The 1,015,910-nt window shown below is 43.1% G+C and overlaps 2 protein-coding genes and 1 non-coding gene across 10 annotated transcripts; 1 reads left to right on the forward strand and 2 right to left on the reverse strand.

The window, feature by feature from the left end:
* Positions 1 to 26,041: 26,041 nt before the first annotated feature.
* LOC126279126 (phenoloxidase-activating factor 2) lies at positions 26,042 to 264,104 on the forward strand. 8 transcript variants are annotated; one of them, XM_049979612.1, is made up of 7 exons: positions 26,042 to 26,216; positions 58,554 to 58,652; positions 198,909 to 199,267; positions 211,171 to 211,476; positions 238,883 to 239,151; positions 239,570 to 239,733; positions 263,295 to 264,104. In XM_049979612.1, exons 3-7 carry the CDS (start codon positions 198,915 to 198,917, stop codon positions 263,490 to 263,492), a joined length of 1,290 nt encoding a protein of 429 aa, XP_049835569.1. In that variant the 5' UTR covers positions 26,042 to 26,216; positions 58,554 to 58,652; positions 198,909 to 198,914; the 3' UTR covers positions 263,493 to 264,104. The 8 variants fall into 8 exon arrangements, with proteins under 8 accessions (XP_049835569.1, XP_049835572.1, XP_049835573.1 ...); XM_049979615.1 differs by having other exon boundaries at positions 26,109 to 26,216; positions 198,909 to 199,213; XM_049979616.1 differs by having other exon boundaries at positions 26,109 to 26,216; positions 198,914 to 199,213.
* Positions 264,105 to 337,177: 73,073 nt separating this feature from the next.
* LOC126279125 (cadherin-99C) lies at positions 337,178 to 974,597 on the reverse strand. Its single transcript, XM_049979608.1, has 29 exons — positions 974,353 to 974,597; positions 694,474 to 694,592; positions 615,368 to 615,433; positions 590,243 to 590,421; positions 580,119 to 580,241; positions 509,580 to 509,813; positions 464,819 to 464,968; positions 454,939 to 455,157; positions 454,656 to 454,850; positions 453,603 to 453,740; positions 447,767 to 447,922; positions 437,020 to 437,184; positions 433,493 to 433,645; positions 433,197 to 433,337; positions 422,657 to 422,941; positions 421,733 to 421,906; positions 421,448 to 421,657; positions 403,112 to 403,243; positions 389,556 to 389,672; positions 389,225 to 389,471; positions 388,952 to 389,103; positions 388,717 to 388,857; positions 368,465 to 368,677; positions 368,055 to 368,320; positions 361,909 to 362,130; positions 361,480 to 361,576; positions 358,925 to 359,057; positions 358,311 to 358,452; positions 337,178 to 341,438 (listed from the first exon to the last, which is right to left on the reverse strand). The coding sequence occupies exons 1-29, from the start codon at positions 974,445 to 974,447 to the stop codon at positions 341,300 to 341,302; spliced, it is 4,803 nt and encodes a 1,600-aa protein (XP_049835565.1). The 5' UTR covers positions 974,448 to 974,597; the 3' UTR covers positions 337,178 to 341,299.
* Positions 854,434 to 854,508, reverse strand: Trnas-cga (transfer RNA serine (anticodon CGA)). The gene has a single exon. It is a non-coding gene; the product is annotated as a tRNA-Ser (tRNA).
* Positions 974,598 to 1,015,910: the final 41,313 nt, after the last annotated feature.

The raw sequence follows: 1,015,910 nt of genomic DNA on the forward strand, positions 1-1,015,910 counted from the left end.
TCGAGAACATCATTGGTTGAAGTCACGTGTTTCACAATTCACTGATTCTGTGCTCAATAACCATGGGGATGCACAGGAATTAAGGTACGGGTAAAATTGTTTTGGCAATGGGTTCACGGACATTGTTGGTACCATAATTTGACTACCAAATAATTTTCCCTATGACAAAATATGTTGTGTCGTAATTTGTAACAATATGTAGTTTTAATTTAAGAATTCTTCCAGAAAATTATTCCCATATATAAAAGACATAAAAGTTCCTACTTATTCAGTATTTGATAGTATACAGATTTGTTATAGACAAGTACATTATTACTTATTCTGTATTTACATATCTTAGTTTCTTACATCATTAATTATAAATTTTGTTGACAATGCATTTCTTGACTTACTGTCCTAAAATTTTATCTTCCATTCAGGCGTGTAGTCGTCAGTTATGAGTCGTCAAATGTCAGGTCATAATATACAATAAAATTACTGTCATAAAATTATTTAAAGTATTCTTTTGCAGCTGAAAATTAAGGTAAACATTATTCTGGTTAGACATTGTAATGTGTGGTCCCCATCCATAGTGTTGCAATGTGTCACATGCTAGCAAAATTATTTCTTAACATTATACATTTCTTATATACTAACATAACATACACATTCTTCTTCTGCATCTGTGTCAACTCTCTGCATAACCTGTTATAAACATTCAGCATTAATTAACGTCAGCGCACGGCATGACTTATTATAAAACATTCAGTATTAATTATCGTCAGTGCACGGCATGACTTCAATAAACATCTTCTGGTACTTCTCGTCCGCTCCTGGCATGACCTATAAAACACTTTATCATAATATTAACTGCTGCACAATCACGTCAGCTCCCGGCATGACCTATAAAATTTCTGTAATGACAATTAGCGTCAGCTATCTGCGTGACCTAAAGATTCACATCCTTATTCTAACTAAAACTACGTTTCATTTTGATGACGTGTGACAACAATGCTGCATTCTGGAATAAAGAGTACATGTTAATGTTACCACTAAAATAATTGATTAATGAACGATCTATATTATCAGTTTAGCTATTGCAAAAATCGACATTTTCTTAAGTAATTATGTCACGTTATAAAAAAAAATTTCTTTCATTTATGAGCTCTCAGTGCACAAATTCATACGTCGTGTCGTTGTCTGCATGTTCTCTTTAAGTTAGTAAATGTTTCTCGTGTTTTTATTTGTCTTGGCTGGCGTAGCATCATTAAGTACTGCTGTGTTCTTTAAGGTACGGTGAAATATTAGCGGCCCGCTGCGTGTCGCGGCTTTGTTTGTTACTGAAGCGCGCTGAAACTACCATTGTTGCATACTTACGTGTCACGCCGTCCTTTCGTCAGCTGAAATGCAAAAATTTAAGTCAAGAAATGTTTCACGTTGGATACATGATGATTCCCTAATGATTTCTTCTTACGTAGCGTTTCCACATGCACTACATTAGCGTGTGGAATATTACGAACTCTGTAAGGGCCTGCATACAGAAGTTCGAATTTACGGCATCTGTGCTTACCTTTGTTGGAAAGAAAATGAGTGCGAATCAGTACTTTGTCGCCAATCTCGTACTTCTGTAGTCGACTTACCTGCTTCTGTTGTTTCTTCCGCCGATCTGCAGCTCTTTTAGTGTTTGCTAATGCTGTGTCTATTATTTCACAATGTCGAAGCCTACGCGTCTTAGGAAAAGTAATTAGTTCGGTAATTTTGTTCGGTGGGTCTTTATTTGTCAGTATTACGGTTGGTGATAGCATCGTAGATTCATTGGGTATTGCATTTATCACTTCTTGAAACTGTAAAATATATTTATCCCATGTTGTATGTCTTTTATGACAATAAATTCTGCATAACTTCCCGATCTCTTTCATTATTCTTTCTGATGGGTTGGAAGAACTGTGATATCTTGATATGTAAATAGGTGTTATGTTCTTACTTTCTAACATTTTCTTCCATACGTCTGACCTAAACTGCGGACCGTTATCCGAAATAACCTTCTGTACACGTCCTACTACTGATAGAAAATCTCTTACAAACGCTCTTGATACTGTTCTTGCTGTTGCTTTCCTTAGTGGAGAAAATGTTACAAATTTGGATGTTAGTTCTACAGCTACAAAAATATAACTATAACCATTATTTGTTCTGGGGATTGGACCGAAAAGATCCACTGCTGCCATGTGTCTTAACTTAACCGGTATGATGGGATACAATGGTGGAATGTGTGACACTGTTGATGATTTAGCTTTTTGACATATCTTGCATGATGCTATTAGTTTTCTTATGTGTTTTTCCATGTTATTAAAGTGGCAATTTTGTCGCAGAATCAGAAAGCATTTCCTCGCTCCGTAGTGTCCATAACTTAGATGTGTATACCATATCAGTTTATTTACGATCCCTTCCGGAATGCATAAAAGCCAATTATTACCGTCTCGGTATGATCGAATAAAGAGTATATTTTGATGTACAGTGTAATGAAGTCTGACTTTAGCGTTACTTCTGTCTTTCCAAAGCGTTACAATCTCTTTCAGTGTTTCATCTTTCTGCTGTTCTCTCTCTATATCCTGTAATGCTGCTGATATAAAGTTTTCGAAAGCTACTTGTTTAATATACATAATACTATGGTTGTTGTAGCAACAGGTATTTTCTTTCTCCATGCGTTTATTGTGAATGGACCTCGACAATGCGTCGGCAACAGTATTCTGCGTGCCTGGAATGTGTATAATGGTAAAATCAAACTCTTGTAAGTATAATTTCCAGCGGCTTAATCTATCGTGCGTAAGTTTTGCTGACAATAAAAACTGGATTGCTCGGTGATCGGTATATATTGTTGTATGTCGGCCATATAGAAAATGACGGAATCGCTTAAAAGCGTAAATTACATATAGTGTCTCTAATTCTGTTACAGAATAATTGCGCTCTGCTGGAGAAAGTATCCTGCTTGCAAAAGCAATGTGTTTCACGACTGTCTTATCTTCTTCCTTTATTTCTTGGAAAATATGTACTCCTAGTGCTGTGGTTGAACTATCTGTTGCAACGGAAAAGTTTTGTGTTGGGTCAGGGTGTGATAACAAAGGTGCTTTTAATAATGCTTCTTTCAAGTTCTCGAATTCAGCTTCAACGTCTTCATTCCATGACCAAAGTGTGTTTTTACTTGTAAGCTGGTATAGCAAGGGCGTGTCTAATGCTTTGTAGTGGATAAATTTTCTAAAATAATTGATAAGACCTAAAAAGCTCCGAAGTTCCTTTTTGTTTGTTGGCACGTCGATGTCTTTCAGTGCTTGCAATTTGTCAGGGTCTGGTGCGATACCTGTTTGTGAGATAATGTGCCCTAGAAATTTTATTGACGCTTTACCAAATTCAGATTTACGCAAGTTTATAGTTATACCATTCTGCTCGAATGTATTCAGTAATTGTTGAAGAGTATGATTGTGTTGTTCCCAGTTTTCTGCTGCAATTAAAATGTCATCGACATATGTAGTAATTTTGTTTTTCAGATCTTGTGGTAGAATAGTATTCATGCCTCGTATAAAGGCGGCAGACGAAATCGTTAGTCCAAACGGAAGTTTACAAAATTGATAGCATTCCCCAAAGCAAAGGAATGCCGTATATTTTCGGCAATTTGGGTGTAGTTGGATTTGCCAAAACCCTGATTTGAGGTCGAGTGTAGTATAAATGGAGGTGCCAGGAAATTTTTGCAGTAACTCTTCTAACGTCTGTGGTCGGTCGGTTTCTGTAATGATTATTTTATTAACTTGACGTGAATCTAAAACTAAACGTAGTGATCCATCCTTCTTTTCAACAATGTGTAGTGGATTTATATATTGGCTGGCTGCTGGTTCTATTATTCCTTGATCGATCATTGCTCGTAATTCTTTCTTAACTGCTTCTGTGTGTATGTGTGGGATTGGATAATGCTTTGCTTTGAAAGTCTCGTGTGGTTTCACCTGAAATTCGTACATAAATCCTGTCATTGTTCATGGAACATTGGCAAAAACTGCTTTGTGTTGTACCAGAATATTTTCAAGTTCTGTGCGTTCTGCGTCGCATTTTGCTACACTATTGTCTACCTTGCGTGTAATTGTCTCGAACATATTGTACTCCTGTTCCTCTACCAAGTCATTATTAAGTGTGTTCGTGTATAGTGCGATATAACAATCGTTATCTTGAGAATCAGTAATAATCTCGATCCTGTGCATATTTTGTTCTTCGGAGGATACTGTGTTTTGAAATCTTACGATCACTTCCCTGTTTTCCTTTTGTAGTGTGAGGTATGACGATTTGAAGTCAATCTTCGCATCGTACTGAACAAGAAAATTTATTCCTAATATCATGTCTGTTGTTAAATTCGGAACTATCCAACAATCACTGTGGAACGTTTCCCCTGCAAAAACAAATGTTAATTGTGTCTGTCTTTTAACTTCAATGCCTTTTCCTGCAAAAGCTCCCTTGACCTTCGTTCTGTTTAAAGGAAATACTGGGTAATCATTATTGCTATTGCATCTGTTAAATGTGTCTTCGTTAATTACGCACATAGGTGAACCTGAATCAATTATCGCTAAAATATTGTGCGACTGTAAATTTATCTCTATTATTGGGTGATATATTGTTTTCTGTAGGATTGGTTTTTCCTGTAACAATGTGTCTCTCACGTCGTCAAATGTAATGGCATTTTCGGTCGTTATGTTTTCTCTGTGTGATTTCATAGTATCGACATTAAGAGATTCATTGCAGGTTTTCTCTAGTCATAATTCTTCCGATATGTGATTTTCAGCTTGGGAGTTTGGTATGTGTTCTACCAACTGTACAGTTCTGCCGTTTTGATTATTAGCAGTGTCTGGTGGATGAAATCTGGTGTCTGGTACATTCACACGGTAACGCAGCTGTTGGGCCCTGTTGTAGTTTCCGTTAAAATTGTCATTGTGGAACGTCCTCGGCGGTCTGTGTTCGTTTTCTTTTCTCCTGTCGTTATAACTGTGACTGTACGGCAGCCCACCTGCACCCCGTAGAAACGTTTGTTTTTGTTCATTTTGCGGTCGACCCACGTAATGGCCTTCCCCGGTCGCATTATCTGAGCGATGATTCATATGGAAATTTGACCTATTCGGTTGCGTGTTAAGTCTCGGATTCTGTTGCTGTCCTGAATATAAATTTACCGTGTCAGTATAATGTTTTTCATTACTCCTGTTTTCGTTGTCATTTTCGCTGCGAAAGCGTTTACTCGGATTGTTATTACCAAATCGTGTTTGTTCAAAAGTAGCTGAGTTTGTTTGTTTTCCGTTCTGTCGTGAAAAATTTTTGTTAACAAATGCGTAGTCTGCCTGGTGTGCTTCTAATAGTTGTAAGATGTCTCTAAAAGCGGATACATTGTCCTTTTGTTGCCCTGTCAGTAATGACACTTTCAAAGCTCTGGGCAGTTTTGAAATGCAAAGCTGTATTAATGCCGATTGACTGTATGGCTCGTTGAGGTACTGGTTCTGTTCCACCATGTACTCGAAAAATTGTGTGATTGCTGGAAAGGTAGAATTTTCAAAGTTTGGCAAACTAAGTAGCCGATCTTTGATGCTGTTTTGTGTAGTGTCAGACCAATATGCTGATAAAAATGCTTCCTCAAATGCTTCTACGGAAAAACATTGTCTAGCAATTGGTCGCATTCGTCGTGCTGGTTCTCCTTTAAGAAAACTGACAATAAATTCTAACTTATGTTGTACTGGCCATGATGGTGGAAGTGCTCCCCTGAACTGTTGGATAAAATCCAACGGATGTATTTGCGCCCTGTCGTTTTTAAATGTTTTAAACTTTCTAACTGAAAGAAAATGTTTGTGATCAAAACTGTCATGTCTGTGTGTGTAAGTGTTGTCGTATTGTCTTGAATATGGATTCGGGTGTCTTTCTTCCTGGGTAAAATCTCTTACTCTCTGAAGTCTACCAACATTATATGTATTATGGATCTGAGGCATTTCGTAACGGTGTGTGTTCTGTTGAAAATGATTATGTGCGGCGGTTTCTTCTGCGTCCGCTATCTCTTGCTGTAGAGAATTTATTTGCTGATGCAATGAATCATTACGCGATTTTAGATCTGTGATAGTTTGTTGTATATTTGTCAATGGCGTGTTATTACTATTAGAGTTCTGTTGCACTGGGACTGGTGCAGTGTCGTCTGATCTCTCGTCATTGTTAGTATCTAAAAGATCTATTCTTGTAGTGAGTTCATTGATCTTTTCTGTCAGTTCGTTTCGTAATTTACGGTTGCTTTGGGTGACTTTCTTAAAATCTGCCTTTAAATTTTCTGTGTCATGGTTAATTTCTATGTGTTCTATTTTGTCAGTTAGTGTCTGAACGTCCTCTGTTAATTTATCTTTAACATTCTGGATTTCAGTGTCTGTAGAAGTTTTCACATCGATTGTCTGTGTTTGGATTTCTGTAAGCCTGTCTTGTATTTGATTATTTGTTTCTTTGACCGTTTCGATTTCTTCCGAGATCGACTGTATGTGATTGTCTACATATGTTTTGCCCTGGGCAAACACTTTCTTTTTGTCGTCCTGACGCTGTTTAGTGATTGTTTGTAGTAATTCTTTTCGTTCTTTATCCTGCGATCGCACCAGTTTACGGTGACGTATCAAACAGTTTTCTGTGTGATTGTTAAAACGTTCATCAATCTGAGCGTTTTGTTTAGCAAAGTTTTCTGTCATTGTTTCCCGTATACTAACTGCAAATGTTGCTTGGTTATCGGATATTTCTTGAATTTTGTCGCGTAATTCTTGTGTTGATTGTGAACATTTTTCAGCGACTGTTTGAATTTCTACTTTGATTTCGTGTTTTAGATTTTGGTACATGTTGTCTAATTTCTGATCTGTGTGTGCGTGTTCTGCCTTAATTTCGTTTTTTAGATCTTGTGACCTTTTTTCTAATTCTTGTGACCTTCTGTTAAAGTTTTGATGCATGTCTTGTCTCATTTGTAGCAAAAATGCCATTATTGGATCCGTTTCGGATTGACTTCTGTGTGTATTTGTATTCGTTGTTAAAGGCTGTAGATCTGTGTTCATTTGAACATCCTCAGATGATTGTGACTGCGTCACGTTTTCCGTAATTTCGGAATTTTGGTCATGAGAACTGTTGGATCTGCTACGCAGGTTGTGTAGCTGTGTACCGTTTGAATCTAAATCAGTGCTTAATGGAGTCTCTCTGTCTGACTGCATTGTAGTGGTTTCGTTACTGAAACTGTTATGTCTACTATGCGGAATTTGTGACTGTGTACCGTCTGTTGCATTTAATGCCAAATTATTTTGCACTACCGTTTCATTGTCTGTGGGCATTTCTGAAGTTACTTGTTCGTTAAACGCTTCCATATTGTTACAGTTATTAAATGTCTGTTCACCTAACGTTTCAGAATCAGGGTTTTCACACGTATTATTACTGCCTATTCCAGAAAAGAATCTCTCGTCAGTATTTTGTACAGTTTTATCAGTTTGAGAACGAGTAATTATTCTGCGGGACATTGTCTATAATCATCACACGCAACAAAATATATCACTGTTCAAAGCGGATTCAACACTGAACAAACACTTTTCAACGCCGAATCAATAAAGCAAACAGAATTGCCGATGACCTGTGAATAAAAGTTATACACTTTAGTATATGCGTTGCGCCACTTAACAGTAACTTATTCACACTATTATCAAAATCAGTATATTCATATCCACAGTAGATTCACTAAAATGTCGTACTGAATGGATATCGCCAAGTGAAACCTTCCCGTCTAATATTGGATGAACGTTTGCTTGCTGACTGAACGCTGCGTCTCTTAAAATCTTTTAACTGCTGCTCTGTCAAGACTACCTGCTGATTATTACGACGAAACATAAAATGTGTTGTCGCCGTGGCCCTCAGTCGTTACCTGAAATTATTAAGACTGATTCTTACCTTTAATTATTTATACTGGATCGCCATCTGACTGCTACAGCAAACTGTGGAATGAATATACTTACTTCTCTTTAACATAATTATAAGCTGCTGGTGGAGTTTCATAATACTTTGTGACTGGAATTCTTTAAGTTGAAGTTAATTTAGATTTGATAAAAGCTGAAGCTCAGTTTAGACTTTTCTTTTAAGATAACAATAAATTCCGTAAAGCATTTACGTGAATGATTTTGGGATAGAAAATTCTTAATGCATTTAATCTGGTAGAAGTTAACTATATTCTGAGAACGATCTTGACAAACAATTACAAGGGGTATAGTTCTTTACAAAAATTCTTAAAAAGTAGCGTTGCGCTACATACCTAATTTTCCATCAAAATTACATAACTATATTCTGAGAACGATCTTGACAAACAATTACAAGGGGCATAGTTCTTTACAAAAATTCTTAAAAACTAGCATTGCGCTACATATAGCGAGTGGCTGGCGAGCACACCGCTTCTTTCAAAGTGTTAATTCATACCTCGCTTACAGCGACCTCCTCTCATGTCTCGCTAGCTACGACTGCCTCGTCTCACATCTTACTCGCAACTGCTCGCTTCCAACGCTCAATGCTACAAAAGTGCGGTCTCGCCGCCAACAATGGTTTTTGGTGCAGACAATCCCTGCTACCATTACAGATGTATTACTGCGCGCTGTTTCCCGCTCTTTCTCAAAATGTATCTATGCGCGGTTTCCCGCTCTTTCTCAATAATACACAATGCAATTTAATTAACAAAACAATTTAAATAAGAAACAGTTCAGATAATTACATGCTAAAACAGTTTAAATACGCCTATTACATAATTACACAGTCTACTATTTCGACTTATTTGGTGACATGCAACCGCCAGAAGAATTACAACGATACTCCATTCGCAGAAGAAGTGTGTTCGACAATTTTCGGCGATATCAGGTCTTTAATACACATCTCTGCTCACGTCTACGCATCACGTTTCTCTTAACGTTTAAAAAGAAAAAGGAAGACTATATAAGGAAAAGCTTTAAACATTCCTTCATCAGTTGAGGTTCAGATGCAATTTACCCTTTTACTTAAAAAGAAGGATCATCTGTATTACGTGCAAATTACTGTTGATTTGAACATAAGTGAATTGATTTGAACTTTGCACTCATCGGACTGGAGACGTACGACAGCATCCCAAATATCACCGAGGCTAACAGCAAACTGCATCTGGATATTAATGGTGAAAAATACATTGAGGAAATTGAACCAGGTGCGTACAATATCGATAATTTAAACGAAGTCTTAAAACAGTCCGGAAAAGGTATTGAGCTACGCGCAAATATAAGTACACTTCAATCTGAAATAAGGACTACGAATGAAACGATTGTCTTTAACTAGAGAGGTTCAATAGGGCGCCTGCTGAGTTTCACAAATGAGAAGGTTTTGAAGAAAGATCCAAGAAAATTTTACAAGTCGGATCAGACTGTGGAATACTTCCTGTCAGCACAATCCGAGCCGGGTGTAACATTGCAACGAACTTTTATCGTACTGCACACGTAATGTCAGCATACCAACAACCCTTAAAACATACATCTCTGCATCACCCACGGATTTGAAAGGTTTACAAAGTGTGGGATGGTTCATAGACGATCCGGTGGATAGAACAGTTGCAGAGCACAAACGATTTACTGCATGAATACCTCTATAAATACTCATTGGCTACTTTGAGAACATGAAGCCGATTATGATGAATGCTGATCAGGAACTCATTCTGGTACGAAGAGCGACGGACAATAGCTCATACATTCAAGCAGCTCAAGAGGAGCATATGATCACAATCAGAAAGATAATATGGAAAATGCCTCACCTCAGTGTATCAGCCGAGGAGCACCTGAAGCTTTTAAAAGTTCTAAATTCCGCTACACATCTATCCGTGACATTCCGCTCGTGGGAGGTTTATCAGTACCCAGTGCTACCGACTGCAAACAGACAAACATGGGCTATTAAAACCTCTTTGCAACTAGAGACGCCTATATTCACCATACTTGCGTTTCAGACAGATAGAAGAGAGAATATAGTGAATGGTTCCACTGTACTCGACAACTGCAAATTAACTAATGCCAGAGTCTACCTGAATTCAGAATTCCACCCATATAACAAATTACACTTGCAGTGGGATAAAATGTATACAGTCTAGGATATGACATGTATGCGAGGTTTCGTGCTTCTTACTATGGAAGTGCTTAAGGAGGAGGAGGCGGAGGGTGTCTAGTCGGGCCAAGGAAATTCAAGGAGCTGTCGCCAATCTTCGTAATAGACTGCTCAAAACAGAACGAGATAATTAAGTCTGGACCAACAGATACGAATATAATTTGAATCTTCAGCAAATTTCTTGGAACACACTTCAGTATACGCTCTAGTTCTACATGACCCTGTGGTTAACTACTGTCAGCCCACCGGTGTTGTGCAACAAGCTGTATAAATGAGCAGGAGCTGTGCCATGTCCAGAGAATTCCACAATGGCATCTCAGGGTTTCTATGATGATGAGTGTAGGCAGTTCATGTTTAAAGATGTTGCATTTGTAGCATACACAGAAGATGCTGAAATAATAGGGACATTCTCAGCAAACATTGCATCACTGAAATCGTTGAAGGATGTGAAGTGCACAAAACGTGGAAGGGTGCAAAGTGGTTACCACATTTCTACCCCTGGTAGCTGAGTGGTCAGCACGACGGAATGTCATGCCTAACGGCTCAGGTTCGATTCCCGGCTGGCTCCGAGATTTTCTCCGTTCAGGGACTGGGTGTTGTGTTGTCCTTATCATCATCATTTCATCTCCATCAACACACAAGTCGCCGAAGTGGCGTCAACTCGAAAGACTTGCACCGGGCATTTCCATTCCACCATGGGATGATCCTGACATAGCCTATAAAGATATGATCACGTCGTTTCGATTATTTGACCTCACAGATAAGTGAAGTGGAAGAAGAAGATCTCATGGATACATCGAATGTTCAAGTTTGCTGCTATTCAAGACTTGCCTGCTCTCAATTGACTCAAAAAAAGAAGATGTGTGAAAATAGTGTTGCTGTGTCTGCTTATGAAAATGTAAAATTACTTTTAAGTTGGATGAGAAACAAATGAATTTTTACCTCATAATATGTATATGATTTCTCTTCATCCTGGTTCCACTTTGACGGTATACATTTTCGTCCAGATACTACAAGGGATGTTCAATAAAGAATGACCATAATTTTCTTTTTGACAACATACCTTTACTCAGCCTCCTAATTTTGATGGTCCTTCTCAAATTAGTCTCCCATGAATACCATGCACTTGTCCCAGCGTTTCTGCCAGTCTTCAAATACGTGCTGGAAAGCGTTTTTTGAGAGGTCCTTCAAAATCGCCTCCGCAGCCTTCACCATTGCTTCTGATGATTGACAATGTCTCCCACGAAGGCGTTTGTTCAAGTTAGGGAATAGAAAAAAGTCACATGGGGCTAAATCCGGATTGCACCAAATTGGAGGAAATGACCACTATTGGCGTAGAGGAGGTTTCGAGATAGTGTAAGGGAATTCTGGAATCAGCACTGAATGCGAATTCGTAGCTTGTCAAGGGTAGTGGGGAGTTGAGTAACGTTGGCTTCGCTCTTGCGTTGTGTGGACGCATGGCATTCGGGATCTGATCTTCGTCTGAATCGGGCGGTCTTGCGATTTAGTCGCACTTTTTCGGAATCGTTGAGGAGCATACTCCAGTTTCATTGTGCAACTTAAGACCCAGATTCTTACTCTACGTTTTCGCACCTGTGCTGACAGGGCGAGTTTAGGCGGTTTTCCTATGTCTCTTTCTGGAGATATCCTCATGCATCCAGGAGTTTTCCTGCTTTGCGCGTGTAAGCAGAACTTAGAATTCTTGGACTGAATTCGAGGCCACGGGTAGAAACAGAGTTGCTGCACAGCAGGAGTCGGCACCTACATCATCAGAACGCTGCAGGCGTCAGGACTGGTAAAGGATTTTGCGGCTCTGACATTGTGCGGCATATTATTTTTGTAGTGAAGTCCTCAGTACACACACACTCGCTCTGCTACAAGTCCATCGTGTTTGTTTCTCCATGTGTTAGCATTTGAGCTCTCACAACTAATCACAAAGCTACATCATAGTCGGAGGAGTAGTATTTGATTCATTAGGATCTCTAGCCATTATCGTCAATGTATTGCATCACAAAAATTCGGAGCCGTCCCTTATCATAGGGCCTTCTAGCTTAACACGGTTCTGCTCTCGGCTTCTGTCCTCGTTTCTCCCCTCGAAACTGCGTCTGCCTCACGGTGGGAAGGTACGACATGCATTTAGGCACTCTTGTGTTAGTCTGTGGTATTCCATTTGCTCATTCATTACTCGTATTACTTTGGTTAATTTAATGTCACGATTTATTCGGAGCTATGTGACATACTACTGGATTTGCTTATCATGTTGGAATTTTCATAAAAGGTGTTGGATTTGCTTGACACCTTACAATTCACCTAACATCATTGCTTCTGAAAGATAGTGCATGTGGCTAGAGACACAGTCCTCAGCTGTATGATTACAGCTAAAACACCCATTGAACTCCTTCTCCAACAGACATCTCATCCATTGGACATATAATACACACAGTAAACAATTACATCCGTCTTCCCAATCTAGCAGCTGGACACTGTAACGTTCCCTGGCAGCACACACAGTATTAATAAAATGAAATGACATTTAATTGTACTATGTACGCCGCTATGAAACAATTCGAATGTACTGTAATTTTTTAACAAAAACTGTTATTTAATTTTGTGTAAAGAACGTTGGTTATTATTGTAATATTTTCTGTAATAATATTCTCGATGTATTTATGATTGTAATATTTCTATACTCATAATGTAATTACGAAATATGTTAATATCTGCGATAAAAAAATGTAAAATATAGCCACGGATGAAAATAATGTTGTACGATTACAAAGAGATATTCAAAATCAGCAGTAGTATAAAAAGCGCTACATAATATGTATTCTTTGTCGTCTTCCTCGAGAGCTGAGAAAGAGAGGAACCTGTGACGTAGCATTATATGAATAACTAGACTTCGTTTGTCTGTATCTATCTTTAGCCGCCATTAGAGGAGAAATTAAAAAGGTGTGTTATTTCAATTATTGTTATGGTCTAAATACATTATAATTTATCAAAATTGTGTATTACTATTGTAAATTAGCTTGCCCATGTCATCTATAATATTTCTTTAAAGAATTTTCAGCACTTTTAGCGATTATCGTTGGTGTTGCTGGGCTGTGCCACGACAAAACGATTTGCAGCGGCGGCACATTTAAAAAATTGTTCCGCTATAAAATTAGAACCCGTAAATCGGGAGCAGGTAAAATTAGCAGTGAATTACGAAATATTTTTCTTTTACAGCAATCCTGAGGCTGACTGAATTTATTACTGGTTTTACATTTGTGCATTCATAAGCGGATAATTAACGTTGACGTTGTTAATCTGTTGGTTCTTTCCATTTCTAAAGCAAATAACTTAAACGTATAGTGAAGTATGTTTAGTCAATGATAATCAAACGTTCAGGTCGGCTTGGCAATATTTAACCATTTTATACTAACAGAGACAGTCTTGTGTTCCATAGCTAACGCCGGGAAAGAATTCAGTAAATATTTAAAAACCCACTGCACCTAGAAAATGTGTGCCAAGGGCGAAATACGTAAAACAATTAATTTAAATAAGTTTCCAATAAATGTTATTAATCAGTTAGTTTGAATTTATCAGCATGAGAGGGTTGCTAAGGTTCACGTAATTTTAAATGTCCTTAATTCTGTCCAAATGAATTTTTATTACCACACGTAAATAAGGGGTTCTACAACAAAGTTCGTACTGAAGGTGTAAATAACATAAATATTTAAAGCCATTTCTTCCCCGCAATTTTCATCCATTTATTCATTGCTACATAATAATAAATATTCTTTATTTTTTTTCTTGTTAAACTGGCGCCCAACAAAGCGGGGCCCGAATGAGCAGTGGCCACAAAATACCCATGAGATAATTAGGGAATTATTGTAGTCGAACTTTGTTAGAGAACAATTTCATGTATTGTATGTATTGCCTAACCAATATTGTGTGGTAATACCTGTATATGATTTTTTGCATGACAACACTATATACCCAGAGGCAAGCTGAAGAAGAGAACTCATTATATCAAAAAATTAATTATCTACCACAATACCGGGGGGGCAGCTGCACACAAGATAGATCACCAAAAGGTAAAGCTACAGAGTAGTTGTCCTGTGGGTAGTAAAGTAGCCTCAGTGCGGTGTTCTCGGATCATTAGTGGTGTGCTTGTTGTTAGTTTTTTTTTTAAATAACAGGACATTTGAGTAGTTAGTCATCGTAGTATATAATGAGTGTGTTCCACAAATGACCATTTCTTGTGTGATTATGTCAGCTAAACCTGAGTGTTAGGATATTTAGTTCAGATTTTGTTTCTTTTGTTGACTATGGTTAGATTGCGTAGTCAGAAAAATATAAACATGGATAATGAACAACAGTTAGCAAGCAGTGATACCGAGGTAGAAAGTGGGGAACAAGGTAATGTTAGTGGCGTAGTTCAGGAAGTACAATGTGAGAATCTGTGGGCAGAAGGCTAAGAAATGTTGCCACTGCCAGCCAGTGATTCAGTTGAAAGTAGAAACACCGTGCCACCCACACGCACTAGACACGGATCAGAGAGTGGTGATGTGTCAGAAGTGCAATCATTAAGAGTTATGTTAGAGCGCATGCTCAATTTGCAGGCTACGTTTATGCATGAACAAGCAGAGCGTGATCGACGCCAGCATGAGAGAGACTTGCACTTAATGCAATCTTTGGAAGCTATGCAATGTGAGATTGTTAGTTTGAGACAAAACTATGAAACAATACCCAAAGCGGTGCAAGAACTGAGCGAAAGAGTAGACAATATCTAGGTGGCTAACCCCAGTATCGTAGATGAAATCAGTGTACTGGCTAACAGGATGGAAAAATTAGAAATTGACACAAGCCAAGCAATAGAGCAGAAAATATGCGAGCAGTCGAACATAATTGAAAAGGAATTTACGAACTGGTTAGAGGCAAAAGACACCGACCTCAATCAAGCAATAGACGAGAAGGTGCAGGCCGCGGTTGAGGCCAAAGACTTGGGCTCGAGTGCGGATGTGCAGGACCTACAAAGGGCGGTGCACACTGACGTTCGGCGGTGGCAGCGGAGTGTCGACCGTCGTCTTGTGGAGCTGGAAAGCAGCCAGGTCCAACAATGATAGGCATATAAATGTAGCAGTGAAAAATTGCGACTGCTAGACAGAACAGACAACCAATGTTAGCGAAACAAACAAATGTCACTCCAAAATAATGATTGAAGAAAGCCTGATTAGAAACCGACAGTTTCAGACCTTTACAACGGAGAAGAAATCTGTTCACCCTGTAATATTTATCAAGGAATTTAGAAACATTTTGCCTAGTGTTTGGAGTCATACTCAGAAAATACAGTTCGTTATGTCTTACATACAAGGAGATGCTCCATTATGGGCAACCGAAGCAGCTGACAGTTGCGACACATATGAGCAATTTGAAAAGGCATTCTTGGCGAAATATCGGTCAACATGTATTCAGGAGATATTACGGAAATGGTATATAATCCAGAGCCGTATTCTCCACGATTAGGCAATTTGCGAAAATATTTTGAGAAATACATAAATAAGACCCGTTACTGGGACGAGCAGATTTCATCCCGGGATTTGATCAGACTTTTGAAATCACACTTGCCGATACACGTAAAGGAAAAACTTATACACGTACCGGAGAACGACATGGAACATTGCTTGTCTGTTCTGGACTCAATTGACCTGATTCAGGAGGATGTTAAGGCAGCCTCTGAACAGGCTAGAAGTAACGGAAACGGTTACAGAAATAGTCTAAATAACACGCCTCCACCAAATAATGGAAACGGCGGAGGTAACCATAGGAGACAAGATTATGTACAAAACGGGAATAGAGGTAGAGACCGGAACGGCAATAGTCCGCCGGTGAACAACGACTAGAAAAGGAGGTTCGATGACGGATATGAAACAGGCCCACCAAGCAATAGTAGATGGAAAAATGCCAGGGGGCCGTGAACACCAATACCTATAACGATGCAAACCGAACTTGGCCACAGCACCAAGGGCCCAGTCCGGACCGGCAAAACAGTGAAAGATATGACAATAACCGACCGCCACCACAAAATGTACCAATTGCGCAACCGTGGCGGCCGAAGCAACACAACTTACACATAGTGAAGGTCAGCGACACAGAGCAGCCACACCCATCCACCAGTAATAATCCAACAAACTAGATTCAGCCGAGATACGCTCTCCATCGTCGGCTGAGGTTTGGAGCGAGAGCAGCCCGACACAGAACAAAACATCGGAAATCTGTATCCTCAGGTATAATGACGGGGTACAGATGGGACATGACTTAATAACTGAACCACCCACGTGCATAAAGGAGCACAAAGACAAAGTACAAGCGATAATAGAGACCAAAATTAACAATATTGATGTGCAAGCAATCGTAGATACAGGTGCTACTGTCAGTGTCATGAGTATGGACTTATTCAGAGTACTGGGGAAAGAAAAGCGTATGCTGACTTTCCCTGTGAACAATTGCAAAGTCACTGGAGCCATCAGTGCACAGCGACAAAGAATTAAACTTCAAGTGTGGGTAGAGATGTATATAGGGGAAGAAGCCATAGCGTGCTCGTTCCTGGTAGTAAAGGGTTTAAAGGTAGCCAGCATTATGGGGGTAGATTTTTTGAGAGAAAGGGACGCAGTAATCGACCTTCCTCGGGGAAAATTAAGTTTGATGAACACGGGTAGGAGGATAGAATTGTCCATGCTCAGATCTGAAGAGGTACCTGTGCCTAATTGTAATGCTATTAACATAAAATGTAGGAATCAGTGGATACTACATTTAGCCAATAATTCCCTAGGACAAAATCTCTATTATCCAAACGTACAAGGGGATCAATTAAAAGCAAATGTGAACGCACTTGTGAACAAAGTATCACAGTCCGAAAATTTGAACTCAATGCAACAGCAGGATTTGATACAGTTATTATACATATAACTATGGAGATGTATTTTCAGAACGACCAGGAATTGTTGAGGGATATCAATACAATATCGAGGTGGAGCCTCACAAAACTCACTGTCGAGCCTCATACTCCATTCCTCGGTCCAATAAGGAAATATTAGCTATCTCTTAGCAGATCCCCAATCAGGGAGAGTACGGGAACTGTATCCGCGTAAGGATGTGAAAATATTCCTACAGTAAATGACTAATAGTCCTATGTGTTATGTGTGAAAAGGTACACCATTCTTTTGGAAATGAATGAACATTAATGAAGTGTGATCTGTAGAGATAACGTACTAGTGTAGAAGTATTTAGTTGTAAGAATATGATTGACTTTCTCTTTTGTTTATGATTATTTGTGTTATGTCTTCTTTTTAATTAGTGTTACCTTAAACATGCTCTAAATGTCTGCACAGATGACCTGATTAGTGCAAATATTTGTAGTGTTAAATTGTGACAGAGATCAGTCAGGAGGAACATTTTAGTAGTGATTAGTTTGTGTACTGCATAATATTCTATATGTGTGTCAAACTTGAAATATTTCTTGGTACAGTCTTTTCTATTACATGTATATATGCATATATATGTGTGTAGCTGTCAGATTGACAGGTCCGAACTCAGAATAATATTAATAATATGAGACCCTGAGAACTTTATTTTCAAACCAGTATTATCAAAGAGAGTAATGCACCTAGTAGTGACCCGAGGGCACCATGGGAGGCAAACTTACTGCAAAATTAAGTAACGCGAAGTTACGCACAAAGAAGCTTCAATTGAAGCATGTGCAGATCGAATCAGTAAAAAGAGCTAGCCTGATACAGTCCAAGTCAGTTTTGGCCTACAGAGACTACACTGTAGTTACGTAGGACCTTGCAAGTAAAGTGAGACATAGTTTCAAAGGAGGTATTGAACAATATGCCTGAATCCGGCTGGAATGCATAAATAAAATCTACTCGAACATAAATATAGATGATTTTTGGGCAAACTAGTACGAAATTTTAATATTTGTTACCATGTACGCAATTATCACACACCTTGGTAAAGAGCGAACAAAGAATTTACGAATGTGCTGTTACAAAAAGTTGCACAACGGAGATTGTAACTGAAAAAACTTAAACAAAAGTGCAGTATTGTGTGGCAGAGACAGACAGTGATTGTTAGAACTGCAGCAATACGTCACGAGGTTGTTTCGGACAAGCAATAAGAAACTGTATCATCGCCGTGTGTGCAAGTGGACAAGGAACTAACACGACACGAACAGTGAGGCCGATAATAGACGGTGGACCAATTATATATATATATATATATATATATATATATATATATATATATATATATATATATATATATATATATATATTGTGTGTCAAGGGACGCTAGGAAAGAGCATTGACTACAGAGATACATTTTGTTCTAAGGTGAAAACTTGCGTGTGACTAATGACAAGTCATGACATGGTGAAAAAATATTGTGTGCCCATAAAACGCGTTGCTGTGACAACGAAACATTGTGCAAACCAGACTAGTGAAGGCCTACTGAATAATAACTGCCAATAACTGTGTGCGTTCTTTCCCACAGCAGGAAAAATGCCCATAAGGATAGTGCACTGTTTGTGAACTTGTTGCATGTTTGCTGGAGCACTGCAAGAAGATGTCACAACGGCGAGCTGATATACAACGCGCATCCGGCTACTTCAGCCATGCAGCGGCCGCAGCAACCCGTAGCAGACCAGACAGCCACACGCCTCTCCGCGGCGTAGCTGTCAACACCGGGGGCGGTGACCTACACGGAGCAGACGAGACGCCCCGAGCGCCGCTCAACAATCACTCCACACCGCCCACCAACTACAGCATTATTGACATATTACAAAATATTACACAAACTGCTTAACATGTCAATGAACTCGATTTTTGACGAACATTTAACACTTATTATGTATACCCGTAATGAGAGAAAATGAACAGTAACAAGTGTAGGAGATGGATTTGTAACACGTAGGTAGCGAGAACATTATGAAAGTGACGTTGTACTAAATGATTTCAAAAAACTAAGTGATATATCCTAGGACAAGTGACCTTGCAGTATATCGCAATATGATAATTACGAGTTGTTAAACTCACACAACACACTTTCGTTTAACTGTATGTGACTGATATTATGTAACCGTTGATGAGAAACTGCTAAATCATTACAAAACAATTACTATTAAAGATTAATCATGAACCAACTGGGATGGCTGGGCTCCGGCACAGTTTTCCCCAGGTTTCCTGTCTGCCTTTGCCCAAATTGGGGAGCCATGAACATATATAACCTTGGGACTAATTAAAAGAGCCATTCCATTTTTTAAAAAAAACAGAATTTTAAAGAACGTTACTGGCATCATTGTGTCAAAGTATAGAAACTCTTTGCCAAATGCTGCCAGGGGGCAATGTAACGTTCCCTGGCAGCACACACAGTAGTAATAAAATGAAATGACATTTAATTGTACTATGTACGCCGCTATGAAGCAATTCGAATGTACTGTAATTGTTTAACAAAAAATGTTATTTAATTTTGTGTAAAGAACGTTGGTTATTATTGTAATATTTTCTGTAATAATATTCTCGATGTATTTATGATTGTAATATTTCTATACTCATAATGTAATTACGAAATATGTTAATATCTGCGATAAAAAATGTAAAATATAGCCACGGATGAAAATAATGTTGTAAGATTACAAAGAGATATTCAAAATCAGCAGTAGTATAAAAAGCGCTACATAATGTGTATTCTTTGTCGTCTTCCTCGAGAGCTGAGAAAGAGAGGAACCTGTGACGTAGCATTATATGAATAACTAGACTTCGTTTGTCTGTATCTATCTTTAGCCGCCATTAGTGGAGAAATTAAAAAGGTGTGTTATTTCAATTATTGTTATGGTCTAAATACATTATAATTTATCAAAATTGTGTATTACTATTGTAAATTAGCTTGACCATGTCATCTATAATATTTCTTTAAAGAATTTTCAGTACTTTTAGCGATTATCGTTGGTGTTGCTGGGCTGTGCCACGACAAAACGATTTGCAGCGGCGGCACATTTAAAAAATTGTTCCGCTATAAAATTAAAACCCGTAAATCGGGAGCAGGTAAAATTAACAGTGAATTACGAAGTATTTTTCTTTTACAGCGATCCTGAGGCTGACTGAATTTATTGCTGGTTTTACATTTGTGCATTCATAAACGGATAATTAACGTTGAAGTTGTTAATCTGTTGGTTCTTTCCCTTTCTAAAGCAAATAACTTAAACGTATAGTGAAGTGTGTTTAGTCAATGATAATCAAACGTTCAGGTCGGCTTGGCAATATTTAACCATTTTATGCTAACAGAGACAGTCTTGTGTTCCATAGCTAACGCTGGGAAAGAGTTCAGTAAATATTTAAAAACCCACTGCATCTAGAAAATGTGTGCCAAGGCCGAAATACGTAAAAAAATAATTTAAATAAGTTTCAAATAAATGTTATTAATCAGTTAGTTTGAATTTATCAGCATGAGAGGGTTGCTAAGGTTCATGTAATTTTAAATGTGCTTAATTCTGTCTAAATGAATTTTTATTACCACACGTAAATAAGGGGTTCTACAACAAAGTTCGTACTGAAGGTGTAAATAACATAAATATTTAAAGCCATTTCTTCCATTTTTTCATCCATTCATTCATTGTTACATAATAATAAATATTCTTTATTTTTTCTCGTTAAAACACTGATTGAGCCCTTTTCCCACCATTTTTCCCCATCTTGGGAGGGAGATGGGGAGGGCTGACAGTGCCTTCTGGTGGCAGTGTTGTGGACTTGGTCAGCTGGACTGCAGATCTCATGGTAAACACACTGGAAGGAGCCACGGTTTGTGACACCTCAAATTGTATAAATAAACAATGCATACAAAGTAAAGACTTACGTCCATCCTATCCAGCAGCGGAGCACAGACTGAGTCCTTTCTCCTCCAATTGTCAGATGGGGAAGGGGGGAGGACAGGGGGCGTGGGGTTAGGTTAGTGGAGGTAGACCAATTGACGTATTTTCCTGCCAAAATATGAACTTCCCACCAAGATGCCACAGCAACATTGCTACATCTATGGCCGTCATCTTGGACCCACCATCTTGAATAAATTTGGCAACAATGCAGAGTGGGATAGCACTATTTTTGTCTCACTACTGCTGTGACTCTTCACACTTTTCATTTGAAGAAAATTTGTAGTTAATGTTGACCAGCAGTAGACAACTGGCTGTACCGATTTGTTAATAACACGCAAATTTTACGAAAGCACCATTCAGTAGGCGCGCTTGTTGCTGGGATACAGTTGCACAAAACACATACGTCTGCTCTCCGTTTCTAACAAGTAATCATTACCTTCAACACACCTTAAAATATGGAGATCTACTTCATCTGCAGCAGAGAACGTGTTCTTACCCCAGTTCTCGAAGCGATCTCTCTGTCTGGATGGTGATGACATAGTACTTCACAGCTCTGTCTTAATAAACAGCAAAGAGATACGTTACACAGAACTGCAGGAAGGTTTAGTCGGAAAAGAATCCTGTCTCTATGTTGCCGCGCATAACCCACTTACTAAAATTTAGTTTAGTTTCCAAATAAAGTATACTACGGGAGGATAGTCCTGTTATAGAAAAAGCCAGTCAATAGAGCTACCCTTTTTACAGGATTTGACCGTGTGTTGTGTCTAATCGATAAGTAAATCAGACTATTCAATTCTTTTCCTAAGATCTTACTCAGCTGTTAGAAAGAAACGCAGTATGAATAGCATTTACTGAAGCATTTAGTGGTTTAAAACATATACTAATGGTGGCCAATCTATCCGGGCAATTAAACAGTGGAGTATTGGAAAGACAGAAGTATGAATTTGGGCGCTTTCTAGCTACTTTTTAAGTTGCTTCTTCAAATAAATATTACTCCACGTAAACAATATTGGACTACACTCTTATACATTACGTTTTTAAAAAGAGAAAAAGGCCTGTGGGTAACTCTTTAGAAAAGCAGTTTCTATGATGAACAAACTTAAATACTAAATTTACTTTCAAAAGATATTACTCTTTGAACTAACTCTGTATAGTCACTTAACAGATTCCAGTAACTTGGCTACACCCTGACTGAATGTTGCGTGAGCAAACTTTACTATAACACTTTGCAATAGTTAAGAAAACACAAAAACAATTTAAATGGTGCCTCTTTATATTAACATTGCACTTCATAAGTCTGTTAAACAGCGTCTCGGATTAATCAAACACCATGAAGGGACCCTATATAGGTGTATGATTAGGATGAAATAACAGGGTGAAACAATTTCTTTAAAGTTCAAGTATGATTGTCAAAGCACAGTTTAAATTAATGGCTCACGCTGTACAAAAGTAAAAAAAAAAAAAAAAAAAAAATGTTATCTGATGGCTGTAGACTTGGGTGTGGCGAACAATTACGACGGCTATACTACCCATAGTACGCCCTGCAGTAACTTCCTGTATATGCTCAATTTCTCTTCTGGGCCTCGTTCAATTTTACGTACAGTAGCCCAACAACTCGCAGGAATGCCGTAAGCCGTTTGCTGTCTTCACCTGAGGCCTCTTTGCGCGAATTTGCAGGCAAAGCTTCTCCTGCTCCACAAGGGTGTTGCCTACAGACTGTGTTACTTACTTCCGCGCTTGCTCTAGGTAGCGCGCCAATTCGCCCTTGCCACCTTTTCCAACCCCCATAGCCACTTTCGTTTCAAACAAAAGCCCACTGGCTTATACATAATTGTTCCTAAGCATGACCATTTCTTAAATTGTCATTTTTACATCAACAGGAACAATTTATGAACAAATATTTTTAAACACAAAATGTCATCAGAAAATTATTTAACGTAATAAACAATTTTCATAGTATTTTTCATGCATACGTTACTCACATGTAATGCGAAGAACTTCAAACTCCAGTATAGCACACAGTACTTTGCATCTACAGAAAATTAGTACCAATATGCGAAAATTATAAAGCAAAAAATTATAAAAATTTAAATGAACCGTAAACAAATAATGTTATATTCTCATTTGATTGTTCAGTTAACAGTATTCTTGCGGAGAAGCTCAGATATTACAATACCAGAAACACTGCTGGTAATTGGTTTCCATCCTATCCAGTCAAAAGGATGCAGAATGTTGTATTAAAAAAGTCAGACAGCATACACAGTATTCTTGCGGAGAAACTCAGATATTATAATACCAGAAACCCTGCTGGTAATTGGTTTCCATCCTATCCAATTAAAAGGATGCAGAATGTTGTATTAAGAAAGTCAGACAGCATACACAGTGAAACAGCACCTTCAGAATGGGGCACAATCACGGGTGTACCACTGACGTGTTCAACTCCAGCCTTCCTTCCCTTTAATAATTCGTTCCCTGCAGGTCATAGCTTTTCTCTGTCCATACCTGACAAGTGGGTCTCAATGCAAACACCGAATTTTGGAGCAGAACTATTGTGCAAAGTTTGTCGGTATTTCTGGTGTGATCGGCTGGAGTAGTGCCGGTACAATGTGTTCACCTGGAACACGCGATTGCTCGCCATAGACCAACTGGGCTAGCAGATCCTGCCGTTAACGACAGATGTCCACAGTTGACAGTTTTGAAAAATGTTATAGTCGCAGTCCTTCCCATATGCTCCAACATTAGCGTAAACAAGTCGGTATTCTGCACCAGCTACTGCCATCAGAACTATACACGAATGTCCGTTATAGTTGATAAGCACAGAGTTGACAGGGTGGACGATCCTTATGTTTCCCACCAACGGCGGCCAAGCAGTTCGGGGAATTAGCGATAGTTTCAGATTTCTGGGCAATTGATTCCCATTTCTTGTTATCTGGTTTAGGAATGCATTCCATTCGTAATACCGTCCACATTGCACAACAAACCTCTCTGACGATCTTGCTTATAATCGAAATCCCCAGGAGATAGGTGTAATGCAAATTTGAGTAAGTGCAGCCACTTGCCAAATACCTAAAACAGAAGAGAAGAACCACTAGATTAAAAATATTTAAAATATTGTAACGCAAGTTGATATATAAAACCACGAACGGGAGACTGACTGGTCTTGTGATAAATGAATTTCTTTTTTCCAGGTAAACACGTTCTGAAGAAGTGGACGCAAGTGAGAGACTCGTACCAAAAATCAATTAGCAGAACTAAGGAGAAATCGGGAGCAGGGGCGTCAAAAGCAAAAGCCTACATTTATGCATCTCAGTTGCAGTTCCTGAACAAAATATTAAAAGAAAGAGAAACAGAGAACACTCTCTCACAAAATATTGAAGATAGTGACAGTGGTATTGCGGATATGACTGTTGAAAATGATGACAATGATATACAATCAGTTCCAAGCGTACCACGTTATGCTGCAGCAGCTGAAAAACCGGAATCGTCTTTCAAATAATCTGCATCAAAAAAACGGAAAATGGATTCTGTTGAATTGGAAATGATTGCAGCCCTGAAGGAAGCACCAAATCGGCACCTTTCCTTTTTTTAAAGGATTACTCTCTTCTCTTGATGATTTCGATGAATTTGACACTCTAGATTTTCAAATGGAGGTGCTGCAAGCAGTAAAGAAAATCAGGCAGGTACACCATTTGCCTCTCCATCTAGTACTCTACCGATGGCCTCTTCATCTGCTACCCCACCGATGGTCCCTAATAGAATATACAGAGCCAGCCAAATCCGCAACACGTTACGTCAGGCTACCTAAAGACAATTCATTCACAAGTGTCCGCTGATCAGTTCTACGAGGACTCACACAACCTTGGCCTGAACTGTCGTCACAGTTCTTTCGATGACAGCTCAGAATATGCGTCCACAATTCGTAAAACATCATTTAACTTCGCTTTTACTTGTATTTATTCTGCTGTATTATTTGTAAATTTATGTTATTTCCGTTTTATATTAAAATCTAAATAAAAAAAGAGACTTTCAAAAAATTGTGTTAATTGTACTGTCTTACCACAAAGTTACGGCCAGCATCTGAATCGGTCGAATACATTCGCTCACAAATGTATCATGGCGTAGAAGACAGTCTTTTAGTTTCACATGTAATTCATGAAATGATTTCATTAACATCCTGAATTAATTAAAAAAATTGTCTTCGTGCGCTCTCGCAGCTACGGGAAAATGGTGTAGAATGCTCCAAATTCTTGCCGTAAAGTAATGAGAGGGTGCTCCCAACGAATTCTACCATTACTCCTTCGTTTTTTTATTCTTTTATAGAGAAACAACATGGCAACAACTGGGCTTCTCACCATTGCCACTACTCAGAATGTGTGAAAGGATTTCGTTCGTTTAACGTTGCAAATGAAAACGAATCGAACCGAATGAAACCGCATACGTGTGAAACAGGTCTAACGCACAGCCTAAAACGTATCCTCATTATCGTTCTTGACTGCACTCGAGACAGATTCGCTTCTGCTCCACGTGGAACGAAATCCAATGAGGTTCCAGCTAACGCGAAAGAATACATAGTGTAATGTTTACATGAGGTTTATTCTTATGATGAACGGTGTATAGCCCTTGTGTGAGTGACGGTCCAAGTCTGCTGAGTGCTGTCGACCAGTGGGATGCACTCAGCCCTTGCGACGCCAATTGAAGAGCAACCAGACTGAGAAGAAGCACCGCACTGGTGTGCTGATGCTGGCCATCCAGTGACTCTGCTGAGGATGACGCGGCGGTCAGTCGGTACCGTTCGGCCTTGTGTGGCTTGTCCGGACGGATTAGATGTCCTGGCTAGGAAGAGTTTGTCTGTTTAAACTGCATGCCCTTGTCATATGTCAGATAGAATACATCTCGCGCTTATGTGTAGCAGAAAATGTAAACTGAGAGAGGCAACATCAAAATATTTAACTGTATCCCCGCAAGACGTATGACAACTCGACGTCGAAATCCAGCCGCGGCTGCCGCCTTACTGACTGCGACCTCAGGGCCTGCCCCGCAGCCGAGGCCGCCCGAGAGAGGGCGACGGAGGCCGAAGCTGCAGCGCTGCGAGGCACGAGCTGAGCGCCACCAGTAGCAGCCGGGCGCCGACGGTGGTACGTCGCTCGATGTGAGTTTTGCCTAGTCATTTTATGATTATTACTATTTGCGACGTGTTACTTGTATACCGCAGTTTATATTTTCTACAGAAGAAAAATTCCTCCCTAATTAGAAACAACAACGATTCGAGTGGCCTTCATACCGCGAGCAGAATGGCTACAAAACTATCGTGAGTCTGCGCAGGGCCAATACTCGAGGCGTGTTAGTGAAAACAAGGGTAGTCGGTTCTTGTTTCTTTGTGCCCGTTATATTGTTGGTCATTTCAATTACACTTTTAAAAAGGGCGCTGCTAGTTGATTGTTCTTCGTAAAATACTCCTCCACGGCTGTTTTTCGAGTTATTATTCCAATGAAACAGTTGACTAATTACATCATGTGTCATCCGTAAATAGAATCGGATTCTTTACTCGTGAGTTTTAATTTTCCCAAATTTTTACCGACGTGAGGGACTGTTGCCCAAAAACGTTTGTAAAAACAAGCTCCACTTCGACAATCTATAATCAGGTACTAGCAGGTTAGGTTTACTCCCAGTTTGGTTTCATATCATACAGGACATACTACATTTAACGATTCGGGTCATTGGTTAAAGCTGTCGCACATGAGTCGGAACTTAGTGGTTTGAACTGGATTCAAGACGTACGTTCTTGCATGTATGCCTGTGTCATTTTGTAGATATCGATCTTAAAACTATTTAATTAGTTGTAAAACCTGATACACTAATTAAAATAGGGGCATGAGGGATGTACATACCGACCCCATGGAAAAGCGTGTTGTAATAGATAGACAGCACATGTTTAGGACAGGGATTTTTTTTTTAATTTTTCGATGAGACTACCAGTTTGTAACGCGTTCTTAGAATAGATGCGTAAGTTAATGCACAGTTCAGAATTCAATAAATGATTCCAGCAACTGTTCTTTCACGATATTGCCAACTAATTTTCTGATGTTTCATGTAAATAAAATTAATATTTCCAAAGATGTAAATAAAATTAATATTTCCAAAGCGCTGTCAAAATCAGCAACACGGTCAGTAGCTGTATCTCCTGGTTTTTAGCGCAAATGATTCACGAAAACCCTAAAATGATAGCAAATAGCTGCAGTTGCCACGATAAGCGTATTGTGACACCTTTCTGTATTTCTTTTAACACTTTGTGAAGAGCGGCGGAGAGTTTCTGAACGCATCCGCCATAGACGTTGCACCGCGTCTGTGTTAACGAGGCACCGGCTAGTCATACACGACCGATTGTTGTTGTTGTTGTTGTTGTGGTCTTCAGTCCTGAGACTGGTTTGATGCAGCTCTCCATGCTGCTCTATCCTGTGCAAGCTTCTTCACCTCCCAGTACCTACTGCAACCTACATCCCTCTGAATCTGCTTAGTGTATTCATCTCTTGGTCTCCCTCTACGATTTTTACCCTCCACGCTGCCCTCCAATACTAAATTGGTGATAACTTGATGCCTCAGAACATGTCCTACCAACCGATCCCTTCTTCTAGTCAAGTTGTGCGACAAACTCCTCTTCTCCCCAGTTCTATTCAATACCTCCTCATTAGTTATGTGATCTACCCATCTAATCTTCAGCATTCTTCTGTAGCACCACATTTCGAAAGCTTCTATTCTCTTCTTGTTCAAACTATTTATCGTCCATGTTTCACTTCCATACTTGGCTACACTCCATACAAATATTTTCAGAAACGACTTCCTGACACTTAAATCAATACTCGATGTTAACAAATTTTTCTTCTTCAGAAACGCTTTCCTTGCCATTGCCAGTCTACATTTTATATCCTCTCTACGTCGAGCATCATCAGTTATTTTGCTGCCCAAATAGCAAAACTCCTTTACTACTTTAAGTGTCTTATTTCCTAATCTAATTCCCTCAGCATCACCCGACTTAATTCGACTACATTCCGTTATCCTAGTTTTGCTTTTGTTGATGTTCATCTTATGACCTCCTTTCAAGAACGATATTTATGCATACGACCGATATTTATGCATTAATACGTCTGCAATTGGTATTTTATCACTCGCCTGTAACTGGAAGAAAACTACACACTTCACTTGTCTCCGTTTTTGGCACCATAAATCTCGACTGTCGGTACCGTCTTGACTAGGAGGGCACCGCCTGCCATGAAGGCGCATTGAAGCTTGGCAGCAGGAGGCCCTGTCGCCTCCTCTGCTTCCGACGGGCAGCGGTGGTCTGCACGAGTCCTTGCCCTGCCCTGCTTCCCCTCCCCCTCCCCCTCCCCCTCCGCGCGTGTTCTCTTTGACTTGGTGCACTTCGTCTTTCTCCTGTGCTTCTCTCACCCTGTCCGTGTCGCTAGTCTTCTCTGGGTATTGGTGGGCGGTGTATCTCTGCTGAACGGCGGGGGTTATGCCTCCCACCATATTTCGGTTGGTTTGTTTCTTCATTTTGGGGAGGGGACCAAACAGCGAGGTCACCGGTCCCACGGATTAGGAGAGGGTGAGGAGTAACCACCCCCATTTTTGGCTGAAGCGATTTAGGAAAATCACGGAAAACCTCAATCAGGCTGGCCAGACGCGGGATTGAACCGCCGTCCTCCCGAATGCGAGTCCGTCCAGTGTCCCAACTACTGCGCCACCACGTTCGGTCATCGCACTTCCTGCATATGGGCGCCTGCGGTTGCTTGCTGGTCGCGGCACCTAGCCCGCCTTTCTTCCTTCTGCCCCTCTCCCCCACCACCTTCGGTAGACCTTGTGGTCTCCTTTCCTTGGGTTCCGCACATTACGTCCTTCTCTGGTGTGTCGTTTTGCTGACTTTACTGTTCCAGGTAGGAGGGACTGATGATGACGTTGTTTGATCTCTTTAATCACTAAACCAACCAACCTTCCTGAGTAGTTGCATCACGGTTTCTAGTCAAAACTATTTTTTCTTTTTTTTGTTAGAGGAAGAAGTGTTATAGAGTATTCTTTCCTACGAAATCGCATTGTTCGTCAATGGCTCGTCAGGCGTTAGATCGTCGTTTTCAGATATTCTTCAAAACTAAGTGTTGAATCCTACTTAGCCGTCAAAATTGTAGTCTCTATGAGATCTGCCTTCTCGGATCGCTATAAAATATTCAAACAAGTCGTATTAATGAGTTTTATTACGAAATAAACAATTACAATACTTAACTCTTGATAATAACACACAAATGTCGCAAGCAAAAGGCGACAGAAAATGAAATAGCTCTGAGCTCTATTGGAGTTAACATCTGAGGTCATCAGTCCTCTAGAACTAAGAACTACTTAAACCTAACTAACGTAGGGACATCACACAGATCCATGCCCGAGGCAGGATTCGAACATGCGACCGTAGCGGTCGCGCGGTTCCAGACTAAAGCGCCTAGAACCGCTCGGTCACAACGGCCGGCAAAGGGCGACAGACAAAATACTCGTAGACAATGTTGTTCAGTATACAGAATTCCTAAGTCGCTGGTCTTAATCTTGATGCTGCTGTAGAAGTGGGCCGGGGCAGGTCGGGAGCGGCGCTTATGTCCTCTTCACACAGTGACCGATGCCGCGCTGGAGAGCGGTCCGTCAACCAGCCTGCTATCGGCTGACGTCTTGTCACAGCCCTCTCTGCGCTTGCCTTCACGCCGTAACACGAAGCTGTGGCAAATGTGAGTTCAGATGTTTAGTAATCATGCCCCACAGTTACATCATTTTATATCAATCAGGCAGGAAGTGTCTACGAAACAGGACACGAGCGATGGCTGAAACTTTATTGTATGAAGATAGTACCTTTTCCCGAAAGAACAGATACCATTGATGACCGTGCATCTTCTCTAAAATGAAATGATAATTAAATGAAAACACTTAGCTGACGAACGTGTTGATATACATCAATGGGCACAGTTGAAAATGTGTGCCCCGACCGGGAGTCGAATTCGGGATCTCCTGCTTACGTGGCAGACGCTCTGTCCATCTGAGCCACCTAGGGCAGGGAGGGTAGTGCGACTGCGCGCACTTATCCCTTGCACGCTTCCCGTGAGGCCCACATTCCCAAGTGGCCACAACCTACATTCGTAGTGCTCCTAACAGATATTTGCCCGTTCACTCATTATTCGCGGCAGGCTAAGCTGCCGACTTCTTTCGGGAACGGATACTATCTTCATATAGTTAAAGGCTTCCCAGCCATTGACCTCCTTCTGTGCGAATGCACGCGCCTTGCCCGAACTCTTAAGGGACTCGGGAGCTTACTCTGCCGCGAGTTATGAGTGGACGGGCAAATATCTATTAGGAGCACTACGAATGTAGGTCGAGGACAGTTGGTAATGTGGGTCTCACGGGAATCGTGCCAGAGATGAGTCCCTGCAGTCGCACTGTCCTCCCTGCCCTCGGTGGCTCAGATGGATAGAGCGTCTGCCACGTAAGCAGGAGATCCCGAATTCGACTCCCGGTCGGGGCGCACATTTTCAACTGTCCCCGATGACGTGAATCAACACCTGTCGGCAGCTGATGTAGTCATCAACCCGGCGCTCGCAGCTGTCGCCAGTTTGTTCTCACTGCCCGTCATCAAGTGGGTCGTAACATACTGAAGCCAGTCAGAATAGACCAGTCTCGTAGTGTTTGTTATCACAAATATTTGGCCGTTTTTTTCCGAATACGTAAAGATTTGCGAGATTGTGGTTTGGTTGGGACCTGACGCCACAGCTTGAATTGCTGCAAGTGAAACGAGGAACCATGAAATATGTAACAAGGCATAATATAATTCACAAAGTACCAATATCAAATACCTATTAAGGCTACTACAAGCAATATGTTTTATATTAGAAAAAAGTTTCGTTTTTCATTCATATGCTGCAGTTTTTCAAGCATGAGATCGAAAAGTAATAGTACGAAATTTCTGTATAAGAATTGGGTGTCGTCATATTCTTCCATATAATTTGTGTGATGTCCCCGTTTCTTCTCCTTCCACGTTCTAACAAGCAATCTAGCCATCAATAATTGCGCGACCGCAACAGTCGCAGGTTCGAATCCTGCCTCGAGCATGGATGTGTGTGATGTCCTTAGGTTAGTTAGATTTAAGTAGTTCTACGTTCTAGGGGCCTGATGATCTCAGAAGTTGAGTCCCATAGTGCTCAGAGCCATTTGAACCATCAATAATTCTGTAAGTATTTCTGACATTGTCAAAACTTATTCTTCAGTTAAATTCACTAACCCTGCCAGAATCACCATTTTAGCTATCTCGCGTTTATGCTCCGGTTAGGCGTTATTAAGTGTTGGTACAACGCGTTTTCCGCTCTATTCTGAGAACTGAACTTTAGCGGCTGCTAACTAGAGACTGTACAACTGGCCCTTCGTAGTGTAGCGTCAGTCTTTCTGCATTTCCCTGCGAGTATCCGTCGTCGATAGTTCCTTGCGGACAACGGCATCGCCGGCGAACAGTCTGATACTGTTCTTTACCGCGTCTAGTAAATAATTTGTGTACAATTAAGAACAGTAATTTACGGAACCAATCGCGCTTCATTGGGCTCATCTGATTTTCCCGCTTCAGTTAAACGTCAGCCGTCGAGTGCAACATGCTGGGCTCGGCGAGTGAAAGATCCACACCTGTGGAGGACTCCGTGTGCAGTCCACGGCGCGCCGGACTGTCGAGCGCCTTCCCCAAATCTGAGCACTAGCACCTGTTGCTTGCAAGATGTCGCGTTCAATACTGCAAACTGGCTTTCACACGAACGGTTTCCGTTTTTTCCGTATCCGTTCTGGTTATATGAGACAAACTTTATCTTCATCCAGGAATGTCATAATGTCTGAGCAGAGAATATGCAGGGGCCGTCAGCGACTTCGGTACGTAGTTCGTTACACCCGCTCTGTTAGTCTTCTGCCTATGCTCACAGCGAAAGATTCTACGTTAAAGTGAGCTAATTCTGCAGCGCATGCTTAGTAAAATTTAATAGGAATTGAGAAATGGCGCGGGGCCTCTTACACTGAAAGCAGTCTTAACTGGTTTTCAGCACCGATGTTTCTTCTTTCAGTGTGTCTCATTTGTCAGCGGGTGAGATGGTGTGGTGGCATCATCATGTGCAGACAAACTGTTCAGAAATGGCTCAAATGGGTCTGAGCACTATGGGACTTAACTTCTGAGGTCATCAGTCCCCTAGAACTTAGAACTACTTACACCTAACTAACCTAAGGACATCACACACGTCTATGCCCGAGGCAGGATTCGAACCTGCGACCGTTGCGGTCGCGTGGCTCCAGACTGTAGTCCCTAGAACCGCTCGGCCACAAACAAACTGTTAATGCGGAATTTAATGTTTAAGTACCTGAGAAGAGACTTAAAGGACGAGAGTTTGGATAGAAGGTCTGGGTCTGTTCACTAACACGTCGTGAATGCGGCCTCTATTCACGTAGATCACACAAGTGTTTGTGTTTTCTCCATGAAGGTCTTGAACTTTTGTACGTTTACAGTGGTTGTGCTGAGAGAACTCTATCCTGGTGACAAACAGCAGTATTGCGTCGTCCTTTCCATAACGATTAACATCTGACGACACGGCTCTTACGATAAGTTTCGAGTGAAATTTAAAAAAAAAGTAATAGTCGTTCTAAATCTGATTAAAATTCGCAGCAGCTAAGTAAGTGTCCTCGTCACAGCATAGTGCCCCCTGGCAGTCTTCGCAACACCGCGACAGTACCTGTTGTAAGACGAGGGCACCGTCCGAACTTTAGTACGAGGGTGAGTCAAATGAAAACCTTAAATTTGTAATAACAAATCCACATTTCGCGCCGTTATCCTGTAAGTCGGTAAATGTGCTACAAACAGCGTGCAGAATGGCCTGTAGGTGGCAGCAGTGCATATGCACACATACCGTCGCAGTATCATTATAAAGATGGCCGCCCCACTTGCGACTTGCACCAGGGAAGAACAGCGTTCTGTTATTCGGTTTTTGCGTAGTGAAGGTGTGAAACGTATTGAAATTCACCGACGAGTGAAGGTTCAGTACAGTGATGCATGTTTGTCACAGCAACAAGTCTACGAATTGAGTAAGAAGTGATTTCAATGGAAGATGCTCCACGTCCAGGTCAGGCACAACGAGTTGTGACTCCACAAAACATTGCAGCAGTTGAAGCCACAGTGAAGGAAAGCCGCCGAGCGACACTGAATGACTTCGCAGCATGTTTACAGATTAGTCGTGGGTCTGTTCTGATGAAAAGGTACGCCACGCGGCGCGTGAGTGGTTGCGCGGATTACCAAACGAATTTTTTTCTAAAGGAAATTATGCACTTTGTAAGCGCTGGAGAACTTGCATTCAGCGTGGGGGAGATAATGTTGAAAGGTGATACAGCTTTGTACCACTTCTCCACAATAAATAATATTTTAAAAAAATATTTGTTTTCATTTGACTCACCCTCGTATGTTCTTGGGCTAGTATCGTTTTCAGCTGTAACTATTTTCATTGTGCACCTCAATTTGCCACGAGTTTGCTCTAAGAAAAACCTAGGGAAACTATTGAAAATCACAGTGAGATGACAGATACTGTTTTGGTCTGATTTTATGCCTCTGACAATTAGTCGTACAAAGAGTCTCCGGCCAGAGGCAAACCGTGCAGAATATGACGTCACCGAGTGAGGAGCGGTGCATATATCGCACCCACGTGTGAATTCCCCGTAAACTGAGGCAAACAGCTGCGAGTGCTCTTCGCTTAGGTGTGAAGGTAGGGGCGACCTGAGAGCGACAACTGCGGGACTTGTCACTGCAGATCTCGGAGCGGTGCGTTGTAGGGGAGCCAGCAGCGCAGCGTTTGCTACCGACTGCCGTTCAGCATGGCGTTGATTTCGCGTCAACAAATCGCCAGAGGTGAAAACAAGCGACGAACAACGGAAACGGTTAGTGAATCGAGCGAGACGCGGTAGTTGGGGACTCGCTTGTCAGGGACGGCGCTTCCGTTATCACACTTTGCCAAGAATGGTAGTGCAATGTGACGAAGAGGGGGAAGACGTCGGTCCGCGCACGCCGTTGAGGTGTACCAGTATGTTTCACAAAGCCGCTCGAAGAAGCGTTTTTTCAAGTGGGTCATATCCTGATTTCTATTGATCACAGAGATAAGCGTAAACTGTTTTAGATAGCCGCTGGCCTAGCCACCATTTGTACTCGTGTACCTGCCGGAAGAACGGGCATATTATATCTATCCTACCTTACAATTGTTGTCGTTGTTGTTGTTGCGGGTGGTGGTGGCTGTGGTGGTCTTCAGTCCATAGACTGGTTTATTACAGCTCTCCATGCTACTCCATCCTGTGCAAGCTTCTTCATCTCCGAGTAACTTCTGCAACCTACATCCTTCTGTATCTGCTTAGTGTACTCATCTGTCGGTCTCCCTTTACGATTTTTATCCTCCACTCTTCCCTCCAATACTAAATTGGCGATCCCTTGATAACTCAGAACGTGTCCTACCAACCGATCCCTTATTTTAGTCACGTTGTGCCACAAATTCCTCTTCTTGCCAGTTCTATTCAGTACCTCCTCATTAGTTACGTGATCTATCCAGCGTTCTTCTATAGCACCACATTTCAAAAGCTTCTATTCTATTCTTGTCTAACTATATATTGTCTATGTTTCACTTGCGTTCTGCACTCCATACAAATACTTTCAGAAACGACTTACTGGCACTTAAATCTATACTCGATGTTAACAAATTTCTCTTCTTTAGGGACGCTTTCCTTGCTATAGCCAGTTTACATTTTATATTCTCTCTACTTCGACCGTCATCAGTTATTTTACTCCCCAAATAGGAAAACTCATCTACTGCTTTAAGTGTCTCATTCATCGCCCAATTTGATTCGACTACATTCCATTATCCTCGTTTCGCTTTTGTTGATGTTTTTCTGATATCTTCTTTTCAAGGCACTGTTCATTCCGTTCAACTGCTCTTCCAGGTCCTTTGCTGTCTCTGGCGGAATTACAATGTCATCGGCAGACCTCGAAGTCTTTATTTCTTCCCAATGGATTTTAATTCCGACTCCCAATATTTTTTCCGTTTCCTTTACTGCTTGCTCAATATACAGACTGAATAGCATCGGGGTGGCCGGTCGGAGTGGCGGAGCGGTTCTAGGCGCTACAGTCTGGAACCGCGCGACTGCTGCGGTCGCAGGTTCGAATCCTGGCAGGGGCATGGTTGTGTGTGATGTCCTTAGCTTTGTTAGGTTTAAGTAGTTCTAAGTTCTAGGGGACTGATGACCTTAGCAGTTAAGTCCCAAAGTGCTGGGAGCTATTTGAGCCAGCCAACATCGGGGTGGGTTACAACCCTGTCTTACTACCTTCTCCACCACTGCTTCGCTTTCACACTCCTCGACTCTCATAACTGCAGTCTGGTTTCTGTACAAACTGTAAATAGCCTTTCGCTCTCAGTATTTTACTCCTGCCATGCCTGCCAGCTGCAATACAGGTCAAAATTTAAAGATTACACGCCTCGTCCAGCCCAAGCAGATTGAGCAAATCGGTGTGTTCTACTGCAGTAGGGTGGTTTAGGGCGGGGCTAAAGCGGCTTGTAAAAGCTCCATTTGTTCCTGGGCGGTACCTGAGAAAACCTCGAAAAACCGTGGTTTTGGGGGAAGTGAATGCACAAATTGTGGGGATAGCCACATTGTAAATTGTATTCGTGGCAGATCGTCGAAATTTATACCGTAAATCTTCATCTTGGGGAGCCATGAAACTTTTGTCGGTACCGTTACCCGTTACTGATATCCAGAGATTTAGTTGCCGAACTTATGCACGTAATATCCGGTCTCAGGCGTAAATGTAGTTTTAGCTGACGTAATGAACAAATTACAAAGGTTCTGGGATCATCGGAAGAGTTCTGAAGTCGCCAAAGTATGTTTTCAGTCGCCAATGTTTGTTTTGTTTTTACTGGTAATACTTCGTGACTCGCTGTCTCTGTTTGGTGAGCGCTTCACGCCTGTGCAAGGTGTCTCGACCAGGACGTTGTTAGATGATGCCACGTGGCGCCATGCGATCATACGGAATTCATTCTGCTTGCAGATCCAACACCACATTTTGTGGTATCTCTAGGCATAGCCTAAAAATTGTGCGCCTTCACGTACAGTAAAGTGAACTGGCGTTGGATGGAAAAAAAACTTGGTGTTAGCGTTACACATTTATGTGTTCTTATTTATTGTTTATACGTGTCGAAGTATATACACTAAAGCGTCAAAGAAACTGGTATAGGCATGCGTATTCAAATACAGAGATACGTAAACAGGCAGAATACGGCGCTGCGGTCGGCAGCGCCTATATAAGACAAGTATCTGGCGCAGATCGGTTACTGCTGCTACAATAGCAGGTTATCAAGATTCATGTGAGTTTGAACGTGATGCTATAGTTGGCGCACGAGCCACGGGACAGAGCATCTCCGAGGTAGCGATGAAGTGGGAATTTTCGCGAACGACCATTTCACAAGTATACCGTGAATATCAGAAATCCGGTAAAACATCAGATCGACGACATCGCTGCGGCCGGAAACGAACGGGACCAACGACGACTGGAGACGTGACAGGAGCGCAAGTCCTCTGCAAATTGCTGCAGAGGTCAATGCTGGGCCACCAACAAGTGTCAGCGTGCCAACCATTCAACGAAACATAATCGGGCTGGGCTTTCGGAGCCGAAGGCCCACTCTTGCACCCTTGTTAAGTGCGCGACACAAAGCTTTACGCCTCGCCTGGGCCCGTCAACACCGACATTGGACTACAAACATGTTGCCTGTCGGACCAATCTCGTTTCAAATTGTATCGAGCGGATGGACATGTACAGTTACGGAGACAACCTCATGAATTCATGGACCTTGCATGTGAGCATGGGACTATTCAAGTTAGTGGAGGCTCTGTAATGGTGTGGGGCGTGTGCAGCTGGGACCCCTGGTACCACTTCAGACATTCGACGTCGTGTTGCGGCACTTCTGATTGTTGCTGGGGGCCCTACACCATATTAGGCAGGTGTACCAGTTTCTTTGGCTCTTCAGTGTAGTAGTTACGTTAATGCGATGGATAGAGGTCTGCGCGGATGCGGATATCCGCGGTATTTGTTACTTTGCGGATAAAATCGCGACCGGCGCGGATATCCGCGGGTCATCTGCGGATAGTGAGCAAGGCATCCGCCCAATACGTATGTAGCAATGTTAGTTGAAAACTTCAAGTCTGTTGACATTCTTGAAATCTTGCAGGGCCCGGATACAGCGGATGTCTGTTGTCCTCAGCCCCTGGCTACGACCGACGGAGCTGTACCCAAGAGACCTACGCTTAATCCGTTTCCGCGACCGTGTCTTTTCTGTGAGCTGTGAAGTGCTCTCTGTGTGGCAAACATGCCCACTGTCTACCATCAGATGGTTAGAGCGTCTGCCATGTAAGCAGGAGATCCAGGGTTCGAGTCCCGGTCGGGGCTCACATTTTCATCTGTCCCCGTTGGCGTATGTCAATGCCTGTAAACAACTAAGGGTGTTCATTTCATTGTAATTTCATTCTAAGGAGGTGCATAGTCACCTATGGTATCTGTTCTTCCGGACATGTCCGAATGAACAGATACCATCTTAGTATATATATATAAAGTAGTTAAGTTGGGGCAGAAATGGCACCCTGACAATACCTATGTCATTACATACGATAATTCTAAGTACTACGGTCTATTACTATTAATTACTCATTCAAAACTTAAAGATATGCGGTCGCGGATAAGGAACTTGCGGAAGCGGATGCGGATTGAACTTTTCTTTTCCGCGCAGACCTCTAGCGATGGACGTAACGAACTGTAGAATTCATTCGATAACAGTCAGCGAACAAACGATTCGCTGTTGGTCAGCACTTACCTGTCATTCGCACACGAACGTGCGTATTGCTCCGAAGCTTCCACTGCTAGCTGTCTCCCTGAGGAATCGGAAACTCGCAGATGTGAGCGCCCGGCCATACGACGGAAGTGGCGACCGCAAGCCACACTTCCCTTGTTGCGGAAGGAGGAGCGCTCTGCAAGACACAGGCTGCGCCCCGGTCTGCTCGCGAAACGTCCGGCACGGGTGTTACAACTGCACACAGGGCCGCAGCCGCCGCCGATCGCGTCGCCATCTTTCGTCTCTACCACGTTGGGACACAGCGACGTTTGTCTTTCCACATATACACACGGTTAAGATAATAGACGAGACAGCTACGAAAAATTATTAATTAAAAATACAATGTTAGTAAATTTCGTGAAATAGAGGGGAAAATCGGGAAGGTGCAGATTCTAAAGATGTCTCTCAAACTGTTTGGCCGAATCTTTGTCTCTCTGCGCCAACATGGCGGTCGGTCGTTTATTTATTATGGTCGGCTTTACTGCGGTATCCCAACTGAAATTTTCATGGGGTGGAAACACTGGGGCACACTGCCTGACAAAAAAAAAGTGAGGAGGGAGAAGTAATGAAATGATACCTCACGAGTTGAGGTAATGTTATTTCACTGATTTAAAAATAGTCAGATTTACAAAACTTGACGATATGAGTCCACTTACCAGTATGACAATGCACCTCTCTGGCCTTGTTGAGTGCACTCATTGGTTTGGAAAAGCTGTCATGAAGTGGTTGCACCCTCACCTGAGGCAAGCTAACCCATCACTGCTGTAACTTGCCCTTCACATTGTGGATACTGACACTGAGACCGTGCGTCTTCTACGTCCTCGGAAGTCTCCCACTTTGGTGTACGTACTCTGATATTTCGTTATACACTGAAGCGCCAGACAAACTGGTATTGCCATGCGTATTCAAATTCAGAGATTTGTGAACAGGCAGAATACGGCGCTGCGAGTGGCAACGCCTATATAAGACGACAAATGTCTGGCGCAGTTGTTTGATCAGTTACTGCTGCTACAATGGCAGGTTATAAAGATTTAAGTGAGTTTGAAGTGGTATTATAGACGGCGCACGAGCGATCGGGCACAGCATCTCCGAGGTAGCGATGAAACTGGTATTTTCCCGTACGACTGTTTCACGAGTGTACCATGAAAATCAGGAATCCGGTAAAATTTGAAATTTCCTACATCGCAGCGGCCGGAAAAGATCCTGCAAGAATGGGTCCAACGAAGACTGAAGAGAAGAAAATCGTTCAAAGTGACAGAAGTGCAACGATTCCGCAAAATGCTGCAGATTTCAGTGCTGGGTCTTCAACAAGTATCGGCGTTCGAACCATTTAACGAAACATCGGTATGGGCTTTCAGAGCCGAAGGCCCACTCGTGTGCCCTTGATGACTGCACGACACAAAGGTTTACGCCTGGGGCCGTCAACACCACCATTGAACTGTTGATGACTGGAGCCATGTTGCCTAGTCGGACGAATCTCGTTTCAAATTATATCGAGGGGATGGATGTGTAAGAGTATGGAGGCAACCTCATAAATCCATGTTTGGGGACTTCTCAAGTTGGTGGAGGCTCGTAATGGTGTGGCGCGTATGCAGTTGGAGTGAAATGGGATTCCTGGTACGTCTAGGTACGACTCTGTCAGGTGCCACGTACATAAGCATCCTGTCTGATCACCTGCATCCATTCGTGTCCATTGTGCGTTCCGACGGACTTGGGCAATTCTAACAGGGTAATGCGACACCCCACACGTCCAGAATTGCTACAGACTGGCTCCAGGTACACTATTCTGAGTTTAAACACTTCCGCTGGCCACCAAACTTATGAACATTATTGAGCCTATCTTGGATGCATTGCAGCGTGCTGTTCAGAAGATATCTCCGCCCTGTCGTACTCTTACGTATTGATGGACAGCCCTGCAGGATTCGTGGTGTCGTTTCCCTCCAGCACTACTTCAGACATTAGTCGAGTCCATGGAACATCGTGTTGTCTCACTTCTGCGTGCTCGCCGGGGTCCTACACGATATTAAGCAGGTGTACCAATCTCATTGCCTCTTCAGTGTAGTTACAAAGATTTAGGTCTCGGCTTCAAAATGGTTCAAATGGCTCTGAGCACTATGGGACTTAACATCTGAGGTCATTAGTACCCTAGAACTTAGAACTACTTAAACCTAACTAACCTAAGGACATCACACACATCCATGCCCGAAGCAGGTTTCGAACCTGCGACCGTAGCGGTCGTGCGGTTCCAGACTGAAGGGCCTAGAACCGCTCGGTCACAGCGGCCGGCAGATCTCAGCTTCATTCTTTCAAGTGTATTTACAGTAATGTCTCGTACCAGTGTCATAATACTAACAGGTGAAGTCTGCGGCATTTCACTCTTCAAAATTAGATTAATAATTTCGGACACTAAATATTTAGAACTTCAGACTCATCTTATTTTAACATGAAATTGATTGCTATCTCACGCGGGAGTTAGTGATATCGTAGTCAAATAAGGAAATACGCCACGTCACGTATAGATGAAATAATGTTGCGCCGCCCTGAAATCGGTATAAAAGGATCACATAGAAACTGTAGCTCTCGTTCTGTGTTTGTGATTAATATTTGTCGAGTGATGGTTGGTTCATGAGGATTTTGTCGCTATCCATCTAGGTAAAAGCAGAATTAGGATATCTTGAGTGGTGCTGGAAATATTTGATGTGAACGGCTTAGCTCAATCACGTGTAAATAACAAGAGTATTAATATTCCACCGTAAGAGATGCAATTCTTTTTCCTGTGTTTACGAAGTATCTTGGGTTGGAAAGTCCCATTTTGCCAGCGCTCAGTGACCCAGCTCTCCCTCGTATCTTTAATTATTCTGGCTGTTGCATTTATTTGTTATTCCACAATTTCAGAAAGCTCCTTCGACTTTTAGTGTTATGTCAGTAATTCATCCGGTAATCTTCGGTTTTCTGGTTATTCAGTTTATGCTCTTTCGCGTTCTAGAAACTGCTCGCATCAGAGGTTAAGTTTTGGACTTACAGTTCCAGCCGAACTTTCTATTTGATCTCCTAATCGATTTTCTGACTCGCTTTGATTAACGTAGCCACAGTTGTTCTGTTACTGTAACTGCAGTAATGTAGGCGAGCCGGTTCATTTCGTAGATTGTTGTTATTGGACGACTGAGAGGGCAGCCCTTCGTCAGTGGCGCAATTTTTCTGCGGAAAGTTTTCTAAGTTGGTAGCAGCTTCCTTCCTGCCAGTGTGCCAGGCATCTCGTCAGTGACTTCATTTCCTCCGCCTCCTCCTCCCCCCCCCTCCCCCCGTGTTATTCCTAGGTTTTAGTCAGGTTAAAGTTGTTCAGTGACTCCAAATATTGCTATTGCCAAAGCAGGTTGTTTCACTTCCGTTGCATTGCATTCAATACTTTGTTTTCTGGGTAAATCGTCTCTGATGAGATAGTTCTATACTGTATTAATCATAAGAATAAACCAGACGTAAACATTACACCATGTAATCTTCCACTTTTTCTTGAATCTCATTGGAGCGGAAGCCTAGCTGTGTCCAGTATAGTCAAGTACGCAGCCCAGGGGCCGAACCGCACAATCACTCTGGGTTCGGTGTGGGGCGTCGGCGGGGTGGGTGGACTGCTGTAGCCGGTTGTGCACTTGTGCACCACTGTGGGCTACGGCGGGGGCGAAGCCTCACCGTCGTTTCTAGGTCCCCGGTTCCGTACAATACAATACAATACAGTCAAGCACGATCATAGGGATACGTTTTATGCTGTGTTACACACGCATCGACTGAGCGATAATGTGGAAAACAGCTTTAATGGCGTACTTAACTTGGGCAGCACTGGCCAGCCAGCCGGTTCCAGCTAACCTGCAACGATGTGAGCAGTTGCAGTTCAGACGTAAAAAGAGACGAGCACGCAAACAATATAGTTTCGAATGTCTCTTAATTTTTCAGGAGTATGAATAATAATCGGCAAAACTCCAGCACCACCGCACGCTTCTTTGGTGACGAGACGGAAAGAATAAAATACTCTCGGTCCCACCTAACATAGTATTCTAATTACAAACAAGAGTGACGAAACTTAAACACAGAGTAATTTTTCCGAGCGAGCTATGTGTGATCCAAAAGCATACTGCAGGGATTTCACCGTATTGTGGAATACTGACGCCAGTGAAGATGCTAATTACGTCAGTCGTCTGGTAATCTCTCAGCTCCCTCCTTAATTTCAGTTCTGGAACTGTCATCTGCTACGTCGATAACGAGTCGATCAACAACAGAATCGACAAAGCCACCCAGGCGGCGCATTTTCTCCTCTTCTTTTATGACGTACCGTTGTATATCCCGACAGCTTTCGGCAATGGCGTGTGAAAAAGCTGCGTGTGTTAGTTCCAGTACGCCTGAAAGCTTGAAAAGTCCCTTAACTTGGCTCTAGATCAGTTCTGATGGGTTCACATTGTAATTGTAAAAATGCAGCATTCGTATGGTGTACTTGATGCTATGTAAATGATTTGTTTTTCATGTTTCTACATGACACTTGTCACTCTCGTTCCTGTGAGATTACATCTGTTGCATAAAGCAATGGACACAATCCAGATAAAGAGTATGCGGTTTTTCATTTTTATCCTAAAGAAAACAATTTGTTTACTTCATTTAAGCAACCTTTATTAACAATCTTTCATAAAATATCGATACTTAAGAATTTAGATTTGAAAAGCAAACGGGAATTCCGCGTGCAATATATAATTAGTATCAAGAAGAGGTGCACTATTCATCAAAAATGATGATGGATTTTACAATTACGAGATGCAGGTATATCAAGGTGAACGGAAAAAAGATGACCAAGTTGAGACTTGAACAAGCTATCCACGAATTGCAGATGGTTTTCAAGCTACTACACTATCAATTCAGCTACATATCCATGTGAGTGCGTAGCTCAGCTGTGTCAAATTCAGTGTCTCCGCGAACTTAAAAGCCGAATTCTTCTGTAAATTTATGAAAAATATTAAGGACAATCTATTTCTCGGCACTTGTTAACAATGTCCCGTGTTTCACTACGGAGTACACTCACGCTCATAAATTAAGGATAATTGCAGATGTGGTGTCACAAGACGTGGCACTACACAAAACTGGCGCTGATAGCATAGGCACATAGGGAACACACACGACACACGTCTGTAAGTCCACGGTATTGGTGGTAAGTTGAGGAAACCGTCCCGAAACGCATGTGCTACAAAACGTCATGTGCCCCGACATCAAATGGGATATGATCACCATGCACACGTACACAGGCCGCACAACGGGTTGGCATACTCTGGATCAGGTGGTCGAGCAGCTGCTGGGGCATAGCCTCCCATTCTTGCATCAGTGACCATCGGAGCTCCTGAAGTGTCCTAGGGTTGTGAAGACATGCAGCGATACGTCGACCGAGAGCATCCCAGACGTGCTCGATGGGGTTTAGGTCTGTAGAAGAGGCAGGCCACTCCATTGCCCTGATATCTTCTGTTTCAAGGTACTCCTCGACGATGGCCGTGCATTATCATCCATCAGGAGAAGGTGGGAGCCACTACACCTCTGAAAAGGCGGACATACTGGTGCAAAATGACGTCCCGATACACTTGACCTGTAACAGTTTCTCTGTGAAAGATATGCAGGGGTGTACCTGCACCAATAATAATTCCACCCCACACCATCAAACCACTACCTCCATACAGGTCCCTTTCAAGGACATTAAGGGGTCGGTATCTGGTTCTTGGTTCACGCCAGATGAAACATAACCTGGGACCACTGTTCCAATGACCATGTACTGTGTTCTTGACACCAGGCTTGACGGGCTCTCCTGTGACCCGGGGACAGTGGAATGCACCTTGCAGGTCTCCAGGCGAATAAATGACGGCTGTTTGTGCGTTTGTGATTATTCCCCATAGTTTCTTTCTCTGTAGTGCGAAATTCAATGACGGCACGTTGCTTGTAACGTACGTCACATTTTCAAATTGTCCTGCAGCTACGCTGTCCGTCGAAGTGGCGGAAACTTGGCGTGATCACTCCGGAGACTTCAAGTAATACATACGCAACGTTTCGCATTCGTTGTATTGTATTCGGCTGAGAAAAAAAGTGCTGTACATTACTTTCTGGGCAACCCTCGTAAAACAGTAAATACAGCGAACTAGATAACAATGGTAAATTTCATATTTTGTCACTAGTCGAACAATGCTCAAGCGACTAGAATGTCTTGGTGTATGTGACCCCCCTCAAAGTGTTGTTTATGATTGGCAGATACATGTTGTATCGATGCCAGGACTGCAGCCTGTGCGTCAGGGACTACTGCTCTCTACTTTACAAAACTGTGCCAGAATTACTCAAGTTCGATTTTTGATACACACATTTAATCGTATTCCGGCTGTTGTCCTTCAGTGTGCTGTTGGCTGGTGCAGCAATTCGTATGATGCCCACTTTCTTTTTCTCCACTACTGTCACGTCCGGCATGCCGTGAGCCAGTCGTCGAATAGTCTGAAGTAATCATTTTGGTTTTCTCGCCGTGACTGATTAACGGTATTCTCGTCTCCAGGCGAGTTGTTAACGCCCTCTGGTGGACTATAAAATCAAATTCGTCAAGAAACCCAAAAAAAGTCATTGATCAGTCTCACTTGCTCATTGTCGGCTACATTTTCCTGTCTATAACTCCGCCACTGGCTGATGATGTTTCTCAGAAGTTCAAAAGTATCGTTTGCACCACAAAATTCTCTTCTCTTAATCCTCGTGTGCAATCTCCTGGCAACAGGTCAGAATGTGGTCGACTGCTTTCAAAAATGGTTCAAATGGCTCTGAGCACTATGGGACTCAACATCTGTGGTCATAAGTCCCCTAGAACTTAGAACTACTTAAACCTAACTAACCTAAGAACATCACACACATCCATGCCCGAGACAGGATTCAAACCTGCGACCGCAGCAGTCGCGCGGTTCCTGACTTAGCGCCTAGAACCGCTAGAGCACCGCGGCCGGCGACTGTTTTATCAGTTCCTTTACAATGTCTGCATATTTGGTTTCCGCTGGTTTCTCAGTGCCGTCTTTGATAACTTTCCTTCTGAGGGCTTACTACCGTGAAGGCAGACTCAGTATTTCCCATTTTAATGGTTCCACTGGTGAGCCACAACGAGACACACCAGATCGCAGCTGCCTAGTAAGTCGGCAGATGCGAAACATCGCCTTTCCGAATTACACACAGCGGATTACTACCGCACTAAGGTTCTAACGCCTGGGACTGTGTTATCAAAGAATCTGTAGAGATTCGAGTAAGGGAACCACTGACCAATGGTGCTAGTGGGTACATCCTCGGCCACATTGAGATGGCGTCCCACAACGAACTGGCTTGGTGGGCAGGCAGAGAGGCGGGCAGCGACCGTCCCTGGGTGTCGGAGGTGAGGGCCGTGCAAACAGTGCCTCGGGGCAGCGTCGCCGCTTCCCGACATGTTTTCTCCGTTGGATGCTCAAGTCCGCCCCATCGTCCCGGTCGAGAGTTACGACGGAAGAATTTGAAGAATAACGAGCTCTCTTGCTTGCGTATACTGTATGTTTCAGATGTTCTGCAAGAATTGTTCGTGCAATTAGTTTATTGCACTTTTTGTTTTCGGATTGTTCTACTAGGATCACGTAACAACTTCAATTTCTCTTCTTTCCTTGTTGTTTTCTGTTTTACCAGTTCTCATTCATCTTCTCCCCCTGTTTTCCTTTCCTCTGTCCGTCTTGTTCCCTTTTCATATTTTTTATGCATTGAAAGCCTTAAAATTCAATATTTTATTCTTGAAATGAATGATTTCTTTCTGTTATTTCCGATTCTTTGATGTTATTTCATTCTACATCTTTCCTTATTTCTGTGATCGATGCTATTGTCATTACCTTGTTCGAGAATTCCAAGAATATTTGTTTCATGAACCTGTTCTCATTCATTTGGTAGAGGTGTCAAAAAAAGCTTAATCTTTTTCTAGCCATCACTTGCGACATTTGCTCTACATTTTTGTAGATCTCCTCATTACTTCACATATTCCAGCCATCTGTAGTTTGTATTGCACCTATTATTTTCTAGTTATCCGTCTTTTAAATACTTCTGTTCTGTTCACCTTATACACACATAAAAAAAAGTTTTGAATCACCTCAGTTCCGAGAGGTTCGGAACCTGTACAGAAAATTGGAATAGAGATCAACATAAACATCATTTCCGCCCTGTTAATTGCTCATGAAAACCACATATTGCATGCTGTACCACCATGCAGCGAGACCTTCAGAGGTGGTGGTCCAGGTTGCTGCATACGCCGGTATGTCTAATACCCAACAGCACGTCCTCTTGTATTGATGCATGCTTGTATTCGTCGTGGCATACTATCCAAAGGTCATGAAGGCACTATTGGCTCAGACTGTCCCACTCCTCAATGGCGATTCGGAGTAGATCCCTCAGAGTGGTTGGTGGGTCACGTCGCCCATAAACAGTCCTTCTCGATCTACACCAGGCATTTTCCATAGGTTTCATGTCTGGAGAACATGCTGGCCACTCTAGTCGAGCGATGTTATCCTGCAGGAAGTCATTCACAAGATGTGCACGATAGGGGCGCGAATTGTCGTCCATGAAGACGAATGCCTCGCCAAGATGCGGTCGATGTGGTTGGAGGATGGCATTCACGTATCGTACAGCCGTTACGGCACCTCCGTGACCACTAGCGCCGTACGTCGGCCCCACATAATGCCAATCCAAAACAACAAGGAACCTCCATCTTGCTGCAGTCACTGGACAGTGTGTCTAAGGCGTTCGGCCTGGCTGGGTTGCCTGCAAACACGTATCAGACGATTGTCTGGTTGAAGGCATACGCGACTCCCTTCGGTGAAGAGAACGTGATGCCAGTCCCGAGCGGTTGTTGGGCCCATCTGTACCGCGCTGCATGGTGTCGTGGTTGCAAAGATGGAGCTAACCATGGACGTCGGGAGTGAAGTTGCACATCATGCAGCCTATTACGTACATTTTGAGTCATAAACCGACGTCCTGTGGCAGCACGAAAAGCATTATTCAACATGGTGGCCTTATTGTCAGGGTTCCTCCGAACCGTAATCCGTAGGTAGCGCTCATCCACTGCAGTAACCGCTCGACCGCTGCAGTCGCAGGTTCGAATCCTGCCTCGGGCATGGATGTTTGTCATGTCCTTAGATTAGTTAGGTTTAAGTAGTTCTAAGTTCTAGGGGACTCATGACCTTAGAAGTTAAGTCCCATAGTGCTCAGAGCCATTTGAACCACTGCAGTAGTAGCCCATGGGCGGCCTGAGCGAGCCATGTCATCGACAGTTCCTGTCTCTCTGTAACTTCTCTACATCCGAACAACATCGCTTTGGTTCACTCACACATCTGGACACTTGTTGAGAGCCCTTCCTGGCACAAAGCAACAGTGCGGACGCAATTGAACCGCGGTATTGACCGTCTAGGCATGGTAGAACGACAGACAAGAGCCGTATACCTCCTTCCTGGTGGAATGACTGGAACTGATCGGCTGTCGGAGCTGATCGTGCATGGTTGTTTACATCTTTGGGCGGGTTTAGTGACATATCTGAACAGTGAAAGGGACTGTGCCTGTGATACAATATCCACAGTCAACGTCTATCTTCAGGAGTTCTGGGAATCGGACTGATGCAAAACTTTTCTTGATGGTTGTTGTTCACTATTAGACATTCTCATCTATGTAAACATTCTGGTCGTACCACTGTGGTACAGTGTTTATTTTGTTTTTATAAATACACATTTCTTGTCAAACCATACCCTCTCTCCATTTTGTTAACTCCTATACCTATTGCAAATGTTTCTAGTGTATTCTGTTGTATAAGATCTTTTAATTTACTTACTCGCACTATTTGTGTTTCTATGAACTATAGTTCATTTTTTATGTTTGTCATGAATTTTGTTTTTTCAGCTGAAATTTTGAGACCGATTCTATTTGCTATTTCTTTCAGAATAATTACTTGAATAACTGCATGTGTCAGATCTTCTGAAAGTATTGCAGAATTGCAAAAACCAGACAGTTTAATTCCGTTTGTTTCCCTTCATATAATTATTGGTTCAATTTTGGGATTCTTTAGCTCCAAATTCCCGATCCTTACTATTTTTTCTAGAACCAGCCCCTTGTCTAACACCAGTTTTTATTTCAAATGGCTGAGATATTTCGCCCATAAGTTTAACTTTGGATATCGTGTTTGTTACAGTTACGTGAATTATGTTTGCTAATTTTGCTTGCACAGAAAATTGTCTAATGATTTTATCTATTATCTCTCTGTTTACAGAACTAAATCATTTTTTGGAATTCAATAAATTATACTGTTACAGGTTTGCTGGTTAACATTCTGTGGCGAATTATTCATTTTAGGTTAAAAATCTATTCTGTGCAGGATCTTCCCATTCGAAAAACCTACCTGATTTCTCCCAACTGTTTAGATAACGTTTTTACTATTCTGTCGATGAGAATTCTTGATAATATTTTATATGCCCTGGCATAAGTGACACTCCTCTGTAATTGTCGACCTTTTGTCTCCTTTTTTATGCAGAGTGCGAATTAATTCTACTTTCCACTCTTCTGGAATCTTTTCAATCTTCCAAATGTTCTCAAACAGCAGTTGCAAATCGTTTATAATCTTCGGTTCTGGCCATTTCAAAAATTTTGTTGTAATGTAATCTTCACAACTTGCATTGTGCTTTTTTTGTGGCTTCATGAATTTCTTGGTCTATTGGCAAGAAATCTTTCTCCAGATTTTGTAGAATTGCTGGAAATTCCAGTTTAACTGTTGGAACTTGACAGTTTACGAACCTGTCAAAAAATTTTGCTAGCATTTCGCAATTTTTGTTATTTAATCCTGTTTTGCCAATTTCATCTTTGAAACAAATAGGTGCTTGATAGTATGTAAGTACATGTTTAAAAGTTTAGTAAAAATCTCTGGTATTATTTTTGCTAAAATTATCTTATATTTCAAGACGCCGAGTTTTTTTAAAAAGTTCTTCTGATTTTGGGGATTATTATTGACTTTTTTCTTTGTTGTTTTGAGTTTTGTAAATGTTCTTTTTTAACATCACCTGTTTCTCCAATTTTAACCTCTCTGTTCTCAAGTTCTTCATGCGCTTCGTCCCACAATCCCTCCTTTTTATTCTTGGCCACTCCTAAAGTTTTCTCTGCTGCTGTAGTAATTTGTACCTGGAGTTCATGACAATCACCTTGATTTGCTGGTTCAGTTTCTTCTGTAATCTTTTCTATATTTTCAGTAGTAATATTAGCTGTAGTGGAGGTGTATCTGATTACTTTCTTAGTGATATTTTTTTGCTTTATGTGGGAGAACTGGTATTTTAATCTTAGATAATGAACTAAATCAAATTCCCCATTTCAGAGTGCTTCACCATTCATAATTTCCTTTATATGCGTTTTAGATGTGGCTATGTGATCCAGTTGAAATTCTCCTTCGTTTGGATTTGGAGATATCAAAGTTTTATCTTTACTTGGTAGTTTACGAAAATGTGTGGACGCACAGATACAGGGCAAGTTCGACCTAGGCACACTTCCACTGCCCCCCCCCCCCCCCCCACTCCCCCAACACCTGCAGGTGGCCTTCTGGCCTTCTCGTAGATGGGGTGCAGTGTGCTGGCCGTGGATTGTAGCAACTGGCGACACTGAAGGTCAACAGGTCATCGACGTAACCGCAAGGCGTTTCTCTGCTGCAATCAGATAATGCGTTTTGCGCAACATACGATTGCACTCTAATAATAGCAACGAAAAATAGTTCTAAATGAGCTTCTTTGGTGCTCACTAATGAGACTCGTGACTGAGGAAGCGATTTTCATTTTCTCCGTGACGCCGTTTCTTCGTCTCTCTCTCGTCCCATTTGAGTATCTTCTCCCTGTGCCACTAGCAGCGTTAGCATAGAAACAGAAGACGCAGATCTTAAGTGACTCTTGCCGTGTCTGCGATGAAAACTGAAATGTTAGATGTGATGCCGAGGTCATCCAATGTCACTTCCGTCCTTGACGAAACGGCAGCGGGCTTCGTTGCGAATCTGCTGCAGCAGAACTACAGTTGGGTGTTCGACACCGTAATGCCAGTTATTTCATTAAGCAATGGTTACTGCTGCCAAACGAAATAATTTCGCTTTTCTCGGTGCAGAATGGTCTAAGCCCAGGAAAAAAAAGTAAGACAGTACGAATGTGTAACAGGTAACAGCGACACATTATTTAGTCGAAAGCGTACAATCTTATTTTCAATACTTGGACCAGTAAATTTCCGTTCGCACGTGGGGTTAACGTGCACAAATATAACCACAAGGCAGAAGCTTACGAGGGACGGTCAAAGTTTCAAGAATCATCTCGAAAAAATAAAATTACGCACTTACTTTTTGTCAGCAAAACACGAGTGTATTGGTGACTCAAACTGAAACGGCGGCGCAACAGCACGTGGGCAAGCCGCTAGGCTGGCTCAGCAGCGGCCGCGAAACTGGACTTCCCCGGCGGGCGGCTGCGCGAAGGAGAACCCACTCTCCACGGCTGAGGCCTACTCTTAACCTAAACATCGATAAACTATCGATTATCGATAGTGTCTGCACCCATAGCGCCTGCACTGTCGGTAGTCTGGTTTAACTGTCGATAGCCATTTCGTTTACAAAGTAATTCTTTTTTAATTGACTCGCGAAAAATTGTCGGATACTGTTGCCCCCATGGCGTGTGGAGTGTAGAGGGAAAGTAATTGCATGGTGATATTTAGTCAAAATCAAATATTGGTGGAGCATTAGCGAGGCTATGCTGCTCATTAACGAATTTTGTTCACAGGTTGGCTGCTGTGGTGGAGGGGACGTGTGAGAGGGAATTTTCTTGTTTGTCTTCCAGTGATGACAACCCACGATCATGCTTATCTATTACCGATTATATGCTTATGGTAAAAATTGCCCATGTAAATACCATGGAATCATGAATGCGCATTGTTGTGGTTGCCAGGAGAGCCAACACCGTGTTACTAGAGGAGGCCGAAAGGCACGCGTTTTAGCTCACGCAGGCTGGCGTGATGTCTGGAACAGGACAAGGAAATTAGACTTCAGAAAAACGGATGTAGCTGGTGGAATACTTAACTTCAATCCATTAATGACGAACGTCAGTCTTGACGGTACATGGTTCATAATATCAATAGTAACTAATAATGGCTCCTTGCTAGGTCGTAGCAAAATGACGTAGCTGAAGGCTATGCTAAACTATCGTCTCGGCAAATTGTGAGCGTATTTTGTCAGTGAACCATCGGTAGCAAAGTCGGTTGTACAACTGGGGCTAGTGCTAGGAAGTCTCTCTAGGGGCTGCCGTGTGGCGGCGCTCGGTCTGCAATCACTGATAGTGGCGACACGCGGGTCCGACATATACTACCGGACCGCGGCCGATTTAAAGGCTACCACCTAGCAAGTGTGGTGTCTGGCGGTGACACCACACGCATTATACCGATTGCCACTTCAAATTTTTGAGCAAAGGTATAGAAAGGCATACAAATGTAAATAACGCTGTTGTAATATAACGCAGAGGAAAAAAAAAATTGCGTTTTAAGAATTTGTTAAGCGTTTCTGAGTCTACTCCATAATGCATTTTAAAATAAATGTGATTATTATCATTATTAATGAAACACATCCGCTATTGTCAGTTTGTGTGTCTGAGTCCACATTGTACTTACAAGTGATTTCAGTTGTACGCGTTAATGTGTAAGCCGATTTGGAAACACAAAACAACGATGTAACCCTAACACCCGGCGTCACTCCAGCTTTCGTAGAAGCACAAGTATCGTTCACACGTTGGCTACCTATGTTGTGTTCGATTAGCGGAACTTGTTCCTTCACGGACGCATCAGTTCACGCAAAACTGAATATAGTAAACGCACAACCTGTCGAGTGTCAAATTTTTATTTGTCTGGTGGCTGGACAAAATCATGAAGTGTATATCTGTATTTACGTGCTATCTGCTTTCATAGTACTACAATGCATGTTCATAAGTCAATCGGGCGAAATGTGAATTTTTCAATGGATGGGAAACAAAACTAACCTCCTCTTGCAAAGAGTTGACGGTGAAAGTCCGGGAATGTTTTTGTAAAATCTCCTAAATATGTCGACAGTTCTTAAGCTCTTGCCCGTCAATAATGATACCCCTTGTTTGAAATTCTGAAGCGCTCGAATTAGCTGACCATTATTTTTATTTTTCATTTTTTTTCAAATGGTTCAAATGGCTCTGAGCTGCTGTGGTCATTAGTCCCCTAGAACTTAGAACTACTTAAACCTAACTAACCTAAGGACATCACACACATCCATGCCCGAGGCAGGATTCGAACCTGCGACCGTAGCAGTCGCACGGTTCCGGACTGCGCGCCTAGAAACCGCGAGACCACCGCGGCCGGCCATTTTTTTTCCAGTTTACAGCATTCTGAGATGTGATTAATAATTTTTCGAGGGTCACGAGGAAGAATGCTGCCGCCAAAGGTTCAAGCTGTTCGGGTATCGTAGCAGGTGACTTCAATGTTGCAGCAACGGTTTCTGCATCACTCATTTCGTTACTTAAACGCCACACAATCACAGGATTCTTCTTTGTCATGAAACTATAGTCTACAACTGCTGAATCGCTGTCATTGGCAGCAGTGATACAAAGAGCATAGTTGCCACGAAGTGTTCTGAATCGTTCCGAAATGAAACTATCGGCACTTTTCACGCGCCACCGAAAGTTAGCCGAGGAAATCATGCGCTTACGAGATTGGGTTGTTTGTTTCTGAGAGAAGTAAATAGTTTTTTTATTATTTTCAAAATGAATCGTAAAAATCAATCATCTGTCTGGAAATTATTCAAAAAGTGGGAGATAATAGTTTGTGAAGTGTACCATCTGCAGCAAAGAATATAGATGTTCAGGGAATACTACCAATTTAAGAGATCACTTAAAATGAAACCATGGTAAGAAACTAGAGAGCCATGGATTTTAGCAAAAAAACGGAAGGGTGACGGAGGGATCAACTAGTAAGCTAGATGAAGTGCAAGAGGTGCAACCAAAAGATCGAGAAGCTTTCTAAAAAATTAAGTTAACATTAGTCATTTGTACGATTTTAGTTCAAAAGTAAAGAAAGAACTTGATTCTCTTTATGCACAAATGATGGCTATCGATATGCTGCCGTACAGAACTTCCGACCATCAAAGCTTGAAAAAAAAAAAAAAATTGTTCATGCTATGCACAACAGATAAGAGTAGCCAGATAAAACCACACTTAAATGTTCGCTGATCTCTAAACTATATGAGGAGATAAGAAATAAATTAGAAAAGGCCCTTAAAGTGCAATTTTTTGAGTTTTACAGCGGACATGTGGACAAGCCGTGCAAATGAAGGCATACTGGCATTGACTTGGCACTTTATAGTGGCTGAAAAATTAGTTTCGGCCGCGGTCCGGTAGTATACGTCGGACCCGCGTGTCGCCACTATCAGTGATGCAGACCGAGAGCCGCCACACGGCAGGTCTAGAGACTTCCTAGCACTCGCCCCAGTTGTACAGCCGACTTTGCTAGCGATGGTTCACTGACTTCTACGCTCTCATTTGCCGAGACGATAGTTAGCATAGCCTTCAGCTACGTCATTCGCTACGACCTAGCAAGACGCCAGTATCCGTACTATTGATATTGTGAATCATGTACCATAAAGAGCGACGTTCTCCATGAATGGATTAAAGTTAAGTATTCCACCAGCTACGTCTGTTTTTCTCAATTCTAATTCCCTTGTCATGTTCCAGACCTCACGCCAGCCCACGTGAGCTAAAACGCGTGCATTTCGGCCTCCTTTAGAAACCCTGTGTTGGCTCTCCTGTCAGCCACAACATAAGTAACATTTTAAAAAAATGTTTCCTTCTTTAACTTGTCAATGCCATGCTGAGTTTCGGTTCATTCTTATGATCGGCACATGTTGGTACAAGTCAAATCGGCATGCATAGCTTGTAAAGTTTTTCTTCGCAGCTTCACCCCCACTTTTATTTATTTTCTTATTCATTCGTGCAAATAAGTAACGTTTGAACGTGGATGTCTCTGCAATGCGCTTTCTCAAACCATTGTTACTGCCGCGCGCCATTTATAGTGGATCGCCCTAGGTTTAGCCCTAGCTGGCTACAAGCATTTATTTCTATTTTAAGCTACTGTATCGGAACTAGAGTGAATTCGGTGTATTTGCTGTCTCTGAGGACGTGTCAAGTACGAACCTTGAGCGGCCCGGGTATATCATAGGAATACATTGGTACGATGCGCTGCTGTCTCTCCCCGCACTTTCACAACACTATTGCACTTTTTATACCGCTTCGTGCGCTTCCCTCGGCGAGAGGCGAAACTCCCAGGAAGACTTCTACAAGCTACACCTATACGTCGACTGAATTAAGATCACAAGTGCTGCCGACTTCAGCTGTAGCAGAGTGGTGGCCCTAATATTTGTATTCAGTGTCAACTCAAGTGAAAAACACCCCTGGTCTCTTCAGTGGGCTTTCATTACACCATCTTACTCCTGTGTGCAGTTTATACCACACCTGCTGCAGCTCATCAGCAGGCGTGCGCACCTGAAGTGGCAACATTGGACGGCAAACTGTTCCTCGTGTGATCTTCTTCTTCTTCGTCGTCGTCGTCTTCCTCTTCCTTCTAAGATGCTCAAGTTCAACTTCGCATCGATAAGTAATATATCGGACTGGGTTTTTTGAGAATTATTTGTTTGTATATGAAAGTAATATTTTACAAAACAAGACGTTGAAAAAATAATTTTTTGAGAATATTACACCAAATTTTGGATATATTGGCAGTTAATTTCAACATTACTTTTTTCAGGTCATCAATAAAATCTTAGTAGATTTCAGTATTAGTGATAAGACAGTGGTAATAGTTACAGTCAACGCGGCAGTTATGGGGAAAAAAATGCCGAAATCATAAGTATTCGACATTTACCTTGTTTTGCACACTGCATCAACTTAACAGTATAAGACTGTTTCAGAGTGGAATTATTTTCCGAAATTTTATTGAAAACAAAGGCTGTTGCGGCTTTCTTATATAACTCTACACTGACCAGTGACAAGCTGCGCCATACTAAAAAAACAGCAAACAAAAAAGAACTGAAGCTGATACAAGAGGTGCTGACTCGATGCAACACCTCATACTACGTGCTCACAAAGAATTTTGGAAGTATGAAGTGAGCTTGGATTGCGATCAAAGTTCAAAAGCACCGCTTCCCTCACAGCAGAAAATTACTTAGTTATATGAGAGATAATAGGTCTTCTTGAACGTTTTTAAGTAGCAACAACAATAATCTCAGGGGTGCCATACGTCACTGCTTCCTTAATTATACCCTTTAAATGAGATATTTCTGCAAAGCTGTCAGACTTGTAAAGCACCTCAACAGCTAATGAAACACGAAGTGTTATGGATTCCTTTATTAAATCAGTCAATGAAATACTAAAACTATTTGGCACACGGACTGTTAATATGCTTGCGACATTATTAGATCCTACGTTTAAAGAACTTAGTTTCAGGATATTTCAAGAGGCAGAGAACATTGCACAATTACTTCATGCTGCGATCACTGCATCAACACCAAGATAATACCTGAAACAGAAGTACCCATGAGCTGTGATAATACGTCTACCAGTTTGAAATCGTACGATGTACCTTTTTTTGTTGCCCAAAGAACAACAGCGTAACGCTGACGTCGTTACACCAGTCAGTGATTCCACAGCTCACCGACGTCAATATTCTGAGAAACACATAGTAGGCGAGGATGCTTGTGTATTGGAATGTTGGGTAATACCTAACAGTGTGTTGCGTGTAACGGCCACTAAATATTTGTGCTGTTCAGCGACTTTAGTTCCTGCACAGATGGATTTCCTCAAGGTTGGGGAAATAATTAATGAAAAACGCCACAGACTAAAGGTGAAAAGTGTAAATCCCTTGCTTTTTGTAAAACAAAATTTACATAACTTGTAATGTTGTATTTTAAACAGCAGACTAAAGAGCAAGAATGTAACTACCTGCCGCGCGGAATAAGCCGAGCGGTCTCAGGCGCTGCAGAAATAGTACGGACTGTGCGGCTACACCAAGAAGAAATGCAGGTGATGAACGGGTATTCATTGGACAAATATATTATACTAGAACTGACATGTGATTACATTTTCACGCAGTTTGGGTGCATAGATGCTGAGAAATCAGTACTCAGAACAACCACCTTGATACACCTGGGCATTGAGTCAAACAGAGCTTGGATGGCGTGCACAGGTTCAGCTGCCCATGCAGCTTCAACACGATACTACAGTTCATCTGTAGTTACTGGCGTATTTTGACGAGCCAGTTGCTCGGGCACCATTGACCAGACGTTTTCAATTGGTGAGAGATCTGGAGAATGTGCTGGCCAGGGCAGCAGTCGAACATTTTCTGTATCCAGAAAGGCCCGTACAGGACCTGCAACATGCGGTCGCGGATTATCCCGCTGAAATCTAGGGTTTCACAGAAGGGTCGAGCCACGGGTCGTAACACATCTGATGAGACGTGTAACCAATGGCACCCCATACTATCACGCCGGGTGATACGCCAGCATGGCGATAACGAATACACGCTTCCAATGTGCGTTCACAGCGATGTCGCCAAACACGGATGCGACCATCATGATGCTGTAAACAGAACCTAGATTCATCAGAAAAAATGACGTTTTGGTTCGAGTCCTCCCTCGGGCATGGGTGTATGTGTTTGTCCTTAGGATAATTTAGGTTAAGTAGTGTGTAAGGTTAGGGACTGATGGCCTTAGCACTTAAGTCGCATAAGATTTCACATACATTAGAACATTTAATTTTATGAAACAAAGTTTGCATATCTATTATTGTTGTCTTAAATCAGTAAAAAATTCTTAGAAAGCTATTTTTTCATTTGGACTACAGGCACAAAAGAACACATAGTTAATATACTATCGATAACGACATACGTCTTAGCTATCAATGTTAAAGTAACACAAGGCTGCAGATAGTCGGGGGATGCGACCCACTAGCAGAACGGGAGCGGTTTCTGCACTAGCACTGTCGAATGGATATCGATATCTCTTGCAAGAAAGTGATCGATTTATAATGGCGATTCTTTCTCATCTACATATCGATATAGAAACATCAACATCGAAACAACAATGTCGACTAAAGATTTTGTATTACATTGTTTTGTTCTTTAGAAATTGTAGTAGATCGCAAATAGTGTGCTACTTCTTCACATCGGCATTCTCCAAAACCGTTACTGAAACTGATGAACAAAAATCTGAATGATAAGACTGGCCTGTGCGGTGGACTGAGACATGTGAGAGGAAATGATGACGTAATCGACGCTTGACGTTACCAGCAGAAACTGCAACGTTTAGCTTGAGCACGCAATTTTTGCACTGCAGCTGCTAAGTCACTGGCGTTTGCAGAAACGAAAAAACAGGTTGGTTGACATGAAGTGAAGTGTTCCAGACAAATCCGATATGTGACAAAACTGAACGACGGACCCATCGGACACCTATTGTGCCACTTACCTGCAGATTTCAGCAGGATAATCCGCGACCGCATGTTGCAGGTCCTGTACGGGCCTTTCTGGATACAGAAAATGTTCGACTGCTGCCCTGGCCAGCACATTCTCCAGATCTTTCACCAATTAAAACGTCTGGTCAATGGTGGCCGAGCAACTGGCTCGTCAAAATACGCCAGTAACTACAGATGAACTGTAGTATCGTGTTGAAGCTGCATGGGCAGCTGAACCTGTGCACGCCATCCAAGATCTGTTTGATTCAATGCCCAGGCGTATCAAGGTGGTTGTTCTAGGTACTGATTTCTCAGCATCTATGCACCCAAACTGTGTGAAAATTTAATCACATGTCAGTTCTAGTATAATATATTTGTCCAATGAATACCCGTTTATCATCTGCATTTCTTATTGGTGTAGCAATTTTAATGACCACTAGTATATTCCTTTCAATTGTTGCTCTACAGGGGGTAAGCAGGCTGCTGGCTTGTTGATGAACAGAATATCTAATAATAAATCAATACTTACATATACAGTTCTAATACTGCCGGTGTATTTGCAATGTGCAGCCGATATTTTGTTTGGGCGAAACATAGATAATTTTTCCGTCATTATATCGAAATATCGATGATTTTCTTCGAAATATGGATGGCAGATAATGAGATCTCTTTGAATATCGATATATCAGTTTTCTGATATTTTTAAAAATATCAACCGTCCTAAAACTGAAGCATGCTCGCATAAGACACGGCTGCAGTCGGACCTTAACTGCCTCGTTCACTACACGGCTAGCCTCAGCAACCTCACCGAGCAACCGCACGGTAGCCATTGCCAAATGCTTTGTGTACCTCGTTTTGCCTTCGCTTATGCGTCGCTTGTTTGTTTGTTTTCTCATTTTAAAACCAGTAGAAAGACCAATCCTAGTCCATGAGAGGGTTTTTAAGTCTACTGACAGTGTGTGACGTGTGCTTTTGCAGAAGCTGCCAGCCCTGCGAGGCGGAGGAGCAACTTGTAACCCTGCACCGGTCTTGACGCGCCGGCGGTTATACTGATTTGCACTGGCAACCAACTGCCACGTAAGTGCCCTCACTGTAGTAGTAGTAGTAACAGTAAGAGTTCTTTTTGATGTTGTTCTAGTTTTTAGTCGCGGAGCTAGTTTGATTGACCCAATTCGAGTCACTACCCCATCGTAACTTACCCGATCTCCCAATCTAACGTTTACCATTCTGCTGTAAGTATGCAAATCGCCAATGTAGTGTCGACTAAATGTACTTCTACCAGGCGACCAGTCGTGGGGCAAAAACAGAATGACAGTTCATTAGCACGGGTTGCATCCATTCAGAGGCAAACTTGATTTATGACCTTAACGTATTATTCTACTAAGTCGTTTATGACCTGCTGAGGCTTCATATATGACAACCTGGAAATAATTCGCCCTTCAGAGAACCCCCACCCCCCCCACCCCGTTCACTATTTCCTCCTCCTCCTCCTCCTTTCCCCCTCCTCCACTCCTCTTGGAACTCAGCACATAAATACAAGCACACATTTGATATCAAATCAACAGACTAATTAATTAAATCTATTAGTTACCCCTCCCCCTCCTGAGAGATCACTCAGCCTTTCCCTCCCATCTGTACATTCCACCCTGCACTCCCCCACCTGCAAAATGGGCGGCGAAAAAATCTGTGCTGGAGAGGAACGATCTCATCATACAGAATTGAAGTTAATGTCAAATGTATAGATGAGTTTACACTGTTTATTTATGAAATCCAGTTTGCAGCAGTTGGCACTCTTTAATTGGCGGCAAACGCTCACATCCAGCAACTACATGTCCTAATTAACGTAATTACACTTCTGCAGATTGGAGGTGTCGTCTTGTCGGGGAATTTTCGCGTGTGCACTCACCTCGACAGGCAGGCATCGACCGAGCCCATGCTCAGTGCCACCGCCAGACGACTTCTCACCCCCGAATCCTCGCCCCCTCCTTCCCCACCCATCCCACAAGAAATTAGCGGCAAAAAGACTCACTCTGCTCTGCAGAAGAAGGATCGCACAACACGCAATTCAAATCAATGTCAATCATGTAAGGATATATTTTATTGAATCAGTTTGCCGGAGACATGGTTCTCCCACTTCGGTACAGCTCACATCTGCAATCCCCACACCATCCCTCATGACGTAATAACTGTAAGCACCGAGAAGTGGAATGAAGTGTGGTAAAGTAGCCAACTTTGGGATCTCCCGCGCTTGTCTGTCGTCGGGGCACCGCCAGATAGGTCAAAACCGCTCAAACTCCTAATTACGGATCGCTCTACTAAACTTTCATCTTGTATCCGCAGACAACACATCAGGTGCCGCAGTCTGCTGTTCCGGAAATCCCAGACTCGTTTCCTCTCTCTCTCTCTCTCTCTCTCTCTCTCTCTCTCTCTCTCTCTCTCTCTCAACCTTACTTCATGTACGTATGTGTGTGGGTGTGTGTGTGTGTGTGTGTGTGTGTGTGTGTGTGTGTGTGTGTGTGTGTGTGTGTACACAAATGTCTCGCAGCATGCAGACAGACAGAGGTTTTCATCTCTGCTCAGAATACTGTGTTCATATTGGCTAATGCTTCGGGCAAAGGGAGAGATGACAAAAATTTGATAAAAAATAGAGCGAACTACTCCATTTGGGCTACCCTATCAAATTAATTGATTAATAATTTACAGGATTCAAATAGATAGCCTAAAACACTCATCTCCACCTTACGAAGACTCTTCTTCGTAATAAAACATATTTTCTATGTCTGAGTATCACATGCAAACTTTATGCAAATCAGGTACTGAAATTTCCGCCACAAATACACTGAAGCAACAAAGAAACTGGTATAGGCATGCGTATTCAAAACAGAGAAACGTAAACGGGCAGAATACGGCGCTGCGGTAGGCAAGGCCTATGTAATACAAGTGTCTGGCGCATTTGTTAGATGGGTTACTGCTGCTGCAATAGCAGCTTATCGAGATTTAAGTGAGTTTGAACGTTGTGTTACAGTCGGCGCACACGAGCGATAGGACACAGCATTTCCGAGATAGCGATAAAGTGGGGATTTTCCCATAGGCCCATGTTACGAGTGTACCGTGAATTTCAGGAATCCGATACAACATCAAATCTCAGACATCGCTGCGGTCGGAAGAAAAGACTGCAAGAACGAGACGAACGACGACTGAAGAGAATCGTCCAGCGTGACAGAGGTGCAACCCTTCCCTTGCTGCAGATGTCAAAGCTGGGCCATTAACAAGTGTCGGCGTGCGAACCACGCAACGAAACAGCATCGATACGGGCTTTCGGAGGCGGAGGCGGAGGCCCACTCGTGTACCCTTGATGACTGCACGACACAAAGCATTACGCTTCGCTTGGGGCCGTCAGCGCCGACATCGGACTGTTGATGACCGGAAACATGTTGCCTGGTCGGACGAGTCTCGTTTCAAATTGTATCGAGCGGATGTACGTGTGCGAGTATGGAGGCAACGTCATGAATCCTTCGACCTTGAACGTCGGCAGGGGACTGTTGAAGCTGGTGGAGGCTCTGCGACTGTGTGGGGCGTGTGCAGTTGGAGTGATTCGGAACCCCTGGTACGTCTAGATACGACTGTGACAGGTGACACGTACGTAGCCACCCTGTCTGATCACCCGCGTCCACTCGTGTCCACAGTGCATTCCGACAGACGCGGGCATGGGAGACACCCCACACGTCCAGAATCGCTACAGATTAGTTCCACGAACACTCTTCTGATTTTAAACACTCCCGCTGGCCACCAAACTCCCCAGGGATGGACATTATTGAGCACGTCTGGGATGCCCTGCAGCGTGCCATTCAGAAGAGATCTCCGCCCACTTGTACTCTTACGGATTTACGGACAGCCACCCCGTGCTTCAGCTCTTCCGAGTGCTCGCTGGGGCTCTACACGATATTAGGCAGGTGCACCAGTTTCTTTGGCTCTTCAGTGTAGATCGTAGCACTAAATGTACCCGAGGTGTCGTATGCACCCATGTTTGACAACACACAGACACACACATTCTCTCTCCCAACACAGCGTTTCATCTACACATACCTGGTGGAAATATCCTACCGATTACACAGATTTGCGATCGCGGTGCGCGCCACCCGCCGACTGCTGGTTAGGTCCGTCGGCCCCGGAGCAGCGCCTGCCACGCCGGCAGCTGCACGCCCCATCCCCGGCAGCCACACGCGGGCCGTACAGTGCTGGGAGAGGGGCTGTCACCGAGCTGTCTGTCAACTCGTCAATTTACAGCATAAACACCTGTCGTACGGAATCTTCTCACGCAACACACACGTCAGCTTCTGTCACCACTCGCCCAGCACACTGGTCACTCCGCCAGCCCCTGCTGCTGCAGACGAGACCAAACAGGTTGAGCAATTCTTTGTATCCAACAGCACATCACGGGCCAAGCTTATCCGCGACTTCGGATCGCCGAAGTATCGTGACCACTGGTGCCGCCGGCTGCTGTCCACTGCGAGACAAACAGCTGTGTTTGGGCCTGTACAGTACTTCTAATCAGCTTAATATCTGTTATGTCTTGAGTCACAGGACTACCGTATTAAACTCGTGAGTGCTAAGACCTGCCTCTGCCGCAGTATGCCTCCTGACATCAAACTCCCTTAAAGTAACCAAATACTTTGTCATACGTGAAATCCCTCAAGGTAACAGCGCAGATAAGTTGTAAATATCAGACTTATACTATGTATCACTTTATAAATTCGGTAATACATCTGATTTTATTACGATGTTCATCCCTCTCTGTGCTAGTGGAAGACTGAAATTTCTTTAAAAGATTTCTCCACAAGGAAAAAATGCCCGATTACCGTTCGAGGTCCCGAATCATATCCCTGATACCCTATCCATCGCTTCCATCCCACAGGCGGCACATGCACGATATGAAACTGATAGGCTAATTCATCGTATTGGTCGTGAGTCACTTCCCATCACGAATAATTTTTGTTTTCTGGAGTCGGATTACAGTCACCAGGTGGCTCAAATAGGTATCCCTGCAGGGAAGATTGATGCTCTTTTCGAGGAATGCTATTGATAACCGATATTTCAAGTTGACCACAGAAAGATTCTACCGCTGGCAACATAAATTTCACGTAAGGACCGCAAACACAAGATAACAGAAATTGGCATTCATGAGGAGGCATGTATGCACTCTTTTTCCCTCACTCTATTTGTGAAAGGAATGGGGAAGCAAACAACTAATAGTGGTACAGGTTACCCTCCGCCATACTACGTACAATGGCAAGCAAACATATAGATTTAAATGTTATTGTAGTCTACATATTTAGTCTTCTCACGGGAGAATGTTGTGTCTTACGTTGCATACCAAAGGAAAAATCGATTCTTTGTAACACAAACACTACATAGTTTTGCAGAAGTGTATGACACCTGCTGTTTACAAAATTCAGCCCGATTACTGTTCGGAAATCATGGTATGTTCACGACAGTCCTACAAAATGATCGTTGGAAACCGAAAATGCATACAAAGAAAGGCGACATCTTACGAGGAAATAAACACAATGATCTGTACCCAGAGGAGATGTAACAGTCTTATTGCAGTTTAACACCGCCCTTGGTACCCTTCCACTTGCACACAGAAGTCATGGTCTGATGTTAGGTTGTATCGCTCATGTGCAAGATAATATGTCAAATTCTTGTCGGGTTTGCAGCCGGATCAAACTGTCATCTGAACACAATATTTCAACGGTCCACCTGGCCGCCATCATCAGGTCAGGAAAGCTCCTCTGCTGTCGCCAATATCTGATTCCACTCGCAATTGACTGCACCTTTATATGCATCGGAAGTACAACAGCGCATGCGCTAGACACAGGGCGCATGCGCCCAATTATTCCGGGTCCCCCCCTGGCGTAAAAAGAGTTGCAGCGCCTCTGGTGGTGAATACTGTCGAAAACGATACATCGTTACAAATTATTATTGATAGCCGCCCGATTCTGATATCGTTTTTTCATGTCTGATAAAACAGGATTTCACGTTTTACTTAGCGGGTATCCATTATCACGATTAATGATATTATCTGCTATTCTGATTTCAACATTTTTTTTAAAAACACAATCCCAGTACCGAGAAGCATTTGCAACTACTTGCGTCTCATTGTGTAGCATCCTGTGTCCCTCTGAAAGGCAATGCTGAGCTTTCGCAGATTTATCTGGTTGTAATAATCGGGTACAGCGATGATGTTCAATACACCTGTCGTTAAAGGTGCGAATAGTTTGGCGAACGTAAGTTTTCCCGCACTTGCACGGTATTTTGTAAACTACCAGTTGCCATCCACCTTTTCAACGTTGGAGTATGTCGCGACATGTGTGCTTACAAAGAGGGCTGTTGCTCGATGCTGGACGTGACAAAGATTGAGGCCTTATTTACCCTTCAGGACGGTGAAGGACTCCTAGCTGACTTAAAAATAACATGCCATGGCTCACAAAGGAACCTTCTGAGGCCAACACGTGTCTGGTCATTGGCGGTGGGATGGGAAAAGTCTGGTCCACGTGCGGGATTCGCGATGCAACATAAAAGTCAGCGTACCAGGTCCGTTGCAGCATGTCCACGGTCTGGAGTCGAAGCTCAAGGAGTTCCGCCCAGATCCGATGTAATAAGCGTCTACTGTGCAGAGCTACAGGCCACCGCATGTCGGCCGTAAAATCAGTTCCCAGACATCTCATCACGCCGTAAACCGGCAGGGGAGCGGTACGTTCATAGGGCAGCCCACGTCCTATAGGCAACACGCGAGATCTGTGAAAGTTAATGACGCTGCCTGCAGCAGCGCAGTAGGATGCCATGCTCTGCCTCGTCCGCCCAGGAGCTCGGCGTTACAGAAGTCGTGTCCCTCGATAAGCCGTCTGCTGTGCAGGGAGGCGTTGGCACCACAGGAGGGACCCCACCGTGTCGCACCAAATAGGGATTGGCACCACTGCGTCATTACAACGTGAATCGTTCCTGAGGCTAGGTCCAACAGCTGAATGTCTAAGGACTTAGCGTCACCGCATATTTGGTCATCGTGTCGTCGCCCCATTTATTGAAGGTAATCGTCGGAGGGCATACAGTGCTACTTGCGAGGATTTTTGCTTACAGACATGCTGTTCAGAGTCGGAATTGTAGCGACTGTCCGTCGCTTCCTTGACAGATGGAAGGAAGGCAGAAGCGGTACACTTGAGTCTCTGTGTGACGGGCATCGGTGCCAGGCAGCGAGTGGCTCCCCTCGACAGTGCCCCCAGGTGTGGTGGTTTCACCAGCGTCGGACCAGCCTCTGCGACGGCAGTCGTCGTCGGTGCCGGGTGGCGCTTGTCGTGTTGAAGGTAGCAGGGACTGCGGACGGCGCAGTGGGGGCCGCATCGGACTCAGTTTTCGTAGACACGTCCTTCCTGGCCGCAGCCACTACAGCTACCTGTCACTCGTGAGGACCCTGTATCCTCCTGTAAGCAGGTGTGACGGCACATGCTTCACCAATTCAATTTTCGGTTAATGGACGCCGTCGAGAACAGAATAAGTGTCAAAGGTTTTCTCCATTTTTCGGACTAGTGACTGAGTACATTGCCATACGGCTTAAAAGCCTACGTGACGTTCGGTGGGATCTCTAACGGGAGTTGGAAGGCCCCAATCGTGCGCAGGCCGAAACCGGCGTGGGCAATCGCGACACCACCTACGTGTCTGTCGGGGTGCTTGAACTTAGCTACCGAGCGGTCTGGGGCGCCTTGCCGGGGTTCGCGCGGTTCCCCCTGTCGGAGGTTCAAGTCCTCCCTTCGGCTCTTGTGTGTGTGTGTGTGTGTGTGTGTGTGTGTGTGTGTGTGTGTGTGTGTGTGTCGTCCTTAGCGTAGACCTCAGCAGTTTGGTCCCATAGGGGCTTACCTCAAATTTCTAAAAAAAAACTTGGTGTCGCGGGTGGCGGCTAACATTTTTCGTACATAGTTGTTCGGTGCCCATCTTGACACCTCCAGTGGAAAAAGTGAGTAACAATTACATCCTGTGGATCCAGGTGAGGACAATTCCGTGTGAAGTTATCAGTTTCTAAAGATGGGGTCTTGCATATCCTGCGTGGAATGCGCTCTTGATCGTTGCCAGCGGTAAGTATGTGCCATGGCTCGCTCGCATGAGGGACGCAGTGCGCGAAACCGCGGCAGGAAGTAAACAAGGAAACCGCGAGCGCTCCGCAACAGGTGGGGCGCAAGCAGATGTCCCCGGCTCACGTCTGCGCGAGCCGAAGTGCTACTCGGATCACACGCTACGTGTATCACCATCGTTCGTTATGTCAGGGTCTCCAGAAGGTTTTTACAGCCAATGCCTCAATAACTGACATTTTATAATAAGAAATCGTACCAAGGGTGAAGTATTTGTGATAAATCTTCAGCGCGGAAGAAACGTTAGTATACACGCGGGCGAAACGTGGCGGTTTTCGATTGGCCTCACACCTCTGGCTTTTACTGTCGCTCGGTTAGAGCTCCGACAGAGTGGTGGGGATATTACAAGATCCCGTATTTCCGATCTTGATGGCGTGGCTCAAATCATTTTCAGTACTCGACAGTGGTTTCTTGTAACCGCGGAGAGAACGCTACAAAACACGTTTTCATCCGTTTTCTTTGCTTACCAGCACGCTTTTGGAGAGAAACGGCGAAATCTAAGTGCGATATCCAGCTCGCATTCGAAGAGAAGTGGCATAATTATGATGTGAAACTTACAACGAGCTGTAGCCACTAGCACACGGTTATGGGCCCCCATTGGTGGGAGAGAGACAGACGCCCAGCTCGCAGGGATCACAGATGCCGTTGTGCAGCCGAGCAGCTAGCTGGGCGGTGGTGTTCAGTAAACGAAACTGACGTGCCGAGGTTTTCGTGTATTCCCATCCAGGGGTCGGATCGCGAAATTTTTCTTCAAAGTAGGCCCGTGGTTGGATTGATACAGGTTTTTAATTGTTAACTTCAAACTTGTGAGAAGTGTAACACAGTGCCACGGACCAAAGTAAGGCTGGCGACTCTTTGTGTTCTACATTTACGTGGATACTCCGCACATAACGTTTAAGTTTCTAGTAGAAGGTTCATCTAACCACCTTCACAATAATTCTCTGTTATTTCAATCTGTTGCAGCGCGCGGGAAAAACGAATACATATATCTTTCCGTGCAAGCCCTTATTTTCTTTTTTTTTTATTATTGTGATCGTTTTTTCCGATGTAGGTCGACGACAGAAAAATATTTTCGCAATTCGGAGGAGAACGTTGGTGACTGAAATATCGTGAGAAGTTTCTGCCGTAACGAAAAAACCCTTTGTTTTAATTATGTTCACCACAAATCCTGTATCATTTGAGTGACACTCTCTTCCCTATTTCACGAGAATACAAAACGTGCTGCCCCTCTTTGAACTTTCTCGATGTACTCCGCCAGTCCTATCTGGTAAAGGACCCACACCGCGCAGCAGTATTCTAAAAGAGGACGGACAAGCGTAGTGTAGGCAGTCTCCTTAGCAGGTCTGTTACATTTTCTAAGTGCCCTGCCAATAAAACAAAGTCTTTGGTCAGTCTTCCCAGCAACATTTTCTGTGTGTTTTTTTCCAATTTAAGTTGTTCGTAATTGTAATTCCTAGGTATTTAGTTGAATTTACGGCCTTCAGATTTGACTGTTTGCTATGTAACCAAAGTTTAACGGATTCCTTTTAGCACTCTTGTGGATGGTCTAACACTTTATTTAGGGTCAACTGCCAATTTTTGTACCATACAGGTGTCTTTTCTGAGTAGTTTTGCAATTTGTTTTGATATACTGATGAGTTTACTAGTCGATAAATGACTGCTTCATCAGCAAACAATCTAAGACGGTTTCTCAGATTGTCTCCCAAATCGTTTATGTAGATAACGAACTGCAAAGGGCCCATAACATTACCTTGTGGTGTGCCAGAAATGATTGCTGTTTTACTTGATGACTTTCTGTTAATTACTACGAACTTTGACCTCTGACAGAAAATCAAGAATCCAGTCACATAACTGAGGTGATATTCCGCAAGCACGCAATTCCACTACAAGGCGCTTGTATGCTAGAGTGTCAAAAACCTTCCGGAATCTATTTGAAATCCCTTGTCAATAGCACTCAACACCTCATGCGAGTAAACAGCTAGTTGTGATTCACAAGAACGATGTTTTTTAAATCTCTGTTGAGCGTGTGTCTATAGACCATTATCTTAGGCGTAATTCATAAACTGCGAACACAATACATGTTCCAAAAACCAGCTACATATCGACGTTAATGGTATGGGCCTGTAATTTAGTGGATTACTTCTACTACCTTTCTTGAATAGTGGTGTGACCTGTGCAGCTTTCCAGTCTTTGGGTACGGATCTTTCGGCGAGCGAACGTTTGTATACGATTGTTAAGTATGGGGCTACTGCATCAGCATACTCTTGAAGGAACCTAATTGGTATACAGTCTGGACCAGAAGACTTGCTTTTACTGATTTGCCGGCCGTAGTGGCCGAGCGGTTCTAGGCATTACAGTCTGGAACCGCGCGATCGCTACGGTCGCAGGTTGGAATCCTGCCTCGGGCATGGATGTGTGTGAAGTCGTTAGGTTGGTTAGGTGTAAGTAGGTCTAAGTTCTAGGTGACTGATGACGTCAGAAGTTAAGTCCCATAGTGCTCAGAGCCATTTGAACCTTTTTTTTAAATTGATTTAAGTTGCTTCACTACTACCAGGATATTTACTTTTTCGTAACTCATGGCGATAGCTGTTGTCGATTCGAATTATGGAATATTTACTTCGTCTTCTTTTGTGAAGGAATTTCCGAAGGCTGTGTTTTATAACACTACTTTGTCAGCACTGTAATCGATAATATGTCCATTGCTATCGCGTAGACAAGACATCGTGTCTTGCCGCTAGCATACTTCTCATATGACCGGAATCTCTTTGGATTTTCTGCCAGGTTTGGAGACAAAGTTTCGTCGTGGAAACTATTATAAGCATCTCGCATTGAAATCAGCGCAGAGAAGTAATCTGGGTCCCGTAGTAAGGGTCTCCAGTTAAACGCGGCCTGCAGTTTCTACCGCCACAGGAGTAAAAAAGTGGGACGTGTTCCGGACGCTGTGGCGGCACGCTACCTGAACGTGGGGTCCTGCTGACACAGTGACGTCAGCCAAGACTGCAGCGTGCACAGGACCGTGGGTCAGAGGCGACGTGCTGCCTCGTCGGGCCTGCAGGTGCGGTGTACGGTGTCCACAAATAGAGTATCAGTTTCTTAAAATATGTGTTGCACTGTCGTTATTTACAGTGCCATTCCTTTGTTACATGTTAGGTTCCAGCCCTGCTGGCTGTGGCACGAAAGATACTCCAAAGCCTTTGTGATGCCACATCTGCAGCAGCTTCTTTAATCCGGTGTCAGAGGTCCGCCAGTGAGTGGTTACGGTGTCGCCAAGTGCCACGTTCTTCGATAAATCCCCAGAGGAACTGGTCAATGGTAGGGAAAATGCACCGTCCAGTTCGTGGCTGTTGCGCGCCCAGTCCGTCTTCGGGAAACGCCTGATTCCAAAACGTACGCACAGCTGTGGAATTATGGCACGGTGCTCCGTCCTGTTCGAACTAAACATTATGAACACGTTCATCCTGCACAAGCTGTGGTAAAAGAAGCTGAGCAGCAAATCCACGTATATTGCCTCATTCCTGGCGTTTCGACGAAGAAAAAGGGGCCATAAATTTTGTCAACTGAAATTTCCGTCCCACACACTTGACCTCTTAGCTACAAATAATCCTGAGTTGATAACGAGCATCAAAAATGGATACGGGGATCAGTGAACACAGGGTCGTCGTAGCGAGATTGAGTATTGTAACCCCAAATCCTCCAAAAATAAACGAAAAATATACCTACTCGGAAAATCAGACAAAAATGCACTTGACGCCTTCCTGACACGCAATCTCCACTCCTTACAAATTAATAATGAGTGTAGACCAGATGTGGCTTGAATTCATAGCAATAGTATCGGCAGCAATTGAGAGATTTATATAACATAAATTAACAAGCGACTCTATACCAAATAAATTAACAAGCGACAGAGCCGATCCTCCTTGGTACAAAAAATGGATCAGAACATTCTTGCAGAAACAACTAAAAAAAAAACATGCCAAATTTAAACAAACGCAAAATCTCCAAGACTGGCACTCTTTTACAGAAGCTCGAAATTTAGCGTGGACTTCAGTGCGAAATCTATATAGTAGTTTCCACAACGAAATAAATATTCCACTACCTGAAGCAAGAACAGCTGTCAACATGAGTAACGTAGAAGTAAATATCGTCGGAGTAGTGAAGCAACTTAAATCACTTAGTAAAAGCAAGTCTTTTGGCCAAGACTGTATACCAACTAGGTCCCTTTCAGAGTATTCTGACATAATAGCACCATACTTAACAATCATATACAACCGTTCGCTTGACGAAAGATCCGTACCCAAAAAAGGGAAACATGAACAGGTCACACCAATATTCAAGAAAGGTAGTAGGAGTAATCCACTAAATTACAGGTCCATATCATTAACATCGATATGCAGCAGGATTTTGGAACATTTATTGTGTTCGAAGATTATGAATTAGCTGGAAGAAAACGGTCTATTGACATACAGTCAACATGGGTTTAGAAAACACCATTTTTGTGAAACACAACTAGCTCTTTATTCGCATGAAGTGTTGAGTACTCTTGACGAGGGATTTCACATCGATTCCGTATTTCTGGATTTCCGGAAGGCTTTTGACACTGTACCACACAAGCGGAAAGTCATCAAGTAAAACAGAAATAATGTCTTGCTTTCCCCAAGATAGGGCTACAGGCTCTTTGCTGTTCCTTATCTATTGAAACGATTTGGGAGACAATCTGGGCAGCCGTCTTAGGTTGTTTACAGATGATGCTGTCATCTATCGACCTGTAAAGTCATCAGAAGATCAAAAGAAATTGCAAACGATTTAGAAAAGATGTCTGAATGTTGCGAAAATTGGCAGTTGACCCTAAATAACGAAAAGTGTGACGTCATCCACACGAGTGCTAAAAGGAATTCGTTAAACTTCTGTTACTTGATAAATCAGTCAAATCTAAAGGCCGTAAATTCAACTAAATACCTAGGAATTACAATTACGATCAACTTAAATTGAAAGGAACACATAGAAAATGTTGTGGGGAAGGCTAACCAAAGACTGCGTTGTATTGGCATGACACTTAGAAAATGTAACAGACCTACTATGGAGACTGCCTACACTACGCTCGTCAGTCCTCTTAGAATACTGGTGCGCAGTGTTGGGATCCTTACCAGATAGGGTTAACGGAGTACATCGAAAAAATTCAAAGAATGGCAGCTCATTTTGTATTATCGCAAAATAACTGAAACTGTGTCACCGAAATGATACAGGATTTGGGACATCATTAAAACAATGGCGTTTTTCATTGTGGAGGCATCTTCTCACGAAATATCAATCACCACTTTCTCCTCCGAGTGTGATAATATTTTGTTGACGCCGACCTATATCTGGAGAAACGAACACCGTGATAAAATAAGGGAAATCATAGTTCGTACGGAAAGATGTAGGCGTTCGTTTTTTCCGCACGCTGTATGAGATTGGAATAATAGAGAATTGTGAAAGTGGTTCGATAAACCCTCTGCCAGGCACTCAAATGTGATTTGGAGAGTATCCACGCAGATGTAGACTAGCTTTAGCGGAGTCTCGCTGGAATTCCACTGGTGGTGCGTCAGCCAGCCGATGCAGTTATGTCAGTTACTCTTCCACAAGTGTGGAAGTTGTCTCGCGGCTGAATACGATCTGGTTGAGAATGCTGTGACTTACATCTGCTTGACGTAAATCCTGGCATATGATCATAGGCTCTACACCTCGTCAGGTAATTTGTGGAGAACCTGCAGACGGAACGGCGTTGTTTTTTTTTCCCTCTCCAGCGTGTGTCGCAACACTTCCTGTGTGGGCGCGGAATGTCCATATCTACTGACAATTGCTGCACCGATTTTAGATTGTGCTCAACGGATGTTCTATTGTGTTCGATTCGGTCAGCAGAGGTTGCTGGACGGCCTTGTCTGGGCCCGTAACGGCAACAGTGGACTTAAACTTGTTCAATGTATGTTGAAATGCTTCATCTGTAGATCCAAGTTTATACAATCTCGTCCGAATTTCACCATACGAAAACCTCTACAACCTCCATGTCAGAATCACTATCTTCTGTGCTGCACAGTTAACATCACGCTTGTTCAATTATCTGCAACAACAAAAGCTAATTCTTTCACAAGCTGCAACGTGTTCGCGAAAAAAAAAAGTGACCCGAATATAGAATACACTCCTGGAAATTGAAATAAAAACACCGTGAATTCACTGTCCCAGGAAGGGGAAACTTTATTGACACATTCCTGGGGTCAGATACATCACATGATCACACTGACAGAACCACAGGCACATACACACAGGCAACAGAGCATGCACAATGTCGGCACTAGTACAGTGTATATCCACCTTTCGCAGCAATGCAGGCTGCTATTCTCCCATGGAGACGATCGTAGAGATGCTGGATGTAGTCCTGTGGAGCGGCTTGCCATACCATTTCCACCTGGCGCCTCACTTGGACCAGCGTTCGTGCTGGACGTGCAGACCGCGTGAGACGACGCTTCATCCAGTCCCAAACATGCTCAATGGGGGACAGATCCGGAGATCTTGCTGGCCAGGGTAGTTGACTTACACCTTCTAGAGCACGTTGGGTGGCACGGGATAGATGCGGACATGCATTGTCCTGTTGGAACAGCAAGTTCCCTTGCCGGTCTACGAATGGTAGAACGATGGGTTCGATGACGGTTTGGATGTACCGTGCACTATTCAGTGTCCCCTCGACGATCACCAGAGGTGTACGGCCAGTGTAGGAGATCGCTCCCCACACCATGATGCCGGGTGTTGGCCCTGTGTGCCTCGGTCGTATGCAGTCCTGATTGTGGCGCTCACCTGCACGGCGCCAAACACGCATACGACCATCATTGGCACCAAGGCAGAAGCGACTCTCATCGCTGAAGACGACACGTCTCCATTCGTCCCTCCATTCACGCCTGTCGCGACACCACTGGAGGCGGGCTGCACGATGTTGGGGCGTGAGCGGAAGACGGCCTAACGGTGTGCGGGACCGTAGCCCAGCTTCATGAAGACGGTTGCGAATGGTCCTCGCCGATACCCCAGGAGCAACAGTGTCCCTAATTTGCTGGGAAGTGACGGTGCGGTCCCCTACGGCACTGCATAGGATCCTACTGTCTTGGCGTGCATCCGTGCGTCGCTGCGGTCCAGTCCCAGGTCGACGGGCACGTGCACCTTCCACCGACCACTGGCGACAACATCGATGTACTGTGGAGACCTCACGCCCCACGTGTTGAGCAATTCGGCGGTACGTCCACCCGGCCTCCCGCATGCCCACTATACGCCCTCGCTCAAAGTCCGTAAACTGCACATACGGTTCGCGTCCACGCTGTCGCGGCATGCTACCAGTGTTAAAGACTGCGATGGAGCTCCGTATGCCACGGCAAACTGGCTGACACTGACGGCGGCGGTGCACAAATGCTGCGCAGCTAGCGCCATTCGACGGCCAACACCGCGGTTCCTGGTGTGTCCGCTGTGCCGTGCGTGTGATCATTGCTTGTACAGCCCTCTCGCAGTGTCCGGAGCAAGTATGGTGGGTCTGACACACCGGTGTCACTGTGTTCTTTTTTCCATTTCCAGGAGTGTAAATTTCCTTTGCTTTACGCCTTCGGTCACATTTTTTTTGGTCATCAGATTACCTGTTTCGATTCATGATGACCATCTTCAGATCTGTTTCATAAAAACATGTCCTAAGATACTGCAGCCATAGTGACATCGTCAGATGTTAATACACAATCAGCACCAGCATCGTATATATACACTCCTGGAAATGGAAAAAAGAACACATTGACACTGGTGTGTCAGACCCACCATACTTGCTCCGGACACTGCGAGAGGGCTGTACAAGCAACGATCACACGCACAGCACAGCGGACACACCAGGAACCGCGGTTTTGGCCGTCGAATGGCGCTAGCTGCGCAGCATTTGTGCACCGCCGCCGTCAGTGTCAGCCAGTTTGCCGTGGCATACGGAGCTCCATCGCAGTTTTTAACACTGGTAGCATGCCGCGACAGCGTGGACGTGAACCGTATGTGCAGATGACGGACTTTGAGCGAGGGCGTATAGTGGGCATGCGGGAGGCCGGGTGGACGTACCGCCGAATTGCTCCACACGTGGGGCTTGAGATCTCCACAGTACATCGATGTTGTCGCCAGTGGTCGGCGGAAGGTGCACGTGCCCGTCGACCTGGGACCGGACCGCAGCGACGCATGGATGCACGCCAAGACCGTAGGATCCTAAGCAGTGCCGTAGGGGACCGCACCGCCACTTCCCAGCAAATTAGGGACACTGTTGCTCCTGGGGTATTGGCGAGGACCATTCGCAACCATCTCCATGAAGCTGGGCTACGGTCCCGCACACTGCTAGGCTGTCATCCGCTCACGCCCCAACATTGTGCAGCCCGCCTCCAGTGGTGTCGCGACAGGTGTGAATGGAGGGACGAATGGAGACGTGTCGTCTTCAGCGATGAGAGTCGCTTCTGCCTTGGTGCCAATGATGGTCGTATGCGTGTTTGGCGCCGTGCAGGTGAGCGCCACAATCAGGACTGCATACGACCGAGGCACACAGGGCCAACACCCGGCATCATGGTGTGGGGAGCGATCTCCTACACTGGCCGTACACCTCTGGTGATCGTCGAGGGGACACTGAATAGTGCACGGTACATCCAAACCGTCATCGAACCCATCGTTCTATCATTCCTAAACCGGCAAGGGAACTTGCTGTTCCAACAGGACAATGCACGTCCGCATGTATACCGTGCCACCCAACGTGCTCTAGCAGGTGTAAGTCAACTAACCTGGCCAGCAAGATCTCCGGATCTGCCCCCCATTGAGCATGTTTGGGACTGGATGAAGCGTCGTCTGACGCGGTCTGCACGTCCAGCACGAACGCTGGTCCAACTGAGGCGCCAGGTGGAAATGGCATGGCAAGCCGTTCCACAGGACTACATCCAGCATCTCTATGATCGTCTCCATGGGAGAATAGCAGCCTGCATTGCTGCGAAAGGTGGATATACACTGTACTAGTGCCGACATTGTGCATGCTCTGTTGCCTGTGCCTATGTGCCTGTGGTTCTGTCAGTGTGATCATGTGATGTATCTGACCCCAGGAATGTGTCAATAAAGTTTCCCCTTCCTGGGACAATGAATTCACGGTGTTCTTATTTCAATTTCCAGAAGTGTATATAAAACAGCATGTGCAAGAGTCATCTTGTCAGCACGATGACTCTTGCATATGCTGTTATTTACATATATTTGACGATACTGATGCTGATTTTGCATTTAACATTTGACGATGCCACTGTGGCTGCAGGACATTAGGACATGTTTTTATAAAACTGATCTGAAGATGGTCATTGTAGACCGAAACCAGTAGTCTGATGACAAAAAATTGTGACCATAGACTTAAAGTAAAGGAAATTTATTAGAAACTAATTCATCGTTTTCAGTAGGCATAACTACTTTAACATCTATTAATGTAAAAGTTTTGAACATGGCTGCGTGTTCAGCGACCATTTACAAAGTAAAATTAAGCAGTAACAATCCTCGGTCCCAAAAAAGAAGTCTTTTCACCTAGATTTCGGCACTGCTATAAATGCCTTCATCAGAAGTAAAACCGTCAAACTGGCCTGTAACATTACAAAATTATAGGAAAAAAAATTGAGTGTAAATACTGACCAGGAGTGCAAAAAAGAAACAGTACTTACATGTCACTTACATAACGAAATATCAAGCGATAAAGCTTTAATTGCGAAATTTTTGAAATAGACACATAGAAGGGAAGCCACTTTGGGCTGCCCACACGTGTCCAGCTACGGTAGCGTTCGGACTGAGGCGCTCACCTTAGCTGCTTCGGCAGCTGAACATTGTACCAAAACTGCCATATAGTAGCCGCACATACAAACAGGTTAGTTAAAATGAAACTTCCTGGCTGATCAAAACTGTGTGACGGACCGAGGCTCGAAATCGGTACCTTTGCCTTTCGCGGGCAAGTGCTCTACCATCTGAGCTACCCGTCCTCACAGTTCAATTCTGCCAGTACCTCGTCTCCTACCTTCCTAACTTCACAGAAGCTCTCCTGCGAACCTTGTAGAACTAGCACACCTGAAAGAAAGGATACTGTGGGGTCAAGGCTTAGCCACAGCCTAGGCGATGTTTCCAGAATGAGATTTCCACTCTGCAGCGGAGCGTGCGCTGATATGAAACTTCCTGGCAAATTAAAACTGTGTGCCGGATCGAGACTCGAACTCGGGACTTGCCCGCGAAAGGCAATGTTAGGGTGAGTCATTCACCTGGTCTTCCGTGACAGCTGTGGACTACGTCAGAGATTTGCGGAACGTGCTGGTGAAGTGATGTTTAAGCCTTCGCCACGAAACTAGCCTGATCGGAACCCAGTGGAACAGATCTGAGACGCTACGGGAGCCAGAAAGCAGCTGTTCGTAACTGCGTGACCTGCGTGCTGTGTGCTGCTGTACTCCATTCCAAAGATGAGCCGACTCGCGATTCAGTACGCGGGTAGTGTCTCCTGCCTCATGAGTGAAGCTCCTGTACTTAAGGCAGGAGTTTGCTAATACGCCTTTGCTGCATCAGTGGAATGGCGAGCCACATACCCAGGTATTCAATATGGGTAGACGCTAAGATAAAATAGTAGCTAATTAGAAGTGTAATTGCTTGTGTGTCTGCTCTGTCCAGTAAAGACATCCAGACTGCATTTGTCAGGCACTGAATCCATTCCATTCTCAGTTAACTTGGCTACCGCACAGTTGAAACCTAGTTGCAGGAAGTTAAATGGACTGTTCTGGCCCTGTATTTGGCACGTATCACAAAGTCGTCTATGAAATAATGAAGTCCGTATCCAGTCTCCGTCGTTGAAAAGTAGCGGCAGACCATCATAAACGGTTCTGCAAATCAGTTGTCCGTCTCCCACCAGTGGTCTACACATGAACCGAGTTACGCTGCCATCCGACCATGTTTTATAGGCTATTAATTTCTTTGTCAGGCAGTGTAAATCTTTGAGCTCGAGACGAATGGTCGTTTTTTCGTGCGGGAGATTTAAAAACTACACGACATTTTTTCTGAGCGCGATGCTGTGTCTTCCATCTTCCGACAGTGATGCAGTCATTCATACCAAAAACGTGTATCCAGTCGTGATATGTAATTAGGTGCACATTTCTGCTTCACGTTCGGCAGCTCACAGTACTTCGTGACACACAGACTAGCTACTGCTAACAAATCTACGAATGACTGTGTATACATCTTATTTGCCCAGATTATGTCGTACTTTGAAAGATTTTACTCCTTTGAGTGTTACTGCTGAAATATCCGGTCCAAGTTCGACATAAATTTAACTATCCCTTCCTTTGTGGATTACGTGTGACATTTTTGCAAGCTGTCTTTTCGCGATAGCTCCAGAACATTCCTCTGTACTGCTAGAGGCGGCTGTTGGCAGGGAGTAAATAGAGATGCTTCTGTGTCGGGAGGAAGCCCCCCAGTTCGCTCTTCACTCATTTGTAAGTATCTCGTGGTCTATAATCCGTTCATCCTAAGAATAAACCTGATGTAAACAAACACAAGCGCGATGATTGGTCAGAATCCTTAGCACACGTACACTGGCGTTGTTACGCTCTCGGAAGTAAGTCCTACTTATGTATTAGATATGTTATTGCTAAGTTGCGTTAAATGAAACTTTAAGATATTCAAATCTATTAACAGCGATTTTCTTAATCACGTTTTAGCTACGTAGTTTTTATTTCAAAAATCGTGAACAGTCACAGCCTCTACAGAGTTGTGCTCCGATTGTCACGCTGTTACTGCGCAGTACAAAAATGGCTGAGACTGCTTTTGTTCCGTTGTGAAAGGCGCGCGTGGAACGCGGTTAAAAAGTGCTGAGAAGTAGGGTGCTGTTAATATTTTTCATAAAGTTATGGGGATAATATAATGCAGTAGAAAAACCGGTCTTCAGCGAACGTGTAGTGCAGTCGGTAGCATAACGGAAATTGAACCAAATGCGGTTATGTGTGCGTATCATTTCATAATCCGCAGTACCAGTTTTTTTTCTCGTTCAATTTGAAATACCTACATATCGTAATTATAAAACTCATCAACATTTTTATGAATAATACACGTCTTCTTGTTTCTAATTAAATACTGGAAGCGAAATTCCTGTTTCCATTTCAAATACAAATTCTTAATCGTCGATGTTTTATGAAAGACTTCAGAAAAGTTGTTTAAATTAAGAAAACATAACAGCGTAATTTCTTAAGGCAAAAATCCATCGTTTTATACCACAGAGGTAGATAAGTATCGTACAAACATGAAAGACATTCGTTTTCACTGCATCGAGCAGATCATACAAATGATGCGTTTTTACGTTTGCTACTACACCATTACAATATGAACCCAGTAGAACAGATCTGGCGCCAAGCTGCGGGATTTGTCCCGAGAAGTAATACGGCTGTTACGCTGCCAGACGCACTGGAAATAACGCACACAGCTTCTTCACACGTCGCTGCCAAACAATGGTGGGATATAGAACGGCTCGTCATAAAGGAAGAATAGAAAGTACTGCGCCCAGTTGACTTCGTGGAGTGTGTTGTTGTTAGGCTCATTATCAACGTAGTAGGTGACACTTCCAGAACTTAAAAGTATTTCTCGGATTCTGGTAAGGAAGGACCTAAGAGAGTACCAGACGACTGACTTGTAATAACTTCAGTGGCTTCAATATTTAACTATACGGTGAAATCCTTCAATACTCTCTTACGTTACACACGGCTTATGCAGAAAAATTACCCTGTGGTTAAGTCTGGAATTTTCATCATTCTTGTTTTTAATTACAATAGTGAGTTAGCTCAAAACGATAACGCGTTGCGGTTTTTGTCTAGTCGTCTAAGGACCGTATTGTGGAAGATGTGCAGTGTACTGTTTCATTCTACTTAAAAATTAAATGACATTGCTCCTCTGCTTGCCGGCCGGTGTGGCCGAGCGGTTCTAGGCGCTACAGTCGGGAACCGCGCGACCGCTACGGTCGCAGGTTCGAATCTTGCCTCAGGCATGGATGTCTGTGACGTTAGTTAGGTTTAAGTAGTTCTAAGTTCTAGGGGATGATGACCTCAGTAGTTAAGTCCCATAGTGCCCAGAGCCATTTGAACCATCCTGTGCTCGTTCTCTTTGTACGTGTGAACTGCAGCTGGCCACGTCACACCAGCCGGCTGGCCAGTGCTGTCCAAGGTAATTGCGCCGATAAAGCTGTTGTCCCGCACTATCGCTAAGTCGATGTGCGCGTAACGCACAGCACAAAACGTACCCTGGTTACCGTTCTTGACAGTACGCGAGACAGCTTGGGTGGAGTCCCAAGTGGAACGGAAATCCAGTGAGGTTCCAGCAAATGCAGAACAATACATAGTGCAATGTTTACATCAGGTTTATCCTTGCGATGAACGGATTATAGTAGCTATTGTTGCCCGGGTTCCGGGATTTTCTCTGCCCGGTGACTGGGTATTCGTGTTGTCCTCATCATTTCATAATCATCATCATTCGTGACAGTGGCTAGAATGTGCAAAAAATTGGAGTATGAAAGAATTGGAGCTTTGTTCGGGCGCCGATGACGGCGCTGTCGAGCGCCTCAAAAACCAATCGTCGTCATTACCTTACCAGTTTTTCTCGGAAGGATGGTGGTCATCTCTTGTCGCCGGCTGGCGCAGTGAAAGAAACGTCTGGACTGGCTGCTGACATCGGCTGTTGATGTCCGTCGACAAGTCACGTCGTCAGCGGCCTTCACTGCGCTCAAGGCAGCTGGGTGGCTGTTGCGGCATTGCCGGCTGCTGCTGCGGCCGTCGTCGCCGTGTCGCTGCACTGGCAGTAGCGTTTATTCCATCCCGTAACGTACGTGACGTGGTGCCGAGTCCCGCTGTCTGGCTCACCAGACACACTCTCGGTGGTGAAATACAGGGCGTATCAAAAAGAACCATCCGATTTGGCACGTCTATATGTCCGAAACTAGTAAACATATACAATGAATGTTGTTTTTTGGTGAACACAAACTCAAAGTTTATTTCATACCCTTTCATAGGAGTTCAATATGCCCGCCTGGAGATGCACGACGTATGCCGAGGCAGTATTCAAATTGTTCTCACACTGCACCGAGCACGTCTTGAGTTACAGCTTCATTGTTGTGGTTAACGGAGCCACATAATCTTTTATAAACCTTCACAAGTAATAGTCACTTACAGTCAGGTCCGGTGACCGTGGGGGCCAGTAATGTAAGGCTGAATCATTTGGTCCAGTGCGACCGTTCCATCGTTCAGTAATCCTTTGATTTAAAAATTCTCGCACTTCCAGAAGCCAGTGTGGCGGTGCCCCATCCTGCTGGTAAATGAAGTCGTTCGAATCAGTCTCCAACTGTGAGAAAAGAAATTTCTCAAGCATACCGAGATATGAGCCTCCTCTAACAGTGTTTTCGGCAAAGAAAATGGACCATCCACCTCTTCCTGTGAAACTGCACTCACACACACACACTAAATTTTGGAGAGCCCCTCTCATTGTGTAAAACTTCATGACGTTGTTCTGTTCCCCACATTATAACAGTTCACCTTTCACAGCGTGTAGGCTTTCACGGCCGGGAAACGTCAGGGAAAAGTATTTCTACTACTGGACCACGGCCTCTTAGCCCGGAAGTTTTAATTACTGAGTTCACCTTTCCTTTTGAATGGAATGTTGCCTCGTCACTAAACACTAAGCGTGGAAAAAAACTGTCGTCTTCCATCTTGCCAAGAATGAAATCACAGAACTCCACACTTTGTTGTTTGTCACCTTCACGAAGAGCTTGCAGTAGATGAATTCTGTACGGTTTCATGTGTAAACGTCGATGCAACGCACGCCAGACGGACATCGGAGGGCATGCTGAGCTGTCGAGTGCACGGCGAACGGATTTCTGCAGACTCCTTGTGAAACTATGGTGGATGCATTCGACGCCTGAAGGGGACGATCCGGCGATTTGCCTGTTTCTCAGAATTGTTCACGCCATGGCCTAATTCTCCGTCTAATTCTCTGTGCTGTACGAGCATCGACACCATAACCTGTACTAAGAAAGTCACGCTGAACACCTGTTACTGACCCGCACTGCGTAAAACGTACAACATAAAACGATTTCTGTTGTCCAGACATCATTTTCACTACAACTGTAGTGGACGCCTACAGCTGCTACCTAGCGGGAACCATGTAAAACTCGAGAGTTTCCTCTTTCCAACAGTACGTTGTTCTCGCACATATCTCAAATAATAAATGAAAAGCACCAATTTGCTTTTGTTCTACAATATTACTTTTATTGTTAACCGGTTTTCGGCTTACAAGGTCATCTTCATACCTTTACTGAGTATTATCACCAAAGAAGTTACAATGTCTACAAAAAAACATTGGAAGAGAAGTAACACTTATAGACTGAAGTAGAAACATTCAGTAAGTAACAGCTTTGACAGTGTGGTGGTTATGCAATGAAAGAGTAAAAATTGAACAGTACATAAACAACAATGGAGTAGACAGGAAAACCATTAATGCAAAATAGGAATAGCATGCCTACACAACAGTTTCTATTAATAAACAAAACTAATAAATTAAAATTAGTACTAGACGAGGCTACATCAGGAGGTATGAAACATGGAGAGTGATACACAAACCAATTAAAAGAAGAGACAATTATCAATGTAACTACAGAATATATAAGGAACTTGAGTACTATCAATAAGATAAACAGAAATAAATGGTGGCGTTTGAGGGAACCTACAGTAAATGCAATCTTTGAGAGTGTGGTGGTACTGCATTTTAACATTAACATTATAATCAAAACAGTGGCTGTGTAATGCTTTGCATTAAATAAATGAAAGGAAAATATCAACAATATTTGATGAAACAACTACAAGGAGTGTTAAACATGGACAGTAATACAAGTGCCAGTTAAAAGAAAGCCGTAACTATTGAAACTACAATCCATTTGGAATGCAAAGACAACTTTAACAAAACAAAATAACTTAATGAATACAGGAAAATGGAAATATGTAGGAAGAGAGAGTGTGAAAAGTAATGAACAACAGAGATGATTATATGAAGTTTAGCGGGGGGGGGGGGGGGGGGGGGAGGGGGTGTGTTGAGCTGTGTCTGGTCATTTAGGATGAGATCTGAACTGTGAGCAAGATGTTTGTTGATTTCCAGGGCTTCCAACAGGTTGAGTTTATGACCTTTGTTTGCTAGGTGAAGTACACGCTGCCTGACTGACCAATGTAAAATTTGTCACAATCAGAACTGGTGACTTTGTATACCCCACTGTTGGCTAATAACCGGATCTTATCTTTGCTATTAAAACACTGACTGCCGTGCTCTTGACATAGTAGGAAAGCCTATACTTGCAGGATTTCAGTGCATTGTCTACAATCTGTGATATCTCACCTAGAAATGGTAGTCTACACCATTTCTTGCAGACAGTGGATGGGGAATCAGGTGGGGCATAGAGGAAGGGTATAATTTTCCGTTTTTGTTTCCTGTGCAAGATAACATAATAACATAATAGATAGATATATTTTTTTAAATCGGATGATTCTTTTTACTACACTCTGTATTATTCTTCGAATCGACACTGCTGTAACTTAATCAAGACATACTCGCTCTGGGACTTTGGCTGTTTGGTGCCTCGTACAAGGTTGGCGTCCAACAGTGCACTGTGGGGTGTGATTGTGATATATTATCGGGGTTTTCAAAGGCAGCAGAAGGTCAAGATTGTATCCTTAAGGCTCACGTATCGAGATTTGATCTCATCGATGGGTACATAAACGTTAAATGTCTCATATAATGTTGATTGATATCCCTACTAGTTAATGCGCTTTTAGTTGATGTCATCATTCTTTAGTTATCCGCAACAGTGTGTACGTTCCACCACGGAGATTTCAATAAGGTGGTGATCGCTGCGTAGTGTGTTTTTATTTATTTATTTATTGTTCCGTGGGACCAAATTAAGGAGAAGTCTCCATAGTCATGGAACGAGTCAAGACATGAAATTATAACAAGATATTAGAAACAGATAAAATGAAATATAAAAAAACATATTCAGGTGACAAGTCGTAAATTTAAATGAAGAAAATCAACAATGTAACACAGGAATTTACTTAATTTTTTACCTCTTTCAGGAGCTCCTCGACAGAATAGAGGGAGTGAGCCATGAGGAAACTCTTCAGTTTAGACTTAAAAGAGTTTGGGCTACAGCTAAGATTTTTGAGTTCTTGTGGTAGCTTATTGAAAATGGATGCAGCAGAATACTGCACTCCTTTCTGCACAAGAGTCAGGGAAGTGCATTCCACATGCAGATTGGATTTCTGCCTAGTATTAACTGAGCGAAAGCTGCTAACTCTTGGGAATAGGTTAATATTGCTAACAGCAAATGACATTAAGAAAATATATACTGTGAGGGCAATATCAGAATTCCCAGACTATTGAATAGAGGTCAACAAAACGTTCTCGAACTTACACCACATATAGCTCGAACAGCCTGTTTTTGAGCCAAAAATACCCTTTTTGAATCAGAAGAATCACTCCAAAAAATAATACCATACGACATAAGCGTATGAATATATGCGAAGTAGACTACTTTTCGTGTTGAAGTGTCACTTATTTCAGATACTGTTCTAATGGTAAATAAAGCAGCATTTAGTTTCTGAACAAGATCCGGAACATGGGCTTTCCACAACAGCTTACTATCTATCCGAACGCCTAGGAACTTGAACTGTTCCGTCTCGCTTATAATATGCCCATTCTGTCTGATCAAAATATCGGTTCTTGTTGAATTGTGAGTTAGAAACTGTAAAAAACTGAGTCTTACTGTGATTTAGCATCAAATTATTTTCCACAATCCACGAACTTATTTCATGAACTACATTATTTGTTACTGTTTCAATATTACACACAAGATCCTTCACTATCAAGCTGGTGTCATCAGCAAACAGAAATATTTTTGAATCACCTGTAATACTAGAAGGCATATCATTTATATAAATAAGAAACAGCAGTGGCCCCAGCACCGACCCTTGGGGAACGCCCCACTTGACAGTGCCCCATTGGGACTGAACATCTTGCAGAGAATTACCTTCAGCTTTCTGTTCTTAAAGTAAGAGGCGAACCAATTGTAAGCTACTCCCCTTACTCCATAATTGTCCAACTTCTGCAGTAATATTTTGTGATCAACACAGTCAAAAGCCTTCGTTAAATCAAAGAAAACACCTAGCGTTTGCAACCTTTTATTTAGTCCGTCCAAAACCTCACAGAGAAAAGAGAATATAGCATTTTCAGTTGTTGAACCATTTCTAAAACCAAACAGAACATTCGACAGCTAATTATGTGAATTTAAATGCTCCAGTAACCTTGTATATACAACCTACTCGATAACTTTAGCAAACACCGATGGCATAGAAACAGGTCTATAATTATCAACATTACCCCAGTGTCCCTTTTTATAAAGTGGCTTCACTACCGAGTACTTTAATCGGTGAGGAAACCGACCACTCCTAAAGGAAAAGGTTACAGGTATGTCTAAGTACTGGGCTAACATACATAGAACAATACTTCAGTATTCTGTTAGATACCCCGTCATATCCATGAGAGTTCTTGGTCTTTAGTGATTTAATTATTAACTCAATCCCCCTCTTGTTAGTATCATGGAGGAGCATTTCAGGTAACAGTCTCGGAACACTTTTTTCTATGAGTGCTATATGATTCCCGGTTGGGACTAGGTTTCTATTTAGTTCACCTGCTATGTTCAGAAAGTGATTATTAAATACTGTACATATATGCGACTTATCAGTAACACGGACATTCCCACTACGCACTGATTCTATATCCTCGACCTGTCTCTGCAGGCCAGCCACTTCCTTTACGACTGACCATATGGTTTTAATTTTATCCTGAGACTTAGCTATTCTATGCGCTTACCACATACTTTTTGCCTTCCTAATAACATTTTTAAGCACCTTACAATACTGTTTGTAATGGGCTGTTTCTAACGTTTTGATATAATTGCCACTTTGTTCTACGAGATATTCTTATCCCTCTAGTCAGCCACCCAGGCTGCCTATTTGTGCTAGTACCCTGTTTTGAACGTTCCAACGGAAAGCAACTTCCAAAGAGCGCGAGAAAAGTCTTGAGAAAAGCATTATATTTATTATATTTATCGTCTACTGTATCAGCGCTATAAACATCTTGCCACTCTTGTTCCTTGATAAGGTTTACAAAGGTCTCTACAGCAAATGAATCAGCTTTCCTAAACAGCTGATGACTATATTTAACACGTGCTGCAGCACAAAAATCTTTTAGAGTTACAATTTGTGCATCATGATCTGAAACGCCATTCACCTTTTTGCTAACAGAATGCCCTTCTAGTAATGAGGAATGAACAAAAATGTTGTCTATGGTTGTTCTACTGTTCCCTTGCACTTTCGTTGGAAAGAATACGGTTTGCATAAGATTACATGAATTAAGTTGGTCTACCAGCATCCTCTTCCTTGCACAATCACTTATACAAGTGAGGTGTTCCCAGCTGCATTTCAATGATGATGATGATGATGATGATGATGATGATGATACAATAGCATATAATACCTGGAGAGGATGGGAGTTGTGACAGGGTAACTAATCTCATCGAGTATTTGGTGTCAAGTAAAACTAGATGCGATTGAGTGCCAAAGATCACTATGCGCTATTCACCTGTAAAGACATGATCAGACCGTTGCCGTCGTGGGATGATCGTGGACGGGGCGTGCGCTCAAGGTGTGAGTTCGTTTGTCTGTTTTGTTACACATGGGTGGTTTTAAAGTCTCAAGCACTATGGGACTTAACATCTATGGTCATACGTCCCCTAGATCTTAGAACTACTTAAACCTATCTAACCTAAGGACATCACACAACACCCAGCCATCACGAGGCAGAGAAAATCCCTGACCCCGCCGGGAATCGAACCCGGGAACTGGAAAGTTCATCTTAAAAGACAGTCAAAAGACCGGTTGTTGATTACAAGCGTAAGTCTATCAACGTTTGTAATAACGTTCAGCTGTCACTGTTTCTGTACCCATCTAGTAGCATCGCATTACTTTTTTGTTATTTAATTATTAGTGTCACGTACGAGTAAACTCATTAGATCATCCTCCACACTTTTTGCAGTCTCCCAAGAAAAAAATCACGGCAGAAGCTTTCAAAAAGGGTTGAAAACTTGCATGCAAATGGGATACGAAGGGACGTACAAGATTCTTTCTTTATCTCGTAGCGAATTGTCAAGTTACAAAGCGCTTGGTGTTGACAAGGGAGACCTAGACGTGGGCAATTTCCGAAGTGATTTTATAAATTATTAAAAGAAATGAATTTTAAGTACGGTCGGCGTACACGTTATAACATGCTGATAGACGGAGATATCACTTTATGGAGGCGGCTTGATCCGGGCGCCATCAAATTGTTGAGAGATGAAGGAAGGCTCATTTTCTATTTGGTCGAGACATGGCTGAACTCCGGATATAACCGAAGTAAAGTCTGGATATATAACGCCATAAAATCCTCAAAATAAGCGTTACTGTCCGGATTACCCACTGGAAAATGCCCGATTATCACACACATTGGGAGCAGAGCTGGTTTTCTCGAAGGCTATCTGTGGGCTTTGGAATCCACAAAGGGCGAAGATTATCGTGAGATGTGCGCCGATTCGTTGGAGAACGGTCGCAGGACCCTAGCCTCTTGCGCTCAGAAAAATAAGATCCATGCCTCCTGGTCCTCAAGGAGCGGTCTGTGAGCACAGCACTCAAGTCCCGTGGGCTCAGAGACGGAACCCAGTGCTCCCGCAGAAAAACAGGCGGCTACTAACATACGTATTTCTAGTCGAAGCTGCAAAACATTATTGTGCCAAAAGTAATAAGTAGAAACGACTCTGATTGTCCCGCAATAGCTTAAGTTTAAATTAGTGGTTTTTGTGACAGTTCATTAGCGTCATCCAGGGTGCACTACGAGGAGGTGAACTGTATAAGATTTTATTTTGAGTGAAACTAATTTCACATATTGCATTCTTGTAATTTTTCCATTTTTGAAGTTTGTCAATTTGTGTTTCATGAATATTAAATCGGGAAAGAGTTTAATTTTCTTCAGAACCTCAAGAAATCTGTATATATGTGGGCTAAAGAATTAGATATGTCTACTGTATTTGTTGTGTAAACTTTGTCAGGCATTGATGGTTTTTTCCCCTCTTACAACTGACTCCTGTCCACGTGGATGGAGGAAAGAGTGCGTTTCCGATCTGTATAGCGTGAACATTAATAAAACCGACAACCTGTAGGGACGGATTCCTGACAGTAAATGGAGGGACAAAGGTCCCTATCACATGTGTCCGGAAATGCGTCGTTGCCACGGTAGATGGCGCTGGCGAATGCAAGTTCCTCTCACCAAATGCCTTGTGCGTTGCAGGCTGTGAGATTGACGGAACGCACTGTAAGCGGCATGCCGGGATCAAGTCGAGATGGTATTTATGTACGGCCAAGGAGATGGAAGCGGTCGGTAGGCAGCACGGCTACACCAAAACGAGTACCCTCACAGACACGAACCTCATCGCCTGCCTTTGGGCAGTTCTGTGATCATGGTTCCTCTCAGACACAAGAACCAGCACGGTCGCGGCGTACTGTGCGTACAGGACCGGGTCCAACAGGATACTGAGGCGAACCCTAGTACAGGCTGTGGCCAAGTGGCCCGGCGGCGTGGTGTACGCCGAGTGTGATTACGTGTGTCCAGCATGGCCGCCTCTACTAACCTATCACCTGCATCGAGTGCAAGGATTATCACCAGCGGATTTCCTTTTACAGGAAGGATATCGTCGATCGTTTTTGCACCAGACCATCACAATTCTAGGATTCCTATCATCGATCCTGTTTACCGACGGATCAACCTTTAGCAGAACTGGCATCATCGGTCTCCGTAATCATGATCTGTGGGCTACCGACACTGCACGAGGTCAGAGAAACTTTCATTCCTCAGTGCCATCTACCGTGGCTATTATGCATTTCTGGACGCATGTTCGTAGGACCTCATTTGCAATCAGAAATCCATCTTTCCAATTTCTCGGTTTTATTACTGTTCACTCTGAATAAGCATCTACTAACAAGATAACCTTCCCATCGCACCTCCCTCAGATTTAGTTATAAGTTGGGACAGTGGATAGTCCTTGAAAAACTGAACACAGATCAATCGAGAAAACAGGAAGAAGTTTTGTGGAACTATAAAAAAAAAAAATTTTACAAACTGAGTAGTCCATGTGCAAGATATGCAACATCAAGGAGAGTGTAACCTCAGGAGCGCCTTGGTTCCGTGGTTAGCGTGAGCAGCTGCGGAACGAAAGGTCCTTGGTTCAAGTCTTCCCTAGAGTGAAAAGTTTACTTTTTTTTATTTTCACAAAGTTATGATCTGTCCGTTCGTTCATTGACGTCTCTGTTCACTGTAATAAGTTTACTTTCTGTTTTTTTGCGACCGCACCGCAAAACCGTGCGATTAGTAGACGAAAGGACGTGCCTCTCCAATGGGAACCGAAAACATTTGATCGCAAGGTCATAGGTCAACCGATTCCTCCACAGGAAAACACGTCTGATATATTCTGTACGACACTGGTGACGTCATGTGCGTCACATGACAGGAATATGTTGTCGACCTACCTAACTTGTACACTTGGCGAATGGGTAAAAAAATTCTTCTACCTTGCCCGATTTAGGTTTTCTCGTGGATGTGATAATCCCTCCCAAAAAAGTGATGAAAACATAAGAGTTAGTCACATAAACTGCAACAAATAAATGCAACAGTTTCACAGTCGCACAGTTTTCCCTGTGCTCTGTCAAAACATAATGTTTTTAACGTTTTCCATTTTTCCCGTGTGTAGACCGTCAAATCCTGCAAATGTCCAAGCAAATCTGAACATGTCCTTGAATTTTGGAGAGCGAAGTTGATTATGTGTGAGTGCCTGAACTTTGATAATTGTCTGAAAATAAAAAATTAAACTTTTCACTCGAGTGAAAACTTGAACAAAGGACCTTTCGTTCCGCAGCTGCTCATGCTAACCACGGGACCACGACGCTCCTGAACAAAACTATCCTTGATGCTGCATATCTTGCGCATGGACTGCTCAGTTTGTATATTTTGCTTATTTTTTCGTAGTTCCGCACAACTTCTTCCTGTTTTCTCGGTTGATCTGCGTTCAGTTTTTCAAGTTGCCTATCCACTGTGCCAACTTATAACTAAATCTGAGGGGGGTGCGATGGGGAGGTTCCCTTGTAAGTAGTGCAAAACGTTTGTAGTTTTCAAACAGAGGCATCGCTGACATTAAGCCCTCAACAAAACTCATCAACTATTGACCCGGCATTGGCAGACCAAATATAATTATAAAATAGAAACTTCCCGATTTAATTTCTGGAATAGTCGTAAAGTACAAATCACAAGGTTTGTATCTTTTTTCTGTCAGATGAAATTTACAACTTTGGATTCGTACATTAGTTCACATTTCAGCTTTCATTATGTTTTCTTCCGAGCCTAAATGCATTGTTGATGGAGATAATTTGAAACATAAGTTATCACATTTACCAAGAACTGTCGAAAAGACAGACGGATATGGTGTTTTCTTATCGTTCAACAAAGAAAAACCTTCTGGAATATTATGTCCACTAAAAAGCCTATGGATCGTAAATAGCCGACAAGAAACTTTGTGCAGTACTTGAAAGTTCCATCAAAATATATTTGACGCTTTCTGCTTCACAGAAAGTTACAACATTCTTGTTAACATCATTGTATACCAACATATCCGCCGCATCTGTAGTTTTCACACTTAATGGGTTCAGAACAACGCGAACCTCCTGAATACTTGTAGGTACTTTCGGTAGAATAGAATGGCGGCGGAAGCTTGTGTTCCACATATTGTTCAGTGACGATTTTTTTAAGACGTAGTTCTGCCGGTAAAGTGTAGCGTTGTGTTAGAGCCTCTCTTAACGTTGCTTAACTGCGTTGTGACAAGGTATTTTCCACTTCTTCTATCACTTCCAGTTCTACACGTGAAACCAGAATGTTGAGCTTATCAGTATCACACGCTACCCTGCGTCGTTGAAATATACATTCCGCCTGTGTGAACCACAGCTGTGGCCTCGTTGTCCAGAAAGCAGGCAGTATGACATTTCCTTGGCCTATAGGCGTACTTCTGTGTTCTCCTGTAGAAGAGCTTGCGGCAGGCGACGTACAGGGTGTTTCAAAAATGACCGGTATATTTGAAACGGCAATACAAACTAAACGAGCAGCGATAGAAATACACCGTTTGTTGCAATATGCTTGGGACAACAGTACATTTTCAGGCAGACAAACTTTCGAAATTACAGTAGTTACAATTGTTAACAACAGATGGCGCTGCGGTCTGGGAAACTCTATAGTACGATATTTTCCACATATCCATCATGCATAGCAATAATATGGCGTAGTCTCTGGATGAAATTACCCGAAACCTTTGACAACGTGTCTGGCGGAATGGCTTCACATGCAGATGAGATGTACTGCTTCAGCTGTTCAATTGTTTCTGGATTCTGGCGGTACACCTGGTCTTTCAAGTGTCCCCACAGAAAGAAGTCATAGGGGTTCATGTTTGGCGAATAGGGATTCCAATCCACGCCGCCTCCTGTATGTTTCAGATAGCCCAAAGCAATCACACGATCATCGAAATATTCATTCAGGAAATTAAAGACGTCGGCCGTGCGATGTGGCTGGGCACCATCTTGCATAAACCACGAGGTGTTCGCACTGTCGTCTAAGGCAGTTTGTACCGCCACAAATTCACGAAGAATGTCCAGATAGCGTGATGCAGTAATCGTTTCGGATCTGAAAAATGGGCCAATGATTCCTTTGGAAGAAATGGCGGCCCAGACCAGTACTTTTTGAGGATGCAGGGACGATGGGACTGCAACATGGGGCTTTTCGGTTCCCCATATGCGCCAGTTCTGTTTATTGACGAAGCCGTCCAGGTAAAAATAAGCTTCGTCAGTAAACCAAATGCTGCCCACATGCATATCGCCGTCATCAATCCTGTGCACTATATCGTTAGCGAATGTCTCTCGTGCAGCAATGGTAGCGGCGCTGAGGGGTTGCCGCGTTTGAATTTTGTATGGATAGAGGTGTAAACTCTGGCGCATGAGACGATACGTGGACGTTGGTGTCATTTGGACCGCAGCTGCAACACGGAAAACGGAAACCCGTGGCCGCTGTCGGATCACCTGCTGCACTAGCTGCGCGTTGCCCTCTGTGGTTGCCGTACGCGGTCGCCCTACCTTTCCAGCACGTTCATCCGTCACGTTCCCAGTCCGTTGAAATTTTTCAAACAGATCCTCTATTGTATCGCTTTTCGGTCCTTTGGTTACATTAAACCTCCGTTGAAAACTTCGTCTTGTAGCAACAACACTGTGTTCTAGGCGGTGGAGTTCCAACACCAAAAAAATCCTCTGTTCTAAGGAATAAACCATGTTGTCCACAGCACACTTGCACGTTGTGAACAGCACACGCTTACAGCAGAAAGACGACGTACAGAATGGCGCACCCACAGACTGCGTTGTCTTCTATATCTTTCAAATCACTTGCAGCGCCATCTGTTGTTGAAAATTGTAACTACTGTAATTTCGAAAGTTTGTCCGCCTGAAAATGTACTGTTGTCCCAAGCATATTGCAACAAACGGTGTATTTCTATCGCTGCTCGTTTAGTTTTTATTGCCGTTTCAAATATACCGGTCATTTTTGAAACACCCTGTACTTTGTTCCTCCTCGAAACTGTTTTCCGCTTCTGATGTTGGTGTAGTCATTATAACGACTTGGTGTGTGCGCTGTTGCGTCTTCTTCGCGGGGTCACCACTGCGGCGACCTTCTAGTATGCCCGAACTATACAGGGCTTTCCATTGATAGTGACCGGGCCAAATATCTCACAAAATAAGCAACAATCAAAATAACTACAAAGAACGAAACTCGCCTAGCTTGAAGAGGGAAACCAGGTGGCGCTACGATTGGCCCGCTAGATGGCGCTGCCAAAAGTCAAACGGATATCAACTGCGTTTTTTTTTTTAATAGGAACCCCCTTTTTTACTACATATTCGTGTAGTACGTAAAGAAATATTAATGTTTTAGTTGGACCACTTTTTTCGCTTTGTGGTAGATGGCGCTCTAACAGTCACAAACGTATAAGTACGTGGTATCACGTAACATTCCGCCAGTGCGGACGGTATTTGCTTCGTGATACATTACCCGTGTTAAAATGGACCGTTTACCAATTGCGGAAAAGGTCGATATCGTGTTGATGTATGGCTGCTCGGTGTCCTGGACGAGATCATCCAAGAGTCCGGACCGTTCGCCGGATAGTTACGTTATTTAAGGAAACAGGAAGTGTTCAGCCACATGTGAAACGTCAACCACGACCTGCAACAAATGATGATGCCCAAGTAGGTGTTTAAGTTGCTGTCGGGGCTAATCCTCACATCAGTAGCAGACAAATTGCGCGAGAATCGGGAATCTCAAATGTTCAAATGTGTGTGACATCTTATGGGACTTAACTGCTAAGGTCATCAGTCCGTAAGCTTACACACTACTTAAGCTAAGCTATCCTAAGCACAAACACACACACTCATGCCCGAGGGAGGACTCGAACCTCCGCCGGGACCAGCCGCACAGTCCACGGGTGCAGCGGCCCGGACTGCTCGGCTGATACCGCGCGGCGGGAGTCGCAGAAACATCGGTGTTGAGAATGCTACGTCAACATCGATTGCACCCGTGCCATATTTCTATGCACCAGGAATTGCATGCCGAGGACTTTGAATAACGTGTACACTTCTGCCACAGGGCACAAGAAAAATTACGGGACGATGGCAGATTCTTTGCACGCGTTCTATTTAGCGACGAAGCGTCATTCACCAACAGCGGTAACGTAAACCGGCATAATATGCACCATTAGGCAACGGAAAATCGACGATGGCTGCGACAAGTCGAACGTCAGCGCCCTTGGCTGGTTAATGTATGGTGCGGCATTATGGGAGGAAGGATAATTGGCCCCCATTTTATCGATGGCAATCTAAATGGTGCAATGTATGCTGATTTCCTACGTAATGTTCTACCCATGTCACTATAAGATGTTTCACTGCATGACTGAATGCGATGTACTTCCAACAATGGACGCCCGGCACATAGCTCGCGTTCGGTTGAAGCGGTATTGAACAGCAAATTTCATGACAGGTGGATGGCCCGCACGTTCACCGGATCTGACGCCCCGGATTTCTTTCTGTGGGGAAAGTTGAAGGATATTTGCTATCGTGATTCACCGACAACGCCTGACAACATGCGTAAGCGCATTGTCAATGAACGTGCGAACATTAGGGAAGGCGAAGTACTCGCTGCCGAGAGGAATGTCGTTACACGTATTGCCAAATGCATTGAAGTTGACGGACATCATTTTGAGTATTTATTGCATTGATGTGGTATTTACAGGTAATCACGCTGTAACAGCGTGCGTTCTCAGAAATGATGTGTACACAAAGGTACATGTATCTCATTGGAACAACCGAAATAAAATGTTCAAACGTACCTATGTTCGGTATTTTAATAAACAAAACTTACCTGTTACCAACTGTTCGTTAAAATTGTGAACTATATGTTTGTGACTATTACAGCGCCATCGATTACAAAGCGAAAAAAGTGGTCCAATTGAAACATTCATATTTCTTTACGTACTACACGAATATGTAATAAAAATGGGAGTTCATCTTTTTTTAAAAAAAAAACACGCAGTTGATATCCGTTTGACCTATGGCAGCGCCATCTAGCGGGCCAACCATAGCGCCATCTGGTTTACCCCTTCAAGCTATACAAGTTTCGTTCTTTGTAGTTTTTTCGTTTGACGCTTATTCCGTGAGATATTTGGCTCGGTCACGATCAATGGACCACCCTGTAGAATAATAAGCAGTTATTCAGAATAACTTTTCTTACTTTCACACTCGAAAACACAACGATAAACATAAACAACTCTTAAGTCAAAATGCCAACAGCGGCAAAGATTATGCTCTAATAAGTCATCGATACGATAGCGGTAAACTCACGTGGCATGGATTCTCACAGTGTTGCCACTTCTTTAATGATTGTTTCTTTCGTGTGTTCTCTTTTCAGTTGTACATGCGCGTGTTTTGACGGTCTGACACATATGTAATCTGTAGCTTTCCTCTTCAAATCGCAAACTATTTTCTGCCTCTGGGTTTTATCACCAGCTATATTAGTGTGGCTGTGGACGTGATGTTCCGGACTATCGAGCACATCGGCGTCGTCAGTGCAGGGAGTTTTAATAATTGTTGCAGGTCTCAGTGTTACAAGCTGCACCACATAAACCTGAGGCCACAATCTGCCACTCCGAGGAGGCACGGAGGCCTGGGGCTACACTACTGTCTGTCGCTGCTATCTACTTGCGCCTGATTTCCTTATCCTGAAGTTTCTCCACTCTTATCCTCCTACATATGGACCTAACCACCTGCACTTTCGGCCTCACAATCCAAATTTCAATGCAGATTAAATAATGATCAGTGTCATCAAAGAATCCCCTGAATACACGTGTGTCCCTCACGGCCTTCCTGAATTCCTGATCTGTTATTATATAGTCAACGACAGATATGGTTCCCCTGCCTTCCCAAGTATATCTGTGAATGTTCTTATGTCTAAAAAAGGAATTTGTGATTACTAAGCCCATACTGGCACAGAAATCCAAGAGTTGTTTCCCGTTCTTGTTGGACTTCATATCCTCTCCAAATTTACCCATAACTTTTTCACGCCCTTCTGTTCGATTTCCAATCCTGGCATTAAAATCACCCATGAGCAGAACACTGTCCTTGTCCTTTACTCTAACAACTACATCGCTGAGTGCCTCATAAAAACTATCCATCTTACCTTGATCTGTCCCTTCACAATGCGAATATACTGACACAATCCTAATTTTCTTGCTAGACACTGTCAAATCTATCTACATCAGTCTTTCGTTTACATACCTTATTGCAACTACGCTGGGTTCCATTTCTTTCCTGATGTAAAGCCCTACACCCCATTGTGCTATTCCTGCTTTCACTCCTGACAAGTAGACCTTGTATTCTCCCACTTCCTCTTCTTTCTCACCCCTTACCCGAATGTCACTAACAGCAAAAACGTCCAGCCCCATCTTACTTGCAGCCTCTGCCAGCTTCCCAGAGTAGCCTCCATTGATATTAATAGCTCCCCATCTCATTATCATTTCTTTGCCAAGTCGTATCTTAGGAGTCCCTGGTTTATCAGTTAGAGGTGGGACTCCGTCACCTCCAAAGGACCGAGGCATTTTGCTCTGATTGTTGCCAGCATCATATTTAAAGTACCAGGGAAGCAGGTTGTTAGCCTTACTTGCCCTGAGTCCCATTGGGTATTGCCCCTAACGGTTGAGGGACTAACCGGTGTCTGCAGATCGTGGTCATGCGGTAGCGTTCTCGCTTCCCGCGCCCGGGTTCCCGGGTTCGATTCCCGGCAGGGTCAGCGATTTTCTCTGCCTCGTGATGACTGGGTGTTGTGTGATGTCCTTAGGTTAGTTAGGTTTAAGTAGTTCTAAGTTCTAGGGGACTGATGACCATAGATGTTAAGTCCCATAGTGCTCACAGCCATTTGAACCATTTTTGACTAACCGGTGGATTTGGTAGTCTTTGCCGTACGAGCCAAAGTTGACCACGACTCAGAATATGTCCGAGATGCCCTGCCTTATTCCAAAGTAACTGGTATCCCGACTGTCGGGACCACTTACTTGACCACTCATACGTTGCCCGTGGTTCATGAACTAGGACATGACTGCAGGAACCCACACCATGAACCACGCACTATGCTGATATCAGCAATTTTAATTGCACTATGCTGATATCAGCAATTTTAATTTCTTTAGCTGGGGCTGCTCGGAGCCATAGGACGGATTTGGACAACGTTCTTAGATATACTCCGGATGTGGACAACGTACATACGCAGCCTCGTCTGAGAGACCGTGACGTGTTTCTTGAACTACGTGCGCTGCGGTCCTGTCGTGTAACGGGCCGTGTGTTACAGTTAGAGGTACTCCGGTACTGTTACATCGGGTGGAATTGCTCCCACAGTTGTCTTCGTGTATATCTTACACTGAAACACCGAAGTCTGGAGAATGTCGACTTTCACCGGTGAATGTCAACATTCACATAGTCGTTTAGAGTATGACCGAAATATTTGTTAAATACCCTTATTTCTGCCTTTCACCGGTAAATGTTGACATTCACCATGCACTAATGGTGCATGTCGAACATATTGGAGATTTATATTTTCTTTTCCGTAATTCAGTCGCTATAAAACGTCACAAGGGTGGCGTAACTTTTTCGCCTCTCTTCTGAAAGTAATGACCAAGAATTTAAAATACGCAGTACATTCTGCACGAGAAAAGAAAATAATAGTTATAAAAAACTTACTTACTTATGTGATTCAAATCTTATTTATTGCAACAACTTAAACTATTATGACACTTTGAAATGCACAAGTGTCCCTTGCTTTTAAACTGCATTTATTTGTGGAAGACTTCCTTTTGCAATGTCAGCGTGTATAGACTTGTCCCCCGCTTCTCGAATTAGCTGCAGCTGCTTCTCTCAGCGACGTTTCTTGAAAAGAAATCTCATCTATGGAAAGTAAATTTTCTTTACAAATTACTAACTGATTACGTGTGTAAAGCTGCTTGAGGGTACCATTTTTATTTGCCAACTTATAGAAGTCGGAGTCTTCTATTCCATCAACGACCGCTAACACATTTCGGTTATCTGTACGACCACGGTCGACATCAGGGACTTGTATTCGTACATTATCACCAATGTGAGCAGGAGGAAATTGTTTTTGTGAGGTTCGTAACATCTTTGTTGCTTGCAGTAGAACATGTTCTTTCGCGGCCGCTCTTTTTGTAGAAATCAACTCGTGTTTTTCAGACAGGACTTGATGTGAAGACGTTGTAGGTTGGAGGTCCTCTTCAATATTTTTCTTTGGAATATGGTTTCCGGTATGACCACCGCTCAAATTTTTTTATAAGTGTTAACCGTATCTTCAAGCTGTTCTTCGGTTTTAGAAGTATTGGCAATTTCTTTGAGTTGCTCTTCAGTTTCAATATTTGCGATTTGTTCGCCAGGCAAAAAAGACGATGCTATGCCTCTTTTTGCTTTAACGCCAAACATGGCTTCATAAGGAGTTTGGCGTATTCCTTCATGGTATATAGTGTTCTTGGCAAATTGAACAATGGATAAACCATCTGACAATTTATTTGTATCGTTATCGTTCATCCATGCGGTTAGCATATTCTTTGTATCCTGATTGGCCCTTTCAACTGAGCCTTGTGTTTGACTGTGACGAGGCTTTCCATAAACTATTTTAACATCTTTCCACATAGCGCATATTTCTGATACAACTTGATTACTAAATTCTCTGCCATTATCTGATTGCAATATTGCTGGTGCACCAAATATTACAAATCTTGAAAAAACGTGATGTGCTACTTCTTCAGCTCTTTTAGTTTTTAAAGGTCGTAGCTGGACAAACTTGGTTAAATGATCTTGATACACCTTTACGAACTTATATTCGCCATCTCTGTTTGGCTGCAGATCTATCAGATCAACTTGACATCTTGAGTTTCATTCAGAACTAACCATTGGCTTCACAACAATACCTTTCTTAGGTGCACTGTTTCATTTGACACTGTTTGCATAAATTTAAATACAACATTACAACTTCAAATGTAATATTTTTGTATTTAACTTGCAACTCTATAAGCATACCTGTTCTTCCTCCGTGGCCTATTCTGACGTGAGTTTTATATAGTATACTATACAATTCTTCACTCGTAACATAATACTTTATGCTCGTTTCCCCTGGTTTCAATGGTACAATTAACTTCTCTTCATCATTACTTTTTAAAACATCAAAACGTTTTAATCGTCTGTAATCCAAAGATGTGTTGCATTTAATTTTAGCAGAAACCACTTCAGAAAGGACTTTAGAATACTTTTCTTGAGAAAAATAAAAACAATTGTCTTCTCGTTTACTCGGAATTAATGCCTTTAACTTTTCATGAAAAAGATCACGATTTACTGCTGTATACATTTAGTATTAATTGGGGTATCTGAAAGAAATTAAGAAAACGTTTATCGCGTTATCAAAGCTTGCGTAAGACTGACAAAACTGACTGACTCCGAGCAGAACAAAGGATTTGGCGGGAGAGAGCCAGTCGCTTCTTTTTCGACTCTTCTGTTTTGGACCTCCACCAGAGCATATCTGTGATTGGCACACACCGGAGAGGGTCCGAATGTGCAACAATGCAATGAAATATTCGACCTTTCACCGACGTATTTGGTATCTGTTGACATTCACCGGAGAAAGTCGACATTCTCCAATTTCGGTCAGTCACGGTAACATCCACTTACCTTCTCCTATTTTCGAGGTGTACGGCACGAGCGACTAAAGTTGGCGTGGTATTGCTGTAGTCAGTACACATCGACGTTCGTATTGCAGTCTTCCATCTGTTAGGGTGGTTCAAAAGGAGTCGTCGATTTAGGTTCTTTCAGTATTAGTGTTAGAATGCGATCCGTCGCAAAGAATACTGATCTAACGCGACAGCCATTTAGCTACGAAAATTAAGTTCTAAACTGCGGTCAAACCGCGCATGCGCAAAGAGGGTTCCGCAATGTTTTTTTCTTATATTTGCTTATAATTTCAGATTTTCGTGTTCGGGATTTTTTATATTTTTTCAGTAAGTAGATTCTCGTAAATGCAGTACGAAAAGCAGTATTTTTTGCCAGTTCTTCCGGGAATCTTGCGCATCTTCGGGCTCGGTTGTCTCACAAGCAGTGAGTCATTTCCCTGCCTTCGTTCCTTCTTTTCAGCCAGGGTCTGGCATTTCGTTTTCGTCGTCGTTATGCCCTAATCTAAAGACTTACCGTGACTGCCAGGGCACTAGCTTAAGAAACAAGTGGGTCTTCCATGTGTAAAATGCTGCATAAATGTAAATTTGCATATACCGGTGCAACTAAGTGTCGTAATATGAAACTATTGAGTCTGTAATGCAGAACAGTTGTAAACTACATAAGAGAATAACAATTAGTTAATAAATAATGATTACAGAACAACTTCTTATGAAGCAGGAACCTTGAGCTCAGAGAAATAATTTGAGGGAATCACTCTACATCACACGCTGCCCCGTGTGTTTCAAGCGGTGGAACGCTAACCGCTTCACAAGAGATGAGACAGTTCTATTTACGTTTCGTGCTGTACTGTCGTCTACTGCGCATGTGCGCCAGTTATATCCCGCGTTGGTAGCGGGGTGTGAAGTGGGAAGAGAGTTCGGTACGACTTAATGTAACGAACAGGGGATAGGCAAAATAATGTGAACATCTGTACTTACTTGGGAATTGTTTATGAGTATGGAGCTCTACCCCCATTTGCTCTTTAAACAGCTGTGATTCTTCTTGGAATACTGGCATTCAGCCGGCCTCTGTGGCCGAGCGATTCTAGGCGCTTCAGTCTGGAACCGCGTTGCTGCTACGGTAGCAGTTTCGAATCCTGCCTCGGGCATGGATGTGTGTGATGTCCTTAGTTTAGTTAGGTTTAACTAGTTGTAAGTCTAGGGGACTGATGACCTCAGATGTTCCCATAGTGCTTAGAACCATTTGAACTGGTATATAATGATTGTATGCTCTCCAGTGGAATGTTACGCCACTCTTCGATCAGAACCCCTTCTACCTCCTGTAGGGACGAGGGAGTCGGGAGTCTGCTGTCTGCGCTCCAGTGCCGCCTATAAGGGTTCGATAATGTTCAAGACCGGGGAATGTGCTGTCTGGGGAATATGCCGCAGTTCAGTTGCATGCTCCTCATATCACGACTGTACTGTCCGGGCTGTGTGAATGGGTGCATTATCATCCTGAAATATGTCATCATTCCTGGAGAACATCATTTGAATCACGGGGAGCACCAAATCACCTAAAACGTTCACATAATCATTGGCTGTAACACTACCTTCGAGAGTACTGATGGGACCAGTAGAATACCAGGATATGGCTGTCCACACCATCACACATCCACCTCCATGCTTAATCGTTGGACTCAAGCAACCAGGATTGTAGGCTTCTTTTGGCGTTCGCCAGACGTAAACCCGGCCCGATGTTGGAAATAACGAAAACGTTGACTCGTTGGACCATATAACGTATTTCCACTGATCAGCCATCCAGGATTTATGCCCCTGACACCATGTTTCACGCTTCTTTGCGTTGGTTGTTGTCGCTAATGGTTTCGCTATAGCAGCTCGTTCACGAATATTCACTTGATGTTCTCGGCGGACAATGTCAATAGATACGGGATCTGGAAGACGGCTATTGACCTCTGCAGTCTCTTTAGCCGCCGTAGTTCTGTGTTGTTTTGACACAATTCGTGTTAGCGTACGACGATCTCTGTCATTTAATTTTGATTTGCGCCCACTATTACGTTCACACGATGATGTCTTTCCATCTTTCGTGTAGGCTGCCATGACTGTTGAAACAGTTGTCCGTCTTAGTCACTGATGCAGCAGGTAGTCGGCCCCTCACAATCTTCCGTCTTTGGAACTCTGTTCAGTCTTTCATTGCACGTCGACCTCGGCCTCTGAATGCAAACGCGAAGTGTGCGCTACTCGCAAACAACCTGCACTGATGCCTAGTCCGTACTGAACACGCACAGTCCTGCAGGAGAATTTCCTTAAAATTAAATGTACGTCATGAAAGCAGATGTAAAAAAAGCAAAATTATATCGATACTATTCTTATGAGTACTAGCAGCCTTTGTCTTTCTAGAAAATAACGTTGTCAAGTGGAAACGAACAGTGGAAAAATCACAAATCTCCGATATGAGTAAATACACTGGATGTTCACACACAAATAATTTAACGAGCACACGCCACCGTCACCACATTTCGGCATATACAAACCTCAAGACACTTAGTTTTTCAAAATGAAGGTCACGATCTGTAAGGATAGAACAACTCAACTGCGTCAAATCACTGTTGCCCTGTTTAGTCGTACAAAAAGCTATGCATTTCGAATTCGCCTGTTACAGCTCCTTGGCTGCTATATTTGTTTGCATGTACGGACGCATCCAGAATTTTCTGTATTTTCTTATTATATACGAGGGAGTCGGTCCGTTCCTAGCCTAACAAATAAAGAATGACAGAAATTTCATAACACCAATTTATTTCTCAATATAGTACCGTGTACATTAATACACTTGCGGGTACTCTCAGATGACTTCTGCAAACCATTCCAACAAAAGATGTTCGATTTCGGGTGCAACCAAGCGTTCACGGTATTAATCACGGCATCATCACTGTCAAATCGTCGTCCTTGGAGGTTTGGGAAAAGAAAAAAACTCTGATGGAGCCAAATCTGGAGAACAAGGCGGATGACGTAATGATTGGGACCCGCAGTCACGCAGAGTTGCCTTCACCTTACCGACTGGTTTTTGCACACGGAAATTTTTTTGGGATAGGGGATGAAGGATGTTTCCATTGTCGTGACCGTCGTTTTATTTCAGGATCAAAGGGGTGAACTCACGTTTCGTCCATTGTCACATACCTTGGAAGAAAGCCGTCTTCATGCGCTTCAAATTGTCGGACGATTTCTTCACAATACTGCACACGCTCCTGCCTCTGATCTGCACTCAAGTCTCTCGGGACACAGAAAACTGTTCGCATTCCCAAGATATCCGCAACAATGTCATGAGCATGCCAATACAAAATTGCAAATGTGGTTTGAATGTGCTGCAACGTTGTTCGATGGTCCTGCAAAATGGCGTAGGTAACTGCAGTCACGGGCCTCCCGCTCCTCGGCCCGTCTTCCACAGCCGTTCCTCCACGCTTGAAGCCGGGCAGCCAGTTCTTCGCTGTTCCGTAAGGCGGAGCACAGCGCTCCAGTGTGTTCCGCACGTCCTCCGCCATTTCCTCGGGCGTCATTCCCTTCAAGTGGAGATGCTCATCCGCGTGGTTTGAGGCGCCGTGTCACTGAGTGTTTGGTTGCTCCCGCCGGAGGTGCGCTTAGCGTCCTCCCTCGGGCGTGTGTGTGTGTGTGTGTGTTTTGTTCTTAGAATAAATTAGTTTAAGGTAGCTTACGTAGTATGTATGTCTAATGACCGATGACCTCAGCAGTTTGGTCCCATAGGAATTCACGCACATTTGAACATTTTGAAGATATTCAGTCACAGCACGGTTCTTGATTCTCTCGATATTCGCCGTTTTACATACACTGAGGTATGCAATGCGTCATAGCGTGAAAACTAACGAAGCTGGAGCCGCGAAATTTGTCTTGCATACCCGCAAAATGTAACCGTAAAAGTAGGTGGTGGTCTTTATGCGAGACATGACGGTAACTACCTCGGGCTAGAAACTCTCCGACCGCCCATCGTGGAGAAGCGCATGGACCTCTGAGCTGGAATGTGTGCTCGACATGGCGAGGCTCTCCCCTGTCACAGCTCCTAGCTGCTGAGGTGAGGCGCCAGCGTGAGCAGCTGCGCCGCCGGCTGCTCGGCAACCAGTGGCGCGCCGTTCCTCTTCGGTCCGGACGGCCCCAGTCTGGCTACTGCTGCAAGGCCCGGCCGAGTTCTCCGCGACGGTGTGGCGGAAGTTCCGGAGGTCACGGCTGCTGACGCAGTCACTGACGTGGCCAGTTCCCGGCTTCCGGGATGTCGCTGTGCTGCTCTCGGTTGCTGTAGTTGCGTGTACTGTGACGCTTGTTGAGGTGCTGGTGCAGTAAACGCTCTTCAGTTTTTAACGTACGGTTAGCCCGGCAAACACTTTGCTCGTCGGGGACGCCATTCCCGGAGCCACTCGTGAGGACATGCACGACGTGCGGCGATTCCGGCCGCTGCCTCTGTCGAGCAGTATGAACTGGGGAGGCGGGTCGGTGAGCATCCCCGCTGCTCCAGTTGACCGCCGCTCCTGCAACATCGAGTGCGCTTCTCTTCCGTTTCTCCTCATTAACACTCCCGTAAACGAGCAAACGTGTCATAATTGGCCCTTGTCTAGCCACGGATTTGTCAAACGAGCCCGCACACGTACAGACTGAGTTTGCAGTTCAACGTGACTACGAAGCAGACGCCGTTCGTATATTTTGACTGTAATGAGAATGACCACAAATGAGGATAAGGCAGTTCTCGCATTGACTTGGGGCTGTGTTTAAAGAACCAGCAAGAGTCTGGTCCAGGAACTCCAGGAAATGCTTTTAAATGAGAAAGACATATACGCATGAAAGCTGGTGAAACGAAATGTTACACGGCGAATGCAATAAATACGAGAGGGTACCCAAAAAAAAAGCTTTTTTAAAAGCTATATATTTTCAAACTGTTTACAGAACAACCTCATCTCCGTCAAAACACTCTCTGTTACAAGTAATAGTTTGTCCCACCGGTGCTTCCACTGTTCGAAACCTATATTGCAGTCATCTTTAGAAATGGCTCACAGCTCCTCACTCTATTTTTCCTCGTTTTCTTCAATGGTGTCAAATCGCTGCTCTTCCATGCCCCTTTCTATGTGTGGAAATAACAAAAAGTCGCTCGGAAGGGACGAGGTACTGGCAGAACTGAAGCTGTGATGACGGATCGTCAGTCATGCTTGGGTAGCTCTGTTGGTTGCCGTTACAGTACCTCAGAGTGTTCAGTCTGAGGGTAGGCTGCCCTCTGTAACAAAAATTAAAAAAAAAAAAAGACTGACATAAGCGATCAGTGATGAACTTGAACAAACGTCATGGGACATCAGCTCGGAACAAATTCGACGACCGATAACGAACAAAATGAGATAAAAAAAATCTTGGTAGAGCACTTGCCTGCAAAAGGCAGAGGTCCTGAGTTCGAGTATCGGTCTGGCACACAGTTTCAATCTGCCAGGAAGTTTCATATCAGCGCACACTCCGCTGCAGAGTGAAAATATTCTGGAACCAGTCTCCTGCCTGCTAAAAATCGGGCCTTCTTTGACGAACGCTGTTATGCAATATTTTTAAAAGTTCCAAATGAAAGATTTGATTGACGGTCTGACCTGGGTAACAAACTCTGAATAATTACGTCATTGGTATCAAAAAAAGCAAATCAGCATTGTTTTGACGTTTGATTTAACGCGACGACATTACTTTGGACGGGTGACGATGACGTCTTGCTTTCTTTCTGCGTCGTAACCATAGCACCGGGCCTCATCACCAGTAATAACCTTTGACAGAAAATTTGGATGAGTTTCAAGCTGTTGTTTCAAAGCACGGCTTGTTTCAACTCGACGTTCCTTTTGATTGTCAGTCAGAACCCGAGGAACAAACTTGGCACCAACCCTTTTCATTCCCAAATCTTCCATTAAAATTCGAGGAACCAGCTCCAAAATAATCCACTAATTTGACAGTTAATCAGTTGTCTGTCGATCTGTGAGTACAAGCTCTCTAATTTTTTCAATATTTTCGTCGCTTCGGCCAGTTGGTGGACGTCCAGAGCGAGGTTTGTCATCAATCGACATTTCGCCATTTTTAAATGGTGCAAACCACTTGTACACTTAAGTTTTTCCCATAGCGTAATCTTGGTAAGCTGCCTTCAACAATAAAATAGCTTCAGCAGAATTTTTTACCGCACGGAAAACAATTTCACAGCTGCACGTTGTTCACCTAAGCTTGCCGTCATAAAAAACGAAACAAGAACAAAACGGCGCTAGCAAAAACAATCACTGCAGGTGAACAGAACAAGCCAGGTCGACCACAGGAGGCACTCAACTGGCAATGAGTTGCGCTATACACACCTAGCGGCAGGAAGACGTACTACTCAAGCTCCGCCCACGGCAATACTATACCGGTTTCTTTTCTTTCTTTTTTTACATCAAATTTATGTGAATGGGCAAAAACTAGCAATTCGAAATCTCTTCTATTTGGTCCTCTAGCGACAGTTCATTAAAATACTACAAAGTGGAAACGTAAAGCCCACATCATCCGTACAAGAGCCTGACAGCTTAGATTCATTTATTTTAACAAAGAGATAGAGGGGCTGACCAGTACTTACCTCAGCTCAGTACAGCCGATAGATACACAAAAAACAACCGAAAATTTAAGTTCCTAGCTTTCGGAATAAATGTTCCTTCGTCAGGGAGGAGAGAGGGGAAAGAAAGGGAAGAAGGGAAAGTGGATTTAGTTACTCACAACCCAGGTTATGAAGCAACAGGGAAAGGAAAACAGGGAGGGTAGCAAGGATGGAGGCATGGTTGTCAGAGGGAAGCCAAAGATATTCTACTGTAGGTACTGTGCCAGCTTCAAACCAAAGAGGATGCATACAGAAGTAAAGAGGTATATAGTATAAAGATGTAGGATGAAAAGATGCATGAATGGCTAAAGAGGAAAGGGAAAGAGGAGAAGACTGAAGAGTAAATTCAACCACACTGCCCTGGTTAAAGATCTCCTCTCATTCACCCGGAACCTCAACTTGAAATATCACTTCAGTATCCAGACACAGCCCCCAAATACTAGTCCCAGTGTTGAACCTTGTCTAGAACAGTTCTGACTGCCTTCTCAAAGGGATCCTCCTCCCCTCCCCCAAAACCATCCGCTGCAGACATTTCAGGAATTCCTCACATCCAGTTTTGCCTCCCAGTCCTTCTTGAAGAACATCCCCACAACCCCCAACATCACCCCAGCTGAATCCCATGCCATTAAGGAGCTTAAAACAGACCGCTCTATTGTAATCCACCCGGCGGATAAAGGCTCCACAAATGTGGTACTTGTCCGTGTGGAGTATGTGGCAGAAGGACTGCGTCAACTCTCCGACACCTCAACCTACAAAGCTGTTACGCAGGATCCCATTCCCTCCATCCAGACTGAGCTGCAGAAAATCCTAAAAATCCAAGGTCACTCACAAGGCCTCACAACGGCTTCCATAGACTTACTCACTCCACCTGAGCCACGTACCCCTACTTTCTACCTATTACCCAAAATCCACAAAGAGAACCATCCTGGCCGTCCCATTGTAGCAGGCTTCAAAGCCCCAACAGAACGTATCTCAGCTCTGGTAGACCAACACCTCCAACATATCACCCGCAGACTCCCATCCTACAACAAGGACACAAACCACTTCCTAGGACGCCTCAAATCCATTCCCACTCCTCTCCCACCTGAAACCTTTCTTGTCACCATAGATGCTACATCCCTTTACACAAACATCCCACACACCCATGGTCTCTCTGCCCTTGAGCACTACCTCTCCCAACGCCCACCTGAAGATCTTCCAAAAACCTCGTTCCTTATCACACTTGCCAACTTCATCCTCACCCATAATTACTTCACTTTTGAAGGCCAGACCTACAAACAAATCAGGGGAACTGCCATGGGAACCAGGATGGCTCTGTCCTATGCCAACCTCTTCATCGGCGCATGGAGGAGGCTTTCCTGAAGACCCAACAGCTGCTTCCCCTGGCCTGGTATAGGTTTATAGATGACATCTTTGTGGTCTGGACTCATGGTGAAGAAACACTCCTTAATTTCCTCCATAACCTCAACTCCTTTTCGAATCTGAATTTCACCTGATCCTTCTCCAAAACCCAAGCCACCTTCCTGGATGTTGACCTTCATCTTGTTGAAGCTCACATCCACACCTCTGTCCATATCAAACCCACAAACAAACAACAGTGCTTTCACTTTGATAGCTGCCATCCATTCCACATCAAACGCTCCCTTCCCAACAGCCTAGGTATTCGTGGCTAACGTATCTGCTCCAGTGACGAATTCCTCAACAGTTACACCAATAACCTGACCATTGCTTTCTTCTCCTGCAACTATCCTACAGACCTTGTCCACAAACAGATCTCCCGAGCAATACATTCCTCCCCGTCCAACAACAATGTTCCTACCCTCAGACCACACAGAAGCATCCCCCTTGTCACCCAATATTATCCTGGCCTCGAATACATCAATAAATTACTCCGCCAGGAATATGACTTCGTCAAGTCAACCCCTGAAATGAGATCATCCCTTGACAAAATTCTCTCCACACCACCCAGAGTTGCCTTTCGTCGCCCCCTAACCTCCGTAACATCCTTGTTAAACCCTACAATATTTCCAGACTACCTTCTCTACCCAGCGGTTCCTACCCCTGTAACCGACCCCGCTGCAAAACCTGCCCCATGCATCCCCCCACAACCACCTACTCCAGCCCCGCTACTGGTAAAACATACACAATTCAAGGCAGGGCCACGTGTGAAACTACACATGTCATGTACCAGCTGACATGCCTGCACTGCACAGCCTTTTACTTTGGTATGACAACAACTAAACTGGCTGAGCGCATGGACGGACACAGGCGAACTGTCCGCCTAGGAGATGTCCAATACCCAGTAGCGGAGCATAATTCTAGGGACCTAGGAACCTGCTACACCGTATGTGCCATTTGGCTTCTCCCACCCAACACCAGTCCCTCTGAACTTTCACTCCAACACATCCTTTCATCCCGCCATCCCCCTGGTCTGAACCTACGTTAAACAACCTCACTCCCATTTACTCTTCAGTCTTCTCCTCTTTCCCTTTCCTCTTTAGCCATTCATGCATCTTTTCATCCTACATCTTTATACTATATACCTCTTTACTTCTGTATGTATCCTCTTTGGTTTGAAGCTGGCACAGTACCTACAGTAGAATATCTTTGGCTTCCCTCTGACAACCATGCCTCCATCCTTGCTACCCTCCCTGTTTTCCTTTCCCTATTGCTTCATAACCTGGGTTGTCAGTAACTAAATCCACTTTCCCTTCTTCCCTTTCTTTCCCCTCTCTCCTCCCTGACGAAGGAACATTTATTCCGAAAGCTAGGAACTTAAATTTTCGGTTGTTTTTTGTGTATCTGTCGGCTGTACTGAGCTGAGGTAAGTACTGGTCAGCCCCTCTATCTCTTTGTTAGTATTTGTTTCACATCTTTATAAGAGATTTTCCATTAATTATTCTTTTATTTTATTCAATCCCGCGTATATGTCATGTGTAGAATAAACAACTTTCGCCGTCTCGTCAAACTTCCTGTTCTGGCGTAAGGATACTGTAACTGTTGGTTGGTAATATTTACTGACAAAATGCAACCTGATGTTGGATTGCGTACTTACGGCTATCCTGTGTGGCCGTTTTTTTAGTACGACTTAAAAAGAGAGAGAGAGGTTATTAAGTGATCACCGATGCGTGGGTTCTCGATTGTGTTCAGGAGTCGTACGGATTGATTACGCGAATAATTGACCTTTTGACTCGGATTGCGTTCACGCAATTAGAATCTTCGATGAAAATACCTAAGGCACCTATTTGAATATAAAAATGGAAATGAAAGCAAATTAGTGGAATTTCGTAAGAGAAAGATTAACAGATCGGAAATTGAACACATTAGTGGTCTTTTGGTTAATGAAAGAAAAGAATAAGAAGAAAATTAATGCATCGTAAAATATTAATATATTTTGAACAAATTGGCATTAACCTTCTAAACATTGACAAATACACAATAATTGCATGACTTACATCTGATATTTCTTTTGTAAATAGCACAGTCCAATAATCGCTGCTTTGTCAGTCCGTTCCTTCTTAAAATTAAATGTCCTTGCGTGTGCGCAAGTACATTGTATTCACACCCGAATTACCGAAATGTTTGTTCGTCGTTTCACATATTTTTTACACAAAGTAAAAATACAACTTGTAGCAATGCTATGTAGTACGTCTTAACATGTCGGCGACCAAAAGTGCAAGAGTTAATGAAGTCTCTAGAATATTTCTTTACAAAAGATAGATTTTCTTTCTTCTGTTTCGCAGCCCCTTGCTATCAAGCGCTGCGGCAATGATTTTAAATATCTGCGCCCAGCGGGTCATAGTATTTATTTAGAGTATTTAAACACTGTACGCGCGTTTTGGTATAGGCGCACATTAAAAAAATATTCCGTCTCTTTACCCTCGCGCTGCGATGCTTAGCATCTTTACGAACTACAGCTCGTTGGCTGTCCTTTTCTTTCACGACAAATATCTCATATGCAAAGTATGTGGAGTCCAATAATATTACACCGTCAACCAAAATTTCTCGAAAAACACGTCAGACACGGTCGGTACTTGACAAGTATGCCAAACAGCATCGTACGTGGTGAAATGTTTGACAAACGTAGTTAAGTTTGACAAAATGTTCGATCGTATATGGGGACCCATTTCTGCTGCCACCGACCGGGCATACTAAATTACGTTCGTAAGCATAATGTCAACCACTTCTCACACCCGCAACCCTTCCCACATTTAATTCTAGCAACAGTCTGTGAGCAATATATATCGAGACAAGAAACCGTCCTCGCTGGTCACTTACTCTGCCTTGGACGTACATTCTTCCAGTCAGTGTGTCTAATGCACAATGTCAAAAAATGATTTAAAGTGTAAAAGTTTTGTATGATTTTCTGAAAACAGCGCCCTTAATTTCCCAATCCTTTAAATCGTACTAGGTCTCTACTTATAAAAAGAAGACAGTAGATTTTTCAATAATTTCACCCCTCATTTACCTGTACAAGAATTAAACTAGCCTACTGTACATTTGAAGCTTTCGCGGGTAAATCTGATAAGCTTCTAGCCTCATGAAAGTAATGTTACAAACTGAAGCGAAAATCTTCTGGGTTATTAGGCCGCGTCATGTTTCTTCTAAAATGTTCGGCGTTTCGACCCCTCTGCTGGGATCTTCCTCAGGATGTTTTGGTGTCCACTTCTGCTAGAACACTGTCATAGACGAATGTCGCGTCCACTTATAATGATGTTATTCCCAAATTCTCCAGAATTAGCCAACATGTGCAGACAGTGAAAGCCAGGCGAATCTACCAAAGGGCCAGCGAAGCACTTCTCCGTGAAAGAATCCAGCAAATTCGCAGAGACTTGAATTATGTTAGCTCCGTTTTAATTGATGTGCATTTTCCACTGGCGGAAACTCTCTCACCCCAGGACTGGGATAAAGTGGACAGAATAACGTTTGATCATTCAACAAGGTTTTCGGATTTCAGTGCTATGAAACAAAAAGAGGAGTTCGAGAAGCTAGCGGTTACATTTCAGAAGGAAGACGCAATTGTGGATCCGAAGCGAGTAGTGGTGAATCTCTCGATGAAGCAGCTGTTTCAGTTCTGGGCAAATCTCTGAATTTCGCAGCTACACCGAAGAGAATACCTTTTGAAGAAATCGTAAGTGCCGTCGAAGAATCATTGTTTCGTCTTCCGGAGGTGCAGGCCGAAGAAGTAAGACAAGATGTGTCGAGAATTCTACAGAAATCGAAACCTCCAAAAACAACATATCGGCGCAGGAAAGGAACTCTCTTATTGAACTCATGAAAAACGAAAGCATCGTTGTAACAAAATCGGATAAGGGGAATGCTACTGTTGTTTTGGACGCTGTGGATGGAACAACTACTAGCTGACCCTGTGTATCGCACGTTATAAAGCGATCCGACGAACAGAATCGTTCGGAAAAGTGAAAAACCTGATATCAGACTCCAGACTGGACATCTCTATTACAAAGAATCTAACATCTCGAATACCTGTTTCACCCAGAATATACAGACTACCGAAAATACACACAGAATCGGTTCCTTTGAGGTTTATAAGCAGGATATTAACTCGCCGTTTTTTTTTTTTTTTTTTTTTTTTTTTTTTTTTTTTTTTTTTTTTTTAGCACGTCGCTTATCTGGCAAACTGAGACATCTAGTTGGTAAAACAAATACCTTCATAAAAGATTCGAAACATTTTTTAGAAATTATACGCATACTGAGGATATCTGCAGGTGACACTCTTGTTAGCTTCGATGTGAGACCGTTATTTGCTAACGTCCCAGTACGAGGTGCATTCAAGTTCTCTTATTGAGCTTCTGTATTAGCCTATGACTATGGCCCACCAATGGAGCCATATGAACTTCAACCAATACTATCACTTCTCCAGTAAGAACGCCAGAAAACTCCCCCTTTGTAAATGGACGCGACAGTCGTCTCTGACAGTGTTCTAGCAGTAGTGGACATCAAAAGATCCTGAGAAAGATCCCAGCAGAGGGGTCGAAACGTCGAACATTTTAGAAGAAACAGACGCGGCCTAATAACCCAGAAGATTTTAACTTCAGTGACAACGGCCACGAAAGCCTGCAGACTTACATAATGTTATAAAGGTATAGGGACTATTCGTCTTTCCGTGGGGTTTGTTTTTCGATGTTCATGTTTAGATATAGTAATCTGATACCTCAGCTAATTTACACAGGTAAGTTTGGCGAACAGCTGCACGAGTTTTTAATGTGAAGTGGGTTGCTGATTATATCTATTTTCGACGACAAATCGTTACAAGACTCAAAACAAAACAAAAACATGTTCAAATGTGCGTGAAATCTTATGGGACTTAACTGCTAAGGTCATCAGTCCCTAAGCTTACACACTACTTAACCTAAATTATCCTAAGGACAAACACACACTCATGGCTGAGGGAGGGCTCGGACCTCCGCCGGGACCAGCCGCACAGTTCATGACAGCAGCGCCTCTGACCGCTCGGCTAATCCCGCGCGGCGACTCAAAACCGGAAGGACTTGAACTCACCGCCATTATAACGTCCTTACGTTCACTCCAGGGTCAGTTCCAGTCCCAGGAGTCCGAAAAATAATGTAAGTATGGTCAGCGTTCCAAGGAACGAAATATTAGTTCTCGTTGGAGCACCGTTTTACTTGACTTACCTCGAACCGTGTTATTAGAAACAGCTATTTTTATTGCAGAAACGGTATCTCTGCAAGAACTGCTGATACAGAGTGAAAGTTCTCTTTAAATAATAAAAATATTACTAACGTACTCTGTTTTGAATAATAAGAACTGTACAGAGGTAATAATGAATCGTAATAGAAAATCGAACTGTCGTAATGAGAAGGCAATCGTTTAATACTGATAAAGTGAAAATCGGACTGAAAGAATTTTGAACAGTATAAACTATCCGAATAATGAACGGTGACATAAAAGCTACGATAATTAATTGTGCAAAACTGATCCCAGAGCTAAAACTCATACACAACACAGAAAAATATGTCTCTGAATGACATAAGTTGGCCCTGACTGACTAAAAAAAGCATCAAAATATTTAGTCCTTGCCTCTATTCTGCGTAAATCTGTATAACGTGTTGCAGTACTGGTCTGTCTTGCGTGCCGCTATGCTAAAGCCGCAAATTACTGTATCTACACAGAGACAATCGTGAAGTGCAATGAGTTCTCTGTTAGTTGCAAATCGAAGTATTTTCGGAACACACTTGGTTTCTTTTCTAGTTGCGAAGAATCCTTGATCAATTAAAAATTGTAAGAGAAAGGTAGGTGCAAAACGGGAGTCAAATCTAGTACCCGATTCCACTCGTCGGCTTTGAGCAATGACGTCACACCTAAGGCAGAGACGCTACATAGAGGCAGTCTTTGAAAGCAACTGATCATATTCGTAAACAAACGAATGTGGCATACGATAAAATTACACTGTTCACGTGATTAATTGCTTAGTCACAATTATACCGACGAGAATTAAAGGTAACGAAAAAAAATAAGAACAGGAAAAGACAAGTATACATGCCTGGGGTCTAGTGAAGCAGGGGATACAACCCGTCGGCTTTGACCAATGACGTCATACATTAGTCATAGATAGTAATGTCTTCACTTCGAGGCATAGATAATAAAACAGTTCTGTGCTCCGGATAAGCGCTATCATGGTACATTAAAATAATAATTCATAATTATATTGAGGTAATTTGGAGTATTAGTTTGTTATTGTAGAACAATATTTAGTGGCTTATTTTCATTATAGGAGTGGATTTGTCTCTTTGTGGGTATGTAATTTCCGTTACTGCCTGTCTAGCCGAGTTTCGGTTATTCCTCGATATTTCCGTGTGGTAAGTTCACTTTTCCATTTGCTACCTTCACTGTATATTTTGACATATTTCACTGTTTTATTTTCGTGTTGTGAAGTACGTAATAGAAATTTCTCAGCTGTCGATCTTCTTTCGTTTCCCAGCACTAGTATGAGTACGACATTTTCGAATGTGTACTTGCCATATTACAGGCGAAACCCCCGACACAACTAAAATTTTTATCCCGTCCTTCACTTCGCCTTTACACCGACACTATATATGTCAATTGACGAGCAAGATACAAATGTTGCGTATAGCTATATAGCTCAAGTAACGAATGGGATACTATTAGCGTCCACGGCAACAAGAAAACTGTACCCCATAGTAAAGTACGGGATACAAATTGTACATGTGTCGTCATCTTGTCTCCGAGTAGTTCAATTGAGGTACAGGTTGAAAATATAACGTACGTCTATTTCCACTTTTTCGTTGCCAGTGTTCATATATAGAGGTCAACGGAAGTCTGGTATACATATTTTATATACGTAGTTCCTTCTGTCGTCAGTAAAACTGTTATGTACGTAAGAAAAGACTATTAGTAATAGCGGAGACGAAATAAACAACACATCTACAATTTGTATCCCGTGTTCCACTTAGGGTTTACTGAAGTGGAGGATAAATGGTTCAAATGGCTGTGAGCACTATGGGACTCAACTGCTGTGGTCATCAGTCCCCTAGACCTTAGAACTTCTTAAACCTAACTAAACTAAGGACATCATACAACACCCATGCCCGAGGCAGGATTCGAACCTGCGACCGGAGCAGCAGCGCGGCTCCGGACTGGAGCGCCTAGAACCGCTCGGCCACCGCGGACGGCGAAGCGGAGGATACATCGTTCAAGCGAAGAACAGGAATGTTAGTGAAAACGAAGAAATCGACTTACGACAAACTCGTATTCCGTTCTGTACTTAAGCAACACACTTCGAATGAGCTTTTAATTTGTATCGGTGAAGCAGAGGATACATAGTTCAAGTGAAAAACATGACAGCAATGCTAGTTGAAGCTAAGAAATCGACGTACGCTGAACTTGTATCCCGTACTGCACTTAAGCAATATAGTTCGAAAGAGTTCGAGATACAACTGACATACATGTAACGTGATGTATTCCTTGCTAGTAATATATTTTATTCATTTCTTTCCATCGTATTTTGCGGAGAAATACTATGATACAAACAGGAGATATCGTTAACGCGAAAATACTACTGGCCCTTATATATGTGAAGTACAGTTTTTCTCTCTTGCATTCCTTTGTTTCTGAACGTTTTTCTCAGCTCTTTCATCTTTGTAATACATGCTCTCTGGCCAATTCTGACGTCATTGGTAAAGCCGAAGGGTTGTATCCTCTGCTAAACTAGACCCCATGCCTGAAATAAATTATTATCGTAATTTATACGAGTAAGAAAAGCACGGAGATTCTTTAAATCCAGTACAGTATAGCGCATGATGAAGTAATAATATTATGGATCAGCGTTAATTTTTAATACTAATTGTTAAATCTAACGGACGAGTGCGCAAGTAAAGAAAATTGACATAAAGTAGCGTCTAACAAATACCGTAATCGGTATCTGGAGCAGGCCTAAACAGGTTAATTCTAGTTACCGATTCCAACCATTCCATGGTTCGTTATTTACACAGTTTTACCAAGTTTGTGCACCAAAGTTTTACATGATTCCTGCATATGGGATTACTATCTTCATCACAATGAAAAAGAGAAAATTTTGGAAGCTGTACCTGCAACATTTATTAGTTTTTTCGTAGTAGTTCTGAGCTCAATAAGAAATCTAGAAATCCTACAAAAACATAGTCCACAGATTTACTGCAAAAATGTCCAAAACTGTGAACCATTGAAAAGTTCGCATCGGTTGCTAGATTTGACCTCCTAGATAAGTCAGTTCTAGTTACCGTTTACAGCCATTCGATGATTCACTAATTAGACCGTTTTTTCAGCACGTATGGGCACTAAAACATAGGCATTTGATTTCTGCACTTGTTATTGCTCTCTGAACTACTGCAAAAAAGTTACTAATATTGGAATCAATAAATATATAGAAGGTCAGTTATAGTTGCCAATTCCAATTTTTGATATACACCGCACTAGTTTTAGAGAGCAATTACAAATGTAGAAATGCTATTACGTTTCAGTGTGTACAACTTCAAAAATAATTTACATATGAATCATGCAGCGCTTGGAATCTGTAACTGGAATTTACCTACATCATTCTAGTTATGGATTCCGGTATTCCCTATGTTTTGCAGATATTCGTTTGTCAGTGTACTGGCTTTTGTTTAAGAATTCAGTGTGTCGGTTTTTCCCCATTTTACGCTACTTTATCGTATTTGTTGTAAATTAATTTTTCCGTATTTCTGACACATTTTAGTGTCTCCCGCTCAAAACTCCCACTTTCCTGCACTTCTCCCGTTACATTCAATAATTAATACAAATTTAACGCTATTTCATAACAGTATGACTTCACCATGCTCTTTACTGTAATGAAATTTAAAGGTTCTCTGTGGTTTTCTAATCGCATAAATTACGAGAATACTTCTAACCAGACCTGAAAATTTGTTTTTAATTCTTGTTCTTAATTATTTTCGTTATCATGAGCTCGTTTCGATATGATTCATGACCAAGTAAAGAACTGTGTGACTGTGATTGTAATTTTATCGTATGCTACATTCGTTTGTTTACGAGTATATCCGTTGCATTCATATATTGCCTATGCGTAGTGTCTCTGCCTTAGGTATGACGTCATTGTTCAAAGCCGACGAGTGGAATCGGGCACCAGAATTTATCCAAAAACGGCGCTTCAATAATAATAGTGACTTCAACAAAATTACGTTATAATTCCTATTCACGTAAATAAAAGGTTCCATTACACTTCCTCCTTCTCAGATCTATTACCATTACATAAACATCTCAATTAAATACATCGATAAATTGACACTTATATTTAAAACATAACTGCTTCGTCACTTTTAGCACTTCTAACCACTATCTGCTGCTGCGCCTACGCACACGCCAAAGATAATAACCTAATCCTGCAATACAGCTTACAACATCGTTGCTCGCTCACATGTAACAGCACACATTATTATACATTCGATTAATGCTCAAATGACACCTATCAAGAGAGTATCAATAAACAGAAGTGTGACAGACCTCTTATATTCGACCAACTGCGCCCGCAGAAACCTACATCTACATCCATACTCCTCAAGCCACCTGACGGTGTGTGGCGGAGGGTACTCTGAGTACCTCTATCGGTTCTCTCTTCTGTTCCAGTCTCGTATTGTTCGTGGAAAGAAAGATTGTCGGTACGCCTCTGTGTGGGCTCTAATCTCCCTGATTTTATCCTCATGGTCTCTTCGCGAGATATACGTAGGAGGGAGCAATATACTGCTTGACTCCTCGGTGAAGATATATCTCCAAACTTCAACAAAAGCCCGTACCGAGCTACTGAGCGTCTCTCCTGCAGAGTCTTCCACTGGAGTTTATCTATCATCTCCGTAACGCTTTCGCGATTACTAAATGATCCTGTAACGAAGCGCGCTGCTCTCCGTTGGATCTTCTCTATCTCTTCTATCAAACCTATCTGGCACGGATCCCACACCGGTGAGCAATACTCAAGCAGTGGGCGAACAAGTGTACTGTAACCGACATCCTTCGTTTTCGGATTGCATTTCCTTAGGATTCATTCAATGAATCTCAGTCTGGCATATGCTTTACCGACGATCAACTTTATCAAGCCCCGAAAGCTGAGTGGTCAGCGTGACAGACTGTCAATCCTAATCGGAGATTTTCTTCACTCTGGGTCTGGGTGTTGTGTTGTCCTTATCATTTCGTCCCCATCAACGCGCAAGTCGCCGAAGTGGCGTCAAATCGAAAGACTTGCACCAGGCGAACGGTCTATGCGACGGGAGGCCCTAGTCACACGACATTTCATTTCCTTTCAACTTTATGTGACCATTCCATTTTAAATCACTCTTAATGCCTACTCCTAGCCGCACAGAGCACAGGTTATCGCCCTAAGCAGAGGTCACACACGAATTTGAGGAACGAATAATATTATCCCCTTAATAACCGTTATCTAATTGTAGTAATCCAGGCGAGCCAATCTCCACGACGACGATTGTACTCCATTCAGACTTTAAACTGACTTGCAGGTCATCATATCAGTCCATCAGAACACCACGGAAGTCTCAACTGCGAATCAGTCAACACAGATTAAATACATTATAAATACACGCATCAAAAAAGGTTTTGCATCACCTCAGTTCCCAGAGTTCCGGAACCTTTACAGAAAATTGGAATAGAGATCAGCATGAACCATTTCCGCCCCCCTTTTTTTGCTCTTGAAAACCACACATTGCATGTTGTCCCACCATACAGTGAGATCTTCAGAGGTGGTGGACCAGATTGCTGTACCTCTAATATCCAGTAGCCAGCCGGAGTGGCCGAGCGGTTCTAGGCGCTTCAGTCTGGAAACGCGCCACCGCTACGGTCGCAGGTTCGAGTCCTGCCTCGGGAATGGATGTGTGTGATGTCCGTAGGTAAGTTAGGTTTAAGTAGTTCTAAGTTCTAGGAGACTGATGACCTCAGAAGTCCCATAGTGCTCAGAGCCATTTGAACCATTTGAATATCCAGTAGCACATCCTCTTGCATTGATGCACACCTGTATTTTAAAAAAAGAAGTTCAATTGTGTGTGAATACCTAAGGGACCAAACTGCTGAGGTTATCGCTCCTAAGACTTACACACTACTTAAACTAACTTATGCTAAGAACAAAAAACAAAACACACACACACACACACACACACACACACACACACACACACACACACACACACACGCACTCCCGCGCGCATGCGCACGCGCGCGCGCGCTCGCGCAGCTGCCTGTATTCGTGGCATACTATCCACAAGTTCATCAAGGCACTGCTGGTCCAGATTGTCCCAGTCCTGAACGACGATGTCTTCCATAAACAGCCCTTTTCAATCCATCCCAGGCATGTTTGATAGGGTTCATGTCTAGAGAACATACTGGCCACTCTAGTCGAGCGATGTCGTTATCCTGAAGAAAGTCATTCACAAGTTGTGCACGATGGGGGCGCGAATTGTCGTCCATGAAGACGAATGCCTCGCCAATATGCTGCCGATATGGTTGCACTATCGGTCGGAGGATGGCATTCACGTATCGTACAGCCTTTACAGCCCCTTCCATGACCACCAGCGGCATACATCTTCACCACATAATGCCACCCCAAAACAGCAGGCAACCTCCACCTTGCTGCACTCGCTGGCGTTCAGCCTGACCGGGTTGCCTCCAAACACGTCTCTGACGATTGTCTCGTTGAAGGCATATGCGACAGTCATGGGTGAAGAGAACGTGATGCCAATCCTGAGCGATCCATTCGGCATGTTTTTGGGCCCATCTGTATCGCGCTGGATGGTGTCATGGTTGCGAAGTTAACCTCGCCATGGACGTCGGGAGCGAAGTTTCGCATCATTCAGCCAAATGCTCACAGCTTGAGTCGTAACAAGCCATTCTGTGGCTGCACGAAAAGCATTATTCAAAATGGTGGCGTTGCTGCCAGGGTTCAAAAATGGTTCAGATGGCTCTGAGCACTATGGGACTGAGGTCATCTGTCCCCTAGAACTTAGAACTGCTTAAATCTAACTAACGTAAGAACATCACACACATCCATGCCCGAGGCAGAATTCGAACCTGCTACCGTAGCGGTCGCGCGGTTCCAGACTGAAGCGCCTAGAACCGCTTGGCCACACCGGCCGGCGCTGCCAAGGTTCCTCCGAGCCATAATCCATAGGTAGCGGTCATCCACTGCAGTAGTAGCCCTTGGGCGGCCTGAGCGAAGCAAGTCATCGACAGTTCCTGTCTTTCTGTATCTGTTCCATGTTGAACGACGTCACTTTGGTTTAATCAGAGACGCCTGGACACTTCCCTTGTTGAGAGTCCTTCCTGGCAAAAAGTAACAATGCGGACGCGATCGAATCACGGTACTGTCCGGCCAGGCATGGCTGAACTACAGACAATACGATCCGTGTACCTCCATACTGGTGGAATGACTGGAACTGATCGGCTTTCGGACCCCTGCTGCTCATGCATGGTTGTTACTTTGGACGGATTTAGTGACATCTCTGAACAAAGAGACAGTGTCTGTGATACAATATCCACAGTCAACGTCTATCTTCAGGGGTTCTGGGAACCGGGGTGATGCAAAACTTTTTTGATGTGTGTATATTGTCTCGAAAGGATTATCCTAGGCCTAATGCGCCTCTTAAAATCCGGGCTATCATAGACAGATGGTAATTACAAACGAATCACTTTAAATTAACTGTAATTGAAGCCAAGGTGGGTGCTGAGATCCTTACAGAGACCCGTACGTATCAGAGCAAACACTTTTTTTTTCCTCCATCGACGCCCACGAGGCTACGGACTGGCGGTTACCTCGTTCCCTCGCGGCTGTCGGCAGCACGGCCCTGTTCACCCGCTACGAGGCACACGGATCGTCTCACCAGCAGCGGCGTCCCGTAACGTCCATCAGTTTCTTTTAACACATGGAAAATCCCCCGGGTCCAGTCGATTACCCTGTTAGCTGTCTATGTAACTTCCTATCATGACGTCCTGTGAAGCGTGACCTCCGGGTAAGGTAATTTAAGACTGCCGATATCAGCTGTCCGTCACAGAAGTGGTCGAGACGATAAGGAAGCGTCGCCTCTGACCTTCGGCCGATAACTCGTCTGTGTCTCGTTACGGTGACGGTGCCTACTGGACAGAACACCGCACACAAACTCCAGTTTCAATACAAAGCAATGTGTTTCTCCAAAGCATCATTACCGAATGTGCCTAATAGTTCATTTAAGGACCAAGATAATGTTCTGCCATCTTGAATGTGTGCCAGAGTGTACTTGTTACTATACCGTCTACTGATGTTTCTTCCTGCTCCACTTAGATGGAGAGGGGATGCCTGACTCTTTGCACACTTTTGCTGTTTACCTAATCCCACGTGCTCGGTCTACATCTACATCCATACTCCGCAAGCCACCTGACGGTGTGTGGCGGAGGGTACTCTGAGTACCTCTATCGGTTCTCCCTTCTATTCCAGTCTCGTATTGTTCGTGGAAAGAAGGATTGTCGGTGTGCTTCTGTGTGGGCTCTAATTTCTCTGATTTTATTCTCATGGTCTCTTCGCGAGATATACGTAGGAGGGAGCAATATACTGCTTCACTATTCGGTGAAGGTATGTTCTCGAAACTTTAACAAAAGCCCATCAGATTCCTAGAGTACTCATAACTTCTTCACTTTAGCGAGCTCCTAGACGTTCTCCAAACAGGTTATCATGAACTGCACGGCGTGTTCATCATTGTGTATGCCAGATGCTATTCTTCATTCGGTGCGTTTTATCAAACAGTACGTGGTATGAATGTCAGCTGTTTCGAAGCACCAAGAAAACGAGGTCATCTCGAAATCGCTTCTCTTAGCTACGATTTTTTAATAATAAAACACGTACCTGTAGATGGTTCAAATGGCTCTGAGCGCTATGGGACTTCTGAGGTCATCAGTCCCCTAGAACTTACAACTACTTAAACCTAGCTAACATAAGGACATCACACACATCCATGCCCGAGGCAGGATTCGAACCTGCGACCGTAGGGGTCTGGCGGTTCCATAATGTAGCGCCTAGAACCGCTCGGCCACCCCGGCCAGCGTATCTGTAGATAAATGCTTCCTTTACTTCATGTTGCTAGTGTTGTTACTTGTGTGCTGTGAAAGTATACAGTTAAAATTCAACAGCATAATCAGTAGCGTGTAGTTTTGATGCAATTTGCCACAGTTAAACAACAGATAATGATATTTGTAGGTGCACTCTTCAGACAGTGTAAACTATGACGAAGTCTCAGCCAGGCAAGTTAGTAACGTCGTGAGCTGTAATCACAAAGGTAGCAGAATGAGATTTTCACTCTGCAGCAGAGTGTGCGCTAATATGAAACTTCCTGGCAGATTAAAACTGTGCGCCCGCGAAAGGCAAAGGTCCCTAGTTAGAGACTCGGTCCGACACACAGGTTTAATCTGCCAGGAAGTTTCATATCAGCGCACACTCCGCTGCAGAGTGAAAATCTCATTCTGGTAACATCCCCCACGCTGTGGCTAAGCCATGTCCCCGCAATATCCTTTCTTCCAGGAGTGTTAGTTGTGCAAGGTTCGCAGAAGAGCTTCTGTTTACTTTGGAAAGTAAAGGCAGAATTGAAGCTGTGAGAACGGGTCGTGAGTCGTGCTTGGGTATTTCAGTTGGTCGCGAAAGGCAAAGGTCCCGAGAATGGGGCTGGCCGTAGTGGCCCTAGCGGTTCTAGGCGCTTCAGTCTGGAACCGCGCGACTGCTACGGTCGCAGGTTCGTATACTGCCTCGGGCATGGATGTGTGTGCTGTCCTTAGGTTAGTTAGGTTTATGTAGTTCTATGATGACCTCAGATGTTAAGACCCATAGTATTCAGAGCCATTTGTACAATTTTAGGGCAGAATGGGACGCTCCGCGGAATTCACGGACTTCCAACGTGGTCAGGTGATTGGGTGTCACTTGTGTCATACGTCTGTACACGACATTTCAACATCCCAAAACATCCCTAGGTCCACTGCTTCCGATGTGACAGTGAAGTGGAAACGTTAAGGAACAGGTACAACACAAAAGCCTACAGGCCGACCTCGTCTGTTGACTGACAGAGACCGCCTATATTTGAAGAATGTCGTATTGTGTAATAGACAGACATGTATCCAGAGCATCACACAGGAATTCCAAAGTGCATCAGGATCCATTGCAATTAGTATGACGCCGGACAGAGTGGCCGTGCGGTTCTAGGCGCTACAGTCTGGAGCCGACCGACCGCTACTGTGGCAGGGTCGAATCCTGCGTCGAACATGGATGTGTGTCATGTCCTTAGTAGGGTTTAATTAGTTCTTAGTTCCGGCGACTGATGACCTCAGAAGTTGAGTCGCATAGTGCTCAGAGCCATTGGAACCAATTACTACGACAGTTAGGCGTGAGGTGCGGAAACCTGGATTTCATGGTCGAGAGGCAGCTCATAAGCCACACATCACGCCTGTAAATGCCAAACGTCGCCTCGCCAGGTGTAAGGAGCGTAAACATTGGGCGGTTGAAAAGTGGAAAAACTTTGTGTGGAATGACGAATCACGGTACACAACGTGGGGATCCGATGGCAGGGTGTGGGCATGGTGAATGCCCGGTGAACGTCATCTGCCAGCGTGCGTAGTGCCAGCAGTAAATTCGGAGGCGGTGGTGTTCTGGTAAGGTTGTGTTTCTAATGGAGGGAGCTTGCACCCCTTGTTTTGCGTAGCACTATCACAGCTCAGGCCTACATTGATGTTTTAAACACCTTCGTACTTCCCACTGTGGAAGAGGAATTGGGGGATGGCGATTGCATCTTTCAACACGATCGAGCACCTGTTCGTAAAGCACGGTGGTGGTGGTGGTGGTTAGTGTTTAACGTCCCGTCGACAACGAGGTCATTAGAGACGGAGCACAAGCTCGGGTTAAGGAAGGATTGGGAAGGAAATCGGCCGTGCCCTTTCAAAGGAACCATCCCGGAATTTTCCTGAAACGATTTAGGGAAATCACGGAAAACCTAAATCAGGATGGCCGGAGACGGGATTGAACCGTCGTCCTACCGAATGCGAGTCCAGTGTGCTAACCACTGCGCCACCTCGCTCGGTTAGTAAAGCACGGCCTGTGACGGAGTCGTTACATGATAATAACATTTCTGTAAGGAAATGGCCTGCACAGAATCCTGACCTGAATCAAATAGAACACCTCTGGGATGTTTCGAAACGCCGACTTCGTGCCAGGTCTCGCCGACCGACGTCGATACCTCTCCTCAGCGCAGCACTCCGTGAAGGATGGGCTGCGATTCCCCAGGAAACCTTCCAGCACCTCATTGAACATATGCCTGCGAGAGTGGAAGATGTCATCAAGGCTTAGGGTGGGTCAACACCATATTGAATTCCAGGTTTACTTGTGGAGGTCGCCACGAACTTGTAAGTCATTTCCAGCCAGGTGTCCGGATCCTTTTGATCACTTTAAATATCGAATACGCTGCATCTTTCGTCTGCATCCATTTCCTGACTCAAATCGTTCCGTTTTTTATTTCCAGTACCTCCAGCTCAAGTATTTAAGCGCAAAGTTTTTTGGTAACAGCTTTTATTACACTGTGAACAGTAGTGTGTTTTGCGACAACATTGCATGAGACATTGGTACTGAGAAGACGCAGGTACACACGTACGGTAGCCGTCTACTTTCACGCCAGCCCCTCGAGTTTATGCGGCGAGGCGAGGGGAGGCGAGCTGCTGTTAACACAGTACATCAGTACAGCAGTACATGGGTGCCGTACCTGGCCACTGCCAGGTCAGCGACTGGTGTTGTGTAACCGGGCCCTGGCGGATTGTAGGCGGTAGGTGCGGCCGCAGGCAAGCTCCTTGACCCGGCGGCCAGCGACTGCTGCTGCAATGCGAGGAAGAAAAAGAGACTGCCAACTGCCGGCTACACGGCAAGCCACATTTGGGGGTCGCTTGCTCCACTGCGAGCTGGAAGGATTCGGAATAATTTCTTGTGCCACAGTAGGTAACGGGCTTCCCAATATCCGCGTATTATGTGTAACGTCTTGGTTCCATAGAAATCCGATCTAGCAGGCCAGTGTTCAGTGCACACGTCAGAGCTGACGCAGAAATAATTTACAGGCAGAACGGTGTTAGTCTCCGCGACTCATACCCTTCCGTGTCAAGACTAGAAAACGTATGGCCCGGAATGAAACGGACGATGCGAGCAGACCGCGTCAAGAAGCCGACACGCCAGCTCAGACAGTCCCTTCTTCGCAGAATGCAGATCATCTTTGAACTGGAAGTGCTCGGGGAGGAATGTTACGTGGTGGTAAAACAATGCTCAGCACTTTTAGTGGACCAAAACATCTCTTACTAAGAGCTGTCATCTCGTGGTCCTATTAATTTTGTATTCTCGGCAATAAATAAATCGAACCCGGGGATTCAAGCCACACAGCGACACATAGGACCAAAAAGCCGTGTGCCAGCCTCCTGAGAATCTCACTGAGCTGTTTATACATCGTGCTGTTTTCAACAGTACGTAGGTACCTTAATACCACTGACTCGGTTTCGGCTCCGCCTCGCCACAGTAATTGTCTGCTCCAGGTCTGTAACACTAGAGGCAAAAGGCGCATGTTTCTTTGCGTGTTTGCAGAGGGGCTCATTACGCCGAATGTCCGGGCTTTCGATCAAACTCACGAGCGCTCTGTACTTTCGGCTCGCGCGTTACGTCAGGTTAAGCTCAGATTTTGTGTCTGGCCATGTTTGGAGTTGTAAAGAGGATTTCGGCCCACGGGGTAGAGCAGAGTGAAAGCTGAGGGAGGTGCGGCAGTGTGCTACTCGGCGGCACGGGGCAGAGTGTTTGCCGCAGCTGAAGGTCGAGCCGGCCGGGCACCGCGGCCAATTACGACCCGGGTTTTCCCAGCTGAGCAGCCCGCATGACGAGACCGGATCAGCTGTGGGTCTTACCCCACGAGTCGCTCTTCGTCATGTCTGCAAGCGTGCTTGAGCCTAAATCGACACCTACATAATTACGTTATTTCTTGTTGTAGTCTTTAGTCCGGAGACTGATCTGACGCAGTTTTCCGCGCTGCTGTAACCTGAGCAAGCCTCCTCGTCTCCGCATTACTACTGGAACCTACATCCGCTTGAAACTGCTTATTGTATTCTTGTATTCGTATGCTGGTCTCCACCTACAGTTCGTACTCTGCACCTGTCCTTCCATTACTTGATGTCTCCAGACGTGTTCCATCAATCAATCCCTTATTTTAGTCGAGCAGTGACATAAATTTATGTTTTCCACAGTTCGTTACAGCAGTTCCACATGACTTATTCAGACTATCCATGTAATCTTAAGCGTTCTTCTGTAGAACCGCGTTTCGAAGAGATTCCATTTTCTACTCGTCTGACACCCTTACCAACCACGCTAGGGTACACTACATACAAGTACCTTCGGAAAAGACTCTTTAACACTTACGTTTACACTATGTGATCAAAAGTATCCGGACACCTGGCTGAAAATGACTTAAAACTTTCTTGATGCCCTCCGACGGCAATGCTGGAATTCAGTATGGTGTTGGCTCACCCTTACCGTTGATGACAGCTTCCACTATCGTAAGGACACGTTCAATTAGGTGCTGGAAGGTTTCTTGGGGAATGGGAGCCCATTCTTCACGGAATGCTACACTGAGGAGAGGTATCGATGTCAGTCGATGAGGCCAGGCACGAAGTCGGCGTTCCAAAACATCCCTAAGGTGTTCTATAGGATTCACGTCAGGCCAGTCCATTACAGGGCTGTTATTGTCGTGTAACCACTCCGCCACAGACCGTGCGTTGTGAACAGGTGCTCGATCATGTTCAAAGATGCAGTCGCCATCTCCGAATTGCTCTTCAGCAGTGGGAAGCAAGGAGGTGCTTAAAGCATCAATGTAGGCCTGTGCTGTGATAGTGCCACGCAAAATAACAAGGGGTGCAAGCCCCTCCATGAAAAACACGACCATATCATAATACACCGCCTCCGAATTTACTGTTGGCACTACACACGCTGGCAGATGACGTTCACCGGGCATTCACCATACCCACACCCTGCCATCGGATTGCCACATTATGTACCGTGATTAGTCACTCTACACAACGTTTTTCCACTCTTTATTCGTCCAATGTTCACGATTCTTACACCAAGCGAGGTGTCGTTTGCGGCATTTACCGGAGTGATGTGTGATTTATGAGCAGCCGCTCGACCATGACATCCAAGTTTTCTCACTTCCCGCCTAGCTGTCATAGTACTTGCAGCGGATCTTGACGCAGTTTGGAATTCCTGTGTGATGGTCTGCATAGATGTGTCTGCCTTTTACACATTATGAACCTCTTCAACTGTCGGCGGTCTCTGTCAGTCAACTGACGAGGTCGGCCTGTAGGCTTTTGTGCTGTACGTGTCCCTTAACGTTTCCACTTCACTATCGCATAGGAAATATTGGACCTAGGGATGTTTAGGAGTATGGAAATCCAGCGTACAGACTTACGACACAAGTGATACCCAATCACCTTGCCACGTTCGAAGTCCGTGAGTTCTGCGGAGCACCCCATTCTGCTCTATCACGATGTCTAGTGACTACTGAGGGCGCTGATATCGAGTACCTGGCAGTAGGTCGCAGCACAATGCACTTAGTATGAAAAACGTATTTTTTGGCGGGTGTCCCGATATATTTGATCACATAGTGTATATCAGTGGCTGACAAATCCCAGTTTCTCATAAATGCTTTTCGTATCCTGAATTGTATGCATTTTATTCTTCTCTATTTCGGCTAACACAAGTTATTTTACTGCCCAAACAGCAACGCGTCGATCATCTTTAGAGTCTCATTTCCTAATCTAATTCCTTCTGCATCAGCTGATTTAATTCGGCTATATTCTATGAACTTGTTTTACTTTCGTCGATATTCATCTTACAACTTCTTTTCAAGACACTGGCCGTACCCCCCTGCTAGTCTGGGGGTTTGAATAGGGCCGAGGTATTCCTGCCTGTCGTACGAGGCGACTAAAAAGAGTTTCACACATTTCGGCCTTTCTGTGATGGTCCCCTGTAGGGTTTGACCTCCATTTTTCAAAATTTTCCCGAAGAGCGAACCAATTGGGGAAGGGCGACTTACAAGGTGCATCGTGTCCATGGTGAATTGAGATCTTTATCCCACTTTCTCATTGTCGCATTGCAGTCCTGCCCATTCTCCATCTCTTGCGTGAGGACACCTTCCTGGATGAGATTTCCAGCATGCGCTATGCAGAGTCGATTTCTGCGTCGCTGATGACCATGGACTTCCTTGCACCTGATATCCAGCACGGTAGCCAGTCCATTGTGGTGAGCCCGCCATGTACCCTGTTGGTTGTAGCCCCCTGACCCCACAGGGGTCGCTCTACTGTTGCCTGCGCCGTTAGCTCCCCACGTTTGCCAGGGGTACATGCCCATCCCCTTGGGGCATTGGGACTCCCAGCAATGACCATCCTGCCAGGTGGCCTTTGCTGCGGCTGGTTGGCGCCCATGGAGAGGGCTCCTGGTCGAAGTGGGTGGCATCAGGGCGGATATATGATGAAGCGTAGTCCACCATCTCTTGCTGGTGGTGAAACACCAGCAGTCTCTAAGCGATCACGAGCTCAATTCAACGCACAGAAGTACAACCCCAAATCGTTCCCCTCCCTGGCCACACCACAGGAGGAACGTCAGGCTAACGATCTTATTCGCCCCTGTACCTTGTATGTTTGAAAGCTGATAGGGAACCTCCATGATGATAAAGCCTCAGTTTTTTGTTGAGCATTTAGACGACTAGTTCGGGGAGGTGGAGGGCTTGTCCAAAATGAGATTTGGGTCAATCTTGATCAAAACAGCATCCTCTGCCCAGTCACAGGAGTTACTTGCTTGTGACAAGCTGAGGGATGTTTCTGTAACCATCACGCCCCATAAGAGCTTAAATGTGGTTCATATTTCACAGAGACCTCCTTTTGCAGTCCGACGATGAGCTGCGCGCCAGTTTAAGGCGGCGAGGTGTACATTTCGCCCGGCGTGTCCACCGGGGTCCGAAGAAAAATCGGGTTGCTACCGGTGCCTGCATCTTTGCCTTTGAGAGTGGTACATTGCCCGAGAAGGTTAAGGTTGTGAGCCACCAGTGTGATGTAAAGCCCTTTATCCCTCCCCCGATGTGGCGCTTTAAGTATTGGAAATTCAGCCATATGTCTTCCCATTGTACTTCCAGCGTCACATGCCGAGATTGTGGGTGCCCATCACGTCCCAATACTCCATGTGCCCTGCCTCTCATCTGTGTCAATTGCAGAAAGCACCATTCGCCTTGCTCCCCTGACTGCAGCATTCTCCAGAAAAAAAGGAAAATCATGGAGTGAAAGACCCTGGACAGACTGACCTACACTGAGGCTAAGAGAAAATGTGAATGCCTGCATCCTGTGCTTATCGTCTTACGCCCGCGCTACAACATTTCTGGCACCATGAGCTCCTCCAACCCAGGTCATCTCTCAGAGCGGGAAGACTACACCTGTCCCCTTGTTGGTGGGGGCATTTCCCTACCTCTTGCTCCTGCACAACCTACTTTGGGAGCAACATCCCCTCCCCCCCCCCCCCGACCATCTGGGGCGTCCATCCCCACTTCTAAGCCGGAGAAGCGTAAGTCTTCCTCGGCTTCTCTCGCTAGGGAGGGGTCCCTTGGGTCACTCGCTTCCCAGATTTCTCCTAGTGGGAAAGACGACACCTGCCAGTGGCTGAAGAGCCCAAAAGCAGCTGGTCGTAGGGCTTCATGCTCATCCTCAGTCCCAGAGACTGAGCCAGTGAAGTCCTCCCAGCCAGGGAAACCCAAGGAGCAGTGAGAGAAATCCAAAAAGAAAACCCCTAAGACGGTGGCACCCACACCACTGCTACCTACTAGCTCGGCGACTGAGGACCTATATTTTGCCATACCCTCGTACACAATGGACAAAGACAGCTCGGGCAATAAATCGGTGGTAGCAGGTGACTCTGAGGCGTTAACTGCCGCATTGAATGTTTCATGCCTTCCCAGTCTCACGATGTCATCATCCAATGGAATTGCGGCGGTAGTTTCCATCTCCTGGCTGAGTTGCGGCAACTGTTAAGCTTTACATCTGCTATCTGCATTGCACTCCAAGAAAGTTGGTTCCCAGCAATGCAGATCCCTACCCTTCACGGATGTAACGGTTATTACAGGAACTGTAAAGACTATAGTCGAGTGTCCGGTGGAGTTTGCGTTTATGTCCTAAGCTCGGTCTGTAGTGAACATGTACCCCTTCAAATCCCTCTTGAAGCTGTGGCTGTCAGAATAAGGACGACACAGGAGATAACTGTCTGCAATGTATATCTTTCTCCAGATGGTACAATATCCCTGAAATTATTAGCTGCACTCATTGATCATCTCCCTAAACCTTTCCTACTTATGGGAGATTTTAATGCCCATAACGACTTATGGGGTGGTATCATACTTACTGGCCGAGGCAGAGATGTCGAAACTTTACTGTCGCAATTCGACCTCTGCCTCTTAAATACTGGGCCCATCAGCCTCACCAAAGTTCTTTGTAAGCAGCTGGAACGTGTGCTATGTCGGCGGTTGGATTGGGTCCTGGAGTCAAGTGGCGTGTTGGCTCCATGTGAGGGCAGCTCCCGTCAAAGTCGCTCTACCACTGATAATCTTGTGTCCATCGAGACTGCCATCCGAACAGCCTTTTCCAGATGGCAACACCAGATTGCATATGACACGACTTGGCGACATCATATCCTTGCCACATTGTATGAGTGGGGTCTGCATTGACCATTCCCAATTTTTATCCAAAACGTCCTGTCGCTCCGTACTTCCCGTGTCCAAGTCGGTGACTCCCATAATCCGTACATATCCAGGAGAATGGGGTCCTGCAGGGCTCTGTATTGAGTGTGTCTCTATTTTTAGTGGCCATTAACCGTCTAGCGGCAGCTGTCGGGCCCTCCGTATCACCTTCTCTGTATGCAGACGACCTCTGCATGTTGTACTACTGCTCCAGTACTGTTGTTCCTGAGCGGCACCTCCAGGGAGCTATCCACAAAGCGCAGTCATGGGCTCTAGCCCACGTCTTCCAGTTTTCAGCCGCAAAGTCGTGTGTCGTGCACTTCGATCCACTCACTGTAATGAAGACATATCAATTCCTAGAACCGGTTTTCGACGTTGGATTGACTTGGCAGCACCTTAATGCCCTCCGTTGCCTGAGCAACATCAAATGGGGTGCAGATCGCTCGACTCTGCTGCAGCACTACAGAGCCTTTGTCCAGTTTCGAATTGACTATGGGAGAGCGGTTTATGGTTTGGCAGCACCTTCAGCATTGCATTTACTCGGCCCTGTGCATCACTGTGGGGTTCGATTAGCGACAGGAGCTTTTAGAACGAGTCCGGTGACCATCGCACTGGTGGAGGCTGATGTCCCGCCACTGCACATGAGACGTGCGCGACTGCTCGCCAGGTAGGCAGCAAACAATCATAGTCCCCCTGAGCATCCGAATTACCGTCTCCTTCTCCCGCCCGCGGCAGTCCATCTCCAGCATCGTTGGCCCAGATCGGGGCTAACGATTGCAGTTCACGTGTGGTCCCTTCTCTCCAAAGTGGAGTCCTTCCCTTTACCACCTCTACTTGCTGTCTGTTCACGTACGCTTCCGTGGTGTACGCCTCGCCGGAGCTTCGCCTGGACCTTTCGCATGGCCCTAAGGACTGTGTTAACCCCGCCACTCTCCGCTGTCATTTCCTCTCGATTCTTGACGTGTTCCGGGACTCTAAAGCGGTTTACACCGACGGCTCAATGGCTGATGGTCACGTAGGCTTCGCATATGTTCACGGAGGATATACTGAGGAGCAATCCTTGCCAGTTGGCTGCAGTGTTTTCACTGCAGAGCTGGCGGTCATATCTCTTGCTCTTGAGCACATCCGCTCATGCCCTGGCTAGTCATTTCTCCTGTGTACTGACTCATTGAGCAGCCTACAAGCTATCGACCAGTGCTACCCTCGGCACTCTCTAGTAGCGTCCATTCAGGAGTCCATCTATGCCCCGGAAGAGTCCCACCATTCCGTAGTGTTTGTGGACATGTCGGAACCCTGACAATGAAGTTGCCGAAAGGCTGGCCAAACAGTCAACGTGGAAACCGCTTCCGGAGATAGGCATCTCCGAAGCTGACCTGCGTTCTGTCTTACATCGCAGGGTTTTCCGGCTTTGGGAGACGGAATGGCATAACAGCACACACAACAAATTGCGTGTCATTAAGGACACTATGAATGTGTGGAAGTCTTCCATGCAGGCCTCTCGCAGGGAATCAGTTGTCCTCTGACGGCTCCGCAATGGCCACACGTGGCTAACGCATGGTTACCTCCTCCGTCGCGAGGACCCACCTCAGTGTCGCTGTGGCTCCCAAATGACAGTCATCCACCTCTTGCTGGACTGCCCACTTTTAGCCACTGTGCGGCAGACTTTTAACTTTCCCCGCACCCTGACTTCGGTGCTGGGCGACAATGCCTCCACAGCAGCTTTAGTTTTACGTTTTATCCGTGAGACTTGTTTTATGTAGGTTTTAGTGCATGTCCTTTGTCCCTCTGTGTCCTCCACCTTAGTGCTTTTAGGGTGGAGGTTTTAATGTGTTGCAGAGTGGCTGGCTTTCCCTTTTTATTCTCATGGTTAGCCAGCCACTGTAATCTGCTTTCATGTCTTACTCTATTCTGTTTCTAGCGTCTCTCTGTTCTTTTCTTGTCCTCTTTCGTTTCTTTTAGTGTTCGTTGCCTTCCCTTCGTTCTTGTGGCTTTTCCTTTCTTCCCGTTTTGTGTTACATGTTTCGTCCGTTTTATTCTCACACTTGGGGCAGTGTTTCATTAGGAACAAGGGACCGATGACCTCGTAGTTTGGTACCTTCTCCCGCCTGTAAACAACCAACCAACCAACCAACCAACCAACCAACCACTGGGCATACCATTCAACCGCTCTTTATAAGTGTTTCCTTGCCTTTGGCACAATGACAATGTCATCAGCAAACTTCGAAGTTTTTGTTCCTACTTCTTGAAGTTTAATTTCTACTTGGTGTCCTTTACTATTTGATCAATGTGCAGACTGAATAACATCGGCGATAAGCTACAATTCAGTCCCACTCCTTTCTCAACCAGAGCTTCCCTTTCACGCCCTTCGACGCTTGTAACTGCAATCTAGTTTCTGTACAAGCTGTATATAGCTTTTCGCTTCCTGTGTTGTGTTCCTGCTATCTTCAGAATTTCAAAGACTGTATTTGTCAACATTATCAAAAGATTTCTCTAACTCTACAAACGTTATAAACGTAGGGTTGCATTTCCTTAATCTATATTTTAAGAGAAGTAAGCCCAGCCAGCATTGCCGCGCAGTACCTACACTTCTCCGGAACTCAAATTGATCTTCCCCAATGTCAGGTTGTACCAGTCTTTCCATTCCTCTCTACATTTGTTGCAGTAGACATTAAAGTCCAGGGGGAAGAAATAAAAACTTCGCGGAATGCCGATGACATTGTTTTTCTGTCAGAGATACCAAAGGACTCGGAAGAGCAATTGAACGGAATGGACAGTGCCTTGGAAGGATGATATAAAAAGAACACCTACAAAAGCAAAACGAGGATAATGGAATGTAGTCGAATTAAATCAGGTGATTCTTAGGAAATTAGATTAGGAAAGTAATAGATCAGTTTAGCTATTTGGGCAGCAAAAAAACTGATGATGGTCGAGGTGGGGAGCATATAAAATGTAGACTGGCAGTTGCAAGGAAAGCTTTTCTGAAGAAGAGAAATTTGTTGACATCGAGTATAGATTTAAGTGTCAGGAAGTCCTTTGGTTCAAATGGCTCTGAGCACCATGGGACTTAACATCTGAGGTCATCAGTCCCCTAGCACTTAGAAGTACTTAAACCTAAATACCTAACGACATCACACACATCCATGCCCGAGGCAGGATTCGAACCTGCGACCGTAGCGGTTGCGCGGATCCAGACTGAAGCGCCTAGAACAGCTCGGCCACTGCGGCCCGCAGGAAGTCCTTTCTGAAAGTGTTTGTATGGAGTGTAGTCATATATGGAAATGAAACTTGGACAAAAAACAATTTAGACGAGAATAGAAGCTTTTGAAATGTGGCGCTACAGAAGAATGCAGAAGATTGGGTGGGTAGATCACGTAACTAATGACGAGGTACTGAATAGAATTGGGGAGAAGAAAAAATTTGTGGTACAACCAGATCAAAAGAAGAGATCGGTTGGTAGGACATGTTCTGAGGCATCAAGGGGTCTCCAGTATGGAGACGTAAAAATCATACAGGGAGACGAAGAGATGAATGCAGTAAACAGATTCAGAGGGATGCAAGTTGCAACAGTTACTCGGAGGTGAAGAGGCTTGTACAGGATAGTGTAGCGTGGAGAGCTGCATCAAACCAGTCTCTTGACCGACGGCAACGGCAACAACAACAACAACAACAACAACAAAACAACTCGTAATTTGAAACTTTCATTAAAAGGGTTACAGTGGTGATACTCGGCAGCAGTAATGTGGTATAATGAATAACATACTCTGGTACATTTCACTCATTGGACGTCGATTTTTCAAATCATTTGCTGCTGTCTGCTTGGTTTTAGCGCGACTCGCTCTGTAACGGTAGGCCGCCGCAGCACGGCAATCCTTACGTTACACTGCTGGGTCAACTCTGTAAAAACAACATTGGTTCTAGGGTATCTCTAAAATATGATTCTCAATCTCATTAAAGAACAAAACATGCAAAATAATTTAATTTTCTTGTCGCCTTTAGTTGTAACCGTGCCTGGCGAGACGTGGCTGGGCTAACGAGCGCTTTGAAGCCTGGTGTGGCCGCAGTTACGAAGCAACGACTGGTTGTAATAACCGACAGGTCCCAGTCGATTGTTCTTCCGTTCAGTTGGTTATACCTCGGTGTTTTTTTAGTCAAGTGAAGCTGATCTCTGCGGCTAGATCAGCTGTATGAATGTTTGATTCGAAGCAATGTTGAATTTTCCTCTTTTCGACCAAGTCATACAGCTTTACAACAGGCTCAGTGGGAGACAGCTGGGTGTGGTAAATTGTTGTCTTGAACGACTCGTTTTGGAAGTGAAGAGTCTTGTATCGCAAGTACGAGGATGCTGTTATGGGTGGCCGGTATCACTTGTTCAGTGTCTAGGATTGCCAGTTTTTAGATACGAATATTTCTTGTGATTCTTGAGTTTCTCCCGGCGTATTTGATAATCAAAATATCCACGGATGTACTGCCGGTCTATAGTGTCCAACGGACACAATATTTCGGCGATCATACATGTCGCCATCATCAGGTTAAAAAAAAAAAACCAGATTTTTATGTGAAAACTGCGTTGCATGGCGGCTGAGGCGGAAGTACTGTTATAGATTAATAAGTCGCAGAACTGTCTTAAAAGTGAGGAATCAGTAACTGGTTTATTTGTTAGAACCATGCTAATAAGATTTCTCACGGCAAATTGTGGAAGCCTGCTCAATAAAACATAGTGGAAACTTTTTCAGTTAGAAGATAATTCTGATAGTTAATCGTTTTATAGTTGTCATGGTTGCTACTCTTTTCGCGGTAGTGCTTTTAAAATTTTTAGACCGTGGTGAACTGCAGAGGATCATCGTGTCTGCCTTCAACAGCCTACATATTACAGTTCTTCTGTTCCTCCAGGCCATTAACTTAAACGACTGGAAACTTCTGCCTGTGCAACTAAGACAGCAAAACCTCTCAATATCTGTTGTTCTACTGCGTACTTAGCTACTGCGGAAACACTATGATTCGAGTGCTTAAGTGGGACCAACTTTCATTTTATCGTAATGCCCTGATCTTATTACTTTTCCTCGTAGGTTCAAAGCAATGTTGAATTGTGCTTTTTGTCAGTAGGAGACAGCTGGCTGTAGCAAATTATTGTCTTGAACGACTTGTTTTGGAAGTATTGTCTTGTACTGCAAGGGAGAGGATGTTGTTATGGGTGGCCGGTATCCTTCTACAACATAAATGCACACGTTGATTAATACGGTTCTTTATTTACACGAACTGGAACGAAGTCAATGTTTTGTCGTAGAAACTCATTGTAACTTGTGACGAACTAGAACCACACGGTGAGTGAACTGACACACCAAACTGGATGACTGAGTGAGACCTTCAGTCAGCTGCGGCAGCCTAAATACGTGCTGTCCAGAGGCCGTTGGCGGCGTGTTGCTTGTGGGTGTGTCTCTGGCCTCTCTCGTGATAGGCGCTCTCGATCCAGCGCCTACTAATCGATCTTCGCGCTTCATCTTTGCCGAGCGGTGTGCTGGGGCGACAGATTACGCCACCGCACTCCTCCCCTGAAGGAGGAGTGGATGCGAACGTGACCCGGGGGGGGGGGGGGGAGGGGGTAAGCTGGACATCGGGAGGTGTGGCAGTGGAGGACGACGTTCTCCCGACCGCACCCTGCCGTCGGGCTTTGGAGGCAACAGGAATATCCTCTGAAAACATCTTCACGGGCGCAGGTGCAGGCCCGAGGGCGCGTCCTGGGGCGCCGACGGGTGCTCGTCCGTCAGGCCGGTGAGGGGGTCGGAGGTGGCGACGGCGCATCCGCCGCCCATCCGCTTGGTGCCCTGAGGCCGTCAGTCTGGGGGCACAAAAGCAGCAGAATCCTGGGGCAAATCAAAGGCATGAATTTGGTTCTGCTGGCGGCGCTGAAAGCAAAGGAGCCAATACGTTTCTGGATCTCGCCTCTTTCCCAGCGCCCACGAGAGCCAAAGCCCTGAAAAGAAGGTCCACTGGCGGCGCCGGACGCTGCGTGGGTGTCGCAAGTGAAACGGCGTCTGGTGGCCGCTGCTGTGCACAAGTTGCGCTGTCGATGGTCCGTCTCGTGGGTCGGAGCGTAGGGGGCGAGAAACAGCTGCAGCGCCTCCTCCCGTGTTGGGTGGTGCGAGGCGTGGTCACCTGTGTGAAAGTGGGCGCGAAGCGCTCTGCTTCTCCGTTGGACTAGGGCTGAAACGAACCGCTGGTTAGTTGACGAATGACATTTCGTTAACAAAACTGTTCAAAGTGACGAGAAGCGAACTACGGTCCGCTGTCCTACACAAGTACTTGTGGCAAACCTCTGCAGAATATGGAGGAAGACGCCCGATTGGTACCACGGGATGTGGGTGGCCATACGCACCGCCAATGGCAACTCGATAAGAGTATACCACTATGAGCCAACGGGTGTTCCAAAATGGTCGTGCGAACTCTGTGTGTGCCCGTTGCCGTGGGGACGCATGTGGCGGAGCGGACTGGTTTTCCGAGCATGCGCTACACTGTGATATCATCTGTTCAATATGGGCGTCCATGCCCTGCCAAGTGTAGTGACGTCGCGCTAACTGTTTAGTGCGAACAATTCCCCGATGCCCTTGGTGGAGCAACCGCAACACATCCTTTTGCGACACTTCCCGAATAAGCACACGCGATTGTCCAGTCATTTTGAACTAGAATCACAACCTGTTGTACTCATAGGTTATGCTGACGTGCAAAATGTCGGCGTACAACTGAGTTCTAGATACTGTTCAATGAACGAAGCCAAGACGTGCGAATGTAATGCAACAAAATCTTGAGATCTGGGTCTGCTTTCGTGGCGTGTGCAATTCTTCTGTAGTGCAAGGGAAAATATTCCAGCAATTCAGAGCCCTGCGCATCGATTTGGCAATACGATTCGGCCGATGTATCAAAATCAGAGTCTGGGCCAATCGGAAGTCGAGATACGGCCTGTGCATTGCCATGCTTTACCGTAGGTCTGTATACAATTTCGTGCTGATACTGCGAAAGCAACAGAGGCCAACGTTGCGATTCTTGAGCGGTGACCTTAGGAACCGGCTTTGATGGACGAAACAAGGAGTGGAAAGGCTTGTGCTCTGTCACTAAACAGAGTTTTCGACCATACAAATAGTGATGAAATTTGGGCACGCCGTACACTATAGCGAGAGCCTGTTTTTCTAATTCAGAATAATTGCACTGAGTTTAACAACTTTGAGGCAAAAGCATTAGGTCCGTCTTGTGCACCAATTCTGTGCGAAAGCAAAAAATGGCTCTGAGCACTATGGGACTCAACTGCTGTGGTCATTAGTCCCCTAGAACTTAGAACTACTTAAACCTAACTAACCTAAGGACATCACACACATCCATGCCCGAGGCAGGATTCGAACCTGCGACCGTAGCAGTCGCACGGTTCCGGACTGCGCGCCTAGAACCGCGAGACCACCGCGGCCGGCGTGCGAAAGCACAACGCCGATTCCGTAACAGGAAGCGTCTATTAGTAAAATCACTAATTTGGAAGGGGCAAAGTGCACTGCACATCTGTCACTGAGAAAAGCGTTTTCGAGTTTCTGAAATGCGTCGTGTCACTCTTTAGTCCATACGAAAGGCACATTTTTCCGACGCAAGCGATACAATGGGGCCGCGATTTGAGCGGCATTAGGTATGAACCGAATGTATTGTCTGGAGCAGTTAGTTAATGAGCCTATGCGAATAGTAAACAGTCGTGAAAACAAGCTTGACCTCTTAGCAACAAATAATCCTGAGTTAGTAACGAGCATCAAAATGGATACAGGAATTAGTGAACACAGGGTTGTCGTAGAGAGGTTTAATCCTCCAAAAACAAAGGAAAAATATATTTATCCAAAAATTCACCTGACGCCTTCCTAAGAGACAATCTCCTCTCCTTCCAAATTAATAATGTAAGTGTAGACCAGATCTGGCTTGAATTCAAAGCAATATTATCGGGAGCAATTGAGAGATTTATACCAAATAAATTAACAAACGACATAGCTGATCCCCCTTGGTACACAAAACTGGTTAGAACACTGTTGCAGAAACAACGAAACAAACATGCCAAATTTAAACAGACACAAAATCCCCAACATTGGCGATCTTTTACAGAAGCTCGAAATTTAACACGGACTTCAATATGAGATGCCTATAACAGTTTCCACAACGAAACTTTGTCTCGAAACTTGGCAGAAAATCCAGAGAGATTGCGGTCGTATGTGAAGTATGTTAGCGGCAAGAAACAGTCAATACCTTCTGTGGGCGATAGCAATGGGGATACTATCGGCGACAGTGCTGCCAAAGCACAGTTACTAAACACAGACTTCCGAAATGCCTTCACAAAAGAAGACGAAGTAAATATTCCAGAATTCGAATCAAGAGCAGCTGCCAACATCAGTAACGTGGAAGTAAATATACTCGTAGTAGTGAAGCAACTTAAATCAATAAAAGCAAGTCTTCTGGTCCAGATTGTACACCAATTAGGTTCCTTTCAGAGTATGCTGATGCAATAGCTCCATACTTAACAATCGTATACAACCGTTCGCTCGACGAAAGATCCGTATCCAAAGACTGGAAAGATGGACAGGTTACACCAATATTCAAGAAAGGTGGTAGGATTAATCCACTTAATTACAGGTCCATATCGTTAACGTCGACATGCAGCAGGAGTTTCGAACATATACCGTGTTCGAACGTTATGAATTACCTCGAAGAAAACGATCTATTGTCGCACAGTCAACATGGATTTAGAAATTATCGTTCTTGTGAAACAGAACTAGCTCTTTATTCGCATGAAGTGTTGAATACTATTGACAAGGGATTTCATATCGATTCAGTATGTCTGGATTTCCGGAAGCCTTTTGACACTGTACCACAGAAGCGGCTCGTAGTGAAATTGCGTGCATATTGAATTTCTACTCAGTTATGTGACTGGATTTGTGATTTCCTGTCAGAGAGGTCACAGTTCGTTTGTGATTTCCTGTCAGAGAGGTCACAGTTCGTAGTAACTGACGGAAAGTGATCGAGTAAAACAGAACTGATTTCCGGCGTAGGCCCTTTGCTGTTCCTTATCTAAATAAACGATTTGGGAGACAATATGAGCAGCCGTCTTCGGCTGTTTGCAGAAGACGCTGTCGTCTATCGACCAATACTGTCATCAGAAGATAAAAAGAAATTGCAAAATGATTTAGAAAAGATATCTGAATAGCGCGAAAATGGCATTTGACCCTGAATAACTAAAAGTGTGAGGTCATCCACATGAGTGCTAAAAGGAACTCACTAAACTTCGGTTACACGATAAATCAGTCAAATCTAAAGGCTACAATTCAACCAAATACCTAGGAATTACAATTACGGACAACTTAAATTGGAACACGTAGAAAATGTTGCGGGGGAGGCTAACCAAAGACTGCGTTCTATTGGCAGGGCACTTAAAAATGTAACAGATCTACTAAGGAGACTGCCTACACTACGCTTGCCCATCCTCTTTTAGAATACTGTTGCGCGGTGTGGGATCCTTACCAGATAGGACTGGCGGAGTACATCGAAAAAATTCAAAGAAGGGCAGCACGTTTTGTACCGTGAAATGTTGGAGAGAGTGTCACAGAAATGATACAGGATTTTAGCTGGACATCATTGAAAGAAAGGCGTTTTTCGTTGCGACGAAAACTTCTCTCGAAATTGCAATCACCAACTTTCTCCTCCGAATGCCAAAATTTTTTGTTGATACCGACCTACATAGGGAGAAACGAACACCGCTATAAAATAAGGGAAATCAGAGCTCGTACCGAAAGATATAGGTGTTCGTTATTTCCGCGCGCTATACGAGACTGGAATAATAGAGAATTGTGAAGGTGGTTCGATGACCCCTCTGCCAGGCACCTGAATGTGATTTGCAGAGTATCCATCTAGATGTAGATGTAGAACATTCAGGGCATGACTTCACTAAATTTACAGGCCTGTTTAAATGTCTACGTGGCTGTCTGCGCGTCTGTGTACGCGTTCGTTGTAGCGGCTGCTTGGGGCTGACGCCAGCAAAGGGGCGACTCGAACCGACGAATCAGCGCTTGGTCAGACTTATCGGCCGCTATGGCACCCGAGTCATATTGCTCTAAGATTTTCAATACTTGGGGAAGTGTTGGATCAGAGTACTTTTTAAGATCCATTCCCGTATTCTGTTATCTGGGACACTGAATGTTTTTACATCACGTATCATTAAATCACTGTAAAATTTGGCACAACTACACTTAAATTTACACTTTGTAGTCGTATCCGTTAATTCTGTGTACCAGTGACGGTACGTCTGTTCCAACTTTTTCTGCAAGCGAAAGAACTGAAATCTAGCTGCAGCTACTTGGACTTGCTGGTCATAATATTTAGTTAATGCAGCGATTATTTGATCATAGAAGAGTTCGCCGGGAGACGCAGTTGGGAAGAGTTTTTGCATTAACCGGGACACTGGGGACCCCACAATCGAAAGGAAGTGTTGTAACTTAAACGGTACCTTGAAAACGAACTTGTGCTTGGAACTGAGTCAGGTATTCAATCCATTTATCCTCGGTTTCCTTAAAATGCCGGAACGTTGGTATACTGGGTGGTGGCACTTTCTGGGTTGGTCGGTTATCGTTGTGCGGCCGACGCAGCTTGTGCAGCCAGAAGATGATGTACCGTCGTCAGTAAGATTTGTTGGTTCTGAAACTTGAAAACTTTTGTTAGATCCGTTACGTTGGCCGCCTGCGGATAAGGTGCGTGGGCGGGGGGAGGTGGAGGGGGAGGGGGAGGGGGAGGGGAATTCATCGTTTACACAAATACGTAAAGCAAGTAAAGCCTCTAAAAAGAGAAATTTGATTAGTTCTGCGGCTCCCCTCCTGGAATACATGCAAGAACACAACAAACACTTGAACACGATCAGTTGTACAATCTTCAGCCAAGTTCAGTATCCTCGATCGCCATTGAAATATCCTCGTTCGCCACTGTAGAATCTTGTTCCGCAAGGAAGTAAGGGAGAGGATGTTGTCGAAGGCCGGTATCCTCCTCCTAGCCTGCCCGGTTGGCCGAGCGGTCTAACGCACGGCTTTCCGGAGCGGAAAGGAGCGCCTGGTCCCCGGCACGAATCCGCCCGGCGGACTTGTGTCGAGGTCCGGTGAGCCGGCCAGTCTGTGGATGGTTTTTAGGCGGTTTTCCATCTGCCTCGGCGAATGCGGGATGGTTCCCCTTATTCCGCCTCAGCTACACTATGTCGGGGATTGCTGCACAAACAAGTTCTCCACGTACGCGTACACCACCATTACTGTACCACGTAAACATAGGGGCTACACTCGTCTGGTGTGAGGCGTTCCCCGGGAGTCGAACTGCACAATAAACCTGAAAGAGTGGTTCAGTGTGGGGCGGCAGAGGGGTGAAGTGGACCGCGGTAGTCGTCGTGGGATTGTGGAAAACTGCGACTGAGGCGGGGACGGAGCCTCTCCGTTGTTTCTAGGCCCCCGGTTAACATACAATATGTTACAATACAATCCTCCTCCTACAACACAAATGCACACATGGTTCAAATGGCTCTGAGCAATATGCGACTTAACTTCTGAGGTCATCAGTCGCCTAGAGAACTAATTAAACCTAACTAACCTAAGAACATCACACACGTCCATGCCCGAGGCAGGAATCGAACCTGCGACCGTAGCGGTCGCCCGGTTCCAGACTGCAGCGCCTAGAGCCGCACGGCCACTCCGGCCGGCAATGCACACATGGATTAAAACGGTTCTTTATTGCACGAACTGGAACATTTACTTAACCTGAACAAAGTTCATGTTTTGCAGTAAAAAGTCATTAGTAATAGTCCTCTTGATGAGTGATGTAATGTCAGTATTTACTGCTAGTAAAGTACAATATATGAGTCTGGCGACATACCATCTGACTTTCGGAAAAGCATCATCCACACAATTCCGAAGACGACAAGAGCTGACAAGTGCGAGAATTATCGCACAATCAGCTTAACAGCTCATGCATCGAAGCTGCTTAGAAGAATAATATACAGAAGAATGGAAAAGAAAATTGAGAATGCACTAGGTGACGATCAGTTTGGCTATAGGAAAAGTAAAGGCACGAGAGACGCAATTCTGACGTTACGGCTAATAATGGAAGCAAGGCTGAAGAAAAATCAAGAGACGTTCATAGGATTTGTCGACCTGGAAAAAGCGTTCGACAATATAAAATGGTGCAAGCTGTTCGAGATTCTGAAAAAAGTAGGGGTAAGCTATAGGGAGAGACGACTCGTATACAATATGTACAACAACCAAGAGGGAATAGTAAGAGTGGACGATCAAGAACGAAGTGCTCGTATTAAGAAGGGTGTAAGACAAGGCTGTAGCCTTTCGCCCCTACTCTTCAATCTGTACATCGAGGAAGCAATGATGGAAATAAAAGGAAGGTTCAGGAGTGGAATTAAAATAAAAGTCGAAAGGATATCAATGATACGATTCGCTGATGACATTGCTATCCTGAGTGAAAGCGAAGAAGAATTAAATGATCCGCTGAACGGAATGGACAGTCTAATGAGTACACAGTATAGTTTAAGAGTAAATCGGAGAAAGACGAAGGTAATGAGAAGTAGTAGAAATGAGAACAGCGAGAAACTTAACATCAAGATTGATGGTCACGAAGTCAGTGAAGTTAAGGAATTCTGCTACCTAGGCAGTAAAATAACCAATGACGGACGGAACAAGGAAGGCATCAAAAGCAGACTCGCTATGGCAAAAAAAGGCATTTCTGGCCAAGAGAAGTCTACTAATATCAAATACCGGCCTTAACTTGAGGAAGAAATTTCTGAGGATGTACGTCTGGAGTACAGCATTGTGTGGTAGTGAAACATGGACTGTGGGAAAACCGGAACAGAAGAGAATCGAAGCATTTGAGATGTGGTGCTATAGACGAATGTTGAAAATTAGGTGGACTGATAAGGTAAGGAATGAGGAGATTCTACGCAGAATCGGAGAGGAAAGGAATATGTGGAAAACACTGATAAGGAGAGGGGACAGGATGATAGGACATCTGCTAAGACATGAGGGAATGACTTCCATGGTACTAGAGGGAGCTGTAGAGGGCAAAAACTGTAGAGGAAGACAGAGATTGGAATACGTCAAGCAAATAATTGAGGACGTAGGTTGCAAGTGCTACTCTGAGATGAAGAGATTAGCACAGGAAAGGAATTCGTGGCGGGCTGTATCAAACCAGTCGGTAGACTGATGACCAAAAAAAAAGAAAAGTACAATTATGGTTGAGGTAAACTAATCCCTACTGTGGTCACTAATCTGGTCGCTATGTACTGTCGTAACCTGTGTCGAACCAGTCCCGCACGGCGAGTAAACTGATGGGCGCCAAACTGGATGACTGAGTGACACCTTCCAGTCAGTTGCGGCGGCCTAAAGACGTGCTGTTGAGAGGGCGTTGGCGGGCTGTTGCTTGTGGGTGTGTCTCTGGCCTCTGTCGTGATACGTCTGTTTGGTCCAGTTACTACTAATCGATCATCTTTGCGAAATGGTGTGCTGGCGGCAGCTTATGCCGTCACAGGAAGAATAATGTTGTCAGAAATAGTTAGTTGGTTTCTCAGATTGTTCATAATAAGAGCTACATCAGGCATTAAATGCAGTTTCTTGATATCATCCTTGACTTTCACCTAAAATTGATCAAATGCAAGATGAAGCTAATAAATGAAAATAGATATTAAAATGTAACATTACTTGACTGTACTAGGAATAAAGTAAATCTAAGGAGAGAACAGGAAGGAGAAAAAATTCTCCAATAAAGCTCGAACACCACACTAGATGTCCAGCATGCCACCTATTATGGCCGGCCAGGGTGGCCGAGCGGTTTTAGGCGCTACAGTCTGGAACCGCGCGACCGCTACGGTCGCAGGTTCGAATCCTGCCTCGGCCATGGATGTGTGTGATGTCCGAAGTTTAGTTAGGTTTAAATAGTTCTAAGGTCTAGGGGACTGATGGTCTTAGAAGTTAAGTCCCACAGTGCTCAGAGCCATTTTGAACCACGTATTATTCTACAAGCGATGATGGTTTCATATGGAGTGTAATACGCATATTTACGTCTCTACGAGTGAGTTGTAACCACGTTTTGCACATCTTCTCATTCAGTGGAACAATGAAAAATAATTTCTCAGAAGTTTTTTTAGATGTGTTTGTTCAGTCATTTATAAACATCATTTGTAAGCCAATTTCCGAAACGTAAATTCCAAAATGAAGTATCCCTGTGAATGGAATTTACGACAAATTATTTGTATTTCATCAGAGTGGGCATTAGGGGAGAAAACAGATGTTACGAGCATAAACTGATGTAATTAACAATTTACGGTTTGCAGGAAACAGTCGAATACGCTACACCAAAAGGATCGATCGATTCAGCACAGAACTGAATGTGGCGGCGGTCAAGCGAATTCAATTGTCGCTCCCAGCAATTAGAGGTGGTGTGAAATTGGTTACGATCTGTGCACATTGCGTCTCCTCAGCGCAGTAACTGATCCATTAAATTTCTGGAGTGAAGCCGCATAAACTCTTTCTTCACTTTCGGAATGAGCCGCAGACAGAAGCCGCGATATAGTTGCGTCGTTTTAAACGATGCGCCACAGACGACCACCGGCGACGAAGAGTTTACGTATTTTGAATCCATGACTGCGCTCTCCAACTATGCTGGGATATCGATGTATCTTCATGAGCTGCTTCTTGTTTTAAAAAAGCGCCGAATTTAATGTTTTGTCCATGTTGAAATCACTACCTATTTTAAATTTCATGGCAAAACGATTTCAACTCCTGCTTTCAACACACATCCCCAAATGGATGAAGCAGATGTTAGAATTTCAACCTTCCCATACCGCATAGAGTGACCTGTGTAGATAGAATAATTTGCCGCAGCCGATTTAATGGGCTGTAAGAGGTACGGTGTCAGTGCATCTATCATGGATTCTATGAGTCGTTTGCCCAACGTACGAATGGCAACACTCGCAGGTATCTTGTAAACAACAGCCTTGCGGAGCATGAAGCCATCGTTGGCGGAACCCTAAAGTGCTGCTGTCTTAACTTTGTCTTCGGTGAAGATCCGACCTAATTTTAACGACAGGTTTCTCACATGCTGCAGGAAAGCAACGGATTTAAATCTTTCTACGTGTTCTTCCTTGTTCCCTATGTCCACCTTAAGGGGAGGTTTACTATCTTTGGCCCGAAAGAAGCGTGTTCTTCGAGAATTTTTTTCTCGGGATGTGATATAAATACCAATGTCAAATTTGGTCAAAATGTTTATCGATATTTCCTCTACAAACTGGATTTTTTTCGACTGGAAATGTAGCAAAGGCGGAAGTGTCGTCGGAACAAAACCAAATTTCGATGTAGACGTCCACTCGCCGTATGTCACACGTCAGCCGGCTCGTCTGAAATCAAAATTGAGTTGACGTTAGCGAAGTATATAAGATTCTTTAGGAGTTGTACCTCGATTAAGTTATTTGGACCATAGGAAATAAAATGGCGGCAATTTGAAAAAATAGGGTTTTTTTCATCGATTTTTCGACTTCGTCGGCCAAGTGAAAATACTTATAGTTGATGGATCGGAATAAAAGTAGTACAACTCCTAGACAATTTAGTTAGCTTCGTAGGAAACAAAGAATCATGCGAATCGGTTCAGTGGCTTTGAAATTACCATACCGCGTGATAAAAAAAAGTCATTTCGAGAAAAACGCGTTTGAAGTTTTGATTACATGTAAATGCAATATTATACAACTTAGGTTCAATCTGCTATTTCGGGTCCATGAACTAGTCCTTGCTCTTCCTCACAGAGGGCGTTCTGCTCGATCTGGGCCATGCTTCACGGCCTGTGACAAGCCGCTTGAATTCGATGGTCGTCCGAATGCTTGGCGAACTGCGTCGAATAGAGTCCCAGGGTGACGTCCATCGTTGTCATGGTCTTCAGAATTGCTGAGTACCCTTCGTTGAAGCTGCTCACTGACAGGAGAATCGCTATCTCACAGTCTTCGCACTAGAATGCAAATGCTTGGGGGGCTAACGTCCAAACACACGCGTTCAAACTTTAATTTGAATTTTGTGTGTTTCTTCCGAAGCTCTGAAAGAGACTCGTAGATCAGATGAATCACTTTTTGAACTTCTTTGGAGAGCGGCTGGTGGTGTTGATATTCGTCCAGATGTCCGGTAGCCTCTGTAATGCGCCACTTGCACCAACCAGTTTCCCCAGCCGGACAATTTTGGTGTTGTGGGTGCTCATCCGTCGAACACTTGTCGAAATACGTTGCCCAAATTGCCTTCCACCGAATTGGAATGCCGTCGGATTGCCAAGCCGTAGTACGTCGTAAGCTCCTTGATCAGTTTTAGTCATGGACAAGCACATTTTTCGCGGCTATAAAGTTGAAATTCCCTACACAAAAACTGGTGCGTGAAAAAGGCCGATTTCAGACAGGTACATTTTTTTGTTCGACCGCGAATAGTAAACATTTCCGTTCCGTATTCGGAAAAACCGTTTCAGGGGTGGATTTTAAACACTTATATGGATCCAAAAATTCAATTTTAAAAAAAATCTATTTTTTGAACCAAAAGATAGCAAACCTCCCCTTAATGTTTATGTGTAGATGCACTTTCGGTTCCCGTCAAGGATGACGCGATGCTCCTGCCAGCGCGCCCTTTCTACGTCGGGCAGACGGCTCCTACAGTACGTGGAACGTTGAAGACTACAATGGTTGTACAGAGAGTCCAAGCGCTAAAAACGAACTTGAAGACAATGTTATGGGAGATAAGATATGCGAGAAGAATTCGACATGCCACTGAAGAATGTAGTCGACACGACGTCCCCGGAGTGGGCGTTTCCTCAACATCCGACAGCCTTGGCAGAGTCAGCTCTGACAAAAGCACTCCACTTGGAACCCGACACACGCGCTACTGCGGGAGTAGCCTCGGCCGTCAGGAAGACAGGTACTGACTCTTGTGAATATTACCGAACGGTCAGTTTAGTGCGTTATAGCTGAAAAATACAGGCGCCAATCTTTTACGGAATAATGGAAAAAACAAAACAAGCGAAACTCGGAGATCAAATGGAAGCTTACATTTATAGCATTTGTAGTTCTGGAGAAAGGTGTTCATAACGTTCACTGGAATATACACTCTCAAGTTCTAAAGGCAGCGGATATTAAATACGAGGAGCGAAAAGGTTATTTACAACTTTTACTGAAAACAATATTGCAGTCGCAATAGCCGAAGGGTATAAAAGGGAAGCAGTCGTTGAGAAAGGAATGAGACGGGGCTGCAGCCTATCCCGATGTCGTCTAGTCCTTACATTTAGCAAGCAGTAGTAAAGCAGACGAAAGAGAAATTTGGAAAGAGAATTAAAACAAAGTTAATGGAACGTATTCGCGTTTCATCAGGTGGTGCTGAAGGAATAGGAAATGAGGCACTTAAAGTAATCGACGAGTTTTGCTGTTCGGATAGCAAAATAACTGGTGATGCCGAAGTTAGAGGACATAAAAGGCAGACTTCCTATGGGAAGTAAAGCTTTTCTGACGAAGAGAATTTTATAACGTCTGATGTAATTTTAAGTGTCGGAGAGTATTTTCCTAAGGTATTAGTCTGTGTGCAGCACTGTATGGAAGTGAAACGTAGACGATAAGCAATTCGAACGAGAAGGGAATAGAAGCTCCTCGATAGTGGCAATACAGAACAACGGTGAATAGATTGTTTAACTGAGGAGGTTCAGATGAAATAACTTTATGGCACAATTTCACTGAAACAAGGCCTCGGTTGATAGGCTCCTGAGACATCGAGCAATCGTCAGTTTGGGAATGGAATGACGTGTGGACTGATGGCTTTTTCATTAATAAGCGTTGGTGTGGTACAGACTCTTGTTGTTTTTTGAACCTAAAAAATAATTTACCCAGTTGCTACAGTGCATACATTTTCGGATATCGTGTGAGAAAACCGCAGCTGAGGTATGGCCGAAGGAAACAGGAGAAGCGTGGCTCCACCCAGTCGGAAATCCCACTGCGAGGGAAGTAGGTGTCGAGAGACCGACGTAGATGAAGGCGGTGTCGACGTTGGTGCTGTGTTGTGCCGGCTCGGCTACCAGTTACCTACTTACCAGTACGTATTATGCGCGGCGACCACAGGCTCCTGCAGTGGCGTAACTCTACCACCCCAAGGTCGGCGGGGAACGTGGCCGCCACAGCCGTTGCATAATCCGAGTGCACGCACCGACGCTGCAGTCTGCTTTGGCGCTCGCTACACCTTCGCCTGTTCCCCCACCCCCTCTTCCTGATAGTGGCAGGATGTTCCTCTCTGATGAGGGCAGTGCCAGACACTGGACTCCAATCAGGAAGAAGGCAGTTCGAGTCCTCAGACTGAATTTTACCGCTGGCTATGCTTAAAACCAATTCCGGAAACAAATTGTGACTTAAAATTACCTTTCGAATTCTCTGAATGTAACCTTTCGACAGAGCTGTCGTTCAAAAAAGCTACACCGTGCAATTACTTCTTTAACTACAAAAAAAAAAAAAAAAACTACGTTTCGTCCGTGTCAAGTTGATTTATACCAGATTTATGCAAGTCTAGAAACGTAAATCAGACTCAGTGAGAGAAAGACAGAACTGAAAAACTGGCACGACGCACAGGAAGATTAAACGTCATGTTCCAGAAGTAAAATGTTAAGCTACGAAAACTACAACCGAAAATCTCTATTAAATTGGTGAAGACACAGCGTCAGATTTCTGCAGTCTAGAAAGTAAGATAACAAAGAGAGGAAGTTGTCAGTAGAGTCGCAGAGGCGAAGGTAGGTTTCCTCAAGCCCCCGATCGATAGCCGAACACGTTGGCCAGCAAGCACCTGACACAACGCAACGGCGAACCCAACATGACGGGTGTGCTCCATACATTGACGAGCTTCAGTTTGTTGGTAAAACGTCAGTTTTGCAATGGATTTGGCATCGGCTATAGCTGTGTGTGGCGATGTCAAGTAAAAGGGAAAAAAAGAAAAGTGGATATTAAATCAAATGGTTCAAATGCCTCCGAGCACTATGGGACTCAACATCTAAGGTCATCAGTCCCCTAGAACATGTGCCACTGTACCGTTACAATATTAACCCTTAAATGGTTTAAATGGCTCTGAGCACTATGGGACTCAACACCTGAGGTCATCAGTTGCCCAGACTTGGAACTACTTAAACCTAGCTAACCTAAGGACGTCCCACACGTCCATGCCAGAGGCAGGATTGGAATCTGCGACCGCAGCAGTCACGCGGTTCCGGACTGCAGTGCCTAGAACCGCACCGGCGTGGCTATTAGAGAGAAATAAACGTCGTCATATGTGTTTATTGTGACGACTAGCCACCAACGAGCCACAAGATTATAAGAACTACTTACGAATGAACGAGGAGTCTTTCAATGGCATACTTGCACGAGTTTCCAATTTTATTCAAAAGCAGGATACTAGGATGAGCGAATCCATTTCTCCTGAAGAACGGCTTGTCGCCACGCTTGTTTTTAATCAGTGGAAGAAGCTATGAGAACCTAAAGTTCAGTTGTGCAATTGGCTCTCAAATGCTCGGAAGGATTGTGCCACAAATATGCGCAGCTATTTTTGATCTTCTCAAGGAAGGTTTCTTAAGGGTAAGTACACAATGACTGAAATACTTTCGTATTAACCTGAACCTGTTATCACCCAAATTTTTACTTACGTATCATAGTGGAGAAAGTGTTGTTTATACTGATTGTGACAAATGGAAATCAGAAAAAGTGATTTAAGTTTTGGTGGAAACAGAGATTTCGTAGTGAGATTGTATCGCACAGGGACCCTTGCATTCCGTGGGCTGACATTCTAACAATTTCCTATTTCATATCTTACATTTCTTTTAACTCATACGTCGATAGGCGCCCTCTTGCGAATACGTCCAGAAAGGGCACCTCAAAGTTAAAGCGTGATTGGGAAAAGGCTGTCATCCAGCTTGAAGTTAAAATGCTAAAATTTTGCCACAAAATTCAAAAGGCAGCGAATACTCCGCTAACGAATCGAAGTCTGACAGCACAAATCTTGCGATATGTTGAGACTAATGCAATGATCCTCTGTGTTTTAAATGTTAACATTTTGCATCGTAATCTAATGAAATCTAATGCAAATCAGTATGTGACAGTATTATGAAAAGGACAGATAGCTGCTAATCCAATAGTGGGGATGGCCAGTTGCTGACAGGCACAACAAAAAGACTGCTAACCTTTCAGTCAAGAAGGCCTTCTTGTGCGTTAGACAATATACACAAATATTAGCAATAGAGCAAAGTTCGTATGGACCCACTCTGCATTGTTGCGAGATTTAGTCAATCCAAAATGGCGGCCACAGATGTGGCAATGTCATGGCAGGAAGTTCAAAGTTTTGCGGGAAAATAGGTCAATTGGGCCACCACCATTAACCTAACGACACTCCGCTCACCCCCTCTCCCCCCCCCCCCTGTCCTCCCCCATCTCGAAATTGGCGAGAAAGGACTGAGTCTGTGCTGGGCTGCCAGATAGGAAGGGTTTAAGTTTTTATTTTGTATCATTGCTCCCCTCCCCTCACTCCTCTCGAAAATGGCTTTTTGAGGACTTAAGTACATAGTTGTTCTAAGATACCAAAAAAACTTCCGACAGTATTCCACAAAAATTCTCCATAATTATTCTACCTCGAGATATCTGATAGTGAAACATTCTTTCGTGGCTGCCTTTCTCTTGCCACCCTGCATATGGTTTCATAATGTAATCTGAAAGAGCAAACGTGTCATCTCTCGCCATGAAAAGTGGGACATGCTCACTCCTTCCAGGAAGTGGTCTTGGTATGCGTTGACCAATCTTTTCTTTAGTTATCTTGCAGCTGTAAAAAATACCACCGTCTGAAATACTTCCCTGCATACCTACCTCGTAACTGCTTACATTGTATTTTGCGTTTACAAATACTAGCAGCACGACAGTAAATGTTCCAGCGTAACAACGGTAAAATGATCCCTTTGCTGCAGGCTCCACTATTTCAATGTGTCGTCTGTCTATTGCACCAATACGATGTGAGACGTTCATTTTGGCCTCATATCCATTTGAAACTTCTTCCCATTCTTCCTTCATAGAAGAGTCCGATAAAAATAAGAAAAAATATTGTTAACTTTTAAATCTCTTATCTTAATAGGAACCGTTAGAGAGGGAGAGGGGCAGTGTTTTAAAGGTAACATTTCGTGCATTTCATAATTCATCAGAAACATTTAATGTACACCATGTAGCCGCCACTGAAGAGGATGATGATGATGATGATGATGATGATGATGATGATTAGTAGGAGGAGGAGGAGTTAGGTGACTTTTTAAGCAACACCACTGAGCTCCAGCTCCAGTCTACAAACCATAGTGAAGGCATCCCACCTGTTACACCAAACATCCTTGGGCCCGGAATGTCATCTCCATCATCACACTCAACATCACATTCTCCATCACCTTCAACATCTATCAGAGACCCAAAATTTTGCAAAGCAGACGCAGAGGATCACTGTCGCAGATAATCCATTAACGTGCATGCATTTTGTCACTTCGTTAGTACAAAATAAAAAGCCATCAAAAAAACAACAAGGAAATACTGTGCATTTGCAAATTAGGTTGCTTCAGAGCTTAGAGCAGCAGCAGCAGCAAAAACAGTGACGTTATTTTATGCAACTGATAATGAGGCTGTAAATGCAGGAAATTCAGAGACCGTCACTAGGGACCGAGAAAACAGTGATACTTTTTTTTTAATTCTGTAGAGCCGATGTCAATTAGTAATTTTATAAATAAATTATTTCAATTCAGCAATCGTTCTATTTTAAGTTTAAGGTAGTGATATGAATTATGTCCCATTTTGAGGCTTAAAATATATTTTCTTTGCTTCTTTTAGAGGGTAATGGTGACAGGATATAGTGTATCCGAGTGTAAGTGCATGTATTTAAAGTGGTTGTGGCAACTCACATTTTTTTTTTTTTTTTTTTTTTTACTTTTAGGTTGAAGTATTTGCCAGCTACTGCGGTAGTCAGGCCTTAATAAGGATTTTCAGTTTCTTTTCTTCAGATAATGCGCTATTGGGAAGGAACTGAATATATTGTATGTGCGAATAAGTGTACATATTAATGTGCTAAGAACACATAAAAAGTAAAATAATTGTACTTGCTTCTACAAAATCCTGCAACATTCACCGTAACCACACACATACTAGGTCCAGATTCAGTATACGTGACCAGTGATATTCGATGAGAGAACATTAAACTTCCATACTGTCACCTGTTGCCCAGAATCTAAGGGCTACAGGAAGGTGTTCCGCTGGTGGTACTTATGCTCTAAAATCTGTATTTTTCCCTTGAATATGTGGTGCTACTAGCCTCAAGAGTTCTTTGAATTGCCTACATGTCTTTCTGACAAAGTTCATGAAAACTTGGGTGTGTTACGTATACAGCACCTGCAATACAGAATTATAATATCTATGGGTTTCTCTTTGTAACAAAAATATTCTCGACCACATGCGTCTTTTTTGTATTCATTTTCGTGACAATTAAATCAAAGAATTATATTTACAAAAAAAGAATGGAAACGAATTCTGACTGTGCAGGCCATTAGTACTTGGTACTATAATTCTTGGTATAACTGTCACGAATATCAACACAAAAAAGACGCATGTGGTCCAGAAAGTTTTTGTTACAAAGAGAAAACCACAGAGCTTGTAATTCTGTATTGGAGGAGCGCTATACTGAAGACAGGTAAGTTTACAAGATTTTAGCCAGAACGACCTGTGGGCAATTCGAAGTAATCTTGAGACTAGTAACACCACATATTCAACGGAGAGAGACAGATTTTACAGCAGCAGTATCATCAGCGGAACAACCTCTTGCAGCACTTCGATTTTTGGCAACAGTTGACAGCTACGTTAGTTTAATGTACTCTCATCGAATCTCATGCCAACGTGAGTAACTTGGAAGTAGATATCCCCGGAGTAGTGAAGCAATTTAAGACGCTTAATAAAAGCAAGTCTTACAGTCCTCTCAGAGTATACTGATTCAGTAGCTCCATACTTAACAACCATACACAACCGCTCGCTCGACGTAAGATGCGTACCCAAAGACTGGAAAGTTGCACAGGTGACACCAACAGTCAAGAAAGACATTAGGAGTAATCTACTGAGTTACAGGCCCATATCATTAACGTTGATTTTGCTGCACGATTTTGGAACATATCTAGTGTTCGGACGTTATGAATTAGCTCGAAGAGAACGGTCTGTTACCACTTAGTCGACACGGATTTAGAAAACATCGTTCTTATGAAATACAACTAGCTCTTACTCACGCGAAGTTGAGTGCTATCGACCAAGGATTTCAAATTGATTCCTTATTTCTAGATTTCCAGAAGGCTAGTGACACCGTACCTCACAAGCGGCTTGTATCAAATTGCGTTCTGATGGAATAGGGCCTCAGTTATGTGAATGAATTTTTGATTTCCTGTCAGAGTAATTGCCAGAAAGTCATCGAGTAAAACATAAGAGGTTTCTAGCGTCCCCCAGGCTAGTGTTATAGGACCTGTGTTGTTGCTTACCTGTATAAACGATTCAAGAGGCTATCTGAGCAGCCGTCTCAGGTTGTTTCTAGACGATCTTGTCGTTTATGTTCGAGTGACGTCATCAGAACACCAAAACCAATTGCAAAACGATTTATATAAGATATCTGGTGGAGTGAAAATTGACAATTAAACCTAAATAACGAAAAGTGTGAGGTCATCCACATGAGCGCTAAAAGAATCCGTTAAACTTCGGTCTTACGACAAATCAATCAAATTTAAAGGCTGTAAATTCAACTATACCCCTAGGAATTACAATTACGAACAACTTAAATTGGAAAGAACACACAGAAAATGTTGTGCGGAAGACGAACCGGAGGCTGCGTTTTATCGGCAGAACACGCAAAAGATGCAACAGATGTGCTAAAGAGACTGCCTACACTACGCTTGTCCGCTCTCTTTTGGAATACTGCTGTGCATTGTGGGATCCTTACCAGCAAGGATTAAAGGAATCCATTGAGCAAGTTCAGAGAAGAGCAACACGTTTTGTATTACCGAGAAACAGGGAATAGGGTGTTGCAGACGTGATATAGGATTTGGCGTGACCATCATTAAAACAAAGGCGTTTCTCGTTACGGTGGGATCTTCTCACAAAATTTGAGTCTGCAACTTCCTCCTCAGAATGCGAAAATATTTTGTTGACGCCGACCTAGATAGGTTGAAACGATTATCATAATAAAATAAGGGAAATCAGAGCTCACACGGAAATATATAAGTCTTCGAGAGTGAAATAAAATAATTATTGTGAAGGTGGTTCGATGAACTCTCTACCAGGCACTTAAGTATGATTTGCAGAGTAGCCACGTAGAGGTACATGTATTAGTGAAACTGTGCATAGAATGGTTACCGTGAATGTTCAAGGATTTTGTGAAAGCAATCACTGTTATTTTACTTTGTATACATTCTTAACGCATTACTAGTGTGCTTATTCACACATACCATATATTCAGTTCGTCCTCAATGACGCGTTATCTGAAGGAAAGGAAGTGAAAGTTCTTGTTGAGGTCTGACTGTCATAGTAACTGGCAGATTCTTGAATCCATGACTAAAAAAATATGAATTGCCAGAAGTACTTTAAATACATGTTCTGACACTCATATACACTATATCTTGCCAGAATTTCCCTCTGAAAGGAAACAATGACGAAAATGGAACATAATACATATCACTGGCTTAAACTTACGAGTAAAATAGAATGATTGTTCAGTTGAAATGAGTTATTCATAAAATTACAAATTGACGTTTTTTTTTATTTTTTTTGCAGCCTCATTATCAGTTGGAAAAAATATCACTGTTGCAGCCGCCGCTGCTGCTCTAAGCTCTGATGCAACCCAGTTTGCGAATTCACAGCATTTGTCTGATTTTTTGATGTCTTTTATTGTATATTGATGACGTGACAGAACGCATGCACGTTAGAGCTTTATTTGTGACAGTAGTCCTCTGCCTCTTCTTTGCAAAATTTGGACCTATGACAGATGTTGAAGGTGATGGAGCTGGAACATTTCGTATCGTGCTGCTAGCATTTGTTAACCCACTAGGTGTGCAGCGAAGTATTTCAGATTGGTGATGTTTTTAACCGCTCCAAGATGGGTGTACGATTTGCTAAAGGAAAGATTGCTCAAACCGCACCAAGACCACTTCCAGGAAGAAATGAGGATGTCCCACTTTTCATGGTGGGAGTGATGCGTTTGCCCTTTCAGAGTACATTATGAAACCGTATGCTGAGTGGCAAGAGAAAGGCAGCCGCGAAAGAATGTTTAACTATCGAATATCTCGCGCTAGAATAATTGTGGAGAGTCTTTTGTAACACTGTCAGAAGTTTTTCGATGTCTTAGAACAACTACGTATTTAAAGCCTGAAAAGGCGACTTTAGTGACTACTGCAGCTGTGCCTTTGCACAATTGTTTTGGAAGGAATAAAGGAAGTGCCACAGTTTACTCACCACCTGGCAGCTTTGATGTGCTGGATCCAGAAACAGGCAGGGTTTCAGATGGTAGCTGGAGGATGTATTCACAAAAAAAAGTCTTCAGAGAAAGGTAGGGAACGCAGGAATAACCGTAAAGACATTGGATGTTGGAAAAGTGATATAGCAAGAGAAATCTGCACGAATAAAAAAATTATGAAAAGACAAATGTAATTAAAAACTTCCGAACAAAACCCTTACAGCTTTTATTATGAACAATATAAGCCATGAGTTAGGGAACTAATTTGTATAAGATATTGGTAAAGTGATATTGCAAGAGTGATAAATAAATATCCAGTAAAAAGACAGGTTTGATTACAAACGCCTGACCACAAAACCTGACAGCTTCATTTTCTAATGAATGACATTTTACTTACAACTGTAAATCTTCATCCCCCTGGCCCGTTCACGCCCTCCAAAAACTTTGTATGTTCAAAAAAATCCAATTCTGAACGTAGATATCAGCTGTCCTGGATGCACCTTGTTCTCAGTATTTTAGAATGTTCGCGATTGAATTAAATTTTTCGGAATGGTCCATTTTCTTCCACATTCCACAAGCAGTGGGTCAGTTTATTCTGAAACTTCCTTTAACAAATCTTTTCGCTGGTATCGGACTTCATAGTCCGAAACGGATGGATCCCACAGAGGTTTCCTGATTTCTGTGTTCAACAACAACTGAATAGTTGGTTCTGTTGACCACTCGTGAGTTGCCGTTGCAGTCTTGATTCTTGATATAAACAGAAGAAAGAAACAGCACGCGACACTACAGAACGCATGCGCCTCACCCACATTTGCGCCGTGTCGTGCACACTGACCGTAAACTACAAAGGCGAGATACAACTTTCCTCAACCAGTTTTTCAAACAACTATTGACAATAGTTGAAAACTAAGTCAAAAAAATGGTTCAAATGGCTCTGAGCACTACGAGACTAAACATCGGAGGTCATCAATCCCCTAGAACTTAGAACTACTTAAACCTAACACACATCCATGCCCAAGGCAGGATTCGAACCTGCGACCGTAGCAGTCGTCCGGGTCCAGACTGAAGCGTCTAGAACCGCTCGGCCACAGCGGCCGGCGAAAACTAAGTCAATGTTAGAGTTGGAAACAGCTGTCAACCGAATTTGTTGGAGTTGGTTTTGAGTGTGAATGTACCTTAAGATGCAATCTATCTCCTCAAACCCACACAATGTATCGTGACGTTACGGCAGTATTGAAAATGGTGTTACAATGTTGTAGGAAGGAACATTATCTACATTCAACCCCTTTTTAAAAAGTTCAGTATCCAAACCTACTCATTTTAAAGCTGTAGGTGATCTACATGTTTGAGAAAAGTTCTGTTGAACATTGGATTTTTTTGTCAGTCTCACTTGTGTCGAATTGAAGAACTTCAAACTTTGGCGCTTAGACATTTTAGGATACTTAACAGATATGAAACGGTTTCCTTTCAGTGATGATATCCTAAAAGTATTGGATGCACTTGGCGTAATTTGCGTTAGAGACAAGAAGAGAATTCCGTCTATAGTCAGTATTGCATCAAAGTTTCCGAGTTAAATTAAGAGACATTCAAAACGTTGACACTGTATGGTGGCTAGTGAGAAACAGAGGTAGGAACGAAGAGTACAGATCCGGCTGAAGTGTGGACTGCTCTTCGTAAGCTGAAACAGATAGTTGGAACACATATGTTCCCCAAGTTACCAGACATCATGATGTCGCTATTGTGCGTACGCCATTCGTCTTCTAGTGTGCAAAGAGTATTTTCTGCAATAAACAGAATGAAAACCAAAGTAAGGAACAGACTGAGCACTAGAACGATAACCGGACTTTCACGTTCCGAAAGGATTGCGAGATCTACCATGTTAAGACGGGCACGGAATTTCTACGTCTGATAACTAATGACATTTACAAGGATTGTGTGGAGGATGAAGATTGGTGACTGAAAATTGCAAATTATAATTTTCTCACAACGTTGATGTTTGTCTTATTTTTTTAGTATAGCTTCCAAAATTTTTAAGCTCCATCCTCTGGGGCGGGGGGGATTAGTCAGTTGGCGCGGTTGCGTAGAGTTACTCGGATTTGTTCGTTGTCTACGGGAATGTTGAAGTGAAGAGAAGAGGAGACAACCATGAATTCCATAAATGTGATAGCTACATCTACGAGCAATGGAATGGAGAAAGATCGCAGATGTGAGCTAAAATTTTATTCTACGTATATTAGCTACGTATGTTAGTAAGACGTCTAAACTACTTCGAAGTTCCGTGTATTTCATGAACAGCAACTTGACAACTGGTTTTTTCTGGTGTTTATATATGCATTAATTTTTACGTACAATAACTATGGTTGTATATATATCGCATTAAAGGCCCCTGTAAACGATCGAACAATTTATCAAATTTTACTATGTTTGCCAAATATTTGACCGTGTACGGTGCTGTTTGACGTGTTTATTAGAAATTTTGTTTGACAGAAAACGTGAGAAGATGGCGAAGTTCCCGGAATGAGATTTCACTCTGCAGCGTAGTGTGGGCTGATATGAAAATTCCGGGAAAAAATTTGCCAGGAAGTTTTGGCAAACGTTGTTTGTGCTGATGTTTCGCCACATATGCCTCGTGAAAAGATGTGATAAAGTGTATCTCACTGTGTCGTGAGTTCGCACAAGTATGGATATTAGGATCACAGGTAAAATCAGAACAGCACTGGTAATTACCAAGACGGTAGAGGTGTCATCTTTACCAGCCATAAATACACAGAAAGAAGTTAAGATAGTAATCAAAACCTGAATTCAACTCACAACATACAAGCAGTAGCACAATAAAATAAAAAAAGTTTTCTGGTTCTTCCACGGACAATGTAGAGTACATGTTATCACATTGTGGTATGTAAATGAACTATCAATTTTCACATACTTGTGTCTTTAAGTGTGAGTGCTAAGCAACTCTAAACATGTTATTAAAAATTGGATATTTGTGGTAAGGTCTTATGGGACCTAAGCTTACACACTACTTAATCTAACGACAACACACACACACACACCCATTCCCGAGGGAGGACTCGAACCTCCGACGGCGGGAGCCACGGGAACCGTCTTAAGGCGCCGAGACCGCTCGGCTACCCCGCGCGGCTCGTTATTAAAAGCTTAACTGTCCATTTCCGGGAAGTTGATGTAATCATGTTTCCAATGTAACTTTTCTTTTAACAGGCTTTCACATGTATGTCTCTCTCTCCTTTTAAACCATTCCCTTGTCCAACGTTTTGTTTTCGCCTTCTTCGTCTAATTTTACACGCAGTTCCAGAGCCAGTGTTCGAAATGCTTCATCAGCTGTATCAGCATTTGTAGCCATTCCTTCTAGTGTCCAAATACTACACGCATCGAACAGAGTCTGCGTCAAAAATAAGGTTAAACTGACAAACTTTGTTGCGCTTGTTTGACACAACCGTGCCTAGATATGGGAAAATGTGACACGAAAGTTTGATCATTTACGAGGAACTGTATGAAACTAATCGTTCTGTCACTGCACTTGTCCATCTCAGTGAAATATTAACATAAATATTTTATTGTTATTTCAAACAATGGAAAATCCGGGATGGAATAATCACAGTATTACGAAAAGGATAGATTGCTATTCACTATATAACAGAGATGCTGAGTCGCAGATAGGCACAACAAAAAAGCGCAGATAGGCACAACAAAAGGCTGTTTGTTACATGAGTTTTCGGCCAAAAGGCCTTCTTCAGAATTACACACACACACGAATGCGCGCGCGCGCAGATGCTTTGTGTACCAAGAAACAATTGGGTGAAAAGTGCACTTCAAAGGCAGACGATGGTGGTTAGATAAGTTTGGTTAGAAAAGCAATAAAATATTTGCCTTACTTCTCTACATAGCCTCCTTTGAGGTATACACACGTGATCCAGCGGTCCTATAGCTTTTCATCCCATCGGAAACTAGATTGTTAGACTCGAAAAATGCTTGTTGACTGCAGTTCCTCGTTTATGAAAATTTCTTCCCAGCTAGCCAGATTTTAAAGTTACGAAAGAGGAAGAATTCACTTGGGCTAAGTCTGATGGAATATGTTGGATGAGGAACCAATTCCCAAAAAGCCAGTGGCCTTCACTTTACCAGCGGACAAATGGGCTTTGCCTTCTTCGGTGCCCTTTCTGCAGTCTTTGTCCATTGTATTGACTGCCATTTTGATCTGGTGTGGAATGATGGATCCAGGTTTCTCGAACAGTCACAAATCGGCGGAAAAAGTCTTGCGAATTGAGATTAAACATTGCCAGACATTGTACTGAAATGGTACCAGATGCGTGTTTCGTAGTGTTTGAGCAGTCGCAGCAGCCACCTCACACCCTGCTTCTTCGTAGACAATTCTCTGCGCAGGACATCATGCACTCTCTAATTTGAGATGTCTACAGTCTCAAAAATCTCACGAATTTTTGTTCGGAGGCCTTGCATTGTCGTATCAAGGGTTTTGGCTACAGTTTCCTTCGTGATGACCTCAGTTGGACGGCCTGAACCCTCTTCTTCTTTGGTGCTTGTCCGACGAGATTTAAATCCATTAATCGAGAAGTAAACGGTCTTCAATGTTGATGATACAGAGTCCGCGTGGACGGCATTCAGTTCTACTTTCATTTGTGCTGCAGTCCAACCCTTCAAATGAAAATGTTCAATAACGGTACGAAACTCTGTTTCCTGCATTTTCAGTCACCGTCGACTCATTGACCAATTAAGGCGACTGTCAGCAGTGAACTGTAAGCTGCACATTGGTGAAATTCTTAGTACCACCCTTAGCATAATAGAGCTTACCAGCCATGAAGGCGCACCAAAAACCCTCCGTTCCTTCGTACAAATTTACGAGACTTATCAAACCACCGTCATACATTCAGGCCTTTGTGTGAAACACTACTAGCCAGTAACTGGAAGGTGATAACCAAATTTATTGCAATGATGTACAGTTTTGGTATTGGTGTTATACTCTGTTCATCACAAGAATAAACCTGATGTAAACAAACACAAACGCAGATTGGTCAGAAGCCGTAGCACGCGTACACTGGTGCTGTTACACTTTTGGAAGTAGGTTCTACTTATGTGTTAGATATCTTGTTGCTTAGTTACGCCACATGAAACTTTAAGATATTCTAATGTATTAACAGCCGTCAACATTTTTCGTAATCACGCTTTAGCTACGTATTTTTTGTTTAAGTAATTGTTACCAGTCACAGCCTCTCCGCTGTTGTGCTCTGATTGTCGCGCTGTTAATACGCAGTATGAAAATGGCTTAGGCTGTTAAAAAGTGCCGAGAAATGGGTTATTCTTAATCTTTTTCATAAATTTGTAGAAAAAAATCAGCTCGATTTTTCAAGGGACTGAATATGAGACAATCAAGATACAGATACATAGCAGAGTCGGTCGTAAAGTAACTAGATAACCTAGTGCAGGTCGTGGATCGTTGGTTCAAGTCTCATCATGCTTACATATTTTCTTTCGTTCAATTGAAATACCTACATCTCGCAATTGTAAAATTCGTCGTCATTTTTTATGACTTTATCGCATTTGTAGACTTAGAGAAAGCTTTTCACAATGTTGACTGGAGTACTCTTTCAAATTGTAAATGTGGCTGGGGTGAAATACAGGGAGCGAAAAGCTATTTACAACTTGTACAGAAACCAAATGGCAGTTACAAGAGTCGAGAGGAAGTACAGAAACGAGCCAGATGGCAGTTATAGGAGTCGAAGGGCACGTAAAGGGAAGCAGTGGTTGAGAAGGGAGTGAGGCAGGGTTGTAGCCTATCTCCGATGTTATTCAATATGTATATTGAGCAAGCAGTATAAGAAACAAAAGAAAAATTTGGAGTAGGAATTAAAATCCCGAGAGAAGAAACAAAAACCTTCAGGTTTCACGATGGCATTGTAATGCTGTCTGGGCAGCAAAAGATTTCGAAGAGCAGTTGAACGGAACGGACAATGTCTTGAAAGGCGGATGTAAGATGAACATCAACAAAACGAATTAAATCAGATGATGCTGAGGGCATTAGACACTTAAAGTAGTAAATGTGTTTTTCTATTTGGAAAGCAAAATAACTGATGATGGTGGAACCAGATAGAATATAAAATGCAGAGTGGCAATGACAGTGGAAGCGTTTCTGAAGAACATCTGGTATAGATTTAAGTGCCAGACACCCCTTTCTGCAAGTATTTGTATGGAGTGTAGCCTTGTATGGAAGTGAAACATGGACGATAAAAGGTTTAGATGAGAAGATACAAAAGAATACTAAAGATTAGATAGGTAGATCACGTAAGTAATGAGAGCGTACTAAATACATATTTGTGGTACAACCTGACTAAGAACAGATCGGTTGGTAGGACATATTCTGAGGCATTAAGGGATCACTAATTTACTACTGGAGGGAAGCTTAGGAGGGGGGGGGGGGGGCTGCAAGTAAAAGTCGTAGAGGGAGGCCAATATATGAATACAGTAAGCAGATTCAGAAGTATGTAGGCTGCAGTAGAGTTGAAGAGGCTTGCATAGGACAGAACAGCATGAAGAGCTGCATCAAATCAGTCTTCGGACTGAAGACCGCAACAACAGCAGCAGCAGCAACAACAACAACAACAACAACAACATTCGTAGAGGAGATAAGTATGTGTCTTAATAGGCTGTACACGTAACTTAGATGTGGTCATATTTAATTATAATCCCCATTGTGCTTCGGGAACACTTCAAAAGCCACATACAGAAAATAAGATGTGCGCGGGTGATAAGACGGAAGTCTGCTGATAATGGGGTATTGCGCTTGCATTAGACCTGCCGCTTTGACATCCAAGACAAAGTTTTCGATCCTTTGGGAGATGGGCGATTGTAAATGCCTGCAGAAAGTAATCACTTGGATTGATCTAATGGTGCTAGAACTTTCGACTAACGGATAGTTCACATTGTGAAAAGATTCCAAATCAATCACATGGGAAAACACAGTAAATCTTCCTTCAGGTAATCACAGGTAGGCTAGCAGATTAGTATTGAATACGATGGACAGTAAATTGGTTAAAAACATTGCACGAAAGTTCCACTGTGACTCCAGTAAACTGTTGTTTCATCAGGTGCCTAACTAACTTCAGAGCTCTTATCAAATCATTTATATGATACACTTCACCCTTCGTCAAAACTCACGAACTCAAAAGATTTACCTTGGTTGCTTATATTTTTTTCCTTTTGCTTACAGAAAAACAAACGTCGTTTACCGAATAGATGTTATTGCTACACAGTTACAGATGTACATTGTACGAAGGTAGACTTTGCTCCTACCAGAGCAAATTGTTTAGTGGCTGCAGAAGGTTGTTTCATGAATTATTGCTTCCAACATCGAAAAGTCTGATTATTTGTCAATTTCTGCTTTTACAAATATCGTAAAACTGTAGCGAATAGGTAATGTGCCTGACATCCGCCTGTTGTACGACGACCTTGCCATGCTTTATTAGATTGTGCATATAACTAAACAATTCATACCTATAACGTTACGTGTAGTAGAACCTGTATTAGAAAATTTGTGCTATTTGTAGGAGCTACTACATGACAACGTAACATCTTTTCACAACCGTGATTTCATTTCTCTCTTTAAAGTGGGTAATAACTGTCCATAGTGAAACGCCAATGAGAACCGAAATTCAAATAGTGCAGAGTAAAATCTGTAAATGAGCACGAAAAGAACTTGTCGGTGGAATTTGCAAGGTGTAACAAGCGTCACTAATGCGTTACTCCATTTTTTAAACGTAGTTTAACTTCTATGGCATCAGCAGCAGTTCCTCAGCTTCTGTAAGCCGCTTACTAATATGTGTCATCAAGCAATGTACAAATGATTAGTATTACTAGTCCAGTTACTGCGTAACTGCCATTACTGCTTATTCAATTTGCTGTCACATCTTGAAACCGTAGAGTCGAAAGGCGAGTCACTGCTCATGTCGCTTTGCGAAGTCGCATAGATGCAGCTTAGCTCACAATACAGCGCGAACTGAACTCAGTGATACTCCTAATCCTAAAAGACCAGCACTCTGGTACTACTCTCACTGAAAATCTGTCACTACAGTTACTCCTTTTAATCCGGCTAAGGAAAGCGCCGGCACGAAGATGGAGAAGTCAGTAAGGCGCCGCCAGCCAGTCGCCCGCTGACAAGGACCTGGCAGCCTCTGCCACACAGCACTAGATCGGCAGTCGCTCAAAAGTTATCAGTGGTCCGTGTCCATGGCGTGTACGGACATCATCTATAGCGAGAACAGTTCGAGTTTGCATGTCGCCCAACGCTTGCGACATCGTTTGTAAATTCAAAGTTAAGTATTGTCAGTTAATTACTATTAATGTTATTTGCTTGAATTGTGGAATAGCTATCCGAGAAGTCAGCATCCTTTAGGCACCCTATAAGCGACGAGTGGGCAGAACTCACACCTTTACGATACAACAATACAACGAAACTAACTACCACAGAAAACTCGTCCACAATAAAACAGCCTGCATACTGAATATCACGCTGCTTGGGTGGTAAGTGCCTTAGTGCCAGAAGCAGTGCACCGTAAATTTTAAAGCCGAAAACAAAATTAATTTTCACATAAAAAACACAGCATTTCATCGTTCAATAAAAGGCTTTATTTTAACATACTTAAGCATCACATTCTACCATATTCGAACGACAATCACACCACCATTATTCTAACAGTTTCACTTTTAACTCGGCAGTCACTGCTTCATTTCTGTCAACAAACATTTTCCGTTGGAGCGCAGGCAATACGGACAACCTTCGTCCTGAGTATTATATACATCATATTCCGGGTAACATGTTCGTTAACTTTCTCGAAGCTTTTCACGAAGATACACGACTCGGCTGGCATAATGGAGCACATAAAACTCAACACCATCTCCAAAGGCATGCCCATTGAGCTGACTGTGTGTGTGTGTGTGTGTGTGTGTGTGTGTGTGTGTGTGTGTGTGTGTGTGTGTGTGTGTGTACGTGTACGGTATTTCGCAAACAACCGTCCTCTTCAGGGTGTTCGAAAATTCCCATTACATATTTCTAGGACTTGTAGAGAGGAGTGAGTACATAGTATTTTGAATAGGAAGCCATGTCCGCTAACACAGTACGGTGCAGCGAGTAAGACTGCAGACGTTTTCAGACGAGCTAATGATGATTGTACGTTGAAAATGGCTCAAAGAACACATATTGATGTTATGAGGGGTAGAATACTAGGGCGAAAGGGCGAATGGAAACTGGTCAAACACAGTAGTTCGTAGCACGGGCCCTCCGTGTGCCACAAAGTGTGATCTCAAGGTTATGGCAAGGATTCCTGCTGACAGGAAACGTGTCCAGGCGCTACAGTACGGGACGTCCACAGTGTACAACACCACAAGAAGACTGATATCTCTCCATCGGTGCCCGCAGATGGCCACGGAGCACTGCAGGTAGTCTTGCTCGGTTCCTTACCGCAGCCACTGAACAGTTGTCTCCAGACTGCAGTCTACAGACGAATAAACAGACTTGGTTTATTCGCCCGGAGACCTGCAAGGTGTATTCCACTGACCCCTGGTCACAGGAGAGACCGTAAAGCCTGGTGTCAAGAACACAGTACACGGTCATTGGAACAGTGGTCCCAGTTTATGTTCAGGGACGAGTAGAGGCATAGTCTGAATAGTGATTCTCGCCGGGTTTTCATCTGGCGTGAACCAGGAACCAGATGCCAACCCCTTAATGTCCTTGAAAGGGACCTGTATGGAGGTCGTGGTTTGATGGTGTGGAGTGGGATTATGATTGGTGCACGTGCATCCCTACATGTCTTTGACAGAGGAACTGTAACAGCTCAGGTGTGTTGGGATATCATTTTGCACCAGTATGTCCGCCTTTTCAGGGGTGCTGATGGATGATAACATACAGCCCCACCGAGCTGCCTTTGTGGAGCTGTACCTTGAAACAGAAGATATCAGGCGAATGGAGTGTCCTGCCTATTCTCTAGACCTAAACCCCATCGAGCATTTCTGGGATGCTCTCGGTCGACGTATCGCTGCACATCTTCAGACCCCCTGCGACACTTCAGGAGCACCGACAGGCACTGGTGCGAGAATGGGAGGCTATACCCCAGCAGCTGCTCGACCACCTGATCCAGAGTATGCCAACCCGTTGTGTGGCCTGTGTACGTGTGCATGGTGATCATATCCCATAAAGATGTCTGGGTACATGCGCAGGAAACAGTGGCGTTTTGTAGCACACGAGTTTCGGGACGGTTTTCTCAGCTTATCACAAATACCGTGGACTTACCGATCTGTATCGTGTGTGTTCCCTATGCGCCTATGCTATTAGCTCCAGTTCTGTGTAGTGCCACGTTGTGCGGCTCCACATTCTGCAATTATCCTTAATTCATGAGAATGAGTTTAGATTGGAGAAGCGATGTTCGCCTGAAGATGTGGCTTTTAGCGCGACGAAACCGGTAATGACACTGTACGAACTAAGGACGAACTACAGCTGAAGTGGTTATTACTACCCAAGATGAATACTCATGGGTGTGGTTCCCCACCAACAAGGTTGTCTGCACAATTATAAAGCTGTCCGCATCGAAAGCAGACCTCGGGCTACGCCGTTACTGCAACTTTTGTTTCTTGTTCGACGCAGCAGCCAGATTTTCACCGCCCCACGTACCCAAGATCCCCGGCTGCGCTACATCTGTCTGTTACCACGACCGAGACTTTGAGGTGTGCCCCGTACTTCGCTTGCTCAGTACGAAAACGGGACAGTAATAGTATTGTTACGAGTCGCCCCCTGGCTACTACTGTACGTCGGCTTGCAACAGACACGTTGCCTGCCTGCCTGAAGCTATCGCGCGGCCGTGGTCCACGGCTTCAGGAACCTTCGGCCGCATCCGCTTGCGCCACGAGCTCACTGGCCCGCTAATGGCAGCAGAGTACCGTTCCCCAGCTCCCAGGTCGCTGTTCCCACTGAGTACGTTCTCTGGACGTGGCTGCGCCCCTCTGCCCGTACTGCCGGCCGTGTGGCCCGGCAACATCGCGGCCACGCGAATTGCAGTCACTTTTACGGCAACTCCGCTGGCTATTGTTGCCTCGATACGTCCGCGGTAACACACATTTCCGGGCCGGAGGTGTTTAAACGAGCCCTATTATAGCCGCGAAACGAAGGAAAACGAGATTAGTGGAAGTGAGTACATTTGCATTGCACGAAGAACAGAGGAAGAAACTAGCAATCAGACTTCGTGGGTGTGTTCTTTTTTAAGTACGCGAACTGCATCTGGAATTTAACTGTTGAACTGCTACTGGGTCGCTAACATAGAATGCATTTTTCAAAATAGTGGAACAGTGTGGACCGTATCATTTAAAAGCAAATCTTCCGAGAACTGATAATCGTAAGAATAAACCTGATATAAACATTACGCCATGTATTCTTCCGCGTTTCCATGAATCTCACTGGATGTTGTTTCGCGTGGAGCGGAAGCCAAACTGTGTCCAGCACAATCAAGTACAATAATAAGGAGACAATTTGTGCTGTGTTGCACGCACATAGACTGAGCGATAAGGCGCGACAACAGCTTTAACGGCGTGTTTAACTTGGACAGCACTGACCAACGAGCTGGTCCAGCTAACCTGCAATGACGTGGGCAGTTGCTGTTCAGACACAAAAAGTGACGAGCACAGAAACAATATAGCTTCGAATGTCATTTGATATTTAAAGAGAATGAAATATTTTAACATTCGGTAAAACTCCAGCACTACAGCACGCTTCTTAGGTGACTAGACGAAAAGCATAAAATGCTCTTGTCCTCGCCTAACACAGTATTCTAGTTACAAACAAGAGTTCTGAAATTTTCTAACTTAAACACAGGGTAATTTTTCTGAGCGAGCTTTGTGTAATGCATAAGCATACTGCAAGGATTTCAACGTACTGTTGAATGATGATGATGATGATGATGATGAAGTCCCATACTTCTGGACAGAGCGTAGGGGAACGACGCGGGAGACCCGCACCGCCGTGTTGAATACTGAAGCCATTTAAGGTATGAATTACAGACACTCATCTGGTAATCTCTTAACCCATACTCATCCGAAGCCGAGAAACACATTTCAGTTCTGCAACTGTCATGCGCTTCGTTCATAACGAGTCGATAGACAACAGAATCCTCGAAGCCACCCCGCGCGCCGAATTTTCTCCTCTTCTTTTATGACGGGCCGTTCTATATCCCGCTAGCGTTCAGCAGTGACATGTGAAAAAGCTGCGTGCGTTAATCCCAGTACGTCTGGCAGCTTAACAGTCTTGTTATTTCTCGGGCCAAATCCCTTAACTTGGTTCCATATCAGTTCTGTTGGGTTCACATTGCCGACCGCTGTGGCCGAGCGGTTCTAGGCGCTTCAGTCTAGAACCGCGCGACCGCTACCGTCGCAGGTTCGAATCCTGCCTCGGGCATGGATGTGTGTGATGTCCTTAGGTTAGTTAGGTTTACGTAGTTCCAAATCTGGGGAACTGATGAGCTCAGGTGTTGAGTCCCATAGTTCTCAGAGCCATTTAAACCATTTATGGGTTCATATTGTAATGGTACAGTGGCACATGTAAAAATGCAACATTTGTATGGTGTGCTCGATGCTGTGAAAATGATTGTTTTCTTGCTTCTTCGATACTTATCATTCTGGTTCGTGTGAGACTAAGTCTGTGGTATAAATAAAAATTAGATTGTTATGTTTGCTTAATTTAAGCAACATTCGTTAACAATCTTTCATCTTCTTTAGCTTTCGTTAACGTATCTTCTATGCGAAGTCGTAGGGCCAGTATTGTCTCCTGAGTTCCTACATTTTTCCGGGGTTCCAAACTGATCGTCCCCGAGGTCGGCTTCTACCAGTTTTCCCATTCGTATTAGTATTTGCAAACGTGGCTTACTAAACTGACAGTTCTGTGATTTTCACATCTGTCAGGACATGCTTTCTTGGGAACTGGAATTACTATATAATATTCGAGCAAAAAAATAAATGTTTTATTTGTAAGATTTCGCACACTTTGCAAACAGAAAATGGTTCCAATGGCTCTGAGCACTATGGGACTTAACATCTATGGTCATCAGTTCCCTAGAACTACTTAAACCTAACTAACCTAAGGACATCACACAACACCCAGTCATCACGAGGCATCGAAAATACCTGACCCCGCGGGGAATCGAACCCGGGAACCCGGGCGTGGGAAGCGAGAACGCTACCGCACGACCATGAGCTGCAACCTGCAAACAGAATGAGGTATCAAACACTCGTGCCGTTTGGCGGAAATCGTAGTTACTTCGGGCTATGTAGAAAAGTTTTTGCGGAGAAAGCTGTGCTACAGGCTCGCATAAAATGTGTCGATTTCACAGAGATGGTTGTGCGTGCACCTAGACGCACACGAAGCAATATATTTAAGCACCATAGATTCTTAATTACATAATGCTTCAGATACACCAGGTCAAAAATAGCGGGATGTCTAGTGCCTGCTGTGTATCTTTAAAAATGATCACAGCAGGGGGAAAAAAGTTAGATGCTGGAGCAGTGGGCGTACTCTAGAAACCTCGTGTGGTGACCTTACTTGAAATGCAAACCTCCCCTGGTCTCAGTATTGCCACTAAGCACTGAGACCCACACAGGGCCGGATTAAAGGAAGGCATCCAAGTGGCTCACCAGTGGACGCATGCAGCCCGGTGCGTGGTGGTGTGAGGTGCGCGCGGACGGCGAAACCTTATCGGCGGTGTAGCCTGCGAGACAGGTTGCGCCCGCAAGGTTCTTCTAGGTATCGACGAAGGTCGAGAACTCGAGGTCGGCTCTACTCGGCATTGTGCTCTGGTTGCCAGCTTCAGCTGCCTCGCGTCGCACGCAGGGGGCCTAGTGCACCAGCCGATGCCACGTCAGATCGTGCTCAGTCTTCAGCGCTCGCGCTAAGCACATCGCATAAGGTCGCCATTATAATAGGTTGCACAACAGTATCTCACCCCCCAAAAAATAATATTGCTTGACGACACTATGACGGAAAGTAGGAGTTTGCGTAGACAAAATGGAACAGCGAATCGCCTAATAGAGATATATTGATCAAAGTACGTGATTACTAACGCATATTGACGACAGCGAATGACTACCACAATATTCGTTACCTATCGCACATGGCGAGTGCTGTTCCTCTCACTATAGCTATTGGCCATGCGTGTTGTCAGAGATTGCAAAAAAACGTAGGAACCGCAAATGACTTATCGGTTTCCGCTGACGACTTAACCTCAACGCACGGCAGGTGTTCCGTAATACTCTTATTAGTCTTGGACAGTCCCTTCTACTTCCAGCTTGGTAGGCAGACAGATATTCGCCTGCTACACTTTTACTTATGTACGTGGAGATATTGGGAGAACAACAACACGCTAGTCCTCATACCTGAAGTTCTGTTACTATTCCCAATACACATACGAGGCGCCTGAATGAAATACCGCCCAACTATTCTGCACTTCCCGTAATGACGTGCGCACATGTTAAACCTGCACCAAGCTCAAATAACGAAACAGCTGTTTTCTGCGTATACGTGCCGAAATATATCGCCCGCAAGGATCAGATATTCAGACGGACGTCATTGTGCGTGCTCTCATAAGTTTTGTTAATATTGCTGAGATGTTAGTAAACTAGCCTTTAGGTGTATTTGCTGTCCATTTAGGAGCCCAGTGTCATTTATAGAAATTTATAAGCATCACGGTAGTGTTACACATATCTAGCGATCACAATCAATTGGGCACGTGAACAATATACGAGGGTTGCCCAAAAAGTAAAGCACCGCATTTTTTTTCTCACCCTCAAAAATACGAATGTTACGTATGTATTGTTTGAAGTCTCGTGAGTGAGCGTGCCAGGTTTCCGTCACTTCCGACGGATGGCGTAGCTGCAGGACAGCTTCAAAGTAGTGCCTGCGGGTGATGTACGTTACAAGCAACGTGCCACCATTGAATTTCTCGCTGCAGAGAAAAGAACTGTGGGGAATATTTACAAACGCTTGTGCCAAGTGTATGGAGCATCTGCTGTCGACAGAGGTACAGTTAGTCGCCAGGCACGGAGGGTGAGGTCGTCAGAAGGCGGTTCGGCGGAGCTTCACGATTTGCATCGGTCGGTGAGACCACCCACGGCTGTCACACCTGACATGCTGCAGCGAGCCGAAGATGTCATTCGCGAGAGGCCATTAAAGGATGCCATTCGTGGAAGACATCTTGAGAACGGCGAGGTGGTGATTCACACAGTTAAGCACTGCCTCCGCCACCAGGACAAGGGTTGGTACCGACAGAGCGTACACACCCTTGTTCGCGCTGAAGGAAGGCCACAGAGCAGGATGGAGATTATTTGGAAAAATAGGGTGTGTAGATAAAACATTTTTTCGTGTGTGCAGTTCTCGTTATGTTCAATAAAGAATTGTTGAAGAAAAAGAATGCGGTGCATTACTTTCTGGGCAACCCTCGTATAGTTGTTTTAGAACAAAACCAGTTTGCTCTGTTACTGCTGCTACAGTAAGCTCGTACAGAATGATTGCCAGTTGTAAGCAAGAACTGTCACCAGTATTTGATTCACAAGGCACCAGCAATTAGGGAAAGGAACATTTACTTGCTGCATAGGTCGATTTGGTATTTTTTAAAATGCTATTCTGATAAAAATGCAATGGCTATTGCACTTTTATTAGGTAACATATCTTTGGACAGGCAACGAAGGTAAGTCCTTATTTGCGACGGGAACTCGAAACGCAACGTAACCCCTTCACATGAGCGCGTGCCATCCGAAAACGAGTGATGGCTGGCCTGCGACACTGTGGGTCACCCACGTCGCTGGTCGGGCAGCTTCAGAATAGCGCTGCCAAGTGGTTCCTCAACGTTACACACCCTCCCCCTCTAAGCGCTTCACTTTTGTCAGTGTCCAGCAAACTGTTTGTGAGGTGCACATGAGTGGAGGTAAGGGTCGCTCGCTCACCTGCTAACAAACCTAGGGACACGCGCTTCTAATTCTACGCGAATTGCAGCGAGTCTTGCGTCGCGAGCAAGTCCACTGCGTTCAGCCTCTTACGGGTCGGCGCTGCAGCGAGCCTCAACTCCGGCTTTTTTTTTCCTTTTTACACGTTTTAAATGACGAAAAATTGTTATTATTCAAGTTTTAAGACATTGTGTACGCATTTCGAGTGAAAGCACGATTTTTTTCGGTTTATACGTACTGTATAATTTTTTCCGACCACAGTATCATACCAAATGTACTTTAGCGGCGGAAAAGACTTGTTAACGTCCCTTCCTCATTATATTTGATACAACTGTGGAAAACATACTCTGATTTTCTTCCTTCCTATAGAATGTCATGAATATGAGGCAGATAACTTTTGGTGAAACATTCCTAAACGTCGTATTTTTCGTACTATGTGGAACTGACTGTAACCCAATCTTTGAGAGTTCTATTCGTGTTAACTATTTTTTTTTTAAGTACTACCACGTATTTACGGACACGACTGTTGTTGGTATAGTGCTCTCATAAAAAATGCCGATTTCTTGTACATTGTGTTTGTAATAACTTGGTTTACTGTGCACGCAACCTGCTGCCAACCACATGTGACAACTCGGCGCGCATGTCTTGTGCGGCAATGTCGCTCAGCTGCTTGCAGCCGCCGCTTTGGCCGCGTCCCGAGGCTCGGATCCGCCAACGGGTGCGCGCCAGATAACGCCGCTGTGTCGCACCGCCCCCCTCGCGTCAAACACACACAGACACGTGGCGACTCGGCTACTGAGAAATCCCTGTATACTCGTATTACTGACAACATACAAGATTCACTAAAAAACAAAGTGAAGGGTAGCAGACTTCAGACGTCTGTCACTGTCTATGTGGCATTTCTCGCTAATATACTGAAGCGCCAAAAAAAAAAAAAAACTGTTATAGGTACGCGTATTCAAATTCAGAGGTACGTAAACACGCGCAATACGGCGCTCCGGTCGGCAGCGCCAATATAAGACAAGTGTCTGACGCAGTTGTTAGATCGGTTACGGTGCTACAATGGAAGGTAATCAAGATTTAAGTCAGTTTTAAAGTGGTTTTATAATTGGAGCGCGAGCGATGGGATAGAGCATCTCCGATGTAGCGACGAAGTGGGGATTTTCACGTACGACCATTTCACTTGTGTACCGCGAATACCAGGGATCCGGTAAAATATCAAATCTCCAACATCGCTGCGGCCGGAAAAAGATTCTGCAAGAACGGGACCAACGGAGACTGAGGAGAATCTTTCAGCGTGACAGAAATGCGCCCTTCCGCAAATTGCTGCAGATTTCAATGCTGGGCCATCAAACAACGTGCAAACAATTCAACGAAGCATCATCTATATGGGCTTTCGGAGCAGAAGGCCCACTCGTGTACCCTTGATGACTGCACACAGTCTTTTACGCCTCGCTTGTGCCCGTCAACACATACATTGGACTGTTGGTGACTAGAAACGTGTTGCCTGGTCGGACGAGTCTCGTTACAAATTGTGTCGAGCGAATTGACGTGTACGGGTGTGGAGACAACCCCCTTGAATCCATCGACCCTGCATGTCAGCAGGCGACTGTTCAAGCTGGTGGGGGCTGTATAATGGTGTGGGGCGTGTGCAGTTTGAGTGATATGGGACGCCTGATACGTAAAGATACGACTCTGACAGGTGACACATACGTAAGCATTCTGTCTGATCGCCTGCATCCATTCATTTTCGTTCTGCATTCTGGATGACTTGGGAAATTCCAGCAGGACAATGCCACAGCCCACACGTCTACAATTGCTACAGAGTTGCTCTAGGAACACTGATCTCAGTTTAAACACTTCCGCTGGCCAACAAACTTCACAGACATGACTATAATTGAGGATATCTGGGACGCCTTGCAAAGTGCTGTTCAGAAGAGATCTGCACCCCCTGGTACTCGTACGGATTTATGGACAACCCTGCAGGATTCGTGGTGTCATCGCAGCACAACAGCAGGACTTCCGACATTAGTTGGGTGCGTGCCACGTCGTGTTGCGGCACTTGTGCGTGCTGACGGGGTCCCTACACGATATTAGACATGCGTACCACTTTCTTTGGCTATTGTGTCTAATCGATTCGATAGACAATCACCTTTCTTGCTCATTTTATTGGACTGTTCAATAGTGGCTGCGACCACTAATTCTCGTACGTAAGATTTATCACTAAGTTCGAAACATTAATAACCATACGTCGTCTTGTGAAATTCACGGCAGCATCACTAACCATCCATCTTTTTGTTCAAGACTTTGTTTGCAATTGCTGATCTGTCTGTTTCTATTTGTTACTGATTTTTAGAGTCTTTTTTTATCCGCAGTTGTGCTTGCGGATTTTTTTGACAAATGATGCCTACTCGTCAATACGACCGACTGCGGTTTCCAGTAATCACAATGGAGTCTCGCCTCCTACTTTTCCTCTCGGTCAACTCGCGAACGATGTAGCGAGCGAGGACACGCAGCTGGCGAGCGCTAGCGTTTCTCTGAGCAACTTGTGCTCCGGCTCTTTACCTACGCTGCTACACAGACGCTGTCCACATAATTCAGAAGTTTACGTTGTGTTACATCCCTTCTGCACAGCATACTGATTAGTTGCCGTTGTATCTATTATGTATACAGCCTCACGTATGCACTGTGTACAACTATTCTTATAGTTTTTGTCGGGAAAAAAAACTGTGGTTCCGTATTTTATATGTCTCCAAACGCTACCGGCAGTACCTCGTATGACTGCCAAAACAAGTAAACGACGTACACGAACAAAGGTCGACTGTATAGTGGGAGAACGACGGTGACAGTTGTAGCCGGACGGGGACTCGAACCCGGACTTCCGGCTCGTCGCGAGCGGCGAGCGGGCGGGTCGCCTCAGCACTGTAGGAGCAGATCAAGAGAGCTATGAACGGCGTCCCACCACATGTCTGTAAACGTGTCATCGACAACTTCAGCGAACGCGTTGCTCTTTGCCGCGCGGCCCAGGTCGTTGTAAGGAGGATATAATTTTTCATACATAAATGGGACAAGTTTCTAGTGTTCTTGTAAAAAAGAAAAAAATACATTTTCAATAAACTTTGTACGTTCTATAGCACTCTAATATTCGTCCCTACTTCCCGGACAGCCTCTCTTTCTTAACAACACAGGCACTGCAAAATCGTAGTAAATAATTTAGAGAAGCAGTCTGTTGAACCTTGACACACTAACCATTAATGGGGACCGTGTAGTGGAGCTAGTTGGAGCGGTCACTACTGTTGTCTCTCATTACAAATTTGACAGTCCCAACTTGGTAGTTCGTTCTGTCTAAAGGACATATGTGGGTTGTCGAAACTAGGAGACTATCGTGAAAAGCAGTGGGTACCAAAAAAAAAAAAAAAAAATAGCTGGCTGACTTGAGGGGATGCGCCGAATGTCTGACGCATCTGAATACGGATAATGGCTAAAGGCTAAAGCTTAACACCCAAGGGAACGGTCCGGGAGAAACCGACACACGCGCACACATAATAGCGCAGTTGGCCTAGGTAACTGATCTCTGTTGGCCGAAGGAGTTCTGGGGATCCTTGTTGTTCGTACGGCACATTTATGACGTGACAGATAAAATTACCAGTAACCTTAGGGTTTTTGCAGATTTCAAAGTCGTGCAAAGAGTGGCAGCCTGCTTTAAATCACAGAAACGCAAAATTGTAAATTTCGCAAGAAGCAGGAAAGTACGTGGCTTTTTGGGAATTTCGACACTATTTGTTTTCTATACTATTAAATTTTTTTTAGCCACTGGAGGCTCATTGTCAGACGTAGGCGTTACGCCGAAAGAAAACACACACACGCACGCACGCACGCACAATCAAACTGCGAGGGTAAACTACACTGGCGTACAAAACTTGAGATCGAAAGTCACTTTTGCATGATGTACCACCGTCGAGTGGCATAGATCCATGACCTACTTTGATTCCTCAAGAAACCCTTGAGCCCGTAGACACAAAATGCTGCGAGTTTGTTGGATTGTACACTCCTGGAAATTGAAATAAGAACACCGTGAATTCATTGTCCCAGGAAGGGGAAACTTTATTGACACATTCCTGGGGTCAGATACATCATATGATCACACTGACAGAACCACAGGCACATAGACACAGGCAACAAAGCATGCAAAATGTCGGCACTAGTACAGTGTATATCCACCTTTCGCAGCAATGCAGGCTGCTATTCTCCCATGGAGACGATCGTAGAGACGCTGGATGTAGTCCTGTGGAACGGCTTGCCATGCCATTTCCACCTGGCGCCTCAGTTGGACCAGCGTTCGTGCTGGAAGTGCAGACCGCGTGAGACGACGCTTCATCCAGTCCCAAACATGCTCAATGGGGGACAGATCCGGAGATCTTGCTGGCCAGGGTAGTTGACTTACACCTTCTAAAGCACGTTGGGTGGCACGGGATACCTGCGGCCGTGCATTGTCCTGTTGGAACAGCAAGTTCCCTTGCTGGTCTAGGAATGGTAGAATGATGGGTTCGATGACGGTTTGGATGTACTGTGCACTATTCAGTGTCCCCTCGACGATCACCAGAGGTGTACGGCCAGTGTAGGAAATCGCTCCCCACACCATGATGCCGGGTGTTGGCCCTGTGTGCCTCGGTCGTATGCAGTCCTGATTGTGGCGCTCACCTGCACGGCGCCAAACACACATACGACCATCATTGGCACCAAGGCAGAAGCGACTCTCATCGCTGAAGACGACACGTCTCCATTCGTCCCTCCATTCACGCCTGTCGCGACACCACTGGAGGCGGGCTGCACGATGTTGGGGCGTGAGCGGAAGACGGCCTAACGGTGTGCGGGACCGTAGCCCAGCTTCATGGAGACGGTTGCGTATGGTCCTCGCCGATACTCCAGGAGCAACAGCGTCCCTAATTTGCTGGGAAGTGGCGGTGCGGTCCCCTACGGCACTGCGTAGGATCCTACGGTCTTGGCGTACATCTGTGCGTCGCTGCGGTCCGGTCCCAGGTCGACCACTGGCGACAACATCTATGTACTGTGGAGACCTCACGCCCCACGTGTTGAGCAATTCGGCGGTACGTCCACCCGGCCTCCCGCATGCCCACTATACGCCCTCGCTCAAAGTCCGTCAACTGCACATACGGTTCACGTCCACGCTGTCGCGGCATGCTACCAGTGTTAAAGACTGCGATGGAGCTCCGTATGCCACGGCAAACTTGCTGACACTGACGGCGGCGGTGCACAAATGCTGCGCAGCTAGCGCCATTCGACGGCCAACAAAGCGGTTCCTGGTGTGTCCGCTGTGCCGTGCGTGTGATCATTGCTTGTACAGCCCTCTCGCAGTGTCCGGAGCAAGTATGGTGAGTCTGACACACCGGTGTCAATGTGTTCTTTTTTCCATTTCCAGGAGTGTAGCTTACGCAAATGATTTTTTGGGTCATCAGTCTACCAACTGGTTTGATACAGCCCGCCACGAATTCCTTTCCTGTGCTAATCTCTTCATCTCAGAGTAGCACTTGCAACCTACGTCCTCAATTATTTGCTTGACGTATTCCAATCTCTGTCTTCCTCTACAGTTTTTGCCCTCTACAGCTCCCTCTAGTACCATGGAAGTCATTCCCTCATGTCTTAGCAGACGTCCTATCATCCTGTCCCCGCTCCTTATCAGTGTTTTCCACATATTCCTTTCCTCTCCGATTCTGCATAGAATCTCTTCATTCCATACCTTATCAGTCCACCTAATTTTCAACATTCGTCTATAGCACCACATCTCAAATGCTTCGATTCTCTACTGTTCCGGTTTTCCCACAGTCCATGTTTCACTACCACACAATGCTGTACTCCAGACGTACATCCTCAGAAATTTCTTCCTCAAGTTAAGGCCGGTATTTGATATTAGTAGACTTCTCTTGGCCAGAAATGCCTTTTTTTGCCATAGCGAGTCTGCCTTTGATGCCTTCCTTGCTCCGTCCGTCATTGGTTATTTTACTGCCTAGGTAGCAGAATTCCTTAACTTCACTGACTTCGTGACCATCAATCCTGATGTTAAGTTTCTCGCTGTTCTCATTTCTACTACTTCTCATTACCTTCGTCTTTCTCCGATTTACTCTTAAACTATACTGTGTACTCATTAGACTGTCCATTCCGTTCAGCAGATCATTTAACTCTTCTTTGCTTTCACTCAGGATAGCAATGTCATCAGCGAATCGTATCATTGATATCCTTTCACCTTGTATTTTAATTCCACTCCTGAACCTTTCTTTTATTTCCATCATTGCGTCCTCGATGTACAGATTGAAGAGTAGGGGCGAAAGGCTACAGCCTTGTCTTACACCCTTCTTAATACGAGCACTTCGTTCTTGATCGTCCACTCTTACTATTCCCTCTTGGTTGTTGTACATATTGTATATGAGCCGTCTCTCCCTATAGCTTACCCCAATTTTTTTCAGAATCTCGTACAGCTTGCACCATTTTATATTGTCGAACGCTTTTTCCAGGTCGACAAACCCTATGAACGTGTCTTGATTTTTCTTCAGCCTTGCTTCCATTATTAGCCGTAACGTCAGAATTGCCTCTCTCGTGCCTTTACTTTTCCTATAGCCAAACTGATCGTCACCTAGCGCATTCTCAATTTTATTTTCCATTCTTCTGTATATTATTCCTGTAAGCAGCTTCGATGCATGAGCTGTTAAGCTGATTGTGCGATAATTCTTGCACTTGTAAGGTCTTGTCGTCTTCGGAATTGTGTGGATGATGCTTTTCCGAAAGTCAGATGGTATGTCACCAGACTCATATATTCTACACACCAACGTGAATAGTCGTTTTGTTGCCACTTCCCCTAATGATTTTAGAAATTCTGATGGAATGTTATCTATCCCTTCTGCCTTATTTGACCGTAAGTCCTCCAAAGCTCTTTTAAATTCCGATTGTAATGCTGGATCCCCTATCTCTTCTAAATCGACTTCTGTTTCTTCTTCTATCACATCAGACAAATCTTTACCCTCATAGAGGCTTTCAATGTATTCTTTCCACGTATCTGTTCTCTCCTCTGCATTTAACAGTGGAATTCCCGTTGCACTCTTAATGTTACCACCGTTGCTTTTAATGTCACCAGAGGTTGTTTTGACTTTCCTGTATGCTGAGTCTGTCCTTCCGACAATCATATCTTTTTCAATGTCTTCACATTTTTCCTGCAGCCATTTCGTCTTAGCTTCCCTGCACTTCCTATTTATTTCATTCCTCAGCGACTTGTATTTCTGTATTCCTGATTTTCCTGGATCATGTTTTTACTTCCTCCTTTCATCAATCAACTGAAGTATTTCTTCTGTTACCCATGGTTTCTTCGTAGCTACCTTCTTTGTACCTATGTTTTCCTTCCCAGCTTCTGTGATGGCCCTTTTTAGAGATGTCCATTCCTCTTCAACTGTGCTGCCTGCTGCGCTATTCCTTATTGCTGTATCTATAGCGTTAGAGAACTTCAAACTTATCTCGTCATTCCTTAGAACTTCCGTATCTCACTTCTTTGCGTATTGATTCTTCCTGACTAATGTCTTGAACTTCAGCCTACTCTTCATCACTACTATATTGTGATCTGAGTCTATATCTGCTCCTGGGTACGCCTTACAATCCAGTATCTGATTTCGGAATCTCTGTCTGTAATCTAATTGAAATCTTCCCGTATCTCCCGGCCTTTTCCAAGTATACCTCCTCCTCTTGTGATTCTTAAACATGGTATTCGCTATTACTAGCTGAAACGTGTTACAGAACTCAATTAGTCTTTCTCCTCTTTCATTCCTTGTCCCAAGCCCATATTCTCCTGTAACCTTTTCTTCTACTCCTTCCCCTGCAACTGCATTCCAGTCGCCCATGACTATTAGATTTTCGTCCCCCTTTACATACTGCATTACCCTTTCAATATCCTCATACACTTTCTCTATCCGTTCATCTTCAGCTTGCGACGTCGGCATGTATACCTGAACTATCGTTGTCGGTGTTGGTCTGCTGTCGATTCTGATTAGAACAACCCGGTCACTGAACTGTTCACAGTAACAGACCCTCTGCCCTACCTTCCTATTCATAATGAATCCTACACCTGTTATATCATTTTCTGCTGCTGTTGATATTACCCGATACTCATCTGACCAGAAATCCTTGTCTTCCTTCCACTTCACTTGACTGACCCCTACTTTATCTCCCCGCAAGACCCACATTCCCAGCATGTCCACACCACTACATTAGTAGTGCGCCTACTAGATGTTTGCCCATGACACTGATTACAGCACTACGAATGTAGTGGTGTGGACATGCTGGGAATGTGGGTCTCGCGGGGAGTGTGGAAGGGATAAGTCCCTGCAGGCACACTCTCCTCTCCCCATCCAATTCAGATAACGATAACTGTAGAATATCCAGAAGCACCACTCTCAAGGTGGGGGTATTAAAATACTAATGGTTAACTGCTGAAGCATTCCCAACCAAGTGGCAGAGTTTGAAGCGCTCCTGAAAAGCAGTGAAGCTCACATAATACTGGGTACAGAAAGCTGGTTGAAACCTGAAATGGACTGCAGTGAGATTTTGGGGGAAAATTAAGTGTATATCGAAAGGATAGGAAAATTGGAAGCGGAGGTGGTGTATTTGCCGCAGAAGACACTCAGATCCACCGAGATGGAAACTGAGGGTCCATGTGATATTGTTTGGGCGAGAGTCAATATCAAGGGTGCGCATATATTGATAACTGGATCCTTCTCTCGCCCACCAGACTCATCCCCTGATGTAACTTTACAGAAAACCTCAGTTCCTCAATCATATTGTAATAATCGGTGGAGGCTCTAATCATGCAACAATTATTTGGGATAATTACAGTTTTATTAGTGAGGCCGTGACAATACGTCCTCTTTGGGATATAAATGACCACGACGCAGTTGTGGCAACAATGATTACCAAAGTACAAAAGACAACTGAAACAAGCAGAAAAATGTTCAGTAAACTAGAAAAAAATTCAGTAGTGTCATATCTCAACAAGGTACTTGAAACTTTCAGCACATGCTAGCAGCATGTTGAGGAAGTATGGCTCAAGTTTAAAAGAATAGTTGCCCATGCATCGGTTAGATATGTACCCAGTAGGGTACCTCCATCGTATACAATCACTGTAAAGAAACTTCTGAAGAAACAGAGATTGCTGCATAATAGGTGTAAAACAAAGCCTAACGCTGCAGGTGGAGAGATGATGAATGTAATGCATTTGGTTGTCAACAAAGCAATGAATTATGTTTTCAGTGACTACTATAGCAGAATATTGCCAAATAATATTTTACAAAACCTCAAGAAATTTGGTGGTATGTAAAGACTGTTAGTGGCACTAAAGCGAGTGTCCAGTCCCTGACGAATGAGACGGGAACTGAAATTGAGAGTAGCAAATCAAAAGCCGAAATGATTAACTCCATTTCAAATGTTCCTTGACAAAGGTAAGCCAGGAGAATTGCTCCAATTTGATCCTTGTACTGCGGGAAAGATTAATGAATTAAGTATTAGTCTTAGCAGTGTTGAGAAATAGCTGAAATCGTTAAAATGTAACAAAGCTCCAGGCCCGATTGAATCTGTCCGCTACAATACTGAATTTGCGGCTGATTTAGCCCCTCTTCTAATATAATCTGTAGTAGATAATCGAACAAAAACCATGTACAGTTTTTGGAAAAAAGCACAGGTCACACCCATCTACAAGGAGAGTAGTAGAAGTTATTCTGAGCTCAAACATAATGAGGTATCTCAGACAGGATGACATCAGTGCGGCCAGCATGGATTCCGAAAACGTCGATCATGTGTATCCCAACTCGCTCTTGTCTCAGATATTACAGTGAAAGCTGTGTATCAAGTCTGTGAGGTATAAACAGTATTTCTTGACTTTCTAAAAGCATCTGGCTCGGTATCACAACTATGCTTATTGTCAAAAGTACGATCGTGTGGGGTATCAAGTAAAATTTATGTCTAGATTGAGGATTTCTTGATAGAAAGGACGCAGCATGTTGTCTCGGATGGAGAGTCGTCGTTAAATGTAGAAATAACTTCAGGCGTGCCCCAGAGAAGTGTGTTGCGACCCTTGCTGTTCATGTTATATATTAATGACCTTGCAGGTATTATTAATGGTGAAATCAGACTTTAGCAGATGAAGCAGTTATCTATAATGAAGTACTGTCTGAAAGAAGCTGCCTAAATATTGAGTTGATCTTGATAAGATTTCAAAGTGATGCAAAGAGCGGCAATTTGATTTAAATGTTCAGAAATGTAAAATTGTGCACTACTCAAAACAAAAAACCGTTGTATCCTATGACCATCACAACAGTGAGGCACTGCTGGAATGGGCAAACTCGTACAAATATCTGCGTGTAACACTTTGTAGGAATGTGAAATGGAATGATCTCATAGGCTTAGTGGTAGTTAAAGCTGGTGGCAGACTTAGATTTATTGGTAGAATAATGGGGAAGTACAGTCAGTCTACAAAGGAAATTGCCTGGAAATCACCTGCGTGGCCTGTCCCAGAACATGCTCAGGTGTGTGGGAATCTGAACCAAATAGCACTGACGGGGGATATTTAACGTATGCAGAGAAGGGCTGCACGAATAGTCAGAGGTTTGTTTGATCCGTGGGAGAGTGTGCAGAGATGCTGAAGTAACTGAACTGACAGACTCTTGACAATAGACACGGTAAAACGAGACAGATAAAAACGTGGTGTCCCGAACTGTCATTCAGTCAGTCGGTCGTTATCACCATCGCACACATACGAGGTGCATTCAAGTTCTAAGGCCTCCGATTTTTTTTCTCCGAACTGGAAAAAGATAGAAAGATGCGCATTGTTTTAAAATGAGGCCGCGTTCATTGACAATACGTCCCAGAGATGGCATCACCGTACGGCAGATGGAATTTTACCGCCAGCGGCGAGAATGAGAACTGTTTTAAATACTTAAAATGGCGACGTTTTCCTTACTTGAACAGCGTGCAATCATTCGTTTTCTGAATTTGCGTGATGTGAAACCAATTGAAATTAATCGACAGTTGAAGGTGACATCTGGTGATGGAGTTATGGATGTGTCGAAAGTGCGTTCATGGGTGCGACAGTTGAATGAAGGCAGAACATCGTGTGACATCAAACCAAAAAAACCTCGGGCTCGTACAAGCCGGTCTGACGACATGATCGAGAAAGTGGAGAGAATTGTTTTGGGGGATCGCCGAATGACTGTTGAACAGATCGCCTCCAGAGTTGGCATTTCTGTGGGTTCTGTGCACACAATCCTGCATGACGACCTGAAAATGCGAAAAGTGTCATCCAGGTGGGTGCCACGAATGCTGACGGACGACCACATGGCTGCCCGTGTGGCATGTTGCCAAGCAATGTTGACGCGCAACGACAGCAAGAATGGGACTTTCTTTTTGTCGGTTGTGACAATGGATGAGACGTGCATGACATTTTCAATCCAGAAACAAAGCGCCAGTCAGCTCAATGGAAGCACACAGATTCACCGCCACCAAAAAAATTTCAGGTAACCGCCAGTGCTGAAAAAATGATGGTGTCCATGTTCTGGGACAGCGAGGGCGTAATCCTTACCCATTGCGTTCCAAAGGGCACTACGATAACAGGTGCATCCTACGAAAATGTTTTGAAGAATAAATTCCTTCCTGCACTGCAACAAAAACGTCCGGGAAGGGCTGCGCGTGTGCTGTTTCACCAAGACAACGCACCCACACATCGAGCTAACGTTACGCAACAGTTTCTTCGTGATAACAACTTTGAAGTGATTCCTCATGCTCCCTACTCACATGACCTGGCTCCTAGTGACCTTTGGCTTTTTCCAACAATGAAAGACACTCTCTGTGGCCGCACATTCACCAGCCGTGCTGCTATTGCCTCAGCGATTTTCCAGTGGTCAAAACAGACTCCTAAAGAAGCCTTCGCCGCTGCCATGGAATCATGGCATCAGCGTTGTGAAAAATGTGTACGTCTGCAGGGCGATTGCATCGAGAAGTAACACCAGTTTCATCGATTGCGGGTGAGTAGTTAATTAGAAAAAAAATCAGAGGCCTTAGAACTTGAATGCACCTCGTACTAGCCACTCCTTCAACTGTCGGTTGCAGACCAACACTGTTGCTTCATCAGTATTCAAACTACCTCACGAAACATGTTTCGACAAGTTATTGCGTACATAGTTCTGAATTGTGGAAACGTTCGAATTGCAACACTAGAGCACACTTGGTAACAACCGTACACCCACTGCAAGGGGATGTGACAGTTTTCTACACTAGTGTTACAAGACTGCACTGCTTAGTTAGATATATACACTCAAAAAAGAAAGAAAGAAAGAAGTACCATGATGGAATTATCCAAATGGGACGGAAATGGATAATGTGATGTACGTGTACATGTACAGACAAACATGTGATTACGATTTCAGAAAAAAACGGATGATTTATTCGAGAGAACGATCTTCACAAACTGAGCAGGTCAGTGACGGACAGGTGCACATCTGGCCATTATACAAGCAGTTATTCAGCTCGGCATTGATTGGCAGAGATGTTGGATGTTCTCCTGAGGGGCATCAAGCTAAATTCTGTCCAGTTGGTGTGTTACATCGTCAAACTCCCTAGCTGGTTGGAGGGGCTTGCTCGTAATGCTCCAAATGTTCTCAATTGGCAAAAGATTTGTGTAGGGTTTGAGGAGCACGAAGACGAGGAGGAGAAAATCCCGTCGCGTACAGGTAGGCACAGTCCAGGATGGATTGCCACGAAGGGCAACGTAAGGGGACGTGGATATCGTCGGCGCACGGCTGTGCCGCACAGGTAGTTCACGGTGAATAAATACGAGTTTGCTGCAAAGTGTGTTAATCTTACTACTATGTCTGTTTCACGAATGGATGTAGGTTGGTGAGCAAATGACTAAGATTCAAGCTGCCATCAACTGTAAATGATAACGTAATCAAAAGAACATTAGCTGACGTCGGGGACACTTATGAGCAAAGCAAAATCACCAGTCACAAGCAGCCATTGCATTGAAGACTTATAGGGTCTCCAAAAAAAGTCAGGTGTAAAGCGCATATTCAAAATGTAAATGATGCAAACTTGATCATTCTTAATGTCAAGTTACATGAGAATAAAATAGATGTTAACAAAGCCGATAAAGGCAAGTCTGCTGTGTTGATATGACACTGACTATATCAATAAAACAACAAATTTCTTGGAAAGAAGTGAAAAGAATTCATTGTATAACTGTAATAATGACCTTAATAAATGTATAAAAAGGCTTAATTTTTTTGTTCAAGTCGGAGTCCAGTAATAAGAGACTTAGTGCCATGAATCCAAATACGAGACTTCACTCCTAAGTGAAATTATGTGAAGTTGACAGTCCAATTAGGTATATTATATGGGGTGCTGACAACGCTAATTATAAAACCTATAACTTCTGTAATGCCAAATTCAAAGAGGCTTTTGCCTTATTCTACCTCCATCTTTGAGTGACGCGATACAAATACAAATGTTTTATTCCACTCTTGAACATATTTGCATGCAGTCGGTGTCGTCAGTGTTAACAAAATAATACTAACAATAATAATAATTTAAACTTCGGCATGAGAAATGTTGTTAACTACAATATAATAATCCAAGATCGATACAATACATATTTGTGCAAATGTCAGTAACAAGTAGTAGTTTCCTAAAAGATCAGTTACAAGATAAATGAACTACATAGTTCAATGAATGAGAAATAAATGATCAAACAGATAATTAACAATAAGTACATGAAACAATAATAAAATAGTTGCACAGTGTGGCATATGTATAGTTTGCAGTTAACGTAAAGTTCATTCTCATAAGTAAAATGGTTGATTTGTCACAGACTTAAAGGAACTCTTGAGCAGAGTAAATTACTTTACTTTTGATCCAGCTCGAAAAACTGATTTTAAATTTATTTACTGGCACAGCGTAGACATTTTCAGGTAATGGGTTGAAGTAGACAGGACCAAGATATTTGTAGCTGTTATGTGTCATTGCAAGCCAAGCATATGGCATATTAATTGCATGTCACACTTCTAATGTTATGACCATAAAGATACGCTCTATTAAGTGAAATTTTGTAAATACCACAACAGTGTCTCATAGAAAATATTTGTTTATTTGATTACTGGCTTCAGTCATAATGATCATCTTCAGATTGATCTAAAAAGAGGAAATAGGCAGATTTGTGAAAAACTGTATGTACTAGTAGGGTATTAGCTATTGCAAGCTATAACGTAATATACGCAGTCTGGTAGGTTAGCAAACATTAAGTTAACTCCATGAAGTAAAAAGAGTGAGCTAATAAAATGTATAGCTATAAGTAGCATCGTCACTAAGTACAGTCGTGCTAAAATGGTAAACACCCACGAGTCGTGATGTCGAGCCGTCGCTTACGTACTGTGCTTACAACAGTGCGAACGGCTAAGCGGACATAGCCGTTAGGTTTCGCTAACCAAAGGCTGAAGGCAGCTTGCTATAGCATGATACAAAAGTCCGAAATACGATCTTAGAGATTCTGCAAAAAACTGAAACAGGTACATACATTTGCGCTTCAAGAACGAGCGCGAATTTTAACATAAGTCCAAAGAGAAACATTGCCAGAAGTTATAAAAGATAGCTTTCTCTTCGGACTTGTGTTAAAAACTGAGTTCTTTCTTGAAATGTATTTTAATGTACGTATCTGATTTAGTCTTTTGCAGAATCTCGAAAATAATATTTCGGATTTTTGTATCACACCACTGCAAACTGCCTTCGGTTAGCGACATCTAGCGGCTATGCTGTGTGCGCATAGTATGCCAGAGACGAACCAGCATTGCGAGTCAAGGGTGTTCACAATTTTATCGTGATTGTGCTCAGCGTCGATGCTACTTAAGGCTATACACTTTATTATATGTTAACTTCATAAAGACAGGTGTGTTTGCTAACCTTCCAGACAATGTATATTAGGATACTGCTTGAAATTGTTGACAATATACTATTACGCACATTTTCTCGTAAACAGCCACATTTTCTCTTATTAGATCAAGCTGAAGATGATTGTAATGACCGAAACCGGCAATTGAATAAACAAATATTTGCGATCTTACCACTGTGGTGCATGCAAACTTTCGTAACAATTGATTGCTGTTAGCTTCGTATTGACTGTCACTCGTCATTTCTGTTAAGGTCTTTTATCTGATATTATGATGACTGGCTATGCCCAAAATGGGTTAATAAATAAAGTTTTAGCAGCAAGTAGACTTATTGTCAGCCAAAACACGACGGGTAGGACACGCTCAGTATTCAAATAATTCCTGTGTGACTTTGTACTGCAGCGTAAACTCAGCCACTAAGGTAAATTGTCGTGTATCTCTACTTAAGGTAGTAACCTATCACTAGTAATTGTATCTCTGACTTCGTGCCATAATCGTTACTGAAGACTCAAATTACATATTGCTTATAGTGTCCAGTGTTGTTGTTGTTGTTGTTTTGGTCTTAAGTCCTGGGACTGGTTTGATGCACCTCTCTACTTCGACCATCATCAGTTATTTTGCTCCCCAAATAGCAAAATTCCTTTACTACTTTAATTGTCTCATTTCCTAATCTAATTCCCTCAGCATCACCCGACTTAATTTGACTACATTCCATAATACTCGTTTGCTTTTGTTGATGTTCATCTTATATCCTCCTTTCAAGACACTGTCCATTCCATTCAATTGCTCTTCTAAGTGCTTTGCTGTCTCTGACAGAATTACAACGTCATCGGTTAACCTCAAAGTTTTTGTTTCTTCTCCATGGATTTTTAATACCTACTCCGAATTTTTCTTTATGTATAACAAAAACACACCTGTTCCCATTTCGATACTAACATACCATCAAAGTGGCATGAAATCTGCACTTGTAGAACTAAAGTTGGATTGTATCCATCTAAACAAACTATAAAGTATCCCACATAAAACCAGTACATATGGAAGTCTATTAAAAAACTCCTAAGACTGACTACATCTCTCATAATCTGAAACTATGGTAGGCCTAATTATAACTTAAACAGCAGGAAGTACCTAGCCTAACAGCACACATTACATCAAATGTAATAATTAAAGAGGAATGGAAAGGAACCATCACAATACACACCTAAGCAATGTCGGTTTTCAATAAACAGGAAACATCTTTCATAAATGTACACATGACACTCCACAAATATAAGTTCTTATACGTGGATGTGCTTGGAATCTTGGTAGCTATATAAATCTTTGAGTCGTCCACAATCACAAAAACAAAACAGACATTTTCCTGGGTTTGGCTTCTAGCACTATTAAAAGATCCTAATGTTATAATTCCTATTTCCTCATTCATTCTGAAACAAACAAAGATTTTGTATGTGTGCAAATGAGCACATAACATCTCTCTCTCTCTCTCACTTCATTATCAGCCGCACCCCAACCACAGAGGTGATTTTTACCCCACAATATTTCTTTCTAGATGGTAAGTAATATGTGTACAAAGTCTAGTAATCCATGGGGTTAGGAGATGTTGAACATACGCATATGTGACATATATTGTACATAAATATGTCCAGTGGTCTGATGTTTTACACTGTGCAAGTCCTGAGAGGATATTAAAGTTATCTGTGATATTTAGCCATCTGGCTTGATGTTAGGGTCCAAGACAGGGTGACAGAATTATTGGCTCGCTGCAGCACTCTTTCTCATGACCTTGTTGACAGTGAACAGTACAAATAAGAGATAAAGTGCACTTCATAGTGTTAAAATTATTCGAAGTCAGCTAATTACAGGAAACAAACACCAAGAAGTCGTTTTCAGACATGTTTGTGTCGCCTCTACTCATCCACACTCCCACCCCTTGTGATAGTGGGAATATTACCCCAAACTATTTTTATACAGATAATAATCCGTATACCTAACAAGTCTGGTTGAAATTGCTCCAGATGTTACTGAGGTATCCTATGACACTTCTCATGTTGTATTCCTGCCTCCCCCCCCCCTTCCCCTACCAATGGGATCTAAGTAGTCCTCAAGTCCATAGTGCTTCTTTCCAGATGGGAGCAGTAGTATGACAATGGGCAAACGAGCCAGGAATTTGCTGACATCAGCATCAGTGCTTTCTTAACTGTATTGTCGGCTGAGACAATTGTGCCTGTCATATCTCGTAGACAGCAACATCAGCACCAACTTATCGAGTCCTTTTGGCCCCCCACTCCTGTGCTCTCGCAAAATTTTGCACGAAGTACCCTGTCCTAGCATGGCCACCATCAGATTGTGTGGGTAAATTGAGAATTTGGTTCGGGTGGGAGGCATACTAGGGTAGTTAGTGCAGTTGGATTTGCTCAGTGGTCGGAGCATCCGCTTAGTAAGCAGGAGACGGGGTTCGAAGCCTGTTCTAGTACAAATTTTAAACCTTCTCCACTGATTTCAATTAATGGCTGCTCACAGCCAATGTCTGTAAGTCCTTTGTGTCTTATTACACTGTACTGCTGGATCAAAGTAGTGTCTCTTCTTTTGGACTACATTATGTAGTGGTCTCCAGGCTGATAATTCCGTGTTCCTCAACAAAGGAAGATGAAAAAGTTTTCCGTGGTCACATATTGTCATATTTTATAAAATAACTTTGCTCATGTCTGGGCTTGTGATTTGACACACATAATACAGTATACATGTTTGATTCTACAGTCATCCACATTAAACAGTCAACCATAACTGCTTACTGTTTAGTATGACCCTAGGTGTCACTATATATGCGAGATGTCACCTCCAAGTGAACATCGTGCAGCAAATAATAATGTATTGGAATAATTTAATGGTTAATTCCGTGGTTTGTGTGATTGAGTACCAAATAGCAATGGACAGCCTGTAATGCTGACAGTGTTGTGGGAAACAATGCTTCCCCTGTTTTAATATTGCACTTCTGTCAGAGCCAGAGTATCTCTTATAGCTGTATGCAGATGGAATATAGTTAATGGTCTTCCTGTGTGCCAGTGGATAAACAGCAGAGGAGCTTCCAACCCAATGTTAGCAGAACTGACAGTCACAATACAGAAGTGTAGGAGAGACATTACCAGATTGCGTGCTTGAACACAGAGAGTGAAACCTTCTATAATTAAATTGTTGCATAGATATATATGACACATCATGATGTTTTGTGGGTAGGGATATGAATTGCATACAGTGATATATGTGAACATACAGGAAAGATGTTTATTGTGCTTTACAACAGATACACATTGATTTGTGAATTGTTGAGTTTAACATGTAGCAAAGGCAACAAGTAGACTATTTGCTGATAGTGTCTTAATTATGTAGAATGAATACTCTAACTGTAGATGCAGTGCAGAAAGAAATGGACTGTGCACATTTAACACAGGTAGTAATGTGTCCATGTGGATGAAACACTGCACCCACCTCATTGTTACACAGCCGAATACTCTCAACAACATGCTGTTCAGATGACACTACTCTGTTCTAGTTTAAAATTTAATGCATTCTTTGTTATAATTATTACATTTCTTTTGTTGTTTGACAGATAATATCTACAATGTCAGTGCCCTTTAAACAAATCAGAAACACATATTTGAAGAGCCACAGAGTGTGTGCTGTCCATGGACCATACTTTTGATGCCAATGCTTCATACCACCACCACAATGAAAACACATTGTTTTATCACCATTACTGGCGTAAAAGTACCCTGATTCACCTAGCTCAGTAGGTTGCACACTACTGCACCACTTTCAGCTTCTGTGGAATGGGAGACTTGATTATTTAACACAGCAATACAATGCCTACTGCAACCTGCTGGTGCAACCTGAGAGACAGGTCAGAACCGCAAGGCTCTTCTTGGTATCAGTCAAGGTCAAGAAATTATGACTTGGGGCTGTTAGTGCAACAAGGGAACAAGTAGGTCATCTGGGTAGCAACAACAACTGTCTTGCATCTGCTGGAGACATGAACGCCAGAAAGTGAGTTCACTTTCTGGACCATGGGTGCAGGTCAATTTATATATTTGGCAGTTGAGATCTTACCATATACAAAGAGGCTTACATGGGACACTGTATTAAAGTTGGATGATAAAAAAACCAAACCACACCTGTTTATGTAAGCAATAAGAGAATATTCATACTTGTACATTTATGTATGGTATATGAAAAAAAACGAATAATTATTGGAAAAATGTGAGACACGTTGCTTACGTCGAATACGTGCCCAACCTAAAGTGGCCCCCATCTCCATACTCATTGAGAAAACCACAGACTGCATGGTTGTCATGGTATAAAAATATGAAAAATGGATGTCTGCATCTACATCTCAAGCCTTACAAACTGCAGATCATGTGATCATTAATTTTTAATTCCCTAGGTTGTTCTGCCTGCTTGGATTGACATAAGATGCCTTACTTCTCTGCCTGCTTTACATGTGTGTTGCTGCACCACGGATTACAATATATTGTACCTACACACCATGATGAGGTGTCGTCTTACAACCTATCATTATCAGAACACCATCATTCTATTTCTGGCCATCTAGGTTCAGAATACCATTCTGAACAGGTAGATAATCTGCTTTATATGCCCCCAACCTATGGTGATCTTCGCTAATATCAACTTAGTACTTTTCTGAGGAGAATCTAACCTAGTGGTGAACAAGCTCCTATCCGTGTCTTATGGTTTTGATGTTTTAACAGTTGCATGGTGTTCCATGTATTATACAGGGTGTACATAAAGTCTGGGAACACTTGCAATTATCTATTGCACAAGAACTTAACATTGTACATATTGCTGTTTGAAGAGAAACTCTGATGAAAGCTTTTTTACAAACATTCGATAAGTGAACCACGAGTGACCTGACAGATGTCAATATGGTAATCGAATTCTTTCCATACCTGTCGCAGCATGGCATCATCGACTGTAGCAGTAATTTCCCATATTCTGTCCCAGAGCTCTGCTACATTACGTGGTAGAGGCGATACATACACCAGATCTTTAATATGTCCCCACAAAAAAAGTGAGATCTGTTGATTGGGGAGGCCATTTCATTAAACAGCTGTCCCCTTCTGTAGTACGGCTGATCGATCGATGTGGAAGCTCCGTGTCCAGGTATGTATGAACTTCATGCTGAAAATGGGGTGGAGTCCCATCCTTCTGAAAGATGAACAGAGAGTCCAATTGCATTTGAGGCATCAGCCATTGCTGCATCATGTCCAAGTAGGAATATCCAGTGACAGTGCTCTTGGCAAAGAAGAATGGCTTGTACAGTTTGTGACGTGGCAAAGCACAAAAAATATTTACCTCTAGGGAATCATGCTCAAATTCAATGCATTCGTGTGGATGCTTTGTTCCCCATATTCGACAATTATGCCTGTTCCCTTTCCCATTAGTGTAAAAGGAGGTTTTGTTGCTAAAAGTTAAGTGATCAACAATGCCATCCCCATCCTCATTCAAGTGTTGCAACTGTGACAGAACTCAAAACACTTGTCTTTGTTGTCGTCATTGAGCTTTGCACTAGCTCTAATCTGAATGGTTTCATAGACAACTTCTGTCACAGGACCTTCGACACTGTCGTTGGAGCCATTTTGAGTTCATGGGATGCACAACACACCAATTTCTACAGGTACCTTATGAATATCTCTCGTATGTGCGCCACATTCACTTCATTCACACTGAGACATCTGCTTCTCTTTGACAGGTACAAGTAACCTGTCAAAACAAATTTGTTGTGCCAGTGGTAAATGGCCCTCCTTGTTCATGACTTCTTACCCTACTTGCTTCTAAACATCCGTTGAACAGCTGTAGCACACTTGTTTTTGTCGAACTTCAACACACAGGAAGCTCGCTCTGTACCTGAACTCACCATGTTTGTGTCTAGCACTGGCAATCGGCTGATGACCAAACTACGCTGTGATGTATACATTTAAAAAAAAAAAAAAAAAAAAAAAAAAAAAAAAAAAAAAAAAAAAACAACTTTCAGGATTTCTTTTCAAAATGATATCTGTACAATGTTTGGTTCTTGTGCAATAAATAATCGAAAGTGTTCTGTACTTAGTGCAAGCACTGAGGGCTATCTGGGGCAGCTATGGTATGAAAATTCACGTGGTCAGCTGTGATGTGAGCTTGTGGACTTGACTGGTTGCTTCCCAAGATACCATCACATAGTCCACCAATAAGTAATGGTTTGGTGCAGCCCTCCGTGCTACCCTATCCTGTGCAAGCTTCTTCATCTCCCTGTACCCACTGCAACCTACATCCTTCTGAATCTGCTTAGTGTATTCATCTCTTGGTCTCCCTCTACGATTTTTACCCTCCACGCTGTCCTCCAATGCTAAATTGGTGATCCCTTGATGCCTCAGAACATGTCCTACCAACCGGTCCCTTCTTCTTGTCAAGTTGTGCCACAAGCTCCTCTCCTCCCCAATTCCATTCAGTACCTCCACATTAGTTATGTTACCTACCCATCTAATCTTCAGCATTCTTCTGTAGCACCACATTTCAAAAGCTTCTATTCTCTTCTTGTCCGAACTATTTATCGTCCATGTTTCACATCCATACATGGCTACACTCCATACAAATACTTTCAGAAATGACTTCCTGACACTTAAATCAATACTCGATTTTAACAAATTTCTCTTCTTCAGAAACGTTTCCCTTGCCATTGCCAGTCTACATTTTATATCCTCTCTACTTCGACCATCATCAGTTATTTTGCTCCCCAAATAGCAAAATTCCTTTACTACTTTAAGTGTCTCATTTCCTAATCTAATTCCCTCACCATCACACGACTTAATTTGACCAAATTCCATAATACTCATTTGCTTTTGCTGATGCTCATCTTATATCCACCTTTCAAGACACTGTCCATTCCATTCAATTGCTCTTCCAAGTCCTTTGTTGTGTCTGACAGAATTACAATGTCATTGGTGAACCTCAAAGTTTTTATTTCTTCTCCATGGATTTTAATACCTACTCCAAATTTTTCTTTTGTTTCCTATTACCTATTGAATGAAAAATGTGATAATTACAGGAAATGAAGTACTAAATTTAAATGTGAGGCAGATTTTCTGAACAAAGCAGTGTCATCTGAACAGCATGCGGCTGACAGTACTCGGCTGTGTAAAATTTGCTTCCAGGATGATGTGGGTGCAGTGTTCAATCCATTTGGTCACATTACTACCCGTGTAAAATGTGCACACTCCATTTCCTCATGTGTTGCATAATGGGAGCATATAGCATCTACAGTTAGAGTAGTCATTCAACGTAAAAAAACTCTAAAGTTCACAAATTAATGTGTATCTGTTGTAAAGCACAACAAATCTCTCTTTTTGTAAGCAAGTTCACGTATGTCACTATGTGAAATTCATAGCCGTGCCCATAAATAAAATGATGTGTCCATTTAGTCAAGTTATGCCATGAACTTCGTGTCTCCCAGTTTTATTCAGTACCACCTCATTAGTTATGTGATCTAGTCACCGTAAGCATTCTTCTGTAGCATTACATTTTAAAACCTTTATTCTCTTTTTGTCTGAACTGCTTATCATCCATATTTCATTTTTATGTGAGCGTACTTTCCAGACAAATGCTCTCAGAAAACTCTTCCCAACACTTATATTCATATTCAGTGGTAACAAATTTCTCTTGTTCAGAAACTCTTCTTACCACTGCCAGTCTCAGTTAATAAAATATTCCTGGCCAAAATTTTGTTCACATCTGCAGAACACGTTTTTCAAGTGGGGATCGTAGCTTTGTTGAATGTCCGATCCACACCCTGGCTTGCTACTGACAACAGCAAAATTCTGCTTCTGAGAAGTGGCACGACATCACATTTCGAATATACGAGCTCAGTTGGCTGTTGTCGACTGATGTTTGCTGTTGCTACGGTCCAATGGTGGGATGGTGAATGACTAGTACACATCATCTTCAGCACTGGAATCCAAATTTCATTCAATTTCATGCCCTTCTCTTTCCCATTGAAACTCCTGGGATGTTTCACAATCTCTATGAGCCCTCTTTATATCCTTTCATGGTACTTGCTCTGGCTGCCAGTACTTGAGTCCTATCAAAATGAATGTGGTGGTCTCGTGGCTGTAAAGCATGTTCCGCAACAACTGATCTGTCAATCTCCCATCGCCATGGTGCTCTTCGAGATTTTTTTTGACAGTTCTTGTTAGGGAATGGAGAAAAGTCACATTGGGCTAAATCCGGACTATAGCGAGGATGGGGCATGCACTTCACGTTGATTTTTGCAAGATATTCAGCAACAATATTGTATATGTGGCCTCGCACTGTTGTTACACCATCCGGAAATATGGTCTTTTGCACCTGATATGGACCTGCAATGTTTTCAGGTCATCCTTGTAGTATTGTCCAATTACTGATGTGTGTGCAGGTATAACATGTTGATAAACCATTCCATGAATATCAAAGAATGAGATGACCATAACTTTCCCAGCAGAAGCAACCACTTTTGCTTTTTGGGGGGATGGTGATGAAGGACATTTCCACACTGAGATTTGCTGTTTGCTGATGAAACTTGGCTACATCAATTTGATCCTGAGAGCAGTGATCACATGTGAAAGAAACTCCGGATCTTCCTCTAACATCAACTTTAACTGCAAGCAGACCTGCATGCGAATGTCATTTTGTTTGGGAATCGACAGTCTTGGAACCCATCGTGCACAAACACATGTCATGTGTAATTTTTCTGTCACCAACGTGTGAGTGACACCCAATGAAATTTTCGGTATTTCAGAAAGTGATCTTAAGGTAATTTGTCAATCCTCTCTCAGAGTGACAGCAACAGTGTTGATGTTTTCTTCTGTAAGAGCAGTAACTGGAGCATCAGGTCGTCCTTCCTTTGAAATTGTCTCCCCTCTTTAAACATTTAAAACCATCTTCGAGTTATGCTGTAGGGAAGAACAGACTCTCATTGGCCTCCTGTAACATTGTATAGACCTCAGCTGAAGATTTGTTGAGACGAAAGCAGAATTTCAAAGCCACATATTGTTCCTCACGTGTTACCTCCATTGCAGCAGCAGGCAATACTGAATGTGTCTGACCTTACCTGCCTCTCACAGTGGGAACCAGGAGACCCAACAATGAAACTACTGTGGTGTGTTTGTTGCACATTAAGCTAACAGAATATCATAAGATTAAATTTTAGTGCAAGAAATTATGAACATAAATAATTTATGATCATTCTTTATTCAACAGTCCTCATAGAAGGTTGAGCAGTGTTTACAGAATAACTGGTATATGGTGTGTTGTTTTGCAGGTGGCTCTCCCTTTAATAGTACCTGTTTTGCTAGTTACAGGGCTATTATAGGTGGTGGTAGGAGGGTGCATAGGGCAAGTCTTGCAGCGGGGACAGTCACAGGGGTAGGAGCCATAGGATAAGGAGATGGGTGCAGAGGGAGCATAGGGTCTGACAATAATATTGCAGAGATTGGCAGGGCGATGGAAAACTATTCTAGGTGTGGTGGGCAAAATTTCAGACAGAATGGATCTCATTTCAGGGCATGATGCGAAGGCCTGGGAAATCTGCTTTTTTAACTAGGTTGGTGGGGTAATTACGTGCAAAGAAGGCTCAGGTGAGAATGGTGGTGTATTGCTGTAAAGAGCCTGCATCCGAACAAATATGTTTTCCTCGGATGCCAAGGCTGTATGGGAGGGAACATTTGACATGGAAAGGATGGCAACTGTCAAAAAGTAAGTACTTTTGTTTGTTGGTAGATTTAATATGGATGAAAGTGTATAGTTTGCCTTTGATGAGGACAAGATCAACGTCAAGGAAAGTGGCATGGGATTTGGAATAGGACCATGTGAAATTTAATTGGGAGAAGGTATTCAGAAATTCCAGGAAATTTAGCAGGTCAGCCTCACCCTGAGTCCATATGGTAAAGATGTCATCAATGTATCAAAACCAAACCAGGGGCTAAAGACTTATGGACCCTTCTTCCAAGCAACCCATGAAAAGGTAGGCATAGGAAGGAGCCATATCCCTGATCTGTTTGTACGTTTGCCCCTCAAAGGTGAAGTAGTTGTTGGTAAGTATAAAATTGATTAAGATGAGAAGGAAGGCTGTCATAGGTTTGGAAATATTCAACAGCAGACAGACCATGTACGTGGGGGATATTGGTATAGAGGGAGGTGGCAAACGGTGGGAGTGTGTGGTTTGGGTGGAGTGAGAAGTTCTGTGGATTGAGGCATTAGTCCTTGTGTGGGGCCTGAGGTTTTAAGGGGGGATTGCAGGTCAGTTTGAATCATAAGGATAGGATCTTGACGGTAGACGCTGTATGTAGAGGTGTCAGACAGCTGGCGTAGACCTTCACCAACATACTCCTTTTGGTCAAGTACTACAGTGGTAGATCCTTTAACTGCTGGGAGGATAATAATGGAGTCATCAGCTTTTAGGGAACATAGAGACTGGAGTTCTGCAGAGGATAGGTTAGGGTCATGTAGGGAACTGAGGAAGGGTTGTGAGGCAATGCTGGATGTGAGCAATTCTTGGAAGGCCTGTAAGGGTCGCTTTTGAGGTAGTGGTGGTGGATCAAGTTGCGATCGAGGTCTGAACTGTTAGAGGCAGGGGTCAATGTCAGTTTTGCTGTTGGAAAGGTTTTGGAGTTGGGTTGCAAAATGATATTTCCAATGGATATTACGTGTGAAAGAAAGGAGGTCCTTCACCAAAGCAGCATGATCAAATGCAGGTTGAAGGCTGAAAGTGAGACCCTTAGATAATTCAGGAGGGGAGACAGTTTTATATGAGAGGTTAAAGATACTGTACTGTTGTGACTGGTTCTTGGGACTATGGGCTATTCTTGGCTTGGGAGGCAGTGATGAAGGCTGTGGGATGTTAAGGAGGTTGGCCAAGCTCGGTTTGTAGGAGAGGAGTGGTGGTTGATGGTGTGGCTTTTTAGGGAGCTGCAGAGGGACAGGGAGGGAGATACCACTGTTCCAGTAATTTAGGAAAAGTGTACCGACAAAATTAATGGCTGGTATATGGTATTGGTGGAGAGAAGCAGCAACTGAACCATCAGGTTTCAGACCACTCACTACTACTTAAACGTTGCAACAATAAAACTTTCAGAAGACCAAAGTTACATCATAAAGTTTTATTTCATTGAACACTTACTTCTGATGACTAATGATTGATAAACACATCTGCTCTTCTCCTTCTCAAAGACTGAGCAATTTTTCTGCTTTCCTCACTTCAGTTAATTACACATTACTCCACACACAATAGCTTCAGCTCAACTAAACACAATCCAAAGAACTCCAGAGACACAGTAATCTTACTATTGAGGATTCTGTGGTAGGGGAAATGCAGAGTCCTATATAGATGTAGAAGTAAATTCAGGTGTGACCCCAGGAAGTGTCCTGTGGGACCATTGCTCTTCATACAGTATGTTAATGCCCTAACAGAAAAAATACTAATAATAATATGAGAATTTTCCAAAGATGCATTTATTTTCAGCAAAGTAGGCTTATTAGATGACAGGATGTCCACAAATAGGCAGGCATATATTGATAAGCTTTCAGAATGGTGCGAATGTTGGTAACTTGTTTTAAATGTACAGAAAAGCAAAATTCTGCATTTCACAAAATGCAAGTATGTAATATCCAATGGCTACAAAACAAATTGGTTGTAGTTGAAATAAGTCAACTTCTAAGAATACTTCCATGTAACAATTTGTAGGTGTATGAAGTGGATTTATTGTGTAGTCCCAATTGTAAGTAAAGTGGGTGACAGACCTTACTACATTGAAATGCGGACTGGGAAAATGCAGTCAGTCTGCAAAGGAAGCTGCATACGAAAGACTCATACCTACAGTCTTAGACATTCTCACATTGGTCCCATACACCATTGAATTGTAACAGAAATATTAAATGTATGAAAAGGATGGTATTATCAGAAATATCAGAGGTTTGTTTGGCTTGTGGGGCAGCATTGTGGAATTAAAAACTAAATTAGTAGATGCCTGAGATAGGTACCAATTACCTCACAAAAGAAAAAGCTTCAGCAACCAAATTGACATACTTCCCTGACAGATACGCACACATTCAATGTGTTAGTTTGAGGAAAGCTGTAATGATACTGACTGGTATAAAGTTTACATAGATTCATTTGTCTTGAAATTGCAAAACTATTGCATTGTTCACCACAGAACTAATGTAATTTGATTCCTAAATTTCCTCCTTTCCCTCACCCCTCTCACCCCAGCTCCTAGATACTGGGAATGTCCTTGAAATTTCCCTTCCTTGACCTGCATATTGATCACTTAGGGACCAGGAAGGTTAGATTAGACCAGTTATATGGTACACAGAAACATTAAAACAAACATTTTTCCCATGCAACCTGAACAGGAAGCAGCTCTAATATATATCCTTCAATAGTTTTCAGTGTGTAAATGTGAATTTAAATCAAGGTGGAATCATACCCTGTCTAACAAAAAGCAATCGCCAAGCTCTTCCCTTCTGCTGTTACAGCTAACGTGAACCAGTGACTCATAGTTGCATATCTTGCATTGTATTAAGGTGACAGGCTCAAAAATGACAGTAATTTTGTGCAGATGTATCTTTAAACGCACAATGGTGTGTGGGCACTGCCAACAGAGAGATCATGTTGGGTATAAAGGCACCATAAGACTTCTTGGGAGTAAGGGTATAAATCTTCTACATCTTTCTAGAGATAGCACTTCAGATTGACCACTTTTGGATGTAACTTGCACATTTACTGTTTTCTGGAAACTGTGAATCCTTACCATAATTTTCTGTAAAGGCAATTTCAGTCTCAACATACACGCTCATGTGACTTATTCTATGACTGTGAATGCTTTCTGCTGTAATTCGTTACCATTTTCTTGCTCAATTAAATCTTATCATAACTGAAACAGAAAACAATCACTCTTTCATAAGGTGGCATCATTTGTGAAGTTCTGTGTTACCTTTGAAATGAAAACTGACAAATCTGTTACTTGATGAGCTTGTATGTCCAGGAAGTGGTGTGAGCAGTATGTTGCTTGTTGCAGAGCAGAATGACCATCTCACGGCGGATGGTGGTCGTGTCGGTGTTGGTGGCGATGACCGCAGTGTGTGGGGCAGTGCCCCAGGGGGGCGGCCAGAGCTTGTCTGAGCTGATCAAGGGAGCCACAACGCGCCGCCCAGGTGGACCTGCATCTGCGGCCCCCTCAACACAGTCTCCGGCAGCAGCTGGAGTCCCGCGCCAGGACAGGCCAAGTGGGTCGATGGCGCAGGGTGACTGCGAGTGCGTGCCCTACTACCTGTGTCAGAACGACTCGATCATCACTGACGGGGTCGGCCTCATCGACATCAGGTCGGGCCTCGACTCTCTTTCCGTACGCCTTTCACGTTCTGCTGAGCACCCGGGGTGAGTCTGTGATGCCCGCATCACACTGGGTGGCTTGCAGGTCGGTGGTTGGTTGTGTATTGTGCATGCCCTCTTCAAAAATTCCTTTGCGATTGTTAGTCAATATTGTCAACATCAGAGAGCAAAAATAAAATGCGTGGGATGTTGTTAACTTGTGCCACTAACTGTGAACATAATTCAACTCCTTCTAGAGCCACAAAGTTTGCTCTCGTAGGCAAATACTTTCAATTATGGTGATGCACATTGGTGTTTGATTGACTAGAAAACACAGGAAAATTTAAAAATTATTGGACAACTATATGTGCACATTTCCTTGTGTTGTGGTATGAGGAGATTGTATCTTTAGATAAATTAACAGTCTTGTGTCACTATGTAACAAGATTGCGGTTTTTAGGTTGTTCTCCATACTTCAAACTACTCCCCTATTTCTACCTCAGAAACAAAATATGAATATGAACAAAATGGTTTTTGACATGATTCACTCACTCTCCCTGAAAGTAACAATTTTAACAACATGAAAGGCACTGGATACAGAATCAAACTATATTAACTGCCTTATAGTAGATGAGAACATCTCTGTCATTACCAGACCCTTTCAAAGGTAGGGTAGGTGCTAAAGAAAAGAGGGAAAAATTACAAATCATAGTACAATCTGATAATTTTACATTATCAACAGCACAGAACATTCCTTTATAATCTTACTGCCATGTCTGAGAGGGAAGCTTGAATTTTGAACATCAACGTTTGGCTACATATGTTATTTTATGGGAAACGTGCAATAACGATGAGGATGACTATGCTCACATTGTTCTTGATGATAACTGCATTACCAGTCATTCATAGCAGATGTTTATTACACTGATACATAATTGTTATTGTTTACTGTCTATTTTAACAACTGTTTGGACACCATACTTTTCTTGTGAGGTCAGACTGTAGACAACAACAGTTTCACAAAACAGACAGCATAATGTAAAGGTAAAGAATCCACAGTTAAGTTAAATATGCAGATAGTTTCATATGGTGCCTACAGAAATTAATGTAAAGGTTTAGCCAACTATTACAGTTCACTACAACATTTAGTAAGTATGTTTCTATGAAACTCATTGCAGTGTGTTCCCTATGAACTGCAACTTAACACAACCTTGAGACTAATAATTTTATAAACAGGCAGACAATCTGTGGGAATTTTACAGTTGTTACTTAAAAAGATAAGGATTGGGGAAAATGAATAGTTGCAGTAGATGTCAAATTTTATTTGTGGGGAAAGTAAATACGTACAGTATCGAGATAGGAAGACTTGAGAAGTATTGAGCTATCATTTAATGAAACAACACACAAGTGTTCTTCCTTGTATTTCTGAACAATTTGCCATCTGACAATTTTTCTTCTCAGAACTAATATACAATATATGTATTCAGGCAGTTTGGAACATTGATTAATGTCACAAATCATACTATAGGAGAAGAGAAAAGAACCAGTTTTCAACAGTACCTATCTCGTGTCGCTCAAAAGTTCCTGCACACAGCACCTGCTTGTGGCCAGCTCACTTCCTGGATCTCTCAGTACACAGTTTATTCCTGTGGAATTCTATTGGTGTGAGTAAAAATCCTTAACTTGCATCAGCGTTAGCGACCAAAGTGCCAAAGAGAACATGACACAACACTGCTTCTTTGTAGGATTTACTGAGAATAATGCTACCACTTGAATGTGCATTGTATTACAGAGTAATTTACAGAGCCTTCCAACTTACCCATTGAGATTATAAGAAAATTATGTGTATATCAAAAGGGGAATTCACATGAGAAATTTATAAGCAGAAAAATCTATCTAATGCCAAAGAGAACACGATACAAAGCTCCTGCTTTGTACAATTTGCTGAGAATAGTGCTACTGCTCAAATATATGTTGTATTACAGAGCCTTCCAACTTACTCATTGAGATTATACGAAAATTATGTATATTTTGCAAAAACAGACATAATGTCTGATTGGGATAACAGCAATCAGTGATTTTATAATGTTACTTATGATCAGTCTTGATTGCAAAATTTTTTATTCATATGACTGGTTTCGTTGGGATAACAACAACCAGTGATTTTATAATGTTACTTATAATCAGTTTTATTGCAAAATTTTTTATTCCTATGACCGGTTTTGGTTCATTCAGAACCATCTTCAGATCTGATATTTCTGTTACAGGAGTAACCCGTCCAAATCCAGCAAATTTCACATGCATGTGAAAGCTTTAATTGTCGAGTGCTAGTAAATGTTCCATAGATTTCGTGTTTGTTTTGAATACAGTCAGAGAGAGTCCCTTTAGTCAGCCACAGAGCCCGTAGTGCTAGTGTTTGTTTTGAATACAGTCCAGAGACAGGTAGTGCTATTTTCATTGTTTTCTACAAGAAATGTCTAGTAACCACAGTTTAGTCAACTATTAGCCGCCTTTAGTGAATTAGCAGTCTAGTTAAAAGTTGATTAACTCTCTTCAGTAAATTGATGCCTTAGGATGGATAGGATGTGTGACTGCTGTGTACGGACGCAGGAGGAGCTGGCCACTGTTTGCGAACAGCTGAACGTGTTGATGGCCGCAGTCAGCCGTCTTCGGGCTGCTGCCTGGGAGTGTAGCGGCAGTGGGGAGTCTGGTGCGTCGCAAGGTATACCCCAGGTGTTACATGCTTCACCCACTGTCCCTGCTGTCGAGACATCTTCGCGGGTACCGGGCGCGGTTGGGCCACCCTCTCCCCAAGGGGAGTGGCGAGTTCAGCGGCGTTCGCGGCGCATGAGGCGGAGGGTAAATGTGGAGGCTGGCCGTGTGGCATCGCCCGCTCTGCCTGTGAGTGGACATGTGGCTACTCCTTCAGCAGGGTCCGAGCAGGCACACGGGGGTAGGGGTTTATTAGTTATTGGGAGCTCCAACTTAGGCGGGTGATGGAGCCCCTTAGGGAAATAGCGGAAGGTCGGGGAAGAAGGCCAGTGTTCACTCTGTCTGCTTGCTGGGGGGTCTCATCCGAGTTGCGGAGGAGGCCGTGCCAGCGGCAATAGAGAGCACTGGGTGCACCTGACTGCAAATTGTTGCTCATGTCGGCACGAATGACTTCTGCCGTCTGGGTTCAGAGGTCATCGTCAGTTCATACAGGCGGTTGGCGGAGTTGGTGAAGGCGAAAAGCCTCGCTCGTGGGGTGGAATCTGAGCTAACTATTTGTAGTATCGTTCCCAGAACCGATCGCGGTCCTTTCGTTTGGAGCCGAGTGGAAGGCTTAAACAAGAGCCTCAGACGATTCTGCGGAGATCTGGGATGCAAATTTCTCGACCTCCGCTATCGGGTGGAGAAATGTAGGGTTCCCCTGAATAGGTCAGGCATGCACTACACGCAGGAAGTGGCTACAAGGGTAGCAAAGTACGTCTGGACTGCACATGTTGGTTTTTTAGGTTAGAGAATTCCCTCTGTAGGCCCGCCAAGACACCTCCTGAGACACCGCAAGGTAGGAGTAGGCAAAATGCAACAAGGAATAACAATATTAATCTGCTAATAGTAAACTGCAGGAGCGTCTATAGAAAGGTTCCAGAACTGCTCTCATTAATAAATGGTCAGCTTGCCCACATAGTACTAGGGACAGAAAGTTTGCTGAAGCCAGATTTAAACAGTAATGAAATTCTAAACTCAGATTAGAATGTATACTGCAGAGACAGGCTGGACAGTGAAGGGGGAGGCATGTTTATTGCAATAAGAAGTGCAATAATATCGAAGAAAATTGTCGGAGATCCGAAATGGGAAATGATTTGGGTGAAGGTCACGGTTAAAGCAGGCTCAGACATGGTAATTGGATGTCTATAGGCTCAGCAGCTGTTGTGGCGGAGCACCTGAAGTATAATTTCGAAAATATTTCAAGTAGATTTCCCCACCATGTTATAGTTCTGGGTGGAGATTTTAATTTGCCGGATATAGACTGGGAGACTCAAACGTTTATAATGGGTGGCAGGGACAAAGAACTGAGTGAAATTTTTTTTAAGTTCTTTATCTGAAAGCTACCTTGAGCAGTTAAACAGAGAACCGACTCGTGGTGATAACATATTAGACCTTCTGGTGACAAACAGACCTGAACTATTTGAAACAGTTAACGCAAAACAGGGAGTCAGTGATCATCAAAGCGGTAGGTGGATCAAAACAAAATGTCCAGACCAAAATGGTACTGAAACAGAGGATGACACACTAAAGGCCAAAATACTAAATGTCTTTTTCCAAAGCTGTTTCATAGAGGAAGACTGCACTGTAGTTCCTTCTCTAGATTGTCGCACAGATGACAAAATGGTAGATATCGAAATAGGACAACGGATGGATAGAGAAACAATTAAAATCGCTCAAAAGAGGAAAGGCTGCTGGACCTGATGGAATACCAGTTAGATTTTACACAGAGTACGCGAAGGAACTTGACCCCCTTCTTGCAGCGGTGTACTGTAGGTCTCTAGAAGAACATAGCGTTCCAAAGGATTGGAAAAGGGCACAGGTCATCCCCGTTTTCAAGAAGGGACGTCGAACAGATGTGCAGAACTATAGACCTATATCTCTAACGTCGATCAGTTGTAGAATTTTGGAACACGTATTATGTTCGAGTATAATGACTTTCCTGGAGACTAGAAATCTACTCTGTAGGAATCAGCATGGATTTAGAAAAAGACGATTGTGTGAAACCCAGCTCGCACTATTCATCCACGAGACTCAGAGGGCCATAGACACGGGTTCCCAGGTAGATGCCATGTTTCTTGACTTCCGCAAGGCGTTCGATACAGTTCCCCACAGTCGTTTAATGAGCAAAGTAAGAGCATATGGACTATCAGACCAATTGTGTCATTGGGTTGAAGAGTTCCTAGATAACAGAATGCAGCATGTCATTCTCAATGGAGAGAAGTCTTCCGAAGTAAGAGTGATTTCAGGTGTGCCGCAGGGGAGTGTCGTAGGACCGTTGCTATTCACAATATACATAAATGACCTTGTGGATGACATGGAAGTTCACTGAGGCTTTTTGTGGATGATGCTGTGGTATATTGAGAGGTTGTAACAACGGAAAATTGTACTGAAATGCAGGAGGATCTGGAGAGAGTTGATGCATGGTGCAGGGAATGGCAATTGAATCTCAATGTAGACAAGTGTAATGTGCTGCGAATATATAGAAAGTAAGATCCCTTATTATTTAGCTACAATATAGCAGGTCAGCAACTGGAAGCAGTTAATTCCATAAATTATCTGGGAGTATGCATTAGGAGTGATTTAAAAAAGGAATGATCGTATAAAGTTGATCGTCGCTAAAGCAGATGCCACTCTGAGATTCATTGGAAGAATCCGAAAACAAAGGAAGTAGGTTACAGTACGCTTGCTCGCCCACTGCTTGAATAGTGCTCAGCAGTGTGGGATCCGTACCACATAGGGTTGATAGAAGAGATAGAGAAGATCCAACGGAGAGCAGCGTGCTTCGTTACAGGATCATTTAGTAATCGCGAAAGTGTTACAGAGATGATAAACTCTAGTGGAAGACTCTGCAGGAGAGACGCTCAGTAGCTCGGTACGGGCTTTTGTTGAAGTTTCGAGAACATACCTTCACCAAGGAGTCAAGCAGTATATTGCTCCCTGCTATGTATATCTCGCAAAGAGACCATGAGGATAAAATCAGAGAGATTAGAGCCCACACAGAGGCATACCGACAATCCTTCTTTCCACGAACAATACGAGACTGGAATAGAAGGGAGAACTGATTGAGGTACTCAAGGTGCCCTCTGTCACACACCGTCAGGTGGTTTGTGGAGTATGGATGTAGATGTAGATATAGATCATACGATGTACATAACTTTTTGGATAACAGTCACAATCCCAAAGTTTTTTGAACAGAATTGCTGGTTTTGGGGTTGTACAGTAGGCATCTTCAGAATTTAAAATTTTCTCTCTCTCTCTCTCTCTCTCTCTCTCTCTCTCTCTCTCTAAAACACACACATACACACACACACACACACACACACACACACACACACACACACACACAGGGTTAGTCATGTAAGATGTAACACCTCTTTTATCTTGTGAGTGGTTACACGTATCAATGAGGATATTGATGCAAGTACGTTTTTTAAAATGGAAGCATATGCTTTTTATAATTGTGTTCAATAGCTCTTGAGATGACAATTGCAGTGCTATAGCATTTGTTAACATTGATGTTGCAACCTGTCATAAAAAATTCGAGAAGTGCCCCAGAATTTGAGAGCACGGTGGCTGTGATCGGCATTAGTGGTGTAAACACTGCCAAGCAGAGCTCTTGTTCTACACTGTGTCAGAATGTCAACACATCTGCCTGTTTACTTGTCTGCTCTGCAGGTGACTCATGCCATAAAAACAGGACAGTGATATAGGTCTATTTGTCGGGATCACCCATGTCCAGTGTGCCAGGCAATAGCACAAATTATTAAGATGATAGTGTGGACAGGTTGCTTGAATGTCAAAAAGAGGACAAGAAAGAAGGCTGAAAGTCACAGAGAACAATGAAGATGATGCTAATGAATTCACACAGTGGTATGAGACATGTTACCAAGGAATGTGGAATCAGTCAGATGAGTGTCATTTGCATCCTGCATTGACATAATTTCCATCCCTATCATGATTTCAGATGTCATATAGAATTTTGTTAGTTTTCCCTTGAATGTTGATCCATTAATAATGTGTATGTAGCTACACAAAGGAATTAAAAGAGAGTTCGTTTGAAAGCATTGTTATTTAAAGTATTCTCAGTTGTATTTAAACAAGGAATTTGTCCTCTGACTGTTTAAAGCTGGTCACAACTAAACAAAACATTCAAAAATACAAACTTGATTACAGAAATCATTCTAAAATTGAACCCATTGTGATGGCTCTAGAATCCACACATACCATAAAATATATGTGTATGTATGTTTGTAGGAATCAATAATATTAGCTCTGACTTTTCATGTAATGTTAGTAAATCCTTGATCGAATCCAATATAACATTATGTTCTACTAATTGATCAATTACAATAATTATTGGTATATTGGGTTCTTCCATGTATACAACCTTTTTTTATGATTCTTAAACCAAGTATTAGCTATGATTAAGTTATGCTCTGCGTAAAATTCTTCCTCTTTCATTTCTTAGCCCCAATCCATATTCACCTACTATGTTTCCATCTCTCCCTTTTCCTACTAATGAATTCCAGTCACCCATGACTATTAAATTTTTGTCTCTCATCACTACCTGAATAATTTCTTTTATCTCATCATACATTTCATCAATTTCTTCATCATCTGCAGAGCTAGTTGGCATATAAACTTGTACTACTGTAGTAGGTGTGGGCTTCATGTCTATCTTGGCCACAATAATGTGTTCACTATGCTGTTTGTAGTAGCTTACCCGTACACCTATTTTTTTTTTTTATTCATTATTAAACCCACTCCTGCATTACCCCTTTTTGATTTTGTATTTATGACCCTGTATTCACCTGACCAAAAGTCTTGTTCCTCCTGCCACCGAACTTCACTAATTCCCACTATATCTAATTTTAACCTATCCATTTCCCTTTTTAAATTTTCTAACCTACCTGCCCGATTAAGTGATCTGACATTCCACGCTCCGATCCGTAGAACGTCCAGTTTTCTTTCTCCTTATAACAACGTCCTCTTGACTAGTCCCTGCCCGGAGATCCGAATGGGGGACTATTTTACCTCCGGAATATTTTACCGAAGAGGACGCCATCATCATTTAACCATACAGTAAAGCTGCATGCCCTCGGGAAAAATTACGGCTGTAGTTTCCATTGCTTTCAGCAGTTTGCAGTATCAGCACAGCAAGGCCATTTTGGTTAGTGTTACGAGCCCAGATCAGTCAATCATCCAGACTGTTGACCCTGCAACTACTGAAAAGGCTGCTGCCCCTCTTCAGGAACCACACGTTTGTCTGGCCTCTCAACAGATACCCCTCCGTTGTGGTTGCACCTACGGTACGGCTATCTGTATTGTTGAGGCATGCAAGCCTCCTCACTAATGACAAGGTCCATGGTTCATGGGGGGGGGGGGGGGGGGGCGGCAATGTTGATTGGAATACTCTCTTTCAAAATTCTGAAGGTGGCAGGGGTAAAATACAGAGAGCAAAAGGCTATTTACAATTTGCACAGAAACCAGATGGCAGTTATAAGAGTCGAGGGATATGAAAGGGAAGCAGTGGTTGGGAAGGGAGTGAGACAGGTTGTAGCCTCTCCCGATGTTATACAATGTGTATATTGAGCAAGAAGTAAAGGAAACAAAAGAAAAATTTGGAGTAGGTATTAAAATCCAGGGAGAAGAAATAAAAACTTTGCGGTTCGCCAATGACATTGTAATTCTGTCAGAGACAGCAAAGGATTTGGAAGAGCAGTTGAACGGAATGGACAGTGTCTTGAAAGGAGGGTATAAGATGAACATCAACAAAAGCAAAACAAGGATAATGGAATGTAGCCGAATTAAGTCGGGTGATGTTGAGGGTATTAGATTAGGAAATGAGACACTTAAGTAGTAAAAGAGTTTTGCTATTTGGGGAGCAAAATAACTGATGATGGTCGAAGTAGAGAGGATATAAAAAGTAGAGTGGCAATGGTAAGGAAAGCGTTTCTGAAGAAGAGAAATTTGTTAACGTCGAGTATAGATTTAAGTGTCAGGAAGTCGTTTCTGAAAGTATTTGTATGGAGTATAGCCATGTATGGAAGTGAAACGTGGACAATAAATAGCTTACACAAGAAGAGAATAGGAGCTTTCGAAATGTGGTGCTACAGAAGTATGCTGAAGATTAGATGGGTTGATCACATAACTAATGAAGAGGTATTGAGTAGAATTGGGGAGAAGAGGAGCTTGTGGCACAACTTGACTAGAAGAAGGGATCGGTTGGTAGGACATGTTCTGAGACATCAAGGGATCACCAATTTAGTATTGGAGGGCAGCGTGGAGGGTAAAAATCGTAGAGGGAGACCAAGAAGCTTGCACAGGATAGAGTAGCATGGAGAGCTGCATCAAACCAGTCTCAGGACTGAAGACCACAACAACAATACATTGGTATAGTCAACCCTGGTACTAAAAACACTGCTTATTCAGAGACATTTTTCTGTAGACTAAATTTCACTAATAATTCAGTATATAGTTGCTTAGCTAACTTTCCTGTAATTCCTACTATTTTCATCCCATTTACAAGTATTACAGAGAAAACATACAGCATCTTGCATTATTCTAAGAACACAGGTTTCATTACCATAACTCGTAATAATGGTCATCACAGTGGTGCCCACCCTGCAGCTACACTCAGCTTCAGATGTATCTCTCTTAGGACTTTGTTCCCTACCTTGTAATGAATCATCCGATATGCTTCTCTCCTTATCACACTTCATTAAATTAGAATTCAGTTGTCACAACCTGTTTTCAACTGCTCCTGGGTCCATCCCCTGCCTGGAAGTGCTCTAGTTTTCCCCTTTCTGTGTTATTACAGTTAATACTGGTGGATGCTGTAGGTTGCTAGTCCCTATGATTATCAATGTTATAGCTTGTGATTTACCTCTCCACTGCTGTCTATTCCATGTATTGCTCTGTTCAGTATTTTCATCTCTAACAGTTCTTTGACTATTGTTATTATTCTGATTATCATTATTAAATTGATGTACGTTAGCATTAGAATGACTCTGCTTTGATTGAGTTTGCACAAGAGTTTATCCTTATTTGCCAAGGTGGTCGTCTTATAATTACTTAGGAAGTGCTAGACTGCAAACCCTGGTCTTGATCATCTGTTGGCACCGGGATTTTCTCTCACTGACTGTGTACTTCCTTTCTGTCTGGCAATGACTTGTGTAGGGGAAAAAATACCAAGTCACACATCGGTTCAGATTCCACAGTAAGCAGTAAGGTCTCTATCGCTGACTGAGTAAATAACTTCAGCAGTCACGTTAAGGCGAGAGCGTACCACCACTGACAACACCATTATTAATTGAGCACTGTGAAGTTCAAACAGACCTTCAGGTTGAGGACTGTTTCATCTTTGCTTTTGATGGTCGATGGAGTTACCCCTCTGTGTCGCAAATAAAAACAAAACTATAGTTGAAAATATAAATGATATGTATATCTCACACAAATTTTACTCTATTTATAAGATAAGCTAGTAGTGAATGTATAATTCAGTTTCTTCACTTCGTAATACAGTGATAAAGATAACAATTCACAGTTCCACAAACCTTACACATACGATGATAACCGCAAACTAATAGTTTATGCTCCTATTTTGTCTTTCTTTTTTGTTTTTAGTGTTACTTTTATGATTAGTAAAAGACCTCGATGCTCACATTTTTCTTCTTTTTGTTCCTCGTCAGTAATTTAATATAAGCTGCCTGACAAAACAAATTAACTACCCAGTGAAAACAAAATGAAACTTTGTGGTTTAAAGAGTATGTGATGTAAATTCAGTGATTAAAGTATAGAGTCCAATTAACAAAGAACTCGGCAGTATGTGCCTGCTTACCAGTATATTTGCACACATTCTGGCCCGGATGTGTGCAGTCATTAGTTTTGGAAGCATATCACAAACCTGTTGTGTTCTCTCCTGGAGCTGCCTGTAACACATGTAAATGGTCCTCAATATCCCGGATATTGGCACAGGGACGGAGTCGACATCTGAGCTAGTCCCACACTTCGAGCACAGACGTGGTGATCTCACTGTGGTACTCCAGTTCCCCACCACTGGTAATATCCAATGCAGAACAACTTGCAAAAAGTGATTGTTGTTCACCAGCTAACTTGTGTCCACTGTACAGACTTCTATATAAGTAGACTGCCTGTTTAGCTGAGTGATAACATGTTTGTCTATCATGCAGTGAGCCTGGGTTCAATTCTCAGCTGGGTTGGAGATTTTCTCCACTCATGGACTGGGTGTTGTGCTGTCCTCATCACCCTTTCATCAATACCACTGACATGAAAGTCATCCAGTGTGGCATCACCTGAAATAAGACTTGCACCTGGCAGCCAAACTTCCCCAGATGGGGCCTCTCGGCCATCAATGCCACACGATCATTTCATTTTTTCTGTGTAAATGTGAACACCATTAATCTGGTTGAGTGCATGAATGGGCATAGAATAACGATCCATCTCAGGATATTCAGTACCCGGTTGCCTGAACATGATGTACAGCATAACTCAAAGATGCTCACTGTATCACATCAGCTGTTCAGCTATTTGGAGCCAACCACTTAATACCAGTTTTACTGGACTGTGAAGAGGGGAACTTGGCCTCCAACACATCTTTGTGTCCTGATACCCTCCAATTCTGAATCTCCATTGACACTACCACCCCCCGCTCCCCTTTGTTTTTCCATAATACTTTTCATTTCATCTCTTAATTTCACTATTCATCTCTCTTCCCCCTTATCTGTGTTTGCTTCTCTCTCTGTCCTTATCTCTGGAATGATGCTGGCATGATGCTTATCAGTGCCTAATAAAAAATGTTCGCATTTGAAGACACTCTTCTACTTTTGTATATATGTGTTAGATGTTATGCACATTTCACCTCATGGCTGGCAAATCTGTCTCACAATTTATTAGTTTCATGAGTCACATTTTCCTGTGATACAATAAATAAACACATGCAGTTACACAAAGTATGTTAATATTATGTAAATGACTGCGCGACCGCTACGGTCGCAGGTTCGAATCCTGCCTCAGGCATGGATGTTTGTGATGATGTCCTTAGGTTAGTTAGAGGACTGATGACCTCAGAAGTTAAGTGCCATAGTGCTCAGAGCCATTTTTTATGTAAATATATTGCTTTTACACTTGTGCCCTTTGCCAGCTTTTTTTTAAAGAAAAAATTGTAATATTTTGTTCTTATGTCTGAATTTTAGGATTCAAGATGGCCCTTGTGAAAATTATTTGGATGTTTGCTGCAAGAAACCACAGACTGTGGACAGGCCTATCACACCTACTCCACATATAAGAAGTGGCTGTGGCCGCCGTAACCCGGAAGGCGTGGGCTTCCGCATAACTGGCAACAATGACAATGAGGCACAGTTTGGGGAATTCCCTTGGATGGTGGCAATCCTCAGAGAAGAGAGCGTCAATGGAAACCCAGAGAAATTGAATGTTTATCAATGTGGTGGTTCACTGATACACCGTGAAGTTGTTCTGACTGCCGCTCATTGTGTAGCTGGGCAAGTATTCAGAGAGTTTGGCCTAAATTACGACTGTAGAGTGTGTGTGTGTGTGTGTGTGTGTGTGTGTGTGTGTGTGTGTGTGTGTGTGTGTTAAAACGATCATTCCATGATTGTCAGGAGAGATTTTTTTTGTCCTTGGTGTTCTGATGAAAGCAATTTATTATTAGTCTAATTTGTGTTTGTAAAGAGTGAATTTCATTGTCTACTGCTATTTACTGTTTAGTACTATTAAAAAGAAGAAAAATGAAACCAGAGGCTCTCAGTAAATTTAAGGCTATTATTATGCATGTTGCATTCCCTTCATCATTTGATCCTAAGGAAATTGTTATCACTATGAGATATAAATCAAAGTGACACTCTTTTAGCACAGATTTGAATGTCAGAAGCATACAGTTTTATTAGCTAAAATGTTTCATTGACAAAGGGTTACAGGCCGATACAGTGTTCTGATGCAAGAGCTATTCATTCCTCTTCATTTAGGGTTACTTCATTCTCATAATTTTATGCATTTTTTTGAAAACTTCTTTGTAATACATTTAGTTAATTATTTCTGGGAGCACATTCTGTCAAAATGATGCCCTAGATATCAAAGAAAGCATAGCCTTGGACTTAGTGACTTGTACGTGATATCTTTTCATATGAACAAGTTGCCTGTCCTAAGGAAGGATTGCCACTTGATTTCTGTATCGTATGCGAAACTACACATCTCATTAACAATAATTTGTTTTATAAAAATCTGCTCTTTTCTTCATTTGTGCAACTTTTTTCCTGCATTTTTTCACACACTTTCCTCACATTCAGCTTCTCTGCTGAAAGGCATCAAACCATAGATCATTGGGCATCATTTCGACAACATCAAAAACCCTCATTCTTTGGCCTTTTATACATTCCTATTCAGACTTGGCAATGTTTGCCTGGAGGCTCAATCTGCATGGATGACCTGGTCAGCTATCATTTTTCAGAGTCCCTGCTTTTAAAAGAGAATATCTTAGGTCATTCCTGGGCATGCAAACATGATAAGCACTTATTTATGTAAGTTTCAGACAGCAACTGTCCTTTTATGTTTCATGAGGAACTTCATGTTTACAGATCACAAAGTGCTGCACAAATAGGTCCTTAGTAAATGAGTAGGCTTGTTTCTTTTATGTTAGGATTCATATTGTTGAAATCTCATATTTCTTGACTTTAACTGGGAGTAGCTTAGAAACCCATTACATGGCATTGTCCCACTAATTCTTTTATTTAATATTTATTTATTTATTAATCCATCTGTGGAAAATGTAAATTGTATGTATGTTGTCAACACACAAATACATAAAATATAGATGCAAAGCTATATAAATGTACACAACTACACCAATAAATAGATAAGGCTTACTGAGTTACCCATTTGGACACATTATTTTATTGTTATATTTAACATATAGCAAAGTGCCTCTTAACTGCAGTAATTAATCATTAGCATGATTATTAACAAAATTTAGACATTATTTTAGGTAATACTTTATGGTATAAAAACACTTTTGTAACATATAATTTTTTAGGGTATTCCTGAAGGCATGTATTTCACTTTTGCCTTTGATGTCTTTTGGTGGTTTATTGTGTAGTTAATTCCATTATACAGCACAATATTTTGGTTTTTTAAATTTGAGATTTAACTGGTGGCTGGATCTGGTTAAATGTTCATGTAGAAACCTGTTTACTGGCTACTGATCATTCTCTCTCTCTCTCTCTCTCTCTCTCTCTCTCTCTCTCTCTCTCTCTCTCTCTCTCTCTCTCTCTCCCTCTCTCCCCTCCTCTCTCTCCCCCTCTCTCTCCCCCTCTCTCCCCCCTCTCTCTCCCCCCTCTCTCTCCCCCCCTCTACCCCCTCTCTCTCCCTCTCTCTCCCCCCCTCTCCCTCTCTAATTCTCTCTCTCTCTCTCTCTCTCTCTCTCTCTCTCTCTCTCTCTCTCTCTCTCTCTCTCTCTCTCTCTCTCTCCCTCTCCCCCTCTATCTCTCTCTCCCTCCTTCCCTCCCTCCCTCCCTCCCTCCCTCCCTCCCTCCCTCCCTCCCTCCCTCCCTCGCTCTCTCTCTCTCTCTCTCTCTCTCTCTCTCTCTCTCTCTCTCTCTCTCTTTGTTTTACGTGGATCACTGTTTGCAATATGTACTCACATGGAGCAGTCAAGAGTTCCATAGATTTAAACAACTCAGTGAAATGAGTTCTCTTGCTACTTCATGCCATAATTCATACAGCATTTATTATCTTTAAGATTGTTTGTTCTGTTTTGTTCATTTGTTCCCCAGAACATTATCTGCAGTGAAATATTTATATTGTGCTTCAAACAGTGGAAAATCCAGGGTGGAATGAAACATCATGAAAAGGGTAGTTGCTACACACTATATCAGAGATGCTGAGTCACAGATGGGCACAACAAAAAGTCTGTCTGAAAGTGAGCTTTCGGCCAACAAAGCCTTTGTAAAACAAACACACACACACACACACACACACACACTGTGTAGTGCTGGAATTGGAACAGGGAAGGGGCTAGCTGTGTAAAGTCAGTGACTAATGAAGATTGAGCTCAGGAGGGTTCTGGGAATGCAGGATATATCGCTTGGAGAGCTCCTTGTACAGTTCAGAAAAGCTGTTGTTGGTGGAAGGAATCAGGTAGCACAAGCTGTGAAGCAGTCACTGAAGTGAAGAACTTTATGTTGGGTGGCATCCTAAGTAACTGGCTGCCCCAGTTGTTTCTTGGCCACAGTTTATCAGTGGCCATTCATACGGACAGACAGCTTGTTGGTTGTCATCCCCACATAGAATGCAACACTGTTTGTGACCGGATTGGAGTAGGGCTACCTGTGAAACCATTCGTGTGTGTGTGTGTGTGTGTGTGTGTGTGTGTGTGTGTGTGTCCAACAAAAGCCGTGTTGACCAGAAGCTCACTTTCCGACAGTCTTTTTGCTGTGCCTTCTGCGACTCAACATCTTCACTAGTAGCAAGTATCATTTTGATTGTATTGTGTTTCAGATTATCAAGTGCACCTGCATGTGTAGTCCTTTCCTTTGTGTCATTATGTGAAGTGAAACCATTAAGCAAGATACTAGACACTTTCTTTAACAGAGTACCATTTTGAAATAAAAATAAAACCAGTAGACTCTTCTTCGCAATTTTATTTTACATGGAAGCCTGTACTTAAATGTACTTTTTAACATTATTCTCATCAATATTAAGGCACTTGTCATATTGTGCAGCCATATTTTGAATACCATCCTTGTAGAAACCTGTTGCAGGATTCAACAATAGCTTCAACATTCTGTAACAATTGTGTAAAGTATCTGTTCTCTCTCCCTTTCTCATCAACTTTCTGCACCAAACCATCAACAATGACTGAAGGTTGCCCATTTCATTCCTTATCATGACCATTCGTATGGCCACCTTTGACTGCTTTGACCCATATCTGTACTATTCCATCATTCACAAAGTTTTCTCCACAGAACTTCAAAATGGTACTTCCTTTAAAAACACACTGAACACCTTACCTGTCAGTTTACAACTGATCCATTTCCCATCCCTATTACTGTTGTTTCTCACTCGTCTTAAATGTTTACTTTACCTTTTTTCTACAAGGGGCATCCAATAAGTAAGTTTCCCTATTTTATAAAAAGACATTACACACAACTTATGTTGAAATAATTTTATTCACATTGCACACTGCTCCTCTTCTACATAGTTGCCATGTTTTTCTACACACTTTCTGTAACATGACAAGAGTTTTTTCCATTCTTGTGTTGTACCAGGTCTGCTTCTGTCCTTGAAACCAACTGTTCACTGTTGATGTGACTCCATCATTAGTGCTGAAGTACTTCCCTCCAGGATGACTGTTGAGTTGGGGGAATATGTGAAAATATCTTTGGGCAAGATCTGATGAATATGGAGGATGATGACACATTTTCCAGTTGAATCTTACCAGCTCTTGCTAGGTCATTCAAAGTGAACTAGGCAGAGCATTATTATGAGGGAAAGGAACTTTGCAAGACAAAGGTCCAGGATGATGAAGTCACATAAGCAGTGAACAGCTGGTTAGGAGCACAGGACGTGACCTGGCCTGACCTGGTACAACAATGGTTTGGAAAACTTTTGCCACGTTACCAAAAGTGTTCAGAAAAACATAGCGACTATGTAGAAAAGTAAAAGAAGTATTGTACAATGCCAATAAAATTATTTTCACATGATAAATTGGATTTGATATGGTTTTTTTTTTAAATATGAAAACTTACTTACTGGACACTCCTCGTAGAACAGAAAGTACTTCTTTCAGTATTTCAGTGAAGATTCAACCTTCTGTTAAGTCAATTAGAAGCAGGTTACAAATAATAAGCACTGGTTGAGAACTTCCACGTTAAACTATATTCTTAATGTCATGAATAAGAAACAAAGTAAGAGTTAAGATCGAAGACTTCATACAGACCAGCAACATAGGGCACAGTCATCAGCATTAGTGGAGTAATGCGACTCAAGCTGGAGGTGATTGTGTCGTGGCACCCTATATTGTCACATAAATTGCTTTGCCTGAATGAAGATGACAAATGCAATCTCACAATGTTTGTTCTCCTCAAGATATAACCCTCTCAAAGTTGTGTGAAGAGCTAGGAATTGCACGGAGAGGTTACGTGGTGCCACTCCTATGCCTTTTACTGCTGTCGAGTGCACCACTGTCTGTGCACTGTTGCTGTTTTGCCTCTCTGCCGCTTCATCTAGGGATCACACTGAAGTATCTGCACTAGCAGAATAGAAATGTGGAAAATGCAAGTCCGAAAACAATTTATTGGACTCGGCAAAACGAAACAATAATACAATCTCCAAAAAGAACAACAGACTCGATCCCAGCTGTGGATCGTCACAAACATAAAATAACAAATAATAATAGAAAAGACCTATCTCTTCATGGGGATATATCACAATAAAACAATTATACAATGTCTAGATGTTTATCGAATATACCGAGTCCATCTGCAAGAGATTGGCTAGCTAGAAGAGGCATCTGGCCACGGCTGCCGGGGTGGCGGCTCTTTATGCTTCCAAGCTGTGTGCTGAACTGTCCTTTGCCCGCAGTGTGCCGCCCTATCAAGCCCGTTTGGCGGATGTATCTGCCGGAACTATTTGCGATCACGTGCCTGGCGTATCACATTAGTTCCTGGGGTACCTGTGACCTCTGGTGAAGTTGTTCTGCAGGCTCCATGAACGGGTAGTGGTCCCTGGCAGCCATTGGTGGAGAGCTGGTGCTGTCAGTCTGCAGTGATCTGGACAGTATGTGGATATTTGTAGTGCTGCAAATGAGTCCATTTCGTGACCAAAGGATTGTACAATTCTACACAGCCTATTCACAAGTATCTGTTGACGAGGGTGAAATCCTTTACTGCTTGGAGTATGGCTGTCCTGAACACATTTATTCTATACTTGCATGCAAGCTAGATTACCTGACCAATGTGAGTAGCAGTATTGCAGAATGATAAAGCAGGCTCGGTAAACCACGATCCTGCCACTGTCAAATGTTGACACATTTTAGTAGGTATTTTTCGTTCTTACCATACGTGAGACACTTCAGGATTTACCCACAAACAGCCACCTTCAATTGCAGTTTCTGAATGAGAAACCTTCTCCATAATCTTTTATTGTGTACAGATAGTGGACGATGTCACTTCTACTTGTTTAATGTGGCTGCACTGAAATGGTAATCATTTCTATACCCAAGTGTTCAGTATGCTGGACATGTACATAAGCCTCTACTATTCTGAAGCATTCAGGAAACTCACCAATGATGTGAGAAATGTGTGCTGGAGAGAAAATTCACTATGTTACTAAGCAGAATATTGTTGACAGATCTCCCAGAAAACCAGAAGAAATTCTGGCAATTTGTAAAAGCCGTTAGTAGTATCAAAGTCAGTGTGCAGACATTCATTAGGGAAGATAACAAATGGACTGCCAAAAGGACTGGTATTGGGCCCTCTTGTTTGCAACCCACATAAATGGTAGTCCAATGGCTTTAAATCTTGATTAAATCTTTGCTGATGACACAAATTTACTACTCAAGCTTCCAAGTTCAACAGTGACAGATTCATCTCACGTAGGCCTACTAATCTAACAGTTCATATTAATTTGCACCTACAGCTATACCCTGCAAACCACTGTGAGTTGCCTGCTAGAGGATACTTTTCAATAATAATAATAATAATAATAATAATAATAATAATAAAATAACATTAAAGATTCCAATACCACAACAGATAGATTCAGACTGTGCAAACAACAAATAGAAACAGTAGATCACTTCACAAGCGGATGTACAATACTAGCACATACAGAATATGAAACTTCCTGGCAGATTAAAACTGTGTGCCCGACCGAGACTCGAACTTGGGACCTTTTGCCTTTCGCGGTCAAGTGCTCTACCAACTGAGCTACCGAAGCACGACTCGCGCCCGGTACTCACAGCTTTACTTCTGTCAGTATCTCGTCTCCTACCTTCCAAACTTTACAGAAGCTCTCCTGCGAACCTTGCAGAACTAGCACTCCTGAAAGAAAGGATATAGCAGAGACATGGCTTAGCCACAGCCTGGGGGATGTTTCCAGAATGAAATTATCACTCTGCAGCGGAGTGTGCGCTGATATGAAACTTCATTCTGGAAACATCCCCCAGGCTGTGGCTAAGCCATGTCTCCGCTATATTCTTTCTTTCAGGAGTGCTAGTTCTGCAAGGTTCGCAGGAGAGCTTCTGTAAAGTTTGGAAGTTAGGAGACGAAGTAAAGCTGTGAGTACCGGGCGTGAGTCGTGCTTCGGTAGCTCAGTTGGTAGAGCACTTGACCACGAAAGGCAAAAGATCCCGAGTTCGAGTCTCGGTCGGGCACACAGTTTTAATCTGCCAGGAAGTTTCATATCAGCGCACACTCCGCTGCAGAGTGAAAATTTCATTCTGGAAACATACAGAATATCCCAGGAGACATGACAATGTAGCAAAAATAATACATCAACAACTTGCCATACAACATAAACTAATAAAACAACACATTCCCACATACAAGTATGCACCACAAAATGTACTGGAGAATGATGAATACAAACTATACTGGAACAGAACCATTATAACAGATAAAACAACACCACATAACAAACCTGACATCATACTCACCAATAAAAAGATGAAATTAACACAGCTAATTGAAATAACCACACCCAATACAACAAATATACAAAAGAAAACAGGAGAAAAAATTGAAAAATACATCCACTGGCTGAGGAAGTCAAGGATATGTGGCATCAGGATAAAGTTGACATTATACCAAATATACTATCAACTACAGGAGTCATACCACACAATATCCACCAGTACATCAATGCAATACAGCTACATCCAAACTTATATATACAACTACAGAAATCCATAATTATTGATACATGTTCAATTACCCGAAAGTTCCTAAATGCAATGTAACATATACCGTACAGTTAAAAGGAAGTTACACTGGATCAAGGTCCGCGTCACTTTCCATTTGTAACCAGACATAATGTCTGAGACAAGAAAGAGAAATAATAATAATAATAATAATAATAATAATAATAATAATCCCCGTGGAGGCCCGGGAAAAGAATAGGCCTCCGGTATGTTCTGCCAGTCGTAAAAGACGATGAAAAGAACAAACCACTAAAAGGGCTAACCCCCCTTTTAATGTGATTAGTTGGTTCAGGACACAACTAAAGAAGCCTCGGACAAGCGCCGTCATGGTCGGGGACGACGCTTGAACCCATTGCCCGCCCACAATGGTAACAACACTGCTAGTCAACTGGAAAATGATTTAAATCCAAAAAGAGGTGTTTTGCAGGATATGCTTCCTGCAACCACCCTAGAAGGAAAACAAAGACGGAGGATGAGATGGTTAGATGAAGTTAACCGACACCTCATGTTCTGTTATTACCAAGCAACAAACCTAGGAACCAACACAACTGGATACAGATCACAAGTATACACAACATTTATTACCAGATACCCAGAATTAAAATTTTTAACAGAACAACGACTAGCTGATCAGATCTGTGTAATAATCAAAAATAACAGGATACCCCAGTCAGAAATAGAAAACATCAAACAACAAGTACAACAAATAGTGGAACAAAATAATGTGCAATCAGAAGAAGAAGAAGAAGAAAATACAGTAATGGACTCAAACACCCCAGAGCAAACAAAGAACAACACACATCAATTAAACAATCAGAGGAACACGAAATCTTAAGACTGCCGCCAGAACAAGTACAAATAGAGCATGAAGTGACACACATGTTAGATAGAAGACACAAATACAGACATTAGACCATTCTTGCATAGACCGCCAAATAACCCACAAGTTGAAACAACAATAAAAACTATCAACACAATCATACACAACAAAATAAATGAAAACACAGCTATGGAAGAGTTACAACTACTGGTTTATATAGGAGCACTCACTACTCTAAATATACACACTAGGCAGAGATCAGAACCAACCAACACACAGAAGAAACCCACAAAACCAGCATGGCAACACAGGCTACAGATCAAAATAGAAAAACTGAGAAAAGACATTGGACAGCTAACACGATTTATAAGACATCAAATGTCAGAAAAAAAAAACAAAAAAGGTTAGGTAAAATCTCACAACAAGAAGCGATAGAGCAATTAGATGAAAAGAAAAAGAAATTACAAGCATTGGCCAAACGACTTAGAAGATACAAAAAAAAAGAGAAAATAGAAGGAAACAAAACCATACATTCAACACAAACCAAAAGAAATTTTACCAGACAATAGATGACACACACGTTAAAATAGACAATCCACCAAACATAACAGACATGGAACCCTTCTGCAGCAACATATGGTCAAACCCGGTACAACATAACAGGCATGCATGGTGGATAGAAGCAGAAACAGACACATACAAGATGATACCACAAATGCCTGAAGTGATAATTTTGCAACATGAAGTCACCAGCAATTAATTCTAGTCACAATTGGTAAGCCCCTGGAAAAGATAAAATAGCAAATTTCTGACTAAAGAAGTTCACCTCAACACATTCACATCTAACTAAATTATTTAACAGTTACATTGCAGACCCATACACATTCCCTGATACACTTACACATGGAATAATTTATATGAAACCTAAAGATCAAGCAGACACAGCAAACCCAGCTAAATACTGCCCCATAACATGCCTACCAACAATATACAAAATATTAACTTCAGTCATTACACAGAAATTAATGACACATACAACACAGAACAAAATTATAAATGAAGAACAAAAAGGCTGTTGCAAAGGAGCACGAGGATGTAAAGAGCAACTGATAATAGATGCAGAGGTAACATATCAAGCTAAAACTAAACAAAGGTCACTTCACTACGCACACATTGATTGCCGAAATGCTTTTGATAGTGTACCCCACTCATGGTTACTACAAATATTGGAAATATACAAAGTACATCCTAAATTGATACAGTTCCTAAACATAGTAATGAAAAATCGGAAAACCACACTTAATATCCAAACAAATTCAAATAATATCACATCACAGCCAATACAGATTAAGTGTGGAATATACCAAGGAGACTCATTAAGTCCTTTCTGGTTCTGCCTTGCTCTGAACCCACTATCCAACATGCTAAATAATACAAATTATGGATACAATATTGCTGGAACATACCAACACAAAATCACGCATTTACTATACATGATTGATCCAAAACTACTGGCAGCAACAAATCAGCAACTCAACCAATTACTAAAGATAACAGAAGTATTCAGCAATGTTATAAATATGTCTTTTGGAACAGACAAATGTAAGAAAAATAGCATAGTCAAGGGGAAACACACTTAACAAGATGATTACATATTGGATAACCACAGCGACTGCATAGAACCGATGGAAAAAACAGATGCCTATAAATATCTACGATACAGACAAAAAATAGGAATAGATAATACAAATATTAAAGAAGAACTAAAAGAAAAATATAGACAAAGACTAACAAAAATACTGAAAACAGAATTGACAGCAAGAAACAGGACAAAAGCTATAAATACTTATGCTATACCAATATTGACCTACTCATTTGGAGTAGTGAAATGGATTAACACAGACCTAGAAGCACTCAATACACTTACATGATCACAATGCCACAAATATAGAATACATCACATACATTCAGCAACAGACAGATTCACATTAAGCAGAAAGGAAGGAGGAAGGGGATTTATCGACATAAAAAACCTACATTATGGACAGGTAGACAATTTAAGAAAATTCTTTATAGAACGAGCAGAAACTAGCAAAATACACAAAGCAGTTGCTCATATAAATACATCGGCTACACCATTGCAATTTCATAACCACTTCTACAACCCTTTAGATCACGTAACATCAACAGATACAAAGAAAGTAAATTGTGAAAAGAAAACACTACATGGCAAGCACCCATATCATCTAACACAGCCACACATCGATCAAGATGGATCCAACACATGGCTAAGAAAAGGCAATATATTCAGTGAGATGGAAGGATTCATGATTACAATATAGGATCAAACAATAAACACCAGATATTACAGTGAGCATATTATTATAGATCCCAATACCACAATAGATAAATGCAGACTTTGCAAACAACAAATAGAAACAGTAGATCACATCACAAGCGGATGTACAATACTAGCAAATACAGAATACCCCAGAAGACATGACAATGTAGCAAAAAAATACATCAACAACGTGCCATACAACATAAACTAATAAAACAACACGTTCCCACATACAAGTATGCACCACAAAATGTACTGGAGAATGATGAATACAAATTATACTGGAACAGAACCATTATAACAGATAAAACAACACCACATAACAAACCTGACATCATACTCACCAATAAAAAGAAGAAATTAACACAACTAATCGAAATATCCATACCCAATACAACAAATATACAAAATAAAACAGGAGAAAAAATTGAAAAATACGTCCAACTGACTGAGGAAGTCAAGGACATGTGTCATCAGCATAAAGTTGACATTATACCGATTATACTATCAACTACAGGAGTCATACCACACAATATCCACCAGTACATCAACGCAATACAGCTACATCCAAACGTATATATAGAACTACAGAAATCTGTAATTATTGGTACATGTTCAATTACCCGAAAGTTCCTAAATGCAATGTAACACATACCGTACAGTTAAAAGGAAGTCACGCTTGATCAAAGTCCACGTCACTTTCCATTTTTGACCAGATATAACGTCTGAGAAGAGAAAGATGAAATAATAATAATACAATTTAACTTTTATGTGAAATATAAAAACGTAAAAAATATATTTTATATTAAATATTTTTATATAGAAGTTGAACAATAACAACAACAACAATTATTATTATTATTATTATTATTATTATTATTATTATTATTATTATTGGTGTTTGGCCTTAAAGAGCGCAGTTGGACTAAACTACATGGCCAATTCCTTTTGCTGCCTTCTTTGGTACTCAAACTTCCCTCATTCGCACGGTGTGTTTCTGTTTCCGGTACCCTGTCCGTTCTTCTTGTCGGCTTCGTGTCTTTGGCTTCATCTTGATTGCCTTTTTGGTTGCCCATATTTCTTTCATCTACCGGCTGTGATCTTGCTTGTGTTCTTCAGTCCATTTTATGCCTGTTCATTTGTCACGGTGTATCTCATGTAGTTTGCTTTTCTTAATGATATTTCTGAATTTTATTCTGTCATTTATTGTGTCTGCTGTTATGTTGAGTTGGTTCAGGTTGTCTTTTTTTGCCTCTGCCACCCATTTGTTGTTTCTAGTGGTTACCCAGTCAAAGATCTGTTTGGTCAGTCTGCGTGATGGCATTCTGTATAGGTGTCCACAGAATTGTAGTCTGTGTTTTTTAATCCTTTCTGTGATTGTCTGCGTATGTTTGTATAGTTCCTCTGTAGTTTCTTGATCCATATTCCATTGTTGTTAGCTGTGCCAAATATTTTCCTAAGTATTTTCCATTCTACTTTTTCTAGATGTCATACGTGTATGCTCTAGGATTAGTGTGGTCTCTGCTGCATACAGTGCCTCAGGGAGCACCACCATGTTGTAGTGGTGTAATTTGGCTATTTGTGAGACAGACTTCTTTTTGTAATGATTCCACACTACTTTGTGTGCCTTGTCCAGTTTAGTTTTTCTTTCTTTGTTTGAGTCTCTGTTATGTCCGCTCATTTGTAGTGTTTCACTGAGGTATTTGAAGTTTGCCATTTTGTAAATCATGCCATGCTTTGTGTTCAGAGATGACAGTTTCTTTGTGCTCATAAACTGTGTTTTTTCATAAGAGATCTGTAGTCCAGCTCTGGAAGCGATTTTGTGTAGTTTTTCAATAGCACCTTTTGTTTAGTTTATATCTTTCGTGACAATTGCCATATCGTCTGGAAAAGCCATTCATTTAATCTGTAGGTTTCCTAGGGTTATCCCCTGTTGTGATGTTTCCCATTCTTTTATTACTTTATCTAACACTAGATTGAAGAGGAGAGGTGAGAGGCCATCGCCGTGTCAAACACCTGTGCAAATTTCTAAGGGCTCTGATAGTTCACCACAGAACTTTACTTTAGTGGTTGTGTTGCTCAAGGTCTGCTCTATTATAGTCCGTGTTTTGTTGTCTACTTTGTATTCTGCTAGAATTTTGAAGAGAGTTTTCTGGTTGATAGAGTCGTATGCCTTTTTGAAGTCGACAAAGGTAATGATCAAGTTCTGTTTGTGTTGTAAAATCATTTTCAGGTTCCAAATTTGTTCTGCACAAGACCACCCTTTATGGAAGCCTGCTCGGTATTCCCCAATCAAGTGGTCGGTCTGGAATTCTAGTCTGTTTAGTAAAGCTTTAGAGAGGATCTTCTATGTGACCGGTAGTAGGAATATTCCTCTGTAGTTGTTCGGGTCAGTCTTGTCACCTTTTTTGTGTAGTGGGTGTATCAGGGCAGTTTTCCAGTCATCAGGAATTTTCATGGTCTTCCAGATATCTTCCAAGATCCTGTGGATGTCTTTGGTGAGTTCTGGGTCTTGTAACTTCCAGATTTCCACGATGATGCTGTCTTCTCCTGGTGCTCTATGATTCTTGAGTGACTTGATTATTTCTTTAACTTCTTTTAGAGTTGGAGGTTCACTATCTGGATTGTACGTGCTCGTTTCTGTCATCATTTCTTCCATAGGGGTGTCCAGGTTGAGGAGTTTTTCAAAGTACTTTGCCAGAATGTCACAATTGTTTTTGGTATTGGTTTCTAGGATTCCATCCGGTCTTCTGAAGCACAAGTTGGGTGGTTGATATCCAGTCATATTTTCTCTGAACGTTATGTAGAAGTTTCTTGTATTGTTCTTCGTGACATCCGATTCGATCTCCGTCAGTCGCCGTTTATCATACTGTCGTTTTTCACTGCGAATGATTTTGCTTGATTGTTTCTGTGTTTTTAGGAAGTTCATCCGATTCTCTTGGGATTTATGGCTACTAAATTTTTTCCATGGGCTGATTCGTTGGTCAATAGTTTGGTCACGTGTGTGGTTCCATCAACGGTGTTTCCTCGTGCATGGTGCTTGTGCTAGTTTCATGGCCTCTCGGATTCTTCCTGAAAGTTGTTTCGAGTCTGTCATTTTCTCCATTTTAATTTTTTCTAGTATTTTTGTCTGGTTTAAAGTAAGGTATTCTGGATCTGTCTAACAGTTTTATTCTCCTGGAGCTTTTTTTGGGGCAAAAGACGAATCCTGATCTGTAGTAGGTGCTGGTCTGAGTCAAAGTCGCCTTTACGTGTGTCTATGTTCAAAATTTCTTTTTGTGAGTCTTTCTGGACTATTACGTGGTCGATTTGTAGTTCTTGCTTTCCACTGGGAATTTCCATGTGGTAAGTTTCCGTGTTGGTTTCTTGAATTTTGTTGACATAATGGTGAGGTCGTGGCTTTAGCAAAAGTCTATCAGGTGTTTTCCATTTTTGTTTGTGTCCTTGTGTGGAGTATGTTTTCCTGTGGTATGTCTGTATATCTTTTCTTTTCAGAGTTTAGCGTTGAAATTATTATTATTATTATTATTATTATTATTATTATTATTATTATTATTATTATTATTCCTAAGGGTCAACAGCCCGGTGCGAGTCTTTCAATTGGATGCCTCTTCAGCAGCTTGTGTGTCCCTAACCTGCCTCAGTAGTCCAATTGGGCACAGGGAAACTACAGTTTAACATGGAATCCAAGCCATGTGCCATTTATGATGAGTCTTAAAACCAGCAAGAGGAAAATACGTGGTTAAAGGCAGACTAAAAAAGTCTGTGGCCCAACATGAATTTGATCCTTGGATCTTTCGGTTTTGAGGCACACACTTTACAGCTAGAACATGTGATTCCCCTCTCCACTCTATAGAACCATTAAAACTACCAAATTTTAATTGAAAAGTTTTAATTTTATGTAATAACTGTTTGTATTGTAGGTTAGAAATCTTCAGCTATTTAAAGCACTAAGTAGAAAGTGAGAGAATTAGCAAGAAGTTTCTGCACTCAGCTTATTTCTCAGTCTTTATTGTTGGTTGTTCTCTTCTTATGGCAGTTATAGTTTGATGATTACTTCATGCAGAAAGCTGCAAAGAGATGTCTGGGTTTGGTTTATGTGTATATCATATCAGTAAAACTATGAAGAAGGAAAATTTATTTCAGATTTTCTGCAGTTTCCACAATTTAACACACCTCTTGTCAAGTACTGCCAACTTGCAACTTTCTCATGCCGAAATGTATCACACACTTCCTGTGTGGGCAAGAACAGTGATACAATAATTGGAATACAGAGAGATGTTTACTTGATTGATGTGATCAGTGTCCTTGACCAGAGGGTTAAAATTCATTAATACTCCATTAAACCAAAAAAGAAATACAATGTTTTATTGATTTTATCTTTTAACAATTATGGAAAACAATACATATGATTATAATTTTAAATCTGAATATTCATGGATTCACAACTGAGCAAAACTGTGAAGTGCATTGAAAATACAAAAACAATTATGTCTCTTATAAAATAATTATCTTATGCCACCTCCATGCTTCGTCAGCGTACATCTGCATCAATATTATAGAAATATACAATTTGCAATTTTGATCTGTTTGGATTACAGTGAATCAGGTTCTTTGATACCTTACTTGTCAAAGAAAGGTGAATTGACCACTTCCATTGCAACCACAAGGACTGTGTTCCAGTTATTAGGGTTTTGTTCTGTTTCATTCAGGGTAACAGGAAGAATGATTGCTTAAACATCACAGTGCAAGCTATAATTATTCTAATTTAGTGAGAGCAATACGTAAGAGGTTTTAGTATGTTCCTAGAATCCTCACTTAAAGCTGATTCTTCAAACTTCGTAAGTAGGCTTTCTTGGGGTAGTTTGTGTCTATCTTGAAACATCTGACATTTCAGTTTTTTCAGCATCTCCTCGATACTCTTCCATGGGTTAGACAAATCTGTGATCATTAATGCTGATTTTCTAGGTATATATTTAATGTGACGTTTGTATATGTTTAATGTAGCCGTTTGGTCCTATTTGGTATGGGCCCCACACACTTGAGCAATTTTATAGTGTGGATCATGCAAGGGTTTTGTAAGCAGTCTCCTTTGCAGACTGACTGCATTTCCCGAGTTTTCTACCAATGAAACAAAGTTTGCCACCTGCCTTTACTATCCTTACAAATTATTACACCATATTTGTATGAGTTGCCAGATAAAAATTGTAACTCATTGATATTGTAGTCATACAACAGCATATGTTTTCTTTTTGAACATTAAAAGCAAGTCACCACTTTGAAATCATATTGAGATCTATCTGAATACTTATGCAGTTGTAATCAGAAAATAATTTATAATAGATAACTTGTCAGTGTCTGAGGTTACTATTAATATTGTCTGCAATATCATTAATATAAAAGATGAACAGCAAGAATCACAACAAACTTCCCTGGGGCACATCTGAAGTTACTTCATCTGTCAGTGATTCTCCATCTGAGGTAACATGCTGTCTTTGCTACCAAGAAATCTTCAGTCCAATCACAAATTTCACATGATACCCCACATTATTGTATTTGAGATGATAAGTACATGTGTGGTGCTTTTGAAAAATAAAGAAATACAGGATCTACCCTACTGCTTTGATCTGTGGTTTTCAGCACGTCATGTTTGAGAAGTGTGAGTTAGGTTTCGCATGAGTAATTTTTTCCAAAATCCATAGTTGCTAGTATGGAGGAAATCATTGTGTTAAAATTTCCTCATCACATTAGAGCTCAGAGTACAATCTCAGACCGAGCGAGGTGGCGCAGTGGTTCTACACTGGACTCGTATTCGGGAAGATGACGATTGAATCCCGCGTCCGGCCATCCTGATTTAGGTTTTCTGTGATTTCCCTAAATTAATCCAGGCAAATGCTGGGATGGTTCCTCTGAAAGGGCACGGCCGGCTTCCTTCCCCATCCTTCCCTAATACGATGAGACCGATGACCACACTGTCTGGTCTCCTTTCCCAAACCAACCAACTGACAGTCTCAGATTTTACAACAAACGTCAAGGATACTGGCCCGAGTTCTACGATCACTTCTGCTGCCCTTCTTATAGACGGATGTGACTTGTGTTTTCTTCCAATTATTAGACATGATTTTTGTTCAGTGTATCTACAGCATATTATTGTTAAAAGAAGGGCTAACTTGGCCTCAAATTCAGTATAGAATGTGATAAATGTTCTGCTGGGTCTGAAACTTTATTCAGTTTTAAAGATTTCAGCTGCTGCTCAGTGACACTGTCACTAACACATGTATCACTCATTTTTGCAGCGATGGTGAACCAAAATGGAGCTGTACTCCTGGATTTTCCATTGTCCAAGAACATTTGAAAGTGAAGTTCAACATTTCTGCTTTTGTCTTGATATCTTCAATTTCAGTTTGTTTTGTCCACGATTGTCTAGTGTAACATTCCTGTTCTTGTGCAAGATGTAGAAGGAATTAACCTCAAAAATCCTAGTTTTATGAGAGTGTGCTGAAATGTAATACCTCCAAATTTTTCATGTGAAAGATCTTAGTTCTGTAAATTAAAAAAAAAAAAATGTTACCAGCATTCTACATCGTCATTCTTTTTAGCTCATATTTATTTCTCAACATAGTCACGCTGGTGACAAACACATTTCTCTCGAGGATAGACCACTTTGTTGAGACAGTCACTGCAGAATGTTTGACATTGTTGACAGGATCACAACCTCACCTCTGGTTGGACAACCTCATCGCTATCAGAGAGAAGTCCTTGAAGGTATTCTTGTTTTGGAAACAGGTGAAAATTGGATGGGGCCAAGTCTGGGCTGTATGCAGGATATTGATGACTGTGAACTAAAGGCATCAGATTGTTGCAGCATTTGTATGTCATCTGGCATTGTCGTGTAGGAGGAGAGGGTGCTCCATGTGTGGTTACAAACTCAGATACGGCACTCTGTTTTTCACGCAACAACATAGTCCCCCCCCCCCCCCCCCCACCCCCAGGGGGACCAGGTGTTAGAATAGGCCCGAGGTATTCCTGCCTGTTGTACGAGGTGACTGAAAGGAGTTTCGTACATTTTGGCCTTTATGTGATGGCTTCCAGTGGAGTTTGAACTCCATTTTTAAAAATTTTCCCGAATAGTGAGCCAATTGTGGAATGGTACCTTACATGGCGCATTGTGTCCATCGTACATTGAGATCTTTAATCTACTTTCTCGTTGTCGCATTGCAGTCCTCCCCATTCTCCATCTCTTGGGCAAGTACACCTTCCTGGGTGTGTTTTCCACCGTGCACTATACAGTGTCGATTTCTGCATTGACGATGAACATGGACTTCTTTGCACCTGATATCCAGCACGGTAGCTAGTACATTGTGGTGGGGCCGCCATGTACCCTGTTGGTTGTAGCCCCCTGACCACACAGGGATCGCTCTGCTGATGCTGCGCCATTAACTCCTCACATTTGACAAGGGGTAGATCCCCATCTCCCTGGAACATTGGGACTCCTGGCAATGGCCATCCTGCCAGTTGGGCTTTGCTGCTGCTGGGTGTCACCCACGGGGATGGCCCCTGGTCGGAGTGGGTGGCATAACAGTGCATGACATGCAATGAAGCGTAGTCCATCATCTCTTGCTGATGGTGAAACACCAGCAGTCTCTAATCGATCACGAGCTGAATTCGACACACAGAAGTATGACCCCAAATCATCCCCGCCCCCTCCTGGCCACACCATGGGAGGAATGTCAGGCTAAGGATGGCAGCCGATCTTATTCGCCCCGGTACCTTGTATGTTCCAATGCTGATGGGGAATCTTTCATGATGATGAAGCCTCAGTTTTTTGCTGAGCATTTAGAGCACAAGTTCGGTGAGGTGGAGGTCTTATCCAAAATGAGATCTGGGTCAGTCTTGATCAAAACAACATCCTCTGCCCAGCCACGGGAGTTACTCGCTTGTGACAACCTGGGGGATGTTTCTGTAACCATCATGCCCCATAAGAGCTTAAATTTGGTCCAGGGTATCATACTTCACAGATACCTTCTTTTGCAGTCTGACAATGAGCTGCACGCCAGTTTAGGGCGATGAGGTGTACATTTCGTCCGGCATGTCCACCAGGGTCTGAAGGATAATCAGGTTGCTACCGGTGCCTTCATCTTGGCCTTTGAGGGTGATACATTGCCAGAGAAGGTCAAGGTGATAGTTTACCGGTGTGATGTAAGGCCGTATATCCCTCCCCCGATGCGGTGCTTTACGTGCTGGAAGTTCAGCCATATGTCTTATCATTGTACTTCGAGAGTCACATGCCGACACTGTGGATGCCCATCACATCCCAATATGCCATGTGCCCTGCCTCCCATCTGTGTCAACTGTGGAGAGCACCATTCGCCTTGCTCGCCTGACTGCAGGATTCTCCAGAAAGGAAAATCGTGGAGTAAAAGACCCTGGACCGACTGACCTACACTGAGGCTAAGAGAAAATGTGAATGCCTGCATCTTGTGCGTATGTCATTGTCTTATGCCGCCCCTACAACAGTTCGGAAAACTACACCTGCACCCTTGATGGCGGGGGGGCATTTCCCTCCCTGTTGCTCCTGCACCACCTACTTCTGGAGCAACACCCCCCCTCCCCCCAAACCATCCGGGACATCCGTCCCCACTTCTAAGCCGGAGAAGCATAAGTCTTCTACAGCTTCTCTCACTAGGAAGGGGTCCCTTGGGTCACTCCCTTCCCAGGTTTCTTCTAGTGGGAAAGACGACACCTGCCATTGGCTGAAGAGCCCAAAAGCAGCTGGTCGTAGGGCTCCACATTCGTCCTCAGTCCTTGAGACTGAGCCAGTGAAGTACTCCCAGCCAGGGAAACCCAAGGAGTAGTGAGAGAAATCCAAAAAGAAAACCCCCAAGACCAAGGAAATTGCAGTGGTACCCACACCACTGCTACCTACTAGCTCGGCGGCTGAGGATGGGGTGATTTTGGCATCTGCTGAGGACCTAGATTTTGCCATACCCTCATACACAATGGACAAAGACAGCTCAGGCAATAAATCGGTGGCAGCAGGTGACTCTGAGGCATAAACTGCCTCATTGAATGTTCCACGCCTTCCCAGTATCACGATGTCATCCTCCAGTGGAATTGCGGTGGTTTTTTCCATCACCTGGCTGAGCTACGGAAACTGTTAAGCTTTACATCTGCTATCTGCATTGCCCTCCAAGAAACATGGTTCCCAGCAATGCGATCCCCTGCCCTCCGCAACTATAAGTGATATTACAGGAACCATAGCGAGTATAATCAAGTGTCAGGTGGAGTTTGAGTTTATGTCCTAAACTCGGTCTGTCTGTGAACAAGTGCCCCTTCAAACCCCTCTTGAAGCTGTGGCTGTCTGGATAAGGATGACGCAGGAAATGACTGTCTGCAATGCATATCTTCCTCCAGATGGTGCACTACCCCTGAATGTATTAGCTGCACTGATTGATCAACTCCCTAAACCTTTCCTATTTCTGGGAGATTTTAATGCCCATAACCCCTTGTGGGGTGGTAGAGGCAGAGATGTCGAAACTTTAGTGTCACAATTTGAACTCTGCCTCTTAAATACTGGGGCCGCCACATATTTCAGTGTGGTTCATGGTAGTTACTCGGCCATTGATTTGTCAATTTACAGCCCAGGACTTCTCCCATCTATCCACTGGAGAGCACATGATGACCTGTGTGGTAGTGACCACTTCCCCATCTTCCTGTTAGGCACACGTACACCTGCCCAGATGGGCTTTGAACAAGGCGGATTGGGAAGCTTTCACCTCTGCTGTCACCGTAGAATCTCCCCCACACGGTAACATCAATGTGATGGTTGAGCAGGTGACTAGCACAATTGATTCTGTGGCAGAAGACACAATCTCTCACTCTTTAGGCTGCTCGAGGCGTAAGGCAGTCCCTTGGTGGCTGCCGGAAGTCACTGAAGCCATTAAGGAGCGTTAGCGAGCTCTACAACGTCATAAGCGGCACCCTTCCCTGGTTCACCTCATAGCTTTTAAACAGCTCCATGCCCATGTTCGCTAACGTATTAAACAATGGAAGGAGGTGTGTTGGGAGAGACACGTCTCTACCATCGGGTGCCACATGTCGCCTTCCCAAGTCTGGACAAAGATCAAACGTCTTTTCAGGTACCAGTCCCCAACAGCTGTACCCAGTGTTACCATAAATGACGAGGTATGTACCAACACAAATGCGATTGCTGAGCACTTTGTTCGAGCCTCAGCGTTCGAGAATTATCCCCGAGCCTTTTGCACACTCAAACAGTGGCTGGAAGGGAACATCCTTTCATTCACTAAACACTGCGCTGAATCCTATAACTCCCCATTTACAGAGTGGAAGCTCGTCAGTTCCCTTGCACATTGCCCCAACGCAGCTCCTATGCCTGGTCACATCCACAGCCAGACGATTAAACATCTCTCATCTGACTACAAGCGACATCTTATCACCATCTTCAACTGGCTCTGGTCCAATGGCATCTTTCCATCACAATGGTGGAAGAGCACCATTATTCCGGTGCTAAAACACTGTAAAAAACCACTTGATGTGGATAGCTATCATCCCGTCAGCCTCACCAACGTTCTTTATAAGCTGCTGGAATGTGTGGTATGTCGGCGGTTGGGTTGGGTCCTGGAGTCACTTGGCATGTTGGCTCCTTGTCAGGGTGGCTTCCGCTAGGGTCGCTCTACCACAGGTAATCTTGTGTCCATAGAGTCTGCCATCCAAACAGCCTTTTCCAGATAGCAACACGTGATTGCTGTCTCATACGACATGACTTGGTGACATCATATCCTTGCCACATTATATGAGTGGGGTCTCCAGGGACCACTCCGGATTTTTATCCAAAACTTCCTGTCGCTCTGTATGTTCCGTGTCTAAGTTGGTGACTCCCATAGTTCCGTGCATATTCAGGAGAATGCAGTCCCACGGGGCTCTGTATTGAGTGTCTCTCTATTTTTAGTGGCCATTAACTGTCTAGCAGCAAATGTCGGGCCCTCCATATTACCTTCTCTGTATGCAGACGACTTCTGCATTTCGTACTGCTGCTACAGTACTGTTGATGCTGAGCGGTGCCTCCAGGGAGCCGTCCACAAGGTGCAGTCATTGGCTCTAGCCCCCGGCTTCCAATTTTCAGCCACAAAGTCGTGTGTCGTGCACTTCTGTCGGCGTCGTACAGTTCATCCGGAACCCGCACTTCACCTTAATGACGATCCACTCACTGTAGTGGATACATATCAATTTCTGGTGGAGGCTGGTGTCCCTCCACAGCAGATCAGACATGGGCAACTGCTCGCCAGCTATGCAACACACGTTCATAGTTCCCCTGAGCATTCGAATTACCGTCTCCTTTTCCCATCTCCTGCATCGGCAGCCCAGATCGGGGCTAACGATTGTGGTTTGCATGCGGTCCCTTCTCTCCAAACTGGACTCCTTCCCTTTACTACCTCTACTTGCGGTCCGGTCCGTTCACGTACGCCTCCATGGTGTACGCCTCGCCACAGCTTTGTCTGGACGTTTTGCATGGCCCTAAGGACTCTGTTAACCCCGCCGCTCTCCGCTGTTAGTTCCTCTCGATTCTTGTCGTGTTCCGGAGCTCTGTAGTGGTTAGCACCGACAGCGTAGGCTTTGCATATGTTCATGAAGGACTTATTGAGCAGCACTCTTTGCCAGTTAGCTGCAGTGTTTTCACTGCAGAGGTGGCAGCCATATCCCGTGCTCTTGAGTACATCTGCTCATGCCCTGGTGAGTCATTTCTCCTGTGTACTGACTCATTGAGCAGCCCCCATTGAGATCTCTGGGTGGGGACTACTCAAGAGGACATCATTATGAGGAGAAAGAAAGCTGGCATTCTACGGATCAGAGCAGGGAATGTCAGATCACTTAATTGGGCAGGTAGGCTAGAAAATTTAAAAAGGGAAATGGGTAGGTTAAAGTTAGATATAGTGGGAATTAGTGAAGTTCAGTGGCAGGAGGAACAAGACTTTTGATCAGGTGAATACAGGGTTATAAATACAAAATCAAATAGGTGTAATGCAGGAGTAGGTTTAACAATGAATAGGAAAATAGGAATGCGGGTAAGCTACTGCAAACAGCATAGTGAATGCATTATTGTGGCCAAGATAGACACGAAGCCCATGCCTACTACACTAGTACAAGTTTATATGCCAACTAGCTCTGCAGATGATGAAGAAATTCATGAAATGTGTGATGAGATAAAAGAAATTATTCAGGTAGTGAAGGGAGACGGAAATTTAATAGTCATGGGTGACTCGAATTTGATCGTAGGAAAAGGAAGAGAAGGAAACGTAGTAGGTGAATATGGTTTGAGGGTAAGAAACGAAAGAGGAAGCCGCCTGGTAGAATTTTACACAAAGCACAACTTAATCATAGCTAACACTCGATTCAAGAATCGTAAAAGAAGGTTGTGTACATGGAAGAAGCCTGGAGATACTAGAAGGTATCAGATAGATTATATAATGGTAAAACAGAGATTTAGGAATCTGGTTTTAAATTTAAGACATTTCCAGGGGCAGATGTGGACTCTGGCCACAATCTATTGGTTATGACCTGTAGATTAAAACTGAAGAAACTGCAAAAAGGTGGGAATTTGAGGAGATGGGATCTGGATAAACTGAAAGAACCAGAGGTTACAGAGAGATTTAGGGAGAGCATAAGGGAACAATTGACAGGAATGGGGGAAAGAAATAAAGTAGGAGAAGAATGGGTAGCTTTGAGGGATGAAGTGGTGAAGGCAGCAGAAGATCAAGTTGGTAAAAAGGTGAGGGCAAGTAGAAATCCTTGGGTAACAGAAGAAATATTGAATTTAATTGATGAAAGGAGAAAATATAAAAATGCAGTAAATGAAGCAGGCAAAAAGGAATAGAAACGTCTCAAAAATGAGGTCCACAGGAAGTGCAAAAGGCTAAGCAGGCATGGATAGAGGACAAATGCAAGGATGTAGAGGCTCATCTCACTAGGGGTAAGATAGATACTCCCTACAGGAAAATTAAAGAGACCTTTGCAGAAAAGAGAACCACTTGTATTAATATCAAGAGCTCAGATGGAAACCCAGTTATAACCAAAGAAGGGAAAGCAGAAAGGTGGAATGAGTATATAGAGGATCTATACAGGGGCAATGTTCTTGAGGACAATATTATGGAAATGGAAGAGGATGTAGATGAAGATGAAATGGGAGATATGATACTGCGTGAAGAGTTTGACAGAGCACTGAAAGACCTTAATCGAACCAAGGCCCCGGGAGTAGATAACATTCCATTAGAACTACTGACAGCCTTGGGAGAGCCAATCCTGACAAAGCTCTACCATCTGGTGAACAAGATGAATGAGGCAGGTGAAATACCCTCAGACTTCAAGAAGAATATAATAATTCCAATTCCAAAGAAAGCAGGTGTTGACAGATGTGAAAATTACTGAACTATCAGTTTCATAAGTCCAGGCTGAAAAATACTAATGCGAATTCTTTACAGACAAATGGAAAAACTGGTAGAAGCTGACCTAGGGGAAGATCAGTTTGGATTCCATAGAAATATTGGAACATGTGAGGCAATACTGACCCTATGACTTACCTTAGAAGAAAGATTAAGGAAAGGCACACCTACATTTCTAGCGTTTGTAGACTTAGAGAAAGCTTTTGACAATGTTACTGGAATACTCTCTTTGAAATTCTAAAGGTGGCAGGGGTAAAATTACAATTTGTACAGAAACCAGATGGCAGGGATAAGAGCCGAGGGACATGAAAGGGAAGCAGTGGTTGGGAAGGGAATGAGACAGGGTTGTAGCCTCTCCCTGATGTTATTCAATCTGTATATTGAGCAAGCAGTAAAGGAAACAAAAGAAAAATTAAGAGTAGGTATTAAAATCCATGGAGAAGGAGTAAAAACTTTGAGGTTTGCGAATGACGTAATTCTGTCAGGCAGCAAAGGACTTGGAAGAGCAGTTGAATGGAATGGACAGTATCTTGAGGATAATGGAATGTAGTCGAATTAGATTAGGAAATGAGACACTTAAAGTAGTAAAGGAGTTTGCTATTTGGGGAGCAAAATAACTGATGATGGTCGAAGTAGAGAGGATATGAAATGTAAACTGGCAATGGCAAGGAAAGTGTTTCTGAAGAAGAGAAAGTTGTTAACATTGAGTATAGATTTAAGTGCCAGGAAGTCTTTTCTGAAAGTATTTGTATGGAATGTAGCCATGTATGGAAGTGAAACATGGACGATAAATAGTTGGACAAGAAGAGAATAGAAGCTTTCAAAATGTGGTGCTACAGAAGAATGCTGGAGATTAGATGGGTTGATCACATAACTAATGAAGAGGTATTGAGTAGAATTGGGGAGAAGAGGAGCTTGTGGCACAACTTGACTAGAAGAAGGGATCGGTTGGTAGGACATGTTCTGACACGTCAAGGGATCACCAATTTAGTATTGGAGGGCTGAGTGGAGGGTAGAAATCGTAGAGGGAGACCAAGAGATGAATACACTAAGCAGATTCAGAAGGATGTAGGTTGCAGCAGGTACTGGGAGATGAAGTTCTTGCACAGGATAGAGTAGCATTGAGAGCTGCATCAAACCAGTCTCAGGACTTGAAACAACAACACGGCTCCGCATTGGCCATAGGTGACTAATGCATGGTTACCTACTCTGTTGCGAGGACCCAACTCAGTGTCGCTGTGGCTCCCAAATGACAGTCATCCACCTCTTGCTGGACTGCCCACTTTTAGCCGCTCTGGGGCAGACTTTTAACTTTCCCAGCACCCTGCCTACACTTTTGGGCGACAATGACTCCACAGCAGCTTTAGTTTTACGTTTTATCTGTGAGAGTTGGGTTTATACTTCTATGTAAGTTTTAGCGCATGTCATTTGTCATGCCATGCCCTCCAACCTAGTGCTTTTAGGGTGGAGGTTTAAATGTGTTGCAGTGTAGCTGGCTTTCCCTTTTTATTCTCGTGGTTGTCCAGTCACTGTAATCTGCTTTCATGTTTCACTCTCTTCTGTTTCTAGTGTCTCTGTTGTTTTCTTGTCCTCTTTTGTTCCTTTTAGTGTTTGTTGCCTTCCCTTCGTTCTTGTGGCTTTTCCTTTCTTTCCGTTTTGTGTTATATATTTCGTCCGTTTTATTCTCACACTTGTGGCATGGTTTTATTAGGAACAAGGGACCGATGACCTCGTAGTTTGGTCCCTTTTCATGCCTTTAAACCAACCAACCAACCAACCAACCTACCAAAATAGTTACTTTGGACACCGCCATATCATGCGCTAAGATTCACAACGTGCTAGTGATAGACAGTTGCAGCTTTTCAGTAAAGTTTAGATTCCATTGCTCTAGTTACCATCTGAGGCAGATTGTTAATCATATCATTCTTTGAACAAGAAAATGTTACTCTTAATGCTTTGCTTAGCTTGTAGAATTGTCCTTCATTGTAATTCACAGAGGGTAACTTCTTTAAAATGAAAAATATCACATCACTTGTCTGATAATTTCATTTATTCAATATTCAATCCTGCTTGCTGCCATTAACAAGTTTTTTCAACTGGTACTGTAGGGGACTCATGACCATAGATGTTAAGTCCAATAGTGCTCGGAGCCAACTGGTACTGTATCCACCTGCTTTCTTCATGTGACATAAACAACTACCAACTCCCTTATTCTCTCTCTCTCTCTCTCTCTCTCTCTCTCTCTCTCTCTCTCTCTCTCTCTCGTACGTCCTACCCTGCGACCTCTTTCATTTTGTTATGCATCTGCTGACTCGTCCAGTGAAAGACCTACCTCAAACTACCCTGCTACTCCCTCCTTGGCCCGAGCATCCTTTCCTACCCACTTCCCACCTCCTTGTATTCAGGCAACTGTTTACAACAATAGAAATTTAATAATTTTTCTTTCATGTGTTTATGTGCCATGCACCTGTCCTCTGTAAGTAAATGGTTCCCTTTCTGTTATTTTATGTAGTTCTTCACTTTGGAATTTCCATTATTATTATATTCAAATGCAAATTTTGGAAATACTGTTGTTACACAAAACTAATAAGTGCACAAATTACAAGTATTTTCAAAAAATGAAATATTATAACTTACAATAAAGTTGCAATGTGTTTTCTCACTATAACACATTTGCTTTTAGATACAGGTATGCTAATATTGCTATAGGCATCGAAGCACTAAAATAAAAACTTCTTAAAATACTGAACTGCAAATAGTATCATCCAAACTATTGATGTAGATAACCTGGACACCAGTTCAGTAGAGACACATTTCTCATGTGCAACAATCACTCTCACATATACACCCCCTTCTTCCCTCCCCCATTTTGATCTCAGTGTGGGCACTATTTTCCCTCTGGAATATTTTATTCAAGAGGATGCCATCAAATTAAAGCCATACACTGCAGGTTTCCAGGAAATGTTATGACTATAGCTGTCCTTGCTTTCCAGCACTCACGGTACCATAATAGCGAGCACGTATGTTAAAATCCTGTTGCCCCTACATCTATTGAAAAGGCTTCTGTCCCTCTTTATAGGCAATATGTTAGTTTGATGTCCTTATAGATGCCCCTTTGATGTTGTTGCTCCTACAAAAAGTAGTGTGTTTAATTGAGCAATACAAGCCACTCTACCATGAACTACCGTGATGTAACAATTAAATAATGTTTTGTTGATTGGATATTGCAATTACTTCTAATTATTTAATTTCTGCATTATATTTGTATTCTTGTTATCAAGGTATTGTAATAAGTGCTTGCCTAATTTCCATTTTTATCTCATGACTAATATTTCACTTGATTTATTTTATATAGGAAGGATGTAAATCAAATGAAAATCAGAGCTGGTGAATGGGATACACAAACGAAAAATGAAATTTATCCTCATCAGGATAGAAGAGTAAAGGAGATCATTGTTCATGAAAATTACCATGCAGGAGCTCTTTACAATGATGTAGCTCTTCTTTTGCTTCAAGAACCTGTAGATTTGGCAGAGAATGTAGATGTGGTGTGTCTGCCTGACAGAAACACTGTTGTCAACAGTTCACATTGTTTTGCGAGTGGTTGGGGAAAAGATGTGTTTGGTAAGAGAATACAATAAAATATGACATACATGTTACATGATTTTTTGCTATTGAACATTCTAAAATTGGCACAATCAACAGAAAACTACTACTTCTAACACTTGGAAGCACAGGCTGTAATGTTTTCCATTGTGCTTTACACTGATGATAACCAAAGTTAATTGTGACAGTAACATATATTAAAGTTGTGAGTCTAAATTTCTAACTGTACGTTTCCTCTTTGTGTTCTTCTACTTTGGCACTAATGCTCAAATCTTTTTCACCTCCCTGACCACATGATTACCTGTACCACCCTCAGTTCGCCTTTACTTGCTTTTAATGACTTGCCCTGTACTCATTATCCATTTTTCTCTTTCTAGAGAAAAGTTGCCACAAGAACAATTTTATAAAGATTTTTCTTCACTGTGGTTTTTTACAGGAAAGGAAGGAAAATACCAAGTAATATTGAAAAAAGTTGAACTGCCCATTGTGCAACACCACACTTGTCAAGAAGCACTTCGGCGAACTAGATTGGGCCCTTACTACAAGTTAGACAAGTCGTTCATTTGTGCTGGTGGACTGGCAGGCCGTGATACATGCAAGGTGAGGCATTGCTCTCTTGCTACAAATATGGAAAGGCGATGCCACTTTATAATATTTAAAAACAAGTAACAGTTCTAACAGAGAACAGTAATAGTGATAAAAATCTCTACAGGGTACTAAATCAATTATAAATCCCTTCATTGAGCAATAAACATAGTCTGTTTTCAAATGTGGTATATTCATTGTTTATAAGTACCTGTTCTCGCAATATGCACTGCAATGCCATTATAATAACTTGAAGCATCCACAATGTAGCTATTACTGGTATAGAGGGTTTTTTAGATATATATTTTCTACATCTACATCTATATTCTGTAAACCACTATGAGGTATACGGCAGAGGGTATGTCCCAGTGTACCAGTTATTAAGGTTTCTTCCTGTTCCATTCACATGAGGAGTGCAGAAAGAATGATTGTTTGCATGCCACTGTGTGTGTGTGTGTGTGTGTGTGTGTGTGTGTGTGTGTGTGTGTGTGTGTGTGTAGTAATTATTCTAATCTTATTTTCATGATACCTATGTGCGTGACACGTAGGGAGTTCTAATTTATTCCTAGAGTCATCATTTGAAGACGGTTCTTGAAACTTTGTTAATAGACTTTCTTGGGTTTGTTTACGTCTATTGTAACAAGTCTTCCAGTTCAATTCCTTCAGTATATCTGCAACACACATGCCCACGGTTCAAACCAACCTTTGACCAATTGTACTGCCCTTCTCTGTATACATTCAATATCCTCTATTAGTCCTATTTGGTATGGGTCCCACACACTCAAGCAATGTTCTGGAGCTGGACACACGAGTGATTTGTAAGTAATCTCCTTTGTAGACTGATTGCAGTTCCCCAGTATTCTACCAATAAACCAAAGTCTTCCACCAGCTTTACCTATGACTGGAGCTATAGGTCATTCCATTCCATTTCAATCCCTACAAAGTGTTACATCCATGTATTTGTATGAGTTGGCCAAGTCCAGAAATGACTCGTTGATATTATAGTCATAGGATGTTACATTTTCAAATTTTGTGAAGTGCAAAGTTTTACATGTCGGAACATTTAAAGCAAGTTGCCAGTCTCTGCACCAATTTGAAATCATTTCAAAATCCGACTGAATATTTATGCAGCTTCTTTCAGATTGTACTTTGTTATAGTTAGCTGCATCATCTTCAAAAAGCCTGATTTTACTATTAACATTATCTGTAAGGTCAATAATATACAACATGAACAGTAAGTGTCCCAACACACTTCCTTGGGCACACTTCAAGTTACTTCTACATCTGATGATGGCTCTTCATCCCAGATAACATGATATGTCCTCCCTAGCAAAAAGTTCAGTCAAGTCACAAATTTCACTTGATACACCATATGATCATACTTTTGACAATAAATGTAGGTGTGATACTGAGCCAAATGCTTTTTGGAAGTCAAGAAACACTGCATCTACGTGATTGCCTTTATCTAAAGCTTTCATTATGTCATGTGAGAAAATGCAAGTTGCGTTTCACATGATCAGTGTTTTCTAAATCCGTGCTGGTTGGCATGGAAGATGTCATTCTGTTCAAGATACCTCATTATGTTTGAACTCAGAATGTGTTCTAAGTTTCTACAACAAATTGATGTCAAGAATATTGGACAATAGTTTCGTGGACCACTTCTGCTACCTTTCTTGTAGATGGGTGTGACCTGTGCTTCTTGCAAGAACTGGTCACAGTTTTTTGTTTGATTATCTACTATAGGTTATAGTTAGAAGAGAGGCTAACTAAGGTGCCAGTTCAATATAGAATCCGACAGGGATTCCATCTGGCCCTGGAGGTTTGTTCAGTTTTAATGATCTGCAGCTTTGTTCAGTGTTAATGATTTCAGCTGTTTGTCAAAACCACTGACAGTAATACTCATTTCATTCATCTTTTCAGTGGTATGGAAATTAAATTGGGTCATTTCTCCTTTATTTTCCTTTGTAATGGAACATTTGAAAATGGAATTAATCATTTCAACTTTTGCTTTGCTATCCTCAATTTCAGTTCCTGTGTCATTTGCTAGGGATTGAACGCTAACTTTGGTAGCACTAACAGACTTTAAACATGATCAGAATTTCTTTGGGTTCTCTGAAAGATCACTTGACAATATTCTGCTGTGGCAGTCATTGAAGGCATCACACATTGCTCTCTTGACAGACACATGCATTTCATTCATAGCCCCACACTTTGTTTTACACCTAGTGTGCAGTAATCCGTGTTTCTGTAGAGGTTTCTTTACAGTGACTGTATGCCATAGAGGTTTCCTCCCATTATGAACTGTTCTGATGGGTACATATGTATCCAGTGCATGGTCAGTTATTCTTTTAAACTTGAGCCTGAGTTCCTCTACATGCTCCTGGCCTGTACTGAAAGTTTCTAGTTCCTCATTGAGATATGACACTACTTATCTTTTATATAGTTTACTGAACATATATATCTTTCTGCTTATTTTCTCTGTCCTTTGTACTTCGGTAACCATTTTTGCCACAACTGTGTCATGACCACTGAAACGTTGTGAACATCCTCAAAGATAGGAGGTCTCTTTGTTGCCATTAGATCCAGTATATTTCCATGATGGGTGTCTCCTAACTATCTGTTGTACATAGTCTTCACGGAAGTCATTGAGTAAAGTTTAACAGGATGTCTTACGATGCCCACCGATGATTACAGTGTGATTGGGGAACTTATGTACAAGTGAACTAAAGTTTCCTCTAAAGTTTTTGGTTACATCACAAGATGAGTCTGTTGAACGATAGAAGGATCCAATTACCATTCTATGCCTACCACTAATACTGAGTATTGCCCAAACAGTCTCAGATGCAGCTTCAATTTCTACCTCAGTGGATATGAGTTTCTTGCCTACTGGAACAAATACACCACCTCCATTTCCCATTTGCCTATCTTTTTGATTTACATTTTAATTTTTCTGATAAAATCTCACTGCTATCAATTTCAAGTTTCAACCAGCTTTCTGTACCTAGTATTTTGAGAGCTTCACTGCTTTTCATGAGCACTTTAAACTCTGGCACTTTATTGTGTGAATGCTTCAGCAGTCCACCATTAATATTTTATTACTCTCATCTGTAGGAGGAATTTCTTTCGATCTTACATTGATACTTATGGGTTTCCTACAGCTGTCGTTATATGGATTGGATGGAAAGTCCCTTGATGTAAACGACCCTTTTGTGCAGAGCACATCTGACCCATTTATTAGCTTGTCACAGAACTTTTAAAGGCTCTGGTTCAGTCCTTTCACTCAACTCAGAACAAAAGGGCCATGATCAGTTCTGGGAACAATGCTGTAAATTAGTTGAAACTCCATGCAGAAGGTTGGTCTTTTCAAACTTCTCTGCAAGTCTCTGCAATGACCCACGAATGATTTTGGAGCCCAGATGACAGGCATCATTTGTTCCAACACGTGCCACAATCTGCATTTGGTTGCACCCTGTTCCCTCAGTGCTGCTGGAATAGCCTCTTCAACGTGTTGAACTGATGATGATTAATAGACCCCTATCCTTTTGTGCTTGCTTCCTCCTGACCCCAGACAAAACAGATGAAGTGAGACCTACAATTTCAGTTTCAGCAAAAGGCAGCACTTCAGGCATGTTGGTTAAGGGATTGGTACAACACCATGAGTCCTTTTTGGTCCAGGTCCACCCTTTACAGGAAGCCTAGATCTACCATTGAAACACCACTCGCAGTCAAGTGGATGAGTAATGACAGATCCTGTACTTTCTGCAGAGGAGACGGGATCCACAGGACAGATAGTGCTTGGGGTATCTCTGGTACAGGTATCACAGGTACTCGAATCCTGGGAGCTCTTCCAACACACCAGTTTGCAGCATCTGCCAATCATTTGACAGTAGTCAGGGTGATTTCCAGCCGCTTGTGAATATCAACCAACTCATCCTGTGTTTGAAAGCAGCATTCACAGTGGGACTGCATTTTCGGTGGTGCAATGTATTACAGGGCAGTGAACAAATAACTTTAAATTAAACGTGCTGATTATCTTTTAATCTGTTGAGCTAAAAAGTGGGTAATTTCCTAGAAGATATGAAGCATACACAAAATGAGATTTTATTAAGGCACACAAAAACCTTTGGTAAAAACTGCTAGTTTCCTAAAACATTTTGAGGTTAATCGTAGTTGTCAGCAAACTCAAAAACAGAGTTAATTTACAGAGAATGCAGAGAATATATAGATCTACTACTCTTTAAGAGAAGACTAGATGTAACACTATATGTTAGTTTTGCTACAAATTGCTAGATTATACAAAAGACAATGGAATCGTCTGTAAATTTCCAAAAATGCAAGTCCACTTGCATTGATACACAGTAAAGTTCAGGGGTGATGCATTCTTTGGTAGAACTGTGAATCACAAATGCTGATTTGCTATGAAATAAATTACGTATCCAATTTTGTTACATATTATCTTGACTAATGAAGATTCTTAAAAAGAAAGCCAAGGGTGATTACAAAATGTTCTCAACAAACAGTCCAGTTGTCTCTTACAAGGGAATGGCCTGACTGTCGAAATCTGCTGTAATTCTTTTGTTATTCATGCATATTGTCATTTAAAATCCATATGCTAAATTTCAGTTGTCGAAACACACTGAAAATTACCTAAAACTGAAGCAAATATATGTCCTGTCTTGGCACTTCAGATTAAGAAATGACACTAGCTACTGTTAGGGTGAACGAGGTATGCACGATGGTGAAGTGAACCAGAGTTTCATTTCTTGCAACTATTTATTTTAATTTCTAATATTTATACAGTGCAGACATGTGGCTAGAATCACTTAAACACTTGCAGATGACTAATCAAGCAATATCATGGAAACTGGAGATGGTTATAATCATACTGAATCATCACAAGAGGTAGACTATTTATTCAAATTGACAAAAATATTGTCTATTGGGGTAAAACTGAGTCTAACTGCAAAGGTATCTGGGCATAAGTAACTGACCTTGACAACTTAATAATTGAATGTTTTTACTAGCCACCCAATTTTGCGGCAACATTCAAAGAAAGTGCATGCTCAGTAGCACAGAAATACGCTGAGCATGCAATGTTAATTGGACAGATGCCACTTTAACCTACCAGGTATAGCCTGAAACAGCTCGGTTTCATTGAAAAGTTATATGGAGCACTTTCTACAATACCTGTCTTGAGCAACTAGTTCGACAACCCACATGCAGTGGAAATAATTCTAGACTTTATAGCTACATAAAGACCTGCTCTTGACAGTGTCAGTATTGAGGTGAAGGTTGGAGAACACAATGGCATTATTGCCATTATGCTTACTAAAGTTAATAAATCCATCAAGAAGACTAGGAAAGTTTTCATGGTAGAGAAGAGTGATCACTTAGTTCCAGTATGATGGATGTAGAGGGATTATGCACAGAGTTCAAAATGACTGTAAATAGCGTTTTGAAGAAGTATGTGTCAAATAACTGAATTAAAGATGGAAGAGAATCACAATGGTTTAATAACAGAAAGTCAGAAAATGCTGAGAAAATAGAGGTTGTTGCACTTTGAGTCAAAAAAAAAAGAAAACAATACAGAAATGCTGACAGGCCAAATCTAGTAGAAGCTTGAGTGTGTGTAAAATAATTAATGTGTAAAGTGCACAGCCATTTGTAACTATTACTTCTTTCCCATATATATGTGTATAGAGGAAAAACAAATAACTTATTTGAAGTTTCTACAGACAAAAACATCAGAGAATTGGGAAACATGCAAAATAGAGAGATATTGTGGAAAAAATTGTGTGCATAGCATGCCAAGATTCCTGGGACTTGTTCATAAGTGTCTTAGAACATGACATACACAGTAGACAGCAATGGGCATAAAAGGTCATGAAAGTGCTGAACAAGGAAGAAAAAGACACTGCCTCACTGAACATTATAAACAATACACAATGTGAAGTACACAGAAGGCCAAAGATGACACTGGAGAAAGTATGTATAATGAAACAGTAGATCAGTTACCATGGTGGAACTAAAAGAGGCTTTGAAAGGCATGAAGAATAGAAAAGCTACTGGAACAGATGGAATAAATGCAGAACTAATTAAATATGGAGGATTATCAGTAGATAAGACCTTTAAAATTAATTAATAAATAAATGTTGGATGAACTGCAAGATTCCATACCCATGTAATACATCAGAAGTAATCTCTCTTTTCAAGAAAGGGAAGCTTAATGACTGTAGAAACTATAATGGTGCCAGTCTTGTAAACACTGGCTACAAACTGTACTCAAAGATAATCACAACTACATGAAGAATATCACAGAAGCTATTATTCCTGAAGAACAAAGTAGATTTAGATCAGGTTGTTCATGCATAGACAATGCATTTTAAATTACAAACATTATAGAGAAAAACAGAGAATTTAATATGGAAACTGATCAGCCTTTATTGACCTTGAAGACTTTGGACCATGTGAGCTGTGATAGCCTATGGAAGATTATTTCTGAATGTGGATATCCTTGCCACCTAATAGACGAGGTTTCTTTACAAAACTAAATGCATTGTAATAAATACAGGTATGAATTAATTAGAAGAAATAATTATTAACCAGGGAATTAGACAAGTGTGTAGACTATCATCTATCCTTTTTAACGTTTACATTGACTTCATCCTTTGCAAATGGAAATGTGTTATGTAAACAAAGGAATTAAGATAATGAATGAGGAATGCCTCCAACGAGCAATATATCAGCTGAACAAAATTCACAAGAAGTACAACTTCAAGATTTGTAGTAATAAAATGAAAAAATGACATTCCAAGAAAAATATCTAGTCAGATCAAAATTGTTGAGGATAATTCAGTTTTAGATAAAGTGTCTCAAATCTCTTATTTAGGCTGCAATTTTTGACTCTGATATTTAAAATAAAATACACTAATTCCAAGCTCCCACATGAGATCCCGACCTAAAAGCTGAATGGAAAAAGAGATACTGGTAGACTGCAAAAAAGATGGGGATGACTTCGTTTGTGAGTTCAGAACAGGCAACAGCCTAATCCTTTAAAGGAAGTGGTGGTGGTGGTGGTGGTCGCAATACTATTTCTATCTGAGTTACATGCAACCAAATTATAATGTCTAATTCCAGATGAACAACTGCAGTTATAACTATTCTCCCCAGATTAGCTGCATGAGTCGTCATATTTCATTCCAGACAACACCTACATCTAGTCATGTATCCAAATAATAGTATCCATAACACTAAGCATGAATCATTGTAAGTGGATTTCTATTGCAATTGCCATCCAGTGCAGCACTATACACTTACAGTGGGAAGAAATAATTATAAATTCTAAGTGAAATGTACATACCTCTCCTTGCCATCTTGTAGATGATTTGCATTAACCTCTGGCTCTATGGTCAAGAGTAGAGGTTTCATTATTGCTCTGACTGAAACACTGTTTACCAGTTGGATTCTTGATATTTATTGTTTTCCAGAGTACTTCTTTGAAAACAGTATAGTGAAATACACAAGAGAAAAAACATTTATATGAAGCTCAGATTCAAAAAGAGAGGGACTGAATGACATAACATCTAAAACAACTGAACTGCTAGTAATTTGAATAATGAGTGAAGTACTGAACACCAGTTGAGTCTGAATAACAACAGAATTGCAGATGAACACTTTTTGCCTATTTATGGACTGTCTGTGTATGCCACAAAGTGCTAAAAAATACACTTTTAAACTACAATAATTTTCTAATTTAATCATAATTTCCACAAAAGTTTCCACAAAAGTATACATTTTTGAATACACTATATTACTGTCACAAAAGAATATTATTTATATTAATTTCAAATTTTGATTTGAAAGATCTTGAGTCTGCAATTTAGCTTATTTAATATTTTTTTAATGAAATGATTTTAAAGTAAACTTAATATTATTTCATTATTAAATTATCAGATGTTTCCATTGTGTGACAGTCAATTGAAATAACTTCTGTCTGTGTAAAAATATTATGTATTAACAAGTTTGTTGGCGCCATAACTTTTTGTTACATTTCTCTAAATAAAGTGTATCCATTGAAATTAAATTCATTTTCTCATACATGTAACAGATGCTTATATCTGGAATAATAAATCTTAATTCAAATTAACTTAATTAAAAATTCTTAAAATTTATCAGTTGGTCACTATGAATGCAATGAATGAATGAATGATACGATAGTAAGGTGTAGTGTTAAACAAACAGTTATCTCCAAGTTTTTCTCTCTAACTACCTTTCTCTATTTCCAAATAAATGATGAGATGTTGAGTCTTTATTGGTATATCGGTACAGACATTTTGCTCATGAGAATAGCCCAAGAGAAATGCGTCTGTTTATTACAACCGATATTGTCTGCTTATTACAACTGACATTGAATGGAATGATGAGTTTTATGTGGCCAAATGTATCACCTTTTACATATATAAGTTTCCATCATAAAGTATACTTGAGACAAGAAACTAACTACTTTGTTAATGAAATTTTCATTAATGATGTTTTACTACTCCCACATACATTTCAAACTTACACCACCATATGTTAGCTAAAGATTCTGCCAGAATCCTAGAAAATTCTGCTCCTGCATAATGAGCTAGCAAGGATGGATTCTGAAAACACTGATCATGTGAAACCCAACTCGTACATTTCTCACATGACAAGCTGAAAGCTTGATAGCCTTAGCTGTTACCTTCTGCCCATAGGTTCCTCTGTTTGGAGTTTGGGAGATGTGACCTGAGGTGTGAAAAATCACCTAAGGTTGGGGGGGGGGGGGGGGTGAGCAGTCAGAATGAGCATATTCAAAGTACTGAAAGGGTTTCCTGATGCAAGAAGATTCATGTTCTGTGAGTGCTGTCAAAGACACCAGCAATCATCTTCTTCTGAGTCTATGTCTTTCACTACAGTTAATCCATTTGTTGTTCAGAAATATATTGTCACAATTGCAGGCCCTGTGAAGTTCTGTTCTCACTCACCTAACAGCACTCTGCTTCCGGAGACCGATCAGGATTTTCAAAGTCGACAACTGCTTACAGTTTTGCTCCTCCCTGGATATCCCGTGCATATCGAGGTCAATCATACAGCGAATTCTTCATACGATATTTACGCTCGGCTGATCGATGGTCTGGCCGAGGGGGAAATCCGACATTCAGAGCATCACTGCAGTCCGTTGGGTAATGAAAGCGATTGATGCAGTGTTAGTGCCTGCACGCCCTCTTTTTCTCACATTTGACTGTGTAGTGCTTCCACCAGTGATACAGGCAGGCCACGAAGTCATCAGGATTCTGAACGTGGCATGTTGCTTACTTGTGGTAGAAATGGTCATAAGGGTGATTGCATGCCTCCTCCTCCTTGGTTTATCAGTTGTAACAGTGACTGTGCCGCCTCATCCAGTGAGTGTCCTGTGCATCTCAATGGGAGTGCTGTCCGGGAGCTCTGGGTGAAGGAAAAGGTGCCTTACCCTGTCTCTTGCAAGTTTTTAGCTACTTAAAAACCCTGCATTTTATCATCCAGTTCTTATAGCACCATTCTTGCTACACCTTGCTCCACAAAGGACACGGCCTTGCAGATTTCTGACTTGCCCCCAGTGTCCTGTGTATCTGAATGAGCAGGCCATCTAGGAGATCCAGGTGAAGGAAAAAATAAGTTACCCTGCCACTTGCAAATTGTTGACCAGTTAAAAGGCCTGCTGTTTACCATCCAGCACTTATAGTACTGTTCTTGCTACATCTCACTCCACATAGGACACAGTCGTGCAGACTTGCAGTCTCCAATTCGGTACTGGAGTTGTGAAATCGGCCAGTATCACGGAAGCGTCTTCGTCTTCTTACCTTACGGATGTACGACGAGCCACCAAATCCTACCCTCCCAGTAGCGAAATTGCCTGATACACAACCGGCAGGCCAGAAAGAACAAAAGGAGCACTCCTGCAAAGAATTTATATGCCCCTCCAGCCGACAAATGTCTAAATCTTCATCTGCAGATTGAAAAGGCTCTAATAAATCAAACAAAAGCAAACGGTCTTTCCTCTCCCAACTAGGAGAACCTCTTTGACAGTGTTGCCACGTTATAGCTTCACCCAGCTGACCTCTGTTTTGCTGGTGCACACCACCTACCATTTATCTGCAGTGGAATTCACAGGCTGACCCTTGGAGAATGCCAACATCTCTGTAGATTTCATGGAAAAGGATCCTCTGGCCTCTCTGCCCCGTAACAGTAAGTCTTCAAAGGCTGGCACTCGGCAGCTGGCAAGCTTGTTGCCCTTCCCATTTCCCATTACAACTCATCTCCAATGAAATGTTCACAGCAGTAGATCCAATAAGGAGGAATTATGGCTGCTCTTGGAATTGCAGTTTCTAGTTTTTTTCTGCCTCCAAGGAATGAAGATGCATCCTTGCAACCACTTTGACCTCTCTTGTCTCCTTCCAGTATGCTCTGACCTTCCCCTCGAGGACGACATTCTGTCTCTTGGTGGAATCGTGCTGCTCGTTCGGGATGATGTCCAGAGCCAAACCGTCTCATTGAACACCCAGCTACGAGATGTTGCAGTCCACGTTTTCCTTCATTGTTTCTCATTTTCTCTTTGCAATGTCTACATCTCTTCATCATTCGCGGTCACCAGAGCAGATTTACTACAGCTTATTGGTCAGCCCTCTCAACCCTTTTTGCTGCTCAGTGACTTTAATGCCTACCATCCCCTTTGGGGTCTTCGAAAACATGTCAGAGAGGTTCCCTCTTGGCTGACTTTCTCAGTCAGCGCAGCCTCATCTGTCTTAACACTGGCGCACCCGTGTTCCTTTCAGACTTTGTGCACACCTATTCCCATTTGGACATCTCCTTCTGCCCTGCCCTGGTTGCCCATCGTCTTGAATGATGTGTTCTCTCTGACACCTTCTGGAGCAACCATTTCCTGTGCAATATCTGTGTGCTGCCTCTTGCCCCATCTGTGTGTAAACCCAATTGGCAGCTCTCTGAGGGTGATGGAGGCTTTAATCATTCCTGGTGACCTTTGATGAACAACATTTCCCCAGTTGTGATAACCAGGTAGAGTACCTTACTCATGTTATCCTTACCACCTTACAATGTTCCATATCTTGCACCTCTTCTGTGCCGCACAATGTTTCGCTCCCCTTTGGGCTGAGGCAAGCTGTCATGAGGTCATCCTATGATGGCAAACTGTATTCCTTAAACCAATGCATGTTCAGTGTCGTCACATTCTTCGGAATAACAAACAAGCTTGCTGGGTTTCCATGATTAGTTCTTTTAATAGTTTCTCTCCCTCTTTTGTTGTGGGGCAACCTTCATTAGCTCTCTGGGACCAAGGTTAATTTCCCCACTATCACCCTGCCTTCCTTCCTCAGAATTGAGTGGAGGCGGCTCAGGTGATATCCTTCGCCTCTCAGAATCGTGCTACGATGCCGCCTTTACTATGAGGAAACTTGACCGTGCTCTCATCTCGTTCCAATCTTCTGTCCCAGGGCTGGATGAAGTTCATATTCAGATGTTTCAGCACCTCTCTTGCAGGTAAGCACTTTCACCTTTGTACATACTGTTGTGTCAGCTACTGTGGGAGTCAGCATGGACACAAACAAGGAAGGAGAGAAGTTGGAATTGCCAGTGGCAGGAATCCAGAATGATCTGTATATATCACACGCTGATCAATACAACACTTTAATTTTACAAAGAAGAGAACCATAACTTGATTCCTATGCTTCCTGCATCACCTACATACAAGAACTCTACTCTCTATTACTACTCGCAGCAGGCCAATAAACATCTTCCTATTACTCAGCACTGAGGCTCTCAAAGTCTGTGACCAAACTGGACTGACCAATTGGTGGCTGGTTAAATCAGCATTGCCAGGGGGTGCTGAACTCTCTCTTCCAGGAGGAGTGGCATTGCTCGCTCGCTGTGCGTGGGTCAGTGCCTTCTTGATGCTGTTGTGCAGCACTGCACTAGTCAGTGTGCAGTTGGTGCTTTAGGCCTGCCCACTCCCCCTCCCCCAAATGCCACACCATTGTTGTGTGAAAGAATCATGACAATGGGGGGGGGGGGGGGGGCAGAAATTAGGGTGACGTGATGAGCCAGGAGCCGCAAATGGGACTGACGTCGAGTCCCTGGCTGTGCCTCGACATCCTTCCAGTGCTCGGAGGGGGATGTCAGTCGGAAAAACCCCAAAAGTTGAGCTGCAGTGGTGGCGAAACTAATGGTTCCGTCTTTATCGGTTCTGCAGGCACTGTGAAGGAGGCACCTTGGGGCAACTGCACTGGCTGTGCCAGCCACAAGATCCTAACAGGACGTGAATCTGGTGACAGAAAATCTGCAGAAGAATCTCACAACTGATAAGCACAAATCTGGTTCTGATGGTGGTGCAGTAATTCAGCAGGACCTTGAATTAAATAAATGCAAGTGCCCACATTTTAAAGAATGAGAATTGTATCTTTCTCACTGTGCCCGGTGCAAACAGAAAATCTGAAAAGTTTAGAATCATTAGGCACAAAGCAATACTTGGGAAGCGTGTGAGGCGCCCCGTACTATGGTGGGTGCAGCAACTGCAGCAGCATGCTGTGGCACCAGGTATGTAGATGATGCGTTGGTGACAGACTGCCACGGAGCTGGGAGTGATACATTATGAGGAAGAGCAGCAGTGCTTGCTCCTATGTGTGGGAGGCACATGGTTTATTCATCTGTTGTTTGACAGTACGCACAAATCATTCGTAGCTGCTCTGTTCGACTGAGGACAAAATGGAGCAGTTATAAGGTGAGTGATACCATTGGCTGTACAAAATTGTAAAACTTCTGACTAAACAGATAATGGTGATAATGGTGAAACTTCATCATGCCATAGATAATATTGAGTGTTTCCTTCTCGATTCAGGGGTAGTTACATTGAGTTTTGGTCAGTAACTTCAAAGTAAAAGCAATTGGCCTGTCCTGTGAACCAAATCTGTGTGAGAGCACAGCTTTGATTCCGTGCAAAGAAGTGGCCACTGTCAAAATAACAGACTTAGGGGAATTGATGTGAACATAGGGTCTGTCACTCAACAAGGCATTTTTTAATTTCCAGAATGGATACTGAAAATCTTTGGTCCAAACAGAAGGAGCATTCTTCTGATGCAAATGATTCAATGAAGCCGCGATGTGGATTGTGTGTCACATTCCATGGGGCAAGGAGGTTCCCTACGGCCAACAAATGTGACTGAAGGGGATGAACAACTTGGCTATTAAGAACATGGGCGAAGTATTGAATTTCAGACTGAAAGAAGGCACATTTGTCCAGGAGACACTTCACACCTACAGCTTAAAGTACATGAAAAAGCGTATGAAGGTTACCATTTTGTTCCTCTAGTGCATGTTGTGACACCATAATATTGTCCAAGTAATTTGAATTGAATTGAGCTTTTGCAGTAAGCTTTCCTAAGTAATGTTGGAATATGGCAGGTGCAGCAGCACTACCAAAGGGTAAGGTCAAAAATTTGAACAACCCTAAATGTGTGTTGATCACAAACCCATTCTGAGACTCCTCAGCTAGCGGAATTTGCAAATAAGTATTACGTAATTCAAGTTTTGAAAAATAGCAGCCTGCACCTAGCCTATCCATCAATTCCTCAGGGTGAGGCAATGGATTAGTATCAGTTATTGTCTGTGGATTCTCAGTGGAATTAAAGTCAACACAAAGACAAAGTCTTCCAGAAGGCTTTGGCAAGATCACTAATGAACAAGCCTGTTAACTAACCTGGATAGGAGCAGTAACACCACTGTCTTGCCATTCTTTAAGTTCACTTGCAACATTATCTGTAAGTGCATGAGGGATGAAACATGCCTGAAAAAGTTTAGGTTGTCTATTGTCCTTCATTATTGTGTGCCACAAAGTTATTTGCTTTGCCAAGTCCTTCAGAAATTAAATCAGGAAATATCTCAGCTGGTTGAGTGACACCATCTTTTGGGTTGAAAGCAGAAACAGAAAGTACATTGTCCTGAATGTGAAGACCAATGAATCAAATAATCTAACCCAAAAATATTTTCACAGTCTTGTGAATGCAAAACTGTAAATTTCACTGTTCTGGTGTGAGACTTGAATGTGCAGGCAAACTACATATATCAAGCACTGGAGTGTCATGACTGTTATCTGCAACAAGTTGTGTACAAGATTTTGTCAACTGTGGCAAGCCCAACTGTTCTTAAATGGCACTATTAAGCAATGTAACGGAAGCACCAGTGTCTAGCTGAAGTTGCATAGAACATCTGGAAATGACTAAATTCAAAAATATTTTGTCTGACTGTCATTGTACAGCACTCAGGCAGAGTGAAGAAGGCACAGCCTTAATCTAGTCATTACTAGTAACAGTAACTGGTTTAGAAAAAAACTAACATTCACTGAAGAAGAAGGTGCTCCGTACTTACGAGAATGAATGTGGGTAGAGTTCTTTTTCTGTTCCGAGCACTCAGACTGTGCATGATCTGGTTTCCCACAAGCAAAGCAAGTTTTGTTCCACAAAGAGCAATTTTGTTTTGTCATGTGTGCACAAGCAGCAGGGACATGATTTCATGGTAGATACAAATGTTGACAATTGTTTACTTTGTTCACAGTGTGGTGGCCTGTTTGCAGGTATTGGTCTGTTGCAGAGCCATACCTGTTTGTCACTTTGTGTTACACTACAGACAGGAGCTATCTCAAATTTATCCACAGCACTATCACACGAGTGCAGATGTTTGATAATTTGTAACTCTTGGTTCAAAGTAGGATCAGGATGGATGAGAATTTGTTCACAAAATCTGCTGTCTGGTACATTGTACATAACTGCATAATGAATCATTGCGTCACTATAGTACCGTTCACAGCTACACTGAAAACGACGCTGTTGTGTCAACCTAGGAAGTTCAGTGGCCCAGTGACGGTATGTCTGTTCTGGCTTCTTTCACAGTTGAAAGAACTTGTAATGAGTTGCAGCAACCTATACCTGTCTTTACTTATTGGTGTTCTAAGGTTATGACATGAATGCTTATGACCTCAGTTGTTTTTGCATCGTAAGGAAAAAAAAGGAGATTTAAAATGGATAAGGATGTTGGGGCTTAACTTGAAATGATTGTTTGGAATCATGAAATTTCATCACAAATTTCCCAAATAGTTGGAAGAAAGCACAGATCATGCTTGTTTACAAAAAGGGTAGTAGAAGAGGTCCACAAAACTACCACCAAATATTCCTGACATCTATTTGTTGTAGAAACTTCAAACATATTCTGAGGTCAAACATAAGACCATATATCGAACAGAATGACCTCCTCCATGCTAACTGCCATGGATTCTGGAAACATCGATCATGTGAAACCCAAATCACACTTTTTTCGCGTGACATACTGAAAGGTTTGGGTCAATGCAGTCAGGTAGATGTAGTATTTCTTGATTTATGAAATGCATTCAACTCAAGAACCATATCTATGTTTATTGTCAAAAGTAAGATCATATGGGGTAACTTGTGAAATTTGTGACTTGACTGATTGGTTGAGGCGATGCTGCATTTATCTTAGATGAAAGTCATTGTTGGATATAGAAGAAACTTTGGGTGTGCCCCACGGAAGTGTGTAGGGATGCTTGCTGTTCACATTGTACACACATAAAAAAAGTTTTGCATTACCTCGGTTCTGAGGGTTCTGGCACCTGTACAGAAAAATAGAATAAAGATCAACATAAACATCATTTCTGCCCTTTTCATTGCTCATGAAAACCACGCATTGCATGTTGCACCACCATACAGCGAGATCTTCGTAAGTGGTGGTACCCAGTAGCATGTCCTCTTGCATTAATGCATGTCTGCATTCGTCGTGGCATACTATCCACAAGTTGATCAAGGCATTGTTGGTCCAGATTGTCCCACTCCTCAATGGTGGTTCAGTGTATATCCCTAAGAGTGGATGGTGAGTCACGTTGTCCATAAACAGCCATTTTCAATCTATACCAGGCACGTTCGATAGGGTTCATGTCCGGAGAACATTCTGGCCACTCTAGTCGAGCAATGCCGTTATCCTGAAGGAAGTCAGTCACAAGATGTGCACAATGGGGTCCCAAATTGTCATCCATGAAGACATATGCCTCGCCAATATGCTGCTGATATGGTTGCACTGTCGGTCGGAGGATGACATTCACGTATCATACAGCTGTTATGGCATCCATAACCACCAGAGGCGTACATTGGCCCTACATAATGCCACTGCAAAACAGCAGGGAACCTCCATCTTGCTGCACTCGCTGGACAGTGTGTCTAATGCGTTCAGCCTGACCGAGTTGCCTCCAAACACACCTCCGATGACTGTCTGCTTGAAGGCATATGTGACGCACATCTATGAAGAGAACGTGATGTCAATCCTGAGCGATCGATTCAACATGTTGTTAGGCCCATCTGTACTGAGCTGCATGGTATTGTGATTACAAAGATGGACCTCACCATGGATGTTGGGAGTGAGGTTGCACTTCATGCAACCTTATTGTGCACAGTTTGAGTTCTGTGGCTGCTCGAAAAGCCTTATTCATCATGGTGGTGTTGCTCTTAGGGTTCCTCTGAGTCATAATCCATAGGTAGCGGTCATCCACTGCAGTAGTAGCGCTTGGGTGGCCTGAGTGGGGCAGGTCATCGACAGTTCCTATCTCTCTCTATCTCCTCCATGTTCGAACAACATCAATTTGGGTCGCTCAGAGATGCCTGGACACTTTCCTTGTTGAGATCCTTTCCTGGCACAAAGTAACAATGTGGACATGATCGTACCACGATATTGGCCGTCTAGGCATGGTTGAACTACAGACAGCACGAGCCATGTACCTCCTTCCTGGTGGAATGACTGGAACTGATCAGCTGTCGAACCCCCTCCATCTAATATGTACTGTTCGTGCATGATTGTTTACATCTTTGGGTGGGTTTAGTGACATTTCTGAACAGTTAAAGGGACTGTGTCTGTGATACAATATCCACAGTCAACGTCTATCTTCAGGAGTTCTGAGAAGCGAGGTGACGCAAGACTTTTTGGTGTGTGTATTAATGACCTTGTAGGCAATATTAATAACAAAATCAGGCTTTCTGCAGATGGCACAGTTATCTACGGTGACATACTGTTTGAAACGAGCTGCATAAGTATTCAGTCTGATCTTGATAAGATTTCAAAGTTGTGCACAGATTGGCAGCTTGCTTTGAATGTTCAGAAATGGAAAATTGTGCACTTTCCAAAATGAAAAAACTTGGTATCCTGTGTATCAATAAGATACTGTAGGAATAGGCCAACTCCTACAAATACCTGGGTATAAAACTTTGAAGGAATGTGAAATGGAACTATTAATAAGGCTCAGTTGTGGGTAAAGCAGGTGGTAGACTTCATTGGTAGAATGCTGGGGAAATGCAATCTGTCTATAAATGACGTTGTTTATAAATCACTCATGTGACCCATTCTAGAATATTGCCCAAGTGTGTGCAACTCATATGAAATAGTACTAACAGGAGATATTGAATGTATACAGAGGAAAGCAGCAGGAATGGTCAAAGGTTTGATTGACACGTGGGAGAGCTTTGCAGAGATGCTGAAGAAACTAAACTGGTTGACTCTTGAAGATAGCCTACTTACAGGATTTCAAGAGCCATCTTTAAACGATTATTCTAGGGATACACAACCTACAGTTTACATAGGGATCATAATTATGGCACACACAGAACCATTTAAACAGTCATTCTTCTCACACTCAGTGATTGAAACCACAATAGCTGGTATAGTGGGATGTACCCTGTGCCACGTATGTTGCAATGGTTTGTGGGATGTAGGTGTAAATGTAGAACAGTGAAGAATACTCAGAACATGGCTGATGTCAGTGTAACATCATACATATACACATTATTGGTGGTTAGGCAGATGAATAGACTTGCAATTCTGTGTGACAGGTAGGACAGCCAACAGATTCTGCAAGCGTTTTTCATATTAAGAGTTGTTACCAGGCTTAGTGTATCTATTAGCATGAACAGTATCAGATGTTGAGTGATCACTGTGAAGGACATGGAAGTGCTGTATACTTATCAGCACTTGACAGAGTTGTAACGGGACCTCTTTGTGGGTCTACATTTGATCACGTGCTCAAAATGTGTGGAATATCTAAATTTGTGAGCCAGTGTTGGGCCTCATGGGAAGTTGAGGCAAGGCATACTCATTGTCAGGGTTCCATCTGACCATAGCAAGGGATGATTCCCATATTGTGCTTGGAGTACGTCTGAACCCCTTCACATCTGTGCCTGCTATATGAGACCAAGTAATGGACATCCTGCAACCTTCTGTGTGGTCCTGCACTATTGGCCAGTGACAAATAGCAGCCAATATGAGGGAACTACTGTCCCATATGCAGGCTACCATTAACAGCATAACACACACAGCTCGTCTCTGGAATTCCGTCATGACCAGGAAGTGTGGATTGCTGGTAAATGGTCTTGCAGAGTGTTCAGCGGTGATTTGTGGTTCTGTGCTACCCGAGCTGAACATCATGAAGAGTGAAGAGCATGTGGTGACCTGTGAAGATGTCCCACTCTTCTGTTGTGTGTGTGTGTGTGTGTGTGTGTGTGTGTGTGTGTGTGTGTGTGTGTGTGTGTGTGTATGGGAGGGGGGGGGGGGGGGGGGGGAGGGCTAGCTTACAATGATAAAGAAAACTGCCAGATATTAGAGAATTACTTTACAGCTCTTCTGAATTGTGAACCTCCAGACTCCACATTTCCCTTTACTGGCTACATAGAAGTACATCCAAATTCATCACCACCCATGCAAGAGGAAATCAAGCTAATTATTCACTTTCTTAAAAACAACAAGGCACCAGGGGAAGATTCTACAACTTCTGAGCTTTGAAAGTATGAAGGGATAAAGCAGAAGATAAGCTAACGGAAATTATCAGCCAGATTTGGGAAACTGAAAGACTCCCACATGGCTGGAATTCCACTCTAATTCTTCCTCTTCATAAGAAAGGCGACAGAACGGATGTAAGAAACTATTGTGGTATCTCTCTCATATCAACAACCTATAAGATTCTATCAAAAGCTGTGCAAACTAGGACAGAGGACAGAAAACAGCTAGACCCACAGCTGGGAGAGTATCAAGGAGGTTTCAGGAAGGGGCGATCATGTGTCGAACACCTAATGAACCTCAAATCCAAACCATGATCAGAATTCTAGAACAACTTGGCCTAGACAAGAAGACCAAAGCAATAATCCAGCAAACATTATCCAACACAACCTCAAAAGTGATATTTAGAGGAGAAACATCAGAAGCTTTTGAAATAAAGACCAGAGTGAGGCAAGGAAATGGGCTCTCACCTATGCTCTTCAACTGTGCCCTCTAGGAGGTGATCCGTGAGTGGCGCAAAGAACTGGAAAACCAAGGAATTAAAAATGGTGTCAGGCAGGGTTACAAGAAACAAAATCTTGAACTCAACTGTCTTGCTTTTGCAGATGATCCTGCAATTTTCTTCAGATTTCATAGAAACAGCTGAGAGACAGATTAATGAGCTTAACATACAAGCACAGAAGACTGACCTCCAAATTTCATTTGACAAAACCGAGTTTCTAATGAACATAAATTCACCACCAAGGGAGCTTGTAGTGGGTCAAGGCAAAATTAATTCAGTTGAAAAGTTTAAATATCTCAGAGAATGGGTAACAGCCACCTTATCAGAGAAAGAAGCCTTCATATCATGCATGAACAAAATGGAAATGGCATTCCATTTAACCAAAAACATCCACAACAAAAGATCGGTATTATTCAATGCAAGGTTAGGGCATTGCTGCAGTGTTATCCATCCAGACATCTTGTACGCTTCTGAATGCCTAGTAATGAACAGAAAAGGCCTAATTGAAAAACTGGAGGCCAAGGAAAGGAAGATTTTGAGAAAGATCTTAGGTCACATCAAGGAGAAAGGGGAATATAGAAGACGTTATAACCATGAACTGTATAGAGAAGGTAATTGATTCCATCCGGAAAAGGAGGATTATGTTTTATTGACATATGATCCATATGAGTCCTGGAACAATCACCAGTCATAAGATCACCTACTTTCAGGAGAAGGAAACAAAATGGGTCTGGTTCACAGAGGTGGAGAAGGACCTTAAAGAAGTGGGGATCATGACATATTGGAGCATGTCCCACTCCAGGGGAAACTTATGGCATGACAGGGTTTCAAAAAAAGCCAAAACCAAAAACAGGAAAGGCTGGGACCTAGGAGAGGAAGGATCAACTCCGAGAATGAATGTGAGAGCACTGGGCAAAAATCAGAACACGTAAAGCAAAACAGTTGAAATAATGTGGTCCAAAGATGGCCTATACAAAATGAATGAATGAATGAATGAATGAATAATTAATAATAATACAACACCCAGTCCTTGAGCAGAGAAAATCTCTGATCCAGCCAATAATCAAACCCTGGCCCTTTTGCATGGCGTTCTGTCGTGCTGACTATTCAGCTATTGAGGCGGACAGTGAAGATGCAGTGAAATGAGCTGATATAACTGTAAACGAGTGAGATGTGGTAAATCTGCAGTCTAATGAATATGTTGTGTCAATTGAATTATTTTACTAGATTGGGTCACAAACCAGGATTTCCTCCTTCTCGAGGGCAGTCATCTCAAACAGTGTGATATGAGGGCGAGTCAAATGAAAACCTTAAAGTTGTAATAAGAAATCGAAATTTCGTGCTGTTTTCCTGTAAGTTGGTAAGCATGCTACAAACAGCGTGCAGAATGGCCTGTAGGTGGCAGCATAGTGCAGATGCATGCATACCGTCGCAGTATGAGTATAAAGATGGCCACCCCACTTGCAACTTGCATCAAGGAAGAACAGCGTTCTGTTATTCGGTTTTTGTGTAGTGAAGGCGTGAAACCTATTGAAATTCATCAACGAATGAAGATTCAGTTCGGTGATGCATGTTTGCCACAGCAGCAAGTCTATAAATGGAGTAGGAAGTTCGCAAATGGTGTGACTTCAGTGGAAGATGCTCCTCGTCCAGGTCAGGCACAGCTAGTTGTGACTTCACAGAACATTGCAGCAGTTGAAGCCATAGTGAAGGAAAACTGCCAAGTGACACTTGCTTTGCAGCATGTTTACAGATTAGTCGCGGGTCAGCACACCACATTGTGCATGATGTGCTCCAGTTTCACAATGTGTCTGCAAGATGGGTGCCACAGCAGCCGACTTTTGAAATGAGAGGACGATGTGTCAATGCTTGTGAAAAACTTCTTTGGCACTTTGAATGAGAAGGAGATTGCTTCCTTGCAAGAATCTTTATTGGGGACGAAACCTGGGTTCACTTCCACCAACCGGAAATGAAGAGAGTGAGCAAGGAACGGCACCATTCCTCATCACCAAAACCAAAGAAGTTTCGAACAGAACCATCAGCAGGGAAGGTTATGCTGACACTCTTTTGGGGCGAAAAAGACGTCATTTTGGAGCATTACATGCCTAGAGGGACCAATATCACAAGTGCATCATACACAGATCTCCTAAAAATTCATCTGCAGCCTGAAATCAAATCGAGGCTGTTAGCAGGTGTCCTTTTGCAACATGACAATGCAAGGCCCCACACTGCCCGTACAACAGTTGCAACAATCACAGACCTGCATTTTGAGTGTCTTCCTCATTCACCATACTCACCAGACCTTGCCCCAAGTCATTTCCATATGTTTAGATCACTCAAATGCAATGGGAGGAAAGAAGTTCCATTTTGATGAAGAGGTACACTATGCGGTGCACGAGTGGTTGTGCGGACTACCAAAAGAATTTTTTCCTAAAGGAATTTATACACTTTGTAAGTGCTGGAGGATTTGCATTGAGTGTGAGGGAGATTATGTGGAAACGTGATACAGCTTTGTACCACTTCTGCACAATAAATAATATGTAAAAAAATATTTAAGCTTTTCATTTGACTCACCCTCATATCTTGGCACCTTCCCATGCCTACCTCAAACTTAAAATGTCACAGATGTTTCCACATATCATTTCCATATACTATAACCAGAGGATAAGCATTTCCAGGTTAAAAGTTTCTTACTGGCTCTCACTGATGTAATTGTATGTCACTGGACCTTAACTGATTTCAGCTCTATTGATCCATACACTTCATTTCAGTGCATTCAATTTTTCGTATACATGGTGTCTGTCCTATGAGCATTTTCTCTAGTATTTTGGCAGATATTAGCAGATCTTTATTTGCAATGTTGTGCTGGAGTCAGGCCAAACAAATACTGCTCACCACATCTTCCATCCGATGCCCAGAGTCAATGGAAAGTTTCGGTTTGTTTCCCATTACGACCACAATGATTTTTAAAGTGGTGTTTTACATCCCTTTCAGTAGAGTGGTCCCATATTAATCTAGTGCTTTAGCTATATTTGTTTTATCCATAAGTAGTAAAAGATACAGTAAAACACACAGTATAGCCAGCACTCCAACAGTGACTCAGCAGCCCTGCTACATGGTAGCAGTCGGTGCAATTAGGGGCTATGCTGTCGTTGATGGAGCACTAGTTATTCGTCGTGCTTTGCTGTCTCTTTTAATACTTGTCGATAAAACATATATTGCACTAGTTTAATTTGAGATCACTCTATCGGGTGGACACAAGACATTCCACCTTTAAAGTTCGTTTTGTTGCTAAAGAGAAACAAACTGATGCTTTCTGTTGACAATAGGTGTCAGGTAAAAGATGTGATGAGCAGTATTTGTTTGGGCTGACTCCAGATACACACTGCAAAAATAAAATTGCAAATATTTACCAAACCATGAGAGGAAATGCATCTGACAACTCTTAGGAGGGACACCTGGTATATCTCTTGTGGGTGAGTAAACTATAGTCCTTCACTGACCGCAGTGGTTCTAGTCTCACATAATATGCAGAGACCATTTCCAGTAGTGTCTGGAAATCATAAAAGGAAACATCAGTGATACAAAAAATTGATTTAACTCTGGATGTATGCACAGATAGCCTCACAGTTAAAAATGAATGTTTACGATAAGCAGGAAATGTCCAGATTTGAGCCTTTACTTGGCACCAGTTTTCAGTTGTCACAGTGTATTCATTACTCAAATATCTCCCTTCATCTAGTTGAGTATTTAGGATTTGTGTTTCTCATTTTTTCCTGCCTACCGTCTTTACCTGTTGTACTTTATTGTCTATGCAAATAACATTTAAAAAAAATATGTTTATCATTTAATTTGTTTGTACCATGTTTCCATGCAATTCACACTTGTAAAATTGCCATTTGTTTCACATTTAGTGGATCCTCTCCACCCTTACTACCTAAAGTATGTGAGTTCCCTTCATAATTCTTCCACTTGTTTTGCAGTATGTAGTTTATTTTATGTCTTGCATATCTTAGTGACTTTTTCTCCTCATCATCTGGTGCATTCAACATTCAAGTCCTAAATAAAGATGTTAACTCTGAAGCATTAAAGATTGTCGAAAATTAATAAAGTTGTAGATTTCTGACCATCCTTCCTGCAAGTTTTATTACATTACGAGTTAAAAACGGCATGTCCATTTTTTCAGGGTGATGGAGGCAGTCCTCTTGTTTGTCCGCGACCTAATGACCCGGCCACATATGAGCAGGCTGGAATTGTGGCTTGGGGTATAGGGTGTGGTGAGGATGGTACACCTGGAATTTATGCAAATGTTGCTGGATTAAGAAACTGGATCGATGAACAGATGGTTTACAATGGTCTTGATGTTAATGCATATGTACCTTGAAATTAAATAATATTTTGCGCTGTAATGAACCTTACTTTATATTTATTCATTATTATTGGCAACGTTTATATCAGTTTGTCTCTTTATCTAAATAATTAAGAACAGGTACAAAATACAAAGTAAAAAAGTGTATGAAAGTCATTATATTTTAGGACTGTTACGCACAACAGAAATCACTTTAAGTGTACTAGGTGTTATCATTTTTTATTTTTAGGGAAATGTGATTGTATGTAACCTTTTTTATAATGAAGATATTTGATTGATAACCGGCAGGAAAAATTGTTAGGTATACAACTCTGGAAACCTATATTTCAGTGTTTCCAGCTGTAAATATCTACCAAAATATTTTAACATTGTCTGTACGTTGACTTATTTTATCGTATTGTTTTTTTTCTGAAAATTAGATAAATGATTAAACCACAGCAATGAATAAATGTTGATGTTCACCTGAGTTAGAAGAGCAATTTAGATAACCTGTTATTTATATGAGTGTTGTGAGTTGGCTCACATCTCTGCTCACTAATAAATTGATGAAGCTGTTATTGAATACCTGATGTAATTGCTCTAAATTTGTGATGGTAGCAGTTCAATTAAAGATGAAGACCAATGGAACTTTGAAATGTAATTACATATCGTGATCATGCCATATAATTAAAGTTCTCATACTTCTTTTCCAATTGACTGCAGACTTAGGTTGTTCAATAAGCAAAAAATAGACATGGAGAGTTTTGTAACAAAGTTACACGAGTGGCGGATCAGTGTCATGTCGATATGTTGCTCCTCTCCCACAAAAGGTTGAAAAATGAAATTGATAAGACATTTGTAGTTAGCATAAATATATGAACTGATATGGCAAGAAAGTATTTGAATACATTTTGATTGAAATTTAGTTTAATATATTATGAACCATACAGAGCTACAGAAGAGATGAAAGAGAGAAGGCAAAAGAAAAAAGCAAACAGCTAGGCATCTTATTGCTGCCCTAAAAAAATGAATTCCACACCTTTGTTTATTCATACAGATAACACAAATATTAACACATTGACTCTTTGGTCACAAAAATTATATACAAAAAATAATTTTTTAGAAAGGGATATTGCTGTGTCCTCTCAATGACCATAACAAATTTTTTTGTTTATTGGGAGTACTGATTCTGCTCTCAGAAAGCAAAAATTAATATTTACATTTTTACATGTCTGACAAGAACAATCCAGTAAATAAATAAATAAATAAACGTATGTATAAAGTTCCTGATATTGGCTTGACAATTGGTATAAGTCATTATGAAGTGTGAGCAACACTATTGTACTGTATGTGAGAGCAAATTTCAGATACTTGATTTTTGCATGTGACACAGTGTAGATCACAAGTCCAGAGGAGCACTGACATCAGGTGCGGGTTGTACGATGTCACTGGACAGCAACAGGCTGGTTTTCATATGATCTTTCTCAGTACAGCTCACGGTCCACATGCACAGTGCTGTCTTATTGCTTCTCACCTCAGGGTCCACTCACAGCTGTGCTGAAGCACTGGGATTAATTAAACATTTGCACCGTGCTGTCAGTCTCTTGAAAAAGATGCACTACTACAGTGCATACTGAGTTAAACTACATAGATAAATACATATACAGTAGATGAAGTTTGAATTGCAACATGGGGTTAGAATATTCATACCATTTACAACATGAATTATTTCTTTCATTTGATTTTACTTGATGGAGATACATGGAAATGGCTCAGGTTCAAATTACATCTTAAATTAAGATGAAATTAAATGTTCATTTCTTTCCCTTTTTCGTCATTAAAGTACTCCGCTCATCTACAAAAGTCGGAAGTTCATAAGTATACACAATCTTTATCATATCCATGTTTTATTTAGATACATGCATTTTTTGTTATCAGGAAAAAGAAAACTGGCAATCTACGGATCGGAGCGTGGAATGTCAGATCCCTTAATTGGGCAGGTAGGCCAGAAAATTTAAAAAGGGAAATGGAAAGTTAGATATAGTGGGACTTAGTGAAGTTCGGTGGCAGGAGGAACAAGACTTCTGGTCAGGTGAATACAGGGTTATAAATACAAAATCAAATAGGTGTAATGCAGGAGTAGGTTTAATAATGAATAGGAAAATAGGAATGTGGGTAAGCTACTATATATATATATATATATATATATATATATATATATATATATATATATATATTAAAAAACAAAGATTCCAAGACTTACCAAGCGGGAAAGCGCCGGCAGACAGGCACATGAACAAAACACACACACAGAATTACGAGCTTTCGCAACTGGCAGTTGCTTCGTCAGGAAGGAAGGAAGGAGAGGGAAAAATGAAAGGATGTGGGTTTTAAGGGAGAGGGTAAGGAGTCATTCCAATCCCGGGAGCGGAAAGACTTCCCTTAGGGGAAAAAAAGGACAGGTGTACACTCGCGCACACACACACACACACACACACACACACACACACACACACACATATCCATCTGCACATACACAGTGTATGTGCAGATGGATATGTGTGTGTGTGTGTGTGTGTGTGTGTGTGTGTGTGTGTGTGCGAGTGTACACCTGTCCTTTTTTTCCCCTAAGGGAAGTCTTTCCGCTCCCGGGATTGGAATGACTCCTTACCCTCTCCCTTAAAACCCACATCCTTTCATTTTTCCCTCTCCTTCCTTCCTTCCTGACGAAGCAACTGCCAGTTGCGAAAGCTCGTAATTCTGTGTGTGTGTTTGTGTGTTTTGTTCATGTGCCTGTCTGCCGGCGCTTTCCCGCTTGGTAAGTCTTGGAATCTTTGTTTTTAATATATTTTTCCCATGTGGAAGTTTCTTTCTGTTTTTTATATATATATATATATATCCGAATCCCGCTCCAGCTACTGCCGGGTCTGGGTGCTGACGAGTCCTCTCCATTTGGCTCGGTCCTCCCACCACTTTTCTTCCTCCACTTGCTGCCAGGTCACACCTCTCCTTTCAACAGATATTCTCACTCTCATTTTCCATCGTGTTCTTGGGCGCCCTCGAGGTCTTTTCCCATCCATTTTTAGTTCTTCCATAATTTTGGGGAGTCTCTGCCCATGCATCCTCTTAACATGCCCATACCATCTTAATCTCTTTCTTTCAATTTCTTCTCTCATACTTTCTTGTTTGAGGTCCTTTCTAATCTCTACATTGCTTACTCTGTCTATTCTTGTTTTTCCCTTAACTGCTCTGAGAAATTTCATTTCCCCTGCTTGCAGTCTGCTCCAGTCCCTTTCTGTCATTGTCCATGTTTCTCCACCATAGGTGACAATAGGGATGTAATAATTCTTATACATAAGGAATTTTTCTCTTTCTGAAACCTCATTATTCCAAATCAGATATTTTATTGTTTGGTAGAAATTGCCTCCCGTCTGTAACCTCCTATTAATTTCGTTAGTTATTCTTGCATCCCTAGATATTTCACTTCCTAAATAAGTGAAACTTTCTACCACTTTGAGGGGTTCTCCATTCAAGGTAATATTTCCATTGATTTCTTTCTCTCTTCCAAATACCATCTTCACTCTTATCTTTATTTATTTTTAATCCATACCTTTTCATTATTTCCTTCCACGCATCAAGCTGTAACTGTACATCTACCTCTTTATCACCCCATATTACTATATCATCTGCAAAAATCATCTTTTTGTCTTTTTCTTTCACTATATCTTTAACTGCCCTATTCATTCCCTCCATCACAACATTAAAAAGCACAGGGGATAGAATACTTCCTTGCTTAAGTCCCTGTCTGATTTCGAAGTTTCAGAGTTCCCCAATGGTGTTCTAATTCTACAATTGTGGCCTCTGTACATTGCCTTTATAACATTAATGTATCCATCTTCTATATCTATCTTCTTCAGTTCTTCCCAGAGTCTTTCCCTGTCAACTGAGTCATATGCCTTTTCTATGTCTATAAAAACCATTATCACCCTTTTGTTATATTCCCAACTTTTTTCCATCAGTTGACGGATAGAAAAAATCAGGTCGATCGTGCGCCTTCCTCTCCTAAACCCATGCTGTTCTTCATTCAGCTCCTTTTCTATCTTTTCACTTATTCGATTTAGTAAAATTCTTTAAAAAATCTTGGGTAAGCTACTACAAACAGCATAGTGAATGCATTATTGTGGCCAAGATAGATATGAAGCCCATGCCTACCACAGTAGTATAAGTTTATATGCCAACTAGCTCCGCAGATGATGAAGAGATTGATGAAATGTATGATGAGATACAAGAAAGTATTCAGATAGTGAAGGAGACGAAAATTTAATGGTCATGGGTGACTGGAATTCGATAGTAGGAAAAGGGAGAGAAGGAAACACAGTAGGTGAATATGGATTTGGGGGGAAGAAATGAAAGAGGAAGCCACCTGATAGAATTTTGCACAGAGCATAACTTAATTATAGCTAACACTTGATTCAAGAATCATAAAAGAAGGTTGTATACATGGAAGAAGCCTGGAGATACTGTCAGGTTTCAGATAGATTATATAATGTTAAGACAGAAATTCAGGAAACAGGTTTTAAATTATAAGACTTTTCCAGGAGCAGATGTGTACTCTGACCACAATCTATTGGTTATGAACTGTAGATTAAAACTGAAGAAATGGCAAAAAGGTGGGAATTTGAGGAGATGGGACCTGGATAAACTGAAAGAACCAGAGGTTGTAGAGAGCTTCAGGGAGACCATCAGGGAATGATTGACAAGAATGGGGGAAAGAAATACAGTAGAAGAAGAAAGGGTATCTTTGAGAGACGAAATAGTGAAGGTAGCAGAGGATCAATTAGGCAAAAAGACAAGGGTTAATAGAAATCCTTGGGTAACATAAGAGATATTGAATTTAATTGATGAAAGGAGAAAATATAAAAATGCGCCATCCCATACTGCTCTGACAGTACAGCAATTTTTAACCTCAAAACAAATTTTAGTACTACCACAGCCACCTTATTCACCAGATATCACTCCGTGTGACTTTTTTCTATTTCCAAGAGTCAAAACGGCAGTCAAGGGACACCATTTTCAAACAACACAAGATGTCCAAAGAGCTGTGACGAGGGTCTAGGAGGATATTACAGAAAATGAGTTCCAGAAATGTTACCATCAGTGGCAGAAGAGCTGGAAAAGGAGTATGCAATCAGAAGGGAACTAGTTTGAAGGAGACAACACTAAACTATAATGGTAAGCAACATTTTTTTTTCCACATCAGTCTCATTACTTTATTGTCGCACCTGTATCTTGCTGATGAATTTTTGGAGCTCTTCAAAGTGAATACCCATCTTGCCTGTAATGGCTTCTTATCTGCTGGCATATTTACCCATTCAAAGGTTTCATTCTGAGATAAAGATTCCAATTATCTCTCCATTGGTTCTTTCCATTCTTGAGAGTTCGGGCCGCTCATTGCTTCTTCTGCTGTTGCTGGCTCATCATTGAAAGACTGGGCTGCACACATTTCAAAATCTGGGTATTCTTTCGGTTTTGGTATGCGAGAAGAATGCCTTACATTGTTCTCTTCATTTTGTTCATCCTCAGACTCATTGTCACCATAAATAGTCTCTATTTGTCTTTGACTGCCCTATTCCTGTTCTTCACTTTCTCTTTCTTCACATAAAATTTCATTCTTGGAACTAGGTGCAGTTAACTTAGTAGTCTTGCCCTCTTCAGAGTGCTTTCTGTTTTCAAACAATACTACATCGCTGCTTGTAACAATCCTTTTATTCAATGGATCCATTAATCGGTAGCCCTTTGAATTCTCACAATAGCCTACAAAAATATACTTTCAGCTTTAGGGTCCCATTTTCCTCGTAGCTGTTTTGGAATGTGCACCATTGCATCACACCCAAAAAACCTTATATTGTTTAGGTCAGGTTTTCTTCCTACCCATATCTCATGGTGGGTTTTATTCCTTAATGGTTTTGTAGGTGATCTATTGTTCAAATATACAGCCGTTAATACCGCCTCTGCCCAAAAATCTTTTGATAATCCAGCAGCAGTTATCATGCTCCTTGCTTTTTCGACAATGGTCCTATTAGCCCTCTCAGCAACCCCATTTTGAGATGGGCTGTACCTTATGGTAGTTTGATGCCTGATTCCCATTTTTGCCAGAAGTTCCTTCAATTTCTAGTTAATATATTCTCTCCTGTTATCAGACCTGATGATCTTAATCTTCTTTCTCATCCAGCTTTCGACTATATTACAATATTCCTCAAAAATGTCACTAATTTAGTCTTTGGAACTAAGAAAATAAACATGAGTATATAGTGAATAATCATCAATAGACGTAAAAAAATAATGGCTCCTACCTACATACGTCTGTACGGATTAACTGTAACACATCTGTAGATTTACTTTTACTAGTCTTAAAAGGTAGTCTTGCTTGTTTTCCTTTTATGCATATCTCACAAGGGTCCTTGGTTACACTGTAGTTCTTTATTCACTTCACCATATCCCTCATTTAAGACACACTCTTTCTATTTAGGTGTCTAAGTCTGTGGTGCCATAAAAAGCCTTCCACTGAGAATACTGAATAACTAACATTTCTACGTTTACTGTCAATGGTATCCAATTTAAAAATACCATTTTCGTTACTTGCTGTAGTTACAACTTAACCATTTTTGTTGATTACTCTTGCTCCGTTCATGTCAAAAATGATTGTATTTCCCATCTTGACAATTTCCCCTGCAGACAGTAGGTTAGTTGCAACATTTTTTTACATAACAAACATTATGTGCTGTAACCATATCGGGTTCACCGTTTACACTTATATGTAGGTGTAGTTTCCCAGTCAAATGACACTGAAGCTTGCCATCAACAATTGATATTCCCATATGAGTCTTATCTTTATCATAAAGAAGAGATTTGTCTTTAACAATGTGCATACATGCACCTGAGTCTAAAATCCATTCCAGTTGACGATTACCCACATCTCCAAAAGAATAAAAACATGAGAGTGCCTTACCTTTATTATTGGTCCCTATCTCTGGGCTATCAACAACATACCTCTTTTGCTGAGTGTCTGACCTCGGGTTTACTTTCTCCCTCCATTGAGATGCAATATGCCCCTTCTTCTAACATCTATAGCACTTCACTGATTTCTTCTTTTTGTTTCTTGAATAAAGAGCAGATGCAGTTTCTTTCTCCAATACATGACAGCTTGAGTTCTCTTTACATCCTATAGGATTTTCACTTTAACACTGTCACCCATGATCGGCATACCTGAGCTTTCCAGCCCCATAATCATAGGCGCATGCCTTTCAGGCTGTCCTGCCAACAGTAGTGGTCCTATCCATTCGTCAGTGATGTCAAACTCAATGTTTCTCAGTTGGTTCAATGTGGCTATTATTTTGTTGACATATCCATCTACACTCTTGCATTTGTACAGTTGAATGGTAATTAACTCATGTAATAATCCTACTTTCCTTTCAAGACCTCCACCCTCAAAGGCATTTCGTAATTTGTCCCAGACTGCTTTTGCCATTGCAGCATTTTCAATGTGAACATAATTCACAGGGTCAACTAGTAATATCAACTTTGGTTTTGCTTTCCTATCCTTAGTACAATAAATATGATCTGTGGATTTCATTGTCCCATCCACCATATCCCATAGGTTGTCCAAAGGTAAATAGAGTTCTACTGCAAATTTCCACATCCCATAGTTTTCATGACCCATAAGTCTTCCAAGCAGCAGAATTTGTTCTGCTCTCATTTTAATGGTAACTTTGATCTTTCTTAACATAAAGAATAATACTGAAGAATAATACAAAAGAGTTGCTTTCGTCTTGTAAGGATAACTCGTGCTTCACGCAAGTGCACTACCCGGAACTTTCACAGTACTTTCTCACTGTTATATTATGCATATGCTTATTCCAAATGCATTGCTGCATTGTTTAAAACGTAATACCCTCGATACTTTACTGCAAAGTGAAATCAGCAGTAATATTACTTTCTGGCAAGATATATTGCATTATGTTACTAATGACATAATTACTTTAGATTCATGCAATTTACCTTTAAGAGGCCAGAATTCTGAATCCTGAAATTTCACCTCAATCTTGCATTTGCTATCGAATTATAACACTATTTTAAAAGAACTTCTTTAAAGCCAAACAGTGCACTAAATTACTTAAGCCTCATGATTCAAAATGAGGTTGTTAATTTACTTGCTACTGCAGTTAGAGAAAATATTGTTTTAGAAATTAAAAAAAAGCTCCATTTCTGGCGATTATTTTGTATACAACTTAACAGCTGTCAAAAACTAACCAACTTTCTGTAGTTTTTTTGATGATGATCATGTGCCTAAGGAAATAAAAATTTGCGAGTCATTTTTGGGATTTACGAGGGGGGGACCCAAAAGTAACCGGAACCGTAATGCTGCACATCGTGTACTTGTAGTAGCAGGTTGCGCCGCCAGAGGGTTGTAGTAGTAGCTCTGCTGAGTCATTCTGCCATGCAGTGTTACCCAAAAGTGAGAAGTGTGGTTTTTTTGGCAGTTATTTGAATGTGTATACAGAGCAGGCGTGACACGAGGATATGGCTAGTTCATACGAACAACGTGCGGCAGTGAAGTTTTGTTCCTTACTCGGTAAGAACACAGCAGAAACTGTTGCAATGATTCAGACAGCCTACAAAGACCATGCTTTTAGTAAAATGCAACTGTGTGAATGGTTTTCTCAGTTTAAAAAGATAGAAATGGTGGTTGAAGATCAGCCCTGTTTTGGTCGACCTTCAACTGCTCGAATCAAAGACAACATCGACAAAATCCGTGCTCTCATCAGTGTTGATCGATGCAGAGCAATCTACCAACTTGAGACTTTGTCTGGGTTGTCCTGGAGCTGAGTTAAGCACGCCTTGACCATTGATTTGGGGATGCAAAGAGTGGCAGCAAAATTCATCCCGAAGCTTCTTACCAAATATCAAAGGGATCGTCACATTCAAGTCTGTCTCGAAATGAAGAATGTGTTCAAAGAAGATCCACATTTTTTCAACAAAATCATTACAGGTGATGAGTCATGGTAGTATGGGTACGATCCAGGAAGTAAACAACAGTCATCACAATGGAAGTCACCTGGCTCACCTCGACCAAAAAATGCTTTACAAGTGAAATCAAATGTGAAAACGATGTTGGTCTGTTTTTTTTGACATCAAAGGGATCGTACACTCTGAGTTTGTCCCTGAAAACCAGACAGTAAACCAAAAATTCTATTTGGAGGTTATGAAATAGCTTTGCAGAAGTTTGTCGCGAAAACGTCCATTTTTGTGGGATTCTGGTGTGTGGTTCCTGCATCACAACAACACTCCTGTGCACTCAGCTCTCAGCATTTGCCAGTTTTTGGTCTAAATGAAGACTACTACCTTGACCCACGTGCCCTATTCACCGGATTTAGCATCCTCGGACTTCTTCCTATTCCCGAGGATGAAAAGAGACTTGAGAGGGAAGCATTTGCAGATGTGGTAGATGTAAAACGCAATGTCATGAAAGTGCTAACAGGTATCAAAGAGGACGAATTTAAAAGGTGTTTCGAACACTGTAATGAACATTTGGACAAGTGTATTAATGCTAATGGAGAGTACTTCGAAGGAGATTAAGGTTGTATTTGAAAACAGTAAAGTATATGTTTTCTAGAAAGAAATTCCAGTTATTTTTGGGTCGCCCCTTGTATATCAGTAGCTGATTGTAGTGCAGAAGGGCTTAAAACTGGAATAGCATAAGAGTGGGGGCTAACAACTGGTTTCAAAAATAAAAAAAATGAGGGATGACAAAGCAATGTTTTGATCAGTTATCAGAGGATGAGATAATTTCAGACCCTCAATTGTACTTCAAAGTCAATGTGTATTATTGCTGTTTAGATATATTTATTTCTCAAACTAAAAAATATTTCAAAGCTTCTGTGATGTTAGTAATAGATTCAAAGTGTTACAACTGGATCAGCTTATCATTTTCAGATGGAATAATAAAAAAGGAAGTTGGAAAACTGACTGTTAAATACAGTAAAGGCATGTTATTCGATCTGTATGAACAATTAATTTCTTTGAAAATGTGCTTAAAAACTGAAATTCAGAGCCGGCCTCTGTGGACGAGCAGTTCTAGGCTCTTGGGTCCAGAACCGAGCTGCTGCTATGGTCGCAGGTTCGAATCCTGCCTTGGGCATGGATGTGTGTGATGTCCCTAGGTTAATTAGGTTTAAGTAGTTCTAAGTCTAGGGGACTGATGACCTCAGATGTTAAGTCCCATAGTGCTTAGAGCCACTTGAACCTTTTTTAAATTCAGAAAATCTATTTGATTAAGGAACTCAAGGAATTATTACTGATTAAATTCAATGGCCAAGCATCCAGTTTTCCGGAGATAATAACAGCACGTTTCCTATTTTTGACCCATCGTGTAACAACTATATTAGCTGAAAGAATTTTTTAGAAATTAAAACTGATTAAAAACTGTCTTAGACCTTCTATGAGCCAGGAACGGCCTTCAGAGTTGTCAGCGCTGTCTATAGAGGCAGAACATTTCGAAAAACTAAAATCGTCTTCAGCTATGGATGACTTAATAAGCAAGTTTGCCAAAAAAGGTGAGAAAAGTATATATTTCAACTGTTTGGCTAACTTGGCTCCTAGGAGCCTTAACTGTAAATATTTACTTACCTGTGTGACCCATACTTAATCAATAAATATTTATTTTATTCAAAATGCGTGTTTTTGTTTCCTTTGTGAAAAGAAGTTCCATTTGAGCTTCACCAAAGTCGGGTAAAAGGGTCCCATGACAAATTTTGATACAGGGTCCATGTAAGGCAAGGTTCGCCGCTGCTAAGATATACGATGAGGAAACTTTTGGCAACTCCAGACACACACACACACACACACACACACACACACACACACACACACACACACACACAAGTTTGAGCGGGGATGCCAACAGCATTGCACTCCAATTGGCGCGAAATTACAAAAGTTCCGCGTTTTTTGAACAGAGCTCGTATTAAATGCATAAAAAATCAGTTCACATTGTATTGTATTTATGGGTGATGTGAGATATTGCAGTGATGAATTTTTGTAAATTTGTTCAGAAAAGTGACACAATTCGCATCCCTGACAAATTTACTTGGTGATAGCCCTTCACTTGCATTCCTTTTGACTATGGACACTGAGTCAACATTAAAACTGTCACTGAACAAATTATCGTCAGCAAAGGGTAAGATGGAAAGCATTTTCATATTTTTCTGTATTACTCGAATCATCTGTTAATTCTGCTATGGCAAATGGGAGGATAGAGAAGTAGTTTCTATTATTTTCTATGTTATGTTCATTCAGCTGTTCAACATTAATGAAAGGTAATGAACAGGAATTGTATAAAAGGTTTTCTGTCTATTTGTGTATGTTTGAAATCATATTGTGATATTTTTCGTTACTTAGTCGAACATAGAGGTCATTCCATCAGATATTGTGGTAACAATTTCATTTCATCTATAATGCACAGAGTGATAATATTGGTTAATATGTTTTGCAGTATTTGAAGAATATAGAGTTCAGTAGAAGCTTATATGGGTGAAAACGCTAGTTCGACTGACAGTCGAACAATTGCGTTTGTGATCTGATCATTACCAGTAGTTGAATGCATCTCTGAGTGAAATGTGTCACTTTCAGATTCCTTATTTATTTCACAGACAGCAGCATTAATATTCCCCATGTGTTGATTAATTTCTGCTTCCTTACCTTCTGCATTTGTAGACTCTCCTCGGTGTTATTCAATCTGTACATTGAACAATCAGTAAAGGAAACAAAAGAAAAATTCTGAGTAGGTATTAAAATCTATGGAGAAGAAATAAAAACTTTGAGGTTTGCCAATGACATTGTAATTCTGTCAGAGACAGCAAAGGACTTGGAAGAGCAGTTGAACAGAATGGACAATGTCTTGAAAGGAGGATATAAGATGAACATCAACAAAAGCAAAACTAGGATAATGAAATGTAGTCAAATTAAGTCGGATGATGCTGAGGGAATTAGATTAGGAAATGAGGCACTTAAAGTAGTAAATGAATTTTGCAGTTTGGGGAGCAAAATAACTGATGATGGTCGAAGTAGAGAGGATATAAAATGTAGGCCGTCAATGGTGAGGGAAGCGTTTCTGAAGAAGGGAAATTTGTTAACATTGAGTACAGATTTATGTGTCTAGAAGTCGTTTCTGAAAGTATTTGTATGGAGTGTAGCCATGTATGGAAGTGAAACATGGACGATAAATGGTTTGGACAAGAAGAGAATAGAAGCTTTCGAAATGTGGTGCTATAGAAGAATGCTGAAGATCAGATGGGTAGATCACATGACTAATGAGGAGGTATTGAATAGAATTGGGGGGGGGGGGGGAGGAGTTTGTGGCACAACTTGACCAGAAGAAGGGACCAGTTGGTAGGACATGTGTTGAGGCATCAGAGGATCACAAATTTAGCATTGGAGGGCAGCGTGGAGGGTAAAAATCGTAGAGGGAGACCAAGAGATGAATACACTAAGCCGGCTCAGAAGGATGTAGGTTGCAGTAGGTGCTGAGAGATGAAGAAGCTTGCACAGGACAGAGTAGCATGGAGAGCTGCATCAGACCAGTCTCAGGAGTGATGACCACAACAACCACCACCTTCTGCATCAGAAGAGATGTTACCAGAATTTGAATCTGCAATTTCTTCTTATCAGTTTTTGCCATAATGGTATTAAATGATTAAAAAGTCACAATAAAACATTTTTTGCAATAAATAACATTAACTAACAATGGAAAAAATAAAAACTGTTGTTGAATGACCACACGACCGGTTTCATTCACTTCAATAATGGAACACACCACTGCACGTGAAATGCAAGAGGAAGGTCCATCTTGGACATAGCTAAACTGTGTACCAGTTTGATACTGTTAATTATATTGCACTGTATGAAAGTATGTGATTAATTAAGGCAGAAAAGTGATGCTCTGCCGAGAGTATAAAGAACAATAATGAATTCCATTTTACCTTAAATGTTGTCATTCTGCTTCGGCATTTTTTTCTTTTACAAGTTTCTTTGCATTTTGTTTTTGTGATTCATTTCACTCGTTTTCATTTTCCATTTGATTTATGTATCCATAGAAATGTTTTGAGTGATTGCTCGACCATGAAAAAAAGACAAACAAACAACAGATGTTATTTAACAATTGGGCATAAGTGGTTGCCAGCGTGAGTTAGCTCTGATCTTTGCTCACTAAGGAATCGCCGAGGCTGTTGTTGACTGCGTGATGTATTTTAATTGTCCTAGATTGGTGATGGGAGCAGTGCAGTTAATGATATGGACGGGTAGAATTTTGAAATGTAAATGGTGAATCACAACCTGGTAATTTCTCTACACTGTAAAATTAGTTAAAACTCTTCAGAGTTATTTTCCAAATGACTGTGGGTTCACATTGTACAATAAGCAAAGAACAGACATTTGAAGTTTTGTAATAATGTTGCACAAAACGTTAGAGGAGGGTGGGGATGGGAAGGAAGTTGACTACATACAAAAAACGTAATGTTGCTTAATGCAAATGTGGATATGCGAGATACAATTTAAATAATCTTGTCTATAAAATAATTTTAAAAATCTGTGCAACATTGATACGTTGCGAAATGCTGAAAAATGAAATTGACATACTTTAGCATTTTCTTTTCCACACTTGCCCATGCCAAGCGAACTTATGAGCCTCGATCTAACTCAGCCTCCCTCCCTCTCTTTTTGCTTATCGCAAAACACACACACACACACACACACACACACACACACACACACACACACACACTCACTCCCATACCTCAAAATTCCTTTTCACCCAAATTTCGTACGTTTTTGATGTATTTGTGCGTCTTTTTATGCAGTTTCATGTATTTTGTAAGTGAAACTTCCTGGCAGATTAAAACTGTGTGCCCAACCGAGACTCGAACTCGGGACCTTTGCCTTTCGCGGGCAAGTGCTCTACCATCTGAGCTACCGAAGCACGACTCACGCCCGGTACTCACAGCTTTACTTCTGCCAGTATCCGTCTCCTACCTTCCAAACTTTACAGAAGCTCTCCTGTGAACCTTGCAGAACTAGCACTCCTGAAAGAAAGGATATTGCGGAGACATGGCTTAGCCACAGCCTGGGGGATGTTTCCAGAATGAGATTTTCACTCTGCAGCGGAGTGTGAACTGATATGAAACTTCCTGGCAGATTAAAACTGTGTGCCCGACCGAGACTCGAACTCGGGACCTTTGCCTTTCGCGGGCAAGTGCTCTTCCATCTGAGCTACTGAAGCACGACTCACGCCCGGTACTCACAGCTTTTCAGTTCTGCAAGGTTCACAGGAGAGCTTCTGTAAAGTTTGGAAGGTAGGAGACGGATACTGGCAGAAGTAAAGCTGTTAGTACCGATCGTGAGTCGTGCTTCGGTAGCTCAGATGGTAGAGCACTTGCCCGCGAAAGGCAAAGGTCCCAAGTTCGAGTCTCGGTCGGGCACACAGTTTTAATCTGCAAGGAAGTTTCATATCAGTGCACACTCCGCTGCAGAGTGAAAATCTCATTCTGGAAATATTTTGTAAGTATTTGTGCGTATTTTTACGTATATATGCATATTTTTGTGTATCTGTGCGTGTCTTTGCGTATTTTTTTCACATTTTTACGCTTATTTTCACTTATCCAGCTCCTCCTCCTGCCATAGTGGACCCTTGCTCCACCTTTCTGCACTAGTTCAGAAAAGCAACCCTTTCCCTGACTAAAAACCAGCCCCACATCGTGTCTCTCAAATACTGCCTCCTTTCACAATGGCTTACACCATTTCAGATTCTGCCAATCCCTGGACTTCACAAACCTGGTACTGCAAAAACACATCCCCCCCGGACTGAACCACATCATTTGCCAGGGCTTTGATTACCTATCATCATGCTCTAAAATAAGTAACATCCTTCCCGAGATACTTCTCAGTCCTCTACTTTAGGAGGGATTCCAACCTCCACAACATCCTAGTCGATCGCTATGTCACTTCCAATCCCGACCCCTTGCCACAAATATCATACCGCGTGGAAAACCCAGATGCAAAACCTGCCCAGTCCACACATTTATGCTAGGCCTACCCTATTAGGGGCCATGTCACCTGTGAAAGCAGCCATGTCATTTACCAGATCTGTTGCAGTTATTGCTCAACTTTTTTTCGTATTGGTATGACTACCAACCAGCTGTCTACCAGGATGAATGGCCACTGCAAAACTGTGGCAAAGAGGAAATTAGATCAACCAGTGGCACAACATGCAGCTGAATATAACATACTTGATTTCAATGACTGCTTTATTACCCGAGCCATATGGATCCTTCCCTACACCACCAGCTTTTCTGAACAGCGCAGATGGGAGTTATACTTACAACCCATTCTCCACTCCCATAATTATCCCAGCCTTAACCTCCTGTGACACTGTCCCCCACCCAACTGTTTCCACCCCCTCTGTTCTGTCATCACTTTCCCATTCTCATCTCCCTACCTGTTTATTTGCAACACACTGCCAACCCATCTGCTCATCTTTCCTCACTCCTCTGCTTTCCTGCTCCTTTTTTCCCCAACTCCCTGCCCCACAACCTCCTGACGCTGTGCCTGTTGGAAGTCTCATCCCTGTACACTCCACCACACAGCATTCGTCAATCTCCTCACCCCTTCATTATCATTCCTTCCTCTTCCCTGCCCCCCCTCCAGATTTCTGCTTTCATCCCATGTGATGTGCTTTCTATCCTGAGATACTGGAGAGAGAGAGAGAGAGAGAGAGAGAGAGAGAGAGAGAGAGAGAGAGAGAGCGCGTGTGTGTGTGTTGAGAATTGGTGGTTAGCATAAATATTTGAAATGATATGACAAAAAAGTATTTGAACACATTTCGTTCGACATTTAGATTAATATATTACAAATCGTACAGAACAGGATGCACATGATGAAAGCAAGAAGACGCAAGAAAAAGACAAACAGCTGTGCATCTCCTAGCTGCCCTGAAAAAAATGGAAGGCTGCACCTTTGTTTATTTGAACAGATAACACAAATCACAAATAGTAACGTATTGAGTCTTTGGTCATAAATTTTTACACAAATAGTAATTTATTAGAAAGGGTTATTGCAGTGTGTGTACAAAAAATTGTAATGTCCTATCAAAAGAACTCGCAGCACACACACATACAGAGCAACACACATTCATAACAACACACATATGTAATATATCTATTATACAGATACCAGTGGACATGGAAAGAAACAACTTTAGATCTGTTTACTGTAAGTTATTATATGTTTTAGGTGACATTATCACACCATTAAGGCAAGTTTACTTTAATATAATACTGTAATGAAAAATTATTCATATATCCTAATAAAGAGCGTTTTTTGATACAGTAAAATAGTTTATAATTTAAAATAAACTTTGGGATTTCTGTTATAATTTAAGTTGATGGAAAATTTGCATGGACTAAGTATACTGTGATGTAAAACTTTTCTAAATTGCCAAAACATACTTCCTTTTATGGAGAAAAGTGAGATATGAAACACAACATTACTGCAAATACAAATCACTCAGCAGGGGCACAAATAATGGGCAGGGTACAAGATGGCATACAGTATAAGCAGAGGAATTCATTCAGTGGTCACATTACATGATTCATACATCCCATCACGCATGAGTGTTCTTATTAGTGTGAAATGGGCGATGATGAACTGTTCCTGTAAATCACTTAAATACCTCTACCATAAATGATAGACAATATTATTTGTCAACTGCACATGCCATACTCCACTTAAGGCTTTGGAAGGCTGAGAATTAGTGTCCAATACAATTATCAGGAGATATACTAATTTAAGAGAAAGAACTGTTTTCTCTTGTCATGCTGTCCACCAATCATCCATCTACAACAAACCTTAAATCAGATGCTTTTGAGGGATTACACGTGTTGAAAATGAACTGTTTGGGTGGGGGTTGGAGGGGGAGGGCGGAATTTAATGTATTTACAGAAAATGCAATATTGTTTACTGCAAACACAAATATGCAATCCACATTTTAAATAATGTTTTCTGTAAATTAATTTTAAAAATCTGTTTTGAATTTCTGCAGATTTTGAATCATCTACATTAGAACAAAAAGATACATTCTGTTTCCTAGAACAGGATGTAGGATCAATTTGGAAATAAGATTACCCTTGTAGTGTGGTTATATTTGATGTAGATTAGAGAGAGAGAGAGAGAGAGAGAGAGAGAGAGAGAGAGAGAGAGAGAGAGAGAGAGAGAGAACAAAATACCAAACCATATAGGAATCATATCCAAAATTCCTCCACTGTGAGCTTGTATTGGAATAGCTGACAGTTTTACTCAGTGTATTAATTAGTCAAATAGAGCATGAGGGCACTGCTGGTTCATAGTGTCCAAGTGCACAATATTGTAGCAGTCAGACGTGTCACCATTGGCATATGCACTTATCTCCTGGTCTGCACCTGACACTGCACACTGGAGACCAGAGAGGTGACTGCATGGGCAGATTGCTGATTGTGGCCAGCAATATCCAACACTCTGGCTGTGGCAGTGTGGGTGTAAGAACTCCATCAACCCTGGTAACCAGCTCATGGTGTTTGATGAGTGCCCACTGAACACTGTAAAACATCTAACATTCAAGCTCGCGTATAATTCATAAATTTAAATATCATTTCAGATATTGCATTGAACTCTGCAAATGATAGGAAAATATTCCTTTGAGCAGGAAATGATACATTATTGTGTTGATACTTATCTTGACATATGGAGTGTGTCCATGATTGTTGATCTAGCTTTGTTGATTGCTGCTGAAAATCAAGGGTTGTATCATTTTTGTTTTTGCTGGATTTGTATGCAACAATAAGTCAAACACATGTATACTGTTAATTTTCTTCATTTATTTATGAAAAATAAACAGCAGATTCTTGCTTGTGCCCTCACAACTACTCAACTATTTTCCGATTACTGCTGTTGATGAAGTCACAGCTGCAATCTCTTACATGACATTCTGACAATATGTCAGTTTGACAGTACTGATTTACCAATGACTTTTAGTAGTTTATAATGAATATAAACCTGTACAAATTAATTTGTGCATGACAATAGGCTCAGCAGAAAACAGGCATATTTAAAATAAATAGTTTTCTAAAGTGCTGAGATTTCCAAACCTAAATTTTGTAAGATGAATATTTTTAGTAATTAATATTACAGTACATTAAATTTTCATCAAAAGAAATTAATATTTTACCTTCCTAAAGTAGTGGTGACTTTAAGACTAAATTTTTCTTATTTTGTACAAAATACACTGTTCAAATTCATACTGAAATCTAGTACATTAAAGTTTGTTTACACTGTATACAAATGGTTTCATCACTCAATAAAACTATATTGAGTTACTGTTATAACCCTATAGTGTGAGCATGCATAATCAAACAGCACACAATATAAGTCCCTCCACGGCCAGTGTAGAGAGGTCACCTTGCAGTGTGGAATCACAGCAGCCCAATATAAGCTGGCACAATTGGTCCATGGCCTCACTTATGTTTTGTTACTCATTGTGTGCTAACCTATGACACTGTATAGTGATGTGTTCTATAATTCTGGGACTTTGTACCATTCTATACTTAATTCTATGTTATTGTGAATCTCTTCATATGGAAGTAGACTAAAACTTGTTTGGCATTTCTTCTGTAATTGTATTTGTACAGCATTGCAAAATACTTCATGATGAATGCAGTATTCCACTCTCCACGTTTCATTCTTAGATAAACAGCCCACATGCCATTGTTGAACAAGAGCAAGCTCTTACTGATGAGCTGCAAACTTTCTCCATGGCACAATTTGGCAGTCTTGTTGATGCACCAAGTTCCTCCACCATTCTTGCAACCCCCAACTGTTTCCTCCTCATGATGATTCTGTGAACGATTGGGATGCATATGAAAAATGCCTTTGTCAACATTTGCAAACTCTTGTAGTCACAGACCCCAACTTGTGTAATGTTTTATCTTTGTCATGGATTTCTCCTCATGTTTATCAACTTTTGTGTCCACTAGCTCCTCTTCAGTAACCTGCCAGTCTCTCTCTTGATGAAATATGTCAAGCACACTCTATTTATAATTGAAAATATACTCATGTTATTGCTGCTCACATTGAGTTCTACCATTGTCAGAAGTTTCCACAACAGTCTTTCAGAGGTTGGGCAATGGAACTTCATTGTCAGCCATTGTTGCCAGTTTGTTACTGAGTTCCACTGGGACTCATATGCTAATACAATGGTTCGTGATGCTATAATATGCCTGGTCTCTATAGGTACGTTCGTCAGCGTGCTTTACAATGTAAAAATCCCTTTCTCAGATGTTCTGAACAGAGCTCAGTCTTTAGAAGTAGCTACCTACCAGGAAACCAGATAGAAGCATGGTGTGAAGTAGCCGACATTTCTCCCTCTTCTTCTTGCTCTTCTTCTTGGGCGCCATCAGTTAGCTCTCAGGGGAAAGAAAATATTACAGCTGTGCAACTTTGGCCTCCTCTTATTGTGTCATTAGCGGTTTTTTCAACATGAGTGGTCTGCATGCCCAGAGCGTTGGGTGGTGTGCAACCATTGTTTAAAAAAAGAAAAAGGGGGGGGGGGGGAATTGCACCTGTGTGCAACCCTCCACCTCCTTCACCAGTCATGAACATATATGTGAAAAGTGTTTCCCAAGTGCTGGTAGGCCCAAATAAACTCTACTTTGAAGATGGATAAGGTATTAAAAATGCAAGTGCAACCGGTGCATCAGTGACTGTATTAAATTGTCAAATGTGTTGGGCTTTGGCCTCTATCTCTCATTGGTTGGTAAGTTGCAATAAGCAACAAATACTCATATTTTGACAGTTTTCAACTTCCATAGTGTACCAAGCAGTTGGTCAGCCTTTGCCTTTCTAGTAGTGGATGATGCCAACACTGAAACCTTATTTGAATTAAATGACTTTAGAAATTTTGGGTTCTTTGTTTCTGACAAAGTGCATCTGGTATATCGTGTTCCATTCAACAACTTGGTGCACATTGCTCAGAAATTTCCACCCTGTTTTCAGAAGGTTTAGAGCATTCTTCTGACTTCAAGACAAACATCTCAATGAAACCAATGTTACACACCCATATTTTGTATGCCCACATAGTTCTGACAGCTTTATGGGAGCATGTTACAGCAACCTTTGGCTCAGTGGTGATTTTAAAGTGTTTGTAAAGTCATAGTCTCTTATTGCTACCTGTCCCTTAACCGATCAGGACGAACTCTCAGAACTGCTCTGTAGCGGACAATATTTTTCCAGCTTGTCAGAAGCGTGCTTAAAACTTCTGGATGAGGATCCCAAATGTGTCCTTTTGGGGTATATCAGGGCCAGTGCCTGCCATTTTCTGATGATTTTTGGAGCAACTCACAGTCTCCATGCCAGGGTGCACTAACTACCTGGATGACATTGTGGCCTCAGGTTCCTCAACAGATGGACATTTTCGGAACCTTCATGCCTCATTCATTGTGATATAGGATATCAGTGGAATTAATCTAGGTATCAAAGTCTCGCAAGCTGCTGTTAAGCTTGTACACTGGCATGTTGTTGCCATTATAGCTTCACTGCATTGTACTAATGTCAAAAAGTTGCAAGCCTTTCTCAGAAATATTGCATACTACAGTGAATTTCTTCCTTGTGCAGCCACAGTGGCCCAGCCACTCAATGCCCTCTTACATCTCTTATGTAAAGGTGTTCCTTTCCAGTGGTCACCTACCGATGAGCATGTTTTTATCCAATTAGGGTCAAAATTACACTTGGCATCTTGGTTACCTTACAGCGGGACCAACATCTCGATTTGGCCACAGACACATCCCAGTATGGTCTTGGGGCTGTTCTCATCCAGAGATATATGGACACTTCTGAACACACTATTGCATATGCTTCAAAAACTCCAACAGTGCTACTCACAGATAGAAAAATGAGCCCTTGCTAATGTGTATGCCTCAAAAAATTTCATGTTTTCATATACAATTCTGAGTTTCATTTGCTTACTGGTCATAAACTCCTGGTTTCTCTTTTTAATTCTTTGGCATCTTTACTGGACAAAGTGGCCCATTCGCGTGCATTGCTGGACTCTGGTTTTGTCGTGCTGTAAATATGAGTCTCATTTCTGATCCGTCGTGCAACACCCTATTGCGGATGCCCTGTCTCGAATACTGATTGGCCCCAATTCGGCATTTGAAGTCAAAACCCAAAGTATTGTTGATGGTTTTTCCATCACCAGTTGTCAGATTTCAGTGGCGGTTTCAGCCATTCCTGTCTTATGTCAGGTCTGGATCCTTTGCATAGTTATTATGCTCTCCACCGCTATCTCCCAGTCCCTCATGGTGTGTTATTATTGGCTACTAAAGAGTCAGTGGCCAGGATTGTGATCCCATCTGCAATGCAGTGAGACATCGTGTGCCTTCTCCATCTGGACCGTTGGGGTATTGACAATGAAATCGTGCACACTGTGACAGCCTGCACACAGTGCACAACCCATTGAGCAGCACCGTGGCTTCTCTTTCCCACGACCAAGCCCCAGTGTTTCTCGGAGTGCATTACACTGATTTTGCCGGACCATTCCTTAATTTCTTTTGACGTGTAATAGTTGATGCTTTTTCAAAATTTCATCATGTGGTTTGTTGCCTGTCCATGTCCATAGCAGCTACGGTTATGGCCCTCTCAAAATTTTGAAGATTTTTGCACAAAGACTGGTATCTGGCATGTTAAAGCCCCTCCCTTTCATCCTCAGTCCGACAGAGAGGCGAAGAGGCTGGTCCATACATTCAAAATCCAGATGAAGATAGTATCACTCGGTCTTCCCCTGAGGAATGCTTCTATAGGTTCACTCTAGTCAGTGACCATCACCTGGAAGAACTGCTTTACGGCTGCCAGCCCCTCGCAGTGCTTCATTGTGCTCTAGCCTTATTCCTGGCTACCAGCCGGCACTTGCTTCGCAGCAATTTCATCTGGGCACTGCCATCTGGGTTTGGCTGGTGCCCAGAGTGGATACCAATGATCATTCATAACTGCTGTGGCTGCCATCTCTGCACCGTGAGCATCTTCGATGGCTCAGTGTCGTGACACTCTGATCGTCTCCCTCCACGTGTGACTGATTGTCCACCAGAGAGCCCTTTGTCCCTGTGACTCCCTTCACTCTCTGCTGCAGCTGCTGCTGCTGCTGCCAAATGGAGTAGTTGGTGCGAGGCTGCCTCCGTCTGTGCCGTTGTCACTTTTTTCTCTGCTGCTTGCATCACCGAGTGCCTGTCCAGATGTGGACGTGGATACACCACCTCCCTCATTGGTGCTTGCTTATGGCTTCTCACAGGGTAGTGGGTGCCATATCTGCCCACTCCTGCACTATTCCAGACTATATTCTCTTGTGCCAGCAGTGGACATCTCCACAGTGAACACTTCCCCAATGTGGAACAGTGTTGTAACCCTATAGTGTGAGCATGTACAATCAAACAGCGTGTGATACGAGTGCCTCCACGGCCAGCCTAAAGAGGTCACCTTGTGACTTGGATAGGTGGTGCAGCAAGTACAGTGACAAGTGAACAACAGCCAATTGTAAGCCCAGCATGCAGGCTCACTTATGTTTGCTTAAGTACTTTATGCTCACATGTGAGGCAGTATATTGATGTGTTCTACAGTTATGAGACTTTGTACTGTTCTGTACTTCACTCTGTGTTAATGTGATTCTCTTCATATGGAAGCAGACTAAAACTTGGTTGAAGTTATTTCTGACATTGTGCCTGTGCTGTGTTACTATCTTTTGAACTCTGATTCTTATTCTTAATGATAATATACAATGACATCACAATGTGAAAAATTTGTATTTGGTGTATACTGAATAGGTGTTTCATTCAATTCAGTTCAGTTTATTGCTTGTAACATGTAATTTTAAATGTATGATGCTGAATCTTGGTCTATTACACTATGTGTAGCCCTAGAATTTCAAGCATAAAACTTATGAATGAGATTTTACCAGAATATGCATTTAATAGGAAAAGAAATTTACATATCAGAATTGTGTGAACACCAAAGTGTGCTCCACGGAATCCTGGGGCTACAAATGCATCTACAAGATCTCTCTGAAAATAATATCAACTTAAAGAACAATTCACATAAAGTCTTGTCACACACTGAGAAAAACAACCCTTATAAATACCATAACAGTATTGGTTTTACAAAAGTTTTTTTTTTTCCCTTTCAGTGCATAACAGTCCAAAATGAGGTGACAAGCAGCATAATAAATCTACAACAATGCTATGATCAGAAGCTACAAACAAAAGAATTTGGCTTGTATGAGTAGGTATGTGGCAACTCGATATCTCTTTGCCTCTCTGTCTCTCTTCCTTGTGCACTGTCTCATCTACAGATGCCACAAACAAACATTCTTCTATTGTGTCTCCATATCTCTCTCTCTCATCCACAAACACATCAGACTGCTTCAAAGGATTTTGTCACTTCACTGTCAACACTTCATTGCTCAAGGCTATATAAACCAGCACCATGCAATCCAGTTTGGCATGGTGAGTCTGACACTGCTTTCACACCCCAGTAAATTCAGTTGTGTTTGTTATTGACTACAGTTGTAAACTCGGTGTATTCTTCCACGTTTGATGCATTGCAAAATTAAACTGACCTTGATTTTAAAAGATATACTGCAGCATTAGCTTTTAGGTGTTGCAGGAAAATCTTACATCACAAGTTCACAGGTGTTTCACCCAGAATAAACGGCATCAACTTCAAAGATTTCCGATAAAGACTGTGAGATTCAACAAGGTGATGTAGCTCCATAGTTTCAAACAGTAAGATATCTAACAACTTACTAAACAAGAAAACAGCACGATCAGTAACAGTAATAAGAAGGTAAAGCACCAAACCGTAGTTTCAGCAATTGTATTCTGCATAGACAAGTACTCACACTAAAGATGATGCCGCCAAATCTAAAACTCGTTCTTAAAGGAGCAGTAAAAATAATCATTTATCTTAAACCATGCCCTCTTCAGTGCTGATTGTTTTCAATATTGTGTAATGAATAATTCTTTGTATTATTTTTTCAAACAAATCTAATTGTGTGATTGTTCATGTTGTATGTGACACATTAAAAAAAAGTTAATCTTATTTGTTCTGTCTTGTTTCTTCTTCGTTGTCTCTTGGAACTAGTTTTCCACTTTCATCACCATTGCTTGAATATTTCTTAAACTCCATATCAGAAGTCTTTCTTCTCCTATGAATTATGATATATTTAGTGTCGATTCAAATCCAAATTCTGTATGGCTGGGTTTGAATTTGAAGCACCACTGGGCTGTGCCCATATGACTTTGAAATGTGCTATGTGTTTTGTGAAAATGGGATTTGGGGAAAGGTGTTTGTGTTTTTAGTGTAAATGTTTGTTTTCAGTGTTTGCATGTGTGATTGCTACCTAAAGTGATATGTAAGAGTGAATTTTGGCCATTTGTGATAAATTTCAGTATCTTCTGGGCCTAAATGTTGTATGAGGAAGTGGAGTGAAGTTTCTGATTTTAATCCAATTAAATCCAGGACATAAAAGATGCTATATGCACAAAAAACAATAAACTTCTGGTGTTTGTAACTGAAATTGTGATCACAACCAAAACTGTATTTATACATGCTGATAAATATTCAAATTTAAGTACAGTGTAAGATGAATAAGCTCAACATCAAAAATAAATAATTTTTTGAAAATTCTTTTCCTTTAGTACTAGTGAGGTTCATGGTGTGGGTTCCTGTAGTCATGTCCTAGTTCATGAACCATAGGCAACGTATGAGTGGCCAAGTAAGTGGTCCCGACAGTTGGGATACCAGTTACTTTGGAATAAGGCTGGGCATCTCGGACTTATTCTGAGTCGTGGTCACCTTTGCGCTCATACGGCAAAGACTACCAAATCCACCGGTTAGTCCCTCAACCGTTAGGCGTAAAACTCAATGGTACTCGGGGCAAGTAAGGCTAGCAACCTGCTTCCCCGATACTTTAAATATGATGCTGGCAACAATCAGAGCAAAATGCCTCCGTGGGAAGAAGGTAGAGCTGGCAGAGGCTGCAAGTAAGATCGGGCTGGACGTTTTAGCTGTTAGTGACATTCAGGCATGGGGTGAGAAAGAAGAGGAAGTGGGAGAATACAAGGTCTACCTGTCAGGAGTCAAAGCAGGAATAGCACAATGGGGTGTAGGGATTTACATCAGGAAAGAAATGGAACCCAGCGTAGTTGCAGTAAGGTACGTAAACGAACGACTGATGTGGATAGATTTGAGTGTCTAGCAAGAAAATTAGGATTGTGTCAGTATATTTGCATTGTGAAGGGACAGATGGATAGTTTTTATGAGGCACTCACTGATGTAGTTGTTAGAGTAAAGGACAAGGGCAGTGTTCTGCTCATGGGTGACTTTAATGCCAGGATTGGAAATCGAACAGAAGGGTATGAAGGGTATGAAAAGGTTATGGGTAAATTTGGAGAGGATATGGAGGCCAACAGGAACGGGAAACAACTCTTGGGTTTCTGTGCCAGTATGGGCTTAGTAATCACAAATTCCTTTTTTAAACATAAGAACATTCACTGGTATACTTGAGAAGGCAGGGGAACGAGATTCGTCATTGACAGGAATTCAGGAAGGTTGTGAGGGGGACACGTGTATTCAGGGGATTCTTTAATGACACTGATTATTATTTAATCTGCAGTGAAATTGGGATTGTGAGGCCGAAAGTGCAGGTGGTCAGGTCCATATGTAGGAGGATAAGAGTGGAGAAACTTCAGGATAAGGAAATCAGGCTCAAGTACATAACAGCGATATCAGAAAGGTGCCAGTTAGTTGAATGTAGTCAATTACAGTCATTGGAAAAGGAATGGACAAGGTACAGGGACACAGTACTAGAAGTGGCTAAAGAATGTCTTGGAACAGTAGTGTGTAAAAGTAGGATGAAGCAAGCAGCTTGGTGGAATGACACAGTCAAGGCAGCCTGTAAAAGGAAAAAGAAGCCGTATCAAAAATGGCTACATACTAGAACTCAGGTAGACAGAGAAAGTTATGTTGAAGAAAGAAACAAAGCCAAACAGATAATTGCAGCATCCAAGAAGAAATCTTGGGAAGACTTTGGAAACAGGTTGGAGACTATGGGTCAAGCTGCTGGAAAACCATTCTGGAGTGTAATTAGCAGTCTTCGAAAGGGAGGTAAGAAGGAAATGACAAGTATTTTGGATAGGTCAGGAAAACTGCTGGTGAATCCTGTGGATGCCTTGGGCAGATGGAGGGAATATTTTGAAGAGTTGCTCAATGTAGGTGAAAATACGATCAGCAATGTTTCAGATTTTGAGGAAGAATGGGATAGGAATGACAATGGAAATAAAATCACATTTGAGTAAGTGGAGAAAATGGTCAATAGATTGCAGTGCAATCAAGCAGCTGGGGTGGATGAAATTAAGTCGGAACTCATCAAATACAGTGGAACGTCGGGTCTTAAATGGCTACATAGGATAATTGAAATGGCATGGGAGTCGGGACAGGTTCCATCAGACAGGACAAAAGCAGTAATCACACCAATCTTTAAACATGGAAACAGAAAAGATTGTAACAACTACAGAGGTATCTCTTTAATCAGCGTTGTGGGTAAAATCTTCTCAGGTATTGTTGAAAGGAAAGTGCGAGTATTAGTTGAGGACCAATTGGATGAAAATCAGTGTGGGTTTGGGCCTCTTAGAGGTTGTCAGGACCAGATCTTTAGCTTACGGCAAATAATGGAGAAGTGTTATGAGTGGAACAGGGAATTGTATCTATGCTTTATAGATCTAGAAAAGGCATATGACCGGGTTCCTAGGAGGAAGTTATTGTCTGTTCTACGAGATTATGGAATAGGAGGCAAACTTTTGCAAGCAATTAAAGGTCTTTACATGGATAGTCAGGCAGCAGTTAGAGTTGACGGTAAATTGAGTTCATGGTTTAGAGTAGTTTCAGGGGTAAGACAAGGTTGCAACCTGTCTCCACTGTTGTTCATATTATTTATGGATCATATGTTGAAAACAATAGACTGGCTGGGTAAGATTAAAATATGTGAAGACAAAATAAGCAGTCTTGCATATGCGGATGACTTAGTTGTGATGGCAGATTCGATTGAAAGTTTGCAGAGTAATATTTCAGAGCTAGATCAGAAATGTAAGGACTATGGTATGAAGATTAGCATCTCCAAAACTAAAGTAATGTCAGTGGGAAAGAAATATAAACGGATTGAGTGCCAAATAGGAGGAACAAAGTTAGAACAGGTGGACAGTTTCAAGTACTTAGGATGCATATTCTCACAGGATGGCAACATAGTGAAAGAACTGGAAGTGAGGTGTAGCAAAGCTAATGCAGTGAGCGCTGAGCTACGATCTACTCTCTTCTGCAAGAAGGAAGTCAGTACCAATACTAAGTTATCTGTGCACCGTTCAATCTTTCAGCCAACTTTTTTGTATGGGAGCGAAAGCTGGGTGGATTCAGGTTACCTTATCAACAAGGTTGAGGTTACAGATATGAAAGTAGCTAGGATGATTGCAGGTACTAGTAGATGGGAACAATGGCAGGAGGGTGTCCACAATGAGGAAATCAAAGAAAAACTGGGAATGAACTCTATAGATGTAGCAGTCAGGATGAACAGGCTTAGATGGTGGGGTCATGTTACACGCATGGGAGAAGCAAGGTTACCCAAGAGACTCATGGGTTCAGCAGTAGAGGGTAGGAGGAGTCGGGGCAGACTAAGGAGAAGGTACCTGGATTCGGTTAAAAATGATTTTGAAGTAACAGGTTTAACATCAGAAGAGGCACCAATGTTAGCACTGAATAGGGGATCATGGAGGAATTTTATAAGGGGGCTATGCTCCAGACTGAACGCTGAAAGGCATAATCAGTCTTAAATGATGATGATTTAGTACTAGTCTGTCCTAACTACTTGATTACTTAATTTTACAGGTCACAAATACGTCCCTATCAACTTGAAATGTTACTTACCTAGATCTCACTTCAGTATTCTTGCTGCTCTTCTTCATTGTCTTTCCTTCTGCAAGCATTAGGTGATTAAATAATGAAAACACTGTAGACATTAACTTGAAATCTTCCAATATTTATGAACATGAATGTGATGATTTTCAACTTGTATTCAGTAATTTATGCATTTCATCTATCACAGGTCAAAACCTACAGTAAGACTGTTCTGACACAGTGACAATATATTTACAATACATTTTCACCACTGAGTTTTAGCTAACAAATAACATGAAGTTGGTTTTGATCACATAGTCACTACACCTTGTTGATATTTTGTTTGTGTGGATGGTTGAGCATTAACACCTGTACACTTTATCTGATAGCTACATTGATACATTTACATTCTGTTAAAAGAGATTTCGGACTTGCAGCTGGTCGTTGTAAACTTTATTGCATGATATTTCAGCTGGACAACTGCCAGCCATCTTCAGGTGAGCCGAACAAGGACTGACAAATATGTTCTCCGCTCCAGCTTGTATAGAGCGCTGATAGTATTGCCGCGCATGCATTGCAATTGCGGAGACAGAAGGGCCACTTCGTTCAGCGGCAGCAACCTCGCTGGTGGAACTGCAGTTCTCAGCTGCTGTCAGTATTGTCACTGGCCGCAGTTATCAAAGTCTTCTGGCGTCTTCATCTCAAGCAAATTTCGGAGATGATGGGATTCCATGCATTATTCAATTGGTAACCACTGCCACGGATCATTAGATTTCCCCCAATACATATTTCAACTGATTCTTTGATAATGGAGTCCCAAAAGGTTTTGCAGCGGCCAAAATTGAAGTTTTGTTGTACTCCATTGAATGTCCATTAGAAATAGAATGTTCTTCAACTGCAGACTTACTGGGTTGCAGTAGGCGAGTGCAACGTTGATGCTCTGTACAACGCTCTTCCACTGTACATGTTGGCTGTCCTATATAGGCCATACTACATTAACGTGGTATTTTGTAGATTTCCGCCTCCCGCAGTAACAAATCATCCTTCACCAATCCCAGCAAATCTGAAATCTTAGAAGGCGGATGAAAAACCACTTTCACATTGAAATAATTAAGAATCCTTGCTATCTTGAATGAGATATTTCCAACAAAGGAAAGAAAAGCTAGGGACTTGGCTGGCGCGTCCTCCTCTTTATCCACTTCCCGGTTGGCAGTTGTTCAGCCGAAATATCGTGCAATGAAGTTTAAGATGACTGGCTGCAAGCCCGAAATCTTTTTGAACAGTTGATCCGCCGGAAAAATTTCAAATTTTACATTTACATTCTGTTATCCATACACAGACTACCTAATAATAATCTCTGACTAAGCCATGGAAACTGCACATCTTGCTAGCTAGCCCAGGACTGCCTGCGACATTGTTCACTCACTTATAGATGCGTGTAAAAACAAAAATCAAAATTTTGTTGTTAAAATTACAACATTGACTTAAAAAGAGAGCAAAATCAGGGGATCATGACCAGAAAAATGGCATGTCCCTTTAACCAAGACATATATTTCTACAAAAAGGGCAAAATTAAACTTATTTTATACAAATGATTCCCACTTTTGTGAAGATTTACAGAGCTTGCGAAAAGTTGCTAAAAGTGAAATTTTCAAAATTAAGTTCCTAGGAACCTAACAACTTGTTCTAGAAGCAGCTATTTTTGGAATCAGAAAAATTGGGGCTACAAAACCATGGAACTGAATTTTGTAAATTATGTCAACCTGAGACTGGAATCTGAAACACGAAAACTTTAAATACAAATAAATTTTTAAATAGAAAATCTTTGAAAAAAGTGAAATGCTTGTTCAAAAGAGGATAATGAAGACTCTTAATCTATCTAGATTTGGAAACAAATAGCTATTTGCTTACTGCAAATTTCAACTCCACCTGCCATCAGAAGTAGGGAAATCACCCAGTGAATAACACAGTTTTATGAATTCCTCCATGAATAAGAAATTAATAATTTTACATAATTAAAATGTAAGTGTTACATACGTAATCTTGCCCCCCCACCCCCCTGGAACCATGGACCTTGCTGTTGGTGGGGATGCTTGCATGCCTCAGCTCCGTAGGTGCAACCACAACGGAGAGGTATCTGTTGAGAGGCCAGACAAACGTATGATTCCTGAAGAGGGCAGCAGCCTTTTCAGTAGTTGCAAGGCAACAGTCTGGATGATTGACTGATCTGTCCTTGTAACACTAACCAAAACAGTCTTGCTTTGCTGTTACTGCAAACGGTTGAAAGCAAGGGGAAACAACAGCCGTAATTTTTCCCAAGGGCATGCAGCTTTACTGTATGGGTCAGTGATGATGGTATGCTCTTGGGTAAAATATTCCAGAGGTAAAACAGTTCCCCATTTGGATCTCTGGGCGGGGACAACTCAAAAGGACATCGTTATCGGGAGAAAGAAAACTGGCATTCTACGAAGTGGTGTGTGGAATGTCAGATCCCTTAATCGGGCAGGTAGGTTAGAACACTTAAAAATGGAAATAGACAGGTTAAAGTTAGATAAAGTGGGAATTAGTGAAGTTCGGTGGCAGGAGGAACAAGACTCCTGGTCAGGAGACTACAGGGTTATAAACACAAAATCAAATAGAGGTAATGCAGGAGTAGGTTTAATAATGAATAGGAAAATAGGAATGCGGGTAAGCTACTACAAACAGCATAGTGAACGCATTATTGTGGCCAAGATAGATACAAAGCCCACACCTACTACAGTAGTACAAGTTTATATGCCAACTAGCTCTGCAGATGATGAAGAAATTGAAGAAATGTAAGATGAAATAAAAGAAATTATTCAGTTAGTGAAGGGAGATGAAAATTTAATAGTCATGGGTGACTGGAATTCGAGTGTAGGAAAAGCGAGAGAAGGAAACGTAGTAGGTGAATATGGATTGAGGCTAAGAAATGAAAGAGGATGCCGCCTGGTAGAATTTTGCACAGAGTACAACTTAATCATAGCTAACACTTGGTTTAAGAATCATGAAAGCAGGTTGTATACATGGAAGAACCCTGGAGATGCTACAAGGTATCAGATAGATTATATAATGGTAAGACAGAGATTTAGGAATCAGGTTTTAAATTGTAAGACATTTCCAGGGGTAGATGTCGACTCTGGCCACAATCTATTGGTTATGAACTGTAGATTAAAACTGAAGAAATTGCAAAAAGGTGGGAATTTAAGGAGATGGGACATGGATAAACTAAAAGAACCAGAGGTTGTACAGAGTTTCAGGGAGAGTATATGGGAGCAATTGACAGGAATGGGGGAAAGAAACACAGTAGAAGAAGAATGGGTAGCGTTGAGGGATGAAGTAGTGAAGGCAGCAGAGGATCAAGTAGGTAAAAAGACAAGGGCTAGTAGAAATCCTTGGGTAACAGAAGAAATATTGAATTTAATTGATGAAAGGAGAAAATATAAAAATGCAGTAAATGAAGCTGGCAAAAAGGAATACAAGCGTCTCAAAAATGAGATTGACAGGAAGTGCAAAATGGTTAAGCAGGCTTGGATAGAGGACAAATGCAAGGATTTAGAGGCTTATCTCACTAGGAGTAAGATAGATACTGCCTACAGAAAAATTAAAGAGATCTTTGGAGATAAGAGAACCACTTGTATGAACATCAAGAGCTCAGATGGAAACCCAGTTCTAAGCAAAGAAGGGAAAGCAAAAAGGTGGAAGGAGTATATAGAGGGTCTATACAAGGGCGATGTACTTGAGGACAATATTATGGAAATGGAAGAGGATGTAGATGAAGATGAAATGGGAGATATGATATTGCATGAAGAGTTTGACAGAGCACTGAAAGACCTGAGTCGAAACAAGGCTCTGGGAGTAGACAACATTCCATTAGAATTACTGACGGCCTTGGGAGAGCCAGTCATGACAAAACTCTACCACCTGGTGAGCAAGATGTATGAGACAGGTGAAATACCCTCAGACGTCAAGAAGAATATAATAATTCCAATCCCAAAGAAAGCAGCTGTTGATCGATGTGAAAATTACTGAACTATCAGTTTAATAAATCACAGCTGCAAAATACTAATGCGAATTCTTTACAGACGAATGGAAAAACTAGTAGAAACTGACCTAGGGGAAGATCACTTTGGATTCCGTAGAAATATTGGAACACGTGAGACAGTACTGACCCTATGACTTATCTTAGAAGAAAGATTAAGGAAAGGCAAACCTACATTGCTAGCATTTGTAGACTTAGAGAAAGCTTTTGACTGTTGACTGGAATACTCTCTTTCAAATTCTAAAAGGTGGCAGGGGTAAAATACAGGGAGCAAAAGGCTATTTACAATTTGCACAGAAACCAGATGGCAGTTATAAGATTCAAGGGGCATGAAAGGGAAGCAGTGGTTGGGAAGGGAGTGAGACAGGGTTGTAGCTTCTCCCCTATGTTATTCAATCTGTATATTGAGCAAGCAGTGAAGGAAACAAAAGAAAATTTCGGAGTAGGTATTAAAATCCATGGAGAAGAAATAAAAACTTTGAAGTTTGCCGATGACATTGTAATTCTGTCAGAGACAGCAAGGGACCTGGAAGAGCAGTTGAATGGAATGGACAGTGTCTTGAGAGGAGTATATAAGATGACCATCAAGAAAAGCAAATGAGGATAATGGAATGTAGTCGAATTAAGTCGGGTGATGCTGAGGGAATTAGATTAGGAAATGAGACACTTAAAGTAGTAAAGGGGTTTTGCTATTTGGGGAGCAAAATAACTGATGATGGTTGAAGTAGAGAGGATATAAAATGTAGAGCGGCAATGGCAAGGAAAGCGTTTCTGAAGAAGAGAAATTTGGTAAAATCGAGTGTAGGTTCAAGTGTCAGGAAGTCATTTCTGAAAGTATTTGTATGGATTGTAGCCATGTATGGAAGTGAAACATGGACGATAAATAGTTTAACTAATTAATGGAAAATCTCATATAAAGATGTGAAACAATTACTAACAAAGAGATAGAGGGGCTGGCTAGTACTTACCTCAGCTCAGTACAGCCGATAGAAACACAAAAAACAACCGAAAATTTAAGCTCCTAGCTTTCGGAATAAATGTTCCTTCATCAGGGAGGAGAGAGGGGAAAGAAAGGGAAGAAGGGAAAGTGGATTTAGTTACTCACAACCCAGGTTATGAAGCAACAGGGAAAGGAAAACAGGGAAGGTAGCAAGGATGGAGGCATGGTTGTCAGAGGGAAGCCAAAGATATTCTACTGCAGGTACTGTGCCAGCTTCAAACCAAAGAGGATGCATACAGAGGTAAAGAGGTGTATAGTATAAAGATGTAGGATGGAAAGATGCATGAATGGCTAAAGAGGAAAGGGAAAGAGGAGAAGACTGAAAAGTAAATGGGAGTGAGGTTGTTTAACGTAGGTTTAGTCCAGGGGGATGGCGGGATGAAAGGATGTGCTCGAGTGCAAGTTCCCATCTCCGCAGTTCAGAGGGACTGGTGTTGGGTGGGAGAAGCCAAATGGCACATACAGTGTAGCAGGTTCCTAGGTCCCTAGAATTATGCTGGAGGGCATGCTCCGCTACTGGGTATTGGACATCTCCTAGGCGGACAGTTCGTCTGTGTCCGTTCATGCGCTCAGCCAGTTTAGTTGTTGTCATACCAATGTAAAAGGCTGTGCAGTGCAGGCATGTCAGCTGACATGCCGAATACCGAAGCGCCCACAAAAATCCTGGGCTGTCTGCGAAATAAACTTAGGTCCATTGTCCGATACCAGGGTGACAGGCAGACCTTCCACAGAAAATATTTTTGCTAGTGCCTGGATTGCAACTTCCAAAGTGGTTGAGGAGCAGCGAACCACATATGGGAATCAGAATAAGCATCAATGACAATGTTCCAAAAGCCATTGAGAAAGGGGCCCGCAAAATCTATGTGAACACATTCCCATGCCTGGGTTGCAGGCGGTCATGAAGAGAACGCTGACCTGGGAGACGCCTGTTGGTTCACAAACTGGTAACAGGCCGCTACCAATTGCTCAGTTTCTCTGTTTATACCGGTCCAGTACACATGTCTGCGAGCCAAGGTTTTAGTACGGGAAACACACCAGTGCCCTCACATAAAAACGTGAGGTCCTCCCTTCGCAAACTTGCAGGAACAACCGAATGAGGAGCTGTATCATCGGTAGCCAAAAGGAGAACTACTTCCAAGACTGAGAGGTGGTCTCATAGAACAAAATAATTAGGAAGAGGGTCCGAAGCCTGGCCTGATGGCTGGGACAACCACCCCTGCTGAAAGAGGTGAAAACTACTTGCAGGAGAACCGGGTCAGCTGAAGTTTCCCTGGCGACTCTAGAACTAGTGATCAGGAAGCCATCAACCGTTTGGCGGGACACCACATCCTAATGAAAACACATAATCTCCTCCCGATCAAACTCAGGATCCGGGTCCACCGGAAGACAGGAAAGAGTGTCGACGTTGGCATGCTATCCGGTAGGGTGAAAATGAATGGCATAATGGTACTTAAAGAGAAACAACGCCCAGCACTGCAGTCTGTGGGCAGCCCTATCCGGAATCCGAGAGGCGGGACCAAATAACGATATTAACGGCTTATGGTCAGTGATTAACTGAAACTTCGTGCCATACAAGAAAGGGTGAAACTTGGTAAGAGCGTAGACAATGGCTAAAGCCTCTTTCTCCACCTTGGAGTAATGGGCCTGCACAGGACTAAGAGTTTTAGACCCAAATGCCAGTGGCTGCTCGGAGCCATCTGCAATGCGATGGGCCAGGACCACCCCCACCCCATACTGCAAAGCATCTGTAGCCAGGACCAATGGCTTATGGGGTCAAAAGTAGCCAAACAAGGCGCTGACGTGAGGAGGCCCTTCAACGAGGTGAACACTCGCTCACATGCAGGCGACCAATCAAAAGGAATACCCTTGCACAAAAGGCAGTACAGGGGGCGGGCGATGGTGGAAGCCCTGGGAATGAACCGGTGGTAACAGGCAATCTTGCCTAAAAAATCTTTTAACTCCTTCAGCAAAGCGGTCTGTGGAAGTTCGACAATACCTCGGACCAAACTTCCTAGTGGCTAGATGCCGTGCCGAGAGATGGTGTAGCCCACATACTCCATGGACGGTTGGAAGAAATTCGACTTACGCAGGTTGCAACGCAGGCTCACGGATCCGAATTTGAGAAGGAGGGTTCGAAGGTTGTGCAAGTGTTCCTTCGTGCTGCGGCCCGTGACAAATTATGTCGGCCACGTAATTAATACAATTAGGGGTTGTCGACGTGATGCTCTCCAGATAACATTGAAATATTGCCGGGGCACTGGATATTCTGTAGGCCAACCGCTGGTAAAGGCCAATGCGTGTGCTGACGGTCGCCAGCCGCTTGGATTCCTCACCAAGAGGTATCTGATGATAAGCCCCCAAAATCGATTTTCGAAAAATATTGGCCTCCCGCCACGGCGGAGAACAATTCAACGGAACGAGGCAAGGGATAGATGTCCACCACCACTTGGGAATTAATGGTGGCCTTGAAATCGCCACAAAGACCTAATTTTCTCGAGGGTTTCCTGACAATAACGAGGGGGCGACCCCAAGGGCTGTCAGCCGGTCTAGCTCTGCTTTTACCTGAGGGCAGAGAGCCAAGGGGATCTAACTCACGCGTAGAAAAGGAGACCAACTGTATGGTGTCTGTGATAGAAAAACCGAAAGCTTGAAAGGCACCCAATCCAAAAAGGTTAGCGGAGCTCACATCACTGAGAACAATAAAAGTAAGAGGCCGAGTGACTGATTTGTAAGTAATGTCGGTAGTGAATTGACCCAGTAGGGGAATGAACTGTTTACCATAACCGCGTAGACGCCAGTAAACTGGCACCAATGGGGCGACCTGAGGTCGGAGTAAGTTTGAGCATTCAACAGGGAAACTCCCGCACCCGTATCTACTTGCATTTGTAATCAGTGGGACGGAACCGACACCTCGATAAAGTGTGTGTGCCGATGCATCGGGAACCTGGCCCGATGAAACTTTCCGAATGTCAACATCTGTGTCCTCTGTACCTGCTTCCTTCGATTCTTTTGAGGCTGAGCGGCAAACTTTAGCAATGTGTCCTTTTTTATTACATTTGCGACAAACGGCCCAACACTGGGGGCACTCTGACCAGTCATGATGTATACAGCACGAGGCACAGGACGGTAACAGGGGCTGGCGGCCAGAACACTGTATGCACACCGTGCGGGGGCAGCCGTAATGGCAGGATTGTACCGATTGCACGTCGTCCACCCTGGACACAGTGGACGCGGCCGCGCCGCGCTGAACCATCACGACGTCACACCACCCTTCCAACTGTCGACCTGCGGCGTGAGAGACTTCATATTATTGAGCAATGGACAGGACTTCCTCGAGGGAAGGGTCTTCCACCTGCAGGGCTCATTGCCGGATCTCCCCATCAGGGGCTGAACGAACAATGATGTCGCACACCATAACATGGGCACACGACTCTCGCGACTGCTCCATGACAAAATGACGCTTGCGACTAAGGCCGTGCGAGGTAGCGGCCCACGCCCAGTAAGACTGATGGGGCTGCTTCTTGCATTGATAGAACTCGACCCTAGCTGCCACGACGTGCGTGCGGCGACGATAATATGAAGACAGTAATGAACACAATGGATCAAAAGACTAGGATCAGGGTTCCTGTAACGGCGCCAGCTGCCACAAAACTTGATACAACGAGGGAGATATCCGAGATAAGAAAAGTGCACGACATACCTCCGCATCGGCAACATGAAACGCCTGGAAATGCTGCCAAAGGTGATGTTCGTATGCGTCCCAATCCTCCGCCGTCTCGTCATTCGGGGAAAAGGGAGGAGGGAATGGCGCTGGAGCAGACTGCGTGGAGAGCAACGCCGGAAGTGCTTGTTTCATGGTGGCCATGAGCTCCATCTGCTGCTCAACCAAAACCCACACTAAATCCTCCATGCTGTGGATAAGTTGCGAAACCGGAACTACGACGCAACACACAAAAGAACGACACTACTCGTCGCCAATTGTGTATTAACGCGATTCACGTTTCCGTCGCACTTCACATAGTGTAGACCGGGAAACATCTGATAGGCATGCCCGATGTGAACTGACTTGGCATGGCCTGTGCTGCCTGGGTTGTTGTTGTTCCACTGGCAGAGGTCGTGTGCCCTCTGGTGGACGGGACTCTACTTGCGGCAACTACTGTCCGTGACGCGCCGTGCCGATGTGCGCCTCCCCCGATCTTTCTGGTGGCTACTGCACTTATCATTATTTATTCTATATTGTTTGCTTCATATAAATCTACATCTACATCTACATCCACATCTACACTGTGCAAACCACCATCAGATGCATGGCAGAGGGTACATCCCATTGTACCAGTTATTAGGGTTTCTTCCTGTCCCATTCACATATAGAGCATTGGAAAAATGTTTGATTGAATTCCTCTGTGCATGTTGTAATTATTCTAATCCTATCCTCACAACCCCTAAGTGAGCAATACGTAGGGGATTGTAGTACATTCGCAGAATCATCATTTAAAGTTGGTTCTTGAAAAACTGTTAATAGACTTTATTGGGATTTTTTCATCTATCCTCAAGATATGGTTTCCATAAAGGGAAATCTACAGAAACTGCCATCGCCAACCTAACAGAATCCATTATAGATGAATTAGAAAAAAGAAACTCTGTGTCTGCTATGTTTCTGGATTTGTCTAAAGTGTTTGAGAAAATCACTGATACTACACTTATTGGAAACCTTCAAGGCTATGGTATTTGTGGAAATGCAGCCAAGTTGATAAAATCATACTTCAGTAACAGAAAGCAGTGTGTGGAAACAGAAACTGGACGCAGAGCTGAAATCAGAAATATTAAGTACGGAGTGCCTCAAGGATCTGTACTTGGCCCACCTCTGTTCAACCTATTTGTGAACAATATTGATGTCAGTGAGAAAGATAAAAAAATACTATATGCAGATGACATGACACTAACAAAGCAGAAAAATAAGTGTGTTTATGTCAATAAATAACACAATACAGTGGCTTATACAAAATGATTTAACTTTAAAAAAAGACAATGTTCATGGTGTTCACAAATAGAGAAAAGGAAGTACACATAGATATATTCATAGATGAAATAAGACTGGAAGAAACTACCACGATTAAATTTTAAGAGATTACACTTGATGGTAAGCTCCAGTGGAGTCAACATATAGATAATGTTTCCTGTAAAATAAATACTACAGTATTCGGAATGAGATTTTCACTCTGCAGCGGAGTGTGCGCTGATATGAAACTTCCTGGCAGATTAAAACTCTGTGCCTGACCGAGACTCGAACTCGGGACCTTTGCCTTTCGTGGGCAAGTGCTCTACCATCTGAGCTACCAAAGCACGACTCACACCCGGGACTCACAGCTTTACTTCTGCCAGTATCCGTCTCCTACCTTCCAAACTTTACAGAAGCTCTCCTACGAACCTTGAGCACTTGCCCACGAAAGGCAAAGGTCCCAATTTCGAGTCTCGGTTGGGCACACAGTTTTAATCTGCCAGGAAGTTACTACAGTATTTATTATGAAACAGCTTGCACATTTTTCCAACAAGGAGCTGCTGTGTACAGTGTACCATGCTCTATTTGAGGCATGCCTATGATATGGAATTACTATTTTGGGAAATTCCAGCAGCAAAAATACTAAAAGAATATTTACATTTCAAAAGAAGCTGTTAGGGCCATCTTGAACAAACAAAGAGAATCATGCAGCACTATTTTCCATAGTCTAAAGATACTGACATTTCCATCTCTGTACATTTACAAAACAATAATATAATTAATAAAAGGAAATGCAGTACTAGAAAGAAATGCAGATGATCATACATATAAAACAAGAAATAAAGGCCAGCTGAGAAGTATACAACACTTACTGAGAGTTGCTGAAAAAGTTTCTCGATACCTGGGTGTCAAATTCATGAAGTGCCTTCCATTTACAGGACAATGTGGGCAGACAAGACATTCCAAAAACCTTTAAAGGATTATTTAATGGAAAAAGAATTTTAAAGTGTAGAAGAGTATATGTATCAATGAATGAAAAATGCTACGGTCACAGTTATAGTGGTACTGGAATCAAATGAACATATTATAATATGTAAATAACTTGAGAACATGAATACTGAGAGAAAAATGGAAATATGAGTATAATATAGTATGTAAACAATTTTTAGGGCTGAGGTAAGTACTGGCCAGCCCCTCTATCGCTTTGTTAGTATTTGTTAAGCAACATTATTATAAGTATTGCCTTTCTGATATATTAAATTGTAATAAATAGGTTAAATATAGCACAAAAATAAGTATAAAATGACTTGTCCTATATTTCAAGTTCACACTTGGTACAAAATGTAATCAAATGGGGCCAAATAGAAGTCAAATCAAATCAAATCAATCAAGAGTCTTCCAGTTCTGTTCCTTCAGTATCTCTGTGACACTCTTCCATGGATCAGACTGACCTCCCTGTTAGTCCTGTTTGGTACAAATGATTTGTAAGCAGTTTCCTTTGTAGATTGACTGCACTTCCCCAGTATTCTACCAATAAACCTAAGTCTACCACTTGCCTTACCAATGACTGAGTCTATATGATCATTCTATTTCATGTTCCTACAGAGTGCTACTCCCACGTTTTTGTGTCAGTTGGCCAATTTCAACAGTGATTCATTGATGTTCTTCTTCTTCTTTTTATGTGAAGTATACAGTTTTACATTTCTGAACTTGTAAAGCAAGTTGCCATTCTTTGCACCACTTTGAAATCTTATCAAGAAATGACTGAATATTTATGCAGCTTTTTTCAGATAGTACTTCATTATAGATAACTGCATTATTTGCAGAAAGCCTGAATAATGTTGTCTGCAAGGTCATTAATATACAATAAGAACAGCAAGCATCCCAACACACTTCCCTGGGTCACACTTGAAATTCCTTCTACATATGATGATGACTCTCCATCCATGATAACATGCCCTGTCCTCCTAGTGAAAAGTCCTCAGTCCTGTCACAAACTTCACTTAATACCCCATAAGATCATACTTTTGGTGATAAGCATAGGTGTGGCACTGAGTCAAATGCTTTTTGGAAATAATACTCCATCTACCTGACTACCTTGATCCTAAGTTATCAGTATGTCATGTGATAGAAGTGCGAGTTGGGTTTCACATGATCAGTGTGTTTGGAATCCACACTGGTAAGCATTGAGGAGGTCATTCTGTTCAAGATACCTCATATGTCTGAGTTCAGAATATGTTCTAAGATGTCAAGGATATTGGATGGTCATTTTGTAAGTCACTTCTACTACCTTTCTTGTAGACGGGTGTGACCTGTGCTTTTTAGCATGAAATAAGCATTGCTTTTTGTTAGAGAGATTTACAAAGGATTACATTTAGAAGAGGAGGTAACTCGGCCACAAATTCAGTGTAGAATCTGTCAGGCTTCCATCAGGCCATGGTGATTTGTTCATTTTAAAGGTTTCAGATGTTTCTCAACACCACTGACACCAATACTTATTTCATTCACCTTTTCAGTGGTATGAAAATTAAATTGGGGCATATCTCCTGGATTTTCCTTTGTAAATGAATACTTGAAAATGGGGTTAAGCATTTCAGCTTTTGCTTTGTTGCCCTCAATTTCAGTTCCTGTCTCATTCACTAGGGACTGGGCATTAACCATGGCACCACTAACAGTCTTTACATGTTGTTGTGGTATTCAGTCCCAAGACTGGTTTGATGCAGCTACATCCTTCTGAATCTGCTTAGTGTATTCATTTCTTGGTCTCCCTCTACGATTTTTACTCTCCACGCTACCCTCCAATACTAAATTCGTGATCCCTTGATGTCTCGGAACATGTCCTACCAACCTATCCCTTCTTCTGGTCAGGTTGTGCCACAAACTTCTCTTCTCTCCTATCCTATTCAATACTTCCTCATTAGTTATGTGATCTACACATCTAATCTTCAGCATTCTTCTGTAGCACCAGATTTCAAAAGCTTCTATTCTCTTCTTGTCTAAACTATTTATCATCCATGTTTCACTTCCATACTTGGCTACACTCCATACAAATACTTTCAGAAAAGACTTCCTGACACTTAAATCTGTACTCAATGTTAACAAATTTTTCTTCTTCAGAAACACTTTCGTTGCCATTGCCAGTCTACATTTTATACCCTCTCTACTTCAACCATCATCAGTTATTTTGCTCCCCAAATAACAAAACTCCTTTACTACTTTAAGTATCTCATTTCCTAATCTAATTCCCTCAGCATCACCCGACTTAATTCGGCTACATTCCATTATTCTCATTTGCTTTTGTTGATGTTCATCTTATATACTCCTCTCAAGACACTGTCCATTCCATTCAACTGCTCTTCCAGGTCCCTTGCTGTCTCTGACAGAATTACAATGTCATCGGCAAACTTCAAAGTTTTTATTTCTTCTCCATGGATTTTAATACCTACTCCGAAATTTTCTTTTGTTTCCTTCACTGCTTGCTCAATATACAGATTGAATAACATAGGGGAGAAGCTACAACCCTGTCTCACTCCCTTCCCAACCACTGCTTCCCTTTCATGCCCCTTGAATCTTATAACTGCCATCTGGTTTCTGTGCAAATTGTAAATAGCCTTTTGCTCCCTGTATTTTACCCCTGCCACCTTTTAGAATTTGAAAGAGAGTATTCCAGTCAACAGTCAAAAGCTTTCTCTAAGTCTACAAATGCTAGAAACGTAGGTTTGCCTTTCCTTATTCTTTCTTCTGAGGTAACCCGTTGGGTTAGTATTGCCACACGTGTTCCAATATTTCTACGGAATCTAAACTGATCTTCTCCAAGGTCGGCTTCTACTAGTTTTTCCATTCATCTGTAAAGAATTCGTGTTAGTATTTTGCAGCTGTGACTCATTAAACTGATAGTTTGGTAATTTTAACATCTGTCAACACCTGCTTTCTTTGGGATTGGAATTATTATATTCTTCTTGAAGTCTGAGGGTATTTCGCCTGTTTCATACATCTTGCTCACCAGATGGTGGAGTTTTGTCAGGACTGGCTCTCCCAAGGCCGTCAGTAGTTCCAATGGAATGTTGTCTGCTCCGGGGGCCTTGTTTCGACTCAGGTCTTTCAGTGCTCTGTCAAATTCTTCACGCAGTATCGTATCTCCCATTTCATCTTCATCTACATCCTCTTCCATTTCCATAATATTGTCCTCAAGTACATGGCCCTTGTATAGACCCTTTATATTCTCCTTCCACCTTTCTGCCTTCCCTTCTTTGCATAGAACTGGGTTTCCATCTGAGCTCTTGATGTTCATACAAGTGGTTCTCTTTTCTCCAAAGATCTCTCTAATTTTTCTGTAGGCAGTATCTGTCTTACCCCTAGTGAGATAAGCCTCTACATCCTTGCATTTGTCCTCTATCCATGCCTGCTTAGCCATTTTGCACTTCCTGTCGATCTCATTTTTGAGACTTTTGTATTCCTTTTTGCCTGCTTCATTTATTGCACTTTTATATTTTCTCCTTTCATCAATTAAATTCAATATTTCTTCTGTTACCCAAGGATTTCTACTAGCCCTCGTCTTTTTACCTACTTGATCCTCTGCTGCCTTCACTACGTGATCCCTCAACGCTACCCATTCTTCTTCTACTGTGTTTCTTTCCCCCATTCCTGTCAATTGCTCCCATATATTCTCCCTGAAACTCTGTACAACCTCTGGTTCTTTTAGTTTATCCATGTCCCATCTCCTTAAATTCCCACCTTTTTGCAGTTTCTTCAGTTTTAATCTACAGGTCATAACCAATAGATTGTGGTCAGAGTCCACATCTGCCCCTGGAAATGTCTTACAACTTAAAACCTGGTTCCTAAATCTCTGTTTTACCATTATATAATCTATCTGATACCTTTTAGTATCTCCAGGGTTCTTCCACGTATACAACCTTCTTTCATGATTCTTAAACCAAGTGTTAGCTATGATTAAGTTGTGCTCTGTGCAAAATTCTACTAGGCGGCTTCCTCTTTCATTTCTTAGCCCCAATCCATATTCACCTACTATGTTTCCTTCTCTCCCTTTTCCTACACTCGAATTCCAGTCACCCATGGCTATTAAATTTTCATCTCCCTTCACTAACTGAATAATTTCTTTTATTTCATCTTACATTTCTTCAATTTCTTCGTCATCTGCAGAGCTAGTTGGCATATAAACTTGTACTACTGTAGTAGGTGTGGGCTTTGTATCTATCTTGGCCACAATAATGCGTTCACTATGCTGTTTGTAGTAGCTTACCCGCATTCCTATTTTCCTATTCATTATTAAACCTACTCCTGCATTACCTCTATTTGATTTTGTGTTTATAACCCTGTAGTCTCCTGAGCAGGAGTCTTGTTCCTCCTGCCACTGAACTTCACTAATTCCCACTTTATCTAACTTTAACCTGTCCATTTCCATTTTTAAGTGTTCTAACCTACCTGCCCGATTAAGGGATCTGACATTCCACGCTCCCATCCGTAGTCCGCCAGTTTTCTTTCTCCTGATAACGACATCCTCTTGAGTAGTCCCCGCCCGGAGATCCGAATGGGGGACTATTTTACCTCCGGAATATTTTACCCAAGAGGACGCCATCATCATTTAATCATACAGTAGAGTTGCAAGCCCTCGGGAAAAATTACGGCCGTAGTTTCCCCTTGCTTTCAGCCATTCGCAGTACCAGCAGAGCAAGGCCGTTTTGGTTATTGTTACAAGACCAGATCAGTCAACCATCCAGACTGTTGCCCTTGCAACTGCTGAAGAGGCTGCTGTCCCTCTTCGGGAACCACAAGTTGGCCTCTCAACAGATACCCCTCCGTTGTGGTTGTACCTACTGTATCGCTGAGGCACGCAAGCCTCCCCACCAACGGCAAGGTCCATGGTTTCAGGGGGGGGGGGGGGGGGAAGGGGGGGGGGGGAAGGGGGGGGAGGGGGGAGTCTTTTCATATGACTAGAATTTCTTTGGGTTTTGTGAAAGATCATTTGACAGTATTCTGCTAAGGTAGTCACTGAAGGCTTCATGAATTGCTCTCCTAACAGCCAAAGACATTTCATTTATCCTGTGCATGGTCAATTACTCCTTTAAACTTGAACAATAATTCCTCTTCATGCTCCTGACCTGTGCTGATATGTTTGTTTGTCACTCAGATATGTTATCTAGTTTATTGCTCATATGTATCTTTCTGCTTGTTTTAGTTGTCCTTTGTATATTGGTAGTCATTGTTGCCACAACTATGTGTTTGTCAGTGATACTAGTTTCATTGTGGACATCCAGAGGATGTCTTCATCGTGCCTACCACTAACTAAACTGTAATTTTCCTAGTTACTTGTTGGACAATTAAAGTTTCCACCGATGATTAAAGTATGACTGGTGAAGTTGCATGCAAGTGAACTGAAGTTTCTTCTAAAGTTTTTGCTTACATTAGCAGATGAGTCTGGTGAGTGACAGAAGTATCCAACTATCATTTTATGCCTGCCTGTGATAAGGTTTCAACCAGCTTATTGTACCTAGTATTATGTGAACTTAACTGCTTTTCATGGGTGCTTCAAACTCTGACACATTGTTGCAAATGGTTCAGCAGTTAACCATTTGGATTTTAATACTCTCAACTAAGGGAGGCATTTCTTTCAATCTTACACTGATACTTCTGGTTTTTTTTACAGCTATCATTAGCTAGATTTGATGGAGATTAACCTTATCTTAAATACTCTTGTGTGCACCACACACACACACACACACACACACACACACACACACACACACACAGCATCCTGAATACCTGAATAGCATCCTATGATGTGTAGAGCACACCTGACCCATTTAGATGGACCCTACAGTTCTAAACACCAGGGCACAACTTCAAGAAGTCACAGCCTAGCTTGTTACAGAACCTTTGAAGCCTGTGGTTCAGTCCTTCCACTCGACTTAAAGGGTGGTGATCAGTTCTGGTAACAATGCTGCAAATTGTGAACTTCAATGAAACTACATGCATAAGGCTGGTCTTCTTGACCTCTGCCAGTCACTGGAACAACTCAAGTATGACTTCAGGGCCCAGACAACAAGCATATTTTTTTTCCAATTTGCGTCACAATCTGCAGTTGATTGCACCCTGTTCCCTCGATATCTGCTGGGACAGTGTCTTCAACATGTTGAATGAGTCCCCCAGGCACACACACTGAGTGCACCTGGTGTCCTTTCCTCTGCCTTGGTGCCATTTCCCTGAGGAGTACAATCATTTTCCGTATGTTTGAACTGTTGTCAATTAATAATCTTTTGTGTTTTCCTCTCGGGTCCTCCTCCTCCCTGTTAAGTACATCTAGATCTACCATTGACACACCACTCGCAGTCAGGTTTTATTTTATTTATTTGTTTGTTTTGATTCTCTGAATCATACATAGTACAGAAATGCACGTGGTGATATAGGACAGGTCATTTGATACGTATTATGCATTTATAAGAAGAGGTACATGTCTATGAATCTATAAAATGATTACATATTTATATCACATGTGTAATGTACTTAGGTCTTATATTTATTCTGTACCAGAATTTAGCATTTGTACCAATAAAACTTACATTCAGTTATGTTACATAAGGTCAGTAGTTTGTGATTCATTATCTGATGTTTTTGTTGAGCATTTCCTTATAGCAGGTTGTTTTTGAGGAATTCCTGTATCCTTTAGAGGCAGTGTTTAATTAGGAAATTAGGAATGACCATAGTTTTACTTTAAAATCCTTTACTTGTGTAATGTTCTTTGCTGTTATTGGGAGATGATTGTAGAGTTTTATTCCCATATATTTGACACCTTTACTGTATAGTTTAGTTGAATGGGGAATTACTTGTAGAGAGTTCTTTGACCTTGTATGATGTTGGTGCCAGTTTGAGTTTATATCTAAGTTGCTAATATTTTTCTTGGTGAAACATTATTAGATCCAGTATGTACTGACATGGGAGGGGTAATATGTTCAGATTCTGGAACAGTGGTTTACAAGATTCTTTCTGCTGTTTGATTAATATTATTCTAACTACTTTTTTTTTTTAGTTTAACCCATTAGTCCCAAAATTAATTTTTTCGTGATTTTTTAAAAATAGAATTGTGTTTTTATGTCTGTAAAAGGCATAAATTACACAACAGATTTGTTTTGACAAAATTCATTACCACCATTAGCGAGATATTTGATGTTGGCATATGGCAACGCTAGGCGCTTTCACTACCTAAATTTATATGGATTACAACTTCATGTAAAATAAGTAGGTTATTGAAATTTGTTATTACATATACAAGTTTTGTGCAAATTTATTATTCAGTCTTCATCGTACAATTGATACTTTATAACACAGTACAATTAATAATCAAAAATCAAACCTTGAACTCAGCATTATTTTACATGAAATGGAATAAAACAGTCAATACACAGTCCCACATTACACTTTGAACACATTGTTCTCACAATATATTTACAGTCCTTGTGTGCACACCTTTTCTTCTTCTTTCCTTCTGTGTGCTGGATGAGGTGGCCAGTCTTATCAAACGTAATTGAATCTGATATGCAACTGTCAGAACATGCCTTTGATGAAGGTCTCCCAGCTCCTTTTGGTAAAGCTTGGTGTCTTTGCAAGTACACTGTTGCTACTTCTCTCTTGAAATCAAGCTGAGAAATAGTTTGGTCTCTTGCTTTATTATACATAATCCAACTGTTTTGTATGATGACATCTAACATCCATGTAAAGAGACACCAGTACCATTTATTGATTCTTATTGCAATGTGATAGCATGCTAGATTCTGATCCATCTGATCAGTACCTCCCATTATGTATTATATTTGGCTACCAGTTTTGGTCTGGGAATCATTATATTTCGCTTTTTTAGTTCCGAGAATCTCTTGTCTTGGCCAACTTCTTGTGCACCACATGAGGAAGAGATCATTGTGACAACTGAGTTGCCCAGCCACCGCACATACAATAATCCATTATTCTTCTCTATTCGGATCTGGGGCTCAACAAACACATCACCTTCAATATCGTCATTATAAAGAATCTCCAGTGCATCAGCAAGCGAGAAACCTCTTCAAAAACAAAAAAAGAGAAAATTTGTCCTTTTACTGAGTACAAGCACCTAGCTTTGCCATATGGTAACACCGACGTTCAAACGGCCTAAATGAACGTAATTTATTTCACAGCAAGCAGTAACCTCCAAAGAATATATATTTGAGTATTTAAAGCACAGCCATTCTAAAAAACCAAATTGTATATCGTAAGTTACTGTGTAAAACATACTTACTCGAACTTATACTCCATTTTTCTTTGTCATTCAGCAACAACTACTTCCAATATTGCTTATGTGTGCAGAATTTAAATGTATTGTTAAAACTGTTGTATTGTAGTGATCTTTACAGTCTTGCAGAATGTAATCCAGTGCTGCCAACACTCTCACTTCATTGATGTCATGGAATCAACGATTTTAAAAAAGTGTTACAAACGTTGCCATATGCCACCGCACGGCGCTAATGGGTTAAACACCCTCACTGCTTCTGCACTGTGGCCCCAAAAGATAATTCTGTAGCTTAATATAGAGTGGTAAAGAGCATAGTACAGTGATGTGATGGTGGACAGATGCTATACTTTCTGCAGAGGAGACAGGATCCACAGGAGAGGATATTGAGATACATCTGGTACTAATATCATAGGTACACGACTCTCAGGAGCTCTTCCAACATAACGATTCAAAGTTGCTGCCAAGTGTATGGTAGTAGTCAGGGTGATTTATAGCTGCTTACAAATGTCAACCAACTCATACTGTGTTTGAGAACAACTTTCAGAGTGGGTCAGCATTTTGCCTGTTGCAGCATGTTATGAGGAAGTGGAAAAAAACTTTAAATTTAGCCCACTGATTAAAAAAAAATCTGTTGAGCTGAAAGTTGCTAATTCCCTACAAGAATTGAAGCAAATACACAAGGCAATTTCTATTAAGGCACCATAAAAACTTGTTGTAAAAATTACTAGTTTCCTAAAATGCTTTGAGATTAATTATTGTTGCTAACAAATTAAAAAACTGAGTTAATTTACTATAAATGGAGATAACATATAGGACTACTACTCTTTAAGGGGAACCTAGATGTAACACCATATGTTCATTAGAATATCTGATATAGTAACTAAATCACAAATGCTGGTTTACTACAGATTACTCATATATTACACAAAGGACAATTGTAGTTTCTCAAAATTCAGTCAAAAATGCACATTTATTTGTGCTGATATATGATTAAATGCAGGGGTGATGTATTCTCTGGCAGAAATGTGAACAAAAAATGCTGATGTGCTATGAAATAAGTTACATATCCTAAACACTCATACCAGCAACTTACGGAAATATAGGCTTGTAAGCATCCAAAAATTTTCAAAATAACCTGTTTCTCACTTAAATGTTCAATGAAATGAGAGAATGATTGTTCTGAACAATGACAGGGCAACTGTTCCCAAAATTTTTTAAAGAGCACAATTCAGTTTTAGCCTATGACTGACGATAACAGTACGATTTTATCACAGCGCTCGCAAACATTTGAAAATTTGCAAGATATCACAACACAAGTGGGTATTGATACAATCAATGAAAGATTATGCAGAAACAATGTGCACAGTAAAATATGCAAATCTAGAACTTCAAATCAGCACATGGATCTTGTACATGTGCTCTCATACAAAGCAAAATTCTGAAGTTGGATTTTATGTATAAATAAATGTACGTATAAAATGGATTTTTCATTTAGATGTTTCTGTGCACACTTCTACATTGGTGCGCCAAAGAAGAACACTACGGCATTAGTTTATCTTGGTCGAAACTGCTAAATGTGCAGCACCAAAAAAGCCCATCTTCTGCCTGTTGCAGCCAATAATGCCTTTGGGAATATGCTTATCTCCTTTTCTGACTATGTTGTTGCCTTTGGGTGTTGTCTTTAATTGATAGTTGTCAGTATAAAAGTGAAATTATGTGCTGCGCATCTATTTACAAAATCAAGATGATTATTTCAAAAGTTTCTCGTGGTACAAATTCTTTCTTTGAAAAATTTATTTGATTTATTCTTGCATTAATTGCAGGTTTGTTCTTACTTGTCTTATAACAATTTTTCAACATATAAAATGTCATCTATTTCTTCAATAAGGTTTGTGCTGTCAGCTGTTGTGGCCGAGCGGTTCTCGGCACTTCAGTCCGGAACCGCGCTGCTACTAAAGTCGCAGGTTTGAATCCTGCCTCAGGCATGGATGTGTGTGATGTCCTTAGGTTAGTTAGGTTTAAGTAGTTCTAAGTCTAGGGGACTGATGACCTCAGATGTTAAGTCCCATAGTGCGTAGAGTAATTTGAACCAAGGTCTGTGCTAGTTATGATATTCCAGGATCCAGGCTATACACAAGGAAATTTAGGACAAAATTATCAGTAAAAGCAATTGAAAATTATTTGTGACTTAATTACTGGTTGTTGATAATTCTTCCGGGTTATATGGGCATGGTCCATGGAATTGTTCTATTCCTAACGTTTTGTACAATACTACGTTGGACATCTTCGGAGGTATGGCTGGTCCTGCTGAGTCCTGCCGACTGATGAGTCGGGCGTCGGTGAGTGCCCTAAATACTGAGGAAAGTGGGCGTGGTCTAGCTTGCACATAGTAGCAGAGAGAAACATAGTCAAAGATAAAATGTAACTATCGAAAATAGTCCGTCATACATAAAAATCAGTTATCGATTCTGTAACACCACTGTCCATATCTCGCTTAATTTCAAGGCCTCTTCTTTTCTATTAAAATTATCTTCATGTTTATAAATTTCAATAGCCTCCCTATACAGTTGTGGATAATAGTTCGTGGTAGCACTTAAAACTGTAGTTTCAGAAAACTTAACTACATGGTCACCTGACTGAAGTGCATGTTCCACAGTGGCCGATTTATCTATTTTTCCCAGCTGGCAAAGACTTTTATGCTCCTTTACCCTCGTATTCACACTTCCTTTAGTAGTACCAATTTAGACCTTGCCACAAGTACACGGAATTTTATATACACCACTAGATCATAATGGTGGCCTTTTATCTTTAATGGAACCAAGTACTTGTCCTATTTTTCTGGTGGGTTTGAATACCAGTTTCACTTTATGTTTAAGCAAAATTTTGCCAATTCGACCTGTAACCTTACTAATGAAAGGTAAAGACACCGTGTTCTTCCAAGGACAATGATGGTACACAGCAATGGAATAACACGGTGTCTTTACCTTCCATTAGTATTTTTTCTTCAGCAATCCATAGCATGACAAAGCACATACACAATGGTGTTGATTGCATCGCAATATTCCCATTACATCCCGAGATATTGAGACGCGAAGTTGACAGTTGAAACACCCGACATGCGCTGCTAGCGCACGTCCTGAGGCTCATGCGTGAACCCCATGCTACCCGTAATCGCGATGTGATTGACATGTGTAATCACACTTCCATACTTATCAAGAGGTCCGAAACGAATAATATGGTCTGCTGCCATCAACTCTCATAAGCACATAATGGTTTCCCTCTTGCACATTTTATGTATCTACGTACACAATATGAACCAGTCCCGATAGGTGTACACCTATCAGTTTGTCTTATTTATCCTGCACACCCAAAATAAGGTTTATCTAATGCGTTATATGACCCATTGTGCCTGTCCCACAGGGCCTGGCTCTACCTAGTCAAGTGTCCAATGTAGTTCCCACTACTGCCACAGTTACCACTTCGCCTTGTTTATGATTTGAGACCCATGCAAACTCCTGTACTCCACCACCCTCCGAGCATCCCATTTGTTGTTGCTTTGGTGTGCAGTACACCGCTTGCCAGTGTAGTTGTGCATCAGAGTAATCTAGTGACAGCACGAAGGTAGTACACACTGTGAATAAATGTTGTGTTGTGGAACTTATACTGTACAGTATAATGTACACACATGAAGATATGATAGAAATGCTGCTGATCTATGGAGAACATACGTTGATGGGAAATACATTATGAGAGTGCTTGTTTGTTGATCGTACTGTTAGCGAACATTATGATTATTAAGTTAATATTTCTGTTTTCTACCCTACTCTACATACCTGTACTGTACCCTGTTGTAGGTGGATGAAATGCTGTTCAGGCAGAACGACTATACAGAAGACGATTCCCTGACAAGCCATCACCTTCACGCCAGATGTTTGGTCGTCTCACATCTCGTCTATGTGAAATGGGAAGCTTAAATCCAAGACCTCGACATCATCCTAGAACACGCACAGATGAATGTGGTGAAGTTGCTGTACCGAGCAAGGTGGCGCAGTGGTTAACATACTGGACTCGCATTCGGGAGGACAACGGTTCAATCCCTCTCCGGCCATCCTGATTTAGGTTTTCCGTGATTTCCCTAAATTGTTTCAGGCAAATGCCGGGATGGTTCCTTTGAAAGGGCACGGCCGATTTCCTTCCCAATCCTTCCCTAAACCGAGCTTGCGCTCCGTCTCTAATGACCTCGTTGTCGACAAGACGTTAAACACTAACTACCACCACCACCACCTGAAGTTGCTGTGCTCGCTACCATAGCTGTGAATCCTCAAATCAGCACACGTCAAAATGAACGTGAAGTTGGTGTGTTGAAATCAAGTGCACAGCGTATTTTTAAACATCATAAATTTCATCCTTACCATGTTCATTTACACCAGGATCTTCATGGAAATGACTTCCGCAATAGGGTAACATTTTGTCGGTGGGCTCAGCAAAAACTTCTGACTAATCCAAATTTTTTTGCAGATGTCCTCTTTACCAACAAGGCATCATTCTCCAACATAGGAATTGTCAAAATGAGGAATATGCATGATTGGTCCGCAGAAATCCAAAATGGCTCCATCAGGTAGAGCATCAACGTCCATAGAAAGTTAATGTTTGGTGTGGGATTATTGGAGATACCATTATCGGTCCTTTCTTTATAAATGGCATCCAAAATGGCAGATAATACTCCAGATTTATACGACACAATCTTCCTGTTCTCTTGGACACTGTACCTCTTAACTCGAGAATGGTCATGTGGTATCAGCATGACGGATGCCCTGCACATAATGCCTTACGAGCATGACGAATTCCGAGCCGTAAGTTCCCTGGTAGGTGGATTGGATGAGGTGGCCCAGTTAGGTGGCCTGCCCAATCTCCGGACCTTACACCGCTGGATTATTTTCTTTGGGGAGCAGTGAAGGATGCTGTTTACCAACATGAACCAACAACACCATGAAGCAATGCATTATTGATGCTTGTGCAGCCATCAAAGAGGAAACAGTAGCATGAAGTAGGGCATCCTTCATCCGCAGAGTGACCCTATGTATGCAAGCCAATGGGCATCACTTTGAGCATGAGATGTGAACGCTATGTTTAGTATGTAGTGCTGGTATCACAGTGGAAGTTTCTACAAAAGGCCATTTTACCCAGTGATGTTAAGAAACATTTGTTTGCAACAATTTGTCATTTAACGCATTAGATAAACATCACATTGATAATTATGTGATAATAAAACTAATTGGTTAAACATGTTTACATTCATCTTCTATGTCCTACCTGAACTTCCCAAACCAAAAATTTTTACCTAAACAATGGTAAAACTTTTAGTCCACTTGCTCATTTCACTAAAACCATCAACATGAATTTTACTATTACGAGTGAATGATTAACTGTCATTTGCACTGGATCTACAGTAAAGTAAAGTTTTAACGATGAATGGCATTACCTTTTTAGTAACGGTTTAACGATAAGTGAAGTTAACTTTGTGACTAAGGTTGCGGTACACAGATATGTTACAGAACCGCATCACCCCTAGCCTATGGGATAAATGCCTGCTGGAATGTACGACGTTAATGCAGGATGGCAGCACACCGTATTAGTCGTTTCGGACCTCTTGATAAGTATGGAAGAGTGATTACGCATGTCAATCACATCGTGATTGCGGGCAGCATGGGGTTCACGCGTGGGCCTCAGGACGTGCGCTAGCAGCGCATGTCGGGTGTTTCAACTGTCAACTTCGTGTCTCAATATCTCGGGATGTAATGGGAACATTGCGATGCAATCAACACCATTGTGTATGTGCTTTGTCATGCTATGGATTGCTGAAGAAAAAATATAGGAGGTCCATTTAAAAAAACCTAAGTTTGTGTTAAAAAAAATATGCTTTCGTTTTAGAATGTTTCCAAGTATGTACATTCATGGGCCCCAGCCCTACATTGATACCGGTGAAAGTCATTCTCCAATAGCTGTTATTGTTCCAGAGATATTTTGGGTGGACAAGATAGCTGGGACACCCTGTTTAGAGTGTTTGAAGAGTTATTGGGCACATTCAGTTCAGAACACAAATAGTGAATGTGGCAGATTTAGAAATGGGAAATGTTGATGACAGTATGAAAGATCAGTGGTAATTGTCAAAAGAGGATGCTTAATCCACAGAATTGGTGCAGAGAAGTTGAGAAGAAGAAGCAAAACAGTTGTAAAGAGTACAGAAACCATAAGGATGTAATGAAGAAGGCAAAATCAGAAGGTTCAGATTGAGTCTATGCAAGAAAATGCTTCAGTGCTGTACTTGTAGGTACAGTGAGAAGTTGTTTCACGAGTTCCAAAATAGAAGTAATAATTATCTTCAAAATTCTTATATATATCTGGATGCATGAATATGAATCCTCTCAAGCAGAGGTATACAGATGATTGAGAGGAGTAGGCAACACCTACACTATGTGATCAAAAGTATCTGGACATTTGGCTGAAAATGACTTACAAGTTCTTGGCACCCTCCATCGGTAATGCTGGAAATCAGTATGGTGTTGGCTCACTCTTAGCCTTGATGACAGCTTCCACTCTCGCAGGTATATGTTCAATTAGATGCTGGAAGGTTTCTTGGGGAATAGCAGCCCATTTTTCACAGAGTGCTGTGCTGAGGAGAGGTATTGATGTTGATCGGTGAGGCCTGACACGAAGTTGTCCGAAACTTCCCAAAGGTGTTCTATACCATTCAGGTCAGGACTCTGTGCAGGCTAGTCCATTACAGGCATGTTATTGTCATGTAACCAGTCTGCCATGTTGTTGTTGTTGTTGTCCTCAGTCCTGAGACTGGTTTGATGCAGCTCTCCATGCTACTCTATCCTGTGCAAGCTTCTTCATCTCCCAGTACCTACTGCAACCTACATCCTTCTGAATCTGCTTAGTGTACTCATCTCTTGGTCTCCCTCTATGATTTTTACCCTCCACGCTGCCCTCCAACGCTAAATTTGTGATCCCTTGATGCCTCAAAACATGTCCTACCAACCGATCCCTTCTTCTAGTCAAGTTGTGCCACAAACTTCTCTTCTCCCCAATCCTATTAAATACCTCCTCATTAGTTACGTGATCTATCCACCTTATCTTCAGTATTCTTCTGTAGCACCACATTTCGAAAGCTTCTATTCTCTTCTTGTCCAAACTAGTTATCGTCCATGTTTCACTTCCATACATTGCTACACTCCAAACAAATACTTTCAGAAACGACTTCCTGATACATAAATCTATATTCGATGTTAACAAATTTCCTTGCCATAGCCAGTCTACATTTTATATCCTCTCTACTTCGACCATCATCAGTTACTTTACTTCCTAAATAGCAAAACTCCTTTACTACTTTAAGTGTATCATTTCCTAATCTAATTCTCTCAGCATCACCCGATTTAATTTGACTACATTCCATTATCCTCGTTTTGCTTTTGTTAATGTTCATCTTATATCGTCCTTTCAAGACACTGTCCATTCCGTTCAACTGCTCTTCCAAGTCCTTTGCCGTCTCTGACAGAATTACAATGTCATCGGCGAACCTCAAAGTTTTTATTTCTTCTCCATGAATTTTAATACCTACTCCAAATTTTTCTTTTGTTTCCTTTACTGCTTGCTCAATATACAGATTGAATAACATCGGTAAGAGGCTACAACCCTGTCTCACTCCTTTCCCAACCACTGCTTCCCTTTCATGCCCCTCGACTCTTATGACTGTCATCTGGTTTCTGTACAAATTGTAAATAGCCTTTCGCTCCCTGTATTTTACCCCTGCCACCTTTAGAATTTGAAAAAGAGTATTCCAGTCAACATTGTCAAAAGCTTTCTCTAAGTCTACAAATGCTAGAAACGTAGGTTTGCATTTTCTTAATCTTTCTTCTAAGATAAATCGTAAGGTCAGTATTGCCTCACGTGTTCCAACATTTCTACGGAATCCAAACTGATCCTCCCCGAGGTCCGCATCTACCAGTTTTTCCATTCGTCTGTAAAGAATTCGCATTAGTATTTTGCAGCTGTGACTTATTAAACTGATAGTTCGGTAATTTTCACATCTGTCAGCACCTGCTTTCTTTGGGATTGGAATTATTATATTCTTCTTGAAGTCTGAGGGTATTTCGCCTGTCTCATACATCTTGCTCACCTGCTGGTAGAGTTTTGTCATGACTGGCTCTCCCAAGGCCGTCAGTAGTTCCAATGGAATGTTGTCTACTCCGGGGGCCTTGTTTCGACTCAGGTCTTTCAGTGCTCTGTCAAACTCTTCACGCAGTATCGTATCTCCCATTTCATCTTCATCTACATCCTCTTCCATTTCCATAATATTGTCCTCAAGTACATCGCCCTTCTATAGACCCTCTATATATACCTTCCACCTTTCTGCCTTCCCTTCTTTGCTTAGAACTGGGTTTCCATCTGAGCTCTTGATGTTCATACAAGTGGTTCTCTTTTCTCCAAAGATCTCTCTAATTTTTCTGTAGGCAGTATCTATCTTACCCCTAGTGAGATAAGCCTCTACATCCTTGCATTTGTCCTCTATCCATGCCTGCTTAGCCATTTTGCACTTCCTGTCTATCTCATTTTTGAGACGTTTTGTATTCCTTTTTGCCTGCTTCATTTACTGCATTTTTATATTTTCTCCTTTCATCAATTAAATTCAATATTTCTTCTGTTACCCAAGGATTTCTACAAGCCCTCGTCTTTTTATCTACTTGATCCTCTGCTGCCTTCACTACTTCATCCCTCAACGCTACCCATTCTTCTTCTACTGTGTTTCTTTCCCCCATTCCTGTCAATTGCTCCCATATACTCTCCCTGAAATTCTGTACAACCTCTGGTTCTTTTAGTTTATCCATGTCCCATCTCCTTAAATTCCCACCTTTTTGCAGTTTCTTCAGTTTTAATCTATAGGTCATAACCAATAGATTGTGGTCAGAGTCCACATCTGCCCCTGGAAATGTCTTACAATTTAAAACCTGGTTCCTAAATCTCTGTCTTACCATTATATAATCTATCTGATACCTTTTAGTATCTCCAGGGTTCTTCCATGTATACAACCTTCTTTCATGATTCTTAAACCAAGTGTTAGCTATGATTAAGTTGTGCTCTGTGCAAAATTCTACTAGGCGGCTTCCTCTTTCATTTCTTAGCCCCAATCCATATTCACCTACTACGTTTCCTTCTCTCCCTTTTCCTACACTCGAATTCCAGTCACCCATGACTATTAAATTTTCATCTCCCTTCACTATCTGAATAATTTCTTTTATTTCATCGTACATTTCTTCAGTTTCTTCGTCATCTGCAGAGCTAGTTGGCATATAAACTTGTACTACTGTAGTAGGTGTGGGCTTCGTATCTATCTTGGCCACAATAATGCGTTCACTATGCTGTTTGTAGTAGCTTACCCGCATTCCTATTTTCCTATTCATTATTAAACCTACTCCTGCATTACCCCTATTTGATTTTGTGTTTATAACCCTGTAGTCACCTGACCAGAAGTCATGTTCCTCTTGCCACCGAACTTCACTAATTCCCACTATATCTAACTTTAACCTATCCATTTCCCTTTTTAAATTTTCTAACCTACCTGCCCGATTTATGAACAGGTGCTCAGTCACGTTGAAACATGCAGTCGCCATCCCTGAATTGCTCTTCAACAGTGGGAAGCTGCTTAAAACAGCAGTGTAGGCCTGTGGTGTGACAGTGCCATGCAAACAACAAGGGGTGCAAGCCTCCTCCATGAACAACATGACCACACCACAACAACACCGCCTTCAAATTTTTCTATTGGCACTACACAAGCTGGCAGATGATATTCACCGGGCTATCACTATACCCACACCCACACCCTGCCATCATATCGCCACACTGGGCACCGTGATTCGTCACTCCATGCAACATTTTTCCCCTGTTCAGTCGTCCAGTGTTTATGCTCCTTACACCAAGTGAGGCATTGTTTGGCACTTACTGGTGTGATGTGTGGTTTACGAGTGGCTGCTCAACCATGAAATCCAAGTTTTCTCACCTTCCACTTAACTGTCATAGTACTTGCAGTGGATCCTGATGCAGTTTGGGATTTCTGTATGATGGTCTGGATAAATGTCTGCCTATTGCACATTACAACCCCCTGTTAGTCAACAGATGAGGTCGGACTGTACGCTTATGTGCTGTATGTGCCCCTTCATGTTTCCACTTCATTATCACATCACATACAGTGGAACTAGGAATGTTTAGGAGTGTGGAAATCTTGCATACAGACATATGACACAAGTAACACCCAACCAGAACTCGTACGGAAAGATATAGATGTTCATTCTTTCCGCGTACTATATAAGTTTGGAATAATAGAGAATTGTGAAGGTGGTTCAATGAACCCTCAGCCAGGCATGTAAAGGTGATTTGCAGAGTATCCATGTAGATGTAGATGTAGATGTAGAATCACCTGACCACATTCAAAGTCTGTGAGTTCCACAGAGTGCACCATTCTGCCCTCTCATGATGTCTAATGACTACTGAGGTCGCTGATATGGAGTATCTGGCAGTAGTTGGAGGCACAATGCACCTAATATGAAAAAATTTGTTTTTTAGGGGTGTCTGGATACTTTTGATCACATAGTGTATAAGGTTACTGCAGATGAAGTACAGTTTCAGATTTGCAAGAAAACTTGCCTAGCAATCTTAAGTATAAGCAATGGATGCCTACCCCTTGTGAATCAACAAAAGAAAACATCTGGAACTCCTGAAGTAAGTTTCTGGGTTTCAATGGGTAACAAAACACTAGACGTATATTCACAATAATAGATTTATGTGTAACATGACATTAAAAATTTAATATTTTATTTAAGACTGATGAGGGGGAAGGTGTAACAATTGTCCCAATAAATGAGTGAGGAGGACCAAAAATTTACATGGGTTCATGTAGGAGTAAATAGTTTTCGTATGCAGTCAAGTCACTACTCCAGAAAAAAATCCCAACATTACATGTCTGTGAACAGAACTAAACATTTGTAAGATGTACAATCTATCAGGATAAGTGCAATGACAGCAGCAAGGAACCTCCTGACCTTGGTATGTGTTGTAAAATATTTTATCAGTTTTAAAATATTTGCTTTACAAAATCACGTAGTGGCACCTTAAGATGAAAATTTCATGTGAGAAAAAAAGGTCAGAAAAAGAAAGAAATACACTGAAGTGCCAAAGAAACTGGTATAAGCAAGTGTATCCAAATACAGAGATGTGTAAACAGGTAGAATATGATGTTTCAGTCAGCAATGCCTATGTACAACAAGAAGTGTCTGGTGCAGTTGATAGATCAGTTACTGCTGCTACAATGGCAAGTTATCAAGATTTAAGTGAGTTTGAACGTGATGTCATAGTTGGTGTATGAGTGATGGGACACAGCATCTCCAGGGTAGCAATGAAGTGGGAATTTTCCAGTGTGACCATTTCATGAGTGTATTGTGAATATCAGGAATCTGGTAAAATATCAAATCTCCAAAAAAGATCCTGTAAAAGCAGTACCAATGATGACTGAAGAGAACCCTTCAATGCGACAGAAGTGCAACTCTTCCACAAATTGCTGCAGATTTCAAAGCTGGGCTATCTGTCAGCATGAGAACTATTCAATGAAACATAATCGATATGGGCTTTGAGAGCCGAAGGCCCACTCTTGTACCCTTGATGATGGCATGACATGTAACTTTACAGGTCACCTTGGCCTGTCAGCACCAACATTGGACTGTTGATGACTGGAAACATGTTACCTGGTTGGACGAGTCTCGTGTCAAGTTGTATTGAGTGGATGGACACGTACGGGTATGGAGACAACCTCATGGATTCATGGACACTGCATGTCAGCAGGGACTGTTAAAGCTGGTGGAGGCTCTGTAATGGTGTGGGTCTTGTGCAGTTGGAGTGATATGGGACCCCTGATATGTCTCGAAATGACTCTGACAGGTGACACATACTAAGTGTCCTGTCTGATCACCTGCATCCGTCCATGTCCATTGTGCATCCTGACAGACTTGGACAATTCCAGCAGGGCAATGCAACCCTCTCCCACATGTCCAGAATTGCTACAGAGCGGCTCCAGGAACACACTTCTGTGTTTAAACACTTCCGCTGGCCATCAAACTCCCCAGACACATTATCAAGCATATCTGGGATGCCTTACAACATACTTTTTAGAAGACACATCCACCCCCTCACACTCTTACATATTTATGGACAGCTCTGCACGATTCACGGTGACAATTTCCTCTGGCACTACTTCAGACGTTAGTCGAGTCCATGCTGTCCTTCTGTGTGCTCATATATTACTGTTCTTCTTTATTAATTACTACTTTTTCATGTTACATTCCAATACAAAGGATGTGACAGATCAGACACAATAACTGGTCCATAAAATAGTTGATATATTTTTCCCAAACTCCCATGCCTAGATTATACTTCGGGCTAAGAGCTGGCTAAAATCTGAAGTGGAAAGCTCTGAGATATTTAGCAAGTCAAGGAACATGTATCAGAAAGACAGATTAGAGACAGTAGGAGAAGGAGTGTTCATTGCAGTTGACAAAAATATTTTTGCTATTGAGGTCGAAGAGCAACTGTGAAATTATCTGGTCTCATACAACAAGTGTAGGTGAAACCAAGTCAATTGGTGGATGTTTTTACTGGCCACCCAATTCCACTCTGACAGTTTTTAAGTCACTCAAAGAAAGTATATGGTCAATAGCACATAAATACCCAGATCATGAAATCCTAGTTGCAGGTGACTTGAACCTATTGAGTATAGACTGGGAAGCCTATAGATTCATTGGGGAGGGGGCAGGGGAATACAGACAGGCAGTCATGCAAACCAATTTTGAACATGTTTTCTGGCAACTATCACGAGCATCTAGCTCGGCAGCCCATATACAATGAAAATATCTCACACCTCGTAGCTACAGATAAGTAGAATCTTATCGATAATGTCAATATAGGAAGGGGGATTAATGATCACAATGTCATTGTAGCAACTATGATTACAAAAGTTAATAAATCATTCAAGAAGGCTAGGAGTGTTTTTCTGATAGACAGAGCAGATAATCAGTTATTAGCATCTCACTTAGACAGTGAACTGGCATCACTTAGTTCCAGTCAGATGGATGTAAAGGAATTATGGGCAAAGTTCAAGCAGATTGTAAATCATGGTCTGGACAGTTATGTGCCTAGCAAATGGATATAGGATGGGAAAGACCCACCATGGTTTAATAACAAAATTTTGGTGATGCTCAGGAAGCTGTTCAAAAGAGGAAGCACACATTATGACAAGGAAATGTTAGTAGAGATTCGTGTGCCTGTGAAAAAATCTGTGTGTGAAGCATACAACTACTACCACTGTCACTCCTTAGCAAAAGATCTGGAAGAGAACCAGAGAAAATTCAGGTTCTATAAAAATTCGCTAAGGGAGTCTAAGGTACCCATTCAATCCCTTATTCACTAATTGTGTGGCAGTTGAAGATAGCAAAATGAAGGCCAAAGTTTTAAATTTTTCATTTAAGAAACCACTCGCGCAGGAGAATCATCAAACATATCGCCATTTGTCCATTGGACACACTTCTGTATAGACAACATAGTAATAAGAATTCCTGACATAGAGTAAAAACTGAAAGATTTGAAAGCAGGTAAGTCACTAGGACTGGATGGAATCCCAATTTGGTTTTACAAAGAGTACTCAAAGGCATTGACACCTTACCTAGCTTGGATCAATTGCAACTCTTTCACTCAGCATGGAGTCCGAAGTGGATGGTAAAAAGCACAGGTGACTTCTGTATGTAAGAAGTCTAAAAGAATGGATCTGTAAAATTACAGACTAATATCCATAACTTTAGTTTGCTGGAGAATGCTTGAATATATTCTTAGTTCGAATATAATAAATTTTCTTGAGACTGAGAAGGTTATGCCCACGAATCATCACGGTTTTAGAAAGCATCACACTTGCAAAATGCAGCCTACCTTTTTCTCACGTCATGTACTGTGAATTATGGATGTAAGGCAACAGGCAAATTTCATATTTCTACATTTCCAGAAAGCATTTGACATGGTGCCCCATTGCAGGTGATTAATGAAGTTATGAGCATATGGAAAAAAGTTCACAGACATTTTATGTGTAATAGAATCCGGTATGTTCTCCTCCACAGTAGACAGTTTATCAGAGACAAGGATAACATCAGGAGCATTCCAGGGAACTGTGATAGGACTGCTGTTGTTCTCTACATACATAAATGATTTGGCAGACATGGTGGGCAGCAATCTACAGTTGTTTTCTGATGATACTGTGGTGTACTGTAAGTTTTTAAAGTTGAGACTGTAGCAAGATACAAGATAACTTATATAAAATTTCTATCTTTTGTGATGAATGGCAACTAGTTCTAAATGTGGGACAATGTAAGTTAATGTGGATGAGTGGGAAAAACAAACCCCGTAAAATTTGGATATAGCATTAGTAGTGTACTGCTTGACACAGTCATGTCATTTAAATATCTGGGCATAATTTTGCAAATCAATAGGAAATGGAACAAGCATTTGAAGAGTGTGGTAGGGAAAGCAAATGGTTGACTTCAGTTCATTGGGAGAATTTTATGAAAGTGTGGTCCATCGGATGTTGGTGAGACCTATTCTTGGATATGCTCAAAGTTTTTGGGATCTGTATCTGGTCAGATCAAAGGAAGACATTGAAGCAAATCAGAGGCAGGCGGCTAGATTTGTTAACAGTAGTTTCAAATATCACACTAGTATTACAGAGATGCTTCAGGAACTCAAATCGGAATACCTGGAGGAAAGGTGATTTTCTTTTCAAGGAGCACTATTGGGGAACTTCAGAGAACTGTCATTTGAAGCTGACTGGTGAATGATTCAACTGCCACCAACACACATTGTGCACAAGGACAACAAAGATAAGATACAAGAGATTAGGGCCCATATGGAGGAGAAAGAAAACTGGCGTTCTTCGGATCGGAGCGTGGAATGTCAGATCCCTTAATCGGGCAGGTAGGTTAGAAAATTTAAAAAGGGAAATGGATAGGTTAAAGTTAGATATAGTGGGAATTAGTGAAGTTCGGTGGCAGGAGGAACAAGACTTCTGGTCAGGTGACTACAGGGTTATAAACACAAAATCAAATAGGGGTAATGCAGGAGTAGGTTTAATAATGAATAGGAAAATAGGAATGCGGGTAAGCTACTACAAACAGCATAGTGAACGCATTATTGTGGCCAAGATAGATACGAAGCCCACACCTACTACAGTAGTACAAGTTTATATGCCAACTAGCTCTGCAGATGATGAAGAAATTGAAGAAATGTACGATGAAATAAAAGAAATTATTCAGATAGTGAAGGGAGACGAAAATTTAATATTAATGGGTGACTGGAATTCGAGTGTAGGAAAAGGGAGAGAAGGAAACATAGTAGGTGAATATGGATTGGGGCTAAGAAATGAAAGAGGAAGCCGCCTAGTAGAATTTTGCACAGAGCACAACTTAATCATAGCTAACACTTTGTTTAAGAATCATGAAAGAAGGTTGTATACGTGGAAGAACCCTGGAGATACTAAAAGGTATCAGATAGATTATATAATGGTAAAACAGAGATTTAGGAACCAGGTTTTAAGTTGTAAGACATTTCCAGGGGCAGATGTGGACTCAGACCACAATCTATTGGTTATGACCTGTAGATTAAAACTGAAGAAACTGCAAAAATGTGGGAAATTAAGGAGATGGGACCTGGATAAACTGAAAGAACCAGAGGTTGTACAGAGTTTCAGAGAGAGCATAAGGGAACAATTGACAGGAATAGGGGAAAGAAATACAGTAGAAGAAGAATGGGTAGCTCTGAGGGATGTAGTAGTGAAGGCAGCAGAGGATAAAGTAGGTACAAAGACGAGGGCTGCTAGAAATCCTTGGGTAACAGAAGAAATATTGAATTTAATTGATGAAAGGAGAAAATATAAAAATGCAGTAAATGAAGCAGGCAAAAAGGAATACAAACGTCTCAAAAATGAGATCGACAGGAAGTGCAAAATGGCTAAACAGGGATGGCTAGAGGACAAATGTAGGGATGTAGAAGCTTATCTCACTAGGGGTAAGATAGATACTGCCTACAGGAAAATTAAAGAGACCTTTGGAGAGAAGAGAACCACATGTATGAATATCAAGAGCTCAGATGCAGCCCAGTTCTAAGCAAAGAAGGGAAGGCAGAAAGGTGGAAGGAGTATATAGAAGGTTTATACAAGGGCGATGTACTTGAGGACAATATTATGGAAATAGAAGAGGATGTAGATGAAGACGAAATGGGAGATATGATACTGCGTGAAGAGTTTGACAGAGCACTGAAAGACCTGAGTCGAAACAAGGCCCCCGGAGTAGACAACATTCCATTAGAACTACTGACGGCCTTGGGAGAGCCAATCATGACAAAACTCTACCAGCTGGTGAGCAAGATGTATGAGACAGGCGAAATACCCTCAGACTTCAAGAAGAATATAATAATTCCAATCCCAAAGAAAGCAGGTGCTGACAGATGTGAAAATTACCGAACTATCAGTTTAATAAGCCACGGCTGCAAAATACTAACGCGAATTCTTTACAGACGAATGGAAAAACTGGTAGATGCAGACCTCGGGGAGGATCAGTTTGGATTCCGTAGAAATGTTGGAACACGTGAGGCAATACTGACCTTACGACTTATCTTAGAAGAAAGATTAAGAAAAGGCAAACCTACGTTTCTAGCATTTGTAGACTTAGAGAAAGCTTTTGACAATGTTGACTGGAATACTCTTTTTCAAATTCTAAAGGTGGCAGGGGTAAAATACAGGGAGCGAAAGGCTATTTATAATTTGTACAGAAACCAGATGGCAGTAATAAGAGTTGAGGGGCATGAAAGGGAAGCAGTGGTTGGGAAAGGAGTGAGACAGGGTTGTAGCCTCTCCCCGATGTTATTCAATCTGTATATTGAGCAAGCAGTAAAGGAAACAAAAGAAAAATTTGGAGTAGGTATTAAAATTCATGGAGACGAAGTAAAAACTTTGAGGTTCGCCGATGACATTGTAATTCTGTCAGAGACGGCAAAGGACTTGGAAGAGCAGTTGAACGGAATGGACAGTGTCTTGAAAGGAGGATATAAGATGAACATTAACAAAAGCAAAACGAGGATAATGGAATGTAGTCAAATTAAATCGGGTGATGCTGAGGGAATTAGATTAGGAAATGAGACACTTAAAGTAGTAAAGGAGTTTTGCTATTTAGGAAGTAAAATAACTGATGATGGTCGAAGTAGAGAGGATATAAAATGTAGACTGGCAATGGCAAGGAAAGTGTTTCTGAAGAAGAGAAATTTGTTAACATCGAATATAGATTTATGTATCAGGAAGTCGTTTCTGAAAGTATTTGTTTGGAGTGTAGCCATGTATGGAAGTGAAACATGGACGATAACTAGTTTGGACAAGAAGAGAATAGAAGCTTTCGAAATGTGGTGCTACAGAAGAATACTGAAGATAAGGTGGATAGATCACGTAACTAATGAGGAGGTATTGAATAGGATTGGGGAGAAGAGAAGTTTGTGGCACAACTTGACTAGAAGAAGGGATCGGTTGGTAGGACATGTTTTGAGGCATCAAGGGATCACAAATTTAGCATTGGAGGGCAGCGTGGAGGGTAAAAATCGTAGAGGGAGACCGAGAGATGAGTACACTAAGCAGATTCAGAAGGATGTAGGTTGCAGTAGGTACTGGGAGATGAAGCAGCTTGCACAGGATAGAGTAGCATGGAGAGCTGCATCAAACCAGTCTCAGGACTGAAGACAACAACAACAACAATGGAGGCATATAGATAGTCACTTTTCCCCTCCATCTATTTGCATATGGAACAGAGTACCTATTTCCCTAGTTGCACGTGGTATGAAAATGGAGCCCTAAAAATTCTCTCCTCCTCCTCCCAGTGGAAAGGGTGGGGCACTGATTGGTACTAATACCCAATCAAACAAGAGGGGCTCTTATAGCCAGTCCTCATGATTCAGGAATTATTCAGTGTGGCCATTTATGTTAGCAGAACACTTGTTGCTGGCCAGATAGTCAAATGTAAAGAGAGCAGTTTTGAGAAAGTTTTTTCTTTATATATCCAAAAGGATTTAGAGGGAATCTGTGGCTCTTTAAAATCAGTCAAGCGCTTGTGTAATATGACACTGTTAAGAGAAAACTTACCCCACCAAGCAACTAACCTCCAAAAAGGCTAGATGCATAAGGGAATATACTATACAAACTGAACTGCACACCAAAAACTGAACTACAGCTAAGGTGTTGCGATTTGCAGGGATTTGGTTGACATTACCAGAGAAGAACTAAAAGGTGAGTGAACACAAGAAGGCATTGTTGAAGTGCAAAACACAATGAAAAGTGTTGTTGTTGATGATGATGATGATGAGTGAAATCAGACTCATTTATACTGACTTTCAACAGCATGAAACTTCCAGAGCACATCAAGGCAGGTTCTCTTGCCCTAATAATGCAGCGTTATTTTCCCAGTCAATGCACTGTTTTGGGTGTAATAGAAAAGCCACTTGTGACAAATGTGGTTAGGCCACTCTGTTGTTTATCTCCTCCAAAGTATGTTAATTGCTCTGGGGAACACCCTTTCTGAAGTAGGAACTGCAGTGTCCTCCTTGAAGAAAGCAAAATTAAAACAACAAAGCGCATGCTTTATGGTGAGACCAAAAAGATCTATAGGGTCATGTAGCCCCCCACATTCCCTGCCTGCTTTGATACTGTTGTTAAAGAGCCAGTCCAGAAGGCCAATGATGCTTTGCAATTGGAGGTTGCAAATGCCACCACTTGTACCTACATTTGTCAACGCTTTAGTGCTGTTGCAGTTACTTTGAAGCCCATACCTTCACCAAGAACATCAGAAAACGACACGGTAGCTGTTGTTGCAGAGCTCCCTGGTCCACCATCCAGTGCTGCAACTACCATCTCTGTGGTTGTAGCTCCACAGCCTCCACAGGCAAAAGATCAATATCAAAGACATAGAATCAGCTGCTGATGGAGACCAGAAGACAGCAATCTGATGACATCAACGTCACTCTCTCTGACATATTTGTGACTAGTCCTCAGAGCCGTCAGCTTAGGTCACTCGTCTCACCTCTAGACAGAGCCTCCACCCACTGCAGGCTCCCGTCCCCAGCGGAGACAGAGTGAATGTGCAGCCCCTTGGTAATGGCTCCCATACTACAGTGGAACATTAATGGTTTCAAAAACATGTGGAGGAGCAAAAAGGCTTAGCACAGAATCACCCCTTATACTTGTGTTAGCAGGAAACACATTGCAAAGTGTATGATGACCCTGTACTACATGGCTACATGCTCTATCACAAGCACTGGGGAAAGGAACAAGGGATGAACTGCTGTGTTTGTCAATAATGCACACCACTCTTCTTCTCTTCCCCTAGCTATTGACCTGCAAGCAGTTGGGGCTGAAGTTAATGTGTGGCGGAGGACCACTGTTCGCTCACTGTATTTACCTCTGCAAGGTGCAGTAGACTCTGAGCTTTAACAGATACTAGGGGGTCTTTGTCTTCAGGTCCTCGAGGTGTGGTACCCACGACAGTGTGGAGTGAAAAATTTTGTCCAGCAACATCACAGAGTCTTTAAAAGGACGAATTGCATCCAATAGACACAGGTCGGGTGAATTAAAAATACAATGAGAATAATTAAAATGAACACACAAAATTCCCTGCACAAATTGAAAAACTAGTCTTTGCAACCTACTCTTCCAAACTCTTCACTGTAAGTTCCAACACTATTACAGGAAGAGCCCTACCGACTGCAAAATAATCGACAAATAAGGATCTTTGGTCAGGACTCTGTGCTGTGGGCTTGGTAGTTTAGTGGTCATGACAATCTCCAGCAGACAACAGGAGATTTTCTGACAGATCTGTCCCCTATTTTAAGTAATGTTCAAATGAATGTGGTGAGAGTTTCAAGGTTTCATGATTTGTCCAATTTGTTTCCTAAAATATTAGGTAGCTTTTCTTAATGTGTTAACACGGTAACTGGCTTACCAGTGTTTTTTTTTTTTTGTAAGTGGTCAGTCAGTCACATTTCCCTGTGTCTACCTTTTATCTCTTCTGTCATTTTATTTCTGTTATAATCCCAGGTATAGCACCTTTCACCCTTTGTCCATTGTCTTAAGGTGTGTGAGATAGAGTGATTATCTGGGTCAATGCGAGTGAGGTGGGAGTGAGTGAGCAAGTGTCATTTTATAGATTTCCTCATCACTGTGTGACAACAATTTTCGCCATTTTATCCATATTCATTTCTTTTAATTTGTGTAAGGTTACTGATAACTTCATCAATGAGAATCCATAAACTAAAAGAAAACATCCCAGCAGTTCCACCAGGGTGTGATAGCTACACCAGACGAGGGCAGAGCACAGAACAGCCAGCAGCAGTCTCAAGTTCAGATCTCTGCCACGGTAACAGCTACCCGATCTAAGCCCACCTACCAGGGTTTGTGAAACATGCAGTAGAACATCTTGGTTCGCTCTAGCAGCAAGTTGAGCCTCCTGTCCAGAGGGCAGTGAGTTATAACCCAAGCACTACACCTGTCTTCCACTGACACAACACGTGTGCCTCTACACCGAAGGCCTCTAGGATGTAGTCATTTATCACAGGGTTGACTTCCACAGCAACGTATCCAACTGCCTTTTTGTGCCCCTAATTCCAGGTGTTCAAGGCATGACTTATCTGATGGGGTCACTTGCCACACACTGAGCACCAGCATCAGCCAAGCCAGGTACGTACGTGTTGCTGCATGCCAGCTGGATGCGGACAGTGTCTACATCTACATCTGCATCCATACTCCACAAGCCATCTGACGGTGTGTGTCAGAGGGTACCCTGAGTACCTCTATCGGTTCTCCCTTCTATTCCAGTCTCGTATTGTTCGTGGAAAGAAGGATTGTCAGTATGCTTCTGTGTGGGCTCTAATCTCACTGGTTTTATCATGGTCTCTTCGCGAGATATACATAGGAGGGAGCAATATACTGCTTGACTCTTCGGTGAAGGTATGTTCCCAAAACTTTAACAAAAGCCCGTACTGAGCTACGAGTGTCTCTCCTGCAGAGTCTTCCACAGGAGTTTATCTATCATCTCCGTAACGCTTTTGCGATTACTTAATGATCCTGTAACGAAGCGTGCTGCTCTCCGTTGGATCTTCTCTATCTGTTCTATCAACCCTATCTGGTACGGATCCCACACTGCTGAGCATATTCAAGCAGTGGGCGAACAAGCATACTGTAACCTACTTCCTTTGTTTTCGGATTGCATTTCCTTAGGATTCTTCCAATGAATCTCAGTCTGGCATCTGCTTTACCAACGATCAACTTTATATGATCAGTCCATTTTAAATCACTCCTAATGCGTACTCCCAGATAAGTTATGGAATTAACTGCTCCCAGTTGCTGACCTCCTATATTCTAGCTAAATGATAAGGGATCTATCTTTCTATGTATTCGCAGCACATTACACTTTTCTACATTGAGATTCAATTGCCATTACCTGCACCATGCGTCAATTCGCTGCAGATCCTCCTGCATTTCAGTACAATGTTTCATTGTTGCAACCTCTCGATACACCACAGCATCATCTGCAAAAAGCCTCAGTGAACTTCTGATGTCATCCACCAGGTCATTTACGTATATTGTGAATAGAAATGGTCCTATGACACTCCCCTGCGGCACACCTGAAATCACTCTTACTTCGGAAGACTTCTCTCCATTGAGAATGACATGCTGGGTTCTGTTATCTAGGAACTCCTCAATCCAATCACACAATTGGTCTGATAGTCCATATGCTCTTACTTTGTTCATTAAACGACTGTGCGGAACTGTGTCAAACGCCTTGCGGAAGTCAAGAAACACGGCATCTACCTGTGAACCCGTGTCTATGGCCCTCTGAGTCTCGTGGACTAATAGCGAGAGCTGGGTTTCACACGACCGTCTTTTTCGAAACCCATGCTGATTCCTACAGAGTAGGTTTCTAGTCTCCAGAAAAGTCATTATACTCGAACATAATACGTGTTCCAAAATTGTACAACTGATCGACATTAGAGATATAGATCTATAGTTCTGCACATCTGTTCGACGTCCCTTCTTGAAAACGGGGATGACCTGTGCCCTTTTCCAATCCTTTGGAACGCTTCGCTCTTCTAGAGACCTATGGTACACCGCTGCAAGAAGGGGGGCAAGTTCCTTTGCGTACTCTGTGTAAAATCGAACTGGTATCCCATCAGGTCCAGCAGCCTTTCCTCTTTTGAGCGATTTTAATTGTTTCTCTGTTTCCAGAATGAGATTTTCACTCTGCAGCGGAGTGTGCGCTGATATTAAACTTCCTGACAGATTAAAACTGTGTGCCCGACCGAGACTCGAACTCGGGACCTTTGCCTTTCGCGGGCAAGTGCTCTACCATCTGAGCTACCGAAGCACGACTCACGCCCGGTACTCACAGCTTCACTTCTGCCAGTATCCGTCTCCTACCTTCCAAACTTTACAGAAGCTCTTCTGCGAAACTTGCAGAACTAGCACTCCTGAAAGAAAGGATAATGTGGAGACATGGCTTAGCCACAGCCTGGGGGATGTTTCCAGAATGAGATTTTCACTCTGCAGCGGAGTGTGCGCTGATATGAAACTTCCTGACAGATTAAAACTGTGTGCCCGACCGAGACTCGAACTCGGGACCTTTGCCTTTCGCGGGCAAGTGCTCTACCATCTGAGCTACCGAAGCACGACTCACGCCCGGTACTCACAGCTTCACTTCTGCCAGTATCCGTCTCCTACCTTCCAAACTTTACAGAAGCTCTTCTGCGAAACTTGCAGAACTAGCACTCCTGAAAGAAAGGATAATGTGGAGACATGGCTTAGCCACAGCCTGGGGGATGTTTCCAGAATGAGATTTTCACTCTGCAGCGGAGTGTGCGCTGATATGAAACTTCCTGACAGATTAAAACTGTGTGCCCGACCGAGACTCGAACTCGGGACCTTTGCCTTTCGCGGACAAGTGCTCTACCATCTGAGCTACCGAAGCACGACTCACGCCCGGTACTCACAGCTTCACTTCTGCCAGTATCCGTCTCCTACCTTCCAAACTTTACAGAAGCTCTTCTTCGCAGAAGAGCTTCTGTAAAGTTTGGAAGGTAGGAGACGGATACTGGCAGAAGTGAAGCTGTGAGTACCGGGCGTGAGTCGTGCTTCGGTAGCTCAGATGGTAGAGCACTTGCCCGCGAAAGGCAAAGGTCCCAAGTTCGAGTCTCGGTCGGGCACACAGTTTTAATCTGTCAGGAAGTTTCTGTTTCTCTGTTCCTCTGTCATCTATTTTGATATCTACCATTTTGTCAACTGTGCAACAATCTGGAGAAGGAACTACAGTGCAGTCTTCCTCTGTGAAACAGCTTTGGAAGAAGACATTTAGTATTTTGGCCTTTAGTCTGTCATCCTCTGTTTCAGTACCACTTTGGTCACAGAGTGTCTGGACATTTTGTTTTGATCCACCTACCGCTTTGACATAGGGCCAAAATTTCTTAGGATTTTCTGCCAAGTCAGTACATAGAACTTTACTTTCGAATTCATTGAATGCCTCTCGCATAGCCGTCCTCACACTACATTTCGCTTCGCGTAATTTTTGTTTGTCTGCAAGGCTTTGGCTATGTTTATGTTAGCTGTGAAGTCCCCTTTGCTTCTGCAGCAGTTTTCTAACTTGGTTGTTGTACTATGGTGGCTCTTTTCCATCTCTTATGATCTTGCTTGGCACATACTCATCTAACGCATATTGTACGATGGTTTTGAACTTTGTCCACTGATCTTAAACACTATCTGTTCTTGAGACAAAACTTTTGTGTTGAACCATCAAGTACTCTGAAATCTGCTTTTTGTCACCTTTGCTAAATAGAAAAATCTTCCTACCTTTTTTAATATTTCTATTTACGGCTGAAATCATCGATGCAGTAACCGCTTTATGACCACTGATTCCTGTTCTGCATTAACAGATTCAAATAGTTCGTGTCTGTTTGTCACCAGAAGGTCTAATATGTTATTGCCATGAGTCGGTTCTCTGTTTAACTGCTCAAGGTAGTTTTCAGATAAAGCACTTTAAAAAAATTCACTGGATTCTTTTTCCTTGCCACCTGTTATGAGCGTTTGAGTCTCCCAGTCTATATCCGGCAAATTAAAATCTCCACCCAGAACTATAACATGGTGGGGAAATCTACTAAAAATATTTTCCAAATTATTCTTCAGGTGCTGAGCCACAACAGCTGCTGAGCCCGGGGGCCTATAGAGACATCCAATTACCATGTCTGAGCCTGCTTTAACTGTGACCTTCACCCAAATCATTTCACAATTCGGATCTTCATGAATTTCCTTCGATACTATTGCACTTCTTATCACTATAAACACGTCTCCCCCTTCACTGTCCAGCCTGTCGCTGCGGTATACATTCCAATCTGAGTTTAGGATTTCATTACTGTTTACGTCTGGTTTCAGCCAACTTTCTGTCCTTAGTACTATATGGGCGTTGTGACCGTTTATTAATGAGAGCAGTTCTGGGACCTTTCTATAGACGCTCCTGCAGTTTACTATTAGCACATTAATATTGTTATTCCCTGTTGCATTTAGCCTACTCCTACCTTTCCGCGTCTCAGGAGGTGTCTTGTCGGGCCTAGGGAGGGAATTCTCTAACCTAAAAAGCTCCCATGTGCACTCCACACATACTCTGCTACCCTTGTAGCCGCTTCTGGCGTGTAGTGCACACCTGACCTATTCAGGGGGACCCTACATTTCTCCGTCCGATAACGGAGGTCGAGAAATTTGCACCCCAGCTCTCCGCAGAATCGTCTGAGCCTCTGTTTAAGCCTTCCACTCAGCTCCAAACGAGAGGACCGCGATCGGTTCTGGGAACGATACTACAAATAGTTAGCTCTGATTCCACCCCGTGAGTGAGGCTTTCCGCCTTCACCAATTCCGCCATCCACTTGTATGAACTGAGGATGACCTCTGAACCCAGACGGCAGGAGTCATTGGTTCCGACATGAGCAACAATTTGCAGTCGGGTGCACCCAGTGCCTTCTATCGCTGCCGGGAGGGCCTCCTCCACATCTCAGATGAGACCTCCCGCTATTTCCCTTAGGGGCTCCATCACCCGCCTAACGTTGGAGCTCCCAATAACTAATAAACCCCTTCCCCCTTGTGCCTGCTCGGACCTTGCTGAAGGAGCAGCCACATGTCCACTCACAGGCAGAGCGGGCGATGCCACACGGCCAGCCTCCACATTTACCCTCCGCCTCGTGCGCCACGAATGCCGCTGAACCCGCCACTCCCCTTGGGGAGAGGGTGGTCCAACCACCCCAGGTACCCGCGAAGATGTCTCGACAGCAGGGACAGTGGGTGAAGCATGTAACACCTGGGGTGTACCTTGCGATGCACCAGACTCCCCACTGCCGCTACACTCCGAGGCAGCAGCCTGAAAACGGCTGACCGCGGCCATCAACACGCTCAGCTGTTCGCGAAGAGTGGCCAGCTCCTTCTGCGTCCGTACACAGCAGTCACACATCCTATCCATCCTAAGGAATCAATTTACTGAAGAGACTTAATCAACTTTTAACTAGACTGCTTATTCACTGAAGGCGGCTTATTATTGACTAAACTGTAATTGCTAGCCACTTCTTGTAGAAAACAATGAAAATAGCACTACCTGTCTCTGGACTGTATTGAAAACAAACACTAGCACTACTGGCACTATGGCTGACTAAAGGGACTCTCTCTGACTGTATTCAAAACAAACACGAAATCTATGGAACACTATTAATAACACTCGACAATTAAATCTTCCTAAAAGCAAAAACACATGGAAGAAGAAGTAACAAGAAAGAAAAATACTGTTAATACTTAAATTAAGGTAGCTCGCTGCACAGCAGACGTGAAGCAGATGGCGGTTAGGGCGGCACTGACACTACTCTCTCACTGGTCACCGGTTGCTTCCGTGCGAAATTGAGCATTCACATAGCACTAATGAATTATTAATTTTGACAGCCAATTGTTCTTTGGCCGTCAACAGCATGCAATCCCATCTTGGTTCTCTGCTGCCTTCTATCGTAACATCGTAGCAGACCCCACATTTGGCTATAATAGTAAGATCCCTCCTGTTTAATTATTTATACTGTATTTAAATGTGCAGTGGTCTTATTCGAATAAAATACAGTTTGTAAGTATTGATAAATGATATTTTATTGTGCTCAACAGCATGCTTATCAAGCTATCCAACCAAATAAAGTGTGGCTTTACAATTAACATTTAAGCATGAAGGCTGCTCTTTTTTTCACAATTTTCTCAGTGATTGAGTGTAGTGGTAACCCTTTGTTACAATAATTGTCTTAGTATTATTTCAGAATCGCCAGGTGTCTCGTAACAGGGCCAGAGTAACTCACAGACTGGATTATATTTGGCAGAGAAGTGAGGAAGTACAACCCATTGTTGCAAAATGTCCCCCTATTCTTCATGAGCAGCAACTTGACTTTTTCTGTTCATGATTTTACTTCTTTTCCACATCTTCTTTTATTCTATCCTCTACTTCGCAAGAAATTTTATATTCTTGAACATGTCTTAAGTTTTTCTTCATTCATCATTTTCCTCCTCACTTTTGTATTACTTTTATATTGATAATTGTCAGTTTAAAACTGTCTCATCACAATTAAACAAAAAAATTTTTTCTTGCCATATGTGTTTTGCCTTTGTTATTTGCAAGGTATCATCAGTGGTTTGGGATATACAGGATGATTAAAAAAATCAATTACAAACTGGCACGGCACATCAGTCATACAACAATGGTCGATAATCACATAGGAACCAGGGGTCGAAAAACCACAAGAGGGCACTGCGATCACAAGTGGGCATTGCTATCCAAAAACAGGCAGAGCACTTGGAGACCAACACCATTCACATTGTGGAAGCTTTGGGAGTAACATCAGAAAATGACATGGTAGCCAATGTTGCAGAGCTCCCTGATCCTCTGAAGATTCTACATGTACCACAAAATGGCTGAGATGCATTTGACTTAAGGTGTAACCAGCTGCAACAGATGAGAAGGCATGCCATTGTATTGTGTGAAATATCCCAATAGAAAGGTGATGTGCCACATATTATTTGCCAACCTGCAACACCAACTGTATGAAACCAGCTTATTTCGTGTCCACAAGCTGGATGCTGGCCAGCAATGAACAGCACGGACAGTTTTAGCAGAAGAAAGCAATCTCGAAAGAGTGCTGGATATTCCGTGAACAAGTATGTGAGCTGTATCCTGCACCACTGACATCTCCCACTCCTTTCTCTGTCACATTGTACTTGACCAGAGAACACATCTGTTTCATTTATAATGCATGCAGGTATTTCAGCCAGGGTTCTACATTAACTGCATTGGATTTCTGCAGTGGTCTCTGCAGGAATCCACGGCAGACTGAAGCTTCACTGTGAGTATCCTCTTCATTGATAAGGCTGCATTCTCACTTGAGGATGTGATGAATGTACACAAACCTTCATATGCAGGCAGATGTGAACACACATGCTACACATATCCGTGTCTCCTAATGCTAATTTAACATTAACATGTGGGCTTGCATTGTCAGAGACTGTTTAATTGGGCTGTGCACTCTCCTGGGTTAGCTTGATGGTTGCAGGTATCTCGTATTCCTGCAAGAGGCTCTGCCAGATGTGCTGAATGAAGTCCCCGTACCTATTCACCACTACATACAGTATCAGCACTGCAGAAAAGTAAGGGCACATTTGCAGGCAACCTTTCCCAGCCTCTGTATTGATCATAGTGGGCTCATCCAGTCTGTTCCCAATTGATTTTTGTATGTAGGGTTATCTGAAGGGCCTTGTGTATAACACCTGTTACATTGCTGGACGACATAGTGTACAGAATTGTTGTGTCAGCAGGATGTCTGCTGCTGAATGCAGTCCCGATGTCAGGTGTGCCTCGATTCATCTGGACAAAACTTTTAACATCATCTGCAGTGGGTATCCATTTGTAGCAAGTGACTAAATAACCACACCATTTGGTAGCCCCAGATAGCCTTTGCAATCCCAGATTCCTATGTGATTATTGATTCTTGTAGTATGCCCAATGTGCTATGTCAGTTTGTAAGTGTTTTTTTGAATCACTCTGTATACACATTTAGGTTTCACTTTACATTTTCGATATACTGAGGTTATAAACAGTTCTTTCACTTTATGCTTATCAGTGATGTAATTATAGTATAAATTTCTACTTAAAATTTGTACAATTTTGTAGAAATTTATAAGGTGAAATTTATACTATCGCTATATCACAGATAAGCAGAAAGTATCAGAACTGTTTATTACCTCAGTAAACGATGTCCAAAACATAAAGCAAAATAGATTAAACACAAATACACATATATTTCAGGTGGCCGAAGATGCCTTGTAAATAATAAAGGCAAACCATCAATGGCAAGAAAAATTGTTTTATTTCTTTGTGATTAGAAAATTCTGAAGAAATTATTATCGACATGGAATTAAACACAACTGAGGATGACAAGACAAGAAATAGTTAATGGTGTATTACTTTTGTTTGTGAAACATTGTTTTTTATTCCATAAGTATTTCCAGGAGACCACACTGTTGCCATCATTTCCTGAAAGTATTTTTCATAATCTGTTAAACCAACAGCTTCATTTGTGGACAGCATACATAACCATTCGGCAAGACAGAGACAATACGATCCAACATCTAGAACCTTCATGACTTTCACTGTGTAGGTTCATTAGTACACCTTATCTTTAGAGCAGCAATAAAATTTAAGGCAAAAACTGAACAACATTTTATTAAAATTAATATTTAGTCAGTAAAAATATTAACAGGGTACCAGGAAAAAGGAATGTTTTCTGCACATCAGTTTAAAATCTGAAATGTATCACGTGATGAAAAGATGATTCAAGTGAGACTAAATATTTCATTTGCATTTAAGTACAAAAATTCTATTTCATATCACATCTATGCACAAATTATAATTTTGAAAAAAAAAAACAATAAATAAATAAAATTTGTTACATTAACATCAACATGTAAGTTTTCTGTATATTTACAATGCTTACTCCTTATACAAACATTTTCTTGAAAAAATATATATAGTTATTTGCATGAAAATCTCATATGTGAAATGATTTCTTTCGCAACGGCACACTTCACTTCAAAAGTCACATCTATCCTCTTATTACACACACGCACATACTTCTCACAAAATATTTCAAGGTACACAGGTGGCGGTAACCACAATGATCCCTTCACACATTTTTTTCTAACGGTTCACATACAGCTTTCATTTCCATAAATTAACAACCATGAAAACAATGGATAATGAGCAATGATTCAGATCTATAATACAAGTAACTTATTTTGCAAAGCTGGGAAGACTTATGGGCCGTTTCTCACCTATACATTTATAACTATATACACAACACTGCCAATGACAGCAAATAACATTTATATAGCAAACACTGTACATATATTTGTATAAGACTCAGTACAAAACAGTTGGCACACTCATCAGAAAAAAATGCTGCAACTATGATTTTATAAAATTTCAGCAATACAAAGATGCTCAATTTTTACTATTTCAGCACTCTACAAAGTGAAAACTCAAATACAATTTACACATTGGTGGTTCCTTTATTGCATAAAATCTTTGATGTGCTTGCCAGATAAAAAGTGTATGCAATATTAAGTACATCTCCACTGCAGCACTGGTACCAAAAACTGGTAACTGCTTGCAAGATTTTTCCTTTTAATATATCCAAAGCATACAGTTGTTTGAAGCATAAAGAGTTCAACACTCTTCATAATATTTAATGCATTAAAGTAATGTAACATTCTGCTAGAGTGTATTCATTAACTTTCACTGTATACCTTCTACATAAAAAAAATTTCTCTCCGTACCAAGAATGTTTTGTTTTATGGGGGCATCTTGGTATTAAACTGTCTGATGTTGATTTGTTATTGTTGCTTATATTTTACAGCTGCAGCATTCACACAGTCCAATCTCTAAGTATTTGAGCATTGATCATTGTCAAACAGACCACAGCACACATCCAACATTAAAAATGTTACAATCAGTCTTTTGCACAGATTTTGCGCAAAAATGTGCACGAGGTATCAACAGTAGACTGAAAATGAATATCATTTTCTCCTAAGATGCACTGTCATTCTTCCCTATGGCCTGAAAGGCAGTAGTTAATGAACAACAAAGAGAAATGGCAACATTTTTGAGCTATCAGCTGGGGACAAAACAGTATTCTTTTTCAGTAATTTTCCAAATCACAATTCTGTTGTTGTTTCTACTGGAGACCTATCCCCTAAATATGTAAAGCCTAGATGAGAATAATCTTTCTTCTCTCTGAATGTCACATTCTCATTCGTAGCACTGGCATTCATATGGCTGGAATTGTCATCAGACCTAGAAAGGTAAAAAAAAGGGATTTAGTGTTGAGATAGCACATCGAGCACCACATATTACAAACTATAAAAGTTATCACAAAGAAACCCATTTTATTCTATATTAGAGCTCCTCTGTTATACTGTAGGTATATCGTTACCACAACCTTCTCCAATGAACCACAAACTATTGGAAAAACTAACACGGAACATTTCACAAACAGTCCTCATGGGGGGGGAAAAAAAAAAAAAAAAAAAAAAAAAAAAAAAAAAAAAAAAAAAAAAAAAAAGTTATCAGTACAAAATAAAATACAGTAATCTGATATTGAACTCTAATCTCTAAACTGCACAATAGTTTTGTCATTGCACACTGGCGTAGAGACACAGAAATCCAACTCATAGTGTTGTTGTGCTAGGAAGGACAGCCTCCTAACACAGGACTATTTCATAGACTGGAGGATCATGCATTTATATAAGAAAAGGAACACAGTTTACAGCATTGGTATAGTAAGTGAAGACAAAGACTGTGTGGTAGCAGCTATTGAATTTACCGGGCTTAATACAAACAACAAATCAATCATTCTGTAGTGTTTCAATAAACACAATACTTTTGTGTCAAATACAACACAAATGAAACTAGAAGTGTACCTCATTAACATCCTTCACAGTTTTTTGATGTCCCCATTGGTCAATAGTGTAACCAGGGTAACTGCAATGACTATATCAATAATTGACCATATGGCCACATGGGAAAAGTGTGACGTAGCTGTAAAACATTTTGGACTCTCAGATCATTTCTGCCAAACAATAACAGTAAAATCAGGTGTGGAAAAATTCCTAAACTGCAGGCAGATTTATCAGAAATCATAATGCAACCTTTCTCAAGAGAAAATTTGGATGGAATGTATAGAGAAACTTAGGTAATAGCAAAATTCTCTAAGTTCAACATAATTTAACTTGGACTTTTAAAAGACTTTTCCTTAAGTACCTATGTCAGTGCCAATGTCTCAAAAACACAAATGGATAACAGCAGGTACTGAAAAATCCTCCCAAGTAATTAAAGACCTCACTTACAGGGAAAATAATCATAATGAGAGAGAGTTCTTAAATTTCTATCAAAGGTACAAATTGATTTATGAGAGGGTACTGACTGATGCAAGAAAGTCATTTAACAACAAAATCATGAACAAAGCAGAGAACAAAAACAAAGTAGTTTTGGATTTCATTTAAAAAAGAAGCAAGGATAGACAAGTAAAAACATAACAACATACTGATAAAGTAGGAGGATAACGTAATAAATGACCGATGCTATGTAGCAAACTATGTGAATGGCACATGAACAAAACACACAAACACACACACAGAATTGCTAGCTTTCGCAACCGATGGTTGCTTCTTCAGGAAGGAGAGGGAAAGACGAAAGGATGTGGGTTTTAAGGGAGAGGGTAAGGAGTCATTCCAATCCCGGGAGCGGAAAGACTTCCCTTAGGGGAAAAAAAAGGACAGATGTACACTCGCACACACACACACACACACACACATATCCATCCGGGAAGTGTGTGTGTTTGTGTGTTTTGTTCATGTGCCTGTCTGCTGGCGCTTTCCCGCTTGGTAAGTCTTGGAATCTTTGTTTTTAATATATTTTTCCCATGTGGAAGTTTCTTTCTATTTTATTTACAAAGTATGTGAATGAAACTTTTCAAGTAGTGAACAGAAATTACAATAAAGACTTCCAAAAACAAATGTAATGCTTATCAAATAACTATGCAGTAATACAATGATGTTATTCCCAACCGTGGAGCATGGAACTAGTGAAACCTGTTCATAACAAACATAATCAATGCATAATTTCCACAGTAAACTTTCTATGGTATTTAAAAGAGGTAAGAGTTATGCTTCTGTTAAAGAAAGAAAATGCTGAAGATGCAAAAACCTAATGGCCCATCTTCCTGCTGTCATCATTTTCAGAATGAACAGAATCAATTACAAATCACAGATTAATGAATTACTTAATAAATACAATTCCCTAAGTGAATCATAGTTCGGGTTCCAAAGTGGTAGAAGTAGAGAATCAGCTAAAGTAAAATTTTAAAAATTGACACTTGATGCTCTTGACAAGTATGAGTGTGTCACAGGCATATTCTTGCATCTTTCTAAGGCTTATGGTACTGTTGCCCATCAGATTCTATTAAACAATTAGAAACATTAGTAATAAGAGGCATAGCTAGCGACTGGTTCCGAAAACACCTAGCAGACTGAGTACAAAGAATATAACAAAAACCTCAAGTAAGGTTAAACTTCAAGTGAAAGACTTATCAGAAACAAAATCTATTTAATATTCGAGTTACACATGCTGGCATATTGGGACCAATATTATTCCTGGTATATATCAATTAGTTCCCCAACAGTATAACATGGAATGGATAGACTGCTACTCATCCCATACCAGATGAGGAGTTGAATGGCAGACAAACACATTGAAAGAAGACCACTTGATGTTATCAGCTATCACACTGCATATTTTGTCATATTTAAACAACATGAACACACATTCGAACATGCGTAACTCACAAACACATGGCATTGTTATCACTGGGTGCTAAGGCCCAACTCATACCTTAAAATCTAGAAACGAGAATAGGCACGTATGTGTAAGTTATGCTTGCAAGAATGCATGTGTGTTTTGTTTGCACATGATAAAGGACTTAGTGCAATAGTTGATAATATCAAGTATTCGTCTTTCAATGCACCTGTCTGCCACTCAACACCTCTACATTGTAAGTAGGAATCTATAAGTTTATATTTCATCCCGGATTACACATTGTTAAGCTTAAAAAAATCTGGTTGACCTGATACTTCATGAAAATAATTGACTCTGCAAAACTACCGAAAATACAAGAGGGGGCAAAGGTGTTTCAATACTTAAATCAGGGAAAATGACAGAAGGTCTGAAGAACTTAAGAACTATCTCTCTACTGTGTATAGCCTACCAAATGCCTGTCAGGGTACTGACCTTGAGATTAAAGTCGCTTATCAAAAAGGTGCTGCAGGTGGAACAAGTTGTTTCTGGAAAAGTAAGGACCACTGTGACCAATTGTTGATGCTGACCACATATGTAGGAAGAGGTTGCCAAGAAGCAAGGAAGATTAGAGTAATGCTGCTGGTTCTATCAACAGCATACGACACAGTCTGTATCAGAGGGCTTTTAGGTAAACTCACAGAAGTCACCAAATGCAAGCAAAAACTGAATATAGTGAAATCTCTGCTATTGGTGAGAACTTTCAGGGTCTATCTGAGAGATAACATACACAGTGTCAGAACACTTCACAACGGCCTGCTTCGAAGGTCAGTGCACAGTCACATACATTTGCCTTCGCTGATGATTTGGCAGCTGTTACACAATCACAATCATTTGAACAGCTCAACGTTACTCTGAATAGTGATCTATATACTCTTCAGGAGTATTATACCAAATGGCACTCCAAACCAAATCCTTCCAAATCTGTAAGTGTCATTATGTATCTCAAAATGAAGAAGGTAACAGGAAGTTCAGCCTTAAACTCAAAGGAGAGGCAATTAAACATGAAAACACCTCTAAATACTAAGAAGTTAAATTTAACCTAGAAGAAGTGAATCAAGAACTGAAATCCAGAAACTCTATATTGGCCAAATTAACATGCAACTCACAGAGAAGCAATGCAAGTACACTGTGTACATCAGCATTGGCACTGTTACATAGTACTACAGAATACTATGCCCCACTATGGGCAATGTGTACCCACACAAAAAAAGCTGTTGTGGAGCTCAAGTCATTGGTGAATATCATAACTGGCTCAATGGCACTGACCCCCACAACTTTCATACCAGTGCTGGCCAATGTCCAACCACCAAACATCACACGCAAAACTGCAATGAAAAACGAGTGGAAGGAAATGTCAAACCTGAGTGATCTCCTAATTCATTATGATTTTGCACATGACAGATCAGACAAATTTGTGGACGTGTGTCTGGAAAACCATTCACATACTGAAAGTTTTTGAAGAAGAACGTGACTACGAGCGCTGGCAAAGTATTACCCCATAAAATGGATCCCTTATTGCTGACAAGACCAAACGAGATCCTGGTCCTGACCTTCCGAGATGATTCTCAACAAGATTAAACAGAATATGGTCACAGAAAAAACTTATTGGCAAAATGGGATCTTGCAAATGTTCTTTTCTGTGAGTGTGGTGAACTTCAAACTATGGACCATATTTTAAATTGTGTAATTTATGATACATTATTTGGTTCATTATGATTCATATATTTTTTTGTTTTGTTTTGTGGTGTATTATTTCTCATTAAGCAAAATTATACACTTCTTTTTAATTGTGTTCATCATTTCAAATGAGTATATTTCACTGAGAATTTTACCTACATCATGAAAGTACATTTACCAATCAATTATGCTCATCAAAAATAACATTGATAATTACTGCACAAACTTCTCTTTCCATAATCATGGAACGATATCTAGACTTAACTTCCATTTACCATGAAAGAATAAAAATACAACTCAAGACAACATTTGCTTCCATGGAATAAGATTGCACAATCAATTGCCAAAGAGATAATTAAAACAAATTTATTTACAAAGGTAGTTAAAAATACCAGCTAAGCATTAAATTCTACATATGAAGGATTATTTAGCTAAAACAGAGTAGGTGTTTGGCAAAATTAAACTGAAGCAAATAATAATAATAGTAATAATAATAATAATAATAATAATAATAATAATCCCCGTGGAGGCCCGGGAAAAGAATAGGCCTCTGGTATGTTCTGCCAGTCATAAAAGGCGACGAAAAGAACAAACCACTAATAGGGCTAACCCCCCCCTTTTAGTGTGATTAGTTGGTTCAGGACACAACTAAAGAAGCCTCGGACAAGCGCCGTCATGGTCGGGGACGACACTTGAACCCTATGCCCGCCCACAATGGTAACAACACTGCTAGCCAACTGGAAAATGATTTAAATCCAAATAGAGGTGTTTTGCAGGATATGCTTCCTGCAATCACCCTACAAGGAAAAAAAAGACAGAGGATGAGATGGTCAGATGAAGTTAATCGACACCTCATGTTCTGTTATTACCAAGCAACAAACCTAGGAACCAACACAACTGGATACAGATCACAAGTATACACAACATTTATTACCAGATACCCAGAATTAAAATTTTTAACAGAACAACGACTAGCTGATCAGATCCGTGTAATAATAAAAAATAACAGGATACCCCTGTCAGAATTAGAAAACATCAAACAACAAGTACAACAAATACTGGAACAAAATAATGTGCAATCAGAAGAAAAAGAAAATACAGTAATGGACTCACACATCCCAGAGCAAACAAACAAAGAACAACACGCATGAATTAAACAATCAGAGGAAAACGAAATCTTAAGACTGCCACCAGAACAAGTACAAATAGAACACGAAGTGACACACATGTTAGATACAGAAGAAAAATTTCAGCTGACATATATAGAATACAAAGACACAAATACAGACATTAGACCATTCTTGCATAGACTGCCAAATAACCCACAAGTCGAAACAACAATAAAAACTATCAACACAATCATACACAACAAAATTAATGAAAACACAGCTATGGAAGAGTTACAACTACTGGTTTATATAGGAGCACTCACTACTCTAAATATACACACTAGGCAGAGATCAGAACCGACCAACACACAGAAGAAACCCACAAAACCAGCATGGCAACACAGGCTACAGATCAGAATAGAAAAACTGAGAAAAGACATTGGACAGCTAACACGATTTATAAGACATCAAATGTCAGAAAAAAAACAAAAAAGGTTAGGTAAAATCTCACAACAAGAAGCGATAGAGCAATTAGATGAAAAGAAAAAGAAATTACAAGCATTGGCCAAACGACTTAGAAGATACAAAAAAAAGATAAAATAAAAGGAAACAAAACCATATATTCAACACAAACCAAAAGAAATTTTACCAGACAATAGATAACACACACATTAAAATAGACAATCCACCAAATATAACAGACATGGAACCCTTCTGCAGCAACATATGGTCAAACCCGGTACAACATAACAGGCATGCATGGTGGATAGAAGCAGAAACAGACACATACAAGATGATACCACAAATGCCTGAAGTGATAATTTTGCAACATGAAGTCACCAAAGCAATTAATTCTAGCCACAATTGGTAAGCCCCTGGAAAAGATAAAATAGCAAATTTGTGACTAAAGAAGTTCACCTCAACACATTCACATCTAACTAAGTTATTTAACAGTTACATTGCAGACCCATACACATTCCCTGATACACTTACACATGGAATAATTTATATGAAACCTAAAGATCAAGCAGACACAGCAAACCCAGCTAAATACCGCCCCATAACATGCCTACCAACAATATACAAAATATTACCTTCAGTCATTACACAGACACATACAACACAGAACAAAATTATAAATGAAGAACAAAAAGGCTGTTGCAAAGGAGCAAGAGGATGTAAAGAGCAACTGATAATAGATGCAGAGGTAATATATCAAGCTAAAACTAAACAAAGGTCACTTCACTACGCACACATTGATTGCTGAAATGCTTTTGATAGTGTACCCCACTCATGGTTACTACAAATATTGGAAATATACAAAGTAGATCCTAAATTGATACAGTTCCTAAACATAGTAATGAAAAATTGGAAAACCACACTTAATATCCAAACAAATTCAAATAATATCACATCACAGCCAATACAGATTAAGTGTGGAATATACCAAGGGGACTCATTAAGTCCTTTCTGGTTCTGCCTTGCTCTGAACCCACTATCCAACATGCTAAATAATACAAATTATGGATACAATATTACTGGAACATACCCACACAAAATAACAGATTTGCTATACATGGATGATCCAAAACTACTGGCAGCAACAAATCAACAACTCAACCAATTACTAAAGATAACAGAAGTATTCAGCAATGATATAAACATGTCTTTTGGAACAGACAAATGTAAGAAAAATAGCACAGTCAAGGGAAAACACACTAAACAAGAAGATTACATATTGAATAACCACAGCGACTGCATAGAAGTGATGGAAAAAACAGATGCCTATAAATATCTAGGATACAGACAAAAAATAGGAATAGATAATACAAATATTAAAGAAGAACTAAAAGAAAAATATAGACAAAGAATAACAAAAATACTAAAAACAGAATTGACAGCAAGAAACAAAACAAAAGCTATAAATACTTATGCTATACCAATATTGACCTACTCATTTGGAGTAGTGAAATGGAGTAACACAGACCTAGAAGCACTCAATACACTTAGACGATCACAAGGCCACAAATATAGAATACATCACATTCATTCAGCAACAGAAAGATTCACATTAAGCAGAAAGGAAGGAGGAAGGGGATTTATCGACATAAAAAAACCTACATTATGGACAGGTAGACCATTTAAGAAAATTCTTTCTAGAACGAGCAGAAACTAGCAAAATACACAAAGCAATCACTCATATAAATACATCGGCTACACCACTGCAATTTCATAACTACTTCTACAACCCTTTAGATCACATAACATTAACAGATACGAAGAAAGTAAATTGGAAATAGAAAACACTACATGGCAAGCACCCGTATCATCTAACACAGTCACACATCGATCAAGACGCATCCAACACATGGCTAAGAAAAGGCAATATATACAGTGAGATGGAAGGATTCATGATTGCAATACAGGATCAAACAATAAACACCAGATATTACAGCAAGCATATTATTAAAGATCCCAATACCACAACAGTTAATGCACACTTTGCAAACAACAAATAGAAACAGTAGATCACATCACAAGCGGATGTACAATACTAGCAAATACAGAATACCCCAGAAGACATGACAATGTAGCAAAAATAATACATCAACAGCTTGCCTTACAACATAAATTTATAAAACCACATGTTCCCACATACAAGTATGCATCACAAAATGTACTGGAGAATGATGAATACAAATTATACTGGAACAGAACCATTATAACAAATAAAACAACAACACATAACAAACATGACATCATACTCACCAATAAAAAGAAGAAATTAACACAACTAATCAAAATATCCATACCCAATACAACAAATATACAAAAGAAAACAGGAGAAAAAATTGAAAAATACATCCAACTGGCTGAGGAAGTCAAGGATATGTGGCATCAGGATAAAGTTGACATTATACCAATTATACTATCAACTACAGGAGTCATACCACACAATATCCACCAGTACATCAATGCAATACAGCTACATCCAAACTTATATATACAACTACAGAAATCCGTAATTACTGATACATGTTCAATTACCCGAAAGTTCCTAAATGCAATATAACATATACCATACAGTTAAAAGGAAGTCACGCTTGATCAAGGTCCACGTCACTTTCCACTTTTGACCAGACATAACGTCTGAGATAAGAAAGAAATAATAATAATAATAATAACCTTACTCACAATGCTCAGCATCATAGTAACTTATCTATTTGAGCTCTACGTTTCACTCATTATGGAGGGATACTAGATCAGTTTTCCAAGCTAGCAGAGGGGTAGATGCAGACACGTAGGGAAACCAAACACCATCAGTATGCTCCTGATATCAGCTTACAGTGTGTGTAGTGTTACATCATAAAATAATGTGTGTGCAGTGTCTACAGTGAAAATAACTTCTTTGCAAAATAGTAGTGTACACCAAGGATAAAAAGCGAAGAATACGGTGGCACCATTAAACAGACTGCCCTTGTGTTCAGAAGGACGAAGGCTCCAACCTTCATCCAGCTATCCTGAGTTTATCTTATCTGGCAGGAATGTACAAAGACCCTAATCTCAGTTTTCTGTGGAATCCCCATATTACTTCAGGAAATGCCAGGATCTTTCCTACTATAATACCAAAACCAACAGCCTGTCTCATCCTTTTCAAACTGGACGTGCATGTAAGTAAGTGCCTGTAAATACAAATTAGATGTTTTCAATTGCTCTTAAACTGTAATACCACGACACATCCAGTGTTCTTATAAAGCTGATCCTGAGATGAATAAACTTACTGCAATGACACCTAAATGTCATCTGAGATGTAACTGTCAAATTAGGAGAGCTACATAATGAAAGCTAAGATCCATATAGGAGTAGGTAATACATTTACTCAGCAATACCTGTGACAACATGAGTACCTCTCGCTCCCCTCCAAGGGGCTGTTGATGGGAATGAGTGTATAAAGAGTTCAGGAGGATCACCTGTAGTACAGAGAAGATGAAGTGTAAGTGGTCTATCAGGACAACACCCCAAAGGCATTTTCATGATGATTGTGTCCCTCCTAGTGAAAGTAGAAAGTGCGCCAATACAGTTAAGAGCTCCAAGAGTTCCCATTTCCTGTGATGTCATTGTATCCTTCTGAGGGATAAGAACCAAAAAATAGGTAAATACTTTTTGGTAATATTTTATGAAAGTAGAAGGCAGGGCAAAATTTTAAAATCCCAAGACATGGGAAAATTACATGGTTGGTTGTTCAGCAATTGTGGTTTGTCAGACTTAGTGGTACCATCCTGGTAGACAGCCAGGACACTTAAGGATTACTGATGCCCATAAATACGGTGCATTTTACCCCATACTTGAGAAAAGGGTGTATAGGTCTGAATAGTGACAGTTACAAATCATTCCCAACAACACAGCAGACCTGGGCAGAGAATCTTTCGAAGGTGATAAGTGTATACCTCGATGGTCGTTGTTTACATTGCTAGAATGCCTGTCTGTAATTTTTAATGGCTATGGCTACTTCACGTTTCCACCAAAGTACAGATTTCTAGTGGTGGGGACTGAGGTGCTACTTACTTCTGCTACTTGTAATATCACAGTAGTGTTCCAATGGAGGATTACTTAACTTATCTTATGAGATATGATATCAGGATTTAAAGAAATGATGAAGTTACACCAAATGGCAATTTTTAAATTCCATAATGGAGACCACTCTGAGGTGGAGAAGGAACAATTCAAAAGTGGTCACTGTCACATAAAGCATCATGTGCTTTCCAATAAATAGATATGCGAAAGATGGAGCTACAAACTGATAAATCGATAGCTTGGGAGGTGCCATGTGCTGGGCTAAAATGAATGGGAGACGTGGAATTTAAAACAAAAACAGTAAATGAAAAAATAAAACCTGTTCCAGTAGATTGTTACCCTGAGGAAGGGTTGTGAAATTTAAATGAGGAAGAATGTACGTACTTTGAAAATCAAATCAGTGATCATCCATTACGTGTTGGCAGAACACTTAGAAGAGGGTTGGTTTTTTTGGGGGGAAGGAGACAAGACAGTGAGGTCATTGGTCTCATCGGATTAGGAAAGGATGGGGAAGAAAGTCGGTTGTGCCCTTTGAAAGGAACCATTCCGGAATTTGCCTGGAGCGATTTAGGGAAATCACGGAAAACCTAAACCACGATGGCCAGACGCGGGATTGAACCGTCATCCTCCTGAATGTGAGTCCAGTGTTTAACCACTGCGCCACCTCGCTCGGTACACACTTAGAGGATGTGACAAACCCACTAAACCGACAGCTTACATTACACTTGTCCATCCTCAGCTGGAATATTGCTGTGCGGTGTGGGATCCTTACCAGGTGGGATTGACGGAGGTCATCAAAAAAGTGCAAAGAAGGGCAGCTCATTTCGTGTCATTGTGCAATAGAGGTGAGAGTGTCACTGTTATGATACGTGAGTTGGGGAGGCAGTCACTGAAACAAAGGTGGTTTTCCTTTCGGCGAGATCTATTTATGAAATTGCAATCACCAACTTTCTCTTCCGAATGTGAAAATATTTTGTTGACACCCACCTACTTAAGGAGAAATGATCATCATAATAAAATAAGAGAAATAAGAGCTCAAACAGAAAGATTTAGGTGTTCCTTTTTCCAACGCGCCATTTGAGAGTGGAATAGTAGAGAAGTAGTATGAAAATGGTTCAATGAACCCTGTGCCAGGCCCTTAAGTGTGAATTGCAGAGTAACCACGTAGATGTAGATGTAGACCATGTAGATGTAGATTCCCCTTTGCATGCAGATAAACATTTGTATATGTACGACTAACACTTTCAGTGAAGTATCAAATGGTATCTGTTCACAAAAATTTGTCTTGTGAACCAAAGTAAAAATCCCACCCAATGTCCTTCCACGATCAATTCAAATTTTATAACAGACTGTGTAATGACTGAGACTAAGAGAGTAGTTTGTTGTGAATTGTTTTCCTCAGAGAGCTATCCAGTTGCAAGGCAAAGTGTCATTAGTTGTCTACGTATAGTGACCATGCAAAATAACCATTGCAGTTCCATGCATTGTGTGAATTTTCAGGAGCAAGTGACAGTGGTGAAAATATATATTACATTTCAATGTGAACAAATATTACCTGTCTGAAGGATTCTTCTCAGTCTGCACAATTTATTTTAGCTGCTCACATGCAAGGATCTTGTGCCATTAGGGTTAACAGATATGTCTGTTCCTTTCTTTTTTTATTCCTTATTTCTCACTGTATTATGAGGTCTTAGTTCTAATAGGATACTAATGGGTTTCTGATACTGAAGATAAATGGGCTATCCAATGGCCAACTATTGTGCCTCCTTGATCAACTGAGCGTAGTTGGGATGTGGGCAGTTGGTAGTTTGTAAGATGTGCGAGGGTGCGTAGTGGCATGAAAGAGGGGAAAAGGGGGGGGGGGGGGGGGGAGGGGGGACAGCCTTCCTCAAGAGAGATCACCTTGTATAAAAATGTTCAACATTCTACTAGCGAACATTGTGACATGTATGCTTCCCCAACCAGTAGATAATTAAACAATTACAGGACTAACAAGGAATAAACAGATACATTTGATCTAGACACATGGTCATTACATATTATGATCCACATGCTTGTATGTGTAACCATGTGTCACTCAGTGTTTTGATACAACACGAAAATATCTTTTGTATCCCTCTAGCCTTATATGTCAACATGACACTCTGGATACATAATTTTTGGTGAATTATTAATTACCAACAGTGAACAATAAACTGAGTGTTATGTGATGTCAGAGTGACTTTGTGAATAATGATGGAAAGACTCTTCATGTACAGATATTACTCACTCAAGTGTCATTCCAAGGATCTATGTTGGGCAGTGATTCCCCTACAAGAAGTGGCAACATAACCTCATGCCATGTCTACTGCAACACGAGCAACACCTGGGATCTAAGTGAATGACCACAGGAGTACATTTCCAGTAGCTCATCAAACAGCTAGACATCACTGCTTCATATCAACAGAGTATGAGATGTGATGACACAACCACAAAGACAGGAACCTGTGTTTCCCCATTCTTTTAGTAGGAGTCTGTGCCAACTTGTTAGTGCACTTCAAAATTTCAACTGAAGCTTCTGTATTATTATTACATAAGTTTACATTTGTCATTGTGACAAACATCCAGTATGTTTCTTAGCAGCCGGTAATGGTGTTGAACTGACAATGATGCCGTTGTCTTAAGTATTTTAGCCTTAGCCAGGTGACAGATTACATAGGGAATTTGTGCAAAGATTTTGACAAAGGCGATTGGGTTATTGTAGTAGGTGGAACAGGGAACAGCCTAGCTAATGACAGAAATTACGGCACTAGCAGAGACAAGGATGAAATAGGAGTACCGACTACATGCAAATGTGAGTTTTGATGTGGTCTTGGAGCGACATGACCAGTCCTGGGTAAACACTGCTGTGAGCTGTGTGAACACTGTGTCGAATATGCTGCTGCAGACTGAAGTGAAATCTCATAAAAGTGCAGTGCATGTTGTAACAACAGGGAGATGAGAATATATTAGACATAGCATAACCTGAAAAGGAGAAATATAAGTTGGCTGATGTTCCTGCAGAATATGAATGAGGGCCACCATCACACGAACAAGATCTCTGTCGTTACTGGTGTCAGAGGGTCACTTTTTTTAGGCTAGACTTAGGATTCAGGCAGCCTGTTTTGAAATAAGTCAGAATTACAGAACAGCCTCAAAACACACTTAACAATGTACAAATGTGTAAGGTTAATTTCATCAGTATTTTAAAGGATTGAGTAATACAGTAAAAGAACTTGTCTCTTTGGAAAATTTAGAGAACTCTGAAAAGATAAGACATCCCATGCCTATCTGAGCATCACATAACCATATGATTACATATGTTCCACATAAAAGATTACACTCGAGCATATCACTGATGTAGAACTAATACAGGCAAAGGAGGAGTTGTTACATAATACTGTATATTAAGACAGAAAAAAAGTTCAAAAACATTTAGACAAGTAGATCTTGTAGTGATCAGCACAAAGAAGTGTGTGCTTGTGAATTAATACTGAAAAATTGCTCACACTTAATTGTAACTGTACATAGGTCCCCACTGCAAAATTTTGAACTGTTTATGAGGCATTTTGATTGCTTGCTATGGTATCTGTCAGACAGCTGCAAGCAGTTAAAAGTCTGTAGTGGCTCATGTAGATCTTCTAAAGGATTCTGATATGAACAATGATCTGTAAACCTTTTTGGATCCTGCTGTTTTACCTCAGTAATTAATTTTCCAACATGGATGGATAAAGACAGCATGACCGTAAGTGATAATGTTTTCTTTGTTGCAGCTCAAAGCAAGAAAATAACTGTTTACCCAGTAACAAATGCTTCCTCTGACCATGACACACACTTAGGATAAAAAAGATAGTGCCATTTTTTAAATGACAGTATACAAGAGATGGCATGGGAAGAAAATTCATAATGAACCAAATGCTAACATTAAATTTAATCTATCCCATGGTAAATTCATATCATTATTTTAAAACAGTTTTCTGCATAACCTAATCAGAAAGGATTTTAAACAGCCATGGATCATTGGAGAAAAGAAAAAGGGAAATATATCTGTTGGCAAGAACAAATAGTGGTGCTACAGCAGTTGCACACTACAAAACCTACTCAAAATTACAAAGAAAATTAGTAAAAACTTAAACACCATGTATGTAATACAAGAAATCAGTAATTCCAACAACAGACATAAGGCTACATGGAATGTAGTGAAATGAGATCCAGAACAATCAGCCACAGAATAGGATAGCACCACTATTCAACTTATGGGGGAATATAAGTGATGAGTAACAGGTAGCAATATTTTAATAATCATTTCTTAAATATGGTAGAAAGTATGTGGATGAACAGTTAAAGAGAAAAATCACAACAGTGTGTTGAGGAAGCAACTCTCATAAAATTTGGTCATATTCTTCATAACTTCTGCTTCTGAAGTTAAGAAAATTATATATTCTCTCAAAAATAGAAGCACATCTGGATTTGATAGTGTTTCCAATAGAGTACTAAATATTTATTTCCATTTTGGAACCCTATCTTATCTGAAATATATAATGAATGACTAACTCATGGCATTTTTCCAAAGAGACTGAAATATGCTGTTCTTAAACCCCTCTATAAGCTAAGTGATAGGAGAGAAGTTAATAACTACCAATCTGTTTCACTACTGATATCATTTTACAAAATTTATTCTAAATGTATTCTAAAACAATACCTGACCTGAGCAACAATAATGTTGTTGTTGTTGTTGTTGTTGTTGTGGTCTTCAGTCCTGAAACTGGTTTGATGCAGCTCTCCATGCTACTCTATCCTGTGCAAGCTTCTTCATTTCCCAGTACCTACCGCAACCTACATCCTTCTGAATCTGCTTGGTGTATTCATCTCTTGGTCTCCCTCTACGATTTTTACCCTCCACACTGCCCTCCAATACTAAATTGGTGATCCCTTGATGCCTCAGAACATGTCCTACCAACCAATCCCTTCTTCTTGTCAAGTTGTGCCACAAACTTCTCTTCTCCCCAATCCTATTCAATACTTCCTCATTAGTTATGTGATCTACCCATCTAATCTTCAGCATTCTTCTGTAGCACCACATTTCGAAAGCTTCTATTCTCTTCTTGTCCAAACTATTTATCGTCCATGTTTCACTTCCATACATGGCTACACTCCATACAAATACTTTTAGAAAAGACTTCCTGACACTTAAATCTATACTCAATGTTAACAAATTTCTCTTCTTCAGAAATGCTTTCCTTGCCATTGCCAGTCTACAGTTTATATCCTCTCTACTTCGAACATCATCAGTTATTTTGCTCCCCAAATAGCAAAACTCCTTTACTACTTTAATTGTCTCATTTCCTAATCTAATTCCCTCAGCACCACACAACTTAATTCGACTACATTCCATTATCCTCGTTTTGCTTTTGTTGATGTTCATCTTATATCCTCCTTTCAAGATCTTCCGAAAATCACAGTCTGGATTTCAGAATTGTTCTACTGAGAATGCCGTTTATATGAAGTTTTACATGCGTTAAATTACAAAACTGCACCAGCTGGTGATTGCTGTCACCTCTCTAAGGCATTTGACAGTGTGAGTCACAATATTCTCCTACATAAATTTAATTTTTATGTGATTGATGTTATAATAATGAATAATAATGAATAATATCACAATTAACCAAAAGAATTCAGAAATTTGTTCTTAATAGTTTAAGCAATGTAGTCTGAGGACATTATTCTGACTGGGCAGACATCATATGTGGGATTCCCAAAGCGTCAATCTTAGCTCCACTATTGTTCCTCAGATGTATAAATGATATTTTATGTAATACACAACAACCAGGATTAGTTATTTTTGCAGATTAAACTAATATTATAATCAATCTGAGCATGAATACAGCAACAGATATGGTAAATGATGTTCTTAAAAGCATCATTGACAAGGACACAACAGATTCAGTTCAGCAAATCTAGAGGTATTAAACTAATTTTAAGTGAAACACAGGTTGACAAAATAACAAATGATAGTTTTTGGTGTCCATATTGATGAGAATTTGGATTGTAAAAAGCACAGTTTAGAGCTCCAAAAAGAACTTAGTTCAGCTACATTTGCACTTAGAATCATTGCAAATCTTGGTGAGATACACGTCAATAAGCTGAAATATTTTGCATATTTTCTTTCAGTATCATAAGGAGTAAAGTTCTATGGTAACTCATATTTAAGAAGAAAGTCTTCATTGCTTCAAAAGGTGCTGTAAGGATATTATGGGGTGCTCACCCATGACCATCTTGCAGACATCTGTTTAAGGAGTTCGGCAATCTGACTACTGCTTTACGGCATATTTATTCCCTCACAAAGCTTGCTGTAAATAATCTATTGCCATTAAAAAGGAATTGTTCTGAGAAATAGTGAGCTGGTAGTCTTTTGTGGAGTATATAGTGTGTTGACGATATTTGACAAGTTACATGACAATATTTGACATGTAACGAGTGTGTGTCACTTCCCAGATATGCCTTAGGGAGGAATTCAAAGTGTCAGTGTGCAATAGTATGCTCACAATTCCTTTGGTGTTGAAGTATTGAGTTGTTCTGTGAGACATACTGAGTCAACATGATTTTAACACTATTGGGTGTGAGTTTTGATCTGAAGTATAGTTAATTTTGGAACACATAATTACAGTGAAGAATAAAGGGGATATTTAGTGATAATGCCTCCAGTTGAGAGCCATCACCTTCCATTTTGCCTTGTAGTTAATGTTGGGGATGTCCACTTTTTCTTTTTTCTTACACAAACTGAATTTAAACTGTAGAATGCAACTTTCTTTACATCTACTGTCTCACTGAGATCACCAGTTCAATTCTTTCTGTTACAGACTATAGTATTTATTTTTGTTAACCAGTACACATTTATATTAGGAAGAACACTGGAAAATTTTCTACTTCATACCTTTGATAAACAGGATTTGATATGTGGGGAGAGTCCTGACCCATGATATTGTGCTCACTTTCATTCCTGTGATGCCCACCTCCCGCTATACTGGAGGCACGCGCTGTTGTGGCAGCATCAGAACTTACAGGACTCTGCTGGCCTGTAAGTGTTATAAACATGAATCATTTCTTTACCATTCTTTCTCTGAAACTGAATAACTTTACAACATATGCAATGGATACACATAAATAACTTGGAATCAGAGCTAGTGGCCAACCAGCATTTACTTCCAGCAGAGCCAATAGACACATTTAAAAGTGACAAACTAATTCTACCTTTAGGAACTATCAGTTTCATTGGTTAGAAATTAGAGGAAAAACCCCAGCATGGGAGGACTCCATCTGCAGTGGCAATAAGCAGGAACTGCATCACACCCTCACAATGTGCTGCGGTCTGACTGACCTGCCATTCCTTTCTAACCCATGAAACTGATAGTTCTGAAAGCTAGGACTAGTTTTTCTCTTTTAAATGCATTTGTAGCCACTGGCCAGCAATTCTGTAAGTTTACAGTTTTCTGTTTCTTAAGTGAATTTCCCATTTGATACAAACATAAAGTAATTGGTAGGACATACCTATGCTGTCACCATTTTCTTTTGTTATGTAGCTCACATTGTCTAAACTGAAAGCATGATTTTTACTGCTAAAGTCCAGTTGTAGATCATTGTAACTGTCGCTGTCATCCAGTGGGACACTCATCTGCAGAACCTGAAATGTGAAAAGTGTGTGTTGTACAATGCTGATGTGAGACCTGCATTTTGTTTCCCAGTGAAAGGTCCAGAACCATCAGAATACACAAAACTGAAGCTTTCATCTGTGATGTATACAGCTGTGGCACATCAACTTAATTGTTAGTAGTTAAGGCCCTACCTATCATTAACTGTTAAGTCAATGAGCCACAGCTGTGTACCCTCTTATTGTTATTTGTGAATAACTGTGTAATGTAGATTAAAAAACAAATAAAACTGACATTATGTCAACAGTGAATTTGTTGCAACAAACATTGGAGAACTACCACACTACTTATAAAATACCATTTATTCAAAATCTACACAATCTTACATTACTAGCATCAGTTTGTCTCAAACAGCAATAATTCTGATTTGGTAAAAAGATCAATTGAGAAATAATTCACCCTTAATATAGACTAACAGAGCCTGAAGAACTTATTATTTATCACCTGCTTCTAGTCTGTCACCAAGTTTCCTAGCGAAAATGAACATTGTACATATATTTAAGAATATCATTTAATGGCATGGAACATCTGACTTTTAAGCAAGGTAATACAATCAATGTATGTTTTTATATTCCTCTTTAAACTTATCATTTTTACTATAATGGCATGTGAATTACTTTACGTAGTACACAGTAATGAGCAGCTGAGTCAGCGGTGCCTGCTTTGTTGGAGCAGAGCATTTCTACCGCAATAGAAAATGGAGTAGTTTGATTTGTTATTTTATTCACACATTGCCAGTTCTTGTACTGGCTCTCAGTATTAGATTCAAATACATGATAAGAGAGACACACACAACACCAGCATACCTAACGGAACCAAATTATGGGACTCCATGTTTCGGAAGATTGTGCGGGCACTGGGCTATTCACACATCACCATGTCAAGGATGTATTGAAACTACCTCGATGGGGAAGAAACCTCTGCAGCCAGAATCAACTGCCCCAATGATAAGCATCACCATTAACTATAGAAGATTCTTACTGTTGACAGACAGAGCATAATATAGAAAATAATTTTATCGATTCAATAGAATACAACAACAACTATCTAGACCCTCTTCTTTGTTACTGATTACAGAAGATACAGCCTCAAATGTGTATGATTAATCCATGTGAACCTTTGTCAGCTGCATATCACAGGATGCAGATGTCAGTATGGGCAAAGAAGCATTGTTGGGGGATTTTTTATGCTTGTAAGTAGGTCACCTGTTCCAATGGGTACCTAGGACACCCTATGTAAAGGAATAGGTAGCCCCTGTCTATTTGTTCAGTAAATGGCTGCGTGCTTTGGACACAGGTGATGACATGTTTGTAACAATGTTCCACTGTAGCAAACAATGGAAAATCCAGGATGGAATGCAACAATACAAGAGAAGGAAAGTTGCTACTCACCATATAGCGGAGATGCCGAGTCGTGATAGGCACAATAAAAAGATTCACACAATTTCCTGCAATACATCCTATATTCCCGTAACCCTCATGGTCTCAACCTTCGTTAGTTACTGTCCTCACCCATCCAGCCCCCCCCCCCCCCCCCCTCCATTCCCATTCCAGCACTACACAGTTGTCATTTCACTGCCACACCCAGTCTTTTAATTTATTTTTATTTCTCTCTTTTCCTCTACTTACCCTCTCCTCCCTTTGCACCTTCTCTCCTGTCCTCCATCTAAACTGCAACACTTCACTGTCTGCCACTCTCACCATACTATCCCTCCCCCTCCCCACCCCAGCCACCCCCTTATCCTCACCCAGTCGCCACTCCCATCATGCACTGGTGCTGCGGCTCGCAGTGTAGTTTCAGCTCTCTGAGACTGCAGATGTGTGTGTGCATGTTTGTATGTGTGTCTACTACTGTCAAAGTCCTTAACGGCCGAGAGCTATGATTGTGTGAACCTTTTTATTGTGCCTATCGCGACTCAGCATCTCCGCTATATGGTGAGTAGCAACTTTCGTTCTCAGTATTGTTACATTCAACTGTACCAAGGATTTCAAATTGAGCTGTGAAGTACACCAGTGTTTTGCAGCTGGTACGTCTGGCACCTAGTAATGACATCACATTCACCATTCCACTGCTGCGCTCACAACTTATCCTGTTTTCTTCTATCTGATCTTTCATGCTGCATTACACTACAGTTGCAAAACACTATATACAGGCTCCTATTTAACAAAACAAAAGAAAAATCCACATGCCCTTCAGCCTTTCTTCACAGTTCGACACACACACACACACACACACACACACACACACACACACACACACACACACACAGCCCAAGTTGGATTTGCTATAATTTAATAAGTCCTATCATTTACAACTCATGAGCTATATTTAGTTTTCTATACATTTAGTGAATATTTCTGTATATTGATTGAAAGACTTAAGTATTACACAAACCTGAGTTTCATATTCCTTAAGATTTGGTTCAACAAACACTGGATCATATCTCGGCACAACATACATTCTTTGCATTCTTTCTTTATAAGCTTTGTACCTGTAGAGCAGAAAAAAGTATTGTTTACAGGAACCATAATAGTGAATTTGTTGGTATCATACATTACTAGCACTGCACTTATGTAATATATCATTTCACAAAGCTTTCAGAGTACATTAATTTATAGCCCATATTGTTGACTCATGTCTTCGGTTTTTTCTTTATCCTTATAAAAAAATTACAAATTGCTTTGAGTTGGTACATACCCCAACCATGAGATGCATACGTATATTGTTCCAGTTCAGCTTCATATTTCTATTTGCTATTCTTGAATGATTGTTTCCTTTACTCTTATAAAAAAAAATAACAAACTGCTTTGCATTGGTACATACCTTGACCATGAGATACATATGTATATTATTCCAGCTGAGCCAAGTATGAAGATTATACAAGCGATTATTATGAGAGCATATGGGAAAACATCCCACGAAACAGCTGAACCCTTCTGAAGTTTCATGACCATTAATGGACCATGTATCCCACTGGTTGTGGCTTGAAGAGTACTACCAATATCTCTCGTAATACTTGATTTCACAGCAGCATCCATTATTGACCTAAAAAAAATTCAAAAACTGTCACTTACATCAAGGATGAAAACCAAACAAAAATTATTTTGTAATTCAAACAACTATAGCAAGAAAAATAATCCTGGAAAATGCCATGTTTGGTAGGAAAGCTAGATGCAAGTGGTCAGCAGTTATACTGAGATTGCCTATGGCTTTTACGGCACACTCAAGGAGTCTCCCTGAATTGGTGGTGACATGAATCACAAAGTGATTGGGAAAATCACATGACACATTCTGAATAATCTTAATACCACTGTTATCAAATTGGCAGATTCTTCTGCTAACACTAACAGGACAGTGAAATAATGTGATGAACTCGGGAACAAAGAAGTGAAGATGGTTATCCACCACATTACCACAACGAGCCTATTCACACTTCCACAGAATGTTTCAGCAAGCATTGTGCTGAAAGAGAATGTAGCTCACTACAACCTTCACCCTCCTGAATGGTTGGGTTCATCGTCGGTGAACCTGTTTTCTGGGAGTTAGACACTTTGTGGTATATATCTAGCAGCGTGTGGGTCTAATAGTTTCTTACAAAAATGTCAAAGTAAGATTTTGGTAACAAAGCTTCAAGCAAAAAAGCATTTTAAAAATGATCGAACTTCGAATGCAATGACGATTATTGGGAACAGTGATCAATTGGCATCACAGGTATCTCATGCTGCCAGACAATAAGAGTCTACTGAAACAACTTACTCCAACATTTTGTAACTTAGTTAAGGCGCTATACAAATTTTTATCATATAATTTTTTTACCATATTCAATGCAGCCAGGTGATGTCACTGACAACTACTGATATTGTTATAGGAGCCCAATTGCCATTTTCCAGGCATAACTGCAGCAATTAAGTGCTGTGCAAGGGAATTTAAAACCTTGGTTTGCACATAAACTCTGGAAAGGTAAAAAACACACACACACATGCAGAGACGGACGGAGAGAGAGAGAGAGAGAGAGAGAGAGAGAGAGAGAGAAACATACATACACACACACACACACACACACACACACACAAACACACACACAAACACTACCAAAGATGATGTCTCTGCAAACTAAAGTTTTAAATTTGTTTGCATAGGGCTTTTTTGCTGCTGTTATGCCTCGAAAATGGCAGGAAGTGCTCCTGTCGAAATATCAGCAGTTGTTGATGATATTATTCGGCTGCAGTCCTGTAAGTTATTTGGATATTCTACACAAGCGGAAACTTGTGTCTCATCTTTTAACACTGGCTCGGGTAGGGGGGGTTTCTCATATGAGAAAATACACAGGTATATATAAGCTAAAGTACCTGTTACTGTTTGAGAGATAACAGAACCAAATTTTATACATGTTGTCTTTATGTTATTGGCTATAATCTGGATTATTTTTTAAAAATCTTTTGTCAAATAAGTTGATCAGGACATTTCTGGATACTTTTAGGCACACACTATTATTTGAGAAATATTTTCTCAAATGTTACTTTATTTATAACTTTTAAAATGTGGTAGGTTTTTCTTAGTAATTAGATAAGCAATTCTGTTCCCTAGTTTTTTTAATGTCAGTCATTGTACTCGTACAACAATTTTTAAATTTATTTCTATGATAGATAACTATTTTTAGTTCACACAAATACAAATAAATTTGAGAGTAATGCACTCTGAAAAATTTTGTATCAAAGGAACTAATGATGAACTATTTTCAAAGTCTGTAGCAAGTTTCACCTTTTTATCTGCAATGGTTATGCAGAAAATGAAGGTTGGAGGAAATGCAGAAAAAAAATTTATTAGCATTTATGCCAGAAATAAGCACCATAATGTTGGCCATTACCAAACATTTGTTCCCTTTGGCCTTGTGTAGCTCTTTTCTTCTGGTCTGATCCTTGTGGCATGCCCTTTTTGCAATATCCCTCACTAACATTTCAGAGCTAGCAATATGCACCTCATCAGTCTTCTTCTGTAGGTTTTCAGTGAAGCAACCTGCATAAAATCCTAGCCTCATACAGGTCTGGATTCTTCAAATGTTACCACCACTGAACACCAGACAAGCATCATAAGAGGAAATTTTGCCAACAGTAGTTTAGCAAACTGTTATCTTTGCATGTATCTTCCAAATGTGGTCATTAAAGCTTTTATTTGGGTATTGTATTCCATCATGGGTGCATTTCTTTAATAAAATGTAATTAATCACACCATAAATGGGCTCAAAGTCTTCTGTACTCTATTGATGCCATCTCTGATGGTAGGAAATAATAAAATTTCACAAACAAGGACAGAGTTGTGTAGAAAAGGAGGCAAGTCACTGCACACTCATTGAAACTACAGGGTTTTTACATCATTTGTAGAATGAATTAAATTGTGAAAGTTGAAGTCAGTATTTCCACCATGCTACAGAACTACCTTGTTGATAAAAAAATTCAACATTTTTTATCTATATTACATACATCCTCCCTCAAAGGGATCAAAACTTTGATTATTGCTGGTTATGGCCATGGTACTGAAGACAAACAATTTAAACAGCTGAAAAGTATTTGCTCTTATTCTGACACAAATAATGTTAACACTCAATGATATTTCGGTAGGTCAGCCAGTTGTCATTTTCTACTGTGCATAGATGAAATATTGTATGTGGTGGGAAATGATGACTGGCTAAATAGCTGACAATATCATTGAGTATCCTGTATCCTGTATGCAAGGATAATTTCAAGATTCACAATATTGGTAGCTTTATTTTGATTATGCATAATGTTTACATGTCACTTTCTAACCCTCTTATGTTAAGTACCACTAGTTTGTAAATATTATCAGTCAGTAGTTTTAAAAAAAATAGATTAAAAAAAAAAAAAAAAAGCAGAATAGCCGACCACGACCAACCAAATCAACAGGAAATGGGAAATTGGTCTTTCGCTCACTCTAAGTAATTAAGAAATACAAGGATGATATTACTTGAAAATACTGGAGATAAAACAAAATGGATGTCAGCTAAAATACCCAGTTACTGACAAAAGATAGAATAACAGCTTCTGAGACTTTTAAAAGCTTTTTAACTTCAAGTATTGATTGTTACAAGTTTCTTCTTCAACGAAACATAGAAAGGGAAAAGTATGGAGATATTTTCCAAACTTGGTGAAAGCATAATGGTGGACTTGCAGGGATCAGCAACATCAAACATGCGGTTACTGATTTTGAGAAGAAGTACTTTGATTCATGATATTACAATCTATGGCCAGAGTGGTATGAACGCTCATTTTGTGTGCTCACTTGTGTAAATGTATCTTGTTAACAGAAATAAAGTGCTTCATTTCTATGTTTGGTTGTGTGCTGATGATCTCTAGCCAACGATTCATCATAGGACTAGAAATTGCCACACTGGTGACCCCTGACGCCTTCCATTCGATTGTGTTTTTGTGTGATTCTTTTACCCCTTTGTGACTAAACTTACACAATGTATCAGCTACAGTTTTGTGATTCAGACTCTGACATGGGAGCACAGATAGTCCTTTCTGATAGCGACACTCCTACCACACAGCCTGACTCACATGCTCCTACCAGCTTGCACTGACCACTAATGTGAACTTCACCCTCTCCAGCTCACAGCCACCTTGGCAGGAACTGCATACAGGACAACATTGCCAACAACATTCCAACTTTTCATGACCAAGTTCACATCATCCATGACAACCACCTTGTGTGCCACCTGTGGACAGAGTATCACCCCTCCCCACGCACGCACACACACAAATCTCAGGCAACACACCAGTTGCTGCATCCACCCAGCCATCGCCATGCTGACACTGTCACTCACCTCTCCCTCTGACATTGCAACAGATGCCAGTCAGATGTTTTCCTAAACCATTTCACCTGCAGAAGGAGAATTCAACAATGCGGTTCACCTCAGTCGATAACCTGTCTGACATTCGTGCAATTCTGTGCGACGACGCGTGTTTCATATTTGTTAGCCACTTAGATGACAAATCGGACCTTTTCAGTGACCTGCAGCTGAATCCGCCAGCTCAACATAAATATGGTACTGCTCAGTCCCACAGTATTGAACACCTGTCACAATTGTATGCCAAAGCAATTTGTAACAGCACTCATTATGTACAGCTGCTGGATTGAACCCCATCTCAACTGTAACACCACCTCCACCCCAAGTCAACCTGAGCAGATCCCTGATGTCACACTGTGGACCCTACAGCTGGTTAAATTGCTGTTTGACATTCAAGTATATCTCTTGTCTCACAAGTCTATTAAGAAACTGTGTCTTGCTGACTGTGCAGACATCACCAGCTCCTTCCCTCTCGCAGCTCCCCTACAGATACAAATGGTTGGCAACACTTCTCCTTCCTCCTGCTCCAATCCAGATGCTTCGCCACCCTGCGGGTAGCAGTTGCATGCACGGCACGTGCTCCCGGCAGCTACGTTCAGCGCCACCTGGTGGTCAAGTTCCAGGACTACCTGCACCACCGGCACCTGCCCCCCAATCTCCTCTGATAGCTGAGTGAGCACACAGTGCACCCAGCAGCTCGGGTGACACAAACACAAGCAGACACGGCATCCTGTGTACCCGTTATGTCGGTACCACGAAACTTTCGGCGACTCTGCACGGTGTCGTCATCCACTGTGTGCTTACTCGAACTCGGGCAATGAGTCCATCTGGGTGCCACAACTGGCAGTGACACTGTAGGGTGTCACCCCCCTACTCAGTTAACGTACGTGCTGCATCCTCCCATGGGCAGGCTCTACGTTTTTGATCCCACCGGCACCCTCTACTACCGCACATCCTCCACAGTTCTCTGCATATCCATGGAAGTGGGAGGGGAGGCCTGTGTGGCCACAACCAACACTGAACACGTGGTGATTGACTTTGAGAACAACTACTTTTATTCATGACATTTTGATCTTTGACCCAGTCAGGAATGAACACCAATAGTCTGCATTCGCTTGTATTGCTGTATGTTTTTAATAGTAATAAAGCACTTCATTTCTGCATACAGTTACGTGTTGGTGATCTCCTCTGTCCAATGATGCACAGTGGGAATAGAAATTGCCACACATTTTTCATCAAGTGAGATGCGATGGAACTCTACAGTGAAATGCTACTCAAACTTATAAAAAGATTAAAATTTTAAATTCCTGATATAAGCCTGTTTTCCAGCAATTGTAGTGTTTTTCTTACTTCATCTCAATATCTGTAAAGTACAGGAACAATAAATTAAAAACAAAGATTCCAAGACTTACCAAGCGGGAAAGTGCCGGCAGACAGGCACAATGAACGAAACACACAAACACACACACTGAATTACTAGCTTTCGCAACCGATGGTTGCTTCTTCAGGAAGGAGAGGGAAAGACGAAAGGATGTGGGTTTTAAGGGAGAGGGTAAGGAGTCATTCCAATCCCGGGAGCAGAAAGACTTCCCTTAAGGGGAAAAAAAGGACAGGTGTACACACACACACACACACACACACACACACACACACACACACACACACACACACATATCCATCCGTACATACACAGACACAAGCAATATGTCTGCTTGTGTCTGTGTATGTACGGATGGATATGCGTGTGTGTGTGTGTGTGTGTGTGTGTGTGTGTGTGTGTGTGCGCGCGAGTGTACACCTGTCCTTTTTTTCCCCCTAAGGGAAGTCTTTCCGCTCCCGGGATTGGAATGACTCCTTACCCTCTCCCTTAAAACCCACATCCTTTCGTCTTTCCCTCTCCTTCCTGAAGAAGCAACCATCGGTTGCGAAAGCTAGTAATTCTGTGTGTGTGTTTGTGTGTTTTGTTCATTGTGCCTGTCTGCCGGCGCTTTCCCGCTTGGTAAGTCTTGGAATCTTTGTTTTTAATATATTTTTCCCATGTGGAAGTTTCTTTCTATTTTATGTACAGGAACAATAAAGTAGAAATAATAAGTTTTAATCTAACCTCAGTACTCTGCTACTGTTTCTTTCCAGAATTGTTTCAGTTTCAGGATCTACTGCATAGAACCAAACATCGGTCCCATCTTTGTCTATTTCAATTGTGCTATTACTGCCAAGAAACTGTCTGGAGTCTACTTTCTCAATTCCAATAATCAAGTTTGTGTGGTCCTCCAGGACACTAGCAATTTTATTCTCCTCATTCTGTATAGTTTCCGGTTTGGCATCGTCGATCACTAGTATCAGTCGATTCCGATCAGTAATGAGGTTTATCTGAAAATAAGATGAGTTATAAATTGGTATCTCACTACTACAGTCAAAAGAAATTATTTTGCCACTGAGCTCATTTGGAAAATTATCAAATTTTTTATCTTCTAGAATTGTTACGAACAGCCATGGCACGTCTGGAACACTTACCACGACAGCAACTGTTTCAGTATTGCTGTCTTGCTCTGATGTGGGGTTGTCACGAGCTTCTACAGTGAAGCGGAAGGGCAGCCCCACATCGTTATCAAATAATTTTTTGCTTTTGATTATACTTGAATCCATAGCAAAATATTCTGATCCTTTATCACTTGCCAAAATTCTGTATTCAACTTTTCCATACTTCCCACTATCTTTGTCTTCAGCCTGCAATGTTAACAGAAAAATGAATAAGTAAAATAACATTTTAACAAATATTGGAACATGGGTAAACATCAAAGATCAGTCTGTGCTCTCAGTTTAACACTGTAGCTATTTGACTGGTGCCCAAGAAAAACTTTTCTTTCCAGCAATGTTCCTTACTTCCTCTTTCAAGATTGTTGCCCCTCAATGGCTCTAAATGTAGGAATGATGTGAGATCTACACCAAAGTTAACTTTTGGTTAACAATCAAGGAAGCATATTACAATGAAGCCTTTTCTAATTGAAACAGTAATGATCTTGCTACCATATCTCCTCACCCTGTATGATACTGTTCTATTGGTGTGTACATGTAATAGAATGCTCATGAATTTTAAGTACCACAAAGAGCTCAGAGAGAAATAACTGTTACGAGCACAGTACATGTGATGCACTAACTATTAGGTGTACTCCACATCATTCCAGTCAGAGCACTTTCCTTTAACTGTGCTTGGAACATACGTTTGAAAGCCTGAGCCAGATTCCACTGATTGCTAGCAGTCAATGCATGTACACGTATCGGTTAATGAAGAGTGTAGAAGCAATCACTATGTTAACAAATATGCTCTGAGGTCGATGAATGGAGAGTCAAATGGCAGTCATATACAGAATGTTTTGTTATTCGTGATAGAAAGATATGTTAACATTGTGTGGATCTACAAGCATTCGGTGATAGTGTTTTGCCGTTCCTAACTGTTATTCGTTGAGCTGGTCTCCAAACAACAATTAGTTGCATAGTGGATGGTACTCGTTCTGCCCATAAGTATCTGCAGCCATTGTTTTGCACAGGGGTTTCCATGGACTGAGCAACAATTATTCTAATGTATGACCATTTTTATTTCTAATTATTTTTACAGTGTTAGAGTATTTATGGAAGGCATGGGCCACATCTGGTAATGGAGGTGCAGAAATGTTCCAACCAGTAGGCTTATACAATGTTATATCAATTTGAGAGTTACATAATACCATCTATGAACAACTGTATGAAGATGGAGTTCTACATCTTTAAAAACAATGGTATGTTGTAGATATTTCAAAGTAAAAATAAAGACAGCTGGTTGGAACATGTTAAACATTTATTGTTAATAAATACAACTGAAGTTTTGACAGTTTCATTTATCAAAATGGATCACACAAATGTGGATGAGCTTTAATTTAGTCTTACATTTCTGTGAATTTGTAGTCTTGTTAAGTACATCTATAGACTACTTAAGGAATTGTTCACTATATCACAGTACTGTCTTCTAAATTCTAAGCATAGTCTAAAGCTAATGAAGATGTTATTTTTGTTTCCTTTGAAGTGATGAAATTATCAGCTAAACTAAAGAAGAACAAAATAACGTAGTGATAACGATTGAACTCAAAAACTGGAATTACTGTATTTCTGTCATAGCATCCCCAGAAGTTTCAAGAACAAATGACTATCCTCCACTACAAGATACAGCTATCACTGAGAACTCAAAATGAGAGATTTAGAAGAGCTTGAACTGCATGAGAAAGGGAATAACACAAGTAAAGGCAAACACGGGTGAGAAGGCCTTACTGAAGAATATGAAAACAGATGTGATAGTGATGTATATTGGAATATGGAACATCTCCTGATCTCTCATAACTGTTCTAACAAATGTACTCTCAATGAATTGTAGCACTGAAGCATGAGAGCACTGGATAGAGCCCAATTTTGGGCTAAAATTTTAGAGCTCCACAAACAAAAAAGTGCAGGAAAGAGCAAAAATGTGGGGAAAATAGTGCAATAGAGGAATGACACTTTAGGCAATAAAGATGTGGTGTTTTCAGCAGAAAAGGTGGGACCCAATTACAGGTGCAATTTGATTTATGGAATGCATATATAAGTCATTTAATGACAAAATTCTCAAGCAAAAAGTTCATCTTTCAACATACAGAACTACTTCAGTCACTCACCCACAAAACTGTTAAAATAAATAACATTCAACATTTCAGTGTTCTGTGATGTTTCACCCATGTACGATCAGCACATACACTGGTGCCCAAAATTAAAGCAACAAATGGAAATTTTGCAAGGTAGCATTTATTTTGCCACAAAACAGTATAAACCTGTGAAAGATGTCATCAATCTCATGTTGAGGCAATAATGCCCTTTCTTCCAACATAGCTGCTTGCAAGTCTTGGAGAGTGGTTGATAGGCGCTGACGTGATGCAACCTGTGCCCCTAGTGCATCCCAAACACGCTCTGCGGGGCTGAAAGTAGGAGAGTCATCAGGCCACGCCATGCATGCAACATCTTCTGTTTACAAGAAAACATTAACTGCATATGCTGCATGAGGTCGAGCATTATTGTCCATCAAAATGAAGTCTGGGCCCACAGCACCTCGCAACAACTGCACATGAGGTCCCAAGATCTCATCACAATACCTACACCATTTCACCCATACAATTTCATGAAGAGGCATCTGTGTGGTCAACATAATCCCTGCCCACACCATTAGGGATTCTCCTCGATATCGCTCTCTTTCCACAATGTCGGGACCCCAAATCATGTTCCATGTTCCCTACAGGCGTGAATCCGTTGAGAATTGCTCTCCAGACCAAATTGGGCTCATCTGTGACAAGAACACTAGCCCACTGCTCAACCGTCCAGGTGTCATGTGAATGACTCAACTCTAGACATTCCCTTCTGTGAAGACGCATCACAGGTACATGTAAAGTAGGTCTCCAACAATAAAGGTCACTCTGTGGAAGCCTTCTGCACATGGTTTGCTTTAATGCAACACATTGAGTAGATCCTGCGAGGTCAGATGCCACCTGCCATGCAGTTCTAAGGTGGTACCATCATGCCCTTACAGTCATAAATGGTTCTCTCTTTCTGATGTCACACATGGTTGGCTCTGTTCTGGTCTTTGGTATACAGTTTTGGTCTCTGTAAACTGTCACCACATCTGAGAAACAACAGAATGATTTAGATTAAGCCATCAGGCCATATCATATTGTGACTGTTCTGCTTCTATTCTTCCTATGGCCTTACACTGCAGAGAGTATAGTAGGCATCTTCCCTGTGCCATATTGCAGAGTCTGTGGTTGTGTACACAGCAATAGTAGATTTTGGACTACTCAGCAAACACTAGCACCTTTGATAAGTGCCCTAACATCGTTGTTGGCGTGGTCGTCCACTGTCCAGAATGCCATCTTCTGTGCAGAACACTATTGTATGGACATCTGTTGACAATTTGTATCATGAATTAGACACAGGAGGTGGAAATAATGGTTTGTTGCTTTAATTTTGGACACAAGTGTATTTACAATCAGATAACATGTTCTACATCACAGACACAGAAGTGTGTACCTTGTTTCCAAACAGTAATCAGCATCTTCCACACCAGGGTTTCTGGATCGCAATTGTCTGAGCTTCTGTTTTCAAATGCCTTCCAGTGCATCCTTCACATATGTCAGAATGATTCACTATGCTTCCTTCCCTAGCTACTCTTTCTCTAATTTGCTCATGGGTGCTGACAGAATGAACAGTCTCTGAATAACATCACATTTGTATTGCAGTTCTTCTTTAACTGATAATGCTTTGGGCTCTCTGACAGCTGAAGAGTCATCTGACAAAGCATCTAAAAACTTGCACACAGCCCAAACATTATTGACAAGAGACAATTAAGCTTTCAATCAAGTATCCCATCTAGTAATGTTGGGGGGAAGGATGGATACTCTGCAAATCACACTCAAGTGCCTGGCTGGTGGATCATCAAACTACCTTCACAATAATTCTCTGTTATTCGCATCTCGAACAGCACACAGAAAAAACAAACATCTACATCTTTCTGTACGAGCTCTCCTTTCCATAATTTTATTATGATGATCATTTCTCCCAATGTAGGTCAGCATCAACAAAATGTTTCTGCATTCAGAGGAGAAAGCTGGAAATTGAAATTTCATAAGAAATTCTGCCATAATGAAAACACCTTTGTTTTAAGGATTTCCATCCCAAATCCATTATCATGCCAGTGACACTCTCTTCCCTGTTTCATGATAACACAAAATGTGCTGCTGTGCTTTGAGCTTTCTTGATGTACTCCATTAATCCTATCTGGTAAAGATCCCAGACAACACACAGCAGAACTCCAAAAGAGGCCGGACAAGTGTAGTGTTGGCAGTCTCTTTAGTAGACCTGTTTCACTTTCTAAGTGTTCCGCCAATAAAGCAGTCTTTGGTTTGCTTTCCCCACAATATTTTCTGTGTCTTCCTTCCAATTTCAGTTGGTCATAATTGTAATTCCTAGGTATTTAGCTGCAGCTGGATCATGTTGACTTCTTGCCATAAAATTTCAGCTGGCGCCCTCCATCCATCTTCAGGTGAGTGTCTGCCACTGGAAACTGCAAGTTTTCGGAATCACCTTTATAGCAAAAATTGGCACAGAAATGTACGTACATTAGCGCCCGTCACAGGAGCGTCCTCTATCGAATCCTGCACCCTCTGCAAATACTGTTCTATCTGCGACACGCAGGTACGTGCATAAATGCGAAACTACACGCCCAGCCTTTATCGGAATGCGCACTTGCATCGCTAAAACCAGACATCTGATGTCACCAGATGTGTCATTATGAATAAACTGTTTTCTCTCGGAAGAAATTAGAGAGACCACTGGGTCCCAAGCCTTGTCCAGTTGAAAGCCGCCATCATGATTTATAAGATTTTGTGTAGACGTATTTCCACAGATTCTTTAATTACCGAATTCCAAAAAGTTCTCCCTGGGGCGAAGATTTTTGTGATCCATCGAATGTCTCGTGGTAATACAATGTGCAGCTCCAGCCAACTTACTGGGTTGTGAAAGGCAAGTACGGTGCTAATGTTCAATGCACCTTTCATGTACTGTGTGTATTTGTCTTACCTATGTCAGCTTTGCTGCACTGGCAAGGAACTTTGTAGATCCTGACCTTACGCAGACCCAGGTCGTATTTTAGCGTACCTAGAAGGGCACTAATATTCACTAGTGGCTGGAAGATTACTTTAACTTGGATGTTTTCTTAGGACCCTGACTACTCCAGATGAAAGGAACACCCTGAAGTTGAACAGCTCCTTATGTATGTTGTGGGAAGTTACATTTCATCTTCCTTAGCACTGTGCTAATCTGATGTGGAGAGTAACACTGACTGTAGGTGTTCTAGCTCCTTTGTAAGGCTGCCTCTGTGCCTGGTGCATCAACATTCTAAGATGCCATTAGTTTGTGAAAGGTGATGGCAGCTCAATGCCTGGAGATAAAGGTTTATATGTGTGGGCTTACGATAGTCAGAATGCCCTAATGATCCATCCACTTTCCTAATAACCAAGAAGTCCAAAAAAAGGTAAGAAACCCTCCTTCTCTACTTCAATTGTAAACTGGATGTTTTTGTTATCACTCTTAGTTTAAGTTCTATTGAATCAAGTGTCCTTTCCTCAAAGTCTTCCATAAAAAAGTTTGCTACCAATGGAGAGAGATGACTTCCCATGGCAACACCATCAGTCTGCTCAAAATATTCACTGTTAAATAAAAAGTAGATTGAGGAAAGGACATGATGAAAATGTGCTATTATATCGGCCGTGAAGTTACTGCTGATGAGTGACAAAGAGTCCGTAAGAGAAATCTTAGTGAAAAGTGAGATGATATTAAAGCTCACTACTAAGTCAGTTTCACAGAGTTGAAGTGACTTCAGTTTACTGATAGTCAGCCAAGTTGCGAACACGATGTGTGCACTTCCCCACAAAAGGTCTCAGTAGTTACGTGGGGTGTCAATATTACTGATGATCGGCCATAATGGAAGCTCTTTTTTACGAATCTTCAGGAGACCGTATAACCTGGGGGGCACAGGACTATGAGTCTTAGTCTTTTAGGCACTTCTTGTAGAACAGAAGAAGAATTTAGCAGTGTTCATGTTTCCCTTTCCACTTTCCTGTGGGGTCTTTCTCAATATTCCGATACATTAGTTCAGTCAGCAAGTTATAAATCTTCTATTCATAAAGCCCAAGTGACAACAACATCGTGACATTTCCCTTTTTGCCGGTCAGACCACTGTGTGAGAATCTTCTCATACATTTTGTAGTGCGGCCCTTTCCATGGCAGAAACGTTACTCCTCTGAGGTGGAGCTTTCATGATTGCATAACATGTTTCATGTGTTATTAGGAAGAGGTGTAAAAGCTTGCTCAACAGCACTAATAAAATCAGTCAGTGCAGGGTTCTCAGCGTAGGGGTGAAATTCAGGCCTTTCCCGTACACAGACAGTGTTATTTTGTCCAAAACCTTATCCATTAAATTGACAGAGAGTGTCGAAGAGTATCTTCTTGTGGTAATGGTGCTGACTGTCAGGAGAACTTCAGAAACTGCCTCGATGTGTTCCCTACGGACGCAGTCCGGTTTTGCCCAGGTCACTCAGTCGGCCTACACCCAGGAAAGTGACACGCAGGCTGGATGCAATATCCATATGTATATGAAACAGCTGTTTTGATATGTTATCCAGTTCACAGAAAGTAAAATGGATCCTTTCCTTCACTAGTCCTAGACTCACCTTTCGTGTAATGAATTTCACAGAGGCGATCTGGATAAAATGTCTCACTCTGGCAAACTTTGGAATAATGCCACTGTCCTGATACTTCAGTAAAAAAACCCAGAGAACTGAACAATCTCACTCTCTTATTGTGTAGTTTGTCTGACTTCTGGATTTGAAGTGAAATCGCCACCCCAAAGAGTTATCTGATGGGAGAGTTACGTGCCAGCAGTATTCACACAGAAAGGCACTTACACAAAAACTCCAACCATCTTGTCAAGACGCTCGCAGTAGGCCGGCAGCCGTCTCATGGAGAGGCAATAACAGAATGGCAGTAAGAGGTCCCTACTAGCACGTCTGCAGTATGCCTGTTGTAAAGCAAATTGGATGTAATTACTGTTTCCAGGAGCAAGGTGATTGGGAAAGAGTTGCAGAAAGCTTAGTCTCGCAAAAAGACTACCAAACATCCAGAAGAAGTTCCACGGTGAAGCTCTTGCTAAATGTCAGCAGCACTGCCATAGAAAGGCACTTGCAGAAATACTCCAACAGTGTTACGTAGAGGATTGTCGTAGGATAGTAACTGTCTTAAGGGAGACAATAGCTCAATGCCAGATGGGAGTATCATATTGAGATGTCTGCAGAATGCATATTGTGTTGCAGTGGCAAAGCGATTTCTAATCCCAGAAGCAACGTGATGGAGAGTCCGCTGCAGTAAGCTACGTGCCGTGTCTCAGAGACGGATAATTGGGTGTCCAGAAGAGGTTCCATGGTGAGACCCTGGCTTAATGCCTGCACCATTATCATAGCAAGACACTTGCAGAAATACTCCAACAGTGTCATAGACACACTTGCAGTCAACCAGCAGCCATGGGATGGAGAGGCAATTCATGAAGGGCAGCCATAATGCTACGGTGGGGCATCTGCAGAATGTCTGTAGTGGGCTGACGGTGAAGCATCCTCTGCATCCCAGCATCGGTATGAGGGAGTGAGGGTTACAGTAAGCCAGCAGTTGTGCTGCAGTTATGAACTACTGGACACCCACAAGAGGTTCGTGACGACACCGTAGCTGAATGCCAGCAGAAGTGTCATAGAAATCACTATCACCATGTCTCCAGCGGTGTCATAGAGACATATGCAATAGGCCAGCACCCGTGTGATGGAATGGCAATTATGGAGAGGCAGCATTAGTGTGATGGTGAGGCATCTGAAGAATGCTTTTAGTAGTGCAGTGGTGAGGCAATTTCTGTGTACCTGCAGCAATATGATGGAAAGAGTTTTACAGTGAGCTAGCAGCTTTGTCTCGCAGACAGATTATTCCACACCCCGAAGAGGTTCTGTGGTGAGAGCCTTTCTAAATACCATCAGCATTAGCATAGAAGGGCACTTGCAGAAATACTCCAACAGTGTAGTGAAGACACTTGTAATAGGCCAGCAGCCATGTCATGGAAAGGAAGTGACATAACGCCAGCAGGAGTCTCATATTGAGGCATCCCAGAATGACTATTCTATTGCAATGAAAAAGCAGTTACTTTGTATGAGTATCAATGTGATGGGAAGAGAGTTACAGCAAGCCATCAGCTTTGTATCACAGAAAGACTGCTGCACACGCAGAACACATTCTGTGGTGACACTCTAGCAGAATGTCAGCAGCAGTCTCAGAGAAACACACTTGCAGAATGAATGCAGCAGTGTCATAGAAACATTTCCTGTAGACCAGTACCCATGAGATGGAGAGGTGATTCCTGTAGGGCAGCATAGTGTCACGGTGAGGTGTCTGCAGAATGACTGTAGTAGCCTGACGGTAAAGCTACTTCTGTGTCCCATCGTCAATGTGATGGAGCGAGGGTCACAGTAAGCCAGCAGCTGTGCCTCAGTTACAAACTACTGGACACACAGATATAGTTCCACGGTAAGAATGTTGCAGAGAGATAGGAGCCACACAGACTTCAGCAGCGTGATGGATTGACATTTGCAGTTGCCCGGAAATGGTGAGATGGAGAAACACATCTTGATCGGCAACAGGTATGTTATTGAGGGGCATCTTAGAATGCATATAGTAGGGCAAACTAAACTAAACTCTGCCCAAACAGTCTCTGAAGGCCCAATGGTACCAACTGCCTGGCTTGTCATCCTCAGCACTCAAGCATCACTCGATACGGATATGGAGAGGCCTACCGGCCATATGACAGTTAACAAGACTGGAGCTACTACTTCTCAATCAAGTAGCTCCTAGTTTGCCTCACAAGGGCTAAGTGATAGTAGTGCAAAGGCAAAGCAATTTTAGTGTCCCAGCAACAATGAGATTGTACACAGGCTGCAGTAAGTTAGAAATTGTGCTTTGGAGACAGACGATTGGACACCCAGAAAAGGTTCCCTTGGTGAAACCCTTGCTAAATGCCAGCAGCATTCACATAGAAGGGCACTTGCAGAACTACTCCAACAATTTTGCCGAGATACTAACAGTAGGTTAGCAGTAGTGTTGTGGAGAGACAATAACTGAACACCACCAGCAGTGTCATATTAAGACATGTGCAGAATGCCTGTAGTATTGCCCTGCTGAAGCAATTTCTACGTTGCAGACTCAACGTGTTTTATCGAGTGTTACAGTAAGCCGGCAGATGTGACGCGGTTACAGACTACTGGACACGCAGATGTGGTTCAATGATGAGATCGTTGCAGAATAGTAGGAGCTGTTGCACACTTCAGCAGTGTGATGGATTGTGATTTTCTGTTGTCCAGAAATGGGTAGATGGAGAAGCATTTCTAAAACAGCAACAACAGTGTCACTGAGAGTCATCTGCAGAATCCCTATATTAGTGTAAAGGTGAAGCAATATTAGTGTCCCAGCAGCAATGAGATGGCACAACAGTTGCAGTAAGCAAGCAACTGTGTCTCAGAGGCACATTGTTGGACACACAGACGAGGTTCCATTATGAGACCCTTGCTAAATTCCAGCAGCAATCTCATAGATATGCACATGCAGAAATACTGGAACAATGTCATTCGGACACTTGTAGTAGGCCAACAGTCATGTTATGGAGAGTTATAACTGAGTGCCAGCAGATTTGTCATATTAAGGTGTTTGCAGAATGCCTATTCTACTGCATGGCAAAGTGATTACTGCTTCCTAGAAGCAATGCAAGGAGGAGAGATTTACAGAAGGCCTTTACCTTATTCTTCCAAAAAGACTACTGGACATGCAGAAGAGGTTCTATTTTGATACCCTTGCTAAATGTAGGGAGCATTGTCATAGAAAGGCACTTACTGAAATACTCCTATAGTCTCATGGAGATGCTTGTAGTAGGAGACTAGTCGGGGTGTGGGAGGTAATAACTGAAAACCAATGGGCTGCAATATTGATCCATCTGGCTGCTGGTATACTAATCCATCACTGACGGAGAGGCATTTCATGAGGGGCAGAATGACTATTCAATTGCAATGGTGAAGCAGTTATTGTGTACGAGTATCAAGGTGACGGGGAGAGTTACAGAAGAAATCAGTTTTGTATCGCAGAAAGACTGCTGGACATGCAGAAGATAGTCCATGGTGAGACCCTAGCAGAATTCCAGAAGCAGTGTCAGAGAAATTCATTTGCAGATTAACTCCAGCAGTGTCATAGAGACACTTGTTGTAGGCCAGCACCCATCAGATAGAGAAGTGATTCCTGAAAATCAGCATTGTTTCATTGTGAGGTGTCTGCAGATCAACTGTATTAGTCTGATAACAAAGCAAGTTCTGTGTCCCACAGTCAATGTGAGGGAGCGAGGTTACAGTAAGCCGGTAGCTGTGCCTCAGTTACAAATGGGCACCCAGATGTGATTTCACAGTGAGAATATTGCAGAATGATAGAAGCCATCACAGACTCCAGCAGTGTGTTGGAGAGACACTGTAGTAACCCATAAAAAGTTGAGATGGAAAAGAATTTCTAGAACAGCAACTACAGTGTCATTGAGAGACCTCTGCAGAATGTCTGTGGTAGTGCAATTTCAAAGCAATTATGGTGTCCCAGCAGCAATGAAATGACACGAGATTTAAAGTAGGCTAGCAGCTGTGTGTCAGAAAGTTTATTGGACACCCAGAACACATTCTGTTGTGAGACCCTTGTTAAATGCGAGCAGCACACTCATAGAAAGCCACTCACTGAAAGACTCCAATGACATCATCGAGACACCTGCAATAGGCCAGCAGCCATCTTATGCAGAGCAACTACTGAACACTAGTGGGATTATCTTATTAAGGGGTCTGCAGAATACCTGTTGCAAAGCAAATCCAATGCCTTTACTGTTTCCCAGGAGCAATGCGATGGGGAGAGAGTTACAGATAGCCCACAGCTTAGTTTTGCTAAAAGACTACTGGACATCCAGTAGAAGTTTCAGAGTGACATCCTTGTTAAATGTCAGCAGTATTGTCACAGAAAGGCAGTTGTAGAAATACCCTAATAGTGTTGTGGAGCCACATTAAGGAAGGTAATAACTCAACCCCCCTGGGAGTGTCATATTGAGCCGTCTGCAGAATGTCTATTGTTTGTAATGGCAAAATGATTTCCATGTCCCAGCATCAATGTGACGGAGGGAGTGTTACAGCAAGCTACACGATGTGCCTTGAAACCGGAATATTGAACACCCAGAAGAGGTTCCACTGTGAGACCCATGCTAAATGCTGACAGCATTATCATAGTAAAACACTGGCAGAAATACTAGAGCAGTCATAGAGACACTTGCCAGCACCTGTGAGGTGGAGAGGGGATTCGCAAGGGGCAGGCATAATGTTGTGGTCAGGCGGCTGCAGAATACCCACAGTTGTCTGATGGTGAAGCTACTTCTATGTCCCAGCACCACTGTGAGGATAGGAGGGATACGGTAAGCCGGGTGCTGTGCCTGTGTTACGAACTACTGGACAGCTAGATGTAGTTTCACGGTGAGAACACGGCAGAATGATAGGAGCCGTCAAAGACTTCAGCAGTGTGTTTGAATGGAAACGGTGAGGTAGAGAAGCATTTCTAGAATGGAAACAAGAGTATCATCAAGAGTCCTTCACAGGATGTCTATGGTTGTGCAATGCTGGAGCTATTGTGGTATACCAGCAGCAATGAGATAGTGTGAGTTTTACAGTAAGCTAGCAACTGTGGTTCGGAGACAGTTTATTGGACACCCAGAACAGGTTCCACGCTGATGTCCTCACTATATGCAGGAAGCATTCTCACAGAAAGGCACACACAGAAATACCCAAACAATGTTGTCGAGACACTTGTGGTAGTCCGGTAGCTGTGTTACGGAGAGGCAATAACGACGCAACCGGGAGAGTCGTATTAAAGCTTCTGCAGAATGCCAATCGTGAAGCATATCCAATGTGATTATTTTTCCCCAGGAGCAATGTAATGGAGAGATTGTTACAGGAAGCCTTCAGCCTAGCCTAACAAAAAAGACTACTGGACATCCAGAAGAGATTCCATTGTGAGACCCTTGCAAAATGTCAGCAGCACTGTCACAGAAAGACAACTGCAGAAATACTTCAGCAGTGTTGTACCGACACTTGCAGTAGGCCAGCACCCATGAGATGGAGAGGGAATTCCTCAGAGGCAGCATTAGTATCGTATTAAAGTGTCTGTAGAATGCCGGGTGCAATGCAAAACCGGTGCGATTACTGTTTCCCGGGAGCAATGCGGAGGGGAGAGACGTACAGAAAGCCTTCAGTTTAGTCTCACAAAAAGATTACTTGACATCCGGAAGAGGTTCCATGGAGAGACCTCACTAATTTCTCCCCAGCATTTTCATAGAAAAGCACGTGCAGAAATACTCCAACTGTGTCACAAAGATACTTGTAATATGCCATTAGCCGTATTATGGGAGGCAATAACTGAATGCCAATAGGAGTTTTATATCGAGCCCTCTGCAGAATACCTACTGTATTGCAATGGTGAAGTGATTTCTGTGTCCCGGCAGCAACATGACGGAGAGAGTGTTACAGTAAGCTACACACAGTAACTCGGAGACAGGTTATTAAAACTCAGGAGGAGGTTCCACGGTGAGACCCTAACCTAATGTAAGCAGCAATATAAAAGGAATACACGTGTAGAATGATTCCGGCAGTGTGACAGAGACTCTTTTTAGTAGCCCAGAGCTATGAGATGGAGAGGAAATTCCAGAAACAGCATTATTGTCACAACAAGGCGTCTGCAGAGAACCGTCAGTAGTGTGACACTGAAGCAATTTCTGTGTCCTGGCGTCAATCTGAGGGTGTGAGGGTCACAGTAAGTGTCAGCTGTGTCTTGGTTGCAAACTGCTGGACACCTTGAAAAGGTTCTGTGGTGAGATAGTAGCTGAATACCAGCAGCAGAATTGTAGAAATACACTAGCAGAGTGACTCTGACAGTGTCGTACAGACATACGCAATAGGGCGCTCACTATACTGAGAGGCATTTCATGAGGACGGCATCAGCGTCACGGTGAGGTGTCTGTGGAATGCCTACAGTGGTGCAACGGCAACAAAATTTATACGTCCCAGCAACAATGTGATCGAGAGACTGTTACAGTAAGACAGCAGCTTTGCCTCGGGGACAGATTACTGGATATCCGAAAGGAGGTTCCACGGTGAGACTCTTCCTATTTGCCAGCAGCATTAGCACAGAAGGGCACTCGCAAAAATACTCCAACAGTGTAGTAGCGGCACTTGTAGTAGCCCAGCCGAGAGAGAGTTACGGCGAGCCATCGGCCTCGTCTCACTGCTGGACGTCCGGAAGGTGTTCCATGCTGAGAGCCTAGCAGAATGGTAGCAGCAGTCTCAGAGAACCACATTCGCTACAAGATTCCGACAATTGTGTAGGGACACTTGCTGTAGGCCAGCATCGCTGAGATGGAGAGGTGGTCCCTGAAGGGCAGCCACAGTATCACGGTGAGGCATCTGCAGCGCAGATGTAGTAGTCTAACTGTGAATCAATTTCTGTGTCCCAGTCTCGATGTGTAGGTACGAGGGTTACAGTACACCGACAGCCGTTCCTCGGTTACGGACTACTGGACACCCGCGTGCGATTCGATGGAGAGGTCGTTGCAGAATGTCGGAGACATCACACACTCCGACAGTGTGACGGAGAGACATTTGCAGTAGCCCAGAAACTGTGAGATGGAGAAGCATATCTAGAACAGCAAATGGAGTGTGATTGAGAGTCATCTGCTGAATGCCTATAGTAGTGTAATGATGAGGCAATTTTACTGCCCTGGCAGCAATAAAATTGTAGTAAGCTAGCATGTGTGCTTTGGTGAAAGATTATTGGATGACCAGAAGAGGTTTCGTGGTGAGATCTTTGTCAAATGCCGGCAGTACAGCATCTGTGTGTTTAACTGCTCTGGACATGTTAACGCACGCGCATTCGCACTTGTCCCCATGTGCTCTGAACGTGTTTACACACACCACCAGTCCTTCTACCTGGTACTCTGGATGTGTTTATGCATAGACACATTCAGAGTACTGGGTAGAAGGACTGATGACGCACGTAAACACGTTTGGAGCACACAGGGACAGCTACGAAGGTGTCCACATTAACACGTGTAGAGCAGTTAAAGGGTTAAAGGAAGCTGGCAGGTGTGCCAGATACGGTTGCGTGGCAGGAATGTTGCAGAATGATAGGAGCCACCAAAGACTTCAGCAGTGTGATTGACATTCGCAGTTGTCGAGAAACTACAAGACTGAGAAGCATTTCTAGAACTGCGACAGGATGTCATTGACAACCGTGTGCAGAATTCCTACAGCAGTGCAAAGGCAAAGAAATTTAAGTGTCCCAGCAACAATGAGATGGCACGAGTGTTAGAGTAAGTTAGCAACTGTGCCTCGAGGACAGATTACTTGGCACCTACGTGAGGTTCCGTCATGAGACCGTTGCTAAATACCAGCAGCACTCACACAGAAAGGCACTTGCAGAAACATTCTGACAATGTTGTCAAGATACTTGTGCCGGCCGGTGTGGCCGAGCAGTTCTAGGCGCTACAGACTGGGAGCGCGTGACTGCTACGGTCGCAGGTTCGAATCCTGCCTCGGGCGTGGATGTGTGTGATGTCCTTAGGTTAATTAGGTTTAAGTAGTTCTAAGTTCTAGAGGACTAATGGCCTTCGAAATTAAGTCTCATAGGGCTCAGAGCCATTTGAACCATTTTTTGAGATACTTGCAGTAGGCCAGCAGCTGTGTTATGGAGAGGCAATAACTCAACATCTCCAGGAGTGTCATATTAAGGTCTCTGCAGAATGCTAGCTGTAAAGAAAATCCAGTGCAATTAATGTTTGGCAGGGGCAATGCAATGAGGAGAGAGCTACAGAAAGCTACACATATTTAATAGAACACACGAATACAATATTTCAGAGATGTGAAAAGCTTTGTCTAATAATTTCAAACTGATGTCAGAAGAATATAATCACAAATTTGTGGAAGAAAATATTGTTGATGGAAGGTGCAAAAGATAATGTGCACTGCAGTTCTGCACACAAAATGAGTGATGCAAAAGATGAGTAACAATCAAAAATAGTGAGGTCAGATGCAGATGAGCAAATAATATACGACATCTGTGAAGTAATCACTGGAAGTACCGGTGTAATTGACGAGGCCTCAAATTACATCAATGTTGTGTTACATTAGGAGGCTGATCTGCCACCACAAGCAGCAGTTGTGCCACAATGTAAAGTTGTAGATGGGGAGAGCAACAGCACTGCAACAGAATGTGTCAATCCCGGCTCGTCAGTAATTGATAGAAATGAGATACCTGATATGGTACAGTGCAGGGTCAAAATGTCACATTTTGCAACACAATTACAGAATGCATCATTTGACACAGTACTGGTGAATTCATTGCTCACAAATTTTAGACTGTTATGTGATGCAGACAATACAAGAAACATAAGGTCACGTAAAAGACGAAAATGGCAAGGATGCACTCACACCAGAAAACACACTTGTAAATTTAAATTGGTTCATGTCAGAGGGCACAAAATGTTTGGATACAAGAAGGAGTGATTTGGCATCAAATATAAAGTCAGAGACCAGAATGAGATTTTCACTCTGCAGCGGAGTGTGCGCTGATATGAAACTTCCTGGCAGATTAAAACTGTGTGCCCGACCGAGACTCAAACTCAGGACCTTTGCCTTTCGCAGGCAAGTGCTCTAACATCTGAGTGAAAATCTCATTCTGGAAACATCCCCCAGGCTGTGGCTAAGCCATGTATCCACAGTATCCTTTCTTTCAGGAGTGCCAGTTCTGCAAGGTTCGCAGGAGAGCTTCTGTAAAGTTTGGAAGGTAAGAGACAAGATGCTGGCAGAAGTAAAGCTGTGAGGACCGGGCGTGAGTCATGCTTCAGTAGCTCAGATGGTAGAGCACTTGCCCGCAAAAGGCAAAGGTCCCGAGTTCGAGTCTCAGTCGGGCACACAGTTTTAATTTGCCAGGAAGTTTCATAAAGTCAGACACAGAAAATTTGTCAGTGATCAAATGGAAAACAGAATCAGACATAGATGTGATGTCAGAGAGTTTGTATTAGTTTTGTGTTAACCCAGAGCTTTGATAAGTGTGGAAAAATGTGAGGGAAAAGTGATAAGCTGTACAGTTGGATTTCATACTGAGGATAAATTCAAGTAAGAAACTGAGATATTTATTCAGAGAGATCAGCAGTGGATATAAATGAGCTGAGCTACAGTTGTGGTAATTATTTTGAGATATGTATAATGAATGGTAGTGTCAATGTTTGATAAGTACAGGCCATGATAATTTAGTAAGATAATAACACTGACAGCATGTTTCCATAAGTGGGAAATATCATAAAATTGCACAGGTAGCATTAGAATACATGTGATAAATTCCAGGAATGAGAGATAAGGACATACTATAAGATTTTTATAGTAGTAACTCATCCGGACCATGGGAGTGAAATATTATTATAAGTTATTATTTTGTTGATGAAATGTTGGTTGTGATGAAATAAGTAATGTAAGAGGAACACACCTTTGGAAAAGAAGCATCATCATTAACATTTAATGAAGGTTCATGAAAAATTGATGTACTGAAGTGAGTTGATGAGGTAAATGAGCTTTTGTGAGAGAGAAGTTATGGTTTATTGAGGGAAGTTATTGAGATACCATCCATATTAAGATTATGCACTCATGGAGAAAGAAGTAAGAAATGACATTGTAGTAATTGAGCACTCAAAGATATGCCAAGGAAAAAATGAGAGACATAATGAGTACACACGATGCACAGCTTGAATATAGCACAAAGTTTGCACCATTAGGCTCCACCCATACGCGACACTGATGGAGTATTGAATGCTGGACCTTCTTGAGCATATCGGGAGTTCGTCTGAGTGCAGCAGTTGCTCAGAGGATTCTTGCAAATCATTCATTTCAGACTCCACAGGATTGTGATACATGAGAGATTTGTTCTGTTCATTCTGCACAGGATGTTCATAGGTAGTTGAACAGGTAATTCCCACATTGATGGACTGGGTGGGCATCATGGACCAGTTCCCTAACCCCCCACCAATACTGAATTTAGATGAAGAGCCATGAAACCTCTCATATTTCGTGATCCTGTGGAATGTGAAATGGATCTCATCGCAAGAATCATCTGCACAACTGCTACAGTCAAAGAAACACCTACTTTCTTTAAGCCTGTCCAGCAGTTAATGTTCCATTGGTGTCAGGCATCTGATGGCACAAACTTTTATCATCTGTTGTAGCATTAAATGCTGTCTGTATTCATGTTGCATGTCATGGGTGCTCATTAGATCCAAGAACTGTTTCAGATAAATTACTCTCTTGTTTCCTTTTGGACCCTCATCCTCTGCTAAACTTTACCGTAGATGTTTGTGGCCATGGGTAGGTTTGATAGATGACAATATTTGAAAATGTAAGGTTTTGTTTTTTCTTCTCAGAATGTCACTGTAATCAATGTATGGGTAAAGGTACAAATCATTTACAAATGTACATATATTAAGACAAGCTCAAATTTAAGGATTTGTATTACAGTGGCTATATAAATTGCAAATGAACACTGACACAAACATGGAGTAAAACTATTTGAATATAAAGACAATTTAGCAGTTTATCTCCAGACCACTGTGACTAAAATGCAAAAAATTAGACTCTGTGAATAATTTTCTGCACCTAAGATGAACGTTGTGTAATGGGCCTTTGGACAGAGACCTGGCTGCACTCTCTCCCAGGCCCTGGCCACTCCTAAAGGAGGTAGCAGGTGCCTACGAGCCGCAAAGGAATCTTCCCTTTCCAGGACATCCACATTGTCATCCACCAGATAGTTTTTCTGTATCTTCAGAAGGACTGTAAACACCTTCCGAAACTGGAGATAAGATATTTTCAGTGTACCAGACAGGGATATAATTGGATTCTTATACCGGACACAATACACTAATGTGAAATGATGATAAGCAGTTTGCTAAGGGGAAGAATGCCTGCTATCAATGACTTTTCGCATCTCTCTTGCTGAGAGGAGTGTGAGAAAAAAATGCACTGAAGCGGACTGGTGACATGGAGCTTGTCCAGTGAAGGAATACTAGCCAATGTAAGGTCTCTGTATGGTCCAACCTTCTTACCATGATAATTTGGAAATTTTGGGCAGGAAAAAATGTTTAATAATGGTAGTGAACAAAAAAGATCAAGAAGAAGAATATGATCGAGCCAATCAAATGTACAGACACAACCATCCACATAAGTCTGGAGGATGTAAAGGCATTGCCCTTGAAGGACTTGTGTAGAGCCGAAGAAGAAAACACGTGTTGTCCACGGGGAAAAGAAAAAAACTCCTGCTGACTGGTGAGAGATGCGTTTGTCTCCTGAGCACCTTCTGACACATCGCCAAAGCCGGGTACCCACCTCCGACCACTGTCAGACTTGCCTCAGCCACTGACTATGTGCCGCTACCAAAGCGTTGCCGGTTCTCTGCAGCACACCTCCCTCGTGTTGATATCAGCCAGCTCACCACCCATTAAAAATGCACTACAACTCAATCATAATCTAAACACTAAAACAGCCCTGAGAATTTTGTAACTGATAAAGGGCAAGTTATTATTTCATTCTCTTACATGACTTGTACATTTATTTGAATAACTGTAGTCCAAAGGCATTTTGCTTCTACCAATAAGTATTTATGACCTATCTCTTTAAATTCTTCCTGCTGGCACTCCAAATAATTTTCACTGAATGTGCTAATGTTGCACTGAAGTGCTATTTTATATATGTTGTAATGGCCTTAAAAATTTTGGCCACTACAAGATCCAGCCTAGTCTCAACGCATTGTGATTGGTTACAAGAATATAGTGGTGAGCAGAAGTAATATTCTACTATTAATATGCAGTGACCTAATAAGATCTGAAACTGACTAAGGAAGCATATTATTCTGCAGAGGCAACAGGAATTCAATTTCAGAACTGAGAAAACTCTAATTTAGCTGCATCAGGACACGCCTAGGAGCTACATGTTCATTCAACGGCAACAAATGCACCATTAGTGGAAGCCACAGAAATGTCCAATGCCTTACAATGGAAATTAATGATGGATATATTGCTCCCAAAACTACTTTCTGTAACTGAGTACCCACTGAGACAGAAATTTGCAGATTGTTTCCAGATGACATGAGTAGACAGAGAATAAACATTACTCTAAAAACATATTTGTGTACAAGCTCCATAAATTTAAAGAACATTTTATCAAATGATCAAGGAATGCTACCATATTACAGATAACAGATTACAAACATAACAAAATTATTTCAGTTGCTAATGCCTTCTACTTCCCAACAAAAACAAATGCTCGCACAGAATAATTAGTAAAACCTGCACTGCTGATAATTACCCAGAATACTTCCACAGTAATGCTGATGGGTCCAAAACCCCAGGGAGTGGCAGAGTGGACTGCACTTTTCTATAGGCAAGCACAGGTTATAAGACACTGTTTTCACTTCCCTTGAACCTTATAGCTTTTTGGCAAGGAAGTCCCATAATTCACATGAGATTTAAGTACAAGCCAATTTCATGCAATGACTAATCAGATCTCATCAACCTTTACCAGCTACTATAGCAACTCTACTTCACTGAAATAATGTATTTGTTTTAAAAGTAATTATGACATTTGTAGATATTTGTAATCTTACTAACTAAAACTCCAGAGCACAGAGATGGTCTACAGGTCAAAAGTCTCAAAAACAATAATAATATTAACACTAGAGCAGCAGGAAGCAGAGGAGCTGTTTTTCTCCAGACACAAATACATGTAGACTGCTACTCACTGTAAAGATGACATGCTGAGCTGCATTTAGACACAATGAAAAGACACTTACACATTAGCTTCCAGCCAAAGCCTTCTTCTGAAAGGGAAACACATACACACATTCATTCATAAAAGCATGCACATCCCATGCACACATGATTGCCATCTCTGGCTTCTCAAACCAGCATGAATGAATGAATGAACGAGTTACACACAAAAAGGTTTATTAGTTACATGGAATATTTCACTTACTTTAACCTGCAAAACAGATGTCCCAATAGGTGAATCTGCTGCAATTGCCCCAAAGTATTTTCCCTTTGAAAATTTTTTGTCTGGTTCTGGGAATATAAATTCAGGTTTGTTGTCATTCACATCAACAACCTGAATCTTAACCTATAATGTAAGAACCATAGTCCAGAAGATTAGACTTAGCAATTACCTCAATAAGCAGACAGTACAAAGATATAAAATTCTCACGTTTACTTACAGTAGTGCTGTTTCTCATCTGATTCACCAAACCAGAAAGAGTGTCTAACTTTATAGCCACCTGATACTGTTGCACTTTTTCATGGTCCAGACCAGCAGTTCTTAACCTTAATTCACAGTTCCGATCCTTTGTCACATTTGTGTAGAAGAGACCTTATAAATGAAATGAGAATAAGTCTATTAATTTTGCTGTGATAATAATGACAGTTAATGAAAACTACCTCTTTGAGGAATATGTTGTTTGTAGTTGATTCAAGATGCACTGAACACTAACCTTGAATGTCACCATCTGTTATTATGCACCGAAGAGGAGCTATGTCTTGAGCTCTGATGTTCAAAATTGTAAGTGTCTTTATGAGGGTGCCTGCAGTTGCATTCTCAGGAATCTCTACCGTATAAGAAGTGTCAGCAAAGCCCAGCCCTTCATCTGGTGGAACAGTTGCCACGTGGCGAACATAAACAGGTACTGATGTCACAGATGACAACTGTGGTTCACCGAGATCATAGGCTTTAATATCGACCTAGAAAAAATAAAAGTGGTAATGTACAAAGCACTGCAGAGCTTTATACTACTGAAAATTTACATTTACCAAAATATTACTTACTTGGTATTCACTGAGTGTTTCTTTCCGTAGGTCATCTCGAACGTGTATAACACCTGTATCAGAATCAATCTGGAAGTATTTGTTTGCTTTTCCTCTTCCAATAAGTTCATATCGAACCTATGACAAAGAAGCGCAAATTCAGCTCCAATTATACATCTGTTATTGTGCATTGCACAAGCTATAACTTTGTTGTAATTTCAACAGAGTTTGATGTAAGAGGGTGTGTCAAGGCCTCAAGCTGATGAAGAATTTGCAGGACTAAGAAAAATAATATAAGCTAGTAAACAATAACACATTGAAGTATAGTGGTAAACCAGTAAAACACACAGATTAAAGACAATAAAAGTCAAAATGTAAAATATTCCTTAGTACAATCCATTAATTTCTCAATTGTTTAGAACACCTTTTTTGGACAATTTTGTACCACAGACTTAAAAACTCCTAAGTGAGACAATGTGTGCTTGTGAAGGTAGTGCATTTAAAAGTTAAATTCCCAGTTTTATTCGATTTAATCTAGTAGTAGACTGATTGATCAATTTTTTGTGACAAGCTAACTGTCTTCATTTGTAGTTCCATTGACTTCCTTTTGTACAAAAGGCAATCAAGTACAAATAATGCATACCTGTCATAATACTGAGTTTAGTAATACTGCCAGATGTGTAAATGGAAGATATGCTTGTACTGATATGCCAAGGTCCAGTGAGAGTGCCTTTGCCAGAAATGTGAACTTCAGTAACAAGCAAAGTTAGGTCACCTGGTGGTGGACACATTTTCTGTCAATATTATCGAACTTTTGTCTCTTCCAGTGAAGTATGACTTATGCTGTTTACCTGGGCTGATTTAGACTTTTGTGTTATAGTACTTCAACTAATGTGTGTGTTTGTGTGTGTGTGTGTGTGTGTGTGTGTGTGTGTGTGTGTGTGTGTGTAGTGCGAACGTGCGTTTGTGCGTGCGTGCGTGTTTTTTCTGCCACTGCCAAGCTTAGAAGAAACTTTGCTTAATCTCATACTTACAACAAACTTGCAAGACAAAGTCATAGTGCTTGAACTTACATTAATTTCAATCAGGAACTATTGTACTGCACTACATCTCTACTGATTAACCCAATCATTTTATGTACAGGAGTGTATATGATATGGGACAAGCCAAACAGACAACAGGAGAACATATATATATATACCTAACATTGTTTCTTGTAGTGAACATCAAACTGTTGATATATTATGTATGTATTCATAATAACATAAGTTCAAATAATAATGTTGGTCATAATCAAACAGCAAAAGTTCATTAGTGGACAGCAGATTACTTCTAATGGTATAGTTTAGAATGGTAATCAAAATATATAATTTAGTTCTATCAGTAATTAGGGCTTATTTCCATCAAGAAATAACATAGTTTATTTGTGTTTATTAATAGACAATTTCAATCTGTTGCTATAAAGTTGTGTTCAATAAATTTTGTTACTCTAAAGTGTGAGTTACAATAAAAAACCAAGTCTCTGCTTTTGAAGACACTTACAATACACAAAACTATCTTCTTCTGCCAGATACATTTTTTGCACCCAGGGAGCTGCCCCACTGTAATATACAGTATGTTCTGTGGCTATGAAAAATATTCATAGTGGTGCTAAGAAAAATATTTTTATTATACATACTAGAAGTTTATTTAATAAGTATATGAGTCATTTTAATTTAATACATACATAATCTCTGTGATATACACTTACAACAGGGAGCATTATCAAATGCCAACTGTCCAGCAACAATAATGATTGGAGTACTCCCCCCTCCCTGTCACTATCAATCAAAAAGAGTGAAAAATCGAAGTAACACAAAGATTTCTGTATAATTCATTATGGATTTGTTACTCTTCATCACATTTCCTACTAACACTTTATCTCTGATTTGTAATGTTAGTATATTCATGATGATCTTACATATACAGAACTTTACACACACTTCCCATTTATTTCCACGTTAGTGCTACCATATTTCAGTCACTGAGCTGAAAAGGAAGCATAATTTTTTTTCCCTGTATTCTCAGGCAAAGATGGCAACTTTTGTAGATGGGCTACTGGCACCACTTTTCACAATTGCATTTTACATATTCCAAATTCATAATACCTAAATTAGGAGTCAGATATGATAACTATAGCATTTACTATGCTACTACTCCTTCCTTCGTGAAATATGTTTTGCTGTGTTGCAGTAGTACAACTTACAGCCATTCTTCTGTTCTACAATGGCAGCACAAATGACAACATTTTAACAATGTGTAAAATAAGGGAAAGCAAGCAGCATCCAATAGCAGATCGATGCATCGAGCACAGGAACACATAATGGAAAACAACATTCACAATAGCTTTTGAGTGCTATCTCCATTTCTAGCAACAGTACACAGATTCACACATACAACCATTCCGACCCTCTAATGCACACTCCAATGTCCATGGAAAGACTACTCATACCCTACTATTAACAGCTGTTGCCTTTGCTGGTGCAATTGGGCATCGAGCAGGGTAGGACACATGGAGGAGGCAGCAGGAAAGAAGCAGGTCTTTCTACAGATGACTCTGTAGCCTCACAACGAAGTGAACAAGAGTACAGAGGGTACAACAAAAAGAGATGTAGGAAGAGGGAGAGAGGGTGGAGGGGGGGAGGGGAGGAGTGGGATAAAGGAGAGAAAGGTGAAGATGAAGAGAGAGAAAGGGAGGGGTGAGAGATCTCTCTTCATCTTCACTTTCACTTTTATATTTGTTGATGGGAGCAAAATAAATGGGATGCCATGTTTTAGTAGAAGTCTAGCAGTATTTCTTAAATTAGGCCAGCATAAGGTAGGTAAGTGATTCTTGGTTTCTCTTATTCTAAATCAGTCTCTAACTCTTTCTCAGGCAGTCTTGAATTTCTCTGCAATGCCCACTCAATTTACGTGTCTGAGTACCCATTCCTTCAGAAAACTATTTGTAAGTGCTGTAATTCTTCTGCAAGGCCCTCCTTGTATGAAAGCGTTCAAGCTCTAAGTACTAGACTTTAGCAGCAAATGTGAAAGATGGTGGGGGCTCAGGGCATGAAGTTAGAGGTTTATGGGTTTTCTGTACATGTTGTGACACAGCGATGATTGGTCTTTTCTCAACTAATAAGCCAAGGGAAAGGATCCTGGCCCTCTTTCGGAAGTTCCACCATGATTTTTTTATTACAATGGGCAGAGTTTAAATGTTCCAGGAACTCATCAAATTTCTTGTTCCATGTGGGCACACCACAAATGTGTTGTGTTGCTTGAGGCTTTATAGGTGGACTAGTGGTAAATACGGTTCTCTGGCGAGGCACAGGACGTCGTCATGAAATTTTCACAATATTTTGTCGACATCTTCAAGTGCAGCAAAAACTTTGCTGAGGCTCTGACTGAAGTCCCCTATTTATGCCAGACTGAGAAGAAACTGTGCAGGTGTATTAACACACCAAATTCAGTGACCAGTAGTGCAAATATCCTGACCAGACAGCTACGCCACTAGCTAGACAGAGAATGGACAGATTTGACACAAGTGCAGAGGCTGTCAGTCATACTGTACCGTGCCATCAGCCATCCCAGCGCTCTCTGTCAGGAGCTGCCTGCCGACCTATGTGTCCACACTGGCAAGTGCCTGTTGTCACCATTGTCAATCGTGTATCTATGTCACCACAGCAGTCATCCCTTGTATGTCCAACAGTTCTTCTTTGCAGTCAATGTGATTTTAACATTGCCAGCACTAGATATCAAGCTGTACTAAGCTGTACTAAGTTATTATCCTGTGTCCCTTTATAGCTGGTTAGCTGAGCTGCAAATTTCCACTTTATCCCAATATGAAGAGGCAAATGAGATAACTCTGGTGTTTTTGTATTCCACACTGTGCCCTGTACTGAACTAAGGCACTGTAGATTTCTCTGGCAGTTCAGACATGTGTGCTGTTGATGTTCAGTGCTTCTGTTCTAACAGGGTTTTTCAATGTATGCCACCTTGCAGCTACAGGAAATCTTATACGAGGGCTATACACAAAGTACATTACGTTTTCATTTGTGTCCGTTAGGGACGGGGCTAGTGATGCCATCTTGGTTTCATAGCATTCCACCGCTCAGTCAGCATCCTGCCATGCTAGTGATTGCCGAACTTGTCAAAAAAGTCAATGCCGCGGTCCGTGAAAACCGTAATTTCACAATAACGGAACTCTCTATGAGTTTTCCACAATTTTCACAAAGTTTGTTGCAAAAAATCATTACCGGGAAGCTTGGTTACCGCAAGTTTTGTGCAAGATGGATACCAAAAATCTTGACAGAGATTCACAAAAATCAGCAAATGGCTGCAGCGTTAACATTTTTGGACACTTACGAGAAAGATGGTGACTCATTACTCAATTGAATTGTTCCTGGTGACAAAACATGGGTTAAGCATATGAACTGCAAGACAAAATTGCGGTCAATGCAGTGGGGGCGCACAAATTCCCCCCAAAAACCCAAGAAATGCATGCAAACAATGTCAGCAAGGAAGGTGATAGTGACTGTCTTTTGGGACAGAAAAGATGTGATTTTTGTGGACTTCCTGCAAAGATGCACTACAATAAACTCTCAAAGGTATTGCCAAACTCTGCACAACCTCAGAAGAGCAATACAAAACAAGCGCAGGGGAAAGTTGGGCTCAAGGATCTTGCTGATTCATGACAACGCCCGGGCCCCCACGGCAAATGCCGCTCGTGAAGTTCTCGAATCTTTTAAGTGGGAGTCGTTTCCTCATCCGCCATACAGTTGCGACCTGGCACCAAGTGACTTCCACTTATTCCCAGCAATGAAGAAGTGGATGGCTATGCAGCATTTTGATGACGACGCACAGCTTCAAGCAGAGGTAACCACATGGTTGAAGGCGCAGGCGGCCGAATTTTACGACGTAGGTATTTCCAAGCTCGTCCATCGCTATGATAAGTGCCTTAATTTAAATGGCAACTACGTAGAAAAGTAGTATTTAAGTGTGGCTTTCATCAGATCCTAAAAGAGCTCAGTATATGTTTCATGAATAATCTTCCTATTTTTGAAGAAACACTGCCAACATATGGCAAGATGACCATTTCCCTGTGTTCCTCATTTTCTTCCATCTCCTCACTTTGCCTAGCTCACACTAGGCATAAGTCACAGTGAATCTCTCATTCAGAATATCCATTCTCTAAACATATGATGTGGAGATGGTGTAGCTCATCAGATAGCCATCTGAATTCAATATGGCTCATGCTCTGTGGACCAACATCATAAGCTTGCCATTTTGTTGTGCAGGAAGGTGACAGCTGGTGTATAAGTCCACATGTGTAGGTTTAAGGTATGGGGTGTGGTGCGAGGTGCCATCTTCTTTTCTCCCCACCAACTCATCCAGGAATGGTAGTTCACCATTTTTCTCCATCCCCATAATAAACTCAATGTTCTAATGAAGTGAATTTAGGTATTGCAAAAATGAATGCCATGGTGCCAGATAACAAAAAAGAATCTTGTAGGTTTCAACTCCACTGATTGGAGTGCTCTCTCCTTGGAATGTTCCTAAAATGATTGGGCTCAATAGGTGACAAAGGATTACTCACTGTGACAGCGTCAGTCTGTTCAAAGTACTGGTCATTGAATAAAAAGTATGTCAAGACAAACACGTGCTTAAACAAATGAACAAGTTCTCCTTGCAGCTTCTCACCAATGAGCAACACTGAACCTTTCATTGGCACTCCAGTGAAAGGTGAGACCACATTGAACTTAATGAGAATATCTAATGGTGCAAGTCACAAGTTCTTGAGCCAATGGATGAAGTCATCTGAGCTATGAAAGTGGTACTCACATTTTCTCACTAAAGGGCTCAACTGTGCTGCTAGATGTTTAGTAAGATTGTATGTTGGTGTTCCAGTGCTACTAACAATTACTTGAAGTGGCACAGTACCCTTATGAATCTTGGGCAATCTGCATAGTCTGAAAGGAACAGGTGCCTGTGTCTGAAGGTTGTTGGCCACAACATCAGAGACTGTTCTGAAGTTCTTTGTTGTATTTTGGTTGTCGAGTCCTAGTTTAGAAGGCAATAGGCAAGTTGTCCAATAACTGGTTCACCTTGCTTAAGTACATCAGTCTGGAGAGGATGAAAGTTGCACTGCCTTTATCCACTGATAACATCACAATACCAGGATCCTCACACTGAGATTGAAGCACTGAGCTATCTGCAGCCGAGACATTATTTTTGGGCACTGGTGTCCGTGTCAGAGCAAGCATTTGATTTCCTTGATAACATCCCTGTGCAGTTTCAAGATTCCCTGTTCAATAGAACTAATAATATCCAAAATGGGTGGTGTCCTCAGAGTGGGTGTTAAGTTCAGACCCTTCTGCAAGATCAAAACTTATGACCTTACCACAAAAATACAACAGAGAACTTAAGAGCTTCTCAAAAACAGCACTATCTCTGATAATGTGGCCAGACTTCGCACACAGGCACTTGTTCCTCCCAGAACAAGATTCATAAGGATACTGTACCACTTCGACCAACTGTTAGTCACAGTGGTGCACCAGCATACAACCTGGCTAAAAGTCTAGCAGTGTGATTAAGCCCTTTAGTGGAAAAATGTAAACACTACATTCGCAACTCAGATCTTGTGACTTGCACCATCAAATATTCTTGTTAGTTTCAATGTATTCTCACTTTCCACTCAAATGCAAATGAAGGAATCAGTGTTACTGATTGGTGAGAAGCTGCAAGGGATTTTATTGACTTGTTTAAGCACGTGCTCACCTCAACTTACTTCTTATTCAGTGACCAATACTTTGAACAGGCCGACAGTGCCACAGTTACCCAATGGGGTTAATCTTTTTCTAGAAGATTTTGAGGAGAGAGCACTCAAGTCTGGGAAGTTGAAGCCTAAGTGCTTTTAGCAATATGTGGATGTCACCTTTGTCATGTCACCCTTGGTATTGTATCACTGAACATCAAGTTTGCAATCGAGATGAAGAAAAATAGCGAACTACCATTTCTGCATGTATTGGTGTGGACAAAACTGGACAGCATCATGTGTCACACTGTGTACCATAAACCTAGATGCACAGACTTACACTTACAGCCCATGAGCTGTCACCATCCTACACAATGAAGTGACATGCTCAGGGTGTAGATCCACAGATCATGAGCCATGTCAGATTCTGAAAGCATTTTTGATGAGCTATGCCACCTCTGTAATGTATTTTTAGAGAATGAATATTCTGGGTGAGAGATGCACTGTGCATTACACACAGCATGTGCTAGACAAAGTGAGGAGACAGGAGAAAGTGAGGAACAAAGAGGAATGGTAGTGTTGCCATGCATCAGCAATATTTCTTCAAAAATAGGAAGATTATTTACGAAACATTAAGTTCAATGCATCTTTCATCTGCAAATGAAACTCAGAGCTCTTTTATGGTCAGTGAATAATTGTCTCACTTTAAGAAGCTTGTAGCTACAGAAAATTGTAAATTGGACAAACTTGTTGCACTGTGGAGGACAGATGCATTGAACGTTGAAGACACACATCTGGACCAGTAAAAGAAATCTGCAATGACTGTTGCTGTCTCACTCTCCCACTGCAGATCATAATACCTAGACTACCAGTCATCAAATTTGGTACATTCATGCCTGTGCAGTTTCTTCTGTGACTGTCATAAACAGGAGGCTTCGGTCACAGCCTCAGCAGTGTGTCTGCCGCACCGGATGATGTCAGTCAGTTGGACCGATGAAATATTGTGGAAATTTCACAATGACACCTGATGTCTCACCCAAGAACTGTATCTAACATAAATGTGTTTTCTACTTATCAACAGTGTGATGTTAGTGTGGAAATGGTAGATTGTTGTGCCTCTGCTGCAAAGTGTTCCACATATTGGTTCAACATGACAAGCAATAACAGACTACAGATCACCATTCCAATGGTTTGCTCATAATATTTTCCTTTGAGGAAGATATAAGCTGATGTCAGAACATGATAAGAGTTCAATACAATCTGCAAGCTTTTTCACAATTGGGTCCAAGGATTCAGTATGTCTCTCTTTTGTAAACAAGGCTTGGTGTCTAGTGCTCAGTTTATTAAGCTCTTGCTGATCATAACATCCACCAGAGCTGTAAATGCTGAGAGAGTGCATGATTCATGGAATATCAGTATAGGCTCTGATGAAAGAGCATCAAAAGCCTTATAGTGCATGTTTGGAGTGAAACTCAGTTGTAAAAAATGGATTGAGGCCAACAACAGTTCTCTATCTTGCTGGAGTCTGGAGAGCAAGCACACATGACAGCACAACTTGCAGCATCTGAAGAGGTCAGCTGGGTTGTTGTCACAATGTTGTTGTTGTGGTCTTCAGTCCTGAGACTGGTTTGATGTAGCTCTCCATGCTACTCTATTCTGTGCAAGCTTCTTCATCTACCAGTACCTACTGCAACCTACATCCTTCTGAATCTGCTTAGTGTAGTCATCTCTTGGTCTCCCTCTATGATTTTTACCCTCCACGCTGCCCTCCAATACTAAATTGGTGATCCGTTGATGCCTCAGAACATGTCCTACCAACCGATTCCTTCTTCTGGTCAAGTGGTACCACAAACTTCTCTTCTCCCCAATCCTATTCAATACTTCCTCATTAGTTATGTGATCTACCCATCTAATCTTCAGCATTCTTCTGTAGCACCACATTTCGAATGCTTCTATTCTCTTCTTGTCCAAACTATTTATCATTCATGTTTCACTTCCATACATGGCTACACTCCATACAAATACTTTCAGAAATGACTTCCTGACACTTAAATCTATACTCAATGTTAACAAATTTCTCTTCTTCAGAAATGCTTTCCTTGCCATTGCCAGTCTACATTTTATATCCTCTTTACTTCGACCATCACCAGTTATTTTGCTCCCCAAATAGCAAAACTCCTTTACTACTTTAAGTGTCTCATTTCCTAATCTAATTCCCTCAGCATCACCCGTCTTAATTCGAATACATTCCATTATCCTCGTTTTACTTTTGTTGATGTTCGTCTTATATCCTCCTTTCAAGACACTGTCCATTCCATTCAACTGCTCTTCCAAGTCCTTTGCTGTCTCTGACAGAATTACGATGTCATTGGCGAACTTCAAAGTTTTTATTTCTTCTCCATGGATTTTAATACCTACTCCGAATTTTTCTTTTGTTTCCTTCACTGCTTGCTCAATATACAGACTGAATAACATTGGGGAGAGACTACAACCCTGTCTCACTCCCTTCCCAACCACCGCTTCCCTTTCATGTCTTTCGATCTTATAACTGCCATCTGGTTTCTGTACAAATTGTAAATAGCCTTTCGCTCCCTGTATTTTACCCCTGCCACCTTCAGAATTTGAAAGAGAGTATTCCAGTCAACATTGTCAAAAGCTTTCTCTGAGTCTACAAATGCCAGAAACATAGGTTTGCCCATCCTTAATCTAGCTTCTAAGATAAGTCATAGGGGCAGTATTGCCTCACGAGTTCCAAGATTTCTCTTCCCCGAGGTCGGCTTCTACTAGTTTTTCCATTCATCTGTAAAGAATTCGCATTAGTATTTTGCAGCTGTGACTTATTAAACTGATAGTTCAGTAATTTTCACATCTGTCAACACCTGCTTTCTTTGGGATTGGAATTATTACATTCTTCTTGAAGTCTGAGGGTATTTCGCCTGTCTCATACATCTTGCTCACCAGATGGTAGAGTTTTGTCAGGACTGGCTCTCCCAAGGCCGTCAGTAGTTCCAATGGAATGATGTCTATTTCGGGGGCCTTGTTTTGACTCAGGTCTTTCAGTGCTCTGTCAGACTCTTCACCCATTATCGTATCTCCCATTTCATCTTCATCTACATCCTCTTCCATTTCCATAAGATTATCCTCAAGTACATCACCCTTGTATAGACCCTCTATATACTCCTTCCACCTTTCTGCTTCCCCTTCTTTGCTTAGAACTGGGTTTCCATCTGAGCTCTTGATGTTCATACAAGTGGTTCTCTTATCTACAAAGGTCTCTTTAATTTTCCTGTAGTCAGTATCTATCTTACCCCTAATGAGATAAGCCTCTACATCCTTACATTTGTCCTCTAGCCATCCCTGCTTAGCTATTTAGCACTTCCTGTCGATCTCATTTTTGAGACATCTATATTCCTTTTTGTCTGCTTCATTTACTTTCATCAATTAAATTCAATATTTCTTCTGTTACCCAAGGATTTCTACTAGCCCTCGTCTTTTTACCTACTTGATCCTCTGCTGCCTTCACACAATATTGTGCATAAAATGTGGGACAACAATCAGCCAAACACTTGGGAAACACACCATTAATCAATCACATCAAGAAAACCTGAGAGATCACATTATGGTATATTATTTTTGTTTTCTATTTGTAGACATCCATTTCTTGTTTTAGATGTTTAAACTAATGCTCCTTTCAATTCGAATTATGACATACTGCTACTCACCACACAGAGGAGACATTGAGCAGTGGAGAGGCAAATATAAAAGTAATCTATTGGATAAGTTATTAGACATAGTCTAGCCTGAAATATTGACAATTATAAAGAGAATAGATTGCTACTCACTAAAGACCATGCATTGAGTTGCAGACAGGCACAATGAAAAAGCAGTTACACATTAAGCTTTTGGCCTAAGTCTTCTTCAGAACCGAAAGGAAAATACACACACAAGCACAATTTCTGGTTATTGCGGACAGACTGCAACTGTTGCATTGAATAAAAGCAGCAGTCTACAATGGGGCAGGAAGGTGCAGGGTACAGGATGACGTGATGTGGGTGAGGGTGTGTGTGCTGGGGAGAAGAGCACTGTTTAGTTTTGAGTGCAAGGACTAAAAGGTGGCATGACAAGACTGCCGGGCTCTAATCCTGGAGACTGTGGGGGAAGTGAATTTTTCCAGAGTAGAAAAGGAGAGGAGTGGAGAGGGGAAGAGACTGGTGGATTCACTGCAGAAAGCAGTGCATAACAAGGGTGGGGAGACATGAGTAGGGAGGGAGGTGATAGGTCAGAGGGGATGGAAAATTCTGGGTGACAGGTGTGGAAACAAAGTTGAGGTGGGGATAATTTCAGGAGCGCAGAATGTGTTGTACAGATAATTCCCACTCCGCAGTTCAGAAAAGCTGGTGGTGGAGAGGAGGATCCATATGGCCCAGGCTGCGAAACAAAAGCTGCTTTCCAAACTGCACAGATAGGAGTTATCATTACAACACATTCTGTGTTCCCAAAACTGTCCCAACCTCAGCCTACAATAACCTACTGCCTCCATATTCTACAGCCAATAGTTTTCACCCACTTTCTCGTATCCTCTCCTCCACATACATGTACCCTCAACCTCACTGTGCACTGCTCTCTGCCAATAAACCCCTCTCTGCTCCTATCCTTTTCTGTCCCCTGTTTACACTCCACCACCCCCCTCACCTCTCTCCACCCTTCCCCTGACACTGATCCTGGCAGCCTTGTCCTGCCACCTGCTAGTCCTTGCACACTTCACAACACAGTGCTCTTTTCCTACCCTTCCTGTACCCTGCTATCCAACTGCCTTCCCTGCCCTACTCCAGATTGCTGCAACTCAACATGCCATCTATATGGTGAATGTTTATCTTTTCATTATTGTATTTCACCAGGTGTAAACACACACAAACACAAAAAACCACAACTCTCAAACATCTGGCCACTATTATCTCTGGGCACTGAGGCCAGTCTGAGGTGAGCAGCTATCTAGGCTGGGGTAAGCAGTGTAGGTAAGAAAGAAGTGTGAGGAGAGGAGGGGGAGGGATAGCAAGATTATGGCAATGAAAGATGCTGTACTCTTACTGTGGGAGTGTGCATGACAGGATGGTGGGGTTCTAGATGTAGCAGTGGGTTAGGGCGGAAGGAGAGAATGAAAAGGGCTATAAGGGTGCACTGGGGGGAGAGGGGCAATAGATATGTGTTGAGGCAGAAATGGGAGCAGGGATGGAAACAAAGGCAGATGGAGACAGGACCTAGTGAAGATTGTACAATTCAGAAAGGTTGGCAAGGATCTAGATGGTATGTCCAGTGAAGCAGCTACTGAAGTGAAGTGCATTGTGTTGTGTTTGTGCTCAGCAACCAACTCTTGGTCACAACTTGGTGGTGGCCAACGTGTGAACAGACAACCTGTTAGTTGTTGCACCCACAAGCTCAATGATTGCAACTAATTTGGTAGATCTTATTGCTGCTTTTGCAGGTTACCCCACCTCTGATGTCATAAGGAATGCCTCTGACAGGAGTAGACTATATGGTAGTGGGAGTATGTATGGAACAATTCACATGTCCAGGTGTTTTACAGGGATACGAGCTATGTGTCATGGAGTCAGGAACAGGAGTGTAATAAGGATGGACTAAAATATTGCATAGCTTGGGTGAGTGGCAGAATACCATCATGGAAGAGGTGGGGAGAATATTTCTCACCTCTACATATGGCAAGAGTTACTCAGAAACCTGGTAGAGAATGTAATTCAGTTTTTCCAGTCCTGGGTGGTACTGAGAGGGTATCTGGATGATGGCCGGTGACTGGGGAGACAGAGCACTTCCCTGCAATTTTTGCAAACCAAACATTTAATTCACGACATCCCAAATCCTGCAGACTATCTGGATGACATAATTATAGCAGTGGCTGTGCTGGAGCAATACTTACAACATTTAAAGGTATTATTTTAGCGGCTCCAAATCTGTGTTGCAGGCTTGACAGGTGTCACATTTTTAACTGTGTGTTAGGCATCTCAGTGATATTTTGAGCAAAATGAGCCTAATGCCTAGACTTTATCTCACCTTCTGTGTGGACTGGATGCAATCTTTGACAGGCACAAAGCAGTGACTTTTGATTTAAATATAAATCAGTGAGACATTCTCAACAAATTTCTGGTTATGGCTCCCAATGTAGTGTCCTCCTGATACCCACCAAAGGCTGCAAATGTCAGGTTCTCATTCCATCTTTCTTGTGCACATGATGTCGTAAGCTACTGCAAACTACTTGTTGGTGTACGTGCAGGATGACATCTTTACCACGGCATCCTGTTTATTTTCTCGGCACTGAACATATGGTCCAGAAGGGCCACACTTTTGCCCACTATCAAAAGCTCCAGCACATCTGCACATAGTTTACATCAATTTTGTTGGACTGTCCCAGTCAGAAAAAGGTTGCACATTGTCAATGCACTTTATAACTTCCTGTATGTTACAAATATGTATATTACAACACAGTCGACTACAGTGTGTGCCTCATCTACTAGCTTTGCCACAGAGAGGGTGCCAACCACCACCATTTCCAAAAACAGCCCTTAGTTTATGGCATCTGTATTTCAGTTGTTGTTGAGCATCAGATCACTGCTCCATTCTGGCAATCATCAAATTGAGAGGTGGAGGGGCTGATCAGATTATTCAATATGCAGATGCACAAAATTATGGAAATAGTCACTTCCAAGGAAGCATTCATCAGCTTCCTCTTTTATTTGGATATAAACTATAAAGGCTTGGATATCATGCAGCTGAAATGCTTCCTAATTACCTTGTTTCCAGGTGGTGTCCCATCTGAATCAGTTGCAATTAGAGTTGTTACAGTAGTGCCAATAGGTACACTGTCTTCCAGAGTAACTGGTCGTGGTACTGTTGTGAACACTGGTGGTATATCATTTCGATCCTGAAATCAGGTATTCTCATGTTAGAGTAAAATAAAATATCAACAGGTAAAAACACTGTGTGTGTGTGTGTGTGTGTGTGTGTGTGTGTGTGTGTGTGTGTGCAGGCGCACACGTACAGGTGTGTACTCATGTGCGTTGCTGTAAATAGAAAAGTCAAGTGCATGAATTAGAAAGAGCATATCCAAAATGTGAATTTTACTCAATAATGGTCTCTTATAAGCCAATATGCTACCTTTTACACAATAACTATTCTAGCTTGAAGCGTGGCTGGACCAGTCAGATTTTAGCTTAACCATAATATTATGTACAGATTTCAGCTTAACCATATGTATTATGCCCAGGTTAGTCACATAAAATGATTTGAGCATTTTACAATATTAATTAGATGGAAGGTCAACATATTGTCCTACAGAGGAAGACATCAGTTAGAGAAGGCTAGTGAACAAATCACACACGTCCATGATGAAAGAACCCACCTTGTATTTTCTTAGAGTGATTATGAGAAATTACTGGAGAAACAGCAACACTTTGTTCTGCGGGTGCAGACATTAAGACATGTAGAAAGATATTTCTGCTTAACACATATGACAGAAAAGGTTTAAAAATTACCTGAGCAATTAATAACAAATATTCAACCCCTGGGGGGGGGGGGGGGGGGTAGAGGGATTTCTTACACAGATCTGAAAATACTGTTTGCCACTGCAAGATAAATTGGTGCCATGAAGATCTTAGTTGAAAAACAATATTATGAAAGAATAATAATTTGGTCTTATACAGTTTCTGGAACAAAATCATCTGTCCAAATATTCATTAATCGCTGCACTGCTCAAATAAAAGAAGACTAATAGGCTGAAATACTAAATTCTGTCTTTCAAAACTGTTTCACCAAAGATATTCACAACAGTATTCCTACATTTAAGCATCTCACAGAGACAAAAACCAAAGTTGAAGAAATAAATCAATGAAAACAATCAATTTTTGAAAATTTAATGTAACTGTATATATCAGGTGTGTGGCCATCATTCATTACTATGTAACCCCCTTGTCAGTCTTTGCTGTCATCTATCTTGCTCAAATAGTTGTCTGTTTTCTACCTTATCTATCTGTGCCATCTATATTGAATAACATCTTGTCCCTACATCACTTCTGCTAGTGATTTCTATGGACATAGATGGGTCCATTGTTATTTAGCATATTTTACAGACTATAAGACACACTTTTCTCTTCACAAAATTGCCTCCATAATTCAGGTGCATCTTATACCCAAAATTAATGTAAAAGTGGCCATTGTTTGATTTAAAATTCCTGCCAGCCTTAAAAATGACCATACATTCAATGGCATGGTAACGTATCTCTGTCTGGCAACATTGAATTCAACTAGCAGCAGCAGTGCACCGATGCAATGAACATGAGTTGCAGGGATTCATAAGCTATCTCCCTCCTGCCCTGCCATCACAAACCCAGAACACTGCCCGCCTTATGATTCATAATAGCAGTGAACAGTGCCAGTGAACTTTATTTGATAGTGATTTGTGTTATTGGTAACAGCACAACAATATTTTTTTAGTAGCTACTTTCACAATACAAAAAAAAACCGTTTGTGACTGACAAGCTAGTAAAGAAGAACTGAAAAAAATGAGGAAGATTAAACGTGCAAATAGAAGACTGACTGCACAATGGTCAAAACTAGAAGATGACATATGGAAATGGATTCAAGGACACCATCAAAATGGCACTGGAACCAATTCAACAGTGATTCAAATACATGCTTGTAATCTAGCACTACAGACTTTATAGACTTAGCATGCAAACCAAAACCAAAATATCTCAAAAAATGTCACTGCAGTAAAAAGAGAAAATATTATCTTTCCATCACTTTATTATTCAAAATTGAAAGAAAACCAATGTTGAACTAAGCCAAATAGCGAATACAGATTAAACTTCTCTGACATTTGATGTGCCAAGTATCAGAACTATTGCAATGAAAGGTGCTAAACTGTAACTATAAAAATAAGTGAACATGAAAAAATGCACTACACTGTTGTCCTTTCATGTTGTGCTGATGGTACTAAACTTGAAACTTCCTGGCATTCTGGGTACTAAACTTAATTCAATAATCATTTTCAAGCACAAAACAATGCTAAAATCTTTTGAAATACTGCCAGGTGGTGCTGTCCATGTACATGACAAGTGTTAGATGGAGGAGTCTGGTATGAAATTATGGATTAACACACTGTGGGAGAGATGAAAAGGTGCTTCATTGAAGAAGAGTTCTCTTCTTGTGCTAGGTCAGTTAAGAAGTCATCTGAAAAATTCTGTGAAAGAGAAATTGAGACAGGGAAATATAGTGCTTGTTGTTATTGCAGGAGGACTTACTTCACAATTGCAACCTCTTAATGTCTCGATAAATAAACCATTTGAAGTGTATATGTGAGAGGAATGGAACAAGTGGGTGGTAGATGAAACCCAACATGAATTTAAGCATCATTGAGCTTTAAGATGACCTACAATCAAACAAGTGTGTCAGTGGAGAAGTGAGAGAAGACAATATTGTTAAATCTTTCAACAAGTGAGACATAAGTAACACTCTTAATGACAGTGATGGCCATCTTATACATGAAGAGGACAACAATGATGATTAAGAGGAAGGAGAAGAAGAAAGTTCAGGTGACAATTTTTGAGGATTTTAAATGTCAGTTCAGTTAGATAAACTAAGAATTTTTTAAGTCTGGATTTGTAATTTAATAATAAAAATGGTAAAAATACTTAAACTGCTTAAAAATGAAGGTGTGGCTTATAGTCCATAGTGTCTTATAGTGCATAAAATACAGTACAAATTTGCTTTTTTATGGTTCGCTAGACTGCAAGGCCTTCTCTGCAGTGTCTTTCACTGATTTACTTGCAAATTTGACAGCATTTTTTCTCCACCCTCCATTTACCTTGCTTATACATGATTCTTTCACTTACTGGTGCATTTGTTTTTCACCAAACTGTTCTGACCAACTTTACTGCCATGTCCCGCATTACTTTGTTTTCCAAATACAGTAAATTAAATGTTGTACAATGTCTTCCTCTTTCTGTTTGCCCTGTTTTCAAGATATTTCCTGTTTTCATGACTTTCCCAACTGAAATTTTTTCCTCCATCATAACTGTTTTACATCATAGAGGATATTTTTCTGGGGAGACATTCTCACCCACTCACTACCCCTTGAGAGCCCCTCTCTGTCTCACAATTTGCATACAACTTTTTTCTATTTTTGATATCTTTTTACTTGCCTTTCTTCCATTTTTCTACCTTTTTCCAACCCCTGCTTCTTCATTTTTGCCAGTCCCACCATCTCTGACACTCCCAACCCTCTGCTCTTGTCATGTTGAATCCTATCACATATTACACTTGTTCCTCTGATAAATCTGCTTTTCTACTATCAAAACCAAGGTCCCACATTCTGTTTCTACCAATCTCTTTTATAGTTTCAAATACAACAATCTCTTGCATTTACCCCATTAATCTGTGACTATACATTCCATCTGCCAATTACCACTGCACCAGGCTTCTCTCCTTCTACAAAATCCTGCAGTTATCTGCTACTCTCATTTTCTTAGATGATGTCATCTGCCAAGCCAATTTCAAACTACAACAACATGCCAGACCTCATCATAAAAAGCTATCCCACCTTCCCCTACAATACGTCAACAGTGGTGCTATCCTTCCTGTCCCTCTGCAGCTTCCTAAGAGGCCACACCACCAATCACCATTCCTCTCCAACAAACCAAGCTACGCTAACCTTCTTAAGCATCCCCACTCTTCACCACTGCCTCCCAGAGCAATGATAAAACCCAATCATACGGATCACTCACAATAGTACAGTGTTCTCAATCTCTCATCTATGGCACTCTCCCCTCCTGAATTATCTGTATTATTCAAGAGTCTCACATTCACCCCTGAACTTGTATTTAATTATGCTTCTTTGATGAAGAATCTACTTTCCTTCAGATACAATGTCAGCTGGAAATATCACTTTGCAACTTAATCTCAAAATCTTTCCAACAGAAAAACCTGACATTGAGCCCAGTCTCAAACAGTTCCAAACAAGATCCCAACTTGATCCACCACCATTACTTCAAAATCATCCCTTACAAGCCTTCCAAGAGTTCCTCATATTACTTCACAATCCTTCTTCAAGTCCCTATAACATGATCCTAACTTATCCTCTGCAGAACTCCAAGCTCTTCATTCCCACAAACTAATGAATCCATCATTATCCTCCCAGCAGACATGGGATCTACCACTGTGGTGCTAGACTGAAGGGAATATGTAAGTGACAGTCTACACTAGCTGTGTACATCTCTGTGTACAGCATCTGCCGTCAAGATTCCATCCCTGTGATACAAACAGACTTCCAGTCCCTCCTTAAAAGCTCAAGCCTCTCACAAGGATGAACACCTCAATCTATAGAACTTCTTACCCCACCCAAACCACACACCCCACCTTTTACTTGCTTCCTACAAGCCACAAACCAAATCTTCCTGGTTGCCTCATAGTTGCTGGCTTCAAAGCACCCATTTTCTATTCTGTTCCAAGAACTTTTCAAATTGCCCCTGTACTATCAAAGGGAGAGCCACCTGTGAAATGACATGTCATATACCAGCTATTATGTAAACACTGTTCAGCCTTTTACATCATTTAGGTTGAATGAGCAAAGTCACAGGGTGTATAATGGTGACACGCAATATCTTGTTGCAGAGCATGCTCTTCAATGTGACAATTGTGGCCTCAGTCCCTGTTTCCCCGTGTGTTTCATCTGGATTCTTCCTCTAGACCCCAATTTCTCATAACTTTGCAAGTGAGAACTAGTTTACAATATGTCATTGTTTTTTGCTATCCACCTGGCCTTAATTTACATTAATTTCTTTGGTCTCAGTATTTCTCCACAGTAACTATTGCTTTCTTCACTCCCTTCTAGTTTTCTACCCATCTCTACCACATACAATACACTTAGCATCCCGCTCTTATTTACGCGTGCACAATGTTTTGGCAGCAATCTGTGTCTTGCATATTACCCTGACTTCCATGTTTAAGTTCTCAGGTTTTCAAATTTCATCTGGTTCAGTACCCAGCAATCAGTCTTTCCTTCTCATCCCATCCAGTAAGTCTCCCCTCACAATGGTTCTGGGGAACTTTTCCAAAATTGTCCTACTTCCTAAACCTCGCCAGTCCTTTTCCTTCACCCCTTTTCCTTCTCCTTCAATCCTATTGTCGGAAGAAGGACCCAATTGCTTCAAAAGATTGCAAATTTAAATACTTTCATAATTCTGTCCTCCAACCGCCACTTGGAGAGTAGATGTAGAAATAAGTTAGAGTGACAATGCAAAAGAACTCATATCACTCTACAGGGAGAAGTCCATAGGTCTTGATGGATTGCCTATACAATTCTATATTGACTTTGTGGAGAAACTGAGTCCTCTTTTAGGATAAGTTTACCCTACAACACTGGAACAACAGCACATATCATGTGACCAGAAAAGGGCACATGTCATTCCAGACCATAAAAAGGGTTGCAATACTAATGTACAGAACTTTAGACCTATGTAATGAACATCAACTTCTGCTAGAATTATGTGATCAAGTGTGATTATGTTTTTGGAGGCAAAACCACTCCTACGCAAAAACCAATACTGTTTTCACAAGGGCTGATCCTGTGACACATATTTTTCTGTTCTTTTCATTCATAAGTTTCAGAAGACAATAGAGAGTATACATCAGGTTTATGCCAAGCTTCTTCATTTACAGAAAACATTAGTTCTGCACAGCTGTATCAAAATAAAATACATGCATACTGGATATTCGAATAGATATGCAAATATATCTCCACGCATTTATCTTAACTGAAGGACTGACACAAGGGGCTTGGTCACTCCAGTAATGGTCTAACTTTGTTGATAAACAACTGCATTCTGATCAACTCCCAGAAGAGTGGTAGTTGGTGATGTTCCATACTTTGTCCAGGCTGTACAAAATCTATTTCAGACTTAGAAATATTTCGTTGCTTATTCAACAGAAATTTAACTTTGTATTAGACTTTGAAATATTTTTCTTCTTGCTCAATAGGACTTAACATCATATTGCAAAGGGACTAACACCACCAAGTTGTGGAATGAAATTTACAAGTTTCTTTTCGGAAGAGTATTTTTGCAGTTAAGTTAACATCAAGAAGAAATCTTATGTTGTGTAATTCCTATCCACAATCTTCCATTGAATTTAAGCCATGTCTCTGTTGCTATAAAGTTACTTTATGTTCATGACACTGTGTCAGTTGCTGGACTGTGAATAAAAGAGTTACATTCTATCTGACTTTCCACGGTGGTTATCTCCATGGTATCAGATATAGCATTGGCAATTATAAGTTGAAATTGTGCCCACACACTGCTACAGGCAGTCACTTTTCTAATTTGGGCTTGTCAACCATGTGCACCTCACACTTCTGGTGATCATTCTGCTACAGGGGATGCAGCAGACAAACAAGGTGTTGGTGGTATGGCTGGCAGCAATTACACACTCAACACCAGCAATGGCAGGACATCTGGCCCAAATCGATTCGTTAGCGTGGAACATCAAAGCCACCCCCTTTCCAAAGCTTCAACCACAAGCTGGGACTTCAGTTGTGCCACAACGCATGCATGAAACATGGCGTAACAGATGATTTTTGACTCCCAGGTTCATGTGGCAGCTGCCTGCCACAAGTCCTTCAGCTGTAATAAACAGAAATAATTATATTACAAGAGGGTCATGAGGCTCCAGAGACTGTCAAGGGAATCCAAATTCCAGTGCTTCCACCCCCAATGCAAACAATGATACACTTCCACACTATTTCAGGACACAATGTCACTGCAGTCATTCGACGAAGCCTTGAGACAGTTGTTGAAGTTAAAAGATCCCATATTAGATGTTTGTTTACCAATTATAAGAGCATCTGCACAGTCTCTGGAATCGTCAGCCTCCTTCCCGGATTCAGCATTAGTGTATGCCACTCACCTCATCAGGAATAACCCGTATATTAGGCATCGGGAACAGAGTATGAACTGACACACACAGAAACTCCACCATCCTCAGTAGTTACCAGTGTGTGTGCAGTGCTTAATCAGTCACCAATGCCAGCAGTGCTGTTTTCATTAAATTAATTGTATTGTTGTGGCAAAGCAAGACACAAGATGGAGATTTACTGGTCAGCCCCACCAATGTATGTAGATCAGATATTCTCTGATCCAGCTGAATCACCCACTGATGCCAACATGTGGCCAGAGGTCTCCTACATGCAAATAGTAATCCCCCATTCACAATGAAGAGTGTCAATTACAGTGTCTCAAGAGGGAGTCCCAGTTGTCTTACAAATTGACACGGGCTCCTCAGCCACCGTCACTGATTGGAAAACATATCAGAATGCTCAGTCACCACAATTACATCCTTTTGACAACCCACTTCATAGTTTTACTAATTACCTCATATGTGTGTCCGAATTTGCCATGCACAACTTCAATAAAGTGCCACCACTCTCACAGCACGATTTTGGTGGTCACCTCCCACAGTGCTTCCAACTCTTTTGGGTCTCTTTAATGTATTAGGACTGGGAATTCATGACACTTCAGAGAATGTGAGGGCAGTTGGACAAACTGTGGATCACATGGGACAGTTAGACAAATTTCCGACTGTAATTTCATGACAGGTGTCGAGAGTTTCAAGCTTCGAGGCATGTATTAACTTGCTACCAACAGTGACACCCAAATTCTTCAAGGCATGTAACATGCCATTTGCACTTAGAGAGAAGCTACACAGTGAATTACAATGTCTCCAGGACCAAGACACGCTCAGCCCAGTTACAAACAGTAGATGGGTAATGCGAATTGTGATAATGGAGCACTTAGTATTTGTCAGAACTTTAAGAGTAAATTCACAGACAGTGGAGAACTAACATCTCATTCCCAGGTTAGAAGAAATTGGCTGGAGGCTGTCTATTTTCTAAGGTAGACTTTAAGATGCATATTTACAATTAACCTAGGACAAAGACCACACTCAGTGCTAGTCATCAACACTTTGTTTGGACTGTATCGGTATAACTGCCTACGATTTGGAATAGCTAGTGCACTATCTATATTCCAAAGATACTGAAACAACTTAATCAAGGGCATACTGAGAACAGTGAATTATTTGGATGACGTCTTTGTTGTACCTACGTATACTGCAGACCTTACGAAAAATCTTGGAAAACTTTTTTCAGTGTTTTTGCAAGTGAATCTCCACTGTAAGAGAGACAAGACTGAATTTTTTGAGTGACACATATTCAGTGCCTCAGGAATCTGCCAAACTCCACAGCATGTGGGTGCCATTCAAAAGTTGTCAGTACCCAAGGACAGGTATCTGGCCAATTGAACTATTACTGTCGGTCTAGTCCATGGGCGACAGTGCTCTCTAAATACCTCCATCAGCTGCTTCACAAAAACTTCCCCTATAAATGATCACCTGTGCATTCTGAGACCTGAAATTGGCACTGTTACAACTGACCTGCTTCACAGCATAGAACCCCAAACATCACCTTACTGGTGACTGATGTCTCCAATTTCGGCATGACACAGTTCTCTCCCATATAATGAATGGAGCAGAACAGCCCATCGCATTTGCATGAAAAACATTAAATTTGACTCAGAGCAACTACAGAGAAATTGAAAAGGAGGCCCTTGACATCATTTTTGGAATAAAAAGTTTCATTACTATATATACGGGCAGGAATTCAGCCTTCTTACAGACTAAATCAATCGCTGCTACCCTTACTGAGGATTTCAGTGGCCCTACTGACCGAAATGACAAGGCACCTGAAAAGTTGGGTCCTGTTTCCCTCTGCCTATACATATGATATCCAGTTCTGATCCACAACACAGCATGCCAACACCAATTTGACATCTCAGTTGCTATTCAGGACCCTTGAGTTTGATGCTGATCTGGAGGAATGCTTCCCGTCAGTCACTAAATGTACAACTTGTGAAAGTAAGCATGCTACTGCTATTTCAATTAGCCAATGACCTCCACTGCATGGTGCCACATCCAACTCAATTTTGTGGGCCCATTCCTAGGGGCTACCTGGTTCATAGCAGTAGATGCTGGCATGGGGTTTCCATTCATAACACAAATTACCTTCATGTTATTCACATTAAACTGAGTATTCCCCTCTCATAGCCTAGCTCCACCCTTGGACACACTAACACAGGTCTCTGTTACAGACCCGCAACCAACACGGGTCCACCAATGATGCCAAGATCTGCGCCTTTACTGGAGGACACCACACCTGGGGTTACAGTTCACAGACCATCCCAGTCAGTCAGCCCCATGAAAGAGGACCTCAGCCCAGCCAGACCTTCCTCCCAGGGTAGAGATTCCAAGTCCTGTCTCCACCTTGCCACTTCTGTTCTGGGGGTAGGAATGCCATGATGCAACAGCTATGCTTCACCTCCGACACCACACCATGACAGCTCCGAGGACCAGCCTCATAGCAAAGTCAACAAGGGGCAGCAGCACTGGGCCATCCAAGACATTTGGCAGCGCATGCATCCTAGAAGATGCACTCGTGTGAAACTATCTTCTTCTGCTGAAGTTGATAGGACATTCAATCGAAAACTTGCAGCTCTACGTCATGGGCTATTTACTTTGGCACAGTGACCCTCAAGAGCAGAATAATCACAGCCTATGACTGAAGATCACAACAGACATGTCTCAGGACATCATAGCTCTCATAATGGCCTCACTGCAAGGATCCACAACAGCATCTGATGGGCTCCCTGAAGAGTGATAAGTGGTGGTTGTTCCATATTTTGTCCAGGCTGCAGAAACTCTCTTTCAGATTCAAAAACATTTCACTACTTGTTCAGCAGAACTTTAACTTCGTGTTAAGCAGAGCTTTAACTTTGTGGCAGACTTCGAAACATGTTGCTGCTTGCTTGTAACAAAGCAGATGGATTTCCTCCTTATTGTGTTTTTCTTCTCCCCAGTTTATTTTTATTTTTATTCATTTGCAAATATCTTCGAGATGATCACTTACGTGGCATGTGCACAGTATTCCAGAAATGTTGGATATTAACTTATGGCTTAGCCAATTTTATTATTAATTGCATTCTATTGATTAATTGGAATTCATAAATGTAATCAGATTATCTAAAAAATACCAATAATATACAACTTTGTTATCATTGTTCCTATGTAAACATGTACGCAATTGTTAATTTTCAGATAAAGTAGGTCAGAAGTATACTTAGATAACTGAAACATATATTCAGCTAATGCTTGAAACGTGTTCATAACTTTTGCCTTCATTTAGTTTCAAGGTAATTAACATTCTTAGTTAAAGTATTGTTATTGGAATAGAATACCATACTTTGACAAACTAGACAGAGTAATTTACCTTGAAGTCTTCAGTCAAACCAATCTTATTCCACTATTCAGGTATTCAAAAATAGAAATCTTTAATCATAATTTGTAAAAATTGTGCAAAGAACGGTAGCTGATTGTATTGCTAATTATTGTAATCTTGTAAAGGATTGTCTGCTAGAAGCCACTGTAATAAGTCTGAGATGTTACAAAATGAACGACTTCTATGTCTAAATATGTACTGCAGGTGATTTAGTAAAAATTACAAATCATACATTATGCCAAGTTTTATCTGAATTTTGCATCCAGGAAATCATTTGGTAGTACAGTGACTGTTGTTTGTCATTTGCTGTGAACAGGTAATTAATTTCAAGAACTGTGCCTGACTTCAGTATGCATTCTGCAAACTGTGAAAACAGTACTGAACTGTGAACTGTATTATTTCCAAATGATATTTACTGTGTACATAGTTTCTGTTTTAATATGACTATATACTTGCAATGACAGTGTCACTAGTTGCAGAACGAAGTTTACAAGTTACTTTTCAGAAGAGTGTTTCTTCAGTGAACTTTAAGTCAAGAAGAAACCTTATGTTGTGTAATCCATTTCTACAGTCCCCTATTGAACTTAAGCAATGTTTCTGTTATTATAGTCACTTTATATTCATGAGACTGTGTCAGTTGTCAGACTGTGAATAAATGTGTTACATGCCACCTGACTTTGCATGTTGGTTATCTCTGGTGCACTGGATATAGCAATGGCAATGTCAGATGTGATCCAAGGTAATGTGATAGCACAACTGCAGTTTGAGATATGTAGGTGTTTGAGGAAGGAGGTAGCAGTATAGAATAAAACATTTGATATCATATGCTTCCAAAGTGCCAAAGTGTTATTGGTATAGAGATGCAACTGTTTACAGAAATAATAACTGTTTATTTCATGTGGCTGTATTCCAGCTTTTATGATCTGTAACTTTTGTGCTGAAGGCCAAGCTGTGCTTCAGTTTACATTTTTCACTTCTAACCACAGAGTACCCGATTCTTGAGTGATTATTCATGTTTTCACTAAACTGTCTGAGAGTGGCGCAGTGCTCAGCAGTGATATTTCACTTGAATGTCCAAAGGACCAGAGTGTGGCTAAAGCAGAAGATATTCTTCAGTTGGTAAAATGTGGTCCTTCAACAAGCACACACTGAATTTCTACACATGCTGGTATTCCACAAACGAGAATGTGGAAGACATTAATGTGAGCAAACCTCTGTCCTTGTCATTCACAGTGAATTTGACACCTTAGAGAAGGGATAAAAGCAGATGTTTGGAATTTTGCTGCCAGCTAATTGCAAATTGACAAAAAAAACCATTAAAAATAATGAAGCATCTTTCATTTGCGGCCGTGTAAATTGCACTCATAACTCACATTGATGATCCGACAAAAACACATGTGCCGATGTGGAGACACATTTTCGAGAATGCTTCTCTGTAAATATGTGGTGTTCTATGATAGATGACTGATTGAGTGTGTCATGTTACTGTATTATGTTATAGGGACCCATTATTGAGACTCTCCCAAAAATGAGCTTCTGGCATTACTGGAAGAGGCACCTTTGGCTCTGAGGATGACACATTCTTCCTGCAAGATGGAGGCCTTGAGCATTCTAGTCATGAGGTGAGATGCCATCCAAATGTAACCTTTCTGGAAGATGGATAGAAATTTCTCAGCCGCCAAGGTCTGCAGAACTTACCCGTTTACATTTTTGCCTGTGGGGATGGTCAAAAGGTGAAGCCTACAAAGAAATGTTAAATGCAAGAGGCAAACTGATCACTCTTATTATGAATGAAGCTTCCTCCAAAAAAGAAAGCCAACTACAGGAGCACTACAAGTGTTGTTATTGAGAAAATTCCCAAGCATAATGAACTCAAGGGTAAAATTTATGAAAACCAACTTTGAATTTAATCATTTAGCCTTGTTTAACACCTTCTGTGTTTATTGGTTTGGGTTACATTATAACAGCTACATCCCTGTAATCAATAGCTACATCTCTATACATGTTACATGAAATCCTTTTTTCGAATAGGTCTATACTAGCACCTTCTGATATTTTTTGTTCCTCTTGAAATGCCCTGTATATTAGTAAGCCAGTGGATAACACCTGCAGTCATCCTAAGAGGCCGTCCACTTACATGCAGGGGCACGACATCATTAGAGATATACGAAGCAAGGTGCTGCAGCAGTCAGACAGACACTGGATTCACATTCAGGAGGATGGCAGTTCAAATCCTCATTTATGTTTAATGAGGACTCCTTAAACTGCTTAAGTCAAACTGTGGGAATGTTTCCTTTCAAAACAACACGGTTAATTTTCTTACCCAATCTTTGATTTTAAACTAATCAACAATCAGACATTTCTCTTCCTTTTCATTAGAACCTAATTAGAAATTTTAAAGACACTTTCAGATGATCAGCAGCTGGTGCAAAGACTGGTAGCTACTGTAGCTCTAAACATAAACATGTATACTGTAATGTATGTAAATAGGTGAAAAGGTTGTACATAATTTGACTACAGAACAGTAACCTGTTACAACATCAACTATCTAGGAGTATCAGTCCAGAGCAGTTTAAAGTTGATTGACCACACAAATCCAGCCATGGGAAAGGCAGATGCAAGGCTCAGATTTATTCAACATATTCTAAGTAAGTGCAAGCCATGCAAGAATAAGGTCAGTCACAAAACCGTCATTAGACCAAAACTGGAATACTGTCCTTGCCAGGTTGTATCAACAGAAGAGAGGCAAAAGATTCAGAGAAGTGGGCAGAGTTCTTGGTGAGTTTGTTTAGTCATTGCTGCTCTGGAGTGTATGATATTAAAAGAAAGACATTGCACATCACGGAAAAACTTACAACATTGTGGGGAGGCTTAGGTGTCTCAACAGTACTAATAGCCATACTTTAAGTGCAGCCACAATGTGATTGTATCTGCAGAGAGGTAAGAGGCATGGTTCCTGATGAGGGGCAGTGGCTCTTTCAGTTGTTTCAGGGGCAACAGTCTGGACAGTTGACTGCTCTGACCTTGTAACTTCAGATAACATGTCCTGCTGTGCTGCTACTGCAAATTCATAAGTAATCACAGCCCTTTTTTCTGAGAGCATGCATCTTTACCCTTGGAGACATATAAGAACACCCAAGACCATACTGACCCTACAACTTATGTTAGATGACATGTTAAAGAAAGCCAAATCTACAATTGTAAAATTTATAGTTTTAGAGAACGTTTTTGAAGGCGTTGACTGGAATGCATTATTTGAAATTGTGAGGGTATCAGGGACAAACTACAGGTATCAAAAGTAATTAACACCTTGTACAGAAACCAGATAGCAGTTGTAAGCACTGAAGGTTGTGAAAGGGAATCTGTAATTGAGAAGAGAGTGAGACAGCCTATTCCTGATGTTATTCAGGATGTACACTGAACAAGCAGTGAAGCAAACCAGGGAGAAATTTGAAAACTGAAATGAAGTTAATGGAGAAGAAACAAAAACGTTAATGATTGCTGATGACACTGTGATTCTTTCAGACTGCAAGAGATTTGGAAGAACATTTGAATGGAATGGATACGGTCTTGAAAAGAGATTATAAGATGAATATCAACAAAAGTAAAACCATGGTAATGAAGCATAACTGAATGAAATGAGGTGAAGCTGAATGTGAAATGAGACAATAAAACTAGTAGACCATTTTTACTATTTGGGCAGAAAAATAACTGATGATGGTCCAAAATAGAGGGGATATATATGAAGACTGGCAATAGTATTTCTGAAAAAGAAGAATTTGCTATCTTCTATCACTATCAAAAATAGATTTACATGTTAGAAGTCCTTTCTGAAGGCATATCCTTGAATATAAATGAAACAAATACTTTTGAAATGTAGTGCTTTTGAAAAATGATGAAAATTAGATGGGGGGATCAAGTAACGAACCAGAAAGTACCGAGTCAAATTGGGGAAAAACGTGTATGGCACAACTTGACTAAAAGAAGAGACAAGTAGATAGGATATCATCAAGGAGTTGTCCATACAGTAATGAAACGGTTTCTGTGTGGGATGGTGGTGGTTGTGGTGGGGGGTGAGGGCTACGAATGTAGGGAGAAACTAAGGCTCGAATACAGTCACCAGCTTCAAATGGATGCAGGTTGTGGTAGTTATGCAGATAGTAAAAGACTTGCACTGGATAGAACAGCATTGAGAGCTGCATCAAACCAGTCTTCAGGCTGAAAACAACAACAGAAACAACACAGAAGGAAAATGATGGTGGTACACTATGTACCCACTACCAAAGACTAAGTAGCAATCTGCGAAGCACAGAATTGTAAGGACCTATTGACTTGTTTGACCTTGTTTCTCTCTGCTGCACAATATTGGGCTGTCATTATTTTTACTGATGAGAGTCTTCTACTGTTATGTTGTTGTTGTGGTCTTCAGTCCTGAGACTGGTTTGATGTAGCTCTCCATGCTACTCTATCCTGTGCAAGCTTCTTCATCTCCCAGAACCCACTGCAACACACATCCTTCTGAATCTGCTTAGTGTAGTCATCTCTTGGTCTCCCTATATGATTTGTACCCTCCACACTGCCCTCCAATACTAAATTGGTGTCCCTTGATGCCTCAGAACATGTCCTACCAACCGATCCCTTCTTCTGGTCAAATTGTACCACAAACTTCTCTTCTCCCCAATCCTATTCAATACTTCCTCATTAGTTATGTAATTTACCCATCTAATCTTCAGGATTCTTCTGTAGCACCACATTTCAAACGCTTCTATTCTCTTCTTGTCCAAACTATTTATCATCCATGTTTCACTTCCATACATGGCTACACTCCATACAAATACTTTCAGAAATGACTTCCTGACACTTAAATCTATACTCAATGTTAACAAATTTCTCTTCTTCAGAAATGCTTTCCTTGCCATTGGCAATCTATGTTTTATATCCTCTCTACTTCAAACATCATCAGTTATTTTGCTACCCAAATAGCAAAACACCTTTACTACTTTAAGTGTCTCATTTCCTAATCTAATTCCCTCAGCATCGCCAGACTTAATTCGACTACATTCCATTATCCTCATTTTGCTTTTGTTGATGTTCATCTTATATCCTCCTTTCAAGACACTATCCATTCCGTTCAACTGCTCTTCCAAGTCCTTTGCTGTCTCTGACAGAATTACGATGTCATCGGCGAACCTCGAAGTTTTTATTTCTTCTCCATGGATTTTAATACCTACTTCGAATTTTTCTTTTGTTTCCTTTACTGCTTGCTCAATATACAGATTGAATAACATCGGGGAGAGACTACAACCCTGTCTCACTCCCTTCCCAACCACTGCTTCCCTTTCATGTCCCTCAACTCTAATAACCGCCATCTGGTTTCCGTACAAATTGTAAATAGCCTTTCGCTCCCTATATTTTACCCCTGCCACCTTCAGAATTTGAAAGAGAGTATTCCAGTCAACATTGTCAAAAGCTTTCTCTAAGTCTACAAATGCTAGAAACATAGGTTTGCCCTTCCTTAATCTAGCTTCTAAGATAAGTCGTAGGGTCAGTATTGCCTCACGTGTTCCAAGATTTCTACGGAATCCAAACTGATTTTCCCCCAGGTTGGCTTCTACTAGTTTTTTTCTGTAAAGATTTCGCAGCTGTGACTTATTAAACTGATAGTTCGGTAATTTTCACATCTGTCAACACCTGCTTTCTTTGGGATTAGAATTATTATATTCTTCTTGAAGTCTGAGGGTATTTCACCTATCTCACACATCTTGCTCACCAGATGGTAGAGTTTTGTCAGGACTGGCTCTCCCAAGGCCGTCACTAGCTCTAACGGAATGTTGTCTACTCCCGGGGCCTTGTTTCAACTCAGGTCTTTCAGTGCTCTGTCAAACTCAACACACAGTATCGTATCTCCCATTTCGTCTTCATCTACATCCTCTTCCATTTCCATAATATTGTCCTCAAGTACCTCACCCTTGTATAGACCCTCTATATAGTCCTTCCACCTTTCTGCTTCCCCTTCTTTGCTTAGAACTGGGTTTCCATCTGAGCTCTTGATGTTCATACAAGTGGTTCTCTTATCTACAAAGGTCTCTTTAATTTTCCTGTAGGCAGTATCTATCTTACCCCTAGTTAGATAAGCCTCTACATCCTTACATTTATCCTCTAGCCATCCCTGCTTAGCCATTTTGCACTTCCTGTCAATCTCATTTTTGAGACGTTTGTATTCCTTTTTGCCAGCTTCATTTACTGCATTTTTATATTTTCTCCTTTCATCAATTAAATTCAATATTTCTTCTCTTACCCAAGGATTTCTATTAGCCCTCATCTTTTTACCTACTTGATCCTCTGCTGCCTTCACTACTTTATCCCTCAACGCTACCCATTCTTCTTCTACTGTGTTTCTTTCCCCCATTCCTGTCAATTGCTCCCTTATGCTCTCCCTGAAACTCTGTACAACCTCTGGTTCTTTTAGTTTATCCATGTCCCATCTCCTTAAATCCCCACCTTTTTGCAGTTTATTCAGTTTTAATCTACAGGTCATAACCAATAGATTGTGGTCAGAGTCCACATCTACCCCTGGAAATGTCTTACAATTTAAAACCTGGTCCCTAAATCTCTGTCTTACCATTATATAATCTATCTGATACCTTTTAGTATCTCCAGGCTTCCTCCATGTATACAGCCTTCTTTTATGATTCTTGAACCAAGTGTTACCTATGATTAAGTTGTGCTCTGTGCAAAATTCTACCAGGCCGCTTCCTCTTTCATTTCTTTGCCCCAGTCCATATTCACCTACTACATTTTCTTCTCTCCCTTTTCCTACTACTGAATTCCAGTCACCCATGATTATTAAATTTTCATCTCCCTTCACTATCTGAATAATTTCTTTTATTTGATCATACATTTCTTCAATTTCTTCGTCATCTGCAGAGCTAGTTGGCATATAAACTTGTACTACTGTAGTACATGTGGGCTTCGTATCTATCTTGGCCACAATAATGCGTTCACTATGCTCTTTGTAGTAGCTTACCCGCATTCCTATTTTCCTATTCATTATTAAACCTACTCCTGCATTACACCTATATGATTTTGTATTTATAACCCTGTAGTCACCTGACCAGAAGTGTTGTTCCTCCTGCCACCGAACTTCAGTAATTCCCACTATATCTAACTTTAACCTATTCATTTCCCTTTTTAAATTTTCTAACCTACCTGCCCGATTAAGGGATCTGACATTCCACGCTCCGATCCGTAGAACGCCAGTTTTCTTTCTCCTGATAACGACTTCTCTACTGTTATATCGCCCCACAAAAATTTTCAGTTTTCTTTACTGGATTTATTATCTTGGTGAAGACTGTTCTTTTACATATTAATGTACTGCCAGGATGATCAATTAATAAATGCTAAATATCATCACTGATAAGTTGCATTTTACTCCATACATTTGGTTACCGTTACTGACTGTTCACATTTACAGTATTCCATGTGTGTGTGCAGAGGGGCAAAGATAACAAGTAGACTTTCATTTAAGCACAACCATTAAAATACATGTAGTCAATTTAAACACTGCTGAAGTCTAAAAAGTACAAAAATAGCAGCATAGTGACTCTCTTGTTTTATGTGAAAACTAAATTTAAAATTATTAATATGTAATTTATATGGGCAATGCCCTCATTTTTATATTAGAACATTTTTTGAGTGTAAGAAGCAATTCACATTGGTTTTTTTATAAAATGAATAGGTAATATTTACCTCAACATTGACAATCACTCTGGTTGTGTCACCTGGCCGATTTCCCGGATTTTCCAATGTTCCAATGACAAGGATATATTGACTTTCTCTCTCATAATCCAATCCACGTAAAGTTCTAATAACACCAGTTTTCTGATCAATTGAAAATAATTCAGCTGGTCCTTGCCTGATAATGTAAGTTATTTTTTGATTCGTATCTGGATCATCAGCCTGGAAATACCATATCATTAGAATAGGTGCAAGGATTTTTACCTCTTTTGTCAACTAAGGAAGTTATGGATTTACCTTGACTTGGGTAACCATGTAATCTGGAACATTTTCAGGGACCCTTGCCTCATAGCTCAGTAAATGGAATATTGGCACTTCATCGTCAATATCCACCACCTGGACTGTGACAGTCGCTGTTGCCAAGCGAGGATCTGGTGCCCCATCTTTTGCAGTCACAACAAACTTATAGTCCTGAAAATAAAAGTAAGCTCAAAGAATCACACACCTGTTGAAGTACAATTTTGTAAGATATTTTGTAAGCACTCCAAACAGTCACAACATTTGTGACTCAGTTCATTACTAACTAATTTAAGGTGCTTCAAAAATAATATGCCTCTGACTCAATAATTGGTGAAACCATAAAAATACAGAAAATATCACTGAAATATATAATGCAGTTGTTAGAGCTTGGTAGCTCGAAAACCTGAGATACCCACTTATCTTCCCCAACCACCTTCCCCCACCCTTCCCCCTCACCGGCTCATATGTGCACACTAAAAGCAGTACAAATAATTTCACCCCCCCCCCCCCCCAATTCCTTGCAAGTTCAGCTTTCAATTAATACACATAACCACTGTTACATACAAATTTAATACTGTACATGACTTGTTTCTCCATACTACATCATCTTCTATCAACACATGGACTGCAAAAGTGAACCTTCTTTTATGTCGTGTACACTGTGAGTCCTGTTCATCCTTTTTAAGCAATTACTGGCTTCACTTATAAATACTAAGATGGTCAGCTAAAACTAACATATCAATCTGAATACTTTACCTGGCTTCCTACATTATCTCAATGTGATAATAATAGAGTTGCTCAAGTACAATGAGTAAATTAGTTTGTATGGAAAAGATGAGACAGTTACAAATATGATCTATTCTGTGTGAAAGGCAGCAATACATACAAATGATACTTAAAATAATTGTACCAATGGCTTACCCTCTGTTTTTCATAATCAAGTGCAGTTTTTGTCCGAATTTCACCCGTCATAGCATCAATTGCAAATGGTATCTCATCTGGAACAGAATAGTACACAACTGCATTCTGGCCCTCATCTGCATCAGTGGCAAGCACACTCCCAACTTTGGCATTATTTTCTCCTTCCCGCACTCTAAACAGATACGGCAGATTCTGAAACTCTGGATTTTTGTCATTTATGTCTGTCACTTTTATGCTGATCAATGCTGTGCTTGATAGTCCTCCAGTATCCTCTGCCTTAACTACCTGAAATTGAAAATAACTCTGTCAGTTCAAATGTGTGATGTAAATAAATAATTTGTCTAGTAAGTATCGTGACATTAAATTTTAAAAATTTGAAATACTAATCTTGAATTTTGGGTAGGGTGTTGATGTTTTACTGTAGGCATCATTTAAGAAGGGATTTTTTGAAACTCTACCCCTAAGGTGTTGAAAACTTTTTTGAAAACAAAAAAAGGTCATTATTAAGGGAATTTTCAATTTAAAGCTATGAAAACTGAATTTAAAAAACAAAAAAGAATAAAAGAAATAACTGTTTCAGCAGTTTTGGAAACTCGTTCCCTAAGGGCATGTAATAAGGGTTTAAAGGTTTCAGAAAAAATTTCTCCTATTTAAAAAACAGTTGTAGGTTGCACACTGTTCTTCATTAACTCTACAAGGATTGTTTAACCTGGACAGGGCATCATCAGGTTACCTTAAAATATAAGGTGAGGATGAAATTTTAATTAATTCAATCTGGTGCTATCACGGATCACTATAAAGGCAAAATAAGCTTCAAACACTAAATAAATAAAATTACATAGAGAGAAGTCACATAACTCATGTTAAATATTCAAAAATTTTCTGATAAAAAGCAACTGTCAAAGAAGATATGACACCGAATAAAACATACAAAAATACAACCTACATGTAAAACATATTAAAAAGTATATTAAAAACAAAGATTCCAAGACTTACCAAGCGGGAAAGCGCCGGCAGACAGGCACAATGAACAAAACACACAAACACATTTTATTCTGCCTAATTATACTCAATAATACGTAATTTACTTCCAAACCATAACCTAAAAATTTTTAACGCTTTCAACATAACCGCTACTATAAAATCCACTGTTCCAAGTTTACAAACATTTCGTGTAAATTCGTGAATACTATTTCACAGCTTCAGTTCCTTTCACCCATTAAACAACCATCTCAGTTATTTCCAACAACTTTCGTTTTATTTCCATTCCCGTTTTTCCAACATAACCGATCATTTTTTAGCAGCTTCCCACAGGTTTACACGTTATTATCTCTTCATCAAACAATTGTTAGCCTCATTCTCATAACCTGCCAGTACACAACCAGTCCTTTGAATACATTTATACACATATTTTTCGAGATTTTTATTCGAAAAATTTTTTCGAATTTTATTTTTTCGGAAATTAATTTTTCGTAACTTTTTTCGAAACTTTTTTTCCTTCGAAACTTTTTCGAAACTTTTTTCCTTCGAAACTTTTTCGAAAATTTTTTTTTTCGAAATTTTCTTGAATTTCCCCACCCTTTAACGTGATCTGGAGACAACATAACTACCTAACCTGTGCACCCATTGTTGTTCACCAACCTAAGTTCAACAAAGGATCAACATAACTCATCTCAAACCATCACTTTTTCGACTTTTTTCACACCTTTATCTCTCCTTTTTAAATTTCTATTTACTTTCACTTTAACCTCATATTACCCTTTCCACCTTCTAATACCATGTCAACCTCACAACATCCCTACAACGACCCCATTAAATTTTATTTACATTCCCTCCGCAAACATGCCTTCACCCTAGCCAGATTACGCTCCCATATTTTATTTACTCAGGCTTGTCTGACATTTGGCATTACTCCCAAAGGCCTCACACTTAAAGTTCCCATCTCTGGCTGCAATCCTTCTTTCCATCAGTCCTTATACCAGTTCCAAACAGCACAATCCATAGCCCTCACCCGCCTAATCCTTCACCTATACATCGACTCGGCCAATGAACACACCCGTCAACTCCTATCCCAAATCAAAGTCCTCAATCTTTCCTCTTCCACATCCACACCGGCTGTACATAGCATCCTCCTACAGGCCAACCGCAAATTAGAACAACATGCCACCCTCCACCTCAAAAAACTATCCAATCTCCTGGTTTCCCACCTCCGGAAAGGCAACTCACTCACCCTCCACAACCTTTCCAACAAACCTCAACCTCCTCTCATTGCACACAGACCCAGTCTCTCCCATCTACTCAATCTCCCACTTCCAGCTCCACTCCCCCCAACACCTCAAAATTCTAGTCAACACAATCTGGAACCACAACACCCCAATTCAGTAGTTAACCTTTCCTCCAAACCCCTCTCCCAATCCGAAACCTCTGTCCTATCCAAAGGCCTCACCTTCAGCCCCACTCCCAGGTTCAACCAAACTGCCCTTGTCAGAGATTTACTGTCCTACACTCTTAGTCTCTGCTGGAAATATCACTTTGCCGCGAAGAAAAATAATCCTGATCCCACTCCTAATGATCCAACTCCCCAAGACACTATCCAAATTGAACCCTGCCTGCAACAGTTCCGTCCTCCATCACAACGGGACCCACCTCCTCTTCCTCAAAATCACCCTCTCCAAACCTTCCAGGAATTTCTCACTTCCAGCCTTGCCTCTCAATCTTTCTTGAAAAACCTTAATCCTACTCCCAACATCACCACAGCCGAAGCCCAGGCTATCCGTGATCTGAAAGCTGACCGATCCATCATCATTCTTCCGGCTGACGACCGTGGTACTTGATCGTCGGGAGTATGTGGCTGAGGGACAGCGTCAGCTTTCAGACAACTCTACATACAAAGTTTGCCAAGGTAATCCCATTCCTGATGTCCAGGTGGAGCTTCAAGGAATCCTCAGAACCTTAGGCCCCCTACAAAACCTTTCACCTGACTCCATATAACTCCTGACCCCACCGACACCTCGCACTCCTACCTTCTACCTACTTCCTAAAATTCACAAACCCAAACATCCTGGCCGCCCCATTGTAGCTGGTTACCAAGCCCCCACAGAATGTATCTCTGCCTACGTAGATCAACACCTTCAACCCATTACATGCAGTCTCCCATCCTTCATCAAAGACACCAACCACTTTCTGGAACGCCTGGAATCCGTACCCAGTCTGTTACCCCCGGAAACCATCCTTGTAACCATTGATGCCACTTCCCTATACACGAATATCCCGCACATCCAGGGCCTCGCTGCAATGGAGCACTTTCTTTCACGCCGATCACCTGCCACCCTACCTAAAACCTCTTTCCTCGTCACCTTGGCCAGCTTCATCCTGACCCACAACTTCTTCACTTTTGAAGGCCAGACATACCAACAAGTAAAGGGAACAGCCATGGGTACCAGGATGGCCCCTTCATATGCCAACCTATTTATGGGTCGCTTAGAGGAAGCCTTCTTGATTACCCAAGCCTGCCAACCCAAAGTTTGGTACAGATTTATTGATGACATCTTCATGATCTGGACTCACAGTGAAGAACAACTCCAGAATTTCCTCTCCAACCTCAACTCCTTTGGTTCCATCAGATTCACCTGGTCCTACTCCAAATCCCATGCCACTTTCCTAGACGTTGACCTCCATCTGTCCAATGGCCAGCTTCACACATCCGTCCACATCAAACCCACCAACAAGCAACAGTACCTCCATTATGACAGCTGCCAGCCATCCCATATCAAACGGTCCCTTCCCTACAGCCTAGGCCTTCGTGGCAAACGAATCTGCTCCAGTCCTGAATCCCTGGACCATTACACCAACAACCTGAAAACAGCTTTCGCATCCTGCAACTACCCTCCCGACCTGGTACAGAAGCAGATAACCAGAGCCACTTCCTCATCCCCTCAAACCCAGAACCTCTCACAGAAGAACCCCAAAAGTGCCCCGCTTGTGACAGAATACTTCCCGGGACTGGATCAGACCTTGAATGTGGCTCTCCAGCAGGGATACGACTTCCTCAAATCCTGCCCCGAAATGAGATCCATCCTTCATGAAATCCTCCCCACTCCACCAAGAGTGTCTTTCCGCCATCCACCTAACCTTCGTAACCTCTTGGTTCATCCCTATGAAATCCCCAAACCACCTTCCCTACCCTCTGGCTCCTACCCTTGCAACCGCCCCCGGTGTAAAACCTGCCCTATGCACCCTCCCACCACCACCTACTCCAGTCCTGTAACCCGGAAGGTGTACACAATCAAAGGGAGAGCCACGTGTGAAAGCACCCACGTGATTTACCAACTGACCTGCCTGCACTGTGACGCTTTCTATGTGGGAATGACCAGCAACAAACTGTCCATTCGCATGAATGGACACAGACAGACAGTGTTTGTTGGTAATGAGGATCACCCTGTGGCTAAACATGCCTTGGTGCACGGCCAGCACATCTTGGCACAGTGTTACGCCGTCCGAGTTATCTGGATACTTCCCACCAACACCAACCTATCCGAACTCCGGAGATGGGCACTCGCCCTTCAGTATATCCTCTCTTCTTGATATCCGCCAGGCCTCAACCTCCTCTAATTTCAAGTTGCCGCCGCTCATACCTCATCTGTCTTTCAACAACTTCTTTGCCTCTGTACTTCCACCTCGACTGACATCTCTGCCCTTACTCTTTGCCTTTAAATATGTCTGCTTGTGTCTGTGTATGTGCGGATGGATATGTGTGTGTGTGTGTGTGTGTGTGTGTGTGTGTGTGTGTGTGTGTGCGCGCGAGTGTACACCTGTCCTTTTTTTCCCCCTAAGGGAAGTCTTTCCGCTCCTGGGATAGGAATGACTCCTTACCCTCTCCCTTAAAACCCACATCCTTTCGTCTTTCCCGCTCCTTCCTGAAGAAGCAACCATCGGTTGCGAAAGCTAGTAATTCTGTGTGTGTGTTAGTGTGTTTTGTTCATTGTGCCTGTCTGCCGGCGCTTTCCCGCTTGGTAAGTCTTGGAATCTTTGTTTTTAATATATTTTTCCCATGTGGAAGTTTCTTTCTATTTTATTTACATATTAAAAAGTAATAGATAAAAGCACCAGGATCAGGCATGAGTAGAGAATGAAGAAGAAACCTCAAAATGTATATTACCTCTTGTGGAGGTGGGGACAGGCGTAGCAGCACAGAACTATATCTCGTGCACAAACTGTAAACACAGCTGTACAGTAGAAAGGTGACATAGGGCCATTTGTATTCACATAGTGCATACGTATGAATGATAGGAGCTCATGCAAAATATTGTGCTAGTAGAAATGACAGTGTACAGTGTGATAATGATGTAACATTCAATTAGCAGTGGATAAACTGAGAAATTAATAAAAACATAATGGGGCCTTTGAAAATATATACAATGCAGGATATGCTAGATCAAAAACTATGTACAGAGTCATAGAAAATCCTTATGCTCAAATACAGTCTAAAAGAATAATGAAATGAGCTTTTGGCATCACTGGCGGCAAGACGCAGTCAATACCTTCGCTGCGCAGTGCCAATGGTACTGTTACCGGTGACTGTGCCTCTAAAGCGGAGTTATTGAACGCAGTTTTCCAAAATTCCTTCGCCAGGGAAGATGAATGGAATATTCCAGAATTTGAAACACGAACATCTGCTAGCATGAGTTTCTTAGAAGTAGATACCTTAGGAGTTGCGAAGCAACTCCAATCGCTTGATACGGGCAAGTCTTCATGTCCAGATTGTATACCGATTAGGTTCCTTTCAGATTACTCTGATACTATAGCTCCCTACTTAGCACTCATATACACTCCTGGAAATGGAAAAAAGGAAACATTGACACCGGTGTGTCAGACCCACCATATTTGTTCCAGACACTGCGAGAGGGCTGTACAAGCAATGATCACACGCACGGCACAGCGAACACACCAGGAACCGCGGTGTTGGCCGTCGAATGGCGCTAGCTGCGCAGCATTTGTGCACCGCCGCCGTCAGTGTCAGCCAGTTTGCCGTGGCATACGGAGCTCCATCGCAGTCTTTAACACTGGTAGCATGCCGCGACAGCGTGGACGTGAACCGTATGTGCAGTTGACGGACTTTGAGCGAGGGCGTATAGTGGGCATGCGGGAGGCCGGGTGGACGTACCGCCGAATTGCTCAACACGTGGGGCGTGAGGTCTCCACAGTACATCGATGTTGTCACCAGTGGTCGGCGGAAGGTGTACGTGCCCATCGACCTGGGACCGGACCGCAGCTACGCACGGATGCACGGCAAGACCGTAGGATCCTACGCAGTGCCGTAGGGGACCGCACCGCCACTTCCCAGCAAATTAGGGACACTGTTGCTCCTGGGGTATCGGCGAGGACCATTCGCAACCGTCTCCATGAAGCTGGGCTACGGTCCCGCACACCGTTAGGCCGTGTTCCGCTCACGCCCCAACATCGTGCAGCCCGCCTCCAGTGGTGTCGCGACAGGCGTGAATGGAGGGACAAATGGAGACGTGTCGTCTTCAGCGATGAGAGTCGCTTCTGCCTTGGTGCCAATGATGGTCGTATGCGTGTTTGGCGCCGTGCAGGTGAGTGCCACAATCAGGACTGCATACGACCGAGGCACACAGGGCCAACACCCGGCATCATGGTGTGGGGAGCGATCTCCTACACTGGCCGTACACCTCTGGTGATCGTCAAGGGGACACTGAATAGTGCACGGTACATCCAAACCGTCATCGAACCCATCGTTCTACCATTCCTAGACCAGCAAGGGAACTTGCTGTTCCAACAGGACAATGCACGTCCACATGTATCCCGTGCTAAATATAACGAAAAGTGTGAGATGATCCACATGAGTTCCAAAAGAAATCCATTGGAATTCGATTACTCGATAAATAGTACAATTCTCAAGGCTGTCAATTCAACTAAGTCCCTGGGTGTTAAAATTACGAACAACTTCAGTTGGAAGGACCACATAGATAATATTGTGGGGAAGGCAAGTCAAAGGTTGCGTTTCATTGGCAGGACACTTAGAAGATGCAACAAGTCCACTAAAGAGACAGCTTACACTACACTCATTCGTCCTCTGTTAGAATATTGCTGTGCGGTGTGGGATCCTTACCAGGTGGGATTGACGGAGGACATCGAAAGGGTGCAAAAAATGGCAGCTCGTTTTGTATTATCACGTAATAGGGGAGAGAGTGTGGCAGATATGATACACGAGTTGGGATGGAAGTCATTACAGCAAAGACATTTTTCGTCGCAGCGAGACCTTTTTACGAAATTTCAGTCACCAACTTTCTCTTCTGAATGCGAAAATATTTTGTTGAGCCCAACCTACATAGGTAGGCATGATCATCAAAATAAAATAAGAGAAATCAGAGCTCGAACAGAAAGGTTTAGGTGTTCGTTTCTCCCGCGCGCTGTTCGGGAGTGGAATAGTAGAGAAATAGTATGATTGTGGTTCTATGAACCCTCTGCCAAGCACTTAAATGTGAATTGCAGAGTAGTCATGTAGATGTAGATGTAGATGTAGATGGCCGGGAGGCCCCTTGCAGGGCAGGTCCGGCCGCCTTGGTGCAGGTCTTATTACATTCGACGCCACATTGGGTGACCTGTGCACCGGATGGGGACAAAATGATGAAGAAGACAACACAACACCCAGTCCCTGAACGGAGATAATCCCCAACCCATCTGGGAATCGAACCCGGGCCCGTAGGACGGTAATCCGACATGCGGACCACTCAGCTATCGGGGCGGACAAAAAGAATAATGAAGTAAAATATGTAGAGCAATAAAATAAAGATTAGACTACAAATATAAGGCAAAAAGGTAACAATGCTAAAACCAGTTGCTTGGTAATAAAAGATTAAAAACTAATATATCATTTAAAAAAAACAAAAAAGTAAATAAAAAAACTTACAATCATATAAAACCTGATTTGTGCCAGCTAACTGATCATTGAGTAACATATCTTTCTTAGCATATGAATATTATCAAGAAGACTAGGTCTCCTTCCTTGGGGAGCATGATGTAAATCTTTAAGTTCCTAAATGCAGGTGGCTAGCGGCCACTGGATTTAAGGTGCTCAGTGAAGGAGGAATTATGCTTACTGGTAATCTGCCCCTTCTTAGGGAGTAAATGCTCCTGAAACCTGATTTTAAAAGCCCTTCCCACTTGGACAATGTCCAAAAGAATGAACATCACATGGAATCTGCAACTGTAAAACATATTATGTAATGTGAAGGTGGATGGGGTAGAAAGGAAGAGGACAGGGAAGGAACTGACGAATGTGAATCAACTGAGGAGCATGCCGAGATAGTCCTTGCATTTGCGATTAACACTGTGCCCAAGTGGTGCAGCAGTGAACACATGTGCCTTGTAAGCAGAAGGTCCCATGTTTCAGTCCCAGTCCAGCACACATTATCATTTGTCACTGCTGATTCTGCATAAAGTCTCGATCCAGCTTGTATCACTGGTCCCTTTCCTTCTCTTTCCTTTCTCCCCCCTCCATCTTCAATTTACGCAATGTTGTGGATGGATTGATACTGAATTTTGGTAGAGGTGGTATACACTATTCTTCTATTTTGACCACTAATGAGTTTAACTGCAGCGTAGAATACATTACCTAAAAATGAAAGCTTTGAAAACCTGTAATTTTAAGGTGTGGGACTGAGAGTGAATTCTTGGGCACTTGGTGATGTTTTTGCATGTATAATTTCTCAATGATGGAGGGACTGTAGCCATTGCAAAAAAGCAACATATTTCAGGTCTTTCAGTTCCTTTGTAATAGATTCTACATTGTGCAATTTCTGTGATACAGTGTTTCATAGATCTGAAGTAACTCATCTTGTACTTATACAGATGACACGATGTAGCATGTATAACAGAGTACCTTGTAGGAGGCTTAATATAAATGTCAAATTTGATAACATGATTAATGAGACAAGGCTACAAATCAAAGAAGTTGAGAATACCATTGCTATTGATGACTTCATGTGTAAAGATCATTCCTTCACCATAAAAAACAATTATTATCTTGCCTACACATCACCAGCAAAATCAGTGTTAGTTATATATATATATATATATATATATATATATATATATATATATTGGTGGGGGACCTGGGCTAAATGGTCACACTCAACTAATTCATGAATATATCAGCAAGAAACCGTGCAAAATGATTACCCATGGCAAACTGACTGCTTATAAAATTTGTTATTAAAAATGAAGACATTTTATGAAGTTAAGAGCCGAAGAAGAGCTATAACCTCCACAGTTTCATTGGTGCATAGATGTCAGTGTCAAAGGTCATCCTGAATAACTGAAATAAATCTCTTCTACTGGAATGTTTGTATCTTTTTTTTTTTTTTTTTATATATATGAAGCGACAGTAAAGTGCAGCCATGAGGGAAAGATTTTCTATGTAAGAGTTGTAAAAGTTCCTTTCTATCAGAAATGGCAAAATTGTCATGAAATATGAAGTCATTGTGAATCAGCTGAAGAAATTATTTAGAATTGGCCTGCCTGTGTTCCCAATCCCATTAATAACAGGATCTGTAGGTATATCCATCTTGTAAGTCTTTATTTGTGCACACATGTTTGGGGCCTTAGGATTTATCAATCTAAAATTGAGTAAGCAAGCCTTAAGCTCTTCAGCACAGGGAATCAGTAGGATCATAATTTATTTTATTAATGTAGTCATTTTTATAAACAACAACAGCGGTATTTCTCTGGCCTCGGTAGTGAGATAGAGTGGTCATGCATGTGATAGTTGTGCTAGAGTGTCTATGTGGATGTGTGTGTGTGTGTGTGTGTGTGTGTGTGTGTGTGTGTGTCATCATCTAAGGCCCCTTGGATGACAGTTCAATTGTTTAGCAACCTTTTTGTTGTGCATGTCTGTAACTCAGCATCTCCACTATATCTATCTTTTTGACAATACTGTCATTATCCCATACCAGAATTTCCATCGTTTGACAGTGGTATTCTCTTTGACAGACAGGACTATGATGGTATTATCTGAGTGAAGCCTGTTTTTTTAATACATGCCTGAATCATACAGTCTTTATTATCATATTTATCACATGTGGCCTTCCCAGTAAGTTCACTGGCTTTACAAGCAATACTCAGTTTCTTCAGATTTGTTACAAGTTGAAGCGTCAAGGGCGATTATAATGTTTGTTACTGAGGAAATGACAGCATCATCTAGCCTTGGCTGGATGCTATACTTAAGAACTTTGCTGAGGATGTTAATTCGTTTCTAACTGAAAACACCATCCATTTGGTTGACAGCATGCTCCACAAAGGGAAAGTAGGCCCGGTTCCCTTATCCCACTGATATGTAGGATGACAATAAATTTTCTTAAGAATTCCTGTTAATAATGTCAGCATTCACAGTTGTTGTTGCTCTATGAACATCTGGAAGTATCATAAATTCTGACTCATCCCACAACACTGAAGGCTCTGCTATGTGATGAGATCTATGAGACGTAATGAATGAATTTATGAATAAAAGTAAGAAACATACCAGCTGGTATCTTGTGAGTTCCTCTCTGTCTAACTTTCGTATGACAGTGATTACTCCAGTCCGGTCTCCAATGGCAAACTGCCGTAGATCATTGCCCGATATGATAGAATATGTGACTGGGTCTTTTTCAGGGTCATTTGCCTGAAAATATGTACAAAATTTTTACAAAAAATAATTCACTAACTTTAACTGCATTACACACTTGTATTGCAGTGAAGTTTGTCAGATATTTTGTAAACTTTCTGAATTCATATCCTCACAGAAAATTATGTATTTCAATGAAAACGTTCACTTACAATGATAGTTGCAACTGTAGAATTTATAGGAGCGCCTTCACTGACTTGCACTTCATATGTCTGTTGCTCAAATACTGGGCTTCGAGTGTTTGGACCAGGAACCACATTAACTTCTACTATTGTCTGAGAATATTTTCCACCTTTATCTGTTGCCTGCAAGTAATTAAAAATAGATGAGCATTCAGAAAAAAATGAAAGATGATTTACAGATAATTTAGCATTGAGATGTAACTATCTAGTTACTAGAGTTGTATAATGAAATAGCCAATATCCAATTTATATAGGTGTAGGTGAAACACTTTTCATGAGAAATCAGCAATACATTATATTTTTATTATATTGACATATGTTTGCCATTATGTTTTTCATTGTCATACATATTCATTATTGTTCAATATCACTTAAATTAATTTAATGACTTGCAGGAGGCAAAGTTTAACATCTAATTTCATATGTTAAATTATGAGATTATACAGATTGAAACTGAATGTACACATTTTTCAGTTCAGTACATTTTGTAGTTTCAAATCAAGGCAAACAGAAATACCTTTATGTGTCACAATTTAATAATAAAACACACAAACTTACAATACAGATACATATATAGAATATGCACCAGAATAGCAGTGTCAATTAATTAAATGTCGGTGCTTTGGTATAAAATTTTATAAATTTGTTTATTGCATGAATCAAAATTGAATAAACATATACAAATGTTCCTTTTTATCAATGCTGGATTTGCTGGCACATATAAAATTTTGTGAATATTCAATTCCTCATCATATTGCTGTAATTACAGTTATGACAATAATGTCTAAAAGGTTTCTACTTGATTTTTGTTTGTGTAAGGTTCACTACCAGACCAGTTTTCAATCAGTTTTTGTAGGAGTTATGATTTAGTCAAGTCACAATTTTGAAGCAGATTTAGAGGAAATTATGTGAGTGTTTCTGACACCTTATTTGAAAATGTTATAGTATAAGTTTACATGACAAGAATTTCTTATTTGCTAAATATTCCTGACCTCTATCCGCATGATAATCAAAAAACAAGACCATGAGTCAGAATGAACAAGATATGTATTCTGAAGTTCTACAAACTCCCTCTATTGTGAAATTAATAACTAGACTCATCTAGTCTTCACTATCCTCATGGAAGCAACAAGTAGAGAGTTGTATATTTCTAGATTCCTTATACTATAACCCCGTATGTAAGACTTGGGTAAGTGTGGCAGCACCACACTGCCAGTGCGCTACACTTAGAATATTTCAACAATGGCATCTGCGCGGACCTGTGACCAGAAGCCGCATGTGACTGTCTACATGACTTGTGCACTAGGCACAGCACCTGTCATGCTATCTGTACAAGGACAGTGCAGCATGTGTTCATAGTTATTGTCAGCAACTGCTTGTACATGGAAGAAGAAGAATAAACTTTGCTTCATTGTGGCTGCCCTGTTGTTGTATCTTACTGTACTATACAAATAGCAGCTTGCGTGGTTTTCACTTCCACACAAGTATATAAGACACATACAAAAGGGTATGTGAATTTTTGCTGCTGCATCTCACGCCCCAAATTCTTCGCACTGATAATTATGTGTTAAATTATTCCTATTGATCACATTTCCTACCTCATCCTCTTGTATTGACATCTTATTTTCCACACCTATCTGTGTCAAACAAACTTTTGAACCCAACTAATCCCCTCAACATCTCTTCCCTTATGGTAACACACACGTTCTGCTGTACCTCACCCATTAGATCCCTTTTTTCCCACACTATACATCAACAACCCACAACAACCTTACTAACAATATCCTAACACTACTCCTCCTTAGTTATGTAAACAAATCTGCTGCACAGCCATATGCAACTGCATTGCACCCTCCTATGCCAACCTATTTTATTTGTGGGCCTTCTAGAGGAAATCTTCCTCACCTTCACAGACAGAAATTACCCCCAGACCTAGCTTGACAACAGATTTCCCATGCCATGTTCCCACACACCCCCAATCCTCCCAACACCTAAGAAACAGCTACAAAGGAGTGACCCCTCTACCACTCTGGAACAACTGAACCACATCCTTCGCTAGGCCCTTGATTATCTATCATCAGCCCTGAAATGAGAGACTTCCTACCCAAGATTCTTCCCACCCCTTCTAAAGCAGTGTTCCATTACTCACCCAATCTCCAGCACACCACAGTCCATCCTTATGCCACTCCCAATCCCAACCTCTTGCCACAGGGATCATATCTCTCTGAGAGACCCAAGTGGAAGACCTGCCCAATCCAACCACCCATTACTTCCTATTCTAGTTCTGTCACAGGCTTATCCTACTGCATCACAGGGCAGGCCACCTGTGAAAGCATGCATGTAATATACCAGCTCTGCTGTACACACTGTTCAACATTTTATATTGGTATGACTAGCAATTAGTTGTCTACAAGTATGAATAGCCACAGCCAAACTGTGGCCAAGAGTAAAGTGGTATAACATGCAGACTGTAAATAACGTACTGGATTTCAATGGGTGCTTCAAAACCTGGGCCAGCTAGATTGTCCCCTCCACCACCAGGTTTTTTGAACTGTGCAGATAGGAGTAATGTTTACAACACCTTCTCCACTCCTGAAGTCATTCCAGCCTCAACCTACAGTAATCTACTGTCTCCATACACTCCAGCCAACAGTTTCTGCCCCCCTCTGCCCTGTCACCTCCCCACAATTCACCGCCCTTCACCCTCACTGAGCTGTGCTCTCTGCCAGCACATCCATCAGTTTTTTTGCTTCTCAGCTCATTTCCTTTCCAGTCCTAAATTTTTCCCCCTCCTATCCCTCCCTGACACTGTGCCTGTTGGCCCTGTCCTATCACCTCTAGACCTTGCATGTTCTGCCAGGCAGCACCAATCTCTCTTCTTCCTCTTCTCTATCCTGCTCTGGATTACTGCTCCCATTCAATACTTTTCTGTTACAGTCTGGGCAGTGTGGCAGTGGTCATGTGTGTGCAAGGTGTGCTTGTTTTTGTGAAAGTATGTGTGTTTTTCACTTTTATGGAGAAGGCTTTGGCCAAAAGCTTATATGTTAAAGTCTTTTCATCACGCCTGTCTACAATTCAACAAGTCATTTTAATGGTGAATAGAAATCTATCCTTTTCATAATCTAGTTTTTATCTTTTGGTTTTCTGAGAGATAATATTCTGCTACAGTATTTGTTGCATGCTTCACATTTTGCTCTCTTGACATCAAAGCAAATTTCATTCACTATTTGTCTCTCTATACCCATACACTTTGACTAGGCATCATGGAGAGTGCCTTCCATCATGAACTATTCTACTAGGTACATTTCTATTCTGCTCATGGTCAACAATCCTACTTTAGCACAGTTGAGTAATAACACATTGAATTTTATTAGAGTCATTCTAAAGAAAATCAAAAGAATGATGGTTGGCTTTAGTAAATTGTCTATATGTCATTGCATCACACTTTGTAATACTATCAGCTACTATCAATGAACGTGCAGAAGTTTAGGATGTACCTGGACTGTTATGCTGTACTGTTCTCCAGCTATCAGTTTTCCAATTGTAAATATTTCACCTGTTTTTGGTTCTATTTTGAATTTCTGCCTTCCATTGTTGGAGACATGATATATGCTGTATGAAATTTCGGCATTCTCACCGAGGTCATCGTCTGTTGCAACAACCTGAAATTCATAAAATAAGGAATTATTGACAAATATTACTAATTTTTGTGATTTTTTCTTCCGAGTACAAATATAACTGTCTGTAACTAGAATTAATATATGTGTGAGTGGATATTAGATTTTTCATAATGGTATCGACAGATAATATGTCATCTTTAAGTTACACATTTATTATAAGCTACCAGCAATAAAGGGCTCTGCCATCATTCAAAAAGTATATATAGCAAATAGTGAACAGAGCACATTAGTTATATTGCTCTGATTTTCCAGTTTCCAATAAGACTGGTGACTGAGGAAACTATTGCAGTGCACCACCAGTGCAACTTGTCAGCATTTGTCTGTGAGATTTTGGAAGTCCCTCAGTGAAAAGGTGAAGTGTGATTGTGAAATGCTTATAGGGTTCTTACCAATTATTTAAAAGTCTCTTTTAAATATTGAGACATAGCATGCTGGAATTACTCCATCTCTTATGATTTCAACCCCTGATAATATTACTTTCTTCTCTTACACAGTTTACATGTGCCATGTACATAAATATTTCAGAATGATATCTAGACTGAATTTCACTTAGGTTCATTATTCAGTTTATTGATGTTAATGTGCTGATTCTTCCATTGTATCAGTTTTCACGAAAGTATTGCTAATCAAGCTGAATTTTTTACTGCGGTGAATTAGCAAATGGTGTGTGAGCTAATACATATTTATGGGTTTAATGATACCACTCAATTATGAAAACTGGCATTCGGACCTTCCAGTAACATAGTTCAAATTCTGTGACATTAATTAACTTACAAGATAATTAACAGTAGAGTTCAGAAGTTGCTATATTTTCCATCATAGATATTGCCTCTGTGCCTGTTAAATTCTGATATTTTCTGTTATACTTTCATTCACCTAATTTTTATCCACAAGATGGCAGAATTCATTAATTCATCAAGCTATTAATTAAAATTTTGGAATAATTTACAATTATCTTCAATATAGCACCTGCACTTGTAAATAGGACATTCCCAATATGGATGCATAAAATGGTTTTGTAAACTTTTCTAAATTCCTAGACCACCACATATTTCATAAATAGTATTGTTAATACTTATAGTATGTCCTGAGTAGCAAAATTTAATGTAGCAGTTTTTCAAATGGTTGTGTGGTTTCCAAAATAACAATTTGTTCATACGCCAGTCTTGAAATAGTCAATATCACACAAAATAGTCAGTCTGCTACTGGCAAGTAACTGTGTAACGTCTATGTACATCAGCACTCAAATGTGAACATGTTAACACCTTTGTGAGAGTCCATGGTCTGAAAGCTCATAGGCACCACATATGACAAAAGAGTACCCACTTGAATGTGAATACACTAACATCTAAAAGAAAGTATGCATATTGGCATCCAGAAGAAAATGTGGTACTGTCATTTCCCAATAACTTACGAGTTATAGTGCTAATGCAACTTTGTGAATATTTTGACAGAACTGTGTTGTAAATAATGGGAAGGTTGGACCACCATTGTCACAGCAATAATTGGTTGTTGTAATTCACCGCAGAGCTACTGTTGATTTATGGGTAGTGTTTTTAAAAACTGTACTTAGGCATTATAACTAGTTCGATGCATTCTGCCACTGAACTCTCATTTATTTCTGAGAGACAACTTGAGTCAAGTGCTGTTTATCTTACATATTTAAGAAACTGATCATTGTTCTAACAATACGGCATTAAGAATAATAAATATGTCAAAAAGTGAAATCAAAATTCTGGCATTCTATACATTATTAATACATTATTAAGCAAACACCATCTAGCATTTGTTCAGTTTTTCAGTTTCATGGCTACAGACTGGTATGCTGCCGAAGAGGCAGTGTGGAGCAGAACACAGAAATCAGATTTGTAACCGTACAATAGGAGAGCTTCAGTGAGATATTTGCACTTGCATATCTCACAGATCTAGTAGGACATCTTGTGTAACCAATAAATTCTTAAATAAATGATACTGATGCATGATTATGACTATTTACGTCACGCTGTATCATGTAGCAGTCTTGCATATCAAGTCCACTTTTGTTATGGCAGAGCAACATAGTCTCTCAAATCTTTAAAAAATTCAATTCTCATCTTTTCTGGCCTTCAATTTTGTGGAGCCTTATATGGTGATTTCAGCGCAGCTGATCCATAACAGTAACCCACAACTTCACAAATGAATATTCCATAATCAAATCTGCTTCATCTATGAGTATTTTTTGCTACCCATAATACCAATCTTGATCATAAACTGTGCCTTGTGCCTTTCTTCATGATCCCTGCAATATTTAAGTTGACTGTATATAATAAATTGAATGAGTGGTGAGCTTGTGATGCTATGTACCAAAGAAACTATGCATACTGATCAGTATTCTCTTGTCTGTCAAACAGTTCTTTGATGTATGAGTACAAATAGGTGGTACCTCTTTCCACAAACTCCATAGAACTGAATACAATAATCCAGAATTATTGAGTACTTCCTCAACATGACTTAATGTACTACTTCCCCATCTTTCTCTGATCTCAATTATCCAGATTTAGTCTGCAGGTGAGTAACAAGACTGTCCAGCCAATAAGACGTTTTCCAGCATTTCTGAAAATCTGAGACAGTGCTGCATTTATTTAAATTACTTGAGGAAACTAGATGAAATAAAACAACCAGCCTATGCAGTCTCTCTAGTAGAATTTTTGCATCTTCTACATGTTCTTCCATTAAAACCCCATCTTTTTTTTATTTTTTATATATATATATATATATATATAATTTTTTTTTTTTTTTTTTTTTTTTTTTTTTTTTTTTTTTTTTTTTTTTTTTGCTTTGGCCATGACTTTTTATATATGATTGTTCCGGTTTAAGTTGTTCGTAGTTGAAATTCCTAAGTATTTAATTGAACTGATAGCCTTTTGAACCAAAATTTAATGGCTTCCATTTGCTACTCATGTGGATGACCTCACACATTTTTTATTTAGACTCAGCAGCTACTTTTTGTTCCACACAGATATCTCGTCTAAATCATTTTGCAATTGATTTTGTTCTGATGAATTTACTAGAGAATGAACAACAGCATCACCTGCAAACAATCTAAGAGGGATCCTCAGATAGTCTCCTAAACTGTTTACACACAGGGCATCACAAAAATTCAGTGCCCAAACTAACATGGATGATACACAAGAAAAACCAAACATATTTTTTAAGGCACTCGTATGCTGGAAGCCCATATTGTGTGAGCACTGAGCATGCTTAGATAGCATATGAGTGAGCAGATAAAAGTCACTTGTTTAACATTGTTACATTAAATGCTATTTTGAGGTATGCAGTACATTGTGCTGTCATCCTCTTCGACACTGAGTCAGTAAATGGCGGGTAGTACTAGTGGCTGCATGGCAGTTGCAGTTTCAACATGGATCACAACACATAGGGAGAACTGTGAGACAAGCACTTTGTTTACAGTGTGGCTGAAGGCGTTTGTCAAAAAGCCCAGTGATGTATTGCAAACATTTCCCAGCACACAGATGTCCACAATATAGCACATATATTGTAAACTGCACTCGACTGGGAATTACCAGCTCATTCATGGTAAGCAGGGCTAATGCAGGCTGACCTTGGATGATGTATACACCTAATAATGGGAAAGAAGCGCTGTTACATTTTGAGAACAATCCAGAGACAAGCATGCAAGCAATTGTTGCTGTGCTCAGTATTCATCATAGTTTAATATGAATGAGGTGCATGAACAGCTGCTTCATTCCTATCATCCTATGACAGGGTATCTACCAATTTTCAGTCTAATTCATCACCTTTTCATAACTTTTCATTATCTATTTAGTTACATTCATGACCTCTCAAAGCTAAGTGTGGTACAATGACAAAAACACTTTTTTATAAGTATGAAAGCTGGTTGAAATGAAAGCTGAATGTAACAATAACACATTTCAAGGTACAAAATTTATGTCAAATGTTAAATTTCACAGTAATAGATTCATTGTTTAACTTTCCTTACTAAACTTGAAATTTCAACATCTAAAACTTCAGCTTCTTCTTTTGTCTTTCCTATAATCATTCTTTTTTATTTTTGAAATCTTTTATTTCTTGAACTGTTTTTCTCTTAAGGTTGGTCACTTAATTTTCATAACATTTCTTCTTTTTCACAGCTTCTACTCTTTTTGATTAAGCATTCTTCACAGATAGTATCACTGATTTTGTGATGCCCCCATTTAGTTGTTTCTCACTATTAAGAGAACCACCTAACAATTGTACTGCATTGTGAACACTTCTTTCTGCAACATCTGTATCTTCTTCTAAGTTTTCATCTAAAACTTCTTTGTTAACAGAAAAGCTGCTTTCAACTCCACCTTTTCCATGATATATGAGTAACAGCTTCTCCACAAACTTGATGAAGTCATGGTTCATACTTTGCAGTAAATTCACCAAAAATTCATCAAGTTTGTCGTTCTTAGCACAAATTGTTTCAACTGTTTTTCAGAATATTCACAGAATTTAAAGTATTCTCTCTTCACTACATCAGCTGTTGATGGAGTTATATGTTTTTTGATACAAATTCCTACATTGCAAATTGTCACTGAAGAATTTCTCCAAATGGAGCTCTGTATAACTTTATGAGTGATAAACATGAGTCACCTCTGACTATCTTTAATTTCAAAGGACTCTTCTCAGCAATTTTTAGAGACAGACTTTGCAAAATACATGTGCACTCATTTCTGAAAATAAGGCTATTGTTTCCATGTACAGTGAAATCCTATTTTATGTTTCCGTGTGGTCTACACTTAAAAAATGCAAAATTGACGAAAATGCAGAATCGAGTAAAATGTTAAAATGCCTCAAAATGTGTGCAAAAACACATGAAATTGGCATACAAGATTAAAAATTCCAATCCTCTCCAATACCCTGTATAAAATGTGAAGGAAATTAAATGTACAATACAATGTTTATACAATAATTCATGGTAATAAAATCAACAGATGTGTACCAGATCACCCAAGAAATTCATGAACACTCAGTCACTTTTATTATGATCAGTTTTCAAAGCTCCATGCTACATGATGTCAGCAAATGCTACAATGAAACATTTGTGGTTGACTATCTTCTTCACTGATTATAAATGCTTGCAAATCATGCAACATCTTAAAATTCACATTTGGTCCATTCATTGAAATTTGAATTCTACTCTTGCGTGACATATTTAAACCATTCAGAACTACAGGAAAAATGACTGTAAATGGAAGATGTGGCAGAATTCAAAAACACAGATGTTGAATATCTTGTAGATACAGACAGATTTTGTTCACCTTAGAGGCAAACAACCAAATTCATGTATTCCTATTGGACAATTTTGTTTAAACTCTCATCTTATGACACAAAAGAATCCACTTTCCCTGAGTTCGTCACCAAGGAGATTCTGTAAATGAGGGTCATATCCATAAGTAATTATATACGACAAGTTATTGTTGTGTAACTGGATTTTTTGACAATCAAGCTGTCAGGAAATACAATTTGCATGGCAGATTAAAACTGTATGCTGGACCGAAACTCGAACTCAAGACCTTTGCCTTTAGTGGGCAAGTGCTCTACCATCTGAGCTACTCAAGCACGACTCACGCCCCATCCTCACAGCTTTACTTCTGCCAGTACCTCGACTCCTACCTTCCAAACTTTACAAAAGCTCTCTTGTGAACCTTGCAGAACTAGCACTCCTGAAAGGAAGGATATTGTGGAGACATGCCTTAGCCACAGTCTGGGGGATGTTTCGAGAATAAGATTTTCACTCTGAAGCGGATTGTGTGCTGATATGAAACTTCCTGGCAGAATAAAACTGTGTGCCGCACTGAAACTCGAGCTCGAGACATCTGCCTTTCACGGGCAAGTGCTCTACCATCTCACCATATTCAACTTTGTTCTCTGGGGCTACATGTAAGCTGAGTTGACTCATAGGTAGAATTGGTTGCAAGAATTCTTTCTGTACCTACACAAATACAGAACATGCCATGCATTTTCCAGCACAGAGGTTAATGGTGCTCATTTTGAATATTTATTGTGATGTAATAGTTATCAGAACAAGAACAGAATGGAAAACATTTAACTCCATTTTATCCTCAATCACACACAATAACCTCCTGGATAATCTTTACTCTAACAATATGTTTTTCCAATATCATCATCTCTGTTAATTTGGGCACTGCATTTGTGAACACCCTGCAGAGTAAGGACAGCAGAGAGCATATAACACTTCCATTGGGAATGCCAGATATCACTTCTGTTTTACTCAATCACTTTGCATCACGTACTATGAAGAGTGACCTTTCTGACAGGAAATCATGAACCCAGTTGCACAACTGAGACTCCATAAACAAGCAGTTTGATTGGAAACTGCTTGTCAGGAATTATTCGAAAGCATTCTGAAAATCCAGAAATATAGAATCCATATGACATCCCCTGTCAATAGAACTCATTATTTTCTGCAAATAAAGAGCATAAAATTCCATAAAATTTCAGGTGTGCAGCCACATAAATTCAGCTTCTTCTTCTAACATTTTGGTTGAATACCATCCATCCATCTTCAGAGTAAGCCATGGTGACTAACGCTCCAGCACTTTCTCTGTCCTTTTAAACTCGAGGACCAAACCACTGTGTATATGACCAAAGATACACAAGGCACCAGAGACATCGATAGGTGGCAAAGAGGTGTAACATATGCTTGTAAATTAAATCTATGGCTGCGCATTCGATCTACATGGTGATATCGATGTGTCACAGAGAGCTGCACCATTGTGAGATCGTTGTGATTTAATTACAGAAATTCCTAGATTCCAAGCTGAAGCTGCTCTCTCTATTAATTAAACTCATCACCAACTGAATTTCAATTGCTTCTTTCACTAATGAGTCCCAGAAAGATGAACTCGAGGCTAAAATTTTGACATTATTGTACACCGTAGAGTGCCCAGTGCCAATACAGTGCTCCGCTCCACAGATTTACAGGGTGTTTCAAAAATGACCGGTATATTTGAAACGGCAATAAAAACTAAACGAGCAGCGACAGAAATACACTGTTTGTTGCAATATGCTTGGGACAACAGTACATTTTCAGGCGGACAAACTTTCGAAATTACAGTAGTTACAATTTTCAAAAACAGATGGCACTGCAAGTGATGTGAAAGATATAGAAGACAACGCAGTCTGTGGGTGCGCCATTCTGTACATCGTCTTTGTGCTGTAAGCGTGTGCTGTTCACAACGTGCAAGTGTGCTGTGGACAACATGGATTATTCCTTAGAAATGAGGATTTTTCTGGTGTTGGAATTCCACCGCCTAGAACACAGTATTGTTGCAACAAGACAAAGTTTTCAACGGAGGTTTAATGTAACCAAAGGACCGAAAAGCGATACAATAAAGGATCTGTTTGAAAAATTTCAACGGACTGGGAACGTGACGGATGAACGTGATGGATGAACGTGCTGGAAAGGTAGGGCAACCGTGTACGGCAACCACAGAGGGCAACGCGCAGCTAGTGCAGCAGGTGGTCCAACAGCGGCCTCGGGTTTCCGTTCGCCATGTTGCAGCTGCGGTCCAAATGACGCCAAAGTCCACGTATCATCTCATGCGCCAGAGTTTACACCTCTATCCATACAAAATTCAAACGCGGCAACCCCTCAGCACCGCTACCATTGCTGCACGAGAGACATTCGCTAACGATATAGTGCACAGGATTGATGACGGCGATATGCATGTGGGCAGCATTTGGTTTACTGACGAAGCTTATTTTTACCTGGATGGCTTCGTCAATAAACAGAACTGGCACATATGGGGAACTGAAAAGTCCCATGTTGCAGTCCCATCGTCCCTGCATCCTCAAAAAGTACTGGTCTGGGCCGCCATTTCTTCCAAAGGAATCATTGGCCCATGTTTCAGATCCGAAATGATTACTTCATCACGCTATCTGGTCATTCTTTGTGAATTTGTGGTGGTACAAACTGCCTTAGACGACACTGCGAACACCTCTTGGTTTATGCAAAATGGTGCCCGGCCACATCGCAAGGCCGACGTCTTTAATTTCCTGAATGAATATTTCGATGATCGTGTGATTGCTTTGGGCTATCCGAAACATACAGGAGGCGGTGTGGATTGGCCTCCCTATTTGGCAGACATGAACCCCTGTGACTTCTTTCTGTGGCGACACTTGAAAGACCAGGTGTACCGCCAGAATCCAGAAACAATTGAACAGCTGAAGCAGTACATCTCATCTGCATGTGAAGCCATTCCACCAGACACGTTGTCAAAGGTTTTGGGTAATTTCATTCAGAGACTACGCCATATTATTGCTACGCATGGTGGATATGTGGAAAATATCGTACTATAGAGTTTCCCAGACCGCAGCGCCATCTGTTGTTGACAATTGTAACTACTTTACTTTCGAAAGTTTGTCTGCCTGAAAATATACTGTTGTCCCAAGCATATTGCAACAAACGCTGTATTTCTATCGCTGCTCGTTTAGTTTGTATTGCCATTTCAAATATACCGGTCATTTTTGAAACACCCTGTATTAGGTTGTATGAGACGGGTGTACCTGCAGTGCATCTCTCCTCGACTGTACGTGTCATCTGTCTGATGTATGAATGGCCACATTCCCCAGGCTTCTGAAGCACCAAATCATCTTTAACAGAACCCAGGAGTGCTGTAGTCTTTGGTGGAGGGCGAAAAATCACTTTCACTTTGTGTTTACTGAGGATCTGTCCTATTTTTGATGAAAGGTTTCCCACATATGGCAGGGAAGCTGGAGCGTTAGTTACCTTAGCTCATTCTGAAGATAGAAGGATGATATTCAGCCGAAATATTAGAAGAAGCTGAATTTATGCAGCTGGATGGCCAAACTTTTATGGAGCAGTCTTCACGCGGCAAAAACATGAAGACGCACAAAAAGTTTTTGCAAACCCTCATCACCAGGTGTGTAAAGGCCTCATCACCACTGCTGTGGAGGCAGAGTTGGTGAGTTCATGAAATGGCCTCTGGTGCAGTACAATGCTAAAACAATTTCCCCTTGCCACTATTACACAGCTAGATCCCAATGTCTGGTAACAGGATAGGAGAATAAAGGTTCTACAACACTCCAACAAATTAGTAACAAAGTTATACAAATGAGTTAAAAGGTTTACTTATCATTGTGACTTATCTTTGTGACTGCAACACTGCTTGCAATATAACACAAAAAAGGTCCTCAATGACTAAGTGCAAATAATCATAGGTAAACTTCACAGGACATAGCAAATGCAATTACAATTGTCTGTTTACTTCTAAGAGTTCACTAAATGACGTTCCCTGTCTTAAGTCAGCCGATGATGATCTAGAGCTGCTCTTCTATTTTCCAAGTATGCTTCTGTCTTTTGTTGTCCGGTCACTGGCAGACTGTACTCAGCTGCCCATTGGCTGGGGCGAAGTCGATAACTCCATTCTCAGTGACACCAGTAGCATTGGTGTATCTTGCACAAGTGGCGAGTCTCTTTGGCAGTGACAGCAGTTCGCATATTTGCACCTGTCATGCTTTTGCCCTGGCTGTGTCCCGTCAGATGACACAGCAGTTTTGTTTCACAAGAACAGTATTTTCTGAATATGTGCTGATTATGTACCAACAGATCATTTTCTTTGAGGTAATTCATAACGTTCAAACACAGTATATGTTCCAAAATCCTACTGCAAATCAACATCAGTGATATGGGTCTGTAATTCAGTGGGTAACTCCTATTTCCTATCTTTAGTATTGGTGTGAACTGTGCGACTTTCAGTCTTTAGGTACAGATCTTCATCGAGTAAGCAGTTGTATATGGTTGCTAAGTATGGAGCTGTTATATCCGCAAATTCTGAAAGAGACCTAACTGGTGTAAAGTCTGTCCTGAAAGAGTTGCCTTTATTAAATGATTTAAGTTACTTCACTACACTGGGGATATCAACTTCTAAGTTTCTCATGTTTGCAGCTGCTCTTGATTTGAATTCTGTATTATTTACTTCAATTTCTTTGGTGAAGGAATTTCAGAAAACTGTAACCACAGAACTTAAGTGGCACTTTCATTGGTAACATTACCATTGTTATTGCACAGTGAGAATATTGATTGCATCTTGTAACTGGTGTCTTGGGATTTTCTACCAGGTTTCCAGATGGAGTTTCACAGTAAAAGCTATTGAAAGCATCTCACACTCCCAATTCCATTTCAGATTTGAAGCTCCTGTGAAACATTGCCAGTCTTGGAGAGTTTGCTTGCTTTGTAAGATTTTTTTTCATTGCTTCTGCAACAGTTTTCTAACCTCTTTTGTGTACCATGGAAGATCAGTTTTATCGCTTATTAATTTATTCGGTATAAATCTCTCAACTGCCACTGATACTATTTCTTTGAGTTTTAACAAACATATCACTTCATGACCTAAGATACTAAGTAGTCTTGGATGGTATACAAACATTGTGTTAAATTGTCATTTAGAGCCTACATGTCACTGTATAATTCATAATTATGATTATAAAATCTGAGAAGAATGGATACTGATAAAAACCCATTGCAACCTACAGTATACACAAGGCGCTTCCCTTCTCCAGCCTGTATGGTGATAGGAGCTATCGCTGGCAGCCGTGGCGCATTGTCATTCACATCGTTCAAGGTGACGGTGAGGGTGAGTGGGGGACTAGCAGCACCATTACCTCCGGTCATCTCCCGAGCAACAACCTGTAACATAGTTCCACTTTAAGTTATTTGTATGCTCTAAATGTATCAATAACATTCAATATCAAACAGTGGAAAATCCAGGATGGAATGTGACAATATTATGAAAAGGATAGTTCTACTCACCAATAGCAGAGATGCTGAATCCCAGATAGGCACAACAAAAAAAGGCCAACAAGGCCTTTGCTGAAAATAGACAACACACACACACACACACACACACACACACACACACACACACACACACACACACACAAATGCCAGTCACACAGACATGACAACAGTCTCTGGCAGCTGGTCTGGCTTCAGCTGCCAGAGACTATGGTCACACACATATATATATATATATATATATATATATATATATATATATATATATATATATATATATATGTGTGTGTGTGTGTGTGTGTTGTCCATTTTTGACAAAGGTCTTGTTGGCTGAAAGCTCACTTCCCGATAGTCTTTTTTTGTGCATCTCCCCTATATCATGAGCAGCAACTATACTTTTCAAGACACTCAAGATCATTATTTACTTATTTAAACACACAAAGTGCAAATATCAGAAGTGCTGAAGAAATCCAGTACAAAAGTTTTCTGGGTGCAGAACTGTGTCATACTGTAAAGTAACTAACTCGGCAATAGTTATTTTACAACCTGACACAGTTTTATGCTTAGAAAACTTACATGTTAACTGACTATCAGCAGGAGCCTATACATCTACAATTCTAGTTTTCACTTAATGAAATTTCCATTGATGTCCTAGCTTTCTAATTACACTGATCAACAACATATTTGCTAAAAAGAATTGAATGGTGTTCTTTGCTAAGTCATGGGTGCTGAATTTGAAAATGAGATCAGTTTTTGGCTATTGGGCTCAGTTTTCTTGTGGCATGTTAATATAACTTGTCATTACTAAACTCTCATTTCTTACTGAAAAACATGATACACACTGCATTACTAAAGAACACAATCCAGTAAAACTTCACATACAATAACATTTTTTTATATGTATATCTCAAATATTATTTACACGATATACGCATATGTAGTAACATAAAAACATATGTAAAAATTGTATTTTTACTCAAATGATTTTCATTCAAGGTTACTGTGGATATTTTAGATGAATCTGTGTAGATGGTTACAACTGCAATTATTATTATTATTGTTATTACTATGATTATTGAAAACTACCACACATCACTTCTCACAAGGTCATACCACATGTGGTGTTGTCTACATCTGAACATTAATGTTTCTGTAAAAGGTTACTTGAACAATTAATTTTCAGAACCATCCAGTGTAACAAGAACAGTATCTATTCAATCCCTGTGGTTCCCAATATTTTCACTAGGTCTTTTTTATGGTAAATGTTTATAAAATACAGAGCTGCCAGATCACCATAAGCACAGTTGAAATAATAAACAGAATTACAAATAATGTTAACTTGGACAGTACAAAATTCAACAGCCATAATATATTTGGACTTTTTCATCAAAACATAAAAAGCTTGTACAATGCGAAAACAGAGCTGCTTTTTTTTAACACATGGTATGACAGACTTAAAGGTACTTCTACAGATGTGCTATGTATTACTGTAGGTATAAAGTAAAGGAAAATGAGAGTAACAATACACACAAAAAGTGGACTAAAGTCCAAGGCCAAAGACCTTAGTGTATACTGCAGAGACCATCTGCTTCAGTGTCATACTTCACTAACAGACTTTGAAATATACAAGGTAGCACTTCTGACAGTCTATATGCCACCAACAGGAAAAGTTCTAAGCTTATGAAAAATTCAGAAATTTAACTCCAGGAAATAAAGATGGTTTGGCAGCATTGTGAATGACTCATCTTCAAACACACAGAATCAAACTGCATTTCAGCATTGTGACAACTGTCTTACATGATTTTGTTGTTCCAAATGTGTGAAAGTTTATGGTTTGTGCTAAATCAGAAGAAAGCATGCTAAGATTAATCCACATAAATATAACATTTTTTGTTGTATTTGTGGAGTGTCAAAACGGAAATTTAATACTCTTGTAGAGAAATCTTGGCAACCAGGACAAGAGTTGTCCTGCCCCCCCCCCCTCCCCTTTCTCATGCCCTACGTATGCTGTTTGTCATTGGCTACACTCCTAACGGGGTAATTAAAAACAGTGTATCACATGTCCATTCCAGTTGGCCGATTTTGAAGGAGTCAATGGACCACAACCAGCTGTTATTTTACTTTGGCAAAGATAGATTGAATGATGTCAAGAACAAGGAAAACTCAGCAACATCCTAGCTAACCATTTGTTCTTAGGGCTGTTCGTCACAGTGGAGAATTTTCAATATCATTACCTCCTGAGAATGTGACAGTGAGTGGTGACAAATATAGTGATGAACTCACAGAACACAGGAAAGGAGATATGCAGGCCGATCCAACATTACGAAGCAACTGCAAATCAAATGAGCCACACTTTATCTCAAGGGGCCCTAATGAGATAATTCATAATTTAAATTTGTCAAATCAATAGGCTGTCATGATTAAAAGGCTAGAATTTTCTCTTCTGAAATGTTTATCATAACCACCATGCTGTTTTTACTCAGTATTTCTCCAAGGAAGATGACACTTTTTTTTTGTTAACATAGTGTGACCATAATGGAGGCACTCACCCATGACTTTGGTGTACATAAGGTGGTATTTCTTTTGTAGATTCCAGCAAAGTTAGACTCAAAGCAGGGTTTCTCATAATGCGTAAAATTTTCTTCTGTTCTGATTGCTTGTAGAGCTAATCTGAAGGAGATATACTTATCCAGTATGAGAAATACATATGGTATACATTTGGAGGTTTCAAAGTAATTGCAGCACTTCCTCATGTGTTGCTTGTATATATGAAGCACTGCTACCTTCTATGCAAGTGTGACAGCAGAGACAGAAAAAAAAAACTCTATTATGGGAGAAAATGGCCTACTCAGAATGAATTGCTATCCATGCATAAGATCATAATGAACATTCTTATTGACCCCAAAAATGTGTAACTACCTCCTCTTCACATTAAACTGCCTCTTGTCAAAAATTTAGTGAAAACCTTGGAGAAAACTTCACAAGGATTTTGTGCTTGAAAAGAAGTTTCTAAGAATCAGAGAATGAAAAATAAAGATAGGAACATTTGTAGGTTTGAACATTAGGGAATCAATTTTTGATGAAGATATTCTTGATTTGTCAAGTGATCTTGAAAGAGTGGAATGGTTGCCTTTCATAAGTGCCTGCAAGAACTTTTAGGTGATCATAGGGCAGAGAATTATGGTAACTTATTGCCTGTTGTTTTTCATCTCAAAGTCTTGGGTGGGCATTTGTTTAATGATTTTTCTGACATTTGGCTAGTGCAAGTGGCTAGTGTTGTCAAAGATCCACCCTCTATTTCTGGAAGTAAGATTACCACTATGATTCTCCCCATGTTATATGCAACAGTTGACTGCTGCAGTACGGGATTCCAGTAATTATTTGTCTTGAGGCTGCTTCTTATTTGTCAAAACTATTGACGTGTTTCTGAATTTCAATGGCTTCCTTGCAAAAAGGGATGGGTGAATCTGCATGTCAGTAAATTTTATTATATGGTCACTCTCACACAGCATGTGCTGTGCCATGGTTTATTTCTCCACCTATCTCCACCATCAACACTGTTTATGTTCAAATAGTATTGTACTGATGGATCATCTGTGCATTCCAACAGACTTTTTCACATGTATATGATATTTAGTATGTTTCCAATATTGTGAGTGGGTCCTTTTTCTCCTTTATTGATCTGAGACACTCTGATCATCTTTATCAGTTTGTATACATTGAGCGTCATTAACTACTGCCACCAAGAATAACTCCAAAAGAATGATAGGAGCTGAAAAGTTGGTGGGACAAAAGTTGCATGGGACAACAAGGCCATAAAATGATGTTCGTTTTTTGTTGCTAGGTGAGGTCACTTCAGGATATGAAGGTCAACTTTGTTTTTCTAAATGGGATGCTATAGTTTGGTACTTATTTTCTGATAGTGGCTATCAAGACAAATCCAATGATATGTAACAGTAAGGTCTTTGAAGGTCAACGAAGGTCACAATGGTGGAGTGAACATCCATTTACAGAAGGTGTTCAAAGTGAGACCATAGTGAGTGCTGCAATAAGTCTCTAGCTCTCACTGAATTTCATGGCACTCTGTAAATGAGAAGCATATCAACTTGTTCTTCAGAGGAACACATCATTCACATTCGCTTGATTCGACGATACCAGTCTTACCGTTCATAGTAGTGTTGTATTTTGAAACCGTCGAACGATGTTTACATGTCAATGATATGTTACATTGATATGCCGTATTCGGTGAATATTCATTATTTACATGATATACAAGAGAAAATTGTCAGCACATGTGCTTTGATAAGTGTCAATATGAGAAGGAATAACACTCAATCTATGATAAGCACTGAGTAAGAGGATGTCACTGAACAAAATTTTATGGTTAGGCTGCAAATAGTACTCAAAGGAATGATAAAGTGAAGATGGTAGCTGTGATATTCAGTGTAGTGATGAGTTACTGCAAGATGTCACTGGAATGGAATGATTCAGTTAGTACTGAAGTGCTAATGGCTGAGACTGATGATGCACTAGAGCACAAGAAAGTTTGTCAGTGAACAATGAAGCCGAGAGTGATGATGTTGTTAATGATGATGAGATTGAAGATATGTTGCTTTGTGGAGATTAATTAATATTTATATGAACAGTTCTGTGATGCAGGATTATGATGATTCTATTGAGTTCTTGGAACAACTAAGGATATACATTTCTGCCTATTGCTACAAATGGTTTACTGGTCACTTGAGGAGGGTTCTAAACAGGGAAGAAAATTTAATAATAATTTAGATTTGGAGAAATTTCCTGAGGGAGAGATCTTTATAGTGTATATGGAATACTTACAACTACGATAACGATAACTTGCAATTTTGGGCAAACTTATTGGAAGAAATTATCCTGTTTGGTGGGATGAAAATGACACTGTTTGCAATAAGCATGCTAATGAAGAATACATTTGAGTTTAGATTTATAGGTTAACTTTTTGCATTCAAACCACTCTCCAGGCTGTTTTGCATACTTTTTGAACCATGGAGGTCCTACTTCTGAATTGACTGGCTCTTCAGTTAACATCATCTACAGCTGAGTGCGCCCTACACCACTCCTCCCATGAAGGAAAAATCCTTGGCAGTACCAGGAACTCAACTCGAATACTTTGCATGGCAGCCATCACACGACCATTCAGCTACAGAAACTGATTAACTAATAAGTGGGTGGGGTGGGGGTTCAATATCTACTTTAGCAACAAATCAATTCAGTGCACATTACCACTGTACTAGTCATTATTAAATATCATTTCTGAGTTTAGTCTGCTGGGTTCTAGCTGAGTAAATAGTTCCTGGGTTGTTGTAGGCACTATCTACAACTCCTTGGGAAAAATATTAAACTATCCACAGAGAGGACATATGCTCACTGCATTGCACAGAGCATACATGCAATGCACAAGGGAGGCAAGACCTACTTGTCCACACTATTCCTCACTGTGTTGCAGCTGATGTGCTGGTTGAAGGTTGCTTCCTCAAATCTCTGTGCCCGTCAGTCAGTGCATGAGAACAGCTTTACAGGTTCATTCACATACCTGAAATCTGAACTTCCCCGGGCTCGGCGGATCCCTGTCAAGTGTTTCTTCATTGACTACCAGTATGCCACTGTTGTCAACTTTAAAGAAGTTTGTTGTCAGTTCGAATGCATATGCTGGTTTTGGATCATCAAGGCCCTGCAACAATCATTAATCTTGAAAATGGGTAGGATATGTACATATAAACTTAAGCATTTCAAAATTAACTTCCAAGATTCCACAGCAACTAGGAGAAAAACCACTTTCACATAAAGCATTAACACTTCTGTCCTTTCAGTTTTGTGAGCACTGTATTACAGCATTTTCAAAGTTTATACTTGCAGAGTAAAAGAGACCACTGACGAAACAGCAGGAGCCTTGAGTCATCAACAGATGCACAAAAAGGGAAAAAAGAAAAGAAAAAGAAATAGAGAAAGGCTTGCCAGGTTATGGAGGAAATAATGAGCTCAAGTACACATACACAAGCGAGCGTGCCTACCCACCCGCCCACCCACACACACCCACACACACACACACACACACACACACACACACACACACACACACACAAACTGCCTGCACAACTACATTGAGCTGGCTGAACACACAGTCAGACAGCACAATGTAGCTGTGCAGGCAGTTTGTGTGTGTGTGTGTGTGTGTGTGTGTGTGTGTGTGTGTGAGTGGAGGAGGGGAGGAGGGCATATGTGCTCGGATGTGCATGCTCATTAATGGATTTATCCAAAATCTAAAAATCTTTCACTTTCTTTTTCAAGTGCTTGTCAACAACTCAACACTTCCACTATTCAGTGAGTGGTCTCCATTACTACTAAGTATTTACATTTTGAAACTTCCTGGCAGATTAAATCTGTCTGCCGGACTGAGTTCTGAACTTGGGACCTTTGCGTCGAGCCTTTGTCTGAGTCTTGGTCTGGCACACAGTTTTAATCTGACAGGAAGTTTCATACCAGCGCACACTCCGCTTCAGAGTAAAAATCTCATCTGAAAACCATTTACATTTTACCCGAACTTTCCTTACCATATTGCTACAAATTCTGTGACAAAAGTACGTACAAGATCAGCATCAGTTACTGTAAGCTTAATTGGGTTCCCACTGGCATCAATAACTTTAGTTCCAATTGGTGCATTTTCATCCACAAATCCATCAGCTGCAGAGACCTGGATTTTTGGTGGATTGCTGTCCACTGGCTTGACTGTGATGAACAGTTTTGCAGTTGCAAATCTGCGTTGTTCAGATTCTTCTTCTGCCTAATGGAACAAGACAATAACACTTTCAATAACTTACTTGGAAGTATATATCTTTTATTGTAATTGTAATTTCTAAATTATACCTTACCTTTATAATTATCTCAAATTTTTTAGCAACAGATGTATCAACAGGCTGTATCTGCCTTACAGCTCCTGTCTGAGGGTTTATTTCAAAATAATCCTTGTAGGATGATGGCATTCCACTCAGAAAACTATAATGAATAGGAGAATTTATGGAATCCATGTCAACAGCTTGAATCTTTTCTGGGGATATGTTGAGAATGCCAGCCAAGATTCCACTTGAAACCTAGAAAAGAACAAAAGTTTCTGGGATACCAACAAGGGACACAGATAGCTGTTTTGAGACATAAAACACCTCTAACACTGCAAATAAATGTAAATGAACTGTCAAATACAAGAGAGAGAAAGAATGAATTTCATAAGTATGAATGGGGGAAATGAAGACAAAAAGAAGTTCAAAAATTACTTTCATATTATTACTAAAATTAATAATAACGAATTCTTTCATAGATGAAATAGCACAGTTTAAACAAAACTTCTGATAAATATTAATACCAAGTCGGCACATTATGTATATCTATTACATTCTGAATAATACAGGTACTAACTTAAATGACTGAGCATTTCTTGGTTGCTCCGTAATACCTGTACCAAAACTAAAATGAAAATTTACATTCAGTTTAAAGTAACTAACTTGACACTTTTCACTTAAAACTATTGTGAGTACCATAGTGAGTTCCTCTCTTCAATAAACCCCTTGTAACCTTGTGTTCAGGAGAAAGAGTTCTACTTAATGTGGATAACATGCTGCTGTTTAGAGTATGAGGTCCATTAACACCATTTTCATGAACATAAAATCCTCCAGTCCATTAGTAACAAAAATTAAACACAAAAATAAGGAACAACAAAGTAAATACCCCAAGAATAAAGCAAAAACAACCTTGATTATTATTAAACAAGGAATACAAAAATGTTCATATACGAAATGAAAACCTGATTTTTGAAGTATTACAGTAGTCCTTAAAGCCAATTGTTTTGGATTAAGCTCAATTGTGACCATTATGAATATCACTTGAAATTACAAATTGCTGAAATCAGTCACACTTTTTACAATGTAGTTTGGACAATGTTTTTTGAAGTATTACATCTTCATCATCAGATGGACTTACTTTAATTGATATGGCACAGACATTATATGTAAGACTGTGTTTATTGGGAGGGCTTTGGGAAAGTCTAGCTCTTCTACAAGGAGTTAACATATATAGTCTAGTCAATTGAGGTATTGTACAGTGCATGAAATATGAGAGAATTTTTTACTCTAGGACTTTATTTGAAATAATTAGGAGGTAAACGTCCTAAAAGTCTGCACCCCTTGAAGGTGAACCGAAGGTGGAAGGGGGGAGCAAAGTTCCCATTTTTAATTTTTTGGTTTTTGTCTTATAACTCAGAAATGTTCCAAACAAAATTGGTAACTAATTAAATTCCCTATAAAATTTCTGTATATGTATTTGTCAAATTTCCAACACTTTTCGAGATACGTTTTATTGAAAATCAATGTCTTTCAAAAAATCATTTTACCTTACTCTTTTTGTCAAACATTTGTTTCTAGTGCCTCCCATGAACATTACCCAGAAAAATTGTCTGAAATGAACTTGTAGAGCATTTCATTTCCTTTAACTTCATACAGACATTTCCTACTTCATCTTCAACCAGTCAAAAGTTATAGAACTTCTAAGCTCTCAACATACTTACTTATAGAGGAACTTCGAAACTGAGTGTACTTTTCCAGCCCTCTCCCCCCTTCGGCTCACATCCCATGGGAAGGGACTAAGTATTTTTACACTGTATCTATTCCTAATAAAGATAAAGTCAAAAATCTCATACATTCCAAGCTCTCTATACCCCTCATTTGAGCACTCATTCACTGAACTAATAGGAAACTTGTGCAACCCATTTCTGAGTCTTGTTCAAGTGTTTGGGATCCTCACCAGTTTGATTTACAGGTAGACATCAAAGCAATTCAGAAGCGTGATGCTAGATTTGTTACTAGTCTATTCAGTCAACACCTGAGTGGTACGAGATGGTTTGTGAATGAAAATGGGAATCCCTGGTGAGAAAATTTAGAGAACAGGTATTTGCAGCTAACTTCAGAATGATTTACTGCTACCAACACACATTTCGCATGAGGACCATGAAGACAAGGTAAAAGAAATTTGGCCCTGTACAGAGGCATATAGACTATCTTATTTTCTTCCTCCATTTGTGAGCAGAACTGGAAAGGACTAGTAGCGGTACATGGTACCCTCTGCCATATCTCATACAGTGGCTTGAAGAGTACATATCTAGATGTAGATATAAATGTGGATGTAGACTCTTGGGTAACCTGTGGCCCTTAAGAGGGAGGTAAAAAGCCTTGTTTAGTACAACACTGACACGGTGATAGTTTGATTACACAGATGAACAACAATACACAAGGTTTACAGAAATTTCCATTACAAGCTTCTAAGACTTGTATTTTTATTTTTATTTATTTATTTATTGTTCCGTGGGGCCAAATTAAGGAGAAGTCTCCATGGTCATGGAACAAGTCAATTCATGAAATTATAACACGATGTTAGAAAGAGATAAAATGAAATATAAAAAAAACATATTCAGGTGACAAGTAAGTTTAAATAAAGAAAATCAACAATGTAACACTGGAATTTACTTAATTTTTTAGATCTTCCAGGAGCTCCTTGACAGAATAAAAGGAGTGAGCCATGAGGAAATTCTTCAGTTTAGACTTAAAAGAGTTTGGGCTACTGCTAAGATTTTTGAGTTCTTGTGGTAGCTTATTAGAATAGAATAGAATAGAATATTTTTATTAGCCTTTCAGTATTTTTCATACAATTGGCTTCATCAAAGTTTACAGAGGGTTTTACTTTCAGTACGATATTCAGATAGCTACAGAAAGGGGAGAAAAGGAACTAAAGACCTTTTCTTCAGCATTATGTAAAACAATGTTTTATACAGTAATTAAATACACACATAAGAAAAGAATCACAGTAAATAACTAGCTTATATAATATCAAATATTTTCTTCCTAACTTAGGTAAAACATATATTTTGATGATTAGTTTCTAAGAATTCTTCAGTTGTATAGAATTCGTTGCTTTTTAGCCAGGTTTGTAATGTATTCTTATATTTATTTAGTGGTACTGTACAAGCTGAGCATGGTAACTTATTGAAAAATTTTATGCTTAAATACTTATAGTTATTGTGGACTACAGCAAGTCTTGTGGAAGGCAAGTCCAGCAGGTGACTATTTCTTGTACTGAGTGCATGCACATCGCATCTCATGTTCAGTTTTTCAGATTTTATCTGGCATATATTAGACAGTTATATATGTACATGCTTGGCACTGTCATTATGCCAAGAGATTTATAATAATTTCTGCAAGACTCTCTGGGTGCTAACCCCTACATGCACCTGATTGCTTTCTTCTGCTATCTGAAAATACATTCAGCCCCTGGGGAGTTACCCCAAAGCAATATTCCATATTGCAGTTTGGAATGAAAAAAAGCATAGTACGAGTGGAGTAGCAATTGCTTGCTCACACTGTTTCTTAATTTATACAATAAGAAAAGTACTCGTGCTAGTTTACTACATAGATAATTGGTGTGCCCTTCCCATGAGAACTCTTGGTCTATGATTAGCCAAGTAATTTCACTGTTTTGTTTTCATTTTTTGTTACTTTGGGATTAAATATTATTTCTTCTGTTTTTGTTTGATTTATGCACAGCTGGTTAGCCTGACACCAGTAATTAGCCATTTGCATCATTTCTCTATTTTTGTCCAGCACACTCTGTAAGTTCTGTACTTATTAATGTCATATCGTCAGCATATAGTATGCTCTTACATGGTATGTAATTCGGTAATTCGAGAAGTCATTAACATAGACAATGAACAGAAAAGGTCCAAGAACAGAGGCTTGGGGTATTCCTCTTTCTATAGGGAGTATTTCTGACCTCTGCCTATTTGCATATACAAGTTGTAACCCTTTGCTTAGATAAGATCTGTGTCATATTCAATGCCATAGTATTTTAACTTTTTGATGAATATGTCATGTGACACTGACTCAAAAGCTTTACTTAGGTCAATAAGTGTTCCCAGACATTGATACACTTTTTTCATACCCTTCATAAACATTGCTTACCAAAGCTTCTACTGCTTTTACAGTTGATATGTGTGACCTGAGGCCAAACTGTTGTTCATTTAAAATATTGTTGGTTTTAAAATAGCTGTATATCTGCTTATGCGTACAATTTTCTACTAACTTGGATATGATTGGTACTATTGAAATGGATCTGTAGTTATTTGGGAAGTTTCTTTCACCTTTTTTATACACAGGCAATGTAACTGTGAGCTTAAGACAGATGGGGAATATTCCTTCATCAAGTACTCTGTTTGATAGTGAGAGAAGTGGCATTTCAATTTCTTTTGCTATACATTTAATGATGAGATTACTGAGTCCATAATAATCTTCTGTTTTGGAATTACTTAATTTGTTTATTGACTTATGAATATCACTTAATGTGATTTGGATCCAAGTGAACTTCTCACTTCTTGTCCGTTTTGCACAAGTGAGCAATGCTTCTGCATCAGAGGCAGAATTGATGGGTGGGGTGGAGACGCTATTTACAAAATATTTATTGAGAATATAGCAGTCAATAGGGATACTCCTTTCTTTATTGATATTATTTATTTCCCTTTTAATGAGTCCAGGCAGCTTTACATTTATTTTTAGAATTTAAAATATATTAATCATTTGCACAGCACTTAGCATTTTTTATTTCTAATCTGTAAAGGTTTCTCATTTTAGTGTAATTTTCCTTGTCCCTATCACTGTTATGAGATTTGTCTTTCATAATCATCAGTAGTATTGTGAGTTTGTTAAGTTGTGGGGTGTACCATTTGTTAGCATTTTGTTGCCAAGGGGCATGTCATTTCTACTATATGCTTGATCTCTGTCAGGAAAATGGAAAAACATTTATTAATCATTTTATTGTTATCCATTATGTGAGTCCAATCCATTTCTTTTAAATGGTTTATCATTTTGTTTACATTGGATACACCTAGAATTCTATATGTCACTTCTCTCTCTGTAGAACTGAAGGCTAAGTTTTCTATTTAAAGCCATAGCCCTGCATGCTCTGATATTCCTAATTCCATTACATCACATTGTATGGAGTCTCTTTGTACATTGCTAATTATGTTATCAAGGCATGCATTCAGTCTAGTGGGTTTTTCATTGAGACAGTAATAGTTCAATGACTTCAGAGTGTTAATCATATGAATTAATTTTTTATCTTTGCCCTTATATCTATGTTAATATCACCTACAATTACAATTCTATGCTGTTTATATTTTGACACCAACAATATTAAAGTATTAATTTTTTCTGTAAATTCTATCTCATCAGAGCCTGGGATTCAATAGATTGAGACAGTTTTCTGTTCATGCATTACCACACCGGCTACTTCTATTGTAGCTTCAAGGCATATTCTACTCAGCTCTATAACTGAGTAATGCAATTCAAGGTCACTTTTGACATATATTGAGACCCCACCACATGTCATACTTTTTCTGCAGTAGCTTGTAACTAACGAATATCCAAGAGGAACATACAAGTCTATTTCAGTGTCTTTCATCCAGTGTTCATTGATGCATAGAACACTGCAGTTGATTTTATCGAGCCAGTATTGTAATTCATTGATTTTACACTTAAGAGATTGTACATTTATATGAAGGAAAATGGATTCAGCAGAATACTGCACTCCTTTCTGCACAAGAGTCAAGGAAGTACATTCCAATGCAGATTGGATTTCTGTTTAGTATTAACTGAGTGAAAGCTGCTAACTCTTGGGAATAGGCTAATATTGCTAACAACAAATGACATTAAGAAAATATATACTGTGAGGGCAATGTCAGAATTCCCAGACTATTGAATAGGGGTCAACAAAACGTTCTCGAACTTACACCACATATAGCTCGAACAGCCTGTTTTTGAGCCAAAAATACCCTTTTTGAATCAGAAGAATTTCCCCAAAAAATAATACCTTACGACATAAGCGTATGAAAATATGCGAAGTAGACTACTTTTCGTGCTGAAGTGTCACTTATTTCAGATACTGTTCTAATGGTAAATAAAGCAGCATTTAGTTTCTGAACAAGATCCTGGACATGGGCTTTCCACAACAGCTTACTATCTATCCGAATGCCTAGGAACTTGAACTGTTCCGTCTCGCCTATAATATGCCCATTCTGTCTGATCAAAATATCGGTTCTTGTTGAATTGTCAGTTAGAAACTGTAAAAACTGGGTCTTACTGTGATTTAACATCAAATTATTTTCCGCAAACCACGAACTTATTTCATGAACTACATTATTTGATACTGTTTCAATATTACACACAAGATCCTTCACTACCAAGCTGGTGTCATCAGCAAACAGAAATATTTTTGAATCACCTGTAATACTAGAAGGCATAACATTTATATAAATAAGAAACAGCAGTGGCCCCAGCACCAACCCTTGGAGAACACTCCACCTAACAGTGCCCCATTGGGACTGAACATCACTACCACTCTCAATATCACCTTCTGCTTCCTGTTCTTAAAGTAAGAGGTGAACCAATTGTAAGCTACTCCCCTTACTCCATAATGGTCCAACTTCTGCAGTAATATTTTGTGGACAACACAGTCAAAAGCCTTCATTAAATCAAAGAAAACACCTAGCATTCGCAACCTTTTATTTAATCTGTCCAAAACCTCACAGAGAAAAGAGAATATAGCATTTTCAGTTGTTAAACCATTTCTAAAACCAAACTGAACATTTGACAGCAAATTATGTGAATTTAAGTGCTCCAGTAACCTTGTATATACAACCTTCTTGATAACTTTAGCAAAAGCACCAATGGCATAGAAATAGGTCTATAATTGTCAATATTATCCCTGTCTCCCTTTTTATAAAGTGGCTTTACTGCTGAGTACTTCAATCAGTCAGGAAACCGACCACTCCTAAAGGAAAAGTTACAGATATGGCTAAGTACTGGGCTAACATACATAGAACAATACTTCAGTATTCTGCTAGACACACTGTCATATCCATGAGAGTTCTTGGTCTTTAGTGATTTAATTATTAACTCAATCTCCCTCTTGTCGGTATCATGGAGGAGCATTTCAGGTAACAGTCTCGGAACACTTTTTTCTATGAGTGCTATATGATTCCCGGTTGGGACTAGGTTTCTATTTAGTTCACCTGCTATATTCAGAAAGTGATTATTAAATACTGTACATATATGCAACTTATCAGTAACACGGACATTCCCACTACGCACTGATTCTATATCCTCGACCTGTCTCTGCAGACCAGCCACTTCCTTTATGACTGACCACATGCTTTTAATTTTATCCTGAGACTTAGCTATTCTATGAGTAAATAAAATTTTAAATAAGAACCCATGTCTAGAAACATACTGTTTCTGTTCTATTATGGCTTCAATTCAGATGTTTAACTCATTGACTCCAGCTTCAGGACCTGAATTAGGGTTGACACAGTACCATTATAATTCAAAAGGAAACATAATGAAACATCTAATTGTCACTTAAGCACATTTGTTTGTATTAACACTTAAATATTACGTGTTTATATTATTCCAAAACAGAAAAGAACCCACCATACTGTACATGCAGAACAGTACCGATGCATTACAACTGTGGCTCGATGTGGTAACCACCAATGTTGTTACAAACATTGTACCTATGAAGCATGTTCTGGCACATGCTGTCCATACTACCCAGTGTCTCTTCAATTTCTATTGAAGTGGCCAGAACTCGCACCAGCAGATCTTCCTCCATCTCTATGGGAGTCTCATAAATCAAACTTTGCATATGACATTAAATGATATCAGCTGAGCATCTAATGTAGTACATGCCATCCTGTCTACCCTTTTGCATACCAGGACAAGCAACTCAATACCTTTCTTTTCCTCTCAGCAGACGTGGCACATTACACATCTGAAATGAAATCATCATAGAATGGAAAGGTACATGTCTGAACATGGGTTCCTATTCGAAATATTATGTACTCACTCCCCTCTACAAGTCCTAGAAGTTTGTAACAGGAATTTCCAAACACTCTGTGAACCTTATCTTTGGGTTAAAATAGTTTTTTGTCCTCTGGTATCAGACAGCACCATATGTTACCCAAGAGTCATAAGTATAACACATCTGTACCATACCAATTGATATAAATCAATCTGATGAACAAGGTGCAACAACAATGTTCCAGGGGTAAATGTATGGATGGGCTGAGCAGAGAGGGCAAGGAGGAAATGGACAAAGAAAGGCGGAGATGAAAAGACACATAGGCAAAAGGAGATTAAAAGTGAGATGGTGAGGAGTAGATAGGCAGATGGGTGAGGAGAAGGAGAGAGACAGAAGGAGGGGAGGAGGAGGAGTTGGGCAGACGTGGGAGAGGAAGAGGTGGAGATGGACAGATAGAGGGGGAGCAGGAGAGAGACAGAGAGAGAGGGAAGTGGATATGGCAGAAGAAAGGGGAGGAGAGATGGAAGGAGACAGAGGGGAGAGCAGGCGATGGACAAAGAGTGGTAAGAGGGGGGGGGGGGGGGGATGGGCAGAAAAATGGGGAAGGAGGAGGTGGAAACAATAAGGAAGACGGAGGAGATCAAAAGAGAGAGAGAGAGAGAGAGAGAGAGAGAGAGAGAGAGAGAGAGAGAGAGAGAGAGAGAGAGAGAGAGAGCTGTGGGTAAATGGCTAGTATACAATGTGTAAAAGAACGAAAAGGGAACAATAAGAATGGAGGACCAAAAATGAAGTGCTCACACTGAAAAGGGTCTAAGGCACATATATAACTCTTTAGTTCCTATTGTCCAATCTATACACCAAAGAAGCAATGACCAAAATTAAAAAAAAAAAAAATCAAGAGCAGGATTAAAATTCAGGGTGGAAAGATATCAACGATAAACTTTGCTGATGCCATTGTTAGCCTCAATGAAGATGAAGACCTGTCAAAGGGAATTAACAATTTAATGAGCACACACCTCGAATCAAAAGTAAACCAAATAAAGTCACATGTATCAGGAGTTGCAGAAATAAGAGTAGTGATAAACTTGACATTAAAATTGTGTCCATTTAGGAAGCCTGCTAACCTGGAAGCAAAACAACAAATAACTGACAGAACAAGGATGAGATAAAATGCAGATTAGCACAGGCAAAGAGTGTACGCCTGGTCAAAAGAAGTATATAAATATCAAACATCAGCTTTAATTTGAGGAAGACATCTCTGAGAATAAATGAACGAAGCACAGCATTGTACGGCAGTGATTCACGGACTAAGGAAAGACAGTAAAATAAGAAAATAAATGCGTTTGTGACACGGTTGTAAAGAACGATGTAGAAATTAGGAAAACTGATAAAATAAGGAACGAGGAGGTTGTCCGTAGAATCGACGAAGAAAAGAATGTACAGAAAACGCTGACAAGAAGAAGAGACAAGATGGCAGGATGTGTGTTAAAGCGAGAGGACATAACTTCCACAGTACTAGAGCACAATAATTATAGGGGAAGACAGAGAGTGAAATATACCAATAAATAATTGAGGACGTATGATGCAAGTGATACTCAGAGATGGAGAGGTTGGCACAAGAGAGCATCAAACAAGCCAGAAAACATCGGCCAGGAAACGTGATAATAAAACAACAACAAATTTTTTTTAAAATCGATCAGAAGAACTTCTCGAGTAACACAAAAAGGTTAAAACGAAACACATATACCTCTTGCGTTTATGTCTAATTGTATGCCAAAATCAGTTATTAATGAAGTGTATTACGAGTGAGATGTTACGCCATTGGTTTGTGGTGAGCGCGCCTCAGCCCGGCAGACTCACCGAGGCGGAGTACTCGGGGTTGACGCAGACGCCGTTGAGCGGCGTGCAGCCCTGGTAGATGAACGAGGGCTCCTGGTCGTCGTCGTCCTGCACCGTCACCGTCAGCGTCGTCGTCGCCGACAGCCGCTCCGACGCGTTGCGCGCGCGGTCCTGCAACACCAGAGTCCCTCATTCAAACAGTGAAGCCATCTCCACCCCCCTCACAACGCCGACACTGCCGACAACCGCTCCTCTACAGATCTAATGAGCCTTCCCTGGCGAAGAGTGTCACGTTCACTGTGGGCAACACAGACAGAGAGAGCACTAGAGTCTGCGATAATGTTCACACCCGAACTGGTGACGACACGATATCTATTGCTGTTACCATAAGCTCAAATGGCTCTCAGCACTATGGGACTTAATATTTGAGGTCATCAGTCCCCCAGAACTGAGAACTACTTAACCCTAACTAACCTAAGGACACCACACACATCCGTGCCCGAGGCAGGATTCGAACCTGCGGTCGTAGCGGTCGCGCGGTTCCAGACTGTGGCGCCTAGAACCGCCCGGCCACCCCGGCCGGCTGTTACCATAAGCCCAGCATTCACTCGATACTGAGACAAAGTCCAGGACAAGAATCTAAATCGAACAGTCGAAAACGGCATCTTTCACCAACCAATGAGCTCAGTGTAGGGTAGGAACAGAATCCACATTACACACACTTCCCGTCCTTTTCGTTCCTGATGTACGAAACGCTCGATGGAGATTTCTTATTGTGTAATACAATATTCCTGATTGTAGCTATATTGTCACTTTTAAAGAATCGTGCGTTAAATGAGAAGTGACCGTTGGCAACGACGAATTTTTCCGAACTAAAACTGGCCGAATCACCCAGAAAGAGTGGCTCGTATATCATAATCACCACGTGTATTAACGCGGTCACACCCATAACTGCAAGTCTGACAAGCGAACACGACCTCGAGGCTTCATCGATTTTAAGTTATGTAAGTTTGTGCAACCATACCTATGTCGCATGCTCCCATACCTATGTCGCATGCTCGAGCATACGCACCGACAATGTGCACGCTTGTGCAAGCGAATGCGCGTTATGGTGCGATTTTCGTAGCAACAAAGCGTCGAGCGATGTGAATCAAATGTCAACATTCAATGTAAACATTCAATATCCTCTGATAGTTCTCTTCGGTACAGGTTCCACGAGTACAGGTTCTGCCTAAGGACGCAGTAAAGGCCCTCAACGTTGTCGGTGTGTACGAGATACAGCGGAGTGCTATGCCGCCTGCACTGGGAAAACCCGATGGCCTTTTAGCTCCCGCATATCTGAGGACAAAATGACGAATCGCCACCAGCGGAGCTCTCGAGTAGGGCGAGTACTGGCCGGACAGCCGTGGATGCGCACACGGAAAGTCGGATACTCAATCGAAATCCAGAAGCAGGCTGACAACGCGGACAGGGAAGGCGTTCCCGACACTGCACCGCACAGCGCGCACGGTGGCTGCATTCCGTAACTGAGGGGACGTCTGCTACTAGATTAATCGTTCGCTCCGCGTGATCGTAACTTGTTTACCTTTCGCGACGAGTGTCGTGCTATTTGCGTTCTTACTAGATTTCCCTACTCATTTCATCGGTTTTCGAGAAGAATCGTTTACGCGCAGTGTAGCGTACTCCGGATTGTGTGTGTTTTCTTCGACACACGTTCGCGGCGGTAGTACTGTATAGTTCACGGTAAAATGGCCGATTCCCTGACAGGGGTCTGGTCATGCAGTCGGCACTAGAAATCTGCCATCAACACGCACCGACAGACGTTCCGTTACCACCGACGTCCGACAACCGTGGTGAGATCCAGCAGGGTGAGTCACCGCACTCGGATACACAGTTTCTCCAACACCAACAACATCAACACGAGCTTCAACATCAACCGGAATGGCAGCTTCTGTACCACCATCATCAACAACTGCCGTTTCAACTGGCTCAACAGCACTAGTTTCAGCTGTTGCAGCTACAACAGCACTATCCAGCACTATCGCCACCACCGACAACAGTTGCGTCAGGTTAGGCATCAACTTAGCCACCCCAGTGATCCTTCCGGCTGGGCCATTGAAGCAAATGCACTTGCAAGTCAGCAGCAGGTAAGCGGTCCGCTTAGTAAACAGCTGTGTGTCCACTCTCCGCCGTCCCAACCTGTGATCAGTGTTACTGGGTTCTGATAGCCCTTCTAGTAATGGTACAGCGCAGACAAACTCAGAACGCTCTCAGAGTCAACAGCTGACTTCCACTGCTGCGGTCGTCTGCCGAGTGTCAGCAACTGGTACAGTCGATCAGATGCAGGCACGTGTATTGCCTTTGTGGAGAGCTCGGACAAGAACGGTGGCAAACTCCACCCTATGTCGGGGCAAGTTGTTATTTTCCTATAACTCTCTTCTCGAGCATGACATTGTTGACATTAGTCCGCTAGGTAGAAACAGAGTTAAGATAGAACTGAAAACTGCTGCGGGTGCTAGTGCTTTGACACAAGCCCCCGTTTTAAAAGATCGTAAGTCTGATGTCTATATTCCCAACTTCCTATTCCATACCTATCGCATTATTTGTGATGTTGACGTCAGCCTGACAGACAAGGAGATGGCTAACGCAATGGAGAACATATATTCTGTCGCAAGTATCGAACGATGCACTAAGAAACATCATTCACATTATGTACAAATTGTGCCGATTCCAGTCTGTTTGATTATGTTCCGCTCGTAAACTCTGACCTCATATGTTGCTAGTCTGGAGACACGTTTCCCAGTAGAACCAGTAGAACGTCACACCAGTCATTCAATGTAGGAATTGTTAGCTTTTTCACCATCGGGAAAGCCAATGTAGAAGTCATACTGGTTGCTGCAAGCGTGGTGGTCCACACCCAGCAGCTTCATGTACGGCGGCGTTTCCGGCGTGTTTAAGTGGCACTTTACCGCACCCAGTGACAGACAGTTCGTGCGCAACTTTTATCCATCGACAAGGGCTCCATCGTGCAAAAGCCTGCGCCACGTCGGGGACGGTAATTGGTTGCCCTCAGCTCTGACACACTGCTGTTCTCTGCCAGCCTCCTAGTCCCCCAAATCCCCTGGATTTCCCACATCTACATCCAAGGCATTTCCCACAGCCAAAAGTCGCTTTGTGAGATTCTTCTACGGGATCAACGCCACCGCCGCTGTCGCCCCAGTTGGGCTCTCTCCCTCTGGATGCCGCGCATCGTCAACCCGACTTCTTCCAGTCGGCAGACAGGTCTGGCACAAGAGGTCATTGAAATGGCGTGCTCCTAGGGCAGCATGGTGACAGGGGTTCTCACAGACATTATTCTGTCTCTCCTCATCTCCATAGCAGGCTGTTGTCGCCGAGCGGTTCTAGGCGCTTCAAGTACGGAACCGCGCGACCGCTACGGTCGCAGGTTCGAATCCTGCCTCGGGCACGGATCTGTTTGCTGTCCTTAGGTTAGTTAGGTTTAAGCAGTTCTAAGTTGTAGGGGACTGATGACCTCAGATGTTACGTCCCATAGTGCTCAGAGCCATTTGAACCACCCTCATCTGCCCCAAGCCCCGCAGCCACCCAACCGATATCCTCCTCAGTACAGTCAACAACCGCCATCACTTTGTAATAACAACGAATATGTCATCAAAAAGATTATGCCGTTTATCATGCAGCTCTTTGAAGACGCGAAGAGACAGCCACCAGGAACTTTACAGATGCAGCCTCGACGACAACTATTAACGACCCTACTTACGTGTAGCAGCTGTGGCAGGCCTAAGGATCCTTCAATGGAATGCACGATCTGCAATTGCCGAAAAGGGAGTCCTCCACCATTAACTCTAGACGCGGAAGATAGCAGTGGCTGTCTCCTCAGAGATGTGGTTTCAACCAGGTTCTGTTGCCCACTTTCGAGGATAACAGGTTATAGCCAAGAAAGGGAAGATTGTCGAGGTGGTGCCGCCCTCTTCATTATAAGTGGACTGTATCACACCCAAGTACAGAAGATATCCCATGAGGTTATCGACAGCTCTCAAGCGATAGCTGCCAGGCTGTCTACCCCAATTGGTCGCCTAATCATCGGTCGTATGTCAGAGGTCGTATATTCCCTATGGAGAATGGTACGCACTGGTTCGGCAGTTGGAACCTCCATTCTTATGTCGTGGGGATTTTAACGCGCACAACAGGCTGTGGGGCTGTGCATATAATGATAGGTTGATCCTTGATAGGGATCCTTGAGGTTCTCGACGAGTTCAATCCTATCCTCCAAAGTCGTCGGTTTGACTCAGTGTTTGGCGTCACTTTCTTCGACTTTTACGTGAAGTGCTCTTCCCTATCCTATGAGGTTAAACCACTACACTCTTCTTACATCAACTTTCACTGCAGCGCCTATCACGGCCTGTAGGCCACCTCATCAATGGAACGTTACGCAGGCAGATTGGTCACGGTACGGCGCACTATTGGATTCCCAACTATAGTCATTCATCACCGTGGCGACCCTGAAAGCAAAGTACGTTGTGTTTAGGAATTACATAAAAGTAGCGGAATCGCGTTCTATTCCACGGCGTTTGCCCTTTCTTGTTTTGTTCAAATGGCTCTGAGCACTATGGGACTTAACTTCTACATCTACATTTATACTCCGCAAGCCAACCAACGGTGTGTGCCGGAGGGCACTTTACGTGCCACTGTCATTACCTCCCTTTCCTGTTCCAGTCGCGTATGGTTCGCGGGAAGAACGACTGCCGGGAAGCCTCCCTGCGCGCTCCAATCTCTCTAATTCTACATTCGTGATCTCCTCGGGAGGTATAAGTAGGGCGAAGCAATATATTCAATATCTCATCCAGAAACGCACCCTCTCGAAACCTGGACACTTGAGTTTGCTTAACATCTCCGTAACGCTATCACGGTTACCAAATAACCCTGTGACGAAACGCGCCGCTCTTCTTCGGATCTTCTCTATCTGCTCTGTCAACCCGATCTGGTACGGATCCTACACTGATGAGCACTACTCAAGTATAGGTCGAATGAGTGTTTTGTAAGCCACATCCATTGTTGATGGACTACATTTTCTAAGGACTCTCCCATTGAATCTCAACCTGGTACCCGCGTTAACAACAATTAATTTTATATGATCATTCCAGTTCAAATCGTTCCGTACGCATACTCCCAGATATTTTACAGAAGTAACTGCTACCATTGGTCATCAGTCCCCTAGAACGTAGAACTACTTAAACCTAACTAACCTACGGACATCACACACATCCATGCCCGAGGCAGGATTCGAACCTGCGGTCGTAGCGGTCGCGCGGTTCCAGACTGTAGCGCCTAGAACCGCTCGGCCACCCCGGCCGGCTCTTGTTTTGTCTTTTGCTTTAAGAGCATATGCATGTTTGTCATAACACTGTTGTAATTCTGCTCTAATGTTATTGTTTGAAATTATGCTTCTTTGGGACTTTATAAAGGTTGTTGACTGTATGTTCCTTGTTGAAAAAAAAGAAGAAAGAAAAAAAACGAACAGGTGCCGGTGTGTCGAGTTGGCATTTCTGCACGACGGATGTGCTCAGCAGATTGCGTCACAGCACCTACAGGAGGAATGTGCTGCAGGAAGAGATTTGACTCGATATATTGCATAGGTGCACCTATGCGACGCCTGAAGTATTTTCTACCGAACTGTATCAAACGTGTATCACTTGCAAGCAGGAGAAAACATCCCTGTGACGTGTATGGTTGAGTGTAGCATGAAAGTGGTGATATAACGGCATAACTCAGTGATGCCCGGCGCAATTTAAACCAAATTTGGCGTACACATGATTCGTTTTACACTGAGGAAACCAAAGTCATGGCGTAGCGATAAGCACACACACAGACGGAGGTAGTGTCGCCTACAAAAGGTATAAAAGGCCACTGTACTGGCTTACCTGCCATTGACTCAGGTGTTTCATGGGTCCGACGTGATTATGACCGTACGACGGCATTCAACAGATTTTGAACGCGGTACGATAGTTGGGGCTCGACGCAAGGGACAGTACATTTCGGAAATCGTTAGAGAATTCAATATACCGAGATCCACAGTGTCAAGAGTATGCTGAGAGCTTTCTGGAATTACCTCTCACCACAGTCCACACAGTGGTCGATGGCGTTCGCTTAACGACCGAGAGCAGGTTTGCGTAGAGTTGACAGTGCTAAAAGACAAGCAACACTGCGTGAAATAACCGCAGAAATCAATGTGGGACGTACGAGTAGCTTATTCGTTAGGACTGTAGCGCGAAATTTGGCGTTAATGGGCTGTGGCAGCCGAGGAGCTGCGAGAGTGCTTTTGCCAACAGCACGGGGTGCTCGTGGACCACACTGCTTGGACTCCAGAGTAATGGAAAACTATGGCCTGGTCAGATGAGTACCGATTTCAGTTGGTAAGAGATGCTGTAGGGTTCGAGTGTGGCGCAATCCCGTTAAACCGTCGACCCGAGTTCCCAAAAAGGCATTGTGCACGCTAGTGGTGGCTCCATAAGGGTGCGGGCTGTGTTTACATGGAATGGACTGGGTCCTCTGGTCCAAATGAACCTATCATTGACTGGAAATGGTTACGTCCCGTTACTTCGAGACCATTTACAGCCATGTTCCCAAACAACGATGGAATTTTTATGGATAACACCGCATCATGTCACTGGGCCACAATTGTTCGCGATTGGTACGAACAACATTCTGGACAATTAGAGCTAATGATTTGGCTATCCAGATCATCCGACATGCATTCCATCGAAAATTTGTGGGACATAAACGAGATGTGAGTTCGTGTTCAAAATTGTGTACCAGTAACACTTTCGCACTTGTGAATAGCGTCAGGGACAGCACGGCTGAGTATTTGTGCAGGGGACTCGTAACGACTTGTTGAGACCACACGCCACGTAGAGTTGCTGCACTGCGATGAAAGAGGGTCCCATCCGACACCAGGAGGCAGCCCGCAACTTTCTTCACCTCGGTGTATTACGTTTTTATTAACTAGCTCTCTTGTCTTTCGTTTCGTCTCTTCAGCACAAATTTTGCAATTTATTGTACACAAACTTTCCAAATAAGCAACAGCATTAAAGTTTCCTCACAGCTCAAATCTCGATGACGCTGCAGTGTTAGTTCGTTTCCTTGTCCGGCGTGTGCTGGAGGGCACTTTGTGCACCACTGCTGCTATTTCCCCCTTTCCAGTTGCAGCCGTGCACGGTTCGCACGTAGGAAGGTTGCTGATAAAGCCTGCGTCTGAGCTCGACTTTGTCTCTAATGTTTACTTCCGTGGTCCTTTGGTGACATATACTTAGGAGTAAGCAATACTGGTTGACGCAGGTGAAGAGACATTGAAATCAACCTGAAATTTAGCACCTATCTCTGTTGTAATGTGATCGCGGCATTTGAAATCGAATGAAAAGCTTCACACACTAGGCTAAAAAAGCGGAAAATAATTATTTTAAGAAAAATAAATTTTAATGACTCACTTTTTATATCTAAATAAAAAGTATAAAATTATTTCTCCTACCACATACAGAAGGCGACCAGATTTCCAAAATCAAAATATTGGACCCAATTTAGAAGATGAAATAAATCAACATTCTGTGGACACTGTCGTTAATACTATATCTATGTAGTAGATTTGCGTTAAACTACTTGGTTTATGCTACAACTACATAGATTATCATACCTTTCTGTTAAAATCCACACCAAAAGAAACATCAAAATACTGTACATTACTAATCGAGTAAATACACACACACACACACACACACACACACACACATGTATTTAATTCAGGAGTTTATTTTCAAAAACAATTTTATAAAAAAAAAAATATACGTAGTTCCTGAAAATGAGTCTTGGTTACAATTATTTCCTGAACAAAAAATGGTTCAAATGGTTCTGAGCACTATGGGACTTAACATCTGAGGTCATCAGCCCCCTAGAACTTAGAACTTCTTAACCCTAACTAATCTAAGGGCATCACACACATCTATGCCCGAGGCAGGATTCGAACCTGCAACCGTAGCGGTCGCGCGGTTCCAGACTGAAGCGCCTAGAACCCGGTTTTTCTTTCCTTTTTTTAAAATCTAATTTTGTTAGTAATTACTTCGTTGCATCTGCTCGGGGCGAGCGTCGCAAGACATCCGTTTAATTTTTTTTTACGTGTATTGTTACTTCCTTTTTCTTTTTTTTAAAAAAAAAATCTCATTTTGTTCGCATTTGTCCGTTGTATCTGTTCGCGGCGGACGTCGTAAGACATCCGATTTAGTTCGTTGATGATCGATTAACTCAGTTTTTTTATTACAGAGGGTACGTAACCCTCTGACCGAACACGCTGAGCTACCGTGCCGGCAATAAAGCAAGTAGACTTTTCATTCGAGGGAAGACATGAACCAAGGACCTCTCATTCCGCAGCTGCTCACGCTAACCACGGGACCACGGCGCTCCTTACTTCATCGATGATCCATTAACACAGTTTTATTTATTACAGAGGGCAGCTATCCTTCTGGCCGAACACGCTGAGTTACCGTGCTGGCTGACCCCTCGGCACAACGGTCGACTTTCCTTAACAGTTTCCACACTGGACCTATTCTTTTCGTAAGTCCATGAAGCATTTGTGACAGGCAACACGCTTTCAGCAGCACCGTTGGTGCCAGGTAGAGCTAGCACAAATGCTGTAATGAACTTCAAATTATTGCAGCAGGTATCTTGAGAAGTAGAGAAGTTAAAAATGATAAACCCCGTTCAGTTTGGTTTTTCTCAGAGAGGTATTTTCTTTATTCTTTTGACGTGTTTGTTCTCCATTAGGTAACGCTACAAGTCTACTACAAACACGCGGATTCAGAATATCTGGGATAGTTAATGGAAAACGGGACAGTGTACACACCATACGTATTTTACCGGAACAATGGGACACTTAACCTAAATAAGGGGCCATCCCTTGAAATACGAAACGTCTAGTCACGCTGTTCTAGCCCCACATACATAGTACTGAAAATTTGTGATACTGAAGTTTTAATAGCTATAAAAATACATAATTAGTGCACCAATAATTCGCCTTCAAACTGTCATCCATTGCATGTGCCCCGCGCTTCTCGTTGTAAGTCTTACAAGTATTTTCATTTGTATTAGAAATTCACAATACTACTGGGAGTTTGGAATCTTAATGTGCTTTGAGAAATTATTTTCATTTGTGAAAGAAATTCACAATCACAAAGTTTCAGGACTATCAGTATGTGGTTGGGAATCTTAATGGGCACCGATAAATTATTTTACACTTTTTAGTCCAAACTAGGCGGGCGGTAAATTAAAAAAAAACTTATGTTAGTTTATATCAAAAACTTATTTCTCTAAAATATTTCTTTTCTTAGTTCGCATTTCATTGTTGGCGGTAAATTAAAAAAAACTAATATTAGTTTATATCAAAAACTTATTTCTCTAAAATATTTCTTTTCTTAGTTCGCATTTCATTGTTGGCTTTGTTTTATTGCCAAAGTTGCAAAAGGACTCGATATCTTTCCTTCGAGTAATTTTCCACAAGACAGATCCTGTATCTGACATTTTTGCCGTACCTAAATAAAGAAAAAGGCTAAAAACCGTTAATAAATAAGAACACATAAATAGATAAAATTGCGGCTTTTTAATTAAAAATTGCTTAAACCGTGAAAGGGTCAGCGCCATCGAGGGGGGAAAGCACGGAATGTGCTAGCACGTAGTATCAGCTCTTTAGTGTTCGCTATGGACCTGGTTTGTGGTTCAGAGCAATGGAAGAGTACTCAAAATACGTAGTTAGCAGATGCCTATTTTCTTTGCTGAGTAGCAGATGATAATGGCCGTGCCGCGCAACGTTGATGAGCTGAAAGCCGCAATCGAGGAAGACGAAGAATCCAGTCCACAAGAAATGACAGGGAAAGTAATGCGGATCTCCATAACGTTTCGCTAAAAATGGAAGTCATTTGCGTAAAGTACTTTTCAAGAAATTAACTTGTGTTTGACTTTTCAGCAATAGTAATGTAGGTAGAGCAGTTATTCTGTTTTAAATATGCGCTAAACATCATGATAACCAAATGAATGGGTAGTGCTTCTCGCTGGCGACCCTTTCTATATGGAAGACCAACTGCGTCAGATTTGGTAACGACGAGGTACTGCTTGCAGGTAAAACAGTATCTCTTCAATGGACACTGCCCAGACTTGAAGAAAGATTGAAAGGGTATGGAATGAAAATTAACGTGATCAGAGTAAATAACAAAGAAGATATGAAACTGGAAATAACGAAAGATCAACGTGAACAGGTTGCGCAAAATAGATATTTGGGTATTACGCTAAATGATTACTAAATGATTAAAAAGAAAAAGGTCCAATAATTTAAATGGCAAACCAAGTTTTACAGAAAACTAAACGTGTATTATGCAGAGAATCGCGGTTGGAGTTATCAAAAATGTTGGTTAAATACTTCGCGTGGTGTGCTTTTCTGTGCGTTTGTGAAACATGGGCCTTAAAGAGGAGAGAAAGAGACCAAATTGATGCATTTGAGATGTGGAACCGGAAGAGAATGGAGGAAATAAAGTGGATGCACAAGGTAATGAAAAGTTAAGTACGAGAAAGGGTAAAGGAACCACAAAATCTCAAACCATCCTGGATGTCACATATACAGCGAGGATAAGAAAAATTTTAAAAAAAGAACCATTGGTCAGATGTTTTGTGAAATGATTGTGCAAAAGCAGAAACAAATGAAACAGATTGGGGAAACATTTGAGGCGCTTTTGTTTGCTTCTCAAAATCGTATACAACAAACGAGGCATTTAACCTTTTTTCCCTTTGCTCTAAATTTTAAGTTCATTCTTCAGAAAGCATGAGACACTTCTTCTTAAACTAGCTGTCACTTGCAGCTGCGCTCACGTACCATTAACATAGTTCATGTTCACTGGTGTAAAAAAAAATGTTCCATCCGAAACCTCATACTCTTAGAGGTCGATTTTTCCCTTTCTGTCTTTTTTCTACTTTCGAAAGTAACCTATGTTATTCCTCAGGGTTCAAGCTACCCCCATACTAGATGTAATCGGAATCGGTTCAGGAGTTGAGTGGTGAAAACGTTAAAGACGGAGCTACTTTCGCATTTAATAATACCTGTGTAGAAGTATAGATTAAACAGGTTGAGGATTGTACAAGCGTTGCATCAGTAAGTTGAATCGTGTTACGCAGAAGATATCAATCATTGTTACAAAGACGATACAGTTCAAACGTAAAAAGTAAACAGCTTTTTCAGAGAGCAAATACCATGGTCCAGTCACATCGACGTGACCCCCGGCTACGCTGCATCACTAGCAGTTGAGGGTATGTAGAGGTGGCAATCAGTATAAAGGCACGTCGTTATTTGTGAAAAAGAACACCTTTATTTACGTCTTTGGTGCTGAATGCATTTTCCCGTATAGTCTACAACAAAACACATCTTAGTACTTAAGAACGGAACAACCTTAGGGGGTGGAAATGGATATAAGGACATTTATGAGTTGTTATCAGAATAATATGACATGTACAGTAGACATTCACAACTACTACCTAGTATCTCGTCGAGCCCCCATGGTTCTTAACAACTGGGGAATTGACTGTATAAGGGCAGTTACCTAGTCTTCCGCGATTGATATCAACTCCATTTGAAATGCTGTTTTCAGCTCGGCCACAGCCTCAAACTGTCGCCCACTGCGACAAGCACGTCATGCTTGGATCTCACAGATTTCTCGATGGCCATCTCATAAATGAAATTCCTTTATCTTGAAAACAACACTTTGTCTTGGCACACGTGTCAATCCAGCATTACCATGTTGGGTTGATAAATTATCGTCGTCAAATTCCTCAAACATATGAACAAATCTAATTTCCAGCATTCTTGTGTAATCATCGGACTTCATTTTGAGGTATAGCCGTGCTATCCTGGACCTGCCATTAGCACAAAATGCTGCTCAAATTCTAACGCTGCCACCGCCAAACTTTCTGCTCATCCGAACGTGTTCTTTTAAATGGAGATCATGTTAGTAATACTGAAAACCATCTGGCGCATCCAAATTAAACTTCTTCTCATCACTGAAAATCACTCTCTTTCATTCTGCTGTCCACGAGAGATGTTCTCCCCCAAACGTCAATCAAGCCTGAATGAGATTTTCACTCTGCAGCGGAGTGTGCGCAGATATGAAAGTTCCTGACAGATTGAAACTGTGTGCCGGACCGAGAATCGAACTCGGAACCTTTGCCTTCCGCGGGCAAGTGCTCCTCTACCCTCTGAGCTACCCAAGCACGACTCACGCCCCGTCCTCACGGCTTTACTCCGGCCAGTACCTTGTCTCCTACTTTCCAAACTTAACAGAAGCTCTCCTGTGAACCATGCAAAACTAACACTCCTGGAAGAAAGGATATTGCGGAGACATGGCTTGGATCTGCCAGAAAGTTTCATATCAGCGCACACTCCGCTGCAGAGTGAAAATTTCATTCTGGAAAAAGCCCCCCCCCCCCCCCTCCCACGCTGTGGCTAAGCCATGTCTCCCCAATATCCTTTCTTCCAGGAGTGCTAGCTCTGCATGGTTCGCAGGAGAGCTTCTGTGAAGTTTGGAAAGTAGGAGACGAGGTACTGGCAGAAGTAAAGCTGTGAGGACGGAGCGTGAGTCGTGCTTGGGTAACTCAGATGACGCCGGCACGGTAGCTCAGCGTGTTCGGTCAGAGGGTTACATGCTTTCTGTAATAAAAAAACTGAGTTAATGGATCAACAACGGACATAAACGGATGTCTTACGACGTCCGCCCCGAGCAGATGCAACGAACAAAAGCGAACAAAAAAAGCGCCGGCACGGTAGCTCAGCGTGTTCGGTCAGAGGGTTAGCTGCCCTCTGTAATAACAAAAAAACCGAGTTTATCGATCAGCAACGAACTAACACCGATGTCTTACGACGTCCGCCCCGAGCAGATGAAGCGAAGAAAATGAGATTAAAATAATAATAATAATAAAAGATGGTAGAGCACTTGCCCACGAAAGGAAAGGTCCCGAGTTCGAGTCTCGGTCCGGCACACAATTTTAATCTGCCAGGGGTTTCATTTCAGTCAATGCTCCTGACGCGCATTGTTTAAAAGTGACTTATGGGTCTGCAAATCTGCCACGAGTTGAGAGGAACACAAGCCGTCGACTTTTACTTTACGCAGAATCAAACGCGTATATGATGCCGACAATTTTCCTGTCCGGTCATATTTGTCAGTTTTGCCATACAGTATAACCAGTGTGACAGAATTATCAGTAACACGAAGGTCCGAATTTCTTAGCAATATGGCGATTAGACAGGCCCATTTATTTGTACGCTTTAATAATTGGTTGCTCTTGACCCGAGAGAAGCTTTCGACGCGACGTAATCACAACAACTGCGGTGCGACGTCAGCAGACACACCTCCAAAGTGTAGCTGCCGCGGACCGTTCACATTCACCATTGGGCGCGTCATGTAGCGGCCCTGCCTTTGAATCCACATCCGCCCCTTACTACCCGAGACACTGCCTTTATTTTCTATTTTTATGTACTCGGTCTAATTCTAATAGTGAAATGACAATGTATATTGTTTTGATACGTTGTAAATTGCACAGGGGTAATGCGTGCAATACGAAATAAGTAAATAAATAGGTTTTTCCCACAAATAACCACGTGCCTTTATACTAATTTCCACCACCGCATAGAGCGTGTGAGGGTAACGGAAAACAGTGTAGTCGTTGTCGTAATGCGGAAACGGAGCGATTTATTTCATGTGCAAACGGACATAGTCACTGGCTTTCGGGCAATGTGTGGAAGCATTTCCGAAACGGCTAAGTTTGTAGACTGTTCGCTTGTCGCCGTAATTAAAGGTACACCGCTGGGTTACAGATAACAGGAGTGAATGACAGCTGCCGACATATGTACAGGCGAACAGGCGTGCAGCTGTTGAGCAACTAACAGCCCAAATGATCGAGGGGCTATTAGCAGTGTTTCCTAAACGTTCATCCGGCGAAAGTTGCTGCGTGTAGACCTCCGTAGCAGGCGCTGGCTCGAGCACCCATCTTGACGCCTGTGCATCGCCAATAAAGGTTCCAATTTGCTGGCAAGTAAAGCGACTGAACGTTCATTGAGTGGCAACAGGTGGCCTCGTGAGAGAGAGAGAGAGAGAGAGAGAGAGAGAGAGAGAGAGAGAGAGAGAGAGAAAGAGCTTACGGAGTATCGGAGCAGACCTGCGATTGGATTCAAGACTTTCTTGCAGATAGACCTCAATACGTCGCTCTTAATAGAACTAAGTCGACAGGTGTGAAGGTAATACCCGGAGCGCCACAGGGAAGTGTGACAGGACCGTTGCTGTTCACAATATATATAAATGATCTAGCAGAAAGTGTCGGATACGGTTGTCTATACCAAAGTAGCAACGCCAGAAGATAGTAAGAATTTACAGAACGACCTGCAAAGAACTGCTGAATGTTTGAGGCTCTGGCAGTTGGCCCTGAACGTAAATAAATGTAACATATTGCGCATACATCGGAAAAGAAATTCGCTACTGTACAGCTACACTATTTATGACAAAGAGCTGTAGACAGTGTTTGCTATAAAATATCTAGGCGTAACTATCCAGAGCGACCTTAATTGGAATGGCGATATAAAAGAGATAGTAGGAAAAGCAGACAGCAGACTCAGATTCATCGGAAGAATCTTAAGGAAATGTAACTCATCCACGAAAGATGTGGCTTATAAGGTGCTTGTTCGCCCGATTCTTGAGTATTGCTCATTTACCTGGGATCCTCATCAGGTACGACTCAGAGGAAATAGAGGAGATCCAATGAAGAGCGCCGCGTTTCGTCACGGGATCGTTTAGCAGGCGAGAGAGCGTTACGGAGATGCCAAAAAAAAATCCACTGGCAGACGTTACAAGAGAGAAGTTGGGCATCGCGGAGAGAATTACTACTGAAATATCGGAAGAGCACTTTTCAGGAGTCGGACAACATATTACTTCCCCCTACATACATCTCACGTATTGGCCACGAGGGATTAGAGCCAATACAGAGGCTTAGCGACAATCATTCATCCCAAGCATTGTTCGCGAGTGGAACTGGGTTGGAAGGATCAGCAGATACTGGTACCGAAAGTACCCTCTGCCACGCACCATTATGTGTATGGACCTGCAAAAATCGTCGGAAGACTCCGTGGGGAATGTTTTCGAGGCACTCCCGGGTGATGTCGTCATTCTGGATAACACAACGTATCAACACAAGTACTCATCTATCGTTGTGGACCATGTCCTACATCTACATCCATACTCCGCAAGCCACCTGACGGTTGTGTGGCGGAGGGTACCCTGAGTACCTCTATCGGTGCTCCCTTCTATTCCAGTCTCGTATTGTTCATGGAAAGAAGGATTGTCGGTACGCTTCTGTGTAGGCTCTAATCTCTGATTTTATCCTCATGGTCTCTTCGCGAGATATACGTAGGAGGAAACAATATACTACTTGACTCTTCGATGAAGGTATGTTCTCGAAATTTTAACAAAAGCCCGTACCGAGCTACTGAGCGTCTCTCCTACAGAGTCTTCCACTGGAGCTTATCTATCATCTCCGTAACGCTTTCGCCATTACTAAATGATCCTGTAACGAAGCGCGCTGCTCTCCGTTGGATCTTCTCTATCTCTTCTATCAACCCTATCTGGTGCGGATCCCACACTGCTGACCAGTATTCAAGCAGTGGGCGAACAAGCATACTGTAACCTACTTCCTTTGTTTTCGGATTGCATTTCCTTAGGATTCTTCCAATGAATCTCAGTCTGGCATCTGCTTTACCGACGATCAACTTTATATGATCATTCCATTTTAAATCACTCCTAATGCGTACTCCCAGATAATTTATGGAATTAACTGCTTCCAGTTGCTGACCTGCTATTCTGTAGCTAAATGATAAGGGATCTATCTTTCTATGTATTCGCAGCACATTACACTTGTCTACATTGAGATTCAATTGACATTCCCTGCACCATGCGTCAATTCGCTGCAGATCCTCCTGCATTTCAGTACAATTTTCTCTAAGCGCTCAGTCCGGATCCGCGCGACTGCTACGGTCGCAGGTTCGAATCCTGCCTCGGGCATGGATGTGTGTGATGTCCTTAGGTTAGTTAGGTTTAATTAGTTCTAAGTTCTAGGGGACTGATGACCACAGCAGTTAAGTCCCATAGCTCTCAGAGCCATTTGAACCATTTGAAGTACAATTTTCCATTGTTAAAACCTCTTGATATACCACAGCATCATCTGCAAAAAGCCTCAGTGAACTTCCGATGTCATCTACCAAGTCATTTATGTATATTGTGAATAGCAACGGTCCTATGACACTCCCCTGCGGCACACCTGAAATAACTCTTACTTCGGAAGACTTCTCTCCATTGAGAATGACGTGCTGCGTTCTGTTATCTAGGAACTCCTCAATCCAATCACATAATTGATCTGATAGTCCGTATGCTCTTACTTTGTTCATTAAACGACTGTGGGAACTGTATCGAACGTCTTGCGGAAGTCAAGAAACACGGCAACTACCTGTGAACCCGTGTCTATGGCCCTCTGAGTATCGTGGACGAATAGCGTGAGCTGGGTTTCACACGACAGTCTTTTTCGAAACCCATGCTGATTCCTACAGAGTAGATTTCTAGTCTCCAGGAAAGTCATTATACTCGAACATAATACGTGTTCCAAAATTCTAAAACTGATCGACGTTAGAGATATAGGTTTATAGTTCTGCATATCTGTTCGACGTCCCTTCTTGAAAACGGGGATGACCTGTGCCCTTTTCCAATCCTTTGGAACGCTACGCTCTTGTAGAGACCTACGGTACACCGCTGCAAGAAGGGGGGCAAGTTCCTTCGCGTACTCTGTGTAAAATCGAACTGGTATACCATCGGGTCCAGCGGCCTTTCCTATTTTGAGCGATTTTAATTGTTTCTCTGTTCCTCTGTCGTCTATTTCGATATCTACCATTTTGTCAACTGTGCGACAATCTAGATAAGGAACTACAGTGCAGTCTTTCTCTGTGAAACAGCTTTGGAAAAAGACATTTAGTATTTCGGCCTTTAGTCTGTCATCCTCTGTTTCAGTACCATTTTGGTCACAGAGTGTCTGGACATTTTGTTTTGATCCACCTATCGCTTTGACATAGGACCAAAATTTCTTCGGATTTTCTGCCAAGTCAGTACATAGAACTTTACTTTCGAATTCACCCTACATGGAGCTTGTTTTTCCTCGGCCCGATGGCATCTACCAGCAGGACAATGCAACGTGTCCAACAGCTCGCAGCAGGACGAGTTGACTGTACTCCCCCACCCAACCAACTGCACGGACTTACGCCCAGTAGAGGTTCTGCAGGACCCATGGGATAATTTTTTTTTTTTTTTTTTTTTTTTTTTTTTGGTATTGTTCGTTGCGTTTGGTCTGGGCGGACGTCACAAGACATCGGTTCAAGTTGATCGTTTCCTTTACTGAGTTTTTTTTTTATTACAGAGGGCGAGCAGCCAGCCCTCTGACCGAACACGCTGAGCTACGGTGCCGTGCCGGCTTCGGGCTGTTTCGCCACGGATGCTGAACCGTGAAAGCCACCACAGCTGGCCGGGCACTGAGTCGGCACGGCTGAACGCCACTGTCAGCACCTTCCAAAACGTCACCGACTGCAAAAGGTGGCTGTTCAGGCTTCAGACTGATGTGACTGGACACATTATGTTTCGCTGTATGCGTTATATGCTTCAAACGAGATAAAATTTTAAATTAGGACATCTTTTTTCTGCATGATCCGGTTTCGATGAAATAAAATGTATACGTTACGTGAAGTTACACTCAAGTTTCCTGCGAAACCCCTACTAGTTATGGAGATTAACATGTCCAAATTTGCAAGGGACAGACAACGGTTTTACAATTTTATTATTGATGTAGATACAGAAGACACTGATCGGTAGTCTACTATCGTTAAAAGATAGATCTGTAGAACGCGTTTCGTGATTTCGTAGCAGATAAATGAGATATTGTGTAGGTTTTACTCGGTATGCAAGTAAAGATAAATCTTTTACTTTGTGAAAAATTTTGTATACTTCTAGGGCTGCATTCAAGATTACACATTCAGGTATTTGCGGTAAATATTTGATCTCCCTGGATTCTTTTCTTAGTCAGTAAAAAATAGTACCGCCACGTTTCCATTTTCCATTATCGTGACCCTTCTTACAGTCAGTATATTTGTTGTTCTACGCACCTTGACATTTCGCCAAAGTCCTTTTCTTGGCAGATAGTACCTTGTGTCCTGTTCGGTATTTTATTAGCAATCAGCATATTTCAGTCACGATATAGCATTTCACTTCTTGTTGAAAGGTACAGTGAGTAATCCATAAAGTACGAATATTTTATATGTGAAAGTAGCTCTGTCTGTCTGTCACAAAAAATGTGGGAATGTGTGGTAAGTTCCTACGCGATCAAACTGCTAAGGCCGTCGGTCCCTAGGCTTACACACTACTTCACGGCAGAACCACTGAATCGAATTTGATGAAGTTTGGTATCGAGACAGCTTGAACCTTGAGAAGGAACAAGTCAACTTAAAAAAAAGTTAAATCGATAGGCAGCGATGGTAATAGTCGATAAAAAGTGAATCCGAAAGACATCACAAAAATGATTATTGTGGGTGAACCATGAAAGTTAATATATGTTCTCGCGAAATTTCTTTAGAGATTTTTGGGATCTATGTTGTAGTATGACATCAAGTTATGTAGTACATATTGATTACACAGCGTGAGGCTGCCGGAAAACTATTTACGTTATATAGCAGAGTACCTTTAAACATGTGAACAGACTTTCATCAAACATTTGTCACGACAATTCTAATTAAACCGACCTTCAAATATTTAAAAAAAAAAATCTGCGTTGAAGTCGCTGCATTCCTGTCTGTGACGTGATGCGATACACGTACAAGGATAGTAAGACGCGACTTGGTGCGATGGGGCAGCAGAGAGGACGGCACACACCGCGAGCTGTGCTTCTCCGATACTTACAGAACAACAGTACCGATACTCGAACAAAGCCGCAGGTAAAAGCTAACTGAATGTATAAATAAATAAAAAGTATTACTAATCGAAGGAGAACTTTCGGAAATGCTTAAGGCGGCATGTACAGTTTTTCTTCGAACAGACCAGCAGGCCCAGTTTTCAGAAACAGTCTGTAGGAGAGTATTACTGTCTGTCATCGTTCTTACCTTTTTTAGATTTCTTAAACGTCACTAAAACTCCCAAAAAATTTAGCTACAAAGACTCGGACATTTTCAAAAATTGCTGTCGCCAAACTAGAGTGATGACAGTACAGAGCATGTTTCGCCAAGTGCTGGACCATACAAGAGGATCTCCCTTGTTTTGTTGCTCTGAAGGGGGAGCTACAAATTTGACAACAAATCTGTAACAACTATTCTTTCTCGACCATACTCCGTCTCAAGAAGTAACTTCGCAGTAAGATCACGGAAGGTCGTTTAAATTCACTGGCATTGACGCATCTCCATCAAGGTATTTCATCAACGATGATCACGAGGAAGAGTTAAGATATCTTCTTGTAGGAAACACAAGAGGAATGTTTCATTCCGTCATATGTAATAATGACTGTCATAAAACTGTGACAGTAATAAAATCACATTTCTAATATGAGTATCATACGTGATAATTGTATTTAATTGATGAAAGGAAAAAATATAAAAATACAGTAAATGAAGCAGCGAAAAGGAATACAAACGTCTCAAAAATGAGATCGACAGAAAGTGCAAAATGGCTAAGCAGGAATGGCTAGAGGATAAATGGAAGGATGTAGAGGCTTATCTAACTAAGGGTGAGATAGATACTGCCTACAGGAAAATTAAAGAGACCTATGGAGAAAAAAGAACCACTTGTATGAATATCAAGAGCTCAGATGGAAACCCAGTTCTAAGCAAAGAAGGGAAAGCAGAAAGGTGGAAGGAGTATATAGAGGGTCTATACAAGGGCAATTTACTTAAGGACAATATTATGGAAATGGAAGAGGCTGTAGATGACGATGAAATGGGAGATATGATACTGCGTGAAGAGTTTGACAGAGCACAGAAACACCTGAGTCGAAACAAGGCCCCGGTAGTAGACAACATTCCATCAGAACTACTGACGGCCTTGGGAGAGCCACTCCTGACAAAACTCTACCATCTGGTGAGCAAGATGTATGAGACAGGCGAAATACCCTCAGACTTCAAGAAGAATATAATAATTCCAATCCCCAAGAAAGCAGGTGTTGACAGATGTGAAAATTACCGAATTAACAGTTTATTAAGTCACGGCTGCAAAATACTAACACGAATTCTTTACAGACGAATGGAAAAACTAGTAGAAGCCGACCTTGGGGAAGATCAGTTTGGATTCCGTAGAAATATTGGAACGCGTGCGGCAGTACTGACCCAACGGGTTATCTTAGAAGAAAGAATAAGGAAAGGCAAACCTACGTTTCTAGCATTTGTAGACTTAGAGAAAGCTTTTGACAATGTTTACTGAAATACTCTCTTTCAAATTCTAAAGGTGGCAGGGGTAAAATACACGGAGCGAAAAGCTATTTACAATTTGTACAGAAACCAGATGGCAGTTATAAGAGTCGAGGGACATGAAAGGGAAGCAGTGGTTGGGAAGGGAGTGAGACAGGGTTGTAGTCTCTCCCCGATGTTGTTCAATCTGTATATTGAGCAAACAGTGAAGGAAACAAAAGAAAAATTCGGAGTAGGTATTAAAATCCATGGAGAAGAAATAAAAACTTTGAGGTTCGCCGATGACATTGTAATTCTATCAGAGACAGCAAAGGACTTGGAAGAGCAGTTGAACGGAATGGACAGTGTCTTGAAGGGAGGATATAAGATGAACATTAACAAAAGCAAAACGAGGATAATGGAATGTAGTCGAATTAAGTCGGGTAGTGTTGAGGGTATTAGATTAGGAAATGAGACACTTAAAGTAGTAAAGGAGTTTTGCTATTTGGGGAGCAAAATAAGTGATAATGGTCGAAGTAGAGAGGATATAAAATGTAGACTGGCAATGGGAAGCGTTTCTGAAGAAGAGAAATTTGTTAATATCGAGTATAGATTTAAGTGTCAGGAAGTCGTTCCTGAAAGTATTTGTATGGAGTGTAGCCATGTATGGAAGTGAAGCATGGACGATAAATAGTTTGGACAAGAATAGAATAGAAGCTTTCGAAATGAAGTGCTACAGAAGAATGCTGAAGATTAGATGAGTAGATCACATAACTAATGAGAAGGTGATGAATAGGATTGGGGAGAAGAGAAGTTTGTGGCACAAATTGACTAGAAGAAGGGGCCGGTTGGTAGGACATGTTCTGAGGCATCAAGCGATGACCAATTTAGTATTGGAGGACTGCGTGGAGGGTAAAAATCGTAGAGGGAGAGAAAGAGATGAATACACTAAGCAGATTCAGAAGGATGTAGGTTGCAATTGGTACTGGGAGATGAAGAAGCTTGCGCAGGATAGAGTAGCATGGAGAGCTGCATCAAACCAGTCTCAGGACTGAAGAGCACAACAACAACAACGTGTGATAACGACTGGAATTAGCTTAATCTCTTATTGTACGTGTCTGTTTATGTCAAAGTCAGACCCACACAGCCTGTAAGGACATGTTCACACTTCTAATCTTCCCCCTCCGGCCCTGCAAACGTGGAACTGGTGGGCGGGCGCCTGCTGCAGGACAAACAGCAGAGCGGCGCCACGACCCTCCTAGGCTGGAGAAACGATGCTACTGGCTGGAGAAGGGGTTCTCGCCAGGCAGCAAAGCATGTGCTCGTTGGGGCTGTTTCCAGTTTCGAATGCCCGCATCCGCGCAAAAACATCACTGCCGGAACAAACATACAGAATAGCCCAACAGCGATACTTGCCTATATCGTCTCTGTCCTGAACACTTTCCGCAGCAGAGCCCTCGCAAAAGTTTTCGCAGTCTCGAAACCTCGTCGTGGTAGTCGCCGCGAGACATGTCGCACGCTGCAGTATATTTGTGCGCGCCTTCGGCGGACGACACCGCCCGCAGCCACGCCGTGTGCAGCCGCGGCAGCTAGCCGTCTCCTGGGCGCGCTGCCCAGTCCGCCGCTGGGCGGGCACAACTCGCGCCAGCAGCGTGGCTGCGTCTTCTCGCATCACTGCCCACGTGTTCTCGCATCACTGCCCACTTGCACGCTGCTGACACCACTGCTGTCTGCCATCCCAGCTACTCCGTACTCTGCTGTCTCCCTTTCTTCACTTCGTCCGCCATTTTTCTTCTCCTCCTCCTATTTTATTCTGTCCTCCCGCTGTGCCTTCGATAGCTCATGTCAGAATACCTTTTTGCTAAAATGTTTGAGCAGAGCGAAAACGAGAGGCCCTATAAATTACACGATGGACTTTCCTCCAAATTTCGTTAGCAAAATGAAGAATGGGAAATTAACAAATGAGGTATCAGACTGACCAAAACAAAGATTTAATTGTTTCAAAACAATCAGAGTAACTGAGCCGTGCGTGGCTCGTGTTCGTGCCACATCTCATTTGACGTCCTGTTTTTACTGTACTACCACCTCGTTATCATAATTTCAATTACTGGAGTCACTGAGTTGCCGCCGTGCCTGACCGTGAGCGGCAGCAGCGGCGCTTATCGATATAAGCCCTGGCGTATCATCTTTGCTTACTGCTTGTCGTGTGTTCGGGGAGTCCGGACATGGCAGTGAGTTGGGAGGTGCTGGCAGTGCAGTTCGGACGTGGCAGTGTTTGACTTAGGACGCGGCCCAAGTTGAGTCGGGGCGCGGCTGCAGTGAGGTCCGGACAGCCGTGACTCCCCGACGGTTGCCGACACGTACCTCCTGAGTGCGGGCCACCTGGGGCGTCGCCGGTCGTTCGTCTTGTCGGAGGACGTGTGTGTTGGCCAGCGACCGCTCATGGGGTGCCTGCGTGTGCCGACTCGTGATTCGTCCTTGTTATTGCACAGTCGCTGCCGTTAGTATTGTCTAGTCCGTGCAAGTGTTCGGGAAACTGTGTGTACGTTGTTATGTCGACTGCTCACTTCTTTTAGTGCTGTCTCCGTGCTGATGTGTGGCAGTCGGTCGGCTGGTGTGGATCGACCAAGAAATCTCCGAGCGGCGCAGTAGGCCGGGCCCGCTGGCGGTCTCCACGCAGTGTGGGAGTGTGTGGGAGTGTGTGGGAGTGTGTGGGAGCTGTTCCCATTGCTACGAGGTTCGCGGCTCACCGACCCAGGACATCAAAGTTGACTGGTGATTTAACTACCGAAGCCGGGCTGTTCACACTGTGCCGTTGGTTTACACGGTTGGCTGTTGGGGCATTCCCGTGAGCAACAGCGAGGGTTCGAGCTGGCGAAACTTTGGCCACCATCCGGTCCAGTTTAACTGTATTTTGGTTATTTGAAGTCCAGGTGCACCAGCGGAATGTTCTGCCTTATGTCGTCAGCGTTCCGGTTACCTGGCCTGGCCGCTGACGTAAAATTCAGGCAGTGTCCTTTCCTCGGCGCGTTGTCTGTATCCAAAACGTCTGTGTAGTTTTGACAGCTTATGCATACGTGGTTGTGGGTTTACGTTTCGGCTTTGGAGTTCCTTGTGCACTGGTCGGGTAGAAAGCAATTCGTCTTGTCGGTGGGTCCGTTGACTGTCTCTTGGTTGGGTTGCCGCCGAATCGGATATCGTTGGGCCGACTACCAGTCTCCCCCAAGCGAACGTTAATATTTCTGTACTGACTTTTCTTATTGGTGTTTGACTGCGGATTTTAATGGCTTATAGCCGATGGTTTGAATTTGTATGCTTTTCGTTGGGTTTTAAATAATGGGCCTTCAGCCGCTGTAAAATTGAAAGCTCCTTACTTGTCAACTCTTGCATTGTTTGGGCCTTCAGCCTCATTTAAAATATTTTTTGCATAAAGCTGCTTTAAAATTTAAATTCCTTACTTGTTTAATGTTAGATTGGTGGGCCATCAGCCTATGTAAAATATTGTTTAAAGATAAAAGTTTGGGCCTTCTGCCTACTAAAAATTATTTTACTTCTTTTAAGTCATCGGCCTTCAGCCTTTTTTAAAGTAAAGTTCTTGTCTTTCAAGTATCAGACTATGTGGGGCCTTCAGACTAATTGAAGATAAGGCCTTCTGCCTTGTGTTTTTTTTTTTAAATTAATTTTACCTGCAGTCTTAAATCATGGGCCTTTAGCCGTCTTTAAATTAAACTTGTTTGCTTTTCAAGTGTTAAATTTGTTGTGCCTTCAGCCAAATTATAGAACTTACTTCCGTGAGGCCTCCTGCCTTCTAAATATTCTGTTTTGAGTCTGAATTTTAAGTGAATGGCTTTCAGACGTTTTGAGATTTAAGTGGTTGTGCTCTTAAGGCAGTGTGACCTATTCAGCTGATAACTAAGTCAAAAAGTTTTGCTGTAATTTCTGGACAACTAAATAAAGTTATATGTGTTTGAGTGTAACTGACAGCCCCCTTTTGGCCCCTTTCCACAATTCCAACTACCTGTTCTGTCCTGCGGATTTAAGCAGGGCGTTTCAGTAATGAAGAATAACTTAATTACTGATCCGAGGGCTGTTCGAAATAGTTATACTGGTGCAGAAAACGTGGAATTTTTTCTTTCGTCATAAAAAATCGCACCATTATCTGAAACTACTCTGCGTTCTACAGACCTATACACGCTTAATAACAACAGACCGTCACTATTTATTGTACTTTTATCGTAAAATATGACAAAAAAGAAACAATGTGGCATAAAACAAGAAGTCTAACGTTCCGTTACTTCCAGCCTTTCTGCATATTTTAAACTCACAATTATATGCTGCCAGTACGTAAAAATCCTGATTATGTCGATATTCACTCTCTTTCTCTCTCTCTCTATTTGGGGAGGAGGGAGGGGAGTACTTGCCCCCCCCTCCCCCCACCGTATCACCCCCTTGAATCCGCCCTTGCACGTATGATGGACGCGGCTCACTACAGTTTAATATTTGCTTTAACTGGCGGGTACAGTGAAGACAGCAACCGTGGAGTTCTGAGGCGCACAGGGCCGCCGTACAACTCTTGAAGGGGACCCAAGGCCAGTGCCGGTGTGAGCGCCAGCAGCTCGGCGGCGACTCTATGCACCGTGTCTCGCTAGCACAGTGTGCTGCTGACGAAACTCGTCGCCACCTTCAGATGGTACTCATGCCACTGATTGTGAGACGTCAAGTCTAAAAGGTTTCCTAGTAGTTGTTGTGGGAAGTAAAATGTTCTGGATAATCAGGCCACGTCATATTTCTCAGAATCTACATATTCGGTGACTCGACTTCTATACTGGGATTTTTCTCTGGAATCTCTTGGTGTTCCAAGCTGCCTTAACGCTTGTGGAGACCAGAGCTGCGTCCAGTAATGAAAAGAGGTTATCCCGCGCTTTTCTGGACGGGTGTAGTTGTTAGGGTGGACTGTGAAATATGTCTGCATACCATTCATTGGTGAAATGTCATATCAGACTGCAAACTTATTCCATGCATAAAATAACACTATTATATAGTTTTTCTACAAACGATAAAATGAAAAACAAAATTGTTCACAACTTAAACACTGAAGTACACCACAGGTCTGGCATTTATAAACATAGTTGCTCCGTGCGCCACAAACTTCACATTGGCCAAAGCCGTAGGAGTTTCAATGTATGATACCAAGAACACGTGGATGCTCTTAGGCTCAGCAACCTAATTACGTCAATTTTTGCTACTCGCTTGGCCCAGCACGCAAACATAGAGACAAGCAAGGAAAAAAGTTAGAGATATTACATTTTGCCAAAAGAGGAGTACAGATGAATCTGTTAGACGAATTATAAATATACACCTACATTCACAAAAAACCTGACAGCATACTGTGTGATCAACTAGAATTAAAAAACCAAATGTACCTCCAAAATTTCATACTTCTATAATTTGGAATTATAGAAATAATAATTATTTCACACACACACACACACACACACACACACACACACACACACACACACATCACGTTCTTTGGCACATCAAATCAGCAGCCGATGTAAACACACGTATTCGCCATTTTGTATTAATTTCAGTGCACTGATCAGTATGGATTTTAAAAGAAAATGAAACCTATGTCTTCTGTAAAAGAGGGCTTCCACGAAGTAAGTACTTTGTATGTCACATATATAAAACTATGTAATCACAAGTAGTTTGTTTTGTTTTAGGACGCAAATGTCAAAAAATGGCTCTGAGCACTATGAGACTTAACTTCTGAGGTCGTGAGCCCACTAGAACTTAAGAACTACTTAAACCTAACTAACCTAAGGACATCACACACATCCATGCCTTAGGCAGGATTCGAACCTGCGACTGTAACGGTCGCGCGGTTCGAGACTGTAGCGCCTAGAACCGCTCAGCCACGAAAATGTAAAACCTTTTTGTTTGTAAACCATGTATTAAAAAAAATTGCTATATTTTAGGACACAAATATAAAACTTGCAAAGACGTCGGTGCTAGCATCTGATGGAGGCCTCAGGCTCGAAACTAGTAAAGGTACAATAAAATCATCTAAAAAAAACTTGTGACTGGTTGCAATATTTCCTTCAACGTAGTTCAGTAACAAGTTACAGGAGTGAACGTTGGGAACACACACACACACACACACACACACACACACACACACACAAAAGGAGACCCAAAGCTTTAGAAATTTGCCACTTGCGAATATCATGTACAATTTGCCGACTTGACCGCGCAGTAAATGAGGAAATAAGAGGAAGGACGCAAAACCTTTATAGTATTGCGGAAGAAAGACAGCTAGGATGGTTGGGGCATGTCAAAACAATGGAACAAGAGAGGTGGCCGGCCACACATAGTACACCTGCCTCATATCCTGTCGGGCCCCCGCGAGCACGCAGGAGTGCCACAACTGGACTAATGTCTGAAGCAGTGGTGGAGGGAATTGACACCATCAATCCTGTAGTGCTGTTCATAAATCTGTAAGAGTACGAGTGAGCGGAGGTCACTTATGGATAGCAAGTTGCAAGGCTTCTCGGATATGCTGAATAATGTTCATGTCTGGAGAGTTTAGTCGCCAGCGGAATTGTTTCAATTCAGAAGAGTGTTCCTGGAGCCACCCTGTAGCCATTCTGGACGTGTGGGGTGTCGCATTAACCTGCTGGAATTGCCCAAGTACGTCGGAATTCACAATGGACATCAATGGATTGAGGTGATCAGACAGGATGCTTACGTACGTGTCACCTGACTGAATCGTATACAGACGTATGAGGTGTCCCATATCACTCCAACTGCACCCCCCCCCCCCCCCCCCCAAACCACTGCAGAGCATCCAACAGCTTCAACAGTCCCCTGCTGATATGCAGGATCCATGGACACATGAGGTTGTCTCCATACCCGTACACGTCCATCCCCTCGATACAATTTGAAACGAGGCAACATATTTCCAGTCATCAACAGTCCAAAGACGGTGTTGACAGACCCAGGCGGGATGTGATGCTCTATGTCGTGCAGTCATCAAGGGTACACGAGTGGGCTTTCGGCTCCTAAAGCCCATATCGGTGATGTTTTGTTGAATGGTTCTTATGCTGACACTTGTTGATGGCCCAGCATTGAAATCTCCAGCAACGTGCGGAAGGGTTGCACTTCTGTCACGTTGAACGATTCGCTATAGTCGTCGTTGGTCCCGTTTTCACAGGGTCTTTCTCCGCCCACAATGACGGGGGGGATTTGATGTTTTACCGGAATTTTTATATTTACGGCACACTCGTGAAATGGTCGTACGGGAAAATCCACGCTGTGTCCCATCGCTCATGCGCCGACTATAACACCACGTCCAAGCTAACTTAAACCTGATAACTTGCCACTGTAGCAGCAGTAACCGATGTAAAAACTGCGCCAGGCACTTGTCTTATACAGACGTTGCCGACCGCGGCGCCGTACCCTGCCTGTTGACCTCTGTTTTTGAATACGCATGCCTGTACCAGCTTCTTCGGCGTTTCAGGTCGGCAGCCTTACGTTGTCGGTTTTGGCCCTGGTCGTGTCCTGCCTTCAGAGCGGCGGCCACGCCGGAAGCGGAAGCGGCCGCGGTGACGGCACGCCCTGCCCTTCCTCGCTCGCTGGCGCCTACGAGGTAGGCTTGCGGAACTCGGCCCACACGCCGTTAAGTAGCGACACTCTGCCGGCGCTATACGTGACGTTCGGCTACGGTCACAACAAAGTTCGACGCCTTTCGAGTCTGTTCCCCATCATCGTCAGCTGTGCAACAGACCGGTGGTCATCAAACTGCGGCCCGAAGCAAATATTGGTGCGGCCCGCGGTCCTCAGTCGTATTTTATAACGATATTCTTCTAGAAACTGGCAATCGAATCCAGAAACGTCAGCTGACTTCAAAAACTTCTTAAGAGTCTGTTTTTCCTCCTCACGAGGGAAACTCTCCAACGCACCCCCTTCGGATCTAGCGGCACGTCGCCCATTGCATACCCCGTCAAAAAATTGAGCGCACATCAAGCATGAAAATAGGAAGGTATACTAAACTGAGAAAAAAAGAAGAAAAATGCGAGGGTCGTTGAATAAGTAATACTCCACATTTTTTTCTCACGACATATTCTTGTTAATAGTCAGAATTTGGTGACAATATACATCAACATGTCTTGTCCATGTGCCATTTTTCTACGTAGTCTCCATCACGTCCTACGGCCGTATGCCAACCTTGTGGAAGAGCACGTATTCCCTCCTGGTAAAAGCTCGTGTCCTGTAGGCGTAGCCATGTTTTCACTGCATGATTCTCGTCAACTTCAAAGTGTGTTCCCCGTAGAGAATCTTTAAGCAGCTAAAAGAGATGGCAGTCCGATGGTGCCAGGTCTGGTCTGTAGGGCGGATCAGGCAATGATGTACAACCCGATTTGGCATTGCATTTCCGGGTTCTCAGGACTTGTGTGTGGGCGTGCATTATCGTCTTGGAGTTAGATTTCCGCTGGGTTCTTGTCCGATCGGAGACGTTGGAAACTGTACTTGACCGACAACTGTAGAGCCAATTCTCGAGTTGTGATGCGCCGGTCGGCACGAATAACGGCACCCGCACGGTTCGGCACGTCTGGAGCAGTGGCTGTGACAGGACGTCCCGAGCGCGGCTGATCGTGCAGCTCTGTTTCTGCCTTTCCTGAGGCTGTAACTTTCTTTACCCATCGCCCAACTATACTCCTATCAACTGCTGCATCGCCATACACTGCACACAAACGTTTATGGATGTTCACCACGGTTTTTTTTTTTTTTTTCACGCAAGAATTCAATAGCTTGTAACGTGAGTCGTATGTAGACGCCATTTTGACGCTGTACTACGGCGCTACCATCTGCCAGCACGGTTCAATACTTCACCGGCGCATAGAACAAACATCAAATGTGAAGTACCAACAAGGACGTTTCTCTGTGTATATTAATGACTTAAAAAAAGAGGGACTGTACTTACTGAACGGCCGTCTTACAAATAGTGTACGTCCCATCCTTAAAATGTGCAATACAGAATGGTCCATTGATACTGACGCGGCCAAATATCTCACCAAATAAGCACCAAACGAAAAAACTACAAAGAACGAAACTCGTCTAGTTTGAAGGGGAAACCAGATGGCGCTATGGTTGGCCCGCTAGGTCAAACGGATATCAACTGCGTTTTTTTTAAAATAGGAACCCCCATTTTTATTACATATTCGTGTAGTACGTAAACAAATATGAATGTTTTACTTGGACAACTTTCTTCGCTTTGTGATAGATGGCGCTGTAATAGTCACAAATGTATAAGTACATGGTCTCACGTAACATTCCACCAGTGCGGAAGGTATTTGCTTCGTGATACATTACCCGTGTTGAAATGGACCGTTTACTAATTGCGGAAAAGGTCGATATCGTGTTGATGCATGGCTACTGTGATCAACATGCCCAACGGGCGTGTGCTATGTATGCTGCTCGGTATCCTGGACGACATCATCCAAGATCATCCAAGTGTCCGAACCGTTCGCTGAATAGTTACTTTATTTAAGGAAACAGGGAGAGTTCAGCCACGTGTGAAACGTCAACCACGACCTGCAACAAATGATGGTGCCCAAGTAGGTGTTTTAGCTGCTGTCGCGGCTAATCCGCACATCAGTAGCACACAAATTGAGCGAGAATCTTGAATCTCAAAAACATCGGTGTTGCGAATGCTACATCAACATCGGTTGCACCCGTGCCATATTTCTATGCACCAGGAATTGCATGGCGACGACATTGAACGTCGTGTACAGTTCTGCCACTGGGCACAAGAGAAATTAGGGGATGATGACAGATTTTTTGCACGCTTTCTGTTTAGAGACGAAGCGTCATTCACCAACAGCGGTAACGTAAACCGACATAATATGCACTATTGGGCAACGGAAAATCCACGATGGCTGCGACAAGTGGAACATCAGCGACCTTGGCGGGTTAATGTATGGCGCGGCATTATGGGAGGAAGGATAACTGGCCCCCATTTTATCGATGGAAATCTAAATGGTGCAATGTATGCTGATTTCCTACGTAATGTTCTACCATGTTACTACAAGATGTTTCACTGCATGACAGAATGGCGATGTACTTCCAACATGATGGATGTCCGGCACATAGGTCGCGTGCGGTTGAAGCGGCATTGAATAGCATATTTCATGACAGGTGGATTGGTCGTCGAAGCACCATACCATGGCCCGCACGTTCACCGGAACTGACGTGCCCGGATTTCTTTCTGTGGGGAAAGTAGAAGAATATTTACTATCGGGATCCACCGACAACGCCTGACAACATGCGTCAGCGCATTGTCAATGCATGTGCGAACACTACGGAAGGCGAACTACTCGCTGTTGAGAGGAATGTCGTTACCCGTATTGCCAAATGCATTGAAGCTGACGGACATCATTTTGAGTATTTATTGCTTGAATGTGGTATTTGCAGGTAATCACGATGTAACAGCATGCGTTCTCAGAAATGATAAGTTCACAAAGGTACATATATCTCATTGGAACAACTGAAATAAAATGTTCAAATGTACCTACGATTTGTATTTTAATTTAAACAACCTACCTATTACCAACTGTTCGTCTAAAATTGTAAGCCATATGTTTGTGGCTATTACAGCGTCATCTATCACAAAGCGAAAAAAGTGATCCAACTAAAACATTCATATTTCTTTACGTACTACAAGAATATGTAATAAGAAATTGGGGTTCCTATTTAAAAAAAAAAAAAAACGCAGTAGATATCCGTTTGACCTACGGCAGCGCCATCTAGCGGGGCAACCATAGCGCCGTCTGGTTTCCCCCTTCAAGCTAGACAAGTTTCGTTTTTTGTAGTTTTTTTCATTTGACGCTTATTTCGTGAGATATTTGGCCCGGTCACAATCAATGGACCATCCTGTATAGAGCAACTTCACCCGTCATCGTGACTTGGTTATGCGCTCACGCTGTTGAACTGCAATGGGGCAGATCCGAAGATCCGTGTTGAAGTGTTACAAGGTCCCCTCCCACTTCTTTTATTTATTTATTTGCGCAAAATTACGAACTCTCCGATCGGTCACTGGCGTGTCTGTTCGCTATATTCAAATTTGTGTACGTGTCGTGGCCTAATAACAGTTTGCAACAGCGACGTATAACGAAGGAACCTCTAGACGTATGTACCTCCTATTTGTTCTATACAGATACCACATATTACGCCTCTTGCGTTACATTTTGGAAGTTTTGATTCTTGAGTTGCTTCGTTGTAAAATACTTCACACCCGTTTATTTGTCGTTTTCATTTTTGTGAGAGGTCTGTGCGGCATGGCATGTCGCCTGCTCTCACTATACGTCACAGAATATGAGTCATGTGCTAACAATATATTACCGTCGTAGGTAAATGTGATGGATAGTGAAAGCAGAAAATAAAACAACAAATAAACGGGTGTGAACTATGTTACAACGAAGGAATACAAGTATCAAAACTTCTAAAACGGAACGCAAAACGCAAGAGGCATAACATGAGGTATCTGTGTAGAACAAATAGGACGTACGTACGTCTGGAGACACGTAGCTGTTGCAAACTGACACTGCGCCACGATACATATACAAATCTGAATACAGCTAACACATACGTCAATGAACGGACAGAAAGTTCGTGATTTTATGAAAAGAAAGGACCCAGTAAGATTTGAACCCGGATCTCCCCCGTCGCAATCCCACACCACGACCACACAACCATCGTGCTTCGGTAGCTCAGATGGTAGAACACTTTCCCGCGAAAGGCAAAGGTCCCGAGTTCGAGTCTCGGTCGGGCACACAGTTTTAATCCGCCAGGAAGTTTCATAATATATGCAGGCACGGTAGTTTAGCGTGTTCGGTCAGAGGGTTAGCTGCCCTCTGTAATAAAAAAACTGAGTGAATGGATCAATAACGAACTGCAATGGGCGTCAGGTGACGTCCGCCACGAACAGTTGAAACGAACAATAACGAACAAAATGAGATGCAACCACCACACGATGACAGGTAAAGCTGCTACATACTGCATATGTTAAGTTTAGACCATTCACTGCTTCTATTTTCTTCTTTTTTCCACAGTCCAGTACACCTTCTTTCTGTTTTCATGCTTGATCCGTGTTCAGTTTTTGACGGGCTATCCTATAAATAAAGGGAGTTTCCCTTATCAGAAACAAACACAAATACCTAAAGAAACAGTAATATTTTTAAGAGGTGTTTGATTTTAATTCACGCTGATGCATTCGACCGTGATCCACGTAAAGTTCAGCGCTGTCGTTATGCTCACAATGGTATAGGGCGCAGTGCAGCGACTGTGATGTTGGCAGAAGGGAGAGAGAGGAGTTTTATTGTTTGTCTTTCGATGCTGGCAACTCACGAGTGCGAGAAACTAACACAAATCAGCTGCTGTGGTATAAATGTCAAACGGAAGTAACACGGACTCGTGAATACGCATTATCTTCAAATGAGGTACATGTTTGTAGTAAGGAATATGAAATCAAATTGAGGCAGTTATAATACAATGCAGTGAGTAACAGAGAAATGACATTCAAAATATTTAGTGAACGACTGTGGTCGTGTCTCTTGTTGCTGTTCCTATTACTCTTTAATATAACATACTAATTTATGTAGATTGCCAGTTAATAGTTGGATCCGTTAGGGAAGGTTTGATAAAGTGGCCAGGACGGCAAAAGTCGTCATTCGGTGTTTTTTGCCCTGAGCAGCGCTACTGCCCTCCGAGAGGAATAATAATTTTTTGGCCTACAAAATGTTCCTTTTTTTCTATTTTCATTTGATATTTTCTTCTTCGAATGGCCAATTCCTGCTCCCCCCCCCCCCCCTCTTCTATGCGCCCTCAGCTTTCGCCCCACAGTGTCAACACTGGCTCTTAATCAAAAAAGTCCAGCGGTCACTGCTATAGAGGGTAAAAATGTAAATGTCGTGTGACTAAGGCCTCCCGTCGGGTAGACCATTCGCCGGCAAATCTTTCGATTTGACGCCACAACACAACACCCAGTCCCTAAGCGGAGAAAATCTCCAACCCAGCCGGGAATCGAACCCGGACCCTTTGGATTGACATACTGACGCACTGGCCACTTTTTTTTCCTTTTTGTTCGTTGTATTTGGTCGTAGCGGACGTCAAATGACATCAAGTGAAGTTCTTTGTTGATCCTTTCACTCAGTTTTTTTATTTTATTTTTTTAATTACAGAGAACAGCCAGGTCTCTGAGCGAACACGCTCAGCTACCGTGCCGGCGACCACTCAGCTACCGGGATCGGACGCTGTAGAGGCTGCCCCACGAGGAATGATCAACATTCGGTGACATGAAGGGAACGACCATTTGAAGCAAAGAACTTCGTACGGGCATATGCCCTATTTCGAGTAATTTCCTACGGACGAAACATTTAATGCCTAATCGCTTTTGGACTAGCGGCGCGCACATATGTCTTTTGCCCATACGATATCTTGGAGGATTTATTCTAGCTCAACCTGCCTCGTTGCTTTCAACTTCTTTGCTCGGGATGTCTTTCTGCAATTGCACTGGCCTGTTGAATACGCTGTTGACCACGGTGTGTTGCCAGCCAAGTAGTACGAGAAACTGAAATGTATCAGCAAGAAGCGTTTCTTCCCTGTTCCACTCCCAAATAGAGAGAGGGGATAAAAGACTGTCCATATGCCTCCACAAGAGCTCTAATTTCTCTTACCTTATCTTCGTGGTCCTCAAGTGAAATATACGTTGGCGGCAGTATAATAGTTCTCGAATCAGCTTTAAATTCTGATTCTCTAAACTTTCTCAGTAGTGTTCTGAAACATAACACCCACATCCCTCCAGAGATTCACATTTGTGTTCCTGAAGCATCTCTGAAACACTTGCCTCTTGTTCGAACCTACCGACAGCAAATCTAGCAGCTCGCCTCTCAACTCCTTCCTCTAATCCGACGTGGTGCGGACCCCAAACACTCGAGCACTACTCAAGAATAGGTCACACCACAGTCCTGAAAGCTGTCTGCTTTACGAGTGAACCACACTTTCCGAAATTTCTCCCAATAAACCAAAGTAGATCATTCTCTCCCCACAGTGGACGATAAAAAAATTCTTGTACTCCATTTAGAGAGTTTTTCTGTACACTCAAGTACAGTGGACCACAGCGAGAGCCTGAACACCTGTGCCACTCTTTGCACGCATTCCTTAGCGAGGTGTGAAATTTCTTCTAATCCTAGCCCAAGTTTTCTAGTTTTCACAATGAACTGTTTCAGCACCTTTCTGGGATGATGTCAAACGTCAGTGTGAAAGGCACGTTTCTGTGAGCAACAGATGGAAAAAAGCAAGGGTGACTCGCCTACGCTGTTTTCCCAGATTCGTTTAAGATATCGTACTATCGTAATATCCTGGTGACTTGTGTAAACTATTCAGTAACCGACGTAGCCTGTCCGCATAGCTAATTTAACTACTGAGACATCAGTATGCACTTCTCTTTTTCCAACTGAACTATAATAATTTATCTTGGTAGTATCGTAATTCAACGACGTTTCATTTTCAAACCACGGTTACTGTTTTCGGAGTACTTGCAGTATTTAGACCTTAGAATTTACCTATTTTGAACATGAATTAATCCGACTGCTATTGTGGGGAAATTAGTGATCAAACCTTACTCTTCCCCCTTCTGGATTCGTTGCATCCTATTGGTGGATACTGCACAGATAGGTCGATTGGCAGGAAGCACACTAAGTTGGAGGTAGCTGAAAGTTTCAAACTTCAGCTCAGTTGCACTATGTCCTTAAACATTTTGCAGGAGACAGGGGTCAGGGGTGTGACTGGAGTGTGTGCTCGCATTCCACTATGAGAAACAATAAATTGATCAGTCAGGAATTTGGCATTACTATTGGCTTTTACAGCACTATATAATCCCTAAGTCAGTTCTCTCAGCTACACCTGGAGGAAGAATGAGGAGCAGGAGGAGGAGGAAGAATCTACCACGTTGTAACGGGGGATCCTCCTCTAGCATTATTTTTCCTCGGCAGTAGTTGTCACCAGTATTATTTTTAGAATTTTCGACAGGCCAACATTATCTCATTCGCTTTTCTGAAAATTTCCATATAGTTGCACACACAGTACGTTATATTTCAAGCTAAAAATTTATGAAAAGGAATTTCTTCATAAAATATTTCAATTTCGATTTGTAATCGATAAGTAATAGTTGTGAACGTAGAGTTAAAATTATTGTTTTAGAAACATTTGAAATAACGAATTATTTGCACACTTCAAATTTCTATTATTAATTACGCAAACCTGAAATATTTATTGCGTTTATTTCTGGTTTCCTTTATGAAATAATAATGGAAAGTAATACTGTAACGAAAACTAGTCGAAATTTATTTGTTAAGAAACATTGTAAATCCTTTCGAATATTGTTATTTCCTCAGAGTGGAGGAGTCGTAATTTCGCCCCTGATGTGATAGGACGTATTTTTGTATAATATGTGCGAACAATGTAATTTAGGCTTTTTTTAAGGTGAAAAAATCGAAATACTGTATGATATACTAAAACCTGAGAAATCCAGTGGAATATTTTTTTACGTAAAAAACTCTGCAACGACAATCTTTAAATTTATTTAGTTCAAACTAACCGTGAGACCTTATGTTAGATTTTCAGCTTCAAGAATCAGACCCTGAGACAAGAAAAACGGGAGCAATCTTGACACGACAAGCTAAGTAAACTTGAAAGTTTAACGTAAGCTTCGCTCCTCTCAAATCTTCATAAAAGACTTTGCTTATTAATTACTTGGACTGGGCATTGTTTAATGAGGGCAACAGACGGAAGAAGGAAGGAGGGGGGAGATCCACAGTATACAGGATTTGGAATCCGGGTGGTCGCGAGACTGAATCTCGCCGAATAAACAGGTCTTAGTACCCAGCAATAGGATGGAAGCAAAAACTGCTGCTGCTAGACAGAGACCACTTGACTGTATTGAGAAACGGTAAACACTGCACAGTCACGTCACATTCCACTCCGCAGTAGTATTTGTCACAGATGTCGGAGGCTGCTGGAAGACTCGTGCATCCCGCGTGCTCACTTCTCCAAGCCCACACGCAGCGCCCCAGGCGAGACGCCAGTTGGCGCCGTGGATGCACGCCTCTGCAGGTGTGCGGCGTGTCCTGGACGACCGGAGTGCTAGGAACTGGGTGTTATCGAGATGTCCAGCGCCAGCACTTGTCAATGACTGACCCAAATATTCACGCAGAATACTCGCAACACACGCGATCACGAAGGCTGCTCAACACACACTGAATATTAGTTCGCTACTCACCCGCCTAGAGGGCGACACGGTTAGTCAACTGCGTCACCGTTCACCACCAGTCTGGCTCGAAGGGTCAGCGACGGCGGCACGTGCCTTAAGCCAGAGGTGCCCATTCGTTCTGGCCACTGACTACCTCCGCCATGCGTCCCACATGCTGAACGGTATCGTCCTATCGAACCAGCCACATACTTAACAGTTCAATCACAATTAAATATTACGATTACAGCTCCAACCTGGTCCCTTACAAATGGATATTGTTATTTTCATTGCACAGGGCAAAACATTGACCATAGCAACTTTGCACCCTGACGCATACCTTATATGCCTGCTGGCGACAGCGAATCTATCACCATTCCGTTGCTAAGTATAATACTTCGCCAATAACTGAAGGCTGATGGCACCAAACAATATTTAGTGAAAATTCCAGAATGGATGAACGTGCTCAATTTGTTTTTCTTGTGAGTGGTACCACTGTGTCTTCGGAGGAGAGATGTAATCGTCCTACAAGCGATGGGCTCTTAAACACACAATGCCAATGATTATGTTACTGTCGCTGTGTATAAAAAGTGGTCTTCGTTCTACAGGCACACACAAGCATCGCTAACCGTATACATGTTAAAAACTATAGACGCTACATAAATTGAGGTATGGTATTGCTTCCAAATGAAGTCATCTTCCACAGAAATACCGCAACACTGAATGCACCTGGTAGCCGCTGTGGTGTGTATTAACACGCCAAAGTGCGGGTGTAGGTCGCCAGAGGTGACAAGACATGAATGCACCCTCAGAGACACAGGTCTGCCTCAGAATGCAGTACGTGTATGTACTTTGGAAGTGCAACACAATGCAATAGCAAAATACTCGGCCTTCCTCCACTTCCCGTGTGATGTGGTGAAGTCTCCCTTATTTTACCGATAAGAAAAACCACCGTAACTGCTCATAGTGTCTTTTCTATCACCTCGTGTTGCAGGAGGAAGCTTGGTTTGGCGCTCACGTTTCACGCTGCACACGGTTGACAGAGCTACGAGAACGTGTTCCCACATCCACCGGGTGTCAAAACATGGTCGTGTCTCATTTTCTCAGCTCACCCTATTTCTCCATAGGATGTAGAAGGTGATATAGTCCTCCTGGACTTCCACTTACTTCCGACTTAAACTGGAACGACCACACGGACAAAACTGCAGGGAGCGTAGCGCCGAGAATGAGGAACAATTACCAGATGTATAGAGACTGTCCAAAACCACACTGGAGGTTTGCTATACGGGATCCTTAGCAGATACACTATGTCATCAGAAGTGTCCGGACACCTGTCTGGAAATGACTTACACGTTCGTGGCGCCCTCCACCAGTAATGCTGGAATGCAATATGGTATTGGCCCACCCTTAGCCTTGATGACTGCTTCCACTCTCACAGGCATACGTTGAATCAGGTGTTGGAGGGTTTCTTGGGGAATGGCAGCCCATTGTTCACGGAGTGGTACACTGAGGAGATATGTCGATGTCGGTCGGTGAGGACCGGCACGAAATTGGCGTTCCAAAACGTCCCAAAGGTATTCTATAGTATTCAGGTCAGGACTCTGTGCAAGCGAGTCCATTACAGCGATGTTACTGTCGTGTAACCAATCCGCCACAGTCCGTGCATTATGAACAAGTGCTCGATCGTGTTGAAAGTTGCAATTGCCCTCCCCGAATTGCTCTTCAACAGTGAGAAGCAAGAAGGTGCTTGAAACATCAATGTAGGCGTGTTCTGTGATAATGCCACGCAAAACAACAAGGGGTGCAAGCCCTCTCCATGAAAAACACGACCACACCATGACACCAACGCCTCTGAACTTTACTGTTGGCACTACACACGCTGGTAAATGACATTCGCCATACCCACACCCTGCCATCGGTTCGCCACATTGTGTACCGTGATTCGTCACTTCACACAACGTTTTCGGACTGTTCAATCGTCTATTGTTTACGCTCCTTACACCAAGCGAGGCGTCGTTTGGCATTTACTGGCGTGATGTGTGGCTTATGAGCAGCCGCTCGAACATGAAATCCAAGTTTTGTTACTTCCCGCCTAACTGTCATAGAACTTGCATTGGATCCTGATACAGTTTGGAATTCCTGTGTGATGGTCTGAACAGATGTCTCCCTATTACACATTACGACCGTCTTCAACTGTCGGCTGTCTCTGTCAGTCAACAGACGAATTCGGCCTGTACGCTTTTGTGCTGGACGTGTCCCTTCACGTTTCCACTTAACCATCACATCGGAAACAGTGGACTTAGGGATGTTTAGGAGTGTGGAAATCTCGCGTACAGACATATGACACAAGTGACACCCAATCACCTGACCACGTTCGAAGTCCGTGAGTTCCACGGAGCGTTCCATTCTGCTCTGTCACCATTAATTACTACTGAGGTCGCTGATATGGAGTAGGTGGCACCTCAATGCATTTAATATGAAAAAGTTTGCTTTTGGGAGGTGTCCGAATACTTTTCATCACCTAGTGTAGGTTCGAAAAAGCTGACTCGCTTTTAGATATGAGAGTGCTACGAATACGATTCACCAGTGGCAGCAATCATTAATAGACATCTCCACAGGATCTATCGCAAGTGTGTGGTTGAATGGAAAGACCAGAAAGCGTAACACTATAGATAAAAAAACCAGTGTATTTGCATTTTTATGTGATTCCTCACTTAGCATACCACCTACCATATGTGATGATTCTCAATCAACCATCATTCTCCCTTAGCTGATACCCCGTGAATATATCGCAGAACCTCTGTTACTCTGTCTACCTGGCATCGAGACAGAATGCGTTAGAAATACTGTTAGCATGTGAAATATCTAGTAGTGGCATATATCGGCTTAATAACTTGTTACTTAGCCGAAACACTTTCTAAACTCGGTGAGAAGCGTGTTGTATTACGAGTTTACGCCACTGGTGACGTGCTCCCACTCTTCCGATGTGTTAATACACATCCCAAAGACCGCCGTCTATATTCAATGTCGCTGTGTTTATGTGGAAGACTAATTCATTCGGAAGCAATACCGTACCTTGATTTATAAAGCATGTATAGTTTTTAACATCGATATCGTTAACTATACGTGTGTGCGCCCGTAGAACTAAGAACGCTTTTTATGCAGGGTAACAGTAACACAGTCACTGCGATCATGTTCCTAACAGACAGTTGCTTATAAGACGTTACGTCTCTCTTCCTAAGACACAATGGTACTACTCGCAAGAAAAACAAATGGAGTATCTTCATCCATTCCAGAATATTCGCTCAGTATTGTTTGGTGCCACCAGCATTCAGTTATTGGCGAAGTATTATACGTAGTAATGGATGTGTGATAGATTCACTGTGATCAGCAGGCTTATAAAGTATGTGTTGGGTGTAAGGTTACTGCGGTCAGTATTCCGCCATCTGCAAAGAAAATTACTTATGTCCAGTCATAAGGGACAGATTTGACATCGAACATTGTGAATTTCAATGCACAGGTAACCGTATGATTTTAATTGGAAAATTATGACCAGCCATAAGGAGGATATAGATAGTGATATTTCCAGAGCCACAATCATCAGGGGGAGGAGGAGCTATTTCAGATACTTCACTCATTATCGAATGTCGCCACACTGGTGTTGGAATCTGAATATCAATTGTAATTAAATTGATAACTACGTGGCTGGTATCCTAGGACAACACCATATGGTGTGTGGGGCACGTAGCGGAGGCAGCGGGTGGCTGGAAGTGATGGACATTTCCGGCCTGTAAGGCGCAAGCCACCGCCATTGAGCCTTCTCTGCCGGTCAGGTGGGGAACTGGGACGCACGTTACCTAACTGTGTCGCCCTCTAGATGGGCGAATAGTGAACTAATACTCAGTATGTTTTGGGCAGCCTTTGTGATCGCGTGTATTGAGAGTACTCTCCAATTTTTACGTGGTCATGTGAAAATATTCAATATCGATCACTGGCAAGTGTTGGTGCTGGACTTATTGATAACATCCGAATTCCTACCATTCCGTCATCGTGGATACCCTCCGTGACTGGGCGGTCCTCTCTGGCGAGTCTGGCATACACCTGGTGTGATCGCAGAGACACTCATGCAGATGGTAACTAGGTTTGTGGGTGCACAGGATGTACGAGGGTTCCAACGATCTTCGACGTCTAAACCTGACAATTACTGCTACGGAACGGGATGTGGCTTAAGTGTGCTGTGTTTACTGCTTCTCAATGGAGTCCACTGCATTCTGACTTGCAGCGGAAAGGTGGGAGTGGTATTCATTATTGTTACTATCCTATCGTGTGGTAGATTCTTCCTCCCCCTCCTCCTTCTCATTCTTCGTCCTGGTGTAGCCCAGTGCTTTAAAAGCCAAAAGTAACGTCAAATTCCCAATTGATCAGTTTATTGTTTCCGATAGTGGTACTGCGAGCAACACTCCTGTCAAACCACTTGCCCTCTGTCTCCAGCAAATTGTTTAAGGACACAGCGCAACTGAGCTGAAATCTGAAACTTTCAACTACTTCCAACGTAATGGACTTCCTTCAAAATGACGTGCCTTTGCCAATATCCACCAAAAGGATGCAAGTAAAATATTGAGAAGTGGAAAGAATAGGGTTTGGGACTGGTTGCAGAATCGAAACCCACAAATAGGATGAAAGGAAAAACTGCTTGCTCAGTCTGAAGGAATGAAGGATCTATGTCCACGATATCCACAGCTGGAGATTTACCAGCTATCCACTACTTCGTTCAGGGCAAAAGAGGGGTTACTGTGGTATACAACACATTTTCGCTGGGGAGTAAGTAGCCAGCTGAGAGAGAGAGAGGGGGGGGGGGGGGGAGGGAGAGAAGAGGGATAGAGAGAGAGAGAGAGAGAGAGAGAGAGAGAGAGAGAGAGAGAGAGAGAGAGACCATGTGTTTCAACAGGAATTTCTCAGGTATCAATGTCTAAGAGTTGCTGCAGCCTAATGCTTTGTTTGCAGGAAGTAACTGGAGGGGCGAGGGAGGAGGGTTGTGGAGGTTGCTCCTCCCAGCGTCCTCTGCCAGTGATCACTCAGTATCTGCACAGCAGGGCAAGCACATCGAGCAGCTGTTTCCACTGGCCTGGAACGGAAAGTGTGTGTTTCGGAGCAAAACCAGAAGTGAGTCTGCTATCAAAGGGATGCCGGCACCTGACACTTTGTTTGGGGATTAAGTAACAGGCGACCGGAGTCTGCTACCTATGGTGACCCAGCACTCCTACAGTAGCTGCTGCCCTCTGTTCAACGAACATGCGCCCAGTAGCCTGTGTATGGTGTGGGTGAAGAAGCGAGAATGAGCAATCGGAAATTTTTTTTTTCGCCACATACATTGAGCGCAATCTGTAACAGTGCAATTACATGTGATGAGCTGTGTTGAGGTCGATTTCGAGACGGTATTCCTTGCACAATCAGAATAAAAAACAAACTATTTTATTACTTATTTTCCTACATCTTCCAAAGTTGAAGAGAATGATGTGCTTCTCCCACCAAACAGAAGAGAGATCCAACCTCTGGCAGTTGAATTTTATAAATAAACAGTACATCATTTGCCATGTAATTCGTGTTGATTTGAATTTCCTGTTATCAGATCCTTCCTTTGTATCACACACTTAGTCTTTTTGCCTCTAATTTCCAGATGTGAGAGTGGAGGTGTTAATTAATGTAACGATTTAATTAATTAGTCAATTAATTTTATATCAAAGGTGCACTTGTATTTGCGTGTGGGTTTCCCAGAGGAGTGGTGGGGGGTTTCCAAGAAGGAAGGATTACCCCAGGAGGTCATGAATAAATTAACAGAACAACAGATTAAGAGGTGGGAGAGGTGGTGATAAATCAATAAAGTTTTGCGCCGAATGTATGCAACCCTCACTAACAATTTGTCCCAAAACCCACTTTGCCCTGGTACTTACGATGCCCTGTTGTGTCCCACATATCTTCGACAGGCCTCTGATCAGAGTAAGTGGTAGCCCAGAAATCAATGTGACTCATCTAGCATGCTCATCAAACGACTGCAGTGTGATACTGGTCTGAGGATGCAGGCAGTTATCCCACTGGAAGATGCCTCCAGTGTCAGGGAGAACATCGAGCACACAGAGATGTAGCTTGTCCGCAATAATCACATAGTACACTGCTCTCGAGTACAACCACAGGTCCCACAGCTGAACGTCCCCCACAGCATAGCACTGCCCTCATTGGTCTGCAGTCATGGCAAAGTGCATGTTTCTGATAGCCATAGTCCTGGATAACAGCGTATCTGGACACGACCAGTGAACTAGTGTAACAACAAATGTCATTCATACGACAGGCGATCCGTTCCCATTGATCCGCGGTCCAATCTCGATGATGACGCCCACTGCAATCGTAATTGATGCTGTCATTCCGTCAACAAGGGAACACGGCGGGGTCTTCTGCTGCAGAAGGCAAAGTGCTCCGAAACACTTTCCTGCACCAGCACTGCACTCTGTCGTTCGAGCCGTCTATCCTGCTTTCCACAGCAGCCAAATTTCGATGTCCATTCACTGTGATAATACACGACAGCACACATGAGCTAGTAATGGAGTCATGGCTTAGCAATGATACATAAATAAGTGCGATGCAACTTCATGATCGGCTGAGAGCACCGTAACATCGACGCAAGACTGTGACAGTAATGGTCAGATTGACAAGTAACTCACTTATTTGGGTAATACGTGGAAAATTGTGGAAAATATGGAAAAATGAGGGTAAATACGTATCTTCCTGGCTGTGAGATCTGCTTGTGCCTCTCATGACGAAATATTAATTTGTTATTGCCAATCAGATTCGCGTGACATAATTTGATATTGACAAAAAGAGGCGTCTTACAACTTCTACGGTGCCCCACGGAAGTGACCGAGTTTTAGAAAATGAAGGCGTGGACGAGGTGTCCGATCCTCATTGGTGCAGATGAGAGGAGGAAGGGGACAGGGGTTGCTGCACGTGTGACAACTATAGAGTTACGTCACGACCCCGAATACGAGTCGCTCAACTGGCTGGGCGATCTCGATCGATTTGTGGTGGTTCCCTGGAAGAGAGGGAGTGGGGAAACCGACGAGCTCAAGTGGGTAACAAATGGTTCAAATGGCTCTGAGCACTATAGGACTCAACTGCTGTGGTCATTAGTCCCCTAGAACTTAGAACTACTTAAACCTAACTAACCTAAGGATATCACACACATCCATGCCCGAGGCAGGATTCTAACCTGCGACCGTAGCAGTCGCACGGTTCCGGACTGCACGCCTAGAACCTCGAGACCACCGCGGCCGGCCAAGTGGGTAACCTCACACCGGATGCGTAACCTGATACCAGATGTAACGAGACCGTGGTCTTAGGCAGAACAGGCAGATATAGCTAACTGACCGACGTTTTAATACTTCCGGATAGTGTGGTACAGAAAATGGATAAAATGTGAAGGGTTTGAGTAATAATGACGCACGCTTTGTGGAGATATTCGAGGCCAGTCCAGTGGCAGATACTACTGCGGTCATGGGTGACGGAGAAGTTTGTCGAAATTCCGAGAGCGTATATTCCAGGCACAGATTGGAAACACAATGTACTTCTTCGCCCTCCTTACACCCGCACGATGAAAAAACGAGAAACTCAGAAGCTGAAAACAGTAGCCGTCTCCGCTGTTAGCCCTTCTCGCCGCTCACTGTTCACGAAGCGAACAGCGAAAGTGGGGGGAGGCGTGGAAGGGTAAGAGTGGTGCGAGAAGTACCGTCGACAGGTGACTTGCGGGGTAGACACGTGGTAAGACTGGAGGCGAGACTCGAGGATGAGGACAAACCGCGCCGTGAGCACAGTGGAGAGGGGAAGCGCGGCCAGAGAGGCGGGCAGCAGGGGAAGGCGGGTGGCGCGGCGCGAGCACCCACCGAGGCGACGACGGTGACGAGGTACCGCTGCGTGCGCTCGTAGTCGAGTGCGCGCGCCACCGTCACCTGCCCCTGGTGCGGCAGCCGGATGGCGAAGAAGGCGGCCCCGTCGGCGGCGCCGCTGCCCTCTGCTGGCCGCCCCGCCACCACCGAGTACTCCACCAGCGCGTTGACGCCCGCGTCCGCGTCCACCGCCTTCAGCCCGCGGAACACCGTGCTGCCCACCGGCGTCAGCTGCGGGCACACCGTCCAGCACCGACTGCTGTATCACACATTTCACCAGTGTACAATCTTATTGTTACGTAAAAGTGGGGTTGCCACAATCCGAGGACGAAGATCGAGAACAACATACGGTCATTATAGAGATGTGAATGTTAAAAAATATATCGGCTCAACTACTTTTTATAGTGTAAGACACTAAGATTGACTAGTTTCGGAAGTCAAGCTTATATCATCAGAATAACAAAAAAAAAAGAAGAACCTGTTAAAACTCGCTAAAATGGAACATTCACCAGGCACAATAAAATTGATAATAAAACTAAAACATCGTGGCTACTTCCCTTGTTGCAGCCGTCTTCCAAGGTGCATCTCCACATAGTCGTCAAAATATAAAAAACTCTAAAATGGAGTCGCCTATGGTCTTCAACATCTAATCACATGGCTCTCTCCTGTATCGTCGTAAATCGCCAGTGCGTCTTCGTCGATACCACACACCACGTAGCCAAACACGACACTGAAACGCGAGTGAGTTCACGCGCAAGTAAACAAGGAACTCACAGAGATGTCTATACAAACAGATAACGCATACATCTTCCAAGGTCCTCATGAAATGATGGTATCCTACCAATTGCTAAAATGTAGTTACTAAAAGAAACCAGTGAAATGTTTGATAAAGTTATTTCTATCACCATTTAGCTGTTCATTCAGTGTGTTCTGATTATCCACGCTATGTATCGTATTTCCAGCTGTTCTATTACATCCAGCTTTTTTCCCTTTGTCCTGTGTATGTAAACTAACAAGATCCTGATCTATTCCTAACATGGGGTGTCCCGTTTCCCAAACATAAAGATGTGGTTGAAACACGGACCGACATGCTGTGCAAGTGACCATTGGTTTGCATTTCAGTTGATTCTCCGTCATTACTTTACAGTGATAATTATGGAGATGTGGTTGAAACTTCGAATCACACAATGTCCTTCACCTTTCTGCACGTCAACCAAATCTTCATACTTATCATAATTCAAACAGTAATTCTGTCAGCAAAGAAGTTGTAATTAACGAGGAAAATTAATGCGAGCATTAACGCCGTCTATTAAGAAGTGGTCAATGATGAAGAAAATTAATTGCATTTGACATCTTATAACTTTTTAATTAAAGAACCGAACACAAATTATTAACATGCTGCTCCAATATATCTTTCACTTTATGCTTTAAACCAGTCATATTTCTCTGAGACCTGAACAGAAGAAAGAAACTCGCTCCGATTCTGAATTAGTCTATCAAAATATGTTCAATTTATTTTTTTCGTGTTACATTGGATTTGGAGCATTGCACTGACTGATCTTAAAGCTAGCCTGTGCAATAACAACACCAGCTGAATGTTAACTTTACACGACCAAACAATATCAGATACCGACAGCAGAGACATTGTAAACCGACAGCGGAAACTGAAACAATCGCAAAAAATCGATTATTGCACTCCTTCCACAGTCTGTTCTGAAAACAGCCGAGCGATTATGAAGTGACACGGAATATCGGCACAGGTTTCAAAGGCTATCGTCAAGTTTGCAGGAGTTATCAAACACTTGATCGCTGGCCAGTGACAACACCTGCGTATTTTTTTTACATACTAGCTTAAGTGCTTTAGACACTAATTTTGGAACTAAATTAAATTCGGAATTAAGTTCTCTAAAAACTAATTGGGCCAAATAAATGGTCAATTGGAGTCAATGAAACAAGAAATTGTGACCGAATTAGATAACAGATTAGAGAAAATAGGAGAGAGCTGGCATTCCCAGGTTGAAGAGGTTGAGGCTGAGCTGAGGGGTGAAATTGTTTCGGGAAGGCAGATGTGAGATGATAGGGAAGAGGGGACAAGGCAATCTTACGCTGAAGTGAATGCAAAAATAGTGGCTAGCAATGATGAGACAAAAGCTGTGCTGATAAATAAATCAGACAGCACTTTTTAGTTGATGATATCAGAAAGGAAATGGCAACTGTCAAAAATTGTTCAAATGGCTCTGAGCACTATGTGACTTAACATCGATGGTCATCAGTCCCCTAGAACTTAGAACTACTTAAACCTAACTAACGTAAGGACATCACACAACACCCAGCCATCACGAAGCAGAGAAAGCGAAAACGCTACCGCACGACCACGAGATGTGGGCTGGCAACTGTTGCCTCAAAAGTAAATGACAAAATTACCCAGATAGAACTGTATAATGTTTCGGGTCATGATAGGTGTCCTGGAATGCAGGCACCTAGCGGAAAGCCATTTTCAGGCGAAAACGGATATCGTGCCGTGGATTTTTTGGCCAATTGCAAGGACTATTTTCTGCCTGGGATGTCAGATGAGGCAAAAGTACAATTTGTAAAGAGAATGCTGGGACGTTCAGCTCAGACATGAGCTAACAAATTTAAGGATCAGTTCATTTCATTTGAAATATTCAAACGAATGTTTCTAGACAAATACTGAAGTAAAAATAAGCAGTGTAGGTTGCAAAATGAGTTTTTGAATGGACCTGTGTACAGGGGAGGCAGACAAACTATGAGGGAATTTTGCCAGGAAGAGTTGAATAAATTAGTACATCTGGATCAACGTTTAGGTGTGTTAACAGAAATATCTACTTTAAGGAGGAGACTACCTGAGCAGTTACAATGGGAACTCATACATTGCCCCACTGATTCTGCGGAGAAGTTTCTAGACTTTGTTGAGAGGATGGAGCAGGCTATGTGCTATAGGACTGGCTTAAAGGGAAACAATCCTGGGAATAACCATAGGGATCTGGGGGAGAGAGGAAATATGAATTGGGGTTGTTGTTGTTGTGGTCTTCAGTCCTGAGACTGGTTTGATGCAGCGCTCCATGCTACTCTATCCTGTGCAAGCTTCTTCATCTCCCAGTAACTACTGCAACCTACATCCTTCTGAATCTGCTTAGTGTATTCATCTCTTGGTCTCCCCCTACCATTTTTATCCTCCACACTGCCCTCCAATACTAAACTGGTGATCCCTTGATGCCTCAGAACATGTCCTACCAACCGATCCCTTCTTCAAGTCAAGTTGTGCCACAAATATGAATTGGGGTAACAATCATCAAAACGGTCACAGAAATAGAAATTGGGGAATTAATCAGAGACATCATGGGGACAGAAATATAAATGACGATTGGAGAGGAAATGGGGGAAGATATAATGAAGAGAGCCACAGTCTACATCTACATCCATACTCCGCAAGCCATCTGACGGTGTGTGAATACCTCAAAGGGATTTTAGGGGCAGTGATGTGACAAATGAACCAAGGCCAACAATTGACCTGAAAGAGGGGGGCAGAACAACAGCACACAACAGGGACAGCATCCGTTGAACGAGGAGTTGTCTCAAATGGGGTCCACTTTGGGACAAGACAAGTTGCAAACAATAGGGCCAAGAGATGGAACAATAATAACTATAATCAGACTGGGGGTGGTTACTCTAAAAGGGGGAATGACAATGATAGATGTAGGGGACAGGAAAGAATTTGTGGCATGGAGGCCATTTTAAATGATGAAAATGTATTGGGGAGCTGGTGCATGGAGCATGGCAAAAGGAGAGCTTTTAAGAGGAAGAATGTTAGGGGTTTAAAGGCCCAAATGGAAGAAATCAATGCTGAGAATGTTTTTGTGAAGAGTTTGGGGATGTGTATTCTGAGAAAGATAGTATTGGTTTGGTGAGCATTATTAACAGGTCAGGGACTAAGGCACTGTCTGAAGGTATAGATGGATGTTGTGATGAGCAAAGTGTGTGTGAAAGAATAGTAAGAAATTTGTTGAGTTGTGTGTCATGGAAGGGGATACAGTGGATTATAATGTTAATTCTGAGAGGGCCGAGGTGCGTGAAACTAATAGTTTTGTAGTTGATGGTAATGATTTTGGGGCCATAGCGCCTATTGTTGATTTAGTGGTAAATTAATCGCTTTCTTTTAACCTAGGGAACAGGTGATACTCAGTGGGCGGCAAGTCAGGACTATAGGGTGTGTGGGTGATTATGTTCCACTGAAAGTGTTGCAGGAGAGCAACGGTTTGCCGAGCGATGTGTGGGAGTGCGTTGTCATGGAGAATGTGTACGCCCTTGTTCAACATTCCTCTTCTCGGGTTCTGAATTGCCCGTTTCAGTTTTTTCAGGGTCTCAAAGTACCTGTCAGCGTTAAGTGTGGTCCCAGTGATTGAACTCTGACGACGAGATGAAAGAAGAGGTTCGTAACTTTCTGAACAGCATGGCGGCGAGCTGGTATGACACGGGCATACAAAAACTGTCACAGCTTCTACAAAAATGCAGTGACAGAAATGGTGATTATGTCGAAAAATAGCCAAATGTTCAAGCTGTAAACTGATGTAAATCATTGTAGAAATAAACAGGTGTATGTACTTATAACAAATAGGAGACCTTACTTTTGGGGTTATCCTCGTATTACATAAAGAGATAATGAGAGGTAAAAATTCATTAAAAGATACAACCATTAAAATATATACACGCCGTGTATATTTACTAAGCAGTGCCCTCTGGTAGGAATTTAAACCGACGCCGTCGCCTAGAGAACGTGAAGGTCGAGATGGCCGCCATGATATCATAGAGGAGTAGGAAGGACGCCGTTGTCACGGTAACGTAACGGCCGAAGTGCCAGTCGATAACCAAAGTACACCTGGGGACGCCGACTACGACCGAGGTATCGATTCAGATCGACATCATCAAAGACGCCAGCACGGAGTGATCTGTTGCTAACAGTCCGAGAGCAGCTGTTCGACGCTGCAGAGACTCTCCCCCTCGTCGCTCACCGCGTCCCTCCGGCTTATTTTGACCTTGCCGATGTCCAGTACTATAATGTTTCACTGTCCTCTCTCACCTGTACTCTTTAACCCAAGTAGCACTTTTTCTTTCACTTTTGTTCATTACTACAGTGTCATCTGAACTAGAAGAAGGGATCGGTTGGTAGGACACATTCTGAGGCATCGAAGAATCACCTATTAAGTAGGGGGGAGTAAAAATCGTAGAGGGAGAACAAGAAATGAAAGAGTAAGCAGATTCTGAAGGGTATAGGGTGCTATAGTTACATGGGAGATGAAGAGGCTTGCACAGGATAGAGTAGCATGGAGAGCTACATGAAACCAGTCCTGGGACTGAGGACCACAAAAGCAACATGTTCATTACCGTAGGTGTAGTACCTACTGCTGTGGCAGCGACGATAACACGTGTTCGATTGATTTTGGTGCGAAACACTGGTGCAGGCATCGTAGACGCCGCGCACAGAGCACACACGAGACTTGAGAACAGACGCCGCGCTTGCGCGCGGCTTCCTCCATTCACACGCAGACAGCTGGGCGTGGCGCTCCCGGACGCCGCCCCAGCAGCGCGCGGCTGCTGCCGCCGCCCACGCAGATCCGGCCCGTGCGGTCGGAACCGGACGCCCGTGCTGCTGCGGGTATCCCGTCTGGCTTTTACCCCGCACGCCTTTGTGTCGTAGAAGCGGAGCGCACCACACGCCGCCCAATACGCACGGTGTGTCGTGCTGTGCCGGGCACTGCGCTCGCCCACAGCTCCGCCTCACACCCGGCTTCGTACGCCGTCCATGAGGGCGGCACTTGCCAGCACGGTCATTTCCCTCCCTCCCTCCCTCCGACAGACATCTCGTGCAGTGCGTCAGTAGACGCTTACTGTCATTCTTGAGCAACTGTATTCCACACACATTCTGCCTTTCCCTTTAACATATCTCAACAACTGGAAATGACGAACTGTTAAGCATCTTTCTTACACTACAGAAGTTCAGCTGTTAAGTTTAATCTCATATACGAGGGTATCGGCGTTATTGGGCTTCGACAGCAGACGACCGACATGACCTTTGCTGACAGCACGACATCACCTGCAGCACCTCTCCTGGACTCGTGACCATATCGGGTGCACCCTAGACGGCTGGAAAACCATCGCCTGGTCAAATAAGCCCCGATTTCAGTTGGTAAAACCTGATGGTAGGTTTCGAGTGTGGCGCACATCCCACAGAGCCATGAACCCAAGTTGGCAATAAGGCACTGTGCAAGATGGTCGCAGCTCCACAACGGTGTGCGCTGTGTTTACATAGAGTGCCCAACTGAGCTGTTCAGTGACTGGAAATGGTTATGTTCAGTTACTTGAAAACCATTTCAGCTATTCGTGTTTCCAAACCATGATAGATTTTTTATGAATGACTATGCGCCATGTCGTTGGGCCACAACTGTTCCCAATCATTTTGAAGAACATTCAGGAGTTCAGAACAATTTGAGTGAATGATTTGGCAACCCTTCCAAAATTTATGGGACATAATCGAGAAGGCCGCTCATGCACAAATACTGCACTGGCAACACTTTTGCAATTATGGGTAGCTGCAGAGGCAGTAAGGCTCTGTATTTCCGCATGGGACTTCCAATGACTTGTCGGTTCGTGCCACACCAACTTGCTGCACTACACGGGGAAAAGAAGGTCCGGCACGATGTTAGGAGATTTACTGTGACTTTTGCGACCTCAGTGCTGCTGTTGCTGCTCAAATGAGTCAGGGAGCCGTGAAACGAGGGACGAGTAAAAAAAACGTGAAAAACTCTTACAGGCACATATAGACATAGTGAATAATAAACATCGAGGGAGAGATATGGTTTAAAACTTAGAATCGAGTGTGCGATTAAATTTCTTTTGCTGTGAGGTCTGATGACGCTTCATGACGATATTCGACCTTTCACTATGGAGTCCGGGACAAAAGTCTTGGGTCCACTTGATGGTTAGGAAGCCTGTACGCCGAAGATGAGTAGTGGGGTAGATGACCACAGTGCCATAAGAACTGGAACAATTATTTCAGACTGCACCCATATCCACAGGTCATACATCTTGGATTCTAGCGTCACTGAGGATGTCATGCACTCTAAACTTATAGACAATACAGGTTAATACCTGCAGCAGGGAGATGTCGCAGAAATAGCGTTACCATGCTCAGTGGTTTACAATGTTGAAACGTCATATGTAAATAACATGCTAGTATTTTACAGCAGAGACTTGTGTTCTGATAAATCAGAAATATTTCAGATGAAGTTTGGACTTTGAGGACCCCATGTGAGGCAGGAAATTGATCACTGGAGACTACATAATACTTCACCCCACAAATCCTCCGAACTCTGCCAAAACATACAACAAATTACACCCCAAACGTATCAAAATGGTTCCCAAATTACAGCTTTCATCATTATCGCTAACCCTCTTACCACCCTTCAAGCGTTCCATACTGACAGTCTGTGAGTTCCACCACTGCATCGAAGGCTTGTATCAGGGTGGCCTAGTTACTGAATATGCTCTTGAAGGCTAGTAAGCCTGGACACGACTGATTAGGTAAAACACTTTGCCTGAGGAGCCACCCACCCGTTAAAATGTAGCTGTTTCTGTTTTTAGGATGGATGGTTGGAGTTTAACAAATTTCCATCACACCAAGATGCACCTAGAGCGAAAATAGGTGTTAATTTAAAAAATAGTACTGTCATACAGCAAAGGAGTATGCTAATCCCTGCAGCACAGCTGGCTGGGAATCCTACAGTTATTTGGGAACTAATTTCAATTTGAATTCGCCATGGGACCTACTGTTTGAAGCTAGTTAATCTACTACTACTACTACAGTGGCTAGTACTATACCAACTGAGTCACTGCAATCCACACGTCTGTATGAGCTACTACAGCACATTTTCATGTGCAAATACCCTTAAAATTAACCAGAAATGATGCGAACAATAGATCCCTTTGTCAAGTAAGTTTAAGAGCTCAAATACGGTGAACTTGGGCGACTTGTACCCTGTAACATCAATCACTATGGAGAGACTCAATCTAGAATCGACATATCTTATATTGCTTTTGAGTTTTGCTGTCAAGTGTGTGTTGGGACGACGTCTGGACTGTGTTGAATGCATGGGGTGCAATGGTCAGGCGCCTGACACTGCTTCCTGTGTTTCATGTTGAGCTGTCTCGGATAAGAAGAGAATGGACTATTACACCCGTTAAAATGTCGCTCTTTTGTTCGTACACCGTAAATACTGTTAGTCAGATATGCACTGCTGGAAATATCTCCCTCGACATTTATGTCTTATTCTTTCCAATACAGAGGACCGCTATGCAGTTCGAGTCCTGTGTTGTTTATCGTGACTAAAAGAACATGTTATTAAGCCGCTGTCAGCAACTCCACAGCGCTACTAGGTATTTGACACACTATGATCTGTAATGCTTCCTGTCATATGCTTCTGTTTGTTATAGCCTGTTTTACAGTGCCTCTGCGGTGTGTCCACTGGCTTATAATAAGACCACATTGTACACCTACATGTTGGGAAGCAGTTTGCTGAATTTTTAAAACTGGTGAAATAACTGCTTCTAACAACAGTTCGCTTGTTATAGTGTTTAACTTACATGTAGACAACATGGAACTCGACTACTTAGATTTCAACACTATTTTGACACTATAGTCAGCTTACTGAAATTATAAATGGTCTGATTAAAGAAGGAGATGGAATTAGGATACTATTTATAGCTACAATGTTTTCCTCTACACAAACAAACATTAACAAGTCGTAAGAAATGGTAAGTGACATATACAGATCCTACGACTCACGGATGAGAGAACAGATACCGAGATCATCCGATCCATAAGGTGGTTAGACTAAAGTCGTCCTTTGGCTTTGTAAAGTACAGGAGAAGCAGATGAAAGAGATTTCTTCGAAACATTAAGAAGTCATTATACCACTATTCGTTAAAAATCTGTGTGGAATTCTCAGTTCTCTAGTTGTCGTGGTTTTGGATCTTTAATTCAGAGGATAGTACTGCAACATATTATTCGACACACATTCCAATACCTTGTGTATGCATGTCACCTTTTTCCATTTACAAAGCCTTTGCAAACGTCTGATGTCATGTGTGCAGCGCGCAAGGTATGGTAAGGTTGGAACCATCAGATGTGAAATTAAGTTTCATGGTTGCTATCACGTGTAGTGCTGGCTGACTCAGGCTCTATACTGTTCTCCTAACCCTAACTTTGTGGGGCTGTTATGCAGTCTGGCTGAATGAACGAAAAAAATCTTGGTACGCCTTGAATGATAATGTATATTCCCAGTTTTCAACGGAAATGTGCAATATTCGTTTTACAAGCATCAAAATGCAGCTGGAAGGGGGGATAACTCTTATTTAGGTGGATTTCGACGCTACTTGTTGATTTCACCAAAAAATTTAAGTGAAAATTCAATGTTTCTTTTTTTTATTTGTGGTAAGGTCTTATGGGACCAGACTGTTGAGGTCATCGGTCCCTAAGCTTACGCGCTAATTACTCTAACTGAAACTAACTTACGCTGAGGACAATACACACATCCATGCCCGAGGGAGGACTCAAACATCCGATGGGGTGGGTGAGCCGTGCAAAATTCAATGACTTAGTTTATGTATGTCACCTGCCGCCATTTAGAAATCCTGCAGTTGGCAGAGTGCAACCGTGAACAGTAAAATTTCAAGAACAAAACTTAACTTTTGTGTGTATCAGAAACGTTTTCACTTTGATCAAATGTCGTCATCGATTGACTAAGACTAGAGTAAATGAAACAATTCTGGCACCTAGAGTGAGAGGACAAACACCTACAACAGGTGTGTCGTGGTGCAGACATAATTCCACCAGGCGGCGCAGTCTCTACGTCAGAAAGCGGATGAGTGTCGATTCTCGACGCACGAAGACAGAAACATTTGAAACGAAGTTCTCAGATATGTGCAAAACTGCAACAGAGTAAACAAAGACACGAATGTCTGCATGAACAGTGAAAAAGTAAGTAGGAGGGACGTGTGCCAGAGGCTAGCGGGGCAGATCCTTCTGCAAGAATTTGTGTGCGAACAGAAAGGACAAGGTCGTGAAGACGCGATAAACGAGGCAAGTCAGAAGACCGTGACGCCGTGCTACTGACGCATGCGAGTCGGAATCCTGGACTGGCAACGTAGCCATCTGCTCTGCACTTCTCCAGTTATTACAGAAAACCGTGCGTATTCTCCTCACGTGCATCGAGAGCTTCCGGGCACGTAAGGTTCCACCTGGCTACCAGTAAAATCTCTTCTTTCATTTTGCGTAAGTGTGGTTCAAATACGATCCGTCGAAGAAACTTACTCGTTACAGATGAAGATAACTGCCACCTGTCACCCTATGACCTATTTTCTTATTTACAAGTGTTAGTTTACGACCAATCTCAATCCTGTTCAGAGACTCCTGAATATATTCGAAAACCATCTAAAGGAAATAAACATTTTATGTGAGGCAATTATTTGAATTTATATGGAATTAGTGTACAGTCGCAGCGCTAACCTTAAACTTACAACCTTCACTTACTCTGTCTGAAGTGCAGTTCTAGAGAGTTCCTCACATGAGCACACACATACTGTAGCGGCCCAGTTATAACTGCTTCTTTTCTTCCCCCCTTAATATACTAATTTCACCTGGAACAGGGCATACGTAAAGGGTGTTACAAACTCCTTGCATCAAACATCTAGGGGGTAATACGTCATCGGAAACAACTTGTGTCTCTTTAAGTATGACGCAACAGGGCGTAGGCACTCTGCGACATTTGTATGCTACGTATGTTGCCTTTAGGCCAGTCATCTGAGCCACACAAGAGAGTGTCAGTCGTGCTTCTGTAGTATCCTCACCCAGTCTTACGGTTTCCTGTTCAAAATGTCGTGAAAGAATTTTCAGCATGTGAGCAAGGGGGGGGGGGGTGGTTGGGGGGGGGGGGGGGGGAATTGGGTGTGAGCAGTGGGTAGAGGAAGCAAGGTCTGTCCAATGATTGTCCCATCACATATGTTGCTGTGTGTGTGGTGTTGGGGGGGTGGAGGGGGGCAGATGTGATGCGTGGAGGGGGTGGGGGGTTAGGGGTGCGGACGGGTCGCACAGTGACGGCGCTACACATGTGCTGCCTGGTTTGGCATGGCAGGACAGAACGGTCATTTCATAATGTCTACAGTAGACACACATATTGTGTTTTAAATGACCAATGTCGGCGGCAGCCAGAGACGAAACACGAACGGGCCGAAGTCGACCGGCTTTTATCGACTTCTGCCAGTCTAAAAGTTGGGAACTCTCTCCAGGACTGTGAATAAATAATAGGGTCCGTTATCGAGTTACAGAAAAAGCAGAACAAATGGGAAACTATTTTTATCAACCTGACTGTTAAAATGCGGTTCATATATATATTATCATCATCACTCATCAACATTACTTTCTTGAGCCTTTGTTCGGCATAGTTATTAACGGACTTGGCATGGTTCGTTGCCCGTTAGCCTCCTCGCCCCCCCCCCCCCCCTCCCCCGGGACGGAGTACGTGTACCCAACTGTGTGCGTGTAATGTTACCCGTGTGAAACAGAGCGAAAATTTTGCAAATGTTTGCTAATCGTGTAACTGAAACGAGAATCGGGTACCAGCCTATGATCCTGCTACTGCGATGTGGGGTATCCGTTTGGGTTTTCAGACACTAGTTGTCATACGTTCCATATAATGATATGACGTTTTAAAAGGAAGACACATGATTGGCGCTTACAAGTTTTATTAGTCTGTGAGTTTAAGTAGGTTCCACATAGCTACATATTACCATTCGCATCATATGGCGATGTAATGCTTTAAAAGGAAGACATTCCAGTGAAAGAAAAAAAGTAGTGTCATCCACACTGTTATAATAAAATGTGCACCCAGGCATGCATGTGATAAGGATAATAAGTTCTGAATAAGTGCAAATGTTCAAATGTGTGTGAATTCCTAAGGAACCAAACTGCTGAAGTCATCGGTCCCTAGACTTACACACTACCTAAGATTAGATGGGTGGATCACATAACTAATGAGGAGGTACTGAATAGGATTGGGGAGAAGAGAAGTTTGTGGCACAACTTGACCAGAAGAAGGGACCGGTTGGTAGGACATGTTCTGAGGCATCAAGGGATCACCAATTTAGCATTGGAGGGCAGTGTGGAGGGTAAAAATCGTAGAGGGAGACCAAGAGATGAATACACTAAGCAGATTCAGAAGGATGTAGGTTGCAGTAAGTACTGGGAGATGAAGAAGATTGCACAGGATAGGGGAGCATGGAGAGCTGGATCAAACCAGTCTCAGGACTGAAGATCACAACAACAACAAACTAACTTAACGCTAAGGACAACACTCCACGCGGCTTCAATAAGTGCAAAAAAAGGTCACGGCTATTTACGTACGTGAACTAAATTTAGATAAAGGTATCATTATATGAGAAAACTGTCAGTTGTTAAATACTAGAAGTTTGCTAAGAGAAGAAGCTCCTTCCCGCTAATCACCTGTGTTTGTCCAGTGGCGAATCTTGTTCGCTGCTCTGAATAATAACTCGGCACATGTATCAAACGTGTCTAATTAGAGATGATATGTAAGGAAGAGTAACGGACATTGTTCCGAGACAGTAACGCCGATCGCGTCTTGCTGCTTGAGCATTGTATTCCGAATAGAACCAGCATCTTTAAATTCAAAGTCGGATTCAGTTACACTACCACTAATGACGGTGATTACAGTAGATTTTTGAAGGTCAGTCTCCTTACTGAACAACGGTACGTTCATCAGCACTTACGGCCTGCCGCGCGGTCTGAGGCGCCTTGCCACGGTCCGTGAGGCTCCCCACGTAGGAGGTTCGAGTCCTCCCTCCGGCATGGGTGTGTGTGTCGTCCATAGCGTCTTCTTCTTTTTAATGTTCAACCCTGAGGTTGGTTTGCAGCAAAGTGCCATTCCTCTCTTCTGTCTGCCTTCCTCTTCATTTCTACGTATGTGTTATATCCAACGTCATTCAGGATCTGTTGGATGTTTGATATCTTTGCACACCCTTGCCGATTCCTTCCCTCAATAACTCCTTCTGCTATTGTTCCTATATTGTGTCGTAGGATGTGTCCTACAAGTTTGTCTCTTCTTGTTTGGATGTGCTTCCTGTGCTCTTCTCAGCATCTCTTCATTTGTTACTTTGTCTCTCCAGCTGATCATCCCCCCTCTATAGCACCAGGACCTCTAGCCGCTAATTTCTTCTCTTCAAATTGTCCACGTTTCACATCAGTACAGGGCCACAGTCCAAACGAAAGCTTTCATGATACGTTTCCTTATTTTCAGACTGATGTTGTTGCTGGTAAGTTCCTCCTTCGATTAAATGCAATTTTGGCCTTTTGTATTCTGCTCGCAATTTCTTTCCGGCTTCTACCATCCCTTGTGATTTTGCTTTTTCTATCACGTACAGCTCCTCTCTTCCAATTTTCGTTCTCAGAGGTCCATATTCTACTCCTGTACTACATAGCATCACTTCATTCTTTTTCTTGTTTACTCTCATTCCATACTGATTGCATATTTTTTCCATTGTTCTGAAGAATTCCTCTAGATCGTCTTTTGTCTCCGTGATTGCAGCAATATCATCTGTATAACGTAGCATGTCTATCTTCTGCCCATGAATTTTGATCCCCGCTTCAGTAGTTTCTCGAACTTGGTCTATAGCTTGCTGGATGTAAGCGCTGAATATAAGAGGAGAGAGAGAGAGCACATCCTTTTCTAATATTTGCTTCTTGTTCGCGGTGACAGTTCCTAACCACTGCCGCCTCATTCTTATAGAAACTATCACACGGAAGTCTTTGTACTTTATTTCACTTTTCCTCAGCACTCTGAACATCTCTTGCCAGATAACGTTATCAAAAGCCTTTTCCATGTCTACAAAGGCAATATAAGTCCATAGCGTAAGTTAGTTTAAATTAGATTAAGTAGTGTGTAGGCTTAGGGACTGAAGACCTCAGCAGTTTGGTCCCATAAGACCTTGCCACAAATTAATTAAACTTACGGCCTGATACACTCACCAATCAGGAAGTGATAGAGATTTCATTTTCATTCACATTACTACTGAATGATATAACTGATATTTTCAGATGTCTGGACGTAAATTCACTTCTGCGATGTGTCCTTACGACAGCAAAGCTTCACTTTACTGGGACCTCTGCTGTTCCTGATCTATATGAATGAGTAAATCATCGAGTAAAATTGAAGTGATATCAGATGTTCCCCAGGGAAGCGTTCTGGGACCTCTGCTGTTCCTGATCTATATAAATGACCTGGGTGACAATCTGAGCAGTTATCTTAGGTTGTTCGCAGATGGTGCTGTAATTTACCGTCTAGTAAGGTCATCCGAAGACCAGTATCAGTTGCAAAAGGGATTTAGAAAAGATTGCTGTATGGTGTGTCAGGTGGCAGTTGATGCTAAATAACGAAAAGTGTGAGATGATCCACATGAGTTCCAAAAGAAGTCCGTTGGAATTCGATTACTCGATAAATAGTACAATTCTCAAGGCTGTCAATTCAACTAAGTACCTGGGTGTTAAAATTACGAACAACTTCAGTTGGAAAGACCACATAGATAATATTGTGGGGAAGGCGAGCCAAAGGTTGCGTTTCATTGGCAGGACACTTAGTAGATGCAACAAGTCCACTAAAGAGACAGCTTACACTACACTACACTCGTTCGTCCTCTGTGAGAATATTGCTGCGCGGTGTGGGATCCTTACCAGGTGGGATTGACGGAGGACATCGAAATGGTGCAAAAAAGGGCAGCTCGTTTTGTATTATCACGTAATAGGGGAGAGAGTGTGGCACATATGATACGCGAATTGGGATGGAAGTCATTGAAGCATACACGGTTTTCGTCGCGGCGACATCTATTTACGAAATTTCAGTCACCAACTTTCTCTTCCGAATGCGAAAATATTTTGTTGAGCCCAACTTACATAGGTAGGAATGATCATCAAAATAAAATAAGAGAAATCAGAGCTCGAACAGAAAGGTTTAGGTGTTCGTTTTCCCCGCGCGCTGTTCGGGAGTGGAACGGTAGGGAGATAGTATGATTGTGGTTCGATGAACCCTCTGCCAAGCATTTGTTTGATAATGTACTCCACGCAGCAAAGGAACGTTAATATCAAGTTGGTGTACAAGTTCGTAGCGTTTTTCCATAAGTTTCATAAACACGATAGATATATATAACAGAACCTCTAGTCATCGATAATATATCTCACTCACTATTTACAACAGTCTGCCAACGCTCGGGTAATTTCTCGATTCCACGACTGTAGAAATAATTTGGTTTTGAGGGGAAGAACTCGTCAAGCCATGTTCGGAGCGCATTTTCATCCGGAAACGAATTTCCTTGAAGGTTGTTCGGCAGAGAGCGAAAAAGGTGAAAGTTTGAGGGAGCATGATCATGTAAATAAGGTGACTGTGGAATGGCTTCCCCACGCAAAACCCTGTATAGTGCTTTGTTTTCAGTCTAGCAGAATGTGAGCAGGCGTTATTGTGGAGTAGCGTCAGTTCACGCTGTATTGCTGGATTAATAGGTTTAAACGTTCTTCAACAGACCCCGACGGTCTTCCTGGACATGGGAAGAACACTATCCTGCGGTGCTCTGCCCCGCGGAATTATCCTCACGCACGGTGTGAATGTTTCTGGCCGCCTCCGCCGCCTCTGCTGAAGGCAGGCAGAAGAATAAGTCGGAAATGTTCCGATTTCTGCACTTTGCACTCTATTTTCCAGCGTCTACAGCTTCACTCACTGCCTCCATACGACAAAATAACAGTATGTAAACTCAAGATACCAGCAGTGAACTACAAATTAAACATGGCTGTCGATTATGTCCATAGCAACCGGAATACCAACATGCAAAACAGAAACGCTGCGAACTTAAGCAACAACCTCATATTACAGTAAGATGCTCCTGCTGCGGCCTGGTAACGTGTTTTGTACGGGTAAAAGCAGTTTTCCCAATAAATTTTTAGTCGGTGCCCTTAAAGCACGATTATATAGGCAGCATTTATTATATTGAGACAGATTAAGGGACTCGTCAACCAGGAGACTGTGTTTTTTGTTCCCATCGCCACAGGCAAATTTGGCTGACCACACTTCAAGTTTTGTCTATTCTGTTACACCACCAGACACTCTGCCATCAACAAATTCCCAATGGCAAGTAATACAATACGGTTTTTATAATGTTGTGCTCCAGTGTTCTTGGCTGAAGAACGCGAATATACTATCTGTTGACGGCTCCTCCACAATTTATAACGTTTAATTTTTCTGTTATGTTTAGTTAAATTGATTTCGGTGCGAGAAACCGAAAAACAAGCGAAGCAGACTTCCGAAGGGTCTGCAACGTCCACAATGGACATATGTCAATCATTTACAAGAAGGAAAAGGGGGTTAAGTGCACAGAAAGTAACAGCGGAATTTGTCCTAAGTTTGTATAGCTCTGAAACATCCTAATACGAAGTCGTTGGCGTTAACGTGGGCACGAAGTCGGAGCAAGGGCGTAGCCGAAGGGGGTAGGCGGTTCCCGGGGATCTGGACTCCCCACCTGTACCACCCAAAAGAATTACACACGACCGAGTTGGCGTATAGTGAAACTGAAAGATATTTTGATTTTCAATCATACGACGTAAAAGGCATACGCACTATCGATATTCAGAAAGGGTATCGATCGATTTAAACCGTGAATATACCGATATCACTATCGGCTATCGCCCCATCCCTAGTTTAGCCAAGAGCGACTACCGTAACTACATTGTTGACCTTACTAGAGCTCAGTTGTTGTTTTGTTAATCAGTACGGTCCTTACTTGCAGTTGAATTTATTGTCAGCGCTGCCGTTCATTTTATTCCGCTGTGTGCTGTAGTGATATCTATACTAAGGATACGTTTGTCATCAAAAAAGAAAAGAAAATCGATTTTGAATCGTCCACTAGTATTATGGTACGATAATAATATCTGCACACTACTATAATGGGCTTCTTACGTATGTATCTACAGCAGTTTAATGCTAGCACTGCAGTCGTTATTTGGAGACTGGTCGAACTTTCGGGTTGCAATATTTCGGTATTTCATAAGGCTGGGGAGAGGTAAGCAACGTCACAAATAACATTAAATTAAAATCAGTGCATCAAAATACACTGCGCTTTGTCTGTGTCACCCAATAATGGCGTTGATCAACAAAAATATCACCCAAACAATAATGGTTATACTTCTTTTAAAAAACTTTGCTCGAAGTTCTATCATTACTAGCGCAATTGCTAAAATATCGCCCAATCTGGTCACCCAGGCGGTACTCAATAATGGAAACAAGTAGTTCGTTTCTAAAAGATTTTTTCCGCGGGCTGTCTGAATTGGTCCGAGCAGTAGACTGCGCCTGCATCCCTCCCCCCACCCAAAAAAAAAAAAAAAAAAAAAAAAAAAAAATCAGAAAAAAATCTATTTTCTCTCTTGTAAAACTATAATCACTGAAATTCTTGCCCACTTATGGATAATTGTAGAATTTTAATGAAATTAAAGATACTTTAATAAAATCTGATACTGAATTGATTAGATTGGGATGCTTACATATTCTGAAGGACTTCTGGAATGGTTTCAGATGAGCTGTAAGTTTAAATACAAGACTGTAGTAGATGAAAGATAGTTACTATCAAAAAAGATTTGAAATCGTTTGACTTTATAAGCAATTCGGCGCAACGTTAAGATTTTGCTGCTGTACCATAGTGAACCTTATGTTATAAGACTAATCCGTGTTTTGATCGCAAAGAGACAATACATTTTTTTAGTTTACACTTGGGTATTTCTTATTATATAGATAAAAACTAAGCCAGAAAAGGTTCACTTAAAAAGAATAACATAGATTCTCAACACTGCATAATTTTACAGTCCAATAACTATTTGTATGAATGCCTTCCGAAAGCAAATTATGCAAATAAAATTAAAAAATAAACAAATGTGTTTTCAGAGTAAATGAAAAACATGAGCCTTTTTTAAGTTCTCCTTGAGAAATCGGATGTCACCTGATCCCCCCACTCTCTTCCCCCACAAACTGCATTACGTACACAGATAACAACTCCGTGTGGCTGTATTGCCTGGTGCAAGTATTTCTGTTGGGCGCCATTTTTGCGACTTGCGTCTCCAGACGTCACAGCAGTTACAGCCGTGGAAAGGGGACCTACAGTTTGACGTGTAATCCCATCCTCGTTTTGCTTCTGGTGACTCCTCAGATTGTAGAGAGGTGGTTGCTAAATTAAAACGAACGCGCTTAACGTCGACTGCCAGGTGTGACAAGACTATAGCGAGTTCATGTGGAATAAATGGCCGTATCTATGGACTGCATTGACTTCAAAGTTCAAATTTTGCACACCGCCTAGAAACCGTAGACTTTAGTATGTACCTGACACAAATTTCAACTTGATACATATAACCGTTCCTGAGTAAAAGGGGTCTTGAACAGTTGCACACACCGACAGACTACCCGAGTAGTCCTGTAAGGTGAGAATGGACAACCATCTGTGTCCCGTAAGCTAATGAAGCTCGCGGACCCCTCGCCACGTGACACGACGGCAGCGCTCCTAGCAAGTAACATTTAAACTAGAGCAACCGTGACGTTAATGTTGATGGCCGGTAGGGCTAAAGCGTTCCAAGACCCGGCTTGTCATTCGGCTTTGTTCGGTCCTTCTCGGAAGAACTCGGAAAGGCGCGATATTTCATTTAGCACCGCGGTGTGGCATTCTTTGGTAGACACAATCCTGCGAGTTCGGCAGAATCATAGTGTCAGCGCTGCTTACTCTTCGCTGTTTGTCCGTGATATGAAGCACGTTCACAGGCCCTGTGGCTCTTTGCACAAAAGGTGGCAACCTAGCAGCGATCTGTCGAATCCTTTAAAACGAATGGGAATGACGAAAGAAGAGAGGGATGAGAAATGTCACCTGACGTAAGTGACGGGTACTGCAGAACTGCTATGTAACGACAATACTGTACCATGCAGAAAGAATTTAAGGATTTAGTTGACGATGAAAGAGCATCGGCAGATGGGATTCATTGTTCTGTATACCAAGAAATACTGTGCTACTTTTGCAGACACAGAGCACTTGAAGAAATTAGTGTTACGAATAGTAAAATTCCTGATGTCGCAGGTGGTATTCCGTTTCCAGCTGCAACAGTTTCCAGTGGAACAGTTCAGAGTATGGAGACCTGAAGTATTACTGAAAAGTACGTTGGTTAAATGAAGCATAATGCCTGGAAAGATTTTTCGATTTAAAACTCACTACTGTTGAGTTTATGAAGAAAAAAGGAGTCCAGGAACGAAAATTAGTCATCTGGAATGGATTTCAGACTTCGCATTTTAAGTAGATTTGACTGCAGTAAGATACTGCATGGTAACTTTTCTGATTTGATGGCGATGCATTTAATAACAAAATCGCATTGTAGAATGGACACATTCTGACAAAGACAATTCAGTTGCCTAAGCTCAATGGCGTTAAAGAAATTTGCGAGGTTTGAAGAATTCATTTTGGCCTTGAACGAATTACGAGGATAGTTTTATAAACATTTTGAGGACACTGTCAATGTTAATCTGTTTTCCAGGTGCTTTCGAGACAATTTGCCGTCTCAGATGAAAACGCCCCAGAGAAAGTGCAGATGTAACTGACTGATCTGCAACATAAATCCTCTTCTAATGACATATATTTTTACATTAAACGTCCAGGACGTCTACATTGTTTTCCTTGTGTAAAGTTTTCAAGACTCTTTTTCTACATTATGAAACTATATAAGTCATGATTACGTGGCAACTCGAGTGTAAAACTGTGTGAAATTGTCTGTCTCTCTCCGTATGTCAACAGTTTGTACCAAATTAAAATTATATTATGTCTTCATAAAATACATATATACATAATGTGTGGCTGGGGCCTCCCGACGCGTAGACCCTTCGCCGGGTGCAAGTCTTTCGAGCTGACGCCACTGCGGCGACCTGCGAGTCGATGGGGATGAAATGATGATGATTAGGACAACACAACAACACCCAGTCCCTGAGCGGAGAAAATCTGCGACCCAGCCGGGAATCTAACCCGGGCCTTTAGGTATGACATTTCGTCGCACTGACCACTCAGCTGCCAGAGGTTCACATAAAATACACTCCTGGAAATTGAAATAAGAACACCGTGAATTCATTGTCCCAGGAAGGGGAAACTTTATTGACACATTCCTGGGGTCAGATGCATCACATGATCACACTGACAGAACCACAGGCACATAGACACAGGCAACAGAGCATGCACAATGTCGGCACTAGTACAGTGTATATCCACCTTTCGCAGCAATGCAGGCTGCTATTCTCCCATGGAGACGATCGTAGAGATGCTGGATGTAGTCCTGTGGAACGGCTTGCCATGCCATTTCCACCTGGCGCCTCAGTTGGACCAGCGTTCGTGCTGGACGTCCAGACCGCGTGAGACGACGCTTCATCCAGTCCCAAACATGCTCAATGGGGGACAGATCCGGGGATCTTGCTGGCCAGGGTAGTTGACTTACACCTTCTAGAGCACGTTGGGTGGCACGGGATACATGTGGACGTGCATTGTCCTGTTGGAACAGCAAGTTCCCTTGGCGGTCTAGGAATGGTACAACGATGGGTTCGAACACGGTTTGGATGTACCGTGCACTATTCAGTGTCCCCTCGACGATCACCAGAGGTGTACGGCCAGTGTAGGAGATCGCTCCCCACACCATGATGCCGGGTGTTGGCCCTGTGTGCCTCGGTCGTATGCAGTCCTGATTGTGGCGCTCACCTGCACGGCGCCAAACACGCATACGACCATCATTGGCACCAAGGCAGAAGCGACTCTCATCGCTGAAGACGACACGTCTCCATTCGTCCCTCCATTTACGTCTGTCGCGACACCACTGGAGGCGGGCTGCACGATGTTGGGGCGTGAGCGGAAGACGGCCTAACGGTGTACGGGACCGTAACCCAGCTTCATGAAGACGGTTGCGAATGGTCCTCGCCGATACCCCAGGAGCAACAGTGTCTCTAATTTGCTGGGAAGTGGCGGTGCGGTCCCCTACGGCACTGCGTAGGATCCTACGGTCTTGGAGTGCATCCGTGCGTCGCTGCGGTCCGGTCCCAGGTCGACGGGCACATGCACCTTCCGCCGACCACTGGCGACAACATCGATGTACTGTGGAGACCTCACGCCCCACGTGTTGAGCAATTCGGCGGAACGTCCACCCGGCCTCCCGCATGCCCACTATACGCCCTCACTCAAAGTCCGTCAACTGCACATACGGTTCACGTCCACGCTGTCGCGGCATGCTACCAGTGTTAAAGACTGCGATGGAGCTCCGTCTGCCACGGCAAACTGGCTGACACTGACGGCGGCGGTGCACAAATGCTGCGCAGCTAGCGCCATTCGACGGCCAACACCGCGGTTCCTGGTGTGTCCGCTGTGTCGTGCGTGTGATCATTGCTTGTACAGCCCTCTCGCAGTGTTCGGAGCAAGTATGGTGGGTCTGACACACCGGTGTCAATGTGTTCTTTTTTCCATTTCCAGGAGTGTATATATAAATATAATGAAATAATAGTGAAAAATTTATTCCGATTGTGATCTACATTGCTGACAAATGTTAAATGGAATACCGAGTCATATGCAGTGCGACTGTACCGGCATTTAAATGCAGCGCCTCTTCCCCCGGTCGCGGCCAGACAGCAGGGCATGGTGGCGGGGGAAGACAGAGCGCTTTGGCACTCTGGCCCCGGCGAGGCCCGCGTGCCGAAATCTTGGCCGCCCCTGGTTTATGCGCTATAAGCACCGAGCCCGAAGGTAAATACTTCCCGATACGCCACACCAACATATTGTGTCTGAAAACACGCCTTTTTGAGAGTATATTCATTTAATATCACCCCACAAATTTATTTACACATCGATAACAGCGTTTCTTTACGCACGACACACAGACTGTAACTTTGCGCTCAGACTGAGAATGTATCTTACTTCAGTGTTCAAATCTTGCGGTCGGGTAAGCACTTCCACTGATCTGTGTCACGAGATGCAAACGTGACGTGAGTCAAGCGAGGGAGGAAATATCCGAAGATGTGTTCCGGGTTGCGAATAAACCGAGCGCCTGGCTGCCTCCCTCTCTATCCACCCACAGACTGAAACCGCTCGAGAGCCAGGTTCTGCCCGCAGGCCGTGGCCACTGGCTAATCACCAGTACCGTAACCGTCCCGTTTTTACCCACTGACGCACAAGACCCTAAAAATACAAGCATAAAAAACTCAAGAAATACTTGTTCTACTTTACAATTAATGCACTTTTGCAACTTTAAAATATTATTTGCAATTTATGTACAGTCTTAAAAAACCCTTGATTTAATGTAATATGAACTGCACAATATGTTTGTAGTACTACACAACGGGTACATGCTGCACGAACAGAATCACGGAACAACTAACAAGTCTTGCAGCGAGCAATCAGTTGCGCAGTTGAACATTCGTCTAGAAAGATGCAGTTCCTAATAATGGAATCTTATTTCTATACCAGTGGCTTAATTAAAGTCAAAACGTGTTGAAATGTAGAAGCCCATCAGAAAAAAACTTTCAAAATCATCAGTGTCCTGAACAATACACTGAAAATCAGCGGGGTGTGAGTATTGGAGTGGGGATGGGTTTAAACGTCACTTTCTATGTATTTCTCGAATAACTCGAAAACCACGGTTTCTAGCGAAAATTTTTACCAGTACAAAATTTCAGTACATTAAATTTCCTACAAAAGAAGTCCATATTCATCATTTCTCTATAACTAAGAGTTCAGGGGATAGAATTAATCGCAGATAATGAAGAATATTGTTCTAACGCTATAAAATAAATACTTGTTTTAAATGAAATGGCTTAAAAAGAAATATTAAATGAGTGTACCACATCTAAGTGCTGAAGTGCCTTATTAAGGGATAAATTGTGTCCGGTGGCTGTGACAGAGGAGAGGGGAGGGGAGGGGAGGGGAGGGTTGTGTAGGGTAGGTGAGTGGCTGGATTGTGGCCATGCTCTTCCCTCCTTCATAGATCTGCAAACTGGAGGTCGAGCAGCTGATTCCCCACTGCCTAGCCGACTACGTCACAGGACACAACCACAGTGTGTTTCACAAAGTTGCAATCAAGTCCTCCGTAGTTTGCCTTATGTATGTCTGGCGACACAGTGTGCGAACATGCCTGGGACTGTTTAATCTGCACAGAATGCGTTAACACTGCATAGAATGAAGACGTGAGTTACTAGTAACACTGAAGCAGGTAATTCATAGGATCAGAATCTACGCAATTCTCTGCACACTCTCTTGCTAGAGGAGAAACTGATTATTAGCCACCCAACACGGAAGCTATGGCATTCTTCAGCGAAAGACAATTTCCCTCACCATGAGCGCCACTGGCTTTTCCTGTCTGGTTCCCTTATGTGAGCAGACAAAATAACTTCACTCAGCTCGTGTTTATACAGTGGAGATATTTTTAGATTATGAAGTGAGTATTTATTTGCAGTTGTTATGTGAGCTATTATCTAAAATATGTTTCTGTGTGTAAGCTGTAAGTGTGTTGCTGTCAGTGACCTATGTAGTGTTGGTGGGAAATGGATTGGGGCAAAAGTGGTGCCTTGCTGCTGTCTAGCATTGACTACAAATTATAAAGCCGTATAGCTGTATTTTAGTCACTTACTGGTGACTTAATGAATGACCAAAAAGTCACTGTACGTCTCTCAGTATTAATTATGTTACTGGTAGAATGCGTAAATCTCTTCCATTCAGGAATTTCTGGCACTCGTAGGGTGGGCTGGACTGAGCGGAGCTATTTACCACACATCCACAACGTATCTTTCAAGATAGGTGTCAACATGTCTGATAGAATGGGACTGATCATGTTGATGATCTACTTCTGTTGCAGAGCCTCTGGGACTCTTTAGATTTTTAAGAGATGAGGCTGGGGTGACGCATTTGACACCCCTCATGTTGTGAGAAGTATTCCAGATAGTGATAGTGGAGACAATGAAATCGACATTGTCGAACAGATTTGCGTATTGCACTTCAGTGTGGTAGACAGTTGACAGATCCAGCTGCTGAGCCTTTTTCCGTATTAGTTCACTTAACAACTGCATACAAGTATTCACTTTATGAACTCAAAATAACTCCCCTATACACGAAAACAGTCTGAAATGCTCCTGTGGGTGCTGCAGTGTAGGTTTTGCTGACAAATAACGGTTAAGAAAAGACTTGGATATTTTGCGCCGTTTGAGATTTAATTGGCACTGACGTTAGCCAATCAGGCCGTTGTGCGCGTAAATTCAAAGAGCGTGTCTGTTGTTCCCACAGCGCAGGTGACGGTGCGTCAGGTGAGACTTGCTCAGCCTCCGCCTCGGCTTCAGTCCGTACTACCGCCGCATGCCAGTTTTTGTGCCGCCCTTTTGTTCGGTGTTATGAAGCCACACGGAGAACACGTTTGGCAGTACCGTCTCTGTCGAGCCGCTTCAACACCGGCCTCACTGGCTAACTTCGACGCTAGTTAGAGGGGAAACGGCGCAAAGCATAGAATCATTTCTCAGCACAACCTACACTGCAACAATCTTACTGACCACCCTGTATAAACACGGGCTCGGTCAACTTTTTCTCTGCTCACATTAGAGCAATGGAGCAGCGCTCACGGTGGGGGAAATTGCCCCTTCCCAGAAGAACACTACAGCTGCCGTACAGGATCACTAAGGACCAGAATTTTCTCCGGCAGTGAGGAACAGTGTGCAGAGATTTGCGTAGATCCTGACCATATTCATTACCTGCGTCAGTTGTTTCAGTGACTCACATCTGCACTGTGTACAGTGGTAACGCATTTTGCGCAGACCAAACACTCCCCGGTGACGTCCGAGCACTGCGTCGCGAGTGCTTCGTGGCGCGCTGTGGAGGGCCCGATTGCAACTCCGTGAAACACACACGGTTGTGTCCTGTGACGTAATGGAGAAGACACAGTGGGGAATCACCTGCTAGACCATCAGTCTGCAGACCTATGAAGGAGAGCAGAGAGTGACTACTTACCCTGCCTCGCGCATATACCCCACACAACTCCAGCCTCTGCTCTGTTACAACCCTGGAACACTATTTATTCGTTAATACGGTGCTGCTACCCCCACGTGTGGTACACATATTTACTATTTGCTTTCAATGCACTTCATTTAAATGTTAACATTAGTATCATACCGTTGCTATTTTTCCATATCTTAACGCAGAAATTATTAGTCCCACAAAAAATGAATTGGACCTTTTTTATGGGAAATTTAATGTCCTTTTCCTCCCCCCATGAACCATGGACCTTGTCGTTGGTGGGGAGGCTTGCGTGCCTCAGCGATACAGATAGCCGTACCGTAGGTGCAACCACAACGGAGGGGTATCTGTTGAGAGACCAGACAAACGTGTGGTTCCTGAAGAGGGGCAGCAGCCTTTTCAGTAGTTGCAAGGGTAACAGTCTGGATGATTGACTGATCTGGCCTTCTCACAATAACCAAAACGGCCTTGCTGTGCTGGTACTGCGAACGGCTGAAAGCAAGGGGAAACTACAGCCGTAATTTTTCCCGAGGGCATGCAGCTTTACTGTATGATTAAATCATGATGGCGTCCTCTTGGGTAAAATATTCCGGAGGTAAAATAGTCCCCCATTCGGATCTCCGGGCGGGGACTACTCAAGAGGATGTCATTATAAGGAGAAAGAAAACTGGCGTCTACGGATCGGAGCGTGTAATGTTAGATCCCTTAATCAGGCAGGTAGGTTAGAAAATTTAAAAAGTGAAATGGATAGGTTAAAGTTAGATATAGCGCGAATTAGTGAAGTTCGGTGGCAGGAGGAACAAGACCTCTGGTCAGGTGACTACAGGGTTATAAACACAAAATCAAATAGGGGTAATGCAGGAGTAGGTTTAATAATGAATAGGAAAATAGGAATGCGGGTAAGCTACTACAAACAGCATAGAGAACGCATTATTGTGGCCAAGATAGATACGAAGCCCACACCTACTACAGTAGTACAAGTTTATATGCCAACTAGCTCTGCAGATGACGAAGAAATTGAAGAAATGTATGATCAAATAAAAGAAATTATTCAGATAGTGAATGGAGATGAAAATGTAATAGTCATTGGTGACTGGAATTCGGTAGTAGGAAAAGGGAGAGAAGGAAACATAGTAGGTGAATATGGACTGGGGCAAAGAAATGAAAGAGAAAGCCACCTGGTAGAATTTTGCACAGAGCACAAATTAATCATAGGTAACACTTGGTTCAAGAATCATAAAAGAAGGCTGTATACATGGAAGAAGCCTGGAGATACTAAAAGGTATCAGATAGATTATATAATAGTAAGACAGAGATTTAGGAACCAGGTTTTAAATTGTAAGACATTTCCAGGGGCAAATGTGGACTCTGGCCACAATCTATTGGTTATGAACTGGAGATTAAAACTGAAGAAACTGCAAAAAGGAGGGAATTTAAGGAGATGGAACATGGATAAACTAAAAGAACGAGAGCTTGTACAGAGTTTTAGGGATAGCATAAGGGAACAATTGACAGGAACGGGGGAAACAAATACAGTAGAAGAAGAATGGGTAGCTTTGAGGGATGACGTAGTGAAGGCAGCAGAGGATGAAGTAGGTAAAAAGACGAGGGCTAGTAGAAATCCTTGGGTAACAGAAGAAATATTGAATTTAATTGATGAAAGGAGAAAATATAAAAATGCAGTAAATGAAGCTGGCAAAAAGGAATATAGACGTCTCAAAAATGAGATTGACAGGAAGTGCAAAATGGCTGAGCAGGGATGGCTAGAGGACAAATGTAAGGATGTAGAGGCTTATCTCACTAGGGGTAAGATAGATACTGCCTACAGGAAAATTAAAGAGACCTTTGGAGATAAGAGAACAACTTGTATGAACATCAAGAGCTCAGATGGAAACCCAGTTCTAAGGAAAGAAGGGGAAAGCAGAAAGGTGGAAGGAGTATATAGAGGGTCTATACAAAGGCGACCTGAGGACAATATTATGGAAATGGAAGAGGATGTAGATGAAGACGAAATGGGAGATACGATACTGCGTGTAGAGTTTGACAGAGCAATGAAAGACCTGAGTCGAAACAAGGCCTCCGGAGTAGACATCATTCCATTGGAACTACTGACGGCCTTGGGAGAGCCAGTCCTGACAAAAGTCTACCAGCTGGTGAGCAAGATGTATGAGACAGGCGAAATACCCTCAGACTTCAAGAAGAATATAATAATTCCAATCCCAAAGAAAGCAGGTGTTGACAGAAGTGAAAATTACCGAACTATCAGTTTAATAAATCACAGCTGCAAAATACTAACGCGAATTCTTTACAGACGAATGGAAAAACTAGTAGAAGCCGACCTCGGGGAAGATCAGTTTGGATTCCGTAGAAATGTTGGAACACGTGAGGCAATACTGACCCTACGACTTATCTTAGAAGCTAGATTAAGGAAGAGCAAACCTACGTTTCTAGCATTTGTAGACTTAGAGAAAGCTTTTGACAATTATTACTGAAATACTCTGTTTCAAATTCTGAAGGTGGCAGGGGTAAAATATAGGGAGCGAAAGGCTATTTACAATTTGTACTGAAACCAGATGGCAGTTATAAGAGTCGAGATACATGAAAGGGAAGCAGTGGTTGGGAAGGGAGTGAGACAGGGTTGTAGTCTCTCCCCGATGTTATTCAATCTGTATATTGAGCAAGCAGTAAAGGAAACAAAAGAAAAATTTGGAGTAGGTATTAAAACCCATGGAGAAGAAATAAAAACTTTGAGGTTCGCCGATGACCTCGTAAATCTGTCAGAGACAGCAAAGGACTTGGAAGAGTGGTTGAACGGAATGGATAGTGTGTTGAAAGGAGGATATAAGATGAACATCAACAAAAGCAAAACGAGGTAAAATGGAATGTAGTCGAATTAAGTCGGGTGATGCTGAGGGAATTAGATTCGGAAATGAGACACTTAAAGTAGTAAAGGAATTTTGCTATTTGGGGAGCAAAATAACTGATGATGGCCGAAGTAGAGAGGATATATGGCAAGGAAAGCGTTTCTGAAGAAGAGAAATTTGTTAACATCGAGTATAGATTTAAGTGTCAGGAAGTCATTTCTGAAAGTATTTGTATGGAGTGTAGCCATGTATGGAAGTGAAACATGGACGATAAATAGTTTGGACAAGAAGAGAATAGAATCTTTCGAAATGTGCTACAGAAGAATGCTGAAGATTAGATGGGTAGATCACATAACTAATGAGGAAGTATTGAATAGCATTGGGGAGAAGAGAAGTTTGTGGCACAACTTGACCAGAAGAAGGGATCGATTGGTAGGACATGTTCTGAGGCATCAAGGGATCACCAATTTAGTATTGGAGTGCAGCGTAGAGGGTAAAAATCATAGAGGGAGACCAAGAGATGACTACACTAAGCAGATTCAGATGTGGGTTGCAGTGGGTTCTGGGAGATGAAGAAGCTTGCACAGGATAGAGTAGCATGGAGAGTTGCATCAAACCAGTCTCAGGACTGAAGACCACAACAACAACAACAAATGTACTTTTATCTGTACTCGATAACATTTTCACTAGAAGCTTCAGGTTTCGAATCACTCTCGAAACACATAAAGTGACCGCTAAACCTATCCCCACTATCCGAACGCTAACACCATAACATTTTCATTAGAAGCTGTAGGTTTCTAATCACTCTTGAAACACATAAAGTGACCGCTAAACCTATCCCCACTATTCAAACGCTAACACCCCTTCGGCCAGGATTTTTAATACGATATTCAGGACAGTCGGTCCTGACACTGTGCAAAAATTTGCGAGTACACGGTTTCACCCCTAATTTTTCTTCGGCGACTGCACTAAAACGCACAGTTGGGCGACTGGGGTCGGTCTGTGCTTCCTTCTTGTACGCACTTTTAAATTCATTTATTGTCTGCTGGGAATAAAAATTCTGATCCACCACACTCATACAGTGCCTAGCTCCTACGAAACGTAAACCGCACGCACTCTACTAATGTTTTCGTGTACGTCTTCACAGATGTCGAGCAAATATATGGAAACAGAGAGAAAAGCGTCCTCGAATTTAAATGTGGATGCCAGCCAAGCTTGCCGGTTGCGTTGTTGCATTTGAACACAAGTGACACCTGTACAGTATCCTGAATACGTTGCAAGTGTCATTAGCGATTATAACATTGTTGTTTAAGTTGTGAGTGAATGACGTCGCAGCCAAGTAGCAGCAATGTTTGGTGTTTCGAGAGGTCCCAATGGAAGATTTTACTGCTGTTGAAAATGATTTTTTTTTTTTTTTTTACAAGTCATTGTCCTTGCTAAAAGCAAAGCGAGTCACGTCAGAGACAGAGAGAGACCGAGAAATAAGCGGTTTGTGGGAAGTGGGTCAGACCTCGGCACGTTACAACACGACGCCATGAGAGAGAGAGAGGGAGAGAGAGAGAGAGAGAGAGAGAGAGAGAGAGGACGAGCTCAGCAAAAAATAGCAAGGGACAGAACACCGACGGAAATGTGACACGCATGTTCGTTAGATATCGAAAGGACTTACTCCAGAAGGTCCAGTATCAGAGAACACACACAGCAGTTAAGAGCCTGTTAAGCGGATACAGCAGAATAAGAAGGAAGCAGGCGGTCACTACCAACACAGCATCACGTCGCAGCCTCACGTTAGCTCCCTTCAGGCAGTCGAGCTCTCCAGCTCTCGCGGAATTGATAACTGGGATAGCACTGTATTTCGCGACTACGATACTGTACCGAATCTATGTCGCACGGCATGCGATCAGAAATATCCGGACACCTGGTTGAAAATGACTTAGAAGTTCGTGACGGCCTCCATCAGTAATGCTGGAATTCAATATGGTGTTGGTCCACCCTTAGCCATCATGACAGTTTCCACTCTCGCAGTCATAAGTTCAGTCAGGTGCTGGAAGGTTTCTTGAGGAATGGCAGCCCATTCTTCACTGAGGAGAGGTATCGCTGTTGGTCGGTGAGGCGTGGCACGAAGTCGGCGTTCCAAAACATCACAAAGCTGTACTATAGGATTCGGATTCAGGTCAGGACTCTCTGCAGGCCACTCCATTACAGGGATGTTATTGTCGTGTAACAACTACGCCACAGGACGTGCATTGTGAACAGGTGCTCGACCGTGTTGAAAGATGCAATCACCATCTCCGAATTGCTCTTAAACAGTGGGTAGCAAGAAGGTTCTTAAAACATCAATGTAGGGCTGTTCTGTGACAGTGCCACGCAAAACTACAAAGCTTGGAAGCGCCCTCCATCAAAAACACGACCACACCATAACATCAGCGCCTCCGAATTTTACTGATAGCACTACACACGCTGGCCACTTGACGTTCTCTGACCATTCGCCATGTACAAACCCTGCAACCGGATCGGTGTACCTGCAATCGCCACTCCACCCAACGTTTTTCCATTGTTCAATCGTCCAATGTTCACGCTCCTTACACAACGCGAGGCGTCGTTTAGCACTTACCGGCGTGATCTGTGGCTTATGAGCAGCCGCTCGATCACGAAATACAAGTTTTTTCACCTCGCGCCTAACTGTTGTAGTATTTGCAGTGGATTCTGACGCAGCTTGGAATTCCTGTGTGCTGGACTAGATAGATGTCAGTCAGATGAAGTCGACTCACTATCAGATCGTAAATAGGTTATCTAGGGACGTTTAGGAATGTGGAAATTTCACTTACAGGTATGTAAGTGATGCCCAATCACCTGACCACTTGAGTTCCACGGAGCTTGCTGATATGGAGTACCTGGCAGTAGGTGGCAGAACAATGCACCAAATATGAAAAAGGTATGTTTTTGGCGATGTCCGGAAACTTTTGTTGACATAGTGTATATACGACAAAACAGTCTGGAAACCACCCGAAGATGTAGCTGAGATGACGGTCTCCGCCTGACGAACTTCATACTGTTTGACGGCTACCACTGTTGTTGGAGAAGTTGACTGCCTTCCGACAACGCCACACCACAGAGTGCTGACGGCACCGAACTTCACCGCGGAAACCGTCAGCAAGGTCTCGTGCAGTTCACATTCCTGTCCGACGCTTACGTGCCCACGGGTGCCGAAATCTACCTGGCCGGTAGGAAGTACACGGACCGACTACACGACTCCCGACAACACTACATCACGGATGGGTCATCAAGCATCAACACAGAATTCGGAGTGGGATCCAGCACACTCCAGCAGCTAGTACGAGACCATTCGTACTGGATCATAGCCGCGCCGCCTCGGCCCGCACACGACGAGCTGACTCGGCAGCCGTCAGCTGAGTGAGACATCGGCTGCAGCGTGGTGTGAAACGAGACGACTGCAAAATAATTGAACTTTGACAATGTTTTCTAGCGTCAGAGACGCTTCACAGGAACCCAACTGCTATTATTCCGTAAGACCGGCAGTCGCAAGTTTGTTTACATACTTAGGCGTAAATTTCGTACGAGCGTAGATATTTTATTTTTGACTATACTTAGCGCTTCAACGTTAAATTGATTCGTGTCTCTCTTCCAGAATTTGTGTGGTTAATTAAAAGTTTTTGAAGTCAGTTTATAAGTTTGTTTACATTAGTGTTTAGTTACGTATTAGAACAGGTTACGAAACTATTGTGTTGTTGAAGTTATTTTCTGCTTTCGTGTTACGTATTACTGTCAAACCATGTGTGACAAGTGTGGTGGTTGCCGTAGAAATTTGAAAGAGTTGGTGTTCTGTGCAGACTGTAGGTAGTGGTTTCATTGGGGCGAGTGCAGCGGAGAGGAAACGAGGGTACATAATGAGGCTCTTCCACGGCTGTGTAGGTTATGTAGAAATGGTAGAAAAGTCGCGGAACAGGAGGCAAAGATTTGTGCCCTTAAGGCTGAATTAGAAATCGCGAATTTGGAATTATGTAAGCTAAGAGAGGAAAAGGACTCTGGGCGCTGGGAAAAGGTAGCAAGCAAAGGGCGAAAAAGGGAAACAATTGATAAAACTTCTGAAATTCAGTTAGCAAATAAGTTTGGATTGCTATCTGAAGTAATGGAGGAAGGGCCTCATTCAGATGTAGTTGAATGTCGGTTGAAGCAGAACACTAGCTTAAAGAAAAAAAGACAGGTCGGGGTCAAACCAGAATAGGAAAAGAAAAATTCTGCTTATAGTTAGCAGTCATGGGAGGGGCGTCGGCCAGCAGCTTCAGGAGAAATTAGGGACAGAGTACCAGGTCACAAGTTTTTTGAAACCAAGTGCTAGCCTTAGCCAGGTGACAGAAAACTTAGGTGAGCTATGCTAGGACTTTGAGCAGGAAGATCAGGTAATTATAGTTGGGAGAACAGGAAACAGCCTGGTTATGAATCCAAGATATTAGGAATGACCTGGATAAAATAGGAGCAGAAACTAGGCACAAGAATGTGGGGTTTGTGGAGGTCTCTCAGCGCCACGATCAGCCCTGGGTAAACACTGAGCTGAATGGGATGCTCCAGACAATGGCAGTCTCACACGAGTGTTGTTCCAGTTGATGCTATTAGTAGGTGGGGTTTTACTACACATGGCCTGCACCTTAACAGGAAGGGGAAAGATAAGTTAGCTTCTCTATTAACAGATACTGTAAGGGGGGCCACAGTCACACAAGGGGTGATCCCTGTGGTTATTGGGACCAGGCAGACAGGTTTTTTAGGTTAAAGCCAAATTCCAGACACACAACAACCAAGGAAAACAGAAGAAAAGAAAGTTCATGCACAGCAAATAGGGATACAGCTATGGGTGGTATCAACTTACTTCACCACAATATCAGGGGAATAAAAAATAAAGTAGATGAGCTGATAATGTGTTTAGATGATCTCAAAAATAAGAATGAGATTGATGTACTTTGTCTGTCTGAGCACCACGTAACTGTGGGGATGGAAAATGTCAGTATAAATGGGTATAATTTAGCATCTTACACTTGTAGATCCAGTGTGGATAAAGGAGGAATAACCATTTTCATAAAAGAAGGGTATAATTACAGAACTGTTGAAGTAAGCAAATTTTGTGTTGATCAGCACTTTGAGGTTTGTGCATGTGAACTTCAGGTAGGTAATGTTGTGTTGATATTAGCAACGGTGTACAGGTCTCCACTAGGAGATTGAAAGCTATTCATAAAAAAGTTTGACTCTCTATTATGCTGTCTGTCAGACAAAAAGAAAAAGTTATTAATCTGTGGTGATTTCCATGTTAACTTTCTAATCAATTCTGATATTAAAAGTAAACTAGAAGTGTTGTTAACAACATACAACTTAGAATCAGTGATCAATTTCCCTACACATATAGCTCAGAACAGTAGTACTCTAATAGATAATGTATTTGTACAGCAAGAGGATGTAGAACAAACACATGCTTTCCCTGTGGTAAATGGATTATCTGACCATTATGCACAACTGATTAACTTACAAAACCTAACAGGGTGTGCATTTCAGAAACCGTTAAGTAAACGTGTGAGGGTGCTCAACCCGGTATCTAGAGATCACTTCTGAGAAAGTTTAGGAAATGTAAACTGGGAAGATGTATATAAAGAGTCTACCTTTTTGAACACTGTTTTCCAAAGAAAATTACTAAATTTAATATCACAAACTTTTCAAAGAAATCTTGGATTACTGCAGATATTAAAGTGTCTCCAGAAAGAAAAAGAAAACTGTATGAGACAGCAAGAACTAGTAAAGATCCAGAAGTAGTTTTTCACTGTAAAAATTATTGTAACATACTGAGAAAAGTTGTAAGGAAATCAAGAAATATGTATGTTAGAGAAGAAATTAACAACTCCAGCAATAAAATCAAATCAATACGGAATGTTGTTAGAAGGGAAACAGGAAAAGTAACCACTGGGGTAGGTAGTATTACTGATAAAGAGAATGAGACCATCTTAACCAACAGTAGGGGACCCTGCAGGAGCCTCCACGAAGACTGCGTCCACCGCTCGAACAACAAGCAGTCGAGCGTCCCCTGGAGACGGCCTAGTCGGCCAGTCCTGCAAACGCCGGAGCACCAGAACCAAAGATGACAAAACTACTCTCCGAAGAGACTCAAAAAAGGCTTTTATCAAGAGCATCACTAGTGACAACTTGCTGCAATATTGAAGGCTTATCTGTAAATAAAGAAATTTTATTATCTGACATGTGCAAACGATAAAACTGTGATGTTTTAGTGTTTCAAGAAACACACAGGGCACCAACTAGCCATAGACCAAAAATACAGAGCATGAAATTAGTTCTTGAGAGACCACACAAAAGGTACGGAAGTGCTATATTTGTGAAACCTAACTTAGACGTATGCTCCTGTGCTCTGACCTGCGAAGAAAATTTAGAAATTTTAACTATTGAGCTTCATCCATGTACTGTAACATCCGTTTACAAACCACCCAGTGCGAGGTTCAAATTTACGGAGCCTGGAAATTTCCATTCAAAAAACATTAAAGCTATAGTAGGAGATTTTAACTGTCACGGTCTCGCATGGGGTTATAAAGAGACAAATGGCGATGGTGAAATGCTGGAGATCTGGGCAGACCAGGCTAAACTGAAATTGATACATGACCCAAAGTTGCCTGCATCATTTTACAGCGGAAGATGGAAACGAGGATATAATCCAGATAACATCTTTGTCTCCGAAAAGGTATCCCTGCAAACTGTAAAGCAAATCGAGGACCCAATTCCAAGATCGCAACACAGACCAATAACTTGCTGCATTACTGCAGTAATCAAATCAGATGTAATGCCCTTCAAGAGACGCTTCAATATCAAAAAACTTTTCACAGAGGACCGTGATAAGGAGATCTTGGAAATTAAATCAGAGATACAATCAGATGAAACTTTCATAGACCTTGTCAAGAAAATCTCTCGACGGCGCAGACCTAGAGGGTGCCGCACCCAGTATATCGCTGGACTCAATGGCAGCAGCAAGGAAGCCCTGAAAAAGTATGAAGAGCTGCACGATAAGGACCCCTTCTCAGAGGAAACGACCCAGGCAGGTGAGGTACAGATCTCTGGTATCTCCGAAGCGAGAAAGGAAAAGTGATGTAACCTCCTACAAGAGACGGACATGAAGCACAGCAGCAGGAAGCCATGGAAACTGGTCAAAAGTCTCAACAACGACCCAACAGAACAACAACCAAAATACAGTGAAGTTGCACCTGATCAGATAGCTCACCTACTACTCATGAACGGAAAAACTAAAAGGAAGATTAGGAATGGCAAAATTAAAAGAAAACTGAACGAGGAGATTAGCTTCCTAGCTCGCCCGTTCTTCATTCAGGAGCTACAAGATGCCATCAACGATTTGAAAAACAATAAGGCCGCTGTTCTCGATGATCTGAGATCTGAGCAAATTAAACATTTTGGACCGGGAGTACAAGCATGGATCCTAGAGCTAATGAATAACTGTATTACAACAATGCAAATTCCTAAACTGTGGAGGAAAGCTCGGGCTATTGCGTTACTGAAACTAGGGAAAGACCCAGCTGAAGCTAGAAATTTTCGGCCTGACTCACTGCTTTGTCATTCATTTAAAGTGCTGGAGCGAATGATCCTCAAACGCATAGCTGATTATGTGGGCAAAGCCCTCATTAACGAACAAGCTGGATTTCGACCAGGAAAATCATGCTGTGGCCAAATCCTCAATCTCACACGGTACATAGAAGACGGCTATCAGAGAGAAGTAACTGGGATCACATTCCTGGATCTCAGTGCTGCATATGACACGGTTAACCATAAGTTGCTTACCCAGGAAGTTTATAATGTCACTAAGGACTACACCCTTTCTATGTTCGTGAAATGCATGCTACAGAACAGATGCTACTATGTAACCTTATAATCTAACAACAGCCGATGGAGGACACAGAAAAATGGACTTGCACAGGGAAGTGTCTTGGCTCCAATATTATTTAAGATCTATACCAATGATCTTCCCATCAGCCACCAGACACGAATGTTCATATATGCTGATGATGCAGCAGTGGCCACACAGGATAAAACCTTTGAACAAGTGGAGGAGAATCTCACAGGAGCCTTAACAGAACTTGCTACCTATTACGACGGCAATAATCCCAAACCAAACCCTAGTAAATCTCAAGTATCCGCCAAACGGAAACTCCTAGTCATGTGGCAAGGGGAAGAGCTGAAATATACAAACAGCCCAAAATACCTTGGAGTAACATTGGACAGAGCACTTACTTTTAAGCAGCACTAAAAGAAAGGTCTGTGCCAGGAACAACATACTGCGGAAGCTAACAGGTTCATCGTGGGGAGCTCAACCACATGTTTCGCGCACCACGGGTCTGGTGCTGAGTATCTCAGCAGCGGAATTTGCGGCGCCAGTTTGGAGGAACTCTGCTCACACTAAGCAAGTTGACGCCGCCGTAAACGAAAACTGTACATATTGCCACAGGATGCCTCAAACCAACTCCCACAGGCATCATTTATCCCATCATAGGCATAGCACCACCCACTATTCGCAGACAAGTAGCCGCCGAGATCGAAAGATCAAAACAAATGAATGATCCCCGACACCCGATGCATAAGCACCGAAAACAACGTGTCCGGCTGAAATCTCGCAAGAGTTTCATCGAAACTACTGAAAAGGTCGCCACCAAGCACGCCGCAAGGCGGCTACCTCTTTGGGAAGAAATGGTGCCACACTCCACAATGGAACTATTTGAGGAGGGATCTGCAGGATTTCATCTACCTTTTACAACTTGGAGGTCATTAAACCGGCTGCGTACTGGAGTAACTGGGTGCAAATCAAACCTATTTAAATGGGGTTACAGTGATAGCGATAGGTGTGAATGCGGAGCAATACAGGACTTGGACCACCTACTGATTTGACCAGATATGTTCTTAACATGCACTAAAGATGATATTTTGAAAGTCAATGACAAAGCAAACTACGTTGCTAATTACTAGGAAGGGAAGATATAATTGGTGCATCCGGATACGGATGAAGAAGAAGAAAACCAACAGTACACAGGCAGCCAATGTATTTAACAATCACTTCTTAAGTGTAGGAGAAAAAATTGGTGAGAATAGTTCCAGAGAAAAAGCCAGGCAATACATGGAAGAGTCAGTTTTGAAAAAATTTAGTCAGGTTAAGTTTCATCTAACAACCTCTTGTGAAATAAAGATCATTATTAAATCTTTGAAAAATAAATGTTCTGTTGGAGTAGATGACATCTCTAACAAGTTAGTAAAACAATGTGAAGCAATTACAGCTGATGTTTTGAGTCACATAGGTAGTCCCTGACTCAGGGTATTTTTCCAGACTGGTTAAAATATGCCATTGTCAGACATCTCTACAAAAAGGGGGAAACCACATATGTCAATAATTACCGGCCAGTATCCTTGCTTACAGCATTTTCAAAAATCTTTGAGAAAGTAATGTACTTGAGAGGGGTTTGCCATCTCAACAGTAATGGGATACTTAGTAAATCACAGTTCGGATTTCAGAAATGCTGTTCCACTGAGACAGCAATATACAATTTCACTGTCCACATAATAAGAGTCTTTAAATAGTAAAATATCACCAGTAGGAATATTATATGACTTATCCAAAGCATTTGATTGCGTGAACCACGACATTCTGTTAGAGAAATTACAATTCTATGGTATAAATGGAACAGCATATGAGTGGTTTAAGTCATATCTACAGAACAGGACGCAAAATGTCTCTTTCAATGCTTCAAGTGATTCAAAGGAGTTTGACACTTCATCTAACTAGGGTGAAATTACATTAGGTGTTCCACAAGGTTCGATCATGGGTCCCCTCCTGTTCTTGATATGTGTGAATGACCTCCCTTCTTATGTGAAACAAGATGCTGAACTGACACTGTTTGCTGATGATACAAGCATAATTATTAATGCAGTAAAAGAAAGTCCGATAGAAAATGATACAAATAAGGTCTTTGGAAAATGGGTTTTCTGCGAATGGGCTTGCTCTGAACTTTGAAAAAGGTATAATTCCTTCAGTAAACATAACACATCAAAAGAGCATACTACGTTTTTGGGTGTATATATAGATGCGATTCTTAATTGGAAAATTCATATTTTGGATCTCCTAAAGTGACTAGGTTCAGCAACTTTTGCAATCAGAATAATTGCCAATTTTGAGGATGTAGAGATTAATGAGCTAACATACTTTGCAAACTTCCACTCTCTGATGTCATACGGTATAATATTATGGGCCAACTCAACACTTAGGCAAAAGGTATTCACTGCTCAAAAGAAAGTAGTTAGAATAATGTGTGGGGTTCATAGTCGCACATCTTGTAGACATCTGTTTAAAAGGTTAGGAATTCTTACAACTGCTTCGCAGTACATTTACTCAGTAATGAAATTTTTTCTCAACAACATGGACCAGTTTAAAATCAACAGCGACATTCATGATTACAATACCAGAAAAAAGAAAGACCTACACTATCCTTTAGTTAACCTATCTTTGGCACAGAAAGGGGTAAAATATGCTGCTATAAAACTTTTTGATAAATTACCAGATGAAATAAAATGCCTGACAGACAGCAGTAATAGTTTCAAAAACAAATTGAAATCATACCTCCTTGACAACTCCTTGTATACCATAGATGAATTCTTGAATATGAGTAAATAAATCTGGAGATATAATACATCTACATCTACATCTAATATATGCATTTTGTGCCATTTAAGGGAATGTGATAGATAATAGAAATATTTAGGTAGGCCTATAACACAATAATGTGAACAAAAAAAAGAAAAAAACTTGTTTCCTGTTCACATTTCTTGTGCATTTGACACGTTCCACATCATAACGGTTTTTCCGTGCTATTGATCAATGAAACACGTAACTAATTAACTAACTATCCTGAATTCATGCAGAGGTGTCTACCCTCAGGCTGTCTGTACTGTATACACGGAAAACGGAAAGATATCGTCCGATAAGCCACAACGCGGACGAAAGTGAGTGTCGATTGATGGTGACAGACGGTCACCAAAGACAAATGTGACAGCTGCGAGTGTCGCTGCAAAACTCAGTATCGCACTCGCCGTTACTGCCAGTACCAAAACAGCATGAAGGCAGTTCTGGAAGGAGGGAACTGCAGGGGCAGCTGGAGTTTCAAAACGACTCATCAGTGGCGCAAAAGCCAGTAACAGAAAAAACTGGATTGTAGATCAATGGAAGAAAATCATTTGGTCGGATGACTCTCGTCTGACAGTTTCCAACTTGTGGCCAAATGTACTTCACAAGAATGGGGCTTGTTTTGCGAGAATGGGGATGAATTACTGCCTCTACCCTAACCACCAAATAGAGGGGAAAAAAGCATGGTAATTAGAGAGAAAATTGCAGTTGAAAAAAAAGTGAGAGATAAATGAAATTCCTGGCAAGGAAGATTAACCGAGTGATGTTTAGTGTCTTAATATCAGCAAATGACTGCAGTACGATTGTCATGAAAACCTGCAAAGCAAACCTGCAATTTTATGTCGTGCAATAATGTTTTTAGCTAATTAAAGAAAAGTAACGAATAATTAATTCGTGTTTTGTCATTATTATTTCGTATGTCCTGAAGATCAGTGCTACACCAAATACTGTGTAAACTAATAGGGATAAAAGTCTTAAATATATGGAGATTTCGATCAGCATGTAACTACTTATTACTGCAGCTGGTTCTCCAGATACTTTAATCGGCTTTGATAATTTCGTGACACTGGCGCACATCTGGCAGATTACCAGTTATTGCACACATACGATGCACTGTTCGAAGTGGAACCTGTTTTCTGCAGCCGCACATTGGTAGGCCATTATACTGCGATTTAATTCGACAACATAATCTTGTGTTTTAGCACTTGAAATGAAAGCTATGTCGCGGGGAATCATTTGTTACCTACATTAAGAAGTGTTAAATGTAATTGTTACTGCACATACTTACAATACCTAGGAATTTTGCATTAAAATACTATTCGAAAAATTCAATCTGAGGAACGAGGTTTTTGTTTTGTTTTAAATATATAGTACAAACACATGCATGGATGCATACACTGCTACTTCAGACATATTCAGAGGCCAATCAAAGCTTTCTGGCTGTTTAGTAACTACAAAACATGAACTGATTTTTGAAGAATTTGCCTCCTTCAATGTTAAACACCACATGTCATTTCTGACAGAAATGTCGTGGTGGTGATGATTCTGTCGACTTACACTAACGTGGTAAGTAAGAGCGCAGTTTGAGAGAACTTCCCACGAGTATATTTCAAAATAAACAGACCAAAAATTGTGCACAATAGTATAAAAAATTACTATGGATACCGAAAAATATGAAAAGTAATCCTTTAAAAATGGTTGACAGATAGAAAACTTCAAGCATATATTTAAGGTAAATACGAAACAAACACTATTTTTGTAAACTGCATCACCCTTTACTCGCTCTGGGAAATTACTGGTATCAGGCACGAAACATTCTCATTCTTTTCATAAAATTCCGTTCCTCCTCTGGCGATGATAATTTCTACAGCAATTAACAAATGGGGGCTTTATTCCTGGTTTCACTTTGTGGTGGCGTAAGCTGTTGCCAGCCAACACACCGGTCGGCTAAGATGAAGCCTGGAGATCGATTAGTCGCCACAGGATCGAGCGCACCTGTCGCGAGAGAGGCCAGAGACACACCCACAAGCAACGCGCCGACAACGTCCTCCCGACAGCACGGATTTAGACCGCCGCCGCTAACCGGAGGGCGTCATTCGACCGTTCAGTTTGGCGTCTGTCAGTTTACTCCCAGAGCAGATTTAGTTCATCACAGGCTACGATAGTACACAGCAACCAGAGTAGTTGCTATAGCGAGACCAGTTTACCTCAACCACAATTGTACTTTACATCAGTCTGCAAGAGAACTATTATGGATGGAGCATGTACCACAACATGTGGACTCTATTCGAGTTAAGTAAAGTTTTTAGTTCACGTAAATAAAGAAACGTGTTAGTCCACGTATCCAATTTGTGTCGTAGAAAGAGGATGCCGCCCACCCGTAACAACATTCTCTCCCTCGCTTCCTTGCGGTACAAGGCTCTACACATTTTACCAAAAGACAGTTTACCAAAAGGCACGTGAACTGCACACTCGACCACACTTCGCGGAGTTACAAGCAGCGTTCCCGCGAAGGGTTGTTGTCCAGTGAGAGAGTCTCGGGGGAGGGAGGAGCCGGCCGCCCGCTGCACTCGTGAATGCTCCAGGGAGCACCGCCCTCACACTGGATCCGCGCCACGCCTACCGTATCCGCGTGTCGGTCAGTTTGAACCTCCATCTACATCGGTACTCTGCAAGCGGCGGTACCTCTAACTGATCGCCGCTTTCTTGCCCCATTCGCGAATGGCGCCGGGAAACCTCTCTACTACCTCTAATGTCTCGGATTTTCTCGCTGTGGTCATTTAGCGAGACGTACGTGAGTTCGAGTACTCTGTTGTCCGCTTCTCCTCCGATTGTGCTCTCTGGGAATTCCAGCAGTGAACCTCCTGCAGCGCCTGCAGTCCCTGCGGCGCTGTCGCGCCCACCGACAGACCCACTGACGAGCCGCGCCGCTCTTTGTGGCATCTTCTCTCTCTCTCCTGTCATTCCTCCTGCCTGGTGAGGGTCCCAGACTGACGAACAGTAGTCAAGCATCACTCGAATAAACGCATTATAAGCCACTTCCTTCGTGGATGAGTCACATTTCCTTAAGAAGCCTTCTATTAATCTCTGCCATCTGTTTTTCCAAGCATTTGATTCATGTGTTAATCCACTTACGGTGGCTCTGGATATTTACTCCTAACCAAACCTATGCATGTTCTGGACATCAATGGCGTTGCTACTTCCTTGCAGACAACCGCATCTTCTGCAAACAGTCTTAAAGAGCTCTCGATGTTTTCTGCAAGATCTTTTATATGTACGGTACACTTCCTTGCGCTGCTGAAATTACCTTTGCGCTTGTTGAGTTTGTTCCGGTCCGATCCTCTCTCTGTAAAATCGTATCTTGTCACTAATCGGCAGCGCAGGACTGTGTCAAATGCGTACCTCAAGTCAAGGAACACGGCATCAAGCTCAGCACCGATGTCTACACCGCTGTGAATCTCTCGGACGAACAGAGCGAGCACCGTTTCGCAAGATCTCCTTCCGCGGAGTCCATGTTGATTTTTATAAAGAAGAAAATATGACAAAAGCTGTGCAGTCAGAACAATTACGACTCATACCACATTCCAGATAATAAGGATAAAACTTACAGTCAACATGTTTCGGTCCTATTTAGAACAAGGCGGTAACGTCCGTTGTAGTGAACAGCATGGCACCAAACCATCCCGAATGCAATGGCAGGAGCTCACTGCGTAAGCAAAGATGCGATCAACCACAAGGCGACAGTATTCAGAGTCCAATTGCTCTGTATGGCGGCGAGTGCTGAAGATATGTACCTTCCGTGGTAATTCGTGAGCTTCGTTAGGTAGTGACTGTTTATCTACTTGACCTGAACAAAAGTGATTGTACCCATATGCGCCGAAAAGGAAATCGAGAAGGGAAGGCAAGCTTTGATGGAACTACAAGTCCTGAGGCAAGAAGCTCTCAGTGGCGATAGTCCGAAGACTCACAGCAGAGGTGGCAGGAATTCAGTAGCACGGCTTTGAGGAAGACGCACCAGATGGAGAAACTTGTCACTAGAAGACTGTAAAGGCGGACCCGCTGAAGTGGGAAACGGTAGGATGACGATCTACGTCTACTGTACATCTGCACCTGTGGTCGGTAAGTAAGGAACAGTACGGTGTGTGGCGGAGGGTACATCTTACTGTAGCAGTCTCAGCGTACGCCCTTCCTGTTCCATCCACGGAAGGAGGACTGTCTGTCGGTGCGCTTCTGCACGAGTCCGAGTTTCTCTGTGTTCACGCCAGTGCTTGTAATAACTCGTTTTACCGAGCGAGGTGGCGCAGTGGTTAGCACACTGGACTCGCATTCGGGTGGACGACGGTTCAAACCCGAGTCCGGCCACCCTGATTTAGGTTTTCCGTGATTTCCCTAAATCGCTTCAGGCAAATGCCGGGATTGTTCCTTTGAAAGGGCACGGCCGACCTCCTTCCTCATCCTTCATAAGGGCCCCGATGGTCGGAAAATACTCGAGAACTTGCGGATCGAATGTTGTGTAACCGACTTGCTTCGTGCGTGACTTCACGTCCTCGGGATTCTTTCGGTGTGAGTCTGGCCTCTGATTTCCAAACGGAAAGATTCAAGTGGTCTTTCATCTTAAACTCCTCCGGAGAGGAACTCCTGGATTACTGTAACTGTTAGTGATTCCGGTATCTGATCGTCGACCGTGGAGTAAACGCTCGTAGAACATTTTCTCTGTTTATACAGTTTACATAAAATTTGTTTGTGTTTCGGCTGAGCTATCGCTGTTTACCGCAGCCGCCTTTCCCTACATTTCGTGCCAAGTTTCTGACGGTGCCATGACACTCACCTCAACTGTAACCGTCCTTCTGACGGTAGCACCCCATTAAGAACGACAGGCTCTCCTGTATTTGTTATCAAGTCTTCAAGCTAATCGCAACACGATGAAGATTGTAAAGGCCAAAAGTGTTCGGTTCGGTGACTTTTTTTTTTCTTTTGTGTGTGAAGTTCGTCTCACGGGAGCGTGGAAAACAAGGAGGCGATGCAGGTTTCTGAAGTTACAGTCACACTTAATACGTATATTTTCAGGGATGCCCAAACTGGGTTTGTTGTGGGATGCTGGTGCGCCTCGGCTTGCGAGTGGGCCGCCATCAGACGCTACGTGACGGCCTGCGAGACCTCGGACCGGCGCCGACCTGTCCGCCCACGCCCGGGTGACGTCACAGGCACCTGCTGCGCGCCGGTGAAAGCCCGAGACTACACTCACTGCTGACGTCTCCACCTCCCGTTGTGTAAACCACTATCAAGCACACGGCAGAACGTACATCCGTGACACACGCAGAGTTTTTTTTTCCCTTGAGTCATCAGTCTTTTGACTGGTTTAATAGGGGCCCGCCACGAATTCCCCTGCTGTGTCAACCTCTTCATCACTGGGTGGCACTTACAACATACGTCCTCAATTATTTGCTGGATGTAGTGCGATCTCTGTCTTCCTCAACAGTTTTTGCCCTCTAAAACACCTTCTAGTACAATGGAAGCCAGTCCCTGATGTCTTAACAAGTGTACTATCATCCTGCCCCTTCTCCTTCGCAGTATTTTGCACATATTCCTGTCCTCTCCGATTCTCTGCAGGACCTCCTCAGTCCTTACTTTACCAGTCCACTTTATTTTCAACATTAGTCCGTAGCACCACATCTCAAACGTTCAGTTCTCCTATGTTTCATTTGGCAAACCTACGTTTCTGGCGTTTGTAGACTTAGAGAAAGCTTTTGACAATGTTGACTGGAATACTCTCTTTCAAATTCTTAAGGTGGCAGGGGTAAGATAGAGGGAGCGAAAGGCTATTTACAATTTGTACAGAAACCAGATGGCAGTCATAAGAGTCGAGGGGCATGAAAGGGAAGCAGCGGTTGGGAAGGGAGTGAGACAGGGTTGTGGCCTCTCCCCGATGTTATTCAGTCTGTATATTGAGCAAGCAGTAAAGGAAACAAAAGAAAAATTCGGAGTAGGTATTAAAATCAATGGAGAAGAAATAAAAACTTTGAGGTTCGCCGATGACATTGTAATTCTGTCAGAGACAGCAAAGGACTTGGAAGAGCAGTTGAACGGAATGAACAATGTCTTTTAAGGAGGATATAAGATGAACATCAACAAAAGCAAAACGAGGATAATGGAATGTAGTGGAATTAAAGCGGGTGATGCTAAGGGAATTAGATTAGGAAATGAGGCACTTAAAGTAGTAAAGGAGTTTTGCTATTTGGGGAGCAAAATAACTGATGATGGTCGAAGTAGAGAAGATATAAAATGTAGACTGGCAATGGCAACGAAAGCGTTTCTGAAGAAAAGAAATTTGTTAACATAGAGAATAGATTTAAGTGTCAAGAAGTCGTTTCTGAAAGTATGTGTATGGAGTGTAGCCATGTATGGAAGTGAAACATGGACGATAAATATGTAGGGAAGCAGCCTGCTCACGCCGTATAAAATTCACAGCGGTCTTTCCACTGTGTGCCAGCCAGTCCGCTGTAACTAGCTCTGACGTCATAAATGTTGCGCAATACTTTAAAATCAAGTAAATAACCTGAAACGTTTCTAGCATGTCAGCAGTAATACTAAATCAGTATGTGTTGAATATCAGTTCAATAACTTTAATCACTTTCGAAATTTAGACGTTTTTCTGTAAAAATCATTGGCGCAACAGAAAAGAGCTAGAAACTTAAAAATTCACATTTAGATTCCGTTTGCATAATAATTTAGTAGAAACAGTGTTCTGGATCTCACAAATTAAAATTTTAGTTCAAATTCATAATTTTCTGGTTTTTGTCTAAAAAAATTAAGGAAGCAAGATAGATTAAGCAGGTGAATGAATAAAGCTAGGATGTTTAAATTTAAATAGAAGGGAGATACGCTACAATCATAAAGATGTGAAACGTTTCAACAGAACAACTATAAAACTATAGCGATCGCGTATCTCTAAAGGGCAAGTTCAGAGCCCGTCTCCTGTGTGTAGTGTAATTAAATTAATTCTCTCGCCCAAAATATTGGACTTAGCCACGTCATACTTTTATTATGATTACTTACCTGTGTGCTGATTGCACATTTAAATTGAGAGCTTCATTGGCCATCAGCAAAGGAAGCAATGATTTATTCGATAACTTAAAGTGGTGCATTACTAGCCCAGCGGCTAGTAGGGACAGCGAATTTAATCAGGCGTTCCCTTAGCCGTTCGCACGGCGGCTTTATACACTCCTGGAAATGGAAAAAAGAACACATTGACACCAGTGTGTCAGACCCACCATACTTGCTCCGGACACTGCGAGAGGGCTGTACAAGCAATGATCACACGCACGGCACAGCGAACACACCAGGAACCGCGGTGTTGGCCGTCGAATGGCGCTAGCTGCGCAGCATTTGTGCACCGCCGCCGTCACTGTCAGCCAGTTTGCCGTGGCATACGGAGCTCCATCGCAGTCTTTAACACTGGTAGCATGCCGCGACAGCGTGGACGTGAACCGTATGTGCAGTTGACGGACTTTGAGCGAGGGCGTATATTAGGCATGCGGGAGGCCGGGTGGTCGTACCGCCGAATTGCTCAACACGTGGGGCGTGAGGTCTCCACAGTACATCGATGTTGTCGCCAGTGGTCAGCGGAAGGTGCACGTGCCCGTCGACCTGGGACCGGACCGCAGCGACGCACGGATGCACGCCAAGACCGTAGGATCCTACGCAGTGCCGTAGGGGACCGCACCTCCACTTCCCAGCAAATTAGGGACACTGTTGCTCCTGGGGTATCAGCGAGCACCATTCGCAACCGTCTCCATGAAGCTGGGCTACGGTCCCGCACACCGTTAGGCCGTCTTCCGGTCACGCCCCAACATCGTGCAGCCCGCCTCCAGTGGTGTCGCGACAGGCGTGAATGGAGGGACGAATGGAGACGTGTCGTCTTCAGCGATGAGAGTCGCTTCTGCCTTGGTGCCAATGATGGTCGTATGCGTGTTTGGCGCCGTGCAGGTGAGCGCCACAATCAGGACTGCATTCGACCAAGACACACAGGGCCAACACCCGGCATCATGGTGTGGGGAGCGATATCCTACACTGGCCGTACACCTCTGGTGATCGTCGAGGGGACACTGAATAGTGCACGGTACATCCAAACCGTCATCGAACCCATCGTTCTACCAATCCTAGACCGGCAAGGGAACTTGCTGTTCCAACAGGACAATGCACGTCCGCATGCATCCCGTGCCACCCAACGTGCTCTAGAAGGTGTAAGTCAACTACCCTGGCCAGCAAGATCTCCGGATCTGTCCCCCATTGAGCATGTTTGGGACTGGATGAAGCGTCGTCTCACGCGGTCTGCACGTCCAGCACGAACGCTGGTCCAACTGAGGCGCCAGGTGGAAATGGCATGGCAAGCCGTTCCACAGGACTACATCCAGCATCTCTACGATCGTCTCCATGGGAGAATAGCAGCCTGCATTGCTGCGAAAGGTGGATATACACTGTACTAGTGCCGACATTGTGCATGCTCTGTTGCCTGTGTCTATGTGCCTGTGGTTCTGTCAGTGTGATCATGTGATGTATCTGACCCCAGGAATGTGTCAATAAAGGTTCCCCTTCCTGGGACAATGAATTCACGGTGTTCTTATTTCAATTTCCAGGAGTGTATATAAGAACGCTGAGCGAGAAAAAAAGGCCCCAGTTCTCTCCAGACGCTGATCAGCGCACCATCTGTGTCGGGAGTCGCGTCGCGTCGGATCATTGCTATGAACAGCCTCGGATGCCGTAATAAGTTACTCGGGATACGCGTAACCATGAAATCGTTTTCGAGTGAAGTGTTAATTCTGGAATGACTTTGATTATCTACCTTCAGTTCGCGTATGTCGTATTTTCACGTGCCGCCGCGGGACAGACATTCTATCATTATGTAGCGTGGCGTTTGATGAACATTATCATCAAATTATGGCGAGCATTCACTTAAACATTTAATTGGAACAGTTATAGTTGCATCAGCGCATTAGACTCTGAACTGCTCTGGTAGTTGGATTGTGTGGATTCTTTTTGGTCTGTGACTTTCAGAATATAGTGAACATTTTGAAAGAATCTTTTTTGATTATGAATCCCAGACAATCCCCTAATTCCTCAGAGCTATAAGCTGTATTTCTCAGATGAAGTGGGCACTAGGAATTCTAATTACAGGCTTCACGTTTTATTAATCACTTTCTGGTTGCCAATATTGTAGTTAGAGAGTCAGTGTTGAGAACGGCAAACAACAGCAATAAATAAATCAAAGGAACATTTCATTAACAATTATTTCCGGCCGCCGCCGCACATATGGTGCATCGTTGGGAAAGACATTCCACAAAACATTTATTTCTAGCAATCAATTTCCATACGCGGCCCCACAAATAGTGGACAAGAAGAGAATAGAAACTTTCGAAATGTGGTGCTACAGAAGAATGGAATGCTGAAGATTAGATGGGTAGATCACATAACTAATGAGGAGGTGTTGAATAAAATTGGGGAGAAGAGGAGTTTGTGGCACAACTTGAAGAAGGGATTGGTTGATAGGACATGTTTTGAGGCATCAAGGGATCACATATTTAGCGTTGGAGGGCAGCGTGGAGGGTAAAAATCGTAGAGGGAGACCACGCGATGAATACACCAAGCAGATTCAGAAGGATGTACGCTGCAGTACGTAGTGGGAGATGAAGAAGCTTGCACAGGATAGAGTAGCATGGAGAGCTGCATCAAACCAGTCTCAGGACTGAAGACCACAACAACAACATGTTTCAGTTTTCCCACAGTCCGTGTTTCACTACCGGACAATACTGTGTTCCGAATGTACAGGCTCAGAAATTTCTCAAATTAAGGCCTATGTTCGATACTAGTAGACTTACTAGTCTGCTTTTGATGTCCTCCTAGCTCTGTCCATCATTGGTTACTTTACTGTATTCCTTCACTTCATCTACTTTGTGACCATCAACCCTGATGTTAAGTTTCTCACTATTCTCTTTTCTGCTACTTCTCATCACTTTTGTCTCGATTTACTCTCAACCCATATTCTCAATACATTAGACTGCTCCTTCCATTCAGCATATTATGTAACTCTTCTTCACTTTCACTTAGGATAGCAATGTCATCAACGAATCTTATCATTGATATCCTTTCACCTTGAATTTTCATCCTACTCCTGAACCTTCCTTTTTTTTCATAACTGATTCTTCGATGTACAGATTGAGCAGAAGGGGAAAGGACTACATCCCTGCCTTATACCCTTTTTAATCCGAGCGCTTCGTTCTTGATCCCCACTCTTATTATTCCCTTTTGGCCCTTGTACATCTTGCATATTACCTGTCTCTTCCTATTGCTTACCCCTATTTTTCTCAGACTTTAGAACATCTTGCAGCACTTTACATTATCGAACGCTTTTACCATGTCGATAAATCCTATTAACATATCTCGAGTTTTCTTTAGTCTTCCTTCCTTTATCAACCGCAACGTCAGAATTGCAATATAAAGCTACGCAAAGGGAAAGACTCTCACCACGAGATTGTCCTACTGCGAGGGTACGAGATTTGCCAGCTATTTTTATCCAAAATAGAAATAAATAATTTTGTTGAGTGGGAGTGGAATCTAGTACTAATATTGAATACAAATGAACAAGCCTTATTAATAGAATTACGTATATTTTTGTACCCAGAATACTCGTTTAACATGACGATGAAGTCCCATAGTCCGAGGAGCGTAGGGGACGATGCAGGAGACCGCACAGCTGTACTAGGCAAGGTCCTAGTGGAAGTGGTTTGCCATTGCCTTCCTCCGACCGTAATGGGGATGAATGATGATGATGGGGAAGATGACACAACAACACCCAGTCATCTTGAGGCAGGAAAAATCTCTGACCCCAGCGGGAACCGAACCCGGAACCCCGTGCGCGGGAAGCGAGAACGCTACCGCAAGACCACGAGCTGCGGGCTTTGTTCAAAATATAAATTTTAATTACTATGCAAGAACATTTATTTGGGGGACAAGTCCTGTTTTGTGTGTATTATTATTTGCATGAGGTATGCCGCCTAGTCTCCATGCTGTTCCAAGAGAGCTTAAGACGTACTTGGAGCCTTGACGGGCAAAACAGTCAAAGGCGGCAATGCCAGGCACGCTGTCAAAGAATACAAATAAGTTCTTGATCGGCGTTAAGTTCTTGACCCGCTCACTCTTCGACTATAGAAGCATCACATACGCATTTGCACTGAAAACTACAACCAAGAACGTGATTTTCGACATTATAGGGTGATCGGGAGTTCTTGGAGCCACGAAATCAACTACCACCAACGCGTTGTTAGTGGCAGCTTGCGAAATAGCACTAAACATAAAAGACAGATGTCGTCAGATAGTTCTGCCTTGAGACGTTTTTCGATATCTGATCATAACTCCATAACGACAGTGGCTAAATCCTGGGGACTAATACAAACACATCACTGGTAAACCACAAACCGAACTTCTCCTCAGTAAAAACTTACGAAAAATGGCGAAACCTCTTGCCAATAATCCTTTAAGACACGAAATTACCTTACTTTAGGTATCCGTGTGACATCTGTCTCTGCACCTCTCTCATATTTGCCACACGATTTAAGGATCGAGAAGTACATCAATTACGGACTAAACCAGTTTACTGGCCACAGTAGACTTGTACATATATTTAAGCTCACACTGATTGTCACAGACTCGCAAAGCGCTTTGCAGGAATATAAAAAACAAAATTCGATAAGCAATCTAAGATAATGTACACTTTAAAAAAAATAAAAAAAGACGCCCCACGAAGGAATTATCTGAATAGGACGTAAATCGGCAGGTGCGATACACATGTACAGACAAAAAAATGATCACATCTTCAGAAAAGTTGGATGATTTATTCAAGAGAAGGGGTTTCACAAATTGAGGAAGTCAATGACGCGTTGGTCCGTCTCTGGCTCTTATGCAAGCAGTTATTCGGCTTGGCATTGATTGTTAGAATTCCCGAGGGATATCGTGCCGAATTCTGTCCAACTGGCACGTTACATCGTCAAAATCCCGAGCTGGTTGCAGGGTCTTGCCCGTCATGCTCTAAACGTTCTCAGTTGGGCAGATGTCCGGCGACTTTGCTGTCCAAGGCAGGGCTTGAGAAGGAATAAGACAAGCAGCAGAAACTTTCGCCATGTGTGAGCGGGCAATATCGTGCTCCGGATGGCTGGTCACGAAGGTCAACCAGATATGGTGTAGAATATGGTCGACGCACCGCTGTACTGTAAGGTCGCCGCAGATGACAACCATAGGGGTCGTCCTATTAAATGAAACGGCATCCCAGACAATCAGTCCTGGTTGTTGCGCGACCACGGTCCGAGGCATCGCGGGTCTCATCACTGAAGACAGTGGGACTCCAGGTGAAATACGTGTCTGGAGACACGTGGGGCAGCGGTGGGACGCCAACCGGACTGTCGGCCGCCAGACGAGCCATGGCCTGGGATGCAACTCCATCTCTCAGCAGGAGCGTTTCGGTTGTCACCTGCGGCACAGTGGTACGTCGACGACGTCCTACAGCCAGTTCTGTTTCCCCTAATGGGAACCCATCCTTGGCTTCCATTTCGGTAAGATAATTTCCAACTGCACATGGCAAGAGTTTCTACTGCTTGTCTTCTTGATCGTCAAATCAAACTTTGACTAGGAAGGTCGTCGGATATCTCCCATTCTGAGAAAGTTTTGAGAATTTTGGGCAGGTCACTCCAACGAGCTCGAAATTTTAACGATGTAATTGGACAAAATCTGGCATGGCATCCCTGTGAAGGACATCAAACAACGTCAAGCCGAAGAGCTGCTTGGACAAAGGCTAGAGGTAGACCAACGTGTTATTGATTGCTCAGTGCGCGCATCTCTTTCTCTTGATCAAATCAACCAATTTTCTGACATTGTAATGATTTGCTTGTCTGTTGATCATGTGTACGAATTTCCCTCCCATTCGGATGATTCCTTAGTGGTGCGTCAGTGTTTTCGTTTTTTTCCTCCTTGGAGTATTTTTCTCATGTACTGGCGACTATCACAGAGACCACGGGAAATGACATAGACGTCAATTTGTTACGGATTAAAGGAGCGCATGAAATTTTCCCTGGCAAAAGAATCGTCCAGCTGGCGCAGTTGTGTCTAAAATTGATCGTTCATAGTGGTTTCAAACCTACGACCAAGAACACTGCTTATCGTGACTTGAACCGAGAGAGGTGAGGTTCTCAGACGTATAAGGGCAGACGGTTAGCGCCCGCAAGACAGAACATCTCTCCCCAATCGTCGTTCGACTATTTGAAGCTAAGCAAACGTCAATCGTATGAAGATGGGACATTCACATCGTATAAAAATGTTAGTTTCGAGCATTGTGATGAGGACGAAACTGACGTGACGGAGCTTGTATTGCATTGCATGTTAACCCGGGACCTAGAAACGGCGGAGAGGCTCCGTCCCACTGCAGCCGCAGTGGCCCCAACTCCGCGACGACTACCCCACCCTCCGCCGCCCACACCGAACCCAGGGTTACTGTGCGGTTCGGCTAGAGTAGTGGTGGTGTACGCGTACTTGCAGAACTTGTTTGTGCAGCAACTGCCGACACAGTGTAGCTCAGGCGGAATAAGGCATTCGCCGAGGCAGATGGAAAACAGCCTAAAAACCATCCGCAGACTGGCCGGCTCACCTGACCTCGACAGAAGTCCGGCGGGCGGATTCGTGCCAGGGACCTTCCCACTGCGGACAGCCGGAAAGCCGTGCGTTAGAGCGCTCGGCTATAGCAGGCCTTACTCATGTAATACTGGCGTGCTATAAGTAAAATTATTGAACTATACGAAATAAAATCGTCATAACTTCTGAACGGTTTGCGTTAGGACGTTCAAACAGCTGGGAATTGATATGCGTATGCGTGGTTTGGTTTAGCGGCGAAGCCTATTTTCATTTGGATGGACTTGTCAATAAACAAACTTAGCGCATTTCGCGATCCGAAGTGTCTTCGCCCTAAACGGTGACTGTGTAGTGTGCAGTGTCCAGTTATGAAATAATGGTGCGATATTTGTCGATGGCACGGTGACTACCGAACGGTATGTGAAGGTTTTGGATGATCATTTCACCTCCATTATCCAGAGTGACCCTGATTTCGGCAAGATGTAGTTCATGCAAGACGGAGCTGGACGCCCACTGAAGCAGGAGACCCTTTGATGTTCTGACTCTGGGCTACCCACAGGTCACTGGCGTGGCCCTCGATTGGCCGCCATGTTCTCCGGATCTGAGCAGACGCGTCCTTTTTGTAGGGCTGTAATGAAGTCAAAGTATGCACTAATAACTCCAAAACCATTGCTCAGCTGAAAACAGCCATTCAGTAGGCCATCGACAGCATGTATGTTCCGACACTTCAGCGCATCATGTAGAGTTTCGGTATTCGTCTGCGATGATGACGTTTGCGTTGTGGGGCGCTCAACTGCGCGGTCATCAGCGCCCGTACAAAGTCCCAATTTATTCACACTTCAATTTTTTAAGCAGTCCAATGGAGCCACTATCACCAATGATGATGATGATGAAATGATGAGGGCAACACAAACACTCAGTCTCCGGGCAGAGAAAATCCCCAACTCAGCCGGGAATCGAACGCGGGACCCCATGACCCAGAGGCAGCAACGCCAGCCACTAGACCACGAGCTGCGGACACTATTCGTCTGCGCCACGTCGTCGCCAATGATGGCAGGCATGTCGAACATGTCATAAGACAAATCCGAATATCTGTAGCGACGTTTACATGTTCAATGAAGTGTGGCCGCGCCGTAGTTTGTAACTAATTTACTTTTTTTTTCGTGTAGATCAATAACTGTCACCTTATACAAGGAAACACAAGTGCTGGAAACTGGTTTACGCAGGCTTTCGCCTACCTATCTTATATTTGTACATAGATAATGCAACTGTTGCACGTTTGTATATTTTAAAAATTAAAAACATGTATGTTTAGTAACCACAAACTGTCTCGAATAAGATATTCCATATGAAACCATTGTAACAACGGACTTGTGCGTAATGTGCTCTCATTAGGGTACTGTACGATCACAGGTAACCAAGCTTAATCTGCCCTTTTAATTTTACTCTGTACAGTAGGTCGGTACGGCCAATACTGCCTAAAGGCAAATAAAAAAAATAAAGATAAAAAAGTTGCCATCACGGCCATTGTTCCGGGAACCGTTGACGCAACAGCTGCGTGAGCCCACAACAACCCAGCCGTCTTCTCAGACGTGTCAGAGAGCCAAGTAGAGCACGGTGATGGGCGCACTCTTGTCTGGAGGCTCCTGGCACAACCAACATTGCCACACCGCAACTGCCGTCTTCATCGTCGCCACTGGGGGGCAGGCAGAGCTAGGTAGTGCGGCAAATCAGCCTCTGTGCCCGCGTACCGTGCGGAACGGGCTGGAGGAAAATCGTCGCTCGGAGAGCACGCCGTGTCGTTTCTCCATGGCGGCCTGCCGTAACTAGGCCACGAAAGTTGGGTGATAACATCCGTTGTCCCCGTTTTCCCCGTACGAGTGTTATCCGCTAACACGACGACGGAAAACGCTGAGCACGCCCTTGCCCAATGCTGTAAGGGACTCCGCCGTACGTCACCACGCCGGTGTGTGTATCCACTCCACAGGCACGTCCAGCTGTTACACTTCCGTGTCTGTGACAGGTGAGGGCACTGGAGACATCTGTGACGTTTGTTACGTTGGCAGCTGGCACACGCAGCCTTACCTGGGCATTTATTTCGTCCATTGCCTTGCAGTCCACTGCAGCAGTAACACCAGTCAGCTGTCGGGCTGGGCTGGCAGTTGGATGGGTGGACCATCCGGTCTGCCGAGCGCTGTTGGCGAGCGGGGTGCACTCAGTCCCTGTGAGGCGGGCTGAAGAGCTACTCGACTGACAAGTAGCGGCTCCGGTACCGTGAACTGACGCATCCAGTGACGCCTGTGGTCTGAGGATGGCACGGCGGCGACACTCCGTACTTCCGATTCGCAGGTTTTTTTCCCTGTACAACTGTCCTGAAACGATTGCAGAGAACCTACTCCTTACAAATAATTGACTCTTCATGGCCTGTTCGGGCGGAGTTTAGTTTCGTTTCAGTCTGCTACTATTAGTCCATCGCCTCCTGTACCTCCTCTCTGTCCACTCTCCCTGCCTTTGCTCATAACTACCCCCCCCCCTCCCTCTCTGTGTCCGTCTCCTCCTCCCTCCCTGCTTGTCCATCTTTCCTCCCCCTTCTCTGTCCACCACTCCGTGATCAGCCTCACTGCCACTCCAATTAGAGATTCGTGGCCTTTACCACCACAGTATTTCTCTTCAGGTAGTAAGTAATATGTGTGACAAGCCTGACTGAAATCAATCCATTGCCGTAGCGGGAGATGTTGAACATAAGCACGTATTGCACTCATACATGTCCGATACGCAGTCGCGTGGGCTGATCTCACGTTGGCAAAATTATTGTTTCACTGCAGATCTCATTGTCGCGACCTGCTTGACACAATGAACAGTACAAATAACATACAAACTGATCTTCAGACGTTTAAAAGTAAACTAAACACAAGAATTAAATACCAGCAGATGTTCTTCGAAAATTTTTATGTCACCTCTTGCTACCCTCATGCCCCCTCCCCACCCTTCTGGTACTGCGAAGCCTTCCCGTACTTTTATACGCGGCGTGGTTTCGCACGGCCACATCACTTGTCTGGCGTAGTGTATTTCATTTCTGAGGCACGACCTAGAATTATGAAGAAACTTGAGACAACAGTAGTAAGTAACTCAATACGGTAACATAAGCGATACAAGCAGCGCACGGCAGGAAAGTTGTCTGGACGCATGAATGTCGTGTGTTCCATATTGAATAGGCGTTTGGAGTGACGTCTCAAGTCAATGACGGGAGCACATCGTGATACAAGTAATATCTTTACAACCAAAGAAAATATTCTACGCAAATCATGGGTTTTGTGACTGATTCCATATGTATGGGAAACTGGCTGAGGTGGCACAAATGAAAGAACAAATAAAGAAAACCACGTACGATGTACACGCTTAGATCGTGTTACAGCACTCCTCTTGTGAAGCTTAGTTCGCACTGTGGTGCATCGTTGAGACTCATTGTCACAATTCTTTTTCGTAGACTTTTTATTGCACACTTGTTCGTCGTACCACGCAAAGAATTTTGTCCACATCTAGGTCCGAGTCGACGACGCCAGAAACCTGAAAGTTCACTCCTCTCCTGCGCAGATGAAAGATCGTAAGGTAGGTAAACGAAGGGAAGTTGCTGAAGTAATTTTTCAAAAAAAAAAAAATGTTTTACGTATAGAATAAAAACACACGGCGCGCTTTCGAATCCGCATGTTTGTTTCTTATACAACTTTTCTGAAGCGATTGCAGAGAAACTATTGCTTAAAAGTAATTGATTATTTCAAACTGTACGTCTTACATTGTAGCCATATGACGAGGTAATAGTCTTTTCGTTAATGGTCGTATTTACTAGGACACTTCAAAGTTTTTTAACTGACTGCCCGTTGTTCGAAAAATTGCACTGAATTAAGAGTGGGAATTGCGACTGCTAAGTGAGGGAAGCAAAAATTGGCAATCAGGTTGTCGTCACATTTCGAAATTCGTAATTTCATATCATTATAATAGAGGTGTAATCCTACGTTAAAAGGCAGAGTGAGAAGAAGTGAGCCGGCCACGATTCGATCCCAGGGCCCTTCGGTATCCGACCACAGATTTTACCGTATCTTTGTTTTCAATTTTTTTCTGTATACATAATATATGTGTGTGTCAGTGAATGGAGGATGGAGGAAAAAATTACAAAAAAGCAGTGTGTGTGTTGGTACACTTTCGTGGTCGCTGGTGGTGCTGGCGTTTCGCCAGTGTACGTATACATTGTACATACCGGAGCAGCCAGCCATTGCCCTGCCTTCAGGACTTCTTTGCCAACAGGGTCACCGTTATGTTTTACCGTAGGCCATTGGCCGAGGTCGGCTACGGGTGCCAGAGGCATCTTACGTCGCACAAAAACATTCTGGCGAGAGACGACTCGACTTATAGTACTGGCTGATGGGTAGTGGAAGCGCAACAGTATATATGGAAACCTCGTAGTATGCGAATTTTTCTTTTGCCCAATGCAGCCCTTCACCAGAAACTCGATAATAATCTTCTTACTCCGCTTTTAATGAGGCACATTCGTCACTACGGCGGAGAAGAACCGCCACATTGTCACACCAGAAAGGGTCATTCCTGCTAACTGAAGCGGGAGGCGGAGGGGCAGCGCCTCCAAAGAGAGACGGAACAAGTGAGTTGCGGCGGCAGCGTCAGGTGGCTGTTAACAAGGATCTGCGCCTCGATACCACGAAATATGTTGGGAAGAGCTACAAGAACCTCGGCGCTAAAACCCTTTATCTCAAACACAGAGTCAAGCGTATTGTTAGAATGCAGAAAACCGACGGCACAGCGAACAGCAGTGACTGCAGCAACTGAAATCACACCCCGCTCCTCCGCTATCGGAGCCGAAATCGAGCGACCAGGAAAGAAACTGTGATCCTCCCCAGTCCCGGTCGCTAGCAGAGAAGATAATCTTCCATTGACTGCCCTGGAAACAATTTTACGATCGATATTAAGAAAAGTGAGAGGAGGAAAAGAACTGAAACGGCCATATTGTTTCGGTATTAACGCTATTTTACCCGTCTTAAATGCCTGCAGGAGCAGCTCTGCCCTGCGTGACCTCGCTTAACATCGACGTAAACGTCATACCCGAGAGTCGCCTCGCCAAAAGCGAACGTTAAACTCCGTAGGGAGACCATTCCAGTCGGGTAATTTACGGGAGGCAGAAGCAGCGATAAGAGGGAGAGCACCTCGTCTGCCTTCGAGGCGGCCACAAGCAGCAGGCGTGATCCACCCACGTGCGGCTTCACGAGAACCATCAGGAACACGTCTCACACTGTTGTCCACTGCAAACAGCTGCGCATAGCAAAGTATTGAACAAGGCTGCTCGGTTCAGTGACCGTTTATAAATTAAAATTGAAACAATTGAGCCCTCGGTCACAATTAATTAGTCTTTTTTAGAAGGTTTCAACACTTCTAAGAGTGCCTTCATCAGAATTTACACATTTAAAGCGGCCTGTTATTTATTTTATACGTGAAATGTAAGTACTGTCTCTGTATTGTATCGTTAGTCAGTACTTACACTTTTTTATATAAAAATTATTTTCTTCCCACAAATTTGTAATTATGTTACAGACCACTCTAAATGTCTATATTCTGATGAAGGCACTCTCAGAAGTGTTGAAACCTGGTAAATAAAGACTAAAAAATTGGGACCGAGGGCTTAATTGTTTCAATTTTAGTTCCCCATAGTATTTTTGGAGAGCGCCAACAATATCACCTAGCTCAGTAATTGTGAGAGATGTAATGAAACAGCGACGATGTAGAGACTGACGGCGAGTCAGTCGTCAATTTCTGTTCAACAAGCGACAGAGGTTTCGATTTGACCTGTAGACCCTTCATCTGATACCACTTAAGCTGCAGCAGCTTTGATTTAATACGGCGAACGTCTCGGATCAGGAGACAGACGTTACCCGCTCCGTCATACAGCTCGCGCAAAGGAGGGTAAAAAAATCCGTAACTTTTCCTATAGTCCGTCGCTCCAGCAGCAGAGTGCGACATTAAGGAACGACGGAGCTCCGGCCTTGCTAAATCTGTCCACCGATTATCCAACAGCGAAGAACGACGCACAGCGAAGCGGGGACAACGATGCAAATCACGTCTCCCAGAGCGCAACCCGTGAGTTGGGATTCAGTCAGCGTCCACTGCACCCGAAACTGCTTCGCAGGTTGCCGTTAGAGGTTTACAGTAGCCGCCACAGCACAGTGCTCAGAAAAGGAAACGGGGACAACATAAACCGCAAGAATCATAGCACGTAAACCATCAGATAAACAACACCTGTCGATACGGCTTCAAGAGATGGAATATTTCAGCTCCCACACGTCACGCAAACACATCGCATCTGCCAATTCACTTAGTTCACGACACTAGGACGTAAAGTACAGTTAAAATCGCCACCTTACAAGAGATACTGAGGACTAGCGCAAAAGATAGACGACCTTCTCTTTGTGAAACGGTCAACGCGCCACTGTGTGACCCGGACCAGGCGGTGCATGTAAAACAACATGGGCTAGGTTAGAAAGAGCACACCCTATCCCCCTAACGGAATTAAGTATTTCAATATCGGCAACGGGGATACGCTCATGTTGCAGCTACGAGACTGGACAAGGAGACAGCATGTAGAGTATTGGGCTAAGATCCGAAGGCAAAAACATGGCAAGGTATTGATGCCAAAGCCACGTTCTAAGACAAGTCTCTCAGTCCTGGGCTTGAACAGGAGATAAATGAAACTGACGGTTGGACTATTGAGGGCCATGGGAACTTCAAAAAACTCCTACATACAATGGGGATAATAGAAGAAGACCCGAAATGCAGGATGTGTGTTATGGGCGAGGAAACCGCATCACAGACACAGAATATTCGGATCAACCAGACCTGAAGAAACTGTGTATCGCAAAGCACTGGTAAAGGATCTCTTTACACTGTTCAAGGGCGCTGATTGGCTTTACTAGAGACACAGGGATCAATACCGCACAGTAAACTTTGTTTCGGTGCGGGAAGCAGCGTGCTTGACCAACGCTGTTTTTGCTTCCCTGATCAAATCAAACCAAATCAACATGTGGCACATTCAGAAGCCACATTAAAAACAGTTTGAAATCCAAAGAGAGCAAATCTGGTGAATTATACTTCTTGTAAAACTTCAGTATCAACAAGGACTATAAATAAACTGACGTAACGAAGCCAAATGTAAATGTGATTCAGTTCTATGAACTTTTAATAAAGGTGTAAGATCGAGTGCTCAGTTAGAATAAGAACAGGTGCACACGCCAAAGAAAACCTACTTATTCCACCCCTCGACTGTCACAATCCGTCGACGAATGTGAGGGAAGGGAGGCTAGTGCCGCTCCCGTCGAACCGTTATGGCAACGTTTCTTCTTTGCAACAGCACGATCCGGCTGGGTTCGTTGCTTACGCCGGCCGTACGGCAAGTTACCCTCCGCCGCTGACGGTGTGGAAGGATTGTTTACCGCAGCCAAGTCAGACATCGCCAGCCCTTAAGAGGCGGAAAATGTCTGCACGAGGGGAAGCCGCAGTGAAAGCGACCGACGCAAGTCAACGACACAGCCAGACGCCAGACCGAGCCGTCGTCGAGAGTAGCAGAAGGCTGCTGCTGTGACTCAACGCGTGGGACGGACGGAATAAGTGGCAAGGAAGTCGACACCACGGGTTCCAGCGCTGGGAGAGCTTCAAAGGACACATTAGCGGAAGTCGGAGTCACATCAGAACCCGTGTCTTCGGTCTTAACTATGGAATATCAACCGAAGCGAAATTCAAATCCGTCCGGTGTGCGTTATTAGCAGAATACTGCTCATCCCCTGATTCAGTACTATTGGGGACGAGGTCCATCACCGTTAACTTAAACTGCTTTTCAAGAGCAGGCTGCAAAACAAAAACACTTCTCGGACACAGCACGTCCCCACCCGGCTACAGTGTGTGACGTGTAAATGAGACGGGATCTTCTGTTTCACCTGCATTTCTACGGAACGAATTCCGACGAAGCGCAGAAGTCAGTGCTGGCTGGACCATCGTTCACGGCGAATGTTTATCACCTCACCGTTCTTAAGCAAAACGTCCCTACGGTAAACATTATCTACGATGGGAGGTTCAAATGGTTCAAATGGCTCTGAGCCATAAATAAACACAAAGTCCGATGTCAAAATACACCGTATTTACCTAATCGCACGTGGAACCAGAAACACTTACCACGCAATGGTAGACTACTAGAGAACTGGTATGCACATGACGGGTCGACTTCTCACTGTATCTTTACGAGCAACAGACCTGGACTCCGTGGGAACAAAAGAAGCGCACATACGAGGCCGCTAGCAACAGCACATCTAAACGAAGTCAAAGACGAATTCGACACACTGTATACATTCACAAAGCTAAAACCTTGCCTAAATAGCAAACTTGCAGTAATCGTGGCGCTCTTAGAGAGCGGAAGTAAACAGTAAACCTTTCGGCGTCCAAAGAGGATCTGCGGGCCACCACTGCAGCCACGTACGGATCAGATCCCAATCGCTCCGTTTCCGAGATGGCGCTACTGTCCTGACTTGTCAGGGCTCTAAGCATCGTTTTCACAATTTACTTTTAATGCATTGTTAATTTCCGCAATTTGTACGAAATATTTATAAATTACAGAGAAAAAGCTTCACCACAAATCAGTGTGTATCTGGTAGCCAAATACGGATCTAAATCCCTACAGCAGTTCCTGAGATTAGCCTGCTTGTACAGAGGGACACAAGCAAGTGACTTACAGAAGAGATAAAGGCAAGTACCTAACAAATTTGGTTAAATTTGAAACTGTTCTCGGTGTTCCTGAATTTTGCTGCAATGTCACCCTCATTTCTTTCCCACCCCTATGGGGTGCTTTCTTGCAGACAGTAAGTACACAGCATGCCAGCGATTCTCTAAAGAGTTTACCTACACTGTATAAAACAGCTTCAAATTTCTTAATATAATAGAGTCTCGATAGTCTGAGTTTCCAATAATCCGAGCCTCTTTAAAAACAAAATTGCAACGTTCTACTTTCGTTTTTTTTACTGACGTGATCAATAATGAAAACATCATTGCAAAAGATAGATAGGGAGAGTACAGCTCAGTGACAAAGCAGACAACAATACAATGAATACCGACGATTAGGTCGCTGCCCTGTTACACGAACATATCTACAGTCAGTATGGCACGAAATACCCCGACTGCTGCCGGCTGCTACCGGTCAAAACTGGGGAGTTATACGCTGCTGTAGTTCCCAAACCTGTACTGCACAGTGTTGTGTGTCGTTTTGTTTGTTGACTGTGTGTTCCGTAGTACACCTTACAAAGATGAGTGCTGTAACAAAAAAGAGGAAATTTGTGCCTTTGCAACTAAAATTAGAAGCACTAAGTTGACTTGACGAAGGAGAAACAATAAAAAAAATTGCTCTCGAATGTGGTGTCGGTGAAATTACTGTTGGTGACTGGCGAAGAAACCGTCTTAAATTGAAACAGTTTTCTTCACAGAAATGCTCACTCGAATCTCTCAGTCGAATAAGTATAAATAGGTCAGACTTTTGAAAAAAAAACAAGTGAGGCACTGTTCATGTCGCTTGCCCAACAGAGACAGAAGGGTGCTCAGATTTCTGGCCCAATCTTGCAAGAAAAAGCTTTGTTTTTCAGAAACCAGCTGCAGGAAGGAGATGACAATTTCGCCGCTAGTGTGGGCTGGCTCGACAAGTGGAATAAGAGGTATAGAGTTCGTCAACTAGACGTATGTGGAGGAAAAACTCTCTGGTGACGCACAGGCCGTTTAAAAAAATCATAACTGACGAAAATTTGTCTAATGAACAAATATATAACTGTGACGAAACTGGGCTAAATTTTAAAATGTTACCAACGATAAGACTTTCTTCTTGTGAAGAAAAAAGTGCTCGTGGCCACAAAAAAAGCAAAGAGAGGCTTACAGTTACGGCAGCTTCAAATGCAACTGGAAACCACAAACTAAAACTAGTTGTGATTGGGAAGGCTGCCAAGGCAAGAGCATTCAAGAATGTATCCATCTCAGCTCTTTCGGTAGTCTATACACATCAGAATAATGCCTGGACGAATCAGAAAATCTTCAAGAACTGGTTTCTTAACTCATTTGTGCCTCACTGCAAAGCCCGCGTCTCGTGGTTGTGCGGTAGCGTTCTCGCTTGCCACGCCCGGGTTCCCGCGTTCGATTCCCGCCGGGGTTAGGGATTTTGTCTGGCTCGTGACGGCTGGGTGTTGTGTGATGTCCTTAGGTTAGTTAGGTTTAAGTAGTTCTAAGTTCTAGGGCACTGACGACCATAGATGTTAAGTCCCATAGTGCTCAGAGCCATTTGAACCTGACTGCAAGATTTTTTTAAAAGAAAGGGGACTGCCTTTATATGCAATTTTGCTCATGGGTAATGGGTCCTCACATCCAAGTGCAGGAGAACTGCAGTGCGCCGGTATTCGCACTTTGTTTTAACTGTCTCATTCAGGCCTTGGTTCAAAAATGGTTCAAATGGCTCTGAGCACTCTTGGGCTTAACATCTGAGGTGATCAGTCCCCTAGAACTTAGAACTACTTAAACCCGACTACCCTAAGGACATCACACACATCCATGTCCGAGGCAGGATTCGAACCTGCGACCGTAGTAGTCGCGCGGTTCCGGAGTGAAGCGCCTAGAACCGCTCGGCCACCACGTCCGGCATTCCGCCCGTGGATCAGGGAGCTCTGGAATGCCTAAAAATAAAGTATCGACGGCGATTGCTACAGTCAATCCTGCATTCCGAAGACAACGAAAGCATTGTAGGAGCTTTGAAGAAAGTGACTTTGAAGGACGTCGTGTACTGGATTAGTGAGTCTTGGAGCGAAATAAAGTCAGACACAATTTCTAAGTCATGGAGGAAAATTGTACAGGAAAGTATGCCAGACACAGAAACTGAAGATGTAGCAGATGAGGACGATCAACCATTGTATAATTTAATCAGAAGATTGCCAGGGTCTGAAGAGGCAGAAGAGGTGGAAGTAGGCGAGTGGTTAAATTCGGACAAACAGTTGGAAGTGACAGACTCTTCTATAATTGACACGGTCAACATTGCATCGCAGTGTGAGAGTGACAGGAAGACGAGGCAGAGGCTGCACCGATGATGAGTCACACCGATGGCTACGCTGCTCTCGAGGCCGCCATATGCTACGTGGAACAATAGCCTGAGGCGACACCAACTGACCTACTGCTCCTGAGACGGTGGCGTGACATTGCCGCGAGGAAACGTTGCAGCTTCGCTAAACAAAAGAGACTTCAGTATTACCTGTCTAAATAAATAATTATTGTTATTCTGCCAATGGAAATACTTTTATTTTTAATAAAGTTCATATTTTGACCTTTATTACTTACAATATCATAGTATTTCTTTTTCCCATTTAAATTTCGATAGTCCGAGTTTTCGATAGTTGGAGGTGGTTCCGGTCCCGTTCACCTCCAACTATCGAGACTCTACTGTACTTCTAAATGAGTGAATGTGTTAAATCCTCCGCCAGAGAAGAGTCAGCGCACCTGGGAAGACGACGTCTATTTCGATGCGATGACGTCATATTTCTCCTGGGGAGCAGTAGGTGTACAGAGGGTGGATTCCACATCGTCCGCCAACAGGTGGCGAAGTGGCAACAGCTACCAGACCGCCATCTGCGTCCGCCGTTTCATACAGAATGCTGGCAGTCAGACAAGTCAGAGAAGCAAACGGGCAATCGTGGCAAGGAGGTGCACTCGTGCTTCCTACAGATAACTGAGCGAGTATCAAAAGGGTCAATATGTGGGCTTCCGAGTGTGACGGCGGTCTTTTCGGAGAACTGCCGCGAAAGGCGGACGTGCAGCGGTCGAGTGTCCAGTCTCACACCTGGAGATAAGGTTCAGGGATCTCACACTCCCACCACGATCATCGTATTGAGAGAGCAGCAGCGGCAGATCGTACGGCGCAGATAAGCCGTGTCAACGCGAACTGTTAAGAACCGGTTATTAACAGTGGGACTACAAAAACGCACACCCCTCGCCCGCCTTCCACTCACGCCACAGCATCTACTTGCACTGCACAATCACCTAGAACATGGAATGGTGCGCCGTGGTCTTCCGCGATGAAAGCAGATTCAGCCTGCACACAGGTGACGGTCGTTTGCGCGTACAGTGTAGACGTGGCGAGTGGTGCCTCGTAGAGTGCATTCTTCAGACACACACCGGCCCACGCCAGGCCTTATGGTCTGGGGTGCACGAGCTACAACTCTCGTTCAGCGCTGATGTTTACACCCATTCTTTTTGTGTTCTCGCAGCAGGAAAGCCGTGTGTTGTTGCGACGGGTAACTCTCGGCCACACACTGCCCCTGAAACTCAACGTGCTCTGCAACTTCCTTGGCCAGGACAATATCTGGACTTGTGTGCAGTCGAGCACGTGTGGGATGTGATGGAACGAAAAGTGTCGCATGCGATTGTCCAAGAACAACAGGTCGATCAGGTGGTCCAGGGCGGTGTTGGCCATCTGTACGATCGATTGGATGGCTGAGTCAGCGCGTGCATTGCCGCCCCTGGAGGCTACGACACGTGCCCATACGGTACCTCAGAACCGCTTCTGCTGTAGATCTGTAAATGTAAGTAATCCTTGTACCCCAAACGCACTGTTCCAACAACAAATCTATAATGAACTGGAAACCTCTAAAAGGATGTACTAATTTTTTTCCGAGATTGTATTTGACGAAAAATATTCCGAATGTGGTTAATACAAAAGAACAATAAATTAGAACGTCATGCATGAGGCTGCGGTGTTTGACGCGCCTGAAAGTTTATGAGGTCATATCTCCTGAACCACACTGGTGTGCAAAACGCCAGGACGGAAGTAACTTTTGCACGATGACTCACTGCCAAGTAACAAAGCTCGCTGGAACTTGGACCAAACACACAAAAACTACTATAGTATGGCACAGAGGTAAATGAAAGAAATACGCAACTATACGATCAGAAATGACACTTTTATTCAAATACAATAATTATACAGAAGTCACTGCGATTTACGATATTCCCGTCAGAAGGTGGAACAATGTTCTTAATAGCGTGTTTGCGATTACCGTGGACGGTATGTTCTGCAACGTGCTGCCCTGCTCCCAACTGCTGGCTGACCATTCGTCCATCTGCACGTGCTGCAGTAAGTTTTCCCAACGCATTCGACAAGTGCTCGATGGGCTTCAAGTCCATGAGCACCCCATTATATTCGCCGACAATCTTCTCATTCCAAAGGATCTCCCGCCTGCGCAATTAGCGCAGTGTCATCCGTGACACGGACGTCGACGCCGGATACAGCTCTGACAACATGCGTATGGGAGCGGCCACAGTCTCGCAATAACATTGATCGCTGGCTGTCCCGCGCTCAAAAATTTGGAGGCCGATATGCCAACGTAACAGTTGCCACCCCACACCATAACACCTACACCACCAAAACGATCATATTTGACAACGCTGCACGTCACCTCATATAGCGAGAGGTCGGAACATGTAACGCACCTAGGAACCTACACCCCTTCTCTCTACACACTATCAGTTGTTGTTGTTGTTGTGGTCTTCAGTCCTGAAACTGGTTTGATGCAGCTTTCCATGCTACTCTATCCTGTGCCAGCTTCTTCATCTCCCAGTACCTATTGCAACCTACATCCTTCTGAATCTGCTTAGTGTAGTCATCTCTTGGTCTCCCTCTACGTTTTTTACCCTCCACGCTGCCCTCCAATACTAAATTGGTGATCCCTTGATGCCTCAGAACATGTCCTACCAACCGATCCCTTCTTCTTGTCAAGTTGTGCCACAAACTTCTCTTCTCCCCAATCCGATTCAATACTTCCTCATTAGTTATGTGATCTACCCATCTAATCTTCAGCATTCTTCTGTAGCACCACATTTCGAAAGCTTCTATTCTCTTCTTGTCCAAACTATTTATCGTCCATGATTCACTTCCATACATGGCTACACTCCAAACAAATACTTTCAGAAATGGCTTCCTGACACTTAAATCTGTACTCGATGTTAACAAACTTCTCTTCTTCAGAAACACTTTTCTTGCCATTGCCAGTCTACATTTTGTATCCTCTCTACTTCGACCATCATCAGTTATTTTGCTCCCCAAATAGCAAAACTCCTTTACTACTTTAAGTGTATCACTTCAAAGTCCATGGAGAAGAAATAAAAACTTTGAGGTTCGCCGATGACATCGTAATTCTGTCAGAGACACTATCAGTAACACAGCTCAAGTACTGGCCTGTCTGACCACAGAATAGAAAATTGCGGGGTTGGCAAAAGGTCATTACAATGTTGGGCATACACTTTTTACTTTCTCTCAGCTCTCAGAGGCATGAGCAGTGAACTGTAATAATAGCGGACCATGTGTACAATTACCTTGCTACCTTGTCTCGCAAGGCAGCTTTCAGTCGGACGAAAACTTCGCATAATTAAATCTTACTGACACGATATCAGAGCATATTGATTACTTTTTATAGATAGCGCCCACTTTCCTCAGAAAATTTGTCCGTGACTTTATTCCATCTCGAATGAAGTGAGGCATGTATGTCCAATAAATACTATTGTTGAACTAACAGCCTAACAATTACTCCAACAATCTGGATATGTCCGTAATTTTTCCCGAGGACATGCAGCTTTGCTGTATGATTAAATGATGGTAGCGTCCTCTTGGGTAACATATTCCGGAGGTTAAATATTCCCCCATTCGGATCTCCGGGCGGGGACTACTCAAGAGGACGTCGTTATCAGGAGAAAGAAAACTGGCGTTCTACGGATCGGAGCGTGGAATGTCAGATCCCTTAATCGGGCAAGTAGGTTAGAATATTTAGAAAGGGAAATGATTAGGTTAAATTACATATAGTGGGAATTAGTGAAGTTCGGTGGCAGGAGGAACATGACTTTTGGTCAGGTGACTACACGGTTATAACTACAAAATCAAATAGGGGTAATGCATGAGTAGGTTTAATAATGAATAGGAAAATAGGAATGCGGGTAAGCTACTACAAACAGCATAGTGAACGCATCATTGTGGCCAAGATAGACACAAAGCCCATGCCTACTACAGTAGTACAAGTTTATATGCCAACTAGCTCTGCAGATGATGAAGAAATTGATGAAGTGTATGATGAGCTAAAAGAAATTATTCAGGTAGTGAAGGGAGACGAAGATTTAATAGTCATGGGTGACTGGAATTCGTCAGTAGGAAAAGGGAGAGAAGGAAACATAGTGGGTGAATATGGATTGGGGCTAAGAAATGAAAGAGGAAGCCGTCTGGTAGAATTTTGCACAGAGCGTAACTTAATCATAGCTAACACTTGGTTCAAGAATCACAAAAGAAGGTTGCATACATGGAAGAATCTTGGAGATACTAGAAGGTATCACATAGATTATATAATGGTAAGACAGAGATTTAGGAAACAGATTTTAAATTGTAGGACATTTCCAGGGGCAGATGCGGACTCTGACCACAATCTGTTGGTTATGACCTGTAGATTAAAACTGAAGAAACTGCAAAAAGGTGGGAAATTAAGGAGATGGCTCTGGACAAGCTGAAAGAACCAGAGGGTGTACAGAATTTCAAGGATAGCATAAGGGAACAATTGACAGGAATGGGGGAAAGAAACACAGTAGAAGAAGAATGGGTAGCTCTGAGGGATGAAGTAGTGAAGGCAGCAGAGGATAAAGTAGGTAAAAAGACGAGGAGTGCTAGAAATCCTTGGGTAACAGAAGAAATATTGAATTGAACTGATGAAAGGAGAAAATATAAAAATGCAGTAAATCAAGCAGGCAAAAAGGAATACAAACGTCTCAAAAATGAGATCGACGGGAAGTGCAAAATGGCTAAGCAGGGATGGCTAGAAGACAAATGTAAGGAGGTAGAAGCTTATCTCATTACGGATAAGATAGATACTGCCTAAAGGAAAATTAGATAGACCGTTGGAGATACGAGAAAAACTTGTATGAACATCAAGAGCTCAGATGGAAACCCAGTTCTAAGCAAAGAAGGGGAAAGCAGAAAGGTGGAAGGAGTATATAGAGGGTTTATACAAGGGCGATGTACTTCAGGACAATATTATTGAAAGGGAAGGGGATGTAGATGAAGACCAAATGTGAGATAAGATACTGCGTGAAGAGTTTGACAGAGCACTGAAAGAGCTGAGTCGAAACAAGGCCCCGGGAGTAGACAACAGTCCGTTAGAACTACTGGCGGCCTTGGGAGAGCCAGTCCTGACAAAACTCTGCCAGATGGTGAGCAAGATGTATGAGACAGGCGAAATACCCTCAGACTTAAAAAGAATATAATAATTCCAATCCCAAAGAAAGCAGGTGCTGACAGATGTGCAAATTACCGAACTATCAATTTAATAAGTCACAGCTGCAAAATACTAACGCGAATTCTTTACAGACGAATGGAAAAACTGGTAGATGAGGACCTCGGGGAGGATCAGTTTGGATTCCGTAGAAATGTTGGAACACGTGAGGCAATACTGACCTTACGACTTATCTTAGAAGAAAGATTAAGCAAAGGGAAACCTACGTTTCTAGCATTTGTAGACTTGGAGAAAGCTTTTGACAATGTTGACTGGAATACTCTCTTTCAAATTCTGAAGGTGGCAGGGGTAAAGTACAGGGAGCGAAAGGCTATTTACAATTTGTACAGAAACCAGATGGCAGTCATAAGAGTCGAGGAGCATGAAAGGGAAGCAGTGGTTGGGAAAGGAGTGAGACAGGGTTGTAGCCTCTCCCCGATGTTATTCAATCTGTATATTGAGCAAGCAGTAAAGGAAACAAAAGAAAAATTCGGAGTAGGTATTAAAAATCATGGGGAAGAAATAAAAACTTTGAGATTCGCCGATGACATTGTAATTCTGTCAGAGACAGCAAAGGACTTGGAAGAGCAGTTGAACGGAATGGACAGTGTCTTGAAAGGAGGATATAAGATGAACATCAACAAAAGCAAAACGAGGATAATGGAATGTAGTCAAATTAAGTCGAGTGATGCTGAGGGAATTAGATTAGGAAATGAGACACTTAAAATAGTAAAGTCAGTTTTGCTATTTAGGAAGTAAAATAACTGATGATGGTCGAAGTAGAGAGGATATAAAATGTAGACTGGCAATGGCAAGGAAATCGTTTCTGAAGAAGAGAAATTTTTTAACATCGAGTATAGATTTATGTATCAGGAAGTCGTTTCTGAAATTATTTGTTTGGAGTGTAGCCATGTATGGAAGTGAAACATGGACGATAAATAGTTTGGACAAGAAGAGAATAGAAGCTTTCGAAATGTGGTGTTATAGAAGAATGCTGAAGATAAGGTGGGTAGATCACGTTACTAATGAGGACGTATTGAATAAGATTGGGCAGAAGAGAAGTTTGTGGCACAACTTGGCTAGAAGAAGGGATCGGTTGGTAGGACATGTTTTGAGGCATCAAGGGATCACAAATTTAGCATTGGAGTGCAGCGTGGAGGGTAAAAATCGTAGAGGGAGACCAAGAGATGAATACACTAAGCAGATTCAGAAGGATGTAGGGAGATGAAGAAGCTTGCACAGGACAGAGTAGCAATGAGAGCTGCATCAAACCACTCTCAGGACTGCAGACCACAACAACAACAACAACAACAACAAATAGTTAGATCTGGGGACTGTTACCTTAGAACGGCTTTACATCGAGGACATAGAAATTAGTTGCGTCTAGAGAGAGTTGCCTGAAACTGGGCTTATCTCGGGGACACAGAAGTTAGTTGGGTTTTGGGAGTGTTACCTGAGAGTGGGCTTAGCTCACGGACTCAGAAATTAGTTGCATCTATGGAGGCTTACCTGAGAGTGGGGTTACCTCGGTAATACAGGAATTAGTTTGGTCTAGGTAAGGTTGTCTGAGATTGGTCTTACCTAAGGGACACACAGATTTGTTGGGTCTGGAGTGGGCATACCTAGCGGACATGGAAATTATTTGGCTCTTGGGACAGTTATCTGAGAGCTGGCTTACACCAGTTACACATAAATTAGTTGGATCCAGGTGGAGTCAGCTTACCTCAGGGACGGTGACCTCGTACGGCGTGCCGAGGAAGACGGGAGCGTTGTCGTTGACGTCAGACACTCTGACGATCACTGGGATGGTGCGCTTACGACCCGTGGCTCGCACCGTGCACGTCAGCTGCAACGTAACAAGTGGCACAATATATTTTGTCATCTGTCAAGGGCATGAGAGTGTCAAAATGGCAATAACGTTGTAGATCAATCTGAATATTAGAGTGCGATGGGAAATGTTGCAAATTGGTTCGAGCTGCACATCTCTGACAGGAAACAAAGGATGTCAGAAGAAGAGAGATCTAGACTGATCTATCAGGCATTGTCGAAATGGGTACTAATTACATGTGTTTTCCCACAACGTACAAACTTAGAGCCTTTATCTTTTGTTGTGTATATCAAATACATGTCATCGGTAACATTACCCAAGTTCAATTTTCCGTTGTTTGCAGATGTTACAAACATTGCAATAAATACAAAATCAAATATCGTCTTAGAAAGACTGACTAACTAAATTTTAATGAACGTTAATGAATGGTTCCTAGTCAAGTCTTTGTCACTAAGGTTTGACAGTATTTAACTTTGGTAATTATAGCTTGATAATAAATTCAGCTTGAAAGGGCATGCCAGAGAACTGCCGAAGTGCCTAGACAAATTTCTCTTTGCACTGCAAATATTGTCAGAAAATAATCACACAAAAATGAAAATTTTAGCATACTTCTCTTACTTCCCTTCCATATGAAATACGGGATCAGTTTTTGGGGAAACTAATCCAGCGAAGGTAAGCTTTTTTATGACCTTCCAAGAATCCTGTAGAGAACTCTTCAAGTGTGTGGAGCTACTGAGTATTCCTTCCCATTATATTTATTCCTTAATGAAAGTTCTAATTACAAGTATATCCCCCATTCAAAGCAACAGTTCAGTTCATGGAATCAATACAAGAAATAATAATAATTTTCACAGCGATTTAGCGTCCAGAAAATTGTCCATTAATCAGACATTTTCAACGACTTGCCAGCAGCCATAAAATTTTAATTACTTATAAGGTTCAGTTAAAGAGGAACCTAAACAGATTTATTGGTAGACGTTTGGTATCCCATGATAAATTTTTAGGAGAGCTGTCTGACATGTATATATATATGGTATTAATAATGATAAACAACGCAAGTAGTACACGCAGTATGAGTTCTGCACAAATTCGGTACAGTAAAGGGATCGATGTAAATAAGTGTTGTAAAATTATGTCTCTATCACCTTTTAAATGAAAATGCATTTACGATTTCTGGAATTGCTTCACATCCACGAGGATCACTTTACTTCTGGTCTGTAGGACAGACTGAGAACAACACAATTCAATCCCTTTGGTATTTTTGTACCAGCCTCTCCACTAATTTTTATTATCTAGTGGGAAGCATTACAAGATTCTAAATACTTCATTTATTTTCTTTTTTACAGTGTTTTATTTAGTTTGTGTAAACATATAAGGAGAAATTGTACAAGATGTACAACTTTGCTCCGGCCATTTGCCGATAGATGGCGACAACGGTAAGTAGCGGTCAAAAGAAACAGATCGCAGACGTCCGGCAGTTAGCCTGCACCTCGGTCAACAAAACCTCATTCAAACTTTTGGTGATTGTGACTGCATCACTAAGTTGTTCTTGATTGAAAATGTCAGTCGAGGAGCCTAATTCTCGTCATTTGCGGGAGGTGTTATCTCACAACGTATGGTAAGGACGCTATTAGTAAAAGAACGTGTCGTGAGTGGCTTCAGCGCTTCAAGAGCGGTGATTTTAACGTCGTGGACCGGCATAGTGGTGGAAGAGAGAATGTTTTCGAAGACGCAGAATTGGAGACATTGCTGAGTGAATGCCCGCGTCATACTCAAGAAGAATTGGCACGATTAGTGGGAGTGACACAGCAAGCCATTTCAAAACGTCTGAAGGCTATGGGCATGATTCAGAAAGAAGGAACTTGGGTCCCGTGTGAGCTGAAACTAAGAGACGTTGAACGGCGTTCGTGTGCTCGTGAACAGTTGCTTCAGAGGCAAAAACGGATGGGATTTCTGCATCGTATTGTGATCGGGGACGAAAAATGGGTTCATGACGCTAACCCTAAACGCAAAAAGTCATTGGGATGCTCCGGCCATGCTTCCACGTCGACGGCCAAACCAATATTCACGGCTCCAAGATCATGCTTTGCATTTGGTGAGACCCACTCGGCGTCGTGTACTATGAGGTGTTAAAACGAAGTGAAACAATGACAGGTGCTCGTTATCGAACGCAATTAATGCGTTTGAGCAGAGCATTAAAACACAAACGGGCGCAATACAGCGAGAGGCCTGATAAAGTGATTTTGCAGCACTACAACGCTCGAGCCCACGTTGCAAAAGAGGTCAAAACGTACTTGGAAACGTGAAAATGGGAAGTCCTACCCCACCCGCCGTATTCTCGAGACATTGCTCCCTCTGACTAGCACCTGTTTAGACCAATGGAGCCTGGCCTGGCTGATCAACACTTCCGATGTCATGAAGAAGTCACAAACTGGACCGATTCATGGATAGCTTCAAAAGATGAACAATTTTTTCGACGCGGGATTCGTACACTGCCCGAAAGATGGGAGAAATTAGTGGCCAGCGATGGAAAATACTTTGAATGATACATGTGTAACCAATTCGTTTCGTTAATGCCTCAAACGTTGGGGAAAAAACGGTGGAAGCAAAGTTGTACACCTTGTGTGTAGATTAATACGGCTATTTCATCTGTAATATTATACCGGTGTACATGTGTATATTGCTTTCGTCTGGCCCGGTAGCGGAAACAAGATGTGTGTAAAATGTTCGAGAACACTGTAACAGGCAGTTGAGTTGCGGAGTATATCGGGCAGGAAGGAGCAGCACGAGGGCCACAGGGTTGTGGTACGTCGAACAATCGGTGAAATACGCAGTACGTTTTGTAGAGAGATAGCCTATTTTGTTGGTTTCTCAGAAGCACAATTTACTTTGATACGCAAGTGCAGAAGACAGCAGGAAAAGAAAAGAAGAAATTACAAAGAAAAATATTTAGAAGAACACTGTAGAAGACTCCAAGAAAACGAAACAGGCATTGCACTTTCTATAATTAGCAGCAATCCTATTATGAGAGCACTCTTATATTGTCGCTTATTCAAGCAGCAAACCGAACGATTATAAGTGACGTTTTTGAAGGCTGAAACGTAAACAGTACATTTTATTCTAAACAACAATGACAAGAGCAAGAAGTTGTATCTTCCAGAGCAACTCTTGGTGATATAAATGCTGGAAATGTTCAAAGAAAAATTTCCATATTTTGACATTTTATATGAAATGTATAGAACAGTATTCATTACCAAATTCAACGCAGGTTTTGGGTATCCAAGAAGTGACACGTGCTCAACCTGCGATAAGTACACGACTGAGGTGACAGTGCTGAGTGCAGATTTATCTGAAGATTCAGGTGATACGATCAACACTGGCCACAAGGCACAAGGAATCAAAGCTGAAGCATTTCATTCCGGAGAGAAAAGTGCTCGTTTAAGAAGCTGAAAGTCTAATGAAACAGAAGCAATCTATATACACTTCCAAACCAAATTATGCTTACGGAACATAAGCACTGATGATGTCTATTACAGAAGGCAGATTTCTGCACCCTTTCTCAATATTCATCACATTGCAAATGCAGCTTCAGTTTCCACACTTACACTGAAGATACTGGAAGAAAAGATGCTCATGAAGCTAGCCCCTTTTAAATCACTTTCTGACAGACTTATTAAACAAGAAAGTCAAACAGCTTGAAGTATTTTGTGATTCATATTCAGGCCAGAACAAGAACAATGCTGCTCTAAAGTATCTTAATTACTTTGTGAGTCACTGAAACTTTTGGAGACAGTGACAGTAACTTTCTCTATTAGAGGTCAATCTTTTATGGATTTTATGCGATAATAATATAGGGCTGATTAACGCAAAAGCAGTAGCAGAAATTCCAATGGATTAAGATATGATACAAAAATGGGAATCATTTCTAGAGAATAAATGTCCATTCCTAACAAGGCCCAACAAAGAGGCAGTCCTCACAAGAAAACATCCCGGCTTCATTCAGCACAGAGAAACTTGTAGTAGAGCTTGCGTTTCAGCAGTGATGACAGCCTCACGTCGCCTTCAAGGCCGGCAGTCTGAACGATGCCTGTCTCTTGCTTACAGAGGTAAAAAATAAGAACATAATAAAATATTATTTTAGAATAGTTTTATATAATGCTAATGACAATAATAATAGTAATAATAATTTTAATAATAATTTGTCTTTACTTATCCTCTAGACATATCGAGAGAAAAATATCAGGATTGAAGGTTCTGAAGTAATAGTGTAGACAAGAAGCTAGAGAGTTTTACACTAATCAGAGAAGCGGGTGTTGGATTTGAGTGGTATTATATTTTACTCTTATTACCACTTTGTCTTATTAAGTTAAAATAGCAGAGACAAATTGTTTAACAAGAAGTATCTTTATTATTTCAAACATTGTTGTTCTTCACACAATACTTGACACACAATGTTTAACAAAAAGTGCAGTTTTTCCTGCAACGTCTTCTGTTCTGCTATGTGCAAATTTTTGTGTTGTAACGCATGACATTACTGTTAATATTATGTAAATAAAACTACAATTTATATATTTATGTAAGATCTCATGTTAATTATAATGAATGTAATATGTACTTTGGAATGATTTTAGTATTCATTAACTTTATCCGTAAGTACCCATGAAATTTGATTTAAAACTTTTGTTGTCCTGGACGTTTTTATAAAGTGAACAAAGCACGTTCATTTCCTGTCCTCCTCATATGGACATACTGTAATTACGGGAAGGACAAGTGAAACTGACTTCAAGCGTACTGTCAGTGGACACCTCAAATGCCAGGCAATTACCGAACAAATAGGAAAAATTAATACAGTTCTTCAAAAATACTATAATACACGTCGCTTCTATACTGGTATAGGCACACGTATTCAGATACAGAGATATGTAAACAGGCAGAATACGGCGGCGCCTATGTGAGAGAGACAACTGTCTGGCGCAGCTGTTAGATCGGGTACTGCAGCTACAATGGCAGCTTATCAAGATTTCAGTGATTTGAAAGTGGTGTTATAGTCGGTTCACGAGCGATGGGACACAGCATCTCCGAGACAGCGATTAAGTGTGGATTTTCCCATACGACCATTTCACGAGCTTATCGCGAATATCAGGAAACCGGTAAAGCATCAAATGTCCGACATCGCTGAGGCCGGAAAAAGATCCTGCAAGAACGGGACCAACGACGACTGAACAGAATTGTTCGACGTGACAGAAGTGCAACCTTCCGCAAATTGCTGCAGATTTCAAAGCTGGGCAATCAACAAGTGTCAGTGTGCAAACCATTTAACGAAACATCACCGATGTGGTCTTTCGGAGACGAAGGCCCACTCGTGTAAACTTGACGATTCGACGACACAAAACTTTACATTAAACTGTTGATGACGGGAAGACATGTTGCCTGGTGAGACGGGTCTCGTTTCAAATTGCATCGAGCCGATGGACGTGCAGGGGTATGGAGACAACCTCATGAATCCATGGACCCTGCTTGTCAGCAGGGGACTGTTCAAGCGGGCAGAGGCTCTGTAATGGTGTGGGGCGTGTGCAGTTGGAGTGATATCGCATCCCTGGGACTGCCAGGTGACACGTACGTAAGCATACTGTCTGATCTCGTGCATCCGTTCATGTTCGTGTGCACCTGACACTTGGGCAGTGCCAGCAGGTGAGTGCGACGGCCCACACGTCCAGGACTGCTGCAGAGTGGCTCCACGAACACTCTTCCGAGCGTCAGCACTTCCGCTGGCCACCAAACTCCTCACACATCAACATCAACACTATTGGGCACATGTAGGTTGCCTTGCAACGAGCTGTTCAGAAGGGACCCTCGCCCCTCCGTACTCTTACGGGACTACTGTCACGACAATGCAATTAATACTCAATAACTATCAAATTAACAGAAATTATGGGGAAGATGTCAGCCTAGCAGGGGACTTGTGTTCATGTTTAGCGAGATGTCCGACTACTTTAAGTGTAAAGTGAAAACTATCAATTTAATGATAGTAATTTACGAATCAATGAAAGGTGTCTTCCCCACGGCTGCAGTGTGCCCCTCCATCCGCGCAACTACTGTGCTCCTATTGGCCACATCCCCACCACTCCTCAATGTCCCCCAAATGTTCTGTCATTCTTAATCTGGAGCTCAGCCAAGCAACAGAAGCAGCGGCGGCATCAGTGCTATTGCACATTTCCTATATAATGTCGCATTCACGGTACTCGTCAAGTTCTCGTGACTTTTCGCCAGAGTATCGCAAACAGCGCTATTTTCTGCCCTCAATTCTTTCATGACTCGAACTCCCACGTATGAAACAGATTCAAACGTCTAGTTACTACACAAACATATATTACATACATCTTACGTATCTGGCGTTAAACTGTAGGCGGAAAAAAGTTTAGAAAAGGTCTGACGTCATGTTTAAAGTTTGTTGTATGTCGCTAAGTACTCTCACTATGAGACACCCCACGAGTATATTCGAGTGATTTGCTCTCCATTTTAAGCAAAGCTAGCTTTTCACGCTTCTCAGTGTCTATGACCTCAACAATGTTTCGTACAATCATGTAATTTTGCAGACACACTCAACTGGTACATGAAAATACTGTCTGGAAAATGTGTTGCGAATAGAGTTCTTAGTAAGAAAGTAATATATTAAAAACATCCCTGATGTGGCAGTTTTACTGTATGAGTAGCGAAGATGAAGTAAATGATAAACTTTTCTCCTTTCGTCATTTGGTGGGTAGGTATCAGGGAGAAAAAGTTTCGTAAAGATTTGACCTGTAAAGTTTGTTGGAAATTGCTTAGTGCACCACTTTAAAAAAATGGATGAATATTCCTAGTGAAACTTACTGGCAGATTTAAACTCTGTCTCGGACCGAGACTCGAACTCGGGACCTTTGTCTTTCGGGGGCAAATGCTCTACCGACTGACCTACCCAAGCACTATTCCGAACGCCTCCTCACAGCTTTAATTCTGCCGGAACCTCGTCTCCTATCTTCCAAATTTCACAGATGCTCCCCAGCGAACCTTGCAGAACTAAGGTAGGGGACGAGGCGCTGGCGGAATTAAAGCTGTGAGGAGGCGTCCGGATTAGTGCTTGGGTAGGTCAGTCGGTAGAGCACTTGCCCAAGAAAGGAAAACATCCCGAGTTTGAGTCTCGGTCCGGCATACAGTTTTAATCTGCCGGGAAGTTTCATATCAGCGCACACTCCGCTGCAGGATGGAAATTTCATTCTGGAATATTCTTAATTTTTGCGCGCTGTGAGTAGTGGTGCCTGGTCATTTATACGAAGCTCCCAGAAATATGACTTGTCTTACTGTGTTAGATCTTTAACATAGGATTATATAAGGGTTGGCGAGAAATGCATGCTCGGACATACATGCAGTTACGTCGGAGCTAAATGATTTCGAACGTGCGCAAATTGTTGCTGCTCGTACAGTGGGTGTCTGGTGCTTCATGAGGCACCGTATCGAAGATATATAACGCGCAGACACTTCATCCGTGGACTAAAGTGCGTGTTATCTGATCGTAACGGACGATCACTGAAGAGTAATGTGGCAATAAATAAGAACATGAGGTATGCAGAAGTCATCGCAAAATCGAATGTCATACATCGAACCCATCCACAAGATGGGAACTGCAGGGCGAGCTTGAATTCCAAACCCACTCAGCAGTGATGTGAAAAAATGAGCCTATGGCATTGCCGGCCGGGATGCCCCATCCGGGGAAGTTAGGCTGCCGTATGGTATCTTGTTTGAGACGGCGCCACATTGGGCAACTCGCGTGCTGGCGACGAGGATGAAATGATGATAAGCACAACACAACACCCAATCCACGAGCGGGGAAAAGCTCCAGCACGGCCGGAATCGAACCCGGGCACGCTGCACGGTAGGCAAGCACGTGACCACTCAGCTAAGCAGGTAGACAGCAGTGATGTAAATACGGCTAACAGTAAAACGTCGAGTCGGAGCCACAAAACCTGGACTGTGGAGCAATGGAAGAAAGTCATTTCGTCGAATGAGTCTTGTTCCACACTGTTTCCAACTTCTGGACGAGTCTACGTCCCAAGAGTAGAGCACGGTGAAGGTTCAATGGTGAAAAAATGAAATGATAGTATGCCACTGATAGCCAAAAAGCTTGGCCGCAGAGTTGCTAAGTCTCTTCAGTCGACACCACGCTGCACGACTTGTGTGTTGATGGTGATGAAATGATGGCGAGGACAACGCAAAAGGCAGTCCCCCGAGTGCAGAAAATCTCCGCCCCGCCGGGAATCGCACCCGTGTCCTCTGCACGGCAGTCAGAGAGCGCTGACCACTCAGCTGACGGATCGGTCTCCTGTGATGACTGGGCAGCCATATTGTGCTCTTACACGGGTACTCTGGAGTGTCGCATTACTGCCAGGGATTGTGTCGGCATTTTGGTTGATCGATCACCCTGCTCTAGCATAGCTTTTCCTGAACTGAAGTAGGCGATACCAAATAATATATATATAATTTTTAAACAGGTTAATATTATCTCAACTGTTTTTGTAAAGGAATTGCAAATGATTTTGTGCGCGCTGTACCATATTTCACGCTAAAATGTATAAAAAGAAATTACTTTAATTTCGTTGTGACAATCGATAAGTAAAGTTAAAATTACTTTTTTTTTAGAAATATTCGAAATTACGAAATATCTGGCACACTTAAAGTTCCTATTAATAATTGCGCAATGTGACGATAATTATTACGTTTACGTCTGGATTCATTTATAAAATAATGATATAAATTGGTGAACATTCATTTCAAAACAAATTTATAATCGAAATATTGTTAGTACCGGAGAATGGATTAGTAATGAGCATTTATGTGATGTGACCGCCCGCATTTTTATTTCTGGCAATGACAATGTAGTTTTCGGTTTTGAAGTGGAAATTGTAAGAGCGTGATATAGAAAAATGTGAGAGAATAAAATTAACTATTCAGGCAGTTCTTCAGATGTTATTACGTCAATTGGAACCATAAGAACCTATGATACCAAAAATTTCAGCTTCAAGAATCAACCACTTGACGTGAAGAACTGGGGCCAAGAGCAAGAAAGGAAGATAAGTAAAAAAGTTTATTGTAAATGTTACTCCTCTAGAAGCTTGTTAAAAGAGTCTATTATGAAGTCAGTAAAATGTAAATGTCGTGTGAGTATGGCTCCCGTCGGGTAGCCCGTTCGCCAGGTGCAAGTCTTTCGATTTGACGCCACTTCGGCGACTTGCGCGTCGATGAAATGATGACGATTAGGACAACACAACAGCGACTCCCTGAGCAGAGAAAATGTCTGACCCAGCCGGGAATCGAACCCGCACCCTTGGGATTGACATTGTGTCGCGCTGACCACTGAGCTAGCGGGGGCGGACACGAAGGCAGTGAGAATGAACAAATGAGGGAGGTGTAGATTGCAGGGTTCGTCCCACGGTACAACGTTTGTTCCCCAATGGCGAAGCTGTGTTCCGAGACAACAGCGGCCGTGTTACACAGATCTGACCGTCCAGGCCACGAAGACCAGTTCCCACGGGTGCCCCGGACACCACAGTGGCCAGGTCCCAGCGATACTGTGCTTCTGTCGCCTACTTTGGAGGGAAGCGTGCCTCACCACTATCCACCTCTGTCACTGTCTCTCAGTTGTCACCGTTTCACAGGAAGAATGGTGTACTACTCTCCTGAAGAACATACACGACCCATGTCTATGCATTTCGAGACGACTGGGAGCTGTTTTGAATGGCAACAGGGTTGCTACACCGTATTAGGCACGGTGATGTTTTGTGTATGTTGTGTTTCCACATTTTTGTCCAACCCTGAGTTGTAAGTAGATTATAACAGCATTTAAGGTTTTTAAGTCGGTCAAAAGTTATGCGAAACACTAATAAACATTAATTTGGCTGGCGTGCAGGCGGCTACGCGGGCAACCCGCAAGTGTCGCGACCACACTGGGCGGCTGGCAGTGCACGGCGGGCGGCCGCCGGACCCACCTGGAAGACGATGTGCGACAGGTTGTCGCGGTCCCTGTCGAGCGGCCGCAGCAGCTGCAGCCTCTTGCCGTTCAGGATGAAGACGGGCTCCAGCCGAGGGAACACCAGCTCGAGCGCCACGTCGGAGAACGGGTCCCCCACGACGGGCAGCTCGGCCGGCGACGTCTGCTGGCTCATCTCTGCGAACACACCGGCCGTCAGCAGGCAGGAGGTTTCATCAGGCCGTGCGGCGCGCACTTCCTTCACATGGACATCTTCAGTTAGCACTGCCTCATAAGTAGGCTACCCTTTCATTTTCAAATGCTTCATGTAGCTCTGAGCACTATGGGAATTAACATCGGAGATCATCAATCCCCTAAGGACGTCACACACTTCCGTGTCCCAGGCAGGATGCGAACCTGAGACCGTAGCAGTCGCGAGGTTCCGGACTGAAGCGCCTAAAACCGCTGGGCAACAGCAGCCGGCCTTTCATTTTCATCCGTCATCCAGAAAACAGGTGGTTTTCATTCCTCGTCGTCATTTTAACGAGTGTTTACTCTGCATCTAAATCTACGTGAGTACTCTGCTATTCACAATAAAGTGCCTGGCAGAGGGTTCAATGAACCACCTTCAAGCTTCCTCTCTACCGTTCCACTCTCCAACGGCACGCGGGAAAACCGTGCACTCAAATTTTTCTGTGCGAGCCCTGATTTCTCTTATTTTATCGTGATGATCATTTCTCCCTATGCAGTTGGGTGCCAACAGAATGTTTTCGCAATCGGGGGAGAAAACTCGTGATTCAAATTTTATAACAAAATCCCGTCGCAATGAAAGACGCCTTTGTTTTAATGATTGCCACTCCAATTCACGTATCGTGTCTCAGACACTACCTCCCCTATTTCGCGATAATACAAAACGAGCTGCCCTTCTTTGAACTTTTTCGATGTCATCCGTCAGTCCCACCTGATGCGGATCCCGCACCGCACAGCAATACTCCAGAATAGGGCGGACAAGCGTGGTGTAAGCAGTCTCTTTAGTAGATCTGTTGCACCTTCTAAGTGTTCTGCCACTGAACTGCAGTCTTTGCTTTGTTCTACCCACAACATTATCTATGTGATCGTTCCAATTTACGTTATTTGTAATTGTAATCCCTAAGTATTTAGTTGAAATTTCAGCCCTCACATTTCTGTGACTTATTGCGTAACCGAAATTTAGCTGATTTCTTTTAGTACTCATCTGAATAACTTCGCACATTCCTTTATTCAGGGTCAATTGCCACTTTTCGCACCATACGGATATCTTATCTACATCATTTTGCTAGTCGTTTTGATCATCTGATAACTTTACAAGATGGTAAATGACGGCATTATCTGCAAACAAACTAAGACGGCTACTCAGATCGTATCCTATGTCTTTAATATAGATCAGGAACAATAGAGCTCCTATAACACTTCCTTGGGGAACGCCGGATATTACTTCTGTTTTACTCTATGACTTTCCGTCTATTACTACGAACTGTGACCTTCCTTACAGCAACTCACGAATCCAGTCGCACAACTGAGGCGATATTTCATAGGCACACAGTGTGGTTAGGAGACGCTTCTGAGGAACTCTGTCGAAAGCCTTTTTGTAAATCTAAAAATATGGAATCAATTTGTCATCCTCAGCTGCAGCACTCATTACTTCATCAGTATAAAAACCTAGTTCTGTTTCACAAAAACGATATTTTCTAAATCTGTGCTGACTATGTGTCAATAAATAGTGTTCTCCGAGGTAATTTATGATGTTCGAACACAGTATTTGTTCCGAAACCCTACTGCAGATCGACTTTAGTCATATGGGTCGCTTTCTTCTCTGTCTGTAGTTTCGTTACGAATTTTTCAGTCGATCTTAAAGAAACTTTGCAAAGAGCTACAGACTAGAGATTTTAAACATGGCTGAGAACTGCACGACAAAGCAATATTAACTCATTTCCTCGTCGGTTTGCTCGGAAGTGGTGGCGGTGCGAGTGAAGAAGTTTCGTAACGCCTCACATCTCAGCAACTCTACAGGACTGGCGCGTTGGACAGGTACTATAGGAATGCATTCAAGCTGGTATGCAAGCAGACGGGCACGCCTGAGCAGAGAGAAAGAGGGGGAGGGGACACTGACCGAGAGAGGGGAGGGACAGATGTATACAATATATGTGACAGTGAACGCAAGCAAAAAGAGAGGCAAAAAGTTTATATATAATTTAAATAAAAAATATAGTCTCAACAAAATGTTTAAAATCCATTGACAACTTTCACACATGTAAGACTAAATAACGGATAATTATCATCTAAAATGAAAACAAATTTTTAACACAGCACGTACCTGACACTGGAGTCTTGTGGCTGTGATTTTCAGTCATGAGACTGGTTTGATGCAGCTCTCCATGCTATGCTATCCTGTGCAAGCTGCTTCATCTCCCAGTACCTACTGCAACCTACATCCTTCTGAATCTGCTTATTGTATTCATCGCTCGGTCTCCTTCTACGATTTTTGCCCTCCACGCTTCCCTCCAATACTAAATTGGTGATCCCTTGATGCCTCAGATTATGTCCTAGCAAACCGATCCCTTCTTCTAGCGAAGTTGTGCTGCAAATTCCTCTTCTCCTCACATCTATTCAATACTTCCTCATTAGTAATGTGATCTACCCATCCACTCTTCAGCATTCTTCTGTATCACCACATATCGAAAGCTTCTATTCTCTACTTGTCTAAACTATTTATCGTCCATGTTTCACTTCCATATATGGCTACACTCCATACAAATACTTCTAGTAAAGATTTCCTGACACTTAAATCTATACTCGATGTTAACAAATTTTTCTTCTTCAGAAACTCTTTCCTTGGCATCGCCAGTCTACATTTTACATCCTCTCTACTTCGACCGCCATCAGTTATTTTGCTCTCCAAATATCAAAACTCATTTACTACTTTAAGCATTTCATTTCTTAATCTAATACCCTCACCATCACCTGATTTAATTCGACACACTCCATTTTCCTCGTTTTGCTTTTGCTGATGTTCATCTTATATCCTCCTCTCAAAACAATGTCCATTCCGTTCAACTGCTCTTCCAGGTCCTTCGCTGTCACTGACAGAATTACAATGTCATCGGCAAACCTCAAAGATTTTTTTTTCTCCCTGGCTTTTAATTCCTACCACAAATTTTTTTTCTTACTCAATATACAGATTGAATAACGTCGGGGATAGGCTACAACCTTTTCTCTCTTCCTTCTCAACCACTGCTTCCCTTTCGTGCCCCTCAACTCTTCTAACTGCCATCTGGTTTCTGTACAAATTGTAAATAGCCTTTCGCTCCCTGTATTTTACTCCTGCCATCTTTAGAATTTGAAAGAGAGTATTCCAGTCAACATTGTGAAAAGCTTTCTCTATGCCTTATATGCTATAAACATAGGTTTGCCTTTCCTTAACCTATCTTCTAAGATAAGTCGTAGAGTCAATATTGCCTCACGTGTTTCATCATTTCTACAGAATCCAAACTGATCTTCCTCGACGTCGACTTCTACCAGTTTTTCCCTTCGTCTGCAAAGAATTCGTTTTACTACTACCTAGGAATAAGTTTTTGCCTAGTTTCCTTCCTTCCATAGCTCTCTGAGCGGTTCTAAGTTTCCTTTTGAGAAATTCATTTAAAGTCCAAGTTCCGCACCCGTACGTTAGAACCGGTAGGGCATACTGATCAAAAATTGTCTTCTTTAAGTAGACTGGTATGTTAGTTTTGAAAACTGTTGCATTCCTTCCGTAAGCCCTCCAACTCAGTTTAATTTCCCCTTTTGTGTCAATTAGTTGCCCCAGATAAACGTATTCTGTAACATTGTTTAAGATGTTGCCGTTCAGTGTTACCTGCCGTGCAGCCACTCACCTATTACGCACAATCTCAGTTTTGGAGTGATTTATTTTAAGTCCAATTTCCTGACAAGTCTTTTATAGAGGACTGCATTTCCATCTTACTGTTAGCTAGAACCACTACATCGTCAGCAAATCTCAGGTTGGTGAGTCTTTTACAATTTATCCTTATTCCTCTGTTGTTCCAAATAATTTTGGTCACAGCCATCTCGAGAACTGCTATAAATAACTTCGGGGATATAGGATCGCCCTGCTTTACTCCTTTTCCAATGGGAAATCGCATTTGTTTTTTCCTATGTTTATAGGTGCTACAGACGTGTCATAAACGTTGCACAATATGTTTATATATTTTGTTTCCACTCCTTGCTCGGCCAGTGCTTGTGTGACTGCAGTGTGGCTGACAGAATCAAAGGCTTTTCCGAAGTCAATGAAGGCAATCCACAGTGGCATTTCATACTCATTAGCTCGACTAATTACCTCACAGGGTGTGTTTATACGGTCAATTGCACTGAAACCACTGCGGAATCCAGCATGTTCTATTGGCTGTGCAGTCTCCACTACCATTTTAATGCGACTTATCACGACTGTAGTGAACACCTTATATATAACAGAAAGTAATCTAACGGGGCGTAGTTCCTCAGATCGTGAAACTTCCCTTTTTATGTAGTAAGTTTATGTTCTAGCAGGTTGGGATGCTGCCATTCTGGACACACGACGTTAACTCCAGTTATCCTCTCGAAAAATTGTAGGATCATGTCAAGAAACATTTGGCTTACATCATCTATCTTCGTCCCAGTTACTCCGCCATGAGGCGTAGCCGCGCGGTTTGAGGCGCCATGTTACGGGTTGCTCGGCCCCTCTCGCCGGGCTTTCGAGTCCTCCCTCAGGCATGGAGTGTGTGTTGTTGTTAGCATACGTTAGTTTAAGTAGTGTTTAAGTCTAGGGACCGAGTACCTCAGCAGTTTGGTCCCTTAAGAATCCACACACACATTTGAACATTTTTCAGCTACTCCACTGCCAGTTTGGAATTGTTCTCGATGGCTCTGACCACTATGGGACTTAACTACAGTGGTCATCAGTCCCCTAGAACTTAGAATTACTTAAACCTAACTAACCTAAGGACATCACACACACCCATGCCCGAGGCAGGATTCGAACCTGCGACCGCAGCAGTCTCGATAACACTTAGGTTTCATTTTCTTTGCTTCGCTTTCATATCCTTCCTAGTTACTTTAAGCTCCTCTTGTGACCTTTATGGAAGAGCTTCTACATTGTATTCAACGTTTATTTTTTCCCATGAATCGTTTTTTTCCTTTTTAGCAAATTGTGATCGTTCATTTTAGACTTAACGGTAGCCATGTACTTTTACGTTATTTCAGCAAACCGCTCTATTTCACTTTGTGGTATGTTTTTTTAGCGTTCGTTTCTTTATAGTTAAATTGTCCTTGACTACTTCAATGCTGCTGTTAGATCGTATCCCAAGCTATTAAAAAAAGTTGTATGGTCCCGCTTAAACATAGGGGGGAGGCGGGGTTAAGGACTGAACAATAGATTCTTCAATTAATAGCACGTATCTTTTGGATAATACACCGACGTTATCATTAATACACTAGCATGCAGCTTCTCTGAATTCTGATAATCCTTTCTACCACTAATTACGCAAACACGATATTGTTGTCAAAGGGTGAGGCAATATTGTCTGCCGACAATCAGAATCTTCCAAGAGGAAACGGAACGCACGTGCTTGCAGTATGATGAAATCGCTTACTTCTTTAGTAAAAAGGCGTTAGTACTTTAGTTAAAACTAAAGAAGTAAATAGAAACGGGAGTTCTCCAACAGTCAGTAAAACAGTGTATCACTACGGAAGTAATTTACTAAAGTCGTCCAGGCTAAAGAAGTAAGAGTTACTGCAAGAGTAATTCATACTTGTTTGGCGCTCGCCTCCCTTACATCTTACGAAAAAAATCCGTTTCTCCTTTGCAACAGTCATGGCTGATACTATTCTGAACTCTGATAAGTTTGAGAAAAGGTACAACTCTCCCTAACCGTCATTGTTCAAGAACTGGGGAATCAGCCTCTGCTGGTACAGACGTCATTACTTAAAATTAATTGCAACATGCATGAGTAGCAACTTTATCTTTCGAGCATCGAGAACGTGCTACAATGAGTTCTCATTTCTAATAAATGTGATTGTACTCAAGAAGCTAAGTTACCAGTTCAAAACTAGTACTGCCGCTGTGGCTGTAAATATTTCTCACATATGCAACAAGCTTCAACATCGAATACCTCAATTGGTGATCTAGAATCATCTCCGAGATAAATCGGCGCACATTTTATTCAGTATTTGAATTTATTAAGCCTTCAGACAATTTGATAGGCCGATGACTTCGTCTTTAGGCTCCCGCGTTTGAAGGTACTCACGTACGAAACTCACTTGAAATACGAGTTCCGCGGCTGCCGCACTTGGAAGGCGTTTATGCATGAAATGCACACGATACTCTTCCTCGAGCATTATCTGCAGTTTACAAACGCCCACATTCGAAAGAGATTTTGTTCACGTTGGAGTTACTTCCTACACTACGGTTGATTGCTTCTCCTTGCTTAGCTTTTTCAAAATGTACTTCAGTCACTCTTTGCCATTCTTGCAAATGAGTCTGTTTCATTTAGCCACTTGCTCTTGTAGCTCATGCTAGTTCATCAGAAATATATGACAGCTAGAAAACAATAAAAACTACAAAATAATAATGCTTGGAAAACTGTTTCACTGACTTCCCAAAAAGGACGTACACGCCCGCATCTCGTGGTCGTGCGGTAGCGTTCTCGCTTCCCACGCCCTGGTTCCCGGGTTCGATTCCCGACGGGGTCAGGGATTTTCTCTGCCTGGATGTGTGTGATGTCCTTAGGTTAGTTAGGTTTAAGTAGTTGTAAGTTGTAGGGGACTGATGACGTCAGGTGTTGAGTCCCACAGTGCTCAGAGCCACTTTCGACGTTGACAAACGCGCAGCAGGCGATAATTTTTCTCTGAGCCAACGGCCTTGTCGCTGTGACGACACCGGTCCCCGTGAGACCATCGAATTTAAGCGCTGTCGGGCTTGGTTAGCACCCGGAGGGGTGACCGACCGTCTGCGGCTGCTGAGGGCTGTTGGCAAGCGGGGTGGACTCAGCCCTTGTGAGGGCAACTGACGAGCTACTTGAATGAGAAGTAGCGGCTCCGGTCGCGAAAACCGATAAATGATGGGAGAGCGGCATGTCCCATGTCCGCATCCAGTAACGCCTCTCGGCTGAGGATGACACGGCGTTCGGTCGCTGGCGTTGGGCCTTCCGAGGCCGGTTCGGACAAAGTTAATTTAATAATTTTGCTCTACAGAGCAAGTACTCTATTTTATATTTTATTTATTCCACAGAACGGATAAAAAATCGATATATAATGAACTACCACCGAAAGTAGTTAAAAATCGCAATCTAGTCTAGTTGTTTTTCTTTCAAATAAATGGTTCGTCTAGTAATTTTACAAATACTGTACACAGAACCAGCTCAAAAAGCTTTCATGGAAGACCAATGATCATAGTTCGTGGAACTTCCAACATACACCAATTTAGAGTCGATAAATGTCGTTTCACAAGTACCGGTCGACTGAATAAAACCTTAACAAGCTGAATAATAATCTTCTAAAAGCAATTTATTGTATTTTAATATCAGCACTTAAACACTTCGGAACTCACTTGCGCGGCCCCTCCCGCCGGAGGTTCGAGTTCTCAAATGGGTCTGAGCACTATGGGACTCAACAGCTGAGGTTATCAATCCCCTAGAACTTAGAACTACTTAAACCTAACTAACCTAAGCACATCACACACATCCATGCCCGAGGCAGGACTCGAACCTGCGACCGTAGCGGTCGCGCGGTTCCAGACTGTAGCGCCTAGAACTGATCAGCCACAACGGCCGGCGTTCGAGTTCTCCCTCGGGCATGGGTGTGTGTGTTGTTCTTAGCATAATTTAGTTTAAGGAGTGTGTAAGTCCAGGGACCGATGACCTACGCTGTTTGATCGCTTAAGAATTAACACACTACTGCACTCCCCTGGCTTAAACCCTCGTAAATTCAACTCGATTTCTAAACTGAAGGAAACACTTCACGGCATTCGCTTCAGAACTGCTACAAATTCGTCGGGCAATAGACCGCGCCGCTCGAACTGTCAACACAACTGGCACCGCTAAGAGTATCCTACGACTTCCACAACGCTGGGAACAGGTTATACACAATGCTGGTGACTACTTTGAAAATCAGTAAACCTTTGGAACACATATGTATTTTGTACGAGCTGTAAATAAATAGTTGCCAGTATTAAAGTTCCAACCCTCGTACTTGTCATTCATACTACATGTAATAATAGCTCTGAGAAGTCGCACATTAGCAACCAATGACAATGACTACATGACCTTCACAACAGAATACGTTGTCCTCAAACAACAGATGCCCCAAGTGACCTCCCTGCAAGTTCAAACATTGCACAACCCGCCGGATCATACCTCTATGGACCCTTCGCAGGAAAGCTGCGTCCACAGTAACAAGAGCGGCATGAACACGCGCTACCAATTATTTCACATTCCTCGACGGAGTAGAGCACGTGTGTTCCTTGAGGTGTCCCCGCAGGAAGAAGTCCAGGGGATTCAGATCAGGTGAGCGCTGTGGCCACACAACTGGACCTCCACATCCGAGCCATTTCCCTGGAAATGTTCTGTCCAAATACTGTGGCACATTAATTCCAGAGTATGTTGGAACCATTTCCTCTGCCGAACATGCAGTGGAACATCTTCCAGCGCATCAGGTAGATAGCTTGAGAGGAATGCATGATACCTTCGTGCAGCCAACCGGTCAGGAAACATGCAGGGGCCAAAACACCTGCCGCCCAATATTCCGGGCCAGACATTGATAGCAAAGCGATCTTGATACCTACGGTCGCGAGTGATGTGTGGGTTAACCTCACACAAACTGTGGGCATTGTGCATGCTGAAGACACCCTCACGAGTGAATGCTGCTTCACCTGACCATATTACGGTGTTCACGAATTCATCATTGGCTTCCTGTTGTTGGAACCATTCAAAGAATTGCGTCCGCTGATGACGATCTGTAGGATGCGCGTGTTGAGTGAAAGCATAAGGATAGGGCGCAGCCATGCTCGTGCAGCACGTTGACAACGGCGCGTCGCGAGACACGAAGCTGCCTCGCTACCGCTACGTGCGCTTCGATGAGGTTCTTGGTGACCTCCAGAAGGCCTCAGTACCTGAGTATGGCCAGTCAGTGGACGACCACTGTCACGCGATGGTAGAAGGGGAGAACCTGACGTCCGAAACACACTATTATCTGGATGACGTCGAGGCGAATATCTACCGGCATATTGACCAGTGGCAACACCAAGCGGGTTATGAGATGCACCAAGGGCCGGAGGCACATGCACATGTTCATTGTTTGTGCGTGCCATACACCTGCCACACTGGCTCAGAGGTTTACGACGAGAGAACTCGATACATGTGTGCATGTACATTGGAGCCTGTCACGCGTTACTCCGTCCACAGCTAGTCCCTGTCTGGTGGACCGCGCCTAGTCTTGTATGCTGTCCCACCCAAAGCGCATATTGTTCTGCATCATTCATTCCGGCAGTGCTAAATGTGAGATGTTCGGTTTCGAATTACACTGTTTCCTTGACGGTAATAGACATTATGTTTTCACTACCCTATCCATACAATAATAATAACAATAACAATGCATTGAGATACGTACTAAACAGCAAGCAGTTACCAGACTCAGTGTTGAAGTGTATAATTGGTGGGACCATGGTTATAACACGTCCAAATAGTTGCTGAAATTGGACATTATTCGCAAAGCACGTTCTAGTCCTACTGGTAACGTAAGACCTTAACGAAATATAATGGACCTGCGAGAGGCAAGAATAATATTTCGTACGAATCTATGGGACCATTGGAGGAGGGTACAAAGAAAAAAATTTCGCGTTTAGTACATGAGGTGGTACGAATAAATTCAAGCCCACGACGTGGAAAGGGCTTCTATCAAAGCCGACCAGTCTTCCATTGAAAGGGCTTCTTTCAAAGCTGACCAGTCTTCCATCTGTACGATTGTTCTGTGTAAATGCAAATACTTTGTAGAGGACCCGCTACAATCTCTGTTGACGATTAAGATGCCAGATGCCGTACCACCTGGACTACATTTACCAAATAAAAAACATATGCCTCGACCCAGGATCGAAACATCAACCTCCTGCATGCTAACCCAAAAATTTATCCGCAGCACCTACTGTACAGCACGATTAATACGTGCTGACAAGGGAGTTACCATACATGTGGCTACAGTGCTGCAAGATTTCCACTGTTTAATGTCCTTTTTCTGCCGGATGTACTCGCCGAACGAAATTTTGTGAGAGACAGTTTTTCATCGTTTACATGTGAGGCCTGCGAAGCCCGAGTGCTCGAATTTTCCTTCACCCAATACATATACATGGTGGTCCATTGATTGTGACCGGGCAAAATATCTCACGAAACAAACGTCAAACGATAAAACTACAAAGAACGAAACTTGCCTAGCTTGAAGGGGGAAACCAGATGGCGCTATGGTTGGCTCGCTAGATGGTGCTGCTATAGGTCAAACGGATATCAGCTACGTTTTTTAAATAGGAAACCCCATTTTTAATTGCATATTCGTGTAGTGTGTAAAGAAATATGAATGTTTTAGTTGGGCCACTTTTTTCGCTATCTGATAGATGGTGCTGTAATAATCACAAACGTGTAAGTACGTGGTATCAAGTAACATTCGTCCAGTGCGGACGGTATTTGCTTCGTGATACATTATCCGTGTTAAAATGAACTGTTTACCAATTGCGCATGAAGCCCGACGGTTGTATGAGGAACGGTGCCCAGCAAGACGCCACCCACACCTGCAAACGTTTACAGCAATTCACCGGCGACTTGGCGAAACAGGCTCGTTGGCGCGATATCGTGGTGACGCTGAAAGACCTCGAACACGACGGGATGCTGCATTTGAAGAGGCTGTTCTCGAACTCTCCAAGGAAGCACATACGGCAAGCGGTTGGACACGACACGGTGGTCGCTCATCGGTTACTTTGTCAGGTTTGTTTCCACCCCGTCCAAGACCTATATGCTGTGGCGGACTATGAACACAGACTAGGGTGTTGCTGGTGGTTTCTGCGACGTGTTGCACGAGATGCTGACTTCCTCGTCATTGTGTTGCATATATATATGAATTTAATGATCTATTATATGTACAATTACATGCTTTGAGAGCACTATGTCAGCAATATTGGCTTGTTGTTGATCGCCAACACCGCTGCAGCTCACCTTCCTGCTATAGTCAAATCGTTTATAGAACTGGACTACCGACAACAATTTACCATGACTCAGTTATAATAGGTTATTCTCACTGTATTCGAGCACGCAATCCGATAATGTGCCGCCTACGCTCACTCGGTGTGATTCCGTCAGTGCTAGGAACAGTGGATCGCAAAACTCACATACTGCTACACTGACCTAAATTAAAGCGACAAATGAAAATTTTGCAAAGTTGCGTTTATTTTGACACAACACTATAAACAGATGATAGTAAACTACACTGAAGAGCTAAGGAAAGCGGTACACCTGCCTGCTGCCGTGTATGTGTCCCGCGAGCACGCAGAAGTGTCACAACACGACGTGGCGTGAACTCGACTAATGTCTGAGGTAGTGCTGGAGGGAATTGACACCATGTATCCTAAAGGACTGTCCATAAACCCGCAAGAGTACGGAGGGATGGAGATCTCTTCTGAACAGCACGTTGCAAAACATCCCGGATAAGCTTTTTATTTTAAAGTCGTCAAAACAGAGCCAATAAGTAGCAGAAGCGGAATTCACAATGCGTTATCATACAGTTAAACACCATACGTCCTGGAAATGTGTAGACTCTTCTTCTAGGCTAAGCTGCAATCTTTTTAACAAATCTGTCACAGCGAAGAGTGTGGCGTTGGGCAGAACCAAAACAACAGCACTTCTGAAAGCAGTTTTGGCGCCAAACACCGTCAAACAAATACTCGTATGCGACGACCTTTCACTGGTCCCCTATTATTCGACAGCTAAAGATGCGAGTAATCACAAGGCTGAAAAACTATTTCCATTAATTTTACAATGTTTTACACCTCAGAATGGCTTTCGAGTGAAATTGCTTAAATTAGTTTTACTGCTAAGTCAAACAACCTCTACAGTAAGTACGTACTGCGTTACCGCATTAGAGGAAAATAAAACTGATAAGAGTAAGTGTATTGCGTTTTGCGGTGACAATGCTGACGCTAATTTTGGAGGAATGCGACGAGCAGGTACAAACAATGCATTCGCTAGACTGAAAAGTTGGCTGCCCTGCTCAGTGCTGCCAAGACAGCCGATGGCGTGATGAGTGGTGACATTGAAACCTTTATAATTAATCTTTTCAATTACTTATCCATATACACAGAACGGAGCGTCTAAAGGAGTTTTGTGACTTTGTGGACGTAGAGTATCATGCACTGTTGTCACATACAAAAACAAGTTGGTTATCTCTGTTGCTGTAGAGAGTGTAACTGAAGTTGTGTGATGCTCTTAAATCATTCTTCCTCTTAGAAAAAAAGGCACCTAAATTTGTGACAACCTTCTTCCAGAACCCGTTAACAGAAGCAAATCTGTGCTTCCTGCATAGTCAGTTGAGCGTATTTCAGAGACAAATACTTAAACTTGAGAAAGCAGACAGCAGTGTTATAGAAGACGCTGTGATTTTGGAAAATACTAGCAGAATCGTAGAAAGTCGTAAAGAAGAAAGTTTTATTCCACTCAAACTGACATCTCTCTTGCAGAACAACGAGGTTGGATTAACTAGTGAATTTCAAAAATTTCATGTTGATATAGATCAGTTTTATGAAACGTGTAGAGGTTACTTAGAAAACTGGTCAACAAATTTCAATGAGTTTTCCATTTTTAAATACTGGATGCAGAATCTGAGTGGCGCAATGTTACAAGGACATTAACATTTATACAACGTAGAGGATTGTCAGTAGATGATAGTTTATTGTTTTACCAGTTTTCTTCACTCAAGCATTTCACTAAATCAGAAATCAATAAAAATAGCGGTAACTAAATGGTTCAAATGGCTCTGAGCACTATGGGACTTAACATCGGAGATCATCAGTCCCCTAGAACTTAGAACTACTTAAAGCTAACTAACCTAAGGACATCACACACATCCATGCCCGAAGCATGAGTCGAACCTGCGACCGTAGCAGCAGCGCGGTTCCGGACTGAAGCGCCTAGAACCGCTCGGCTCACAAGGTTTAACCTTGCTGGCGGCTAGGTTCAACTGACGGTATGCGCACGTAGACGCCCCGTTTCCAGAACACGCAGGCGCGGAAATCGGACATGCGCAATGATTTACAGTCAGATGGTGCCATATTCAAACTCCCTCTGCCGAAAATCACGGAACGGCTGTCCTGCGAATGCGCTGCACGCTGCGTTTGCCAACAGAGCGGCCAAACGTTACTCACCAACGGCCGTAGTAGGCCAGTGTTATGACGGGCCTGTTAGCGAAGAATCTTGATTTTCGCGTCCTGATTTAACAGAAGCCAATGCAGGGTTTCAGGCTGTGCTCAGTTGAAAACCAGTACCTTGTTGATAAGATTATGTATGGCTTCCTTAATGACGCAATCCCAAAGAGATGATGCCGGGTATAAAACTTTTCGTGAATCACCCGATGTCCTGTACTCGGGCGGTATCCCGCAGGTGCCCACTTTCCGGCTGACGAAGTCGTGTACGACGCTGACGTACGTCGCTGCTACGTGCGTCCTCGCGCTGTGCGGCGTGTCCGGCCTATGTACGCTGCCCCACATTGAAAAGGAATCTTGTACACACCACATTTCCTCAGGCCGAGGTCATCCTTCACCGAACCAAGAGGTCTCTCAGTTTTGCTGATGGTTGAAAAACACACTTAATCCCATATCTTCCCAGGACTCTTCCAATTCTTTACGACATGGCAGCAAAATACGGCAAAAAGGCCAACATGGTTGGTGTCTTCGTATCTTCATTCTGCTTCATAGATTGAACTCGCCTGGGCCTGAATGCTTTACGAATCTGTCTCTCAGAATAACGGTTTTCTCGAAAAACTGTCTTCAAATGTTTTATTTCACTCGACAGGTTCTCAGGACCAGATACCACAATGTGCTCTGTGAACTAACGTACGTACTTCACTGCCGCATTGTGCAGGATGATGGCAGCTTGTGGTCTGCAGATATAGATCTGTATGCGTTGGCTTGCGGTAGACGCTGTGTCCCAAGGTTCCATTTGCTTTCCTTTCTTACCAAAACATCAAGGAAAGGTGAAGTACCATTTTTTTCCTCTTCCATTGTGGCGTTTATATTTGGATGGAGCGAATTCAGATGCTGGAGAAACGTAGATAGGGTATCGAGTCCATGTGACCACACCACAAATGTATCATCCATGTACCGCAGAAAACAAAAGAGTTTGAGAGTGGCTGACTAAAGTGCTTTTTCTTCAAAGTCCTCCATAAAATAATTGGCCACCACAGGAGACAGAGGGCTTCTCAAGGCGACACCGTCCACTTGTTCAAAATATTGGTCATGAAAAAAGAAGTATTTTGAAGTAAACACGTGGTTAAATAATTTTACTATGTCCTCCTCAAACTTGTTGCTAATGAGCTCGAAAGAGTCCTGCAAAGGTACCTTTGTAAATCAAGAGACAACATAGAAACTTACTACGAGATTCGATTATTCCAATCTAACAATTTTCACGCGACCTATGAAATCTGCGAAGTTTCGAATGTGATGTTCGCAGTTGCCTACGAGAAGTCTCAATAGTGATGTCAGGTATTTGGCAACAAAATAAGTAGGTGCCCTTACGTTACTTCCAATGGGACGGAGAGGTATCCCATTCTTATGGATCCTGGGTAGGCCGTAGAGTCTAGGAGGAACTGCAGCCTGTTGACGCAAACCCTAAGTATGATTTTCTTAAAAGGAAAAACTTGTGACCTTGATTGTTGTGGTCTTCAGTCCTGAGACTGGTTTGATGCAGCTCTCCATGCTACTCTATCCTGTGCAAGCTTCTTCTGAATCTGCTTAGTGTAGTCATCTCTTGGTCTCCCTGTATGATTTTTACCCTCTACGCTGCCCTCCAATACTAAATTGGTGATCCCTTAGCGCCTCAGAACATGTCCTACCAACCGGTCCCTTCTTCTGGTCAAGTGGTGCCACAGACTTCTCTTCTCCCCAATCATATTCAATACTTCCTCATTAGTTATCTGATCTACCCATCTAATCTTCAGCATTCTTCTGTAGCACATCGTTTCTAAAGCATCTATTCTCTTCTTGTCCAAACTATTAATCCTCCATGTTTCACTTCCATACATGGCTAATCTCCATACAAATACTTTCAGAAAAGACTTCCTGACACTTAAATCTATACTCGATGTTAACAAATTTCTCTTCTTCAGAAACGCTTTCCTTGCCATTGCCAGTGTACATTTTATATCCTCTCTACTTCGACCATCATCAGTTATTTTGCTCCTCAAATAGCAAAACACCTTTACTACTTTAAGTGTCTCATTTCCTAATCTAATTCCCTCAGCATCACCCGCCTTAATTCGACTACATTCCATTATCCTCGTTTTGCTTTTGTTGATGTTCATCTTATATCCTCCTTTCAAGACACTATCCATTCCGTTCAACTGCTCTTCCAAGTCCTTTGCCGTCTCTGACAGATTTACGATGTCATCGGCGAACCTCAAAGTTTTTATTTCTTCTCCATCGATTTTAATACCTACTCCAAATGTTTCTTTTGCTTCCTTTACTGCTTGCTCAACATACGGATTGAGTAACATCGGGGAGAGACTAAAACCCTGTCTCACTCCCTTCCCAACCACTGCTTCCCTTTAATGTCCCTCGACTCTTATAACTGCCATAACTGCCATCTTGTTTCTGTACAAACTGTAAATAGCCTTTCGCTCCCTATATTTTAACCCTGCCACCTTCCGAATTTGAAAGAGAGTATTCCAGTCAACATTGTCAAAAGCTTTCTCTAAGTCTACAAACGCTAGAAACGTAGGTTTGCCCTTCCTTAATCTAGCTTCTAAGATAAGTCGTGGGGTCAGTATTGCCTCACGTGTTCCAACATTTCTACGGAATCCAAACTGATCTTCCCCGAAGTCGGCTTCTACTAGTTTTTCCATTCGTCTGTAAAGAATTCGCGTTAGTATTTTGCAGCTGTGACTTATTAAACTGATAGTTCGGTAATTTTCACTTCTGTCAACACCTGCTTTCTTTGGGATTGGAATTATTATATTCTTCTTGAAGTCTGAGGGTATTTCGCCTGTCTCATACATCTTGCTCACCAGATGGTAGAGTTTTGTCAGGACTGGCTCTCCCAAGGCAGTCAGTAGCTCCAATGGAATGTTGTCTACTCCGGGGGCCTTGTTTGTACTCAGGTATTTCAGTGCTCTGTCAAACTCTACACGCAGTATCGTATCTCCCATTTCGTCTTCATCTACATCCTCTTCCATTTCCATAATATTGTCCTCAAGTACATCGCCCTTGTATAAACCCTCTATATACTCCTTCCACCTTACTGCTTTTCCTTCTTTGCTTAGAACTGTGTTTCCATCTGAGCTCTTGATGTTCATACAAGTTGTTCTCTTATCTCCAAAGGTCTCTTTAATTTTCCTGTAGGCAGTATCTATCTTACCCCTGGTGAGATAAGCCTCTACATCCTTACATTTGTCCTCTAGCCATCCCTGCTTAGCCATTTTGCAATTACTGTCGATCTCATTTTTGAGACGTCTGTATCCCTTTTTGCCTGCTTCATTTACTGCATTTTTATATTTTCTCCTTTCATCAATTAAATTCAATATTTCTTCTGTTACCCAAGGATTTCTACTAGCCCTCGTCTTTTTACCTACTTGATCCTCTGCTGCTTTCACTACGTCATCCCTCAAAGCTACCCATTCTTCTTCTACTGTATTTCTTTCCCCCATTCCTGTCAATTGTTCCCTTATGCTATCCCTGAAACTCTGTACGAGCTCTGGTTCTTTTATTTTATCCATGTCCCATCTCCTTAAATTCCCACCTTTTTGCAGTTTCTTCAGTTTTAATCTACAGGCCATAACCAATAGATTGTGGTCAGAGTCCACATCTGCCCCTGGAAATGTCTTACAATTTAAAATCTGGTTCCTAAATCTCTCTTACTATTATATAATCTATCTGATACCTTTTTAGTATCTCCAGGCTTCTTCCATGTATACAGCCTTCTTTTATGATTCTTGAACCAAGTGTTACCTATGATTAAGTTGTGCTCTGTGCAAAATTCTACCAGGCGGCTTCCTCTTTCATTTCTTTGCCCCAGTCCATATTCACCTACTACGTTTCCTTCTCTCCCTTTTCCTACTACCGAATTCCAGTCACCCATGAGTATTACATTTTCATCTCCATTCACTATCTGAATAATTCTTTTATTTGATCATACATTTTTTCAATTTCTTCGTCATCTGCAGAGCTAGTTGGTACATAAACTTGTACTACTGTAGTAGGTGTGGGCTTCGTACCTATCTTGGCCACAATAATGCGTTCACTATGCTGTTTGTAGTAGCTTACCCGCATTCCTATTTTCCTATTCATTATTAAACCTACTCCTGCATTACACCTATTTGATTTTGTGTTTATAACCCTGTAGTCACCTGACCAGAGATCTTGTTCCTCCTGCCACCGAACTTCACTAATTCCCACTATATCTAACTTTAACCTAACCACTTCCCTTTTTAAATTTTCTAACCTACCTGCCCGCTTAAGGGATCTGACATTCCACGCTCCGATCCGTAGAACGCCAGTTTTCTTTCTCCTGATAACGACATCCTCTTGAGTAGTTCCCGCCCGGAGATCCGAATGGGGGACTATTTTACCTCCGGAATATTTTACCCAAGACGACGCCATCATCATTTAACCATACAGTAAAGCTGCATGCCCTCGGGAAAAATTACAGCCGTAGTTTCCCCTTGCTTTCAGCCGTTCGCAGTAGCAGCACAGCAAGGCCGTTTTGGTTATTGTTACAAGGCCAGATCAGTCAATCATCCAGACTGTTGCCCCTGCAACTACTGAAAAGGCTGCTGCCCCTCTTCAGGAACCACACGTCTGTCTGGCCTCTCAACAGATACCCCTCTGTTGTGGTTGCACCTACGGTACGGCTACCTGTATCGCTGAGGCACGTAAGCCTCCCACCAACGGCAAGGTCCATCGTTCATGGGGGAAGGGTGACCTTGAATTCAGAGCATGTATCAGCAAGATTAAGCTACCTTTGTACAAACTTGTGTCAGTGACGGGGCTCCTGCAATGACAGGTATTCATAATGTTTTTGTTGCTCTTTGTCACAAAGACGAAGACTTTGCAGACTTCATTAGTTACCACTGCACAGTTCATCATGTACTGGCTAGGAAGAGACTTAGCACAAAAAATGTAATGTGTACTTTTTTCAAGACTAAATTCCATAAAAGAAAATCTCACCAAAGGCGGCTCGTTAAGCAGCAATTAGACGAGGAGGAACCAGATTTGGATTTGCATACTGACGTGAGGTGGTTGAGTCGAAGCAAGTTTTTGCAAAGATTTTTACGTCTATTGGACGAAATAATAAAATTTCTTGAAGATAGTTGCGATGAGTGTGATTTAGCACTTTTCGCACATTTTGTAAGTAGGCTGTTTAGGTTTTTATGTTGGTAGCGCCACGTGGCACTCTGTATGAAACTCACTGACTGTGCTATATGCATTCTGTGGCTGGTTGGACTTATTGATGGAATAATCGCTTGTGTAGTGTTGGGCACTTGGATGTGAACAGCGCGTAGAGTTGTGCAGTTGGAGGTGAGCCGCCAGCAGTGGTGGATGTGGGGAGAGAGATGGCGGAGTTTCGAGAGGCTGCTATTAGTAGACGATCTGGACGTGTGTCCACCAGAAAAAGCAAATTTGTAAAGATGAATGTCATGAATTGATAGATATATACAGGGTGTTACAAAAAGGTACGGTCAAACTTTCAGGAAACATTCCTCACACACAAAGAAAGAAAATATGTTATGTGGACATGTGACGGGAAACGCTTAATTTCCATGTTAGAGCTCATTTTAGTTTCGTCAGTATGTACTGTACTTCCTCGATTCACCGCCAGTTGGCCCAATTGAAGGAAAGTAATGTTGACTTCGGTGCTTGTGTTGACATGCGACTCATTGCTCTACAGTACTAGCATCAAGCACATCAGTACATCAGGTTAGTGTTCATCACGAATGTGGTTTTGCAGTCAGTGCAATGTTTACATATGCGGAGTTGGTAGATGCCCATTTGACGTATGGATTAGCACGGGGCAATAGCCGTGCGTTTGTATCGAGACAGATTTCCAGAACGAAGGTGTCCCGACAGGAAGACGTTCGAAGCAATTGATCGGCGTCTTAGGGAGCACGGAACATTCCAGCCTATGACTCGCGACTGGGGAAGACCTAGAACGACGAGGACACCTGCAATGGATGAGGCAATTCTTCGTGCAGTTGACGATAACCCTAATGTCAGAGAAGTAGCTGCTGTACAAGGTAACGTTGACCACGTCACTGCATGGAGAGTAATACGGGAGAACCAGTTGTTTACGTACCATGTACAGCGTGTGCAGGCACTATCAGCAGCTTCTGCGAATGGTTCATCCAACAATGTGTCAATCCTCATTTCAGTGCAAATGTTCTCTTTACGGATGAGGCTTCATTCCAACGTGATCAAATTGTAAATTTTCACAATCAACATGTGTGGACTGACGAGAATCCGCACGGAATTGCGCAATCACGTTATCAACACAGATTTTCTGTGAACGTTTGGGCAGGCATTGTTAGTGATGTCTTGATTGGGCTCCATGTTCTTCCACCTACGCTCAATGGAGCACGTTATCGTGATTTCACACGGGATACCCGACCTGTGCTGCTAGAACATATGCCTTTACAAGTACGACACAACATGTGGTTCGTGCACGATGGAACTCCTGCACATTTCAGTCGAAGTGTTCGTACGCTTCTCAACATTAGATTCGGTGACCGATGGATTGGTAGTGGCGGACCAATTCCATGGCCTCCAAGCTCTCCTGACCTCAACGCTCTTGACTTTCATTTATGGGGGCATTTGAAAGCTCTTCTCTACGCAACCCCAGTACCAAATGTAGAGACTCTTCGTGCTCGTATTAGGGACGGCTGTACGCCATTCTCCAGGGCTGCATCAGCGCATCAGGGATTCCATGCGACGGAGGGTGGATGCATGTATCATCGCTACCGGAGGACATTTTGAACATTTCCTGTAACAAAGTGTTTGACGTCACGCTGGTACGTTCTGTTGTTGTGTATTTCCAGTCGATGATTAATGTGATTTGAAGAGAAGTAATAAAATGAGCTCTAACATGGAAATTAAGCGTTTCCCGCCACATGTCCACATAACATATTTTCTTTCTTTGTGTGTGAGAAATGTTTCCTGAAAGTTTGGCCGTACCTTTTTGTAACACACTGTATATATGATGACTTTTGAACATTATTAAGGTAAATACATTGTTAATTCTCAAAAAAAGAGGGGGAGGGGACTGTTAGTGCTCGCACGTGCGGCTTAGCCACAGCCTGGGGGAAGTTTCCAGACGAAATTTTCGCTCTACAGCGGAGTGTGTGCTGATATGAAACTTCCTGGCAGATCCAAGCCATGTCCCCGCAATATCCTTTATTCCAGGAGTGTTACTTCTGCAAGATTCGAAGGAGAGCTTCTGTAAAGTTTGGAAGGTAGGAGACGAGGTACTGGCAGAAGTAAAGCTGTGAGTACCGGACGTGAGTCGTGCTTGGCTAGCTCAGTTGGTAGAGCACTTGCCCGCGAAAGGCAAAGGTCCCGAGTTCGAGTCTCAGTCGGGCACACAGTTTTAATCTGCCAGGAAGTTTCATATCAGCGCACACTCCGTTGCAGAGTAAAAATCCCATTCTGGAAGGGACTGGTTAACAGCATTGCTGGTTTTAAGGACATTTCAAAAAAAAGTTTCTGATTGCACAAGCGGTGGTTCATGGACTTGCTATATTATCCGCAAGACTGTTCGATTGTGATTGTGCACCCGCACAGTCGCAACAGATGGCTGCTGGCCATCTCTACAAGGACTACTGTGGGCCTGCACTTTTCGTGGCCCACCAATACCATAATCTCTACAAGGACTGCAGTGGGTCTACACGTTTGATGACCCACCAATACCATTATCTCTACAAGGACTATAGTGGGTCTGCACCTTTGGTGGCCCATCATTACCAGGACTACAGTGGGTCTACTCTGTGACGACCTACCTACCAATATTCTTCAAAACTTCGACTGACTCTGCTGTGGGTTTGCTCTGTTGTGGCCCATTACCTGTCTGCACGTCAAGAGTTAGCAGTGTATTTCCGTTGGAAGGACAACACTACTTCTTCAAGACTGCATGGAAACCCACTACTGCCGTGTGCATTCTCTTTTACTGAGCGGACTTTGTGCAATGTGATGAATGATCAGGATTGTCTTTATGAGAACAATTGCTGCTTTTGACCAAATTGTATCAATAATTGTGTGCATTTGATATATTTGTTATCGTTAATATAAAACAAATTAGCAAATAATTATTGGGCGCTGCCCAAAACAACTTCTAATTTTTTTTTTTGTGGAGCATGGGGGCTATGTAAGTAGGCTGTTTAGGTTTTTATGTTGGTAACGCCACGTAGCGCTCTGTATGAAAATCACTGAGTGTGCTGTGTGCAGTCTGTGGCTGGTTTGCATTGTTGGAATATTTGGTATTGTAGCTTTCGGCATTTGGATGTGAACTGAGCGTAGCGTTGGGCAGTTGGAGGTGAGCCGCTAGCAGTGGTGGATGTGGGGAGACAGATGCCAGAGGTTTGACAGGTTGCCATAAGCGGCTATAAGCGGACGATCTGGACATGTGTCCGCCAGAAAAAGGAAATTTTTAAAGATGGAGGTCATGAATTGATATATGACTTTTGAACGTTATTAAGGTAAACACATGTGTCTGTTCTCTATCAAAATTTTTCATTTGCTAATTATGCCTACCAGTAGTTAGTGTCTTCAGTAGTTAAAATCTTTTATTTAGCTGGCAGTAGTGGTGCTCGCTGTGTTGCAGTAGCTCGAGTAACGAAGATTTTTGTGAGGTAAGTGATTCATGAAAGGTATAGGTTGTTGTTAGTCAGGGCCATTCTTTTGTATGGATTATTGAAAGTCAGATTGCGTTGAGCTAAAAAAAAAATATTGTGTCAGTTTAGTGATGATCAGAATAAGAAAAGAGAGGAATGTCTGAGTACGTTCAGTTTTGCTCAGCTGTTTGAAAATCAAATAACGTAAGAGGTTTACCAGCACAGTCTTTCATTTTTTTTAAGGGGACGTTTCAATTTTACCGGAAAACTGAGCGCATTAAATCAAGAATTAGGAGGCAAGAATAAGGCAGTAGCAGAAATGATGAGTTCTTTGGCAGCACTCAAAAAAACAGCGCTTACGATAGTTGACATCGGGAAGAAAAGTTTTTGTATGTCCGTCCTTTTACCAGGTGGTCTTTGGGACGACGGCCGTTTACTACTGTCACAAAATAAAATACCTACAGCCGTCCTTATAATGGTATTTTATTTTGTTGCAACCAGTATCAACGTTTCAATCCGCCATTGTTGTTGATGCGGTGCGGGTTGACGTCATCCCTATATATATCACATCAGTCGCCAGCATAACTTGATACGCAGATAATCTGAAACTTACGTGTCAGGACTCCAACCACCTATAGCCATAGTTTCACGAGGAGTCCGCAGAAATCCGTTCGCCGTGCAGCTCGACAGTTCAACATGCCCCCGATGTCCGTCTGACATGTCTTGCGTTCACGTTTACACGTGAAACCATAAAATTCAGCTACTGCGAGCTCTTCGTGAAGATGACGAACAACAACATGTGCAGGCAGTTCTGTAATTTCGCTACGGTCGCAGGTTCGAATCCTGCCTCGGACATGGATGTGTGTGATGTTCTTAGGTTAGTTAGGTTTAAGTAGCTCTAAGTTCTAGGGGACTGATGACCTCAGATGTTAAGTCCCACAGTGCTCAGAACCATTTGAAGCCAGTTCTGTAATTTCGCCCTTGGCAAGATGGAGGATGACAGTTTCCTTTCATGCTTACTGTTTAGTGAGAACTTTCTTTTTCCCACAGTTGGAGACTGATTTGAACGACTTCATTTACCAAGAGGATGGGGCACCGCTCCGCTGGAAGTCTAGGGGTTTTTAAATCAGTTGATTACTGAACTATGGATCGGTCGCACTGGACCAAATGATTCAGCCTTACATTACTGCCCTCCATGGTCACCGGACCCGACTGTAAGCGATTATTTCTTGTGGGGGCTTATAAAAGACACTGTACATATGTGCCTCCCTTACCAACAACTGAGACACCGCATAACAGCAGCTGTGGAAGTTGTAACTGCAGCTGTGGAAGTTGTAACTCTAGACATGCTCGCTACAGTGTCGGAACAATTTGAACATCGCATCTCAAGGGGGCATACTGAACACCTACGAAAAGGTATGAAAAAAAACTTTATGAGTTTCCTCATCAGAAAACAGAAGCCATTGTATATGTTTATTAGTTTCAGAAATATAGACGTGCCATATCGGACGATTCTTTCTGATACACCCTGTATATCTAATCAACCTAGCAGCAAAATAATCGTGTTTACAAAAAGAAATGTCACTGTATGTTTATTTTGAGTTTTCGTCCAGAAGAAAGACGGGTTGTATTCTATAGAAGATGGTCACCTAAAAAACCACCCCAGGGAACGTCTCACACCAGACGAGTGTAACCCCTATGTTTGCGTAGTAGAGTAATGGTGGTGTACGCGTACGAGGATTACTTGTTTGCACAGCAATCGCCGACATAGTGTAGCTGAGGCGGTATAAGAGAAACCAGCTCGAATTCGGAGAGGCAGATGGAAAACCGCCTAAAATCCATCCACAGACTGGCCGGCTCACCGGACCTCGACACAAATCAACCGGGGGGATTCGTGCCGAGGACCAGGCTCTCCTTCCCAGTGCGGAAAGCCCTGCGTTAGATCGGTCGGCTAGCTGGGCGGGGTTTACGGTCGTTAATACGTCCATTTACAGTGACACGGTAATAAGGTATCTTGAAGTATCATTTAACGTAACTTAGTAGTAAAATATCTAATACCTAAGTTGGACCTACTTTCACGAGCGGAACAAGACCAGTGTACGGGGGCTGCGGCTGCTGACCAGCCGCCGCGTTTGTGTTTGTTATGATGGACGGAGTGCAGGTGGCAGACCCAGTAGTGGACACTCCAACGCGGTCAGTGCCGACGGCGGAGAGGCGCCGGCGGCCGGGTGGCGTGGCGGCGTTCACCAGGGGCACGCCTGCCTCCCCTCCCACACCGTCTGACGTTTCGTTACACTCTCTTTCTTGCAATGTTCCAGTACAAGTCGCTGACGTCAACGTACCGAGTAATGGTGTCTTCACACTTGATAGAACGTCACCGTCGCGTCAAAAGATTCTCCTTCGTAGTTCAAATGGTGGCATTCTCACACGCTGTCAAAGGAACGTCATCAACACGTCACGCCACGTCACACCAAGGTTTCTAGGGAAGAATGTTTCGACGGACCGTAATGTAGCCAACTTGACGAGCAACTGTTATATTAAGTACAAAGCGTGATCTAATACGAAAGTCCAACATGAAATGTGACACGACAGTTATCAGAGTGAATAATCAGAAAAAAAAGCTCCTGACACTGTAAGAAAAATTTCACATACAAAGAGCCATTGCAATGGAAAAAAGGGTACTCAACGACAGAATCCATACAAGCAATAACTCTTTGAACATGCTAGCCACCTAAACAATAGCAAACCGAAATCTAAGCAGGATAAATAATTAAAGAATCTCCTTCCCTCCTTTTCTCTCTCTCTCTCTCTCTCTCTCTCTCGCTCTCTCTCTCTCTGCCTCTCTTCCCCACAGATACATACATATGTATATTTAAAAAAAAGGTATATACACACATCAAACTACGCACACACACACACACACACACACACACACAAACCAAACGATTACAAAAAATAAAAAAAGGAAAAAATATAGGCGCTAAGCTGCCTAACAGCACAGCTGGAGCGGACTTACGGGAGCCGCTGCTCTCCTCGATGTCCAGGATGATGTTAGACTGCCCAGACTCCAGCTCGCACAGCCCTGCAACACAGAAAACAAGCAACAAATTACAATCGGAACACAGCTCTGCCCGCAAAGCCTACTACTAAGAAGCAATGCTTGCCTGCAACTGAGGACACGTCAGCGCGCTGCCTCCCCTTCAGTCGGGTACGCAGTGGACAGTGGGAAGTCGCCACAGCCCCTGGACCACGCGACTCAAACGTGCTCTGTGACTGACAGCTCCACCTACGGTTTCCGAACGTTACTAAATGTATGCGAATATTCAGAAACCCCACATGCCCTGTTTTTGACAGCATCGAGTTACCTACTTAGATGGTACGGTATGGAGAAATCCCGTAGGTTCTGGCATTTTAGTATTGTTAATCAGCCATTGTATCACCTTAACTGAAGAGAAATCCTCAAGTACGAAAGATACCGGCTTTCTCAGAATTTAAGTAGTCAACACTGTTTTAAATAGAGAGAACAGTCGATATTGCCTCTTACTTTTCGATTTAATCGATTCACACTGCTATTGGTGATAAAATGACAGGCAGTGGTGAAGCTAGTGACAAATGTCAGGAAGCAGGGGGGAAAAAAGAAAGAACGCAGAGGGGCAGCGCAGCGGTAGCGTTACCACCTACCACGCAACGGGGCCCGGGTTCGCTTCCCGGCATGCGACTGGGTGTTGTGTATCCATCATCATTTTCATCATCATTGACATGCAAGTCGCCGAAGTGGAGTCAACTGAACCCGAACCCCGAAGGGGATATCCCGGCCAATAAATGCCATACGATCATTTCATTTCCGAAACATAAAAATGAGCTAGAGTGAAAAAAGAAGCGTATACTAATTGCAAAAGAAATAGAGTGACCAAAACATCGTGTAATCGCTGCAGGTGAATTCTAATCTGAAACGTTGTATTGCTTCAAAATTAAGGTTTAATTGCCACAGTGAACATAAATGTACAACATTAAATTCAACACGTAATTCTATTTCCAGTTGTCGGACGAAATGCATGACAACCAAGGTAACAGAAGTTAGCAAGATAGAATTATACGCTAAATTTAGTGACTTCCAAACAAAAAATGAAATGGATGGATTGCTTCAAGCCTCACACTAGTAAAATTAGTGGCAAGAAAGAAGCCAAGAAGTGATGAGGAATTTAGCAGGAAGAAATCAAAAGGACAGTCATACGTTTATTGGCAATCAGGGCATGACGGTAAGATGCGGCTTTGTAAAATGACCTTCCAAAGTATTTTCGGTGTCAGCAATGACCGAGTAAGCCGCCTGTGCAATCTGTTGACAGAAGGTAAATCTCCACAAGACGAGAGGGGAAAATGTCGTCCTGGAAATGCTAAACCAATGGCTTTAATAGTGCAAGTAAAAAAAAACATCAACTCATTTCCAGTGAGAAAAGCACATTATACCAATGAAGAATGGAATTACCTTGACTCTAAACATAACCTGAAGATTACGTTACAGATGTTCAAAAACATTAGACTAAATATTCAAGCTGACTGTCAATTTTATTTGAAAATTTTCCGTGGTCATTCTAATTTAAAGTTTGGGTAGCCACAGGTGGACCGTGTAGCACATGTGAAGAGCTCGGTGGAAACAAAAGTCCAACTCTGTGTGTGCTACTAAGAGCGCACCAATAGCTAAGCTAATACTGCACAAAAGGTGTGCTGATAAATTCTTCCAGAAATTACGTGCACTTTAAACGAATGTGAAATTGATTCTACCATTGCAGGCCACTCGTTTAAATTTATGCAGAGACTGTAACTGTCTCAGTTACCAATATAGGATGCTTCTTCTTGTGTCAGCTTTCAGTAAATGTCTCATGTGCACGATTTACGGAGTGGAAGAGCCATATCTTATACACTATGTGATCAGAAGTATCCGGACACCTGGCTGAAAATGACTTAGAAGTTGCGTCCGCCATCGGTAAAGATGGAATTCAGTATGGAGATGGCCCACCCTTAGCATTGAATAGACGTTCCACTCTCGCAGGCACACGTTCAATCAGGTGCTGAAATGTTTCTTGGGGAATGACAATCCATTCTTCACGGAGTGCTGCACTGAGAAGAGGTATCCATGTCGGCGTTCCAAAACATCCCAAAGGTGTTCTATAAGATTCAGGTCAGGACTCTGTGCAGGCCAGTCCATTACAGGGATGTTACTGACGTGTAACTACTCCACCACAGGCCGTGAATTATGAACAGGTGCTCGATTATGCTGAAAGATGCAATTGCTATCCCCAATTGCACTTCAACAGTGGGAGGAAAGAAGGTGCTTAAAACATCAATGTAGGCCTGTGCTGTGACAGTGCCACCCAAAACAACAAGGGGTGGAAGCCCCCTCCATGAAAAACTCGACTACACCATAACACCACCGCCTCCGAATTTCACAGTTGGCACTACACACGCTGACAGATGATGTTGACCGGCCATGCCCACACCCTGCCATCGAATCGCCACATTGTGTACCGTGATTCGTCATTCCACACAACGTTTTTCCACTGTTCGATCGTCCAATGTTTTCGCTACTTCCACCAAACGCGGCATCGTTTTGCATCTACCGGCGCGATGTGTGGCTTATGAGCAGCCGCTCGACCATGATATCCAAGTTTTTCCCATGCCACCTTGCTGCCTTAGTACCTGCAGTGGATCCTCACTGGCTACTTTACATTTTGTACATTTTAGGTCATGTATTGCAGCGTACCAACTGAAGCTGACGTAGTGAAGTAATTTTTTTTATTGTGGTAGGAAAGCTGTGTCTTTCCAGTGAAGAGTAAATGGATTGTACATGTTGGTGATACGCCGCACATGATAAGTTTCTGCACGCCATGCACAGTAGAGCTCAACATACTGAAACAAGGTTTAGTGCGCAAACAGATGAGTAGTTCTCTGTACAGTAAACACTGACGTGTATTTATCTAACATAACATGGAAGTATATTACTGTCATTCGTTAGCTTAGTGCTATAATGCAAGTTAACGATTACAATAAAACTTGTCGTAACAACAGCAGTAAGTAAAAATATACAGTCGCATCTGGTAAAAAGCTTCGTCTTTGCCTGTTATACAGCCACTGAGAAAAGCATTCGGAAAACAGAAAACGAGACCTGAGTTCACAAATGATACACGTAAGGGTACAAACATTGTTCAATTTACTTAAATTGATTTAACAACTGAAAGTTGAATGTCAAATAAACACAACAACACGGTGCTTTATACGGCAGTTCATCTCTGAAGAAATAGTTTACTTACCATGTGAGTTTCCTCCTAGAACGTAAATCATCAGTCGCAATCGATTTGGTGTAAAATGAGCAAGTTTGTTTGTTACGTCTCATGTTAATGTTTTTCCATTTACACTGCAGCATTACTTCAAAGTATAGTTTGCACCCTTATTTTGTAATTCCCTTATAGATGTTTAATAATGTTTACAATGATTGCTCTTGCTTGAAACACATACAATTAGCGAGTTATAGCGTCATTTTTAAATTTCAATACCAAACTTTTCGTTCTCTTTTTATATTCACTATGCAACGCTTCCCATGTGATGTTATAAGAAAAAGTCATGACTGATATTTATATACGATTATTAGTATTTTGTTATTCTAGGTGTGGTACTGCATACTGTCACAAAAATGTATCAAGGAGTTTTTTGAAGGTGGTAGTGGCACTGAAAACTTGAGACCGTGTTTGTTAGTGTTACCCATGACGATGGCCAGTCTCAGTGTGATAGCAGTAACACCAGCCGATGACACGAGGAAGCGCCGGCCGCGGCACTGGAAAGCTACACATCTCATGCTTCACTACGAGTGTTTCCTCCTACGCTTGTGCTGTTATGCTATGTGTTCACCATTACCATGTCCGTCCCCGGTTGCTAAGTGGTCAGCGCGACAGAATGTCAATCCTAAGGGCCCGAGTTCGATTCCTGGCTGAGTCGGACATTTTCTCCGCTCAGCGACTGGGTGTTGTGTTGGCCTAATGATCATCATTTCATCCCCACTGACGCGCAAGTCGCCGAAGTGGCATCGAATCGAAAGACTTGCACCCGGCGAACGGTCTACCAGACGAGAGGTCCTAGTCACATGACATTCACATTCACCATTACCATACTTTGCTTGTTCAAAGTTCTTTTTATGGTAGAGTGATGTGTGCGACGTACGTCAGGTTGCACGTTTTTATCCTTAACAATTGCAGGTAGTGGCAATGAACGTAAAAGTTGTGGCACAGGACTGTCTGAGCTTGCGGACACCCCATTCTGACATGAAAACACAATGGGTTCTACTTCAAGTATACCTGTCTTTGAAATAAAATTTCACCCAGCAGATAAGCATAAGTTTTCACGAAAGACTGGAACATCTTGTAAATGGGAATGGTTTGTGGCTTATCCGTTGCCACATTACGAAGAAAAGAGTGGCAGTGTTTTGTGCTATGACTGCATTCGGTCCATCAACTAAGTGAACAATAGAAGACCACAGAAAGAGACAGCTTTTCTGAAAGAAGGTTTCTGTAACTGGAAAAAAGCTACGGAAAAGTTCAGGATGTACGAGAAAAGTCTTTTTCATCGGGAGTCTCTCGCAATTATTCAACAACATGAAAATACTCGTAGCACACCTGTGATTGCCCAAGCCATCTGCTGACCGATCAGGAAAAAGCAAGAACCACTTTGCTAGTAATGATCAGTTTACTCGGGTTCCTGGATCGAACAGGAAACGTACTGAGAGGTCATGAAACGGTCTCTGGGAACCTCATTACACTTCCCCAAGAGAGGAAGAATGATGTGCCAGAACAGAAGATATGACTGAAATGCCGCGTGACACTTGCTTGTTGGCTCACATGATCCGGCGAGAAATGGTGCAGCAAATAAAAAATTCCCCATTTTACGGAACTGTGGCAGACCCTACCACGGACGTAGCTAGCCAGGAACAGTGTACGTTGTATTGACTCTGAGACGCTCGAAATAAAAGAACATTTTCTGGGTTCATATAGTCCACCGGGCTCCAAGGCGCAAATGCTGGCAATCACCATTAAAGACGTCTTTCTAAGACTCACTAGAAATTGAGTTTGTACACGCCCACAGTTTCGATGTAGCAGCTAATAAGTCCGGGCGGAACAAGGGTGTGAAGGAAATCCTTCAGGACAAGCCACACAGTTGCCACATCCACTGCAGCAACCATTACTTAGATCTGGCACCACAGGAAGTTTCAAGAAGCTGTGATCCATTGTGCGATCTACTGGTAACATTGAAAGGCGCCTCGAATATAATTGTGGAATCCCCAAAAACGATAAACGTGTATGCAGATGTTGGCTATTATGTGGAGTCGAAGAGACGAATCCAAACCCAAAATCTCAATTCCAATGTATCCCACCCGATGGGCTGTAAGAGTAAAATCTTTCGGGAAAATTATGAGCGGGTCTAGAAAACGGAGACCGAAATATTGAATCTAACGAGCTCAGTTAGAGATGAAAGAAGGTCAGTCCTGGGGGCTATGCGAAGCGGCTCAAAAAGTTTGAAACTATTTCTTAAGTAACAGCCTAGAACACACCAAAACAGTATCCACAACACTGCAGCAAACCCAAGTGTATAACGCTGACACACGTAACTTCACTTTGCAGTATTTGTTTCCTAAGAGCAGCTTACACAGTTGCAGATGACATGATGTACACTGAGAAAACGGCAACAGAAAAAGCACAGAAAATATGCCGTAAATGACAACAATTCTTAAAAACATGCCATAATGTGCAATAAATAAGGTAATATGAAAGTATCCACGGAAAACAATATTTAAAAAAAAACGAAAACTAAAAATGTAATTTTGTGTTACAGTGTTTGTATAACTCTGCTACTTTCTGCGTGTTCTAAATGTAAAAAACCCACTGATGATGGCGATATTTGTCACCGAAACTAGTTTGGGGAATAAATAAGTAAACAAACAACAAAGTGTTTTGTATCAAGGCGGACTCACAATTCCCATATTGTTGTCTCTTCTATGCAAACACGTACCAAATGGAAGGGTTATAAGGTAAAGTTATAGCAATTGAAGAGCCTGGACTGTGTAAGGAACAGAATCCAAATTTTAATGCAGTGAGAGGTTGTCAAACGAGGTCTTGCAAATCTTAGGACTATGGAAGGATTTGATATGCTGTTAGGGGAATCCAAAGATTATTCTAAAAATTTAAATATGAGGGATCCAAATATCTCATGGCCAAGAAAAATACCAGCGAAACAGCAACACCCAGAACACAGTCTCTTCCCATAGAACTGTCTCAACAACGAAAATATAGTAAAGATTTGTTTGAAATTCTTTATCTCCTTCTGAATGAGACTGATCGAAGGTTCCACCAAGAGGATCTAACGCGACTATACCATCTTCAAGAGACGCTTACTACGTTCTCCCAAACACATCCTACATCTAGATGTCGTTTGGAAGCATTGCTTGGAGTACGTACGACAGGCTTTGACCTGGGCAGGCTTTATGCACAGGTCGAAATGCTGCGAACCATTACGGCTGGCATACAACCATGTGATTTATCCTCTGTTGGAAGGAAACTTATTGTTGCACCTGGTAAGATTGAAGGACTCTTTCAGCAAGTCATTGGCCTCACCCTTCTGGTTCTGACAGTTCCGATATCGTCAGCACTCAGCACCCTCTGAGAGGCTATTCAGCGCCTTGAGACGACTCAAAATGTATCTAATTGTGTCAGATGACTCAGTCGGACTCACTCATCTACTCTTACTCCATGTTCATCAAGACAGGGTTGGAAAAATTAATCTTAAGGATGTCCTGAGCTGTCGACCGGAAAAACACATTTGGAAATTGTATATAAATTTGTTTAGTGTAAATAAAAACAAAACATAAGTTGTAAGGGGTTCATTACTGTTCACTACCCAACTGGAGAAAATGTAATTTAGATGTACTGCTCACGCGCTGCCTGCGATATAAAACATGTCTGCTGCAATAGAATCGCAGGTCAAAGCAGTGTCGGCAGCAGTAATAATCGCTCGCTTCTACTGAGCAGTCGCAATAGTTCGTTTTTATGGAGCAGTCGCAATAGCTCGCTCTTACGGAGAAATCGTAGCGGCTCACCGCTACAGTACAGTTCATAGCCGTGTAAGAGCAATAGCAGTCGCCGGCCGCTTCTGCAGCGCAGTTCATTGCCTTGTTGTGTAGGTAAACTTTATTATTCTTCATTGCCATGTCCGTATTTAAATTTGTTATCTGAGATGTTAATATGAATTTGTTTCAATCTTTTTGTGATTTGTCAGCACCAATTAAGTCAGACTTTTAATGTTCAATATTTATGTAATGGTTTGCAGAATTTTTTCAATAATACGGTTTTTGAGAACATAATTTTCTACCAGTCATTTACTTGAATTTAAATATTTTACAAATTTTGCCAGATCATAGTCATGTGTTATTTAATAATCAGAGGACCAGCTATGCAGCTGTGTTAAGAAGCAAAGTCAGTGTTTTTGTAATAATGCAAATCTTAGACAAATGTTGTTCAGCAGCAGTAGACAGGCCAACATCGCACTAAGCTGTGCCATTTTGGAGCAGATATATAGACAGCTTTATCTGGCGACAACATTATGAGATAAGAATTTTTCAGTTTATTCAGGTTGATTTCACAAGGCCATGACGTAGCGCTGCTTGCGTCCAAAATTTATCAGTTTCAATTCTCAGTCAATTTAGTACAGAAAGGATATTTACATACGGGAAGGTTACAAAGCTTTCTTCTTTTTCAAATAATTTTGTTGTTCTTTTTTCATTAAGATGTGATGCACAATGTCTGTAAAATAGTAATGGGTTTGTGAACTAATAATAATAACAAAAGGTTTATCTCTGGCCAACTGATATTGCAATCTACAGTAAATATGAACTCCTTTTCGTAAATGGACTCAAAACAAAGTAGGGCGTCTTCCCAGATAAATGATGTCTTTTTAAAAACTAATGCAAACGAATATTAGTATTAATGAGTTGTTTCTCTCTGGAGAACAACATGGTGCTGATTACCTAACACACCTTCCCACATTATCGGTATGCATGTATTCTTAACGGTTTTTCTGAAAGACCAAATCAGTAAATGCGTTTGCTTGCTCCTGCCCCTCCCCCCTCTAAAGAAGTAGTTAGTACGTCGATGGCTAACGTACCTTTTTCTCATGTATTATTGCTTTCGGAATAAAGACGACTATAATAGCTAATATTTATTTATCGTGTCAGAAGCAAACTAAAAAAAAAATATTAGATACATTACTACATACATTCATACATTATGGTTTATAAATTAAACTAGTCAAGAATGAAATAAATGATTAGACACAGATTGTGTTGTCAAACATAAGGTAATTTTAATCTATACAGCGGATGCCCAAAAATTTGCAACGTCCAGTGCACTTTGTGTAGCGTTTACGAGGTCCTCCATGGTGCACACAGTTGGAGGTAATGTGCATTGTAGTAGATGTGCTGATGTCTGCACGGCAGCTCCGCAGTCACACTGGAGAGAGTCCACCTGCAAGACCCACCTTTCCAGATTACTCTTGGATCTTGTGACAGACGAACGCAGGCGGCAGAGTGATGTCCATGTGGACCATTTCTCTGTGTAGCCTGGGGGAAGAACTTCTTGCGGGATCAGCCACTCCTCTAGATACTGTCATCTGACCTGCCATCTCTTCTCCCGGTGTTGATGTGGAGTGTCAGTGCTGTGAAGGAAGCTCTTTCTAGACAAAAGTCTTTGCTGTGCCGGTTGGTGGCCATGTAGTGGGTGTGCTTCGGATGTTGATGCCTTCTTCATTTCACTCCGTGCTGCTGTATCTCTTCGGGTGTCCGGGGGGCTATGCCGGATAAGCAGCTCTTAGACAACGCGTAGTGACACGACATGTCTCTTTCAGAGCAACATCAACTTTCTTTGTATGTGTAGATCTGCACCCTACTGGGCAAGCGAACTCAGCTGCAGAGTAGCAGAGGGCTAATGCGGACGTGCGCACTGTGTCTGGCTGTGCTCCTCATGTTGCTCCTGCCAGCTTCCTAACCACATTGTTCCTGGCAGCCACTTTTTGCTTTGTTTTTAAGCAGTGTTCCTTATATGTAAGAGCACGGTCCAGAGTGACTCCGAGGTATTTTGGAGTCTTGCAGTGTTCTAAAGCGGTTCCTTCGCAATCTATCTGCAAGGTTCTACTAGCCTGTCTGTTTCGGAGGTGGAAAGCACAGGTCTGGGTCTTAGAAGGATTTGGTTTCAATTGATTGTCCCTGTAATAGGCAGTTAATTCTTTCAAAGCTGTGATCTTGTGCTGTGATTGCTCGGTCATCTGCATATATGAAGCTTTGTGTTCCTTCTGGTAACGGCTGGTCGTTAGTGTATATATTGAAGAGGGTGGGTGCCAGTACACTGCCCTGTGGCAACCCATTTTTCTGCTGCCTCCATCTGCTTCTTTGTCCTTGATATTCCACAAAATATCTTCGGTTCTGTAGAAGATTTCTAATTAGACAGGTTAGTTTGTAATCCTTGGTGAGGTTGTATAGATTCAGCAACAAGAGTCTGTGATTGACAGTGTCGTAGGTGGCTGAAAGATCTATAAACACCGCTCCTATTATCTGCCGCCTTTGGAAGCCGTCCTCTATATGCTGTGTCAAATTCAACACCTGTGCTGTGCAACTCTTCCCTTGTCTGAATCCTGCCTGTTGAGGGATCAGTAATGGTTCTATCGTATCTGTAATTCTTTGGAAGATCAACCTTTCCAATACCTTATACAGGTGGCATAGGAGGGAGATTGGCCTATAGCTTTTGGGGTCAACCCGGTCTTTCCCTGGTTTATGTATAGCTATAATTTTTGGTTTCCGCCAACATGCGAGTAAATAATAGCTGACAAGGAGTTACGATAAGTTTCCGAGGAGGCAGCACCGAAATCCGTGTGTCAAGTGCGGTTTAGCGTAAAAATGGAACAGTTTGTTGAAACTTGTCTCGGAGAAAGAGCATGTGCGACCTCTTGCTAATCTTTCTTTTCTACGGCTTTTTACGGTGGTCGAGAAGGGAGGTTTAGTGCTCGGGAACTTTGCTATGAACATTGATGTTAGATTAGCTCTAGAAATCCTTTTCCTGATTTTATGAATAAAAGAAGATCAAGCGGCATCGTGTCATTTCGCAATTCTCATTTTAGTAACGTCCAAAAACTCCTGTTTGCCGTTCCGTTATGCATTACTTATTGCACGCACGTTAATGTCTGCGACCGGTGGAGGAAAAAAAAAAGATGGGTACAAGGACGAGACATCTTTACAAGACGAGTTGCCTCCTGTTGTGCTAGGAAAAAAGGACCCGGGATGTTGCTATCAGAATCCGCTGTATATCTCGCACTTGGCTCAACTTTTTTTTAAACTGTTATTTTCAGAAACCGATCATGTAACTGCATGACGGTTGGATTTCTGATCTCTTGTGCACGAATATTGCGTTGCAACGCTTCTCCAAAACACTGTGCCATGAAGTCCCTGATCGGTCAGGTGTCAGTGGCTTCTAGATCTAATATTCCCGTATAAGCTCAAAAAAACAGTCATTACATACAGTTCTGCCAATCGTAGACGTTTCACTGCAGTTTATTGTCGAATATTTCCACTAGGACATCCGTTTGCCGCATCACCCGTCCACTTCGTCCCTCGTGGTGAGGGCAGATATTCACACGTGACACGTGCAGTCGCTGCGTGCGACTACTGCGGCCGCTCCTCAGCTCGACCAGGCGCCGGAGGCCACAGGCTGCTTCCGCGGGCAGCGCCGCTTCGTGGCCTCCCTGGAGAGTGGGCCTCAGCCGTCCGCCACGACGTGAGCCCAGCTTCTGCCACCCCGGACACCCACCAGCTGTTCCAGCAGCTCGAGACACGAGGAGTTGGTCTGCTCCACTGCCCAGGCTGGTGGTTCTCGACTCAGGGACGTGTTCCCACACTCGTTTAGGCGAATACCGCGCTGCTCCCACGTAGCCACCTCAGAAAATACGGCACGCAAACACGTGCAGTCGCCAGCAAAGTTTAAGTGATTCTTAGGCAGATGGAGCGCAAAACTTCCCTGTGACGACTGTGGCAGAATGGACGGCGGGCGCAGAAACGCGTCGGCCACACTGCGGGAGCAGCGACGCCGGCGAAGGAGGAGCTGGCCGAACACCTCACTGCAGTCCGTCCGAATCCAGGGAGTCTCCTTAGACAACTTAGCCATATCGCCGTCATGTAAATAACTACACTGACCAGCCAAAGAGACTGATACACCTGTCTAATATCGTGTAGGCCCCCCGCGAGTACGCAGAAGTGCCGCAACACGATGTGACATGGACTCGACGTGCTGGAAGGAACTGAAAGCTGTCCATAAATCCATTAGAGTACGACGGGGTGCCGATTTCTTCTGAACATCACGTTGAAAGGCATCCCAAATATCGTCAATAATCTTCATGTCTGGGGAGTTTGGTGGCCAGTGAAAGTGTTTAAACTCAGAAGTGTGTTCCTGAAGCCTCTCTGCAGGAATTCTGGACGTGTGGGATGTCGCACTGTCCTGCTGGAATTGCCCACGCCCGTCGGAATGCACAGTGGACACGAACGGATGCAGTTGATCAGACGGGATGCTTACGTTCGTGTCACCTGTCAGAGTCGCATGTAGACATTTAAGGGTTCCATATCACTCCAACTGCACACGCACCACACCATTACAGGGCCTCCACCAGCTTGAACAGACGCCTGCTGACTTGCAGGATCCATGGATTCGTGAGGTTGTCTCCATACCCGTACACATCCATCCGCTCGATACACTTTGAAATAAGACTCGTCCGAGGACGCTACACTTTTACTGTCATCGACTCTCCAATGTCGGTGCTGATGGACCCAGACGAGGCGTAATGCTTTGTGTCGTGCAGTCATGAAGGGAAATCGAGTGGGCCTTCAGCTCGGAAACCTCATATAGATGATGTTTCGTTGGATGGTATGCACGCTGACACTTGTTGATCGACCAGCACTGAAATCAGCGGTAATTTGCGGAAGGGTTGCACTTCTGTCACGTTGAACGATGCTCTTCAGTCGTCGTTGCTCCCGTTCTTGAAGAGTGTTTTTCCAACCGCAGCGGTGTCGAAGATTTCATGTTTTACCAGATTACTGATATTCACGGTGCACTCGTCCGCAGCTCGTGGTCTAGTTCAAAAATGTTCAGATTTGTGTGAAATCTTATGGGACTTAACTACTGAGGTCATCACTCCCTAAGCTTACACACTACTTAACCTACATTATCCTAAGGACAAACACACACACCCATGCCCGAGGGAGGACTCGAACCTCCGCTGGGACCAGCCGCACAGTCCATGACCGCAGCGCCTGAGACCGCTCGGCTAATCCCGCGCAGCCGTGGTCCAGTGGATAGCGTTGCTGCCTCTGGATCACGGGGTCCTGAGTTCAATTCCCGACCGGCTTGGGGATTTTCTCTGCCCAGGGTGTGGATGTTTCTGTTGTCCTCGACATTTCATCATCGTGATGCGTGACAGTGGCTGGACTGGATTGTGTACAAATTGGACTGGCTAAAAATTGGGACTTTGTTCGGGTGCCGATGATCACGCACTTGAGCGCCCCACAAACCATACATCATCACCACCACGTTGCAGTCGTGAAATTGTCGTATGGGAACACGCCCAGTTCATCGCTACCTCGGAAATGCTGTGTTCCGTCGCTCGTACGCCGACTATAACATCACGTTCAAATTCACTTAAATCTTGATAAGGTGCCATTGTAGTAGCAGTAACCGATCTAACTGCGCCAGACACTTGTTGTCTTGTATAGGTGTTGCCGACCGCAGCGCCGTACTCTGCCTGTTTATAAATCTCAGCACTTGAATACGCATGCCTGTACCAGTTACCTCGACGCTTCGGTGTATTATGCTTAACTAGACGTAATTCATGAATGATAAAATCATTTTAAACATCCACCACAGGCAGGTGGCAGAAACAGCCTGAAAAGCTTCTAAAGGTGCTGAGAAATAATTGTTAAGAAAAATATTCGATATGTTGTGCCGTTTCCGAGTTAATTAGCATTGAAGTTAGCCAAAGAGCTACGGGAAGTTAGCCCTCTCGGGCGACAGACACCGCCTCACCGTGGCGGGCAGGGCGAGTGGAGGGCCGCAGGGCTGCCCGTGAGGCCTCTTAAAGTCTCTGGTTGTTTACGTCCTTGCGCGGGTTTGCTGACATCTCTGAACAGTCAAGGGACTGTGTCTGATACAATATCCACAGTCACGGCCTATCTTCAGGAGTTCTGGGAACCGGGATGATGCAAAACTTTTTGTTGTTTGTGTATTAGATTGCAAAGAAGAACTGCAGACAAGTTCACTGCATTGTGTGATTTATGGTGTACGCTTCACAAGCATAGTCAAGAACTGTACAGTCCCTCTTCTCTAAACTTTGACGCGATACTCCTTAGCTTCCGAGGCAGATGTCCATTCATAACGTACCTTCCAAGAAAGCCGGACAAATATGGGCTATAGATAATTTAATTATGTGGCACGAAGACGTATTACTTTTATCGGACATCCAATATTGAGGAAAAGAGACTACGGAAAAATGTGTTTGAACTCCTACATATTATGTGAATCTATATATGGAACCAACCGGAACATTACAGTGGACAACTGGTTTGCTTCTTGTGAAGCAGCTCAGAAAAACTCCACAATGACTGGCACCTTGTCGCAATAACAAACCAGAAATCCGAGAACATCTGCTTCGAATCAAGAAGAGGGAACCTTGTTCACCTGAATTCATTTACACAGAGAAAAATTGTTGGAGTCACACGTTTTAAAGAAAAAGAAAAACGTTGTTCTTTTGTCAAGGATGCATGAGATAGGTGAAATAGATGAGAAGCAAAGAAATCGAACATGGTCGATGTATTTGGTTTACTATGCCAAAACAAGACCACAACACGGAAAACCATGCGCTGGTCAATGCGATACATATATGGACTTCTAGACACGCCGGGAATAAACGCGTATGTCTTCTATAAGTGGAATGGCGAAGAAATTTTCTCAAATCATTGGCTTTTGGGCTAGTTGAAGCAGAAATGAAAGACAGAAGCACGAGGAAGAATTTAACCAACTGACTGCTACTTCTGTTCAGTTGACGTAAAGGGATTCAATTCAAAAAAACAACCAGAAATTAACCTAACTTTTACTCAGCTACACGTCCAGTGCCCCATAGCTCTGAAATACCTATCCCACAGTCCCTTCCAGTTTGGATGAATACCCGAGTGAGTTGTTCGATTAAGTTACATTGCATCCCCAGGGTGAATGAAGCTCAGATTTTTCTTCAGACGAAGATGAAAGGCCTCAACTATTTTCTCAAAGTGAGATCAATGATCTAGTAACAGTTTAGATGCAGCCGAACTGTTAGGTTCCAGAATAAAAAATAAAAACCTTTTATTATCTGGCACCTCATTTTCATGTTCAGACACCGACAAAAAGAATTTACCTAGTTATTCTCAAAAGAAGGAAATTCAGTTTTTGCAATGATGTGGAAAGACACATGCATTGCTGTGATATGTAGTATGACTCACGTGAATGACGCCTATTCGTTGATTCATCCAAAACTATTCTTAAATTACTGTTGTCATTGTTGTGGTATTCTGTCCTCAGACTGGTTTCATGCAGCTCTCCATGCTACTCTATCTTATGCAAGCTTCTTCATCTCCCAATGCTTACTGCAACCTGGATCCTTCTGAATCTGCTTAGTGTATTCATCTCCGATTTTTACCCTCCACGCTGCCCTCCAAAGCTAAAATTGTGATCCCTTGATGCCTCAGAACATGTCCTACTAACCGGTCCCTTCTTTTTGTCAAGTTGTGCCACAAACTCCTCTTCTCCCCAATTCTATTCAATACTTCATAATTAGTTATGTGATGATTGTCAAGTTGTGCCACAAACTCCTCTTCTCCCCAATTCTATTCAATACTTCATCATTAGTTATGTGATCTACCCATCTAATCTTCAGCATTCTTCTGTAGCACCACATTTCGAAAGCTTCTACTCTCTTCTTGTCCAAACTGATTATCGTCCAATGTTTCACTTCCATGGCTACACTCCATACAAATACCTTCAGAAACGACTTCCTGTCACTTAAATCTATACTCGATGTTAACAAATTTATCTTCTTCGGAGACGCTTTCCTTGCCATTGCCAGTCTACATTTTATATCTTCTCTACTTCGACCATCATCAGTTATTTTTTTCCCCAAATAGCAAAACTCTTTTACTACTTTAAGTGTCCAATTTCCAAATCTAATTCCATCAGTATCACCCGACGTAATTCGACTACATTCCATTATCCTCGTTTTGCTTTTACTGATGTTCATCTTATATCCTCCTTCCAAGACACTAACAACTGCTCTTCCAAGTCCTTTTGCTGTCTCTGACAGAATTACAATGTCATCGGCGAACCTCAAAGTTTTTATTTCTTCTCCATGTATTTTAGTACCTACTCCCAATTTTTCTTTTGTTTGCTCAATATACAGATTGAATAACATCACTCCCTTCCCATCCACTGCTTCCTTTTAATGTCCCTCGACTCTTATAACTGCTAAGTGGTTTCTGTACAAATTGTAAATAGCCTTTCGCTCCCTGTATTTTACCCCTGCCCCCTTAGGATTGGAAAGAGAGTATTCCAGTCATCATTGTCAAAAGCATTCTCTAAGTCTACAAATGCTGGAAACGTAGGTTTGCCTTTCCTTAATCTTTCTTCTAAGCTAAGTCGTAAGGTCACTATTGCCTCACGTGTTCCAACGTTGGTACGGAATCCAAACTGATCTTCCCCGAGGTCGGCTTCTACTAGTTTTTCCATTCGTCTGTAAAGAATTCGTGTTAGTACTATTATTGCACAATACAAATAAATTTGCATCTCCTCCGATGGGACATTCTGTGCACATGGACGGAAACTATAACGATTTGGCCATTATCCTGCAAATAATCAAATATCAGGACCATCAATGGATGGTTAGTGAGGTCTTCAAAATACTCACGATGCTTTTGGGTCAGCAGGCAGGCTATACTAAATACCCATGCTTCTTATGTTTGTGCGATAGTAGACCCAGAGAACAGCACTGGACTAAAAGTGATTGGCCACCCCCAGAAACTTTAAAACCTGGAGAGAAAAATGTTATCAATACTACTTTGGTACCACCAGAAAAGGAGTTGTTACTCCCTCTCCATACCGAATTGGGGTTGATTAAACAATTTGTAAAATCGATGGAAAAGGGTGGGGACTGTTTTAAATATCTATGAACAAAATGTTCGAGGCTATCAGAAGCAAAGATGAAAGAGGGAGTTTTCACTGGCCCTGACATAAGAAAACTTTTAACCGACACCCTCTTTGTGGAAAGTATGAGTGAGAAGGAAAAAGAAGCTTGTCTATCGTTGAAGGGTGTAGTGCGAAAGATCCTGACGACAAAACCATTGTTCAACTGATGCCAGCAGCATACGAAGCTCAAGACAGCAAGATGAGCTTGAGGTCCATTTTTTGCACTCCCTCACAGACAGTTTTCCAGAAAACCTGGGAGTTTACAGTGAAGAACAGGGGTAGCGGTTTCACCAGGATGTCCGTGATATCGAGAGACGGTATCAAGAAAGTGGAATGTCACTATGCTTGCTGACTGTTGTTGGATGCTAAAGCGGGAAACTGAAGATGGAAATAGGAAAAGGACTCGGAGAAGTATCAAGGAAAAGAAGAAAAGGATTCACAAAAAGCATGAATAAATATAATATTGCTACTATATGTGTTGTTGTAAAATTAATGTTGTGTTTGATAATTTTGAATAAACGAGTGCTTTTACCAATTTTTGTGTTTGGATTTGCAAAAAAACCTTATGCGATAGAAAAAATGGACATTACTTTTGAAATCAGCGCATTCTAAAATATATAATTCAGTAAAAATATCTCATGCAGCCGACAAAAATGTTTTTGCAGACCTGTGTTATCAATGCTGCTCCTAAGGGAATAAATTTTAGCAGTGGGATTTATTATTCTGCCGCTTCTGGGCCGAACTAAATTGGCCAAAGTATGTAACAATTTCGTAGGAGTCGCAGTCTCGGATTCAAAAAGTTTATCGGTGTTTTGTAGTCCAGTCAGAAAATTCTGGATGTATTGATACACTTTATTGGATGGGTCCCTGTGTATATGGCTTAAAGGTTCTGCAATAAAGCAGGGGTTCATTGGACATCCAACGAGTATTGCAAATTTCTGGAATATTTCATGTATCGCGTTAATCTTTTTCACAATTAATTGTGTAGTGTACTTGTTGTGTACTCCCACTGGCGAGTGCGCGAGATAGCGCAGTGGTAGCACACTGGACTCGCATTCTGGAGGTCGACGGTTTAATCCCGCGCCCGGCCATCCCGATTTAGGTTTTCCGTATTTTCCCTAAATCGCTTCAGGCAAATTCCGGGATGATTCCTTTGAAAGGGCAAGGCTGCCGTCCTTCCCTAATCCATTGAGACCGATGATCTCGCAGTTTGGTCTCCTCCCCACAAATCAACTCAACTCTAACTGGCGCTGAGAAAGTGCAAGCTGTAGTGAACGACAAGACGCAACACATGAGAACAACAGCACTGTTTCCAAATGCTTTTTTCATCCGAACATATAACCCACTATTAACACCGTACATCACGCTGGCATTATCTGTTCCGTGCCCTTGCTCTTTTTTTAGGATCAAGTTTCATATTCGGAAAAATCTTTTTTATTCCTAAAGTATGGCTGCATCATCACCTTCTGCTAGCTCAACAACCCCCTAAAAATAGGGACACACTTTCTTTCATTTGTGCGCTGTAATATCACCCCGCAATGTTAATAATTTCTATCGTGAAATGTCAGTCGATTAATCCATAATACCACTGAATTCTTTTCGCCTCTATCTCTCACTAATAGATCAGTGAAATGTGGGACGAGCATATTCACAATTAATGTATTCCCTTAAATTTTGTTCCACGCAGAGGAAGAGCGACTGCTTCACTCTCCCTGCATTACTACATGATTGTGTCAGACGATCGGTACTTATTACTGCGGTATGTGCTGCAATGGATACTGCTAATCTAGCTTCGCATGGTTTCACCACTCTTCTACACGTGATTTTAGTTTGACGTTTACTACTAAACGGAACAGATGCTGAAATGTGATTTTTTTTTAGAAATTAAATGATGTTTTAAATTGTATGATTTTGTTCTTATTTCTGCTTTGTAAAGCCTACAACACGCTTTGGTTGTGTCTGTTACGACCTGCTAACTCCCAGCCCTTTCTCTGAGTTTATATACAGAGTCCGGCAGGGAAATGTATACACCTTTTGTCAGGCTCTATCGTGGGATCGATATTGTCGTTCGATTTCGGTTACGAGTGTGTTGTAGTATGGTCTTCGACTCAACAGATGTTAGTACTGCGAAAACAAGATGGCTGAAGCACGCCTGACATTCGAGCAACGAAAATGTATTGTGAAATGGTTTTTCAAATTTGATGATGCTGTTGAAGTGCAACGTCTGTGGAGGTGGGAGTTTGAAACTGAACCACCAATTCGCCTGCAATTAAACGCATTATTGACAAGTTTGAATTGCATGAAACGATTTGTGATATTCACAAAGAAAGATTAGGAAGACAGCGTACAGCTACAAATCCTGGTTCACCGGCTCCGGTGTTGGAATCCTTTGTTAACTCTCCACAGGAGTCTGCTACGCAACGTGCACGTGAAGTGAGGGTTAGCAGTACGAGTGTACGAAGGATTCTGAAAGCTGCAAAGTGCAAAGTTTACATTTCACGATTACTGCAAGCGATTAGTGATGACGATCCTGATCGCCGAATGCAATTTTGCGAATGGTGTCAGCAAATGGTAACTGATGGCGAACAATTTGTGACGAAGGTAGTGTGGAGTGACTTAACGGAACCGTGAATTGGCATAACAGTGTGCACAGGGCACAGGAAAATTCGCATGTTTATGTGGATAAAGCGGTCAATTTATCAGAGGTTCATGTGTCGTGTGGGCTGTCATCCATGGGCTTAGTTGGGCCCTTTTTCTTTGATGCTACTGTTACTGGAGAAGTATACCTGAAAATGTTACGCACATCACTTTTGCCAGGTATACGTGCGCTTTATGGTACGAGCTTTCCTCGATGACAGTTTTCCGGGGCATTGAGCTGAAGGAAGAGGGCCCATTGAGATCCCTCCACGTGCGCCAGATCTAGCACCTATGGACTTTTACTTGTGGGGAACTGTGAAAGATAACGTCTACCGACGTAAGCCACGCGCGCTCGTGGAACTTGGCCAGGAGATTACAGCGACGTGTGCAGCGGTCTGCACTGTAACACTGACTGACGAAGTTGTGACGACCGCTCGTCGTTTTGTTATGTGTATAGCGGCCAACGGCGAACACTTTGAACATTTAAAGCAACCATGGGCTAAAACGAAGGTTGCACAACATGTGTGATCAATTATTAAATGTAAAATAAACACATAAATAATACTTTTCGTTTCTTACAGTGTTTACATTTTTCTGACGGATTTATATTCCGCTTTCGGCATGACGTGATAATTGACTGTCGTAATTAGAGAGTACACTGTCTTCTTCCGACACTCACTGCTCACACACGTTATAAATGAGAACTTGACGCACGACTGTTGCACATTTTCTTGCGTTTCCAAGCAACTGCATCTGCCTTACTGGAAACTCTTAGCTCTTCAGGTGCTAGCTTTGGCGTCCGGCTTTCTGCAGACAAAGGAATATTATGATATCAATGTACAGGTATGCAGTTGCAGGGACGCCCAACGTTAACACATCACCCCTACATGGTATCTACTGTCTTGCGGAGAAAAGAGCAACGTTGTTGTTGTTGTTGTGGTCTCCAGTCCAGAGACTGGTCTGATGCAGCGCTCCATGCTACTCTATCCTGTGCGAGCTTCTTCATCTCCCAGTACCTACTGCAACCTACGTCCTTCTGAATCTGCTTAGTGTATTCATCTCTTGGTCTCCCTCTACGATTTTTACCCTCCACACTGCCCTCCAATAAAAACTGGTGATCCCTTGCTGCCTCAGAACATGTCCTACCAAACGATCCCTTCTTCTAGTCACGGTGTGCCACAAACTACTCTTCTATTCAATACCTCGTCATTAGTTATGTGATCTACCCATCAAATCTTCAGCATTCTTCTGTAGCACATTTCGAAAGATTCTATTCTCTTCTTGTCCAAAATATTTATCGTCCATGTTTCACTTCCATACATGGCTGCACAAATACTTTCAGAAACGACTTCCTGCCTCTTAAATTTATACTCGATGTTAACAAATTTCTCTTCTTCAGAAACGCTTTCCTTGCCATTGCCAGTCTACATTTTATATCCTCTCTACTACTCCTTTACTACTTTAAGTGTCTCATTTCCTAATCTAATTCCCTAAGAATCACCCGACTTAATTTGACTACATTCCATTATCCTCTTTATGCTTTTGTTGATGTTCATCTTATATCCTCCTTTCAAGACACTGTCCATTCCGTTCAACTGCTCTTCCAGGTCCTTTGCTGTCTCTGACAGAATTACAATGTCATCGGTGAATCTCAAAATTTTTACTTCTTCTCCATGATTTTTAATACCTACTCCGAATTTTTCTTTTGTTTCCTTTACTGCTTGCTCAATATACAGATTGAATAACATCGGGGAGAGGCTACAACCCTGTCTCACTCCCTTCCCAACCACTGCTTCCCTTTCATGTCCCTCGACTCTCGTAACTACCATCTGGTTTCTGTACAAATTGTAAATAGCCTTTCACTCCCTGTATTTTACCCCTGCCACCTTCAGAATTTGAAAGAGAGTATTCCAGTCAACATTGTCAAACATTTCGTTTGAAGCTCTGTTTAAAGTTTCTTCCATCTGACAGGTGCCTGGTATGCTCTGCTTAACGCTCATTATTCCAAGAGCACATTCAGTTAGTCGTCGTGTTCTGAAAAGCGCTTGTAGAAATATTGTTTCCCTGTATCTAACCCCATAGACTGTATTAGATTTGACTAAATGCTTCAAGAATGGATATGCCTCATCTGAACATTCACCGGTATACTTGGGAAGGCAGGGGAACCAGATCTGTCATTGACTATATAATAACAGATCAGCCATTCAGGAAGGCTGTGAGGGACACACGTGTATTCAGGGGATTCTTTGATGGCACTGATCATTCTTTAATCTGCAGTGAAATTGGGATTGTGAGGCCGAAAGTGCAGGAGGCCAGGTCCATATGTAGGAGGATAAGAGTGGAGAAAACTTCAGGATAAGGAAATCAGGCTCAAGTACATAACAGCGATCTCAGAAAGGTACCAGGTACAGGGACACAGTACTAGAAGTGGCTAAAGAATGTCTTGGAACAGTAGTGTGTAAAAGTAGGATGAAGCAATCGGCTTGGTGGAATGACACAGTCAAGGCAGCCTGTAAAAGGAAAAAGAAGGCGTATCAAAAATGCCTACATACTAGAACTAAAGTAGACAGAGAAAGTTATGTTGAAGAAAGAAACAAAGCCAAACAGATAATTGCAGCATCCAAGAAGAAATCTTGGGAAGACTTTGGAAACAGGTTGGAGACTAAGGGTCAAGCTGCTGGAAAACCATTCTGGAGTGTTATTAGCCGTCTTCGAAAGGGAGGTAAGAAGGAAATGACAAGTATTTTGGACAGGTCAGGAAAACTGCTGGTGAATCCTGTGTATGCCTTGGGCAGATGGAGGGGATATTTTGAAGAATTGCTCAATGTAGGTGAAAATACGATCAGCAATGTTTCAGATTTCGAGATAGAATGCGATAGGAATGATGATGGAAATAGGATTACATTTGAGAAAGTGGAGAAAATGGTCAATAAACTGCAGTGCAATAAAGCAGCTGGGGTGGATGAAATTAAGTCGGAACTCATCAAATACAGTACAATGTCAGGTCTTAAATGGCTACACAGTATAATTGAAATGGCGTGGGAGTCGGGACAGGTTCCATCAGACGGGACAAAAGCAGTAATCACACCAATCTTTAAACATGGAAACAGAAAAGATTGTAACAACTACAGAGGTATCTCTCTAATCAGCGTTGTGGGTACAATCTTCTCAGGTATTGTTGAAAGGAAAGTGCGAGTATTAGTTGAGGACCAATTGGATGAAAATCAGTGTGGGTTTAGGCCTCTTAGAGGTTGTCAGGACCAGATCTTTAGCTTACGGCAAATAATGGAGAAGTGTTATGAGTGGAACAGGGAATTGTATCTATGCTTTATAGATCTAGAAAAGGCATATGACCGGGTTCCTAGGAGGATGTTATTGTCTGTTCTACGAGATTATGGAATAGGAGGAAAACTTTTGCAAGCAATTAAAGGTCTTTACATGGATAGTCAGGCAGCAGTTAGAGTTGACGGTAAATTGAGTTCATGGTTCAGAGTAGTTTCAGGGGTAAGACAAGGCTGCAACCTGTCTTCACTGTTGTTCATATTATATATGGATCATATGTTGAAAACAATAGACTGGGTGGGTGAGATCAAGATATGTGAACACAAAATAAGCAGTCTTGCATATGCGGATGACTTAGTTGTGATGGCATATTCGAGTGAAAGTTTGCAATGTAATATTTCAGAGCTAGATCAGAAATGTAAGGTCTACGGTTTGAAGATTAGCATCTCCAAAACGAAAGTAATGTTAGTGGGAAAGAAATATAAACGGATTGAGTGCCAAATAGGAGGAACAAAGTTAGAACAGGTGGACAGTTTCAAGTACTTAGGATGCATATTCTCACAGGATGGCAACATAGTGAAAGAACCGGAAGCGAGGTGTAGCAAAGCTAATGCAGTGAGCGCTCAGCTACTATCTACTCTCTTCTGCAAGAAGGAAGTCAGTACCAAGACTAAGTTATCTGTGCACCGTTCAATCTTTCGACCAACTTTGTTGTACGGGAGCGAAAGCTGGGTGGCTTCAGGTTACCTTATCAACAAGGTTGAGGTTACGGATATGAAAGTAGCAAGGATGATTGCAGGTAGTAGTAGATGGGAACAATGGCAGGAGTGTGTCCACAATGAGGAAATCAAAGAAAAACTGGGAATGAACTCTATAGATGTAGCAGTCAGGATGAACAGGCTTAGATGGTGGGGTCATGTTACACGCATGGGAGAAGCAATGTTACCCGAGAGACTCATGGGTTCAACAGTAGAGGGTAGGAGGAGTCGGGGCAGACCAAGGAGAAGGTACCTGGATTCGGTTAAGAATGATTTTGAAGTAATAGGTTTAACATCAGAAGAGGCACCAATGTTAGCACTGAATAGGGGATCATGGAGGAATTTTATAAGGGGGGGCTATGCTCCAGACTGAACGCTGAAAGGCATAATCAGTCTTAAATGATGATGATGATGATGATGATGATGAGCGTCGTGGTGCAGCGGTAAGCGCTTGGGTTCGTAATCCGAATATCGCCGGATCGAATCTCGTGCCATGCAACCTTTTTTTTTGTATTTGTTTTTGTAAGCTGTTGAAAGTCGTTTTTCGTGGAAAAACTGGCGACTTCGAACATCATTATGTTTTCCGCAAACAAAGTTGTATTTCACAAATGTTATTTATTGTCTTCATGTTAACCACGTATAGTTAACGGAAGACGTAGAAACGATATTCCGAAACGAATAGGTATAGCGTAAGTCAAACGTTCAAATTAGAATAGAGACCCCACGAACACAAATTTGCTGTGGCAGGTATGAAATATGAACTCCGTTACTCGCTCGTTACACTTGAAACAGATGTTGAATGGGGCGAAACGAGCCGCCGCATAACAGCGTAGTTGCCTGCTAACTTCGAAAGAAGGTAGATGCGGTCCCTAGCGCAACTTATAACATCGTCGAAAATCAGTGCGGACGGGAGAGCTTTGGTTCACCCTGTTAAGCAAACGGAAAAATGGAGGGTTACAATTGGAGAGCGATATATATATATATATATATATATATATATATATATATATATATATATATATATATATATATATATATATAATTTCAAAAACTAATAATAAAAAAATTGCATGGCGCCAGATTCGATCCGGCGACCTTCGGATTACGAACTCCAGCGCTTACCGCTGCATCACGACGCTGTATTAAATTATTAATCGTAGAGAGTATTTCACCGCAACGGTTTCTTTTAACTGTCGATTTTCTCGACAACGGTTGAGAAGTGCATCTTGGTGCTTTGCCACATTACACCTCTGGCCATGAGCTTTTATTATGCGCAGTATGAATCGAATCTGAATTTCACAATTGGCGGCCTCCCCTTGTTAGATATCGAGGTACCTCGGATTGTTTGAGAATAATTATTACATCTTAAATTTTCAAAAACGTTTGCAATACAACATAGATGTATTTCAGACATCAGCTCTAGACTGCTGGAATTTTTTGAAAGTATTTTAGTATCAGGTTCTCCAAGTATATTTATACGTACAGTCGCACACAAACGGTGTAGTTTCAGTAGCCTATGTGATCTTAGCTATTCAAATACCACTCAATCTCACTCCTGCCCTTCTGACATCACGCATTAGCTTGTGGAAAAATGCCTTTGCCGTAGAGAAGCATGATTGTCAAGAAGGGGTGTACGTGATCTGCAAGCAGTGTACGATACTCATGGCGTCGTAGTGATTTGCGGGACCTCCGCTGGGTCCGCGGATGCCCGCGTGAATGTTGCGCAGAGCATAGTGGATGCACCGCCAGCTTGTGTCCGTCCCGCAGCACAGCTGTGATGGACTTGCTCCCCTGCAAGGCGACAGACTCGCCTCCTCCCATCGGCACGATGAAGAAGGTATCGGAATTCATCAGACGATGCCACGCTCCGGCACTGCGGCAACGTCCAGTGGCGATGGTCACGTGCCAGTTGCCGATGTCGTCGTGTTTATTGGCGCATGCACGGGTCGTCGGCTGCCGAGACCCATCGCTGAGAATGTTCGGTGCACTGTGTGTTCAGAAACACTTTTACTCTGCCGAGCATCGATGTCCGCCACAGTTCGTCGCCTGCCCTGTTTTACCAGTCCGCCCAGCCTACGAAGTCCGGCATCTGCAATGAGGTGTGACACCCCGACCCCACGACGTCTGGACGTTGTTTCACCTTGCTTCGCGATGGAAAGAGACTGATGATTCAAATTTCGTCCATCGGTATACCCATCCTTGTTCTTAGATAAGTTTTAACTGTTTCAAAAAAATACTGATTCGTCTCGATTCCGCATGCAAAAAAAACACATTCTTCTGGGAGGTTTTTGAAGAGCACCACTTCCATACTTCTGCGAATTGGTTCAATCTTTTCACGAAGGTAGATGAATGGATAAAGTCAAAAAGGATTTTTCTATCCAGTTATCTTCAACCCTTGCCGAGATACGATGGCTTAGAGCCGACCTACAGTAAAGAGTCAAAGAAACTAGTGCAACTGCGTAATATGATTTCAGCAGTAAATAGAAATATTAAAAAAGGTAGGAAGATTTTTCTGTTTAGCAAAAGTGACAAAAAGCAGATTACAAAGTACCTGATGGCTCAACATAAAAGTTTTGTCTCAAGTACAGATAGTGTTGAGGATCAGTGGACTAAGTTCAAAACCATCGTACAATATGCGTTAGATGAGTATGTGCCAAGCAAGATCGTAAAAGATGGAAAAGAGCCACCGAGCTACAACAACCGAGTTATAACACTGCTGCGGAAGCAAAGGGAACTTCAGAGCTAACATAAACATAGCCAAAACCTTGCAGACAAACAAAAATTACGCGAAGCGAAATGTAGTGTGAGGAGGGCTATGCGAGAGGGGTTCAATGAATTCGAAAGTAAAGTTCTATGTACTGACCTGGCAGAAAATCCTAAGAAATCTTGGTCCTATGTCAAAGCGGTAGGTGGATCAAAACAAAATGTCCAGACACTCTGTGACCAAAATGGTACTGAGACAGAGGATGACAGACTAAAGGGCGAAATACTAAATGACTTCTTCCAAAGGTGTTTCACAGAGGAAGACTGCACTGTACTTCCTTCTCTAGATTGTCGCACAGTTGACAAAATGGTAGATATCGAAATAGATGACAGAGGAACACAGAAACAATTAAAATCGCTCAAAAGAGGAAAGGCCACTGGTCCTGATGGGATACCAGTTCGATTTTACACAGAGTGCGCGAAGGAACTTGCCCCCATTCTTGCAGCGGTGTACCGTAGGTCTCTAGAAGAGCGAAGCGTTTCAAAGGATTGGTAAAGGGCACAGGTCATCTCCGTTTTCAAGAAGGGACGTCGAACAGATGTGCAGAACTATAGACCTATATCTCTAACGTCGATCAGTTATAGAATTTTGGAACAAGTATTATGTTCGAGTATAATGTCTTTTCAGGAGACTAGAAATCTACTCTCTAGGAATCAGCATGGGTTTCGAAAAAGACGATCGTGTGAAACCCAGTTTGCGCTGTTCGTCCACGAGACTCAGAGGGCCATAGATACGGGTTCACAGGTAGACGCCGTGTTTCTTGACTTCCGCAAGGCGTTTGACACAGTTCCCCACAGTCGTTTAATGAACAAAGTAAGAGCATACGGACTATCAGACCAATTCTGTAATTGGGTTGAAAAGTTCCTAGATAACAGAACGCAGCATGTCATTCGCAATGGAGAGAAGTCTTCCGAAGTAAGAGTGATTTCAGGTGTGCCGCAGGGGAGTGTCATAGGACCGTTGCTATTCACAATATACATAAATGACCTGGTGGATGACATCGGAAGTTCACTGAGGCTTTTTGCAGATGATGCTGTGGTGTATTGAGAGGTTGCAACAATGGACAATTGTACTGAAATGCAGGAGGATCTGCAGCGAATTGACGCATGGTGCAGGGAATGGCAATTGAATCTCAATGTAGACAATTGTAATGTGCTGCGAATACATAGAAAGATAGATCCCTTATCATTTAGCTACAAAATAGCTGGTCAGCAACTGGAAGCAGTTGATTCCATAAATTATCTGGGAGTACGCATTAGGAGTGATTTAAAATGGAATGATCATATAAAGTTGATTGTCGGTGAAGCAGATGCCAGACTGAGATTCATTGGAAGAATCCTAAGGAAATGCAATCCGAAAACAAAGGAAGTAGGTTACAGTACGCTTGTTCGCCCACTGCTTGAATACTGGTCAGCAGTGTGGGATCCGTACCAGATAGGGTTGATAGAAGAGATAGAGAAGATCCAACGGAGAGCAGCGCGCTTCGTTACAGGATCATTTAATAATCGCGAAAGCGTTACGGACATGATAGATAAACTCCAGTGGAAGACTCTGCAAGAGAGACGCTCAGTAGCTCTGTATGCGCTTTTGTTAAAGTTTCGAGAACATACCTTCACCGAAGAGTCAAGTAGTATATTGCTCCCTCCTACGTATATGTCGCGAAGAGACCATGAGGATAAAATCAGAGAGATTAGAGCCCACACAGAAGCATACCGACAATCCTTCTTTCCACGAACAATACGAGACTGGAATAGAAGGGAGCACCGATAGAGGTACTCAGGGTACCCTCCGCCACACACCGTCAGCTGGCTTGCGGAGTATGGATGTAGATGTAGATGTAGATATCGTGTAAGGCCCCTGCGCACACGCAGAAGTGGTGCAGTACGACGTGGCATGGAGTTGACTAATGTCTGAAGTAGTGCTGGAGAGAACCCTGCAGGGCTGCCCATAAAACCGTAACACTACGATGGGTGGAGATCCCAACTGAACAGAACGTTGCAAGGCATCCCAGACGTGCTCAGTAGTGTTGATGACGGAGTCTGGTGGCCAGCGGAAGTGTGTAAACTCAGAAGTGTGCTCCTGGAGCCACTCTGTAGCGATTCTGGACATGTGGCGTGTGGCATTGTCCTTCTGGAATTGCCCAAGTCCGCCGAAATGCACAACGGATATGAATGGATGCAGGTGATCACACAGGACGCTTACGTACGTTTCACCTGCCAGAGTCGTATCTAGATGTATACGGAGTCCCATCACTCCAAATGCACATGCCCCACCCGTTACAGGAACTTTTCCAGCTTGAACAGTCCCCTGCTGACATGCAGGGTCCATGGAGTCATGAGGTTGTCTCCATGCCCGTAAAATTTGAAACGAGACTCCTCCGACCAGGCAACATGTTTCCAGTCATCAACAGTCCAATGTCGGTGTTGACGAACTCAGGCGAGGCGTAAAGCTTTGTCAAGGGTATACGAGCAGGCCTTCGGCTCTGGAAGCCTATCTCGAAGATGTTTCGATGAATGGTTCGCACGCTGACGCTTGTTGATGACCCAGCATTGATGTCTGCAGCAATTTGAGGAAGGGTAGCACTTCAAGTTGAACGATTTTCTTCAGTCGTCGTTGGACCCGTTCTTGCAGGATCTTTTGTTGGCTGCAGCGATGTCGGAGATTTGATGTTTTACCGCTTTCCTAATATTCAAGGTACACTCGTCAAATGGTCGTACGGGAAAGTCTCCACTTCATCGCTGCCTCGGTGATGCTGTGTCCCATCGTTTGTGAGCTGACTATAACACCACGTTCAAACCCACTTAAATTTTGATAACCATTGTAGCAGCAGTAACCGACCTAACAGCTGCGCCACACACTTGTCGTCTTGTATAGGCGTTGTCGACCGCAGTGCCGTATTCCGCTGTTGATCTCTGTATTTGAATGCGTATGCCTATACCACTTTTTTTTTGCTTCAGTGTAAATGTGGGGCGTACCGTTTGTTTTTACGTGAACTGAAAGCGCAGAAACAGTTTAAAGTGAGTCAAATAAATAAAAATCGCGCTCTTACGATATAATTGAAAATTCGCTGTCAAAAACATAGCTTCACTCTCATTTTATGTGCAAACCACATGTTCTCTGTGAGTTTTTTTACGTGCGCCACTTCTATGTTTCAGAATTTTGTAAGACGGTAGAAAGTACATGTAATTAATAGTGGCTCTGTTATTTTGTAAAACCTTTATGCGGTGCCAGAATACAAGACACTAAAAACACTTTTACCAGATCATCAACCGGTCAATCAACAAAAATCTGCCCGAGTTGCGAAGCTATGGCGGCCTAATGTCAAAATTATGCTAGAGTACAGGTTGGTAACCACAATGAAAAATACTCCTATCGTAATACAAAAGAGACGAATATGTCTTGGGCAGAGCTACGGATGTGAAAGGAGACAATTAGCTTTTTGAGCTATCTGGCAGCTTCAATAACAATTAAATCAAAACATGTTGACATACTCGCGCTATGTTAGATCCACCCCTTGTTACATGTATGGTGAGGAGTATGAGAGCAAACAGATACAAATTTATGTACGTGTAGTGAGTGGGATGCATCTACAATCGGAAGTGTTAGAGAGTAGGGGTGCACCTGTAACAGAAAGTATCCCAGAGTGGGAATTCATGCATCCTATGCATTAATGACATCGGTATGTATTATGTTATACTACATTACATTACGCGTTATGTACTCATGTTACTTTACTTGGGACAATGCTCTGTATTACATGATGTGGATACCAATACTAACAAGTAAAAAAGCCTGAATATATCAAAATGTTTTGATTCAAATGTCTCTGAAAGCTAGTTCGCTTCTTTGTTATCCCTAACTCTGCCCAGGACATATTCGCCACTTTTTGTGCTACGATAGGAGGATCTTACATTCTTGCAGTTGCACTACGTGATCAAAACTATCCGGACACCTGGCTGAAAATGACTTACAAGTTCGTGGCGCCCTCCATCGGTAATGCTGGAAATCAATATGGTGTTGGCCCACCATTAGCCTTGATGACAGCTTCCACTCTCGCAGGCATACATTCAATCAGATGCTTGAAGGTTTCTTGGGGAATGGCAGCCCAATTTTTACAGAGTGCTGCACTGAGGAGAGGTATCGATGTCGGTTGGTGAGGGCTGTCACGAAGTCGTCCAAAACATCCCAAAGGTGTTCTGTAGGATTCAGGTCACGATTCTGTGCAGGCCAGTCCATTACAGAGATGTTATTGTCGTGTTACAACTCCGTCACAGGCCGTGCATTACGAACAGGTGCTCGATCGTGTTGAAAGATGCAATCGCCACCCGCGAATTGCTCTTCAGCAGAGGGAAGCAAGAAGGTGCTTAAGACATGAGTGCCGGCCGGGGTGGCCAAGCGGTTCTAGGCGCTACAGTCTGGAACCGCGCAACCGCTACGATCGCAGGTTCGAATCCTTAGGTTAGTTAGGTTTAAGTAGTTCTAAGTTCTAGGGTACTGATGACCTCAGAAGTTAAGTACCATAGTGCTCAGAGCCATTTTTTTTTAAACATCAATGTGGGTCTGTGTTGTGATAGTGCCACGCAAAACAACAAGGGGTGCAAGCCCCCTCCATGAAAAACACGACCACACCATAACGCCACCGCCTCCGAATTTCACTGTTGGTACTGTGGCAGATGACGTTCACCGGGCATTCGCCATACTCACATCCTGCCATCGGATCGTCACATTGTGTACCGTGATTAGTCACTCCATACAACATTTTTCCAGTGTTCAATCGTCGTTTGGCATTTACCGGCGTGATGTGAGGCTTATGAGCAGCCGCTCGAACATGAAATCCAAGTTTTCTCACCTCCCGCCTAACTGTCATAGTACTTGCTGTGGATGTTGAGGCAGTTTGGAATTCGTCTGTGATGGTCTGAATAGATGTCTCTCTGTTACACATTACGACCCCCTGTAACTGTCGGAGGTCTCTGTCAGTCAACAGACCTGTTGGCTTTTGTGCTGTACGTGTCCCTTCACGTTTCCACTTCACTATCACATAGGAAACAGGGGACCTAGGGATGCTTAGGAGTGTGCAAATCTCGCGTACAGGCGTATGGCGCAAGTGACACCCAATCACCTGACCACGTTCGAAGTCCGTGAGTTCCTCTGTGCGCCCCATTCTGCTCTCTCACGATGTCTAATGGCTACTGAGATCGCTGATATGGAGTACGTGGCAGTAGGTGGCAGCACAATGCACCTAATATGAAAAACGTATGTTTTTGGGGGTGTCCGGATACTTTTGATCACATAGTGTATATGGTCGTAGAATGCTCACTCTACTTTGGAAGCAATAGTCTTTGTGCAGCTATAACCTGTTAATGATGTTGAACTATCTGTTCAGCCTTGTCTTGTAATGGTCTAGAAAGCCGTGAGCAACTTCGCAACAAAATATAAATTAAATACTATTGTGTAACATTGGTACTCTGTCTATCTGTATTTAATATCTACGTTACTCCAAGTATCGACGAAATAATCCACAAATGTTATTCTGATATGACTTAAAGATGATGTGACCAAGTAAAATCTCGTCGGCAAAAGTACTCTTGACCTGTCAGAACGGTGCGTTGGTTCTGAATCAGAAGTCAAAAGAATGAGAGAATCCAACAACTGAGAGAAATACTGTGTTACTCTCGACTCCGGTACAAAACGCCCCTGTCGAACGACATATGCAATTCTGGGATAAATTGAACTGTTCACAACATAGAAATAAACATTATGCCAGATCCGATGTACTACTTTCGTAGGGAAAGTTGCGACTGCACGATGTCGATGGTCGACCGCTGCAAACTGGAGCTACTCGATACTGGGCAAGAGCTGAGCTAGAGCTGCAGTCGGGCTGTTCCTCGCGTGTCAGCCACATAACCTGTGGCGCATTCGTTCCGCGGGCGGCGGAACCTGACGTGCCGGCCTCTGAACCTCGAATCGGCTGCTTACCATAAGAAGATTATTATGTTCGAAGTGCGAGCGCTACAGTTATTAAACTTCGATTACACAAATGTAAACCGGATGCGGGATGCTAAAGCTGCTCATTACATTTTAGGACAGTAGCCGTGCAAGTTACAGATAGTGCCAATAATCGGTGGACCCAGTATCAGAAGCTGAAATGCTGCACTCAATGGATGCACTGAGGTGCCAAAGAATCTGGTATAGGCAAGCGTATTCAAATACAGAGATATGTACACAGGCACAATACGGCACTGCAGTCGGCTACACCTATATATAAGACGACTGTCTGCTGCAATTAAATCGGTTACTGCTGCTACAATGGTAGGTTATCAAGATTTAAGTGAGTTTGAATGTGGTGTTACAGTCGGCACACAGGCTGTTGGACACAGCATCTCCGAAGTAACGATGAAGTGGGGATTTTCCCGTAGACCAGTTCAGGAGCGTACCGTGAATATCAGAAATCGGGTAAAACATCAAATCTCGGACATCGCTGTGGCCGGAAAAAATATCCTGTAGGAACGGGACCGTTGGCGATTGAAGAGCAACTTGCTGCAGGCCATCAACAAGTGTCAGCGTGCGAACCATTCTACGAAACATCATCGATATGGGCTTTCCGAGTCCAAGGCTCTGAACTGGTGTGGGGCGTGTGCGGTTGGAGTGATACGACTCTGGCTGGTGACACGTACGTAAGCACCCCGTATGATCACCTGCAACCATTCATGTCTATTGTGCATTCCCACGGACGTGGGCAATTCCAGCAACAGAATGCGAGGCCCTACACGTCCAGAATTGTTGCAGAGTGGCTGCAGGAACACTCTCCTGAGTTTAAACATCTCCACTGGCGACCAACCTACCCAGATATGAAAATTAGTGAGCATATGTGGGGTGCCTTGCAGCGTGCTGTTCAGAAGATACCTCCAACCACCTCGTACTCCCGGATTTGTGGACAGCCCTTCAGGATAAACGGTGTAAGTTCGCTCCAGCACTAATTCAGACATTAGCCGAGTCCATGCCACTTCGTGTTGCGCCACTTCTGCGTGCTCGCGCGGGCCCTACACAATTTTAGGCAGGCGTACCAGATTCTTTGCCTCTTTGGTGTATAATGGTGCAAATATTTATTAGAAACGCAAACGGCGGGCAGAGGGTGTGCTGGTGCTGACGTGCGAATGCTGCCGTGTTACACGGGGTGTGGGCTGGCTCGGCCCCCCTGGTCACCCTCCCCTCTCCGTACCGCCTCTCCTTGTCCTTTCCTTTCTGCGACTCGCTCTGCCAGCAGCATCGCCCGACATTTCGCTCACGCAAGCGCAGCTGTGCCGTCAGCGACAGAGCCTTTGCCGAAACCACTGCACACGTGAGTGGCGAGCGTCCTGGTGGCTGGTATGCCGAAGTGATCGGTCAGTCGGCTACCTGTCGCTGTGAAGGTGACTCAGAAAACAGCTTCCCCACCCCCCGCCCCCCTCCGCCACCTTCGCGCCCATTCCCCCTCTTCCCCCCCCCCCCCAAACACAGATTGCGTTTTTCATTGCATCTGTCATGGCGTCACCTCTTAACTGAAACATAACGCAGCATCTTCTGGTTGAATGCTAGAGTTTTTGACCAGTAGAACGCAAATAGGGAAACAACAAAGCGGAGGTGACTTCGAGTGTGACGCAACGAATTATCGAACACCGTCAGAGACACTCATTACATAATTTTTTATAACACTGTCGGAGAATTGAGGTCTTATTGTGATAAAATTATTTAAAAGAAGTCTTGATCGCGGCCGATGTTAAATTCTGACCGGTTTGTGCCTTTTAATTAAGGGCCACCATCAGAGTTTGTACTGTAGTAACAACAGTGCTGTATCTCATACAGAAGCCAAAAGTATACTCTGAGACGGTTCATCATCACCAATCTGGATGATGCTTCAGTCACTTTGACTGATGATGATGGCTAAGCACCCACGAGTTTTATAGGGTAGAGAGAGGCCGCTCCATTGTTTAAGGCTTCGCAGTCAGGAACGCTTATCTTTTAAATTTAACTAGTCAAGAAACGAGTTCATATTTATTTATGGTTCATCATCTATGTTACAGCTAGCCAGCCTAAAAAAAAAAAAAAAAAAAATAATTGATCACCTTGTGTAATTCGTTAACTCAGGTCCAGAGCGTCGCCTGTACTATAAGATAGATAGTTCTGTAGCTCCTGCTATTTATTCGTAATGAAACCAAATGTATGCGTATTAATATGAAAATTATACCTATTGACTTATTTGTATTAGTAGTCAGTTATTTAAAGTCTTAAAAACACAAGAAAAAACTAAATGCATCGTCATATCTGTTTGCCATCTCTTGGTGCCTGTAATAACATAATAGGGCGCCGTTTGCATGGAGACATCGAGATTGATATGTCTGTCAGTTGCCAAAGATGTACTTGACTCTCGTATAAGTCTGGAGGTCGGTATCACTCACCAAAGATAAAAGCGGCGTTGTCTACAGAAGTGCCGCCAGTTTAACCACACCATGTTATTGTAGATAATCTGCTATGATAATCTGCTTTACATCATTATTCCCAAAGGGAAACGATTATGTTACAAATAGTTTGGAAACATTTGGAGCTTAGAACAAAAATATATCTTAAAAAGAGCAGTAAAAATTTGAACATTATTTATACATGTCATTTATAAAATCGTTGACGTTACTGGTATTATAAAGTAATATTTCTGGGACTGTTCCACGTTTTATATCAGGAGAGAGTCACAACTATTAGATTAATAAGGTACATTTGTAATATTTGTTGTCTACTTGATGCTAAAAATCTTAAAACTGGCTGCAAAACAGAAGCTTAAAAATCTAGTTCATTTAACAGAGCCAGCGGGCTATCCTATGGTGAACAAAAATTTCCAATTTTCCAACGTATTTAAAAATAAACCTTTAGAGCTGATGTGCAGAAGCTCACGATTACTTACGGCGCCCAACCAAAACCGGACACAACGAAGGTGAGGTCGGGTGTGACGCAATGCTTTGTCGAATACCTTCAGAGACACTCTGTAGATTCTCTGCCGGAGGCTAGGCGCAAACTGAGACGCGTATAGCGCGTGTGGCGCGACGCAGCGCAGCGCGCGTTTTTCTGACATCACAGGTTCAAATGGGACCGCGCAAACTGCGACGCGACGCGACTGGGACGCGACACGCGCCTGCGCCAGGTCGCGCGGCCTTGTGGTCGAGGCAGAGTTTCTCGCGCCGCGCGTCGCGCTTGCCTCGCTAGCTATATTTTGGCACCGTGGGAAACTTGAGGCGGGGAGCGGAAAAGTAGCCCGGCCATATGCTCACATCGGAACGGCGCATATGAGCAGTGGTAGTATTGCCCATACGATAAATTTTGCCTTACTGTGTAATGATTTTGGGTAGTGTTTCGTTTTTCACCATTTAAACGCTCCAGCTTTCTTCGTTATCACGTTATACTTTTCTGTTATTTATATCTGGATAGTTTTGTTTTGTTTTTCTTCTGTCAAGAAAAATGTATACTTCAGTAACTGATGAGCCATTGGCCGCTGGAATTGCACCATATGCCTCCGCAATGTTTTACATCGCAAGAAGGGACAGAATGTAGTGAATAAAGAAGCAAGGAATATTATAAAATCATGTGATTAAGAATCAAGGCAGGAAAGTAAAGCAAGGTTATCTTGTCGCTGCCTAGTAAGCTAGCGTATCTGTACGATCTCTTATAAAAATTTAGAAAGGGATAATCTCCACAGGTGTGATCCCTTTGTGCTTCTGGTAAAAAGCGTCCAAGATCTAAAGTATAGAAGTTTCACTGTGATTACTCTGATACGAATGTAATAATGTAATACGACACACTGTACTACATGCATCTGAACAACATCTTTCCAATGCAAGCTAGGAACAGTCGAAAAGCAGTCACAAATAACAATCCTAAAAGTGTTATGATTAGATATATTTAATTTGTTGAAATGTGCTGCTGAGAAAGACAGATCTACTTTCATGACAATGTTTTTCGAGCTGCATCTCACAAGGCACACATGGCTAGCTTGTGCATTCCTGTCGCGCGCATTATCCTTCGCTGCTGACAATACACTGACCATTGTGTTGTGCGACAGATCAATTGTTTATTTTTCTCAATAACTATTTTATTCGCGATCACGCATTGTCAGTTTGGCAAGCCCTAGGTGAGTAAACAGTATCTGGCATTTGCCTATCATTCCGCGTGAAGGAACGCTCGTCATTATTTTAATACTGCTCAGATCAAGAGAAGGAATAAAATCCTTTGGTAAGTTTCCATTCCAGTCGCTCAGTGTTAAAAATACGATTGGTTACGGGGATTCCACCAAAATTGCCAATCTGTTTTTCTGTGAGTTGTTAACCTTTTCTCATTCGAAGAAGCATCACCATTTATGAGTAAAGGCCACATTTCTCTTGCTGACTGGTTTAATTGTACTTCCTTTGTCACAGAGTAATTTGCCAAACTCATCTCACAGCAGCTATTGAGACAGAATTCCGAAACGGAGGGCCTCATTAGACATGTAATTGGCAATCACAGAGCTCAATAGCTTACGAAAAACCTCATAGTATCGGTTTTCAGCAACATAAAAGAAGAAATTTCATGTTTATTTTCATACTACGAAGCTCTTGTTTGGCTAGCTGTCGATAACTCTGGAGTGAAATAAATAAAAAAATAAGTAGTGATATATCGCCATACGGCTGAAAGCAAGGGGAAACTACAGCCGTAATTTTTCCCGAGGACATGCAGCTTTACTGTATGATTAAATGATGATGGCATCCTCTTGGGTAAAATATTCCGGAGGTAAAATAGTCCCCCATTCGGATCTCCGGGCGGGGACTACTCAGGAGGATGTCGTTATCAGGAGAAAGAAAACTGTCTTTCTACGGATCGGAGCGTGGAATGTCAGATCCCTTAATCGGACAGGTAGGTTAGAAAATTTAAAAAGGGAAATGGATAGGTTAAAGTTAGATATAGTGGGAATTAGTGAAGTTCGGTGGCAGGAGGAACAAGACTTCTGGTCAGGTGACTACAGGGTTATAAACACAAAATCAAATAGGGGTAATGCAGGAGTAGGTTTAATAATGAATAGGAAAATAGGAATGCGGGTAAGCTACTACAAACAGCATAGTGAACGCATTATTGTGGCCAAGATAGATACGAAGCCCACACCTACTACAGTAGTACAAGTTTATATGCCAACTAGCTCTGCAGATGATGAAGAAATTGAAGAAATGTACGATGAAATAAAAGAAATCATTCAGATAGTGAAGGGAAACGAAAATTTAATAGTAATGGGTGACTGGAATTCGAGTGTAGGAAAAGAGAGAGAAGGAAACATAGTAGGTGAATATGGATTGGGGCTAAGAAATGAAAGAGGAAGCCGCCTAGTAGAATTTTGCACAGAGCACAACTTAATCATAGCTAACACTTGGTTTAAGAATCATGAAAGAAGGTTGTATACGTGGAAGAACCCTGGAAATACTAAACGGTATCAGATAGATTATATAATGGTGAGACAGAGATTTAGGAACCAGGTTTTAAGTTGTAAGACATTTCCAGGGGCAGATGTGGACTCTGACCACAATCTATTGGTTATGACCTGTAGAGTAAAACTGAAGAAACGGCAAAAATGTGGGAAATTAAGGAGATGGGACCTGGATAAACTGAAAGAACCAGAGGTTGTACAGAGTTTCAGAGAGAGCATAAGGGAACAATTGACAGGAATAGGGGAAAGAAATACAGTAGAAGAAGAATGGGTAGCTCTGAGGGATGTAGTAGTGAAGGCAGCAGAGGATAAAGTAGGTACAAAGACGAGGGCTGCTAGAAATCCTTGGGTAACAGAAGAAATATTGAATTTAATTGATGAAAGGAGAAAATATAAAAATGCAGTAATTGAAGCAGGCAAAAAGGAATACAAACGTCTCAAAAATGAGATCGACAGGAAGTGCAAAATGGCTAAACAGGGATGGCTAGAGGACAAATGTAAGGATGTAGAAGCTTATCTCACTAGGGGTAAGATAGATACTGCCTACAGGAAAATGAAAGAGACCTTTGGAGAGAAGAGAACCACGTGTATGAATATCAAGAGCTCAGATGGCAGCCCAGTTCTAAGCAAAGAAGGGAAGGCAGAAAGGTGGAAGGAGTATATAGAAGGTTTATACAAGGGCGATGTACTTGAGGACAATATTATGGAAATAGAAGAGGATGTAGATGAAGACGAAATGGGAGATACGATACTGCGTGAAGAGTTTGACAGAGCACTGAAAGACCTGAGTCGAAACAAGGCCCTGGGAGTAGACAACATTCCATTAGAACTACTGACGGCCTTGGGATAGCCAGTCATGACAAAACTCTACCATCTGGTGAGCAAGATGTATGAGACAGGCGAAATACCCTCAGACTTCAAGAAGAATATAATAATTCCAATCCCAAAGAAAGCAGGTGCTGACAGATGTGAAAATTACCGAACTATCAGTTTAATAAGCCACGGCTGCAAAATACTAACGCGAATTCTTTACAGACGAATGGAAAAACTGGTAGATGCAGACCTCGGGGAGGATCAGTTTTTATTCCGTCGAAATGTTGGAACACGTGAGGCAATACTGACCTTACGACTTATCTTAGAAGAAAGATTAAGAAAAGGCAAACCTACGTTTCTAGCATTTGTAGAGTTAGAGAAAGCTTTTGACAATGTTGACTGGAATACTCTTTTTCAAATTCTAAAGGTGGCAGGGGTAAAATACAGGGAGCGAAAGGCTATTTATAATTTGTGCAGAAACGAGATGGCAGTAATAAGAGTCGAGGGGCATGAAAGGGAAGCAGTGGTTGGGAAAGGAGTGAGACAGGGTTGTAGCCTCTCCCCGATGTTATTCAATCTGTATATTGAGCAAGCAGTAAAGGAAACAAAAGAAAAATTTGGAGTAGGTATTAAAATCCATGGAGAAGAAATAAAAACTTTGAGGTTCGCCGATGACCTCGTAAATCTGTCAGAGACAGCAAAGGACTTGGAAGAGTGGTTGAACGGAATGGACAGTGTCTTGAAAGGAGGATATAAGATGAACATTAACAAAAGCAAAACGAGGATAATGGAATGTAGTCAAATTAAGTCGAGTGATGCTGAGGGAATTAGATTAGGAAATGAGACACTTAAAGTAGTAAAGGAGTTTTGCTATTTAGGAAGTAAAATAACTGATGATGGTCGAAGTAGAGAGGATATAAAATGTAGACTGGCAATGGCAAGGAAAGCGTTTCTGAAGAAGAGAAATTTGTTAACATCGAATATAGATTTATGTATCAGGAAGTCGTTTCTGAAAGTATTTGTTTGGAGTGTAGCCATGTATGGAAGTGAAACATGGACAATAAACAGTTTGGACAAGAAGAGAATAGAAGCTTTCGAAATGTGGTGCTACAGAAGAATACTGAAGATAAGATGGATAGATCACGTAACTAATGAGGAGGTATTGAATAGGATTGGGGAGAAGAGAAGTTTGTGGCACAACTTGACTAGAAGAAGGGATCGGTTGGTAGGACATGTTTTGAGGCATCAAGGGATCACAAATTTAGCATTGGAGGGCAGCGTGGAGGGTAAAAATCGTAGAGGGAGACCGAGAGATGAGTACACTAAGCAGATTCAGAAGGATGTAGGTTGCAGTAGGTACTGGGAGATGAAGCAGCTTGCACAGGATAGAGTAGCATGGAGAGCTGCATCAAACCAGTCTCAGGACTGAAGACAACAACAACAACATATCGCCATAGATAAGAAAGTTCCGTGTGTTTAGTAATTGGCAAAACACTCTCCTCCTTGTGTGCTATCATTCGCCAAACTTTCGTTTCGATGTCTCGAGCGGTTTAGGAGATACGAGAGATGTTGCGAGTATTTCATTCTCGAGGGCGTGAGATCGGAAGTGACCACGCTACATGGGATCCATTTTCTCGAGATCGGAGGCAGATAGAGATTTCGTCCCAAGTCTAAACAAAAATTCAGCATGTTAGCTAAATTTCATACGCAGCAACATATGGTGTAATACTCACCGAACGCAAGATCATAGCGACCCCTAATTTTGGTTGCAAACTTTTTGAGCTTTGCGTAGTGTCTTACTAAAATGTGTACATCACAATAAGTGTGGTTATTAGCGAGGTGATGGGCACTTCGTTACGAAGCTGACACATAACGCTACAAGTAAGGCAAAAATCATATATTTTCAGAGAATAGTTTCTGTAAAATCGTTTGAGAAAGATAAGAGGTTGCGCGCGCTTCGGTTCTGTCAGCGCAGAGCAGAGCGTCGCCAGTCGGCGCGTGAGAAGTATGGACTACGCGTCTCAATATGCGCTGCAGCCGCGCGACTCTCGCGGCACGTGCGTGGAGCGCCGTAGTGTCGTGTCACGTCACACGTGCTGTACGCTTCTCAGTTTGGGCCTAGCCTAAATAAACGTCACGCGAACGTCCGACAGCGACTGGAAGGGCGGGTGCGGTTGTGCGACCAGCTGGAGTCCGGGCTGCCGCTACAGGTCCGGCCGCCTACAAACGCTTGTGGCGTCGCTGGAGAAAAGCGGCGGCGAGGGGCCAGAGGCACGCTGGAAGTGCCCGTCCAGACATGGAGGTTTACGCCTCCCGCGATTTGCCCAAATCTGATGAGGCGCGTTACCCACTCTTCTCCAAAACAAGTTTGAGTTCCGTCTCTAATGACATTGCTTAAATTTCCTCCATCCGAACGGTAAGCGTACATTTATTTGGAACATCTCGGTATACTTACTAAGGAATCCGCATATCAATGTTCACTGACACCTGCTCTCGAATATTCCTACAGTTATTCTACACTGACGAGCCAAATAAACTGGTACACGTGCCTAATATCGTGTGCCGCAGAAATGCCGCAACACGACGTGGCATCGACTCGACTAATGTCTGAAGTGGTGCAGGAGGAGTTGACACCATGAATCCTGTAGGACTGCCTATAAATCCGTAAGAGTACGAAGGGGGGGGGGGGAGATCTCTTCTCAACAGCACGGTGCAAGGCATCCCACATATGTTCATGTCAGGGGAGTTTGGTGGCCAACGGAAGTGTTTCAACTCGGCAGCAGTTCTGGACGTGTGCGGAGTTCCATTGTTCTGCTGGAACTGCTGAAGTCCTTCGGAAAGCACGATAGGGATGAACGGATGCAGCCGATCGGGCAGGATGCTTACGTGCGTGTCGCGGTTGGGACACTTGTGAGGAGCGACAGTTGTGAGGAGCGACAGTTGTGAGGAGACCCGGCCGAACAGGCAGCGGGCGGTCTGCAGGGACACCAAACAGGTAGCGCGCCGCAGTACAGTACTGCTGTTGTAAAGATGGAATTCACCACAAACAACTTAGTTTTAGGCGAAGGCAGCCAAACATGTATTCCGGACGTCGCGGCTAATGGAGTGTGAAAACAAGTGCCAAACGCCAAAAGGCGTGCAAAATGAACGGGCACTTCAATTTCTTCTGTTTACGCCGAAGAAGTAGGGCCGCTGTTCAATCAAGGATACGACGTCGTCACATCACTGCCGTCATACAGGAGTACAAAACGATCGCTGCAACGCATCAGGCAAAAAAGCATGCGATCTACACAAGACCGACCGATGCTGCAGGAATATTTCTGCAAGAACATCATTTGCTCATGAATGATGGCAGAAAATTTTTACTTGCAGATAACGACAGAGGACCAAATGATAGGATACTGGTGTTCGTCAGCGAAAGGGGAAAATCCTGTTCCACAGACTGCAATTCGTTCTTTGTCGATGGAAGGTTGAAAAGCTCCTGCAAGCAGTTTGGACAGTTATTTATTGTTCATGCCAATATTTCTAGTTCTGAGAAGGAAACAAACACAGTTCTAACCGTGTACGCCTTGCTACCCAATGAAAAGTGAGAAACGTACGATCGCTTTTTCACAGCTGTTAACAGCAACGTATCTGGGGGGAATCCTATAGCTGTCATGATGGATTCTGAAGTTGCAATCATCCAATCAGAAACACATTTGTTTCCTGATGCAAAGATTAATGGCTGCAACTACCAATTGAATTATGCTTGTGGAGGCAAGTGCAGAATTGCGGCCTTGTTGCTGCCTACAAGGCAAACGAAGAAATTCGTTTTCATATAAGATTTTCTTCCGCTTTGGCTCACATTCCCCTGGACATGTTAGATGATGGGTGGCTATGCATTCAGGAGAGCACGCCAGATAATGAAAAACTGCATGATTTTTACGATTATTTTGTTGAACAATGGCTGGATGATGAAGACATGCCAAGGGAAATATGGAACTGCGCAGGAAGGCGTCACTGCACCAACAATGTTTCAGAATGATGGAATCGGAGGGTAAATACATTAATTTCGAAGGTTCGTCCAAATTTTTAGTCCTTAATAAAAATTCTCAGAGAGGACGCGGAATACCATGGGCACCAATTAGACCGGCTAGTTTTAAGTCTGGGTGGTAAAAGAAGAAACAAGTCCGCAATTAAGACAGATGAGATAGTTTCTAAGGTCCTCAGCCGGCCGTTGTGGCCGAGCGGTTCTAGGCCTCTTCAGTCCTGAACCGCGAGACCGCTACGGTCGCAGGTTCGAATCCTGCCTCGGGCATGGATGTGTGTGGTGTCCTTAGGACGGTAAGTTGACGGCAATTTAAAATCATTTCTTACTTGCGTGGGGTATGCACAAAAATTACAATGAAAAGTAAATGGCTGAAGCTACAGCAACACTTGTAAATATTGAAAAAGGGTTCAGTTCACGCCGATCACCCTATTGTAAAAATTGTAAATAAATAATCATCCTGTAAATATTTTAAAAAAATACAGTATAATGGGGGACGAAGAGGGACTACTTCCTCGTGGTGTTCCCTGGAAAAGACCCAAAGTCAGCTAAATGTCTCTTGCAAATTGTAAAAGATTCACTAATGAAGTCTGAGAAGTAATAGCTTTTCTAACAATCACAATCAGCATTCTTTTGTAGAGAATTTTACAAACAATGTCTGTTTGAGTGAACGATGAATACTTTTTGTTTCAATACATAAATTGCATTCCTTAACGCTAGCGCGACTCACATTAGACCTCAGTACACTTACCTGCGTGTTACCGAATAATTGAGGTTTATTTCGAAATAATTAAAGAACAAGGTTTGTACCGAGAACCAAATTGTTTAGTTGGCTCCTCTTAATATATGGTAAAAGGTTGCCACTCCTATCATATGAAATTTAGGGTGAGGGGTTTAAAGACGGAAAATATTTTCTGTTTCTATAGTTTGTGTAAAATACATCGTTAAGTATGAGGTTGAGCGAAAATTATGCCCTACGTAAGATTAATGAGAACAAAAATTCCAATGAAAAAGGTCTTACGCATAACTGTGCTGCAACTAATGGTTGACATGATACCGTGGGGCAAAATCAGCTCCGATTTCTAATTTGACTAAGGCCACTCTTCCTTGCCCAAAACAATTCTGAAATAATGTAGCCTGGCTGCACTGGAGGAGTGTGAATGTCCCTGGGCAGCTGCCCGGGCCGACACAGGCCGAGCGCAGAGCCACACCGAGCGCCGGCGGCTGGTGGCCGAGCAGGTAGTGGCGCAGCATTCGCGACACACCCTGTGCCGGTCCCTCAGCATTCCGGATTTCTCACAAGTGTCATCTCATTCCAAGCGTCGCTTCTCACAAGTGTCTACAGATGCAGGGTCCATGGATTCATGACGTTGTCTCCATGCCCGTACACGTGCATCCGCTCGATACAATTTGAAAGGAGACTCCTCCGACCAGGCAACATGTTTCAAGCCATCAACAGTACAATGTCGGTGTGGACGGGCCCAGGCGAGGCGTAAGGCTTTGTGTCGTGCGGTCATCAAAGGTACACGAGTAGGGCTTCCGTTCCGAAAGCCCATGTCGATGATGTTTCGTCGAATGGTTTGCACGCTGACACTTGTTGATGGCCCAGAATTGAAATCTCCAGCAATTTGCAGAAAGCTTGCACTTCTGTCAAGTTGAATGATTCTCTTCAGTCGTCGCTGGTCCAGTTGTTGCAGGATCTTTTTCCGGCAGCAGCGATGTCGGAGATTTGATGTTTTACCGGATTCCTGACATTCACGGTACACTCGTGAAAATCCCCACTTCATCGGTACCTCAGAGATGCTGTGTCCCGTCGCTCGTGCGCCAGCTATAACACCACGTTCAAACTCACTTAAATCTTTATAACCTGCGATTGAAGCAGCAGCAATCGATCGAACAACTGCGTCAGACACTTGTTGTCTTATACATGTGTTGCCGACCGCAGCGCCGTATTCTTCCTTTTTACATATCTCTGCATCTGAATGCGGATGCCTATACGAATTTCTTTGGGGCTTCAGTGTAAGACGTCCGGCCGGCCTACACGAAACCATAATATAGGTTGTGGGAATCTTTGTCAGGTTGCACATAGACGGGCAAAAAAATGGTTCAAATGGCTCTGAGCACTATGGGACTTAACATCTATGGTCATCAGTCCCCGAGAACTTAGAACTACTTAAACCTAACTAACCTAAGGACATCACACAACACCCAGTCATCACGAGGCAGAGAAAATCCCTGACCCCGCCGGGAATCGAACATAGACGGAGAGTGCCAGTGAGAGAGAGTGCTGCTGTCATCGAGTACGCCCCGACAGGTGGCGGAACGCCCGGTGCCCGCGCTGTCGTGTCCGGGTAGCATTCATTGCACACTAGGCGAGGAGAGCCCTACGTCAACGTGACGTAGGCACGCGTCATCATGACTTTCACGAGTTTTCCTATCGACTGTCGTGTGCATTCTGTTTGCATCGACTGTTCTGTGCGTCTTGATCTGCACTGTTCATTGTTTTTAGTTGATTTACAACATGAACGCAAAATTAAATGGAAGTAGATGATTTAATATTTTCAGTAACATTCGGAATTACTTCGAACTTCAGTTTCTCAGTATAACGTTTCTGCCCACATGAATAATGTACAACTGATTGGCTTTTATAAAATTGAGAAACACTTTAATTTCTCCCTATTTCACGTTTTTATCCACATGATTTATGCACGATTAATCGGACTAAAAAATGCCTAGACACTTTCGTTATGTACATGAGACGCACAATAATATCCCATTCTTTGGATTGCAGCTTAATAATTAATTATTTCACGTTTCTATCCACACGATTTATGCACGATTCATCGGATTTTTTTTTTAAATGACTAAATGCTTTTTTTTTTACTTTCCTTATGGTTGCTTCGTTCAGACATTCATTATGCTCCTGAAACACATAATACCATCCCAAATTGTTGGGATTCGAGCTTAATAATTAATTCAACTGGGATGAGCGTAACAGATAACTCCTGTCACTTCGTTTGTACACATGTATTTACATTTAGCTTTGACGTTAGCCGGCCGGGGTGGCCGAGCGGTTCTAGGCGCTACATTCAGGAACCGCACGACCGCTACGGTCGCAGGTTGGAATCCTGCCCCGGGCATGGATGTGTGTGATGTCCTTAGGTTGGTTAGGTTTAAGTACTTCCAAGCTCTAGGGGACTGATGACCTCAGAAGTTAAGTCCCATAGTGTTCAGAGCCTTTGACGTTATCAGTACAGCTGCAAAGATCGATGTAGGCTATTTACGTCAGGATGACGTAGTGTTACGTGACTGTGACGTAGGGCTGTGCTCACCTGGCGCGAGACGAATGCTACCCGTGGTGCCGCTGGCCACTCCCGCAGTCGGCGCCCCAGCACATCTGCGCCCACCCGGCTGGAGGCTCGGCACGGTCTGGTCTGTTCGCGGCCCACGCCTCGTCGCTTTCCCAGGCGTTTCGCCACCTCTTCACCTCTTCATTCCGTGGCTTACTTCATCCACTGCACTGTACAGACGCAGTTCTCTCCTTTCGCCGTGCAGGGTATCCGCGAGGTGTGGGGTGCCTTGCCGCGGTTCGCATGGCTACCCCCGCCGGAAGTTCGAGTGCTTCCTCGGGCAAGGGTCTGTGCGTTGTTCTTACCGTAAGTTGCATTAAGTACAGTGTAAGCCGGGGCACCGTTGACCTCTGCAGTTTGCTCCACAGGAACTTACCGCAAATTTCCAAATTTTCTCTCATTTCGTCTTAACTCCCCGTCTTGTCTGGGACATATGGCAGTCAGTTACACAAGTGGAACTCACGTTTCCCTCACCAATTCAGTTTGTTTCTTTCCACATTAGCTACGTACATACCGGGAGGAGTGTCATTTCAACATATTATTTTAAAAACTCGTTACCTAGATTACGTAATATCAGGCACTCGAGAGAATTGACAAAGGTTTTGTGTGGCCACGAACAGCGCAGCTTTGGTGTCACAGGTGCAGTCTACGGCCACTTCTAGGCTGAGCGCGGTGTGCACTACTCACAAGGTAAACTCCCATCGCCACCCCCTTCAGATTTAATGGTAACATGGCCCAGTGGATATCCCGTCAAAACCTGAACACAGATGAAGCACGGAAACAGGAAGAAAGTGTACTGAACAGTCACAAAAAAAGCTGTGTGTGTAACAAAAAACTAATTATGTTCAATTTTAATGTCTCCTCTGTGTGGTTCCCTTGCCTTTATCCTTTCTCGCTCTCTCACAGCTCTAGGTTAGTCTTACTGGAAATAGGATTAGATAGGGGCCAACGCCTGAAGTGGTGGTTCGCTTTTTTTTTATTTAGGGCAAATTGGTGTAGCAATATTCCTTCCTTATTTTTGAATCACTTTTTTACTCCCAAAGGGAAGTAAAAGAAAAAAACTACCGCAATCGGTTAACGCACGGTATTTACAGACAGCGATGGCGCGATTGTGAGTTGAAGCAAGAAAAAAATTAAAAAACGTGGGTACGGTGTCGTACTACCAAGCGCGCAAACCGTGTTCAAAATTACCTCCTGCCACACATTCTTTTTCACAACACAATTAACTATCCATATGGTCACTCAAATGTTTGTTCTTTTTCTGTAATCTTGGCAGTTGGCAGTTGTCATACTATACATTGAGTCATGTGGCAGGAATACGTTATCGCCGCAAGTAAATGTGATGAGTAGTGAGAGCAGACAAGATACCAGATACACGTCTCACAGAAATGAAAACAATAAATAAATGGGTGTGAACTATGTTACAACAAAGAAATTCAAGACTCAAGACTTGCTAAACGTAACGCAACTTCAAAACCGTTAAAAGCATATGTTTTGACAGAGCACAGAGAAACAGTGTGATTGTAAAACAGTTGCATTCATTTCTTACAGCTTATGTGACAAACTATTATATTGTCACGTAGAAGAAGAATGGTGAAGACTAACTTCACTTAACGAAGATTTATTCAGCACTTGCACATACAAGAGCGCGGAGCGATCTGCCTCCCGCCAGAACACATACAGTGTATATACGGCTACAGATCATTCCAGTACAATGATTCTTGACATTTGTGCATACTTCTAGAATGTACTCCAACAAAATATAGACATTAAAATTCTACAGTCCAGATGAGTTTTGAGCTCACGATCCTCCGTGCAAAAGTTTAATATCATAACCACGACCCCACAGAACTACTCAGCTTCTGCTGCGACAATATTTTCATCATTTCCTTGGACGTGATCACATTCACATTCATACGAACATCTATCTCGGGCAAGAAGGCGTATCTCACTCACTCGCTCAGAAGGGTTTCAAGTTAGGTGCGTGAATAGCAAATTCCTATCATATGACACACGTAGTGTCACTAATGCTGTGTATGACACACCAGAGGTGTTTTCCGATGTAGGATTCGGTTAACTTGTCGCCGTGTCATCAAACTTTGCGGTTCACATTCGAAAGCCACTTCCTTTCGGCTGCTAATAGAATAGTTCTGCAAGATCAACTGTCATTACAGGACCCTACCTTACAACTCGCTGTTCCACACAGACACAAATTTGAACAGCGCGGACAGTGGGAAGAAAGGAGGGTTCAACACGGCTCGCCCGCTTGGCACTCCAACATGTAGCCGCGTAACCACAACGCTAGTTGCCTCGTCACTTGCTCTGTATCGCCCTTCTTCTCTTGGGCCGTTCATTATTTCTATTTTGCTTTTTTTTTTCGTAGTCCACTACACCTTCTTCCTGTTTTCATGCCTGATCTGTTCAGTTTTTGGTAGTGGTAAGTTCCTATGGGACCAAACTGCTGAGGTCATCGGTCCCTAGGCTTACACACTACTCAGTCTAACTTACGCTAAGGGCAACACACACCTGTGCCCAAGGGAGGACCTGAACCTCCGAAGGGGGGGGGGGGGGGGGTCGCGAACCGTGCCAAGGCGCGCCCAAGACCACGCGGCTATCCGGCGCGGCTGTGTTTCACTTTTTGACAGGCTGTCCACTGGGTCCTCTTAACGCTAAATCTGAGCGGCTGCAATGGGGAGTTTCCCTTGCCAGCATTAGCGCTTGGCGTTTTCACACCGACAAGAGACCGTCGCGGTAACATGAACTTCACGGTAAGCACGCCAAGTACGTACTGGAACCGTAGACGTGGACGCGCACCCTTGCTAATGCATATTTCACCAGTTACTTACAACAGCGATATTAACATCAGCAAAAGTACTGCTGACAATCAGTAATGAGGTCTAAGCCTTGGCAAAGACTGCCAGCCGGCAGTAAAATGCAATTCGCGGACCTGCCGGGATGCAAATCGATTCCACATCTACATCTACATTCATACTCCGCTAGCCACCCAACGGTGTGTGGCGGAGGCCACCTTACGTGCCACTGTCATTACCTCCCTTTTCTGTTCCATTCGCGTATTGTTCGCGGGAAGAACGACTGTCGGAAAGCCTCCGAGAGCACTCTAATCTCTCTAATTTTACACTCGTGATCTCCTCGGGAGGTATAAGTAGGGGGAAGCAAAATATTCGATACCTCATCCAGAAACGCACCCTCTCTAAACCTGGCGAACAAGCTACACCGCGATGCAGAACGCCTCTCTTGCAGAGTCTGCCATTTGAGTTCGCTAAACATCTCCGTAACGCTATCACAGTTATCAAATAACGCTGTGACGAAACGCGCCGCTCTTCTTTGGATCTTCTCTATCTCCTCCGTCAACCCGATCTGGTACGGATCCCACACTGATGAGCAATACTCAAGTATAGGTCGAACGAGTGTTTTGTAAGCCACCTCCTTCGTTGATGGACTACATTTTCTAAGGACTCTCCCAATTAATCTCAACCTGGTACCCGCCTTACCAACAATTAATGTTATATCATCGTTCCACTTCAAATCGTTCCGTACGCATACTCCCAGATATTTTACGGAAGTAACTGCTACCAATGTGTGTTCCGCTATCATATAATCATACAATAAAGGATCCTTCTTTCTATGTATTCGCAATACATTACATTTGACTATGTTAAGGGTCAGTTGCCACTCCCTGCACCAAGTGCCTATCCGCTGCAGATCTTCCTGCATTTCGCTACAATTTTCTAATGGTGCAACTTCTCTGTATACTACAGCATCATCCGCGAAAATCCGCATGGAACTTCCTACACTATCTACTAGGTCATTTATATATATTGTGAAAAGCAATGGTCCCATAACACTCCCCTGTGGCACGCCAGAGGTTACTTTAACGTCTGTAGACGTCTCTCCATTGATAACAACATGCGGTGTTCTGTTTGCGAAAAACTCTTGAATCCAGCCACACAGCGGGCCTGATATTCCGTAGGCTCTTACTTTGTTTATTAGGCGACAGTGCGGAACTGTGTCGAACGCCTTCCGGAAGTCAGGGAAAACAGCATCTACCTGGGAGCCTGTTATAGACACAGTTTGTAGCATACAGACTCAGTAAAAACGCCTCCTTCGTCAAAAGCTGTGCGATTAACATGTGAATCATACGAATAACTAGCGGTTAAATTTAATCCACGCAATTTCTCTTCGGTGAACGGGGCCTCACTCAATGGTAATCCAATTGCAGCGTGTAACATGCCAACAAAACGATCATTTCATCTCAACTCATACAGGTCATGTCAACTCGTGGCCATGGATTTATCTGGAAGAAACACATACATTAGATCTCTGTATTATTAACAAATAAAGTATTTTTTGCTTTATCTTCATTTTTGTAAATGGTACGGTCCTTTTAAAAATGCATTTTTTGAAAATAACTCTTAAAATAGTAGAGAACAAAAAAGTATTACTAATAAACCAAAAGTACTGGAGACCTGGCAGATGTTTTGCGTTAAAGCTCCCTCTTAGTGTATTGAATTTTAGTTTACACCCGCACACTTATGCGTTTCCTTTAACTTACAAATGTAAGACGAAAACACCTAAATCAGGATGGCCGGACGCGGGACTGAACCGCCGTACTCCCGAATACGAGTCCAGTGTGCTAACCACTGCACCACCTCGCTCGGTGTTTGATCCAGAGAAATGACTTAAGGGATGACGCGCCGAAGGCTAGCGGCAAGAATCCAGGTGAAGCCACAATTTAACATGGTCAGCGGCCGATAATGTCCAACTCCGAGACTTCGCGATGACTCGGGGACTGGGATAAACAAACCTACGAATTCGGCGGGGGGAAGGGGGGGGGGGAAGGTCAGCGTTCATCAGTTCTTTGTACATCGGAGTCCAGCGCGAGCCCGGAATGTAGTGGAATGTGCGGTGAAACCCGTCAGGACCCGGGGCTTTGATCGCCGCACCCTCATGAAGAGCACCAGCGACGTCATCAGCCGTTAACTGTCGCTGTGAGTATCTGTGCAGAGCACCTGCCAAGGAACGGAGGACGTGAGTCGTTACAGTCATGTTCTGGTCCTCTGCTGCACTGAAACGCTTGTAGAGATCCACAAACGATGTCATTCAGGGACGTCGATCGACGAGCGACTGCCACGTGGAGGGCGTTCACCAGCTTTCTCCGACACTGGTGCTTCTCTAGGTTAATACGACGCATGGACGGGGGCTCTCCTAGAACACAATCGTGACATCTTGCGCGTACTACTGTGCCTTCAAGGCGGTGACGCATAAGAGAAATCATCTTCATCTTTATCCGCTGAACTTCATCCAGTCGCTGAACAGAGGGGTCACCGTTTGAGAGTTCCCGGAGAATTGTGAAATTGTATTCCGTGGCATGTCGTTGCCACGGCATTTTGTCGCGACTGTAATTCATCATCTAACGACGTAAAAGCACGAGCCACGACTGGAGTGTTGAAGGATACGCTGGAAGGCGTCTCACACAGTTGTTCCACGTAGTCTCTACGATCTGCCTGCACTCCAGATCCTTGAGATGGGCGACATTCAGCTTCCACAGCCCTCGACCGCGCCACACCTTCTGCCTCTGGAGCAAAACAGTGCAAATGCAGGCAATATGATCAGAGAAGACGGAAGGCCATAACTCAGTGTGAAGCGTGGCAGTTACGATTCCTTGGGAAACGTAGGGACGGTCGAGACGAGTTGCTGAGTGGCTGCTGACGTACGTATGTACAGGCCGATCACCACGCACGCGGTCCCAAGGATCGGTGAGGTTCAGTTCATGCACGAGCAGCTTGACTTCCTGGCATGTGGGGAGATGCGCATGTTGGTCATTCTGCCGTCGTACAGGCCTACAAACAAAGGAGCGACCTGTTCTAAATAGCGTAAACATTAATAATTCGGACACCCCTAGCCGATGGTGGATAAATCACGTCATCTACCTGAATGCCTTCCTTAAAACGAGTAGCTGCCCCACTGCCACCGTCAACACAAGGCGTGAGGTAAGAAACATCGCTAGGCGAACTTCCTGCAGAAGGGCAACGTCGAGGTCCGACGCCCTCAACGTTTCACGGAGCAAGTGTAGTTTGACAGGGGTGCCAATGCTGTCGACATTGATGGAGCCAATCCTGTAACCTTGTCGCGGAATTGGTACTACTGGGACACTCACGGAGGCACGAAAAGCGGCAGCGGACAGGAACGTTGTGCCAGCCGGCTGCACACCCCCGCAAGTAACCTTGTCGATCAGCAGTCGTGGGTTGGAGCAGCAGCAAAGTCAAACCGAGCAAAGGTGCGTGGATGGTGTCCGTCCAGTGGAGTAGCTGTGGAGTCCGAAGGCGGCGGTACGTCTGCTTGGAAGAGTGGTGTTGGCTCAGCTGCTGCTCAACGTCCATAGGTACAGCGCCTTGTGCATGCGGGGCAGACTGGTGCTTCCACCACGGAATGGTCCGTCGGGGGAACATCTTGACAGTTGTGACCCTCATCGTCTTCAGACTGCGTCCTGCAGGCGTCAGAGGGGGCGATCCACCGTTTCCGACGTCTCTTTGGCGACCGTTGCTTGCGCACGTGATCTTCAGTGTCCGAAGACGCCTGGGCATCCGTATGGTGAGGCACAAAGCCGTGGAGTCAAGGGCCATCCCCTGAACTAGAGACTGCTCACCACTGCACATGGTGGGAGGAGGGGGCGAGGGCGCCGGTCCGTCCGCAACAGCCTGAGGCATTACCGGAGACGATGACGTGGCAGTGGTAGGAGCCAGTGGTGATCGCGGTCGGGGGTCGTTATGCAGAACTTGGCAAACGTGAGCGGGAGCGTCGTTGGAGCGGCCGTGCTCTGCTCGTCCCCTGGCGGCAACTGTGTGACTGTCAGTTGCAGACTGTTAGAACGGAGGTGTCCTTCTTTGCCGCATGCCGAGCATGTCTTCGGCTGGCCATAATAAATTACAACTACACAGCAGCCACCAATATATAAGTAGGACGGCACATGTCGGGTTACCTCTATGCGGATCTGCCGTACTGCATTGAGAACCGGGTATATAGTGAACTAAACGCCCTTTGAGCTGTAGGGCTAATCACATTTCCGTACACCACTACCTCTGAAAGCACCTCAAAAGGGGCTCAGATGCATGGGTCGTCCGCACCGCGAGCCTCGCATGTTCCTCAGTTACGTCACCGTGTGTCCACCAGAGTGACGGAACTTATAACCTGTTCGAGCTGCGGTTAGGATTTCGTCACACTTATCTTCGTTAACTAGTTTCTCGTATACTACAGTGCTCACCGTAGACAGGTGAATGGCAACCAGATAGCTGCAATCAATCTTCATTTCTGATAAACTGTTCGATTTCAGGTGCTTTTATTCAGGTGAGCAGCTAATTTTCAGCGTCGATTATCTGTGGGGGTAAGCCATTCTCTTCATAGCGAAATACAGCGCGCCAAGACGTAAACAAGACGTCCGTGCCGCTAGCACGCCGGAGGACGACGCCACTAGAGCACGCGCTGTGGCCACGAGAATCAGAGCCCTCGACAAGAAGAACGGGAGACACCTCAACAGGATGAGCTAAGTAAACTTGCAAGTTTATTGCACCCTTCGCTCCTCTCAAATTTTCATACAGGACTTCATTTATTAATTACTTGCACTGGGCATTGCTTAATGTGGATAATAGATGTAAGAAGGAAGCAGGGGGGAGATTAAAACCCCCATCCGAAAACACAAACTGTTGTTGGTGATTTATGTTAGTAGATAGTGCAAAGACAGTGGGCAAAAACTTTTCCAACATTCTACGTATTTCGAATCACTGAATTTCTCCTGTAAAATGTGCATGTCGGCAACACAGTTTGCAGCGCTCTTCTGTTTATAAGAAACGAGTGAGAACTTGCACGTAAAACATTCTGCATCGATTTTTGTGTCTGATTTAAACTTTTTGTTAGATACAACCTTAGTGAGGAAATACAGTAGTGAAATAATGACGTGAGACATTCACTCTTGATCTGTACGATCTGAGATGAAATCACCCAAAAGCGAAATGTCCACAGCACGAGTGGAGGTGACAACGGCGTTACAGGAATGGAGGGTCTCTTTTAGCCTCCTGGTAGACACGTGGCATCGGAGACCGGCGTCCGCCGCTGTCGCGGGTGCGCCCCCACGTTCGCGCCACACTTCAGCCGGATCTCGGCGTCTAGCAGTTGCTCTACGTTCGCCGTCACGCTCCTCACACCTCTGCCTCCTTGTTCCTATGCAGACGCTCCCACAACTCGCGTCGCTGCTCCAGCAAATCGCTCTCCACAATGCCGGCAGTACTGCTCGAGCGCCGAGCTGCAGGTTGTTGACACAGCCGACCGGGAAGAGGTTCAAATGGTTCAGATGGCTCTGAGCACTATGGGACTTAACATCTGAGCCCATCAGTCCCTTACAACTTAGAATCAATTAAACCTAACTAACCTGAGGACATCACATACATCCATGCCCGAGGCAGGATTCGAACCTGCGACCGTAGCGGTCGCGCGGCTCCAGACTGTAGCGCCTAGAACCGCTCGGCCACTACAGCCGGCACCGGTAAGAAGGAGGGGGGTCTGTAGACAGCTGGCTGCGTTTGCGTACACATTTACAAAAGTGGGAAACATGGAACTACACCGAATATAAGGAAAAAATGTGGAAAACGAATTCAATATGGTGTTGGCCCACCCCTAGCGTTGATGACAGCTTCCACTCTCGCATGTTCATTTAGATGCTGGAAGGTTTCTTGGGGAATGGCAGTCCATTCTCCACGGAGTGCTGCACTTAGAAGAGGTATCGATGTCCGTAGGTGAGGCCTGGCACGAAGTCTGGGTTCGAAAACATCCCAAATGTGCTCTATAGGATTTAGGTCATGCCTCTATGCAGGCCAGTCCTTTCCAGGTATGCTACTGTCGTGCAGCCACTCCGCCACAGGCCGTGCATTATGAGCAGGTGTTCGATCGTATTGAAAGATGCAATCGCCATCCCCGAATTGCTCTTCAACTGTGGGAAGCAAGAAGGTGCTCAAACATCAGTGTAGGCCTGTGCTGTGATAGTGCCACGCAAAACAACAAGGATTGGATGCCCCCGGCCATGAAAAACACGACCACACCATAACAACGCCACCTCCGAATTTCACTGTTGGCGCTACAAACTCTGGGCATTCGCCATACCCACCCCCTGCCATCGGCTCGCCACATTCGTCACTCCACACAGCGTTTTTCCACTGTTCAATCGTCCAGTGTTTACGCTCCTTACACCAAGCGAGGCGTCGTTTGCCATTCACCGGCGCGATGTGTGGCTTACGAGCAGCCGGTCGACCATGAATTCCGTTTTCTCACCTCCCGCCTAACTGTCACAGTGCTTGCAGTGCATCCCGATGCAGTTTGAAATTCCTGTGTGACGGTCTGCACAGATGTCTGCCTATTACACATTACGACCCTCTCCAATTGGCTGCAGTCTCTGTCAGTCAACAGACGATGTCGGCCTGTACGCTGAATGCCTCGCCAACATGCTGCCAGTATGGATGCACTATCGGTCGGAGGACGGCATTCACGTATCGTTCAGCGTTACGCCGCCTTCCATGACCACGAGCGGCGTACGTCGGCCCCACATAAGGCCACCCCAAAACAACAAGGAACCTCCACCTTGCTGCACTCGCTGGACAGTGTGTCTACGACGTTAAGCCTGACAGGGTTGCCTCCAAATACGCCTCCGACGATTGTCTGGTTCAGGCATATGCGACACTCATCGGTGAAGAGAAATGATGTCAATCCTGAGCGGTCCATTTGGCATGTTGTTGGGCCCATCTGTACCGCGCTGCAGTGTCGTGGTTGCAAAGATGGATCTCGTCATCAACGTCGGGAGTGAAGTTGCGCATCACGCAGCCTATTGAGCCCAGTTCGAGTCATAACACGACGTCCTGTGGCTGCGCGGAAAGCATTGTTCAACATGGTGGCGTTGCTGCCAGGGTTCCTTCGAGCCATAATCCGTAGGTAGCGGTCATCCGCTGCAGTAGTAGGCCTTGGGCGGCCTGAGCGAGGCATGTCATCGACAGTTCCCGTCTCTCCTCCATGTCCGAACAACATCGCTTTGGTTCAGTCCGAGATACCTGTACACTTCCCTTGCTGAGAGCCCTTCCTGGGACAAAGTAACAATGCCGTCGCCATCGAACCACTGTATTGACTACCTAGGCATGGTTGAATTACAGTAACACGGGCCGTGTACCTCCTTCCTGGTGGAATGACTGGAACTGATCGGCTGTCATTCCCCCTCCGTCCAATCGGCGCTGTTCATGCATGGTTGTTTACATCTTTGGGCAGGTTCAGTGACATCACTGAACAGTCAAACAGACTATCTGCGATATAATATCCAAGGTCAACGTCTATCTTCAAAAGTTCTGGGAACCGGGTGATGCAAAAATTTTTATGATTTGTGTATGTCAGCTATTGTCATCGAATGTATGTCAGATGTTGTCATTGAAGCATGCATATTGCTCTCCGCTTGATCGGTTTCGCATGTGACATCACTAGCGACCCACTGTCACTCATGGTTCAGTTTTGTTTCTATGTTGTATTTATTGTCCTCGGGATCCCACAATTCCTACTTTATTGCCGGCTGCTGTGGCCGAGCGGTTCTAGGCGCTTCAGTCCGGAACCGCGCGCCTGCTGCGGTCGCTTGTTCGAATCCTGCCTCGGACATGGATGTGTGTGATGTCCTTAGGTTAATGAGGTTTAAGTAGTAAGTTCTAGGGGACTGATGACCTAAGATGTTAAGTCCCATAGTGCTCGGAGCCATTTGAACTTTGAACTTTTTGAAATAGACCTATTTTCCCGTCAAAATTTAAACTTCCCACCATGAGTCAGTGCGGTATTGCCACATCTATTGCCGCCATCTTGGAGCCACCATGTTTAATAAATATGGCAAAATGCAGACGGGAGGTGATGTCAGCTTTGTTGCACTACTGATGTATTTTTGGAAGTTCGAATCAGTGACAGAATTAAGGGCCCCCATCTTATCTTTACGAACGCGTTTTCTCAAATCAGCGAAATCAATTTAGCATTGTAATTACCACTGGAAGAAAACGCTAAAGAAGAAGAAATTCTACATAACCAGTTACGTAATGGAAATGCTGAAACACATGTTATATTTAAGACAAAGCTTGTCAAAACCTTCTTTATGACACTTACCTATCACCATTTATTAAACGAATAATATTACGTAATATGGCAAAATGCAGAGGGGGGTTATGTCAGCTTTGTTCCACTACTGATGTACAGGGTGTTTCAGAAATGACCGGTATATTTGAAACGGCAATACAAACTAAACGAGCAGCGATAGAAATACACCGTTTGTTGAAATATGCTTGGGACAACAGTACATATTTAGGCAGACAAACTTTCGAAATTACAGTAGTTACAATTGTCAACAACAGATGGCGCTGTGGTCTGGGAAACTCTATAGTACAATATTTTCCACATATCCACCATGCGTAGCAATAATATGGCGTAGTCTCTGAATGAAATTACCCGAAACCTTTGACAACGTGTCTGGCGGAATGGCTTCACATGCAGATGAGATGTACTGCTTCAGCTGTTCAATTGTTTCTGGATTCTGGCGGTACATCTGGTCTTTCAAGTGTCCCCACAGAAAGAAGTCACAGGGGTTCATGTCTGGCGAATAGGGAGGCCAATCCACGCCGCCTCCTGTATGTTTCGGATAGCCCAAAGCAATCACACGATCATCGAAATATTCATTCAGGAAATTAAAGACGTCGGCCGTGCGATGTGGCCGGGCACCATCTTGCATAAACCACGAGGTGTTCGCAGTGTCGTCTAAGGCAGTTTGTACCGCCACAATTTCACGAAGAATGTCCAGATAGCGTGATGCAGTAATAGTTTCGGATCTGAAAAATGGGCCAATGATTCCTTTGGAAGAAATGGCGGCCCAGACCAGTACTTTTTGAGGATGTAGGGACGATGGGACTGCAACATGGGGCTTTTCGGTTCCCCATATGCGCCAGTTCTGTTTATTGACGAAGCCGTCCAGGTAAAAATAAGCTTCATCAGTAAACCAAATGCTGCCCACATGCATATTGCCGTCATCAATCCTGTGCACTATATCGTTAGCGAATGTCTCTCGTGCAGCAATGGTAGCGGCGCTGAGGGGTTGCCTCGTTTGAATTTTGTATGGATAGAGGTGTAAACTCTGGCGCATGAGACGATACGTGGACGTTGGCATCATTTGGACCGCAGCTGCAACACGGCGAACGGAAACCCGAGGCCGCTGTTGGATCACCTGCTGCACTAGCTGCGCGTTGCCTTCTGTGGTTGCCGTACGCGGTCGCCCTACCTTTCCAGCACGTTCATCCGTCACGTTCCCAGTCCGTTGAAATTTTTCAAACAGATCCTTTATTGTATCGCTTTTCGGTCCTTTGGTTACATTAAACCTCCGTTGGAAACTTCGTCTTGTTGCAACAACACTGTGTTCTAGGCGGTGGAATTCGAACACCAGAAAAATCCTCTGTTCTAAGGAATAAACCATGTTGTCCACAGCACACCTGCACGTTGTGAACAGCACACGCTTACAGCAGAAAGACGATGTACAGAATGGCGCACCCACAGACTGCGTTGTCTTCTATATCTTTCACATCACTTGCAGCGCCATCTTTTGTTGAAAATTGTAACTATTGTAATTTCGAAAGTTTGTCCGCCTGAAAATGTACTGTTGTCCCAAACATATTGCAACAAACGGTGTTTTTCTATCTCAGCTCGTTTAGTTTTTATTGCCGTTTCAAATATACTGGTCATTTTTGAAACACCCTGTTTTTTCGGAAGTTCGCATCAAAAATAGGTCTGAGCACTATGGGACTTAAAATCTCAGGTCATCAGTCCCCTAGAACTTAGAACTACTTAAACATAACTAACCTAAGGACATCACACACATCCATGCCCGAGGAAGGATTTGAACCTGCGACTGTAGCGGTCACGCGGTTCCAGACTGAAGCGCCTAGAACCGCACGGCCACACCGGCCGGCTGAAGTTCGCATAAGTGACAGAATTAAGCACCGCCATCTTATCTTTACGAACCCGTTTTCTCAAATCAGCTAACGCAATTTGGCATTGTAATAGGTCTGGGTCAAAGTAAAAACGTTTGTGTAAACTAAATTTTAATGCAGTGTACTGTCATCATTTAGTGTAAGGCCTATGTGTTGCTTTCATGATGAAAACAGGACTGAATATTACAGTACTGATACAAGTGCTAGAACTCCTGAACGGTACTTACCTCAGCTCAGTACAGCCGATAGAAACACAAAAAACAACCGAAAATTTAAGCTCCTAGCTTTCGGAATAAATGTTCCTTCATCAGGGAGGAGAGAGGGGAAAGAAAGGGAAGAAGGGAAAGGGGATTTAGTTACTTACAACCCAGGTTATGAAGCAACAGGGAAAGGAAAACAGGGAAGGTAGCAAGGATGGAGGCATGGTTGTCAGAGGGAAGCCAAAGATATTCTACTGCTGGTACTGTGCCAGCTTCAAACCAAAGAGGATGCATACAGAAGTAAAGAGGTGTATAGTATAAAGATGTAGGATGGAAAGATGCATGAATGGCTAAAGAGGAAAGGGAAAGAGGAGAAGACTGAAAAGTAAATGGGAGTGAGGTTGTTTAACGTAGGTTTAGTCCAGGGGGATGGCGGGATGAAAGGATGTGCTGGAGTGCAAGTTCCCATCTCCGCAGTTCAGAGGGACTGGTGTTGGGTGGGAGAAGCCAAATGGCACATACAGTGTAGCAGGTTCCTAGGTCCCTAGAATTATGCTGGAGGGCATGCTCCGCTACTGGGTATTGGACATCTCCTAGGCGGACAGTTCGTCTGTGTTCGTTCATGCGCTCAGCCAGTTTAGTTGTTGTCATACCGATGTAAAAGGCTGTGCAGTGCAGGCATGTCAGCTGATAAATGACATGTGTAGTCTCACACGTGGCCCTGCCTTGAATTGTGTATGTTTTCCTAGTAGCGGGGCTGGAGTAGGTGGTTGTGGGGGGATGCATGGGGCAGGTTTTGCAGCGGGGTCTGTTGCAGGGGTAGGAACCGCTGGGTAGTGAACGTAGTCTGGGAATATTGCAGGGTTTAACAAGGATGTTACGGAGGTTAGGTGGACGACGAAAGGCAACTCTGGGTGGTGTGGGAAGAATTTTGTCAAGGGATGACCTCATTTCAGGGGTTGACTTGAGAAAGTCATATCCCTGGCGGAGTAATTTATTGATGTATTCGAGGCCAGGATAATATTGGGTGACAAGGGGGATGCTTCTGTGTGGTCTGAGGGTAGGAATATTGTTGTTGGACGGGGAGGAATGTATTGCTCGGGAGATCTGTTTGTGGACAAGGTCTGCAGGATAGTTGCGGGAGAGGAAAGCACTGGTCAGGTTATTGGTGTTATTGTTGAGGGATTCGTCACTGGAGCAGATACGTTTGCCACGAATACCTAGGCTGTAGGGAAGGGAGCGTTTGATGTGGAATGGATGGCAGCTATCAAAGTGAAGGTACTGTTGTTTGTTGGTGGGTTTGATATGGACAGAGGTGTGGATGTGAGCTTCAACAAGATGAAGGTCAACATCCAGGAAGGTGGCTTTGGTTTTGGAGAAGGACCAGGTGACATGCCTGCACTGCACAGCCTTTTACATCGGTATGACAACAACTAAACTGGCTGAGCGCATGAACGGACACAGACGAACTGTCCGCCTAGGAGATGTCCAATACCCAGTAGCGGAGCATGCCCTCCAGCATAATTCTAGGGACCTAGGAACCTGCTACACTGTATGTGCCATTTGGCTTCTCCCACCCAACACCAGTCCCTCTGAACTGCGGAGATGGGAACTTGCACTCCAGCACATCCTTTCATCCCGCCATCCCCCTGGACTAAACCTACGTTAAACAACCTCACTCCCATTTACTTTTCAGTCTTCTCCTCTTTCCCTTTCCTCTTTAGCCATTCATGCATCTTTCCATCCTACATCTTTATACTATACACCTCTTTACGTCTGTATGCATCCTCTTTGGTTTGAAGCTGGCACAGTACCTGCAGTAGAATATCTTTGGCTTCCCTCTGACAACCATGCCTCCATCCTTGCTACCTTCCCTGTTTTCCTTTCCCTGTTGCTTCATAACCTGGGTTGTGAGTAACTAAATCCACTTTCCCTTCTTCCCTTTCTTTCCCCTCTCTCCTCCCTGATGAAGGAACATTTATTCCGAAAGCTAGGAGCTTAAATTTTCGGGTGTTTTTTGTGTTTCTATCGGCTGTACTGAGCTGAGGTAAGTATTGGCCAGCCCCTCTATCTCTTTGTTAGTAATTGTTTCACATCTTTATATGAGATTTTCCATTAATTAGTTAGAACTCCTGAACGGTGCGTCGTGATAGCTGTTTCTGTTGGAAAGTGGATTTATTAGTTTAAGACCCTAGAAGAGAAACACTAAGAATTGAAATGAAATCGCTTAAAGCAAGAAACGGATATTTACAAAACAAAGTATCTTCATTGTCCTCTGAAGGAGAAGCAGTGGCGGCTGACAGCTGAAAGGTAATGAATTTGAAAGCTTCTAAGTTTTTAACTAAAGATTTATGAGATCTTGTTTCACTGACGTACGCTTTCGCAAAAGTTTTCACGTAGTCCGTTAGATTAGTTCCGTTTCGCAGGAACGTCCATCACGAGGCGTAGTACGGTGTGTTCAAAAAGTCTCTCCGTAGTGCCGCATAAATGCTAGCCGCGCGTTCCTTATGCTGCAGTGAATATACCGGAATGAAACTCAGTTAAACAGAAGTTATTAATTTATTGAATATTCATTTTTACAGAGATTAACGAAACAGTGGAAAGTTGGGGGAGTCTACTTGAAAGGAAGTAACCCAGGCAGGCGAACAAGCATACGGCACGCGTGACTAAGAACCGTACAGCACTGCGCAGAGACTTTTTGAACACCCCATATATGGTAGTAAGCAGCTGTCGTTTCGCGTTTACTCGGTTTCAGTATGAAGTCGTGCGCAGCGCTCGACTCGATACAAATCTGTGCTTTCCTTTGTGTGCAGTCTCTATTCTGTGGTCTGACGGCGCGGAAGCGGGAACGTTGCGGAAAGCACGCCGAGATGGAGCAAGTGAGAGCGAGACAAAAGCTGGCAGGTTCTCAGAGGCGCGGCGAGGCGCAGGGAGAAAGTCAGAGGTGGGCGCCGACAGCAGGTCTGTACGAATCGGGTGTCTACGGGAACGAAACGGTGCAGAGAGAGAGAGAGAGAGAGAGAGAGAGATGGAGAGCCTGACGTGGGAGGAATTGGCGCCTCACCACTGCAGCGGCGCCTCCGTAGTATACGCACGGGAAAAGCCAGACTGGTTAAAACCGACATCGTTTTTCTTAGTTCTGAATAATCAGTTTTGTTTTTTTACTAACTGACGGATAAAAAAACGAAATATCAATTATCCGTGGCAGACATGCTATAATTTTTCGTTTTTAAATAATTCTATTGGATGGACGGTTGTACATGGAGAAAGCGAGACTTGTCCCATCTGGTGTATACCGTAGTTTCTGACTGTTGTCGGTGAGCTTTAGTTGTATTACAGAATGGCGCCGTTCCCGAATACAGTGTCAACGAAGCACAAGCCCCGTTTGCGGTAGGAGGCACTAGAAACCTGCGACGTCGTATAAGCAGAAAACGTGACACTTAGCAATTCGTTCATAGTTAACAGTAAAAATAGGAAGTAGTTGTTATGTCCCTGTGCCTACATAATATTTCGTATGACTGATGCAGCCTTACGATGAATGTCGCATTCGAGCGACGCTTAAAATGAGGTCGACTCGTATTCCGTGATTGTTTTGTGCACACGTTAAACGTAGAAGTGCTGCAAGTCAGTGACTGCTGCTTATTTCGCTTTCAACTAAAGCATCAGTGTCTGGTGCCGCTTTCTGGGCACTGCTAATTCGAAGATACGCTTTGAAATTTGTCACTGAGCTTCCTCTGCTCTGCGTATACTGACGTAATCGTAGCAGTCTGTTAGGTCGTTAAATTGCACGTCCAATAAAAATTTTTTGTACGCGGCTACGAGACTTATTTTATTATGAAACGTACCACGGAACTGCCTGCCACACTGCAAATCTAAAAGTTCTAACTGTAGCTTGGCATCCCGCACTGGTGTCGTAACCGCTGATATTGGCGTGTACGACCTTCGCTTTTAAGTTCCTGACCCTGACATACTGTTGGGTACATACGCTTGCCTTTAAAGGCCAATGCGTCACACGTTTTCCGCCCCCCCCCCCCCCCCGTCTGTCTTGGGCTTACTCATCTTCGGGCGCTTTAAAATAACCACAAAATTATTTTGATTCAAAACATGCACTTTTGGGAAAGATATGGGGCGTGGTATAAGTCGAATTACACGAAATTTGGTGAAAATTACGTTGCGTATGTCCTCGCATGATGTATTCGTCAAACATTTGTTGGTAACATTTCAGATTTCACCGTCTTCTACTTGCACTCTGTGTGTACTGCACAATTATTAATAATATATAATTTGCATTCGAGGCATCCAACAGTAGCGGCCATGCTTTGAGTGGTATCAAAACAAGACGAAGACAGCTTACGTGCCCTTTACCTGACTTACTGCTAAATCAGGAAAACTGGACACTATTGGACTGGTTGGTTGTTTGAGTTGGGGGCGAGGGCCGAAGAGCGAGGTCATCGATCCCATCGAATCAGAGAAGGGTGGTGAAGGAAGCAGGCCGTGCCCTGTCAGAGGAATCACCCCGGCATTTCCCTCAAGCGATTTAGGGAAACCGTGGAAAACCTAATTCACGATGGCAGGACGCCCGTCTGAACCGTTGAATACGAGTCCAGTGTGCTAACCACTGCGACGCATCGCTCGGTCACACTTGGAGAACAATTGATACTGCCAGTTGTGAGTGAGTTTTTGAGCACCGTGCTAAACAAGCCACCATCAGACATTTTAAAGAAAATGCTATTAAGCGAGAATGCAGTACAGAAACGAATCGATCAAATAGTCCAAGTGTGTCGACAGTTCTCTAATGTCCAGGAGGTCAATGAGTTTTCTTTACAGCTCGATGAATCGGCCAGTAATGTACTCCTTACCGAAGTTCCTTTCATAAAACATTAAAAAGTTTGTCAAGAACTATTTATTCGCTAAACATTTCGAAACTGGCACCGAGGGAAAATCTATATTTGCCTTCCTGGGACACTGTTTTAAAGAAAACAGATATTTCTTACAATAACATCGTGCCTGTTGCTACCGATGACAATGGTTGCAAGATACCGTGCATTCGAGTCATATTTAAAAAAGGCGTTTCCTCAAGTAGTTTCCGTGATGTATGTTATTCAGCAACAGCACTAGGTTGAAAAAACCCTAGTCGTCGTCTTCACTGCTCACTACAGTAAATGAGTACATCAATTAACAACATGAGAATCAATGCTCTCTCTGACGTAGTATTTCGAAAACTTTGTGATGAGTGTGACAAAGATTACAGTTGTTTATTATTGCACATATAACTTCGTCACATATCGAAGGGTACCTACCTAAAAATACATAAACTCCTTGACTGTTAGGACGTAGTTCGAAAACAAATATAACTCCTTAAGAAGGGATCTATTGAATTAACTGGTTTATGCAGGGTGTTGAAGAAAGTGTCGAATACGTTGAGAGATGGTAATAACCATGAAAACAAAGAAAAAGACCAATAAATATGGGTCCGGAAACATATCGTTTTCGAGACCTGTACAAATGTCCATAGTGCTGAAGAGGTTTGATTGTGAATGCGTTCTCCTCTGTGCCAACCAACGTCAACATCGAGGAAATAAATACTGTATGGGCACCGTGGCCTCTGTGATTCATCTCTCTGTATCGACATACTCCATCGCACACGTCAGTCCGCACACTGGGTAGTCCATAAGCAGCTGACTTGCAGGCTTGTACTGTCTTGCATACGAGTGATTCAGTACACTTTCTTCTCCTTTCCACATGTTAGCAATGGAAGCACAATATTCCGCAAGTGGTACGGCAGGCACTATTTACAGCTACAGGTCAGCAAATGGAAGGTGCCTGTGGGACCGTGCCCTTTACGCGGGAAAATGTCCACGTAGCAGAAGTATCGTCCGATAAGCTATTCAGTCGACTTTTTCGGCGCCTTGGGGATACAAGCCGTCTAGCACCCCCCGGCGTGAACAGTGGACGGCCTCGGTCAGTCTGCACACTTCAGACGGGGGAGTACGTGATACAAGACGTGGACCCAGTAGCGGCGATTGTCAGCAGTCATCCTCGTGTCTGGGCAGTAACACAGGAGCGCCGGCCGCGGTGGCCGAGCGGTTCTAGGCGCGCAGTCCGGAACCGCGCGACTGCTACGGTCGCACGTTCGAATCCTGCCTCGGGCATGCATGTGTGTGATGTCCTTAGGTTAGTTAGGTTTAAGTAGTTCTAAGTTCTAGGAGACTGATGACCTCAGCAGTTAAGTCCCATTGTGCTCAGAGCCATTTGAACCATTTGTAACACAGGAAGAATTACTGCATGTCATCTTCAGTGCGTCCAGGCACTGAGGCCAGAAGACCACCGAGGCAGATTGCAGTTCTGTCAATGGTTCTTGCAGATCCACTGTTTTCGCCGAAGACTTTATTATTTACCGACGAGGCAGGATTTACAAATGTGGGTGAAAGAACACAAGGAAAAGACTACTGATGATGCTTCCCAAATAAAAGATGTGAAACGCATATGGCAATAAACAAACTGCCTTTAATTGGTTGCACAGGCAGTATATACCTCCACGAATTTAAAGCAACTAAGGAAAGACGGAAAACAGAAAAAATTACAATGATACCAAAGTATTCCCCCCCGATTGCTATTGCGAAAAGGTGTTTATATGTACTGGAAGATAATACTAGGGTGAAGTATTTTATTTTATACACTGGAGGAATAATTGCAAAATAAATGACACATGTTTTGTTCAGTGTGCTTTACTGACAGTTTTTCCAGGGGAATAGCGAAAAGAAAAACCGGGATAAAGCTGATGCGGCATGCAGAAGTTTAAAATAAGATTCGTATCAAATTAACGACGAACAGCGAGTAGCAGAAATATATGTAAACATAGTTCAATTTTTTTTTTTTATTTGTGGTGTGTTCCTATGGGATCCAAACAACTGATGTCAACGGGCCCTAGGCTTACACACTACTTAATCTAACTTAAAACTAACGTACGCTAAGGAGAACAGTCACACCCATGCTCCAGGCTCAGACGGGGGAGAGCTGCATGAGCCGTGACAAGGCGCCTCACACAGCGCTGCTAACCCACGCGACCTAAACATAGTTCGAGTACACTAAATCGGCCCATCTAGACCCTCAGCTTGTGGCGAGGTGATGTTGGGCGCCTAAATCTTGAATTGCTCTTCGTAATTTTTATGCGTATCTTGCTCAATAGTTAAAAAAAAACTGTTGTTTAGACATTATGAAATATTTACAGAACGATCACTCCTCTTTTGCCAGCTTCTTGTAGAGAGTGTGGAACTCTCTTTCACAGTCTCGATTTTTTAACATTTTTCTAACCCGGATATGTTTTGCTCTCTGCTCTTCATCATCGAGTGCAACCGCAATCATTACAAACTGCTGTACGCTAAATTTCGGCGCTTTATGACGATCTACCATGAACTACTAAACAGCGCCTCTGGTTAGTATTTTATGAACCAGCTGTAGCGTCACGACGTTGACGTACCGTGTAGTACAAATGTCAGATATTCCTCTGCCCACCGATATTCAAAAACGTGACTGTTACCTGACGGAGACGTTCCGTCAAGTGCGAATCCACGTGAAGAAGGTCGCTTCGGCAGAGGCCGGTTGTACCTGCCGACACCGTGGTCCACGGCCACTGCGACCCACTGTGTGCAGGCGACAGGCGTCGCACAGCGGCCGCTGTTCCTCACACCGCACGGTCGCCACTTGGCTCTCCCCTCACTCTGTACTGAATAACTTACGTTCCTAACGTATCATCTCTCGGCTTCAACACGATTGACTCCTTAAACAAATCCGGCTGCGCCCCACTGTACTACGCTCAAGCAATAAACTTCCGCTTTCTCCGTGCAAATCAAAAGTATTGCGATTTGACGCCACCTAAATATTCGCAATGCTGTATTGTGTTGAAAGACACACTACTCACTAGGTGTACATATTTTTATATTGTACATCTGAAGATGGCCATTACTGACTGGAATCGATCTTCGCCAAAAGAATTGATATTGTGATCAAAGACTGGAATAAAAAACATTTCCACCTAAATATGTCTCCGCCTCGTCTGTCCTCACGGGGCTGACGGCGCGCCTGCAGAACACTCTTAGGGCTGATGGACGAATATTGAAGTGGAATCGAGAAACCCAAACTGTAAATTCACCCAACATACAGTACACTTCGGACAGCTGCCACGTGAGAAAGGCGTAAAACATCTCCGTATTTGAAGTTTTAGTTCAATTAAAGTTAACAGGTATAAGTTGTCAACATGTTGCGTTTTGCTACGGTTATTGTTAAAATGACAACACTTACCACACAGAATTCAATAGTCACTCTGCGTGTATTAAAACGCCCGTCTCCCATTTCATCGAAACATCTATCATTTCACTCTGTCCTCTTTTCCCTTCTATCCTTCACCATACCTGTGTATAAATATCTTACTGTACCATATCTTCAGTAACGCAATCCTCGAGATTTACGCTGCAGCGCCAAAGACACAGGTATAGCCATGCTTATTCAAACAAAGAGAAACTGAGATTTGTTACTGGAAGGTTTGATCATCACGCGAGTGTTACGGAAATGCTTCAGGAACTCCGGAGGCAGTCTCTAGAGGAAAGGAGTGTTCTTTTCGTGAGGAAATTTAGAGAACCAGCATTTGAGGCTGACTGCAGTACAATTTTACTTCCGCCAACTTACATTTCGCGCCAAGACGACAAAGATAAGATAAGAGAGATTAGGGCTCGTACAGAGGCATATAGGCAGTCATTTTCCCCTCGTTCTGTTTGGGAGTAGAACAAGGAGAGAAGATGCTACTTGTGGTACGACGTACCCTCCGACACCCACCGTATGGTGGATTGCGGAGTATGTATGCAGATGTAGATGTAGAAACGTAAACCGGCAGAATACGGCTCTGCGGTCGGCAACGCCTATATAAGACAAAAAGTGTCTGGCGCAGTTGTTAGATCGGTTACTGTTGCTACAATGGTAGGTTATCAAGATTTAAGTGAGTTTGAACGTGGTGTTCCAGTCGGGGCAGAAGCGATGGGACACAGCATCTCCGAGGTAGCGATGAAGTGGAGATTTTCCAGATCGATGATTTCACGAGTGTACCGTCAGTATCAGGAATCCGGTACAACATCAAATCTCCGACGTCGCTGCAAGTACGGGACCAACGAAGATTGAAGAGAATCGATCGACATGACAGAAATGCAAGCCTTCCGCAAATTGCTGCAGATTTCAATGCTAGGCCATCATCAAGTGTCAACGAATATCATCGATATGGCCTTGATTACTGCACGGCACAGAGCTTTACGCCCCGCGTGGGCCTGTCAACACCGACATTGGTCTGTTGATGACTGGAAATGTGTTGCCTGGTCGAATGAGTCTCGTTTCAAGTCGTATTGAGCGGATGAACGTGTACAGCTATGGAGACAACCTCATGAATCCATGGATGAACGTGTACGGCTATGGAGACAACCTCATGAATCCATGGACCCTGCATGTCGGCAGAGGACTGTTCAAGCTGATGAAAACTCTGTAATGGTGTGAAGCGTGTGCAGCTGGAGTTATATGGAGCCCCTTGTACGTCTAGACCGAGTCTGGCAGGTGATACGTACGTAAGCATCCGGTCTGATCACCTGCATCCATTCACGTCCATTGTGCATTCCGACGGACTTGGGCACTTCCAGCAGGACAATGCGACACCCCACACGTCCAGAATTGCTACAGACTGGCTTGAGGAACACTCTTGTGCGTTCAGACACTTCCGCTGGCCAACAAACGCCCCAGACATGAACATTATTGAGCATATCTGGGACGCCTTGCAACGTGCTGTTCATAAGAGGTCTCCAACCCTCACACAGTTACCAATTTATAGACACCCCTGCAGGATTCATGGTGTTAGTTCCCTCCAGCACTACTTCAGATATTATTAGAGTCCATACCACGTAGTGTTGCGACACTTCTGGGTACTGTCGGGCGTCCTAAACGGTACTAAGCAAGTGTACCAGTTTCTTTGGCTCTTCAGTGTATTTTATATACTGATATATTAATGATAATATCACTCCTAGTATCAGCATCTGGAAAATTATGACCATTCCTTCGGTCTGTGTCACAGGGCAAAATTAGTATCAATAAATTACATGCCTACAATATCCATGTTTGTCATAGTATGTATAGTGCAGAATGGTTCACACCTAGACGTAAAATATTTGCACCACACATTTGGTTCACACACCTTAGCACTGAGTTACGAAGTATAAGAAGAGATACGTGAACTTGAACTTCAAGTTTTTCGAACTGTAGCTTCTTCTTCCTTTCAATGTACCTTCTAAAATATCCATCCGTAATGATTGTCTTCTTAGCCTCCCATATAGTTTTCTTATCCCTTTAAAATCTAAGGAGCAAAGCTGGAGAAGACGTCAGTGGTGAAACAGACACTAGACTCGCGTTCGGGAGGACGGCGCTTCAAATCCCTGTCCAGCCATCCAGATATAGCTCTTCCGTGATTTCCCTAAACTGGACCTGGCAATTGTCTCTGGAAGGACACAGCCTTTCCCTTCCTCGTCTAATCCGAGTCTCCGCACTGTCTCTAACGGCCTCAGCGCCGACAGCAGGTCTAGCTCTAATCTTCGTTCCTTCTTTAAAATTCCTACTAATATTCGTCTTTCTTCACAAACTCTCCTTAATGCTTCTTCACTCTTCGTCCTTTCTAGCCGCCCTATCTTTCCCACCCACCATCCTCACCGCACAACTCCACACAATGCCTTTACCCTGTCTCTCTCCTATCTCCACATTTATACTCTGGCCTCTCTGCGAGATATGTGTAGGAGGATGAAGCAACACATTAGTTCAGTCTTCCACGAATCTATGCCCTCGTACAGAGCGCGTCTCTTGCGCCGTCTGTTGTTGGATTTGCACGAGCTCCTCCGTGACGTTTTCGCGCTTATTGAACGAATCCGTAACGAAAAGCGCTAATCTTCTTTGTATCTTCTGTACTTCCTCCATCAATCATATTTGGTACAGATCCGAGACTGACAAACAATATTCAAGAATTATTGCTCGATTCAGGGTTTCGTAAGTTACCTTATATGTCGGTAGACTACATTTACTAAGTTTTCTTCCAATTAATGTCAGTCTCGCATCTGTCTTAACTGTGATAAGTTTAGTGTCGTCTTTCAATTTTTAATCGCTCCGTACTCATAATCCTAAATATTTTATGGCCGTAACTTAACCCACTGACTGTTATGCAATCGTGTAATCGTGAAACAATGAGTATTTCTGCCTATTTATGAGCAAAGTGTTACTTTCGTTTATGACGATGGTGAACTTCCAAACCCTGTTTGAAGCGTCGATCTTTTACAGATCTTCCTGGATTTTGCATTAATTTTCAAGCGTTGTGGCTTATCTTTATATAACAGCATCATACGAGAAAAGCCTCATGGAGCTTCCGACGCTTTCCACTTGGTCATTTACACACCAACGGAAAACTGCTACAATTGGAGCACAAAAAGGTGCGAATATGTTCCTGTTTCCTTAAAAGACTCTGACTGAAAAGCGGGATACCACTCAGTATCTTTAAAATTTTTCCCAAAAACTCTGGGATGCGGACATATTTTCGCTTTTTTTTTTCTGCGTGCACCTCATCTCAAAGTCGTACAAGCGCCCCTAATTGTAACTCGTTCACACCCACTAGTGCATCGCCAAGTCGCTCATACTCATCCACTTCCATCTGCCATTTTCACTCACTCGTTCAGTCTCCGTGTTCTTTCTGGTCGCTAATGTATCTTTCCTTCCGTCCTACTGCTCATGTCTGTTCTCACTGGCGCTAATATGTTCCAAAACGACGCGCATAAAAAGGCATTTTCCGGTGTTATAGCTCGAGTTCTATTGGTAATAAAAAGGTAGTAGCAACTGTTTTGGATAAGCATTGTGCCAGTGACCATCTGTATACCCAATAGAAGGATCCAGTAGCACAGGGACAAAGTATGAGTGTTGCACACTTTCTCCGCTCAAACAAAAGGAGCATATCGTTTGGTTGTTTTTGCAGTTGATGTGGTCTATGGTGGGCTTCACGGACTTAAAGGAGGCGCCGTTAGTTCATGGACAGTTCCTAGAAAAACCAAACAAAACTTTTTTTTCCCAAGAGACAAGAGGTTCAAAGCTAACCTAGTTCTACACGTAAAATCCGGTACGGGGCGAAGTATAAATAATAAATCGCAGTAAACTGCTTAAATTTTAAAAGTATGTTCTCTAAGCATTTATCCTTAAGAAACCATCTACCTGTTTCCAAAAAGGTCTTATTCGGTATCGAGAAACACCCAAAAAACTCGGTTTTTGGTTACCAAACCTCAGCCCTGTATTCTGAAGGGGCTATGCACAAAAATGGCTGTAACTTTTATGATGCTTTTCTAAGATCCCAGTCTTGAATAAACTTATATTTTCCTCATATCTTCATCCGGTTCCGAGGTACAGAGGTTCAAAGTTACCATACACGTAACACAGTTACCTATACGTAAAATACGCACGCAAAATCCAGTGTGAGGTAAAACCGTAGTTTATGAAGTGATGTAGCACGGTCAAATATGCTGTAAAGTGTCTCCGTTATAATCTGGAAACTCCATGTTGTAGTACTGAAGTAGATGCAAAATATTTTTGCAAGTAAAATCCGGACTGAGGTGTAGAGTTAGGTTTGCGTTGTTGCAATTTCACATAACTTATCTGTCTAAATTTTATTGACCAATACATTTCTTTTCATATGAGTTACAGGCTCTGCTGCAGCAGGGAAAAGAAGGAAACGAGCGGATGAGTGCTCCTAGCGGAGCATAAAAATGAGAATAGGTCCCTGTTTATTTAAGAGACTCTGAAAATCAGAGTAGCAGCTGCCTCATTTTTTTTCCTTTCTTAGTACATTTAAAAAAATTTCCAACAATTTTGACATGAGAACATATTTGCGCTTTTTTATGTTGAAGGAGCAGAAGACAGTGGGTAGTGGCAGAGACGGAAAATACTGGAAGATAGAAGACAGTAGTTGTGTCATAGAAAGGGCGAAGGAGACAATGGCAGTATGGAAGAGAGAGAGAGACAGTGGAACATAGTTGATAGAACAGTGCTAGGAAAAGAGTGAAAGAGGCAACGATAGGGCGCGGGAGGGAGGAATAAAAAGAATCAAAAAATAGAAGTAGGTGAGAGCAAGTGCTAATGAAAGACAGAGCAAATGGCAATGACAACGAGGAAGAGAGAGATAGTGACAGAAGAGACCGTAGCAGCGGGAGGGAAGGAATGGGAAATAAGCATTAAGAGAGAGCAAGAGAGAGACAATGGAAGTGAGAGGAGATTGCAGAAATAGGACAGAACGAAGGGGACTATGGGTGTGGCACAGAAGACATGGAGAGTCAATGACAACGAGTTGGGCTGAATGAGTGAGTGAGGAAGGGGAACTGGGAATGGATGGGTATGAGCGACATACTGCGAACGATTAGAAGGTCTGAGTGGAGATACAGTTACGGGAGGTTGAGGGAGTTTGAGGTAAGCCACACATTAAAAAAAAAAATAGCGCGAATATTGTCGCTTGCCAAAAGTTTTGAGAAACATTTTAAAGGTGCTGAGGAAGGTGGAATGGGGCGGCTGGTACCCAAATTTTCAATCGGAGATTTTTAAGTAAACAGGGATATAGTTCAAATGGCTGTGAGCACTATGGGATTCAATTTCTGAGGTCATTAGTCCCCTAGAACTTAGAACCACTTAAACCTAACTAACCTAAGGACATCACACACATCCATGCCCGAGGCAGCATTCGAACCTGCGACCGTAGCGGTCTCGCGGTTCCAGACTGCAGCGCCTAGAACCGCACGGCCATTTCGGCCGGCTAAACAGGGATATTTGCCATTTTTTGTGGTCCGGTAGGAGCATTTTTCCGCTGGTGTATGTATGTTCAACATCTCCCCCTGAACAACAGCGCCGATTTTAACTAAACCTGATACAAATATCACAATCTTGAGCGAATCACTGTGGAGGTAAGAGAACTACCTGCCTAAGAGAGGAGCTGATTTCGCAGACGTTAGCCATCCGCTATTTGACAATGAGAGCTCTTAGTGACCTGCAACAATTTTATACGTAATTTCAAGTCTTTATAAAGCTTTTACTCTCTGACAACCGCCATAAAATGATGAAAAGAAAATAATTTATGTCTTATTACACTTTCGCTGTTCGTGCAGTAAATCTGCCGCATCAGGCACGATGTTTTAATTTGTTACTTCTTTATTACTAATTGAAGTCGCGATACATTTTGGAAACAGTACGTCACTGTACAACACACAGTTCAGGAGACATAACGTCACAGGGTTTGAGCTGCGTGATGTGGAGTCTGAGGACGAAATTCTCTACAGATAGCGGCAAAATATATGCAAAAATGTATGTGAAATGTCTTAAATATATATGAAATGCACTGACATGTGAAAAGCCGTTGGTGGAAAGCTCTTCCTTAAAGCCCTGGATCGATTTCACCCAAACGTGGGACACATATTACTATCTGGAAAGACATACTGGGGGAGGGTGGTGGTAAGAACCAACAACCTGCTACTGTGATAGGGGTGATGACGTGGAGAGAGACGGAGAGAGGAAGAGATTAAAAGGAGTTAGGAGCAGATGTAGGGACAGGAGGAGGTGGAGTCAGAGGGGAGGGGGCTGAGGTTGCAGGAGATGGACAGAGGCAGCAAGAGAAGATGAACAGAGGGGGCAGGAGCAGAAGGACAGGGAGAGAGGCAGGTGGAGACAGACAGTGGACAGAGAGAGGGGGGGAAAGTGGACAGGGTGGAGGAGATGGGAAGGAGGAGGTGACCTGAAAACTTGCAGTAATAACACCGACATTCAGCTAGTAATTCTATGTTTCTCGTGTTATCAGAAAGAAGGAAAGTCGCCGAAGGCCAGCACTTGCCGAAACCAGTTTAGGGAGAGCAAATAAGGACTTTATACAAAAGCAGGCGCACACGTCTCACAGCGACGTTCACACATTTTTTTTAATAATAAAACATTTTCTTCCTATTGCTAGTCCACATTTCTATTCTCTTTAGACTTACTACAGTCACTCATTTTGTTGCCCAAACAAAAAAACTTTCATTTCCCGTTGATGCCCCAGCATCACCTGACTAAAGCCCCTTGCTTGTAATGTCGACCACTTTATGACCAGTTTTCCGGATGCTGCCAGCGAAATGACGAGTACCACTGCCGTGGTCGTGGGCACGTAACGTACCCTCGCAATGCGGTCGGCTCAGGGGCGTCGTGACGTCACGCAGGCGCGGCAGTCGCAACCTCGGCATTTCCTTCTGCAGACGTGACGTCAGCTCCTGCCGTCGTCTTTCGCCTTCCGCAGGGGCACCCCTCGGTTCCGTCCCACCGCCACCAACGTACCCGCGCATTCCTGAGCCAACGCCACAACTAATATCTACTGGCGACCGCACCTTCGCACCACGTATTCCACGTGTGCCACATACCGATTCTGGCTTCCTCACCCAGAAAACCGTACTGAGTAATGGCCGTACTGAAGTAATGGCCGCTATCGATAGGGGACCTCAAGTTGATTCCGTATTTCTAGATTCCCGGAAAGCTTTTGACACCGTTCCTCACAAGCGACTTCTAATCAAGTTGGTATCGTCTCAGTTGTGCGACTGGATTCGTGATTTCCTGTCAGGAAGGTCGCAGTTCGTAGTAATAGAAGGCAAATCATCGAGTAAAACTGAAGTGATATCAGGTGTTCCCCAGGGAAGCGTCCTGGCGCCTCTGCTCTTCCTGATCTATATAAATGACCCGGGTTACAATCTGAGCAGTTCTCTTAGGCTGTTCGCAGATGATGCTGTAATTTACCGTCTAGTAAGGTCATCCGAAGACCAGTATCAGTTGCAAAGCGATTTAGAAAAGATTGCTGTATGGTGTGGCAGGTGGCAGTTGACGTTAAATAACGAAAAGTGTAAGGTGATCCACACGAGTTCCAAAAGAAATCCGTTGGAATTCGATTACTCGATAAATAGTACAATTCTCAAGGCTGTCAATTCAACTAAGTACCTGGGTGTTAAAATTACGAACAACTCCAGTTGAAAAGACCACATAGATAATATTGTCGGGAAGGCGAGCCAAAGGTTGCGTTTCATTGGCAGGACACTTAGAAGATGCAACAAGTCCACTAAAGAGACAGCTTACACTACACTCGTTCGTCCTCTGTTAGAATATTGCTGCGCGGAGTGGGATCCTTACCAGGTGGGATTGACGGAGGACATCGAGAGGGTGCAAAGAAGGGCAGCTCGTTTTGTATTATCGCGTTATATGGGAGAGAGTGTGGCAGATATGATACACGAGTTGGGATGGAAGTCATTACAGCATAGACGTTTTTCGTTGCGGCGAGATCTTTTTACGAAATTTCAGTCACCAACTTTCTCTTCCGAATGCGAAAATATTTTGTTGAGCTCCACCTACATAGGTAGGAATGATCATAAAAATAAAATAAGAGAAATCAGAGCTCGAACAGAAAGGTTTAGGTGTTAGTTTTTCCCGCGCGCTCTTAGGGAGTGGAATAGTAGAGAGATAATATGATTGTGGTTCGATGAACCCTCTGCCAAACACTTAAGTGTGAATTGCAGAGTAATCATGTAGATGCAGATGTAGAATACTAGTACGTCCGTGACTTCCGGCCCTCGTTTCTTATGCCACCCGTTACAAGAAGGCTCCGTTGACCACACGTTTACACTGGAACTTGTGAAATGGAACCCCCATAACACGCTCTCATTACACAACCGTAGCTCAAGCCCCGCGCTAAGCTCGTAGTAACTGACACCCACGAAGCTCTTTCACTGTGCAGCCATCGACCTTCGTCAGGAGCAGATCACTAGCCTCCGGCATTGCACAGAGATTTTCGTTCTGAGCTGCCGTCCTCTCTCACTCGAGGAAACGAAATCACGAATAAACGAGAAAAATTCCGTGCGCTTAATGTTCTGGACCGTACTGTACTTCCCCTGCTCGCCAACCCCGCTCGTTCGTCGCTTCTATGAGAACGAATCCGGCAGTCGACCTTACACCTCCGCAGCCTGCACTCGCTCACCACGACAGCCGACACCGTCTCGCCGTCCCGGCCTTCTCCCTCCCAACGCTGCGCCTCTGCCCGTGTCCTTCTAGACTCCTCCGCCTACACCTACAGTGGCTAGCCTACACCCCACCGATACCCCAGACTCTGTATGTGTATGCCAAACCAGCTCTTCCCACGACTTCTCCATGTACTCCCAGCCCAATGCCCGCAACACTTTTTTTCCATAGTTGATGGAAAGACCGTCAATATATTTTAGCTTGAACCCTCGAGAAAAATCGGACTAAAAACTATTAAATAACTTCTGCCAGTTCTATATTGATTCCTAGCCCCATACAGAAAATCCTGTACATTGCTCACTTAATTTTTAATAGTAATGGAAATACTTGTACGATTTAAAAAGAAAAACTTGGGGCGCTTGCAATAGATAATAGCCAGGAAACAAACAATTCACGCATCACTTACTGAAAAAGGCAGGTGCTGACAGCTGTGAATACTACCGAACCATCGTTAGTAAATAATGCCTACAAAATACTCGACAGAAGACGGCCTCCGGAATATCAGTTTGGGTTGCAGGGAAATCCGAGAACAGACGAGGAAATACTGTCCCTACGATTTATCTTACATCACATGTGAAACAAACGAAACCCTACTTTTATAGAATTTGTAGATTTAGTGAAAGCTTTTGACATTGTTGTGAGGAATACACTCTTGTCAAATTCTGGAGATAAAAAGGATAAAACACAGGCACCGCAAGGTTCTTTCGAATTTGTACGAAACCGATACTGCAAGTGTAAGAGTCGAAGAATATGAAAGAGAAACTGCACTTGAAAAGGGAGTGGAAGATGGTTATAGCTTATTCCCCATGCTATTTAAGTTGTACATTGAGCTAGCAGTAAGAGAAACCATAGAAAAATTTCAAAAGGAAGTTAAAGTTCAGAGACAAAAGGTAACAGCTTTGAGGTTTGCCAATGACATTGCAATTTTGTCTGATACAGCGAAGGACTTGGAAGACAAATTCAGTCGAATGGTTAGCCTCTCGAAGAGTAATAAGACGAATATTTATAAACGTAAAACAACGGTCATGGAACAGTGGAATTACGTGAGAGGGAATTAGATTGGTGAATGAAACACGAAAAGCAGTGGATGAGTGTCGCTATTTGGGCAGTAAAATAACTGATGACGGACAAAGTAGAGAGACTATAAACACAAACGGGAATCAGCGAAAACAGAATTTCCGGAGACGTAGAATTTCTAGACGTCTAATATACAGATAAGGGTTAGGAAGTGTTTCATACAGGCGTGTGTCTGGAGTGTAGTCTGGTACGGGAGTTAGGCGTGCGCCGGCAAGCTGTCGAGACGAGAAGAGAGTGGAAAGTACGAACTGCAGAAGAATGCTCGAGATCGGATGCGTAGACTGCCGAGGTGCTCAATGAGATTTATAGCGGAACATGAGTAAAAGAAGGGGCAGGATGGTAGAAGACGTCCACAGGCATCGGCAAATCGTGGGTACCGTAGTGGAAGGAACGGGAGGATCGGCGGTAAAAGCTGTGGACGTTGACAAAGTGAGCGGGTTCAAATGGGTGGAGGATGCATGAGTCAGTCCAGTCCTCGGAATTGTATATAATTCAAATAAAAGCCAAAAAAGCAAGTTGCTATTAGCTGGAATCGCCCCAGCTATTTCTCGATTACAACACTCCTGCTCTGCACATCTCTTACCGGGTGTAGAAGTATGAAACCGGGATTTCCCTGTAGACGGTCAGTGCAGGGTCCGTGAGACCGCGTCTGCAGTACAATCTGATCCCTACAACGGCTGACGACGAATGTCAACACACAATAACCCAAGTTCCACGCATCTGTATCTGTTTCAAAGCGGTAAACATGTCGATTTTTGTGCCTACGATCTACGATTTGCGGACAGCATTGGTTTCCTGTTATTATTTGAAGAAAACTGCTGCAGAATCGCATCGAATGCTTGTCAAAGCTTCGGCGTACACGCTCTTGGGAAAACACAGTGTTTCGAGTGGTTAAAAAATTCAAAGGTGGTGATTTTGACGTGAGAAACGACGAACGCGGGAAACCACCGAAAAAGTTCGAAGACAAGGAATTGGAGAACTTACTGGATGAATACGATACTTAAACTCAACAGGAATTCGCGAAACAATTGAATGTGACGCATAAAGCCGTTTCTCTTCGGTTGGGAGAAATACACAGAAAGTATATGGGAAATATACAGAAAGTGGGAACATGGCTTCCGCATGAACTAAATGAAAGACAGCAAGAAAATAGAAAGACCACTTGCTGTTCGCCATATCGAATAGTGACAGGTGGTGAAAAATGGATATATTTTGAGAATCCTAAGCGTCTTAAATCAGGAGTGAAAGCAGGCAAACCACAGATATCCACTGCAAGACGGTTCAAATGGGTCTGAGCACTATGTGACTTAACTTCTGAGTCATCAGTCCCCTAGAACTTAGAATTACTTAAACCTAACTAACTTAAGGACATCACAAACATCGATGCGCGAGGCATGATTCGAATCTGCGACCGTAGTGGTCGCGTGGTTCCAGACTGTAGCGCCTAGAACCGCTCGGTCACACCGGCCGGCCTCCATTGGAAGACCAATTCCCTTTGGAAAGAAGACAATGCTCTGTGTTTGATGGAAGAAGAGTGTCAAATATTATGAGCTGCTAAAACTTGGTGAAACCGTTAACACTGATCGCTACCAACAGCAAATGATCGATTTAAATCGAGCATTACGTGAGAAACAACCGGAATATGGAAACAGGCAACACAAAGTCATATTGCTCCGTGATAATGCCCCATGAAACGGGTCCGGGAAACGATCGAGGCGTTCAGTTGGGAAATACTAGGGCATGCGGCTTGTTCTCCAGACTTGGCTCCGTCCGATTATCATCTGTTTGCATCACTGGGACACGCTCTCGCTGAACAGCGCTTCAATACGTATTAAAATGTACGAAAATGGCTCGCTGACTGGGTCGCTTCAAAAGAACCTGCCGGAGAGGTGGGAGAATTGTATAAGTAGCAATGGAAAATATTTAGAATAAAATATTGCTTATCAGTTTCAAAAAACAGACGTGTAATTATTGCAACCAAATTCCGCTTTCATACTTCTACAGCTGGTAGTCTGTTGGAAGCACTGCGCACTTAATAGCGCTCGAAAATCTTGGTATCTTCCAACGCTATTTCGTCAGAGAAGTGGGTCGCAATACTGCAGGAAGCTGGCGCCGGCGCTCATCTGTAATCGTAGAAATGTGGTGCAAGTGGAAGAGAGCGGAGCAGTCCGTGAGGGAGGGACGCACACGCCCAGAGGCGGCTGTACGTGTGTACACACACACAGGCGTACCTGGTTTGGCGGCGGCTAAAGGCAGCAGGCAGGCGGCGAGGAGCGCGGCAACCGCCCGCACCCGGGGTCGAACCCAGGACCGCGAGGAGGGCTGCATGCCGGCGGCGGCGGCGGCGGCCCTGGAACACAGCACGCGCTCTGTCAGCCACTCTGCACACGACACGAGCTGCAGCCCGCGAATCCACACATATTATCAAAATGCGTCTATGTACGTACAGTATGTTCCAAATGTCCTTTTAAAACACTGGGTTCATTTTCACCAAACTTGGTACACGTGTAACTCACTTTCTCACCTACTTATCTACATCTACATTTACATGGCTACACTGCAAATCACATTCAAGTACCTGGCAGAGGGTTCATCGAACCACTTTCACAATTTTCTGTTATTCCAATCTCGTACAGCGAGCTCTGATTTCCCTTATTTTATCGTGGTGATCGTTCCTCCCTATGTAAGTCGGTGTCAAAAAAATATTTTCGCATTCGGAAGAGAATGTTGGTGACTGGAATTTCGTAATAAGATTCCGTCGCAACGAAAAACGCCTTTCTTTTAATGATTTCCAGCCCAAATCCTGTATAATTTCTGTGGCACTCTCTCCCATATTTCGCGATAATATAAAATGTGCTGACCTTCTTTGAACATTTTCGATGTACTGCGCCAGTCCTATCTGGTAAGGATCCCACACCACGCAGCAGTATTCTAAAAGAGGACGGAGAAACGTAGTGTAGGCAGTCTACTTAGTAGATCTGTTACATTTTTTAAGTGTCCTGCCAATACAACGCAGTCTTTGGTTAGCCTTCCCCACAACATTTTCTATGTGTTACTTCCAATTTAAGTTGTTCGAAATTGTAATACCTAGGTATTTAGTTGAATTTACGGCTTTTAGATTAGACTAATTTATCGTGCAACAGAAGTTTAACGAGTTCCTTTTAGCGCTCATGTGGATGACGTCACACTTTTCGTTATTTAGTGTCAACTGCCAAATTTCGCACCATTCAGATATCTGTCTAAATTGTTTTAGAGGTTTTTTTTATCTTCTGATGACTTTATTAGTCGATAAAAGATAGCGTTATCTGCAAACAACCGAAGACGGCTGCTCAGATTATCTCTCCAATCTTTTATATAGATAAGGAACAACAAAGGTCCTATAACAGTGCCTTGGGGAACGCCAGAAATCGCTTCTGTTGTACTCGATGGCTTTCCGTCAGTTACTACGAACTGTGACCTCTCTGACAGGAAATCACAAATCCAGTCACATAACGGAGACGACATTCCATAAGCACGCAATTTCACTACGAGCCGCATGTGTGGTACAGTGTCAACAGCCTTCCGGAAATCCAGAAATACGAGATCGATCTGAAATCCCTTGGCAATAGCACCCAGCACTTCATGCGAATAAAGAGCTAGTTGTGTTTTCTAAACCTGTGTTGACTGTGTGTCAATAGACCGTTTGTTCGAGGTAATTCATAATGTTCGAAGACAATATATGTTCTGAAATCGTGCTGCATATCGACGTTCACGATATGGGCCTGTAATTTAGTGGATCACTCCTACTATCTTTCTTGAATATTGGTGTGACGTGTGCAACTTTCCAGTCTTTGGATACGGATCTTTCGCCGAACGAACGGTTGTATATGATTGTTCAGTATGGAGCAAATCAAAGCGGTTGGAATGGGGGTGAGAAAAGAGTGGGTGCACGACGGTTAAGTACCCAGGCTGCATTGATGCAATACTTCAGAATGAGGGCACAACAAACTTTATACATAATTTGAAACCTTTTGGAAACTTTTTCGTTCTGACAATCGCTTAACGATGGACGGAAATAAAGGTTGTTCTAGTACGTTTAGCACGTAGACAGATTGGTTGCAGCCATTCGGCCTCCTCCTAACCGACACGTGGGCGCCACTGGCACCGAGGCAGAACCAGCTTTCGTCGCAAAACACGAACACCTCCATCCTGCCCTCCAAAGAGCCCCCGCCACCGAAGCCGCAGATGGCAGTGGTCTGGGGTCGGTGGAATGTACGCTGCAGGGCGGACCTGTGACAGTACGCTGTGTCAGTGCAGTGCCAAGTGCTGCTGCAGGTGCAATGCGACGCGCGACAGTCGCACGCCGAACACAACCTCGGTCCTGCCACGTGGCCGTTCGGAGCGCTGTCTTCTTGCGACCCTACACTAACGTGACCGCCGCTGCCGGCAATCGTGTGCCGTGGCCACAGTCCGGCCACGTCTTCCTCCAATATCGCAGAGGAAACATCCACTTTTTCGTAGCCCTATTACACGATCTCGCCCAAACTCTGTGAAGTGCTGATGCAAAATTTCGATAGTCATATACGAGGGTAATCCCAAAAGTAAGGTCTCCTATTTTTTCATAAGTAATAGACCTGTTTATTTCTATTATGGTTTGCATCAGTTTACAGCTTGAACATTTAGCTATTTTTCGCCACAATGAACCGCTTTCCGGCCCAATGTTCTTTTAACCTAGGGAACAGGTGATAATCACTGGGCGCCAAGTCAAGACTATAGGGTGAGTGGGTGATTAAGTTCCACTGAAACTGTTGCAGGAGAGCAACGGTTTGCCGAGCGATGTGTGGGCGACCGTTGTCGTGAAGAATGTGTACTTCTTTCCTCATTCTTACTCTTCTCCGGCTCTGAATTGCCCGTTTCAGTTTTTTCAGGGCCTCACAGTACCTGTCAGCGTTAATTGTGGTCCCGGTGATTCAGCTTCGACGACGAGGTGTAAGAAGAGGTTCATAACTTTCTGAACAGCATGGTGGCGAGCTGGTATGACTGGGCATACAAAAACTGCCACAGCGTCTACAAAAATGCATCGACAGAAATGGTGATTATGTCTTACAATAGCTGTTCAAGCTGTAAATTGATGTAAATCACTGTAGAAATAAACAGGTGTATGTACTTATAAAGAAATAGGAGACGTTACTTTTGGGTTTACCCTCGTATATAAAACCAATTGCGTGCAAGAAAATCCTGCGCTGTGCTGCGAAAGTATGTCGTTTCGCTGTCTTTCTCTGAGTGAGTTTTAATTACTATAGCAGGGCACGTAAACCACTAGACAAATTGTTTCTCCAAATTACATTCTTCTCAAATTCTAAACAAAAAATATATAGCTAACACGTCCTCTTCCTCATCGTCGATTTTACACAAAACAGTAAAGCTGTATTTATAGCTTATCGGCTTATGGTTAGAATGCTACTACGGAGTCAGGATCGTCTAAAACTTTGTAGTTCTACTGAACCACAGAATAAAACACTGCGAAATACTGCCATCTTCACAGATGGAGAAGGCTGTCTTACGCCCCGGATGCCTATAATCCCAACCGATTTATCGTTTCTTTGTAAGCGACTTCAATTGCCAACAAAATCTCGTTTGCAGAAACAATAACCAAGGCTAAAGGACAGAGAAACTGGAGAGTAGGAGATGGACAGAGATAGTAGGAACGAAATGCACATAGTGGACGGTAAGGAAGAGTTGCACAGAGAGACAGAGAGAGAGAGAGAGAGAGAGAGAGAGAGAGAGTCCCGGACGAACTGTTAATTCTTCGGTTGAAGAGTTTTATCGTCAGTAAAAATCTTTGTATTTTTAAAACTAGCTACATAACGTGAGGGCGATTAACCGTACTTCATTGGCCGTGCATCACCTTCTACCTAGAAATGGAAGATGGTCTTTCGTAAGTGAACTGAGTTTGTGATGCAGAAAGAGGCAGGCAGATGTTTGTTTAGTCAGTGATCGGTTTCGGATACGTCCATTCTCAAACGAACCAATGTGTGTCAAGTAAATGTCAGTCAAAAATAGCTGTGAACAAAGTGGCTTCATATGTGTATGGTCCCAACTAACGTTCGTTAACGAATCACGTTGGAGTTACGCATGAAGTGATTTTCTTTAATATTTTAACAACTTCTCTGTCTTCCAAATCAAAAATTGTGTTAGTTTCGCATTGCTAATATTCCGAAATGTTTTTTGCTGTGGAAATACTTGCTCTTAATGTGATTAGAAGGAAGGAAGGAATGTTGGGTTTGACGTCCCGTCCACACGAGGTCATCAGAGACGGAGAACATGCTCGGATTTTTCGAGAATGGGTAAGGGAATGTGCCGTGCCCTTTCAAAGGAACAATCCTGGCATTTGCCTGGAGCGATTAAGGGAAATGACGGAAAATCTAAACCTTGATGGCCGGACGCAGGTTTAAACCGTCCACCTCCCGAACGCGAGTCCAGTTTGGTAACCACTGATTTGACTTGCTAATTAACGGTGTGTAGTAGAGCAGAAATGTCACACATGAACAGCACTGAGCAGATTTTCTCCACTGCCACAGTTTTAAATATGAATAGGATTTGAATAGGTACACGACAATATTGCATCTCGAAAGAGTTTTTCATGTTTGAAAAAATGTTGGTTTTTCCGGTGCGATTTTTGTAATTTCAGAAGAAGACTGCGTCACACAAAAACTTGAATGCTATCAATTGAAAATGCAGTAAGTAAATGTAAGAAACTTGCATTAGAAGGATGGTCAGCGGTGAAAGTTTATGCGGAGCATAGCACAGCACTAACTCGCCGCTCCTCCCCCCCCCCCCCTTCATCTATTCACCACCTGTCCACCACATCCCAAACACTCCAGGTGAGCGCTGTCAGCTACACTCCCGTCGGCGTTTTCAGTCTCTGCAGGCTACACGTCACTGTCACGTCACGTCACGGACATCATTTTCAACGTGTTCTGGGATAAGAATATAGTGCGAAGTTGTGTTGAATTTCTCGTCCCTTCGTGTCATTGTTTTCCGAGAAGAATTAATATTGAGTTGTTTGTGGTGCACTTGTGTCCCTACTCCAATGCATATCTCGGAAATGAAGAAGTTTCAGACAAAACTTTATTTAAAGTTTTACTCTTACTTTGATGCATACATTATGTTCACGACTGTGTACAGTTATTTTGAATCACCCCATACAGGAAAGGAAATCCGCTACTGTACAACTGCACGACTGATGAGAAACTGCTGGAAATAGTATCTACTGTAAAATATCTAGGAGAAACTATCCAGAGCGATCTTAAGTGGAACGACCGCATATAACCAAAAAGCAGCAAAAGCAGATGACAGACTGACATTACAAGAAGAATGTGGAGGTAATGTAACTGGTGAAGGATGGGAGTGGCTTTCAAGACCCTTGTTCGACAGATTATCGAGTGTTGTTCATCAATACGGAGTACTTACGAGGTGGGACTGGTAGAAGACACAGAGCGGAACCGACGGAGCGCGGCGCGTTTCGTCGCGGTTTCTACAGTCGTGTGAGCGCTACAGACATCTCAGCAAACTCCGACGGCAGGCGTTGCAAGAGAAGCGTTGAGCGTCATAGAGAGATTTACTGTCGACATTTTGAGTGAGCACTTTCCGGGAAGTGTCGGACAACAGATTGCTTCGTCTCACATACATCTCACGAAGTGACCGGGACGAGACAATTGGAGAAACAGGAACTAACACGGGGGCTTAGCGACATTCATTGTTGCCACGCGCCATTCGCGAGTGCTTTAGGGACAGGAGGGGGGGGGGGGGGTCAATTAGTGGTATCAGAAGTACGCTCCGCCGCACACCACTCCGTGGGTTGCGAAGCACGATGTAGATGTAGACGCTGTGTAGTGAAACTTAAAAATCTTCTTCGCAGCTGAAACAGGAGTTTCATTCGCAGGTGGCTTACTGTAGCACAAAAGTTGAAGCCACGGCACGGGAGACGAATTTGCTGTTGCTGAGAACTAACTCTGCGACTGCCGTACCTGCTGCTGGGTCCACCTTCTCCTCACTGACGGCTCCTGCGACACACTGGTATTTCCGTTACGTCACGGAGACGGTGGCCGAAGCGTTACAACTGAGTGCAACCGTATTTAAACTGTCTCCATTGCGTGATAGTTTCGACCGTCAGATCGCCGTGGGTTTACTCGAACGCATATTTCTCGTGTTTCGCTATCTGACCACGTGTAGCGCTGGATGATACCTCTACTCTCTTCGCGTTGTGCAAATGTTTCTGATTTAAATAATCAAACAGCGCACCTGATATGTTTTTTTTTCTTTTTTTTAATGCTTAGGACTAGAAATTTCAATAATTTAATGCCTAGTGAAAATGTTTACGTAAGTATTTTGTGTGCTGTTTGTATGTGTTTTGTGCGTCTCTTCCATTGTATTGTCTTTTTGAGGTTTAACAGTATGAGTGATGGCAAGCGTCTGTCTTATTTTCTGCATAATGGGGGAAGGCAGAGTATCTTATAACCACAAAAAGATAGGTACGGTGCAAGACAGGCAACACAGCATACAACCAGTAATATAAATATTTGATCATGCGGATGGGGAAAGAAATTCTCGAAATGCTTCAACGAAGTACGAAAAAATGCGTCAGTGGCGCATTGTTTCATTATCGTATTTAAAGATACGTTACAGTTCCTAGAACATCGATTATGGTGAAACTGAGTCAAATGTTTTGTTTCCCACTTGCTGTCGCCACATGTCGGAGAACTAGTGGTACAAAACGTTAACTGAAGTTCGTAATTATTCCTGACACCACTTTCCTCATCAATATTGTTTTCTTCCACATATTTTGGTAATATGAATATGATGAAAAAATTTAATCAGTTTGTCTCATATATTTTAGTAGGTAACACAAATTTTGTTGTTGATTGACAATACATTGACTGGCAATACATTGATAAACAACAAGGTAGTAAATGCCCAAACATTGCAAATGCACGAAATGACCTGATTTGAAGACAAATTGTCGGTGGTTTGGTTGGCAGAGAGTGAGCGCAGTGTGCCGACTGGTCAACATCCTGGCAGGCAGCTCGATGTCACTGATACGTGTGCGTGTGTCGCAGCGTCGCATGTTCACTTCTGGATATTCCGCCTCACCTCTTACAGCAAGCGAGCGCAACGTGCCCGTAGTCAATAACATTCTTCTGGCTTTGAGGCCGCATTGTCAACTACAAAATTCCGACGTTTCGGCGATTGTTGCAAGGCGCGTTCCTCAGGGTGTATTGGTAATTGTGACAACGGCTGCGGAAGCCTACGTGTGCCTATGTCATTTGTAGCAATGAGTGAAGAATGTGACCCACCAATTACTACATCTACATCTACATCCATACTCCGCAAGCCACCTGACGGTGTGTGGCGGAGGGTACCCTGAGTACCTCTATCGGTTCTCCCTTCTATTCCAGTCCCGTATTGTTCGTGGAAAGAAGGATTGTCGGTATGCTTCTGTGTGGGCTCTAATCTCTCTGATTTTATCCTCATGGTCTCTTCGCGAGATATACGTAGGAGGGAGCAATATACTGCTTGACTCTTCGGTGAAGGTATGTTCTCGAAACTTTAACAAAAGCCCGTGCCGAGCTACTGAGCGTCTCTCCTGCAGAGTCTTTCACTGGAGTTCATCTATCATCTCCGTAACGCTTTCGCGATTACTAAATGATCCTGTAACGAAGCGCGCTGCTCTCCGTTGGATCTTCTCTACCTCTTCCATCAACCCTATCTGGTGCGGATCCCACACTGCTGAGCAGTATTCAAGCAGTGGGCGAACAAGCGTACTGTAACCTACTTCCTTCGTTTTCGGATTGCATTTCCTTAGGATTCTTCCAATGAATCTCAGTCTGGCATCTGCTTTACCGACGATCAACTTTATATGATCATTCCATTTTAAATCACTCCTAATGCGTACTCCCAGATAATTTATGGAATTAACTGCTTCCAGTTGCTGATCTGCTATTTTGTAGCTAAATTATAAGGGATCTATCTTTCTATGTATTCGCAGCACATTACACTTGTCTACATTGAGATTCAATTGCCATTCCCTCCACCATGCGTCAATTCGCTGCAGATCCTCCTGCATTTCAGTACAAGTTTTCATTGTTGCAACCTCTCGATACACCACAGTATCAACTGCAAAAAGCCTCAGTGAACTTCCGATGTCATCCACCAGGTCATTAATGTATATTGTGAATAGCAACGGTCCAATGACACTCCCCTGCGGCACACCTGAAATCACTCTTACTTCGGAAGACTTCTCTCCATTGAGAATGACATGCTGTGTTCTGTTATCTAGGAACTCCTCAATCCACTCACACAATTCGTCTGATAGTCCGTATGCTCTTACTTTGTTCATTGAACGACTGTGGGGAACTGTATCGAACGCCTTGCGGAAGTCAAGAAACACGGCGTCTACCTGTGAACCCGTGTCTATGGCCCTCTGAGTCTCGTGGACGAACAGCGCAAGCTGGGTTTCCCACGACCGTCTTTTTCGAAACCCATGCTGATTCCTACAGAGTAGATTTCTAGTCTCCAGAAAAGACATTATACTCAAACATAATACGTGTTCCAAAATTCTACAACTGATCTACGTTAGAGATATAGGTCTATAGTTCTGCACATCTGTTTGACGTCCCTTCTTGAAAACGGGGATGACCTGTGCCCTTTTCCAATCCTTTGGAACGCTTCGCTCTTCTAGAGACCTACGGTACACCGCTGCAAGAAGGGGGGCAAGTTCCTTCGCGTACTCTGTGTAAAATCGAACTGGTATCCCATCAGGACCAGCGGCCTTTCCTCTTTTGAGCGATTTTATTTGTTTCTCTGTTCCTCTGTCATCTATTTCGATATCTACCATTTTGTCAACTGTGCGACAATCTAGAGAAGGAAGTACGGTGCAGTCTTCCTCTGTCAAACAGCTTTGGAAGAAGTCATTTAGTATTTCGGCCTTTAGTCTGTCATCCTCTGTTTCAGTACCATTTTGGTCACAGAGTGTCTGGACATTTTGTTTTGATCCACCTATCGCTTTGACATAGGACCAAAATTTCTTCGGATTTTCTGCCAAGTCAGTACATAGAACTTGTCGGATGTCGGCTCTTGTGAATGGATGCTTGTATGGAAGAGAACAATTTATTCATTTTGAAAGTTACGTTAAAGGTCAGTGAGATCCTTTTGATACACCAGGCTACATGTATGTAACACATTTCTACAGAAAAACCGAATAAGAGAATAAAATTTATACTAGGATGTATTAAAGTGTCATAAGTTTGAGATATACAGTTGCCTTAGAAGGCTAGCAGGAACCTTCAACTTCTTATCTTCAACGAGAATGCTACGAGACTGAACACAAAAGGCTCTGTACATGCGCGGGCTGATGTCTTTGGGGCAGACTTACTAAAGGCTTTGGAGCCAGTCACAAGAATTTCCTCTGATCAATGGAAACTGGTTGCAAGCGTCCAATGGCCGCACCTCGAATAGCTTTCACCCTGTCACGAATCACAGGAACTGGGAGAAAGCCTGCTTCGAACACATACGCGTGGTTGCAACTGGATCTCGAACGAACCGGTGACTGCGTGCCACAGTGGTGGGATGGGGGGCGGTGGTGTTCTTGCGTCAACCAGCAGCCCGCTGCTCTGCGTCAGTGGAGGAGGGCGTGGGGGGGGGGGGGGGGCAGAGGGGGGGGGGGGCATGGTGAAGTCGCAGCAGCTGGCCTGGCGGCAGACAGGCAGCGACGGCGTATCCGTTGCGCCTCCGCTGGCAGCCCGTCTCGCACCACTGTCAAGGTAGCTCGCAGTTTAAAAAATCAATACATATTACAAAAACGGATGACGTATGTACTAGTATGTATGTATGTTCCACATCTCCTCCTACCCAGACCCTGTTCATCCAGTACTTGACAATGACAGCTCTTCGCCACTTCTAACAAAATTTACGTATAATTTCAAACATTTACGAAACTTTTTCTTTTTGACAAACCTTGCAAAATGACGAAAGGAAAAATGTTTATGGCTTACTACATTTTTTGCTGTTCGTGCAGTTGCATTTATTCGTTCGGCATTTCACAACCTAATGTATTAACTAAAATATTCTCATAGCTCTATACTGAGTCACACTACTCTTTACAAATATTCTTATAATGCTACGTCTGATTGATTCCGTCCGTACAGGCCTCTGAAGGTGCAACGGTACCGACCGACCTTCGTGTCATTCTCACCCGATAGCCGTCAGTGGACGTGGATATGGGGGGCATGTGGGCAGCACACTGCTGCCAGTTTTAGTGAGCAGAGCAGAAACTTCTCGATCGAGTAGTTCCTCAACTGCCCTCACAACAGCTGAGTGCACCCGGCTAGCCGAGAGCGGGAGCCGGCAAGGCCGCCGGCTGTTAATCTTCTGGCTCCTTCAGCTGGTACGAGTGTAATTCTCACTCAGACTCGTGAACAGTATTCAGCTACGCTATGTTTATGGACTAGAGCTCACACTCTCGATGTATCCACTCCACAACCACACGTTGTCCCAGACAATTCCGACATGGTAGCGTTAGGGGATTTTGATTTCTTTTTTGAATATTCTGAATGTGAGTTACACGTTAGACTGCGATCTAATTTCACCCCAATGCATTGCATTTAGGCTTATCGGCTTATCGTCATGCCCGATGCGTCGGCCATTCGTAGAGAGGTGTAGTTTTCTATTCCTATCTGTAGTGTGAAGGTGCTTTATGCTGCTGGTTTTTTCGTTAGGATTGGACGAAGGTGACACCTGGAGTGGTAGGTCTACAGTACGTGCAGGTCTGCGTTCAGTGTTCTGCCGTGGCTGCGATGGCCTGATCGTCCGCGTACGAGAATTTACGTGATCTCGTATCGTGTCTGGCATGTCGGCAGCATACAGACTGAGAAGAATTGATGCTGGTGCCGTGCCCCGCGGGGAAGGGGGGGGGGGGGCAGCATTCAGACACGGTGCTCTTGCTGTTCGTGCCACGAACTTCATGTCGTTGTTTGTCACCACTTGTTGAGTAAGACATATGTCTTTTTGCATTTGATGGTTCTAGCTAGCTTAAGCAGTAGCCTCTCAATCCATATTGTATCGTAAGTTGGTGTAAGATATATGAGAAACAGACCGGTTTTCGTCTTGTTTTGCAAGCCTTTCTCAATGTAGGTTGTGAGGGGCAGCACTAGGTCGCAACAATTTCTACTGTTCGAAAACTCGCTTGGTATGTAGGAAGTCTGGTGTCGATTTATGGAGCAATAATCTCTCTAATAGTTTGTAGTACGTACATAGCGGGGATATCAGTCAGAAATCCTTCCGATTTTTTTTTCTTTCAGGATCAACCTTGGCCTTCCCAGCGAGCTCCCGCCATCCATCAAGGTCACACGCTACCCTCCTCCAGTTTCTGCATCCGATCTTCCGTAGGTCTCTTCGACTCCACCCTTCCATCCTGCTCGACCTTCACCTCGCCCTCTTTGTCCTCCTGGATTACCAAAGAGAATCTTCTTTACCACCTCACGCTCCTCCATTCTTGCCACTTTACCTGCCCATCACGTCCTTTCTGATAGTATGATTTTTATTACAGGAACATCGGGATATGTAGTGTACAATTCTGTATTGTACCTTTTCCTCCATTGTTCTCTCTCATACACAGGGAGAATTATTCTCCTCAAAACTTTCCTCTCAAATCCGTCGAGTAGCATTGCATCGGTTTCCGTCAAGGGCCAGGTTTCCGAAGCATAATTGAGAACTGGTGTAACAAGGGTTTTATAAATGGTGAATTTTGTTGGGCAGCTGAGGAATCTTGATACTGGAGGTCAAATATGCCTTATTTGCTGATATCAGCCTAATCTTCATTTCAGTTGAGATGTCATTAAAGCAAGTGACCGTGGAACCAAGACACTTGAAGCTATCCACTCTATCAAACGTGTATCAATTCACACTGGAAGTTGACGGCATATTGGGTTGACACGCTTTCCCACAGGCCATGTACTTCATTTATCATAAGCCCATCTTCTTACTTGCTTGACTTAAGGCTGTAAGAGCTTCTTTCAGTGCGGGTACTGTCCGTGCTATGATGTCTCGTTATCTCTGGTTATCTCCGGAATTTCCGGGTTTTAGCGCCGCGATGAGTTTTGCTTCTTTCCAGGTCTTAGGGAGAGCGCCCGTTCTGATCTATTCTGTGGCAGAGTCTGGCCACCGCCTGCTTTCCCAGCTCTTCCTGCTGGAATGAGGATGTGGACTTTCCACTGGAATCCAGACTTTCCTTCCATCTGCTTCGACGCTCCTCGCTCACAGTAGCGCGGCCTCGTCGTTGCTGCTCTCCTTAAATTTCCCCGTAAGTTTTCCGCGTTCTCTCCTCTAGGAAGGCGTGTATTCCCCCCTAACCCCGCGAGGAACGGCATCTAGGGCTGCTTTGTGTTCCAGTTTTGTGAATTTTTTGAAGTTATCAGATTTGTGCAGTGTCCGATTTATTGTGTTCTCGACGTAGGACAGATAATAAATCCAGTGGGCTTTCCTCGGATTGGGGGGCTTCCTGACACTGCCGGCTGCGTGGGCCGCACGGGAGTGGCGGGGGTCAGGCCAGATGTGGACTCGAAGGGCGCAGTACCCCTGGGGTCGACCAGGAAGTGCAGCTCCTAGCTGTCTGCCTAGTCGTATACTCCGATACCTTCAGCCGTCGGTCCCGGACAACCAAACCCAGTGAGCTCAGAGTTGCAAGCACCGACGCAAACTGCTACAAGATTAGCCTCGGGTAAAGTACCTCCGAACCGTTTCTGTGATTGAGGCTTATTGACATTATAGATCATCAGTTCTGCCCGTTTCATACCGATCGCATATTCTGCTGGTATCTCTTTTGTGTCTCCACTGCCTAGGAGTTCATTATTCATCGGGGTGGCTATATTGTGCCTGTCACGACCGACGTAATCCACACCAGTCAATCCTGGTTCTTGCAGTAAAATCCCGGCACGGATCACGGCGTTTTATTACTTCGTTACTACTAACTGTATTCGCGACAACATATTCAGACAGTATTCGTGTATACTACTGAATTTACCTCCAGCGTACATAGTTCAGGAGATACGGCATCATGAGCATTGAGATTCATGCGAAAGAAACCGCAAGGTGAAATTCGCTAATGGTACAGCTCAAATACGAGCACAGATGTGTGGGAAATATGTTAAGTATATGTGAAATGTGCGTTCGCGGGGAAAAACCCTGCACCGATTTTAACCAAACTTGATCCACATTCTGTTTACCGTCTGGGAAGAATAGGCGCAAGAACCAGTAATCTCCTATTGGTTTAGGGATGATTACGTGGAGAGGAAAGGGGGGTAGCAGGAGATCGAAAAACGGACAGGGGGAGCAGGAGATGGCTACAGAAACGCAGGAGGAGGAAATGATGTGAGAGAGCGGGGAGGGGGGGGGGGGGGGGGGGAGAATAGACGCAAAGAAAGGGAGAGGATGATATGGAGTGAGAAAGGAAAGAGGTACAGGTTGACATAGAGACAAAGAGATGGCAAAGACAGGGGGAGGAGAAGGTGAACACAGAGAGGTGGGAAAAGGGGGGGGGGTGATTGACATTGGGAAGTGGATGGTGGAGATGGACTTAGAAAGGAAAGAAGAGGAGATTGACAAAGAGAGCAGGAAGGTGAAGATGGACAGAGGGCGGGGGGGGGGGGGGGGCAGGAGGTTAATAGAAGACTGGATTAAATACAAACCTAGGGAACGCTGCCGGTCGGTGTGGCCGAGCGGTTCTAGGCGCTACAGTGTGGAACCGCGCGACCGCTACGGTCGCAGGTTCGAATCATGCCTCGGACATGGATGTGTGTGATGTCCTTAGGTTAGTTAGGTTTAAGTAGTTCTAAGTTCTAGGGGACTGATGACCTCAGAAGTTAAGTCCAATAGTGCTCAGAGCCATTTGAACCTAGGCAATGCTGGGTACCAAGCTAGTAATCAGAAAAAAAGAAAAACACGGACGGCCGAGCACCCATAGCTGGGAACTACAATGACTCACTGGACGGGATATTTTTTGAGGCTGAATGAGAAGATTTCTTGGTAGATTAGCATGAAAGAGATGAACAAGATGGGAACCTGACACGAATTCGAATGGCTTTGCTTTGCAAGTCACGATGTCGGCGCCCTGCGCCAGCTAGCCGTAAGGACGGGACAAGTGGTGTCCGCATCCGCAAACCACTCATCCATACATGAAAATCCTCTACAAACCATTTTTAACATTTTGTAAATCGCTTTAATAGACATCCAGCACGCCACCGCCATGCTCGCACTTAGCGTGAACTGTCTTCTGCTTAAGTCACACTTCGTAATTTAATTCTGTTTCTCTAACACTGCCTTAAAGTTCATTTCCTCTCTTACGCCCCTCTATATAGGGCGTTAAAAAAGGCATTCCGTATTCTGAGAGTAAGTAGTATTTATCAAAACAAGACAAAATGTTCATTATAGATAAGCTTAAGAGCTATTACGCCTGGTAATCTCCGCTACTGTGAAACACATCTCTTCTACTACAATCTCTTTAAATATTTTTTTTATAGCCAAGATCGCGGAAACTACATTTTATTGACCGCTTTCGGCGTGTATCTTCTTCGGACCTTCAAAAACTTTTTCGGTTGTACGTTATGTTTCACTGTGCGTTCCTTACTCATGCCATATTGGCCTTTTAGTATACAGTATAGAATAAAAATCAAAATGCAGACAGGTCTGTCACACATCTGTGTGGAATGTGAAATATACTCGGGGGACAACAGTGCCTTAACAGCACCTGAAAGCTGACGAAAAGGGCTATCGCTTTTTCAAGGACGTGACACAGGTCCAAACCGACCCTGGGAGGGTGAATACCTCGTACCGACCCTTGAACAGCAAGCCGTGACAAGCGTACGAATCCAGTGCCACTAGCAAGCGGCGGGCCACAGGTGGCAAGATGAGGAGTGTTTGTGGCACGTGGGGGATATGTGATGCCAAACGTTCGTTAACATATTGCGTCCGTTGCAGAAGATGGAGGACTCGTAAACGATGATCTGGGAGCCAAGCTGTTACTTGGGGCAGCAGGTGCCGGCGGTTGGGGGCAGTCGTGCGCCACCGACCAACCACGAAATCGAGTCCTGGGCTTCGGACAGTACCTGTTCCAGCCTAACGTCAAGCGCCGCAGGAACGTTACAGGAGAGACGACTGTGAGGCCACGTCCGCCGATAGCACGCTGACTGACGCGTCTCTAGGAACACCAGTCTGATCTCCCTACAGAAATTAAATGTTTACGTGCGACGGTGTCAGGACGTATGTAGGAATACACGTAAACACACACACACACATCTCGCTCTTTCCTATTCGCTGTCGTCGATCCACATTTCTTTAAATCGGCATCATACAGGGTGACAATTATGGAACTATATGAACAAAACGTAAATTAGTTTCAAACTACGGCGTGGACACTCATTATTCAACATCTAAACGTCGCTACAGATATTGCGATTAGGTTACGACATGTTCGATGTGCTTGCCATCATTGGCGATGATGTGGCGCACACGAATAGCGAAATTCTGCAAGATCTGCTCAAATGTCGCAACATCGATGTTGTCGATGAACTCCTGAATGGCTCTTTACAGCTCCGCAACGGTTCTGAGGTTACACCTTATCTCTAGTGTAGCCCAACAAAAAGGAGTCGCATATGTTCAGATCCGAAGAATCTGGCGGCCAATCGAAGATCATGCCGCCGGCCGCGGAGGCCGTGCGGTTCTAGGCGCTTCAGTCCGGAGCTCCGCGACTGCTACGGTCGCAGGATCGAATCCTGCCTCGGGCATGGATGTGTGTGACGTCCCTAGGTTAGTTAGATTTAAGTAGTTCTAAGTTCCAGGGGACTGATGACCTCAGACGTTAAGTCCCACAGTGCTCAGAGCCATTTTGAAGATGATGCCAGTGGCGGTTCTGCTCAAGGACCTCAGACACTCTCCTGCTTCCATGGGGTCGAGCTCCGTATCGCACGAACCACATCTTGTCGAAATCAGGGGCACTTTGGATAATGTGGATGAAATCATCTTCCAACATCTCCACGTACCGTTCGGTAGCCGGCGTGCCATCGAGGAATACGGCACCGATTATTCCGTGACTGGACACTGCTCGGCACGCAGTCACCCGTTGACGGTGCAGAGGCTTCTCGGTCGGGAAATGCTCATCCTCAGGCCGACGCATGCGCCACTTTTGTGGACAAACCGACCCACATGAAAATCGTCATCAAAGTAAACCACACGTGCGCATACTAGGGCACACCATATCCCGCGGCCAACCGAGCAATTTGAACGCCATAACGCAAACTGTTCAGAAGTTACGACAATTTTATTTGATATAGTTCAATAATTGTCACCGTGTATGGTGACGACAACTGGAAGCTGCGTCCGCTGCCCTCGCGACCCGGCTGGCCCAGCTTCAGCGCCCGCGTGCAGGTGGCGAGCGAGCGAGCGGTGCACTCCTCTCTGCGAACAGGACCACGTTCCGCGAACTCGTCAAACTTCAGCTTTTATAACGGGAAATTGTACGGACGCTTCTTGGTAACGACTGACGTGAGGAAAACTTACCACCCAACACCAGTCCCTCTGAACTGCGGAGATGCGAACTTGCACTCCAGCACATCCTGAGTTCATCCCGCCATCCCCCTGGACTGAACCTACGTTAAACAACCTCACTCCCATTTACTTTTCAGTCTTCCCCTCTTTCCCTTTCCTCTTTAGCCGTTCATGCATCTTTTCATCCTACATCTTTATACTATACACCTCTTTACTTCTGTATGCATCCTCTTTGGTTTGAAGCTGGCACAGTACCTACAGTAGAATATCTTTGGCTTCCGTCTGACAACCATGCCTCCATCCTTGCTACCCTCCCTGTTTTCCTTTCCCTGTTGCTTCATAACCTAGGTTGTGAGTAACTAAATTCACTTTCCCTTCTTCCCTTTCTTTCCCCTCTCTCCTCCCTGATGAAGGAACATTTATTCCGAGAACTAGGAACTTAAATTTTCGGTTGTTTTTTGTGTTTCTATCGGCTGTACTGAGCTGAGGTAAGTACTGGCCAGCCCCTCTACCCCGTTGTTAGTAATTGTTTCACATCTTTATATGAGATTTTCCATGAATTAGTTAAATTACTCACTTTAGCAAATGACCAACTTTCCCATGACAGCAGTCAGTTTCGTCTTCACAACAGATAATTTTTTCAATTGGTCTGAAGCTACAAATCGTATTTGGAAGAGTCAAACATAGCTGAAATCACCTCATTTAGAACTACGACGGTAGCGAGATGAATTACTGTTATTCGATTTGAAAACGTCGAGTTCATACCCGGATCTCTGTAATTAATGTAGCTACGTAGAGAGACTGCACGTAATTTAGTGAGGAATTGTTTAAAATTCGTACGGTTATGATGAACGGTTCTGAAATATTTGAGCTTATATTTTAGTTTAATCATCCTGTATAAAATATCTGCAGGTATTTCTAGTTAAACATGCAGTGCAGTTTAAAATTATTTTTGCAGCAGCTTTCCTCTTTTAAACTGATATTCGCAGGTCCTAATGTCTTACTATTTTAAGTACTTTGCGGCCATAATAAGTACACCTGCGGCAGTGTTACTGCGTGTCAGTCGCCGCCTACGGTCTTGTGCGAGTAGGGCGGTGGCGGAGGCAGGCGCTGCCACCCGCGCCAGGGACTGGCTGGCAACGCTGCGTTAGGCGCCGAATGGGATCGCTGTTTTTGCTGCTGACTCTCATCGCAAAAATTTATACGCCTGGGCAGCTATAGCTGTCGCTTCAAAGCGTAGCATTTGTCGACTTCGCTTTCTGTCGGCGATAATGTAAATTGCAGTGGCATAACCGAACTAACACGAAAATCAAAGCTTAATTGATTAAATCTTGGCGGGTTATCAGGCTTGTCGTGGCCTCATCTCCCAACGTTTGGACGAGGTTCCCGGTTGTCTTATTCAGAGAAGGAAGAGTCGACTTGGCGGCCCGCTCGTTCCTCTGAAGCCGCTGGACCGCAGCGGCGTGCCTCCGGTCACGGGGGAAGGGGTGGGGGGGGGGGGGGGCGGGGCGGACGTAAAGGCCTGCCGCTGGCGGCTTTCTATTCCGCCGCTTTCACATTACAGCTCCTTGCCTATTTTTGCTAGCGCCACATCCCGCGCCGAGCTCAGCTGGAAACCGTTGTCCCGACTGAAAACATCGTCACGTGCAAGTTGGCTATACACTGAATCGGCAATGAAACTCGTATAGCCAAACGTGTTCAAATACACAGATACGTAAACAGCCAGAACACGGCGCTGCGGTCGGCAACGCATATATAAGACAACAAGCGTCTGGCGCGGTTTTAGATCGGTTACTGCTGCTACAGTGGCATGTTATCACGATTTAAATGACTTTCAACGTGGTGTTATAGTCGCCGGACGAGCGATGGGACACAGCATCTCTGAGGTAGCCACGAAATGGGGATTTTCCCATACGAACATTTCACGAGTGTACGGTGAATATTGGGAATGCGGTAAAACATCAAATCTCCGACATCGCTGCCGCCGGAAAAAGATCCTGCGAGAACGGGACCAGCGACGACTGAAGAAAATCGTTCAAGGTGACAGAAGTGCAACCCCTCCGCAAATTGCTGCAGACTTCAATGCTGGGCCATCAAAAAGTGTCGGCGGGGGAAACCATTCAACGAAACATCATCGATATGGGCTTTCGGAGCCGAACGCCCACTCCTGTACCCTTCATGACTGCATGACGCAAAGCTTTACGCCTAGCCTGGGCCCCTCAACACCGACATTGATGACTGCATACGTACTGCCTGGCAGGACGAGTCTCTTTCCAAATCGTATCGAGCGGACGGACGTGTACGGGTAAGCAGACAACCTGCCGAATCCGTGGGTCCTACACGTCAGCAGGAGGCTGTTCGAGCTGGTGGAGGCTCTGTGATGGTGTGGGGCACGTGCATTTGGAGTGATATGGGGCCCCTGGTACGTCTAGATACGACTCTGAAGGTAACACGTACGTGAGGATCCTGCCTGATAACCTGCAACTTCATGTCCATTGTGCATTCCGACGGACTTCAATTCCAGCAAGACAATGCGTCTCCTCACACATACAGAATTGCTACAGAGAGGCTGCAGGACAACTCTTCTGAGTTTAAACACTTCCGCTGGCCACCAAATTCCCCAGACATGAACATCATAAGTGAGATGCCTTCCAACGAGCTGTCCAGAAGAGATGTCCACCCCCTCGTACTGTTACGGATTTATGGACAGCCCTGGAGGATTCATGGTGTCAGTTCCCTCCAGCACGACTTCGGACATCAGTCGAGTCCATGCCACGTCGTGTTGCGTGTTCGCGGGGGCCCTACACGATATCACACAGGTATCCAGTTTCTTTGGCTCTTGAGTGTAATTAAACCTCCGTTACTTGAGAGGAACGCCATGAAAAACGAGTGATTGTAGGACAGTGAAACTTTGTCCAAACATTTGTGACGACTTGCAGAAGAGAAATACTGGTAACAAATAAACCATTGAATGAAACATATTTTAATTTCCACACGACGGGGTAACATTTGTTATTTGCGTGCCGTGTTTGCGTTCCAGGCTACAAACGCTGCTCAATGTTACGACCGTATCCATCCACGACAGCCAGTCAGTTAGCTCGGATACGGCTTCACAATGGTTCGCGACACTTTTCGGACGGTGGACTCTTTTGCCGTGACTGTCCGTTCAGCAGTAACATCCAAGGCAGCGGTAACTTGTTAAACAAGCTGTGGCGCAGCTGGCCGTCGGCCTCTCTGAAAAGCAATTCCCAACTCGCCACTTAATTCCACTGTGATGTACGATGGTGGTTGCGTTTCAGTCCTTCGTCACAGCAACAGTGATTGTCATTCGTATCGCACATACACGGAGTACATTTATAGTACGCAATGAATGTCGCCACATAAAATAAAAATAAAACAACAAAATATTAATGATTTTGGTTCCTAACCCATTCCTCTGCTGTTGCCCTGGCATTCACAAGATCACACGTGCTCTTATAGCATCATAGGACGCACTCCTCTCTTATATGTGTTTCAGTGTACCGCACTCACAACTCTGAGACTGCACAACAGGCCACTTATATAGCGAGTAATAGCGCCGAGCACATCCAGCGCGGGATCCATTTAATTTCCTGTCACGTATGACATCCACACTACCACAGTCCTTACTTTGTAGGTCAGCTATTCAGCACACAGTAGTGGCGGGTGTTACGATTGAAGCCTGTTTCTTCGTGATACAGGAATGTCGTGACGACTGGGTAGTTCTTTATTCTCTAGTAAGCTGTGGTAATCTCTAAGCAGGATCCCTGTTCCGCGAATCTGTGGTGGGTTGATACTGCTTAGCACGGGAAGCCAGTAGAAAGCAGTTGCTCTGAATGTATCAGTAATCGTACACATCACGTTACTGAGCTGCGCACCGATCTAAATGGTTCAAATGCCTCTGAGCACTATGGGACTTAAAATCTGAGGTCATCAGTCCCTAGACTTAGAACTACTTAAACCTAACTAACCTAAGGATATCACACACATCCATGCCAGAGGCAGGATTCGAACCGGCGACCGTAGCGTTCGCGCGGTTCCGGACTGAAATGCCTAGAACCGCTCGGCCACAACGGGCGGCTCGCACCGATTTGGCTGGTATAATAACTATTACAGCATAATGAAGCATAGTACTCTGCGGCCGAAAAAATCCAATGCAAGAGCTGATATACGAAAAGTCTCCATTCAGACCCCTTAGGTTTTGTCACATGGCCTCTGAATGTGAGTTTTTTGTTTGGCTGATGCGTTTTTCAGATGGTTTTTTATTATATAGAGTGTAGCCGAGTTGATGCCAAGGAATTTGGGGTAGTTGTTGTGAGGGAGAATATTGCCACCAAACCGCACTTTGAACTCAGTTCAAATGGTTCAAATGGCTCTGAGCACTACGGGACTCAACTTCTGAGGTCATCAGTCCCCTAGAACTTAGAACTACTTAAACCTAACTAACGTAAGCATATCACACACATCATGCCCGAGGCAGGATTCGAACCTGCGACCGTAGAGGTCTCGCGGCTCCAGACTGTAGCGCCTAGAACCGCTCGGCCACTCCGGCCGGCTTGAAAGCAGCGTTAGCCTCTTTGTTGTTAAGGTGAAACGCACAAATGTCGCTCGTACTGGTACTGGCCTTCAGTCTCCATATTTTGAAATATGAGTTAAGGGGCGCTAAGTGCTCCGTTAGTGTTCCCTCTGACTAACCAAGCTCTTTGGACTGACAAGCCAAGCGATATCGTATGCATGGCAGAATTTCCTTGAAGATGTTTTGTGATCTCTCAAAGGCTTTTGATTGTGTGAATCATGAAATTCTTCTAGATAAGCTTAACTATTGTGGTATGAGTATGACAGTGCACAATGGTTTAATTCATACTTTACTGGAAGAATGCAGTGTGTTGAAATTAACGGTACAGATAGCCTACAAAAATCAGCAGAGTTCTCTAACTGGGAAGGTGTCAAGAGTGGTGTCCCATAGGGTTCAGTCTTAGGTCCCTTATTGTTCTTAATATAATATAATGACTTGCGACTCTGTATTCACGAAGATGCAAAGCTAGTTCTTTTTGCTGATGATTTAAGTATAGTAATTGTACATAACGTCTTTTAGAAAATTATTAAATGGTTCTCTGCAAATGGACTCTCACTAAATTTTGAGAAAACACAGTTTATACAATTCTGTACACTAAATGGCATAACACTGCTGATAAATATAAACTATGAACAGTAGTCTGTTGCTAAGGCAGCATATTCAAAATTTCTGGATGTGTGCATTAATGAGAAATTGAACTGGAAGAAACATATCGATGATCTTCTGAAATGGTTTGGTTCAGCTATATACACTATTGCGTTATGCAAATTCTGCTGATAAACATATCATTAAATTAGCCTACTATGCCTATTTTCATTCACTACTTTCATATGGCATCATATGTTGGAGCAATTCGTCAATAAGAGAGAAAGTATTCATTGCACAAAAGCGTTTAATCAGAATAATACCTGTAGCCTCACCAAGATCACCTTGTAGATATTTATTTAAGGAACTCGGCATATTCACAATACCTTCGCAGTACATATTTCACTTATAAAATTTGTTATTAATAACCCATCCCAATTCAAAAATAACGGAGAAGTGCATAGCTACAACTCTAGAAGAAAGGAAGATCTTCACTATTCTGGATCAAATCTGACTTTGCGATAGAAAGGGATGAATTATGCTGCCAAAGAAATCTTTGGTCATTTGCTAAACAGCATTAAAAGTCTGATAGACAGCCAACCAACATTCAAAAGCAAATTAAAAGAATTTCTGAATGACAACTCCTTCTACTCAGTAGATGAATTTTAAGAGGGACCACAAGGCGGTTGCTGCTAGGCAGAATACCGTAACACCTACAACCATCAAAAAGAAACGAAAAGTATATTTAAAAGAGCTGATAAAATGCTCTTAAAGCCTTTTCAAGAGACAGTCTTCACTCCTTCCGATCTGATTATGTAAGTGTAGAAAAGTTGTAGAATGATTTCAAAGAGATATTATCGATATCAATTGAGAGATATACAGCACATAAATTGTGATGGTACTGATACCCCATGGTACACAAAATGGGTCAGATCGTTGTTGCAGCAGCAACGAAAAAAGCATACCAAATTTAAAAGAACGCAAAATCCTCATGATTGGCAAAGTTTTATAGAAGTTCGAAATATGGCGCGTACTTCAATGCGAGATGCTTTTAATAATTTCCACAAAAAAATTCTGTCTCGAAATCTGGTAGAAAACCCAAAGAGATTAGGGTCATACATAAAGCACACCAGTGGCAAGACGCAATCAATACTTCCACTGCGCGATAACAACGATGAAGTCACTGATGACAGTGCCGGTAAAGCAGAGCTATTAAACACGGTCTTCCGAAACTCCTTCACCAAAGAAGACGAAATAAATATTCCTGAACCCCAATAAAGAACAACTGCCAAGGTGAGAAACATAGAAGTAGATATCCTCGGAGTAACGAAGCAGCTTATATCACTTACTAAAGGCAAGGCCTCCGGTCCAGACTGTATACCAGTCAGGTTCCTCTCAGAGTATGCTGATAAAATAGCTCCATATTTAGCAATTATATACAACCACTCGCTCACAGTGGAAAATTGCTCAAGTCACACCAATACCCAACAAGGGAAGTAGGAGTAACCCGATGAATTACAGACCTATATCACTAACGTCGATTTGCAGCAGGGTTTTGGAACATATACTGTATTCGAATATTATAAAGTACCTCGAAGAAAACGATTTATTGACAGAGAGTCAGCACGGTTTCAGAAAATAACGTTCTTGTGAAACACAACTAGCTCTTTATACTCATGAAGTAATAAGTGCTATCGACAGGGGTTGTCAAATTGATTCCACATTCTTAGATTTCCAGAAGGCTTTCAACACGGTTCCTGTCAGAAAGATCACAGTTCGTAGTAATAGACGGAAAAGTGCAAAGAAGGGCAGCTCGTTTTATATTACCGCAAAATATGGGAGATAGTGCCACAGACATGATACGTGAATTGTAGTGGCAATCATTAAAACAAAGGCGTTTTTCGTTGCGACGAGATCTTCTCATGAAATTTCAGTCACCAGTTTTCTCCTCCGATTGCGAAAACATTCTGTTGGCACACACCTACATAGGGAGAAATGATCATCACGATAAAATAAGAGAAATCAGGGCTCGCACAGAAAAATTTAAGAGCTCGTTTTTCTCGCACGCCGTTCGTGAGTGGAACGGTACAGAGGCAGCTTGAAGGTGGTTCATTGAACCCTCTGCCAGGCACTTTATTGTGAACAGCAGAGTAATCACGTAGATGTTAGATGTATAAGATATGAAGGTATATATATATATATATATATATATATATATATATATATATATATATATATATATATAGAAAGAAACTTCCACATGGGAAAAATATATTAAAAACAAAGATTCCAAGACTTACCAAGCGGGAAAGCGCCGGCAGACAGGCACATGAAAGAACACACAAACACACACACAGAATTACTAGCTTTCGCAACCGATGGTTGCTTCTTCAGGAAGGAGAGGGAAAGACGAAAGGATGTGGGTTTTAAGGGAGAGGGTAAGGAGTCATTCCAATCCCGGGAGCGGAAAGACTTCCCTTAGGGGAAAAAAAGGACAGGTGTACACTCGCACACACACACATATCCATCCGCACATACACAGACACAAGCAGACATATTTAAAGGCAAAGAGTAAGGGCAGAGATGTCAGTCGAGGCGGAAGTACAGAGGCAAAGAAGTTGTTGAAAGACAGGTGAGGTATGAGCGGCGGCAACTTGAAATTAGCGGAGGTTGAGGCCTGGCGGATATGGAGAAGAGAGGATATACTGAAGGGCGAGTTCCCATCTCCGGAGTTCGGATAGGTTGGTGTTGGTGGGAAGTATCCAGATAACTCGGACGGTGTAACACTGTGCCAAGATGTGCTGGCCGTGCATCAAGGCATGTTTAGCCACAGGGTGATCCTCATTACCAACAAACACTGTCTGCCTGTGTCCATTCATGCGAATGGACAGTTTGTTGCTGGTCATTCCCACATAGAAAGCGTCACAGTGCAGGCAGGTCAGTTGGTAAATCACGTGGGTGCTTTCACACGTGGCTCTCCCTTTGATCGTGTACACCTTCCGGGTTACAGGACTGGAGTAGGTGGTGGTGGGAGGGTGCATAGGACAGGTTTTACACCGGGGGCGGTTGCAAGGGTAGGAGCCAGAGGGTAGGGAAGGTGGTTTGGGGATTTAATAGGGATGAACCAAGAGGTTACGAAGGTTAGGTGGACGGCGGAAAGACACTCTTGGTGGAGTGGCGCCTGTCTGCCGGCGCTTTCCCGCTTGGTAAGTCTTGGAATCTTTGTTTTTAATATATATATATATATATATATATATATATATATATATATATATATATATATATATATATATATATAAAGAAAACCTGTGTTAAAGTGAAACTTTCCACATCGTCACTAAATGTCGTATTCATGATCTATGGAACAAATATTAATGTATATACGTATGCAAGAGCTTATACATGCAGCTAAGCAGGGAAATTGGCCCAAAGTTGTGGGGAGATTCGGTGATTCGGTAGGTTTTAAGATTGGTGTGTAAATCTAGCTGGTGTCCGCAGTAAAATACTGCGCGTGCACTCTGCGCAACGCTAGATGAGCTGCAGCGTCTTGGCAGTCAGACCTGGCTACAGGCGTGCAGACCAACTTAGGCAATCCGGCAGCGGCTAACGGCAAGTCATGACGCGTGAGCCGTCGCGGCAGTGAGATCAGCGCGCAGCTCTGGCGCCTCCGAGCCAGGGAAAACTTGAGGCAGCTGCAGCGGGAGAAACAGTGGGAATCCAAGGGTTCGTAGAGCAGGAGGCAAATAAGAAGCCACCGGAGTGAGAGGAAGTAAGCAGCACGGTAGAGCGTGGAGACAAACTAGCAGCGAGTGTCCCCGGCTTGCAGCATGCTGTTCAAGTTTCCCCTGAGGACGGAGGAGGTGACGCGACCGCGGCTGCGGCGTGCTGCCTTCTGAGGGGTCCGGAGCTGCATGTGGGCAGAAGCGGGGAGTGCACGGCGGCTGGCACCTAGAGGACAGTGGTGAATTCCACTAGCGAGAGTCCGATATCCGACGGACTGCCGGCTGTCGGGGTCTCAAGTACTGTTGGTACGGCTGTTTCTATGGAGCAAGGCACTGAGCAACGGTGGAGCATGTCAGGTGGCGTTGCAGTGCGTATCGAATCTATCTAAAGCATCGTGTAATTTGAGGTTGTTGTGTCGGAGCTGGGCACCGAACGATTGTGATATATGTTAAGACGGTGTTGTACTGAATTATTCAGTGTGGTTAAGCCATCATCTTTGGTGTTGCTGTGAGTCTAAACTGCTTCGTAACAGACACTCCTCCAGATAGTTCGTTTCCAGAAGATCTCTAGCGATTCCATTTGAGCTCCATTTGATTCTGTTTGCTTGTTATACGTAACAGGTTCTGCCCTGCTGGATGTAACACAGTGCAGTAAGCCTATCCTGTGGCACACTAAGATTAAAGGACTTTTAAATATTCGTGACTGTCTGGTACAACAAGTTCTACCTTTTTGGACGAAGTTTGTTAAACTGCTATGAGGCACACTAACATTAAGAAATGTTTATGTATTTGTTGCTGTCATGTGTAACAGGTTCTGTCCTGTTGAAAGAAGTAATTTACTGTAGAACGTTTGAGCAGCACATTTAGAGCTAAGTCTTACAATAAGAGATTTTGGTTATTTCTGAATTTGATGACTGCTGTGTAAATAATAGTTGCACAGAACTAGCCACATGTAGAACTGTATCGATGCTGTCATTCCTATATCTTCATGTTACCTCTCATGGCTTTTGGGTTAGGTTAACAAACCGCAAAAGTGGCTCACGTCATTAAGGGGAACATTTTGCAACTGCTAATTCATGTTAGTTATGTACTTGTGTAAGGATTTATCTTACTTACTCTGAAGGGCACATTAAGGAATACAATTCTGATTAACTGAACGTACATACTCTTGTGCACAAAGTTAATTGTTTGCCCTGATTAACGTACCCCTGTTTCTTAGAATGCTCCGTGGAGCGAAACATATTTCACTATAATTTGGTACAGTTACCTGTTGTTGATTGAACAGTTTCAGAGCTAAACTGAAAAAAATGAAATGGTTATCTACCCATACAGTTGTTTAACACGATTATACAACATTATCAAGTGCCTCTTAATCATTTGAAAATGCTCAGAGTGTAAATTTTAATTTATCTTATGTAGATAAATTTTGTCATCTGCAATTATTGTTCATGTCGGAACACGCAGCACGCAGTGCACCGCCGCTTTGCGATTCACCGTCCCAGCACTAACACTACGGTAACAACGTGATTCCTGTGGCGCACTGTCTCACCATGGTTAATATGAGGTTGGGTACGTACCTATACGGTACAGTTTTCTGTCCACACTGGCTCACGAAGCGAAAGAATCATTATAATCACTCTGTGCTTCACTTCTACAGCCTCTCTGATGACTGAATTCCAGAACCCGCTGGTGCGGCACAGCTCCACACACACACACACACAACCGTGTCTCCTTGCCTGATGCTGTCCTCTGCCCCTGAAGAGTAGTCGCGTCGGTCGGATCCGAGACGAGACGAACGCTCCTCGCGTTTTGTGGACAGCACTGAGAGACGCCTCGCTCTCGTGTTACACCTGCCACACTCATAACGGTTGCCTGGACGCCACGTGCCCTTACGCCCTGTCGGTCTTTGACTGACTCTAGCATATTCTTGACCGGGACGAAAAATGCTCCTATCACAGCACGAAAAAAGGTGAATATGTTCTGAGCAGAGTTAGGGATGTGAAAGAAGGGAACTAACTTTTCGACTTCTCTGGCCACTTCAAAGACATTTAACTCAAAACATCTTGACGTATTCGCGATTTTTACTTGTTAGTATTAGTATTAGTACTCCTGTCATGTAATATAATGCCCGCTCACAGAAAAACGTTTTTGCCATTACATGTATACTCTTCAGCCACATGATATTATACATTGTTCACAATGGCTGGAAATTTTCTGCATTTTGGACACGGGATCAGAGACTATAGCCTATAAACTGCAGGTTTGACAAACACCTTGCAGCTAAGACAGCTCATTGTGTTGGGGAAATATGGTTAACTCGTATAAGAACGCGAATTTGTCAAGATGTTTTGATTTAAATGTCTTTGAACCTTCCAGATAAGTCGAAAAGCTAATTCCTTTCTTTTACGTCACTAAATCTCCCCAGAACATATTCGTCTTTTTGTGTTATAATAGGAGCACTTTTCATTCTAGTTCCCAACCTTCGCTGTACCATAATTTTGGCATTAGACCGCCTAGCTTGATAACCGATGTAGATATTTGTTGACTCTGACGACGGCTGATCCGGTATGCTTATATCGTTGTAACGGATAAAACTTTCACAAAACAGAACGATCGTTAATTACATGTATTTGTCTGTCTTGTAACAATATTTGAAACATAGAAGTGGAGCGTGTAAACAATAAACTAAAAAAAAACTTTCAAAAAAAAAAAAAACAAAAAAACGAGTATTCTGCACATAAAATCCTAATCAAGCTAGATTTCTTGAAAGCGAGTTTTTCATATTATCACAAGAGTGCATTTTTTATTTATTTGTTTCATTTCAAATTGTTTCCGTTCATTCAGTTCACGTATGAACGAATTTTACGTGGACCATTTAGTTCCACTTCAAACCATCGAATCTCGACATAAGATAAAGATTATTAGATAAAACAAACCGTTTTGACTTATCAATTTATCTTTGTTCAAAATTTGAACCAATTTGTACAAGTTTGAAGTATAGAAGTCCAAACGAAGCAAGACTTTTTCAAATGGTTAAAACTGGTCTTAGAGCATGGTCCATTACACACGTGGACTCAATTTGAACCATCATTCTCGCTCCAGTTCGAAGTGGATGTTTTTGCACGTAAAATGCGAACAGTGCACATACAAATGATGCCATTAATTGAGGATTAATTTCAACTCAATTAAAAATCTTTTGCAAAAGGAATTAATCGATTCGCACAATTTGCTAGGGCGCCAGCTATGGTTCGCCGTTCAAACCTTGTTTACTGTAACGTAGCTAAGCAAGACAGATGTTCGAACGACTGTACAAATGGCTGCTGGTCCGGGTAAACCGAAACCTTTTACCCCATGTTCTTAGCTCAACTAGGAACCGAACACATGCCCCCCCCCCGCCCCTCCTCCCAAAAACCAAGATTCTGCGCTCGGGCTTTTCAGACGCATTTGTTACAGCCAATGATATTCAACGAGAAAGCCTGTATTCCCACATATAAACGTTAAATGTTTCATGCGCATCCCGAATCGCACGCTATTGACGAACAGGTCACGACAGCGTTGTTCGCTGGGCATCACAGGAGATATTGAGCATCGCCCCAAAACCCACCTTCCAACGTGCACACCACTATCGTAACGGGAAATATGTATTTATACGTAATTTCGAGTGATGTCTTAACGTGTTCGTAGAATGCGTTCAGTTACCGTATTTTAGTGCGCCCTGTGAAGACATGACAAAAACCTCAAACGGAGACCAACACAGATGATGTACGTGAAGATGATGTATTGGTTATCGAAGCTCTTCACAGAATATTAATCGGTGAAATGACTGCTCGCCAAGCGACACAGTCTGTGGGTTTGAAACACGATGCTAAAATGTTTTCCTGTACACGCACGCCAGAGCGGCGGCCGGGTTCGTGTCGGACACGTGCATCGAAGTCTCCAGCAGCCAAAAATGCGGCTGGCATGCCTCTGGTCGCTTATACGCCCCGAGCGTTATAAAGGAGCAACCTGTGACACTCTACGAAGCTGAGGCGTTTTCACTGCGAAACTGCACAAAAATCGCGTCGCATTTCGTTTTAGTGAGGCCAATACGAAGATTTCCTGAGGATATATCGCATACCAAATACGAATTTTGATTACAGTTTGAAAATGGCCTACTTCGAGTCACAAAAACAGAAAAGAGACATTTAAGGAAAACCACATACATCCGAAAACATGGAATATAAGGAATTGGATATTTCGTTCCTTCAGTCGCCAATTTATGACCAGTCATCTGCATTCCAACTATTTCGTTACGATAGCAAAATTCCAGTTGTGCAGAAGGATCATTTGGAAGATCGAAAGTGACCAATAGACCATGTCCCCTGGCTTTAGAACAGCATTGAGAATCGCACACGTCAAAAGCTTTGGAACACTCCACCCAGAAAATTCGAGAGAAAAGTTAAAATTACTTGGCAGTCTAAGGCAGGCTAAAATCGCGAACATCAGCGTTCAGGATGCCGATAGCACAATTATTGAGCCCAACGCCAGATGCGGTTGGGTGGCCATACAAGTGCAGTAGTCGTGGTGCCGGCCGTCAGATGAAGTGCTTCAGAAACAACAGAGAAGCAGCGGTGAGGGGGAAGTACTCTGAAGCGGCTCATCCGAGTACACCTTGTGGCACCTCAGCCGTGGACGAACAACAAAAACAAGGAGCGTGTTTAGCAGCTGGTCCCAGTTTCGCCTACCTCCAACACGCCGGTCACCCTCCTGCGTTGCTGCTCCGCACAGTCATGTCTTCCGTAGACGAATGTAGCCAACACTCTTCTCTAGAAGACGCAGCTGTCAGCAGCGTACAGACAAGGCGGGACGAGCTTTCTTACCGCCAAAAACTTCAAGGTCATCGTAGGAGTTTTCATTTGCCGCAGCATCAACTGTGTGATTAATGTGACTTTACGAAAAAAAAATAGTGACAGCTCAGATACCAACATTGAAAATAATTGCTTCTTTTAATGAAAAAATTCCTGTAGATGCTTTAGCATACATCGCTGTGTATGTTAAAAATAGCTTCACTTACAATGCGTAACAAGAATTTCAACTGAGAATTTGTAAATCGAAAAACTGTGTATGTAATTATAGCTAATTTTATACATTATTATTTTTCTGGCCTCAGGCCTAAGGCCGATGACAGCAGAAGCAGGCGTCAGGTGGCGACAGCCGAGGCGATCTTCAGACTGCGCCTGCGCCTGGCTTCATCTGGCGCTGAACTGCCGTTATCGTGTACATTATGTTCGCGTTTTGAATTTTAGTTGTTTACGGGGAGCCGGAGGTGCCCATGCTGCCCATGTTAAAATCACTGAGTTTGAGGAACATTTATGAATAAACTACCAAATAGAAAAATTGGAATTTTTTTATATATAGAGTGGTTTAGTATTGTAGTTATGACACAGGGATTTTGGAGTATCTTTTCTAGCTTCCCTGCAATTATTATTTTATTAATGACCTAATTTTTTAAAAATAATTACGTTATAATTAAACTGAAATGAAACTACTGAACATATTGCCAAATGGCTGTCTTACAATGTAAGTTTGACCACTAGGAGTGCTGTATAAAAATTTCATCTCTCTAGCTTGAGTGGATTTTGAGGAAATGTTCCTTATATTCGAAAAATTCTAATTTATGGGAAATGGCTATCACAGTTTCTCAATACATTCCGGCACTACAGGATGGATTATCGGGGTCTTCTTCTTCATCCTCCAAAAGCTTCCTCTTCTGTCTTCTTTTCTGGCCTGTTGTTCCATCATACTTCATATTCCTTTCTCTTCTTTCTGCTCCTCTTATCCATTCTCTGTCAATATTTCTTAGTGCTCGTACAGTGTTCACCCCAGCTGTAAATCATAATGCCTTCAGAACTTCACACTTCACACTGTTCCCTTGGTTGTAGGTTGCTATTGCATCATAAATGCCAAAGTGCAGTGTTTTTATGCTTACAAACACCCTTTTAGGAATCACTTTCCAAATCAAATTGTTTAAGCTTTCATTAGGATTCTGCGTCTTTCCGTGTAGACATTTGTGTAACAATTCTGGCTGTCATGAAAAATTGGTTTTATTGCATTTATCACAGCTGCTGGCAAAACCATGTTTGTGATCATAGTCCTTTTTTGCATTATATTTGCACCAGGGATCTTTTGGGCACAGGCTGTGTTGAGGGTATTCACTGGAAGAGGCAGTATGAAGGAACAATGCCCACACTGCATTTCGCATGTCACTAACATTACTAGCATTTTGCCTTATATCATACCCATAGTATCTCTGTAGACGTTCAATCACCTCATCAGTAAGCCTGCCTCTCCCTCCTATTGTCTTTCCATCACTGAGCTTACTTGAACCCAAAGTTTGTTTGAGCCTTCGAAGCCGTGCATCCGTACGCTTTTGCACACGCCCAATGCATTCCAGCTTTTCAACTACAAATTCATTTCCATATGGTTTCAGTTCCTCTATAGTCTTGAAACCTTTGGAGTCACCATCCCCAAGGTAGTATTTGTACCTAACGTTGTATCTGGGAAGTGAACGTTCAAAAATTTGTTTCACTCCATCCACTTCCATTGCTCCACGTGATCACAGGGCTATGGCCGGCCATGTGTTGCTTAGCAGAAGAACGCATTGTTTCAATAATTGTAGTATCGCAACTTGGTATTAGTGTTAATTTTCTTTTCCCTACGTTGTTCCTCTTCTTATATACACGGTTACTAAAACGTGGCATCGTAACCAGAACAACGCTTTACACAAGAAGTATAATACTTGTGGTGTCACCGCCAGACACCACACTTGCTAGGTGGCAGCCTTTGAATCGGCCGTGGTCCGTTAATATACATCGGACCCGCGTGTCGCCACTATCAATGATTGCAGACCGAGAGCCGCCACACGGCAGGTCTAGAGAGACTTTCTAGCACTCGCCCCAGTTGTACAACCGACTTTGCTAGCGATGGTTCACTGACAAAATACGCTCTCATTTGCCGAGACCATAGTTAGCATAGCCTTCAGCTACGTTCTTTGCTACGACCTAGCAAGGCGCCAGTATCCGTACTATTGATATTGTGAATCATGTACCATAAAGACCGACGTTCTCCATTACTGGATTAAAGTTAAGTATTCCACCAGCTACGTCCGCTTTTCTCAATTCTAATTCCCTTGTCATGTTCCAGACCTCACGCCAGCCTGCGTGAGCTAAAACGCGTGCATTTCGGTCTCCTTTAGAAAAACCCGGTTGGCTCTCCTGCCAACCACAACATTGGCGACGAGAGTCAAAGTGTTCGTATCGATATTGTCCTGATTTACTTGTATAATGGCTTCGCCACAATCTCCAGATATACTGTCCGAATTTTATCGCTTACAGAATCAGCAGACGCAGGCCTTACTGGATGCCCTTGCACAGCTCGTCCAGGGTCAACGTGCGATGCAAAACGATGCGGCAACAGCCGCTTCACCGCTAACGCAGCCACAACACGCTATTGCACCAACTTTTCGACCTTTTGATGCTGCACTGGAAAGCTGGACGGAGTGGTCACGCCAATTTGGATTCCATCTCGCCGCCTACAGAATTCAAGGTAATGAGCGGCAGCCTTTCCTTCTTTTATCCGTCGGCGTGAACACATACCGTGTGATAGTCAAATTATTTCCCCGACGCGACGTAGCAACTCTGTCCTACGAAGAAATTTTGTTTGCATTAGATGGATATTTCAAAGAATCAGTCAACGTAGTTGCCAAACGGTATACCTTCTTCCGTACAAAACGTACGGCAGGTCAGACTAATCGGGAGTGGGTTACAACCTTGCAAGGCCTTACTACGGATTGTGCTTTTGAGTGTCAATGTGGACTCCCTTATTCGGATACTATGGTACGTGACGCAATAGCACAGAACGTTTCTGATGTTCCTATAAGGGAACAGATTTGGAAACTAGTCAATCCCTCCCTTCAACAAGTGATGGACATATTGGACCGGCAGGACACACTTGACTTTGCTCAGGAATCATTTGAAACTATGCCGGCCGTGTTTCAGGTTAACCGGCCCGCCGGGCGAGCTGCACGGGGCAGTAAACAGCCCTCGCGCCCGGCCGCGCCGCTGCCGCCAGGCTCTCAGCCACGTGTCCCGCGCCGGCAAGCAAATGCAGTGATCAGATCATGCCCGCGGTGTGCTACTAAACATTCGCGTGAGAATTGCCCGTCACGCCAAGCTATTTGCTTTTATTGTAATAAAAAGGACATGTTCAGAGTGTTTGCCAGAAAAAGCTCAGATCGGAAGCTCAAAACCGTTCCAGGCCCTTTGCTTCGCGCCGCAATCGGAATCGAACTAAGGATACTCAGGCTCACGAAACTTCGCCCATGGAAATTCATGAAGTTCATTCCACTCCGCTCAGTGCCACTCTCTCTAACAGTGACTGTGTTCGTCCCAAAAATAGTGCGCGTCGACGTCGCCGGGACTCCCGTCAAGTTGCAAGTGATTATGTACCAGTGTCAGTTCACGTTGCACGAGACAGTCGCTCTTGTCGTCGGCAGGACAATAAACTTTTTGTAGACTTGGACATTAATGGCAAAGTGATACCATTCCAGCTCGATACTGGAGCTGCAGTTTCACTGATCAATCAAGACACTTACAAACCGCTGGGCACACCTCCGTTGCGTGCCGCATATGTTAAATTAAGTAGTTATTCAGGACAAACATCCCTGTGTTAGGACAGTGCAGCTTTCTTGCAACATGCAAAGGACAAACAAAACTTGTGTCATTTTACGTCCTTCGTTCTCCTTCTGCAGTGAACTTGTTTGGTTTCGATTTATTTCAGTTGTTTAATTTGTCTATAGTAAATCAGATCTTATCAGTGAACCAGACTGTGCCTTCAGACAGTGTTTCTCGTCTATGTGAAGAATTTGCAGACATTTTTGCACCGGGCCTCGGTTGCGCTAAGAACTATAATGCACATTTGGAACTGAAAGTAAACGCGCAACCGAAATTTTTCAGAACGCGCCATGTTCCCCACGCATTGCGTGATGAGGTCGCAAAAATATTACACGATTTGGAATCACAAGGTGTAATTCAACGTGTGCAGGCTTCTCTCTGGGCATCACCCTTAGCAATTTTGCCAAAACCTTCCGGAAAGTTGAGACTTTGTGTGGACTTCAAGGCAACAGTGAATCCACAACTAGTGGTTGCAACTTTTCCTTTACCCCGCCCGGAAGATCTCTTTGACAAACTGTGCCCGGGTAAATATTTTTCGAAGTTTGACCTAGCAGATGAGTACTTGCAAATACCGGTGGATGAAGAATCCCAGCGTGTTTTGGTGGTTAACATGCATCTTGGTTTGTATCGATTCAAACGACTGCCATTCGGGTGTGCATCCACCCCTGCATTGTGTCAGCAATATCTACAAACTGTTTGTGCGTCGGTCCTACTGCGGCAAATTATTTGGACGATATTGTGATCTCTGGAAAGACGGAAGAAGAACATTTGGCCAATCTCAGAACTTTATTTCAGGTCTTGCGACAATAGGGTCTTCGCTTGCGGAAGGACAAATGTGTGTTTTTTTGCTCGGGACTTGCCATACTTGGGACATGTACTCAATGCCAAGGCATACATCCCAGTCCCACGCACCTGCGTGCCATACAAAACTTGCCTTCGCCGCAGAATTTGAAGCACCTACAGAGTGTGCAGGGGAAAATCAACTATTATCATAAATTATTGCGCATGCCTCTTCCATTTCAGCTCCGCTTCATCGCTTACGCCGTAAAGGTGTTCTGTTCGTCTGGACGACGGAATGCGAACGCGCCTTTCGCCAGTTGAAATCGGCGCTGCTTTCCAATAGTTGTCTTACGCCATTCGATCCCCGGAAGCCTCTTTTGTTGATGGTGGATGCATCAGATTTCGGGATCGGAGCTGTGCTTGCGCACAAAGATGGATCGCACGATCGCCCTATTGCCTTTGCGTCCAAATTGCTCTCGTCTGCTCAAAGAAATTATTCACAGATCGAGAAAGAATCATTGGCTCTCGTATTTGGTGTTACAAAGTTTCATGATTTCTTGTATGGTCATCACTTTACCATAATCACAGACCACAAACCATTGACATCGCTTTTTCATCTGACCAAGCCTGTACTTCCACGTGCAGCGCAGAATTTCATTCGCTTGTCTATTTTCCTCTCGCAGTACCGCTACGATATCTTGTATCGGTCCACTGCTAAGCACGGAAACGCCGATGCGTTGTCCCGCTTGCATGTTGCTGCGGATAGGGCATTCGATTCCTCCGAACTTGCTTGCATGTTTATTGATGCGAAAACCGATGACGTGGTCGAATCGTTTCCGATTGATTTTCGTCGTGTAGCTACAGCCACAGCTGCCGACCCTGTCCTTGCTCCCGTTCTGCGTTTTGTTGCTACGCAATGGCCCTTGTCAAAGTCACGGATCGGGGACCCGTTGGTTCAGCGATTTTTTGCTCACAAGAAGAGACTTTTTGTACGACGTGGTGTTTTGCTGTTGCGTTCTGATAATGATCAGTCCAGGGTCGTGGTACCACGTTCGTTACAGTCCTCTGTCTTACAGCTTCTCCACCAAGGACATTGGGGTATAGTGAGAACAAAACAACTTGCTCGTCAGCACTGTATTTGGTTCGGAATCGATGCCGCGATTACGAATATGTGTTCTTGCATGGTGTGTGCCGAACAACAATCAGCACCACCGCGGAAATTCTTTGCATGGCCAAAAGCTACTTCCCCTTGGCAACGCTTACACATCGATTTTGCTGGTCCATTCTGGAATTCTCGATGGTTGGTTGTGGTAGATTCATTCAGTAATTTCCCTTTTGTTGTCCGGATGTCTTCCAAGACGTCATCTGCCACCATCCAAGCGTCTTCCACAGACTATTGTTTCCGACAATGGCCCACAATTCATGTCAGCAGAATTTCAGTCATTCGGCAGGGCCAATGGTATTCAACATCTGACGTCCGCGCCGTTTTCGCCACAGTCAAACGGTGCCGCTGAACGACTAGTCAGGACTTTCAAGTCACAGATGTTGAAGTTGAAAGAGTCGCATTCTCGGGAGGACGCGTTATTGCTCTTTTTGTCCTCGTATCACTCTCAGCCCCGAGATGGTCGCTCGCCGGCTGAGTTGCTCCACGTCGCCCTCATCGAACCTTGATGTGTTTGCTACATCCGCCGCATCAGGTTCCTGTGCAGCGGCAGACACCTGCTTTTGCTCCAGGCGACGTTGTCTACTATCGCCACTACCGAGGTTCACGGCGTTTGCTCGAAGGGCGCATTCTTCGCTGCCTCGCACGCGCTATGTATCTGGTTTTGGGGGCCTCTGGTGAGGTGCGTCGGCATCTCAATCAGCTGCGCCTCTGTCGTCGCACGGGATCTGCCGCTCGCCGTCTGCTTTCAGCGACGGTGCCGTCCGGTCAGCGCCCCGGGGACCCATCTACTGGCTCGCCTCAGCCCCAGGTGTTACCGACGCTGCCTTCCATTTTGCCCCATGGCGACGCGCCGTCGCCGCCGCCGCCTGTTCTTCCGCCGGCGACGCCTGCAGTGGACGCGTCGCTGATCGCTTCCCGTGACCAGTTGTCCTCCGACCGGAACTCTTGCCCCCCTCCGGACCACATGTCGTCTTCACCCGTCGGGTGCCCCGGCCCGATGGAGGTCGACTCTTCGGCCCCTCCTGTCTCTCTACGGGCGCATACACCGCATGTTGGCGTGCACCCTGGAGCAGGTTTTCAGGCGTTCCCTAGCTCCCCGCGGTCCGAATGGCAGGGTGCGGGTGGCACAGCCTCGCCTTTTGTTAGGCTTCCCACCTCGTCGCATACGTCAACATGCGCTCCTCCCCACGGCGGGCGGAAGCCTTATGCCACAACCGTACGCCGATTTGCGGGGGAGGAATGTGGTGTCACCGCCAGACACCACACTTGCTAGGTGCTAGCCTTTAAATCGGCCGCGGTCCGTTAGTATACGTCGGACCCGCGTGTCGCCACTATCAGTGATTGCAGACCGAGCGCCGCCACACGGCAGGTCTAGAAAGACTTCCTAGCACCCTCCCCAGTTGTACAGCCGACTTTGCTAGCGATGGTTCACTGACAAAATACGCTCTCATTTGCCGAGACGATAGTTAGCATAGCCTTCAGCTACGTTCTTTGCTACGACCTAGCAAGGCGCCAGTATCCGTACTATTGATATTGTGAATTATGTACCATAAAGAGCGAAGTTCTCCATTAATGAATTAAAGTTAAGTATTCCACCAGCTACGTCCGTTTTTCTCAATTCTAATTCCCTTGTCATGTTACAGACCTCACGCCAGCCTGCGTGAGCTAAAACGCGTGCATTTTGGCCTCCTTTAGAAAAACCCGGTTGGCTCTCCTGCCAACCACAACAATACTATCAACAACAGACGCAACACTGAACTAATTCGAAACGGCAAACAGCAAAGAGACGATGTTCCGCGCTCTTAGGGCTTCAATTGTCACAGAAAACAATGTAGCCAACCCTTGCACACTCGCTGTATGCGTAACAGGCCGAGAAAATCCCAAGCAGTTCGCCAGGAAGTCACGAGAGGGTGTTAGATGCATTCAGCGGCCGCCCATTTCCTCTGCAGGCGTGGGGGAAAATGGTAACAACTCCACTTCTAGGGCGAGTAGAACAATAATTCAAAGTTTACATTAAAGAGGAATGTTCCAATTAATTTTCGGTTGCAAAAAAAGTAATTTTTTTGGAATTGACCACCACTGGCTCCCCTTAACGAATTAGCAATTTCCTGAACGCGGGCTTACGGCTTACGGCTCGAGGCTGAGGGCTGGGGGAGATAAGATAGCAGCAGCGGATCGTGAGTGACCGAGCGCCGCGGCCAGAAGGTTGCGCCGCGCCTCAACTGGTTCACGAAACCGCTAACGGGTGTCGTAATTTTTGTTCTCAAATCGTCGCCGTTCATCAAATACTAACTTTATATACGGTTTGTGAAGACGAGTTCTTCATCTAGAGGGTTGGATCCCCTCCTTCGAAAGCGTCAGATTGCAAAGCCTGGGCTAGTCTCAGGGTGGTATCTCCGTCTTCGAAGATTGTCTGTCTGTCTGTCTGCCCGCCGCTTGCTGCTGTCGCTGTTCGTCCGTCCGCCTGCCTGCTCGCCGCCGCCGCCTGCTGCACGTCCGTCTGTCCTTCGCAGTTCGTCTGCAATGAGTACTCCCACCTCCACTGTCACTACACCTCCCCCTCCACCTCACCCACAGTCACTTCCTGGAGTGCCTCCCCTGGCGCTCCTTACACCTCTCCTTCCCTTCCCCCACTTACCCTCCCCCCTATCTCCTCCCCTGCTGTATACCCACACCTCTACACCCTTCCTCCAGCCTCCACACCCTCAACAGCTCCCACTACTACCCCCGCCCTCACGTACGCCCCCGCTGCCGCCCCTCAGGTGGTCGGCTTCCCCTCTCTCTCACCCACCCCGTCGCTTCGTCATCTGCGTCTCCCGCACGCCTCGCGTCGCGCCGAGCCACCGTCACCACCACTGAACCGGCTGCTTCTCCCGGCGCCTCCACTATGCCACAGGGATGTGCCACCCACCACCTCCCCCTCCTCCTCGTCCCTCTTCCCTCCTCCGAGCCTCCTGTCTCCAAAAAACCCCAAAAGCGCGTCAATACCGACTCTGCTCCTGCCACATCCCACAAAAAGCCAACACCACCTCCCCCTCCCCCTGCCGTCTCCTCGGACACCACCCTTCCTCCTGCCACCCGTACCTCGGCCCCCACCCTCCACACCTTTGTCCTGTCAACTCCCGATCCTAAGTTCCTCGACTCTCGTACCCTCACCGTGGAGATACGAAAGTACTTACCTGGTGCTCCCATCTCCCGACTCGTTCCCCGCAAGGACTCGGTCCTTATCGAGTCCCGTCCCCATCCTTTCACACGGACCTCCTGCGAAAACTCCCACGAGTTACGTTTGGCCCCCACGCCTCTCTGACACCCTTCCTTTCCGCTACCACTCCTCGTCAGCCCCGGCCTCCCCGTCGCACCGTCGCCCCCCCCCCCCCCCCCCATCAACAACGCTGTTATCACCGAGCTCAGCCCAGTGATCACAGAGGATGTAGTGTTGGCAGAACTGAACTCCCACCCGGACTTGGAAATTCGCTCTGCCCGGCTCTGCCCGCCATATCCACAGTGCCTCTGGTCCCACCTACCTCATGTGGGTATTCTCTGAGTCCGCCCCGTCCGTTGACCGTCTCCACACCCAGGGTGCCCTGATATACCACCCTCGCCACCCTGTCGAATCCTCCAAATCTCCTCCCCAATCCTACCGTTGCCAGCAGTGCCTGATGTACGATGACCACCTGACTTCCAACTGCAAAAACCCCCCCACCTGTCCCCATTGCAAGGCCTCCCATTTTTCTTAAGAACTGCCCCAACCTCACTGCTCCTCCTTCCTGTAATACCTGCAATGACCCCCATCACACCTACTCCCACAAGTGTAAAGCTAAACCCCCTCCAGCCACCCCTGAGCTTACAGTCCCAGTTCGTCCCGTCGATCCCCCTGTCCGCCCGACAATTCCCTCCGACCACCCCCACGGCCAAGGACATCGTCCGGTTCCTCACTGTTGTACTCCAAAACATTCACCCTTTTCAGTGCTCCCACACCTTCCGACAAATCTCCCTTGCTGCTCGCTCCGTTTTCCACCTGAACACCTTCGCCACTTACTCCCACAACCGAGCCCACTTCACCTTCACCCACCTCGACACCCTAGTTTATGTCTCTTCCCCTCTTCCCCCCCTCCTTCCCGCCATGGCGTGGCACGAGTACTGCATCCTCTTCCAGAACATTCGCTCCTTCCGCTCCAACAAATACCTCCTCGTGCATACCCTCTCCCACCACCAGGTCGACACCTTCCTCTTGAATGAAACCTTTCTCCAGCCCCACCATTCTACCCGCACCTCTCCCTATATCCTCCACCGCACTGACGCTCCTGGTCCTCGTGCGCAGGGTGGAGTCGCGATTGGCCACCTTAAGCATATCCCCATCCAGCCACAACCTCTCCTCGATGACACTTTCTTCCCCTCCCTCACCATTACCTGTGCCACCATCTATGTCCGCTCCACTGCTCCTCTTCCTTATGACTTCATCTCACACATTGACCACACCTTCTCCACCTATGTGATTGCCACCGACCTCAACATCCATAGCCTCACTCCTGCTGCCCTTCGGCGGTGGCATCAGTTCCTCTCCACAATCTGAGGTGACCTTGTTCCCTTCCCCAGCACACCCACCCCAAAAGTGACACCACCCCCAATGTTGTTATTGCCTCCGCCAACCTCCTCAGGCGTATCGCTGTCGCCATCCTTGACCCCACAGGTAGCGACCACCTCCCTGTCCTTCTCACCATAATGTCTGCTCACCACCCCCTCCGGCTCCGCACCCTGCACTCCTTCCCAAGGTCGTCCATGACTATTGCAGTGCCACCTGGGATGCCTACCGGGACTCCATCTCCACCAAGGTCGAAAGCCGCCCTCTTACCTATCGCCATCCTGATGACATCATCCATGCCTCGTCCTTCCTTCAGAAGGTAATTACTGACGCTGTGGAGGCCCATGTTCCTACTAAAACCATCCACCCACACCATTCCACTCTCCCTCCACGGGTTGTCCTCCTCCTCCGAGAATGCCGCCGCCTCTATCGCTCCTTCCTGCGCACTCGTGACAGGGATAAACTCCAACGTCTCCGGCAAATACAGCGACGCGTACGGAACCTTATTACAACAACGAAACGCCGAGACTGGCGCCAGACCTGCACACGACTCAACGCCACCCTCCCTATCAACTGCTCGAAGTACTGGTCCGCCTTCCATCGTCTTACTGGTTCCCTTTTCGCTCTCCACTACCCCCTTCTCCATAACGATCGCCCCCTTCCTGACAACCTTAGTAAGGCCAACCACTTTGCTTCCCATCTTTGCGAGGTCTTCTCCATCCCCGATGATCCCCACTTTGATTATTCTCTTTTCCCCACTGTCATGGAACGTGCCAGTACCTCGGTCACTCCACTTGCTCCTAGTCTCCAGTACTTGGGGCAATTGCTCCCCCTCCGACATAAACACTCCCATCACAGCACAAGACATTAAACTTATCCTCTGGTCCAAACACAACACAGCCCCTGGTCACGACTGTGTCACCTACCGTCATCTTCGAGAAAGCCCCTATTCCTTCCTGACTGTCCTTGCCCATCTCTTTAATGTCATCCTCTCGACTGGCTTCTACCCTGACCTGTGGAAGACCTCCCACTTCCTCTTACTCCTCAAACCCAACAAATCCCCTTCTGTCGCCTCTTCCTATCGTCCCATCTGCCTCACCTCCATCTTCAGTAAGGTCTTTGAATCCATCCTCTCCCACCGTATCCATCAGCACCTTGCTCAACACCACCTCCTCCCCCTTATCCAGTGTGGCTTCCGACCCTCCTTCTCTGCTGAAGACCAACTCCTCAACCTTGTTCACCTTCTGTCCCTCCAGCTCAACTCCCGTCGCTCCGCCATTTCTGTCTCCCTTCACCTGCAAAATGCCTATGACCGTGTATGGCATCATGGTCTCCTCTTTAAACTCCAAACCTACGCCCTGCCTATCAATTTTGTCCGTCTGGTCACTTCCTTCCTTTCGCACCTTCCTTCCTATGCACCCTCCGCAACACCAACTCCAGTATCTTTTATCCCACGGCTGGTGTCCCCCAGGGTTCTGTCCTCTCCCATCTCCTTTATCTCTAGTATACAGCTGATATGCCCAAGCCACCCCCACCAATCCACCTTCTCCAGTATGCTGATGACACCGCCTTCCTGGCTCTCTATCCTACCCTTCAACGGTCTCAACGTACCCTCCAAACCCACCATAACCAGTTCACCACTTGGTGTAACCAGTGGTTCCTCTGTCTCAACCCCTCCAAAACCCAGGCAATCATCATAGGCCGCACCACTCGCTCCTTTCGCCTCCATGATTTCTACCTCACCCTTTATGGTCGTCCCATCCAGCTCGCCCCCACCCTGAAATACCTTGGCCTCACCCTCGACCGACACCTCACCTGGACCCCTCATCTCCAGACCATCCAGCAGAAAGCCCATTCCCGCCTCCGCCTTCTGAAACTCCTGTCTGGCTGGACACGGGGATTGCATCCTTCTACCATCCTCCACACCTACAAATCCCTCATCCGTCAAATCCTCTGTTATGCCAGGGTTGCCTGGATCTCCGCCCCCACCCGCTTTTACAAGGCCCTCCAAATCCGTGAACGGCATGCGCTCCGCCTTGCCTTCCATATCTGCCTTCCTTCCCCCACACGGCTCCTGTATGAATTGATCCCCTTCCCCCACCTCTTCCTGTTCCTCCAACATCTCCGCATCCTTCACATTGTCCGCAGGCTTGATCCCCCCCGCCCTCTGGTTTCCTCCTTCCTCTCCACCCCCCACCCGTTGCCGCACCTCTATATCTGTATCCCTCCCTCTCTCCACCTCCACACCCTCCATCTCCTTCATCAGGGCAATTTGCAACGCCTCCGCCTCCCGGATGACGAACTTCGCCGTGACATCTACCCTTCCTTCCAACTATAACCTGGCCTTGTTCCCCCCCCCCCCCCCCCCAATCCCCAGGGCCCCCATTTCCTCTTCCATCCTTCTCCCAGAGTGGATTTTCCTCCATCCCTCCCTCCACTGAGACCCTGCACCCCGTACTTGCCTCTTTCCTTCCCACATCCCTCCCTACCTGGCCCTCTTCAGCGTGCCCCCGCTCATCTCCCCCATCTCTTCCCCTCCCTGCCTTCTTCAGGTCTCCCTCATCTCCTTGCGCCTGGCAGATCCTCTGTTTTGGTCATCAGTGTGCCACATCAGTGTTGTGTTTAGTGCTGTTTCTCCCGTGTGTCAAGAGGTGTGATTTTAATTTTGTACTGCCTTGAGGTTCGCCGTCAATGTTATGTTATGTGCTACGCCATCCGTCGATACTTTTGTGCTCCAGTCATACTGTGCCTTGTGTTCTTGTAATCGTCGCAGTGTGTGTGGCTTTTTGTGTGTGCTACTTTTAAACAGTTTTTTATCTCCTTTTTACAGTCACCCCGTTTTTTATCTATTACCTTCCATGATGTTCCCCCTTTTTTATATCTATGTTCACCATATTCTCTTTGTTATTTTTTAATTGTCTTCTATTGTCTGTTCTATGTCTTTCGGCTGAAGAGCAGCGCATATGCTGCTGCCAGCCCGCCCCGATGGGGAATTGAAATACAATAAAGGGGGAAAAAAACGAGTTCTCTGCCGGCTCCCGCCTCCTTCGCGCTACTCAACGGCATGGCGAGATAGTACTGGGGCCTTACGATCACACCCCATCACGGGCAGTCAGATGTGCTCGACATCGCCGTGCTCAAAGGTGTTGGGCAGTTCACCTCAGCCACCGTTAGATGTGCCACGTCGTCCGATCAGCTCCCGGTGGTCTTCGACATGGACGTCATCGGTGCATCTATGCCGTCCGACCACCACAACTTCCGTGGTTTCGACGAGACACGCTTTCGTGACGAGGTCCTAGACCGCCTCGAGGGCGCGCCAGATCTCGCCGTGCGTGGGGCTGACGAAGCGTTCTTCACGCGGCACACACTGGCTGCGGCGGAGGCGGCCACCCCCAGGGGGCCGGGACTGCCACGGGAGATGTCGCGCCAACTCCCGCCGCACATCCTAGGGGCGATGACGAACAAGAATCGCCTCTTCCGGGAGTGACAGCTCACACGGCTGCCAGAGACGAAGCGGCGCCTCGACAGGGCGCGGCGCGAGATTCGGGCCGCCGTCGACGGATATCGACATGGGGGTGGGCGGGCCTCGTGGCCTCCCTGACGACGACAGATGGTAGTGCTTGGCGGACCGCCGAGCGTTTCCTTCGTCGTCGCCCCGCCTCTCCGTACGGGTGCGAACGTTGTCTGCGAGCCAGATGCGAAAGCCGGCATCCTCGCGGATACGTTCGCGGAAAATTTTCAACCCGCTGATAGTGTGATCGATCCCGACCACGTCCGTCTGGTGGACGACCGCCTGCCGATTTTCCTCGCTGCACGGGAGGAAGACGACTCGATCGAGCAAATCACAGCTGAGGAAATGGAACTGCAGCTCCGTCGACTCAACCCGAAGAAGGCGGGTGGCACAGATGATGTCACCAACTGCCTGTTGAGGATGCTACCGCCAGAGGTACACAAATCTCTGGCGGACATCTTTAACGGCATCCTCCGCTCTGGGTCCTTCCCTTCCGCGTGGAAACATGCAGTATTGGTTGCCGTCCCCAATAGCGGCAAGGATCCACGCCAGGCCGCGAACTACCGGCCGATCGGTCTGCTCCCGTCCCTGTCAAAAGTGTTTGAGAGGTTGTACGCGGAGCGGCTGCTGCGCCACGTGACGGAACAGCAACTCATTCCCGAGGAGCAGTTTGGTTTCCGGCGGGGCCACTCTACCACACAGCAGCTGTTGCGCCTCGTGGAGCAGGCGATGCGAGCGCTGGAGACGTGGGAGTACCTAGGGGCGGTGCTTCTCGACGTCTCCCAAGCCTTCGACTGCATGTGGCACGACGGCCTCGTATACAAACTTTTTGTGCACGGGCTACCGACGTCGCACGTGGTCCTGCTGCGCTCGTATCTCTCGGGGCGCACGTTCCACGTCCGAGCTGATGGGGGCACTTCAACCGACCGGCAGATTCGGGCGGGAGTGCCGCAGGGGTCGATCCTCGGTCCCCTGCTGTACTCCCTGTGCACCGCCGCCGCCCCGCGGGTGGCACGCGTGGAGTTGGCGCTTTATGCTGACGACATGGCGTTGTTCACCCGCAGCATGAACGCGGCCGAGATGCGCCGCCGCCTCCAGCTCGGCTGCGACGTCCTGGGCGGCTGGTCCACGAATTGGCGCCTAAAGTTCAACGCTGCGAAGAGTCAGGCTGTCATCTTCAGCAGAAAGAGGCTGCCTCCGGACCTACCGCAGGTCACGATCGTGGGGGCCCCATCCCGTGGTTGCGGACCGGCAAATTCCTCGGGGTGACGTTGGACAGGCACCTGACGTGGCTGCCACACGTCCGAGACGTCAGAGGGCGGCAATGGGGCGCCTTCGTGCGCTTTACCCACTGCTCTACCCTTCATCGACACTTCCTCCACGCCAAGGCCTCACCGCGTATCTGTCCCTCGTCCGGCCGGTACTGGAATACGCGGCCGTGGTGTGGGGTAACGCGGCAGCGACGCACATTGCGACGCTCCAACGCGACGCTCCAACGCCGGCGAGGCTGCTACACGAGGAAGCGGGCATCGCTTTCCTGCGGGATCGCTGCCCGCAAATCGCCAGAGTGTTCTACAGCATTGCAGAACACTCTGGCAGCCGCCTGATTCGTGGTCTGGGCCGCTAGGTCCACCACAGGCCAACGATACGTTGGCCCGCCCTGCTGCGGGAGTAGTCTTCTCTTGCAGCCCGATGTAGAAACAAAGGGCGTCACAATCAACGACGCCCAGAGAGGACAGCTCAACACGTTAGGTCCCACTGCACCCCAAAGAGGTCACCGCAGGAACAGCAGCTCCGCTGCTTAACCTGCCCCCACACCTGGCATATGTCGCTAGAGTTTTAGAGCGAGAGAGCGAGAGTTCTTTGCCATGCAGGGCACAGCTGACTTGGTATAGAAGTGGTTTCCTCGGTCAATACTATTGTAATTTACCATCGTTGTCCACTGCTCGAGCCCACACAGAAGACAAAAGACGACCGCCAGATGCGTCTCACTCAGTGCATTCCGATGTGCGCTGACAAAGACGCAAAAGAAGAAGAAGAAGAAGAAGGAGAAGATAAGCGGTCGGCGGCCAGCAGCCACGTCGCAGTCCAACAGCGCATTCAGAAAAAAAAGTGTTGAGGTCAAATGAAATAAAGAGAGTAACATCAGAAAAGAGCTGCCGAGTTTTGTTTCGAAAGGCGCCGAAAGCGCTAGCTGTTTTTAAAATTAATTATTTATTTAATTAATCCTAGTGCACCCAAATTTGCAGTAAGTAGTAAGTGGGTACGTTTGGTGCACGCGGGTGGTTTTTTTATAGTCCAATCTGTTTTTCATCGAAATAACTAGTTTTTGATTTTGCTTAAGTTAATCAAACGTCTTTCACTTAACTCGAAACACAGAGTAATATATAAGTCAAGGTGAGTGATGCACCCAAGTTGACTTCTTTATATATTACTCTGTGTTTCGAGTTAAGTAAAACACGTTTGATTAAACTAATCAAAACGAAAAACTATTTAATTCGATGAAAAAATGGTTAGACTATTAAAAATCACCCGAGTGCTCTCACCGTACCCATTTACTACCGTTGTGGATACAAATTTGTTGGGCACTAAGTTGTTACGTAATCTGCCATGTGCTTACTTTCGTCTGTCGACTTGCAGTTGCTTTAAAACAAACCAAAACAAAGCTTTCACACTTTGGAGGTAAGATACAAAGATTGTTCAATCATAATGGTATAGTAAGGAAAAAGCAACCACCACCAACATTTTTTTAAAGTCCTTCAGTTTACATTTTGAATATATATTTTTGCGTCACTTGGAAAGCTGGTAGACTGCAGAAACACAAGTGTCTGAAACGTCTGGACGTTTTGTTGCTGCTCTGCTTCGTTTGATTCGCTGGCTCAGACGGATGAGCTGAAATTTGTGAAGCATATAAACGAGCAGTTTCTACGGTAAATGTATCTGCAACGTAAGGGGCTGGCTGGCAACTAATGAGGAAATGTCAGATATTCGATGTCGCGTTTCCGATTCCATTTGCAAATCAATATGTACTATATGCGTGCGAATTTCTGATAGAGATTTCATTGTTCTTTCATTTGCTCTCGTCGACGTAAGTCTTCACGTATCGTATCGAAGCGGCTCGGAGAGGAACCAGGACGGCTCCAGCACCTCTCCTTCAACAGGTAGTAATCGGAAGTACGAACGAAGGCTTTCCATTTCTGTTCTCATTTGGGATTCTCGTTTCTATATTGTTATTATTTGTGAGGAACTGCAGACAGTCCTTCATTTTCAATCTGCCTTTATAAACCGCGGAACTGAGCAGCCGCAATAAAGGAAACGCACGATAATACTGTTTAAATTTCACGTCTTTTTCGTTAGGCCACTGTGACAAGCACAGACAAATTTGAATGGATGCAAAAAAACCGACTCTTAAGGGGTGTACAACTTCAAACGGGCCGACTTTGAGCAGGAGAAGCACAACATGACATTTTAATTTCCGCTGTCTATACTTTTACAAACAAATTCATAAAACTTTGTCAGGATGACCAGGAAGGATTCAGGATTCACACTCATAGCATTGGAGGTTCAAAAACATAACAAAATATTTGTTTACATGTGAAATTTCCATTGGCTGCATTTGTTGCTATAGGTACTGTGGTGTCACCGCCAGACACCACACTTGCTAGGTGCTAGCCTTTAAATAGGCCGCGGTCCGTTAGTATACGTCGGACCCGCGTGTCGCCACTATCAGTGATTGCAGACCGAGCGCCGACACACGGCAGGTCTAGTCTAGAGACACTCCCTAGCACTCGACCCAGTTGTACAGCCGACTTTGCTAGCGATGGCTCACTGTTTACAGACGCTCTCAATTGGAGAGACGACAGTTTAGCATAGCCTTCAACTACGTCATTTGCTACTACCTAGCAAGGCGCCATATTCAGTTACTATGTATCCCGCACAGATAATATTGTGAATCCGTCAAGAGCGACGTTCATCATTAGTGGAGTAAAGTTAAGTATCAAACTAATTACGTCCGCTTTCTGAATTCTAATTCCTTCTCATGTTCCAGAGCTCACGTCAGTATAGTCCTTCCCTTCTCACGCCAGCCTGCGTGAGCTAAAACGCGTGCTTTTCGGCCTCCTCCCGTAACACGGTGTTGGCTTTTCTGCCAACACAACAGGTACACTATTCTTTACAAGTAAGAGAGATTCTTATATGAATTTTGCACATCATAGAAACCATACGTACAAGTGCATGAAACTCTAGAATTATCCAAATGTATTAAAAACTGTACCTATAGCAACAAATGTTGCCAATAGAAATGTCACATGCAAAAAAAAAATTGGTTATGTTTTTGAGCTTCCACTGCTATGAGTGTGAATCCTCAATCCTTCCTGGTTATGCTGACAGAGTTGTATGAAGTTGCTTGTAAAAGTATAGAGAGTGTGAATTAAAATGTCCTGTGGTGGCACTCCGGCGCCAAGCCGGGCCGCGTGACGTGCAGTGAGAAGAGACAGAGAACCGCGGACGGCTGCACGTGTCTCAGAGTGCTGCGAGCGTGACCGCAGCTCCTTGCCTCTGCACACGCCGGCAGCGAGCGACTAGCGCGCACGGAAAATTGCGCAGGTGTAAAAACGCGCCTTTACACTAACAGGGCTAGCTGGCACACTGTTTCATTCCGCCGGTTTGTTCCTTCTTCAAAATGGCACTCCTCCTACACACAATATCGTTCCTCCGACGGTGAAACGACGGTGGCGGTCAACGTCAAGCTGGAGAGGGAAGACTCGGTGCTTTCAAAGTTCACGTCGCATTCAGCCCTCCGGGAAAGACAGCTGGACACTGCAGGCACGGAGAGCACAGGGAAGGAGGGAGGAACGCCGCACCCTGCAGCAGCCCGCTACATTTAAAGAAAAAAAAACTTCATATGGACAAATACCCTGTTCCCAATACTTTTCGAGACAGAACACATTTAATGACGTTCAATGCTAGCCCCACCTACCTACCTACTTGTTTGCAACCTCTTTGCTCGGGGCGTCCTTCTGCCATTACACTAGCCCGTTGAACGCGCTGTCGTCCATGTAGTGTGGTTAAAACTAAATTTGCCCTATTTAACGAGTTATAACACGGAAACTAATTACCGGACGAGTACCGAACTTGGTGGCAGTAACGTCCAGTGTGTGCGGTGCACGATTTGCAGCACGCGCCACAACGCCACCATCCAGTTCCAACTGTGGCCACCAGGTGCTCTCACTCATAGTCTCATACACCTGACCACTCACAGTGCACTTGCTGGCGTGCCAGCGTCACCTCGGACTAAAGGAACAGCACATCATTAGTGAAGCTCTATTATCAAAACGACAGTAATGCTGCATCTGGAGAATATCGATGGGTTGAAAGGATTACGGAAGGGTCCTCTTTCTCCGTCTGGTGTGCTGAGCACGAAGCGTCGCTCCGGGAAGAGACAGGCGACCGCTAGCACGGCACGTGGTTGATGAAATCGCTGTTGCTATCGCAGACAAAGCTGCGCGCAATTCCCGATGCTCTGGCAGTGTGTCTGCTGTGTCACGACATTTGAACATCCCGATGTCCACTGTGCGGAAGGCGCTTCGTATCGTACAGCAGCTCGCACCTCAAGGCGCACAACGTCGTGTTGACTTCGCCCTGGACCCTCTATGGACATCACTCTCCGATGGGTGAGGTGAACACACACAACTGCCGAGTGTGGGGACCTTCACGTCCGGTCACTGTGCATCAAGTTCCTCTGTATGCTGAACGCGTCACCGTACGGTATGGCTTCCCGGCTGCCTTCATCATTGGCCCATTATTTTTTGAACAGGTTGGCGCTCAAGGACCGAAGGCGTGCAGCGCAACAGGCCAGCGTTGCTGCGATATGCTTCTCCAGCATGTCGCATCCGCGCTACAGGAGACAGGCGCATTCCACTCAACAGTTTTCAAGCGAGATGGGGCCCCACCGCACGTCGCTCGTGACTCTCACCCGCAGCCTTTCGTTTCACCTGATCTCGCTCCCTGTGATTTCTGGTCTCGGGGCTAGCTGAAGGACACGGTTTGTCTGGGGAACATCCGCAGCGTATCAAGAGAAGTAGCCAGTATCCAAACGGACAAGCTTCGTTCTGCTGTGCAGAATGTAATCCAGAGCTTTCAGACTTTTCTGGTCACTGATGGGCGCCATATTAAGCCCCTTTTGTAGCAGTAATGGTACCGGTATGTGATGATATGATGTACCGTAGCAGCACATTAAAAGCATTTCAGCTGACGTGATTCTGCGATATCTCCCTTCTCCATCTCCTTGACATTAATGCTACCAAGTTTGGTCCTCGTACGGTAATTAGTTCCCGTGTTATAACGTTTGAAAGAGGGAAAGTGTAATAGTATCCGCCAGGTATTTCAGAGAGAAGCAGCGGTTATGACGCTGTCCAAAATGCCAGACATCTACACTAATGAAAAATTTGCAGACGTGGACACATTTACAGCTTCTGCGATGGTAGCTGTCCTGCTCCGGTCGAAAAAGCCGTCGGTGTTTCCCGATACGCCCAATTTTCGACGAGAGAGTGTTTACCAAAGTTTTCAGCACACTGCGTGAAACAGGTATTCTCCCAAGTTCCCATTTGTCTTCTGGACGTGTAGTTCAACTACCTGTGCAGGAACAGCAACACATTACTAAAATAGTGCAGCGCAGTCCTTCTACCAGCACACGGCGACTTTCTGAACATATGCGTCCCACGAACTCATCTATGGAGAACATTACGCGCGGAAAACTTGTTGTCATTTCACATACAGCATGCACACAACCTTCACATTGGCGACGATGCCTCACGACTTGAATTCTGTCGGTCGTTGAGTGACAGTCGTAATTTCTTTGCATTAATTCTCTTCGCTCGCGAAGCCATGTTTGCCGGCCGCTGTGGCCCAGCGGTTATAGGCGCTTCAGTCTGGAACCGCGCTGCTGCTACAGTCGCAGGTTCGAATCCTGCCTCGGGCATGGATGTCTGTGATGTCCTTAGGTTAGTTACGTTTAACTAGTTTTAAGTCTAGGGGACTGATGACCTCAGATGATAAGTCCCACAGTGCTTAAAGCCATTTGAACCATTTTTGTTTTGAAGCCATGTTTACGAGGAATAGAATCAAAAACACACGTAATAATCACCGGCGGTCACAGCAAAATCCATACGCTACAGTAGAAACCAATTTCCAAGTTCGTGTTTCGATCATTGTTTGGTGCGGCATGGGCGGTCGTAACATGTTGATACGGCCGGTCATTTTAAAAGAGCGAACGGCGGCACACTATTACTTGCGTTTTTTGCAAAATTCGTTTGTTGAAGACCTCCAGGACGCCCCGCTTGCCACGCGGACTGCAGTGCACTTCACCATCACGGAACGCTTCTACATTCTACCACACCTCAGCCACAATTGCACTAACCACTGGATTGGTCGTGGTAGTACAAGTAACTGGCCACCAAGAACGCCACACCTTACACTATTCGATTTTTGTTCATGGGTTTGGATGAAGTCTGAGGTGTACAAACTAAAGGTGAAAGCGCGAGATGAACTGCTTGGTCGAATCGTGGACACTGCTGCCCTCAGTAGGGAACGTGCAGATGCACTCAGACAAGCAACACAATGTGTTCTCCCAAGATGTATTGAAGCTGACAGCAGGCTATTTGAACGTTTACTGCGAACCATTCAACGGTTGTAATATGACGTGCACGATAATCCTTAGAGGTGAATGTGTTACAAATGTGTATTTTTCAATTCGTATTTTATAAAACGCTTGTTGTACCTTTTACTTACTCTTGTACATGACTACATGTGTGAACGTAAGAATTTATTGAATAATACATAAAATAAATAACAATGTACATAAAATGTATTCTATCTCAGAAACCATTCAGAACAGAACGTATGTTTACCATAAATTCCCAAACTTTGTATGCTTTCGAAAAAGATTTTCTGACATGAAATCATTATTCTACTCCACTTCCCACTATCTGCCTCTTCCTGCCCCCTCTCTCTGCCCATCTCCTCCCCTTCCCCCCTCACTCTATCAATCTGCTCCTCCCCCCTTTGTTCGTCTGCTCCTGTCCTCTATGTCCATCTCCCCTTGCCTCCACTAACACCATCTATTTCTCCCCTTCTCTTTGTCAGTCTCCTCCTTCCGCTCTCTTAGTCAGTCTCTTCCTTCCCTCTTTCCATCTCCTCGTCCGCCATTTGCTTCCTCCCCCTTCTGCCTGTTCATCTCCTCCTCTTTATCTCCCTTCCTCCCCTGTCCCTGCCCACCTCCTCAACTTACTCCCTCTGTCCATCTTCTCCTCTCCATTCCTCTTTCCTATCTCTACCCATCTCCTCCTCCCGCTCCTCATTCCCATTTTCTGTCTATCCATCTTCTCGTCTTTCATTCTCTCTCAACGTGAACACCCTGATGTCAATTGGAGGCTCGTGGTTTTACCCCTACGGTATTACTTCAGAAATTGTAACTAATTTGTATACCAAATGTGTGACTGACATCGTTCCAGGGGTTTTGCATGAGCTTATCACCCGTGACTTTTCCCGAATAAGCACATGTCAAGTATATTTCACACGTATTTAACGAAGTTAAAGCCTTTTTGCACATACTATTCATCTGAATGTCAAGCGAATTTTGCCTAGCACAATGATATAATTTTTCCGGTACATCCAACTGTATGTGTTCCTACTATCTGCGAAATGTGTTGTGAATAAATTTGCTAGTGAAGAAGTAATAAATTAAAACGCCATGCGTGATGCTGCTGTTTTTCACGCATATCAGTGTTTATGACGTCATATCTCCTCAACTACGTATCGTACGGTGATGTAATTTTTCTAGCACATTCAGTGGTATAAGTGAATACTGTCTGCAAAATGTGTCACGAATGCAGTTAATAATAAGGAAATAATAAATTAAAATGTCACTTTTGATGCGGTAGTTTTACAGCATGAATAGCGAAAATGTTGTAAGCGACAATTTTTTTTCCCTTTCATCATTCTGTGGGACTCGTCAGTGAGAGAAATTTCTGTAAAGGTTCAAAGTTACGTGTAAAGTTTGCTCCCATTCTCAAATACTGGATGACTAAAGCAAGGGTATTCGTCGGCCGTGCGCTACACTGCACCTCTTTGGTAGAGGGATACTTCTTACTCCCACAGCGATTCTTTCCAGGCAGTAAATGATATGCGTACCAGGTTTGGTTGGAATCGGCCGAGTAATTTTGGAGGAGATGTGGCACATACATACATGCATATACACATACATAAAACAGGGTGACAATTACTGAACTATATGAAAAAAAGCGCAAATTAGTTACTAACTACGACGTGCACACACATATTCGAATTTAGGTTGTGAGATGTTCGATATGCCTGTCGTCATTGGCGATGATGTGGCGCAGACGCATAGCGAAATTCTACGTGACCCGTTCAAGTGTCGGAACATCAGTGCTGTCGATGAACTCATGAATGGCTCTCTTCAGCTCAGCAATGGTTTTGGAGTTATTGCTGTGCACCTTATCTCTAGTGTAGCCCAACAAAAAGGAGTCGCATATCTTCAGATCCGGAGAATATGGCGGCCAATCGAGGACCATGCCAGTGGCCTCCTGGTACTCCAGAGCCAGGATGGGGTCCCCAAAGTGCTGCTCCAGGACCTCAAACACTCTCCTACTTCGATGGGGTCGATCCCGTTTGTCAAAATAATGGCGATGATCTTCCAAAACCTTCACGTACCGTACGGCAGTCACCCTGCCATCGACAAATATCGCACCGACTATTCCGTGACTGGACATTGCACACCACACAGTCACCCGTTGGGGGTGAAGAGACTTCCCAATCGCGAAATGGTGATTCTCATTTCCCGAAATACGCCAATTTTGCTTATTGACGAATCCATCGAAATAGAAGTGGGCTCCGTCGCTAAACCAAACCATACAATTCCCATAATACCCCGCGGCCCACCGTGCAGTTCGAACGTCCTAACGCAAACCGTTGAGAAAGTTATGAAGATTTTATTTCATATAGTTCAATAATTGTCACCCTGTATGCAGACCTGTAACCACTTTTATAGTTGTGTAAATATTAATGAATTTCAATTTTCAGAAAACCATTCCTTGCTTTGGCCAGTTTACATTTAACATCCTCTTTACTTGTGCCGAATATCAAAATTCGTCTCCCACTTTTGATGTCTTATTTTTCTGAACTAAGTCAGCATATCAAAATTCGTCTACTACATTCAATATTTTATTTCCTAAACTAATTCCCTCGAGTTACGCTTCGTTAGCTTTGTTTCACATCTGCTGATGTTCCTTTTGAGACCCAATCCATTCCGTTCACCTGATATCAGAAGCTGTCACTGTGTGTCGGATTTACAATCCCATCACGAGATGCGAAAAATATTATATTTCCTCTTTCCAGATTCCCCCACCGTTTGCTTTTCTGCACGGTCACTGTTCATAGTGAATAACGTCGGGGATGGGCTGCAACACTCGTCCCCTTCACAACCGCTGCGTCCCTTTCATGTCCTTCGGTTCTTACAGCTGCACTGAGGTTTCAGTACAAGTTGGACATGCCCTTGTGATTTCTGTATTTTATCTCCGCAATTTTCGGAATTTCCTAGATTGCATCCCAATCAACACTGTCAAAAGCTTTCTCCAAGTCTACAAATGCCATAAACGTCCCACATATATCCGAGTCTGTAGTATTTTCCTCGACGAGGGGCTTCCAGTCATATATCGCCCATGGAATATTATTCAAGGGGAGATATACGTAAATAACTGTCAAAAAATTGAATTTTTAATTTTTGTCTTAATAAATTCCCTGTAGTTTTTATAACGAGAAAAAGTTTACTTCCATGAAAATGGACCGCAGAAAGTTCGATTTTTTTTTTTTTTTTTTTGTCATCAGTCTACTGACTGGTTTGCTGCAGCCCGCCACGAATTCCTTTCCTGTGCTAACCTCTTCATCTCAGAGTAGCACTTGCAACCTACGTCCTCAATTATTTGCTTGACGTATTCCAATCTCTGTCTTCCTCTACAGTTTTTGCCCTCTACAGGGCTGTGAAGATTAAATGAGAAACCAACGTACAGAAGACTTAATAGCAAAGAAGCGATGCCCAAGAGACTGGAACCGTTCGACTGCAATAAAAGTCGATTTCTAGAGAATCCACGATTCTTGGAATGGAATGGGAACCGGTACTTGACATATTTTTAACTGAAATCATTACGGATAAACGCTTTTTTCTCTTATTCAAGTTATTCTAAGTGTTAGTGCTACTGCTACTATTGCAAATAGGCACTAGATGAAATTTTGAGTGAGTGGCTGGTAATTTCTGGTAATTAATGCAATTCTGTGGTTTGTTTATTTAATAGGAATTGGCTACAGTTGTCCGACTGTCTGATAATCATTCAAGTCTATGTGTTATGTACAGTGTTATAGACAACAGGCTACTGAACAGTTGCAAGATGCTTAACAAAAAGAGGACCTGTTTGGAACTTACCCAATTGAAAAGGGAAAGGGGTAATTTGTAAAAGTTGTTTAAAGGAATAAAAACATATTCCAACAAAATTGAGAAGTATATCAAAAATCACCTGGAGAGCAGTTGAACGGAATGGACAGTGTCTTGAAAGGAGGATATAAGATGAACATCATCAAAAGCAAAAAGAGGACAATGGAATGTAGGCAAATTAAATCAGGCGATGGTGAGGGTATTAGATTAGGAAATGAGACACCTGAAGTAGTAAATAATTTTGCTATTTAGAAAGCAAAGTAACTGATGATGGTCAAAGTAGAGAGGATATAAAATGTAGACTGGCAATGGCAAGGGAAGCGTTTCTGAAGAAGAGGAATTTGTTAACATCGAGTATGGATTTCAGTGTCACGAAGTCGTTTCTGAAAGTATTTGTATGGAGTGTAGCCCTGTATGGAAGTGAAACATGGACGATAAATAGTTTGGACAAGAAGAGAATAGAAGCTTTCGAAATGTGGTTCTACAGAAGAATGCTGAAGATTATATGGGTACATCACATAACTAATGGGGAGGTACTGAATAGAATTGGGGAGAAGAGGAGTTTGTGGCACAACTTGACAAGAAGAAGGGACCGGTTGGTAGGATATGTTCTGAGGCATGAAGGGATCGATTTTTTTGTAGTATTTAACCACTTATCATTTTTGGAGAACTGTAGACGAATTAAGTTTTCTTCCATTCGTGTATTTAATTTAATATTTAGAGTCTGTATATCTCGATGCCAACGGCTTTCCGGTTCCCGTCAGATGAGCCAAGTGCGGCGCTGTCGGGCTGGACGGGTGACCTGGCCTACGGCCGGGAGGGCGGTGTGCTGACCACGTGCCCCTCCACGTCCGCTTCCAGTCACGCCTCTGGGCTCAGGGTGGCACTGCGGCCGGTCTGTACAATTGGGCGTTATGGCCTCTTCGGGAGGAGAGTCTATCTCGATACTGAGTCAAGTTTTTTTCAATCTTTGTTCCATTTCTCCGTTTACTACAAGAAATAAGAGGAATAAAAAAGTGAAGTCGGTTATTTCAGAGACTAGTTATTTTGAGCGGTTTTAACATTCAGGTTAAACAGGCGTGGGAACAAAAAGATATAACCGAAAATCGGTTGTTGCAGCGCTTCCGCCAGCCATGCAACACGTTGTGAAGCAATGGGTTGAGGCCGACGTCACACGGACGGCGCTGTTCAGCGTGAACGCTGAGGGTGCCGTGTTCGACGCCTGCTGAACGCTCAGGAGCGACGCGACTTGCACCTGGGCCGCGCCGTGATGTGCGCTATCGCAGCGCGCCCCAGCGGCAGTTGTCGGCTGTATCTGGCTCGTAAATCACACTGTTTACGAAACGGACGGGCGTAAAATTGAAACGTACTTATCTCCCTTGTCCATATGCTAGTCTGGTTGTTCTGTCTGCAGTATACGTAAATAAAATCTTCAGTACCTGTCAAAATGCTATAAAGCAAAAAGGGAAGTACCCAGTCCACTCAGTGAGGAAATCGGCATACAAAAGTTCCATTACAAATAGTGCGATACAAATTTATGATAGTTTTCACATCAGACAAAATTATTTCATCATTCTCAATTCAGTAAAACCCTAAGGTCATCCCATTTGATGACTGTCCCTGCTCAGTATCCGAATCTCTAGATGTGAATTACAAAACTGAAAGGAAAAAAAATGGCAAAATATCTTACTGCGAGTAATGCAAGGTGTCCTGTAGATTAAGCCAATCGAACAAACTCACCCCTCAAAAAGAGTGCTCTTATCTTTACATAATATTATACTATATACTTCTAGTAAACTATTAACAAAGTATCAGACGCTATTAAAAAGCGAAGGTTAGAAGAAATAATATTTGAATTTGGCGGGATGAGATAAATTATGGCTGTGTAACCGCAATGCTTCTCATTACGCTGCCGTGACCTCATATGTTGAGCGACCATGTGTCGCTTCTTGCCATTCTCTGAAAGCTTTGACTGTACCTCTATGATAAATTGAAATTTATGTATAACAAATTGTACCAAGAGCAATGCGTTTTTAATCTATCCTCAACATGCTGTTGATTTCAAATGGCATACTCTCATAATACGCAAGTTACTCGTGGAATAATTATTTTACCGCGAATATGAGGTTTCTTGTCATTTTATTACAACGAATCGTACAATTAAGGGACGCAGAAACGGCGTATATACACTACGTGATCAAAAGTATCCGGACGTACCCCAACACTTACGTTTTTCATCTTAGGTGGATTGTGGATCCAGGTACTCCATATCAGCGACCTCAGTAGTCATTAGACATCGTGAGAGAGCAGAATGGGGCGCACAGAGGAACTCACGGACTTCGAATGTGGTCAGGTGATTGGGTGTCACTTGTGCCATACGCCTGTACGCGAGATTTGCACACTCCTAAACACCCCTAGGTCCACTGTTTCCGATGTGATAGTGAAGTGGAAACGTGAAGGGATACGTGCAGCTCAAAAGCGTACAGACCGACGTCGTCTGCCGATGAACAGAGACCGCCTACAGTTGAAGAAGGTGGCATATGTGTAATAGAAAGACATCTATCCAGACCACCACACAGGAATTCCAATTTGGATCAGGATCCACTGCAAGTACAACGACAGTTGAGTGAGAGATGAAATAGCTTGCATTTCATGGTCGCGCGGCTGCTCATAAGCCACACATCACGCTGGTAAATGCCAAATGACACCTCTGTTGGTGTAAGGAGCGTAAACATTGGACGATTCAACAGTGGAAAAACGTTCTGTGGAGTGACGAATCACGGTACACAATGTGGAGAGCCGATGGCAGGGTGTGAATGTAGCGAATACCCGGTGGACGTCATCTGCCAGCGTCTGTAGTGGCAACTGTAATATTCGGAGGCGGTGGTGTTATATTGTAGTCGTGTTTTTCATTTAGGGGGCTTGCACCCCTTGTTGTTTTGCGTGGCACTATCAGAGCACAGGCCTACATTGATTTTCTAAGCACCTTCTTGCTTCCCACAGTTGAAGAGTCATTCGGGGATGGCGATTGCAAGTTTCAACACGATCGAGCACCTGTTCATAATGCACGGCCTGTGGAGGAGTGGTTACACGACAATAAGATCCCCGTAATGCCGTAATGGACTGGCCTGCACAGAGTCCTGACGTGAATCATATAGGGATGTTTTGGAACACCGGTTGCGTTCCAGGCCTCACCGGCCGACAGCGATACCTCTCCTCAGTGCAGCAATCAGTGAAGAATGGTCTGCCATTCCCCAAGAAACCTTCCAGCACCTGATTGAACGTATGCCTGCGAGAGTGGAAGCTCTCATCAAGGCCAACACCATATTGAATTCCACCGTCACCGATGGAGGGCACCACGAACTTGTAAGTCATTTTCTCGCAGGTGTCCGGATACTTTTGATCACACAGGGTATATAGAGGCTTCAACTGGAAGAAAATATGGCGACTCAGAACTCTGCACCGAAGGGAAAAATGGCGGGCATGTGACGTAGGTGGCGTTCTTCTATTTCACTGGTCAACGTTCAGTGGCACGTTCAGAATATATGACAAGCTAGATATTGCTCTGCACGTTCGGAAAGACTTCTGAATGCGCTGTTGCACGCTACGACGTCAGAAACTCTGCACGCTCAACGTTCGGATTCACGGTCCGTGTGCCGACGGCTTTATCGCGGAGCACCGTCGTGTCCGATGGGTGGTGATTTTGGGGGGGGGGGGGAGGGGGGGGGGTGCGGCCGGAACTGCGCAGCAGCGAGCTGCGTCGCGTTTCGCTGCGAACAAACAGGGCGCCGGTACAGCTCTGACCGCGGGAGTGGTTCCGTCAGCGAGTGGGCGGCGAGCCGTCGGTAGGGCACGGACAAGGGCGCGGCGCCGGCGCGTCTTCCTGCTTCGTCCCTCGTGGGCCGCGGGCAGACGGACCGTTCACCCGAGTGCCGAGTTTCTGACGCCGTACCGTGGAAAGTGCTCTATTGGCCATCGAGGGTTATGCCACAGGTCAACACGTATCCGTTCCTCTCATTCCACCGATAACAAGTGATTTAAATAGATTGCAGATTCCCAAGAGCCTTGCATTCGCTATGAGTATCAACAACGCACAGGGCCAATCACTTAGTGTGTTAGCTATTAAACATCCCGGGCAACGTCGGGCACTGCAGCTAGTATGTTATATCGGGTGGTCATAACTAAACTTACCCTATTAACAGAATCTTCCGCCGGTTCTTGGTAGAACAAAATTATACACTCCTGGAAATGGAAAAAAGAACACATTGACACCGGTGTGTCAGACCCACCATACTTGCTCCGGACACTGCCAAAGGGCTGTACAAGCAATGATCACACGCACGGCACAGCGGACACAACAGGAACCGCGGTGTTGGCCGTCGAATGGCGCTAGCTGCGCAGCATTTGTGCACCGCCGCCGTCAGTGTCAGCCAGTTTGCCGTGGCATACGGAGCTCCATCGCAGTCTTTAACACTGGTAGCATGCCGCAACAGCGTGGACGTGAACCGTATGTGCAGTTGACGGACTTTGGGCGAGGGCGTATAGTGGGCATGCGGGAGTCCGGGTGGACGTACCGCCGAATTGCTCAACACGTGGGGCGTGAGGTCTCCACAGTACATCGATGTTGTCGCCAGTGGTCGGCGGAAGGTGCACGTGCCCGTCGACCTGGGACCGGACCGCAGCGACGCACGGATGCACGCCAAGACCGTAGGATCCTACGCAGTGCCGTACGGGACCGCACCGCCACTTCCCAGCAAATTAGGGACACTGTTGCTCCTGGGGTATCGGCGAGGACCATTCGCAACCGTCTCCATGAAGCTGGGCTACGGTCCCGCACACCGTTAGGCCGTCTTCCGCTCACGCCCCAACATCGTGCAGCCCGCCTCCTGTGGTGTCGCGACAGGCGTGAATGGAGGGACGAATGGAGACGTGTCGTCTTCAGCGATGAGAGTCGCTTCTGCCTTGGTGCCAATGATGGTCGTATGCGTGTTTGGCGCTGTGCAGGTGAGCGCCACAATCAGGACTGCATACGACCGAGGCACACAGGGCCAACACCCGGCATCATGGTGTGGGGAGAGATCTCCTACACTGGCCGTACACCTCTGGTGATCGTCGAGGGGACACTGAATAGTGCACGGTACATCCAAACCGTCATCGAACCCATCGTTCTACCATTCCTAGACCGGCAAGGGAACTTGCTGTTCCAACAGGACAATGCACGTCCGCATGTATCCCGTCCCACCCAACGTGCTCTAGAAGGTGTAAGTCAACTACCCTGGCCAGCAAGATCTCCGGATCTGTCCCCCATTGAGCATGTTTGGGACTGGATGAAGCGTCGTCTCACGCCGTCTGCACGTCCAGCACGAACGCTGGTCCAACTGAGGCGCCAGGTGGAAATGGCATGGCAAGCCGTTCCACAGGACTACATCCAGCATCTCTACGATCATCTCCATGGGAGAATAGCAGCCTGCATTGCTGCGAAAGGTGGATATATACTGTACTAGTGCCGACATTGTGCATGCTCTGTTGCCTGTGTCTATGTGCCTGTGGTTCTGTCAGTGCGATCATGTGATGTATCTGACCCCAGGAATGTGTCAATAAAGTTTCCCCTTCCTGGGACAATGAATTCACGGTGTTCTTATTTCAATTTCCAGGAGTGTAATAAATGAAAAGCACCAGTTTGCTTTTGTTCTACAATATTACTTTTATTGTAAACCGGTTTCGGCTTACAAGGCCATCTTCAGACATTTACTGAGTATTATCACCAAAGAAGTTAAATGTTAGCAGACAACAATGTTGTGTTGCATACAGTTGACGCATTTTCAGTATCAAAATTGAGAATGAACTATGTTTAAGAACACGATATTCTAAACATGTATAGATTTGTAGGTGCGAGCGTATGTGAATCGGGGTAAAGGCGGGAGCTTGTCTCGACGTCAGTGGGTGTGTGTTGTTCACTGATGGAATGGGCGAGGAAGTTAGGATAAATTTGGGAAAAATGTCAAAGTTGAGTACGAAGAAATTAATACTATTACATTTTATGACGAAATTGTAACCGTCGGAGGCGAAAAGAGTCTCGGAACAATAGTTGGACGAAATAGATAGTGTCACGAAAGGAGGTTGGTAAATAAAGTGAACATAAACAAAAGTAACACTAGGTTATTGAACTGCAGGCGAAATAGGTCGGACGATTTTGAAGTAACTACAGGGTGCTCCATTTGTGTGATCACCGCCTGCCCGGGGCACTGCAGGCCTGCCACAGGAGCCTCACCTGCCGGTCGAATTGGTCCCGCGGGACAACACTGTGGCCCCCTCTTTGTTTTCGGGTTTTGGCCCGAACGGCTTACAAACATACGCGCCTTGTCGGCCACTCTCAATTGAGTTGTGAAACAGGCATCACCAGTGTTACAGTACAGTTTGCGAACGCAACAACGGCAAGACCGAATTACTCAATTCCACAACGAGTGTTTGTTTACGATTCATATGTGCGTATGGGGTCCGATCGTGATGTTCGGGCCGGTGGATCTGACCGAGAGGTTCTAGGCGCTTCCGTCCAGAGCCGCGCTGTTACTACGGTCGCAGGTTCGAATCCTGCCTCGGGCATGGATGTGTGTGATGTTCTTAGGTTTCTTAGGTTTAAGTAGTTCTAAGTCTAGGGAACTGATGACATCAGATGTTAAGTCCCATAGTGCTTACAGCCATCTGAACCATTTGAATTTCGTACTGTTCGGAGAATGTTTGAACGGAAGTTTCGGGTGTTGAGTTCCGAGTCGTGATGCGGTTCACAAATTAGTGAATAAGTTCGGTAAAACGGAAAGCATTCAAGGCAAGAAGCGTACACGACGACGTACAGTGCTCACAGAAGCTCGTCCCGATGACAGTGCATGTTGTTGTTGTTGTTGTTGTTGTTGTGGTCTTCAGTCCAGAGATTGGTTTGATGCTGCTCTCCATGCTACTCTATCCTATGCAAGCTTCTTCATCTCCCAGTACCTACTGCAACCTACATCCTTCTGAATCTGATCTGCTTGGTGTATTCGTCTCTTGGTCTCCCTCTACGATTTTTACCCTCCACGCTGCCCTCCAATGCTAAATTTGTGATCCCTTGATGCCTCAGAACATGTCCTACCAACCTATCCCTTCTTCTAGTCAAGTTGTGCCACAAACTTCTCTTCTCCCCAATCCTATTCAATATCTCCTCATTAGTTATGTGATCTACCCATCTAATCTTCAGCATTCTTCTGTAGCACCACATTTCGAAAGCTTCTATTCTCTTCTTGTCTAAACTATTTATCGTCCATGTTTCACTTCCATACATAGCTACACTCCATACACATACTTTCAGAAACGACTTCCTGACACTTAAATCTATACACGATGTTAACAAATTTTTCTTCTTCAGAAACGCTTTCCTTGCCATTGCATACCCCCTGGAAAATTCCCCTAAAAAGTCTCCTATACGTCTTTCGCAGCAAACACAGATATCGAGCACTTGTGTACAAAGAGCCTGGTCAAGGCCCCATAAAGTGTCTGTAGTACGATAACTCCGACCTGGTGATCCTGCGCACATGGTTAAGTTTTGCGAATGGGTTTAAAACAAGTGAATGGCGGTGAAGTGGATCCTTACGACATTCTGTTTTCAGACGAGGCTCGGTTCCGTTTACACGGGTACATTAATTCCTGAAACTGTGGACATTAGGGCGTAGATAGACCCGTTGTGCTTCATGACGAACCCCTTTTGATCAGAAAATAGGTGTGTAGTACGCAGTTAGTGGTGATAGAGTAACAGGCCCCAATTTTTTTTAACGACACATGGTTCATACGGCCAATGTTTCTTTGCACGCAGTTCACGATGTTTTCGTTTAAAGAATGATTAGTAACATTATCTGGCCCCCTAGAAGTCCTGATTTAACTCCGCGTGATTTTTATTTGTGGGTTGCACAGAAGGACAAAGTGTACACAACAAATCTTCACACGATAAAGGAACTCAAGGATAATATCCGCGACTCAATTAATTCAATATCTCAGACAGAATTACATCGTGTGATTAATAATTTATTGTGTAGGTGTCAGAAGTGCATCGAAAACAATGGGAGGCAGTTCGAGGATCTCCTTGTGTGACATCAGTGAGCACAGAATTTATTTGCTTATATTTTAAATGTAGTCGTGTCCTGTCGCAGCGACGCGGCATCTGATCGCCGGGCAACGGAGCGCTCGCAGCCGGCATCTACCGCACCGCAAAGGAGCTCATCAAATAAACGGTACACCATGTAGATTAGGGTACGTGACAGTAAGATTCGCAAATAGTTTCGCTTTATGTGCATAAAAATAAATGCCGATAGCAGAGGTAAACGCGAATACGAAATACACAGTGGCAATCGCCAGTAAAGGTTTCGTGAGGGGAAAAAACTATCTTAGCATTCAGCAAAAATGTGGCTCTCGGAAGGCTTTTAACGGTGTACTCTTGTACAGAAGTGAAACGTGGATAATGAGGTCAGGAAACAAGAGAATAGAGGCTTTTGAAAAGTGCAAGGGGAGTTGTGGACTGGGTAAGTTATAAAGATGTGCTGGTTTGGGGAGAAAAGCTGTTGTACCGTATTATCGCTGAGTCGGTGTGCGCGTAACGCACAGCATAAAACGTATCCTCATTAGCGTACTTGACCGTACGCGAGACAGCATGGCTTCCACTTAAGGTGAAAACCAATGGGGTTTCAACAAACACGGAAGAATACATAGTGTAATGTTTACATGAGATTTATTCTTATGATGGAATATAGCCACTATACTCCGTTCATCATAAGAACAAACCTCATGTAAACATTACACTATGTATTCGTCCACGTTTGCTGGAGCCTCCCTGGATTCCGTTTCACATGCAACGCGAAGCCATGCAGTCTCGAGTACAGTTCAGTACGATACTGGGGATACGTTTTATGCTGTGCGTTACGCGCACACCGACTCAGCGATAATACGGTACAACAGCTTTACCGGCGCATTTGACACGGAAGGCACTGCCCAGCCACGTGCACCGACTGGCAAGCAGTGATGTGAACAGTTGTAGTAAAGACGTAAAAAGACAGGAGCAGAGAACAACATAGCCTTGAATGTTATTTAATTTCTAAACAAAAGCAAATAATGGTAAAAGTCAGGCGATACGCTTGTTAGGTGATATGAAGAAAAAGCTGCTCTCGATCTTAGCTAACATAGTACTGTAATTAAAAACGAGAGTGATGAAAATTCCTAACTTTAACAAGGGTAACTTTTCTGCGTGACCTACATGCGGCGTAAAAGCGCACTGGGATTTCACAATGTAGTTAAATATTGAAGCCACTGGAGTACTACAGTCAGTCGTCTGGTAACCTCCGAACTCTTCCATATCAGACGTCGAGGAATGCGGTAAATTTCACTGCTGCTACGTTCATAACCAGCCGATCAGCAATACAATCTCAAGCTCCCAAAAAGTCCACATTTCTTCCTCTTTTATGACGTGCTGTTCTGCGTTTCGCCATCGCTCTGCAGTGACGTGTCACAAAGCTCCGTGCATCAGTTCCAGTACGTTTGGCAGCTTGCGTGTCTCGTTATTTCTGCTGACGGCTGTTAAAACATCAGAATATCTAAAAGTTTCATTTACAGTGACATAGTAATAAAATATCTAATAGGTAAGTTGGACCTACGTCCAAGAGCGGAACAACACCAGTGTACGAGAGCTACGGCTGCTGACCATTCATTGCGTTTGTGATTGTTTACATGAGGCTTACTCTTACGATGAAGGGAGAATAGGTAACTGTATACTGGAGGAAAGTATGTGTTTGTGTGTGTGGGAGAGGAAGTGGTGTGGTTGAGTGGGAAGCAGGAGGTGAAGACGGCAGAGGCAGGCGGTGCAGACTGGAGGCCTGGATGGTCCAGCAGCGGCGGCGGCGGCCGCGGCGCGAGCCGGCAGCGAGGTGGAGTGGAGCGCCAGCGCCAGAGCCGCGGAGCTTGCAACAGCGCCCCGTTGGCTGGCTGGCTGGCAGCGGGCCCAGGGCAGCCCGAGGCCGCGCCACACCAGCAGCTAGCTCTGCGGGCCGACAAGAGGCGGGGCCTTTCTGTCCACTCGAGCTGAGCTGCCTGGTCCGGAAGCGACCGAGTCCACAGCTGTGAGCTGCCAGTGGAATACGTGTACTGGCAGTGTTGTTGCTAAGATTGCAGGGTAAGCCACTCTCAGAGATGGCAGTACGAACCAAAACAAAACAAAAAAAATCTAGTAAACGGGCGATCTGAAATGCATGCCTTAAGACCACTTGTTCACTAGAAGAGGTGTCTTTCACACTAGTAAGGTATGCATTTCACAGCCCATCTTTACTAGCCTTTCATTCTCGCTTTGGTCCATACTCTCTCAAAACTCCCTACCCTACAGTCTTACCGACAACACTACCGGAACATGTATTCCACCGCCACAGATATCAGAACGATTTACGGCTATACCTTTCGACTCGATCCTATCCGCCGTGCGGTCTGAGGCGCCTTGTCAAGGTCCACGCTGCTCCCCCCGTCGGAGGTTCGTCACCTCCCTCGGGCTTCGGTGTCTGTGTAGTCCTTAGCGTAACTCAGTTACATTATATAGTTTGTAAGCTTAGGGACCGATAACCTCAGCAGTTTCGCCCCATAAGAACTTACGACAAATTTCAAAATTTTTCGATCCTTTCCAGGACGGCATAACTCACCTCAAACTGCCACATCTACCCTTCTCAGTCATTCCTAAAAATTATTATCGTCACAACCCTGCATATAATGGGGCTAGATTACTACACTACACTCTCTGAACTCTAGTTTACTGTGCAGTGCAGCTGTCAACGAGTCGTGCCTGCGTCTGACAAAACAGCTCATCTCAGGATCACCCAAAAGTCAGCCTACGATCCATTGGAGTCCTCGACAACGTTCACATCCATCTAACCACCTCTTAAACTGAAGCGCCAGAGAACCTGCCACAAACTTCTCTTCTTCCCAAACCTATTCAATACCTCATCATTAGTTATGTGATCTACCCATCTAATCTTCAGCATTCTTCTGCAGCACCACATTTCGAAAGCTTCTATTCTTTTCTTGTCCAAACTATTCATCGTCCATGTTTCACTTCCATACATGGCTACACTCCATACAAATACTTTCAGAAACGACTTCCTGACACTTAAATCCATACTCGATGTTAACAACTTCCTCTTCTTCAGAAACGCTTCCCTTGCCATTGCCAGTCTACATTTAATATCCTATCTACTTTGACCATAATCAGTTACTTTGCTTCCTAAATAGCAAAATTATTTACTACTTCAGGTGTCTCATTTCCTAATATAATTCCCTCAGCATCACCCGACTTAATTCGACTACATTCCATTATCCTCGTTTTGCTTTTGTTGATGTTCATCTTATATCCTCGTTTCAACACACTATCCATTCCGCTCAACTACTCTTCCAAGTCCTTTGCCATCTCTGACAGAATTACGACGTCATCGGTGAACCTCAAAGTTTTTATTTCTTCTCCATGGATTTTAATACCTACTCCAAATTTTTCAAAATGGTTCAAATGGCTGTGGGCACTATGGGACTTAACATCTGTGGTCATCAGTCCCCTAGAACTTAGAACAACTTAAACCTAACTAACCTAAGGACATCACACACATCCATGTCCGAGGCAGGATTCGAACCTGCGACCGTAGAAGTCGCGCGGTTCCGGGCTGAGCGCCTAGAACCGCTAGACCACCGCGGCCGGCCCCAAATTTTTCTTTTGTTTCCTTTACTGATTGCTCAATATACAGATTCAATAACACCGGGGAGAGACTACAACCCTGTCTCACTCCCTTCCCAAACACTGCATCCTTTTCGTGTCCCTCGACTCTTATAACTGCCATCTGGTTTCGGTACAAATTGTAAATAGCCTTTCGCTCCCTGTAACCTTCTGAATTTGAAAGAGAGTATTCCAGTCAACATTGTCAAAAGCTTTCTCTAAGTCTACAAATGCTACACTCCTGGAAATGGAAAAAGAACACATTGACACCGGTGTATCAGACCCACCATACTTGCTCCGGACACTGCCAAAGGGCTGTACAAGCAATGATCACACGCACGGCACAGCGGACACACCACGAACCGCGGTGTTGGCCGTCGAATGGCGCTAGCTGCGCAGCATTTGTGCACCGCCGCCGTCAGTGTCAGCCAGTTTGTCGTGGCATACGGAGCTCCATCGCAGTCTTTAACACTGGTAGCATGCCGCGACAGCGTGGACGTGAACAGTATGTGCAGTTGACGGACTTTGAGCGAGGGCCTATAGTGGGCATGCGGGAGGCCGGGTGGACGTACCGCCGAATTGCTCAACACGTGGGGCGTGAGGTCTCCACAGTACATCGATGTTGTCGCCAGTGGTCGGCGGAAGGTGCACGTCGACCTGGGACCGGACCGCAATGACGCACGGATGCACGCCAAGACCGTAGGATCCTACGCAGTGCCGTACGGGACCGCACCACCACTTCCCAGCAAATTAGGGACACTGTTGCTCCTGGGGTATCGGCGAGGACCATTCGCAACCGTCTCCATGAAGCTGGGCTACGGTCCCGCACACCGTTAGGCCGTCTTCCGCTCACGCCCCAACATCGTGCAGCCCGCCTCCTGTGGTGTCGCGACAGGCGTGAATGGAGGGACGAATGGAGACGTGTCGTCTTCAGCGATGAGAGTCGCTTCTGCCTTGGTGCCAATGATGGTCGTATGCGTGTTTGGCGCCATGCAGGTGAGCGCCACAATCAGAACTGCGTACGACCGAGGCACACAGCGCCAACACCCGGCATCATGGTGTGGGGAGCGATATCCTACACTGGCCGTACACCTCTGGTGATCGTCGAGGGGACACTGAATAGTGCACGGTACATCCAAACCGTCATCGAACCCATCGTTCTACCATTCCTAGACCGGCAAGGGAACTTGCTGTTCCAACAGGACAATGCACGTCCGCATGTATCCCGTGCCACCCAACGTGCTCTAGAAGGTGTAAGTCAACTACCCTGGCCAGCAAGATCTCCGGATCTGTCCCCCATTGAGCATGTTTGAGACTGGATGAAGCGTCGTCTCACGCGGTCTGCACGTCCAGCACGAACGCTGGTCCAACTGAGGCGCCATGTGGAAATGGCATGGCAACCCGTTCCACAGGACTACATCCAGCATCTCTACGATCGTCTGCATGGGAGAATAGCAGCCTGCATTGCTGCGAAAGGTGGATATACGCTGTACTAGTGCCGACATTGTGCGTGATCTGTTGCCTGTGTCTATGTGCCTGTGGTTCTGTCAGTGTGATCATGTGATGTATCTGACCCCAGGAATGTGTCAATAAAGTTTCCCCTTCCTGGGACAATGAATTCACGGTGTTCTTATTTCAATTTCCAGGAGTGTAGAAACGTAGGTTTGCGTTTCCTTAATCTAGCTTCTAAGATAAGTCGTAGGGTCAGTAGTGCCTCACGTGTTCCAACATTTCTATTGAATCCAAACTGATCTCCCTCGAGGTCGGCTTCCACCAGGTTTTCCATTCGTCTGTAAAGAATTCGCGTTAGTATTTTGCAGCTGTGACTTACTAAACTGATAGTTCGGTAATTTTCACATCTGTCCACAACTGCTTTCTTTGGGATTGGATTATTGTATTCTTCTTGAAGTCTGAGGGTATTTCGCCTGTCTCATACACCTTGCTCACCAGATGGTAGAGTTTTGTCAGGACTGGCTCTCACAAGGCCATCAGTAGTTCCGATGGAATGTTGTCTATTCCGGGGCCCTTGTTTCGACTCAGGTCTTTCAGTGCTCTGTCAAAGTCTTCAGGCAGTATCGTTTCTCCCATTTCATCTTCATCTACATCCTCTTCCATTTCCATAATATTGTCCTCAAGTACATCGCCTTTGTATAGACCCTCTACATACTCCTTCCACCTTTCTGCTTTCCCTTCTTTGCTTAGAACAGGGTTTGCATCTGAGCTCTTGATGTTCATACAAGTGGTTCTCTTATCTCCAAAGGTCTCTGTAATTTTCCTGTAGGCAGTATCTATCTTACCCCTAGTGAGATAAGCCTCTACATCCATACATTTGTCCTCTAGCCATGACTGCTTGGCCTTTTTGCACTTCCTGTCGATCTCATTTTTGAGACATTTGTATTCCTTTTTGCCTGCTTCATTTACTGCATTTTTATATTTTCTCCTTTCATCAATTAAATTCAATATTTCTTCTGTTACCCAAGGATTTCTACTAGCCCTCGTCTTTTTACCTACTTGATCCTCTGCTGCCTTCACTACTTCATCCCTCAAAGCTACCCATTCTTCTTCTACTGTATTTCTTTCCCCCATTCCTGTCATTGCCCCCTTATGCTCTACCTGAAACTATGTACAACCTCTGGTTCTTTCAGTTTATCCATGTCCCATGTCCTCGAACATTTCTTGCTACTTCTTACGTTTACTTAAGTAAATTTGATTTTTGAGGGCCTTGTTAACGGCTGTTTACACAAATTAATTGATATCTTTGGTGATTACTGTCAAATCATTAACCGGTTAATGACCTTTATTTCAACTATGCATTCACTGTAACACTTTTATTTTGGTCGGAGTCTGGGGCGCGGTTTGAACTTTGTGTTCTTGTCTCAGGCCTTGAGAATGTTAATGCTCATTCCTGCCCTCGGCTTCCCGAGTTTTTGGTAACTTTGCAGCCGTTCGCCCGACGTGTTTTCCCTACCCGTCGATCCACTGGGCGTGGCTGCTCCACGTCAGCTGTGTACGCCTGTGCGTCGCGGGTTTTCCGCATCCTGTCCTGCGGTACTCACTAAGGGCCCAGCCAGCCTTGTCGCTCGCTACGGCATCTCCCTATAACTTAAGTTCTTAATCGTTATGGCACTCGGACGTAAGTTCAAATCAAAGTGTTCACTGCCCTAACCCATCCTAGCCAAGCCCTGCTTCCGCCAGCCCGGCCTTCTGTTGCTGCTGCCTCAAAATTTGCTGTGATTTGATAATCTTTCAGTCCTTTAATTGTGGATTGCTGAACCAGTAAATTTTAAAATCGTTGTTACCTTTCTGTTGCAAAATTGTTAGTGGCCGAAGGGCGCCCCAAATCCTTTATCGTAATCCTGGACCTGTAAATTTTAAAATATTATTGCCTTCCTGTTCGAAAAGTTTCTCGTCTCAAAGAACTCATCCAGTTTTGTGAAATGCTGAACCTGTACCTTTTATTTTTTTTTTTAAAAAAAAGAAAGGAGACTATCTTTCGGTTTGTAAATTGCTAGCGTAAAAAGCGCCTTCAAATTATTGTAATCGTAATTCTGGACTTGAAAATTTTTCCTAAATAAGGGCCACCTTAGTTGTTTAAAGTTAACTACGGATGAGTGGTTCTCAAACTGTTGTGGTAACGCTCATTCTGTAATTGTACATAAGTCATATTTGCCTACTTGAAATTTTACGACTTTCTACAGGGCACTGGAGTTGTGTTTCTATGAATGTTGAACTTGTTATTTTAAACAGGCATCACTTGTTCTGTATAAAAATTAAAAAAATGCAACTGCCTAAAGAGGTATTTAAACGGCCTTATGTAACTTGTGTTAAGTTGCCTTGAACTTGGTGTTCTGTCAGAGCAACTTTACTGTAAGTTTGGTCTTCCTGGTTTGTCACTCTGAAATCTATCTCACAGTTTCTAGTGATTTGTATGATGTTGATGTTTTAAGTACACCTTGTTAAGTAAAGGATTACCAAATATTCTGTCCACTGAGATCTCATCCCTTTTTCTGTAATAACTAAAATTACAAAGCAATGGAAATTTCATGAATAAAATTGCTCGTTATTTAAAAACCAAAAATCTTAGCAGTGCTGTTACGGCCAGTTGATATTTCGAGTTTTTTAACGAGTTATTAGTGAAAAATAAAAACACCTTCGTAATCGAGATTAAACAAATACAGAAAAATACTGGTTACTCGGAACATAGATACTGATACCAGTTCTAACCGGTCGGTTTTCCCCGTCCCTGGGTGGTGGCAGCGCGGACGCTGCTGCTATGTTCCGCCGTCTGTGCGTTTGCTTACGTCAGTTGGTGGCGGCCATCGGCACACCTTTTGGTTTTGGTAGAAAGCTCGACGCCTGTAACGGCGTTTGCGTGCTGATGCAGGAAGCTACTCTTCGCTGCTGCTGTGCCTCTGTCTTGGCTACCGTTCAGACGCACGTATCATGTCTACTAACTATTTTCCCGTCCGCAAGCTGTTTGTCAGTTGCCATCTCCGACGGGGCACGCCGGTATGCCTCTAGTGTACTGACCCCACAAGCGTCTGCCATTCTTCAAAAGAAAACACTCCACTGTAACACTTGTTTTTAAAGTGAACGCACCTCTTATAAGTGAGCATCTGTTTAAAAAGAAGACACAATCCCATTGATAATAAGTGTCCTACGACACGTCACAGAGCTTGTCTGCAGAGTCACGTAGCGATGTACCTGATGGAAACTCAGGCACATTTCTACAAGTTCATTTGACTTCTACTCTACCACATAGCGAAACGCAACATTCAATTGACATGTGTACAAAGTTGCTTTCTGCTGCTCTGCTATTTTTGCCAGAAGTACATGCTCTTATTGCTTAACAGATGAGCTCTGCTGCTTTTCTTGCTACCATCCAACTCTGATATAATCCCACAGTCCTGTCAGAACATGTACAAACTGTAGACTTTATCTATTTTTTTATCTTAGTAATAAGTTATTAGTTAGTTGACAGTGTTTCGACTGTACTTTGCATTCTGTACAGTAAGAGTTTCCCTTCTTCCTGCCTACAGAGTGCATCGTAATTTATAGACAAACAGTTACCAAGTTGTGTGTGTGAACCGCAACTATCTACCCCAGCCCTACATCGACAGTGCTACAGCCCTGAAAATAGCGGAAAACTCTTTGCAAAACGATTCTATAGGGGATGTATGCACATATAAATTCCTCTTGCTAAAGAGCATAACGTCTCCATACCGAGTTACATTACCAATATTTCGTAATAATACCGTACTGCCTCAATCCAGTAAAAAAAGAAAAACGAAAACGAAGGCATCCTGCTGCACCTATCACATCTCCCTTCAAACTCTTAACGATGCACCACGATGACACATGATCATCCCAGTTCCGCTATTTTGTGTGCTAGACAATGTTACGTGGTTCCATTACAAGGCATGCTGTCACGATTTGTATTTTACGTTTCACAGACGCCAGTGCGATATTGCAGTGCATTGACAAAACAGCACCGGCAGTAGTATGGAAAACATCATCATGTTGAGTTACATCCAGCTGCTGCCGAACGTAAAATGATTGTGTTTTTTTCTGACATGTGAAAAAATGGTGTGAAAGGCTGCATTCTGTAATGTTATTTCACGTGTCTGAAATGTTTGCTATACACATGTGCGTGACAATTTATTTACAGACACTAATTTTAATGCCAGAGACACTTTCAAGCTATTTAATTTTGTCCATCAAACTAAAAGATGTCGGTCAACATATACGTTTTCTTCATCGGAGTTTAAACTCTCGCTTTTCATCAATCCGACGACAGTTTCAGAATAACACAGACATTCTACAGTGATTGGTAGTTTTTGCAGCAAAATATTGGAAGTTGTTTTTGATTTTACATAGGGTGGGTTTTATAGGAGATGTGTGATAAGTTATCAGTGGCAGTGCTGTAACATTGTTTTCACTTCATTGGATGTCGCAAAATAACAGGAGGTGGGAGAGAGAGAGAGAGAGATGTGAACCATATCCTGCAGACGAGCGAAAAAAACTATACCAATTTTATTCATAAAACTATAAGAAAATGGACTGCACATGCTATCGTGAAAACGAGACATCTATTATCGTCGCAACCATGCTTTCTTTTATGACAGATGCTTACCTATAAGAGGTGCGATCACGTTAAATGCAATTGTTACAGTGAAGTGTTTGCCTCTGCAGAAAGGTGATCATCTGCGGGGGCAGTACGCTGGAGACATAGGGGCGTGGCAGCTGACAAACAGCTTACGATCAGTGTAGTCATTATTGTTTTCCTGCTGGCCTCAGGGTCTGTTGTGCATGTTGGCATCATCAGCACTGACTGACCGTGTGGACCACCCTGCCACGTGCTCCACTGGGGATGCACTGGGCAGAAGGCTTCTCCCAGACGTGATGGGGCCTGCGGCCAGCGTAGATGGTGGCAGCTGCTTGTTTGAAATTTCGTTGTTGTTCCAGGTGGTGTCAAGTCTTTCCCAGAAAAACATTTAAAAGATTACACGTTGCAGATCGGAGACAGCTATTACTACCATGCAGAGCAGGTCTGAGGAGTGAGGGGTGACGGAGAAGAGGTGAGGCTGGCTTTAAGCAGGATCGTTCACGACCACACATCCAAGATAACACACATGCAACTGCCACCCCTATCTCTTGCTGAAATCTTTTGGGCGATGATATTTCCTAATTCCCAGTGCATGTGTTACCTTATGAGCCGTTGCTTATGAGTGCTGGTTTTCTTTTCACGACAATCTCGACGTGTAATTAAAACAGAGAATAATTTGCCATCAGTTGTGGTAGCGTCTATGGACATTCCTGAATTTCGATCACCTGGGCTGCAGGGTGAAAGCTGAGCAATGCACCAGGAGACGTCTGTAGTCAAACAGTGGTGTACACTGTCCGCAACTGTTTGCTTACAGGTGATACACTTGTTAACCTCCTCTCTGTCCAACACCACGGGAGGGGCGGGGACCCATATGCAAGTTGGGAAAAACAATGACGTCATCTGGGGGTGGGCTGGGTGTAATTAACTGATCAGTTTAATTAATTTTCATATCAATCTGATATTAGAGAAGCACCAGTACTGCCACCATCCCACTACTGCGAGCTTGTAGTGCCCGCACATAGTTGGTTGGCGTGGTGTTGAACAATCACTTCATGTGCCCTCATAGCCAAAAGACTAGGGGATTGATTGTATTCGTTGCTGCAATGGCACAACCTCCAGCAAGGTAGGCAATACGTTAGTGAGAAATCCAGATAATGCGTCCCAGTTAACCTTTGTGTTAGCTTGTATGATCCGACTGATTTATCACCAAGTATGCTCGCCCGTACATTGACTGAGAATCGGTGTCGATGCCCTCTTTCCTGAACTGCTTGGGGGTTTACAACCACCCATACATGATGATTATGGAAATTAACAACATTATCTCTTCTAAACCCTGGCTCTGAGGTAAATAAAACCTTGGATGTGAACAGTGGATCTGCGGCACACTTCTGCAACAGCCACTGACAGAATGCACTCGCCACTGCGCACACCTGAGACTTGCAATATACTGAGGACGTTGCACAGGTACCGCTCGTGGCCAAATACAACAGCGCCACCTGCAGGCTTGCCTGACGTCTGCTTTTATGGTCAAGCACGCATTCCTCGTGGTGCTCCCATACTATTGCCCAACTCGTTTCTGGTGGCGTCAGCAGAACTCTTACACAGCTCCCTGGAACACCGTTTTAGCCAAGAGGGTAAAGCGAAAACATTCACTTTTCATTCAGAGATTCCCAATTAAGTAAGCTGTGTACCTCTGTTCCAGGCTTGGATGAGCCACAGCAATCTGATGTGTCTCTGAACTGTTTCAACGTCTGCAGTGAAGGCGATAAAGGGACTGCAGACGGTCCCACGTGTACGGGCAACAGCGCCCGCGGCCTCAGCCACGTACCACAGGTCCGCTACGCTAACACGTCTGTGTGGAACATCTTAACCTGCACAAACTAATAAGATGGCACACCCTAGTAGTCAAATACAGCCTGAACAAGTAAATAAAGAAAAATAAAATGAAAAATGCAGGTCTCTCATTGTTTGGCGGGAGATTCTTTGTTAGCCTCCATGGTAGAAGTTAAGTTGCCTAAACGCGAGGAAAAGGACTGACAACCTCCTCCTTTTTGGAAGTTATTGTCTGCACGGAGAATGCGGAATTCCCCTGACAGGTGTGGTAATCCAGAGCTTCAGGTCTCAATCTGTCACAAGCTCCTGACGTATTCCAGATTGCCTCTTTTACCGTAAACTTGTCTGCAACAACATTCTTTAATATTTTACGGAATACACGATTGATGCCACCGCATCTCTACTTTGGACTCGTGACCAGTTGCGTAAAAAACAGGGCGAACATGCTCTTACCGTGTAAAGTCGAGCGCCGTCACGCCAGTCGGGAACGATAGAGAAGATACGGCTGTGAGAAGACGTCAGCCAATCAGACACTGACCGGCCTTCCCTCCAGGAGAACAAACACAACAGCAGCTGCTGCCCCTATGTGACGCGTACATAGGCACCGCAACCTGGCCACACCCCAGTTCAATAGCAGCTTCAAGATTAGCAACTTGCATGAAGCTCAACTCTAATCAGTGCTCCATGTATAGCTCAGACTTGCAATGTTTATACTGAAGAAGACTGCTTATTTTCTACGTCGCCCTTTGCTTGCGACAAATATGTATGATTGGAAAAGTTAAGTAGTATCTTTTAATTTTGTAATAAAACTCATTAACACAATTTGTTTGAATGTTGTCTTAGAGATCCGAGTAAGCAGGTATCCAAGTCACCACATATATGACGACGAGCATGGAGACATAATTCTTCTTTGCTAGTGTTTGATTGATTGTTATTTTTGAGGTTATCAGTCCATTCTCTAGCGCTAGTGGGGAAGATGTTACTGTGCGTGGTACACAAAAATATAAAGACTTTGCAACCAACCTGAAAGATGACAACTAGTACTAAATATACAAATAAAATATTCGCAATCGTAGAACACCAAGGCACTCGCAAAATATGTTTGTATGGGACACAATTTAAAGATGTATTCGGCAGTTAGTAAGGTTTTAGGCTAGCTAGTTCGGCAGTACGTTGGAGTGGCGAGTGTAGTCTGTTCGCTCATTCAGGAGCGGACCAGAATGCTTTTCGATCTTGACAGGTGCTGCCTATCGCGCCCAGAGGGCAGTACTTCAGCTTATGCTACAAAACTGTGTGTGGCCTCCGAACAATGGTGCACAAAGGCGGAGCCCGTTTCCTGCGACTGCTGCTTCCTGGCCGCGAGCGACGCAGTGCTTCAAGGAAGAGCGTACGGAGGCGGGGTGACTGGCGGGGGTTGGCGTGGCGTGGAGTGGGCGTGCCCCCGGCCCGGACCAGAGCAGCGGCGGACGCGTGTGGGGAGCGCCGCCCACGCACGCACGGCACGTCTGCCGCACGCGAGCGTTTCGCTGGGTGCCCCAAAACTTCGGTAGGCTGTCCCAACTGCATACAGAGAGGTGTCCCGTCGTCAGCAGAAGAGGAAATTAATACGAACGGCCTCTTTAATGATCTATAACTAACCTGGAATGAGCAGACACCGTATAATGGGTTCGATAAGACGTTTCCCTTCCGCTACTTTAAACATTGTAAAAATTATCAGTTTTCTGTCCACAGAGCATAATAATGTAACATACACTTTCATTCTCTGATACCCTACGGGATAACATTTTGGATTAGCTCCTCAATTAGGTAGCAGTTCTTCACAATACAACGGCAGTAATTATAGCCATGTGTACAGCTCGTGTATGTAATACAGCCACACGGTATCCAACTACATGCGACTGTTACCTATACTTTCACATTTGTGATATTTGTTGCCTACGATCCGTTTGAGTTTGAAAGCAATACAGAGGTTGACAAATGTAATTCTGGAAGGAAATATCATCTGGCCTACTCCGTGATGATGAGTCAGATTTCCCCTGTCGTAAACGGAGCGCTTCCCCGCCGGCTTTCCCAGCATACACCTCCCGCACGGCCTGCGGCACACGCTCAGCCTCCGTTCTCGTCCGCTGCTCCCACGGTGAGGCAAAGTTTACACGCTTTCACTCTCGACGCCTCGTGCCAGACAAAAAGACTCCTTCCATTGCGACAGTAGTTTCTCACCAAGCGCGTCCTGTAGTTGCGTGGATCCTCCCACGGCCGCAGTTTGTGCGGCAGCTGTGCGCCGCTCGGTCGGTCGCAGAACGCCCACCCAGTAGAGGGGAGAGGGGTCCGCTACCCACAGCTAATCAGAAGGGGGAGGAACCGCCAACATCCAGCGACACTCCTGTCAGAGGTGTAGGGACGACTTTCGAGTCGGTCGTTGCCGGACCGTGCTCCCTTAGCTCACACTCACCCTTCTCCGACATTGCCCAGACGCTGCTTGCGCCCCCTCCCTCCCCCAGGCTCCTACTGCCTCTGCTGCACCGGCGACGACATATTGCAAATGTCCCAAGTATCGATCAGGAGATACCGACATTTTGCATATATACTATCCGATTTACTTCACCGCTGTACTGGGCTTCCATAACCCTGTTTTCTGTATACGTTTACTGGGTGTTACACGTTCTACATCTACGTGATTACTCTGCTACTCACAATAAAGTGCCTGGCAGAGGGTTCAATGAACCACCTTCAAGCTGTCGCTCTACCGTTCCACTCGTGAACTGCACACGGGATAAACGAGCACTGAAATTTTTCTGTACGAGCCCTGATTTCTCTTATTTTATCGTGATGATCAAATGGTTCAAATGGCTCTGAGCACTATGGGACTTAACATCTGTGGTCATCAGTCCCCTAGAAGTTAGAACTACTTGAACTTAACTAACCTAAGGACACCACACACATCCATGCCCGAGGCAGGATTCGAACCTGCGACCGTAGCAGTCACGCGGTTCCGGACTGAGCGCCTTAACCGCGAGACCACCGCGGCCGGCGTGATGATCATTTCTCCCTATGTAGGTGGGTGCCAACAGAATGTTTTCGCAATCGGAGGAGAAAATTGGTGATTGAAATTTCATGAGAAGATCGCGTCGCAACGAAAAACGCCTTTGTTTTAATGATTGTCACTCCAATTCACGTATAATGTCTGTGGCACTATCTCCCCTATTTCGCGATAATACAACACGAGCTGCCCTTCTTTGTACTTTTTCGATGTCATCCGTCAGTCCCACCTGCTGCGGATCCACACCGCACAGCAGTACTCCAGAGTAGGACGGGGAAACGTGGTGGAAGCTGTCTCTTTGGTACACCTTTGCACTTTCTAAGTGTTCTGCCAACGAATCGCAGTCTTTTGTTTTGCTCTACCCACAATGTTATCTATGTGATCGTTCCAATTTAGATTATTTGTTATTGTAATACCTAAGTGTTTAGCTGAATTTACAGCCTTCAAGCCGGCCAGAGTGCCCATGCGGTTCTAGGCGCTACAGTCTGGAACCGAGCGACCGTTACGGTCGCAGGTTCCCATCGTGCCTCGGGCATAGATGTGTTTGATGTCCTTAGGTTAGTTAGGTTTAATTAGTTCTAAGTTCTAGGCGACTAATGACCTCAGAAGTCAAGTCGAATAGTACCCAGAGCCATTTCAACCATTTTTTGAACAGCCTTCAGATTTGTGTGACTTATTGCGTACTCGAAATTTAACTGATTTCTTTTACTGCTCACGTGAATAAGTTCGCACTTTTCCTTATTCAGGGTCAACTGCCACTTTTCGCACCATACAGATATCTTATCTAAATCATTTTGCTAGTCGTTTTGATGATCTGATGACTTTACAAGACGGCTGCAAACAATCTAAGACGGCTACTCGTATTGTCTTCTATGTCGTTAATATACATCAGTAACAATAGAGGGCTTATAACACTTCCTTGGGGTATTACTTCTGTTTTACTCGATAACTTTCCGTCTATTACTACGAACTGTGACCTTTCTGACAGCTAATCACGAATCACGGAGTTGAGGCGATATTCCATAGGCACGCAATTTCGTTAGAAGATGCTTGTGAGGAAAGGTGTCGAAAGACTTCTGGAAATATAAAAATATGGAATCAATTTGACAACCCCTGTTGATAGCAGAGTTAAATTCGTGAGACGGTCGGAAAATGCGAATAATTGTTTTAGACATGACGAAAACTGGAGTAATTACCGAAGCAAAAACTCTGGAAATAGTTGTGGAGGTGAAGAACCAGTGCAACTCAAGAATATTAACAATATAGCCATTTTTCGTCAGCTACTTTATTGTCTCCAAGTTCGAGTGTCTGTGAATCTGAAAAGAGTTAAAGCAGCGAAGAAGAGACGATACCGCTACGAATCAGTACCATTAATTAACTTCCTTTTTTAACAGTGATAGAAATAGGTACAACTTCACCTAATTAGACTGGAGACCGTTCTCTTTACCTAATTGCATTTTGTTTCGAATCCCGTTTGTTGTGCTGTTGTTTTCATTTAATAGTAATCTTTGGAGGAACGAAAACACTCATTGCTTACCATCACGTACGATCATGGTCAACTTAAAATGCTTTCACAGGAGCAACATTTCCGGTGTATAGGCAGTTTAGTAGTAGCCGGTAGACTTACAGTATGCATGTTTGTTCCACATCTCCTCGCCGGCCGGTGTGGCCGAGCGGTTCTAGGCGCTACACTCTGGAATCGCGCGATCGCTACGGTCGCAGGTTCGAATCCTGCCTCGGGCATGGATGCGTGTGATGTCCTTAGGTTAGTTAGGTTTAATTAGTTCTAAGTTCTAGGCGACTGATGACCTCAGAAGTTAAGTCCCATAGTGCTCAGAGCCATTTGCAACACATCTCTTCGTAAACCACTCGATCGATTTCCATCAGTCTTGGTGAACGAGGCACTTACTGCACGAAAAGAACCACCGTGGAGGTAAGAAGGCAGCGGCGGTAACACCGGCGCCCGTCAGGTCAGCCCAGTTGAGCGCTGTCGGGCTCGGCTAGCTCTCCGACGGGTGACCGTCCGGTCTGGCAAGCGGGGCGCACTGCGCCCCTGTGAGGGAACTGAGGAGCTACTCGAGTGAGGAGTAGCGGCTCCCGTCTCGGGAACTGAGAGCGGCGTGCTCACCACGGGCTGCTCCATATCGGAATCCAGATGACACGGCGGCCGGTCGGTACCGGTGAGAATTCGTGGCCCGTTAGGGTGGAGTTTACTCTTTAGTTTAACAGCTCTTAACCGGTGCTTCACAGACACAGTAGCAGAGCCGCCTCAGGGGACGACACCCTTCCCAGCTGTGTTAGTGCGAGCACGCGTCCAGGCAACATCGTGGGCTCGTGCTGCCACGTCTTTACAAAGTCTGACTAGAGTCTGTGACCACTGAAATAAGATCACTCATCCCGTCAACCCACGACGCTGCGCTTCGTTTTCTGCTCCCGTCCCAGGAGCTTCCTTTTCCGATTAGGCTCTGCATTAAAGTGAAATATTATGCCTCTCGTTGGAGGTAGTGGTACTTAATGTAATTCGCTTATGTCGACAAGTGTGTTCGTGACGCAGACATTCCAGAGAGGTTTAGAGCCAGGGTTGATTTCGGTCCTGACCAGGCCTATACAAAGAGAGAGAGAGAAACAAAATCTGCTGTTCCCGTCACGAATTCGGGTTGCGAGTCCAGTCGCAGTAGGCACGAGGCTGCACGCTCCAGATAACGTCTGAGCAAATGAGGGGGGCGGAGGAATTTCTGGTTCACCTGTACGTTAATTCACAAATTGCTGGAAGGGCGTAGAGGTGCAGCAGAAGATGCAGTGGCCGTCGGTTCCAGGAGGCCAGGTGCGCAGGGAGTTGGTCCCCTCCGGCGGACAGCTCCAGCGGACGTGGCCTGGCCAGCGGAGGGCCCCAACTGCGAGGCAGGCCGGAGACGCCGCCTCCGCCTCCTGCTCCTGCTGGCGACGGAGACCTGTTGCTTTCGGACGCACCGTACCGTACCGTACAGTGACCGACGGCCTGAGTTCACACAATTACTGCGAGACGCCCTCCATGCCTCAGTTCTGTAGGCTTTACTTCGTTACCCGCAGTCGGGCGGTAGCTGCTGATGTTTGGTTTGTGGGGCGCTCAACTAAGCACTCATCAGCGCCCGTACAAAGTCCCAGTTTCTACACAGTACAATCTAGCCACTGTCACGAATGGTGGTAATGATGATAATGAAATGATGAGGACAATACGAACATCTAGTCCCCGGGCAGAGAAAATATGGAAGCCAGAGGCAGCAACGCTAGCCACTGGATCACGAACTGCTGACCTCGGGCGGTAGTAATCCCCGTTTTTCCCTTCCTGAATTTCTTTCGGCTCCCTAGAAATCAACTGTGCCCCATTCCACTTTCCTCAGCAACTTTAAAAATTTTCCCAAAAATTTTTGCATGCGTACATATTCACGCTCTTTTTAACATGCAACATCACGCTCCCAAAACCTCCCCTATTGTAACTCGCTAATACCCACTAGTCCATAGCTGTAACCCGCTCATACCCATCCACTTCTATTTGCCCATTTCACTCACCCATTCAACTCAACTCATTGTCATTGTCTCTCTCTGCCACTGCCTCCTTCTTCTTCCTATCACTACCGTCTTCTCTCACTGTCGCTGTCTCCCTCTCACTCATTCCTTCCTAATGCTGTTATCTCACCTCACTATATATATCTTCCTCATTGCCATTGACATAGACTGTCCGTCATTATCTCTGGTTCTCACTCAATTGCACTCCCCCCCCCCCCCTCCCCGCCACACACACACACACACACACACACCACTCCCTACCGGCACTTTCAAATTCACTCTTTTCGTAGCACTGCTCTCTCACTGTCAACAGTGTTCCACTGCCACTGAGTCCCTCTCTTTCTCTCACACAGCACTTGTCTTCTTCGCTCTTAGTGAACCACAACTTCTACCTACTAACCTCCGGTAATATTACATTTCCGTCTCTTTCCCACTACCACTCTATTCTTCTCTCTCAGCATACAAAAGTGCAACTTAGTTCGCATGCCGAAATGTTTGCCAACTTTCTAACAGGTGCTGAGAGAGGCAGAATGAGGCAGATCGTACTCCACTTTTCAGTCAGTCTTTTAAATAAACAAGAATATGTTCGAATTTTTTGCACTCCGAGAGGAGCAATTTTCGCTGGTTCCCTTCTTTTCTCTGCTGCGGCAGGGCATACAAGTGATATGAAAACAAATTTATTGGTCACTAAAACTTAGGTATTTAACTTACGTCAAACTGAAATAATGCAGAATGAATTGTAAACCTTAAACTGCATTTTACGTGAAGAAATACTTCGAATCTGGTTCAGTACTACAACAAGGGCTTCCCAAGTGACAACGGAGACACTTTACAGCGTATTTCTCCCTACTACGTCACTTTGTAAACTACGTTTTGACCTCACACCAGATTTTACGTGTACACGTAGGGTAACTTTTTTTAACCTCTCCATATCGGAAACGAATACAGATATGAAGAAAATTTTCAAGATTGTTCGAGATAAGGATCTTAAGAATATATAGTAGTAATTACATCCACCTTCTGTGCACAGCCGTCTTGGAATCTGCGGCTCAGTTGAAAAATAAAGATTTTTGAAAATGGGCAGATGCCACTGCTACATAAATGCCTAGAGAACAGACCACTATAATTTGAGCAATCGGCTACTGTTACTTACACTGAAGAGCCAAAGAAACCGGTACAGCTGCCTAATGTCGTGTAGGACCCCGCGGCACTCAGAAGCGCCGCATCACGACGTGGCATGGACTCGACTAATGTCTGAAGTAGTGCTGGAGGACACCGACACCATGAATCCTGCAGGGCTGTCCACAAATCCGTATGAATACGAGCAGGCAGTGATCTCTTCTGCACAGCACGTTGCAAGGCATCCCAGATATGCTCGATAATGTTCATCTCTCGGGAGTTTGGCGTGGCCAGCGGAAGTGTTTAAACTCAGAAGAGTGTTCCTCGAGCCACTCTTTAGCAATTCTGGTCATGCTGCGTTTCGCATAGTCCTGCTGGCATTGCACAAGTTCGTCGGAATGCACAGTGGACATGAATGTCACCTGTCAGAGTCGTATCTGAACGTATCAGGGGTGCAAAATCACTTCAACACCATTACAGAGCCTCCACCAGTTTGAACAGCCCCCTGCTGACATGCAGCCCCCACGGATTCGTGAGGTTGTCTCCATGCCCGTACACGTCCATTCGCCCGATACAATTTGAATCGAAACTCGTCCGGCCAGGCAACAAATTTCCAGTCATCAACAATCCAATGTCGGTATTGACGGGCCCGGGCGAGGCGTAAAGCTTTGTGTCGTGCAGTCATCAAGGGTACACGCACGAGTGGGTCTTCGGCTCCCATATGTTTCGTTGAATGATTCGCACGCAGACACTTGTCAACTTGCGGAAGGGTTACACTTCTGTCACGATGAACGATTCTCTTCAGTCGTCGTTGGTCTCGTTCTTGCATGATCTTTTTCCGGCTGCAGTGAAGTCGGAGATTTGATGTTTTACCGGATTCCTGGTATTCACGGTACACTCGTGAAATGGTCGCACGGGAATATCCCCACTTCATCGCTACCTCGGAGATGCAGTGTCCCATCGCTCGTGTGCCTACGATAATTCCACGTCCAAACTCACTTAAATCTCAATAACCCTCATTGTAGCAGCAGTAACCTATCTAAGATGTGCGACAGACACTTGTTGTCTTATATAGGTTTTGCTGACTGCAGGGCCGTATCCTGTCTGTCTACATATCTCCGTTTCTGAATACGCATGCCTATACCAGTTTCAGTGTAATTATAAGAATTTTGCGCGGCATCCGCAAATATTCGATAATATGTCACTGTATAAATGAGCACTGGTATTATTGACGAAGGATTCAGAGAAAACGTCGCTATTAACGAAACACTAGAACCGAAGATATCAGGAGCCCGGCCTATCTGGCGCACGCGGTCTATTTTCAGCTGCCTGGCATGTTCGGTATTGTACCGAACTGTTTGGTATTCCAGCCTGGTGTTCCGTACCGAAGCATGAGTGCTTTGATATTTTTAGAATTGCTTTCATATCGCTAATTTATTTATTTATTATAATTATTGTCGCTTCTATTCGGTGTTTCAGAAGTTACAAAATCTGACTCCAAATATCCTTAAAACTAACTGCAATTGCCATATCTTAAATACTGCAACAAAGCACTGCATCAAATTATTATCTTTCTATGTCGTAAGTCCTGCGCTAAATGTTTCTGGTGAATTTTCTGTCAGTGCAAAAAGAGTGGAGGCGCTTCAAGAAAGCTTTACGTTTCTACTTAAGATTGGCGTCCAATGTTTCGCCATATAACAGTTAGGTGAGCAAATTTACTGTCACCTGTGTAAAAGCTTTGCATGATTGGAAAGCGATCAAAATGTATATCTCCCAAGAGGGTGACAATGAGTGTAATATGGTCATTTGGTCTTTTGTCGCTAATGAAGAAATTGGATTGCCAGAATGCTGTATTTTTTTCTGTACAGCATTTATTAAATTTATTTCAGAAACGTATCAAAATTCTGGAGACCTAATACATAAATCTAGTAGAATTTTATACTATGTTCACATTGAAAGAGGATACTGAATCACGTAAGAACGAGGGTTTCTTCAGAGAAAAAAAACAAAGCAAGAAATGGTAAAAACTAAAACATGTTGAGCGAAATCAATTTAAGAAGAACACTCTTGAACCTTACCAAAGAGCCGACGATTGTCTTAGTAAGGCGTATGACTTAAGATTTTCAGTTACGTGGATATAGGGAAAGTAACTCCTCCATACGAAAAATACTTCGAAGCATCAAAGGTGGTGGGGGTTGGTGAGGACACTGATATAGATAGTTTGTACGAAGATATCCGTTTATTCAATAAAACTCTGGAACAATTACACAGTCAAGCGTCTACTTCGCAAACACGTCTTCGTGGAAGACTTTAACAGAGATGACATAAAAAATATATGATGGTAACAGGGGTGGTTGGCCACTCTGGCAATAGTTTGCTTCTTCTGTAAAGTTTTAATTTTCTGTCATGTCTAGCTGCTCTTTGTCATTTTTGCTTAAATCAGTTCTGGTCATTGATGCTGTTCAAAAATGGTTCAAATGACTCTGAGCACTATGGAACAAAACTTCTGTGGTCATCAGTCCCCTAGAACTTAGAACTACTTAAACCTAACTAACCTAAGGATATTACACACATCATGCCCGAGGCAGGATTCGAACCGGCGACCGTAGCGGTCACGCGGTTCCAGACTGAAGCGCCTTTAACCGCACGGCCACACCGACCGGCTTGATGCTATTAATCAGTTGCTTTCAGCCGTACTTGAGCCTGAAACATCCTTGGTGTTATACCGTTTACGTGCCGTAGTTGAAATTTCTTTGCTAGCTTTCATCAGCTGGTCTAATGTGAAATCTGTAAATGTGAAAGATCCAGTGTTTTGAAGAGATTGTGGGAAGTGTTTTGGAAGAAGATGACGGCAATAGCAGCGAACGTTTATTTCCAAGTGAGGAAAATAATTTAAATATATAATGTGAACATAATTCTGAGAATAGAGCTGCAACTTAAGAAGATGATGATAATGAGGAAGAGGAGAAGGAATCATCAACAAACACAATCAAAGAAACACTGGATTTTTATTTTTTAAAGAATGACCTAAGAAAAGTAAAACCCAAAGTCGAAACATTGTGAAATTTCCTAAAGCTGCTAACTTTGCTCAAAACTTCAGTTCGGAGATAAACTCTGTCCGAAAAGACCCAACGCCACCTTATCCGAGAGGCGTCACTGGATCGGGGTATGGAGTGACATGTGATCAGCACACCGCTCTCCTCAACCGGCCTCACTTGTAGTGAGTCATGGAGCGCGCCCCTACAATTCCGAATCGGGCGTTACAATCAAATGCGACTGAAAATCAACGTTTTTCTGAGTGAACTGAAAATAATAGCCCCGCGTGTATGTTCCGGGACTTTATTGCATGTATCTTTGGGCATCTAAAAACACTAGCACGAAAAATAAACAACATAGACATATTCAGGTGAACATCACAAGAACCAACGTTCACCGGCCGCTGTGGCCGAGCGGTTCTAGGCGCTTCAGTCCGGAACCACGCGGCTGCTACGGTCGCAGGTTCGAATCCTGCCTCGGGCATGGATGTATGTGGTGTCTTTAGGTTAGTTAGGTTTAAGTAGTTCTAAGTCTAGGGGACTGATGACCTCAGATGTTAAGTCCCATAGTGCTTAGAGCCATTTGAACCAATATACAGTTTGAAGACTTTCTTCTCTCGTGTAGAAAACGTAAATTATGTACTTGGAAGCAAACTTACTGGTGAAAGTAAGTATTTATTGAATTCTGGTGGGCAATAGGTATTTTAAAAAGTAACATTTGTAATTCGTAACATGCACATTAGTTTGTGATTAGAGGTAGGTACGTAAGAAGTTAGAATATGTGAAAGGAGAATTAAACAAATTAACGGCATGCAATATTACAATTTTAGTTAGAAGAGACTAAGATATTATGTGAAGTGTACAAGTGTCCATTGTAACGTACATCCAAGAATGCGTAGTTAATGCTATTTTGCGCCCGAAGTAAAGTACCGTGAGAGCATCTTTAAGGAAGCAGAACAAAATAAAGTAGAATACCGCTGCAGTCGTTAGTACGTCGGATCGTGGAACCTCGGTGTCAGAGGACAACTGTATTAAAGAGGACTGTAATATAGTTCTGAAATCGTGAAACTCACGGCATGGAACGTATCGCCTCAAAATGCCGGAGGCGAGTTGGTGAATGCTCCGCGGCAGGAAGGAAACAATTGCAGACCGTCGGCGACAGTAAGAACTTCGCAGTGGACGCCGTAACTGGCGGCGCCATACGAAAAGCTGCCGTGTGCCGAGTTTCGCCGGCTGTGCGAGGCCTTGCTTATCCTGACGTGCGGCGTCCCGGCAGTTTGTTTCGCGTTATCGACTGGCTGACGTCCCACCGCCTCTACAGCGCGCTCGCTAGTAGATCCTAGAAAGGCAGTGCGCTATGCGCTATCACCCGACATTTTAACGAGCTCGAGACTATTTTCCCGTGTGTCGAACGTCATGTGTCTTTACGAACAATCGCGTAAGTATACCGTTTCGGATAAGCGTAGCCAAAACACAGACAAAAGTACTGAAAATTACCATAAACTAGAATGCACATCGAGAGCTAATCGGTACTGATTAAAATAAATTCGAAGAAAAGACGGACAACTGTGTTAACAAGGAAGTTGGTTGGTTGGTTGTTTTGGGGAAGGAGACCAGACAGCGAAGTCATCGGTCTCCTCGGATTAGCGAGGAACGGGGAAGGAAGTTGGCCGTGCCCTTTGAAAGGAACCATCCCGGCATTTGCTCAGAGTGATTTAGGGAAATCACGGAAAACCTAAATCAGGATGGCCGGACTCGGGATTGAACCGTCGTCCTCCCGAGTGCGAGTCCAGTGTCTAACCACTGCGCCACCTCGCTCGGTCCAACTAGGAAGTAAGAAAACTCAAAATGAGTTAGCTTTATTCGTGGAAGAAGCAATGGGTAGGCCGATGTAGGCGAAGAAACACCGATGCAGAGGAAAATTCTACTTGGTTTGGAATTGGGTTCAGACTTAGAAAGAAGTAACGTTTCAGTTAGTACGCCAGCTCTCGAGTCGAGAGCAGAGGCCCTATTCTGCGTCTTTCCGCTATTTTGCCGATTGGTTCGGTACGCAACGGCACCCAACTGTCTTATTTTCGAACCAGAGCCCCAACATCATTCAGTTGGCATTTCGAAAGCGGCGACGAAAGGTCCTAGCGAACCGGAACGCTGTCGTCAGTTCTAGCCCCAACCGACGTCAAGCAATCTGCCTCAGATCCGCGCATGCGTACTGCATCGCCACAGCGGCACGAACTCTAAGCGGCTAGCCGCTGAGAAGTTACACTACGTTATTCTGTTCCAATTTCGCTGAACTCAGGCTTCCATGAATACATGACAACGACAGAATATTGACTGTGTCCTAGAAACCGTCGTAAATGTCACATTATGTCATTTTATTCTCATTCACATCGACGCCTTGTTTTGTAATTTACGATTCCGAATATGAGTTAGGAATGGAGTGCAGTACCACATTGTACAAACACATCTATACAAACACCGGAAAAGTTCGTCGATTTTTCTGTTTTCCGTCGTTCCTTAGTTGCTTCAAAATTCATGGAGGTATGCTCCGTCTATGCAACTAATTAAAGGCAGCTTGTTTATTGCCATACGCGTTTCGCTTCCTTTATTGGTGAAAATGCGTCACAAATAAAAGAAGCGAAACTCGTAGGCGAATAAACTGCCTTCAATTGGTTGCATAGACGCAACACACCTGCACGAACCCGAAAAATTGTTTAAGAGGGTGTCAGAGAATAAGAAGATGCATAGAATGTGGTTGTAGCTCGCTCCTAGAGATCCAACCGATAAAGTTGCATACTTCATATGTCACCGAAATGGCTCTGATCACTATGGGACTTAACAAATGGTTCAAATGCCTGTGAGCACTATGGGACTTAACTTCTGAGATCATCAGTCTCCTAGAACTTAGAACTAGTTAAACCTAACCAACCTAAGGACATCACACACATCCATGCCCGAGGCAGGATTCGAACCTGCGACCCTAGCGTTCTCGCGGTTCCAGACTGCAGCGCCTAGAACCGCACGGCCACTTCGGCTGGCGGGACTTAACATCTGAGGTCATCAGTCTCCTAGAACTTAGGACTACTTAAACGTAACTAACCTAAGGACATCACACACATCGATGCCCGAGGCAGGATTCGAACCTGCGACCGTAGCAGTCGCGCGGTTTCGGACTGTAGCGCCTAGAACCGCTCGGCCACAAAGGGACGGCCGATGCGTCATTGTCATTTGTGTCATAAAAACAAAATTAAAAAAAAACGCCTTTTCGAGATTGTGTAGCGAGTGTAGCTATAGACGTTCATTATAGTTTATTACGTGCATCTGATGAATCAAAATGTTTCATATATGGTGGTACAGTTTGAAAATATTGTGGCAAGAACCTTTCATCTCTGTCTACTGCTGTTAACGATTCGATCTCAGATAAAAGCTTGTGACAAGCTAAAGTATAAAGACGATTGCTGCTAGCTTAATTCGCAGTAATTTAAGTTGTGTTCTTAGATTCCTGTCTGACCACACTTTCGGAAATCGCTACGTACTCCGAAAAAAAAGATGAATTATTTGTAACAAGAAGTAGTAGAAATGTCACTGTCAGTTGTTTCACGCACAGTAATTTCATGTTTCATTTCTTAAACGTATGGAAGTTACGAAATCGGAGATACTCGTTACTGAGAAAGCGCACTCCTAACGTGTAAATTACAACGAATATTTCAGAAAAATTCTTATATTTGACAATTAACGAAGTCTCAGGATGAGTTGGAAACACGAAGAGGAACAAAAGCATTTTCGCATCCAGTTGTGTACGAAGCTACGCCCTTTGCTCGGCAGTTCGCCGCCTTACCAACTTCGCCACTGCAACTCTCATGCTGTCGTTGCTTTATTTAATGTAATTCGATTTGAGAGAAATGCAGGCTGACTTCGTTGCCGAATAATGCGGGCATAAGCCGTAAATGCATGAAATTTTGGAAGGTTTCCTCTATCAGACTTCACAAAATTCCTTTGCATTGTTACTTAAATGTTTTAAACGCGTTTCGATGGTTAAAAAGTAAACCATTTGCGGAAAAGAGTACACCAAGTTACTAGAAATTTCAGCTAGCACTTATGTAAGATACGTAAGCAGAGCTGATGTCTTAATATTTAACGATCATTAAACTATTAATTGCATAAAAATAACAAGCTATTGTGAGAAAATACTGACCGAAAACTTTTTTTATGTTGTAATCATTCACAGTAACAGCCTAACCTAACCATATTTCTAGCAAAGGAAAATAGTCTTCTATGAACTAACTTCCTGTGGTGATGCTTTAGTAACACAATCACTAAATCGAAAGCTAAAACCGCTCAATATATTTAAAATAACAAACTATAGGTGTAAATAAAACACATCTAACCGAACGACAGGGCCATACCGAAATTCAAAACCTCTCCATACAGTTGTCGAAAAATCGGCAGGAGAACCGTTCGGTAACAGGTCTCAGAAGCTCACTGAACAGGAAATTCGGATAAAGAAATGACGTCACTACCGAAATTAATCTACTGCACCGACTGGTTTAAACAATACAGAATGGGGCCCTACGAGGAAGACGCCAGATTACCGAGCGGTTCAAGCGGCGGTGCTCAGACCGTAGGCCCTCCTGTATTTTTAGTACCGATCGGTGCGGTACATTACCTCGATGGTGAAGTCAATTTCGGATCTTTATCCGAAGCTACTATACTGTAAGATTTTGAGACCTGTTCCGGATGGGTCCTGCCACAGATTTTCCAACAACTGTACCGAGAAATGGTTGTTTTGATATGGTCACTCGTTTGATTCGGTGTGATTTGATCACAGCTAGAATTTGTTGTCTTAGAATTATTGAGTGGTTTTAGTTTTGGATTCAGTGATTGTGTTTTACTGAAGAATCACCAGGATGCATCTGAGTGGAAAGTGAGTTCATAACAGATTGTTTTTCTTTGTTAGAAACATGGCTTGTATTGTTGTTCTGTGAATGATTATAACATAAAAAACAGTTTCGTCAATATCTTCACACGATACCTGTTATTTTTATGTAATTAAGAGTTGAAAAATTATTAAATTTCAAAACTTTGGCTCTGCTTACGTATATTACATGAGACTTAACTGAAATTGCTAGTGAGTTCGTGTACTTTTTCCAGCAAATTGTATACTCATTATTTAAGAACTGTTAAGCGAGGATACAAAGGAATTTGGGTGAAGCCTGATAGTGGAGATCTTTCAAAATTTCACGGATTTACCGGTTACGCCCGCAACGCAACGAAGCCAGCCCGCATTAACGCGCTCGCTCTGTACAACTTGTAGTGTGGCGAGGTGGTCAAGGCAAGTAACTGCAGTACTACAGGTCATAGGTTCGCATCCTGTTGAGTATAAATTCTTTTTTCCTTTTCCTGTTTGTAATACTTTCTGAGATGCCGTTAGTATCTTCGATTTCGTAACTTCTATAGGTTTAAGAAATAAAAATTGAAATTGTGTATCAAGGAACTGATAGTGACATTTATACTTTTTTCTTGTCACAAGTAATTCACATTTTTTTCCGAATATGCAGCGATTTCCGAGTGTGTGATTAGACATGAATCTAAGAGCACAGCTTAAATTACTGCGAATGAAACTAGCAGCAATCATCTTTACACTCTTACTTGTCACAAGTATTTATCTGAGATCGAATTCTTAACAACAGTAGACACAGGTGAATGATCCCCACCATAATATTTTCAGGCTGTAACACCATATACGAAAGATTTTGATTCATCGGATACATATATGCGATTGCAGTCTTTGTCGGCGTATTCCACTGATGAATTGTTCTCGAGTTATCAGCAGAGTGGTGGCGTCGTTTTGTCGCAACGTTTCAATGAGTTTCGTGTCCATCATCTTAGAGAATTCATCATCAGATACATGTTATAAACTACGACGAACTTCAATAGCTGGAATCGCCACATGTTTTCGAAAAGGCGTTCTTTAAAATGTTGGTTGTAAGACGCAAATCTTTGATGTATCATATAGGGTAGCAGACTACTTCATCATTTGGATCTCTAGGAGCAAGCTACAACCACATTCTGTGCATCTTCTTATTCTTTGACACTCTCTTAAACAATTTTTCGGACTCGTGAAGGTATGTTCCGTCTATTCAACTAATTGAAGGCAGATGCTTCACAAATGAAAGAAGCGAAACGGGTATGGCAATAAACAAACTGCCTTCAATTAAGTTGTATAGACTGAACATACTTCCAAGGAATTTGATGCAACTATGGAACGATGCACAGCAGAAAAAATGACAAATCTTTGGGATGTTTTTGTATATGTATTTGTACACTGCACTACACATCATTCCTAACTGATAATCCGAAACGTAAAATCCAAAACAAGTCGTCGATATCAATGAGAATAAAATCACATTCATGTCAGTTTCCAGAACACAGTCAAATACGCCATCGTTATTGTGTTTGCATGGGAACACACGGTGAGCGAAATTTGAACAGTATTACGTACTCTAAACTCATTTTTGGTGCTGTGAGGAATAGCGTGCCTGTGTCGGCTGCTAGCAACTTAGGGTTTCGGCCGCTGTACGCGCTGCAGTGCGCATGCGCGGATGTGCAGCAGATTGCTTTTGATTCGTTGGCACGAGGAGAACTGACAAGGGCGTTTCAGTTCGCTAGGGCCGTTTGGCATCGCTGCCGAAATGCTTGCAGAATAACGATAAGAGCGCGCGCCTACTGACCCAGTCGCAGGGCGGCCGGGAGATGAGAGCAGAGCAGAGTCCGTTCCAGGGGCGAGGCGCGCCTGGCCACGCTGCCCTGCCCTTCTCCTTGTGCGCGCTGTTATCGGCTACCTTGCCGCCCCGTGTCCCTTCTCTGCCCATCCCACGTATATGCCAAATCGGTGGATGGACAGAAACACTTGGCGCGACGCTGCGCTATTTGTGACGGACAGGAGACGAGCAACCAGCCGCGACCGGAGGAGGAGATTAGCCTCTAAGGCCCCGTCGACAGCGAGGTCATTTGCGACGGAGCACGAGCTCGGATGAGGGAAGGAAATCGGCCGTGCCCTTTCAAAGAGACCGTCCCGGCATTTGCCTGCGTGTTTGAACTGCCGTCCTCCCGAATGGCAGTCCAGTCCACTGTGCCGGCAGACCAGTGCGCCACATCGCTCGGTGCTGCGGCCACAGCTGGGCTGGCCACCGCCACTCCCAACACAGGTCGTACGCGTCAGCTACAATCTTACTGCTCACACTGCAGTTTTATACCGGCTCAAACATACCCGTAATATATGAAGGGCTGATCGAAAAATGCTAGAAAGAAATACTTTCACATTCCTCACTTGAGACAGAAGCGACGTTAGTGTGACACCTGGTCGGGCTACCGCCGTTACCGCAGCAGGTAGGCTCCTAGCCGCCGCCAGCTCACCTGCAGACAGACAGAGAGAGACCGGCTCTGTTACAATGCTTGCATGCTTTTCATTAAAAATACACACGACCGAGGCTGTCGCTGACAAGGCAGGACCACTGGGGCAACTTTGTGCGGACTCTGCTACAAAATATGTGGGTAAAACTGCAGACTACCAAAATGAAAACGCCACGCCTGTACTATTCACACTGAAGCGTTCAAGCGGCTCTACTATGCGAAGCTGGAGATGTTCTGCAGAATACCTTCCACAAAAGCTCCTCACGGACAATGATCCAATTCGGGACCGACAACAACACGTCAGTCCCCGCCGACTAGTGGAAATTGACTACGCTACTGACCGAGTGGTCACCCCTTCGCTCAGGAGGAAGTTGCTCTAGCCATTAACAAACACAAACCCCAAAAATCCCCAGGCCCCGACGGAATTCATCCAGAATCTATCAGGAGGAGGACCGCAGAGCGTATCGTTTCTAACTGAATTACTGAATGACACTGCAACATCGACAGCATGGAAGTCTGCTGATGCAGTAATCATCAGGAAGACTGAGGACAAAGACCCGAAGAATTCGAAAACGTTCAGACCGGTTTGCTTGTTAAACACATTGGCTAAGGCACAGGAAAGACCGCTTTGCGACGGATTTTGTCACACAGACATCTATTTGGCTTTATGCCGCACCAATTCCGGTTTTGATCACAGAAATCTACAGATGACGCCATTAACAATGCGTTGCCAACAATATAAACGACACAACACAAATACGTAGTTGCGATGCTAACTGATACAGCTGACGTTTTTGATAACGTCTGGTGGCCTGCTCCATTTGCAAGATTTAGGAAAATGCAGATATTCCACATCGCTATCTTACGCTTTCCTCGACTACTAGAACAACAGAGTTGTAGAATGGCGTGCAGGTCATTTGAGGGTCGCCAAAAGAATTACGAAAGGGTTGTACATAAACGGTTCTACATACGGTCCCATATTCTGCGACATCGCTATAGAACATCTTTTAGACACTCTTGACCAAGACAACTTGGTAACACGAGTAACTGCATATGCAGGTGACATAATAGTAATTACATCGGCCAACTGAAAAGCAAATCTAGAACTAAAGGCAATACAGATACTGCAAAAATAAACAACTGGTGCAACGAACTTCAAATAGCAGCCAACAAAACTGTCTACCGACTGCAACAGGGAGCATTACAAAGGAACCACCATACAACGAAAGCTTACAACATACCTCGGAGTATATGTCGACGGAAAACTAAACACTGCACAACTTAGACTATCACTACAGATGACAATAACCTACCACAGCGCCTTATTTGAGTCCAGCACATGGACCTATCGTCTCTGCCTTACACCACACAAAACCATGGTTCCACACGGACAGGGAAGCATCATTTTAAAAAAAGTCCGGAGCGTTTGGGACAACATCTATAGAGGCATTATGCGTCGTCGTGGTGTGTACTCAATAACATTATTGTATGCAGCGTACTGGTTCAGAAAGGGACGACAGGGCAAATTACAGGCCAACAAATAACTGACAAGAAACAACTTAATGAATGGCGAAATGACACGTGGCAGACCGAATGGTCCGTAACAGACAAAGAATGCAGAATACACACATTTTTTCCCGAACGAATGAGCGTGAAATATATAGCTGCAAAACGTGGTATGGTCCATTTTTGTAAAAAAAAAAAAAAAAAAAAGATGGACTGTACTCACATCATCTTCATCGTGTTGGACTAAGTGACACAAACATATGCACATGTGGAGAAATCGGCACAGCGGAACACATCACATTACACTGCGACATGTTTAGATACATACGACCATAACTGTTCGACAATGACATACGACAAAGGATAAGACAGCCTGAGTATTGGTTAGAACTAACACTATCACAGACAAAATTCCATAAGCTCTACACGCACAATACACACAGGAAAGACCATACAAGAGACGGAGAACAGGGAATCAACCTACAAGACAATGCGGCACATGGAAAGATTCCGACAACGACACCGTCACTGACTCGCCTGCCTCAACAAACTCACAACAAGACGACATGGATACGTAGAGCAATGTAAAAGTAAATAACAGAACAAATGGCTCTGAGCACTATGCGACTTAACATCTATGGTCATCAGTCCCCTAGAACTTAGAACTACTTAAACCTAACTAACCTAAAGACATCACACAACACCCAGCCATCACGAGACAGAGAAAATCACTAACCCCGCCGGGAATCGAACCCGGGAACCCATAACAGAACAAGGAAAAACATTAAAGCACATATAGAACATCAGCCAACGACACAAAGTCTATAAAGCTTGTAACTACAGATGAGTAACATGTAAATAATTGCTAAGTTTAATTTCATAACGGCTTACGTTACAGAACTTCGTGGGGAGGCGAGGCTCGACGAACTTGCGAGGTCCCGTCCCACAGGAAAAGCCGCGCCACTGCCAGTACAACATACTAGTGTCAAATGCCACCTAAGCTGTCAACTTGCGAGGTCCCATCCCACGGGAAAAGCCGCGCCGCTGCCAGTACAACATACTAGTGTCAAATGCCACCTAAGCTGTCAACTTGCGAGGTCCCCTCCCACGGGAAAAGCCGCGCCACTGCCAGTACATCATACTAGTGTCAAATGCCACCTAAGCTGTCAACTTGCGAGGTCCCCTCCCACGGGAAAAGCCGCGCCACTGCCAGTACATCATACTAGTGTCAAATGCCACCTAAGCTGTCAACTTGCGAGGTCCCCTCCCACGGGAAAAGCCGCGCCACTGCCAGTACATCATACTAGTGTCAAATGCCACCTAAGCTGTCAACTTGCGAGGTCCCATCCCACAGGAAAAGCCGCGCCACTGCCAGTACATCATACTAGTGTCAAATGCCACCTAAGCTGTCAACTTGCAAGGTCCCCTCCCACGGGAAAAGCCGCGCCACTGCCAGTACATCATACTAGTGTCAAATGCCACCTAAGCTGTCAACTTGCGAGGTCCCATCCCACGGGAAAAGCCGCGCCACTGCCAGTACAACATACTAGTGTCAAATGCCACCTAAGCTGTCAACTTGCGAGGTCCCCTCCCACGGGAAAAGCCGCGCCACTGCCAGTACATCATACTAGTGTCAAATGCCACCTAAGCTGTCAACTTGCGAGGTCCCATCCCACGGGAAAAGCCGCGCCACTGCCAGTACATCATACTAGTGTCAAATGCCACCTAAGCTGTCAACTTGCGAGGTCCCCTCCCACGGGAAAAGCCGCGCCACTGCCAGTACATCATACTAGTGTCAAATGCCACCTAAGCTGTCAACTTGCGAGGTCCCATCCCACGGGAAAAGCCGCGCCACTGCCAGTACAACATACTAGTGTCAAATGCCACCTAAGCTGTCAACTTGCGAGGTCCCCTCCCACGGGAAAAGCCGCGCCACTGCCAGTACATCATACTAGTGTCAAATGCCACCTAAGCTGTCAACTTGCGAGGTCCCCTCCCACGGGAAAAGCCGCGCCACTGCCAGTACATCATACTAGTGTCAAATGCCACCTAAGCTGTCAACTTGCGAGGTCCCCTCCCACGGGAAAAGCCGCGCCACTGCCAGTACATCATACTAGTGTCAAATGCCACCTAAGCTGTCAACTTGCGAGGTCCCCTCCCACGGGAAAAGCCGCGCCACTGCCAGTACAACATACTAGTGTCAAATGCCACCTAAGCTGTCAACTTGCGAGGTCCCCTCCCACGGGAAAAGCCGCGCCACTGCCAGTACATCATACTAGTGTCAAATGCCACCTAAGCTGTCAACTTGCGAGGTCCCATCCCACGGGAAAAGCCGCGCCACTGCCAGTACAACATACTAGTGTCAAATGCCACCTAAGCTGTCAACTTGCGAGGTCCCCTCCCACGGGAAAAGCCGCGCCACTGCCAGTACATCATACTAGTGTCAAATGCCACCTAAGCTGTCAACTTGCGAGGTCCCATCCCACGGGAAAAGCCGCGCCACTGCCAGTACATCATACTAGTGTCAAATGCCACCTAAGCTGTCAGCTTGCGAGGTCCCATCCCACGGGAAAAGCCGCGCCACTGCCAGTACATCATACTAGTGTCAAATGCCACCTAAGCTGTCAACTTGCGAGGTCCCCTCCCACGGGAAAAGCCGCGCCACTGCCAGAACATCATACTAGTGTCAAATGCCACCTAAGCTGTCAACTTGCGAGGTCCCCTCCCACGGGAAAAGCCGCGCCACTGCCAGTACATCATACTAGTGTCAAATGCCACCTAAGCTGTCAACTTGCGAGGTCCCCTCCCACGGGAAAAGCCACGCCACTGCCAGTACATCATACTAGTGTCAAATGCCACCTAAGCTGTCAACTTGCGAGGTCCCATCCCACGGGAAAAGCCGCGCCACTGCCAGTACAACATACTAGTGTCAAATGCCACCTAAGCTGTCAACTTGCGAGGTCCCCTCCCACGGGAAAAGCCGCGCCACTGCCAGTACATCATACTAGTGTCAAATGCCACCTAAGCTGTCAACTTGCGAGGTCCCATCCCACGGGAAAAGCCGCGCCACTGCCAGTACATCATACTAGTGTCAAATGCCACCTAAGCTGTCAACTTGCGAGGTCCCCTCCCACGGGAAAAGCCGCGCCACTGCCAGTACATCATACTAGTGTCAAATGCCACCTAAGCTGTCAACTTGCGATGTCCCATCCCACGGGAAAAGCCGCGCCACTGCCAGTACAACATACTAGTGTCAAATGCCACCTAAGCTGTCAACTTGCGAGGTCCCCTCCCACGGGAAAAGCCGCGCCACTGCCAGTACATCATACTAGTGTCAAATGCCACCTAAGCTGTCAACTTGCGAGGTCCCCTCCCACGGGAAAAGCCGCGCCACTGCCAGTACATCATACTAGTGTCAAATGCCACCTAAGCTGTCAACTTGCGAGGTCCCCTCCCACGGGAAAAGCCGCGCCACTGTCAGTACATCATACTAGTGTCAAATGCCACCTAAGCTGTCAACTTGCGAGGTCCCATCCCACGGGAAAAGCCGCGCCACTGCCAGTACAACATACTAGTGTCAAATGCCACCTAAGCTGTCAACTTGCGAGGTCCCCTCCCACGGGAAAAGCCGCGCCACTGCCAGTACATCATACTAGTGTCAAATGCCACCTAAGCTGTCAACTTTCCAAAATGGTCCATCTTCCGTAATGTACTACTGGAACCTCAGCTATAATAGTAACATTAATGTGCGAAATGTATGCCAATTTATAATATATAATGAAAATTGTAAAATAACATAATTCAATACAATTTGTAGTTATTTCTAAGCAAATTACTGCTCCACTTGGGACTGGCTCGAACTTGTTCCGATGCCCTTCCACCTGGAACATAGTGGGACACATTTCTCTATTAAATCCCCTCCTATCATCTATTAGCTTCTTCTCAAATAAACAGATTGTTTCTGTTTTCTTTTCTTCAAATTACATTCGTTTTATACCAGTATTAACTCATTGTTACTCTCGTCCTATGGCTCAAAACAAATATTGTTAGAAATGTGGAACACTGCACAGTAACATGTAACATTGTAAAATGTACGACCTACTTTTTCAAATAGGCAGCATGCAATAAAGAAATGAAAAAAGCTCTTTTTTCTCACTTCGAATCACCCATCTTTGGGGTGCATCAGATCGATCACTTCTTAGATGCTTGTGCTCTTATTTTCTCCCAATAGTTCTTCATTCTATTTGATATCTTCTTTCCTTACTCCTCTGATATCTGAATCTGATTCCTGGTGTTTTGGTGTTGATCTTAACTTGGAAGCTCTTAGTTTCGTCTTTCGTCACTGTCTTGGCTGTACTGTTCTTTAACATGACTTCGGTAATCTGGTGTTCTCTCAAATCATTTTCTAATTTCTTAAACCAGTTGGGTTTAGTTTTTTTTTTTTTTTTTTTTTTTTTTGCAAAAGAAGTCGAAGATTTGTTTAGTTAGTCATCCGGGATTCATTCAGACTGTGTGTCCACACAAATCAATCCTCCTTTTCGTCATGGTTTCCGAAAGTCTCTCCGACTTTGCATAGAGGACTTCGTTTCTATAGAAAACTTTTTTGTTATTTTGGAATCTGGGACCCACGATCTTCCTCAAAATTTTCCTCTCCTTGATTTTCAATTTCTCCGTTTGCCCTTTCCTCCCCATGACAAGCGTCTCTGCTGCACAGAATGCTTCCGGCTTAACTGCTGTGTTATAACGCTTTATTTTGTTGTTCCAAGAGAGAGCTTTCTTATTGTGTGTGTTTTGGTTTTCTGGAAAGCTAGTTCCATTTTGGTCCTTCTTGCTTCCATTGCTTTCCATTCAAGGTTGTTCCAAGGAATCCATTCCCCTAGGTACTTGAAACTCCCAACCACCTCTATTTGTTGAGCTCCTACTTTAATTCTCTTAGGAGTATGTAGTACATTCGTCATAATCTTCGTTTTTTTCGTAACAAGTCTTAAGTCATATTTTCCCTGCCTGCTCTTCTTTATCTTCATCCCACGTTTCTGCGAGCAGCGCCATGTCGCCAGCAAACGCCTAACACTTAATCGTGATTCCTTTTTTTTTCCAAGTCTTATTGACCCTCTCGTTCTTGCATTCGATTCCCTCACAACTTTTTCGAGTGCACAGTTAAATAGCAGGGGTGTCGGACCCCTGTTCTGATCCCGGTAAGTTCCGATAGTTCACCCGTGAAACTGACTTTAGTGGACGTAATCGTGGGCGTCTCCTTGATTAAGTTTAGAGTTTTCCTGTCCAAGCTAAACTCCTCCAAAACGACTTCTATGAAATCGTAAGCTATTTGGAAGTCTACAAAACTCACTATATAGATTTCGCCCTCTGCTTTTGATATGTTAAAATGTATCTGAGGTTTAAGATCTGTTCAGGGCAGGCTCTTCCATTCCTAAACCCTGCTCGATTCTCTTCAATTTGGTAATCCAACTGAGATTATGCTCTTTCTAGTAAAGCTCTGGACAATATCTTGTAGGTCACATCCATCAGGGAAATCTCTCTATAGTTGTTGGGATCAGATTTAGGACCTTTTTTGTGAAGAGGATGTAAGAGGGTCATTTTCCATCTCTCTGGAAGATCCCTTTCTGCCATATCACCTCAAAAAGTTTCTGGAGTAAGACAATTCCATTTTTGCTAGCATACTTCCATAATGTGGCTGTTATCTGATTTTCCCCTGATCCCTTGAAATTTTTCATATGATTTACTATTGCCTGGATCTCACATATAGATGGGGGTTTAAAGTCTGGGTTGGGGTATGACTTTGGTTCGCCATCGAACGCCATCTTTTGGTATGGTTCCTCGCAGTTGCCCATATTACTATACGCCATGTTCCCTTCAGTTTAATATCTTCGCTATTACTATTTTACTATCTCAGTACTCGGCGTTGCTTGGGTATCTTTATATTTCAGTGTTTGTGTTGGTGGTCTTCAGTCCAGAGACTGGTTTAATTCAGCTCTCCTGTGCAAGCTTCTTCATCGCCCAGTACCTACTGCAACATACATCCTTCTGAATCTGCTTAGTGTTTTTATCTCTTGGTCTCCATCTACGATTTTTACCATCCATGCTGCCCTCCAATACTAAACTGCCTCAGAACATGTCCTACCAATCCATCCCTTCTTCTAGTCAAGTTGTGCCACAAATTACTCTTCTCCCCAATTCTATTCAATACCTCCTCATTAGTTATGTGATCTACCCATCTAATCTTCAGCATTCTTCTGTAGCACCACATCTCAAAAACTTCTATTCTCTTCTTGTCTAAACTATTTATCTTCCACGTTTCACTCCCTATTAATACTTTCAGAAACGGCTTCCTGACACTTAAATCTATACTCGATGTTAACAAATTTTTCTTCTTCAGAAACGCTTTCCTTGCCATTGCCAGTCTGCATTTTATATCCTCTCTACTTCAACCACCATCAGTTGTTTTGTTCCCCAAATAGCAAAACTCCTTTACTACTTTAAGTGTCTCATTTCCTAATCCAATTCCCTCAGCATCACCCGACTTAATTCGACTACATTTCATTATCCTCGTTCTGCTTTTGTTGATGTTCCTCTTATATCCTCCTTTCAAGACACTGTCCAATCCGTTCAACTGCTCTTCCAGGTCCTTTGCTGTCTCTGACAGAATTACAATGTCACTGGCAAACTTACTTACTCTGAATTTTTCTTTTGTTTTCTTTACTGCTTGCTCAATATACAGATTGAATAACATCGGGGAGAGACTACAACCCTGTCTCACACCCTTCCCAACCACTGCTTCCCTTCCATGCCCCTCGACTCTTATAATTGCCATCTGGTTTCTGTACAAATTGTAAATATCCTTTCGCTCCCTGTATTTTACCCCTGCCACCTTCAGAATTTGAAAGAGACTATTGCAGTCAACATTGTCAAAAGCTTTCTCCAAGCCTACAGATGCTAGAAACGTAGGTTAACCTTTCCTTAATCTAAGATAAGTCGTAAGGTCAGTATTGCCTCATGTGTCCCAACATTTCTACGGAATCCAAACTGATCTTCCCCGAGGTCGGCTTCTTACAGTTTTTCCATTCGTCTGTAAAGAATTCGTGTTAGTATTTTGCAGCTGTGACTTATTAATCTGATAGTTACGTAATTTTCACATCTGTCAACACCTGCTTTCTTTTGTATTTCGCCTGTCTGATACATCTTGCTCACTGGATGGTAGAGTTTTGTTAGGCCTGGTTCTCCCAAGGCTATCAGTAGTTCTAATGGAATGTTGTCCACTGCAGGGCCCTTGTTTCGACTTAGGTCTTTCAGTGCTCTGTCAAACTCTTCACTCAGTATCATATCTCCCATTTTATCTTCATCTACGTCCTCTTCCTTACACTGGTCCATCTCATCCCTCTTCTCCCTTACTCAGTCTTCTCCTCCGCTTCCCTCTCTGCCCAGCTCCTTTGTGTGTCTACATCTTCCATTTCTCTGTCGTTTTCGTACGCCTCCCCGATATCTGTATGCATCTCCTCCTTCCCCCTCTCTGTGTGTCCATTTCTTCCTCCCATCGTTCTCTCTCCACGTTATCATCTCCACCACAGTAGGAGGTTGATGGATCTCACACACACAGTACTTCGTTCTAAATAGTATCTAATATGTGTACCAAATCTGGTTGAAAACGTTTCGGAGGTTTAATGTGTGCTTTTTACTAGTGGCTCTGCCCGGGAACACACATGTCAGACCAACTTCACGTATATTTAACACATCTTACACGTATTTGTATGCATATTTCACCTGTTTCTCTTGCGAATTTCACAATGCAGTTTTATTTTCAGCAGATCAGTGCTTATGACGTCGTATCTCCTGAGCTATGAGCCGTACAATCATATAATTTTGCACGTACATCCACTCGTATATGTAGATACTGTTTGCGAAATATGTTGTGAATAAATTTACTAGTAAAGACGTAATAAATTTAAGTGTCAGCCATGGTGCGGCAGTTTGTTGCATTAACAGCGCAAATTTAGTAAACGATGAACTTTTTCCCTTTTACCAGTTTGAGCAGGGTGTGAGCGAGAAACAGTCCTGTAAAGGCTTGATGTTACGAGTCAAGTTCGTTGCAGGTCACTCAGTGTTCTCATTGTCAAGAACTTGTCAACTTAAAATTTACACCCTGAATATGGGCAGTATTTTTGGAGGATTGCCTGTCATGACTTTCGCTGAACAAAACGACACAAATTCCGTTCCTGTCTGTTTCACTGATAGCACACATGTCTGCTGAAGTTAGGCTGTACACACTCCCTGTTGTGTCACTCTGAACATCACTTTACATAACGTTAGTGCGTTGTACTGTTTACCTGCCTTACATCGTGTTTCTTAAACATTACTCCATAAACGTTAAATGTAGCCATTACGTAATAAAAGTATCCTCTTCCGTGCACGTGCTGGTATACTACGTCTACTACACTGGGCTAAATAACATGTGGCTTCACGCAACGCAGACTACTGTCAGAGGTTGCGGGAGTGCCACTCCTAGGGACTTTCTGTTTTATTCGGTAAGTGTGCACAAAGAAGGAAAAAACGACTGTCTGCCTGCATACCTGATAATTCTGTATTACTCTAATCTTGCTTACGCAAAACTTGGCCCGGCAGGATATCGAGACCGTCGCACATGGTCTCGGAATAGTGGTGTATGCCGAAAACTGCTGCCTTTCATCCGTTTAAAGTATCAAAGTGCTTGTGGTACACTTTCGTATGGCTTACATCGCCCTCCCGCGATCCTAGAACGACATCTCGCCGTTCGCTCGAAACAGCAAGGATGGGAGATTATGGAGGTATCCACGGCCCGACGAGCTCATTAGAGACGGGGAGGGGGGTAGGGGAGGGGTTGTGGTGGGGGTGGTAGGACAGGAGCTCCGAGCTGGGGGGAAAACCAATCGCGTGCTCTTCAAAGGAATAAGCCATTTATGGACACTAGGAATTTGATGTTTTCTTCATGAGGGACCTCATGCGACTCTGCAGGCGCAGCGTACTTTTTCACTGAATCCTCTACACAGTTCGCCTTCCTATTATCCGTTTTACGAATTGATTCAACTTGATACAGCTTCGTCCTACAGTCCCTACGTATTTACAGTGTGTGAGAAGTTCGAGACGTTTACGAGATGCCCTGTAATTGAGAACTTTTGAATTCTTTCAGTTTTTTCTGGGCGTTACTGGTACTTTTCACTTTAAAATTACTTTGAAAACAGCTGCCACTCAACATCCGACAAGGATACACTGTAACTCGTTTCGTATTCCCGTACGATCTTATCAGACGACTAAGTTCTCCAGTAGAAAAAGACATCGTCAGCGAATATTCTCGTTGAGCCATTTGTGTTAAGCTGCAATACAGCGAGTCGTGAAAATGATCGATTGTGCGGCAGAGCATCAGACGCCGTTTGGAAATCTAGGAGAAAGTATCTAGCTGTTGGTGTGCGTTTGCTACTTGCAAGCCATCTTGTGTGAACAGATTGCGCTGCCTGGTTTTCCTTGAATTCTTAATGACTGTAACAGAAGCTCGTTTCCCTCCAGAAATACTGGAATATGCATTAGACTCCTGCAACGTACGAACTTTAGTGGTATTCGTCAGTAATGGCGTGTATCCGTTATTTTGCCACAACTCATCAACATGGGACCATATATTACGATACGGGCACGAGCTAGGAAAGGAACTAATCCAGCAAAGCATTCAGCGTAAATTCAAAAACGAATTCCACCAGGAGCTTTTCTATTATCCGCGTTGAGTAGCACTAACCTTTTTCTAATAATGAGCGACCTTACTTCAATGCGTGTCATTTTGAAGTATGTAGACAGTCAAACACAGGTAGCGTAATACGAACACATTTTTAAACACAGAGATTAATATAGGTCCGCTTTTTATCTGTTATCTTCATTTGCAACATTAGACTAATCCTGGAGAGATTGGATGGAAGATTTGGATCAATTCACTGACTACACATTTTGCGACTCAACTGGCCGGCCTCTTCTGTGGCCGAGCGGTTCTAGGAGCTTCAGTCTGGAACCGCGCTGCTGCTACGGTCGCAGGTTCGAATCCTGCCTTGGCCATGGATGAGTGTGATGTCCTTAGGTTAGTTAGGTTTAAGTAGTTCTAAGTTCTAGGGGACTCATGACCTCGGTTAAGTCCCATAGTGCTTAGAGCTATTTGAACCTTTTGAACGAACACATCTTCCGCCAGTATTTGACTTACGGATGCACAAGTCACCACTGAAGTTTTTTTATGCGTCTCTCTGCATTCCCATTTTAGCGAGGCTCTGTTTCTGCGATATTGTCCGCTTACCAGCATTAATTCTAGGCATGTCTCTATCCTCTTTTATCCCTTTACCTGGTACGTATTTATCGAGGTCGTGAGATGTGCAGAGTTTGAACTACAATCACAATTCTCCTAAATTTGCCGGAATAGAAAAAAATTTTTCCATTCGTTTCTAAGTAGCTTCTCAGTGATCGCCTATCAGTTCAACTAAACACAAATAAACTTTTCCGGCTTTCTTGCTGATCTCTCTGCCATTGTCAGTAATATCACTGCGAGCGATGATATTTTCACAAAGTCCTCTGAAGGCCCTAAGACCCTCTGGAACGACAACACTCGTGTACAACAAATTCATCGCTATCTCGCCTTTCAGGGATTAGGATTGGCGTCTCGCTGCGTCAGCGTTATTCGAGCCACTCCTTCTGTTCTCGGGTCCTCCAACGCCTCTTCTTGCGTGTCGTCGTAATTTCACGGCTCGTAGTGATGACCGCCACTCTGACATTCCTCCCATGTGATATTTTCATTCATCTGATCAATTGTAACATTTATCGTTTCAACATTCACCTACTTCCAAATAGCTTAAATTTTATTTTATATACTTTTTTCCCTCTCACATACCTTACAAATCAATGTTTAGATGGAATCTTGTATCTCATCTACATCTACATCTACATCTACATCTACATGACTACTCTGCAATTCACATTTAAGTGCTTGGCAGAGGGTTCATCGAACCACAATCATATTATCTCTCTACTATTCCACTCCCTAAGAGCGCGCGGGAAAAATTAACACCTAAACCTTTCTGTTCGAGCTCTGATTTCTCTTATTTTATTTTTATGATCATTCCTACCTATGTAGGTTGGGCTCAACAAAATATTTTCGCATTCGGAAGAGAAAGTTGGTGACTGAAATTTCGTAAAAAGGTCTCGCCGCGACGAAAAACGTCTATGCTGTAATGACTTCCATCCCAACTCGCGTATCATATCTGCCACACTCTCTCCCCTATAACGTGACAATACAAAACGAGCTGCCCTTTTTTGCACCCTTTCGATGTCCTCCGTCAATCCCACCTGGTAAGGATCACACACCGCGCAGCAATATTCCAACAGAGGACGAACGAGTGTAGTGTAAGCTGTCTCTTTAGTGGACTTGTTGCATCTTCTAAGTGTCCTGCCAATGAAACGCAACCTTTGGCTCGCCTTCCCGACAATATTATCTATGTGGTCCTTCCAACTGAAGTTGTTCGTAATTTTAACACCCAGGTACTTAGTTGAATTGACAGCCTTGAGAATTGTACTATTTATCGAGTAATCGAATTCCAACGGATTTCTTTTGGAACTCATGTGGATCATCTCACACTTTTCGTTATTTAGCGTCAACTGCCACCTGACACACCATACAGCAATCTTTTCTAAATCGCTTTGCAACTGATACTGGTCTTCGGATGACCTTACTAGACGGTAAATTACAGCATCATCTGCGAATAATCTAAGAGAACTGCTCAGATTGTCACCCAGGTCATTTATATAGATCAGGAACAGCAGAGGTCCCAGGACGCTTCCCTGGGGAACACCTGATATCACTTCAGTTTTACTCGATGATTTGCCGTCTATTACTACGAAATGCGACCTTCCTGACAGGAAATCACGAATCCAGTCGCACAACTGAGACGATACCCCATAGCTCCGCAGCTTGATTAGAAGTCGCTTGTGAGGAACGGTGTCAAAAGCTTTCCGGAAATCTAGAAATATGGAATCAACTTGAGATCCCCTGTCGATAGCGGTCATTACTTCGTGCGAATAAAGAGCTAGCTGCGTTGCACAAGAGCGATGTTTTCTGAAGCCATGCTGATTACCTGTCAGTAGATCGTTCCCTTCGAGGTGATTCATAATGTTTGAATACAGTATATGCTCCAAAACCCTACTGCAAACCGACGTCAATGATATAGGTCTGTACTTAAATGGATTACTCCTACTACCCTTCTTGAACACTGGTGCGACCTGCGCAATTTTCCAATCTGTAGGTACAGATCTATCGGTGAGCGAGCGGTTGTATATGAGTGCTAAGTAGGGAGCTATAGTATCAGCGTAATCTGAAAGGAACCTAATCGGTATACAATCTGGACCTGAAGACTTGCCCGTATCAAGCGATTTGAGTTGCTTCGCAACCCCTAAGGTATCTACTTCTAAGAAACTCATGCTAGCAGATGTTCGTGTTTCAAATTCTGGAATATTCCATTCGTCTTCCCTGGTGAAGGAATTTCGGAAAACTGCGTTCAATAACTCCGCTTTAGCGACACAGTCGTCGGTAACAGTACCATCGCCAATGCGCAGCGAAGGTATTGACTGCGTCTTGCCGCTTGTGTGCTTAACATACGACCAGAATTTCTTCGGATTTTCTACCAAATTTCGAGACAATGTTTCGTTGTGGAACCTATTAAAGGCATCTCGCATCGAAGTCCGTGCCAAATTTCACGCGTCTGTAAATTTTAGCCAATCTTCGGGATTTCGCGTTCTTCTGAACTTCGCATGCTATTTCCGTTGCCTCTGCAACAGCGTTCGGACCTTTTTTGTGTACCACGGGGGATCCGTTCCATCTCTTACCAATTTATAAGGTATGAATCTCTCAATTGCTGTTGCTACAATATCTTTGAATTTGAGCCACATCTCGTCTACATTCGCATAGTCAGTTCGGAAGGAATGGAAATTGTCTTTTAGGAAGGCTTCTAGTGACACTTTATCCGCTTTTTTAAATAAAATTATTTTGCGTTTGTTTCTGATGGATTTGGAAGGAACTGTATTGAACCTAGCTACAACGACCTTGTGTTCATTAATCCCTGTATCAGTCATGATGCTCTCTATCAGCTCTGCATTGTTTGTGGCTAAGAGGTCAAGTGTGTTTTCGCAACCATTTACAATTCGCGTGGGTTCGTGGAGTAACTGCTCGAAATAATTTTCGGAGAAAGCATTTAGGACAATCTCGGAAGATGTTTTCTGCCTACCACCGTTTTGAACAAATATTTTTGCCAACATATCGAGGGAAGGTTGAAGTCCCCACCAACTATAACCGTATGAGTTGGGTATTTATTTGGTACGAGACTCAAACTTTCTCTGAACTGTATCATCGGAGTCTGGGGGTCGGCAGAAGGAGCCAATTATTAACTTAGTTCGGCTGTTAAGTATAACCTCCACCCATACCAATTCGCACGGAGTATCTACTTCTACTTCACTACAAGATAAACCACTACTGACACACACAAACACTCCACCACCAATTCTGCCTAATCTATCTTTCCTGAACACCGTCTGAGACTTCGTAAAAATTTCTGCAGAACTTATTTCAGGCTTTAGCCAGCTTTCTGTACCTATAACGATATCAGCTTCTGTGCTTTCTATTACCGCTTGAAGCTCAGGGACTTTTCCAGCACAACTAAAACAATTTACAACTATAATTCTGACTGTTCCTTGATCCAAGCACGTCCTGTATTTGCCATGCACCCTTTGACATTGCAGCCCACCCCGTACTTTCCCGAGGCCTCCTAACCTAAAAAACCGCCCAGACCACGCCACAAAGCCTCCGCTACCCGTGTAGCCGCCAGCTGATTGTAGTGAACTCCTGCCTATTCAGCGGAACCCGAAAACCCACCACCCTATGGCGCAAATCAAGGAATCTGCAGCCAACACGGTCGCAGAACCGTCTGAGCTTCTGATTCAGACCCTCCACCCGGCTCTGCACCAAAGGTCCGCAGTCGGTTCTGTCGACGATGCTGCAGATGGTGAGCTCTGCCTTCATCTCGTAAGCAAGACCGGCAGCCTTCACCAAATCAGATAGCCGCTGAAATCCAGAGAGAATTTCCTCAGATCCAAAGCGACACACGTCATTTGCGCCGACATGCGCCACCGCCTGCAGCTGGCTGCACCTTGTGCTCTTCATGGCATCCGGAAGGACCCTTTCCACATCAGGAATGACTCCTCTTGGAATGCACACGGAGTGCACACTGGATTTCTTCCCCTCTTTAGCCGCCGTATTCCTAAGGGGCCCCATTACGCGCCTAACATTGGAGCCCCCAACTACCAATAAGCCCACCCTCTGCGATTGCCCGGACCTTGAAGGCTGAGAATGATCCTCTGAAACAGGGCAGGCAGCTGCATCTGGCTCAGCCAGAGACAGTGCCTGAAACCGGTTTGTCAGACGCACCGGGGAGGCTTTCTGATCAGCCTCCGGGGACGCCTTTCGCTGCCTGCCACGCCTTGGAACGACCTCCCAATCAAGCACAGGCGAGGGCTCAGCCCCACTGCGGGCAGCCACTGGGGCAACCACAGCGGCAGACCGGTCTGGGGACAGACGGGACGAGGTTGACATCCCCGTGATACCCAAGTCCGGCTCCCCACAGTGGTGCCCATTGGCAACAGCCTCAAGCTGCGCGACCGAAGTCAGCGCCGCTTGCAGTTGTGAGCGAAGGGATGCCAACTCAGCCCTCATCCGAACACAGCAATCGCAGTCCCTGTCCATTCTAATCGATGTTGAACAACAGTTACTGAAACACAAGTCCGCACCTAAATAACGCAAGAGAAACACGCAAAGAATGTTTCAACTAACCTGTACAAATGCCTAGCAACTGCACTACAATCTGCCTGAATTTACGATTACAGTAACTAAAACTGGAAATTACACCTCCTATACGAAACTCATACGCAATTTAAGTAAGAATCTACCAAGTAAACATTAAAGCGCGATGCTACAACTCTCGAATACTATAATACGCCCGAAATATATGAATTAAACAATGCAAGTACCCAAAAACACGCAAAGAAATTAAGAATTAAACTATGTCACAAATAAGTAAGCTAGGGGTATACGACTTGCTGCTGGCAGCTGCTTATCCAACGGCGGTAGGGAACACATCTCTGCTGTTTGGTTTCTGACCAAGCTCTCCTTGTCGTGGAGCAGAACAGAAAAAACGATAGTTTTATGAAATTTAGATTCAGTTTCCTTCCCGATCGTAAATTTGTAAGTTTTGTTTATATGGTGGCGAACTGCACAAGAAAATTAGAGTGCTAAAGACAACACATTTAAAAGGCAGCTACAATCGTGGCTTTTAGGTTTTGGAGAAAACTATGAAATGAATCTTACATACAGTACAAATGCGAAAGTTCGTGCGTGTGTGTGTGTGCTGGTATGGTTGTTACTCCTTCGCTCTGGAACGAATGGATGGATTTGAATGAAATTAACAATGGAGGTAGCTTATATCCTGATTTAGCACAGTGACTGCCTCATGTACAAATCTTCCTACTAAGGGGGAGGGGGCGGACAATAATTGTAGCCCACGACGCACGGAGACCCAGACACTGGTCGTACAGTATTTGAGAATCAGAGCACTTAGTGATTTCCGACAAACGTTACACTTAACAACATGTCCTACGACAGTTTCTTCCATGTGATATCTTCATCTATCTGATCAATTGTAACATTTCTTGTTTCAACACTCACCTGCTTCCAAATATCTTAATTTTTATTTTATATACATTTTTTCCTCTCACACGTCTCACCAATCAAAGTTTAGGTTTTAATTTGTTACTTCTTGACTACAAATTGTATTCGCGACACATTATGCAGATAGTATTCTCGTACAGCACTGAATGTACCAGCAAAAGTGTATCACTGTATGACACATAGTTAAGGAGGTTTGTCACGAACACCGAGATGCATGAAAAACTACTGCATCATGCATGACGTTTAAATTTATTACTTCTTTGCTGCTAACTCTATTCGCAATACATTAAGTATTAACATATAACACTGGATGTAGCTGCATAATTATATCAATGTACGACAGATAGTTCAGGACATACGACGTCAAAAGCATTGAGCTGTGTGAAATTCGCTAGCGATACATGTGAAATATGTGTAGAAATACGTGTTAAATAGATTTAACACATGCATATGTGAAGAAAGTCAGGAGCAAAACGCTCATTCTAAACCTTTGAGATGATTTCAACTACATTTGGTACACTTTTCAGTTACCACATATTGTATTAAGAAATATTGTGGCAATAAGAGCCAGCAGCCTGGGGTGATAACAGTGAGAGAGAAGGGGGAGGAAGACATGGACACAGGTAGGGGTGGTAAGGGAAAATCGAAGAGAAAGGGGAAGGAGGAGACTGACAGAGCGGAGGGAGAAAATGGACAGGTGGAGAGTGCTTCATGAAAATTTGCAGAACCACAGGGTGGGGGTGGGTGGGAGGGGGGGCGTGCCCCCGACCCCTTCCTCGACCTGGGCATGAGGCAGGGTGTTGTGATTCCTTCTATGGCCTTGGAGGTAAGGAAGGCTGACGCTGTTGTGATGCGCAGATGTGTGAGATGCTTCAAAGTGACCTCTAGCTTGGGGTCAAGGATGCGTCATTCACTCCTTGCCACACTCCTGCAGTCGGCCGTATTTCGCCTGGATATTAGCAGTTCCGCATTTGCTGTGTGTAACTGCAGTCAGCCCAAACGAACACTGTTCATCGCGTCTTCCATGCAACACAAAGTGTTGAACACAATAATTTTTAAAACCAGAATTTTACATGTCGATTCTATAGATTGGTCCCAAATTAGAACGATATTCATTTATATTAACAGGAAGAGTAAAACCTAAAGAATAACTGGTACTCCAGCAGCACTTCCCAGGTCAGTACGTCACTGCTGAAGGACTGGTTGTTCTTCGTCTTTTACTATACATGTGGTTTCCCGTAAGGAATGGTCGCTATCAGGAAGGATCATTCGAATCAAAAAACACAGGTAAACATGGGCCCTAAAATGCATATCTCAGGCGTGCAAACTGCCATTAATTAAAAATTTTATGTACGAAATTTCATTGATAGTTATATATAATTAATTACATATCATGGAATTAACGTGACATTTGGCCTACGATCCTGACGAATCACAGTACTGTTAGACAGCAAACTTTGGCAGTAATTGCAATCCATTTCAAGATTTCTAACCGACTTGTAGTGATCAAAACTACGATGAAAATGTTTACTTATCAAATTGTACAGAACCTACACTGATATCGTAACACACGATTCATCACTCCATCCAAATACACAGAAATATGCTACAAGTAGGCCATGTCGAACAGGGCTCACTCATTACCTGTGAAACCCAAAGCACTAACACAAGAAATTGATATGATCACAGCAACTGCAGTAAATAATGGTTATTCAGAAATATTAGTTGACAAACTACACATCAAAACACAGGCCAGCATCGGTAACGGAAGCACTACAACAATGGCAAATGAGCCAACGCATTTCTTCACAAGTTTCCCTATTTAAGCACAGCATCAGAAACATTGCTAATTTATTTACAAACTCCAATATTAAAATATCATTCTCCATAAACCACAAAGTTGCGCATCACTTACCCCATACATTGAACACAAACACCACAATAACAAAACATAGTGGAATATATAAATTATAATATAACAGCTGCTCTGCATTTTACATTCACAAAACAGGAAGAACCTTCAACACACACTACAAGAGACACACTGAAGCTTCTAGACTTTGACAAATCCACAACAGTCTAACTGCACTTCACACAGAAAACCATGGTAAGGTACTTTATCTAACAGAACAATCACAAATAATGTTACAAAAAGTAAAATCACCTGAAAACATGTTGAATGAACAAATAGAGTTTAGTAGCCACAGTTTCTTTCAGTCATTTTAAAAACTTTGTTTTTTTTCCTGAAGAAACTAATACTATATAGTGCAACCATTTGATTACATAATCCACATTTGACATATTCACAAATATTTGTTTCCTAAATCACATCCTGTATAATTAATAATGTAGTGGCTTTGTATCTCCTCTGAAATAATAACACATATGTATTTGTAGAAATGCAGCACCTTTGCATTTAAAATTCTTTGACGTATTTAAGGAATATACTGTAGAACGAGTATTGTATATATGTACATAGACATGTTGACTCATACTGTGCTTCAAAAACCAAGCAGCCACCACTGAAAACACATAAGCTATTTTTGATGAGTTTTTTAAAACTTATATTCACAATGTGGCTCTTTGTAATCTACCTTTGTGGTGTTGTTGTTGTTGTTGTGGTCTTCAGTCCTGGGACTGGTTTGATGCAGCTCTCCATGCTACTCTATCCTGTGCAAGCTCCTTCATCTCCCAGTACCTACTGCAACCTACATCCTTTTGAATCTGCTTAGTGTACTCATCTCTCGGTCTCCCTCTACGATTTTTACCCTCCACGCTGCCCTCCAACGCTAAATTTGTGATCCCTTGATCCCTTCTTCTAGTCAAGTTGTGCCACAAACTTCTCTTCTCCCCAATCCTATTCAATACCTCCTCATTAGTTACGTGATCTATCCACCTTATCTTCAGTATTCTTCTGTAGCACCACATTTCGAAAGCTTCTATTCTCTTCTTGTCCAAACTAGTAATCGTCCATGTTTCACTTCCATACATGGCTACACTCCAAACAAATACTTTCAGAAACGACTTCCTGATACATAAATCTATATTCGATGTTAACAAATTTCTCTTCTTCAGAAACGCTTTCCTTGCCATTTCCTTGGTGTTACAAGGACCAAAATCGAACTAAAGCGATGTATCTGGTATCTGTGACCACGACATAGTTGTGGCAACAATGATTACTGGAGTACAAAGGATAACTAAAACAAGCAGAAAAATATGTATGTTCAGCAAATTACGTAAAAAATCAGTAGTGTCATATCTCAATGAGAAACTTGAAACTTTCAGCACAGGGCAGGAGCATGTAGAGGAACTATGGCTTAATTTTAAAAGAACAGTTGACCATACATTGAATAGATATGTCCCTAGTACAACAGTTCAAAATGGGAGGGCACCTCCGTGGTATACAGTCACTCCAAAGATATTTCTAGAGAAACAGAGATTACTGCGTAATAGATGTGAAACAACTGCACCATAACTGATCCCAAGCCCGGTTGAGAAACGAGGAGGGGGACGAATAACACCTCGTAAAAAAAAACTTTGGTTCACCTGTCTCAGGTGATAGTACCTCGTCAGGACCACTTGCCAGGATACAGTGAAGGCTTTAGCGACAGTGAAGGCGGAGATGGATACTATCGGAACAGCTGAACAGGCGAATGAGCCAACCCTGTATTTTTGGCCCAATAGCGAAACAGACGGAGGAGAAACCATTTTTTTGGGGTTCTCAATGGTCGTAGAGGCGGATGACGTCATGAAGGATGGACTGGCTGTGAAGGTGCAACTCAGTGGCATTTCGAGTCTGCGGCTGTCCGTTGCAGCCGCGGTACTAGAACCTGCACGTGTCATTTCATCTGAGCCTCAGACTATAGTCCCGAGGTCATAGTACGTGGGTCATATCCTTGCAAGCCAAGATCCATCTTAAACAAAATCCCACTTGTGACACTTTTTCCTGCTGTCACGGCTGCAACTCCAATGGTGATGGGATAAGGATGGTGGAGACAGCTTTTTCTGTGAAACTGGAAGCCTCTAGTTCGGACCTGCGCGTTGGCAGCAGAGGTCTTTCTGAGACCATGTGACTGCTCAGGAATTCGGTCCTGCATCTGGTGAGGCCTCTTTTAGGATCCCCCTGAATGGTGAAGGACCTAGAAAATGTGGACTAAACATCAGTGGTCACCTCTCATCTGGCTGGGAGGCTTACCAGTGGGTCTCCCCTCATATGATGGAAAAATGAACATTACCGAAACTCTAATGCTAGGAACCTAGGATGTCCGAACCTTACTTGACCTGAAAGGCAACAACAGGCCTGAAAGAAAAACAGCGCTTGTCACATAGGAGCTTGGTCGAATGAACATTGATATTGTTGCCTTACGTGGACCATATTGTCAAGTGAAAGTAGAATGACAGAGGTCGGCAAAGGTCACACGACCTTCTGGTAGGGAAAAATGAGGGAGAACGCCGCATTCACAGTCTCGGATTCGCTGTGAAGACCACACTGGTGAATGATTATCAGCTGATTCATCGAAAGAATTATGTCCCTCAGAATCCCTCTTCCTGGAGGTAAATTTATGACTGTATATGCTCCCACCTTGGATGCTAATGTAGACACTAAAGATGACTTCTATAATCTGCTGAGCAGAACCATCACCAACGTATCACCTCGAAACAAGCTCTTATTACTTGGCGATTCCAACGGGAGAGTTGGTAAAGATCATCAACTACAGAGCAATGTTATGGGGGGGAAAAGGACTTGGCAGCTACAATGCTAACGGTATATTACTCCATAGCAGTTATGGCTGCCTGCCTTATGACTACAAGGCCACTCTGATCATCCTCCTCAAAGCAATGACGCATCCTTGACAATGTCATCATGAGGCAATGTGATAAAAAGGACGTCCTTGTCACCAGGACCACAAGAAATGTCGATGACTGCTGAAGAGATCATAGACTCCTTTTCTGTTAACTAAATATCTCAGTTTGTTGCAAACCGGAAAGATTTGTCCACATCCCACCCAGGCGGAAATTCAACACATTCGTTAAATTAAATACATTGCTACGGGTTACAGAAACGCAGTCTCAAACAATCTGGCTACTCATCCAGTCAGCATTAATAGTGCAAATCAGGAGTAGGCCACACTTGAGAAGGTCATTACTGAGTCAGATAAAGAAAAATCGGTTTTGAGAAGAAAAACAGACAAGACTGGTTTGACGAAAAGAATGAAATAATGCGTTTGATCAGTGCCAAACGAGAAGCCCGTCTCTCCTTTCTTCAAGATCCGTCTTCCCTTGTGAAAAAAATAACATTTCATGAAATTTAAGGCGAAATGTCAACGAAAAATTTTGGAGATCTAGAATAGTGAATGGCAACAAAAAGTTGAAGTACTGCAAAGATTACCTGATGCCTGTGATCTGTAAAACGTCTGATAAGACATATTAGAGATTTACGCCCAAATTCGATCTTCATCAGGAACGCTGAAGACTGCTAATAATTTTATCACTTTCACTGAGAATGAAAAAATCTTACAGCGTTGGAAGGGACATTTCTGTGAGCCTCTAAATCATGCTTCCTATCTTGCTGAGAACTTTCCATATAATGTCCCTCAGCATGACCAAAAGCCATGGATGCAGCTCCCATCCACATACAAAGCCTTCATCAAAGCACTCAATCAGCTGAGAGTAAGAAAAGCTGCTGGTGGTCCTGATAACAGGCGTTTTCTGTCGATGCAAAATGGGGTTGCAGCCTTGAAGACTAGACTTCTTACATTGGGAAACTGGAAAAGTACCTGATGGCTTGAAGAATTATCTTCAGGAAAGACGACCGTAGTATATGTGGGACTTGCTGTGGTATATCGTTGTTGTCAGTTGCAAGTAAATTTCTCGCAGGGATTCTATTAAATCGGCTCCAAATTATTCCAGAGAAGATTCTGCCTGACTTTCAGTGTGGTTTCCGAACCTCCAGAGGCCCAACAAATATGACGTGTTGTGCTAGACAACTCCAGGAAAAATGAAGAGAGCAACAGAAGACTCTAGCTTTCTTTGACATGGGAAAAGCCTTTGATTTACTTCCTAGATCTGTCATTTGGAATGTACTACGACACTTTGGATGTCTTAAACACTATGTGGATCTGGTTCAAGCTCTACACAATGGTATGTCTGCGCAGGTTCTTCGTGGTGACTCTGCATCGGGTTCGCTTCCAATCTGCTGAGTCGTCAGCGCGACAGACTGTCAATCCTAAGGGCCCGAGTTCGATTCCTAGATGGTCGGAGATTTCCTCCGATCAGAGACTGGGTTTTGTGTTGTCCTGATCATCATCATTTGATCGCCATCGATGCGCAAGTTGCCCAAGTGGCGTCAAATCCAAAGCCTTGCACCAGACGGAAGGCCGCAGTCGCACGACATTTACATTTCGCTTCCAATCTCTCAGGGTTTGAAACAAGGCTGTGCGTTTGCTCCGTCCCTCTCAGCTGCCAAGTCAAAGCATGGAGATTAAATTTCGTTTTCATTAGTGGTCTCTACAATCTGGCAAGGCTTCATTCACAAAGATGCTGCACCCAGGTTACAGAACTCCGATGACCTGCACCTTCCGTTCTAACACAGGCAGAGTTATAACTGTGAGTCAACTACTTTAAAACTGCATGCAATCGCTTTGGTCTTACCGTCAGAGCTAGCAAAACTAAAGTACGCATAGAATCCGCCGCAGGATTAACTCTACTGAGTTCAATACCTCTATTCTAGACATAGCTCTGGAGCAGACTGAGCACTTTCCATACATTTGAAGCGTATTATCTAATTAGTGTACTTGGGAACGAGACAAAGTCCCTCTCAAGCACTCCAAGGACTGGCATAAACATAAAAACATACGAACAATGTGCTGTAGACCTCTTACTGTGGACCACTTACTGCAGAGCAACACTACATCCATCGCTGCCAACTTGTTTGAAAGAGGACGCTGCAGACACATAAAGGCCAAGCGACAAGCAAGAAAGCTCCGTCAGCTACAACCCCGCCGTTCTCCAACCATTCAGCGCGATTTGTGTGGACGCATGTTTTATGCCAGGATTGGTCTGCTCAGCCACAGGAAACACACACGTAAGTTGAATTGAAATGCTCACAATACACAGGAAGAAGCTGCATGTACTCCCGATCGAGTTGCAGCCGACGACGAGGTGTAAAACAAAGCGTAGGGCTGTAGCCAGATGCTGAAAGAAACGCGTTTGGTTGTCACCAGGGCAATGCTTGATGCCATCAATTACTACCGTAGCAGAATACTGTTGTTCTTGTTGTGGTCTTCGCTCCAGAGACTGGTTTGATGCAGCTCTCCACGCTACTCTATCCTGTACAAGCTTCTTCATCTCCCAGTACCTACAGCAACCTACATACTTCTGAATCTGCTTAGTATATTCATCTCTTGGTCTCCCTCTACCATTTTTACCCTCCACGCTGCCCTCCAAGACTCAATTGGTGATCCCTTCATGCCTCAGAATATGCCCTACCAACCGACCCCTACTTCTAGTCAAGTTATGCCACAAATTTCTCTTCTCCCCAATCCTATTCAATACTTCCTCATTAGTTATGTGATCTACCCATCTAATCTTCAGCATTCTTCTGTAGCACCACATTTCGAAAGCTTCTATTCTCTTCTTGTCCAAACTGTATATCGTCCATGTTTCACTTCCATACATGGCTACACTCCATACAAATACTTTCAGAAAAGACTTCCTGACACTTAAATCTATACTCGATGTTAACAAATTTATCTTCTTCAGAAACGCTTTCCTTGCCATTACCACTCTACTTTTTATATCCTCTCTACTTCGACCATCATCAGTTATTTTACTCCCCAAATAGCAAAACTCATCTACTACGGTAAGTATCTCATTTCCTAATCTAATTCCCTCTGCATCACCCGATTTAATTCAACTACATTCCATTATCCTCGTTTTGCTATTGTTGATGTTCATCTTATATCCTCCTTTCAAGACACTGTCCATTCCGTTCAACTGCTCTTCCAGGTCCTTTGCTGTCTCTGACAGATTTACGATGTCATCGGCGAACCTCAAAGTTTTTATTTCTTCTCCATCGATTTTAATACCTACTCCAAGTTTTTCTTTTGCTTCCTTTACTGCTTGCTCAACATACAGATTGAATAACATCGGGGAGAGACTACAACCCTGTCTCACTCCCTTCCCAACCACTGCTTCCCTTTCATGCCCCTCGACTCTTATAACTGTCATCTGGTTTCTGTACAAATTGTAAATAGCCTTTCACTCCCTGTATTTTACCCCTGCCACCTTCAGAATTTGAAAGAGAGTATTCCAGTCAACATTGTTAAAAGTTTTCTCTAAGTCTACAAATGCTGGTAAGGTAGGTTTGCTTTTCCTTAATCTTTCTTCTAAGATAAGTCGTAGGGTCAGTATTGCCTCACGTGTTCCTGTATTTCTACGGAATCCAAAGTGATCTTCCCCGAGGTCGGCTTCTACTAGTTTTTCCATTCGTCTGTAAAGAATTCGTGTTAATATTTTGCAGCCGTGGCTTATTAAACTGATAGTTCGGTAATTTTCACATCTGTCAACACCTGCTTTCTTTGGTATTGGAATTATTATATTCTTTTCGGAGTCTGAGGGTATTTCGCCTGTACCATACATCTTGCTCACTAGAACGTAGAGTTTTGTTAGGCCTGGCTCTCCCAAGGCTGTCAGTAGTTCTAGTGGAATGTTGTGTACTCCCGGGGCCTTGTTTCAACTCAGGTCGTTCAGTGCTAGCAGAATACTATCAAATGGTATTTCGCAAAACCCAAAGAAATTCTGGTCTGCTGTTAATAGCACCAAAGTTAGCGTCCAATCCCTAGCGAATGGGTCAAGCACTCAAACTGAGGGTAGCAAATCAAAAGCTGAATTGCTGAATTTCGGTTTTCAAATGTTCCTTTACAAACGAAAACCTAGGAGAATTGCCCCTGTTTCATCCTCGTACCACTTGAATGATGAATGAAATAAGTGTTTGCTCCAGTGGTGCTGAGAAGCAGCTGAAATCGCTAAAACTGAACGAAGCTCCAGGGTCCGATAGAATCCCTGTCAGATTCTATAACGAAGCTGCAGCGTACTTCTAACTCTAATCTACCGTATATCCCTAGAACAAAAAACAGTGTCCCGTTCATGGAAAAAAGCGCAGTCCACCTGTCTATCAGAAGGCAGTAGAAGTCATTCACAGAGTTACCATCCAATACTCTTAACATTGATTTCTTGTAGAATCTTAGAACATATTCTGAGTTTAAACACTATGAAGCATGGATTCCGAAAACGTCGATTTTGTGAAACACAACTCGCTCTTTTCTCACATGACATACTGAAAGCACTATCAGGGTGGTCAGGTAGATGCAGTATTTCTTGATTTCCGAAAAGCGTTTGACCCAGTACTACACCTACACTGATTGTCAAAAGTACGATCTTATGGGGTATCAAATGAAATTTGTGACTGGGTTGAACTTCCTGGTAGGGAGGACACAACATGTTATCTTAGATCAGAATCATCGTCACATGTGAAAGTAATTTCGAGTGTGCCGCAGGGAAACGTGTTGCGACCCTTGCTATTAATTTTGTGGATTAATGACGTTGCAGACAACATTAATAGCAGACTCAGACTTTGTGCAGATGGTGTAATTATCTATAATGAAGTACTATTTGAAAGAAGCTGCATAGATATTCAGTCAGATATTGATAATATTTAAACATGGTGCGAAGATTGACAACTTGCTTTAAATGTTCAGAAATGTAAAACTGTGCACTTTACAAAACGCAAAAACGTAGTGCGCTACGGCTATAACATCAATGAGTCACTGTTGGAATCGGCCACCTCAAACAAATACCTGTGTGTAAACTTTGTATGGAATGATCACATTAAGTTCAGTCGTGGTTAAAGCAGGTGGTAGACTCCGGTTCATTGGTAGAATACTGAGGAAGTGCAATTAGTCAACAAAGGAGATTGGTTACGAATCATTCGTGCAACCGGTTCTACGAGAGGCGTTTGAAAAGTCCGTGCAAAGTCCGAGAGATGGCACCACCGGCGCGTATCGAGGTCATGTTTAGTTAATAGCATCTTTGGAAAGAACGTACATCAAGTTTCAGCCATATTGGTCTATTTCTTTGTGTTTGGCAATCGTGTGAATCGAAGAAGTCGAGTGATTGTCAAAAAATGGACGAAGAAGAATTTCGTGTGATGATTCAACATTACTTTATGAAAGGCAAAACGCCTCATGACACTAAAGAGAAGCTTGATAAACATTACGGTGACTCTCACCTTCGATTCGAACAGTTTATAAGTGGTTTCAAAATTTTCGGAGTGGCCATATGGGCATCAGTAATGCTGAATGTTCTGGACGGTCTGTGGAGGTTACGACTCCAGAAATCATTGATAAAATCCATTATATGTTGATGGATGACAGAAGAGTTACGGTGCGTGAGATTGGTAGTGCTGTGGGCATCTCGAATGAATGGGTATATATGTTGCATAAACATTTGGACACGAGAAAGCTATCTGGAAGATAGGTTCCGCGATTGCTCACGCTAGATGAAAAACAGAATCGTGTGAAGTGTTGCAAGGATGGTTTGCAGCTGTTCAGGAAGAATCCGCAGGACTTTATTCGTCGTTTCGTCACTGTGGTTGAAAAATGGGTACATTACTATACTCCTGAGACTAAACAACAATCTAAACAATGAGTTAGCAAGGGAGAACACCTAAAAAGCCAAATACCAGTCCTTCGGCCAGAAAGGTTATGGCGACTGTCTTTTGGGATTCGCAAGGGATAATCCTCTTCGACTATCTCGAAAACGGTAAAACTATTACAGGTGCATATTATTCATCGTTATTGGACCGTTTGAAAACCGAGCTGCAAGAAAAACGCAGGCGCTTGGGCCGCAAAAAAGTCCTTTTCCATCACGACAATGCACCAGCACACACCTCAGCAGTTGTGGTCACAAAATTAATAGAAATAGGATTACAATTCGTTTCATATCCCCCCTCACCCCCCCCCCCCCCCCTCATTCTCAAGACTGGGCTCCCTCGGACTACTATTTGTTCCCCAATTTGAAGGAATGGCTGGCGGGACAAATATTTTATTCAGACGATGAGGTGATTGTAGCAACTAATAGCTATTTTGCAGACTTAGACAATTCCTATTATTCGGAAGGGATCAACAAACTAGAACAGCGTTGGACGAAGTGTATAAGTGTAAAAGGACTTTCCAAACGCCCCTCGTAGAGTATTGCTCAGGTTTGCGGACCCGTACCAAAAAGAAATAACAGGGGGTATTGAATGTATACAGAAAAGGGAAGCACGAACGGTCACAGGTTTGTTTGTTTGTTTCGTGGGAGAGTGTCACACTGATACTGAAGGAACTGAACTAGAGGAGGGTCTGCTGCCGACGTTTCAAGAAGCGGTTTTAAATGGTGACTCTTAAGAATATACTAGAAATCCCCACGTATCGCGGACATAGGGACCACGAGGATAAGCATAGCATGATTACTGCTGGCACACAGACATTCATTCATTCCTCCCGTGCTCCAAACGTGAATGGAACAGGACAAAGCCCTAATAACTCATACAATGTGACTTACGGTGGTTTGCAGAGTCCAGATGTAGACTGTCAAAGCACGTGAAGATGGGTTCGCAGGGCCGAAATGCACCGTGCATTGAAATAAAATCACGATTGTGACTGAAGGCGGTTGTTCTTTATTTTACGAAAGTAAAACAGTTACAGAAGAAACGCTGACGGAAATGGATATAATTAAATCAATTTCTTTTCACACTCGACGTAGCAAGTCGGGCATAACTTGTGTAACTGCAACGTAGATCGATTGTCTGGCAGGGGATGAAAAGTAGGTACGATCTTTAATGAAACCCCTGGAACAGAAATTCAGTGGTGTAAAGTCAAAGAGCTGGGAAGCGATTACCGAGGAAACCTCGCACTTATATGAGGAAATGAGATGGTTTACCGTTTTGCTGGCAGTAAACCATCCCATCTCGATCATCTTCATCGATCTGCGGAATTATTTACATTTATTGTCTGATGTATGGAGTACGTTACTTTATTTACCACTATTTCCCAACGAACGAAATGCTTGAAATTTTCAAGGTAGCTCAGAACTGGATGACAAGACAATACTAACTGGGTTTGTTACCTGGCGTGTGGCGGTGGGTACTATTCCTCCCGTTTCCATGCTCCGTTCACGAATCTTTCCCGTGAAGAATGATTACTGGTAAAGCGCCGTGTAAGCGCGAGGCCTCCTGATTTTTACCCTCACGGCAATAATGCGAGATATGCATGCGTAGCAGGAAGCAATATACTGGTCGAGTCAGCTGAAGAGAAAGCGAAACGAACCTGAAATTTACAAAATGTCTCTGTTTTAATCCCATCAACATGTTTGAAATCGACCGAAAAATTACACACATGCAAAACGAAACAGCAGTAAATGATTGCTTAAATAAAAGTGAAAGCACTTTTTTAAATTTGACTGAAATGTATAAAATAATTCCTCCTACGCAAACAGAGATTCATAACGCCACAGACATAGCGTTGAAAATTTGTGAATGTGAATTTTTAATAGCTACGACAGTACTTTTCAATTTGGAATCGAAAAATGTGGGGGACGAGGGGGGGGGGGGGGGGAGGGGCGGAATGCTTAACTGATGCACGACTTCTTCACCTCGATACTATTGCACTACTTACTAAGTGATGCGTAACCACGGTTCACATTTTTACTGTTATATGTTCCATATGCCCGACGTTCTTCATTTTAAATCATACGTATATTTTCATAGCTATTAAAAATTCACAAGCGGAAACTTTGAGGAATGGGGTTAGGTATGTGTATGCGACTAGGGGAAATGACTGTACATCTTTTAGTTCGATTTAAAAACATGGTATATTAAAAATTCATTTTATTTAAATAGTTATGCTATCTTTCGTTCCGTTAATGAAACGAGTCGCTCAGAGTTTAAAATCGTTCGGAAAAAGAACTGTAATCGCATTGTGATTTGCCGGTGTGTCGTTCGTTTGTCGTCTGTGTACCCCAGTGTCGGCTTCTCTGGGAAGGAGGCTTTCTGTAGCCCGGAGCTGGCAGGCGAGCGTTCGTCCGATTCTCCTACATGCGGTGTGGCTGGCGTTTCCGCCTGTGTCGCCCGGCGTTTCTTGCAGAAGTGAATGTCCTGCCACGAGGCGACCGAGCACGGCCAGTATGTAACTAGCGCTCCACGTTCTGGTTCGCTGAAAGGCCAACGAATTGAATAATTTAGCGTACGTACGGACCTTAGGCATTTCTTTTTTTTTCTTTTTTTTTCCGGCGAGAGGCGTGGATTAATGGGCTTGTACGCTCAGAGCGTGACCATTAGCTGCATTGAAGTGACGCTATCGACTGGGGCCTACGGCTAACTGTACCGTTTCCGTGCAAATTCGAGCGTTTGCGTGTGTTTGAGCAATCTTTTCCCTACTGACTCGGAACTGTACACCTCTTACGGCGATTATCAGTGGCACTTGCTGGTGGAAAGTTGGAGACAGGGCTCTGAACTGTTAGCGGTGTCCGTACAAGGGGATAGGCAAAATAATGGCAACACCTCAACTTACTCGGGAATGGTTTATGAATCAGAGGTTGGACCCCAGTTTGCCCGTAATACAGCTCCGATTCTTCTTGGAATAACTTTATGCTGATTGTATAGTCTGCAGTGGAATGTTATGCCACTCTTCGATCAGAACGCCTAACTCCTGTAGTGATGAGGGAGGCGGAAATCTGCTCCGGAGTCTGCGCTCCAATACCAAGTCCAGGGACTGTGCTGGCAAGGGAAGAAGTTGCAGTTCAGTTGCACGCTCCCCATACGAAGATTGCACTGTCGTGGCTGTGTGAATAGGTGCATTAACGTCCTGAAATATGGCATCATTGTTGAGGGACAGCACTTGAATAATGGTGTACACCTGATCACCTAAAATGTTCACGTAATCGTTGGCTGTAACACAACCTTTGAGAGTAATGGTGGAACCAGCAGAATACCACGATATGGCTGCCCACACCATCACACTTCCTCCTCCACCCTTAACCGTTGCAATTAAGCAATCAGGATTGTTGGCTTCTTTGAGTGTTCTCCAGAAGTAAACGCGGCCCAATGTTGGAAACAACGAAAACGTTGATTCGTCGGATCATCCAATGATCAGCCGCCCAGGATTTATGCTCCTGACGCCATGTTTTGGGTTTCATTGCGTTGGTCGTCACCACTAATGGTTTCGGTATAGCAGCTCGTCAATGAATATTCGCTTTATGTAGTTTTCGGCGGACAGTGTCGATAGATACGGGGCCGGCCGCGGTGGTCTCGCGGTTCTAGGCGCGCAGTCCGGAACCGTGCGACTGCTACGGTCGCAGGTTCGAATCCTGCCTCGGGCATGGATGTGTGTGGTGTCCTTAGGTTAGTTAGGTTTAAGTAGTTCTAAGTTCTAGGGGACTAATGACCACAGCAGTTGAGTCCCATAGTGCTCAGAGCCATTTGAACCATTTTTTTTGATAGATACGGGGCCTCGAAGATGGCAGTCACTTTAGCCGCCGTAGTTTTGTGTTGTTTTCACACAATTCGTGTTAGCGTACAACGATCTCTCTCATTTAGTTTTGATTTGCGCCCACTATTACGTTTACATTATCATGTCTTTCCATGTTTTGCGTAGGCTGTCATCGTGGTTGAAACAGCTGCTCTTGAAACATTCAATTATCTGACTGCCTCGGTTACTGACGTTCCAGCTAATCGGGCGCCCACAATCTGCCCTCTTTGGAACACTGTTAGGTCTTTCATTGCACGTCGACCTCTGCCTCCGAATTCAAATACGAAGTACGCACTACCCGTAAACAACCTGCACTGGTGGCTGGTCCGTACTGACCACGCACGATCCACCGCGGCGTGCGCCTTACTACGCTGTTGACAGTGCCAACACTCAAACCTCGTCCCCGACAAACACTTCCGAACACACCTGTGGGGCAGAACGTCGCGCTGTCCGACTCACGCGTCGGCTGCGGCCGGGGTCGCGGGAACCCCGAGGCAGACGAAACGGACGGTTTCGGGATAGACATCGATATCGCGGCGCAACACCAGCTACTGATAAAATGCGCCACCTGTTCTCGTTGTCGCTATAAATGGATGAGCGTGACTTGAGGAGACGTGCAGAATGCCTCGCAAACGTACGCGTGAACCATACGTCAAATCAGTGAGTCTGAAAGAGGGCGCATTATTGGCATGAGAGAATGTGAAGCATCCATCCGCGAAATTGCTGCTCATGTGAGACGAAGTATTTTTAGCAGTGCAAGAGTGTGTGTAAAATGGTTCACGGATGGCCGCAGAACACGACGAGATGGGCCAGGCCGCACCACTCGGACACCCCCCCCCCCCCCCCCCCGAGAAAATGGACACCTCATCCGAATGGCAGCGCAAGACAGATCTGCGTCCTCCTCGGTTTTGGGGCATCTGTGTAACAATGTAATAACATGCTGTACACTGTCAGGGGTGACACTCCGTCCCCGTTTATTACGGCACGGGTCCCGTGGTCCACTTCGCCGCCTACCTCTGACGAATCTGCAGAAATATGCTAGAGGGCAATGGTGTATGGAATGACATCACTGGGGTCAGGAATGGCATTAGATAGTGTTTTCGGACTAATCCAGGTTCTGTTCGTTTGAAAATGATGGCCGGATTTTGGTTCGCGCAGGCAGGGGGAGTGGCATCAGAGTGACCGTGTTAGCACAAGACGTACAGTGCCGAGTGGAGGCCTTACGGTGTTGGCTGGTTCAGGATGCAGCCACAAATCGGAGCTGGTGCGTGTCCAAGGCGCTGTACGCGGCGTGAGCTGCGACCCTTAACCGAACCTTTTCTGTACAACACCCCGGACGCCATTCTTTTTAGCAAGACAATACACGACCACATATTGCTGCACGAACACGTGTCTTCTTGGAGTCACAGCATGTCAGCCTTTTGTCCTGGCTCGCCAGAACACCAGGCCACGACCACATATTGCTGCACGAACACGTGTCTTCTTGGAGTCACAGCATGTCAGCCTTTTGTCCTGGCTCGCCAGAACACCAGGCTCGTCACCAATCGAAAATGTGTGGGATATTGTGTAACGACGGTTGCAGCCCCGTGACCCAGTGCCTACAACCACAGATGAACTTTGGAATCAGGCGTTGCAGCATGACTGGCTATACTACAGGACGCCATTCGCGCCTCATACGAGTCAACGCCATCACGCGTGAAACAAGTTATCAGGGTCTATGGGGAACTCTGTGCCTAGCAAGCAACTGGACACGTGCTGATCCTAGGTGACTGAAATGCTAACGAGTTCTGGAGAACATACTCTAATTGCACATGTCCTGCATACGAACGTCGTATCTCTAAGTCGTTCAAGACGCTCTGTTTTTTTTTTTCTGAACATGCCCGTACATTTCCCATATTTAAACGTCAATTCACTAACAGGAAAATGACTGCCGAATTAAAAGAAAACCCGAACGTAAAACTGAATGAGGCGCATAGCGGCAAATACGAAGCAACGCCCGCGCCTGCAGCGTACGTGGCCGCGTCGGGTGCTTCCGTCCCTGACTGGCGCTCCGGCGATCCCAGTCCACCGCCCAGCCGAGCGTTCCCGAGGTAAGCCGACGGTCGCCGAAGCTGCCGCCAGCCTCGGCACAGAGGCCGATGCGCGAGTGCTGCTACGCACCCGTCCTGCGGCTCTGCCGCGAGGCACGGAGAAAGCTGTGTCGCGGCGCTGCCCCTACCTGCCGAGGTCACGGAGCCAGTAGCGGCGACCGTCTTCCAACGTCTACACTGAACTACTTCCCAGGAGGAGACTTCGCTTTTCAAACGCCTGTAAAGCAACTACCGACAGAACACTCCCTTTGAACAAAATTCGTATTAAAATCACAAAGTACACGTATTTAGCAAGCAAAAATCTCTACGCAGGGTGGTCGGAAAGAGTCTCCAATGATTCTAAGGTTGTGCGGAGAAAGAACAGTAAAAAAAAAAATCGATATTTTACTGCTTGCCGCGGTGGTCTACCGGTTCTAGGCGCGCAGTCCGGAACCGTGCGACAGCTACGGTCGCAAGTTCGAATCCTGCCTCGGGCATGGATGTGTGTGCTGTCCTTAGGTTAGTTAGGTTTAAGTAATTCTAAGTTCTAGGGGACTGATGACCGCAGCAGTTGAGTCCCGTAGTGCTCAGAGCCATTTGAACCATTTTTTGATATTTTGCGCCGCTTCAGAGTTAATTAGCACTGAAGTTAGGCAGTCAGGCTGTTGCGGACACAAATTCAAGCGGCGCCCGAGATACGACTACTACTAGTGTCAGTTGCTCTCATACGGCAGACAACAGAGCAAGGGACTCCTCAGCCTTTGACTCTGGTCCCATCCTTACTACTGTCCCGGTACAGCTGCGCAGCTCGCGTTGCTAACGGGTGGCGATCCGGCAGTACGCCAGCCAGGGGCGTGTACTTCTTCCATCATTTAATTTATAGGATATTCCCGATATCAGTTAGCTAACGTTGTTCTCTGATTTTTAATCACAGCACCACGCAGTGCCCCGTAAACAAAATTACCATTACGTCAGACAAGCTGTCGTCCGTAGTTACCCATGCCATGCCGGAGCGCACTGCTAGTAACGAAATACAGTGAATACTGTGTAAAAAGAAAAAAAAAACCCAACAACAACAACAACAACGAAGACAGAAAGGAAATAGGTACAACAGCCGAGAAACACCTCTGTTTACCAAGGCGCGATGTTCTTAAGTGGACCTATAGTGGTCAGGAACCGGCCAAATAAAATGAAACGCGTCATTATCTTCAGCTCGCGGTCTTGCGGTAGCAGTTTCGCTTCCCGCGCGCGGGGCCCTGGGTTCGATTCCCGGCGGGGTCAGGGATTTTTCCTTCCTCGAGATGACTCGGCGTTGTTGTGTCCTATTGCTCATCATCTTTCGTCCCCATTACGGCCGGAGGAAGGCTATGGCAAACAACCTCCTAGAAGGACCTTGCCTACTACAGCAGCGCGGGTCTCCCGCATCGTCCCCTACGCTCCTCGGAGTATGGGACTTCGTTATCTTCTTTAGCTAGAAATTCAGAGAATTATCAAGTATCCCATTAGCTTGATAGGCGTCATTTTGAGCGGGAAAACATGTTGGACTCGGCAACAGGGGTGCCACTTTGCCCGATGTCAGATCGATTCCTCTTCCTGCCCCGTGTATCAATGAGAGAATGGAGAAAGTTCGCCTTACTGCATTATCGGCCACGCTGGGGCAGATTCGCGATCTTAACTTATGAAACCAATTTCATGAAGCGGTGTATAGTGAAATAGTGTTTCTAATTGGTGATGATACGAGAGGCATGCCTGCGTCGTGCTGTGCAGTTGCATTTGTCTTTACCACAGCGGGCATTCCACAGAAAGTTGAACTTTTTTCAGACGTAAATCTTCAGCCGTGCTCCCAACACACGCACAAAGGACCACCACTTCCACGCAACGCACTGGGACTCGTGACAACCACTAGCAGGGATACGGGGACTCGTTGCTTCCCACCAAAATGCCTTCACACGCCTGAAAACGGATGTCTCCTATACGAGGCTGCCAACAAATGTGCTCAGTTTCAAAATTATCGTGGATTTTCGCCCACGAGGGAAGGCGGTGCGGCAGCTCCGCCGAAAGTTCGAGGCAGCGGCACAAGCGCACGAGTTGAGTCACCGCTAGTTGCTCCTCCTTTTTCTTCTCGCTTAGCCTGCTAGCAACCGGTTTCCCTCAGCAACGGACTCACTTGTCAGCCCATCTTCCTTGTACCTAGCGGAAATCACAGCTGTACCCTGCTCAACTCATCTTTCTCGATTATTTAACATTTCACTAAGCTGTAGTCAACTAACTATCAATATTTATTTATTTACTCCGAAACACTACTACGAAGACAGACTAGACCATCACCTCCGCCCAGGTGCACTATGACGCTGACTTCAAACCACCTGGTGCGTAAGGAAGCGAACGCATCTCAACGCTCTTATCATAGCTGTCGGGACCCGATCCAAACAACGACGTACGTTATCGTCTCCACAGCAGCATCGTTCTCAGGGCGTTCTGGACGACACAACACATAATTCGTTACGTTATAACGCTCACTTAACACTGAAAAGTGTTGATTGTAACATTCTCGGAAGTGTGACTTCTCTGCATTATATCGCCACGAAAGAGTGCCTTCTGCTGCTGATCCACAGTTGTCGAACAATTCTACCACGCATGAGCTGTTTAATTTTTCTCTTCCCATTCCAACAAAAATTTCCACAGAGTAATCTGTATCATTTCTTACTTTTTTTTTTAGTGTGTAATATCCGCTGACATCCGCCAAATATCGGATATTTACTGAGAAATATAACTTAATTCGTTGTTCTTTCCATCCACTCCACGAATAGATAACGTTTTTCACATGACGTAACTACATGCTTTTCTCTTAAAATAATACTATACAGGCTCGGCTCTGTCGCCTGAGAAATATCCACCACGCTGGAAGTAATTAACAGTGAATTTCTCGGGAGCTGCTAGCTTAGACCGTTGCGTGAGATCAACGTATGGAGGCGCACACATGTCGATCAGCTGACGGATGGACACCCATTGAAGGCGCCTTCCCGAGCAAACGTTGAGTATCATTTTTGAAATATATGGTGACGTGTTGCGCAGCGTTTGATTGTGCAGGAAACTATGTCAAAGGAAATAATCTTTCCTTTCTTCTGATAAAAATGTTTTCAAGGTACCAAAAATTTCATATAAAATTACATGCGGGTATTTATGTAATGTTAATTACATCGCCTTTCTTTCTCCGTTCCTTGATGTGAATTTCTTTTTACGTAATTATCAATACTGGTAACGGTTTCCCCACGGATGAAGTATGAGAGTGTGTTTCCAGCCTCCACCTGAAAAGCAAAACTGCCTAAAGGCAGGCACGCACACGCCCGGCGACCGAGTCTCGAGAGGCTGCGTAGGCACCGCACCGGTGTACCGTGTGTCGCGACACTCCCTCTACAAAGTCGCCAGTCCTTATCTCCGCAATCCGCAAATATTAAAAGAGAGGGTTTGTAACTGGGATCGAGAGACGAATATCAAATAAAAGTTACAAAATTACTATTATGCGGATCTGGAAACATTAATTTACTGAATATGCATACATAAAAAGTTTAGTCAATATAAGAAATTGAGCTTACATACGTAATTATTATTTCTCATTATGGTGCAGGCAAAAGTGTCAGTGTACGAGGTGCATTCAAGTTCTAAGGCCTCCGATTTTTTTTCTGATTAACTACTCACCCGAAATCGATGAAACTGGCGTTACTTCTCGACGTAATCGCCCTGCAGACGTACACATTTTTCACAACGCTGATGCCATGATTCCATGGCAGCGGCGAAGGCTTCTTTAGGAGTCTGTTTTGACCACAGGAAAATCGCTGAGTCAATAGCAGCACGGCTTGTGAATGTGCGGCCACAGAGAGAGTCTTTCATTGTTGGAAAAAGCCAAAAGTCACTAGGAGCCAGGTCAGGTGAATAGGGAGCATGAGAAATCAGTTCAGAGATGTTATCACGAAGAAACTGTTGCGTAACGTTAGCTCGACGTGCGGGTGCGTTGTCTTGGTGAAACAGCACACGAGCAGTCCTTCCCGGACGATTTTGTTGCAGTGCAGGAAGGAATTTGTTCTTCAAGACATTTTCGTAGGATGCACCTGTTACCGTAGTGCCCTTTGGAACGCAATGGGTAAGGATTACGCCCTCGCTGTCCCAGAACATGGACACCATCATTTTTTCAGCACTGGCGGTTACCCGAAATTTTTTTGGTGGCGGTGAATCTGCATGCTTCCATTGAGATGATTGGCGCTTTGTTTCTGGATTGAAAAATGGCATCCACGTCTCATCCATTCTCATAACCGACGAAAAGAAAGTCCCATTCATGCTGTCGTTGCGCGTCAACATTGCTTGGCAACATGCCACACGGGCAGCCATGTGGTCGTCCGTCAGCATTCGTGGCGCCCACCTGGATGACACTTTTCGCATTTTCAGGTCGTCATGCAGGATTGTGTGCACAGAACCCACAGAAATGCCAACTCTGGAGGCGATCTGTTCAACAGTCATTCGTCGATCTCCTAAAACAATTCTCTCCACTTTCTCGACCATTTAGTCAGACCAGCTTCTGCGAACCCGAGGTTGTTTCGATTTGTTGTCACACAATGTTCTGCCTTCATTAAACTGTCGCACCCACGAACGCACTTTCGACACATCCATAACTCCATCACCACATGTCTCCTTCAACTGTCGATGAATTTCAATTGGTTTCACACCACGCAAATTCAGAAAACGAATGATTGCACGCTGTCCAAGTAAGGAAAACGTCGCCATTTTAAGTATTTAAAACAGTTCTCATTCTCGCCGCTGGCGGTAAAATTCCATCTGCCGTACGGTGCTGCCATCTCTGGGACGTATTGACAATGAACGCGGCCACATTTTAAAACAATGCGCATGTTTCTATCTCTTTCCAGTCCGGAGAAAAAAAATCGGAGGCCTTTAGAACTTGGATGCACCTCGTACCATGGTGAAGTAAAACTGAACGTGCTTACTTCATTGAGAGTCTCTCTATGTTCATCACAGTCCCTACCCAGTACATCCAAAACTGTAGTGGGTAGTAATCAAAGCAGTTTCACTTTTTCGGAGAAGAACCAGATTTTTTACTCGTGCAACTTCTTGTGTTCTCTCCTGAATTGCGATTTTAAATTTTTTATTTCATGTCGTGTGTGACATTTCGTATTCTTTGGCCAAATACTCTACAGCAAGCCTCATTTTTCTTCTGTCTATGTAGTCTTCGGATATCATACCCAAAGACGTGGAAGAGCATGAAAATGTTATTAATTTCAATGTTACCTCTGTGGCAGATAAGTAGAAACTGTCTCGGAAAACATACAGACTACAACATGTCGCGTAACGTTGTCGCCTGTTCCTTGTTTCTGTGGGGACCGTGGGACTTCCGCGACTGTTGCGAAACAAAAGTCGCAACACGAGGAGGATGTCGCAGAACAGCACTCGATCTTGTCCTGCGGCTCTGTACGAGACACCGACAAAGATGTTTAGCAAACACTTTTGTCGGACAATTTTACAATTGAGCTCTTTGGTATTCATCGAAAACTAAAGAGAGATGGTGATAATCATTAAGTATTGAGACATCTCTGGTTTACGCCGCCGTAAAGTACTTTTCTCTGTGTATCTTTTATTTGACCGAACGATTTTACTTTTCCCTTGTTTTGTGTGATAGTTCAGCAGCGACTATGATGCAGTCTTGTTACATGTTCTTTTCATTTTTTCCGGACCTCATTCTTTCTTAATTCAGATTAAATATGATTGAATTTTCTCGTGAAATCTACACTGTTCTTCCTTTGAAGCAATGTGTAGCGAGCTACTGCTCTCAGACATCTCTTCCTTGCACTTTCTATCCTTCAGATATCCAAATTAGTGAGTGTCTAGCATTCACAAATATACAACAACTTTGTTAATTTTGTTTATATCGCTTAAGCAGCGAAACTCTTGTGATGCTTTCAAAACATTGTGCAATTGTGCCATATAGATATTACTCACAAAGCTAAGTCATGTGTAAATCAGTTTTCTTCACATTTAGTACACAAGCTCAAATAAAAAAAACAAAGTTACTGGGACGAAAAGTTGAGTAGTAGAAAGTACGGTACGTACTTACAGATATTAGTAGCACAATCCTTTGAATTCTATTCGTAATAGATGTAGAAAATGTGATCAATGGATTTTTTTCTCAGATATATAGCGGTTAATTACCCACTGACACTGAAAAGACCGTTCATTAAATCGTGTCATACATACGTTATTCTAACTAGGCAGCGATAATTCAGCCCAAATAATTGAGCCTTCTTCAGAAGATATACCTGAATCTATAATTTGTCTAAGAGGGCATGGTCTACAAATAAAACTAAATCAGCCTGAATAGGTGTAGTTACATTTTAAAATTGCGGTACATAAGAACTAAGTAATTGCCGAGACTTGACTTAAGCTCTGCCCTGCGCCTCGTCTCCGTGGACGGCGTGCGGTGGGCCTCGGGAGCCGACGTGAAACTAAGCAGGACTGGATTACTGTAAGATGCGTTGAAACAGAGTAAATTGACTCTGCTGAAAGGGTGCGACAGTGGGAGCGGAAAACGTTCCGGTAAGCCCGAGGCAGCTGCGCGACGCCACAACGTGTGGCTGCGATATGGGGAAGTAGAGTGCGCGCAAAATGCCGTGGCCGGTAGGTGCGCAGTCGGCTGGACAGCGGCAATGGTGGGGGGTCGCTCAGAGCGCTGCAGGGGAAGTGCCGAGCGGTGGAGGGGAAGTGCCGTTCTAAACTGAAGCCTACACTCACATTTTTGATAAATATTAAGCGGGGTCCCTCAAAGCCCACAATTCCGCCGAAAACGCAGCGATTTATTTTCGCCTGGTTTGTTAACCATTTGTAAGTTTCAGAGGAGAGACACAAGTGGGGAACATTGACTAAATCCTACACATTTCTCTTGTTGCCATCTTAAATTTCGTTTCTTTTTTTTTTTTTTTTTTTTTTTTTGTTGTCGAAGCTCAGGAGAGTTTACAGAGTCTCACATCACTAGCGTATTGTGCAGACGCAGTTGCGAATTCTAGAACAGTGCTTTATTATGTTTATTAAGTGAGCAAGTGAGGAAAAGTAAAATCGAGATCCTATAAAGAAGCATAGCCTCAGTACAAAATAAACATGTAATGGCTTCACATATGTTGTTCCAAAACCCATAGCATTTCTTGTTTCACCAGCTATCGATGACCCTCAAAAATTACATTATTTCATCAGAAAAGTCTGTAGTTAGTTGAATAACACAGGTAGATAATGATGCTTCGTATAATAACCATACAGAAAAATACTTTCCTCCTTGTATGCTACCATTTGCTAGGATCTCATTTATATATCTCAAACCGTTTGTGAAATATGAGGAATGTGGACACATGGACGGAGAGAGTGGGGAGGACAAGGTGGATACAAAGGAGAGACGAGAAGTTAGATCGAAAAAAGGGGAAGGAAGAGATGAAGCAATACAAGACAAGAGTAAATACGCCTCAAGGCCGACCAAACGACAGTTTGTAGGGAAGGGGGGCGAACTAGACCTGCGCAGTTTGGAGTATTTTTAATATTTTGGAAGACGAATGCCGACTTGTAACTATCATACAATGAAGGCTTTCACGATCGTATGTTTCAGTTGTCGAGAATTCTTCTGGGTTGCATGGCCGTGGTCCATGGAACTCTTCTATCCCTGACGTTTCGTCCAAAGCTACGTCGCACATCTTCGGAGGTGCTCTTGGTTGTGCTCAGTCTTGCCGACTGACGAGTCGGACGTCGAAGAACGGCCTGAAGTGGGCGTGGTCTGGATTTCACGTGATAGCAGAGATAAACCTTGTCAAGGATAAACTACAACTATCGATCATAGTACGTCTAAGATAAAAACTTATCGATTCTGTAGCGCCACTGTCCATATATCGCTGAGTTTCATAGCTTCTTCTTTTCTGTTAAAATGATCCCCATGTTTATATATTTCGATGGCTTCTCTATATAGCCGTGGATAATAGTTCGTCATAGTACATAAAACTTCAGTTTCCGAAAATTTCACTACGTGATCACCCGACTGCAGAGCATGTTCCGCCACGGTTGACTCGTCCGTTTTCCCTGGTCGGCAAAGACTTTTATGTTCCTTCAACCGTGTATTCACACTGATCTTTGTAGTTCCAATGTAGATCCTACCTCAGTGTGCAAGACTGAGCACAACCAGGAGCACCTTCGAAGATATCCAACGTAGCTTTGGACGAAACGTCAGGGACAGAAGAGTTCCATAGACCATGGCCATATAATCGGGAAGAATTCTCACCAGGCTGGCTTGTAAGTAGCCATAAAAAGTTCCAGCTCGAACCCTGTTAAAAACCTTTGTAATACCGACTTTTTAACAATTTTCTTAAAAGAAAAACACATGACTACATTACATATTTTCATTTCCCTGAGAGCTTTCTTGACCCCGTGTACGGGCGCATTTGCCTCTGACTTCGACAGTGGTGTCAAATCGGGGATAAGAAGAGCGTCCACAAGTTGTAAGGTGTCAGGCAAATCCAATACCTTGCAGCTAAAATTAGAAGAAATACCCGTTATAAACAAACAATTAAGAATGACGCGAGATAAAGAGGATGAAGAATTAGAATGGTATGCACAAAAGAAGGAATCGCCTCAACTCATGTTAGAAGTCAATAAAGAAATCGACGAAAAATTGCAAGAAGTTCGAGGTATTTCGGAACACAGCAAAAGAGAATTAGAGGGTATTTTACGAGATAAAGCAAAGGTATTTTTATCTAAGACTGGCAGTATTAAACACTTTCAGTACAAGTTTGAAGTAAAATAGCACAAACCATTTAGAGTGCCACCATATACAATCCCATTAAGTTACAGGAATAAAGTATTCCAGGAGATATCTAAAATGTTAGATAACGATATTATTGAACCAGCTACCTCCGCATATAACAGCCCGCTCCATATTGTACAAAAACGAGATGGGAGCATCAGGTTAGTGCTTGATTCCAGACAGATCAACACAATCATAATCACTGAGACAGATCGCCCAGAAAAATTAGAGGAATTGATACAAAACTTCCACGGTGCTAAGATATTTTCATCAACTGATTTACGGAGTAGTTTCTGGCAAATAGAATTGGTCCCAGAATGCAGAAAATTTACAGCATTTATCGTATTCGGTAGATGTTACCAGTTTAAACGATTGCCATTTGGTTTAAACATATCATCAGCAGCTTTTATTAGGGGATTTAATACTATACTCAGTCCTGAAATTTTACAAAAAAATTACTTGTTATGTTGTTGATGTGATTATAGGAGAACCCTCTTGGGAACATCACAACGACACATTAAATCAGTTTTTACAGATCATGAAAGAGCATGGGGTCACAGTAAATATTACAAAATCCAAATTTGGAAGGCGAGAGGTCAAATATATAGGACACGTAATTTCCGAGAAAGGGGTAATGCCCGACCCAGAAAAACTAACGGCAATCAAAGAATTCTGTACTCCATATAATAAGAAAACTCTCAGAGGATTGCTAGGTCTCACCGGTTTCTATAAAAAACTTATTTGGATCGACTCTCTCGCAGCACCACACCTATGTGCATTGACTGGAAAAAACACGGCATGGGTATGGGATCAACAAGCCAATGAAGAATTTTTAAAAGTGAAAAACGCACTAACAACAGCACCGATTTTAGCACATCCTGATCTAACACAAAATTTTGGTATGGCCACTGATAGCACGAAAACAGGTTTAGGAGTTGTTTTATTCCAAGAATACGAACAGGCAGGGCTAAGATCATATAGAACAATTGCATTTGCCAGTCGGGTACTCACAAAAAGCGAGAAAAACTATTCAGTCACGGAGCTGGAAGCATTGGTCATTGTATGGGGCTTCCAACGTTTTCTATACTCCCTATTCGGAAGAAAAACAAAAGTATACACTGACCACAAAGCATTAGAATTTCTGTTATCCGCCAAACTAACTCATAGGAGGTTAGCCAGATGGATGTTAATACTAAAAGAATTTGAATTCACTATTACACACATACCAGGACCAGCGAATGTATAAGCAGATGCTTTATCACGATGTCCACAGGGTGCATCCAATAACATAGGTTTGGAAGCAGCAGAAGATCAGTTTACAATGTACTATATGAAACAAGTACCTTCCGAAAATTACATTACGACAGCATTGAAAAACATAGGGGAGAACAGGACAAGGATCCCGAAATACTAGGAATCAAACACAAGTGGAGAAGTAAGGATTTTCCAAACATTCGACAGCACTATCTCGTAAAAAACAATGTTTTATTTTTTAGACGAAATGTTGCAACGAATGAATGGTTCATTTATATCCCAGATGAACTAATTAATAAGTACATATGGTATACACATTTAAGTAATGGCCACTTTGGACAGAAATGCTTTTTAAAAATAAAACAAACAAGCCATTTTCCTAATATGGAAAGACGAATTAGAACAGTATTAGTCAAATGCAAAAAATGTATGAGGGCTAAATACGTCACTTTCCAAACCAAACCACCTATGTTTCCAATAATCCCTAAAAGATTAAAACAAATAGCTGCAACACATTTGATGGGGCCCCTCCCACGCACAAAAAATTGATATATTTTCATATTTGTCGTTTTGGAAGTTACTTTTATATATGTTACCTTGACACTATTAAAACGGGCAATAGGTCTTACTATGAGTAAAGCATTTAGACAAGATTTTCTCAGACAAGTAGGTCGAGTGGAACGAATAATTTCTGATAATGGCCCACAATACAAATCAGTGCAATAGCAGAACACGTTAAAACAACACAAAATAAAACCCATCTACATATCTAAGTACAAACCTAGTGTAAATCCAGCTGAACGATCTATGGAGGTCATAGGCACTTTATGCCGATTATATGCAGGCAAGAGACACAACACTTGGGATATATACCTTAAAGATTTTCAAGAAGTAATAAATGAAATGCCACATAGCACTACACTACTACCTCCAGTTACTGTACTTAAAAATATTGAACCCCTAAACATCAACAGAGAAAATGTTAGATTTCCTATTGTACCATGTAGACAGCACAAACAAGTCATAGCAACAGCACTCTCCAACATCAGAAAGGCAGCCACTAAAAGAAAAGAAAGAGGAGATAGAACAGCAATTAAAAGAACATTCTCAGTAGGCCAGAAAGTATTTGTAAAAACACACCATCTCTCCAGCAAACAGAAACACAAAATACATAAGTTTTACACTGCATACAAAGGACCTGTCATAATTAGCTGAACTGCTCATGATAATGCTGTGGAACTAATGAACCCAAAAACAGGCAAAACCTTAGGACCTCACCTTGTGAGCCATATCAAAAAGTTTGAAGATTAATTTTATTACTGGTAAATAATCAGCACAATATTTCAAGATTATGTTGCAGATAAGACCGTCAGGAGAAAGGAGAACGAAGAGAGAGTAAGGTGGGAAAAAGAAAGTAGTTTCAATAATAACACCAATAGTACCATAGATTAAGGTGAAGGGATAAAGCATACATAGTCTAGTAGCATGAAATACTAAAATGCTATACACCACGAAACTACACAAAAATAAAAAACGAATTTGAGGATTCTTGAGTAAACGTTAAGACTCCAAATATCTTAGAATTGCAACATGGAAAGGTCGCCGAAATTTGTAAAACTTTTTAAGAAGGCGTAAAACAAGTAGGTACTAGACATGTGTTAGATGATTATAAGTAAAACTTTTTGTAAGAACCATTGTAAAAACTCCAGCAAGGAAGAGATGCAACGACCCCCAAGTTGCAACGCCAGAAGTATCAAGAAAAAAAAGGACGTAATTAGCAAGACATGATTCCTACATGGCAGAAGCGTCGAGAGAAGGGAAAGGACAGCGAGACCAACAGAGGGCCCTTGTAGACTGGGCAGTAAATCAGCCCGGTAGGCGGAACCCTGCAGAGGCATGACAGGACACCGAATGCCAGAGGGTCTCCGAACGCCCCCACTCAGCGGAGCAAGCAAAAACCGGCCCGACGAGAAGACCGCTTGGGCAAGCCACCACTGGCAAAAAATATGTGTAAAAGTCACACTACTGCTATTAAACAGCACGCTGCTGCACGAAACTGAAGAAAACTTCCACAAAGTAAAAATGACATGCCCAAACAATTTATCAAACTGTTGCTAGGAGGAGAACTTCAAAGTGACTAGTTATCAATAAATATTTCCATATCCTGCGCAGAGAAGAACTAAGAAGCAAGTAAGAAGCAGAGAAAAAGCAGGAAGTACAGAAGTTGAAGATTCGCAAGATTGAGACCAAGAAAGAAGATGAGTGAAGAATAGACGACATACCTTCCCAAATCCCTATCCTATTGTAAACTAGTCGTCTGCGAAGTATTACAACGAAAAACGACCACTTTCAGCGACACATAACGATGACTTACACGCCTAGCAAGCCAGTAAACCATGAGATTCAGCACTCACAGCTCCATTCCATTATGGGACCTCCACAACAGCAACACACACTTGCAAAGCCAACAAGGAACGACGAACGCAGCTGTATATCAAATACTAACCCACATCCATCTCGCTCAAGTCCATCACCTTTGTGCAAAAACATTCGCCAATCTCATGCTTAAACATTCATAGGATTGTGTGAATGTGTGAAATCAAATTATGTGATGTATGAATTGTGCAAAAGAAACGTGTGAAAAACTAAATAAGTTAAGCACACCAGACAGCTAATAAACTAAAAAATAACAGTCATTGACTATGGACTTAAGTAAAAAATAGAATATCAATAAAAATAAGTCATTAGTTCTGAAATGGACAGTATATAAAGAACAAAAGTAAGGCATAATAAACACTAAAACAATATGCCACCTATTTTCTCCTCATAAAAATAAAAGAATAACTATATTTTACTCATTTTCTCCTTATAAAAACAAAGAATAAAAAATTATCTTGATGGATGTTTTCCATTTTTTTACATTTGTACCATTTGTTAGGATAATATCTCAATACTTGTGTATGTATATTTCTTTGTCAAAGCAATTCTTGGAAATAATTCTTAGTGTAACAATGTTGAAATGAGTGTCTAGAAACAAAAACACTTTACTTGTACATGATATTTAGAAAATGTGTTAGGAATATATTTTACTTAATTAGTACATTTATAAAAACAATATTTCTAAGAAAATCGATGTGAAAGACTCCTCACTTTTGCTAACAAACTTCTTAAAAGACAAACTTCACACTTAACTAAGGAAAGAAAATAATTAAAAATTAATAATAGCATAAAATATTCTTCTCTTGTCATTTTTAATTATAGTGTGGAAGAATATAAAAATTTAAATTAGTAATACAAACTAGCATAGAACAAAATAACGTGGCTGAACAGTATGCACCAAAATTTAGATAAATTAGAAAATTTTTGACTGACTTGGACAACGATTCAATCCATGCCTAAATTCAGTGCAAAAATTAAGTTCGAAGGGTGGTGATATGTAAGGTGTCAGGCAAATCCAACACCTTCCATGAAAATCCTGACATGATAAGCAAATCCAGTAGTATGTCACATAGCACTGAATAAATCATGACATTAAATTAACCAAAGTAATACGAGTAACGAGTGAGCAAATGGAATACCACAGACTAACACAAGAATGCCTAAATGCATGTCATACCTTCCCACCGTGAGACAGACGCAGTTCCGAGGGGAGAAACGAGAACAGAAGCCGAGAGCAGAACCATGTTAAGCTAGAAGGCCCTACGATAAGTGACGGACTGGAGACCCACGTCGACAGCTAACCACTAGGACAACGCCAGCTGCAAGTTTTAGCGTGAGACTTTTTTGCGTCTCTGTTACGTTAGGACCCCCCCCCCCCCCCAACCCATGTTAAAAGATAGAGCCCTCCAGAAGAACAGTATAGATCTTACGATAACGCTAAAAGGACCACACCAGCTGCAAGTCTTAGCGTGAGACTTTTTCGCGTCTCTGTTGCGTTGCAAACTTTAAAAACATTGCCCCACCATGAAAAGTATAACGTTTCTCATTGGGTAGACAGAATTTTTGTAGGCGAAGCTTAAGGTTAACATTGAGACCCTGATTGGTCAGATGAAAACACAGCCAGATAGTTTTTTTAAACCCACTTCGGTAAATTGTTGTAAGGAGAAGTTTAGGAGTGAGTTGCTTCTGAGACGGCGATGTGAGCGGAGCTGTGCTGCCCACCGCCCCCCAGGGCGAACACTGACAAGGTAATGAACGCACGCGATGCCGCATAACAGCGCATAAAGCTTCACTCAGAACTGCAGAAGTCTCATCTGTTACACCCCCTTTTTGCGTAATACTAGTGTCGATCGTAAATTAAAGCTCATGGTGTTCACATTTGCCACTTGAAGTAAAAATCTGAGACGCGATGATTTTTCTGTTATATAGTTATTGAGAAGCCACATCAGCCACTGTAATTTACGACAAGTTAGATAAGTAACTAAAGATAATTGAGGGTCACTGTAGACCATTTTGATAGTTTTCTCTTTTGTGAAACTTAATTTAAACCTAGATTATAGATGTGATATGGCATAGGTCATCCTTCGATCCATTGTAGAACTTGCAAACCCATTCAGGGAATATTCGTTCACATTTTTGTTGAACACAGTTGGTTTTTACCATCCTGCATTAAAACACTTCCTTTTATCAATAGTGCAACTTATAAACAATGTTTTGTGAGTAGAATAAAATTTCCAATGGTAAACTTAACTGCTTTTTAGACGTTATTTTATCAGCTAACTAAAAATAGGAAAGCCTTGAACCCCTTCCACTAAATTTAGTTAGTATTAAGATTCTTTTACAGGGAGTGCACTGGAGCTGACGCTGAAATCATGAAGTATTTGGTTATATAATCGCTAGTCTCACTGAACTTTTCTGAATTCTACATGTCATGTGTGGTCTGGCGTCTCCTTACCAGCAACAGGTCCCAGGTTCAAACTAGTTAATTCCCTAAAAAAACACGCTCAGAGCGTCGTTGCGCGAAAGTGTTAGGGAGACATGGTATGGAACAAACAGACACCACCCAGAATGTTAGAAAGTTTCTTCAGGAATGTCAAATCCAACAGAATGCAGTCAAATCCGGTAGACTGCTGCGTTCTACCGTCGTTTTAAATATCCGCAGACGTTTTCTCTGGGAATACGATCGGGTGTGGCCTAGAGGATCAGTCAGTGTGGGATAGTGTGCGTGAGTGATCGTCAGATCAGGGACGCTCACCGCTTGCCCCGTCAACGCGGCTGCCTTCCGGGCAGATGGGAGTGTCCACAGCATACTGATCGTTAACACGTACAAGGGAGCAACACTTGGTCAGCGAGGATGTTGAAATACACAGCCTGTTACATGTTAACGATTGACTGAATGAATGGGCCCGAGTCACAGAACCAAAAATGTGCCCAAAAATACCACAAAACACCTCCTGTCTCCACACGATGGGGTTAAACGCTCCATTGGGCTAGACGTGCAGCATCGTCTGAAAAAAAGGGGAAAATGGCGGCCCGTCGATCTACCCAACCTGTCGGCTGCTCTCTAGTTGATGTGTTTGGCTCACTGCAGACGTGGAGCTTTATATGTCGCATTTAGTGACATACCCGACTTGGAATGTCCACTGCACACAGTTCTCTTAGCAATGTTCGTTAGGAACCTTTTTGAGAAGGACCTGAATTCGCCGACGGCAGCAGCTGCTGTGGCGTTCGAAGCCGACCGTCACTGAGGAGGCGTCACATTCGCCCGCTGAGCCTGCCAGGCTGCTTACCAGGTGCACAAGTATGAGAGCGGGATTTCCCTGTAGATGGTGCTGGCCGCTAATGCAGAACCCGGTAGACCGCGTCTGCTTCCTGTAACGGCTGACGACGAACGTCGACACGCAGTAACGCAAGTTCATACGCTGGTATCTGTTTCAAACGCATAAACGTGTCAAGTTTTATGCCTACGAACTACGATTTGCGGGCAGCATTGGTTTTCTGTTATAATTTGAAGAAAACTGCTGCAGAATCGGATCGAATGCTTGTCGAAGATTTTGGCAAACATGCTCTTGGAGAGCAGTGTTTCGAGTGGTTCAAAAAATTCAAAAGTGGTGATATTGACGTGATAAACGACGAGCGCGGGAAACCACAAAAAGTTCGAAGACAACGAATTGCAGGCCTTATTGGATGAAAATGACACTCAAACTCAACAGGAAATCGCGCAACAATTGGATGTTACACACAAAGCCGTTTCTCTTCGGTTGAAAGCTACGGGAAAGGTGCACAAAGTGGGAAAATGGGGTTCCGCACGTACCGAATGAAAGTTAGCAAGCAACAAGAAAGACCACTTGTGAAATGCTGCTCGCCAGATACAAAAGAAACCCTTTTCTCCATCGAATAGTGACAGGTGAAGAAAAACGGACATGTTCTGAGAATCGTAGGCGTCGTAAATTATGGGTGAATCCAGGCAAACCATCGACATCTACTGCAAGACCAAATCGCTTTGGAAAGAACACAGTGCTCTTGTGTTTGGTGGGATCAGTAGGGTTTTTATCTATTACGAGATGCTAAAGCCTGCTGAACCCGTTAACGCTGATCGCTACCGTCAGTAAGTGATCGATTACGTGAAAAACGACCGGAATATGGAAAAACGTAAGACAGTCATATTGCTGCAGGATAACGCCCTGTCACACACAGCAAAACGGGCCATGGAACGACCGAGGCGTTCAGTTGGGCAATGTTAGGCCATGCTGCTCATTCAGACTTGTCTCCGTCCGACCACCATGTGTTTGCGTCACTGGGACACGATCTCGGGGAACAACGCTTCAGTTCGTATGAAAACGTACGCTGATGGCTCGCTGACTGTGTCGATTCAAAAGAAGAACAGCTTTTTTGTCGTGGTGTTCATAGTCTGCCGGAGAGGTGTGACAACTGTATAAATAGCAATGCAGATTATTTTGTATAACATACTGTTTATCAGTTTCAAACAACAGACGTGTAATTACTGCAAGCAAATTCCGGTTTTTACTTCTACACCGGGTATCTGTGGAACAGGCGCGCACGAAAAAACTTCACTGGCGAAGAATCAAAGGAAGACGCCGAATGCATAGCGAAAATCTGCTAAGGAAATCGTGGGAACATATCTTTAGGGCGACAAGTACGAATATTCTGCCCGCCTCCTCCTGTGTATGGGCTCCGTAGATATCTTTGACGATCAACCTGATTAATGACAACCGGAGCAGTAGCTTACAGGTAACAGCCGCTGTTATCACCTTCTTCTTCTTTAGTGTGTCTGTCACAGGTTTGTCCGTTTGTATGTTCGCTCAGTTCCAGCGCCGTCCATCATACCAATGGTCTTCTTACTTGCGCCTCTCATTCGTTCCACTTTCGCATCTACATTTGTTTGCTGCAGACAATTCTTACGCAGACAAGGCTTTTTTTTCTCTTCCTGATCACCTCCAATAATCTTCGTTCTTCTCATGTTTTACTCATTACTTCTTCATTCTTAAGTCCGTCAGTCCACTTCACCTTAAGCATTCTTCTGCACAGGTACATTTAAAAACTATCTATCTCTTTCTTCTTTTTCTTTAATGGTCTGCGATTCACTGCCGTATAACGCTACACCTCAGACAACATTTAGCATATCTTTTCCTCAGTTCCATTCAGATACATCGCTATAAGGAGCCTAACATAAAAACACCCTGGTAAAATTATTTTACAGGTATTAAAACGATAACTGCGTCCCTAGAAATCGCATTTGACTGTTCATAAAAGTTCCGCCGCTACAAACAGCAAAGAGTACCAAATGACGAAACAAGCAATAAATGACTGTCTCCGCTTTACACAGCAAGTAAAGGAAAAGGCACAGACCGCAAATTGACTGAAAATAAACTAATGTCAGTCTGCTTTAGTTCATCTCGTGAAGGAAACGACGAACTCTTGAGAACAGAAATCAGTTTATTTTTGAAATAGTGTTACAGGCAACGCGGCTCGCGGTATCAAACTGGCTAACAGCCTTCAAAAAGAAATCAGTTGTTATAAGCGCAATACCTTTTGCGCACCCACAAACATGGCAGTCCAAGACGTCTAATTACAAGATTTTCTTGTTTGTGCACGGCAACAGCGGGTTCTGGGCTCCGCGCCTCCTCAGAATTCCTGGCCGATATTTGAAATTAATGTGTTAGCGGGGAGTAACAAAAGACTTGTTCAAATGGTTCAAATGGCTCTGAGCACTATGGGACTTAACATCTTAGGTCATCACTCCCCTAGAACTTAGAAGTACTTAAACCTAACTAACCTAAAGACATCACACATATCCATCCTCGAGGCAGGATTCGAACCTGCGACCGTAGCAGTCCCACGGTTCCGGATTGCAGCGCCTAGAACCGCACGGCCACCGCGGAAAAGACTTGTGTAACTGTCCTGTTACTAGTGGGCCAGGAAAAAATCCTCAAGGTATGAGGATATCACCGGGCACGTGAGCAACGGGTGCGCCGCTGGACTGATTTGATTTGATTTGTTGCTCACTTAGAGACCTGTTGCCTTACATTTCATAACAGGTCGTTCATTTTACAGTTTCTCATGTAGATTACGAAACATATTCCGCATTGCAAACAGCAATTATAGTTTTCAGCAATTAAAATGGAAGTAATAATAAATTAAAAATGCATTAGAAATTGAAAGAAAAAATACAAAAAATATTCAGATTTTAAGAAGATATGGTGATAGGAAAGACTTGGACAGTCAGAGAGACGATACTGATGTTCGGTTTGGCGAGCGCATAAGTGCGCGGTCATCAGCGCCCATTCAAAGTCCCGATCCTTGCACAGTCCAATCCACCCGTTGTCACGAATGATGATGAAATGAGTACAACACAAATACGCAGTCCCCAGACAAAGTGCCCAGCCCAGAGGGGGAGAGTGGGAGAGAGAGCGAGAGCGAGACCGAGAGAGAGAAATGTTACTCTATCTGATACTCCTTGGTCGGAAAGCCTCGGAACTACTTCCATTTCGCTACAGTTTAATTACGGATTAAATCTTCCGAACACTATTAACAAAAACACTATAACTATTATTGACACTGAGGAAAGTGCAGTGGTGTGTGAGTGTAAAGTATGTTATTTGTTGGGGTTATTAGCTAACCTTCAGTTTCTATATCATGTGTCTTGAATTTTATCTGTTATGTTGCTCATACAGTAAGTGTTCAGTTACAAATGTTACACCCAACAACGATTTAATGACCAGGGAGTGGATACGTCTGCGGTTTATATTTAAGCTAGAAAAGGTTTACAGGGTTCCAGAATGAGATTTTCACTCTGCAGCGGAGTGAGCGCTGATATGAAACATCCTGGCAGATTGTGTGCCGGACCGAGACTCGAACTCGGGACCTTTGCTTTTCGCGTGCCAGAGGTCTATCATCTGCGAAAGGCAAAGGTCCGGCACACAGTTTTAATCTGCCAGGAAGTCTCATTTATAGGGTTGATTGCCTTAGACTGTTTATACTGATACAGTTTAATTATTTTAGATGTTGTGTAAGATTGTCTGTGGTACGCGTTGGTGAAAGTATTTGCTGTCTGAGTGAGTGTGCGTTCCGGTACTGCTGTCTGTGTTGGTGCACGAATTGGAATAGGTGTTTCGTGTGTGTTGCACTGTTCTCGTATACGTTCGTGTCTGTCTATACTCGTCATGTAATGTCCTTGAGACATCATCAGCTATTTTATTTACTATTTTCCATTCGTCTCCGTCTCTTATTGGCCGTATCATATCACTGTGTGCCTCTCTGTATCGGTGACAGTGAAAAAGCGTGTGTTCTGGGGATCCGTGTTGCCCACATGTACAGGCAGCACTCTGGCTGCGGCCTACGCTGCGTAAGGGCGCAGGGTGAGGGCCGTGACCTGTCAGAGCGTGAATCGTACCCCGGCTGGGATTCATATGGCTCAGACGTTCCCTGAACACCCTACGGCCCTCTTCGGTTAACTCCCATTCCCTTTGCCAGATATCTACTCGCCATGAAACGAGTTGGCGCCCCTCGTTAATATCCTGTCCGACAATCTCGATTACCTACGCCTGCCTCCCCCTCCTCAGCCAGTACATTGCAGCCCGAAACCGAGCGGTGACGTCGAAGGGGAGTTTCCACAGAGGAGCGGCGTCCCTGGAGAAGTGTAGCCCTGCAGCAGGCAGCGAACACAGCTGCCTCCGGCCGTGGCTGCGGCTGTGCCGGCAAATGGCAGACGGTCGCCCGCCAGGTGGGTGTCGCAAGCCGCTCTGCGCAGCGCGCCGACCACAAGGACGCGCCGCCTCGCAGCGCGGTGGGCCGGCCGCGCTCTCCAACATACACGTCACAATTTGCTACTCCCAGACACCTTGGTCTGGTACTCTCACAATTGTTTACAATGCGAGTATTTTCTACAGAATGAGAGTCTTGCGAGAGCAGGTGTCGCAAGCAGGTTGAATGTGTATGTGAGAGCGGAGACACTCTCCGTGAGCTTTTCCTGTAGTAGTTGAGTCCGCGAAGCGAGAGGTTGCGATGGAAGAGCGCCGGGCTGCAGGAGCACTTTCAGTACTTTCAGCGGCAAAGAAAAAGAGTAAACGACGGTGTTCGTGTTGGGTTAAGACAACGGATTCGGCGGCCGGACGATTTCGGAGCAGGCAAGAATCTCATTGTACAACTTGTGGTGCGAAACCCACGACAGTATCGAAAATTTAAGAGAACGGCAGCGACGGAAATGGAAGAAATGCTCTTGAGAACTGGACCAAAAATTGCCCGTCTAGATGCCCTTTTTGTCAGAGTTAGTCTGCTTATTGCGTTCTCCTTGTTCCGCCCGTCACGAGTTATTTTGCTGCCTACACAGCAGGACTTCTGAACTTCACCTACTTCGTATGACAAATTCTGATGTCAAGTTTCTCGGTATTCTCATTTCTGTTTCTTCTCATTGCCTTTTCTCTTTTTCCGGTTTTCTCACTATCCGTATTTTGTACTCTTTAGACCGTTCGTTCCAATCAACAGATCCTGTAATTCTTCTTCACTTTCAATGAAGACAGCAATGTCACTGATATCCTTTCACCCTGAAATTTAATCCCACTCTTGAACCATTCTTTTATTTACCTCGTGCCTTCTTCGATGTATAGACTGAACAGTAGGCGAGAAATACCACATCCCTGTCTTACACCCTTTTTATTCCTAGCTCTTCGTTTTTCGTGTTCCAGCCTTTTTGTTCTCTCGGGTCTTGTACATACTGCATGCTACTCGTCTTGCCTTATAGCCTATTCCAATTTTTCTCCAAATTTCGAACATCTTGCACCATTTTACGCTGTCGATAACTTTTTTCCAGGTTGACAAATGCTTCGAAAATTCTTTGCATTTTCTTTAGTCTTGTTTCCATTAACAAACGCAACGTCAGAATGGCGTCTCTGGTGCGTTTACCTTTCCTAAAGCGAAACTGATCGTTACCTAACACATCTTCAATTTTGTTTTTCAGTCTTCTGTATATTGTTCTTGTCAGCAACTTGCACTCTTAAGTTGATTGTGCAATAGTTCTCTTATTCGTCGACTTTTGCAATTTTCGGAATGGTGTGGATGATGTTTTTCCCGAAGGCCTGATTGTATATCGCCACTCTCGTACATTCCACACATTAAAGTGAATAGTCGTGTTGTTGCCACTTCCCCTTCTGCCTTATTTGATCTTAAATCGTCCAAAGCTCTCTTAAATTCTGACTCTGATGCTGGACACCTACCTCTTCTCTTTCGCCTTCTGTTTCTTCTTCTATGACGTCATTAGACAAGTCCTCACCCTCATAGAGGCCTTCAACGTACTCTTGCAACCTATCGGCTGACTCCTGTGGATTTACTAGTGGAATTCTCATAGTGCTCTTACTTACGGCCGTTGCTTTTAATTTCACCAGAGGTTGTTTTCACTTTTCTATATTCTCAGTCAGTCTCTCCCAAAGTCGCTTCCTATTTATTTGAGTCTAAGGGGCTTCCATTTCTGTATTTCAGAATTATTCTGCACATTTTTGTACTTTCTTCTTTCGTCGACCAACTGAAGTATTTCTTATATTACATAAGGTTTCTTTGCAGTTACCTTGCTTGTACTTATGTTTTTCTTTCCAAGTCCTGTGACTACCCATTTTTTGAGTTGTCCATTCCTCTTCAGTTCAACTGCTTACAAGCTTATTCAGTATCGCAGTATCTACAGCGCCAGAGAACTTCAAACGTGTCTCTTCATTTCTTAATAGTTCCTTATCCCACTTCTTTGCACACTCAGTCTTCCTGACTAGTCTCTTAAACTTCAACCCACTCTTCGTCATTACTAAATTGTGATCAGAATCTGTGTCTGCTCCTGGCTATGCCTTCGAGTTTCGGAATCAGTGCCTGATCACGATGCAATATGACTGAAATCTTCCCGTATCCCCCGGCCTTTTACAATTTTACTTCCTCCGCTTGTAATTCTTGAGCAGAGAATTCGCTATGCTAACTCAAATTTGTCGTAGCACTCAAGTAAGTCTTTCTCCTCTCCCATTCCTACGACCAATCCCGCATTCTCCCGTAACCCTTTCTACTACTACCTCCCCTACAACCGCACTCCCATCTCCATGACTATTAGATTTTCATCTCCCTTTAGGTACTGAATTACCCGTTCAATATCCTGATATACTTTTCCTACCTCTTCATCTTCCTGTGACGTTGGCATGTACAACTGAATTGTTATTGTTGTCGATTCTGCTGAGAACAACCCTATCACTGAAATGTTCACAGTAACACACTCTCTGCCCCACATTCCAATTCATAACGAACTTTCGTCCCCTTATTCTGCTGTTGCTGGTACTACCCTATACTCGTCTGACCAGAAATCTTTGTCTTCTTTCCATTTAAATTCACTGATTCCCGCTGTATCTAGATTGAGCATTAGCATTTCGCTTTTCAGATTTTCTAGCTTCCCTACTACATTCAGACTTCTGCTGTCCCACGCCCCGACTCGCAGAACGTTGCTCTTTCTTTACTTTTCATTCCCGAGGTCACCTCCCCCTTGACAGTCCGCTTGCGGAGATTCGAATGGGTGGATTAGCCCGAAATATTTTGCCAATGCAGGGATCATCATGACACTTTTTTCAATTATGGACCACATGTCCTGTGGGTACACATTATGTATCTTTGATGCTATTCCGGCTTAAAGTGAAGGACCGGCACGATGGTCGGGAACGTCAGAGTAGAGAGGGCTACGGAGAAGACGTGAGCCAGCCGCATGCCTGTCTAGGACGACAACCCGACGGCAGCGCCCTCAACACGGACTCACGAAGCGCCGCGAGGCGTGGCCGTGGCCCAGCTGAAGACCGCAGATCGCCGACTTCCACAGTGCCATCAAGAATAGACCCTTCAATAGAGGCGACTTACGGATTGCATTACTTCTCTTGTATTACGAATTGTGTATACTGAAGAGATTACTTGTTTGTTACCCTTTCTTCGCGACACATCTATATCTCACGAAGCTAGGCATTGTAATCATTTCCTTTTGTAATAAACTTGATTAATACGATTTGCTCGAATTTTTGTATAGCGATGCGAGAAAGCAGATTTCCTAGCCACCCCATTTTCGACGAGTAGGCAGAAAAACATTGGCGGCAAGGAGATCAACGGATCCCCTAGTGACAGCCACCACTGATTCCCTGTTTTCCTTTTTTGTGCGCTGTAGTGTTTTGCTGGCGCCTTAATTCTCCCTTGTCTTTTGTTTGCAGGGGTGTGTTTACTTGTTTTAACAGTATCTCTTACAGTGTTTTTTGCTGATCAGTGTTTTCAGGTGGGCGTTGCAGACATTTTGTTTGCCTTTTTACTTATTGTTGTTGCTTGCCTTGTCTGCATTTGTTTCTTCCACTGTGCCCACCCCATCTATCGCACCCCCTGTTCAGGCCCCACAGATGCAAGCGTTAGATGCAACACAGCTGACGCAGAGGTTTCCGTTTCAGAGCCAACAAACATCCACCCTGGTAAACACGTTGCGGCCGCTACTTGCCAACGCTCCGGCCCGCCACAACCACAAACTACATCTACTGTAGCTCTGAGTGCCACACCGTCTTCTCGCCAGTTTAATCAAAACCCAGACGAACGGTTCGAGTAGTTGCACAGTTTGAAGCCCGCGTGATTACGCACAACGTACCAGGTACTGCGAAACTCTACTATTTCTTGTCCACGGTAGGCAGTGCAGTGTTTAGACTGATTCAGAAACTGTTACCTGCCGCTACTCACAAGGGAACCTCCCCATTGCATCCCCCTCAGATTTAGTTATAAGTTGGCACAGTGGATAGGCCTGGAAAAACTGAACACAGATCAATCGCGGAAACAAGAAGAAGTTGTGTGGAACTATGAAAAAAATAAGCAAAATATACAAACTGAGAAGTCCATGTGAATGATATGCAATATCAAGGACTTACGAGGTCAGGAGCGCCGTGGCCCCGTGGTTAGCGTGAGCAGTTGCGGAAAGAGACGTACTTGGTTCGAGACAACCTTCGAGTGAAAAGTTTAATTTTTATTTTCAGGCAATTATTATCTGTCCGTCCGTCCGTCGTATGTGAGGTAACTGCGCCGTAGTATGGGGACGCTACAACTAGACCGAAAAATTCGAAAACTTTAAAAACATATGTTTTGACGGAGCACAGGGAAAACTGTGCGACTGTGAAACTGTTGCATTCATTTATTGCAGTTTACGTGACAAATTCTTTATGTTTTCATCACTTTTTTGGGAGTGATTATCACATCCACAAGAACACCTAAATCGGGCAAGGTAGAAGAATCTTTTTACCCATTCGCCAAGTGTACAAGTTAGGTGGGTCGACAACATGTTCCTGTCATGTGACGCACATGCCGTCACCAGTGTCGTATAGAATATATCAGACGTATTTTCCTGTGGAGGAATCGGTTGACTTATGACCTTGCGATCAAATGTTTTCGGTTCCCATTGGAGAGGCACGTCCTTTCGTCTACTAATCGCACGGTTTTGCGTTCCGGTCGCATAACGCAGACACTAAACTTATAACAGTGAACAGGGACGTCAATGAACGAACGGACACATCATAACTTTGCGAAACTAAAAAAGTAAAGTTTAACTCAAGGGAAGACTTCAACCAAGGACCTCTCGTTCCACAGTTGCACACGCTAACCACGGGACCACGGCGCTCCTGAGTTCGCATCGTCCTCGATGTTGCTTATCTTGCGCATGGGCTACTCAGTTTGTATATTTTGCTTATTTTTCCCATAGTTCCACATAACTTCTTCATGATTTCTCGATTGATCTGTGTTCAGTTTTTCAAGGCCTATCCACTGTGCCAACTTATAACTAAATCTGAGGGGGGTGCGATGGGGAGGTTCCCCTGTCAGAGTGAACTTTCCTATAATCAGGTTGCAGATTCTCTAACTATCTGACCAACAAGTATTTCTGGCAGGCCTTTGGCAGAACGAGGGTGACTTCTTACGCCGGAAGTCTTCGGTCACCATTAGTGGTGATTTTTATTCAAAATTAAGCAGTGGCGAAGTTCGAACCTGGGGCGCAAAACGTTTCGATAACTAGTCAAAGATTTCCACGGCTTTTTAAGTCCAGAGGTTCCGAAATACGGTACCTGCTCGTCATGTTCGATTATGAGGTAAAACGGCCGATTTTTTCGCTCAGAACATGTACGGACACATATTGTAGCTGAAACAAGTTGTCTCGTGGGTAGTTTTATTTAATATGTGCACGGGTACGGCAAAATATACTGTCGAGATGTGGTAGTGTGCGAACTGTGAAACACGGCTCAAATCTGGAACGCAATATGGCCGTTCAGCACCCTAAGAGTACTCTCGACTCTTCCGACTATGCCGGTATAGTGTTTCTTGTCGCGGAGCTCTCGACAGGCTGCACGGGCGCACGCTGGACTCACATCCTGATGGGCGGCGCTTCAGACTCGAGTTGCACGTGGATCCCACGAGGTGGTGAAAGTCGCTCCCGGAAAGACGAGCATGCTCCACTGCCGCCCCCGCGCTCTGCCTCCCTGCGAGACCGCTCAGTAGACCGTGTCTCAAGACGGGGAGTAACTTTAGAAACAAGGCCTGCAGCAGAAGCCAGTACCTTACGGAAGCACTGTATACATGAGAGAGGAATGTCCAGTTTGAATGCCTACATTTTGCTGCCGATTCTGATTCGCTGGAAGGCCTGTGTTAAATCCTGCCTAGACGTCAAAGTGGGGTGTCTAGAAAACCTGCTTTCTAGGATCGCTAGACAACATTCAACCAAATCGTATTAATGAGTTTTATTACTAATGAGCAGTTACAATAGTTAACTTTGTTTTACGGAGACCTGTTGCAAGCAAAGGGCGACATACGAAATAATGAAGTTTCTTCAGTACAACAATTCCAAAGTCTGATAGATTGTGGGTTCAAGCGAAGTAATGAGCTTTGACGCATATTCTGTGGTTAACCCGTGAAGATTCGTGACACGTTATATCTGCTATTGGATTCAGTAGAAATGTTGGAACACGTGAGGCAATACTGACCTTACAACAATAGCAAAACGAGGATAATGGAATGTAATCGAATTAAGTCGGGTGATGCTGAGCGAATTAGATTAGGAAATGAGACACTTAAAGTAGTAAAGGAGTTTTGCTATTTGGGGAGCAAAATAACTGATGATGGTCGAAGTAGAGAGGATATAAAACGTAGACTGGCAATGGCAAGGAAAGCGTTTCTGAAGAAGAGAAATTTGTTAACATCGAGTGTAGATTTAAGTGTCAGGAAGTCTTTTCTGAAAGTATTTGTATGGAGTGTAGCCATGTATGGAAGTGAAACATGGACGATACCGTGTACCGCCCGGGTACACACCGTGTTGTGCTGCACAACAGCGACGGACACATTGAAATTGGCGACTTGTCTTACTCTGTGATACAGTAATAACAAAACGGCAAAACCACTGCGTCCGTCTCAAAAACTACTAGACAAATTCTCAAGGGGGCTTTCAAAGGAAACTTGAGCCTAAGTTCGGACAACGTACAGGCTTTGTTTCTTCAAAACAGGAACACATAAAAAAAAAAGACTCCGTAAGTTGCAGTTTTATCTAAAATCGTCTACTCAGCATAGTAGTTCGGATTTAATCATATGAGCGCAATACACCAACACAAAAAAAATAGATGGCGCTATTAATTTCGTAGTACATTGAAGAACTAGTAGATGTCTGACGGTTTTTTCTATCTCAGTGGCAGATGTATTTTTGGATGTTTAAGTCAGTGACAGAACTAAGCGCCGCAATAGTATATTTACCAATAAAAATTAACAATGGACTTTTTTGGCTAGGGCGTACGGATTTACTTATTCCGCTTTGTGGAATATAAACTAATGCCATTGTTTGGCCTCTTTTGCCAAGTTTTGTTTATTTTCTTTGTTAGAAAAAGCGAATTCATTAAGCTTCCTCGGAGATTTTGATTTCGCTTTGTTTAAGAATAAAGACGCCTAGAAGACGGTCGAGTCTCTCCGAATCCGCCAGACCGGCTAAAAGACTGAGGTCTCAAAAATCCAGTCGATATAGTGAGGCGCGAGACTCGCTGCAGCTCGAGGACACCACTCTTCAACTCGCACTTTGGAAACTCCTTCCGAAGGCGAGGAGCGACGTAACGTGACCGAGAGCGTCATGCATTATCTCGCTCCACAGAAACCTTCGCTCAGAGAGGCTTAAAATTACTTCTCTCCAAGGTAACATTATAGAAGCGTAAATTTTAACGAGAAGTGATGCAGGCGAGAGAGTTTTTATGCCCAACAGTTTACCATTCCGCTTTAAACTTGCAGAACTTCGGTGAGTCACGGCGATATGGAGAGCAGAAGGCCAAGCGCTGCATGTCTCAGGCGTCCACGTCAGTGCCGGTTGCCTCTGTCTGGCACGGCCGTCTTCGTGGAGGAGCGGGCTGTGCGGTTTGCGTCGCCGCCGAGAGAGCGACGGACGAAAAGGGACGCGAGAGCAGAGCGGACTTGGGGTACGCACAGTCACCTGATTCGCCGCAGTCACGGTTGTTTCGGACACGATAGTTGCGGAGAAACTTGATGCTGACGCGTGAATCTACCGTGTGTGCCACGCCGTCCTGCACACAGGCATTCCACCTTCGCCACCCCTGGCATTGCAACCGCGTGAGTGGCGCCCGCCTACATCGGTCGCTACGCACGCGGCTCTCACTCACCGCGTGACGGCCAGCCACCACCCGCGTGGCCTTTCCGTGGGGGCAAGCAAGCACGGGCTCTAGCTATACAGCTTCCACACGACGTAGCAGTACTAACGGGCCAGCAAGCGTTCAAAAACATTTACAATTAGAATTCGTCTCTAGCTGTCGATTTTTCACTATTCCTATGGAGAAGGTATGTGTTGTATAGCTGATATTCAGCACAATATAACGAAAATTAAAATGATAACCGAATACTGAATGTTATTGAAGGTCATCGTTGCAGTTGTGGAACTGCATGTTTATGTGAAATAGTAGCTGATGAATTAATGCTCACTTTCAGTCAGCTGCTAAAATCGCACAAACGGTTAGACATATTTGGATCAGAACAAAAAAAAATATTTTGACAGTCAGACAAGACTGTAATTGTCAACTTTGTTTAAAATTAACAAAAAATCTTCAGTTCAGCTAAATTGTAGGGTTTCGTGAGTAAAACAAGCAAGTGAGCTAACAGGAATCGTTACATATGATAACATGAACGGAAAGAGAAAGGAAGTGTAAGATGTAATGGTGAAAAGAGATGGGTATTATTTGAGTACATAATGGATAATTATTCAGGTAAGGTCATTCAAACAAATTTATTCGCCAATAAGTTATCTGTAAATTACATAACAAATAACATTTAATGGCACTATATTGTATTTGTTTGCTTCTTGTACAAAATTAGCATTTGTTCCCTTGGTTCAGTGCAGTTTCTATTATTTGGATAACTTTTTAAATGTTTGTCGTGAAATATGTCTTTGCACGTCAGTGGCTCAAGTCACAGGCTTAGTATTCGATCCCCGGTTGCTAGAACGACTTTCTGTGTCGTTATCGCTTCTTTCGCCTATAATACGACGTCGAGGTGCACCGTATTTCGCAGTCCGTGTTGAAATGTACATCTGTTCAGAAGTGGGAAGAAGTCACGGGCACCCCACCGTTACCGGGAAGGAGTATGTTCTGCTTTCTTTTTCATAACAAACGTACTTTATTTCAACTATAAAAATTATTTTTCCGTCGTTTTACTTGCTTTATGCGCTGTGGATTTAAGTTCACTTACATAGATGATCAGAGCATACGGAAAATATAGTGACTCATCTTTTTTATGCAAACATTTTTGCATGAAAATCTCGTTGGCAATAATTTACAAATACTGGAGAAAAGCTTCATATTAAGCCAGGGAGTACCGATGCTGTACATCATTGTCGGAAACGAACCGTTTGATATCGAATATTTAATGCGTTTTTATGCAGGAAGGTGCTTAACAAACAAACAAATTAATTTTCGAGAACAGCTCTCTTGGACAACAGTGGCTTTTGTGACTGTTCATGTCCATTTTTAAACAAGAAAAGAAGCTTTAAAAATCGGCTGTCTCGGACTGGCGGTTTAAAGAATACAATCTGGTAAATAAACGTAGAAATGAGAATTTTTCATCGCCCAATGGACGTTCGAGATTAATTTACAATTGCCATAACAAATATGTGCTGTGTTCTACCAATTAATGTGCCAGAAAGAGATGGCTATGTATTTGAAGACATATTGTACCTCCTTCTAGAACACGAACCTCCCCCCCCCCCCCCATTTCCCCAATAACTGCAAGGGGTCGAAAGTCGTCATGAAATTTATTTCACGACCCAAGGAAGGTCTGGCTACTTCGAAAGGTGCACGTACTCTAAAGGCAGCCACGGAAGTTGCCTACGAGAATGACTGCTCACAGCTGGCAGCGCGGAACCAGCAGGCCTTGGTTGCCGCATAAGGCATGTCTCGTGCTTTACTGCCCTACCTAACACATTACCGAAACGGCGCCCTCCATTTCTCTCCGCCTCCCCTCCCACAGGTAACATGGCGCACGAACTGTACGTAAGCAGCCAACGATGAGAACGCAGCCGAGAAAATCTCTCAATCTTCAAAACCTTTCTTAGGTTGCTAACACTGTCGGACATGTGTGTCTCCTTAGTATAATTACGGCACGCGTGGTTGGAGTGCTACAAAATGAGTGAACCAAGCAAGAACTCAGTAGTTCCTAACGATTAACATCACCAGCCTTTAAACCTAAAAGTCTTCTAAGGTCTCCCTAAACGTTTACTGGATGCTGCTGGACGTCCAGAATCAGCCAACGTGTTTACGATTACGTCTGAGTGAGCGTGCCGTTAGAATATGGAATACTTTTGTGATCGAACATCTACCTACGCAATTACGTAGAGCTTCGAGATTCACAGATTTCGGAAGAGACACTGGGTTCGAGTATACAACGGAGATCATAATAACACAACACACTAGCAACTTGTGTACCGTGAAAGTGTTAAGTGACGACTGGAAGACGTTTTCCGTCTTTCTCTACTAACCTTAATTACTGCAACAAATCCTTACCAACGATTTAAAACCAAGCAGTTCATCTCTATGTCTAGCCATGAGCAAGGGAGCCTTACAACAGACTTCAGGCATATAATAGCCAAAGAAATCGGATCACTTGTTTCTAATGACATTATGATTGAAAAAGAAGATTTTATACGCATCTCATTTGAGAAGTGAAGTGGAATCAAAATAAATTATTTGCAAAGAAGATTATCAACTAAAGGTCATACATCGAACTCATGACGAAAGTGGAATTCAGAGATGCACTGCATGTACAAGAAGTTCAAAATGGTTCAAATGGCTCTGAGCACTACGGGACTTAACTGCTGTGGTCATCAGTCCCCTAGAACTTAGAACTACTTAAACCTAACCTAACCTAAGGACATCACACACATCCATGCCCGAGGCAGGATTCGAACCTGCGACCGTAGCGGTCGCGCGGTTCCAGACTGTAGCGCCTAGAGCCGCTCAGCCACTCCGGCCGGCTGTACAAGAAGTATTTTCTTTAGTGCAACAACGGTAAATCTCCGTAAATCGTATGAAGTTTTTGATGAGACGTTTCAACAAAAATAGTTGTTCTGAAAACTAATTTAAAAGAAACGAAAAGTGCATTCGTTGAATAAATGACGAAGAGCTGCAGCTATAAATGGAATTGCCTCTCAGATTTATCTATTATCCTTAACAATATTTATTCACAGATGTTGAAGAAGTGTTTTTATTTGTCTAAGTGAACAGTGTTTCGAATAATAGCGAATAGCAGTTTATATTCGTCATTAGCATAAAGGTTGCACAAGCCTGGCGCTAAGCAAAACGCAAGGCGCATGCACACGTCGTAAATTCGCAGCATGCAGGGAAGTGAGTGTAGGTGGGCTTGGCTCACTCGAGCGGTGTGCCAGCCCAGCCGCGTGCAGCCGCCTGCGCTCACGGGACTACCAGCACCGGCAACTGTCGGGAACTTCCGCCGACGTTCGCGAAGCGTATTTGCGCTCTCACTCGCACGGCACAGGTGCTGGCAGCCCACGCGACGCAGCGCTCCAGTCACTTGCCTACTCTCTGCTTCCTTCCTAGATTTAGTTATGGATGTTCTCAGGTCGTCTCTCAATTGCCATTCTCTTTACACGGTGCTATAGGCCTACTCTGTTCATCATAAGAATAAACATGATGTAAACATTACGCCGTGTTTTCTTTCGCGTTTGCTTGGATTTAATTGGATTTCGTTTGACGTGGAGCGGAAACCAAGCGGTGACAAGTACAGTCAACTACGATCATTAGGATACATTGTACGCTATGCTACACGCACATAGGCCGAGCGATAATGCTGGACAAGCGGCGCATTAAACTTGGACAGTACTGGCCAGCCAGTGGTCCAACTAACATGCAATGATGTGAACAGTTTCCGTTCAGACGTAAAAAGAGGAATGAAACAATATAGCTTCGATTGTCATTAAATTTTTGAAGAGAATGAAATAATATTCGGCAAAACTGTAGCACTACCGCGCGCTTCTTAGGTGACCAGACAGAAAGCGTAAAACGCTCTCGTTCCCACTTGACACAGTATGCTAATTACAAACAAGAGTTCTGAAAATTCCTTAAACGCAGGATAATTTTTCTGGGCGAGCTTAGTGTGATGCAAAAGCGTAGTACGGGCGGGGATTTCACGATACTGATGAATACTGAAGGCACTGAAGATAATAATTACAGTCAGTCGTCTGGTTATCTTAGCTCCTTCCTTATCCGAATCCGAGAAACACATTTCAGTTCTGGAACTGTCATCTGCTACGATGATAACGAGTCGGTCAACAGCAAAATCCACGAAGCCTATCAGGCCTTTTTTTAATGACGTGCGTTTGCATGTCCCGCCAGCGTTCGGCAGTGACGTGTGAAAAAGCTGCGTGCGCTAATTCCATGACGTCTGGCAGCTTAACAGTCTTGTTATTTCTCGGGGCAAATTCCTTGAATTGGTAGTTCCAGATTAGTTCTTTTGAGTTCACATTGTTAATTGAACAGTGGAACAAGAAGACATGCTTTATTCATAACAAATGATGATGAATTTTACAATTACGATATATAAGAATAAATTTTCACTCTGCAGCGGAGTATGCCCGACCGAGACTCGAACTCGGGACCTTTGCCTTTCGCGGGCAAGTGCTCTACCAACTGAGCTACCGAAGCACGACTCACACCCGGTACTCACAGCTTTCCTTCTGCCAGTACCTCGTCTCCTACCTTCCAAACTTTACAGAAGCTCTCCTGCAAACCAGGAGAGCTTCTGTAAAGTTTGCAAGGTAGGAGACGAGGAGCTCTCCTGCGAACCCGGAGAGCTTCTGTAAAGTTTGGAAGGTAGGAGACGAGGTACTGGCAGAAGTAAAGCTGTGAGTACCGGGCGTGAGTCGTGCTTCGGTAGCTCAGTTAGTAGAGCACTTGCCCGCGAAAGGCAAAGGTCCCGAGTTCGAGTCTCGGTCGGGCACACAGTTTTAATCTGCCAGGAAGTTTCACGATATATAAGTATTTCCAATTGAACGACAAAAAAAGATTCATGAGAGACTTCAAGCGGCGAACCATGAACTGCAATAAATTATCAATATATAGCTCTACCGATTCCGATATGCAATTAGCTGGTGCTTGTATCTAAACTGCATGTAATACAATGCCTAGGAAAACTTCAAAGCCGACTATCGCTGTAAATTTGTGGAAAACGTTAAGAACTAGCTATTTCTCGTCACTTCCTAACCGTGTTCCACACGCGTGTTTTACTACGGATAATGAAACAACCTCAGTTGTTTTCATGCTGCGTATGAAGAGCGCAACAATGCGGAGGCTCTGACTTTGCACGATTTTTTTAAAATAAAAATTGCTGAGTTGAAGCGTGATTAAGAAAAACGTTGATGGCTGTTAACAGATTTGAACATCTTAAAGTTTCATTTAACGTGACTTAGTAATAATACAGGGTGTTACAAAAAGGTACGGCCAAACTTCAAGGAAACATTCCTCACACACAAATAAACAAAAGATGTTATGTGGACATGTGTCCGGAAACGCTTAATTTCCATGTTAGAGCTCATTTTAGTTTCGTTAGTATGTACTGTAGTTCCTCGATTCACCGCCAGTTGGTCCAATTGAAGGGAGGGAGTGTTGACTTCGGTGCTTGTGTTGGCATGCGACTCATTGTTCTCAAGCACATCAGTACGTAGCATCAACATGTAGTGTTCATCACGAACGTGGTTTTGCAGTCAGTGGAATGTTTACAAATGCGGAGTTGGCAGATGCCCATTTGACGTATGGATCAGCACGGGGCAATAGCCGTACGTTTGTATCGAGACAGATTTCCAGAACGAAGGTGTCCCGACAGGAAGACGTTCGAAGCAATTGATCGACGTCTTAGGGAGCACGGAACATTCCAGCCTATGACTCGCGACTGGGGAAGACCTAGAACGACGAGGACACCTGCAATGGATGAGGCAATTCTTCGTGCAGTTAACGATAACCCTAATGTCAGAGAAGTAGCTGCTGTACAAGGTAACGTTGCCCACGTCACTGCATGGAGAGTAATACGGGAGAACCAGCGTGTGCAGGCACTATCAGCAGCTGATTGGCCTCCACGGGTACACTTATGCGAATGGTTCATCCAACAATGTGTCAATCCTCATTTCAGTGAAAATGTTCTCTTTACGGGTGCGGCTTCGTTCCAACGTGATCAAATAGTAAATATTTACAATCAACATGTGTGGGCTGCCGAGAATGCGCACGCAATTGTGCAATCACCTCATCAACACAGATTTTCTGTCAACGTTTGGGCAGGCATTGTTGGTAATGTGTTGATTGGGCCCCATGTTCTTCTACCTACGCTCAATGGAGCACGTTATCATGACTTCATACTCTGCCTGTGCTGCTAGAACATGTGCCTTTACAAGTACGACACAACATGTGGTTCACGCACTATGGAGCTCCTGCACATTTCAGTCGAAGCGTTCGTATGCTTCTCAACAACAGATTCGGTGACCGACGGATTTGTAGATGCGGACAAATTCCATGGCCTCCACGCTCTCATGACCTCAACCCTCTTGACTTTCATTTATGGGGGCATTTGAAACCTCTTATCTACGCAACTCTGGTACCAAATGTAGAGACTCTTCGTATTCGTATTGTGGACGGCTGTGATACAATACGCCATTCTCCAGGGCTGCATCAGCGCATCAGGGATTCCATGCGACGGAGGGTGGATGCATGTATCCTCGCTAACGGAGGACATTTTGAACATTTCCTGTAAAAAAGTGTTTGAAGTCACGCTGGTACGTTCTGTTGCTGTGTGTTTCCATTCCACGATTAATGTGATTTGAAGAGAAGTAATAAAATGAGTTCTAACATGGAAAGTAAGCGTTTCCGGACACATGTCCACATAACATATTTTCTTTCTTTGTGTGTGTGGAATGTTTCCTGAAAGTTTGGCCGTACCTTTTTGCAACACCCTGTATATCTAATTCATAAGTAGCACCTACATTCATGAGTAAACGTGTGGTAGGGGTTCTGACCAATCCTCGCATTTGTGTCTGTTTACATGAGGTGATGAACGGATTATAGCAAGTATCCGTGCAGTCGGGTGTTTCAGTGCTTCAGGTGTACTGCGATGATGCGATTAGTAGGAAAATAACGCGGCTCGCGGATCTCGCAGGAGGTCGGAAAGCTGCGAGTGGACGAGCGCCAGCCGGCCGGCGTCACGGGCGACGAGCGCGCGCCTGCTCTGGCCACCGCGGGTCCCGACACAGAGCCCCGTGGGAGCGGCTCGGGCTGCTGCCGCCTGGCCCCGCACCTCGCCACAGCTCCCCACCCCCGTCCCTCCAGCTCACCTCACCACGTGTCACTAAGCACAGCCCTCCGAAACTCCTTCACCAAAAAGACCGAGTAAATATTCCAGAATTAGAACCGAGAACAGCTACCAATATGAGCAACGTATAAATAAATATCCCAGGAGTAGTCAAGCAACCTGAATCACTTAACAAAAGCGTCTTCCCCTCCAGACTGTGTACCAGTTTGGTTCCTTTCAGAGTATGCTGATACAATAGCTCCATACTTAACAATCGTATACAACCGTTCGTTCTATGACAGATCTGTACCCAAAGACTGTAAAGTTGCACAAGTCACACCCGTATTCGAGATAAGTAGCGGGAGTAATCCACTAAATTACAGGCCCACATCATTAAGGTCATTATGCAACAGGATTCTGGAACGTACATTATGTTCGAACATTATGAATTACCTCGAGGACAACGGTCTATTGACACACAGTCTGGCCGAGTGGTTCTAGGGGCTTCAGCCTGGATCCGCGTTGCTGCTTCGGTCGCAGGTTCGAATCCTGCCTCGGGCATGGATGTGTGTGATGTCCTTAGGTTAGTCAGGCTTAAGTAGTTCTAACACTAGGCGACTGATGACCTCAGATGTTAAGTCCCGTAGTGCTTAGAGCCATTTGAACCATTTGACACAGTCAACACGGATTTAGAAAACATCGTTGTTGTGGAACACAGGTAGCAATTTACTCGCACGAAGTGTTGAATGCTGTCGACAAGGCATTTGATATTGATTCCGTATTTGTACATCTCCAGAAGGCTCTTGACACTGTAACACAAAAGTGGCTTGTAGTGAAATTGTGTGTTTATGGAATATCGTCTCAGTTATGTGACTGGATTCGTGACTTCCTGTGAGAGAGGCCACAGTTGACAGTCATCGAGTAAAACAGAAGTGATTTCGGGCGTTCCGCAAGGAAGTGTTATAGGGCATCTGCTATTCGTTATCAATACAAACGATTTAGGAGACAAGCTGCTCAGCTTTCTTACGTTGTTTGCAGATGAAATTGTCGTTATCGACTCGTATGTCATCAGCAGATCAAAACAAATCGCAAAATGATTTAGAAAACATATCTGTATGGTTCAAAAATTGGCAACTGAAACTAAATAATGAATAGTGTGAGGTCATCCACATGAGTGTGAAAAGAAATCCGTTAAACTTCCATTACACGATAAATGAATCAAATCTAAAGGCTGTAAATTCAACTAAATACTTGGGACAACTTAAATTGGAAGGAACAAATACAAAATGTTGTCGAGAAAGCTAACCAAAGACTGCATTTTATTGGCAGGCGCTTAGAAAATGTAACCGCCTACACAAGGCTTGTCTGCCCTGTTTTAGACTAGTGCTGCGCGGTGCGTTATCCCTACCAGATGCGGTTGACGGAGTACATCGAGAAAGTTCAAAAAACGGCAGCACGTTTTGTATTATCGCGAAGCAGGGGAGAGAGTGTCGCTGAAGTGATACAAGATTTGGAGTGAACATCGTTAAAAGGCAGGTGTTTTACGTTGCGCCGGGATCTTCTCACGAAATTTCAATCGGTTTGTATCCCTCTAAAGGCTGACAAGTACACGCCCACCACCGAACTGGGTGGTTCCCGTCCGGTGTAGCGACGCACATTTTCCGTGCTGCCAGTACACGACTCGCGGTCCCACGAAGGGATCGGGTGCAGTCGCTGCCGACGCGACAACACACAGCCGCGCACTCAACATCCTCGTGCTCTGCTGCCAACAGCCTCTACGTCTATTGTGTGCCGTTCGGCGAGCATTTTTACCCGATTGTTCCATCTCTCACAGATACGATACTGAGCATACATATACAGCAAACAGCAAGTCGTATCGTCACGTGCGTTTGTCTGCCCGGCATTTGGGACTGTGTTTTCCACACAGACACTACAAGTAAAAAAACTCGTTATTTCGAAGGTCTGCTATATATGTCATGTGACGAGGCCCCCCCGTCGGGTAGACCGCTCGGCCGGTGCGAGTCTTTCGATTTGACGCCAGTTCCGACCCAGCCGGGAATGGAACCCGGGCCCTTACGATTGACAGTCTGTCGCGCTGACCACGTTTTTTTTTTCTTTTTTCCCCCCCGTCGCAAGACATCCTGTTCAAGTTCGGTGATTGATCCTTCCACTCAGTTTTTTATTACAGAGGCGAACCAGCTCTCTGACCGAACACGCTGAGCTACATGCCGGCAACGACTCAGCTACCGGGGGCGGGCACTGTACGCGGAATGGGGGCGAGGAAGGCCGGTTGGCGTCTTGCCACCTGCAGCCCGGGGCGGCCGCACTGCACAGTCAGAATGTGAAGCACAGGCTTCCCAGTGGGCCCGACTTGAAATAACACCACACCGCCTCCCTTTACTTCACCTGCCACTTCGGCTCCCACTCGGACATCCTCGTCCGCAAACCTGCTGCGGACGTAGTAGACACGTCGACTGTGTTGACAGTGAGAGGCTGGCGTGCCGTTAGGAGGTCAGAGGCGTTTGCTGGCGAGCCGCAGCAGGGCTGGCCGGAACCGGCAGCTCCACCCCTCCACCACCGACATGCGTGCGGCTCCCTAGCGCTTTCTGCCGCTGGAGTCGGCTCAGCACCTGGCCGTCGTCCTCGTGCACGCTGAAAAGGGGCCGCGACGGCTACAGTGGCTGTGAGCGGCCGGCGCTCACTGTCCTCGCACGGGAACACTCTGTGTAGGGTTGGAAGGCCACGGTACGAAGGCGATGCCGTCTCACCTGTGCACCAATGTTCGGCAACATCTCTCTCCTCAACACTCTTGTTATCTAACACGTGCCCTCACATCGCTGCTCCGGACTCTGCCGGAAGGTTCAGTTAACACCCTCGCTATTACCTGGACCACCCGACGTCACTCCTGCTGAGGAAGTACGATCTGTAACCATCGTTTGATTTCGGAGCTTTAAAAAACAGCCACCGTTTCAGATTAAATTACACGAATACCAAATCCGCACATTATGCGAACAACTATTCCTCTTAATATTTTTGTACATGTCTGCCTTCATCACTGACTACTTCTATCGATGCATGTCATCGGAAACGAAAATTGGGACTAAAATGATTTTAGGCAGCTTTTTGGAATTATGTAATTAATGAGTAAAATGGTTCAAATGGCTCTGAGCACTTCTGAGGTCATCAGTCCCCTAGTCTTTAGAAATACTTAAACCGAACTAATCTAAGGACATCACAGACATCCATGCCCGAGGCAGGATTCGAACCTGCGACCGCAGCGGTCGCGCGGTTCCAGACTGTAGCGGCTAGAACCGCTCGGCCACCCTGGCACGCCACCCACAGCTATTTAACAGGCAGACTTCAGTTCCCATAATTTAGTACACGTTGTCGTGCAAAGAGATGTTCCAACTGTCAACGCTTCCTGCTACAAATATTCTCAGTCAAATATTCATTTTCTTTCTAGCTTCAGACACTTTCATAACCGGAACAGTTATCTGGCGTAACATCGTGTAATGTGAACAAGTGAATTAATGCCTTTCTCCAACAAAAATCTTCCGGTATCTCTATCGGCTTCACTGTAGAGTTACAATAACAATGCGTTTGTAGATTACTTTATCCAACCAAGTTGGATGAAGATACCATACGGCTGCAAGTGTAGCAAAGATTGCGACAAATACTGCCGAAATGGAATTGTAACTGACAGTGTGTTTCAGTCACTTGGCTTTATTTATTTGTCTAATATGTGACTGACTTCGGTCTTAACACATCCGTGAGGCTGCATAGTCAATCGATGTTGGAACAGAGGGAAAAAATAGCGTACATGTTGAAGGTGCATTTTGCAAGCCCAGTTTCCGTGCACATCAGTAAATAACACAATCGCAACTGGTACACTCTCTGACAAACGTGTTACGAAAGCTTTGTTACCGAGCGAGGTGGCGCAGTGTTTAGCACACTGGACTGGCATTTGGGAGACGTCGGTTCAAACCCGCATCTGGCCATCCTGATTTAGGCTTCCTGTGATTTACCTAAATCGCTTCAGGCAAATGCCGGGATGGTTCCTTTGAAAGGGCACTGCCGACGTCCTTTCCCATCCTTCCCTAATCCGATGGGACAGATGCCCCCGCAGTTTGGTCCCTCCCACAAATCAACCAACCAACCAAAAGCTTTGTTAAACGAGCCCTGTCTAGGTGGCTTCTGTCCGTTCCACCCCAGAGCGCGCCACTTCCTCACATCTCTGTATTTTTTTTTATTTCACGTCTATGGTCACAATTTTTTGCTGGTCACAAAAAATTTGTGCCCATAGACGTGAAATAAAGGAAATTTATTCTATATTCGTATCACTGTTCAATTCGCGGCCATGTCGCAGCGTGTGAAAGCTGTATATTCAGTCCCTGTGGTGCACAAAACACAGTTACGGCGATCCTGTAGAATTTGTTTCCCTACCTATGCGCATTATCTGGCATGTATGCTCGTCTACACTTAGTGGACACCCACCGTAGATGCTGGAAACGTTTGCACGACATTCTTACAATTACGGGCAAAATTCTTAACTTTTAACAAGGTATCTGTCGAATCATAAATATTATAATAAATAACTTTAACTAAAATTCTGCGTACGAGTCAGCAATTACCGATAAAATAAATCGCAATACAGTTGGCTGGGTGGAGAGACAACCTACAACCTCAAATTTCCATTCTAAGAACTCCACTTGTTTATTTGGCAATAGACGTCGCATAATCTTAGGTCAGTTTACAGATTATGCAATTGAAGTACTCTGAATTTGCCGCGCAGGGTAGCCGCCCGGTCTGAGCTGAGGCCCCCCCCCCCCCCTCCTCCCCCGTCGGAGGTTCGTGTCCACCCTCGGGCATGGGTGTGTGTGTGTGTGTGTGTGTGTGTGTGTGTGTGTGTGTGTGTGTGTGTGTGTGTTGTCCTTATAGTTTTAGTTACATTAAGTAGTGTGTAACCCTAGAGACCGATGTCCTCAGCAACTTGGTGCCTTAGGAACTTACCACAAATATCCAAATTACCCTTTATTTATTTTCTGCAGTAAAAAAAAAAAATTATTCGCCATTTCCCGCTTCTCTTTATTCGTCAGATAACTGTCTAATAAGTAATGATGGCGCTTCCTGCGAGGCATCCAAATAGTACATCAAGAATTGTCACGGTGATCCAGTGTGATACTGATGGCTCGAGAGGCAGATGAGTCCTTTTGTCGGCTACAGTCTCTCTCAGACTTGAGGAAACATCTCAACTGTTCCAGCGCCGGTCGGCGACATCCGCCGTCTCAGCCCGCCCTCCGCGTGCTGGAGACCTCTCCAGCAGGGCGCAGGGGGACGTAACCGAAACACTGGCGCCTGGCAGCGATTCAGCTCGTCACAAATTTCTCACACTACGTTAATCTGTTTCTGAAGAGCGCTTTACATTGTCCTATCCAAATCTGAGAATTACATTAGAAAATAAATTAACGCTTCAGCATACACGTAACTTAGCAATGGCTTTTTGCGACTTGATGGGTTGCTAAGTGGAGTAATTCAAGTAGCAAACTAAGAACTGAAATGTCGGGGGGTTGTTGAGTACCCACATTTTTTTCTGTCACTCAACGCTTCTTTCATCTCCGTCAATTATTATCTGCGTATGTGAAAAATGCCAAGTCGTACCATACTTATGGAAAAGTCCGTGCAAAAACCGGAGAAAGTATGCACGAAATCACTTCCATCAAGTACCGTGATAACAGTCTTTGAATTGAGTTGCTACTTACGGCTACAAATAGAGGCTATCAAGTACTTAGACAAATATTTCTTAATTTTCTCTTCAGACTTATTTTAAGTTGAGGTTTGCAAACAGATGACGTTAGTGTAATTTAAACATCGTGCGACTTGTGAACTTGTTACATGTAACTGTAGGTGCTACACTGTTGCCTCTCGGTCCCTGTGTGAGACAGTAGGTAATAAGTCTGTTTTAGAAAACATGATCCTTCCTGAGGAAAGAGCCTGTACAGCGCTGGAGCACAGTTGTTATCGCGGTGTCTGAAAGGCGGGCAACTCCAGTGGAAACCCACAAAAAGACGGCAGCATCGATAGCGACAATACAGGCGTCTCATAATTATCGTCTGCAGAGCGCAGCTGCTTGCTTCAGGTTGCCCCCTGTAGCCGCCCTCCAGCGGTCTGCTGTCGTCAATTTCTCTGACGTAAGATGATGTTGTTATCTACTGTAGATGCCCGGCTTTTCGTTATATCTACACATCAGATGGAGCAGCCACAAACATTTTCACTACAACGGCGACTAAATTTTGGGTTTTCATAATAATAATCAGTGTTGACTTTTTGCACAGTCAATCGGCCCTTATTTGTTGCTGAGTTACCGAAGACTAGATAGTCAATAACGTCTTTGGTAGTTATTATTTCAACTTCTGTTTCCGACGTTGTTACTTATCTGCACTGTTTCTGATTTTGTATTATTTCTGTCCGATTGGAAATGAAATGATAAATAGCCTTAAAGTCACAATTTACCCTTTGTAATATTTCATAATCGACTCTTCCGTCGTGCAGAGATACGGTTTGCAGCTTGCCTATGATTATCGTCGACTAGTACACACGCTATTGAGCAAATCACTTTAGTTTTTTATTAACAGCATTTAATAATAATTAAATGAACATGAATGATTGCGTTTTGGGTATAGAGAAAAAGAGGGTTGATCCTACAATTACTCCCAGCAAAAACGGTAGCTAAAATGTCCGTGATTTTTATAATTCGTCACTCAGAGATATTTTAGGAAGGACTATGGTCCATTACTATACTTCGATAGTCATTCAAACTTTGTACGCTTTTACTTTCACAAAGCTAAGTGTCCAGTTCCGTTCTTATGCCCAATTTAACGTCCCTTCGTGGAGTCCAGAGATCCTATTATCGTCTATTCGGCATGTAATAAGAGTTTAATACTGAGCCCTACTTTTTCTCGCGCACACAATTCCTCGAATATTCTCAGTGCGTGGTCTCACGGCAAAGACCTACCTATAGCTAAGTATAACTTATACTGACTAGACTTATTGAGAGCGCAGGGAACAAGAGAACTAACAATATCCGTGCATGCTTTTATAGTAGAATTTAGAAACAAAAGTAGCCGCGTTGAGACGTCTTTGATTTTCCTGACGCGCTACGTTGCTCCGAGGGTTATTCTGATGAGAGATTATACATCGATAATTTTAATTAAAACTTTTTCAATGCTATTAATTATTTCCGATATTATCGGTCACCTCTCCCCTATATTAGAATAAGCCTGATAATATCGTTCTCAATTAAAAGAGCGGTTATACTCCCCCAATCAATCGCCTCAAAAAGGAAATAAACAGATATTTCGTTAAATAGCTGTTTGGAGACATTTGTAGGTACAGTTAACCTAGGATGCAATCAAGGTGTTCAAAACTATCCCCAGTCGCAGAGATGTGAGTCAGGGACGCTGCCAGATGCCGGCCGGCCACCATTCACAGCCTGTGTAACGCTCCTACTCACTGCCCCCTGGAAAATCAAAGGTGTCACAGGGTGACACGCACCATTCTCACGAGACGGAAGATTCTCATTTTCGAGCCTTCCGCCAAAAACATTGCTGGAGGCTGTCGTCTGCACGACAGCCACATTTCTACCGCCTACGCCACGACCTCCCTTAGCCGCTGCAGTTGGGTCAGCACAGTGTTCAGCGAGCACGGTCCAGTTTCTCGACGGAAGCTGAGTTGCGCTGCCGTTGCGGCGTCGTGGTGCTCACCGCGGACGGGAATCCGACACCCTTCACGCTTCCCTCACACCAGTAAGCTTTACGTAAATCGTGTTCTCTCCCTTCCGTGAGAATTGCTTTCTATTCAGATTACATCATCAACACACATATTTTCTCAAAGCACATACAACGTAATAACTAGAGACCGGACCATATGCATCATAAAAACCTTAAGATATACATGCAAATAAGCATGAAAACTGCTTGAAAACACACGAAAAATGTCGTAATATGCAAGATCAAATAATAAAAAAACATGGTAGTTGTTACTGTGTGGATTATATCTCAAAGTGAAACCTCTGCATATCAGTTACTAGGAAGAGCGCCGGCCACGCAAATAATCGATGCATTTAGAATGCTGATATAATTTTTCTGAGTACTTTCCGGTAGAGGTTACGAAGGCGACCTTGCAGGGATTATTTTCTAAAAACTTGCAAAATGGGGATCCACAACTTGTTTCAAGAATTGTTACTTCTTTGCTATTGTTGTCGGCAAATAATGGATGTGACGTGAGTCACAGCGAAAAAATCGATATATACAGGATCAACGTCGAGATATATCGCAAGCACAGACGAACGCTCAAAAACTCCGTAAAATTTGATTTAAAACAACATACAATCAATTGTTTGAACAGCATTAATTTTTAATTAATACTATTGTACTAAAGCACCATTCATAATTTATTTCACACTTTTCTACTATTGTAAACATAAACTACCAAGTACAGTTCCAAATGTTCCGTAGTAAGGTTCTGTCTTCGATCACTCAAAACATTTTCATAAGCAGTAAAGGACCTTCTACATCAACTGAGATAACTGGGCAGTCTTTGAATTTGGGTGCTATGTTGGCACTTATTGTTTTTGGTAAAAGTTGTTGACAGATGTGAAAATGACCGAACTATCAGTCTAATAAGTCACAGCTGCAAAATACTAACACGAATTCTTTACAGGCGAATGGAAAAACTGGTTGAAGCCAACCTCGGGGAAGATCAGTTTGGATTCCGTAGAAATACTGGAACACGTGAGGCAATACTGACCTTACGACTTATCTTAGAAGTAAGATTAAGGAAAGGCAAACCTACGTTTCTAGTATTTGTAGACTTAAGACAAAGCTTTTGACAATGTTGACTGGAATACTCTCTTTCAAAGTCTAAAGGTGGCAGGGGTAAAATACAGGGAGCGAAAGGCTGTTTAAAATTTGTACAGAAACCAGATGGCACCTATAAAAGTCGAGGGAAATGAAAGGGAAGCAGTGGTTGGGAAGGGAGTGAGATAGGGTTGTAGTCTCTCCCCGATGTTATTCAATCTGTATATTGAGCAAGCAGTAAAGGAAACAAAAGAAAAATTTGGAGTAGGTATTAAAATCCATGGAGAAGAAGTAAAAACTTTGTGGTTCACCGATGACATTGTAATTCTGTCACAGAGAACAAAGGTCTTGGAAGAGCAGTTGAACGGAATGGACAGTGTCTTGAAAAGAGGATATATGATGAACATCAACAAAAGCAAAACGAGGATAATGGAATGTAGTCGAATTAAGTCGGATGATGCTGAGGGAATTAGATTAGGAAATGAGACACTTAAAGTAGTAAAGGAGTTTTGCTATTTGCGGAGTAAAATAACTGATGATGGTCGAAGTAGAGAGGATATAAAATGTAGACTGGCAATGGCAAGGTAAGCGTATCTGAAGGAGAGAAATTTGTTAACATCGAGTATAGATTTAAGTGTCAGGAAGTCGTTTCTGAAAGTATTTGTATGGAGTGTAGCCATGTATGGAAGTGAAACATGGACGATAAATAGTTTGGACAGGAAGAGAATAGAAGCTTTCGAAATGTGGTGCTACAGAAGAATGCTGAAGATTAGATGGGTAGATCACATAACTAATGAGGAGGTATTGAATAGAACTGGGAAGGAGTTTGTGGCACAACTTGACCAGAAGAAGGGATCGGTTGATAGGACATGTTCTGAGGCATCAAGGGATCACCAATTTAGTATTGGAGAGCAGCGTGGAGGGTAAAAATCGTAGAGGGAGACCAAGAGATGAATGCACTAAGCAGATTCAGATGGATGTAGGTTGCAGTAGGTACTGGGAGATGAAGCAGCTTGCACAGGATAGGGTCGAATGAAGAGCTGCATCAAACCAGTCTCAGGACTGAAGACCACAACAACAACAACAACAACAACAACATCCGCATCCAGTGGCGCCTGTGGGCTGATGACGACACTGCGGCCGGTCTGTACCGTTGGGCCTTCATGGCCTGTTCGGGAGGAGATTAGTTTTAGTTTTTTAGTAAAAGAATCTAGATTTCATCGCGGTATTTTTCCGAAGATGGTTAGGAACTGAAATCTTGTACTGCGCTGTATACATTTAGAACCTGGATTTTTGCTTCTAAAGTTCTGTCTCAGTTACTTACATCCCAGGGATGGACAACACATTTTAAGTAATGGCTAATGCAATATGGTGGCTTAAATTATTTTAACCCTTCAATCGTGAAGATGGTCAAAGAACAAAACGGGTAGAATTTGGGTTTAAAATAGAAACAGCTGATGGTTCAAATATGCGTTTTATACATACTTCAAAAAAGATTTTGCGTCACTTCGGTTATGAGAGTTCCGGAACCTGTACGGAAAATTGGAATAGAGATCAACATAAACAACGTTTCCGCATTTCCGCCCTTTTTATTGCTCATGAAAACCACACATGTTGTACCACCATACTGACACCTTCACAGGTGGAGGTCCAGATTTCTGTTGACACCGGTACCTCTAATACCCAGTAGCGCGTCTTCTTACATTGATGCATGCCTGTATTCGTCGCGGCACACTATCCACAAGTTCATCAAGGCACTGTTGGTCCAGACTGTACCACTCCCCAACGGCGGTTCGGCGTAGATCACTCAGAGTGGTTGTTGGGTCACGTCGTCCCGAAGCAGCACTTTTCAATCTACCCCAGGCATGTTCGATGGGGTTGATGTTTGGAGAACATGCTGGCCACTGTGTCGAGCGGTGTCGTTATCCTGCAGGAAGTCACTCACGCGATGTGCACGATGAGGGCGCGAATTGTCGTCGTTGAAGACGAATGCTTCGCCAATGGTCGGACTATCAGTCGGAGGATGGCATCCATGTATCGTACAGCTGTTACGGGGGCGCATTCCGTAACCACCAGCGCCGTATGTCGGCCCCACACAATGCCACTCCAAAACAGCAAGGAACCTCCACCTTGCTGCAGTCACTGGACAGTGTGTCTAAGGCGTTCGGCCTGGCATCACGTTCTCTTCACCGATGAGTGTCGCATATGCCTGCAACCCTGTGCCTGCAAACACGTCTCAGTCGGTTGTCTGGTTGCAAGCATATGCGACACTCATCGGTGAAGAGAACGTGATGCCAGTCCTGAGCGGTCCATTCGGCATGTTGTTGGGCCCATCTGTACTGCGCTGCATGGTGTCGTGGTTGTAAAGATGGACCTCGCCATGGACGTCGGGAGTGAAGCTGCGCGTCATGCAGCCTATTGCGCACAGTTTGAGTCGTAACGCGATGTCCTGTGGCTGCACGAAAAGCTTTCTCAACATGTTGGCGTTGCTGCCAGGGTTCCTCCGAGCCATAATCCGTAGGTAGCGGTCATCCGCTGCAGTAGTAGCCCTTGGGTGGCCTGAGCGAGGCATGTCGTCGACAGTTCCTGTCTCTCTGTATCTCCTCCATGTCCGAACAACATCGCTTTGGTTCACTACGAGACACCTGTACAATTCCCTTGCTGAGAGCCCTTCCTGGGACAAAGTAGCAATGTGGACGCGACCGAAACGCGCTACTGACCGTCTAAGGACGGTTGAACTACAGACAGCACGAGTAATGTGTACCTCACTCCTGGTGTAATGGTGCAACTGATCGGGTGTTGAGCCCCCTCCGTCTAATAGGCACCGCTCATGCACGGTTGTTTACATCTTTGGGCGGCATTAGTGAGATCTCTGAACAGTCAAAGGGACTGTGCCTGTGATACAATATCCACAGTCAACGTCTATCTTTAGTAGTTATGGGAACCAAGCTGATGCAAAACTTTTTGATGTGTGTACATTACCTAACAGATATTGACAGCCATCTTCCAAAAATCTCTTTAGTTTTCTCTGTTTTGCGAGGTCAGCTTTCTCATGGGACAATATTCGGAGAAGCCGCGTGGGTGCTGAACCCGCGTCTGCCTGAGGTAGCAATTAATATCTGCCGACTTTTATCTGTGTCTGCAGCGAGGATTTCTGATGAACACAGTGGAAAATGTAAGCACGGCTCACAATCGGATCCACAAGCTGGTGCCTGTAAGCGTTTCACCAGCAGGTATGCCGATTTCTCGTTACACACACATGCCTTGACCGGATACAGAACAGCCGCGCCTTTCCCCAGTCTGCTTTGCTGCAGCCAGGATTATTTTTTTACAAAAATCAAACCATACGAGACCTGTTCAAAAAATTCCAGAAAATTCGAAATTTCGAGCCAATGGCGTTTGGCAGCTAAATGCGGTTGGCATCACTGCATATACCTATGTTTAATATGTGACGGCCAGAAGTTTCATTGTTGCAAGTCAATTACTGTTCAGTGCTGTATTTAGAAGAACGTTGTGTCGCACAGTTTGCGAATTTCGAGACGGCAGAGTTACAGGAGCAATGCGTCTGCATTAAATTTTGCTTGAAACTCAAGAAAAACTTTACACAGACAAGTCAAATGATGCAGGAAACCTACGGTAGTGAGTGCTAAAGCTGTACTCGGTGTTACAAACGGTTCACACGGTTTAAAAATGTACGGACGGAAGTTAAAGATGACCCTCGAAGAAGAGGGTATGTCTGTGTAGGGCTGCCATCTGTCCAGATCTCAGTACTACACTCCTGGAAATGGAAAAAAGAACACATTGACACCGGTGTGTCAGACCCACCATACTTGCTCCGGACACTGCGAGAGGGCTGTACAAGCCTGTCGCGACACCGCTGGAGGCGGTCTGCACGTTGTTGGGGCGTGAGCGGAAGACGGCCTAACGGTGTGCGGGACCGTAGCCCAGCTTCATGGAGACGGTTGCGAATGGTCCTCGCCGATACCCCAGGAGCAACAGTATCCCTAATTTGCTGGGAAGTAGCGGTGCGGTCCCCTACGGCACTGCGTAGGATCCTACGGTCTTGGCGCGCATCCGTGCGTCGCTGCGGTCCGGTCCCAGGTCGACGGGCACGTGCACCTTCCGCCGACCACTGGCGACAACATCGATGTACTGTGGAGACCTCACGCCCCACGTGTTGAGCAATTCGGCGGTACGTCCACCCGGTCTCCCGCATGCCCACTATACGCCCTCGCTCAAAGTCCGTCAACTGCACATACGGTTCACGTCCACGCTGTCGCGGCATGCTACCAGTGTTAAAGACTGCGATGGAGCTCCGTATGCCACGGCAAACTGGCTGACACTGGCGGCGGCGGTGCACAAATGCTGCGCAGCTAGCGCCATTCGACGGCCAACACCGCGGTTCCTGGTGCGTCTGCTGTGCCGTGCGACACACCGGTGTCAATGTGTTCTTTTTTCCATTTCCAGGAATATATATCACCGGTTTTCGTATGACTATTAAAAGATTGTAATTAATGATAGTCTGGTTGTGAATTTGGTAAGCTAGACTAGATACCTGGTGAAACAGTTGCGCAGTAATGCAAGGTTAACTTCCCCAGACAGCTCACAGTTTTTAACCCGCTTTTATTGTCTATCAGCACCGCTTTCAGACTAAATTAATGCAACAACATTACAACTTTTTCAGTAGTCAGATCAGTGAAATTTACATCATTTTTCTGCAGTCAAATTTGGCTACATATATATATATATATATATATATATATATATATATATATATATATATATATATATATATATATATAATGCGGAGAAGAATAAAGTCTCGATAGTTGAAATAAGAAATATATTAATCGACACTCACAGATGTCTTAATGAAAAGAAGACTGCCGATTTTATTCGCGTGCAAACCAAGATGAATTTGAAGCAATTAAAGAATGAGAACCCTAAACACGAAATAATTAATTTCGTGCTCATGGCGACATACTGGTGATCAAGGGAGCCTCGGATTAATTTTATCGTCTTACGGGAGCACAGATTAACGACCAGAAACGTTGGTTACTCGTTTACGGAGATTTAACGCGGTTGAGATTACATGGACTTTGGCCGTCGTCCCCCATCGATCATTGGGTGTTATTCTTGATCGTTGTCCGATGAAGAAGAGTGAGTTAAACTGTAGGTCCGTCGGAATACAAGTGTCGCTTCCTCCCCGTCAGGTTCGAACCTTGAAAACTTGTGCGTTGAGTATTTTGTTGCACCTTCCTGAGATGATGTTCCGAAAATTTATTCGACGAAACTGAATTTTCGGGGTGCGCTATTGGGTTAGGGCGAGAGCCCTTCTGAGGGGAGGTTTCGGCCTCCGTGGTGGTCGACCCACGACTCCTCTTTTATTTCTCCGACGCACTACTTTAACGTGTTCTCGCGTCTCCCAATCAGTTAAAGCTCGTCCTTTCGCCTGTCTCCGACCTGCGAGCTTAATCCTTCCAGTACATGTTAGTTAGATGAGAAACAAATTACGGCACATTCGGGAAATTTTTATTGATGTCAGTTATTTAAGGGCTTATATTCATTCCCAGTTGCATCTCTGTAAAAATGCTGTTATCTCGCTGAACGCTTGTAAATCGCGTTTGCTCTGTGGTGTCCCTTTCAACAGAGACGGATATGAAGGTTGTTTGGTCCACTGTCAGCCTATGTATTTTCCCGATGGAAGTGGTGTCCTCATGTTACCAAGTAGTTCATAAGCTTGTCCCCACCAACGTTTGTCTTTCTCGCATTGGCCTGAGTGAGACAGACAGATCCAGTCGTCATGGAACGGATGCCTTATATCAGTTGGGCCCCTGTGTAACAGGCATTGGAGTTGGCTCCGCCGGCAATTGGCCTTTCTTGCCAGGGCTATGGAACTGGCAACTTCCGATTCAGTCTTCTTTCCCAGAACGAAGAACAATACAGTTATGTGGCTTGTCGGGCATTATGTTTTCATTACGTGGTGAGGAGTGGGTATGACAGGAACCCTTATGCCTTTTACCAGCATATGCTTACGGCCTACTGCACATGGCAAAGGATGCCACGCTATCGTGTGCTTTTTGCGAATATGCTTTATCTCGCTTTTATTCGTCAGAGAGTTGGATGATGTGTAGAATCCCTTTTCTGTTGAATGTTTCATTCCTGTTAACCTTGCTCCTGGCAGAAAGTGACAAAAAAAATTGTTGAGCTGACCGGTCCTCGTCGTATTTTCGTCATAGCCCCTTTTCAGGTGCATTATTACGAAGTTTAGTTCACTTTTGTAGCCCTGTTTGTCTCGTTTTCTTTCATTAATGAAAAGTAAACAAAAAGATGTTGCAGGCAACGACTAGAAATGATCTTTTCTTTCTTTTTTTAAATGACGGAGGTCATATAGGATTAACTCCGAATTTTTCTTTGTTTTTTAAGTAGTAAATTTGTAAGTTTTCAACACTGAATAATCAATAAATCAATTAAAAACAAAAAAAGTGGGGCATCAAATCCACATCTACCACGGAGCTATGGGTCGAATCCGCAACAAGTCCCATGTATTCCTTAGAGGAAAAAGAAGCGGTAGAGTGTGCGGCTGGAAACCAAAAGGTTATGGGGTCGAAATGCGGCTGGGTCACTTTTATTCACTCTCTCTTGTAACCTAGCATTCACCTCTCATTTCGAAATATGGCGACAATTTCAAACCGCCAATTTTTGCTTTCCTCAGATTAGCAGTCGTAATTCGCACTCTGTAATTCGCTGCAAAAACTTTGAAAAATGTGGAGTGAGTTACGCAGTTCTAAAGTATCGAAATAAATATGACCATTAATGAAAAGGTAACCACCTAATCGTCAGGGTGTGATGTGAGACTTGCAATCTGAAATAATCGAATATTTTAACCAACAGTTTCTGAGCTGGGTCGGTAGTAAAGAATAATATACATCGTGGTAACGTCTCATACGGTCTACGAGGGTGGAACAAAACAAGTGCACCAGCGCATCTCACAAACGTTTGTAATACGACTTGAAAAGTGCAAATGACGTTTTGTACACGTTTTCCAAACCCACTAGCTACACGCCAAACGCATGTAGCGAGTAACGGTGGAAGACAATAGAAAATCGATAATGTTATTTTCCACAATTTACTCACAAAATGCAGTTGCTCATTATAACATCACGTGAATCGTGATTGCCCAAGAAAAACGTTCGCGACAGTACACTAGTCACTTGGAACGGCGAAGGAAGGACACTGACGGTTGGGAGCACTGTTGCCAACTTTCAACTGCGAAGCGAGGAAGGCTGCCGGCGCTGCGCCTGACTGCAGGCAGCCACACAGGTGTGTGTATGTGTGTGTGTGTGTGTGTGTGTGTGTTACTCGACTGGCTGCGACGGACGCCGAACGTGCGCTTTAAGGTCGGGACACGCACGTCTGGACCGTGTCCGTGCCGAGACACGTCCGAGTATCGGCTGTCACCCGGACAACAAAATAAGTCATTAAAACGATGACCGGGCGTGCACGGGGAACGTCAACGGGCCGGGGCCGGGCCGGGCGGGGTTCGCCGTGTTTAATTTGTCACGCGACGGACACGGCCTGACGGTAGAGTTGTCTTGTGAGCTGTGCAACTGCGCAAGACTGTTCTGTGTAGAAAACATGGATGTGGAACGACTAATAGAAGAAGTTCGTAAGTTTCCTGTTCTTTACGATCAGCGAAGTGAAAACTACAGGAATATCGAGTACAAAGACAGAGTTTGGAAGAAAATTGCAACAGACCTACAAGACAAAGGTAAGATAAAAACTATACAAGTTTTAATGCCCGAAAGATATTTATTTACTTTTTATTTTACAAACAGATGTTTGGTTTATGTCATCGTTATATCGCCAAGGCGACATGTTCTTCCCACTCCACAGTCCCTTGTGGAGAATTCAGGAACTTGAGTTGTTCTCGTACAGCAAATGCAGCATCTGTTGATCTCCCCCGGATTCGAGGTAGGTTTCGAAGATTTGATGATCTTCCAGATCCCTCAGCAGTTTCCTTTTGATCCATCCTCTGTTCGGGCACGCTATAACCTTCCATTTCTCGAATTAAGTTGTATAGTACACACGCATCCGTCAGAATCACTGTAAGGTTATTAGAATCTCCCTGAAGGATGCTTCTAAATATTCGAAATTTCTGTTCCAATATACCGAATGCATTTTCGGATATTCTTCTTACCCGACTCAAACGATAATTAAAAATAGCCTTGTCATTTGTTAAGTTCCTGCCAGGATATGGTTGCATGAAGTATGTTTTGAGAGGAAAAGCTTCATCGCCTAAAATTACCATTGGAAGTTCAACATCAGTTCCGGGTAAAGTTTTACTCTTTGGGACGCAAAGCATATTGTTTTCCAATGACTTTCCAAGGTTAGAATTTACTAGAATGCCTCCATCAGAGTTTTTTCCGTACACTCCCACGTCTATTGCAATAAAATTATAACATGGGTCAACCAGAGCAAGAAGCACAATGTAATATGTTTTTTTGTAATTCCAATAGAGACTTCCTGAGTTGTTCGGAGCCAGTATTGTTACGTGCTTTCCATCTAGAGATCCAATGTAGTTTGCAAACTGCGATTTTGTCCACAACTCCTCAGCTATAGCATTCCATTTTTCTTCATTCGGCACAGGCATCACCTCTTCTAACAATAAATCGATAACTGCTCTGGAGATGTCATGGACGATAGCTCCAACTGTGGATTTTCTCAACCTGTAGCTGAAGAAAATAGTTTTAAAGGAATCGCCTGTAGCAAGGAACCTGAAAAAAAAATTGAACTTTATAAGATCAGAAATACTGTATAATCCATAAAATATGCCCGCATCTCGTGGTAGCGTTCTCGCTTCCCACGCCCGGGTTCGATTCCCGGCAGGGTCAGGGATTTTCTCTGCCTTGTGATGGCTGGGTGTTGTGTGATGTCCTTAGGTTAGTTAGGTTTAAGTAGTTCTAAGTTCTATGGGACTGATGACCATAGATGTTAAGTCCCATAGTGCTCAGAGCCATTTGAACCATAAAATATTTGCGGCATTTTAAATCTTGTAATATAAATACGCCATTTAAAATCTTTTTGCTACAGCTGGAATAGAGGAATGCAAAATAAATGGGCATCTGTTCGTGACCAACTATGGAAGACCCCGCAGAAAAGGAAAACTAAAACTGTTGCAGGACAAGCTGCTGTTCATCAACATAAATATAAGTTGAAGATCTCTTAAAGTTCCTGCTACCTTAAATGGTAGAACGAGAAAGTTTCCAATGTTCCTTACACGCAAGACAATAATGAGCATAAACAAGAATCAAATACAGATTCCCAAGAAGAGCAGTATATTGTTGAAAACGAAATAGACTCTACACAAGAAGACATTGCAGATGAAGAATAGATCATTAAAACCCAGGGTAGTGAAACAGAGAATTTGATAGAGCGCACTCGGCATTCCCAGATGTCCTCAGCTCATTCGTCCGTCACTTCAAATAAGAACACGTTTATGAAAACACCACTGAAACGAAAATTTCAGCGTGAGGTTAAACCACAAGAATCTGCACCAAGCCAGCTCATGGCTTACATTTTGGCAGAAAAACAGAGAATTACAAAACCCAGTTGATGCTTTTTTGGCTGGTATAGCACCAGCCCTAAAATCGTTGCATCCACTACTTTTTCATCAAGCTAAAAGTAGGATTATTTCAATTGTACTAGACTTTGAACTGAAGCAACTCACGAATGACGTATCAGTCCATCAATTCACTCCATCATCCTCCAATTCCTCAGCAAAATCAGTTTCAACACCTTATCCTTCACCTGTGGAAAACGAGTCAACAGAACCTACACAGCAGCTTTTGGATCTGTAAAGGGATTCCCACAATTCGTGTATAAATAACCAAAGCCATCATCCTGCAAGTTCCCCTGTATCCTCATCAGCTTCAGAAACTAATTCACTGAATAGTCCTCATTTGTTTTTCTTAGGGTAGTAGAAATTTAACTGTATTATTTACTAACTTATGTATTTATCTTTCAATTACTAAACTAATATGTGATGTTTGAAATTTTCCCGGCGTCCTGATTGTTCCATAAAAACACGGGAGAACTGCCGTAAGTCAGTAACATCTTGCCACAAGTACAGCACACTTCTCCAGCTGTATTCACCTGAAGATGGCCAAAAGACTTTGTGCCGAAATATCGTGGCAAGATGTTACTGACTTACGGCAGTTCTCCCGTGTTTTTATGGAACTAAAGTAATAAAATAAAAATGCTGTCCTTAAAACTTTATTTGTGTTCTGTGTACTTTTCTTTAACCTACCTTTAAAAAACAGCCAGTCGTTCTCTGGGTGAAACTGATACTCTCCAGAAAGTGTCGTTTTTTCTCAGTCTTGACTGTAGTTTCTTTAAAAGTTCACAGAAGGTGTACTGCGTCATCCTAAAATATTGACGAAACCTAGTCTCATCATCTATGAGATGAGAAGATAATGTTCGAAACTCTCCCTGTACTGGTCTTGTTTAAAAAAAAAAAAAAATGGTTGAAATGGCCCTGAGCACTATGGGACTTAACATCTGAGGTCATCAGTCGCCTAGAACTTAGAACTACTTAAACATAACTAACCTAAGGACATCACACACATCCATGCCCGAGGCAGGATTCGAACCTGTGACCGTGGCGGTCGCGCGGATTCAGACTGTAGCGCCTAGAACCGGTCGGCCACTCCGGCCGGCCAGGTCTTGTTTTCCAGGTACTGTGGATCCATAACTTTCTTCTTTTCGTTTGCCTTCGTTCTTTTTCCTCTTCGTCTAAAGCAAGTGGTATAAGTCCTAATTCATTATTACGAAAATGAGTGAACATGTTTTACAGCTTTGACACAGTTCACTACAAGGAACAACAGAGACACGGCCGTGCCCCGGTCACGTGTGGCCCCTGCAGGAACGGACCAGAGCACGGCCCACGCACGGCCCTGAAACGGCCCGGACGTGTGTGGCCCTACCTTTAAACGACCGGCACTCTTCTTTCGCGAACGTATTTACTTGCAGTACGTCTTGAGGTCTACAAGTGGATCCTAGACGTTCGCACAAGAATGCGAACTACTCGTATGTGCACACATTTCAAACCCATTATTATCGTTATTACTATTATCACATACACCGGTCTCTGTACGTCATATTCATCAACAAGCGGGAGCTACTTCTAGCCGCTCGCTGTCGATACAGCAGGAGGAGGAGGAGGTCAGTGCTTAACGCGCCGTCGACAACGAGTCATCAGAGACGCAGCACAAGCTCCGATTAGGGAAGGACTGGGAACGAAATCGAGCGTGCCCTTTCAAAGGAACCATCCTGGCATTTGCCTGATTAGGGAAGTGACGGAAAACCTAAATCAGGATGGCCGCCGCTATCGATTCAGGGACGACAAATGTTACCTTCTTACGCGCTTACGGTGCTGCAACAGACTGATGTATTTCATGACAGCATGAAACACCTCTGTCTTCTTTGCCTCTTGTCATATGAAAGCCAATTAAAATGAAAAACCGAAAAAATTTTGAAAATCCACCTTTCCCCTCAACCCCGCACACTATTATTTTACAGTTACGTCTGTAACAGTACTTAAAGCATACATTCTACACACATTAAGAAACGTTTCGCATCACCTCGGTTCCACAAACATCATTTCCGCCCTTTTTATTCCTCATGAAAACCACACACTGCATGCTGTACCACCATACAGGGAGATCTGCAGAGGTGGTCGTCCACATTGCTGTACACACAGGTATCTCTAATACCCAGTAGCACGCCCTCTTGCATTGATCCCTTCCTATATTCGTCGTGGCATATTTTTCACAAGTTCATCAAGACACTGTCGGTCCAGTTGGTCCCACTCCACAACGGCGATTCAGCGTAGATCCCCCAGAGTGGCTAGTGGGACACGTCGTCCATGAACAGCCCTTTCCAGGCATCTTCAATAGGGTTGATGTCTGGACAACATGGTGGCCACTCTAGTCGAGCGATGTCGTTATCCTGAAGGATGAGCACGATGGGGGCGCGAATTGTCGTCCATGGAGACGAATGCCACGTCAGTATGCTGCCGATATGGTTGCGCTGTCGGTCGGAGGATGGCATTCACGTATCGTACAGACGTACGGTGGCGCCTTCCATGACCACCAGCGGCGTACGTCGGCTCCACATAATACCAGCCCAAAACACTGCACTCGCTGGACAGTTTGTCTAAGGCTTTCAGCCTGACCGGGTTGCCTCCGAACACGTCTTCGACGGTTGTCTGGTTCAATGCATATGCGACACTCATCGGTGAAGAGAACGTGATGCCAGTCCTGAGCGGTCCATTCGGCATGTTTTTGGGCCTATCTGTACCGCGCTGCATGGTGTCGTGGTTGTAAAGATGGACCTCGCCACGGACGTCGGGAGTGAAGTTGCGCGTCATGCAGCCTACTGCGCACAGTTTGAGTCGTAACGCGATGTCCTGTCGCTGCACGAAAAGCATTATTCAACACGGTGGCGTTGCTGCCAGGGTTCCTCCGAGCCATAATCCGTAGGAAGCTGTCATCCACTGCAGTAGTAGCCCTTGGGCGACCTGAGTGAGGCATGTCGTCGACAGTTCCTGTCTCTCTTCCATGTCCGAACAACATCGCTTCGGTTCACTCCGAGACACCTGTACACTTCCCTTGCTGAGAGCCCTTCCTGGGACAAAGTAGCAATGTGGACGCGACCGAACCGCGGCATTGGCCGTCTGGGCATGGTTGAACTACACACAGCACGAGCCGTGTACCTCCTTCCTGGTGGGATGACTGGAACTAATCGGCTGGGGGACGCCCTCCGTCCAACAGGCGCTGCTCATGCAGTCTAAGGGACTGTGTCTGTGATACAATGTCTACAGTCAAAGTCTACCTTCAGGAGTTCTGGGAACTGGGGTGATGCAAAATTTTTTATGTGTGTATACAGAATTTGCAGCTAAACCAGGTTTCATTTTAACCGCAATGTACGGTGCAGCCGTTGGGAAAAAAAATAGAGAGAAAACTGCTGTGCAGTCGTAGAAAGTCTTAAGTCCAGCGTAATCAATTATCTGGAACAGAATAACCTTCCCAAGCCAACCCTCACGCATTCCAAACAAGTGATCACGCGAAACCCAGTTTGCCCTGTTACATGCCTTCCTGAAAGCCATGGCTGAAGGCAGTCATTCAAATGCAGTATTTCGTGACTTCCGAGAACTATTTATCATCACAATACCTTTTATTAAGAAAAGTACTATTATTTGAGTCAGCGAACAAAATTTGTGACCCATTTAGAGATTACTTAGGGAGGACGCACTTTGGTGTTTTCGATGGAGAGTCGTAGACAGAGGTAGAATTAAGTTTGAGCATTCCTCACAGAAGTGTGTTGGGACCCTTTTTGTTCACACGGACTGCCGGAGACCTAGCAGAATATTAATAACAAGCTCCGTTTTTGCAGATTATTACGAAGTATTGTCTGAAAAAATCTGCACAATGCTGGAATAAGATTTCAAAGTGGTGTAAAGACCGCACAGGTATTTAAGTAGTTTTGGAGCTCGTAATGTAGTAAAAAACAGCCAGTCGAGATCGCAAATGGTGCTCATTTCTACGATACAGAGACAAGTTACAGTGCTACGTAGTCCATCCTTGAGCAGTCATGTCTCTATTGCTGGTGTGTGGTGCAAAAGGCACCTGGCCTCAACTGCTCAAGGACAACGGAAACATTACTGCTCAAGGAAGGGCTATGTACGACTGAAACCGGTTAGCATACCGTAAAAAGAAGCACCATTTGCGTTTTTTGGTACGTTACTTGCTTGAATGTTCGTAAATGTAAAAATGTGCCCTTTACAAAACGCAGAATAGTAATAGCCAATATCAGAGAATAACAGTTGGAATCGAGCAAGTTACAAAAACACACTAGCTATGTGGATATTAAATGGACAGATCACCGTGGCTCAGTTTCGGGTGAGGTAAGTGACAGCTTCGGTTCTCTGGGGACGCAGTCAGTGTACGAACCAGACCGCTGGTGTGTCCCATCTTCCAAGTATGAACGATCCGCACTGACAAGGGATAGGGACCGTAAGCAGAGCAGAGCGGCACCTCTGTTTCACGTGAAAACATCCCCTACTCGTCGAGTCTACCGACCACAGGTGCTCAGTGCTACACCCTCTGGTTCAAATGGTTCAAATGGCTCTGAGCACTATGGGACTCAACTGCTGTGGTCATCAGTCCCCTAGAACTTAGAACTACTTAAACCTAACTAACCTAAGGACATCATACACATCCATGCCCGAGGCAGGATTCGAACCTGCGACCGTAGCAGTCACGCGGTTCCGGACAGACCGCCTTAACCGCGAGACCACCGCGGCCGGCTACACCCTCTGGCACGCACCCAGTATGTCTGCAGAGTGAGAATGTGGATGCAGATGCAGGTGTATGGTGTGCGAGAAACCGCGTCACTGAGACCGCGCCAATGAAGAGCAGCTGTCTAGACAACAGCAGCTGGCCGCTCCCCCCCCCCCCCCCCCCCCCCCCCCACACACACACACGCTCCTTATACTCAGCTGGCGACCAGCGCGCCATGCAGAGCGACGACGCAGATCGAGTGCGCTGCTCTGCCAAACGGCCTAATAATATAGCTCTTAAAATGGGGAGCGTTTGGGCTGCAAAAGGTGGAGTAATTTTGATTTTCAGGTGTGTTGAATGTGTTATCCCTCTAGTGAAAAATTCGAGCTTTAGGCCGCCTCCCTCTTGTACATTATCCGTCATCTTGAAAAAATCGCTACGAAATGACACTTTTTCTTGGTGCTTTTCCTCACTAACTTGCTTCCAGTGTATTTGAGACAGAAATACTCCATTATCAATTTAAAAGAGCCGTTAAATTTCCACCACTTTCTCATATAAACATGTTGGAAAATTCGAAGCAGCTGCTGAGATAAGAGGTTTGAAAATCTGCAGAAAGTCAACAAATCGATATATCAGCGGATTCGCCTTAATAACTTTTTCAGTGCAGTTTCGTGCAAAATACACAACACCCAAAGTTATAAAGGATTTAATTTCCTTATACATTAATACAAAATAATTGTAATTATTTCGTGTACGTGCCAAGAAATGTTGCATTAACAATTTTAGTGAAGCTGGACCCAAACTGAAAATACCATCCCTAGTCAAAAATAGTTTCCGTCAATGTAGTTACATTGTTACGCCATTGTGTATGCAATCTGTACATGTACTTCATGACATTCATGTAATTCCTGGGCAATAAATATTTTTCGAAAAGCAATACACACATCTTCAACACTTACACACACACACACACACACACACATATATATATAGAAAATGTCAATAACTAATGGGGGCGATGAAGACATCAGTAGAGAAGCAAAGTTCTTCTTGGTGCGGCCTGTACTGACGTCAGATTTATTGAGAAGGGGAGTTCCTCCTCAGTGGCCCCCCAACCTCCTCTCTGTGGGGTAGACGTGGCAATGTTATATTGTTGACATCACCACCCCATTACTGCCCCCCCCCCCCCCCTCACTTGTGAACTGATGCGAAGAAGACTAAGTCTGTACGGAGCTGCTACAGAGGAAGAACGTAAGGTACTGTGTTCTACGAAAGTGCATATAGCGGATAAAGTACTAAAATCAATGAAATCTCCACTGGTATGAACTTATGTTTGCTACAATGAATATTGAACTGAGAACATTGAATCTTGTTTTTAATATTTTCCAAAATAAGTACTTAACACCATCTAACAGCCGTTAAACATACATTAGCTAGCAAGTTCCACATGCTATTCCAATAACGTAATACTGGTGCAACGAAACAAACAACACTATAACCAATACTGGGTGAATATTCTGGGATGGGCAGAAGTGTTTTTCTTGTGTGTAGTACCAGCGCCTCGTAGGAAGAGAGAGATACAATCCTTTTATAAGCGAGCAACTATTAAAAAAAACACATTAGCAACGGCTATATTACACTAAAAATGCATCCCAACCTCGGTTCTACAGGAAGATGAAACACTAACAACATCACACAAGTATAGAAAAAAATCTTCCACCAGAATAGTCCATGTGTCTTCATCTCAACGTGTGGATACAGATTAAGCAGCTTAGAACCAGTCTTACCTCCTCTCATCCCTCCTTCTCCTCTTCCACCCCCACTCCCTCGGCAGGTAGGGATACTGGTTTTCCAGCCCTGTTCTGTCCTGTCGCTGATGGTACAGAAAGAACTCCATCCACTGCGTGTGCTCTGCTTTGGTCAGTGTTGGACTGACAATGATACATTGTTTCTGGTCTTCAGCTTGACCCTTACATAGGTACTGCCTTCCCAGGCCTGTTCTAACCTCTGTCTTACAGTACACAAAGCGATCTATCTGCTGGCGCTGCTCAACTTTAGTCAGTGTCGGGTTGACAATGATACTGTTTCAAGTCTGCAGATATCAGAACATTTCTAGGAAATGCTGACCCTGGAACAGTAGTGAAGTACTCGGCCACTCATCACAGATACGGCAGAGACAACGTCCCAGGAGAAGAAGTGCTAACAGCATGTTACGGCCCTCGGTTACGCCTCGCAGTGGAATGAGGCAGCTCCAGGATTTGACCAGCTGGAAGACTGGACGATGTGACCCGCGGCCATTGAGGTCGTTGCGAGAGGTCGCAGTTCAGTGTGGCGGCGCTGGCCACTCCCGCTGCCACTGGCCACTTCCAACACACCGTGCACTCTCCTAGCCTCCAAGCACTCGAAATTAATGTCTGTGGAAGTCTTGTAAGTAAAGTGTAATCCGTGTAGGCATTATGTACATTTCAGATGTACAAATATTAATACAGAATAGCAGCTTTTACGCTATTTAACACCATCCATTCACATGTCAGACAAAAAACACAGTCATTTTTACTTCCAACAAAAGCTATAATTATCATGCCCTCCATCCTCGTTATTTCGTAACATCCAACTGAGTAAAAGTACGAACTCACTTTACGGTACTCTTGTGGAAAACGGACGAGCAAACTGCCGAGATCAAAGCTCTACAATAATCATTTTTGTCGTATTTTCCTCAATTTTACATACTTTCCACCAATTTTCGTAATTTTATCCGGTTTTCCATAATTTTAATGCACTTTTACCCTATTACTTGAGTTCCAAACGACTGCTCTTGACGACTTGTCGCATCAACAAAGTGTCACATTGCGTCATTTTTGTGATGCTATCAGCCAATGACATTAGGCACGATTCTCAATTTCTGTATCATTGCTATACCATCCCTTCCATTACTTTGTGAATGCTGTATACATATAGAGATATCGTCAATCCTGTTTCACTGTGTACATCACGTGACACAAATCCTGTTTCGTGTTCTGGGAAATAGCCAGCAGCAGAGAGGAGGTGCAAAAACTACATTCTTCAGAATTCGCAAGATAAAGTCAGAGATTGAAAGATGTCACTAACACATTTGATAGTTACCAAGCTAACAAACGATTCATATCCATAGAAGCACTCTGTCTTCTACTCCAAAGCGATCTGCCTTTCATTGAACCTTTCAGCTAAGGATCCTGAGCAAAATTCCAGATCGTCTATCTCTACGCATGTTGTAACTCTTCCTCTGTCTTTGATCAGCCATCCTTGCAACACTGTCTCTGATTTAATTTGGAACAGACCAGAAGTAGGAGGGTGCTACACCTTCTACATTTGACATCTCGTGAAGAAACAGAACCAGCAGAGTTCCATGTAACCAGTAGACTTCTATATTTTCCTTTCGGAAAGATTATAACATGTGTTCCAAACTTGCACAGCCAACCATTGCTCGTGATACAGACCAGACCTCTCACTACAATACCGCAACTGACATTCTGCGAACACTGTTCCATACCCAGCCCAGTACATGCGATCTCCCTGCATGCATGTATGCTGAGGTGGTAAGCACTCCTTATTGGCGTATAGTAGATATGAGCTTGATACTCTTGAGAGTGTTGTGGTGATATAACAGACAGTAAAGAAGTAGAAGACACATATTGTTTATGAATGACGAGAGCTCTGGACAAAAGGAGTTTGAAACACTGTACATAAATCGCTTGTGCTATCAATTCTGAAGTACTGTTCAAGTGTTTGGGGTCCATATCAAGAGAATAACCGTAGAACATAAACACATGCTGCTAAAGGTACAAGATTCTGCACTTAAGTATACTGTAAGGCTATTCTAATATGCTACAGTAAATTAGCTACTATTTCACAGAAATATGCAGTACCACGACTGAAACAATGACCTGCAATAATATTCAATATTCGGTTATCACTTTAATTTTTGTTATACTGAATCCCAGCCATTCAGCGCATAACTGCTCCATGGAACACAGGGATAATCGACAGCTAAAAAGAAATTCTAATTCTAAATGCATGTGAATGCTTGCCGGGACTATTAGTACCGCTACGTTATGTGGAAGCTGTGAGCGAGCTGCTCTGGCCTCTGACGTCACCCAAGGCGGCCGGAGCGGCTCGAGAGACAGGTGAGCCAGGCAGAGTTCCTGTTGCTCGTCTATTTCCTTACCACATGGCCTGGCCACGCTTCTCTTGCCCGTCACTCGGTGAGTGAGCGGAGCGTGATACCGCGTGAGTGAACTGCCGGCCGCATGTTGCCGCAGCGAGTGACGTGGATTGGCGCTAGCTACGCGACTTCGCCACGCGCCCTCTATGCTACTGGGCACCGCGACGTTGGATGCGGCGGTGACGAGGTAACGAAAGTATGTAAGGCCGGTGTTGTTGTTGTTGCTGTTGTGGTCTTCAGTCCTGAGACTGGTTTGATGCAGCTCTCCATGCTACTCTATCCTGTGCAAGCTTCTTCATCTCCCAGTACTTACTGCAACTTACATCTTTCTGAATCTGCTTAGTGTATTCATCTTTTGGTCTGCCTCTACGATTTTTACCCTCCACGCCACCCTCCTATACTAAATTGGTGATCCCTTGATGCCTCAGAACATGTTCTACCAACCTATCCCTTCTTCTAGTCAAGTTGTGTTTACACTATCAAATTTCTTTGTCAAAGTTGATATGTCAAAAACGTTTGATGGTGTAATAGAGCACTTTGTCAAATCTCGTGTGTCGTCAAATAAATTTGATCATATCTAAGACCTCGCTGTAGATTTGATCATAAAAGTCGCTTGTCTTCTGTTCACTGCAATGTGACATATTACCACGTGCAGCGTTCTGTCATCTGTGTTTATAAAAATGCCCGGTAAATACAATTTGTGTGTACCGTCAAATACAAAATTAATAGAGATGTATGAAGCTGATGCGCTTTACAACGTGAGGCACCCTGAATACAAAAATAGATTAAGAAGATTGGAGAGCTAGAAAAATACAGCGGAGATAGCTATGAGATACGGTTTTCGGACGCAAAATGCAATTGATTTTTTTATAAAATGAAAATAGTTCTTAATGCACATAAAGTGTATTGAACATTTATTTACCTTCAGACATTTGTCCTTCAGTGCTTTATAAATTCCTTCACACGTTTCATGTATTATTTTCGTTAATGCGCACTGTGGTATTCGCGTGCTGTACTGTAGGCTAGAGTAACCCTCTAGTGTAGCAAGGAATCTGAGGTTTACAGTGAGCCTGTCTTCTACAGATATATCAGTTCTTAAGCGAGTATTGTGCTTTGTGATATGAGGATATGAGCATATACAGAAATTTATGCTTATCCATTCTTATGTAATTTATGAGACTACAAGCTCGCGTAACAAGTTTTGCTGAATGCTTTTATCGTCTCGTCGTAAACCCACGGCTTCACCCAGTTACGTTTCCTTTTTTCCCCTGCTTCTCTTCTACATGTGCACACAGTGCAATTGTGGTACATGCAACTGCTGCGGTTAATAAGAAGTTGTTGTTATCAGCCATCTTGAACTTTGACGAAAAGTATGATCCAGTGTAGTACCCCTTTTTAGCGCTACGTCACAGAACTCTGTCAAATAAAGTTGACGAATATTTGATCAAATCTTTGACAAAGAAATTTGATAGTGTAATACCGGCCTAAGAGGAGCAGACACGGACTTGGGATCAGCCTAGCGAAGACATGAGCTCCAAATGGGGAAATTTATTGAGATAAGCGACTTTGACAACGGGCAGGTTGCTATTACGCAGTGCCTGTGAATGAGTATCTCGAAAGCGGCGAAGCTAGTCAAATGTTCACGTGCTAATGCCGTGAGCATCTACTGAAAGCATGGAAACATCAGTGTTTCGGAGCTCATCGTTTATTCAACACGGAGCTCCGCAGTAGACCGCACCTACGTGTTCACATGCTGACCCGACGACATCGTGACGAATGCTGTGGGAACGGGACCATCGGGATTCGACCGCCATCAATGGAAATGTCTCGACTCTGGGTAAACCATATTTTTGCTCCTCTAGGTCGATGATCGTCCCCACAAACGTCGTCACTGAGGTGAATGGCGTCTCGAAACGTGGAGCGCGCCACGGACGCCGGCTGGTGGGAGCAGTATTATGCAGTGCTATTGTTTTCTCTCTCTAGACATTCTTCCGCGCTTGCATGAGAGCTGTGGCGGTAATCGAAGACATGGGGAAAGCCGTGAACACAAGCATCCCTTGATGGTCGATGCCTTCCCTGACGGCGACGTCATCTTTCAGTAGTGTTAACTGAGCCAGGATCATGCTGCAGTGGTTGAGGAGCGTTATATTGAACTCACACTGTTTGACACTCGGCGACCAAATCGCTGTGGAACCCACTTGGGTCGCTATCGGGCGCCATCACCGGGTACGCAAATCAGTGGCCCGTTATTTACGCCAGTTACATGCCTTGTGGGTAGACACGTAATGCCACATACCCCCAAACCCCTACCAACAATCTGATACGCAGATTCAGAAAAGTAATTCGTTCCAAAGACGGACAGCCATGCTAATGTTTTGGATCATCAGTGTATTTACTGAAGGTCAAGTACACGTAAGAAACAGGGCACTTGGTGACCGGAGGGGTGAAAGGGGTGAGCAGACAGAGGGGTGAGGGAGGTGGGCAGACACATGAAGGAGGAGATGGACAGGGAGAAGGGAGAAGAAGAGATGGACATACAGAAGACTCCAAAGAACCCATACCCTAGCCTACCTCGGTAATCGTACCGGCGAATTTCTTGGTACATCGAAACAGTTCTCTGCTCCCTTTTAGTACCTACGAAATCCTAAGTGTTCTGGTACAGATCGGCCGAAAACATTCTATAATTGATGCTGGCGGCTACGGTACACCCGGTAATTGAACTATTTCGTCAATTGTTTAGACATTCAACTGTTCGCGTCACTCCTTTGTTTACTCAACAACCTATAAGGTACTACAGTAAATAGATAAGTTGTAAAATAACTGCAAACAAGTACAAGTATTTGATGTATAAAACTTTCAGTATTTCGTCCGTCACAATGTCTAGTCCTGAAGCAGAGAGATCGGACTGCTGAAAAGATACCGTACTGGAGGAAGAAGCGGACCCAGCCATTTCCTCTCCGCCGAGCCGGAGAATCATTACTGAAACGGCTTTGTCAGTGTACAGGACAAAAACGTACGTATCAGAGGTTAGGAGCCTAAAGGAAATCCGCTGTTAGTCTCGTCTATGACAGGTCGCGCAAGTAATGATCGCTCACTACCTTAAAAACTCCTCCACGAACCACGGACTATTGTCGTTGGTGGGGAGGCTTGCGTGCCTCAGCGATACAGGTAGCCGTACCTTAGGTGCAACCACAACGGAGGGGTATCTGTTGAGAGGCCAGAAAGTCTGGATGACTGACTGATCTGGCCTTGTAACAATAACCAAAACGGCCTTGCTGTGCTGGTACTGCGAACGACTGAAAGCAAGGGGGAAACTACGGCCGTAATTTTTCCCGAGGGCATGCAGCTTTACTGTATGATTAAATGATGATGGCGTCCTCTTGGGTAAAATATTCCGGAGGTAAAATAGTTCCCCATTCGGATCTCCGGGCGGGGACTACTCAAGAGGATGTCGTTATCAGGAGAAAGAAAACTGTCGTTCTACGGATCGGAGCGTGGAATGTCAGATCACTTAATCGGATAGGTTAAAGTTAGATATAGTGGGAATTAGTGAAGTTCGGTGGCAGGAGCAACTAGACTTCTGGTCAGGTGACTACAGGGTTATAAACACAAAATCAAATAGGGGTAGTGCAGGAGTAGGTTGAATAATGAATAGGAAAATAGGAATGCGGGTAAGCTACTACAAACAGCATAGTGAACGCATTGTTGTGGCCAAGATAGATACGAAGCCCACACCGACTACAGTAGTACAAGTTTATGTGCCAACTAGCTCTGCAGATGAGGAAGAAATTGAAGAAATGTATGACGAAATAAAAGAAATTATTCAGATAGTGAAGGGAGACGAAAATTTAATAGTCATCGGTGACTGGAATTTGAGTGTAGGAAAAGAGAGAGAAGGAAATGTAGTAGGTGAATATGGATTGGGACTAAGAAATGAAAGAAGAAGCCGCTTGGTAGAATTTTGCACAGAGCACAACTTAATCATAGCTAACATTTGGTTTAAGAATCATGAAAGAAGGTTGTATACATGGAAGAACCCTGGAGATACTACAAGATATCGGATAGATTATATAATGGTAAGACAGAGATTTAGGAACCAGGTTTTAAATTGTAAGACATTTCCAGGGGCACATGAGGACTCTGACCACAATCTATTGGTTATGACCTGTAGATTAAAACTGAAGAAACTGCAAAAAGGTCGGAATTTAAGGAGATGGGACCTGGATAAACTGAAAGAACCAGTGGTTGTACAGAGTTTCAGGGAGAGCATAAGGGAACAATTGACAGGAATGGGGGAAAGAAATACAGTAGAAGAAGAATGGGTAGCTTTGAGGGATGAAGTAGTGAAGGCAGCAGAGGATCAAGTAGTTAAAAAGACGAGGGCTAGTAGAAATCCTTGGGTAACAGAAGAAATATTGAATTCAATTGATGAAAGGAGAAAATATAAAAATGCAGTAAATGAAGCAGGCGAAAAGGAATACAAACGTCTCAAAAATGAGATCGACAGGAAATGCAAAATGGCTAAGCAGGGATGGGTAGAGTACAAATGAAAGGATGTAGAGACTTATCTCACTAGGGGTAAGATAGATACTGCCTACAGGAAAATTAAAGAGACCTTTGGAGATAAGAGAACCACTTGTATGAACATCAAGAGCTCAGATGGAAACCCAGTTCTAAGCAAAGAAGGGAAAGCAGAGAGGTGGGAGGAGTATATAGAGGGTCTATACAAGGGCGATGTACTTGAGGACAATATTATAGAAATGAAAGAGGATGTAGATGAAGATGAAATGGGAGATATGATACTGCGTGAAGAGTTTGACAGAGCACTGAAAGACCTAAGTCGAAACAAGGCCCCCGGAGTAGACAAGATTCCATTGGAACTACTGACGGCCTTGGGAGAGCCAGTCCTGACAAAACTTTACCATCTGGTGAGCAAGATGTATGAAACAGGCGAAATACCCTCAGACTTCAAGAAGAATATAATAATTCCAATCCCAAAGAAATCAGGTGCTGACAGATGTGAAAATTACCAATCAGTTTAATAAGCCACAGCCGCAAAATACTAACACGAATTCTTTACAGGCGAATGGAAAAACTGGTAGAAGCCGACCTCGGGGAAGATTAGTTTGGATTCCGTAGAAATACTGGAACACGTGAGGCAATACTGGCCCTACGACTTATCTTAGAAGAAAGATTAAGAAAAGGCAAACCTACATTTCTACCATTTGTAGACTTAGAGAAAGCTTTTGACAATGTTGACTGGAATACTCTCTTTCAAATTCTAAATGTGGCAGGGTTAAAATACAGGGAGCGAAAGGCTATTTACAATTTGTACAGAAACCAGATGGCAGTTTTAAGAGTCGAGGGACGTGAAAGGGAAGCAGTGGTTGAGAAGGGAGTAAGACAGGGTTGTAGCCTCTCACCGATGTTATTCAATCTGCATATTGAGCAAGCAGTAAAGGAAACAAAAGAAAAATTTGGAGTAGGTATTAAAATCCATGGAGAAGAAATGAAAACTTTGAGGTTCGCTGCTGACTTTGTAATTCTGTCAGAGACAGCAAAAGACTTGGAAGAGCAGTTGAATGGAATGGACAGTGTCTTGAGAGGAGTATATAAGATGAACATCAACAAAAGCAAAACGAAGATAATGGAATGTAGTAGAATTAAGTCGGGCAATGCTGAGGGAATTAGATTAGGAAATGAGACACTTATAGTAGTAAAGGAGTTTTGCTATTTGGGGAGCAAAATAACTGGTGATGGTCAAAGTAGAGAGGATACAAAATGTGGACTGGCAATGGCAAGGAAAGCGTTTCTGAAGAAGAGAAATTTTTTAACATCGAGTATAGTTTTAAGTGTCAGGAAGACATTTCTGAAAGTATGTGTATGGAGTGTAGCTATGTATGGAAGTGAAACATGGACGATAAATAGTTTAGACAAGAAGAGAATAGAAGCTTTCGAAATGTGGTGCTACAGAAGAATGCTGAAGATTAGATCGGTAGATCACATAACTAATGAGGAGGTATTGAATAGGATTGGGGACAAGAGGAGTTTGTGGCACAACTTGACCAGAAGAAGGGATCGGTCGGTAGGACATGTTTTGAGGCATCAAGGGATCACAAATTTAGCATTGGAGTGCAGCATGGAGGGTAAAAATCGTAGAGGGAGACCAAGAGATGAATACACTAAGCACATTCAGAAGGATGTAGGGAGATGAAGAAGCTTGCACAGGATAGAGTAGCATGGAGAGCTGCATCAAACCAGTCTCAGGACTGAAGACCACAACAACAACATACCTTGAAAAAAAAACAAGAGAATCAAACATCGTTATTTGTGACGATAATGCAGAAGTCTATGACGTACATTATTCTGGGTGGAGAGACGACCAGGAAGACCACTGTGAAATTACATCCACGCAACTTGTTCAATGCTGATGAAACGGATATTTTTTCGCGTTTCTTCTTCACCTACCATTGACTTAAGACGGGGAAATTGCAAGGACAGAGAAAAGTTATAGTTTATAGTAAGCGTGGATGGCTCTCAGAAACTAAAACTGGTAGTTAAAGCTGGTGATCTTAGATTTTTCATGGGCATCAGATGGTTTGCCGTGTTTTGCCGCTCCATGAGTAACGGTCGTATGAAACACAATCGTTAGTGAGTGGCTAACGAGCCTAGCATTTTGTCTGTGACAAAAGTTGTTCTCAGCGACGGAGTAAGTCGCCAGTAGACTTTCGATCCGAGGACTTTAATACACCATGTATAAAAGTTAGATTTTGGTTAGTATAAAACAAGTGTATATAAAATATAAAAGTAAGGATGTAGAAACGAAGTAATTTCTGTCTTTTGTTGTAATTTATTTTTAGATTATCTTGCATAGTTGTTTGCTTATCTCTACATAACTTGGTTTTATGTAGTATACATCGATTTATATTCTGTAATAAAATATATAATATTTTGCGGAGCTTCTAAATGCTGAAAACAGAAGTGCAGAAGGGGAGCAACAAAATGCTTATCAGTGTGAAGATCCCTCGGCAATAAAGAGATAATAGACTCAATCAACATACTAAAAAACAACAAAGCTCCAGCGAGAGATAATTGTTTAAGAAGGGAGATATAAAAATTCAAAAAAAATACACAAACTTGTTACGAACACCTGGAATGAAGAAAGAATGGCAGAGGAGTGGACAGAAGCGATAATACTGCCAGTTCATAAAAAGTGCGACAAACAACAACGCAGCAACTACACAGGCAACTCATTAATTAGCACCGACTGCAAAGTGTTCTCCAAGATTCCCCGAAAATATTTAGAACCATATTTAAAAGAGACAATAAATGAAAAACAAGCGAGATTTATGAAGAATCGTACAACTACTAACCAGATATTCACACTGAAAGAAATCATATTCAAATATTGGGAGTATAACAAAACAACGGCAATACTATTTGTTGATTTTAAGAAAGCCTATGACAGTATATCTACAGATAAGTTGTGGGAGAAAATGCAGAGATTCGGAATACTCAAGAAAATTATACATCTTGTCAAAGTGACACTGAAAGGCTCTAAAGGGAAATGGATAGAGAATATTCCAAGGCGTTTGACATAAGAAAAGGAGTCAGGCAAGGAGATGGAATATCCCCCCTCTCTTTCAACATTGTAATACAGGAAGCGCTGGAAGCAACAAGTGAAGCAGAAGAGGGAATTAAAATAGGAACAAAAATAAATGTACTGGCCTTTGCAGATGACGTACCACTAATCGCTGAAAATCCGGATGCTGTTAAAATACTGGCAAAACACTCTTTCAAAAAGCAAAGGAAGCTGGATTAGAAGTAAATAACGAGAAAACAAAATTCATGAGGGTAGAAAGAAATTACACAACTAAAAGTCGGGGAATTCTGCAGATCGATAACCACATGTTTAAAGAAGTAGATGAGTTTGAGTATCTCGGAGTAGTAGTAGACCACAAAAACGATGAGAAGCAAGAAATAGAGGCGAAGATCAAAGCAGCATCCAGCTCTTACTTACTTAACAAACTACTGTCATCCAAAATTTTTTCAAGAGAAACCAAAGTAAGAATACATAAAATCATAATCAAACCAGTATTGCTATTTGGGCAAAAATGTGGAGAGTAGTTAAATAAACGGAGAGAAAGATAAAAAAAATTTTAAAATAAAATCCTGCGACGGATATTTGGACCAATTTATGAGGGAGGAGAATGGCGAAGAAAGAGCTACACAAGAACCAGATGTAGTTGCGGAAGCCAAGACAAGATGGGTCGGCCACGTATATAGAAGAGAGCAGGGATCTTTACTGAGAGAAGTCTCAGAGAATAAGCCGGAAGGACGAGGACAGGGGCAGGCCGAAAATGAGATGGGGAGACCTGGGTGGCAAGGATCTCCAGGTACTGGAAATGAGGAAAGAAGATGCCGAAGACAGAATACTTGATGAGGCCAAAACCCGACTGCGGACTGTGAGACCAGGGGAGTAAGTAGTAATATAATCAGAGAATGTGCAGTTTGTGGCATAATCGGACATAAATGTATTTGGTGAATTGGACTTTGCCTAAACCCAATAAAAGGAAATATTCTATCTCCTGCACATTTCAATGTTGTGATGGAGGGAATGAATAGAGCAGTTAAAGATATAGTAAAATAAAAAGACAAAAAGACGATTTTTGCAGACGATACGGTAACATGGAGCGATAAAGAGGTGGATGTACGGCTACAACTTGATGAGTGGAAGGAAATAAAAATAAGAGTGAAGTATTGGTATTTGGAAAAGACAAAGGGAGCAACGGGAATATTACTTTGCATGGAGAACCCCTCAAAGAGGTAGACAGTTTCACTTATTTAGGGAGTGAAATATCCAGCGATGGAAGAATAACCAACGAAATTAATAGAAGGTTACCAAAGGGAGGTAATTTTTACTAAGCAATAAAACACCTGATTTGGAATAAGGAAGTTTCAGAAAAAGCAAAACTCCTCATGTATAAGAGTTATTACTTCCCTATTGTGACCTATGGAGGGGAAACATGGACAATGACAGAAAGGGACTGGAGCAGACTGCAAGTAGAGGAAATTTGTCAGACCTGTTAAGGGAAAAAGAAGAATAGACAGAGTAAGGAATGTAGATACTAGAAAGGACCTTAAACAAGAAAAGACATTAAGATGGTACGGGGACGTTACGAGGATGCGTGGACAGAGACGTCCCAGAATTATGGAAGAACTAAGGATGGATGGAAAAAGACCTAGAGGGCGCCCAAGAACACGGTGGGAAACGGGTGGGAGAATATCTGTGGAAAGGAGAGGTGTGACTTGGCAGCAAGTGTAGGAAGAAAAGCGGTGGAACAACCGCGCCAAATGGAGAGTACTCGTCAACAACCAGACCCAGCAGTAGCTGGAGCGGGATGCGAAAGAATGTTCAGACAAAGACGCCGTTAATTTTGTGAATGAAAAGCAAACTTATCTGGTGAGAACACACTCCATATTTTCAGCTGCAAAACTGCCAGCGTGAAAAATTTAGCGAACTGGATAATATGGAATGGATTATGAAACGTAGCAAAGACACTCGATGGATTAAGAAATTGTAACACGCCATTTGCACCCTCGTCACTTAAAACGTCTGTTACCCACTGTCAGCTGCAACAGCAGGAATTTACCTTGGGTGAGGAAGGGGCTCGGGAGCCCTCAGATACTGCCCCGCCTACAGAGCACCGGAGGTGGGTGTTAGGCTGCGCTTAGTGGGTGGCACCTCCGGGGCAGCAGCGCGTGGCTGACCTCTGCACTCTGCACTCGGCGCCGGCCGCTCCTTACCTGCAACAAAGAAACTGGTATAGACCTGCGTATTAAAATACAGCGGTATGTATACAGGCTGAATGTGGCGTTGCGGAAGGGAACGATCGTATAAGACGATGAGTGCGTGACGCAGGCTTAGATCGGTTACTGCTGCTCTGCTACAGTGGCAGGTTATCGAGATAAAAGTGAGTTTGAACGTGGTACTGTAGTCGCGATAGGACACAACATCTCCGAGGCAACCGTGGAGTGGGGATTTTGCCGTACGACAATTTCACGAGTGTCCCGTGAATATCAGGAGTCCGGTAAAACATCAGATCTCCGACATCACTGCGGCCGGAAAAAGATCTTGCAAAAACGGGAACAGCGACGACTGAGGAGAATCGTTCAACGTGACAGAAGTGCAACGCTTCCGCAAATTGCTGCACATTTCAATGTTGGGCCGTCAACGAGTGTCAGCGTGTGAACCATTCAATGAAACATCATCGATATGATCTTTCGGAGCCGAAGGCCCACTGGTATAATCTTGATGTCTGCACGACACAAAGCTTTACGCCTCGCCTGGGACCGTCGACATTGGACTGTTGATGACTGGATATGTTACCCGGTCGGACGAGTCTCGTTTCAAATTGCATCGAGCGTATGGACGTACGTGAGGATGGAGACAGGCTCGTGAATGCATGTGCCCTGTATCTCAGCAGAGGACTGTTCGAGCTCTGTAATGGTGTGGCGCGTGTGCAGTTGGAGTGCTGTGGGGCCCCTGACACGTCTAGATACGACTCTGACAGGTGGGACGTATGTAAGCGTACTGTCTGCTTACCTGCATCCATTCGTGTCCACTGTGCATTCCGACGTACTTGGGTAATTCCTGCAGTACAATGCGTCGCCCCACACGTCCAGAACTACTACAGAGTGGCTCCAGGAACTCTCCTCTGAGTTTAAACACTTCCGCTGGCCACCAAAATTCCCAAACATGAACATTATTGAGCAAATCTGGGATACCTTGCAACCTGGTGTTCGGAAGGTGGTTCCTCGTACTCTTACGGATTTACGGACAGTTCTGGAGGATTCATGGAGCCAGTTCCCTCGAGCACTACTTCGGACATTAGTCGAATCCATGCCACGTCGTGTTGCGGCACTTCTGAGTGCTAGCGCGGGCCCTACATAATACTAGGGAGGTGTACCTATTTCATTGGCTCTTCAGTGTGTACGCAGTAAATACATACATGCGTGTTGCTGCTTCTGTTATAGTTTTAAATAGCTAAGTAAAACACAGGCAGCAGGCAGCGCCTGTTCCCGGAGACGACGTGCCGCGCTTCACACTGCACGTCCTCACCAATAACCGAATTTGCTCTCGTACACTGGAGTATACTAAATCAGTAAACATTAAATAGTCACCGAGAAACCACCAACCAGCGTACCTTTGATCTCAGACACCAATGGCAAGCAAATTCACATCCGAAACTATTTGGAGTATTCCATCAACGCCAGTTTCCTGTGAATAGGCAACACTGCTCTGGTGATTCGACTAGGACTACCCAGGTCAAAGGTAGAGGTTTCCTGGCACGTGCTGCTTCTGTCACCTCCAACGTTGATTCGTTGTTAAGAAAAATTACCAAAATTCGCCGCGCGGCGTTCAAACTGGCTCGGATTGGCGACACCTTAAGCACATTAGCACACGTTTACCGAACTGTGCGCGAAAGGACCCGACAGACGTAAAGTCGCTCCCTTTGGTGATAGAGAGACCACGTCTTCACCTATGCGCTGACGAAACGACAAAATATGCTGATAAGTCGCCTTCAGCAGTAAGCGAATTTGCAACGACAGCGCTGCGTGTTCTCGCTCTGGCAGGAGGTAGCAGCCTGCGCCGGAGCTGTGTGCAGGCGAGGCTGCTAACCTTTAGCGCTCAAGGTCGGACTGCCCACTCTCCAGCCAGCCGCCTTCCTCACTCGCTTCACCGGCGGACCGGGAACTGCGCCACACACGGCTGCGGCGCGGATACAGCTGTGTCTGTCGCAAACGCCCCTCTTCGCCAACGTTTCCTCTGTATACATCACACATATATCCGCCAATACACGACGCACAAAATAATTATGTCTGTTGTTCGGCACAAACAAGGCCATAATGTTACACTCTCTGTTCTCTCTCTCTCTCTCTGTCTCTCTCTCTCTCTCTCTCTCTGTCTCAATTCTAAATCAATATCATCAGAAGTTTACTCACTGAGGCTTATTGCGGATAATGCTGTAGTATATCGAGAGGTTGTAACAATGGAAAACTGTATTCAAATGCATTAGGATCTGCAACGAATTGATGCATGGTGCAGGGAATGGCAATTGAATCTCATTGTAGACAAGTATAATGTGCTGCGAGTACATAGAAAGAAAGATTCTTTATTATTTAGCTACAATACAGCAGGTCAGAAACTGGAAGCAGTTAATTCCATAAATTATCTGGGAGTAAGAATTAGTAGTGATTTAAAATGGAGTGACCGTATAAAAATTAACCGTCGGTAAAGCAGATGCCAGACTGAAATTCATTGGAAGAATCCTAAGAAAGTGCAATCCGAAAACAAAGGAAGTAGGACACAGTACACTTGTTCGCCCACTGCTTGAATACTGCTCAGCAGTGTGGGGTGCGTACCAGATAGGGTTGATAGAAGAGATAGAGAAGATCCAACGGAGAGCAGCGCGCTTCGTTACAGGATCATTTAGCAATCGCGAAAGCGTTACGGAGATGATAGATAAACTCCAGTGTAGGACTCTGTAGGAGAGACGCTCAGTAGCTCGGTACGGGCTTTTGTTGAAGTTTCGAGAACATCCCTTCACCGAGGAGTCAAGCAGTATATTGCTCCCTCCTACGTATATGTCGCGAAAAGACCATGAGGATGAAATCAGAGAGATTAAGCCCACACAGAGGCATACCGACAATCTTTCTTTTCACGAACAATACGAGACTGGAATAGAAGGGAGAACCGATAGAGGTACTCAAGGGAACCTCCGCCATACACCGTCAGGTGGCTTGCGAAGTATGGATGTAGATGTAGAAGCATTGCGGTTTAATGGTGTAGTTGACTATAGTCGAGACTCGGCGACTCCGTTGACGACTTACAGCATACGCAATTTTGTGTCTTCTCGTTCTCATTGTAAGCTTCATGGGAAGCAAAGAGAGGATGTCATTTTGTGCCCAGTATCCCTTCTACAACACTAACTGCTCGTATGTTCTAACATGGTTCTTCATTCATAAGAACAAGAAGTCCAGGTGTCGTGGCAGAAGCTCTCAGTAACAGTCCACGTCAGCCTCACCGCTGGTGAAGTAGAAGTCCGCCATACACAGTACTCTGGTTGCTAGGTACTGACACTCTGAGCTGCAGGCTGAGCTGACTGCGGCTGCGGCCCCCACTGGGCTGCGACTGATGGCTCGGCTCTTTGACTCACCGGATGACGGTTCAAAATGGTTCAAATGGCTCTGAGCACTATAGGACTCAACTGCTGCGGTCATCAGTCCCCTAGAACTTAGAACTACTTAAACCTAACTAACCTAAGGACATCACACACATCCATGCCCGAGGCAGGATTCAAACCTGCGACCTTAGCAGTCGCACAGTTCCGGACTGCGCGCCTAGAACCGCGAGACCACCGCGGCCGGCTGGATGATGGACCCGGCCGCCTACCTGCGGTGGCGATCTGAGCACTGGCGGCCGAGAGGGCGCTGTCGACGCGTTCCTTGCGAGTCTGTCTCTCTGGCCTCCCTCCTGACGGGCTCGCTTGCCCCCGTGCCTACCGTCCATCTTCTCGAAGCCTCTCTGCCGAGTGGACTGGTGGTGACAGCTTATGCCAGCACACACGAGTGAACATGTCTTCATGTAGTGTACATACTGGTACATTACTTATGCAACGAAATTACACCAACATTCACTATTACCTCGCTCGTGCCCTCTGACGCAAATTCGCGTATGGCAAACTTACACTGATATCTGGAAGATTAACTGCTTTTCATCATCAGAGGATGTGGTTGCAGATTTTATATACCAACGCCTATCGGATGTGTTACCTGAGTGATCTGGGTACTTCTAAAACAACTTCCTTCTCATTCTGTTGTTCGCAACACTTACCTGATAAGTTACTGGCATTGTTTGGAGAATTATAACTAGACACAGAGGTAAGCGCATTCCCAAAAATTATTTGGTTCTTTTCCAGTACCTAAGATACAACATAAATCACATTTTGTAGTGATAAACTACGTGGACATGCAGCCGAATTCCAAAATACTGGTTGTGTGCGACATCAGGCGTTTATGTACTTTCACGAGCAGACGCAAGAGGTGAAATCAAGTGAAACCAAGAATTTCCGTTGTTTTGTAGCACCTCAATATTTCAGTGGCCAACTGTGTTCACTAAGCGAGGTGGCACAGTGGTTAGCACACTGGACTTGCATTCGTGAGGACGACGGTTCAATCCCGTGTCCGGCCATCCTGATTTAGGTTTTCCGTGATTTCCCCAAAACGATTCAGACAAATGGCGCGGTGGTTCCTTTGAAAGGGCTTGGCTGACTTCCATCCCCAACCTTCTCTAATCCGATGAGACAAATGACGTCGCAGTTTGTTCCTCTCCCCCAAATGAACCCGGCCAACCGTGTTCATTATTTGCGTATATATACTTCAATTTATTACAGTTTTCCAGTAATACAAATGAACATCTAACGTGAACGCTGTTTTTAATGATGACATTATGTTCTATTGCTAAGTGAAAATTCTAATGGATTGCTAATAATCTGAAGCTTTTATTTTATTACCGGTGCATCGCCGAGGGTTTATGTCCCAGGAAATGCAAATGAAAATTTCAAATATATTCTACCACCTGCCGACTAGGTCCTGTGACACATTCAAACGTCTCCATAAGAAACAAAATGTTCTATTTGAATTCAAATCCAGAATAACAATGTGTTAGCAAGATGTTAAACAAATATCTTTTAAAATGAACTGTTGCAAATGTTCAGTGACTCAGAAATATGCGACATACCCAGTTATACCTGACACGTACAGTTTATCTTATAATTGATCTTACATATTATGTAACACTTCATTACTCGTAACGAAATATGATTTTTGTTTCTTCTTTCAAGTGGACTTTTTTCAGATACTAGCTGAGTACCTGCTTTGCCCTCTCTCTGTCCACCTCCCCCCGCATCCCCTCCCTGTATGTCTCCTCCACCCTCTCTCTCCGACCACCTGCTCTGACCTCGCCACTCTCTTCCCATCTCCTCCTCCCCTTCTCTCCGTCCATGTCCCCTTCCCCCTCTCTCTTTCCATCTCATCCTCTCCCCTCTCTCTTTCCATCTCCTTCTCTTCCCTCTCTCTACCTATCTTTTCCTCCCTCTGTTCATCTCCTCCTCTTTCCTTTGCCTGTTCACCACCTCCTCGCCACTCTCTCTATGGAACTTATGGAACCACCACTTCCCCCCCTCCCCCAAATGTGTGCCCATTTCCTTCCCCTTCTTTGTCCACATTATCACCCTCATACCAATAGGATGCTTGTGTTTCTTACTCCCACAGCATTTCTTTCCAGATCGTTGCTAAGACGTGTACCGAATTTGGTTGAAATCGTTCTAGGGGTTTAGGATGAGCTTTTTTACCCGTGGCTTTCTCCGCGTACGCGTATGTCGAAAAATTTTAAATACATTTAACATATTTCACGTGTTTATGTACACTCATTTACACGCAACTTCATGTTTATGATGTCATATCTCCTGAACAGTGTGTTGTATACCTATAAATCTTTGTACGTACAGTCAGCAAATACGACAATGCTGTCAGCTAAATGTGAGGCACATACATTTAGTAGTGAAGAAATACTGAAATAAATTAAAACATGCTTCACGAGGGCGGTTTTCTTCATAAACAGCGAAAATGTAGTAAGCGGTGAAGTTCTTTTTTTTTTTTTTCTTTTATCATTTTGCGTCGTCTGTCAGCGGGGAAAAGTTTCGTATGGATTTGAAATTACGTGTAAAGTTTGCTGCAAGTCACTAAGTGCTCTCAATTCTTAATTACTGAATGAGTAAAGCAAGGATATTCATGTGTTGTGGTTCAAAATGGTTCAAAAATGGCTCTGAGCACTATGGGACTTAACTTCTGAGGTCATCAGTCCCCTAGAACTTAGAACTACTTAACTAACCTAAGAACATCACACACATCCATGCCCGAGGTAGGACACGAAACTGCGACCGTAGCGGCCGCGCGGTTCCAGACTGAAGCGCCTAGAACCGCTCGGCCTCTCCGTCCGGCGTGTGTTGTGGGTTACGCTGCTTTTCTATAATCATCACTTTCAAACATAGGTGGTTCTCCCTCCCCCCCCCCCCCCCCCCCAGCGATGCTTTCCATGCACTAAGTGATATGTGCCAAGGCTGTTGAAATCGGTCAGGTGGTTTCGGAGGAAGAAATTTTAAAATTTGTGGTTAATTCCTATGGGACCAAACTGTTCAAGTCATCGGTCCCTAGGCTTACACACTACTTAACCTATCAAACTTACGTCAAGGACAGCACACACACCCATGGCCGAGGGAGGGCTCGAACCAACCTTCGACAGGGAAGCTGCGCGAACCGTGGCAAGGCGCCTCAGACCGAGCCGTTATCCCCCCGCACAGCTGCTTCGGCGATGTGGAACATATACATACACTATGAGATCAAAAGCATCCGGACACACCCGAAAACAAACATTTTCCATATTAGGTGTATTCTGCTGCCACCTACTGCCAGGTACTCCATATCAGCGACCTCAGTAGTCATTAGACAAGATGAGAAAGCAGAATGGCGCGCTCCGCGGAACTCAGAGACGTCGAGCGCGGTCAGGTGATAGGGTGTCACTTGCGTAATACGCTGTACGCAAGATTTCCACACTCGTAAACGTGAAAGGACACGTACAGCACAAAAGCGTACAGCCCGACCTCGTCTGTTGACCGACAGAGAGCGCCGACAGTTGAAACTGGTCGTAATGTGTAATAGGCAGACATTTATGCAGACCATCACAAAGGAATTCCAAACTGCATCGGGGTCCACTGCAAGTACTATGGCAGTTAGGCGGGAAGTGAGAAAACGTGGATTCCACGGTCGAACGGCTGTTCATAAGCCACACATCACGCCGGTAAATGCCAAACGACGCCTCGATTGGTGTAAGGAGTGTAAACAAAGGTCGATCGAACAGTGGGAAAACGTTGTGTGTAGTGACGAATCATGGTACACAATATGGCGAGCCGATGGCAGGGTGTGGGTATGGTGAGTGCCCGGTGAACGTCATCTGCCAGCGTGTGTAGTGCCAACAGTAAAATTCGGAAGCCGTGTTGTTATGGTGTGCTCGTGTTTTTCAAGGAAGGAGCTTGCACCCCTTGTTGTCACTATCACAGCACAGGACTACATTGAGGTTTTAAAGACCATCTTGCTTCCCACTGTTGAAGAGCATCTTTCAACACGATCGAACACCTGTTCATAATGCACGGCCTGTGGCGGAGTGGTTACACGGCAATAGCATACCTGTAAAGGACTGGCCTGCATAGAGTCCTGACTTGAATCCTATAGAACACCTTTGGAATGTTTTGAAACGCCACTTCTTGAACATGCCTCACGGACCGACATCTATAGCTCTCTTCAGTGTAGCACTCCGAGAAGAATGGGCTGCCATTCCCCAAGAAACCTTCCAGCATCTGATTAAACGTATGCCTGCGAGAGTGGAAGCTGGCATCAAGGCTAACGGTGGGCCAGCCAACACAAAATTGAATTCGATCATTACCGATGGAGGACATCACGCACTTTTAAGTCATTTTCAGCCAGGTGTTCGGATACGTACATACGTACATCCATACCAGAATAATATTTTCATGTTTCTTTTCTTTTTTCGTAAGTCTCACTAGCGTTTACTTTGCACGAGCACGGGCCGGTCTGTTGTACGAGGGGCGTTTAATGAGTAATGCAATACATTTTTCTCGGCTAATTTCGGCTGAAAAAATGCGGAATTTGTTGTGGGACATCGTGGAATATTCTCTTTTCAGCCCCTACCGTTTCATGAAATTCCGATAGGAGGCGGCGGTATCCTTAGACTTCAAAATGGCGCCTCTAACGGAGTTGGTTCCACGCAGAGAGCAGTCGTTTAATTTCTTTTCGCGGAAAACGACTGCAACTCAGATATTCACAGACGCTTGCAGAATGTCTGCGGAGACCTGTCAGTGAAAAGAGCACGGTGTGACATTGGGTGCAGCTCTACGACACTATTACATTAGTATGGCACTACAGTCTGTCTACATTAAGAAGACTCTCATTCGTAACCAATGTACAAGCTTCACTTTCAATATGACATCCGTTATTTAATTTGCATCGACACGATATTTCGGTGAGAGACGAAGGAGTATGCAACCATAGTTTTATGTTGCACCTACATGGATATTCTTCCACCGATGGTTCGCTTTTTTTGTTCTGATTTTTTAGAACAATTTCTTCAATTGGTAGGTCAGTTCTGGTTCGTTTGAGAAGCTACCAGGGGCGCCAGGAAACAGGCCGTGCTGCGCGTGCACAGCTGCGATGACGTAGGCAGCCCGTGTTTGGTGTATGCTCTGCTCATCTTAAATTTACGGAATGCCGTTCTGTGTTAAATTATAGACTGACAGCATACCGTGTTTTATCATTTTAACTCCAAACATACGATTTTTAATTAGTATCTGCAATATTGTTTCCAATCAGGTTCATATCTACACAGTACTGCAAATAACTAGCAAGAAGGAATATTCTTGCAAAAAATAAACAGATCCGTGTGTAGCCTACGCCTCAGAATAAAGTACAATAAATTATTTCATGACTGTTACAAAATGGGTAAAAAATTAACAAGATTGTCAGTGAGGCAAAGAAACTGTCAACTGACATTTTATTTTCTACTCTATGAATAAATATAAAGCCACGTGGGGAGTTGAAATGATAAAACACGATACGCTGCCAGTCTACAATTTAGTACAGTATGGCATTCCATAAATTTAAGATGTAAACAACAGAAATTAAGAAATAACATCAATCCTAGAGGAAGTGCTAGACAAGTGTCGTTTGATTGAAAAATATTGTGTTTCACGGAAAGCAGATTTGTAAATTTCTGCTAAAGCTATCAATATATTTCAAACAAAATATTTAATTCAAAACTACTGACCAAATTTGGCTGCTCAGTCAGCTTCAGGTACATATTTACGTTTGTTCGTACTTATGTAGGATTAAGAGATCTTACAGTATCATTAAAGAAACAGGACATCAGAGACTACTCCAAGAGCATCGAAATTTCGCAAATCATACTAAAATGCTTAACTCGTCTTGAAGTGCACATTTGTATGTCAAGATTTATTCTGAAGTATCTAATACTCAGCTTTTCTGTGTGATTTTCGGGATACGAATTTTCTTGGGGCACTACTACTGTACCATCTTATGTTTGGTACTTTGTTATGGTATAACGCCATTCGTGCCAGAAAATGAAAATATGCACTTCAAACTGAACGAAGTTGAAGCTAGCCAATAGTGTGCAACGAAACACTTCGCTCCAAATGGATTGACTGCCTGGGTGGAAAAGATTAATACAAGCAAATTTCTCTGGCAAACCGGCAAAATAACTTCATTAAGACGATTAATGGCTCATCACTAATAACGTGGAAATAATATAAAATCAGAAAATAGAAACTACTGACTTATTTTGGTCTTCCATTATTACGAGAATGTATATTAGTTCACTTGATGACTCCCGGTCACAGGAATTGTTTTGTTTTCATTTGACGTGGGAGCTGCAAACGAAGAGTGAACAGCAATATAAGGAAACATTTACACGGGTCATGTGGAGAGTGACCCCACTATAAGTCCGATTGCTCAGCGCATGCGCGAATCTGGTAGCTTGGGCGCGCCAGGAAAATTTTTCCGGACAGCATCTGGGTAATTGGCTGCCACTGATCATACGGCAAACAGCGGCACTCGAACAAGCTGGAGAAGGCAGTTCAGCTCTGCGCATGCGCACGAGCCCGCTGGCAACTGCTGAAACGAAGCTTTCGTCCTGTCCCTGTTCGGCGGCGAAGACTGAAATGTCAGAACGAGGACGTGAAAAAGTTGCTACCAATATAATGAAGAGAACGTGTTGGGGGTTAACCGAACGGTTCCGTGCAGAGACGATAATAAAAGAGCGATGTTCCATCCTGGCCACCGCCGTTGTAGGCGGGAGGAATTAACACCGACTCAAAGGAAGGCCTTGGCGCTTCTTGGTGACGTCACATCAGCTAGGCACGGCGAACGCCAGGTCTGTTGCAGGCAGAAATGCCTGGGCGTGCTCATGACTATAAATCTATTATTTTTGTACAAAATGTTTGGTATTGTTGTGGGTTCGGCAGTTTTACTTAGATGAAAGATTTTCTTACCATCGTAAAACTCCAAATGGAGATCATAGTTTTGTATTACTGAATCCTGTCGAAACAAACGTAGATCAATATGAGAAGATGCTTTGCCCCATTGCAAGCTTCTGAAATTTTACATTCAAGTAAGTATATTTACTTGATCCATTTTGTTATCGGAACTTACCCCAACCCCCTTACAATGAACTCGTTTCTTTTATTTATTTATTTATTTGTTTATTTTCGTTTGACATCGTCACTGGAAAAGTGAACTAATTTACATGTGTAAGTGTCCAACTGTTGCCAGTCATTAGATTACAGTCGTTTTCAGTGAAAGGAATTCTAAACAGGAAACAAAATAGCTTCATACATCGAAAATACTGCTGAACTTAAACTTTTTTTAACAAGGAGATTAGAAAAGATAAATATTCCCCTCTTGCAACTGAAAGGAGAAACTTTATAAGATAAAAAAATTTATTTGATAAAACAAGTATCTCTCTTTTGCCTCTTCTTCTGTCCCCCACCACCTCCCCCAACGTGTAGAATAGCAAGATATTTCATTAAAATTCAGTGCTCCCCACCCCATAGTCAACCGAGATACCTAAAGAAGAGCACCAATATGTTCACAGTTTCTTGTAAAAGCAACCCAGTACAAACGTAACTTCCTCAGATTTACAAATAAGGTAAAGAAGCACGAATTCTGTTGCTGCTGGACCATGAAGTTGTTTTTGTATGTCAATCCTTAAAACAGGTGGAAATTTAAGTTCAGGAGTGCACTATTTGTTAAGAAGTGTAATGAATTGCACAATTAATTGATTGCAGAAACCTCCCAGAACAATGTGTGTTGGTCAACTGCCGCCAATAGTTTCACATTTTGCTGTGTCAGAGACGGAGACACCACCATAATGAGTACGCCTGCAGCAGGCCTGGCGTTCGCCGTGCCTAGCTGACGTGACGTCACGAACAAGCGCCGAGGCCTTCGTTTGAGTCGGAACACGACTCTGGCAGGCAGACGAGGGCACAGGCAGGCACGCCAACGTAAGACGGCCGCCTGAGCCTCGCCGTGGACCGTTAGGCAGCTCGAGGTCACGCGAACGAACGGCGGCCGCCCAGCCTGAGCAGAACCGGACGGCTGAAGGAGGTGTTTGTAGGCACAGACGCGCGCGCCCTGCTCTCCGCCTGCGGCCCTCGTCTCCATCTCAGAGGTCCCGACACTGACCGGTGTGATGCGGCGGCGCCCCACTTGGCCAGTGCCGCCCCCACACCTCTCTGGAGCTGCTCACCCTGTGGAAGCCTTCGCCTCCCCGTACAACCGTCGCACTGCGTACGAACCTCCGTTACCCGACCCATCATTCCTCCATCCCTTCTTTTTTGACGTTGTGCCAGGAAATTCTTTTCTACCCAGTTTGATTCAGTAGCTCTTCAAAAGTTACTCGATGCTCCACACAAATCGTTAATCTTCAGTAGCACCACGGTTCAAACGCTTCTTTTCTTACGGTAATCTTATACTAATTTTTACGACTTCTATTGCATAAAAAACAATGAGCTCATTCTGGCATTTTACCATTTCCAGGTGTTTTGTAAATACATTAATAGGTGGTAAGTCTTTATACTGTAAAGTGTTCACTAAGATCGCAAAAGTATTACACATTCTAGTGGTGTTTTTACCTTACTATAAGAAACATTGGGCTCTGCGAGCCCCAAGGAACAGAAAAAAGTTTCGTTTCTTGTCTAAGCTCTGTCGTCCAAGTTTCAGCTTCCATAAAAGCCTACACTCAAGACAAATGCCTTCACTGGATGACGGTTCAAAATGGTTGCAATGGCTCTGAGCAATATGGGACTGAACTGCTGTGGTCATCAGTCCCCTAGAACGTAGAACTACTTAAACCTAAATAACCTAAGGACATCACACACATCCATTCCCCAGACAGGATTCGAACCCGCGACCGTAGCAGCAGCGCGGCTCCGGACGGAATCGCCTAGGACGCACGTCCACATCGGCAAGCCAAAGAAGAGAACCATCTGCCTCTAAATGAACTTGTCCCTGGGTTAAAGAACGACAGAAAGTGGATGCAGTCATCAGGTGAAACACGCTTGTAACTAGGTATGATTTAATGGTAGACTTGCCATTGTTCCGTCGTTGTGTCATGGTTAATCTGTTGTGTGGCATAACTTGCGTTTCACTCGAATACAAGTGTGTTTTCTGTGCGCGACAGATCACTATCTCGTCCAGATCGTTAACAGCAAACCTCTCAGTCGTCAGAGGACTCCCAACTTGTGTGTGACGATAATGAAACATGCCCATCCTGTTTCGGTACCCTCGTCTAAACGAACGAAGATTTATAAGATGTACTCCATTCCCCTGTCGCATCTTGGGCATGAAGTTGAGTCTTCAGTTTCACAACTACGATGACTCTAAGTCAGCGGCAGGCCTTTGTGCGGTACTGCAGTCCCAATGTATACATCTCGTGTCCTGTTTGCGGAGTTTGTGGGAGCTTGACTGCTGCTATGCGATTGTCTCTTTCTTTGTAAGAGGCATTCTCCATTACTAACGATCATTTATTTGCAGGACTGATGAGAACTAAGCACAACATCTGAACCGTGATCGGATGTGAACATTGGGCGCAAAGCTCCTCTGGAAAACGATGCTATGCACGTATCGCAAAGAATCGATACTCTTTTTGGTGTCTAAAGCCTAGTTTACACGACGACACTATGTTGCAGGCAACTGCGCTACCGTTCACTGCGCATGCGCGCCGCGCGTTTGCGCAACTCATGGGTGAAACTAAACACTTTCGGCGTGTTCCACCTTTGGCGACACTAGTTTAACGAGTTTTGAGGTTATGTGTGTTCGCAGAGTGTAGGCAAACTGAGACATGAAGTTGGGAACGGTCAATAATGTTCACTTTTTTGGACGTCTATGCTTCTATGCTCTGCATGGGCGTCTGTGGGATTTCAGTGATGCTGGTTACAAAAATAAGCAACATAATGTTGCCACTTTGACAGTCACGTGCGATCATAACATAGATGGTCCGACAATATCTGAGCTGCAAGGCAAAGTTTATTGAGTCAGGAGCACATATACAACTGAATTAAGAAAAATATAAGCAAATATGTAATTCTAGCTATGGCAATGCTCTCGTCTACTAGACTAAAATCCCATCGTTCGAGTTGGCCAACTTCTTGCTAAGGAATATTGTTGACAGGAGGGAAGGCTATACAGATTCAAGAAGCTGCATTCTTTATTAAATATTCATCTATTTAAAACGTCGCTGCAGCTGCAGTGCTCCCCATTCACATATGTTAGAATTTTGAAATGTCGCCACTGTAGAGCCTACAGATCTATCTTCGAGAGAGTAGTTTGCAACCATTCTCTTCTTAATGCGGCCTGCTTCGAATAATCATTCTCGCTCATGTTAATAATTATTACTGTTAATGTTAATAATTATTGGTGTAAATGAAATACCGTCATCAGCAACGGAAACCATATCTTATAGCATGCCGAGTGTTCTCGATTGTAATGCGCGTAGTATGATACGTAATTTCAGTTCTGGCGAAAGTGATTTCTATACTCCCTATCGCATAATTAACTCTACTTAGAAGAAACATGAACAGTTCTGGTGACATTATAAGATCTCCCGTTATAAATTATTTCAGCAAGGAAGCTGATGTCTTTGCTTCATCCTGTCACGAATCGAAACACCTTTCTTATTGTTTTCTCATGCAACGATTCCACGCAGCAAGCTTTAACTCCATCACAACTCGTGCGACGTACAGCTGCCACAACTTTCATTTCAGACACGACTCAGGGACCCACATAACGACGAAACTGAAGTGTACACTGGTGTTGCCGTGTCTACAGTCATATATGAAACCACTTGCGTGCAACTCATTCCACGCAACGAGTGGCGCAACCCAATGTCGTTGTGTAAACTAAGCGTAAAGTAGTAGTTGTTTTTTAATTTTTAAATTTTACAGTTTGTCACGATAGCTTACCGCAGAGAGAAACCTACAAGGTGAATGTACGTCTTTCGCTGGAATTATATTTCTTACGTTGGAATATTAACAGTGTTGCATTCCACACGAGTAATAGGTCGGAAACCGCACCACTCAAAGATGATAGCCTGTCTTAAGTGTAGCAAGATGTACGAGACAGGCGAAGTACCCTCAGACTTCAAGAAGAATATAATAATTCCAATCCCAAAGAAAGCAGGTACTGACAGATGTGAAAATTATCGAACTATCAGTTTAATAAGTCACAGCTGCAAAATACTAACGCGAATTCTTTAGAGATGAATGAAAAAAACTAGTAGAAGCCGACCTCGGGGAAGATCAGTTTGGATTCCGTAGAAATATTGGAACACGTGAGGCAATACCGACCCTACGACTCATCTTAGAAGCTAGATTAAGGAAAGGCAAACCTGCGTTTCTAGCATTTGTAGACTTAGAGAAAGCTTTTGACATTGTTGACTGAAATACTCTCTTTCAAATTGTGAGGGTGGCAGGGGTAAAATACAGGAAGCGAAAGGCTATTTACGATTTGTACAGAAACCAAATGGCACTTATAAGAGTAGAGGGGCATGAAAGGGAAGTAGTGGTTGGGAAGGGAGTGAGACAGGGTTGTAGCCTCTCCCGATGTTATTCAATCTGTATATTGAGCAAGCAGTAAAGGAAACAAAAGAAAAATTTGGAGTAGGTATTAAAATCCATGGAGAAGAAATGAAAACTTTGAGGTTCGCCCATGACTTTGTAATTCTGTCAGAGATGGCAAAGGATTTGGAAGAGCAGTTGAACGGAATGGACAGTGTCTTGAAAGGAGGATATAAGATGAACATCAACAAAAGCAAAACGAGGATAATGGAATGTAGTCGAATTAAGTCGGGTGATGCTGAGGGTATTAGATTAGGAAATGAGACACTTAAAGTAGTAAAGGAGTTTTGCTATTTGGGGAGTAAAATAACTGATGATGGTCGAAGTAGTGAGGATATAAAATGTAGACTGGCAATGGCAAGGTAAGCGTATCTGAAGGAGAGAAATTTGTTAATATCGAGTATAGATTTAAGTGTCAGGAAGTCATTTCTGAAAGAATTTGTATGGAGTGTAGCCATGTATGGAAGTGAAACATGGACGATAAATAGTTTGGACAAGAAGAAAATAGAATGTTTCGAAATGTGGCGCTACAGAAGAATGCTGAAGATTAGATGGGTAGATCACGTAACTAATGAGGAAGTATTGAATACGATTGGGGAGAAGTTTGTGGCACAACTTGACTAGAAGAAGGGATCGGTTGGTAGGACATGTTCTGAGGCATCAAGGGATCACAAATTTAGCATTGGAGGGCAGCGTGGAGGGTAAAAGTCGTAGAGGGAGACCAAGAGATGGATACACTAAGCAGATTCAGAAGGATGTAGGCTGCAGTAGGTACTGGGAGATGAAGGAGCTTGCATAGGATAGAGTAGCATGGAGAGCTGCATCAAACCAGTCTCAGGACTGAAGACCACAACAACAACAACATATCCGCTATACTGAACTTGTGAAGCCTAGAGTTTTACCGCCAGTTTTAAAAGTTTCTTGTAGTGTTAATTTGATGCAGTTTGTTAATTAGTGAGCTCTTCGCCCAGTTTTGGTTTTAGATTTTCTTTTAATATGAAGGCCAGAGCTTTTGTCAAGTCACTGTAATTTTAATTGTCCTTTAATCGGTATTTAAAAAAGTTATTAAGCCTTGCATGGTCTTGAAAAAGGCGAATATCGAGTTGAATTTGGCTGCCGCGTGAATTATTTGCCGTTACAGAAATGGCCTGGTATGTGGGGCAGCCGGGGTTAATCGCCTTGTCGCGCACGCTGAGATCGTGTGTGTGTTCGGCGTGTTTTCTGTTCTGGACTGCAGCCTGATCATCTTCGAAATTGCTTGGCGGTTGCTTTCTACTCGTTAGCTCAGAGTACCACCGCATATAAGACGCGCTTCCATCCTTTGCTTAAGTATTCGGCCTGTGCGCCGGGACGGACGAGACCTTTTCTTAAGTAACTCAAGCCGAACCATTAGTGCTGTGTCTGTGGCCGAGCGGTTCTAGGCGCTTCAGTCCGGAACAGCGTTGCTGCTACTGTCGCAGGTTCGAAACCTCCCTCGGGCATGGATGTGTATGATGTCCTTAGGTTAGTTAGGTTTCTTTTAAGTTTAGGGGACTGATGACCTCAGGTGTTAAGTCCCATAGTGTTCAGAGCCATTACTGTTGTGTAAATTTTGGTAACGAAAGCAATGAACTTAGTAGTCTGCTTATGATGGCGAGTGTCTGTGATCCTTTAACGATCAGATCTAATTATTATTTTTAAAGTACTGTTGGTTGTATTAATTCATGATCCAATCATAGTTTTTCTGGTTAAAGCCAGTTGTATATTTTTTTAAGAGGACAAAGGTCCGAATTAAATTTTCATATTGTTATACTGATCTGTAATTTTGTAATTACGAAATTTGTCCTGTATTTGAAATTAAAATTATGTACCAACCACGAGTTTGTCCATCATCAAAGATCCCTAGCTTCCTATCTCCTTTGAGTAGCGATGGTTAAATTGCAGTTTGGTTTCTCTAACACGTAATCTGAGCAGTAACATAGCTCAACTGTACATCTAAAAAGCTTGTGTGTTGGTCATAGGATTGTGTACATTTTCTACAACGATTTTTTAAGTGATTTGTTGCATAGCACACCATCTACTGCATGTGATAAATCTCAGTCAACCATCATCCTTCCTCGCCTTTAAGCCTGTGAAAGTATCGCAGAACATGTGACACGGCACTGAGAGAGAATGGAGAAATATCTAGCGGCACCATGAGGGAGTTGCAAATACCGGCTTCATGGCACGTTCCTCTGCCAAATCATTACGAGCTTACACTGCCGGCGAGGTGCACCTTCGGTCTGTTAATACGTATTCCAGGGATCACCATCCGTATTCAATGTCGCGGTACTTGTGTGGAAGACAACTTCATTCTGAAGCAATGCCACACCTCGATTTATAAGCTATTATAGTTTTTAATACAGATATTGTTAGCGTTACTTGTGTGCGCTGGTAGAACCAAGGCCGCATGTGATAGTAACTGGTCGCTTATAAGACGATTATGTCTCTCTTCCTAAGACACGCTGGTACCACTCGCAGGAAACACAAATGAGATATGGCCACCCATCGCGGATTTTCACTCAGTATTGTGTGGTATCGGCATCTACGTGATTACTCTGCTATTCACAATAAAGTGCTTGGCAGTGGGTTCAATGAACCAGCTTCAAGCTGTCCCTCTACCGTCCCATTCTCGAACGGCACGCCAGAAAAACGAGCACTTAAATTTTTCTGTGCGAGCCCTGATTTCTCTTATTTTATCGTAATGATCACTTCTCCCTATGTAGGATCGGAGGAGAAAATTGGTGATTGAAATTTCACGAGAAGATCCCGTCGCAACGAAAAACGCCTTTGTTTTAATGATTGCCACTCCAATTCACGTATCATGTCTGTGACACGATCTCCCCTATTTCGCGATATATCACCAGGATTCAGTTATTGGCGAAGTATTGTACTTAATAGGGGATATGTAATAGATTCGCCGTAATCAGCAAGCTTATAAAGTATGTGTGCTGTGGTCAGTGTTCCGACATGTGCACAGAAAATGACTATGTCCTGACGTAAGGAAGGTGTTGATATGACGTGGAAAATTATGTCCAGTCATAAGAACGATATAGATATTTATATTTCCAGAGGTACAGTCGTAAGGAAGGGATATTTCCGATGCTTCACTCACTGTCTAATGTAGTCAGATTCAGATGGCCATCGTAATACACTCCTGGAAATGGAAAAAAGAACACATTGACACCGGTGTGTCAGACCCACCATACTTGCTCCGGACACTGCGAGAGGGCTGTACAAGCAATGATCACACGCACGGCACAGCGGACGCACCAGGAACCGCGGTGTTGGCCGTCGAATGGCGCTAGCTGCGCAGCATTTGTGCACCGCCGCCGTCAGTGTCAGCCAGTTTGCCGTGGCTTACGGAGCTCCATCGCAGTCTTTAACACTGGTAGCATGCTGCGACAGCGTGGACGTGAACCGTATGTGCATTTGACGGACTTTGAGCGAGGGCGTGTAGTGGGCATGCGGGAGGCCGGGTGGACGTACCGCCGAATTGCTCAACACGTGGGGCGTGAGGTTTCCACAGTACATCGATGTTGTCGCCAGTGGTCGGCGGAAGGTGCACGTGCCCGTCGACCTGGGACCGGACTGCAGCGACGCACGGATGCACGCCAAGACCGTAGGATTCTACGCAGTGCCGTAGGGGACCGCACCGCCACTTCCCAGCAAATTAGGGACACTGTTGCTCCTGGGGTATCGGCGAGGACCATTCGCAACCGTCTCCATGAAGCTGGGCTACGGTCCCGCACACCGTTAGGCCGTCTTCCGCTCACGCCCCAACAACGTGCAGCCCGCCTCCAATGGTGTCGCGACAGGCGTGAATGGAAGGACGAATGGAGACGTGTCGTCTTCAGCGATGAGAGTCGCTTCTGCCTTGGTGCCAATGATGGTCGTATGCGTGTTTGGCGCCGTGCAGGTGAGCGCCACAATCAGGACTGCATACGACCGAGGCACACAGGGCCAACACCCGGCATCATGGTGTGGGGAGCGATCTCCTACACTGGCCGTACACCTCTGGTGATCGTCGAGGGGACACTGAATAGTGCACGGTACATCCAAACCGTCATCGAACCCATCGTTCTACCATTCCTAGACCGGCAAGGGAACTTGCTGTTCCAACAGGACAATGCACGTCCGCGTGTATCCCGTGCCACACAACGTGCTCTAGAAGGTGTAAGTCAACTACCCTGGCCAGCAAGATCTCCGGATCTGTCCCCCATTGAGCATGTTTGGGACTGGATGAAGCGTCGTCTCACGCGGTCTGCACGTCCAGCACGAACGCTGGTCCAACTGAGGCGCCAGGTGGAAATGGCATGGCAAGCCGTTCCACAGGACTACATCCAGCATCTTTACGATCGTCTCCATGGGAGAATAGCAGCCTGCATTGCTGCGAGAGGTGGATATACACTGTACTAGTGCCGACGTTGTGCATGCTCTGTTGCCTGTGTCTATGTGCCTGTGGTTCTGTCAGTGTGATCATGTGATGTATCTGACCCCAGGAATGTGTCAATAAAGTTTCCCCTTCCTAGGACAATGAATTCACGGTGTTCTTATTTCAATTCCCAGGAGTGTATTTTATTGTAAGTTCAGTGTTAAAAGAAATGTGGCTGGTTTCCTAGGACAGTTCTGTGTGGGGTGCGGGAGCGCGTGTTGTGGCGGTAGCCTGAGGCCCGAACAATTGACATTTCTGGCTTACGGGGGGAGCCGTCCGAACTGGATGGGCTGGAGTGCAAGGCTGTAGCTGACCTAAACCTGTGGTAGCGTGTTGCCGTGTGCGCGCTGGACAGTTATTCGCTTCCATGTAAATTGCCCAACTGACTGCTTCTGCATATTTCCCGTCTTTCTTTGGTTGAGAAAACATCGATTATGGTGTGTGTTGTGTGCGTATAGATGGTGAAAGACAGGTGGAGGAGACTTTTGCTGCCGCGGGGAACCAGCCCAGTCCTCGTACTACAGTTCAGAGAGTGACCACTGCGATCTGGCCAGCGTGTGTGGAGCAGTTGCCCCATGACCACTGGCTGCGGTGGATGACCGACCGACCGACCGATTTCGTGGCGACTATATGTATGGTGCACGTACTTGTGGCTTTTTCTGGATGTTTGTGTCTTTACGGCATATGTACGAATGTCTGGTGGTAAAGAGCTATATGCAGGATGCAGAAGTGATGATTTTTGTATAGTGCAGGTTGCGAATTGTGTACTTACTACATTGATACGGTATGTGGTGATATAGCCCAGTTGGAGATCGGTTTCACACTGAATAATTCAAGCTTTCCTTGACAGTAGCAGAGCAGTGTAATTGAGGAAGTGTCATAGACGATAGTTTCCATATTTCATGATCTGTAGACCACTTTTTCAGGGTTTGACTGTGACTGTATGATGAGTTTTTTTTTATCTGTACAAAATAGTCAAATTATGAGACTTCCAGCAGAAAATGATGGACAGTGCTCCCACACCAGCAGCAGCAGTTTGGGCGGTAAATTCAGTAAGAGACAATTACAGTGTTCCATTCACAGGACATTCTTTGTGCGGGGCATAGGAGGCTCTAAAGGCTGGTTTGAACAAGACCGGGGTCAAGGTATCTATGGAAAGTTATGTGACGTCTGACAGTCACGCGACGTTTCTTTTGTTCAATTGTTCAGAGACGAGTACAAGCAGACCATCCTCTTCTGATTCGGACAGGTGGGATGCTGTCCTTCACCAGCGATTATGACTTTAGAGCATCTCCAGATCAGTAGCTGTAGGACATCGAAAATGTCCTGTACGAATTCTGTTTGTGTAATTGTTCTGATTTTCCTTTCTGTGCTTATTAGACATCAGTGTGTGCTTCGAGGAGTGAGAAAAATAACGTCCCTGACTCCAGCAGCAGCAGATATAAACTACGCCCATTCACCGTTTCAGAATAGTGACGAACACCGGAGCAGATATAGGACTCGAGAGATATTTCTCTCTCTGGTAGTGCCTTCAAAGAAACAGCTAAGTGGTGAGAATCCTGTTTTCAGAGTTACAGACTGATATTTATTTCGACCTCCAAATTTGGTGTGGAGTGTAAGTTCGCGGTCTGTCTCCCACAAAAGCGTGTTAAGCGTCTCAGGAGGGGGGGGGTTTGACAAGTGTGCCGCGATCTTTTTTAGAGTCTGTGTTGAAGTGTGATGGTGGTGGTTGTGGTTGACCCGTGTGGCTCTATCAGCGACATTCCCGCTGCCGGTATGGCTCATCTTGCCTGTGGTGTGCGCAGGGCGCGTGGTCGCACCACCTACCGGGCCGATCGGGCAGCGAGGGGTAAGGTCTAGCAAGCAGCGAGGATTCTGCTCTGGGACGCCTAGCAGCAACGTCGTTTGGCAAGTCTGGCGAACAGTACAGGCGCCGCGCGAGGTAGTAAGAACAGCACATCTAAAAGGGGCTGTTCACCCGGGTGACGGCGCCGTAGCAAATATCGCGTCACTGGGAAGCCGCTCGTGTACTTCGCTTGCTACATTTCTACTTGCACCGCGATCTGCGGCGGCTGGCTTCGTCGAATACGCAAGAGGGTAACGACCTTGCTTGTGCTGTAAATTGTGGCCGGAATCGACTACTGGGATCTGTGCTGTTGACTCCATTTTCTTGGCCGGCCGTTGCTACTCCTACCGAGTCTGTCCTCGAATGTGTTTAATTTCAACTTGCTTAGTAGCTGTATGTGATGTGATGATTAACATTTACTAGGACCTGGAGTGCTGATACATTGTTTGTAGACTGCTACTGTGAGTGTTAACCGCCATTGAAAACAGTTTGGCTGGTCCTTGTCTAAGTGCTGCCTGGCTACTGTATTTATATCACAGGAGGGAGTTAAGTTGGCCAGCTGCTATAGATATACATGGGTCAAATTGTCCCTGGATTGTTTACGTTTCTATCTGAAGTAATAGTGCATCTGAGAGACACGTGTCTAATTCTAAATGAGTACTTCAATAAATTCTTACGAGTTACTGAGAGGCCAGTTGTTATTGTGCGTTTAAATAGTTTGAAACTGATTCTATTAATGAATGATGTAATGATTTATTGTGTTTCTAGTTACTTAAGTCAGATGTCAGTTTGTTGTAGATATCCACTAGATCTGGGATTTTTCGTGACCGTTGCTGCTGCCGTTTGGGGCACCATGACGAGCCTGTATTAGAAACAGTTGAGTGGGCGGGCGTCCGCTCCTGGGCGTAGTTTGTCGAATCCCACGAGGTTGAAATTTTATATTTTATATCCTACGCTGTAGGGTACTTGCCATTTAAGGGGAGCCGGAGGTGCCCATGTCAAAACCACTTATGAATAAACTACCAAACAGAAAAATTTGAATTTTTTTTAACATATAGAATGGTTTAGTATTGCAGTTTTGACAGAGGGATTTTGGAGTATCTTTTCTAGTTTCCCTCCAATTATTTTTTATTAATGACCTAATTTTTTTTAAAAATAATTACTTTATAATTAAACTGAAATGAAACTACTGAACATATTGCGAAATGGCTTTCTTACAATGTAAGCTTGACCACCAGGAGTGCTGTATAAAAATTTCATCTCTCTAGCTTGAGTGGATTTTGAGAAAATGTTCCTTATAATCGAAAAATTCTAATTTATGGGAAATAGCTATCACAGTTTCTCAATACATTCCTGCACTACAGGATGGATTATCAGGGTCTTCTTCTTCATTCTCCAAAAGCTTCCTCTTCTGTCTTCTTTTCTGGCCTGTTGTTCCATCATACTTCATATTCCTTTCTCTTCTTTCTGCTCCTCTTATCCTTTCTCTGTCAATATTTCTTAGTGCTCATACAGTGTTCACCCCAGCTGTAAATCCTAATGCCTTCAGACCTTCACACTGTTCCCTTGGTTGTAGGTTGCTATTGCATCATAAATGCCAAAGTGCAGTGTTTTTATGCTTACAAACACCCTTTTAGGAATCGCTTTCCAAATCGACTTGTTTACACTCTCATTAGGATTCTGCGTCTTTCCGTGTAGACATTTGTGTAACAATTCTGCCTGTCATGAAAAATTGGTTTTATTGCATTTATCACAGCTGCTGGCAAACCATGTTTGTGATCATAGTCCTTTTTTGCATTATATTTGCACCAGGAATCTTTTGGGCACAGGCTGTGTTGAGGGTATTCATTAGAAGAGGCAGTAACAATGCCCACACTGCATTTCGCATGTCACTAACATTACTAGCATTTTGCCTTATAGCATACCCATAGTATCTCTGTAGACGTTCAATCACCTCATCAGTAAGCCTGCCTCTCCTTCCTATTGTCTTTCCACCACTGAGCTTACTTGAACCCAAAGTTTGTTTGAGCCTTTGGAGCCGTGCATCCGTACACTTTTGCACATGCCCAATGCATTCCAGCTTTTCAACTACAAATTCATTTCCATATCGTTTCAGTTCCTCTATAGTCTTGAAACCTTTATTTTATTTTTGCACCTACAATGTTTTGATAATATTGCAACATCTATCACTTTTGCAGTAACACCACAAGCAGCAGTTACAACCCCATTCAGGGATTTATGACCCCTCTTTTGCCAGGAACCATCTAATGCCACTACTAAATCGCAAGAACCACCATTCATTTCTACAGATTCCTCCACTGCTTCCTTCATGGTTTTCAAAGTTACATCTTCAACAGAAGATTCTACCAGTTCACAGTAGTACCCAAATTTGCTTGGAGGCGATGGTAAGTTCATAATACCACAAAACAGTTTATCAGCAGCAGACCCTTTTCCAATGGGTCGAAGACCATACACACGTCGAACATTCACATCAAACACTCTAGATGGTCCATTTTCACCAAAGAGACTGGCATGTGAATTGTAGAAAGTCACTTGATACTTGCAACATGCACAGATTATCTTCGTCTCACAAGCTAAACCAAAGTGCTTTGTTATCTCTAGTCCCACTCCTACACTTGAACACATTTTGCACAGAACACTTGCTTTCAGCACAAAAGATAATAATCCAATATTCAGTACTTCGTTAATATCATCACTGTCACCAACATATTCACGAAATCTGTCACTTCCACTAGTCAGGTTCTTGCTAGAAGATGTCACAGGGCTATCGCCGGCCATGTGTTGCTTAGCAGAAGAACGCACTGTTTCAGTAATTGTATAGCAACTTGGCATTAGTGTTAATTTTCTTTTCGCTACGCACTTTCTCTTCTTATATACACGGTTACTAAAACGTGGCATCGTAACCAGAACAACGCTGTACACAAGAAGTATAATACTACCAACAACAGGCGCAAAACTGAACGAATTCGAAACGGTAAACAGCAAAGAGACGATGTTCCGCGCTCTTAGGGCTTCAATTGTCACAGAAAACAATGTAGCCAACCCTTGCACACTCGCTGTATGCGTAACATAAGGCGCTGTATGCGTAACAGGCCCAGAAAATCCCAAGCAGTTGGCCAGGAAGTCACGAGAGGGTGTTAGACGCATTCAGCGGCCGCCCATTTCCTCTGCAGGCGTGGGGGAAACTGGTAACAACTCCACTTCTAGGGCGGGTAGAACAATAATTCAATGTTTACATTAAAGAGGAATGTTCCAATTAATTTTCGGTACCAAAAAAAAAATCGTATGTTTTTGGATTTGACCACCTCCGGCTCCCCTTAAGTAACGAGGTTATGTGCCATGGCATCTGATTTGTTGTTGCCTGTACTCTGAATTACTTTGGTATTACCAATCACTGCAGTAACGAAAGACTACATTTTCTCGTTAAATGTTAGTAAATTGTTCTTCAGGTTGATAACAGTTTTTGAGTAAATAATTTTTAAGTCAGTTCACTAAATGTGTAATAGGCCACTAAGCGCTGTGGTTAATGAATGTATAGATTTTGAAGTAAGCTGCTGTCATCTAAATGGTAAATTTAGAGATGTATGGTAATTTTAAAAGTGTGGAGTAAATAATTTTTAACTCAGTTCACTAAATGTGTAATAGGCCACTAAGCGCTGTGGTTTATGAATGTATAGATTTTGAAGTACGCTGCTGTCATCTAAATGGTAAATTTACAGATGTATGGTAATTTTAAAAGTGTGGAGTAAATAATTTTTAACTCAGTTCACTAAATGTGTAATAGGCCACTAAGCTCTGTGGTTTTTGAATGTATAGATTTTGAAGTAAGCTGCTGTCATCTAAATGGTAAATTTACAGATGTATGGTAATTTTAAAAGTGTGTTGATGTTTATTTGTTATTTGTCTTGTTTAAATGTGGCAAATAAACGTTCAGTGCAACTGTGAATTGTGATTGCCTGATGTGGCACTTGGTCCAGTCCTACCATGTGTAAAAGGTTGAATTCCACGCTGCGCTGACACATCAGTGGTATTCCTCGGAATAAAACGTGTAATTGTCTAAATATTCTCTCGTCATCTGCAAAGTTCTGTGTGCCTCTCTTTGTGCAGTGGTACATTTGACAGTGTTCCGCAACACCAGATGTAAGAATTCGCAAAGCAGTTGGTGTTGAGCGACAAAGGATATCCGTGCGCCGGGGATGAGGAAGGCGGCGGGTACTTCCAAGCCGACTGGGGCCACACGGCCGGCCCTGCTGCGGAACACTCACTGGACTCTTGCCCAATGATCTACAGTTACAGCACACGCACGTACCACCACGAGCTGCCAAGTGTAACACAGCCCCATCCTGCTGCCTCTTCATCATTTGATGATGAAGCGTATTCGTCTTCACCAAATATCATTCCTATCGACGCTGTCCTCAGATGCACGCTTACAGCCAAAATACTATTCCTTCTCCAGCACAGATATCTCATTCACTGAACAGAGTAGACAATTACATTCATCCTCCCAGTCCAGCAGCTAGACAGAGCCCTTTTACCGCCATTTTTTCCCAGGCCGCCATCTTAGATTACATCATGGTAGGGGAGAGGGGGGGGAAGGGTCGACAGCGCCTTCTGGTGAAGAAGTTGTCAACTAGGTCACTTGGACTCCGGACCACACTGGGAGGGAAGACGGCACCCTACTGTGGTGGTGCTCTGCACTAGGTCAGTTGGACTACAGACACAAAGGTGAACACAGTGGATGGAGCGACTGTCTATGACAGCTCAAATTGTTTAAATAAACAATGCATACAAAATAAAGACTTACGTCTGTCCCATCCGGCAACCCAACACGGACTGAGTCTTTACCCACCATTTGCCAGATGTAGAAGAGAAGAGGAGAAGGAGCAATGTAACAAAAATACTTACGTCCATGCTATCCAGCAGCCCAACACAGGCCAACTCCTCTTCCTGCCGATTGCCAGATGTGGGAGGGGAGGGGGAGGAGACAGGGCGTGGTTAGTGGAGGTAGCCCAACTGACCTATTTTCCCTCCAAAATTTGAACTTCCCACCATTACGTCTGTGTGACATTGCCACATCTACAGACACCATCTTGAATAAATTTGGCAACAATGTAGTTTACTTTTGTTGGAATTCATGTTGGGCGATCTGGGTGGCGATAACATTCGCTCAAAATGTGCAGAATGTTCTTCAAACCAAATGCGAGCAATTGTGACCCAGTGACATTGCGCATTGTCGTCCATAAAAATTCCATCGTTTCTTCGTAATATGAAGTCAGTGAGTGGCTGCAAACGGTGTCCAAGTAGCTGTTTCCAGCCAATGATCGGTTCACTTGGACCAGAGCACCCAGTTCATTCCGGTGGACACAGCCCACACCATTATGGAGCCACCATCAGGTTCCACAGTGCCTTGCTGACAACGTGTGCCCATGTTTTCGATGCGAACCCTACCATCAGCTCTCACCAATTCAAATCGGGACTCATCTGACCAGTCGTCTAATGTCCAACCCATATGGCCACGAGTCCAGGAGAGGCGCTGCAGTCCATGTCGTACTGTTAGCGAAGACAGTCTCGTCGTTGGTCTGCTGCCGTAGCCCGTTTCGCCACACTCTCATAACGGGTACATTCGTCATATGTCGCACATTGATTTCTGCTGTTATTTCATGCAGTGTTTCTTTTCTGTTAGCACTGGCAATTCTGCGCAAACGCTGCTGTTCTCAGTCGTTAAGAGATGGCCATCGGCCACCGTATTGTCCATAGTGGATGGTAATGCCTGAAATCTGCTGTTTTCGGCACACTCACGACGCTGCGTATCTCGGAATATTGAATTCCCAAACGATTCCCGTAATGGGATGTCCCATGCGTCCAGCTGCAACTACCATTCCGTGTTCACGATCTGTTAATTCTCGTCGCGGGCTATAATTACGTCGGAAACCTTTTCACACGAATCACCTGCGTACAAACGACAGTTCCACTAATGCACTGCCATTTTACAGGGCACCAACAGTAACTCCGAAAGTATGACAGGAGCTGAAAAGTTTCTGGGACAAAAGTTGCATGGGACAAATGCGGCCAAAATATGACGTCGGTTTTTTGTTGCCAGGTGGGATCGCTTCAGAGACATGGTGGTCAACTTTGTTTTTTTTTTTTTTTAGTTTGGTACTTATTTTCTGATAGCGACTCTCGAGACGAATCCAATGACGTGTAACAGTAAGGTCTTTGAAGGTCAGCGAGGGTCACAAAGGTGACACGAACGTCCATTTACAGGTGTTCGAAGTGATGACCATTGGTGTCAACGCAGTGCTGCTATCTTCTTATCATGGATCGAGTGGCATGCTTTATCGCATCGGCACTTATCGAAGCACATGCTCTGACAATTCTCTCTCTCATATCTTCAGGTGTAGTCGGAACGCCTTTATAAACAATGTCTTTTATGAATCCACACAAGAAAAAAATCCAGAGACGTCAAGACTGGCGAACGAGCCGGCTACGACACATCTGCTCTGCGTCCGATCCAACGATTTGAGAATTTGTCTCTGCAACTCATTTCTAGCCATCAGCGAAAAATGTGCAGGACACCCATCGTGTTGATACCACATTCTGTTCCTTGTTCCTAAAGATATTTCTTCTAATAACAGACCTAATATTTCTTGCAGGAATGTGGTGTACCTCCTACCATTAATGTTTTCTTCGATGAAATAAGGGCCTATAATTCTGTCCTCCACAATCCCACACCATACATTTACCGACCACGGTTTTTGGTGTGCAACTTGCCGCAGTCAACATGTATTTTCAGTTGCTCAATAATGCATGTTATGCAAATTAACATTTCCATGGTTCGTGAATGTAGTCTCTTCAGTAAATAAGGTCAAATTAATAAACGTGTCATTCCTCTGAATGTGAAGTTGAGCCCATCGTCAGAATTCAATGCGACGCATACAATCCGTACCAGTTAATTCTTGGTGGAGACTGATATGGTAAGGATGATGTTTATGGCGATTCAGAACACGAACAACACTACTCTGATTCGTGCCAAATTCCCTTGCGATTTGACGCGAACTAACACAAGAATCTCCAACCACAGTGGCAAAAGTATAAATTTCAGTTTTCTCGTTAGTAACTTTCATTTGCCGGATGTGTTTCCGATGCATTAAAGATCCAGTTGTTCTCAGTTTATCGTACACATATTTAAATGTACGACGTGTAGGGTGAGTACGTTGAGGATATCTTTCTTCAGCGTATAACTCTAGCTCTCACTGAATCTCCTTGGCAATTCTCCGTAAATAAAAAGCATATAGACTTGTTCTTCGAAGGAATACATCATTCACATTCATTTGATTCGACGATACTAGTCTTACCGTTCCTACCTTTGCGACTTTTGTTGACCTTCAAAGACCTTACTGTTACACATCATTGGATTCGTTTAGATAGCCGTTGTCAGAAAATAAGTACCAAACTATAGGATCCCATTTAGAAAAACAAAGTTGACCTTCATATCTCTGACAGAATCCCACCTAGCAACAAAAAACCAACCTCATGTTATGGCCCCCGTTGTCCCAGACAACATTTGTCCCACAAACTCTTCAGCTACTATCACACTTTCGGAGTTATTCTAGGTGGGAACAGTTAGTGACTCGCCCAGTACGTCTCCTGCACCTGATCCTACCGCCACCTGTATATGCGCCTATCGCTATCCCATGACTTTCGCCACCTCACTGTACAAAACATCAGGGAAGTCTTCCCCATTAAACACTGTATTCGCGCTTTGCCGAACAATGACGGAAAATTCAGTTAATAACACCAAGTTTTTACTTTTCTCCCCTTAGAAATTTTGCCTTAATTTCGTTGTAATTCTCTTCCTCACTCGCTTCTAAATGACTGCCACCCTTTGAAGGCCTTGAGTCTGTTTAAGTGGCAGCTGACGTTTCGCTTCGTGTACTTTGACCCACCTAATTTGAGAGGAACACCGAAGGTGTCGGAGTTAACAATGTGAGAAACTTTCCGACATGTGAGTTGTTGACCTTGCAGTGCTCGGTCAGGCAGTGAGGTGCGGCACGCCGCCGTGTCCTGGTGACGTCACGCGCCGTCCAACAGGTGCCGGTGTTACGCCTGGAATGCGGATGGTCCCCTCCCTCCAGCTCTGCACTACACTGGCGGAGAGGAACCGGGTCAAGCGGGGCACGGGGCAGGGGGCCAAATCATAACAGCTTCTAGGCTCAGTCCTCAGCGGACGCCTTACCAGTGAAAATTTTCTGGTAGCCAAACCGCAAAAGGTTCAGTGATTGCTGTACTTCGAAGTTACGTTTAATTCCGTGCTTACATATTTCAAACGCGTTTTGTTTGTTATACTGTAGAACTTCCTCCTACAGGAGCTTACGTTGGTCTCGTGACCTTGACAGGAGTCTACTGGGATACACTTATAAGCGGCACCCAAATATTGTAATGATACTAATGTAAACTAAAATGAAACTATTATATTGTAAACGATGTAGGTCTCTGATGGGCTCTTAAAGCGGATCGCTGACTTTGCACGACCGCAGAGCCAAAGAGACTACTTCTGGTCTGAGATTGTAGTGTTCGAGTGAGAGAGCGCTTGGCACACAGCAGAGTGTCTGTACCAGTCTGTGAGCGAAGAGGTTGCAGTAGGGAGTTTTTGTGGTGTGCTCCGTAAAGCCACCAAGTGTTAGATTATAAGGTAGAAATTTTCTCATGCCGATATTTTGTGTTACACCGCGCGTAAAACAGGTTGTTAAAATGGTGAGTGATTTTATAATGCCATCTAAAGTGAAATGATGAAATGTAAATTTAACTGAGACAAGAAAGGATTAACGCATTGTTATTACAAAGAACATTTACGAGTACATGTATTATTGGGAATATAAATGTGGAAATAGAAGTCTTCTCGCAGTTAAGGCAAAGAATTTTTTATTACTTTCCTGTTCCCATCGTGTTAGTGTAAACGAGTTGGCTGATAATTGCTAACAGTGAGTTCTATTGAGCCGTGCTCCGACACGCGTTTGTGCCGTTGACAGGCTGGTGTATTCGGATTGGGACCTCTCGTTTTCTTAGTGCGTTCACTGGCGCTACTATGTTTGTTCGCTTTGTCTGTCCGTGAGTGGCAGCAGCGGGTACTGTTTCATGACATGTATCTGCGATACACTATTTTAACCTCAGTTATGCATCCTTTATTTTAAAGTACGTACATTTTTTTGTTTTTCTAAGAATCCCTGTAAGCGCTGTTCAGCATTTCTTTTGTTAAAAATGTGTATAGGTGATATGATTGATCTATAATTTTAGAGATGCACCGGAAAATGAGATATAGGTCCCGAAACTCGGTTGTACTTTCCTTTTTAGAAATAAGTAATTTTTACAACTGTATCCTCTTTTATTATTCATGATAATTCGGAATACTGCAGACAATTGGTGTGCACTAGTAAAAACATAGTTTGATTGTTTGTTGTGTTTACACTGTATTTCGTGTTTTTGTTCCGACCGATGCACACGTTGTGACACTAAAGAGTAAGTGCTACACTCTCAATTTGTTCAGAAATGAGTTTTGTATCACATGATGTATAAAAAAGGCAGGAACGATATTTTTGAATAAACTTATATAAAATATTTTGTTTTGAAGGTCACATTTATATACGTTTTCGGTCATAAATGATGTAGAATTCGCTATTATTTGGGTCACTAAAATCCAGGCCATAATTATAAATCTAAGTCAACCAAAAGAGAGCGCATTCACGCGCATTTTGTGGGCTACAGGATTCTTTAACTGAAGGTATTTTGGGCTCAGACGTAATGACGATCAGACATGTTTATATTGCCGGCCGGAGTGGCCGTGCGGTTCTAGGCGCTACAGTCTGGAACCGCGAGACCGCTGCGGTCGCAGGTTCCAATCCTGCCTCGGCCATGGATGTGTGTGATGTCTTAGGTTAGTTAGGTTTAAGTAGTTGTAAGTTCTAGGGGACTGATGACCTCAGAAGTTAAGTCCCATAGTGCTCAGAGCCATTTGAATCATTATATTGAGTTCTGGGACGAGGCTTTAATTTTGGGCAGTCGTGGTCCTACAAAGATCGGAGTGAGTCGTGTCAGCTATGAATAATCTACACCTGCGTGGCGTTTTGCACTGATTGTGACCTAGAAGTGATTGTTGAAAGCGATTTTTGGGTTATTGGGCGAGCATTGTATCCACAGGCACCGCGCATATATTTTTTTATTATTTTTTTGATCAGTTAGGGTATAATCCCTGTTGGCTAATGAAAATTAGCACCATAATGTATTTCAAACTAAGTCAGACTTGCTGGTCGACTCTGTACTCAGGGTGTGGCAATATGTTGGAGGTTTTATTTGATGAGTTCCCCTGATTTAATAGAAAGTATAGCCGTTCTCTTAACTGAGAACGATATTATCGGGCTTATTCTCATACAGCGATGAGGTGATTGATAATATCGGAAATAATCAATAGCAATGAAAAAGGATTAATTAAAATTATCGATATATAATCTCTCAACAGAATAGCGCCCGCAGCAAAGAAGCGCCTCTGGGAAATCATAGAGGGTTCAACGCAGATACTTCAGCTTCTAAATTGTACTATATTAACCATGCGCGGGTATTGTTAGTTCTCTTGCCTTGTTTTCTGCGCTCGGAATAAGTCTACGTAGCTGCGGCGTACGATATAACTGGCATTTCCGTATGACGTGTTAAGAAAGGGATCAGGGAACTTTTGCAAAACTGCAAGAAAACTGACTATGGTTAATTTATACGGAACAGAGTTTTGGCGTAAGGTCACGGGCTAAGAATATCTGAGGAACTGTGTGCGAGAAAAAGTAGCGCTCAGTTTAAAATTCAATTACATGCCGAATAACAGGTAATAGGATCTGTGGACTATACGACGGGAAACGAAACTTTCTGAGAGATTAAAACTGTGTGCCGGACCGAGACTCGAACTCGGGACCTATGCCTTTCGCGGGCGAGTGCTCTACCATCTGAGCTACCGAAGCACAACTCACGCCCCGTCCTCACAGCTTTAGTTCTGCCAGTACCTCGTCTCCTACATTCCAAACTTTACAGAAGCGAACCTAGCAGAACTGGCACTCTTGAAAGAAAGAATATTGCGGAGACATGGCTTAGCCACAGCCTAGGGGATGTTTCCAGAAAGAGATTTTCATTCTGCAGCGGCGTGTGCGCTGATATGAAACTTCCACGCAGATTAAAACTGTGTGCCGGACCGAGACTTGAACTCGGGACCTTTGCCTTTCGCGGGCAAGTGCTCAATAAGCGCACACTCCGCTACAGAGTGAAAATCTCACTGTATACGAAGGGCCGTTAAATTTAATGTAAGAACGGAACTGGACACTTGGTTTTGTGAAAGTAAAAACATACGAAGTTTGAAGGACTGTTCAAATGGCTCTGAGCACTATGCGACTTAACTGCTGAGGTCATCAGTCGCCTAGAACTTAGAACTAATTAAACCTAACCAACCTAAGAACATCACACACATCCATGCCCGAGGCAAGATTCGAACCTGCGACCGTAGCGGTCACGTGGCTCCAGACTGAAGCGCCTAGAACCGCACGGCCACACCGGCCGGCTTGAAGGACTGTATCGAGGTATAGTAATGGGCCATAGTTCTTGCTAAAATATTTTTGAGTGACTATAAAAATCAGGGACATTTTAGTTGCTCCTTTTCCCTATACACAAAACACGATCATTTAATTATGATTAAATGTTGTTAATAAAAGAACTGAAGTGATTCCACAATAGCGTGTGTATAAGTCAACGATAATCATAGGCAGGTGGCAAACTGTATCTTTGGATGACGGAAGGTTCGATTATGAAATATTACTTCATTTCCAACTGGACAGAAATAATACAAAATCGGAAATGTGCGGGTCGGTATTAACGTCGGAAATAGGAAGTTGAAAAACAACTGACATCCAAAGAGGTTACTAACTACCTTGTCTTCCGTAATGCAGCAACAAATGGAGGGTGACTGACTCTGCAAAAACTCAACATTAATTATTATTGCGAAAACCCGAAATTTAGTCGCCGTTACAGTGAAAGTGCTTGTGACTGCTCCATATGATATGTAGATCTAACGAAAAGTCGGGCATATACAGTAGATAACAACATCAACATCTTACGTCGGAGAAGTCGACGACAGCAGATCTACGGACGGCGGTTACACTAGTCAAACGTCGAAGTAGAGAAACCAGTTTCTGCACCATGTAGACACGTTCAGTGCAGAAAGTTTCAAGTGCAGCCTCTCACGCCGACCCACATCGACCGCCTTTGTCAGGGAAGGCGTGTCCTGCGGAAGATCGCCGAAAGGTGCGTGCAGAAATGCTACTGCCCACCGCGCCGCCGCACTCCTTTGTCCCGTTACCTGCCTGCTGATTACTGCCGCACGGCGCAGCGGCCGCCACACGTGTGGCCCGAAAGCGGAAGGACCTCCGCCTGCCACAGGCCACAGGCACGCAGACAATTGATCCTGCCGGTAGGCGGACGTGCGGGTCTTCTAATCAGTGCGTTGGTCCGAACCAATACAGAGCTGTTTGCAGTTTTCCAAAATGCCTCTGAGCACTATGGGACTCAACATCTGAGGTCATCAGTCCCCTAGAACTTAGAACTACTTAAACCTAACTAACCTAAGGACAGCACACACATCCATGCCCGAGGCAGGATTCGAACCTGCGACCGTAGCAGTCACGCGGATCCAGACTGAAGTGCCTAGAACCGCACGGCCACCGCGGCCGGCTGCAGTTTTCCTTCTGCGTTTATGGCAGAGGGGCAGGACGGATGGTGAGGTCAAGTCCTTGATCACCCTTCCCTCCTGTGATCATCCCTAACAGGAAGATGACACTACACTAGACTACACACACACACATATATATTACAGTCACATACACGTCACAAGTGCACTTATGTACACAGCTCTCATACTTCGCGAAGGAAAGGTGAAATTCAACCAAACTTGATTTACACATCACTTACTGCCAGAAAAGAATCATTTACCTATCAAGGGGGTGGGGGTGAAAACAGAAGTGTAGGCCACGACGTGCGAGTATCAAACTTTGTTCATGAAGTATATGAGAGACAGTGTGACTTGCAACAAACTTTGCACATGATTTCACGACTTTTTGTGAAACGTTTTCTCGCTGACAATCGCCACAAAATGATGATAGGAAAAAAGTTTACCCTTCTTGTGGGTATTTTTGATCTGTCGTTGCAACTACAAAAATGCGTGATTTTTTCACCAGACGCGTTTCGCTTTATTGAGGTAAAGCATCATTAGTTGTCTGTAATTAAGTTATTTACATTTTGATTTGCTTTTTAGATCGAAAAACAGTTAGTTAAGAAAAAGTTAATTTGTACTTAAGATGAATTTTTGGCTGATTTCTCGCTTACATGGGGAAATGCCGTCTGCAAGCACATCGTTGTTTTTCTGTGTTAGACAATGATAATTTTGGTCTAATTTTTGGATGTTTTGCGGCACTATGCACTTCTCACACCACATTCACAACTCTAAAAAATGTGTTTTGAAAAATGCATAGTTCTGCAGAACATCTAAAAATTATATCAAAATTATCAATGTTTAACACAGAAAAACAACGATGTGCTAGCAGACGGCATTTCCCGATGTAAGCGACAAATCAGCTGAAAAATTACCGTAAGTACAAATCAGCCTGTTCTTAACGAACTGATTTTCGATATAAAAAGCAAATCAAAATGTAAATAACTTAATTACATACAACTGATGACGATTTACCTCAATAACGCGAAACGCATCTGGTGAAAAAAATCACGCTTTTTTGTAGTTGCAACGTCGCAACAAAAATACCCTCAACAATTATAAAACAACTACGGACACTAAGACCACACAAATGAAGAAAAATGTTGACCGCCTACTACATTTTTTGCAGTTCATGCCTGCCGCATCAGGCGTGACGTAATTTATTACTTCTTCAGTACCAACTTTGTTGGCAGCACAGCAAAATTATATCGTCGTAGAGCGTATAGATCATAAACACTGAGGCGAGTGAAAAACAGCCGCATCATCCATGGAGTTTCAACTGATTACTTCTTTACTATTAACTCTATTAGCACCACATTTCGCGTACGGTATACACATGTGCCATTAGATGTACTTACAAAATAACGTCATTTATATGACTCATAGTTCAGGAGGGATGACGTCATAAACATAGAGCTTCTTGAAAATGAAACTGCAGGGCGAAATGTAGCTAGGGATTCATGTCATGACTGTTTAAAAACATGAGTGTAAAATGCTACCCCTAAACACCTGGATCGATTTCAGCAGAACTTGGTACACGTATTACTTACTATCTGGAAAGAAATACTTCGGAAGTAAAAAGCAACAACGTCGTATTCGTGTGGAGGTGATAATGTGGAGGGAGAAGGGAGAGGAGGAGATGGACAGACAGAGAGGGTGCTGCAGGAGATGAACACAGGAAGGGGCTAGGAGGGCTTGGACAGAGAGAGAGAGGGGAGGAACGAACGAATAGATATAGAGGTGGAGATGGACAAGGCGAGGGCTTGCAGTAGAGATGGACAGCGAAAGGAAGGAAGAGATGGACAAAGGGGGAGCAGCAGATGGACAAAGAGAGGAGAGAGTTGATGGTAGACAGAGGCGGAGAAGGAAATGAGCAGAGAACGGGGAAAGTTTGATCCTGGTATTCATCTGCAATAATAAAAGTAATACAACATTGTCTGTTTACGAGTTCACACTTTAAAAAAAAAGGCCATGGTGGCAGAAGGTTCTAAGTACAGCAAATCGGAGGCCCGTCGTGATTACATGAGGCACAGTATACTGGGTTACTGAGTGACAATTAAAATGTGGCGGCATTGGGACAGTTCGTGTGACGTGTGATGTGACGTGCGACTATCAGTGTTAGCGGACTGGTAACGGATGAGTGTGTCCCGTTGTCCGTACGGGGGCGCCTGAGAGCAAGTGGCCGGCGCGCCAGAAGACAAGACTGACTGCAGCCGCCGAGTCTAGCAAGTGGGGCGAGCAACGGTCGTCCCTGGCTCCGCCCCCTCCCTCTCTCCGCCTTCCCCTCACCCTCCCTTCTCACTCTGCAAGCACGGACATCAATCAAGCCTCCACAGGCTTGTCGCCGATTTTGCCGGGCGTTGCTATCACCATTTTACACGGAGAAAATTGTGTGCCTTCGTGGAGAACCCAACGAACAGCACGGATAGACACTGAAAGCGACGACGCGTGCTTGCGAGCAGAACGTTTACGGAACTGCAAGACTGATCTTTTTACACGGTCAATGTTTCAGGAGGCCTAACGGTCCTCTGCGCTCTAACAATGTTTTTCGTAACACTGCCTCATCGCCACATCTGCAACTAACAGCGGTACCAAAGTTAACGTCCACTACCACTGTGATTTCGGGTCCATCCTCACTCTTCCACTGACCCCTCTTTCTTCACAGTACCAACTTCAAATTAGGGATAATTCCCTGCCCCATATCACCACACAGTGACCGTTCGTGGAGTTTCTTCTAAGGAAGAATATTTTGGGAAGATGCTCTACGAAGCTCCAAATAAGTAACGGAATAACGCTAAAGACGAGTAACGAAATAACTGCTGTACGGAAACATGCCTACTTTACGATGAAGGTTTCTAAGAAAAATGCATTCTCCTCCCCTGAAGAGCAGAAAATTTGCCAGAGAAGCATTCATTCGAGTCTACGATGACGCGAACGACGCCCTTGTCGGAAAGCGTCCATTTTCAGTCGAAGTACTTCCGGGAAAGCTTTTAGTCCCTCCACGGTAGAGAAAGACGGTGTAATCGGTGTGGTAACAATCACTTTCAGGAATTTCATCGGTTCAATAAATTATTTTCGAACAGGAATTGAAGTGGAACAGTTCCCGCGAGAGTCCTTGTGTACAGTACCTGAAACTCCGTTCTCTGCTTATTGCATTCCGGGAAGTGATATATTTTGCAAGAGCTCTGCAGCACATTGAATTTCGCACAAAACAACTTCTCAGAATGAAATAAATTTGCAGCGACGACATACCCCGTAAAGTCAAAGCGCTCAGCATCCTAAGCGATAATTGTGTCTCACACCTGTTTTGCGACAACTGTTTTTGGAGTTTGTTTTCCTGTCTGTCTCTTGGCAGCTCTCTGCACCTGGGAATAATGTCAGTGATGCTGTGTCGAATGTATTTTTGAAATGTTCTATGGCTTTTTTACAATGAGTAGGTCAGCTGCTCATTTTCGGAATTGACTGTACAATATATCAACGTGTGCCACGGTGTGATTTAAATACAGAAAACCAAAACGGAAATACTGGTAGCCCTGTTGCTTGAATAATTATTGCAGTTTGTTGAGGTGTAAGATCAATTTTCTTCAAGGATTCTACAAGAACTATATTTCCGTGCACAACTTGCTCTGTTCTTGATTTAAAATCCCACATCAGGTTGGAAATATGAGCGACTTTCCAGGATGTTCGCTGTAAAGAACTCCAAATAACTAAGAATCTCGCCAAGGTCACAAAAACATTCTAACGTCCATATCATAGTTTGTTGCTTGTTAAAATCAGATTCGAGTTATGGGAATGACAATGAACAAAATAGATATGTTTCAAATTCCTTTTCCGAAGAGTCTGTACACCTGACAGGCGATTACTCGTAACAGCCGCCCCGTTGCAGCACTGAAAAAAAAAAACTTTCTTTGAATTATTCACAATATCCAGCAAAGTTTGTTTAAGCGAGTCTACCAACGTTTTTACATCATTTTGACGCGGAGTGAGCAAGTTATAAAGATTTTCTACAGATTTACTCTCACACAAAGCATACCTGATAATTAGGACCAACTATGAACTGTTGAATATTGTTGCCTTAACTGCGATAGCAGATACAAAATCAGTGGCAGCAATTTGGCCGGGGTAAGCCTCTCGCATATCGGAAAGTAAATTAATTTTATATGTGTTTACGTATGCCTTTGAAAGCAGTAGCCTTAAAAACGTTACCGCTATGCAGAACATTAATTAGGCACCAAGATTTAGAATACAATGGGAAGTTCCTGTACTTGGTGAGTTAGTGCACTCGCCCATGTCAACCAAGTGTGACCTCAGAAATACGACACACTTTAGAGTAAATAATTTTGGAGAGTACGTAAGGATACTGGCGATTCTGGTCATAGTGTCTATCAACTGACTGTTGCCTCTTCTGCGATCATTAATGGGCGAGATCATCAATGCCACTTAGATCCAAACCGTCTCATACACAGTCAATATCTTTTGGAAACAATAAGATGGAAAACACTGCAACTTGTTTGTGATATCACAAGCACATATCTAATCTAATTTTTAGTAAATGTCTGGTGCGAAAATTTCTACAATTGTTTTACTTTTGCTTTTAGTTTTTTTTACTGACTTTATTTCCAGTGTTGGTCTCCGTAAGTTCTTAGTACAAAGCATAAGCCAGGGAGAAAACAAATTAGTTTCCCCAAATCTCTGCACTGAATCATCACACGTATTGACTTCCTACTGTATGCGCTACACATCTGGGAACTCATATTTTCAAACTCACAACTGCATACCGAGTCCTGTCGCGTGAGGAACAGCAACAGTAAGTCACAGCATTGGTACCTTAACTGCAACAAACAACAGAAATCACCTGTCGTTGCTGACTAGACTCATGTTGCTATTTCAGTGTGATCAATGACCCAACAATACTGTAAGTTACAGACTAGTGTAGGTGTGTATTAGATTGAAAGGCTTCTGTTTACGTGTCATGTCGGCGGAACGGCGGTGGAGGAGAACGAACAGCGATTTGGCGAGGTTCAGCGGCACGAGGGGAAGCGGAGGCTCTGTTGCATACACGCCGGAGCTCAGAGAAGGAGTCAACTGCAGGACCTAATTTTGCGCCCGGGTCGAACTGAGCACGTACGCCAGTTTCAAACATGACTGTGGGATCAAGGTAGGAAGGTTCGTATACAGGGTGTAAATTTTGACAAAGAAACTCTAAAAATGAGCTTCACACGAAAAAACGTGTAGAATCCAAAGTTGATTATTTTCGAGGGGGACATCTGCTGGTGCTAAAATTAGCCCGCCACCCCAGCCCCCTGGGGGTAGATCGAGAGGCAACTTTAAAATTTCAAATGGGAACCCCCATTTTTTATTGCAGAACCAGATTCTACATAAAAAAAACTGCGTACATTTTGTCTTAAACATTGTTTTGATTCTTGGTAGTTGGCGCTGTAATTTAAGAAAATTCATGTCCTCATTTTTGCGTGGAAAACGGTTACGGACAAATAAAAAATATTTATTTTGTGGTGTCACCGCCAGACACCACACTTGCTAGGTGGCAGCCTTTAATCCGCCGCGGTCCGTTAGTATACGTCGGACCCGCGTGTCGCCACTATCAGCGATTGCAGACCGAGCGCCGCCACACGGCAGGTCTGGAGAGACTTCCTAGCACTCGCCCCAGTTGTACAGCCGACTTTGCTAGCGATGGTTCACTGACTTCTACGCTCTCATTTGCCGAGACGATAGTTAGCATACCCTTCAGCCACGTTATTTGCTACGACCTAGCAAGGCGCCAGTATCAGTACTATTGATATTGTGAATCATGTACCATAAAGAGCGACTTTCTCCGTTAATGGATTAAAGTTAAGTATTCCACCAGCTACGTCCGTTTTTCTCAAGTCTAATTCCCTTGCCATGTTCCAGACCTCACGCCAACCTGCGTGAGTTAAAACGCGTGCATTTCGGCCTCCTTTATTAACACGGGTTGGCTCTCCTGCCAACGACAACATATTTACGTCGTAAATTTTGATTCGCTAAAACTAAAACTCTCCCTCTCTCCCTATAGGGTGGGGTTTGAGAGAGAGGAATTAGATTTTTACAAATCTTGACTCAAATACTGTATTAATTTTTTCTGCAGATTCTGATAAGTTTTGTCTGTTCCGTGGTCATGAGGTCATACAACTTTTAATTATCAAACAAATCATCTGACCAAACATCCCACTTATTAATGAGTGAACTCATTTTTTACTTATCCGTGGCGGGCACCAGCAGAAGTCCCCCTCGAAAATAGTCAGCTTTGAATTCTATATATTTTTTCGTGTGAAGCTTATTTTTCGGGTTATTCTGGTTTGTCAACTCAAAATTTACACCCTGTATATTATTAAACGAGTATCTGCCACAGTACAGGGGCATGGACGGCTTTATTATTTTTTTTCACTATAAATCTGTCTCGGCCGCTATTAGTACTATGGGGGATTCACTATTCCTTTGTGCCACAGGACAAACACCAAGTTTCAGGAGTAACAAACAAGCTAGGTTGATCAAAGGCAAGTGGCATGCCACTATCCTGTTGACAGTTCCTGTAAATGCACGGCTTACCGATCACAAAGCCTAAGGTACAGGTTCAAGTGCCTTAAAGTTTTGCTCTTACAGTGACGTTCGTCACAACATACGTAACGTAGTCGCAGCGGCAAGGATAGCGGAGCTGGATCACTCCAAAGTGGTCGCGACCACTCTCGAACAGTCCGATCTTGTGCGACGGCCTCACCGCACTGAGACGGCGTCCAGGTCTGGAGGCGCTAAAAATTGCATCACGAGATTCGTTCGATAGTGTGCAGACGCCGCCGTTGGGCCGCCAGCTCGGGCGCAGCGTCTGGGCAGCACTCGGAGCACCAAGTGCCGGCGTTGGCGGCGGTTCCGCCGCGCTGGTGCCCTGACCCTGTGGCTTTCGTCTGTGAGCCACAGCGGAGGCAATGTTCTGGCCGGAACGTCTGTTCGCAGGTATTTTGCTCGCACATCGTCTGCCGCGCTGCTACGACACGCTAGAGAGAGGCACTTGTAATACAGAAGCTGTTTGGCACGGTAATCGGCTGCAGAGACGCCGGTTTTAATCGGATCCAAGTCCTCTTGGGAGACATCTGAAACGATAGCTCTCGAATAGTTCAGTACACCTGCGATTTTTTTCCCCGGAAGTGGAACTATTACCATCGGGTCTCTGTGAAATACGTTAAGATCTCTGGTCATCTATTTGAGACAGTCTTGCATTCACTCACTTTTGTAGCCTGGAATCTAGAGGCTAATGTACTCTGATCTTCCAGAACATTATAACCCAGCACCTAATAGCCGGTTCGTCCACGGGCCTTGGTAGGTCGCTGTTGGGAACTGGCACCACATTTGCACACACAAGTCGTCTAATTCCGGTAAATTCCGCGGAGGGGGCGATGATCTCTGACGCAACATTCAATCACGTTCCAAATGTGTTCCATCGGGTTCAGATCTGACGAGTTGGGGGACTAGCACATCAATTGGAACTCGGTACTGTGTTCCTCGAACCACTCCATCACACTCCTGGTCTTGCGGCATGCCGCATTATCTTGTTGAAAAATGCCATCGGAAAACGTGATGGTCATGAAGGTGTGTAGTTGGTACGCAACCAGTTTACAAAAATCCTTGGCCCTCTTGGTGCCTTGAACGAGTTCCACTGGACACATGGATACCCACGTGAATGTTCCTCAGAGCATAATGGAGCCGCTGCCAGCTTGTCTCCGCCCCGCAGTACAGGTGTCAATGAGCTGTTCCCTTCGAAGACGACAGATTCGCACCCTTCCATCGGCAAGATGAAGAAGATATCGGGGTTCATTGGATCTTACCACTACGCCAACGTCCAATGTCGATGGTCACGTGCCTATTCCAGTTGTAGCTGCCGATGTCGTGGTGTTAACATTGGCACATGAAAGCGACGTCGGCTGTGGAAGCCCACAGTTAGGAGTGTTCTGTGTACTGTGGGTTCACACACACATACAGCGTTCGTAATGTAGTGCTTGGCCCAGTCACGCCGTTACAACATCTGAGCATAGCGTTGCAAAGCGATGTGAGGTGGAACAAGCCTGTTGGGACTGTGGTAGGGAAGGCGAATGGTCGACTTCGGTTTATTGGGAGAATTTTAGGGACAAGTGGTTCATCTGTAAAGGAGGCCGCATATACACTCCTGGAAAATGAAATAAGAACACCGTGAATTCATTGTCCCAGGAAGGGGAAACTTTATTGACACATTCCTGGGGTCAGATACATCACATGATCACACTGACAGAACCACATGCACATAGACACAGGCAACAGATCATGCACAATGTCGGCACTAGTACAGTGTATATCCACCTTTCGGAGCAATGCAGGCTGCTATTCTCCCATGGAGACGATCGTAGAGATGCTGGATGTAGTCCTGTGGAACGGCTTGCCATGCCATTTCCACCTGGCGCCTCAGTTGGACCAGCGTTCGTGCTGGACGTGCAGACCGCGTGAGACGACGCTTCATCCAGTCCCAAACATGCTCAATGGGGGACAGATCCGGAGATCTTGCTGGCCAGGGTAGTTGACTTACACCTTCTAGAGCACGTTGTGTGGCACGGGATACACGCGGACGTGCATTGTCCTGTTGGAACAGCAAGTTCCCTTGCCGGTCTAGGAATGGTAGAACGATGGGTTCGATGACGGTTTGGATGTACCGTGCACTATTCAGTGTCCCCTCGACGATCACCAGAGGTGTACGGCCAGTGTAGGAGATCTCTCCCCACACCATGATGCCGGGTGTTGGCCCTGTGTGCCTCGGTCGTATGCAGTCCTGATTGTGGCGCTCACCTGCACGGCGCCAAACACGCATACGAACATCATTGGCACCAAGGCAGAAGCGACTCTCATCGCTGAAGACGACACGTCTCCATTCGTCCCTCCATTCACGCCTGTCTCGACACCACTGGAGGCGGGCTGCACGATGTTGGGGCGTCAGCGGAAGACGGCCTAACGGTGTGCGGGACCGTAGCCCAGCTTCATGGAGACGGTTGCGAATGGTCCTCGCCGATACCCCAGGAGCAACAGTGTCCCTAATTTGCTGGGAAGTGGCTGTGCGGTCCCCTACGGCAATGCGTAGGATCCTACGGTCTTGGCGTGCATCCGTGCGTCGCTGCGGTCCGGTCCCAGGTCGACGGCCACGTGCACCTTCCGCTGACCACTGGCGACAACATCGATGTACTGTGGAGACCTCACGCCCCACGTGTTGAGCAATTCGGCGGTACGTCCACCCGGCCTCCCGCATGCCCACTATACGCCCTCGCTCAAAGTCCGTCAACTGCACATACGGTTCACGTCCACGCTGTCGCGGCATGCTACCAGTGTTAAAGACTGCGATGGAGCTCCGTATGCCACGGCAAACTGGCTGACACTGACGGCGGCGGTGCACAAATGCTGCGCAGCTAGCGCCATTCGACGGCCAGCACCGCGGTTCCTGGTATGTCCTCTGTGCCGTGCGTGTGATCATTGCTTGTACAGCCCTCTGGCAGTGTCCGGAGCAAGTATGGTGGGTCTGACACACCGGTGTCAATGTGTTCTTTTTTCCATTTCCAGGAGTGTAGGTTGCTGGTGCCACCTGTTCTTGAATACTGCTCACGCGTTTGGGATTCGTACCAGGTCGGATTGAAAGACAACATCGAAGCAATTCAGAGGCAGGCTACCAGATTTGTTAGCGGTACGTTCAAACAACAGTAACTATTATGCACATGTTTCGGCAACTGGAGAGATGGCGACGTCCTTTTTGGAGGAGAGTATTGAGAAAATTGAAAGAAACGACATTCGAAAGTGACTCCCAAGTGATTCTACTTCCGCCAACATACAGACCCGCCACGAAGATAAGATACGAGAAATTAGGGCTCATACGGAGACATACAGGTAGTCGTTATTCTCTCGGTGTACTTGCGAATGGAGCTGGAGAGGAAATGAGTTGTAATGGCAGTGGGTACTCTCCGCCACGCACCGGAGTATCTACACTGAACAGCCAAAGAAACTGGTACACTTGCCTAATATCGTGTAGAGCCCTCACGAGCACGCAGAAGCGCCGCAACATGACGTGATATGGACTCCACTAATGTCTACAGTAGAGCTGGGGGGAACTGACACCATGAATCCTGCAGGACTGTCCATAAGTCCGTGCGAATACGCGACGGTGCAGATCTCTTCTGAATAGCACATTCCAAGACACTCCGGATGTGTTCAATAATGTTCAAGTCTGGGGAGTTTGGTGGGCTGCGAAAGTGTTTTAACTTGGAAGAGCGTTCCTGGAGCCACTCTGTAGCAATTCTGGACGTGAGGGGTGTCGCATTGTCCTGCTGAAATTTCCCAAGTCCGTCAGGATGCACAATGGTCGTAAATAGATGCAGGTGATCAGACAGGATACTTACGTAAGTGTCACCTATGAGAGTCGTATCTGGACGTATCAGGGCTCGGCTCCCATCTCACTCCAAATGCACACGCGCCACACCATTACAGGGCTTCCACCAGCTTGAATAGTCCCCTGCTGACATGCAGCGTCCATCGATTCATGTGGTTGTCTCCATACCCGTACATGTCCATCCGCTCGATATAATTTGAAACGAGACTCCTGCAGGCAACATGTTTCCAGTCATCAATAGTCCCATGTCGGTGTTGACGGGCCCAAGCGAGGGGTAAACCTTTGTCTCGTGCAGTCATCAAGGGTCAGGAGTGGGTCTTCGGCGCCGAAAGTCCATATCGATGATGTTTCGTTGAATGGTTCGCACGGTGATACTTCTTGATGGCCCAGCACTGAAATCTGCAGCAATTTGATCGTCGGTAAAGCAGATGCCATTTGAGATTCATTGGAAGAATCCTAAGGAAATGCAATCCGAAAACAAAGGAAGTAGGTTACAGTATGTTTGTTCGCCCACTGCTTGAATACTGGTCAGCAGTGTGGGATCCGCACCAGATAGGGTTGTTAGAAGAGATAGAGAAGATCGAACGGAGAGCAGCGCGCTTCGTTACAGGATCATTTAGTAATGGCGAAAGTGTTACGGAGATGATAGATAAACTCCAGTGGAAGACTCTGCAGGAGAGACGCTCAGTAGCTCGGTACGGGATTTTGTTAAAGTTTCGAGAACATACCTTCACCGAAGAGTCAAGTAGTATATTGCTCCCTCCTACGTATATCTCGCGAAGAGACCATGAGGATAAAATCAGAGAGATTAGAGCCCACACAGAAGCATACCGACAATCCTTCTTTCCACGAACAATACGAGACTGGAATAGAAGGAAGAACCGATAGAGGTACTCAGGGTACCCTCCGCCACACACCGTCAGGTGGCTTGCGGAGTATGGATGTAGACGTAGATGTAGAATTTGCAGAAGAGTTGCACTTCTGTCACGTTGAATGAATCTCTTCCGTCGTCGTTAGTCCGGTACTTGCAGGATCTTTTTGCGGTGACAGCGATGTCGAAGATTTGATGTTTTACCAGGTTTGTGATATTCACGGTACACTCGTAAAATGGTCGTGCGGGAAAATCGCCATTTCATTGCTACCCCAGATATGCTGTGTCCCACCACACGAGCGCCGACTGTAACACCACGTTCATACTCACTGAAACCTTGATAACCTGCCATTGTAGCAGCAGTAACCGATCTAACAACTGTGCCAGACACTTGCTGTCTTATACAGGCGTTGCCGACTGCAGCGCCGTTTCTGCCTGTCTGCATATCTCTGTGTTCGAATGCGCATGCCTGTACCAGTTTCTTTGGCGCGTCAGTGTATGTAGATGTAGAGCTGTAAGACGCACTGATGCTCGTGGTTCAACCCTGCGTCTCTGTAGCAGTGGCTGCGGCTAACAGCAAGTCGTGACATTAACACTGCTAACAAGAAAATCCTGCAACGCGCAGTCTGAACATCATTCCTACAAAGGCGGCTACCAGTACGGTAAACAGTTCTCTGTCTACAGTGGCGCAAGCAGCGAACGTTTCACTATAGCACCGTGTAATTGTTGAGTTGCCCCTCGACTCCCTGCAGCCGCGCCTGCATTCCTCTGGCGGGGCCACCGGGCCGCGGAGCCGTTAGGCGGCGAACACCGCCAGGGCCGACGACGACGTCGCACTCTCGCCTGCGCGAACGCGTCACCGCTAACTTCTGGACTCTGCCGAGGCATTTAAGCAACCACGAGGTGCCACAAAAAGGAGCAGCCACGTATGTACATTTACATAACTGCTCTACAATTCACACGGAACTGCCTGACAGCGCGTGGGTAAGATGAATACTTAAATTAAAACCACCCAAGTACGAATTCTCACACCTCTTACTACAATGACCACTTCCATCTAGGTAGAATGCCGACAGTAACATATTTTCGCATACAGAGAAGGAAGCTGGTGACGGAAATTTCGTGAAAAGATCTCGCCGCAACGAAAAATGCCTTTGATTTCATGTTTGCCGCCTCAACTCGTTTATCATATCCGTGACACTCTCTCTCATCTTTCGCGATAATACAAAACGAGCTGCCCTCCTTCTGACTTTTTCCATGTCCTCCGTCAATCCTGTATCATGTCCGTTGAGGATCCTATACCACACACCGATAGTCCAGCACAGGACCAACGACAGAACAGTACGCTCTCTCATATAGACCAGCAAAGCAAGTCTAAAAAAGATCGATTAGACGAAAGTAGATAAATAAAGCAGTCTCCAATGTTGCCAAATTTACTCAAGATGTCGGAAGTAGATGTGGCAGTGTCGCACTGATGGTGTCACCTGATGATGTCACCCCTCCCCCATTTCTCCTCCCCTCTCCCACTATATTCTCCCCCACCACACTTTCTCCTCGCTTCCTACACTTTCCTCTTTCCCTCCCCTCCACTTGGAGAATGGTGGGAAAAGCAACTCAAGTCTGTGCTGAGCTGCTGGCAAGGAATATTGTCATTTATTTTCACACGGATCTCATTTCATTTCTGGAGTGGAAAGACTCATCTAATTACACCTCAATACACACTCTCATCACACAAGGAAGAGCATCATGAAACTAAACTAGAAATCGATTCAAATGGTTCAAATGGCTCTAAGAACTATGGGACTTAACAGCTGAGGTCATCAGTCCCCTAAACTTAGAACTACTTAAACCTAACTAACCTAAGGATATCACACACATCCATGTCCGGGGCAGTATTCGAACCTGCGACCGTAGCGGTCGCGCGGTTCTAGACTGTAGCGCCTACAACCGACCGGCCACAGCGGCCAGCCTAGAAATTGAGGTGAAATTAACGTCTCCTTCCTGCAAATCGGTATGAAATTACTTAGCGTTCACACATGGAAATAACATCTAAAACTTCACGGGGGTTGCTTTACACATATAGAGATCGATGTGAAATACAGTCACCAGTCAAACGCACACAAAACCTACATATCACAGTTTTAAAAAAAGAACACATCACGAGCATCGAACGCACTGAACCCGCCGTGTGGGGAGCTGCATGTGGAAAATACCACTCGAAATTGAAATTACACTGCGTAGAAAACATACATTTCGCAAAGCAACAATGAAAGATGCAGCGTTAAATGTTGCACACAAAAAAAAAAAAAACACTCTGGCACATATCGCGAGCACCAAGTACGTAGTGTTGGCTTTGTCCTAGTGTGGTGCACTCTGCCTATGTCATCCTATCACCGTGGTCAACGAGCTACTGTTGCGAAGACGTGCTCTGCTCATGCTATGCTAACGCTATGAATCGCACTTAACTATTTAATGAATTACGATATACCAGAACGCACACAGTTGAGAGGTGTGGACCACATTGTCACCGTATGAGTTCAGAGTTTTCTTTTTATAGGGTGTTTTCCTGTAGAATATTTCTGCTTGTAGCACATGTACTCAGATTTCAGTAATAGTAGATTTTTCATTGTATTTCAAACCACCTGTTCAAATTTAGTAGCATATTTCTCGTGAAAACGAATTTAACACCAAATGTTGTAGTATATTTTCTGTTGCATTCCAAACCACGTGTTCGAATTTCGTTACATGAAGTTTCTTTGTCGTTATAGTGTTCACACTGGAGACATTCGCTGTTCTAGATCGGCAGCTGGAAGAAGAAAGACAACAACAGAGGCAACAACAGCAGTTCCAAGAATGAGACAACAGCCTCCACAGCTGAATGCACCAGCAACAGACCAGCAGTGTAATACATATTTTCAGCATACACAATTTGTAGTGGTTTATTCATGTTAAACTCAATTTAGAAGTAACAAGTGTGTTCGAATTTTGATGCATTTCAAACCATGTGTTCAAATTTAGCCGTACATTACCAGTACATATCAATGTTGTATTTCAAACCATGTGTTTGTATTTTGTTGTATATTTCTCAGTAAAGCAAATTTAGCAATAGCATGTGCGCTCGAGTTCTGTTGCATTTCAAACCACTTGTTCACATTTTGTAGTATCTTTTTGTTAGTACCATGTGTTTCTCTGATACATACTTAGAGTGCATTTCAAAGCACTTGGTCGAATTTCTGCAGTATATTTCTCGATAAAATGAAATTAGTATATTTCAGATTACACTGAATTTCAAGCCACGTGGTTGTCCGTAGCTTGTGGACGAGTTGCAAGCGTTTGTGCCTCTGGATTATGGGATCCCACGTTCGATTCCCGGCCGGGTTGGGAATTTTCTCTGCTTGGAGACTGGGTGTTTGTATTGTCCTCATCATCATCGTCGTCATCATTCGTGATAGTGGCTAGACTGAACTGTGAAAAAAATTGGACTGTGTCAAACTTGGGACTTCGTATGGGCGCTGATGACCGCGTAGTCGAGAGTCCCACAAGCCAAACATCATCAAGTCACGTGGTCGAACTTTGTGGCATATTTCTCGATAATTTGAATTTAGTGGTACATTTTCCGGTGCATTCCAAACGACAGGGTCGAATTTCTACAGTAGTGTATTTCTCGATAAAGTGAATCGAGTATTAGTAGTATATATCATGATATTTTGTCTAAAACTGACATGACTAAAAGGTATCAGATAGATTATATAATGGTAAGACAGAGATTTAGGAACCAGGTTTTAAGTTGTAAGACATTTCCAGGGGCAGATGTGGACTCGGACCACAATCTATTGGTTATGACCTGTAGATTAAAACTGAAGAAACTGCAAAAATGTGGGAAATTAAGGAGATGGGACCTGGATAAACTGAAAGAACCAGAGGTTGTACAGAGTTTCAGGGAGAGGATAAGGGAACAATTGACAGGAATAGGGGAAAGAAATACAGTAGAAGAAGAATGGGTAGCTCTGAGGGATGAAGTAGTGAAGGCAGCAGAGGATAAAGTAGGTACAAAGACGAGGGCTGCTAGAAATCCTTGGGTAACAGAAGAAATATTGAATTTAATTGATGAAAGGAGAAAATATAAAAATGCAGTAAATGAAGCAGGCAAAAAGGAATACAAACGTCTCAAAAATGAGATCGACAGGAAGTGCAAAATGGCTAAACAGGGATGGCTAGAGGACAAATGTAAGGATGTAGAAGCTTATCTCACTAGGGGTAAGATAGATACTGCCTACAGGAAAATTAAAGAGACCTTTGGAGAGAAGAGAACCATGTGTATGAATATCAAGAGCTCAGATGGCAACCCAGTTCTAAGCAAAGAAGGGAAGGCAGAAAGGTGGAAGGAGTATATACAAGGTTTATACAAGGGCGATGTACTTGAGGACAATATTATGGAAATGGAAGAGGATGTAGATGAAGACGAAATGGGAGATACGATACTGCGTGAAGAGTTTGACAGAGCACTGAAAGACCTGAGTCGAAACAAGGCCCCCGGAGTAGACAACATTCCATTAGAACTACTGACGGCCTTGGGAGAACCAGTCCTGACAAAACTCTACCAGCTGGTGAGCAAGATGTATGAGACAGGCGAAATACCCTCAGACTTCAAGAAGAATATAATAATTCCAATCCCAAAGAAAGCAGGTGCTGACAGATGTGAAAATTACCGAACTATCAGTTTAATAAGCCACGGCTGCAAAATACTAACGCGAATTCTTTACAGACGAATGGAAAAACTGGTAGATGCAGACCTCGGGGAGGATCAGTTTGGATTCCGTCGAAATGTTGGAACACGTGAGGCAATACTGACCTTACGACTTATCTTAGAAGAAAGATTAAGAAAAGGCAAACCTACATTTCTAGCATTTGTAGACTTAGAGAAAGCTTTTGACAATGTTGACTGGAATACTCTTTTTCAAATTCTAAAGGTGGCAGGGGTAAAATACAGGGAGCGAAAGGCTATTTATAATTGGTACAGAAACCAGATGGCAGTAATAAGAGTCGAGGGGCATGAAAGGGAAGCAGTGGTTGGGAAAGGAGTGAGACAGGGTTGTAGCCTCTCCCCGATGTTATTCAATCTGTATATTGAGCAAGCAGTAAAGGAAACAAAAGAAAAATTTGGAGTAGGTATTAAAATTCATGGAGACGAAGTAAAAACTTTGAGGTTCGCCGATGACATTGTAATTCTGTCAGAGACGGCAAAGGACTTGGAAGAGCAGTTGAACGGAATGGACAGTGTCTTGAAAGGAGGATATAAGATGAACATTAACAAAAGCAAAACGAGGATAATGGAATGTAGTCAAATTAAATCGGGTGATGCTGAGGGAATTAGATTAGGAAATGAGACACTTAAAGTAGTAAAGGAGTTTTGCTATTTAGGAAGGAAAATAACTGATGATGGTCGAAGTAGAGAGGATATAAAATGTAGACTGGCAATGGCAAGGAAAGCGTTTCTGAAGAAGAGAAATTTGTTAACATCGAATATAGATTTATGTATCAGGAAGTCGTTTCTGAAAGTATTTGTTTGGAGTGTAGCCATGTATGGAAGTGAAACATGGACGATAACTAGTTTGGACAAGAAGAGAATAGAAGCTTTCGAAATGTGGTGCTACAGAAGAATACTGAAGATAAGGTGGATAGATCACGTAACTAATGAGGAGGTATTGAATAGGATTGGGGAGAAGAGAAGTTTGTGGCACAACTTGACTAGAAGAAGGGATCGGTTGGTAGGACATGTTTTGAGGCATCAAGGGATCACAAATTTAGCATTGGAGGGCAGCGTGGAGGGTAAAAATCGTAGAGGAAGACCGAGAGATCAGTACACTAAGCAGATTCAGAAGGATGTAGGTTGCAGTAGGTACTGGGAGATGAAGCAGCTTGCACAGGATAGAGTAGCATGGAGAGCTGCATCAAACCAGTCTCAGGACTGAAGACAACAACAACAACAATAACTGACATGGTGTACAATTAATGTACGTTGATTATTACAAAGAAGAACACAGCAACCAGCCACTATTAATACTGATATTTATTTAAGAAAATAGCGCCGTAACCGGTTTCGAACTGACAAGTTCATCATCAGACGGCTGATCACAAGATTTACATGATGCACTTAACACAGCGTCAGTTTTCGATTTTTATTCTTCCACTGTAGCAAAATATTCTTGGTGTGTTAGTGCCCTATTGTAGAAAACAGTGTTGGAAGCGCACTATGTGAACATAACTAACGTCCAAACGATGAAATGCAGAGATAACAAATATGTGAGGCTATGTGGTTATGGTATTTACATCGAAAATTCCACGCAATTTTGTTACGAAGTTGCAGGATTGTTTTTTTGAAAAACTGCAAAATATATGCTGCACTTACATGATTTGCATATCACCATTTGTGCAGAGCACCCCCCCCCCCCCCCCCGCACACACACACACACACACCAAAAATACTTCCCACATGTGAAGTTGACACAAAGATTGCAGTTTTACAAATACAGCAGTGCCAGAGGTGTTGAGATCTTACAATATACAGATTGCTTTGATTTCACAGTATGACTGTTTTTAAAGAATAGACATAACATAACGAAAATTAAAAACAAAAAGATAAACCTTACATTATGAGCATATAATATTATAGATGAAGTTGACACATGTAGTAACAAGCTTGTGTGAATGCTAATTACATGGTAATATGTAAATACTGTACTATATACAGGGAGCAACATAAGAGGTGAGATAAAATGAAAAATATGACAGTAACAATTATATTAACATGATATGACGCACTGAAATTTTGAACCAGGTATAGTTGCAATAAAGTGTGCCTAAGCAGGCGGCTATATTTTGGTGTAAAGCAGTGCCAAAGAAGTTCATGTATTACAATTGCTTTAATTAGACAGTGAAATTTTTTCTCTCTCAAAGAATCAAGGTAACATTACAAGTATTTATATTACAAAGAATACATGTTACATTGTGAGCATACCATATTCACTGAGCATTAATTACAAATAAATTGGGAAAATGTGGTGACCAGTTGTATGAATGTTACTTATACGGTATTGTGTAAATACAATGCCATAAAAGGGCAACAACATATACATGACATACATGAATAGTGGGACAGTAGAAATTATATTAACGTAGTATGGCACACCACTTTTTTTCAATGTTCTTTTTTTATTTATTTTTTAATCAATTTTACAGTTGCAGTAATGTGTGACTGAGCAGGCAGCCATATTATGATGTAATACTTTGTTTTGGTTATTGACTGCATGTTATTGTTAAAAGGAGTGGTGTTTATTTATATTTTAATCTGGATAATAGGTGAGTGAAATTTTGTAGAAAAGTTGCATTGGCTAGCTCTGTCTGTTCATTGAGAATATGATGCGGTGATTTGCTTTTATGTGTATATATTTCTATCTCCTCAAGAAAATGCAGATTTTGAAAGATTGTTTTAACGTATGGGATATAAATGTTCTTTGAATCGAATCTCAAGAGTTTCTCCCAGTCTGTCCAATATAGGAGGAAGGGCAATTTTGGCATCTGTGTTTATATATACCTGATCTTTTGTATGAAGGGTTGTTATTCTTCATATTGTGAATGGTTTGCTGCTGAAGTTTATGGTTTGTGTGGAAGCTTATATTTATGTTTGTGTTTTTGGACAGATATTTTATCGGATATGCTCCCTAGAAACGGAAGTGAGACATATTTTCAGGTGCTTTCTACAGACTTTTGTACTGGCTGCATTGGTGTCTGGTGTGTTGTTTCGTTTTTACCGACTCAGGTACGCAATCCTAAAAATCACCAAAATCTGACGTCGTCGCCAAACTGTATTGTTAATTTATCGTTGTATGGTACTGAAGATGATATTCACAGTGAAATTGATGACCTTGTCGAGGATACATTTTCTTTAAATATTTTCGTTATTTCAGAATCTAATGACTAATAATTGTTTTTGTTTTGAATGTATTATAATAAACGAGGGCTCTGCAGAACGTGTTTTTGTATCAATCGGAAAACAAAGTTAATGTTACAATAAATCTGTAAACGGTACGGCTGGATTAGCCAGCTATCTCAAGTTGAGTCTAAGATAGGGCTCGGGTACAGACATACAAGACTGGCAGTACCGTATACAGTAAACTTACTTCGGCGAGTTGAAAAAGAGAGAGGCAGTAAGAGAGAGAAGGATATTTATGTTTGTACGATACACCCCTTCCCTCAAAAATATTTCTCTCCTTCCTACCTCCTCAGTGGTACCAGATGACGTGTCACTGCACTAAGACTGCACTAAGACTGCAGTACACGCGAGATGCCTATTTGCTTCCACCGCCCTGAGTGGAATGCGTTAAGTTCTAATAAGTATTGACCAACCTGCAGTCTTCTAGAGTTGTTGTCTCCTGCAGAGAAAACAGCACCTAGGTCGTGAATCCATAATATTGAGGCTGCAAGAAACTCTTTGCGAGGAACTGTTATTTTAGAAAAGATTAAATTTCAAATCAGTTTATTTATACGGGATGCCACTCGCTTTTTATTGGCACAACACGAGAAACTGCACAATTACATTCCTTTTTAGAGTCACAAATGGCTTTTATTCTTCATCAAATTAATGAACTGCATATTTCCGTAATTAGTATCACACTATTAGCAATGTTGGTTATTTGGACATATAGTTGAGAACAAAGTGTTAACTAACACCGACCGCGCCAGACAACACGTCTTTCCTCCGAGGCTTCCCAACCACCTCTGATCTTACAGCTGCACCACTTCGCCCGCCATCCAAGTTCGGCGCGATCCGAAGTTCTCCGAAGTCCTGCGTCTACTTTTTCGTTTAGCAGTTGCTTGTCATTCCGCTGGTTATTAACACTTGTAAAGTAATGGAATGATAGCACGCTACTGAGCGATGCTTTAAATGTGAAAAGCAAGTAAAACGCTGTTTAGTTTCTCAAATATTGATAATAGAAGATTACCATTTTGGCGCGCAACTTCTCACGATACCTGTACCGAACAAACCATCTGTCATCGGTACCTCACACCTTATTACATCTTGCAACTGCTGCCTTCTCCACTGCTCTAAGAATAGCTTCTTGTACCTGAATATGAGGGCTGCAAAGCCGGAAATATTATGTTGTTGTTGTGGTCTTCAGTCCAGAGACTGGTTTGATGCAGCTCTCCATGCTACTCTATCCTGTGCAAGCTTCTTCATCTCCCAGTAACTACTGCAACCTACATCCTTCTGAATCTGCTTAGTGTATTCATCTCTTGGTCTCCCTCTACGATTTTTACCCTCCACGCTGCCCTCCAATGCTAAATTTGTGATCCCTTGATGCCTCTCAGAAGATGTCCTACCAACCGGTCTCTTCTTCTTGTCAAGTTGTGCCACAAATTCCTTTTCTCCTCAATTCTATTCAATACCTCCTCATGATATGGTTCGATATATTATACTGCCACTGAAGAATCACAGTATGGCGACGAGCGGATAAGACGTGTTAACAGCTGTTTATATACCGATAAAACAGTAGTAAGAAATTGTGATAAACCGAAATAACTACGTTATCTTTTGAGTTTTAACATACTGATCAGTATATGCATCATTCTTGGCTGTATTTTTTCGTATAGCAGACTGAAGATACAAGCAAAGAAATGAATCTCAATACAAGCACAATCAGAATCAACTTAACGTATTTTTGTTTTATACTCTGTGTAAGCCTAAATAATTACATTATAGTTTGCCTTATCTGAAGTATCGGTACTGTTTGAATAGCTGATGTATATTTTAAGGCGATTAATAAATCTAGTATTAACGAAGACGTAGCTAATGGCGTGTTTTAATCACTTTTGATCAACTTCGGCTTTTCTTCGAATAGTATGCTTGTTCTGAATAAGTTTATACAACTAGAATGTTCTATTTGCCGTTGATAACAACTGTCTTTATTCATTTGAGTATTCTTACGAAAAGTACAGTCTATTTTTAATATGTCTGTATCTAACATGATGTTCTTCTTGTAACACGATTCTACAATGTATATGTTTAACAGAACTAGCGCGTAAATATTTGATCAACTGCATAAACTATTTAGACCACCTCGTGAATCTTACAATGTTATTTTGTTATAGAAAATCATGGTAGTACGACGCGCAAAATTCCCGACGCTCGGAGAAGTGCCGCAACACGACGTGGCATGGACTCGACCAATGTCTGAAGTAGTGCTGCAGGACACCGACACCATGAATCCTGCAGGGCTGTCCACAAATCCGTAAGAGCACGAGAGGTGGAGACCTCTTCTGAACAGCACGTTGGAAGGCATCCCAGATATGCTCAATAATGTTCACGTGTGAAGGGGTGGTGGCCAGTGGAAGTCTATAACTCAAAACAATGTTCCTGGAGCCAGTCTGTAGCAATTCTAGGCGACTGAGGTGTCGCATTGTCCTGCTGGATTGCCCGTCGGAGTGCACAATGGGCATAAACGGAAGCAGGTCATCAAACAGGTTGTTTGTGTACGTGGCTCCTGTCAAGAGTCGTATCTAGATGTATCAGGGATCCCATATCAGTCCAACTTCAGACGCCCCACGCCGTTATTGAGCCTCCACCAGCTCGAACAGTCACCTGCTGACATGCAGGGTCTATCGATTCACGAGGTTGTCTCCATACCCGGACACGTCCGTCCGCTCGATACAATCTGAAACGAGACCCGTCTGAGCAGGCAACATGTTTCCAGTCATCAACAGTGCAGCGTCGGTGTAGGCGGGCCCAGGTGCGGCGTCAAGGCGTGTGTCGTGCAGTCATCAAGGGTGCACGAGTGGGCCTTCGGCTCCGAAAGCCCATACCGATGTTTCGTTGAATGGTTCGAACGCTGACACTTGGCGCAGCATTGAAATCTGCAGCAATTTGCGGAAGGGTTGCACTTCCGTCAAGCTGAACGATTCTCTTCGTCGTCGTTGGTCCCGTTGTTGCAGGTTCTTTTTCCGGTCGCAGCGATGCCGGAGATTTGATGTTTTACCTGATTCCTGATATTCACGGTACACTAGTGGAATAGTTGTACGGGGAAAGCCCCACTTCATTTCTACCTCGGAGATGCTGTGTCCCATCACTCGTTCGCCGACTACAACACCACGTTCAAGCTGACTTAGATCGTGATAACCTGCTATTGTAGCAGCAGTAACCGATCTAACAACAACTGCGCCAGGCGTTTGTTGTCTTATATCGACGTGCCGACCGCAGCGTAGTGTTCTGCCTGTTTACATATCTCTGTATTTGAATATGTATCCCTATACCACTTTCTTTGGCACGCCGCCAAGGTGGCCGAGCGGTTCTATGCGCTTCAGTCTGGAACCGCGCGACCGCTACGGTCGCAGGTTCGAATCCTGCCTCGGTAATGGATGTGTGTGATGTCCGTAGGTTAGTTAGGTTTAAGTAGTTGTAAGTTCTAGGGGACTGATGACCACAGATGTTAAGTCCCATAGTGCTCAGAGCCATTTGAACCATTTTTTCTTTGGAACTTGGGTGTATTTCCTAGTACCTGTAACCGAAACCAGAGCAGTACATAGTGTGTCTTTCTGTGAGGCAGGCCACGCCTGCGGATGGGCGCGGCTGCAGTCGCGGTGTGGCCGTGGGCGGGCAGCCCATGGCTCGGCTTCCACCCTACGACACCGCCCGCATGTATGCACTGCACGGGCCACGCATCCAGGTTACGCGCTGTTCCTGTCCGTGTACATTCACAGAGGCACTGAAGAACAAAACTACTGTTTTAATGTTACTTTTGTTAAACCTTTTTCTTCAAAACCGACGCGCAGACGGGGCTCCATTTGCATCTGTACTACGTAAATCGCTCCAGCGCTTGCGCTGTTGCACGCTTTTTGTCGTCCACTTTCTCTGGAACACCGAGGTCAACCACAATGGGATCCAGTCAGTATGTCGCCCGCCCGGTGCAGCACTTTAACAGAAAGGTGTGGCTCCGACGTCTCGTATAGCTCGCTAGCTTTGGCGGCGGACGTGGTCTTTTTCAAGGGAACCATCCCGCCATTCACTTTAAACGATATCGAGAAACCAACGGAAATTTGAAAGTCGATGGCCAGATGGGGACCTGAACTTCGCCCAGTCTGCTGGCTGTCGGCGTTACGTAGCGCCGCGCGTGGTAGCCGCGGGGTCTACGGCGTCTCGTCACGGTCCACGCCGCTGCGCCCGTCGCTGGTTCGAGTCCTTCCTCGGCGGAGTGAGTGCGTCGTCCTTAGCGTAAGTTAGTTCAAGTTAAATTAAGTAGTGTGTAAGCTTAGGGACCGCTGCCCTCAGCAGTTCGGTCCTATAAGACCTCACCACAAATTTCCAATTGTTACGTAGTTTTCCGCGACTGTGACTGGCGAGTTCCGCAACACAGCACACAAACAGTTGGAATGTGAAAACACACAGCGGACTTTAAGCGTGTCACGGTCGCAACTTTGATACTCTTCGCAACAGTTCGTGAAACTGCGCTAAGTAACGGCTCTCTAGCTTTCGACGTCCACCGGCGCAGGGTAATGGCCGTTTCTCCTCCGAGTCAAACAAGTTCGTGTTTGTTAGGCTAACCTCGGCGACTGCCATTAGTGTAACTTTAATTTTAATCTCACGCGCTTGACAGGTGGGCCTATTTCAGTGCAGGACAGTCTGAGCGCACGCTTTGTGGACAAGCTTCCACTGCTCAGTGCAGATACATGGTGCACTTCCACTTGCTTAATCCACAGTTCAATCCACGTGAACTTCACCTATTATGGTGCTGCCGGAAGTACACCAGATTCGTCACTCCACGCGCGACCGCACTCCAATGCGTCCACTACGACTTTCGGCGAAGTACATGTTCGTGATCTCGAGGCGATGATGTCGAATATTGGTGGAAGACCAAAGCCGGGCGTTACCGGTTGCAGCGAGACACGCGACGTAACGGTTCACAAACTCAGCTCGCCAGCAGCGCCCCGTAACTGCGCCCTCCGCTGACGGGCCTGAATACAGCCAGTCTTGTCTGCGCATGTGCACAGTCGCCGCCCCGCCGCTGCAACACGGCAGCTCCCGCATTTGTGTCGCTTATTGTGTGAAGTCGGACAGTCTCCTGGGAGAGACAGGCGCAGAGGGAAGGAACAATGGTGAGCCTCTCTGTGCTTATCAGTCCCACCCCGACACCCGTCATCGGAACCGTTCGCGGCAGACCGTCTCCTCTGTGTGTGTGCGTGTGTCTGTGTGTGCGTGCGCGGAATTAGCGTGGAGCGATTTACTCGAAAGTGCACGCCCTCAGAGTGCAAACCAGCGCTGAGCTGTGCACGAGCGTTCGCGGAGCACCGCACGCTGTTCAGTACAGACGCGGCCAACCAGCACTCCCGCCGGCCACTGCGGGCTGTTACTCTCTCGTTTAGATGGACACACATCTCGTTTTCCACTACACCGACGACGACGACTATTGAACTGTACGAAATAAAATCGTCGTAACTTCTGAACTGTTTGCGTTAGGACGTTCATACTGCACGTTTGGTCGCGTGGCACACGCTTTATTGTTTGCTTTAGTGACGAAGTCCACTTCCATTTGGATGGATCCGTCAATAAGCAAAACTGGCGCATTTCAGAGACTGAGAATCCAATTTTTGCAATCGAGGAGTCTCTTCACCCTCCACGGGTGGCTGTGTGGTGTCCTATGTCTAGTCAGGGAATAATCTCTGATTACCGAACGGTACGTAAAGGTTTCGTCCCCGTTATCCAAAGTGATCCTGATTCCGGCAATGTGTGGTTCATGCAAGACGGCGCTTGACCCCATCGAAGGAGGGAAGTGATGTCTTGGGGGAGCACTTCGGGAGCCGCATTCTGGCTCTGGGTTACCCACAGCCCGCTGGCAGGGGCCTCGACTGACCGCCATATTCTCTGCATCTGAATACATGTGACTCTTTTTTGTGGGGCTATATTAAAGACAAGGTGTACAGCAATAACCTCAAAACCATATCTGAACTGAAAACAGCCATTCAGTCATCGATGTTCCGACACTTCAGCGGGTCGTCCAGAATTTCGATATTTATCTGCGCCACATCATCGCCGATGATGACAGGCATATCGAACATGTCACAGCCTAAATCCGAATACCGTGAGTTGCAGCTAGCAGCAGTGCCGGCAGCAGCTACCACCACCTGCTGATGTCTACCACTTGCATTGATGATATATTGTGCGAGTTACACAATACGATCCGGCGGCAAACCCGAGAGGCATATTTCAAACAAATCCCTCGGGAAAGCATTAAAAGTCACATCTCTAGTAACGTTTACGTGTTGAATAAAGTGTGTGCACGCAGTTGTTTCTAACTAACTTACGATTTTTTCATATAGTTCAATAATTATCACACAGTAGCAACAGTGGAAATTTACGCTCCCGTTGACGTCCTATCGCTAAAGATGTCCACTGACATTAGAGAAAGATATCACTCTTTTATTTCATTCATAAACAACGATCAGATGAATCAGAAACACATATAGATGACAGTAAAAATAGTGAGATTCCAGAACTAATGCCAGATGAGAGGTAGAAAGCGATTGCACAGACGATAACGGGAGGAATATTTGTACAAAAAGGGCTTCTGAAACTGTTTACGGAATGTTTCTACATATACATATCTTCATCCGTACTCTGCAAACCACCGTAAAGTACATGGCAGAGGGTACTTCCCATTGTACCAGTTATTGGGTTTCTTCCCGTTCCATTCAAGTACGGAGCGCGGGAAGAATGATTGTTTGAATCCCTCTGTGCGTGCAGTAGTTATTCTGCTCTTGTCCTCACGATCCCAACGAAAGCAAGACGTAGGGGTTGTACTATATTCGTAGAACCATCATTTAAAGCCCTAGAGTGATCGCTTAAAGGCGGTTCTTGACACGTAGTTAATAGACTTTGGATAGATAACGTCTATCTTCAACAGTCTGCCAGTTCAGTTTGTTCACCATCTGTGTAACAGTTTCCCATGGGTGAAACAAATCTGTGATCATTCGCACTGCCAAATGTCCCCTGTCGGTCCTGCTTCGCAGTCCTCCGCACAAACACTGACCCGTGCTGCCTCTACAGCCGCCCACAATTGCCACAGTGTCTCCGGTGCAGGAGTTTGTGCACGGCGTGGCCTCTGGGTTATGTCCGAATAAAGTTCTGTGGGATTCGTGTCGGGCGATATGGTGACTAAATCATTCGCTCGAAGCGTTCAGAATATTCTTCAAAGTCATCCCAAACAACTGTGGTCGGGTGACTTAGTCCACAGTCCTCCACAAAAATTCCATCGTTGTTTGAGGACGCCAAGTCCACGAATGGCTGGAAATTGTCAATTATAGGTTCAGTTGGACCAGAGGTCCTAGTCCATTCGTGTAACCACAGCCCTCACGATTATGGAGCCACCACCAGATTGTACAGTATTCTGTTGACAGTTCGGGGTCCACGGCTTCGTCGGGTCTGCGCCGCACTCGAGCCTTAGCATCAGCTGTTTACCAACTGACAGCGGGACTCATCTGATTATGGCACAGTTTTACAGTCGTCTGAATCGCTACGGTGGCAATCCCAGGAGAGGCGTCGGAGGCGATATTGTCCTGTTGGCAAAGGTATTCGTACTGATCGTCTGCTGCCACAGCCCAGTAACTCAAAATTTCGCCACTCTATCCTAACGGATACGTTCTTCGTACGCCTCACATAAATTTCTGCGGTTAATGACGAAATGTTGCTTGTCTGTTAGCACTGACGATTCTATACATACGCCGCTGCTCTCGGTCGTTAAGTAAAAGCCGTCGGCCACTGTGTTGTCCTTGCTGAGAGGCAATACGTTCAATGTGGTATTCTCGGCACACCATTATTCGTGCATTGTCACATATGTTGCAAGAGAGCCGTCTTCACCCGCTTCAAATTGGCGGACGATTTCTTCGCAACCCAGCACACGCTCTCGCCCACGATCCGCGTTCAAGTCTTTCGGGATCCACCGAGATGAAACCTCCCGTATTCCCAAAATATCCACAACAATGTCACGAGCACACACGAGGGAGACTGCAAATGTGGTTACGACGTGCTGCAGCGTAGTCCGGCGATCCTCCAAAGTCGTGTCGTGAATCGCAGTCAGTGTTTCACCCCTGGCAGCGGTGGCAGGCCTTCCGCTCCGTGGCGCGTCTTCCGCATACGTCCTTCCACGTCCCAAGTCGGAGACCCAGTTTTCCAGTGTTGCATAAGACCGAGCACAGTCCTTAAGTGTATTCCGCATATCCTCCGCAATTTCCTCGGGCGTTATTCACTTCAAATGGAGATATTCAGTCACAGCAAGCTTCTAGATTCACTAGATATTCGCCATTTTGCTTACTCTGCGGTATACAGCGCATCCTAGCTGCAAAACCAACGAAGCTGGAGCCGCGAAATTTGACTTGCATACCCACCGTGGATCACCCTAAAAGTAGGTAGTGTCCTTTGTGCGAGACGTTAGGGTAACTATTCCGGGCTACAAATTTTTCGACCGCCCCTCGTATCTCCAGACTTTGGTGCAAGACGAGGCGTGACGGGTAAGAGCTGTAGCGTATCGTCGCGTTACTGCGCCCACGCCTGTCCACTCACAGCGGACTGCGGACTGCTTTCCGACCTTCCGCTGTGTCCAATTCCACCGAGCGACCGAGTGAGCGGCAGTGGGCGGTCAGACGGCGGCGCTACCCGGTGTGGCAGAACGGGCACGAAGCTGGTGCTTCAGTCTCGACGGCGTTCGCCTCGCAAGCAGCCAGACACACCCAGACTTGTAACACTTGTGCGCGACTGCCGGCAAGCTGCTTCTCTGCGGGAGCAGCCTGCAGTCTGCAGCCCGACTCGCCGCAGTCGCAAACGTGTGCCGGCTTTGCCCGTGCGTGTACGAGTGAGTGTTTACTGGTGCCGACATTTCGCAAGGCGAGCGGCGAGCGGTACGGGGCGCGCGCTGCCCTTGCCTGTACATGGCGCGGCGGGCGGCAGGCGGCAGGCGGAGCACGGGCGTATTTGGCAGCGGCGGGCGAAGCGAGGGCGCGTCCACCGCGCCGGAACTACAGGCCGTTTTCTCGCGCCCGCGGCGACTGGCGGAGTCAAAACTACACGACGACTCGTCACGTCTCCACTCGGAATAACCACAACTGGAGATGAAGGCAACGCTAATTACCAGAAAACAGTTACGAGAGCCAAGTGGATTCAAAGCCAAAGGTATTGGCATTCTACGTAGAATTAACATTGTCTACAAAAAGAGCACAGACTTCCGCACAAATTCGTTACAACTACCGCAGCGAAAAAGTAAACTACACGAATAGGGCAAGACAAATTTTAACACGGAGTTGACCAGGTACGTATGTATTCCAGTCGTCCTTCGTCCTTCCCCTCCCTCTGTCCGTCTCCTCCTCCCCCTTCTTCCCCGCCCCCCTCTGCCCCAAACTGCCCGCCCATCTTCACCTACCCTTCTCTTTGTCCATCCACTCCTACCCTTCTTTCCGTCCATCTGTTCCTCCCCCATCCATCCATCTCCTCCTTCCCCCCTCTGTCTGTCCGCCTCCGCCTCCCCCCTTCTCTCCACGTTATCACCCTTACCACAATAGGAGGCTGGTGGTTCTTAGGCTCACAATATTTCTTTCCAGATCGTAACTAATAAGTGTACCAAATTTAACTGAAATCTTTCCATGGATTTAGAATCTGCTTTTTTTCTCTGACTTCCATCGCGTACGCACATGCCAAATTTATTTTCCGTATATTTAACATACTTCACTCGCATTTCTACACATACTTCACCTGCATCTCTAGCGAATTTCGTTCTCCAGTTTCATTTTCTGACAGTTCAATTCTTATGACATCTTATATCCTGAGCCACGCGTCCACTGATATAATTTTGCCAGTACATCCAGTGACATACGTGGCTTCTGTCTGTGATGTGTGTTGTGAATATAGTGAGTAATAAAGAAATAATAAATTAAAACGTCATGCGTGACGCGACGGTTATTCTTGCATCTCTGTCTTTATGACGACATGTCTCCTGAACTGAGTGTCGTACAATGAGATATTCTTGCAAGTACATTGAGTACTACAAGTAAATGTCTGCAAAATAAGTCGCACTTAGAGTAAGTCGCAAAGATGTAATAAATTAAAAGGTCAGGAATAATGCGGCAGTTTTACTTCGTGAACAGGTAAAATGTAGCTAGTGATAAAACTTTCCTTTCATCATATCGTGGGGGTTGTGGCTTACAAAAAGTTCCATAAGATTTTGAAATGATGTGTAAACTTTGTTTAAGTGACTAAGTGCTCTCATTGTCAATTAATAACAACATTTTGTTCGTTGTATTCCGCTTCGGTCGCAGGTTCGAATCCTGCCTCGGGCATGGATGTGTGTGATGTCCTTAGGTTAGTTAGGTTTAAGTAGTCCTAATTTCCAGGGGACTGATGACCTGAGCAGTTAAGTCCCAAAGTGCTCAGAGCCATTTATTGTTGTTGTATTCCTGTTACCTTCTACTAAGCCTCTCTGTTCAGTGCCTCCTCGCGGACCGAATACGCACGCCTGGTCACTGTGTATAATGTAAGGACTTGTACGCCAGAGCCGGCTACAGAGCTGCATTTCGGCGCGCAGCGTGCCGCAACGCGACTTGACGCGAGAGCGATCGGTGAAGCGACGGCGACGCTCTCCGTGGGCGGCAGACAGCCGCCAGGGAACAAGAGCAAGGCTCACGGACGACGGTCTCCCCGCGGGTGCCAAACAGAGAAGCAAAATGGGAAAAAACAACATAAAAATCACCTCTCTTCGCTAGACAGCCCTGTGCAACAAAACGGAACACACTAGTGCCTCACAGCGCCTTCCACTACCCCACTGGCGTGAAGTCAGTGCAGCGAGAGTGGCTGAAACGAGTGAGGAGAACACGAAGCTGTACTGAACTGCAATTACACAACTAAAACATTAATGAATGACGTTGGAGGCCAGAACTACTCTTGTACTTACTATATAATCCGCGCCTGTTATATTTTAGTTGTCTCTACTGACAAAGATGTCATGTGTAAATGTGCACGGAATAGGAAATTTTATATAGATTTGAGGCTATGTAAAAAGTTTCCGTTCGAGCGCTGAGGCTATCATCCCACCGACGTACCAGGTTGAAGACACCCGTACGGTAAAACACCGTGTCCTGCTACGTGAAGAAGTCCGTAACTGCCTGCCGCACATCCTGGTCGGGCAGCAATCGTCGATCCTTCGAGGCTTTTCTTTGAGGAACCGAAGGCGTGATTATCACGTGGGGAGAGATCAGGACTGTAGGGCGGGTGCTTCAGTGTCTCCCACAAGAGTTGGTGCAACTTCTGTGTTACGAAGTTTACGATATGGGGTAGTGCGTTGTCACGAAGCAGCACGTGTCACATTAATGACACCCCTACATGTCGGTGCATACAAACCCGCACTGGAGTCGTGCTACCTTGCAAAGACGCAGCAACAACGCCCTCAAATGGAATTTTTTATCGTGCTTACATGACTGTGGTCCATCTCCGTCAGTACGTAATCTCAGTGTTTCTTACAACGCTACATCTAGTCCAATTGTACAGACTTTAAAAACGGTTTTTACTCTCATACATTTTGGTTTTGTAACCCCACCTGAAAATGAGCTTCTGTTCGAATCAGTTGTAATCTACGCCCTCCTTCCTGCTTGCAGCTATTGTCCATATTAACAAAGCGGAAACTACACTGTTCGCACAAAACACAAAAATACGTTCGCACAAGAGATAAAAATACGTCCGACAACATCAGATGCATCCTTACGACTCTCTGTGGAAATAATCATATTCCAGTAACCACTACACTATAGCGTAATTAATAATAGAAATTTTAGGTGTGTCAATAATTCGTAATTTGAAACGTTTCTAAAAAAAATTGTTAACTCTACATTCAGAACTCGTACTTATCGATAATAATATCGAGACTAAAAAATTTTATACAGTAATTAATTTTCATAAATTTTAGGTTGAAATATAACGTAGTGCGTATAAAATCAGATGAAGGTTCTCAGAGAAGCAACTGAGATAATATTCACCTGTCCGAAATTCGAAAAATAATACTGATATCGACAACTACTGATGAGAAAAAGTAGTGCCTGAGGAAGATGTCCCATAATACATTGTAGCAGTGCTAAACAAAGCGGCCGAACACTCTGGTGGAAGTTGCCTTTCTCTGTGTATTCTCTTTTTATTCCTTTTTTGAGCGCTTGTAGTCTAGGCACCGGCTTGTTGGGACGACTATGAACAGTTAAGAAACAAATCCAAAGAGGAGAAGACAGACGCCGGCACGGCGCGCTTTGCTTCTGCGCGGGCTGGCGGTACGACGCTGGGTGTACTGCGCCACCGCCGTCGTCCGCTCCCACCTCAGCTGTGTGAAGAAGCGGCCTATGCTTGTTACACGGGCCAGACAGCCGTGCGCAGCCGCACCGGACTGCAATAGTCTCGAACGAAGCGAGCCCGTGACGTCACCACCGGCTTACAAGAGACGGGCCGCGGCGCGTACGTCACCAAGGTACCCGTGCGCTCGCTCGCTCGCTCAAATCAGCAAACTACGTATCTACACGTGTTAACTCGCAACTCGGCGTGTCCGTACAGACGAGAACTGCATCTTCTACTGGAATCCGCTGTTATGGAATCTTACTGTTATTAGTCGTACAATAATCGGAAGCCCATATTCAGAGGAGATCTCACACTGTCGTGGATTTGTAATTCTATATATTAAAGAGCTTTTTTATTTCACCGTCAGGCAAAGAGCTTTATGGCGAAAGAAGCACGTGAAAGCCACGAAGAAACAATTCTTTCGTCAAATTTCACAATAACTCACCTATCGAAGCCCGCCCGGCTTAGCCGCGCGACCTAACGCGCTGCTTCCCGAGCGGTAAGCCGTAACGGTTCTCGGCAAGAATCCGCGCGGCGGATTAGTGTCGAGGACCCTTGTGGCGGCCAGCCTGTGGATGGTTTTTAAGGCGGTCTTCCATCTACCTCGGCGAATGCAGACTGGTTCCCCTTATTCCGCCTCAGTTACACTGTTTCGGCGATTGCTGCCCAAATACTGTCTCCACGTAGGCGTACACCATAATTACTCTACCACGCAAACATTTGAGGTTACACTCGCGCCTGGTATGAGACGTTCCCGGAGTGAGTGTTGAATGTGTGACTCTGTGTGTGTGTTGTGGGGGGGGGGGGGGGGCTGGGGGGTTTCCACTGAGGACTGAGCCGCACAGTAACCCTTGATTCGGTGTGGGACGGCGGTGGGGTGGGTGGACTGCTGTGACCTGCTGCGCTGCGGGGTTGTGAACCACTGAGGGCTACGGCGAGACGAAGCCTCTCCATCGTTTCTAGGTCACCGGTTCAATACACACAACTATCAGAAACCTGCGTTGTGGGAACGCGTCGATGACTATAGATTGGAGAAATACTCAAATCAAAATTGCAAAACGGATGCTCGCGGCACAACGAGCGGACGAAGTTTTCCGACAGTAAAATATTGTTCATAGAAGCGTCTAGTTCGGCCTCTGGAACAAATATTAGTCCTGCCGCTTTGATTCTCAACGCAAGACGGTCACTTTTACAACCGGACAATGCTGAAGCTCTTTTTTTTGTCGATAGGAAGTCTATCCGAGTGAAAAATTAAGCTGAAACTTCTTTCGGTGATGACTGGGTGTTGTGTGCTGTCATTAGGTTAGTTAGGTTTAAGTAGTTCTAAGTTCTAGGGGACTGATGACCATAGATGTTAAGTCCCATAGTGCTCAGAGCTATTTGAACCATTTGAACTTGTTTCGGACATTAAGTTTCGGTTTTTGTTGTTCGTGGCGGTGCAAAATTTTCGTTTGCTACACACTGTGTTGCGTATGTATGATTTACGTACACTGCTTTTTCAAAGTAATATTGGAATTTTGAAATGAAATAAAGCTTACTTTATTTCCAAGTTGTTATTGAGCAGCAGGGCCAATATCGGCAGCTCTATTTCAGTCTCAATTTATCATTTTTAAAATTTAGTATTTAGAAAAATACATCATTTTATTCACAAGTGGTGTATGTTGCTGGGTTTGACTGCAACGAGTCAATAATCAAAAATCCAGTATCTCGCTCACTGTGGTCGTTTATCATGTACCTAACGAATTCGAGCAAGATGTGTGCGTAACAATTTTTCAGTACGGGCAGTGGACGGTGCAGTGGGGAGCGCACGGCGCACAGTGCAGTCGACGTGTTGTCGGTGTGAGCACCAGCCGGCCGCGCTGTGACGCAGCCCAGGGCCAGGGGGCGGAGAAGCTACAGGCGTCAACAGGCAGAATACGGCGCTGCGGTCGGAAACGCCTACGTAAGACAACAAGTGTCCGCTACAATAGCAGCTTACAAGTTTGAAGTCAGTGTGAACGTAGTGTTACAGTCGGCGCACGAGCGATGGGACACAGCATCTCCGGGGTTGCGATGACGTGGGGATTTTCCCGTACAACCATGTTACGAATGTACCGTGAATTTCATGAATCCGGTACAACATCAAATCTCCGACATCGCTGCGGCCAGAAAAAGAACCTGCAACAACGGGAGCAACGTCGACTGAAGAGAATCGTCCAGCATGATAAAAGTACAACCATTTCACAAATTGCTGCAGATGTCAATACTGGGCTATCAGCAACTGTCAGTGTGCAAACCATTCAACGAAACATAATCGATATGGGCTTTCGGAGCCGAAGGCCTACTCGCGTACCCTTGACGACTGCACGACATAAAGCATTATGGTGGCCTGGGGCCGTCAATGCCGACGTTGGACTGTTGATGACTGGAAACATGTCGTCTGGTCGGACGAGTCTCGTTTCAAACTGTACGGGTATGGAGACAACCTCACGAATCCATGGACCATGTCCATTCTGCATTCCGACTAACTTGGCCAATTCCAGCAGGACAATGCGACACCCCACACGTCCAGAATTGGTACAGGGCGGTTCCAGGTACACTCTTCTGACTTTAAACACTTGCGCTGGCCCCAGACATGAAGGTAATTGAGGATATCTGGGATGCCTTGCAACTTACTGTTCAGAAGAGATCTCAACCCCCTGGTACTCTTACGGATTTATGGACAGACGTGCAGAATTCATGGTGTCAATTCCCTCCAGTAGTACTTCAGACATTAGTCGAGTCCATGGTACGTCGTGTTGCGGCACTTCTGCGTGCTCCCAGGGGCCCTACACGATATTAGGCAGCTTTGCCAGTGTCTTTGGCTCTTCGGTGTAAGACAATTTCAAAATAACGGCATTACGCCAGATGCGTGTGATTTCGCACATCGGCTGTTTATTTGGACTGAATCAGAGAGCGGTGTTCAACGTGGGTGTATGTGCTTACAAAAGCAGCGCTGAGATGCGACCTGCCTATGTCTACGACGTATACCGAAACTCTGACACTGAAGGTCATCTAGCTAATCTAGGTAGAGACAGTAACCAGCAACCAAAGAGCATTACATGTGGTGGAATTCTTATTTCCAGGCTGCAACATTTCTCACAATCAAAAAACGACATCACATAAACCTCCAAATAATTCAATATCTGTCTCGAACAATGACGTGGGGTTTCCGAAACGAGGGATGGCAAAAAAATTTGCAGTTTACAAAATAATTCCTCTGTCAAATTAACAACGCAACAGACCGGAACACCAGAGAAGTGTGCCGGAATGACATCTATTGCGTGGAAAACAAATGAACGACTCTGGCAAGGACTGAAGTTACTACCCTGCTACGTACAGACGGGAATCTAAGAGGCTGCTTCGGAAGGTGTTTGCAAAGTGATTTTGTAATGTGTTGCGGGACTCGTTTCACAGATACTGCTTATCACGTCTTTCATGCGACTCTGATCGTCACCCATTGTCAACAAAAAGCACTGATTTGTTTCCCGCCACAAGCAAAATTATTTTTGAAACTTCTAGCAGATCGCTGAGGGAGACCAAAAGATGAATAGAGTAAGGAGATTCAGAGGGATGTAGCTTGCAGTAGTTACTCGGAGATGAAGATATCGAACCTGGGGCGATTGCCTTCCGCGGACCACTGCGTCACAAACTGAGCTACTTTGCCCCACGACTTTCTGTTAAAGGGAGGGAGGTTCGGCCCCCTTACCGACCACGCTGGCGGGCTGCTCGAGTACAACTTTACCTCGCGGTACTGCGGGGGGCGTGTCCTCCAGCGTGATAGGATAGCTCAGTCGGTAAAGCACTTGTCCGCAGGAGGTGAACGCCCCAGTTTCGTGTCCCTCGCCGGCAAACAGTTTTAATCTGCCGGGAAGATTCAAATCACTGCGCATTATGCTGCAGAGTGAAAACTCTTTCTCAAAAATGATTTATAAATCACAATTTTACGTGCCCATGCTATAAATCGATCCGAAATGCGTCTTGTGCGATATTCGTTTTGCAGTTATCTATTAACTGCTATCTATCTATCTATTAACAGGCTTCGGAAGGCCGAACGGTACTAACCGACAGCCGTGTCACCCTCAACCGACAGGCACCACTGGGTGCGCACACGGAGAGGCCTGCGGTCAGCATCACGACTGCGCTCTCATGGCCGTTGCCAGCCTTCGTGAACGGAGCCACTACTTTTCAGTCAATTGGCCTCACAAGGGCTACCCAAGCCTGGCAGCGCTAAGCATCGGCGATCTAACGGGAACCGGTGTTACCACTGCGGCAAGCCTATTGGCGATATATATTTGCAGGGACAGCAAAGCACGAAGAATAATCCGTACTCGAGCAGCGAATGAGTCGCGCTGCTCCGTCGCTGCTGGAGTTTCTTCTACTCTTCGTGCTTTACTGTCCCTGTTAATAAATACCAGTGAAGCGTATATCGCACTAAATCAATTTGGGGGTCGCTCTATCGAACTGGCACGTAAAATTCCGCTTTGAAAACCATACTGTTTGTGACTGGTAAAAAACCCACGTTTTCCGTTGACACTGGGCGTCTCGTGAAAGACGTTATGAGCAGTCTTTGTTTTGGCCGATTGCCTCTACATAATGCAAAAACGAAATTCTAAATATGTACTGAAGCACCGGAGAAAACGCGCGGAACGACTCTTGGGATAGTCATCCCGCATATACAGCAAATACAAGTAATACGTGGCAAGAATAAATGGAGTGAAACAGAAAAATCACTGATGGACTTAGGAGGCCAACGTACCGTCGACTACGAGGTCATTAGGAACCGAGAACAAGCGCGGCTCTGGAGGAAATCGGCAGTGTTACGGAGCCACTCCGGTAGTCGCAGAAACTACCAGGGGGATTCGTCAGAAAGTACGAGAAATAGAATGTTTAACACTTGAATGGAAGCTGTTCGGTTTCTTTATAAAAATCTACCGCACCGAATTCACCAGGTCACCCCTATCCATCGCATTTAAAAGCATGGTGTGTCAAGAGAGAGAATTACTTTAGCGTGATAGACATATTCGTAATCCATGCTGCTTTATATATAGGTAATTCTTCTTGCAGTTCCGCTACAACGTATGTATGAGAGTCATATAAGACTGTAGGTTTGTAAGCCAGTTCTGCTGCTTTTTTTCGTTAATGCGACCTCGACAGAAAAGTTCTCTTCTCGAGAAATCTTCTGTTATTTGTCTCCTGGAGTTCGTTCACAAGGAACGAGCGCAGTTCTGCACGGAACGTCTCGCTGTAGGCTACCATCGACCCGCGCTCTTGATCTTCGCTGAGTTCCAGCGATTCATGCTTCATTTTCGACAGACACCGCCGATACGAATTATTTTATTAGTCATCTTCGCTGCAGCAGTGAACTTTCCTTAATTTTCGCTTGTGAATGGAAATGGAATGGTTCGCTATTTCCTGTTTTAGTCGGTTTAACAAGTGTCTGAGCACTGGTTTTCGTGTCACCGACAGCCTTAACATGTGACCGGGATTTATTAGGCTTTTGCAACAAATCTCGCGACCTTACGTTGTTACAGTGGTTATTCAAAGTTTGCGCACTGCCTCTCTGGTGCCAGGCTCTCCTATTCGCACCCTCAACTGAGGATGACACGGCGGTCGGATGGTCCCGATCGGCCACTTGTGGCCTGATGACGGTGTGCATTTTCTGGTGGCAGACGCGTTTCGAATGACGTCTTCCTCTTGGCAGATTTATACTCCACATCAAATTTCTTTGTTTCACGTCTACGATCAGAAAATTGTATGTTCTCAGACAAGGCAAGTAGTCTTTCCAAGTCTTAAGCTATTATTTGCTTCAACTTTTGTCCAAACTCAGTGATTCTACCACCTGCAAAGAAACGGACAAAACTTATTCGATATACATTGCACTGAACATGTATTGTGGAGCACAAACTTATAACTGAATCATTATCTCGGCCCTTAGACACAACACCAGTTGTAACTGAAACTTTGGAGAAAACTTCAGTTCGCTGTCTCAAATCATACTGATATACTTTAACCATCTAACGATCAACAGGGATAGTTACAGTTTCGTAAATGACTTGTATAGCAACACATTCTCGAAACAAATTAAATGACTTCCCTGAAAATTATGTAGAACAAACAATATTCGGGGAAGGCCACTTATGACGGAACTTTTCTGCATCCAATGGTAACATATTGACCTAGATTCCTTGAGGACGTCCACACTAAAACCGGTATCTGTTATGATGAATCGTTTGTAGCAACAATGCTTACCAAAATTCAAACTGCATCAAATACTAGTAAAAATACTGTATTTACTAGTTTGGCGAGGCGGTGGTATCGTACTTCAGTGAGGAACATTCAGCTCTTGGCAGGAACTAAGTATCTGTTATAGGCAGTTTTCAGAGAAGGCATTTAGTAATTCACAGGGTGTCTTATCACGCCCATCACTAACAAAGGTGTAATTTTCCCGATTAATTGTTGGGTGGTTAAAGTCTCCACAAACGGTTACAATATGACTGGGGACCTTGCGTCCTAGTGAACTGAAGTTTTGAAACTTGAGCACTTGCGCGAAAGGCAAAGGTCCTGAGTTCGAGTCTCGGTCCGGCACGCCGTTTTAATCTGCGAAGAAGTTTCATATCAGTGCACGCTCCGCTGCAGAGTGAAAATCTCATTCTTAGAATTGAAGTTTTCTCTGATGTTTTCGCTTACATCAGGAGACGAGTATGGAGGGCAATAGAAAGATCCAGTTATCATTTTATGCGCACCCCTGATACTTGCCCAAGTAATCTCACACGCAACTTCAATCTCTATCGCGGTAGGTTTGAGTTCCTCGTCTGTGGCGGCAAATACACCGTGTCCATTTCCCATTTACATATCCTTTAGAGTTGCACTTAAACTTTCCACAAAAATCTCACTGCTATCCTTTTCAGGTTTCAACCACCTTTCTGTACCTAGTATTATGTGGGCTTCACTGCTTTTCAATTGCGTTTCGGGAGGAAGACGATTCAAACCTGAACTCGGCCATTCTGATTTAAGTTTTCTTTGATTTTCCTGAATCGCTTTATGTAAATGCCGGGATGGTTCTTTTGAAAGGACACAGCCGACTTCCTTCCCAGTCCTTTCCTAACTCGATGGAACCGATGACCTCGCTGTTTGGTATCCTCCCCCAAATCACCCAACCCAACCACAACCATGAGCCCTTCAAACTCTGGCACTTCGTTGCGAATGCTTCGACGATTTACCATTAGGAGCTCACCTGTGGGAGACATTCTTTCGCTCTTACACTGGTACTTCTGGATTTTCTACGGCTATCGTTATCTGGACTGGATGGATAATCACCTAATCCAAAAAACCTTCATGTGCACCACGCACAAAGTAGCTGAGTAGGAGCTCTGATGTGCAGTGCACATCTGATCTATTTAGGAGGAGCCTACAGTTCTCAACTCTACGGCGCAAGTGAAGGAAATCGCAGCCTAGCTCGTCACAGAACCTTCGAAGTCTCTGGTTCAGTCCAAAGGGCTACGATCAGTTCTGGAGACAATGCTGCAAATTGTGAGCCTCGCTGAAACGCCAAACACTAGGTTGGTCCTCTCAACCTTCTCTGATTTTCGCTGGAATGACCCGAGAATGGTCTTGGAGCCCAGACGACAGGCATAATTTATTCTGACATGCGATACAATCTTCAGTTTGTTGCACCCTGTTCCCTCAATGGCTGCCAGAGTAGACTCTTTTAACATGTTGAATGAGGCCCCCAGGCATACTTCCTGATTGCTCATGACGTCCCTTCCAGTCCATTGAAGCAATTTCCCTAAGAGGTACCATCATTCACCGTACGTTTGAACTGCCGACGATTAATAGACCCCCCACCCATCCTCCCTTTTGCGTTTGCATCGTCTTGACAAGGACAAAACAGGTTCTCCCAAAGCAGGTGAAATGAATCCCACTGACACATGCTCAGTTTCAGTGAACGATAGCAAATGGTTCAAATGGCTCTGAGCACAATGGGACTTAACATCTGAGGTCATCAGTCCCCTAGAACTTAGAACTACCAATGTGAGCGTTTATTGTCAGTCCAAAAATGGCTCTGAGCACTTAGAATTACTTAAACCAACTTACGTAAGGTCCTCACACACATCCATGCCCGAGGCAGGATTCGAATCTGCGACCCTAGCAGTCCCAGACTGAAGCGCCTAGAACCGCTCGGCCACTGAGGCCGGCCGAACGACAGCATCTAGGACTTGTTGGTTAGGGGGATTGGTACAGAACCCTGGGTCCTCCCTCGTCCCCATCCACCCAGTACGGCAGGCCCAGATCTACCATTCCCACTCGCAGTCAACTGTAGTAGTTAGGTACCTCTGGAACGGGTATCGCAGGTACACAACTCTCGCGAACTCCTCCAACAGCAGCTGCCAATTGTTTGACAGTAGTCATGGCGATTTCCAGCTGCTTACGAACGTCAACCAACTCATCTCGTGTTTGAGAACAGCATTGGCAGCGGGTCTGCATTTTGGCTGGTGCAATGTATTGCATGACAGTGAACAAATAACTTTAAATAAAGCTCGTTGATTATCTTTTAATCGGTTGACCTAAAAAGTTGCTAATTCCATATAAGAATTGAAGCAAATACACAAAACGAGATGTCTATTAAGGCACAAAAACCTGTGGTAAAAAATAATGGTGTCCTAAAAGGCTTTGATGTTCAACTATAGTTGTTAGCAAACCCGTAAACCGAGTTATTTTGGGCCTACGATAACTGCAGGTAATATATATAGGTATCGTACTCCTGTTAAAGGGAAAACTAGATGTAACACAATATGTTAGGAAAATTACTACAGTAACTAAATCACAAATGCCGATTTGCTACAAATTGCTCGTAAGTAGTGCAAAGGACAATGGTAGCCCCCGAAAATTCTCAAAAACTCACGTTTATTTGCACTGATATACAATAAAATTCGGGGCTGACGTATTCTTTGACTGAAATGAGAACCACAAACACTGATTTGCTACGGTATAAATTACGTATCCAAAACACTCGTACAGGTAACTTACGAAAATAGTTTTGCAACGTCCGGAAATGATCAGACTAACCTATTTCTCACGTAGTTGTGCTATGAAATTAGAGAATGATTGTTTTGAACGAGGATAGGCCTACTATTCTTAAAAATTTTAAAGGAGCACAATTTAGTTTAAGCCTGTTATTGACTGTATTATTACTAGTTTATGGCGGCACTCGTGAATGTTTGAAATTTCACAACATATCACAATGCAAACAGATGCTGATTCTATCAATGAAAAATTACGCAGAATCAACGCGAACTACTGTAGTCCTATATTTACACTGACGACTTACCTGAAACCAAGTCAGAATTCCTTTTGAACATAAAATCCTCTCCAGTTTCTCAATTAGTTTTCTTTAGTGATCAAGAACTTCTTGAAATGTTACTTCAATTGTCAGCATGGAAGCACAGGAACAAATTCCATTTACAAAACAAAACGGAATACACAAATATCACGAGCTACTGTATAGGGATCTTAACACTGATTCACGCATTGATTTCAACTAGCCTTCTAATGTATGCGACTTCATAAATGAGTTTGCTTGTTTTAGGCTACTTAAAATGGCGGCTGGCCCCGCCCACTGTGGCTTCAAAGCAACGTACGGCGTAAGCCTGCAGCACCACTTCCCTTCTTTTTATACCTCCATGCATTTCACAGTAGAACATCGTTCTTGTAGTAAAACTGCAAGGGATACATCGCTGCTTCATAAGTGAGCCAACTTAGTGCACAGATACATAGTACAAAATGACGATCGCTAGCCGCCTTCCAAGGTAAATGCCGCTGAATTACACATATCGTCGCATGCCAGCGTTAAAATTAAATAAATATTTCCCAATCAAGATAACGAATGTTACAAAAGTAAAGAAAAAATATTACTTATATCACTCTTTCTACAACTTAAAAACATTACAGTTTGAAGATAATCGTAGAACACCTAGCTTAAGTTATTATACTATTTCAAGAGCGTAAATACATTTTGGTCGAACGGCGACGGGGGCGAGGGGCGGCGTTAGGGCTCGGGTGATTTCAAGTAACCCGATGAAAAAATCTTTTCGAAACGAACGAAATGTAGATTATGCTGTTACCAAATACCCTTCCGCTCTCTACGAACCCGTCCGATCGTTCTGGTTTTCATATTGAGTACTACACCGGTGAAAAACTGGGCGATATTTTGCCATTTGGGCTACAAATGACGGGATATACAGCTTTTTTTAAAGGGATGGAACCATAGCCGTTTGAGCGATATTTTTGTTAATTTATTTTTGAGCAACACATGTAAATCCAAGTGTATTTTTATGCAACGAATTTTAATTTAATGTTATTTGTAATTATGTTTACCGCTCCGCTGCCTTGTGAAATACTGATTCAACCCCGAAGTTCAACCAGTCTCCAAATAACGAATCCAATGCTAACATTAAACTGCTGTAGTTACGCAATTAGGCTGTTTTAGTAGTGCGTGCATAATTTTAACTTACCATAACGCTGGTGGGCGAATCAGTACCGGTTTCCATCTTCTTTCTTGTTACAATCTTATCCATTATTAGAAACTATACACCAGCACACAGCGAAATATAATAACAGCAGAACTTACTTTGCATTCAACTGCAAGTAAGATCTTAACTGATTAACAAAACAACAACCGAGCTCCAGTGTGGCTAACAATGCACAGTGATCGGTCTTGGCTAATTTAATCTACGAATGGCCTTGGTGACTATAGATAGTCCGTAACCATTTTTTTGACGTCTGATTGAAGAACAAAATATTTTCAATTTCACTACACCACAGCTAGATCGTGTGTAATTTTATTTAGGTGACAGTGGGGTCCGTAGCCCCGAACCTCCCCTTTAGCTACGTCCTTGCTTCCGTCCTTTGCTTTGGTCACATCACAGTATATTAAATTAATTTTGCGGCTGTTGAAAACTCATCGTGATTACCCTGAAAAGTCACGGACGAAATTATGAAGAATGCTAGTGTCATTGCTGCAAAATTTGGTTTGGAAGACACCAACGTCGAGGCAACCCTTCAGCAGAAAGTCCATCAGAATTTTGGAGGGCCTCATTAATAATAGAGTACCCTATGTAGACACTACTATTCACGCTGTTGAAGCGCGTTTTAAGAAAACACGCCAGTATCTGCATTATCTCAGTTACATCCTGCGCAAATGACAACCATGAGAAAAGATCATTTAATGGATGCTTGTAGAACCTTCGCCGTATTTTATGGTTTATCGAACGTAGAAAGTGAAATTGAACTTCAGCGAAAATTGTGACAGAATACAAGGAAACCAGAGGGGCTAACTGCTCTGAGTATCCTGAAAGAAACCGAAAGCTGCTTCCCCGAAACACGAAAGGCATTAGAAATTTTGATTTCTATCTCTTGCACAACATGTGATCTGGAAGGGTCTTTCAGCAGTTAAAATCTTAACTCGCGAGGTGACTTTTCTGTATCGTAAACCAGGAGGTGGGGTCTCTGGGACCCCTATGTTTAAACCGAGATTTAAGGCAAAAATCATTTGATATTTTTAATTTATCCTATATAACATTTATTTTTGCAATTATTTAAGTGTTATTTTAAATGCTTCTGGTTAATTTTATTGCACTAAGCAAAGCCTGCAGCATTTTACTATTTATCACAAAAAAGCAGATAATTTTGTGTGGTTATTTTAAAAAGTAGACACAGACTGTTAGAGTAATGAATTTTACATTCTGAAAAATTATGCTATCTCTGTAGCAAATAAATTCCCAAATAAAACTAAATTCCAGAGTTTAAATTTGCGCTTAAAAATTCCACCCGATAGGTAAAAAAGAAAGTCTGACAAATTGACATTCATCGCTGGGAACTACATTTTTCTTATCACCACTCAGAACACATTCGATTTTAACAGACACTTTAAGTATGTAATGGAAAAAAAAACAGGCAGATCCCCATCACAACTTCTGTGAAATTCTTCCTCTGAATGATACTGCCGGCCGCGGTGGTCTCGCGGTTCTAGGCGCGCAGTCCGGAATCGTGGGACTGCTACGGTCGCAGGTTCGAATCCTGCCTCGGGCATGGATGTGTGTGATGTTCTTAGGTTAGTTAGGTTTACGTAGTTCTAAGTTCTAGGGGACTAATGACCACAGCAGTTGAGTCCCATAGTGCTCAGAGCCATTTGAACCATTTTTTGAATGATACTCTTGTTCATAGCAGCACTGTGATCACTGGCTAACATAAAATCGTCGTCCTTTTTCGTTTATTTCTTGGTCTGTATCACTGACAGCTTCCTCCGTAAACAGACTAACAATTTCATCAAACTGGGGGAAAGTTAAAAATGAAACATGCGTGGCAACACATTTTTAGCTATACGGTACCGCACTGAACAAAACAGGTACGTGGTTCATGAATCGCGGTCTCGGAGACTCCATCATCTATGAATAACACTTGTCAAGAATAAACACGGAACGCGATAACGCAACCGACAGCAAAATATCGTGGGCTTCAGAATTTAAGGAGGGTAGGCTGGGTATAGAAGCAATCCACCACAACTGGCCTTGGAGAGCGAGTTCGGAAATTTTCGCGCGGTCCGAGAGATCACACCTCCTCAGTTAAGGGTTCAGAAGAACCAAAACGTGGTTGTGGAGCACAATGTCAGAAAGCCGCCTCAGTGGTTTAGCAATTACGAGTATTCACAGAATTTATATTGTTGACAATAAAGAGGATTTTATTAGTAAAGTGTAGGAAGAAGTTACAAAAACTCAACGAGGATTATGTTGTAGCCGGCCGAAGTGAGCGAGCGGTTCTAGGCGCTAGAGTCTGGAACCGCGCGACCGCTACGGTCGCAGGTTCGAATCCTGCCGCGGGCATGGATGTGTGTGACGTTCTTAGGTTAGTTAGGTTTAAGTAGTTCTAAGTTCTAGGGGGCTGATGACCTCAGAAGTTAAGTCCCTAGTGCTCAGAGCCATTTTGATTATGCTGTAACTACATGTTTTTAGATTTTAGTAATCTGTAAAGTTCATTATAAATGTTTATAATTTTTCTTGACATTAAAGAATTTTTCTACTTTAGTGGCTGTGCCAGCGCTTCTCGCTTCCCCTCACTCTTTTTCTCGTCCTGCATCACGCCCCCCTCCCCCAACATGCTGCCTGCTGACGCCCTTCTACTGAATCTAATTGAGGAAAAGAAAAATTTGTCGCACAACTTTAGTAAAAGAAAGGACACATCGTGGAACGTCACAAAATTGTCAGCCTGGTACGTGAAGGAAGTGTGGGGCAGACCGAGGCTCCAGAGTTACCAGGTTCAGACGGGTGTAGGCCGCAGTCCAGGACAGAGCAGTGTGGACAGCTGCATCACATGAGTCTTTGGACTGGTGAGCACAGCAACAAAACATTCATTCGTACTAGAATTCAACTAGAAACAAGTAGAAGCGATACACGGTGAGGACGAGTTCTGTCGATATCAGCATTTTCTAAAGATCGGTGAAATGTGTAGCTTGGCACGTCCGAAGTATACAACCGATTACTGGAAGTGAAAATAACGTTAACATGGAGAAAAGCCGTAAAAACATACAGGGATCGAACCCCAAACTTCCAGCCCGTTACGACAGAGCATTTGAACACGTGTCAGGAAGCATTGAGTTGCACCTCCCCCCCCCCCCCCCCCCCCTGCGAGCAATGTCTCCTTTTCTCTCCTTCCCCACCAAAGTCCCTAAAATTTGCGAACGGAAGAAACAGCTTACACAACTGGGATTTTCCAACTCGTGTGGCTCCTGTATTATATTGCTGGTAGCAGGTGGACGTCCTTGTTACTACAACAGGGAAAGTCACAGCAAGTTTCTCTGTAATAAAAAGTAGTTCACTTCGGGACGCAGAATACGAAACAACTCGGCGAAACAAATTGTACTCGATAAGGAGCTCAAATGAGGTCCGATACCACGGTATGGGCCATCTGGCTTTACGCAACGCCACGTACGACAGAATTTTACTCGGTAACATTAATGAAGCTGTAATCAAAATCGTACCGTCGGGTTCGAATGGGACGACACAATAAAATGCACATTTCCATAGTAGAGGAAGGAAAGACGAAGAGCGAAACAAACAGACAGACTGGTGAAAATGTGGCAGACAGATATGTCGGTTTCTCTTTACCTGCAGTGGTGCTCGACAAACTGAACGACGGCGTTTAATCCCAGGTGAGACACACGCAGATCCTCTTTCGGCGACGTCTGTTTTGACACACGCATTCAATTAGCACCAAACACACTACCGCTAAACGGAGCTTCCGGCCTGCGACACAGCTTGTCAGCTGACACGGCAGAAGCAGCGCCACCCAGTCACGAACCCGGGACCGCCAGCAACACACACACACCCGCGACCGAGGCGGCTAAGCGACTGGCAGCTCTGCACGGCGCACGGGCCAGCGCGGCAGCGGTGGCGATGGCGACTCCTTGGCGGGGGGGGGGGGGAGGGGGCGCCAGCGATGGTATAGACGGGGCGGGGGGGGGGGGGGGGAGGGGGCGGAGGCGGGCAGGTGTCTGCGAGGCAGGTAGGCCGGCCGGCGGCGCCACCTGGCGGGACTGCGCGCGCATCCCAGCATCAGCAGAAGAGCACAGTGCGGGTTAATAAGAAAACACGTCTGATAAAACTCTGCCAGCCTTATAGACGAAAACGTCATTGTTACGGAATCATGAGTACCAGGCTTGAAACTGTGTATCATAAATGTTTTTTGACAGAACACGAATAACATGGAAGATGCGAGTGTTGCCCAGCAAGTAAGGAACCGCAATTTTTTTATTTTTTTTATTTTTACGAAAACAATGCTACCAATGCGAAACGTTACGTACACATGATGTTACAAAAAGGTACGGCCAAACTTTCAGGAAACATTCCTCACACACAAAGAAAGAAAATATGTTATGTGGACATGTGTCCGGAAACACTCACTTTCCATGTTACAGCTCATTTTATTACTTCTCTTCAAATCACTTTAATCATGGAATGGAAACACACAGCAACAGAACGTACCAGCGTGACTTCAAACACTTTGTTACAGGAAATGTTCAAAATGTCCTCCGTTAGCGAGGATACATGCATATACACTCCATCGCATGGAATCCCTGATGCGCTGATGCTGCCCTGGAGAATGGCGTGTTGTATCACAGGCATCCACAATACGAGCACGAAGAGTCTCTACATTTGGTACCGGGGTTGCGTAGACAAGAGAGTTGAAATGCCCCCATTAATGAAAGTCAGGAGGGTTGAGGTCAGGAGAGCGTGGAGGCCACGGAATTGGTCCGCCTCTACCAATCCATCGGCCAGCGAATCTGTTGTTGAGATGCGTACGAACACTTAGACTGAAATGTGCAGGAGCTCCATCGTGCGTGAACCACATGTTGCGTCGTACTTGTAAAGGCACATGTTCTACCAGCACAGGTAGAGTATCCCGTATGAAATCGTGATAACGTGCTCCATTGAGCGTAGGTGGAAGTACATGGGGCCCAGTCAAGACATCAACAATGCCTGCCTATACGTTCGCAGAAAATCTGTGTCGATGACGTGATTGCACAATTGCGTGCGGATTCTCGTCAGTCCACACATGTTAATTGTGAAAATTTACAATTTGATCACGTTGGAATGAAGCCTCACCCGTAAAGAGAACATTTGCACCGAAATGAGGATTGACACATTATTGGATGAACCATTCGCAGTAGTGTACCCGTGGAGGCCAATCAGCTACTGATAGTGCCTGAACGCGCTGTACATGGTACGGAAACAACTGGTTCTCCCGTAGCACTCTCCATACAGTGACGTGGTCAACGTTACCTTGTACAGCAGCTACTTCTCTGACATTAGGGTTATCGTCAACTGCACGAAGAATTGCCTCATCCATTGCAGGTGTCCTCGTCGTTCTAGGTCTTCCCCAGTCGCGAGTCATAGGCTGGAATGTTCCGTGCTCCCTAAGACGCCGATAAATTGCTTCGAACGTCTTCCTGTCGGGACACCTTCGTTCTGGAAATCTGTCTCGATACAAACGTACCGCGCCACGGCTATTGCTCCGTGCTAATCCATAAATCAAAATGGTTCAAATGGCTCTGAGCACTATGGGAGTCAACTGCTGTGGTCATTAGTCCCCTAGAACTTAGAACTACTTAAACCTAACTAACCTAAGGACATCACACACGTCCATGCCCGAGGCAGGATTCGAACCTGGTACCGTAGCAGTCGCACAGTTCCGGACTGCGCGCCTAGAACCGCGAGACCACCGCGGCTGGCAATCCATACGTCAAATGGGCATCTGCCAACTCCGCATTTGTAAACATTGCACTGACTGCAAAACCACGTTCGTGATGAACACTAAGCTGTTGATGCTACGTACTGATGTGCTTGATGCTATTACTGTAGGGCAATGAGTCACATCTCAGCACAAGCACCGATGTCAACATTACCTTCCTTCAATTGGGCCAACTGGCGGTGAATCGAGGAAGTACAGCACATACTGACGAAAGTAAAATGAGCTCTAACATGGAAATTAACCGTTTCCAGACACATGTCCACAAAACACCTTTTCTTCATTTGTGTGTGAGGAATGTTTCCTGAAAGTTTGGGCGTACCTTTTTGTAACACCCTGTATATTTTTAATCTCCTGAGCGACCGCGTCAAGTTTCCGGCACTTCCGACAGATAACGTAGCGACGAGACAGTTTCGTCTGGCGTCTATAGATGATGTACGTTACAAGCAACGTGACGTGATTGAATTTCTGACTGCAGAGAAAGAAACTGCGGGGAATATTCACAAACGCTTGTGCAAAGTCTATGGAGCATCTGCTGTCGACAGAAGTTCAGTTAGTCGCTGGGCACGGAGGGTGAGGTCGTCAGAAGGCGGTTCGACGGAGCTGCACGAGTTGCAGCGGTCGGGGAGGCCGTCCACACCCGACAGCCGTGACCTGGCCCGCCATTTTGAGGACGAGGAAAAGGTGGTACACACAATGAAGCAGTGGCTCCGCCACCAGGACAAGGATTGCTTCCGACAGGGTAGTTTCGCACTGGATGAAGGCCATAAAACGGAAAGCAAATTACGTGGAAAAGTAGAGAGTGTAGCTAAAACACCATTCCTTCGTCTGTGTAATTCTCATTATGTTCAATAAAGAAGAGTAGAAGAAAAAATGCTGTGCATTACTTTCTGGGCAACCCTCGTATTTTAAGTATATGAAGTGGATGGTCAGATGGGTGGTAGACAAGTACATCCCCAAAAACATCTGTTTTCACATTAGGTGTATTGTGGCTGCCACCTACTGCTAGGTACTCCATATTAGCGACCTCAGTAGTCATTAGACATCGTGAGAGAGCAGAATGGGGCGCACAGAGGAACTCACGGACTTCGAACGTGGTCAGGTGATTGGGTGTCACTTCTGTCATACGTCTGTACGCGAGGTTTCCACACTCCTAAACATACTTACGTCCACTGTTTTCGACGTGATAGTAAAGTGGAAACGTGAAGGGATACGTGCAGCTCAAAAACGTACAGGCCGACGTCGTCTGTTGACTGACAGAGATCTCCGACAGTTACACGGGGTCGTAATGTGTAATAGGCAGACCATAACACATCAATTCCGAACTGCATCAGGATCCTCTGCAAGTACTATGACAGTAAGGCGAGAGGTGAGAAAACTTGGATATCACGATCAAGCAGGTGCTCATAAGCCACACATCACGCCGGTAAATGCCAAATGATGCCTCTCTTGGTGTAAGGAGCGTAAACATGCGACGATTCAACAGTGGAAAAACGTTGTGTGGAGTGACGAATCACGGTACACAATGTGGCGATCGGATATGGTGAACATCATCTGAAAGCGTGTGTAGTGCCAACAGTTAAATTCGGAGGCTTTGGTGTAATGGTATGGTCGTGTTTTTCATGGAGTGGGCTGGCACCCCTTGTTGTATTGCATGGCACTATCATAGCACAGGCCCACACTGATATTTTAAGCACCTTCTTGCTTCCCACTGTCGAAGAGCAAATCGGGAATGACAATTGCATCTTTCAACACGATCGGGCACCTGTTCATAATGCGCGGCCTGTGACGTATTGGTTGCACGACAAAAACATCCCTTTAATGGACTGGCCTGCACAAAGTCCTGATTTGAATTCTATAGAACATCTTTGGGATCTTTTGGAACGGCGACGTCGTAGCAGGCCTCATCGACCGACATCGATGCCTCTCCTAAGTGCAGCACTCCGTGGAGAATGGGCTGCCATTCCTCAAAAAACCTTCAAGCACCTTACTGAACGTATGCCTAAGAGAGTGGAAGCTGCCATCAAGGCTAAGGGTGGGGCCAACACTTGTGAATTCCAGCATTACCGATGGAGGGCGCCACGAACTTGTAAGTCATTTTCAGCCAGATGTCCGGAGACTTTTGATCACATAGTGTATGTAACAATAGGCGAGGGCACAGCCACCAACCCCTCTCTGAACCATCCTCCCTCCCCCCTTCCCTCCCCCGTCACCACCTTGGGGGGGGGGGGGGGCACTAGAGATTAACTTATTCGTGTCACAGAAGCAACAGTCAGAGTTCTAGCTAGTTGTTGTTAAGGATCAGATGGTACGTCGTGTGAATGGCTGCTGTCTGTAGTTTGTCATACGTTAAATTGTCTGTTAAGTGTGGAGAAGGTTGTTTCTCTGGAGCGCCTTGCTAACTCTTCCTCAAGCCACGTGCCAAGTCACGCGGAACAGTATTATTTCGGTCTTGGAGATTAGGTTCGCTAATGGACAAATTACTAAGGAACGACGGAAAACATAAAACTTAAAGAAATGACAGTATTTAGCTTCAGTTCTGAAGTTGGTGTGCCCACCTAAAAATACACTCGGTTTGTTTCTTGTCTACACGAGTGAGGAACTGGAAAAACGAGAAAACCATGGCTTCCATGAACGTGACGCTTAGGTGAAGGACCAGAGCTATGAAAACGGTAAAGAATATATACAATGAGCGAAACTTGAAGAACGACGTTCTCAGCTGCCGTCTAAGTAGAACATCTGCACTAGTGAACCATAGCTTTATTCTACATGGGGCCTTAAGACGTTTAAACTGTTTTAAAGTTACATCAAGCATTGGTGTTAAACAATTAGTCAACAGTTTCTTTTTAGTACACAGATTGCATACATTACTTTTCGTGCCCTATAACTCTTGTCGTCAATATATCGTATTTATTAAATTAATAGTTCTCTCACTATGATGTTGAACGACAACAAAATATTATCATATTTGATCGTTATTTCAATCTCCTATATTAAATCCCTCAAGTCCTTCCACTGAAGTGTTGCAAACACATTGTACCAAGAGACATACTGATGCGAAGTGCACTTTTAGAAATATATCAGATTCCTGTATGACGCGCCGCTAGCCAGAGAGTGAGGGATTGCAGTTCATACAGAGTAATTAATACCGTAGTATTACTACCAGTTTTCGGAATAATTCCTTCTAAGCAGTGCATTAAAAGCTATTTTTCTGCGTTATGAAAAGCTAGAGTAACCAGACGTCAGCATAAATCCGGACATGTCCTCCTTTTAATATCTTAATCATTGTCAGGGACAGATTTTGACATCGTCCTCCTTTTTCGCAAAGTTTACCCTCATAAAATTATATTTGAAATTTTTCCCGTTCTAATGTTCTTTCCTTACATATCTTATCCACAGATGGCAGCAGAATCGTCGATTTTATCGATTTTTCACTACTGATTGTGGATCGATCCATAAGCGAGTGCAAATACCGATTATTTAAAATTTCCGTTCCCCATTTTCAGTTCTGGATTCGCATTGCCTGGGCTTGGCATTATACGTTTCATGTCGTGTACTCGGTACTCATGTGTGAGTGTGATTTGCTGTTTTTTGTAACCAAGTGAGTTTTATAAAATATCTGGAAATGCCTAAACGCAAGATGTTCTTTCTTACAAATATCCTGCCTGGATTCGAAGCAGAATGTAAAATATGTATAGCTGGAAGTTACGTCTCGGTGGCCGATAAAGGTATGAAATAGCTCGGTAGGCTGTTTTATTTCGTGGTTTTACGTCATGGTTTCTTAGCTATTCAATTTACTTATACGCGGAAAACTGAATGAGAGAAATTCTCCATTTCCGCATAGTATACGTAAACACCATTAACTTATTTAAATGTTATAAAACGAAACGCATGTCACTCAGCCAGAACAAAAACTCAAAGCATTATGAACAATGTAACTGCTCCTCATGTCTTGAATGTAACCATGGAAACTTTGAGTGATATATGTTGTTCTGCTGTCTCGAACGATGGAAGCAAACACAGCAATTTAAAATGGTCATGCTTATTCAGTATTTTGACTGCAAACTTGGTGGTTTAAAAACAAAGGTAATTGACATAAAATCTACTCCAATGAAGCATATGAGACTGTTGCACAGTATATTACAGAAACATTGCAACACATTTTACGTAAACAATTTAGCATGGAGCTGATCTCTATCGACTGAGAATGTGTCATTGCGAAAATTCGTCATTATTTCTCTGTTTACACTGTTAGAACGTACCATTTACACTCTTTCTGTGAATTTGTTGAGGTCAATTTCAAATAAGTCCTGTCTCATGTGAAAAATAGGCGGTTGTCTCTTTTTACAATCTTTTCCCAACAATTGAAAGGGTGCTGGAAATTAATCTCGCTCTGAAATCTTATTTTCTGTCTGAGAGCAAGCCGTCAGAGGTTTTGTTTCAGTTTTTGAGACCAGTTTAAGTAAAGCCTACATATAGCAATTGCATTCATTGATGTCTGCATTCAGTTCAAATACTCTGAAACTAGAAAAGGAGGGCAATTCTGTGCTTGAAGTGCCTGAAATTTTAGATTCTGTATTCAAGGTGCTTGAGGACCGATTGAATGAAAAATTCATTTGCCTAAAGACCAAACGGGAGCTGGAAATTCCAAGAGAAGAAGGCTTTGATAACTAAGTTAAACTTTTTTTTTTTTTTTTTTTTTTTTTTTTTTTTTTTTTTTAAGGCAGCTATGTTGCTGCATAAGTCAGTCGTGCCATTAATATTTGAAATTATGGCTGATGACTTTTCGTGTTTCAAATGGATGTTTCTTACAAAAGACGCTAGCTACGGTGATGTTGAAAAATCCTTTTATACTTACAAAATAGTCCGCAGCTCGTGGTCTTGCGGTATCATTCTCGCTTCTCGCGCACGCGGTCCTGGGTTCAATTCCCGGCAGGGTTAGGGATTTTTCCTGCTTCGAGATGACTGGGTGTTGTTGTGTCGTCTTCATCATCATTAATTCCCAACTGTGTGGCTGGTCCTGGCGGAGGTTCGAATCTTCCCTCGGGCACGGGTGTGTGTGTTTGTCCTTAGGATAATTTAGGTTAAGTAGTGTGTAAGCTTAGGGACTGATGACCTTAGCAGTTAAGTCCCATAGGATTTCATACACATTTTGAACATTAATCCCCATTATGGTCGGAGGAAGGCAATGGCAAACCACCTCCACGAGGACATTGCCTAGTACAGCAGTGCGGGTCTCCCGTATCGTCCCCTATGCTCCTCGGAGTATGGGACCTCGTCATCATCATTTACCAAATAAGTGTAATGATTTTGAAATTAAAGGTGCACAATGTTTTGACCAATTCTGTAATTTTAGGCAATTTCTGAAACGAAATAGTAATAACCCTGAATGTAGTGGGTTATGTTGTTGTAAAAAATGGGCCGAGGCCCCGCTGTCGCTGCTCGCTGGCCTGATGGACGTGGACTCGTCGTCGCTGCCTCCATCATCGCCACTGGACACGCCCTCAGGCCTGGACGTGTCCCCTGGCAGCATTTTTCAGGAGGATGTCCCTGTTGCCTCACAAGCCAGATGGCGGGGTACGGTCGGGAGAACGCCGTCCTCCACAGTCACGGCTCCCAGCTAATCTCCATGCCCCACCCACCATCCTGCCCCCCTCGACACTGTAGTTCGCAGGCTCCCTACATGACAACGGTGCGGCATTTCGGGAGGGGGGGAGGGCAGATGGGGAGGAATGTGCTGGTGTAAATTGTAGCCAGCACACTGGTCGGCAAAGATGTAATGCGCAGATCGATAGCAGGCGCTGGATCCATTGCGTCTGTCACGAGAGAGGCCAAAGACACACCGAAAGCAACACACCGCCAGCGCCCTCTTGACAGCAAGTATATAGATCGCCGTCGCTGACCAGAGGTCCTCATTTACTAACTCACACTCCATTTTTATTTCTGGCAGATCACGCGCGGAGCGTCCAGTTTAATGTAATAGCAAGAGTACCAACGTTGTCTGCAACAGGACTATTACGGATGAGCATGTACCACAACACATAGACTCTATTAAAGTTCAACAACAGCTATCTGTTCACGTAAATAAAGAAACGTGTTAATCTACGTGTGCATTTGTGTTGTAGGTAGAGGATACCAGCCACCCATAATAATACACTCTCCCTTGCTTCCTACGGTACAGGACACCACAGTGGCGACAAGGAGACTACAACTACTTGAATTAATTACAGTCTCTTCTCTACTAACGACGTCACATACATCATAGTTTCCAATATTTACCGCAGGGCTTATTTCAGATAATAGATTCTGTTTCAGCCACATTTTAGCTTTCATACACACTCACTCAATGTTCATTTTGTCATCATTCCTGCCTAGCCCCAAATTCTTCTATTAATTGTTATGTATGTTGAACAGTCTGCCCACATTTTGTCTTTTACCTGAACATTGTCATTAACACTTTGTAAGTTTTCCTGAATCGTTTTCAACACTAATTTCTTTTTTACCGTATTCTACAATGATTTCTGTGGATTGTTTATCTCTCATTTCATAAAGTTTGGTCACTTGTTCTTAATATTCTGCAAGACCCACGAACAACAATTAACATTTAAAGCTTCCACAGGATTTCTAAATCATTTCTGATGTCACGTCGGTGTTAACCACGTCGGTCTGACGGGTACTCAAACCCTTATGCTAATGTCACATCAGTCCACAGTGAAAGCTCACTAGTGATTAGTTGTTATATTAGTTCACTGCGAAAGCTCCATCGTGGTTGGTTGTTTCTTAGTCTCTCAAGCCACGAACCATGGCAGTGTGATCGAAACATCACAGACAATTATAAGCCACATGTATGAGAATATTTTTACCATGGACATGATAGTGAAGGTTTTCTGTCAACTTACAATGCAATCCACAAACAGGTTTACGATTGTTGGCAGACAGAATATGTAGGCGAATCAATTCTACAGTGGCTTCTTCCAGAGGTAGCCATCATCACATGTTTACACGCAACTTCTTTTACGAGTAATTGTGGGTATAGAGCTAACGTCCAATAAGGTTCTGAATGCATTCAGGTCAGAGGAATTTGATGGCTACGAGCTCAACGTGAGTGCTCCTCAAACCACCGTAGCGCAAATTCAGCGCTTCACCACAGTCAATTATAACAGTGCTTGGATGGGAAAATGCATTGTAGTAGTTCATACAGGTGTGTGGTCAGTACGGTGCAGTTGACGAAATACTATTGATTGTGATAGTAGCATGTTCATTCCATTGATTCAAACACTAGCTTCTATGGCAGTGAATTCATACTACAGATTCTAATAGAATCCTAACAATATTTAGTTGTAGCAGTAGTAGTAGTAGTAGTAGTAGTAGTAGTACTTCGATTCACACTATAGGTCCTCAGCTAGTTACATTACAACGATCACACACTTTTTGTTAGCTGGGAGTATTGTTATTTATTCAACACTGATTTTTGCTGTCGGCTTGGTATGATAAAAATTTCATATCAATGTAAAAGAAATGTTAAACTCCAGTCGTCATTCATGTTGTTGTTGTGGTTGTATCACGCCATCCGTCACTTATCTGGTTTTGGCGTGTGTTCACCCCAGGTAATTGACTAATAGATCAACAGAGAGTGCAAAACTGTCACAATGTCGGATAATGCAAAGAAAGTAATAAGGCCCTGTGACTCCTGATTGAATTGCGGTGGCAGTGTTGACATTAATTGGTTCAGAATTGACCCCATTTAATTAAAAAGGGGTGCACATTGATGTTATATTCAGCTATTGTACACCAGATGCAAATGTTGAACATAAAATTAATTAAGAAAGTGACTTGGAATTTCAACTACTTGATTGAAAACAGATGCAGTCGATTAGCACAGATTTATTTTAACTCACGGCCTTCAATCATCACATTACATGACTTTCCTAACAGGCAGTGGTAATAAATTGCGTTTGCGCGGAGTAAAGCGCGATAAAGCAAAAGTAATTCCTAACGACTGACCCAGTCGTAATGCGAAGTGCGAGAAGAATTCTACGATACACGGCCCATGAAACCCTCGTGGAAACTTTGCCGACGTGATCCAACAAATAAATCAGTGGCTGGAGCGGGCGCAATATCACCGAATTCAGCGTGGCCGAGCGGTGTCGTTATGCGGACGTCGGCCGACCTCGTGGTGCTGCAAGGCTGCGCTCGTCTATTCACTCCTAGCTATCTTGCTCAGTACATAGCTGAACCAAAACTTCCTATCTCCAAGCTCAATCGCTCCATTTGCTAAGTCCTAAACTGCAGAGAAGATCACTCTTTCTCAGGCAAGCTGAGTAAAAAACGCCACGTCCGCACTCTAGGCAAGCTGGGAACGGCAGACCTCTACGGAGACTTCTCCCAGTCCGCTCTTTGCCTCGGTTTCCCCTCCAGCAAAATCAGTTATGCCAATTGCAGCTCAAGTCACGTTAATTATGCGCCACTTCCCAGCGCCGACCAATGCCTGATCTGGGAAGTGAACAAATTCCCACAAAATTTCCCTTCCTCTCAACTTCTGCTATCTTGCTCCTCCCAGGCCACCCATCAAGGTTAGGGTCTCTACAAACGCCAATTTTTCCACGAGAGTACTTCAAATTCCTTGTTCCTACGTTCCCATGGGAGGCCGGCGTATTTCATGCTGTCGCTCTTCACCTGATTTACTTCAGACTCTGCGGACCGTGAATTCAGCGTGAAGTTGCTATCGTCACAAACACGCATATTTTGACCTCTGCTGACCGCTCCACCATAGCTATGCGCGGCTTTCTCACATGTTTCAATGAAAACGAGACGACGGACATTTATCAACAGGTGTACAAGTTCTCCATCTGCTCCCCGGTACACCAGGATGGGGTCAACCACCCACTCACTGTCGCTCATCTTAAGGCGGCTGGAGGCCGCGCCCCGTTACCGCTTTCTCAGAGCTCGAGCAGTCCTAAGCTGCCTGCTGTCGCTTCCCTTCGCCACTCCCCCGCCGGCCACGGTCACTCGAATACTTCCCTGGGATAAACTAGCCTCCAGTAAATCGACGTGTTTCCACTTAGTTTTAATGTCGTGTGAATTACTTTAAAACCATCACCCGATGTTAATTATTCTAATACGTCGACTCTATGCCTTCTACATGGTGCATTGTGCCTCGTCAGTTATTTTTGTTCAGCCCTACTGTTCGCTCAACGTGAGTTAGGTGATCTTTAATGACTTCATGTAAGGAGCATAGTTCTTGCCATCTCACATGGTCTTCAGTTCAAGGAATAGTTTGCTGCAGCTCTCCATGCTACTCTATCCTCTGCAAGCCTCTTCATCTCCGAGTAACTACTGCAAAAATATTGTTGCAACATGCGGCTCCTGTTTGGACTTTAGGCTAATGAATTTTTCATTTAATCGGTCCTCAAGCACCTGCATCCCTCGATCTCTCTCAATCTGCTTACACTATTCATCTCTTGGTCTCCCTCTACGATTTTTAGCCCCCACGCTTCTCTCCTGCACTTAATTGGTGATCCCTTGATGCCCCAAAATGTGTCCTACAAACCGATCCCTTGTTTTAGTTGGGTTGTACCACAAAGTTCTCTTTGCCCCAATTCTATTCAGTATGTCCTCAGTAGTTACGTGATCTCCCTATCTAATCCTCAGCATTCTTCTGTAGCACCATATTTAGAAAGCTTCTATTCTTTTCTTGTCTAAACTCGATGTTAACGAATTTCTCTTCTTCAGAAATGCTTTTCTTGCCATTGTCAGTCTACATTTTATATCCTACCTACTTTGACCATCATCAGTTATTTTGCTTCCTAAATAACAAAACTCATTTACTACTTTAAGTGTCTCATTTCCTAATCTAATTCCCTCAGCATTACCTGATTTAATTCGACTACATTCTATTATCCTTGTTTTGCTTTTGTTGATGTTCATCATATATCCTCCTTTCAAGGTACTGTCTATTCCGTTCAACTGCTCTCCTAAGTCCTTTGCTGTCTCTGACAGAATTAGAGTGTTACTGGCAAACCTCAAAGTTGTTATTCTTCTCCCTGGACTTTAATTCCTACTCCGAATTTTTCTTTTGTTTCCTTTACTGCTTGCTCAATATACAGATTGAATAACATCGGGGAGAGGCTACAACATTGTCGCACTTCCTTCTCAACCACTGCTTCCCGTTCGTTCCCCTTGACTCTTGTGAATTCCATGTGGTTTCTGCACAACTGTAAAAAGCCCTTCTCTCCCAGAATTTAACCCCCGCCACCTTTAGCATTTGAAAGAGAGCATTCCAGTCAACAGTATCAAAAGCTTTCTCTAGGTCTACAAATGTTATGAACGTAGGTTTAACTTTCCTGAACCTATCTTCTATGTGAAATCGTAGGGTCATTATTGCCTCACGTGTTCCAACATTTCACCAGAATCCAAACTGAACCTCCCCGAAATCCACTTCTACCAGTTTTTCCATTCTTCTGTAAAGGATTAGTGTTAGTATTTTGCAGCCGTGACTTATTGAACTGATCGTTTGGTAATTTTCCTACCTGTCAGCAACTGCTTTCTTTGGAACTTGGATTATTATATTCTTCTTGAAGTCTGAGGATTTTTTCGCCTGTCACATGCATGTTGCCCGCCAGATGGAAGAGTTTTGTCAGCGCTGGCTCTCTCAAGGCTATCAGCAGCTCTAACGGAATTTTGTCTACTCCCAGGGCCTTGTTTTGACCTATGTCTTTCAGTGCTTTGTCAAATTCTTCATGTGGTGTCATATCTCCCTTCTCATCTTCCTCTATGTCCTCTTCCATTTCCACAATATTGCCACCAGGTATATCTCCACTGTATAGACCCTCTGAACATTCTTTCCACCTTTCTGCTTTCCCCTCTTTGCTTAGGACTGGTTTTACATCTGAGCTCTTGATATTTATACAGGAGGTTCTCTTTTCTCCAAAGAGCCACTCCTGCTTAGCCATTTCGCATTTCCTGTCAATCTCATTTGTTAGACATTAGTATTCCCTTTCGCCTGCTTCATTTATTGCATTTTTATATTGTCACCTTTCAATATCTCTTTTATTACCCAAGGATTTAAAATAGCCCTCGTCTTTTTACGTTCTTGATCCTCTGCTGCCTTCACTATTTTATCTCTCAAAGACCACTCTTCTTCTACTGTATTCCTTTCCTCTGTTCTTGTCAACCGTTCCCTAATGCTCTCTCTGAAACCCTCTACAAACTCTGGTTATTTCAGTTTATCCAGGTTCCATCTCCTCAAATTCCGGCCTTTTTGCAGTTTCTTCAGTTTCAATCTGCAGTTCACTACTAATAAACTGTGCTCAGAGTGCACATCTGGCCCTGGAAATGTCTTACAATTTAAAATCTGGTTCCTTAGTCTCTGTCCAACATTATATAATCAATCTGAAACCTTCCGGTGCCCCCAGGTCTCTTCTATGTATACAAGCTGTTCATATGATTGTTAAACCAAGTGTTAGATTAAATTATGCCTTGTGCAAAATTCTACCAGGCGGCTTCCTCTTTCATTCCTTTCCCGGAGTCCATGTTCACCAATTACTTTTTCTTCTTTCTTTTCCTACTATCAAATTCCAGACCCTCCATGACTTGAATTTTCGACTCTCTTTAACTATCGGAATAATTTCCTTTATCTCATCATACAGTTCCTCAATTTCCATCGTGACGCTAGTTGGCGTGCAAACTTTTACTACTGTGGTGGGTGTGGGCTTAGTGTCTGTCTTGGCTACAATAATGCGCTCACTGTGCTGTTCATAGTAGCTTATCCACGTTTGTATTTTTTTACTCATTACTAAATATACTCCTGCATTTCATCTATTTCATTTTGTGTTTATAGCCCTGTATTAACTTGACCAGAAGTCCTGTTCCTCGTGCCACTGAAGTTCAGTAATTCTCACTATGTCTAACTTTAATCTATCCACGCTCCGATCCACATAACCCCAGGTTTGTATCTCCTGGTAAATGGAATAAACAGGAAACTATCTGATTTTCATGCCATCATTACATATTGATGTGATTTTTAAACGAATATGTAGTTATATTGTAAGTGTTTTAGATCTACTTCTCCATGTACACTGAAGCGCCAAAAAAGCTGGTCCACCTACCTAATATCGTGCAGGGTCCCCGTGAGCAAGCAAAAGTGGCACAACACGACGTGACATGGACTCGACTAATGTCTGAAGTAGTGCTGGAGGTAATTGATACCATGAATCCTTCAGGGCTGTCCATAAATCCGTTAGAGTACGAGGGAGTGGAAATCTCTTCTGAACAGCATGTTGCAAGGCATCCCAGATATGCTCAGTAATGTTCATGTCTGGGGAGTTTGGTGGCCAGCGGAACTTTTTGAACTCAGAATGTTCCTGGAGCCACTCTGTACCAATTCTGGACGTGCGGGGTGTCGCATTGTCCTGATGGAATTGCCCACGTCTGTCGGAATGCAGAGTGGACATGAATGGATGCAGATGATCAGACAGGATGCTCACGTACGTGTCACCTCTCAGAGTCGTATCTAGAGGTATCAGGGGTCCCATATCACTCCAACTAGACACACCCCACATAGATTACAGAGCCTCCACCAGATTGAACAGTCCACTGCTGACATGCAGATTCACGAGGTTGTCGCGATACCGGTACACGTCCATCCGCTCGATACATTTGAAATGAGACTCGTCCGATCGGGAAACATGTTGCCAGTCATCAACATTAAAATTCGCACGCTGACACTTGTTGATGACCCAGCATTGAAATCTGCAGCAATTTGTGGAAGACTGCTCTTCTGTCACGTTGAAAGATTCTCTTCAGTCGTTGTTGGTCCCGTTCTTGCAGGGTCTTTTCCCGGCCGCGGCGATGTCGGAGATTTGATGTTTTACCGGATTTCCGATATTCACGGTACGCTCGTGAAATTGTCGTACGGGAAAACCGCCACTCCATCGACTGTGACGCCACTTCAGACTCACTTGAATCTTGACAACGTGCCGTTGCAGCAGCGGTAACTCTGGTCGAAGAGCTGCGGCGGGCAGTTGTTGCCTTATTAGGCGTCGCCGACTGCAGCGCCGTACTCTGCCTGTCTGCGTATCTCTGCATGTGAATACTCTGCAAACCGCCAAGGACTGCATGGTGGAGAATACAATCCATTGTACCAGTTATCAGCGTTTCACTCCACTCAGTTTATATGTGGAGTGCTGCAAGTATAATTGACAGAATACCTCTGCCCACGCTGTAATCCTTGTAATTTTTTCCTCACGATCCCTACGTGAGCAATACTTAGGGAGTTATAGTATAATCCTAGAGTCATCTTTTAAAGTCTGTTCTTGAAACTTCAGTAGACTTTCTAGGATAGCTTACGTCTGTCTTCAAGACTTTGCAAGTTCAGTTTCTTCAGCATAACTAACGCACTTCCATGGGTCAAACAAGCCTGTGACCATTCGTTGTGCCTTTCTCTGTATAGTTCAGATCCCCTATTAGTCCTACTTGGTACAGGGTCCACACATGGCTCCTTTGTAGACTGATTGAGTGCACTTTCCTCAGTATCCTACCGATAAACCGAAGTCTGTCACCTGCTTTACCCACAGCTGATCCTACGATCATTCCATTTCATATCCATACAAACTGTTACACCTAGGTATTTGTATTAATTGGTCAACTGCAACAGTGAATCATTGATATTATAGTCATAGGATACTACGTTTTTTTCCGTTTTGTGAAATGCACAATATTACATGTTTGAACATTATAGCAAGTTGCAAATCTTTGCACCACTTTGAAGTCTTATCAAGATATATCTGAATATAAATAATTCAAAAGCCAAGGTCGCGTAAACACTGTTTACTAGATGACCGGTTTCAACACACTAAAGGTGCCATCATCAGAGTTGAATGTAGCTTAACACGCATAAATCATTTGGATATAACGATACATGAGGCAGACCAGCTGATATAAAATCATTGTCGCAGAAAAAAAAATTAGAAACAACGGCTCTTATGGTCATTCTATTCCATTTTGATTTCTGTGACAATGATTTTATATCAGCTGGTCTGCCTCATGTATCGTTATATCCAAATGATTTATGCATGTTAAGCTACATTCAGTTCTGATGATGGCACCTTCAGTGTGTTGAAACCGGTCACCTAGTAAACAGTCTTTAAGCGATCTTGGCTTTTGCATTATTTATACAACAGAGTGATCGCCCCACAACACACTATGTGCTCACTGCAATATATCTCAATATTTATGCAGTTTCTTTCAGACAGTACTTCATTATAGATAACTGCATCATCCGCAAAAAGTCTGAGGCTAGTATCAATATTTTCTCCAGGGTCATTAATATACAACGTGAACAGTAAAGGCCTCAAACACACTTTCCCACTGCACAACCAAAGTTGCTTCCACATCTAATGATGACTCTCCATCCAAGATAGCATGTTGTGTCCTGCCTACCAAAAAGTCCTCAGTTCAGTGGCAAATTTCACTTGATGCATCATATGATTAAACTTTTGGCAATAAGCGTAGGTGCGGTACAGAGTCAAATACTTTTTGGAAATACAGATATACATCTATCAGACTGCCATGATCCAAAACTTTCAGTATGTCATGTGAGAAAAGTGCGAGTTGGCTGAGTTTGGTTAATTAACTCCAGCGCCACTACCAGCATCTCCATACAAAAGAATTTTATTGATTTTGTGAAAAATCGTTTGACAATATTCTGCTACGCTAGTCATTGAAGGCTTCATGCATTACGCTCTTGACAGCATCTCTCTATCTATAGTCCTACGCTTTGTTTTACACCGATTACACAGTAGTATCAGTGGTTAGAAGTTTCCTTGCAGTGACTGTATACATGGAGAAACCCTCCCATTATGAACTGTTCTACTGGGTACATATGTATCCAGTGTATGGTCAACTATTCTTTTAAACATGAGCCAGAATTGCTTTACATGCTCCGCCCAATATGGAAAGTTTCAAGTCTCTCAATGAGATAGAGCGCTACTAATTTTTTATCTAGTTTACTGAACATATATATTTTATTGCTCCTTTTAGTTGCCTTTTTCACTTTGGTAATCGTTGTTGCTACAACTAAGTCATGATCACCGATACTGGTTTCAATGTGGACATCGTCAAAGAAGTCAGGTCTATTTCTTTCAGTTGGTCCAATAAATTTTCATCATGACTGGGGTTTTCACAAAAGGAATTTAGTAATGTTAGGATGTCTTATCACGACCACCACAAACAAAACTGTAATTTTCCCAATTGATTGTTGTATGATTAAAATCTCTGCCAATGGTTACAGTATGATTAGGGGACTTACGTACAGATGAACTGAGGTTTCTTCTTAAGTTTTTGGTTACATCAGGAGATGAGTCTGGTGGGCGATAGAAAGATCCAGTTACCATTTTATGCCCAACCCTGATATTGAGTCTTGCCCAGTTTATATCTAGGTGGATTTGAGCCTCTTGTCTACTGACATACATGCACCACCTCCTTGTCCCATTAGCCTATCTTTTTGATATACGCTTAAATTCTCGTTAAAAATCTTACCGCTTTTCAGGAGCGCTTTGAACTCTGGCACTTCGCTGTGTATGCCTCGGCAGTTAACCACTAGGATTCTAATGCTCTCACTTGTGGGACGCATTTCTTTCGATCTTACCCAGGTACTTCTGGCTTTCCTACAGCTATCGCTGTCTGAATTGGACGGAGAGTCACCTAATCTAAAAAAGAACCTTGTGCGCACCTCACACACAATCAGCTACCTGAGTAGCAGCCCCTGACATGTAGTGCACACTTGTCCCATTTAGGGGCACCCTACAGTTCTCAGCCCTATGGCGCAAGTACAGGAAGTCGCAGCCTGACTTGTCACAGAGCTTTCAGTCTCTGGTTCAGTCCTTCCGCTCAGTTCAGAACAAAAGGACCACGGGTGACAATGCTGCAAATCGTGAGTTTCGTTGAAACTAACGTGTGCAGGGGTCATATGCTCTGCCAGACGGTGGAATGATCCAAGTGTGACAGGCATCATTTGTTGTAACGTGCTCCACAATCTGCAGCTACTTGCACCCTATTGCCTCAAGCCTCTTCGACATGTTGAAAGAGGCCCCCAGGCATACACAATGAGTGCGGCTGGTGTCCTTTCCTGTTCGTTGCTGCCATTTCTCTTAGGGGTACCATCGTTCGCTGTGTGATTCAACGGCCGACGATTAATAGCCCCCTACCATTTACCTGTCGCCTCTACTTCACACTGGACAAAACGGATTTCCTTAAAACAGGTGAATTTAATTCTACTGGCTAGTTTCAGTTTCAGTAAAAGACAGCATCTCGATTGGTATAACACCCTTAATCCTCTACGGTTCCCGCCCACACTGTACAGGACGCCACTTGCAGTCAAATAGACGAGTGGTGACAGATCCTGTACTCTCTGCATAGGAGACAGGATCCACAGGGAAGGAGGTATCTTTGGTACCCGTGCCACAGGAGCAAAGCTGTCAGGAACCCTTTCAACAGCAGCTGCCAGTCGTTTCACAGTAGTCATGGCGATTTCCAGCTTCTTACGAATATCAACCACCTCGTCCTTTGCTTGAGAACAGAATTCACAGTGTGGCTGCATTGTGGCTGGTGCAATGTATTGCAGGGCAGTGAACAAATAACTTTAAACTAAGCCTGCTGATTATCTTTTATACCTGTTGAGCTAAAAAATTACTATTTCCCTATAAAAATTGGAGCAAATACACAAAACGAAATGTCTTCTTGAGGTTAAAATAATTTTAGAAGACTCCAAAATGGAGTTAATTGAGACTAAATGTAGATAATATATACTTTCCTTTGAGGGAATACTAGATGCAACAAATATGTTAGAATATCAGCTACAGTAACTAAATAACAAACGCCGATTTACTACAATTTAGATTCTGCACATGACAATATAAACTTCCGAAAATTTTAAAAAATACACGTTTATTTGCTTTTATATTCAATGAAATTGAAAACGGTCTGTTATTTGGCAGTCACTGTGAATCACGAACACTGATTTCTAGGAAATAAGTTATCCAAAAACACTCGTACCGGCAACTTATGGTAAGCATCTGAAAATTCTTAGAAATAACCTATTCTTTACGTAATTAGACATTAAAATTAGAGAAAAGCTTTTTTTAGCGATGATAGGCCTACTGTTCACAAAAATTTTAAAAGAACACCGCTTAGTTTAAACCTTCAGTTCACGATTATAGTTTATTGCAGTACTCGCAAATGTTCGAAATTTCACAATATATCACAATACAAACGGGTATTGGTACCATCAATGAAAGGTAATGCAGAAGTGACATGACAGTAAAATATGTGAGTCTGGAAGCCAAATCGGTCCACGAATTTTGCACACACGGTCTCACGCAAAGGAAAATTACGAAGCTGGCTTTTTACATACAAACAAACGTGAACCGCACGGATTTTGTACTTACTGTTAGCTGTTACTGTGCCTACTTCTACACTGGCGCGCCGACGAACAATATTGCAGTCTGAGTTTATCTTAGTCAAAGTCTAGAACAGTGAGCAGAACAAACAAACCATGTCTTCTGCCTGTTGCACCTAACAATGCTAACAACATTACGTTGTATATATATGGCATATAACATTTACATATGATTTCTAGAAGGTGGTAGTTGAGGAATCTGGGGGTGTGAGCAATACCGGTACGTGAACAGTTTCCATGATCATAATCTGTTGTGAAGTAGTGGGACTTCTATTTATAAACTCACACACTCCCATATGGTTTGTAAGTATTTTTCTGATGAATGCTAGTATGATTAACTCAACAGGGGTGCTTATGCAGGAGATCTTTTGCGTACTTGGAGAAATTCTGCAAACCTGCTAGGACACTGAAATATGTTCAGCTTTAGTGAAATATTTACAATAACCGTCGAACTTAGAGTTATTCTAGGCCACAGGGAGTCTGATTTTAAACAGCTACCCTGAAATATTTTGGACAAAATTCGAATTTGGAATATTTTACATTAATTAGGTATATAGCGAGAAATTGAACAATTCATGCACTGCACTGTAGAGACTACATAACACTACTTTTACGGTAAAATTGTTGCAAAATGTCCCATGTTACAATCAAATTGTAACAAATTACTCCATGTTACAGTATAGTTGCAACGGAACATGCTCTGATACAGAAAATTGTAACAAATTACCCAGTGCACCACGATGCTACAGAGAAAAGTCACTGAATTCCTACAAGCAGTAGAGTTCACCGAGAGCCTTAGGGTACACCACAAATACAACAAGACCAGCCAGTACAAGTTCTGTGTCATTGACATACAAACCAATCTGATATGTGACTATAGGTGCAACGTCACTGCTTTCACAATTTACAGTTCTGTTACTAAAGACCTCTTGACTCCAACACTATAGCATTTCAATGAATTTTTCTATGATGCCCCAGTGGAAGTAAGATAGCTGTGCTAAGTTATCAAAGGTGGGAGATGTATGATATCACAATGCAAGATGGTGATACAAAATGTCATTCATAATGTTAGAACCCCAGATGTCAATAAAAGACAGTGAACCTGTGAATACGTGTGCAGCCTACAACGTTACTAATCCAAAATAGTTGTTCTTATTTCCTTGGTGCTGGAGTCACCTACCCCCACCGCTCATTATTTGCTTCCGGGCTTAATGGCCAACAAGTAGACTCGAAACTCATGTCCTGTCTACTTCAATGAAAGGCTGATCATCATGAAGCGGCAACACAGATCTGCCACCTTCAGAAAGAAACGAACAGTTGATTTTAATCACTAATCGCTTCATCTTCTTCTGTGTTGATTTTTATTATTCATTTTGTATATACATGCCTATGTCTTTTCGTGGTTTTCTATTATTTTTCTATCACCGTAACTGCTCTCAGACGCAGAATATGCAGTGCCTGACACATTTGAGCAGCAGCTAAAGTCGAGTTACCACACAGACATGCTCCATAATGCAGGTCTCAACACGCTGGAGTGGAGCTCAAACATGGAGAACTACATCCATCACTTGCATCTCTAAGTCAGACGCAGACATGCTCTTTGATGAAGCGACTGATACATCAACTTATTCGTTACAACTCATAAGTTGATTGCTAGTGACAGTAAAAGATAATGCTGTAGTCATGTCCGCAGGTTGGGAGTTCAGTGTAGTGGCACGTTTTGAAAATCCATGATTTAGTGACATGATAGTAGAGTTGTCACACCATCAATTGTGTCAGTAATGTCAGAATTTAACGCAAATAAATGCAATGTACAGTATTCAAATATCTGCAGCATTTTAGCTCGCATAATACGAGGTACAGAAATCTGGTTGAAACCTAAAATTGACAGAAATGACATTTTTGGGGAAAATTTAAGTGTATATCGAAAGGATAGGCTAATGAGATAGGGAGGTGGTGTATTTGTTGCAACAGACAAGAAACTCAGATCCACCGACATAGAAATTGAAGCTGTATATGAGATTGTTTGGGCAAGACTCAGTATCAAGGATGGCCATAGAATGATAACTCGATCGTTTTATTGTTCATGAGACTCATCTCCTGATGTAACTGAAAACTTCAGAGAAAACCTCAGTTCACCTATACATAAGTTCCCCAACCATACTGTAACCAGTGGTGGAGAATTTAGTCATCCAACGATCAACTGGAAAAATTAGAGATTTGTTAGTGGTGGCCACGATAAGATATCCTTACGTCACTAAATGCCTTTTGTGAAAACTACCTAGAACAGATAATTTGAAACCCCAATCATGATGGAAATATATTGGATCTAATTGCAACAAATATACATGACTTCTTTGAGGATGTCCACATCAAAACTGGTATCACTGATCATGACACAGTTGTTACTAGAATGATTAACAAAGTACGAAAGGTTACTAAAACAGGCATAAAGATGTATATGTTCAGGAAACTAGATAAAAAATCGGTAGCGTCCTGTCTCAATAAGGAACTCGAAACTTTTTGTGTGGGGTGGAGGATGTAGAAGAACTCTGCCACAAGTTTAAAATAATAGTTGACCATGCCCTGGACAGATATGTCCCCAGTAGAACAGTTAATAATTAAAGGGACCTTCCATAGCTACAGTCACTGAAAAGAAACTTATATAGAAACAGCGAGTACTTTGTAATAGGTGTAGTACAAAATGTGTGTGAATTCCTAAGGGACCAAACTGCTGAGGTCATCGGTCCCTAGACTCATACACTACTTAAACAAACTTATGCTAAGAACAACACACACACACACACGAGCACAGACACACACACGCCCGAAGGAGGATCGAACCTCCGGCGGGAGGAGCCGTGCAATCTGTGACATGGCGCCTCAAACTGCACGGCCACTCCGTGTGGCAGGTATAAAGCAAAGCATAGGACTATAGTTAGAGGGATGCTGAATGAAACGCATTTGGCTGTCGCAAGAGCAATGCATGAAGCCTTCAGTGACTACCTTAGCAAAATATCGTCAGATTATCTTTGATAGAACCCAAAGAAATTCTGTTCATATGTAAAGACTATTAGTGGCAGTGTTCAGTTCCTAGAGAATGAGACAGGAACTGAAATTGAAGGTAACAAATTTTAGAAAGACTCCGTAAATGAGCTCTTTGTGTCCATGCAACATTGCTGATAATTGGATTCTGCATGACAATAATGCGCCATTCCATACTGCTCAGTCAGTACAGCAATTTTTAAACTCAAAACAAATTTCAGTACTACCACAGCCACCTTATTCACCAGATATCGCTCTGTGCAACTTTTTTCTATTTCCATGAGTCAAAACGGCGGTCAAGGGACACCATTTTCAAACAACACAATATGTCCAAAACGCTCTGAAGAGGGTCTTGGAAGATATTACAGAAGATGAGTTTCAGAAATGTTACCATCAATGGCAGAAGCGCTGGAAAAAGTGTCTGCAATCAGATGGGAACTACTTTGAAGGAGACAACACTAAACTTGACTAAAACAGTAAGCAACAATTTTTTCACATCAGTCTCATTACTTTATTGTCGCATCTCGTACTTGACATCTATTTGTTGTTGCATCTTCGAACATATTCTGAGATCAAACGTAATGAGGTATCTTGAACATAATGACTTACTCCATACCAATCAGCATGGATTCCATAAACATCGATGATGTGAAACACAACTCGCACTTTTATCACATGACATAATGAAAAACGTGTAAAGGTAGTCATTTACATGCAGTATTTCTTGATTTCCAAAAAGCCTTTCACTAAGTACCACACCTATGATTATTGTCAAAAGTATGGCCATATGGTATAGTAAGTGAAATCTGTGAATGGATTGATGATCTTTTTTTGCTAGGGCAGTTCAAAAATGGTTCAAATGGCTCTGAGCACTACGGGACTTAACTTCTGAGGTCATCAATCCCCTAGAACTTAGAACTACTTAAACCTAACTAACCTAAGGACATCATGTAAATCCATGCCCGAGGTAGGATTCGAACCTGCGATCGTAGCGGTCGCGCGGTTCCAGACTGAAGCGCCTAGAACCGTTTGGCCACTCCAGCCAGCTGTTAGGGAGGATGTGGGAAATGTGCCCCAGGGAAGTGTGTTGGGATCCTTGCCGTTCATGTTGTATATAATGACCTTGAAGACAATATTAATAGTGTCATCTGTATCTGCACAATGAGTGTACTAATGTGTGCAAACTTCACTTACCATTTAGTGCGCTAGTGGACAAAACATCTGCACTGTCTTCTCAAGCCCAGGCTGTTAAACAGACATTCTAAATAAATGTGAACTTGGCCCTTTAAGGCAGTTAATATCAGGTGTGGATCGTAACAATAATCATTAGAAATGCTGCTGTCACGTAAGTAGAATGCATGAATTAATAAAGGTGAAAGTTTGGGTTCTATTCTAGAAAGACAACACAGCTATTCCCTTTTTTTATTCTACATATAATTTATCAACTGTGCTTTCAAGGGTCAAGTGATACACAACAATCATTTTCAATTACTTTTGACACTCAATAACAAAATATTTAAGTCTTGGACATAATGAATTGATGATTATTAAAATCGTTAGCTCTACACATAAAAATTTTTTATCACAGGAAAGAATGATTAAAATCTTCATCAGCTCATTTAAATCTACATTGTCGTAGCTGGTCAATGCACTGAGTTGGTGGAGAATAAATTTACTTTTTGTACCAATGAAAAAACTCTCATGTACTCAATGTGAGGGTAGGTTAGTATCCAAGCTTTTGAAATTCAATGGTCAAAGCGAACGCAAGTTGGAGTGAGCAAAATCTAGACTCAACATTTACTGTGACCTAATGCACGATGGTACTTTATCAAGTGGCATCTGCAACGGCATTGTCTCTGTACTGGATCTGAAATGCTAATTCCCTATTCTGGCCTTGTCTGAATTCACTCAGTCTCAACCTTCCTGAATTCTGTATGATGTTAATCTTTCCATAGGCGAAATAATGAATGTTGCACCCTTGCTGAGGGTTGGAGCAACATGCACAATTTCTTTGCCTGCGAAAATTCCCGTAAGTATAATTATCTACCTCTTTACTATTCTGTCGCCACGATGTGTGAAGTGTATCATCCTCACTTTGCAGAAAGCAAAGCTCTCAACGCCCACATTTGTGTGGTCCACCGTGAGACGAAAAAGAGAGATCCAGCCATTTTAGTTCTCAAAATTCTTTTATGTAATGGAGATCTCCCCACCGTGCCCGTGTGCGTCACCCAGTATGGCTTCAGCCAATCACCGTCTCACTAGAGGTGTATTTTATTTTCCTTGCTGGGTCATAGCCTATTCCTGTTAATGCTGTGCAGCCACTTACCCTCAGTCCTGGCTGTATTTACGTTAATAGGAGTAATGTATTGTTCTGGTCATATACCGTTCTGCACTGAAGCTCGTCGTTCTCTTGTTAAATGGGGTTTTCCAATGCCATTAACCACCTGTTCGGTTTGTCTCGAAAATGTGTTTCACTTTAATTTGTTTATTCGTGCTCCTGTCCATATATTGATAGGTATTTTTTTTTATTTTTTGGTATATGAGATTTACTGCCATTGCCTCTTGTTGATATAACATAATTATTATTTTCTGAGGATCTCATACTGTATCGTACTGTCGTTATGGACCAAGCTCATGTAAGGGCTGTAAAATCCGGATGCCTTATAATAGTAACTTCAGACATTTTGCATATGATGCAGTTATGCGAAATGAAGTATTGTGTGAAAGTAGCTGCATAAATATTCAGGCAGATCTTTATAAAATGTGAAAGGGGTGCAAATACTGACAGCTTGCTTTAAATGTTCAAATATGTACAACTGTGCACTTCAAAAAACGGAAAAAACTTGGTCTCCTATGACGACAATATCACTGAGTCACTGTTGCAATCGGTCTTGTCACACAAATACCGAAGTGTAACATTTGTAAGGATATGAAATGGAATGATCACAAAGGCTCAGTTGTGGATAAAACAGGTGATAGACTTCGGTTTATTGATAGAATACTGGTGAAGTGTAGTCAGTCTAAAAAGCAGATTGCCTACAAATCACTTGTGTGAGCCATCCCAGAATATTCCTCAGTTGTGTGAAGCCTGTACCTAACAGGGCATATTGAACTCATACAGAGAAGGCAGCAACAATTATAACAGGTCTGTTTGATCCATGGGAGAGTGTCACAGAAATAATGCAGGAACTGAACTTACAGGCTCTTTAGATACACGTAAACTATCCTCAGAAAGTCTACTAACAAAGTTTCAAGAACTGCCTCTTAAATGATAACTCTAGGATTATACTGCAACTCCCTACGTAGTGCTCACATAGGGATTGTAGGAACAAGATCAGAATACTTACAGTATGCACAGAAGCATTATATCAATCTTTCTTCCTGCGCTAAACTTATGAATGGAACGGAAGAAACCCTATCAACTGGTACAATGGGTCATATCCTCTGCAGTGCACTTCACAGAAGTTTGCAGAGTATAAAATATACATGTAGATTGTAGATTGTCATGAAATATATGTTGGGGGCTACCTGGAAAAAGTCAAAATACACAACAATGAGAACAGCACATGGTGCACTCGGGAATCTACATTGAGAAATTTGATAATGGTAGCTGTCATCCAGCACATCGCTGGTAAACTCTCCAGTGTACAAATTTTATGGAAATTTTTAGCAATGGATTATAAAGCTCGCCCATCCGAACACTTCAGAAGAAGAAGAAGAATAAGAAGAAGAAGAAGAAGACGAGGGATGCATTGCTGTAAATTTCTACGAGTATTACACATGATGCCGTAGCATCAGTGCTTGACGTTGGTGCAGAATACCACGCCAATTTGAACTAGTATTGCAGTTGTCCATAATACCGTAGCAACGCTAGCAGACATTATAGATTTGCAGAATGACCTCCAGAGGACTCACAGTTGACACTCAACGTGAATAAATGTAACACAGAGCACATCATAAGAAAACAAATACGCTACTCCACAACTGCACTAATGATGGCAAACTGCAGGAAATAGTGTTATTTTTATGGTGTTTAGTCCAGAGACTGGTTTTGATGGAGCTCTCCGCGCTGCTCTACCTTACGCAAGCCTCTTCATCTACGAATAACTACTGCAACCTACATCCTTCTGAATCTGCTTAGTGTATTCATCTCTTGGTCTCCCTCTACGAGTTTTACCCTCTACACTTCCCTCCAATACTAAATTGGTGATCCCTTGATGCCTCAGAATGTGTCCTACCAATAGATCCCTTCTTTTAGTCAGGTTGTGCCACCAAGTCTTCTTCTCCCAAAATTATTCAGTACCTCCTGTTTAATCACGTGATCTACCCATCTAATCTTCAGCATTCTTCCATAGCACCACATTTCGGAAGCTTCTATTCTCTTCTTTTCTAAACTATTTATCGCCCTGCACTGTTTGTCGCCCATGTTTCACTTCTGTACATGGCTACACTCCATACAAATACTTCAGAAAAGAGTTCCTGACACTCGATGTTAACAAATTTCTTTTCTTCAGAAATGTTTTGCTTGCCATAGCCAGTCTACATTTTATATCCTCTATACTTCGACCATCATCAGTTATTTTGCTCCTCACATAGCAAAACTCATTTACTACTTTAAGTATCTCATTTCCTAATCTAATTCCCTCAGCATCACCTTATTTAATTCGACTAGATTCCATTATCCTCGTTTTGTTTTCGTTGAAGTTCGTCTTATATCCTCCTTTCAAGACACTGTCCATTCCGCTCAAGTGCTCTTCCAGGTCCTTTGCTGTCTTTGACACAATTACAATGTCATAAGCAAATTCCAAAGTTTTTATTTCTTCTCCATGGATTTTAATCCCTATTCTAATTTTTTCTTTTGTTTCCATTACTTCTTGCTCAATATACACATTGAATAACGCTGGGGATAGGCTACAATCCTGTCACTCCCTTCTCAATCACTGCATCACTTTCATGCTACTCGACTACAACTGCCATATCGTTTCTCTACAAACTGTAAATAGCCCTTCACTCCCTGTATTTTACACCAGCCAGTTTCAGAATTTGAAAGACAGTATTCCAATCAATATTGTCAAAAGATGTTTCTAAGTCTACAGATACTAGAAATGTAGGTTTGCCTTTATTTAATCTATTTTCTAAGTTAAGTCCTAGAGTCATTATTGCCTCAAGTGTTCCAACATTTCTACGGAACCGAAACTGATCTTCCCCGAGGTCAGCTTCTACTAGTTTTTCCATTCGTTTGTAAAGAATTTGTGTTAGTATTTTGCAACTATGACTTATTAAACTGCTAGATCGTTAATTTTCACACCTGTCAACACCTGCTTTCTTTGGGATAGGAATTATTATATTCTTCTTGAAGTCTGAGGGTATTTCGCCTGTCTCGTGCATCTTACTCACCAGATGGTAGAGTTTTGTCAGGACAGGCTCTTCCAAGGCCGTCAGTAGTTCCAATCGATTCTTGTCTACTCCGGGGGCCTTGTTTCGACTCAGGTCTTTCAGTGCTCTGTCAAACTCTTCACGCAGTATCATATCTCCCATTTCATCTTCATCTACATCCTCTTCCATTTCCATAATATTGTCCTCAAGTACATCGCTCTTGTATAGACCCTCTATATACTCCTCCCACCTCTCTGCTTTCCCTTCTTTGCTTAGAACTAGTTTTCCATCTCCGCTCAAGGAGGTGATTCTCTTTCCTCCAGAGGTCGTCTTAATTATCCTGTAGGTGGCATCTATCTTACCCCTAGTGATATATGCTTTTACATCCTTACATTTATCCTCTAGTTGTCCCTGATTAGCCAGTTTGCAGTTCTCTTCGATCTCATTTTTAGTCGTTTCTGGTCCTTTTCGTCTGCTACATTTACTGCAGTTTTATATTTTCTCCTTTCATCAATTAAATTCAATATCTCTTTTGTTACCCAAGGAATTCTACTAGCCCTTGTCGTTTTAACTACTTGATCGTCTGCTGCTTTCACTATTTCACCTCTCAAAGCTACCCATTCTTATTCTACTGTATTTCTTTCCCCAGTTCTTGTTAATCATTCCCTAATGCTCTCTCTAAAACCCTCTACAACCTCTGGTTCTTTCAGTTTATCCAGGTTCCATCTCTAAATTTCTATCTTTTTGCAGTTTCTTCAGTTTTAAACTACAGTTCACAACCAATAAACTGTGGTCAGAGACCATATCTGCCCTTGTAAATGTCTTACAATTTAAAATCTAGTTCCTGAAACTCTGTCTTACCATTATATAATCTATCTGAAGCCTTCTAGTGTTTCCCGGCCTATTCCACGTTTTGAACCTTCTTTCATGGTTCTTAAATCGAGAGTTGGATATGATTAAACTATGCTTTGTGCAAAGTTCTGTCAGGCGGCTTCCTCTTTCATTCCTTTACCCCAGTCCATATTCACCTAGTACATTTCCTTCTCTTCCTTTTTCTGCAGTCGAATTCCAGTTCCCTATTACCATTAAATTTTCGTCTACCTCAACTATCTGAATAATGTCTTTTATCACACAACACATTTCTTCAGTCTCTAAATCATCTGCGGAGCCAGTTGGCGTATAAACTTGTAGTATTGTAGTAGGTGTGGGCTTTGTGTCTATCTTGGCTAAAAAATGGTTCAAATGGCTCTGACCACTATGGGACTTAACTGCTGAGGTCATCAGTCACCTAGAACTTAGAACTACTTAAACCTAACTAACCTAAGGACATCACACACGTCCATGCCCGAAGCAGGATTCGAACCTGCGACCGTAGTGGTCGCGCGATTCCAGACTGAAGCGCCTATAACCGCGCAGCCACCCTGGCCGGCGCTTAAGTACAAATGACAACTAGAATGATGTACATGTTCAGTACCAGCACTCTAGAAAAGAGGCAGTCAAGTCATATTTGGTATAGGATCTGAATACACTGGTCAAATTTAAACGAATATTTGTCCATGTGCAGGATACAAACTTATCTAGTATATCAGTTCTTGATGTGGGAGACCATCCTTAAGAGGTATAAAAGCGTAAGAGTATACCTGGAAAGAGACTTCACAATGTGCCTATAATGATTTGAACATCAGTGCTTTCTATTTGGGCTTGGAGCTCTTGTACTTTTCCAACAAAGCTACTACAATCTATAACTATTATGCTGATGTGTTCCTAAATGTACATTCTTCCTGTATTCGACATTTACATACAAGCACATGAAACAATGTAAAAGTGTAAATAAAAGGGGGATCCTGATACATTCGCCTTTCTACCCCTACGGAAATGAATAAAATTGATCAGTCACAAGTTAAACTGAGCAAAACCGATATATTTGTCCAAATACCAGATGATGACTTACTCAAGCGTCCAATGCTTGTAGAATCAAATGGAAGAATACTGATAGGCACTCTCATTCAAGAAGTCCACTGGCGTACTCTGGTGGTGTCAGTTCTCATTCGATAACAGGCGGATTGGCAAACACATGGATTTATGTCCACTCATGTCACTGACTAAATCCATCTGATCATGCGTTTCTCATCTATCATGTGAAGTGGTTAATATAACGCCAATAGTCCTAAGATTCTTGGCGTAGAGGAGGGAACTTTAAAATACTGTGTCTTGCATCCACTCACTCACACACATTTACAAGGTAAACTGGAAAGCATTATATAATTTATATTAAATATACCTTTAGTAATATGTAAACTTAAAGTTTTTTTGAATTTGTATCTTTAATTTTTTGTTTTAATTAACGTTACTTGACTTATACAAGATATTTTGTTTCTCATATCTATTTGATTTCAATAATTTATTTTAATATATTACAGATAATTAAATATATATATATATATATATATATATATATATATATATACCTATAACTTTTATTTTATTACTATTAGCTGATTATTTTAAGTTATATATTTACCGAGAACTAGAGCTTCTTATGATTTTAGTTTATAATAAATTATTATTTAATGAAGTATTGAGTTATATTCAGAGAACTATATTACAAAATAATTAGAGGATAAAATATATATAAATATTTAATATGATACAAAGCAGTATATTAATATAATTAATATTTGTAATTATAATAATATAATTTATTAAGTTACCTAATATAGATTAGATAATGATTAAATTTTCCATAAAACTTAATATAATGTTAATTTTATTTAATACCATTCTACAAAAAAGTATATAATATATTCTGTTAAATCTATTAGATTATTTGATCTTTCATTATTATCATAGAAAAGTAGACTAAATGAAAAAACAATAGTATACATTCATTACAAGGCAAGTTCTATCTTTATCGTTATTTATATATAATAGGGAAGTTGTTGCGATTACAATGGACCAGATTGATTTTTTAAATTCTATTTGACTGGTTTTGTTTTATTTTTTTGAAAGGTTTTTACCTTTTGTGAAGGGATTAATAGGTTTGCTTGAGTGCACTTTATTAATGTGTCCCAAAAGTTTTCTTGTTGCCTACTTATTCACTTTTTCCACATATTATATGCAAGTTTTGTTAAGATTAACGTGATGTAATGGTCAAGTAGACTTGGAGCAACAAATTTAGTATCACTATAATTCATGCCAGCAACTGCAGTTATATGATTGCTACAAGTGAATGTTACAGGAAAAAACAGTTATTTTTATTATTGGGGTTGAAATATAAATTTGTAAGGAGAAATGTTAAACATTTCTTTATGGTTCTTTTTATGAACCTGTGAAACTTCAATAATAAACTAGATACCCCATTATTTTAAATGCTAATTATACTGTCCAGGTTACTATTAGCTAAAGTATTTAAACTCAAAGAATTTGGCAGTATCTCATTCCATTCAGAAGAACCTACTATGTGATTAATACTATACAATTAATTTATTAATTTACTTGTTCATATATTTCTGCTGTCTGAAAATCTTTCTAGAGGTATAATTCTCTTGATTTATAATTATAAAATATTTCAGTTCAAGGTGCAACTTATATTTAACAGGAGGTGGATTTACAAGAGATCTTTGTTTATAATAGAGGTGATGCTGCACTGCTGTTTGTGAATGTGGACTTTTTAGTAATTCAATTTAGTTAAATGATATTGGCTGTGAGGTATGTACACATCACCCATCGCTCTCTCTATTGATCACTGTATTAGTTTTTTTTAAATAGCTTTAATTTTGATTAGTCATAACACAATTAGCATACTGGAAAATGTATCTTGGAAGAGGTTCAAGACATAACTTATTAGTAAAGTACCTCATTTATCCTGAAAGTTTTCCTGCACAAATCAGAATATCTTGAGTGTTGAATGTTTTACATTGATTTTTTCTTTGTCTATATATTTTATTGTGTTATGTTTTCTCAGTACATTTTATAGAACTGATATTGTTTTTGTAGTTTACTGGTAATGTAAGTGATTTTTGATATATTAAATTAAATTTGGGAAAGTAGATTTAGTTCTTTGTATCTTTTATATCAGGGTTCATCAAAATATTTGCATTTATTTTCCTTATCTCGATTTAGGATCACTTACAACAACTTATAGTTAATGTGTCATAATTAAAGGAAAGTTAATATGTTTGTAATTAATTTCCTAAAATACAGATGTTAGCCTATTTAAGTTAACAATCTTTCTTGTAATGATGAAATTAGTATATTTATTGTATTTAGCATTTGTTATAACGAAATAGGCAAAATTGATATCTACCTGTTTATCAAAAACGTGTACTCTTGATAATATTTTGTGGTCTGCCCTGCTCACTGAGTAAATTTTAAAGAACCACGGTGTTCTGACCATGTAGAAATAGCATAATCATAAGTTCATTAATTAGTGATTGAAATGAATGGCTTGACGTTAGTTGTTTGATAAATTTCTGAATTTATATTCTAAGTCAAAAGACTTAAATTTATTGTTACAATGAGAAGATCCCATAGAGCTTAACGTTTTACTTTAATATAGCTTTTTGTTGGTCTTTCTATACTTAATGATAATGATTTCTTGGTGTGACATGAAGAATAAATAAACTTGTCATTACTAAATAATTGATTTATGTTTGTTATCATGATCCATAAGTTATGATCACAAGACCTTAGTGACAACAGTGTAATTGTTTTTTGGATCTGATATTGACTAAGCAAATTGTGACCTCAGTGGTTGATTAAGAAAAGTTATGGGTGCACGAGCCCAGTAATTAGGTCTGTTAGACCTTTCAGTTCATACAAAATGTGAGTTTGGATAGGCAAGAACCAGGTAGATTCTATCCTAATACTATTTATCCACATTAGTACGAAAGGACCATGTGCATAAAACACTTTTTATATTATAGACTGATGTTAACTGATTACTATTTTTACAGATTGATGTTTGAATTTAGAATTCAGTAATGCTTTTTTTTCTACAAATAGTATTGATACTTAATGATTTATTTATGTTTGTTTTAAATTTTTTCTTTTAGTTAAATGTACAATTAGTGTAGCTTTTTATACCTTTTGGAACGTAAGGATTTAGGTTATTTTCAAATTCAAAAGCGTCCAGATAAGGTAGGATTTGTTGGTATTCCTCAACCTTTTAGTGATGCAATCAAACTGATTTCTAAGGAGCAGCCAGTTCCTATTGTGTCAAATTATTTGCTTAATTATTTCTTTTCCATTTTTAATTTAATAATTACTTTAGCTCTTTGACTGATTTTCCCTTATTTAACTTGTAAATGTTCCTTTTCCTGCAACTTTCTATTTTCTTATATTGTACTAGATTAGGTGTTTATACTATAATCATTGCTGGTTGACCATCAAATTCAAATTATTCTTTGTTAGGTTCTTTACGGTCTGTTGCTTAAACCATTTCATATCTGGTTAGATTAGCTCTGAGTTTATTACCTTATTACTTTATTGGCAGTTTTAATATTTTTGATTTTACGAATCATCAAGTGTATTGTTGATTTATTATTTCTTTTCCTTTAGCCCTGTCTTGTCTTGCTTCTTGCTTGGCTGAAATTAACCAAATCCCTTCTGATTTTGTTGAAGGGGAGTTTAAATGTGTTTCAGGGTTTAATATTAAATATGGAGCAGGTGGTTTTATTATGATTTTTTTAGCAGAAGATATCAGAATAATTTTTATAAGAAAATTATTGGCTTGAATTTTATTAGAAGGTGATTTTTACTCTTTTATACTTTTTATTAAGGTGCTATTATATCTTTGGGATTTATTAGTGTCTACGGAATTTTACCAGGGTTTCATTATTATAAGTTGATATATTTAGCTTTAAAGAGTTTTTAACTTTATCTTTAATTTTTAAATTTTATTTATTTGTTTGAAAGTTTTATTCATCTCATTTATTTAGTGAAAATGTTAAGAAAAGTCAATAGAGGCAGAATTCCAACCTGCGACCGTAGCAGTCGCTCGGTTCCAGACTGTAGCACCTAGAAACGCTCGGCCATAAAAAGGGTAGATCTCAATAATACAAACTGCTGTTTTATTGTAAAATGGTAAAATATTTATGATTCTAATTCATAGAAATAATCAAATAACGACTCCTGATTTATTAGGAACTGATTGAAACACTGTATAAACAGATAAGAAGTATCATCCTGGTTGAATGCAAACTGCTGTTACTAAAGGATTAGCTCGCACAAAATTCTCTGGATATCCTAAAAGGAAAGGATTAATTAGGAATAATATAATTAATAGTGATGTTACTAATACAAATGTAATGGAATCCCTCAATGTAAAATATGTATTGAATGGAATTTTTTCAATATCCTCATTTAATCCTAAAGGTTTATTAGCCTCTGTATGGTGAAGAAAAATTAAACAAATCATGGCGATAGTAAAATATTAATGGTAGCACAAAATTGAATGTGAAGAATATATTGAAAGTTACATCTTCTACTAAATCTGTTCCAAAATACGGAATTGCTGTTAATAGAGTAGTAATTACTGTTGTACCTCAGAATGACATTTAACTTCAAGGTAAATATATTGTATAAATGCAGTTGCTATAACTAAAAATAACGGTACAGTCCCAATTATTTATGTATATATGTACATATAAGATCTTTAATAAGTTCCAGGTCCTATATGTAAGTAAATACAACTAAAAATATAGATGCTCTATATACATGCAATGTTCGTATAATTCTAGGATTTTTAACATCTTGACAGATATAAACTACACAACTAAATGCTATTTAGATGTTTGTGGTATAGTGTATAGCTCGAAATATTCCATTTACAATTTGAATTACTAAACATAACCATAACAGAAACCCAAAATTTCATTAAAATGTAATATTTGATGGTGAATGTAGATCAATTAAACAGTTCTTAATACATTTATTTGAAGGATGTTTTAATTGTAAGGGTTTATTCATTAGTATAATTATCTTACTTTACTAATAGGTCATTGATGAATGTTAGTAATTTTAACTTCTGATAATAATGCTAGAAATACATAAATTACTATTATTCTAATAATTAGTGTTGGATTATTATACAGTTTTTATAAAGATATTGTCGTTTTTCGATAATTATTTGTGTCATTCACATTTATAGTTTCAGAGTTTTTAAACAAATCTATAAATATTATTATCTCTGTAATAATTAATGTAAATATAATGAATGTTGATATTTCAAAGTAAATAAATAAAAAGTACAATAAATATAACTAATAAACTAACAAGCAATGCTCAAAATAAAGTATATGGTAACAAATAACTTTAATTTATTGTTCCTGTTATTAAACCAATGAGGAAGATTTGTAAAATAATAAAAAGTATTATTGATATTTGGTGTCTTAGTTCAATCAAACTAATATTTAGTACATGTGATAGAAATGTAATAGTTACTTTAATCATTTGTTAAATTAGTGTATTAAAACATATGTTTGTGGGCTAGAGAATGGGTAATTTTCTCACCCCTCGAATAACTGCCTGTTTACAAAGTTTGTGTTTCTTTAAACTATTGAAAGTATTGTTTATATTTTCTATTTTTACTTTTTCATTGGTTTCTTTTTTTGAGGGTTGAATATATTGTTCTTTCTTTGTTTATATTAAATGTTCTTCATTTTGAATTTGATTTCCCCTTTTCCCATTATCTTTTTGGTATTGTCTGTTTGCAAAGGGGCTTTGGGACTTTCTATTTTAGTTTCAATAATTCGATCTGATGGCAATGATTTCTTTAATTGTTTTGCTTTATCTTTATATTGAAATATTTATTTATGACCATTTTTTATCCCTCATTTTTTTAGTAAATAATTGTTGATGGCTTGTTTGTGCCTTAATGTTTCTGTAAAGTTTTATTTGAATAATTTGTGTTTTTTCGTATGCTAGTTTGAATATTATGACATATTATTTTGGTGTTGATCATTTCGCTTTTGATTTTATTAAGTTTTTGGATTCCTTCTTTAATAATTACTGCTAAAGATTCACTTTATTTCATATCACTCTAATTTGTTTATTTTCATGCTTTTGGTTTTACTTATTATTTTATATTGTTCTTTTGCTAGCTTGAGCCTTCTTTCTTTTCATTTATATATTTTTTGAGGCTGGATTGCTTTCAGGTTTGCTTTTAATTTTAGGTTGTGTTTATCAGCTTGCATGTTCCCAAGCAGGTGTTTATTTGATTTATTTACACTTTGCTTGCTAGATTGCCTTTGTTGTTGGTTTTGTTTGAGGTTAACGAGTTTTATTTACAAAATATACATGTAGCCACCTCAGCTCTTTAAAATTGTCGTCCAATTGACCATGGTGCAGACAGCAGAAGAATTTCATCAGAATGTAAGTCTCTTAGGGTAATGAAGAAAATATAATGATGTAGCTCAAAAATAGAATATACTTCAGAGGATTACTTCCATAAAATGTACAAAAAGTGAACTTAAATGTAATCACATGAGTGAAAATGTCTGAGCAATAATGCTCTTGTCAAATAGAAATTGTCATAAGAATAAATATTAAACTGTAAAAATGTAACACGTTTGTCAATTGGAATAAAATGTTCCATCAAAATACAAAGGCAGTTGTGAGGTCGCTTAGTGCCAAGAACTGCATCAAACTGCTGCTACCATCACACTAGATGGCTAACAGGCCAAGGCAGCCATGAGTTGGACATGGAAAGAGATTCACATGAACTAAAAAGAAGTGGTCAAATTACAGACATGAGCAAATGAGGCACTGCATAGACAATTTCAAATTACAGGCAACAACAGGAACCAGTTCACAAGTTACAACACCTGCATCGGTCTTAATTTACAGTTATTAATTTACAGTTCAAATAACGAAAGGTAAACGATATTTAAGAGTCTACGTTGAAGAGAGTACCACCATTCAGACCATTGTTAAGTAGCGGCTCTATACCATGAAGCGACTTTTTGTAGCGTAATTGCAACTGTTTGTTAAGAATGAGACAATCCTTCAGAGATAGGTGTTTAAAAATCTCTAGCTCTTCTAAGATGTGAAGCCCATAGCCTTTTTCCCTCTGAGTAAAAGACCTGGACGTCTTTTACATGTTTAGGATTACGTACTGTGTTTAACAAATGGTGAGCAAAAGTTGAATTTTGAACATTGGCCTTTTTGGACGAGTAAGTGATCTCTGAATCTTATCGAAATAGCTCGCCCTGTTTGGCCTACATAAGAGTAATTTTTTTTTTATTTTGTTACTTTTCTAATACTCTCAATTTTCTTTTGTTGTTTGATTTTGGTCCTTATCTTTTATGTTTTTATCATATTGGATTTTTTAGTTAAGATACCAATATTTTTGGTTCACCTTTAACTTTCTAAGACTCATGTAGAGGCTCATGTAGAATGATTCTTGCTGGTGTTTTGTTATAGTTATGCTGTTATTGGTATTTTTTATGTGACAAAGGTTATTTCTTATGTGGGTTTAAAGGTTAATTTTTTTTCTATATTAGGTCTGTCTGGTGCTGTTATTATTAGATTTATTTGTTTTGGTCACGTTGATTTAAAGTCTTTAATTGCTTACTGTTCTGTTGCTCATATGAGAATGGCTATTGGTGACTTAATGATTTATGAATTGGTGGGTTTGTATAAGTGCACTTTCTTTAATGGTTGGTCATGGTTTATGTTCTTGTGGTTTATTTTGTTTATCTACTATTATTTATGGATGTTTAGGTAGATGAAGATTATTTATTAACAAGGATATACTTAATGTGATACCTACAACTGCCTCATGATGATTTCATTTGAGAGCTTCAAAGATGGCTGCTTCCTTATCTCCAGATCAATTGGGTGAACTAAGAATATGAAATACAATTATGACTTGACGTTTTTGATTTTTGGCGTTAATTTTTTCAAATTTTTAGAGCTTGTGGCGATACCTGTAAGACACCGCTAGCCCACGCCTCTCGCGGTGTGCGTTTAACCCCATTTAAATGATGCGCCAAGAGCGCGCCCAGCGGCTGTACGATTAATTAAATAATCGGAGTTGAAATCTCTGGTCCAGAGGGATGTGAAGAGGCTGTGGTCCAGAGAGAGAGTAGGGTCAGTCGAGTCTTGTTCAGTCTTAAGAGTCAGTCGAGCTAGAAAGTGTCTTGTGAAACGATCATTCTGTGAATAATATTAGTGTGATAATTTCTTTTATATGTGTTGTGTTGTCTTCTTCGATGAGTAAAAAAAAAATATAGGTAAAATAAATTTTTGTGATGTCCATCAATAAGTTCATTCCAGTAAAAATAGAACCACTTCCCTTCACCTTTATTCACCCTTTTTTCTTTCTTTCCTTAAAACAAAACAAAAAAAACAAAAAAATTACAATCCTCCTTTTTTTTTTAAATTCCGGACATCACACTGGCGACCGTTTACAGGACGCCAATCTTCGGATTTTACTGGAATGAACTTAACAAGGGCAAATTAAAGTAAAATCATACGTGTAGTAATATTTATTGTCTTGTACATTGGCTAAAAAACTGTAATTTTCTCTTTCATGCCCAATATGAAAACGAGAGCTAACGTTGTTTCAAGATTAACAAGATTTCTGCAAGCTTCAACGCAGCGCGGTGAGTAGTGCAAAGGCATTTGTTCTGCTATGCCATTGTCCAGCGTGCGCCTGCCGCCTATGCTAACTTTTATTCCCATTTCCCTTCCTTTCCCTAAACAAGAATCATACCCTTTGTCAATGGAATTTCTATTATTGTAACATTGAAATTCAACAGTAAGATATGCAGAAGTCATTGTTATGAGTCAATCCTGTTTGTTACGTCATGTCACCACTTTCAGATTAGCTACGCGAATACGGTTACAACCACAATAATAATTCAGACATTTTTGGAAATTCTATCAAGTAATAGTTATTACCGTCTAACTATTTAAATTATATTTATCTTTTGTACTTTGCAAGCCATCGCCATTCTGGGTGTACTATTTGTATATTTCACGTTTGTTAATTATTGGCAAAAATGGAACAACAGCAACAGCAAACTGATAACGGTGATGCTACTGTATCATCAGCATTCCCTTTCCTAGGCTTTTCCAGCCCAGAATCTATGGAATTTACTGCAGGTGTATCACATCAAATAATACTAAGTAACGAAAGTAATTCATCAGGTGACACACCCAATAATCCTGACCCTATGGAAAACGATAGTAGACGTGTCCAACTAGGGATTTCCCACTCCGATCCTAATTTGCACAACTCTAGTGAAAGGAACAATGATCCAAACATTGATCCGAATCAGTACGGAATTTTAATACAACTTCTTACGCGAAGTATGGATAGCATCCTTAATGAAAGGTTTGATAAACGAGACACTAGATTTGATAAACAGGAGCAGAGTACAAAAAATTAAACAGCAAAATCGATCAATTGTGTTCTGAGGTAACATCTACTCTGGAAAAACAGGCTAACCAAATCTCAGAACTTAATTCAAAAACGACACAATTGACCGAAAGTTTCAACGAATTGTCATGTCGTGTAAACACTCACGAAAATTCCTTTGTTAAATATCAAACAGTGACAAATTCCGAAATGCAGTCATGTAAAACCAAGTTGGATCAGGTCACGAACGCTCAGGCTCAGGTCAATGATCTAGTTCAGAATTTCGTGCAAAATCAAACCACCTCACAAAATAAAATTTCGATGGATATCGAAGGTATTACTCAACAAGTTAGCGTAGTATGCTTACAACAATTAGAAATGAAAGAAAAAACTTCCCATTTGGAGGAAAAAACAGAATCGCTTTCTTTAGAGTGTAACGCAAACATTGCAGAAAAATTAGTGCACGAATGTGGTATTTGCAACAAGCTCATTGAGCAAAGGGTAGAAACCGCTACAAAAGAGATTTTACACCAGGCCATGTCGCAGGTGCAAAGCGAGACCAACACTTTAAAAAACCAAATTTCTCAGTTATTAACTCCCGATTCTAACGTAGTTACTGTTCCGCCTACAACCCCACTCACAACGAGTTCACCGCCTAATTTCACTGTGCAGTTTGTTCCACAGTCTAACAGCGAATCACTTGCGAGCGAAAAACATCAAACAGAGCCGCTCTCAGTGATCGCACAAAACAGTAATTCTCAACCACCCTTGTGCCATGAAGTTTCACCAGGGAACAATAGTTCAGGCCCTATAGTGCCTGCCGGTATTGTTGACGGTAACATGATTAAACATGCCTATTTTCCAACGTTCAGTTCCGATGATACCCAAGCGGTGCACCCGATTGTTTTTATTAGGTCTTTTGACGGAATGTTTCCGCACAACTGGTCAGATGCGGAAAAGATTTTTTTTGTAAGTAATCTGTTGAGGGGGCGAGCATCCAGATGGGGAGCTGAAATAAAAAGGCAAAATTTAACTTTCAAGCAATTTGAAGAGGCTTTTCTGCAGGAATTCTGGTCAGAACATGAGCAAAAACAACTTCGACGTGAAGTTCACAATCCCGAACCATACAACCCTCGTAAAGAAACTTTGCGTCAATATTTTGAAAGATACCTGGACAAAACACTTTATTGGTCAAAACCGGCTGATCTTGCCGATGTGATTAACACCTTAAAAAGTCATTTACCCCTGCATTACCGGACACAATTAATTGGTGTTCCGGAAACTAACATCAAGAAATTTCTAGATTATTTGAATGAAGTAGACCTTGTGTTTAGAGGAGATTCAGGGAACACTCCACATATTTATAATGCTAATTCCAACTCTCGCCAAAACAATTGCCATAATTTCAATCAAAATAACAACAGCGGTAACATGTGGAATGCAAACCCGCTTCCTCAAAATCAGGGGCAAAAATCACAACAGCCCAACTTCACACAATATTCGCAGCAATCTTGCGATCCCCGATTCCAAAATTCCAACAATTACAACAGTTTTGGTAATGGTCAATTTTACCGAAAAAGTAATAGTAATGGCAACAGACGCAATGGTAGTTTCAACAACAATCAGTACTCCAGAGGCAACAAAAACCGTAACCGAAACAACAACAATCAAAACAGACGTCAGGATGGAAGATACAACCCTGGTTATTTTGAGAGAAATTCGCCATATCAGCAGAATAATTCAAATTGTCAAAATTCTAGAGTCAGTTATCCACCCCCACAGTGGGGAAACCCGAACTATACACCACACAACTACAATTATATGTTTCCGAATGCACGACACTTTGTACCAACAAACAATGCTAATAATCAGGACTGCGGTAATCGAACTCCACCGAATACCAAACATGTCCATGAACAAAGGATAAATATTATTGAGGTAAGTGATGACCAAAATGCGTCGCCTAATAACGCGGCGGAAAACATGAGCAGACCGGCGTAAGCGCCCAACCCCCGGTCGAGAACGTGAGCACGGGCGCAAATAATCTTGCAAATTGTTTTTTTGAGATTCCAAGACGGACACACTATGGAACATGACCTTCTTGCCGAGAATAATAAGTCTAGTAATAACGACAAAGTAAAGGTAATGGTTCAGGCAACTGCTGTTTTATCGTTAGA

The sequence above is a fragment of the Schistocerca gregaria genome, chromosome 6 (assembly GCF_023897955.1).
Source record: "Schistocerca gregaria isolate iqSchGreg1 chromosome 6, iqSchGreg1.2, whole genome shotgun sequence".
Classification (NCBI taxonomy): domain Eukaryota; kingdom Metazoa; phylum Arthropoda; class Insecta; order Orthoptera; family Acrididae; genus Schistocerca; species Schistocerca gregaria.

Bases quoted from the DNA above. Each gene is read 5' to 3' on its own strand.
- LOC126279126 (XM_049979612.1), top strand. From the start codon at position 198,915: ATGACCATCTCACGGCGGATGGTGGTCGTGTCGGTGTTGGTGGCGATG. The intron at 199,268-211,170 runs GTGAGTCTGTGA...TCTGAATTTTAG, and splicing joins CGTTCTGCTGAGCACCCGGG to GATTCAAGATGGCCCTTGTG. The intron at 211,477-238,882 runs GCAAGTATTCAG...TATTTTATATAG, and splicing joins GCCGCTCATTGTGTAGCTGG to GAAGGATGTAAATCAAATGA.
- LOC126279125 (XM_049979608.1), bottom strand. From the start codon at position 974,447: ATGCGTGTGTCAAAACAGACGTCGCCGAAAGAGGATCTGCGTGTGTCT. The intron at 464,969-509,579 runs GTGGGTGCTCGC...CTGGTGTTGCAG, and splicing joins TCGTCACCGTCGTCGCCTCG to GACCGCGCGCGCAACGCGTC. The intron at 359,058-361,479 runs GTTTGTGTAATA...TTCACATTTCAG, and splicing joins TTAAGGAATATGAAACTCAG to GTTCTGCAGATGAGTGTCCC.